Source organism: Balaenoptera ricei, chromosome 18 (assembly GCF_028023285.1).
Source record: "Balaenoptera ricei isolate mBalRic1 chromosome 18, mBalRic1.hap2, whole genome shotgun sequence".
In the NCBI taxonomy this organism is placed as follows: Eukaryota; Metazoa; Chordata; class Mammalia; order Artiodactyla; family Balaenopteridae; genus Balaenoptera; species Balaenoptera ricei.
In genome coordinates, this window is record NC_082656.1 from 32,598,313 (window position 1) to 33,681,474 (window position 1,083,162).

The following is a 1,083,162-nucleotide window of genomic DNA, read 5'->3' on the forward strand; positions in this document are numbered from 1 at the left end:
AACTACAATTTAGAAAAGTAAATGCATTTTCAGAAAAATTTGAAACACATTTTGGTAAATGCAGGGAAAGCATTAAAATTAGACATGATTCTCCGCCACCCCCAAACTTCACCAAGCAACACATATTTATTTCCTCATTCAAACAGCGAAGACACAGACACAGAAGAAATTTGACTTTTGTTTCAGGGCAAAGTGGGCTCAGTCATATACAACGGAGCCCTTTTATCTTTGTTTCTTGACTCTATGTAGACTAAATTAACAAGTTATAAACACAATCCCTAGAGTTTTGCCACACAAAATATCAAACTAAATTTCATACATTGACTTAATGGTTTGGTTCACCTATAAAAAATAATTTAAACATAGAGTTTAAAATGGTTGATTTTAAGTTGAGAATCTTTATGTTCTTTGAATGAACTAAAGTCCATTACCTCATTTCAACACACACACACACACACGCACAAGAGCACTCTCAGTGGACACCCAGGTGCTGGTATATGAGCTGGTCTCGTGTTTAGAAAAAAAAATCCCAAGCCATGCTGACAGTTAATGTAGAAAAAAATTTATACTTTTTCCTTACGAAAAATTTATTTTTACATAATTTTGTATGGAATTTTAAAATAATAGGAATTTCAATTATTCTTTTATTCTATCTAGTAAAAAAACTCTAGTTTGAGGAATGACTTATGGAGAGGAATAAAATGAGGAGTAGAGAAGGAAAAAGCTGCTATGACAACATTTCTCTAATTAGGTGGCACATAGAGTTATTTCACTCCATTCACCATAAAGTTATCCAACATGCATGTTTTAGAAGTTGTTAACGACTCAAAAATAATATGTAAAGTTAAAAATATAAATAATTGGTGCTGAATCTGTCACCTTAATAGTCTAATTTCTCATTTAATGTTTGTATGATTAGTAAGAAGACAAGCTACATAGCAGACAGGACACTCTGTTACAAACCCAAAAAGGAAAAAGATAATTGACTGCAAACTTCAGGTTACCCAACCACTCAAATCATTTCTATGTTAGGGTCTAATTTTAGTTTTCTTAGATGTGTCTATATCCTCCTTCCTTTTTCTGTTCATAAACCCAGTCTGAAGCTCTGTGGCTGGCATAACTCCCCAAGATTTCAACAGCCAGCTAGGAACAGTAACTTTTACCTGATCTTTTCTTATAGAGAAAATGGGGAAGAAGAAAACCCAGGCTGTTCAGTTAGCAGAGACAATGAAACCTAAAATAGAGAGATTTCTTTTTTGTAGTTGGAGGGGATATGTAGACGGGCCAGGCAAGGGAAGTGTAAGAGGCAAACTTGTCCCCAGGAGCTGCCATCAGCCAAACAACCAGGAAGATAAACTGAAAATAAGAATGACTTCTTTTCTCTGGGGCTTCTCATTTTCCACAAACTCCTCTCTGCATCCATATTCCAACTTCATCTCTGACTTCCTTCTGCAGGGAAGTCTGTTGTCACAATTTAAACGAACAAAGTTTACAGTAAATCTTTACAAGGAGACAGCTGAAGCCTTGGGAGCAAGTCGCTCTGAAAACCTGGAGAGGACAAAACTCCACAGTGCACAGAGACCAAATCAAATAAATTACATATTTGTGCCAGTATCTTTTGGAAACATATTAGACTTCACATGCACACACACACACACAAATTAGAAAATTCTGAATGTGTCACACTTTCCTCATTAAGCCTGGCATAAGAACATGCGTGCACGTACATGCATGTGTGTATGTAATGTGTGCGGGCAGGGGGGAGAGAAGGAGAAAGACAGAGAGAGAAGGAGAGAGACAGAAAGACAGACAGAGAGACAGAACTATAGCAAAACCCACAGAAAGAACCCAAAGGAGATGAAAAATGTTTTTTTCCATCCTTTGTAATGTTCAAGTACTTAGGAATTACTATATCAGAATATACCCCATTCAGGCAAAAAAAGTTTCATGTTAGAACTTGGGGGAAAATCTTTTGGAATAGGATTCTATATGAGTCTGCTTGAATTAGAGGTGGTCAAATAAGGAGCATAAATTAAGCACCAGTCAAATTTAGGAACATTGGCTAAACAAGGTGCAGACAAATAAGGTGTTCAGCAAGAATTTATTAAATATCCACTCTTCGTCCATTCAACAGTCATAAATATTTGCTGAGCACCTACAACATTCCAAATTCAACCTCTGCTTTCAGTGAGTTCACAGATAACCTTATCCAGGTGGCCAAAGGTGACATTTCTGGGAGTCAGGCAGCAAGGATCAGAAACTCAGGCTAAAGAGAGCAAAGAGAAAAATCAGATACCTGGGCAGAGGAACGAAGCCAAGAGAACCTGGGCCCTCAGACCAGTGGATCTGCCTCGATTAACAGAGAGATGCTCAATCTCAATTCAGGAAGGCTCCTGAATCGCAAATGGGAAACTAAAGTTGACCCAAATCCTATACAGTCTTCTCTCCTCCTGTATCAGTCCCATATCTCCTATTATCACCCCCACCCTCACTTCCATCTTTGCACATTTCTGCTCAAACCCTGTATTTTAGTACAAAAAGACTTTTAAACACATTCTTTCTGACCATCTCCTGCCTCTTCTCTGCTCTCACTCTTCACCCAGCTGATGGAACCAATTTCAGATCTGCACATACAACACGCTCTTTCATACTTACATGCTTCTAACAGAGCCTCCACGTGACAAGTTCTCACACATGCTAGGCATTGTGCCAAGTGCTCAATGTGAATTGCTCATGTAATCCCCATGAAGAGGCTATGATGGTTATTATTCTCTCCCAGACAAGGAAACCGACACTTAAAGACTTAACTTACACAATAATTCACAGCCATGAGTTGAATTGAGGTCCGAAGCCTTGAAACCTGCCTCCAAAGTCAATTTCATCATGAATCAGACTACCTTCACGCTAACTACTATCCCAAACAAACTTCCTCACTCCATCATTTGACTTCGATGCGGTTTTCTATACCCCCTAAATAACCTGTCATTCCTCTGTCACAGCACTTATCACACTCACCTTCATAGCTCCACTTATTGATTGTCTTTTCTCCAGTATCTAGAATAAGCCCATAAGCCCCTTACACTTGCAGAATTTAGCCCAATGCCTGGTATTTGAAAGGTAAACAATGAAAGTTGTTGACACTCAGGAATAAATAAATGTATGAGGTTATGAAATCATGAGAATTGGAAGGATTAAAATATAAATTCATCTAATTTCCAAGCCATTCTTCTTTCAGTGTACCATACTGGCTCCCAGCTAATTGTGGATAAAAGTGGAAACAAAATTCTCCATTCTGTCATCCTTGAATTAGGATAGTGGGAGAACCAGAGTTAAAATCTACTGTTTCTTATATCTGTCACACAACAGGAGCTCAATAAAAGTTTGTTGAATAAATAAGCCTGGTCCTGGTGTATAGGTAGCTGCTGACTCCTCGCATAGGTTGACAGTGAATGTGTTACTCACATTGTGATCTGTAGACCAGTAAGATTGGCATCAGCAGGGAGCTTGTCAGAAATACAGAATCCCAGGCCCTGCCCCAGATCTGCTAAATCATAATTTGCACTTTATCAAGACCCCCAGGTGACTAGTATACACGGTAAAGTTTGAGAAGCTCTACTCTAGAATGTATGCTGTGTATGGAGATGTGGTTCCCACCCAAGGGACTTGAAATTTAAGTTAGAGAGAAAAATTCTCCCTGTCATAAAGTACAGTAGATTAACACCATAAAAACAATATTAATGCGAAGGAAGAACAGCACTGATGTAAACTGAAAATCATAGAGAAGAAAATAATGCAATATTTCAAGGAGCTCTTCTTAGGCAGAGGACACAGAGCCCTCAATACAGGTGCTGACTGCAAAAGTTTGGTAGTGAGCCTCCTGCCCAGCACACCTGCCTTTAAATCATAATGAAGACAGACCTCAGAAAACCCATGTGGTTGGCTTCATATCACAACTCAAGGAGAAGACTTGTATAATGGACAAGGAAGCAGGATCTGGAGGTAAGAAGCCTGGGTTCAAATCCCAGCTCAACCATTGATCAGTTCAACAATCTTGACATTGGGCACACTGCTTAAACCTCGGGACAATATGGGTACCTAACTCATAGAGTTGCGATGAGCATGGGATGAAACAATCCCTGAAAAGCACTTAGCAGAACGTCTAACACACATAAGCGCCCAATAAAAATAATATGTAATTACATAAACAAAATAATTCTTGAAATACATAGGCAGTTGGTTTGCTTTCGCATGGCTCCCCTGCCCTGATAGGCTTGATGGGTAGCCTGGGTTGTCCCATCCCTGTTTCCACCTCCCCATCCCCAAATGTGGTCGCTTGTCTCCTAATCAGGGCCCATGAGCTAGGGCGCAGTTGAACCCCTTAACCTTATACGAAAATGTTGCATACAGAAGTATTTGTGCATATTTCTTCAAAAAAATTCATAGCTTTTACCAGATTTTCAAAAGCATTGATGGCCTCAAAAAGGTCATTAATCACTATTCTAAATGAGGTGGGATAGCAAGTCAAAAGTAGGTAATAACAACAGACTTCAATCCGGTCCTGACTTCATGAGTTGTGTGACTTTTCTAAAGGTATCATCTCATCTTTAACGTGGGGATATTAACACCACCTTATTAATATCATTTCCTGTGAGGGATTGTGTAACTGTCAAGTGAGATGCTGTATGAAATGGTACCCTAGCTATAAAAGGCTTCCAGGTGTTAATGACAGCTGTTATTATTAGTGATTTCTCAAACATCTTCTCCCACTCACTCCAAGGAACTGTGTTCTCAGGAAACATCCCCCTTTGAGAGCCACTAGTCAGGTAAGCTGGTTAGGAGGCTTCAGTGCCCACAACTTGTGCCCCTGCAATGTTTATAAGGATGGAGATGGTTGAGTGGAGCAAGATGGAAACAGCAGCTGGGAGGAGTGGTTACTATGAAATGTTGCTTAAGCAGGAAGAGGGGATGGTGGCAGCGTCTGGCTTGGCCGCCATGGGCTGCTATACTTTGATCTCTGGACAGATGTCTCAGGCAGACATGCCCAGATGTGTCTTCCAGCCAGCGCTGTATTCTCTTCAGCAACACATCTCCAGGCAGCCTTGCTGTGACATTTCCACTTATCAACAACAAAAGTGAGTGGAATACAGATTGCAGAAGTCAAAAGATTCTGCTTCTTTAATTAAAAGAGGTCAAAACAAAGCATTATAGAGAAAGGGAGGGAAAACAAGCTACATGAGTAGATGGGGACATAAGCTTGCCTTTGAACATAGACATTTCCACACTGTAATCAAGTGGATTGTCAGGAAGCCATGAATGTATAGCTGAGGTGCAAGTGGAAATGAGACTGCGAGGGGTGTGATAACAGTCCTACATCCACAAAAATTTCATCTCATAGGACTGTTGTACAGAAAATGCATTTGTCAGCAGATTTCCTGCCTTTCAAGTGGGAATCTGGCTGGAAGACTGCAAAATGGGAGCCATCCGGAAGTTCGATTTTGCATACATGCCAAGAAGACGACAGTGGGCTAGCCCTGTGCTGAGCACAAAGACGGCTTCAGAGTTTTTAAAGATGTGTTACAGTCTTCGTCGTGTTTTTGAACAATTCATTCCAATCAACCAGTCTTTCCCAGCTAGCATTCCTTTTGAATTTCAGAAAGGAAAAGGCAGGTTCTCTGTCTTCCCCTTATTGATTTCAAATCAGAAATAAGGATATTAAATCAGTTCATGAAGAAATGACATAGGAGAGCTATTTAAAACTTCAAATCCTTGATAATATGGAAAAATAGGATGATATTGGGAGTTTCCTGTCTCTAGGATTGAATCATGTTTGGGTCAGCCCATGACCATATACAACTGATGTCCATGGCCTGGCATTTGTTTGCATTTCTTCTCTCTGAGCTTTACTGCTTGAACAGTGCTAGTAATGAGAGGAAATGTATTTGTCTCTCATAGCTGTCAGAGATGACACAGAGAAGCAAAAGGAATGTGGGCAGTGTTGTTTTGTTTCTAATTAATGAGGGTTTTCAAGCATTTGTGTAAGAAAAAGAAGTTGACATTCAAAGGGTCGGAATCTATTGCCCTTTTCAATGTTTTCCTTTAAGGAAAAAGAAGACAAATTTTTATGTAAAGAAAATACTATGTGTGCAATTCAATGGAAATGATAGGGACAGCTAGAAATGAAATACAAAAAAAAATTAAATCATCCAATTACCATAAAGCAATGCATAGCTGAAGGTACCTTATTACTTTGTATCATACCTTCTCATTCTGAATAACTACTGTTATGTAATATGAATCATTGATGTTTAATAATAGAAATAACCACAGTTAGATGCCAAATCAAGGAGAAAAGATCTGCACTTTGAAAAAAAGAACTCTCTTAATATACATGCCACATAAACGTTCAGAGCTTGAGCTCTGAAAGGAATCCTGCAGTGAGGAGCTATTGAGAAAAGCAGTTCTGAGCTGAAGAAGTGGGGGGAAGGGGGCGGGTGGCAAATCTAGTTACAATTCTGGCTCTTTCCCAGTTGAAGTAAGTGACACTATGAAAGTACATCTAGGCCTAGCTCTGTGTGTGTGTATACCACCACACACAGACACCCTTTCTGGTTGCCTAGTAGCAGCTGGCAGAATTCAGTGGGCAGCGTGTCCATCCATCAAATATACCTACTGAAGTGTCTAATGAGAAGAGAGCTCTGTGTTACTCATCTTAAGGGAATAAAAAAACAAACAGGGCTTCCTTGGTGGCACAGTGGTTAAGAATCCGCCTGCCAATGCAGTGGACACAGGTTCGATCCCTGGTCTGGGAAGATCCCACATGCCGCGGAGCAACTAAGCCCGTGCGCCACAACTACTGAGCCTGCGCTCTAGAGCCCGTGAGCCTACTGAAGCCCGCATGCCACAACTGCTGAAGCCCGTGTGCCTAGAGCCCGTGCTCTGCAACAAGAGAAGCCACCGCAATGAGAAGCCCGCTCACTGCAATGAATAGTAGCCCCCACTCGCTGCAACTAGAGAAAGCCCACACGCAGCAACGAAGACCCAACGCAGCCAAAAATAAATAAATTAAATTAAATTAATTAATTTTTTTTTTAATTAGAAAAAAACAAAAAATCTAGACTTTATGACTCAAAGACAAAAAGCAAAACATAAGAATATCTCTACAGGGTAACAGCAATAAATAGAAGGTATTCATATTGCAAAGGGCAATGTATTAACAGTGCAAAGTCAAGAAGTAAAGGGATGCCCAATACAGTGTTTAATAATTACCATAAAAAGAAAAGAATATACTTGTGATGCAGATGTGGGTTCAATCATTTATGTCTTCCTGAAAGAGGAGAGTTTTTAACAGACAAGGAGTGATGGAGATCTATGAGAATTCACAGGTGAATGGAACATGTTGTTCAACGTTACCATACCCAGAATTTAACTAGCCACAAGTAACAAAAAATTGTGATGGACAGCAATTCAAAGCAATGGGGATTTCTTTGTTTCGCATAACAAAAAGCCTAAAGATAGGCAGCTGCCGGTATTAATTCTGCAGTCTCAAAAGATAAAAGCTGGAATTTCTGTGATTTGGGGGATCCTCCCTCTTGATCACAAGATAGCTGCTGCAGCTCCAGTCATCATAACTTCATTCAAGGCAACAACAACAAAGCAAAGAAAGGATAAAAGGATGAGAGAGGATGGGAGGGGAGGAAAGGAGGAATGATTAGTACTCATGGTATATGTAGTATATGCCACTTTTACTAGGAAAAATAAAAGTTCTCCCCAAGCCCCCAACCCCCCTGCAGACTTCTACTTGTATCTTATTGGCTAGAAGTGCTTCTCAGGACCACACAGGGATTCTGACAATGTGAGCCTTGAGTTTTTCCAGTCTCCAGAATGGCTGGCAGAAAGAGCTGGGGAATGTCTAATGATCTACCAAAAATTGGTGCCTGCCACAATTGGACAGACAAATAAGAGAACATAGAGGTTATGGAGAGATTCACTTTCAGGACTGAAACTATCTAGATGGTATTTTGAAAGATTTTACAAAGCACCCAAAGAAAGCACAAAAGTAAATTGTGGGTAGAAATAATATCTAGAATATCTTGCTTACAAAAACATTCACACCCTTATAATACACTTTCACACTTTTATGCACTGGAAAATTTCTATCCATGACAGAAGATCAGCCATCTCTGAAAAGAGGATATGGCAGTAATTGGCCATGCTGCACACAGGAATTCTATGACACAGGTTAAACAAGAAAAGAGAAACCACTTTCACCAGAGCGAAGCTACAAAAACGGGTTGTTAGAATAGAATATATCTACTTAAAGAATCTCCCACTGAAGTTCCACATTTCACCTCTCTTCTCTGGTCTGTTATCAAACAAGTGACCTCTGCTTTCTGTAGCACCTAGGCACTTTGTCTTGTTTGGGGATGTTTTATTTAATTGCAGACACATCCTGCTGGGTACCCTTGTCCTGTTACCTGAAATGAGGGGGAACTGTAGGGGGTTTTGCTCTCTGCTTACTCCCCGTCAATGAAGCCTTTATGCATTGGGACTTTTGAGGCTCTCCACAACCCCATGATTTGAAGTATTACTATTCCTATTTGAAAGTTGAGCAGCCTGAAGGTTAGAGAAGTAAAGTTAGATGACTGAGAAGGAACATCATAGAGCAGCAGCCTGGTGCCAAACCAAGACCGTCAGACCACTGAGCCTGCTGTGGTTTCTCCTGAGTACCCTCTGATTCTGGAAGTCTAAGGGACTAGCCAAGAACTAGCAAACTAGCAAAATTTCTGCATTATGTTAGATGTTGAATAAGTGAATGAAACCAATTCTACTCTGGCCTCAAAAGAGAGAGTAAAAACAAATGAAATATTTTCCAACTTTGAGAGCACCAGGTCAGTTTGATTCAAGCCACTGTGGTCATCTGAAAGCCATTCTATGGTTCAGAAAAAGTAGCCATGGCATGCTGGGCATGCCAGTAGTTAGGCATGCTGGGAGGTCCCCAACTATTTTCAGGACATGAGGTAACAGAATCCCGTGGAAAGAGTGAGAACCAAACAGTTCTGAGTGCAACTCCTCATTCTACCTATCACTAGCCATTGTCCTCAGTTAATAGCTGAGTTCTCTGAGCCTGCTTTTCCTCTTGCATACAATAGGGTTCATAATGTCTACCCAGTTGAAGTAATGTATGCAAAGCACCTTGCATAGTGCCTGACACAGATGGTTGGTGCTCTAGAAGGAGAGCAAACATGAGTGCTTGAGCCCTCTGTTAGCCCCATGGTCTCCATGTGATGATACTCCACAGGCCAGGGACCTTTCAAGGTATGACCCCAAAGTGGATGAGGGAAACAAGAGTCAGCAGGACAGTTCTCCATGCCCCTGCCAGCCCAGGACAGGGCAATCTAGGGCTCAGTGCTACCTAAAAAGCACATTAATATAATATTGGGAGAATCTGAGCACACAGGAATGTGATAGAGAGAAGATGTCAGAGATTAGGACTACTGAGAGGATGGAAAGATGAAAAGGAGACCCAAGAGAACATAAGGCTTGCTAGCTGCATTGACCTTTTCCAAGTTACCTCAGTTTGGTTTCCTCATCTGTAAAATGGGGCTAATTGATAATAATACCTTCCTCATAGGGATGTTGTGAGTTTAAAATGAAGAAGCACTTAGAACAGTATGCAAGGGCTTCCCTGGTGGTACAGTGGTTAAGAATCCGCCTGCCAATGCAGGGGACATGGGTTCGAGCCCTGGTCTAGGAAGATCCCACATGCCGCAGAGCAACAAAGCCCATGCGCCACAACCACTGAGCCTACGCTCTAGAGCCCGCAAGCCACAATTACTGAGCCCATGTGCCACAACTACTGAAGCCTGCGTGCCTAGAACCCGTGCTCTGCAACAAGAGAAGCCACCACAGTGAGAAGCTCACACACCGCAATGAAGAGAAACCCCAACTTGCTGCAACTAGAGAAAGCCCGTGCGCGGCAACAAATACCCAACACAGCCAAAAATAAATAAATAAATAAAATTAAATTTTTAAAAAAACAAAACAGTATGCAAAAAAAGAAAAAAGATCTTCTACCAGGAAGATCAAATGCTCCACAATTAAGGAAGGTGAGGTTTTAAAGCCTTAGAATTTCATAAAATTATGTTACTCCCAACAGCAGAGTGGAGTGGAGTGGAATTGTTAGTGTGAACTAGGAAATGGGTGAGCAAGCAGTGAAAGCCTGGCAGTGGAAAGCCAGAGATGAGCCAGAGTTAGAATGGATACAAGGGTCAAGCCAAGTTTTGGAGGGGGTTGTTTTGGAACAGGGTTTCTTAACCTTGTCACTATTGTTGTTTGGGGCTAGATAATTCTTTGTTGTGGGGCTGTTCTGTGCATTGCAGAATGTTTGGCAACATCTCTGGTCTCTACTCACTGGATGCCTGTAGCCCCTCCCACCCCCAAGTCTTGACAATCAAAATTGTCTCCACACTTTGCCATCTGCCCTTCGAGGGCGGGGAAGGGAGAGAGGAAGGGGCTACAAAATCACTCAATTGAAAACCACCGCTCTCCAATGCAGAGACCAGGATATGTTTTAAACCACAAGGAAAGAAATATATAGTTTCCATTTCCTGTCATGTCAAGCTTTTCTGTTTCATATCAATATAGAGGAAGAATGCTAAAATTTCAAATGGTAACAGTAAAAGGAAAAATAGCATTGACTGTCAACTTGAAAGGATGGAAATCAGCAGGTTCTTTATTGCTGTTTTTCTATGCAATAGTGCAAGTAAAGACAACTGGGGGAAAGTATTGAACTGTAATTTTATTTAATTTCAGGATATGACCAAATTAAGAATAATCTCTATTTACAAAATAGAAAAATTTGTGCTAGCTTGAAAACAAATTTCCAGTCAAGAGTTTTGAAAGAACTCAGTTGGCTTACAGTACTCTTAACTGTCTGGACAGAAAGAAGCAATGAATATGACAAGAAGTCCTGATAGCTTTAGTTTGTCTTTTGTTTTTTTCAGACATGATGCACTTAGTCTTTCAATTGTTCTTACCTCCCGGCTTTCTTTCAATATGAAAGCTTTAGCATTCAGTCATGAAATACTGCATCCCAGTTGTTCCTATTTTTAAAGAGATTCTGCAGAGTTGATATTAGTATAGTTTAATGTTTTAGGCAGAAGTTCAAAAAATAAATAATTCAACCCCATATCTTTACTTAGTCACATATTAAAGAAATATAATTTATAATAAACATCTGCTTTCCAGTAATAGAGTAACAGACGGCAAAGAAAATTGGGTGTGAGAAACGACATACACTCATGCATATATGTAATTAAACCTTAAAAGAATAGCTGAGTGATATTTTTCTTCTAATGCCAATACAAGAATTAATAACACTCAAGTCAGCATCAGGTCTTATAAAAGTACCATCTTAAACATAATGGCCTGGTCCAATGGTAACACCTGTTAGTTCTCTTCCTAGACAGCTCTCTGATGTACATGCTGAGGTGACACTACAGGGAAACAAAACAACTGGTCAGCTCAGAAGGGGGGAAATCAATACAACTGATTATTTAGCAGTGTGAATACACCTCTCCAAAAAAAGTGATCACATTTAATTTTCACATTCCAATTGTTTGCTTTAAATTGCTTTGATAAAAATGTACAGGAAATTACTATAGCGATTGCTCTGTGTTATCTTTATACCAAAATATATGATGCTTATATTTTCTTCTGCCTCTTATCAAGAAGAAATAATGGATATTTGAAAAAGTAGTTGCTGGATTTTCTGAAAAAGTCCCCAAAGATAAGGACTTTAATTTTAGAAATAGCCATTAGGTTAAAACCAATAAACTCTGGTGTAGAGCATGTTGCAAATGAGGTCAAACTCTTGAGTTAATTCTGAAATAAGCTGTTTATTTTGGTTTTGTTCCATGACTATAGATTGTAGCTTCCAACCAGGCCAGCCAAATCAAAACCACAGATGTTAATCCAAGACTACTCTCTAGTTTAAACGAATCAATTCAAACCCGTGACCGTTACTGGAAAAACAAATCAAAATATACCGACCCACCCTAAAACATGACCCAGTAATGGGGAAAAAATCAACCAGCAGGCCTGGTTCTTATGGTTGATCAATAATGCTACCTTCATTTAGGGGGAAGAAAACCAAATATATTTGCCATTTTGAATTACAATAAACAAAGGGAAATTCTACAATTGGCTCAAACTCAACCAAAGATTACTAGTTACAAAGGATCTGCGCCTCTCTATAAATCAGCAAGGCCAATCTGCAGACATGGCCTATAGATTCGCAGTTAAGTTACAGCCGGCCTCAGTCACTCTTTTAAAACTGTTATTAAACAGGATTTGAAATGCCATTTGTTGAGAGATGACTTAGATTATAGGGTTCCAAATGAAAAGAAAGTTATAATAGAGTAGGAAGGTAGAGCATCCATATTCTACAGAATGAAGTTCCAAATGACCAAAAAAACCTTTACTGAAAACAGTGAAGATCAATATTCCATTCTGTACCATAAACACTATAAACCCAGAAATCTGACACCCAAACACTTGAGTCTTGAAGCAAGCTGACAATACATAATGTTTTGAATGCTGCAAAAGGATGATGATAAAAACAGAAAAGAAGTTTTTAGTGTCGATTAGAAAGCATCTTGGAAATGACTTCATCTGTTGTTGATAATTAATTTTGCAAAAAAAAAAAAAAAAGGCAACCATATTATCTCACCTTCGAGTTCTTGCAAGTTGTTCATTCATCATATTACTTTTATGAAAACAAGATTAAATAACAAGAATATATTCTGGTATTAAGGATTCCTTTATAAAAGCAATCTTAGCATTCGAACAGTTTCAACCCACTTTCTCAACTTACTACATTTACATCTTTAATGTTTACCATTACTGATGCTTAAAATATTAAACTCAAGGCAGTATAAGAGTCTGAAAAGTCAATTTGTGTTTAATATACCTTGTTTATGAAAGCATAAAATTAGAAAATACATTTTCAAAGACATATTCAAAAGGTATGATTGAAGCAAAGAAATAGAAGTTGGGATGATAGATAGGTAATCAGATGGCTTATGTTCAGCCATGCCAGAAAATTGAGCTGTGACCAAATATTTACAGTTCTGTTACAGAGCTCTTTTTAGTCAAGCTGCCTAAATTTGCTCTCCATCAGTGGTTCTCCACTTCTGTGTATATGTAGGAGGGGAGAGGATGAGGGGGCAGGGTAGGGGACTAATGGGGAGGACGTGTCAAATGCCCAACTGCATAGTTCCTCTCAAATAGATCTGACATTGTAAGTCAGAGGGGATCTCGTGCAGACCTGTATGATAAGTAACCCAGATGACTCTGATGTAAGTGGTCCATGAATAATACTTACATTAAGAAATGTTGCAGCCTTCTGCTTAACACTTGAGAAGCCTTGCTTACATCCTTAATATTCTCTACCAAACACTCTCGGGAAAGGACATTCCTCATAAAAGATTCCTCCTTACTTCTTACCATTTCCTTGGGGTGTCTTTCCAGTCTCTGCCTCCCAAATCTCCTTGAATCTCTCCCTGCATCATTTCCTTCCACTGGAAACTTGATAATTTCGACTGTCCTTTACTTCCTGAAACTGCTTTTGCCTGATGTGAAGATTCTAGTTCCCCTGCAAATGCAATTTTCTGCAAGGTACAGACAGTTCTGTTCTTCTTTCAGCGTAGCTGCTATCACAAGTTTATGACATTCTTATTTTGAAAAAGGCAGAGTGGTGTAAGACAAACAACCAGGGAGCTGGAGTTCAGAAACTTAGGTTTGCATTTTGATGCATTTTGATGCTGCTAATTCTGACTTAGGATATTGGGAAAGTCACTTTATGCTCTGAGCTCCAGTCTCCTCATCTGTAAAATAAATCAAATAATGCCTAACTCTTCAGACATTAGTTAGAGTTAAATGAGATAATGTCTGGAAAAAGTCCTTTGAAAAAGGTAATTTCCTATAAATTTGGGAAATTTTTGCAAAGCAAGAGAAAGACCTGCCTATGATAATTTTGAAATCCTTGTCTCATGTGGAAGAAAATATGGAACTTCTAGCTACTTTTTCATGAAGGGTATAAAGCATAATCCCTTGATAATAATTTAGTTCTTTAGACATCAATAATGCTAACTCTTTAGTGATCCAGAAATCAACTGTTCTGGATATTTTCCATTTTTGCACCTCTTTCCTTTCTTCCTCTGTCCTGCTTTGATGCTCAGGAGTTGGTCCCTGCAGACCACATCTCCTGGAATCTCTTGCTAGCTGCCTTCTGGGTGGCATTGGCCAACAGAGGGACCAGCAGGAGATGGCTGGCAGGATAGAAGCTGGGCTGTTTCTTCCCTACTCATTCCGTTTTCGTACCATATCTGTGGTGGCAACTGTATCCACTCACTATGATAGCAGCCCTCTCCCTCCAATTCCAATGCTCACTGGGTTCCAGTTACATATTTCCTCCCCTCAGTCCCTCAGCCCGGGGTGTGGAATGGCTTCCTGCTTTCAGCCCCTGAGTGGAGCACGTGTTCATACTTCATTCATTCTCATTTGATCCCAGTGACCACACCCCTATAAGTATGCCTTTTATTAAAGTCTTCTCATTAGAACCATCTGGAATGAATTCTGTCTCTTGCAGGGACCCTGACTGATACACCAGTATAGTAGTAAACCAACTACATGCATGGAATTTTTGAAGGGCATGGATTTAAGTTCATTTTTAGGATTAGGGATTTTTGTTATTGAAGAGTATTTTCCATCCTCCTGTTCTTAGTCATAAATAGACATTACTATTAATATTGAATCATTTGCCTGGGGCAACATGGTGAAAAAGATTATTGCCCTAAAGCTAAATAGAAACAAATTCTCTCTCCTGAAGAATGAAGAATCTCTCTGAAGTTTCTGTTACCATGGGGTATTTTGGCTTTGGAGTGTTTTTCTTTTCTTTCTTTGTTTTGTTTAAATGACAAAGAAATGGAAGTTTTCTATGGAGGGGTGGTATTTTTTCCTGTTACTAAGGTGGGGTGAGAAATGATTTCTTCTTTTTAAATAAATGTTTATAAGTTTTTAATGTGCATTAAACTCCCTCAATATTTTTACGGAGAAAAAAAATTAATGAAGAAGTTATTAACATTGGAAAATAAGCTATCTCAATTACACAGTAACTTTTTCCCGATGGTTTTCTTAATATTTATATATTGACATCATAATGATTCAATACAATTTATACAATTTGGAGCCATTATTGTGAAAAAAGATCCCTTAAAATAATAACTCCACCTTACAGACAGATTTGACATGCCATAATGGCTCATGGGGAGCCAAATGCAGGATTACATGATAGGCCAGAAGCTGTGTCATGGTCTACCAGGCCAGGTAAGTAATACACATTTCGTAAAGGAGCCAAGTAAATAGTTACAGAAACAGGAAAGTCTCTGTAGAGTAAATTGCGCTCAGGCAATTTTTAAAATATGGATTATGGAAGATTCTCTTTTCTCCTTTTCTCTAGGCTTACCTTTTTAATAAGAACAAAAGTAAAACAAACGTGTGTGCACAAAGACACAGAATACATTCTAATAACTTCAGGGACTCTGTTTTATCTACTGAAGATATAGTTCAGAGTAGAGAAATTACATCTTGAGACCCCTTCATTCTATCTGGGTGTTACAGCTGAGATGGGCCTGTGGGAAGCAAGCTAAGAACAATATGTGCTGTTCTGATGCCTGAATATTATAGGTGCAGCAATAACTAGCTTGCAGAGCTTCAAAGAGCAGAAACGATTTCAACCTTAATAACCTCTGTGGCATTTTTCAATTTTCCAGGCTGCCAGTCAAATGAATGCATGTCTGGGGTTGGAGAGGAGACAAGAAAGGGAAAAGATTAACCTCTGAGATCCATGATATAAACTCCATTGGCTAAAACTAGTCATGTGTTAGAAACCAAACTCAGATAGCGATAACCCTCTCTATACACTGAGCTCAGATGTTAGAACAAAGGTTCTAGGAGGGAAATTGGGATCTTCAGGGTTGTCTGGCTGAAATAATCTTGGAATGTTAATCATTCTTTTTTTTCTTCTTCCCCTAGATCGAAAGCAACCCAGCAGTCTCCTCCTGATCTTCCAATGTAATTAGTTCAAGAGATGGTTCTTAAAAAACCGTTGAGTGTCTTTTCAAATGAGAAAGCCTTGCAGAAAACTCAGACCTGCCCCTGCCCAAACTCCTCTTTCTCACCAAAGTGAGCAAACAAAACTCTTGGTCTGGCACCTTCCTCATACACAACCCTTCCTCAGGCTTGCTTTATTTGTCGGGAAATTAGAAACTCCCCCAAGAGGTGAAGATCTCCTAATTATGGATGCTCTAAGAAAGCTAAGATTGCTACTATTGCCAAAAGAACACAAATTATACGCAGAATGAACTTGTTCAAAAGAAGAAGCCATTGTGCAGATGTCTCACCACACCTTGACTTGTTCCTTACATTTTCTGGTATCAAACACTTTCAAGTTTTCTTTCAAAGTGTATCTTGAGGCTCTGCTTTTACATTCAGTGCTCCTCCCAGAACTTTTGTGCAAGCACTGGGCATTCCAAAAATAAGACAAGGAATCACCCACTTCTGGAATAAGGGTCCATGAAATTATGGGAAAAACTATGAGGAATAGTCTGTTGATTCTGTCAGAAATCACCAGTCCCAGCCCTTGAGTTTGGGAGTGTCGCCATGATACTGCCAAGGGGCTGCTGACTCCAGGGCTGATTTCATCTGAGCTGATCCTTTTTCATTAATTCATCTATTTATCTATTCATTTATTCATCTGTGAAATATGTAACTCGTAGATATGATGTACAGAATTCTGTGACAGACACTAAAGAGAAATAAAAGCAGTCCAAAACATATATATCTTGCTAAGGAGAGTCTGCTCCACCTTAATCTACCTGTTTTTTTGTTTTTTTGTTTTTTGGCCAGACCTCACAGCATGTAGGATCTTAATTCCTCGACCAGGGATTGAACCCATGCCCCCTGCAGTGGAAGCATGGAGTCTTAACCACTGGACTACCAGGGAAGTCCCAATGTAGCTTAGTTCTTGTCTGAATAACTATAAGAGTGTCACACCTAGCTTCCTTTACCCACCCAAGTACCCTTCTAATCCATTCTCCACACTGTCCCCCGGCCAGTGATATTTTCAAATGCAGCTCTTCTGTGTCTTCCCCTCACTGCAAGATAAAGACTGCACAAGGTCCCTGGAAATCTTCAGCCTTATCTTGCACCGTTGTTCCTTTACATATGAGCTTCTTCCATTCTGGCTTTCTTTTTTAAATAAACTTTTAATTTGGAATAATCATAGATTTGCAGAAAAGTTGCATAGGTAGTAGAGAGTTTCCATACACAACTCACTCAGTTTCAGTTTCCCCTAACATTACCATCTTATATTACTATGATATGTTTGTCAAAACTTAGAAATTAGCATTAATACATTACTATCAACTAAACTCCATACATTATTTAGATTTCACCAGTTTTTCCATTAATGTCCTTTTTCTATTCCTGGGTCTAATCACCCTTCCCTTCTCTTAAATGCTTATCCTAATCAGCCATTATGCATGTCATTGCATCACTTAAAATATTCTCTTAACCTCACTCTTCCCCCCAGCTCTCTTTGCTATGTGGTTTCTACTCATTGTTCAGATCTTAGCTCAAAAGTCACTTCCTCAGAGGACTCTCTCTAAAGCCTGAGTCTAGGGCTGGTTTCTGTGTAATGTGCCTTTATACAACTACATGCCCTTCCTTTGTAGCACTTTTCTCTTTGATGTGATTACTTAATTTTGTCCCTATCTGCCACTAGGCTCTAAAGACCATGAAAGCAGAAAGCCTGTCTGTTTTTCTTAATCATTGTATTCCCCAAGTCTTAGCATGGTGTGTGGCATATCATATGTACTCAAAGAATGTGTTGAATTAATAAATGAATAAATGAATGAAAGAGAAGAGTTAAGTGATAATAGGAGGAAGCACATTATAGAACATCAAAATGAGTGACCCAGACAATACAGATGTTCGCAGAGCTTCAAAAGAGGGAAAGATCAAAGTGAGAGGCAGAATTACAGGAAAACTTCATGAACATAGAGAGTGGGACTTTACCTGGACCTTTTATTCATGCAATTAACAATTACTGAGTACTTACTAAGTGCCAAGCCCTCAAAGTGTTTTGTTCATTTTAAGCAAGGAAATGGTGTGATCAGTGTGACATGTTGTAAAAGACAATGGAGCAATATGGAGGATTGACTGAATAAGAAAGAACCCAGAAAGTTTTAAAAAACAGTTAAGATAATAATTCAGCTAAGAAATACTGAGATCTTAGACAAAGGCAAAGGTGATGAAGAAAAGGAAATACTGAGGAGGTCAATTCAACAAGCACTTGGAGATAACAAATGTTAGATTAAGAAAGTCCCAGCAGGTTAAATAGCAACAAGAGTGAGTTACAAGTTAAAAATTTACATGGATATTTGGAATACAGTGAGAGTACTTCCAGGTTGAAGTAAAGGGCTCATGATGGAAGCTATGGAATAGAGACTTGGATAGATAAATTCTGCTTTTGAAAAGTCAAGGAGATTGGACTTTATTCTATTAGTAATGAGTCATTAAGCAATAATGACATGATGAAAGTGAGATATAGGATGAAGAGAATTTAGACAAAGGAAGGCTCATTGAGAAGCTGCTGAAGAAATCTAATCATTTGCTTTAGAGTGTTAGCATTAGAAATGAAGAGGAAGTGACATACCTACTGCATTTTTTAAAAGAAGATTGATTTACAAGTACCTAAATCAGTATCCAATGTATTGATAGTATCTAGTGCAGAGTATTTTATCCTCAATAGTTTTATTTGACTTACTCTTCTTTATGGAGAAAACATCCTGGAAGACTAGTAGGTTTTGAATACCCATCAATATTCATTGAAAACCCTTTATATGACAAGAACATGGAGCATACAAAAAAAAAAGTACATATGTGGTCTCCCTTTGAAGTATATTTTTTACTCTTAGCTTTCAGGAGAAATGAATATATGTGATATACTTCTGTGGTCATGTTCCTCCAAGATGACCCCCATGATCTCCACCTCCTGGCATTCACACTCTGTGTAGTCCCTTCCTGTGTTGTATTGGGCTTGGTCTGTGAGACCAGTGACCTAGAGCGGAAGTGATGGCTTAGCATTTCCCAGAGTACATATAAAAGACTGCATCTTCTGTCTTGGCTTTCTTTCTCTTTCTCAGATCACTCACTCTGGGGGAAGTCAGCTGCTGTGTCATGAAGACATTCAGGCCACCTGTGAAGAAGCACGTGTGGTGGGAAGGGAAGCCTCTGGACAACAGCCAGTGAGGAACTGAGGCCTGCCAACAATCACATGAGTGAGCTTAGAACTGGATTCTCAGGCTTCAGTCAAGCCTTGATTCAACTGCAGCTGTTGCCAACAGCTTGACTGCAGCTTGAGAATGTAAGCCTGAACCTCCCAGCTAAGCTGCTCCCTGCTTCCTGCCCATGAGAAACTGTGAGAGACAATAAATGTTTGTTGTTTCAAGCTGCTAAATTTGGGGGTAACTTGTTACACAACAATAGATAACTAAGGCAACTTCATACTACTAAACATTGAAAACTAGCAAGGAAATCATGTTTCCATCTTTGTCCTAGCTGCTAAGAAATTTAAGCTAAATATTATTCTTGATTTTGGTTGCTTTCCTCAGTCTATAGTTATTGATTTATCTTCTTCCCCACCCCCCCCCCCTTTACTTTTTGTTTCCTATCCTTTGTCCTCTGTCCTCTGATTTTGGTTTTATTCTTCTTACTCCTTTATTGTAAACCTCCTAAAGCCTTTTTGGAAATAGATGCAGGATAAAACAACAAAGTAAAAATAGCAGACATTAAGATAGGGTTCCAGCCACCATCAGAGAGATCACAATCTCATGGGAGAGAAAAGAGACCAAGTAATGTGACACAGTCTATTACTAGTGTTCAATCACACCGAGATTGCTGTTAGAATTCCAAGGAAAGGGATACCAGAAAAGTTGTATTTTAGGTCAAGTTCCCCAGAAGCAGACCTTGAGATAGGATTTGCATTACAAAAGTGCCCTCAAAATAAACTGTTAAGAAAAAGAGGAAAACAAGACAGAGAAAAGGAAGAAGCCAAGCCAGGAAAATTTTGAAAGTCTCATGGAAGATGGTTTCAACCTGATCCTACATGATAAGTCAGGAATATGAGAACGGCTTAGAGAGAGAGTCCTGAGCTTCCGTACTTCTGTACCCATTGCCCAAGGGCCTCTGAAAGACAGGGAAGCTCCCAGGCATGCCAGCTCCTGCTGGGGCCCCTTGAACTGCAAAGAAGTGGCTGCAGTAGCCTGAGGGAAGTCCTCAAAAGATAGCTGCAGTTGTCAGCGGTCAGAAGAAAGAACACGCTGAAACCAAGTGAGAACACAGAAATGGTGAAGAGATCTGAGGGCATCTGCATAGAGCACCAAGGTCTGCTCTATTAGGGAAAGTTCCATTCAAGGAGAAGGCTCATCACCTGTAAGGAACCTTATGGGATAGCTAGAATTGGGCTAGACATGAAGGAGAAAGTATTTTACAGAATCTGAGATGATTAACCAATTATAAAACTGGTAGAACCTCTCGGGAACTCTAGAATGATTCAATATTATAACTTAGACTCTTAATTCTATTTCTAATCCCAAGGCAGGATCTTAAGCCCACCTCTTTTGGGGGTTATTAAAACACAATCATTTGTCTTTAGAAAAGAGCTGGTGAAAGGTTAGAAAAATCTCATGCTTCTTCTAAACCTTAGACATGCTATTTTTCACCCATTCTGTTTCTAAAGTACAAATACAGCATAAAACTCTGAGCTAAATCTTAAATAAAAAGAAAGCCTGGTGGAAGAGGATGAGAATCCCTAAAGTGTTTTAAGACTCCCTCTTCTATTATTATCATTATTCCTGGGCTACTAAAATTTGGAAACCACTTCAAATACAAGCTATTTAATAATATGTCTCTTTCTCTTTCTCTCTCTCTCTCTTTTTTTTTTTTTTTTCCAGAATTTATCACTAACAAGTAAAGTGTTGTAATAGCTTTTCCTCTTATATACACTTCATGATATAGTCTAAATTTATCTGGAGTTAAGCATGAAGGCATAAATCATTAAGCCCCTGCTTGCCTGATCAAGAGCCTATCTTCTAGAAAACTCAGGCCTCCAAGGGCTGCTGTTCACAGAAACTCTATTTTCTTGCTCTCCGTCAGGGTTGCAGACACCTCTCCCCAAGGATTCATCAACTGCCAAACAAAGAGGAAGGCAGGTTAATGACATCAAAATCTGCAGCTTCAGGAGCTTCTGAAGTTCCTGACCAGAAAAAAAATAATAATAAAGAGAGAGAGAGAGAGAAAGGAAAAACATTTTCAAAGGAACAAAAACACATGGTCTTATAATTCATAGGTTATGTTCACAGCATCTCCATAACAAGCAAGTTTCTGGGACTCCAATGATGGGCTACCAACCAGCCTAGGTAGGTACTGATCATTATTGTTTCATTAGATAGAGTCCAGTTTTGTGTGCTATTCTGTCATTTTGACAAAAGGATTTCTTCATGACATCTTTTGTCATGTTATCATGACTTAAATGTGGATGAACCATACTGAATGATTCACATTTATAGAATGTAGGTTCTGCCTTCTAACTGAATATTTCTCTTTCAATTTGTCCCCAGATACCCTTGTACTTTGGCAACACCAATTTATAGCACAAAATGTTAGAATTCCAACCCAAAACAGGAACCATTGCATTGAGGGTTGTCACTTGTTTTACAGGTGAGAAAGCTGAGATTCGGAGAGGTCATATAAACCTGCTTAAGGCCAAGCAAAGCCTGTAGTAGAAGACCAGTTACTTGTCCTTCTAGCCAAAGCTCTTCCAGATATACCACAGTTCAACTAAGAAGGTTAGAAACCAATTTAAACTCCAAAGTGGTGCTGTATAAGGACTTAAAGAATCTTTTGAGGACGAGACATAGTGCAATGAAAGCTGGATAGATGAGACGAAAAGCAAACTCTATCACTTCAGCATCGAATGAGAGAAGGTTATCAGGCAAGGCCACTTAGCTGCTGGATAGAGGAAGAATGACAACAAGCTGGGGACAGAGGCAGGGTAAGTATGGCAAGTGGGGAGGGCTGAGCTAGATTTTTCAAGCTTCCTGTGGATCAGCTAATTTGAATAATTCTGTGGGTTCCCAGGTATAGGGGCTGCCCTTGTTGTCTGGCATCTGGGTCTGGGGCAATTAGGGTGGGTGCATATTAGCCCTGGAGTGTGGAAGCTCCATAAGGGAAATGGTTGGGATAGGGACTTGACCAGTTCTGAGAAGGGGAACTGGCCAGCCTTTAGCCATGGCCTTAGAATTGGGTGAGCACAGCATCTCCAAAAAAATTACAAGTGTTTATGAAAAAACAGAATTAGCCCTGGGCCAAACCACAGATATTCACAGAAGCAGCTGTGAAAAAATAAAAAAAATAAACAGCACCATTAAGAATCAAAAGACCTGGGGTTGAGTCCCTCTGTCACTCATTTGCTATGTGGCTTTAGGCAAGTTGTTTAACTTCCTCTGTACCTCAGGCTCTTCATCTGTGCATAGAGAATTCATATAATTCACCTTACAGGATTGTGGTGGAGATTAAATATAATAATGTACATCTAACAAATATACATATTTCATGTTTATATAAAATATAAGGCTGTAAACAAAGGAATTTTCACCCTAATCATAGATACCATTCAAATGTGATGATATCAAAATATTTTTTTAACATCTTTATTGGAGTATAATTGCTTTACAATGTTGTGTTAGTTTCTGCTGTATAACAAAGTGAATCAGCTATATGTATACATATATCCCCATATCCCTTCCCTTTTGCATCTCCCTCCCACCCTACATATCCCTTCCCTCTAGCACCAAGCTGATCTCCCTGTGCTATGTGGCTGCTCCCCACTAGCTATCCATTTTACATTTGGTAGTGTGTATATGTCAATGCCACTCTCTTACTTTGTCCCAGCTTACCCTTCCCCCTCCCCGTGTCTTCAAGTCCATTCTCTACATCTGTGTCTTTATTCCTATCCTGCCCTTAGGTTTGTCAGAACCATTTTTTTTTTTTTTTTAGATTCCATATATATGTTAGCATACAGTATTTGTTTTTCTCTTTCTGATTTACTTCACTCTGTATGACAGACTCTAGGTCCATCCACCTCACTACGAATAACTCAATTTCATTTCTTTTTATGGCTGAGTAATATTCCATTGTATATATGTGCCACATCTTCTTTATCCATTCACCTATCGATGGACACTTAGGTTGCTTCCATGTCCTGGCTATTGTAAATAGTGCTGCAATGAACATTGTGGTACATGACTCTTTTTGATTTATGGTTTTCTCAGGGTATATGCCCAGTAGTGGGATTGCTGGGTCATATGGTAGTTCTATTTTTAGTTTTTTAAGGAACCTCCACACTGTTCTCCATAGTGGCTGTATCAATTTACATTCCCACCAACAGTGCAAGAGCGTTCCCTTTTCTCCACACCCTCTCCAGCATTTATTGTTTGTAGATTTTTTTGATGATGGCCATTCTGAGTGGTGTGAGGTGATACCTCACTGTAGTTTTGATTTGCATTTCTCTAATGATTAGTGATGTTGAGCATCCTTATAATGATATCAAAATATTTTAAAGGACCATATTCTTATCACTACATATACCTACAATCCTTCTAATTCTCAGAGAGTGTCTTTTTACTACCAAATAGACAGAACTATAAATTGTAGATTCTTGATATAATAGATCAAGATAGCTCATTCCAATGTGTTGTGTTCTATTGCCTCAAAATAATAAACTGACAAGACAATATCATGCATCATATTAGTGGCAGCTTATTCAGTGAAACTCCCAAGGAGAGGAAACTGCAGCTCACAGACAGATGCTAGGTTTCATCCTTTGTTAGCTCATCCTTCTTTGTAAACTCCTGAATTTCACAGAGTAAGAAAAATCTTAACTTATAATGATCAGAAAAAGGCATGATTCATGAAAACACTCCAAGTTCTTGGAAACACAAAACTTTAAAAATTATCAGGGGTAAAAGCAAGATAAAAATAAATCATTTTGAACTTAGAAGGACTAGTTTGGGGTAAAGATTTATAAGGGGTATCTAGGAATGGGAGTCTGACTATAAAACATTCAGAGTTCTTTTCCAGACTTCAGAAGTTCTCAGTGATTCTCAGTTCATTTTTCTCAGGAAGCACAGTTCTTTTGATATCAATAAAAGAGGCTCAAATTGACCTCACCACTGAGTCTTTCTCATTAAAATTTCTTCCCTCATCAGAAATGGGTGGTAGAGCAGACCCCCAAGGAAGGAAACAGTCTGTCAGTTAAAAACTTTGTTCACATTCTCTCAAGAGCTAAAAAGTGTTTTCCAGGAAGACCTCAAACATTTCCAAGAGACAGAGCTTTTCTTTTGTGTCCTTTCTCCACAGAAATGAGACACTGGTGAATTACTCAACTACATATATTTTCAAAGCATCATAGTGTGTATACTTTTAAAATGCCTATAAAGCAATAGTCTGCGTAGTGCAGTTCCCAAAGAGTATCACTTCTAATGAAGTCCAGTGCAAACAGGAATTTCCAATCACTACTCACAAATCCCATATATTAAGTGTATCTGCTCACAAGTGCATAAAACCTCTCATAATGTGTATACTTGTCTATTCTATAAACTTGAAACTCCTGGGAGCCTCCTACTACCCTAGTCCAAGTCCATGTACTCTCTTACCACTCACCTGTTTACCAAGAATTCTCCTCCTATATCAGTGGCTAGAATGAGGTCATGCAATAGGAAAGAACATATCTGACTCCATATTAAATCTATTTCTTTTGCTTTAACGTTGGTATTCTATTGCTTTTGCTTTGAGTTAAGAATGTTGCCTATACCCTGAAATGTACAGGATAGACTATTCTCAATGCTCTGACCTTTAAGGGTGTAACACTTTTCCATTCATATAGAAATAAAAAGTTGCAGAATAGAGAATAACATTTGTCTTGTTGGAGGTTTACAGGGACATCTGACATGACCTACCTGGACAGCTGTAAGAGCAAAGGATTCCAACACCAAGAAGTTTGCAACAACCAACCACACCCCCTCCCCTTTCAGCATAAAAGAAGCCTGAATTCTGACTTGGGTACGATGGCTCTCTAGGATGTTAGTTTGCCGTCTTCTCAGACTTTCCGAATAATGTCATTATTCCTTGCTCCAACACCTCATCTCCTGTTTTATTGGCCTGTCATGTGGCAAGCAAACAAGCTTGGACTCACACATCCACTTCTGGTGACATATCCAGCCACTGGTGAGGGGAATTAATCTACCACACTTGGCTAGGACAAGTCAGGATTTATTGCTGAATCATGTGGGAAGGGGTGGGCACTGAACACATTAAGTTCTAAAATGTCCATTGGGTAGGAACCCAGCAGGGTCTGTTAGCATTGTCATTTCCTGAGTACTGCATTTAGCATTTTAATACAATATTTTATTTTATCTTCAAATACTCATGAGCTATTTATTACTATTCCCATTTTACATATGGGAAAACAGTTGTGGAAAGAATCAATAATATGCTTAATAGATCAGTGATATGCCCAATGTCACATCATTTTTCATAGTGGAGCCAGAAACTATAGCTAAGTTTGATTCTAAAACCTTTACAATTACCTAGTGTGCTGAACTTTGCAGTAAAAACTTCAGCAGCTATGGTTTCTGTTGAATCATCATAATAAGTTGCTGTTGAATCATCAATTCATTTTCCTTGGAAGTTCTTGGCAAATAACAGATGAAAGATACTGGGCTTGGACCCTTCTTAGTTATCCCCAAACCAACTCAGTCAGATTCACCTATGTTGAGATTGTTCAACAAAACAGCCATATGAAAAAACAGAGAGAACCAGAGGCTTACCATGAAGCTCTGAGAACAATATAGTTATTAGGAAGAAATACTAAAATATCATTGATTTGCTGGAGAAAATGTTCCTGTTCTGATCCTCACATGCTGATACTACAGATGGACCCAGCTTAGCTGAGGCATGCTCTGTGCTTCAGCTGTTTACTTAAGCAGCACCAGGGTTCTCAGAAATAGTTGCTATGCCAACCAGCTCCAGGACTATATATACATTCATGACCAGGGCTTATTCTTAGGGCTTTGTTACCTCTCTTTCAAAAGTTTGAATCTCTTATTGCTAAACTGCTTGCATTCATGCATTACAGTCTCTGATAGTCAGGTGGCTTCCTTTTCTCCAGCAGGTGAAAAACCCAAGTGGAGGTTTGCAGCCTGTGCAGAGCAATCTTTTGACGCCACAATTTTATAGTCAGGGACCAGATTGCTCTTTTTGACCAAGCCTCTGAAGATTTGGTGTTTAGATGATAAAGGGCAGTGCCTTTTGTCATCTATTATTAACTGTCACATGTGTGCATTACCACGGAAGTTCTCAAAGGGGAAGTAAAGTGTGATTTTGAGGTACTATGATCATCGTGCTTTTTAAATTTCTTTGCCGCATTTTTAATGGGGCACATTTCAGAATAGCATCAGCCAACAAATTTGGCCAATCAATCCAGCTCATGTCTCCTGCTACTGCTGCATTTAAATAAACCTGTAATGTTGAAAGCTGAAGAGAGAAAGCTCTTTAATTACCTTTTCTCCTGTTTATGTTACTTTGATGGTTTTGTTCAAATGCATCTGAATTTTCAGTCTGTTTATTTTCTAATTATTGGATGACTATATGCAGCACTGCCATTTCAATTAGATTTTGATGGCTGATAAAACCACTGTTGACAGAGAGTGCACAAATGAATTTGGGTAAACCAGATTAGTGATATTTGTGCTGTTGCATTTAAATAAAACCAAATATCCTGGTAGCAATGTGATCAAATGTGAAAAAAAATTTATAAAGAAAGAAAAAGCAGTACTGTGAGAAATCAGGTTTTCAACAGAGAAGCTGTTTCCTGTTGAGACATCATTTTAAATCCTCAAGTGTGCCGCCACTTCTTCAAACAGATTAAAACCCAAAAAAACAATCATATAATCTCTTCTAACAAGAGTTTTGCAGCTAAACAGATTGCTTTAAAGGAGAAAGAAGTAGAAAGAAAGTCAAAATCTAAATACTGATAATACATGCTAAATCCATCTGAATTGATAAGGTAGAGAAAGCATGGTGATAAAGCTTAAGGGGTTAAGACTTTATGTTCACCCAAAAGATCAATACCTAGGGTGGAAGAAAACTTGGAAACATTTCCATCTCCAACTAACAACTGAAATATACATAGCAGAGGAGGCAAAGAAGAAACAGACAGGCTATTTCCCTGGGAACAGACCCTGCTCCAGCGGGGCTCAGGCTTGCTTTGTTATCGATGTAATAACTGTGCAAATGATAATCTTGAAGTGCTAAAATATTTGCAAAAAGGAGTGGAAATCTGCTGTTTCTCTCAAGTCATTAAAGCAAAGCCAGAGGGTTTAAACAAAACAGAACCGTGTGTAGTTCGCCAGACTGAACAGAAACTAACATCCATGCAGGGTGCGTCACCCGCCATGCCCTCTGCTCCGCGCTGTGCCATGACGCAGCCTCCCAGCTTGGAACGTGTCGCCCACCTGGCTGCTCAAGGGAAGAGCTGGGATGAGAACCCAGGAGTGACTCCAATGCCTGTGCTCTTGGCCATTTGGCAATGGCAGGTTATCTAGTTTGATTTCATCTTATAAAATATTCACTTATTATCTACTATTTGCTCCTCCTTACCCTCCTCACTGAGTGGAATCTGAGGTCTTCACCAGGAAAGCTCAGCCAGGATTGGAAGTGAGCGAGAAGTACTGCCTACCATCTACGGGTTCACAAACAAAGCCTGATGTTAAATGTCTGGGAGAACAAAACCCAGAATGGTTGGCTGCACTTCTCACCTTTCAATCAGATGTTTTGATATAATAGAGTAATAGCAGCTAACAACTATATAGAGCTTTCTGTATGCCAGGCACATTCTTAAGCCCTTTATAGATAGCTCATTTAATCATCATCACAGAAGTTAGGTATTCTTATTTCCATCACCCCTCTTACAGATAGGGAACAAGGGGGCAGAGAGAACTCTCAGCTACTAAGTAGAAGAGCCAGATTCTGACCTAGGCAGTCTTGCTCCAGAGTCCATGCTCCTGCCTGACAATATTTCCTGAGCCTGAGAGGATGACTGAGTGGGCATGTGATCTTGCATCATGCACATATAAGTGGGGCTTGCATCTAATTGTATATCTCTGGTCCACTGAACAGTGAAACAAAATTGCTTTTCTATTACCTGTTGTTTTTCATGATTACTGCTACTGATAGTTGGCCTGATAAAAATGTGTTGCTAATTGTTATAATGTATAGAATTTCTAACATTTCCATATGCCAAACTTATGAATAATATATTTATACCTTGCTTCACAAATAAATTGCCTATATTCTCTACTTTCACACGAAAGGAAACAGCTCTATGAAACTAACATCTACTTGTAATGCATTCTATACCTACTGTTCAAATGTGTACAGCATTTCATTTGGTCCTCACAGCAAGTCCATGAAGTAATATAGGTGTTATTCTCTCAGAGTGAAAAGGCAAAGAACCAGGCATGGGTAAATGAAAGACAATAATCAATCGGATCCATTCTGAAAAATAAGAGAATAAGATGGAAAAATGATAGATGCTGTGACTGAAGAAGTTGGCTTGCCCATAACGACTGTTGAATAAGTCAGACAAACTGCTTAAGATCCTAGGGAGGCTAGGCAGAGGCCTATTAGCCCAGAAATTACAATTATTGTTTTCTGAATACCATACCATGGACTGCGGGGAGTTAGATAAGGAGAACCGAAGTCTCTAACTTTAAAGGACTTATAATTTGAAGAAGAGGTATGCACATAAGTCCATATAAATAAGAAAAAGAGGGCTTCCCTGGTGGCGCAGTGGTAGAGAATCTGCCTGCCAATGCAGGGGACACGGGTTCGAGCCCTGGTCTGGGAAGATCCCACATGCCGCAGAGCAACTAGGCCCGTGAGCCACAACTACTGAGCCTGCGCGTCTGGAGCCCGTGCTCCACAGCAAGAGAGGCCGTGATAGTGAGAGGCCTGTGCATCACGATGAGGAGTGGCCCCCACTTGCCACAACTGGAGAAAGCCCTCGCACAGAAACGAAGACCCAACACAGCCAAAAATAAATAATAAATAAATAATAAATAAATTTTAAAAAAAGAAAAGAAAAAGAAAAAGATTTAACACGGCTTCATCGTTTTGTTTTTTGGGGTTTTTTTGCTGTGCAGCTTGTGGGATCTTAGTTCCCTGACCAAGGATCAAACCCAAGCCCCCTGCACTGGACCACCAGGGAATTCCCAACACAGCTCCACCTTATCTCCCAATAAAATATTGATACTTGAAAAAAGTAACTGTCTGCTAATCTAATATCCACTAGATTACTTACAGGATTATTGCTAAAGAAAGAATTAAAGTTATTATTGAGAAAGAATAAAGAGCACAATGAAATCATTGAGTAAGATGCTTGAACAGATGGAGAGGATTTAATGTTGATGGGTAGGATAATGCTGTAGGTGAAGGAGCTGTTGTAATCCAGTTGCTGCTGGAAGTTAGAAGTCACTTTAATACAAATTTCCATTGTATGAACTCGGGACCAAGATCCAAAATGAGAGTATGATGGAGTTTGAGTGTAGCACATTCTTACCCAGCCAGTCTAAGAAGTTAGGAAGAGTAAGCACTGTACTCTCTTGGTTTCTTGTTCGGTAGTAAGGCTGTGTTGGAGAAAAGGAAAGTTTTATAATGATAAAAACTCTAAGGGGGCTTCCCTGGTGGCGCAGTGGTTGAGAGTCTGCCTGCCAATGCAGGGGACACGGGTTCGAGCCCTGGTCTGGGAAGATCCCACATGCCACGGAGCAACTGGGCCCGTGAGTCACAACTACTGAGCCTGCGCATCTGGAGCCTGTGCTCTGCAACAGGGGAGGCCGCGATAATGAGATGCCCGCACACCGCGATGAAGAGTGGCCCCCGCTCGCCGCAACTAGAGAGAGCCCTCGCGCAGAAACGAAGACCCAACACAGCCATAAATAAATAAATAAAATAAATAAATATTAAAAAAAAAAAAAAAAAAAACTCTAAGGACTTCCCTGGTGGTGCTGTGGTTAGGAATCCGCCTGCCAGGGCAGGGGACACGAGTTCGAGCCCTGGTCCGGGAAGATCCCCCATGTCACGGAGCAACTAAGCCCTTGTGTCACAACTACTGAAGCCCGCACACCTAGAGGCCATGCTCCACAACAAGAAAAGCCACCACAATAAGCCAATGCACTGCAACGAAGAGTAGCCCCCGCTCTCTGCAACTAGAGAAAGCCAGAGGGCAGCAAAGAAGACCCAACACAGCCAAAAAACAATAAGTAAATAAAATAAATTTTAAAAAATATTCTATACTGTATTTCTAACATGAAGATTACTGCCTTTACCTGATATGATCTTAGTTGCATGTTTTTATACTGGTAACAGACACGGCTTATTCATCTACTCTCTTATTTGACCCCTCCCTCTTACCTTCCCTCTCAATAAACATCACACATCTACGATAAAAAAAAACAAGACAAAATGAATCCCAATGGACTGGGTTAGGTTGCACATGCGAGAGCTGTCTGGGGAAAAGAAAGAGAGCTGGCTCTTATCAACACGTTATGACAGAATCAGGCAGACATCCCACCATAAGTACCCAGGAACTAGACCCAGGGGTTATTTCAGGGGTCACACTAAAATAGCTGCTTTTCTGCTTTTAATTTCAATTACATATGACAGTTTACCTCAACATAACCTACAGATAAATTGTGATTCAGAACCTAAGAAGGTATAAAATGTTACACATCTTATCAGAATTTTGTTTACTACAAACTTTGTAGTCTTACTGTTAAGTAGTGTATGGCCTTAAGACACTATGCCAATTTCTCTGAATGTCTTTTTCTTCATCTGTAAAAGATGGGTTTGAATTGGGAAGAGATATAAACTCCAAAATCAGCTAAAACTGGAGTTCTAGGCACTGTGACATACAAATATGATCTTGCAGCACATTGTATTACACTGATGTGCTTTACTCCAGCTCTTCTTTCATTGTGTGATAAAGGGATTCTGTCCAGTAAACAATACTGCTGTGTAATATTGAACTCACAAACACTTATTTTTGCTGTATTATTACCAGCATTTTGTTTATATTTTTTAAAAATCCTTTTTTCCTTGTCATCAAATATAGTAGTTTCTTCACATTGAATTTTCAGAAGAAAGAAAGATGGGGAGTTTTCAGAAAGAAGAAAGATATATTCTGTTTCAAGTCAGTTTCATCTTTTCAGTCTTGCATTGCATTGCACTTTAAGTCTCACATGACGTATTGATAAACTTCAAAGTATCTAGGAAAAATTCAAATCACCCCCTTTCTCTCCTCTTCTACTCTTCTATTAGAGGAAATTTAACAAAGGAACGTGAGAAGAAAAGAGAAAAGGAAAGGACAGGAAACTTTTCAAGATTTCGGACTGTCACTATCAAAATAAAAGTTCTTACAAACACCTTCCCTGTAAACAGAAGTTGAGAGTCTAGCCCTTCTTGAGAACATGTTTCTTGCCCCTCCTCCGTGCTGCTTGCTCTGTCCACAATTTTACCCCTGCTCTCCTCTCTGTAATCTCTCCACTCAACTCTGTTTTCTTAGTGCTCTCCCTGCCCCCAGCATCTCTTCTGCTCTGGCCCCTTTGGCTCTCTCCAAGCTGCCTCTGCTCCTCCGTTATCCTGTTCTATTTCAGTAGCCCTTTCCTTGCCCTCCTCTGCTCTCCCTGCCCTCCACTCACCCTTGTGATCTTTCTGGCTTCCGAAGCTTTTCCTATGATCGCTCTCCTTGGTTTTTCTCTGATTTCTCTGCCCTCTCTGGCTTTCTCAACTTTCTTTAGAACTCAGAAAACCTTAAAAGGTTCAGAGATTAATTTCAGTTTGGATAAGCACCCAAACTTGTGAGTGCTTACACTGATTCTTTACTAAAACTCTGGATCTAAAAATCTCACTGGGAAAGTCGGCCTTATAAAAGTTCAAGTTCTTGGAATTTTATCAAGAGAATAATTTCCCCTCAAACACTAGCCTTTCTGCTTCTAATTCTGGGTATGAGGAAAAGAGGGCCATTGTTTACTATGCACAATTTATCTTCTTTCATGGGCGGTGGGCTCTATACATGATTAGAAATCCCAGTAGGGCACTGAGGAGAGACCCAAGCAATCATTTTTTTATTCATTGAGTAAAGGTTTATTAAATGCCTGCTACATGATAGAAGTGCAGGAAGCTGTGTTTTACTTCAATCTCAATGAAATAATCATAGACTTACTTTTCATAAATACATTTTATAGACTGTATACTTTGTGGCCTTAAATTAGATTAGAAATGTCAAAAATGTTACTGTGTAAGTCTCCCTACCACTTTTGCTTCACTGTCTAGAATTTAAAGATTAGATATTGTTATTTACTTTCTTTACCTTAAAATACATATTTCCATTTTCCCTATCACAGAGCAACTTAGGTGCTTCTAATCAAAAGTTTTCACTGATTCTGTTACCAAACAAAGTTTGTGTGCCCAATGTACAGTGAGGTCAAACAAAGCGAAATATCGGAGTTTGGAGCAGAGAAATCTTTATTGCAAGGCCAAGCAAGGGGAATGGGTAGCTCATGCTCAAAAACCCAAAGCTCTCTGATGGTTTAGGGGGCAGAAGTTTTTATAGGCAAAATGTGGGGTAAGGGCTGCAGGGTGTGTGACTTTCTTCTGATCGGTTGGTGGTGAGGTAATAGGGCGGTGCTCTAGGAATCTTGTGCTCAGCCTCAAGTTGCCATCCTCCACCTGGGTGGGGGCCTTAGTTCTGTAAAAGAACTCAAAGGTATTATTATGTATATCCCTTGAGGGGGAACCAGAACACTGCCCCAAACCTGCACTACTGTTTCTTGACTGCTCCTCCCTTGTCTCTGCCTCCCCTTCCTTCCCTGATTAGCAATTGTTTGAACCTGCCCTTTGGAACTCAGGGAAGATCAAGGAGGCTGAATGAAGCCTATTTCCTACAAACAATAAACAATGGACATAGAAACGTTTTGACCTGGGAGCCTCACAGGGTCCTGCTCTGTTTCAATACCCCCTTTCCTGGTCAAGTCCCTACCATAAAGAATGAAAAATGAATAGGATGAAATCATAATTCTTTTTGCTTGATGTCTCCATCTGCTATTTAGTATATTTCTTTGTTTAGCTTTTATTTTTACATTTTTTTATGAAAACTGGAAAACTGAATTTTTATAGTTAACATCAAGCCAGATTGCATAATCTGAAAATATCTGAAATGTTGAGCCAAAAGGTAAACTCTATCTTCTGTCCTAATAATATAAGGACATTTGCTCCTGTATCCCTTTGTTATAGGAGTCACAAACTGGAGGTTCATGGGCCATGTCTGCCAAAAGACGTGTTTTATTTGCCTGTAAAATATTTTTTAAATCTGGACATGAATTCTATAGCAGACTGATAATCTCCACTTTGCCATAATCTCCAGTAATATCCAGTCATCTACTTGTGAAAGCATGGACCTCAGATTTAGACTTGAACCCAAGGGCCAAGACTTGAACCTAGGCAAAACCCAGACTGGGACTTGAACCCACCTTCTTTTAACTGAGATCACACACTTGGTCTCAGGTCTTAATGAAGTTCAGGTTCTTGATGTCTCATCACAGAAAGAATTCAGTGAGAGACAAAGTGATACGTAAGATGTGGATTTATTTAGAGAGAAATGCACTCCCCAGATACAGTGTAGGCCATCTCAGAAAGCGAGAGCGGCACCAGGGTATGGGTGTTAAAGTCTCCTACTATGATTGTGTTACTGTCGATTTCCCCTTTTATGGCTGTTAGTATTTGCCTTATGTTTTGAGGTGCTCCTATGTTAGGTGCATAAATATTTACAATTGTTATGCCTTCTTCTTGGATCGATCCCTTGATCATTATATAGTGTCCTTCTTTGTCTCTTGTAATAGTCTTCATTTTAAAGTCTATTTTGTCTGATATGAGAATTGCTACTCCAGCTTTCTTTTGATTTCCATTTGCATGGAATATCTTTTTCCATCCCCTCACTTTCAGTCTGTATGTGCCCCTAGGTCTGAAGTGGGTCTCTTGTAGACAGCATATATATGGGTCTTGTTTTTGTATCCATTCAGCCAGTCTGTGTCTTTTGGTGGGAGCATTTAATCCATTTACATTCAAGGTAATTATCGATATGTATGTTCCTATTCCCATTTTCTTAAATGTTTTGGGTTTGTTATTGTAGGTGTTTTCCTTCTCTTGTGTTTCTTGCCTAGAGAAGTTCCTTTAGCATTTGTTGTAAAGCTGGTTTGGTGGTGTTGAACTCTCTCAGCTTTTGCTTGTCTGTAAAGGTTTTAATTTCTCCATCAAATCTGAATGAGATCCTTGCTGTGTAGAGTAATCTTGGTTGTAGGTTTTTCTCCTTCATCACTTTAAGTATGTCCTGCCACTCCCTTCTGGCTTGCAGAGTTTCTGCTGAAACATCAGCTGTTAACCTTATGGGGATTCCCTTGTGTGTTATTTGTTGTTTTTCCCTTGATGCTTTTAATATGTTTTCTTTATATTTAATTTTTGATAGTTTGATTAATATGTGTCTTGGCGTGTTTCTCCTTGGATTTATCCTGTATGGGACTCTCTGTGCTTCCAGGACTTGATTAACTATTTCCTTTCTCATATTAGGGAAGTTTTCAACTATAATCTCTTCAAATATTTTCTCAGTCCCTTTCTTTTCTCTTCTTCTTCTGGGACGCCTATAATTCGAATGTTGGTGCATTTAATGTTGTCCCAGAGGACTCTGAGACTGTCCTCAGTTCTTTTCATTCTTTTTTTCTTTATTCTGCTCTGCAGTAGTTATTTCCACTATTTTATCTTCCAGGTCACTTACCCGTTCTTCTGCCTCGGTTATTCTGCTATTGATCCCTTCTAGAGTATTTATAATTTCATTTATTGTGTTTTTCATCGTTGCTTGGTTCCTCTTTAGTTCTTCTACATCCTTGTTAAATGTTTCTTGCATTTTGTCTATTGTATTTCCAAGATTTTGGATCATCTTTACTCTCATTATTCTGAATTCTTTTTCAGGTAGACTGCCTATTTCCTCTTCATGTGTTAGGTCTGGTGTGTTTTGACCCTGCTTCTTCATCTGCTGTGTGTTTTTCTGTCTTCTCATTTTGCTTATCTTACTGTGTTTGGGGTCTCCTTTTCACAGGCTGCAGGTTCGTAGTTCCCGTTGTTTTTGGTATCTGTCCCCAGTGGCTAAGGTTGGTTCAGTGGGTTGTGTAGGCTGCCTGGTGGAGGGGACTAGTGCCTGTGTTCTGGTGGATGAGGCTGGATCTTGTCTTTCTGGTGGGCAGGTCCACGTCTGGTGGTGTGTTTTGCGGTGTCTGTGGCCTTATTATGATTTTAGGCAGCCTCTCTGCTAATGGACGGGGCTGTGTTCCTGTCTTGCTAGTTGTTTGGCATAGGGTGTCCAGCACTGTAGCTTGCTGATTGTTGAGTGAAGCTGGGTCTTGATGTTGAGATGGAGATCTCTGAGAGATTTTCACCATTTGGTATTATGTGGAGCTGGGAGGTCTCTTGTGGACCAGTGTCCTGAAGTTGGCTCTCCCACCTCAGAGGCACAGCCCTGATGCCTGGCTGGAGCACCAAGAGCCTTTCATCCACATGGCTCAGAATAAAAGGGAGAAAAAATAAAAAGAGAGAAAGAAAGAAAGAGGATAAAATAAAATAAAATAAAATAAAGCTATTATAATAAAAAATAAGAAAAAAATTATTAAAAAATTTATTAAGAAAATTTTTTAAAAATTTTTTAAAATAAATTTATTAATTTTTAAAATAAAAAATAAGAAAAAAATTATTACGAAAAATTTATTTTTATTTTTTTTCAAATAAAAAATAAGGAAAAAATTATTAAGAAGAAAATTATTAAGAAAAAGAATTTTTTTAGTAAAAAAAAAAAAACAAAAAAATAACAGACGGACCGAACCCTAGGACAAATGGTGAAAGCAAAGCTATACAGACAAAATCTCACCCAGAAGCATACACATATACACTCACAAAAAAAGGAAAAGGGGAAAAATTAATATATCCTGCTCCCAAAGTCCACCTCCTGAATTTGGGATGATTCATTGTCTATTTAGGTATTCAACAGATGCAGGCACATCAAATTGTTTGTGAAGCTTTAATCTGCTGCTTCTGAGGCTGCTGGGAGAAATTTCCCTTTCTCTTGTTTGTTCATACAGCTCCTGGGATTCAGCTTTGGATTTGGACCCACCTCTGCGTATAGGTCGCCTGAGGGCGTCTGTTCTTCGCTCACACAGGACGGGGTTAAAGGAGCAGCTGCTTCGGGGGCTCTGGCTCACTCAGGCGGCGGGGAGGGAAGGGTACGGATGCGGGGGGCGAGCCTGTGGTGGCAGAGGCGGGCATGACGTTGCAGCAGCCTGAGGCGCGCCGTGCGTTCTCCCGGGGAAGCTTTCCCTGGATCACGGGACCCTGGCAGTGGCGGGCTGCACAGGCTCCCGGGAGGGGCGGTGGATAGTGACCTGTGCTCGCACACAGGCTTCTTGGCGGCGGCAGCAGCAGCCTTAGCGTTTCATGCCCGTCTCTGGGGTCCGCGCTGATAGCCGCGGCTCGCGCCCGTCTCTGGAGCTCGTTTAGGAGGCGCTCTGAATCCCCTTTCCTTGCGCACCGCGAAACAAAGAGGCAAGAAAAAGTCTCTTGCCTCTTCGGCAGCTGCAGACTTTATCCCGGACTCCCTCCCGGCTAGCTGTGGCGCACTAATCCCTTCAGGCTGTGTTCACACAGCCAACCCCAGTCCTCTCCCTGCGATCCGACCAAAGCCCGAGCCTCAGCTCCCAGCCCCCGCCTGCCCCAGCGGGTGCGCAGACAAGCCTCTCGGGCTGGTGAGTGCTGCTCGGCACCAGTCCTCCGTGCGGGAATCTCTCTGCTTTGCCCTCCGCACCCCTGTGGCTGTGCTCTCCTCCATGGCTCCGTAGCTTCCCCCCTCTGCCACCCACAGTCTCCACCCGTGAAGGGGCTTCCTAGTGTGTGGAGACCTTTCCTCCTTCACAGCTCCCTCCCACTGGTGCAGGTCCCATCCCTATTCTTTTGTCCCTGTTATTTATTTTTTCTTTTGCCCTACCCAAGTACGTGGGGAGTTTCTTGCCTTTTGGGAGGTCTGATGTCTTCTGCCAGCTTTCAGTGGGTGTTCTGTAGGAGCAGTTCCACGTGTAGATGTATTTCTAATGTATCTGTGGGAAGGAAGGTGATCTCCACGTCTTACTCTTCCGCCATCTTGCCCCTCCTCTGGCACCAGGGTATGGGGTTGTCAGTTTTTATAGGAGTGGGTAACTTCATAGGCTAATGAGTGGGAGGAATATTCCAGCTATTTGGGGGAAGGGGTGGGGATTTCCAGAAACTGGTTCACTGCCCACTTTTTGACCTTTATGGTCAGCTTTGGAACTGTCATGGCATCTGTGGGTATGTCATTTAGCTCGCTGATGTGTTATAATGGGCGTATACTGAGGTTCAAGGGCTAGTGGAAGTCAACTTGTCTACCATCTTGGACCTATTTGGTCCTAATCAGTTTATGTCAGGTTATGTCATTGTTTTAAAGGTTGTGCCCTGCCCCCTTCCCTCCTGTTTTGCTTGTTCTAGTTCACACATTTATATTACTCACCTAGTTCCATAGGCATTTGTATTTATGATTCGTAACTGAGTGTAAAAAGGGAGGTGAGATATGGAGGGACATGAAGTTTTGATAATAACTCAATACATCGTAACAATAGATTTGCTTGAAATGTAGTGAGAAAATGCAAACTTCAGGGCTCGTTCTCCCACACCTTCTCTGTATGGATGAAAAAATAAGGTGAACTAAGGAAAGGAAGCATTCTATTTTCTTGATAACTCCCAAGAGACCCTTCTACAGTGTTTGGGATGAGTGAGCCTGCATTCTTAGAAGAATTCTCTTTTAATAGAAGCTAGCAGGAATATTCACTTTCTCCCAAACAGGGGGATGTTGCTTTCCAGTGTTAAATTTTATTCAAGGATCAGGAAGATAATATTTATAAGTAAGCCCTTAAATAAAATTGCATAGGTTATCAGGGTATCTTTTATGGTATGGTAAGGTAACGCCTGAGTACAAAAGGGCAGCAAGATTACAAGAATTTGTCCATTTCCTTAATTCTGGCAGAATTGTACCTACATAGAAAGTGTCACTGACAATTGCAAGTTCCTTCAGAAAATCAAGGGGCCAGAAATAAGTTGAACCTACACTGGATATGCTGCTTCTCAACTTGCTCTACATAGCCACCTCACTCGAATTCTGTATCAGGATCAAAATTATGTTTCTGTACGGGAGGAGGGCAGAGTAGTATACAGTATAGGATTAATTTAGTACAGATTGAGGTTTGACCTTTGCCCCCAGCTCCTGGGAAGTAATCTCTACACCTTTAGAATGTCCACTGATAAGAGTGCCTTTGTTGGGTGTTGGCGTGGGATGGTTGAGCCATGCTAGATAGTCTATACTAACGAAGTGACTTATGGTGGGGAGCTTTGTCCACATGGCATCAGCTCAATCTCTGGATGGGCTGGAGACTAAGGTCAGCCACATGGACAGTCAACTATGTCTATATGACTGAGCCCCAGTTAAACTCTGGACATTAAAGATCATGTAAGCTTCCCTGCTGGCAGTACTCCAGGTGTTGAGAGAAATAGGCACTGTCCACACAACTCCACTGGGAGAGGACAACTGGGTGCTCCATTCCTTATCTTCTGGACCCTCCCCTTTGCAACTCTTCCTTCTGCTGATTTCATCTGCATCTTTTCACTATAACAAAACCCAAACCATGAGTATAACAGCTTTTCTGAGCTCTCCAAGTCTTTCTAGTGAATTATTGAACCTGTGGATGGTCTTGGGGACCCCTGAAATTGCAGGTGGAGAAGGTCGGAGGGATGGGGGGAGAATCTGTAATGCTTTAGAAATTCTGCGGTAACTTTCTAAGGGTTCTAGCCCTACAAAGCCAACTATTGTCAGAAGACAGAGCTCCTCAGACTTTCAGCCCTTATCCAGCTCACAGAAAGGGGTCTAGGCATCCAAGAAGGGTAGCCTGAACTTCTCAGCAACACCATATGGATTCTTCTTCTTCTTTCCAATGTAAGCCCCACCAAGAGAGAGAAAGACAACCCAGCCAACTCATCTTTCCTTCATTCTCAGCATCTTATTCGATAAGTTTTCCTAAACCTGCTTCTCAATATCATCTGATTAAGGAAAAAGATAATTATGATATTAATGTCTTGCTTCCCAACACTGAGTGAAGTCACAAGCATTTAACTTCACACTTCAAAGAAATGGGTACCAGTGTACCAGACACCTATTATTCAAATGCAAATCTCAGAGTGAGACTGAAAACTCAGTTTCTTTTCATTTCTGACTACAAAGAACAGATGGCATTTTCACTGAACTGATCTCAAATTGCCTATGGGACTGGAGGAAAAACACAGGTATGTGTATAGATCCACCTTAGAAAGTAACAAATTATATTTGGAAAAATATACATCTAGACTAATTCACTCCTGATACTAATAACATGCTGCCAAACACTGGAAAAGTTATCCCCTACCTATCACTTTCCTTCTTAGTATAAAGTTCTAAGCCCTAAAGCAGAAATATAGGAAGCCCAACGGTGCACACCCAGAGTTTCCTCTCTCCTAGTATATCTTCCATACTATAATCACAGGGCAGGACACAGCCAATGTGGAACATGGTACAGACACCAGGGCTGCTACGACGCCGACTCCTACTACTTACGGAACGGTTTTCAAGTACCTGTCACTGTGCTGAGCACAGCCATTATCTTCTTCCATCCCCCCAACAGCCCTGGAGGGAGGAGGTGTTATTCTTCCCATTTTATAGAGACGAGGAATCCAGTGTTTAGAGAGGTTCAAGGACCTGCCCAAGATCACAAAGCTAGCAACTGCAAAATCAGCCTTCCACCCCAGTTCTGTCCACCTAAAAACAGTTTTTTAATTGATGCACATTCGGCGCTCTAGTTAATTAGAGACTGATTCTAGCCATTTATCTTATGGATCATTAATGGATTGCTAATATTCAAATAATTAAAGTACAGTAAAATACCCTTAAGATTAAAAGTACTCAAATTATACAGAATATAATTAAATTTTTCTTGGATGCTTCAGATGATACTTTAAGCCCTGCTAACGTCTCAGGTGCATCATCCTGCAGAAGAGTGATTGTGCTAAAGAAGTGTAGGTCAGAAGAATAACAGATAAATCAGCTTCCACTTACATATAATCACTACCTTAATTCTCATAAATACTTTTGCAGAGTTCATAATGTAGTGATCTACTAACTTTTTTTCAATTCAACTTAACAAATCTTTATCTAGCGCCTTCTTTGTGCCAAGCCCCATGGTAAGCTCTGGGCAGCCGTAATAAGTGTGATATAATGCCTGTCTTTAAGGAGGACACATTCTGACTTTGGAACAGTATATTATCCCCCTTGCAATAGAATTACCTTATCAATATTTAATTGGCTGTAAGTGGAATATTAACAGCAACAGATCTACATTTTAAAAAATAACAATTGGTATGTCCACTGATGTTGTAAAGTGATTACTATTTTTCTCTTCTCCTCTCCTTTATGTTATCTATTTCAATGAGCTATAATTTTACCTCCTATGTCACCCAAGTTTATTTTGAAACTCTCTCCCATATGCACACACATACACACACACACACACACACACACACACACACCCCTTACTAAATAAATCATTTGATGGTGGTATTTATGGTATTCCCTAACATCTAACACTGCTGCATATTCACAGGGATTTTGCAAAAATCTCTCTTATGACTCTTGGGAGGGAAGAGGAGCAGGGAACAAAGGCAGAAGAATGAGAGGAAAGAAGCATAACCTTCTCTTTGGCAGATGTCTGAGAAAAGGAGACCCTTTATGAGATCACTGCATCAAAGGGAAGTAAGAAGTTTCCAGGCTGCCAGTCACAAAGCCACCAAAACTCACTTTTAATGAAAAAAGAAACTGTTAACTCCTGCACTGTTGTAAAATACTTACCAAAGACACCTTCCCTGCTAAGTGCCATTCATTTCAGGAGTGAAATGCTGTAACAGAGAAAAATGCCCAGGGCAACTGGGAACGGGGAACTGTGTGGTTCAACTGTCCCTGTAGGGGAGGGAAAACGTCTCTTTCCTTGACAGCTACCCCACTTAACTACTGTGCAGTCAGCTCTACTTGGCACCAGTGAAAATTCAGCCTTCCAGCAGATTCCCTGCCATCTGCCTTATGACTATCAGCCTACAGTCAACATACCTTGAATGCTTAAAATCCTCAATGACCCCAAGGGCTGCCTTTTGGGGGCAATTAGAAGATCCATGGGAAGAAAATCTTTACTTTGCCACTTGGCTTCAGTTTACAAATTTAGTTGAAATTCTGGAAGACAACATTCAACTAAACATTATTTCCTGATTTTTTTTTTCTTCACCCTGGTGCTTTTTTGGTATCCACAGCCAGCAGCAATGGAAGCTGAGGGAGTGACAAATGGCCATCAGGAAGGCTTGAGTCTCCAGAAAATCAGCATAGATTTTATTCAACTAACAAGGAGGAAAAAGGAGAAATGAAAACAGAAACAAAATAAGCTCAGTTTTTGGCTCCAGGGTTCTACCAGGTATGTGCCAATTTATTCACCCTGAAATCTGAAGAGATTCCAGATGGAAACATTTTCATTTGTTTTTATTATTTCTTTACTTTATTGGGATTTTAGTGGTTACTACTTGAAAGTTTCCTTGTACTAAGGAAGGAAGGGCTAAGAAAGAAACAAAGACAATTACCCAAATCTATGGAGGGAAGAGAAGTGTTTACTCACTTAGATCACTGGAGTATGGAGTATATGTTTCAGTAAAGCCAAGATCTGCTCTTCCAAAATGTATTTTTCCACAAGAAAAAAAAAAAGTTTAATTTTTTTTTGTACAAAACACATGACTGGGCTTGAGTACAATCAAAACATGTCTTCCTGATCCATTTGAGTCCTAGCTAAGTGACCAAAGCTAAATGACTATTCACCAGTTCAGTCCAGGGCCTGAAAACTTAGATAATTGCTTGTATCTTCATAGTCTGTAAAGTCTTGTGAACAGTGGTATAGATGGTAGAAAGTTTTTTAATGCAGCTAGTATTGTCCTCCACACGGTTACCTTTTTATCCCTGGTAATTTCTGTCTAGTTCCTCTTGTTGAATGATTCCTCTAGATTTGGATTCATAGACACCTTAAATTTCTTCAATTCAGATCCACATTAATTAGATTCATAGCTCTACTCATTTTCCTAGGCACACACTTAAAGAGGTCATAAACTCAAATATAAATAATGCCTCTGAACAAATGCATTTTTCAATACTGTATTTAAAAATACACTAAAGCTGAAACAAAAGCTTCCTAGTTAAAATAGAAAGTGGCGTAGTTTCAACCAAAAACATATTAACCATTTAACCATACTGCACCTGTGTTCCAAGGACAGTTTTTTTAGCTTCTTAAAGACATTTAAAAATGCAATTTAAGGGCTTCCCTGGTGGCGCAGTAGTTGAGAATCTGTCTGCCAGTGCAGGGGACACGTGTTCGAGCCCTGGTCTGGGAAGATCCCACATGCTGCGGAGCAACTGGGCCCGTTAGCCACGATTACTGAGCCTGCGCGTCTGGAGCCTGTGCTCCGCAACAAGAGAGGCTGCCATAGTGAGAGGCCCACGCACCGCGATGAAGAGTGGTCCCCGCTTGCCACAACTAGAGAAAGCCCTCGCACAGAAACGAAGACCCAACACAGCCAAAAATAAATAAAAAAATAAAAATAAAAAATAAATGCAATTTAAGTTATTTCGTAGCATCTTAACGTGGTTTTCAATCACTTCCATTTGGAATTAAACTTAGATTGACTTTACAATCAATACTCATCTTCCTTTCTTCCTAGATTTTTTGGAGACAAGAAGTAATTCTCTATGTTGCAAAGAAGAGTTTTAGTTGCATTAAGAATTTCTACTCTGAAGAGAAAGACAAATACCCTATGATATATCTTATATGTGGAATCTAAAATATGACACAAATGAACCTATCTATGAAACAGAAACAGACTCACATACATAGAGAACAGACTCGTGGTTACCAAGGGGGATGGGGTTGGGGGAAGGCTGGAGTGGGAGGTTGAGGTTGGGGTTAGTAGATGTAAGCTATTATATATGGAATGGATAAACAACAAGGTCCTACTGTATAGCACAGGGAATTACAGTCAATATCCTGTGATAAACCATAATGGATATATATAACTGAATCACTTTGCTGTACAGCAGAAATTAACACAACATTGTAAAACAACTATACTTCAATTTACAAAAATTAAAAAAAAAAAAAAAAAGAATTTCTACACTGTCAGAATTTGAATCAAAAAGAACAAGCATGGTAACTTTTTTTTTTAAACTGAAAAGTAAGTGAAAGATCCCAAGTGTATGGCTCACTCGTATCAACTCTCAGGTCAGGGTCTTAGAATAGCAAAAGGTGTTTTTCCAGCCTCTAGATCCCTGTTGCATTTGCTGGGAGTCTCTCATTAGCAGTTTCTGGAAGCTGGAAGTGAGTTCCATAGCCATGACTGATGCTTTGAACTCAATAGGTTTCTTTGGGGTAAAATTTTACACCAGGGTTCCAATTAGAATCTAAGGCTGATTACTTGCATTTATAGACCTCCGGTCTAAATCCAAGCTTTCCTCATCACTAAATCGATGTTTCTTCACTAGATGATTAATCAATTAGTGGTTTCTCCCCAGAAGTCTTCTTTCTATTGCTTTTGGGGAAGCTCCAATGGCTTTGCTTTAGCAAACAGAGAAATTAGCTACGAGGTAGCTCTGGAGCCTCCCTGCCTCAGTTTATAACCCAACAGCACCACTTACCAGCATTGCCACCTTGAGAAATTTGCTAATCCTCTCAAGGTCTTAGTTTCCTTATACATTAAATGTAAATACTTAACAATACTGGTCTTAAAGAGTTCCTTTGAAGATTAACTGTATAAAATATTACAGCACTATAGTAAGTACTCAAAATATGGAATATTGTAAGCTATTATTATATATGTTATATATGTATGTTATATATTATTAGGTTTTTTCTGGTTCACTGGAGTCTCACTAGGGTGTAACACAAATTATAGCATAACCTAACATGCCCTTGAAAATCTCCCTAAGGCAGTATGTACTCTTTTGGGTACAGAGCCTTGAAAAGACACAGCATCTATAGCAAACACGGTCGATGCCCTGTTGATATCCTTACTGCATGCTAACACCTGCAACTCTCTGCTGAAGGACTTCTCATACGTCTGTGGGCCCACCCTCAGCCCATGTTTAGGGTCAGCCAGAAGTCTGGAGAGTTAATGCCTCTCAGAATCTTCAACAAATGACAAACAAGCAATTGATAGGTAAATGTCACTTATTCCTTGGCCATCAGTTGGGACAAATGAAATATGTTCACACTGTCCTCCAGAGTTCCCTTGAGGGTCTGAGCTCCAGATACCCTCAGAGATAACTGTTCAGAGGACACCTTTAATTGTCTTCATCTCCTTCATTCACTTCTCTATTCTCCCAGTATTTCCTGGGATGACCTCCCATACACATCACTTACACTTGAATCTTTGTCTCTAAGTCAGCTCCTGGGAACCCAAGAAGAGCTCTCAACAAAACTGTATATTTTATTTCAATAAAATGTGGAAATAAATTGTTTCTTTTTGGTTGAGGACCTAGTAAAGTAACTGACTTGGCTTGAAGGTTATACATTACTTATATGTATTTATATTACTTATATGTATGTGTGTATTCTTAGAGTTGAAATCATAGTGGAACTCAGCAGCGTGGTTCTGCCTTTCCACTCCAACTTCCAGAAGTTTCTCCATTCTTCTGAGAGGTTCCTTTAGAATACAGGCCTTAGCTCTCCCTTTTCTCTTCTCTTCTTGAAAAATTGACCTCAAATCAGTAGCTGGGGCCAAACCAGATACATAGTTTTGCATTTCTGGGGAAGGAGGGAAGGCAAAGCAGCAGCAACACAGGGGATATTAGAACTAAGTAGGAAGAGAAGAGTTGAGGGGTTGGGGAGGGGGCTTGGAGTGGCATGTTGGAACCTGAGTAGAGCATACATAGCATAAAGATCAGGGTTTCTAAACACTATTTGTTGCTAAAAGGAACGAGGGCTGATTCCTGGCTTCTAGATGATCTTGTGCCAAGGACAAAAAGAAGTGCTCCAGGAATAATGGGACTGTGTCAAAAGGATACAGAGGTCATCTTGAAGGGGCTCCTACTTGTCAAATCTGGGACAATTTGAGCATCAATAGAAAACTATGTAGCAACAAATTATAACCATTCAACAAAATAGAAATCTGTGAGTTCCTACTGATCTTAACTAATGAATTAAATTTGATGAAAAACAGGATATTTACAAACTCTTGAAGCACCTCCCACACAAAACACATCTTAATTACAAAGGGAAAAGGAGTGACATTACTATGGAGAATCCTGGCAGACACCATCTAACTCAAATGTTCAAACTTAATATAACTAATAACGGAACAAATCAAAATTGTGCACCACCACGTGATAGAATGCAGTAAGAAGTTTACTGCTGTGATATTCCTGCTGAAGACACATAACATGAAAATAATCAGGAGGAACCATTAGTAAAAGGCAAAATAGAAGGACATTCCACAAAATATCTGACATTCAAAAATGTTAAGGTCATAAATATTAAGGTAGAACTGAGGAACTTTTCTAGACTGAAGGAGACTAAGAGATATGACAGCAAAAGGCAACATATGAGACTAGCCTGGATTCTTCCCATAATGGACATAATGGGAAATTTTAAATGAGATCTGAAGGCTAAACAACAGCAATCTTAATTTCCTGATTTTGGTGTACAATTTGGTTATATAGGGAAAAGTCCTTGTATACAGGAAATATACACAAAAGTACCACGTAGGCCACTTACTCTCAAATGATACAGAAAAAGAAAAGGGGGGGGGGGTGGTGTATTCACTAGTCTTAAAATTTTTCTCTAAATTTGAATTTTTTTCTAATTTGGTAGCCAGAGAAAATACCTATAGATACCAATATTTAAAGATCCGTCCCCTGCCCCCAAAAAATCAGCTAACCAGCAGAAGACCCCAGTCAACAACCTCTATCAGCAAAATGCAGGTTTCATCAGGTTTTCAGTACCTCACACCAAAGTGTGAATAATCAACCAAAGATCATTAAACTCTTTAGGAAAGCTTACACCATGCCCAAACAAACCACCAAGGGACAAAATGATCCAAACAAAAACACACATAAGAAAAAGAGAGCATTGGTTCATTTTTTTTTTAAACAGTATCTGTGGTGCATTCACAAAGTCACCACATAAAATAGTGGAGGTTTTTTGAATGAGCTCTCCCATTTTCAACACAAAATTCAACTTTGCTCACATTCTTTTGACATACTCTCCCAGAATAGTTGAAATTTACTAAAGCAATCACTGATGGCTGTTTTTAAGAGAGTTGATGGAGTTGAAAATCACTGAAATTCAAGTAGTAGCTTACTACCTAGGCTTTAGAATCAGACAGACTCTGGTTTGAATCACAAATCTGCCAATCATATTGGATGTTCTTCCTGATTCTTCTTTCATCTGCAAAATGAGGACAATCATACCTACCCTCACTGTATGGTTGTGAAGAGTAAATGAGATTATATTCACAACTTTGCACATTAAAAAGTACTCATCAAGTGATGCTATTGATAGTATTTTTATTACTCACCATTAGCTGTTCATAGTCTCAAGATAAATAGGTCTTCCTTCTGGAAGAGGCCCTGAGCTCATCATTTGTCTCAATCACGTTCTGTCAAAGAAATGTCCATGGCCAGTTTCTACTGATCACTCCACTCTCCTCGTGACACCCATTCCACCAATCAGTATCTATGTCCCAGTTTCCTAATTATTAAACTGTTGTCTCTCAGCATCAGACCCTATTTTCTGTACTCTGTTTGGGAACACAAGGGCTGAGACGCTAAAAACCTTCCTCTTCCTTTGCCAGCAGCTCCCTGTTAGGCTCTGCCACAAGGGGATGCTAGGGGGAAGTTGCTCCTTCCTGTTTGCATCCTGCTTCCATTTTGGTTTTCTGTTGTTGCTTTACTTTCCTCTTCTGTGTCACTCTGACAGCCCTTCTTCACCCTGATGGTTGGTTCCAATGTAGTCGTTGATCTCAGTCTACAACACTCAGAGAACCAGCCTCAACACACTACTCAAGGACAGCAGCTCTGCAGAGCCCCTCCCCCAGCCACTCAGTGTTAATAATCCCAATCTCTTCCCTCTTCCTGTGGTCCTGGGGTTGTGCTCAGTTTTCCCTTTTGACCTTTTTATTTCTGCAGTACCTGTTAACAATAGGTATCGAAAAGTTCTTTATTTTAAATTCTTTCTATTAAAATAATGGGTGTGTATTTTACCTCCTGCGTGGACTCTGAGTGATACACATGGGTTGTACATCCTTCTTAAAGTCCTCTTTAGACTCTATCCCAGGATCCCTTCTGGGAATAATCTTGAGCCATAAGCTTAGTCAGTTCTGCACCAACCTACTCAATGTAGGCATTTCTCAAATAACTTTGATCCCCATGACTGTTCAGGCTAACCACGGCTCTCTGTCAAAGTAACACTTGTCACTACATCTGATCTTTCCATTCACGTCCACTGGCCCCTTAGAGACAGACACATGTGTTTTACCTGAGTGCCACCAACCATTTCCCTTCACTTCCTACCTCCCACCGAGATCACCTGTAAAAGGTTTTTGACTCAGGCTAGTAACATAGCTGAGAAAATTGTTGAAACCAAAGGTAGTAGAGAAGGATAGACAGACCCATATGTATCATGTTTTTATCACATATTCTGCCTCTCTTCCATTTCTCCTACCTCCAGGTCACTCCAAAGAAGCCATCAGTATTTTCCTCAAACATGATTTTCATCTTAGCACTCCCTTCCTCAAGCAGGTACAATGACTCCCTATTGCCTACCAGATCAAGAAAAAACTCCTAAGTTAGACCCTGGGTATCATTAAGATGGCTTCAACCAATTAGACTGTTACAGTCTGCAGGTATTCCCACTGGGGAAATGGGATGCGTGGGAAGTGGGCCTGGGGTTCAGCCACTCTCAAAGCAAACACTCTGGAATGTGGTATACTGGGGAAAGGGCAGACGAGAAGCCATAATCTCCATAGAATGTGGTAAAGCCTAAGAGGGAATCCCTCCAGAAATGGGGCAAGTCTTTTGGAAGAGCTTGAAATGCTCCTCACCTCAGTTACATGCTGTCAGGGGCCACGGAACATCTTCAAGGCTATTTGAGGGCCAGGAAATCTTCACTCCTTGACACCAGAGGTTGCTATGCCTCTTTGTAGAAGGCCATTTATGTACAGTAAATTGAGTCCTTTACCTGCATTAAAAGAATTTGAATACTTCACCTGTCTCAATGGGTGTTTCCATCAACCACACATATCCACCAGATAAATTTCTACAAAAAGACTTTTTAAAAAATGCTTATTAAATAAATCTATGATGGCTACCTTAAATAAACAACTACAATCTTTAGTTTTTTGGATGGTCACTCTTTTGGTTTTATTAAATTATATAAGGTTTGCCAAAAAGTTTGTTCTGGTTTTTCCATAAGATAATATGTTACCTACAAGGAAAATTATCTATGCCTAATTTATAAGTTTTAAAGAGATTGTTCAGGTTTTTTCTATATGACTCTAAATAGCCAGCTAAAAATAGAAAATTCAGTCAAATGTCTGCATTTCTGATCTACATGATATCAAACACCTAGATATTTAAAGATACCTGGATCATTGGCATATCATATAGATCAGCCTAAGGAAGAAAGAAAATTAGGACATGTAAAACACATTTCCATATTTTTAATGCTCCTACTGAATTTTTACTTGGCTAATTATGATTTGGCTTTAACGTTAAATATTATGTTTGGGGTTTTTTTCTTATAAGTTGACTTGGTACTAAATTATATTTATTTTTGATGTGTCTGTCATGACTTTAAATATATTTACTGTCATTCATTTCACTTCAATGTTTCCTCTCGGCTATGCTCTTGCCATTTACTCTGTTTTAGCTGTTTTGTGATTAGGATATGGCATATTTCAAGCTTTTTCACTCTTTATTTCTCGAGGATTTATATTTTTAACTTAGCTTGATTTCTTACTTAATGTTACAAATCTCTCTGATTTCAGGAATCTATAAAAATACTGAGGGCAAAATGAGGGATATAATCAAAAGAAAGTTTCTGTTACCTGATTTCACCAAAAAATGAAGATTTGATGAACAGGGTGGGGGTGGGTGGTACTGCCTATCTAAATCCATCCGTGGCCCACATTCTGAGCTTCACATGTGGCACATTATAAGATATTTTAAAATTTTTGCTTATTTCCATGAAATAAAATATGTTTACTATACATATACTACTGAAACAAGTAGTTTATTCACACTTGAATGTAAAGAACATGCTTCTCTTGATGAGTCATCTGGAGGTGGTAAATGTAAGTAACAATGTATTTATTTTTGTAAATGTCCTTTAACCCACACTGCTGGCCAAACTTCAGGTTCAGCCTCATTTTATAGGCTGCTTTAAGAAAAATAACTCTCACTTAAAAATAAATAAACATATGACCATCAATAACAATTTCTTCTATTTATATTTCCTTAGAATGCATCATATCTCATATAACTGAATTTAAATACATTCTCAGATTAGTAAAATGCCACTCATTCCAAAAGTCCTTTGGAATGTGCCTACCCCAAGAATACCAAGATGCACTTAGAATAAAATCCAAACTCTTTTACCCTGACCGACAAGGCCCTGCCTGATCTGTCAATTACTCATCAATTATTACTCCCTTATTTAATATATATATATATTATCCCAGCCATACCAGTCTTCATGTTACATGACTTGCAAGGCTCATTTTCCCCTCAGAACCCTTGCATTTGCTGTTCCCTCTACCACCAAGGTTGTTCCTCCAAGTCTTTGGATGACCAGTTCCTTTTTATTCAAGTCTTACCTCAAATGTCACATCCTTGAGAGGTCTGCTCTAAAATTCTAACTGCTCTCTACTCCATTTCTTTGGATCATAGCACTTATCTGTATCTGACATCAGGTATTTCCTTGTTGTCTGCCATAGGCTGAGTCTCTGAATAGCCTCATTCTTCCCTGGGCCTTCTCCTCCATTCTGACCATCTAAGTGTGGTCCTTAGATTCTCTCCAGGTTTCTGATTTGTTTTCCCACTCTCTCCTTGGACTGGGGCCTGCCTCAACATGACATGCCTCAATCGTGACATGTTTATGTTTGGCCCTGTTGCCTGTCTTCCTCCTACCAGCACCTTCTGTCTCAGAACTAGATGTGGCTCCCTGTACCCTCATGCCTTGTTTTCACAAAGGGACCTTCCTAAAAGTTCTTATCTTTAAGCTACACTCACTAGATCAGAATCTTTGGCTTGGACCTAGGAACTTTGGTTGAATATTCACCTCCTTAAGAAACAGGCTGAACATGAAGACTGTTTTCTTACTCCTCCAACATTCCTTGAGATGGTAAATTTTGACTCTCTAGTATTTCTTGATATTTTCAGGAACTTTATTTCTGGAAATAAATGATTTCTCATTAATTTTATCAGGATGCCAAAATATGATTCATGCAGCTTAATGCAAGCAACACATGTGAGGTGGTTAGTTGCATGAGTCTGGGTTCAAATCCTAGCTATACCATTTACTAGTGATGTGAACCTGGAGATATTTGTCAAGATCTCTGAGCCTTATCCTCCTAGGTATAAAATGGGGGTAATAAAACAGTCTTCCTGAAAAAGTTGTTGTGAGGATTCAGTGAGATAATGCGAAGTGTTTATATCTGTGCCACACACGCTCACACATAGTGGAGGTGCAGAATGATACAACCCTATGGAGAGGAATTTGCAATATGTAACAAAACCACATGTGTATTTTACATTTTGGTCCAGCATTGCACCTACAAGTACACCTCCACAAGTAGAGTACAGCATAGGCACAAGGTTACTTGTCAAGGCTTTGTTTGTGATAGCAAAGTATTGAAAAAAATCGAAATTTGCCACCGCAGAAGGCTGATTGACACAATAGAGCACTACGCAGTTGTGAAAAGAGTGAGAAGTACTTGTATGAACGGATATCAAGGGATTTCTATGATGTACTAAGTGAAAAAAGCAAATGCAAAAGAATATTATGATATATATGTAAAACCTTCACATTAAGACAGAAAATCAGAAATATGTATGTATCTATACACACATATGTAGAAACACATACATATGCATGTATACCTATGCAAATATTGATACACATATTCATATGTAACTTATTTGCTCACTTTTGCAAAATGAAATATAGGAAGAATAAACCAGAAACTAATGAAAACAACTACCCATAAGTGGTAGATGGAAATTGGGAGAAAGATAGAAATAGAAATAAGGTTTCTCTGAGTAGATTTTTTTAAATGCAGTTTTGCCTTTTGAACCATATGTTTTACATATTCAAAAATTAAATTTAAATGAAAAAGGATTTACAAAAAGCAAGCTCTAAAATTGAATACAAAAACAAATGAACTTAACCATATATCAACTTGATGATATAACCACACAGAGAAGCAGAAGGTTTTGAACACTGTAGTCCTGACAATACACTTGGTAGGACCTTATCAGGCAAATCCAGATTGTGGGACTTTCTATAGGGTGTCCCTCTTGGAATCTTCAAAAATATTAATGTTAAAACTGAAAAAATAGGCAAGGGGGACTGTACTAGATGAACGGGGACAAAAGAGACAAGATAATGAAATATAATGTGTGATCCTTTCTTGGATCTTGAATTCAACCACAAAAAACAGCCATAAAGGACATTATTGGGACAACTGGGGGGAATTTGCATATGGACTGTAGGTTACAATATATCATCATATCAATGTTAAATTCCTTGGATATGATCATAATAAGATGTTTTTGTTCTTAGAAAATATATGCTGAAGTATTTATAGATGAACTGTCATGATTCTACATGAACCTTACTTTCAAACTTTAGGCCAAAAGAAAGGCAGAGAGAGGGAAAGCAAAAGTGCAAAATGTTTATATTACTCTTTCAACTACTCTGTAGGTTTGAAATTTTTCAAAATAAAAATTTGGGAGGTAACCTCCAAAACAAACAAACTAAAAATGATCTGTGCCTGCTAGCTATTACTATCTCTGATTCTCCCAGTCTGGGAGGCTGTGAAAAGGAAACCTGGAATAAATACATATGGCTGATAAATAAGAAATCGTGTACTGGGATCTATTTTCAGCTTACTGAAGCATGTCAGTTGATACTTATTCATTTCCCATAACATTTGCCCAAACAAATAAAATTGCCTCCAACTTTGAAAAAAGGAAGTGAGACTGTCTCCAAGCCTCCCTGGAAAGAAGCAGTTAAATCTTATCCTTATTTTACCTCCCTCTTACTTAGTGATGTGCTTTGGCGGAAACTCAAGGGGAGTATAGTTCCAGCCAGCCTCTGGAAAAAACGCAGACAACACTGTCTCTCGCTCCAGTGAATTATGCTGGGGGACATGCCGCTGCTTCCAGCCTGCCCATCTCAATTATGGTGACAAAGCATCAGGCCAAGAGGCAGACCCCTGGGTAGTTGGGTCTATATTATTTCAGATTTTAAATACTGAAAGCAAGACAGAAAACCTTTCTCCTAGATAGGGAGTGGGAAGTATAATTTACAATAGATTAAGCTCCCCTTATCTGGGGGGCATTTAAAGATCTATAGGACCTTCCTTTTAAATTTCTGGTACACAATTGACCTAACAAAACACCTTTACACACTCCTAAATTACATACTTTTAAAAAGTCTTTTTCCCAGATATATAATATTTGCCCCACAAGATGATGAAATGACAATTTGCCACGGGCCTTCTATTTTCCTTTCTTTCAAGACTTAAAAGCCTGTTTCACTTCTATTGCAGGATTGTGTCCAGGTATAGAGAGACACCCTTTGTAACTGGTTAAAAGCTACAGAAAGGCTCTATTGAAACAAAATGCTGCTCATATCCCGATCCATGCCAGTAGGAATAAATCACACAAAAGCACCTAAAGAAAACCGTTTTATAGTTACTACTGTGGTACATTAGCTGACAAGGGAGAGATGCTTACATTTATAGATTTTTTTTTTCCTTTTGTAGAGGCAGAATCTATATGCAGCTGAAGAATTGTGTATTATCACCGCTGGAATTTGAATACAGCTAATGAGAACTAAGAGCAAAAGGAAGATGCCTTGCGAGGCTTCTTGGTCTTGGCCCTGTACATGGGCCATAAAATTAGGCTGCCTTGCTTCCCTTCGGGACTACAGCACTGCTCTGCAAATGTATTTCAAGATTCCATTTTCACATCCATAAAAATATTAAAATATGCACCTCCTTAAAGTGTGCATCCTAAGGTAATTATGAAGTTGAAGCTATTAATACCAAGGTAACCTTATGATATCTTATATTTACATAGTATTATGTACCTCTGTGCTTGAGAGCATAGTCACAGACATAATCTGACTCAATCCTGGGAACTCTGTGAGGTAGATTGAGTGGTTCATCTTTCCATTATGCAGTTAAAGCAACGGAACAAGACATCATTCTCAATGCTGAAACTTTATGTCTACCATTTATCAGAACTGAAAAACTCCAACTTGAGAGAGAGAGGAAGAGAGAAGTATTCAGCTCTTTCACTTACTAGTTGTGTGGCCCTAGACGAATGACCCAACTTCTCTGAACTTCGGTTTCCTCAGCTGCAAAATAAGGGAAATAATACCTAACTCTTAAGAATGGTTTGATGGTTAAATAATTTTTTTTTAACTTACACTCAAAAATGATAGCTATTTATTTATTGACTCATTCACTAGTGAATAAAATATTCAGTATCTTAGTGTTTTTAGCATTTGACAGACAAGAAAGATACAGATCTAGAGGAAGCAAGTAATATAACCATACTCTTAAGATACAGTGCTAGCCTTCATGGAACTCACAGACTTGAAGGTTGGTAGACATTTAAATAAACCATTAGAATGTAGTGTGATATTATGGAAAGCCTGCAAAGGCCACCATGGACAGTGTGAAGGTTTTACACTGCACAATCCAGGGGGCAACATTCATGTCAGTGTCTGTGAGTGATGAAACTCCTAGCATTGTGTAATGTACCACCTGAGAAGCCATCCACAGCAATCCTGCTGGTAACAAAGGTTAATAATAGCTTCATAGAGGTGACATTAAATCTAGGCCATTCCAGAAAAGAGAAAAAGTGCATAAGAATATATGAAATGAATATGGAATTGCAAGACCACCATTGCCATAGTAGGTGGAGTACACATATGACCAAAAAATGAAGTTGAAAAGATAAAAAGAGACCATGTGGTGAAAGGCCTTGTAAACCATGCCAGATGAAGTTAACTCTCCCATAATGTGGGGATTAGGGGCACGAACCTCCCACACAGTCAAAAATATGCATATAACTATAGTCGGCCCTCCATATCATGTTCCACATCCTCAAATTCCACGAACCGCAGATCACGTAGTACTCTAATATTTACAACTGAAAAAAAAAAAAGCTGCATATAAGTGGACCCACACAGTTCAAACCATGCTGTTCAAGGGTCAACTGTAATTTGTACTTTACTCTCAAACAACAAAGAGCTTTAGTGCAAATATATGACTGCTGCCTTAGCATAACTTCTCCAATTCCCATCAGCCTCCAATGTCCATTTGGAGATAGTTCCAGGGATTGTCCAAACAGAATGAAACCCAAAAATGTTATTGATAATGCTGAGACCACTATGCAGGATGCACTGTGGCTAAAAGGGAAGACAGCCTTAGAATAAAGCGGACACCCTGGCAGGTATACTGGAGTGAGAAGAAGAAACCAGGCTCCTGATGACTATATTGAATCCCTGGGTCCAGTCTTGACTGAAGTCCACCTACTTTGGGATCTTCGGTGATGTGAACCAATAAAATTCTATTTATTACTTAAACCAGTTTGAGTTTTGCTTTCTGTTTCTTTCCACCAAAAGATTTTAACTAATACAAGTGCCAACGAAAGACTCTAAGCAAAGAAGTAGCATAATTGTATATACATTTTATTAAAATATTACTGGTAGGAACTGGGAAAAGAATGTACTAGAAGAGGCCAGAAGTCAATAGAATAGTCTTTCACCAAAGTCCAAGCAAAAAGGGAAGACAAAAGAATGAGCTGTATATCCTGTCATAAAAAACAAATCTGCAAGGAATATTTTTCACAGTAAAACCAAGTTGCAAAAAAATTTGTATAATATAATCTTGTTTAATTTTTAAAACCTTCTTTATTTATGTGCTTATGTGTCATTTCACATTTTACTATTATATTCTGCCTGAATTTTTTTAAATGACACCTCTTAGTTGTATAATTTAAAGAAAGAAAATTTAAGAAATAATAACCAAGTGACTCAACTCTGTGGCCTTGAATGGAAAGGATGAATTTGAAAGACATTTAGAAGTCAATCTATCTAAAGCCATCCTTTTAGGAAAAGTTCTAGCCCCACCTTATACACGACTCTTTTCTGGACTACCCCTGCCCAGGATGATCTTTCTCCTTTTAACTCCTAATATTCTCACTCTCTAGATGATCATTCAGTCTTTCCCACATTCTGCCTTGTACTGAATATAAACTTTTTATGAATGTATTGATATATCTTCCAAATGGTTATAATCTCCAAGAATCTTGGTTTATGCTTTTTTTATAGCTCCACTATGCCTAGCTCTGTGCTTTGTATGTTGTAACTATTCAAATATCTCCTGGTTTGCTGGGTGTTCTTTCACACCCAGTGTAGAGAGGGCACTACACTGCCCTCTCTATTCCCCATTCCCCTACCAAACTCCAAGCACCCCTTGACCAAACAGGCCTGGAAATCTCCTGAGAATGCTTCTGTCCTGCAATGTTAGAGCTCTTCCAGGTTCTAGTTTTAGCACTGCCCCTGTATTACCAAAAGGCCTTGGGAAAGTCTCAACCTCTGTGGGTCTCTTTCTGTCTGTAAAAACCTTCACAGAAATATGTGGAGAGGCCAAGATTAAAAGTCAAGATTCATGGGACATCCTTGGTGGCACAGTGGATAAAAATCTGCCTGCCAATGCAGGGGACAGGGGTTCGATCCCTGGTCCGGGAAGATCCCACATGCCATGGAGCAACTAAGCCTGTGCACCACCACTACTGAGCCTGTGCTCTAGAGACCGCGTGCCACAACTACTGAAGCCCACGTGCCTAGAGCCCGTGCTCCGCAACAAGCAAAGCCACAGCAATGAGAAGCCTGTGCACCGCAACCAAGAGCAGCTCCCACTCGCTGCAACTAGAGAAAGCCCGCAGCAACAAAAACCCAACGCAGCCAAAAATAAAAATTAAATTAAATCTTAAAAATAAATAAATAAATAAATAAAATTTTTTTAAAAACAGTGTACATACACCTTAATTTAAAAATACTTTATAAAAAAAAGTCAAGATACTCAGAAACTGTGAAGCACAGAAGGAAAAAGCTGGCTGGTGCAGGAAGACAACATTAGAGAAGAAATAATATGCCTAAAGGAAGATAATTAAAGTACATTCTAGAGAAAGTACAACTGATAAAGATATCCATTTGAGAAAAGCAATAGGACAAGAGGACATAGCTAAAGGCTTTGCACCAGAACCCATGATCCAAGTAAATAAGCTGTCCTCAAATGACTAGAACAAAATCACAAACAGATTTGATCTGGTTGTGTTTTGTTGTCAAGGTCATTTACTCAATGAGTTCATTTAGTTTCTATATTTATGAAGCACTGTGGTCAGTCTTGAGAAGACAGTAATAATCAAGATAAGCATGATCCTGCCCTCATGAAGCTTTAGTTCTAGTGAAGGATAAAGACAAGTAAACAATCAATTGCAATACAGTATGATGAGTGCAGTATTGGGAGGGCACCACTCACATTGTAGTCTGTGTACCTGGACATTTACGTTTTTCCCTGAAGGACATTTTCACAAACTGCAATGTGGGTAGTGCTCTGGATAAGAAATATAATGGGTGTTATGGACGGAATGTTTGTGTCTCCCTGAAATGCATATGTAAAGCCCCAACCCCTAAGGTGATTATATTTAGAGACAGAGACTTTATGAAGGTAATTAAGGTAAAATGAGGTCACATGGTTGGAGCTTTCATCTGATGGGATTAGTGTCCTTGTAGGAAGAGACATGAGTGGAGAGAGCTCACAGTCTTGCTCTCTCCTCACCATGTGAGGACACAGCACGAAGGTGGCTGTCTACAAGCCAGGGAGAGAGCTCCCACCAGAAACCAATCCTGCTGGACCTTGGTCTGGCACTTCCAGCCTCCAGAAAATTTCTGTTCTTTAACCACCTAGTTTGTAGTATTTTGTGATGTCAGTTCTAGCATACTGATTCAATAGGAAAATCACAGAGCATCATAGGAGCACCTAACCCAATCTTAAGGGTTTATAGAAGTCCTCCCAAGAGAAAATGAAATTTAATATCAGATCCAAGGAATGAGTCATAGTTAGCAAGTCCAAGGGAGAGTTGGTAGAGGGGCTGCAGGAAGGTGTCACGTGGAAATGTTTCCCAGGCAAAGAGAGGAGCAGATACAGAGAGCAAGGCACAGTCACGGTCCACACTGAGCGAGAGGGGCACAGTTGTAAAAGGATTAGCAGGACACAGTCACACAGGTCTTTTATAAACCTTCATAAGAAGTTTGGATTTTACCCACAGATCCATAAAAATGCTATAATATTCCTAATATCATGAAAATTAACAATAACTGGAATTATTTGTTCTATGAAAAATAATTTGCAATCTGGACGGAAATTTTCACTTTTGCAGTTTTTCAAACATTTGCTCAGAACCACATGGTGAGCCATCAGTGACATTTGTTTAATAAATGATGGGTTTAGTCCTTTTCTGAGGATATTATGATCCTCATCTTACTATCGCAATGTACCCATGGTTCCAAATCAAAGGGTTTTTTAATGACCTCTTATTGACATGGTAAAAAAGCCTTTCTCTAAAGAAACGCATGTAATAACTGCTTAAAATTCAGGCTTGCAGTCAGGTTGCCTCCTAAAATTCAGCCTTTGCATCACCAGATCAGCCAACACAGTGCTGGATTTGTGAAGGTCAGGTTTAAACCATCCACTCTGGCCTCCAGAACAATTCTGTATTCTTGCTCCTCCTGCAAGCTGCCGATCCGTGGATGAGTATTACCACTACCATTTTACATTTCTTATCCTTCCGGAAAACAATAGCTAAACATCAGAGCATGAAAATAATATTTTGTTTGGGGTCTGCTGAGCATGTCAGGTCAAATTCTCCCTTTTTTTTGGCCTTCAAATTGTTTTATGAACTCCCCAAATAGCATTGCACCACGTTTCGTCTTCAGGAAAACAGACTTTTTGAAAACAAGAGTTGATGGACCCTGACAGCCAGCTCCTTAGCATGGGAGATAGTTACACTCTGACCTTGGGGTCCTTGCCCTTCTCCAACGTCCTCCCACAGCACTGTGAACTCATGGCTGCTGGGAGTCCACTGCCTGCTGAACATACCTTAGTCTCAGCATTTGGAGAAGAGGGCTAGCTCTCAGAAATCTTGAAAATACTTTTTCATACTGCCCATTTTTTAGTGTGTATCTGATGCACATGAAAAATCTCAGTGTGATAAAACTAAGAATTGGAGCCATGGGATGAGGAACACTATAAGCCATATAAACTCAGGTTGATAACGTGAGCAAACCCCCACCCCAATACGGTACCACTGCTGATTGAGCTGGCAGCAAGAAGTCATTTGGAGGAAAGGTGTTTCTGTGATCAATAATCTTTGAGCATCCTATTCAGAAATATCAGGCTTTAGGACTCAACAAAAGAGTCTTCCTGAGAAAGCAATGAGACATCCGAATTGCTTCAGAAACAGAGATGTCACTCATCCTCCTGAAACTCTAGAGGAAGATCAGCGAGTGCAGCTCACCTGAATTCTTCACCACTCTGTGTAAAGATGCCTTTGGCCAAGTCATTGGATCTATTTCACATAGAAATAATATTAAGCACCTACTCTGCCTCAATAACTGTTCTCACCTCAGTGAGGGGTTCACTCTGCTAGAATCCTTACAGGTGCTTTTCTTTCCTCTGGGGCAGCTACCAGCCCCTCTACCACCAGTAATGGACAGCGTATCTACCGGTCACTTCTTTATTTTCACTTGTCTTTGTCTGCTTGTCTGTCTTAGGTCAGGTTTGCTGGCAACAGACCCTGAGACAGAGACTTGCACACAGTTTTATTGAAGGATGCAGTTAGGACCGACGTACACATGGAAGTGAAGAACAGAAGTGAAGGAAAGGGGTTCGCGGTAAGAAGAAGGAGATGAATTGGGAGGTAGTCACACTGGGCCCCAGCCCTACAGAGAGCACTGAAGCTAGCATGGGCCTTCAGAGTTGTCCCAATTACAGCAAGGGGGCCGGGGCTTTATGTTCCTCAGTTGACAGGTTCTTAGGTGAGGCCTGCTCTAGGAAGTGATCCTGGCCTTGGGTAAGGCAGCACCAGCAGATAGAGAGCGATTCCTGGGGAGGTGCTCAGCTGTGAGTCTTCAGCATCAACACCCCCAGAATCTGGGGGACTGGTGTCTTTCACTGGAAGGGGGCGTGGATGGTGCCCCACAGCATTGACCACACCCTCTCATCCGATAATTTGAGGAGCAGCGAGGGATGGAGAGAGTCTGACTTAGGGTGATTAAGTCACATTTTCTCCCCTCTCATTTAGGTCAGCATCCCCTTTTCATTCCTCCTCCCTCCTAAACTCTGGTGGTATGTTAAGGAAACGCTCCAAGGGGGCTCTTGTTTCCACTCCTCCAAAAGGATCAGACTAAGGCAGGCAGCTTAGGCCAAGGGTCTTGTAGTTTTAAATTCTGCAGTGCTTAGATAGGTTTAAATACATTTTGTAATATTTTTTACAAAAGGGAATTTCTAATACTCACTTCTAATTTCTCTTGCTAGCTTTGAAATGCAAAATGCACAGTATTTCCGCTACATTCTGGTCCAATGAATTTTTGTCCACCATCCAAGAAGGCTTACAGCCATTGTTTCTATGGGAAAATGTATATTGAGTTCCAACTACTCAGATCAAAAGAAGTCTTGGAACATTGCCAGGTGGGGACTGCCACACAGGTAGTGGCTGAAATGAGCACGTCACAATCGTCAAATCCTTCAAATACACAGAGGAAGAGCAACCAGCCGATTAAAAGCTGAAATTGCTCAAACTCACGTTGGAGGGCCAAAATATTGTTCTCATCAATTTATTCCCAACAAATAAATCCAGTAACACACACTCCAAAACAAGGTAGGCTGTCTCTAGAGGTCACACGTTTTAATGGAATCGCACTTCGTTTCTGGAACAAGCACATCTTGCCCAAGCAGCTGAGCTGTCATTACTGAGCTGTCTGGTCACTGCTCCCTCCATCCCCAGCATTATCCCCGTCATACGAAGGAAGCTGGCGTGAGGAAGGATCAGGGCTGCAGCCTGCAGCTGGGAAAGCGGGCCTGCCCCTGCCGCAGCCTCCGCCTGGGACTCCCTCCGGGCTGCGGGGCCTGAAATGTCCCTTTAACTCTCCTTGGCTTTTTTACCTGTGAAACAGGCCGCAAACAGCCTTTTCCAGGAAGACTCAATGTTCATTCAACGTAATCAAAGAAAAACCCGCCCTCAAGGGAGACACAGAGCTCAGAACAGTTTCTGAGGAATGACTTACTTTCCTCCTCAAAGGGGGTTAGAATTTCTGAGGTTCGAGGCCCTCTGATTCCTTTGACAGCGATGTTCATAATCGGCGGCTCTCCGCTGGCAGGGCGGCACCACCGAGGAAAGCCCGGTGTGGGAGATGTGCCCAGTGCAACGATGACGGTTAAATAAGTACCCTTCATCACCTCCCAGCAGTCAAGGAGTTTCAAACCCTGTCAATTCATCCCACGTGAGGGAGATTATGTGATTTCCATGTTCAAGTGCCCCTGTGGTTTGATTTGCATAAGCAAAGACTTTGGGGGCTTGGAAACAAAGGATCAGTGTGAAGGGCCAGAGCGCTGTTAACATAGAGCATTCTGATTTCCAGACATCGGGGGCCGGCAAACCACCGGTACCTTCCCCCCAACCACCACCCCCCCCACGCCCCCGCCCACGCGCTGAGTTTATAGGATTTGACGATTTCTCATCTACTGTAAGGAGAGAGGTTAGGGAGCTGGGGTGTGAGGTTTACTAGGAAGGCTGTCTTCTTAAGCACAATAATTTATCTTTCCTTAAAGGGTTCCCTTCATCCCAACACCTCTTTCTCTTCTGATGTTCATTCCAAGGCACAAATATTCCGCCTGACATACTGGGAGAGGCAGCCACAATGATTTCCAACACTGGAGAACACAGAGGGGAGCTCTGCCTTCATCAACACACACACACACAAATGTATTTATTTTTATCCTGTTTTTTCATCCACTCATGGAATATTGATCCAGCAACACCTACTAAAAAGGACACTGATTAGGAAATTTGAAGACTTGGGTTTGTGCTGACTTTGCCACATTAGTTATCTGGGCAAGTCATCTATGTCCTCTGCAACCCAGTTTTCTCCTCTCTAAAGTAGAAGAGATGGACCTGAAAACCTTTGGATTCCTTCCATCCCTAACATAAGAGAAATTAATAAGACAACCCAGTGCATGGTTATAGCAGACAGACTGAACAACTGGAATGTATGGGCTGAAGGCCAAGGGGAGTGTCCCAGAAACCCCACCTTAAGTATGTTGTCACCTGTCACTTTAACAGTTTGTCACCTACCATCCCTGAGCTGTCTCTACTTCTTTGAAAGAAGAATATCAACAAATGTGTCTTAGGGCTGTTGGGAAAGTTAAATATAGTACTTCTATGTGAAAAGCACTTTGCAAATTATAAATGCAATACACTGCTACTAATGTGTTAACTCAGGTGAAATTGAAATTCCAAGTACTAACAGCAGGATGTTGTCAAACAGTCCTTTAACCCATTGGTTTTCAGGGGAGTGGAGTTGGGACTGATTTTACCCCCCCAGGAGATATTTGGCAATGCCTGGAGACACTTTTTGTTGTCACAACTGGGAGCAGAGGAGAGGGGCTATTGGTGCTGCTAAACATTCTACAAGACACAGGACAGTCCTTCGCAACAAAAAATTATCCTGTTTAATAGTAAGCCTGATACTCCCAAATCATCCTAAACAGCGGCTGTCTGTTTTCCCGGGAAGGAAGACAGGTCCAGTCAGAATGGACCACCAATACTTAGATCCTGTGAATATACCTAGACTCCCACAGAGTCCTGTAGTCCCATGACAGAGCTCCAGCTAAAAGCAGTTTCCCTCGAAGATTTCGTCACCTAGCTCTTAGCTACAAGAATTTGGATGGAGGTTGTCCTGTGACCAAAACGTACCATACATGGACGGACAGGAAAATCATGAGCATGTGCATAAGTACGGAAAACATAAGCTCTCTTTTTCACTGGGGTCAGGGGAAGAAAGTCAAATCTCTGTAACACATTTATTACATGTAATTAGGCAATGAGAGTTGGGGAAAGAATGTATGCAGATTGCACAAGGCATCCGGTATACTGTGGGCTGAACTCACTAAGTCTGTGTGTATTCCATCCCATGCAAAGGAGTAGCTCATTCTCTCTGGAAATCTACCAATCTAAAGGTCTGCTGTGAACAGACAATGTAAGGGTTTAAAATATCTGCTATAATTGATATTTCTTTCAGTTACTTTTTTAAAAAGAGGTTTGATCACTAGCCAGGTGTTACAGAATTTGAAGCGTGACTAGTTCTACTGAATGTCTGTTGATCATTTGCACCAGAAACACTGCTTCCAACCCAGGCTGAACAGTGAACATGATTCTGTTGGATCTTTAGTGGGTTGGTAGTTTTAGTCTCCAACTGGTTCAACACCTCAGATGGAGAAAAATAAATAATGAAACCAGAAACTTTTATTTCACATTTAAATAGCAATGTTTTTGTCCCAAAGAAAAAAATAATTTTAAATGCATTTGAATTATTTCTCGCCATAATGCCTTAAGGAAGATGTTACCATAAATGGGGAAACAAAATTGAAAGGAATAAGAAAGTTTTGAAGGTAGGATTAGAACTCACAACTTTTAAATCATTGAAACTCATGGCAACAGTTCTGAAAATGCAACAGTTACCTTCGCTATACCTTCTCCTTAAACTTGACGTTTTCCCATTCCGTGTTATGCCAATATGTTCTCTAAAAGGCTTTTTTTTTTTTTTTTTTTAATCACAGTGACTTGGTAGGTGAGGTTATTGCAGTGCTGGCCATTCCCTCTTGACCTGTCACATTCAGACCAGATTTCAGTCCTTGGGCCTGATGTTAAGGTTTCTGACACCTCTGACCATGCTGAGAGTTCTTCCTTTACCCTTTTGAAATGTTGGTGCAGGCACTGGCACTGACTCTTTCCACAGAGGTGAAGAGCCTGGCAGTGAAATCGCATAGTGGAGGTGAAGACCTTGTAAAACACAGGGCAAAGGCATGATGGTTTTTTTTTTTTTTTTTTTTTTAAGACTTTTGTAGTTGCATTTTTTCAACAAGGCAGACATTCTTACTTGACTGTTTTTTTTTTTTTTAAATATATATTTATTTATTTTTGGCTGTGTTGGGTCTTCGTTTCTGTGCGAGGGTTCTCTCCAGTTGCGGCAAGCGGGGGCCACTCTTCATCGCGGTGCACGGGCTTCTCGCTGTCGCGGCCTCTCCCGTTGCGGAGCACAGGCTCCAGACGCGCAGGCTCAGTAGTTGTGGCTCACGGGCCCAGCCGCTCCGCGGCATGTGGGATCCTCCCGGACCGGGGCACGAACCCGTGTCCCCTGCATTGGCAGGCGGATTCTCAACCACTGCGCCACCAGGGAAGCCCGGCATGATGGTTTTAAGGTGAACCAAGGTCACTGCTCCTGGGAGTTTGGTGAGATGACATTGACAACACCTTCAGAAGCCCTGGTTTTGTAGTACACTGGTCACTGAGGTCTCTTTGAGAGGAAGTAGCTGATTAAGGTATATGCAGATAACATTCCAGATTTTTCCTGGGTCTAAATATAAACTTGGCTGGCCTTTTTGAAATGGCATAAAACCTGTCAAGTCACCAGGCTGCCATTTTTGAAATTCCTGCTACAATGAACTAAGTGGCACCTCCCAGGATTTACCCCATGTTCAAAAATTGTCCTTATAATTAAAGGATAAAACCACCTGATAAAACTCTAATAATATAATTTAGGTCCCAGGAGACTCCAACTATTGGGGGCCTACTTTTGTCTCTGTACTTCCCTTAGGACCTAAGTGAACTCTTAAACTTTCTAATTGACAGTTTATTATAAGAAATTCATAAAAGGTATTATTCTCCTATCATCCTGTAACATGCATGCACACATACACATTTTCTTTGTAGAGTTCACTTCTGAGGTTTCTGGTTAAAGGCAATCCCAGCTTCAAAATCCCACGTTTGAAGCAGAGAGAGACGAACGGCTCAGGAGGTGCCTCTCAGAACCTGTAGATCATTTTTATTAAGGATGGGGAGACACGGGAATGGATGAAGGCAGAGGAAATATTATTTTCCATAGACGTGTATATGTTCAAACTGGAGGAGAAGTTCTCAGTGGTGCGTAGGTTAAGGAATCTTAAATAAGTGTCCAAGGAGCTTTCCCTGAGAAAGCAGTACTACCCCTGGTAGGGTCACCTACATGGGCTGGTTTTGTCAGCACAATTGGAACAGAAGAATCTCAAAGCCAAGCCTCTGGGAGAACAATAGCCTAGAATGACAAAGAGATACAGGGAGAAAACTCATCTTAGTGAAAATGATGTTTATTCAAAAATACTTCCAGAAGCTATCATGCTTCAAGGAATAAAGACACTTTTTTCTTTCTATAATAAGGAAATTGAGCCAGTCACGCTGTTAGAGCAGTGGTGACAAAGGAAGCTCAGCCACACCCAAGATGTGGGCAGGTACTTATAAGACCCTCAGATGGGGGACCTTCAGGATGGTGGAGGAGTAAGACATGGAGATCACCTTCCTCCCCACAAATCCATCAAAAATACATCTACATGAGGAACAACTCTTACAGAACACCTACTGAAGGCTGGCAGAACACCTCAGACACCCCAAAAGGCAAGAAACTCCCCATGTACCTGGCTCTGTGGCTGACAGGGTCATGGTGCTCCAGTCGGGTGTCAGACCTCTGAGGTGGGAGAGCCGAGTTCAGGACATTGGATCACCAGAGACCTCCCAGCCCCACGTAATATCAATCAGCGAGAGCTCTCCCAGAGATCTCCCTCTCAACGATGAGACCCAGCTCCAATCAACAATGAGCAAGCTCCAGTGATGGACACCCCATGCCAAACAACTAGTAAGACAGGAACACAACCTCAGCCATCAGCAGAGAGGCTGCCTAAAATCATAATAAGGTCACAGACACCCCAAAACACACCACCAGACACAGTCCTGCCCACCAGAAATACAAGATTCAGCCTCATCCAACAGAACACAGGCACCAGTTCCCTCCACCAGGAAGCCTACACAAACCACTGGACCATCCTTACCTACTGGGGGCAGACACCAAAAACAACAGGAATTATGAACCTACAGCCTGCAAAAAGGAGACCCCAAACACAGTAAGTTAAGCAAAATGAGAAGACAGAGAAGTACACAGCAGATAAAGGAGCAAAGCAAAAACCCACCAGACCAAACAAATGAAGAGGAAATAGGCAGTCTACCTGAAAAAGAATTCAGTGTAATGATACTAAAGACGATCCAAAATCTTGGAAATAGAATGGAGAAGATACAAGAAACGTTTAACAAGGACCTAGAAGAACTAAAGAGAAAACAAACAATGATGAACAACACAATAAATGAAATATAAAATTCTCTAGAGGGAATCAATAGCAGAATAACTGAGGCAGAAGGACGGATAAGTGACCTGGAAGATAAAATAGTGGAAATAACTAACACAGAGCAGAATGAAGAAAAAAAAAAATGAAAAGAATTGAGGAGAGTCTCAGAGACCTCTGGGACATTAAATGCACCAACATTCGAAGTATAGAGGTCCCAGAAAAAGAAGAGAAAAAGAAAGGGACTGAGAAAATATTTGAAAAGATTATAGTTGAAAACTTCCCTAATATGGGAAGGAAATAGTCAATCAAGTCCAGGGAGTGCAGAGAGTCCCATACAGGATTAATCAAAGGAGAAACACACCAAGACACATATTAATCAAGCTATCAAAAATTAAATACAAAGAAAAAACATTAAAAGCAGCAAGGGAAAAGCAACAAATAACATACAAGGGAATCCCCATAAGGTTAACAGCTGATCTTTCAGCAGAAACTCTTCAAGCCAGAAGGGTGTGGCAGAACATATTTAAAGTGATGAAAGGGAAAAACCTACAACCAAGATTATTCTACCCAGCAAGGATCTCATTCAGATATAATGGAGAAATTAAAACATTTACAGGCAAGCAGAAGCTAAGAGAATTCAGCACCACCAAACCAGCTTTACAACAAATGCTAAAGGAACTTCTCTAGGCAGGAAACACAAGAAAAGGAAAAGACCTACAATAACAAACCTGAAAGAATTAAGAAAATGGTAATAGGAACATACCTATCGATAATTACCTTAAATGTAAATGGATTAAATGTTCCAACCAAAAGACATAGACTGACTGAATGGATATGAAAAAAAGACCCATATATATTCTGTCTACAAGAGACCCACTTCAGACTTAGGGACACATACAGACTGAAAGTGAGGGGATGGAAAAAATATTCCATGCAAATGGAAATCAAAAGAAAGCTGGAGTAGCAATTCTCATATCAGACAATATAGACTTTAAAATGAAGACTGTTACAAGAGACAAAGAAGGACACTACATGATGATCAAGGGATCAATCCAAGAAGAAGATATAACAATTGTAAATTTCTATGCACCCAACATAGGAGCACCTCAATACATAAGGCTAATGTTAACAGCTATAAAAGGGGAAATTGAAAGTAACAAAATCATAGTAGGGGATTTTAACACCACATTTTCACCAATGGACAGATCATCCAAAATGAAAATAAATAAGGAAACACAAGCTTTAAATGACACATTAAACAAGATGAACTCAACCGATATTTATAGGACATTCCATCCAAAAACAACAGAATACACTTTCTTCTCAAGTGCTCATGGAACATGCTCCAGGATAGATCATATCTTGGGTCACAAATCAAGCCTTCGTAAATTTAAGAAAATTGAAATCATATCAAGTATCTTTTCCGACCCCAATGCTATGACACTACATGTCAAATACAGGGGAAAAAAAACTAAAAAATACAAACACATGGAGGCTAAACAATATGCTACTAAATAACCAAGAGATTACTGAAGAAGTCAAAGAGCAAATCAAAAAATACTTAGAGACAAATTACAATGAAAACACGATGATCCAAAATCTATAGGATGCAGCAAAAGCAGTTCTAAGAGGGAAGTTTATAGCAATACAATCTTACCTCAAGGAACCTGAAAAATCTCAAATAAACAACCTTACCTTACACCTAAAGCAATTAGAGAAAGAAGACCAAAAAAACCCAAAGTTAGCAGAAGGAAAGAAGTCATAAAGATCAGATCATAAATAAATGCAAAAGAAATGAAGGAAACGATAGCAAAGTTCAATAAAACTAAAAGCTGGTTCTTTCAGAAGATAAACAAAGTTGATAAACCATTAGCCAGACTTATCAAGAAAAAAAGGGAAAAGACTCAAATCAACAGAATTAGAGCTGAAAAAGGAGAAGAAACAACTGACACTACAGAAATACAAAGGTTCATGACAGATTACTACAAGCCACTATATGCTATTAAAATGGACAACCTGGAGGAAATGGACACATTCTTAGAAAAGCACAACCTTCCACGACTGAACCAGGAAGAAATAGAAAATGTAAACAGACCAATCACAAGCACTGAAAGTGAAACTGTGATTAAAAATCTTCCAACAAACAAAAGCCCAGGACCAGATGGCATCACAGGCGAATTCTATCAAACTTTTAGAGATGAGTTAACACCTATCCTTCTCAAACATTTCCAAAATATAGCAGAGGGAAGAACACTCCCAAACTCATTCTACAAGGCCACCATCGCCCTGATACCAAAACCAGGCAAAGATGTCACAAAAAAAGAATACTACAGGACAATATCACTGATGAATATAGATGCAAAAATCCTCAACAAAATACTAGCAAGCAGAATCCAACAGCACATTAGAAGGATCATACACCATGATCAAGTGGGGTTTATTCCAGGAATGCAAGGATTCTTCAATATACGCAAATCAATCATTGTGATACACCATACTAACAAATTAAAGGATAAAAACCAAATGATCAACTCAATAGATGCAGAAGAAGTTTTCAAAAAAAATTCAACACGCATTTATGATAAAAAACCCTCGAGAAAGTAGAGATAGAGGGAACTTACCTCAACATAATAAAGGCCATATACGACAAACTCACAGCCAACATCGTTCTCAGTGGTGAAAAACTGAAACCATTTCCACTAAGATCAGGAAAAAGACAAGGTTGCCCACTCTCACCACTATTATTCAACATAGTTTTGAAAGTTTTAGCCACAATGATCAGAGATGAAAAAGAAATAAATGGAATCCAGATTGGAAAAGAAGAAGTAAAATTGTCACTGTTTGCAGATGACATGATACTATACATAGAGAATCCTAAAGATTTTCTCAGAAAACTATTAGAGCTAATCAATGAATTTGGTAAAGTGCCAGGATATAAAATTAACGCACAGAAATCTCTTGCATTCCCATACACTAATGATGAAAAATCTGAAAGAGAAATTAAGGAAACACTCCCAGTTACTCTGCAACAAAAAGAATAAAATATCTAGGAATAAACCTACCTAAGGAGACAAAAGACCTGTATGCAGAAAACTATAAGACACTGATGAATGAAATCAAACACAATACAAACAGATGAAGAGATATACCATGTTCTTGAATTGGACGAATCAACATTGTGAAAATGACTATACTACCCAAAGCAATCTACAGATTCAATGCAATCCCTATCAAACTAATAATGGCATTTTTCACAGAACTAGAAGAAAAAAGTTCACGGTTTGTATGGACACACAAAAGACCCCGAATAGCCAAAGCAATCTTAAGAAAGAAAAACGGAGCTGGAGGAATCAGGCTCCCAGACTTCAGACTATACTACAAAGCTACAGTAATCAAGACAGTACGGTACTGACACAAAAACAGAAATATAGATCAGTGGAACAGGATAGAAAGCCCAGAGATAAACCCACGTGCCTATGGTCACCTTACCTTTGATAAAGGAGGCAAGAATATACAATGGAGAAAACAGAGCCTCTTCAATAAGTGGTGCTGGGAAAACTGGACAGCTACATGTAAAAGAATGAAATTAGAACACTCCCTAAAACCATACACAAAAATAAACTCAAAATGCATTAAAGACCTAAATGTAAAACTGGACACTGTAAAACTCTTAGAGGATAGCATAGGAAGAACACTCTATGACATAAATCACAGCAATACCTTTTTTGACCCACCTCCTAGAGAAATGGAAATATAAACAAAAATAAATAAATGGGACCTAATGAAACTTAAAAGCTTTTGCACAGCAAAGGAAACCATAAGCAAGACGAAAAGACAACCCTCAGAATGGGAGAAAATATTTGCCAATGAAGCAACTGACAAAGGATTAATCTCCAAAATTTACAAGTAGCTCATGCAGCTCAATATCAAAAAACAAACACAATACAAAAAATGGGCAGAAGACCTAAATAGACATTTCTCCAAAGAAGATATACAGATTGCCAACAAACACATGAAAGGATGCTCAACATCACTAATCATTAGAGAAATGCAAATCAAAACTAACAATGAGGTATCACCTCACACTAGTCAGAATGGCCATCATCAAAAAATCTACAAACAATAAATGCTGAAGAGGATGTGGAGAAAAGGGAACCCTCTTGCAGTGTTGGTGGGAATGTAAATTGATACAGCCACTGTGGAGAACAGTATGGAGGTTCCCTAAAAAACTGAAAATAGAACTACCATACGACCCAGCAATCCCACTACTGGGTATATGCCCTGAGGAAACCATAATTCAAAAAGAGACATGTACCAAAATGTTCATTGCAGCTCTATTTAAAATAGCCAGGACATGGAAGCAACCTAAGTGTCCATCGACAGATGAATGGATAAAGAAGATGTGACACTATATACAATGGAATATTACTCAGCCATAAAAAGAAACAAAATTGAATTATTTGTAGTGAGGTGGATGGACCTAGAGTCTGTCATACAGAGTGAAGTAAGTCAGAAAGAGAAAAAGAAATATCGTATGCTGACACATATATATGGAATCTAAGGGAAAAAAAAAAAGGCATGAAGAACCTAGGGGCAAGACGGGAGTAAAGACACAGACCTACTAAAGAATGGACTTGAGGATATGGGGAGGGGGAAGGGTAAGCTGGGATGAAGTGAGAGAGTGGCATGGACATATATACACTACCAAATGTAAAATAGGTAGCTAGTGGGAAGCAGCTGCATAGCACAGGGAGATCACCTAGGTGCTTTGTGACCACCTGGAGGGGTGGGATAGGGAGGGTGGGAGGGAGAAGCAAGAGAGAGGGTATATGGGAATATATGTATATGTATAGCTGATTCACTTTGTTATACAGTAGAAACTAACACAACAATGTAAAGCAATTATACTCTAATAAATATGTTAAAAAAAAAAAAAAAAAGCCAAAGACCCTCAGGTGTAGTTTGTGGTCTCTGCTGGAGAGTGAAGGATTCCAGGAAGAGAGATGAAGCAAACATTCCTATAGTGTCTGTCTCAGAACAGCAAGAAAACGTCCTGAGATCAGAGCATCCCGGAACATGCCACCTCACCCTTGCTCAGATTTTACATCGAAACTAATTACCAATATTCCATTTGACACAAAAGTGCTTTAAAATAGAATGAAACAAGCTTGATAAATATGAAAAGGCAAGAAGGTATATGTAATTACTTCTGTTCCCTTTGCTAATAACTTATCCTATGTGGTTCCCTTTGTTCCTCAAATCTAAAATTGTCATATGGATCAAAACAAAGTCTTCTTTTAAAAAAGACTTTAAATAAATAAATGAAGAATCTATTTAAAGAAACATATTCTGAGATACACTTGTTTAGTTTCCTCAGTCACTACCCTGATATTAAGTCAAAGTTACACATACTCTCCTAGTGAAATGCTTAAGATAAAACAAGATTTAATAAATGTTTCAAGCTTATCTGTGAACAGTCACACTTCTCCCTCTGTCTTTTCATTTACTACATTTTTCCACATAAGGAACGCCATATCTGAACAACCATTTTAAAAATAAACAAAGCTCTGTGGGTGGCTGATCTCAGATTGTGTCTGAGATTCATCTTTGTATCGGTGCTAATCTGTGTTGTCATCCAGTCCTGATGCTTCCCCAGCCTCCAGTGGAAGGCACTCACCTAGGAAACAGAAGATCCATTTTTCAATTGTCCCAGAAGGTTCTGTCTCAACATGAATGCTTCCATGAGTAGTTTATATCCCGTTGACTATAACCCTATTACCTCTATTGGGAACAGATATTGGTATGTTGTGAAAAACTAATATTCATCACAAAAATTTCATTTAGATCATTGTACATGAACACATAGAGATAAATGCAGGGCTAAAGTAATAGAATTCAAGAACATGGAAAAATTCAGAAATAGCTTATTCTTGCTATGCAGTTTATCTTCTGGAAGTAAAAGCAACAAACTGTGCCAAGAATTGATTGGGAATTGATTATAAAATTCTCTGACCTAAATCAAATTATAAATTATGTGAAAATAGAATTATTTTCATACATTGCAAAATTGTACTTTCCTGAGTATATCTGTTTTATTATGTAGTATTATACACTTTTTTAATAGCACTCTATGCTAATCATCGTCATTTATTTTATACACATTTTAGCTCAACTCCACTTATAAGGACACTTAGGATTCCAAACATGTACAGTTTTATGGAAAAATACCATCTTTGATATATTGCCCAGTAGACACTGATAATGTCAAATCTTTTGAGAAGCTTACCAAATAGTGGTAGATTTTTTAGTTATGATTAAAGTGATACAGAATGCCTAATACATGTTGACCAACAAAGAGAGATTTTTGGAAGATTCCAGAACAGTGAGGTGCTATCAGAGGGTGTTCTTAGATGCCCACCAAAAGCTGTTCATTACTTAAGGCCAGGAAAGATTTATGAGGCCGCAAAAGGAACAGAGTGTAACAATTATTCAAAAAGGATATTTGAATTTAGGTATCAAAAATTTGAACAGCCTTAGTTATAGGACATTTGACAAGGGAAATGTCACTGTCTTGATTTTTGAGCCCTTAGAAATGAGTTTGAAACTTGGAATAAGTATAAAATCATCAAAGAGGAGCTCAGCATCTCTTAGTAGGACTGTCCCAGTTTAGCCATGCTGTTATCCGTATGATGTTGTAAAACTTCAAATAAAGATTGAAAGTGTTTTTCCTCACCTGCTCCTGTCTGGTAAAAGTACTCATGAAGAACTTAAGTATCAGAGCCATACTCAAGTGGTAGAGAATTATGTCACAGAAGTTAATTTTTTTAGAATTAAAATGGGAACTAAGATATCTGATACAACTCCCTTATTTTACAGATACAAATATTCACATTTGGAGAAGCTGAATGATTTTTCTAAGTACATGTGGTAAATCAGTGGGAGGCTGTTAAGCTTGAGGGTGGGTGCTCTGGAATTGTACTGCCAGCTGGGCATCCCCCCTCCACCACTTGGTGACTATGTGAGCATAGAGTGTTTCTTTATTAATCTTTCTAGGTTTCTATTTCAATTTCTTCATCTGTAAAACAGACATAATAATAGTAGAGTGGAAGCCCTCTTATTCAATGTCATAAAGACAACTGTAGGAAAATGTCATTGTAAGCAGTGATACATTAAAAAATACACAATAAATTATTTATTTTAACCTAAAAAGTATTTTATTTATCCATCTTTCATGTAGGGCCAAGGCCTTTTCTTTGAGTACAAGTCGTCCAACTTTGTTTCCAGTCATCCATAAAGGTTCCATTCCTTCAAAGTACAGCAAGCATTTTAAAGACATTGTAAGTCCATCTAAACACAGAACTCCTTTAGATTTTTACAGTTTCCAAATTTGTAGTTGTTGTCTTACCTGTACCTAATTCAACACCTTTTTGAAAAATATATCATATTGATTGAATCCGCCCAATACATTCAAGTTAGTTTTTATAAACATAACCTTCTTTTCTACTGGGATTCTTACTGCATTGAATTGTGTTATATTTAATAAAAATATGTTTTGTTGTAACAAGTGCAACTGGTAAAATCAGATTTGGGTCCAAATATCTCTGACTCGATAACATGTACCTTGATTTAGAGGAGCAATTTTGGTCAGCTTCCTGAAGATGTGCCTTAAGTATGTCAGTGTGCTTTACAGACGATATGAAGAAAGGTAAGTAGTCCTCTCAATCCAGGTGGTCATGGAAACTTGTACTGAAAGTTCACAGAATAGTGCCAGTATGTTAGCTATTCAAGTTTAGAACTCATTTCTCCTAACTTCTTGTCAAGTGTCAGGAAGGGGAAATTTCTCCCCTACTCCTCTTGAGTTCTTTTGGCTAGTCTAATAATTAAATTGATCAAGACAGATTAACAAGGGAAAAAGACTAATTTAAGTCATACGCACAGAGCTCTCATAGAAACAAGATCCCCGAAGCGACCAAAGTAGGCTGTTTATATATCATTTTTAGACAAAGAAAAAAGTATTTATGAAAGGGGCTGTGCTTCGGGTAGCAGACTAATGAAGAAATAACAAAGTCTGTTTATACAGCTTTCTTAGCCTTGAATTCCCTAACTTTGTTGATAAGAATGCTTTCTATCCTCCTGGTATAGGAAGGAGGCCTTCACATGGGAGATTTATTTCCTGCTTTTAGGGGAAAGTTGGGGGGTAAGACTGTTTTTTATAAATCTTTTTTTTTTTTTTTTACCAGCTGTTTCTCAATTAACTTTAATTCAAAATAATAAGTATGCCATTGAGGTATGTGTTGGGGTGGCCTGCCCTTGGCCCTAACACAGAAGATAGATAGATACTTGTAGGTAGATATTCTTCTTTCCTCTCCACACTTTTTTTCACATTGACATTCAAAATTAACTTTGACTATTTAGTTACATTAATAAAAATTACTACTTGATTACATTACATATCCAATGTTTGTTACAATAGTAAAGACTGGTGATTAATTCTAGAGTCACACTAAATACAGCCCCCATAAGAAAAATGTTTTTATTTTTTTAAGAGTTAGTTTCTATTTTTCTCACAATTAAGATAGATATAGTTTAAGAGTCAGATACTGTATGACACTGATTCAAGTCTGCACATTTACCCACATTTTAATATCTTGGAGATCTGGATACCTTCTTACTGTCCATGACATCTCATAATTATCGTGGACCAGGTGGCAGTCATAACATATGACGCTGCCTGAACATTTACACTCCTTAAACGTATCAACATCAAAATGCAGAAGTGACAGCAACTTGGAAGAGAATCACAGAATCAATAGATCAGTCATTTGAGGAATGCTGCGTCACTAGTGATCTCAATGGCCCAGAGAGCCACACAGTGGTATGGAAAACTACAAGCACTGACAACTTTGAGCTGAAGTCATTCAAAAGAATTTGAAGTTTTAGGAATAATATCCAATTCATTTCACTTACATTTTTGTTTTACATGTATTCACAGGAGGGATGTATGATTAAAAAATACTATGTCAAATAAATATAAATGAGTTCTTTCATTAATATTATATAAAGATTAAAATGATCCTGACAATAGTGCAGTAACAAGTACCAAAGTAGCATTCCCATCATAAACGAGTGTAATAATGGGGCAAATATATGAGGCAATTTGGTTCCGGCACTGGTCTGCAAGCAGTGTAAGGCTGTGCTCCCTGAAAAAGGAACTCACGATGTGAGTTTCATTCATAATAGCCCAGCTGTCTGACTAGGGACAAATTCTTGATTACAGTGCAGTGAGCTGGAGTCCAAGCAGATCAAGGCAATCTATCTGAGCTGAGGAGCCAGAGATCAGATTTGGGGCAACTGAAGCAGCTAGAATCTATAGGACCAGGACCCCAGAGGAAGAAGCTGCATGGGACTTTAAAAGTTTGAGTGGGGTTTCCTCATGCACCGCATGACAAAATGCTGTGCTGTGCATGGTCAAAATGATATCATATGAGGCTTGCCAGAGAGCAGCTGCTACAGGGTTCAACCTGGAAAAGAGATATTAGTGGTCAAGCAGTGCTTGTTAAAATGTCACTAGCACTTTGGATATCCTCCAGGGCAACAAAAAACTGCCTTTTAGAAGTAAAGCCTCTGCCTTACTCCATACCCACCCAAACAAAACCTAAAACCAAACTCTGACAAGATCAGCTGGAAGACAGAGTGCAGAAATTGAGTCCCATCAAGAGGAGGTTAGAAAACACCTCCAAACACCTTTCTGAACATCTATCCTGACAAAGCATATAACTAAGGCTAAGGTTACACAATGCAAGGTGATCAGCCAATAATTGAACTGCCTGCTAAAATAAAATCAACATTTTCCAGAGTCTCAACAATGTACTATCAAAGATGACGGCTATAAAACCAAATCCAGGGACTTCCCTGGCGGACCAATGGTAAAGACTTCACCTTCCAATGCAGGAGGTGTGGGATCGATCCCTGGTAAGGAAGCTAAGAGCCCACATGCCTCAGGGCCAAAAAAACAAAACATAAAACATAAGCAATATTGTAACAAATTCAATAAAGACTTTTAAAAAACAAACAAACAAACAAACAAATCCATAAAGAAACAAGAAAACGTGAGTCATAGTCAGTAAAAAAGCTGTCCAAAAAAACCCATTCCCAAGATGACTCATATGTTTGATTTACCAAACAAAGACTTTAAAGCAGCGACTATAAATATGTTCAAAGAGGTAAAGAAAAATTGTTTTAAAAGTAAAGGAAAATATGGTTGGTCATAATAAGTAAATAGATAGAAAAATCTCAGAAGAGAATTTAAAAAATTTTAAATATAAATTGTACAACTTAAAGTAGAACAACTAAAATGAGAAAATGGGGTTAACTGCATATTAGAGTTGGCAGAAGAGTTAGTGATCTTCAAGATATATGAAGAGAGATAATCCAATCTGAAAAGCAGAAAGAAGAAAATACTGAAGAAAAATGAACAGAGCCCCAAGACGTCTCAGTATTACAATTGGAAAATGCTAGATGCTAGATATAGACAGAATAAAGAAAGGAAGGGAGAGAGGGAAGGAGGGAGAGAGGGAGGGAGGGAGGTAGGAAAGACATAAAGATTTGAAAAGAGAAATGGAGAAGCAGAATTATCTCTGTTTACAGATCATATGATTTTCTCTACATAAAATTCTTAAGGTATCTACAAAATTTTTTGAAATTAATAAGTGAATTTAGCTAGCAAAATTTAATACACAAAAATCAATTGTATTTCTATACACTAGCAACAAACTGGAAAGTTAAAATTAATTGAATAAATTTAATTTAAAAAGTACATGATCTCTATACTAAAAACTATACTGCGTTATGGACAGACATTACAGTGGACTAACTGGAGAGAAATATACAATATTACAAGTTCAAGTTCATAAACTGGAAGGCTTGATATTATGATGTTCATTCTCCCCAAATTTGAACTACAGATTCAAGCAATCTCACTTAAAAGTCACAGCAGTAGAAATTAATAAGCTCATTCAAAAGTTGATATACAAATAAAAGGACCTAGAATAGTCAAAACAATTTTAAAATCAAAGAACAAGCTAGAAAAATTACACCATCTCATTGTAAGACTTACTAAAATTTACACTAGTCAAGACAATACAGTAATGGTGTAATGATAGACAAAAGTATCATGGAAATAAAATAGAGTCCAAAAACTGATATACATATATGTGGCCAATTGATTTGTCACAAAAGCCAAAATGTCATCAAATAAAGAAACATATTCACTTCATCAAGTGGTGCTGAAACTACTAGATACCTGTATGAAAAAAAAAAAAAAAAAAAGAATCTTGACCGCATCTGACACCATATACAAAATTAATTTGATACAATTCATACCTAAATTTAATAGTGTAGGCAATAAAATTCCTAGAGGAAAATGTAGGAGAAAATCTTTGTAAACTTGATATAGGCAAAGATTTCATAAACAGAACACAAAAAATAATTGATAAGTTGGACTTCATCAAAATTGAAAATCTCTGACAGAGCCGGGATGAGGGTGAGGCAAGAGCAGCCAAATCATGCACGTTCAGAGTCAGTTTCTGTCTTTATTTAAAAGTTTGATATTTTGTTCATCATGAATTTTTTATACTAATTTTAATTTTTAAAATATTGGATTAAAATATTATTTATCTTGATTACTTAGTTTTTTGGCATCCCTTTAAACTTGTGCTTGAGACAAGTGGCTTACTCTCCTCACCCTAGTCCTGGCCCTGATCCTGTCCTTCCTAAATTTTGAACTCTGTATCCTCAAGTCAGTGGGACCCACAGGCTTGCTTTTGGTTCTCCCTCCCTGCTATGTAGCTGGAACACCCTTTCCAGTCAGTAAACTGGGTCAGTTACAGAAAATACCTCATTTATTTTGCTTCTCCAGGAATCACTGTCCAAGTACCTATCTTCCAATGGGTGAACATCATTTTTTCATATGTTTTGTCCAGTTTTCTAGTAGTTTAAGAAGGGAGGGTAGTTCTGGTCCCTGTGTTCCATTATAGCTGGAAGAAGAAGTACTTGCAAGAATTTTGAAATGTATTTTTATCTCTAGTGTTTGTATGTTTATAAAGTTCAGTGAATACGGCAAGCTCCTCAATATACCTCAATTTATACTGATTTAGAAGAGAGGGTTATCAAAAAAATTTTTTTAAGTATTATAATTTTTAATCTATATTAACATTTTGCAGGTGGCCTGGTGACCATTGATTTTTATAATGCTGACTTTATTTTTAAGTCTAAAAATATTTGGTAATTACTTGTAAGAATGCTGTGGGAAGTACACTGAACCAAAGTTATGGACAATGTGCAGGTGTGTGACACATGACTGTCTGAAACAGGATCCACAATGAAAGAACTGGAAGTTGCTGGGTTTCGTGAATGACATTGAAGTTATTTCTATCTCGTATGTGGAGATGTATTCCATCTGCATGAAGCAGGCTAGAGATACAGAGAACTATTATACTTGCCTCTGTTGCTATGAAACTTTGAAGGATGTTTTATCTTTCCTTCCCAAAACAGGGATGAGGTATTAGTTCCAAGAATGTGGACTAGGCTCAGAGGAGGGAGGTCAGTTGATCTCAAACGGCAGGTCTCTGGGCTAGAATCAGGAGAGGCAGGTGGGAATGACCAAGAGGAAGAATGAAGTATTCAGGTTCCTAAGCTATGGAATGAAGAACAGAGAAACCAGCCACAGTAAGAAGGTCTGAATTAGAGATCAGGAGGTTAGAGGCAGCAGCTTGTATATCCTCAGGCCTGAGAGTGGTTGGAACAGCTTGTAACATAGCAATTTCTGCCCCTCCATTAGTGGGCATTAAATACTTCATCCAGAGGGACAGATCATTTCATTCTGTTGTGATCAGCAGCACGCATTTACTAGGAGAGAGCAGTAATCATACAACAACAACAGAAAAGAAATTTTTACGCATAAATTATCTCCCTAAGGCATAAGACATTATTTAGATTAGTTTAGATTAAGAAAATTATCTTTTTACTTCCTCTTACTGACCAAACATAGAACAAGCTTCAGCATTTTCTAGCACTGCTGCAACATGTGTTTACTGCAACAGAAATGTGACAGAAACTGCCACTCTGCAAGGTGTAGGAGGCCCATTCATTCTTTTTTTTTTTTTTTTTGATTTTTGAATTTTTATTTTGAGATTCGGAAAAGAAATTTACAATTGTCAGATTAATTTAGAGATTGTTGAAGTACTTAAGATCATGGTTAACATTACTTCTGTGATATTCCTTGTGCCATGCCAATTACTCAAGATGGTTTCTTAAAAGATTGAAATAATACAGCATATCAATGAACTTTATTTTCTAATTCTTGAAACTTCAGTGTAGACCTGTGGAGGAATGTACAGTCAGGCCCATGGATGCAAAAGACCAATGACACTAGTTATTTTATATAAGGTACTTGAGCATGTCTGGATTTTGGTATCCACAGGAATGGGTGTTTGGGGGTGTCCTGGAACTGATCACCTGAGGATACTAAGGGACAACATAAAATTCACTCTCCTAGCATTTAGTTAACTGGCTTTTGGAATGCATCTAGCATAGTCTCTCCTGTTTGTGAAGTGTGGACAAAGGAGCTAGACAGACTCGAGGGTGTTTGAGGGACGACCACGGACAAGCTCGTGGATCCCCGTGAGCCTCTGTTACTTCTGTAAAATGGAGATTACCTTGCTTACTTCCTAGGGTTGCTCAAGAAACACGTCATTGTCCGAGACTTTCCGGGGTGGCCAGCCTTCAGTTACGACAAAGTCTGCTGGCCTAGTGGAGCTCTGAAAAGACAGGGGGTCTGAGTATTCCTTTGCAGACTACAGTAATTTAAATTTACAACCAAAGCTAAGTTGGTATTTATCTTGGACTAATGGAAAAATTAGGCTTCAGTTTTGTAGACCAATAAGTCAGAAAATGTGCCTGGTTGCCTTTTTGTTCCTGTCTCTCCTCTTCGTTGAACTTTTGTGAAACTTCCTTTCCTCACCATGACCAGACCATTGTTGACTTTTCTCTCTTATGTATGGGAGGTCCCACAGACTGCTTCTCGCAGTCTGCTGCTTGTCTTCATTACTCTGTCTTTAGAGAGATCTTTCTTGTTGTTAGAATAATTGAGTGCAGAGAACTAGGAAGCCATTTTCAGTACACAGTCCTTTGAATGTGGTCCAAATAACTTGAGGCTCCTTGGTTGGCAGCTCTTTTTAATGTAAAAGAGATTGAGACTGCAGTACTACATGGTAAATGTGACATGGGATCCATCTCTTCTGTATGATAATGACTCCTTTCATCTGTATCTCCAGCCCAGATCCCTCTTTTGAGCCTTGTATGTCCAACCTTGCAGGACACCTCCAGTAGGATAGCTTAAAGAACGACTGCATGCAATCCTTCCTGAAGGTCAAAGCAACTCATCATTTCTGACCCAGTCCCCAGGGGAAAGCAGTAGCAGGTGGGCTATGAGGCACTGGAATCTGCAGGAACAAAGCCTTCCTTCCGAGGCCCATTCATTCTTAAAATGATTCCGTGTTCTCTTCTCCCTGCTGAGGCTGCCAGCCACCTGCCAATCGTGATGTATTTTGTGATGTAAATGGAGGGAGCTAGACAAGGATCACCAATTAATTTCCTTCCCAACAAATGACAAAACGTATCATGAAACTGGTGACCACTGGGTCTTGGCTTCTACCCCGAAGGCAACAGTTTCTCCTCTTTGACAACTACTTTAAACTTGGAATGAACTCAGCCGTTCTTGCCCCTATGGCCACAACTATCTAAGCCAGGTCTATAAATAGAATGTTTGGAAAAGATGGTAGAGATCCTCTGATCCAGGCCTCCCAGCTTAGACAAGCTAACTGAGGCCCAGGAAGTTATATGACTTATGCAAAATCAGCATAAGTCAAAGATATGTGACTCACACATTTATCCAGTTATTATAGTCAGGGATACCTTTCTTACTTGCCTTACCCTGTCTACACAGTTTTAAAGATAAGTCTATTTTTACTCAAATTATGAAACTAGTTTGCAAATATGTGGTCAGGCTTCTTTATAACCAGAGTAAACTAAAAATTTTAACTTAATAAACAATTAAATAAAATTCAATAAGTTAAATATTTTAAAAGATCAAGGAAAAAGCAGGTACTAATTGCATTAACAAACACTTGAGTGTTTATAATATACAAGGTGCTGGGCTAAGTTCTAAGGAGGATAATGGGGCAAATGCAAAGAAATTTAAGGTAACCTCCAGCATCAGCTATGTATTGCTGCCAAAACAAAACAAAACAAAAAATGAAGCTGAGCAGATTAAGACAACAACTTACTGTATTTCAAGATTTTTTTTTGAATTTTTGAATTTTATTTTATTTATTTTTTATACAGCAGGTTCTTATTAGTTATCCACTTTATACATATTAGTGTATATATGTCAATCCCAGTCTCCCAATTCATCCCACCACCACCGCCACCCCCGCCACTTTCCCCCCTTGGTGGGCTGACCAGGCAGTTCTGCTGATCTCAAGTGGACTCTGGGGCTGCAGTAGGCTGGTGGCTTGGCTGGCACTGGGTGTTCTGATGGCTTGGGGTCTAAGTGGGAATGTCTAAAGTAACAGAGATGGCTGGGCCTCTCTCCACTTGATCTTTCATCCTGGGCTTCTTCACATGATGGCAGAGCATTTCAAAGAAGCAAGAGCAAAACCAAAATCTGCAGTCTCCTTGAGACTTCCACAGCATCAAGTCTATTATGCTATTCGGGACAAAAGGAGAAAAAGGCCCACTCAGATGTAAGTGATGAGGAAAAAGAGGCTTCATCTCTCTGTGGGAAGAGCTGTGAAGGGTTGGTGATCATTTTTAATCCGTCACTTCTCCCTATCTCAGGAACTTAGAATCTAGTTGCAGAAATCGTAAGTATAAATTGCCACCAGACATAGCATTATTTTACTGCTATGTGTGAGGCAAGTTTCTAATGCCTTTATATGTATCATCTATCTTAGTATTCATTATAATCCTATGAATTATTTTGAGTGATAATAGGTTTTATTAGTAGACATGATGAAACCTTAGTATCTAAAAGGTTAAGTAACTTGACCAAGGTCATGCAGTTTGAGGGCATTGAAGCAGAATGCAGGCCCAAGCAGTCAAATCCAAATCCCAGTATCTTGAACACCACAGTTTGTGAAATGCTGTTAGGTACTGCAGTAATTTTCTATTGCTGACATAACACGTTGCCACAAAAATATTGGCTTAAAACAACACAAATATATTATTTCACAGTAGTGTAGGTCAGAAGCTTGGGTTTCCTTGGCTGGTTTCTCTGCTCCTGGTTTCACAAAACCAAAATCAAGACTGGGCTCTATTTTTTTCAAGTTCTTTTTTTTTTTTAATTGAAGTATAGTTGATTTACAATGATGTGTTAGTTTCAGGTGAGTACAACAAAGTGATTCAATTATATATTCTTTTCCAGATTCTTTTCCTTTTAGGTTATTACAAAATATTAAGTATAGTTTCCTGGGCTATATAATAGGTCCTTGTTGGTTATCTATTTTATATACAGTAGTGTGTATATGCTAATCCCAAACTCCTACTTTATCCCTCACTCCTTCCCCTTTGGTAACCATAAGTTTGTTTTCTATGTCTGTAGATTTATTTCTGTTTTGTATATATGTTCATTTGTATTTTTTTTTTTAGATTCCACATATGAGTGATATTATATGATATTTGTCTTTGTCTGGCTTACTTCACTTAGTATGATTGTCTCTAGGTCCATCCATGTTGCTGCAAATGGCATTATTTCATTCTTCTTTATGGGTGAGTAATATTCCATTGTGTGTATATATATATATATATATATATATATATATCACATCTTCTTTATCTATTCATCTGTCAATGGACATTTAGGTTGCTTCCATGTTTTGGCTATTGTAAACAGTGCTTCAATAAACATTGGGGTGCATGTATATTTCCAAATTATGGTTTTCTCTGGATATATGCCCAGGAGTGGGATTGCAGGATCATATGATAGCTCTATTTTTAGTTTTTTAAGGAACCTCCATACTGTTCTCCATAGGGGCTGTACCAATTCACATTCCTACCAACAGTGTAAGAGGGTTCCTATTTCTCCACACCCTCTCCAGCATTTGTTATTTGTAGACTTTTTGTTGATGGCCATTCTGACTGGTGTGAGGTGATACCTCACTGTAGTTTTGATTTGCATTTCTCTAATAATTAGCAATGTTGAACATCTTGTCATATGCCTGTTGGCCATCTGTTTGTCTTCTTTGGAGAAATATCTATTTAGGTCTTCTGCCCAGTTTTTGATTGGGTTATTTTTTTTTTAATATTGAACTATATGAGCTATTTGTATAATCTGGAGATTAATCCCTTGTCCTTTACATCATTTGCAAATATTTTCTCTCATTCTATATGTTGTCTATGGCCATACCACCCTGAATGCGCCCAATCGCATTTGATCTCAAAAGCTAAGCAGGGTCAGGCCTGGTTAGTACTTGGAAGACTGGGCTCTTACTGGGAAGTTCTGGAAAGAATCTGTTTCCTAGTTCATCTGGGTTGTTGGAGGAATTCAGTTTCTTGCAGTTGAAGTACTGAAGTTTCATTCTCTTGCTGGCTGTCAGCCTAGAGTCACTTAGCTCCTAGAAGCCTCTCTCCAGTCCTTCCATGTGGGCCCCTATATCTCAAAGCCAGCAACAGTGCATGAAATCCTCCTCACACTTATATCTAACTTTTCCTTCTGCTGCATCTCACTTGGCTCCTCTTCTGCCCCATCTCTCTTACTGCAGCCAGAGAAAGTTCTCTTCTTATAAGGGCTCATGAGATAAGACTGAGCCCTTATCAATCTTATCACAGGTGATAAGATTGGGTGATCCAGGATACCCTCCCTATTTTAAGGTCTAACTTTAATTACACCTGCCAAATTCCTATTGTCCCATAAGGTCACACGTCATGGATTCCAGGGATTAGTGTATGGACATCTTTGTAGGTTATTCTGCCTACCACAGGTATTAAGTACTACTGGAGTTCAGAGGAAAATGAGATCATGAGGACTGGGAGTTTGGAAAGTGTTCAGGGATATAAAACAGGAGTTGGCTTTTAAGAGGATGCATGAGACCTGCTCTTTGTGTTGGGGAGGAAGAAATAAATGCCCATGGGGGAGGCTATTCCAGTTAGTAACAAGAATTGCACAAGTAAGGACACTCGGGAAAGTATAAGGCATTTGTAGTAAATGATAATGATTAGAACAATTGATTTGTGGAAGCAATTAGTGGGAAGATATGTTAGAATACAGATTAAGGTCAGCTGGTGGGGAACCATTAATGCCACATAGAAGAATTTGAGTTTTATTCTACAGGCAACAGGAAGTCATTATGTTTTTTAGAAATGAGTGAATAATAAAATGATCTTCTGAATGAATCCAACCAGTGTATAGGAAAGATAGGACTGGGGAGAGCAAGAAGATGGCAGAGTAAATTAGGGGACTATTATAGTCATCAAGTTGTGCAATAATAAGTGTGGATAGAAAGGAAGGGAAATTGGCAAGAAGTCTCAGGAAGAAAGAAACAGCTGCACTCTGGGATTGATTGAAAGTTGCATGTAAAAGAGGAAACTGTGATCTTAGAGAAATGGTAGCGTGGTGGGACGGGATGAAATCTACTACAAAGAGGAAGGCTGAGTCAGGTTAAGCATTAAGTGTGATTCCAGTCTGGGGAGAACAGCTCTGCCCTAACAGGGAGGGGTTGGGGTCAGCATCCTGTTCAGCCTTCATGTCCCTGTTTAGGGTAAGAAATGGACTCCCCACAAAGCGGGTACCCACCTGAGTCCCCCTGACTTCAAGAGCCACAGCTCCAGGCACAGGAATGCAGAGACACATTTCCCCCTGAAAAGTTCCTTTCAATATTTGGAGTTATTTTCCAAACAGTGGTTTAATTAGTGTTTATAATTTCTGCACTTAATGAAAAATTTACAGCTCCACGTTTGCTTCTGAGGATTCTATGTATTTGTGAAAGAGCCTTTTTCTTTCTTCCTATTTTTTTAATGCAAGATTTTTATAGACTGAAAATCTTCTGAACTTTAATCTTTGGGAGCATCTCTGCATCTCAGAATTGATGTATATAATAATAAAAAATATCCCCACTGTACTAGAGGATGGATTAAGAGATCACTCCTGAAGGCACTTCTTAATAAACATTCTTTGGCAGGCCTGAGATTTACAGGGGCCATCATCAAAGCAGCCATGTAAATGCGGACATATTGACAACTTTCCCCCTTAAAGGCAGAGCAAAAAGGATTTATACGCTTTGGCCACAGCTCTCTTGGGAACTCAACAAGGGACTTATTTTGTTTCTCTTTTAATAGCTCCTCTTGGGTACTTTATGGACCAGTTCTCTCATCTCAAGCATCTGATCCCAAGACATAAATTAATTTTAGATGCACCTTTTATCCACCTTGTCTGCTAAGGCAATATTCACTATTTGTTTTGGTTGCCATGGAGATAATTGACTTCCTGCTGTGGCAGGAGTCTTATTTGGGGGTATTAAAGGGGTTTGGGCCCAAGGATTCTTTAATTTACACACAGTGAGGAAAGCCATTTCATCAATGGAGCATTTGTATACATCACCCACTTACAATTGGAATGATTTTTTTTATCACCTTGTGAAATTTCCCTTTTTATTTTCCATCACTTCCTTTTTTTAAGGTTTAACCTCTATTCTCCAAGGTGCTGACTAAAACCACAGCAAAGGGCAAACAGTCCATTTATTACTGTTGTGTAAGATGGTTGGACACAGCCTCCCAGCAGAATACTATCTGAAAAAACAGCTGAAGAATCTGAGAAAATGGTGGATTATAGAACCCTATTCATGTGGATGAAGAGGCTACATTTTATTAAGGCAAGAAACACTTTGAATACCAATTCATAAAATCAATCTCCTAGTGATCAATTCGGGCTGCTAAAGATTGGGTCCCTCTGGAGTTTATGTTTTACAAACATAAACTACCTATTTACAAAGGTGATTGTTGGATTCTGCTGTAAACTGTTAGAACAGGCAGTGTGAAAGCCCTTTTCAAGTACAATGAGAAAAATTAAGAAATGGCAGTTTTGAAACACTCAAAGAGAGGTATACAAATAATAAAATGATAAAATATAACATTTTACACACATTCCCCCTTACCGTCCACATTTTGACTACTACTACAGATCATGAACATTTGCATAACAGATTATAAAAAGACCTTTAAAGGTGTTTAAAAATATAACTACCAGAAATATACCATATTTATTGCACTCCACAAATTTGATGTTTGAAAATCATATGATTTACAGTATTTCTACACATATATTTACAACACCCAAAAAAGTCCCTTAACAATTATCCACAGAGCTAATATTTTTGCTAAAATAATTTTTTGTTGTAGTTCAAAAAGCTATTACTGAAAAAATATTAAATCAGTGATCAGCATGAGAATCCTTAGGAGCAATAATAGTGAACAAAACTCTAAGAACCCACTTCAGTTTTTAAGTGCACAGCACAAAATCAATTTGCTATGACCCTGAGAATCAGCCTTCTTCACCACATGACAACAAAAGAAATGGGGATGAAAACAAATTAAAGTATGTTCTTAAAAGTCTTTTTTGCCTTCCAAAGATTTCAGGGTCTCTTTGAGCTATGAAACTTTTAAAGGCAGCTCTTTGAATGTTTATCAATATCGTTATATATTCTTACAGTAATGGCTTTTAGGCTGACCCTAGAAACTCATGATTCACTTTCTGACTCCTCTTTCATTCTCATTATTGGTTTATTCCACAAATACTTTTTGAGAGTGTATCACTCAGTGCTAGTACATAGCACTGTACTAGTCAAAGGAGGGAAAGAAAAATAATTGATGCAATCTAGATATGCACTAAGGTAAGGATAACACAAGGCAGATAATTGGGTGTATGCATCCAGAAGAAAAAAATGCCAAAGGAATACAAAGTGGAGGGGACTGCTCCACTACAGTGTTCCCATACATAGGATCCTTTAACACTGCTGATTCCCAAAGGTAGTTAACATGTGTAGGAGAGGAAAAGGCATTCCAAAGGGAAAAATGTACACATGGAGGCTAGTATGCATGGAGACAAATAATCACTGAGTCTTACATGCACTCACTCGCTGCCCCAACACGGTCCTAAGTGCATTCTATATATTAACTTGTTTCATCCTCACAGTGACATCCTCATTCTTCAAGGAGAAAAGGTACTATTATCATTCCCTCTGTCTAAGGAGAGCTGGAAAATCAGCTTGTGGCCAGGCTGAGAAAGGCCTTCCTTCGATTGCCCTCTCTAGGCTTTGGGAGCTATATTTTTCTTTTCTTTTTCTTTCCTTTTTTTCTTTTTTCTTGAGAAGGGATAAGCTCAACTCAGCTTTGTGCTTTAGAAAGATAACCCTGAAGCAAAGAGGAGCATGGATTGAAGGGGATAAAATTTGGAGGGACTTTTCTTTCAACAAAAACATATTTATAGATAACCCTGTGCACACATACATACCATGCATAAAACTCACATAATACACTGCACACCCACACACAACACATAAATGCACATATACCACATACTCCGAACACACACATGTACACATGCATACACATACACACACACATGTACACACAAATACACATCACAGGCACATACATATGTACCACACATAGACATTCACACATATCCCACATATACATATATGTACATATACACTCAAACATGGCACAGAACACACCCACTAGTACCACATGCACACATACAACATGTAAACCACACATATATACACCACACACACTCACAACACCAACACACTGACACATACATACATACTCACATTCATTCCCTGGCTTCTATCATGAGGTAAATGAGCTCAAAAAAGCAATGCTCACTAAAATTACTTTACATCACTTATTTTCTGTTCTCTGACAGACTGGACATTGTCAGCAATCCTGAGCCTGCAGTAAAGAAATGTTGCAAATCTCCTTCATCTTCTATTTCTAATGACCTGACATTAGAAAGACTTTGTGTTTCTGAGCTCAGTGCTCATGGCAGGAGGGCTATCTGGAAAGGCCCCAAAAGGGACTTTGGGCAGCATTGTACTCAGCTACTGCAGATGATGTCCTGGCCACTTATGCCTTAAATTAAGAAAAACCAATACCTTTTGGTTTCCCAAGTTTCATCTGGTTTCTTTTTAGAAAGTGTCTGTGTTAAGCCTGGAGAAAGTCAGTATATAGACCAAGACAGTGACTCCAGCCTGCCAGGGGATACCCCTGAGTATATGGAGACTAACTTAAGCAGTTTTCTTTATGTCTCATTTTTCTACATTTCTTTTTATAATTAACATAATGTATAATTTCATCATTTATAAGAATAATATATATGTATCTATACAAAATAAAAACATTTTTTTTTTACTCAAAATAACTGCCACCTAGGTGGTAAATTATATTCATATTGTGATTCATACTTGTAAATTTCTTTGAGCCTTCAAGAAATTCTGGAAAGCAAAACGTTTTTGAGTGCACGCGATTTAAGTTTCACTTAGGGACCATGAAAAACACATCCTTTAGAACACACGTAGAACATTTACAGGAAATGTGGTCCATGAGATATGAAGCCTCTGTCTGGTCTGAATGGAAGATCACATTTTCATAGTTTTAGGTCAAATTACATCAGTTTCTTTCCAGTTGAAAAAAACAGTGTCATACTAGAATGTTAATATCTTTAAAACCTCTGAGACGCAATATTGTGATCTCTCAGGATAATTTACTGAAGTGAGACCAATAAGCTGCAGCAGCTGTAAATACCCAGAGTTGTGCTTAGGAGAAAAGGATTTCTGGAATAAACCATTTGCAGGGAAAATAAAATCTAGCATCCTTTATTTTGAGAACCTACGTTTGGAGCGGAAGAAAAAAACCTCCAACATATATCAGTGTAGAGTTTTCACACTTTATCATAAGTATGAATAATTCGAGTTGCTGCAGTAATTTAGGACTTATGACCAATGTATGACTCTAGGAATAATTTCATTGAAAGAAACAACCAAAGTGATTTCTTTTAGTTTCTTCCCTTTCCTCCCTTTTTCCTATCTGTCGACTGTCCAGTATCCCTATTTCTACAGAACTGCATGCAAAATATATTCAAGAAGCATTTACTGAGCCCCCCGCTCTGCTAGGTTCAGAATGAGACATAAAAGTGCAGTAAGCTTCATATTTGCCCTCAGTGAGCCTGAAGTTCAACAGGAGAGATAAGACACTTATGGGAACATCTAAAAACAAAAGCCCAGTTATGAGGATGAGCAGGGTGGCGCAAACTGCTTTAGGAGCACAGAGCTGAAGTTGAGAATCACCAGACTGCAGGCTGAAGAAGACATATGCGTAATTCCAACAATGGGAGATGAAATTCCCATTTCAGGGACATAAAGTTTAAGTCTGTTGAGGGACATTTTGATGGCAGCAGCAGATGTTTGAGACCCTGTGCTAGAAACAGGGAGAGTTAATGACTACAGGTGGTTATCATACCAAAATGACAAACAACAATAACAAAACATCCATAACAACCTGAGTGGCTTCTGTTAGATGTGCTGGCATATTTTCAAACACTGAAAAAGGTTGCTTATCAATTATCTTTCAAGTTGATTTCCTTTTTCTCTGTATGCTGGTGAAGTGCTTTAATGAACATTCACACCATCTCAGTGGAATTGGGAGTTAGTGGTTTTTGGAAAAACAGTTGAGGTTGTTGCTCAACGATGTCTAAGTGTTTCTGCCCAAGGGCTACAGCAGTGGACTCACAGAGCCCCTGCTGGGCCCAGGACAATCACAGTGACTATCAAAGCAAGAGGTTTTTGGTCCCTGGGGAGTTTTCCAAGTGGGATTTTATGGAAGACTCTATCAGAGAGCCCTCGAGGCTCTTTGTGAGAGTTCACACACATCCCTCCTCCTCTTCCTCCTCCCCTTGGCACCTGCAACCTGAATTTCCTGCACAGAATCACATCCAGATCTACAACGCAGAAGAGCCAATTTGATGAGAGGCATCCCTCCCTGCCCCACCAGTGGGGAAGAACTCCACTGTTAATACTTCTGCTGAAGTCTGAGCAGCCCAGAGCCCATAGGTTAAGTAAATACATTATCAGAATTGCCAGCCTCCAGGGGAAATAGCAATCTGCCATTTGCAGAACGCCTATTGTGCTCCAGAGACTTACCTATTCTTTTTCTCTAAACAATAATCCTGTGAGGTTAGTTACTATTATTCCTTTTTCATAGGCTTCAAAAGGCAAAATAATTTGCCCAAGACTCCATGACAGAGAGTGGTAAGACTTTCTGATCCCAGACCATTGCTCCTCTCTGTTCTGGGACTGGAAATATAAGCCACAAGTGAATTATACATTGCAGTCTAAGCAGTGTAAAACCATGGTGATCAACTAGGTATAACTATATTGGGCTAACCCTGAGAGAAATTGAACAAAACCCCTGGAAAGCCCAGACCACATTATTCTAGGTTAGAAGAGGTTGAGGAAGGAGCTCAGACTGGGACATGGTAACCTTAACCAGATAAACGAATTCCCTGCCCACAGGGGCCAGTGTGATGGAGCCTTGCTCTCTCTTTTATAAGACAGTCTTTTCACAGACAAGAAACCCTCTCAGAATCTTAAACTAGGGCTTGATGATTTGCTTGTTCACACATAGTGCCTACTGAAGTGTACTGGGTGGAAATCTGAACCCAAGCTGGTTATAACTTCATGACTTTTCCCTATGAGCAGTTAATCTAAAAAACAGAGATTTCAACATGGACGTTCAAAGTTGCTGTGTCATCCCTTTGGAAATAAATGTTACTTATTCAAAAATTACTGAAATCTCATAGACTTGAAATGCGCTGACCCCAAGGCATAGGGATGAAGAGAAATGAAAGATGAAAGGATCTGTCCTAAAGAACAGTCATCTTACTCTCCTACTACCTGTGACTTGGAATGAAATAGATCCTAGATTAGGCAAATTTTCCAGCATCTCATAGACAGCATCCTTTCATTTCTCCTCTTCCTTTTCTTAACTGGCAGTGGTCTCTGTGGAACGGTTGTGTTCAGAGTAGGATGGGTGTTGAGGTTTATGCAGAATGGAGAGAGATGGGAAAGAGGAGGAAGCAATTAATTCTTTTAATCATTCATTTCACAGTATCCGAGTACCACCTTTGTATAAGCTGGGGATATCATTTAGGAAAATAGTCAACACTCCCTGCCCTTGTGAAGATCACATTCTAGTGAGGGGAAAGATGAAAAAAGAACAAATAAATAAAATATATTGTATGTTAAACAATAAGTGCTAAGGAGACAAATAAAATAGAGGGGCATAAGAAGTGTCTGGGAATGCAATTTTACATGAGGTGATAATTTAACATGGGAGCACATGTAATCTACTCAAAGACTTCTAATTGGTGGAATTGTCCTAACCCTGGTACAGTAGATTTAGTTGGTGCATTAGTTTCCTAAGGCTGCTTTAAGAAAGAACTACAAACTGTGTGAATTAAACAACAGAAATGTATTGCTTCACAGGTCTAGAGGCTAGAAGGCTGGGATCGAGGCATCAGCAGGGTTGGATCCTTCTGAGGGCTGTGAGAGAGAATTGGTTCCAGGCCTCTCTCCTGGCTTCTGGTAGCCACAGGTATTCCTTGGCTTGTAGATGGCGTTCTCCCTGTGGCTTCACATTGTCCTCCTTCTGGAAGCATCTGCATGTGCATGTCTGTCTCTGTGTCCAAATTTCTCCTTTTTATGAGGACACCAGTTACATTGGATTAAGGCCCACCCTGATGACCTCATCTTAACTTGATGATCCTCAAGATCCTGCTGCCAAATAGGGTTGAATTCACAGGTCCTGGGGTTGAAGAGTTCAATATCTTTTGGGGGAGACACAATTCCAACTATAAAAGTTGGTGAGTAAGAAATGCTTTAAAAAAATGTAAAGTTCTGACAATAGCACTTGGAGAGAGGAATCATTAAAGGGGTTGATTGCTCTCATCAGGGAATGGTGATGATGCCTGCTTCTATATTTAATAAAGGCTAATTTCAGCCCTACAAACATTTGTAATGAATTATTTAATGTAAGCTGGCAAAAATATACCCATTGAACAAAGATGTTGTCTTCTGTTGCTATTGGATTTGTCTATAGAATAAGAAAGGAATTAGTGATCTCTCAGGGACTAGAGCAGCAGAAAATTGGACAGGCAAAGGTCTCCTTAGCCAAATCATAGTAACTCAGCACACATTGGGCTAGTACCTGTGCTAGCAGCAGCTCAGCATTGCCTCCTGGGTTCCCTAATAAGCATATTCTCTGTTCACAAAGGGTAGAAAATATTATCAAGCTAAATTTTTCCTTCTGCCAACAGTTAGGGATAATGTGCACAATGTGAATCAAACTGATCACATAAATTAAGCCTTTAAAGCACAATATCTGAGCATTTCCCAACTGAACATTACTTTTCTGTATAAATTTAAAATGTCTAAAAGGGAGTTTATTAGAAGGAGACTATCAAAGCTTTTTATGAACATGCTTTCTCTTTTGATCTATATAATTTTCAAAAAGTGTTAGACATATTATGATTTCTAGCACAACTGGAATTTTAAATAAGAATCAGAAGGGAAAAATGCAAATAGAAAGACATGATTTTGAAGCCATGTCTATTCTGCTGCAATTAGTCATTAAGCAGAGGAAATGAATTTCGGTAAAAAGCTTGCATTATCTAACACTTTATCAACCAGAAAGCTCCAGAAAAATAGCATTTCTAATATCCCCCAACACAAATCTTCAATCTATTAACCACAGGATTACAAGAAGGTTGTTATTTGCTTTCTTACTGGTTTAGGGAGGAGAGAGAAAATTACATCTTTGCATCAGTGAGCTTTTTCAAACAATGGAGATTTACATATCAATCTCCTGATTATTAAATATTATCTATGTGATTTTCAACGACATCCAATAGAAAAATAATTTTAGTCACAGATGATATTTTAAAAATACTAACTATGTACTTTGAATTTACATAGAGCCTTGGAGAAGATCAAAGTCCTTTCAAGGTATGCTTGTGGATCACTGAGCCAGAACAGATCTGAAGTGGTCATTTATTTCCTAGCCCTCTCTTCAAGCATGTCAATATTAAAATATCAAATATTAGCAGACTTTTCAGGTTCCATTCTTAAAGAACTCAATCCATGTAAGGCAAGTTAATAGTGCCTTTTCGTACTTGGGAGATTACTAAATAGTAAATATAGTGTTCATAATGAGTCCAGGTTGGTGGCCATGGGAGGTGATAGAAAAATAATCCTTGTCCGAGTGGCAACTAAGGAAAAGTAAAGTCCTTCTTTTCTGAAAGGTTAGTCCGTCAAGTTACTGGACCACAGAATACTCAAAGGATACAAAGTCAAGTATATTACTTTGCTAGGACTTCCATAAAAAACCAGAGACTGGGTGGCTGAAACAACAGAAATTTATTTTCTAATAGTTCTGGAGGCTGGAAGTCCAAGATCAAGGTTCTGGCAGAGTTGGTTTCCTCTGAGTGCCATAAAAGAAGGGTCTGTTCCAAGCCTTTCCCCTTGGCTTGCAGATAGCCACCTTCTCGCTGTGTCCTCACATGGTCTCTCCTCCTTGCATGAACACCCCTGGTGTGTCTCGCTGTGTCCTAGTCTCTTTTTACAAGGACATGAGTCAGACTGAATAAGGCCCACCTTAACACCCTCATTTTAACTGAACTACCACTTTAAAGGTCCTATCTCCAAATAAAGTCATCTTCTGAGATATTGGGGGGTAGGACCTCAATGAATGAATTATGGGGGGAGATAGTTCTGCCAATAACAGCAAAAGATGGGGATCAACTATTGGGCTCAGTGATCATGACTCTGCTGTTCATAAAGTTTTGCACATTCTTCTTGCTTGAAGGATGAATGCAGGCATCGTCATTTTTTTTCTTTCTTATTAGTCATCAATTTTATACACATCAGTGTATACATGTCAATCCCAATCGCCCAATTCAGCACACCACCACCCCCACACCCCCCGCGGCTTTCCCCCCTTGGTGTCCATACGTTTGTTCTCTACAGCTGTGTCTCAACTTCTGCCCTGCAAACCGGTTCATCTGTATCATTTTTCTAGGTTCCACATACATGCATTAATATACGATATTTGTTTTTCTCTTTCTGACTTACTTCACTCTGTATGACAGTCTCTAGATCCATCCACGTCTCCACAAATGACTCAATTTCGTTCCTTTTTATGGCTGAGTAATATTCCATTGTATATATGTACCACTTCTTCCTTATCCATTCGTCTGTCGATGGGAATTTAGATTGCTTCCATGACCTGGCTATTGTAAATAGTGCTGCAATGAACACTGGGGTGCATGTGTCTTTTTGAATTATGGTTTTCTCTGGGTATATGCCCAGTAGTGGGATTGCTGGATCATATGGTAATTCTATTTTTAGTTTTTTAAGGAACATCCATACTGTTCTCCTGTTCTCCAGAGTGTCTGTATCAATTTATATTCCCAACAACAGTGCAAGAGGGTTCCCTTTCCTCCAAACCCTCTCCAGCATTTGTTGTTTGTAGATTTTCTGATGATGCCCATTCTCACTGGTGTGAGGTAATACCTCATTGTCATTTTGATTTGCATTTCTCTAATAATTAGTGATGTTGAGCATCTTTTCATGTGCTTCTAGGCCATCTGTATGGCTTCTTTGGAGAAATGTCTATTTAGGTCTTCTGCCCATTTTTGGATTGGGTTGTTTGTTTCTTTAATATTGAGCTGCATGAGCTGTTTATATATTTGGAGATTAATCCTTTGTCTGTTGATTCATTTGCAAATATTGTCTCCCATTCTGAGGGTTGTCTTTTTGTCTTGCTTATGGTTTCCTTTGCTGTGCAAAAGCTTTGAAGTTTCATTAGGTGCCATTTGTTTATTTTTGTTTTTATTTCCATTACTCTAGGAGGTGGATCAAAAAAGATCTTGTTGTGATTGATGTCCAAGAGTGTGCTTCCTATGTTTTCCTCTAAGAGTTTTATAGTGTCCAGTCTTACATTTAAGTCTTTAATCCATTTTGAGTTTATTTTTGTGTATGGTGTTAGGGAGTGATCTAATTTCATTCTTTTACATGTAGCTGTCCAGTTTTCCCAGCACCACTTATTGAAGAGACTGTCTTTTCTCCATTGTATATCCTTGCCTCCTTTGTCATAGATTAGTTGACCATAGGGGCGTGGGTTTATCTCTGGGCTTTCTATCTTGTGCCATTGATCTATGTTTCTGTTTTTGTGCCAGTACCATATTGTCTTGATTACTGTAGCTTTGTAGTATAGTCTGAAGTCAGTGAGTCTGATTCCTCCAGCTCCATTTTTTCCCCTCAAGACTGCTTTGGCTATTTGGGGTCTTTTGTGTCTCCATACAAATTTTAAGATTTTTTGTTCTAGTTCCGTAAAAAATGCCTTTGGTAATTTGATAGGGACTGCATTGAATCTGTAGATTGCTTTGGGTAGTATAGTCACTTTCACAATATTGATTCTTCCAATCCAAGAACATGGTATATCTCTCCATCTGTTTGTATCATCTTTAATTTCTTTCATCAGTGTCTTATAGTTTTCTGCATACAGGTCTTTTGTCTCCCTAGGTAGGTTCATTCCTAGGTATTTTATTCTTTTTGTTGCAATGTTAAATGGGAGTGTTTCCTTAATTTCTCTTTCAGATTTTTCATCATTAGTGTATAGGAATACAAGAGACTTCTGTGGATGAATTTTGTATCCTGAAACTTTAACAAATTCATTGATTAGCCCTAGTAGTTTTCTGGTGGCATTTTTAGGATTCTCTATGTATAGTATCATATCATCTGCAAACAGTTACAGTTTTACTTCTTCTTTTCCAATTTGTATTCCTTTTATTTCTTTTTCTTCTCTGATTGCCATGGCTAGCACTTCCAAAACTACGTTGAATAATAGTGGTGAGAGTGGACATCCTTGTCTTGTTCCTGATCTTAGAGGAAATGCTTTCAGTTTTTCACCATTGAGAATGATGTTTGCTGTGGGTTTGTCGTATATGGCCTTTATTATGTTGAGGTAGGTTCCCTCTATGCCCACTTTCTGGAGAGTTTTTATCATAAATGGGTCTTGAATTTTGTCAAAAGCTTTCTCTGCATCTATTGAGATGATCATATGGTTTTTATTCTTCAATTTGTTAATATGGTGTATCACATTGATTGATTTGTGTATATTGAAGAATCCTTGCATCTCTGGGATAAATCCCACTTGATCATGGTGTATGATCCTTTTAATGTGTTGTTGGATTCTGTTTGCTAGTATTTTGTTGAGGACTTTTGCATCTACGTTCATCAGTGGTATTGGTCCATAATTTTCCTTTTTTGTAGTATCTTTGTCTGGTTTTTGTATCAGGGTGATGGTGGCCTCAGAGAATGAGTTTGGGAGGGTTTCTTCCTCTGCAATTTTTTGGAAGAGTTTGAGAAGGATAGGTGTTAGCTCTTCTCTAAATGTTTGATAGAATTCACCTGTGAAGCCATGTGGTCCTGGACTTTTGTTTGTTGGAAGCTTTTTAATCACAGTTTCAATTTCATTACTTGTGACTGGTCTGTTCATATTTTCTTTTTCTTCCTGGTTCAGTCTTGGAAGGTTATACCTTTCTAAGAATTTGTCCATTTCTTCCAGGTTGTCCATTTTATTGGCATATAGTTGCTTGTAGTAGTCTCTTAGGATGCTTTGTATTTCTGCGGTGTCTGGTGTAACTTCTCCTTTTTCATTTCTAATTTTATTGATTTGAGTCCTCTCCCTCTTTTTCTTGATGAGTCTGGCTAATGGTTTATCAATTTTGGTTATCTTCTCAAAGAACCAGCTTTTAGTTTTATTGATCTTTGCTATTGTTTTCTTTGTTTCTATTTCATTTATTTCTGCTCTGATCTTTATGATTTCTTTCCTTCTGCTCACTTTGGGTTTTGTTTGTTCTTCTTTCTCTAATTCCTTTAGGTGTAAGGTTAGATTGTTTATTTGAGATTTTCCTTGATTCTTTAGGTAGGCTTGTATAGCTCTAAACTTCCCTCTTAGAACTGCTTTTGCTGCATCCCATAGGTTTAGGATCGTCACGTTTTCATTGTCATTTGTCTCTAGGTATTTTTTGATTTCCTCTTTGATTTCTTCAGTGATCTCTTGGTTATTTAGTGACGTATTGTTTAGCCTCCATGTGTTTGGGTTTTTTACGTTTTTTTCCCTGTAATTTGTTTCTAATCTCATAGCGTTGTGGTCAGAAAAGATGCTTGATATGATTTCAATTTTATTAAGTTTACTGAGGCTTGACTTGTGACCAAGATGTGATCTATCCTGGAGAATGCTCCGTGCGCACTTGAGAAGAAAGTGTAATCTACTGGTTTTGGATGGAATGTCCTATAATATCAGTTAAATCTATCTGGTCTATTGTGTCATTTAAAGCTTCTCTTTCCTTATTTATTTTCATTTTGGATGATCTGTCCATTGGTTTAAGTGAGGTGTTAAAGTCCCCCACTATTATTGTGTTACTGTCGATTTCCTCTTTTAGAGCTGTTAGCAGTTACCTTATGTATTGAGGTGCTCCTATGTTGGGTGCATATATATTTATAATTGTTATATCTTCTTCTTAGATTGATCCCTTTCTCATTATGTAGTGTCCTTCCTTGTCTCTTGTAATGTTGTTTACTTAAAAGTCTATTTTATCTGATATGAGTATTGCTACTCCAGCTTTCTTTTGATTTCCATTTGCATGGAATATCTTTCTCCATCTCCTCACTTTCAGTCTGTATGTGTCCCTATGTCTGAAGTGGGTCTCTTGTAGACAGCATATAGATGGGTCTTGTTTTTGTATCCATTCAGCAAACCTATGTCTTTTGGTTGGAGCATTTAATCCATTCATGTTTAAGGTAATTATCAATATGTGTGTTCCTATGACCATTTCCTTAATTGTTTTGGGTTTGTTTTTGTAGGTCCTTTTCTTCTCTTGTGTTTCCCACTTAGAGAAGTTCCTTTAGCATTTGTTGTAGAGCTGGTTTGGTGGTGCTGAATTCTCTTACCTTTTGTTTGTCTGAAAAGCTTTTGATTTCTCCATCCAGTCTGAATGAGATCCTTGCTGGGTAGAGTAATCTTGGTTGTAGTTTCTTCCCTTTCATCATTTTAAGTATATCATGCCACTCCCTTCTGGCTTGTAGAGTTTCTGCTGAGAAATCAGCTGTTAACCTTATGGGAGTTCCCTTGTATGTTATTTGTCTTTTTTCCCTTGCTGCTTTCAATAATTTTTCTTTGTCTTTAATTTTTGCCAATTTGATTACTATGTATTTTGGCATGTTTCTCCTTGGGTTTATCCTGTATATGACTTGCTGCACTTCCTGAACTTGGGTGGCTATTTCCTTTCCCATGTTAGGGAAGTTTTTGACTATAATCTCTTAAAATATTTTCTCTGGTCCTTTCTCTCTCTCTTCTTCTTCTGTGACCCCTATAATGTGAATGTTGTTGCATTTAATGTTGTCCCAGAGGTCTCATAGGCTGTCTTCATTTTTTTTCATCCTTTTTTCTTTATTCTCTTCTGCAGCAGTGAATTCCACCATTCTGTCTTCCAGGTCACTTATCCGTTCTTCTGCCTCAGTTATTCTGCTATTGATTCTTTCTAGTGTAAATTTCATTTCAGTTATTTTATTGTTCATCTCTGTTTGTTTGTTCTTTAATTCTTCTAGGTCTTTGTTAAACATTTCTTGCATCTTCTCAATCTTTGCCTCCATTCTTATTCTGAGGCCCTGGATCATCTTCACTATCATTATTCTGAATTCTTTTTCTGGAAGGTTGCCTATCTCCACTTCATTTAGTTGTTTTTTGGGGTTTTATCTTGTTCCTTCATCTGTTACACAGCCCTCTGCCTTTTCCTCTTGTCTATCTTTCTGTGAATGTGGTTTTTGTTCTACAGGCTGCAGGATTGTAGTTCTTCTTACTTCTCCTGTCTGCCCTCTAGTGGATGAGGCTATCTAAGACGCTTGTGTAAGTTTCCTGATGGGAGGGACTGGTGGTGGGTAGAGCTCCAGGCATTGTCTTATCCAACTGCACAAGCTACAACTTTGATCTGCCTGAATAAAGAAGATTTAACACAACATGGACAGTTAATGCAGCACTCCCCACTGCAGCAAGTGAAGCTGTCAGCCTCTCCCTTCTGCTCTTGAAATAAAGAGGAAATGCAGTGTGGTTTATGAGAGTCAAGGCTTTAGAAATCTCAAAGTAGAATACTGAGTCCACTGGGAGATTTTAAAGCCTTGTCTACCACAGTGTCTGATACAATCAGGAGCTACCTGAATAATGTATCTCTAAGTAAGCTGGCCTCCATCATACTCCTTCTTGTTTGTATCTTTCAGCAGACAGCAACCCCTATTAGAGCAGAGATGTACCACATTCACTAGATTTCCCCAGTTCTAACCATTTTAGTAGATACATAGTATTGTTGACCCTCGAACAGCACAGGGGTTAGGGACATCGACCCTCCACACTGTGGAAAATCCGCCTACAACTTACTGTTGGCCCTCTGTATACACCTTTCCCCATATCCACGGTTTCACATCTGTGGACTCAACCAACCATGGATCATGTAGTTCTGCAATATTTATCACTGAAAAAATCCACAAATAAGTTGACTTGCGAAGTCCAAACCCATGTTGTTCAAATGTGAACTCTAATTGAAGCCTGTTGATGAGTGAATATACCTTTTCCTTTAGAGGCAGCTCTAGGGCTACCACAGTCATAGGTGAGGCAATTTTAAGCTTCCTGAATCACTGCCTTTGGCTTTTCCAAGTAATCTGATTCAGATTGTCTGCCCATTCTTGCTGAGAGAAAGGTAGTCTGAGCTTCTCAGTCATGGGTTTTCACTTTTTTCCCTATTGCTCTATGTAGTCTCATTATCTAGCTGAAGGAGACTACTCTAAACAGGATTGACTTTCCACTGATTGGCTTTGCTTCTGGTTTGATTCGTCTGAATCGCAATCAAGGAAGGGCCTTCACAGGAGTGCAGCTGGCAGTAAGGGTTTATGTGCTTTTATACTTTACATAGTACAAGGTAATTTTTTTTCTTCTAACTAAACATCTGACATTATCCATTTCACTAAATTTCTCACAAAGTGTCCTCCTAATGAACATGCGCTCACTTATAGTAAGTCACACAACTGTGACTGAAAGGCAACCATGTCCATGTGCATTTTTATTGCAGTCTATGAAAATTTAAAGTCTGCATGCCTGCGGTTCCTGTTTCCTAGTGTGAGGACTCCTAGACTCCCCTGGTTTGCCAAGATTCCCGGGGAAGAAACGTGGACCGAGAGTTAGAGACCTCTCCCAACTACAAGAGAAATCTCAGTACCAGCACTGCTTCCCCTGGCCCTCCCCTCTCCAGCTTCCTGGAAATGGAGGTCATTCCTCTTTCCTAGAAGACCAAGGGTCCCTGCCCTGCTCTGAGTGTCACAAGATAGAGAAGACAGAATAAGCAGCAAAATAAAAGATTGGATGCTGTTTCCAGGAATTCACTCTCGTTCTCAGATTACAGATTATCTAAAGGGAAAATTTCACTCAACCAAAAAATCCGTTCAGCTCTGTGAAGCTGCAGACGTTATAAATGGACTCTTCCCTAAAGATCACCAAACCTTGAATTTTTCCTGTCAGAGAGGAGCTGATCTTCACGGATACCCATGTTATTACTAGACATTAAGAAGGAAGGTGAACTCTGTTCTCTCCTCACAAAAGACATTGTTTGCCTTTCCCTCTCTTCTTCCACTGAACTCACTATGTTTACAAGTACAAGCTACGGCTCTGGAGATGGAAAATCTGATACTGTCAGCACAAGTGGAACAAAATGAAAAGGGAAAAAAACCTACACCCATCTGGACTTCCATATGTTCAGTAGCCAGGAGGCTAATATAATTCCTTGAATGTTGGTTATAAAGCAATGTGATATGGATAACTGCTATGCACTGAGCTTATTTAGACAAGTGTTCTTTCTACTCAATAAACCTTTGAAAGAATTAAAGTACAATCACTCCCAATTATCTACCCATAATTTCTTCCCTTCTATCAGAGCTTGGACCATACCCTACAACTGGTCCCTGTTTTTATCCCAGTCTGGGTCCCTGTCCACTGGACCAGGGGATAGAGTGTAACAAGAGGCATGAATTCAGGGAAGGTTGAGAAATTGAACATGATGAGGGTGCTGGGTGCACAGCCAGGCAGCGGGCTGCCAACAGGTCTGCCTAATGAGTTAGGAGCCAGGCTGTACATAGTCTTATATGTTATGGAATAGATTTCATATCTGAGCAACAGGAACCCTTTGCAGTAATGTGATGCTTTTTGTTTGAAAGAAATAATCCTGGTGACAGCGTGGACAATATGCAGAAGAAGAGAAAAAAGATGAGGGGACAATTTGGTGGGATTGCCATGGTCCAGCAAAGAAATATGAAGACCAAACTAAAGCAACTCCTGTAGGTATGGAGAGGAAAACCCAAGTTGAATGTTGTACTCAGAATGATTCAACTGCAAAAAGAGACTCTCCTCTTGTCAAGAAACAAAGCAAAAGTAGAACCCCCAAGGAATCCTTCTGGGGATTTTCACAGCCCCTATTATATAAAGAACAATATTAGGGAGTCTTCATGTTTGTTGAAGAATACTGGGGAAAAAAGTGGGGAGGACCATAAAATTATACACCTTATTCCTTTATCTTATAGGAGCAACAGTCATTAATATTCTAATTTCTCATTTTAATGTGTAAGTTGCCTCATGATTTCTAAAACTCATAGTTTTCTGTATCTTAATTTTATTCTGTTACACTGAATATAAACACACCCTTGGTGTTTTTGTCTTTTCATTTTTTTCTGATGACACCTCAGATTTCCACCTCCAAAAGCTCAGTATCAGCCTTGACCATGGGCCCTGTAGTACACTTCATAATAAAATTAAAACTAAATAGATTTCGACTTAATGTTTCTACATCGTCTTTTATATATATCCTTTAAAGTTGGAGACCACACAATGGTCTTTGTGCCAATTATTTTTTGAAAAAGAGGGGAGTTTTGCAAGATACTTTTCCCCCTAAAAATTTAAATCTTCTGCTAAAATCTGGTCAAAATTATTGCTACATGAAAAAACTGAAAAGAGGCACGATTCAGTGTGGGTAGATGAATACCATTATAATATAATTTACAAAGATTGCACCACACTAACCAAACTCTCTGCTGTTCTACACTTGGAATAATTGTGTATTCCAAAGATTTTCACCTGTTAGAAAGGATGAGCCGGCTTAGCTGAACACTGTTTTGTAGGTCAGCAGGTTCAAGGTCACCCCTTAGAAGCAGCTTCTGAAGAGCTCCAGAGCATGATGTGAATTAGATAACCATACCAACCTCAGCAGAGCTTGGCACTCAGATGCTCAGGGACCCACAGCCTGGATACAGAGGAGTCTGAGTCTTAGACATTAGAAGTGGGTGGAATGACAGGATTGTGAGACATGTTTTTAAAAAATTAAGGATTCTGAAAGAGTGAGAGGAAATCGCCTCATGTCCTCACTGAAGCTTCTTGGGAAGCCTGGACGCTAACCCGCTGCATCAGAGAAGCAGATGTTTCTGATTTCTAGCTTTCCCTTTGTTATGAAAATAAGCACAGGTTAAAAGAGAACTGCATTTGTTGGGCCACGATTTGAAGCACGAATCCCACAGGTATGGGGGAGTTGGGAGAAATGGCAGCAGAAGCCCTCACTTGTTTTCTGATAGGCTGTGCAGAGATACAAGCTCTTGAGAAGTAAACAAGCTTGTCAGTTCACTAAGAAATCAGCGGACCAGCTGTCACTCTATTGCACAACACTTAGTCTTTAATTTTATCCCGAAGACATGAAAACAGACATCCAACACCACCTCTCCGTTCGCCTAAGTAATACAATGAAACTGAGATTCTCCAAGTCCACAGAGAAAAAATGTAATTGGAGTAACTAGAATAGGGAGAAAATAAACATATATATATAAGGGAGAAGTAGTCATCAACCGCTAACTCGGGATTGGTTTTTCAGTGGGTCTTCCTAATCCTGTCTGGAGTCTTTATAATAAAGGCAGCTTCCATTTTCACCAGTATAAGCCCACATTTCAAAAGCAAATTGGATACCTGCATGAACAAGCAGGCAGTTAGGCAGCTAATTACTGTTTGCAATTCAATTACCTAATTACTGTGGGCAAGTGTAGGGTGTTTGTGCAAGCAAACTGTCCCACCCACAAATATTGCAGATTTGATTAAGAAGACTTAGGTGCAAAGATCCGTGTTCACTGCTAGTGCCTAATAGCTCAGTAATTTTCCCTCTGGGCCCAGGAAAGTCCAGGTTAAACACTCTTCTAGGAATGGAGTGGGGAAAAGCCCACCTAAGCAGACCTCACAAGCTTCTCTCCATGTCAGGCTGATGCTAAGATGGAGCTCTGCCTCGCTACTCAAAGTATGGTCCACCTCACTACTCAAAGTATGGTCCACCTCGTTACTCAAAGTATGGTCCACAGAGCAGCAGTATCGGCATCCTTTGGGAGACTGAGAATCAGAATCTCGGGTCCCATCCCAGACCTACTGAATTAGAATTTGCATTATTGTAAGATGCCCAGGTGATTCATATGCACCTGTGTGTTTGAAAAGCACCACCATAGATGGCTGCTCCGGAAACAAGGTTGCCCTTGGCTCTAAGTCTGCAAAGTTAGGTTGAGGGGTGGGGGGGAGGGGGGGAGTGTTATCCTTGGAGGCCTTCCTTTAAAATGAGAGGCAGGATGGTAGAAGGAGATGACCAGTGTTTATTCAGCCTCAATGAGCAAGCTTGAAGCTTCAAGAGAAATCCTGAAGAGGAAACCTTTCAGGAATAAATCCTGAAAATGCTAATACTGAGAGTACTCAGCACGTGCCCTGAGAGAGAGTAAAGACAATGGAGCTCGTTACCTCCCTAAAGGCTTTCTTGTGCAATTCCATGAGCATTCTCCTCTCATCTAGGATCCGTTTGCCTGGTAATATTTATCTACATCTGGGACTACATGTTCAGCCGCAAAATCATTCTGTGAATGTCCTCAACCAGGACTTTGAGTCCAATTAATCAGTACAATCTGCCTTCACAGAAGAGCAATATAAAAGGACTCTATTTTGTGGTCTCTGCCAATCTCTACAGAGACCGACCACACTGATGCCTTTACCCGAACGTTGCTGAGACGATGGCCATGCAGCATCAGGGAGAGGATTTTTCTACTCCCAGAGAGACTGCTTCAACCACCTCATCAATCTTGCTCACTTTGCATGGTGCTGGAACCTGAGAGCATGCCATTTTAGGCAAAATGGTGTAGTTTGTCTTCATGATCTAGAGGAAAAGCACTGCACCGGAATCAGGCACCTGACCCCACCACTTAACAGCTGGGCAACCTCGGGCTCAGTCTCTTCATCCAGAAAATGAGGGGATTGAATTGGATGGTTTCATTAACTCCCTTTCCAGTTCCCACAATAATGTGTCTTCATCTCTCCATACTTGGGCTCACAGCTTCTAAGCCTACCTCCAGATGCCCCATAGAGCACATGAGACCTTCCATTTTCCAGCGTGGGCCTTTTCAGCTATCTCTCACCTATACTTTCCTACTATGACTCTCATCCAGTTCAGAGCTTCCTTCAGCTATCTGTTCCATTGGACACCTTCCACAAAGCTGTACTCTAAAGTATTAGCAGCTAATTTAAATGTGTGAACTTTCCCATGGAGTATTTAGGCTTGAATGGAAAACTCTTGCCTTAGCACAGAGGACTCAATTTCTAATGACGAAATTTTAAACTTGCTTCCTTGATAAAGAAACTATGGTGTTTATACACATAGCCGAAGCACTGATCATGAGGCCACAAAACACAATCTGGCTCTTTTTGTTCCAGCAACTGAGGCCCAGAGACATGAACTCACTTGCCCAAGGAGTTGCCAGGATTAGAATGAACATTTCCTGAATCTCAACACAGTAAGAAGGTTCATCTTTTTTATTGTTATTATTATTAAAGCAATTGCAATTTGAGGTAAGTGCTGATCAATCAGCATGATCATTAACTTTGTCTCTCAAAAGGTCAATGGGAGACCAGATCTCAAACAGGAAATGGTTTTCATCTCAGGACTTCTTCTGTAAAGGAAACGAAAAAGTATCTTTCACAATAATGCTTTACAGTAGTTATCCAAATGAAAGTTAGTGGGCTCTTAAAATCAGTCATTCAATAACTCAAAGGGAAAAGGCAACATTGCTGAGAGCACAGAGATTATTACAAGAGACCAAGACAGAGAAGAGGATGCAGGGAAACCTCTGACTGTCAGTCACTGGAGTCAATGACTTTGATTCTTTGTCTGGGGTTGGATTGGATGATCTCTACGTTTTTCTCATACTCTGAAAGTATTTTGAAAAAAGTGTAATAGGTAGGAATAATGAATCAAAAGTCCAAAATGAAGGTTAGTAGGAATAAATAAAAGGTCTGATATGTGTATCCATATAAATAACTGTACAAGGACAGGATGAAGTGAAGCCATTGCTTAGCAGCTCTATGATTTTTTAAAAGTCACTGATTCCAGTCAATCTCATATGACTTTGAAAGGGTTAATTTAAGTTCAAACAACATTAATATATGTTCATTTGAATATAAATTAAGGAAAATTATAGTCCTCCTCTCCTTGGTTAGACCACATGTAGAGTTGCATTTCATTTTGATACCGCATTTAAGAAGCACATGGATAACCAGAAGAAAGTGGCCAGAATGGTGAAGAGACTCTGAACTTTGTCCTGTGAGGAATGATAGAAAGATGCAGAATGTTTAGTCTGAGGGGAAAAAAGGCTCCGTATAACCTGATGAATACTTGAAAGGCTGTCATTTTCAGGAAGGGCTGGTGTTATTCTGTATAGTCTCAGTAAGTGGAGTCAGGGTCAGTGCAAAGGAGATGCAGAGAGGGAGGACTCTGAGAAGTCACGGGCATCCAAATTCAGAATGGGCCACCCCAGGAGGTCACTCACCAGAGCAGTCCAAGCCCTTCTGTTTGTTCTTCTTTGGAAAATATCCAAGCATCACATGAGTGGATGAACAAGGGGAACCTTCCCAACTAAGAGTCTATGAAATGGAGAGAGAAGCTGGACAGAAAGAGAAAGCAGAGATGAGCACGTGCCAGGTGTTTATTACTGCTTTAAATGAAACCATTCCTGTCTAGGGAATAGCACTAAATCACTCATTTTCACAGGGGGATATTTTTAGTCTATTTTGCTAATAGACATAGAAGGCACTTCTACAGCATTACAACAGTTAAGGCACTCTTGATGTCACTGATATAACAAGGCTATCACCTATTAGTAAGTTTTATTTTTTGCTAATGAGACACAAATATCTTGTGTTTATAACTAGAAAACTCATTTTTTTCTGTACCTAATATGTGAATTCACTACGTATGCCTTATTTAAGGTTGTCATATCTCATTAGCAAACTTTATTTTCACCTGACCAGTTGAAAACTCATCATGTTAATGGCAACTCTTATTACTGCATGAAGAAGTGTGTTGCCTTTGCTTTGTATTCATTCTAAGTTTCTTTGTTGCTGCCAGTGTAACTATAATTTATTAAGATGTGACTGTCTTCAGTAGTGTCACCATCTGTGTTATTAATACAAAAGCAAAACAAAATCTGCTCCTTTTATCTTATATCTACCACTGCCCCCACCCCCAAACACAATGATTGTCTTATTCTGACTTGGCCTAGAGGCATGAATTGTTTCCTGATTTTAAAAGCCTCTACTTGGAAGGTGTTTGAAGTTCACCTCTTCTCTATAGACACAAAAGAAATCACTAAAACTCTGACAATACACATCACAAACAAATGTGCAGATGTCTACAACTATTAATTAGCACAGATATTGAAATTATCAGAGAAAAACGTTCCTCTGTGGTTTGTATCACTATAGTCTGCTTTGAAATTGTACTATATTACTCCCAATAAAAGCCTGGAGACAGAGAAGAAAGATATACCAATTCATAAAAAAGTGAGCATTTTTTATAATTAAAACAATAAGCTACTAATTCTTTTTGGGAAAAGGAAAAAAAGGGAGCAGTGATTTTTGGACAGCTAAGGGGTAAAATAAGGTCCCTGAATGCTAGAAAGTAAAGGAAAATAGCCTGTAGGAATGCTGGAGAAAGTACATAAGGGAATGTGAAGACACCAGTGGCCACTTTTACCTGCTTTTTAGTTTTTCCTGGGTTATAGTGAAGCCAACTGCCAAAGAAAATAGTTATGTCAGCTTATATCTGGGCAGGAGGTAGAAACAGACTCAAATAAGAGGAGCCCTGGGCCATCCTGGGCCAGTAAGAGTCTCTCCTTTGTAAAGGCCTCTGAAGAGCTACACTGTCTCTCAGTAACCCTCCAGAGCCTCCCAAGAAATGTTCTTTCAATGATCATTCTTGGGGAGTTCAGTCCATTAAATGACCTGGGATTTCAAGCTCATGTCTTTCTCTTGATCACCACTATTTTTACCAAGGTTCTGTCACATGTTAGAAGCCTGGGGAAGGAACAAGAAAGCCCACAACAAACAGGCCACACAACAAAGTTCATGCTCCTAAGTCTTGGAAGCCACTGCCCTTCACTGGACCTCCTCTCCACCAATCATGGTTGTCAGAGAAACCAACCCTCTGTCCAGGTCAGCCTGTTCTAATAGCCCACTGTCAGAGCATTAGTGACCTTTGAAGAAAGGAGGAAAGAATTATTTGAAATAACCAGCATTTCTCAATGCTCTCTGGGGATAGAGATGGGGGGGATTATTTTTATATTTTTTATTTCATTTGGTTTTTAAGACACAACTATGAGTTAGCAAAAGTAAACATCACATTCTCCAATGGACAAATGAAGAAATCAAGGCAAGAAGAAATTGAGACTTTCCATGGTTGTCAGTGTCACTCAACTATGGCCAGTCATTCAAAGGTCATATGGAGATAAACAAAATTAAGATTAGAACCCAGGTGCCCAAATCCCTAGTTTAAAGCTCTTTGGTGAAGTCAATTGCCCTCTTCCCAACACTATTTAATTCTCTTCAAAAAGAAAAGCTTTTAATTCTGCATTAGTTCCAGAAACTGTTCTAGATTCTGATGAATCAGTTAAGTCCACAGAAACTCAAAATTTTTAAGTTAGACAGGTAAGTCAATAATTACATGATTAGTACTGTGGATAGTAAGACAAGTTCAAAGAAGATGCTACAGGAACACAGTAGAAAAAACTTCAGTTTTGTCTGAGGATGTCAAAGGTAGTAATGTTTGAGCTAGTTCTTAAAATGTAAGAGTTTCCAAAGTAGAAAAGAGGCAAGAAATGTCCTGGAAGAAAGCATAGGGTAAATAAAGGCAGAAAAATATACAGATCACAGGTATTCTAAAGGAATGGTCAATGGTTTAGAGCCACTACATTGGGACTGGGTTGGGAAGGGGCCTGTATGCTAGGTTAGTGAACTGGCACTCAGCCCTGTGGGCCAAGGGAGATATGGAAGGATCCTCTAAAAACAGTGAGTAACAACTGTTACCAACAACCTATTAGGAGCAGAGTTCCAGGTTGCAGACACCACTCTACTGGCATGCTGGCATGAATTGAGAACAGCAAGGCTCCTTTTGCTTATACTAACCTTCCTCCCCAAAGCTGATATCACCATTTCACCTCCTCTTCTACACCAACCAGGAGGCATCTCATGTAATTGAACATCCATAGCAAGTTCTATGTTTGCAGTGAATGGAGTCATTCATCCAACTACAGGATCCTTATTATAACTGCAGGAAGCTCTCACTGTGGGCTGCATTAGGAGAGCATACTCAGGGCTGGCACGAGGACAACGGGCTGGTAGAGCCAGCTGCTAATGTCATGTCCAGCTTTTATGCACAAAGTGAATGGGAGTTTTAAAAAAAGTCAACGTCCATTATCATTGTGATTCATCTTCTTCCCATCAGCACCAGGATGTCTCAGATTAGGTTATCTGGCTTTTGGGGAAAAGATCTAGGGCCAGGCTGAAGGGAAGGGGTGTCACTGAAGAGGCAGGGGTTCCTCTGAGGCTCCAGCTGCAGACACCACGCACCAAGCTGAGAGTCGAGCCAAAGTTGGCCTGAACAAGGGCTGAAAAGGCCTGGAGCCTCCTGCTCCCAATAAAAGGAGAATCAGGGAATGGTAGGAACTGACTGTAATTTTCTTTTTCTGTGGTAGCAGAGCAAGGAGAAGTGTCACTAACAGAAGTGAGAGGAAACGGAAGATCTTTATGCTGAGCCGCTAAATTCACTGGAATTTGAAAACCGCAATAGGTTAAGTTCACTTCCAACACCATTTGGCGTTTCACCTTGTGTGTTCAAGAACCTCGGGTGCAAGGATTTTAAAAATACAGCCGTCTCATCTTCAGACAGGGACAGATTGCCTGAAACCTTGGGACTAAACTATGAGGCTCTGAGTGCCTGTATCTGTGAGGGTCCAATCAGAAAAGCAATTTATTGTGCAGATTTGACTTACAAAATTGAGGGAGCTGGTAAATAGTCTCTGCAAAGCTGTTGTCTTTGCATCTGATGCTGGAGCCTGATGTGCAGAGGGCAGGCAGCCCAGAAGGGAAGGTGAATGTAAAGTGGGCAGAGAGAGGGGAGATGAGCTGGAATCTGGGGAGAGTCCCTCACAGGGACAAACTCACACTTGGCCAGGAGTTGGAGAAGCTGCGGAAGGATTCAGGAGAAGACAGAACAGTTGTAGACCCAGCTGCTGCCCCTCACCCAGGCAGTGGATGAGCAAATTGCGCACCTCTGTGTAGGAGTGACAAAAGGACCTGGTGACCCTGCCCGGGCTTCCAAGCGTAAAAACAATAGGGTAGTTGCTGTTATAGTTGTGCCCCCTAAAGCTTGCACAAAAATATCTCTTGTACCTGCCTTGATTAGAAACATACAAGGAGGGGGATTCTGGCAAATGCATCCCAGCCTGGTCAAGTCGACATGCTGCAGAGCAAGAACATGCTTTTAGAACTGACTTTGTGATTCTAACTGAACGTGGATGGTGTATAGGTGTTGTGTCCATTTCTTAGGGCTCCTGTATCAAAGTGCCACAATCTGGGCAGCTTAAAACAACAGAAATTTATTCTCTCACAGTACTAGAGGCTAGAATTCCAAAATCAAAGTGTCAGCAGGACCACATTTCCTCCAAAGGCTTTTCTGGAGCCCGGGGAAGAATCCTTTCTTGCTTCTAGTTTCTGGTGGTTGCCAGCAATCCTCAGTGTTTCTTGGCTTGTGTCAGCATAACTCCAGTCTCTGCCTCTGTCTTAAATGACCTCTTCCCAGGTTCTCTGTGTGTCTTCTTCTCTTCTTCTAGGGACACACGTCATGCTGGCTTTAGGGCCCACCCTAATTCAGTATGACCTGATCATAATGTAACTAATTACATCTGCAGAGACATGGTTTCTAAATAAGGTCACATTCTAAGGTTCTGCATGGACATGAATTCTGTGGGGGACACTGTTTAACACAGTACAAATGTCATAAGGGAAACTCTAGACCAGGAAATAAATGGAAATCTTAGAATAGAGAATTCAACCCGAGAGGAGCAGCCTCATTCCAAAGAATCATGTGTTCAGGAATGCAGTTAGGATCCCAGTTAGACACTAAATCTGTTAACCTTGGAATTCAGGCATATCTAGAAGACTGAAAGGCATGTATTTACTGTTTTTTCATTTATCTCATTTATTTCCTCATAGGACATACCATATTCTTATTCAAATGAGAAAATCTAGGCTCAGAGAGATTAAATAATGTGACCAATATACAACAAAGAAGCAGTAGGGTGGGATTTGAACTCAAGACTATCAGCTTCTGTAGGACACCTTCTTTCATTATCCACATTGTGTACCAGTAAATAATATTTACTGAGTAAATATTAAGAAACTTTTTTGGACCATCTCTAGCTGATCCTTCAATGCTTGTATTAAATATTACATCCTCTCTGCAGATTCCCCTAACTGCCCTGGACAGAGTGACTTCCTCCACTGATCTCCCACATTTTGATCACAGTTCCAAGACTGCACTCATTCCATTGTGCTGTAATTCTCTATTTGCATATCTGTTTCCTGTCTCCTGTGCCAGTTCTTATCATTACAGTACTCCTGTGCCCAGCCCAGTGCCTGGCACATAATAGGAACTCAAATCTTAATTGATTAAAGTTCTTCAGAGAAGAAACATTACTTTCTAAAAATTTCTGGGAATGTTGTGTCTATATCCTCCCCCAATACACTATTTTCAGACTTTAGAGACTCTGAACTTTTCTCTTTTGCCAAATGAAATACTTCTACTGCAATGCAAATTTTTATTTCTCTTCCCTTTTCTGAAAAGGTATAAAACAGCTAGTCTGCTGAAAAACTTCAGAAAAAGTAGCAAGTAATTTTATGTGTCCATTTTTCTTTTTCTGGTTAATAATCTTACTTCCATAACCTAATTTTATGATATTTTTTGAAAAACTGTTACCTGTACTTATGAGCACACATAAATGTTTTTCATTTCATTTTTTGTTTTTAGGTCATTTCAGAAACTTTAAAAATCCACATTAATCCCAGCCATGCTTTGTGTTCTATTTCTTCCCATGCACCTTCTCTATTTCTTGCTACTTTGCTCATTTATCTAGGAAAAAGCATCTGCCTTCATCAGACTCACTCACTTCCCAGGGAAACAGATCACCATGAAAACTATACCAAAGGGGGAAAAAAAGAGGCAAGGCAAGTTTTACTCAGGGCCACCACCTAAATTTAGGCTCACGGATTCCCCTGGGCCTTGCAGCAACTAAATATTATTTTTACTTATCTAGTAGCCTTCGGTTTACTCAGGCCTGTATTATCCACAATAGAGGCTACAAGTCAGAAAGGGTCAATTTATTTTAGCCCATGGCCAGCTCTCATTTCCTTAAGTATTTCAATCCATGCCTAGTGATGTCCTAGATCCTGGCTATCAACATGTGCTCCACAGACAAGCAGCAGCAGCATTTCCCAGGAGCCTTTTAGAAATGCAGCATCTCTGGCCCCTCCTCAGACCTACTGTGTCAGACTCTACATTTTGACAAGTTTTCCAGTTGATTCTTATGTACATTAATTTTTGAGATGCTTATCCCTAGATAATTGGAGGCAACTGTGAGTTAGAAGTAATAAATATAAATGGCATAAAAAAGAAAAAAACACCTAGGCTGGAATCCTGGCTATTCTATATTTCTTACCTATGTGACCTTTGGAAAATCACATGGCATTTCTGACCTCCAATTTCCTCAACTGTATATAAACACTGTAAAGTAATCTAAGAGTCACTTGCATCAGAGTCTTAAGTCCTACTCTATAACCACTAAATCAGAGTTTCTCAGAGATTTACATTTTAAAAAGCTTCCCAGGTTCTTATGCACATTTTAATTTAACAGTCACTGTTGTCAATACATGTAGGGAATAATCTTTTCTATGTTGACATCAATGCTAGTGACTTGAGGGAAAAGGACAGTGATTTGAATAATTCTCTCACTAAGCTGGTGTCTGTACTGTGTTTCATCTTCCTTCTTTAGTCTCCATCATAGATGAAGAAGGGGTAGTCTTCCCTCAAACTGAATCATAGCAGGAAGATTGCTTTATGGAAGAACTCAAAGACTGACAATCATTCGAAAGCATTCTACCAAGACAAAGGCATGTGATGCCTAGTGAGTTATTGTTATTATCAGTGACTATTCATTGCTCTTCTGATTTGTCTAATACTAAAAATGTTTCCAGGGAGATGTGGCTTCCCACATTCTCCTTCACAAGATGTTTCTACACCTAGCAGTTAAATAAAATGCAGAAAACCGAGCACTCCCTTCTTACTGCTATGCAAGCTTTCTAGAATCAAAGAAATCCCTTCAGCAGTCCTATACAATTAAGTTAGAGAGCAATGATGGAAATCAACATTCAGTAAACCTCTCCTATATGCCAGGCACTGTGCTAGTTATCCTATGGCCTCAGATTCAGAGAAAAAAAAAAACAAAAAAACTGCAATCTTAAGAGCCAGGGGTTTATTTATTGCATTTTACAGATAATGATGACAATAAACATTTGGACACATTACATTCTGTTTTCATGCATAAGTTTGATTCTGAGCTTTAGTTAGCTCATTAGAGTCTCAAAAAAACCAAAAATACAAAAACCTAAGAACTAATACTCCAGTGGTGCTTAACTTACAATTCATTCACCATCTAATCCTATTCACAGTTTTCACTCTCACAGTATCACGCAACTTAATTCATGAAGTATTGTTTAGTGCTGACTCTGCTCCCCGGGTCCCTGATAGGCAGGGTGAGGGCCGGTTAAGTATGAAATGATGATGACACCTATGAAGACTGCCTTACATCCTACTCTAGAATGGGATTGGTACAAACAAATGAGCTGATACCACATGAGTAAGAACCATTTAATCAGGGACAGACTCTGGGAACTTCCACTGGTATCTGGCTGAGGGTGACAGACTAGGCACAGGAAGGATCTTAACGTGCTGAGATGGAGGGTTGAGCATCGCAGGAGAAAGATCAGATAAGCAAAGGTTGGGCAGCAGGGCAGTTCAGGGTCTATTCAAGCAAACGGGAGTGGCCCCATTTGGTGGCAGCACAGCAGATATGCAGGAGAGACCTGGGAAGGCAGGATGATATCATGGAAAGTCTTGAATGTCAAGCCAAAGAGCATGTCATATATTCAGAAGGTTTTGGAGCAGAAGAGCATTTGATGAGAGCTGCACTTTAAAAATCACTCTGCTAGCTCTGTGTAGAGTGCTTGGAGGAGAAAAAGAGATAGAGGTAGGGAAGGAGGCTGTAGCCAAACCAAATCCCCTGGATGAGTGAGAGTGGAAAGGGACAGCTGATATGAGAAACCTCCATGGAGCAGAATGTATGCACCTTGCTGGGGACGGAACATCAGTAGCATCAGAAGGAAGGCAGGGCTGAGAGGAGGCCACCTGTGATCCTTGATGTCAACTAGATCAGCATTGGTACCCCACCTCTGTTCAGCTACCAAAACTCTCTGAGTCTGAAACCTTATTTGTAACAGGGAAAAAATAACCTTACAGGGCTGTGGTGAGGGGTGACTGAGTGAACTTGTAGAATGTCTCATCCAGAGTGCTCCTGATACCTCGGCTTCCTCCTTTCCCTGTGTTCTTGTTCTTTAAGGCACAGGGCATGTTGGGGGAGGGATGGAGTGGGAGGTTGGGGTTAGCAGATGTAAGCTATTATGTATAGGATGGATAAACAACAAGGTCTTACTGCATAGCACAAGGATCTATATTCAATATCCTATGATAAACCATAATGGAAAAGAATATAAAAAAAAATGTATATGTATGTATAACTGAATCACTTTGCTGTACAGCAGAAGTTAACACAACATTGTAAATAAGCTGTACTTAAATTAAAAAAAAAAAACAAAACAGGGCATGTATCAGCAGCAGCATCACCTAGAAACATGTTAGAAATGTAGACCCTCACTCCCCACCCTAGACCTACTGAATCAGAATCTGCCCTTTGACATGATCCCTAAAGATTTTCATGCACATTAAAGTTTGAGAAACATTACCCTATGCTTTCCATCCAGGTCCCCCAGCTTCTGTCTGACTCCTTAGCTTTGACTCTCCCATTCTTTCCTCCACCTCCCATCCTCCAAGAAAAACTGGAGAAATGAAGGGGAAAAATACAATAAAGCCTAGAAGAATGTCCTCTGACTCTAGCATAATGACATTAATTTTTCTCTTTTGTTAAAACTGTCACTAGAAGACAATTTTTAAAAATTTCTAAGAAGTGAGTTTCAACAATATTTGAAGAAAAATGACTTCCAAAGACAGATTTAGTTGGCAGTTTTTCTGCTGTGTTTGTGGGGAGTGGAGGCTGTCTCAATATTTCATTGGCACACCTGCAGTGAAGTTTTTAGATGGGCAGACAAAGGAAAAGACAGTGCTCCAGTGACAGTACTAATCCAATTTTATAAGGTAACAAGCAGGACCTGTGGCTGAGAGACGAGAACCTTTGATTTTGTAGATTAAGGATCAAGCTCAGTCCTGAATGCCTGTACATTTGGCTAACATTCAAACCAAAGATTTTAGGCTCTCGACACTGTGAAGCAACAGCATGGTAAAGGATCAAAGGATGGAGATTTCTTCACAAGGGTGGGTTAGTTCAGGTTCTGCCAATGTAGGTATTCTCTGCATTCCATCCACAAGCACGGGGAAGGGGCTAAGCTGGCAAGCCAGTGGCTCAAGGCAGCAAAAACAGACATTCTGACTCCAAACAGAGAGGACAGCACCGTGAGCTCCAAGCCCCAGGCTTGAAAAGCTGTGTTCATGATGAGAATACAAAAGCCACAAAACAAACAACCCTGGATCAACACCTCAGAAATTCACCAGCGTGGATCCAGGACTCCTTACCAGAAGAGTCCTCCAAATACTTTTCTGTAGTAATGGGAAAAACTTCTAGAATCTCCTAACCCTGATGAGAATCTGCAACTGACAAAACATTCCCTGATTTTATTTCAGTTTAAATAAGTGAGGACGGCATGGATTAAAAAGTATATGCAGTTGACTGGATAGTCTACCACATTTAATATAATTTCTTATTATTAATGACGGCACCATTATGATAGAGAACAAAGGTCTAGGAAGGTGAGATTCTCTGCCACTTAGCTGAGTTCTTAAGCAAGTCGAAACCCACCTTTTAAGTATCCATGTTGTTGTCAATAATGACTATAGTTAATTTCCATTTATTAAGCAACAGACTATTCTTACAAGATGTTACTGTAAGGGTAGTAGATAATTCCCAAATGTTAAAACTGAGACAGAGAGAGGTTAATATCTTGTCCAAGGATATACAACTGATAAAAGATGAACCTGCCCATTACATTTATATCTTTCTGACTCTCAAATCCTATCCACTAATTCACATTGCCTCCACTAAGTCAGTTCACCTTACTGTGCCTCACTTTCCTTACCTGTAAAATGAAGACTGTATGGTCTCCCATGTCATTTACTACCCTGACATTTTTTTTAAACAACTTTATTGAAGTATAATTCCTTTACAATTTTGTGTTAGTTTCTGCTGTATAACAAAGTGAATCAGCTATACATATATATATATATCCCCATATCTCCTCCCTCTTGTGTCTCCCTCCCATCCTCCTTATCCCACCCCTTTATGTGGTCACAAAGCACCGAGATGATCTCCCTGTGCTATGCGGCTGCTTCCCACTAGCTATCTATTTTACATTTGGTAGTGTATATATGTCCATGCCACTCTCTCACTTCATCCCAGCTTACCCCTCCCCCTCCCCATATCCTCAAGTCCATTCTCTAGTAGGTCTGTGTCTTTATTCCCGTCTTGCCCCTAGGTTCTTCATGCCTTTTTTTTCCCCCTTAGATTCCATATATATGTGTCAGCATATGGTATTTCTTTTTCTCTTTCTGACTTACTTCACTCTGTATGACAGACTCTAGGTCCATCCACCTCACTACAAATAATTCAATTTTGTTTCTTTTTATGGCTGAGCAATATTCCATTGCATATAGTGTCACATCTTCTTTATCCATTCATCTGTTGTTGGACACTTAGGTTGCTTCCATGCCCTGGCTATTTTAAATAGAGCTGCAATGAACATTTTGGTACATGTCTCTTTTTGAATTATGGTTTTCTCAGGGTATATGCCCAGTAGTGGGATTGCTGGCTCATATGGTAGTTCTATTTTCAGATTTTTAAGGAACCTCCATACTGTTCTCCATAGTGGCTGTATCAATTTACATTCTCAACAACACTGCAAGAGGGTTCCCTTTTCTCCACACGCTCTCCAGCATTTATTGTTTGTAGATTTTTTGATGATGGCCATTCTGACTGGTGTGAGGTGATACCTCATTGTAGTTTTGATTTGCATTTCTCTAATGATTAGTGATGTTGAGCATTCTTTCATGTGTTTGTGGGCAATCTGTATAGCTTCTTTAGAGAAATGTCTATTTAGGTCTTCTTCCCATTTTTGGATTGGGTTGTTTTTTCCTGATATTGAGCTGCATGAGCTGCTTGTAAATTTTGGAGATTAATCCTTTGTCAGTTGCTTCATTTACAAATATTTCCTCCCATTCTGAGGGCTCTCTTTTCATCTTGTTTATGGTTTCCTTTGCTGTGCAAAAGCTTTTAAGTTTCATTAGGTCCCATTTGTTTATTTTTGTTTATATTTCCATTTCTCTAGGAGGTGGGTCAAAAAAGGTATTGCTGTGATTTATGTCATAGAGTGTTCTGCCTATGTTTTCCTCTAAGAGTTTTATAGTGTCTGGCCTTACATTGAGGTCTTTAATCCATTTTCAATTTATTTTTGTGTATGGTGTTAGAGACTGTTCTAATTTCATTCTTTTACATGTAGCTGTCCAGTTTTCCCAGCACCACTTATTGAAGAGGCTGTCTTTTCTCCACTGCATATTCTTGCCTCCTTTATCAAAGGTAAGGTGACCATATGTGCGTGGGTTTATCTCTGGGCTTTCTATCCTGTTCCATTGATCTATATTTCTGTTTTTGTGTCAGTACCGTACTGTCTTGATTACTGTAGCTTTGTAGTATTGTCTGAAGTCTGGGAGCCTGATTCCTCCAGCTCCGTTTTTCTTTCTTAAGATTGCTTTAGCTATTTGGGGTCTTTTATGTTTCCGTACAAATTGTGACAATTTTTTTTTCTAGTTCTTTGAAAAATGCCATTGGTAGTTTGATAGGGATTGCATTGAATCTGTCGATTGCTTTGGGTAGTATAGTCATTTTCACAATGTTGATTCTTCCAATCCAAGAACATGGTATATCTCTCCATCTATTTGTATCATCTTTAATTTCTTTCATCAGTGTCTTATAGTTTTCTGCATACAGGTGTTTTATCTCCTTAGGTAGATTTATTCCTAGGTATTTTATTCTTTGTGTTGCAGTGGTAAAGGGGAGTGTTTCCTTAATTTCTTTTTCAGATTTTTCATCATTAGTGTATAGGAATGCAAGAGATTTCTGTGCATTAATTTTGTATCCTGCAACTTTACTAAATTCATTGATTAGCTCTAGTAGTTTTCTGAGAGCATCTTTAGGATTCTCTATGTATAGTACCATGTGATCTGTAAACAGTGACAGTTTTACTTCTTCTTTTCTGATTTGGATTCCTTTTATTTCTTTTTCTTCTCTGATTGCTGTGGCTGAAACTTCCAAAACTATGTTGAATAATACTGGTGAGAGTGGACAACTTTGTCTTGTTCCTGATCTTAGAGGAAATGCTTTCAGTTTTTCACCATTGAGAACTAGGTTGGCTGTGAGTTTGTCATATATGGCCTTTATTATGTTGAGGTAAGTTCCTTCTATGCCTACTTTCTGGAGGGTTGTTATCATAAATGGGTGTTGAATTTTGTGAAACGTTTTTCTGCATCTATTGAGGTGATCATATGGTTTTTGTTCTTCAATTTGTTAATATGGTGTATCACATTGATTAATTTGAGTATACTGAAGAATCCTTGCATTCCTGGGATAAACCCCACTTGATCATGGTGTATGATCCTTTTAATATGCTGTTGGATTCTGTTTGCTAGTATTTTGTTGAGGATTTCTGCATCTATGTTCATCAGTGATATTTACCTGTAGTTTTCTTTCTTTGTGACACCTCTGTCTGGTTTTGGTATCATGATAATTGTGGCCTCATAGAATGAGTTTGGAAATGTTCCTCCCTCTGCTATATTTTGGAAGAGTTTGAGAAGGATAGGTGTTAGCTCTTCTCTAAATGTTTGATAGAATTCGCCTGTAAAGCCATGTGGTCCTGGGCTTTTGTTTGTTAGAAGATTTTTAATCACAGTCTCAATTTTAGTGGGTTTTTGTTCTTCTTTCTCTAATTGCTTTAGGTTTAAGGTTAGGTTGTTTATTTGAAATGCTTCTTGTTTCTTGAGGTAGGATTGTATTGCTATAAACTTCCCTCTTAGAACTACTTTTGCTGCATCCCATAGGTTTTGGGTCATCATGTTTTCACTGTCATTTGTTTCTAGGTATTTTTTGATTTCCTCTTTGATTTCTTCAGTGATCTCTTCGTTATTATTAAGGAGTGTATTGTTTAGCCTCCATGTGTTTGTATTTTTTACAGATTTTTTCCTGTAATTGATATTGGGTCTTATAGCGTTGTTGTCAGAAAAGATACTTGATACAATTTCACTTTTCTTAATTTTACCAGGGCTTGATTTGTGAGCCAAGATATGATCTATCCTGGAGAATGTTCCATGAGCACTTGAGAAGAAAGTGTATTCTGTTGTTTTTGGATGGAATGTCCTATAAATACCAATTAAGTCCACCTTGTTTAATATATCATTTAAAGCTTGTGTTTCCTGTTTTATTTTCATTTTGGATGATCTGTCCATTGGTGAAAGTGGGGTGTTAATGTCCCCTACTATGATTGTGTTACTATCTACTTCCCCTTTTATGGCTGTTAGCATTTGCCTTATGTATTGAGGTGCTCCTATGTTGGGTGCAAAAATATTTACAATTGTTATATCTTCTTCTTGGATTGATCCCTTGATCATTATTTAGTGTCCTTCTTTGCCTCTTGTAATAGTCTTTATTTTAAAGTCTATTTTTTCTGATATGAGAATTGCTACCCCAGCTTTCTTTTGATTTCCATTTACATGAGATATCTTTTTCCATCCCCTCACTTTCAGTCTGTATGTGTCCCTAGGTCTGAAGTGGGTCTCTTGTAGACAGCATATATACAGGATTTGTTTTTGTATCCATTCAGCCAGTCTCTGTCTTTTGGTGGGAGCATTTAATCCATTTACATTTAAGGTCATTATCGATATGTATGTTCCTATTAACATTTTCTTAATTCTTTTGGGTTTGTTATTGTAGGTCTTTTCCTTCCCTTGTGTTTCCTGCCTAGAGAAGTTCCTTTAGCATTTGTTGTAAAGCTGATTTGGTGGTGCTGAATTCTCTTAGCTTTTGCTTGTCTGTAAAGATTTTAATTTCTCGGTCGAATCTGAATGAGACCTTTGCTGTGTAGAGTAATCTTTGTTGTAAGTTTTTCCCTTTCATCACTTTAAATGTGTCCTGCAACTCCCTTCTGGCTTGCAGAGTTTCTGCTGAAAGATCAGCTGTTAATTTTATGGGGATTCCTTTGTATGTTATTTGTTGCTTTTCCCTCGCTGTTTTTAATATTTGTTCTTTGCATTTAACATTTGATAGTTTGATTAATATGTGTCTGGGTGTGTTTCTCTTTGGGTTTATCCTGTATGGGACTCTCTGTGCTTCCTGGACTTGATTGACTATTTCCTTTCCCATGTTAGGGAAGTTTTCAACTATAATCACTTTAAATATTTCTCAGTCCCTTCTTTTTCTCTTCTTCTTCTGGGACCCCTATAATTCAAATGTTGGTACGTTTAATGTTGTCCCAGAGGTCTCTGAGACTGTCCTCAATTCTTTTCATTCTTTTTTCTTTATTCTGCTCTGTGGTAATTATTTCCACTATTTTATTTTCCAGGTCACTTATCCATTCTTCTGCCTCAGTTATTCTGTTATTGATTCCTTCTAGTGAGTTTTTAATTTCATTTATTGTTTTGTTCATCATTGTTTGTTTGCTCTTTAGCTCTTCTAGGTCCCTGTTAAACATTTCTTGCATTTTCTCCATTCTATTTCCAAGATTTTGGATCATCTTTACTATCATTACTCTGAATTCTTTTTCAGGTAGACTGCCTATTTCCTCTTCATTTGTTTGGTCTGGTGGGTTTTTACCTTGCTCCTTCATCTGCTGTGTATTTCTCTGTCTTGTCATTTTGCTTAACTTACTGTGTTTGGGGTCTCCTTTTTGCAGGCTGCAGGTTCATAGTTCCTGTTGTTTTTGGTCTGCCCCCAGTGGCTGTCCCCAGTGGCTAAGGTTTGTTCAGTGGGTTGTGTAGGCTTCCTGATGGAGAGGACTAGTACCTGTTTTCTGGTGGATTAGGCTGCATCATGTCTTTCTTCTGGGCAGGACCACATCCCATGGTGTGTTTTGGGGTGTCTGTGACTTTATTATGATTTTACGCAGCCTGTCTGCTAATGGGTGGGGTTGCGTTCCTGTCTTGCTAGTTGTTTGGCATAGGGTATCCAGGACTGTAGCTTGCTGGTCGTTGAGTGGAGCTTGGTTTTAGCATTGAGATGGAGATCTCTGGGAGAGGTTTCACCATTTGATATTACGTGGAGCCAGGAGGTTTCTGGTGGACCAATGTCCTGGACTTGGCTCTCCCACCTCAGAGGCACAGTCCTGAAACCTGGCTGGAGACCAAGACCCTGTGCCTTCTTTGTCTCTGTCATCCACCATCTTGTTGCAGTACCATCACCAGGGAGAGCCCTGTCGCTAAGCTAGGTCACAGTGTCCTTACCCTGACATCTTTGATTCTCTGTGAGGTTAGGTTAGTCAATTCATATACTGTAATGTATTGTGATGGTTAATTTTATGTGTCAACGTGGCTAGGCTATAGTGTCCACCTGTTTGGTCAAAACTAATCCAGATGTTGTGGTGAAGATATTTTTTATAGATGTGATTAACATTTACAACCGGTTGGCTTTAAGTAAAGGAGGTTATCCTCAATAAGGTAAGTGAGGCTTATTCAGTCATTTGAAGGCCTTAAGAGAAAAACTATGGTTTCTCAGAGAAAAAGTAATTTTGCCTCAAGACTATAACAGAGAAACCCTGCCTGAGTGTTCAGTCTTCTAGACTACCCTACCAGTTTTGGACTCAAGACTCCAATTCTTACCTGAGTTTTCAGTATACCAACCTGCCCTATAGATTTAAAACTTGCCCCTACAATCTTATAAGACAGTTCCTTAAAGAAAAAAAGAAAAATGTATATATATTTCTTGACCGTTCTAGTTCTCTGAAGAACCCTGACTAATATACGTGATAGGAAATCATTTGTAAATTTTAAATACAGTGTTTTTCTATCATTTGGCCCAGATGAGAGCACTAAACACAATCAAAATCAGGTATGCAGAAGAGCGACATCAGCAACATGAAAAAATTGACCTGCCCGCAGATTGATCTTGGACTTCTGAGCCTTCAGAATTATGAGAAATAAATTCCTGTTGTTTATAAGCCACCCAGTCTGTGACATTTTTTAATAGCAGCCTGAAAAGTCTAAGGTAAAAGACAAAGAACTACAAGACAGACAGAAAACAATTAACAAAATGACAATAGTAAATCCTTTCCTATCAATAATTACTTTAAATGTAAATGGATTAAACTCCCCAATCAAAATACATAGAAAGGCTGAATTAATTAAAAAGCAACAAACAAAATCTTATGTGCTGTCTACAATGATTCATTCTACATTTAAGGGTACACATTGTCTGAAAATGAAAGGATGGAAAACATATTACGTGCAAATGGTAATCAAAAGAACTCAAGAGTGGGCATAATTATATCAGACAAAATCGACTTTAAGTCAAAAACTGTCAAAAGAGACAAAGACAAAACATTATATAATTATAAAAGGGTCAATTCACAAGAAGCTATAACAATTATAACTCAACATCAGAGGTATATATACCTAAATACATAAAGCAAACATTGACAGAACTGGAGAGAGAAATAGACAGCAACACAATAATTGCAGGAGTTGTCCATACCCCACTTTCAATATGGATAAAATATCCAAACAGTAGATGAATTAGGAAACAGAAGACTTGACTAACACTAAAGATCAAATGGTCCTGGGACTTCCCTGGTGGCACAGTGGTTAAGAATCTGCCTGCCAATAAAGGGGACATGGGTTTGATCCCTGCTCTGGGAAGATCTCACATGCTACAGAGCAACTAAGCCTGTGTGCCACAACTACTGAGCCTGCGCTCTAGAGCCCATGAGCCACAACTACTGAGCCCATGTACCACAACTACTGAAGCCCACATGCCTAGAGCCCGTGCTCTGCAACAAGAGAAGCCACCACAATGAGAAGCCCATGCACCACAACAAAGAGTAGCCCACGCCTGCTGCAACTAGAGAAAGCCCGCATGCAGCAACGAAGACCTGATGCAGCCAAAAATAAATAAATAAAATAAATAAATTTATTTAAAAGAGAAAAAAATTATCAAATGCCCCTAACAGGTATATATAGAATGCTCCACCCAAAAGCAGCAAAATACATGTTCTTCTCAAGCACACATGGAGCACTTCTAGGACAGATCACATGTTAGGTCATAAAACAAGTCTTAACAAATTTAAGAAAATTGAAATCATACCAAGTATCTTTCCAGCCACAATGGAAATCAATAACAGAAAGAAAACTGGAAAATTTGCCATATGTGGAAATTAAACTTCATACTCTTGCACAGTGGGACAAAGAAGAAATCAAAAGGGAAATTAGAAAATATCTCAAGACAAACAAAACACACAACATACCAAAACTTATGAGATGTAGCAAAAGCAGTACTAAGAGGGAAGTTTATAGGGATAAAAGTCTATATTAAAAAAGAAAAAAAAATGTCATGTAAACAACACAACTTTACAATGCAGAGAGTTAGAAAAAGAAGAACAAACTAAACCCAAAGTTGGCAGAAGAACAGTAATACTAAAGATTAGAGCAGAAATGGAAAATAGAAAAACAACAGAAAAAGTCAACAAAAATGAGTCCTTTTTTCAAAATGGTCAAAAAAATTGACAAACCTTTAGCTAAACTGACCAAGAAAAAGAGAGAAGACTCAAATAAATAAAATCAGAAATGAAAGAAGTTAATAACTGATGCCACAGAAATAAAAAGGATGATGAGACAACTATAAACAATTATACTCCAACAAATTGGATGACCTTGAAGAAATGGTTAAATTCCTAGAAACATACAGTCTACCAAGACTGACTCATGAAGAAATAGAAAATCTAAATAGGCCCATAATTAATAAGAAGATTGAATCAGTAATCAAGACCCTCCCATCAAAGAAAAGCCCAAGACCAGATGACTTCACTGGTAAATTCTACCAAACATTTAAAGAAGAATTAACACCAATTTTTCCTCAAATTCTTCAAGAAAATTGAAGAGAAGGAAACACTTCTAAACTCATTTTATCAGGCCAACTAATGCTGATACTAAAGCCAGAAAAAACACTATAAAGCCAATATTCCTGATGAATATAGGTTAAAAAAAATCTTCAACAAAATACTAGCATACCAAATTCAACACACCTTACAAGGATCATACATTATGACCAAGTAGGATTTATCCCTGGATGTTCATGTTCAACATATGAAAATAAATCAATGTGGGTGATACATCACATTAACAGAATAAAGAATAAAAATTACATGATCATCTTTATAGACACAGAAAAAGTATTTGATAAAATTCAACACTCTTTCATCATGAAAAGACTCAACAAACTAGGAAGAGAAAGATTGTACCTCAACATTATAAAGGCCATACATGAAAAACACACAGCTATCATCATACTCAACAATGAAAAGCTCAAAGCTTTTCTTCTGAGATCAGGAACAAAACAAGGATTCCCACTCTCTCTGTTTCTATTCAACATAGTACTGGAAGTCCTAGCTAAAACAATTAGTCAAGAACAACAAATAAAAGGTAGCCAAATCAGAAAGGAAGAAGTAAATTTATCTCTGTTCACAGAAGACATGATGTTATACATAGAAAACCCTAAAGATTCCACACATACACACAAAAAGTTAGGACTAATAAATGAATACAGAAAACTTGTAAGCTACAAAATCAACAAATAAAAATCAGTTGTGTTTCTATACACTAGCAATGAATAATCCAAAAGGAAATTAAGAAAACAATTCTATTAATAATAGCATCAAAATTAATAAAATACTTGGGAATAAACTTAACCAAGGAGGTGGAAAACCTGTACTCTGAAACCTACAAAACATTGCTGAAAGCAATTAAAGAAAACACAAATAAATTGAAAGGCCTCCCACATTCATTGATTGGCAGACTTAACATTATTAAAATGTCCATACTACCCAAAGTGATCTACAGATTAAATTCAATCTCTATCAAAACCCAATGGTTTTTTTCACAGAAATAGGAAAAAAAAATCCTAAAATGCATATGAAACCACAAAAGACTCTAAATAGCCAAAACAATCTTAAGAAAGAGTAAAGCTGAAGGCCTCACACTTTTTGATTTCAAAACATATCACAAAGCTACAGTGATTAATACAGTATGGTACTAGCAGATAGACAGACATATAGATGAATGGAACAGAATAGAGAGTCCAGAAATAAACCCATGCATATATGATCAACTGATCTTCAACAAGGATGCCAAGAATATTCAATGGAGATTGCATTATTTCTTCAAATGGTGTTGAAAAAACTGGATAACCACACATAAAAGAATGAAATAGGACATTTATCTTATACCATACACAAAAATCAATTCAAAATGGATTAAAGACTTAAATGTAAGATCTAAACTCGTAAAACTCCTAGAAGAAAACATAGGGGCAAACTTCTTGATGTTGGTCTTGGCAATGAATGGATATGACACCAAAAACACAGAAAACAGAAGCAAAAATAAATAAGTGGGACTGTATCAAACAAAAAAGCTCTGCAAAGTAAACAAAATAATCAAAAGGGTAAAAAGGCAATCTATGGAATGGGAGAAAATATTTGCAAACTGTATATCTCCAAAGGGATTAACACCCAAAATATTTGAAGAACTCCTATAAGTCAATAGGAAAATATAATAATAACCTGATTTAAAAACGGGCAAAAGATTTAAATTAAAAAAGACATACATATAGCTAACAGGTGTATGAAAGATGTTCAACATCACTAATCATCAGAGAAATACAAATCAAAACCACAATGAGATATCACATCATACCTATTAAGATGGCCATTATAAAAATAAATAAATAAATAAAACAGAAAATAACAAGTATGAGTCAGGATGTGGAGAAATTGGAACCCCGACACATTGTAGTAGGAATGTAAAATGGTGTAGCCACTATGGAGAACAGTATGGATGTTCTTTAAAAAATTAAAAATAGAACCACCATATGATCCAGCAACCACTTCTGTGCATTTATCCCCCATGCAGAAGCTGAAATCAGAATCTCCAAGAGATGTATGCACTCCCATGTTTATTACAGCATTGTTTATAAACCTTCTAGCCAAGAGGTAGAAACAACCTAAATGTCCATTGACTGATGAATGAATGAAGATATTGTGGTATATACATACAATGGAATATTATTCAGCCTTAAAAAGAAAGGAAATCCTGTCCTATGCTACAACATGGATGAAATTTGAGGACTTTATGCTAATTGAAATAAGTTCCAGAAGGATACATACTGCATGATTCCACTTATATGAAGTATCTAAAGCAGTCAAACAAAGCAGAAAGTAGAATGGTGGTTTCAGGGCTGGGGGAAGAGGGAAACTGGGAATTGTTGTTCAATAAGTGTAATGTTTCAGTCATACAAAATGAAAAAATTCTAGTGATCTGCTGTATGACATTGTGCTTATAGTTACCGATACTGTAATGTACACTTAAAAATTTAAGATTACGTCTTGTGTATTTTTTACAATTTTTTTTAAAGGTAAGTATATGTTAAAATTGAAAGTAAAAGCTAACTAGTGAAAGGATTTATAAGAAGTGTAATTTTTGCCTCTAGACCTACGGCCAGCCACAGTGAAAACCATGTATAGTTTTGTTTTTTGAAATATATTCCATAATTTTCCATGGCAACTCCCTCCTTTGTCCTTAGGAAATCTTTCTTTAAAATTCTTAACTCTGTCATGAGATATGGCATTTGTTTCTTGCTCTAAGTTTTAATGTTTTATTCCATACTTGTCCATGCCCTTATGATTCTCTGTATGCCTTTTCTTCCCTGTACTATAAAATTTTTTAAATAGCTCTGAGACTTTACCATGCTATAAACCACTTAAATTCCTTGGTATTGACCAACAGATTGACGATCCTTAAACGTCATTATGAAATAACCAATTCAGTCAGCAAGGTAGTTATCTCATCAGATTTTATTCTCTTGGCTATGCTTTTCACTTTGTTACCTAGCCCTTGTCTTTCAAAATGCCTAAAATTAGGTTTAGTTTACCTGTGCTAGCCACATGTGGCTAGTTATATTTAAATTTAAATTATTTAAAATTACATAAAATTGAAAATTCCATTTTCTAGTCACACTAGTCACATTTCAAGTTCTCAATAGCTACATGTGCCTAGTTGCTACTGTGCTGAGCAGTGCAGATATAGAACATTATCATTACAGAAAGTTCTATTGGACAGTGCTGTTCTAGATCCTTTCTTCACCCTCCAAAAACCCCACCCTTAGTTGGCATATTAGCAGAACACTTAGCCTCTAAATAAAGTTCACTTGTCTCATCTGAAAAGTGAGAATAGCACTTTTCTGATTCAAGAAAGAGGACTGACCCAGATTATTCTGATGTTTCTTACTAGTATGATAGTCTCATTTCTGCAAATCCACTAAGACTTGACCCTTGGTCAAGAAAATAACTCCATTATAATAATGTTTCTCCGGAAAAAAATCAAATTTAAATTACATCATCTCAACTCACAGCCTCTTTGCCAAGAATATAACCTACTTAAGTGTAGGAACTGCATTCCAACATCACGAATTCCTTATTCAGTCCAATATGGCAGGTGGTACTTAAATCGTATTTTTTCACACCCCAAGGGGCCTTGAAAACACTGTGAAAAGAGAATCAGCCTCTCTATGAAGGGTCACAGCATCCCTATAAGAAGACATCTGGGAAGCAGAAAATTCATTTAAAAATGCAAACTACATAGTCCTGTAAGTAATTAATTGGGGAACATCAGTTGTATTTGAACTAAAATTGAACCTTTGATTACATTTAATGTCTGGTGGATGATTAATGTTTAAAGTGTTTGTTGTTTACTAAACAAGGGATTTGTCTTTTCTTACCATCTGAAAAATCTTGTTTAAAACACTTAGTTTCAGAGATGTGATCATTTCTTTGGCACTTACTGGAGTGTTAAATTGAATTCATGCTGTCCTTCCATGTTTCCCAGCCTACGCAAGAAGTATGAAAATGGGAACTGATGAGCAAGGCCTGGACATGTTTCTACATCCACTGTATTAACGTTTATTAATGCAAGTCAGCCCTGCACACAGATCTACCACCTGGACCAAGATAAATGGCGAACAGTGTACTTGTTGCTTGGGCAAATTCCCTTCCACATCCAAAACAGAAGTTTCCTAACTTGAAGTGTTATTCACTATCACTGTAAACTTTATTGAGATCATCATTTTATCTTAGAAACCATTTTATATCAAAAACCCAGATATGGTTGAAAGACAACAGTTCCCAGGTCAGGATATAATAGGAAAGGTTAACAAACCACCCTTTCCTCTTTGCCTCAAATAGCCGTCTTTGCTCTAGGGTTTCCTGAGCAGGGAAAATGAACTGGGGGAGGATTGGGTAACTCTCTCCATCCTTGCATTAACCTTCCCGGTCTTCTACGGTGCCAACTCAACTTGTTGTGTTATTCTTGGCTTCCTGCCTCCTGAAGAACCTGAAAAAAAAAAAAAAAGCCCCTCTCTCATCCCCAAGTTTTAATAGTTGAGATGTGATCAATAAACATGGATGATGGACTTCAAGTGCTGAAAGATTGACCAGTGATGTCCGAAAGCTGATTGTAATAACACCCACCACTATTTGTTATGGGGCCAAGCAGTTTATACACATTCTTCTGTTTAATATCAATAATCCTTCAGGTGGGTATGATTTACTGTATTATGAGATGAGGAAAATGAGGCTCAAATTGGCTAAATATTGTGTTCAAGATAACAAAGTTAACACATTGCAGTGCCAAAATTAGAGCCCAGGTCACTATGATTCAAAAAGCTTGTTCATTAATATTGCCCAGCTAGGAATGTCCTCCCAGACTCTAGGCATGGACCACCAATTCTCCCATCATGCTGCCTGAAACTGAAAAAGTGTCACATCTCATCATTCTTTGAGCAGGGCAAGATAAGGCTAATTTTAGAAGTCTAATGAGAAAGAATTAAGGTACTTCCTGTTAGACAGTCAACACAAGTGGCTCTCATTAGCAACAAGGAAAAACCAGTTTGTATGGTCAGCAAAGGAAGCAGCCTCAGCTTTCTTTTTGTGATTCTCAGCTGGTTGCCCCTTTAAGTAGCTTAGCCCACATAGTCACATTCATAGATCCTCTAAATCAAAACCTTTTTAAAAAACACCCATTATTTGGTAGTAATGATTCCTAACTACCAAAGAGTAAGACATACCTTCTCAGGAAAGAACACTGAAGAGGTTTCTCTGAATGCTGGTGAGTTTCAGCTTTTCAAGAGAAAGCCATCTAGAGGAGTGATTTTACACAATTTGTGAATTTTATTCAATTCCAGCAAACTTTTATTGGCACCTGCTCTACATAGGAATTGTGCAAAATGCTGCAGAAGAGGCAGAGAGGTATAGAATGAGATTGCTGTCCACCGGAGTTTCACGGTTCATTGAGAAAGACACACACCCAATATGCATAATCTGGCAGACAGTAGTTAAGTTGCAAAATCGATCTCCAACTAAAATGCAAGAGGAGAGTAGGAGAGGAAAAGAGTGATTCTAACGATAAGCAGTGTAGAGACAAGTCTGAGAAGGGATTGTAGAGATGCGGGTTCTTGGGGTAAATAAAGGCAAGTAAGACATGGATAGGAACTAACATCCCAGAAGCATAGAAGAAAGCATGTATGCATCTGAGAAATAGTAATAGCCTGGGAAGGCCAAACGTAGAGTGACTGTGCGGAGTCAAGAATATTAAGGGCAATCAGCCTGGGAAGATGTTGGAAGCCAAGTGTATTGCCATAATTGTCGGGCTCCTCCTGTAGACCCTTGCTACTCAGAGTTTGGTCGAGGGAATTCCCTGGAAGTACCGGGGTTGGGATTTGGCGCTTTCACTGCTGTGGCCCAGGTTCAACCCCTGGTCGGGGAACTAGGAGCCAGTAAGCTGCCCAGCATGGCAGAAGGAAAAAAAAAAAAAAAAGAGTGCACTCGAAAGAACAGGAGCCTTAGGAACATCTGGGAACTTGCTAGATGTGCAGAAGCCCAGGTCCCACCCAAGACCAATCACACCAGAATCTACAATTTTACAAGAACCCCAGGTGAATCTTTGCACATTATGGTTTCAAAAAACACTGCTGAGGACAATGGGGAGCCATTGACAGTTTCTAGGGAAGAGGAGTAGTCTGATCTTAGCTGTGCTTGGGAAATGCAACTTTATGAAGTGGTATGGAGAGCACACAAAATGGCCATTGGAGGAGCAGTTATTCAATGACCACATTGTTTATAAAAATAAGACCAGTTGTTTTCTGGAATAATAATTATTAAATAATACCCCAGTTGTCATAGCTCCATCACATTTAACTTTGAGGTAACTCAGATATTAATTTTTTTTAATGAAATTTATTCATCGAATGGGAAGATGAAGGGAAATCTTCCTACTGCCAAAAGTAGACATATTTTTCACTTTAATTCATAGGTCTGGAATCTATGTAATCATGCTGTTTGATTTTAGATGGTTCAAATCTTTTAAAGCTATCTGAAATCTAATAGCCAAGGACCCTGTAATATGAGATAAAATTAATCAGGCAGGCTCAGCGCCCTAAATCCAGAATAGTCTGTAGCAACTCTTGGACCTTCCCACTTTCTCCAAACACCAGTTTTGAGATAGCCAGGATAATTTTCATTACCTGCCCAGACAGCTGTGGAGTGTTGTAATTCATTGTTAGATAACTGCATTATTCCTCCTTAGAAAAGGATACCTCTTGTCAAGGATGCAGTTATTCTCAAAGGTTTAGTATATTTCTTAAACAGTGATGTACCCACCAGATGCAGAAACAGCCTAGCCCTAGAAACCTCGAAGCCAGGCCACAGCTAACATGTGCATCCCTGCTTGGAGATTGCTACTACAAATACCCTCCCTAGGTTGCTTGTAATCTCCGCTGCTTTAGCAAACAGTCTAAACCACTCCTATTGGAAAATCCTCCGGACTCCTGAAAATAACTCCTTACTAGCTGAGCAAACCTTAACCCTCCCCTACAAGCAGATAAGAAAATGCCACGCATCTAGAAGGCAAGAGGTAGCCAATTTTAATCCTCAACTATCTCCTCCCTCTACATCCACAGAACAGCCCGGCTATCTTATGATCTTTACTATGAAACTGCGGAGAGGAGAGAAGTGAAAGAGCTAAAAGAAGATAAACCCTCTCCACTCTACGTGTGTGTGCACGTGCGCATGCATGCACACAGTCATGTGGGAGGGACGCAGAGACAACCACATAAAATTGAAAATCACCTCAGATGACAGCGAGGTGACAGGACTTGAAAGACTCTGGGGGCAGAGATGATTAGAGTGAGTAGGTGTGTTGGGCGAGGTCTAAGAGGTTAGACTACGTACTTAGATTACTTGGGAAATGTTGGACTTTAGGTCAAGGGAGGTTCATTACTACACCACTTCCTGTAATCTAGGTATCACAAGTGACAAACAGGACAAATATGAGGGAAGCTTTTATACTCTAAAACCACTTTTTCTATGTTCATAATAACCTCTTATTTGGCACTATTTTCATTTTTTAAGGCACCTAAGCATTGGCAAAATGTGTCCAGAGACAATTAAATCCTCTAGTTTCTTCTGTGAAATTGATGTTTAATAACTATTTGGGGAGTTTCTCCAAATAAAAATTCCATTTTTCCCCATTTATATTTTAAGATCTCTGACAATCAGTAAATTTAGTTTGACAAGTAATGCCACAAGTAAAGCTATTTCCTAACTTCATAAAATCAGTCACAAACTATATCCCCTGTGGTAGAGAAGAGACAGTCTTTGTTCATTGGCACAGCCTGGAAGTACCTGGAAACCAGACAGCGAAGCTCAGCTGGTCCGATGCAGTCAGAAACGTCTCTGAATCCCTATGAGTACCTACTGCAGATCAGGTCCTTTGTTAGGGAGAGGTTGAGAGAAGACAAATAAGGCATAAACCCTGTCTCACAAAGCTTATATAATATGAGGGAAGCAATCAAGGAAAGGGTCATTGTAATCCAGGTTTATCACTATAAATCAATACAGGACAGCTACCCACAAAGGGTCGGGAAAAGCTTCTTGACCAATTAGGGGGAAAATCTGTCCAAAATTTAGTTCTTAGAAGTTCATTCTGATGGAGGATTTCAGTCGACCTGGAGATGCCCAGGCAGGGTTAACCAGCTCTGAGAACAAAAAACAAATATCATATGGTATCAGTTGTATGTGGAATCTAAAAAAATGATACAAATGAAATTATATACAAAACAGAAACAGGTTCACAGACATAGAAAACAAGCTTATGGTTACCAAAGGGGGTAGCAGGGGTGGAGGAGGGTTGGGAGAGAGAAATTAGGAGTTTGGCCTTAACATATACACACTACTATATATAAAATAGGTAAACAACAAGGACCTACTGTATTTTTTTGTTTTGTTTTTTTTCCTTGCTATCTCCAATTCCTACCTTTACTACTACTTTCAAATTTGTCTACCACTTATTAGGAATAGTAATACAGTGAAGATTTATTTGACTTAAGGAATAGGCAGGTAGCCAATTGGAGGAGAAAAAAACAATTAAGGAAGACTCAGCTATGCCCCTCAAAAACATATAAATAGCCTGGATAAGTGAGAATTATTTAGTCCATTGTTGGTTTCTCACTTTGTATTGTCTAAGTTATTTTGGTTTTGAGTGTCTTTGATTGTTATCTCCCAGAGAAGAAATCTCTAGTTAGTGAGTTAGTTAGTTACTTAGTTAGTTTTCTGTGCATGCTGGAGGGCTAAGTTTTATTTCCGCAACCGTGAATATGACCATGGAGGGATTGCTGACAGTAAAATCCTTTTTTTTTTTTTTAATTTTATTTTATTTTTTTTAATACAGCAGGTTCTTATAAGTTATCTGTTTTATACATCTTAGTATATATATGTCAATCCCAGTCTCCCAATTCATCCCACCACCACCACCTCACTGCACTTTCCCCCCTTGGTGTCCGTACATTTGTTCTCTACATATGTGTCTCTATTTCCGCCTTGCAAACCGGTTCATCTGTACCATTTTTCTAGATTCCACATATATACGTTAATATATGATATTTGTTTTTCTCTTTCTGCTTACTTCACTCGGTATGACAGTCTCTAGGTCCAGCCACGTCTCTACAAATGACCCAATTTCGTTCCTTTTTATGGCTGAGTAATATTCCATTGTATATATGTACCACATCTTCTTTATCCATTCATCTGTCGATGGGCATTTAGGTTGCTTCCATGACCTGGCTATTGCAAATAGTGCTGAAATGAACATTGGGATGCATGTGTCTTTTTGAATTATGGTTTTCTCAGGGTATATGCCCAGTAGTGGGATTGCTGGGTTGTATGGTAATTCTATTTTCAGCTTTTTAAGGAACCTCCATACTGTTCTCCACAGTGGCTGTATTAATTTACATTCCCACCAACAGGGCAAGAGGGTTCCCTTTTCTCCACATCCTCTCCAGCATTTCTTGTTTGTAGATTTTCTGATGATGGCCATTCTGACCGGTATGAGGGGATATCTCATTGTAGTTTTGATTTGCATTTCTCTAATAATTAGTGATGTTGAGCAGCTTTTCATGTCTCTTGGCCACCTGTATGTCTTCTTCAGAGAGATGTCTATTTAGGTCTTCTGCCCATTTTTTGATTGGGTTGTTTGTTTTTTTAATATTGAGCTGCATGAGCTGTTTATATATTTTAGAGATTAATCCTTTGTCCATTTATTCATTTGCAAATATTTTCTCCCATTTTTAGGGTTGTCTTTTTGTCTTCTTTATGCTTTCCTTTGCTGTGGAAAAGTTTTTAAGTTTCATTAAGTCCCATTTGTTTATTTTTGTTTTTATTTCCATTTCTCTAAGAGGTGGGTCAAAAAAGGTATTGCTGTGATTTATGTCATAGAGTGTTCTGCCTATGCTATCCTCTAAGAGTTTTATAGTGTCAGGTCTTACATTTAGGTCTCGAATCCATTTTGAGTTTATTTTTGTGTATGGTGTTAGGGAGTGATCTAATTTAATTATTTTAAATGTAGCTGTCCAGTTTTCCCAGCACCACTTATTGAAGAGACTGTCTTTCCTCCATTGTATATTCTTGCCTCCTTTATCAAAGATGATAAGGTGACCATATGTGCGTGGGTTTGTCTCTGGGCTTTCTATCCTTTTCCATTGATCTATGTTTCTGTTTTTGTGCCAGTACCATACTGTCTTGATTACTGTAGCTTTGTAGTATAGTCTGAAGTCTAGGAGCCTGATTCCTCCAGCTCCGTTTTTCTTTCTCAAGACTGCTTTGGCTATTCGGGGTCTTTTGTGTTTCCATACAAATTCTGAAATATTTTGTTCTAGTTCTGTGAAAAATGCCATGGGTAATGTGATAGAGATTGCATTGAATCTGTAGATTGCTTTGGGTAGTATAGTCATTTTCACAATGTTGGTTCTTCCAATCCAAGAACATGGTATACCTCTCCATCTCTTTGTATAGTCTCTGATTTCTTTCATCAGTGTCTTATAGTTTTCTGAGGACAGGCCTTTTGCCTCCTAAGGTAGATTTATTCCTAGGTATTATATTCTTTTTGTTGCAGTGGTGAATGTGATTGTTTCCTTAATTTCCCTTTCTGATCTTTCATTGCTATTGTATAGGAATGCAAGTGATTTCTGTGCATTAATTTTGTATCCTGCAACTTTACCAAACTCATTGATTAGCTCTAGAAGTTTTCTGGTAGCATCTTTAGGATTCTCTAGGTATAGTATCATGTCACGTGCAAAGACTGACAGTTTTACTTCTTCTTTTCCAATTTGGATTCCTTTTATTTCTTTTTCTTCTCTGAATGCCATGGCCACAATGTCCAAAACTATGTTGAATAATAGTGGCGAGAGTGGACATCCTTGTCTTGTTCCTGATCTTAGAGGAAATGTTTTCAGTTTTTCACCATTGAGAATGATGTTTGCTATGGGTTTGTCATATATGACCTTTATTATTTTGAGGTGGTTTCCCTGTATGCCTACTTTCTGGAGGGTTTTTATCATAAATGGGTGTTGAATTTTTTCAAAAGCTTTTTCTGCATCTATTGAGATGATCATATGGTTTTTATTCTTCAATTAGTTAACATGGTGTATTACATTGATTGATTTGCGTATATTGAAGAATGCTTGCATCCCTGGGATAAATCCCACTTAATCATGGTGTATGAGTCTTCTAATGTGTTGTTGGATTCTGTTTGCTATTATTTTGTTGAGGATATTTGCAGCTATATTCATCAGTAATATTAGTCTGTAATTTTCTTTTCTCTTTTGGTAGTCTCTTTGTCTGGTTTTGATATCAGGAGATGGTGGCCTCATAGAATGAATTTGGGAGTGTTCCTTCCTCTGCAATTTTTTGGAAGAGTTTGAGAAGGATACATCTTAGCTCTTCTCTAAATGTTTGATAGAATTCACCTGTGAAGCCATCTGGTCCTGGACTTTTTTTTTTTGGAAGCTTTTTAATCACAGTTTCAATTTCATTACTTGTGATTGGTCTGGTCATATTTTCTATTTCTTCCTGGTTCAGTCTTGGAAGGTTATACCTTTCTCAGAATTTGTCCATTTCTTCCAGGCTGCCCATTTTATTGACATAGAGTTGCTTGTAGTAGCCTCTTATGAGGCTTTGTATTTCTGCTGTGTCTGTTGTAACTTCTCAGTTTTCATTTCTAATTTTATTGATTTGAGTCCTCTCCCCCTTTTTCTTGATGAGTCTGGCTAAAGGTTTATCAGTTTTGCTTATCTTCTCAAAGAACCAGCTTTTAGTTTTATTGATCTTTGCTATTGTTTTCTTTGTTTCTATTTCATTTAATTCTGCTCTGTTCTTTATGATTTCTTTGTTTCTACTAACTTTGGGTTTTGTGTTTTCTTCTTTCTCTAGTTCCTTTAGGAGTAAAGTTAGATTGTTTATTTGAGATTTTTCTTCTTTCTTGAGGTAGGATTGTATTGCTATAAACTTCCCTCTTAGAATTGCTTTTGCTGCATCCCATAGGTTTTGGATGGTCATGTTTTCATTGCTACGTGTCTCTAGGTATTTTTTGATTTCTTCTTTGATTTCTTCAGTGATCTGTTGGTTATTTAGTAACATATTGTTTATCCTCCATGTGTTTGTGTTTTTTATGTTTTTTTCCCTGTAATTTATTTCTAATCCCATAGTGTTGTGTTCGGAAAAGATGCTTGATATGATTTCAGTTTTCTTAAATTTACTGAGGCTTGATTTGTGACCCAAGATGTGATCTATCCTGGAGAATGTTCCATGTGCACTTGAGAAGAAAATGTAATCTGCTGTTTTGAGATGGAATGTCCTATATCAATTAAATCTATCTGGCCTATTGTGTCATTTAAAGCTTTTGTTTCCTTATTAATTTTCATTTTGGATGATCTGTCCTTTGGTGTAAGTGAGGTGTTAAAGTCTCCCACTCGTTTTGTGTTACTGTTGATTTCCTCTTTTATAGCTGTTAGCATTTGCTTTACGTATTGAGGTGGTCCTGTGTTGGGTGCATATATATTTATAATTCTTATGTCTTCTTGGATTGACCCCTTGATCATTATGTAGATCCTTCCTTGTCTCTTGTAACATTCTTTATTTTAAAGTCTATTTTATCTGATATGAGTATTGCCACTCCAACTTTCCTTTGATTTCCATTTGCATGGAATATCTTTTTCCATCCCCTCACTTTCAGTCTGTATGTGCCCTAGGTCTGAAGTGGGTCTCTTGTGGACAGCATATATATGAGTCTTGTTTTTGTATCCATTCAGTGAGCCTGTGTCTTTTGGTTGGAGCAATTAATCCATTCATATTTAAGGTAATTAACAATATATATGCTCAAATTACCATTTTCTTAATTGTTTTGTGTTTGTTTTTGGACGTTCTTTTCTTCTCTTTTATTTCCCACATAGAGAAATTCCTTTAGTATTTGTTGTAGAGCTGGTTTGGTGGTGCTGAATTCTCTTAGCTTTTGCTTGTCTGTAAAGCTTGATTTCTCTGTCAAATCTGAATAAGATCCTTACTGGGTAGAGTAATCTTGGTTGTAGGTTCCTCCCTTTCATCACTTTAAGTATATCATGCCACTCCCTTCTTGCTTGTAGACTTTCTGCTGTGAACTCAGCTGTTAACCTTCTGGGAGTTCCCATGTATGCTATTTGTCGTTTTTCCCTTGTTGCTTTTAATAATTTTTCTTTGTTTTTAATTTTTGTCAATTTAATTCCTATGTCTCAGTGTGTTTCTCCTTGGGTTTATCCTGCCTGGAACTCTCTGTGCTTCCTGGACTTGGGTGGCTATTTCCTTTCCCTTGTTAGGGAAGTTTTCGAGTATAATCTCTTCAAATATTTTCTTGGGTCCTTTCTCTCTCTCTCTCCTCCTTCTAGGACCCCTATAATGTGAATGTTGGCTTGTTTAATGTTGTCCCAGAAGTCTCTTATGCTGTCTTCATTTCTTTTCATCCTTTTTTCTTTGTTCTGCAGCAGTGAATTCCACCATTCTGTCTTCCGGCTCACTTATCTGTTCTTCTGCCTCAGTTATTCTGCTACTGATTTCTTCTAGTGTATTTTTCATTTCAGTTATTGTATTGTTCATCTCTGTTTGTTTGTTCTTTAATTCTTCTAGGTATTTGTTCTTTAATTCTTCTAGGTCTTTGTTAAACATTTCTTGCATCTTTTCAACCTGTGCCTCCATTCTTTTTCCGAGGTTCTGGATCATCTTCACTATCATTATTCTGAATTCTTTTTCTGGAAGGTTGCCTATCTGCACTTCATTTGCCTATCTCCACTTCATTTAGTTGTTTCTCTGGGGTTTTATCTTGTTATTTCATCTGATACACAGTCCTTTGCCTTTTCATTTTGTCTATCTCTCTGTGAATGTGGTTTTCATTCCACAGGCTGCAGAACTGTAGTTCTTCTTGCATCTGCTGTCTGCCTTCTGGTGGATGAGGCCATCTAAGAGGTTTGTGGAAGTTTCCTGATGCGAGGGACTGGTGGTGGGTAGAGCTGGGTGTTGCTCTGGTGGGCAAAAACTCAGTAAAACTTTAATCCACTTATCTGCTGATGGGTTGGGATGAGTTCCTTCCCTGTTGGTTTTTTGGCCTGAGGCGACCCAGCACTTGAGGCTACAGGCTCTTTGGTGGGGCTAATGGTAGACTCCAGAAGGGCTCATGCCAAGGAATCCTTCCCAGAACTTCTTCTGCCAGTTTCCTTGTCCCCGTGGTGAGCCACAGCCAACCCCCACCTCTGCAGGAGACCGTCCAACACTAGCAGGTAGGTCTGGTTCAGTCTCCTATGGGATCACTGCTCCTTCCCCTTTGGTTCTGATGTGCACACTACTTTGTGTGTGCCCTCCAAGAGTGTAGTTTCTGTTTCCCCCAGTCCTGTCAAAGTCCTGCAATCAAATCCCGCTAGCCTTCAAAGTTTGATTCTCTTGGAATTCCTGCGGCAATTGCTGGACCCCCCGTTTGGGAAGCCTGACGTGAGGCTCAGAAGCTTCACTCCAGTGGATGGACTTTTGTGGTATAATTGTTCTCCAGTTTGTGAGTCACCTACCCAGCGGTTATAGGATTTGATTTTATTGTGACTGTCCCCACCTACCATCTCACTGAGGCGTCTCCTTTGTCTTTGGATATGGGATATCTTTTTTGGTGAGTTCCAGTGTCTTCCTGTGGATGATTGTTCAGCAGTTAGTTGTGATTCCAGTGCTCTCACCAGAGGGAGTGAGCACACATTCTTCTACTCCACCATCTTGAACCAATCTAGGCCCTACTGTATAGCAAAGGGAACCATACTCAATATCTTGTAATAATGTATAATGGTAAAGAATCTGAAAAAGAATATATGTATATATACATAAACTTGAATATATATATATGAAATTGAATCACTTTGCTGTATACATAAAACTAACACAGCATTGTAAATTAACCATACTTCAATTTTATTTTATTTTTTTAATTTTTGACTGCGTTGGTTCTTCATTGCTGCGCACAGGCTTTTCTCTGGTTGCAACGAGCAGGGCTAGTCTTTGTTGCGGTGCGCGGGCTTCTCATTGTGGTGGCTTCTTTTGTTGTGGAGCATGGTATCTAGGTGTGCAGGCTTCAGTAGTTGTGGCTCGCTGGCTCTAGAGTACAGGCCCAGTAGTTGTGCTGCACAGGCTTAGTTGCTCCGCCACATGTGGGATCTTCCCGGACCAGGGCTCAAGCCCATGTCGTCTGCATTGGCAGGCAGATTCTTAACCACTGCACCACCAGGGAAACCCTATACTTCAATTTTAAAAAAACATTTAAAGTTAAACCATTGTGTTCTTGCACAAGATGAGCTACCCCTGAACCACATGCAGAATTCAAAATGAATTGAATCCCATAGTCAAGATGACCCCTGAGCATCTGTAGAAAGTTCTTGTGTGCTAAATCTATGGTTGGTTCAGTGGGAAAGACTAGTTAGTTGGGGTTCACCACTATCAAGCACTTTAGAATGAGCATGGACCACAGATCTGAATGGACTGCTTGGGTTTGAACCTGGCTCCCCATTTACCACATATTGGACCTTCAACTCAACCTCTCTGTGCCACAGTTTCCTCATCTGGGAAATGGGGATAATAATAGCACCTACTTCATAGGGCTGTTATAAGGAGTAAATGAGTTAATATTTGTATAGTTTTCAGAATAGTGCTTGGCCCTTAGTAAGTGCTTTGAAAGGTTATGTTAAATAAAAGTCAGTATCATGAGCCCCTTCCCCATTCAATGGCTATCAAGACAGGGTAGCTAACCATAATTCATTCCAGATAATACCTGCCTTTCTATAGATGAAATGACCTTTCTCTGGGGGAAAGAGAGCATCTGTCTGAAGCAGCCTTCCTCTCTACCAAAAAAGACTCACTAGGATTGTATTCAAATCATGTCCCCTTCCCTCCAGTGAATGAATGGCATACATTTTCCCAAGAGACTGGCCATGGTGGGGCCCATCATCTCCTTCTTGTATGAAATAGATATTCAACCAAAAGTAAGAGGCAGTCTCATGGGAATAGAGATCTCAAGATCTGATAACAAGTTAGCATTGAACTATAGTCATATCCTTTTTTATCTCTCTTCTCTTAAATTCAACATTGAAATTAATTCCATTAATTGGCTTTTTTGTCTTACATTATAAAATTAATTATCATAAATCTTCTGTTTTTCCTATTGTTCTCCACAAAAGCTAGCGAATAACCTTCCTTCTCTAGACCCCTCAAAAAAATTCTTTTTTAACAATTACACTTATGCATACACATTATCCGCAGACTGACAGACTTCTACAAAACTAATTTCCCCATCGTCTTATCAGAGGTCTGCACTGAAGCAGCAGCCACATGGAAACTGTTTATAAGCTGCACAGGGCAAGTAAATGCCAGGAAGCAAAATTGGCTGCCTTTAAGATTTTACACAGACATTCGAAGTCCCAGAGCTATTTCTTTTCCAAAATTTTAATAATTAGTCTTTTTCTTAAGCTTCGACCCAAAAAAAGAAGAAGAAAGAACAAAAGCTTCCTTCAGAGGATATTAGGATTGTATTAGCCTACTTTGTCAGGCAGCTTAATAAGCTTCCCACTGAGAGGGTCAGGAGCCACAGACACAGCCCCTCCCAAGCTCACTGCAGATAAAAACTCCACTGATACACACTTGAGTCCCTGACCCGCAAGTTAACACTCCCTGTTTGTCCAGACGGCCATTCTCCCAAGTGCAGGCTGACAATCATGTCAAAGGAGGCTAGGACCTGACCACCAGCCTCATTTTCGATTGTGAGTAAAATCAGGATTTGAAGCCAGGTCTCTGAAGATCTGGCGCAATGACATGAACTTGGTCCCCTAATAAATCACAGCTAAAATCAGTGTGCAGGAGACCAAATGCTATATGATGCTGCTGGTAAGATGAACTCTATTATAGTCTCACTTGTCCCCTTTTACCTTGGCTTAAAACTTTTAAAGAAGTTTAATCAGAGTTTCCAAAACTCCATGTTTATCCTTTGTTTAGAAACAATTTTTTTGTTCTTTTGGGAAATCATCTTATAGATGGCCTCAGGGGGAAAATTACATATTTGATATTTATTGTGAGGGCTGTGAGCTCTCACAGGAGCAGAGTTTAGAGCAAAATCCATATGTGGATTTAGAAATTCTGAGTGAAGAAAGAACAAAAATTACACATCAAGCCATTTCTGAAAGAGCAAAAATTACATATCAAGTCATTTTGAATTATTTTTAACATTTTACATTTTCTACCTAGAAATGCTGAAAATAAATAATAATGCTTAAAATTACTATTTACCTTCTGAATTCAGCTTCATTGGAGCGGGTGATACTTAAGAAAGCATTGCCAGTAAATATCGAAACATCACAGAAATATTGATGTCTTGCCTCTGTTCTCTTCTTAGCAATTTTTAAATGGACCAAATGGTATAAATTCAGCATTAAATACATAAAGTACAAATATTTTTTCTTGATTCTTAAAGCAGAGATGTGTACTCACAAAGAAAAATCAATTTGTCAACCTTGTGTGTACACGACAGTTTTCATTTCCCCACTTTCTGAGAAGAAACGCAGACAATGCGCACTGCTGAATGAAGTGACATTTAGAGAACTGTGATTTTTTTTTTCATTACCATCTTAGTCACACTTAAAATTTTTATTTCAAATATTACATGAATAAGCCTTTCTTACATATTTGAAATCCAACCAGTAAAATTCTTTGCAAGGAAGCAAATTTTCACCTACTCAAATCACCCTTTTATGCTTATTGTCAAAATGATACATGTAGGGCTTCCCTGGTGGCACAGTGGTTGAGAATCTGCCTGCCAATGCAGGGGACACGGGTTCGAGCCCTGGTCTGGGAGGATCCCACATGCCGCGGGGCAACTGGGCCCGTGAGCCACAACTACTGAGCCTGCGCATCTGGAGCCTGTGCTCTGCAACAAGAGAGGCCGCAATAGTGAGAGGCCCACGCACCGTGATGAGGAGTGGCCCCCCCTCGCCGCAACTAGAGAGAGCCCTCACACAGAAACGAAGACCCAACACAGCCAAAAATAAATAAATAAATTTAAAAAAAAAAAAGAAAAAAAAAAGATACATGTAATGGCATCAAAAGGCTGAACAAGTAGAAAACTCAGACTCTTTGGACAATATTTTACAAATTTATCCATGTTTTCACTTGCCCTAAACTGACTTCTTTTAACCTCAGACTCATGCCTTCTAGATCTAGCCCATCCTTAGTTTCATGACCACATGATTCTAACTGCTGAACTAGAAGCAGCTAATTTACAGTCTCACATCATAAAAGAATCAGTTTACCTCTTTAAAGAGATAGTTGATCATTCATGGTTATGCCTTCTATATTTAGAATATTCTCTTAGTCATATCCTGCAATTTGAAAAGTGAGTTTTGGGGGAAGTAGACTGTCTGCCTTGCTATTTTGCCAGTTGAGCACTTTTTCCTAAAGTACCTTCATTTTCCTGAGTAAACCCATTTCTCAGCTTCCCTGATGTGGAATAGCAACAAATACCCCAGCCATCTGGCTCCAAGTGTTTCATACTCTGCGAAACAAAGGTCTCTTTCAACATCAGGCCCATTTAACATCCACGCCAGACCCCGATCATTATTTCATTTGTTTCTTCAAAATAACGTTGCAGGATTGGTCATCTTATCATATTTTCTAGTTGAAAAAACAGAGTCAGAGAGGTTCAGAGGAGTTAGGCTCACTTAGCTATCAAGAATTTGAGTCTAAGTTGTACAGCCACGTGTAAATCAATGAAGTTAGACACACCCTCTCACCATACACAAAAATAAACTCAAAATGGCTTAAAGACTTAAACATAAGACATGATACCATAAAACTCCTAGAAGAGAACATAGACAAAACATTCTCTGATCTAAATCATACCAATGTTTTCTTAGGTCAGTTGCCCAAGGCAATAGAAATAACAACAAAAATAAATAAGAGGGACCTAATCAAACTTACAAGTTTTTGCACAGCAAAGGAAACCATAAAACGAAAAAACAACCTACAGAATAGGAGAAAATATTTGCAAACAATGCGACCGACAAGGGCTTAATTTCCAAAATATACAAATAGCTTATACAACTCAACAACAACAAAACAAACAACCCAATCCAAAAATGGGCAGAAGACCTAAATAGATATTTCTCCGAAGAAGAAATTCAGATAGCCAATAGGCATATGAAAAGATGCTCAACATCCCTAATTATTAGAGAAATGCAAATCAAAACTACAAGCGGTACCACCTCACACCAGTCAGAATGGCCATCATTAAAAAGTCTACATATAACAAATGCTGGAGAGGGTGTGGAGAAAAGGGAACCCTCCTACGCTGTTGGTGGGAATGTAAGTTGGTGCAGCCACTGTGGAAAACAGTATGGAAGTTCCTCAGAAAACTAAAAATAAAATTAACATATGATCCAGCAATCCCACGCATGAGCATATATCTGGACAAAACTATAATTCAAAAGGATATCTTGCACCTTTATGTTCATAGCAGCACTATTCACAATAGCCAAGACATAGAAACAACCTAAATGTCCACCAACAGATGAATGGATAAAGAAAATGTGGTACATATATACAATGGAATAATACTCAGCCATAAAAAAAGAATGAAATAATGCCATTTGCAGCAACATGAATGCAACTAGAGATTATCATACTAAGTGAAGTAAGTCAGAAAGAGGAAAACAAATACCATATGATATCACTTATAGGTGGAATCTAAAATATGACCCAAATGAACCTATCTATGAAACAGAAACAGAATCACGGACATAGAGAACAGACTGGTGGTTGCCGAGGGAGAGGGGGTTGGGGGAGGATGGAGTAGGAGGTTGGGGTTAGCAGATGTAAGCTTTTATATATAGCATGGATAAACAAAAAGGTCCTACTGTATAACACAGAGAACTATATTCAATATCCTATGATAAACTATAATGGAAAAGAATATTTTTTAAAAGTATGTATATATAAGTATAACTGAATCACTTTACTATACAGCAGTAATTAACACAACATTGTAAATCAACTATACTTCAATTTAAAAAAAAAAAGAATTTGAGTCAAAGGGTCTGCACCCAAAACTTGGATTCCAGTAAGGAGTCATCTTGCTTCTGTTTCTGGCCACAAGCAAAATATAATGGTGAGGATTTGAAGCTTGTATTCAAATCCCACCTCTGCCCCTTCCCAGCTTGGAAAAGTGAAATAAGGCTAGAGATGGACAAGGCCCATAAGACGTTAGTTTGTGAAGTTTAGAGAGTATGTAAAAAGCACTTAGCACAATGCTTCCCATGTAGCAAAGTGTTCAATAAGAAAGGGGTTATCAAAGCATGGCAAGTCTCAAACTGATTTAAGATACTCCAAGTCACATTGAGTGTCTTCAAGACATCTGTAGAGTTAAGATACAATAGCCTTGGCCAGTTTTTTAGTCATCCAGGGCTTTAATAATAATAATTAATAAAAATATCTTTTATTAAAAGCTTACTACAGCCAGGCACTGTGATTAGCACTTTCTATACAACATCTTCACTGATTCTCACAACCATGCAATGAGCTAGAAATTAAACCTGTTTTATAGATGACAAGCCAAGGACTTGGAGTGGTTCTATACACAGCCAGCTAGTTATGTGAAGGAGTGGAGCTATAAACCCAAGCTTTTACTGTAGTTCTGTGAACTACCCTTTGATTATCTCTGTGGCAGGATATGTAGTCATTTGTCTAAATGCTACTGTCTTCTTGGCTTTTTTTTTTTTTCTCTGCTACATTAAAAAGATGGAATGCAAACATTTCTACTCACCTCCTAGAAAATGTAAAGATTGAGATCTCCCTGCCCTCCAAGAAAGGGAAGCTATCTTAACGGTTGCTAACAATTTGGGTTCCAAAAATGCTGAACCCAATAATGGGTCATCCACTCTGCAAGAACATAGGAAAACAGGGTTTCAAGAGAGCTGAAGTCCCTCTAAGAAAGAAGGAGAGATCCCTCCAAAATGAAAGTAAGTCAGAAGGCAGCAACTTGGAAGGAGGAGGTGAATAAAAACAGTCATAAGAACAGAAGCCTTATCCCCAAAAGTAAGCCTTACCAAGGACAGCCCTGAGGGCCTGGGTGAAAGGCAAGAGCAGAAGTGGTGAAGAACATCATTCGGAAGCCAGCCTGCCTCTGAGCAAACCCCACTTCCACTTACTTACTTGTGACTTTTGACAGGGGACTTATGCTCTATGTTACTCAATAGCTACCTCAGTTTTCCCTTCTGTAAAATGGAGATAATATTACTATCTACGTTATAGGGTTCTGAGGATGAAATGTTAAGCCATTAGAACAGTGCCTGTCCCAGAGTGTGTGCTTAGTAAGTGTAAGTCATTATTTATACAATATTTGCATGCTCTGGAGTTGGGTGGAGCTATGTCACCATATGACCAAAATAGAGCCTTTGCATGGACGGCACCCACACCCTATGCTCTCGCCAGCAGATTCTCCTGTTGGGGCTAGTTCATTCCTAAAGAAAGGGGGCATTTTCCCCTCTACTCTTCTAGGTTCTTGGCTGAGAACCCCCGTTATAAAGATAGATTAACAGGAGAAAAATACCCACAAGTTTAACAACATGTATACCTCCTGTATACATGGGAGAGACCCAGGAAAACTGAGCAATTCTCCAAAATGACCCAAGACACCACCTTAAATACCATCTCTAGCTAAAGACAAAAGATGTTGGGGAGTAGCGGGAAGGCCAGTTACAGGCCGTTACCAGGAAAAGTGCAGTAAATAAGGGCATGGTAGTTATGCCTTCTCCATTGATAAGAGTTTCTAGAGATTTGGTTATCCTCTTCTTCCTGATACAGAAAGGAAAACACACTTAGAAATGGAGAGCTCCCTTATGCATGTAAATGTCTCTTAGAAAAGGGTAAGTGCTACTCAGTCGTCAGAGCTTCTCCGTTGTCTGCTGTTTCTTAAAAATAATCAGCCTAAAATCATCTTTATGCCAAAGAGGAGTACTTGGGGGTAACAAATCCTGCTCCCCCTCAGATCCAAAAGTACTCCGTGGTCTCCCAGAAGGAACAACTCTGCTCTGCCCCTTTCAAATGCCACATGGGGCCACTGTAATTCTGAGGTTAGAAAGCGTAGTCAAGTCAGAGCCCAAATGACTAAGAACTGGAACTCCAGTTCCTGGTCCTCCTGATCCCCCCTACCACTTAGTTCTATTTTACTCAGTTCCCTCATCTGTAAAACAAAAACACCACCCACCTCACAAAATTGTTATGAGTAGTCACTGAGATAACAAATAAGAAGCAGCTAGCATAACACACTTGACACATAGTAGGTTGTTTAAAAGATTTATTTCCTTTCTTCTTTCCTTAAGCTAAAGACAGCATTTACTAAACACTGTTAAGGGACTAATAATTTAAGGTTAAAAGGCTAATGGGAAGCAGGGAATCAGTTCTAGCATTAAGACACTGCTGCCTATACAATATCTACTGATTTATTCCTTCCCCAAATATTTGTTTCTCATGATGTTTATAGGTCAGAAAGAATGACTTCTGTGTAGGAATAAAATGACAATGATAATAGTAATGATTACTAATAATATCTAACTTCAGATCATAGGCAAAGTGCCTTCTGTTTCTTTAATAGAAACATTTATGTTTTTCTCTTTAGGTCCCTAGAAAAGGTAATCATAATTTACTCCTGTGTGTTAGGAGGAAATCAGCCCTGCTGCAGTCATTAAATTCATTTAAGTCCACACAACAGAAGGAGATGTCCTGGAGGTCCTCTTTCATTGTTAAATGAGCACCTATGTGGCATGGACAGAAGTGAAGGAGATAAAGCCACTTTGAGTAATAAAAGAGAAAAAGCACTAGCATAAAAATTAATCAGATTTTACATATTAGTGGATACAGACCCGCCATCTGTTTACTATACCCCTTGTGTGACAATGCGAGGAAAGTAATGAGGAAAACTACAGGAAAGTCCCCACTGTTTAAAAGACCAATACACTAGAAATAGAGGCTGACTTGAAGGACCGATTATGATGCTACACCTAACTCCTCAGCAGGACAGCTAATTTCTCACATCAATCAGTCCATTGCTAGAAGTGCTGAAGGGGAAAAAAAGAAGTCGCTGCTGCACACTTTCCTGTCTTTCCCCAGATTCTAAATCTTCACACACAAATAATTTGCAAGCACAGACATCTCTGAGATTTGGTGACTTGTCCCTCTCACCTCCCTTTGTTCACTCAATCCTAGAGGAATGCTCCCAGCAGACCGGAAATGTGACCCAGAAGTGTGGCAGCATATTTGTGTCTTGTTTCAGGAAGATGAGTGGTTCTCAGTCTCCTCCAGTTGAACTCACACGTTCCATCTTTGATGAAAAATTTAAACAGTCCTGGCTTATTTGGAGCTCTTTGTTCTCAGGACCAGTTTAGGAAACAGCCCTCAGGACACAGCCGGTAAACGGCTTGGTGGTACCCACTGTGCTCTGAGTATGTAACCTCAGGAATCAAGACAAGCTATGGATATTTTCATATCGTGGCTTTTTAGGCAGGATTCCTTGCTAGCAACCAGTAATATCAATCCTGATCTAGGTTAGATTTCAAGAATCTATTTCAGTGGTCACATGTTGGTTAATAGAGTGGATATAATATATGCACATAGCCTTCTAATAAGTTCCAGTGTGTCTCTCCGAGTATAAAATGTCATCGGAAGTATTCTTAAAGAAATAAATGGGAGATATGTGGATAACCCACACAAATATCTATATGTAGCTGGGCTTTACCCAAGTGAACCCAGGCAGAAAATATATCAATATTAACTAATAACAACAATTGTTCATTTACTCTCTTATTGACACAGGATTGAAGGCTAGGGAAGTCAGGGATGATTAAAGTAGGGGGTCTTGGGTTCAAACTCATACCAAGAGCACAAACATGCTCAGAGCTGCCACTAGCCTATACGGAAAATGTAGACGGATCCCTGCCCCAACCCTGAGCAGAGGCAGCCCTGTGGGCCCAGAGTTTGTTGAGCAGAAAGGGGGTCTGAATTTTAGATCCCACTTGTGACTTCAGTGGGTGTTGTATGTTTCACAAGCAGCGCAGTCACAGAGAGCTGCAGCCTCTGTGTGCACAAGGCACATCTCACAGCAGAGTGAAAGAAGGCATCTGGATGGGCTGGTGCTGGTAATAGGGACTGTCCCACAGGTGAGTCTTCAAAAAGGTAGCCTCTGCCTCATCCTGTGGTTATTCAAGTGGAAGTGAAAAGTTCTCCCATCCATGGCATAAAATCAAGCAAAAAATAACCACCATATCTCTTGCCAACCTTGTCTCCTTGACCGGGGGGATTTTGAAGACAGAGGGAATGATCACTTGGTTCTTTGCATCTGTAACAAACCAGCTTCTCCTTCACTGTTGGATTAATGGTTTGGGACACCTAGTGCTGTCACAAAAATTGCTAGCACGCCAAACACCTTGACACAAGCAGCTCGTGTAGTAATGGCTTTAGTTTACAATCAGATGTAAGACATGTACGATTATATTCTTTAAATACATGGGATATATTTTACCTTTTCAAATGAAAATTCCAACACATTACCCTTCATAAATGAAACGAACAAAAAAGTCATAATCAGGAAAGAAGTTAGAACCCGCCCAAATAATTTCTTCTGAATTGTCTCTCTATCTGCTCCATTTCTCTTTTCCCCACCCTCCCAGAGTCTGTTGTTGCCAGCGAGGAAACATGAATGCTGAAGCAAGAACAAAAGGAAAACAGAAACATATATTTATGTAAACTTGTATTGATTCAACTAGGAAGAAACCCCACAGCTTTCAAGGTCTGAGTCACAAATCATTATGACCAGAAATGCTGATGTACTAGGAATACGCAAGGACTTTTGCTTGTTATCATGGGTCAGGCCTGTTGCAGTGCTAGAGTTAAGCTGAAAAACATTAAATATAGTTTTAAGCCTCCATTTATCAGGCGATATTTTGGGAAAGGGAGGACATAGTGGCTGTGAGTCCAGGCTTGTACATTCAGCTCCACATGTAGTCACAGAGAGATCCACATTCAGGAAAATCAGAGGGAGGTCGCGTCACCTTTCCAAACATGAGAAAACTCTGTTCTTCCCAAGATGACCTGAAATGTTCTAATTATTGGTTATTCCCTCTGGTTGGTGATGCAGCCAACAAGCACGTAGAGTTCAGTGAACCCACAAGCACACAGCTGTTATCTTTGACTTGTGGCCAAAGCAAAAATTGGAACAGAATTTACCCAGACAAATATAAAGGCTTCTGTTTAAAGCAGCTATTTTCTAAGTCAGATAAACAGCTTTGAAATGGAGAAGAAATGAATTCTTTTCTAGAATGTCTGAATCAAAGTGAGGTCAGCGTCTTGAAGACAAGATGTTAACACAGATTACCCAAACAGGCTGCACAAGTCTCCCAAAGAATGAGGCAGCCTCCATGCCTCCAGGCTGCCTGTAGTTCTACCTGTTTCATCAACTTGTTTTTGTGTTTGGAAACAACCTTCTGCATTCAGGAAAGGTAGCTATGTTGATTTAGTTAGTTCATGATATAAAACAGCAAAGGGCTGCAAACCACTGTGTTGAAAGCTTCCACGAGCTGGCAGTGGCATAGGTCAGTGACCTCTTTTTCCAGTAGCCTGAGAGGCTCTTATCTGGCAGTAGGAGGGCAGAAAGAAACAGAGTAGTTTCACTTTGGGCTTGAGTCAGTGATTCTGCCCTTTGAATTTCCACTAAGAAATGACATTAACAAATACCTCACTTTTTATAGGAAGCAAAGGGACTGGTAAGAAATAGCTGGTGGGAGAAGCAGGGGAAAATCACCCTCCCTGTTCTTTACACAAACACCACATACCTATGCTAATCTGGCAATCCATCTTGCAATCACAAAGCAGTACCAAGCAAGGAAGCAATTTTCACGGCAACAGTGGTCCTCAGAGCTTTTCATAGCTTGACGCCTATTGCGGCTGCTTATACTGGAGCAGCAGGTGGGTATAAAATAGCAGATTCTGAGCCTACAGAAGCAGCATCCCAGGGTAGAAGAAGAGATGATTTTTTTTTTTTTCCAGTAGAGCGAATATGCATATCAATGTACCTGAATGGAGAGCTGGGTCCTGGTGAGCTGTCATCAGCAGCAAATCCGTCTGTACTTCCATCTCAAGTGGTCTATTTTGGCGATAACAAGGCTTATGCAGCAAGGGTTTGAAAAGCCTGCTTCTCTTGATTCCAAAGGGGTTATGGACCATGTCTGCAGAGCAGACAGCCCTCAGCCGACTCTCAGCTTTCATTCATTCCCCAAATCCCCCTGCACTCTTCACTTGCAGCAGTAGTAAAATGGCACCATTTTCCAAGGCCTTTCAGCACGATGCATCCACACATGGTAAGGAATGACCAGGCATCGTGGCCTGTTCTAAAACACTCTATTGTGAAGGTGGTCAGATGCATAATTGGTGTCGACTTCATACTAATTTGGGCAGGGATAGTTATCAGAAGTCCACTGAACAAATGTATGGGATGTTTCAAACCCATGAGCGTCAAGCTTCTCCAAAAATAACAAGAAGTGACAGCTGAAGTCATGCTTAACAGAATTGGTTTTAAAATGTGAAGTGGGTTTTAAAAGAAGCCCGGCCTTCGTATTGGGTGTGAATGAGGCTTAGCATGAAATATCAAAAGAGGAGAAATCCCTGTCAAGGCGGAGACTCTTTGTTCTCCGTGGATGACAACTAGATATCTCTAGATAATACTTGAAAGGACAAAGATGTGTGGGCAACAGATGGGTAGGCGGCCAAGGCTGTGTGAAACAGCATTCCAAGAAAGCGTTTCAGCCAACTTCACAAGCGGCACATTAGGAACAATCCCTGTAACAATTCCTGACCTGTTGTTTCTCTGGTAATTTGTTCACCAGAAGTCAGCAAGGGAAATTCTGCCTCCACCTTCCTTGGACTGCAAGTGTCCTGCTGCTGGTTGTCTAGTTCTTTTACCCTACTTCTACTCGATTCATGGCTTTCTTGTAATTCTCTAACACTGGAATTGGCAAACTTGTTCTGTAAAAGGGCAGATAGTGGAGACTGGTTCAATATGGCATAGTAGAAGGACATGCTCTCACTCCCTCTTTCGAGAACAACAGAATCACAACTAACTGCTGAACAATCATCGAGAGGAAGACACTGGAACTCACCAAAAACAATAATCCACTTGCAAAGACAAAGGAGAAGCCGCAATGAGATGGTAGGAGGGGCGCTATCACAATAAAATCAAATCCCATAACTGCTGGGTGGGTGACTCAGAAACTGGAGAACACTTATACCACAAAAGTCCACCCACTGGAGTGAAGGTTCTGAGCCACACATCAGGCTTCCCAACCTGGGGGTCTGGCAACGGGAGGAGGAATTCCCAGAGAATCAGACTTTGAAGGCTAGCAGGATTTGATTGCAGGACTTTGGCAGGACTGGGGGAAACAGAGACTCCACTATTAGAGGGCACACACAAAGTAGTGTGCTCATCAGGACCCAGGGGGAGGAGCAGTGACCCCATAGGAGACTGACCCAGACCTACCTGCTAGTGTTAGAGGGTCTCCTGCAGAAGTGGGGGGCAGCTATGGCTCACCAAGGAACAAGGACACTGGCAGCAGAAGTTCTGGGAAGTACTCCTTGGTGTGAGCCCTCTCAGAGTCTGCCATTAGCCCCCCCAAAGAGGCCGGGTAGGCTCCAGTATTGGGTCCCCTCAGGCAAAACAACCAACAGGGAGGGAACCCAGCCCCACCCATCAGCAAACAAGTGGATTAAAGTTTTACTGAGCTCTGCCCACCAGAGCAACAGCCAGCTCTATCCACCACCAGTCCTTCCCATCAGGAAACTTCCACAAGCCTCTTAGATAGCCTCATCCACCAGAGTAGAGACAGCAGAAGCAAGAAGAACTACAATCCTGCAGCCTGTGGAACAAAAACCACATTCACAGAAAGATAGACAAGAGGAAAAGGCAGAGGGCTATGTACCAGATGAAGGAACAAGATAAAACCCCAAAAAACAACTAAATGAAGTGCAGATAGGCAACCTTCCAGAAAAAGAATTCAGAATAATGATAGTGAATATGATCCAGGACCTCGGAAAAAGAATGGAGGCAAACATCGAGAAGATGTAAGAAATGTTTAAAAAAGATCTAGAAGAATTAAAGAACAAACAAACAGAGATGAACAATACAATAACTGAAATAAAAACTACACTAGAAGGAATCAATAGCAGAATAACTAAGGCAGAAGAACGGATAAGTGACCTGGAAGACAGAATGGTGGGATTCACAGCTGCAGAACAGACTAAAGAAAAAAGAATGAAAAGAAATGAAGACAGCCTAAGAGACCTCTGGAACAACATTCGCACTATAGGGGTCCCAGAAGGAGAAGAGAGGGAAAGGACCGGAGAAAATATTTGAAGAGATTATAGTTGAACACTTCCCTAACATGGGAAAGGAAATAGCCATGCAAGTCCAGGAAGCTCAGAGAGTCTCATACAGAATAAACCCAAGGAGAAACATGCAGAAACACATAGTAATCAAATTGGCAAAAATTAAAGATAAAGAAAAATTATTGAAAGCAGCAAGGGAAAAATGACAAATAACATACAAGGGAACTCCCAGAAGGTTAACAACTGATTTCTCAGCAGAAACCCAACAAGCCAGAAGGGAGTGACATGATATACTGAAAGTAATGAAAGGGAGGAAGCTACAACCAAGATTACTCTACCCGGCAAGGATCTCATTCAGATTTGATGGAGAAATTAAAAGCTTTACAGACTAGCAAAAGCTAAAAGAATTCAGCACCACCACACCAGCTCTACAAAAAAATGCTAAAGGAACTTCTCTAGGTTGGAAACACAACAGAAGAAAAGGACCTACAAAAACAAACCCAAAACAATGAAGAAAATGGCCATAGGAACATACATATCGATAATTATCTTAAATGTGATTGGATTAAATGCTCTAACCAAAAGACACAGGTTTGCTGAATGGATGCAAAAACAAGACCCATCTATATGCTGTCTACAAGAGACCCACTTCAGACCTAGGGACACATACAGACTGAAAGTGAGGGGTTGGAAAAAGATATTCCATGCAAATGGAAATCAAAAGAAAGCTGGAGTAGCAATTCTCATATCACACAAAATAGACTTTAAAATAAAAACTATTACAAGAGACAACGAAGGACACTACGTAATGATCAAAGGATCAATCCAAGAAGAAGATATAACAAGTGTAAATTTTTATGCACCCAACAGAGGAGCACCTCAATACATAAGGCAACTGCTAACAGCTCTAAAATAGGAAATTGATGGTAACACAATAATAGTGGGGGACATTAACACCTCACTTACACCAATGGACAGATCATCCAAACAGAAAATTAACAAGGAAACACAAGCTTTAAATGACACAACAGACCAGATAGACTTAATTGATATTTATAGGACATTCCATCCAAAAACAGCAGATTACATTTTCTTCTCAAGTGCACATGGAACATTCTCCAGGATAGATCACATCTTGGGTCACAAATCAAGCCTCAGTAAATTTAAGAAAATTGAAATCACATCAAGCATCTTTTCTGACCACAACGCTATGAGATTGGAAATGAATTACAGGGAAAAAAACATAAAAAACAAAAACACATGGAGGCTAAACAATATGTTACTAAATAACCAAGAGATCACTGAAGAAATCAAAGAGGAAACCAAAAAATACCTAGAGACAAATGACAATGAAAATACGACGATCCAAAACCTATGGGATGCAGCACAAGCAGTTCTAAGAGGGAAGTTTATGGTTATACAGGCCAACCTAAAGAAACAAGAAAAATCTCAAATAAACAATCTAACCTTACACCTAAAGGAACTAGAGAAAGAAGAACAAACAAAACCCAAAGTTAGCAGAAGGAAAGAAATCATAAAGATCAGAGCAGAAATAAATGAAATAGAAACAAAGAAAACAATAGCAAAGATCAATAAAACTAAAAGCTGGTTCTTTGAGAAGATAAACAAAATTGATAAACCATTAGCCAGACTCATCAAGAAAAAGAGGGAGAGGACTCAAATCAATAAAATCAGAAATGAAAAAGGAGAAGTTACACCAGACACTGCAGAAATACAAAGCATCCTAAGAGACTACTACAAGCAACTCTATGCCAATAAAATGGACAACCTGGAAGAAATGGACAAATTCTTAGAAAGGTATAACCTTCCAAGACTGAACCAGGAAGAAAGAGAAAATATGAACAGAACAATCACAAGTAATGAAATTGAAACTGTGATTAAAAATCTTCCAACAAACAAAAGTCCAGGACCACATGGCTTCACAGGTGAATTCTATCAAACATTTAGAGAAGAGCTAACACCTATCCTTCTCAAATTCTCCCAAAAAATTCCAGAGGAAAGAAACCTCCCAAACTCATTCTATGAGGCCACCATCACCCTGATACCAAAACCAGAAAAAGATACTACAAAAAAAGAAAATTACGGACCAATATCACTGATGAATATAGATGCAAAAATCCTCAACAAAACACTAGGAAACAGAATCCAACAACAAATTAAAAGGATCATACACCATGATCAAGTGGGATTTATCCCAGGGATGCAAGGTTTCTTCAATATATGCAAATAAATCAATGTGATACACCATATTAACAAATTAAAGGAGAAAAACCATATGATCATCTCAATCAAGCTCAAAAAGCTTTTGACAGAATTTGACACCCATGTATAATAAAAACTCTCCAGAAAGTGGGCATAGAGGGAACATATTTCAACATAATAATGGCCATATATGACAAACCCACAGCAAACATCATTCTCAATGGTGAAAAACTGAAAGCATTTCCTCTAAGATCAGGAACAAGAGAAGGATATCCACTCTCACCACTGTTATTCATCATAGTTTTGGAAGTCCTAGCCACAGCAATCAGAGAAGAAAGAGAAATAAAAGGAATACAAATTGGAAAAGAAGTAAAACTGTCACTGTTTACAGATGGCATGATACTATACATACAGAATCCTAAAGATGCCACTAGAAATCTACTAGAGCTAATCAATTAATTTGGTAAAGTAGGAGGATACAAAATTAATGCACAGAAATCTCTTGAATTCCTATATACTAATGAGGAAAAGACTGAAAGAGAAATTAAGGAAACACTCCCATTTACCATTGCAACAAAAAGAATAAAATGCCTAGGAATAAACTTACCTAAGGAGACAAAAGACCTGTATGCAAAAAACTATGACACTGATGAATGAAATCAAACACAACACAAACAGATGGAGAGATATACCATATTCTTGGATTGGAAGAATCAACATTGTGAAAATGACTATACCACCCAAAGCAATCTACAGATTCAATGCAATCCCTATCAAATTACCAATGGCATTTTTTATGGAACTAGAACAAAAAAATCTTAAAATCTGTATGGAGACACAAAAGACCCCAAATGGCCAAAGCAGTCCTGAGGGACAAAAACGGATCTGGAGGAATGAGACTCCCTGACTTTAGAGTATACTACAAAGCTACAGTAATCAATACAATATGGTACTGGCACAAAAACAGAAATATAGATCAATGGAACAGGATAGAAGGCCCAGTGTTAAACCCACACAACTATGGTCAGCTAATCTATGACAAAGCAGGCAAGGATATAGAATGGAGAAAAGACAGTCTCTTCAATAAGCGGTGCTGGGAAAACTGGGCAGCTACATGTAAAAGTATGAAATTAGAACACTCCCTAACACCATACACAAAAATAAACTCAAAATGGATTCGAGACCTAAATGTAAGACCAGGCACTATAAAACTCTTAGAGGAAAACATAGGAAGAACACTCTGACATAAATCACAGCAAGATCTTTTTTGATCCACCTCCTAGAGTAATGGAAGTAAAAGCAAAAATAAACAAATGGGACCTAATGAAACTTAAAAGCTTTTGCACAACAAAGGAAACGATAAACAAGACGAAAAGACAACCCTCAGAATGTGACAAAATATTTGCAAATGAATCAACGGACAAAGAATTGATCTCCAAAATATATAAACAGCTCATGCAGCTCAATATTAAAAAAGCAAACAACCCAATCCAAAAATGGACAGAAGACCTAAATAGACATTTCTGCAAAGAAGACATACAGATGAACAAGAAGCACTTGAAAAGCTGCTCAACATCACTAATTATTAGAGAAATGCAAATCAAAACTGCAATGAGGTATCACCTCACACCAGTTAGAATGGGCATCATCAGAAAATCTAAAAAGAACAAATGCTGGAGAGGGTGTGGAGAAAAGGGAACCCTCTTGCACTGTTGGTGGGAATGTAAATTGATACAGCCACTATGCAGAACAGCATGGAAGTTCCTTAAAGAACTAAAAATAGAGTTACCATATGATCCAGCAATCTCACTACTGGGCATATACCCAGAGAAACCCATAATTCAAAAAGACACATGCACCCCAATGTTCATTGCAGCACTATTTACAGTAGCCAGGTCATGGAAGCAAGATTAATTCCCCTCAACAGATGAATGGATAAAGAAGATGTGTACATATATACAATGGAATATTACTCAGCCATAAAAAGGAATGAACTTGGGTCATTTTAGAGATGTGGATGCATCTAGAGACTGTCATACGGAGTGAAGTAAGTCAGGAAGAGAAAAACAAATATCATATATTAACGCATATAAGTGGAACTTAGAAAATGGTACAGATAAACTGGTTTGCAGAGCAGAAATTGAGACACAGAAGTAGAGAAAAAAACATATGAACACCAAGGGGGGAACGAGGTGGGAGGTGGGGTTGTGGTGTGATGAATTGGGCAATTGGGATTGACATGTATACACTGATGTGTATAAATTGGATGACTAATAAGAAAAATAAATAAAAAAAAAAATAAACATTAAAAAAAAAAGAGCAGATAGTGAAAAGGTTAAAAGTTAATAGGCCATTCAGTCTCTGTCACAGCTACTTAACTCTGCCATTGTAGCAGGAAGCAAGCCAGCCACAGACCAGACACAAATGAGTGAGTGTGGCTGTGTTCCAATAATCCTTTATTTACAAAAATAATTTGAGGGCCAGATTTAGCCCACGGCCATAGTTTGCAGACTCTCTTCTCTAAAATACTATATGTTAAACAAAGTCAACCCTGGGACATACTGTGAATTTTCATTTCTTAGCCCACATTTCGATAACCTTCTATGGTAGCTTGTTAGAGTAATAATTCCCTCCCCACCCCCAATCTCTTTGTGCCTTCCACTAGCCCTGCCTCTGGGCAGTCTCCCCACATAGTGACTGTTATGAGCTGAATTGTGTTTCTCCAAAACTCATATGTTAAAGGCCTAACCCTGGGTACCTAGAATGTAACCATATTTGGAGATCAGGCTTCTAGAGAGGTGATTATGTTAAAACGATTACGTTAGGGTGGAGGCCTTATCCAAACTGGCTGGGAAGAAGGGACACCAGGGAAGCACATGCAGAGAAAAGATCATGTGAAGAGGCAGCAGGAGGGAGGCCACCTGCAAGCCAAGGAGAGAGGCCTCAGAAGAAACCAAGCCTGCCAGCTCCTTGATCTTGAAGGTGCAGTCTCCAAAACTGTGAGAAAATACATTTCTGTGTTGAAAGCACCCAGTCTGTGGTGTTTTGTGAGTTGAAAGCACCCAGTCTGTGGTGTTTTGTGAGTTGAAAGCACCCAGTCTGTGGTGTTTTGTGAAGGCAGCCTGAGCAAACTAATATGCTGACTCTGGGCCACACATGTGACTCGCTTGGGCCAGTGGGGCAGGACAAATACGACACAAGCAGAGACTGGAAAAGTGTCTCTTGCTGCACTCGAGATCCCTGCCAGCAACCCTGTGAACAAGTCTGGGTTACTCTGCTGGATGGTAAGAAACACTCGGCAAGTCACCTTGTCACCCCAGCCCGCAAGTCAACCCAGAGGCAGCTGCCCACGAATGCAGGAGGGCCCAGCTGAGCTCAGCGGGAGGACCAAAGAACTGACCTGTGCTAACTGCTGACCCATGGGCAACTGTTGGTGTTTTCAGCCACTAAGTTTGGGGGTAGTTGTTACACAGAATATATACCCACTGTGTCTCCATCACTTTCCATGTCTTTTCCACCCCACCACTCAGACCGACCCCCTTGCCTCTGGCTTACTTGGGCCGCTTCAAAGCTGCACTACCCTCCCCCTCCACACTGCCCAGTAGTTCCGTCCATGCTTATCCGCGCAGGACACAGCTCTCTAGTAGGTGGGCGTATTCATTTTCTGTTGCTGTGATAACAAATTACCACAAACTTAGCAGCTCACAACCACACACCTTTATGATCTCACACTTCTGCAGGTCAGAGGTTTGACACAGGTCTCCAGGTTAACATCGAGGTGTCGGCAGGACTGTGCTCATTTATCGGAGCCTCCAGGGGAGACTATGTTTTCCTGCTCATTCAGATTGTTGGCAGAATTCAGTTCCTCGCTTCTAGAGGACTAAAAACCTTGTTTCCTGGCTGGCTGTCAGCTAAGGGCCATTCCCAGCTTCTAGAGGCCACCTACATGTCTTAGCTCCTTCCTCCATCTTCAAAGCCAGCAAGGTGATGTCCCTCTCATACTTAGAATCTCTCCTGCGTCTTCGTCCATCATATTTCTCTAACTCCAGGTGGAAAAGTTTTCTGCTTTTTAGTGCTCATGGGAATAGACTGCACCTACCCTGATAATCCAGGATAATCTCCCCATCTCCATAACTTTTATCACTTCTGCAGAAATTTCTTTTGCCACATAGCATAGCATATTCACAGGTTCCAGGGATTAGGATGTAGACATCTTGGAGGAAGGTGGGGTCTGTTATTCTTTTTTTTTTTTTTAACATCTTTATTGGAGTATAATTGCTTTACAATGGTGTCTTAGTTTCTGCTTTATAACAAAGTGAATCAGTTATACATATACAATATGTTCCCATATCTCTTCCTTCTTGCGTCTCCCTGCCTCCCACCCTCCCTATCCCACCCCTCTAGGTGGTCACAAAGCACCAAGATGATCTCCCTGTGCTATGCGGCTGCTTCCCACTAGCTATCTATTTTATGTTTGGTAGTGTATATATGTCCATGCCACTCTCTCACTTTGTCCCAGCTTACCCTTCCCCCTCCCCATATCCTCAAGTCCATTCTCTAGTAGGTCTGTGTCTTTATTCCCGTCTTGCCCCTAGGTTCTTCATGACCTTTTTTTTTTTCTTAGATTCCATGTATATGTGTTAGCATACGGTATTTCTTTTTCTCTTTCTGACTTACTTCACTCTGTATGACAGACTGTAACTCCATCCACCTCATTACAAATAACTCAGTTTCGTTTCTTTTTATGGCTGAGTAATATTCCATTGTATATATGTGCCACATCTTCTTTATCCATTCATCTGTTGATGGACACTTAGGTTGCTTCCATGTCCTGCCTATTATAAATAGAGCTGCAATGAACATTTTGGTACATGACTCTTTTTGAATTATGGTTTTCTCAGGGTATATGCCCAGTAGTGGGATTGCTGGGTCGTATGGTAGTTCTATTTTTAGTTTTTTTAAGGAACCTCATTCTGTTCTCCTTAGTAGCTGTATCAATTTACATTCCCACCAACAGTGCAAGAGTGTTCCCTTTTCTCCACACCCTCTCCAGCATTTATTGTTTCTAGATTTTTTTGATGATGGCCATTCTGACCAGTGTGAAATGATATCTCATTGTAGTTTTGATTTGCATTTCTCTAATGATTAATGATGTTGAGCATTCTTTCATGTGTTTGTGGGCAATCTGTATAGCTTCTTTAGAGAAATGTCTATTTAGGTCTTCTGCCCATTTTTGGATTGGGTTGTTTGGTTTTTCTGATATTGAGCTGCATGAGCTGCTTGTAAATTTTGGAGATTAATCCTTTGTCAGTTGCTTCATTTGCAAATATTTTCTTCCATTCTGAGGGTTGTCTTTTGGTCTTGTTTAGGTTTCCTTTGCTGTGCAAATGCAATCCCTATCAAACTACCACTGGCATTTTTCACAGAACTAGAACAAAAAATTCACAATTTGTATGGAAACACAAAAGACCCCGAATAGCCAAAGCAATCTTGAGAACGAAAAATGGAGCTGGAGGAATCAGGATCCCTGACTTCAGACTATACTACAAAGCTACAGTAATCAAGACAGTATGGTACTGGCACAAAAACAGAAATATAGATCAATGGAACAGGATAGAAAGTCCAGAGATAAACCCACGCACATATGGTCACCTTATCTTTGATAAAGGAGGCAAGAATATACAGTGGAGAAAAGATAGCCTCTTCAATAAGTGGTGCTGGGAAAACTGGACAGGTACATGTAAAAGTATGAAATTAGAACACTCCCTAACACCATACACAAAAATAAACTCCAAATGGATTAAAGACCTAAATGTAAGGCCAGACACTATCAAACTCTTAGAGGAAAACATAGGCAGAACACTCTTTGACATAAATCACAGCAAGATCTTTTTTGACCCACCTCCTAGAGAAATGGAAATAAAAACAAAATTAAACAAATGGGACCTAATGAAACTTAAAAGCTTTTGCACAGCAAAGGGGTCTGTTATTCTGCCTACCACAGTTAGCAAACTGTGGCAATGAAATCAGAGGCTGTAGTTCTTTACCAGCTCTCAGTTACAATGGGAATTTTTGAAAGGCTAACTCCAAACTCTCAATGTGGCCACTTCCCCACCATAATCACCATCATAGCCACTCCAGTGCTTCTACGTCATTTATTTATTCTAGAGTAGTTTTCACCCACATCCATGTACTCCTCCGTCTATGTAGCTCTTATACACAATTAGTTGGAAATTAGGGTATGTGGACCATGATTCCCTGAACACAAGGTTTTTAAGAATGGTGTCTGGATTCCCTTATGTCATTGTCTTGGGCAAATGATCTCTAACAGGTAGTCGTTTTTCTAGCCAACTGCTTCAAACTCTATTAAGCTTACCTCTAAGGTTGTGTGCAGGAAAAATGCCACTGTTATGAGCAATGTCACAAGTTCCTACACCTCTCTACTTAGAATTTTGCAAACTGGTTTATTGCAGTCCATTAGACCTACCAGAACCTGTTCTATATCAGTTAGGATGACTTCAGCTGCAAGAAAAAGAAACCCTGATTTAAACTGGCATACACAATATGAAAAATTACTATTTCACATTACAAGAAGCACAGACACAGATCAGACTTTGGGGTTAGTTAATTCTGTGGCTCAAAAAAATAATCGAGGTCAAATTTTGTTCTCTCTCTCTCAACCCTGCCATTCTTGCTGTCATCAAGCTGGTAGCAAGGTGTCTGCTGCTCTTCCTGGCATCACATACAACTGTAACATCCAGAGGAAGAAGAGAGATCGCCTCCTCCTGCCTCTCCATCTTTGTTGTGAGGAAACATTTTCCTACAGGTTCCCCAGTAGACTGCCCCCTGGTTTCATTAGCAGAACTGACCTCATTTTAAAGCAGGACATGGGAAGGAGAACATGTCACTTCATCAAGCCCTTCCCTGATCATCCTTTTAAAATAGCAGCTTCTCCCCAACACCATCTTCCTACATTTCCTTCTGGCCCTGCCAAGGCCCTATTTTCCTCCTTAGTCTTTATCACCATGTGTCTTGCACTGTTATTTGTACATTTTCTTTTCACACATACTATAACATCAACTTCATTGTGTCAGGGATCTGGAACTTCCTTACTTACCTAAAACAAGGCATGGCACATAATAAGTTTCCCTCAATATTTGTTAAACAAATGTGATACCCCTTGAAGCAATCAGGTCTTTGGAGCTGGAGGTAAGATCCACTTCCCCATTTGGCTGCAGTGGGGTGAGTGGGGTACTGAACAAAAGTGAGCTTATGTTAAGGGTAGATAGGTAGTGAATGTTAGAAAGGAAACTGACAGCCTCACTCTTAACCCCATTTGCTCACCAACACCATCACCTATTGGCCTGAGGAACTTTGAAAAGACAGAGACTTTGGTCATAGTGAATCTTAAAGCGGTTTACTGGTTTCAGGTAATCTTCCAAGGAGTCTTGGTATAAGGACCAGACTTATAGAAGCTTCTCTTCACAGATCCATTTGTCCTAGCATCCTAGCATCGTTTGGGGTAGAAGGGAAGATTACTGATGTTATCAAGTCCACTGACCTTTATTTAATCTTTTGCTACTTTAATATTTGGAACACTATGTATTTTCCCCATATAATTCTGAGGAAGCAATCTACCTAAAGTTTACATAGTAATAAGAAGGGGTTTTATCCTGGAAATAATCAGGATAATCTAAAGCAGTTAGTTGAGACAATAAAAGGAACTAAGGAAAGCCATTAGGCTGGTGTCTGGCTATTCAGACTACTCCACTGAGGGAAGCCTGAGCAGAGTTTGGAGAAAGGCAGCAGGTGAGCCTATCCCTCACATGTGGCATAATTCATAATATTCCTCATCACATTCTGCTCTCGGAGTTCTTGAGAGCCGCAGGGAGGGGAACACCAGGTCTCTCAGGCCTCCTTCCGGAGGCTCCTCCCTCAGAGAGGAGCCAATATACTCACTGCAGAGAGATACATGACAAGCACCTTGTGTATGCCAGCCCTGGAAACCCCTTCCCACTCTCATTCCCAAAATTTTTCTTTGTCCTTGCAAAGAAAACAAAGGGACTATGTGGTCTGTTTATCCGGAATCATTAGAGGGGGACAACCCTGCGACACTGTGACCCAACCTAATCCAGGCTCAGAGTCTTCTTCCCACTTGGACCTATTCTGCCTAAATAATGCCTCTTACCCCACTTAGCTGTTGCTATCACTGCCTCTCCCAAGGCTCTGCTCCTTCAGGGGGCTACTTCCCTCCCAAACCAAAGACAACTCTGCCCAATTTCCTCCCCTGGATTCTCAAGCTCCTTCTTGAAATTCCCTATGGTCTCTAGAACCAGCTCTTCTCAAAGACACCCTCTGAGGAAACCCTAATTATAATCCCTAATATATAATATATATATAATATATAATCCCTAAATATAATCAGTTTCCATTATTTATTTTCTTGCTCAAATTGTTCCAGCTTTGGGCATTAAGAGCCCCTTCAGGTTAACTCCTCCTATGTCCTTACAGCAAGCATGCTTCCTTTTTTTCAGCACTTCCTTGTGCCGCAAGATGATCCTGGTTAATCTTGTGTTTTCCCTGCCCCACCCCTGGAATCAATCACTTCTTTATGAAGCTCTGGTTCCTTTTATTGAAGAACGGTGTTCAGAAACCAAGATCTGGACACCAGGCATACTCTGCTATTGCAGTGCTATTGCTTCTTAGGCCCTCTCAGCAGACAGAGCTAGGAAATACCTGTGTGTATACTAACCCATGCGTACACACATATCTGTATTTTTGTATCCATCTGTGTGTGTATGTGTGAGTGTGTGTGTGTGTGTGTGTGTGATTGTGTGTGTGTATGTGTGTATGTGTGTGTGATTGTGTGTGTGTATGTGTGTGTGTGTGTGTGTGTATATATATATATATATATATATATATATATATATATATCCAAGTCCATGAGTTTATACTGATACCTCCGATTCCAGGCCAACATTATAGGTTTTAGCCTTCTCCCTTCCTCCAATAATGAGAAACCTGGTTTAATGTCTACTTTATTATTTATAAGTGAATATATGACCTCCTTTGTCCATCTCTAGTGTATACATGAAGTGTTTCAGGATTTCTAGCCCATGCCCCTGTTAGAAGCACATTTACTAACTAGATTACAGCATTTGTATACAGTTACTTTTGTCTTTAGTCTTCCAGTATTCAGTCAGAATACTTTTTTACAAAGTTACTTAGGTTCACTCTTTTCTAGCAGTAAGATTCTTGACTGAAGGCTTCTTCAAGCAACCTGTGTCCCTTCTCATAGGCATGGGACCCTTTATTCACATACACATGACCTTAGAGCACTGGGTTTTTTTTTTTGTTTGTTTTTTTTTTAATGAGTAGAGCCACTTGTTTTAGATAAGATGCCTCATTTTAACTCTTTTTTTTTTTTTAATTAATTAATTTTTTTTTTTTTTTTTTTTAATTTTTGCCTGTGTTGGGTCCTCGTTTCTGTGCGAGGGCCCTCCCCAGCTGCGGCAAGCGGGGGCCACCCTCCATCGCGATGCGCGGGCCTCTCACCACCGCGGCCTCCCCCGCTGCGGAGCACAGGCTCCAGACGCGCAGGCCCAGCAATTGTGGCTCACGGGCCCAACCGCTCCGCAGCACGCGGGATCCTCCCAGACCAGGGCCCGAGCCCGCGTCCCCTGCATTGGCAGGCAGACTCTCAACCACTGCGCCACCAGGGAAGCCCGAGCACTGGGTTTTAACATAATGATCCCTTTTCTTCTAAAGAGCAGGCACATTTAAACACACTTCTAAGGTCCTACTTTCAGATCCTTAGCCTAAACAAGTGTCAAATATATATTGTGACAGATCTTTAAATGTCTTCTTTACAAGATTAAACCTCTTAATTAAAGATGGAGAATGGGCTTGAGTCTTGTGTATATTGCATTTATGCTTTATTATTTTTCTATACAATACTTTGGATGCCTGAGATGATCATTATAAATTTCTTTTTATTATTCTAAATTTGTATTATCCCCTTAAGTGGTATATTGGATTGCTATAGTTCACAACCTCCAGCCATAAAATACAAAGCAATAAAATCTTCTAATTAATGCACACATATGCAAAGTTTATAATTAAATGCAAAGCTATAATTGGACCCAGTTCCCCATCTTACACAAAATAGCAATAGCTATGAACTAGGGGGGAAAAAGAGCTGGAATATTCAGCATTGAAGTTGAATGATTATTTACAGTAACTTAAAGAAAAAACATTATTCCAGATTTTAGGGAGAAGAAATAGCCATGAAACCAAGAAGGAAAAATTTGTCTCAATTTATCATTACACAGGAGGATAAGGTCTACTATACTCATGACACACCAAGGTGGGGGAAGACTATAGCAAATTTATAGATGTAGTAGCTAAGGAAATAAGCTCATCTACTGACTATAATCTGCCCACATATACTCCTACATACAGCCAACACACACACACACACACACACACACACACACACAAACACACACACACCTCTTCTATGGAGAACCTTAAATTCTCACTTCCTTTTGAGTTTTTGTCCTACATATTTCTATACATATATTATATCTCTTGCTGCAAATGCAATTGTTCTGTCTTTGACTACACATTATCTCCAATCATGATTTTAAATGACCCACAAATACACTTTTCACAAATAATTTGTTTCCAAATTCTAAAAAACTGAAAATAATAATTTAGAAGTTCTGAACTTTACATGAAATGGAAAAAATCCCACATCATTATATTAATTTTAGGACATAACTGACCAAAGTTGCTTCACCCCTAGTCTTCTAGTCTTCTTCAAATTGAACACAAACTGTCACCACCATCCCTACAGTTGCCAAAGCCAGATCCTGGAAATCATCTGTCATTCCTCACTCTCTCTGCCCTGGGGCACATTAATCCATCAATAAGTCCTATTAGTTCTGTCTCCAAAGTGCAGCATGAATTCTTCTACACCTTTCAGTCTCTACTGTCACAATCCTAATCCAGCCTACTAACAGTGATTAGTTGAACCACTGAGGTTGTCCCTTAACTGTTATCCCAATATCCATTTTTCCCACCTTGAATCCATCCTCTATACTGCAGTAAGTGAGTGATCTTTCACAAATATTAACTAATAATATTACTCCTTTGTTTAAAGAATGTTAAAAGTTTCCCATTTCCTTCTGGGGACTCATCTTGCCCCACACTTCACCTCAGTCTCTGAACTCATGCCCATAACCATCCTTCAGTTCCATTCTGCCTTTACCCATCCCTCCCACTCTACACCTAATTAGTTCCTACCCATCATTCATATCTCAACTCAAATATCACTTCCTCTAAGAAATCCTCCCTAACCTCACAGAGTAAGGCAGGGTACCTCTCATCTATTCTCAAAACACAATAGCTTTTTCTTCGTAACACTGATTATAGCTGAAATTCTACATTTGTTTCCAAAATTATTTAATTACTCTCCTTCTACCCCCATTGGACTATCAAGAATTATGTCTACTTGGGTTCTCCCTAGCATCCTGAGCAACAAGAGAGTGTCTGGCACTTAGTAGATGGTCAACAATATTTATTCAATGAATTCTGGAAAGAAAAGGAATAGCCTGAATATATAGAATTTTCACTTTTGTCTTTATCAACTGTCAACAGCAGGTGAAATAAAAATCCTGTCATTGCACGTGAATCTCCTACTGTGATCCCTGAAGTTCTGCTGAGCTCAAGACAGATGGAAACCCTGCAGCAGCCTCATAGAAGGGCTCTCAGATACGACCTGCATACAAAGCAGAGAGCAGGAGAACACTCCAGGGCAGAAAGCCAGCAGCCTGTTGACATCCATAAAATACAAGGCCAGCTCTGGCTTTGACCCTCTCAGGTCCAGTAAAACATGGTACAGATGGAGAAAAGGAATGGGCTGATTTCTTGGAATTATTCCAGAAAAGCTGAAAATATGACCAATATTTGAATATATGACCATTTATCAGCCACTCTTGTATGACCTAATAATGTGCGATCATCTTTTTAGTCTCAAAAAGCAGGAAACTAAATGTTTCAATGGTAATTTTTCTTCTTTCTGCCATTTCCAGGCGACATATTTTAGTAAGATATTTAGTAAAAATAAGGGTAATGTTTTCTGATCCTCTCTTTCCTTGCTCCCACAAAAGTATCACATCCTGGCCTTGGAACATGGAGGCAGGAGAGTAACTCACCTGGATAGAAAACACACCACCTCCAGGAAGGAGCCAAGAGCTCAGGAACACTGGCCCAGGGTGTGCAGTGAAGGTTTGCCTGCTCTGGAATGGAGCAACATGCAGGGGTCTGGTCCCAGGGGCCTGGCTGACACCACGAGGGATCTCCAGGTGGCAGAATTTCTGGGTATCAGGTGGTGCCTGAGGCATGGACAGTGAAAGATGCTAGAGGCAGGATTCAATGCAAAGAAAAGGGATAGTGGGAACCAGGCAGGTAGAATCAAGGTCCATGGCCAAGCAAATGGTTCATGAATAGGGGGAGGGAGAGAATTGAGAAACAAAGAGGATAAAGCTGACCAGGCTGACCCCCTACCTTATCACGCTCACTTGCCCTTGAATCTTACTGAGATTCTATCTGCAGGCTTTTAATCAGTCATCTTCTGGTCTTTGTCCCTTGGATGAACCTGCCAGGAAAACCTCCTGGATCAATTCACCCATCTACCTCTCCTTTCACATACTTGGTCTGACGACTGTATAACTCAGGAGAAAATCCTCCTAACTGTGTAGAATGGTACAGTTCCTAATTAACGAGCCCACCCTCCACCCCCCACCCCTAATCTGAGCTCCCGGTGCACCTAGTCACCTTTCTCCAGATCCCGTCCAAAAATGTTAACATCTGAGCGGGGTCTTTTGAACTGTCTCCGCTCCCATCAAATCCCATTCCCACCTTGACTCTCAGCCAACTACACCTTCTATTCTATGGAGAAAATAAAAGCCATAGGAAAAGAAACACCTCAACCTCCTGTCCCTACTTTTTGACCTGAAAAGGTGTCTGGATCATTGGTCTCTTCTTTTCCACCTCAGAAGGAGAGGTGGTTCTTCTGCTGCGGAAGGCGAAGCACCGCCCCCCCTCCATGCGCTCAGGATCACATTTCATCCAAGTCCTCACAGAGCCTGCTCCATCGATTACGGCCTCCCTTCCCTTCCTCTGTCTTCAGCTTCTCCTGGGCTACTCACTCTTGGCAGGTAAGTCTCTCCCTGCTTAAAAGAATTGTTATCCCTTTAACTCTTTCCTTCCCCACGTTCACAGGTGACTTAAAAGGCCTCTTTTATACTTAACGACCTGTACTTTGTCCCCTCTGATTCACCTGGCATAACTGAAACAACTCTCACCAAATCAACAACAACCCAATGGACACTTTTCTGTCTCTGTTTCACTCACAGCATCTGACACCATTGACCAACTTCTCTTCTTGCAGCTCCTGTGACCCCAGCACTCAATCTCTCCATCCCTTTGTAGTCTCTCCTGCTGACTTCTCTTCTGCTCCCTTTCTCTTCTCAGCGTCACATATTACTTACAAGATCTCACCCACACCAGCCATTGCTGAACATTTATACACAGAGGACTTTCAAATAGCAATCCTGTTCTCCTTAGTTCCAGACCCCTCTGTCCATGAGTTTACTAAAAGCTTCTCTTTAGACAGCCCAGAACTATGCCTAACTCATCACATCCCAAATTGAATAAAGCTTCCTCACAAAAAACATCTTGTCCCTGATGGCTTCTCAGTTCACCCCTAGTCACCTAAACCCAGAGCCTGAGAGGCCATCGAGATTCTTCCTATCCTTTGCCTTCACACCCAATCCTATTGATTGTCCCTCTTAAATACTTCTGCACAGCTCTACTCACATCCACCTCCACTTTCAATGCTATGGTTAGGCTCTGGTCATTACTTTCCTGAAATGTAGCACTGGACTCCTGATGTATTTCCCTGTGTCTCCTCTGCTCCCCCTTAAATATATCCTAAAGAGTTCTCCTCTGCTTTTATCCCTTAAAATACATACTACAGGGAAAATAACAGAACTTCCTAGCATGTCATACAGATGATTCTCAATCTGAAGAACACAATTACCACCCCTATTAATAAGTATGTTATTTGGGTATTAATAATACCTACTGCATAAGGTTTTTGTGAGGCATAAATAAGTTAGTACATATAAAATGGCCAGAAAAGTATCTTATACAAAGAGAGTACTCAGACAAATTAGAGAATATTCCAGTAAGAATTCAATAAATGTACAATAGATAAATAAATAACTGAGACACTCAGCAGAGGATTTGGTGGTTTGCATCCCAGTGTTCTGTAGGCACAGAAAACTAAATATGAGCACAGCAGACCTCAGTTTCCAGGCTAAGCGGGGAGGCAATTGCTAACATGATGCCAGTTAGGAGCCTCAGTGATCCAAAGACCGCATTCCTGGGTTTTGCAGATCAATTTGGGATAAAAAAAATCACATTAATTGTGAGATCTCTTTTTTGGTTTCTTATTTTTATTTCCATTGGGGATGATTCATTTGCACGTTCTTCTTTGCTTGTTCACTTCTTTGAAACCTTTGAGTATAGACACATACAGGGCAAGAACTACATTGCACACAGTGGAAACTCAACTTCTAACTGATGTTCCTTAGGTAACTGATGATGAGAAGATGATCAAATGATGACAGTGAAGATGCTAATAAACAGTTTCTTCTCCTCCCCACCTATATTATCTAAGCTTGCCAAAAGAAGCCTCTAACCCCTGTAACCTTAAGGAAGATTTTACATAAAAACAGTTGTTTTGCAGGGTCCCAGGTGGCAGATCCTGTCTCTGTCAGAGGCACTGAAATTTATGCTGCAAAAGGATGTCTCCGTGCTCTTCCACATCAACCTGCAAGACACACCTGAACTTCCATTAATGCTCTGTCATTGTTATTTATCTAAACTAGGCCTGCAAGCTGTTTATGTGATTAGTATCCTCCACCATTTGTGGGCAGTGAGCTTCTCAAGTTCCAAATTTACCTCTTTCCAGTTGAAAGAAGGTCATTCTGTGTACCTGGATTTGGGGAAAAAAACCAGAGGGCTGGATGGAGGAAACTTCCTTTGTACAGCTATGAGATATGATTAAAAAAATACTTAATGTTCCCAAAACCTTTCACTGGGGCAGGATGCAGCCACAACTTTCAACATGAAGACCACAAAACACTGCCAATAATGGAGAAACATATTTCACTTCAGTAATTACAGCCAGGAAAGTATGTTATTTTTAAGAGAAACTAGCTATTACATTTTAGATACCTTTATTCTTTTTACACTTTACAGTTCTAGGATTCAGAAAGGATCGCGTCATACAATTAAATTCTCTCTATAAATACACAAAGCAAATATAAGATGTTTAGTATGGTACCTGGCACAGAATAATATAATACATGGTCATCATTGCTGTTGTTATTCTCATCATTTTGATCATTATCGCCCATAGTCTACTAGGGATATGACCAGAAAAGAGAGCCAATCATAACTTTATCTTCTACTTAGGTGATATAAATATAGACAGATACAGATGAAGGTCTTTTGCAGTCATCACATCACATTCACACAGTAGCCCTGTGAGGTAGGAAAGGTAACATAATTATTCTAATTTTACATGTAAGGAAGGTGATCCCGAAAGCTGATCAACACCCCCCCGCGGCAGTCAGTGGAAGGTTTGAGCATGCAATTCTGCTTTTCGGACTCTTAGCTTCTTACTTTTTCTCTTTGAGGTTGAGAGGAGGGTGCAAAGGAAACCGGGGGACAGGGATGTGAGAGAGATCAGGGGATGAGAGATAGTTATAAGGATGTTGTTTTCCAGGTTACCTCTGTCCCTCGAACAATACAAGGTATAGAGCTGTCAATTGATTTCATTAGTGAGCATAGGTTATGAAATTTCTCTCTTTACTTTGTTATCATCCCCGTAAACTGATTGTAAATAGACATTAGCCTACTTTCATGGTTTGTTGCTTCTTGCACCAGCATGAAAAGTCAGAACACAGCACTATATCCTACAAAGGCTCAAACTTCTCTTTGAATTTATAATACTTGTTCTAAAGGAGAAGTGAGATTCTGACAATCATGGGTTGATTCCCCATCATGCTCCCTGGCTTCTTGGCTTGATAAGCTAGACCTTCAACAGTGCCAAGCATATGCTGACTGCCCTGGCTCACCCAAGGTATGCTGGAGGCCTTAGGAGACCATATGTTAGGCATCTGACATATGTTTAAAAAGGAGCTGGTCATATTTCTGAAGAGGTTTTCCATAATGTAGCTTCGGCACTGCTAGAACTAGCCCTGTAGCTCACCATGTTTAATTCATGCTTAATTACATTTGAATCTGTGAACTTTCTCATGAAGTCTTCACAATTGCACTCCCGCCATAGTAGTCTTACTTGCTGAATTTTTCTGTGGTTTAAGCACAAATGTCAGTGCCCTGTGAAGTTTCACAACTATGCTATTCACTGTCATTTCTCATCCAGCCATGAATCAACATAATTTGATGATAGCTGCACAATTATGAAAATACTGTCAAGTACACATCACCCATGTGAACCTAGTGCTAAGCATTATTGTAATGAACTCAGGGAAAAGTCATGAAATTCCTAGCCAGCCTGAACTTAACAGAACATGAAGTCATTTAACTTAATTGAAAGTGTTAGCAATGAGTGTTTCTACTTCAGCAACAGAAATTCCACACAAATTAGAGCTGCTTAGGGAAGGACTACCTTCTGAGTTGCCTTTCACACAGAGACAACAAAATGACCAGATTTACCCTGGCATTTCATATTCATTCAGCCTCCCTCTCCAGGTACCATTTGATAATCTCCTACTACCATGTTTAAATCAAGTCCTACAAAGTTTCGTATCAGAAAGTCGTGGAATCACAGCTGAAAGAAACTTCCGAGGTGACCTAATCCTTCACATTCATTTCACAGATGAGAAACTCGGACCCAGAATCTCCTAATATTACAGCTGTATAGCAGTAGCCTGGACCTGGAGCTCAGGTTTTCTGACACCCTACCCAAGAAATAATTTTAGACATGTACTAGAGCACATCTCAGAAATGGTAGCTGAGCGTTACAAGTGAAGCCTGAAGCTTTGTTCCAACCTGAGCCATGGAACACCAAGGGCTCAAGCTTTGTCTTCTTCTCCACTCAGATCGACCAACCCTACTACTCTGGCTTTATGCCTGAAAACCTCACCATCAGAAGTTCTTCTTTGGATTTAAACCATTGCGTTCCAAGGAGAATCTGGTTTAAATGGAAATAATGCATTAGACAGCAGAGGCTGTCCCCTGAAATGGCCCAAGAAAGTGTGGATTTCAAGTCAGCAATCAGGGCCTGAATGAGTGGGACAGAAGACAGATAATATTTGACAGAGGTAACTGATGCAATGGGATGAGGGAGGATACCCTGGACCTGGTACAGAGCCATGCTGGGTACCTGGAATCTGAAGGTCTGGATAGTAAACATTCCTCCGAGGGGCAGAGTGAGTATTTATAATAGGTGGGGAAATGGAGGGAAAGAGACTGATAAAGAGCATTGGAGTAGGTGGGTGACTGATACCCACACACTGAGGACCCATGAATAATGACCAATGACCAGTACTTCCTTCTCTGGAGAAGAGCTATATCTCCTAGAAGCATTTTACTTTTTCATCCCTTTCTTTCTCAGAAAAGGGAAGAAAACTTCTGCATCTCTCTTAGGCACTTTTGCCTAAGGTTTTCTCTAAGTATGTATTACATACAGGTGTTCAATCCCTTAGCTAGAAAGGCCATGGTTTGAGAAAATCTTCTGAGTTCAGACAACAGGGAGAAACCTCCCAAACAACCATCCTCCTCCCATCCTTTTGCTACAAAGCTTCCTCAAGGCGGCCTTGGTCAGTTTTGAAGTCCACAAATACAGGAAAAGATCTGCAGCTATTGCCTAGAGGCACCTCTGCCTCCCTCCCCTTTTCTCCACCTGCATACCTTATACATGTAGGCTGGACACTGGTTATGGTAACACTTAGGGGCTCTAGGACCAATCCTGCCCTGCTTTAAACTGGGTGATGATATAATAAGGTAGGCAATTCCCATAGTAGGTAACCTCCACTAAGGTTGAGATGCAGGTCATTTTCTGGTGTGTATAAGTGAATCCACCAGCGAGGCCCTGTGCTAGTCAATGAAAGTAGAGAGCAAAACCCAGAAACACAGGTCCTATTCTCAAGAGCTTCCAATCCAGTGCAGGAGAGAGAGCATCTATGTAGAGTGATAGCCAACAAAAATAACAAGATCAGGCAAAGGGAGGAAAGGGGGGAGGAAGGGTATGCAGAAGAGGCATGAGAGGGAAGGGAAGAAGTAAATGGATGAAAGAGAAGGGCTGGGACATGCACCTTTGGGTAGATGATGATAACAGTTAAGTGAGCACTGTGTCCCCAGCACAGTGCTGTGATATATACATTACCTTACTTGATGGTATTTTTGATTTTACATCTCCAGGAAGAAACTGGAATCATTAGTAGATTAGTACCTGTCTCCTAAGACTTACCTCTAGGAAAAGGATCTGAGCAAAAGTGCATCAATTACGGATGACAAAGCAAAGCTGGGGCCTGTGGTTTGATAGCAGTGAGTCAATGGCAGGAACTCTGCCTTAAAACTCCTTCCTCTGGGAACATTATCTGCCATTTTATCAACTTGGCTTTGAGTGTCTCCTAATATCGGGCACAGCACGCTGGACAGCACAGGTGCCCAATGTTTGTGTGTGGGTTCGCCTTGGATTGTAACTTCTTGCATCCCGAGTGACCCCACATTGTTGTCATTAGTGAGGGACCAAATCCTTACCCTTCAGTTTGTCAGCAATTCAAGTTTCCGGAGTGCTTGACAGATCCAGACCCACTGTAGACCTTTGGCCCATCTATCCCGATATGCACAGCCATTAAAACTCTCCCTCCTGTTCCTCCACATGCCGGCCAGTTCCTCCAAGTGCCAGGTCACTCTCAAGTGCCAAGAGTGCAAGTGGAATTGAGAGATTAGTGATGCAGAGGTGGTCAAAAAGTGGTGGGGGACAAAGGAACAGCAGCACATCATGCTGAAGACTTTTTCACCCAGAGCAGGCCAAGCCTTTGTCTGCCAGCTTGGAAAACGCTGGCCACAACCCACCATGGGCTTGCCAGGGTCAGAGATTCTATTGTGAAACGCTCTCTAGGCCCAGGGAAATAATTATTAACTGTGGCTTCCACAGGCTGGGATTATGCCAGGTGGAAAAAACCCTGGACTTTAATCTTCTCGATCTGAAATGTCAAATTGGGCCTAAATACTTCCTAGGGCTGTAAATTCTGCTTAAGGCATCAAGCCAAGCTCTTGATGCCTTAAGACCTTCTGTTCTCAACTCAGCCTTTTCTTTTGCATTTCCATATTAATTAGAATTCTCTGCAAGGGTGAGAACAATTGTGCTGGCTATTACGTACTATCAACAGGCCATTTTCAAGCTTTTACCCAAAATTCAGTGATTAGACCTCAGTCATCATGCCTTCTGGTTACTCTCACTTAGCCCTTCACACTTGCTGAGTAGACAATAGTCAATCATGTGGTTCTGAGACTTGGAACATATGAGGCCTCTTTCCACTCTTAATCTCATTGCCTACAGAGATGTGAGGGGGGAGGGCCAAAGATGAATCCTCCTCCTGGGACCAAAGCAGAGGATAACTCACTTCCATAAATGAGACAGAGAAAGCCCTTCAGAGGCTAGCGGAAAACAGGCCTGAAGCAACATCAGGCCTCATGAGGAAGCTGGTCACAACCCGGCCGGCAACGCAGCGTATCAAGAACGAGGTGGGTGGGTACGCACACAACAGTAAAATGAGACCAGAGCAGAGGAGCGCGCTTTGGCCTCTCCAGATGGAGACCCGCAGGGGCGCCACGTGCTCTGGCGGGCCAGCCTGACTCGTCACCTGCCATTCTTCGGCCATCAGGAGCGTGGTCGGCAGCCTGGGAGGTTACTAAAGCAACAACAAACACAAAGTCATTGCCTTAGTCTGCCTCTTAGCTCCATCTACTCTTTGGAAGCCAGAGAATTATTTTCCCAGAGTAAAGAGGACCCGTGCAAACTAAGCTCTCGAGGAACAGCCAACATTTTGTAAGGACGAGTCAGACTCCACATTTGATGTCTGGCTGCTGACAACTCTCCAGGCGCCCCCATCCCCTTCCCCTGCCCCACATCCCAGCAAGCTGATGAGGAAGCCATTGGCGCTCGCAGCCAAGTTCAAACCACACAAGCCACAGTCCGGAGGTGGGGAACATCACCCCACCCCTCCCCGGCCACAGCTCTCTAAGCACCCTAGAATCTCCCTTCTCTTCTCAAGCCTTTTTCAGACCAGCTCGGGAGCCTGCTTTGTTCTCCCCAGAGAGCCTCATTATGTGAGTAATAAACATTTTTACACCCTCTTGATGCCTGTGTAATGTCATCACGACCACAGTTGTAATGGAGGTCCACCTGCTTCCCTGGATGGACCACAATGCCTTGTTCCAAATGCAGAAGAGCAAATATTATTTAAAAACTTGACTTGGGGAAATTGCCAAGATGTATTCTTAAGCATAGAAAGGAATTTGTAAAACAAAGGTTGTATTATTCCATTTATATAAAAATAACTATTTGTATATCTATTTTATCTATAAACTAAAACCTGTTAAGCCTGGTCACTCCTAGGTAGGGGAGTGGAGACTAGAAAGGGATTGAAAAGTTACCTTCTTTGTTTAATCTTTGCTTATGTAAGGCTTGAATCATTTAGCATAGATGTATTACACTGTTTGTCTACGGCACTACCAAAAATTAAAATAAATCAAAATATTGAGACTAAAATAATTTTTAAACAAATTTTAAAATAGTTTTACTCATCAGACCAGCAAAAACTTTTTAATGGGGATATCTCACGTTGATGAGAATGTGAGGAAACAGGCACTCTATGAATTGCCAGTAAGCCAGGGAGAAAACTGATAGATAGATAGATAGATAGTTAGATACATAGATAGATGATAGATAGATAGATAGGTAGTAGATTGAGAGATACATATCTATAGATATATATATGGCCTTAAAATGATCAAGTCCTTTGATCCAGTAATTTTATTTCTAGTGATCAATCCTAAGGAAAAAATTAGAGCTATGCATAATAATTTATATAAAAGAACCCCTATCGCATTATCTTGAAAGTTAATTTTTATTTCTATCGATGGAATGTATGCACATAGTTTAAACAGGAAGCGAGTTATAAGATTTATGGTGAACATAGCCACCCCTGCCCCCCTATTTCCCATCTCAGAGCCCATTCCATAGATTCCATCTCTTTCCACTCTTCGATAGGTTTCTTCTGATGCATAACTCATATTTTAAAATAATATGCCTATCCTGCTACCTCTTGATTTGTTAATTGTAGACATGATATACTGATCTTATTATGGTGGCTGAGACTTCAGCTCTCCTGCATCATCCTCATCCCCACTCATCCTTACTTCCTGTCCCTTCCTCCTCCCAATATTATCTCACAATCTTTATTTTATATTATCATAGCTACATAAATACTGTACTGAGTCAAGAAGTGTGCTACAATTACATTTCCTTTCTTGTACAACATTTTTCCTAAAGTTAATAGTTTCTCCTTTTCTCTACAATGCCCCCTAATATTTTTCCAGTGTTTAACTAGATGTTGATCTAGATCAAGTAGTCAGCTCCTCCTCCCAAGCACATCTAGGGCTTCCCTTTCTTCCTTCTCATTTTAGATGGACACCAATTTTTCTTGGTCTTCCTCTTTGTTTACTCCCTATTTTGCTTGAGCTCATCTTCCAGCTGCCTCCCAAGGAAGGAAGCAGGGAAGATCTTTTTTTTTTTTTAAAGTATTTTCATGTCTGGAAAATCTTTTATTATTTCTCTTATAATTTCCTCATCTTTGTCTTTATGTCTCTCTTACTAGTTTGATGTTAGACTTTCAGGATTGATTTTCTAATTTTCTTTTCTTTCTTCCATTTTCTGTCCCCTTTGGTTCTATTTTCTGAGAGTTCCTCAACTTCCTCTAGTCCTTTTATTGAATTGTGTATTCTACTATCATATTTCTAATTTTAAGGGCTCTTTCTAATCCGTTGATTTTTTTATAGCCTCTTGTGTTTGTTTTATTGATGTAGTATCTTTTATTGTTCTGAAGATATTAAATATAGATTTTTGTTTGTTTTCTTCTGCATTGTCTCTGTGTTTTATGGGACCTTTTTTACTTGTTTGTTTGTTTTTCTCTTTCATGTTGGATGCATTCCTCAAATATATAGTGATCCTTGGCTGAACATTCACATTTAAGGCTGGCAATTTCAAAGTTGCTGGTTAGAAGTTCAGCGTTCCCGAGTATGACTTGTCCATCAGTGGAGTGTGGTGCACATGGGCATGACTTGTCCACTCATGAGCTAAACTGGTGATGTTTAGCTCTGAAGAAAACAAGGCTTTTGGTAAAAGAGAAATATCAGTATGTGGAGATCCCTTCTCTGGAAGAGTTGTGTTTCTTTAAAAATTCTCTAATCCCTCACTGGGGGCAGGGGAATTTTGTGAAGAGGCATCATAAAACTGACTATTAGTGTTACCCAACCAAGCGTGGTTTCACTCACAAACACACCGTACAGTCAATCTATTGACACTGGGTTGTGGTGAAGGAAAATGCAGTGTTTATCATAAGGCGCCACACAAGGAGCCCGGGACAACTAGTGCTCAAAAAGCCCAAACTTCCCTATGGCTTTCAGCAAAGCATTTTTTTTTTTTTAAAAGATTGCACAATTTTATTAATTAATCTATTTATTTATCTTTGGCTTTGTTGGGTCTTCGTTTCTGTGCAAGGGCTTTCTCTAGTTGCGGCGAGCGGGGGCCACCCTTCATCGCAGTGCGCGGGCCTCTCACTATCGCGGCCTCTCTTGTTGGGAGCACAGGCTCCAGACGCGCAGGCTCAGTAGTTGTGGCTCATGGGCCCAGTTGCTCCGTGGCATGTGGAATCTTCCCAGACCAGGGCTCGAACCCGTGTCCCCTGCATTGGCAGGCAGATTCTCAACCACTGCGCCACCAGGGAAGCCCTCAGCAAAGCATTTTTAAAGGCAAGATGAGGGAGGGGCATCCCAGGGTATGTGATCAGCTCGTGCACAACTCTCTGATTGGTTGATGATGGTGTCACAGGGTTTACCATTATCAATCCTTAGGCACCAGGAGGTCTGGGGACTATGTGCTCATGGTCATCAAGTAGTTAATTTCTTCTATTCGGTGGGGATTTTAGCAACTGTAAAACAACTCAGGAATTATGCATCAGATTCTAATATCTAGGTACTTCAGAGAGGAGCTAAAGCAGAGGATGTGGGAGAGGGATCTGCCCTGGGAACGCCCCATAGGGTCCTGTGTAGTTACATTTGCATTCTAGAAAAGCAGGGATTAGGGAGGACAGTGAACTGTGGAGGATTCCATAGATTAGTGTATTTTAATGGCCCTGCTTCCAGCTCTGTGCCCCACCCACTGCAAGTACTATGATGCCTAGTGTTACTAGGAGAGGGGAGACAGACAAATTGACAAAAGAGGCAGGTAAAGTATAGAGTCTGAAAGAACTGATATGTTACTGGGATGGTATGCCATACTCCTCAGAATTCACGGGGCTGGAGACTTCTGCAAGACCAATGCAGTTTATTGACACTTAAGGTTTCCTAAAGATGAAACCTACTCTTAGGACTAACTCTGGCCAACATAAGAAGATAAAGTGTTGTAAGCTGGATAAAAAGTACCAAGCAGCAGCCTCCATAGAGCTATATTGCTAAAATAAATCTTCCTGCTAGCTGGTCTGAAGCTCACTGTTTCTGTGTATTGAATTTCAGCCTATTTTTATAGTTATGCATTCCTATAAAGACGCTTATTACAGAATGCAAAGACCTGATTAGGAAGAGTAGCTACAGAAAATGAATTATGCAAAGAAAAGAGCTTGCATTCTTAATCAATATACTTGCTAACAAATATGCAGCAAAGAAACAACAGGCTAAGAGCCACTACCCTAGAAATAAATGCTTGTTATTCTAAGAAGAGTATCATTTAGAAATAAACCACATCATTTGGCAAACTTATGTGAATGACATCCTACAACTCAAGCAGATGAAAAGCAATTGCTCTTGTGCCATCACTGGGAGGGAATGAAAAGTCTCTCTGCTCTCTTCCTAAACTCTTGGTTCAAGTTACGCTCATGTCAGGATCAAGAAAAAACTCACTTCTACAGCTTCCTTGGTACCTTGCTCAAAGGGATAAGAAGAAGCTTCCAAAAGAAATGTTCAGAGATAGCTTTGACATGATCAGGAGAATTTGGGGTCCCTAATACTAGTCTCTCCCACCTTGAGGGTAGTGATTTCTTACTATGGAAAACTGAAATTTTCCTTCACTGAACTCTGTATATGTGAGAAGTCTTATACTACCCCAGGGAGGTAGGCTTAGTACAGTCTCCAGTGGACACTATATAGCAACTCAAATATTTAATAGCTTTAATGCCACATATCTACCCATGCATATATCTACCCATGTCTACCAATGTCTATATATTATTAGTTACCATAAGTGGTTAAATATCCTATGAAATGTGCTCCAATCCTCAAGTCTATAAGTAGGTACTCCTACTGTATCCTGATAGGTATACTTACTCAATCTTAGCAGTTATAATTGCCTATTGATACCTCTATGTCCCTTCCAGACTCTTAGTTATGAAGGCATGCATGGGGCATCATCCAACATTACATACCCTGCCCAATGCCTAGCACAGTGCTGGGTACATAGCAGATGCTCCTGCTGCATGAAGGAGTACCTTACTATGTCTTTATTAAAAGCTCTTCATAAACCTTGCCTCACTTCTCATTTCAACTTCTAAATAATTGAGAGGTGGATATGGAGGTACAAGGGGAGAAAGCATGGAAAAGGATCAAATCATCAAATGAATTCGACTCTTCATGTATCTACACCTGTTTTTGGAACTCGAATTTTGAAAACCACAACTCCACCTAATTAAATGTTTTGAAAGAATGTATGTTGATGCAATCACCTTAGTAAACAGTTTAGCACTATCCTTTAAAGTTGAATTAACATAGTCTACAACCCAGCAATTCCATTCCTACACTCTTTAAGAACTCTTGCATATGTGCACAAGGGGACAGGCACATGAATGTTTATTGCAGCTTTGTTCACAACACCAGAGAAATGGATACACCTAAGCGTTGATTGACAAGAGAATGTGAAAATAATGGAATGGCAAGTGAGCTGAAATGAACTAAAGCTTCACAAAACAAGGGTGAATCTTAGAAACATGTGATGGTTAGTTTTACATGTCAACTTGGCTAAGTTATGGTGCCCCGTGGTTTGGTCAAACACTAGTCTAGTTGTTGCTGTGGAGATACTTTTCAGATGTGATCAAAATGTATAATCAGTAGACTTTAAGTAAAGCAGATTATCCTTCATAATGTTGGTGGGCCCCGACCAATCTGTTGAAGGACTTAAGAGCAAAGACTGAGGTTTCGTTTTCATTTTTTCTTTTTTGTAATTTTCAACATCTGCTCCCCACTTTCTTAGGCTTGAACAGAATGGCAGCATTTCTGTGATCCAGGAAATTAAGAAGAGCTTCTGTTATTTTTTTTTTTTTAATCTTTATTGGAGTATAATTGCTTTACAATGTTGTGTTAGTTTCTGCTATACAGCAAAGTGAATCAGCTATATGTATACCTATATCCCCATATCCCCTTCCTCTTGAGCCTCCCTCCCACCCTCCCTATCCCACCCCTCTAGGTGGTCACAAAGCACCAAGATGATCTCCCTGTGCTATGCGGCTGCTTCCCACTAGCTATCCGTTTTACATTTGGTAGTATATATAAGTCCATGTCACTCTCTCACTTCGTCCCAGCTTACCCTTCCCCCTCCCTGTGTCCTCAAGTCCATTCTCTACGTCTACATCTTTATTCTTGTCCTGCCCCTAGGTTCTTCATAACCATTTTTTTTTTTAGATTCCATATATATGTGTTAGCATATGGTATTTGTTTTTCTCTTTCTGACTTACTTCACTCCGTATGACAGACTCTAGGTCCATCCACCTCACTACAAATAACTCAATTTCATTCCTTTTTATGGCTGAGTAATATTCCATTGTATACGTGTGCCACATCTGCTTTATCCATTCATCTGCTGATGGACATTTAGGTTGTTTCCATGTCCTGGCTAAGTGCTGCAATGAACACTGTGGTACATGTATCTTTTTTTTTTTTTTTGGCTGCATTGGGTCTTCGTTGCCGCACACGGGCTTTCTCCAGTTGTGGCAAGCAGGGGCTACTCTTCATTGTGGTGCACAGGCTTCTCACTGAGGTGGCTTCTCTTATTGCAGAGCACAGGCCCTAGGTGCGTGGGCTCAATAGTTGTGGCTCGCGGGATCTTGAGTGCAGGCTCAGTGGTTGTGGTGCAGAGGCTTAGTTGCTCCGTGGCATGTGGGATCTTCCTGGACCAGGGATCGAACCTGTGTCCCTTGCATTGGGACCACTGCGCCACCAGGGAAGTCCCACATGTATCTTTTTGAATTATGGTTTTCTCAAGGTATATGCCCAGTAGTGGGATTGCTAGGTCATATGGTACTTCTATTTTTAGTTTTTTAAGGAACCACCATACTGTTCTCCATAGTGGCTGTATTAATTTACATTCCCACCAACAGTGCAGGAGGGTTCCCTTTTCTCCACAACCTCTCCAGCATTTACTGTTTCTAGATTTTTTTTATGATGGCTATTCTGACCAATGTGAGGTGATACCTCATTGTGGGTTTTTTTTTTTTTCTTTTTTTTTCTTTAATGAACTATAGTTGCTGTACATTATATGTTACAGGTGTACAATATTGTGATTCACAATTTTTAAAGGTTATAGTCTGTAGTTATTATAAAATATTGGCTATATTCCCCATGTTGTACAACATATCCTGTGTATAGCTTATTTTATACATAATAGTTTGTAGCTCTTAATCCCCTAATCCTATATTGCCCCTCCCCCTTCCATCTCCCCACTGGTTGTTCCCTATATCTGTGAGTCTGCTTTTTTGTTATATTAACTAGTTTACTGTATTTCTTTTTAGAGTCCACATACAAGTGACATCATACAGTACTTGCCTTTCTCTGACTTATTTAATTTAGCATAATGCCTTCCAAATCCATCCAGGCTGATGCAAATGGCACATCTTCTTTATCCATTCACCTGTTGATGGACACTTAGGTTGCCTCCATATCTTGACAATCGTAAATAATGCTGCTATGAACACTTGGGTCCATGTATCTTTTCAAATTAGTGTTTTTCTTTTTTTTCAGGTATACACCCAGGAGTGGAATTGGTGGTCATATGGTAGTTCTTTTAGCTTTTTAGAAACCTCCATACTGTTTCCCATAGTGGCTGCACTAATTTACATTTCCACCACCAGTGTGGGAGGGTTCCTTTTCTCCTAGGTGTGATATTCTTCATAGTCAGTGCCTTCACATACATTATTTCATTATAGTCCCTTAACTTTATAGGTCACACAGAGAAAAAATTTGTCTCCTTTTAAAGGTGAAGAAACTGGGAATCAGAGATATAAGTTCCCACCAAGATCACACAGCTGTGTCAGAGGGAAGAATAAAACCCAGGTTTCCCGGCTCCGTTCTACACCTGACTGCATAATGTTTATATTTAGACAAGGGGACTCACCGAATCAATGCAGGAATCCTTAAAGGATTGTCAGAGTTCTCAAGACATAGCCCTCGGTTACTATCATTTGTCTTATTTTTTGGCTTAGACCACCAAGGTACCTGCTAATTCACTTGTCACCTTGCAAAGGGGAGGACAAGGAAGAGTAGCCACTTCATCTCTGACCCTCACCTTCTAACACGGATCACTCTGTTAGACTAGTTATGTTGTCACCTTGGGTGCTTCAAAGAGTGAGAGAAACACACTCCTTTATCAAGGTCTTGGGTAAGGGCAGTATGGGGGTCTATCACAAAGGCTACATCAGAGGTAAGACCCCAAAGACGGATGGTCAGAGAAGGACCCTGTTTTGAGGGAGGGGCAGGAGAGGGTAAATGCCACAGTAGAACCTCAGTGTTCTCTCTGATCTGTGAGCAGCCCTGTTGCGGAAAGTTCCAAAGTAAATTGTAGACTTTCTCTCCCCATCCCCAGGGCCATGAGCATAAGTTCTCTAAATATTAAATTTTTATATTTAATTCTATTAGTTACTAACTATATTTGTCTGTATGTAAATATTTAATATCTTCTTACAGAGGTAGTATCCAAGAAACAGAGAGGTTAAGTACCTTGTTCAGGTGCATTCAGCATATTCGGTGGTGTAGCAATAAGGACTTTTGTGCCTAGCAACATTATTTATTATAAGTTGTTTATATTATTATACTGTCTCCCCAGTTACATTGCCGGGTCTTTAATGCCAGGGTCTAGATCGTATGCATCTGTCCCATACTGCCTCTTGGCTTTCATGTCACATCCACAACTCCTATCCTTAAATACGGCTTTGGGGCTTGACAACTAGAGTTGACTAGTTAAGTGGGTCGTTAGTTCCATCTTTAAATCACCCAGCTGTTCTCTTTTCTCAAGAATAAAACCAACCCAGCTGGTAGGTGGGAGTTTCCCACTGTGACCCAGGAAGTCGAGGTCTGGAGACAAGTGTGGAGGGGAAAAGTGGAGGGGAAGAGGGAGCAGCGAGGGGGAGGCAGGGGCCTAAACCTTCTCCTGGTCTACCAGAGCACTGTGGTGGGGCTGCCCACGGACAGGGGTGGAGGTGTCCCAAGTCGTTATTTGGAAGGAAGCTTATTTCTTGCTGTGCTCTGCAATCGGGTAGGAATGGAGAGACAGGGCATAATAGGATCATTGAATGTTAGAGCTGGAAGAGGTCCCATGAACTGAGTCTAATCATTTTGGAGATGATGAAGCTGAGGTCCACAGGGAGACATGCTTGGCCCATGGACACAACTGGAACCTAGTTATTCCAACTCCACTGAGATTTCTTCTTTGTCTAATAAATCATTGTTGTTTTGATTCACATTTCTCTAATGATTAGTGATGTTGAGCATCTTTTCACATGTTTGTTGGCAATCTGTATGTCTTCTTTGGAGAAATGTCTATTTATGTCTTCCATCCTTTTTTGGATTGGATTGTTTTTTTTTTGATATTGAGCTGCATGAGCTGCTTGTGTACCTTGGAGATTAATCCTTTGTCAGTTGCTTCGTTTGCAAATATATTCTCCCATTCTGAGGGTTGTCTTTTCGTCTTGTTTATAGTTTCCTTTGCTGTGCAAAAGCTTTTAAGTTTCATTAGGTCCCATTTATTTATTTTTGTTTTTATTTCCATTACTCTAGGAGGTGGATCAGAAAGGATCTTGCTGTGATTTATGTCATAGTGTGTTCTGCCTATATTTTCTGCGAAGAGTTTTATAGTGTACGGTCTTACATTTAGTTTTTTAATCCATTTTGACTTTATTTTTGTGTATGGTGTTAGGAAGTGTCTAATTTCATTCTTTTACATGTAGCTGTCCAGTTTTCCTAGCACCACTTATTGAAGAGATGGTCTTTTCTCCATTGTATAGTTTTGCCTCCTTTGTCAAAGGTAAGGTGACCATATGTGTATGGATATATCTCTGGGCTTTCTATCCTGTCCCATTGATCTACATTTCTGTTTTTGTGCCAGTACCATACTGTCTTGATTACTGTTGCCTTGTATTGCTGTACAATAGCCTGAAGTCAGGGAGCCTGATTCCTCCAGCTCCGTTTTTCTTTCTCAAGATTGTTTTGACTATTCGGGGTCTTTTTGTTTCCATACAAATTGTAAAATTTTTTGTTCTAGTTCTGTGAAAAATGCCATTGGTAGTTTGATAGAGATTGCATTGAATCTGTACATTGCTTTGAGTAGTATAGTCATTTTCACAATGTTGATTCTTCCAATCCAAGAACATGGTATATCTCTCCATCTGTTTGTATAGTCTTTGATTTCTTTCATCAGTGTTTTATAGTTTTCTGCATACAGGCCTTTTGCCTCCTTAGGTAGGTTTATTCCTAGGTATTTTATTCTTTTTGTTGCAATGGTAAATGGGAGTGTTTCCTTAATTTCTCTTTCTGATCTTTCGTTGTTAGTGTATAGGAATGCAAGAGATTTCTGTCCATTAATTTTGTATCCTGCTACTTTACCAAATTCATTGATTAGCTCTAGTAGTTTTCCAGGGAACTTCTTTAGGATTTTCTATGTATAGTATCATGTCATCTGCAAAGAGTGACAGTTTTACTTCTTCTTTTCCAGTTTGGATTCCTTTTCTTTCTTTTTCTTCTCTGATTGCCGTGGCTAAACCTTCCAAAACTATGTTGAATAACAGTGGTGAGAGTGCGGACCCTTGTCTTGTTCCTGATCTTAGAGGAAATGGTTTCAGTTTTTCACCATTGAGGACGATGTTGGTTGTGGGTTTGTCATATATGGCTTTAGAAGGAATTCTGCCTCAAGACTGCAACATAGAGACCCTGCCTGAGTTTCCATTTCCAGCCTGGCAGCCTGGTCTACAAATTTCAGACTTGCCAGTCCCCACTATCATATGAGTCAATTCCTTAAAATTAATAAATATATATCTACCTCCCATTAGATCTGCCTCTCTGGAGAAACTTGACTAACACAATGCATAAACATCAGTGATAAAAACATATAAAACTACATCCAGTGGTACTGTGTTACCATATTTATAAAGCTCAAAAAGAGAGAAAACCAACCAATATAATGTTTTGGGATATACACATATGTGGAAAAAATATTTTTACAAAGGAAAAGATAAGCCCCACATGCATGATTCCACATAACCTCTGTGCAGGGAAGCAGGGGAGGGAGCTCAGGCTTCCCTTTTACAGGAAGTTGGTAATGTGCTAGTTCCTACATAGGGTGGTAGTGTTGTGAGTATCATTTGATTATTATGTCTTACATTTTATATGTATATTAAATGTAGAGTTTTTACAAAGCAAATATTTTATGATTAAAACTTTTTTAATAACAAATCTTATAGACACCTATATAAAAGAACATTGTGCTGAGTTCCTTTTGTTGGCTTAGCCACTGTTTTTAACATAAAATATTTCTTCCTGGAAGCCTCTCTCTGTTCTTTTTTCTTTAGTAACACTCTTTCCTCTTTTATCTTTGTCTCACTTATACTTTTCACAGCTTCTAATCCATTAACTACTCTGACATACGGATTTAAATGCCCTTCTTATTACACTCTGTTGGATTCAAGTTCTCCAAGTCTGATTTTCCCAACTCTGTTTCATAATAGGTAGCTTTCCATTAACCTTGATTTTCAACCCCCCTCATCTGGTGGTACTGCCAGCTCCCTCATGCTCACTGTGCCCAGGCTCTGAGCCCTGTCCAGGGAGAGTACCATATTCCCTGTTGACTCCTTGGGCTTTGATTATCTCTCCTCTTAACCTTGTTCTTTTGATTAAATAATTTCTCTTAGCTAAAAGTTCACACCTGTTCCTGTAAATTTCTTTCTTTCAATTCTCTCTTTGACCTTCTCTAATCCAGCTTTTACCCACTTCGCTCCACTGAGACACAAAGCTACCAATTACCTCCTCCAGGGGGCTCAGCCTCCTGACCTCTGCACCAGCCGGGCCCCCTTGACCTCACAGCTCCCTTTGATCTTGTGAAACACTCTCCTTGGGCCCATTGATAACTCCCGCAAGGACCAGACGGAATGTATTCTTTTGCCCAGAATGCAGAACAGCATGCAGCTGACCCGCCATATTTTGCTTGCTGCAAAGTAGCTTCCAGCTCAGAGAGAGAAGCCTTGACAGGAGAATCCTTTTCATTTGAAAGGGTTGATTGTGCAGGCTGAAGTAACTTGAGGAAAGAAAAGAGCTGCCTATGATTAGAAAATGCAAATCTTCTTTCAAATAATGTTTCATCAACTTAACAAATAGTTGAATAAAATGAAAATTCTGAGGGAATTTGAATTGGGTCCAAAGTTCACTGTAATAACTTGTCTCCACTTTTTTTTTTTTTAATTTTCTGAGCAGCATATTTGGGGTTTAGTTTTATAACTAAATATGTGAGCAGCATATTCCGAATTTTTTGTTTGATTAGTGTTTATTTCGATTTAGAAAGAGCTAGAAATAATCTTTTCTTCTCTGAAATGATACTTTTAAAAAATCTTCCTTTATGGCCTTTATTGTAACTTATCATATGTGAAGATAGGATGTATTACTTACAATATAGTTGTTTGGATTTGAGTTGATAATCTGTACTTGGACATTCAAGATAGATTCTCACAATATATCTCCAAATTACCATTACTGATTTATCTCTATAATTGTATACACCTAGCTAAACAGGACCCTTTTCTCCCTATGCCTTTATTTTTCTCCTCCATATCTCTGCTCCTGTAAAGTTTTTTTGTCTTTTGTTTTTGTTTGTTTGTTTCCTGGCTTAAAGACCTCCTTGCCCTCTCATTTCCTCTGGTCAAAATTCCTCCCATTATTTGACCAGCAGTAGTACTCAGATTATACCGTCTCTGACCTTATTTTGTTTTATGTATTTGCTATATTATATCTTTAACTTTTTATTTGGAAATAATTTCAAGCTCACAGAAAAGTTGCCAAAATAATACAAAGCATAATACCTTTTACACAGATAAACAAATTTTAACATTACAATATTTGTTGTATCTTTTCCTTTCTCTGTAGGCATACGTTATGTCCAATATTTCCCTCATGAAATTCTTTCAGATGGGTGGTATTTATCATGCCCCTTTATCCCTTAGCATTTCAGTATGTATTTCCTAAGAATGAAGCTATTATTTTATGTGTCCTTGGTACAGTTATCAACTTCAGGAAATTTAACATAGATATGATACTTTTTATCTAAGCAGTCCATATTCCAATATTGTTAATTATTCAAATAAAGTCCTTTATAATTTCTTTGTAACCTCTAACACAGGATCCAATTTAAGATCACATAGCTCATTTAGATTGCATTTAATCAAAGTCATGTCATTTCTTTGAATTTATCGGCACAACTAATAAGCAATCTGGAGGTAGTCATATTAAGAATGTATAAAAATCCTGTTCTTCATCACACTCTTCCCCCAAGATTTAGCATCCATTAATGATTCTTGCCCAAATCAATCTTTATTATGATAATTGGAAAATGGTGAATTTCCAAGTCCACTATTCCATCCACATTTATCTGTCTGAATTATTCTTAAAGGAAGAACCCTCCCTTTTCCAATTTTTTTTACTATATTAATATTATCAGTATAGACTCATAGATTCCTATTTTATTCAGTGGGTTACTATTCTTACTTATTGTGGTGCTTAAAATTGTCCCAGATTTGGCCAGCAAAACTTCTTCAAGCTGGCTTACCTATGCTTTTGTTATGTCCATGCATTTTTTTGATCACTTCCTTACTTCTGGCGTAACAAGATGGTCCACGGTCATCTTGTACCTTTCTGTCCCAGCCCTACAATCAGCCATTTATTCATACATATCACAAACATTATTTTAGTACCTGCATGTGCCAGGCATACTTCTAGTCTTCACAGATGAAGTTAACAAGAAGAGACCAACATTAGTCTTTTTCCCCATATCTCACACCCATTCATCCTATTCTTTGTGGTGAAGTACATGAATTTCTCACAAGTTGGATTGCATATTTACTGAATGAATAAAGTTACTTTCTTAAGTTATTTTCTGCTTATCTCAAAGTTTCTCTCTTGTCTGAATCGTGGGCAGGGTGGTCCTGTGAGTCACTAAGAAGTAACTCCAAGTATAGAGCTGTCTTCAGCCAGCAGGGAAGGTTGCTCTAGGGGCTCCATCCTGGGGTCAGAGTACACCCCAGTGTCCCTGCTGGCCTGCTGTAGTGCCAGCCTGCTGGGGACAAGGCTGGGCGGGAGGGCCGTGATGTTAGCTGTTGAGAACATAGGGCACTGGGTCAACACTTTAGGGAGGAGGCACTATAGCCAACTCAGAGATCTGGGTTAATCAAGAACAATACGGTATAGTCCCCCTTTATCCAAAATTTTGCTTTCTGTGGTTTCAGCCAGCCATGGTCTACAGTTTTCTGAAAATATTAAATGGAAAATTCCAGAAAGAAACACTTCATAAGTTTTAAATTGCCTGCTTTCCGAGTAGCTTGATGAGATCTCTGGCCTCAATCCCACAGGACCTGAATCATCCCTTTGCCTGGTGTGTCCACGCTGAACACACCACTTGCCCATTAGTATAAGAAAAAACAGTATATATAGGGCTCCGTATTATCCTCGGTTTCAGGCATCCACCAGGGGTTTTGGGACACATCCCTGCAGATAAGGGGGGGGGGGCGGCTACTGTATTGTTGAAGAGCCATATGATTCTCCATCTTGCTCCCTGTGCTACAGCCACAGTGGCTTTCTCGCCATTCCTTGAAAAAACCAAGCTCTGTCTCATCACAAGCTCTGGGTTCTCCACACTATCCCATCTCTTACCCTCCAAGACCCTCACTAACCCTGTTCATTTATTTAACGTTATCTTTACAGACTGCACAACAGATCCTTAAAGAACATGGCGAAGAGCTTGGATTTTTATTCAATGGCAAGAGACTTTAAAAAAAAAAAACTACCATGACATTTAAGGTAATTGACTATAGATGTACATACCCTCTCACTTGAGCTAAGAAATGTAACAACCTAGATGAAAATGTTAGTACTCTCACCTCTATAATCTAGAAGACTTGCTTGCAATCTGAAAATTTAGAAACGAACAAATCATGGCACACAGATTCAGAAGAAATGAAATGTCCCATGGTGAGGCTTTAAGCAGAACCTCCTGCCTTATTTAGGGATGCAACTTCCTGCTTTGGTCATGCTGTTTGAAATTATTAGTGGACTGTTAGTTAGGTACACCTAAGGGACTTTTGAGAATGTAATTTAGAACATTTAATATAGATGAAATGGGAATGCTTTTCATACCCAGTTGTGCAAAGCTGAATGCAAAAGGGCAGTTGACTGAAAAAGTGTATTTGTGTTAGTAATGCTGAATTTTGAAGACCTTTCTCTCTATAACCCCATTACCTTTTTTTATTCATCTGGAAAGTGGTGGGAAGCAGGAAAATGTCCTAGAAGAAATGGTATTTTTAAGCATGTACATTTTGGGAATTTGAGGCTTTGAAAAATTATGTAATCAATCAATCTGGTAATTGGATGGCAAAATAATCAGATTATGATTGCTTTATTCACCAACAGATAAAATTATCCATAGTCAAGATTGGAGAGATTTGCTGAACAATTAGATATGAAGAAAATATTGGTATAGGTTTTTAAAATTATTTTTCTGATTATAAAAGTAACATTTAAAAAGCTGAATGTCTTGAAATAAATGAAATAAATTTGTTGCAATCCCCTCATCCAAATATACTAAGAACTATTATTTTGATATGTGAGTGAAAAAGTTGAGGTAGGTCACACTGTAAAGAGAATTCTATATTCTGAGTTTTGCAATCATTTTCTATTCTGAGTATTTCTTCTTGTCATTAAATAATCTTCAGTATATGATTTTGAGTGCCTACATGTTATTTTGGCATGCACATATACTAATTTATCCAACAACTTCTGTCTTTGGAGGAGTATAGGTTGTTTCCGATTTTTAGTTATAATGAACAATATTTTGGATTTCTGGTTTGAAAAATGGCAGATTAACTACAAACACTTTGGCCCTCTCTTTTCCCAAACCCAGCTAAAATATACATATATATATATATATAGTATATATGTTGGAAATCTTTAAACACATACAATTTATTGAGTCATGGGAGAAACTATACGTCTATTTATGTGACTTTTAAAGTACCCCAGCTTGCATCAGGAAGCTTAACAAAAGCTTCTGATGATAAAGTAAGTGGTTCTTATTATGTTCAAATCTGAGTGCTTGGTTTTTGACACTTTCCCTTGTTGTAGGTAACACCACACTTGAAGTCCTTCTACCTCCATGTGATCATAGCTCTTCTATTACTGCATTTATCACTTCACATTGTAACTATTTGTTCACAGACCTGTCTCACACACTAGCCTAAGAGGTCACAGAGGCCAGGAACCACATTTTCATTCCTTCAACACATATTTCTTGAGCACCTGTTACATATCACAGTGTGACAGGAACAGGAAAAACAATGATGAACAAGTAAACATGGTTTATTTCAACAAATGCAATGTGGTCTGATCCCCAGACTGGTATGTTAGTTATTTCCACTGTGATGCTGCATAACAAACCACCCCAAAACTTGGAGGCTTACAACAGTCAGCATGTGTTCTCCTGCCCACAGGTCTGCAGGTTCTCTGTAGTTTGCTTGATCCAGGCTGGGTTCCTGCAGACATTCTGCTTCAAGCCGAAGTTTGGCTGGGCCTCGCTCCTCACTGTGAGTTGGGTTCTGGTCTAAGACACCTGTGTTCATTCTGGGGCACAGACTTCTCAAAGCATGCTCTCCTCATGGTGGATTGCTGAAGCACAAAATGTCAAATGCATTAAAATCCTCTGCTCCATGACGTCCATTAACTTTCTATTGGCCAAAGCAATGGCCAATGTCAGTGCAACATCAACGTCAATGCAACAGGATGTGACCACTGTGGGAGGGCACTGCCAAGTTCCACAGTCTGCTTATAACAGGATGAATGTCCAGAATGGCAAACTATGATTCAATATACTCTACTAGATTACTTTTTTGTTACAGCTAACCATCGTACCCTGTACTGCTCCTTTTTAATTATTCATTGCACTTATAAATAATTTGTTCAGTATTTGTCCCCTTACTCATCTGTAAGCTCCATAAAGGTAGAGATCTTGCCTGTTTCACTCACTAAGTAGTCAACAAATTATCCTAAACACATAGAAAAGACTCAATACATTAGTATTGAATTAAATTGAATTGTTGGTGAGTGTCATGATAGGGAAGGTCAGAGAACTAAGAGATCATGTGGAACAGAGGTTCCTAGCATTGCCTGCTTATTAGTATCACCTGGAGAACTTTTAAAAACTCTCTCTGCCTGTGCCTCACCCAGACCAATCAAAGCAGAGTGTTCTAGTTTTAATCTGAGAAAATGGAGATGGGGCCTTGGCATGTTTCAAACGCATACCAGGTGTTTCTAACATGTAGCCAGGGATAAGACCCACTGATCTGGGGACACCTATCTTGGATTTGGGCAGTCAAGGAGGAGTCTGTGAAGGAAGTGTATTTAAGCAGAGACTACCCCAGGACTGCTGAGTAGGTTTTGGCCCAGCAGGGAGAGGAGGTGGCCATGGAGGCATTTAGCAGAGGAGTTGCATGTGCCAAGGCACTGAGGTAAGAGAGAGCTCCTTCACCTGGTGTCTGGATCAGGGGGCAGTGAGGGACGTGGAGCCCAGCAAATGTCCCTCTGGGCAAAATTCTCAAAAAATGACTGGAAAACTTAGGATTTGGAGGAAAAGCTTCCAACCAGGAAGCAGAGGTTTCTCAGGAAGGATTCTGCCTGGTCTGAGTAACTTCCCTCACTGGCTTGCCAGGGTGAGGCTTTTGTTTAGTGCAGCTTTTGCCTGAGTGTATTTTTGTTGCTGCTGTTATAATGCTGAACTCTTTCCAGCTCTTCTTTGTTTATGTAACTCTAAGCAGCCATCTAATTTCGAGGATATGACAATCTTTCCATGCAGCATTTTTGTCCATGGTGACTGCTGAGTTACATCTTCATAATAAGCAAGCAAGTTTATTTTTGTTCACGTATCAGTATAAGAAATAATCATACCAAGAACATTTCTGCTTTAAAAAAAATCCTCTTTAAGATAGACTTCATGTAGCTCAGTAGTCTCCTCCTGCAGATCCATATGATGAACCTATTTCAGATTTTTTTACCAGTGAAATCTTGTTGCTCTTGTCAAAATGATTTACTTTCTTGTATTCAGTAATGAAAAATATTTATCCGTTATGTTTTATTTCTTGTCTTAGGAAGCTTAGAGCTAAAATTGCAGAATTCAATATTAGCCCAGGTTTGGGATATAATTCTCTTCCTGCCTATCACATTTTAATCCTTTCCTTTTATCTTTAGCAATTCTACTCTACATGTGTCTTTGATGGTAATCTACATTCAATACTTTTTTGAAGCAAGAGGATTACAAATTACAGAACTCTTACTAGCTGCTGTGGCAAAAAAAAAAGACATGTAAGACTCATTCACTGTCCAGGAATCTTCAACCTACTAAATATTCAGAGAGGAATTTCTCTTCCAATAATTATATTAATGAAAGGCTTGTAATTTTCTAGGCCTCAAATTATCTCGACAATAGGCTAAAACTAAAAATGTATTTCCTTGCATTCTATCTGAAAATTGAAGTTATAACCATTTTTAATTGAAATTCTTCCAACAGTATACAGGATATTCTTTTCTGCAAAGACATATATGTACAGATATACACACATATGAAAAGGCAGTAGTAGTTGATAAGACCAATGTATCATTGTGAAGGTTGGCAAATATGAAAAGCTTATTTGTAGCAGGTATATGGGCACTAACAATGAAATAGTAAATGCATAAATAATTGCTGCCTGCTGCCTTTTTTGCAGCTTTCCAGAGAAAAAATTATCCATTGAAATCAAGTAGTTTAATCATTTTGCAACAGAGAAGAAAATCTAAGAAAACTGAGTACCCTGTTCCAAGAAGTTAATGAAAACAGGATTCAATAAACCAACAAGTTGAGACCTTCCAAAGAAAATTAGCCCATTCCAGATCCCAATGCCAGGGTTGTCTTCTAATCTACCTCCTTTGAATAAAAAGAATAATTTTTTTAAACCCTCTAAAAAATATTCCTTGCCACAGTTCTGCCTTCCAAATCCAATTAGCAATTTTATTACCTCATTTTAGTAACATCTGTTAATCTTGAAAAATATATTACTGGCTTTCTATTGATCTCTTTCGGGTCTGTATTTATAAAGAAGAAAACTTCTTATTTCTATTTAACAACATGAAAGAAAAAGAGATTTAAGGCAAGACACTTGGCATAGAAACCTCATAAACTTCCACCTAAATAAGCAGTTACAGAAGAGCAGACGCGTCTTGATTGCTTTGGTAAACGGTGCTGTGTCATAGACCAGTCAATACAGTTAATGCTAACTGTAATGTACTGTTGTCAAAATTGTACTTATTCCTAAACTTAATTTCTGATTTATGTCATTTTACATAAAGTAATTCTGAAAAGCTAAAGCTTATTGCATTCATTCCTGCTGATGGGAGACCGACATGACAAATGTCTTCTATCCTAAGTATTTGAATATCAAGTTCAATATACCTTGTGGGTTCAGGATTGACTGGTGTTTGCTCAGTCATCCCCCACCCGCCCCAGACTTCTGGTAACACAGCTTGAAATACCAGTGAATCAAGACTGACAGGTCTTGGGACTTCCCTGGTGGCGCAGTGGTTAAGAATCCGCCTGCCAGTGCAGGGGACACGGGTTTGATCCCTGGTCCAGGAAGATCCCACATGCCGCAGAGCAACTAATCCCGCAAGCCACAACTACTGAAGCCCAGGCGACCTAGAGCCCACGTGCTGCAACTACTGAGCTCATGCGCTGCAACTACTGAAACCCGTGCACCTAGAGCCCATGCTCCGCAACAAGAGAAGCCCGCGCACCACAATGAAGAGTAGCCCCTGCTCGCCACAACTAGAGAAAGCCTGTGTGCAGCAACAAAGACCCAACACAACCAAAAATTAAAAAAAAAAAAAAAGATTAACAAGTCTTGACCTGAGCTGTATTTATAGAAAACACCATGTTTGTCTCCAGAGGCAATATCCTTCACGAAGGCCTATAGAAATACTTACAATGCACTGTGGAGTGCCTTGGTCATTTTGTTCAATAAGTGTTGCATTTCTAAAATGGGAGAAGAATGAAAATTCAAGTTTTTAATTTGATTACAAACAAGTCTCCAGTGAACTGTGGTTGTTCCTTACACACCAGTTCCTATTCCTTGGGACAAACACAGGAACTGTAGGAGCCAGAGCCATCACATGTTGTTCTAAAGAAGCTGGAAAGTGTCAGAGCCTCTTGCTTCTATGGATGTAGAAAAATCCTGCCTGATCCTTCTCCTAGGCAGTATCATGTCAGAGAATTTGCGTAACACAAACTTGTGTTAAGCACTGCTTTCTCTTTCTCACATCCTCCCAATCTCTCTCTCTCTCTCTCTCTCTCTCTCCCCCCTCCCTGGCTCCCTTTCTTATTCTATTTATACTACCTGATTCACATTTACCTTTACAGAAATTTCTGACTAGATAATTCACACCCTTTGTTGGGTGGCGGCAGGGGGTGGGGAACAGAGCAGAATGCCAGGTTCTATACTAACACATTCACAGAAGAGACTCTGTGAATAATAATTTACAGAGTAATAATAATAATAATAATAATTTCCTACAGTTATTCTTCTCAGCATAGTATGGAAATGCACTCATTAGTTTAATTTTCTTTTCCTTCTCATTGCCAGAATTATTTATTGCTGAAAATTGAAAATTTGTATTATAGTTATTATTCATTTTGATCAGTTTAAAAATTCAATTTGATAGGAATCTTAAAGAAAAAACAAAATCCCACAAAGTTTAAATGTGGTTTCGAAAGGCAGCAGAGGAATTTGAAGAGAACAGATCTGCTGAAAAAGAAAAATGTTTTAGCATTTTCAACTGACCAGAGTGGAATCAGTGAAAAGCAGGAAGGGAAGTCTCAGAAGGAAACTGCAGCAAAGTAAAAAAGGGTTTATAAAAGAATAAATAGCCATTTTGAGAGTTGTGTTGGAAGGGATAAGGTGATTTTTTTTTTTTTTTTTACCTGAGGCTATAATGAAAAGACCAGAATTACAGATTTGATGCCTCTATGGGAATCAAACTTTTCCACGACAAGAAACAGACTTTCATCCCCGGCTAAAAATCTTGAAAAGACCTAGAAATATGGACCTGATTATTTAGAGTTGATTCCATCACAATCTGTGGAGAAACAATGCATAATAAAGGGTCAGGGTGATCATGTCAATTGAGGACAGCCCCATGAATGAATCTGAATGATTATTTGAGCTGGAGGTTTCTTAGGCTACAACTACCTATAGACAAGAAATGAGTGGATTATGGCACAATCTTCATTGTTACTATCTGTGGAGATTGTTCTGCAATCAATTCTGCAGCCGTGATTATTGTCAACAGCCAAAGTGAACATGAGCAAACAGCGTGGTGCAGTGGGGGGACACACCCAAGGAATCGAGGTGAGTCTTGAGCCTCTTTTTTTCTCTTCCACTAACCAGCTACTTGATGTCCCATATGGGGAAGCCCTATAAACTCCTATCTCTTAGTTTCTTCAACTTTCAGATGGGAATAATATAATAATATTCATTTATCTACTACCCCACTGGGTTGTTATGAGTATCAAATTATATGAAAGAAGGAAAAGAACTTTAGAAAAGATTCAAACCATTGATAGATTTGTTGATCTGTGGTACCATTCTTGCATCTACTCAAAGCTCAAATTTCATTACAATTTATGGCATGCATATTAATTTTATTGTTTTTTAAACTTAGTCTTAACACATTCCTACTTAAAAAATAGTAGATGAGATGGTTTTTGCAAAGGGACTTGTCTTTTGTTTTGCTGTAAGTGGAAAAGTCCTATTGTAGAGACTCATTTTTTAGTACTTGGAAGACTTTGGAAAGAAGTTCAAATTCAGAGGCAAGTTTTAAATCCCCTTCCCAAGTATTTCTATGGTAATGGCAACAACAATATTAATACTAACTGCAGTGACAAAGGCCTTGATTTCCCCTTATGGTTAGGTTGAATGCATACTGGCATTTGAAAAAGATAAAGCAATACTTCCTGGGAAAAGCCAACTAGCCTCCGACAAGTTCGCACAGAGAAGGAGAGCCTTTGTGTGGTTACCAGGGGTCTGGATCATGGAGACTCAGGTTGGAAATTCAGTGGTCAGCGCATCCAGAGGTAACGGGACTCAGAGACATACTCATACCAACCCAGCTCCCAAGTCTGATGTTAAGAATCCACAACGCCAATTTATTCACTTACAGCAAAACTGTCCCTCTGCATGGGTAGATCCAGGCAGGGCAATGCTCACCAGAAGATTGCTTGATGGATATAGAGTCAGAAGCTTACTGCCTGACCTGAACATCTGCTGTGAGATACCTGCACTGCACAGGCCAGAACCTTGGGCTCATGGTTCAGGACACCCAGTCTTCCGGACAGGGCTGGAGATGGAGAGCCCATCTTCGCCCCCTTTGACTGGCCTTATTATTGACCAAACAGCTTTCAGATTAAGACATTTTTTCCCTTTGCCACATGAATACCTTCCCTTCAATTTTAGCCTGGGAGACGTTCTGCCTCTGTAAGGTAATCATATATCTTTGCTCTGATATATTAAGTGTTTGTTTCATAGGAACACTTGGAGGGTAATCTTTCCAGGTCCCTGGGCTGCACCTCACTGTGGCACCAGGTCATGCATCACCAACAATTCTTCCTCACGTTTCCCCAGCCTGCTCTGGGCCTTTGAGCGCGGTTCAGTCTGGAACGTTCACCATATCTGGTGAAACTTCAGTACCACTTTAAAAGTCCATTCCTCTGTGCCCACTGGGTAAGCTAGTGTTCACTAAGAGAGCTACATCACCAAACTCAGACTGTGGGGCATAAGTCATTTTGCTGGCATAGCCCTTTCCTCCAATGGAGATAAATAGAGAAAGAGCATCCTCCGCATTTTGCAACAATGACAATGTTGAAATCAGTCTTCAGGGAATCATTCTAGTTCCATGGGCCCATAGTAGCTATGGGACCTCCTCTTGACTAGGAAGATTTTATTTTATCAAATAAAAAAGTTGTATTTTGTCAAATAAAAAAAAAGTTGTCACTAATCACTGTAATACTTCCAGATTCGAGCAATTACTCCATAACTGAATCACTTTACTGTACACCTGAAACTAACACAGCATTGTAAATCAACTATACTGCAATTAAAAAAAAAAAAGATTCAAACAACTACGCCAGCCCTAGCTCCAACGGGCTACATGTGTAATCACAACTAACATTTATTGAATGCTTACTATGTGCTAGGCAGAGTATTAGCATTTTGCATGGATTACTTCATTTAATCCTCACAATGACCTTATGATGTAGGTAGTTTAATTATCCCCATTTTACGGATGGGGAGACTGACAGTAAGAACAGACAGATGGTAGAATGCAGAGCCAGGACATAAACCTCCTGGTGAAATCTGAAACAGTGTGGTGACAAGAGTGTTCCATTACTGAAAGCCTTTGTTTTTCCCATGGTACTTGTCCCTATGGTATGCCTGATACCTACAGCAAAGATAGATCTAGATATTTTGTAGTTGCTAACCATCTTGGCAAGAGCTGGGCAAATAAAAAGTCAAAAAGTGTAGAAACTTGTGTTTTGTTGCTACAGAAATTGTGCCAGGCACTCCTCAGATCAGTTATGATTCCCAGCAGACAACTTTCTCAGCTGCCACAGAGCCATAAACACAGCTCTGGGATCTACTGATCAATGTTCTGAGCTGTCCAGGAGAATGTCACACACTGAGAAGTATTCAGATTTGAACTGAAAAAAGGGTTTTGTGCCCTACAAACCATAATTGAAAAAACTATTGTCTAACATTTTTGAAGGACTCACAGTTTTCACATAATTTCCAGAACATTAGACATTTGCTGGTTGTGTATATGCATATTTTTTACTTTCAGGCCTACGTGGTGATACAGTTTTCACCTGAGAGCCCCAAGGAGAGAAACTTCTGCCTCACCCAATACTCATAGGGTTAGAGACAGCAATTTTTTTTCCTTCTAGAAAACCAATAAGGACTTCTCTCATAAAGGGACCACAATCCCTGGATGTATTGCTATCTTTTCAACCACACTATTTGCTCCTCCAGAGGAAGCTATTGTATAGGCCACTGCAGCCCCCAGTGGGACTCCGCCAGAGGTGATATCTAAACACAACTGTGGCTCACAGTGGCCTTCCGACCACTCAGACCCATGAATTTGGCACCTACCATGTGCAGGCCACTTTGCTATCAACCTTCAGTGTTTTAAGTTTTATAAATGTACCCAAACGCTGAAAATTATTTGGCCAGTGTGAAAATTTTAGATCCATGCTTAATATGTATATGAAATGTCACTTAGTCCAGGGGTCCACAACCCCCAGGAACCGGCCACACAGCAGAAGGTGAGCTGCGGGCAAGTGAGTGAAGCTTCATCTGCTGTTCCCCACCGCTCGCATTACTGCCTGAACCATCCCCCCCACCTATCCCCCACCCCTGTTCTTGGAAAAATTGTCTTCCACAAAACTGTTCCCTGGTGCCAAAAAAGGTCAGGGACCACTGACTTTTAGTCAAATAAATTGCCCTGTTGTGTCATTTGGACCGGGACGCATGCTTTTTAGAATCAGAGGACACTCAACCTTCAAAGCTGGTCGACCCCACTTCCCTTCCTCATCCATCTTTCCCCCACACCCATCTCCAAGTCACCTCCTCTCATCCCCTACGTACAAACACACACTTCATCAAAACAAACCCGTGGAGCAGCTATTCGCATGGCTACTCCATCATTAAGATCTATCACTTCCCAGCACCTTATGGCTGTAATAGAATTTCCCCCCATTGATGAATGCTTGTTCAACAACTCTCACACTTGCTAACCCAAGAAACTCTTTCCTGCGGGAGAAAACAAAATTACACCCTCCTTTACAATGATCCAGCAGAGAAAATGAGATCACCCAACACATTACAGCTTCTATTCAGCGGAGCCACATGCTCCCTCTTGAGAAAGGAAGGAAAATGAGCTGCCAGCTAAAAATTCCTAAAGAGTGTCACAATTACAACTTTTCATTGGTGCTCCTAGTGACGGTACCTCTGACCTAGAACAACTTAGACACACAGATGTACTCCTGAGTCTGCTCATTAGCCTAATGAGGATCGAGTCAGGCAAAGAGTTAATCTGACTAATTTAATCAGCAAGCCCTTCGACGTGTCTACTGGGAGAACGCCAAAGTGACGGAGACAAACAGAAACACACAGAGGAGAGGAATTTACTGAGCTGTGCTTGTGATTAGGCAGAGCCATAGTTTGAAAACATAATAGAATCAAAGCTGGAAAAAGCCTTAATGATTGCTTACCCCGGCCACTTCATTTGTTAAGACCTAATGAGGTTAAGAAATCATTACAAAAATAAAACTTGTCATAAAATGAGTAATACATGGGAAAGCATTTTCAAAACTGTAAACTGCTGTGTGTGTGCATATACAAAATATTATTAAATTGTTTTCCCAAACAACATAGAAGAAAATCTTAAGCAATGTATACATTGTTACATATTTTCATAAAACAAATACTATAAATAAATTGTCTTCCCCTTCCCAACCCCCACCCCCAAAACCTTGATTCTTTAGCTGTGTGGACACACTTCACACTCAGTCATCTGATAAGGATATAATTTGAAATTATTATAAAAAATTTTCTCCAAACTTTTCCTACTCTTGAAGACTAGGAAAATAAAGCATTGATGAGTGTCATTTGATGATGAATGTAAATTTTAGTTTTACCAGACTTAGGGATTTTCAGTTAATACTTGGTGTAGGTGATTTATGTTTTTGATTAATGATTTTCAATTTCTTTAGAGTTCTACCTTAAAATGAGCACTATAAAATGTCTATTTAATGTTGGCAGTGCTCCTGACAATGTGCCTTGATCTTACAATTAGAGATTAAGCCACAATTGTTCATCAGATTCTGTAATTCTAAGAGAGTTGATTGAGGGTTTTTTTCTGGACAATGGAATGTCATTTGCATTGATTATTTCATTATATTAATTTTCTCATCACTTTTTCTTTTCTTTTTTCTTTTTTTTTTTTTTTTTGTTTTCATTTCAACACTATTAAGGAAGTTTTTTCCACAGGCTCAAGCCTAAGGGGATGAAAAAAAGGAAATGAATGAGTTTCTTCAGTTAAAAAACAAAGGAAAGGAAGAAAGAAAGGGTTTATGGGGATACTAAACCATACAGCCTATAAATTGGTCCTTTTTCCTTTTATCCTTGATGTTAGTTTGTAGAATTAAAAGAGGATGGGGAAATTTATATTTTGAGGGTGAGTCTTTTAAGAAATTAATCTTTTGTAATGTCCTTTCTATTTGAATGATACTGCAACAGACAGGCCAGGCAATACATAATATTCCTTTTCTGTAATTTTTCTTAAAAATAATTTTTCTCTATTCAATTATTGATGGAGATTCTATTATGTACACTAGGTATAAAGTTTATATTCTTGTAAAAGAGATAGACATTAAATAAATAAACAAATAAATATGACCATAAAACATAAGTGCAATAAAGGAAAAGAATTGTGTTCCATGAGAGAAAAAAGGGGATAACATTATTTATATGTGAGTGTGTCAGGGACGGACTCTCTGAGAGATGTAAAGAACAGGTGCAAGTTTAGATTCATCAAGTAAAGGGAAGAGGGACCAGGCAAAATAACAGAATATGCAAAAGATCTGGAAACAGGAAAGACCTTGGTGGGTTTAAGGAATATCATCAAGGTCAGTGTAAATGGAGTAAAGGAGAAAGTGGTACAAGATGAGGCTGGAGATGAGGTCACTGTCCAGACTGAAGTGATTGAAGAGTGAATAGGGGAGTTGATATAGACTAGTAGTGAATTGAATGCAAGATTGAATTCCTTTGCTTCCTCCCCAAATTCATTATAAAATGACAGAAAATAAATCTTTTATAAAAGGCATAAACCCCCAAGAACAAAGAAAGATGCAGAAGAGACAAACGGCATCAAAATTTTATAGAGTCTGAAAAGCATGTGAGCAAGTGGTAATTGATTTATCAACTCTGAGAAAGTCTGCAGTGAGGAAAGTGAAGAAGTTGCCCAGTTTACCAAGTTACCTCTAGACATGGGGTAAAGGTGAATCTAAAAACAGAAGGATTGGTTGAAAGCCCATTCAAGAATCAGAGAAACTCTGTACCAGTCAAGAAATGATTCAATACAGAGAATTAGCTGCTTACAAAACTATTGGGAAAACTAGAGAAATGCAGTTCAGAGAAAGCCGTGGCTACTTCTCAGTTTCGTTGTCAGTTTTCAGAAAATCAAGAAGTTGCAAAAACTTCAGAAAACTGCCAAAGATGATCACAGCTGTCTGAAGCATCATAGCAGGTGATTTGCAAGAAAATACTCTGAGGCTGCTGTAAAATCTCATATATGCTGAAGTCCACAAAACTCCCTACAACTGCCAGAGGGCAATAACATGGTTTCCACATTTTTGATGCCTTCCAGTCTTGTAGGTATGTCTCTCATTGGCAGACTTGAATCCAGAACTTGGCCAGCAAATAATGCTGGGAATGTAGTTCCTGGGCTTCTAGCTCCTCCAATACAAGCAAGAGTTCAAAAGAGTCATGATAGCAAGGGGAACAGAAAGAGTACTGAAGCTGAGTTGCTACATCTGTTCAATACGGAGTCCCTCCCAGACCCCATTCCCCATTCGTGCAACTGAGAAATCACCTTTTCCTCTTGCGGACAGAAGATGAGAGGTAGGACAGATGGTCTCTTGACTGGAGCACTAGAGTCAGCTGATGGCTGGGAGACCATTCTTAAAACTGGGGGGTTGGAGAAACTGAACATATTAAATGTTGAGATCTCCCCCAGACCTCTTCTCCCATTGAACTCTAGGTTTAAGGCCCCAGGCCAGATATGGTAAGAACCTTCCCTAGAAAACCTGACCAGCCCCAAACAAAAGGCTGCAGAGATACTTCTATCAAGGATTTCTCCCAGAAAAAGTCCTTGTCAGATCACTTTATAGAGAAGCCCACAGTGGCAAAAGCCAAGGATCACCAGCATTTGAGGAAGTCAACAAATATGAAAATCAGAGCCCAAAATAAACAAATAAACAAAACAAACAAAAAACATGGAAGACAGAGGCTATAAAGGAAAGAGAAAAATGTCAAAAACAAAAACTATCATCAACTATCCTCAGAGACTAAGTAGGGTATATTGAAACGAGAACCAAAAACTATTTTTTAATTAAAGTATGGTAGCAGAGCCAAAAAAGTTCTGCTTTTTAAAGTTTCTTAGTAGAAACTTTAGCAAATAGTTACAAAAATATCCCAGAAATTAGAGTAAAAAGACAAAGAGGTTTAAAAAAGATAAAAGGAGAGAAAATATAGAGGATGATCCACATAATAGAAGCTCCAAAAATAGAGAAATGAGGAAATTATAAAAGAAGGAGAAGAAATTATAGTGGGGATAATTCAAGTTAATATACCAGAAATGAAGGACACTGTACTTAACACAATGAATTAACATGGACCAAGAGACATTAGAACACTGGGAACAAAATCTTACAAGCCTTTAAAGAGGAAACCAACATAGGACTTATATCAGGGATTGGCAAGCTTTTTCTGTAAAGAACAAGATCATAAATGTTTTAGACTTTGCAAGCCATAATATCTCTGTCAAAACTATGCAGCTCTGCAGTTATAGTGTGAAAGCAGATATAGACAATATGCAAATGAATGTGCATGGCTGTGCTCCAATAAAACTTTATTAAAAACAAGCAGTGTGTCATACTTTGCTAACCCCTAACTTACATAAAGAATCAAGAATCAAATGGCATCAGACTTTGCAATCAACAGACTGAAAACTGCATGACAATTTTTCAATGTTGGTAAAATCCTGAAGGAAAAGTATTTGTCATGTAGAATTCTGTTCCCAGCCAAATTATGAAATAAAAGTGAGGAGTGAATAATGTCTCAAAAATGTTATTTCTCACTGACCTCTTCTCAGGAAGCTAACCAACAGTGAGTTTCATCAAAATGAGAAAGAAAGTCAAGAAAGAAAAAGACATAGGATCCTGAAACCAGGAATTAGTTTCCATTTCTTAGAACTCAGATTATGGTAAAACAAAATACCAAGCCTGCAAGTCATACAGCACACAGGGCACCCACTCCAGACTGGAGCAGAGCACAAGGTTTTGGTAGAAACGGCTTTAGGAAGATGAGATTGAGAGAATATCAACTATGTTTACATGGATTCAGAAAACACAAAACTACACAGACAACTATCCAAATAAACAAAATGACTGTTATTAACTCCAAAAGGAACAAAAAGTTGTGCAGGAAAAAAAAAAAGTAATCATTGATCACTGTATGACTCAACTCTGATAATGGTCTCAAAGTCATAACAAACATTATACATTGATCTAATCAAATTATGATAGGGTAAATAAAAGCAAAAATAAAAATGGGACCTAATAAAAAGCTTTTCACAGCAAAGGAAACCATCGATAATACGAAAAGACAACATACTGAATGGGAGAAAATATTTGCAAATGATATGACTGATAAGGGATTAATATCAACGTATATAAACAGTTCATGCAACTCAACATCAAAAAAACAAACAACCCAATTAAAAAATGTGCAGAAGAACTGAGTAGACATTTTTCCAAAGAGGAAATGCAGATGGCCAGCAGGCACATGAAAAGATGCTAAATGTCACTAATCCTCAGTGAAATGCAAATCAAAAACACAATGGGATATCACCTCACACCTGTGAGAATGGCCATCATCCAAGAACACAAATAACAAATGTTGGCGAGGATCTGGAGAAAAAGGAGCACTTGTACACTGTTGATGGGAAGGTAAATTGGTGTAGCCACTATGGAAAATGGCATGGAGGTTTCTCAAGAAACTAAAAATAGAACTACCATATGATCTAGCAATTCCACTTCTGTATATATATCTGAAAAAAAAAAAAAAGACACTAATTCAAAAAGATACACACACCCCAATGTTTATAGCAGCATTATTCACAAATGTCAAGATGTGGAAGCAACCTAAGTGTCCATCAACAGATGAATGGATAAAGAAGATGTGGTATATATGTACAATGGAATACTAATCAGCCATAAAAAAGAATGAAATTTTGCCATTTGCAGCAACATGGATGACCTTGGAGTGCATTATGCTAAATGAAATAAGTCAGACAGAGAAAGACAAATATTGTATGATATCACTTATATGGGGAATCTAAAAAGTACAGCATAGTAGTGTACATATGTCAATCCCAATTTCCCAATTCATCCCACCCTCCCTTTCCCCCTTTCGTATCCATATGTTTGTTCTCTATGTCTGGTGTCTCTATTTCTGCTTTGCAAATAAGTTCATCTACAGTACTATGTATAAAATAGATAACTAATGAAAACCTACTGTATAGCCCAGGGAACTCTACTCAGTGCTCTGTGGTGACCTAATGGGAAGGAAATCCAAAAATGAGGGGATATACGTATATGTATAGCTGATTCCCTTTGCTGTAAAGCAGAAACTAACAACATTGTAAAGCAACTATACTCCAATAAAAATTAATTTAAAAAAATAAAATAAACAGAGGATTTAGAAGCTAAAAAAATACAATAAACTAGGGACTACAACAAAAAAGAAGCAGACTCACAGATACAGGAATCAAACTAGTGGTGAGGGGAGAGGCAATAGAGGAGAGGGGGGAGTGGGAGGTACAAGTATTGGGTGTAAGATAGGCTCAAGGATGTATTATACAACACAGGGAATATAGCCAATATTTTGTAATTACTGTAAATGGAAAGTAACCTTTAAAAATTGCATTAAAATTTTTTTAATTTTAATAAACATTTAAAAATTTTAAAAATTATGATAGAACTACATATACTGAAAAGATGGAGGGTAAGAACTGCAGTGTGTGGGAGAGGTGGGTATTTGTGGAAAAGAGAGCTAAAACTGTCTCTGATAGTGGAAAATCAAACAATAATATGTAAAGCTTAAAGTCTAAAAATAAGTAGTGCTATAAACATTTAGAGTTTTAGAGGCAAATACCAAATGAATCAGCTGCAAAAGTTGAACATGGTTGTGTCAGGGTGTTCTGCATTAAGGGTGGCAAGAGTCATTTAAGAAGTCTTATGGAACAATGCAACCCTTTTTAACTCCGAGTGTGTATAAAACTTTGATTTTTTTAAGTTAAATTTTAAGAATAATGAATATTTTTCCATCAGTAAGAAAATAACCAAATGGTAAATTTAATCGGTAGATTTTGTATAGCTCTTAAAGTAATCAGATGGGACTCATGTTTTAAGGTGGATAAAGCTCAATAATAATGTGGAACAAAGAAAACAAAACAAAGCAAACTTCAGAAAGAGATGTGGAGTGTGGTAGACATAAAAAGTTTAAAAACATGGAAGACAATACTGTGTGTTATTTATACATGCATACATATGTACTAAAGAACAAAGACTTGTGTGGCAAAAACAAACAACAAATTCAGAATGTAGTGGTCTCTTGGAGGGAGGACAATGAGGTCAGAGAGCAGTGCCAGGAATGCCTTCGCTCTAGAATGTTTTATTTCTCTAAAAATGTCTCCTGGGCTTCCCTGGTGGCGCAGTGGTTGAGAATCTGCCTGCCAATGCAGGGGACACGGGTTCGAGCCCTGGTCTGGGAAGATCCCAAATGCTGTGGAGCAACTGGGCCCGTGAGCCACAGCTGCTGGGCCTGCGCGTCTGGAGCCTGTGCTCCGCAACGGGAGAGGCCGTGACAGTGAGAGGTCCGCGCACCGCGATAGAGAGTGGCCCCTGCTCTCCGCAACTGGAGAAGGCCCTCGCACAGAAACGAAGACCCAACACAGCCAAAAATAAATACATAAATAAATAAAAAATTTAAATGTCAGTTTAAAAAAAAAAAATGTCTCCTAAGCAAACGAGGTGAAGTAATCCAGTTAGACAAATCAGGAAGACGTTAGAGATGCGAGAAAGAGAAGGATAAGCATGAAGAGCAATCATAACTTTAAAATCAGAGCTGTGTTCCTTTTTCTGACAACACTTGGCCCCTCCATGTAGGTCTTCTTTCACTTCTCTTTTTTCTGTTTTGTTGTGTTGTTGTTGTATTGAGGGTTGTTTGCTTGGTCTTTCCACCAGCATTCCAATGTGCCCTTGCAAGGACTACACCTCCCTCCTGTTAGACTCCTGCCCCATCAAGCTTCCTGAGAGGGTTTGTTACACACTGAGTCTCCATTTTCTTACCTCCCATCCACTCTTAAGGGGTTTCTTGTTTTTGAAGTAACTATGCCTCAGTAGGATTATATTCTGACTAAAATACAGTGTTATCAATTAAAATTGTTTCTTACCTCCGCCCATCCTGCCATCATATCTTTGGAGAGGGGAAGCTATAACTTAAAGCACTGTGAGATTTACAGCACGATTTCATCATTAAATAAACATAATGAGAAATCAGGAAGTAGCAATTTCCAGGTTTGGTTCAGTCATGCAACACTGTCACCAGGAGCCAGGCTACTTCTACTCTGGCATCCTCAGAGCATTGACTGGGTAAGTCTGAGGAGATTTGCCCCTCGCAGTGCCATGCAGATGCCACAGTCCCAGTATCAGCTTGAAGAAAAGAGTTGTTTCCTTGAATCCACCTCTTTTATTACAGAGGAAACCTATCTTAACAACTAAAGCAGACGTTCCTTTGGGTTGCATTCACCAGGGTAGGATTACATGCTCATGCCGTAAGTACAAAGGGGGATGGAAATGAGAATCTAGAATCTTCAGTCTCTAGAGTGGGAGGCAGGTTCTGCCAGCAAACAAGTGGGGGGTTGGATAGGCAATCAACAGTGCCTACCACTTACCTTGGGTGGCTCAGAATATCCACCACCATACCCCACAGATGGCACAGCAGTGCCAGTGGACAGAGCCATACTAGCAGAAGTAGCAGCAATGCCTACCAAAGGTAGCAGTACCCATATGGAAGGCGGTACCAAATGGAAGCCTCAGTGGTGCCAGCAGACACAATGGTGTCCGACAGAGATAGCTGAGTCCAGCACAGGGACAGACTACAGTTGCACTGTTTGATATGGTCACCAATATCCACAGGTGGCTCTTAAACAAAAATTAAATAAAATTTAAAATTCGGTTCCTCGGTCACACTAGTCACATTTTAAGAGTGCAGTAGCCACGAGTTGCTACAGCTATTGCTACTGTATTGGACATCACAGATCAAGAACATTCTCATCTTTACAGAAAGTTTATTGTTTTAGCACTGGGCTAGAGCAAAGGAAGAACTTCTTAAGCAACAAATCCACATTACATAGGAATAAGATTAAATTATAGCTCATCTACAGGCATCTCCAGGGATGCCTGGAGTTATGGTACAGACCCTTGGCCAAGATAGCAATGAAATGTTCTAGCTAATGATTTATGATGTGCTGTTTAAAGCCCAAAATTCCCCTGGAGATGCCCAGTGCCAGCTTGTCTGCATTGTTTAGTGACAATGTATAGATTGATATTCTCCACCTGGTTTACCTGGTCACTCAGCCTGATTTTGGCTGTGTGATCAGTGAGGTATGAAAGATCTCCAAGCAAACTGGTGCCTTGTCTTCCCTGAAACAGATATCTCACGCTCATATTGGTAGACCATTATCCTGAGACGGAGCATATTCTGCACAACAGAGAAAGGACCCTGGAAGCTGTGCCCAGGTGTTCCAGCCTCTGTAATGTTGCTTTGTGCTTTCTGGCTCCTGGTGCCGTGTATCCTTTGCTTGTAATAAATCTTTCATGAGCATACCCTGTTAGAGTCCTTCGAGTCCTTTCAATGATCTGACCCCGAGTAATTGGTGCATCCCACAGTGGCTCATCAGATTTGGTCATTAACACATACAAAACACCCTCTGGACACTGCCAGAAGTAACTAGGCTGAACTTTACAAGGCTCTGGAGGTCCCACTCTAGCAGGTGTAAGCAAGAAACACCATGATATATACAAGGTTTTGTTGTTTTCTTCACTCTTACATGTCAAAAGGGAGTCATCAACGAAGTAATATAGTTTGACGTGAATAATCAAAGAGATTATTTATGTTCAAATTCTTGGAAAGATCATTTTATTCCATAAACCTCAATTTTCTCTTCTGTAAAATGGAAACTATTACAGAATTCACATCATAGGACTGTTTGAGGTTGATTTGTATATGACATATAGTAAGTAAAATGCTGATCATAAAGTAAGAACTCCAGAAATGTGGAGTTCTCCCCATATAAAGATATCTGTTAATAATGAACATTCATAATAAACTGAGTAATGCATCACCTTAAAGATCTAATAGTCTGTCTTGGGTTTCTTTTTTTTATTTTATCCAGTAGCATTGTCTCAATTACCTTCCAATTTTACATCTGTTTTGTTTTCCTTTAAATATTTTACACAAACACACACTGTATCTCAATAGAGTGCTGCATCTTCCAACCCCAAATAGCATAATATTTTCATATGCTCTGCTGATGAGCTTAGTTTTTATTTAAAATGCTATATTTTTATCCCATGCATGGCACTTGCTCAGTGGGAAAATTATGAATGTAATTGTTAGACCACTAACTCAAATTTCTTTCCCTGGTGGTTAAGGATGGTTTCTAATCCCAGTGGTATAAATGCTTTCTAGCCATCTGCTGGTATAATCTTCTCACTTCATAGTGAGATCTCACAGCTAGTAAATGGTAGAATTGGGACTCAAATCCAATCAGACCCATATAAATGTTGAAGTTGTAATAATATATAGATGATATGATACATTGGAGAGGATATCATTTATGATAGAAATAAGAGATTGTGAAGAGACAAAAATTTTTTTAAAGAACTTGCTTGAACCAATTTATAGGACAAAGCTGCAGGAGAGACAACAAAGTATAGGGTATTGTTCTTACTGTTAAAGAACTTAGACCCCTGATTGGATCTGTCCTACTCAAGTTTCTTTAAATCATATGAAACAGAAACCCATTCAAGAGAACTCAAATAAAATTGTGATTTATTGTAAGGCTATCTTAAACAAGAAAAGGAAATATGGCTGAGCCTCATGTAAACTAGATTGGAAATCAGAACGGTGCAAGAATTGAGGCAGGCACTTACTCTCTCCCTCTTTTGATGATCAGATCTCTAAACTCTACCTTTTATGAATCCTTTACTCTGAATTACTTTCTGTCTTGCCTGGTTTCCTCTGCTCACATATCTGAACATGGCCCAACACAGCTTGACTCTGAACTCTAGGGTCCATTGACTCATGTGACCAGCATTGTGTCTGTCATTTCTGTCGGGCAGCATCCTCCTTACCGTTATAGTCATTCTATATTGCTTGCCCTTGACTCAGAAGCTCATCTGTTTATCAGTTTAGCTGGAGGTTTGTGAGCCCCTAGAGCTTTATAGGGCTGTGGAAAGTAAGCACCTCCAAATATATCCTTTTTACATATACATACATGCCGTTCAAAGGCATTTAGGGCTACCTCAGTGGTGCCATGTAAGGTATACACCAAATATGTAGTAAAAAGGGAAGTGCTCCAACATTTCCATGGTAGTAGATATCCATGTGGGCAGAAGCTCTGGGAAGCCTGAATAGAGGAGGTGAATAGTAAGTGGTATCTTGAAGAATGGGTATACCATGACATGGAAAGAATATTAAATGGTGTTCCATTCAAGTAAAATGGCATGAAGGTAGGAAATATTAAGGTGCATTCAAGGAGTAGAGTTTTTGAACTGAAGCAGAGTATTCATATACAAGTTTAATTTAAAAATAAGTTTGTAAAAGGTAAATTGGTAATCGAGGAGGGTCCTGAAGTCTGTATTACAGAGAATAGATTTCATTCTAGAGGAAAATTTGGACAAGACATCATTTAAAATATTTTCTTTTGGGGGTACATAAGGAGAAGTTTTGATATTGGGGCTATTTGAACATGGGTCTTGGGTGGTCCAGGACTGGAAAAAAGAGGAAATGTGATATAGCATACTCTAAGACTCCATCCTTAGGAAATTATAAAAGATAAAGACCAAGATTTTTATACCAAAATATTCATGGCAGCGCTACAAATAACACAAAAACCTGGAAATGATTGAAATACCTAACAACTTGAGGTTCATTAATAAATTACATATATCCAGATGCTATGTCATTAAAAAGAATGTTTCTGGAGAATATTTGGTGATGTGGGGGGAGGTGAGGTGGAGCTGCTCATTATATATTAAATATAAAATTCAAGGACAAAGCTAGTGTTTATGCATATGGTACTGCCTAAAACTCAAACGTAAAATCTTCAGAATTTTTATAACTCACTCTCTACTTCTTAAACAGAAGATGTTAACATTATTGTTTACATGTTTGACAAAAGATATAGCAAGCGAATATTGGTATCTGCTATATGTGTTAAGGTAAATGCTAAGTTCCTGTAACAAAAAGACAGCAAAAATACAAAGCCTTCAATAAGACAGAGGTTTATTTCTCTCTCATGTACTCATTTGGGTGGTGTAGGCTTGTTGAGTAGCTTCTCTGAAAAGTCATTCAGGAAACCAGGTTTCTTCTATCTTGGTTCTTCACCTTCCTCCAGCTTATCTTTTTTCTTGCATGATCAAAGCTGAGTTGGTGCCACGTCCCTGTTCTAGCCTAACGGAAGGAGGAAAGAGAACAAGTTCTACTTTGTTTTTAAGGATGTGTGGCAAAGTGGCTTCTGCTCATAACCCAGCAGCCAAAATTTGGTCACATGGTTGCCCCTAGCTGTAAGGGAAGCTGGGAAATACAGTGGGAGGGGATGTGCTCTTTGACTTGAAGGAAGGAGAGAAGGGATACCTGGGGACAATAAACTCTTCCACATCTGCTGGGTCCCCAGGGATCCTTTATTAACTGATCCCTCCAAATCTAAGGGTTTTATTTTCCTTATGTCAGTAGTGGAAACACTCTGTGACTGTCAGCAAACCAGTTACCCACTTTAGTTTACTGTTCATTGAGCAAGTAGATAGTCAAATGGAGCAAAGGAAAAATCTAAGACACAAACTTGGGTGGGATAAAGTAACTGTATTCCTTTATTTTCTTTAAATCTAACTCCAAGCCCCATGCCATCTGGCTGGCAAGAAATTCACTCTTTGGCATTACTGGTCTCTTCTCCCAGGGTTGTGTCAAAGTTTCCCCTGAGTCCCTGTGGTCATCAGCTGTCATTGCACATCAGGTGCAGGTCTCCTCCAGGTGCTAGACTCCGTGCTTTCTGGGCGGCACAAAGAGCCCAGGAGTATTTCTGAGGCCACGTGTGCACAGCACAGGCCCTACATCTGGGATCTTTCCACCATCAGTTCCCAGCCCCACCCCAGCCCTGCCGGGGATCGGGTCCCAAGACTGCTGCAGGCAAGGCCTCCAGCTCTGCTTTGACCATCTCAGTTTTGTATAAACCATTCTTCTCTCCCACAGTAACGTTCAGGGAAATATTGTGAAAGCCTGAAGTCCAGACTAACATTACAAATGACAGAAAAGGCTCCAGCCTTCAGCAGGCTTTGCTTTCCACCCTGCAAAATTTCTACCTGCTTAGAATGGAAGAGGAGGGGAAAACACAGCAAACACACACACGAAGAATCACTTATTTTGCCACCAACTTACTGGAATTGTGTGTAAAATCAGAATGAATGTACTTCGGTATGTGGACTATCTGTTTTAAATTGGCAGGTTCTTTTCTGCTTAGTTCCTAGTTACTGGTCAGATTTTGGAGAGTTGGAAAGGTCAGCTAACCTGCACCTAAGTGATGTGTCCATGTCTGAGTTTTCTTTCATGTCTGAGAAGAAAAGGAGAGTGGCAAGAGGACACAATGAAAAAAGGAGAGGTTCCTCATTTAACTGTGGAACCCACAAAGTTTGCCCTGGTTTAAGATAAAGAACCTGGAGACTGTTGTAATGCTTGGAGGGTTTATGTTTATTACACAAACTCAGGCCAGCAGATGGACGTGGAATAGTGTTGGGAAGCCTGAGCAGAAGAGAGAAGAGGCAAAGAGGGAAAAATATAAATTTCACTCAAATCACACCCAGGGCAGGTAAATGGGTCCCTTTCTTTCTTTAGGCTGCTTTCTATCCACATCCACCTCCTGAGAGAATAGAACTCACTGGCTCAAAATCAGGTTTTTGAGAATCAAATCTCTTATTTCTCAGTTCTTTGCCTATCTGACTTCCCAAACGTCAACATTTCAAATTTTTAGAAATATTTGACATTTTTCCTGTTGATTTAATACAAACCAGTGATTTTTTTTTTTTTTTAATTTAAGAAAACTCATTTTAACACAATGAAAACATGACAAGAAGCAGCATGCAGCCAGGTCCCTGCTAATGGTGTGGCCGCCTCTCAGCAGACACTTGGGAGGGCCTCAGAAGTCAATCAAACAAGGAGAGGAGCTCAATATTTTATGTCAGGGAAAACTTCCTCTACATCTTCCCTTTTTCCTAAAGATGAAGAAGTGTTGTAGTGACTTTCTAAGATGCTATGGTTGACATCTTTATTAATGATCTTGCGAGACAGCAAATGGTACTTAAATGAAATTTGCAGATGATGCTAAATTAAGAGCTGCTGCTAATACCAGTGAAGACAACACAGTAATAAATAAACCTGCGATGGTTAAAAATACAGGGAAGCAAAAAGAAGGAAGAGATACAGAATATGCAATACAAATATGACAGCAATACAGAATATGCGTGTCTTATAATGTTATGTGAGAGCTACCATGCCCCTTGAAAAGGAGACCTGTTTTAGGGTAAATATGAAGGCACTGGCTCATGGAGAGAGGAAATTCCATGTCCCTTCCTTACGACTCTAATGGACCTGAACTTGGAACAGCATGTCTAATTTGGAGCCCTGTATTCAATCTGGAAAAGCCTGAGAATAGAGAACAAAGCTGAAAGGAGAATCACCAAGTGTGATGCAAATAAAAGGGTTAATGGGGATAAATATTTATAATTTCAAGACTAAAGGAAAGTCTGCAATTATTTGGAAGGTGCAAACACCACGAATAGCAATTATTTCGCCTGGGGAAAGGCTTGTAACTAGAAATAATGAAGTTAAGTGTGGCATTATTTCAGAAATATCAGGAAACTTTTTTCCCATCCACAAAAGCTATTAGATCTAAGCAATAGGTGCAAAGAACATTCTTCCAGAATTTCCCATTCTGTGGGGAAGAGGAGAAGTAGTGGGAAGGATTGTAAGGTAGTTTAAGAGAAAACATTAGCCCACCAGTGAGCAAAGAGCAGGGAAATCAGGACCCTAGGGCTCAGTAGAACCAACAAAGGCCCCTGAGGTCTTTGAGATAGGGAGATCTGGGCCCGGGTTATGCGGCTAAGAATGCATTACAAACAAATAAGGAAGACTTGTGATTTCCAGAACTCCTCCTTCCAGTCCTGGAAAGGATGAGCAGAAAAGACTCCATTCACATATCAAAGGAAATGCTTAGAAGAGATCTCTGACCCATATTCCTGGTGTCCTCTAAGAATTAACTCTCCTGTAGTGACAGGTAGGTTATTCATCACAGCAGCAAGTGTACTAAGAATAGACAAAACTTTCAAGTGAATATTGATACATTCTGACAACAGTGAACTCACAACTCAGTTATGACAAACTCTCAGGTTTGACAATTTCTCCTCTCATCTCTTCCGGATAGCTGTTGGTAAAAGAATTACAGGATAGAGCAACACATCATTGGCAGGCCTCAGCTCTGCCACATAGTAGTATGATATCTTGATTAAGTTACTTGACTCTTATAAGCCTCAGTTTTCCCATCTATAAAAATGGATATCATAATAATGTCTAGAAACTGTCATTTGCCTACAATTTCCAAGATCCAAGAATCTTCCTAGTCACTTAAATGAATGTTTCATAAATTATTAGTTTTGTAAATACTAGTTTTGTAAGGTAGGAAGTGGGCAATGGATGATATCAGGCAGAGCTCTTGATTACATACAACAAAGCCAGCTCTGGTGATGAAATAAGAAGTTTTTAAAAGGGATATTTAACAGCGACAAAGATGTTGTGGGAAAATTGGATATTCACATGCAAAAGAATAAGACTAGACCTTTCTATTACACCACTCACAAAAATTCAGTCAAAACGATTACAGACTTAAATGTAAGGCCTGACACCATAAAACTCTTAGAAGAAACCACAGGGAAAAGCTCTTTAACATGGGTCTTGGCAATGATTTTTTGAATAAATTTAATCAGAGAAATGAAAAAATGAAGAAGCAAAGAAAAGCAGTCAAACAGGACAAAATAATAATAGTTTAGTTATTAAACAAAAAGTCAAGGACCTTTAGTTCCTCCTCAAGGGCTACAGATAATATTCTGAGCTGTATCTTTTGAGCTATTTTGCAGATACTGAAACCCCCACCAGGTGGAAGAAGTTAACTGCATGATGACCAGAGTGCAGCCATGACATAAGTTGCTCCATCATACATAATTCCAAGAACTGGCCTCAAAGAAATGGGATCAAACTGATCCTGGATCTGAAGATTAACTGTACTAACAACAATCAAGATGGCACTGATCAGACCACCACATGACTAATTTCAAGGTGATTGCCAGAGCCGACTGTGCTATTCTGCATGTAGCCCCCTCCCTCTGCTTATACACCCCTAAAATCCTCCTTTAAAAGGTCTTGCTCCCTGACTGGCAGCAGGGAGTTGGCTTTTGTACATTAGTCCACCTTCTCCCCTGGTTGCTGACCTCCTGAATAAAGCAACTTTTGCATTCCTACCAACACTTGTCTCTCAGGTATTGGCTTTTGAGCTGTGAGCAGCCAAAACTGAGTTTGGTAACCCAAGGAGAGGAAGGAAAGACTGTTAGAGTTATTTGGTGATAATAGTGAAATATGCCACTATTACCCACTTCCTTGGTTTCAGGACCCCTGTGTTCTGGCTATGGAGGAAACGGTGCCAGATATTGATCACTGGCTCAGGTCAAAACCACATCTTGTAAAATAACACACAGCCTGCACACAGAGCTGTTACCCAACCAGAGCGGTAATTGAGTCTTCATGGACTATCTCACTGAGCTACCAGGCCAGCTGTTTCTGAATGTCAGGGTACACAGTAGGGCCAGTGAATCCTATGGCATGGGCGCATTGGCTCATGTCTTTTGCTCTGAAATAAATTCTCTGTTCTGTAAATTCTGGCCCCAGCTAAGACCTTGGGAAAAGGCAATCATCATACACTTCTCAAATGGGTAACCACTGGGATCTTGCCTCCACAAAGTTCTCCCCTGACCCTTTTCCAGGCAGTTTAGGGGGTCAAGGAACATGATTCTCAAGATTCCTCAGGATCACATAGCAATCACAAGTAAGATATTCCAGCCCAGCAGGGTTCTGAGAGGCCAAGTTTATAGCAGTCTTGTATCTCCAGTCTCTCTACCTTCCCCTCCTTCCTCCTCTCCTCCTCTCGCTTATCCCTCTCCTCCTCCCCCCTCCCTCCACCTCCCCCTCCTTCCTTTCTTTTAGCCTTTTTGTTATTATTATTTTTTCACTCTCCCTCTCTCTTTTCTTCTTCCTCCCTTTTTTTGCTAATTCTTTCTTCTCCTTCTTCACCTTGGACATTCTTTATCATTTCTGTAGTTTCAGCCACCTAGTGTCTTTTCCAAATGGGGAGAAACCCAATTCCTACCTAAATTTCCCAGAGCAACCTTTATCCCACTTGACCCCCAGGCATACTGTAATTTAGAACATTCAGAAAAAACAAACAAGCAAACCTTAAGACTACTACACTAAATTATTCTTCCTAGCATAAAAACATTTCTCATTTGTCTTTATTTTAAAAGTTCAAGCTTTGATTCTTTCACTTAAAAAAAATATTCATTTAGATATCAGAGGAAGTGTTTGCAAATTCCTTAATACAATCTTTATAAATTTTCCCAGTTTCAATTTCTATCTAAGATAATTTTTCTTTCAAAATAAAAACCCTCTTTCACATCCATGGTCTCATTAGATAATTGTGTTTTAAACTGAGCATTTGATAGGCTTTTAATCTGTCTACATATTTCTACGTTTGTTTTACTGTGTTAGATTTAAGTACATATTTCCAAGAACAGTACTTTTAACCCCTTTGGATATTTTCTTATCTATGTTGCTATTGTTATTTTACCCTTTTCTAACTTGTTTTGACAAATTTTATTTTGTGACTTTGATCTTTAGTAGTAGATCCATGATAAAAGTAATCATTATTTCTGTTATCTGACATCTTTCAAAAACTTTGAAGCCCAAGTTTAAACATTCTCTATTGACTGTCAGACATCTGTTTTAACTAATAATACGGTTTTATGGAAAAGATAAAGAATTGCCTAAAATTTCAGTAAGGATTTTTCAATTGAGGCGTAAATGGGAATGTATAAAAGAAAAAGCAATTTATTGCAAAAAGCATATGAGTAGAAATGGTCTAAAATAGAAGGAAATTTTCTAAGAATAAGAAAATGTAGTTGGAACATGCACACACAAACACACACACACTCTCCTCTTAATCCTTTTGGGTCTTGGATTCCTTTGAGAATCTAAATAAAGCTATGGATTTCTCCCCAGACAGAAATACATTGATACACAAGGTCCATGGAGCCCAACTTAAGAACCCATCAACCTATCTCTAAGGAATAATATTAGATAATTAAGTCAAAATACCTTCTTGCTCCCCTTTTGCTCCAAAGCCCCATTGGTTGAAATTTAGTACAAGTGTCCCTTGGTACCTATAGAGTTTGATTCCAAGACTCTCATGGATACCAAAATCTGTGGATGCTAAAGTCCCTTGTATAAAATGCCATAGTATTTGTGTATAACCTGGGCACAGCCTCCCATATACTTTATTTATTTATTTTATTTGTTTGTGTTTGGATATTTTTCCTTCCAGTTTTATTAAGGTATAATTGACATACAGCACTGTATAAGTTTAAGGTGTACACTATAATGATTTGAGTTACATACATCATGAAATGATTACCACAGTAAATTTAGTGACCATCCATCACCTCATATAGGTACAAAATAAAAGAAATAGAAAAAAATTTTCTTCCTTGTGATGAGAACTCTTAGGATTTACTCTCTTAACAACTTTCATATGTAACATACAGCAGTGTTAATTATATTTATCATGTTGTACTTTACATCTCTAATACTTATTTATCTTATAACTGGAAGTTTGTACCTTTTGACAACCTTCGTCCAATCCCCCTTCCCCTAACCCCCACCTCCGGTAACCACAAATCTGATCTGTTTTTCTATAAGTTTGTTTGTTTGATTTTGAAGTATAATTGACCTACAACACTATTTTAGTTCCTAGTACACAATATAGTGATTCAAAATTTCTATACATTTCAAAATTATCACCATGATAAGTCTAGTTACCATCTGTCACTATACAAAGATATGACATAATTATTGACTATATTCCCCACACTGTACATTTCATATCCATGACTCATTTATTTTGTAACTGGAAAATTGTACTTCTTAATCACCCTCACTTATTTCTCTCATGCTCCACCCCCACCCCTGACAACCCCCTGTTTGTTCTCTGTATCTATAACTCTCTTTCTGTTTAGTTACATTTGTTTATTGTTTTGTCTTTTAGATTCCACATAGAAATGAAATCATACAGTATTTGTTTTTGTCTGACTTATTTCACTTAGTATAATACCGTCTAGGTCCATCTTGTTGCAAATGGCAAGACTTTTTTCCTTTTTTATGGCTGAGTAATATTCCATTGTATATATATACACCACATATTCTTTATCCATTCATCTATTGATACCTGGGTTGCTTCCATATCTCAGCTATTGTAAATAATGCTGCAATGAGCATAAGTGTGCATATATCTTTCCTCTGTATATTTTAAATCATTTCTAGATTACTTATAATGCCTAATACAATGTAAATTATATATAAATAGTTGTTAGTACAATGTAAATGCTATGTAAATAGTTGCTGGTATGCAGAAAATTCAAGTTTTGCTTTTTAGAAATTTCTGGAATTTTTTTCAAATATTTTCAATTCACTGTTGGTTGAATCTATGGATGCAGAACCTGTAGATACAGAGGGCCTACTGTATTCATCCTGACATAGAAGTAAGGTCAGTACTACCTGTGATTTAACCTTATGTCCATTATGACAGAGCAGAAAAAGAAAGAAAGAATGAGTGAATGAAGCAAGCACAACTCATTATGAGTGTGACTATGTGAAAATACTGTGGGCCCAGGTTTGGAGAAAGTCATTCTAGGCAGAAAAGACTTTTCTGGGCAGAGCAAAGAGAGATGGTGTGAAGCACCATGCTTTGTGTGGCAAATCACCAGTGTGAAGGGGCAGTGCAAGAGATGGGATCACTCCATGGGGGTAGGGAGGGGGCTGGTGTATGTAATGACTGGCACCTAGACTTTACCCTGTGGAGAAAGGGTTTTGCATGGTAGATTAACTGGTCAGTTTTGAATGTCAGAGAGGTCACCCCAGCCAGAGTGTGGAGAGGGCATTTGAGGAGGACGAGACCAGAGTGCTGGAGGCAGAACCCCCACTGGGAGGTGGTGGCAGAAGTCCAGGACAAAGAGGACGAGAGACTGAACTAAGGCAGTGATGATAGATATAACACGAAGAGAAAAAAAAATTGAAAAACATGTAGGAAATAAAAAACACAGGACTTGGTAATGGAGTGGAGATTGGAAGTGATGGAAAAGTCAGCGTGCCATCCTTCTTAGGGGTACTGGTGTTTTACGGAGGATTTAAATTGTAGAATAAACAGCTTTAGCATTCCAAAACCACTCCACTGAGGGCTTTGGGTGGTCTCATGCTGAGAACACAGCCTCATCACATGACATTTTCCTTCTACTAAGTGACAGCCAAGACTGAAGTTAGGAAGCAGAAAAATTGAGGGGGATGAAGTAAAGAAAGGAGACTCACAAAGAAGTTTATACACCTATAAATGTCCTTGTAGTCTCCCACATCACACACACACACACACACACACACACACACACACTGAGCACCAAAAACAGAGAGTGCTCCCCTATCAGTGCCACACACCTACAGTCTGTTTGACCAGGATTCTTGTGCTACATAGAATGCACTGCCATTGAGTGCCTAAAGTATGTTTTCTTTGATTTTCAGAATACATTCTTTCATATTGAAAAATTGCTCCCATAAGTGATTACCCTAGTAAAATCACAGCTTATGATTCGTATGTCTGATTCTGCTTCACTGAACTTTGACTCTATTTATGGCTGATATATTTGGGGGATATTTTCTAATTTCTGGTAAATTCCCTCTTTCTCTCTTCTTCAGGTCGCTGACCAATTGAAAAATAGAAGAACCACAAAGACAAAGGAAAGGAAACGAGTGTGTGTATGAGAGTAATCTGAACTACTGTTAACTCTTGAGGGTTATATCAGGGCCCTTCACCCAACTGCCTTCTCTCCATCAAACCCAGCATAGGGAGTGGCTACTGAGAGGGTTTTGGCCCCCTAGCACCCACTGATAATCTCCATTAGTGCTTCCCTTAAGCAATCCATATAAAAATACAATAAAAATGTATATATAAGTAAAACAAAGTGATTTCATTTTTTGTTTAGCAAGCCCAATTACGAGCCTCCCAAGTTCCCACCTCCAACCACCTTGCTGTCCCTAAGCCATTTCTATTAGTTTGAACCATATTAAATAACCCTTTTTACATGTCAAGAATGGTTGCATGTCAGCAGTTTCACATGGTTGAACTTAATATTGTAGAAATTCTAGAGCCACTGATATCTACAGTGTGTCCTTTCCTGAGATCATAGGGAAGAAAAACAATCTGAGCCATTCTTTCTGTGAATGTACCTGTTGCAACACCTCTGTGAATCCCGCATTCCTCCTACTCCACTTGAGGATTCTCCCTTCCACAAAATTTGTGTTGGGTTGAAGGAGTAATGACAGGTAGTCTGAAAAACTTAGGGGTTTGCTTGGAAAAGACCAAAGGAAAGACATCTGCAGCCTAGCTTGTGTCAGAAACAGTGCAGTAGTGCAGAATTCTCCTCCAGCTTCCCAGGACCACCCCATCAAGGACCATGGTGGTCTTGTGCTGAGGACACAGTGCCAGCACATGGCAATATGAGAACCCATTTCCCTCCCACTAGACCCAAAGCACTGTCCTGGCCTTCTAAGAAAGATCCCTCCCTCCTGCATACAAAAGGAAAAAATATATAGATTTTATAAAATGTGGCCAACAAGAAAAAACTAGAGTCCAAATTCTGAAGACCCTGCTGGAAAAATTCATATCTGACTTTAATAATCAATAGTGTATGCTGGCATGTGGCTATCATAACACACGCTTGCTATACGCCTGCAGACTGTGATACAATCAAGCTTTCATGTATATTTATGTGACCAGGAGGACTTTGTATTTGACAATTTTAAAAGATGCATGGACTCGGCTCTGTTTAATTCTGATATATTGTTCTATTATCCATAGGAGGCCATTGGCTAAATTGTACTATTCACATGAGGGTCCATGATGGAAATTTATCAGAATGATAAGGAACTATTCAGATTTCAGTTTTCTTTAACAGTGAAATTTGAGAATATAAGCATATTGTGCTTCCAAACGGCCATCAGAACTAGATTTAAGAGGACCTCATTGTACAACAAATGCATTATTAAAATAGTTTGTTATGCTGCATTAAAAGAGAAGCAGCTTGACAACTGATGGAGCAGGAAAGACCAGATCCACAAAATTGCAGCAAATGAAACTACAGTCTCAGGGAGTCAAATTCAGCAAGCCTGGAGGAGGCCCCTAACAGTGAAGGAAACTGGCATTTCAAAAAATAAGCAGTTATTTAAGTTTTTATTTTGCTTCAATAATGCAATATTTACTTAACTTCCTCGATGCTAATTCCATCTAGACAAGTCATTTCAGTTCTCTAGGCCCTTTCATTCATTCAGCATCTGCAGGTTGGATGTCTCAATGCGATAGTTACTGTAATAAACAGAAATTTTCAAAGGGACTACTCATGGTCACTGCCCTTAGGAATCTGACAGTCTAGAGAGAAAATAGACAGAGATACTGGTTGACAGAACACTCTAGTTTGGTGTTCCTCTTAAAGGAGGTAAGAAGTAGCAGGAAATTCCTGGTTGCCAATGGGAATTTCAAGAGCATCAAAGAAAGGTGATATAGGGGCTGTGAGCCCCAGAGAGCATGTTCCCCTCTCAACATTATCCTTGTTTAATGGGGTCTTTTAAGGGGCAGGGTATGTGTCTACCACTGTTTCAAACAATGGTGATGGGTTTGCAGTAAATCATTCTTGTGTGTGATCAATGACATGCATATTCAGGATGCTAGTCTTGGTGAGCCAAGATAATCAACTTATTGCAAACAACATGTGGGATTAAAAATGTATTAGGGCTTGGTGGCTCAGTGGTTAAGAATCTGTCTGCCAATGCAGGGGACACGGGTTCGAGCCCTGGTCTGGGAAGATCCCACATGCCACGGAGCAACTAGGCCGGGGAGCCACAATTACTGAGCCTGCGCGTCTGGAGCCTGTGCTCTGCAACAAGAGAGGCCGCGATAGTGAGAGGCCAGCGCACCGCGATGAAGAGTGGCCCCCACTTGCCGCAACTAGAGAAAGCCCTCGCACAGGAATGAAGACCCAACACAGCCATAAATTAATTAATTAATTAATTAATTAATTAACCCAAAGTTTAAAAAAAAATGTATTAGACTTGGGGTCAGAAGGCCTGGCACTGAGTTCCAGCTCTGCCACTACCTGCCTATGTGACCCTGAAAAAAATCACTCCAGTTGCAAGGAAATCTCAGCTGTGAAATGTTGATGGAATATTGAAAGTCACTAGAGGCCTAAGTTTCTATGGCTTAGTGGAACTGAGCCTTTGCCCACCAAGCCTAACTAGACATCTTTAAATGAAGGCCACAATGGAGCATTTTGACTTTGTCTCAGAGCCACAGGTAGAATCCTACCTTCACAAGGCCACATGATCATGCTGATGAAGTAGATTTTGTTGTCTTTGGACATTATATATTAAGAACTAAAGACTAAAGATCGATGCATTCAATAAATATATATTGAGCCTATACCATGGGCTCTGGGAAACAATGGGGATAAGACAGGGTCCCTTCCTCTCCCTGCATCAATAAGCAAGAAAAGCATTCTGGAATTTATCAAGGAGGTCAAATATCTTCTAGTAGCATGCATAGCTACTATCAGAACCCTACATCTGACATAATCTTAGAGACCATACAGGAAAACATCCTCATTTTTCATTAGGGGAAATTAAGACCTGGACACATATCTTTCCCAAGTCACTCAGAGAGCTAATGACATTCTTCATTTATAAACAAATATTTGAGCTCTGGACATTTTGCTGGATGCTGTGAAAACAACAGTAAACAAAGCACTCACAAATCTTTTTTTTTTTTGAAGGGGAAACCTTTCTTGAGTTTATTTAATTGAGGTTAAATAAACTCAAGAGTTAAGTACAATTGCTAACATATTCTCCTGTTTCTAATGACCATGTGACATTCTGATACCTGCTAGCTGTGTTTGCTGATCAGATTAGCCTCACAAATTTTATAGTCTAATGGGAGAGAGATAAGTAAACATGATTTGATAAGCATTATGATCTGGGAACCCATTTTATAGGAGTGCCAGAGAAGGTTTTCTTGAGGGAATCAAGTCTAGGCAAACTCTAAAGGATGGGTAGGAGGCAAAGAGCTAGATCTGTGAATCCAAATTTAGAGTTCAACCCTCTTCTACCAGCCAGGACTACAGGAACCACCTGAGATTCACTGCTCAGTGGGGAGTGAGCAATGGTCCTGGAGGAGATTTACCTGCCTTCAGTCCTCTCTGGCACACAATGTCAGCTGGCTCCTGAGAACCTTAGCCTGGGTTCACTCTGCCCCTGCTTCAGTGCATGGTGGATAGGATAAATGTAGTAGAAAATGTATGTCCAGCTGAGTTGAGCAGACCTAGGTCAATCCCAACTCTGACAGCGACAACAGCTGTGACCTGTGGGTAAACTCTCTCTGATTCCCACTTCCCAGCCGCACAATGAGGAAAATACCTCTTTAATAAAGTTGTTTAGTCTTCAGTCAAATAATAAATATAAAATAACCAGAGCCTCCAGCAGCCAGGCTAGATCAAGAGCCCACAAAGAGTAGCTTTGAAGGGTTAGGCAACTGCAAACACCTGAACTTGCAGGCTTCTTGTCAGGGGTTACTAATAGAATTTGCAAAGGAAACAATAAATTCAAGGTCTCTATACAGTAAGAAACTATCTTCTGTTCTGCTCCTCTGCTTCCTCATTATCAATTAAAACTATTATAAACTTCCTTGGTACTTTACATCAAGGCCATTAAAAGATATCTCCATAAACCCTCCATCCCAAGCTCATAACTACTATGGGCTTACTGAGAAAAGCACCAAAATTAAGTTCAAATGTACAGATTTACTGAGTAGAATCAATTCAGTCAGACATAACATGTAAAAAGAAGCACAATTTCTGTTGTCTTGTTCTTCTGGCATAAATTAATTATAGTTTATCCAAAGGAATTTTTCATGAAGGACCTAACAAAATTGTAAATGGAGATCTGGGAATACTTTAAATAAAAGAAGCAAGTACTCCATCCCACTCTTGATTCAGAGGGGTTCTTCCAAGGTGGATAGAAATTTAGCTCCCCAAGTGATCCTCCTTGACTGGATACAGAACCAGGTGGGTGAATGGGTGACGTCCAGACACATAGACCGTGCATTCCAATGCATAATTTCTCTTCAGGAAACTGGGAGTTCTAACTTCAGTGAGGACCACCCTAGCTGTTGGCCTCCCGGACCTTACTCCATATAATTTCCTTCTTCCATCACCTTCAAATCTGGCTTCTCATCAGACTTTGCAAATGACGGAAATGACAAGTTGCAAACTAACCACACTGAGCCTGAATGAAAGGGGATGGTGAGGACCTGGAGGCTGATAATATGCCTGTAGGTCCTGACATAAAATTTCTACTCTGTCGTTTTAGATGCAATGATGATATCAATTCATTCTTTTCTACTCAAGGATGTTATGCAACATCAGCTCCCAATCTCTGCCTTACAATTTTAATGATCCTTAACCAATAGATCTTCTTCATTCTAGCTACAAAAATCCAAAGGATTTCTCTAACTGCTGTACAAGCAACTTGCAAGTTTTTGTCTCCTTTGTACACAAATGCCAATGTTATCCACAAAAGTCAAACTTGTCACATGAGAAAGGGAGCATAGTGCGGTATTACTAGCCCTGAGAGAGCATCATTGCTTGAATTAATTAATCCAAATAGTGATCCTTGTACCCTTCCAGCTAATTTTAAACCTCTATCAATGGGTGATTACCCCATGTAATTTTAATGAAAAGAGTCAAAATTTCACAAATAAGCAAGAGTGCACAAAAAGGGAATGTATGGTTATTCTAACCAATGCTAAAAAAAGCAATTCTAAGTTCTCAAACTCAGCGTGTGTCCTGATATCTCTCACAACTTCTGTGTCACTGTTATCACCAAACACACTGATAATCTAACAGTTATTGAAAGAGGCACTCTTCCTAGGGCTTTGATATCATGTCAGTTCTCTCGTTCCCTCTCATGTCCCAAGGTCCACACGCTAAGGCAGTGATCTGAGCAGGGATGGTCAAATGGGATACTCGTAGCCCTGGGAGTATAAAGGCTTTCCAAGGGGTATGGGAATTCCTATAGTTGTCTGGGCATTCCTTTTTTTAAAAATGAGGTATGATTGACATAACATTACATTAGTTTCAGGTGTACAATGTAATGATTCCATATTTGTATCAAGATGCAAGATGATCATCACAATAGGTTCACTGGACATCCATCACCACATATAGTTACAAAAAAATATTTTGTGATAAGAACTTTCATGATCCATTCTCCTAGCTACTTTCAAATATGCAATACAGTATTATTAACTATAGTTGCCATACCATGGTGGGGTTTATGACTAGATTGTGTCCCGGCCTCTCCTACGTGCTTTGAGCTATGTGGGCCTCCTCTCATTCGCCTGATGTGTAGGAGCCTGATGTGTAGCCAGTTTTTAGGTTTTATCCAGAGGAAGTTATTCTATATGTATCTGAAGATTTGGTGTGTTTGTGGGAGGAGATGAGTTCAGGATCCTCTTACGTCACCACCTTGAACCAGAATCCCCCTATAGATTTAAGAAAATCAATTTCCAGGTTCTCAGACTCCACTCATACCCTTTCCTAAGAAGGATTTGCCTGATAATGCACCTGGGTTCACCAAGAGCCCCTTTCTTGCTTTACCAAAAGTGAGCCACAGCCTCACTCCCCACTCCCACTGTAAGAATCATCAGGGGAGAGGACCTTCTTTCATGACTACGCAAGACCCTCTAAGTTCTTACAGCTTCCAGTCGTTTCTTCTTTTTTATGTACTTCTGATAATAATGAGGGTGGGCATTAAAAATGAAAAATTTTGGTCCCTGTTTGTATGTTCTAAAAGCACATATACAATAAAGTGGGGCCAATGATAATAAAAATAAAATAAAATAATGTGGGAGTAACGATCATTTTTGCTTAATGACTTTACTTCTTTTATACTCAGATTATTATCAAAAGATTCATTATTCATGAGGGAGAATCTGTTGAGAGTAAGGCAAAAGGAGTATCTGTGGGAAATATTGAAGTCTAAAAATGGTCCCTTCTTTTTATGTATTTAAATATAAGCATTTCTTTTCAGCTATTCTCAGTGCTCATCCCTAAGACATGTTATTAGCCAGGAAAAAAGCAGCTTGCATCAGAAGAAAGAAAAGCACCTTCCATTAGCCTAAACAGTATGAGTTAGTGACACAGATCTTTTAAATGTAAGTGGAATGTTTCCTAGGATTCCAAATTTTGCAAGATAGATTAGGTAAAACCCACATATAAACCTCTATAAGATTTCTTTCAGAAATTAGTGTGTATTATTAAATAAGGTAGTTAAAACTATTTTATCTATTCATATCTTGAAATATTTATTCTAATCTTCATCTTATGAAAAGTTTAGTATTTCTACCTGCTATTAATAAAATAGAAAATTATGCTAGCTGCCAGACTGATTCATTTTCAGCAGTTTATATACCTTTCTCTTTTGTTTCATACGTAGGCACTTTGATCATAGTGTCAAACTAAACTAATGGAGTTATTACTTATGTGTATAGCTGAATATTATTTAATTATACTTAAAAATCAGATACCAAAATATGATGTACACACACACACACCACGTATGCACATGCACACATATTTACCTAAGAAATGTCATGACTTTTACTATAATCTCTAATTTTTTGGTGACATAATTTTACCTATACATTACACTACATTGTTACAAATTAAGTAATGATAAACTATATATTGAATTATTTTGTTTTTATGTCTTAGTATAAAATGGATAAATTAGATGTATTAAATCAAAAACATTTAAATATTGATTTAACAGTTTTACTAATCACTTTTATAAGATGTATTCTATAATTTCTTTCTTCAGAGTTTCCATTATATACTTCAAAACCCACTTACTGATACATTTATTTAATTTAAAAATGAAGTCAGAGAGATTTCCAATTCTAGGAAAAGATGGAGTAGACACACTTCTCTATATTCCACCAACTAAGTACAATTTAAAATTCAGGACATTATACAATATTATGACATAGTATGAGTGTGTTTCGTGTTTGGTAATTGCAGTCATTGTTGCTTTTATTGTGGTCATCCATGTACAATGCTTGGTGTCAGTCTATTTTTCTCTTGTAAAAATAAAATACAGTGTGTGTGTGTGAAAAAAAAAAAATTCAGGACATTATATTAAAAAACAAACAAGAAGACTCTGAAAGGAAGAAGGTGGACCGGTGAGGGACCTTGGGACCTATGGAACAGCACAGGGATAAGTTCCCTAGTTTTTCTGTTTGCCTTCTATATGTTGTAGACTGGGCACCAGAGAAGCCAGAAACACCAATAGGTACAGGGGGAAAAAAATCCCCCCCAAAGCCTGCTTTCTCTAGCCAAAGGGCCAGGAAAGGGTTACCCAGCAAGAAAGAAAACTTTTAGACAATACTGCCCTACTCCAGCCACAAAAGTCAAGGCCATACTCCCACTCCCAAGGTGTGCCTTCCTACTGCCAGGGTGGTGTCAGACAAGGCTAAGCAGGGAGCCAGGACATTCACCACCACTCAGTGGTAAGAAGAGATCCCAGTGGAGGCCATATGAGGAGCTTAAACATCCACCCCTGTCCAACAGTAACAAAGGCACCCTCTCCCAGAGTGTTCATGGAATCTGGACATCTACCTGCACCTGACAGCAACTGAGTGGTGTCCACATTTACCCACCAGCATGCTGTCAGAGGAAGTCTGCTAAAACAAAATATTTAAATAAAATCCAGAGTCTAATACACAATACTCAAAATATACAGGATATAATTAAAAAAATCACTCATCATACCAAGAACCAGGAGAATCTTAACTCAAATGAGTGAAGATAATCAAACATACCCCAACATGGAGATGACAGATGGTAGCATTATCTGATAGAGATTCTAAAGCAGCCATGGTAAAAATGTTTCAGCAGCAATTACGGACATGATTTAAACAAATTTTAAGAAATAGGAAGGTTCAGAAAAGAAATAGAAAATCTCAGCAAAGAAATAGAAGATATAAAAAAAGAGAACCAAATGGAAATTTTAGAACCAAAAAAAGCAATAGCTGAAATTTTAAAAGCTCAGTGTATGGGGTCAACACCAGGATGAGAAGACAGAGGAATAAATCAGTTAACTAAAAGACAGAACAATAGAAATTACACAGTCTGAGCAACAGAAAGAGAAATGAACTGAAAACAATTAATAGAGCCTTAAAGATTTGTGACTATAACAAAAGATCTAACATTCCTGGTTTTGATACGTAAGATGTAACCAGTGGGGGAAACTGGGTGAAGGGTACATGAGCTCTCTCTCTACTGGTTTTGGAATTTTCTGTGAATCTATAATGATCTAAAAATGTTTTAAATTTTTTTTCCAAAAAAATGAAGTTAGACATCTTCTGAGATGAAGTTAAGTCTAAGTTAATCAGTTTGACTATGTGCCTTTGCTTTTTAAGTAATCTCTATGTTGATCATTAGTGAGCTAAATTTTCTACTCTAAGTTTTAGATGAAAAACTATTTAAGCCACATGATAAAATAAAAGTATTTTATCAAAATATAATACTGGCAAAAGTGGAATAAAATTAACACTATATTTAGTTTCCCTATCTTTTCTGAGTGTACACTGGGTTTGAGTAAACAGGGTGCCTATAAATTTTAAAATTATAGGTAAAATTAATTCTCATTTGATAAGTCTGATAGAATCTTTTTTTTTTTATGTAAAAAGTCTTAGTTTATTAACTGTCTCATGAAAAATCTGCACAATCACCACAGACACAGTCACTGCAGAGTCTTTATTCCTTCTGTTGTCCAATCTCCAGCTCACTTTTTGCCAGCACCAACATTGGCCTTTGCAGTCCCCCTGACTTTCTTCATTCTGTTCTTGCGTTCCTTTCGCTGTTTTCTCGAGGTCTTTTTCTTCTCATACAGGCCATGTCTTGCAAGCCTGTGTTTGGGCTCATTCTTCTTTGCATAATCCAAGGAATCGTAAATCATGCCAAAGCCAGTTGTCTTGCCACCACCAAAATGGGTTCGGAATCTGAACACAAAGACGACATCTGGTGTGGTCTTGTACATTTTGGCTAGTTTTTCCCGAATTTCTGTCTTAGGTACTGTTGCCTTCCCAGGATGAAGGACATCGATGACCATTTGTTTCCGCTGAAGTAGTCGGTTGGTCATGAACTTCCTTGTCCGGATAGTTACCGTGTCATTCATAATGGCGGCGGATCTTCAAGCAGCCAGGAAGGAAAAGAGCTGATAGAATCTTTTTGGCATACTTTGCTTTCCTGAAATCAGAAACTCAAGTTCAAGGAGACAGGGAAAATTATAAAAGTTTCTAAACTTAAGAGCATAATTATATATATTTAAACTGGATGATAATGGATATTAAATCATTATGGTATTTAGATTCCACTGGATACATCTAAAAGGGTGATGTAACAGTTTCACACTTAAATGTCAATATTTAGAAAATACCAGAAACTGCATCTTTTTGCAATTGTCTAAATTATGGTAAAAAATCTTTGAGGTCATTTTAAAAATACATAGGAGGGCAAAAAATGTTTGAAGACCATATCCATAAGCCCAGCATCTCTCAGACCTGACCTTCTTCCCAATGGTCCCAGACCACTCTGGGTGCTGACCATCTATCACCACCACATGGCTACATAGCCACTCACACTAGATTTGTAGGATTCAACTCCTCTTATTTGCACTTCTATCATAGTCACTACTGGATTCTTCCTAGGGCTAGTCTTAGAGTCAGGTGTTCTGGGTGTGGAGATAAGAGACTTTCAATGCCAATCTAAACAAAAAGTGAATGAGACGATTAGTCAAGGAGGTTTGTGCCTCAAGCACATTTGACCTAGGACTGCTCCTGACCCATTTGATCTTTTTAATGCTGGTTTTGTCAGTTCTTGCTCTCCTTTACAAGTTGTGTTCAGTTTATTTTAAGAAATATTTATAAAAATCTCCTATATACATGACATACATGTACTTTGTGCATAGAGAGCTTATATATCATTGCATATATATTTTGAACATACATATTTATATTGTATGTACATTAAAAGGAAAATATAAGTGAAATAAATTGATTAATATGCTCCTGAAATTTCTTCCAATTCAGAGTTTATCTTTTCAATATTACTTTTTGAGTCAGAGTTTTTCATGCTTACGTCTTTCAACACAGTGTAGGATTTTCTTTCAAGTTGCTGATACTCTTTCTGCAAGTATCTGCTCGTTTTTTTCTTGACTTTATGGAGAAGTTGTCAACAAAAGATTTCAAACAAGATTCATGATCCTTCTTTGAAAGCCTTCCTTAAATAGTGTGTTTACAATGAAGGTTTGCAGTTGTTCAGTCATGTTTCCATAAATAATAACCAACTTTAAGTATGTGCATAAAACAACAACCATGTTATAACTGCTGTCTGCCTGGCCACCAGTGATCAGAAGATACCAGCAATGATAAAGGCTCCCTGATTTCAGAAATGATAAGATGTAGGGGGAAAACTGTGTTTTAGATTTGATCTAATATGGTAGTATGAAAGAAAGAATCATTAACTTTCTCTAGGATGGTCTGGGTTGATTCTCAGAGGTCATACCTGAATATGTTTTTGTTCATTTGTTGTCTTATTGCTGGATAGGCCTCCATCAGGCAGATATGGGAGGGGGAGGAGAAAACATGGAGACATGGAGCAACAGGGCACAGTGGGGTACAAATGAGTTGGTGAGAGCTTAAGGTGAGCCTGGAAGCCACAAGGAGCCTAGATCTCAAAATAAAAAGCTTAGACTCTGTTGGGAAGGTAACTATGAGCCACTGAAATTTTAAAGCAGTGTTAAGATATTAAAACCCACTCCAGTTGCACAGCAAAGGAAAAGATTAAGGGATATATTTCCAGAGAGCAAGGAAAACAGGAAAGTCTATTAGGCAAGAGAAAAATGCTGCTGAATCGAACCCCACCCCAATTCAACCCAAGCATGCATTAAACCTTTAAAACCAAGAAAAGAGCTTTATAGGTACTCTCCAGTAGGAGGCCAGCAATAGGAACTAGATAAAGTTCTTGTTCTCCAGAAAATGTATTAAGAACTCAATAAACATTTGCTGACAGGAGGAGAGAGAGAGAGAGAGAGAGAGTGAGAGAGAGAAAGAAAAAGAAGGAGGAGGAGAGGTAGTAGTAGTAGAGGAAGGAGAAGGAAAAGGAAGAGGAGGAATGGAGGGAAGGAAGGAAAAAAGAAAGAAGGAAGGGAGAAAAACAAAGAGAGAGAACTTTTAAAAGAATCAGCATTTCAAGTAAGAGATGCTATTTGCATTTTGAAAGTTTAGAAAGATTATAATAGATGATAGAGGAAGACATCGAAAAGAATTTTTTCCCACAGGGCGAGGTTCTGGTAAATTTCTTCATGCCTCCTTCTACATCTTTACCCTATCTCTATTTACTCACATCAGGGTTAGAATTAGGATTTATTTCATTCTCTCCTCGGTTTCTGAGACTTCAGTTTTACATATGTTAGACTTTTTATATCATTCCATAGTACGTTGAGGCTCCATTCAATTTTTTCAACCTTTTTTCCTATGATTCAGATTTGATAATTTTTATTAATCTATCTCAAGTAAACTGATTTTCCTCTGTCATCTGCAGTCTACTGCTAAGCTACAGTCTACTTCAGTAACTTTTTAAAATTTTAAGATATGGTATTTTTATTTCTATAGTATCCAAATGGTTTTTCATTATCTTTGCAGAGATTTTCTATATTTAATTCATTGCAAACATATTTTTCTTTACATCCTTAAGCATAGTTAAATAGTCGCTTTAAAATCTTTGCCTGCTAATTCTAACACCTTGCCCACCTCAGAATTTGTCTTTTCTCTTGAGAATGGATCATATTTTCCTGGCTCTTTAAATGTCTAGTTATTCAGGATTGTATCCTCAACATTGTAAATATTGTGTTTTAGAAACTGAATTCTTTTATATTCCTCTGAAGGTGTAAATTTCTGTTTTAGTAAACAATTACTTGGTTGGAGTCAAACTGAAAACATTGTCTCTTGGAAAATACCTTAAAACTTAGTTCAGTTCTTTAATATTTGGCTGGAATCTGTCCCATGCATGGTTTGACATTTAGCCAGAGATTTGGGCAGATTTTATAACAGAACTTGGAGCTCTCCCTCTCAAAGTCTCTGGAATTTCCCCTTCATTTGTCAATATCTGTGGTTGCCCCAACTTGTCCTCTGGTTCTTTAGGCCAGAAAAATTGAAAATTTTCTTTTAGAGTTTTAGTGACATCTTGATGCCAATTTTGGCCTGCCCTCAGACTAAATACTATTGGAAAATGGGTAATTCATCCATGCAGTTTGCTTTTTTAAAGTGTCAGCTTCTCTCCAGAATCTGCCTGCTTTTGTTCATTCTCTCATGCCTTTAGGTCACTGGTTTTTCAGTTTTGTCCAGAACTTATAGCTGTTACCAGCAGGAGGGTAAGGCTCAGTAGGGGTTACCCAAGCCACACTGGAAGGGGAGGTCAGATTATGACTAATCCTAATTATGATTTATAATTACTTACTGAGCCTTTGCTCAGTAAAGTAATTTGCTTGGTGATTAATAAATAGATAGATATATGGTAGATGATGATGATAGGTAGGTAGGTAGGTAGATAAATAAATAATCTCATTTAATCCTACAAGAATCCCAGGGGGAGGAAACTGTTATTGTTTACATTTTACAGACAAGGAAATGGAAGTTGAGAAAGGCTAGAGGTCACACTCCAGTAACAGATTCAAACCCAACTGTTTTAGAGTCCAAAGTCCAAATTCTTATTGCTTTAAGGAAGAAAATTAGCTCTCTCTACCAAAAGGTGCCCTGAGGCACCAAAGATGGCCCCAGGCAGGTTTCTCAATCAGAAACCAACTTTAAACTAGATGATTGCAGGTGCTTAGAAATTCATTTCCTTACTCACTTAAAGCAGTGTTCCCCAACTTGGCTTAACAGAAGGATCACCTGAGGGGAATCTCTGACTACAGATCAGAGACATTTAATCAGTCTCCAGGGGCAGGGGGTAAAAATCCAAATATTTAACAGGCTCTCCAGATGATTCAATGTTCTTCCCAGTTTGAAAACACTTACTTAGAGAAATGAGCACCTGGTACCCAAACACTTTATTCACAACTGTGTTTCCTGGTATAAATAATGACGATAATAAGAAATGCTAATTATCACCTAGAGCTTACCTCAGGCGCAGCAGGTTCTTTTCTAAATATTTTACATGTATTATCTCCTTTAATCCTCCCAGCAAACCTGTAAGTCACTACTGCATTTATGAGGAAACTTGCCCACAATCATACCAGTAAGAAGAGGAGCAGAGTTTAACTAGGCTGTTTGATTCTACGACCACTCTTTTTATTACCGTACTATTTCATTTCCACTTGTCCAATCTGCCACAACTGAAACAGTAGGGAAGGGGGCAGGGCACAACATTTGAAAGAATGACATAGCCGAAGGACATGACATAAACTGATTAGAACCAAATGAGTCCAAGATGGCAGACAAGTCAACTTCCACTAGACCTTGATCCTCAGTATATGCTCACTGTAACACATCAGCAAGCTAAATGACACACCCACCAGCGTCATGACAGTTCCAAGGCCACCATAAGGATCAAAAAGTGGACCAATTCCTTTAAATTGGTGGCCCAATTCCTTTAAATCCCTGCCCCTTCCCGAAATAGCTGGAATACTCCTCCCACTCATTAGCCTATGAAATTACCCACCCTTATAAAAACTGACAACCCCCATACCCTGGTGCCTTTCTCACCTTCTGAGGTGGCCCACACTCTGTCTGTGGAGCATGTTTCTCTCTAAATAAATCCACTTCAGGACTTCCCTGGTGGCACAGTGATTAAGAATATACCTGCCAATGGAGGGAACATGGGTTTGATCCCTAGTCTGGGAATATCCCACATGCTGTGGAGCAACTAAGCCTGTGTACCACAACTACTGAGCCTGCACTCTAAAGCCCATGTGCCACAACTACTGAAGCTCGTGTGCCCTAGAGCCCACAGGCCGCAACTACTGGGCCCAGGCATGGCAACTACTGAAGCCTGCACGTTCTGGGGCCCATGTGCCACAACTACTGAACCTGTGTGCCACAACTACTGAAGCCCATGTGCCTAGAGACCATGCTCCACAACAAGAGAAGCCACCACAGTGAGAAGCCTGTGCACGTGACTGAAGCTCGTGACTATAGTCGTTGCACAGGCAACGAAGAGTAGCCCCTGCTTGCCACAACTAGAGAAAGCCTGCGCGCAGCAATGAAGACCCAACACAGCCCAAAAAGAAATTAATTAATTAATTAAATACAATTCTTACCTATCACTTTGTCTCTCACTGAATTCTTTCTGCGATGAGACATTAAGAACCTGAGCTTCCTTAAGTCCTGAAACCAGGTGTGTGATCTCAGTTGGAAGACTGTGGGTTTTGGCCAGGTTCGAGTCCCAATCTGAGTTTTGGATGGGTTCGAGTCCTGGCACACATGTTCAAGTCCCAATCTGAGGTGCATGGTTTCACAATCACTCCTAAAAAGAAGTTTGTGTAAACATGTGGCCACAATACATATTTCCTAAGGGCCAAGAGTAAAATTCATAACTCAGCCTGGAGACAGTCCCTTTTCCTTGTCTGAACTCATTGAAGCTTTGGGTCGTTCTCTGGGCAGTGTCAAAAGGTCCAGCTTCTTTGATTACTTTCAGCAGGAAGATTGGAGAAGAGTAGGAAGGAGCACTGGAGAGCACAGCCAACTGATTCACAACCTAGTTATTTCTACACACTTACAGTAGCAGCCCCTGCACTAAGTGTCAGTGTATAAACCAGATGAGGAGTTTACAGCCTAAGGAAAGAGGAATACAACAAACATGATGCCAACTACTGCAAACTGACCTATTGACCACATGCATAGTTCTTAGGGTCTTTTATAGAAAATGGTGGCCACCAAAGAAGTTTCAAGTAGAGAGAGTCAGCCATTTCCAGACAATAAGTTATGCTTAAAGCAAGTCAGACCAATAGATGTTTATTAACTAAAATTTTATTAGCAAAGCAAGTATTAAAAAAAAATTCATATGACTTCTGTAGACTGGAGAAGGCCTCCATTCTCTTCCCTTTCAGATGTTTTAACCACTAACTTGCATGAAAGGCTCATTTTAGGACAATGCCAAGTTTCCAGAGGCAGGATTCTGTCACCCTGATAGCCTGACAGAGTCTAGAGTTCATGGCTACAAACCAGACCTTTCAAGTGCAGTCCCTGAGGGTACAGTCACAAACCTTGCTGGATTCTTATACCCTATTTATGCTATTTATTAAACATTCATTGGCTATTAAATTCCTTAATTTCACAACTGACAGCTCATTTTCTAATATTCCCCACATTAAACAACAGGCTGCATTTTATGCAAATAGAAACCTATTTGACATCAAATATGCTAATTAGAAACAATCTGTTGTTGATGGAGATGTGGATAACTGGAGGGCCTGCAATAGCTACCTCTGGAGTGTGGTCCTTTCTGATAGAGTGCTTTCTGACCCTTCAGCTGTACTTAATTAGCATCCTAGCTGACCAGTCTTGACCGTGCTTTCTAAATTAATCCCTGGATATGGGCTTAACCTAAATTTTACGTCTTATAATATCAGACCGTAATGTTAAAAAACTTTAAAGATAATTCCACTAACAACAACAAGAAACTAGAAACTGGTAAGCGCTATAAGGAAGCCAGTTACAGGGCGTTTGATTGAGAATAAGAAGGGAAACCCATTTCCTCTCACCAGGGACCCAAGAATGGAGGAGGCAGGGAGACTCAGGAGTCAGGGATCTCCTTTCCTGCTTTTTTCTCCCAGTCTTACTGCCTCAGTTGTCCAGAAGTACAAGCAGGGCAGAGCGGAGAATGTTCGAGGGAGTGTAGATAATAGGAATCATTAACAGTCAGAAGGGACAGGTAACTTGCATGCCAGGGATCAACAGGAAAGCTTCCTGAAAATACCCCAACTCATACCTTCCCCTGCCGCCAACAGAGCTGGTGTAGTCATCTCAGTGGACCTTAGGTGCATGGATTCCTTCTTCTCAGAATGCAAACAATTCTACGCTCTCAGAGCCCTTTTCTGCACAGACCACCTCTAACTGTTGTGTCTGATGCCCCCTCCACCATTTCTCCTTAACTCCTTCCCCTCTGTTTAGCCTCATCCAACACTTCTCTATGAAAGCCGTCTCTGGTCATTCATACTTTCCAACACAGCTTTTCCTTTGTTTCCTAGTTCCTAAATGATGACAGAGAGTGGATTCTGTTCATTATTATACTTCCACTGGTGGGGCTTTTTTTTTTTAACAACAAAAAATGTTATGTTCTGTATGCTCATTATACAAAGAAATCAAGCAGTATACAAAAGAATAAGGATTAAAGCAATAATCACCTTAAATCCTACAACCCAAAGAGAACTATGGTCAGTAAACAAACTTTCAAATATCTTACTACAAATAAATACACATAAATTTGTATAACTTTACATAAACAGGGCCTTATTATGCATGTTAATTTTATCATAGCCATGTTTTTTTAAATACATATTTTGGCTTGCTTTCACATTCATACATTCTAATATAATCAAACATGTACACATATATGGATGAGTTGTTTTTAATGAAAACATATGAATTCTTCCTTTCATCTTGCTTTTATCACTTAACAATGCATTATGGAAAATCCTCTAAGACAGTGGTTTAAATTTCATTCTTTTTAATGTCAACATAATATTTCATGAAATTACCAGGGTTTATTTAACCATTCTCTTAAGGAAGGACATTCACTTGTTTCTAGATTTTGTTTGTTTGGGTTGTTTTGGGTTTTTGTGTGTGTTTTGGCACTACAAACAATATATGAATACTTCTTTTACATATATATCCTTTATATATTGTCACTTTTATTTCTTTGACTATACAGGAAAAATCTGCAGGCCATTAGGGATTGCTTTAAAATTTCTTACAACCACAAATAAGACTGCAACAAACATTCTATTCTACATCTCTGATTGTTTCCTTAGGTTAAGTTCTGAAAAGTTAAATTAGTAAATTAATGAGGTAGAACATCTTCTTAATGCACACTGCCAAATTTTTCTCCAGAAAGACTATGGTTGTAGCTTTTTCAATCTTTCTAGCAGCGTAAGAGTGCCTATTTTATAGCACCCTCCCTAGTACAAACTATTCTTCATTTCTTTATTAACGCTGTCTCATAAGAGCATCCCTAATCATAATCATCACTCTGTGTGTCCACACCTCTCACCAGATCCTGAAATTTTGACATTCAAATGCCAGTGGTTTACTTTTTCTTTTTTTTTTTTTTCCTAAGGTGACACTCTCTGTGAAGTACCTTTAGTAACTTCTGGAGCAAAGGAATTCCCTTTTACTCTGGAGCAGTTTTCACTATTGTTGATTACAATCTAGTTTATATCCCAAAACAACCAATAATTTTATCTTCCAATAGACAACCTTTATTCCTTGAGGTTTCTAGCATTGGTGAATATAAACTACCATAATAAGGGTGTCTTCTTGATAAAATACAGATAATATTGAGCTGGAAGAGGCTTAAAGTCTTCATTTCTTCAAGACTTTTGCTTCCCAAGGATATCTGGAAACTAAGCATCCATGAGAATTTATTTATCCCAATGATTCTCAAACCTAAAGTCCATCAGAATCACCTGAAGGGCTTGTTAAATGACCTGTTGCTGAGTCCCAACCCCAGAGTTTCTGATTCAGTAGGTCTGGGACCCGGTTCCAGAATTTGCATTTCTAGCACATTTTCAGGTGATGCTGATAATGCTGGTTCATTAGGAACACTTGAGAACCACTGATGTCTCCTACCTCCCCACTCCCTGTTTCGGTAATAGAGCCAAGTATTTAATAGGCCTCACCATGAAGTTCTCCTACTTCTCTATAAAGTGTCCCTCTTTTTTCTTAGTTCCGTCCTCTGTGACAGTAAAGAGCAGCTGATCAGCACATTCCTCATTATAACCTTTCATATCCTTGAAGGAAAATATTAAGTTTTCCTCATTCTCGTTTCACCCATCTAAAGTCCTGATTCCCTCAGCCTTCTCTCATAGTCATATATCCACCTGCTCATCATTTTTATGGCTCTTCCCTGAAGGCCATTTTCAATTTCCACCCCACTCCCGTCCCCATCTCTGTTACTAAGAGGACATGAGGGGAAGGGGATGTGCCAACAGAAACCTTGAATGCATAACTTTGGGGGCTACTCCTCCAGATCTTTAAAGTAACTTCACAGAAATCGGTAATTTTTTTCTCAGTTCTTTATGTTAAAAATTATAGTGTTACATGAAAGGGTAGAAAATATTTGTCACTTTCTTCATACTTATCCAAACATAATCAGCTGCATCTTTTGGTACCAAAAATATCCATTCGTTTATTTAGTCCACAAATATTTATTGAACACCTAGAATGTGCCAGGCACTGTGAACACCGTATCTGGTGGATGTGGTATTAACTTTTGGTCAGGTCAACTTGTTTAGGCAGGTCCTAACCACCTGAGAATGTGGAAAATGTTTCCACAACTCCACCCACAGTATGGCCAAAAAGATAATGTTTAGCCACCCACAAGTTATTTTAGCCTCTTCCAAATCTACTATGTTCATATAGAAATGAACCTAGATTATAATCAACCTTCCATTATCTACAAGGAGGTAATAATATTTTCTATTATTCAGGTTGGTATGTTATTAAAAATAATCATTTCTGTTTGTCTTTGAGGTGTGTTCTGAAACATGCATATTCGATTTAATGCTGTCACGGCAAGCACTGATTAGTCACAAACTATGTCTGAAACAATCTTAGTCCTCAAATGGTGGAAGGAGAGCGACAGCTCTGTGGGTCTCTTTTATAAAAGCACTAATCCCATTCATGAAGGCTCCACCTCATGACTTAAGCACCTCGAAAAGGCCCCACCTCCTAATACCATCCACGGGGCATTAGGATTTCAACATATGAATTGGGAGAGAGGGGGACACAAGTGTTCTGACGATAGCAGAAACATTTTTTAAAGGTTACTAGATGATTTTCCCCTACCCTGAACACTATTCTGTACTGTGAGGCAGCAAAAACTTGCATGGTAAACTGCATTGTGCATTCTCCGTGCTATGCATTCTTGCACCATGCTTGTGGTGTTAGGACACAGGATGGTTATCAGTGAGCCAGGGAGCACTCTTCTCAGGTTACCCTGTGTGGTGTGCTCCACATATGAATTGTTTAATCCTCTTTCTACCAGTTATTCTGGCTTCTGATGAAAGGGTTTTGACTCCTAATGCCCAACAAAGTGTATGCAAATAACGGTGCTGAACTTATCTCAAGGAAACAACAACAATAAAACCATCCCATGAAATGGGAAAATGCAACTTTTATGATAGCTTGAGTCTCCTTCAAGGAAATGACCATGGAAAAGGAAAGAAAAATCTGTAGACAATGAGGGATTTGTGCAAACGCTTTAACCTAACAATAGGCGCCAGACATCACCTTAGCTGACGCCAGTCTGTGGTTTCCGAGAATTTGAAGAAAACAAGGAGGATTGATTTCCAATGTGCAATACCAGGGCCCCATTTCCTTAGGGGCTGTGCTAATCCTATCTTTTCTGATATTAATTCCATTCCTTCCAGGAACATATGGACCACACCCTGAGGGGAAGTGAGGCAGGAAGTGAGCTCAGAGGCAAGCCTTTGAACTTAACACCCTCCAAACTAATTTTGAAAGCTTATATGAAAATTCCAAATATAGTACTAGTGAATTAAATTCAACAGTACATTAAAATAATAATTCACTATCACCAAGCATAATATGTTACAGTAAAGTTATTAATATAACATTTTAAACGTCAAAATAAATAGGAAATATAAGAGTACATTAGGAAGAGGTGTTTGATAAAAATTTATTCCTATTCTTAACTTTAAGGTCTCTAAAAATTAGGAATAAAAATCTATTTTCCTATAATGAATACCTATTTCAAATCAATTGGTAATATCATAGTCAATGGTAAAATACTGTAAACATTTCTATTAAAATCTGAATGAAGCAATAATGCCTACTACAATAATTATTACACAAAAATCCCTCTTCTTTATTCAAAAATATATATTAAGTGCATACATTTTTCTAGGCCCTGGGGGTATAAAAATGAACAAAATAAAGTCTGTTGTCTTGAATGTTCTCACCAAACAAAAAGATATAAAGATATAGCTATTGGAAAGGAGAAAGAAAATTATTGTTACTTACATATCATGTAAGTTTATGTAGGCAGTAGTTTGTGTGGAAAATATCAGATAATAAACTGAAAATGAACTAGAATTAATAAGTGAAATTAAAAACATAAATGCCTCCAAATTAATATTGGGAGGAAATGTTATGCATAAAGTAATAAAAAGATAAAATAACTAAGTACCTTACCAAGGAATATGCAGACACCAGAATGAATGTGAAGAGTAATAGAATACGCCACCCCAAAATATGACTCTTTGGCATATGGATTATTTGGGGCCAGACTACTGAGATCCAGCAAAGGCAGGGCAATCTATTTACCTCTCCCTAACTGCCTAAAAATAGACCACAGTTGACTCTTGAACAACTCAGGGGTCAGGGGCGCCAACCCTTCATGCAGTGGAAAACCTGCGTATAAATTATAGTCTTCCCTCTGTAGCCACAGTTCTGCGTCCATGGATTCAACCAACAGTGGATCATGTAGGACTGTAGTATTTACTATTGAAAATAATCCACATATAAGTCGATGCACACAGTTCAAACCATGTTGTTCAAGGGTCAACTGTAGAAACAACCCCTTTTATAAAGGAAATTTTCATTTGTAAAGGTGTCTCCACACCCAGAAAAGAGCTACCCCTGAGATAATCCTTATCACCTGAGACTCTTACCTGCATAAGACAACACTTATTTACCACCTATTTTCTCCCCTCCCCTTCCTATATAACTTGCCTCTTTGCCCTGAAGCCCCAAACCCCTTTTACTTTGTTAAGTGTCAGATGGTATGGAGCCTCAGTCATCTGGCCACCACTTTGAGACTCGTTTCTTTATAAAACTCTGGACATCAGTCATCATAAGTAATGAAAATTGTTTTTTCTCTCTTTAATGTCTTTACCAGTGTGAATCTCAGGCCCTAGCCATTGAACCTATGAAGGCAGAGGAAGAGGGATTTTTCCTCCCCTACAAGTGAAACTATAAAGTCTACAGAAAGATCCCAAAGAAAATATGACTAAGTGGAAAGGCACACTAACTAACCTCAATTTCTTCCAAAATAATATATATAGCTTGAATACAGTATCAATTAAAAGAGCAATGACTTTTTTAAAAATTTGACAGACATGATTCTAAATTTAAACTGAAAAATTTAAAAGCAAGACTACCTGAGAAAATCTTGAAAAAGATAAATGATAAAGGAGGGTTTCTTTTACCAGATATTTTAAATCTTCAGAGCTACAGTAATAATTTTTCAAGTGTCTAATTCTGAGAAAATATTCAGTTGAAACAATAGAACTGCAAATTTATAGGATAAGGAATAAATTATTCAATAAATAATTTTGGTTACATCAACAATTTAGAAACAATCCATTTAGAACCTCACATTACAGATGAATTTAAAAAATTAAACATAAAAATAAGTTACTCAAAAAGTTAAAATATAATTATGCCAAGACCCAGAAACTATACTCTTAGGTATACACCAAAATAATTAAAAGCAGATATTCAAACAAATACTTGTACACAAATGTTCACAACAGCACTATTCACAATAGCCAGAAGTGGAAACAACCCAAATGTATACCAATGGATGAATGGTTAAAAATATACGGTATATCATATAATGAAATACTATTCATACAAAGTATTGAAGTGGTTATGTTACCAGGATTGCCACCAGACCCTTGCACAACCCCTCCCTTGAAAAGGAGCTAATATATATTTTTAAGTCACAGGTCTGTACACAAAGAAAGGAAGCTATAGGAAGAACTGGAGAGAACCAGGTAAAACCAAGATGGTGATTAATCTGACCTCCAATTGACCCTGAGTCTCATTCTACACTGATTTTACTACATTAGCAAACTAAATAACACACCTACAAGCACCACAATGGGAAGTCAGTGACCAAAAAAGGGGTGGCACCCCATTTCCAGGAAAGCCCTGCCTCTCTCCCAGAAAACTAATGCCTATGCCTCCCCATCATTAGTCTCACTCCTCCCCATAATGTCCTTAGTTCTTAAAATAAATTCCTCTCACCATTAAGGAGAGAAGTTGATTTGTGAAATAAATTCCTACTTTTCCAGTCTCTGGCCATTGAATAAAACTTGTGGGCTTCCCTGGTGGCGCAGTGGTTGAGAATCTGCCTGCCAATGCAGGGGACATGGGTTCGAGCCCTGGTCTGGGAAGATCCCACATGCCGCGGAGCAACTAGGTCCATGAGCCACAATTACTGAGCCTGCGCGTCTGGAGCCTGTGCTCTGCAACAAGAGAGGCCGCGATAGTGAGAGGCCCGCACACCGCGATGAAGAGTGACCCCTGCTTGCCGCAACTAGAGAAAGCCCTTGCACAGAGACGAAGAGCCAACACAGCCAAAAATAAATAAATAAATAATTTTTAAAAATAATAATAAAATAAAGGAATTTAAAAAAACAAAAAAGAAACTTGCACTGCTTCAATCTCAGTTTTGGTTTCATTTTTGGCTGCATGAACCCAACAGAAAAAGAAGGCAGAAGCCTAGGGCTCAAGCAGGGGTCCATATGACTTAATTTGGTAACAGTTATACATGCTCCAAGATGTATGAACCTAAAAAATATTTGTTGGGGAGGAAGAATTTTTCCTCTACCCTTCTAGGGTCTTCTGGCTGGTCTAAGAATTAACTGACATGAGGCGGATTTTCTCCTGTTGGAGAAAATCAAACAAAAGTTTAATAACATGCATACATGGGAGAGACCAAACTGAATAACTCCCCAAAACTAACTCCCCAAAATGGCTGACACCCTCGCCTTAAATACCATCTTTAGCTAAAGACAAAAGAGATTGTTGGGCCTAGGGATTTGGGGCTTCCAAGGGAAGGAAAGCAATTCATGTGGAGATGGAAAAGCAAATGTTTGGTAAACAAATGTCTGCTGGGCTATTCAGAGACAGTGGGACAAAGAGAGTAATTTTAACAAATAGACTTTGCTGGGTTCCTCTCTGTGGACCACATCTATCTAGTTCATATTATCTATGGTGATGGCTCCCTTGGTGGAACAAGTCCTACATTCTTCTGGGCAGTTATGGAGAAGGTCAAAGGTTCTTCCTGAGTCTTTGGGGTCTTAAAAATAATCTGCCTAGATTAATCCTCATGCCAAAGAAACACATTTTGGGGTGGCAAGTTTTGCTCCATACACATTATACTAAGTCATATATTTTATAAATTAAATGGTTATTCATATATATAAAATATATACATAATACATTAAAATATATAATAAATATGTATAATAAAATGATTAGTTATGTGAATTTCACCTCAATAAAAATGTAAGTATATAAAATTACAGAAGAAAACATGGGTGCATATGCTCTAAAATCTGGATTTGGAAGAGCTTTCTATATATAAAATCATGAAAGAACTCAAAGGAAAGGATTAATACACTTGATGGGTGAAAATGTTTATAATTTGGTGAGTCAAACTAAATAAGAAAATGTACTGTATAGATAGGATTCTGAAAAAATATGAGTCATTATGTATCCAAACTTGCCTGCCCTTCCCCATTTATAACTCTTCTCTGGTCCTCTAACCTCTTGTTTGTTAATCTGATCTAAAGAACCAGTTGAAAGACTATCAGACATATACATAAAATTTGTTTCACACCTTGCCAACAGCATGAAATAAGCCTTAGTATAGGGTTTATGAAGACACTATTTATACCCACAAATTGTTGAATTTAAAAAGGAGCAGATCATACCAAGATTTGTCATAAGTCTTAGTTTGGTTCACCTATAAACAGATTTTATTAGATTTTTATTTAGATGCTCTGGGCAGATTGTTTAATTTTGAAATTAAGTTTTCAGGTTGGCAGTGGAGTTTTAAATACTTGAATTCTAGAAAGGCAGCAGCTTTTAACCTTTGTATTTCTCTTTTAAAAGCTAATTAGGAAATCAAATCCAAAAGGACTGAATCCATAAAATGTTGGCTTTGTAATACTGATGGAACAATTTAAATCACCTGCTATTTTGGTGTCATCAGATAGTCACTGGAATGAGATATTCAAAGAAATCTTAAAAGATTTTTAAAAATAATTTAGGAGCTCCACCACCTTGGTTAATATTAGAAACTATTGCTTGGAAAATTAAATCTGAATAGAGAAGTATTTTAGACTTTCTTATCACTCCTGGCTAAATGTTTCCTTAATTTATTATGCACTTGATCAGTCGGTAAACTTTGGGGATAATTCCTAGCTGTGGTGTCAGCTGGAGCTCCAGAGCCTGCCCATTATCTCTGTGGGTGCCCTGGCGCCCCGTGGGCACTCACCACAAACAGCTGGAGTCCACTGAGGGGAAAAAAGAGCACTAAAGCTCTTTCTACCTCCAAAGGCATTTCCAGCCTGGGAGCATTTGAAATGCTCAGCGACATTCAAAATTCCCCTTTCCTTCAGCAGAAGGTTCCATTTACAGCTATGATCTTCGACCTCTTCAAATGAGTCTAAAATACCTCCTGACACTGAGGTAATTTTTTCCCCTTTTATCTTAAATATGGCCAGGATCCTATGAAATCCCAATGTGCAGGGAGACCCAGGTATGTATGCCTCAGGGATGAGCTTCCTAGGGCTCCCCTGTCAGCATCTCCATTTGAATTTTCTTCTCTTAAATACCAATCATGTGAAGCATATTTCTCATTAATTTAATTCTCAAGAACAAACAGATTTTTTTTCCATTCGACAAGTGGAACTACTGAAACTGAGCAAAACCCTGTGGGGCCCTCCCAGTACAAAGCTTTCGGTGTCCCCATTTTTTTATCTGTAGGAAATAGCCTTCATTCAATCTCCTTGACTTTTCCTGAGTCCCAAAGGGAAGGTTCAAACAGTTGCTAATCAGGGAAGGGAGGGGCTGCAGAGACAAGGGAGGAGCAGCCAAGAAACAATAGTGCAGCAATGGGGAAAGGGCCCTAGTACCTCCTCAAAGAATATACATAACAATCTGATAGAGAGCTCTGAGTCACACAGGAACTAGGGCCCCCACCCACGTGGCGGATGGTAACTTCAGGCTGAGCACAAGCAGTGGACCCCAGACTAGTTGGAACCAGAAGGCTGATGATTGATATTCCTGGAGCACCGCCCTGTTACCTCACCACCAACCAATCAGAAGAAAGTCACACACCCTGCAGCCCTCCCCCTCAGATTTTGCCCATAAAAGCTCTTCCCTGAAGACTAATGGAAAGTTCGGGCTCCTAGAAGCGCTTAGGAGAGGTGCATGTGCCAAGGAGTAATTAAACAATATGTGTGGATGGCAAATGAGAAGCCCACAGGGGAAGAGTAGGCTTACAAAGGAGGGTGGGCTTCATTCTGCTTTGAGGTCCGTGAGTCAGAGATGAAGTGGATCTTCAAAGGTAAAGGATTTTGCTCATAGAAGTGAAGAAGAAGAGAAGAAAGCATTCCTGACTGTGGCCACTAGTCTCCAAAGACCATCACCATCAATTCCCTCCCACCTCATACCTGCATGATGTTCGTCCCATCAAGAGTTGGATCTAATTTCCCAACCCTTGAATATGGGCTGGTCTTAGTGACCCCTTCTGACTAGTAGAAAGGGGCAGAGGTACACTGCGTGACTTCCAAAACCAGATAAAAAAAGGCCATGCCACCTCTACCTAGTGTGTATGAGGTGCTTGCTTTTGGAACCCAGACACTATATATTATGAGGAAGCCCAGGCCTCATGGGGCAGCCCGTGTGTAGAGGAGCCAAGGACCCCAGCTCTCAGCCCTGGCTGAGCTCACCGCCACTATGAATTGCCACACATATAAATGAGGAAACTTTGAGGTGACTCCAGCCCCAGCAACTATCTGACTGCAGCCTCATGAGAGAACACAGGTCAGAATCACCTAGCTAAGCCCAGTCATCCTCTACCACCCCGAGTGAAAATAATTGTGTGTAAATGACTGTTGTTTTTAAGCCAGAGCGTTTTGGGTTGGTTTGAAACAGGAGGGAAGGGGGCAGGGCACAACCTTTAAAAGTATGACATAGCTATAGGACATGAAAAAAAACTGGTTAGAATGAACTAGGTCCAAGATGGCAGAAGATTCGACTTCCAGCAGACCTTGAGCTTCATTATACACTCATTGTAATGCATTTCCATGCTAAATGACACACCCACAGGCACCATGACAGTACCGAGGCCAACCATAAAAGGCCAAAAAGTGTGTAATAGCCTTATTTCTGGAAATCTCCACCCCTTCTCCAAAATAGTTGGGATAATCCTCCCACTCATTAGCCTATGAAATTACCCAGCCCATAAAAACTAACTACCCCATATTTTGGGGCCTCTCACCTTCTGAGATGGCTCACACTCTGTCTGTGGAGTATGTTTCTCCCAGGGCCATTCTTACCTTTTGAGACGGACCACATTCTGTCTCTGGAATGTGTATCTGTCTAAAAAAAGTCCACTTCTTACCTATCACTTTGTCTCTCACTGAATTCTTTCTGTGACAAGACATCAAGAACCTGTGCTTCATTGAGTCCTCAGACCAGGTGTGTGATCTCAATTAAGAGACAGTGGGTTCAAGTCCCAATCTGGGTTTTGTCTGGGTTTGAGTCTCAGCCCTTGGGTTCAAATTCCAATGTCGGTCTTGACTGGGTTTGAGTCCCAGCTTGTGGGTTCCAGTCCCAATCTGAATTGTGCAGTTTCAGCTTCTTACATAGCAGTAGAAACTAGAACACAAAGGAGGAAGCCGAAGTAACAGCACAGGGTCACTGAACAACAGCCTGACTTCAGGCATCACAGGCTCACTGAAGTTGAGGAAAGGGGATAGAAGGAAAGCATGGCATAAGGCTGCAGGGTCAGGCACAGGATATGGACAGTTGTTGATGCCATACCAAGGGGTGCAGCCTATTCTATGGGCAATGGGGAAGCCACTGAAGTGGTCTTAGAGGGGACGTGGGAAGTTAATATGATCAGATCTGAGACAGCTCTTCTAGCAGCAATGTGCAGAAGCCCTGGGAATACTCCATTCATCCCAGTAGGGGGGGTGAGGGGCCCTGAACGAAGGCCAGACAGAAGAAGGATGGAGCATGGAGGGAAGATTTAAATGTGCTAGGGAAGATAATCTACAGGATTTGGAGGTTGCCTGCATTTGAGGTTGAGGGGAGGAGAAATTAAAGAAAACTTGTTTATTCATTAAATTCTGATTGACAGACTACTAAGTACTAAGCATGTTTCTGAGCCCTGAGGATAAAGCAATGAATAAGGCATTTGGTCCTTCATGAACTTATATTCTAGTGAGGAAGAAAAACAAATGGGTTTAAATGAGTTTAAGACTCAGTTTCTAGTTAATGCCTTTTCTGTTAATCCATCTTCTCATATATCAGGCAGTATACAGGAGAAATGGACAATTTTCCAGAAAATAAGATGAACTCCTTAATTTAACATTCTGATGGTGATCCATGGGCAAATTATCTGGGTGCTGGAGAGAGTTCAGGATTTGTTCTTTGATACTGTTAGACCCTGTGTGGAAATCCAGAAACATGGAGGTCAAAGGAGTACCCTGGGTTGTCTCTTGTGGTCTTTGGTCCCAGAGACCACGGCCATGTGGCCAAAAGGAAGCATGAAGGACACGCTTGAGCCAGGGAGGAAGTGATTCTCATTCATTTTTCTATAGTCAGGTAGGCATTTGTTAATTCAACAAATATCCATCATTCTGACTGCTGGGTATACTGTAGTGAAAAAGAGAAAGAAAATCCCTCAATTCATGGGGCTTACATTATATTAGGGAAGACAGATAATAACAGGTAAAGAAACAACATAATATCTGTATAGTAGCTTCCTATTGTTGCTGTAACAAAATATCAGAAACTTAGTGGCTTAAAATGCCACAGATTCATTATCTTACAGTTCTGAAGTTTAGAAGTCTGAAAATGGATCTTACGGGTTAAAATCAAAGTGTCAACAAGACCGCATTCTGAGAATCCATTTCCTTGCCTTTTGTAGCTTCTCGAGGCCACCTGCATTACTTGGCTCATGGCCCCCTTCCTAGAACAGCCTCATTCTGACCTCTGTTTCCCCTGTTAATCTCCCTCCCTGACTCTGATCCTCCTGCTTCCCTCACATAAGTACTCTTGTCCCACTCAGACAATCCAGGATGATCTCTTCATCTTGATATCCTTTACTTAATTACATCTGCAAAGTCCCTTTTTCTAGCCCTTTTGCTATGTAAACTGACAAACTTAATGACAGATTCTGGGGATTAGGATGTGACATCTTTGGGGACCATTATTCATCCAACCACAGTCAAGTTCTGACTACTATGAAGAAAAATAAAGCAGGATAAGCAGATGGAAGGTATGACTGGGGAGAAAAGGAATAAAAGGAGAGGTCAAATTGGGGTCTGATTATGTAAGATTTTTAAACTGTGGTAAGGACTTGGGAGTTTATTTTCAGTGTGTAGGGAAAACTGGAGGATTGGCCAAGTGTGGCATGACTTGGTTTACACTTTTGAAGGTTTACTTTTGATGCCATGTGGAGAAATTTTTAAGGAATTTTATTCCAAAGAACAGAAAAAAAGGACTGAAGGACAATGCATGGTCAAAGGAGGTGTTGTTGTTGCTTTTGTTTTTATTCATTTTTTCACATTAGAGATATACCAGCAAGTCTATGTGCCTGTGGGAGTAGTCTAGTAAAGGGGAAATGGGTGATACAGGAAGAGAAGGGGTTAAAAGCAGAGGCAAAGTCCTTGGCTGGGCAAGAAGGCAATAGGATCCAGTGCACAAGAGGAGGGGTTAATGTACGATAGGAACAGAGACCATTCTTCCTTCATTAACAGGTGGGAAAGGTAGAACCAGAGGGAAGGGACAGATGTAGGGAGACCAGTACACCGCACCTATTTCCCTGGTGGAATAAGAAGCAAGGGCATTGCTAAATGCGTGGGGGGTGGGGGGGTTGTTACAGGAGAAAAATAAGCGTGAAATATTTGAGAGTGACAGAATGTTTTGGCTATGGAAATGTTGTAGGTCCCCTGGGCACTATTGAGAGCCACTTGAGGATTGTAGTCATTAATTTAAAGCCAGCAACATTGCATGCATGCTTTGGTTTCAGCCATGATCAACTGCTTGGGAACAGTAATGAAGAATATGAAAAGTTGGATTTGATCAAGATTAGAGTTTTGAATGTGAGCACAATGGAGAGAGAAGGGGAGAAGGGATTTGAGGGTGTGTAAGGGAACAATTATAAATATGGACTCTGACATTTAAGTTATATAAAGGAGCAAAGTGAGGACATGGGGCATTGAAGGACAGCAGAAAGAGGTAGGGTCAATGGATAGAAGGTCTCAGGGGGATAAAAAATTATTGGTATGGGGGTATTAGAGTGAGATGGAAAAATAGGAGGTAATGATCAGAGAGGGATGTCTCAAATTGAGATTTTGAAAGAGATATATGTAAGGGTAACAAAGCATACCATGGATTTGGATAACTAAGGTGCAATGGAAGATAAGAACATTAGAAGTAAAGACAAAGTGTTGGACAAATTATCCATATAGATATAAAAACACAAAGGATAATAATAGAATAGGGATAGGGAAACTTCCAGTAATCCAGGGCCTAAATTCTTCAACTAATTAAGGCAAAAGATTAGAAGGATGGTAAGTGATCATTAAAAAGAGGGGTACCAAATAGCATAGTCAAAGACATTGGGTAGGGTCGGGGAGGCAGGGGAATGATGGTCTGGAAGTAGGAATGAAGAGTATTACCACTCTAGGTCCAGCGGTCCATGGGGTGGTGGGAAGGAAAACAGCCATCATTTGAGAAAGTTACAGGGAAAACACTGGCCTCAAGGGACAGCCAGATTTCCTTAGGAACGAGAAGATGGAAGGCACTTTGAAGCTTAGGATTTAGGGGATTTTGCTGATGACACTCAGTGAGTTCTAGGAAATACAGCTGCCAAGTTTAAGGCTCCGAGGTGTAGGAACTGGGGTGGGGAGAGAGCTGCACAGAGCCATGATGGGGATAATGCCCTGGGCACTCATGGGATTAGTCTGATGTTCTCTCAGGGCAGGAGCGAGAAAACATGTTCTGTAAAGAGCCAGACAGGTTTTGTGGAACAGAAGTTCCCTGCCACGACGACCACTCAGCTCTGGCAGTGCAGCCTTAGACGTGCATAAACGAATGAGGGTGGCTGAGTCCCAGTAAAACTTCATTAGCAGAAACTGGCAGTTAGCCGAGCCCTGCCTGAGGTGGAGTTGGTTGATGAGTTTTGGGGACTGTTATCTGGGTGGTTGCAGGGATAAAGCAGGTTGAGGTCAGAGGAGGGTGGTGGTAATAGTATTCTCACGGAGAGTTCATGTTATTCTAGGGCCCTGCCTCCTGCCAGCAGGGTGAAGGCTGGGTATTCCCTGTGGCATCTGGACCTCTGTGGGCCCACTCAGACCCTGCTGTGGGCTCCTGGGTTTTAGCTAGACTAATGGGTAAATGGTGTGGTCACCCTCCAGAACACAAGTGAGGAAGGAGAGACATTTTTGAGGGAAAAATGTTGAGTTTCATTTATGATGTTGACTTTGAAGCGTCTGTGAGACATGCAAGTAGAGATGACCAGTTGGATTAGGATCTGGAGCTCACAAGATGTCTGGATGGGACATTTAAAGGCCCTGTCCTTGGGTAAAGGATAAATTGAAGTCTCACTCAGGCTTTAATTGAAGGCAATCCCCTTGGGAACATTTAAGGGCAGGCAGAAATGGTTTCCAGTTTTATATATTGATAAAATCAATCCCATGTTTTCTAAATCCCATCCTCATTTTGTGCTGGATGGGCACCAAGATTCTGAAAAGTATGAGATGGAAAGTTTCCACTGTGCACAGATCAGATAAATGCACTACTTGTTTGAGGTTGTATAACCGAGGAATGAGTGCATGAAAAAAAGTCTTGAATCTCCTGCAATTTTTCAGTAGAGCACAATGATTAATGAGTCGAGAGTTGAAATTCCCTCTCTCCTTTTGATGGGTCATTTTTCTGCCCATCATCACCTCTAGAAGAGGACAAAGAAATGAAATCATTTAACACTACTACCAATTAACAGCTTCTGTGGAGAAACTAATGGAAACTCTTGCATAAGTGGACGTTTTTAGGTTGTCTCTTTCTGTGCCTTGAGAACCCAGAAAATCAGTATGAGGTAGTAGAAATGTGGTTTGTGCTGAGAATCTGAAGACCTGAATTTGAGGTGGTTTAGGTACAAACAGGACATGTGACCTTGGGTTCCTCACTTAACCTCTCTGCCCCGCAGTGTTCTTACTTGTAAAGTGCCAACTACATGCCAAGTATATGCCAGACACCTTGCATACTCCTTGCTTCGTTTAATAATTCCTACCTAAAACAAGGTTGCTGTGAGAGCCACGGGAAATGGATATAAAAGCACCTTGTAAACCATAAAGCAATACACCAACATAAGGCATTCTATAACACTAATCATGGGTTTTCAGTGGCCCTAATTGCCATAGAAATAGCAATCAGTTTACCCATGTCTGAAAGCCTCATTTTGGGGTTCAGTTTTCTTTTGTGTTTCTGTTTTTCTTCCTCTTTTTTTTTTTTTTTTTTTGGATGTGCCCCACGGCATGTGGGATCCTTTTTCCCCCCGACCAGGGATCAAACCCATGCCCCCTGCATTGGAAGGACAAAGTCTTAACCACTGGACCACCAGGGAAGTCCCTGTGTTACTGTTTTTCATTATTGTTCTTAGGTTAAGGAACCAAACCTCCCATTTATTGCTTATGTTTTATACTAAAATTGCCAAACTCAGAAAAGGGAAGGTAAAGTTCTAAAATTCTTCAGTGACCTGAGGCCCAATCCTCTTACTAAATGTGCTGTGACTTTTATAAACCCCAGTCTGCTGCCCTTTCTAAACCTCCCCTTAGCAAAGTAAAGGGTTTGGAAAAGGAATCCACAGGGGTGCTCTTTTCTGGACTGAGGAGGCACTGCAATTAGAATATTATGGCATTCTTGCATTATAATTTACACCTGCATTTCATGCATTTTATTCACTGTCAATAATTATTGAATAATTACTGTGTTCTCCCACTGCGGCCTCTCTTTGTACTCCCACTTCTTCCTAGGGTTTCAGCTAGATTGTTGCCTCTTGTAAGTTTCTTTCCTTCTGAAAAGGAGGCAGGTGGCTTGTAATTGTTATTTTTGAGCCAAGCATTTAAATAGGCAAGGTTTCTACCCAGTAGCCTATCCTATCTCCCTGGTTTCCGTGTGTACTGTTTACTGGAAGGATAACAGGAAGCAGCTTGTCATAGGAAGTCACTGCTACTTAAAGACCTTAAAATTCATGTGTTTGTGACTCCCGTGTTACCTATTTTCATGTAGCATCTTCCAAATCTGCTAAGCTGATTTGAATGGAGATAAATTAGATCGTTTGCAGCCCAACTTGCCTGCCAAATTCAAACTGGCACTTGAAGCACTTTATGTATGTTTGGGGGTTTGTTGGAAGATAAAATCATCAAGACTTAGCTATAGTGAAGGAGTTTTGTTTGTTTTCCTGTATGGAAAACAAGTTAACTCCTGCTTCTTTTTGTTTTTTACTCCTTTGCTGCAAAAAAAAAATAATTCCTCAGTCACCTGGTTAGTCTGTCTTCATATACATCCTCTAAGTCAGAGATTTCTATCTTCTTGCCAGGAAACAAAAACTTCAGAAATTATAGATAAATCTAAAGTACTAGGTATAATCTGATTGCTTTACCTACATGATCTTTTAGTCATTTCAGTGTCACTGGGGAAAGTTTTGTTAAGACTGGAATCTTTACCCATCATTCCTTTCTGTTAAAAACCTATAATTACTCTCGGAACGAACTTAAACTTTTGTTACTTCCCAAAGAGTGCTTACTCTGAATCCTAAAGTGTTTATTGGGTTTTTACCACCTACTTTACAACCACAATGAAACTCAATATATGATGGCTTAATAAACTAGTGTTTCTTGAGTCTGATTATTGAAATGGAGACAAAAGCTGTTCTGGACTCCAAAGCTTTCACATTATTTATTATTACACACATTTATTATTGTGTATTTCACAATAAATACACAAAGGCTGCTTTGTGTATTTATTCAGACTTAGAACTTGTAACCAAAATGACCCAAGCCCTGGTATTACAGGATAATTGAATACTTATTATTAGAAGGCAAATTTTACTGGATAAATATGGACATTGCTCAAATTGGTGGTACAATGTAACACCCAGCACTTACTAAGGCAAAGTTGTTTACGCTCATCTCTCAGTTAATCCTCACATCAAGGTCTCCCTAAAGTAGGTGGGTGGAAAGTAGGAAATAATATGATCCTCTGCGCTATAGCACAAGAGTTGAGCTACTTGAAATTGGTTTGGAAATCTAAGCTCGGAACATTCAGAATATCGTCTTGTTCCCAGGAGCCTCCTCAGTTTCCAAGTGATTTTCCCAAAAGAAAAAAGAAGATAATAAATAGAGTCATAGGAATGTTTGAAACTTCATTTTATGTTGCTGTAAATAATACATTCCTTTAAATAATATCCCTTTGTAAACTCATTTATCACCTCACCCAGCCATCTCTACTATAAAAAACTCAGATTTGGGAGATGACAGATTGGCAATCCCAATGCCCCAATTGTTATACAATGTTTGATAAAGCTGAAGTCTGCCTTCATGTATATTTTAGACATTGGTCAGTTTATTCATTTAATAAATTATTACTGAACATCTGTACATGTTAGATACCACACTAAGGGCTGGTGATAAAACAAATAAAACATAACCCTTCTCTCCCTAGGACCCTCAATGCTGCTAAATGTAAAATCAGAATCAAAATCTAGGAGGTGAGATTATTTACACAGAGAAAGGACTGACCTCAAGAAATAATCTGTGCATGGCCAAGATGTTACAACACATAACCAGTACACAATCACTTGTGTTGAGTCAGAGATATTAACTAATCCAAATACAGTAAATAGAAGAAGGTGAAATAATTCACTTACTCATATATCATGTATTTATCATTCGCATACCTTTCTGTGCCCTCACAGAACTTACAGCACTTATTTACCAGTGTCTCCCTCAGTTTTCCCAGCTGTGAATATATCCCCACATCCATTCAGTTGCCTAGACCAAATAGCAGGAATCATCCTTGATTCACCTCTTTCCTTCAACCTCAAACCTCCCCTGACCTCTCACCCCCAATTCAGAAGCAAACTTGGCCAACTCCAAAACACACTGAATGTACACTGTCTCACAGTCTGCAGTCACTGCTCTTGTCCAGCCCCGCCACCTCTCGTCTGGCCCTCGGTGGAGCCCTAACTGAGCTCCCTGCCTCTGCTCTGCCCTTCCAACCCCAGCACACACACCATCCATTTCCAACTCAGCAGCCAGAGTAAACTTTTTAAAATGGAAACCAGCTGTATGTCAATTACATCTCAATTTAAAAAAAAAAAAAAAGGAAACCAGATTGTGCCACTTATCAGTGCAAAGTGGCTCCCCTTGTACGGAATAAAATTCAAACTCCTTTTTTGGGGCCATGAAAGCACATATGATCTAGTCCCTGTCTTTCCCTCCAAGCTCAACTCCTACTATGATGGCCCACTCCCGGCCATACTGGACTTTCTGTGCCTCATATTCACCAACTTCCTTCCCACTTTGAGCCTTTGTACAGGCTGGTCCTCCTAATCTTTACGTGGCTGGTTCCCTCATCATCACTCAGATCACAGCATAGAGTTATAGCCTCAGACATATTCCTTGAGCTCTCCCTTTACCATCATATCACCACCAGTTTAATTCTCCACATACCACTTATCACACTCTGGGAGTATCCCTTTTTATTGGTTTATTTGATTGTTGTTTGTCGACCACCATTAAAATGGAAGCTCCATGTCTATTTCGTTGTGCCTGAAACAGTGCCTGATAATGTATCCAATGCTCAATAAATATTTGTGGAATAAAAGGATGAATGATGTCAGCTAGAAAGGGGGGGGGCAGAATGAGGAACTGGAGGGAGAGGAGGTGAGGAGAGGAGGAGAGATTGAGAGATGGAAAGATCTGGAGAGATGTTGACAGAGCAGGAAGAAGAGTGAGAGCCAGGGAGACAGTGAGAGAAATTAACTGAGACTGAGATTCCAAGGACGGAAAGAAGTTAAATATGGCAGGAGAATAAAGTGGGGTGGGGAAGAGGGTGGAGAGGTGAGGAAGGAGAGGTGAGCGGCAGGCAGATCCTCAAGATGCCTGAAATCCAAGCAAAGGCATTTGTGCTTTACCCTATGGAACCCAGTTAAGGATTTTAAGCAGGGAAGTAGCAGGATCAGATACGTGTTTCGGAAAGATCACTGTGGCTGCAGCATAAAGAATGAATTAGAAGAGAGAAAAATTACACTAACAGAAAGGAATGGTCAGTGTGGCAGCTTAAACAAAGGGGAGTCAGAAAGCAAGGATTTGTCAGTGTTTTTTCCAGCACTGTCAGGGAAGAAGCAGTAAATCTGAGGATCGGAACATTCTAGTGAGTGCAGAGGAAGTATATAATGGTGGTGAAGAGTCTGGGCTTGGAGTCAGACAGACCTGGGTTTAACCTCAAATCTGTCACTCTGCAGTTTATGTGATCTAGCATAAGTTATCAATGCTAAGCCAGAATTTCCTCTTCTGTAAAGTAGGAATAATAACTGTGAACATATAAACTGCTCAGCTTTCTTCTTGTTATGTGTGGATGCTAAATAAATATTAGTTTTAATGTGATATTATTAGGCGTGCTCTGTTATGGGCTTGAACGCTTCTAATATGTCACCCCATGAGTGGGATGAACTACACCTCCATAGCCTCCGCCTCTTTCGATACGATTCTCTGCAAGTCAAGCAACTCTCTGATTATTAACTTGACCTCCTACATGCCTGATTCATTAGTATCCTTGGCTGCCAATAAAAGCATATTTCCTGATGAATATTAATAAGATAACACCATGTTTACATTTAGTCTCTTTTGAGTTTTGTTAGCTTGAATCAGTCCCCTGAACTTATTCCTCTCTGGGAAAAACAAAACACAGAGGTGTGGGACCTCCAAGGCTGCTGTCCAGGCCCTGCCCAATGGCTGCACCAAAGGCCCAGGCCCAGGAGAGCAACCCCAGGCTGTCCTGGACAGCCATTCCCAGTTGTGCACATGGACTCCCGTGCTTTGAATCTAATCACTCTTCTACATGATAACTCTTCCAATACTGAAAATTTTCTATTTTTCTTTTACCTCCCTCCCCCAAATCTTCCCTTGAAGATGGATATCCTCATAGAATGAGAAATCACTGGGGCCGTTTTACAGTTCTGAGCTTCAAATGGGTCAGGAGTGACACCGGCTGAGACATTTCATGTGTTTTTCTTTTAATCTGTCTTTGCGGGAAAGAGCTATATCTGTTATAGACTTAATATTTTTAGAAATTTAATGGGCTCATTTAGAGGTAAATATTTTAAATGGGCCACCCACTCGTTGCCTTAACTGCACCTTACTGTGGCATTATCACAGAGGCTGCAAACCTCAGGGACCCAGAAACCTTTTAACACTCTGTTTAGTAAACGATAAACTCTTGGTTGATGATCTGAGTTCACTCTCCCTTAGTGCAGATCACGCTGCCGAGGCGGGTGATATTTCAGTCATTTGAATGTCAGTCTAAAAGCATGAACATCTCTGCCACACATCATCAGAGCCCCGGGTCATTTACACTTGTGGTTGTCTTACTTCACAGCCCAGAGCCTTCCCCGAGCTGCTGTCATTCTGACCCTGAGGCCGCCCTTCACAGCCTCCTGACTCCACTCCCCACATCCCCTTTCAAGCCGACACTGAGCAGAAGTTGACCTTGTCCCATCAACCACTTACCCACACAGACCCAATTAATCTTTGGTTGCCAGTCAATCTAACTCATTTTCCTCCTTGAATACTATAGAATCTCACAGAAGAGAAGTTTCGGCTTCATTTTCTTCCATGTGGAATGAACTGTGGCTGAAACATAGATGGCTGCGCTATGGAAGGATTTGAGGACCCCTGGGGACCAAAGGCATCTTCTTGTCAGAGTGTCAGGGTGTGCGAACCTACCCCTACTCCCTTCTTTTGCTCCTTAGGGCTTCTTTCCAAGGATAAGAAATTCCTAGGTAAATAACCAATTGCTTCCAACCCAGAAGTCTGCTCTAAGACAGATTCCACACAAAAATAAGGGGAAATGGATGGAAAAAGGCACCAAAGAAGGCATTCTGAGTGTCTCAAGGTGTATGAGGGTGCTGGGCGCCTGTGCATAGTGGGTGCCCAAGTGAGTTTAACCATGACCCGACTTGGCTTCAGTCAAGAACACAAAAACATAAATCAGTTGTTATTTCAATAAATGTAGGGCAGAAGTCTATAATGAGGACTCGTTTCATCAGTAAGTGTTTAGAACATTCAAAATGCATTCAGACCACTTGTAAGATGATAACTGTTGTCTACATGAGATGCCTATATGGGCATTGACCCGGATTTTATGAGCTGCTCACCCGTGAGTAGAGTGAAGGTTTGATTTGGGGTGCAAGGACTGAAAAGAAAGACAGCATTGCCCATGGAATGAGAAACTCAAGCAGTGGGGAAGATCAGTGGTCCATCCCACATTCCAACACCGGGAAAAACATCCCATGGTGCCATCCCTGGAGTTTGTGAGGCCCACCCATTGTAACAACAGTTGGGGAATATACTTGGGTCCTGTGATAGGCAGAATAACAGCTCCCACCCCCAAAGTTGTCCATGTCCTAATCCCCGGAAACTTTGCGTATGTTAAATTACATAGCAAAGGAGAATTAAGGTTACAGATAGAATTAAGGTCTCAATCAGCTCACCTGGAGATAGGTGAGATTATCCTCAATTATCTGGGTAGGCCAAATGTAATCACAAAAATCTTTAAAAGTAAAAGAGGGAAGCTGCAGAGGAGGCCAGAGTGATGATATAAGACGGAGTTGACCCCTACTGCTGCTTTTGAAGATGGGAGAAGGGGGCCACGAGGCAAGAAATACAGATATCAGGAAGAGTCAAGGACAGCTTCTCTCCTAGAGCCTGGAGAAGGAACACAGCCCTGTGGGTACCTTGACTGGAGCCCCGTGAGACCCACATTGGACTTATAATCTATAGAACATGTAAGATAATACATGTGTGTTGTTTTAAGCCATTCAGTTTGTGATCACCTGTTACAGCAGCCACAGAAAGCTAATACAGGTCCCTTCTGAGATGGAGATCCAGATGCCCTCCCACCAGGGATAATTTATCCAAAGTAGTGAATCATTTTTCAGTCTCTGAGGAGAGCACCTTCTCATCTTTTACCAAAAGCTAAAAGCTTCCCAATTCCACTCTCTCTTGTGGCATATGCTATTCAGACCAGCTCCTCTGTGGCCATAGGCATTCATAAGCCCTGGGTGGGCAGCAGAATGCTAAGGGAAGAACATCCATTATTGGAAGTCAATGTGAAACTTACCTTAGAACTTTTCAGCCTACTACTTCAAAAGAAGAGCTAAACTTGAAGGGCGTTGTTAGGGATCTGACTGCGCAGTTTTAGCAAAACAAATTCAGAGACAAAATGTGTCCTATATCTCTAGTTTACCTTTATTGTTCCAAAGAATAGCAGGTATCTTAGAAGACTGTCATCTTACAGCACAGTGTGTGGAGTTAGAGATGGAGGGGCAGTACTAATGGAGCTGCCTTGCTTTAGTAGGTTTAAGGAAAATCCTTAACATTATTTTCCTGCCGTTTTCTAAATTAAATTTATAAGAAATATTATGTATCCTGCTGTGCAGTGTGAAAGCTGTATTCTTGTGAAGGGCTTATAATCATATTTTAAAAGCTGGAGGGTGAAGTTTGTTCATGCCATCAAAGTCACAAAGTAAAAAATAGAGCTTTACCTTGTGCATTTTTATAATTGTAATACTTTTTGATGTATATAACACCACAAAATGCTTCCCTGATATTGTCTCATTAATCCTCAGAACATCCCCACTGGAGAGGTAAATTTTTATCTCCACTTTGCATATGGGAAAACTGAGGCACAGTGAGTGTCAGCAATTTGCCTTGGCCTGCTAGTGGGTTGGCCTCACAGCTGGCACCGAAACGCCAGGATCTTAGCCCGAAGACGATTCACGCCATTCATCAGACAACAGTCATCTTGCTAATCTACCTTTCGGCAGGTACAGTAATAACTCTAGGAGGACTTCTGCATCGCTCAAATTGTATCTTCAAGTTCCTCAAGAGAAAAACCCTATAAATAGATTTTCTGTTAATTCCACTACATCTGCTTAAAATAATTATGAACAGTCAGTAGTTTGGAGTGGGAGGGTTCACAGTGGGGGCATTTTGAAAATTTAGTGGGAAATGTGGATGCTCTGGGAAAACCCAACAGGGACTGAGTTTGGGGAGCCAGAACAGGACTGTCGGGGAAGCTGGAAGCTCCCACAGCCACTTGCCCACCAGAAGCACTCAACTTCTCTCAGACCAGGGAACTCCAAACCTTTTGGGAAGTCATGTTCCTGGGCAGAGAGGTTACTCCTCTTTTTCTACAGGCTTTGATTTTACCCTGGCTCTCAAGACACTGCTTTACATGCTTTCAACCACTGATTATGCCCCAGGTTTGAACATCTCGATAGAAAACTACAGTAACTTAAACTCTTTACCCCTGCCCTGTGCCTTTGCAGGAGCAGAAGGTCCAAAATCTCCTTCTCTCTGCTTGTTTCCTCAGCTGTGTGTTCCTGAGCAACATAGAACCAAAGTCTTGAGAATCTTACAAACAACAGAGGTGAATAAATGATGTTTTAAGCCCCACTATGTACAGGCATTAATCTCGGTATGACACTCCTGCAGCCTCACTAGAATTAGGCTGCCCCTGTTGTTTAAGGGCGTTTTATCCTCAACAACCTTTAATAAAAATATTGGGACATTGTTCCTAGTTCTTCTTCCTGAGAACTTATTTAAAACAAAGGTAGTCAATTTATTTGGATAATTAACGTTTTCTATGCCTTTCTTCGTATGCTCATACGCTGTATGTGCCACTAAGTGTGTTGCAAATGCTCAGTTGTTCTGTGAGTTATTTATACAAATAGTTGATTGACTATAGCTGCACAGAAGCACATTTTAGAGCAAAGTTTCCATTCCAGGATTAAGGTTAACAATGGGGAGACAAGGGGCTTGCTCTGCCTGTTCTCTCCTGGACAGGGTAGGTGGTCTTACACAGTGTTGTTTCTCACACAGGGTGTGGGGCACCAACTGGAGTGTTTCCCAGACCTGCCAGCAGAGCCCCAGCCGTATCCTCTCACTTCAGATCGTTCCAGTCTGTGCCAGTGGTTTCATGCTGCCAGCACCCCGGGCTCTAAGGGTTTCCGCTGGCCACAAGCATGCTCAGCCTGAGAGGAGGAACTGTCAGAGGCACTGGGGAGTGACCACCGCTGACGCAGCCCTAACCACACGTGAATTGGGATGAGTGAATCAGTGTTCCACCCTCCTGGCCTCTCAGGTAGAATACTTCTGAGGCATATTCTATACTATCTCCCAGAGGCCCCTTAGAGGATGCAACCCAGTCGCCCACAGAAGTAACCTGTCCTCTGAGCACCCTGTCTTGGCTTCCTTCAATTCCCAATCTCACTTCCCCACTCCCTGTTGTCCCCTCCTGGAATAACTTCCCAAATAAACTCAATGTTGGCTTCTGGGGGTACCCAACCTACCTCACCCATGTTTCCTGGACTTCTGTCTTCCTATTGAATCATAGAGTTGCACGTGACCTTCCAAATCATCTAGCTCCTGACAGACCTTTGGGGGTGGAGTAAGGGCAAGAAAGCAGGACTCTGGCCATTTTCTTCAGCTAAGGCAGGGGAATTTCTATGTGATTTACTCTCATCTTCCAGGTAATATTCCACTTGAACTAAAGGATCTAAACCTTGAAAAAGTTGCTTGAAAACCATAGATCTAAGGAAATGTATTTCCCTATCCAGGAACCCCCTCTGTGTTAGTTTCCTATTGCTGCTGTAATAAATTACCACAAACTTTAAAACTACAGAAATTCATTTTTTCACAGTTCTGGAGGACAGAAGTCTGAAATCAAGGTGTCAGCAAGGCCAGTTTGCTCCAGAGGCTCTGTGGGAGAGTCTTTCCTGCCTCTTCCAGTTTCTGGTGGCTTCAGGCATTCCTTGGTTTGTGACAGCATCACTCCAATCTCTGCCTCCATCTTCACATGGCCTTCTCCATTGGCTTTGCATCCTCTCACCTTTTGTCTTTCACAAGGACTGTTCTCATTGGATTTAGTGCCCACCCAGATAATCCAGGATGATCTTAACTTATTTATATCTGCAGAGATCCTTTTTCCAAATAAGATCATATTCACAGGTTCTTGGGGTTAAGACATGGACAGATCTTTTGGGAGCCACCATTCAACTCACAACATCATCCATGGTGTCTCTGGCCATCACAGCACAAACCTGTAATGATTAGCAACTCCTTCTCTCACAAGGCGGGTGATTCCATCTTTGCTAAACTCAGATTCATAAAGAGAGTCTTCTTACTGTGCCGAATATTGTGCCCAAATTGACTCTCTATAACTTTCCTCCATCAGTCCTGCTTCTGCCTATGGAGATATCCAGGGGAAATTCAGTTCCTTTCCAATGAGATTAATGAATTGAGCTGAGCCTAAAAATTTGGGGTCAGAAAAATTTGGAAGTTTGTGACTTCAGGGCAATGTGGACAACTAATTCAACCTAATTCATCAAATATTATGTGTTTACTTTGTGCAATGCACTGTGGTGGATGGTGCAGACGATTCTAAGATGGGTAAGAGAATCCAGGATCCAGTCTGTGAGCATCTAGCAGGGCCACAGGATGTGTTCACACATAACTATTACACAACTTACAATAAGACAAGGTAGAAGGTGATGGAGGTCATAAAAGAGGCTTAACAAAGTGCACTGGGAGTTAGATGACAGAGAATGTACCTTGCCATCCTCTCCAATCTATTCTCCACAAAGAAGCCAAAATAAGTTTTTAAAAAACTGAGCATGTTCTTTCAGGCTCAAAACTATACAGTGGTTTTTCATGAAAAAAAAAAAATTTGAACTCCTAGTATAGCCTTCAAATCTTCTTCTGACTGGGCCCCTGCCTGCCTCTCAACCTTGTCATGTACATATTCTTCCTTGCTTCCTGTAGAGGCACCAACCACATGAATCCATGTTTAGTTTTTCAGTTATGCCAAGCTCTGTCCTGCCCCAGGGCCACCTCCCCAGTTACTCCCCGAGCCTGGAACCCTCTCACCCCCAATTTTTTCACCAGTTAGGTCTCAGACTCAAAGAAGAATCTCTTGATTCTTTCATAGCACCATAACATTTCTTTATACCATTTATTACAGTTTGCCATCACACACCTAGGTGTGTGGTTGTTTGAAGTGGTTCTTCGCTATTCAACAGCAAGTTCATCAGGGCTATTATTTCCCACAATGCCCTCATGGCCTATCACAGTGCCTGATGATAGATGTTCAATAAAGGCATTTGCCAAACAAGTGATTCAATGATGAAAGAACAAGAGCAACCAGATGAAAGTTTCTGCAGGAGGTGACATATGAGAAGAATTTTGAAGAAATGGTAGAGTTGGGGCAGGAAAAACCTTCCAGAAGAGTGAAGAATGTATAAATGGGAAGTTCAGGGCTTACTCTTTGGAACATGGCAAATAACAGAGTTTAGTTTAACATAAGGATATGTCTAGGGCAGGGATCCACCAACTTTTCCATAAGGGGCTGAATAGCAAAGATTTTAGGCTTTATGAGCCATGGAGTCTCTGTGGCAACTACTCAGCTCTGCCACTGCAGTGTGAAAGGTGACAGAGATAGCATGTGAACAGGTGGGTGGGCTTGTGTTCTAACCAAACTTTATTTACAAAAATAGGTGATAGGGACTTCCCTGGTGGTGCAGTAGTTAAGAATCCACCTGCCAGTGCAGGGGACATGGGTTCGAGCCCTGGTCTGGGAAGATCCCACATGCCGTGGAGCCACTAAGCCCACAAGCCACAACTACTGAAGCCTGCATGCCTAGAGTCCATGCTCTGTAACAAAGAGAAGCCAACACAATGAGAAGCCTGTGCACGCAACGAAGAGTAGCCCCCGCTCACTGCAACTAGAGGAAGCCCGCGCGCAGCAATGAAGACCCAACGCAACCAAAAAATTAATTAATTAATTTAAAAAAAATTAGGTGATGGACCAAATTAGGCCAGTGGGTTGCAGTTTGCTTGTCCCTGGTCCAGGGAATAATGAGAGGGTTACCATTCATTTGAGTCTGGTACAGCACCCTGAATCCTAAACTGTGGATTCAATAAGTTACCAGACAGGTAATAGGCCCACATATGGCCCAAAAAGCCATAGCAAGTTTTTAGGTAAAGAAGGTATGTGATTAAAGTGATTTTTTAGTATGGTTAATCTGGCAGCATCTTCTGATAACTGAATTGGAAGAGATTAGAGACACAGAGAGGAGCAGTTGGGAGTCTATTGTAATAATAATAATCTAGGTAAGAGATGATAAGAGCCTTACTTGAAAAGAATGAACATGAAGCAATAAGGGAAACTGAAATATTAAGTCTGAGGTCTTCATCCCGGGTATTAGAAAATAGTGCAAGGCTAGTAGGGAAAGAACAGGCAAGTGAGGAGGAAGAAGAGCTTTGGTGTTGAGGGAAAATGGCCAGCTGAGTTCCCACATGTGCAGTTTAGGTAAGAGGAGAACATACAATGGGATATATAACAGATGAGAGAAAATTTAGGGTTCAAGCTAGGGATTCGTGCTGTGGATGCAGACTTGGGTGAAAGCCTGAGTGAGTGGAGAGAGGGAGGGTGTGGTGCCTGAGGACAGATGTTGGTGATGATCTTCACTGAGACACTGTGTGGAGGAAGAAAGTGTTAGTAAGTGACCCAGGATAGCAGAGGCCACGGGAAGCAACCAGGGAAGGTTCCACAAGGAAAGGTGAAATCAGGCCCAAACAAATTCCTGTCCAGAAAACCAACAAAAAACAAATCTGGTTCTGGAATTATTTTTTAAACTATATTCACAACATGGTGCATTAACCAGAAATGATGCACAAAAATTAGCCACAGTGAGACTGGCCTTAAGGTTGGCACCGCTCTATTCAATTCAAGAATGAACATGAGGGGCGGAGGCAAGATGGCATACTAGGAGGATGTGGAATTCGCATCTCCTCACAACTAGCATAACTACATGGCACTGGTGGGGGACCATGGACACCTAAGGGGACAGGAGGAATGCCCAGTTACCGGCTTGTGGGACCTTGGTTCCCAGGCCAGAGGTTGTACCCAAGCTCCTGTGGTGGGAGCTCCAAGTCCAAACCGCTGGACTGACAGAGAACCTCAGACCCCAGGGAATATCAATTGGAGTGAGGCCTCCCAGAGATCCTAATCTCAGCACCAAGACCCAGCTCAGTCTAACTGCCTGCAAACTCCAGTGCTGGACATCTCAGGCCAAACAACCAGTAAGACAGGAATACAGCACCACCCATCAAAAAAAAAAAAAAAAAAAAACCCACAAAAAATCATGTTACAGACGAAGGAGCAAGGTAAAATCCTACAAGACCAAATAAATGAAGACAAAATAAGCAACCTGCCTGAAAAATAATTCAGAGTAATGATAGTAAAGATGATCCAAAATCTCGGAAACAGAATGGAGAAAATACAAGAAACATTTAACAAGGATCTAGAAGAACTAAAGAGCAAACAGTGATGAACAACACAATTACTGAAATTAAAAACACTCTAGAAGGAATCAATAACAGAATAACTGAGGCAGAAGAACAGATAAGTGAGCTGGAAGATAAAATGGTGGAAATAACTGCCAGGGAGCAGAATAAAGAAAAAAGAATGAAAAGAATAGAGGATAGTTTCAGAAACCTCTGGGACAATGTTTAAAGCACCAACATTCGAATTATAAGGGTCCCAGAGGAAGAAAAAAGAAAAGGTCTGAGAAAATATTTGAAAAGATTATAGTCAAAAACTTCCCTAACATGGGAAAGGAAATAGTCAATCAACTCCAGGAAGCACAGAGAGTACCATACAGGATAAACCCAAATAGGAACACACTGAGATACATATTAATCAAACTATCAAAAACTAATACAAAGAAAAAATATTAAAAGCATCCAGAGAAAAGCAACAAATAACATACAAAGGAATACCCATAAGGTTAACAGCTGATCTTTCAGCAGAAACTCCGCAAACCAGAAGAGAGTGGCAGGACATATTTAAAGTGATGAAAACGAAAAACCTACAACCAAGATTATTCTACCCAGCAAGGATCTCATTCAGATTCAATGCAGAAATTAAAACTTTTACAGATAAGCAAAAGTTAAGAGAATTCAGCTCCACCAAACCAGCTTTACAACAAACGCTAAAGGAACTTCTCTAGGCAGGAAACACAAGAGAAGGAAAAGACCTACAAAAACAAACCCAAAACAGTTAAGAAAATGGTACTAGGAACATACATATTGATAATTACCTTAAATGTAAATGGATTAAAGGCACCAACCAAAAGATAGACCGGCTGAATGGATACAAAAACAAGACCTGTACATATGCTGTCTACAAGAGACCCACTTCAGACCTAGGCACACATAGAGACTGAAAGTGAGGGGATGGAAAAACATATTCCATGAAAATGGAAATCAAAAGAAAGCTGGAGTAGCAATTCTCATATCAGACAAAATAGACCTTAAAATAAAGACTATTACAAGAGACAAGGAAGGACACTACATAATGATCAAGGGATCCATCTAAGAAGATGATATAACAATTGTAAATATTTATGCACCCAACATAGGAGCACCTCAATACATAAGGCAAATGCTACCAGCCATAAAATGGGAAATCGACAGTAATACAATCAGAGTAGGGGACTTTAACACCCCACTTTCACTAATGGACAGATCATCCAAAATGAAAATAAATAAGGAAACACAAGCTTTAATTGACACATTAAACAAGATGGACTTAATTGATATTTATAGAACATTCCATCCAAAAACAACAGATTACACTTTCTTCTCAAGTGCTCATGGAACATTCTCCAGGATAGACCATATCTTGGGCCACAAATCAAGCCTTGGTAAATTTAAGAAAATAGAAATTGTATCAAATATCTTTTCCAACCACAGTGCTATGAGACTAGGTATCAATTACAGGAAAAAAATCTGTAAAAAATACAAACACATGGAGGCTAAACAATACGCTACTAAATAACCAAGATATCACTGAAGGAATCAAAGAGAAAATCAAAAAATACTTAGAAACAAATGAAAACATGATGACCCAAAACCTGTGGGATTCAGCAAAAGTAGTTCTAAGAGGGAAGTTTACAGCAATACAATCCTACCTCAAGAAACAAGAAAAAACTCAAATAAACAACCTAACCTTACACCTAAAGCAATTAGAGAAAGAAGAACAAAAAAACCCTAAAGTTAGCAGAAAGAAAGAAATCATAAAGATCAGATGGGAAAAAAATGAAGGAAACAATAGCAAAGATCAATAAAACTAAAAGCTGGTTCTTTGAGAAGATAAACATAATTGATAAACCATTAGCCAGACTCATCAAGAAAAAAAGGGAGAAGACTCAAATCAACAGAATTAGAAATGAAAAAGGAGAAGTAACAACTGACACTGCAAAACTACAAAGGATCATGAGAGATTATTACAAGTAACTATATGTCACGAATATGGACAACCTGGAAGAAATGGACAAATTCTTAGAAAAGCACAACCTTCCGGACTGAACCAGGAAGAAATAGAAAATATAAACAGACCCATCACAAGTAATGAAATTAAAACTGTGATTAAAAATCTTACAGCAAACAAAAGCCCAGGACCAGATGGCTTCACAGGTGAATTCTATCAAACATTTAGAGAAGAGCTAACACCTATCTTTCTCAAACTATTCCAAAATATAGCAGAGGGAGGAACACTCCCAAACACATTCTACAAGACAACCATCACCCTGATAACAAAACCAGACAAAGATGTTACAAAAGAAGAAGACTACAGGCCAATATCTCTGATAAACATAGATGCAAAAATCCTCAACAAAATACTAGCCAACAGGATCCAACAGCACATTAAAAGAATCATACACCATGATCAAGTGGGTGTTATCTCAGGAATGCAAGGATTCTTCAACATATGCAAATCAATCAATGTGATATACAATAACAAACTGAAGGAGAAAAACCATATGATAATCTCAATAGATGCAGAAAAAGCTTTGACAAAATTCAACACCCATTTATGATTAAAAACCCTCCAGAAAGTAGGTATAGAGGGAACCTACCTCAACATAATAGAGGCCATATATAACAAACCCACAGCCAACATCATTCTCAATGGTGAAAAACTGAAACAATTTCCTCTAAGATCAGGAACAATACAAGGTTGCCCACTCTCACCACGATTATTCAACATAGTTTTGGAAGTTTTAGCCACAGCAATCAGTGAAGAAAAAGAAATAAAAGGAATCCAAATTGGAAAAGCAGAAGTAAAACTGTCACTCTTTGAAGATGACCTGATACTATACATAGAGAATCCTAAAGATGCTACCAGAAAACTACTAGAGCTAATCAATGAATTTGGTAGAGTAACAGGATACAAAATTAAAGCACAGAAATCTCTTTCATTCCTATACATTAATGATGAAAAATCTGAAAGAGAAATTAAGGAAACACTCCTATTTAGCATTGCAACAAAAAGAATAAAATACCTAGGAATAAACCTACCTAAGGAGACAAAAGACCTGTATGCAGAAAACTATAAGACACTGATGAAAGAAATTAAAGGTGATACAAACAGATGGAGAGATATACCATGTTCTTGGATTGGAAGAATCAACATTGTGAAAATAACTATACTAACCAAAGCAATCTACAGATTCAGTGTAACCCCTATCAAACTACCAATGGCATTTTTCACAGAACTAGAACAAAAAATTGCACAATTTGTATGGAAACACAAAAGACCCTGAATAGCCAAAACAATCTAAGAAAGAAAAATGGAGTTGGAGGAATCAGGCTCCTGGACTTCAGACTATACTACAAAGCTACGTTAATCAAGACAGTATGGTACTGGCACAAAAACAGAAATATAGGTCAATGCAACAGGATGGAAAGCCCAGAGATAAACCCATGCACATATGGTCACCATATCTTTGATAAAGGAGGAAAGAGTATACAATGGAGAAAAGACAGTCTCTTCAATAAGTGGTGCTGGGTTTGAGTCCTCTCCATCTTTTTCTTGATGAGTCTGGCTAATGGCTTATCAATTTTGTTTACCTTCTCAAAGAACCAGCTTTTAGTTTTATTGATCTTTGCTATTGTTTTCTTTGTTTCTATTTCATTTATTTCCACTCTGATCTTTATGATTTCTTTCCTTCTGCTAACTTTGGGTTTTGTTTGTTCTTCTTTCTCTAGTTCCTTATAGGTGTAAGGTTAGATTGTTTACTTGAGATTTTTCTTGTTTCTTTAGGTAGGCTTGTATAGCTATAAACTTCCCTCTTAGAACTGCTTTTGCTGCATCCCATAGGTTTTGGATCATCGTGTTTTCATTGTCATTTGTCTCTAGGCATTTTTTGATTTCCTCTTTAATTTCTTCAGTGATCTCTTGGTTATTTAATAACGTATTGTTCAGCCTCCATGTGTTTGTGTTTCTTACGTTTTTTTCCCTGTAATTCATTTCTAATCTCATAGCATTGTGGTCAGAAAAGATGCTTGATATGATTTCAATTTTCTTAAATTTACTGAGGCTTGATTTGTGACCCAAGATGTGATCTATCTTGGAGAATGTTCCGTGCACACTTGAGAAGAAAGTGTAATCTGTTTTTGGATGGAATGTCCTATAAATATCAATTAAATGTATCTGGTCTATTGTGTCATTTAAAGCTTCTGTTTCCTTATTTATTTTCATTTTGGATGATCTGTCCATTGGTGTAAGTGAGGTGTTAAAGTCCCCCACTATTATTGTGTTACTGTCGATTTCCTCTTTTATAGCCGTTAGCAGTTGCCTTATGTGTTGAGGTGCTCCTATGTTGGGTGCATATATATTTATAATTGTTATATCTTCTTCTTGGATTGATCCCTTGATCATTATGAAGTGTCCTTCCTTGTCTCTTGTAACATTCTTTATTTTAAAGTCTATTTTATCTGATATGAGTATAGCTACTCCAGCTTTCTTTTGATTTCCATTTCCATGGAATATCATTTTCCATCCCCTCACTTTCAGTCTGTATGTGTCCCTAGGTCTAAAGTGGGTCTAAATTAGAGATGAAAAAGGATAAGTTACAACAGACACTGAAGAAATACAAAGCATCCTGGAGACTACTACAAGCAACTCTATGCCAATAAAATGGACAACCTGGAAGAAATGGACAAATTCTTAGAAAGCTATAACCTTCCAAGACTGAACCAGGAAGAAACCGAAAATATGAACAGACCAATCACAAGTAATGAAATTGAAACTGTGATTAAAAAGCTTCCAACAAACAAAAGTCCAGGACCAAAAAAAAAAAAAAAAAAAAAAAAGTCCAGGACCAGATGCCTTCACAAGTGAAATCTATCAAACATTTAGAGAAGAGCTAACACCCATCCTTCTCAAACTCTTCCAAAAAATTGCAGAGGAAGGAACACTCCCAAACTCATTCTATGAGGCCACCATCACCATGATACCAAAACCAGAAAAAGATACTACAAAAAAAGAAAATTAAAGACCAATATCACTGATGAATATAGAGGCAAAAATCCTCAACAAAATACTAGCAAACAGAATCCAACAGCACATTAAAAGGATCATACACCACAATCAAGTGGGATTTATCCCAGGGATGCAAGAATTCTTCAATATACGCAAATCAATCAATGTGATACACCATATTTAAAAATTGAAGAATAAAAACCATATGATCATCTCAATAGATGCAGAAAAAGCTTTTGACAAAATTCAACACCCATTTATGATAAAAACTCTCCATAAAGTGGGCATAGAGGGAACCTACCTCAACATAATAAAGGCCATATACGACAAACCGAGAGCAAACATCATTCTCAATGGTAAAAAACTGAAAGCATTTCCTCTAAGATCAGGAACGAGACAAGGATGTTCACTCTCACGCCTATTATTTGACATAGTTTTGGAAGTCCTAGCCATGGCAATCAGAGAAGAAAAAGAAATAAAAGGAATACAAATTGGAAAAGAAGAAGTAAAACTGTCACTATTTGCAGATGACATGATACTATACATAGAGAATCCTAAAAATGTCACCAGAAAACTACTAAAGCTCATCAATGTATTTGGTAAAGTAGCAGGATACAAAATTAAGGCACAGAAATCTCTTGCATTCCTAAGCTAATAATGAAAAATCTGAAAGAGAAATTAAGGAAACACTCCCATTTACCATTGCAACAAAAAGAATAAAATACCTAGGAATAAACCTACCTAGGGGGACAAAAGACCTGTATGCAGAAAACTATAAGACACTGATGAAAGAAATTAAAGATGATACCAACAGATGGAGAGATATACCATGTTGTTGGATTGGAAAAATCAATATTGTGAAAATGACTATACTACCCAAAGCAATCTACAGATTCAATGCAATCCCTATCAAATTACCAATGGCTTTTTAAATGGAACTAGAACAAATCATCTTAAAATTTGTATGGAGACACAAAAGACTCCGAATAGCCAAAGCAGTCTTGAGGGAAAAAAACGGAGCTGGAGGAATCAGACTCCATCACTTCAGACTATACTACAAAGGTACAGTAATCAAGACAATATGGTACTGGCAAAAAAACAGAAATATAGATCAATGGAAGAAGATAGAAAGCCCAGAGATAAACCCACACACCTATCGTCAACTAATCTATGACAAAGGAAGCAAAGATATATAATGGAGAAAAGACAGTCTCTTCAATAAGTGGTGCTGGGAAAACTGGACAGCTACATGTAAAAGAATGAAATTAGAATACTCCCTAACAGCATACACAAAAATAAACTCAAAATGGATTAGAGACCTAAATATAAGACCGGACACTATAAAACTCTTAGAGGAAAACATAGGAAGAACACTCTTTGACATAAATCTCAGCAAGATCTTTTTTGATCCACCTCCTAGAGTAATGGAAATAAAAACAAAAATAAACAAATGGGACCTAATGAAACTTCAAAGCTTTTGCACAGCAAAGGAAACCATAAACAAGACGAAAAGACAACCCTAAGAATGGGAGAAAATATTTTCAAACGAATCAACGGACAAAGGATTAATCTCCAAAATATATAAAGAGCTCATGCAGCTCAATATTAAAAAAACAAACAACCCAATCCAAAAATGGGCAGAAGGCCTAAATAGACATTTCTCCAAAGAAGACATACAGATGGCCTAGAAGCACATGAAAAGATGCTCAACATCACTAATTATTAGAGAAATGCAAATCAAAACTACAATGAGGTATCACCTCACACCAGTTAGAATGAGCATCATCAGAAAATCTACAAACAACAAATGCTGGAGAGGGTGTGGAGAAAAGGGAACCCTCTTGCACTGTTGGTGGGAATGTAAATTGATACAGCCACTATGGAGAACAATATGGAGCTTCCTTAAGAAACTAAAAATAGAATTACCATATGATCCAGCAATCCCACTACTGGGCATATACCCAGAGAAAACTGTAATTCAAAAGGACACATACACCCCAATGTTCATTGCAGCACTATTTACAATAGCCAAGTCATGGAAGCAACCTAAATGCCCATCGACAGACGAATGGATAAAGAAGAAGTGGTACATATATACAATGGAATATTACTCAGCCATAAAAAGGAATGAAATTGGGTCATTTGTTGAGACGTGGATGGATGTAGAGACTGTCATACAGAGTGAAGTAAGTCAGAAAGAGAAAAACAAATATTGTATATTAATGCATGTATGTGGAACCTAGAAAAATGGTACAGATGAACCGGTTTGCAGGGCAGAAATTGAGACACAGATGTAGAGAACAAACATTTGGACACCGAGAGGGGAAAACCACGGTGGGGTGGGGATGGTGGTGTGATGAATTGGGCGATTGGAATTGACATGTATACACTGATGTGTATAAAGTTGATGACTGATTTAAAAAAATAAAAAATAAAAAAAAAAATAAATGGTGCTGGGAAAACTGGACAGGTACATGTAGAAGAATGAAATTAGTACACTTCCTAACACCATACACAAAAATAAACTCAAAATTGATTAAAAACCTAAATGTAAGACCAGACACTATAAAACTCTTAGAAGAAAACATAGGCAGAACACACTATGACATAAATTACAGCAAGTTCCTTTTTGACCAACCTCCTAGAGAAGTGGAAATAAAAACAAAAATAAACAAATGAGACCTAATGAAACTTAAAAGCTTTTGCACAGCAAAGCAAACCATAAACAAGATTAAAAGATAACCCTCAGAATGGGAGAAAATATTTGCAAATGAAGCAACTGACAAAGGATTAACCTCCAAAATATAAAAGCAGCTCATGCAGCTAAATATCAAAAAAACAAACAATCGAATCCAAAAATGGGCAGAAGACCTAAATAGACATTTCTCCAAAGAAGATATACAGATTGCCAACAAACACATGAAAAGACGCTCAACATCACTAATCATTAGAAAAATGCAAATCAAAACTACAATGAGGTATCACCTCACACTAGTCAGAATGGCCATCATTAAAAAATCTACAAACAATAAATGCTGGAGAGGGTGTGGAGAAACTGGCACCCTCTTGCACTGTTGGTGGGAATGTAAATTGATACAGCCACTCTGGAGAACAGTACGGGGATTCCTTAAAAAACTAAAAATACAATTACCATATGACACAGCAATCCCACTACTGGGCATATACTGTGAGAAAACCATAATTTAAAAAGAGTTATGTACCACAGTGTTAATTGCAGCCCTATTTACAATAACCAGGACATGGAAGCAACCTAAGTGTCCATCGACAGATGAATGGATAAAGAAGATGTGGCACATATATACAATGGAATAGTACTCAGCCATAAAAAGAAATGAAATTGAGTTATTTGTAGTGAAGTGGATGGACCTAGAGTTTGTCATATAGAGTGAAGTAAGTCAGAAAGAGAAAAAGATATACTGTATGCTAACACATATATATGGAATCTAAAAAGAAAAAAAATGGTTCTGATGAACCTAGGGGCAGGACAGGAATAAAGACACAGACGTAGAAAATGGACTTGAGCACACGGGGAGGGGAAAGGGTAAGCTGGGACGAAGTGAGAGAGTATCATTGACATATACACACTACCAAATGTAAAATAGATAGCTAGTGGGAAGCAGCTGCATGGCACAGGGTAATCATCTTTGTGCTTTGGGACCACACAGAGGGGTGGGATAAGGAGGGTGGGAGGGAGATGCAAGAGGGAGGGGATATGGGCATTTACATATGCATATAGCTGATTCACTTTGTTATACAGCAGAAAATACACACACTGTAATGCAGTCATACTCCAATAAAGATGTTAAATAAATAAATAAATAAAATGCAGAGGTAAAAAAAAAAAAAAAGAACGAACGTGACACAGAAAAGCGACAGACCTATTTGCTTTCTTTATCCTAGGCAGCCTTGCATATGTCAAATGACCTGAAAAAATTCAATAATCTGTTCATTTGCTATAGTCTCTCTCTGAGACTCCATCGATCGGTGATTTATCAGAGCAGCTGGGGGTTGCACAGGGGCATTCTCTGCATTTGCTTTGATGCTCTGATGCCAAAGCTCATTATCATGACCGAAGGCGGTTATTTCCACAGCAAACAATGGCTCGTGGTTAATACCACCCTGTTGGCATATAACAGGGGAGATGACTGGCAATAATGCGAGAGCGGAGAGTTCACTGCAGCTCACGTCTGTCCTTCAGCTGAAGCCTATTGGCACTGTGCTCTCACGCTGCCCTGCATTCCCAGGAAGAGTGGGCTGTGTTTGTTCTTAGAACAAAGGCTCAGTATCCTCCTTGGTCCTAGCTAAAATCAGGAGGGATGATGTCCATCGGCAGAGGACTGACAAAGGCTGATTTCACTGGATTTTTTACCTCTCACTCTCTAAGGCAAAGGCATTTGACTGCAGATTCATGTGGTTAGGCCAGCAGAGAAATTAGCAGAAGGAGGAAAGCAATGATCCCAAACAACCTTTCCTGGAAAGGGCCCAATTTATCCTCACCTGCTGATCTCTGCACACTTTCCAGGTACTCTTGAATTTAAATTACTGTTTATGGGCTTCCCTGGTGGCGCAGTGGTTGAGAATCTGCCTGCCAATGCAGGGGACACGGGTTCGAGCCCTGGTCTGGGAAGATCCCACATGCCATGGAGCAACTAGGCCCGTGAGCCACAGCTACTGAGCCTGCGCGTCTGGAGCCTGTGCTCCGCAAAAAGAGAGGCCGCGACGGTGAGAGGCCCGCACACCGCAATGAAGAGTGGCCCCCGCTTGCCACAACTAGAGAAAGCCCTCGCACAGAAACGAAGACCCAACACAGCCAAAAATAAATATATAAATAAATAAATTACTGTTTATTAGTTTCTTTGGATTCTCTTTGTGAAAGATTTACCATTCTGCATTTTTTGGAAGAAAAAATTTAAAACTTCTGCAGCGTCGCTGGGGATTTTACAATCAGGAAGTAGAAGACTGCATTTCAAATTTGAAGCTAATGAGAGCATGTCCTGTAATAGATGGAATGTAAGGCTCTGTGTCTGCAGAGGGAAGGGATGGAGAAAACAGGCTATCTGCCTGCTGCTGTTCTCTGTCACCAGAAAAATCTCAACTTTACCATCTAAATAGAAAGGTTTGCAGCCTGCAACAAGTCATGCCTCAAGTGAAAAACAACTGTTACCAATTCAGGTAACAATGTATGTGATTTTCACAAAGTCATCTGGCTACAGAATAATGAGTCAGTTATTTCTCTAGAATGACTTTTCATGGAGTTTGTGAATACATTTCAAATTTTAACACTACAGTGTTGCAGGTATAAAAGCTACCAGGCCGTAAACTGAGCTGTGCTGTCATTTGCCTTTGCCCCTACAGATCCATTTTCCCACCTTCTCTGTGCTGCAGGAGGCTGACATTTAAAAACCCTTTCACCATATCTCTTCGTTCTCTGGTTTCTGATTGGGCTTGTCCAATAGGGGGCGCCAGCAGGAGATCAGAGGACAGGATGAGGGAGGCCAGGTTACCTGTCCTTTCCCTGCCAAGGTTTGAGCAGTGGCTGTGTTCTGCCATGTGGCCCCTTTCTGTGGGCTCGGGTCTCAGTGTCTCTTCCTTTGCCCCTGCAGACTCAGGGGCGCTAAATGGCTTCCCACCCTTTGCCCCTGGTGCTTCCCCATGCTCTGCCATCTCTTTCATACCTGGCCCCACCTCTGGAAGTAGTTCTTTCATTAACTGCTCTTCAGTGAAACTCTTTGAAGGTACCTTTGCTTTCTGACTGCTCCTTGAAGGAAACCACAGCAATATTTTAATGATACCCATGTAAAAATACGTAAAGGGAAATATGGAAATAACTATGTATATCCTAATCACAATTTTAACAGGACTCTTGGGAAATTTGATAGAATAACTTGATAGAAACCGCTGTGGTCCGAGCGTGGGTTGGAAATCCGGACATAAGGCAGAATGTAAGGAAGATAGAGTTTATTAAAGAGAAGGGTGGCTGCAAGAACAGCGGGCTGACTTCCAGGTAGCCAGGGAAAGTCGACAATGAGCATGGGTTGCTTGTCTGTTTTTATAGCCAGGGAAGCTGCAAGTCATCTGCTGACTGGGCAGAGTACGTATACTTTCAGTGTGCTGAGCGGGAGAAAAATGGGGCAAATGTCTTTCCTTATATAGGATGGGAAAGGGACAGGGCATGCTGCTTGGGAGGGCTCTGGGACATTGCAATGGTCACGTTATGACAGAGTGATAGGAGTCCTGTAACTTTTTGTTCTGGCAATATTGACCCTTTGAGCTTATCTTGTTCTTTGTCCTTGGAGCACACCACAGAAACTTGATAGAATAAATCTGAATTTCATCTGGAAGAAAAAGTGTTCAAGAACATTGTCCAAAAATTTCTGAAAAAACATTTAAAAAGCAAAAGCAATGAAAGAGCTTTCAATTTAGCAGATACGTCAATTGATTTTAATATTTCACTAATTGAAACAAATTAACACTTGTGCAAGAGCAGAAGACAGATGAGTTAAGGAGAATAGAGAGTCTAGAAATCCACACAAGAAAATGTGGGGAAAGTGTTCAGGAATGTATGAAAATGGTAGCATTTCCCAATCATTAGGGAAAATAATGATTATTTAGCAAAAAGTGTTAGGGTAACTGGCCAGCCATTTGTAAAAAATAAAAAGCTGGATTCCCAACCTCATTACTTATATCACAACAAATTGCAGAGAAATCAAAGACTTTAATGGGAAAAAAAAACAAACAATAAAAATACTAGAACATATATTTATAATCTTGGAGCAATTGTTTATGGTTGTTTCTAAGCATATCAAGAAAATATGAAATAATATAGTTTTCATTCCTAATTGCTATGTAAAATACAAAATTCTGTATACTTAAAAAAAAACCCACAGGATATATATGAGGAAAAAAAAATTTTTTTTAATTTTTAAATTGTATTTTATTTTATTTTTATACAGCAGGTTCTTATTAGTCATCAATTTTATACACATCTGTGTATACATGTCAATCCCAATCGGCCAATTCATCACACCCCCACCTCCACCCCCCCACCGCTTTCCCCCCTTGGTGTCCATACGTTTGTTCTCTACATCTGTGTCTCAACTTCTGTCCTGCAAACTGGTTCATCTGTACCATTTTTCTAGCTTCCACATACATGCGTTAATATACGATATTTGTTTTTCTCTTTCTGACTTACTTCACTCTGTGTGACAGTCTCTAGATCTATCCACATCTCAACAAATGACCCAATTTCGTTCCTTTTTATGGCTGAGTAATATTCCGTTGTATATATGTACCACTTCTTCTTTATCCGTTCGTCTGTCGATGGGCATTTAGGTTGCTTCCATGACCTGGCTATTGTAAATAGTGCTGCAATGAACATTGGGGTGCATGTGTCTTTTTGAATTATGAGTTTCTCTGGGTATATGCCCAGTAGTGGGATTGCTGGATCATATGGTAATTCTATTTTTAGTTTTTTAAGGAACCTCCATACTGTTCTCCATAGTGGCTGTATCAATTTACATTCCCACCAACAGTGCAAGAGGGTTCCCTTTTCTCCACACCCACTCCAGCACTTGTTGTTTGTAGATTTTCTGATGATGCCCATTCTAACTGGTGTGAGGTGATACCTCATTGTAGTTTTGATTTGCATTTCTCTAATAGTTAGTGATATTGAGCAGCTTTTCATGTGCTTCTTGGCCATCTGTATGTCTTCTTTGGAGAAATGTCTATTTAGGTCTTCTGCCCATTTTTGGATTGGGTTGTTTGTTTTTTTAATATTGAGCTGAATGAGCTCTCTATATATTTTGGAGATTAATCCTTTGTCCGTTGATTCGTTTGAAAATATTTTCTCCCATTCTGAGGGTTGTCTTTTCATCTTGCTTATGGTTTCCTTTGTTGTGCAAAAGCTTTGAAGTTTCCTTAGGTCCCATTTGTTTATTTTTGTTTTTATTTCCATTACTCTAGGAGGTGGATCAAAAAAGATCTTGCTGAGATTTATGTCAAAGAGTGTTCTTCCTATGTTTTCCTCTAAGAGTTTTATAGTGTCTGGTCTTACATTTAGGTCTCGAATCTATTTTGAGTTTATTTTTGTGTATGGTGTTAGGGAGTGTTCTAATTTCATTCTTTTACATGTAGCTGTCCAGTTTTCCCAGCACTACTTATTGAAGAGGCTGTCTTTTCTCCATTGTATATCCTTGTCTCCTTTGTCACAGATTAGTTGACCATAGGTGCGTGGGTGTATCTCTGGGCTTTCTATTTTGTTCCATTGATCTATGTTTCTGTTTTTGTGCCAGTACCATATTGTCTTGATTACTGTAGCTTTATAGTATAGTCTGAAGTCAGGGAGTCTGATTCCTCCAGCTCCGTTTTTTTCCCTCAAGACTGCTTTGGCTATTTGGGGTCTTTTGTGTCTCCATACAAATTTTAAGATTTTTTGTTCTAGTTCCATAAAGAATAACATTGGTAATTTGATAGGGATTGCATTGAATCTGTAGATTGCTTTGGGTAGTATAGTCGTTTTCACAATATTGATTCTTCCAATCCAAGAACATGGTATATCTCTCCATCTGTTGGTATCATCCTTAATTTCTTTCATCAGTGTCTTATAGTTTTCTGCATACATGTCTTTTGTCTCCCTAGGTAGGTTTATTCCTAGGTATTTTATTCTTTTTGTTGCAATGGTAAATGGGAGAGTTTCCTTAATTTGTCTATCAGATTTTTCATCATTAGTGTATAGGAATACAAGAGATTTCTGTGCATTAATTTTGTATCCTGCAACTTTACCAAATTCATCGATTAGCTCTAGTAGTTGTCTGGTGGATCTTTAGGATTCTCTATGTATAGAGAACTTACTGGCAGTATTGTGGGATACATAGCCTGAAATTTTTTTCTCCTGAAAACAACTAAAAATGCTGGATTAAAAATTGTTAAAGCTCTTTAAATATATTACTAAGCTGGGATAAAAATAAGGAGTTTTCAGAGGTGAAAAGTGGAATTGTAAAAAAAAAAAAAAAAAAGTGTAATTGTAATAGAACCCTGTGAGATAAGTGAGGACTGAAACAGTTTTCATTCTGAGGGTGTCTGCCAACACCCTCAGACCCAAAGGTTCTCTTTTTGTTGCTTGTACAAGGAGAAGAGGACAAGATAAAGCAAAGGCCTGACTGGGACCACTAAGGCTATACCTTTACTGTACGAGTGAATGAGAACTAAGGCCTGTTGTGTAGAAGGAGAGATCAGAGGAACTTGCTTGTCACTGCCTTGGCACTACATGGACAAGTCCATTTCCACTGAATGGAAAAATCTTACCCTGAGGATTTGCCAGCCTTCCTGGGGTTCTGTACCCAGAATTCTCATTATCTGGTACAGTTAGTCCAAAAAGGTTCCAGCTGGCAGTGGCCCCAGGCAACTGGCAGAAGCAAGTATAGATTCTCTCTGAAGGCATGAAAATTCAACCCAAGCCTCAGAGAACTCTTAGAGATAAGATTCCAAAGAAAATAAGCTCACATTCAAAAATAAAGGAAACAAGGCACCAGAAGCAAGAACCAGCAGATACAAACTTGCAAAATGTTTAGACATCAGAATTATCAGATACAAACTCTAAAATAATGTATTTAATATGTGTTGGTAAATAAAAGAGAATAAAAATGTGAAAGGAACAACAGGCTACTAGATACAACCAAGCAGACCAGAAAAAGAAGCAAACAGGTTTCTAAAATGAACCATATAATAGTTAATGTTACAAACAGTGGGTGGATTAAACCGAAGATTAACACCAGCTGGAGAGAAATTACTGTCCTGGAAGATAGATTGGAAGAAATTATCCAAAAGCACAGTTAAGAGACATAGAAGATAGACAACATCTTGGACATATCTAATTTTCCAAAAGATGATAGAACAGAAGAGAAACCATACTCAATGAGAAAACGGCCAGAAGTTTTCAGAATTGTGGAGAGACACCAAAGCTCAAATTTAGGAAATTAAATGAATCTTGGGGAGAACAAATAAAAACAAAGCCATACCTATATAGGTCATAGTGAAACTGCAGAACCTCAAAGATAAATATAAAAATATTCAGTGAGAAAAGCAAGATTACCTCTAAAGAACAGTAGTTAGACTGACAACCAATGTCTCAATAGCAAAAATGCAATTTGTGGAATGATACCATCATTGTGCTAAAAGAAAATATGCAAACATAAAATACATCTTTCAACATCTTTCAAATGTTCAAGAATGAGAGTGAAATAAAGAGAACTTCTCAAAAACTGTTTACTACTGATAGATTCTTACTTATGGAAATTCTGAAGGTAGATGCAAAATGATTCCAGAAGAGTTTGAAATAAAGAAGAAATGATACTGATAAATATAGCATAAATGAAAAAAATGTGTAAAACAGTGATAACACTAATTTATGGAGTTAAAAAGAAAGATTGTATGCAGTTTCGAAGGGTCTAGTTGATGTTAAAGTATTTAAGAAGTTGTATTATTTGGAAGAAGAGTTAAACAATGAAATATATATATGTCTCTGCCCGTGGTTCCTGGCACAGACCCTTGTAATTTTCTGGGTGATAAGAGCGCAAGGAGCATCCCTTGTCCTAACATTTAGTCTTTCTTTGACCCTGTCCCTGACACAGGGCTCCTAAGCTCTTGTAAATTCCTAAGTGATAAGAGCACCAGGAGCATCTTTTGTTCTAATGAGGTGACTCCATGTGCGTTCCTGGATGGAGGCTGGTCACCAGAAAGACCACACCATGATGAGAAGCTTGGAATTGGCCGCCTCACCCCGCCTTTCTCCAGAGAGGGGAGAGGGGTTGGAGATGGAGTCAATAATTGATCATGCCTACATGAGGAAGCCTCCATGAAAATCCCAATAATTGGGGGTTTGGGGAGTCGTCTAGGGTTATGAACTCATCCGTGCTGGGAAGGTGACATACCCCAACTCCACAGGGACAGAAGGTCCTGTGCTCAGGACCCTCCCAGACCTTGCCTTATGTATCTCTTCATTCGGCTGTTTGTATCTTTTATGATCATCTTTAATAAACTGGTAATGGTAAGCATTTCCCTGAGTTCTGTGAGTCGCTCTAGCAAATTAAGCAAACCCAGGGAGGGGGTCATTGGAGCCTCTGATCTCTAGCTGGTTGGTCAGAAGAGCAGGTGATAACCTGGGCTTTGGACTGAGTTCTAAAGTGTGCATGTGTGTGTGTGTGTGTGTGTGTGTGTGTGTGTTTGGGGGGGTGGTAATTTGTGGGACTGAGCCCTCAGCCTGTGGGATATGATGCTATCTCCAGGTAGATAGTATCAGAATCAAATTAAATTGGAGGACACCCAGCTGGTGTCTGAGACTTGCTTGTTGTTGTGGGAAAACCCCACACATTTGGTGACCAGAATTGTCAGAACTGTTCTGTGTGAGTAGTAAATGAGAGTCACAGGAGAAAAACGCAATAGTGAAAAATTGGGTTTTTCCCTACCTAGGAAGAAAAAAACTGAGTTTTTCAATTACAAAGAATAATTAATTAACTTTTAAAGATAAAACTATCAAAATAGGGAAACTACTAAAAGAATAGAATGTAACTTTCAAACATATAGAGGAAAGAAATGAAGTGAGTAAAGTTGGGGGTGGGGTGGAGCAGGACTAAAATGCAATTTTTAGGAATATATACACATTCGGAAAACCCACAGAGACATATGAGAGGACAGTGAACACAAAATTCAGAAAGCTTGTGGAGACTGGACACAAAGTGTGGCCGCTAGTCTGGGCTCAGTGGGGTTGCCAGCAGGATGGACTTGGACTACCCAGGGCAGAGCTGGGGAGGAGGGGACCTGAGGACCAGTTTTCAGCAGCACCTTCATCCCAAAATGTTAGTGATGATGACTTCTAGTGAAATTTCAGGTATTTGTCAGTTTCTTCATGTTTGTATTTATAATATTTACATAAAAACTAAGATATGTATGAAACTAAATTTATCTGACTGCAGGACATAACAAAGGGAATTTTCTGTGTTTTGAAAGGGCCAATGTTTGTAATTCCCTAGAAGTCACCCTGAAAATATTTTTTTGGAGTTTCTAATGTTCTAACTGAATTTCCTAAGGTGGGCTGTGCTTTATAAACTATCAAGCCCCATCTATGCTACTGTTATCACTACCTTTCCTGCATGGGTTAGTATTTAGCAATCATTCTTCTCTCAAGAGATCATTTTAATAAAACCACATTCATGCTGCGACACTAATGTGTCATCTAACCACATCTTACAACTATGTCATCTTACAACAGAGGACCCCCATATTGTGGGCCTTCTGTAATTATTAATACATGTAAATAATATTTTTTCGATCATTTTACCTGTTCTAACTATCCTGTTGTTTATTTTCTCCTCATTGCCAAAATGCCTCTACCCTCCATCCTTTTCAGCCCTCCCTCCCAACACTCACACATGCCCACACACACACACACACACACACACACGTGCACACTTCCCAGTTCTTTCATTTTCATCGATGGCACCATCATCATTTCAATTTCTTGGGCCAGGAGTCATGATTCTTCCCCTTCCTTTATACATATAACTAGCTGTTCAATATTAAATACAAATAAATTTCTCCAGTCAATAATATCCCTAAAGGCAGAAGGGAAGATCAGGGAAGCGGCTGTGGTGGAGACCATCCGTTTTCCCACTCTTCTCCCCTCCTTTGGGTGCACAGTCGCGGTACAGCTTTCCCTGTAGTGAGGTGATTCGTTTCTCGTCACTGGGACGTGAACACAAATGGTGTCTGCTACTCTCAGGCCTGGCCAGGAAAACCTCCGGTGTCCCCTCCTTCATGGTCTTTTTCTCCTTAAGCTGCCTGCCCCCACCTCTCCCCACCTCCTCACCCACAGCAACCCCAAAGCCAGATGCTGAAGTGGCAAAGCCACCGCCAGCCTGGGCTCTGAAGGACTTGTGGGGTATCCTGCCCCACCTGCAGGCCAACCCTTAACCTCTCGGGGTTGTGAGGGGGGTAGGAAGTGAACTGCCAGCGTCTTGAGCCCTGAGTCTTCGAGTCTCTTTGTTCGCACTGTCTTGCCTACCCTAACTCAACTAGTGGCAAATTCTCAAGAGTTGCTCCTAATAGCCTGAGAATGAAGCTTTGTTCTCTAATGATTTTCTCTAAAGTTCTTTTCAGACGAATCCTTAAACACTGTGTGGTGTTTCACCCATGAATGTCAGATTTACCTCATTAGTTAATTTGATCTCCTGGGTGCGGAACTGTTCGTCTTTTCACTCAGTGTGCTACAGAGGCACACTCTGTGGGGTACATCTCAGATGCCAAAAGTTAAGCAGAGCGGTATTTTCCACTAGAACCATTTGGTTTGTTACAATTACAGATGGAAATGTGATCTGGAAGCTGAAGCTGCAATTCTGAAAGTGCAAAAATAGCAGCAACAAGTCATATATTTAGAGGAAACAAAAGGTTTAAAACTACAATTATAACAGAAACTAAATGACATGGGCTGTTCTGGAATAGGCTGCAGGAATTTCAGAAGAGTCGTCTCCTGTTTTGATGGCTCTTCTTGAGCCTGTCTCAGGTGTTATCCAAGTATAGCTGAGCCGTTTATACACACCCCACAAATTTGACACCAGATGCCTTGAGAAATCATATGGATATTTCTTAAAGGTCTTTAGGAAGGAGCGCTGCAGGGCTTCAAACATGGTACACACAGAAAAATGCCTTCTGATGCCTCTTCACCCTCCATCTCCACCAAATGCCTACAGTGGCTGCAAAAGCACCTCTCACTGTGGAAATCTCTACATTTTCCTCCTCTATCCTCTCCTGCCTTTTGCTCATCCCTCTCTGTTCTTTTCAGTGTAAATCCTGCTACCCTATTCTACAGATTCCCCAAATATCCACCCCTCACTCAGCTCCCTGATCTCCGTGGAAATATCCAAGCAAAGGGATGCTGGTTGGTAGGAAAGAGGGTGTGAATTCTTCCACATTAATTTTTTTGTCCCTATCATACTGATATGTGAGCTTTGTGGGATTGTATTGATCAGATGATTCTTTTCTATGCTCTTTCCACTTTTTAGGAAGAAGCTCTTAGTTCTCCAACAGACCCACAGCCCTTAACTAAATGAATTGGGAAGGTTTTAGGGAAGTGCAAGGCCCAGAAATTGGGGGTGAGGCTTTGATCTCTACCAATGTCAGTTGTAATTCTTAGTTACCAGTTTGGGAGGCTAATGCTCTAGGCCACTGACAGAAGGGGCTGGGAATTGTTCAGTTTATTTCCATTTTCCCCAGGACTCTCATCCTATGGAGGTCCTAAAAGCAAGGTCATGTAAGGCTCATTTGTCCATCTTTATATGATCTTTAAGGACAGGTACCTCTTCAGGTTGTTTGCCTGAAGACTTAGAGAAATAAAGGAACAGGGTATTTCCTTGTCTGCAGACAAAAAGCAAACCGGTGGTGGGAGCGCCTGTCTTAGCCCTCTGAAGGCTGTGGTTCCATCCAAATTCTTGCTCTGCAATAGGAAATGATGGGGATTAACTAGCACTACCATTTCTAGCTCTCAGTGACCCTGAGGTCTGTGTCAAGCTGATTTCCATGAGCCAGTGAGAGGAGGAGATTAGGAGATATCTGCCTTTTCTGTTTGGTCCCAGTCTAATGCTAGCAGTGTTCTTAGCTAGGAATGCCCACAGGACTTGTAGTGAGCCCCAGGGAACGCTCCCCGCTGCCACCAGGGCCAATGTGGTGGCTGGACCAGCCCCTGTGGTTCTTACGACTGCAGGATGCCCTCTAGTAACAAATCGTCAGGGAACTTGAGGAATAAGATTTATTACTCACCAGTCCTGGTGGGTACATGGCACAGGGAAGGAATGTGGACCTGGGGCCTGCCTTCATTAGGGTCCAAAGGTGGGGTGTCTAGGGTGTCAGGGGTTCACTCTATTGGCAAATTTAAAACATAAGAGCACAGGAAGAGAGAAACAGGGTCCCCTAAGTGGTCAGTTATCTAGTTACGCCGGGCTTTCTCAAAGGAGAACTTCATGGGTGGGGCGGCCTGATTCCTTACATACTTGTGTAGCTGGCAATGTGTTAATTTGCGGTGGATGGCTGTGAAATGGATGCTCAGCAATCAAAAGCTTACCGTCAGGCACTTACAATACACTGACCACACTGAAGACCTAGGAGTTGAGAATCCTAGTGTCAGACAATTCGCTTCATTTCACTTATTGGGGAAGAGGGCCACGAACCAGAATTTGGGGTTCTAGGGGGCTCATGTTTCTGTTGCCCTTTTCATTTGTCTTCGAGCCCTCACTGGCTGGCAGCCCGCCTGGCAACTCATTCCCGGAGCCTCTGCCTCGCATTCTGAGTGCGGGGTCCCGGCCTCGCTGACAACTTCATGTTTCCTACAATCATTTCCTTTGTGACCTTTACAGCTGTCAAATGAGCTTATGGTCTTTTTTCCCTCTAGTGCTTTACCCTGAAGTGAAATAAAGCTACACATTAATCAGCTTGGGTTCCCAGACACTTTGCTCTGGGAACAGAGCGTCCTCTGTAGTTCTCTGCCGTCTAATAGAACATGCGTGTAAGAGCAAGGCTGGCCTGCCCTTTCAGAACACACTGTGCTCTCCAAGGCCGCGCGACAGAAGCTTGTTTAGATAAAAGCGTCAGGCCTGTTTTGGTAGCTTCTGTTTGGTTTATTTGACTTTGGTGAGATCATATTAAAGTTTCATGCTTTCTGGGTGTGTAAAATTGATGAAGCAAAAATTAGTTGGCTGATCTGTGCATTGCTGTTCTATTGTTCGAAAATGACTGTCTTTGGGAAGCTCCCTAGTGGATACAGCCTTGCCTGCATGGATCTTAGATAAGACACCACTGTTAGCATTTGTCAGAAAAGTATGCATCTATGGAGAAAAAAAAAATTTTTTTTCAGTTCTCTGAAAAATCAGACAAGATGCTTATTTCTACATATTCTTATTTTTCTCCCCATCATTTCTAAAGAATGTATGTCCCACAGTGATGTGGGTGATCTAATGGCATGTACCAGTAGTGTTAAAAATTAGAGTGACAGGGCTTCCCTGTCACTTCCCTGGCTCGTGGTTAAGAATCTGCCTGCCAATGCAAGGGACACGGGTTCGAGCCCTGGTCCGGGAAGATCCCACATGCCGTGGAGCAACTAAGCCCAGGCGCCACAACTACTGAGCCCGTGCTCTAGAGCCCGCGCGCCACAACTACTGAAGCCTGTGTGCCTAGAGCCTGTGCTCTGCAACAAGAGAAGCCACCGCAATGAGAAGCCCGCGGCGCGCACTGCAACGAAGAGTAGCTCCCGCTCGCCACAACTAGAGAAAGCCCGCGTGTGGCAACAAAGACCCAACACAGCCAAAAATAATAAATAAATAAAATAAATAAATTAAAAAAAAAAATTAGAGTGACAGACAATCTCAAACGCTATGGTTATTTTCTAAAATAAACACATGAAAGCATATACTGAAAATGTATCAGGTAGGAGGGTGATATGCTTGCCTTAAATACCAAGATAATTTAGTACAGACTAATTTTTTGCCATAATTAATACAGTAACAGATGTTCACCTTGGAATACCTCAAATATAAATCTTGATGCATGTAAAATTAATAAAAATTTGAAGCCTCCTAATTTAGTTAGATTTTGCTTTTATGAAGATGAAACAAAATTTAGGATGTTTGATGGCATGAGTAATTGTTAGTTATTTTCCTTTTGTAGGTGGCTTAACAAAATTTATACAACCTCCTGTCAAATTAAAAAAAAAATTCTAATGGTTCAAGAAAAATGTATGTCTGTGTGTTGTTATAGACAAAGTAGGATGCTGGCTTGGTTAGCTGCTGCTCAACCTCAGACTTATTTTGTGCCCCCAAATGAAAATTTCATGCTGTTTCCATCTTCAGGGCCTCTGTCTATATTGTTTCCTCTACCTGGAGTTCTCTCTGCCTGCCTAGTTTACCATTCTCTCCACGTGAATTAAGTCACTACCCAGGAGAGCTTCCCTGACCCCCCATCAACACAGTTAGCCTCCCATTGTCCTAAAGCCTGTTTCCTAGACCAAGCACACTTACTCTGTCTTCCTTGGTGACTTATACACCCCTCAACGGCAGAGGCTCTGTTTCTTGAGCCTTATATCCCCAGTTTTTAGCAGAGTCCTTGGCATTATTGAATGAGTGGGTTTATGGTAAGGACTGATATCTGAACAGCTTATGATTGGCTCTTGCATCTAATTGATATTTTATATGCATAGCTGGACTTTAGCAAAACGGTCAGAGTTGTCCAAGAATAAACCAAGATCATTCTCTAACAGATCCTTCAGTCTTCTTTCATTAAATGAATTGTTCATTAATTATTTGCAACACAATTGAAGTAAATTTTATTAAGCTTTATGGTATCATGCAGGACACTGAAGATACGGTAATTAACAAAACATAGAGCTTGTTTTCTGTAAGCAAGTCAGATACTGGAGACGTATGCCGCTAGATTTGTGTGTAAGGATAATGTCAGCAACTTTTAACTTTAAAGGATTAAATTTGGGAACAAAAAGAATGGACAGATAGAAACTTTATACTGGAATGTTTTAGTAATAACAGGCAAGTTTGCTTTTCATTTAAGTTGTCTTTTAAAAATTCAATTATTTATTTGTTAGTATTGCTGACTATAGAATGGAAAAAGCATACTTATGGGAGGCCAATACCCAGTTCAGTTCATGTACAATAAATCTCTTGCCTTCAGTATGATTGGAACATAAATTGCTGCTCATCCAAATAATGGAATTCAGAAATCTCTCAAAAAATGTTAATCCAAAATGCACAGCTTACTACTAATCAAAGGTATGAGAAATACCTTGATGAGTGGACTGAAAACTTTAAAAACTTTACACATTTTGAATTTATTTTTTAAAAAACCCCAAGCTCAAATGTACTCAATTTTCCAGATATTATTAAAAGGCCTATTTTAAACAAAGTGATTGTTTTGGCAAAAAATAAGTCTTAACAAAGTTACAACTTGTGTATTGTACTTCCATTTCCCCCTAAATTCAGAAAGAAAAAAGGAAGGCAAGGGAAAAACAAAAATGATGTACATTGTTATTTTGCTGAGAGGCTAACGGTTTGGGAAGAACTCATCTTTTGTACATACCATACTAAAAGAAATCTCACGAGTCTTCAAAACACGGAGGGCTTGACAAGCTGTTCATCTGTGCAGGAAAAGCATTCCTAGTGGCAGCAGTGTCTGCAAAGTCAACCAACCTCAGAGGACCCAACATTTCTGTCTTTGACCAACAATGGCAGCAAATGTTCATGTTTAAACTTAGTCACCTTATGTGTGATTATTTGACAATACTGTACTCAAAGAGAAGCATTGATGACAGGAATTCAAATGAGAAAATATTTTATAAGATTATCTATTTTCATCTTTGATATATAGGTATAGGAGATTCTGGGAAATCATAGCATTTTGAAACAAAATAATGAAGCTGAGTGGTGAGTCATCTCTAAGGGCAACTACAAAACTGTCTGCAAAACATGGAGCAGGCAGGGTGTTTGAGTCTTACATCTCCACTGTTTTTCTAGAAGGCATTTTAGAATCGCAAAAGGAGACAGTATAGCTTAAGATCACAGGGTCTGGAGTTTTGGAATGCTTAGATTTTAATTCTGAGTTCAATCCTTACTGGCTGATGACCATGGATAAATTATTTAACTTCTCTACTCATTCACTGGTAAAATGGGCTCCAAAAGCAACTCTTCTTCATGAGGCTGTTACATACATAAAGTGAGATAAGACACATAACATGCTTGGAACAGAGCTTACCCCACATTAATGTTTTCCACATGCTGGGAATGAGCTGCTCTATTGCTCAGACCAAGGCAGCACACCAGCCCAGATCCTTAGCAGCTATGCTTTCCCACTAGGTTTTTTGCCTTTCCAGACCCCTTCTTTCTAGGATAGGGCTGATTTATTTCAGTTGCAAGACCTGGTACAGGTACATGAATAAACCAGGACAGTTATTATGACCCTCAGATAAGCAAGCAGAGTGTGTGATGGCTCGAAGGCAATGAGCCCAAGGCTAGGGTGCCCACTTATGATTTCATAAAGTCACAGGACACAGATTCTGAGAGTGATAAAATCCTCCAGGGCTCATATATGCTAACCTTCTACCTGAGTAATAGATTCCTTCATTACCTCCCAATCAAACCTCTCTACTGGCCTTTGCTTGCTGAAGTAACTTGGTGAAGGAGGCTGTGTGATAAGGGCGGGGGGTACAAAGAGCAAGGAGACAGGGGCTCCGATGGGGGAGCAAGTCCGTTCATCCCTCAGATGAAGAACAAGGGGTTTGAATTAGATGACCTCCAATGCCCCTCACAAGGACTTGTTTGAATTCTAAGTCTCGATGACTTCATAACCTTGAAGGATAGCCTCTCACTGGGCAGCTCTATGGTTAAAATACTTTTCCATATAGGCTGTTGGCCCCTGCTCTATCCTCTGGAGACACACAGGATACGTTCATTATCTTTTCCATACTAATCTTTGAAGGATTTGACGGCAGCTATCCTGTCCTCTGAGTCCTCCCGTGCTCTGAACACAGACACACTGTGCATCAGTATTGCTTCCAGCCCTCACCATGGAGACCTCCCTTCTAGCACCGCTCAGCAAACCTCCTCTGATCTCGGTGGCCTATTCTGCCCTCCTCCTAAGTCCCCACATGTGTGCGTGGCCTCTGTTCCCACCCACACCCTCCAGTCAGTGCACCATCCCAAACCCAAATCAACAAAGATGTCAACCCAGGGTCTGTATAGTGTTGGCTGACAACACTTTATAGTTCAGGCAAGGCATGGTGTCTTGTTTCTGAGCTTTAGGGAAGGTCAAAATGCCCAGACAATTCCAATGGGTATGTGGGCCATAATTCTGGGAGTGAATCTGGTTGCCATTCTGTAGGATATCCAAAGCTGTAAAAGGGCTGGGTTGTTCCTAAGAAATGGGCCACTAGACCCCTCCCTCATGTGTTGTCCTGCCAGAGGACTGTGCCCACCAGCTTCTCCTCAAAATGGCACGGGGGGGGGGGGTTATGTGTTTGCTGTGGAGGATAACTATTGCTTATTTGCTTGGATGCCTTTCTATTTCTTCCTGCCTCTAACTATCCCTCTGCTTTTCTACTCAGAGCTCTGTGAAGTGTTTTCAAGATCCTATCTTGTCTCAACTCTGCAGGAGGATGGAGGAAAGGGACTCTTGTCTATGCTTTGACCTCAGCATTAAAGGGGAATTGGCTCCCCTTGAAGACAAGATGGTGGTGACAATGCTATTCAGACTGAAACAAGGGGAAGTTGGGATGCAGCGTTCCATTCAATGTGTGGGTGTAGATTCCCTCACTTTGTCGCTTCTCAGTTCTCCATCAGTAGACCTTCAACCCTTACAGGTCAGATGTAAAATGCATATGCCCTCAACGAAGGGTAACACTGCTGTTACCATACACTTAAAGAACTCAAAGGAGGTTCAAGTATAGAGGAGGAGAAGCCATAAGGATGGCAGAAGCCCAGCTTCTCAGGAACACTGGGGTTTATCAAAATCAAACTTGCCTTCCTCATGCTCTACCTGGGGCATGCCCAGAGAACGGTCATCCTGACCGAGGTCACCCTCCTGAACAGGCATCTGGTCTCCACAGGCATTGCTGCCATCCCCATGAGCCACTAATATCTTTATGCTTAACAGTGTCCTTGAAGTGTGCCTGTTCTTACGTAAGTGTGTTCTCCTCCGGCTCATCAGACAGAAGCTGTTAAGCTTCTCTGGAGAGTATGAGGAAAGCTATTACAACATATCAAAAAACTCCCGAAGTGGAATCATGAGAAAGTGCCTGAGAGACAACTCTTCCAAGTGACTGTCAGGATAAAGGAACTAATTGTTGAAAAAGTGGGTGGTACATTGGTGAACTCAGTGAATACATAATGTTTCCTATAACATCCTGAGACCCCAGAAGTTACTAAGGCATGAAGCTGGACACTTCTCGGTGAGGTCCTTTAATCTCTAAGAGACTTTCAGTATTCATTTCATAATGTGAGACATACATTTAATCTAATGGGGGCAGTAAATGTTCTGCAGAAAACATATGGAGTGAGTTCCAGGACATTTTAACTGACTTTCTTATAAAGTTAAAAATCAAATTTGTTTTCTTCGGGTCAGCACTCCTTTATTTGGGGGAGAGGCTGTGGAAGGAGGGGAGGGTAACGGATACAAGCTATAATTCAGGAGGGTGATACAAGGAAGGTCAGGCAGGACAGAATGATGTGTGAGATCACGTTAGAAATATCACCAGATTCCTTGGGGAGTTATAAAAGTGCCTTAATTCTTGTCCTTGCCAAACATCCTATAATAGTACGACAAGATTTTATTTATTATCCCAGTCAAATTGGACTCTGACGCTCTGGGTAGGCCACAGCTGTGGGATGTCAGTCACGGCTCTCACCATCAGCAGAATGGCCCTTGTTAGGTCATTAAGGAAAGGAAAGGAGTCAAGATGAGACCCTCCAAAGAAATGCCGTTTTTTTCAGGCTGGAGAGGCACTTGTTTGCTTCTTTTATTAGGCAACTGCTTGGTTTTGCATTGAAAGGGCCAAGTATCTGTGCCTGATAGAAGGGAAGGGAAGAAATACCTCATTTTAAAATCAACCTTCCCTCAGAGGTCGGATACTTTAATAATGATGTCTAAATTTTGTTGCCAGATTGTGGTATATTTTAACAGAGAATGCTTTACACATATTGAACTTTAAAATTATGACAAAGCATGTAAATAAAAATATCCATATTATTAATATATCTGTATCAACTATAATTTGCCTTTATACATGTTATTAAGTATATTAAATTAAATATGCATGTTATTAAATATTTATGGCTAATATACCATAAATATTTGTTTTTTTATGCAAAGATAGACCTGTTCCACCAGGATCAGCCATGCCTGTGAAAACGGATACTTTGGGGAAAAATTAACTGGAATATACCCATCTGAGGACTTGGTCTCCCTCTCAAGAAATAATTCATCAGAATGCTTGATTCAATCTGTTTAATTATTTTATTCTGGCATCTTAACGTTTGACCATCAATCACACCCAGATTATACATAAAATATTAAGATTAGATTGTCATTGGAGATTCATGTTTAAAATAAATTTTTAATAACACATAGTTAGAAAACAAGGAAAAAGGAGAAATTTTTATAAATAGGTTTTTAATACAAACATGACATGGAATAAAAATGCCAAGAAAAAATGTAAAGTCTCAAACTTTAGATACAATTAAAAAAAAAAAAAACTAAGGTAAATAATAGACTTACTAAAATATGTTAAAAGGCTGTTGTAAAAGAAAATGAATAGGCAATCCTGAAGTGATAATCCAAAAATTCAGCTTCTAATTTCATCATCAGAATCCCTTTAAAAAACTTATATTTCAAATAGCTTTAAAAATGTATAACAGGGCTTCCCTGGTGGCGCAGTGGTTGAGAATCTGCCTGCCAATGCAGGGGACACGGGTTCGAGCCCTGGTCTGGGAAGATCCCACATGCCATGGAGCAACTAGGCCCGTGAGCCACAATTACTGAGCCTGCGTGTCTGGAGCCTGTGCTCCGCAACAAGAGAGGCCGCGATAGTGAGAAGCCCGCGCACCGCGATGAAGAGTGGCCCCCGCTTGCCACAACTAGAGAAAGCCCTCGCACAGAAACGAAGACCCAACATAGCCATAAATAAATAAATTAAAAAAAAATGTATTAACAACATAGATCTGCCAGAACCTGGAGCATGTTAGTGATATTCATTGGAAGGAGGCAATTTCTGGAATTTTCAAAACATTTTTTATCCAATGGTTGGAGTTTCAAAATGGATAGTAGAGGGGAAAAAATCTACCATTTTAAGGTTTCCTGAAATAAATTAAGATTCCTTTTAAGTTCTTGTCTCTTGGAGATGCTGAAGGGAGAGTATGGTTGCAGACAAATGTGACACTCAACTCTAACTAGGTGAGTAGGAGACGAAGAGACTACCACAGCCAAACCCTAATTAGGGGCACAGCTCACTTTCATTCTACCTCAAACCCCACCCCCACCCTAGCTGTAACCTCTTCCTTCATACCTATTTTAAAAGGCAATGGTCTATTTAGGAATCATGAATGTTTATGGTTTAAGGTTCCATTATTTTCATTTTATAGGGAGATTTGGATTCAATTCTGAAATGCCATCCAGTCTCTGTGGTTCTTTGGCAGCTCCACGTGTTTTGCTAAACAGTAGCTCTTGAGCAAAATGGTTGAACAGTTTGGCTCTAGGACGTATTTTAAGAACAGTCATGCCTGGCAAGGGCATGTAACAGCTACCATTAAACAATTCACCAGACAAAAATGAGGACGGGTCACTGCCAGCTACAATTCCTGGATCTCAAAATTTTTAATAATTAATATGAAGAAAAAGACAATGAATGCCACTTTTTAAAATTTTCATTCATATTAGCAGTTTATATTAGGACTTAACAACTTTCCAAAAGTTACATTCTGTACAAAAGGTTGTCACAAAACTAATCACCAAATATGCTCCCAGCCCACCCGTTTTATCTATAAATGAAAGTTTAATTAATAAGATGAAATGTAGCACAGATATGTACATTATAGATTTAGTTTCTAACTATTAAACTCAGATCTACATTGGATTATGATACTTTAAAATGAGAACGAATCACCCAGGAAATAATCATTTGCGGCTAAACTAACATTTTGAAGTCATTAATAACTCCCGTTTTTGAATAATGGTTTTAGTTGTATGGTAACAACTAAAAGAGTTTTGGAGTTACTTGGTATAAATAATTGCATTTTCTAGATTTAGCAGAATTTTTTTCATATAAATTACTGAAATGTTTACTTCCTCATATAAACACTAGGTGTTTGGCCCATTTTGTTTAAATATTTGAGTATGTTAAGAAAAGGACATACATGCATATATGATTAGATTGCCCCCTTATTTTTAAATTACTTTAAATATTTGATTGGGAAACTGGTTAGCAACAAGTTTTTGCTTTTGGACCACTCAGTGATCACTTAGCTGTCTGTGTTCTTGCCAAATTCTCTCCCCTGACGTGAGAGAAAGGGGAAGGGAATCTATTAGGGGCTTGTCACTGGCCTGGATGGAGCTTCCTCACCAAGGCACCGACCAGTGTGCCTTTTATCCACTAATTCAAATGAACAAAATCTGTTTGCTCAGAAACACACACTTGCACCTCAATGTCTGCCTTCAAATTAAAGGTCATCTCTACAGTTTCCATCTGTAATTGACTAAAGGAATATTAGGAATTTTAAAACCCTAATTATAACCCCCGTCTATTGTTGAAAGAAATATCTGCAACAGAAACCAATGTTTCTTGGTTGGCTCTTACCTCTGTCAACTCTTTGTTTTGTGCTTTCCTCCTCATAGCTATAGCCCTCCTATTCAGGCCTGTTCAGAACTGGCTCCCTCAGAGAGGGCGAGGCAGTACAGGTGTGTACAGTTCCTGGCTCCTGGCCCTCGCCTGAAGGCTGTCCTTCAGCCTCTGCAGACAGATGCTCTGGGGGCTGATTGCTTAGCTTCGGGACTTCCCTGCCTTCCTCCGTCCCTGGGAGGTTGTGTCATCTTCACTTCCCTTTACTGGTCAGGCTGCTTCTCCCCTGTGTCTGCTCCCCAGCCCTAAGTTGACAGAGTATTTACCTGCTATCTGGTGTGTCCAAACTACTGGGTTGAATTTCAGTTTTATTTCTGAAAATCCCAAGTCTTTGCAAAATTATGATAAGAACAGTCAGAATTCCTTCATTTAACTTCTTTCCTTGTGCTTAGGGCTTCCACCTGCCTAAATGTATAAATGTCCTTCACCTTTCCTCATTTTTAAGATTTGCTCTCAGGAAAACAGGAATTGCAACTGGAGGGCAAAATGCACATTTCAGCAATACAGACGAGAACAATTTATTCCCACCTTGGCTGTGGATAACACTCTGTTCCCCAATGTCTATAACCAGGGCCTGGCTCATAGTTCTAATTAATTAACTTTATTAACTTGGAGCTGAAAGGAGGTGACAACTTAAACAAGGAAATAAAAGGCAGTGGACCTCGCAGACTAGTTCCATGTTACTGCTTTTTAACTGGAGGTAAAAGAACAGCCACTTGCTTATTGTACGTCATAAAGCAGAAGAGATGCTTAGATAGACTGCAGAGCACAGTCTGTTTCCAGCTAATCCATGGAATATGGTAACTACAAAAAAAAAAGAAGCAATTTTTTTCATTTAGTGCAAGTAACAAGTTTATTTTCTTTGATATAGAATTAACAGAGTTAATTTCATGCCCCCAATGAGGTAAAATTGCAACATTTGCATAGGAAATCTTTCCTTGAAACACTTCAGATCTTCGTTAAAGTTATTGATTGTCAGATCAGAGAATCTGCAATTTCAAATTTGTTCACAGAAATTAAAAAATTCCTTACTTGGGAAGTTTCAAAATGGCAATTCGGTCCTACAGTCATAATTACCGGGCGGGGGCGGGGTGGCACGGGGGTAATGCTCTCCTGGCTAAGAGTTTTGGCAGCACTGTAATACTGTGTACATCCACTTTATACAAAGGCATGTGCATTTTGCAAAGAGAGAGCATATATTCCTATTTATCATTCTTGGAACTGTGTTCAATTGCTGTATAGTCTCCTACAGGGTCTAATTAACATGAATTCAACAATGATGATAATGAGCTTACCAATCATTTCATCATAGCTGTTATATTCAGTTTTATGTTTTCCGTGCTATGCTGATAGCATACAGATCCCAATTAAAGAGAAACCTGGGCCTGTATAAATAACATAAACAAAATATACATGGGTATGTAGCAAGACTTGAGGTTGATGATTTGATGTTCATTAATGTTGGAAAATACTAAAGTAAAAATTACAGTGACTTGGGAAGATGGTATTTTCTTAAGGACACACTGCTGAACACATGGTCACCTACCTGCTCTCTAAAGCATTATATAAAAATTCAACCACCAAATACAGAACACATGAACACCAGAAGACAAAAAAAGCATTAAAGCCTATTACAATCTTGAGTAAGCCAAGACCTCAAGTACATAGGAAAAGCACTGCAATCATGTATTGAGTTTTATTTTTCTAATATATATCATAATTTAAAACCATATAAAGTCACTTATATAAGAAGCAATTTTTTCAAGTGGTATAGCTTAGAGCATGGTTTTATATTTGGCTTAATCATTTTTACCACTTTAATTTATAAAGCTCGTAATCTTGCCAGCAGGGCTTCAACTTCGGGAATGGATTCGTTTTTAGAAACCGAGCCAAGAAGTTCCATTTCCTTTTTTCTGTTGCTTTCTACATTACAGGCTTCCTTCTTCTCAGCTGCCTTGATCCTCTCGGTAGACGTGTGAGTGTCTAGATTATAATTAAGCTCCTTGGTGACTGCAGTCCTTGTTGAGCTGCAATTGATATTGTAGTGTGAATGTGACCCTTCTGTCAACTGCAACTTCTGATTTTCTACAGTAAGGAAGAAAGAAACGTAAAACTTATCACTGTGATAAGCAAGCACTGTGCACATTATGAAACATTAAAGTAATTATTCTCAACAAACAAGTCCTCTTAGACAGACTAAACTAAAAAATATTCAAAAGAGTAAGGTACAGAGAAGATGGCGGAAGAGTAAGACGCGGAGATCACCTTCCTTCCCACAGATACAGAAATACATCTACACGTGGAACTGCTCCTACAGAACACCCCCTGAACGCTGGCAGAAAACGTCAGACCTCCCAAAAGGCAAGAAACTCCCCCCGTACTTGGGCAGGGCAAAAGAAAAAAGAAATAACAGAGACAAAAGAATAGGGACGGCACCTGCACCAGTGGGAGGGAGCTGTGAAGGAGGAAAGGTTTCCACGCACTAGGAGCCCCTTCGCGGGCAGAGACTGCGGGTGGCAGAGGGGGGAAGCTTCGGAGCCACGGAGGAGAGCGCAGCCACAGAGGTGCGGAGGGCAAAGCGGAGAGATTCCCGCACTTCCCGCACGGAGGCTCGGCGCTGACCAGCACTCACCAGCCCGAGAGGCTTGTCTGCTCCCCCGCCGGGGCGGGCGGGGCTGGGAGCTGAGGCTCGGGCTTCGGTTGGATCTCAGGGAGAGGACTGGGGTTGGCGGCGTGAACACAGCCTGAAGGGGTTAGCGCACCACAGCTGGCTGGGAGGGAGACCGGGAAAAAGTCTGCAGCTGCCGAAGAGGCAAGAGACTTTTTCTTGCCTCTTTGTTTCGCAGCGCGCAAGGAGAGGGGATTCAGAGCGCCGCCTAAACGAACTCCAGAAACTGGCGCGAGCCGCGGCTATCAGCGCGGACCCCAGAGACGGGCGTGAGACGCTGGGGCTGCTGTTGCCGCCTCCAAGAAGCCTGTGTGCGAGCACAGGTCACTCTCCACACCGCCCCTCCCGGGAGCCCGTGCAGCCCGCCACTGCCAGGGTCCCGTGATCCAGGGACAACATCCCCCGGGAGAACGCACTGCGCGCCTCAGGCTGCTGCAACGTCACGCCGGCCTCTGACGCCGCAGGCTCGCCCCGCCTCCTCTGTACCCCTCCCTCCCCGCGGCCTGGGTGAGCCAGAGTCCCCGAAGCAGCTGCTCCTTTAACCCCGTCCTGTCTGGGCGGGGAACAGACGCCCTCAGGCGACCTACACGCAGAGGTGGGTCCAAATCCAAAGCTGATCCCCAGGAGCTGTGCGAACAGAGAAGAGGAGGGGAAATCTGTCCCAGCAGCCTCAGAAGAAGCGGATTAAAACTCCACAAACAACTTGATGTGCCTGCATCTGTTGAATACCTGAATAGACAACGAATCATCCCAAATTCAGGAGGTGGACTTTGGGAGCAGGATATATTAATTTTTCCCCTTTTCCTTTTTTTTTTGTGAGTGTATATGTATATGCTTCTGGGGGAGATTTTGTCTGTATAGCTTTGCTTTACAATAGCTTTATTTTACTTCACTATATTATAGCTTCTTTCTTTCTTTTCTTTCTTTCTTTCTTTCTTTCCTTCCTTCCTTCCTTCCTCCTTCCTTCCTTCCTTCCTTTCTTTCTTTCTTTCTATTTTTTCTCCCTTTTACTCTGAGCCGTGTGGACGAAAGGCTCTTGGTGCTTCAGCCAGGCATCAGGGCCGTACCTCGGAGGTGGGAGAGCCAACTTCAGGACACTGGTCCACAAGAGACCTCCCAGCTCCACGTAATACCAAACGGCAAAAATCTCTCAGAGATCTCCATCTCAACATCAAGACCCAGCATCATTCAATGACCAGCAAGCTACAGTGCTGAACACCCTATGCCAAATAACTAGCAAGACAGGAACACAGCCTCATCCATTAGCAGAGAGGCTGCCTAAAATCATAATAAGGCCACAGACACCCCAAAATACACCACCAGACGTGGACGTGCCCACCAGAAAGACAAGATCCAGCCTCATCCACCAGAGCTCAGGCACTAGTTCCCTCCACCAGGAAGCCTACACAACCCACTGAACCAACCTTAGCCACTGGGGACAGATACCAAAAACAACGGGAACTACAAACCTGCAACCTGTGATAAGGAGACCCCAAACACAGTAAGATAAGCAAAATGAGACGACAGAAAAACACACAGCAGATGAAGGAGCAGGGTCAAAACACACTAGACTTAACAAATGAAGAGGAAATAGGTAGTCTACCTGAAAAAGAATTCAGAATAATGATAGTAAGGATGATCCAAAATCTTGGAAATAGAATAGACAAAATGCAAGAAGCATTTAACAAGGACGTAGAAGAACTAAAGAGGAATCAAGCAATGATGAAAAACACAATAAATGAAATTAAAAATACTCTAGATGGGATCAATAGCAGAATAACTGAGGCAGAAGAAAGGATAAGTGACCTGGAAGATAAAATGGTGGAAATAACTACTGCAGAGCAGGATAAAGAAAAAAGAATGAAAAGAACTGAGGACAGTCTCAGAGACCTCTGGGACAGCATTAAACGCACCAACATTCGAATTATAGGGGTCCCAGAAGAAGAAGAGAAAAAGAAAGGGACTGAGAAAATATTTGAAGAGATTATAGTTGAAAACTTCCCTAATATGGGAAAGGAAATAGTTAATCAAGTCCTGGCAGCACAGAGAGTCCCATACAGGATAAACCCAAGGAGAAACACGCCAAGACACATATTAATCAAACTGTCAAAAATTAAATATAAGGAAAACATATTAAAGGCAGCAAGGGAAAAAAAACAAATAACACACAAGGGAATCCCCATAAGGTTAACATCTGATCTTTCAGCAGAAACTCTGCAAGCCAGAAGGGAGTGGCAGGATATACTTAAAGTCATGAAGGAGAAGAACCTACAACCAAGATTACTCTACCCAGCAAGGATCTCATTCAAATGTGATGGAGAAATTAAAACCTTTACAGACAAGCAAAAGCTGAGAGAGTTCAGCACTACCAAACCAGCTTTACAACAAATGCTAAAGGAACTTCTCTAGGCAAGAAACACAAGAGAAGGAAAACACCTACAATAACAAACCCAAAACATTTAAGAAAATGGGAATAGGAACATACATATCGATAATTACCTTGAATGTAAATGGATTAAATGCTCCCACCAAAAGACACAGGCTGGCTGAATGGATACAAAAACAAGACCCATATATATGCTGTCTACAAGAGACCCACTTCAGACCTAGAGACACATACAGACTGAAAGTGAGGGGATGGAAAAAGATATTCCATGCAAATGGAAATCAAAAGAAAGCTGGAGTAGCAATTCTCATATCAGACAAAATAGACTTTAAAATAAAGACTATTACAAGAGACAAAGAAGGACACTATATAATGATCAAGGGATCGATCCAAGAGGAAGGTATAACAATTGTAAATATTTATGCACCCAACATAGGAGCACCTCAATACATAAGGCAAGTACTAACAGCCATAAAAGGGGAAATCGACAGCAACACAATCATAGTAGGGGACTTTAACACCCCACTTTCACCAATGGACAGATCATCCAAAATGAAAATAAATAAGGAAACACAAGCTTTAAATGATACATTAAACAAGATGGACTTAATTGATATTTATAGGACATTCCACCCAAAAACAACAGAATACACATTTTTCTCAAGTGCTCATGGAACATTCTCCAGGATAGATCATATCTTGGGTCACAAATCAAACCTTGGTAAATTTAAGAAAATTGAAATCGTATCAAGTATCTTTTCCGACCACAACGCTATGAGACTAGATATCAATTACAGGAAAAGATCTGTAAAAAATACAAACACATGGAGGCTACACAATACATTACTTAATAATGAAGTGATTACTGAAGAAATCAAAGGGGAAATCAAAAAATACCTAGAAATAAATGACAATGGAGATACGACGACCCAAAACCTATGGGACGCAGCAAAAGCAGTGCTAAGAGGGAAGTTTATAGCAATACAAGCCTACCTCAAGAAACAGGAAACATCTCGAATAAACAACCTGACCTTGCACCTAAAGCAATTAGAGAAAGAAGAACAAAAAAACCCCAAAGCCAGCAGAAGGAAAGAAATTATAAAGATCAGGTCAGAAATAAATGAAAAAGAAATGAAGGAAACAATAGCAAAAATCAATGAAACTAAAAGCTGGTTCTTTGAGAAGATAAACAAAATTGATAAACCATTAGCCAGACTCATCAAGAGAAAAAGGGAGAAGACTCAGATCAATAGAATTAGAAATGAAAAAGGAGAAATAACCACTGACACTGCAGAAATACAAAAGATCATGAGAGATTACTACAAGCAACTCTATGCCAATAAAATGGACAACCTGGAAGAAATGGACAGATTCTTAGAAATGCACAAACTGCCGAGACTGAACCAGGAAGAAATAGAAAATATGAACAGACCAATCACAAGCACTGAAATTGAAACTGTGATTAAAAACCTTCCAACAAACAAAAGCCCAGGACCAGATGGCTTCACAGGCGAATTCTATCAAACATTTAGAGAAGAGCTAACACCTATCCTTCTCAAACTCTTCCAAAATATTGCAGAGGGAGGAACACTCCCAAACTCATTCTACGAGGCCACCATCACCCTGATACCAAAACCAGACAAAGATGTCACAAAGAAAGAAAACTACAGGCCAATATCACTGATGAACATAGATGCAAAAATCCTCAACAAAATACTCGCAAACAGAATCCAACAGCACATTAAAAGGATCATACACCATGATCAAGTGGGGTTTATCCCAGGAATGCAAGGATTCTTCAATATACGCAAATCAATCAATGTGATACACCATATTAACAAATTGAAGGAGAAAAACCATATGATCATCTCAATAGATGCAGAGAAAGCTTTCGACAAAATTCAACACCCATTTATGATAAAAGCCCTGCAGAAAGTAGGCATAGAGGGAACTTTCCTCAACATAATAAAGGCCATATATGACAAACCCACAGCCAACATTGTCCTCAATGGTGAAAAACTGAAACCATTTCCACTAAGATCAGGAACAAGACAAGGTTGCCCACTCTCACCACTATTATTCAACATAGTTTTGGAAGTGTTAGCCACAGCAATCAGAGAAGAGAAAGAAATAAAAGGAATCCAAATCGGAAAAGAAGAAGTAAAGCTGTCACTATTTGCAGATGACATGATACTATACATAGAGAATCCTAAAGAGGCTACCAGAAAACTCCTAGAGCTAATCAATGAATTTGGTAAAGTAGCAGGATACAAAATTAATGCACAGAAATCGCTTGCATTTCTATACACTAATGACGAAAAATCTGAAAGTGAAATTAAGAAAACACTCCCGTTTACCATTGCAACAAATAGAATAAGATATCTAGGAATAAACCTACCTAAGGAGACAAAAGACCTGTATGCAGAAAATTATAAGACACTGATGAAAGAAATTAAAGATGATACAAATAGATGGAGAGATATACCATGTTCCTGGATTGGAAGAATCAACATTGTGAAAATGACTCTACTACCCAAAGCAATCTACAGATTCAATGCAATCCCTATCAAACTACCACTGGCATTTTTCACAGAACTAGAACAAAAAATTTCACAATTTGTATGGAAACACAAAAGACCCCGAATAGCCAAAGCAATCTTGAGAACGAAAAATGGAGCTGGGGGAATCAGGCTCCCTGACTTCAGACTATACTACAAAGCTTCAGTAATCAAGACAGTTTGGTACTGGCACAAAAACAGAAATATAGATCAATGGAACAGGATAGAAAGCCCAGAGATAAACCCACACACATATGGTCACCTTATCTTTGATAAAGGAGGCAAGCATATACAGTGGAAAAAAGACAGCCTCTTCAATAAGTGGTGCTGGGAAAACTGGACAGGTACATGTAAAAGTATGAAATTAGAACACTCCCTGACACCATGCACAAAAATAAACTCCAAATGGATTAAAGACCTAAGTGTAAGGCCAGACACTATCAAACTCTTAGAGGAAAACATAGGCAGAACACTCTATGACATACATCACAGCAAGATTCTTTTTGACCCAGCTCCCAGAGAAATGGAAATAAGAACACAAATAAACAAATGGGACCTAATGAAACTTAAAAGCTTTTGCACAGCAAAGGAAACCATAAACAAGACCAAAAGACAACCCTTAGAATGGGAGAAAATATTTGCAAATGAAGCAACTGACAAAGGATTAATCTCCAAGATTTACAAGCAGCTCATGCAGCTCAATAACAAAAAAACGAACAACCCAATCCAAAAATGGGCAGAAGACCTAAATAGACATTTCTCCAAAGAAGATATACAGATGGCCTACAGACACATGAAAGAATGCTCAACATCATTAATCATTAGAGAAATGCAAATCAAAACTACAATGAGATATCATCTCACACCGGTCAGAATGGCCATCATCAAAAAATCTAGAAACAATAAATGCTGGAGAGGGTGTGGAGGAAAGGGAACACTCTTGCACAGTTGGTGGGAATGTAAATTGATACAGCCACTATGGAGAACAGTATGGAGGTTCCTTAAAAAACTACAAATAGAACTACCATACGACCCAGCAATCCCACTACTGGGCATATACCCTGAGAAAACCATAGGTCAAAAAGTGTCATGTACCACAATGTTCATTGCAGCTCTATTTACAATAGCCAGGACCTGGAAGCAACCTAAATGTCCATCGACAGACGAATGGATAAAGAAGATGTGGCACATATATACAATGGAATATTACTCAGCCATAAAAAGAAATGAAATGGAGGTATTTGTAATGAGGTGGATGGAGTTAGAGTCTGTCATACAGAGTGAAGTAAGTCAGAAAGAGAAAAACAAATACAGTATGCTAACACATATATACGGAATCTAAGGAAAAAAAAAAAAAAAAAAAAAGGCCATAAAGAACCTAGTGGCAAGACGGGAATAAAGACACAGACCTACTAGAGAATGGACTTGAGGATATGGGGAGGGGGTGGGGTGAGATGTGACAGGGTAAGAGAGTGTCATGGACATATATACACTACCAAATGTAAAATAGATAGCTAGTGGGAAGCAGCCGCATAGCACAGGGAGATCAGCTCGGTGCTTTGTGACCACCTAGAGGGGTGGGATGGGGAGGGTGGGAGGGAGGGAGATGCAAGAGGGAAGAGAAATGGGAACATATTGTATATGTATAACTGATTCACTTTGTTATAAAGCAGAAGCTAACACACTATTGTAAGGCAATTATACTTCAATAAAGATGTTTAAAAAAAAAAAAAAAAAAAAAAAAAAAAAAAAGAGTAAGGTAGATTTAAAATAAACATGCAGAGGTTAAGAATAAGCTAAAAAATATAAATAGACAACTATTTCATTAGCAGACACAGATATGGAGAACAAACTAGTGGTTACCAGTGAGGAGAGGGAAGTGGGGAGGGGCAATATAGGGGTAGAGGATTAAGAGGTACAAATTATTAGGTATAAAATAAGCTAAAAGGATATATTGTATAACAGAAAATATAGCCAATATTTTAAAATAACTATAAATGGAATATAACCTTTAAAAATTGTGAATCAGTATATTGTACACCTGTAACATATAATTTTGTATATCAACTATACTTCAATTAAAATTAATTAACTAATTTTAAGTAAATAAATTTTTTAAAATTTTAAAATAAATGTTTGCTGAATTGGAAAAATAAATAAAATAAACACCCAGAGGTTAAGAATAAGCTAAAAAATATAAATAGACAACTATTTCATTAGCATTAATACTTATTTCCTACTTCTTCTGTGCCTGAAATGCCCATCACTCAGTTATTAGCAAGGCTTGGTTCTGCATTTCATTTAGGTCTCTGCTCAAATGCTATCGAGAGAGGCCGTCTCTGACCATCCATCTAAAATAGCACTCACCTTTCCATCGCTCTATATTCTTACACTCATCTTTCCCTTCACAGAACTTATAACCACCGGACACATCATATACTTGTTTACTTGTCTGTTGTCTATCTCTTCACTAGAATGTAAGCTCTGAGATAGCAAGGACATTGTTCTAAATACTGCTGTAATGTCGGTGCCTAGGATGGCCGTGGAGCACAGTGGATGCTCAGTAAATATGCATTGGGCAAAGAATTTATTTCCACACTCTATGACCCAAGACAGACGTTAGTCTGAATAATAAAAAGATTAATTTCCTTTTCAAACAAATCCAAGGAAGAAAGTTTCTAATAGGAATTTTAAAATTAAATGCTTTCTTTTAAAAAAAATACTGAATTTGGCAGGCAAATTATTAAAACTTCCTAGCAAATCAAAATAATGTCATAATTTGCCAAATACGTACACATATATTCATACAGACCTGTAACCTATACACACATATATATTCTTTCATTGGTAAGTGACAGTGATCTGGACTTATCCAGGCTGTGAGGAGAGAGGTGTAATAGCTAACGGCTAAATGGTGCTAGCTGATTGACTTTCCCAAAGAGCAACAGATTTTCTTTTAATTAACTTGACTCTCACATTGCACAACCTTATGAGTGATCTCTCTCGTAGATCTCAAATTTAAAAAAAAACCCAGACACCCTCAATATTCATGTAACCTTGAACAGAGCTTGAAAATGGCTTCAACAAACTTGACATGACATTTAAAGTTTTTTGGTTATTTGCAGAGAGATGTTCCATTATCCCGGTAGTGATGACTTTGGAGCAGAAGCAGTCACTCATGACAGCGTGTTTTATGTGAGTGCTGAAAATTCCAACCGAAAACAGCTTGTACATTAAAAGGTGGCTGCTGAAGATATTTACTGCACTGTCATTTCCTGACCAGGGGCTTCTGGTGATGGATGAGTATTTTACACACTTTCCTGGACAATCTCAACAAATTTTAGAAGTCTGATCACTTTTTAGCTCTTGGAAGAAAATAAATACACTTTTCCTATCATCACCTTCCCTATCAGGTGGGCAATTGTTACTCAGAAGTTACTAACAGTTCAGTGACTTTCTCTTAGAGCCTCTTATGCTCTATAGTTTATAATGTACATATCATGTTTGCAGTAAAAAAGCACAGCTGACACTCTATTCCTACAGTTTCCATGACTGTACAAATTTATTTTTTTTCTAGCACCCACTCTCCTGCCCCAAGGTGTTTGAAAACTGCATCGTAGCTAAGTGCAAATTTTTAGTCAGCTTACTGCTCCTTCCCCAAAAACGTTCCTACCTTTTCTTGTCATTTGATTTCTTGTAAACGACTCCATCATGATGATATCTCCAACAAACTAGTTTATTCTGCCACTGGGCAACTCTCATTACATTTTTGATGACAGAGAAGAGATTAAATTGGCTAAAATAGGGGTCTGTAATATACATAAATAAAGTATTACACACCTTCCCTGGCTATAATGTATCAAGCCCAATTCCACATGTGGCAAAGTGAAAAGAACATGGGATTTTAAGGTAAATCTGGGTTGAAATCCAACGCCTTGGCCCTAACAAGTTAGCTCACCTCTTTGAGTCTCAGGTTCTAATAATCAATCTCCAAGAGAACTAAAGGAAAGGATGTGGGTGACACCTCCTTTGAGGTACCTCCCTCCAAGCTTTCCAAGGGAGGCTTCTACCACCCAAGGCTTGTTCAGATGCTCTGACCGTTCTGACTTTCTGGTGACCGTACCCATGAGAGCTGAAAGCCATTCTATTAATAGCTTGTATTTATGTAGCACCTTTATTTCTAAAGCATCTGTTGCACTTGAAACATTGCCACCGTCATTTTATAGATTGAGAGGTAAAAAGCAAAAGGAAGTTAAGTCATTTGCTTAGACTTAGTTACTGAGTAAATCAGTGGCAGAAGCCAAATGCTGTCTCTGGAGATAGTAAGGCTGTCTTAAAGAAATTTAAAAAGCTTTTTGCCAAGAAAAAGTGCTAAGTAATTCAAAGCTAAGTTTCATAATAACGATATCCTGTACTTATACTTCAAAATGCTTTCTGACACATTTAATACGCCCAATAACTTTGTAAAGCAGATAGTATACCTATGTAAACTACCTCAGCACTGTATCTCCAAGGTCACACATAGACTCCTTTTCTCTCCTGGTATTACTTAAGTTCCTGACTGAGAACTTCAAGTTCGACCTTTATCCACTACAGTTCCCTAGCACTCATTGTCCATTCTCCTAGACAACCCTTTAAGCCCTTCTTCTCTCCCATCAAACATCTAACCTGTTCTCCTTCACTCTCATTTCACTCACTCATAGAAGCAATCAGAAGAGAACCCCCATAAGCTTCCTGTGCCCCGACACCTATCTGCTGATTGCAGGCACGCCCACTTCTTCCCTCCTGGGGATCTCCTGTGCTCCCCTCTGAGGACAACCAACCCCTCAAGGTGGGTGCCAGCTTGTCCATCCCTCTGGCAGCTGTGCCCTCTCTCTACTGCACTGTAAAGGTTTCCTTCTTCATGCAATCATTCCCCTCAGCATATAAGTACTATGTAGTAACAGTCCCAACCTTTAGAGAAAAAAAAAACCTCTATTTGATTCCACATCTTGCTCCATTTACTGCTTCCATTGTTGACTGCCTTTGTAGCAAAACATCTCAGAAGAATTGCCCATACTACTGTCTCATTTCCTCTCTTCCCATTTTTCTCTTGAACTCACTCCGATCATGCTTTTGACACTTTACTCTTCTGAAACAGCTCTCGTCAAGGTCACTAATAAACTAGTGTTGCCAAAAACAAGACCTGTATACCCACTTGGATATTTTTGTCCTCCTTTACTCGACCTATGGGTTTTTCTTTACTGTTTGCTCTTTGAACTTCTTTGGACGCTTAGGTGGATAACAATGGGTGGCCAATGCAGGCAAAAGTGTTTCCACCCTATTGAGAAAACTCCAGATAGTTGTGGGCTAGCTTTAGGGACAAAATGATTAGAAGAAAAAACAAGCTGGCATGTAACTCTTCTGTGGTTTTAGGTGGAGAATCTTTCATGAGAAGCAATAGACAAGATAGTATAAAATGGAAAGAGGTCATTCCTGAGACCACTGAAGAAATAAAAAAGAAAGTAAAGGGCTTATTTTAGAATGAGCTTATAGCTGTTAGAAATTCCTAGATAACACTTCTTCACTCCAGCCCTCACATTTATCTCTCAGCATCCCAACAGCCCCCATCTGGGTCCCCAGCCTTGGGAGGCCCAAACTGTGGAACTGAGGGAGTCACACCCTAAACTGCAAAATGACAAATGAAATTGGGTTGGAGAATGAATCTCCTGTCCCACTGCAAACTAGAGAAAATGTTTACAAGTAGAGAAAGCTCTCAAGTTGCAAGTTCAATTTTATACAGAAATTTTATTACAATGTTGGTTCAAGGCCAGGTGTCTTTTGCCATTACTATTATTTTAAGAGTCCACTATTAGTGGTTTCATGTGGGTTGAACTGGAGACACAAATTCTACATAAAAACATGCACTTAGTTTATAAATAGTTCACTTCAAACATCAGGGGGATACCACAACCCTGTGAGTTGGCGAAAACCCTACATAGGTGTTCAGAGGTATGAAATAAATTGTAATTGGAGGCCAGTGGGCTCATAACCTTTTTTATATGAAAGTAGTTCCAAATACAAGATGACACACTTGGACACATGGATTCTTTCGGTGGGAAATAAAGCTGGGTGTCAATAAAAAGAGAAGAATTTTCTATTTCCCCTCAAGTCAAATCCTTACCAATACACATTTTTAAATGGAAACAAAAAACATTAAGGCAAAGTAGAATGATTGCTTAACTCTCCAAAGATAGGAAGATTGTGCTATTGTTTTATGAGTTGAATCCAAGGCTTTTTTTTTTTTTTGTCTTTAAGACACTATAATTGACGTCTGTGTAGAGAAGTATGATCTATCTAGGACTATTGCCAATATCCAGGCCCCTGGTGATTGGAGTACAGATGGGCAAGGACCAGCTGCCTTTCTTAGTGCTAGGTCAGTAAGGGAATCCAATCCACACATCTTGTATTTATGTTTCTGTGGAAATATTAAACAGGGTGAGAATACATGCGGTTTTCCTTTAAGATAGGAAAACTCACTTATTTCAATTTAATTCCTCATATGATTCTTACTGTAAGAATTGATTCTGGAGTCCCACAACAGCTTTTTCCTGAAATTAAATGAAAAGTTGAAAATTGTTGAAAAGTTGAATGGCTTTCAAATACAGAGAACCCAGTAGACTTAAAAAAGAGAGAGAGAGAGAGAGAGAGAGAGAATAAAAGCCTTAAACCACATCCGGGGCTGGATCCCACATGACCTTGGCAGACTACAGATTTGGATGACAAAGAAAGCTAAAAACAAACAAACAAAAAACCACCCCCAAACCCACCATCCTGAGCTAACTTTTGCATTGTTTCTTTTTTTTTTTATTTTTTTTATTTTTAAACATCTTTATTGAAGTATAATTGCCTTACAATAGTGTGTTAGCTTCTGCTTTATAACAAAGTGAATCAGTTATACATATACAATATGTTCCCATTTCTCTTCCCTCTTGCATCTCCCTCCCTCCCACCCTCCCCATCCCACCCCTCTAGGTGGTCACAAATCACCGAGCTGATCTCCCTGTGCTATGCGGCTGCTTCCCACTAGCTATCTATTTTACATTTGGTAGTGTATATATGTCCATGACACTCTCTTACCCTGTCACATCTCACCCCACCCCCTCCCCATATCCTCAAGTCCATTCTCTAGTAGGTCTGTGTCTTTATTCCCGTCTTGCCACTAGGTTCTTCATGGCCTTTTTTTTTTTTTTTTCCTTAGATTCCGTATATATGTGTTAGCATACTGTATTTGTTTTTCTCTTTCTGACTTACCCTGAGAAAACCATAGGTCAAAAAGTGTCATGTACCACAATGTTCATTGCAGCTCTATTTACAATAGCCAGGACCTGGAAGCAACCTAAATGTCCATCGACAGACGAATGGATAAAGAAGATGTGGCACATATATACAATGGAATATTACTCAGCCATAAAAAGAAATGAAATGGAGGTATTTGTAATGAGGTGGATGGAGTTAGAGTCTGTCATACAGAGTGAAGTAAGTCAGAAAGAGAAAAACAAATACAGTATGCTAACACATATATACGGAATCTAAGGCATTGTTTCTTTTTTAAAAAAAAATAAATTTATTTATTTTTGGCTGCGTTGGGTCTTCGTTGCTGTGCACGGGCTTTCTCTAGTTGCAGCGAGTGGAGGCTCCTCTTCTTTGTGGTGCACGGGCTTCTCATTGTGGTGGCTTCTCTTGTTGTGGAGCATGGGCTCTAGGCACAAAGGCTTCAGTAGTGGTGGCACGTGGGCTCAGTAGTTGTGGCTCGCAGGCTCTAGAGCGCGGGCTTCAGTAGTTGTGGCGCATGGGCTTAGTTGCTCTGCGGCATGTGGGATCTTCCCGGACCAGGGCTCGAACCCGTGTCCCCTGCATTGGCAGGCGGATTCTTAACCACTGGGCCATCAGGGAAGTCCCTGCATTGTTTCTTAAGTAACACAAAAGACATAGGAACCGGGAAAGTTGCTGACAAAAATGAAAATATAAACATATGCAACTTGGCATCTAAATGAGAAAATATTTCAGCCAACAGCTGTTATGCTTCCTGAGCTAAGAAGGCAAGGCTAAGGCCCTGGCTGACAGCCCTTGGGGAGAACCCTCTCTGCTACAGGAAATCTCAGTTATGGTTCAGAAAGAGGCATTATTCCCTTTAAGTCGGTATTGATCCTCCATCACATTGTGGTTCTAATGGGCACTGGCTTCTCAGAAGTGCCAACTCTCAGATGAAATATAAAATTGAGCTCCTGCCTTTTGTGGTCAATGGTGAGCCTGTGGCAGCTTTGACAGGAGGAAGAATATAGAACTCTGGTGTTCTAAATTGACTGCATCTCTTCAGTCTTCCTGAAATTTGATCTCTCCCTACAATTCTTTACCTTTTGCTCTTAACTATTACTTTGACCTACTAAGTAGCTGTTTGTTTCACCCCAGCAATGCCATTACTTTGACAGGAGAAGAAAATGACCCATAAATATAATTTTTAAAGCACTACTGGGTCTACATGATAGTAAAATGTGTGACAAATATATGTTTTTAATCTATGCAATAACTGAAGTTAGAGCTGGCCGCCAGCAGCCCATATTCCTGTGGTTTTTCTTACTGTTGATTTACTGATGCTATAAATAATTGTTTTCCTTTTGCTTCATTTTGCTGTCTATTTTATCTTTTGTATTGAAAATATAAAAAAAAATGATAAAAAGAGCAAAAAGGGCATTTTGTATATAGTTAAAGTCTTTTAGGAGTGCCAAGAAACTCTTATTGAAACCAATTATGTAGAAACAAAAACAAAAAAAACAAAGCAGTTACTCCCCTAATTCAAACAAAACAGACAAGACAGAGATGATAGACAAAAGTTATTTCTGAATAAAGGAGATAATTGACAATTAAATTAGAAGGTTTTTTGCATAAACTCGTCATATATACACTTCTATTCAGTCTTGGTCTATTTCACTGCCCTTTAAATAAAAATTTAAAGACAGCACTGCCATTTTACAATTTCCTATACTGGCCTTCCTAATTTGACACAGTGTGAGAAGGAACTCGAGATGCTGCAGGCTCCTGGGCACAGGACAACCAGGATAAATCCAGCTCTTTTCTCTAAAGAGAATAGTAATGCAAACCCTTCCAGTCAACTGCTTATCTTTCTGATTTGTAATATATTAACTGAATTGAATGTCCCACTCTATATTTGCTTCCCTCTTTCTCACCTTTCTACCCAGTTTTTAGCAAATTCTAATTTGGCTTTCAGCCATAACTCTCTGTTAAAACTGCTCCTTACAAGATTATCAGAAGCCTCAAAATCCCTCAACTCAATGGAATTTTCCCATGCCTCATTGTCTCTTACAGTTGCGACACTTCAGAGTGTGTGTAATAAAGAATTTGGTTAGTCATTTTCCCATTCCTGGGAGGTAGCCTCTAACCCCTTGAATTAACAGCAATTCACGGTGGGTCCCTCAGACCATGCCTAATAATTTATGATAATGAGGTGACTCATGATGGGACCCTATTTAGTTTGTGGTAATGAGTGATTCAGAATGGGGAATGGCCAAATCAGAAAGACCAATCATGTGACTGGAGGGTTGGGAGGAGGAGACTGAGTTCAATCATGTGGCCTATCCATCATGCCCAAGTAATGAAGCCTCAGTACAAACTATGGGCACTGAGGATCAGGTGAGTTTTCCTGGTTTGCAATAAGTATTATCACACACTGACAATATGATGCATATTGTCACACACTGATGCGCTGGGGGGTGGAGGGTAATATATCCCTGAGGACAACAGAAGTTTTATGTTTGGAACCTGTTTGGCTGGTTCTGGCTTGTGTCCTTTTGCTATAAAAAAGCTACAGTAGTAAGTAGAGCATTTTCTTGAATTCTAGGAGTCATTCTAGTGAATTATTGAACCTGAGGGGAGAGTGAAAACCCCTAAATTTGTACCCAGCTGGTCAGAAGTGTGGGAGGACTTGGGAACCCTCAAACTTGCAGCTAGTGTATGAAGTAAGGGCAGTCTTTTAGAGGACTGTGACTTGTAAAGTTTGGCCTAACTCCGGACAGCTGGCATCATAAGTCATTACAGAATGTTATCTATAACTTAACATCAGTATCATCGCCTTACTTTTATGCATAGATATGCTATAGTTTGCAAGCAATTTCCCCACACATCTACTCATTTTACTCTTATAACACTCCTGTGAGATAAGTGACGTGGATGTATTTACCTTGTTTTACATAGAGTTGAGGCAGCAGACATAACTTTCAGGCAGAGCCAGAGACAAAACTCAAGTCTTCAGACCCCTGGTTAGCACCTTCCATCATGACAAGGCCCTTTACCATGCTTACTCTTCCAATTATTGATGATTCATTCTTAGTCTTCTAATTTACTTTACCTTCTCAGACCTCCCAAACACAAGGATACCTCTCTTCGTGTGGCCATTTCTCATGGTTAGATCCTTGGCTCATTTCTGTCCTTTCTACATTCTCTTTACCAAGATCTCACAGCTTCAGCCATCTCCTCCAGGAAGGAGACGCCCACATCCGCATCTCCAGCCCTAATGGGAGAGCTTTGGTACTGTGCCTACCTCAGCATTTCCACCTAAACGCCCTACCATAATCACACAACACATTTTCGAGTCAAACTTTCACATTCAAAGCAACTTCCTCTTCACACTAACATACCGAAACCAATCACAGCATCTGTTTACCAGTCCTGCTATCTGTCACTGACAGCTGTCTCGGCTACCAGGCACTTGTGGTCACCAGTGTGTGGCTTAGCAGCTATTAAATAAATGGTTTCTAAAGTATGCAATTGCCTGTCAGCTAATAGATACCAGATAATAAATAATTTATTTATTTATAAATTATAAATAATCGGTTGGTCTGGTGGTTTATAAGGAAAAGAAGGTAGGAAAATTACACAGGGATATGGTTTGATATTACAGTTATTGAACATATACTATATATTAAACCCTTTACATGTTATTTAAAAAATTTTCCAACAACACTAAAATATAGGTATTAACAACTGTTTCATAAATGAGGAAATTGAGGTTTAGAGAAGTTCATGAACTGTCAAGGCCACACAGACTTTGATATTTGCTTCTGGGAAACCCAATCCAAATCTTATTCCCCCATGGCTCTGGAAGCACATGACGAGACCATGGCAAAAAGATACTGTGAAAAGTAAAGAGCACTTTACATTTTGGGGTTTGAGGACAGGCCTATTCCCAGTGCTAATGACCAGGAAGGAAGATGTTTTCCTGAAGCCATTTCTAAGTAGTATCTTACAGTGTGCTTTCAAGTATTTTTCTTTATTTTTTATATTTCCTAATTCAATATTTATTAGATATTTCGAATGTACAGATTTTTTTTTTTTCTGAATGAGTAACGTATGCTATTTCAACTCCATTTCACTTTCATAGAATCATATAATATAGAATCATGTAATCTCAGGATTGGAAAGCCCTTAGTTAGCTGGTAGAACCACCTATCCAATGCTTGAATTCCATTTACTCAGCATCCTGTCAAGTGGCAGTCTAGCCTAAGTTTGAAGACCTCCAGTCATAGCCTCACAATCTCACAAGGCAATATATTTCTCTACTAATTAAATGTTTTACTTTACATTTATCTAGTATTTGTTCCCCTGAAATCTTAGTCACTAGCCCTACTGATTTTCTCACTGGGCTATATTAAGAGAGTCTAATTTCTTTTCCACTCACCAGCCCTTCAAATACTTAAAGACAGCTATCACACTCCCCAAATCTTTGCCAAGCCAAACAGCCACAGTTTCTTCAACTGTCCTTCCAGAGATCATGAGCTGAAGTTATGGTTAAGTCAACTCATTAGTTAACCTGCTGTGTACTTATCCACCATGCTAGGTGCTGAGTCCTTGAAACATTTAGGGTCCTGTCATTTCTATTATGAACATACAAAACCATATTCATTTAGTAGTTCAAAATTACGGAAAAAACCCAAACCCAACTAGTGTATCCAGTACTATAACACAAAAGAATAATCTGCTCAGAGAATCCTTCTGAATATAACCTTTAAAAAATTTCCATGTAAACTTAATACTTGAAGTTGGAGAGGAACCAAGATGGCAGAGTAGAAGGATGTGCTCTCACTCCCTCTTGCGAGAACACCAGAATCACAACTAGCTGCTGGACAATCATTGACAGGAAGACACTGGAACTCACCAAAAAAGATACCCCACATCCAAAGACAAAGGAGAAGCCACAGTGAGATGGTAGGAGGGGCACAATCACAGTAAAATCAAATCCTGTAACTGCTGGGTGGGTGACTAACAGACTGGAGAACACTTACATGACAGAAGTCCACCCACTGGAGTGAAGGTTCTGAGCCCCATGTCAGGCTTCCCAACCTGGGGGTCTAGCAACGGGAGGAGGAAGTCCTAGAGAATCAGACTTTGAAGCCTAGTGGGAATTGATTGCAGGACTTCGACAGGACTGGGGGAAACAGAGACTCCACTGTGGGAGGGCACACACAAAGTAGTGTGCGCATTGGGACCCAGGGGAGGGAGCAGTGACTCCAGAGAAGACTGAACCAGACCTACCTGCTAGTGTTGGAGGGTCTCCTGCAGAGGCGGGGGGGGTGGCTGTGGCTCACTGTGGGGACAAGGACACTGGCAGCAGAAGTTCTGGGAAGTACTCCTTGGCGTGAGCCTTCCCAGAGTCTGTCATTAACCCCACCAAAGAGCCCAGGTAGGCTCCAGTGTTGGGTTGCCTCAGGGCAAACAACCGACAGGGAGGGAACCCAGCCCAAACCATCAACAGTCAAGCAGATTAAAGTTTTACTGAGCTCTGCCCACCAGAGCAACAGCCAGCTCTACCCACCACAAGTCCCTCCCATCAGTAAACTTACACAAGCCTCTTAGATAGCCATATCCAGCAGAGGGCAGACAGCAGAAGCAAGAAGAACTACAGTCCGGCAGCCTGTTGAACAAAAACCACATTCACAGAAAGATTGACAAGATTAAAGGCAGAGGGGTATGTACCAGATGAAGGAACAAGATAAAACCTCAGAAAAACAACTAAGTGAAGAGCAGATAGGCAACCTTCCAGAAAAAGAATTCAGAATAATGATAGTGAAGATGATCCAGGACCTCGGAAAAAGAATGGAGGCAAAGATCGAGAAGATGCAAGAAATGTTTAACAAAGACCTAGAAGAATTAAAGAACAAACAAACAGAGATGAACAATACAATAACTGAAATGAAAACTACACTAGAAGGAATCAATAGCAGAATAACTGAGGCAGAAGACTGGATAAGTGACCTGGAAGACAGAATGGTGGAATTCACTGCTGCAGAACAGATTAAAGAAAAAAGAGTGAAAAGAAATGAAGACAGCCTAAGAGACCTCTGGGACAACATTAAACACAACAACATTTGCATTATAAGAGTCCCAAAAGGACAAGAGAGAGAGAAAGGACCAGAGAAAATATTTGAAGAGATTATAGTTGAAAACTTCCCTAACATGGGAAAGGAAATAGCCACCAAAGTCCAGGAAGCGCAGTGAGTCCCATACAGGATAAACCCAAGGAGAAACACACTGAGACACATAGTAATCAAATGGGCAAAAATTAAAGAGAAAGAAAAATTATTGAAAGCAGCAAGGGAAAAATGACAAATAACATACAAGGGAATTCCCATAAGGTTACCAGCTGATTTCTCAGCAGAAACCCTACAAGCCAGAAGGGAGTGGCATGCTATACTTAAAGGGATGAAAGGGAAGAACCTACAACCAAGACTACTCTACATGGCAAGGATCTCATTCAGATTCGAAGGAGAAATCAAAAGCTCTACAGACAAGCAAAAGCTAAGAGAATTTAGCACCACCAAACCAGCTCTACAACAAATGCTAAAGGAACTTCTCTTAGTGGGAAACACAAGAGAAGAAAAGGACCTACAAAAAAAAACCCAAAACAATGAAGAAAATGGTCATAGGAACATACATATCGATAATTACCTTAAACGTGAATGGATTAAATGCTCTGACCAAAAGACACAGGCTTGCTGAATGGATAAAAAAACAAGACCCATATATATGCTGTCTACAAGAGACCCACTGAAGACCTAGGGACATACAGACTGAAATTGAGGGGATGGAAAAAGATATCCTATGCAAATGGAAATCAAAAGAAAGCTGGAGTAGCTATATTCATATCAGATAAAATAGACTTTAAAATAAAGAATGTTACAAGAGACAAGGAAGGACACTACATAATGATTAAGAGATCAATCCAAGAAGAAGATATAACAATTATAAATATATATGCACCCAACATAGGAGCACCTTAACACATAAGGCAACTGCTAACACCTATAAAAGAAGAAATCGACAGTAACACAATAATAGTGGGGGACTTTAACACCTCACTTACACCAACGGACAGATCATCCAAAATGAAAATAAATAAGGAAACAGAAGCTTTAAATGACACAATAGACCAGATACATTTAATTGATATTTATAGGACATTCCATCCCAAAACAGCAGATTACACTTTCTTCTCAAGTGTGCACGGAACATTCTCCAGGACAGATCACATCTTGGGTCACAAATCAAGCCTCAGTAAATTTAAGAAAATTGAAATCATATCAAGTATCTTTTCTGACCACAATGCTATGAGATTAGAAATGAATTACAGGGAAAAAAAACGTAAAAAACACAAACACATGGAGGCTAAACAATACGTTACTAAATAACCAAGAGATCACTGAAGAAATCAAAGAGGAAGTAAAAAAATACCTAGAGACAAATGACAATGAAAACACGATGATCCACAACCTATGGGATGCAGCAAAAGCAGTTCTAAGAGGGAACTTTAGAGCTATAAGAGCCTACCTCAAGAAACAAGAAAAATCTCAAATAAACAATCTGAACCTTACACCTAAAGGAACTAGAGAAAGAAGAACAAACAAAACCCAAAGTGAGCAGAAGGAAAGAAATCATAAAGATCAGAGCAGAAATAAATGAAATAGAGACAAAGAAAACAATAGCAAAGATCAATAAAACTAAAAGCTGGTTTTTTCAGAAGATAAACAAAATTGATAAACCATTAGCCAGACTCATCAAGAAAAAGAGGGAGAGGACTCAAATCAATAAAATTAGAAATGAAAAAGGAGAAGTTACAACAGACACCGCAGAAATACAAAGCCTCCTAAGAGACTACTACAAGCAACTCTATGCCAATAAAATGGACAACCTGGAAGAAATGGACAAATTCTTAGAAAGGTATAACCTTCCAAGACTGAATCAGGAAGAAATAGAAAATATGAACAGACCAATCACAAGTAATGAAATTGAAACTGTGATTAAAAATCTTCCAACAAACAAAAGTCCAGGACCAGATGGCTTCACAGGTAAAATCTATCAAACATTCAGTGAGGAGCTAACAGCCATCCTTCTCAAACTCTTCCAAAAAATTGCAGAGGGAGGAACACTCCCAAACTCATTCTATGAGGCCACCATCACCCTGATACCAAAACCAGAAAAAGATATTACAAAAAAAGAAAATTACAGACCAATATCACTGATGAATATAGATGCAAAAATACTCAACAAAATACTAGCAAACAGAATCCAACAACACATTAAAAGGATCATACACCACGATCAAGTGGGATTTATCCCAGGGATGCAAGGATTCTTCAATATACGCAAATCAATCAATGTGATACACCATATTAACAAATTGAAGAATAAAAACCATATGATCATCTCAATAGATGCAGAAAAAGCTTTTGACAAAATTCAACACCCATTTCTGATAAAAACTCTCCAGAAAGTGGGCATAGAGGGAACCTACCTCAACATAATAAAGGCTATATATGACAAACCCACAGCAAACATCATTCTCAATGGTGAAAAACTGAAAGCATCTCCTCTAAGATAAGGAACAAGACAAGGATGTCCACTCTCGCCACTATTATTCAACATAGTTTTGGAAGTCCTAGCCACAGCAATCAGAGAAGAAAAAGAAATAAAAGGAATCCAAATTGGAAAAGAAGAAGTAAAACTGTCACTGTTTGCAGATGACATGATACTATACATAGAGAATCCTAAAAATGCCACCAGAAAATTACTAGAGCTAATCAATGAATTTGGTAAAGTTGCAGGATACAAAATTAATGCAGAGAAATCTCTTGCACTCCTATACACTAATGATGAAAAATCTGAAAGAGAAATTATGTAAACACTCTCATTTACCATTGCAACAAAAAGAATAAAATACCTAGGGATAAACCTACGTAGGGAGACAAAAGACCTGTTTGCAGAAAACTATAGGACACTGATGAAAGAAATTAAAGATGATACCAACAGATGGAGAGATATACCATGTCCTTGGATTGGAAGAATCAATATTGTGAAAATGACTGTAATACCCAAAGCAATCTACAGATTCAAGGCAATCCCTATCAAATTAACAATGGCATTTTTTACGGAACTAGAACAAAAAATCTTAAAATTTATATGGAGACAAAAAAGACCCCGAATAGCCAAAGCAGTCTTGTGGGAAAAAAAATGGAGCTGAAGGAATCAGACTCCCTGACTTCAGACTATACTACAAAGGTACAGTAATCAAGACAATATGGTACTGGCACAAAAACAGAAACACAGATCAATGGAACAAGATAGAAAGTCGAGAGATAAACCGATGCACCTATGGTCAACTAATCTATAGACAAAGGAGGCAAGGATATACAATGGAGAAAAGACAGTGTTTTCAATAAGTGATGCTGGGAAAACTGGACAGCTACATGTAAAAGAATGAAATTAGAACACTCCCTAACACCATACACAAAAATAAACTCAAAATGGATTAGAGACCTAAATGTAAGACCGGACACTATAAAACTCTTAGAGGAAAACATAGGAAGAACACTCTTTCACATAAATCACAGCAAGATCTTTTTTGATCCACCTCCTAGAGTAATGGAAATAAAAACAAAAATAAACAAATGAGACCTAATGAAACTTCAAAGCTTTTGCACAACAAAGGAAACCATAAACAAGACGAAAAGACAACCCTCAGAATGGGAGAAAACATTTGCAAATGAATCAATGGAAAAAGGATTAATCTCCAAAATATATAAACAGCTCATGCAGCTCAATATTAAAGAAACAAACAACTCAATCCAAAAATGGGCAGAAGACGTAAATAGACATTTCTCCAAAGAAGACATACAGATGGCCAAGAAGCACATGAAAAGATGCTCAACATCACTAATTATTAGAGAAATGCAAATCAAAACTACAATGAGGTATCACCTCACACCAGTCAGAATGCGCATCATCAGAAAATCTACAAGCAACAAATGCTGGAGAGGGTGTGGAGAAAAGGGAACCCTCTTGCACTGTTGGTGGGAATGTAAATTGATACAGCCACTCTGGATAACGGTATGGATGTTACTTAAAAAACTAAAAATAGAATTACTATACAATCCAGCAATCCCACTACTGGGCATATACCCAGAGAAAACCATAATTCAAAAAGACACATGCACCCCAATGTTCATTGCAGCACTATTTACAATAGCCAGGTCTTGGAAGGAACCTAAATGCCCATCAACAGATGAACGGATAAAGAAGTTGTGGTACATATATACAATGGAATATTACTCAGCCATAAAACGGAACGAATTTGGGTTATTTGTTGAGACGTGGATGGATGTAGAGACTGTCATACAGAGTGAAGTAAGTCAGAAAGAGAAAAACAAATGTCGTATATTAACGCAGGTATGTGAAATCTAGAAAAGTGGTACAGATGAACCGGTTTGCAGGGCAGAAGTTGAGACACAGATGTAGAGAACAAACGTATGGACACCAAAGGGGGAAAACCGTGGTGGGGTGCGGATGGTGGTGTGCTGAATTGGGCAATTGGGATTGACATGTATACAGTGATGGGTATAATATTGATGACTAATAAGAACCTGCTGTATAAAAAAATAAATAAAATAAAATTAAAAAATTAAAAAATTTAAAAAAACCCAAAAAACTTGAAGTTGATTCTCAGCCTAATAAAAGCTGCTTAAAACTATGTGTTTTTATTAATTAGGGAATTCAATCCTGGGATACATTTGTAATGAAGACGATTTTAAATGAAATAATTTTATGTATGACTTTATATATAGAAATGTTCCTTTACTTCTCCCCAGCCTGTCACTAAATATAAATGTCACTAGCTATATCCAGGAGATAGTAATATGTTCAAGGAGCAAGAGAAACAAACTCATATCCATCTAATTCTGATATAACTTGCTAGAATGTAAGCTCCACGAAGGCAAACATCTTTGTTTTATTCACTTAGAATAAAACAGTATTTAGAATAGTGCCTGCTTTATAACGAGTGTTTAAAACATCATTTCTTGAGTGACTGAACCTAAACATGGCATAATTTTACCACCTTGTTTCATATTAATCCTTCCCAAAGAAAACACTTCAGAATAACATTCCCTGAGTAACGAACTGATTACATGTCATTTTTATTTAATGTATATTTTTGTGCTTTCTGGCCTCTTGAGGACCTAGCCTTGAGTCTAGAATAGCACTGTCCAATAGAAATATGAGTGTCATCAAAGCGGGCTACATAAGCTACTTAAAAGTTTCTAGTAGTCACATTAAATATCAGGAAAGAAAATCAGGTGTAACTAATTTTAACAATATATTTTACTTAACCAAATGTCAACTATTATTTCAATATGTAAGCAAAATAAAAAATGTATTAATGAAATCTTTAACATTTTTTTTTTTGTAATAAGCCTTCAAAATCAAATATATATTGTACACTTAGAGATCATCTTAATTCAGACTAGCCACATTTTGAGAGCTCAAGAGCCACATATGGCTATTGGCTACTATATTGGTAGCATAGGAACCTGGAGTTCCTACAGTGTTAATACCTGTAAATTTTTGAGTCAGATATCTTCATAGAAAATTCCAGTGATGAGTAACAATCTCAGTTGGATTTTGTACTGTTAGAAAGCTAATAATTATTATTAAAAAGAATTTAGGAATGATAATTTTTTAAACTTTAGTTAGACATTCAAATTGGAATAATTCATATCCTAATGGAAATTAATATTGTTCATTTCCCCATATTTACTAAAAATACTTCTATAATTTGTTATAAGGCACCATATAGGGATGTATGGTTCACAGGGCTAAAGCAAAAATAAGTAATATCAAGATCACAGGCCCCAACCTTATATGGATATGCACTTTGGAACTTTTCTCCTCAGTATCAGGGATGCATTTATATCAGCAATTTATTTCCCTGTGTAATTCAGACTAGTAATCTTAGCTTTGTTCTATGGTCACAGATTGTATAATAATCATAATTAGTTATCAAATAAATATGTGCTGTTTGAATTACATAGGGAAATGAATTGCAGATATAAATACAACCCAAATACTGAGGAAAAAAAAATCCAAAAATACATACCTTATTGAGATTAGGTCAATAAGTGAAAGATAAGGTATGAATGGAATCAGTTATTACAGAAGGAAAATGCTTTCAAACATTATTTTTTTAGCTACATGAAAAACAATCGAGTGAAAGAATGCAATGTTCCAAAATTTAGCATTTCACTGTGATTTTGTTTTATACAGAAAGGAAGACACAGTTGTACATTCCTAGGTAATTTGGATTTACGTAGCTTCTGTGAATGGTAAAACAGACAATGGCTAAAGATTCAAAATGCAATCATGAAACTGATTGCTATAATGACATACCTACTGTTTCTACTATCTCTGTTTTGACATATGTTTATCTAGCCCCCAAGGCATAGTGAGACCAGGTTACCATTCAGACTCTTCTATTTTTACTTCATAGTTCTGTAGACATTTTAGTAAATCAGTGAAAATTAGAAGGATCTAACATATTAAATGTGACTCTCCTTCTTTCCAAAACGAGATTGACCTTTATTTCTTGCCACTCTCCTATTCAAATTGGAACAGGACCTACATTGGGGCCAGGTGCACAGAGGTGCCACTATTAAGACTGAAAGACCTGCCTTTTTTGATTGTTCTATTCATAGCCCAGCAGCATTATCATGTACTGTATTGATGGTACCCAGTTTCATTATGAAATCTTAAACGACTTCTAAGATTTTGGTTTCTTGTATTTCTAGAAAATGAGTAAAAAAAATTTTGGCATGAGTCATTGCCATTACCTTAGAGAGGCGCTCAGGCTAGTAAACTACTGCCTCCTACTGTCAGTTTGAGGAAAGAAGTACCTCAGAGGACCTTACTCAACCATATTCCTTTTATACAGACTTATAGATCACCGGCCTTCCTTGTCCAAAGTACAATTCTGCATACTATGCCCTTGGACCGGTAACCTAGGAAGATATGTTGATGTTTTCTGAATTTCTCTGAATTCTTTCCCGGCTTAGACTACTACATAGGTGACAAAAATCCAACAAATACTCTGAGTATGGATCTTATCCACTAAAAAGAAAAAAGAAAAAAAAAAAAGGCTGCCTTTAACAATAATTCCCACATACATATCAGAAGGAAAAGGCAAGAAAAAAAACTATTATTTTGAAATATTATAGCAGATTTCTCCTAAATAAAAAATATTAACAAGTATGAGCTAAAATAATATAGTAGGACATAGAACAGAAATGTTTAAAAGCTTGAAGTTATGTTTCTAAAATATGGAAGGGGTACATGACAATTTAGGGTAAAAACTACTCAGTTTTAGAACTAGCATATTTGGATCAATGACTTGGGTGCTGGATGTAGAGTCCCTTGTGCTCAGCCTGCAATCTGACTTCTGATGGTTTCGGCTGAGTCAAAGAATATTGATCTGCATTTTAAAGGTGAAATTTTTGATTGGCAAAATAAGTCAGGCAAAGAGGACTTTTCTTAGAAGCTGCTCCCTTTTAATGAGGAAACAGTAAAAGGAATAAGTCAATGTCACTTCAGTTATTTTCTTGCAAATAAAACCCTAAGCTTGGTTCCTATGAAACCCCACGCTACACTGAGATCTCTGAAAAATTCGTTTCTGTAAACAACTCATTTTGAATGCAGTATAGGCTGGGCCTGCACTTCCTAAGACCCTATGGACGCACAGTTGGATCTGACCACGTAATTCCCTCTTTCCATTTACTGCTATAGATTCCTGCCTCAGGCTTCGCTAGCCAGCAGGGACTGTTTCCTCTAAGACCCGCTTCTACCCATCTTCCCAGGGCTTTGGAGCACCTCCTGTCTCTATGGTAACACGAAACACAAAGCAGCAGAAATGTACTGTACAGCAGGCAGAAAAGAAAGAAATTAGAGTGCAGTACTCTTGGCAAGCTAAAGAAGGTGCTGACTGCAGGAAAATGGACAGAGGACAAGATGGAGCAATTGTTAGTTGTCCCATTTCTTGTACATTCTCCTAAAAGAGCTACAAGTGTTAGCACAGAAGAAGCCTTAAAGTGTATGGAACTTTATAATCCACATGGTATTTGAAATTAAAAAAAAATTACTGCAGATCCACACTAGCCATGTATGTCCAGCAATTTATAGTTCATTAAACTATTGAGATGAAAGTATTCAGTTAATTGAGATACCAAGTATGAAAAGAAAAAAATTAAATCAAATATTCCAAAATGGTTTATGTTAAAGACAGGAAAATATGTTACTATCATATGGCAGAATGTTCTTATTTTTTATTATTCAGCCTTAAGATAATGTGAATTTTCTTAGTCTTTTTCAGTTTGGGGCACCATACTAAACGGAATATCTAAGTCTATTTAGTTCAGTGCTTTAGTATAATCAGTTCATCTCCCCAAATTGTTGGTCAATTCCAATCTGCTTCCTGTTTACAAACAGCATCCTTAACTTGTGATGAAGTATATAAGGAACGGTAATGCTGTTCAATTTGAATCAGAAAATATTCACATAAACCTATAACATCTGCACATTATGAAAGACATATTATTCATATAGACATTTGATAGCTATTCTAAAAAAATTTCATGCAAACCTATAAAATAATGCTGAACATTGATGCTGGAAGCTTGCTATGAACTTCAGAATGTCTATTAAAAATGCTGTAGAGAACACCTGACTACTGGACCTCAGGGCAGCATCTGCTGACACATTTCAAGCACCTGAACTCAGAGATTCACAAAGTTGGTTCTGGACTCTGTCCTTTGAGGCAGCACCCCAACAATCAGAGCAGCAGAAATTCAGAGCAACTATAATTTCTAGTTATAAAATTTCCTATACACTCACTTGTATAACTCTATTATTAGGAGCTGAGATTTCTTTCCATAGTCTTAGTTTGTTGTTGTTTTTTTAACCCATCAACTGAGATGCAGCAATGAGCTATAGCCACTAGAGGTCAGACAGTTACACCTGTCACTAATCATTAAGTTGGTATTATAGCACCTTGAATAACTTTTAGTGACTTAAAAATATGGAACATAATACATTCTTTTACAACTGTTACAATATAGTAATAATATGTCTGCTAATTGACTATTCTATTTCTAATGGTCTTAGATTTTGCAATGGTACTAGCTTTCCATATGGGCTCTCACTTGATTGGGAGAGGAAAGAAACCATTACAAATAATGGAATCCCACAACATAAAAAGGGTTCTTCTGGAGTATAACAGAGAAGTGCTGTGTTCTGCAGTTTTACCAAGTCCATTTGGTGACCCTAACATTCACGGCCCTTCCAACATGAATAACTTTATTTCTCTAATGTAATAGCTTGTGTCTGTTTTGTCCTGGAGTATACAAGCCTTATCATCTTATATCTTATCAGAGGAAAGAAGTAATTATAATGAAGGGGTGGGTCACTCCTCATCTGTCCAATGAGGTTTACTATGTGACAAACCAAAAATATTGGTTAAAAAAAAACAACAACAAAATTTTCAACTATAACACAATCTGCGAAGATGGAACTCAGGTTTAGTTCTAACAAAAATATAGTCATTATCACCATCTTATTATAATGAATAAAATTACAATTAATAAAATAATTGTATGTAAGTTTCCCCCCCCCACTTCAGGTTTTGTTTTATAGAAGACTAATAATAAAAACAATACTAATGTGTTTGAGCAGTTAAGCGCCCGTCTGCACGAGGTGTTTTACATGAATCATCATACAATCTAATGGAGTGTGACATTTATTCTCCCCATTTCACGGTTGAGGAAGGGATGTGTTGAGGGGTTAAGAAACTTGCCCAAGGTCAGGAGGAAAGTGAGGGTGGAGGGAGGATTCAAGCACAATTGGAGCCAGATTCAGCTCCAGGCTTCAAACTATAGCACTGTTATCTAACTGTAAAAAAAAAAAAAAAAAAAGCTACAAATGCTGAAGGAGAAGCAGACAGTATACCTATATTAGCACAAGGAACCAAAAAGGAACTATGAGACACTTCACTTTTACCGATATTGTTTCTGACAAATACCTTAAAAATTTATTGAGCTCTCTAGTTGAAATGAACCAGGAATATACTTTTCCAGGGTTTTTGCTTGTATGGTATAAAGTACTGCCTGTACTTAAAACTGCAATATAACTAGCTATTCATAGAAGCAAAATCTATGGCCCAGATTCACTAGTACATTAGAAAATAGGTAAAGCTAGTTATTTTGACATTATTACATGTAATAACTTTACATTTTAATTGATACTACCCAATTTGTACCAAGGAGAGTCCAGAGTTATAAAATTTTCTAGTTTTTAAAAAAATAAAATGAACTAACCACAAATGCCTCAATTCTATCTTAAATTAGAAAATGTTTGCATATAGTTTTTCTCTTACTAGCAATCCATAATTGAGGAAATTACTATTCCTTAAATTAAGACATGCATTTTTTTAGCTGTACTTATGCAGTGAACTCTATATGCAATTCTTCTACCCGTCTCTATTCCTCTGTCCTAAGCATTGCCTACAATAATCTATAATCCCTCGAGTCTCATCAAATGATAACTCCTGATTTCTCAAAATGTTGTGACGTCCCTTGCCTTCTGTTGTACTTCTTTCATGTGTTACACATCCTGTTTGCTTAGGGTTATAGCTTTTGTGTCCCTGCTACAGGCCAGAGTCGACTGACAAGACCATAAACTACTGGAAGTAGGATCTGTGTTTTTCTAATCCCTCGTGGTGTTAGAAGCAGTGCTTTATATGTAGATGTGTGTTGTATTTCATCATAAGAGTCAAGGGGGCAGAGTCTATGTTCCATCATTTTTGGGCATGATGTAGGATGCAAGATGGACAACTGCTTTCACTCCTTTAGTCAAAAAACGCTGAGTATGTACAGTGGGCCACGCTATGCTAAGTGTCAGGAATACAGCAGAGAATAAGCAGACATGGTTCCTGCCTTCAGGAAGCCTACAATCTAACTGCCTTGACATATCTATATTTATAGAGATATTTCCTTATTATCTTCCATATATAACAAAGAGAAATAGCAAGAACTGCTCAAAGTGTTCTGAGCCATCAATTATGTCTCTCACTTTTTTAATGCCTTATTGGATTTGGTATGTGTTATGGCTTTTAGCAAAACTAGGATCCATGCCTCTTAAATAATAAACACAAATGTTTAAGTCCTGTGGGTGTGTTAGACTTCAAAAGAGAATGCGTAGGGTGCAGGGGGATATGTCACTTGTAGCAGATGATGAAGAAGGGAACAGAAGCAGTGTTGAAGGTAACAGGGCCTAATCAGAGAAAATCTAAGGAGAGCGAATGAACTAGGCTACTTGTGGAATGGATTGACAGGCAAGAGACAGGGAGGGAAAAAAAGAGGCTATGTAGAAATGCAGGTAAGGAGCTGATCAAATCAGGAATAGGGTGAATTGGGCAGGATTTGGGGAATACCATATGAAGAAGGAGATGGATTTGTAATCAGAAGTTCTGAGTTTGAGACACTTTTGCTCCAGATGTAGTTGAGAATGGTGGCTGCCTCCACTGTTCTTTCCTTGCAGTTAAAGTCCTATTATTCTCCTTGTTGTCAACACTGTATTAAAAGGGAGAAGTATGACCTGAATTAATCATTCCACCTGGCCCACTCTTAAGACACTGGTGTTGTAGTTTTCCATTCTCTCCAGTCAGTCTGAAACCAGGTGAAAGTGCTTTGGCACAGGAAGTCACTCCCTGGGAAGCCTCCTTAACCCCTGCCCCTCCACCCCTGTTGTTCATTCTCATGGTTCTTTTCCTTCTGCACTTACCATAAGCATGATGTGTTTGTGTAATTGCATATTTAATATCTGTCTTCTCCACTACATTCTACCAAAAACATCTCTCACCAGGTCTCAGCCAAATAGTAATGATGATACTGCTATCATTTATTATGCCTCTGTGTGCTAGTCATGATTGGAGGGGTCTTTAATAACATTTCCCCAGGTCATTCTCACACACTCTGCGAAGCTGTTGTTGATATCCCCATTATACAGGAAGAAAATCAAGGCCAAGAGGTCAGCCACTAATCTGTCAGACCATGACAATGCTCTTGGCTTTGCTGCTGTGACTCTTCCCAGTCTCCTGGAGAGGCTGTGATGATCTCCTCAGGCAGGTTAAAGGCCTTTTTGTGGGAGGCAAGTTTAGCTTTACTCCTTCCACTGCTGTCTCTACAGACTTGGTTTTAACTGAGCTTACCGCCATGGAACAGCCTTTTCGTTTATCAAGCTGTATGCTCATTGATTTGTTTCTTTGGATTTACGTGAAAGAGAACCAACACCAATTTTCCCTGGCTCATCTGGTTAGCTGCAAATTCTACATTTGTGACAACTTGGGTCAGAGGTTGCTCTATTATGGGGTTAGTTTATATCTAAAAGGAAAAATTGTAAGGGTTTCTTCTTAGCACTATCATTCACTTTTTATAACCTGGAATGATTCTTTTAATCTCTGTTAACTTCAGCATCTTTCTTTGTTTACTGGCCATGATTAAATAAGCCAAATCTACACAGGATATTTATGACAAAAACAATATGTATGAAAGCTCTTAGACGGACAGATCACCACACAAATGTACAGCATTGTAAGGGTCCACTCATCACAAATCTTGAAAGTGGCTGTGTTTCAGCCTCGTCTCTGATGGTTACAGCAGAAAGATTAGTAACACATACTCCGGAAGTCATATAACTCTGAGTAAAAACAGAGGCATAGATGCTTTTGGAATAATTGATCAAGATATGTCTTCTAATATAAAAAAACAAAAAGAAAAATTCATTTCTAATATTTTCAGCATAATCCTTTTCATCAGCAAACTGGCTATACTTACATGTAGTATCATTAAATTCGTGGTTAAAGTCATAAATCCATTCATGTGTATTTATGTGTTAATTTTCTGGGAATAGGTGGGTGGATATCCAAATTCTGACTATATCTCATGAGAATGGCAGCTGCACTACTTATGAATTATAGCTCTTTGTCATTTAAAATAAGCTGGCAGCTTCCTCTTAAAGCATGATAATAGCAATACATTTAAGAATCAAATTTGAGGATTTCAGGGCCTCTACCTATTAAGAAAGAGATTATGAAAAGCTTTTTTTTTGGGGGGGTGGCACTTGGGGTAGAAAGGAGATTTTTCATTCTTAGAGCCAGAGAAATAGTTCACATTTCTCTAAAATGTTGGTGCTTTTCTAAGTGACTTCCTTCTACTCTCACGTTCAACTAACCTGAAAGAGATATATCTGTGACTTTTTGTCTTTTTGAGTAGTAACGAACATTGTGTCCACGAATAAACTGGGAATGAGGAAACAGACTAAGAAGAACCATTGAAATCTCTAATTAAATATAAGCACTCTTGTTCTTGTATTCTCACCTTTTCCAAGTGTCTTCCTCATTCTCCTTGGCTGTCAAATACAGGTCTCAAAGAAGCAGGTGTGTGGACACATTAGCACACATGGCATCCACTTAATCCTCCTGTGAGGTGGTTATTGTTTATCTCCATTTACCGACAAGGAAATTGAGCCCAGACATTAAGTGGATTACTCCAGTGGCACAGTGAGGAAAAAGCAGAGGCAGAATGAACACTTAAAAGTCTCTCTGTCTTATGTGGCACCCTGCCATTGTCTTCTGGGTCACAGATTAGCTGTTTTGCTGAAGGGAGTGCTCTTTATTGTACAAGTGGTTGGCTAATATGAACAGATATGGAAAAGTGGTACTGCTGGTGGCTGTGTAGGAAAAAAAAGAATATAGTGGAGTTGCAGGAGATCTAAGCAGCTATGATCTTAAAGACTTTGTAGCAACAGAGCTTGAGTAAGAAAAAATGAGTTTTGTTGATCATAACTCTTGCTTTTATGTGGAATCTGTTTGGGGATCGATAGGTTTATTCTGAAATCCCCCCGTTTCTCTTTTATTTGCTTTTAATCTGAGATAAACAAAAATCTATATTCAAAGTTAACATTTCAATAGTTAAGAGCTGGAAATCCCCAAACGAAATGTGCCACTACCTGTGGCTTTATGTCATTTAGGCTCAGCTTGGTCAGTGCCAAAAGGAACGCTTTTCTAAGATCCTTTTCCATTTTAAAGTTCTTTGATTCAATGAAGAAAATGATACTAAAAATAATGTGATAAATATTTGTTAGTAGAATCTCCTATATGAGAAAGAAGTAGATAAACCACAGAAAATGTGAAGCTCAGCCTTTTATCCTTTCTTCTGAAACAAAGAAGCATGCAGAATCCTAATTTCAGATGATATGATGACAGACTATTTCTAAGCTGTAAATTTGCCAGTTACTACTGGCTGGATTTAGTACCTTAGAGATATCACGTATACTTTTTACCTTACACTGTAAGAATAACATCACAAAGGCTATCTATTTACATCAATGTTCTACTAGGAAAAGAAAAAACAATCACAGGTGGTTACCAGCAGGAGTATTCACAGGTTCTAAAAGAATAAATAGGAAAATGATGAAGCACTTTGGGCTCTTCAGGGAAAAGTTACTGCTATTTAAGAAATTCAAGGACCTTTTTCCCATTGAGATAGTATAAAGAATGCTTTCACTGACAAAACAGGGCATTCATTTTTAACATACTTATATTTTGTAGACATTTACTTTGTTGTGCCACATACAGTTTTCTGATCTGCTTTGGGTTAGAGGTGCAGAAAGTTTTGCAGACTAGGAAGCCTTTTGCCTCGTTGGTGCCAGAAGTTTATCACAGTTTATACACCCAGGGTGAGCACATTCTAAAGCAGATTCCATCATCACACATCCTCAGGTAAAACCATGTGCACCAAAGCATTGCAGAAACAGCCTTCAGAAGTAGAACAGAGCAGAGGCACAACAATGAAAAACATTGCAAAGACCAGAACCTTTCATGATCTTTGACAAGTGATGGTATGAAAACAGTAACAACTTCAGAGCCATGGAGGTGCTGGGGGTTCATGTAAAAGCAACATCCCTTTCTCCTTGTCTGCTCTTAGTGGAGCCTCCCCAGAAAGAGTGAGTCTAGACCAAAAGGCAATATTAAAAGCAAAAGGTTAGAGATCATCATGGGATATTAATTATGCAAAAGAAGGCAAACTGAATTTAATCAGAAGCAGCAGACTCAGGGCAGGAAGAATTTTCTCTTTTTGACAGAAGCAGTTAGGAAAACATTTATGGTAATACCACAGCATCTGCTGATTACAGTCAAAGCTACAGGACACCAACGTTAAATCACTGAGCCATCCTGACAGCTCCTGGGTACTCAAGTCACATCAAACAGCAATTTACAGTGAAATTCATCCAAGTCTAAAAATCAGCCAACATGTTTAAACCAGAGAGAAGTAACTTAGTTTGGACTTTTAAAAAACAATTATAAAACGGAATTACAGCTGACAAAACTTTTGATCTAATATATGTCCTCAACAAGTATATATTTTTAAAGAACACATGAATTTTCAGATCTATTAATGCACTTTGTGATCAATAAGGTTTTGAAATTTGTAGCAAGAAAGGACTTTATAAGGTCAAAAATGTAGGAAGTAGAGTTTTAACTCTTTTGACAAGTCAGGACAAAATCTGACATCTCAGTGCTTTGAAATGATATATCTAAAGGATTCAGAGCATAATTAATTAGAATGATAATTTTTGAACAATTAACTTGGCTGCTAAGCAAATATGAGTAAAACAAAAAGCTCAGAGAAATAATGAACTGCAACATAGTATAACATTAGGATGATTATTCTATAAACTGCCTATAGAAGGACAGGCATTACCCATCTGGAAGTTGCTAAAATGGTAACTAAAAGAGTACTGAACTTCTATAGATACTAATAACTAAAACTGTCATACTTACATGTTTCAGTGGGCTTTCTTATTGTCAAAACACAAAAATTTAAATTTAAATCTTTGAATGACCCAAGAGACCAGAGAACAAAAGATTGTGTTCAAGTCTCCTGAGATTAAAATTCACAAAAGTAAATGTCTCATATTTTATCCAAAATCAACAGCAAAGATTTTATTTCCCCAGTTGCTTTGGGAGTTCAACTAAATATTATTCATGACATGAGAGATTAAAAGAAAAGGAAACACAAACTTTAAAATGACTATTTTTGAAGGAAGCCATTGAAACTCTAGTCACAAGGGATGGCTCTATTGTTGTCTTTTTCTGAGCTAGATAAACTGCTTCAAAATATGTTTGCTACAGTTAATCACTAACACAATATTCATCTGCAATTTTAAAATCTGAACTTCTTCACAAACACTTTAAAAATGTCTCTAGACCTCTATTTATAGACATAACCTATTGATGGCAAAAATGCAACTGAGTAATCAAAAACACTGACAAAAAAACTAATAACTGAAAAGGTCAAAAAATGAATCCACTGAAAACTTCAACTTAACAAATAAGTCAATATGTAATTGAATAATGAATCAATGAACGTTTATAGTGCACCTACATGTATGAGCTACAGAGTTACATACTACCAAGAAGTTGAAGGTACTGTTGTTGGTCTGAAAGGGACCGTGGACAAAAGAAGTGCTTATTGGGCTCATTTTTTAGTGTTAGGTAAGTACCAGATGAGTTGTGCACACAGCAAACGCACTAGGATTTCAGAGGAGTGAGGTGTACCTGGGGATAGTTTAAGTGAAGGCAGGCTTCACAATGGCAGGGACTCAGTTGAGCTTTGCAGTAAAAACAGGACTTAAGACACTTCAGAAACAATTTGCAGGGCACCCCATTTAAGGGGAAATTTACTAAAAAATGTTACAAAGATCCAACCTAGTAGATCTTAAGGTTCAGGACAAGTGACACTCATGCAGATGAACATATGAAGGCAATCAAGAAAACATAACATGGGTCATCGAATACTAACATTTTTAATATCAAGTTGTGTCAGGAATATCACACAGAAAACGTTTTTCTAATGGTGTCTGACCCAATAACGATTGTTTCCACAGAAGGGGTTGCACGTTTATTACGTACTATTGGATCCTCAGGCATAGAAGGAAAGCAATGACTGAGGGAGAGACAAATGTGAATCTCTTGTTACAGAAAGTTAAAAATTTCAAGAATTTACCAACTTCTTTCTTTTGTTCCAGGAAAGTCTCTTCAAAGCCACAAATATTCTGGGGAAGCTTAAATATAGGGCAGAAAATAAAGAGGGTTTGGACAGACTGAGGACGGAAGCATTCCAGCCAGTCAGAGAGAAGGGGTTGAGCCTCCAGCATTTTGTTTGGAGGACAGCAGACCCCTGCTGATCCATCACACTCTGTCCCCTCCGGCACCCACACAAAATGAAGGAATGAATGAGCTAGGAAAGTGGGTAGCACAGGTGGCATGGTAAAAACAGATGAAGGAGCTAAAATGGCTTGCGCTAAAATAAAAAACAAGCAGAGTAGTCATTGGCAAACAGATGGTTCCTAATAGAGAAGAAAGTTGGATTAGACAGTTAGTTGGAGCATGTATCTACTGTTCCAGAATCAATGGAGAAACTTTCTTCTTCCTGGGAGAAACCAGAATTCTGGGTAAGGAACAAGAAGAGTGCTATTCTTTAAGTTTGGGTGGAGATGCTATGTGACAGAAGTTAGTTTCTATGTAGATTCCCATGGCAGATGTTGGGGAACACATTGCTTTTAAGGTAGGCGTATTCAGCACACTAAGGAAACAATTGTATAAAGCAGTGAAGATATAAAGTATGCAAGTGGAGCTTGAAGCAAACCCATGACAGAAGAGAAAACTGAAGAAACTCAGAGCATATTTATTAGCCCTCCAGGACATTTTAAAATCCTACCAAAGTTACCACTCTGTCCAAATAATATTAAGTATAGACAACATTCAGAACTGGAAGGTCATCAACTCCAGTGTCACTTTGCCCAAGAGGAAACTAAGGCCCAGAAAGATTAACTCAAAGGTCCTAGAGTTGGTCATTATGGAAGGAGGGTAACATGACGGTTGTCCAACTCCCAGCTTCGGGGGCAGGCCAAATGAGGTTTAAACCTCAGGTTTACTCCATTAACTGTTAATAATTCAGTTTAATTTCATTTGTCTGTAGGTAATTTATACCATGACACACATTGCATTTATACAGTGTTCCCCCTATATGTTTCAATATGTACTTATACCTTGCTCTTTCTTCAGGGGGAGCAGGCAAGAAATACCAAGTTGGGGGGGACAGATGTAGAAACTCAGGGATAGTCAAGTCAAGCGACTTATGAGGCAAGTTAGTGAAAGAAGCTTGGCCTATATGCAGCTCTTGTTGCTGGTCACGTTACGCTTGCCCATCGGTATAATTTGCCCCGGAATGCAGTTTCTACACAGATGAGGAATTTATTTACTTAATGTAATGAAAATACTGCACATTTGTACCACTGTTGCTTTCTGCTATTTTTCATTACAATTGCATAGTGTTTCGGCTACATTATGGGTTAAACAGACTCTTGAGGTCTAGCCTGGGAACCTACCCACCATTTGTAACATTTATAACATTGTTTCTGTGGGAAATTGCTTTGTGAGCTCCAAAACAACTGATTTAAAAATTAACTTTGGGAATACAAGTGGTTTCAAAGCAGAACACTGTCCCTCAGACATTTCATATAATTGGTTACTTAATTCATGCATCGAAGAAACAGTAACAGATTGCCTACTACACACCTACCAGTCATGGTGCTGGGGCTGGGAATGCAAAGGTGAAGGAGGTCCTAGACCTTGAGTCACTCCTATCTAGCAGGGAGAAGCACATTATTAAAACAAATAAATTATAAACAAGTGCTAAAACAGAGTTACGGGGGAAAATGCTGCTGGAGCAAAGAGGACAGAGGAACTAAGCCTCCAAAGGACTGATGGTGGAAGTAACATTTGTGTCGAGTCTTGAGAAATGAGTTCAAGTCTATCACATAAAGAAAAGGAGGAGGGCATCTCAGGTAGGAGGAGCAGAAACAAAATACCAGATGTGAAAAGGGTCTGGTGGGTTTGGGGAAATGATGGCAGGAATACTGGCAGAAGGAGTTGGGCTGTGAACTGTCAAGATGCTTTTTATTCATAAAAATTTAACTGCTGGAGAAAGGACTAATAAAGAAAATCATTCATCTGTCGATGAACATTTAGGTTGCTTCCATGTCTTGGCTATTGTAAATAGCACTACAACGAAGACTGGGGTGCATATATCCTTTCAAACCATGTTTTCCTCTGGATATATGCCCAGGAGTGGGATTGCTGGATCATATTGTTCTCTGATTTTAGTTTTTTAAGCAACCTCCATACTGTTCTCCATAGTGGCTGTATCAATTTACATTCCCACCAACAGTGCAAGAGGGTTCCCTTTTCTCCACATCCTCTCCAGCATTTATTGTTTGTAGATTTTTTGATGATGGCCATTCTGACTGGGGTGAGGAGATATCTCACTGTAGTTTTGATTTGCATTTCTCTAATAATTAGAAATGTTGAGCAGCATCTTTTCACGTGCCTCTTGGTCATCTGTATGTCTCCTTTGGAGAAATGTCTATTTAGGTCTTCTGCCTATTTTTTTGATTGTGCTATTTGTTTTTTTGATATTGAGCTGCATGAGTTGTATGAGCTGTTTATAAATTTTGGAGACTAATCCCTTGTCAGTCGCACTGTTTTGCAAATATCTTCTCCCATTCTGTGGGTTGTCTTTTCTTTTTGTTTATGGTTTCCTTTACTGTACAAAAGCTTGTAAGTTTGATTAGGTCCTGTTTGTTTACTTCTGTTTTTATTTCCATTACTCTAGGATACGGCTCAAAAAATATATTGCTGTAATTTATGTCAAAGAGTGTTCTGCCTATGTTTTCCTCTAAGAGTTTTACAGTATTTGGGCTTACATTTAGCTCTTTAATCCATTTTGAGTTTACTTTTGTGTATGGTGTTAAAGAATGTTCTAAATTTTTTCTTTTTTTTAACATGTAGCTGTCCAGTTTTCCCAGCACCATTTATTGAAGAAACTATCTTTCCTCCATTGTATAGTCTTGCCTCCTTTGTCATAGATTAATTGACCATAGGTGCATGGGTTTATTTCTGGGCTTTCTGTCCTGTTCCATTGAACTATATTTCTGTTTTTGTGCCAGTACCACACTGTTTTGATGACTGTAGCTTTGCAGTACAGTCTGAAGTCAGGGAGCCTGACTCCTCCAGCTCCATTTTTCTTTCTCTAGATTGCTTTGGCTATTTGTGGTCTTTTGTGTTTCCAAACAAATTTTAAGACTTTTTGTTCTAGTTCTGTGAAAAATGCCATTGGTAATTTGACAGGGATTGCGCTGACTCTGTAGATTGTCCTGGGGAGTTTAGTCATTTTGACAATATTGATTCTTCCAATCCAAAAATATGGTATATCTTTCCATCTCTTTGTGTCATCTTCAATTTCTTTCATCAGCATCTTACAGTTTTTGGAGTTCAGGTCTTTTGTCTCCTTAGGTAGGTTTACTCTTAGGTATTTTATTCTTTTTGATGTGATGGTAAATGGGATTGTTTCCTTAATTTCTCTTTCTGCTCTTTCACTGTTTAGAGTATAGAAATGCAACAGATTACTGGGTATTAATTCTGTATCCTGCAACTTTACCAAATTCATTGTTGAGCTCTACTAGTTTTCTGGTAGCATCTTTAGGTTTTCTATGTGTAGTATCATGTCACTTGCAAAACGTGACAGTTTTACTTCTTCTTTTCCAATTTGGATTCCTTTTATTTCTTTTTCTTCTCTGATTGCTGTAGCTAGGACTTCCAAAACTATGTTGAATAAAAGTGGTGAGAGTGGACATCCTTGTCCACTGATCCGAGAGGAAATGCTTTCAACTTTTCACAATTGAGTATGATGTTAGCTGTAGGTTTGTCACATATGGCCTTTATTATGTTGAGGTAGGTTTCCTCTAAGCCCAATTTCTGGAGAGTTTTTATCATGAATGGGTGTAGAATTTTGTCAAAGCTTTTTCTGCATCTATTGGGATGATCATATGGTTTTTATTCTTCAACTTGTTGATGTGGTGTATCACACTGATTGATTTGTGGATATTGAAAAATCTTTTCAACAAATGCTAAAGGAACTTCTCTAAGCAGAAAAGAAAAGGCTACAACTAGAGACAAGAAAATTATGAATGGAAAAGCTCACTGGTAAAAGCAAACATATAGTAAATGTAGGAAATCATCTACACACAAACATGATATCAAAACAGCAATTGTGAGAAGAGGAGAGCACAAATGCAGGATATTGGAAATACATTTGAAATTAAAATACCAGCAACGTAAAACAATCTTGTTTATATATAGGCTGCTATATCAAAACCTCATGGTAACCATAAACCAAAAATCTACAACAGATATGCACACAAAAAAGAAAAAGGAATCGAACAAAACACAACACTAAAGTCAGTCATCAAATCACAAGAGAACAAAAGAGGAAAGGAAGAAAAAAAAAACATAGAAAAACAAATCCAAAACAATTAACAAAATGGGAATAAGAACAAACATATCAATAATTACCTTAAACGAAAATGGTTTAGAGGCTCCAACCAAAAGACACAGACTGGCTGAATGAATACAAAAATAAGACCCATATATATGCTGTCTATAAGAGACGCACTTTAGATGTAGGGACACATACAGACTGAAAGTGAGGGGATGGAAAAAGGTATTCCATGCAAATGCAAATCAAAAGAAAGCTGGAGTAGCAATACTCACAGAAGACAAAATAGAGTTTAAAATAAAGACTCTTCGCTTTGCTGTGCACCTGAAGCTATCACAACGTGGTTGATCAGCTATACTCCAATATAAAATAAAAAGTTAAAAAAAAATGAACAAAAAACCACCCCCCCAAAAAAACTCCACAGATTCCAATAATGTCTGGTGCTTGCAGCAGCTATTGTAGTGGAACTGTCTGTTAAAACTTTGTGTTGTGATGTTTATTTTTATGCTCACCCCAGAATATAATTGGATACTTGAAAAAAAAAAGACTTGAGGGAAATAAGGGAGTAAGTCATGTGGTTATCAAAAAATTAGTGCTCTGTATTTGTCAACAATGGAATCAAAATAGAAGGTTAGTGCTAGGTTAGTTTAAGGTCTAAAATATGGGGGGAAGATTCTAGCAACTAAATAAGAATAATGTTTTAAAAAAAAGAAAAAAAAATAAAGACTCTTACAAGAGACAAAGAAGGACACTACATAATGATCAAGGGATCAATCCAAGAAGAAGATATAACAATTGTAAATATATATGCACCCAACATAGGAGTACCTCAATATATAAGGCAAATACTAACAGCCATAAAAGGAGAAATCGACAGTAACACAATAATAGTGGGGGACTTTAACACCCCACTTACACCAATGGAGAGATCATCCAGATAGAAAATCAGTAAGGAAACACAGGCTTTAAATGACACATTAGACCAGATGGGCTTAATTGATATTTATAGAGCATTCCATACAAAAGCAGCAGAATACACATTCTTCTCATGTGCACATGGAACATTCTTTAGGATTGATCACATGCTGGGCCACAAAGCGATCCTTGGTAAATTTAAGAAAACTGAAATCATATCAAACATCTTTTCTGACCACAACGCTATGAGACTAGAAATCAACAAGAAAAAACCTGTCAAAAACACAAACATGTGGAGGCTAGACAATATGCTACTAAACAACCAATGGATCACTGAAGAAATCAAAGAGGAAATAAAAAAATACCTAGAGACAAATGAAAATGAAAGCACAAGGATCCAAAACCTATGGGATGCAGCAAAGGGGGGTCAAAGGGGAAGTTTGTAGCAATACAATCTAACCTCAGGAAACAAGAAAAATCACAAATAAAAACCTAACCTTATACCTAAAGCAACTAGAGAAAGAAGAACAAACAAAACCCAAAGTTAGTAGAAGGAAAGAAATCATAAAGATCAGAGCAGAAATAAATGAAATAGAAATGAAGAAATCAATAGAAAAGATCAATGATACTAAAAGCTGGTTCTTTGAAAAGATAAACAAAATTGACAAACCTTTAGCCAGACTCATTAAGAAAAAAAGGGAGAGGGTAGTTTTTTTTTTTTTGATATTGTGTTGTATGAGCTGTTTGTATATTCTGGAGATTAATCTCTTGTTGGTCACATTGTTTGCAAATATTTTCTTCCATTCTGTAGGTTGATATGGTATATTGACAGAATGGCATATTACTCAGCCATAAAAAAGAATGAAATAATGCCATTTGCAGCAACATGGATGGACCTAGAGATTATCATATTAAGTGAAGTAAGCCAGACAAATATATGATATCGCTTATATACGGAATCTAAAAAAAAAAGTGATACAGATGAACTTATATACAAAACAGAACAGACACAGACCCACAGACATAGAAAACAAACTTACGGTTACCAAAGGGGAAAGGCGGTGGGGTGAAAGAGATAAATTAGGAGTTTGGGATTAAAATATACACACTACTATATATAAAATAGATGATCAACAAGGACCTTTTTCTTGATACCAAGAAGAAGAAAACATATGGTAATCTGTGAAATGCAGACTATAAAATGTGCTTAAGGTGTGCAGGGAATAAGAAAGAAGCACAGGGAACTATACTCGATAATTCGTAATAACCTATAAGGCAAAAGAATCTGAAAAAGAATATATATATACACACACACACATATGCATAATTGAATCACTTTGCTGTACACTTGAAACTAACACAACATTGTAAATCAACTATACTTCTTAAAATACAGAGAAAAAAATTCACTCTCTAGCAAAAGTGAACCCCACCCCTACCCCCCAAAAAAGAAAGGATCAAAATTAGTGTATAAGCAAAATTGGTCCATATTGGGGCCTCTTGGACTATCTTATCATCTTGGATTTTCCAAAGAAAAGAGGATGGCTAGATCAAGAAAGTTACATAGATCCCTGGCTTGCACAGAAGATGGAGATTTCTGCCTACTCATTTCATTAGTATTGTTTTTAACTCCATGTGTTGTATTATTAACTGTCACCAACCTTTTGCTGAACTATATCAAATCAAAGATGATAAAAGCTTGCCTAATGATATTTAGTGTTTTAGGAAATATGATAAAGGATCAGCATTTAAAATAAAAATTGGCATATTTTAACCATTTCCTTATGCTTGCTTCTGTTAAACTAATGTGCTTTATATTAGCAAAATTATGATCTTTTTCATTATATGAAATTGTCTCACTGTAAACACATGCTTCAGGAAAATTCAGAATAAAAGTTCATCCAACATTTCAGTCTGCACACAGATCAATTTTAGTTAATGCATATACATAAACAAAAGAAAGGAAGCAAAGCTAGAGAAAGGGAAAGAAGGAAACAAAAAGGAAAGAATGTTTCAGCTCAAGTACCTTTTAAGTTTACAAGGAACTTTTTAATATTCAAGTGCATGATCCATTTGCAGACGGCTGAAGAAGAGTGTTTAGGACTAAGTAAACTATATTTCTTTCAAGTGTAATATAAACAAAAGGATACAGTCCACTGATCCATTGTAAACACTAGTTAAAAATAATCCTGACCCTTCAGTGTAACGCTTACACAAGGTACATGTTAGGACTTCATTGAGCCTAAGGCAAGTTAAAAAGCATTTTAAAAAGCCACTCACAGCATTTAGAATGTAGGATACCCCAGCTGCAGTGGTTAGTAATCTGTTCTGTTTTTGGTAACTAAAAACAGAATGAAATTTTATGTTTTTCCTATCTTACTTGGTACAGATTCCTCATAGCTTTGAGAAATTACTGGCTTTCATGGCTGTTTTTCCGAATCCTGAGAATTTATCAATGAAATTTTGGTGACAAAAAGGAGGGTTGAGGTTTAGGACTAGTGTGCTAAGAAGGGGTGTGAATGATAAATAACTCATTGTAAATTTGGAGCCAAAGAGGTTATTAGTTTCTAGCTGTGTCCCTCCTCCAGCCCTTCTACATACAACCCCTCCTGCAAGAAGCTCTATATTCTTGGCTGTCTGGAATCCTTAGCATGGTTCCCAACTATAACCCACTTTCTAGAAACCAAAGAGTACTAGAGCCCAAGCCTCACTCTATTCTGTTTGAGGCTGACAATATTACAGTCACGGAACTTTAGGTTTTCTTTTACTGACAAGGAAACTGAAGCCCAGAGTGGTCAAGAGACATGCCCCAAATGAACAGTCATGGTACGTGCTTTCCATATAAAACACACCTACCACCAGCACCCCTTCCTCTATGAGGCCTCTGAAAATCAGTCTGTGCACCTCAATGACACTACAGAGCTTCTCCTTGATTTTATGGTTTGCGGTCTGTGTGTTGCTCCCTAGGAATTATATTGGTCTCATTTACCTGTCAAAAGTATGAAATACTGAATATAATAAAGTCTTTCCTCTGACTCCAACTCTTTCTTTAATCACAGAGCTTATATTCTATTGGGAGAGGCAGGCATTAAACAAATAATCCAACAAATATGTAATTATAATTTGTAAATGCAATGAAGGAAAAGTAAAGGATGCGATTATGAAGTGTAACAGGGGACCTGACTTACGTTTCAGAGACAAGGCAGTTATAGGAATGCTTCAATGAGAAAATAATACTTGAGACCAGAAAGATAATTAAAGAGTTAGCGAGACAGGTTTAATGGGAGAACTGCATTCCAGGCAGAAGGATCTACATAAAACCCTTGGGTGGAAGGCTCTTGTAGTTAGAATGTAGTGACCAAAAGTAAGAGTGACTCACTCAACTGAGATTGCAGAGGTCTGGAATTTTATTCCAAGAACCATGGGATGCCACTAACAGATGTTAAGCAGGAGTGTAACCTATCCAGATGTGCATTTCTCTGATGGTCCTTGTCATAAAACTCAGGGTTTTTTTTAAACTTTTTATTTTATATTGGAGTATAGATGATTAACAATGTTGTGTTAGTTTCAGGTGTACAGCAAAGTGATTCAGTAATACATATACGTATATCTATTCTTTTTCCAATTCTTTTCCCATTTAGGTTGTTATATAATATTGAGCAGAGTTCCCTGTGCTATACAGTAGGTCCTTGTTGGTACACACCACTATATTTAAAATGGATAACCGACTAGAACTCAGTTTTTAAAGTATATGTCCTAAGTCCAAAGAATGAATAGAGTTAACAGTGCAAAGTCTTCTCTCCTATTTGTAAAAACAATTCAAGGCAAGTGCTCTTTTGATAGTCTTTATGTAGCATCATATAAAGTATCCTAGCGTTGCAATCTAACATGAAAACAAACTGCAGAACAAAAATAGCATACATCCCAATCTTAGATAAAAGTAACAAAGCTCATGCAAAATTCACAAAGTATGTGATATCTTCAAAATAGTGAAAACTATATAGTGTTTTTTATAAAAAGACAAAGGAAATTGTTACAAAATTATATGACAAATTTGAGTATCTTACAAGTTGCAAAGTAAACCTGGAGCCATAATTTATATTGAAAATTGCATTTTCTTTTTCTTTTTTTAAATTTAATTTTTATTTTATATTGGAGTATAGTTGATTTACAATGTTGTGTTAGTTTCAAGTGTACCACAAAGTGATTCATTTTCATATATCAATTCTTTTTCAAATTCTTTTCCCATATAGGTTATTACAGAATATTGAGTAGAGTTCCCTGTGCTATACAGTAGGTCCTTGTTGATTATCTATTTTATATACAGTAGTGTGTATATGTTAATCCCCAACTCCTAATTTATCCCCCCCCCCCACCTTTCCCCTTTGGTAAGCGTAAGTTTGTTTTCGAAATCTGTGAGCCAGGAATCCCACTCGAAAAGATACATGCACCCCAATGTTCATTGCAGCACTATTTACAATAGCCAAGACATGGAAGCAACCTAAATGTCCATCGACAGAGGAACGGATAAAGATGTGGTACATATATACAATGCAATATTACTCAGCCATAAAAAAAGAATGAAATGACGCCATTTGCAGCAATATGGATGGAGCTAGAGATTATCATACTAAGTAAAGTAAGTCAGACAGAAACAAATGTATGATATCACTTATATGAGGAACCTAAAAAAATGATACAAATGAACTTATTTACAAAACAGAAACAGACTCACAGACTTTGGAAATTGTATTTTTTAATCTGAATTTTAAAGGATCTTTATAATTCTTATTTTAAAAGGCCAAAAGTGAATTTTCAGTGAAATACTTTCTGAAATAAACTATGAAATGACAATCTGTTTAGTATACAACGTTCTAAATTCACCATAAAGAAAAATCCTTAGCAATATCCTGAAATATGATTGTTCAAATAAGTGGCTTTATTTTGGTGATCCTGAATTATTCTTGTGGTGCTATATATAAACCATAGGTGCCAAATACTCCACCTTCAATTTGCCTACCTTTGTAGAGAAAGACAGATATGAGACGCTATTAAATTTTTTGGCCTTGAAATTAATAACCAATAATCAACCTCAATAATACTAAGAAAAATAAGTCGGGACTTCCCTGGTGGTCTAGTGGTTAATAATCGCCTTCCAATGCAGGGGACATGGGTTCGATCCCTGGTCGGGGAACTAAGATCCCACATGCCTCGGGGCAACTAAGCCCGCGCGCTGCAACAAAGATCTCACGTGCCGCAACTAAGACCCGATGCAGCCAAATAAATAAATTAATTAATTAACTAATTAAATTTAAAAAAAGAAAAAAGAAAAGTCTTTGAATGGATCTAATTAAGGTAAAACAAAATCAGAGACTGGCAAAAACTCAGAGAATTGTGTATGACCACCAACATCCATAGGACACTCAAGATTTATTTGCTATAGGAATCAAGAATCTCTTCTCAGGTTAGGGTTTTTATTCTAGGAATAAGTTTATGAGGTTGATACATTTTGATTTTTGTCTAGCTTATGAGAAAGGAGGACATGCCATTTTTTATTTGTAGTACAATTCCTAACAGAAAAACGTAAAGCTCTACATCAAAAAGTTACATAATACATTGGAGGAAAGCATATTTTCATAGTTTCTAAAGTTAAATTTGTTTCTTAGTTGGGTACTTTAACAACCTAAGAACTGAAAATATCGTAAACCAGCTGATATTTATAGCTTCTAAAATACCTGATTGTTAAATAAATAATGCTCTTGGGATACCTATGTTTCTACTTAATAAAGGAAATTAGCCTTAACATAGCTTCTTGGTGAATATAAGACTTTAGTAAATACTTGCCTAGTTTCCAATTTTTAGGAAAATGTTACTAAAAACAACAAAAAAAGAGAGTAAAAAAAAAAGTTACAGTTCTAGAATGAAACAAAGTTGTTTAGTCATCTGAAACATCTGGCACTGAATGTGGATTTCTTAATTATTGAGAGGGCCCTGAAATATAAGTATTCACAGGTTCAAAAGGGTGCTGCCAAATAGGTTATCAAGCAAAAAATACACAAGCACCTGGAGAACAAAATCCATCTGTCTGACTGAATTTAGTTGAAAATAATTTTTTAGACTTGTTAGTAAAACCCTCATGCAAAATTTATTTGATTGAATAATTTACTAAGAATATTTCCATAAGCATCATAAAGTACTACAGTGGATAAAAATGAATATACTAATCATCTTTCTAACTTTGAACCACTGCCACAGTGTCTAGTGAATATATTTTGTAGGTTTCTAGTTAGGCTTCATCATGCATGTGGTCTCATCTTGAAGAACAGGATACCCGTAGATATGATTTGGCCAGCCCATCTACAGGGAAAGGGGGGTAGGAGTTAATATTCCTGGGTATAGCTGATGTTTACTTGAAGGTAAGCATGGGTGTCTCTCCCTCAGAGATGAGCACTGTGGGGCTTTCCTCATCTTCCCTGGTTCTGGAACTCAGGTGATGGCTAGAGTTAGGATGAGAAAAGCCAGGGGGAGTAATACTAAATCCTATATTCTCTCTCCTGGGGCTTGCTTTTGCAAATAAACTGTGTATTTAGAAATAACCCACTGTTTAATATGTTCAGATAATTCCCCCCTTCAAATATTTACAAGTTAAAAGGAGACTGTATTAAATGAGATAATAGAATGTATGTAAAGCATGAAGCATGGTACTTCTCATGTAAAAGTCATGAAACAAATATTTCCATCAGGTGCCCACTTGCCCCCTCCGCTAAGCATCAGAAAACTTAACAGCAAAGTTCCTAACAAAGAAGAGAGGTCAGCAATCAGGTAAATCATCCCCTATTAAGTGAACTGTCACAACCCAATTGGATTCATGGTTCTGATACTAAAACGAGCATTTATTCTTTCTGAAGACTAAAAGATGTACTTAAGAAGTTAGCACTAACCTTTTATAAGAGTAAGAGTATTCTAACAAAAGGACATTAAGCAGTAGGATAAAATGACCCTTATCTAAAAAAGAATGACAATTCAAGCTGAATCAAACAATTAAAAAGATATGCACTGGTACACTTTCTTCTAATCTAACAGTATGGAAAAAATGGCTTTAAAAAAAATTCCTTGTTCCACCACCAAATCCTCTCAGTGTGGTTATCTTTAAAAACAAAACAAAAATCAGAGACTATGATATACTCTCATCTTCCAAACACAAGAAAACAGCAGCTTACTAAATCCTTACTGAAGCTTGAAAGGTAAGGATGCAGCAACTCTTGTCTTTCACTCAAAAGAATTTCCATTTTAGCTGTACCCCATCACATTCACTAGTTTCTATTCAGATGAGATGGTTACTTGATCTTATGCTTTTAGCCAGAGATCAATCAAGATAATCTACTAAAATCAAAATGGCATATTATTTAAATTAATAATCACTTTTGAGAAATAGCTCAATGGATTTCATATCATCTAGATTGATTTTTAAACATTAAACAACAGATGATTATTAATGGTGCAATATTAGAATACAAAATTTGGGGCAATCTGAAAACCTGTCAGTCGATATGATTACCATTTGAGAACATGTGGAGCTATTTCTTAGAGACAATGCCATGTTCCCTTATGTCACAAACCTGTTACTATGATAGGGAGGACAAACGCCTGCCATATAGTGCTATGCATCCTGTTACAGTGGGTTCATTCATATTTATAATACAATCTGTGATGTCGATGCAATCACTTTAGATCTCACTGTTATTTCAAACAAATCCATAACTGAGCAAAAAGGCAGGATGTTGACAAGAGTTAATGTGGGTTTTACACTGTTTACAATTGCTTTCTAATCTACTAAATGGCTGTGAAAATTGATGCACTGTTAGGGGTGCTTTTATATACTAGTACAGATAAAGAGCTGTTGTGTTGCAGTAATCTCTGTAATGCTAAATTGAATTTTCTACAGTGCTTTATGTTTTCTCCATTTGTATGTGATAAGTAGGCTCCTGATTTTATGCAAACCCTTAATAAAGAAACCAAAAAATCTTCTCATTTTATTAGCTAAGATGTATTAATTGAGATGTACAGGCTTGTAATTCTATCCTGTTGTAAAATAAAACTTTTAATTGTATTTCAAACAGATTAAGAAATCACATCCCAGGAGATCTGGATTATCTCATTCTAAATCTCTGAATCATTTAACTTGACTAGCATGTGGCATATTAAGGCTATATAACCCAATGATAGTTGTAAAAATTCAGACACATCAATATGAAATATTATTAGTAATACCTCCTCATAGTACTCTACATTTTGACAGTAACAGGCAAGAGGGCAGAAAGGCTTTTCAAAGAAGGAATTGAAGTTCATGTACCAACATCTATAATTATGTGTGTGTGTGTGTGTGTGTGTGTGTGTGTGTGTGTGTGTATACACACACACACAGTATATTTAAATATCACCACAAACAGGCAATGTGTGAGTGCCCATTATTCATCATAGCTACTAGGAGACTATATTGCCTCTTTGGCTGCAACAGACATGTATTGTAAACATGTGACAGATCTAAGAATCAATCCTCCCTTTCATGACTGTGACTCCTGTTTCAGGCTTACCAATGGAACAATCTGGAATCTGAGGTTTCACTTCCATACAAACTATGAATAAAGACTACCTTTTGATAAAAGCAAAGAACGACAAGCGTTCATGATGTTTAAAAACAACTTTAAATCACCCAACTAATTATCAACTACTTGTTTATTACACTAACCTTTTTATATTTACAAGAAAGGGGTTAGAAATAGTGAATGATTAGGCTTTCATTGTCAGATGTTAATTGTGCTTGTATTATAAAATGGTTACTTCTATATAAAATTTTGTTTAGAAATAAATAATGCTCCTGGCTTTTTTTTTCTACTAATATTTTAAGTGCTGGTAGTCAAAGAAAGGAAAATTCTGTTATGTGTTGGTAAGAATTAAACACCTAGGAAAGTTCAATAAAGTACATTTGCACAAATATGAATAAACCAAAGAAAGCTTATTTTACGACCATTGAAACAGGGGCAGCATCTTTCAAAGATCTGTCTTCTTCCTTTTTATACTTATCAATATATTTCATACTCTTACTGTTTTTCTCTCTACAAGTTATTGCACTGACATTTATAAAGTGCATCATTAAGAAAATTAAATAATTGGTTGTCTGATTACAATTTCACTCTGAGCCTAATATGGGGTTTTAAACTCTTTTCCCGTCTGCTGTCTCTGATTCCCTGTGATAAAGTGGTCTTTTCAAGGACTTAAAATAACTTAAAGTGATGTCTTTCTAATGAAGGAACACAGGACTATTTTACTGCCTCAAAACAACTAATAAAAGAAAAGGAGAAAAAACAAAAGTACTAACAACAAACTTTTATTAAAAAAAAAAAAAAAAAAAAAAAAAAAAAAAAAAACTTTCTATGACAACCTGCTACATCTGGAAATCAGAACTTTAGAACACAGCAGTTATTGAAGCAACTTGACTATGAAAATAATATTTAATGATACTAAAGATAACAAAGCACCAGCAAATATTCCTTTTATCTGTCTTTCTAAAATTTGTCTTGAAAACATTATGGAATGAATATGCAAAAAACAAGTGTTGCTAAATTAGTGCATAAAAAAGTATTGTAATTGTATATTTTGACAAAAAGAATAGCACAATAAGCCATATTCCTGCTTTCCTTAAAAATAGGAAGTAAGTAATATTCTTATTTCCTTAAATCAGCTTGAAGCAATTTATTTCCTATGAACAACACAAATACTACATGGCAAGGACTAATAGGTCTAAGAGAATTAGGTTGGCATGGTAAAGAGGTCCCCAACAGTGCTCACAAGTATTCACTGAGGCAAAATGACAAAAATAATGATTCCTGAAGCTAAATTTATACAAATTTAAAATTACCATATGTTCTTTTCTTGGGGATGTTAAAATATTCTTATTAAAAGTAAAATATATGTGTAACAGAGAAAGACAAATATTATATGATATCACTTATATGTGGAATCTAGGAAATAATACAAATGAATCTATATACAAAACAGAAACAGACACAGACATAGAAAACAAACTTATGGTTACCGAAGGGGAAGGTGGGAGGGAGGGGAGGGTAAACTAGGAATTTGGGATTAACAGATACAAACTACTACACATTAAATAGATAAGCATCAAGGATTTACTGAATGGCATAGGGAACCTTATTCAATATCTTATAATAAACTATAATGAAAAATAATCTGAAAAAAAAAAAATATATATAACTAAATCACTTTGCTGTATACCTGAAACTAACACATTATAAATCAACTATATTTCAATAAAAAAAAGAAAAAAATGAAATATAGGTGACTACAAAGGGTCATTTTTCTATTCATTCATTCATTCAACAGTTAGTAACTAAACTCCTATTATTGGTCAGGCTCTATTCTAGAAAGAACAGACAGCAAAACTGAAAAGGTTCCTGCACTCATGGACCTTGAATTCTGGGGGAAGGCAGTGGGTAGGCTCATAAGACACAAACAAAACAAGTAAATACATCATATGTCAGAGGGTGGTTGGCATAATGGAGAAAAGGGCAAAGTAAATGCACTGAGGGTTGGGGTGGCTATTTTACAAAGAATGGTCAGAATAACTTTCTCAGATCAAGAGAAAATGGAGCGGTGATCTGCAGGAAAACAGAAGGAGCATGCATAATTTTGGAAGGAAAAACATTCCAAGCAGAAGGAACAGCAGGTACAGACTAACGTGTTCTAGGGGTAGCAAGGTGGCTGGGTCAGCTGACAAGTAAGCCAGGGCAGAAGCAGCAGAAATGAGGTCAGAGACATGAGGAGGGTGGATGGTTTGGCTTTGTAGGTCTCTTATCCTACTGGAAGGTTTTCAGATGAAGAGCATCCAATCTGACCTACACTTGAACAAGCTCACCCTGGCTGCTGTGTTCAGAACAGACCAGAGGAGGACGAGGGTGGAGTCCAGGAGGCCAGTTAAGAGGGGATTCCAATAATCCACGTGACAGATGATGTGACTAGATTTGCTCTCCTTCCTAAGAGATCCAGAGAAAACATGAGATGTTGATTCAACAGCAATCATTTTAATAGACTTTTAAATTTATTTCCCAGCATCCCACTCTTTTGAGGAATTCTTTTAGGCAGAGACTGGTCTTAATTCCAGGTTTCTGTTAGAAAGTGATTTCAGTCATCCACTCCATCTCAATCTGTAGCTGGACTTTCTCCAGGGAAGCAGAGCCCGCTGGGCAGTTAGTGACCTTGCACTGACTGCTGGAGCGGAATTAGAATGATGGCCTCACTTGGATTTTCTTTTCTTTTTTTTTTTTGATGCGGACCATTTTTTAAAGTCTTTATTGAATTTGTTACATTATTGCTTCTGTTTTATATTTTAGTTTTTTGGCCGTGAAGCACGTGGGATCATAGCTCCCCGACCAGGGATCGAACCTGCACCCCCTGCATTGGAAGGCGAAGTCTTAACGCCTGGACCGCTGGGAATTCCCTCACTTGGATTTTCTAATCTCTAAATTGGATGGAAAGAGCTATTCTTTTTCTTCCTTTTCCTTCCAAACTTCTTGCTATATCCTTGCTGCCCCTAAAGTCATATGGCTTCTTCACTTCTTTTACCCTGTGATCCTCTGAGCTCCAACCTCACATTCTCTCGGTCAACCTTAAATGTTGGCACTTTCTTCTAGAGAGCTCACCTATGCCCATGGTTTCAGCTGTAGGTTTTTGGCTCCAAACTTTACACCTCTATGCTAAACACTTTTCTGAGTTGCAGATATCAGTTTCTATCTGTGTATAGAATGCCACCTTCTCCTTCAAATTCCTCATGTCTAAAAGCAGACTTATTTTCTCCCTGGGAGAAACACCTGCTCTTCCTCCTTACCTTCACATTTTTGTTTAGTGGTACTGCCATTTTCCTGCTTAGCCACTTACAGTAGTTCTATCCTGGGGAAGGACAAAGGGGAGGGAACAGGAATTCTAACAGCATATTTCTCTACAACAAATTGTCTGCTTCCCTTTTATCCAGCAATCACTCAGGTAGAACTCTTTGTAATAGTAGCCAGATATTTTTCTGGCAGGAGCTTCTTGTTTTGGAGAACCCTAGAAAAGAGGGAGCCATGTGTGTGTGTAGGGGTGCACACACAGGTACACACAAATTCCTTTGTTAGGCCACAGTGATATTTTGGCTGACAACTGTCCACAAAGAATGTAGTATTGGAAGGTGTGGCAGATACAGTGCTCACCAAATATTCCATGTGCATTCCTACATTCCCCGGAATGCTTTGCAATTATGTTGGGGTCATGTGACTAGTTCTGGTCTCTGAGTATGAGTTGAAGTGATGTGTGTCACATTGAGGATGAGGCAGTTAAGAGCCAAAGTGTCTCCTCCTTTCCTCCTTCCCTTCGGCAGAGACTGTGGTCTTCCAGAGAGTGTAGCTACATGATGGAAGGAGGTCTCCTAACCTACGCTGGACCTCATGTGGAGAGAAATAAACTTGTACTGTGTTAAGTCAATGAGATTCCAGGGTTTGTTTGCTATGACAGTTAAGTCATCATTACCCTGACTAATAAAGATTGGGTACCCTTGGTAAGTCAACCTTAAAGGTGAAATAGATTATTTTAGTACTCGTGTCATTCTAAAATTTGTCTAAAATCTTAATTTCCATTAATATTTCCTTCTGGTATCATCTTTAGGATAATGAGCCCAGAAATTTCTTTACTTAGTAAAGGAAGTTACCCAGATCAAGTTTCAAGGCTATATATCTTTTATTCTAGTATTGAGGGATTTGGTAAGTAAGTCTTTGCTAACATTACATTGACTCTCTCGTTTTCTCAAATGTGTGTGTGTGTGTGTGTGTTTGTGTGTGTGTGTGTGTGTGTGTATACACATATTACTTAGCCTCTGCCTTCTAGTCCAAAAAAATCACACTTAAAAATTGCTCTTGTCCTTCTGTTCATATTAGTTGCTTTATTCCATTGAACCTATCTTGAGGTGTATCAGACCTACAGATACTAAATGTTTGCAATATAGCTATAATAAATTTCTGTTTCTGGACTTTTTTGGGTGAAATTTTGACTGAAGGTAACTCCTGGATGTCAATTAGATGTCCCCTCACAGTCATCTCTGAAATCTCCGTTTCTCCTCTAACGTCTGAATTAGGTGCCTCTCCAGGGTCTCTCACAGCCCTTTAGCAAGGGGATGGGAACAGTTATCACATTACAGCACAAATGCTTGATTATCTATCTCTGTCCCAAAACTGTAACCTATGTGAGGTCAGATACCATGTTTGTCTTTCCAGTACTTAATATAGGGCCAAGATTATAACTGAAGCTCAATAAATATTTGATCCCGCACTGAATAGATTAAGGAAAATTATTTTTGAATTTTTAAGCTAGTTCAAGACCACCACCTTGGAACATGACTTCTTACTGTGGGGATTATTAGCTTTTTCTTAAGGAGAAGATTCATAACTTTAATCAGATTTTCAGAGGAATCTGGGTACTCTTCAAAAAGGGAAAACGCCACTGCCTTAAAGTCACACACACATGCGTGCGCACGCACGCATGCACACACACACAGGCATACATACACAGGACTCTCGATGACCAGCCCTGTGTTGTTGCATTTGCCCATTTCAACACTCACTGCCCACCTCCACAGAGCTGCCTGGGCCTCCCTGAGGACACTCACCAATTTATTGACTCTTTCCTACTGGAAAGTTTTGTGTTCTCTAAAACCTCTGATATTTGACCAAGAACTGTCTTTCTCCAGATTATTTATAAAAGTGTTAGGTAAGCCTAGAGCTAATATCAATCCCTGAAGAGACCTAGTCCTTAAACTTCTCAACCTTTTCTTCTTACCTTTTGTTTTCCTTGTCTAAGAAAGTTCCTTTACCATAATTAATACTCTCATTCAAGCTCAGTGAATGAAGATTCATATTTATTTTCCCATCTTGGCTATAGGAATTACATATTTATACATCATTGAGCAGGAAGACAATATATAACACTCAGGCATCCTTCATTTTAATATCTTCATTTGTCAGGAGAAGAAATGCCTTATCCTTCTAACCAGATATCTTCCTGTCCCCTAACATACAATATACTGAAGAATAAGCTATTTATCATTTTAAAAATCCATGCTTAATTAATTGAATGTGGTTATTTTCAATCTTTAAAATAGAAAACAAAACGTAAGAATTTAAAAAATGAATAACTATATTGATTTTCTTGCTAGTTATTACATTCACAGTGTGGAATAGTTGTTATTTAAAAAAAACTTATGCTAACAAGGCTTGATCATATCCTAGGGACTAGGGGAAAAGGATTTCTGAAAGCCAACCTGAAAACAAACACACACTTTCCCTGACTCTTCACACTGCATATTTAGTGGCACACTTATGATAGCATCACGTGACTGCCAGTCAGTCACTCTTAGGAAGTATTTTTTTAATTAACAACAGAAGAAAAACCAAAGCTAATTTTTAAGGCTTAAGATTTCCCCCACCCCTTAATACTGTAAAACATAATAAACAGAAACCTCACTTAAAATTGAGTTGGGAGGCCAAAGGGGGAGCTCTCACACCCTTTGACAATAGCAGAGCTCAATAGGAAGAAGAAAGACTACCTTTCTTGCCTGGCAAGGACTCAGACAATGAGAGACTATTACAACTCAGCCAAGGAAAAGCCACTATACCTCAAATTCTCAAATCCTCAAATCCTCACATAGACTCTTTGTTTACTATAGCCCTCCCAGTTTCCTTTCCCTTTTTCAGAGTCCTCTCCTTGCTGTGTGGGAACTTGCACATGGCTTGCCATGGTTGCAAATCCTGAATTACAATTCTTTATTTATCCCGAACAAACCCATTTTTGGTGGAGAAATAACTGGCAGTCTATTTATTTTAGATCAACAATATGAAGTGAGTAAACAAAACATAAAAATGTAAACATAAGGCATATGTCAGAAATATTATGGGTTTGGTTACAGACTACTGCAGTAAAGCAATAAAGGAAGTCACACAATTCCTTTGGTTTCTCAGTGCATATAAAAATTATGTTTACACTATACTGTAGTCTATTTAAATGTGATAGCATTATGTTTTAAAAATGCACATATCTTAATTTAAAAATACAACATTGCTAAAAAATCATCATCTGAGCCTTCAAGTGAGTGGCAGTAACATCAAAGATCACTGATCACAGATCACCATAACAAATATAATCATAATGAAAAATTTGAAATACTGAGAGAATTACCAAGTGTGACACAGAGACATGAAGTGAGCAAATGGTGCCAATAGGTTTGTTCTATGCAGGGTTGCCACAAACTTTCAATTGGTTAAAAAAAAAACCCAAAAACCAAAAAGCCAAAACACACACAAAAACACAGTGTCCGTGAAGCACAATAAAATGAGGTACGCCCATATATTCTTTATCTCTAGATAAACTTTAAAAAGTCTATCAAGGCTTCAAAGCTTTACATGCTCGGCCCCCCTTTGCTTCTTTGACCTAAATCTTCTCTCTCCCAGATAATCCCTCCATCACATACCAGGCCCCTTGATGTTTTTAAAAAAATGCCAGCATACTCCAGCCTCAGGACCCTGCCTTCAATCTTCTTGTCTTCTCCATCTGCAAAAGCCACCTACTCCTTCATCTCCTTCATGTCTATCCTCAAATATTGCTCTTAGGGAGGCCTTCCCTCTTTTCTTTCTTTAAAACCATATACCTCCTCATGTCCCCACTACCAATATTTAGCATTCTCTATCCCTTTTCCTACTTAATCTTCAAAAAAATATTGCTTCTGACTCCTTTCCTCTCCTCCTTCTGGGGTTCTAATTACATGCATGTAAACCTGAGCTGCCAATATGGCAGCCACAGCCACATGGAGAGTCTAGAATGAGATGTGGCCAAGTATAAAACACACATTGATTTCAAAGACTTTGCATGAATAAAAGAAAGTGAGGTGTCTGATTAACAATATTTTCATATTAATTACATGTTGAAATAATATTTTATTAAATAATGGATCAAATAAAATATATTTTTAAATTAATTTCAACTCTTTAAGTTAATATGTATTCTGCCATCTTATGTCTATTAGACAGTGCTGTTAAACATTTTTGGGTGTCTCATGTTCATTACATTTTTTCTCCTTTTTTTTCCTCTCTGTGTTCCTGATTGGATATTTTCTAATGACCTGTCTTCTAGTTCACCAATTCTGTTTTGTCTATATTGACATTTCAACCATCATTTTACCCATCAACTTGTTTTCATATTCTGTATTTTTCAACACTAGAATTTCCATTTAATTCTTTTTATAGATTCTAATTCTTCAGCAAAACACTCCATCTTCTTATCTATTTTTCTTTTCCTTTACTTTCTTGAATATTTTAATCTCATTTAAAGTCCTTGTCTAATAACTCTAATGTCTGGATCATCTGTGTATCTATTTCTAGTGTGTGTGTGTTCATACATCCTTATCTCTTGTCATACCTAGAAACATTTTATTGCAATCTATATGTTAAGTATATACTTATGCCCTGATGATAATGCTTCTCCCTGACGGTTCACACTCTCCTCTCCTAGGAAGAATGAGTGAGTGACTACCTTAGGATTCACTCAATCAGGGACTGAACTGACCCCAGCCTAAGCTGTAGTTTTAGTAAGACTCAGTCTACTCTGATTTCCCCAGTTCCTAGGGCATTGCCCTCTAGAGTTTTTGAATGATAGCTGGCAGGTTGTGATGTCCTCAACAAGGTATTTTCTGCTTAGACTTTTAGTCTCCTGCAACTCCTGGCCTCCCACAGCTTTGGAATACAGTAAACGTCACAAAGTGGAAACTGGCTCTGTGCTGAGGACCTTCCAGGCTCCCTTTCTGCCAGTCCAGCACCACACAACTGCCAGAACTTGGCTGGTTTTGCTGCTCTGAAGTAGCCGCCCTCTTTCTGGGGCGAAGGCAAGATTCCCAGCCTCCAGTCTCCAGCCTTAGGGATGATGACCTGCCACCAGCTTCACCCTCGCCCAGAAGCAGAGGTTTGCTTTATTATTTTTTCCAGAGCACACTTCACCATCTAACACACTATATATTTTATTTTCTTATTTTATCACCTTCTCTCTTCAGTAGAATGTATCCTCCAGGAGAACTGGAGTTTTGTCTATTGTTTTACATCTGCATCTTCAGTTCTCAAAATACATGGAAAGAATAAAAGAATGAATTTGTGACCACTGCATTGGTAAGATAAGAGAAGCCTGAATAAAAGTGATTCTTGGGCTTCCCTGGTGGCGCAGTGGTTGAGAATCTGCCTGCCAATGCAGGGGACAGGGGTTCGAGCCCTGGTCTGGGAAGATCCCACATGCCATGGAGCAACTAGGTCCATGAGCCACAACTACTGAGCCTGCGCATCTGGAGTCTGTGCTCCGCAACAAGAGAGGCCGCGATAGTGAGAGGCCCGCGCATCGCGATGAAGAGCGGCCCCCGCTTGCCGCAACTAGAGAAAACCCTCGCACAGAAACGAAAACCCAGCACAGCCAAAAAAAAAAAAAAAAAAGTGATTCTTATGTAAAGATGAACTGATTTACCCTTCCAAGAAATATTCATTCTACCAAAAAACCAAAATGTACTTTCTTGGCATTATAAGAGAGCAACCATGAATCATTAAACCTCTGAGGACCCTGATTAACAACAACCCCTTCAAAAGTTCCTGTGGGAAGTTATACTCTCACTCCCCTGACGTCCTTCTGATTCTGCTCAGAAGAATCTGTCAATTTTTCTATAATGACCTTCAGGGCCAGCAGCATCTTAATTTTCAATGGTGGCAAAACATTTTCCCCTTGAAAGTAGGTTTAGCTTTAGAAAAAAAAAATAGAATCCCTTTGGAGTGAGGTTTGATGAAAAAGGAAACTCGTAAAGTCATTTCTGATCAGTGAGGGAAGACTTTGTGGTAAACGGGAATTCTTTTTTTTTTTTTTTTTTTTGGAGTTAAGTTTTATTTGGGGCAAAATGAGGACTGCAGCCCGGGAGACAGTGTTTCAGATAGCTCTGAAAAACTGCTCCTGGCAATTCTTGTGTGGTTTGTAAACTGGCTCTGAAGGCAATTTCAAGAAACTGGAAAATTCACAAGAGTGAAAATACTGTTGAAATAAGTATTTTAGTGTTTTGTTTCATTAGTTTAGTCCCATGGTTAAACATATAATTTTCAAAGTATACAATGCCCATTGGAAGATAAGAATTAAGAATACACAGAAGAACTAAAATATTAAGAATACAGAGAAGTCTAGATATTGTTATGGTAGATGAAATTATTTAGAGTTCACAAAACCTTTACTAGATATCGTGGTGATCATTTCACAGTGTATGCAAATGTCAAATCATTGTGCAGTACACCTGAAACTAACATAATATTGTATATCGATTATATTTCAACTAAAAAAAAGGATTGAGCAAAACAAACAAACCAAACACCCCACAAAAAAACCAAACAAACAAAGTCTGTATGTCCCAGCTTAGAATGCAACACTTTTCTGTGCTAGTGTCACTAAGCAGGTCTCTAACAATTCTATTCTGTGTTTCATGAGGCTGAACTGTGTCCATACTGTTCATAGGTTTCCTTACAGTTAATATTTTTGTTATCCACTTAGATACAAGTGTGCATGTATTTTTTACATCTTACAGTTCTGAATCACTCTCAAAGTTAAACTTAATAACACATATTTTAAAAAAAGTAAAGAAATAAAGCCACCTCTTCCCAACTTCAGTTGAGGAGTTACTAGATCAAACAGAGAAGAAGAAAGAAATGAGAATCATTAAGAACATGAATAAAATACAAACTATGAAGCTGAAAGTTGGCTGCAAATAATGGTGCTTAAGTTACTTCAATATATTTTCTTAATATACTTTGAAGAATGTTCTGATATTTTAATTTATAAACTATGAGAAGACTCAAAATGAAGAGATACTCAAAAGTGTCCAAAGCCACACACTACCACTTTAAGAGGCTATTTCTTTTGTTACCTAGATTCTTGAACAAAATAAGCTTTAGCTGTGAGAGATCTGTTACTAATACCAGGAAATAAAGTAGCCCCCTGAGAGGTCACATCTCTTCCTTCTCCTCCTTCTCTCTCCTGTTAGTCATTCTCAGATTACTATCGATAATTTAGATTAGTCATATGAGCATTTTTGGACAGTAAGAGAGTTAAATTGATTTCTTCAAATTGAAACTACCAACAAAAATATTAATATTTTATATTAATAACATTTTCTATGGGAATATGTTGATTGAGAAGAATTGACACATACATATAAATGGAAGGAAGTAATTATGATTCTATTATTAGCAGTTATTGTGGAAATAATTTCAGAAAATGGTTATATCCATCTGTCTGAGAAAACAGACTTTAACACAAAATGAAGTCATATTCATTACATGAAAAAAATGATCAGAACCTGGTAGTAAAGCCAGCTAAATGTGTTTCTACCAAGCTCAGAGTTTAAGTTTTCATGCATTTTTTAAATGTTTCTGGTCTCAAAACATTGAACAGCTGACAATTTCCCCCAAGAGAACAATACCTTGAGGAGAAAGGCAATTAGAATATGGATTGACCAGCAATCAGTAATCATTACTTGGTACATTAAATGTAGTACACTGGCACCTGGTTAAGTAATTTAGAAACTGGTTAAATATCTGGAAAACAGGGCTTTCTCAAGTTAACTGTGAAAGCTCAGAGAAATAAAATGGACTTTCTCACAGTTACAACGTATCAGGAAGAAAACTGCTGAATAAGGCTTTAGAAAGTCAAAATTGGGTGAACACATTAAAGGCAATTGGACTTAAAGGGATTGAAGTAAAAATCTGGTATTTCTGGAAAGCTTAAATCCCCCACAGTTTACAATTTAAAAGGATGGATGATATATTTCATATCAAGGTTTAATATTTCCATGAAGGTAGTTTAAATAAACTGTACAATTCAGAAAAAGCTTTTCATAAAATTCTTAAACTAGAAGAGAAGAAATGAAAATTACTTTTAAACCAGTGAGACAAGAACTTCCACAAACTCCCTTCACTGGTGACATCTTTCCACCTACCTCACTGCCCCACACGCTCTACCTTCCCTCCTATTTCCACCCATGAACTGTCCGAGCTCTAACAGGGCCAACCCATCCCCTGCAACCCAGACCGCACAGCTTCTCATTCAAGGACAAGACTCCAGCGACCCACTCACCATTTTCTAACACCATCAATTTCTCCCCACGTCATTGGATTCTTCTCTTTAGCAAACAAATGTGCCACTGTTTCTCTCATCTTAGAACAGACAAATGCCCTTTCCTGGACCCCAATTCCTCCTCAAACTACCAACCCATTTTTCTCCTTCCTTTTATAGCAAACCTCCTAGAAAGAGTTATCTATAATCTCAGTTTCTAGTTCCTCTTTTGAACCCATTTCAATCAGGTATCCGTCCTACCCACTGCACAGTCACCCCCATGATAATAAATCCAACCGTCACTTCTCAGTTCTCACCTTACTTGACCCCTCGGCAGTAGTGGACACAGGCGTCACTGCCTCCTTCCTGAGATCATCTTCCTTTGGCTTCCAGGACATCAGAATGCTTCGTCTTCCTGCTCAGTGTTCTGACGTGTCTCCTCCTCATCCTGAGACCTTAATGTTAGCCAGTCCCAGCGCTCAGGCCCTGAACATTATCTTTCTGCCCACACTTATTTCCAAAGTCAGCTACTCAGTCTCATTGTTTAAATACCATTTGCCTACTGAGAATTCCCAAATTTATACCTCCACAGGCCTGACCTATATTTGGAATGCATGCTCTGAATATTTTAAAGATGTACTGTTTTTATAATCTCCCCCCACCTCCCATGCTGCCTTTCTTCTGGATTAAAAAAAAAAAAAAAGGACTCTATTTATTGTGGACAATCAAAAACTAATTTAGGGCTTCCCTGGTGATGCAGTGGTTAAGAATCCACCTGCCAATGCAGGGGACACGGGTTCGATCCCTGGTCAGGGAAGATCCCACATGCCGCGGAGCAACTAAGCCTGTGCACCACAACTACTGAGCCTGTGCTCTAGAGCCCATAAGCCACAACTACTGAGCCCGCACACCACAACTACTGAAGCCTGCACACTTAGAGCCCATGCTCCACAACAAGAGAAGCCACCGCAATGAGAAGCCCCTGCAATGAGAAGCCCGCGCACCGCAAGGAAGAGTAGCCCCCGCTCGCCGCAACTAGAGAAAGTCCAGGCATAGCAACGAAGACCCAACGCAGCCAAAAGTAAGTAAATAAAATAAATTTATTAAAAAAAAACTAATTTAAAAGTGCATTCATTCAAAAAACCTTTATCGACCTGTATGATTTTCTGAGGGCTATAAAAATGAATAAATCACCTGTTCTCCCATAACCTAGGTCTAACTATATTCAGACACATACAAATTCATTAAAGTCTATGAAGAAATAAAGAGGATCTATGCCCATTTGAAACAAAATAGTAACTAATAAAATGTTTTTAAATGGGCACATAATTTTGTGTTCTTTCATATTTTTATTGAATAACTTTTATTTCTGAGTGAGCCTGTAATTTTATAGAAGCATTAGTTTAACATGATTCACTTTTATTAAGTTGGTCTTTTTGAAAAATAACAGATGGATGACAGAAAATTTGTGCTTTAAAAAATTACAGTATATCTGTAAACATCTTATTACAGACTTCAAGGAAAAAAATCCTTCATTATTGTTATTTCAAATGTACTCTCTACATTTAAAGTTAGTTTAAAAAATGACACAACACATGATAATCAAAACTGCAATTTGAAAAAGGCATGCAATTTAAAACATGGAAGGAGATTGGGGATACAATAATAAAATGGTGATTCAACTCTCAAAAAAGTATACAATCCAACTTCTACTGAATTTGAACTCAATCCTTATCCAATTATTGCTAAACAAACAAGGGTGAAGGAATAATAAAGAACTAGTTCAACTAACAACATGGTTAAAAACATGGGGTGTGAATGCTGGCTCTGTCTCTTCCAAGTTGTGTGAGCATGGGGCAGTCTAAGCTTTAGTTTATCTGTAAAACGAAGATAAGGCTGGCTCTCATCTCATGACAGTGATTACTAATTAAGATAATACATGTAAATACCTTAGCACAGTGTCTGATCTATAAACTAAGGACTTAACAAATATTAGCTATTATTACCATTATATTTAATTTCTTAAATTTGTTTACTACATCTTGTTTTTTTTTCCTAAGAAATTTTTTTTCACCAGAACTATTCAAATGAACAAGTAACAAAAATAATTAAAACAAAGAGAATATTCACACTGAGCTCTGAATTCTGCCTGAAAGTTTTTAAGCAATACAGTTCATTACAGAGAACAAAGCTATACTTTGAAATCAGTTTGTTCTGTCAAAAAGACAAAATGCTCAGAGGATGTAATTGAACGACCATAATGCACCCTGGCCAAGAAGTGGGGCTTTAACTTGCTCTTTAAAGTACATTCAGGTGAGCACTGTTCTTTCCATTTTAATAGAGACTTTCCCCCCCATCTGAAGTAGATAATTGTTGTATACTTTTAAGTCACTTTGTCAGTGTTCTTGAACTGTGAAAGTAATTCAGTGTTGAACTCATAAAATATACTCTCCAAGGTCCAAGTTTAAGTGAGCACAGTGATTTGTTTCTTAACAATAGAGCCCAACTAAATTTAAAAACTCCTTTGTACTGGACAGTCCTTGAAGCTTTGAGCACCTTTCTTTTCCACAGCTCTTCTGAGCAAAGCAGCCAAGGGCAGTTTTTGTGCCTGTAACCAACTATCGCCACCCCCTCACCTCTCATGATCAAAGTCTCTACCCTTGCCTCCATTCCCACCACACGTTCCCACTGCCTCAACGATTCCCTTTCCTGCTATCACGGCCACCGCCATTACCCTTGTACCACTCCTCATGATCGATATGAATAAATTAAGCCCTTTACTTACAGTATTCCATTTAATCCTCAGAACGACTTGAGATGTGTTGTTTTATAGATGAGGAAATCGAGGCACAGAGAACTTAAGAATAGTTTTTGGCCTATGTTCATGTATTTGGTGAATGAGAAAGCCAGAATTTAGATCAAAGTTTTAATAACTACAAAGCACATGTTCTTACCATGGCCTAGTGTATCACTGGCACAGAGCTAATGGTAAAAAAATATTTGTTGCATGAATGGATAAATAAAAGTTGCCACGCTTTGGGTCATGAAGCAGTGGTAATAGTTCACTGGACAACTGGCAGGAGATGCTGACCGACAGGATATTTTAGACTTGATATTATCTAGCTCACCCTGTAAATTCCTTTTGTGGGACAACAAAACACATAGAGAGGGGCACACATAGTATAGGAACACTAAGAGGACAAGAGAGAAGGCAGTGGGTTAGAGTCATAAAGTCAAGAAAACCATGTAAACATAAGCCCAAAAGGTAAAAAGCATTATATCTGCTGGTAGTAACAACAGCGGCAGAGACAGAGGACATTTGGATGGCACAGCACCCTTGGGGCAATGGCAATAACCTGAACATCATTCTGTACTCCAAGTGGCTGACTGATGCGGAGGCTGCCAGCATGCTCTTTCAAACTCTTTCTGGTTCCTCTTTTGCCAACCAAGCACCAATCCTTTCCTCAGAATACAACAGTTTCATCCATCTGCTCAAGTCAGATGTTTATTCCCCACATACAATCCCGTATCGTGTTCTGTATTTTCTCTCTATCCTCACTGCTTCAGTTCTGGTCGAGCCCACCACCATCTCCTGTCTGGATCACGGCAAGTTCCAGCCAATCTCCATCCATTCTCCACGTGGCTGGCCTTCCAGCCCCACCTTCTGCACTTGGCTAGGACTTACTCATCTCTCATTTAAAACACTTTCTTTGGGGAAGCTCACCTTCAGAGTGGGGTTGGTCCTCCTGTTAGTGGGTCTTTTGACACTCGCTATTTTTCTAACACTTGTCACACTGACTTAGAATTACTTGTTCAATTTAACAAGTCTCTGTTTCTAGATCACAGGCTCCTTGAAGACAATACTGTTTGTTTTGTTCAGTCCTATACTCCAAGTACAGTGCCTAACCCAGAAGAAGTATACAATAAATATTTGCTTAATAAATACTGATGACTATTTCTTCACGTAATACATCATCTGCAGTATCCTGAAGGTCTCTGTTTCTAGAAAGCTAAAAAAAAAAAACACTCAAGGTATGATCTGAAAGTGTTTACAAACAGAACTAGAAACTAGCCCACCTCCATGGAGGACTGACATCATGCATGTACTGTGCAGAGTGATCTGGGATGGGGAAGGGGTGGGAGGTAGACTTCCTTCAGTATCTAAAGGGAAACCACTGACAATCTTTAAGTGGTAGAATGACCTGATCAGATCTGTGTTTTAGGTAGAAAAATTTGGTGGCAGTGGATGGACTAAGGAGTGTTAAGACTTGAAGAAGGAAGAGCAGCTGGGGTGCAATTAGAACACTACAGGTGAGAGGCTTTTTTAATGGCGGAGACAGCCTCCCATATGGCCATGTGTTTTAGTTCTGACAGAGAAGTCAGTTAAAGGACTGTTGGGAAAGATTTTTCCTTCCTGAAAGCAGAGACTCAAAAGAAGAGATCCCTTTCCCAGACCCTGACGTCTCTGGACATGGCTGTGTGTGGCTGTGATGCCAGTTACCTTGCAAGCATAAATTGATGAGCCCAAGAAAAAACAGCCATGGAGAGCAAAGAGGAAGGTTAAAAAGAGTCCAAATCCTTGATGACGTTGTTGAAGGCTTTATAAAAATTAAAATAAAAATAAGTTTTACTTTAAAAAAACAGTTGAGGGCTTCCGTGGTGCCTCAGTGGTTGAGAATCTGCCTGCCAATGCAGGGGACACGGGTTCGAGCCCTGGTCTGGGAAGATTCCACATGCCGTGGAGCAACTAAGCCCGTGAGCCACAACTACTGAGCCTGCGCCCCGCAACAGGAGAGGCTGCGACAGTGAAAGTCCCGCGCACCGCGATGAAGAGTGGCCCCCGCTTGCCGCAAGTAGAGAAAGCCCTCGCACAGAAACGAAGACCCAACACAGCCAAAAATAAATAAATAAATTTTAAAAAAACAAAACAAAACAAAACAAACACACACAAAAAAACAGTCGAGATCTTAAACCTCTGAGGGACAAAGATCTTGTCCCTCTTCCTCCAATAAGATGTCATATCCTCAACTTTACCTTCACAGGGCTCTTTCCACTCAACCCATCCAAATCAGTTAGGATGCTCCAACTTCAAGAGACACATTACTTATTAAAGTGACTTAAATAAGAGGTGTATTTATTATCTCAGTTATCAAGAAATCTCAGCTTTCTTGGCTCCATGAGACGGCTGACTGGGGCTCTCAGGGAGCTGGCTGGGGTATGGAGAGCATGAAATCCCATTTTCTAACGTGTAACATGCAGCTCAATTTTATACGAAAAGTGAACAAAAATAAGTATTCTACTCATCAAAAAAAACTCTCCAATTAAACTCCCCTTCCCCCAAATACAATAAGAAAACTGGGAGACAAATGAGGAGGGGCAGTACTGAAATAATTTTCTTTCTTTTAATGAAAACTTCTTATAAACTGAGATGCTTATGTACCAGCAAGTAGGATAGAGCCTATTTCCCCCTTTATCTATCTATATGAGGCATATGGTTGTTTTCCTTCCTTTCATCCATCCAATATTTGCTACTGTTCATCATATAACCATCGATTATTTAGATGTTAATGAGAGCACATCATTTCCTCTGCCCTCAAAGAATTATTCAGAATTCACCTTAAGAAGACATCACAAATTATCTGCTTAGCAAAGTTCCCAGCACATGGTAGGCAATCAAATATTTGTTTAATGCATCTGTTCTCTAGCATAATATTTGTGAGGGTTCTGAAACTTTGTGAAGGTAAAATCTTCAGGTTACAACATCTGATTAGAGGAGGGGGTGAGGAAATAAATCACTAGAAGGTACAATTTTGAGCTTTGGAAGGTCTTTACTAGATACAAAACCCACTCCTTCATATAAACCTCAATTTCTTCATAACATTCCTGCAAAACAACAATTCTGCCTGTGCTTGAATCTTACAACTGGTAAAGAGGTCGTTCCGTGCTAAGGGAGGTCAGCCTGTCATTATACAGTCCTGACTGTTAAAATGGTCTTCTTTAGAGTGAGACAAAATCTGTTCCCCAGTTAACTGAGAGGAAATTCCCATAGTCTGTCCCAATTATGGCACTTTAAAGAAAAGTAGTGGAGGTTTGATGGAATTAAGAGTGACCTAGTGACACAAGACGAGGTAAAACTTTGAACAAGTCCTATAAACAATCTGAGACTGATGTTCTCTTTATCTAAGATGAGAATGATCATCTTCACCTGCCACATTCATTGTAAAAAGTAAATGAGATAACATAAGTGAGCACACACAGTGCTTGCTGGCATGTAAGCATTTTTTAAGGTGTGCACGAAGATAGTATGACACCACTGAGCACTTCTAAAGATTACCCTTTGCAAAAGGATGAGAGTAAGTGTTCAAAAACTACACTGTAAAGTGGACCAGCCATATTAATATCAATTAGATTTAAAATCTTAATGCACAGATATGTCATTTACTAAATAACCTCAGTTATATATGACAAGCAGTGGGTTATAATATCTACAGCCATATTAGTCTCTTGATGAAAATTTTTATATTGAAATGCATAAATATTTGTGATTCCACTTTTTTTACATTCACAGGAATAATGCTGGACTTGGACATCCAAGAAATGTTAATTCAAAAGCGATGATAATGAAGATGATGTCAACAACAAAAATACAGGTACCTCTCATGGAGAAGTGCTCTGTGCCAGGCAACATACCAAACTCTTCACATCTAAATAGCTTTAAGTGCTCACAGAAACCTTCTGAAGTAGATATTATTATTAACATTTCCATTTTATAAATATGATACTGAACCTAAGATAGCTTAATTAACTCAAATAAGGTCACACTATAAGTGGCTGAGGCTGAATTTGAAACCTGGTCTTTGATGTTATATTCCCTCTATTGGTTCCTTAACACATAAAATAAGTGGGTCTGACAGAATTATTATAAAATATATTCACTCACTGAATTCTGTTTTAAATGAGATTATCTACCAATAGGGGAATACGTGACTACTTTATATTATTACATCATCTCTCCTTTATGATAACTGTGACTAGTGACTGGAGTGCCTATTAAAAAAATAAAAGGTAATACTAATAAAAACATTCTAATTTAATTTTTAAAAAAAATTTTGTACACTGGAGTAACTCTCACAAAATGCACCCAGAAACACAGAACGGTATATATCAAGCACGTATGTAATATTTTCAAAACCACTGACAAGATATATTCAAAAGCTCTGTAACATAACAGTCCAGGAGGGTTGACATTTTAAATAGTAATCAAAATACAGGATCAACAAGGGCTGGTATAATTTTAGAAAAACACTGCTTTAGAACTACTCTGAGTTTGCTGTGAAACAATTAAAACTCTTAAACATCATTTAAATGTTAAAAATTTATAATATATGGGGGACAATTTTTAAATTAAAAATTTTTAATCTATATGCATTTATTTAAGCTGCAAGCACTTTCTTAGGGGCCTACTTTACAGTTTGCACAGAGGGTAGCCATCTGTCAGCCAGCCACCTTCAGTGCCATCCAGTGATCCATGGTGGAAGGAAGTTGTGGTCTCTGTTGCTTCATCTAATTCCAAGTCCTGCATTAATTTGTCACCCAACAGCTCACTCCTCCTGGTCCAACCAAGGCCAAGTCTGACTACTCACTCAGACCCTTTGGGACAAATCTTACTTTTTTGCCATGTACTTCATAATGAATATTATATAACGAAAATACTATCTTTATAGAACTAACCCCCCCACAAAACCCATAATGGTTACATTATGTTTCCAGTTACCTATGCAAGAGAAACACTGGTGACTTTTCCCTATAACCATAAACTCACCTCAATATTACCACCATTGAGTTGATAGCAACGAAGGGAATTATAGGTATAGGAGGATAAATCTTCCAAAGTGCTAGCCTCCGAGTTCCAAGGGTAAAAACAAAACAAAACAAAACAAAAAACCAATTATTAAAATAGACAGTTCTATATGTCACGAATCATATTGAACTTTTAATCTCTAATCCATCTCTACAGAGAACACTAAACCACAACAGGGAAATTTAACAGCAGAAAGAAAGAAAAATCAATAATTACTGAACTGGCATATACCAGGCACTAGCCAGGTCACTTATATATTCATTTTCAGACTCATAACAATCTTTTGTGGTTGCAATTGTTATTTCAATGTTATGGTGAGGAAACAGGCTTAAAGGTCAAGGCTAGGTTGTTGGCTACCTTCCTGACACCATGCTGCCTGTGGTGAGGAAAAACTCACACTCAACTTTCCTCCCTTTAAAAAGAATATTATTGAACATAAACCACTCTAACAAGGTCCTAAAACTTTAGAGAAGGTACTGTGATAAGTCCTTGTAATTACAAAGCTAAATTCCTCTTGTTCTAAATTCTATCTTTGAATAGCTCAAAAAGAAAATCAAAGCTGTCTAGCACTTGACAATACATCCAAATTTTCAGGAACATTGATAGTGTTTTATTCAAGGAAAAGCATTATAAATTATAAACACCAAAGTGTTCCTGGCCTAAATAAAACAGACTACCTAATCCTATTCACAGTTACTGAATGTGAAGTGCTAAAAGAATTAGCTTAATGCCATGAGCCCGTTAAGATGATAGAGGAAGAAAGTAGATCACCATAAGCAAGTTTCCAAAAGTCAGATGGTACTGTCTTCTAATAATATCTCTTAAAGACAAACTCTGCATATACTATACAGTATGTGCAATTGAGACATCTTTGACAGAGAAATGTTGAGAAAGGCAGAAAAAAGTAATATCTGTTTTAAAAAAGTAATTATTATTTGTTAAATCATTTTGGTAGACTGTTATCCAATACAGTAACCCTTGGAGCTGTTTATTTTTGGGGGGCAGGGAGGGGGAAGGGTAAGCTGGGACGAAGTGAGAGAGTGGCATGGACTTATATATACTACCAAATGTAAAATAGATAGCTAGTGGGAAGCAGCCACATAAAACAGACCAGCTCGGTGCATTGTGAACACCTAGAGGGGTGGGATAGGGAGGGTGGGAGGGAGAAGCAAGAGGGAGGAGATATGGGGATATACTTGTATGTATAGATGATTCACTTTGTTATACAGCAGAAACTAACACAACATTGTAAAGCAATTATACTCCAATAAAGATGTAAAAAAAAAAGATAATTTTGATTAGTTCTAACAGAAGTGAGAGAAAGTGTGGCCAGCTTTTCTTGAGGCACTTTTAGCATACAAAGCATTTTGATTTCTCCCAGATTAAAGTCTGCGTACTTGGTCTTGTAGTGTCTAACATGATTTCCTTTTTTTTTTTTTAATTTTTAAATTTATTTTTTTATACAGCAGGTTCTTATTAGTCATTCATTTTACACACATCAGTGTTTACATATCAATCCCAATCGCCCAATTCAGCACACCTCCACCCCCAACCCCCTGCGGCTTTCCCCCCTTGGTGTCCATACATTTGTTCTCTACGTCTGTGTCTCAATTTCTGCCCTGCAAACCGGTTCAACTGTACCATTTTTCTAGATTCCACATATATGCGTTAATATACGATATTTGTTTTTTGCTTTCTGACTTACTTCACTCTGTATGACAGTCTCTAGATCCATCCACGGCTCAACAAATGACCCAATTTCGTTCCTTTTTATGGCTGAGTAATATTCCATTGTATATACATACCACATCTTCTTTATCCATTCATCTGTCGATGGGCATTTAGGTTGCTTCCATGACCTGGTTATTGCAAATAGTGCTGCAATGAACATTGGGGTGCATGTGTCTTTTTGAAATATGATTTTCTCTGGGTACATGCCCAGTACTGGGATTGCTGGATCATATGGTAATTCTATTTTTAGTTTTTTAAGGAACCTCCATACTGTTCTCCATAGTGGCTGTATCAATTTACATTCCCACCAACAGTGCAAGAGGATTCCCTTTTATCCACACCCTCTCCAGCATTTGTTCTTTGTAGATTGTCTGATGATACCCATTCTAACTGGTTTGAGGTGATACCTCATTGTAGTTTTGATTTGCATTTCTCTAATAATTAGTGATGTTGAGCAGTTTTTCATGTGCTTCTTGGCCATCTGTATGTCTTCTTTGGAGAAATGTCTATCTAGGTCTTCTGCCCATTTTTGGATTGGGTTGTTTGTTTTTTTAATATTGAGCTGCATGAGCTGTTTATATATTTTGGAGATTAATCCTTTGTCCGTTGATTCGTTTGCAAATATTTTCTCCCATTCTGAGGGTTGTCTTTTTGTCTTGTATATGGTTTCCTTTGTTGTGCAAAGTTTTGAAGTTTCATTAGGTCCCATTTGTTTATTTTTGTTTTTATTTCCATTACTCTAGCAGGTGGATCAAAAAAAATCTTGCTGTGATTTATGTCAAAGAGGGTTCTTCCTATGCTTTCCTCTAAGAGTTTTATAGTGTCCGGTCTTACATTTAGGTCTCAAATCCATTTTGAGTTTATTTTTGTGTATGGTGTTAGGAAGTGTTCTAATTTCATTCTTTTACATGTAGTTGTCCAGTTTTCCCAGCACCACTTGTTGAAGAGACTGTCTTTTCTCCATTCTATATCCTTGCCTCCTTTGTCATAGATCAGTTGACCATAGGTGCGTGGCTTTTTCTCTGGGCTTTCTATCTTGTTCCATTGATCTATGTTTCTGTTTTTGTGTCAGTACCATATTGTATTGATTACTGTAGCTCTGTAGTATAGTCTGAAGTCAGGGAGTCTGATTCCTCCCGCTCCGTTTTTTTCCCTCAAGACTGCTTTGGCTATTCGGGGTCTTTTGTGTTTCCATACAAATTTTAAGATTTTTTTGTTCTAGTTCCATAAAAAATGCCATTGGTAATTTGATAGGGATTGCATTGAATCTGTAGACTGCTTTGGGTAGTATAGTCATTTTCACAATATTGATTCTTCCAGTACAAGAACATGGTATATCTCTCCATCTTTTGGTATCACCTTTAAATTCTTCCATCAGTGTCTTATAGTTTTCTGCATACAGGGCTTTCGTCTCCCTCGGTAGGTTTATTCCTAGGTATTTTATTCTTTTTGTTGCAATGGTAAATGGGAGTGTTTCCTTAATTTCTCTTTCATATTTTTCATAATTAGTGTATAGCAATGCACGAGATTTCTGTGCATTAATTTTGTATCCTGCAACTTTACCAAATTCATTGATTAGCTCTAGTAGTTTTCTGGTGGCATCTTTAGGATTCTCTATGTAGAGTACCATGTCATCTGCAAACAGTGACAGTTTTACTTCTTCTTTTCCAATTTGTATTCCTTTTATTTCTTTTTCTTCTCTGATTGCCATGGCTAGGACTTCCAAAACTAGGTTGAATAAGAGTGGTGAGAGTGGACATCCTTGTCTTGTTCCTGATCTTCAAGAAAGTGTTTTCAGTTTTTCACCATTGAGAATGATGTTTGCTGTGGGTTTCTAATATATGACCTTTATTATGTTGAGGTAGGTTCCCTCTATGCCCACTTTCTAGAGAGTTTTTATCATAAATGGGTGTTGAATTTTGTCAGAAGCTTTTTCTGCATCTATTGAGATGATCATATGGTTTTTATACTTCAGTTTGTTAATATGGTGTATCACAATCATTGATTTGCATATATTGAAGAATCCTTGCATCCCTGGGATAAATTCAACTTGATCATGGTGTATGATCCTTTTAATGTGCTGTTGGATTCTGTTTGCTAGTATTTTGTTGAGGATATTTGCATCTATATTCATCAGTGATATTGGTCTGTAATTTTCTTTTTTTGTAGTATCTTTGTCTGGTTTTGATATCAGGGTGATGGTGGCCTCATAGAATGAATTTGGGAGTGTTCCTTCCTTGGCAATTTTTTGGAAGAGTTTGAGAAGGAGGGGTGTTAGCTCTCCTCTAAATGTTTGATAGAACTCACCTGTGAAGCCATCTACTCCTGGACTTTTGTTTACTGGAAGCTTTTTAATCAAAGTTTCAATTTCATTACTTGTGATAGCTCTGTTCATATTTTCTATTTTTCCTGTTTCAGTCTTGAAAGGTTATATACCTTTCTAAGAATTTGTCCATTTCTTCCAGGTTGTCCATTTTATTGGCATAGAGCTGCTTGTAGTAGTCTCTTAGGATGCTTTGTATTTATGAGGTGTCTGTTGTAACTTCTCCTTTTTCATTTCTAATTTTATTGATTTGAGTCCTCTCCCTCTTTTTCTTGATGAGTCTGGCTAATGGTTTATCAATTTTGTTTATCTTCTCAAAGAACCAGCTTTTAGTTTTATTGATCTTTGCTATTGTTTTCTTTGTTTCTATTTCATTTATTTCTGCTCTGATCTTTATGATTTCTTTCCTCCTGCTCACTTTGGGTTTTGTTTGTTCTTCTTTCTCTAGTTCCTTTAGGTGTAAGGTTAGATTGTTTATTTGAGATTTTTCTTGTTTCTTTAGGTTGGCTTGTATAACTATAAACTTCCCTCTTAGAACTGCTTGTGCTGCATCCCATAGGTTTTGGATCGTCGTATTTTCATTGTCATTTGTCTCTAGGTATTTTTTGGTTTCCTCTTTGATTTCTTCAGTGATCTCTTGGTTATTTAGTAACATATTGTTTAGCCTCCATATGTCTGTGTTTTTTATGTTTTTTTTCCCTGTAATTCATTTCTAATCTCATAGTGTTGTGGTCAGAAAAGATGCTTGATATGATTTCAATTTTCTTAAATTTGCTGAGGCTTGATTTGTAACCCAGGATGTGATCTATCCTGGAGAATGTTCCATGTGCACTTGAGAAGAAAGTGTAATCTGCTGTTCTGGGATGGATTGTCCTATAAATATCAATTAAATCTATCTGGTCTATTGTGTCATTTAAGGCTTCTGTTTCCTTATTTATTTTCATTTTGGATGATCTGTCCATTGGTGTAAGTGAGGTGTTAAAGTCCCCCACTATTACTGTGTTACTGTCGATTTCCTCTTTTATAGCTGTTAGTAGTTGCCTTATGTATTGAGGTGCTCCTATATTGGGTACATATATATTTATAATTGTTATATCTTCTTCTTGGATTGATCCCTTGATCATTATGTAGTGTCCTTCCTTGTCTCTTTTAACATTCTTTATTTTAAAGTCTATTTTATCTGATATGAGTATAGCTACTCCAGCTCTCTTTTGATTTCCATTTGCATGGAATATCTTTTTCCATCCCCTCACTTTCAGTCTGTATATGTCCCTAGGTTTGAAGTGTGTCTCTTGTAGACAGCATGTATAGGGGTCTTGTTTTTGTATCCATTCAGCAAGCCTGTACTTTTGGTTGGAGCATTTAATCCATTCACGTTTAAGGTAATTATTGATATGTATGTTCCTATGACCATTTTCTTAATTGTTTTGGGTTTGTTTATGTAGGTCCTTTTCTTCTCTTGTGTTTCCCACTTAGAGAAGTTCCTTTAGCATTTGTTGTAGAGCTGGTTTGGTGGTGCTGAATTCCATTAGCTTTTGCTTGTCTGTAAACCTTTTGATTTCTCCATCGAATCTGAATGAGATCCTTGCCATGTAGAGTAATCTTGGTTGTAGGTTCTTCCCTTTCATCACTTTAAATATATCATGCCACTCCCTTCTGGCTTGTAGAGTTTCTACTGAGAAATCAGCTGTTAACCTTATGGGAGTTCCCTTGTGTGTTATTTGTCATTTTCCCCTTGCTGCTTTCAATAATTTTTCTTTGTCTTTAATTTTTGCCAATTTGATTACTATGTGTCTTGGCGTGTTTCTCCTTGGGTTTATCCTGTATGGAACTCACTGCATTTCCTGGACTTGGGCGGCTATTTCCTTTCCCATGTTAGGGAAGTTTTCGACTATGATCTCTTCAAATATTTTCTCGGGTCCTTTCTCTCTCTCATCCGTCTGGGACCTCTATAATGCAAATATTGTTGCATTTAATGTTGTCCCAGAGGTCTCTTAGGCTGTCTTCATTTCTTTTCACTCTTTTTTCTTTATTCTGTTCCGCAACAGTGAATTCCACCATTCTGTCTTCCAGGTCATTTATCCGTCCTTCTGCCTCAGTTATTCTGCTATTGATTCCTTCTAGTGTAGTTTTCATTTCAGTTATTTTATTGTTCATGTCTGTTTGTTTGTTCTTTAGTTCTTCTAGGTCTTTGGTAAACATCTCTTGCATCTTCTCGATCTTTGCCTCCATTCTTTTTCTGAGGTCCTGGATCATCTTCACTATCATTATTCTGAATTCTTTTTCTGGAAGGTTGCCTATCTCCACTTCATTTAGTTGTTTTTCTGGGGTTTTATCTTGTTCCTTCATCTGGTACATAGCCTTCTGCCTTTTCATCTTGTCTATGTTTCTGTGAACGTGGTTTTTGTTCCACAGGCTGCAGGATTGTAGTTCTTCTTGCTTCTGCTGTTTGCCCTCTGCTGGATGTGGCTATCTAAGAGGCTTGTGCAAGTTTCCTGATGGGAGGGACTGGTGGTGGGTAGAGCTGGCTCTGAGCTGGTTTTTAATTATCAAAAAGATTAGAGAGGAAACGAAACCCTTATCTCAAGGAGATATCTGTACTCTCATGTTCATTACAGCATTATTCACAACAGCCAAGGTATGGAAACAACCTAAGTGCGCATCAATGAATGAATGGATCAAGAAAATGTGGTGTGTATATATACGTATATAATATGTAATGGAATATTATTCAGCCTTAAAAATAAGGAAATCCTGCCATTTCATCCTGACAACATGGATGAATCTGCAGTGCATTATGCTAAGTGAAAGAAGCTAGGCAGAAAGTACCACATGGAATCACTTCTCTGTGGAATATAAAAAAGAAAAAAAAAAGAAACTCATGGAAACAGAGAGTAAAAAAGTGGTTCCAGGAGTGGGAGGTGGGGGTGGGGGAAACAGGGAATGATTGGTAAAAGGGCACAAGCTTTCAATAATAAAATGAATAAGGTCAGGGGATCTAATGTATAACATGGTGACTACAGTTGATAACACTGCATTGTATAATCATAATTTGCTAAGAAAGCAAACCTTAAATGTTTTTGCCAAAAAAGAAAGAAAGGTAAATATGTGAAGTATGTGAGGTGATGGATGCATGAATTAACTCAATGGGTGTGCTGTTGTAATGTATACATATGTCAAATCATCACATTGTACACTTTAGACATCTTACAGTTTTATATGTCAATTGTAACTCATTAAAGCTGAAAAAAGACTGGAGAATAGTTTTCCATATATTTTATTACAGCTTCTGTGAGAAGTAGCAGATACCTCACATTCATATACTTTAATGACAGTGCCACCTCACAAAAAGCTTTTTTCCCCCCAACTCTACTGATAATTTATAGAAAGTATATTCAGAATCCAAACCTGAAACAAGTATACTGTGACAACCACTGATAGTGCATCTCTTTACCTGAGATTTAGCTCATGGTCTGCCTCTAATAAGAAAGACATCTTTCTAAAACGCTCTCAGTTTTCTTTAGTACAAAAACAGTAGGCTGCTCTTTTTCTGTAACACCTCATATAATGCCTTCTTTCCAGAATATTTTTCCCCTTGAAATTAAGCCATGAAATAAAATGTCCTGCTCGAAAAACAGTATATTAGTGAAATGGGACCCGGGTACTTATGTAATTTGGGCTGAACCATAGAATGAATAAAGAGCCATATTCTTACTTAGGGAAAATATCTATCAAATACAACATTTAATATCAGTTCCATGTCACATTTCTAGGTAAAATTTCAGTTTACAAATAAGATACTATGATTTGATGAAGAATGTATTAACAAAGTATGATACATGTAAATTATTTAAAAAGGTTGGTCCTAATCAAAAAAGTAAAATATGTGAAGTCTGCCTTTGGCCACTGCTGTCCCTGGTGATGTTCCGTTCCAGGGAATACTTTCTCTCAAGCTGCTCATGTCCTATCTGCTACAGGCATTTCTTTCACATGGGTACCCTGTGAGCTAAACTTCTCTCTACATTTCCTCTTCTTCATGGTGGGGAAAGCTGTTTATAGAGCCATGACTTTTGGCTCTTATTGACTTCTTTCTCCTCCCTGGAATACAGAAATCACATGGCATCCCAGTAGCCAAACTGGACCAGGAGGTAGCCTTCAGACTAAAAGCTAAAGGATAAAGATGGTAAGCATAAAGACCAAAGGAGATAATCCCTCACCCTCATCCTTTCCAACCTGGGCCTGGAAGAACGGCTCCTGCAAAGAAGGGTGGCAAGAAGAGGGACTGCCATCAATGAAGCGGTGACCAGAGAATATACCATCAACATTCACAAGCACATCCATGGACTGGGGTTCAAGACGCCTACCCCTCAGACACTCAAAAACATTGGAAGTTCTCCATGAAGGAGATGGGAATTCCAGATGTGCACATTGACACCAGGCTCAACAAAGCTGTCTGGGCCAAAGGAATCAGAATGTCCCATACTGGATCCATGTGTGGTTGTTCAGAAAACGTAATGAGGATGAAGACTTACCAAACAAGCTCTAAATGTTGGTTATTAATGTTCCTGTCATCACCTTCAAAAATCTACAGTCAGTGTGGATGAGAGCTAACCACTGTCAAATAAAGTTATAAAACTACAAACAAAAAAGACAGGAGTCCAAGTCCCTGATGACATTGTGGAACTTCCATATAAGCATCAGACCGATACTTTTGAATTTCTCTAACTGAAGTACTTAAGTCAATGATATTTGAGTTTTCTCTTATATGCACTTGAACCTAATCTTAACCAATATGCATTTTTGCTGGGGAGGGGGAAACTGGTTGGTTGGAAGACAAAGGGGAGGGGAATTGTTCACTGCATTTTCTTTTGAAATTCTCAATTTGAACCATGTGAATGTTTTACTTAGCCAAAATTAAATTAAATTAGAATTAATTAAAACATAGATTCTAAAAAAATTAATAAAATACTATGTCTGAAATATTACAAACTATTAACATTTAATGAAAACATCTAGGTTTATTCTATGAAAAAAGTTCATAAAAATCTGTAAATAACTTATTTTAATAAATATGGACAATGTATAATAATATAAACCTCAATAGTTTCTTCTGTAAAACGCGGAAGTACATCAGGCCAGGAAACACTGTGTCACCTTTGTAACCAAGGCAGGTTCCACATGTGGTTGGTGCTCAAAAATGCTGGTTGAACGAATAAAATGCCATAAAATATATCACCATTGCAAGCGTTCTCCTCTGTATGTGCCTGTCAGTTATCTATAAAGCTGAATGTATGAGAAAGACTTTAGGCAAACAGAGAGGAAAATGACTAGAATTTTCGAAGCTTAGCAGAACACAGTTATTGGTAGTTATTTAAGCTAGTAAGTAAATATTTTAAGCCCATTTATTTATCTGCCCCAATAACTCATTTTCATTGACTGACTAGCATATGTAACAATCCCAAATGAAAGTTTAAGAAGTATTTATGTGGGGTGAGGCATACAGTTGCTATTAAAGAAGTATTGTAGGAACTTAGCCCTAATTCCCATGATTTTTATTTTTCTAAGATTTTTACCCTATTAAAGCAGTCCAAAATAATGCAACTTACTAAATGTATACTTGGCTGAATTTTCATATTGAAAAATTCCACAAATAACTCTCTAAACATTATATAAGTCAAGATTTTTGAATTATATTTTACAGTTATACTATAGCACATCTTGTTTTGTTCTATTTAAGAAAAAAAATCATCCATTTTCCCAAAAGGGATTGTTAACAATCATAACCAACTTATATGAACATTTGATTAGAAAAGCTCAAGTGGAATTTGCAAGTATGGCCTTTTTACTGAATGAATCCATGAAACTTGCAAAAGATTGATAGTAATGTGTAACTTACTTTGTCAGTTTCATTTTTTTTCATGTCTTGGTAATAAATGTTATTTTGATAAATAAAGATGATTTTTATTGCATTTATTGCACTGTGATTTTTATACAGCAATGGCTCCTCAAGTAATATAAAAGGAGGAACCATACTTCAGTACTCAAGCTGTTAACTCATAGTTATTTGTCAACATTTCCACAACTGTATAAGAACCAGGTGAATCAATGATGTGGGTTTCTCTATTTCCTACCAAATGAAAATCCAGTCCTGTAAATAGCCCTATAACTATTTCTGGACTATCACTAATTCTACCCTATTTTCCTCTCACCATTGCCTTAGGAACCTTTTCGCTTTGGGTCCATTTGAAAAATAATGGTTAATGACAGAGAAAAGAGGATGTACCATAAACCAAAGAAAACTTGGGTAGATTTGTGTATGCCCCACTTGGCATCAATCCAGCCATAACAGTAGGTGAAAAGGGAAGGAATTCCAGTCCCATCAGGTTACTTGCTTGTGTCTGGAGGAACCAAAGCAGAAACAAGGTAGATTAGTTCTGAAAACAGTTTCTGAGCACCATCAAAGTTATGGTCAGAATAGTGCTGGCAGGGCATGCCCTTTCAGGAGCATCAGAAGCAAGGCAAATACTTCTGAATAAAGATACAACCATATAAAGAAGCTTTTATGTTTGACACAAAACTGTTGTCAGAACACTGTCCATAAGACATGTCATTACCCCTGTCAAAGATTCTGTGTTCAAAGCCCTTAAGAATTCAAGCCCAGAAAAAAAAAACTTGCCACTGTTCAAGAATAGGTATATAACCCTACAGACGGAAATATTAATGATCTAATTTACAGAAGGTCTTCAGAAACATTTTCCAAAAAGTGTCTGACAGCCTTATGACATGGCCTTTATTGATTTTTCCCTTCTGTAGGGGGCAGATTAATTAATAAGATGTGACAATTACTTGTAAACAAGGTTATGGAGAACTGACAGTCAACATCCATTTTAACCACCTACTACAGTGCCTTCCTGTATTATACTGGCTGGAAAGCTAAGAACCATCTCAAAGATCCTCTCGCAGTTTGGATATGATTTGGTTTGGCCAGTCTCCAAACTGTTCAAGGTTTAGAAAGGTGGAAGTAAAGTGGAGGCCGTGTTTTTGCTGGTTTTGCTCACAAATGTGACTTTGGAAGCATCAGCAAGTTCCCAGTATCTGGTCACTAGCTTTGTGGGTGCTGAAAGGGAAGATGGGTATCTGCTATGTTGGGGTAGACAGCAAGGGCCCTGCGTGGTTCTGTAGCTGGCAGTAACGACGGTAGCTTCCAGATCATAGGGACTTCGTGTCAGGAGTGGCAGTGAGGTTCTAGAGCAGCAGCTTCCCAATTCAGCAGGCAGTTCTGTCTCACAGAGGAGGGAGCAATTGCCTTGATGGCCTGTGTCCTGGCTTTGGATATTATTCATAAAACTCAATCTAGAGTGCTTCTTCATTTCTCCCAATGATACTGCAATCCATTTAATGTGTCATTATAAATACTTTTCGGCTTAAACTGAATTCTGGTCTCAAGCTGAACATTGATCTAAACACATGCCAGCACATATATACTCCTTCCAAGAAATGAATTTCCAGTTTGTAGTGGAGAGGAAGAGCAATACAGGGTTCAAAGTCTATAGGGAAAGGAGCACTTGAAAATAATGTTCAGGGACTAAAGGATGCTACTCGGCTCTCCCGCACTCAGAATCTTTTGTGCTCTTGGTGACACTGACATGTGTTCAAGGATGAGAGGCCAATGTTTAAAACAGTTCCTTGATGCAAAGTGTCCAGATTGTTAGTAGAAGTACTTCCAGAATAATATCCAAGATTTAAAACCCCAAGGATAAAAGAACAGTAAGTACAATAAGAACTAAGCTTCTCAGAGTCAGTGAGACCCTACTTCCCAGGACTGTGCTCTGGAAGCTGCAGGCCCTCATTAGTTCCCGGAGGCAATGGGGTATTGAGATACGCTATATCCATTCCCACCATGCAGACATCCAACTTCCCATAAGATGCTATCTCTCTGGCAATTTTAACTGGAAACTTAATTTAATTGTACTCTGTGTGTGTGTGTGTGTTCTTTCCCCACCAATCCATAGCTCACTTGAAATAGCCCCTTGATAAAGCTTCCTTTTTGGGTTGATTATCATGTATGGCCTAAAGCTCCTTTGTTAAGTCTCTCTTTGCTAGAAAATAATGGTTTTTCTATCTATCACCATCAACATCTCAACAAAGGTTAAAAGAAGGAAAAAAAGACTAAGTTTTTGTGATAAAGGGACAGTTCCCTATTACAGTTTGTGAGGCTTAACCTGCAGGCTGTGGGTAGGGTTGCCAGATTTAGGACAAAAATTTGAATTTCAGGTTAACAATTGTTTCAGATAAATAACAAATAATATCTTTAGTATCAGTATGTCCCATGTAATATTTGGGATATATTTATATAATATTTTTAAAGTATTTATGGGAAATACTGGTATTAAAAAAGTATTCATTGCTTATTGGAATTCAAATTTAACTGACCATCTGTGTTTTATCTGGCAATCCTACTTGTGCAAAACCCCTTGCATTCACTACCACTGCAGAGTGATCTTATTCTATACCAGCTTAGGGGCCCGAGATTGTCTAAAGGATTTAAGACAACTCCAGATAAAATGAAAGAGCTCAGTGTGGATAATTCATGGCATTTTAAATAATGGGGAATAAAGACTAAATTAAACTCTCCATTGGCCTTAGACCCTGGGTATTTCCTGGGTTTTGTTTCCTTGAACCTAGATTCAAGTATTCTCTTGCCCAGAGGATGCAGCCCAAGCTTTGGTACTCTAGAACCAGCTCTGCTTCCTTTCTTCCCCCTGGCTGTCAGGAAGCTCAGAAATAAATCACAGTACTGACTTTTCAGTTACTTCTCCATGCTTTAAATAGACAAGGTACCTTAAAATCTTTTTAAAAAGAGAGGGACCATAAAATGCTCACTTAATCAAATGAGCTGGCTTTCCTTTCTGGTAGTCATGGATAATCAGTGAAAGAAACAGGTCTAAAAATTACAGACAACAGTAGTCACCTTCCTAATTTTTCTACCTGTGGGGAATAAAACATAATTATTTCCTTTACTTTAATAGCTATATGTTAGAAATTTGGCTATACAAGTTTTAAAAGAGTGTAGTATCCTATACTATTGCTGCTGTGATGAACGTACAACCCAGAGCAGAAAAGCTATTCCAGAGTTTCAACTTTTATTTACTAAGGCATGTACTGGATAACACAGAGAAGAGAGCAGTATATCAAGCAATTTTGTGTTTTTATTTGTTAAAAGTATTCTGTTGCTAAAGTACGGGAAGTGAAAATGTGGTTAAACTTTGAAATGTAATATATATCTGGAATATAAAATAATTTGCAGCATAGTTAAGTTTTGCTCAAGTCTGGAGAGATAACATGAAAAATTCTCAGACTAGCAGTTTGCTGACTAGAAAATCACTGTATTTTCAATCAGCCTAATATGGCAGTTGTTTTTCATAGGCAAAGAAAAGCTAAAGGGAGACTTACAGCCTGTAGATATTCAGCCTAGCTTGGCAAAATTTAGCTGCTAGTTTCTTCTTATCCTTGTTATATGTTTTCCATATGGGACTTATTATTATCAACGAGAAATAATAGAAGCAAACAGAAGCAAGAGGAAAGGTCCAGACTGGCATGCATTAACTGCTTGTCAACTATGGTTTTCCTAATGAATTGCCCTGTTGCTCTGTATCTCACTGATTACAGTACAACAGCTTTCATTAGTCACTGCAAATAAGACTTGGAGCCACCTTATTTACATCCTATTGCAAATAATTAGCATTTCATATTAGAATCATCCAAGGCACTTCTGAACTTACAGCAAGACTATTTGACATCATCCAATACTTTTTTCCACCCTGAACAAGCTTAAAAACAGATTCTGTGCTTTTTAGTTACAATGGTGTCACCAATGAATTCTACCATGGCTTAAATTCCTGCCAATATTGTAGCTGGGGATATCAAAACGCTGCAGTAATTAGACCTTGCAAGCCTGACTTCCCTAGTGGTAGAACTGTCACAGAAGGGGAGGAATTGATATTCAAAGTTTATAATAACTCAAACCTCTACAATTATTGCTAGAACACGAACACTACCATTTTCAACGGCAGAAAGTGACTTAAGAAAAATGGCTTATTACAAAGGTAAAAGACAGGAAAAAAATAGCATCATACGCTTTGCTGACCAATGTCTTTTCTCTGCTAAAATTTTATAATTACTTATTAAAACTCAAACCTTGATTATTATTAACTTGCGGAGAAAGTATTTCTTTTGAAAACATAGCTGCCATATTTAACAGACTATGAAGTCCATTCTATCACATAAACTAGAACTTCACTTTACAAGTGTTGTATTCTAGAATTAAATATATAGATTTACATATATTATTTCATATAACCAAATTGATGGAAAGAATTTTGTACAAAGCCAGTTATTTCCACCCCTATATAAATAATAACTGTGTGTGCATGTATATGTATGGACCTACATATGTATACACATATGTAATTCTTTATATGTAACTGATGTTTTCTCCAGCATGCACATACAATAAGACAGGAATCAATGAATCAAATGATTCTGAATTTCTGTGAATATGTTGTTCACAGATAGAACTAGCTAATCTAAACATAACACCTCGGGATAGGGTAACCATCAGCCCCAGGAAGTAGTGGGGTCCATTTGCCTGCTCTCATTTCTCTGACGTTGTCATCACTGGGCTCTGTACTATGTGTATAGGTCCTGATAGCTACCTCAGGGCCTCATGAGATAATTGAGCCTCCTGGTCCAGTTAACCAACTAAGGAATCCCCAACCCTTTATGTATTTCTTCCAATTCACTGAGGCACAGATCTAGTGTGAGAGTCTTCAGATGGCTGATCTCGTGACCCCTCACTCATAAGAGTGTTGATCTTTTGGACTCTTCCTGTCTCAGGATTTCAGTGTCCAACTGATAGTTAACTATCCTCACTAGACATTTGAGAAAAACAGGCAAGTGGGTATTAAAATGCAATTTAATAATAATGATGGTAATAATAATATAATAAAATTAGCCTTAGGTAATACAGAGAAGTAAACACAAACACATTAAAAATAATAATGTATGACTTTTGGCTAAGAGCTCCCAATGAATGTATTAGAGAGTAGAGACTAGAAATCAATGATGATAATAAAATGTACTCAGTTGATAAAGGCATTTCATACAAATTATTTTTTCTACAAAAAGACTGAAGACCTTCAAAGAAAGAGGGTCTCTTTTTCACATCAAATATTTTATTCCTTACTGTGTCTCTCAATGGAGGCAGTGAATTAATTCTATATAAAGAAGCCTCTTCAAAAACAAAGCCAACCTTTGTGGATTTCTTACAAGGTCAGTGTGACCTGCAGGAACAAAGGGGTGTTTATTTCCCCCTGGCAACAGCTAGGTGGTCAAATCCTTAGGGGTATAGGTTGTTGTTTAGGAAACTGGGATAATAATTAGGTCTTATATCTTTGAGGTCACATAAAGCATAGTAAACAATTATTTAATATTCAGGGAAGAGGACTATTAGAACTTGTCTGGGCTGATACACAGTCAGCCTCTTTCCCAAATGTTTGCCTGAAATGAACCGGGGAATTTGGAACTCTTTCCCATAGGAGTGCTTATACTCATTCATTCATTTTTCTCAAGTAAAGGATATGGACAAATGCATGGGTTTGAATCCCACCTCGGACATTTACTAGTTATTTAAACTTGAGCAAGTTATTCAGCAACTTTCTGTGAAGTTCCTCTTTTACACACACACACACACACACACACACACACACACACACACAAATATAAATACCTATGCCTTATGGGATTTTTGTGATGATGGAATGAGTTACTATATGTAAGGGCAAAACACTACCTAGCTATAGTAAGAGCTACATAAATGTTGGCTGTTATTTCTATTGTTAGGAAGATGTGATGTAGAGAAAATAAACCATCGTGAACTTATGCACTTAAAAAAGGAATTTCTTGTCTAGTCTATTATTAAAGGGGCCTGGTTATGGTCTTATGCAGCCAGCCTACCACCATATACAGTTGTCACTTGGTATCCATTGGGGACTGGCTCCAGGAACCCTGTGGATACCAAAATCCATGGGTGCTCAAGTCCCTTATATATAATGGCGTAGTATTTACATATAACTTACGTAATCCTGGAACATCCTCCAACATCCTCTGTATAATTTAACTCATCTCTAGATTACTTAAAATACCTGAACCAATGTAAATGCCATGTAAATAGTTGTAAATATAATGTAAATGCTATATAAATAGTTGTTAGCCTGCTGCAAATTCAAGTTTTGCTTTCTGGAACTTTCTGGAATTTAAAAAATATTTTCTTTCTGGAACTGGGTTGAATCCGTGGATATGGAGGGCCAATTGTACATAATTTGACGTGCAGCACTAATGTTCACATTTTGGTCTTTAACAGTCTTCTCCATTAAAGAAAGTGAGTGTTGTGGAGAGTAACTTGATTCCAAGTTCTACAGCAGGGAAAAAAAATAGTCAAAATGAGCCTGGAGCATCTTGTTGCCAAAATGTAAGGACACATTAAAAAAAGCCTGGGTCAGTGTTAAAAGGATACAGAAACTTGAAGAGGGTTCTTACTGGACAAGTCTGACAATTTGGGCATCAAAAAGAAAACAGAGAAATTAGTCTTTTGTGAGTTGAAATATATTCTCTGAGTTTCTTGTTGTTGCTTTGTGTCATAACATCTGGTAAGGCTAGACCTCCACTGGCCTCTCTCTCTCTCTCCCTTTTTTTTTTTTTTTAATATTTTTTCTAGTTTTTGCTTCTTTGTTTTTCCATTTGAATTTTAGAATTAGCTTATCTATTTCTAAAAAAAATTCAATGGATAATTTTATTGTAAATGACTTAATGTTGACTGATATCTTTATGAACAAATACATAAAGAATTCCTAGAAAAAAGTAGGAAAAAGACCAAATAACACAACAAAAATGGGAAAAGGATATAAAGAGATGTAAGATATATAAAAAATAAAAGAGAGAAAAGATACTGGTAACATTAGTTGACTCTGAAAAGAAACTGTGTATAAAAGACAGAGGTGGGAGTGAAATTTTTATAAATTTTAAATTTTGAACCATAAGAGTGTATTATCTATTAAAAATGAAATTAATTATAAAATAAATATAATCATGGCTTAGTAGAACAAGTTAAGTATGAATAAACAGTAGTCAATTGTGACAATTAAAATGGAAAATTAATATATAGGACGTGAAGTAATATAAAAACAGGTGACTATAATAAGATATATAATTTGTCACTAATTTAATACACAGGGAAGTTTTTTGTTGTTGACTTGTAATGTGTCTTTAATGTAATCACAACTATATTCCAAGGATGGAGGTGTGATCTCAATTTGTATGGATGCACACCGCTTTCTCATTTGAGAACATCATTAGTGTGTTGTACGCACCTTGTTGAAACGGGAATCTGCCCTGTGGAAATTTAATGCTCTTAATGTAACTAGAAAACATTAATTGTGACAGAAGGGACTGGGTTGAGTCAGATCACGCATACAACTGAATGGCCTGATTTTAAGCGGTCAATACCAAAGATTCTAAATTCTGTCCCTGACTGAGAACAATACAATGCACTCTCTTTCTGAGCGCTGATGTTAAAGGGAGGCCCAGCCACCAACTGCACTGACAACACAAGACCACGTGTCTGGGATGGGGTGTTCGGGAGTCATCTTACATCTCCTGTATATATGATTTATAAACTGGATTTGATCCTTGTTCCATAGGGAAGTATTTATACTTAATGAAAAAAAGCCAATATACTTACGTAGGTGAATTTTTCTCCATCTGTATAAAATAGAGGAGCATCTATTTAGGGGACTATAAGTAAGGAACATAGTTCCACAAAGACAGGATATATTGCAAGAAGTAGGAAGAGTTCCAAAGAAGGGCTGCAAGAGGTCAGATAAGCCAGTGTTTTGGGAGGAGAGTAGACACTGCTCACTGAACTGCTCTTAGCTCCAGGGAGCTGAAATCTCTGGAGGACGTCACTAATCATGAGATACTCAGAAGGCACAATAATGCACTTGGTGGAGTAAGTTGGAACAGCTTGTGACCAAAACATTCACATGGTGAAGAAAAAAAGCACCAGGTTTCCTGGCAAGGTGTGGACTTTAGAATTTCCACCAATGCAGAATGCTGCTGCAAGAGAAGGTGAACTTTGTAAAGTCCATAATGGCAAAAATAGCTAGAGCCCCAGCATCTATGACAGATGCTACTGAGAGCTGCACAATGAACATCTATCTATTGAGTGAATTCTCAGCATTCGACTACAAAACATTGATGAAGAAACTGTAGAATTTTGTCAAACAGCAAATCATATTTCAAGCTTAAATGTTTAACCCTAATTATGTTTCATAATGTTCAAAAGAAAATCCAATCATGTAATTATATTAAAAAAGAACATTTGGAACACTGAGACAAGCAAAGCAGAACAACAAAAAAGAGTGCCATTTTGAAAAATATTAAGCAATCTAATTAGACAGCCACCATACCTACTTCTGTATAACATTTTTGACCTACAAATTGTGCCTTCACACAATAGAGGCAGCTCTGTAATTACAACGATCACCACAGTTAAAAAGCTTAGAAAGAGAATGAGCTAGTAAATCAACGTAAAAGACATAATTGCCATATTCAAAGACCATACAAGCCTGCTTGTTATCTATAGTTCAATGTAATTATTAAAAAAAAAAAAAAAGGAAAACAGCAAGAAGAACCAAAAAGTCAGGTTGCTTGCCTTTTCTTAGCTGAAATGAAAATGTTTGTACATAAATTTAGAAAGATTTGTAGCTTATTTTCTGCTTGTTTTACTTGAATTTGAAGACTTTTAACATCTAGATAGTCTTTACTGATCATCTGTCAGAATCTTGGTGTCTACGTCACTGAAAATATTTTAAAAGCCTATTATTATGAGAACTGATCATTGTGCTAAACTACGCTGAAACGTTGTAGGATATTAGAGTAATTTAGAACCACAACAGTGAGTTAACAATCTCCAACTTTGACCCTCATTGTTCTAAAATTTGATTTGTCATGTTTACTTTATCTGTACAGAATGCTATTAAAACATCTTTCCTAAGCAGTCCTTTTCCAGAAAAAAAATTACCTTTCTCTACTCCTTCAAAATTTAGTTCAAATAACATTTTGTTTATAAAGATTTTTAGTCTATCCATATGCTTTCTCGTTAGTATAATCTAAGTATTTATAATTTTATTTGTTATAATCTGGTATTAAGAAGGTTGGTTGTTAATGATATAATATATACAATTGTGTTTGTCCTGTTTACATTTCAGTCTATACATTCCTTGAAGGCCTGGAGCTCAATTTCTCTTACATCTTAACAGGAGACTGTGGTGTTTGCATTAACTTTTTTAAAAAAATCAATTAATTAATTAATTAATTATTTTATTTATTTTTATTTGGCTGCATTGGGTCTTTGTTGCTGCACGCAGGGGCTACTCTTCGTTGCAGTGCGCGGGCTTCTCATTGTGGTGGCTTCTCTTGTTGAGGAGCATGGGCTCTAGGCGTGTGAGCTTCAGTAGTTGTGGCACGTGGGCTCAGTAGTTGTGGCTCGAGGGCTCTAGAGCACAGGCTCAGTAGTTATGGCGTACGGGCTTAGTTTTTCCACGGCATGTGGGATCTTCCCAGACCAGGGCATGAACCTGTGTCCCCTGCATTGGCAGGCGTATTCTTAACCACTGCACCACCATGGAAGTCCTAACTTATTAATATAATTAATTTTTTTTTTTTTACAAAGAGTACCTCTCAGTTTTGGCTTTAGCGTCTTAATCAGTAAAATGAGAGAATAAAATTAGAAAAGTATTTTCTAAAATATCAGGTTTCTATCCATCAAGACTGGTGCAACATATTTTATTTTTAATGAAATACAGTAGATTAGAAGAGATTGGATTAGAAAAGAAAATAGACTACATCACAATGAAGTAAAGGTAAAAACTGAACTTTTTGATTTCTGGTTTTAAATATGTGTGTGTGCATGTATATGTAGTGGGTCTCGTATTATGTTTTTCTAAGTGTGGGTTTAGGTCAAATAAGTTCAAAAGTCACTGGGGATAGAAGATATTTAGGTTCCTTCAATATCTACATTCTGTAATTTCTAAGGCATTCACTTAGGTGTTAATCTTTTTTCCTACATCACTGCTCATTAAGAACTATTCCTGAATTAGATGTAATTTTATCCAAAGGAGACTTTTTAAAAAATTCTAATGGATAAGCACATTAATGAATAAAAAAATGTTCATTACTGAGTAAAACTTGAAAGAAATAGATTCCTTGCAATTCCTTTTACTCAAAACAAAGCCAGAACTTAATTGCCATAAAAATTTTCAATTTAAAACACCATAGGGGCTTCCCTGGTGGTGCAGTGGTTGAGAATCTGCCTGCCAATGCAGGGGGACACGGGTTCGAGCCCTGGTCTGGGAAGATCCCACATGCCGCGGAGCAACTAGGCCCGTGAGCCACAACTACTGAGCCTGCGCGTCTGGAGCCTGTGCTCCGCAACAAGAGAGGCCGCGATAATGAGAAGCCCGTGTGCCGCGATGAAGAGTGGCCCCCACTTGCCACAACTAGAGAAAGCCCTTGCACAGAAACGAAGACCCAACACAGCCATAAATAAATAAATAAATAAATAAATTTAAAACACCATAATCTAGTATAACTACTGAGAAGAAAATAATAAAAGCTACTATTGAAAAAGTAGTGTATAACTAGCGTGTTCCATCATCTTATTCTTAAGTTTAAAATAAAAATATCCTGAAAGATTTCTGAAAGATCTCCTTATAAAGAAAAATATATGGCCCGGGAAGATCCCACATGCTACGGAGCAACTAAGCCTGTGCACCACAACTACCGAGCCTGAGCTCTAGAGTCCACAAGTCACAACTACTGAGCCTGCGTGCCACAACTACTGAACCCTGAGTGCCTAGAGTCCATGCTCTGCAACAAAGAGAAGCCACCGCTATAAGAAGCCCGTGCACCGCAAGGAAGAGTAGCCCCCGCTTGCCGCAACTAGAGAAAGCCAACGCGCAGCAACGAAAACCCAACACAGCCAAAGATAAATAAATAAATTTATATTAAAAAAGAGTTAAATATAAATTTAAAAAAAGAAAAATATATCACCTCTGATGAATTCATTGCAGATAAAATTTGAAGAATGATATCCAAGATATGGTGGTTTAATTATATTTAAGTCTTCTGTGCCTGCAGTATCAGTGGTCTCTTAGATTTCTGACATATGTTTACTTAGGAAAAGAAAACTCCAAACAAATATTCACCCCAATCTCTTTCCACTATCAACCTCAACAGGTCGAAGGTGCATCCAGAGAGGGCAAATATTTCCCTTCCCTATTCAGCATCCACCACAGACATCTGGCCCAGTTCATAATCCACGTATGTCTGAAAACTTTGGCATGGAAACCAGGTTGTCAACACACATACACACACACACCTGTATGTTTGCCCAACTGACTGATACATACATGCCTTCAGAAATCTGTTTTCATTTAGACAACGAGGCAGATATAGTCAGTAATTCAAACCTTCTACTGTATTCAGTTCCTGAAGTTGCTTTATTCAAGGAAACTCAACTTATCTATATTCTTCAAATTCAGGAATCAAGGTCATATATGAAGGTAGATATCTGGTCCATATTATCTCCCTTTCTTTGCTCCCCATTAAAGCACACATTCCCATCAAATGGCTTAGTAATGGAAGTGATAAATAATACATGATGTTCTGCATTAAAACAAATATAGTTAAGTATTACTTATAGGTAATAGAGTCTTGAGGTAAAAAGAAAAACATGAAAGGCTAGTCTAACCCAACAAAAAGCACCATAAAGTCTAACTGTCAAAAACAAAAACCTAATTTTCTCTTTTTGCTCATCAACATCATCTCATATCAAAAGTTAAAGTTTGTGAGTTATTGAACTGGTGAGTAAATTTGCCCCTCTAAATCATCTGACTTTGCCTCTGAGGGCTCGTGTCACTTCCTCTTCATGTCAATGTCTTGCATGGCTGAGTTGCCACAATCTGCTTCGGCCACTAAAGCTCAAGTCATTCGGAGCCATCAAATCAATTATAACAGCCATTGCTGTCTGACACGGCCAACCAGTGATTGATAACAAAACCTGTCTGCTTTCAGTTCTCATCTGACAGCAACAAACCAGTCCCAGCCTGCTCTTACTGGCATTTGTCATAAATCAATAGCAATTCCACCAGGCAGAAGGTGCTGGAGACTCTCTTTAGTCCATCTGGCCTCATTTTCTTTTCAAATTTAAAAAAATATAACTATAAAGGTAGATTAATGCCCAAAGTTTATTTCTTGAAGTGTCTAATAGTACGTGTAAGGAATCTCATAATTTAACACCACATAATGTTCTTATTCTTTAATTTGTTTAAGGTGAATGACTAAAACACCACTAAAACTTTGCAAGAGCAAATTTTAGATTCAGTTGCTACAATTTTATATATAATAGAGACAAATGACATTTCCTTTTAGATTATTTCAGATCCGACATCATGTTTTTAAATGACTATTTAAGAAATATATCAACAAAATCTCCCCAAACCAGATTTTTATTTTTACTATTTAGCTATGTCATTATAAAATGGACTAAACATTTAAATACAATATTATAAGCAAATATCAGTCAATAAGCATTGAATATTAATTTCATGTAGAAGACTGTACTTTGCAGATATGAATACATAATTTTTTTCTGAAAATGTTATTACTTATGGACTAAGACAAGTGCACTTTAAATATTTTGTGGAGTTGAATAACACTGAGTCATTTGAAGGAAAAGAAAACAACCCTGATTGAATTTGTAGAACTTGGAGAACACTTTGAGAATTTGTAACACCTCACTATGCAATTTTCAACATCAAAAAATACCTAATAAAAAACCTGGATACATTTGGCATCGCATTAGGTAGCAAGCTCATTTAAGCGGGAATGAATGATTCTTGCAGGAATCTTGCACAATAAAAATAAAACAAAGATCATTCATAATAACACAAGCATTTATATAAGGGGAGAGGAGAAGGAAAGGGAAGAAACATTAAGGACCTATTTTACATAAGGCACTGATAGGGTCTTTATATACATGATTTCATTGGCTCCTCAAACACCTAAGGTAGACATTTTTACTCCAATTTTCAAAAAACGACATAGGGGCATGTCAAACTGAATTTGAAGTCAGTTCAACCTGATTTCAATGCCTATATTCTTTGTATGTTCATTTATCATTTACTTACTACTAATTGAGAACCTATTATGTGCTCTATGCTAAACTAAGCATCAGACGTAGGAAAATGAATAAAACACAGGCACGGGGACTACAGGTAAACAAAACAGACACCAAACCAAGGAGGTAGTAGCAGCCATGGATATAAAAAGAGAGCATCGCAGTGAGTAAGGCAGTAACAGTTCTACCAGCTCCAAACCCCAACATGTATGTACTCACAAAGCTTGATTTAAATCTCAGTTCAGCTAACTAGATACATGATCTGGGATAAGCTACTCTCCTAGCTTGCCTTTTTCTCATCTATAAAAATGGATTTACCTCAAAAAGGTTGATTTGAGTTTGAAATGAATTAACCTATTCAGGAAAACACTGGGCATTTGATAGTTGCTCATTAAATATTACTTTCACTTCCCCTTTATACACAAATCCTCACCTTCAAACACCTTCCAAGCTTAGTTGCCAATCCTCAGAAACGTACAAGACCTACCTTCTTCACTTAAAATGTAAAATTACCTGATTTATAGAATTCCCTGACCAAAATTGGTACCCGTGGTAACAATGGTTTGAGGTCATTTTAATAAAGATCTTCGTCAAGAAGGTGGCCTGTGAAAGTGCAGGGACCACAGCAGTAAGAGGGTGAAGAATGGGGTCTCAGCACCTGGAGTGGCTGCTTAAGAAGTAGGAAGGGCTCAGCAGAGGTGCCTCCAGAGGGACTGTGCTCTACATGTTGGCCAGATCCAGAAGATGTGGACTTGCCAAAGCAGTACCTAAGCTGCTTAAGACTTGTCGTGTTCCCTTCAGTGCACTTCCTCTCTCCTTCTGCTGGAAAGGGAAGGGGCTTTTATGTTAAGCAGCCCCCAAATGGGAAAGATTTGCCAGACTGTCAAATACTATGACTACCAAGAAGAAAATATGCACAAGAGACTATATTCCTCAACATTATATAATTAAAACCTATAATTCCACTAACCCATGAAGATAGTTTTAAGTGCCATAAGGGAATGCTGTAGATCAAGTCAGTTCTGCATCTGTTACAATAACAGTTACAGATTGACCTGAATTTCTCTTACTAAATTTTAGATAGTCAGTTGACAATTGAACATTATTACCTATGTCTCTTTTATACTGAAATATTTTTACCAATACATCATCTGTCCACAAAAACTTGACTGAGTTCACAACCAATGGCTTTCCCACTTCTGGAAGTTTTTTTCTTTCCTTTTTTTTGGTCAAACAGCAGTGAAGCAATTCAATTTCATATATTAAGAACATTTCAGGGGAGAAGTTTAAATTCTCTCCTTACTGGCCTTCCATTTCTCCTGACCATGCTGTAAGGATCTATCCCTCATGCTTAGGTCCAAAGTATCAAAACTGACCACTGTTAGTAGAGGGATTATTAAAGGGATTTGAAGTTTTGAATCTGCATTTTGTTAAGAAGGTGATCCTCTAGAACAACGTGCTGTATGAAAATAAACTAATGACATACTGAATTGTAATTTGAATCTTGAATGTATTTGACATTCTAATACCAAACTACTGGAAGCTGCAAGGTATAGTAGGAACCCCACATTAGATGCAAGAATTAGAAATTCTTTATTCTCTATGTAGCCACGTGAGATAGTCAGTTAACTACTCCGAGTACCCATTTTCTCATTTATTAACTGGGATTACTAATATCAACATGTGGCTCCTGGTGCTGTTCAGAGGACCAATGACAATACCATCAGTACCACTAGCATCAGAAGTACAATACCATCTATGGTTTTTCATGTCTGTAAGTATCATCTGGACCAAGCATTCTGTGAAAAGCTTTGAAACACAGAATTTAATTAATACCTACAGCAATCTACAAAATACATGCATTTTATGGATTTTAAAGATGAGGATACTTGAGGCATAGAGAGAGTAAACATTAAGTAAATATCAAAACTGGGGTTTGAACCCCGGTCTGCTTATCCCAATGCATATCCTCTTACCACAGTGCTACACTGACTCCTGTTAAGCACTACAAAAATGCAACCAAGGGCACTGGAAAATATACAAGAGTTTACGTACTTACATGCCAATCATGGAAGTTTAGCAGACATGCACCATGCACCTTTTTGATACCGTGTATGCACTCTTCTCACCTACTTATTCAAGGGTAGGTTGCAGAATCATTTCAGAATATTCTTTCTTTATTTCCTTTGAAAACATACTCTTGTCTAAGAACAATTAAGGGACATTTTAAGCACAGAACTCAAGAGATACCTATTTTGGAGTCAGAAAGATCCAAGTTCCAATCCATCCCTACCATACTCTACCTATGAGACCATATATTAATGATTTCACCACTCTTTACCTTGGAAATAGGAATAGTCTGACTTGCTTCACAGCATCATTGTAAGAGTTAAGATAAGTAAGTAGACAGTGCCTGTCACATAGAGAATGCTCAGTAAATGGTACCTTCTAATATTAATTACAATGATAGTACTAACGACATTTAATTAGCCTGTGTACTGGGGTTTCCCACATGCTATGTCTAACACCCTGGACCAAGGCCTTCAGGAAACTGTAAAATTAGCAAACGATGAACATCTAAGAAGTAATAAAAATGCCATGGAAGAAAGTGAAAGCAAGTTAAATTCTAGCTTTGGTATCTTGAGAAAAACGTCATCGAGTTGCATGTAAAGGTTCAAGAAACTTTTAACGAGCTTGAATTAGATAACTTATCTATCTTTCTTTTATAAGTTAGAATCATTTGATCTATATTAGAGAAACAATACATTTACTCCTCCTCTCATATTTTTCATACTATAAGGGATGAGGAGCCGGGGATGGTGGAATAAGAAGATGAACAGAGAAGGTGTAGCCCAAAAGCACGGAGGGCATTTTCTCTGAGCTGGTGAATAGTGGAGTAGCTCTAGGTATCCACAACTAAGGCCGGGAAGGGAAAAGGAACAATGGGGATGGTGAGCAAATTGGGGTGAGGTTAAGAGGTGACCTGGAATTGTAGGGGAGCAAGGGGGCTAGTTATTTCCTGTGCCCCACTCTAGCCATTAACAGGTCATTTTTACAGTTTAACCACCTGTTATCCCTGACAAGACAAACATGATCACCTTAAAGAAAAATTTAAAATCAAGCAGGTGCTATTTAAAAGAAAGATAATAGGTAAAAGGGATAGGGTAATTAGGAAAGAAGAAATACACAGAAAAGTTGGTGTTTTTTTCTCCTTGAATTCCCTCCCATTACAGGGGTATTTTAGGAGTACGTGCATGGAAGACAAAAACACAAAGAGAAAATGTGAGTAAATATAAAGGGAAAAGAAAAAATTCTTATAGTCCTTATGCTATTATACTACTTATTTGAATTTCTCATATCTACATAATACTACAAATTTAATATTACAGACTTAAGAGTATTTTAGAAAGAAGAATACCAATGAAAGGAATTTCTAGTAATAAGGGAATTTTAAGTATTGCTAGCAATTAGAGACAGGGTTGCAAAATGTTACTTATTTAGAGATATATTCCACTCTATAATGCTAAATTATTTACATAATCTTAAATAAATTAAAAATGATTAGGTAGACTGATAAAGATTTCATACAAGAATAAAATCTTTAGCCCAATTCAAATATAGCTAATATGCCTAGAGTAAAAGTTTATAAAATAAAGTCTCTTAAATTCCAAAATTGGACCTATTTGAATATTATTCAATGTAACATGATTTATAAATAGAAGAAAAGAAGTCTGTGGCAATTACTGGGGAAATTACTCATGGTTTCTTATTTGATTTTTTGTTGTGAGCACTGCCTTAAATTGACATAAGAATACTTTTCAGCCTCCTCTATGTAGTTTCAACAAAATAATGCTAAATCAAAATCATGTGATGTAAAGTAAAAAATATATGAACAACAAAAAATTTTCAAATATTTACACTTTGCTCTTTTTTGACAGTTTTCACTTTAAAGTTATGAATTAGGAATTGTAAAAATTTGGAATTAAGAGCTTAAAATATGTTTTTGTATGCAGATCTGGTATTAATGTTACAAGAAAAGTGGAAAGAATTAAAAGTATTATTGTTTAAAATATATGTATAGGATGTGGAGTTAATGCTTACCGAGTAGAGAGAGAGTTTAGTTGGGGAAGACTGAAAAGTTCTGAAGATGGAGAGTGGTGATGTTTGCACAACAATATGAATGCATTTAATGCCACAGAGCTGTACACTTAAAAATGGTTAAAATGATAAATTTTATGTTACATATATTTTACTACAGTAAAATATATATATATGAGAAAAAGGATGAAAAATACAAGATAAAGATGTAAATAAAAGGAATAAACAAAAGAAGATTAAAGACTTCATATTCTGAATAGTAGCATTAAATATAGAAGATTTAAAAAAAATCTTTTAGAAGAAAATAACATATTTATGACCTTGAGGTAGGCAAGATTTCTTAAACAGGACACTAAAAGTGTTAACCATAAAGAAAGGTTCAGTTAATTGGACTACATTAAAATTAAGGTCTTTTTGTTTTAAAAAGTGAACACCACTGAAAAAGTGAAAAAGGCAAGTTACAGAGTGGAAGAAGATATTTGTATTACATATATCCACCAAAGAACTTGGGTCCAGAATATATCCAGAACTTCTCAAATTAATAGGAAAAAGACAACTTAATAGAAAAAGGGACAAAGACTTAATCAGGCATTTCATGAAAGAGGTTACAAAATTAAAGGAAATACAACTTAAAACCCCAATGTAACACCAATACACACCAGTAGAATGGTTAAAATAAAAAAGAACTTCAGGGCTTCCCTGGTGGCGCAGTGGTTGAGAATCTGCCTGCTAATGCAGAGGACACAGGTTCGAGCCGTGGTCTGGGAAGAGCCCACATGCCGCGGAGCAACTAAGCCCGTGAGCCACAACTACTGAGCCTGCGCGTCTGGAGCCTGTGCTCCACAACAAGAGAGGCCGCGATAGTGAGAGGCCCGCGCACCGCGATGAAGAGTGGCCCCCGCTTGCCACAACTAGAGAAAGCCCTCGCACAGAAACGAAGACCCAACACAGCCAAAAATAAATAAATTAATTAATTAATTAAAAAATGAATAATGCTAAAAAAAAAAAAGAGAAAGAAATAGTAAAGTGTCAAATGCCAAGAAAATACCATTGGAATATATATTAAAAAAAGAAAAAAGAACTTTAAAAGACTGGCAACACCAAGTGTTGCTGAGAATATGAAGCAACTGTAATTTCATTCACTGCTGATCGAAGTATAAATTAGTAACATTTATTTGGAAAATCTTCTGGTAGTATTCGTGAAAGCTAAACATTAGCACACACTATTATCCAGCAATTCCACTCCTAGGTGTTTACTTGATAGGAATGCATATATCTGGGCACCAAAAGGCATGTTTGAGGATGTTCACAGTAGTACTATTCAGAATAGCTCCAAACTGGAAACCAACCAAAGGTACTTCAACAGCAGAATGGACAAGTTATAGACCATTCAAATAATGGAATATTGGCAGTAAGAATTAGCAAACAGTTGTTCTGTGTAACATCATGATTGACTGTAATAGACATGTTGAGTGAAAGAAGGCAAATTCCAAAGAGAACAGACTAATACTCCATTTATATGATGTTCAAAAAGAAGCAACAGTACCCGATAGTCTTAGAAGGCACAGAATGGTTATCCTTGAGAGGTGGTGGTGGGGGGAGGGAGCAGAGGAGTTAGGGACTGGAAGGGTCTAGTAATGGGGCTTCTGGGGGTATTGGTGATGCTCTGTTCCTTGGTATGAGTGGGGTTACAGGGTGTGTTTATTTTGAGAAAATATACTGAGCTATATACTTCTACAATTTGTACCTTTTTCTGCATGTATGGAATATTTCAGTAAGAAATTCAAAAATGAAACAACACATTAAAACTTAAAGCAGAAAACAGTTAAATGACAATGTAAAAAAATCCTCAATTTTCAATGAAATAATGGAAAGAATCATAATGCACTAAAAGGCTTATCTGTAAAACATTGAAATGGAGGATGCTAATTGCTGACACATACCCCTGCAGATTTTCAGCAAACACAAATTCTCTAAATTTAAGTTTCAGAGTCCTGAACAGTATTTGATTCAAAAGCCAAATGAAGAAATGGCTGGGGCAAGGGAGAGACAAGTCAGACACCACAATACAGTACAGAATGTGGGCTTGAAGGAGAAATAATGATGACATACCACCTTCCTAGCCAAGGGAGACAGTTACAGCCAAAGCAGTGACAACACTAGGTTCCGATACAAAAAGCCTGTGACATAAGAAGCATTACCACAAGCCACAACTACCTGGACACTGAAAAGCAAGAGAAGACCCAGGGCAATAAGAAAATATTTGAAGAGATTTGAATCTCAGCCTGAGACTACACGAACTCACTGTCACCACCCACCCATCTCAATCCCTCCTCGTACTATTTCCAGCAATCCACAAATGAGTAGTAATCTAAAAAGACCAGCATGTGATCTGAATACAGATCCTGCTAAAAGGAGGGAAAAAAAGAGAAAAAGAACAGATCAAGACATGTCTACTCAACACAGTAGGTGATGTTTTTACTTTATTTTATCATACTTTATGTTTATATTGAAGCAGCTTTGACAATTCACCCTTCACGATTATGACAAGATTCTTCAGAATTGAAGAAACGATAGACTTTGAAGGTGGGAGTGCTCAGAGTGGGAGTTTACATTTTTAATCTTAATGAAATGTTGAATGTGAAATACAGAGGCACCATTCCGAGAATATGAAGAAACTGCACAAGTTGAAAAGTTTGGGTCACACTGGGAACTGCAAATGGCTCAAGTATAGCCAAGTGTTGGAGTCTGGTGATGGAGCGCAGAAAGGTGAGGCTGGGGAGGTACAGGCAGGATCACGTGAGGGGTTACATTCTGAACCACTGGCATTTACACAGAGCATGAAAATGTCTGTAGTTTTGGATGATCTCTTTAGTAGTAGAAGTGCAGAGGAGTGAAGTGGATGGGAGGAAACCTGGAGGGAAGGAGAGTAATGGGGATACTATAATAAAACCAACTGTCTAGAAATGAGGATGGACGGGAAGAAGGCAGTGGTGCTCAAAGAGAGGGAAGGTCAGGTGTGAGCAACCTCATGGAAGTGGGATAAACTGTACTTGGTGACGAATGCTGTGTGCATGTGGTAGTGGAGGTGACAAAGCAAGGGAGGAGGTTTCCATCATAGGGATGGTAATAAAGGTTGGGTTGGCAGGAGTTAGGATGTAGGATAAGAGGCTCCAGATGCACCATGTGGTGGAGGTGCCTGAGGAATGACTCCCCACTGAGAGCACTCTCTCATCCTAGCCTCAACACTTATAGGCCTGCATGACAGCCCAGATTGAGGACTGTCCTGAAAAAGTATGAAATTTCCTTTTCTGAACATTTTAAAGAGAAAGTGACCAATTATCTTTCTGTAATGGCTACTCATAGATCTACTGAAGGGTCTCTTGTAGCCTTTTGATTCTGTGACAACTGCTCTTTTCAGAGTCATATAGGGATGCTTGGGGAATTAATGGGATATTTGTAAAACATTTCCATTTCCTTTAAAGTTTTTATTTACAATCCATTTACATACATTTAAATGCAGCTAGAAAAACACATTTAAATTCAATTTCCTTTGAAATTGCCAAGGGAATGCAAAGGGGAGAATTTTAAAAGCACTTTAATAGACGAAAAAATTCTACACACTACAGGTATCACTGTCACTTCCTTGTCTCAAAACATACACACACACACACACTCACACACAATCAAGTAAACCGGGGGCAAACCATTTCTTATACTAAGTTTGTATTAGAATCAATTCTTTAAGTTTCTATACTGCTGAAAAACCATATGGGTGTTGGTTACATGGTGAGTTCATTTTGAGAAAATACATTGAACTCATGATTTGTGCATCTTCTGCACGTATGAAAAATTAAATAAGAAAATTGCAGCAACTAAAAATAAAACCTCAGCTTTTAAAGATGATTAAAAGTGTGATACCCCATGAAGATGTAATATCCAATATTTGGATTCTGATACCAGTCAATTGTCTGAAAAAATATGTTCTAGAGACAAATGACATTATGGGTAGAAATAATAATAACCATTAAGGTCACTTAGTACATATATCTTCTGGGCACTCTGCTAGGTATTAGAGAATGGGAAATGAAGACGATGGTCCCCGCCCTCCAAGAGTTCATATTCCAGTAAGAATGACAACTGCATCGACAACTAACCAGGTGGCACAGGGTCAGAATGCACTATGGCAGCACAGAGCAGCTGGGATTATTTTTCTTTGACCAGGAGTGGGATGGGAGGTGGGCCTGCAAGGTGACATCTGAAAGGGAGCTTTGAAACGATGAATGTGCCTGACAAGGGAGAAAAAGAATCTCAGGGAGTAAGATGTGGAGCGACTAAAGTATTTTAGTTAGGGACGAGTAGAGTCGAGTTGATGGACAACTTGTAAAACTCGGGACCTTTTTGTTCCAGAAAGGTTTCTTGCTGCACTTGCTTTCATAAGACCTGACAACTTTAGCCTGCCTGGAAGGAAGTATTTTAAAACTTAGTTACTTTTTTGTCTTTCTTTTTCCTCTGGCTTTAACACACAGCCTGAGGTTTGTCAGCATGTTTAACAAGAACAAAGAAAAAGAAAAAAAAAGATGGTGAAATAGAAGGGAGAAAGGACCAAAACCCAACACAGCAGGGGCCAGTACTATTTCAAGTGTGAATACTGTTTAACCTAGGGGTTAACTATCTTTTAAAAACAGAATGCAAAAGGTTTTAGCAATTATTCTGCTATATCTGGAGGGTGATCCTTCCAATACTAGAGGAGCACTTGAAATAAGTATTTCAGACAAATGGTTCAAGGGTACTGAGTTCTCTTATAATTTTAGTGGGTAAAGGGAAGAAACGGATTCACTAATGGCTGGTGTGGAAGGAAACTCACAATGGAGACAGTATTGCTAAGCGAGCTCTCTAAGATGGAGGCCAGAAGCCATTGAGGAAGCATAGCTGACACATGTCCCAGTCTGGATGTAATCTCATCTTTTTACCACTTACTGTCCTAACTAAGGCATCCAGAACATTAGCCAGAAACTCAAAATACTTATCAGACTCTTGTCCTGAAACAACTTGGGACAGCCATTCCTCAAGGACAAATATTTCCTTTCTTGTGTCAGAGTACAGCTTCATGGCTATTGCTTTATAAACCCAACTATTTCTCTTCCCTGAATCTGTGTCTCCCAAATTATAATTCTAAGGACCGCATATAAACTCTTTTCTTACTTGCAGCCTTCTGTGCTTTCTTTTCTTTTTTCTTTTTCAGTTGACCCTGGTGTGTGCAATAGAGATAGTCCTTGCTCAACTGAGAATTACCTGCAAGCCCATGGTTACCAGTTCCCAAGTGTATGTAATATACGAGGCAAAACGAGGTTGCGAATTGATTAGTATTTATCCAGTGCTGGTAGTCCAAAAGACAAGCTCTGCATTGTCTGGATTATGGAAAGCCTTGGTTCCCTTACCTCTAAGAACCATAATCAGCTTAGAAGGATCTGAAACCATGACTGCTCGGATTTTCCATTGAGGATCAAGACTTGGTGTTGTAGATTGGTTAAATATGGCGGAGTAGAAGGATGTGTGCTCACTCCCTCTTGCGAGAGCACTGGAATCACAAATAACTGCTGAACAGTCATCAACAGGAAGACACTGGAACTCACCAAAAAAGATACCCACATCCAAAGACAAAGGAGAAGCCGCAATGAGACAGTAGGAAGGGCGCTATCACAATAAAATCAAATCCCATAACTGCTGGGTGGGTGACGCACAAACTGGAGAACACTTATAACACAGAAGCCCACCCACTGGAGTGAAGGTTCTGAGCCCCACATCAGGCTTCCTAACCTTGGGGTCTGGCAATGGGAGGAGGAATTCCTAGAGAATCAGACTTTGAAGGTTAGTGGGATTTGATTGCAAGGCTTCCACAGGACTGGGGGAAACAGAGACTCCACTCTTGGAGGGCACACACAAAGTAGTGTGCGCATCGGGACCCAGGGGAAGGAGCACTGACCCCATAGAAGACTGAACCAGACCTACCTGCTAGTGTTGAAGGGTCTCCTGCAGAGGCGGGGTGGGGGGGGGGGTGGCTGTGGCTCACCATGAGGACAAGGATACTGGCAGCAGAAGTTCTGGGAAGTACTCCTTGGTGTGAGCCCTCCCAGAGTCTGCCATTATCCCCACCAAAGAGCCTGGTAGTCTCCAGTGTTGGGTCGCCTTAGGCCAAACAACCAACAGGGAGGGAAACCAGCCTCACCCATCAGCAGACAAGCAGATTAAAGTTTTACTGAGCTCTGTCCACCAGAGCAACACTCAGCTCCACCCACCACCAGTCCCTCCCATCAGGAAACTTGCACAAGTCCCTTAGATAGCCTCATCCACCAGAGTAGAGACAGCAGAAGCAAGAAGAACTACAATCCTGCAGCCTGTGGAACAAAAACCACATTCACAGAAAGACAGACGAGAAGAAAAGGCAGAGGGCTTTGCACCAGATGAAGGAACAAGATAAAACCCCAGAAAAACAACTAAATGAAGTGGAGATAGGCAACCTTCCAGAAAAAGAATTCAGAATAATGATAGTGAAGATGATCCAGGACCTCGGAAAAAGAAATGAGGCAAAGACCGAGAAGATGCAAGAAATGTTTAACAAAGACCTAGAAGAGTTAAAGAACAAACACCTAGAAGAATTAAAGAACAAACAAACAGAGATGAACAATACACTAATAGAAATGAAAAATACACTAGAAGGAATCAATAGCAGAATAACTGAGGCAGAAGAACGGATACGTGACCTGGAAGACAGAATGGTGGAATTCACTGCTGCAGAAGAGAATAAAGAAAAAAGGATGAAAAGAAATAAAGACAGCCTATGAGACCTCTGGGACAACATTAAACGCAACAACATTCGCATTATAGGGGTCACAGAAGGAGAAGAAAGAGAGAAAGGACCAGAGAAAATATTTGAAGAGATTATAGTGGAAAACTTCCCTAACATGGGAAAGGAAATAGCCAACCAAGTCCAGGAAGCGCAGTGAGTCCCATACAGGATAAACCCAAGGAGAAACACACCGAGACACATAGTAATCAAATTGACAAACATTAAAGACACAGAAAAATTATTGAAAGCAGCACGGGAAAAACGACAAATAACATACAAGGGAACTCCCATAAGGTTAACAGCTGATTTCTCAGTAGAAACTCTACAAGCCAGAAGGGAGTGGCATGATATATTTAAAGTGATGAAAGGGAAGAACCTACAACCAAGATTACTCTACCCGGCAAGGATCTCATTCAGATTCTACAGAGAAATAAAAAGCTTTACAGACAAGCAAAAGCTAAGAGAATTCAGCACCACCAAACCAGGTCTACAACAAGTGCTAAAGGAACTTCTCTAAGTGGGAAACACAAGAGAAGAAAAGGACCTACAGAAACAAATCCATAACAATTAAGAAAATGGTCATAGGAACATACACATTGATAATTACCTTAAACGTGAATGGATTAAATGCTCCAACTGAAAGAAACAGGTTCGCTGAATGGACACAAAAACAAGACCCATATAAATGCTGTCTACAAGAGGCCCACTTGAGACCTAGGGACACATACAGACTGAAAGTGAGGGGACGGAAAAGGATATTCCATGCAAATGGAAATCAAAAGAAAGCTGGAGTAGCAATACTCATATCAGATAAAATAGACTTTAAAAGAAAGAATTTTACAAGAGGCAAGGAAGGACACTACACAATGATCAAGGGATCAATCCAAGAAGAAGATATGAAAATTATATATGCACCCACCATAGGAGCACCTCAATACATAAGGCAAATGCTAACAGCTATAAAAGAGGAAATCGACAGTCACACAATAAAAGTGTGGGACTTTAACACCTCACTTACACCAATGGACAGATCATCCAAACAGAAAATTAATAAGGAAACACAAGCTTTAAATGTAACAATAGACCAAATAGATTTAATTGATATTTATAGGACATTCCATCCAAAAACAGCAGATTACACTTTGTTATCAAGTGCACACAGAACATTCTCCAGGATACATCACATCTTGGGTCACAAATCAAGCCTCAGTAAATTTAAGAAAATTGAAATCATATCAGGCAACTTTTCTGACCACAACACTATGATATTAGAAATCAATTACAGGGAAAAAAACGTAAAAAACACAAACAAATGGAGGCTGAACATTATGTTACAAAATAACTAAGACATCACTGAAGAAATCAAAGAGGAAATCAGAATATACCTAGAGACAAATGACAACGAAAATATGACAATCCAAAACCTATGGGATGCAGCAAAAGCAGTTCTAAGAGGGAAGTTTACAGCAATACAAGGCTACCTCAAGAAACAAGAAAAATCTCAAATAAACAATCTAACCTTACACCTAAAGGAACTAGGGAAAGAACAACAAACAAAACCCAAAGTGAGCAGAAGGAAAGAAATCATAAAGATCAGAGCAAAAATAAATGAGATAGAAACAAAGAAAACAATAGCAAAGATCAATAAAACTAAAAGCTGGGTCTCTGAGAAGATAAACAACTTGAAAAACCATTAGCCAGACTCATCAAGAAAAAGAGGGAGAGGACTCAAATCAATAAAATTAAAAATGAAAAAGGAGAAGTTACAACAGACACCGCAGAAATACAAAGCATCCTAAGAGAATACTACAAGCAACTCTATGCCAATAAAATGGACAACCTGGAAGAAATGGACAAATTCTTAGAAAGGTATAACCTTCCAACACTGAAGCAGGAAGAAATACAAAATATGAACAGACCAATCACAAGTAATGAAATTGAAACTGTGATTAAAAATCTACCAACAAACAAAAGTCCAGGACTAGATGGCTTCACAGGTGTATTCTATCAAACATTTAGAGAAGAGCTAACACCCATTCTTCTCAAACTCTTCCAAAAAATTGCAGAGAAAGGCAAACTCCCAAACTCATTCTATGAGGTCACCATCACCCTGATACTAAAACCAGACAAAGATACTACAAAAAAAGAAAATTATAGAACAACATCACTGATGAATATAGATGCAAAAATCCTCAACAAAATACTACCAAACAGAATCCAACAGCACATTAAAAGGATCATACACCATGATCAAGTGGGATTTATGCCAGGGATGCAAGGATTCTTCAATATATGCAAATCAGTCAATGTGATACACCATATTAACAAGTTAAAGAAAAAAAAACCATATGATCATCTCAACAGATGCAGAAAAAGCTTTTGACAAAATTCAACACCCATTTATGATAAAAACTCTCCAGAAAGGGGGCATAGAGGTACCCTACCTCAACATAATAAAGGCCATATACGACAAACACACAGCAAATATCATTCTCAATGGTGAAAAACTGAAAGCATTTCCTCTAAGATCAGGAAGAAGACAAGGATGTCCACTCTCACCACTATTATTCAACATAGTTTTGGAAGTCCTAGCCACAGCAATCAGAGAAGAAAAAGAAATAAAAGGAATACAAATTGGAAAAGAAGAAGTAAAACTGTCACTGTTTGCAGATGACATGATACTATACACAGATAATCCTAAAGATGCCACCAGAAAACTAGTAGAGCTTATCAATGAATTTGGTAAAGTTGCAGGAGAGAAAATTAATGCACAGAAATCTCTTGCATTCCTATACACTAATGATGAAAAATCTGTAAGAGAAATTAAGGAAACACTCCCATTTACCATTGCAACAAAAAGAATAAAACACCTAGGAATAAACCTACCTAGGGAGACAAAAGACCTGTATGCAGAAAACTATAAGACACTGATGAAAGAAATTAAAGATGATGCAAACAGATGGAGAGATATACCATGTTCTTGGATTGGAAGAATCAACATTGTGAAAATGAGTCTACTACCCAAAGCAATCTACAGATTCAATGCAATCCCTATCAAATTACCAATGGCATTTTTTACAGAACTAGAACAAAATATCTTAAAATTTGTATGGAGACACAAAAGACCTCGAATAGCCAAAGCAGAACTGAAGGAAAAAAACAGAGCTGTAGGAATCAGACTCCCTGACTTCAGACTATACTACAAAGCTACAGTAATCAAGACAATATGGTACTGGCCCAAAAACAGAAATATAGATCAATGGAACAGGATAGAAAACCCAGAGATAAACTCATGCACCTATGGTCAAGTAATGTACGACAAAGGAGGCAAGGATATACAGTGGAGAAAAGACAGTCTCTTCAATAAGTGGTGCTGGGAAAACTGGACAGCTACATGTAAAAGAATGAATTTAGAACACTCCCTAACACCATGCACAAAAATAAACTCAAAATGGATTCGAGACCTAAATGTAAGATCGGACACTATAAAACTCTTAGAGGAAAACATAGGAAGAACAGTCTTTGACATAAATCACAGCAAGATCTTGTTTGATCCACCTCCTAAAGGAATGGAAATTAAAACAAAAATAAGCAAATGGGACCTAATGGAAGTTAAATGCTTTTGCAAAGCAAAGGAAACTACAAAGAAGATGAAAAGACAACCCTCAGAATGGGAGAAAATATTTACAAATGAATCAACGGACAAAGGATTAATCTCCAAAACATATAAAGAGCTCATGCAGCTCAATATTAAAAAAACAAACAACCCAATCGAAAAATGGGCAGAAGACCTAAATAGACATTTCTCCAAAGAAGACATACAGATGGCCAAGAAGCACATGAAAAGCTGCTCAATACCACTAATTATTAGAGAAATGCAAATGAAAACTACAATGAGGTATTATCACCTCACACCAGTTAGAATGGGTATCATCATAAAATCTACAAACAACAAATGCTGGAGAGGGTGTGGAGAAAAGGGAACCCTTTTGCACTGTTGCTGGGAATATAATTTGATACAGCCACTAGGGAGACCAGTATGGAGGTTCCTTAAAAAACTAAAAATAGAATTACCATATGATCCAGCAATCCCACTACTGGGCATATACCCAGAGAAAACCATAATTCAAAAAGACACATGCATCCCAATGTTCATTGCAGCACTTTTTACAATAGCCAGGTCATGGAAGCAATCTAAATGCCCATCGACAGATGAATGGATAAAGAAGATGTGGTATGTATATACAATGGAGTATTACTCAGCCATAAAAAGGAATGAAATTGGATCATTTGTAGAGACGTGGATGGATCTAGAGACTGTCGTACAGAGTGAAGCAAGTCAGAAAGAGAAAAACAAATATCGTATATTAACGCATATATGTGGAACATAGAAATATGGTATAGATGAACCAGTTTGCAGGACAGAAATAGAGATACAGATGTAGATAACAAACGTATGGATGCCAAGGGGTGAAAGTGGCGGGGTAGGGGTGGTGGTGTGATGAACTGGGAGATTGGGATTGACATATATACACTAATATGTATAAAATGGATAATTAATAAGAACCTGCTGCATAAAAAAATAAATAAAATAAAATTCAAAAATTCAAACAAAAACAAAAACAAAAACGAGGTTGCACCTACATATAAATATAGATTAAGTTGTCACTCAGTATAGTCCCATTCCCCAAGAGCCCAGACTTTGTTGAAACAATGAACTGCTATTAGCTCGGAAACTGCAGGCTGGACCTAGATTTGTCCTTCTCAGCTCTAGGTGAACTGTCACTAGCAAATTGACTAATAATGAATGCATATAATCAATGCACACTTTAGGGTTTTCTAAAAAGTATTTTTTAAACGAAGAAATTTTCTAATGAAATTTCAGCCAATTATTTCTGCTCTGTTTGTTTGGCAGTTTTCGCTAATGTTGAAAGTATGTTTCAAGCTAGTCTAAGTAAATAGTCTGGAAGGATATGGATTGAAAATGAATCTTTCCAATCTACTGGTTCATGCAGGCACAATTATTTTTTTTGTACTCCTGGGTGTGCTTTTTAAAGAACTTTTTATACCTTAAAAACAGCAATTCTGTCCATGTTCTGTATTGCTAAAAATTTATTTCCAGTCAATAAGACTTACATTACCTATTTAACATCGTTTTTTATTTTATATATCTGTTATAATCAGGTATTGGGAATATTTTCATTTTAGAGAAAAACAAACATCAAAAAAGAACCAAAATGAAAAATATGAGCCAGTTAGCTGTGAATATTCCTGGAATTGACATCAACATTTTAAGACTTTTTTTCACATTGAAACCTGATATTAAAAAGTGAAAGAGATTACCCCCAGACCATTGTTTCCGAAACGTTCTTTCTCCAACTAGGGCTATCTTATGAACACAATAATCATCTTAGAAATTTGTTTAAAAACAGAGAACCTACCCCCAGAGGCTCTGCTTCAGTAGGTCTGGAATGAGGCTTCCCAATGATTATGACACACAGCAAGGTTTGGAACCAGTGATAGTTTTTCTCATTATGTATAATTTATAATTTATAGAGTGCTAGTTTCTAGCTTTTGACTAATTTTCATGTAATGACTGACAAGGAGAAAAATGAGTCTAACTTTTAAAAATTTAAACTTGAACTATCATCCAAAAGTTATAAAATCATGCTAAGTTTCAAAAAAAAAAAAAAAGGAAAAAAGAATATATAATTAGTAGGTAGAATAATTAATTTTTCACCAGTATTCTTAGGAGCAAATTGCTTAATGCTGGGCACAATGAAAAAGAATGTTGAACTGTGAATAAGACATGTTTGGCTAAAAATAATTGAGAAATAACTGTAAAAATGAGCCAAACTATAAACCACAAAACTACTAAAAAATATCTAACAGGTTGCCAAGGTGATCCATGTTACCAATTACCAATACATGAAAAAAAAAAAAAAAAAACCGCCACCATTATTCAGGACTGTCAGTGAGGTGTATGTACTTAAGGAAGGGACTTCCCGATAATGTCCTGGGAAGGCTTGACTGTGGCATAGATCAAGAATCTTCTAATAAATATCCATATGAGGTACAGATTTTGCAGCTAGATTTTTAAATCAGGCTGCCTCCGTCTATGTATTGCTAGAATGGTTCATCAGCCTTCCAGGGAGAATCACAGTGGGACATACCTTCTTCTAGCTTCCTTGATTTAAAAGGAGGGACAAGGAGTGAGTGGTTAGAGCTGGGTTTAAAAACGAATTTTAAAATTTAGGTCACTCATTCCCTCATTTTCCCAGTGGGGTGGTTCTTTTAAGCCATCAGGCTCTGTCTTCCCCGCTGACGCCCACCTCAGAAGAAATCTCAAGCTGAAATGGAGGGCCACCTAACTTCATGAGTGCTCAGACACATCTCCTCTTGGGTTTCCTGACACACACCCTAGGAGGCGCTCTCTCTTCGAGAGGCCAACTATCTCACATGTGATCTATCATTTCAGGAAGTGATTATCCTGTCACCCACACCAGACTGAGGCCAGGAGAAGCAGCTTGGGCTCTGGATTCTGTCTCCTCATATTCAACTCCTCCTTCCCAGGTGATAGTCCTTGTTGTAAGACTCACTCCAATCAAGTAACCTGATTCTAAAAGCCTGTGTACTGTCACTTCCACTAGAAGTTGTTTGGGAATGCTTTGGTTTGTTTGGCCCAAGTGAGTAAGATGTTGGCATGCTGTATCACTAAAAGCAAAGGCCTACAGAGAACCCAATAAGACAAGCTGGGCTGCAGGTTTCTACACTGGGAGGCTCTGGAACACAGTCAGCAGTGGTCTGGTTCTGCCCGTGGAAGAAAGCTGGTGGGAGCTCTAGGTACCACAGAAAGCTGGCTTTCTGGATGAGGTCTAATATTCGTATGATGTGCTTTCAGAACACTGCTTGATATCAGAGCACTCCTCATCCCATATTCAGGTTTTAGGACTTTCATCTCTCTGGCCATTAAGAGAAAGAACTTTGGTTGAGTGAGGATGGATGGTCTACTCTGATTTCTCCAGAGGGCTACTGTAGACCAATCATGATGGAAATCTATCGTGCCATTTATCATCCAGTCCACTGCTAAGCTATATGTTAACACAAATTCTCTCTACCAAAAAAAAGAAAAGAAAAAAAAATGGATGTGCAGCCTCATGGTAAGGTTAGACTTCATTTATTCTCTGAACACTATGGGAGAAGCCATGATTGGTAGTAAATTTGACAATAAGGAACTCTGTTGACTGAGGAATTAAGAGGAATTAAGAGCATTAATAATAAATAAGCTCTTTTCTCATTTATTATACTGAGAATGCAGTGTTTTAGAAGTACAACCAAATATTTTAAAGTTGAGGATTTAGTAAAAATAACCTTTAAAAGAATATTCCAAAAAAGCTTATTAAGGAATATCTGAGATACCTTGCATATGAAATTCACAAAAAAGATATATACATTTAAAAAATAGTATTTATTATATAGTTTATAGGTATTTTCTTGTCTTAATTAAAAATTATTAAAAGAAGAAAACAGTATGTCTTAGAAAATTTCAACAAGTAAATTTCAAGTCTTTCCTCCTTGGAATTTATGGACTGAATATCTAACCAATGGGATGGGATGGGACTACTTTGTTTAGTGTTTGAAGCACACAAATGACTTATTATGATCACTATCATAGGACACTAATTTCTTTCAGGGCACTGAATGGTATTCAGGTAGTTACCTCCCTGGAAAGAGCAGGACAAGCAATAAAAATATTAAATACACATAGAGTTCTTTCAAGGAAAAAAAAAAAAACATTGAATTGAAAGGCCTTCTTTCCCTGCTTGCCAGTAAAAAGAGGGATCTGTAGTTATGATAGGGCTATCTTTATACCAATTTTGACCATCTCAGTACAAACAAATATAAAGCTATGGTGAGGAATAGCTTGCTAAAACAAGCCTATGATATTAGTTCCTCTACATTTTAAGGACATTTCAGCCAGGATGTACCTTTAGTCTATTCAATTAAGAAGCACATATATTAAATTTATACCTTAAAAAATACTTTGAAATTTATTACTATGTTTACACAGTAGCTGCTTTTAAAAATCTCATGAACTTGACCATTTTTAAGGATCAATACACTTTTAAAGGGAAGATATAATCGTATAATTGTGCCTCACATGTTTTCTCTTACCATTATAATATTTTTTTCTTCCCCAAGTACCTTTAGCAATTAGGCTTTACAATGAATTATGAGCCAGGTTAGTAACATTTTCTCAAATTAAAGTAGCATGATAGACCATACAATTGGTAGATATCACTTGGTCATTTATTTTTCAAAAGGGGTCTGTTCTCATTTATGTTGAGTTGATTTTCAGTTTCAACTCATTTCTGGCAACTAAATCATAAGTCTCTAAAAATAAGGTTTTATAAAGAGAGGGGGGAGTTACCAGTATTAACTGAATCTAATACCTATATGAATTACAATTGGTTGGTTCCAGACAAATGAATCATTTTACCTTAGGCCACAGTACTGCAGTTTCAGACGGAAATAAAAGGAAGAACCATTGATCTGTCTCCTACAGCCTCTGGGCATTCCAGTACTGCATTTAGCCTGGATAAACAGTTGTTATGATATGCCTACCACCTACCTCTGAGGGACTGGTGTCAAATTAATCTCCATGTCATCAGTACCTTCTCAACAGGTTTTAAACAGTCTTCTCTTTTTCTCTAAGTCCCAGATCAACAGTTGTCAGGGTCTGAGTCAAGCTGTGCTTCTGCCCACATAGTGGCACTGTCAGCTACTCAAATGATTTTTTAAGCAGAGCAGCCGGTTGCCTTCAGCAGCAATGCTTTTGGGGGCACTTCGTGCTGTTCACCCAGAGTCTCTGGCTGCTCTACAACTGTGCTAGTTAAGGGATCGACAGAAGGAACAACAAATGGCTACAATTAGCATTCGCCCTGCTCCCGCAAAAGAATTTCATTGCTATGGCAACGGGAGTTGCCGAGACAACATCGGGCTTTGGCTGAGAATAGTGTACTGCATTATACCAAGTACAGAACAAAATAGCCAGAGATCAGGCTCTCGCTTCACGGCACAAAGATCTCTGCCACCATATTTAAGTTTAATTAACGAGAGCTGATTTCTTAATTTTGTAAGACAAGATTCGGGCTGCTAATAGCCTGAAACAAAATATCATTATTGATCCATTCTTTTAAAACTCCAGTAAAATAATTAGAGTGATCACATTAGATTCGTCTTAACTTGATTTTTCTATTTCCTACCTTAAGAGAGGCAGCCTTTACTTATATTGCTGTAACAGTGTTATTTACAAACTCATTTTTCCCTCAATCAGTTGCTATGATAGAAATGTATACAATGTTTGAAAAATTAACATGAGCTTCCTTACACCTGGATATTCAACCAAGCCTTAGATGTGTGTAATTTTAGGAAGGAAAGAACAACAATATCTAAGCAATTTATATCAAGAGCTACAATCGTACAGTTATAGAAAATCATTTAAAATCAAACAGGAGCCTGTTTATCACTGTTTTTAAAGTAAACTCTTAAAGCAGAAAGCTGAAAATATCTTGAAATCGGTTTGGTAGTAGTACAAGTAAAATGGAAAAAATTAATCTAAATGACACAGAAATAAGCTACCTTGGCTACCATTAAATGGCTCTGCAGTCAAGCTACATAATTGGATCAGCCCCACTCATAGTCATGTAAACCATTCGGTGGATCTGATTCAGGAGCACTTTTCAATGAGCCATGAAGGGGAGGATGTGCAGGCAGCACGGGACAATGAGGCTAGTTGCTATTATTTGGCAGATGACGATCTTCTTTTCTAAAATTTTCAAAACTCAAATATTTCCCCCTCCCAAACCAACATTCCTGTCAGCACGGGACCAAATATTATCATCAATAATAACAGTTAACATTTATTGCATGCACAGTGTTTTGTATGGCTTGTTAAATTCAGTTTTCACAATTACCCTATAAGGTGGGCATAATTTCCACCCACTGACATATGATGAAACCAAGGTGCAAAGAGATTCAGTAACTGCCAGCATATAAGCAGAAAAGCTGAAATTCAAAACTAGGTCTATCCTATAGTATTCTCTTTATTTCAGCTATATTGTGTTACACCACAACTACTAATGTAGTAATTTTATAGCTTCAGTCTTTTTTGAGAACAACAGTAAGTACAAATTCTAAAATGGGAAAAGTCTAAATGAAAACAAAATTAGCAGTACATATAATAAGCATAATGATGCTCAATTTAGTCAGATTTCTTAATTATCTGGGGATGTGGATTAGTCGGTGTGAAGAGAGAGAGAAATGAACTCTCACTGAGTATATTAGCTACTGGTTTTGGTACAAAATGTCTGAAAACATACATATAAACAATCTGACCAGAAATTGTATCCCTTAACTTATGTAGACATTTATTTTCATTTTATAAAAGATTATTTTAAATTTATTATTTTTTTTTAAATTTATTTTTGGCTGCGTTGGGTCTTCATTGCGTGGGCTTTCTCTAGTTGTGGCGAGTGGGGGCTACTCTTCGTTGTGGTGCGTGGTCTTCTCATTGCGGTGGCTTCTCTTGCTGCAGAGCACGGGCTCTAGAGCACAGGCTCAGTAGTTGTGGTGCACGAGCTTAGTTGCTCTGCGGCATGTGGGATCTTCCCGGATGAGGGCTCGAACCCCTGTCCCCTGCATTGGCAGGCGGATTCTTAACCACTGCACCACCAGGGAAGCCCATAAAAGATTATTTTAAAAAGTAAATACTTTATTAGTAGTAAATAGCTGTTAATGAAAAGTAAGATTATTTTATTGTCTGGTAGAAATAATCCTGCTTTATAGCTTTTAAATGATATCTCCAGAGTTCAGGTCATACAGTATTACTTAGCACTTCAGTTAATGCCAGGTCAAAGAACAAAAACAAATAATTTTAGAGTTAAAAAAATTGTTTATATATGTAGATAAATAACTTGACTAAGTCTAATTTTAATCCAATCTAATGGTAAAGGGAAAATATTAGAAGACTTTCCAGGAAATTCAGCTTCTACTTTCTTGAATCACTAGATATTTATTTATGTAATTCTAATTTAAGAAAACAAGAGTTTTTGTAAATCATTAAACTTCAGACAAAATGCAGTACAAAGTGCTCTTTTTTTATAGTCATAAAAAATGCTATAGTAATGGAAGCCTGAAAAATACAGTTTTTTATCAAACTGATATTTGGGGACTCAAAACTGTATTACATAGGGAAAATTACTTCATTTTGAACATGTTTGAGCAGTGGCAGTATTGAGATTTTTGAGATAGAAAAACAACGTGTAAAATGACAGGGGAGAAAAGCAAGATCCTCCATGACACTGCCTGATGGCCAATATTTCCCAAATAATACCTACGTTTAATTTGACCATAATTAAACATCATTTATAATGAAATAAACACATTAAAAAGGTACGTGCAAAGAAACTCCAGTGCAGTTGTAGCTTCTATTCAATTTGGTATAAATATGTTTCTTGTACTTATGGATATTTTAGGATAATAGAAGCAAAATTGTAAAAGTGCCCACCAATACAAGATAAAAAAATTAAAGGAATGTATGTGAAAGCCCTCTGAAAACTGTAAATGTGACATAAAAATGTGTGTTTCATCAAAAATGTGTTAGCTTTCAAAAGCTCAAAGAAATCACTCTTGATATTTACTTATTTTAAGTAAATCAGTGGAGAAAAGAAGATGAAGTACATAAATTGCCTCCACTTCTAACCCACCCCTTCCAATCTATCTCTATTTCTAAAACCCTCATCTAGGCCATCTCCAGCCTTCTTCTCCCAGGACACCTTCACTTTTCAGCTATAATTTTTAACCAATTTAAATACATGCTAAACTCAAGACAAAATTCCTCAGTTGATTGTTCCAATTTACTCTGTCACAAAACAGGAAGTAAACACAACTTTTGTCTCCACCGTATCTTTCTGTACTCTAAATCATATTTTTGAGTGCATCTTCTATTCTAGAAAAAAGTAATCTGATTCTATTCAAGGATGGGCAGTTTATTGAAGGGATTCAGAGAATGGAATTTGCTGTCACATATCTGGGTTCAATTCCTAGCTCTGCCATTTATCATCTTTATGATTTGGGGCAAGGATTACTTAACCTTTTTAAGCCTCTGAATGACACAATGTAAATAATGTACTCAACAATGTCTAACACGTAGTAAGTGGTCAAATACTGGCTTCTTTATTCTTTACGGAATCTTATTTTTTGAAACAGATTCTCACTCCTCTCACCCTTTATGTCTGGGGCAATCTATTCTCTCTGTTTCTACCATTTAGCAATTGGCATATTGTAGACAAAAGTCCTGAGTTTGAATCCTGGCTCTGCCACTCAGTAGTTATAATTATCTGCAAAAGAACTCTTTCTAATAATAAACATAGCACACTGAGAATGAAAATCTAAACTATTTGCTTACATAAAAACATGCTTACGCTTGTTAAAACCAAAAGTTCCAGATTAGGCACAGATCCCAGACCAATCATCTCTGTGTCACTTAAATTGTTAATGATCAGTCTTGTCAAACCAAACCTTAAATATCTTCTACTATCAATTCCTCAATTAACTGATTCTTAATCATTACTATTTCTTTGAACTGTTGCTATGTGTTAGGCTCTGCTGAGAATCTTCCATGCATTATCTGACACAAATTTTTACAACAAACCAAGGCAGGAATGATTAAAATCACATTTTATGGATGACAAAACTGAGGCACAAGGAGCAAGTAACTTGCTCAAGGTTACACAACTAATAAGAGGCAGATGGTACTCTTGACCTCTATTCTCTACAGCCACAGTTAGTGTTACAATATCCGCCTGACCAATGAACTGTTGATTCAATGTTCAATTTTGGTGTTTAAATGCTTATATGTCCTGTGTTGTTCATGCAGCTTATGTTATATACACATTCTCCTTAGAGTTAGAACTACATAGAGTCAGATTCAGCACTTATTTTCAACTATTTAGAAGTCATGGAACTTGATTCAATTACACACAACCTCTAAGCACTAAATAAATGTTCACTGATAATGAAGAAAATGTGCACGGCCAGGGCAAAGTCAAGGTAGCATCACACGCATGCTAGAAATAATTTGCAATAAAATTATAAAATATTAAAACTTAATGAGTACAATCTCAATTAGGAAGTTGAAAATCTGCTCATTAAACTTGCAGATGATACTTAGTTGGGCAGGGGTTAAACACTTTCGAAGAAAGAAATACAATTTAAAATGACCTTGATAGATTTGAGAAATAGTTCATCAAAAACAGATGAAGTTCAATTAAGAGAAGAACAAAACAGCATACTTAAGAACCAAAAGCATACCACACAGATAAAAATGGGAATGAGTAGCTAGGCAAATTGATGGGGGGAAAAAAGAAAACCCCCAAGCCACAAATGAAACAACCTGATTATCTGTTGGCAATATGGGTTATTCTTCTCTCTACGTATCAGTGTCTTACAACTCTGGCTGCACTTTGGAATCACAAGGAAAGTTTTAAAGAAATTGTTCATCATGGACCAATTAAATCAGCATCCGTGGAAATAAGGTTCCATATTGGTGTTATTTAAAAACTCTCTAGGTGAATTTAATGTGGCCGAGGTTCAAAATGACTGGAAATTATAACCAATCATATCCTTTATGAAGAGCCTTATGAAGAGCCTTATGAAATATAACATAGCTGTTATGTGTGATCAGATAGTGAGATATATGTTCACAAAAAGAAACTATTTAATAAAAAAAATCTAATATTAATCAATCATGATTCCAAATACTTAAGAAACATGATGATCGAAGATCTGTGGTTCTCCAAGTGTGGTTCCTGGATGAGCAGCCTCTGGGAATTTATGAGAAATGCAAATTCTCATGCCAACCACAAACCTCCTGAATCCGTAACTCTGGGGTAGGCCTAGCAACATGTGTTTGGATAAGCCTCTCAGAGGATTCTGATAGATGCTAAAGTTGAGAACCAAAGCTGTAAGCTAAGGAGTCAACTCTCTTCTGTTTTCTTACAGCATCTGTTTTCTCTTATAATTACAGGATTGCTATATGCTTTCTTTTGTAAGCCATCCCAAATTCTTCCTAGAAGTAAGTAAGGTATATAAATTATAAATTTAAAAAAAATCACATTTTAGCAAAGTGCTCATAATGTACAATACCTTCATTACTGAAATATCTTTTATTAAAAGGATTCATGTGGGGCTTCCCTGGTGGCGCAGTGGTTGAGAATCCGCCTGCCAATGCAGGGGACACGGGTTCGAGCCCTGGTCCGGGAAGATCCCACATGCCGCGGAGCAACTAGGTCCGTGAGCCACAGCTACTGAGCCTGCGCGTCTGGAGCCTGTGCTCCGCAACAAGAGAGGCCGCGATAATGAGAGGCCCGCGCACCACGATGAAGAGTGGCCCCCGCTCGCCACAACTAGAGAAAGCCCTAGCACAGAAACGAAGACCCAACACAGCCAAAAATAAATAAATGAATAAATAAATAAAAAATTAAAAAAAAATTGTCAAAAGACAAAGACATAATTAAAAAAAAAAAAGAGATCAAGTTTTTTTAAAAAAAAAAAGGATTCATGTGATAAATTCAGTGAAAAAAAATCTGTTAAAATTGCTGCCAAAATTGTCCCGAAGAAGTTTGTTGGTTGGCTCAGTTTCTTTACCTTTCAACAGGCTCTGCTGGCATCAAGTCGACTAAGTTTAGTCACAAGCATCTATACAGATCTATTAGCTGCTGCCTAATGACCCAAAACCCCCAGGGAAGGAGGTGTGAATCCACCTGAGATTCTAGCTTTCCCTTTACCACTTACGGGCCACTGGGATTTAGGTCTGTCTCTGATTTCCATCCCTCTATCTCTACCTCGTTACTCCAATAAATCAAGAGTTGGTGATATGTATTGTTATTAACAACCAAAATGTAAAAATAAAACCTACTCCTGGACTAGCAGCATTGAAAAATCATCACAGATAAACAGTAATAATAACTGCTCCTAGCTGAGAAATAAGACAGAAGAGATAACAACATTAAAATGTATGGTTTTTTCCTTAATGGATGACATATTTTGATAAGAAATACTGAGAAAGTTTCTTTCCTCCCCCTCTGTTTCTGATCTCCCTGCCCCTCACATTTTGTGAGTTATAATAAAAGACAGAAAAAGATATAATTTAATTGCTAATTAAAAATGCAAAACAATGAGATACTATTTTGTCTAATTGCTGAAAATTGTGAAACACATCTAGTGCTGTTGAAGGTTTGAGGAATGGACACAGTCACTGGATGCTGGTAGGAGTATAAATTAGTATAATCTCTTCACCATTCCCACGTCAGTGTGGCAATATGAATAACAAAGCCTTAAAATTGTTCATATCTGTTAACTTGTCCTGAATAAATAGTGCTGTTTATTAAACGGTAAAAATTTTTAAACCATGTAAAGGTAAAACCCTAAAGAAGCTGGTTAAAAATGTAGGGCCCATCCTTACTATAGGATAGTCTAATACCACATTTTATAGAGAAGGAAGCATAGTAAGTAATGAACTTAAGAACACATACTTAGTAAACTACATATCTTTTTCCCCCTTCCATAAATTAGAATCAACATTTAAAAACTAAGAGTATGGTTCAACTGCTATGGAAAACAGTATGGTGGTTTCTCAAAAAATTAAAAATAGAACTGCCATATGATCTAGCAATCCCATTTCTGGGTATATATCCTAAAGAATCAAAAGCAGGATCTTGAAGAGATATTTGCACCCTTGTGTTCATCGAAGTGCTATTCACAATAGCCAAGAAGTGGAAGCAACCCAAATGTTCATCAACAGATAAATGGATAAACAAAATGTTGTACATATATACTATGGAATATTATTCAGCCTTAAAAAGGAAGGAAATCCTGACGCATGCTACAACATGGATGAACCTTAAGGACATTATGCTGAGTGAAATAAGCCAGTCACAAAAAGACAGACACTGTATGATTCCACTTATATGAGTACCTAAAGTAATTAAGTTCATAAAAACAGAAAGTAGAATGGTGGTTGCCAGGGGCTGAGGGAAGGGGGAAATGGAGAGTTGTTGTTTAATGAGTTATAGAGCTTGAGTTTTGCAAGATGAAAATGTTCTGGAGATCTGTTTGTACAACAATGTGAATATACTTAACACTACTGAGCTATACACTTAGAAATTATTAAGATAGTAAATTTTATGTGTTTTTTTAACCACAATTAAAAAAATGTTTAATAAAAAAAAAATAATAAAAACTAAGAGTAGCTTCTACTTCATATTAATTCTGTATCAATTTAAAACTACCTTAATTAATATGTTGATATTTGACCTTGGAAGATATGATACATTTTTTGGTGACATATAAATGAAAGAAATCTTCTAGGAAAAATGTATACATTTATTCACTTAATCTGGATCTAACTCATCAATAGTAGAATCATGTGCATTGAACTGATTTTTTTCTTTGGTAATAGACTATGTATTCAAAAATAGTTTATAAAAAAAGCTACTCAAATTTTATCATAAAATTAAATCTAAATGCATTTCAAGTTTGTTACTTTGAGAGTTCACCTCTGATACACGTTTGTGAGTTACAAGTTGAGGACAAGGTTTTATGGCAATAGTTTACCACACTCAATATTTCCTGATTAATAGTAAATATTAGAGCATAATGGAATTTATACCAGGATTAGCGTTGGAAGGCCCAACTTCAAGACCCAGTTATGCCATCATGTGTTTATTCTTTCTTTCATGTATTCACATATTCACACATTCACTCATGTATTCACTCATTCACTCATTTATTCATTCATTCATTTTACAAATGGTTTTCTGAAGTTTTACCATGACATAGTCAGCTTTTCTAGAATAATGTTTTTGTAGTGTCCCCAGTTCAGTCAGAAAAGCTAGAGGGGCTCTGGATTGCTCTCACATGACAACAAGGAGGAAAAGACAATGGACAGGTACACCAAAGGGAATTTAACAGAAGAGGGTAAATAGGCAGCAGACTCTACAACATGCTTGCTCTTTTAACATATATTGCCCAGACCTGTCATTCTAAGGTCTCTCACTAGAAGATCTGAGTGATGTAGAATATTATATTACTAGAAAGTAACACAGTCTTTCCTTTAATGGGCAGTTTGACATGGAGTTCTAAGTTGTATCAAAATCTATTTATTCTCAATATGAAAAACACCTACAAGCCAATAGAAAAATATGCAAAAGACTTGAATAGGCACTTCACATAATAAGATATTCAAAAAGCCAAAAGAACATGGAATGGTATTCAAGTTACTCATGAGGGAAAGGCAAATCAAAACCACAATGAGCTATCCTACCAGAATTGTTGAAATGAAAACTCTCATACACTGCTGATGGAAGTATAAACTGGTACAATCATTTTAGAACACTGTTGGTCAGTATCTACTAAAGCTGAAGATACACTTATCCACTGAAACAGCAATTACACATCTAGGTATATTTCCTTTTTTTTTTTTTTTTTGGAGTATAATTGCTTTACAATGTGATGTTAGTTTCTGCTGTACAGTGAAGTGAATCAGCTATATGTATACATATATCCTCTCCCTCTTGGACTTCCCTCCCCACCCCCATCTCACCCATGTAGGTCATCACAGAGCACTGAGCTTAGCTCCCTGTGCTATACCACAGGTTCCCATTAGCTATCTATTTTACACATGGTAGTGTATTTATGCCAAACCTATTCTCCCAATTCATCCCACCCTCCCCTTTCCCCTCGTGTCCACACATCCATTCTCTAGTTCTGTGTTTCTATTCCTGCCCTGCAAATATGTTCATCTGTACCATTTTTCTAGATTCCACATGTATGCGTTAATATACGATATTTGTTTTCCTCTTTCTGACTTACTTCACTCTGTATGACAGACTCTAGGCCCATCCACATCTCTACAAATGACCCAATTCCATTTCTTTTTATGGCTGAGTAAATTCCATTATATATATGTACCACATCTTCTTTATCCATTCATCTGTCAATGGGCATTTAGGTTGTTTCCACATCCTGGCTATTGTAAATAGTACTGCAATGAACATTGGGGTACATGTGTCTTTTTGAATTATGGTTTTCTCAGGGTATATGCCCAGTAGTGGGATTGCTGGGTCATATGGTAGTTCTATTTTTAGTTTTTTAAGGAGCCTCCATACTATTCTCCATAGCGGCTGTATCAATTTACATTCTCACCAACAGTGCAAGAGGATTCCCTTTTCTCCAAACCCTCTCCAGCATTTATTGTTTGTAGGGCACAAAAACAGAAATATAGATCAATGGTACAGGATAGAAAGCCCAGAGACAAACCCATGCACCTATGGTCAACTAATCTATGACAAAGGAGGCAAGAATATAAAATGGAGAAAAGACAGCGTCTTCAATAAATGGTGCTGGGAAAACTGGACAACTACATGTAAAAGAATGAAATTAGAACACTCCTTAACACCATACAAAAAAATAAACTCAAAATGGATTAAATACCTAAACGTAAGACCAGACACTATAAAACTCTTAGAGGAAAACATAAGAAAAACACCCTTCGACATAAATCACAACAAGATCTTTTATGACCCACCTCCTAGAGTAATGAAAATAAAAACCAAAATAGGCAAATGGGACCTAATGAAACTTAAAAGCTTTTGCACAGCAAAGGAAACCATAAATAAGACAAAAAGACAACCCACAGAATGGGAGAAAATATTTGCACAGGAAGCAACAGACAAATGATTAATTTCCAAAATATATAAACAGCCCATGCAGCTCAATAGGTATATTTCTGACAGAGCCAGGTATAAGAATGTTCTTAGCACTATTTGTAATAGCCCAAATCTAGAAACAATATAAATATCCATGAACAAAAGAAAAAAATTTCACATATTCAGAGTGGAATGCTAAATAACCATTAGAACAAACAAATTACAACCTCACACAACAACATGGATACAAAATGTAAGATTATATTTATAAAAAGGACAAAGTAAGTGTAGTTACTGCTGTCACAGTCAGAATATGTGTGGGATGTGAGGTTATGAAAGGGAGAATCTGGAAGGGGCTCTGTGTTTCTAATAACATTGTTTCTTGATCTGGGTATTGGTTATATAGGTAAGCTTACTTTATGAGAATTCATCAAGCCAGATACTCAGGAAATGTGTACTTTTCTATATGTTATTCTTCTATATACAGTATACATTTAAAATGCAGTAAGAACTATAAGAGTATAAGAAATGTTTAAACAAAACAATATAATACTTCCCAGTGCAATGAAATGCATAGTGCCAAGTACTTTACTGAAACAAAGAGAGGGCTTTGCTGAGGCAGTAATTTGTACATTTATAAGTCTTTTATTCCTGATTTTGAAATACTAATAAGAACAGATACTACACTTGATCTTAGCCAAAAGGCTGAGAAGCAATAACTGAATCACTTTATTGTACACCTGAAACTAACACAACATTGTAAATTAACTATACTCCAATATAAAATAAAAATTAAATTAAAAATTTTTTCAAATAATAAAAAATAATTTTACTTTAAAAAAGAAAGTAGAAATAGTATTTGGTATTTCTTGAAAGAGTACAGTGAAGGGTTAAAGAAAATCTTAGTGTAAAACTATAAAGAGATTCTAGGTAGGACTACAGATCTGTTTAGAAGAGGAACACGTGACTAACCCTATAGGTCTACAACATGGAAACAAATAAATCACACTTTTCAAAACAGATAGGCATGGACCCGGGGGCAAAGAAACTACAACAAAGAGAGCATACCAGCAGGACATGAAAACTCAACACAAACTAATAATTAAAAACATTACTCTCAAAACCTTCCCTTTCCCTGGCTTTAAAAGAAATATGTAGAAGACACAGAGTTAATTTCTAGGAGACATTACAAGTTACTATGACATAGTACCTAGAGTTACTGACTCTGCCTACTTCGTTCCATTACTGAATATATTTATCTCTCACCCTGAGCAGATCATGTCTTTTTATATTTAGGTGAGGAAAGGGAATGGGGATCAGTGAATGAAGAGAAAGGAGGTTAACAGAATGGAGAGTAATAGGCCTTGTCCAGTTCCCAGCAAGTGAGTAGCAAGCAGAGAGAGCAGTGTTTAGGAAGTGATGAAAACCTTGAGACTTATTAGAGAGGATGCTACTGCCAACAGCTGCAAGTGTAGCAGGGATCCCAGGGGCTCTCTTGGGCAGTGCTTCTCTCTACCTGGGAGACTGTACTAGTTACCTCTTCACGTCCTATGCCCTTCATTTATTTCTGTCTGCACGTTCAAAAATAGAGCCTCATCATCATTATTTGAGAAGTTGCCTCATGACAGGTCACAGTGAATTTTAAAAGATCCTTTTCTCTTTTTTTCTCCTCCTTTGGGATATGGGGAAGACTAAGAAAAAGGGATGAAATTATACTTTTCACCCAATGATAAAATATACTTTGGATTAAATAAAACCCTGCTCATGGTTTAACAAACATCAGCTTAAGAATCCCTTAGCCTAACTATATTGACAAGAATAAGAAATAAAAGGCCTAATAATAAAAGTTTCTTGGTTGTGTCTTATATTTTAACCTTAAAATTCTATGGATTTTGAGTTATTAGCTTGTCAGAATCAAAGTACAACGTGTTATTAACATTTTTAATGCTTAACCTAAACAGTGTTTTTTGGTTCATCTTTCAACATGGGTATATTGGTAAATGAGAATTTTATTTTCATTTGCATATTAGCACTTTTCTGTTGCATACATGCTTTAATGGGAAAAGTATGAACATATAATTTAACGGCCTAATCATATTTCAAAATAAAAAGAATTGCCAGAATCTTTTAACCTTGAGGCTACTATAATGCACTGGGTGAGGGTAAATGAAGTCAATATATGAGGTAAACGATGATGCACTAACACTTTCTTTAGCACACTTCAATGTTCCTTCATTTCATTATTCCTCTAGAAATCGGGATTAGGCAGCTCCTCTAATTAACCCAAAGATTTTTGACTAATAGAAGGAGATTGCAAGCATAATTGGTTAAATGATAATGTACATAGCATTTAATGATCATTATCATTTATTCTAATATCAGAGCTAATAAATGGTGAAACTGTTTAAGCCAAATGCTGTCATATCACAATAACGTACCTCATGGCTAACACTAATAATTTCTAATTTACTTGGGAATCAATGGGACATGCAGCTTTCTTAATGCATGTCAGTGCTTTCTTAAATAAATTTATAGACCCTCGTAAAGTAGAAAAATATTTATCTCCTTACCTAGACTACATAACAAGTAGTCATACCACCATTCCCCTCCAAAGCACAAATAGTTCTTCTAACTACACTAGCTACATCCTTGGCTTTCATGAGGCCAGTGTAATGTATTAAGACACGTTTACAAACACTCACTCAATAACTGTAACTAATATGAATTCCAAATGCAAATCTCATCCCATTCTCTTGCTTTCTAAGGATTCAGTGAATACAGATTAGCCATCAAGTTCTTATGCAGCACTGGAAGGCTACTTTTGCTCTAAAAGGCCAAAAAAAAAAAAAAAAAAAAAAAAAGTGGAGTGGTGCTTGAGTTTCTCTATTATGCATTTCCATCATTTTCTCTCACATTAAGAATTACAGAGGACAAATATATTCAGATATGTGCTGCAAAATCACTGGCCAATGCTATCTACAGGACACAAAAAAAGTGGGAAGACTGTCTGATTTATATGGAGAAGCACAGTCATTATCCTGAGCTAGAGGTACCACCGTTACTGACTCTCATCACCCATATCACTCTTTAAGAACGCACAGTGAAGAGCACTTTAGTCTCTGGATCACATAAAAATGAAAAGCTGAAAGCTAGAACAGAGAGAAGTCTCCTTTATACACAGTATTAGAAGAGAGAAAGTGAAAAAGAAAAATGAAAAATAAAAGTAAAATCTGTGTATTTTAATAAAGAAGAAGATAGATAGACAACTAACGAGAGATTTTAGCTTCTGGTTATTCTCAATAGGGATAAACTGAGTCGTTAGGTGTTTTGCCATCCTGACTGCCCACCTGCTGCCCATTTAGATGTTTCATACTTCTAACTTTAACTTTCTTTAAAGTTAATGGTTACTTTATAAAGAAATCCAAAAGGCTTCCAATGAAATACAGCAGTCCATTGTCCCTGACTCTGCCTTACTGATGCTTCTCCTGCTATCTCTTGATTCATCAATTATAGACATTACTTACTGATTTTCTATTGTGATAGATTGAAGCTTAATATCCTCACAGCTTGGGTCTCTCCATAGGGCTGCTCACAACATAGCTTCCCCCAGAACCAAGAAACGGGGAGACACAGCACCCAAGACAAAAGTCACAGTATCTTTTGTACCCTAATCTCAGACGTGACATACTATCATTTCTGCCCTATTCCGCTGGTTATACAAACTAATGCTGGAAAATGTTTGGGGGGTGGGTTACATGAGAAAGAACAACAGGAGGCAGTGATCACTGAGGGCCATCTTGGAATCTGCCTACCACAGTGCTTTTACTATTATGACTGTAAAATAGCATACAAGGCCATGCCAAATTACAGTAGTGTACCATGATTATACGGTTGACCCCTGTACAACACGGGGATAGGGACCCTGACCCTCCACACATTTGAAAATCTGCATATGATTTATAGTCAGCCCTCCATACACGAGGTTCCTCCCAACTGTGGTTCCACATTCAGGGATTCAACCAACAGCAGATCGTGTAGTATTATAATGTTTACTACTGAAAAAAATGCGCGTATAAGTGAACCCGTGTAGTTCAAACTCATGTTGTTCAAGGGTCAACTGTATATCACTTTTTTCTAGAATTAACAATTGCCTCTTATTTTCCTAGTGCCTATCACTCTTTCCATACTTGTCCCCAAAGCTTTATAATACAATTATACAAATATAATAAAAATTGTCGTCAGATATATCAGATTATCTGTAAATTCTACATTTTCCCACTTATCTTCCCTAGAACTCTGTATGTTTATGCTGTTCCAAATACCATACTATTTTTTCTGCTACTATATTTTTCATATCCAAAAGATTTTTGTTTCTAATCCTTTTACATATATAAACATATATATATCTTACATACATGACATATCCTATTCTTTTCATCATTGAAATATTTGACATCTTTGCAATTATTATGGTGTTATTCTCTGTTTACTAAGAGGTCCTTTGGTTTGTTTCCCTTCTTTTTTCATGTTGAATGTTTTCCTCAAATGTCAGCTGATGAGTCCTTGGGCCAAATTAATATTTCAGAGAAAAAAATTTGTGTGAGTAGGCTTCTTAACTAGGGGGCTTCTCTGTGGAATGCTCTTGCAGCAAGTTAGCATTTTTTTGCGGGAAGGGGGCCCATAATGCCAGTATCTGAAGGCCTTTTCTCTAGAGTGTTCATTATCTCCAGAAAAATCTTCTGTCATCTGCTTGGAGTATAAGCTTGGCTTACACTGAGTGGTGGTTGGGGCCAGAAGAGGATTATGCCATTCACGTCTCCTCTTTTCTCCTGGAGATCCACCTCTGTGTTCAGGTAACCCCTGTTTCCAGTGCAGCACCTCACCTCTGGCTTGCACCCCATTTATAGAGTTTCCAGCACAATTTTTCCAAACAACATCTGTACCTCCCACCTCCTGGAGGGGAGGAGGAAAGGGAGGGAGGGAAGTGCAGCCGGAGGGTCACAAGTCTGGACTTGGGAGCCATGCTGCCTGGATGGATGTTGACCTGCTCCTTTGCCATCATCCCCACTTTCAGCTGGATGTCTCATTCCTCTTGTCAGTGGTTCCTGGCACCCATGACTCCTGAGCCCTTATGTGGTGCTGTGAGGAGCACATCAGTCTGTTTCTCATTGGGATCACCCGCTGTTGTGGGTTGAACTGTGTCACTCAAAATTTATGTTGAAGTCCTAACACCTGGTACCTGTAAATGTGACCTTATTTGGAAATTGGGCTTTTGCAGATGTAATCAAGCTAACGTGGGGTCACACTAGATTAGGGTGAGCCCTAACCAAATGATTCGTGGCCATATAAGAAGGGCATGTGAACACACAGAGACACACAGGGAGGCCATGAGAAGACGGAGTCTGAGATGAGAGGGACACAGCCACAAGCCCAGGAATACCGAGGACTGCCGGCCACCCTCCAGAAGTGAGAGAGGGGGAACGGGTCCTCCCTCGGAGTCTCCAGGAAGAACCAACACTGTCAACACCTTGATTTCAGACTTCTAGCCTCTGGAATTGTGAGAGAACAATTTTCTGTTGTTTTAAGGCCCCCACTTTGCGGTAATTTGTTTGGTAGCCTTGGAAATGAATACACCTGGATTCCAATTTCCTCTCTCCCGCGTCATCTGCTTCCCTGTCTTTATATGCGGTTGTTCCAGGTTAAACATGTCTTGACTTCATAGAAGTTGACACTGGTTTTTGTTACTCCTTTTCCTTGTGGCTTTGTGGTGACTCCCATGGGGAAAAGGAGGTTAAAAATACCTTTATTATTTTAAAACCAAAAGTCTCTATAGACTTTTAATTTTTTGTCTTTTTCTTTTCTAAACTAGTTCATACCAATTAATGCACTTTAAGTGCAGTATAGGAACTATTCATAGTAAGAGAATTAATTTCAATCTCTCCAATTAGCACACCCATTCTGCATACTACTGTCACTTTGCTCAAGAATTTATAATAACTTTCTATTGACACATGCATCACGGGAGGTAGGCAGAGAAGGGGAAGAATGAGGAGGAACTAACATCTATTGAATTTATTAAATATCTACTCAACTGTAGATAATTTAGTATAGTCCCTATTTAATCTTCCAAATAGTCTATGAAGCACATAGTGTAATTTCTCTTTTTACAGCTGAGGAAAAGGAAATCCAAAGGTTAAATAAGCTGCTAGGGTCACCCTTTTATTAAGTCAAGAAGTCAAACCAAGGCCTGTCTGCCTCTAAAGCCCGAGCCTGACTCCATGCTGTTTTCAAGTCATACTGTTTGACCATATCACCCAAGGCTTCTATAAACAGGATTCAAGAATCTGGCTAGTTTTACGCTTTCACAAATAGTCAGTGAGTAAGAACAGCTATTGCTGTTTTTTAAGTAACTACTATACCTGACAGGCACTTGGCAAAACCTTTATTTCTGATGCTGATGACAATCTTGAAAAGTGGTTTCTGTATCTGTGGCTACTCCAGACTGACCTTTAATGAGGGCAAATAAAATAAAATATAAAAGTAAATCTAGTAGTACCTTAGAAATATTGAGTTAAAGCACCAAGTGTTGTTTTTGTAGGAAAAGATCTCAGACACATGATGTAGTTGGCACATACCTGGAGGAAAACCAGCTGCATTAGGGTCCCCACCATCCCTGCTAGAATGCCTTCCTCATATGTAGCACGACACCCAAACAATGCTGAAACACATTGTTTCAGCACTGTGTTTAGATGGTATAGATGTTCCAACAGAGTGTCCATTATTTTTCCTAATTAACTACTACACTATTTTAAAACATGAAATACCTTATCCTCTAAAAAAGGGATGACTCTGCTTGGCTGGTGCTCTAAAGCAGCAGTCCCCAACCCTTTTGGCACCAGGGACTGGTTTCATGGAAGACAATTTTTCCACGGACGGTGGGTGGGGGTGTGGTTCAGGCTGTAATGGGAGCGATGGGGAGCGATGGGGAGTGGCAGATGAAGCTTTGCTCACTCACCTGCCACTCACCTCCTGCTGTGCAGCCCGGTTCCTAACAGGCCTGGGGGTTGGGGACTCCTGCTCTAAAGCACACTCAGTTGGCCTACTGCCAAACTGATCCCTATGGTTACATTTGGAGATTAACCTTTAGAACTTTTAGGCAGTTGGAGAACAAAATGCCCTTTGTCACAGGGCCTGTGAAGCACCTTGGCTACTTTTCTTTCTCTCAGACTTTACAGACAGCTATTATTACACAAGTAATAGCCTTTTTTTTCAGCTGGGCCACTGATGCAAAAATTATCTTGCATCTCCCTGAGCAGTAACATCTCACAATCCGTCTAGGAGACATGCCATCCTCCACTGCCCTTGCCTTCCTTCCCCACCCAGAGACTGTCACTTTCAGGAGGAGACCTTATATCCTAGTCCTCAGGGAAAAAAGATGTCATCAGGTGAGACCTCCAAACTCCCTTACTCAATATTTGTATCCACTTCTCTCCATATATCCTTTCCTTCCACCGTCCAGGTGCTCCGCACCTGTGCTCTCCCATCCCATCCCCCAGCAACCTCACCCTCAATACTGCCCCACCAAACACTCATCCCTCCCCTCCGGAGCTCCTTCCCTTCAGAATACAGACAGTAAAGCCAGAGCCACACGAAAGGCAAAGAAACACACCCCCTCATTGAACTACAACCTGTTCTAGTTCCAGCTATTTCCCTTCTGTTTCATTCTTTCATACCCAGGCTTTTAGAAAGGACAGCCTCCACTACTCTAGCCAACACTGTCTGGCTTCAGTGTCTACTATTCTACCACAACTGCTCTTCCAGAGGTGAACAATGACACCTGTGTCCTTCAATCCAATCTGTGCCTGGGTGCTCCTCCATCCTTTCCTTACCTGGCCTTTCTGAAGCCTGTGGCTTTGCTGACTGCTCTTTCTTTTGGCCTCTGGGAGACTGCTCCTTCCCAGCTGCATAACCCAGTGAGCCCTGCACACCTTCCTGCCTGGGAGATCCAGCAAGACTAATGACTGTCTTGGGTACAGGTGATGTCTTCCCCTCCCTGCATCCTGAGTGAACCTCCACAGTAGCACAAGTTCACTGAACCTTAACTGTTTATCCTAAACAATTTATTTGTCACTAAAATTGTAGATCCACCAACCATTTGATATGTTTTCCACATTTGTGATTATGTCAATGAAAGTTTAGTTTTCAAATGACAAAAAAATAACAGTAAAAGTCATTTGAGAACTAGACTCTTATTGACAGTCACAAATGGGGAAAACACGTCGTGTATATATGAATAAAAATGTAACGTAAAAATAGAGAAAATTTGTAACAAACCAGTAATCAAACAATAAAATAATTATTTTTTAATTCTTTGGAGATTTGAGAAAATCAACAGATCCTTTTAGCAGGAAAAAAAATATGCCCAAGCACAAAATCTAAAATGAAAGTACAGAGTTAAAGGAGCTTCTAGAGTCTATCCATTGACTCCTTATAAATCCAGACTCTGAACCTATGCTATAAGAAAAGGAGAGATTTAGAATGGGCCCCAAAATTTAAAGATAACAATTATAGTCCACTGTGTAACACAAACAGAACAAGAGACATATTAATCATAACAACTATTTCAGAGAAGTCAAGGACTTAACTTTCCTTATACAATAGTTCTTTATCTCCTTTTCACTCAATTTAGTCTCAGCCTTCAACTTATATCTGTGAGTGCTCATTAAATGAAAGGCATTTGCTATTTCTTGCATAAATGTCCTTTTAAAACAACTTGAGGTCCTCACTACTTGAGAATTTTCTAACCTGTTCATGCTTAAGAGTCTGTTTGATAGCGACTAGCCAAAAGGTTGTCCTGCCCTGACTATAAATTAGAAAGGCCTTTCTGTCTACCCACAGGGCATCCTTACCCAGGCAGGAGCCCTGCTGAGTTTGTTCTTCCTTTTGCTTGACTACATAGTAAATAGCAGAGACTGATGTTTGAATAAAATGTGATATCACCCAAATTGTTTTATATTCTTTGCCTGGAAAAGTCTCCTTAAAAAATATTTAAGTCTTTTGACACTTACAGGTAGTACTTAATTCTGCTTGAAAGCCCAAGTGTAAGGGTGTCAAAAACAATTAGTATTTTAATAGTTCCCCTCCTTAGGCAGGCACAAATTCATCAGAAAGAGAACAAAAAAGATTCTCAAGAAAATAAGCCAATGACATTTAGCAAAATCATATAATTTGACTATATTATTCTTTATGCTCTTTCTACTTTAAAATAGGATACAGTTTTAAAAAAAATGGAAATGGTAGTTGTCACCATTTACTACTTTGATAGATAAGGTTTTCTAGACAAAGACTGGTTTGGTGTTGTCCTCACTGTTTTCAGAAAAGCTTTATGGTAGTTAGTGCTCAATAGACACCACTGAAAACCTTACAAATTTCATAATTCTGACTCAAGACAATTCTTGCTGTTTCAGAAAAAGGTAGGTCAAGAAATAAGGGGACCCAAGGCTGAGTGAAGCAGGGAGGGGGGATGGTTGTGTGTGAAGTTTTAATATATCAAAAACAAAGCCTGTCTTGTGCACCCCCCATAGTGTTATTTTGTGGGAAATAATGCCAATTCAAAGATATCTACCTAGCTTCACATTTAATTCTGACTTCCAGTCTTGGAGTGGCAGAGCAGCTGTGCCTGGAGGCAATACAATCTTATTTCTGTAAAAATCTCTCAAAGCTCCATATATAAGTGGAAGAGTCAAAATAGATAATCAAATCCAAATTAAGGCTATTAAGAATTGATTTGGTGTAAAGATAATATAGCAAGATTTTGTTTAGGTTATGGATGCTCACTGAAAATGTGTAATCCTTGTTTGCCTAAAGTTTTGATTATGTTTTATCTTATTTTGTCACAGTTAAATAGTTTTATCGTTAGGGATTTTAATTGCATACAGTTTATAGAATTCTTTCTGATTACTCTATATCCAGTTAATTAAAAAAAAAAATCCCACTGTACCACTTAATGAAAAGAGAACCATCTAATGAGATGCAATCAAACTGCAGGCAGATGCACCATAAGGTGTGGCCGAACAATTCATATTTGTTAAAACTTTGCCACAAACGTTTTACAGAGTCTATACGGGAAAAGAAGTCCCTGAAGAGAGTAGAAATCACTGTACCCTGAAAAACACCAGTCACTCAGTGGTAATACCACTCAGTTTTATAAAGAAAAAAAGAAAGAAACAACCAAAGAAAAAGAAAGGGGGGAAACCAAGTCCTTGAAAGTCTTCTTTCAACCTTCATAATGTAGCCTCCACTATTATGCAATCCTTCCCATCTTCATCCTTTTTCTGCCTCTCACTCACTCTGTTACTCACCTGTGTCCATTCCTGAGGCTCAGTCCTTGACTTGCATTCTCTAGGTTTGAAGATTTCCTGCAGGTAACTCATCTGCTTATGCAGTGTTAGCAAGTCTTTGTGAGGGTATCAACACAGAGCTCTAGACTTGGCTTCTCCCCTCGCACCTTGATCAGCTCTCTAACTCTCCCCATTCCTTGCAGCCAAACCATGTCGGCTCAAAGCGGCTACAAAGTCCTTGCAATTCTTTCTTCTCTCTAACATTTGTCACTTCAATTCCATGCAAACTGCTCAGACCTGTCATTTTCCTGCTCAAAAACCTCAGTAGTCCAAGTTCTTGGTCTGGCATCAGACTCTCAATATACTTATTCCCTATCTGGTCCTTTATTTTTAACCAGGCCAGTTGATTCACTAACACCCAAATATGGTATGATTTTATTAAAATGTGTTAATAAATATTTTGATTATCTTGACTTACTATTTTCTATAAACTATAGAAAATCTTTAGATTTCAAATGCACTGTATTAAGTAAAGAAATTAGATAATGCCCTGTACTCATTAGCAGATGCTTTCATTTATTTACTGTTGTTAAACTTTGCTTGATTAAGCAAGGGAAAGAAATCTAATTAATAAGTAACTCTCCACTGCTAAGGAGTAAATAATCCAATCAAGATTGAACCTCACCCTACACATCTGATGCAACAACCTTCAAACCTGTGACGATCAAATATCTCCTTTTGATGACAGATAACATATTAGGGAGAAGATGAGAAGGATAACTCCTTCTAGCTACAGCTAGAGCGTTAGCAATTGGCATACTAAGTCCTACTTATTTGGGTGACAACCGCAGACCCGATTTTGCTCAATGTACACTAATTGTTCTATGCAAGCCTAAACATAAGCATGTCTGTTCATTCAACACATTCTTACTAAATATCCATGTGTCGGGCACCAACCCATCGAAGAACTGGGGTTACAGCAGTAAACAAGGCAGAAACCCTCCTTTATTGTCTTGTTTGCACCCTGATGGGACTCAGGAGTAGTGTGGCAGACACTGAATAAGAACATTTTAAGGCAAATGCGTGTTGCATAACAGGAAAAACCAGGGTGCTAGTAAGAGCATACAGGTGCTTATAAGAGCATACAGTTTTACAGGGTTCAGACTAAGGTTTAGAAAAGACCTCCTGGGAAAGTGTGTACATGCTGCTTCTGCTTCTTGGCTCACGCTTGCCCTCAGGGTTTTGCCTCATTTCTACTTACTCTTCAAAACTCAGCTTTGATTTCAGGTCCTTCTAGAAGCCAAGTTTGAATTGTCCTCATAAAGTCTGGATTGGTCTTTCAGACTTCTTAGTGTTCCAAAAGCTCTGTGCATTACCGCTATCTTGGCATTAACCAGATATATGAGAATTGTTGCTCATCTGTCTCCCAACTGGATGGTGGATTCTTAGAGGGAATCTCTACGTATTAAGTGCCTAGCAAGTGCTTAATACATTTTGCTAAATAAATGAATGAGTGAAGGTTTAGCAAGGAAAAATACCAAACACTTAATTTCTTCCTAGGTCTTAACAGACAAAGCAAAAGATAAAACAGGGAAAGGTTTTAACCAAAGTATTTTGGGTAGAGATTTGGAGCACAACACAAGGGCTGGATTATTCAGTGTGTACAATTTCTGGAGTTAGAATACTTGAGGTCATCTTTTGCCAAAATATATTCCATGATATTTTAGCCCCAAGGTCTCAGAGGATACTTTATCAGGATTTTCTCATTCTGAAATAAAAGATGATCTCTCTCTCTCTCTACACACACACACACACACACACACACACACATATGTAGTCTAAGTCTATAGTTATAATCTATATATAATCTAAAATTTCCATGATCTTTCTAACAGAGTATAAACTTATTAGATTAATTTAGATATTTTAATACAGAGTTTATTAAAAGAAATAAACAGTGGTCCTCATTCAAGAAGGTGGTTTATCCTTGTAATCCAAGCCTCAGATAAAGAAAAGAATGCTATCTAGTTGTTCAATCTGGGAACAAGGGAGAAGATAGACCAGAGGCTAGAAAACCTCTGAGAGGGTGTGAGGGTGTATCTCAATAGCTTGAACTTATGTCACAAGAGAAAAAAATGTACACACATGGTTCTCCCAGATGATGGGAAGAGGAAAAGATAGGGATTCAAGCAGTTGTATTCAGAGCACCACATGGCAGAGAGATTAAGAGCTTGGACTCAGAAGTCAGGTGGACCTGGGTTTGAAATTTGGCCATAGGGCTGGACACAAACTATCAGACCTGTTCAATCCTTGGTTATTTTTGACTATAAAATAGAGATAAAAACATTGACTATCTGATAGGATTATTGAGAAGATTAAATGGGATATGTATAAAGCATTTCAACATATTGCTTGGCTTTTAACTTAAATAACTCAATAAGCAAAGTAACAGTAAATATTAACTTATTATTATTACTATTAATATTATTTTACTTAGGATGCAAACAAATTTAAAGTAATTGTAGAAAATCTCATATATCTTTTAAAAATCATGAGATAATATCAACTACTATATATTTTTAGAAAATATAAATATCAGGTGTTAGTTTTGTTTAAGTTCATGAAAGCAAACTAAAAAATAAAAGGGGTTTCCATGTTACATTTCAGTTCCATAGTTCAGTTGTAGGGTTAGTACTTTCAGTGAAAACACAGTAATTTTTAGAAAAAGATTTCAAAATGAACTCTGAAATGTCATCTTTTTCTAAAAATACACATGATGCTTGTTGCAATGTCCTTAACCAAATTCTGCATTTTTCAATGTCTAGTCTGATAAATCTATCTTTATACATACAAACCTTAAAGATTAATCTGGTGGTTTGAATTTTTTTTACTTGGTTAGAAGTATAAAGGGAAAACAACAGAAATATCAATGAAAATAAGTTTTTAAAATACTTTAGTCCACTACATTTTTATTAGAACAGAGAATTTGATCTTTATGGTATATCTCCTTTGGTTTGCTGTATAATCTACTTGCTTAATTATCACAAAAGCCTTAGAACTTAAGATAGTACATTGGCCTTGGTAGCGATAGAAGTGTAATGCTCACCTGCTTTTTTCATCTGGACCAAAAGTATCACAATTTACAATTATAGATGAACCTTTGTAGCCTGGACACTTTACTAACATTACAGTCACAGAAGGACTGTGTTTCTCAAGGCCAGTACACAAATTTATCTTAAATAATTTCCCGCTACATAATAGCCAAAATATTTATTTTAAATTAAACACAGCATGGGTATCTGTATGCCATTATAATCATATCATATGGCTGTGGGTCTTTTCTTTAATGACTTACAATGGGAGCTGAGTTGTTTATTTCATATATTGTATTGATAATAATAATTAAAAAATCTAAGTACCTATATTCAATCAAACAAGAAACATGATGGAAATCAAAACTATATTATGGTTGTGTCAATAACTAGCTCTGTACTCTTAGAAAGTTTTCAGCCTCTCTGAGTTTCTCTGTCCTCTACAGTTTTTGCCATTATTTAGTATATCATAATGACTCTAAATAATAACCCAAAGCTAGGGATTAATTATCCACAATGAATTTTTCTGACTTATTACAATTTTTTCTTCCTATTGTTAGACTAGGGAAAGGCAAAACAATAAAAACATACTATTGAAAAAAGTCAGAAGATCTATTTAAAATTTTGGTGTAGATTTTTACCTTTTCTCTCATTTATTAAGCATGTATTATGTATACTTTACCTTGAGCAGTAAGGATCTACACAGCTATTAAAAGATCATTACATTCATGTCTTTTTCTTATTTTATGTTATCCTAGAAATTCGACTTAAGTTTCTCTACTCAGTCAGACATTAATACTTCTAGAACATAATTCATCTGTAGCCAAAACAACTCTTGAATAAAATCTGTCAAGTATCTTTTCATTTCTAAATCTGGTAAACTTTGGTAACAATCTCACTGAATAAACGGCAGTCACGATGGATGAATTTGACTTTGACCATGAAAGGTAAGCAGAACCCTGTAATACATAACAGTGAGGGAAAGGGAACCAAAGTAAATAAAACCCAATCAACACAAAATGACATCTTGAAGACAGGAAGAGGGCTCCATGAGGTTGGGTGTTCAGGAGCCAGTTAGAGATGTCTGAAAGGAGTCAGTCTCAGATAAATATCGGAGACTAAGTTAACTCACCTTCTTTTTAGTGATTCTAGCACATTTCGCCACAATAATATCACATGAAGCTCATCTGTATTAAAGATTTTGCCAAAATGCTGGTCACAGTGTTTCACACTGTACTGGCAAATACGGTACAGTAAAACAGCTCACAATTCAATATTTCAAATTGTATCTTAATGTAAAGCAAATCTACTACTTAAAATAGTACTAAGAAAGCACAATGCTTTTGAAAGGATACACTGGAAAACACTGATCAGAAATGTGTGAGATAACTTCAAATAATAATAATAAAAGTAAAACGTGCACTTGAGACCTGAAAGAAGAATCCTCGACACTACCTCAAGGCAATAATGGAAGGATGGAAAATATGAGTGCACGATCGCATTGCAAATATGTACATCCACACATTTTTACTATTTTAGTCATACTGAAACTCGAGAACTTCACAGCAGCCTACTAAAATCACAGATCACCAGGATAAAAGTAGATAAGGAGAATGTGCAATTTATGAATACGGTTTATTACCATGGTTACAAACTTTCAGGACAGGCCGAGACGCTGGACTGAGACTTCCCCGAATATCTGTTAAAATATATATATAAAAGAATCTTAATATAGAGGTCTGTTCATCTCAGGAAGTATAATAGTATTAGACATATTTCCAAGGTTAAGTATTTCTGGAAGCGAAGCAATGCTTCAATATCCTGAAATACTTGAAGCAATAATGTTATGACTTTTACTTCGCATTTAATTATGCTACTGTGAACTCCACTGGGATAAGGTACATATGGTTCTTTAGATGAGACCTGTCACACTAATCAGGCTTTTCCAGGTTCAGTGCATTGATTTGTTAATGCGCTACTGACACTGGCCAACTGGAACGCTTCTCTCTCTGACACTTGTCATTGCAAGGGAAGGATTAAACAAACTTCTAAAACTTCTGAAGAGTTGTTGCCCACAGCACTGCATTCTTGACACATGACTTTAAAAGAATTACAAAAAGCGGGGGCGGGAGGGATGTTGGCGCACGCGGGGTGCGGGGGTGGGGGTTGTTCTTCGTGATAGTCCCCTAGAAAGGAACACGAAACAAGTGTAATGTTCACCTTTCGGCTTCGGTGTCCTTTTCCTTCGGTCGCGGAAGGCAGCCCCCGACTGCAAGGCCTCCAGCAGACTATCCATCACTCCTGTCTCATCACCCTCTGTGAAAAGAGATGCAGGGAATTCCATCAGCCCTCGGGGTTACCATAGCAATGTCAAAGCATGCGCAGAAACTGGTGATGGTATGGTAGGGGGAAAAAAGATCAGATGCCAGGACTAAGCCAGCAATTTCAAAATATGATAGGACTTAACTCTCTCATAAATCAAATATCTTTTAATGAAATCTGCCTCATTAGTGCCCGTGTTACTGTCCACTGAAGAGAACCGAGTTCCACTGATTCACTTCAGAGCACTGCTTTTATAGTCTGGCGGCAAAATAACTTTAAATGGAAGGTGGTTCTAGTCATATCTGTGTCTCAGGTTATCATAAATCACATTTTCCTTGTAGAAATGGGTTATTTTCAAGGCATCGGCTCCTTTTCTAAAATCGACCAGGTGTGGGAGAGTGTTTCTGTTGTCGTTATTGATATTCTGCTGTCTAAACTTATCATACAAAATTATATTTCCAGGCTAATTTCTGTGAACATGCTCCCAACGATTGATTCTTCATATCAGGGTAATTGTCCCCAGACTTTAGGTGACACAGAACAATCACTGCAAACTTTTACAGAATGTATGAAAAGTTTGTCTTCTATAATGAAAAATAAACCAAAAGAGGCTCTCAAAAATCTAAAGGATTATATCACTTTATGATTAGTTTAAATTGATATTCTGTATATAATTGATGAAGATGTGGTTATAGAGCCATTTCTCTCTATCTGGTTATCTTGTAATAATCTATAGCTATTTATACCTGTCAATGCTAAATGTTATTTAAAGGAAGTGGTAAAAAAAAAAAAAAAAGCTTCAAAGAAACCATTGGATCAACCTAAATTCATGAAAATGCCAAAGATTTTTTTTTGTCCCTTAGAGAGAAGTTATTTTCAGGCATTCTCTATGAAATTGTATGGCTGGTATACAGTCATGTGTAAAGTACTAGAAAACTATTTTCCTCTGGATTTTTTATTTCTTTTTTTGAAACGCAATCCCTTTATAGGGAACAGATGACAAATGAATGCAGTAGCGTACAAATAACACATTCATTTACAGTTTATAAACAGATATGTGAATATAAACATGTGTCAGCCCTTTTCAATCTGGTTCTGTTTCATTTTTAGAGAAGTACTAAACCTCGTAGGTGTAATCCAAAAACAGGTGGGTGAGAAACAGAGTATTTGGAGGTTGTTAACTTACATGTAAATTTAATTCTAAAGTGGCTTGATGGCTATTTTAATTAAAATACGTCAAATATTTCAGACACTTTAATTAGTAACTATCTTTGAAAATTTACACTCAAACTCAACTATAATTTTTCTAAAAAGAACTGCAGGTAAAGCTAAATATTTAAGGTTGTGAATATATTTCATTAGTAAAAGGAAACACTGAACGTTCTTTAGTAAGTTTGCTGTTGTTAGTGGTACTGATGAAGTGATGTGAAAGTACTACATGTGTATTATAAGCCTGAGCAGATGGGTAAACATGCTGATGCTGTTGGCAACAGGGATGCTTGCTGTGGGATGCGAGATACAAATATGCAGTGGGAGAAGGAGAGGAAAAACCGTGAAGTGCTGGATTGGATCTAAAGGTATCATTATTACACATTGGAAAAAAGAATCATACATCCATACTGATACTGAAAATTTTAAAATTTATTAAATACGGGTGAAGAAAAAGCTCTGCTTTAAATAAGAATGTCAACCAATAGATGTCAAAGATATAAAGAGGACCGAGTTCCATTAATATAAGATAGATAAGGGAAACAGAAAATTCACCATATCACAACTCACACAGTAAGAATTAATTAGGCAGAAATCATCAATGGTTACAAAACCCATTGTATGTAAGGTTATGCAGGAACATCGTATGGAGAAATCTCAAAGGTATCACCTTACCCAACTAATCAAATTTGACATCACCAGTAATGGGGCACACCGACAATAATTGTCTCCTGAAGTGATGCACTGAGATGGACACAATATAAACTGTGTAAAAATATTTAACCTGGGAATTCCCTCGAGGTCCAATGGTTAGGACTCCGCACCTCCATTGCCAGGGGCACAGGTTTGATCCCTGGCTGGGGAACTAAGATCCCACAAGCCGTGCGGCATGGCCAAAATAAACAAATAAATAAACCAAAGCTTAAAACCATCTTTAACAAAAACAAACCAAAAAAAGGACAAAAACAAACAAACAACAAAAAAATTTAACCTGCATCTAAATGTAAGGAAACAATCTTACAAATCCAAAGTGAGCGACATTCTGTGAAACAACTGGTCTGGGTTCTTAAAAATCATCAATATCATGAAAGACCAAGAAAGAGAAAGAGAGGAGAAAAGCTTAGGGAAGCAGCATTCTAGCTTAGAGGAGATTAAATAGACATGGCAACTAAATGCAACACACAATTTTCCATTAGCTCTCGGGTTGTAAAAAAAGTCACAGATGACATTATTGGGATAATTAGACAAATTTTAAAATTTGCTGGGTATTAAATAATTATATTGTACCAATGTTAGTTACCTGAGTTTGATAATTATATTATGATCAGGGAGGATAATGTCACTGTTCTTAGGAGACAGATGCTGACATGTTCAGGCTCACTAAACAACTTACACCACAGTTCCACATTCTCAATTTCATGCCTTTGATCATGCTGTTTTGTCTACACAGAACATCCTTCCCACTTTCTTCACCCATCTAACTCCTTCTCCTTCAAGAGAGATAACTGAGAATCCTTTCCTGACCTGTGTGTGCTGAACTGGGTGCCCCTCTGTGTCCTAATGACTTGTGGTACATATAGCAATAAATCCTTTACAATATTGTTTACTTGATGGTTTCTACCACAGAGAATTTGTCGAGGGCAGGGATTGTGGTTTCCATTTATCTTTAATACCAGCAAAGAAAGTGTTCATTAACGTATGCTGACTATATTAACAAATGAAGCACTAGCATGGTCAGCTGGAAGGAGTCACCACATAGAAGAATAAAGGTCACGATGGGGAGGGAACGAGTGGGAGTACATTCCCACCACCACTGTAAACAGCACAGCTTTGTTCCCTCCTTTACCTGGGCTCACACAACCATTCAGTTGCCAAACCTTGTTCATGTACATGCCGGTATCCCAAGAAGTGATCCATTGTTTCCTTTTCTGACTACACTTAATGTTGGTGGTCCAGAACTGAATTATTTTTCACCTGAAATATCGCATGAGTTGCCTAAAATGATGTTGCTTCTAGTTTCTCCCTAATTCTAATTCATCCCATAGAGCACTAAAGCAGAATTATGATCCCCTGGTCACAAATTTTCAATATCACTCACTTCCCACAATATAAAGTCCCAACCCTTTCACTTGGCCCTGACACTGACTCCAATTGCTTTCTAGATCTTATCTCTGGTTTCCAACATCACAATCTGTTCTTCAGCTAAAGGCAACTGCCTGTGATTCTCCACAAACATTTTCTCTCCCATCCATCAGTCTCTACCTGGAACTTCTATCCTTGGTCTTGTCCCCCAGAACTAATGGCTTTGCTTGGCCTTCATTCCCCACTCCCGCAATGGAAAGAATAGTGTATCAGAGAAAGAAGATCTGCATTCTAGTCTGGGCTGTCAACTGGCTACAAGTTCCTACATGTTCCTGACATGTGTAATAGAGATAATACCTGTCTAGGGTTGATGAGAGGATCAAATGAGATCATACAAATGAAAGCAGTGGTAAATTGCTAAGAGATAAAAAATGTAGGGAAATAAATTCATAAATGGACTCCATAGTGCACTATAGGAAGTTTATGTAATATCTGATTAGGTTTTCAGCATTGTTTTAGATCCATTATAAATTAAATAACTCTTTAATAGCATATGTGATTAATAACATCATTTCTAAGGGAAGCTCTGATCAGAAATACAGGTAGACTCTTAAAATAATCCAATGTGTAAGATGGAGACAGAAAATGAAGATGTTTTTTTCAAATGCTGAAAATGCATTTAGAATATTCATTTGACATATGTTTATTGAGGGCTATGATGAGCCAGAACATTACTAGGCATGAAGGATATCTAGGTCCCAAGAATTAACAAGAAATGTTTTCTGCTCTCCAGAAGCAGAACAGTGTGCTAGGTATGGGAGGGTTCTATCGGAGATGTAAGTTCTCCTAGTGAATTATGACCTGGTGAACAAGCAGGAGTTGGCCATGGCAGGGACTGGGGAGGGAACAGCATACCTGGCAGAAGAGGTAGCAGGTTCAAAGGCAAAGGTTATAAATAAAAACAAAAGTGAGGTATAATAAAGTATTTAAAGGACTCATATTTACATTATTCTAATACAAACCAGAGAAATAAAAATTAGCCATTTTTATTGTAGACTAGAATTCAACTTCTTTAACTACAAGTCAATTGATATTCAAAATATTTATTATAGTCTCTCTCCTGCTGTTAAAACTCTTTTAAATAAATAGACTAACTGCAATAGTCAAAGCTGTGCTTTGTGCGAATAACACATCACCTTGCTTAATTTGTAAATCGTATTTTAAGAAGTCACACAGCATCAAGGGAAATGGAGAAGGGAGAGTTAGGGATGAGATATTTCTATAGGAGAATCAAGAGGATGTGAGGACAGGCAGAGGGGGATCTGCTAAGGAGATCACATGGGAGACAACTGGGCCATAGGAGAGAACAGTGGCCGAGAAACTAAAAGCAAATCTGCTGGGTTGACCATTTGGAAAAAGGATTGTTCCTTATTTCACAGACCTGTCAGAGAGGTATACACAAATATCAAGCAAATTTTTAAAAAAAATATTAGTATAAACCTAGAAATAATATTGTTGTCCAATAGGAAGTAATCATGACATACTAACTGGAGGGGTGAGGAAAATTTACACCATTGCACTACTATAAACACTGGCTATTCGTTTGACCATCAGGTATGATAAAATTATAATGTGAAGACAGCAGAGGTAAAGGAGAAGGGGTATACGAGGAAAGTGTAAGCAGGGAGAGGGTATAAGGGAACTAAACCTTCTACCACTTAGGAACTCAATGTCTAAAATGAAAAACTGACAAATAATAATCTAAGTACATTATCTAGAAATAAGGAAGAGGTAAATATCAGAAAAAAAAAAACCCACTAAGAATTAAAAGTGGTTGCCTCTGGGAAAGGGGAGGGAGTTGAGACGGTGAAGGAGAGTGTATTTTATTTTGCTATAAGCCTACTGTATTTCATTTAGGAATGTGCAGAAATCACATTGATAAACACAAAGAAACTAAAAACTTCCTGACAGGATGAGGCAACCAAGAAGGAGGAAGAGGAGAGAAAGAGGTTGCTTCTTGACCTTAACGTGCTTTCCTATGACAAGGGGAAGAAGACAGGTAACAAATGGTCCAATATACAATGATGAGCATTGTGATGGAGATCTCCACCCAGGAAGGACACCTGGCATAGGGCAGAGGGAGAAGGGAAAGACGTCACAGAAGGCCTCCTGAAGACCTAAGACTTAAAGAAGTCTTTACATTTGCCAGAGCTTCCTGAAGAGGGAAGGCCCTGCAGGGTTCACAGAACAGCTGTACAGGGGACATGAAACACTTGGGAGAACTCCCATGTCCATGGGAATGGAGGGCAGGTCACAGTAGGGGTTACTGAGAGGTGATGCTGAGGAGACAGGTAGGGGCCAAATCACCAAGCAGTGAACATGCCAGACTGTGGAGTTTGGAAGGGAGCCATTAACTTGTTTTAAATGAAGAATTAACATGGTCAAATTTCTACTTTACAAAGATCACTCTGAGAAGAGACAAGACAAAGGGCAAGGAAAATAAGGAGAAGGCAGGTTTCCTGGTTTACGTCCAGGCAAAATGCGATTGTGGGAATCAGGTAAAGAACAGAAGCGGTGAAAAACGAAAAGAGAAAGGAGGAAAAACAGAAAAATCTTGGTCTGCGTTGATGTGAGTACTAAAAAATGAAGTCGAGGCTAATTTCCAAGTATCCGGTTCGGCCAGTTGGATATATGTTGGTGTTATTCACCAAGTACTGAATTATTTTTGTTTCATGGTAGAATGGGGCTGAGGCAAGAGAAGAATTCAGTTTGGATATGCTGAGATCTTCATGAGATATCCAACTGCAGGTGATTAAAGGTGTCTAGAAGGATGATGGTTTCACAGGTTTAAAACTTGGGGGAGAGGAATTAGTTATACTAACAAGTTGAACTTAGAAGCATACTGGTCATACTGGAAGCTATAGAAAAGAACATAAACATAGTGAAATGGTATTGAACACAGGTTTTGAATTTAGACAACTTGTATTTAAATTCTGGCTTTCCAATTAGAAATCAGTGTGGCTTTGGGCAAATTACTTAACCTTACTAACCTCCATTCTTTTTTCCTCAACTTTGATGTGTGACTAATAATAGCACCTACTTCACAAGATTATTGGGAGGATTAAAGGAGATAAATCATGTGTAACACTCAGCAGAGTGCCTGGCACATCATAAGAACTTAATAACAGTTAATCTTTGCTGTGGTCATTATTGATGTTATGGCAGAGCATGAGTTCTGTTAGGAAGGGTGTGTGTAGACATAAGAAAAGAGCTGAGGGGAAGCCACATGGCAAGCTAATATGCAAAGGGGATTTTAGGAGGAAAAAACTGTTCTCAACCCGTGACCATTTTCCATTGTGTTCACTTTGCATGTGCTTCCAGAGCTCCCCTTTTCACTCCCACAGTCTCTGGCACACTTTCTTTAAGTCTCATCACATTTGATATGACTTTAGTGGTAGTAAGACATATAATAACCACCTGGAATTTGGCATGAGGATAGGGAAGGAAAGCTCAGTTTCTCCAAAGAATTGTTGAAAGTGTGCAGCTGATACTCAAAATTCAGAGACTCAGAATTTAACCCACCTCTTTCTAAAAGAAACACAAGACAGTTGCCCCAACAAAATTACATGAATTTACTGTTCATGCTGCTAGCTATAGACCTTCTGGGGACAAGGCTGTATGTGATTTACTTGCTAACCTAGTTCAGTCTTTAACCTTCTAGAACAAAGCTCAAAATACTACTTAACCCAGGCAGCAAAAAGACAGGAATAACGTAAAACAGCATCTTTGAACATGTCTTAATCTAAATGTGAAACTGAAAATTTATTTGAGTCAAGGGAATTAGAAAGCCAACTTTCATTGGGATTTAACTGATAAAACGATAATTAGAACAGTTCTCTCGTATATTATAATGACTGGCTCAACCATGAGAAGTGGAATTTTATATTTAAAAACCCAATACTTTAATATTTCTGGCTTTATTCACTATTCTTCATTATTTGCATATCTTGAATTAAATATATTTCCTGTTACAAGTTAGAAGGAAAAATGTAGAATCTTTTACAATGAAGTAAGGTTGTTTTTCTTTTTTCCAAAAAAAAATTAAGAGCAAAGTCAAGGAGCCAAAGTGTTGGGCTTAAATCTTGGCTCTTGCCAGCTGTGTGCCCCTTAAAGACCATCTTGTGCCTCCCTATTTCCTCCTCTATAAGATGGGGATAATAATAGTACGTTCCTCAAAAGGCTGTTGTGAGGATTAAGTGAGCTAATACATATAAAGAACTTAGGATAATGCCTCACACACAGTAAGGCTTCAATAAATATTACTATTATTTTTAATATTATGATGACTCTTCTTTTTCACTAATATGGCACACATTGCTGAATGGCCAGTGCAACACATCCATTCCCTACCCTCTCTTTGTCTGCTTCCGCTACAGAGGCTGGAAAAGTTAAAACCTCATTTTGCAAAGCTCCCTTGTAGTGAAGCTGAGGGTGGCCCTATGATGCATTTCTGACTGATAAAGTGTAAGTGATCACCTGTATGGTGCTGCTAGAAACAGAAGAGGCAGATGCTGATAGCCACTCTCCCCCTTCCTCCTATCTTGAATATCTACCGGAGCTGTGACAGCTGTGGCTGCCATCGCACGTTGCTACCCCTTCTCGCTACCTTGAATATGCTTGGACCTGTGACAGTCATCATAACTCTGAGCACAGACCACGGGGCCACTCTTTTAGTTGCTCTGGATAAAATATAAGGCTATATTTTTCAAAGCTTGAGTGAAAAATATTTTGCAGATACATTTGAATGTGTAAACCATAATTATTATACTATTTATTACATTGTATTCAGATTGGAATCTAAATTATTTCATGTCTTATAGTAAGTAGAGTTATAGAGATGTTTGTAAAATAAAGAATTTTTCTTATATGAACTCTCCAGTCTCAAAAAGAAAAAAAAAAATCCATTACTGGATGTCATGTATAAAGCGTGGTTCTATTCTAATTATACAAACAACCAAGAAAAAGTGGTAAAATAAATATACTGTTGTATATAAATCAAAGTGTATTGTTATTAACTTTTAATTTCCAAATTTCTTATGATCTAGATTCTGTTGTAAGAAAATGATTTTGGTATCATAGTCATTCAGCTTAACTCATGAAGATATCTAATTTACCTTCTTCTGGAATTTTTTATGAAAGTTCTTTCATTTTAAAAACTAGTATAAACAATTGACCAAATTCCAGAAAAATAAGTTACTTGTCTGCTCATTTAATTCTCCTCTCAAATAAAAAGGGCACAACCACTTTTGGAATGTAAGCACACTTAAGGCACAAGATTTAAACAAACCATATAGTCAATGAATGAGTCTGTCATTATGAAATATTATAGCAAAAACTTAGTTGTGCTGTATTAAATAGACATCCAATATTAAAAAAAAATACACCAAAACACAACTTCAATCAGACAGACAGAATTTCCCAAAATGTGTACCACAGAACGCTAGACCCATGAGAAGCTCTGTGTGTGTGTCCATGTGTTTTTTCTGTGGGGGAAGTGGGGTGGTTCTGTTGTCAGATATGCCTGGAAAATAATGTATAGTATATATCGCTCTTGGCAATTCATATTGAGTATTGAAACGAAATTCATGGTTGAATTTCACATTGACTACGAAAACTCAATTCATGATTCACGATAAATGTGGCGTTTCAAATCAGTAGAGGATAAGAAAAGATTCAATAACTACTATGATGGTAGTTTATTTGGATCCCACCCTGCTACTTATACCAAAATAAATCCCAAGTGGATCAACTATTTCAACATTAAAAAATTAAATTGCAAAGTATAGCAGACAGTATAGAAAAGTATATTTTTCATTAGTTCTGAAAGGAGAAGATCTTCCTAGGGGAAATCTGAATACCCAAATGTCATATAGTTTGTACTAAAATAAATGTCTACAAATCACAAGAACAATAAGAAGAAAGTCTACACATAAACAATGAAAGGAGAAACCAGGAAAAAAAAAATTGAAAACAGGTATTCCCTAAAACTGATTTTCTTGAAATAAAGAACATTATGACTCAGGAAAAAAAAAAAAAATCAACAATCAATAAAAAAATAACAAAAAATCAGGCAAATAATATGTTCAGGAAATCCATCATAAAGACAAACAAATAGGGCTTTTATATAGAGGATATAATCCACAACATCATTCATAATTAAAGATTTTCCAAGTACATCAATGAGAGATCATTTTTACCTATCAGCATGGCAATAATAACAACTAAGGATAATTGGTAAAGGTTGGAAAACAGATCATTCCACACATTATTGGTGGAAATATAAAACTAATGCAACCTCTTGGGAATGCAATTTGGCAATCTGTATCAGAAATAAAATTGCACATACCATTTGATGAAATAATTTTTTTCTAAGAAAATTATCTTACTTATAACTCATGAATGCAAGGGCATATGCACAAGGATGTTCATTACAATGTTTATAATAACAAGTGATTGAAAACGACCTAAATGCCCATCTGCAAGAGACAGACTTAATAAACTATGACATTCATATACTAAAATATGCTGAGATGAGGAAAAAATAATGAAGCATATTTAAATTGTTGATATGGACCATATCCAAAACATAGTAAGTGAAAAAAGCCAATCACTTATCAATGAGGACATTGAGTACAGACCTTTCTATGATCACTCACAGCTATTAGCTACAAAGCAGAGGATAAATTTCCTGACTTCCTGCTTAGCAATTACTCCACCACATGATGATGAAGAAAGGCACTACCTAATCATTCTTTCTGTGTTAAATGTTTGTTAAAATATCTCCATGTAAGTATCCAAGTGACCAACTCTGATTAGCTTGTTCACAGTGACCTATTCTAACAATTACTAAAGAAAACAAAATTTAAACCAGTATTGACTCCCTGGCAAAAAGAACATTGCCAAAGTTGTGTGTTGTACAGGGCTGAGGGTGCTGAACAGAGGTCTTCAGATGCAAAAGTACAGAATGTCTGGGGAAAAATAATGTATCTATTTAAATACATATGTAGATGTGAAATGATAATGACATTTAACAAGATGTGACTCTCACTCACAGTGAACACCCATGACCCTATAATCACAGAGTAACCCAGAGAGGAAAAGGTTAATTACACGGTAGAACACCACCATTCTAAGCAGAAGCTTAACTTGTCACCCACAAGAGCTTCATTTTATTCTGAGAAATTAGTCTGACAGTGCTTAAGCTTGGCAATTGCTTACTTCCTGTTGAAAATATATTAGATATATTTTAAACTTGTTTTAATATTTTCATATATTAGAAAATTTTGAAAAGACTTTTCAATGGCTTTGTTCTTCATGAAGTTTTTGAACAAAGAATGAAATGATTTCAGATAGAGAAAATAAAAATGCTTATTCAATACCAAGAATCAAGGGGAGGCTAAGCTAGGGAATAGAGGTGATTTTGCAGAAATTTTCTTTCAGGAGAAGCTGGGACAAACGGACTTGAGGCCATGAGAGGCCACTCTCAACCAGCGGTACCTGGAAGAGTGAATAGGGCCCAGAGGGAACCACCAGTCATGCTGTGACAGCAGCATATGGTGCATACTGGAAGAAGGGGAAAATAAGGTCAGGAAGGGAGGCTGAGGGAGCTTGGATTCAAGGCTGAAGAACTGCCATAGAATGTTTTTGAAAGGTGTGAAATAATCAAAACTGGACTTCACTATGATTAAAGCTGGCACAGTGTGAAGGTGTCAAGCCTGGGTGACTGGGAAAACAGTGATATCATTAACCCAAAATGAGAACATAAAAATCAGGTTTTATGTGGAACATGACAAGTTAGGTTTTAGATGAGCTGATTTTGAGGTCCTGGCAGAATAGTCAAACTCTTTTGTCCAGGAAGTAGTTGGAAATATAAAACTATAAAGTCTGTAGTTCAATTCAATCTTACAAATGTGCACTAAGGGATATGCGGCAGGCACTGAAACCAGCCCCTGCCCTGTTCTCATGGGACTTGCAGTCTTAGGGCAATTTCAACACATAATTCGTCACTACCTGTATGACGAATGTTCCAAAAAAGAAAGCCAAGTGGTATGAAATTGCTTAATACAGAGGCAGTAGGTTAGAGGTATAGCTATGGCTGCCCAGTGATGATTTCAGGGGTTATTCTTTGGTACTTGTATTTGCACTTAAATTTCTGAAGATAGGTTTTATTTGTACTTTAAAACACACGACCCTATAGATAGCACAGTAAACAGTGGCAATTTGTGTATTAGTATTTTGGGTGCCAAGAATGCTCTTAGTCAAGTGCCACCCCACTAATGCCGATCCTGCCCAAAGTAATTTTACTAGATTCAAGTTCTAGGTTCATTTCGAATATGAATTTGTGGTTCAAAGTATTAAGTATTCATTATTTTTTCAGTTCATTTCAAAGGAGAAATACAGATTTCTTCTGCACAAATATAGTATTCCTTCCCCAATCAGATGCAGGAATTATGACATTAATATTACAAACTGAAGATATTTGAAAGTCCTAATCAGGTTAACAGCAACATATTTTTGAAAGAAAGGAAGTCAGAAAAGATAATAAGGCAAGTCTGAATGAGTGGAAAGTGAGGAGGAAAAGGAATTGACATATGCTTTGAGAAAGCAAATAACACAGAAAAGAAATGAAAATGGGAGACAACTGAACTTTTGATTAACTCATTAACAATTGCAAAGAAGCTGGAGGCAAAAATGTGCTAAACTCTCTCAAGAGAACAATGGAAGTTTTTCCCTCAGGTACAAAAAGCTGACAAAATGAATACAGAAGCCCCCAAATAAAAACTGATATTAGGTAAGTTTGAGAACAATTTTATTTAGAAAAGAAAAAATGCATAACAAAAAGAACATAAACTAAATGTGAGTTAGATATATGAGGAAACATCATTGAATGCCCATGTACTAGGATCTGTGTGGAGCATTTTACCTAGATTTTCTGATTTAAGTCTCCAGCCCTGCAAGGTAGCTATTACCAGATCCATTTTAAAGCCAGGGAACCTGAAGCTCGCAGAGGTAAAGTAATGCACCAAAAGCCCTACAACAGGTAGGTAGCAAAGGGGAGGTCTGAACCAAAATCTTTTGATTCTGAAGCTGACATTCTTTCCATTACACTCACTTTTCTTGACCCTCTGTATTGTGACACACTGATATACTACGATCCTCTTGATACTCGTATCTGTGTTGTGTGATAATTGAGAAGTTCTCAGATCCTCAGCTTTGCTGAGCTGTACTTAGAGTTGCTTTAGGAAATGCCTCAGGGCACAAAGAGACAGTGGCTTTCATAGCTGGGAACTCAACCAACAAGCACAGATTAGGCGTCCCCAAATTCACTGGGAGCCAGGCACCTTTCTCCAGAACCAGGTGATAAATGAGATGCAGGTCACTGATGACTCCTTCCTTATAGGGAAAGGCCAGAGACATCTTCCTTCTCCCAGGACCAGGAGTAGCTGGACATACTAGAATCAGTACAGTCTGCAGTGGCTTCCTGGTCCCTCCCTACAAGCCACCTACTGGATGACTGCTACGGTTGGATTAAAGCCTTGAGGCCAGTCAAACCACTATCACTATCATTCTCAGTTACTCTGTCTAAAAGATAAGTTGTTTCTGACCCCTATTTCTTCCAGTATTTATTAACATAAGCAACTTCTCTACTATCTTGATGTCTTCAATGAACACTCCTTTCACTGCAACTGGAAAACTGGAGGGATGATCTCCCTGCCCCCTTCTAGCTGACACTGCTCATCCTCTCATACTTCTTTGTCATCTGACTTTGTCACCTGATTCAGTCTTCCTCTGCCAGTCAAGTCTTGCCATCATCCTGCATGAATTCAACTCCATGTGAACAACTAATCCAACAGCAAATGAGTTCCTTGACCTCCCTCATCTCCAGGGAAGAATCCTTTCTCCCTACTTTCCATCACCCACTCTCACATCCATAATCTGAACTTTACTACCATTCACAACTATTTTATTTCTATTAATTTGGATTCATACAAGCTATCTATCCTTATTTTCTCTCTCTTTGTCCCTCTCCCTCCCCCTAACCCTCATCCTGTCATCTATCACAGAAATCTCCTATGCTCTGGCTCCACTGTCTTCACTTCCTTGCCTATCCGTGGTTCATCACTTTGACCACTGTTCACCGTCCAATATCTTACTTTCCTCCTCCATTACGGTCCTTTCGCAGACTACTGGTAAAACTTAAATGAACTGAAAATTCTATCTTCTTGGCACTATACACTAGCTGCTAAATAATTGTGGTGAAAAATAATACTGCAGGATCAGGGCTGGTACATAATCACAGTTACCAACCTCAACTGGATTCTTAGATTCTGGATACTATCCAACACACCGTCTATGTTTTACCTGGAGGCTGTCACTCCCACTCCCTGAGAGGGGCTGTTTCGACGCTTCTTTCAAGCCTTTCAACCGACTACCCTTCCTCAGCAGAGCACTTGCTCTATTTCATATATAAAATAGAAACTACTTGATGAAAAATACCCTTAACTTCTTACCATCAAATCTACAAATGTATCTGCACCTGGGCCCAGCTCTTTCTCCTTCCCTCTCATCACATTAGCAGAGCATGTCACTTTCCAAGACAACTTCCTCCACCTGTGCTGATATCTCATCCTCCACACTCTTTCTGGCTGCCCTCAGGACCTTGCTCTATTGAGTATCATTCTTTCCCAACCTCCTTTCCTTTCTCATTTTTCCCAATCTACAATTAAACAAATTCAAACATCTGCTTTGCCCTCTCGACACCAAACCCCTCTAGTTACTAGCCTTCTTACATCTCAGTCTCCCTTCCCATACTCATTTATCAACCCTCTCCCCTCTCCTTCGAGCTGATGTCAATGGGACAACTGTCAGTCTGTTTATTCTATGATCTCTTGGCAGCATTTGACAATATTGACTACCTTTTCTCCTTTGAAATGGTCTCTTCCCTGGGCTTCATGATACCAGAATTTCTTAGTTCCCCTCCCACCTCCATGGTGACTCCTTCTCACACTCTCTTCCCGGCTCCTCTTCCTCTGCCTACATTTACACCATTCCTCACAGTCTCCACTGGCATTTTATTAACTCCCACAGCTTTGCATGTTGAGAACTCCAAGTTTCCATCACCAGAGCACAAGCTCTACTCCTGAGCTCTGGCTACAGTGACCAACAATCCCCATTTGCCAAACACTAAGGGGTTTCCTGGAATACAGGGCTTTCAGTGCTGAAACTGGGAAAGTCTCAGGCAAACTGGGATGAGCTGGGCACCCTAGACCATACCCGATCATTCACTAGACATGGTAACTCAGGTGTCCTACAGATACTTCATCACCATTTCCCCCAAACTTCACCTTGTCCTGGTGTTCCTTATCTCAGTGAATGGTACCACCTGTTAAAGTCAGATGGCAACTGTTGAAGACAGGTATACATAGAAGGATCTCTCTATCTCAAAGTACTGAGTTCCCAGTCTCTCTTCTTACTGGGGAAATATCCAATAAGATTTCTATAGAGCCTGTTAGCACTTACAAATTCTCCCCAATGAAACAACAACAAAAACTAATGTATCTTTTATCTGAAAAGTTACAGATCTACTGGAGAGCTCCAGTGGGGCAACATTTCTTTCCTCGGTGCCACGTTCTTTTGCCATTCATGTTCTTGACACTAATTTTGATCACCATCTAATCCATTATAAAATTTCTTCTTTAAACTCCTTTGGCTATTTCTAACATGCTGTTATGGAATGGTCAATTTTCCTCTTCAATAAGCTAAAATAAAGCAATGTTTCTCAAGTAAGGAAACTCTGGGAAACAGCTTGTATTAACTTATGAATACCTCAGCCTGAAGACATGGTACATATCCTGCAGGTCACCGGGAAGCAAAATGGTTGCCCTTCACAGCTTATTCTGTAAATCTGGGGTCCCCAACCCCTGGGCCACGGACCGATACCAGTCCATGGCCTGTTAGGAACCGGGCCGCACAGCAGGAGGTGAGCCGAGGGTGAGTGAGCGAAGCTTCATCAGTATTTACAGCCGCTCCCCGTCACTCACATTACCACCTGAGCTCTGCCTCCTGTCAGGTCAGTGGCAGCATTAGAATCTCATAGGAGCATAAACCCTATTGTGAACTGAGCATGCAAGGGATCTAGGTTGTGTGCTCCTTATGACAATCTAATGCCTGACGATCTGAGGTGGAGCTGAGGCAGTGATGATAGCACTGGGGAGCAGCTGCAAATACAGATTATCATTAGCAGAGAGGTTTGACTGCACAGAGACCATAATAAATCAGTTGCCTGCAGATTCATATCAAAACCCTATCAGTGAGTGGCAAGTGACAATTAAGCTGCATATTACGGAGTAGACTGGACATAAGCAACAGACTTCGGGTGTCACTGTCTCCCATCACCTCCAGATGGGACCATCTAATTGCAGGAAAACAAGCTCAGGGCTCCCACTGACTCTGCATTATGGTGAGTTGTATAACTATTTCATTATATATTACAATGTAATAATAATAGAAGTAAAGTGCACAATAAATGTAATGTGCCTGAATCATCCTGAAACCATCCCCCACCCCCCTTCCGTGGAAAAACTGTCTTCCATGAAACTGGCCCCTGGTGCCAAAAAGGTTGGGGAGCACTGCTGTGAATGGTCTGTGGACCTCAGTCATCTCCACATGGCTCCTGACTCTGGGTGGGCTCAATCAAGCAATGCCTTTAAACTGCTTGGGCAAGTAAAATACAGCCCAGTGCACAAAGGAGAATGAAGAAAAGTTTCAGATTAAGAACCTACAAGAGAAGAGCAAGCTCTAAGACTCTTTAGGCTGAAGAAAATAAGGGAAATAAATAACTTCATGGTACTCAAGTGATCATATTTACATCTCCTCATCTTAATTCAGCACCAGACAGTAAACAGGCTTAAGTTACAATGAAAACTTGAGACCAAATTACAGAAAGAGTTATTGGAAAAGAAACAATTAACACAGGATCAGACTGCCTGATGGGGAAGGGAAATGGTGTCCTTTCCTTTTTCTCAAATTTGAGAAGATATTCTCTTCTATTTCTGGGAGTTTAGGTATAACATTGTTGAAGTGGGAGCCCTGTTGTGCTTTCACAACTTGAAACCTCTTACTAGACACACAGCTACAAACATATATGATGATTTTCCATGCTCCATATATTCATCTAAGCCTGAACTTCCCATTTTCATCTTCTTGCCAGCCATCTTGTGATCACATTTGTACATATTAGTGCTTTCACCAGGGGGTATATGCATCAGTAAGAGGAGAAGCTGAAATTAGATTAGTTAATTTGCTACTTCATTAACAGCTGTGGTAAAAAGTCCAAAGAGAAAGGAGCTTGAAACTAGCTAAAATGAGGGGTTTGTATTGTAAGCGAATCTAAATTATCTATGTCCCCTACTCCTGCGGATAACTGGGAGTCAGCTGTGCACACATCTGTGGGTGTTTATAAACATTCACCATCTGTGAGAAGCTTATGTGTTGTAAATGGTGAGCTAATTAGCGAAATGTTAGTCATTCCTAATGACAGTTTGTATGGATAAAGGTTTTAACCAGGTTAAATTGATCTCGGAACCTTGTTGATCACTGGAGGTTACTCTACGTTTTATTACAAGACTGAGGACCTACACTACGCTGTATAAGTCACACATTAAAGATGCATTATAACTAGATCAGGCTGCTAATTTATGCATGTTAATGAGTTCTGCTCTTAATAGACTGAAGTGCTGGTTGAGTATTTGTCAGGGAAAATGAGAAGTTGTCAATCTGTAAAAAGGTCAACCGATTCTATAATAAATGGCATTTTCATTTCTGTTCTACATACATACGAAACACATTCCATTCAGAAAATTAAGATAGCATAGAAGCAAACTAGTAATTGACATGAGACAATTCATTACTGAAAAGATTTGTCCATATATATACATACATACATACATATCTGCATATATACATATTTCCCTAAGTTCCCCATATCAGTAACTTATTCTAAACTCATGTCTCTATGTTACTGATCAAAAATGTGGAGAAAACATTCGAAACAGGTTAACTTTCAAATACATTTGTCCTATAACCAAATGGGAAGCAAAACAAAACCAAAAACAATACACTGCACATGGAGAGAGACTCCTATTTACTGCCAAATGGAAAGAGTCTTAACATAATAGAGTTTGTATTTTAATAGAGGACAGTGTTATAGAATGAGTGAGTGGAGAACTAAACAAAGTTTGATTGCTTGGGCTCTAACAAGGCTCATTTTTTTACTTAAAAATTAATTTGCAGAATATAAATGAGATTTCAGAGTCCAAAGGAACCTTATTTTATGGATGAGAAGACTTTTGTTCTGGGAAGCTAACTGGTCTGCTCACTGTCACTTAGCTGCTGGTAGAGCCAGGGCTGGAAACCTGGTCACACTGACCACTAGGCTGGGCCACTCAGCACTATACCAGGCTGCCCATAGTCCAAGGGGATAACAACACTGTCCACAACATGGTGAATTGGGGCAAATGAAAAAAACTACCCGATCTAAAATGTTACTCCTTCCTACACTTCCAGTTCCCCCGACCCTGCTCTATTTTATTCTCCTCAGAACTTACTGACTTCTAACACTATAGTATATATATCTTAAACACTGTCTTCTCCACCAGGATACAAGCCCACAAATGGCAGGGATGTTTGCTCATTTTATAGTGCCGTGACATAATATGTGTTCAATAAATATTTGCTAAATGAAGGCAACATTTTGATAGGAAGGATATTTTTCACCATTACGGTAATAATTCTATTAATGAAGGAAGGCAGTCCATTGCCAATTTTTATAAATTTTTTGTCAGAAATTTAAAACCACAAGAGCAAATCACACAGGAACCTTAGGAATGTCTTTTGTTATGCTAGATAAGGTGTGATTAATGCTTTAAAAAAAATCACAAAATATTGAAACATCGCATATGCCAGGTAAATAAACAAGAAAACAAATTTTAATACTGAGAATCCCAGAGCCTTGGAACTGAATATCTGAGCTGATACCAGCTGAAGTGGAAGGAGGAGGAGTGACCCATTTTCCTTCAAAGGGGAGAATGGGACACGTTCTCTGTCTTACTTTACCCGCATCCCAAGCCTCTGTCAGCCTCCAGGGGAAGGGTGCCCGCAGCGTATCCTTATGAGCTAACATGATTTGTTTTTAAATGTTCTTGGTTAGTGTAGTTACTAAAACACCTAAACTGTCTTTGTTAACAAAGAAGTTGGTTTCTTTCCTCTAAGAAAGAAGCTAACATTTATGTGCAGTTGTTGTGTTTCATAATCTATGCCAGGCCCTTTCAGATAAAATTACCCCCCAGATAAAAAGGCTTTAAATTGGAGATGCAAACTCAACGTGTCCTAAAGCTAGTATAGGCATCATCCACCCTGTCGTGAAAGTTTCTCCCAGCCTCCCCACACCCAATCAGCGACACAGGCTTATTGGTGCTACCTCTAACTGCCTTTCCAATCTATCCTGTCTTCCCGTTTTCAGTGCATTCTAGTTCGGGCCTTTGGCATTTAACTCCTGCAAAATTGCAACAGATTCCTAACTGGTCTCAGTCTTTCTACTCCCTCCACATACTCTAATCCATCTGCTTTTTTGCCGTCAGATCCATCTCTCTAAAAGAAGACGCTATCACCGCTCTGCACAATGCCCTTGGAGGATGAAGCAAAAATCCAAAACACAGCACACTACCCTGTCTTCCAATTTAGCTTCATCTTTTCCCACAGCTCTACTCAACGATCATTCCAGGCCTGCTACACTGTTTATTGCTGTCCAAATATGAATTTCATGCCTCTGTGTCTCAATTTAGCCCAGTGGATTCCGAGGCTTATTGGGAGGCTCAGTGGAAGCCCTGACTTATTTCAGTTTGTGTTCATTTGGTATCCACCTAATTCAAGATTCTGGATTTCTAAGTACCAGTAGAGGTCTGACCACTACTGCTCAGATGTCAGCCCACTTCCCTTCTTCCACCATACTGTGGAAGCCAAAAGGGACCTTTAAAATATAGGACCTATCTACATAAGAGAGGACGCAAACCACATACTTGGGTTTTTTTTTTTTGTTTTTTGTTTTTTTTGGTCATGCGGCATGCGGGATCTTAGTTCCCTGACCAGGGATTAAAAACACACCCTTTGCGTTGGAAGCATGGAGTCTTAACCACTGGACTGCCAGGGAAGTCCCCATACTTGGGTTATAAATGAAAAAGATGCCCCCATCTGCTGGGAGAGAGACTAGAAAATGAGGAGAGTCCATGCAGCATAGGATCCCAGCACACTGCTCCTCATTCCAGAAGGATATGGGACTAAAGGGCAGAATTTCCCATGGAGTCACAGAGTGGAATCCAAGAGTGGAAGCATCTTGTGTCCAACGAGCAGATCTAGGAGAGCGGCAGATCCAGGGAAGCATCGTGCGGATGCACCATGCACTCCCGAGAGGTGGCCCGGGAACAAGTCTAGGCACAAGAGGGCTGCAGAAGCCCCCCTAGGACTTGAGAGCTGTGGGAGGAACACAGGAACTCCCTATGGGCACTGGCTGGGGAGAAAAGGAAGTTAGAGAGAAAGTCCAACCAAAGAACGTGGATATACTCCTGAGAATCACCAATGTAAGGGAGCAAAGGAGGTAGGTATCTGTGAGCAATCTGACAGATCTCCCGGGTCACCATTCAAGAGCAAAACAGACATCGCCTTTACCAAAAGCAGGCAGGAGAAATTATGTGGAAGTAGGGAGGGTGTTCTGGGCCCAGACAGAACAGCACCAAGAAGAATGCACATTCTTAGATGTGCACCCCAAGCCGACTTTCAAGCTTGGGGTCCCCTTTAGGGAGAGAGCTTGGCAGGGAATTTCAAACATGAATAACTGAATTCTACACTGGAATTACTGAGCTAAAACACACAGAGACAGAGAATTGACTAAATTGTTTACCATTAGGCAGGCTGGTAGTTCAGAGTCAGAAATTAAACTGTATTTATAGAAATATTACATCTTTGCATGTAATATTTCTATTACATCTATAGAAATATTACACATGAATTTGTTCTCTTGACTGAAATACCTATTTGCTACCAATACTATAAAAGCAACAAAACAAACGTGACAGATATCATATCTTGTCCTAGGATTGGGTCAATTTACCTTTAAGTGAGTCTGCTCAAATAGAATATGTACAATTGAGGAATTTTTGTCCTGCAGACATGAATTCCATAAATATTTTAAAAGTGCTTATTGAATACCTGCTAGGGAAAGATACTATATTAGAAACAGAAACTCACTTTGAAAGGTTTATTGATTTTTTAAACATGACTAATTTTGTATGAAAGAATTTTATTTTTGTGAGATTTCTTGAGAAATAATAGTATGTTTGATTTTCATGTATAAAGAAGCAGATTTTTTATAGCTAAATCAGAACATTAATTGAAGTATCATTCCAAATAACTATAGCAAATGTTTCATGTCATTTTCTTCTTTTTTCACATTTTATAGAAGATAAATATCATCTAATTAATGAAATGAGATAAACCTTTTACTCCAAAGAGGCCTCTGATAAGTTTTTAGGAGGAATACAACAAATTCTCAAATTTTTTGATTTTTATTTTCATAATTAACTGACCTCAAATTGGAGAAGGCTAAAAGCATACACACACACACAGGCCTCCCTTAGCTAAGCTGTAATACTAAGATGGAAATTTTCCTACCTTGAAGAGTTCCTCAGATTCTAACAATGTAAACACTGTTGCAGATATTTCTCCCTTCTCTTCTTACCTTTCCCTTTTTAGAGTCGATAGATGGCAACTGAGTTGGTATTCCATTTCTATTCCACCAAAGTGCACTGCTTTAGGAATAGGATGGTACCAAACATAAAATGGGAATTTCCTCCCTGGGAGGAGGAAAGATTGGAAAAACAACACTCCTTCCCAAGCTCTCCCCTATGACATGAGTGCAGTAGTTCTGAACAAAGCTGGATATCATTTGGGCTCTTCTAATTTTCCAGGCAGAGAAGGAACAGTTCATAAACTCCCTACTATGCCTCCAAATATAACATGAAGCCATTTTATGTTCAATCCCAGCAGATGATTTAGGAAACATCACTTCCTCAGACTGCAATGCTGGGCACAGTAAAGTGAAATGGGAAAATCAGTTAGAACACAGTATAACCCCAACCCCATGTTTCCTTGGACCAAGTTCCTTGAGCATCCCATGGAAAAGCTCTCCAAGGGCTGCAGTCTACAGGGAAGGTGAGCAACATTAGGGTCTTTCTGCAGGGATGAAAGGTGCTTCCAATGATCATAAATGATATTTTCATCTACCAAAGTTGAAATCATAGGATAATGATAGAGGCAGAGCAAAATGGTAGAATCATCTATTAAAACATTTAATAGATCTATTTATTCACTTACTGATTTAATATCTAGCTAATAAAAATACTCCATGCAAACAAGAAATAGTGAGCGACTACTATCAAAAGTTGCCATGTTTTTTTGAGAGCTTAACATTGTTCCATTTAAAATAAATAATGGAGGGCAAAGAGAAAGAAAAGAAAGTACTTTTATTCATTCGTGAAACCAACAGAAAATACCATCTAATTAGCATTGAGAATATCCACTGGAAACGAGATAATAACTGCAATTCAGCACGAACACAATCAATAGTTATAAAATATATCTGAAGTGCAATAGAAAAACCCCCTTTTTCTTAATTCTTAGCTTTTGAATAAAGAGAGTCCCTTTTGTTCGCCAATCTTCTTGACTTTATGACATTTGAAGGCTATTCTGCAGTTAGCTTAAAAACAGGAACTGTTGCACATCTAGAAGGTTAGAACTAACGGCAAGTCAAAGAGTCAGAGTGGGAATGACTTTGGAGGGAAACTATCCAGCCTCCTAATGCAGTGATCCTTTACACAACCCTCTTGAAAGTTAGTGATGGAGCCTCTGACTCAACACTAATTTGACAAAAAATGTTTCCACTTTGCAAGAGTTGCTGCATGAATACCACTAATAGTTTAAAAATGAACATTAAAAGGATTATATTACTAAAATTACTGTCACTTTTACCCATTAATGATAATTATTGGTGAAAGTGCTATGGTGACACAATTTACTCTAGCCAGTAATGTCTCCCAAGAGTTGCTTGTTCCAAAAACAGTCAGTCATCTGTTTTCTGTATTACACTAGTTTGTCAAATTCTTCCTGCCTTGGGGCATCCTCTCCTGTGTTAAGGCTGCCCTCGATGTTGACTTCGTTAATATTATGCTGCTTCTAATTTTCTTGAAGAACATTGGGTACCTGAGGAAGGAAGCTATTCAGGAAACAATATTTTAAAATCCTATCACAAAATAATGTCTAATTTCATCTAAACACTAATGCCTATTTATGCCATTTTCAAGTAACACATAAATATTCAATTTCTCTGCTTAATTTTCCCAGTCTGCCCTAGGGTATACTTATTTATCATCAAAAGCCAAATACTATTGAGTTCCTCTTTTACTCAGCAAGATAATCACTTCAGACTTTGAGCAACCTTCATGACCAAGTTCAACACCACTGAATGGATTTCCTTCAACTTTAAGGATTTAATGTCAAAATGACCAAAAATAGGAAGAGAAAAGAGACAGTCTATTAATAAAGAAATAGAAAGCTGGCTCTCCCATGACCTTTTGACACATTGATATTTTCATCTCAAAAGATATACAAACAATAGTACAGAAATACTGGGGACAAAAGCTGGGATAAAAGGATAAGAGCACAATGGTTGTGCTAGGTTGGTTACTGGAACAATTGACAGCCCAGGCTCTTGCTAACATTTCAAAAGTTCAACTGCACAATTTTCCATTTCAAATTAACAGAATCTAAAAGTCAGGTAATTTTCTGCTGTTGGAAGTGTGTTGAAAGATTAAGTTTTCCCTAACAATTACCATGATTTTTGTCAATATTTTTACTCATTTAACTACTAGATCCTCGTTTTGCAACACAGATCAGCCATTTTGCAAATACATGCTTTGGCTATAGGAAGATAAGAAAAAAGTTAACAGAACAATTTTTTTACTCTGTGTCATAAAACTCAAAAGAATAGTCTCCATAGATTATTTATATTAGGAGTTGGCAAACTTTTTCTGTAAAGGACCAGATAGCAAATATGGGACAAATGGTCTGTGTCCCAATTACTCAACTCTGCACTTGTAGCAAAAAGGCAGCCACAGACAATATGTAAAGAAATGAGTGTGTCTATTTTCCAACAAAACTTTATTTACAAAAAGAGGTGCAGGCTGATTTGGCTCAAGGGCTGTAGTTTGACCTACATTTTTACTTTACATATAAATAACAACATGCTCAACTGAACACAAAATGGAAGAGATGTCTTTCAGCCAGTTAAATATGTATCATTTGTTTGGCAAATCTTCTGAGTGCCTTCCATGGTATTTACTAGGTGCACACAGTGTGCTAGGTCCTACGAGAAGAACGCATAAGGCCATATTCTCGAAAAATGCACAATCTATTAGAAGCACAAGACTAAAGCAAATAAAATGAGGATAACCAAATATTCTATACATAATTTATATGGCAAGACTATAATGGTTTATAAAAAATAGACTATTATCAAGAGCAAATATTAGGAGAAGACTTTTTGGAGAATGCAAGAATTGTTAAATCACATTTTGTTAGATTTAGTCAGTTAAGAATTAGAGAAAAGGTATTTATGGCAGAGAGAACATCAGAAATAAATTCAGAGAAGCAGGAATAACTATGCCAGAGGTACACTGGATAGTATAACCAGTTCAACAGAGACAGAGGACAGTCACTGAGAATTTCAAGTTCATGGTCTCTTATCTGTAACCTTTTCAGTCAGATATTTCAGAATTGAAGTTTTTCGGACTGTAGAAAGGTCAAAAAGGTGTATACGCTGTAAAATCATAACACACCCAGAGCAACTTAGAGCAGCATCCTCTAATTAAAAATTTTATTATTTCTGCAGCAAGAATATTCACATTTGATGGAACCTCTTATCAGTTCAGGTCAGACTTGGCATCAAATCAGTTTGGACACTAAAGTTACTTTAAAAATTTTGGTTTTCAGAGCATCCTGCATTTTTGACTTATAAAAGGGGATGTAGACATATTTAACTGCTTGAAGGACCTAAGCAATTCTGTTTTGGTTGCAATTTTGTCTGATTGGTTGCTATAGTTTTTTTGACTAGCATACACACACACATACACACACACAAACATACATACCCACAAACACACACATACATACACATATATACATATATATAACAGTTGGAAAAAAGGTGAAATTTATACCATCCCTGGTACGTGTGTGTGTTTACAAAATGTTTAAAGGGAATACATTAGATTACAGAAACAAGATAAGTCTGTTAAAAGACAGAGAGATTTGTGATTATGCCTGAAATAAGACAACATACAATGTCTATCTCTGAAATTGAAGAGAACAACTTCCCATCAAATACAAATAATAATTCCACTCAGAACTGACAATCTGACTTGGAAGGGCTCATGGTGACAACAATCCACTGGCTTGGAAAGTGTACACTGTGTAAATAACTACTGATTAGGGAGACAGTTATCTAAGGAGTACTCAGTGTTCTACACAAAGAAGATGCTACTGTGACTGAGTCCTCAATTACAGTACAATAAGTGTAACTGATGTTATCAAAGTTATAGCATCTCCATATTGTAATAAGATCAAAAGTACTGATTGATATGATTTCTGCCTAGAATATAAACAGGGTGAATCTGGGCTTAGTAATAAAAAAATTTATGAATAAGTTATGTTAATATAAAGATTTCTTTGGTAAAATTCATAAAAGAAATCTGTGCTATACAATAAAGATTTAAATGATTTTCCCCCGATGATTGGCATTTAATCTCTCACTCCAAAACAAACCTAAACAACAAAAATTGGAGTCTATTTTCTACTTGGCATGTAGTTAATATTATATAATATTCATAAGAAGGGCAATGAAAATGGTTTTTAAATACTGGACGAGCAGTAAACCAATCAGTGTGAGGATGTACCATAATGATGTTTAACAAAGAACTACACACATAACTCAAAGTAAAAAAAAAAAAAAAAAAAAGAATCAAGGTTTCAAGATATGTTGTGCTGGAGAAGTCTGAGAGCCTCCTCTCCTAATTTCTCTTCTCTGGGGCATTTTGGAAGGAGACAAAATGGTATGTGAGCCTTGCACATCTACACAGAGAAGTCATCTATGAGTGCACACAAAAGCTATTCTCTAAATGAGTTTCCACAAATTGAAGCTGTGTTTTCCAGTGAGAGACTCCTGCACACAAATGAAAACCTGTATAACTATTAGTGAGACTCTCTAGGAAAAGTTTCCCACCAGACACCCCTTGATACTATTCATGGGGTCTCAGTCTCTTAATACCATCAGAAAAAAAAAAGTCACATGGTAGAGATGGGGGTGGAGATGGGGTGTCTCAGGGCATTTGTGCTCCAGTAAAGCACACTAAGGTGTTTGTGCCCTTTCAAAAATACTATACTGCAAGTTCCCTGGGTCCTTAACTTCTAACCTGGGTCAAACAGTGAAAATACTGAAGACATTTTCACCCCTTTCAGAGATGTTGAGCTCTGGGCCCAGAACTATTTAGACTATTGAAAAATCCCTCCTTCAAGAGGGGCAGGGTGGGGCAGAAGACCTAAATAGACATTTCTCCAAAGAAGACATACAGATGGCTAAGAGGCGTATGAAAAGATGCTCTACATCACTAATTATTAGAGAAATGCAAATCAAAACTATAATGAGGTATCACCTCATACTGGTCAGAATGGGCATCATCAGAAAATCTACAAACAACAAATGCTGGAGAGGGTTTGGAGAAAAGGGAACCCTCTTGCACTGTTGGTGAGAATGTAAATTGATACAGCCACTATGGAGGACAGTATGGAGGTTCTTTAAAAAGCTAAAAATAGAATTACCATATGACCCAGCAATCCCACTACTGGGCATATACCCAGAGAAAACCATAATTCAAAAAGACACATGTGCCCCAATGTTCACTGCAGCACTATTTACAATTGCCAGGTCATGGAAGCAACCTAAATGCCCATTGACAGATGAATGGATAAAGAAGATGTGGTACATATATACAATGGAATATTACTCAGCCATAAAAAGGAACGAAATTGGGTCATTTGCAGAGACGTGGATGGACCTAGAGACTGTCATACAGAGTGAAGTAACTCAGAAAGAGAAAAACAAATATCTTATATTAACACATATATGTGGAATCTAGAAAAATGGTACAGATGAACCAGTTTGCAAGGCAGAAATAGAGCCAAAGATATAGAGAACAAATGTATGGATGCAAAGGGGGGACAGTCGGGTGAGGGTGGGGGGATAAATTGGGAGATTGGGATTGACATATATACACTAATATGTATATAATAGATAACTAATAAGAACCTACTATGTAAAAAAATAAATAAAATGAAATTCAAAAAAAATAATACAAATGAACTTATTTACAAAATCGAAACAGACTCACAGACTTCAAAAACAAACTATGGTTACCAAAGGGGAAATGTGGGGTGGGGGGAGGGATAAATTAGGAGTTTGGGACTAATATATACACACTACCATATATAAAATAGATAATCAACAAGGACCTACTGTATGGCACAGGGAGCTCTAGTCAATATTCTGTAATAACCTATATGGGAAAAGAATCTGAAAAATAATGGATATATGTATATGTATAACTGAATCACCTTGCTGTACACCTGAAACTAACACAACATTGTAAATCAACTATACTCCAATATAAAATAAAAATAAATAAAAATTAAACCTCTTGTAAATCAAGTATACTTCAATAAAAAAATTAAAAAGAAAAAGTGGGGCAGGGAGGTGCTAGTTCTAGGCATTGGGATATACAAACCTTTGGATAAGCAGAAGAATCAAAGTAGAATCTGAAACATTTGGGAAACATTCCTAATTTGGCAATTCTCTCAAAACTTCCCAAGACAAAGGAAGAGGCTATCTAGTTTAAATCCATTGATATGGCACTAAAGAGATAGTTGTCCCTCTCACAGGTTTTCAGGGAAGACAATTCTCAACAAAGGTATACAATACATAGGTATAGTCTAGTGCCAGTCACCAATTACTAAAATTGTTTTGGTCCCTTTTTTCTGCATTATGGTTAAGTCATCAGTGGTAAAGGAATAACAGCACAATAGTTAAAAATACGACTTCTGGGACTATCATATTAAATGAAGTAAGTCAGATGGAGAGAGACAAATATATCACTTAGAGATGAAATCTAAAAAAATAATATAAATCAACTTATTTACAAAACAGAAAGAAACTCACAGACATAGAAAACAAACTTATCGTTACCACAGGGGAAAGGAGAGGGGGAGGGATAAATTAGGATTATGGAACTAACAGCTACACACCACTATATACAAAATAGATAAATAATAAGGATTTACTGTATAGCACAGGGAACTATATTCAATATCTTGTATTAACCTATCATGAAAAAGAATCTAAAGCTGTATACCTGAAATAACACAATATTGTAAATCAACCATAGTTCAATTAAAAAAATTTAAAGAACTAAAAATAAAAACATGACCTCTGGTCAGAAAACATGAGTCTTGGCTTCACTGCTTGCTAAAACTGTGACCATGTACAAAAGGAATTAACTGACTCTTTGATAAAAATAGTCTTCTAAGATCACTGCAACTATTACATACAATAATGAACACATACAGAGCCCGGCAAATAATATGTGACACATAAAATGGTGGTGGTAGTGGTAATGATAGTAGAAGTAGTGGGTGTTGTTGCTTTTATTATTATTATAATAATAATAATTATTATTCCTTAAAAGATGAAGGTAAGAAAAGAGAAATAATCAAGGCCAATGAAATCTAATTTATTTATTCTTCTAAGTAGAGAAATAATTAAAACTACTGTTTTATATGCATAAATGGCCAAAAGATGCTAAAAAACTGAAAGCACTACTCTATAAAACTAGAATATATGCAATTATGGAAAATAATCTAAGTTTTATGATATATGTAGAGGACAGGGTAATTGTCAAGCCTTTGAAAGCAAGTACACACATTAATTGCATAACTTTGAGACTGGCAGAGACATTCCCAAGTAGTATTTCTGTAATATGTATTTCCTCTAAAATGGAGGCCTAATTGCTTAGTTATTCTAAATTGCAGAATGGAAAACAAAGGAGCAGTTTTGGCCATGTGGGTAAACAACAGATTTCTAAAAGCTAATTATCTCTTTATTTAATAGACTGAAGTTGTACCAAATGAGACATTTAAGTCTAATAAATAATAAATTGTAATCTAAAGACTAAAATATAGAAGCTGCTCATATAGTTTTTATTGCTCCATTAAATAAGCTCTTGTTTACCTCCTTCACAAAACATAATTATACAACATTGGGTCCATTTCAAACCATTCTGATGTGCTATTTAAAAATTAAGTGAATCAACTTACAGACTCAGGAAGTCTTAAAGCATAATATTTGAATTCTATTATCAAACGCCCTATTCGTTTCCATGATTAAGAGACAGAAGTGCAGCTTTGAAAAAGTTGTACATAATCACATAAAATCACTATCTGTCTTACTAGAAATGATCACACATAAGGATAGCTACACACTTTAAATAAATTTCACTGTCTATACTTACTAATTTCTACATCAGATATTTAATACTTTCAGTATCTTCTAAATAAAAATAATTCAAATTTAAACATCAACCTCAGAGAATGTATTCAAAATTCAACCAATTAAACAAGGACATCATGAAAATGTAGTTAATTTGCTTGTTTGTTTAATGTAATACCAAATCATTCAACAGAAATATCTACAACTGCATATGTGAATATTTAAGAGACCTCCAGGTTCATCATTTTTAAAGAAAACAAAAATGAGACAAATGACCTTTTAATGCCATTACATAATACAAGATGCTGTGCTTCTTAGTTTTGCTGCTCAAAAGGATTTTTAATGCTTCATTTTTCTTCTTAGGGAAACATCCCATTAACCCATGTTTATTTTCATTCTACTAACAAAAAAAAATTCTGAAATGATAGTGATAATAAATAGTAGACTTGAAAATAGTTGCTTGCTGTCTTGCCAAGGGCAAGTAGTGATTTATGATGGATAAGAAAGAGCAGGGATTGAATTTACTCTATTGCCTCGGGTGATGGTACAAGAATTTGTACATCTGTGAAAAAACACAGTTCTTATGTGTATGGTGAAAATGCTAAAGTCATGAAAATATATGGAAGGAAGCTTCCTGTGGGTTTAGGGTAGGGTTATGTGAAGATTTTTCTCCTTCTCTATCATTCAGGGGTATGTGTTCTACATACAGAAATAAGAAAAAACAAGAAGTTCCTGGTCCAGAGAGGTGACAAAGCACTACTATAAATTCAACAATTTGCCCTTCTACATTCTTTTGAAGAAAGCCAGGGCAACAACTTCTACAAAGATTAGAGCAATACTATATTCTGTATGAAAATATAACACCCAGAAAGAAAAATAATATAAAGTTTTAGCTGATCCTCACAATAAGATGTTTAAAAACTTCACACTATTAGCATATATAGCATAGTAAATATACATGAGCCTGGTTATCCTATCAGTTTATAAGGAGTTTTATAACCAATATTTTAAATGAATAAGTTTGATATACATTAATATTCTCTTTAGTTTTGAAGACCAAATTTCATCTCCAGCACACACCAACACAGCCAGTCTCTATTTTCATCTCATTATCCTGTCTTACTTTACTTCTCATAGCTTTTTATAATCTGAAATTATCTTACATATGTGGTTGTCTGATTCACTCATTATAATTTTAAACTTCATCACAGCAGAAATCTTATTTATCCTTATTTATCACTGCAATCACAGCATATAGGAAAAAAAAAAACTGTTGATGAATAAAAGAAACAAAAGTGGCCTAGCTATTAATTTTTTCTATACCAATAAAATAATAATGGAAGACCACAGCAATTATATTTTTCATAATAATATAATGTATTGACAAAAAGTATGTTCTACATCTAATATGGAAAGAAAAAGGTGACTTCATATTTGTACTATTTTTAAAACAGTACTATTTTTAAACATGAAAAAAGGTATCAACAAATAATAATATATTTGATTCTTATATGACTTACTTGGCTATAACAACTACATTAATACTGAGACTGAATATTTTGTTTTTCTATGCTAATAATCATGTTATGGTTAAAGGAAAATTAAAGACCATTCAGAATAATCATCATTTACTGGGATTTTAGAAGAGGTCTTTTACTTTGGTGAGAAAATTATATATTTAGGTGCTATGAAATTTGGGATATAGCCCTAAATTCTTTAAAATTCTACAGTCTACAGGAAAATAATTCAAAGTTGATTTCCAAAATTTTCAAAAGAACTGCATCATAGCTTTCTATTGTATCAAATGCTGTATGATCTTTTATCAAATGATTGATTAAATCTATTAAAATATTCACATAATATATAGTATTAAATTATTTATTTAATATTGTTTATATAAATCAATGTCAGCCAGACTATCCTTTGAAGAATACTCTCCCGGAAAATGTCAAAATGTATGGTACATATGGACCTCAGCATATAAAGGCTTTGGGAGCTCCCATCAAGTGAGAGCCTTACATTTATTTGAAACCCATCTACGATAATTTCCAGACCATGTTTGGGAAGAGATAGTATAGAAAAATTTCATAAAATAATCCAATAGGTCAAATAAGATGAGCTCCAATTTACCAAAGATGTAATAGAAAACTTTCCTTAAATTTATTTGAAAAATCAAAAGTATTCAAATTTATTTTAATAATTGAGAATAGAAAAGTAACAACCTCAACATAAAATTACCTATCTGAAAACAACATAAACCAGCTATTAGCCATAATTGATCATCAAATTTTAGAACAGTTTTGATAGAATTCAGAAACAGACCCTAGTATATTAAAAATTATACATCAAATATATGAATGACTAAGAAAGAATTACAAATAAATGGAGCAGAATAGTATTATGAATAACTTAAACTAAAAAAAGATTGAAGCAGAATATGAAATTGCTGAAGGGATGATTTTCTAAACCTAAAGATGATAGAAAAAAAATCACAAAAACAAAGATTATAATAAAACATTACATAAAAAGAAACACATGTCAAGATATAAAAATAAAAAGCCAAATTGAGGAAATCTACTTAAAAGGTAAATATTGATGCATAATAAGCTAACACATAAATCAATTAGGAAAAAGACTAAGACAACACAATTCACCAAGGAGGATATACAAATGCACCATGAACACTTGAAAAAATGTCCAGATTCAGTAATATTCAAAGAAATGCAAGTGAAGATAATAAAATACAACTTTTTAATCTATTAAATTAACAAAAACCTTAAAAAATGAGAATACTCAACTAAGACACATTCATAAACTAAACGTTAAAAGTTGGTGAAATTAGAATAATACTTCTGGAAATCAATTTGGTAACGTGCACCAAAAGTCTTAAAAATATTTACCCTTTTCTATTCCATATTCTAATAATTACAAACATTTTCAATTAGTTATGCATAAATAAATATCACACTGAAAAGTTGGAAATAACTATTGTTCTATGACCTCACATTGACTAATGTGACGTGGTATAGCCAGTGGAGGCAACGACATAGATATTACAAATTACAAATTACAAATCACAAGTTACGTAACACATGAAACATTCAGGAAGTTCAGCAAGGTAATGTGAGACACTAAACTCACGTTGTTAAAAGGTACAAGCTTTTAAAACTGAAGGAAAAATGTGTCAAAATATTAACAGTGATTCTTTGGATTATGGATAATGGTCTTTGATCCACTACTTTTTAGGTGATTTTCTATAACATGAAAATATTATTTTCAAATTGGAAAATAAAATAAACTTAGTTATTTTTAAAAATGGAAACTTCCTTTAAATGAAAACATTATTAAGATTACATTGGATGTGAGGTTTCATTAAAATTTTTGCTTCCTGTCAGGTTTCAACTTTCCAGACTGATTGCTAAAAAGGCTCTGTGTGACAGACCCTTAGGTAAAACCCACAAACAGTACACAGCCAATCTACCATCAAGTAACTCATCTAGATGACTTGTTAACCAACACTAAATGAGCTAATGTTCAAATATCAGAATGTCTGGTAAATTAGGCAGTAATATATTATTTTTAAAAGGTGTCCAGAAGTTTCTTTTAAAAATCAGTGCTAAGTTTTCCTGATCTCCATTTTGTTAACACTTTAAGATATTTCTGAGAACACTTCCTGAATTTCAAATGTACTCCTATGAACAAGAAATTGTGCTTGGATAATTTTTTCCCCTAGAAGAAACATGTACAATACATTAAGCTACTCAGCTTGCTTTATTAAAGATAAAATATGTCTGTAAAAGTGAAAGTAAAGAAGGCAAAAAAGGCATCTCAGTTTACCCCAGGGAAACCTTAGGTGAATTTGCAGCCCTGAGTTGTAAACTATGGTAATTGAGCAGTGAAGTTGATGGATTTTAATTAAAGTCTTCTGCAATCCTTAGTGGCTTGGAGGTGGAAGAGACAGAATTTTGAGGGGGTAAAAATATAACTACAATTTACTTAATTCTTTTGCTTCTAACTTAGTGGTAACTTTTAGCTTCAGAAAATATACATATACGTCTCTGTAAAACAGTAGTTTTTCTACTTTTTCTTTTAAATTTTTTCCAAGAACGTTTTAATAAAGAAAATTTCAGGGACTGCCCTAGTGGTGCAGTGGATACGAATCCACCTGCCAATGCAGGTGACACAGGTTCGATCCCTGGTCCAGGAAGATCCCACATGCCGCACAGCAACTAAGCCAGTGTGCCACAACTACTCAGCCTGCGCTCTAGAGCCCGTGAGCCACAACTACTGAGCTCATGTATCACAACTACTGAAGCCCGCGTGCCTAGAGCCCGTGCTCTGCAACAAGAGAAGCCACCGCACCGCAATGAAGAGTAGCCCCCGCTCGCGGCAACTAGAGAAAGCCTGTGCGCAGCAACAAAGACCCAACACAGCCAAAAATAAATAAACAAAATAAATAAATTTAAAAAAAACAGAAAATTTCAAAATATAAAAGTAGAGAAAATGGTATAGTGAACACACCCTACCCTCCAAGTACCCATCACCCAACTTTACCAAGTATTATTTATAGCCAATCTTGTGTCATCTATACACCTGCCTACTTTCCAGTCATGCCAGGCTATTTTGACTGAAATCCCAGATATAATATCTTTTCATCTATAAAATTTCAGTACGAGTCTCTAAAAGAGACTTTAAAACATATTCACAACAATGTTGTCATGTTTACAAGAAAAAATAAAGCATTCAAATTTTTCAGACTACTTTTTTCCACATTTGTTTGGATTGGAGTATATATAAGTTTCATTTATTACAATTAGTCGATATGTCTCTTTAAGTCTCTTTTAATCAGTAAGTTTCCCCTCCATCATATTTTCCCCTTCCTTAAGAGTATTTTGTTAAAGAAAACAGATTACTTGTCCCAAAGAATTTCCCACAGTTTCCTATAGTTAATTTATTCACTGACATAAATTATTGCAGATTGGTTATTTAAGTAGTAGCCAAAGAACTGCTAATATAATGGAACTACAACAGTACACCAGAGGACCAAAATCACCTATGACCAATGTCAGAATGAAAACACTACTTGTTAGTAAACTAAAGTGGGGAAAGCCCATAAAAGAAAGAATTGCTCTACTGTTTAGCTATGCAAATAAGTGATCATGTCTTCCTTTTTCACAGAAGTATATTAAACTGCTGATAAAGTAACCCATATTAATCTTGGTGTACACAGTATAAATAGCAAATTTGATAGTACTCACCAGTCTTCATTTCTAACAGGCGTTTTTTCTTTTGTTGGCGTTCAAGTCTTTCCTTCTCTGCCAATTCTTTGGCTATCCTGGCACGTTTTTCTTTTTCCTCTGCTTCTCTTTTTTTGAAATTCTCCTTCATTGCTTGCTATTACAAACAAATTTTGGAAAATGATCAATATTAACCACAGTGATTCCACAAAGAAAATGGAAAATTATTAATCTGTAGAATTGTGATTAAATGTCCTTTAAGTAATGACTACTTCTTATATTAGTAACACAATCTTTTAAAATATTAGCACATGAACCTTTGTTAAATGTGTTATGTATGTAAAAATATAACTGTTATGTTTAAAGCACCTGCATGTTAGTGAAATCAACTAAGAGAAGGAAGACAGAAACTAAAGATAAAAGAGCATTTAATTTACAAAGCAAAACCATTTTCCTATACATACTTCCAAAAGAGTGTCTAGGAAATGTATTAGTCTCCCATACCTCCTCTGCTAAGTAAACTATTGGGTACAAGAAAAATAATCACAGAAGAAATGATAGAAAAGAGCTGAAATTTTGTAATGGCTACCTTATATTACAAACCATCGTTTAACAATTTCTTTCATACAGAGAGAAGTGTCATAAGGATGACTAAAGAAATATTTGGCATTTCTAAGTCAGGCCCTCTGACTGTTCATCAAAACCAATAATGACATGTGAACCATAAGAAGATCTCAATAGATATGTGATTAGTTACTTTCTTATTTTTTAAAGTTTTATGCAAATCAAGAAATGCCACTCAAGTGGCATCTGTGGGAATTAGCAGGTAATCATAGATTTTTCAAAGTGCCAACAAACAGCATGGCATCATATTACACTCTCCTGTGGAGACCATATTCTCAGTACCAATGAATCCAAACAGGTTATCTAATTGCTAGTTTATCACTAATAGAATTAAGTAGAAAAGTATATAATTAAACTTTAACAAGTAGGCGGCATGTTGTTTTGGGGGGAGTCTTTAATTTCTTCTTTACTATAATATTCTTTTTTTTTCTCTTTACCCTAGGGATAATGCAAGTTCTTCATTAGAAATAAAATAAAGTTTAGTATTATTGATCAAAACAATAAAAGGAAAATTGCAAAGAAAAAAGGAGGAAAAAAAGCACAGAATAGAGGGAATATTAGACTCATCCATCCATCCATCCATGCAATAAACATTTACTGAGAGACTGAATAGTAAATGGTACTAACCTAAAGACTTGGGAAATAGAGATATAGTTCTAAAACAAGTTTACATTCTGTGTGATAGGGTGGGACAGGAGGCAAAGACAGACGATAAACAATTAAAATCTTTAATAAATATAGTACTACAAAAAAAATTAAAAGAATGATGTGATAGAATGCCTGGACAGTTAACTTACATTAGGTGGTCAGATAAGGCCTCCCTCTCTGATTTGATTCAAGCTCAAAGTCAAGGAGCTACCCAGATAATGATCTGGGAAAAAACAAATGCAAAGGTTGTTGGTGGGTTGGAGAGAGAAGAAAGAGGCCAGTATGGTGGTGTTAGATAAGGTCAGAAGATATGCTGGGGCCTGATCATTTAGGATCTTCTAGAGCAAGATAGGGGGGGTTAGAGTTTCCTTCAAGGAAGGAGGAAACAACTAAAGACTTTCAAGTAAGAGAGTGCAAAACTAAGTACTCTAAGATACAAGTACTAATGAAGCACCTTTGTTCCAAACTATCTTTTCAAAGATATTTATATAATGAACACTCTTGGAAGATAGAGGTAGTGTCTACCTCTTAAGCAAATGGATTTGTTTACTGTCCAGTATGATAAACTGGGGCGAAGGTCAAATAGTCTTACTAATTCTGAAAAAAGATTGGGTTCCCTAAATTCAGGATTTCCTTCGAGTAATACAAAGCACTATGTGTGTAGGTATTAAACCCAGCCCTCTTCACATTGCCCTGTGCGAACCTGAGATCAGGAATCTACGAAATTATTTACTCTAGCTATGACTAGTGCTGTAATAAACCATTCTTCGTTTCTGACCCCATGGTCTTTTGTCTTTACCAACATCCACGAAACTATGGAAATCATGAAACTTTGATAAATTCTCAGACTCTTCACAGTTCATGATATATAGTAACACTAAATATTACTGCTAAGCTATGAAATACCAGCTGCAATAATACATATTTTAATATGCAATCCCTCCTTTCCTCAAAATGGAATCTGCATCCTCCATTCTGACTTAGAATGATTGTGTGCTTGTTCACTACAATGAAAGTAAGAGGCAGAAGCAAGACTTGAAAGCTATCTACAGTTTATATTTTTTCCACCATATGGCTTCATATTGATGATACGTTAAGCACCACCTATAAGATGACGGCTGCTAAAAAGTCAACATAAGTTAGGAAAAGAGAAGGCAACCTATAAAATGGACAACCATGAATAAATGGACAAATTCTTAGAAAGGTAGAATTTTCCAAGACTGAAGCAGGAAGAATTAGAAAATATAAGCAGACCTACCACAAGTAATGAAATTGAAACCGTAATTAAAAATCTTCCAACAAACAAAAGTCCAGGACCAGATGGCTTTACAGGCGAATTCTATCAAACGTTTAGAGAAGACCTAACACCGATCCTTCTCAAATTCTTCTGAAAAACTGCAGATGGAGAAACACTCCCAAATTCATTCTACAAAGCCACCATCACTCTGATACCAAAACCAGAAAAGAAATCACAAAAAAAGAAAATTATAGACCAATATCACTGATGAACATAGGTGCAAAAATCCTGAACAAAATACTAGCAAACAGAATCCAACAGCACATTAAAAGGATCATACACCATGATCAAGTGGGATTTATCCCAGGGATGCAAGGATTCTTCAATATACGCAAATCAATCAATGTGATATACCACATTAACAAATTAAGGAATAAAAACTGTATGATCATCTCAATAGATGCAGAAAAAGCTTTTGACAAAATTCAACACCGATTTATGATAAAAACTCTCCAGAAAGTGGGCATAGAGGGAACCTACCTCAACATAATAAAGGCCATATATGACACACCCACAATAAGCATCATACTCAATGGTGAAAAACTGAAAGCATTTTCACTAAGATCAGGAAGAAGACAAGAATGTCCACTCTCGCCACTATTATTCAACATAGTTTTGGAAGTTCTAGCCACAGCAATCAGAGAAGAAAAAGAAATAAAAGGAATACAAGTTGGAAAAGAAGAAGAAAGACTATCACTGTTTGCCGATGACATGATATTATACATAGAAAATCCTAAACGTGCCACCAGAAAACTACTAGAACTAATCAATGAATTTGGTAAGGTTGCAGGATACTAAATTAATGCACAAAATCTCTGGCATTCCTATACACCAACAACAAAAAATCAGAAAGTGAAATTAAGGAAACACTCCCACTTACCATTGCAACAAAAAGAATACAATATCTAGGAATAAACCTGTCTAAGGAGGCGAAAGACTTGTACTCAGAAAACTATAAAACATTGATGAAAGAAATCAAAGATGACATAAACAGATGGAGGAATATACCATGTTCTTGGACTGCAACAATCAGTATTGTGAAAATGACTATACTACCCAAAGCAATCTACAGATTCAATGCACTCCCTATCAAACTACCAATGGAATTCTTCACAGAATTAGAACAAAAAATTTTACAGTTCATATGGAAACACAAAAGACCCCGAATAGCCAAAGCAATCTTGAGAATGAAAAATGGAGCTGGAGGAATCAGGCTCCCCAACTTCAAACTATACCACAAAGCTACAGTAATACAGTATGGTTCTGGTACAAAAACAGAAATATAGATCAATGGTACAGCATAGAATGCCCAGAGATAAACCCACGCACATATGGGCACCTAATCTACATCAAAGGAGGCAAGAAAATACAATGGAGAAAAGACAGCCTCTTCAATAAGTGGTGCTGGGAAAACTGGACAGCTACATGTAAAAGAATGAAATTAGAACACTCCCTAACACCATACACAAAAATAAACTCCAAATGGATTAAAGACTTAAATGTAAACTCCAAATGGATTAAGGACTTAAATGTAAGACCAGACACTATAAAACTCTTAGAGGAAAACATAGGAAAAACACTCTTTGACATAAACCACAGCAAGATCTTTTTAACCCACCCCCTAGAGTAACAGAAATAAAAAGAAAAATAAACATATGGGACTTAATTAAACTTAAAAGCTTTTGCACAGCAAAGGAAACATAAACAAGACAAAAAGACAACCCTCAGAATGGGAGACAATATTTGTAAATGAAATAATAGACAAATGATTAATCTCCAAAATATACAAATAGCTCATGGAGCTCAATATCAAAAAAACAAACAATCCAGTTAAAAAATGGGCGGAAGACCTAAACATACATTTCACCAAGGAAGACATACAGATGGCCAAGAGGCACATGAAAAGATGTTCAACATCACTAATTATTAGAGAAATGCAAATCAAAACTACAATGAGGTATCAACCCACGCCGGTCAGAATGGCCATTATCAAAAAAATCTAGAAACAATAAATGCTGGAAAGGGTGCAATGAAAAGGGAACCCTCTTGCACTGTTGGTGGGAATGTAAATTGATACAACCACTATGGAAAACATTATGGAGTTTCCTTAAAAAACTAAAAATAGAACTACCATATGACCCACCAATCCCAGTACTGGGCACATATCCTGAGAAAACCATAATTCAAAAAGAGACATGTACCACAATGTTCACTGAATCACTATTTACAATAGCCAGGACATGGAAGCAACCTAAGTGTCCATTGACAGATGAATGGATAAAGAAGATGTGGCATATATATATATATATATATATATATATACAAGGGAATATTACTCAGCCATAAAAAGAAATGAAACTGAGTTATTTGTACTGAGGTGGATGGACCTACAGTCTGCCATACAGAGTGAAGTAAGTCAGAGAGAGAAAAACAAATACCGTATGCTAACACATATATATGGAATCTAAAAAACAAACAAACAAACAATAAAAACCATGGTATTGATGAACCTAGTTGCAAGGCAGCAATAAAGAGGTAGACATAGAAAAGGGACTTAAGGAAACGGGGTGGGAGGGTGAAACTGAAGCAAAGTGAGAGTAGCATAGACATATACACTACCAAATGGAAAATAGTTGGCTCGTGGGAAGCAGCAGCATAGCACAGGGAGATAGGCTCGGCTCAGTGCTTTGCGAAGACCTAGATGGTGAGATAGGGAGGAGGCTTAAGAGGGAGGGGATATGGGGACATGTATATGCATATGGCTGATTCGCTTTGTTGTGCAACAGAAACTAACACAGTATCGTGAAGCAATTATACTCCAATAAAGATCTATTAAAAAGAAAAGAAAAGAAGTGTGGTCTCACAGACAAGTGTGTATATCTGTATGTGTGTGTGCATGTGCACCCGTGTATGTATGTATAAGGGAGATGGGAAAGGAAAGGTGGATTGTGGAGGACAAAGGATAGGCAAATATTTGGGAATCAAAGCTTATTTCTTGTTTGAGGGAAATGAGTAAGAGGAACGGGTAATAGATAAAAAATATATCATGTAGCTTATTTTTCAAACTTATTAAAGCATACAATTTCCAGATGTGAATTTTCTACTTTAATGACTGGATGCATTTCAATGAGAACATTGAATAGATCACCTATTGCCAGATATAAGTGCCACACCCTTTTAGTATTCCATTGGGCAATAAAAAGTCAAATTTACTTCTTAGAATCTATAAAAATAATGTTTACCTTTAGAAATAAGGTCTGAAGTAGTTCTTAAAGCTATTCTGTTTTATGGAAAATGCACTATAGAGTCTCATTTAAAAGCCTATCTCATTGAAAATGTATCTTATTCGAACATTATAACTATTAGAAGAATTTTAGCTGGAAAAATACCAACAGACAGCACAGAAATAGGCAGTTAGTCTGAAAATACTATCTCAGTTCAAATAGTAATTTGGAGTTTTCTTTTATCCTAAATTTTGAGAAGTAGAAGCAGCCTAAAACAGAAAAGTTTAGAAAACCGCATTACTCTAGATATAATTGCCTCTTAGTTACTTCAATTCTAAAATTTGAAGCCAGAAAGGAAAGTTAAGGGTGAGCCATATACATAGTTAGCTATAAGACAACAATTTCTTTTTTAATCAACTTATTCTTGACCTGGTTTTCCATATAGTCAGTTGGTAAATAAACTGCACTGCCACTAACTACTTTCACCTATGTAATGCCAAAACAAATTCTTTGAGTGCTTGCAGAACTTCCAGACACAGCCTGGTACATGCTCTTGTCTGAAAGATCTATGGGCTTACCAGTCTAGAGGATTTTAAAACGTCAGTCACATTTTGACTGTTCACTTCAAAGGCATAACCAATAATTAACCTGGGTTCCTAAGGCTCATGTGATTTTTATGGTAATAGAAGATTCTAAAATATCTCTAAAATATACAGAGGTATATTAATAAATGTACATACAAAAATATATAGATATATGTTAACAAATATACATGTGTCTGTATGTGTTCATGTGTGTGTATTTTGGAAGAAAATAAAATACACCAGTTCACAATTGTTTTCCTCCTATAGTTTGTTTTCTTCATAACTAAATGTAATAACAAGAACTTTCCCACAACTAGTTTAAATATACATTATAGCATTATACAACACATTTTCTCTCAGAGAAAGCAAAATAACCCAAAGCCAGTAAATTTAAATGAATGTGTGTATGTGTATGTATGTAAAATTTAGAAGTCTTGCAGAGTATAATCCTCCATAAATTGTGGCTATTATCATAAATGTTATCTTTGAGTTTTTTTTATATTTGCATTATCCTTTATTGTAAACTTCTATGACTTGCTTTTTTCACTCTACATTATATTTCTAAGATCCATCCATATTTTTATGTATAAACTGTGTTTCATTATTTATTCTCCTATCAGTGGGATTTGGGTTGTTTCCAATTTGGGGCTATGATGAACCACGCAGTTACAAACATTTTTGTATGTTTCCCTGTGTATATGTGTAAGAGTTTTTTCTAATGGCAGTTCTCATTGGTTCTTAGATCTGTTTAGAAATTGTTGACAGATACTCTTTAAGTGAAAGAGAACAGAACACTTTAGAACATAACATAAGCAGTGAGGATAAGTATTGCTTGTTTTTGTTCAAAAAATATATAAATATAAGAGTGCTGGGTCCCATTATAAAATATTATTTTACAATGTGGGTTAGGGTCAAATAGTTTGAAAGCCACTGCTTTCTAGGATAGGAGCACAACTGATGAATGAAAGGAGAGGGCTGTCTTCAGTCTCACTAGGTGATGTGAAAGTGTTTTCAAAGTGGTTGAGCCAAAGTACACCCCCACCATCAGTACATAACCATAGCCTACATACTCACCAAGACTGTTATCATCAGTTTTTACCTATATGGCAGGTATATACCTGCCATATAATATAATATAATAGTATCACATCATGCTTTTAACTTGTATATCTATGGTTATTAATTTAAGTATTTTCTCACATGTTTATAAAATATTTGTATTTCCTATTCTATGAAATGCCTATTCCTATCTCTTATCCACTATTCCATTAGGTTATCAATTTCTTAATGACTGTGGTTCTTTAAATATTCTGGATACTAATCTTTTGTTAGCTTTATGCTTTTTAAATATATCCTGGATTGTAAATGTCATTGTACTTTATGTATGTTGTCTTGCAGTAAACAGAAGTCCTCAAATTTATGTAGTAGTCAAAAATCTCTTTTCCCTTATTGTTGATACCTTTAATATATTATTTAAGAAATCCTTCCCTACATCAAAGACAACAATATTCCTCCATATTCTCTTCTTAAAATTTTAAATGATGTTCACATTTCAGTACCTACTTTATTTAACTGGGATCAACATTTGTGAATACAGTTGTGAATAAAATGAGCTGGGAATCCGATTTAATTTTTTCATATGAAAAATGAGTTGACCCTTAACAATTTCACAAGTAGCCTATCCTTTCCCCCACTGATCTACAAAGCCATCTCTTCTGGATTTCAAGTGTCCATATACATGCTGATGTTTTGGGACTGTTTTAGTACATTTGATCAATGTATCCATGTTTGCACCAATAACACTCTGTCTTAATTATGATAGCTTATATCTTTTTTTTCTTCTTCCTTTTCTTTCTTAGAAATGACTGCACTATTCTTGGGCCTTTGCTTTGTCATCTATATTTCAGAATAGACTTATTAAGCGTTTTGAAAAAGCTTATTAGGATTTTGAACAGAATTGCTGATTCTGTAGATTAATTGAGAATTGATATCTTTATATCAATATCTTTATATCAATATTGAATCTTTCTATTTATGAACATGATGTGGCTCTCCATTAAGTTTCATTTTAAAAGTCTATTGAAAAAAACTTAGAATTTACCCCATTCAGGTCTTGGACATCTTTTGTTAGATTTATTGTCTGTATCTTCTCTTCCTATTTCTTATAAATGATGTGTTTTTTTTAAATTATGATTTTTCAATATTTTGTAACTAATGTGTAAAAAATGTAGTTGATTCTATACATACCATTGATAAAATTTCTTATTTTTAATAATTTTCCTGTAGGTTCATTTTTGCATTATTCCTATGAATTATTCCTATGAATAATGCAAAAAGGAACCTACAGGAAAATTATTAAAATTATTAAAAATAAGAAATACATAATGGATGATTAGTTTCTTCCTTTTCAGTTTTTATACTTTTCATTCTTGTCTTATTGTACTGTACTAGCTAAAAGTTAAATTTCCATTATTAGGTAAAGATAGTTCCCTTTGTCCTACATTTCATATTGAGGGATAGAGGGTTCAACAAGTTTATTGTTCTTGTTTTAAAATCTGAACAAGGGTTGAATTTTATCAAATGTTTTCTCAATCTATTGAAACTCTTAATGTAGTGACATGGATATTCTAATTCTAAACCACACTTCCATTTCTGAGATAAGCTCAACTTGGACATGAAGAATTTACCTTTTTGAACATTTGGTCATAATTTTTTTTACACTCTATTAGTTTGGAATAATCGTTTAATTAAAATTTAGGAAAACTCATTTGTAAAACTTTCTGGGCCAAGTATTTAATTTGTTGGAAGATTTGAAGTCATTAAATTAAAAATTAGTCATAGACCTATTAAAGTTTTCTATTTCTTTTAAAGTCAATTTCAATATGTAATTTTTTTTCCTAGGAACTTATCCATTTTATCGACCTTTCCAATTCTGGCCTACAAATTTTTACAGTATGCTCTTTTTTTTAGTATCTTCTATATCTATAGTTATATTCCTTCTTACATTCTCAATACTGTTTCTCTTTTTTCTTGATTAATCTCTTCAGAAATTTATCTAATTAACTTGTCTTATCGAAATAAGAACATTTTGGTTCTTAAAAATTCTCTAAAGTCATTTTTTCCCCTTCATTTCCTTCCTTCTATTTTTTCTGGATTGTATAATTGTTTTTAAATTTCTGAAGTCAGATGCTTAACCTTATTAACTTTGTCTTTCTGATTTTTTAATATAAAGACTTAGGGTATAAATTTCTTTACACCACTATTATTTTGGCCCACAAATTCTGATGTATTTTCAGTACTTTCAGGTCTGTCTTTTTCTATGATTTCTTCCTTGATACATGAATTATTTAGTATGTTTTTAGAATTCTTTTAAAAGGTTTTAAAAGGTCACCCTTTTTAAATTTTATTTCTAACTTCATGTTATTGTGGTCAATGAATAAACCTGAAACTTACAAATTTATTAAGATTTGTTTCACAATCTCTAGTATGTGATTAACTTGATAAAAGGTCTACCTGTGATTGAGAAGAATATGTGTTCTTTAATTGCTGGGTTGGGTTCTATACACATGTATCAAATCAAATCTATTAATTGAATTGTTTAAAGCTCCCATAACTTTAGCAATATTTTTATGCTTGACTCATCAATAAGTTAGAGAACTTTGTTGAAGTTTTCTAATATAATGCTATCTGTCAACTTATTCCTATAGTTTGTCATAATTTACATGTTTATTTTGATGCCATGTTATAATGCACATGCAAATTTTTGAATCGTATCTTTCTGGTGAATTAAGCTTTTTATCATGAAATAATATTCCCTTAAGTCTATTTTATCTGTTATTAACATAGTTTCCCTTTTTCTTTTAATTAATATTTGTCTTGTATTTCATTAACTGTTTTGTTACTTCAAACTTTTCCGTATCCTTGGGTTATTGGTTAGTTTCTTATAAACAGCATAAGACTATATTTTGGTTTTTGTCCAATCTTATGGTCTTTTAAAATGTTATTATAATTTGTAAAATATTTGTGTCCACAACTTACATTATTTCTTCTATTTGTCCTGTTTAATCTATCCTCCTTTTACATGCAGTTTTTGTGTTTGTTTTACTTCATATGTCTTTCTTAGTCCATTTCTCACCCTATAGTTTGGAACTTATACTATTTTTTACTGACTATACTTGTAATTTTAATACACAAATTAATGATGTTTAAAGTTAATTGATATCGTGACCTCCCTTCCTCCCCTTTGAACAATACAGAGAATATAAAATACCTGAGCTCCAAATATCTCATTCAATTTACTTAACAATTTGTCCAATAGTTAAGCTCTGTCTCCCCTTCTGTGCAAAACAAGCTACACATTGTTTTATTGTATACTTCATTTCTATACATTTAGTTTCATGGTAGGTATGCCTTCTTGTCTCTCAAATTTTCCTTTAAATAAAAATTCTGCTTCTTTAAATGCATCCTTTACAGCAGGGGTGAGCAAACTACAGTACTTGGTCAGCCACCTATTTTTGTAAATGGAGTTTTATTGGAACATAGCTGCACCCATTCATTTACCTACTGACCATGGCTGATTTTGCATGGCTATAGCAGAGCTGAGTAGTTGCAACAGAGGCTGCATATATTTAATATCTGGCCCATTGAAAAGTCTGCCAATTTCTGCTTTAGAATGTCTTTTAACAAAGGGATATTCACAGATAACACCTTTATTATCTGTTTATCTGAAATTAGTTTAATTTTGCCCTTGTTCTATAAAGAGCTTATGCTGAATACCCCAAATTAAGAGAACAGTAATTTTTTCAACACTTGAAAATATCTCACTTTCTTCTATTTTCCATTTTTGCTAATGAGAAGTCATCTGTATCTAATTGTTGTTGCATTAGTGATTGTATCTTTCTCTTTGGCTGCTTTTAAGATTTTGTCTTTTAGTGTTCTACAGTTTCATTACAATATTTTTTAAGTGAATTTCATTTTATTCATCTGGCTTGGTATAGGTTGTACTTCCTATTCTATGGATTCTTGATCTGGAAAACTCACAGCCATCATTCTGAATATTGTCTTTCATTCATTCCTTCGAGTCTATCTTTCTGAGACTCTCATGGTGCAAGGGGTAGCCCTTCTCACCCTGTCCTCCATGTTTCTTAACATGTCTTTTACACTTCTAATCTTATTGTCTCCCTGGATTGCATTGGACAATTTCTTTAGATCTATTGTCTAATTCGCCATTTCTTTCTTCAGCTGAATGTAGTCTGCTGTTTAATACATGTTTAATTTCAACCATTATGCTTCCATTTCCTTAAATTCTATCTTAATTCTTTTTCAAACCTACTTCGTCATTTTTGGTAATTTCCTGTTTCTTTCTCTCTCTTTAATCTCATCTGTTATTTACTTCAACATCACAAATTGTTATTCAGTATCTAGAGTCTTGGGGGTTTGTATCTATTGTTCTGTTCTATCATGATCATTTCATCATACAACGCCTTGTTTCTTTGTGTGTTTGTTGATTGCGATTAAGTACTCTTATTTGATTAAACTTAATTTGCAAGAATCTAGAGGATCAAAATTGTAATTGCCTCTTGCACAGAGTTTTTAATTTGCTTCTGTAAATAAGCAGGTATCATTTGTAACCTGTGTAAGTTTAATTTCCTTTTGTCCTAGGCTTGGCATATAAATCTTACGCAGTGTACCTAACCTGCATTTAGCCCTGGTCTTAATCTTGGCATCCCAGGGCAAGCCTGGCTTTCCCCCTTGTGTATCTATGTTATGTTCAACATGTAAGTTTCAGTTTTGTCCTTTTCTTTTTAACCCTTTTTACCCTCAGAGATCTCCCTTGCTTTCACACAAAACAGCCATGTTTTAAAATGCTTTGTTGTATTGTAGTGGGATGGATCTTTAAGAATCCATATTAACAGATCAATGGAACAGGATAGAAAGCCCAGAGATAAACCCACGCACATATGGTCACCTTATCTTTGAAAAAGGAGGCAAGAATATACAATGGAGAAAAGACAGTCTCTTCAATACGTGGTGCTGGGAAAACTGGACAGCTACATGTAAAAGAATGAAATTAGAACACTCCCCGACACCATACACAAAAGTAAACTGTAAATGGATTAAAGACCTAAATGTAAGGCCAGACACATTTTTTTAGAGGAAAACACAGGCAGAACACTCTATGACATAAATCATTTCAAGATCCTTTGTGACCCACCTCCTAGAGAAATGGAAATAAAAACAAAAATAAACAAATGGGACCTAATGAAATTTAAAAGCTCTTGCACAGCAAAGGAAACAGTGAACAAGATGAAAAGACAACCCTCAGAATGGGAGAAAATATTTGCAAATGAAGCAACTAACAAAGGATTAATCTCCAAAATATACAAGCAGCTCATGCAGCTCAATATCAATAAAACAAACAACCCAATCCAAAAATGGGCAGAAGACCTAAATAGACATTTCTCCAAAGATATACAGATCGCCAACAAACATATGAAAGGATGCTCAACATCGCTAATCATTAGAGGAATGCAAATCAAAACTACAATGAGGTATCACCTCACACCATTCAGAATGGCCATCATCAAAAAATCTACAAAGAATAAATGCTGGAGAGGGTGTAGAGAAAAGGGAACCCTCTTGCACTGTTGGTGGGAATGTAAATTGATACAGCCACTATGGAGAACAGTATGGAGGTTCCTTAAAAAACTAAAAATAGAACTACCATACGACCCAGCAACCCCAATACTGGGCATATACCCTGAGAAAACCATAATTCAAAAAGAGTCATGTACCACAATGTTCATTGCAGCACTATTTACAATAGCTAAGGCATGGAAGCAACCTAAGTGTCCACAGAAAGATGAATGGATAAAGAAGATGTGGCACATATATACAGTGGAATATTACTCAGCCATAAAAGGAAACAAAATTGAGTTATTTGTAGTGAGGTAGATGGAACTAGAGTCTGTCATACAGAGTAAAGTAAGTCAGAAAGAGAAAAACAAATACTGTATGCTAACACATATATATGGAATCTAAAAAAAATTTTTTTAAATGGTTATGAAGAACCTAGGGGCAGGACAGGAATAAAGACGCAGACGTAGAGAATGGACTTGAGGACACAGGGAGGGGGAAGGGTAAGCTGGGATGAAGTGAGAGAGTGGCATGGACTTACATATACTACCAAACGTAAAATAGATAGCTAGTGGGAAGCAGCCGCATAGCACAGGGAGATCAGCTTGGTGCTTTGTGACCACCTAGAGGGATGGGATAGGGAGGGTGGGAGGGAGATGCAAAAGGGAGGGGATATGGGTATATATGTATATGTATAGATGATTCACTTTGTTATAAAGCAGCAACTAACACAACAATGTAAAGCAATTATACTCCAATAAAGATGTTAAAAAAAAAAAAGGTATCCCTATTAACATATTGTGAAAAGCAAAGTCCTCAAAAGTTTGTTCTTTTAGAAGGTTGACCAACACATATATCTTTATTTCTTAAATACTTTCATAGGGACTTCCCTGGTGGCGCAGTGGTTAAGAATCTGCCTGCCAATGCTGGTGACACGGTTTCGATCCCTGGTCCGTGAAGATCCCACCTGCCGCAGAGCAATTAAGTCCATGCGCCTCAATTACTGAGCCCACATGCCAAAACTACTGAGGCCCGCGTGCCTGGAGCCCCGGCTCCGAATCGAGAGGCCACTGCAATGAGAAGCCCGCACACGGCAACGAGGAATAGCCCCGGCTCACAGCAAATAGAGAAAGCCTGCGCGCAGCAACGAAAGACCCAATGCAACCAAAAATAAATAAATTTAAAAATAAATAAAATTTAAAAAAAATCTTTAAATACTTTTGTATAATGTGGCAGTTCTTATACACTGTATATTTCTCCCTGGGTACATTATACATGTATGTTTTAGAATCTAAAGGTAAACAATTTAACATTGCACAGCCATATAAAGTCATTCCTAGGCAGGCACTCAAAACAGTTTGCTAAATGAAAAGAATGTCTTAAAAAATACAGTAAATATGACATTTCACTGCTTTCAGAACTTATTTTTAAAAATCTATCTGAGCTTATTACTGTATATTAGAAAGAGCATACTGGTTAGAAGGAGGAAATCTGAAGTCATATTGTCTTTGTTTGAATCTCCACCTGACATTAAATAGCTGTGTGACTTGTATCTCAGTTTCCTCTTCAGTAAAATAATACTTACTTTATGAGGATATTGTAAGAATTAAATAAATTAATACATGAAAATGGCTTACAGAAGTGCCTGGCACATAGTAGTAGACTCTATATAAATGTTAGCAATTATTAATATTAATATTAGTAATATTATATTATTACAAACTTATAAAATTATTTTCATTATTACTATGTCATTAACCAAATACCTCAAACACACAATTATTTATCCAGTAACAAATCAAAGAAGAGCCATTTCTAGCTTACATCATTTATATGTTTCTATCAAGAAAAAGGGGGGATGACAATTTTCACAGATCTTATGAGAATATAAATTCCTTCCATCCAGAGACATTGGAATATGATGGTACATGGAGTTGATAGGAAGTACCATCAAAACATGCATCCAATACAGCTAGATTACTTGGCAGGGAAGATAAAAAGATGAACTAAATATGGAAGCTAGATGTACTCTTGACCTCAAGTCTAGCTATTTACTGCTAAAAATTTAATACATATATATATATATGAATTATATATAAATATACACATACACAGCTTATAGGGATATTTTAACAATTAAATGAACTAATACATGTAAATGGTTTACAGAAGTGCCTGGCATACACACACACACATTGTTTTTAATACTCTAATAAGCTTTAAGAGATTTTTCTGGAAAAGAGTTTAGTTTCTTGTGTTCTTCCTCCCAATAAATTCCTCACTTGAAATTTGACTTTTCTGATAAACTAACTTAAAACATTGCCCAATGATACAATTAATAGTTGTTTTATTTTCCCCAAAAGTAAAATCTTAAAAAATCAATGTGCATATTACCCCCTCCCAAAGAAGCCTAAGAAATAGTCTATATTCCAACTATGCCTTTACTTGACAAATATATTAGCCTTAAGTTATAAGATAAAATTGTAGTAAAATAAAATTTTGAGTATAAGACACAAGCAGACTTCCACAGATCCTGACGTTTTGATTGCACTTCTCCATTTGATTCTTAGCCTATTTAAATAGTTTAATCTGCCCAACTCAACATTTTTCAACATATGATAATGTCTTGTATATTTCTGTAACAGAAAATTTGTGGCAATTTTATTAAATGAAAAAAATATTAAGTTTATAAGTGTCTTCTTGTTCAGAGCTATATTTCTTTCACCATTAATGGATATTTAAGCTATGTAAGCCAGGGATCTCTTAGTACAGTTTTTACTAAACTCAAAAATCTTTTCTTCTTGCCTAAGTATTCAATTTTGTCTCAAGTCCCTAAAATGAGATTAGACAAACTGAATTTAAATCTGCATGCTTTCCAAAGAGATGGATGTTAGGACTACGAAGACATAGGCTAATTCTCTCAAAGTAAACAACCACATAAGAGTCCAGCACATTCCCACTAAATGCTTGTTAAGACTTTACCTAACCTTAAGAAGAGGCAAAACTCAGCCATATGGAATGACTGCTTCCTAGAAATTCCTGTTGCCTACCTTAAAAATGCATTCCTGTACTCCTGGGATACGCAACATGAAAGAAAAAACATTTAGGTAATTAATACCAGTCATTAAAGTCTCTAAGAATGTAAAAGGTATGTGATCTACTTATCAGCTTTCCATCAAAATTACTTTTTTAACTAAATAGATTATAACTACCTCATGAAAAATAAGTTTATTCTTAGAAACCTTTATTTGCAATTGGAAGGATGGAAGGAATTTATATTCTCATAAGATCTGTGAAAATTGTCATCCCCCCTTTTTCTTGATAGAATTACAAGGTAGATGCTTTAGAAAGGAATCTAGAATGACAGTAAAAATTAATCAAATTATTTTCTCTGGTATTACCAAATCCAATTAAAAAATGCTATCAGTGAGAACAGGAAAGCATGATATACTATACACTGGCACCAACACTTCATCATCTTAACATTCAAGACAGTGTTTTTAGTTGAACTTTCTACGACCCGTGAAACTTATGAAAACGGAAAACTATCCTTTGAGAATGCCCCAAAGGATGTGCAGGTGCTGATGATTAAACAGTTTTAGCTTCAAGTTGCTCTTTATTGTAAAGTCAGTCTCAGATGAAACACCAAATTACTTATTAGCCCATCAGGGACTTAACATTACTGGCCCTTCATAATTATGCCATGAGTTTGTTTGCAATTCGTCCAAGTACTTTGTAAAATTTTCAAGCAAATGAGATTTTTCAAACTATTAAACAATGTCTTTAATAAATAAAGTATGAAATGTTCATAATTAAGGTTTTCCCAAAGTAGAACTTGATTTTTCCATTAAATATGTTCTCTTCTCTTGTGTTTTGAAGTGATATACTATAAAAATATTCTTTTACTTTTTATCTCCCAATCATGAGGCTAAATAAAGGCACGATTAGGCACAAGACAGCAGCCATGAAGAATGGTGCTTAAAGATAGGCCTGTTGATAGGACAGCATTTTTCTTTTTTTTGAGCTATTGCTAATCAGCTCTTCAAGGAAAACATCCAACCAAAGCCCAACAATATTCCATATAAACATGGTAATGTTTAAACATAACATAAAAAGTGGCCTTAAGCCAATAGTGGTTTTTCTGTCCTTCTCTCTTGTCCAGGACATGGAAGACCAGTATATCTGATGTACAAAGAATATGCCATTTTATTCATTTTCATTTGTGGTATCCTAGTTTAGTGCTATCTTTCCAATTACATGGGTTAATATACTTATTATGCTGTATCAGTTATGTAGTTGATTCCTTTTTTCTCCATTATCAATTGTTGTTCTTATTACTGTATTAAGATAATCCAGTCTTTACTTTTTGCTATATTATTTCCATAAACAAAATACTTAAAATGTAAAAGGGATATACAAATCACCAGTCATTTAGTCATACAGAAATCTGTCAGTCAAATGCATTTATTATCCCACTAAGCAATGCATACTAAGAATAAATCTTATCAGTAAAGAGAAAAATTAAGCCAAGTAATCTGGGTGTGTCTTTATTGTGAAAAGCCTAAAGAACAAAGATTAGAAGAACCTAACAGAATTAATTTTCAAGGCTGCAAACCCAAATATTCAGCACCTGGAATTGATCTAAGTCTTTAAATAAACAGATGCTAACGGGTAAGAAGAAAAGAAGATCCTATAGTTAGAATATTTATTTTGTTCTAGGTTTGGAGCTTTATACCTCTAAGCTTTATACCTCTAAGTATGATCTCAGAATAACAATGGTGCCAGTGAAGATAATTTTCAAGTCGTAACCTCACCCAAATCAGCAAGGATAGAAGATACTTCCTATTATAATTACATAAGCTGGTTCAACATCCAATCACAGGACTTTTACATGATTTTCTTTTCTCTGATAGTGTAAAATGAGTCCATCTACAAGATTTAAGGAGCATACAGAAAATGCTTAATGCCTTGGAGTTCCTGCTGGTCACCTACTTGGTCTATATAGTAATCAGAAATGACATTTAGAGTTGACAAGCATCAAATTGGGGTAATTTAAATGATTTGACAAAATGAGTTTTGTTCTAGCTGTATTCTATATGAAAAAAATTTACACTAAAAATACCTTCTCATTGGATGATTTCATTTTTGTTTGGCAAATCACTACTTTAGTCTGAGTATTCACTAGAAGGATAAATTGTATTTGATCAACACATGCAGCAAGACAAAATGAGTTATAACTGATTTTATATTTGTTTACTACATGGTATCTTTCAATTGTGTGAACCAAAAATCACCTTAAAGTCTGCAAACAACATGAATGATAAATCTTTAACTAGATGAAACATAACTTTAGCAAAACTGTAGATATAATCTAAAGACAAAGCTATTGATGGAAAATAGGTAGCCATTTATTTCAGAGTATTCTATATGGAAGCATAAAATAAAAAAGAGATAAAATCCTTAAACTATTGATCTTGTTAGAATGAAATGGGAAAGGTAAAAATTACTTCTATTCTCTGTAGAGAGATCACTTATTTTGAGGGTATATGAACATTATGCTATTTGATCTTCAAACTGTAACATCCCTAAGGAACACATGCTGTTATTAATGGGGAGCTGAGGCTCAGGAGGTTAAGTAATCTGCCAAATTCATAACACCCAAGGCACTCGGATGCCAAAGCCTGCACTCCCAGCCACTGCTGTCTCCCCAGTAGGGACGTGGACAGGAAAAACATCACTATTAAAAACAAACAAAGGGTGAGGCTTATCATAGGCAGAATTCAGCAATCACTTAAAATGTGAAGAAATCAGAGGAAATTATTTTTCTTTGACTGTCATCACACATAATTCAGATGGGAGGTATATATGTGGAAAACAAAATTTAGGGAGAAACAAACTGGACTTTATGGACTTTAATTACTGCAAAGTTCAGCACATATATCTAAACCCAGTGCAAAAAAAAAAAGAATACAAGGCTCCTCCACCTTTTGTGTATGCAACAGTAATCCCTTTTAAGGCAGGGATTGCTTTCTGCTGTCCTCAAAATCCTAACACTAAAGTGGGGTGTCCAGATATGCAGGGTCTTTGAACCTATTAATAAAGAAGGATGTCTAGTGACTTTTCCAGTACTTCAACATCCCAACAGAGAATGTTCATATACTCAGGATAAAAGCTACATGAACCAAAAAGTCTGACTTCTTTAAGTGTAATCACATCAATTCTATACATGAATATATAATACTGTAAACTCAAAGGGTCTACATAGTTACATATGTCTAATTAAAACAGAAAAATGATATATTCTTAAAAAGTAAAACTTATTAGAAAATTTGTTTTCAAACATGTTACTTATAAGAAGACAAATAACAAAGGAATCCTAAGCATTTGCAATTATTTCTCTAAGATGAGATGTTAAGTAAAATAAATGAGGTGTCAGGTGAAATTTGCTCAAGGAGTTAAGAGTGTTGTTGTACTGTGCTAATAATTCTGGTTAAAGAAAGAAAAATCTATTACAGAGAGGTGCTCTCTACCGCTCACTTTAACCCTCATCCCAGCCACGAGGCTTTGCATTAATAGGCCTCTAATTTTAAAAGTGAACATTTTATGCTTTGAAATAGAACCAGACCTGCAAACATTTTTCTATCGTGAGCTCATCAATGTAAATAGAAAGTTATTCTATCAAGGGGTGAGGAAATAAGGTGTGCCTTGTTCTGATTCCCTCTAGTAAGTTATAAAAAACACCCTTAAAAACTACATTTTGATTGGTCTTACACACTCTCTGAGCAGCAATGTACTTGGAAATGGTAAAACAAAAAAAAGAAAAGTACAGGCTTTGGAGTCAGGCAGGCCAGGCCTCCATTTATCCTGCCCCTGCCAATTCTGAAGTGTGTCTGCCAAGGCATGGATTTTCTTTCTCTAGCCTGCAGCTCCCTCCAGGTAACATTCTGTACCTCATAAAAATGTTGTGAAGACTAAGTGGGATGACACACGAAGAGCACCTAGCACAGGGTCTTAGCAATTCCATCAGTGGCAGCTGTATTTGGCTGAAGATGATAGAAGAGGGGTAAGTTAAACTGTCACAATGAACAGCTGTTCCTCAGAGGAAGCCACAAGATCATGAAAGCTTCCCCCCCTTGGTCTACTGGGCTTGAGGCAGCATACTGAAACAGATGTTCCTTTGTTAGCTATTGTAAAAAGTCTCTCAGGGAGGAAAAAGGAAGGAGGGAAGGAAGGAAGGAAGGAAGGAAGGAAGGAAGGAAAGAAGGAAGGAAGGAAGGGAAGAAGCTGAACAGCTATATCTATGTAAATTAGTTGAGAGATCCTAGTTAACACTGGTGAGACTCCCTGGCTTAGCATCTCCGTTCAGTCACCTGCTAGCTGTGTAACAACAGGCAAGTAACTATCTATCTAAGCCTCAGTTTCCTCATTTGTAAAATGGGAATAATTACAGTACACATACCACATCTATTTGTTGTTGTAAGGACAAAATGAATGAGAACACCTGGCACTTGGTTGGCAGTATATGTGTTAGCTATTAGAAAATGCCACCCATGGGCTTCCCTGGTGCCGCAGTGGTTGAGAATCTGCCTGCCAATGCAGGGGACACGGGTTCGAGCCCTGGTCTGGGAAAATCCCACATGCCGCGGAGCAACTAGGCCCGTGAGCCACAACTGCTGAGCCTGCGCGTCTGGAGCCTGTGCTCTGCAACAAGAGAGGCCGCGACAGTGAGAGGCCCACGCACCGCGATGAAGAGTGGCCCCCGCTCACCGCAACTAGAGAAAGCCCTCGCACAGAAACGAAGACCCAACACAGCCATAAATAAATAAATAAATATATAACAATTTTTTAAAAATGCCACCCACTGTAGATGGGGGCATCTGATACTAGATGAAGCAAATTCTGAGCACAGATTAGAAGTGCGAGTACAATAATTTAGCCGGGCAAAATATGGAGGGAGTGCGCCAGGCATAGGGAACAACGAGCAGGGTGGCCAGAACTTGAAAGAAAACATTCCATGGAAAGCTGCTGTAGTGGAGAGCAGGTGTAGAATGAGGACAGGGCTCCAACTTCTTATGTGTAATACAAACGGACCGCCACTTTACTGGAAAATTTGCTGCTCATTCATGACAAGGGATCATGAATGTCAGTGGATGAAGTAACAGTGTAAACATAGTTTAATGTATCAACTATACTTAACAATGTAAACATATCTTAAGAGTATCTTAAAGAGAAAATATATTTTTTTGCCTATTGTATTAATGTGGCTTTCCAGAACAAACCTTCAACATATTAAAGGTCCACATCTGTCCCTAATATTTTCATACTAACTCATTGAAATTAGCATGGTTTCCACAATTGAATTGTATGGAATTAAATAGCAACCTAAGAGATCAGAAGACATTGACAAATAGACATTTATTTGTCAGTAATTTCTATCAGTCTTAACACTGTGGTCTTTTTAAAGATACAGTGTCTAAAATTCAAGGAGTATAACCATAAAGAAAGGAAGAAAAAATTTGTGTGTGAAATTACACTTCCCTTACAGTCTTCTTTATGCTTATTTTTTTTTCTTAATCAGCCATCAATTTTATACACATCACTGTATACATGTCAATCCCAATCGCCCAATTCAGCACACCACGATCCCCACCCCACCGCATTTTCCCCCCTTGGTGTCCATACGTTTGTTCTCTACATCTGTGTCTCAACTTCTGCCCTGCAACCCGGTTAATCTGTACCATTATTCTAGGTTCCACATACATGCGTTAATATACGATATTTGTTTTTCTCTTTCTGACTTACTTCACTCTGTATGACAGTCTCTAAATCCATCCACGACTCAACAAATGGCTCAATTTTGTTCCTTTTTATGACTGAGTAATATTCCATTGTATATATGTACCACTTCTTCTTTATCCATTCGACTGTCAATGGGCATTTAGGTTGCTTCCATGACCTGGCTATTGTAAATAGTGCTGCCATGAACATTGGGGTGCATGTGCCTTTTTGAATTATGGTTTTCTCTGGGTATATGCCCAGTAGTGGGATTGCTGGGTGATATGATAATTCTATTTTTAGTTTTTTAAGGAACCTCCATATTGTTCTCCATAGTGGCTGTATCAATTTACATTCCCACCAACAGTGCAAGAGGGTTCCCTTTTCTCCACACCCACTCCAGCACTTGTTGTTTGTAGATTTTCTGATGATGCCCATTCTAACTGGTGTGAGGTGATACCTCATTGTAGTTTTGATTTGCATTTCTCTAATAATTAGTGATGTTGAGCATCTTTTCATGTGCTTCTTGGCCATCCGTATGTCTTCTTTGGAGAAATGTCTATTTAGGTCTTCTGCCCAGTTTTGGATTGTATTGTTTGTTTCTTTAATATTGAGCTGAATGAGCTGTTTATATATTTTGGAGATTAATCCTTTGTCCGTTGATTTGATTGCAAATATTTTCTCCCATTCTGAGGGTTGTCTTTTCGCCTTCTTTATGGTTTCCTTTGCTGTGCAAAAGCTTTGAAGTTTCATTAGGTCCCATTTGTTTATTTTTGTTTTTATTTCCATTACTCTAGGAGGTGGATCAAAAAAGATCTTGCTGGGATTTATGTCAAAGAGGGTTCTTCCTATGTTTTCCTCTAAGAGTTTTCTAGTGTCCGGTCTTACATTAAGGTCTCGAATTCATTTTGAGTTTATTTTTGTGTATGCTGTTAGGGAGTGTTCTAATTTCATTCTTTTACATGTAGCTGTCCAGTTTTCCCAGCACCACTTATTGAAGAGACTGTCTTTTCTCCATTGTATATCCTTGCCTCCTTTGTTATACATTAGTTGACCATAGGTGTGTGGGTTTATCGCTGGGCTTTCTATCTTGTTCCATTGATCTATGTTTCTGTTTTTCTGCCAGTACCATATTGTCTTGATTACTTGATTACTGTAGCTTTGTAGTATAGTCTGAAGTCAGGAGTCTGATTCCTCCAGCTCCGTTTTTTTCCTTCAAGACTGCTTTGGCTATTCGGGGTCTTTTGTGTCTCCATACAAATTTTAAGATGATTTGTTCTAGTTCCATAAAAAATGCCATTGGTAATTTGATAGGGATTGCATTGAATCTGTAGATTGCTTTGGGTAGTAAAGTCATTTTCACAATATTGATTCTTCCAATCCAAGAACATGGTATATCTCTCCATCTGTTGGTATCATCCTTAATTTCTTTCATCAGTGTCTTATAGTTTTCTGCATACAGGTCTTTTGTCTCCTTAGGTAGGTTTATTCCTAGGTATTTTATTCTTTTTGTTGCAATGGTAAATGGGAGTGTTTCCATAATTTCACTTTCAGATTTTTCATCATTAGTGTATAGGAATGCAAGAGATTTCTGTGCATTAATTTTGTATCCTGTAACTTTACCAAATTCATTGATTAGCTCTAGTAGTTTTCTGATGGCATTTTTAGGATTCTCTATGTATAGTATCATGTCATCTGCAAACAGTGACAGTTTTACTTCTTCTTTTCCAATTTGGATTCCTTTTATCTCTTTTACTTCTCTGATTGCCGTGGCTAGGACTTCCAAAACTATGTTGAATAATAGTGGTGAGAGTGGACATCCTTGTCTCGTTCCTGATCTTAGAGGAAATGCTTTTAGTTTTTCACCATTGAGAATGATGTTTGCTATGGGTTTGTCGTATATGGCCTTTATTATGTTGAGGTAGGTTCCCTCTATGCCCACTTTCTGGAGAGTTTTTATGTTAAATGGGTTTGGAATTTTGTCAAAAGCTTTTTCTGCATCTACTGAGATGATCATATGGTTGTTATTCTTCAATTTGTTAATATGGTGTATCACATTCATTGATTTGCATATATTGAAGAATCCTTGCATCCCTGTGATAAATCCCTCTTGACCATGGTGTATGATCCTTTTAATGTGTTGTTGGATTCTGTTTGCTAGTATTTTGTTGAGTATTTTTGCATCTATATTCATCAGTGATATTGGTCTGTAATTTTCTTTTTTTGTAGTGTCTTTGTCTGGTTTTGGTATCAGGGTGATGGTGGCCTCATAGAATGAGTTTGGGAGGGTTCCTCCCTCTGCAATATTTTGGAAGAGTTTGTGAAGGATGGGTGTTAGCTCTTCTCTAAAGTTTGATAGAATACACCTGTGAAGCCATCTGGTCCTGGACTTTTGTTTGTTGGAAGATTTTTAATCACAGTTTCAATTTCATTACTTGTGATTGGTCTGTTCGTATTTTCTGTTTCTTCCTGGTTCAGTCTTGCAAGGTTATACCTAAGAATTTGTCCATTTCTTCCAGGTTGTCCATTTTATTGGCATAGAGTTGCTTGTAGTAGTCTCTAGGATGCTTTGTATTTCTGCGGTGTCTGTTGTAACTTCTCCGTTTTCATTTCTAATTTTATTGATTTGAGTCCTCTCCCTTTTTTCTTGATGAGTCTGGCTAATGGCTTATCAATTTTGTTTATCTTCTCAAAGAACCAGCTTTTACTTTTATTGAGCTTTGCTATTGTTTTCTTTGTTTCTATTTCATTTATTTCTGCTCTGATCTTTATGGTTTCTTTCCTTCTGCTAACTTTGGGTTTTGTTTGTTCTTCTTTCTCTAGTTCCTTTAGGTGTAAGGTTAGATTGTTTACTTGAGATTTTTCTTGTTTCTTTAGGTAGGCTTGTATATCTATAAAGTTCCCTCTTAGAACTGCTTTTGCTCCATCCCATAGGTTTTGGATCATCGTGTTTTCATTGTCATTTGTCTCTAGGTATTTTTTGATTTCCTCTTTGATTTCTGAAGCGATCTCTTGGTTATTTAGTAACGTCTTGTTTAGCCTCCATGTGTTTGTGTTTTTTACGTTTTTTTCCCTGTAATTCATTTCTAATCTCATAACATTGTGGTCAGAAAAGATGCTTGATATGATTTCAATTTTCTTAAATTTACTGAGTCTTGACTTGTGACCCAAGGTGTGATCTATCCTGGAGAATGTTCCATGCGCACTTGAGAAGAACGAGTAATCTGCTGTTTTTGGATGGAATGTCCTAGAAATATCAATTATATCTATGTGGTCTATTGTGTCATTTAAAGCTTCTGTTTCCTTATTTATTTTCATTTTGGATGATCTGTGCATTGGTGTAAGTGAGGTGTTAAAGTCCCCCACTATTATTGTGTTACTGTCGATTTCCTCTTTTATAGCTGTTAGCAGTTGCCTTATGTATTGACGTGCTCCTATGTTGGGTGCATATATATTTATAATTGTTATATCTTCTTTCTGGATTGATCCCTTGATCATTATGTAGTGTCCTTCCTTGTCTCTTGTAACATTCTTTTTTTTATAGTCTGTTTTATCTGATATGAGTATAGCTACTCCAGCTTTCTTCTGATTTCCATTTGCATGGAATATCTTTTTCCATCCCCTCATTTTCAGTCTGTATGTGTCCCTAGGTCTGAAGTGGATCTCTTGTAGACAGCATATATAGGGGTCTTGTTTTTGTATCCATTCAGCAAGCCTGTGTCTTTTGGTGGGAGCCTTTAATCCATTCACGTTTAAGGTAATTATCGATATGTATGTTACTATGACCATTTTCTTAATTGTTTTGGGTTTGTTTTTGTAGGTCCCTTTCTTCTCTTGTGTTTCCCACTTAGAGAAGTTCCTTTAGCATTTGTTGTAGAGCTGGTTTGGTGGTGCTGTATTCTCTTAGCTTTTGCTTGTCTGTAAAGCTTTTGATTTCTCCATCAAATCTAAAGACCATTGCCGGGTAGAGTAATCTTGATTGTAGGTTCTTCCCTTTCATCATTTTAAGTATATCATGCCACTCCCTTCTGGCTTGTAGAGTTTCTGCTCAGAAATCAGCTGTTAACCTTATGGGAGTTCCCTTGTATGTTATTTGTCGTTTTTCCCTTGCTGCTTTCAATAATTTTTCTGTCTTTAATTTTTGCCAGTTTGATTAATATGTGTCTTGGTGTGTTTCTCCTTGGGTCTATCCTCTGTGGGACTCTCTGTGTTTCCTGGACTTGGGTGGCTATTTCCCTTCTCATTTTAGGGAAGTTTTCAACTATAATCTCTTCAAATATTTTCTCTGGTCCTTTCTCTCTCTCTTCTCCTTCTGGGACCCCTATAATGCGAATGTTCTTGCATTTAATGTTGTCCCAGAGGTCTCTTAAGCTGTCTTCATTTCTTTTCATTCTTTTTTCTTTATTCTGTTCTGCAGCAGTGAATTCCACCATTCTGTCTTCCAGGTCACTTATCCGTTCTTCTGCCTCAGTTATTCTGCTATTGATTCCTTCTAATGTAGTTTTCATTCCAGTTATTTGTGGTGGCCCCCAAGCTGTAAGCTTATTCAGCTTTCTGCTTTCCGGAGAGCTGCTTGTCTCTTTCTTGGTATGAACTCCTGACGCTGCGGTATTGAGCGTAAAAAAGGAAAATGGCTTGCGGCCAGTTTCGTTCCAGGTGCCTGCTCTGGATCTAAGAGCCCCTGCTTGTTCCCCAGAAGAAGGACGTGCTGCCCTGAGGGGGAAGTCTGTATCTCCAAAGAATGGCCCATAAGGCATGCTGACGCATAGATAGTGGCGCATAGATAGTGGCGACAGAATTATGTAGAAATACAAGGTTTACTGATTTATTGTCTGATATTCGTTCTGTACTAAACCTATTATACATTCATGCTCTTTGAATAAACTTGCCTTGCAACCATCAGTTGTCTTGCCCCTTCTGATCCCATACTGGTGCTTTTCAGTTCCTTACCCCTCACCGCCAGGAACTTCTAGCTTTCTGCAGCCGGTCTGGGGCAGTTTTTGTATTGTTCATCTCTGTTTCTTTGTTCTTTAATTCTTCTAGGTCTTTGTTAAACATTTCTTGCACCTTCTTGATCTTTGCCTCCATTCTTATTTCGAGGTCCTGGATCATCTTCACTATCATTATTCTGAATTCTTTTTCTGGAAGGTTGCCTATCTCCACTTCATTTAGTTGTTTTTCTGGGGTTTTATCTTGTTCCTTCATCTGGTATATAGCCCTCTGCCTTTTCATCTTGCCTATCTTTCTGTGAATATGGTTTTTGTTCCACAGGCTGCAGGATTGTAGTTTTTCTTGCTTCTGCTGTCTGCCCTCTGGTGGTTGAGGCTATCTAAGAGGCTTGATGGGAGGCTCTGGTGGTGGGTAGAGGTGACTGTTGCTGTGGTGGTCAGAGCTCAGTAAAACTTTAATCCACTTGACTGTTGATGGGTGGGGCTGGGTTCCCTCCCTGTTGGTTGTTTTGCCTGAGGCAACCCAACACTGGAGCCTACCTGGGCTCTTTGGTGGGGCTAATGACACACTCTGGAAGGGCTCACGCCAAGTAGTATTTCCCAGAACTTCTGCTGCCAGTGTCCTTGTCCCCACGGTGAAACAGAGCCACCCCTTGCCTCTGCAGGAGACCTTCCAACACTAGCAGGTAGGTCTGGTTCAGTCTCCCCCGGGGTCACTGCTCCTTCCCCTGAGTCCCGATGCACACACTATATTGTGTGCGCCCTCCAAGAGTGGGGTCTCTGTTTCCCCCAGTCCTGTCGAAGTCCTGCAATCAATTCACACTGGGCTTCAAAGTCTGATTCTCTATGAATTCCTCCTCCCGTTGCCAGACCCCCAGGTTGGGAAGCCTGACGTGGGGCTCAGAACCTTCACTCCAGTGGGTGGACTTCTGTGGTATAAGTGTTCACCAGTCTGTGAGTCACCCACCCACCAGTTATGGGATTTGATTTTACTCTGATTACGCCCCTGCTACTGTCTCATTGTGGCTTCTCCTTTGTCTTTGGATGTGGGGTATCTTTTTTGGTGAGTTCCAGTGTCTTCCTGTCAATGATTGTCCAGCAGCTAGTTGTGATTCTGGTGTTCTCGCAAGAGGGAGTGAGAGCACGTCCTTCTACTCTGCCATCTTGGTTCGTCTCGCCAGTCCTTTTTATCTTTATGCTTATTTTTATTCTAAAGAAAATTTCCTCTCCAGATTATTTATTTAGACAAAGTGTTTTATACTTAGCTCTAATGATTTTAATTTAGTACAATGTGTATATGAGTGTGTGTGTGTGTCTGTGTCTGTGTCTGTATGTATGTGTGTGTGATAGCAGCTACTTCTAGGACCCACGTAAACTCTGAAATAGGCAAAGTATAGCTGTCACTCTATGACCCTCCACCTTGAACCCTTCTCCATTCAAACACTTTCTCTCTCTGCCCACCACCTAATAACAGAAATGCCAAGTTACCCAGAGAACTCCTACCAGATCTCCGGAAGATGTGGAATAGGTCTGGTTTCAAAACCAGACAATACGGCCTTGGTCTCTTTCTTCATTTGCCAAAGGGGGATAGAAACAGCAAAAAGATACAGAATTATCATGAAGATTGACTGAGATAATATATGGAAGTCATTTGGAAAAATGTCTGGTTCATAGAAAATACTCAATATCTGATGGGTATTATTATTTTATATATGCATTTTATAATTTTATGCATAATTGTGTCATGGGTCCCCAAGACCACTCTCAGGATTGATAATTTGTTGGAAGGACTCACAGAACTCAGAAAAGTTGTTACACTCACTGTTAACAGTTTCTTACAGTGAAAGGATATAGATTAAAATCACAGTTGTCTTCTCCCAGTGGAGTTTCATTATTCCAGCAACAATGTGTGACAACACTTGTGATGTACTGCCAACCAGGGAAGCTCACCCAAGCCTTGAAGTCAAGAGTTATTGAGGGGACTTCCCTGGTGGTCCAGTTGTAAAGAATACACCTTCCAATGCAGGGGACATGGGTTCAATCCCTGGTTGGGGAACTAAGATCCCATATGCCTCAGGATAATTAAGCCCACGTGCCACAACTACTGAGCTCGGGTGCCTCTACTAGAGAGCCCACATGCCAAAACTATAGAGCCCACTCACCCTGGAGCCTGCGCGCCACAACTAGAGAAGCGAAAACCTGCATGCCACAACTAGAGAGAAGCTCATGCACCACAACAAAAGATCCCACGTGCTGCAACTAAGACACAATGCAGCCAAAAAACTAAAATAAAATTTAAATAAATAAATAAATAAATAAGAGTTATTGAGGTCAGTCATGCAGGCATGAATATAGACTCCCTGCATGAATGACCTTGGCTACTCAGTCTCCAGCACCCCACAGATGATGAACTGACACAGTGTGGCCCAAGGTCCCTGGTGAACAAAAATAGGTGTTCACCATAAATCACATATTTTGCATAAACTATCTAGCTTGGCCCAAGGTCCCAGGTATACAAAGATGGCCATATCGGGCAGGATATTCCAAGGCTTAGAGCTGCTCTCTCCAGAGCCAGTTAAGGGCCACTAATTTCTCTAAAATGTACAGGGTTTGAGTACCTCAAGCTTACTGAGTTAACCCTTTACTGCATAATAATTTATTAAGCAACTACCATGCACCAGGAGCTATGATACTTAATATATATTATCTCATTTAATATTTAAATACTCTCATGAGAAAGGAATTAACATCCCCTTTTACAAATATGGAAACTGAGGCTCGAGAAGGTTAAAAGTATTCATAGTCATATATTAACTAGTGTGGAATCCAAACCTTGCTCTCTCAAACTGCAAAGCCTTTGCTACTTCCACTAAGCCATGTTGCCTCATAAAATGTTATAAAAATTAAAGTAGTATATTATACATCACAAATATAGGCACATAATAAATATATTTAATAGATTCATTTCTGGTAGCGAAAAAATAATTTAAAAAATCACTTTGAATTTGTGGAGGAAATAAACTAGAGCTGTGAGCAAATGTGCACTTATTGTAGACCAGCTTTCATTTAAAATATTGAGTTTTTATTGAAAGGTTATCTTGTCACAACCAGGTGATTATAATCAAGTCCAATAAATTCAGCAATAAAGTTTTCCTGAGATTAAAAAGAAATTCAACCTTCTTTAAATTCAACCTTCTTTTTCTTTACACCTCAAAACTTTTTAATCCCCACAAACATTTGCTGAAACACAAAAGTGACTCACCCATCTATTAAGAATAACGTAATTTTTCGTTGTAGAAATGTATTACCAGTTTCCCTAGAGGAAACAATGCTTTCTCACTCTAATACGTGTGTGGTTTTCTCCCCCATCTAATCAGCTAATACTTTTCAAAAGATCTTTTTAATGCCTAAATGAAAGGATTCCACATCAGAGACCTGACCTCCCTATTAAAGTATCTAAAGGATACCCTAGGAATGTAAAATCCATTCAAAGGCAAATTGCAGGTAGCTTATTATACAATGCATTAAGAAAAGAAAAGGGGAAAAAAGCTTCATAAGAACTGCACAGAATTTGGTAAAATTATACCACAAAAATACAAATTGATCTTAAGTATAAAGAAACAAATTCATAGCCAAAAACTTATTACAAAAGTGCTTTGTAGTCAGCCAGTAGGGGAGTCTCTACGAAAAACTTCAGAATTTGTCACTTTTTCAATCAAAATTTCTGATTACAGCTTAATGTTGGGAAGGCCAAAAAAAGAACAAAACACACATTTTTCAATAGATTTAAAAATCTGAAAATTTTAAAGCTAACTTTCAATATCAGAAAAGGTAGATTTTACTACAGACAACAGGAGTAGAATGAAGTAATAAGAGTAATAATAGATGAAGTAATATAGATACAAATACTTTTAAAAAACAAGTTAAGATTTTTAACATACCATGAACATGGTTCTGAAGTTATTCACATCAGTCAAAAAGTCTTCCACAGACACCTTCTTCACATCGATGGCATAGTACCCCATTATACTCTGGTATAACTTGTCCATGTTTTCATGTAATTTTGAAAGTTTCTCATAGTGTTCTTTTGCACTGATAACAAAGCTGTATATTACAGTTAAGGTATTCTGAAATTTACAAAGTAATGTTTTAGGGGGAAAAAATCCTATAAGTCCAATGTTTTAATTTAATTGTTAGCCATTATTACATATCTCCAAAATGCCAAAATTAGCTCTAATAGTTAACCATTCTTACAATTCAATCTACACTGTACAGTGATGAAATCTTAAGTGTGCTTCCTAATTAACACTGGCGAAATTATCAGAAAAGTTATTTATATATTTAATATTTCTCTTTTACAATTAAGTACAAGGAAATTTTTCTTCCAATTTGCCTATCTTATCAGATCATGCAATATGATTTAAAATTATAGTTCAGTAGTTTCAATGATATTGAAATCAATAACACAGGCATTGTGCATAGTAGTTAAAGTGGACAACCTGAGGTCAATTTCTAGCTCCTGCACTTAGTAGTATTGTGCCTGTGGACAAATGCCTTCATTTCTCTGTGCCACAATTTCGTCACCTGTAAAATGGAAATAATAATAATAACATCACTTATAGGGCTGTTGTGAGGACTAATGAGTTAATACATACAAAGTTCTTAGAAAAATAAATGGCATTTCGTCATACATATAAATACTTGGCCTTATTATTGCCCACTTATTCAACTTAAGCTCTACTTAAGGTTCTAAAAGCGATAAATTTTTTTAAAGTTACATTAAAAACTTCTTATATTGTGTAAGTAAATTCATGTTTTCACTTCTTTGGAAAATTGGTATACAATTTCTTCTATGAATTACATGATTTAAAATTATGATTACGCACACACACAGAAATGTTCTTTTCTCACTTATTTATGACAATTAGTCGAAAGCACACTGAGACTGAGAAGACTAACTTTCTGTGAATGTGGTGGTGGCATTAGAACACATTTTCTAAACAAACAATAGAATTTCCTTTGTGGTGTGACAGATTGCTGCGGTAGCCAGATAAAAAATCTCCACACCACGTTCTGAAAAGATGACTCCGCTACAGCATCAGTCATAATTATCTATGGCTCTTTTAAACTGGGACATTAAACTTACTGAAGTCATTCTATTGTCTCTAACACAAAAGGATAAACAGATATTAACACATTTTTTCAGAAGTCAGAAAATAAGAATAACTAGACTCAGACTGAGAGAAAGAAATTAAAAAATGGAATGTTTATGTCTAAAAAGAAAAATTTTCCACAATTTCAAAAAGATATGGTTCCTCTGGTCAGAGCATTCTCCAGTAGAGGATGAAATAAGGAAAATGATCCAGGTCCTTTGTTTTGAGAAAAAGAATGAAAGAAAGAGGTAGCACTGCTGCCAGATACGTGGTGAGCCTAGGGCAGAGAAGAATGCTGCTCCCACAAGGAAACAAGGTATCCCCATCAATCACCTGTACCCATGTCTACAGTCAATCCACAGATTACATACTGCCCTTCCGTGCCTGTTTTATTTGTTTGTTTGTTTGTTTTAATACTATGCTCTGCTTAGTTAAATATATAGTATTTTAGAAGAAAGAATAGACTAGAATGTAAGGAGTCTAGATTCTAATGCAAGAGGTGATTTTGATTTTTTTTTTTTTCTAATGAGCTTAGAAAATCTATGGATCTATCTTTGGCTAGTTTAAACAGCAAAATGCCTCCTCATACTTTCTAAGAATCTAGATCATAATAGTACCCGTGGTCGATGCATTTATATGTAGCATCATTTTTTAATCCTTGGATGCACAAAAGATTTTGTATTAGTAAAATCACAAAATCATAAGAAATTATAATATAGTCACATGTTTCCATATACTTTGTCACGTGAAACATCCATATTTGTGAAATGCTCTAGGTAAAGTAAATTTATGTAAATAAAAATCACATTTGAAATGCATTCAGAAACTATCATTAAATGGAACATATGGTGATTGATTTGTAATGTGCAGTAAGTATCCCTTCATTTACCTAGCAAATTCAGAAATCAACATTGGTTTAGATATTCAATCTATAAACTCTCACCTAAAATTTATGTCCCAGATAGAGACTATATCCACATGGATTATTTATATATCCTTAACTCCTGCCTAAAAGAGGAATCATTTTCTGCCTTTGCTTGTCCAAACCTATCATTCCAAGTTTGGTTCAATTCTTCCTCTTCCATGAAGCTGCCTTCTCTAATCTCTAGAACTATGAGTGATCATTTCTTCCACTGAATATATAGCCCTTTTATTCCAGGTATCTCTGTAATGAAGTTCTGTTTTCCCTTCTAGTCCAATCCCCTAGTAGTGTTTTGTTTTTGCCACGTGATCACCTGTGATTATCAGCCCTTTCTCTAGATGCTGTATTAAGTCTAATCATCTGCAACTACATTGGTGCCAGACTTATTTCACCCTACTGTCATCACTCAAACTTCGGTGGGAAGAGTAACAGGCCTCCTCAAAAGTCTGATGTAAGTCAAGGAACTTCTCTTCATAAAATTGCACATACACACATTCACACACACACACGAACACATAAAATTTGGATGTAATGTTAAGAGCTAACAGAGTTCCTAAAAAGTAGGTACCCTGGACAACAGGTTGCACTACTATGGTGGGTGTTTCTAATTGTATGGTTCTACAGCTACTCCTTTTTTGCCCTTATCACTGCTTATAAGGCTTTGAGTTTTAATAAATATGAGTAATTTTATTCTAATACCTGGGAATATGCCCATTCAAAGGAATCAGTTTGGCAAATAGGTTAAAATAAAGCTCTATTATTCAATAACACTTTTTAGGTTGTCAGGTTAAGAATCAAAAGTTAATGACATATCAGAAATATGCTTGAGCATACTTAAATAAAACAGTAAAATTCTATTAAATGATGTGATGGGAAAGAAGACCAAGAGCCCAAACCATGGAAACTACATGGTCTTGTTTTAACAGCTAGAGAGCTTTATAAGTTAATTTTCTTATCATTGTTATCTACAAAACAATGTACTCCCAAAGGAAAGTAAGTAGAGCTTTAAATAAGTGGAATTACCCACAAAAACGGTAAAATTGTGATTGAACTGAAACAATTCTGGAAATAGCCAAATAAATTCTCAGAAGTTTAAAATGACTATTTGATAGAATGGAATAAATGGGTACCTTAATGAGGCACTCTACATCATTACTGCTGGGTACGTTCTCATTAAGAGATGAAGGAACATTCAGATAAAAAATCATCATCATCCAAAAGAAAAAACAAACACAGGTGTTCTTGTGCCAATTGTTAAACTCCAGTTAGAAGTTAATGCCCATATCCATAGTAGTCATAAGGCTTTATTTTTATCCCCAGAAAGTTCTATATTTGTAAAGAGCTTTAGAAAAATAGGTGAGCTATACAACAAAATTAAACTTTGATAAAACTCATTACAGAAATATTGATATATAGCCAACTACTTGATATTTTTGTAAAATCTATTTTCTTTTCCTTTACCAGGACTAAGGCCAAATTCTGATTAATTTCTACTTGAACAAGGATAATTTTCCCATTTGAAGGTACATGACAACCAGATCTGTGTTCACACACATTGAACCACAAATGTTTAGTGTTGGCCAACTAAGTAGTCAGAATGAGATGTGGGATTTAACTCCTGGTTAGCAAGTACTGTTCATTCCCAAGCCACTCAGCACAAATACATTCTACATTTATTCTCATGTTTTGCCCCCATTATTGCACCTTCCCCACCAAGGATGTCTATTACTTCCATTAATCATCTTACAAGGACCAGCTCCAATCAGTCCTACAACTTTTATAGTCTAAAAACTTTTATAGATCTTCTTCAGTACCCAGGATCCAGCCAGCCAGCCAGCCAGGTGGGCAGCCAATCTATAAGTAGTCACTAAACACCACTAAGTACCACTCTTCTAGACATGAGGAAAACCAGTAGTTAACAAGGTAAACAAAGTCCCTGCTTTCATGAAACATGAATTCTAGAGTGTGGTGACAGGTAATAAAGAAGTAAATTAATGAGATATCCAAACAATAATAAGCATTATGAAGAAAACAAAAGTTTGTGTGTGATATTGTATACAGTGACAGAGGCTAACTTATGCTGCATAGTCAGGGAAGTCCTGGCAGAGAAGGTGGCAGTGACTGAAGCATGACTGTCAAGAAGCCGCGAACACGACATTGTAAATGTAGTAAGACTTCTGAGAAGGACGAGATCATCACAGATTTGAGGATTCATAGAGGATGAGGAGCAGGATATATATTTTTTTAACATCTTTAATGGAGTATAATTGCTTTACAATGGTGTGTTAGTTTCTGCTTTATAACAAAGTGAATCAGCTATACATATACATATATCCCCATATCTCTTCCCTCTTGCGTCTCCCTCCCACCCTCCCTAACCCACCCCTCTAGGTGGTCACAAAGCACCAAGCTGATCTCCCTGTGCTATGCGGCTGCTTCCCACTAGCTATCTATTTTACGTTTGGTAGTATATTGATGTCCATGCCATCCTCTCACTTTGTCCCAGCTTACCCTTCCCCCACCCGTATCCTCAAGTCCATTCTCTAGTAGGTCTGCGTCTTTATTGCCGTTTTGCCCCTAGGTTTTTCTGAAATTTTCGTTTTAATTTTTTTATTTTTTAGATTCCATATTTATGTGTTACCATACGGCATTTCTTTTTCTCTTTCTGACTTACTTCACTCTGTATGACAGTCTCTAGTTCCACCCACCTCACTACAAATAACTCAATTTCGTTTCCTTTTATGGCTGAGTAATATTCTGTTGTATATATGTGCCACATATTGTTTAACCATTCATCTGTCGATGGGCACTTAGGTTGCTTCCATGTTCTGACTATTGTAAATAGTGCTGCAATGAACATTGTGGTACATGACTCTTTTTGAATTATGGTTTTCTCAGGGTATATGCCCAGTAGTGGGGTTGCTGGGTCGTATGGTAGTTCTATTTTTAGTTTTTTAAGGAACCTCCATACTGTTCTCCATAGTGGCTGTATCAATTTACATTCCTACCAACAGTGCAATAGGGTTCCCTTTTCTCCACACCCTCTGCAGCATTTATTTTTTATAGATTTTCTGATGATGGCCATTCTGACTGGTGTGAGGTGATACCTCACTGTAGTTTTGATTTGCATTTCTCTAATGATTAGTGATGTTAAGCATCCTTTCATGTGTCTGTTGGCAATCTGTATATCTTCTTTGGAGAAATGTCTGTTTAGGTCTTCTGCCCATTTTTGGATTGGGTTTTTTGTTTTATTGATATTGAGCTGCATGAGCTGCTTGTATATTTTGGAGATTAATCCTTTGTCAGTTGTATCATTTGCAAACATTTTCTCCCATTCAGAGGGTTGACTTTTCATCTTGTTTACTGTTTCCTTTGCTGTGCAAAAGATTTTAAGTTTCATTAGGTCCCATTAGTTTGCTTTTATTTCCATTTCTCTAGGAGGTGGGTCAAAAAGGAACTTCCTGTGATTTATGTCAGTGTTCTATTTTTCCTCTAAGAGTATTATAGTGTCTGGCCTTATATCTAGGTCTTTAATCCATTTTGAGTTTACTTTTGTGTGTGGTGTTAGGGAGTGTTCTCATTTCATTCTTTTACATGTAGCTGTCCAGTTTTCCCAGCACCACTTATTGAAGAGGCTGTCTTTTCCCCATTGTATATTCTTGCCTCCTTTATCAAAAATAAAGTGACCATATGTGTGAGAGTTCATCTCTGGGCTTTCTATCTTGTTCCATTGATCTATATTTCTGTTTTTGTGCCACTACCATACTGTCTTGATTACTGTAGCTTTGTAGTATAATCTGAAGTATGGGAGCCTGATTCCTCCAGCTCCATTTTTCCTTCTCAAGATTGCCTTGGTTATTCAGGGTCTTTTGTGTTTCCATACAAATTGTGAAATTTTTTGTTCTCGTTTTGTGAAAAATGCCATTGCTATTTTGATAGGGATTGCACTGAATCTGTAACTTGCTTTGGGTAGTATAGTCATTTTCACAATGTTGATTCTTCCAATCCAAGAACATGGTATATCTCTCCACCGTTTTGTATCATCATTAATTTCCTTCATCAGTGTCTTATAGTTTTCTGCATACAGGTCTTTTTTCTCCTTGGGTAGGTTTATTCCTAGATATTTTATTCTTTTTGTTGCAGTGGTGTTATGGGAGTGTTTCCTTCTCTTTCAGATTTTTCATCATTAGTGTATAGGAATGCAAGAGATTTCTGTGCATTCATTTTGTATCCTGCTACTTTACCAAATTCATTGATTAGCCCTAGTACTTTTCTGGTAGCATCTTTAGTTTCCTCTATGTGTAGTATGATGTCATCTGCAAACAGTGACCACTTTACTTCTTCTTTTCCGATTTGGATTCCTTTTATTTCTTTTTCTTCTCTGATTGTTGTGGTTAAAACTTCCAAAACTATGTTGAATAACAGTGGTGAGAGTGGACAACCTTGTCTTGTTCCTGATCTTAGAGGAAATGGTTTTAGTTTCTCACCACTGAGAAAGATGTTGGCTGTGGTCTGTCATATATGCCCTTTATTATGTTGAGGTAAGTTCCCTATATGCCTGTTTTCTGGAGCGTTTTAATCATAAATGGGTGTTCAATTTTGTTGAAAGCTTTTTCTGCATCTATTGAGATGATCATATGTTTTTTCTCCTTCACTTTGTTTATATGGTTTACCACATTGATTGATTTGCATATACTGAAGAATCGTTGCATTTCTGGGATAAACCCCACTTGATCACAGTGTATGATCCTTTAAATGTGTTGTTGGATTCTGTTTGTTTGCTAGTATTTTGTTGAGAATTTTTGCATCTATGTTCATCCGTGATATTGACCTGTAGTTTTCTTTCTTTGTGACATCTTTATCTGGTTTAGGAATCAAGGTGACGGTCACCTTGTAGAATGAGTCTGGGAGTGTTCCTCCCTCTGATATATTTCGAAGAATTTGAGAAGGATAGGTGTTAGCTCCTCTCTAAATGCTTGATAGAATTCACCTGTGAAGCCATCTGGTCCTGGGCTTTTGCTTGTTGGAAAATTTTTAATTACAGTTCCAATTTCAGTGCTTGTGATTGGTCTGTTTATATTTTCTATTTCTTCCTGGTTCAGTCTTGGAAGGTTGTGCTTTTCTAAGAATTTGTCCATTTCTTCCAGGTTGTCCATTTTATCGGCGTATAGTTGCTTGTTGTAATCTCTCATGATCCTTTGTATTTCTGCAGTGTGAGTTGTTACTTCTTCTTTTTCATTTGTAATTCTATTGATTTGAGTCTTCTCCCTTTGTTTTCTCGATGAGTCTGGCTAATGGTTTATAAATATATGTTGTCTTCTCAAAAAAACAGCTTTTAGTTTTATTGATGTTTGCTATTGTTTCCTTCATTTCTTTTTCATTTATTTCTGGTCTGATCTCTATGCTTTCTTTCCTTCTGCTAACTTTGGGGTTCTTTTGTTCTTCTGTCTCTACTTGCTTTAGGTGTAAGGTTAGGTTGTTTATTTGAGATGTTTCTTGTTTCTTGAGGTAGGATTGAATTGCAATATACTTTCTTCTTAGAACTGCTTTTGCTGCATCCCATAGGTTTTGGGTCATCGTGTTTCCATTGTCATATGTTTCTAGGTATTTTTTGATTTCCTCTTTGATTTCTTCAGTGATCTCTTGGTTATTTAGTAGTGTATTGTTTAGCCTCCATGTGTTTGTATTCTTTTCAGATTTTTTCTGTAATTGATATCTTGTCTCATAGTGTTGTGGTCGGAAAAGATACTTGATATGATTTCAATTTTCTTAAATTTACCAAGGCTTGATTTGTGACCCAAGATATGATCTCTCCTGGAAAATGTTCCATGAGCTCTTGAGAAGAAAGTGTATTCTGTTGTTTTTGGATGGAATGTCCTATAAATATCAATTAAGTCCATCTTGTTTAATGTGTCAATTAAAGCTTGAGTTTCCTTATTTATTTTCATTTTGGATGATCTGTCCATTGGTGAAAGTGGGGTGTTAAAGTCCCCTACCATGATTGTGTTACTGTCGATTTCCCATATCATGGCTGTTAGCATTTGCTTTGTGTATTGATGTGCACCTATGTTGGGTGCATAAATATTTACAATTGTTATATCTTCTTCTTGGATTGATCCCTTGATCATTACGTAGTGTCCTTCTTTGTCTCTTGTAATAGTCTTTACTTTAAAGTCTAGTTTGCCTGATATGAGAATTGCTACTCCAGCTTTCTTTTGATTTCCATTTGCATGGATTATCTTTTTCCATCCCCTCACTTTCAGTCTGTATGTGTCCCTAGGTCTGAAGTGGGTCTCTTGTAGACAGCATATATACAGGTCTTGTTTTTCTATCCATTCAGCCAGTCTATATCTTTTGGTTGGAGCATTTAATCCATTTACATTTAAGGTAGTTATCAATATATATGTTCTTAGTACCATTTTCTTAACTGTTTTGGGTTTATTATTGTAGGTCTTCTCCTTCTCCTATGTTTCCTGCATAGAGAAGTTCCTTTAGCATTTGTTGTAAAGCTGGTTTGGTGGTGCTGAATTCTCTTAGCCTTTGCTTGTCTGTAAAGGTTTTAATTTCTCTGTCCAATCTGAATGAGATCCTTGCTGGGTAGAGTAGTCTTGGTTGTATGTTTTTCCCTTTCATCACTTTAAATATGTCCTGCCACTCCCTTCTGGTTTGCAGAGTTTCTGCTGAGAAATCAGCTGTTAACCTTATGGGGATTCCCTTGTATGTTATTTGTTGTTTTACTGTTGCTGCTTTTAATATTTTTTCTTTGCATTTAATTTTTGATAGTTTGATTTATATGTATCATGGCATGTTTCTACTTGGATTTATCCTGTATGGGACTCTCAGTGCTTCCTGGAGTTGATTGACTATTTCCTTTCCCATATTAGGGAAGTTTTCAACTATAATCTCTTCTAATATTTTCTTAGTCCCTTTCTTTTTTTCTTCTTCTGGGACCCCTATCATGCGAATGTTGGTGCGTTTAATGTTGTCCAAGAAGTCTGTAAGATGGTCCTCTTTTTTTTCATTCTTTTCTCTTTATTCTGCTCTGTGGTAATTATTTTCACTATTTTATCTTGCAGGTCACTTATCCATTCTCTGCCTCAGTTATTCTGCTATTGATTCCTTCTAGAGAATTTTTAATTTCATTTATTGTGTTGTTCATCATTGTTTGTTTGCTCTTTAGCTCTTCTAAGTCCTTGTTAAACGTTTCTTGTATTTTCTCCATTCTATTTCCAAGATTTTGGATCATCTCTACCATCATTACCCTGAATTCTTTTTCAGGTAGACTGCGTATTTCCTCTTCATTTGTTTGGTCTGGTGGGTTTGTACCTTTCTCCTTCATCTGCTGTGTGTTTCTTTGTCTTCTCATTTCCCTTAACTTTCTGTGTTTGGGGTCTCCTTTTTGCAGGCTGCAGGTTCATAGTTCCCATTGCTTTTGGTGTCTGCCCCCAGTGGGTAAGGTTGGTTCAGTGGGTTGTGTAGGCTTACTGGTGGAGGGGACTGGTCCCTGTGTTCTGGTGGATGAGGCTGGACCTTTTCTTTCTGGTGGGCAGGACCACATCCAGTGGTGTGTTTTGGGGTGTCTGTGAAGTATGATGCTTTTAGGCAACCTCTCTGCTAATGGGTGGGGTTGTGTTCCTGTCTTGTTAGTTGTTTGGCATAGGGTGGCCAGCACTGTAGCTTGCTGGTCGTTGAGTGGAGCTGGCTCTCAGAGTTTAGATGGAGATCTCTGGGAGAGCTTTTGCTGTTTGATATTACATGGAGCCAGGAGGTCTCTGGTGGACCAGTGTCTTGAACTCGGATCTCCCACCTCAGAGGCACAGGCCTGACACCCGGCTGGAGCACCAAGACCCTGTCAGCCACACGACTCAGAAGAAAAGGGAGAAAGAAAGAAAGAAAGAAAGAAAGAAAGAAAGAAAGAGAGAGAGAAAGAAAGAGAGAAAGAGAGAGAGAAAGAGAGAAAGAAAGAAAGAAAGAAGGAAAGAGAGAAGGAAAGAAAGAAGGAAAGAAAGAAGGAAAGAAAGAAAGAAAGAAAGAAAAGAAAGTTATTAAACATAAAAAAAATTAAAATGTAATTTAAACAAAAAGACAGAAAGAAAGAAGAGAGCAACCAAACCAAAAAACAAAGCCATCAATGATAACCAGCGCTAAAAACTGTACTTAAAAAAAAGAAAAGAAAAAAAAAAGGACAGACAGAACCCTAGGACAAATGGTAAAAACAAAGCTATAAAGACAAAATCACACAAAGAAACATACACATACACACTCACAAAAAGAGAAAAATTAAAAAATATATATATATCTATATATTTTTAAAAAAAGGAAGAGAGCAACCAAATCAATAAACAAATCTACCAATGATAATAAACTGTAAATACTAAGCTAAGATAAACATAAAACCAAAAACCAATTAGATGCAGAAAGCAAACCCTAAGTCTACAGTTGCTCCCAATGTCCACTGCATCAATTTTGGGATGATTCTTTGTCTACTCAGGTATTCCAGAGATGCTGGGTACATCAAGTTGATTGTGGGGATTTAATCTGCTGCTCCTGAGGCTGCTGGGAGATATTTCCCTTTCTCTTCTTTGTTAGCACAGCTCCTGGGGTTCAGCTTTGGATTTGACCTTGCCTCTGCCTGTAGGTTGCCTGAGGGCATCTGTTCTTCGCTCAGACAGCACACAGTTAAAGTCACAGCTGATTAGGGTCCTCTGGCTCACTCAGGCCGGGGGGAGGGAGAGGTATGGAATGCGGGGCGAGCCTGCGGCAGCAGATACCAACATAACATTGCAACAGCCTGAGGTGCACCATGTGTTCTCCCGGGGAAGTTGTCCCTGGATCACGGGACCCTGGCAGTGGCGGGCTGCACAGACTCCCAGGAGGGGAGGTGTGGATAGTGACCTGTGTTTGCACAGAGGCTTCTTGGTGGCTGCAGCAGCAGCCTTAGCATCTCATGTCCATCTCTGGTGTTCGTGCTGATAGTCGCAGCTCGCACCCATCTCTGGAGCTCGTTTAGGCGGCGCTCTTAATCCCCTCTCCTCGCGCACCCCAAAACAATGACTCTTGCCTCATAGGCAGTTCCAGACTTTTCCCAGACTCCCTCCCAGCTAGCTGTGGCGCACTAGCCCCCTTCAGGCTGTGTTCACGCAGCCAACCCCAGTCCTCTCCCTGGGATCCGACCTCCGAAGCCCGAGCCTCAGCTCCCAGCCCCTGACCACCCCGGCAGGTGAGCAGACAACCCTCTAGGGCTGGTGAGTGCTGGTCGGCACCGATCCTCTGTGCGGGAGCCTCTCCACTTTGCCCTCTGCACCCCTCTTGCTGCACTCTCCTCCGTGGCTCTGAAGCTTCCCCTCTGCCCACCCCCTGTCTCCACCAGCAAAGGGGCTTCTTAGTGTGTGGAAACTTTTCCTCCTTCACAGCTCCCTCCCAGAGCTGCAGGTCCCATCCCTATTCTTTTGTGTCTGTTTTTTATTTTTCCTTTTGCCCTACACAGGTACATGGTGAGTTTCTTGCCTTTTGGAAAGTCTGAGGTCTTCTGCCAGCGTTCAGTAGGTGTTTTGTAGGAGTTGTTCCACATGTACATGTATTTCTGATGTATTTGTGGGGAGGAAGGTGATCTCCACGTCTTACTTGTCTGCCATCTTGAAGGTCTCTTGAGCAGGATATTTTAATCTGAGTCTTAAAAGTTTATTAAGAATGGGTTAAATGGAAAACAGGTGAGAGAGAAAGCAGAAAACAGGTGAGGGAGAAAGCAGAAAACAGGTGAGGGAGGAAAGAAGACTAATTCAAAAGAAAAAATCTGCTCTTACAAATCACTCAATTATGCAACTTCCCACTCTTGCAAATGGATCATGTCTTATACTAGTTTACATCTCACCCATTCCACTCTTCTATTTTACTCCTAACCACAGTTCAATTAAATAAAAATGTACTAAATTCGTTTACCTGAAAAATGCTGTGCTTTATGCAGTGTGGAATATAGATATAAGTAAGATGCAAGTCTTTCTCTCAGTTTTAGCATCTACGTAGTAATTTCAGGAGCATCCAAAATATTGTTATACAGTGTAACAACAAAAAAGAAAGTGTGAAAATAAAGTGAGATAACAATGAAGAAATTTAAAGACTATAAAATGGAAAAGAGTCAAATAACGTGTCACGTAAGTTGTGTGACAAATACAGAAATATAGAAATGTCTAGCAAAATGATTTTTTTCTAAGAGACTTGGGAGAGGGGGTAGGATGAGGAGAAAAGAGAAAGGTAAAGGTTTGTGCAAGGAGAATTTCAAGGGTGATGCTCTAGGATCTATTTGTTATTTTCCTCAAAATAACATATATTCCAGAATGTAAAGTTCAGAAGAAAGGAAAAAGCATCGCATGACACCAATCCTGGCATTTTCCTAATTTTCTCAATGATAAAGAATTTAATAAGTGTGTATACCTCACATATAATACTTTATATATAACAATACTGGTGACCCTACCACAAAACACATTACTCATTTCAAGCAAATATTTACAGTGAAGTACAGTGAAACTACTCTACTTTAATTATACTTTTGACCAGGCTTTGCAATTGAAAAGTAACATAATTATTACTAAAAAGTCAATGTGATATATATGAAATAATTGTGCATGCCTTTTAAAGAATGTACTAAATTTGTATTTTTTAATATTAAGAAGTGTATGTAAAGAAAGCAAGTACTCGCAGAATAAAAATACTGTAAACTATAGTTGACTGCTATTCGTGAAATTTCATTTCGTAAAACTATAACAAAATTGTACACTATAGTTTAAAACAATTCAATTAACAGATTAACAGTTCACTAAATCATGACTGTTTAACATAAATATCTATTTGCAAAAATGAATCCTTAACAACTTAGATAACACAAATATTCTATCAGAATTTGTTGATGATCCAAACATTTGATATGTGCTTCAGCTAATAAGCACTAATACTTAAAACATAAAATTCCAGTGTTGACAATCCAAACTTTAGTTAAACACATTTTTATTCATTGTGCATTTAGTTTCCAAAATCTTCCACTTTCTAAGATGTTAAGAAGCTCACAATTTGCCATTTTAATAAGATCTGTATAAATGCATTTAATATTCAAAATCTGACTTGTTGTCAGTCCTAATTAAAGTAAACAAAGCTTTGCAATGAATGAATTTAATAACTAAGATGAAAAGCAAACGAGTGAAATCTAATCTCAGCAAAGAATATTTATGATTATAAGCTTTGTCAATAGCGAAGTGCACCAACTGTTCATATATCTGACTTCCAAGAGATACATGAATGCTAATCAGTTCATTAGAGGCTTCTAGGTTGTGATATTTAGCGACAGGATGTAGGAGCTTTCTTGTCCATGGAGTATAATTGTACTCAGAATGAAAAATTGTTTGCAACAAAGCTTCATCCTTCCTATTTCTGATTTCCTGCTCATTGCTTTTTATGAGCTACATACCTTTCAAGAAGCTGACATCATTCAGCTTCTGTGTCATATGAACACAAGTATGCATAGGTCCTGAGATAATCTGCTGAGCAGGATTCTAACACCTTTATTCTAAGCTCAGGAATTTATCTCAGGTCCTATGTTCCAGGTAACTGAGCTTCATAATTAGTACACATACAGTGTATTACCAGAAACTGTATGCAAGCAAAACCTTTTATAAAATGCTTTCTATCTATAGGGAACAATAAAAAGTGCCTCAGTGAACAGTTCTTAATGATTACAATAAATTGTCACATATGAATATTTTAATATGATAAAATTGGGGGGGGGGAAGCTAAGAATGATGAATCTGATACAATTCTGCAATAACAAATTTTGTTTAAAAAGCATACTTTGCCAAATTAGAAGGTGTGGCAAATAAATATTTGATGGATAAACACAGACTTTAGTTTTAAAAAAAACAACCTTCTCAAATGTAGTGATAAAGGCATCCTGCCTAATAAAAGAAGAAACAGGGTGGGTAGGAAACATATGAAAGGAAACAAACACATTAGCCTGAATTGATTGTTGCTGGAGTGCATTTTTATGATATTTCCCAAAAGAGACAGTGAAGAAAGCTAAAATTGAACTAATTCACAATTAAGCTGAAAGTATATGATACAATAAAATCTATGACAAGCCAGGTAATAATTTTGTGATTTGCCAAGTCTCAGGGGAGAAGAGATAGAAAGAGGAAAAGTAGTTACTTTATTTCAAGTATCACAGTTTAAAATAAAATATTAGGAATATCTATTTATAAGAGCTCGTTTAGAAGTGGGTTATCCTTTCATATAGAATTCTGCAGTCCATATGGAATTTTAATAATGCATAGTACTGATACTTTATTAGAAGGCAAAAGATATCTAATTTCACAGAATGGTTTGGAAAGCAACTCAACATTAGTTTCTGGAAATAAAAAAAAAAGTTTACTACTTCAATTACTCATTAGTAATTAACTGACAAACTTAGTGAAACCAAAGATAATTGAATTTAAAGGAACCTTAAATTAAGCAGGGCACAATCCTAATGCTATTAGTTTTTATGTATATATGTATATCCACACACACACTTCCACATAAACATACACACACACACATATTTTGTCAATGTTATTTTGGGTCTAGAGAATACCTACATCAGTAGTGATTGTATTGGTTCCATTTTGATTTTGGAACCATGCAGTATTTCTAAAGGAGATTTTAAAGTTTCTTGAATATGAGTTAATTTTTAATATATAACAACTCTTGAAATTAAGCTGACTAGTCACAACAGTTTATAAAGTCTTCATCTGCTTCCTAAAACATTTCAAAAGTGTCTAAATCACAACATGACATTAGATTCAAACTTCCTCAAATTGAGTTTTCCTATCCTTTCAGTTTACCATGAACATCAGAAGGAAATAGGGCATATGGAAGGAAAAAGATGAGACAACATATTATACAGATTGATAAAAAGGAAAAAAGGATTGAAATCAATAAACTTCTATATTATTCTTGATAGGTAAAAGCCTTGATAAATTTCCTTGCAAGAAGGCAAAGGTTAAACCTTCTATAATTTGGCTCTGTAGGGTGATCTCTCGTTATGCAAGTATACTTAAAATGTTAAGTAAATCGTACTCCTAATTGACTAGTGACTTAAGCTATTTAGATATCAAAGGATATGGACATCTTTGTCACAAACTTATCATGCAAGTCCTCAGGAGGGGGAAAGATTTTCAAATCTTTCTCAAGCTGTTGAAGCTGCCTTCCCATCTGCTTCAAATTCTTTTCCAGCGTTTCTACAGAAACTGAGAGAATATTATACGCATTAGAAGGACAAAATTATAATATAAAAAAGTAAAACACTCTAGAAACAAAACATTTGTGAAAAACCTTAAAATAATAATGGAAATCCACTAAAATAAATGAAAGGTAAATTTCACTTAAATTTTTTCATTTTTACATCCAGAATGAAGACAATTTAATAAAAGATTATTTAAAACAGAAGATGAAATTTAGGAAAAGCTCACATGTACAAACCACATTTAAGAAATACTTTTTGTTGAAAATCAGAGTCCTTGACCTCTACAAACACAAAAAAATAAACAGTCTATTCAGAAAAAGAAGGCAAAGAAAGACAATGTTTTTAAAATTAAAACTATTTCAATATAATTTTAGCATTTTTCAAAATCATGATCTTTTGAGAGGGAAAAATAAAATATACATGGAAAAGATGCGGAAAGTATGCTCTTCTGTTCAAGGTCCCCCATGACAGGAATGAAAAGGTATCAGGGGTTATTTGAATAACATGTGAAACAAATGTCAAACTTTCTTTAGTGGTACTATGAGGACAATCTGTGTTTATTAACTAATAAAGATTTTTTTGTGTGTACATTCTTGCCTAGTGCAAATCACAAGCGATTCACATACAGCTAAACCCAGGATGGATGGATAGATGGCTGGATGGAAGATAGATATACTATAATTTTTAATTAACATTTAAATTTAATGTGTTAGCACACCATTGAACAAAATCACACAATTAAAACATTATGATTAAGTTTGCTGATCAAATTTTATTACACACACACATCAAATTTGGGAAACACCTAGAGAAAAGACAAATAAAATCTGAGGAACTCCCATGTAACAAAAACCACAAGGCAAACACTGGGAAGGAACATAGGTGGATTATTTGTTTTTTTCTGACACTTAATACTTCATTCCAATAGCTACCAATTCTCCAATTCTCCAACGCCAACTGGGTGTCTCCCAATTCACTTCAATTCTGACATGCATTGCCTGGAGTTAGCCCAGAACCCACAGGTTTAAGGACTCAATCCCACAAGACTGCCCTCACTTCACAGGACAGTCACAAGCCCCAGGGATCACCCATACTTCTAACCAATGATAAACTCAAGGGTTCCCATGCCCTCCCCACCAACCCATTTATTTTTTATAATGTGAAAAATTATAATGTGAGTTCCCTCACAGAACTCAGGGAAGTACCTACTATACTTGCTACTACAGTTTTTATTATAAAGGCTGTAACTCAGGAATAGCCAAATGGAAGACAGGCATAGGGCAAGGAATGGGGAGGGAGGGGGTACCACAGTCTCCATGCTCTCTCCAGGTATGCTGCCCTCCCAGCATACCCCTGTGCTCACTACAGCAGAAGCTCCCTTAGCCTCGTCATTTCACTCTTATCGAAGCTTCACAACACAGGCACCACTGAGTACATCACTGGCTATTGGTGACTGAACTGGAGGTCAGAGGGTGGGCTGAAAGTTCTAACCCTCTAATCACATGGTTGGTACCTCTGTCAACCAGTGCCCCCATCCTGAAGCTCCCTAAGCTGGCCCTCCCCCCATCTGCCTTGGGTCATCTCAGTAGCACACAAAATACACTCTCATCATTTAAGAAAGATTTTAGGAATCAGGAAAAAGACCCAATATATAGTTTTTACTCTGCCACATGGACACTGAAGTGCATGTCTGGTCAGAAGGCAGAACTCCAGTACCTGTGAGGGAGGTATAAGATGAGTACATTTTTGATTTATGAGTTGTCACCCTCAGAGCTGCCTAACAGCCTGGGCAGCCCTCAGAGGAGACCAGCTGCTTGTAATTGAACATAGAGCTATCCCAGTGAGTGAGTGCTTCTCAGTGGGATGAGAGAAGGGCTTCAGGTTCAGAAGAAAGGCTTATTAGGGGATCCTTTGAGCCTCTTCCAACTCATTGGTAGCAGTGGGTCAGGGACTACGTTCTATCACTGTGATATGAAGCAACTTCTCACTGGCTCAATTTCCACATGAGTGAAATAGGAAGAATCTCACCTCATACCTTTACCTCACTGATATTTCATAAAGATCAAATGCTATGATATAGGATGAAGAATTTTTTTTTAAATAAAATGGATTATGAGATGTTACTCTTATTCTTAGAACTCGGTAAGACATGAAGACCTTAAAGATTAAAGTAAGTAATATTAGGATCAAAGGAAACTTAAAAAAAAAAAATCATCATCACCGTCATCATCATCATCATGCCAGGAACAGTGTTGTAGAACTCAGGCTAAAAAGAAAAACTGCTAATTTCAAGAGCAAAATGTTTGGGATGTTAGGAAGCTTTGGGGCATATTCAAACATTTAAGGTTGACATCATAAGGAGTAAGAAGGTTGTTTTAAAAAATGGTTCTGTGGCTACTCTACAGATGGAAATCCCATTAAGCCATTATTTAAGCTTCATCAGCACTATCTGATTACATTTATATATTATAGTTAAGAGAATTTAAGTGTGATTGATCTACTTTTCACTGCTGGTTTTTAAATGAAGACCAAAGCACAACTGAAAGAAAGAAACGTGTGTGCAAATTCTAGGAGAATAAAATATAATCCAATGTTTGGGGCCATCTGATGAGTAAAACTAAAGAGTATTTAAGAATTTCTTTGGTGTTTTTCTTTTTCAGCAATTATATTTACAAAGATAGCACCTTTATACATCTGTGAACATAATTTAGCCATGCTTTTCTCATGTGTCAAGTTTTTTGAGGTCAGTGACTATAATTTTTTGTATCAGAAATCCCAACTGGAGCAGAGAATTTTAAATTGTACACCCTCAAAGAAGTGTTAATTTACTGGTGTCTCTGTATCTGACCTGTGTATGAATTTTATCTTTCAACTTTGTCACATTTCTTGACCAAGAAATTAATCTTATTTTTATTTTTAATTCCTTTTCATTATTTAGAAGTAACAAAACATAGCCATCATCAAACAGAATTGACTAGACTTTTTAAAGGCAATTTCAATTTTTGCATTTTACTCAATATTCAATCAGATGGGATGTCCCTCAGTCACCTCAGATACCATGTGTCTCTGTCCCCAACTAACTGCCCATCTGTAATCTCCACACGTTAGTGGGCAGCAGAACCATAAATTCTGTTTCCTGTGCTAGAAACATGCTAGTCTTGACCCTTCCCTCTCCTGAACCCTCAGATCCAAAGGATCGTGACATTCCTCGCATTTTACTTGACAAATAGGACCTACTTCCTTGCTAGGTTGAACACTATTCAAGGCATCTGGAACACTTTTCTCTGCCCTCTTGTCTCCTACTGTTTCTGTTATAGCCATATCCACACTGTACATGGAAGTTTCCAGACAAACATTAATTTAAAGATGTCCCTTCCTTGCTTAAAAAACAGACAATAAACTGCTTACATGACAACATCAGAGTTCCACCCACAACTTGGTTCTACCTCCTAATCAGCCACACTTTACTCTCAAATCAACAGTCCTGCTTGTAGTTCCCTTCCTCCCAATCCCTTTCATCTATTCCATACCTAATGCTGGAAATACTGTGTCTATTTGCCTTGCCCACTCCACCCAAGTCATTCTTATTCATACTCTACAATAAGAGTCCAAAACCCCAGTCAGGACCCTGGTGACGTGCCCTCCCTACCTGTCATACCAGGTAATTATCTCCATCTTTGCAATTACTACACTCTATTACTTTTATCTTTTTATGTGTCTTCCTCTCCCAAGTAACTGGGGATTCCTAAGGGAAGAGAGCCATATTTTATTCATCTTTGTACCTTGGGTTACATAACATAGTGCAGATACTCAAATGTTTGTTGAAGGAATGGATTTTGTATTTAACTTTAACCTCTTGAGATAAAAGCATTAAAAATGGGAAAATATAACAGATTAAATATCTAAAACCTTAAAATCCAAGACACAGACTTTTCTCCAAGTGCCTAGTTATTATGATAATTATAACACTAGAGGTGTTAGAAAAGTTCTGAATAAAAGTCAAAATCACAACCATAAATATTTAGATTTACAGAAATCATGAATATAGGCTCTCTGTAATACGATGGCCTCTATGATTTACCACGTTAAGATTTCAAATAAAAAAGGAGAAATTGTATTCATTTAAGTAATCTCTGTAATTAAATAATAATCGTCTATGAATATCTCCTGGAGGTATTGGTCATTATTTTATAACAAGCTTACTAAGAAATGTCACAGTCATTCTTACATACCATGATACATTACAGGGAAGTTGATTCCTTTAAAGAATGCTTAAACAGCAACTTATTAACAAAAAACTGTAAACATTCAAACTAAATTACCCTCCCTATGCTCCTAGACACAATTGTTTTGTGAGAGAAACTAGGGCCTATAGCATTTCAAGCTTTCAACATAGTGATTTTCCCTAGACGATTGTAATAATAAAGGTATTAATAAAGCTGTAAGAATATTTCACAAATGCACGTTAAAAGTAATAAAATGAATGGACAAGATGGACAAAAACCTCAGTACCATTAAAAGAAATCCCTAACATTAAGTAGGCGTAGAAAAAAATCTAAGATCTACAGTATTATTATAACATTCATTAAGTTGACGGAAAAGCATAAAACTGAAATAAGATGGTAAAAAAAGCAGAAACTCAAAATAAATTGCAGTTTGGTTCATAACAGGCAAAGGTGTAAATTGAAAGAAGCAATGCTAAGTGACTGGCCAGTCATCCTCAGCTTGCCTTCTGCTCAGCTTTTCCTTCTTCCCATTGTTCTGATTCTTGATGGAACTCCACATAATAATACATTATAATTTGCATCCCCTAATTAATTTATTATATTGGCTTGCCCAAAAAGCTCGTTTGGGTTTTTCCATAAGATATTACAGAAGAATCCGAATGAACTTTTTGGCCAACCCAGTACTACAGAGGACCCCTGACTTACGTTCCACTTAACGATTTTTCAACTTTACAATGGTGGGGAGAGCTATGCATTCAATAGAAACCATACTTCATACACTGAATGCTGATCTTTTCCCGGGATAGCAATATGTGGTACACACTTTTGTGATGATGGACAGCAAGCCGCAGTTCCCAGTCAGCCATGCAAGAGTAAACAATCAATATGCTTACAAACCATTCTGTACCCAGAGAACCATTCTGGTTTTCACTTTCAGCACAGTATTCAATAAACGGCATGAGCTATTCAACACCTTATTATAAATTAGGCTTAGTGTTAGATGATTTTGCCTAACTATAGGTTAATGTAAGTGTTCTGAACACGTGTAAGTTAGGCCAGGCTAAGCTATGAACTTTGGTGGGTTAGGTGTATTCAGTGAATTTTCAACTTATGGTATTTTCAGCTTGCAATGGGTTTATCTGGATGTAACATCATCATAAGTCAAGGAAGATCTATACATGCAATGAGGGTTTTGTTGTTACCTTTTTTGTATACATCACACTGCAAGGGAATTGCCTATATTTGTTATGGAGTCTGGAGAGAGGACAGGTAGGCAGAAGGCAAGCAGAGGAAATGACAAGCACAACCAGTGAAAGGGCTCCAGTCGGTTCTGCTGACCCATTTCCCCCACTCTGGGCAGAAAAGAAGTAGCCTTGTCCTCCCTGACTATAAAGAGGGTGTTAAAGGCATAACAACCTTTTTACAAGAGAAAACAATATTAGTGGGAGAAGCCTATCTAATGGAAAATCATGTTTACCTATAAGAATTTGAAAACTCCTTTCTGCAAATAAGATGTTCAAGAAAATGGTAAATATTAAAGAAAAGAGGCCCATAATAGAGATGTTTGTAACAATATTCAAAATATTCCCTCAAGATAATGGTTTTGTGTGCATGTTTGTGGGAGGGAGGTGTGGCTGCTTTTAATGTGTCCCATGATAAATATTAAGGATAGACTAACTGACATGAAAATTATGAGATGAATTTTCATGTAAGGCTATTGGAGACGATGCAGCCTAACAAGTCCTGGACTGCATGCATATCTCTAAACTTGAAAAATTCCAAATTGTTTCTCCTGCTTAGGTCTTTCCCCTGAACTCCAACTGCCCGTTGAATATCTTTACTTAATATTTAATAGGCATCTTAAACTCACATTTTCAAATTGGAACTTATCTTCCTTCTGGAATCTGCTCCTGCACCTCAGTAAATGATTGGTGTTATGACTCCTCTCTTTCCCTCATACCCCACACACCCAATCACAGAGTAAATGCTGTTGATTTCTACCTTCAATGTAGGTGCATTGCTTAAATCCTTCTCACCTCCCTTGCTGCAACCTCTTGGTCCCAGCCAACATGCTCTCTCCCCTGGATTATTCTTACAGCATCAAACTGGTTTCACTGCATCTCCCCTTTGTTCCTCTACATTTTTCCCCAAAGAAGCAGCCAAAGCAATCCTTTGAAAATGCAAGTCAGATGTCACTCTTTTGCTCAAAGCCCTTCCAATGGCTCCCCATCTCAGAGCAAAGTCAAAATCTTTATAATGGCCAATCATGTCCTATTGGATCTGCTACCTTTCTGATCGTATCTGCTATTATGCCCTCCCCCTCCCTCCCTCCCTCTGATCCAGTCTCACATCCATATCTAGGGCTTAGGCCCCTGCTCCTCCCTATGCCTAGAGTGCTTCTCTCACATACCTTGCCATGCCTCCTCACTCCTCTGTCAGGCTTTCACGCAAAGCCCTTCTCTATGGGGCCTTCTCTGGCCTCCCAACCTACATTCCAAAGAACAAACAAACAAACAAAAACAAACACCTGGCCTAGGATTCCACAGCTAACCACCTGACATAATATACATTGACTTCTTTCTTTCTTCTGTATCCACTACCTAAAATGTAAATTTCAAGAGAGCAGAGACATTTCCTTTGTGTTCATATGCCACTCTATCCAGTACCTCAAACGGTACCTGAGACAGAAGAGGCATTCAGAAAACAACTCATGAAATACTGAATGAATGAATCTTATGTAAGCCACTGTTACTTTTTTTTCTGTCACTCAAAGTCAGTCTAATCCTTATTCTTTTTTGTTTGTTTGGTGTTTGTTTTTTGTGTTTGTCTAATCCTTATTAATACAAGTGCCTAGGATAGTGTCTGCCACGCAGCAAGAGTTCAATAAACTTTTTGGAAAGAATTCTTTCCTTGTAGGGTCAAAACATAAAAAAAGGGGAGTAGGGGCAGGATGGCGGAAGAGTAAGACGCGGAGATCGCCTTCCTTCCCACAGATACAGTAGAAATACATCTACACGTGAAACTGCTCCTACAGAACACCCACTGAACGCTGGCAGAAGATGTCAGACCTCCCAAAAGGGAAGAAAATCCCCACGTACTTGGGTAGGGTAAAAGAAAAAAGAAATAACAGAGACAAAAGAATAGGGACGGAACCTGCGCCAGTGGGAGGGAGCCGTGAAGGAGAAAAGGTTTCCAGGCACTAGGAAGCCCCTTTGCGGGCAGAGACTGCAGGTGGCAGAGGGGGGAAGCTTCGGAGCCGCGGAGGAGAGCGCAGCCACAGGGGTGCGGAGGGCAAAGCGGAGAGACTCCCGCACAGAGGCTCGGCGCCAACCAGCACTCACCAGCCCGAGAGGCTTGTCTGCTCACCCGCCGGGGCGGGCGGGGGCTGGGAGCTGAGGCTCGGGCTTTGGTGCTAGCCGGGAGGGAGTCCGGGAAAAAGTCTGCAGCTGCCGAAGAGGCAAGAGACTTTTTCTTGCCTCTTTGTTTCGCGGCGCGCAAGGAGAGGGGATTCAGAGCGCTGCCTAAACGAAATCCAGAGACTGGTGCGAGCCGCGGCTATCAGCGCGGATCCCACAGCAACAGGGGCACAGAGGGAAAAATGGAGAGATTCCCGCACAGAGGCTCAGCGCCGAGCAGCGCTCACCAGCCCGAGAGGCTTGTCTGCTCACCCGCTGGGGCGGGCGGGGCTGGGAGCTGAGGCACGGGCTTCGGTTGGATCGCAGGGAGAGGACTGGGGTTGGCGGCGTGAACACAGCCTGAAGGGGTTGGCGTGCCGAGGCGAGCCGGGAGGGAGCCGGAGAGGAGGTCTGCAGCCGCCGAAGAGGCAAGAGACTTTTTCTTGCCTCTTTGTTTCGTGGCGTGCAAGGAGAGGGGATTCAGAGCGCCGCCTAGACGAACTCCAGAGGCGGGCGCGAGCCACGGCTAACAGCGCGGACCCCAGAGACGGGCGCGAGCCGCGGCCATCAGCGCGGACCCCAGAGACTGGTAGGAAATGTTAAGGCTGCTGCTGCCGCCACCAAGAAGCCTGTGTGCGAGCACAGGTCACTCTCCACACTGCCCCTCCCGGGAGCCGGTGCAGCTCGCCACTGCCAGGCTCCCATGATCCGGGGACAACTTGCCCAGGAGAACACACGGCGCACCTCAGGCTGCTGCAACGTCACGACGCCTCTGACGCCGCAGGCTCGCCCCGCCTCCTCCGTACCGCTCCCTCCCCCGGCCTGAGTGAGCCAGAGCCCCCGAAGCAGCTGCTCCTTTAACCCCGTTCTGTCTGGGCGGGGAACGGACGCCCTCAGGCGACGTACATGCAGAGGCGGGTCCAAATCCAAAGCTGAACGCTGGGAGCTGTACGAACAAAGAAGAGAAAGGGAAATCTCCCCCAGCAGCCTCAGAAGCAGCGGATTAAAGCTCCACAAACAACTTGATGTGCCTGCATCTGTTGAATACCTGAATAGACAACGAACCATCCCAAATTCAAAAGGTGGACTTTAGGAGCAGGATATATTAATTTCCCCTATTCCTTTTTTTGTGAGTGTATATGTGTATGCTTCTGGGTGAGATTTTGTCTGTATAGCTTTGCTTTCACCATCAGTCCTAGGGTTAGGTCCGTCCATTTTTTTTTTTTTTTTACTTAAAAAAATTTTTTTTTCCTAATATATGTTTTCTTAATAATTTTTTCCGTATTTTTTATTTTTAGAAATTAAAAAATTTTTTAACAAGTTTTTTCATATTTTTTATTTTAAAAAATTAAAATTTTTTTTCTTAATAAATTTTTTTCTTAAAAATTTTTTTTCTTATTTTTTACTATAAAAAATTAATAAATCTATTTTTTAAAATAAAAAAAAAATTTTTTTCTGAATACATTTACTCCTAATAATTTTTTTTCTTATTTTTTATTATAATAGCTTTATTTTATTTTATTTTTTCCTCTTTTATTCTTTCTATTTTTTTCTCCCTTATATTCTGAGCTGTGCGGATGAAAGGCTCTTGGTGCTCCAGCCAGGCATCAGGGCTGTGCCTCTGAGGTGGGAGAGCCAACTTCAGGACACTGGTCCACAAGAGACCTACCAGCTCCACGTAATACCAAACGGCAAAAATCTCTCAGAGATCTCCATCTCAACATCAAGACCCAGCTTCACTCAACGACCAGCAAGCTACAGGGCTGGACACCCTATGCCAAACAACTAGTGAGACAGGAACACAGCCCCATCCGTTAGCAGGGAGGCTGCCTAAAATCATAAGGCCACAGACACCCCAAAACACACCACCAGACGTGGACGTGCCCACCAGAAAGACAAGATTCAACCTCATCCACCAGAACACAGGCAATAGTCCCCTCCACCAGGAAGCCTACACAACCCACTGAACCAACCTTACCCACTGGGGACAGATACCAAAAACAATGGGAACTACGAACCTGCAGCCTGTGAAAAGGAGACCCCAAACACAGTAAGATAAGCAAAATGAGACGACAGAAAAACACACAGCAGATGAAGGAGCAGGGTCAAAACACACCAGACCTAACAAATGAAGAGGAAATAGGTAGTCTACCTGAAAAAGAATTCAGAATAATGATAGTAAGGATGATCCAAAATCTTGGGAATAGAATAGACAAAATGCAAGAAACATTTAACAAGGACGTAGAAGAACTAAAGAGGAACCAAGCAACGATGAAAAACATAATAAATGAAATTAAAAATACTCTAGATGGGATCAATAGCAGAATAACTGAGGCAGAAGGAAGGATAAGTGACCTGGAAGATAAAATGGTGGAAATAACTACTGCAGAGCAGGATAAAGAAAAAAGAATGAAAAGAACTGAGGACAGTCTCAGAGACCTCTGGGACAGCATTAAACGCGCCAACATTCGAATTATAGGGGTCCCAGAAGAAGAAGAGAAAAAGAAAGGGACTGAGAAAATATTTGAAGAGATTATAGTTGAAAACTTCCCTAATATGGGAAAGGAAATAGTTAATCAAGTCCAGGAGGCACAGAGATTCCCATACAGGATAAACCCAAGGAGAAACACGCCAAGACACATATTAATCAAACTGTCAAAAATTAAATATAAAGAAAACATATTAAAAGCAGCAAGGGAAAAACAACAAATAACACACAAGGGAATCCCCATAAGGTTAACATCTGATCTTTCAGCAGAAACTCTGCAAGCCAGAAGGGAGTGGCAGGATATACTTAAAGTCATGAAGAAGAAAAACCTACAACCAAGATTACTCTACCCAGCAAGGATCTCATTCAGATGTGATGGAGAAATTAAAACCTTTACAGACAAGCAAAAGCTGAGAGAGTTCAGCACCACCAAACCAGCTTTACAACAAATGCTAAAGGAACTTCTCTACGCAAGAAACACAAGAGAAGGAAAACACCTACAATAACAAACCCAAAACATTTAAGAAAATGGGAATAGGAACATACATATCGATAATTACCTTGAATGTAAATGGATTAAATGCTCCCACCAAAAGACATAGACTGGCTGAATGGATACAAAAACAAGACCCATATATATGCTGTCTACAAGAGACCCACTTCAGACCTAGAGACACATACAGACTGAAAGTGAGGGGATGGAAAAAGATATTCCATGCAAATGGAAATCAAAAGAAAGCTGGAGTAGCAATTCTCATATCAGACAAAATAGACTTTAAAATAAAGAATATTATAAGAGACAAAGAAGGACACTATATAATGATCAAGGGATCGATCCAAGAGGAAGGTATAACAATTGTAAATATTTATGCACCCAACATAGGAGCACCTCAATACATAAGGCAAATACTAACAGCCATAAAAGGGGAAATTGACAGCAACACAATCATAGTAGGGGACTTTAACACCCCACTTTCACCAATGGACAGATCATTCAAAATGAAAATAAATAAGGAAACACAAGCTTTAAATGATACATTAAACAAGATGGACTTAATTGATATTTATAGGACATTCCACCCAAAAACAACAGAATACACATTTTTCTCAAGTGCGCATGGAACATTCTCCAGGAGAGATCATATCTTGGGTCACAAATCAAGCCTTGGTAAATTTAAGAAAACTGAAATCGTATCAAGTATCTTTTCCAACCACAACGCTATGAGACTAGATATCAATTACAGGAAAAGATCTGTAAAAAATACAAACACATGGAGGCTACACAATACACTACTTAATAACGAAGTGATCACTGCAGAAATCAAAGGGGAAATCAAAAAATACCTAGAAACAAATGACAATGGAGATACGACGACCCAAAACCTATGGGACGCAGCAAAAGCAGTGCTAAGAGGGAAGTTTATAGCAATACAAGCCTACCTCAAGAAACAGGAAACATCTCAAATAAACAACCTAACCTTGCACCTAAAGCAATTAGAGAAAGAAGAACAAAAAAAACCCCAAAGCTAGCAGAAGGAAAGAAATCATAAAGAACAGGTCAGAAATAAATGAAAAAGAAATGAAGGAAACAATAGCAAAAATCAATAAAACTAAAAGCTGGTTCTTTGAGAAGATAAACAAAATTGATAAACCATTAGCCAGACTCATCAAGAGAAAAAAGGAGAAGACTCAAATCAATAGAATTAGAAATGAAAAAGGTGAAGTAACCACTGACACTGCAGAAATACAAAAGATCATGAGAGATTACTACAAGCAACTCTACGCCAATAAAATGGACAACCTGGAAGAAATGGACAGATTCTTAGAAATGCACAAACTGCCGAGACTGAACCAGGAAGAAATAGAAAATATGAACAGACCAATCACAAGCACTGAAATTGAAACTGTGATTAAAAACCTTCCAACAAACAAAAGCCCAGGACCAGATGGCTTCACAGGTGAATTCTATCAAACATTTAGAGAAGAGCTAACACCTATCCTTCTCAAACTCTTCTAAAATATTGCAGAGGGAGGAACACTCCCAAACTCATTCTACGAGGCCACCATCACCCTGATACCAAAACCAGACAAAGATGTCACAAAGAAAGAAAACTACAGGCCAATATCACTGATGAACATTGATGCAAAAATCCTCAACAAAATACTAGCAAACAGAATCCAACAGCACATGAAAAGGATCATACACCATGATCAAGTGGGGTTTATCCCAGGAATGCAAGGATTCTTCAATATACGTAAATCAATCAATGTGATACACCATATTAACAAACTGAAGGAGAAAAACCATATGATCATCTCAATAGATGCAGAGAAAGCTTTCGACAAAATTCAACACCCATTTATGATAAAAGCCCTGCAGAAAGTAGGCATAGAGGGAACTTTCCTCAACATAATAAAGGCCATATATGACAAACCCACAGCCAACATTGTCCTCAATGGTGAAAAACTGAAACCATTTCCACTAAGATCAGGAACAAGACAAGGTTGCCCACTCTCACCACTATTATTCAACAGAGTTTTGGAAGTGTTAGCCACAGCAATCAGAGAAGACAAAGAAATAAAAGGAATCCAAATTGGAAAAGAAGAAGTAAAGCTGTCACTATTTGCAGATGACATGATACCATACGTAGAGAATCCTAAAGATGCTACCAGAAAACTCCTAGAGCTAATCAATGAATTTGGTAAAGTAGCAGGCTACAAAATTAATGCACAGAAATCTCTTGCATTTCTATACACTAATGACGAAAAATCTGAAAGTGAAATTAAGAAAACACTCCCGTTTACCACTGCAACAAAAAGAATAAAATATCTAGGAACAAACCTACCTAAGGAGAAAAAAGACCTGTATGCAGAAAATTATAAGACACTGATGAAAGAAATTAAAGATGATACAAATAGATGGAAAGATATACCATGTTCCTGGATTGGAAGAATCAACATTGTGAAAATGACTCTACTACCCAAAGCAATCTACAGATTCAATGCAATCCCTATCAAACTACCACTGGCATTTTTCACAGAACTAGAACAAAAAATTTCACAATTTGTATGGAAACACAAAAGACCCCGAATAGCCAAAGCAATCTTGAGAACGAAAAATGGAGCTGGGGGAATCAGGCTCCCTGACTTCAGACTATATTACAAAGCTTCAGTAATCAAGACGGTTTGGTACTGGCACAAAAACAGAAATATTGATCAATGGAACAGGATAGAAAGTCCAGAGATAAACCCACGCACATATGGTCACCTTATCTTTGATAAAGGAGGCAAGCATATACAGTGGAGAAAAGACAGCCTCTTCAATAAGTGGTGCTGGGAAAATTGGACAGATACATGTAAAAGTGTGAAATTAGAACACTCCCTGACACCATGCACAAAAATAAACTCAAAATGGATTAAAGACCTAAGTGTAAGACCAGACACTATCAAACTCTTAGAGGAAAACATAGGCAGAACACTCTATGACATACATCACAGCAAGATTCTTTTTGACCCAGCTCCCAGAGAAATGGAAATAAGAACACAAATAAACAAATGGGACCTAATGAAACTTAAAAGCTTTTGCACAGCAAAGGAAACCATAAACAAGACCAAAAGACAACCATCAGAATGGGAGAAAATATTTGCAAATGAAGCAACTGACAAAGGATTAATCTCCAAGATCTACAAGCAGCTCATGCAGCTCAATAACAAAAAAACGAACAACCCAATCCAAAAATGGGCAGAAGACCTAAATAGACATTTCTCCAAAGAAGATATACAGATGGCCTACAGACACATGAAAGAATGCTCAACATCATTAATCATTAGAGAAATGCAAATCAAAACTACAATGAGATATCATCTCACACCGGTCAGAATGGCCATCATCAAAAATTCTAGAAACAGTAAATGCTGGAGAGGCTGTGGAGGAAAGGGAACTCTCTTGCACTGTTGGTGGGAATATAAATTGATACAGCCACTATGGAGAACAGTATGGAGGTTCCTTAAAAAACTACAAATAGAACTACCATACGATCCAGCAATCCCACTACTGGGCATATACCCTGAGAAAACCATAATTCAAAAAGAGTCATGTACCAAAATGTTCATTGCAGCTCTATTTACAATAGCCAGGACATGGAAGCAACCTAAATGTCCATCGATAGATGAATGGATAAAGAAGATGTGGCACATATATACAATGGAATATTACTCAGCCATAAAAAGAAATGAAATGGAGGTATTTGTAATGAGGTGGATGGAGTTAGAGTCTGTCATACAGAGTGAAGTAAGTCAGAAAGAGAAAAACAAATACAGTATGCTAACACATATATACGGAATCTAAGGGAAAAAAAAGCCATGAAGAACCTAGTGGCAAGACGGGAATAAAGACACAGACCTACTAGAGAATGGACTTGAGGATATGGGGAGGGGGTGGGGTGAGATGTGACAGGGTAAGAGAGTGTCATGGACATATATACACTACCAAACATAAAATAGATAGCTAGTGGGAAGCAGCCGCATAGCACAGGGAGATCATCTTGGTGCTTTGTGACCACCTAGAGGGGTGGGATGGGGAGGGTGGGAGCGAGGGAGATGCAAGAGGGAAGAGATATGGGAACATATTGTATATGTATAATTGATTAACTTTGTTATAAAGCAGAAGCTAACACACCATTGTAAGGCAATTATACTTCAATAAAGATGTTTAAAAAAAAAAAAAAACATCAAAAACTATTAATGAGCACTAGTTCTTTTTTCCGTAAAATATGTAGTTTGACAGACAGCTACTGAGAAGCTGCCATCAAGGTGATAGACATATTTACATGACACAAGGGTCTCCCAACTGATCAGTTTTAAACCTTTGCTTCTGAGGACAGAGGAGAAGATTATCTAAGAAGACATTTTCTTTACGTTTTCCTATGAAGGAGAGTAAACATCTGTTTAGATGTTTCTATTACTTCTATCATCTATCTTCAGTATTAGTTCATATTTCCATATGGCATTCCTCAATAATTCTGGGCTGATAAATTTGATTTTACATAACATGCAAACACCTCCAGAAAAAAAATAACTGTAAGTTGTTGAAGAGTTGCTGGAGACTAGTTGTTTTCAAAGGTTGTTTAGTAGTAGGAACCCTTTTTCAAAAGAAATCTTATATCAAAGTTCAAAATATGAATTATAAATAGTGTCAGGGGGCTTCCCTGGTGGCGCAGTGGTTGAGAGTCTGCCTGCCAATGCAGGGGACGCGGGTTCGAGCCCTGGTCTGGGAAGATCCCACATGCCGCGGAGCAACTGGGCCCGTGAGCCACAATTGCTGAGCCTGCGCGTCTGGAGCCTGTGCTCCGCAACGGGAGAGGTAGCGATAGTGAGAGGCCTGCGCACCGCGATGAAGAGTGGCCCCCGCTTGCCGCAGCTAGAGAAAAGCCCTCGCACAGAAACGAAGACCCAACACAGCCATAAATAAATAAATTAAAAAAAAAAAAAAATAGTGTCAGGCTGAAGCACAGAAGGGTAAATAGAATCCATTTTCCAAATTCCATTCCTTATGCTATTATGTCCAATTGGAGAAAATGCATTGAGCTGTACATTTATGATTTGTGCATTTTCCTATATGTATATTATTATCTAATTTTTAGAAAGTACAACAGTTTTTCAATAACACAAATCTACAAAATTCTTGGCCTTGTACTCTAAAGCTTGCATGAGTTTTAGGCAAGACACAGTTGGAATCCGTTCAAACAATTTTCGAGAATATATATTAAAATTCTATAATAATATATTAGATCCATGTTTACCTGCATCATTAATGACAGCATAGGCAGATGTGTGTAAACAAGGGGCAAGATGGGAATAAAGAAGCAGACCTACTAGAGAATGGACTTGAGGATACAGGGAGGGGGAAGGGTAAGCTGGGACAAAGTGAGAGAGTGGCATGGACATATATACACTACCAAACGTAGAATAGATAGCTAGTGGGAAGCAGCCGCATAGCACAGGGAGATCAGCTTGGTGCTTTGTGACCACCTAGAGGGGTGGGATAGGGAGGGTGGGAGGGAGGGAGACGCAAGAGTGAAGAGATATGGGGACATATGTATATGTATAGCTGATTCACTTTGTTATAAAGCAGAAACTAACACACCATTGTAAAGCAATTATAATCCAATAAAGATGTTAAAAAAAAAAGAAAAAATCACTGAAAAACAACAGCAACAACAAATGTGGAGAATATTTACATAGTGCTAACTAGGTGTTACATACAAGCTTTATAAATATGTACACATACAAACCTATTTAATCCTCACACCAAACCTCTAAATTAATACTACTATTATCCCCATTTTATACATAAGAAAACTGAGTCCTAGAGAGGATAAGAAACTCATCCAAGGTTATTCCTCTAGCAATGGGCAAAGTTGGGGTTTGAACCCCAGTTGTCTAGCTTCAGAGTCCATGACTGTAATAATAGCCTTTCCTATAATATAATGCCTCTATCATGTTTTTATTTCACCCACTGAAATCATTTATTGGAATTATTGTAATTGTCACTGCCTGTCAATAAAAACTCCTTAAATTCAGCGGCATATTATGAATTTCAGCTTTAACTGCTTCAGTATTTGCATATGATGATATAAGAAAAAGGTATTTCGCAGCTCATCATCAACAATAACCCTTAAACACCAAAATATTTCACAACATCATATAAACGCTTTCTATATATAATGCTAACAGTGCAGTTACCCTTAACTATTTCAAAATACTCAGAGATGATGGTGCTGTCGCCATGCACTTATAGGATGGATGACAACGATGACTGGAGTGGGTTGAATAGTGTCCCCCAAACTCCATGTCCACCCAGAACATCAGAAAGTGACTTATTTTGAAACAGGGTCTTTGCAAAGAGAATTAGTTAAAGATCTCAAGATGAAATCATCCTGGATCTAGGGTGGGCCCTGAATCAAGTGATTGCTGTCCTTAAAAAGAGAGGTGAGGATACAAAGACATGGAGAAGAAAGCAATATAAAAATAGAGGCACAGGGATGCCAAGGATTGCTGGCAGCCACTAGAAGCTTAGAGAGAGGCATTGGATGGTTTCTCCCGAGAGACTACAGAAGAAACCAATGCTACCGACACCTTGATTTCAGATTTCTGTATTCCTGAACAGTTAGAGAATAAATTTATGTTGTTTAAAGTGACCTGGTATGTGGTGATACTTTATGGCAGCCCTAGGAAACTAAAACAACTACTAATTCAAGATTTTGCAAGCTATATAAACACAGTCTGGTTTTGGGAAGCAGTTGGCAATTCTACCTTCAGCATCTTATCAGCTCCATGCCTCTTCACCCAGTTGGTTACATGTCAATTTTGTGAGCAATGAGACTCAACAGACAGACATAACTGTGTTTGCTCCATCCACTGCTTAGATTTCTTTATAGTACACAGATTTGTTATGTTAAGCTATCCTTCAAAATGCTGGGAAATTTTCTTTCATCTACCTGGTTTGTAATTTCTCACTTCATGTTGCAAAACTGAAGTACAGTAAATACTGCTTCCCAGCCAGCAGTCTAAGAAAGCTCCAAGACCTTGGTCGTCACTGTTGATCCTGTCCTGTTACTTGATGTTAGCTATGGCTCATGGTGACACTGATAGAACTATTCAAATAGCTATTTCAAATCTGTAGCTGGCCAAAAATCTGCAAACACTGTAAACTGTTAGTTTCTTGAAAAGATTAATGCTGTATTGATGCCACTTTCAGTCTGCTAACCTCCAAAAAAGATACAGAGGTCTTCCTGGTGTGTTTTTCTTCTTCATCATCATCTATCAGCCCAAGCAGCAGCCAATTCAGGAAATGTTCCTAGCTCAGTATCTCAAAAAGCAATCTTTAGCTGCAAGTAGTTCCTCCATGCCAGTGTTCTTCAATGTCACTCTAAAGAATCCTTAATCCTTCTAGAGATTTTGGCCATGTTCTGTCTATATTCCTTTCTGCTGCCTTCCAAAATAGTTTATATTTGCACCATAAAATAGTGTAATACAACCTTATCACACTCAGGTCTCCAATTTAAACTTTTGATGCCAACTCTACATAGATAATCCTTGGACATAAACTGGCAGGACTTAAATAAAATGTTGCTCATCAAACAACTTGGACCTAGTGGCTCTTTACCAGTACACTGCACTCCCAGTACACTATAAATATTTTTCATAAATCCTGCAATTACCTTGTGAATGGTTCAGTTATATTTCATCATACCTTTTTATGTTAAAAGTGTTAATTTGCTGAATGTAAAATTTTACATATATAGCCCTTTTAGTAAGTATATGGAAACCTACATGTGAATTGCCTTTTAAAAATAAATTTATTTTTAAATTATATTTAGCTTGTAGTAATATTAAAATTGTTTTACAGTCCCTGAGTATATGTATTAGATGGCTACAGATGGTCAAAATAGTTGAGATATAACTACATAGGAGTCATAAACTAGCTTTCCAGACATAGCTTCTTACTCTTCATCTATATGTGGAATCAATGGTACACAAGTAGGAGACATCGAATACTTTCACTATTTCCACAGGACAATGAAAAAAAGAAAGGTAAAACCATCTATTCATACCTCACGTTTAGAAAACTGTCAACAGATAGTTCAGAGTGTTACTAGTCTTTGTTAGCTACTTGCTTATAAGAAAATTACAACTATTACAGTAGCAAAACAGGGAGAAGTGGTAAAGAAATACATGTAGGGATATAATGAGTAAAAGACATGATAAAACAAAACAAAAACTTAGTACACTTAGTTCAGTGTAAATGAATGCATTCTAAAATAAGATCCAGGAGATGCCAGAGATCTCACCATGAAAATTAAATGTAAATGCTCATGAATATATTTATTTAGAATGCCTCCATATTTCCTCATACATGTACTAATTTATGTGTCATCTATTCAAAAAAAAGGAATTGAGGCATACTTGGAATTATTTAAAATCATGTGATAATTCATGGTTTGTGTAAGAACCTTTGCTATTCCTAAATTGATTACTAGTGAACATCCAACACAGCAGGTCTAGGACTGTTTCTTCAAATTATCTGATAAAGTCAAAAATCATGCAGTATAGTCCACTCTATTCTAAAGCCAAAAAACTAAGCAAGAAAAATGTCTTAAATTATTGGATTAGTTTGCTAGGGCTGCCATCACAAAATGCCACAGACTGGGTGGCTTAAACAATAGAAATTTATTTTTTCACAGTTCAAGATGTTGGTAAGTTTGATTTCTTCTGAAGCATCTCTCTTTGGCTTGCAGGTAGCCACCTTCTCTCTGTGTCCTCACATGGTTGGTCTGGTATGCACACCCCTGATGTCTCCCTGGGTCTAAATTTCCTCTTCTTATAAGCACACATGTCAGATTGTACTAGGGCTCACCCTATGGGTCCCATTTTAACTTAAGCACCACTTTAAAGACCCTCTCTCCATATAGAGTCACATTCTGAGGTACCAGGGGTCAGGGCTTCAACATACAAAGGGCTTCAATATATGGGGACAGAATTCAGCCCATAACAGAATATATTTTGTGCTCTTTATTGACAATTAAAGCAATATCCTACATGGCTGTCTTCTGTAACTAAATTAGCTTACTATAAATGCCCCCACCATAAACAATGTGTCCTGTCAAATTATTTCATTGTATTGGCAGAAATATACACTAAGAATGTGTATTTTCATAAGACTCTTAATACTTTACAATTGGCATTTTTGGAAGTCTATAGCATAAGGAGGTTAATGGAAGCCTTTGAAAATGCGTTCTGCTTGTTACAGCAGATGAATTTGAAATTTTCAAACACTATGCATTTCCAGGTGGCAGCCACCTGGAAATTAAGTGTTCTAAGTGCTCACAGTAGGTGAATAAAAGACAAGCATTCAGTATTTAGTAAGGCATTTATCATAAAGTGTTGGAAAGTCATGAGGAATTGAAAACCAGGAGATGTATTTGACTAGACAAATATTTGGGCCAGACCAAGGTATTACTAGCTAAAAGCAAACAAACAGTCTTAAAAGCAGAGAGGTCTATAAAATAGAGCAAGCAAAAACTCAAATATAAAACATCAAAGAATGCTCCTGAAAGGTGAAAATGTGGAAATGGAAAAAGTGAAAAAAATTAGAAATGGGCAATCATTAAATCCACTCTGATAATACGCTGAATATTGTCCTTTCTCAAGAAGCTAATTTCATTCCCAGCAGTTCCAGGAATAGTCTCTAATCTAGAGTAGTAGTTCTTGAATAGGTCTAAGATTTTCTGGAAAACCTATGAATTTATCCTTAAAGAAAGATTGGAATACACAGAAACTTAGGTGAGGTTCCCAGCAAGCACCAGGAAAAAGTACCAAAGGGAAAGGGACATTTACTTTAAGGTACCTGACAAAGGAGAGATCTAGACAACATTCTAGGCCACAGCTGCCACTTTCCACAGAATCTACCACACAGCTCTCAGCTGACATGCTGAGGGCTAGGGGGCAGGGGAAATGAGAAAAAGGAAATCAGAAGAAAGTGAGCCAAAAAGGAATTTCTCAAGTAAATAAAATCTGGGGAGGACAGAGTAAGGGAGTAGGAATCAAGAGCCACATTTTACAGCATATCATGATCTACACACTGAAGTGTAGCTGGAAATGGCAAGTAAGCTGTTGGATATGCAAGTGTGGAGCTCAGAAGGAAGTCTGGGATATAAATCTGTAAGTCATTAATGTAACGATGCTATTTAAGCCCTTGGAGACTAAAGAGATCACCTAAGGAGAAGCTACAGAGAGAAAAAAGAGAAGGACTCAGTATTAGGCTAATAATAAAAGCAATACTTAGAGGGTGCATAGAAAAAGGGGAGGAAGTTGCGTATATAAGGAGAGGAGACAGTTGTGAGTGAGGTAACCGGGGCTGCACCAAGTCACAGAAACCACACCTTGGAAAAGCAGCAAGATAGAGCACAGTTTCTGACACAGTAATCACACAACACATGCTTGTTAAATGAATGAGTGAATAAGTGAGTTACAGACTAGACTAGCATGGTATCTCTAGAATTCAGAGTTAACTATCTAGGGAAAAATGGAAATATGTGGAATAGCTATAATACCTTAAAAAAGACATGTGCTGAACAAGGTGACACTGTAAATTTACCTTGGTATTATTTTAATACACTCCAAAACCTCCAAAGTTTGGTCATATTTTCTATTCATTAATAAAATACCATTCCAAATTAATAATGAAACAGGTTATTGTGAAATAATCAATAAAACCATCATAGATTAGAGTTCGTTAATTTCAACTGTTTAGACAAGGGAAAAACGTATTCAACCCTTAAAAGTCCATAAAGGAAAGAAATATTACAATGGTATACAGAAATACAATAATGATCCAAAATATTTTCACTGAAATACAACAGAAAAGCTGTAAGCTGTTATCTTTTAGCAAAGAAGCAGCCCTAATGAAGTAGATTCTTGAACACTGTCATACGGGTAAGCTCATCAGTTACAATGAAAGCTCCCCCTGCTGATCCAGGAGTACCTAATGGCCAGGATTTGTTATGTCTCAAAAACAAAGGTATTATAAATTCATGTGATAGCTCACTGAGGAGATTTCGAATCTGGAAACTTTCAAATGATGATGTATAATATAAGAGCACTGAAATTTTCCAAAGAAAACATAGGCTTATTTCATCCAAAACATTACATTTATTCCTCTAAAATCCCATCCATTAATAGGGTAATAGACTCACGAAAAGAAATCTAGCTCAACAAACACCTACACTGTAAAAAAAATCTCTCAGTGATGGCTTTTCTATTTCAAATATGAAGTTGGCTGCTCCCTGTGAAACACATTCGCAGTATCTGCTGGCCCATACACATATGCATGCCTCCGATATAACAGATGGAAACTAAAACCCCCAAGGCCCCAGAATGCCCCACAGAAACACCAAAAAAGAAAACAAACAGAAAAACATCATTACCAAGTTACAACACTGCAAGCAAACCCTTATGAAAGTTAAATATTTTTGAAAAGCAAAATATTGTAATATTTATACAGAATTTTAAGTACAATCAAATGAGTCAAAATAGATAAATGACATTTATCTTAATTCATAGCAAAAACTGCTAGAAAATATATTATACAATAAAAAATACATCTGAAAGAGAAGTATGTTCCACCTTACTATTTTGTTTTAAAACGAGTAGGAAAAATAGTAAAGTGACCAGAACTGCAAACTGCTATTATGAGAAAATGCCCACATTGATTTTATTTTTGCTAAAAACCTAATGCTGATGTAAGCTATTAACTACTCAAACATCTTTTCCCCAGAAAAAGAAATTCCTCTATATTTCAAGGCACTTGAAGGCAGCACTTCTTCATCTAGTACTCTGTTACTTATCAAGCTTAATATTCATCAAGAACACGCATTTTCAATCCTTTTTCATCCCATTTACTTAAAATTTATTCCAGAATTCCAGAAATCTCATTTTAAGAAAGTTGCCTTACTTGAATTAATGAACTAATCACTTAAAAGCTACGGTGAGTATCTGTGAGTTATTTTTAATGTTCTTTTCCTCTGTGCCTTTTTGGCCAGTCTCACACTGTTTAATATGAGAAGATGATCTGGATTATTTTCCCTTCTTAAATTCCCATAAAACACTTACACCTATACATAGGGACATTATCTTCTTATGCCATGAACATTTTAAGGTAGCACAAGGGAAAAGTAAAGAGTAATCCATTAGAACATTAGGATGCAAGAGTGAAAAGTTAAAAGATTTAATTTTTGCCTTAAAAATCCAGGTTAACTGTTTCCAACTTTTTTTTTCAACAGACTATATAAGATATACACTTCAAAGAAACATATATCTCAGGAAAAAGTGTGAAAGAACATCTCATCCAATCACATGCCTCTCTGCAAAAAAAGTGCTACAATCCCCACTTTATAGAAGAAACAATTTAAACAGGGTATGAGGACAGCAGAAGCAAGAAGAACTACAATCCTGCAGCCTGTGGAACAAAAACCACATTCACAGAAATATAGACAAGATGAAAAGGCAGAGGGCTAGGTACCAGATGAAGGAACAAGATAAAACCCCAGAAAAACAACTAAATGAAGTGGAGATAGGCAACCTTCCAGAACAAGAATTCAGAATAATGATAGTGAAGATGATCCAGGACCTCGGAAAAACAATGGAGGCACAGATCGAGACGATGCAAGAAATGTTTAACAAAGACCTAGAAGAATTAAACAACAAACAAACACAGATGAACAATACAATAACTGAAATGAAAACTACACTAGAAGGAATCAATAGCAGAATAACTAACTGAGGCAGAAGAACGGATAAGTGACCGGGAGGAAAGAATGGTGGAATTCACTGCTGTGGAACAGAATAAAGAAAAAAGAATGAAAAGAAATGAAGACAGCCTAAGAGACCTCTAGGACAACATTAAACACAATGACATTCACTTTATAGGGGTCCCAGAAGGAGAAGAGAAAGAGAAAGGACCAGAGAAAATATATGAAGAGATTATAGTCGAAAACTTCCCTAACATGGGAAAATAAATAGCCACCCAAGTCCAGGAAGCACAGAGAGTCCCATAGAGAATAGACCCAAGGAGAAACAGGCCGACACACATAGTAATCAAATTGGCAAAAATTAAAGACAAAGAAAAATTATTGAAAGCAGGAAGGAAAAAACAACAAATAACATACAAGGGAACTCCCATAAGGTTAACAGCTGATTTCTCAGCAGAAACTCTACAAGCCAGAAGGGAGCGGCATGATATACTTAAAGTGATGAAAGGGAAGAACCTACAACCAAGATTATTCTAGCTGGCAAGGATCTCATTCAGATTCTATGGAGAAATCAAAAGCTTTACAGAAAAGCAAAAGCTAAGGGAATTCAGCACTACCAAACAAGATCTACAACAAATGCTAAAGGAACTTCTCTAAGTGGGAAACACAAGAGAATAAAAGAGAGAAATTGAGAAATTGGTCATAGGAACATACATATCGATAATTACCTTAAACGTGAATAGATTAAATGCTCCAACCAAAAGACACAGGCTTGCTGAATGGATACAAAAACAAGACCCATATATATGCTGTCTACAAGAGACCCACTTCAGACCTAGGGACACATACAGACTGAAAGTGAGGGGATGGAAAAAGATAATCCATGCAAATGGAAATCAAAAGAAAGCTGGAGTAGCAATATTCATATCAGATAAAATAGACTGTAAAATAAAGAATGTTACAAGAGACAAGGAAGGACACTACATAATGATCAAGAGATCAATCCAAGAAGAAGATATAACAATTGTAAATATTTATGCACCCAACATAGGAGCAACTCAATACATAAGGCAACTGTTAACACCTATAGAAGAGGAAATCGAGAGTAACACAATAATAGTGGGGGACTTTAACACCTCACCTTCACCAATGGTCAGATAATCTAAACAGAAAATTAATAAGGAAACACAAGCTTTAAATGACACAATAGACCAGGTAGATTTAACTGATATTTACAGGACATTCCACCCCAAAACAGCAGATTACACTTTCTTCTCAAGTGCATACTGAACATTCTCCAGGATAGATCACATCTTGGGTCACAAATCAAGCCTCAGTAAATTTAAGAAAACTGAAATCATATCAAGCATCTTTTCTGACCACAACGCTATGAAATTAGATACCGATTACAGGGAAAAACACGTAAAAAACACAAACACATGGAGGCTAAACAATACATTACTAAATAGCAAAGAGATCACTGAAGAAATCAAAGAGGAAATCAAAAAATACCTAGAGACAAATGACAATGAAAACACAATGAACCAAAACCTATGGAATGCAGCAAAAGCAGTTCTAAGAGGGAAGTTTATAGCAATACAAGCCTACCTCAAGAAACAAGAAAAATCTCAAATAAACAATCTATCCTTACACCAAAAGGGACTAGAGAAAGAAAAACAAACAAAACCCAGTTAGCAGAAGGAAAGAAATCATAAAGATCAGAGCAGAAATAAATGAAATAGAAACAAAGAAAACAATAGCAAAGATCAATAAAACTAAAAGCTGGTTCTTTCAGAAGATAAACAAAATTGACAAACCATTAGCCAGACTCATCAAGAAAAAGAGGGAGATGACTCAAATCAATAAAATTAGAAATGAAAAAGGATAAGTTACAAAAGACACCATAGAAATACAAAGCATCCTAGAGACTACTACAAGCAACTCTATGCCAATAAAATGGACAACCTGGAAGAAATGGACAAATTTTTAGAAAGGTACAACCATCCAAGACTGAACCAGGAAGAAAAAGAAAATATGAACAGACCAATCACAAGTAATGAAATTGAAACTGTGATTAAAAATCTTCCAACAAACAGAAGTCCAGGACAAGATGGCTTCACAGGTGAATTCTATCAAACATTTAAAGAAGAGCTAACACCCATCCTTCTCAAACTCATCCAAAAAACTGCGGAGGAAGGAACACTCCCAAACTCATTCTATGAGGCCACCATCACCCTGATACCAAAACCAGACAAAGATACTACAAAAAAAGAAAATTACAGATCAATATCACTGATGAATATACATGCAAAAATCCTCAACAAAATACTAGCAAACAGAATCCTGCAACACATTAGAAGGATCATACACCACGATCAAGTGGGATTTATCCCAGAGATGCAAGGATTCTTCAATATACGCAAATCAATGAATGTGATACACCATATTAACACATTGAAGAATAAAAAGCATATGATCATCTCAATAGATGCAGAAAAAGCTTTTGACAAAATTCAATACCCATTTATGATAAAAACTCTCCAGAGACTGGGCAGAGAGGGAACCTATCTCAACATAGTAAAGGCCATATATGACAAACCCACAGCAAATATCATTCTCAATGGTGAAAAACTGAAAGCATTTCCTGTAAGCTCAGGAACAAGACAAGGATGTCCACACTCACCACTATTATTCAACATAGTTTTGGAAGTCATAGCCATGGCAATCAGAGAAGGAAAAGAAATAAAAGGAATATAAATTGGAAAAGAAGAAGTAAAACTGTCACTGTTTGCAGATGACATGATACTGTACATAGAGAATCCTAAAGATGCCACCAGAAAACTACTAGAGCTAATCAATGAATTTGGTAAAGTTGCAGGATAGAAAATTAATGCACAGAAATCTCTTGCATTGCTATACACTAATGATGAATAATCTGAAATTAATGAAACACTCCCATTTACCATTGCAACAAAAAGAATAAAATACCTAGGAATAAACCTACCGAGGGAGACAAAAGACCTGTAGGCAGAAAACTATAAGATACTGATGAAAGAAATTAAGGATGATACCAACAGATGGAGAGATATACCATTGTTCTTGGATTGGAAGAATCAATATTGTGAAAACGACTATACTACCCAAAGCAATCTACAGATTCAATGCAATCCCTATCAAACTACTGATGGCATTTTTTATGGAACTAGAACAAAAAATCTTAAAATTTGTATGGAAACACAAAAGATCCTGAATAGCCAAAGCAGTCTTGAGGGAAGAAAACGGAGCTGGAGGAATCAGACTCCCTGACTTCAGACTATACTACAAAGCTACAGTAATCAAGACAATATGGTACTGGCACAAAAACAGAAACATAGATCAATGGAACAAGATAGAAAGCCCAGAGATAAACCCACACACCTATGGTCAACTAATGTATGACAAAGGAGGCAAGGATATACAATGGAGAAAAGACAGTCTCTTCAATAAGTGGTGCTGGGAAAATTGGACAGCTACGTGTATAAGAATGAAATTAGAACACCCCCTAACACCATACACAAAAATAAACTCAAAATGGATTAGAGACCTAAATGTAAGACCAGACACTATTAAACTTTTAGAGGAAAACATAGGAAGAACACTCTGTGACATAAATCACAGAAAGATCTTTTTTGACCCACCTTCTAGAGTAATGGAAATAAAAACAAAAATAAACAAATGGGACCTAAGGAAACTTCAAAGCTTTTGCACAGCAAAGGAAACCACAAACAAGACGAAAAGACAACCCTCAGAATGGGAGAAAATATTTGCAAATGAATCAACAGACAAAGGATTAATCTGCAAAATATATAAACAGCTCATGCAGCTTAATATTAAAAAAGCAAACAACCCAATCCAAAAATGGGCAGAAGACCTAAATAGACATTTCTCTAAAGAAGACATACAGAATGCAAAGAAGCACATGAAATGATGCTCAACATCACTAATTATTAGAGAAATGCAAATCAAAACTACAATGAGGTATCACATCACACCAGTTGGAATGGGCATTATCAGAAAATCTACAAACAACAAATGCTGGAGAGGGTGTGGAGAAAAGGGAACCCCCTTGCACTGTTGGTGGGAATGTAAATTGATACAGCCACTATGGAGAACAATATGGAGGTTCCTTAACAAACTAAAAATAGAATTACCATATGATCCAGCAATTCCACTACTGGGCATATACACAGAGAAAACCATAATTCAAAAAGACACATGCACGCCAATGTTCATTGCAGCACTATTTACAATAGCCAGGTCATGGAAGCAACCTAAATGCCCATCGACAGACGAACGGATAAAGAAGATGTGGTACATATATACAATGGAACATTACTCAGCCATAAAAAGGAACGAAATTGGGTCATTTGTTGAGATGTGGATGGATCTAGAGACTGTCATACAGAGTGAAGTAAGTCAGAAAGAGAAAAACAAATATCATACATTAATGCATATATGTGGAACGTAGGAAAATGGTACAGATGAAGCGGTTTGCAGGGCAGAAATTGAGACACAGACGTAGAGAAGAAACGTATGGACACAAAGGGGGAAAAGCAGAGGGTGGGTGGGGGTGGTGGTGTGATGAATTGTGCGATTGGGATTGACATGTATACACTGATGTGTATAAAATTGATGACTAATAAGAACCTGCTGTATAAAAAAATAAATAAATTAAAATTCAAAAAAATAAAAAATAAACAGGGTATGAAATGATAAAAGTGATTTTTTTTAATTTAAGAAGAAAAATTCACTATAATATTGGAAAAAAGTATCCTTCTTTAAGCTGACAAATGATCAGTGGCCTATACAAAAAGAATACAGATACTCTCCCAGACCAAATGAGATGTCTTCCAAAATGTATATCCATACATTTGTATATATTCATACAAATGTGTATTCATAAATTCATTTTTTTTTGAGGCAAGTAAAGTTTTTTTTTCCCACAGAACTGGTGTGATATATAACCTGGATGCTTCAGATGTTCAAAAAACTGCGTAAGTCATATTCAAACCAAATATAAATAATAGGCCTATCCTATCTCTGACCCTTTCTATAAGCAGATCTAAGCCCATAGCAGGGGCTAAGAAGGAGCTTAGAAACTGAGGTATTAGGAAGGGATGACTGGAATCTCTGGCAGTTTGGTGCCTACTGGGGCAAAGGAAGCAGGCTCTACCTGCAAGGCAGGCAGATGGAGATTCAGAATCAGGCCAAGGGGGACACTGACTACAGGTGCTTGGCTCAGATGCATAATCATCCCAGGTGCTTATGAATGACTCATCCAAAGAGAACTGCACTGGACACAGTGGAAGGGGCTTAGCAGCAGAGGGTGGGGCTGGCAGGTATTCACAAGGTTTAAACTGTAAAACTTCCAATGCAAGAACATGTTATATCTCTGCATCTGTTTGTATCATCTTTAATTTCTTTCATCAGTGTCTCATAGTTTTCTGCATATAGGTTTTTTGTCTCCTTAGGTAGGTTTATACCTAGGTATTTTATTCTTTTTTGTTGCAATGGTAAATGGGAGTGTTTCTTTAATTTCTCTTTCAGATTTTTCATGATTAGTGTATAGGAATGCATGAGATTTCTGTGCATTAATTTTGTATCCTGCTACTTCACCAAATTCATTGATTAGCTCGAGTAGTTTTCTGGTAGTATCTTTAGTTTTCTCTATGTATAGTATCATGTCATCTGCAAACAGTGACAATTTTACTTCTTCTTTTCTGATTTGGATTCCTTTTATTTCTTTTTCTCTTCTGATTGCTGTGGCTAAAACTTCCAAAATGATGCTGAATAAGAGTGGTGAGAGTGGGCAACCTTGTCTTGTTCCTGATCTTAGTGGAAATGGTTTCAGTTTTTCACCATTGAGAAAGATGTTGACTGTGGGTTTGTCATATATGGCCTTTATGATGTTGAGGTAAGTTCCCTCTATGCCTATGTTCTGGAGAGTTTTTGTCATAAATGGGTGTTGAATTTTGCCTAAAGCTTTTTCTGCATCTATTGAGATGATCATATGGTTTTCCTCTTTCAATTTGTTAATATGGAGAGATATACCATGCTCTTGGATTGGAAGAATCAACGTTGTGAAAATGACTATACTACCCAAAGCAATCTACATATTCAATGCAATTCCTATCAAACTACCAATGGCATTTTTCACAGAACTAGAACAAAAAATTGCACAATTTGTATGGAAACACAAAAGGCCCCGAATAGCCAAAGCAATCTTGAGAAAGAAAAACGGAGCTGGAGGAATCAGGCTCCCTGACTTCAGACTATATTACAAAGCTACAGTAACCAAGACAGTTTGGTACAGGCAGAAAAACAGAAATATAGATCAGTGGAACAAGATAGAAAGCCCAGACATAAACCCACACATGTATGGTCACCTTATCTTTGATAAACGAGGCAAGAATATACAATGGAGAAAAGACAGCCTCTTCAATAAGTGGCACTGAGAAAACTGGACAGCTACATGTAAACGAATAAAATTAGAGCACTCTCTAACACCCTACACCAAAATAAACTCAAAATGGATTAAAGACCTAAATGTAAGGCCAGACACTATCAAACTCTTAGAGGAAAACATAGGCAGAACACTGTATGACATAAATCACAGAAAGATCCTTTTTGACCCACCTCCAAGAGAAATGGAAATAAAAACAAACAAATGGGACCTAATGAAACTTAAAAACTTTTGCACGACAAAGTACACCATACACAAGATGAAAAGACAACCCTCAGAATGGGAGAAAATATTTGCAGATGAAGCAACTGACAAAGGATTAGTCTCCAAAACATACAAGCAGCTCATGCAGCTCATTATCAAAAAAACAAACAACCCAATCCAAAAATGGACAGAAGACCTAAATAGACATTTCTCCAAAGAAGATATACATATTGCCAACAAACACATGAAAGGATGCTCAACATTGCCAGTCATTAGAGAAATGCAAATCAAAACTACAATGAGGTATCACCTCACACTGGTCAGAAAGGCCATCATCAGAAAATCTACAAACAACAAATGCTGGAGAGGGTGTGGAGAAAAGGGAACCCTCTTGCACTGTTGGTGGGAATGTAAATTGATAAAGCCACTATGGAGAACAGGATGGAGGTTCCTTAAAAAACTAAAAATAGAACTACCATATGACCCAGCAACCCCACTACTGGGCATATACCCTGAGAAAACCATAATTCAAAAGGAGTCATGTACCACAATGTTCACTGCAGCTCTATTTACAATAGCCAGGCCATGGAAGCAACCTAAGTGTCCATCGATAGGTGAATGGATAAAGAAGATGTGGCACATATATACAATGAAATATTAATCAGCCATAAAAAGAAACAAAATTGAGTTATTTGTAGTGAGGTGGATGGACCTAGAGTCTGTCATACAGAGTGAAGTAAGTCAGAAAGAGAAAAACAAATACTGTATGCTAACACATATATATGGAATCTAAAAAAAAAAAATGGTTATGAAGAACCTAGGGGCAGGACAGGAATAAAAACACAGAGGTAGAGAATAGATTTGAGGACACGGGGAGGGGGAAAGGTAAGCTGGGATGAAGTGAGAGAGTGGCATGGACATATACACACTACCAAATATAAAATAGATAGCTAGTGGGAAGCAGCCACATAGCACAGGGAGATCAGCTCGGTGCTTTGTGTCCACCTAGAGGGGTGGGATAGGGAGGGTGGGAGGGAGACGCAAGAGGGAGGAGATATGGGGCTATATGTATAGATATAGCTGATTCACTTTGTTATACAGCAGCAACTAACACGACATTGTAAAGCAATTATACTCCAGTAAAGATGTTAAAAAACCCCAAAAACTGCAAAACTACGTGTTTTTGAATATAGGGCCTCATTATCCAGTTAAAAAATTAAACTCATAGCTGCAATAATGACAATTGATAAAGTAAATGTCCTACAACTTTCTCTCTATTTTTAAAATGACATATTTAGTATGAAAACACAGTGACAAAGTGGCAAGTATGTTCAAATAAAAGGCATTATTTTCTGTATCAACTGAAGACCCAGAGCACGAAAATCTTTTCTGTAAAAACACAAACCTTTACTAGCTTTGTCCAAATGTTCCAAATCATCCACAAAATTGAGGATATCAGGGTAGTTTTCTTCACATATTTGCACAAGAAAATGAAGTAGTGTTGTTTTCTGATCTGCTGATTTTGTGTCCTTTAGCTAAATAGAATGAGAGAGAGAAAAAATACAGTCAAAAATATTTTGATAGTCTCTCTACTTAAATAATGTTAATACTGTTTTTTATAGATAAGAAATAAATGAGCTGTAAAATTAGTTAATGCTATTTTTGAACAGGCACACTATTTAAACACTTGAAAAGCTACTCTTCATATACTGTTGTTTGGTCTAAGTCATTAATATTTACTGTAAAGAAGGAATAAGCTTAATTCAATATAGTATGCAATGTTTCTTGGGGAACGTATATAATAGGAACGTATATAATATCAGCACTTAAAACAATCCCACATGCTTGCTCATTTTTTCATTTGGCATGGATTTATAGAATGCCTACTAGGTACTGCAGGAATCAGAGACGCAACAACCAATAAGTCATTCCTCAAGAAGCCATTTAGTGGGGGGGGGGGGAACCCAGAAAATATGCATTTCCCCTGTGTGACAAAGAGTATAGTAAAAATAATCATACAGTATGCCTAGGAGGACAGGGCACCTGAACTGAACACCAGCAGGCAGGAAGTTGTATGGGTTGGGGAAGGGAAGGAAAAAACTCAAAGGCACAGTATCAGAGGCAGATGGAGAAGCATTTGAAAAAGACCATAGATGAGGAAGAAAGTGGCACTTTAGAGGAGTCCAAGTGACTCCAAAATAAAAGTATATGCTGCGGGGAGGGGGAAGTAGGGAGAGTAGAAAGAAATCGGAGGAGAAGGCCAGAAAATTAAAAGAAAGGCAGACCATGCTATGGATATAGGATTCTGATCCCTAAGACCTGGGAGGTTTTAAACTAGATGAGAGCTAATCAGACGTACATTTTAGAAAGCTCCTTCTAGCACAGTGTGGATAAAAGATTAGAGCAAGGGTAAGAACAGAGAAGGAAGAATCATTTTAAAAGCTGTAGCAATAATCCAGGCAGGGAAAGAAAACAGCCTGAGATGAGGTCATGCCTTAGGCATGAGATAATGGGACAGGGAGGGCATGGAAACCCACATGATGACATCTATTGAAACTGTACAGAAAGAATGAGAAAAAAATTTGGGTGGGGTGGAGAAAAAAGAATTGTTTCAGTTTGGGGCAAGTGAACTTGACGTTTTTGCGTAACATCTAAGTGGAGACGTTGGGAAAGGATATAGATACATACAGGTGTAGAACAGTGTTGTCAACCTTTTTTTCGTTATTGCTGGCTAACATTTTTTAGGCATATTTTTCCAAATCATTTGCACCTATGAAATTTTAAAATGATACATATACTGTATATCTGTTTATGTACTGCATGTACATCTGTGCTTTACACATAAAAACAGTAAGATAGGAAAGATATTTTTGCTCCCCAAGAACCAATTTTCCATCCCTTGAGGGTGATAAACTGTAGAGAATATATAGTGAGAACTTAGAGGAGTGAACTATTCTAGGAGTACTGGTTTGTGAGCTCTTAGCCTCCAAAGCTAAAAAGTTGACCAAATAAACACAAATAAGTACACAGAATAAAAGAAAGGAGAACAGAGGCTTGAAGAGAAGACCAGGATGGATCAATCCTAATCTGAAAAGGCCAAGGAATGAATCAGAAGGGAGAAAGGGCTAGGCTACAACCTAGGTACATATAGAGGTCAGCTTAGGTTTTGTGAGTGATGGGGGTAGGGGGGGTGTTGGGTGTGAACACACGGCAAACACATAATCTGATAGTGTTCCCTACAAATGAGTAATCATCCAGATCAGATACACATATAAGGGGAGAAAAAATCACTCTTTTCACACCAGGATTTAATTTAGAGTTGGAAATTCTTGGTATACTTAACTGTGCACAACCCTATTGCTTCCTTTCCAACAATTTCCTACCTTAAAATAAGTGTATACACACACATAAACATATATATCCATACGTATTTTTTTCAAATTCTATGTCACTAAATATTATATCACTATCAGAAAAATATCAAATGAAAGCTACTATCTGATTGTGGCAGAAGGAGATATTCTGTGCCATCACAAATATTAACACACATGACTTATTAATGCACAAACTGTCTTGCCCCTGGAAACACAGAGCTACCCTACTATAGACAGCCAGGCTTTCACATGATTACTCTTATAACAGGTTCAAACGCTGCATTGGCCTATTCAGCATGCAAACCATTCAGCAGCAATGGTTCCTGGCACTTTAAAAACTGACTGATATGAACAGAGTCCATTATTTGATGCCTCTTAAAAGGAACATAAATCACAACATTCATCTGAGTGTTCTGAAAAATTATTCCTCAAAAACTGACTCTGATCACTAGCTAGACTGATTGCCACTAACGTGTGAACGACCTGCTAAAACATAACACTAAAACTGGCCTTTAACTAGCTACGTCGCCTTGGGCAAGTTACTGGACCTCAGATTCACATAAATAAAGTGAGAATATGGAACTGGACAGGAAAAGGAAACTCTAAATTCACTTTCCACTCCAAAAATATTAAATATACTTTACAGTGGACTTGTGTTAGTAGACATTGCAAAATCTATTTTAAAAAAACACTAGAATAAAAATGAAGAAACCTAGTTATAATCTCAGTTCAGAAGTTATTTTTGCATGCTTGGGTCAGTTAAAATCCTTCTGTTTCAGCTTTCACATACACTGAGAACGTTAATCCGATTTATAAAAGTTTCCTTTCAACTCCACAATTTCATTCATACTATCATCTTTAATGGATAAGGCTAGGGTAATAGTAGCAAACTTTCACAAATATAATAGTTTTCCCTGGTACAACCAAGAGTCAGTATAAAAACTGTCCTTTGATTTTAATTTTGCTATTTTTTTTAAAGCACTCTAATGGTTAACTCTTCTGTTCCCCCACCTCCCTCTTTATAGCAATGACTGGAGAATACTGTTCCTTCGGTGGACTCCCAGTTCCTGACTGTCACCAGTTTACACCTTTCTTATCATGCTCCGTTCATGTGAAACTAGACACATGTCCTGTGTGGAATGTTGATTAAGACAAGCACCTGGAAAGAGCTTTCCAGGGCTATTTGTGATATAGCTAAATGGCCAGCAATTGCTAGGATTAATATATCAAGAAATCTCTATGATCCAACAATAAGCAACTGGATCAATCTTGATCTTTATTCATGAGCAATAAGAATTCAGAATTAGAATTCTGGAACATACTATAGGCTATAGCATCTACCAATTTAATAAATGTTAAGGATGCCAGTCAAACACAGATTCAAATATTTAGAGACAATCATAAAGCTAAACACTAACTTATGGAGGAGGTTGCTATCCTGGCTGTACTATTGAAAACATCAGCTGGTTAGCAATTCACATACTGGTCACAGCCTAATATTTAAAATATACTCACTGAATAATAAATAGAAGTAGAAGTCTCCCATCCCTCCAGAATCTATATTTAACAACCAGGAGACTTAAAAAAAAAAACACTCAAATTCCCAAATAAATAAATCTGAAAATATACCTAATAAAAGATAAGGAGTTAAGAAACACAGAGAGTGACCATTTGTTGACAATGCATGGTTACTCATAAACTACTAGTTGCTCTAAATTCCAGGACAGAGATTCCTCATTCAGTTCCTAACGTTCTCAGGAAAAACTGCACAGTGCTGGGAAGGTATTCTTCCTGCCTCAGTTACACTATTCCCTTCCTTCCTTCCTTCCCTCCCCCAAATCACTTAAAAAAAAAAACAAACCCAAAACAAAAACCAACCAACAAACAAAAAAACCCTCCCAGAAAGCACATGAAAATATATGAAAGCACAGCAAAATATATTTATCACAGTCTTCATTTACTTGCTCAATATTTTTTCACCTTTTGATAAACATTAACAACAAAAAGGGCACACTCTATTTCTACTAATTATTCATATCATACATAATCAGCGATTGAGCTAGAACAAGGAAAGCTTGAGAGATGGTGCTAATTTTGTTGAAGAGAAAAAACAACTTGAGCATACTCTGTAGTGCTAACTCTTGGAAAGAAAATGAAGCTAAAATATCTGGTTTAAAAATTTATTCTTAAGTTTAAAAAATATGCTTTATTTAAATTTTCACCGACATTGCTTGACAGGATTCCTTTGGTATCACTGTCAAGAGATTTATCTTACTGATGAGTAATCGTCACTGTTAAGGAGAATTTCTTGTTTATATATTATTTCTTTAAGGAACATTTAATGTGGCATAGATGTCAAATAAACAAAAAGATGGATGGAGTTTCTTCAACCGCTCTGTTCATTCCAGACAAAATAATGTTAAAAGCAGATCCTGTAATAAATCATGGCCTAGTTGTCAGTCTGGATAGAACTCCTTTGTAGCTACAATGCAAGGTTTGGGAATATTTTTAAGCTATTCAGCACGAATTTGGATGACACTTAAAGAAAATTCCATTGTTTTAGCCACAAGAAAGAAAATTCCTAAAATAAAAACTAAGTATCGTCCTGGTGATTTTCAGAATCCAAAGAACTACAACCCCTTACACTCTGAATAATAAAACTTTATCTTAAGAATATTGTCAAATTTGTAGCTGTTCCCCATTATCATGTTCCTATACTTCAATTACGTTATCCAGACAGCAGTGACTCTTTGGATGTTGTAGACATTGCTGAACACCAGAAAAATGACAAAATTATGAGGGTCTGTAATGGCTCCATGAACATTCTAGAAGACCCTACCTTGTAAACAGTATGAATGCTGAGGACAACAGCAGCCACTCTTATTTGTGTGGCAGTTACTAGGAGACAGGGATTGGCCAAATAATACAATACCTGTTAAGTGCCTGAAACACACACCATCCCTATGAGGAAGGAACTGGTATTACACTCACTATTAAGAGGGCAAAAGAGATGTGAAACATCATGTAGCATACCCCAGATCACATAGCTACTATCCAGTACAGCCAAGATTTATTTGAACCCACTTCTGTGTGAATCCAAAGCTCTTAACCACTATAATATACAGTTCCTCTACAAAATCTTTATTTAATATAGATTATTATGCATCAAAAGAAACAAAATTCTCAAAAACACAGTGGATAAAAATAGTAGTAAGACAGTAAAATAGTGTTCATTAATGCAATTTAAATAACTGAAGCCCTATAACCTGCTAATTCTAGCCTGGAAAGCCTCTATACCCCTACCCTGAGTCACTTCTAGTTCTAAAAGCATGGCATTCTTTCTATTGTTTTATCTATAAAATTAATAAAATGCTAACTGAATCTTACCTCAAATGCAAAGTCTTTCCATACTGCTAATAGATCAGTGTTCACAAAATATGATAAAAATATGGTTGAATGAAACTGTAAAGTTTCATCTTTAACAGACCCAACCAAGTATATTTACTAACATCATATTCCATCTTAAATCATTTGCAGAATAAAGTGCTTTGTATATGTTTGAAACATCTCTAAATGTAAGTTACATGTACCCACATGAAAATGGATGTGTGAATATGAACTGCCAAAGAATATATCATAATTGCTCAGATATGAAGCTCAAAAAGTCAATGCGTAGGTTCAAATTCACTAGTGAAACCAACTACAATTATAGAATGAACTGTTTCCTGATATGTATAAATACATTTTTAAAAAACAATCACTGTGCTGATTAAATTTTTCAAAAATACTGTGTATCCCTCCAAAATGAATGGAAATTTAAAATCTTAACATAAACAATATGCTTTGCATCATCTATGTCACTGCCATAACTATTAATACCTATAATAAAACTTCCATAGTGATTTTAAAGATAGGTAGTGATAAACTAATATTAGGTAAAATAGATATTAGATAAATTTATAGCATTCACATATTAAAAACATATTTATTGCTTAGTTTTCATTTTAAAATGATGAGAGTTGAAACATTAAATATGGAAGAAAATGCTTTAAATAATGTCAACTTCTATAATTAAACTGATTTCTGCTATATCTCCAGACACACTATCTCTGAATTATATTTTAAACATATTTCTCTTGGATTTTAGTGAGCACTTCAGCATGAAAAGCATTTTTGCATTTTAGTAAAATTTTATCTTATTGCATTATTATATTGTTCAATGTTCTATTTATTTACACTATTCCCTTATTCCACAAGAGATTTAAAATAGCTCAGTGTTCTTTAGTTAATATAAATGGATCAAATACATTAATTTTAAATTAAATGGTTTTTATACTTAATTTTTTTAATTAACAGACTTTATGTTTTAGAGCAGTTTCAGCTTTAAGACAAATTGAGCAGAAAAGACATTCCCATATACTCTCTCCTCCACATACACAAATTCCCCTATCAGTAACATTTTGCATTAATGTGTTACATTTGTTAAAATTTATGTACCGATATTGATGATATTGATACATTATTATTAACTATTAATTATTAACCTCAGTTTACTTTTGGGTTCACTCTGTGTTCTAAAGTTGTATGGGTTTTGCCAAATGCATAATGTCACATATCTACCATTACTGAGTCATAGGAAATAGTTTCAGCATCCTGAAAAATCCCCTGTCCTCCACCTATTCATCTCTTCCTTCTTCCCCCTCCCCCAAAACCTCCAGAAACCACTGATTTTTTTACTATCTATCTCTATAATTTTGTCCTTTCCAGAATGTCATATAGTTGGAATCAGAGTATGGAGGTTTTTCAGATTGACTTCTTTCACTTAGTATTATGCATTTCTCCATGTCTTTTCTTGGCTTAAGAGATTCTTTCTTTTTATGACTGATTTAATAGTCTATTGCAGGGGTCCCCAACGCTCAGGCCACAGACCAGTATGGGTCCGCGGCCTGTTAGGAACCTGGCCACACAGCAGGAGGTGAGCAGCGGGGAGGCGAGCAAGGGAAGCTTCATCTGCCACCCCCTGTCGTTCCCCATCGCTGGTCTATTGCATGACTATATGTATGACTATATCAGTGGGTTTTATCCATTCAGCTATTGAAGGACTTCTCGAGTTGCTTCCAAATTTTGGCAACCACGAATAAAACTGCTATAAACATTTGTATGCAGGTTTTTTACTCCTTGGGGTAAACAAGAATGTGATTACTGAATCCTATATTAAATCTACATTTAGCTTTGTAACTGCCATTCTTCTAAAGGTGCTGTACTATCTTGCATTCCTTCCATCAGTGAATGAGAGTTCCTGTTGTACCACATCCTCAGCAGCATTTGGTGCTGTCAGTGATTTGGATTTTAGCCATTCTAATAGATGTGTAATGGTGTCTCGTTTTTTTAATTTGCAATTCCCTCACGACATATGATGTTGAGTATATTTTCATACAGTTATTTGCCATTTGTAAATCTTCAGTAAGATGTCTGTTCAGGCCTTTTTTTAAAAATTGGGTTGTTTTCTTATTGTTGAGTTTTAGAGTTCTTTGTATATTTTGGATACAAGTCTTGTCAGACAGGTGTTTTGCAAAGATTTTATCCCACTCTATGGACTGTCTTTTCACTTCACAGAGCAGAAGTTTTTAAATTCAAATAGTGGCTAACTTATAAATGTCCAGTTTTTCCAGCATCATTTCTTTAAAAAACTATTCTTTTCCATTGAATTACCTTTGCTGCTTTGTCCAGGATCAGTTGACTATACCTGTGTGGGTCTATTTCTGGGCTCTCTATTCTGTTCCACTGACTGTCTATCTTTTTGCCCCAAATACCACAGTTTTGATTACTGTAATTTTACAGTAATTCTTGAAGTCAGTCCTTCCCCTTCCTCCTCCTCTTCTTCCTCCTTCTTCAGTGTTGTAATGACTGAGTCTTTCACATATCCATAAAAAATTTAGAATCAATCTGTCAATACCCACAAAATTACTTGCTGAGATTTTGATTGGAATTTCATTGACTATATGGATCAAGCTGGGGAGAACTGATAACTTAACAATACTGAATATTCCTTTCCATGAACATGGGATATCTATTTCTTTATCAGATCTTTTTTTTATTTCTTTCATCAAAGTTTTGTCATCTTCCTCATACAAATATTGTAGAAAATTTTTGGTTCTAAAGTAAATGATATTCCATTTTTAATTTCAAATTCTAATTTTTCATTGCTGATATTAAAAAAGTAGTCAACATTTTAATGCCAATCTCATTTCCAGAAACTTTGTTCTAATTGCTTATTAGTTCCAGAAAGAGTTTTTCTTTCTTTCCTTTTTTTTTTTTTTTTTTTTTGGTCAATTTTGGGGGATTTTCTACATAGGCAATCATTTTACCTATGAGCAAAGACAATTTTATTTATTCCTTCCCAATTTGTAAAATTTTTTGTCCTTTTCTTGTCTTGTTGCATTAAGCCAGGACCTCCAGTACAATGCTGAATAGAAATGGTGAGAAGGGACATGTTTCCTTGTTCCTGATCTTAGGGGAAAAATATTTAGTTTCTTATCGTTAAGTATGATGCTCTCTGTAGTTTTTATAGACGTTCTTTATCAACTTAAGGAAATTCCCCTGTATTTCTAGTTTGTTGAAAGTTTTTGTCATGAATGGGTATTGTAGTTGATTAGGTGTCTTTTCTGCATATATTGATATGATCAAATGGTTTTTCTCCTTTAGAGCCTGTTGATTTGATAAATTACATTAATTGATTTTCAAATGTTAAACCAGCCTTCCATACCTGGAATATATCCCTCTTGGTCATGGTATCTAATTCTTTTTACATATTGTTGGCTTTGATTTATAATATTTTGTTGAGGATTTTTGCATCTATGTTCATAAGAGATATTGATTGGTCTATAAGTTCCCTTTCTTGTAATGTTTTTGTCTGGTTTTGGTGTGCACTCATTTCATCATCAGACTCTTCCCTGCTACCTAAGAACATATGTTCACAAATACTATTCGCTAAGTATTACTATCAGATAATAGTGTTGCATGTTTTGTCTCTGATCCAGACCTCTGATAAAAGAAAGCTTCCTAGAGTATCAGGAATGGGGTATCTTGTTTAATTTTTTATTTTCATTTATAAAATGTGTAAAAACAGGAGACTAGATTGAACCAAAGATGGCTGGTAAGATTCATTACTACCTCTGATGGGTAGTAGCTATCTCTAAGCATGGTGTTAAGGAGGATTCTGAGGCTGTCTGCTTCAGGGAAAGGAAGCTTGACAGATTAGCAATGCTGGTTTTGAGAGTGGTGAGACGACAACACATAAGCAGTGCATTTGCTCTTCATGAGCAAAGCCACTTATCTTTTATAATTTGATTAAAGGAATAATTCTAATTTACAAGGTTTCATAGTAACTGAAAAAACAAAGGTAATGTGAATAAATTTACCAAAAACACTACTTAGTAAAGCTAATTAAATAATTCCTGGAAAATGCTACAGACTAAATGTGTTAACGAATGAGTCAAAGAGGGTTAAGGACTCTAAATAGTTTCACATTGCTTTGGAAGTCAGTATTTTTCAGTGATTTAATTGGCTGGATGTAAAACAAGAATGGCATTTGTTATCTGTAAGTCTTTGGCCAAAAACTGCTTTATTTTCGAAGGGTGCCAAAACTTACTAGGGTGGTTTTCCAATCTGATAAAGAATAAAAAGCCCTCTAAAATCCTTATAAAACACTAAATGCAGATGGAACAATGGATTTGTTTGGGAGAGGTCTTTCTTAAAAATAACTTCATGGAGTAAAGGAAAAGGTGATATACAAGAATCAAAATTTCACAAAGATTAACAGTGGCAACCCACGTGACTGTGACAGGCTTATGAAATAGAAACTGTCTGTGACAGGCAGAGGGATTTGCCTCCTGCTTTTCATAATCACTGAAACTCTACTTTCCAAGGTCAAGTCCTGCAAAATAACTCAGAACACTGACCATCAACTTATTTCAGTTCCACCATGTGCCTGAGATTCATACTCCTTTCACTCCCTTTCTTCCCTTTCAGAATAATGTCCAGCGTGGCATGAAAGAAAAGTAGCAGTTTTGGAAATATTTTCACCTCTCATCCTTAAGTGAGGAAGTAGAGTTGTTTCATTTCTGATTTTGTTCTTGTGTTGGTTAGGTTTTGCTTTTGTGTGTTTGTTGGTTGGTTGGTTCGAGGCCACCAACTGGGGGTTTTTCATTCTGGGATAAGTAAGCAGGGCAGAAGACAGACAAAGTGATTTTCAGTCCAGTCTGTGCATTAAAATCACCTGGGGGAGCTTTTTAAAAATGCCACTAATCAGGATCCACATGCATACATGCTGAAGTAATTGATCTGACATGAGGCTGATGCATCAGTATTTTTTAAAGGGCACTGTGGGTTGAGAATCGATGTCCCACAAGGAGAGCTGTTCACAACTTTAAGAAATCACTCACTTGAGTTGGTGACAGCATTAAAGAATGAGGAAACTAAACATTTTTTCTAAAAAATCTTCCCCATCACAGCTTTGGTGAAGTTATTCTACTTTTGGTTAGCCTGTGCTCATGAAAGAAATATACAGACCAGATAAGAATTTCATGTACTAGAAAAGATAACTTAGACAAAAATCAATCTGACCTGCCACCACTGCCTTTTATCACCTAACTTCCAACACCAACAGCCCCATTACTATGTATCCTTTGATAATTTCACCTTTGAGAGGAACTAATTGCATATTCTATTGATAACAGAAAATTTCCTACAAAGTAATGATATGGATAAATTTATAGAGGAAATCAATGGTGAATTTTTCTGCAATTTTCCTCCAAATAACAGCATAAACTGATAGAAATAAGTTATTACAATTGGTAAACTCTTTCAAAATTTATATTTACTATCCCAATACAGGTAGTCACTTTATTTAGTTACACAGAACAAAGAGCTACAATTTACAGCTCCATCATCCAGTTGTATTGATTGAGATGATTTGTTATTCAGGAATCAAACATTTCAGTAGACATTAGTAAACATTATCAAACACATGTTATAGTCATTGTGCGTGGATTAATAACATCTGCTTTTTAAATAACAAGTTAAAATCATCTCATATATTTAATATGGTGTTGAACTTTGATGGTTGAGTCAACTCATTTTTTGCTAGAATGCTGATCTAGCTGGCTCTACGCTCAGATTCACCACAATTACTAATTTCAACACTAATGACATACAAATTTTTCTAGGTGGGCATTTTGGTCAGGCAAGCACCTACTATTTGCTGCTTGTATTTCTAAGGTTACGAATTAACCAATAGCAGGTCCTGAAAAAAGAATATAATCTCAAACTTCTTATTATCCAAATTTATCTAAAGTTTAGTAATATCTTTGGAGGATTTTATGAATGACAAGCAGTCTGTCCATTCTTCTATATAGTCTGAGGTTTATCCTTTTAAAAAGTCAAGCTGCCAGAAAGCAAGGTGTTGAATACTTGACACCATTTTGCTTAAACTAGGGATAGCATTACTGTAACTGAAAAGTACATATGTATCTTACTATGAGGGTTCTCTTGGAGTGTTACCCCATAAGAGGCTCTGAGTACATATTTGTCGGGGGAGGGGAGGGGAAGAGCAGAGAAGGGGAGATGGTTCTAAAAGAAAGAACCTCATGAAATGGATTTTTTCATTTGCTGTTTAAAAGAACACTGCTCAACACTGTATTTTCCCTTTATAATGACACAAACGTAAAATTTCTCGTGAAGTTCAGCTGTGGCTAATAAGAGAAACCACAATTTTTAGCTCATGAAAAGTTTCATGACCATGTTTTGCACTTCACTTTTTCCATCAGAAAGCCTCAAACCTATACGTCTACTTTAATTTATGTTTACATCTTAATATATTCTAGTCTATGGTTACTTTATATCTCATATTTTACTTTTATATTTATTTATCATAGACCCTATTGAATCTTTAAGTAAAAGAAAGTAAAATCTTTTCTCTCTGAACTCACTTATTATAGTTAGTCATCTCAATTACAAATGTATACAAAGATATAATATAAACCCTAAAACCAAACTACAATGCATACAGGATTCATGACTCATGTATTTATTTCTAAACAACACAAAGTTAACAATTTAATATGAATTTTCACACACTGTTCATACTTAAGCTAAATTTATAAAGGGCATTTAAAAGTAAAGATTTTGGATATAGAATAGTAAATGTCATATAATTACCCAGCATGTTCGAACAGATTAAAATATTACCCTGTCTTTCTACTGTCAAATAAATATGGAATTCCCTGTGTGGAGGCTTATCATCAAACCAAATGCTTTACACTCAGTGTGAAAATCACAGCTGTCAACGATCAAGCTGCTACTTCTGATGACAAACATGATGAGATATCATCTTGTTCAATACATGCTTTCAACTTGACATGTAGGCTAATAAAAAATATAAAGTTGTAGTATTTATTTTGTTTCTTGTACAACATAAGGTTCCTTATAGGGATGATCAAAATAGCCAGTATCGTTGACTGAAAATACAGTCAACTCTATTACCTGGAGACAGATTAACTGGTTTGTAGCATGACTATAGTAAAATAGTAGCAGCATGCATTGTATTTGTAAGAGGTTTTAAATCACTATGCATCAGTGACTGTATATCAACATGAGAGGATTTCTATTTTCAGCTACGTAATAACATTGTCTCTACTCAACTCTGTATGTACTGCATTGTGTCTACTGCACTGTTATCCATTCAACAGCTATTTGTTCAGTATTTACTATGTACCAAGTACTGTATTAGGGAATTCCACCTCATTAATCAGACCTAATCTCTTGTCTACACTTCTCTTTCAAGGAAGAAATAAGGGAGGGCATGTGGTCAACTTCCTGTGAGTTGGCTGTAGTTCTGAGATGCAAAATCTAAAGAGGAACAGACACTTGGCACTATGAAACAAACTCCAGTAGGTCTGTACATGTGGAATTAACTTCTCCCCCCACCTCGCTCCTCATCCTGTTTTTCTTCCTTTGCTTCCCTTCTCAGAGAAAGCCTGAACCTGGCAGTCTTACTTGCCTCCTTATCCTTCAGCCTCCAAGTTCATAATCACCATACCCTGACAATAACTAGATGTTCCTTAAATGTTCCTCCATCCCCTTTCCCCCTCTACCCCTTTACCACTACCTTATCTCAGACCTCCAACATCTCAAAGCACAGTGACAGTTTCGTAGTGGACACTCAAATATTTGGTAAAACATTTGAGTAAGGCAGCTTCAGTCAGATGCCTTCTAAGACACTGAGGTAAGCTAGGAGAAGGACACATCAAAATCAGCCTGAACTCATTTCTCTTTTGAGCAACTACTTCAAACATGTCAGTAGCAAGGAGTTATCTTTGACCCCTCCCTTTTTCCTTCACCATTCCCATCTATCTTCTCAGCTCCATTTCCTCTGGCATCCTCCCAGGTCACATGACACAGGTCAGCCAATCACCGATTCTCTCCCCACTCTACCACCCACCCCCAACCCAGCACTGTCCAATAGAACTTCCAGCAATGATGGAAATGTGCCATATTTGCTGCCAGCATGTATGGACGCTGACTCACTTGAAACATGGTAAGTGTGAGGAATTAAATTTTTAATTTTATTTAAATAGTAATTGATTTAAATTTAAATATGTATGGCTAATGGTGACAGTACTGGGAAGTGCAGCTTACCCTTCTTCCATACTGCTGTTAGAATTATCTTCCTGGAAGACAGATGATAATATCACTTGACTTACAGAAGTAACATAAAACCTTCAATATAAGGTGTGACATTTGAAGCTCTTCACCATCTAGAGCCATTTACTATCACATTTCCATTTTCTCCACTCCTCTCCCATCCAGGCTCCAACTGTGCCATGATATAACCCTTAATGTGAACTGTTGACATTGCTTAGAATGCCCTTTCCTCTCAGGGAACATCCACTCGTCCTTCCAGATCCAGCTCAAATTCCTGATCCTCTCTGAGTGTGAAACTGCCCTTCCTTAGCCAAGCTAGCCACTCTCTCTTAACTCTGCTGCCATAACTTTAGTATAGAGCTCCATTAAAATATCTAAGCATAATTAATGGCTTACATATGAAAAATATGAGTCCCATTATCCCAGGTAAATATTAATCACATACATTAAATGAAATGATCAGGTCAAGCATTTGGCACAGGGGTAGGTAAGCACTTTATAAATGTGCAGTCTTTAATACATGTATTATGAATCACATCATAATACTTGCTAGGAATCTTAACTGAACACAGCAGGCTAAGAAAACAAGGAGAGGAAAATAAAAAGATGGAGATGGGAGAGGGGAAAAGCTCACAAGTCACCGATACCAACAGAAAGCATAAGCCAGGGAAATTGTGTAAGAAAAGCCATGAAAGCACGAAGAGATCAACTATTCAGTAAACCCACAGCTAAAGCTGAACTTGTTTCTCACCTTCCAATCTAGCTGGTAATAGCAATAATCAAATTCCTTAATCAGGGAGCGTAGATGTTACGAGGTCAAGAACAAGAGAAAGCTTTTCTTGTGATGTGTAACTGAGAAGAATTTGTTGTAAGCTGATCAATAAAGCACTATTACTATGGCCCACTTCTTAAGACAGAGCTCTGTTATATACAACATTGAATACATATGCTGTAAGAAAATTTAAACTATGGAACAACCTGGAAGAAAAAAAATCTCTAAGCTTACTCAATTTTCATCTCCTCTAAAATTATATTTAGATAGAAGCATTTCAAAATAATTAATGACATCCGAGTTATGTCTATTCCTAATATAATGATTTTCCCTTTATATAAAGCAGTCTCACTTTTCTCTCCATTTAGTCAGCTTTCAAAAAAGAAAAATGCAAAGAAATATTTAAATAGTTAAAGGTAAAGATTTTAGTGGCAATTCCAAGCAATGCTCAATATATATACTGTCATATGCAGGTATTTATACTGAATGAATATTAGGTTTAAATAATATTTTGATGTTCCATTTCATCAGTTTGAGAAAGCACAGGTTTACAACATAATTTTGCTGTTAAACAAAATTCTTCAGTTGAATTTGCAGATCAGAGAAAATTAGCATTTGGATTTAGTTCAGAGGCTGAGTTGAGCTCAGTTCACTCTGGGTTTGGGGTTGATGGTTCAGTTTAAGTTCTTGACAGTCAGCACATCAAAATAAAAAAATAAGTAATGTCATCAGGGCTGACATTTAAGAATAAGTGTTCAGGCAGATTATATGTTCTGAAAAAACAAACTCACTTTACAGAGGGAGCTAAGGTTAAATCCGAAGGTTTGCGCATTCCGGGAGCCAGCGTTCATGTAGTTTCCCATTAGCAACACAAGTTCCAGCAACTTGCTAAAGCTCCTGCTCTTCTTCATCTCTTCGCAGGCAGCACTGACAGCCATGATGTCAGGTTTGATGTTTTTCACCTGCTCTTCAAACTGAAGCTTAAAGAGAATAGCACTGAGCCGTGGCCGTAGTCTCTTCACATTGCTCATCTGATTGAAAAGAAAATAGCAGATTTCCTTTAAAATGCATGGTATACTTTAGTACTGTGCGGCTGCAAGGAATCTGGGATGATTTATTGGTATGACAGTACGGAAAAAGCAATATGTCCCCTAAAACTGAGAGCAGGAAGAGAGAAAAGCCCTGCGTGTTTTTGTGAGGAATCCTGAGTCATCACTCAAAGAAAACATTAAAAATTTAGATGCTCAGAAGCGAAGACCCAACACAGCCAAAAATAAATAAATTAATTAATTAATTAAATCCATGTTTAAAAAAAATTTAGATGTTCGATGAAAAGAGAGCTTTACTTAAATGGCAAAGTTTAAGTAATAAAGTACATATATCTTTTTTTTTTAAAAAACTGAATTTTTAAAAGGTAACAGGATACAGAGGCAACAAATTACAAAGCATTCATAGCACTGCTTTAATTTTTGTTCAATACTGAAATATGCTGGGTCATGTTTAAAACATATTCAGAAAGGTCTAAAGAGGGTTTGTTTCTTCAAGTGGCAATTGCTGTCCACAGGAGCCCTGCTGACTAACAGTATGTGTTAGATTGAAGGAGAGTAAATAGGTCCCAATTTGTGCTAAATTGACTTTCTTCAGAAACACAGGACAGCAGAATGACTCCTGACACATGCTAAATTAGCAGAGTCAGAGTTAGAAAACATGGGCAGAGCAGGAGACAGAAGCGGTGCAAAGCCACAGGTCTGCCACGTGCCAGGCTAGCCCCATTTGGGACTCTGCGTTTCCTTACTGGGTATATAGGGGGTTGAAAATGTTGAAAGAAAAAAAGGGCTAGAGGGTCAGCAAGTTCTTGCCTTAAATTTACCCCCGAACCATGTGCTAGCAACACACATGAGGCGGAAGAGCCTGAAGGCTGGAGACATACCACATTTAAGTTACATGTGGATTCCTTGACCAAACATGTAAGGAATTTGAGAGAAAAACAAATACCGTATGCTAACACATATATATGGAATCTAAGAAAGAAAAAAAAAAAAAAAAGGTCATGAAGAACCTAGGGGTAAGACGGGAATAAAGACACAGACCTACTAGAGAATGGACTTGAGGATATGCGGAGGGGCAAGGGTAAGCTGTGACAAAGTGAGAGAGTGGCATGGACATATATATACACTACCAAACCAAACGTAAAATAGATAGCTAGTGGGAAGCAGCTGCATAGTACAGGGAGATCAGCTCTGTGCTTTGTGACCACCTAGAGGGGTGGGAGGGAGGGAGACGCAAGAGGGAAGAGATATGGGAACATATGTATATGTATAACTGATTCACTTTGTTATAAAGCAGAAACTAACACACCATTGTAAAGCAATTATACTCCAATAAAGATGTTAAAAAAAAAACAAAAACAGATTGATGGGGCAGCAGTGGTAAAACAGGTGAACTTCAACAACGATTATAAACATCAAAAGCACTTTGAGGCAAGGTCAGGAAAAAAAAAGTGACAGAACAGGATAGGATCAAAATAGGGAATAGTTCTGTTAATCACTGACCCTGAAAAGCTAAAAAACAATGCCACATGAAGCTTATAGGATTTCCATTAAAAACTATCTGCTCATAATATTACAATTGTTATTTAAAATAAAATGTACCATACAAAAGCCTGAACTTATTAGATTCCGATAGGATACTACAGACACTGCCTTAATGACTTAACAACATAACCCAGTGTACTCATCTAACAAAATGGAGCAATAAAGAGCTCTCAGTAGATACCTCTGAGAGAATATCTTCAGAGGAACCAAGTTCTTACAGTCACTAAATAGTTTCTCAGCAAATAATATATCTAATTTACATATAGCATTCTCCCCAGCAACTTGACGTGTTAAATGCTTATGTGTATGCAACCAAGATTCTAAAAGCTCAACTAATACAATTAGTAAGAAGTCTCCTCTACAAAGTATTCTAAGGAATGTCTTAAAATTCCTTGAATTCAAGAAACGTCTTCAAAATCCCATCTAGAGAAAATAAAAATTTTTCTCCTAGAAGAGAGTAAAGAAACTGTAAGCTCAAAAATGACATTTTTTTGAAGTACAAAGAAACATTACTAATAATGGTTTTATAAAATGAATTTTAGTAATATAAAAATTTTTGAAAGACAAAGTGAGACCTTATTAGAATACCAATTCTTAGTGGGCATGAATCATTGTTTGGACATTGTATGTCTAGCACACAAAGTAGAGGTAAGCAGTGATTACTTCTGATAAAGTCATTTCGTTTGTTTTAAAATGTTCCCAAATGGACTCACTTACCTGGAATTTGTACCCTTACTTAAATATTACAAATGTAATATTTGTACATATTTATATTATACCGGACCAATGCTGTACCATGCTCTGTTACATTTAATTTATCCTTTAGAATACTAAGACATATAAGGGAGCACTCACATGAGCACATACAGTTATGGCCATTCAGAAGGTGTGTATGATGGGCCCACGGCATCTCTGCTTTCAGCCTATGCCCTCATTCATGATTACGAAATCAGGTATTTGGTACTTTGCAATAAACAAGAGAAGAATTCTCCAGTACCCCATGCAAAACATTAGTATTGCAAAATATATTAATTTTAATATATATTAATGTACTACTTCATGTGCAAAGAGAAAAAAGACTTCTTAAATGCCTACATTAAACTACGCCGAAGTATGTTAAAGCTTTCCTGCTGACAAGCTAACCATATGTAGCCAGTACAAAGTAATTAATTTTCCTAGAAAAATATAACCTAGATTTGTATGAGTAATGAGTCTACCTGGCACTAGGGACAGGTACCTTGAAAAAATAGAGTAAGTCTATGATGTAATGCAGAACAAAGTGCTATGAGTTTATCAAATACCCTGACAAAGCCAAGTCAGGAAGGGTAACCTAAACAGATCTTTGAACACCTTTTTAAATTAGATGTCCTTTTCATATTGTTCTTTCTTCCAAATTCTGAAAAGTTAGTATTTTGGCTGATAAGAAACAAATGCATTTTGGTGAACAAAATTACTGCACTGGAAAGGAATTTGAGAGATCACCAGAACTAGATCCTGTACAGGGTCTACCATTTAGCCTACGCTAATCCCCTAGGCCAAATGGCTGCCCCTTTTATTTTAAAAATAACAACAACAAAAAAAAGTCAATGAAAGCTAATGTTCTAAGATCTAAATCTTGTAATCTATGAAGATAATAGCAGAGTTATTTTTCTCACTGGGCAAATCAAACTCTATTTCTTCAGATGGGATCAAAGAAAAAAGGTAAAAAGAGGGAAAATATATATATTTTTTAAATCCTGAAGAATGTTTCTTCACCCCCTCACATATTCTATCAACACTAGACATTTGCTGGGACTTCCCTGGTGGTCCAGTGGTTAAGAGTCGGCCTTCCAATGCAGGGGACGTGGGTTCGATCCCTGGTCAGGGAACTGGGATCCCAAGTGCCGCAGGGCAACTAAGCCTGTGCACTGTGGAACCCACGTGCCACAACTGGGGAGCCCACGCCTCTGGAGCCCATGCGCCACAACTAAGACCCGATGCAGCCAAATGAATAAATATCTAAAAAAACAAAAACAAAAAAACCACTGGACATTTGCATTCTGTTTGCTTGCCCAAGAATCTAGAACTATGACTTGTCTGCAAAAGACTAGACTGAATGCATAAATGGAGTGCTGTGATGCTCAAATAATATTCTCAACAGTAACAGAAAGTCATAAAAAAAAGATGAAGAGAGGAAGGGTTACTGCAAAAGTTTAACTGTAAGATAGTTAATAATCAGAATGTTAGAAGAAATTAGAATTCATTTTTACAGAGGTATCCTTTACATTTATTATTACAGAGTCCTAGCAATGTAAACACATAGCACCAAAATCTGACAATAATGAGTTATAGTCTGAAGATCAACCTAAAGGCATAAAAAAGAAAGTAAAAATATTTTGGTTTTATTACTATTTTTTGAAAGCAGGCAGCAGTACTCCGGCAACCACCCCATCACACCACCACAGATGTCACGTGCCAGAATGAAAAAACCTTAAGAACAGTGACTGGATAAAATCAACAAACAATATCCAGAACACTAAGGGTAATTTTTATTTCAAAATTTTGCTTGTTGGCAATATACATGTTGTTGGAGCAGGTACAAAGTAAGATGAAAAGACCTTTAGAAAATCCGTGAACCAACAAGCATTGATTGACTGGGTGCCTACTCAGTGCTGCGAAAGGCACAGAAGTGGTGGTTGCTGCCCTTGTATCACTGAATTCTTTCCATCTGTCTTAAAGGGCAAAAAGGAGAAAAAGTCTTCAGGGAGATGTAATCTCCCATAATCTCACTATGGTTATCTTTTTCTCATATAATTTTAATTTTATCCATTATTTCACGGGGGGAAAAAACAGAATCCATCTGACATTTTTACACCAGCTACACTTAACACTATATCCTCTTTATTCAGTTTCTTTTATAAATATGAGATTTTCAGGAGCCAACTTATTCAAAACGTGTTGGGTTTTCCCCCACTTCTTGCCTGCAGCCTCGTGTAGGCGCACCTCAAAAGAAATTTGAGAACATCCTCTATATCTTCATTATATTCTTCCCTAAGGTTGTGGTAAGACTAATTAATCATTCAACTTTCTTTCTAATACAAGTAACCTGCTGATTGAAAAGTTACTAGCTTGAGTCTTACTTGATTTACTACTCTAAACCTTTACGTTATACATGTTGTAAATACATAATTATAAGGAATAATGAGACGGCGTTTCTGTAAGGTTAAATGACTCCTTCAAGGTCACAGGGACAGTAGGGCATGAGCCTAGAGCTAACTTGCTGCTGACTAACTGTGCATGCCACTCAGAGAATCACAACGTGGAAATTAATAACCGCAACTTAAAAGCCACCTGATACTCAAACTATCAATACTTCTACAATGTTTTCCTATGAGTAGGAACAGACTTTAATTTCCCCACGGTAGTTATTAGACAAAACACTATGGAGACGGGTTGACCCTGCTGTGAGCTCTGCCTGCTACTACTTCATATTTCTTTCCTTTCTTCTTGGTATACCTAACTACCCCTGTATGTTTCCAGATCCACTTTTGTTGTCCCGTTACACTGCACTCTCCACTCTTATTTCCATATTTGCTAATTCTTCCACTCCCTGTAAGAGAGGTGTGAGAAGCAAGGAGACTGTGAAAATACGAGTGCATCTTTGTGAAAGACAAGACTAGAGAAAACGACAAAGGGTTGAGGGAGAAAAGTGACATCTGAGAAAGGAAGGTGATCTAATAACAGACTTAAGACACTGAGGAAAAAGTTTTGAACTTGATTTTTCTAATTAAACTATATGAAAAATGTCTTCCTTTACTGTTAGCTGGCCAATATTTTCATAATCTCCAGAATTCTCAGAAAAAAAAGTTCATTTCACTTTAGGAAAGGCATCAAAAACATAGCTATTCAAGTGCCTTATGCCTGGGTAGTGCTCAGAATATCAAGAGTATTTTTAAAATAAATGTGCCCTTATGATAATAAAACTCATAAGCTAAAATTATTTTTTTAAAACTACACAACAGCAAAGTACATTTTTTGTACTTTGCTGTGGCAAAGTCACATTTTTTATATTTTTCCAAAGGAGCAAGGTAAAGCCAAGAATTATACCAAAAAAAAAAAAAAAATTAAAAGGATAAAATGTATATTCCTCCAGGTAGTCAAGAAATAGACAATTAGCTATAGACATCAGATATGCTTTCTCTTTGTCTACAAATGCTTATCAATTCTGGACCACAAAGGATTTCACAGGAGGTCCAAATGAGTTCTGCAGATACTCAGGATCTGAAAGTGGTAAAGTTAGAGAGCGAGAGACTTCTTATTTAATTTGGCAGTCTTAGCAAACACTCAACACATAAGTTTCATATCTGATGAATTAAAAAGCTGGCATAAAACCCAGAACCTTTCTGGTGTCTTAAATTCATTCATGTCTGCTTCCAGACAATCCCCACCCTAACATAGGAAACCAATGTTTTGATTGCTATCACTATAACTAAGTTTTGCCTGTTCTTGAAATTTATATAAATGAAACTTTCAGGAAACACTTTTGGTGTCTGGCGTCTTTCACTCAATAAAATGACTTTGAGATTCACACACATGTTAGTATGATTGAGTACTGTTCCTTTTTATTAATGAGCAATATTTCATTGCAAGAATACACCAATATTTGTTCAGCCTCTTTCCTAAACCAAAAAGTTGATGGACTTTTTGGTTTCTTCCCAGTTTGGGGCTGTGTAGTGGGTTGGAATGAATAGGCACTGGAAGGATAAGTCCTAAACCAGGTACCTGTGAAGGTGACCTTATGTAGAAATAGGGTCTTTACAGATGTAATTAAAAGATTCCCAGGTGAGATCATGCAGGATTCAGGGAGATCCCTAAATCTAATGCCATGTCATTTTACAAGAAAGGAGAAAGTCACACACAGAAGAAGGCAATGTGAAGACTGTGAAGATGGAGGCAGAGACTGGAGTGATGTTAAAAGTCAAGAAATACCAAAGGCTACAAGCAGCTACCAGACGCTAAGAGAGAGGCATGGAACAGATTCTTCCTCAGAGTCTCCAGAAGGAACCAACCCTGCCAACAGCTTGATGTAGGACTTTTGGTCTCCAGAAATATGACAGAATAAATTACTGTTGTTTTAAATCACTAACGTTGTGGACATTTGTTATGGCAGCCCAGGGAAACTAATACAGGATATTATGAATATTCTTGTATGAGTCTTTTCATTTCCATTAAATAGTATAGTGTAAATGCATGCTTAACCTTATAAGAAATTGTCAAACTTTTTACAAAGTGGCTTATGACACTTTACGCCCCCTTTGCCAATGTTATGCTTTATTCTTGAAGCTTTTATTTTATCTTTGCACATTTAGGTCTATATTCCATCCCTCATTAACTGTTCTGCGTGGTGTGATGAAGGAGTTGAGATTCATTTTAGTCAATAGAATATCCAAGTTTCGCAGCATCATTTGGTACAAAGAAGTTCCTTTCTCTACTCACTAGCCTTAAAGTCTTTGTTGAAAAATCAATTGATGGTATCTTTGTGAATCTATTTCTATACTTTTAAGAAAAACATTTATATATCCTTAAGCCAAAACCTTACTGTCTTGATGTCAAATCAGTAGTCTAGGTCCTCCAAGTTTGTTCTTTTTCAAAATTGATTTTGTCCATTCCAGGTCCTTTGCATGCCATATGAATTTTTGTGATATCTTGTCAGTTACTATTATAAGACCTGCTGGGATTGATTGAGAATGTGTATCGTATGTGTATTAGGAATGTATAGATCATTTGAGGGAAAAATGAGATCTTAACAAATTGAGTCTTCCACTCTAGGAGCATGGTATGTATCACCATTTATTTACAACTTCTTCAAGTTCCCTCAGCAATAATTTGTAGTTTGCAGTGTAGAAAATTTGCACATGTTCAGTGAAATGCAACCTTAAGTATTTTACATTTTTTGATGCTATTGAAAATAGTACTACTTTTTATTTTGCTTTCTGATATATCATTGCTTATAGAGAAAAATACAACTGATTTTGGTACGGTGACTATTTTGTGACCTTCTAACAAAGTTTACTACAGATTCCTTACGTATTTACATAGATAATAAGTTCACTTACATCATTTCCAATGTACAGGCCTTTTATCTCATTTTCTTTTATTACACAAGTTAGAACATATATTATAATGCAGAAAAGTGATAAAAATAGATATCCTTGCCTGGTTTCCAATCATAAATGACAAAGAATTTAATCTTTTCCAACTAAGTATGAGGATAGCTCCATGTCTTCCGTAGATGTCCTTTATCAGGTTGAGAAAGTTTCCTTCTATTTCTACTTGCTAAGAGTTTTTATATATCATAAACAAGATACAATTCTGTCAAATGCTTTTTATTTTGAATCTAGATAATTATATGATTTTTCTCCCTATTTTCTGATAATATGGTCAACTACATTAATTAATTTTCAAATGTTAAACCAACCTTGCACACCTTGGTAATGACACAGAGCTTTTTAGGCACTGCACTATTTGATACAAAAATGTTTTGACAATTTTTGTATATATGTTTATGTATGATGTGGGTCTCTAATTTTCTGTAGTAGATTCCCTTCTTTGATTCCTGATGGAAATATGAGAATTTAGTTTTCTTTTTCAGTGCTTTCATTTTCATTAGGTTTAAAATTATTTCTTCTTTGACCCACAAATAATTTAAAACTATGTTATCCAATTTTCAAACAGTGAGAGATGTTCTATTATTGTTGTTGTCCAGTTTAATTCCAATTTACATAGAAAACATACTCTACAAGATTTCAGTCTTTTGAAAATTACTGAGACTTATTTTATGTTCCCATATGGTCTACCTTGGTGAATGTTCCACGTGTATTTGAAACGAATGTATATTCTGCAGTTATATGGGCAATGTTCTATAAATACCAATTAGAACAAGCTGGTTGATAGAACTGTCTTGATTTTCTAATTATTTACTGATTTGTTTCTTGATCTACTTTTTCTAGAATTTACTGAAAGGGGGCATTAAAGTCTCATTATGATTGTGAAGTTATCTGTTTCTCCATTTAATTCTACAGGTTTTGCTTCATGAATTTTAATGTTCTTTATTAGGTGCATGCATATTTAAGATGATTGTTTCTTGTAAATTACTCCTTGTATCCTTGTGTAATGCCTCTATTTCTTATAATATGATTTGTCTTGAAATATACATTCTCTGAAATATACAAAGCTATGCTACTTTTCTTATTGTCTAGTATCTGTTTTCCATTTGTCCTTTCTGATTTTTACCTCTCTTTTATCCCTTCCTGCTTTTGTGTTTATCAAGCAATTTTTAGTATTCCATTTTATTTCTTCTACTGGTTTCTTAACTATATCTCTTTACTATATTTTCGCTGGTTGCTCTAGGACTACCAATATGCATCTTTATATAGTCTATTTAGAGTGACTATTAAGTCAGTATTGTGCCGGTTCATAGGTTTCATTTCCTGCCTCCCCCTTCCAGCATTTCACTCACACTTCCCACCTTCCGGTTCATTTCATGTGTGTTATAATGTTACAACAGCATAATTCCATTTGTCCTACCCAATCATTTGTGCTACTATCATATCTTTTACTTCTATATACATATAAACCTTATCCTGCAATGTTATTTTTTTAATTATTAGTTTTAAGTAAATTATGAGAAGAAAGAAAACATAGTTCATTGATTATTTCACATGGTTTCCATTCCTTTTTGTGGATATCACTTTTCATCTAGTATCATTTCCATTTGGCCTGCAGGACAACTTTAGCATTTCTTGTAGGGCAGTTCCGATGGTCACAAACTCTCTGTTTTCACAGAAATAAAAATGTATTTATTTTACCCTATTTTGGGAAGGGTATCTACTAAATGGAGAATTTTGAGTTTACTGAGTTTCTTTATTTCAACATTTAAAATACACTCTTCTGTTGACGTCTGCTTTCCATTATTTCTGCAAGGTCAGCTAAATCTCTCTCCTTGTTTTCTTATATGTTTTCCCCTCCTCAAATCACTTTCATGACTTTCTCTTTGTCTTTGTCTTTCAGCAGTTTGACTGGAATGTGCCAAAATGTCTTTCTCTTTATATTTATCCTGACTGGGGTTTGCTGAGGTTCTTGAACCCTAAGTTTATATTTTCCACTCAATTTGGCATTTCTTGGCCCTTATTTCTTCAAATATTTTGCTAGCCACAATCTCACTTTCTTCTCCTTTTGGGACTACAATTACAGGTGTTTTAGACTGTTTATCTCCAATATACTGTTAACCCATATACTGAATATTTTAATTCAGTTATTGAACTTTTCAGTTTGAGAATTCCCATATGGCAAATTTTTATAGTTTTCATTTCCCTGCAAAGATTCCTTAATTAAGATCATGTTTTCCTTCAATTCTTAAAAGATAATTTCCTTTAGTTCTTTGAACATATTTATAATATCCACATTAAAGTCTTTGCATTTGAAATCTAAAACCTGGGCCGTCTTGTTTATTTGACTGTTTTTTTTCTTTTACAATACATCCCATTTTATTAATCTTTACTTCTTAATTAAATGATGAAATGTTATAACAACTCTTGAGTTGTAATATTCCTTTGAAGAATGTTCCTTTTTGTTCTAGCAGGCAAATCAATCATTGGGTGATCACCTTAAATTTCTTGGTAGGCTTATTTATAGGCTTAATAGGCTTGAGCTTACACTTTGTTAGTGTGGCTCTGTGGAAAGTGGGAGTTGTTTCTCTAGCCCCTCTAACTTGGTAGGACTCATTCTTCCCAGAGAAGCCTGTAGACTCGATTATAGGTTTTCTTAGGGTGAGTCTAGAGTAGGTACTCCTTTAGGATGTTGGTCTTCTTTCCTAAGGTATAACCTTTCCAGTTGTTTGAGTGAATGCCAAGTAAGCTAATGAGGTGTCAAGAAGCTACCTCTATTCTGGCAGGGCCAGAACTCCAATGCCTCTTAGGAATGTGGACCCCTAGTATCTCTCTTCTACCCTCACCGTGCAGCAGGTGCTATCTGGCAAATCTTGCTCAGCATATGGACAGCTCAGCCTCCAGGCACAGACTCCAGGGAGACTCCCACATGGAAAATTGGAGTCCCTTTCTGCACAGTTCATTCCCCTATAATGGCCTGCCCTGTTTCAGCTGCTATAAATTCTGATCCCTGCTTCCACGCTCCAGAGAAAACCACTTTCTGCTCAAACCCCAGCTCTCTGTGCTATTATCGGAAAACTTTCGCCAGACCAAAAGCTGGGCATTCACAAGTTCATGCAGTTTCTATTCTCCCAAAGCTTGCAGTTTTTTTCTACTGGTTGTCTATGGCCTTAAAATGGAGGACCTGAATATTTTATCCATTTTATCATTGTTAGTGGTTTACCCAGCTTTTAAAAAATTTATTCGTAAGTATTTTTATAGTTTTGTTACTGTAAATGGAATTTTAAAACCTTTTTATTACAATTTCAGTTTTAAGAATACAAAAAACTCTTTACCCAGATTAACCAAGTGTTTCCATTTTGTATCATTTGCTCCATCATATTCTCTCTCTTCCTCTTCATATATATGTATTATAAAGGAAATACATATGTGTATATATACTATAATACAATACATAAATATTTAGCTAAGGTTATGTCCACCAGTTTTTCCAATCAATGTAAAGTTACATCTTCCCTATATAATTAATAAGTTACTTATAGGAAGATGCTTTGAGACTATATAAATATAGTATGTATACAATTTATTTTCATCAAATTTTCACCTTTGTGTTAATGGGGAGAGCCATTAAGTAGAATACCGGTTATAGTATTTACTGAACTTTATTAAAAATGCACTTTACAGACCTTTCTAGATGGCATCAAGAATGAGATATAAAATAAACCAGTCTATATCTACAACAATTACACCTTAAGCCACCACTGCGATAAAACTGCCTAACTCTACAGTAACTTAGTTTCATTAGTCCAGTCTCCCTTTTCCATTATGTTTCCAAAGTAGTCTTAGAAGAGAATATCGAGACCTGTATGATGAGATTTGCAGAATACAGGAAATGCTTCTCAGGCACTAGATGATACTCAGATCTAAAAAGCAACCTTAAAACAATGTTGTTTACAAAGTGATGAATCATAAGAGACCTTTTTGCTTACAGCTACAAAATGCTTTAGGCTTTATTTCAAATGAATGATGCATGGCTAGTAATTAGTATGTGACTATAATGATGTTTTGTTTCGATTTTGCAAATGAAACACATTAAGCAGATTGTGCCATAAAATTTCAATACTACATAGATGGTCTAACTAGAAAGCATCATGTTTCTATACCAAAAAACAACAAAAAACAATCATAATTCCTATTATGGACTCAAATGCCCCACTTTTTAGTTGCCTATTTAGAAGATTTAAAATCCCAAAGAAGAAAAAGGAGTAACTGACAAAATTTCCAAAAACTTAATTTCAAGTTCAACAGCTCAATAATTTAAGCTCCTACATAAACATACTAAGTAATTTGTACTTATTATTAACTCAAGTTAATCTTTAAATATCAAAAATAAATTTGCTCCAGTGATGAAGCATACAGAAACCAGTGCTAAAAGCAACTTCAAGTACAGTGGGCACCTACAGCAAACAAACACACAAGAGTGACTGCCACCATAAAAAATGAAGGACATCCTTTAATGTCATAAAACTATGGTTCACAGCTGAGCTGTACTAGTTACTAGTTGAGTGAACAAGTTGCCTCAGCTCTGAAATGGTAATGCCTATTTCTGGAGTTATGTGAGAGTCAGATATAATTACTCATTTATTTATGTATCAGAGTATTTACTGAATACTTATTATGTACCAAACTCTGTTTAAGGCCTTGGGGAATCACACTGAAAATAAGATGACAGGGACCTGGTCCAAATGGCTGTACTAAAGTAAACAGATGGAGAAAGGGAGAGAAAAAGACAGGAAAACAATAAAACAAGTAGACAGGATCCCTGTAGTTAAGGATAAGTGCTCATGAATAAGTGGGATGATGGTGGAGGGGACACCAGGATGATGAGCCCTACCACAGGAAAGTGGCACCTGGGCTGAAGCAGAGGTTGCAGCAAGAGTAAGTGCAAATCTGAGGTGGGAGCAAAAAACGAATGTGGCTGAGACACAGCGGACAATGAAGGCAGTGGTAAAATATAAGACTGAAGAAACAGACACAAGATTATCTTACAAATTATAATGAAACTAGAAACCATTAGAATGACCAGAAGGAAATTCTCCTTCTGGCCAAAGATGGAAAAACAGGGACTGGACTTATCTCCCTTCTCCCTGCCGCCCTGAGGCAACAGTTTTCAGGCACTGACTCCAGGCAGTGTGGGATGGTGGTGCCTGAGAAAGGGAAACAGGTGTGCCCTGTGACCGTCCCAGCTTACTGTTTAGAAAGAGTTTCCAAACTGCAGCACAGGGAGAAGGAACCCAGGTGGAGGCAGGAGGTGTCCATGATTGAGAGGGAGGTGAGAGTCTGGGAATGCCAAGGCAGCTAGAATTCTCAGGACAGAGTATCAGAAAGGAAAGAGTAGCACAGACAGAAAGCTCCAGAGATCTCAAGAGTTTCCCGCTCATGTCTTTAACTGTAGTATCCACCACATGCATGTGAGAAAACTACTGAAGGCTGGGGAAAGAATCAGTCAAAAGCACTGGAGGTAATAGTGTCCGATTCTCAGCCAAAGCTGGGAACACTTACTTGTTCTCAACAGGCAGAGTGGAAAAACCTCATAATTCATGGGACATTGAGTAGGGTACTCAGAAGGGTATTGCCTTAATTGTGGGGAAAAAATAAGTTCTAGACTCAAGGCTACTCTGATACCATGTCACAAAGTTTAAAAACAAGCCATAAAAGTCTGAAACAGTTTCCAAGTAATTTAACTGCCTCCTAAAACAAAGTTCAAGAATATTTATAAGAATACAAAGGTATCTAGGGTACAGCATGGTAAAATTTTTGTTTGGAGCCCAAAGGATCAGGAAAATACAAACAATGAGGAAAAAATTTGATAAAAACAGACCTACAAATGCACAGATGATAGAAATACTAGATGAGAAAGTTTAAAGTTATTATATTTCATATGTTTGAGAAGGTTGAGGAAAGATTAAGGATTTTAAGCAGAGACATGAGAGATATTTTTTCAAAAATACCTGAACTGAATTTCTAGAATAGAAAGCTATGATATCTGAGCTGACTAAATAGGAAAAACAGCAAATTAAACACCATAAAAGAAAAGATTATTGAACTGGAATGCATGTCCAAAATGAAAAAAGAGGAAAAAGAAAATAAAAAGGGCATCAATGAGCTGTGGAACAACTTTAAGAAGCCTAACATATGTGTAATAATAAAATAATATATGTGTAACTTACGTCTCTGATATAGAGGAGAGAAGGGAGGTATAGAAAAGATATCTGACAAACATAATGGCTAAAAAAATTCCAAATTTAAAGAGAATTATAAACCAACAGATCCAAGAAACTCAATGAAACCCAAGGACAAAAATATGATGAAAACTACACCCGAGATACATCATAATCAAATTATTCAAAACGAGCGATAAAGAAAGTCTTCAAAAGCAACCAGAGAAAAAAAGAAACATGTACAGAGGAACAAATTTAAGGGTGATGGCAGATTTCCTGCCCAAATAATTCAAATAAGAAGACAGTGCGGTAACATGTTTAAAGTGCTGAAAGAAAGAACTATCAACTTGGAATTTCATACCCATGAAAACACTTCAAAATGAAGGTTAAAAAAGACTTCCTCAGACATATAAAAACTGAAAGAATTCATTAGCACTGGAAGAAATGTTACAGGCAATTTTTCAGGCGGAAGAAAGATGATTCCAGATGGAAGATGTACACAACAGAGTGAAGAATGCTGGAGTATGTATATAAAAAAGACAACTGATTTGCTGAAAGTAAAAATAACAACATGTTATGAGTTTAAACATACGCCAAGGTAAGATGTGTGATAACAAGTGCACACAGCCCAAAATGGGAGAACATTGTTGTGAGGTTTCACACCACACTTAAGGTGGTATCATATCCTTGGAAGGTAGTTAAAAATATGTTATGTAAACCCTAAAACAACCACAAATGAAACAAAAAGTAATAACTAATTAACCAACAGAAAAATAAAGTTATTAAAATACTCAATCCAAGAGAAAAAGAATACCAAAGAACAGATGAGATAAATAGAAAATAAATAACAAGATGGGAGATTCAAATCCCACCATCTCAATAACCACATTAACAGAAAATGGCCCCTCTAGTTAAAAAAGAGAAATCATCACACTGGATTTAAAAACAAAAAAATCAATACTCAACAAATATGCTGCCTGTAACAACAGTAGGTTAAAAGGAAAAGGACAAAAAAAGATATACCATGTTATCACTAATCAAAATAAAGCTGGACTGGCTATATTAATATAACACAAAGTAAACTTCAGACCATTAGAGTATTTTAAGCTTGAAAGTGACATAATCACATTTACTTTTATAGTAAAAGATCTCTAGCTGCTATGTGGAAAAGGACAGAGCATTCAAAACATGAGGCTTAGGGCCTGAAACACAATAGGTTATCAACAAATGGCAAACACAAAATTATATACAGTTATGATGGGCTGACCCAGCATCACCACCCCTGAGATTTTATCCTTTCTCAACAATATTATTCTAAAATGAATACCCATTCTTTATTCTACTTTAAATTTGTCTTCCCGTTGCCATTTATTAACATGTATGAAACAAAAGCACCTTAGGCATGGCAACCCCTGCCTGACTTTCAGAATTTCATTTAACAAAAGAGGGATTATGAGAAATAATTAAAATACCATAAACAAGATACTTACATTAAAGAGGCACTTTGGCTAAATCCCCTAAACTCACAAGTGGTTAATTAATTACATGTTCAAGGTTAATCAGTGGACCAGGTAAAGGTTAGTCACAGAGTAAAAGGGAAAGTTGGAGCTGGACATCAGAAAGTCGAACTTGGATCCTTGGATGCGATGCCAGCCAGCTGACCCTTTTATCTCTATCTCCAGAAGCTGACCTCACCAGTGGGCACTAAAGTTTGGGGTGGTACTTCAGGGTGGCAGGTCAGGGTAGTGGAAGTAAAAGAAAGTGACACAGGAAAAACTATGGCATAGATTAGCTTACTCAAAAGTAATAAAGAATAAGAGGGCCTTTTCCGGTAACATTTGTTATCTAAGTCATATTTTAAAATAATAACTCTCCTCAAAATACTCTTAAATGACCGACTCTTTGCCTCGACTTTATTTTTTCCTAGGCCATTTTACAAATTCTTGCTCCTTCTCTAATACAAGAATATTAATGGCAAAGGTGTTTCTGTATTTATTCCAAACTGAAACTCATTAGGAATGACACCTTGCTGCATTTCTTAGTATTGATTGTTTGCAGTTTTTATTCTGTTTCTACATTAGGACAAATAAAGTTCATTCAGGGGCTTCTAAAAATAAATCAATGGCCTTTCAGAAATTCATTCAGCATTTGGGTTCATGCTTCAGTTCAAGCCATTGATTTGGTGGGTGCGTTTTGGGAGCATTCAAATCAAATCACCCTGATACATTTTTCAGGCAACTCTTCTGCCCTTCAGTAAAAAAGTATGTCTATTGCTTTGTCTGAAGATGACAGAGGGCCCAGGTCTGTGATCTGCACTTCAGGCAAAATGGGAGAAGTACGTGGATACTGACTAAGGTGTGGTAAGACAAAGGAAAGTCTGAAGGCAGGATTTAGACAAGGCACATAACTAACAAAGGATTAGGCTACAGCTAAGACCCATGGTTAGAAAAAAATAGATGGAAACCTGAATTTTGGGGTGGTTAAAGTTGAGGGGAAAAAGTAGTCTTCAACTGGCAAAAGAGGTAATTACTAAAGCCAACAGTCAGAATGAGAGAGTTCCAAAGGAGATTATAAAAATCCACTAAGAAATAAGAGGCTAAGAACAAGCAAAGCAAAAAAAAAAAAAAAGGCAAAAAGAGTACATAAAGTAATAGAATGAGAACAGAATAACAGACAATTAAGCAATAAAGGAAAGGACTGTCATGAAGCTAACTGAACTAGTTTCTTCTTAATTGCATTCAAAATATAGAATGCCTCAAAAAATTCTGGATCAGAAATTAGAAAAAGCATAAATAACGATAGTGTCAAGGAAACCCATAATACAAAGCTACTGGAACCTTAAATCCTTTCAGAATATACCAGCATTCAATTGATCAGAATGACTGAGGTGCTTTACTGTGGTGAGTAGTTCCAAGTGGAGCTACTTACAAAGTAAACACTGATAAAACAGGACTGAAAGACTCTACTTGCCCATAGCACAAAACTTCAGTAAAGCAGGGATGGGACTAGTCCTGAGCAAAAATGCAATGTAGGCTAAAGTCTACCTGTAAAAACCTTCCCTTTGCATTCATTAGCCTTTCCCACCTCTCGTATACATACAATTCTTCTTTTTTTTTTTAAACAACTTTATTGGAGTATAATTGCTTTACAATGGTGCGCCAGTTTCTGCTTCATAACAAAGTGAATCAGTCATACATATACATATGTTCCCACATCTCCTCACTCCTGCGTTCTTTACCAATAGATCAGGAATCTTGTATTTAGAAGCAACACAGTATGGAGGAAACAAAATAAAATATGGAAATGTGGAGTCAGAAATCCTGAGTCTGAATCCTTCTCTTCTGTTTATGAGGTGGGGGGGTTCTGGGTTGTCACCTCTTCTATATGAGTTTCAGTTCTTATAAGCCTAAGAGGCTGTCATATCACAGGGATAGATGTACCAAGTAAATGTATATAGATATACCTTGTGAACTGTGCATCACTAAAGCCAAATAATATAATTGTCACGTAATTACTTGACTGTGGTATAGTTGCTAATTTGATACAATACCTATGTCACTGACCTGAAACTCCAAAATTAATCTCTCTCCTTGCTCCTATTATCCAAACTCTCGTCTTCTAAGTGTAATAAGTCTCAGATACCATATTAAAAAATAATCAGACTAAACTAATGTAGAGTAAGTTTTTAATCTCCTCTAGCTCTCCTATTGCATGACATGATTTACAAGCAGAAGGTTAACCTGCTATATTATAATATCTCAGATAATTAAAATGAATTTGGAGTATTTTTTGGTCCTTGAGCACATTTTCTATAATAACCATCAAGCTATTATTGTATGCAACTGGGTGATTTTAATTTCACGAGATTCCTAAGGCGGAGACCCTCAGTTGGATATACCTAGTCAGAGAGCTAGAGGTTATTTCTGGCTCCAACACGTGCCACTAATACGAGACGTTCATCCTAATCAGGTTTTCAGTAATTTGAATTGTCCACTTGAAAACTGGTCCCATGAACAGAAAATAAATACTCCAGCATCATATCTCATCATGAGACCTGAAGTCATGATAGCTGATCATAACTGAGATGGTTCATGAGTCAGTACTGGCCTTTAGGTCACACTCCTAACTGATGACCTTTGCTGCTTTGGACATTAAATTGTGTATATTTAAAAGTCAAAGTACAAAAAAGCCTGGGAGATCTAAAAAAAAGGGTCAAAGAGAGTTATTAGAAAACAATTGTGGAGTGAATAAAATCATTGAGATGGAGGAGGGTATGAAACAGCTAACAGAATTGAGCACTTATTATTCACTATTGACTCCACACATGCACGCTCTCCCTTAAATTTCACTACAACCTAATGACATAGGCTCTAAATTCACATACATTTTATAAAGAAAATTAAATTGAGGGGTGTTAAGAAACTTCCCCAAAATTTTGTAGCCAGTATATGGTACCTTAAGAATTCAAACCCAGGTCTGTCTAATTAGACTAGAAATGCAATGAAGGATATTTGAAGGAACCTGGAATACCAAGACAGTCATTTTAACCCAGATTTGTGTTTCAGTACTAGGAACATGTGGCATGGCAAGTCTCAGTAAGCCAAGAGCTAAATGGTTTTAGTTTTTCAGTATTTAAAATAAACCATAGGGCTTCCCTGGTGGCGCAGTGGTTGAGAGTCTGCCTGCCAATGCAGGGGACACGGGTTCGAGCCCTGGTCTGGGAGGATCCCACATGCCGCGGAGCAACTAGGCCCGTGAGCCACAACTACTGAGCCTGCGCGTCTGGAGCCTGTGCTCCGCAACAGGAGAGGCCGCGATAGTGAGAGGCCCGCGCACCACAATGAAGAGTGGCCCCTGCTCCCCGCAACTAGAGAAAGCCCTCGCACAGAAACGAAGACCCAACACAGCTAAAAATAAATAAATAAATTTAAAATAAACCATAAAGCACCTTAGGGAAAGTTATTTATCCATCTATCAGATATTCATTAGTGATTATTACATGCCAGGTATTGTTCAAGACATTAGAAATTCACCAATAGGTGTCTAAGAGAATGATTCCTGCCATGATCACAGTCATTCTTATGATAAACTAATAGATAGGTTAATGGACAGAACATAATATAGTAAATGAGAAGGTAATGAGTGCTTGAGAGAAAGATAAAGCAGGGAAGAGGAAAAGAAGTGCTATGGGCAATTTCAAATAGGGTACTCAGAGAAGACCTCCAAAAGTTGACATAGGAAGAAAGATCAAAAGGACATGAGGAAGCAAGCCATTTAGATATATGTAGGAAATAAGTCCAAGGAGAATAAACAGCCAATGTAAACCTCCCAAGAATGTGATTGGCATGTTTGAAGAACAGTACAGAGGCCACGTGGTTAAAGCTGAGTTAGGGGAGAGTGGTAGAAAATGAGGCACAAAACAGTGAGGCAGGGGCACATATGCAGAACCTTGTCAACTATAGCAAGGATTTAGGCTCCTCCTCTGAGGTGGGAAGCCAGTATAAGTTTATAGGTAGAGACAGAACATTATCTGCCTTATGTCACTAGCTGCTGTGTTAAGAACAGACTGTGATATAGATAAGTTGACACAGATATCACTTCTTAATATTATCAAATTATTTCACAACATTTTACATTTTACTTTCATGTCAGATAGAACACAAACAAAATTGCGTACCTTTTGCCACCACATGAAAAAAGGGGTAAGATCAATATAAATCACAGCTGAAAATTCAAAGTTTTTGAGAAACTCACTAGAGTTGGCAACTCAATGAAATAGCATATCATTCTGATTATGCTGTGTTTTTATTCGTTCTAATAAATTAAAGAATTGCAAAGTTATTTAATATAGCTGACATTCTACTAATTTCAGGGGAACAAAGGTAACAAAAGCTCATAAGAGAATTCATTCAGAGTTCAATTCCACTTATCCTCCCACTCTACAGAGAACACAATTGGTAGTATGTAAGTGATTTTTTCCCATTAATGGCAGGATTTGATATTACTATTTTAATGTAGATTTGAACTAAATGAACTCAATCCCTTGATTAAACGAGACTTTATCACAGAATATGCCTGCACACTTTTGGCATTTTAACTTTATCTTAGTTCATAATATAGGCACTATACATTTATTATTATGATATATTAGAGATCATTCCATTTTCTTTCATATGAGAGCAAAATCTAGAGGCAAAGTTACTTTTTTCTTCCTTTCCACAGATACACATTCTCATGACCATTAGCTTCTTTCCAAAGGTCCCTGATGAATTATATCCCACAAATGCCAAACAGCCCTCTCACCCTTCCTCATGCTTAGTTTTTGAAACAAACTGCAATAGTGTCACATTACAAAATCACCTTGTACAATTCCCTAGACCATGGATTGCAATTTTCCTCAGAGAGGTGGTAACCAGCAGCAAAAACAAACAAAACCTTGCTGATGATGAGTCTCTCTCAAGGGAAAAGACTGAGAAGACCAGTAAGGTTTGCATATTTTGCCTTACCCTTCACTGCCTCCTGTGTTACATTTCTAATTCACTCCCTGGCTGATCTCATCCAGTCCCACAGCTTTAAATTCCACATGTATGTGACTGGCTCCCAAATTTATGCCTCCAGCCCTGAACTCCCAGCTAACATCCTAACTACATATTTCATAGGTCCACTTAGATGTCTATAGGTGTTTTAAGTGATCTTCCCTCTCACAGTCTGTCTCTCTTACAAGTCTTTTCCTCTTCTCTGTAAACAGGATCTCCTATGTTTCAAACTGTACAAGCCAAGCACCTTGGGGGTCATCCTTGACTCCCTCTCATACCCTAAATCCAATCTGTCGGAAATCCCGGCTTCCCTACTTACAAAATACATATGGAATCTGCCCTTCTCACCAGAGACACTGCCATCAAGCCTGTCAAGCCACCACTATGTCTCACCTTAATCATTGTCATAGCATGTTAACTGGCCATTGCCTTCAATTTATGCCCCCACCCCGCAATCTGTTCCTCACACAGCTGCCAGAATAATCAATCCGATCTAAATCTAAAGCACAGAAAAGATAATTTCACTTCTTTGTTTAAAACTCTCCAATGAAAAAAAAACCAAAAAAACAACAACAAAAAAAACTCTCCAATGGCTTTCTTAGGATAACGTCCACGGGCCTCACAACATGGCTGCAAGATCCTGGTGGCATCTCTCTAATGTCCCCTCCTATTCCCACACCCTCTCATTCACTTTGCCACAGCCCCGGCCTCAACTGTGTCACACTCACTTATCCCTCAAAGCCTGGCGCTTGTTGTCTCCTCTGTCTATAACATGCTTCCCCAAGACAGCCACACAGGCTTCTGCTCAGATGGGAGAGGCCTTCCCCAGCCATGTTAATCTCACACGTATACACCGCCCTCATGCCACCACTTCCTGAGGAGTACTTAGTATTACTTGATATTACATCACGTTTTTGTTTCTGTGCATATTGTTACTATACTCAGCCAAAATGTAAGACCAAGAAGGAGTAAGAGACATGTTCACTGCAACAAACTCAGAGTCCAGAGCATTGCCCAGCACACAGTAGGTGTTCAATAAATATTTGCCAAATAAATGAACAAACGAATGAATCATTGCTGAACCAAGGAGACAGGTATTGAAATAAAACACATGAGACAGCAGTAGAGTTACCAATATAATCTCAAGGTCTAAATTCATCTATAAAACATCTGGTAATCCAAACCCTTGTAACACCAAAAGGCTGAGGCAACACTAATGGACCTGAAGCCATTTCCTCAGAAGCATCTAATGAGAACTCAGATCAATACTAGAGATGTTCTTAAATATACTCAGTCTATCAGCAGTGAAGCTATGTTAAGTTCAACCATAAAAAAGCCTCTAATTTTCTGTGAATTTCAGTATATTTGCCTAAATCGATACATCTGTTACACATTATTTTATACTACCTGTTAAACATGTAAAGAAAAAGGTGTAAATGGCCTTTTAAGAGTTTTGTCAACATGTACCCCCATTGAGTCATATGTAGGCAGAATTAAGAAGTAATCTGTGAGAGAAAAGATCTTCAGAGAAAATACTAGCATGGGCAAGACAGATATTAGCTGACAACTGATGTTTAACTACTTAAACCAACAGAATTTCTATAGGTTTCACTAAAAATTCAAACGGCACTGTGACCATTTTGACTTAGACTGCTAAAGGAGATGAAAAGCAGAAATCAGATTGTAAGGAAAATGATAGAAGTATTACATGTCTGAAGAATTTCAGGCTACAGATCAATGACAATTGAAAGCAAGCTAAATTAATAAGCCCTAAACTAGGTGGAAGAAAAGCCATCTGCGCTAGTGAGCCTATATTAAGTCCTGGATCCTGGTAGAAGCATGTCAAGAAGGTTGCAAAGCAAAGTGACAAGAATAACTGAATAACAGCTGAACGTTTGTGATCTTAAAAGAAGCAGACCTCTAAGATTTAAATAGCTATGGATAGAGTTATAACAGTTTATTATTCTAAACAAATGTCCTCCTGGGTAGATTTGCAGATGAGACTGCCAGAGTGCTATCTAGAACATCATGAAATGTGAAGGTCCTGGGACAACTGGACAGGTACCAAAAAGCAGCAACTGAAGACAAATAGAACTTCGCATTTTCCAGGAGGAGAGACTGGCAAGATTTATGTCATTGACAGACAAGATTGAAGATGAATTATTAAAGAGAAAAGGAAATAGTAATTACAAGAAGCCAAAATGGGTCCTTGAAGAAGACACTGTAGTGCACTAATTCCATGTCTTTTGTTAAGTTTTAAAGTGATAATTCTGTGAAACATGAATGATTTTTTTATCTGGACATTTGCAAAGCACTCAAAATAATCAACACTTGAGGAATGAGACAGATGGATATTTTAAATCTGGGAAAGCAATGGCTCAGTGGACATATTCTTTCAGGTCCCTCACCAATCTTGATCAGTCTTTTCTTAAATTGTTTCAATAAGCTGTGATTCTTATACCAAATCACAATTTCCTCAACACTTTTTAGAATATACAACCACTGAGTACCTGAGTATTGACAGACTTAAACACCATGGCCTTCTGAGTTAAAGAAGGATCAGGAAAAGGTCCAACATAGGTGTGGTACCAGGAGAAAAGTGGAATACTGTGACAAGTCTACAAGTTAGGTGGCAGAATCATATAGGGTGATTATATTCTGTTTTGAAAAAAAGTGTGAATTTATACTTTTATGCCCAAAAGTGTTGGTTACTTGGTCTACTTTTGAATTAACCCATTCTTACCCAAAGAAATAATTGTCTGGAGACCCATTTTAACAAAAATTAAAATAACTATCTCAAAAGTATCTAACATTTTCATTTCAAAATGTGATTTTAAAAAAATACTCTGTATTATACCATAATGATGGATACATGTCATTATATATTTGTCCAAATCCACAGAATGCACAACACCAAGAGTGAACCCTATAGGGAGGGTGGGAGGGAGACACAAGAGGCAGGGGATATGGGGATATATGTATACATATAGCTGATTCACTTTGTTATACAGCAGAAACTAACACACCATTGTAAACCAATTATACTCCAATAAAGATGTTTATTCCCTGGTGGCGCAGTGGTTGGGAGTCTGCCTGCCAATGCAGGGCACACGGGTTCAAGCCCTGGTCTGGGAGGATCCCACATGCCGCGGAGCAACTGGGCCCGTGAGCCACAACTACTGAGCCTGCGCGACTGGAGCCTGTGCTCCGCAACGGGAGAGGCCGCGATAGTGAGAGACCCGCGCACCGCGATGAAGAGAGTGGCCCCCGCTTGCCACAACTGGAGAAAGCCCTCGCACAGAAACGAAGACCCAACACAGCCAATAAATAAATAAATAAATAAATAAATAATAATAAAAAAAAAGAGTGAACCCTAAGGTAATCTATGGACTTTGGACAATTATGATGTGTCTGTGTAGGTTCATGAATGGTGAGAGATGTTGATAAAGGGGGAGGTTTCTGCAGATGGTGGAGGGTGGGGAGATACAGGAAATCTCTGTAACTTGCCCCCAATTTTTCTGTGAACCTTAAGCTGCTCTAAAAAGTATAATCTTAAAAACAATTTTTAACTTTCTTTTTATTTTACTGTTCTTGCTATATGTATTTTCCCTCCTTTCTGTTCATCTCTTCCTTATCTCATATAATCACTTAGCCAGTATCATGTGGCCACCATGTACTGGAAGATGGGCCATGTGTCAGGAATATAAAGATAAGCATGGTATACTTCAGCCTGTCAAAAAGTTCCAAGCATAAATGAATACTATGACTATATTCCAGGGTAATAAGAACCATTTAGATATATACACTGGGCATTATGGTAACAAAGAGGCAGGATCCTGAATTCTACAGGGAATAACAGAAATGCTAGGGAAAGATTTCCAGAAAGGGCTTCCTCAAAGCAAAAAGAAAGGGAAAGCAGCCTATTGACAGCCCTGAGTGTGGTGCCTTGAGAGCACAGCAAGTTGTGGAGGAAAGATGAAGCACAGGGAGAAAGTAAGACAGGGGGCAGGGCAGGAATTGCCTCCTTAAAGACCTAATGCTGGGTGACTGGGTGGCTAGGAAGGAGGGGATTATGGAGAAGTCTGAGGAAACACTTGGGGGTGATCAGTATGTTCATTATCTTAATTATGGTGATGGTTTCATGAGTGTACTTATGTCAAAATTAATCAAATTCTACAAATTTTAAATATGTGCATTTTACTGTATGTCAATTATACCTCAATGAAGTTTTTTTTGTTTGTTTGCTTTTAACACTTTAATGCCTATCTAAGAATTTTAGACACCCACGTAAAAGTTATGGTAAGCAACTGAAGTAGCTTAGGGAGCCAGTGAGGGATGGTCAGTGGCATTTCACTCCTTATTTTACAACTTTACAAGATGTTCCACACAATTAAAGGAAAGACTTAATCAACTGCTATTTATCACGTTCCTATTATGTGCAAAGAACCAAGCTTGTCCCAAAACACAGAATGTTCCTTTAAGTAAGTAACCTGGATCTTCAATTCACTCATGTGAATTACAGATGTATTCTATTTAAATAAACACTCAAATTTGATACAATCGATAAAGTCACTAAGGTTGTTTGCATTATATAATCAACTTTAATTCCACACAAGAATTATGTAAAATAGTAAACAAACAAAATGCAGCTTACCTCAACATCTGTGTTTGTTTACATTATTTCTCTTTGGTAGAAAGGCAGTGTTCAAAAGTAACACATCCAAAATGCTAATAACCAATGTCAATTAAAGACCAAATAGAATGTATAAAATATAACATGTAAATTAGAAATATGTTTTACTTTTGTCATGTATTACTTACATACAACTATCCAGGGTTCTATGTCCTATAGAGTATGGTATACAAATATAGTATTCAGAAATATGTGAATATCCATTAAATTGTACGTCCTTGAAGCTTTCTTTCAACTATCCTTCATTAAGGGAAGTTACAGAAAAAGTCATAGTAGGGACCATGAAATACCACATAGGAATTTCAAAACAACACATTATAAAAATAAAAGCCTCCAAAACATATTTCACGGTGAAACGTTTCAGAACAATGTGCATATGAACATGCATACATTTGTAAATACAAAGAAATAGGATCAGAAAGTCAACAAAATGTTAAAAATGATCATTTATATGGAATGCAGTGGGTAGTGAGATACAAGGAGCTTCTACATTGTATTCAATATTTTTATATGCTATTTAAATGTTTTATAACAAGAATATTTAGGTGTATTTTAAAATAAGGCATTTTTAATGCAGGGAAATTTGCATGAACTTCCTACAACATTTTTTGATTAAAAAAAAAAAAAAAACAGGAGGTCTCTACCGCAGAAAGTTTAAAAGCCCTGCCCTACAGTGACACCAAATGGTGGCAGATCAAAATACAGTACACAAACATAACATTGTTCAGTTCAATCTCCTATAAACATTATGATTCCTTTGAAGAATTGGCAGCTTAACAGAACTAAATAATGTAGAAACAAATACTCAAAAACCTAGAATTTTTAATCAAAGAAAGTCTAGTATACCAAGTTTCAAATGCAAATTTTAGGTCTCTTTCTAAGCTTCAGCTAAATCTTGTGATCCCATTAAATATTTACATATCTTATTTCTCACACAGTTAACCCTGCCACTGTGAGTACAATGATTTTACCTAATGGCTTACTGATCAGAAGATCACTGCAAATATAAAAAATACAGTCATGTAACTAAAATCAGGTGCTACACAATGGGAACCAACTTTTGGTAAGTAGGCAATATTTTGGGGAAATAAATGAGAAGGTTCTGGGGCTAAAGAGGGAAGGGAAGAATCCAAGAAAAGAGACAGGTAACTGATCCAATGAGTGAGAGTTTCTAGGAAGAATATTTTCATTTCTAAATCTTATTGATAGAAAATTAAGTTGAATAAAGCATGAGGCAAGGACATGTCAAATATGAACCAATTTCTCAGCAAAAAGTTGTGTCCTGGACTATGCAGGGAAAAGAATATTTCAAGTTCAGCACATCGGTTAGTACTCAGCGTCTTCTGCTCAAAACCTAAACCAACAAATAAAATTAGCATGTAAGCTGTCTCATTCATTTCAAGTCACACAGAAAGATATAGAGATGAACCACCTCCCAGAATGCTCCTCTAAAATAACAAAATACCATTTGACTAGAACACTTAGTCTCTCAACATTAAATGACAGCTTGTTCAGACTTTTTGATGGGTTATTGTTTTTCTTACGCCAAAATCCCCTGGAAAACAAAGGACATATAAATACACTATCAGCCACAAAACAAGTCAATAATAGCATTAAACTATTAGGTCCTGAATTCACAGCACTGGATATCAGTTCTAAAAGGTACCAGCCACAACCATGTCAACACCACTACTAGACTACAAGGCACAGACAGGGCCAGCTCTGCAACACCTGAGAACTGTCCTGCTCAAACTGGCCAATGCCCGAGTCAGAAGGGCTGCAGGGAGAATTAGTTCAGGGAGATACCTTAAGATTCTGAATTACCAGTAACAACAGATGAGTGACTAAACCCTTAGAACAATAAAAGTACCCAGGTCTAGTACTCCTGCATTAAGACTGTTTTTTAAAGAATAGAGATAATATCAGGATTAAAGAATTTTGCTTCCAATTTCAAGGGAGAAATCAATAAAAGTGGATATGAAACTCTGTATTACAGGAAACCTGGAGAGAATATAGACATAGCAAATAGTTTAGTGGTTGAAAGAAAGCTTCAAGGATGTACAATTTAATGGATATTCACATATTTCTGAATACTATATTTGTATACCATACTCTATAGGACATAGAACCCTGGATAGTTGTATGTAAGTAATACATGACAAAAGTAAAACATATTTCTAATTTACATGTTATATTTTATACATTCTATTTGGTCTTTAATTGACATTGGTTATTAGCATTTTGGATGTGTTACTTTTGAACACTGCCTTTCTACCAAAGAGAAATAATGTAAACAAACACAGATGTTGAGGTAAGCTGCATTTTGTTTGTTTACTATTTTACATAATTCTTGTGTGGAATTAAAGTTGATTATATAATGCAAACAACCTTAGTGACTTTATCGATTGTATCAAATTTGAGTGTTTATTTAAATAGAATACATCTGTAATTCACATGAGTCAAATTAATGAATTTACATAACTGGATAAAAGCAAAATGTAAACTGACTGGCAAGTAACATAACTGCAGGGTTTTAACTGATTTTTGTTAAAATGAAAACAATGCTAGAAATCAAAATATCAGTGTATAGAACCTGAAGATGAAACAGAGCGAACAGCAAGTCCATCTATGGTGAAAACAAATAAAAAGGCAAGCTTTGGCCCTATTTGGGGTGCAAAGACTATCCCAACCCTTGACTCTTCCTTGTTTATGACTCTGTGATGATTTTTCATCTAGAAATTATTAGCACTTTAGGTTTAGTCAGTAAGTAAAGGCTTTTCTACAAGAGAAAAGTCTTGTAGGAATCTGCAGTTTAGCTTACCTCAAGATAACAGCCAGTCTTTGACATATACACAATTACATTGAGCATATCACTTTAAAAATAAAACAGCATTATGGGAATCTTTAAAAATGTACCTGGTAATTATAATCAGTTTCCTAAAACCACCAAATTTATATCATTTATACAATGTTGATAAATTGAAAACACATCACTCTAATGAATTAGTGAACTTACTGAGCTTTTAATCCAGAAAGGAGAACAGAAAACTTCAAGGCATTCCATGCTGTTCATCATTTTTTGGGTAACTCTCAAGTATTGTTTAGAACTTTAAGCAAGTTTTCCTGTCTTTTGGGGGATGGGTGGGAGTTTGAGAAGTAGGGAAAGCCAGATTGGAAATGGTGAATAATTGATATGGAAAAAAAGGTGAAGTTGAAGAACATTACCGTTTGTCAACCCCTCCCCCAAAAAAGAGTATATAGAAAGTTCTCATTTTTTCTTCAACTGTCTTTCTCCTTTCTTCACCAAAACAATTATATTTTAAAATGTCAGTACAACACAAACCAGAACTTGAAACAATATTTTTAGGAATATTCATAATCAACAGGTAATGAAGCTCTGTTCATATTTCCATAGCAGATAGCTTTCAACAGCGTCACTCCTTTCTCATTATATTCCATTTGTAGTCAGATATGATCCAGCATAGAATGTGTAGAGTCAAGGTCAAGTTTGTGTTGACATGTCCTGAAATGGAAGTGATCCATTTCTGTCTTAAAATCAAAACTATAACCTCTAGCCCTGCTATCTGGGAATATAATTGTTTTAACTTTCTGACCCCTCTGAGCACACCGCTTGTAAATCATACCTCTTTGATGTCAACTCTCGTTTTCAAAGGCAGGCATAACCTGGCTATTTAAATAAACCTGAAATATCTGCAAGTTTGAGTTCATTCTTCTGTGACAATCACTAGAAAGAACATGGGAATAGTTTTAAATCTCTGTGATGATATGCAACATAAAAGGTTACTCGTTAAATAGACATTTTCACATAAGTTTGTGTGTGTTTCAGGCTTAATGTGGATGGGAATATTTCAAAATTATAATTTTACATGTTATGCTTTTCATTCAAGAGTCGAAAAAGATGGGCAAAAATCAAAACTCTAAGTAGTCTGTGGTTAAAAATGAATGCAAATTCTCCCATGTCTCATATGGAAGATGTTGTGTCAAATAGGGATCAAGAGAAAGACAGAGTGATCAGGTGAAAGAAAATAAATAAGGAAATAAAAAAAAAAAGAAAAGAGAAAAAAAAGATGAGGAGGAAAGAGTACTCTGGCGAATTGGGTAAAAAAGAAAAGCATTTTTCTAAAAATAATAAATTTAAAAGTTTTATAATAAAAATTATAAGGCTGTGAACAGGAAAAAGGTGCTTTATTTTCTTCTGAGTTCTATTCTGAGTTTGTGAACTTTGGGTGCAGGATGGAGGGTGAGGGAGGAGGGGAGGTGCTGTAGGGAGGGCTGAGTAGAATGGGTTCATGAAGACATAGGAAGGAGTTTAAGAGTAAACGTCGACAACATGCCAAATATAGTATGTAGACATAGTCCTTTAGTTATCCAACCCGAAATTTCAAAATTATATCAAATACAATTCCATCATGTCCCTGGAAGTTGTTAATAATATAGCTGAAGACTGCAGGAAAAAAATAATCTTATATATTAAAAAAAATGAAATACTACTCTAAAATATCATCATGATGGCTGAGTGTAACCAATCTCAAAATGGTAATTTAATGGTAGAAGGAAAGAGCAGGAGAAAAGAAAGCTTGATAAAAAATCTTAAAGTTATAATACAGCTAATATATAACACTGGAAAGTCTTTTTTCACCTCTTTAGACCCTACCTTCTATAAAGTAGGAGGCCGGAACAAGGTGATTATCAAGGTGCCTCAAAGATATTCTAAAACATATTCATTTTTCACCCTCATTGCCAAGAAAGAGACTACATTTCTAATTTCAGAGTCTAAAATATGAGATGAACTGAAGTGAATGATTAGAACGAAAAACTGAAGCTACTCTTGCAATATGTTGGAATATACAGCTCTAGAATAAATCACAAATATACTCTCTAGTCTTAGGAGTGCAGGTTTCATTTTACATTTTGACATTAAAGACAGAACTTAAAAAAAAAATCATGTTTATGCTTTTGAAAAAAATCCTTGGACTTCATTTACGGCTAGAATTTCAATATATATTTTAAAATCAAGATAATTTCCCATAAATATCCTCAGGTTTAAAAAAAGAAAGCAAGATGGTTTTTGAGCAATGATGATGTGAAAAGCCTTACATTTCCTTTTCTCTGTTTTCCCACTGTATAAAAATCCCCTCCAAAGAGAGCTGACACTGAGAAACAGTACTTACCACAACAGCAAACTGCTCGGGTTCACATAAATTGTTATAGTCACTCTTGAACTGAGACAGTGAATTTAACTGTTCTTGATCAGGAAGATGCTTCATTAAGTTCTAAAAATTAAAACCAAAAGAAAATATCTTCACTAATTAATGTGCTTCTTAAATTCTAGGAAAAATTTTTAATAAACTATGGGAAGGAAATCATTGAAGAAGTTAATCTTTAGTTTTATTTCTAGGTAACCTCCCTAATATTAAACCTTAAGCTACATTCTCTGCATCTTGAAAGCAACCAATTTTCCTCTTCTCTATCCAGGGTTATTATATATTCAAATCAAGCAGTACTGAATGTTTATTTGATTAGCTATGTAATGGAGAAAGAAGAATTCAACCTATACCAAAGGAACAGCTTTCTCACCTGGATAAATGTGATCAATTACATTTCAGCTTTAGGGAATTAAATGTCAGAAATATCAGGCAAAGCCAAACATATTTTAACACTTCACTCACGGGGATAAAAGAAATCATCGTATTGCTACTAATAGGCAAGGGAAAGAATGGAAAAGAAATCAAGGGAATTGTAATGACAGCACTTGCAAGATTTAACCAATATGATTACAGTTTTAATAATAAAACTGAAGATATCTCTAAAACAAAGACAAAGTAACTTTTCTGATGTGAAAGAAAATTTGAAAAGGCATTGAAGACACAGGATGATACACCTTGCAGATGAAAGCATATAGAGAGAACTTAAGTGCGTGGCTGTAACAGCCCTTTGCCTATATCATCTGCAGCCCAGAAACCACAGGTTCATTTGGTTGTTCTGGCTCCTTTGTCCATGCACAGCCTTTCCCAAGCCACACACTTAGACAACAGAAACACTCCCAATGGAGAAAGACCAAGGGAACACATATAATTACGCTTCCCTGTTAAACCATCCCTTAGACAAAGTCTATATAGATCCTTTGTATCAAAATATAATCGACTATGATAGTATTATACCGAGTTAGTATACTGATATTAAAATTAAGAAAGAAAAGAGTGGTTGGTGCTCACAATTCCAAATTACACCATCAATAAACTCTGTACAAGCCCAAAGTCAAGTATAAATTATAATTAACCCTACATCATGCTGAATATATTTGAGGAAAAAAAACCCCAAAGGTGTTATTAGTTAAAAAATAATGTTAGAGAATGTTACATATCAAAGAGTTAGATCAAAGAACAAGTTTTTGACTCACTGTGTACCCTTGGACATAAACTTGATTGACTGGCCAAAAACAAACAAAAAAGTGGCAATTTAAGATCATCCCTAAAAAAAGTATTCACGATTAATACTATCAAACTGAATAAAAACAATAAAAGTATTTTCCCATATAAACAGAAGTTTCTCTTAGTAGAATTGCCTGAGACCAAAACACCTGGTTATTAATATTTTCTTTTAATCATTCTAGGTGACATCTGATCTATTTGTTACATTGGGCTTCTGGATTTCTTCAGCATCCTTTTAGATAATCATCATATCCCCTTGAATATTTTTAGTTAATATATACTTAAGTTTTAATCTTTCATCACAAATTCATTAATTTTTCACTTCATTATTTTTGCTTTCTAAAGTAATGAAACTATTGTGATTTGTAAGAGTATAGGCCTGACCTTCTTTTGTCTCTCCCTTGATCATGTTTCCCATCCTAAGCTCCCATCGAACTAAATTCTTCATCTGCCCCCACACACCCAGCTTTTCCCTCACACGATCCCTCTGCTCTTTTCTACATACATGCCATATTCAACCTTTAAGGACCCTTACACACAGATATGCACACTTAGCACATTATCTAGTTCTAAAACAATCTCAACACAGCCATATTTATCCTGTATTATAGTTATATATAAATGCCATCTCCCTTGCCACTCCAGAAAGGTAAAGTCTATGTCCAATTGAGCCTAACACCATGCCCTGCACATGGTGAGCACTATGAAATACGTGCTAAATTAATTAATTAATTAATTAATTAAAGACTGATGGGACAAAGGTAAATGGGTAAACAATGAGGTGGAAAAATAACATGCAAAGATGACATCAATACTGACATCTTGTTATATGAATAAATAACTAGATATGCCATAATAAGATCATGACAATGAACAAAGCCTACCAAAATAATGATTATTACAAAGTAATGCTTTTTCCATGCCCTGTTCAAAACAGGCAAGTTCTTCACTTTACAATTAGAAAGTATTTTTAAAATTAAAAACAAGTCTTCAAATAGCATAAAATTCTTATTGTTAATGAATATATGAAGACTTTGCATATGTCCAAACTAAATTTTTAGATTTTAAATTCATAAGATTGGTTTTATATTTAGCAAATGTGGTAACCAGAATAATGCCCCAATCCCACTAAGAGGTTCACACCTAATCCCCAGAACCTGTAAAATATTAGGTAACATGACAAAGGGAATTAGGGTTTGGGATGGAATTAAAGTTGCTATCAGCTGACCCTAAACTAGAGCGATTATCCTGGATTATCCAATGTGCCCAGTGTAATCACAAAGGTCATTAAAAGTGGAAAAGGGAGAGAATAATAGAATAAGAGGAAGATGTGACTATATAAGACAGGAACAGAGAGCTGCAACATTGCTGGCTTGAAATTAAAGGGAGGCATCCACCAGCCAAGGAACGCGGGCAACCATGAGGAGCTGGAAAAGACAAAGAAATGAACTCTTCCCTGAAGCCTACGGAAAGCAATGCAAGTCTGCTAACACCTGGACTTTGGCATGGTAAGGCCCACACCAGACTTCTGTTCTACAAAAATGTAATACATTTGTTTTATAGTAAGCCAATAAATTTGTGGTAAATTGTTAAAGCAGTAATAGAAAACTAATATATTAATAAATTATATGGAACTGAATGTTCTTAGGACATGAATTTTAAAATGCAAACTTTTTTCCATCTCAAACAACAAAAGCCACATGATCATCCAAAATATTCATATAATCAAGTTAAAAGCTACTCTGTAAATATTTAACAAATACATTGTAAAAAATACATATGCATTAAGTAGAAATATTTTATTGAAGGGACTTGGAAATCTACTCTCAAGAACAAAGCACATTCATGATCAACAGGAATAAAGACAAAATGTAGTAAAGAGAAACTAGTAGAGAAAAAAAAAAAGAAAACTCTTGAAGAAGGTTTGTTGAATTAGGTAGTTTATGAGTCTGAGACTCAGCACAAATCACTGATGGGATTATATATTACCACCACACTTAGAAGATAGGACAGACAAAACCAAGAACTTCCAAGGATACCACTTACTGATGGATTAAAACATCTAGAATATTTTTAATCAGTTGTTAACACTAACTAATAAGAATAAAAGATAGCAAACTGAAGATATTATTCTCTCACTGTATGATTTGTGGTCTGCTTCTCCAACTTTAAATTCTATCAAGACATGCATTACTGTACCTTATGTATAGAATTCAGCAAAGTAATTCTGAAACCATACTAGCATTCGTTAAATAATCCTGTGAGTAGAAAATATTTTAAAAATCTTCCAGCCTTCTGAATGATTCAGAATACCATGCAAACAAATTTCTAGAATTCATGGGAACACAAATGACTCAGGTAAGGGTTGTTAATCAAGGTAACTCTAAATAAAGAGAAAATTTCCTCAGTCTTCTATACCAAACAATAATACATCTTTATAAGACATATAAGCCCAAGAAAAACACATTCTATAAGGATTATACAAATAAATTTAAATTAGCATGTTACTAGTCTTAACTGTAACAAAAACATAAACATAAGTGTAAAAGTAAACAATCTGCCTTTCAAAAACAGTCATTTGAAATAATTGAAATGTAATCATTTGATAGTATTATATTTAGTTTGCAGTTAAGAGAAGATGCAGAGCTTTATCTCCTGGCAATGCAGAAGTTATGCTCAAACTAATTATGCAGCAATGATTTTCCAGTTGAATGATTTAGTTTAAGAATTTTGCTTCACTTACAGATTTCTATTTAATGAGAAGCTTGCAATGAAATATTGGAATTTAAGCTCTCTGCCTGTTTGTTTACCTGAATCATAGACTCTGCCAACTGTGTTTCATCCACTTCCAATATCATCATTTTGATTTCCTCATATGGCACCCGAAAAGAACTCAAGAAGATTGCTAAGAGGAGGAGGAAAAAAAGAGGTTCATAATGAAGAAGGTAAGAAAACAATTTGAGATGTAGTTCTATGTATAAAATCAAAAATAATTCATAAAGTGAGAGATTTTAATTATTTAATATAATTACTGTGGGGGAAACTTTCATTAGCACATTTTATACCCTTCTCCAGTTCTAGAACTAGTGTTTAAACAAGTCCTATATTATTATGCTGGTTCTGAGGTTGATTTTTAATGCTTAGTTATTAGCCTAACATAGGAATGGTGCCAATTTTGATGTGATTTTAGAAAACTGAAATATGTTTAGAACACTATAGAGATATCACATTGTAATGAAAAGAATCATAAAACCCCAATATGTACATGTAATATTTATCTACACATGTGTGTTATTAGCCTGCATAATATCTTCTGGCCTTACTAAATAGTCCAGAAAAAAAATTTTTTTAAGAAAACTGCTAAGCAGTGCATTAACACTTTTCCAAGTTATAATAGCACTTCACTGTTCAGAAATATTGTAGACAATATGCCAGAGAAATACCTTTTTTATGTAACTAAAGCTTAAATATGCAATATTAGTACACAAATTTCAATGGAAAACTGTCCAAATGGACTAGATGGGATAATATGTTATTACTGAGAATTTCAACATTATTTACATTTTTATACCTCATACATCTTATGGTAAAACACAATGATCTCAAAAGTATATAAGAATATTTTCATAGCATTAGATTTAAGGCTTTTACTGTTTCCCCCCTTATTCTACTAGTATTATTGTTTCTTCTGTCCAGTGAAAGATGTCACTTCTTGAACACACTCAGACCTTGCTACCACTACCTACTACTTTGTTTTATATACCAAACATATCATTTTATTTGTAGGTATTTTCATATAAAAACACTATTTTACATAAGATAGAGAAAACATGATCTCTTCTTTCTTGGAGCAAGGTTGTATTCCTGAGGATACCATGGATCAACTACAGATGAACAACGAGAGCACCATCTGTGTTCTTATCATCAGCTTCATTCACACATTTTGAACTCACACAGTCATAAATGTGGGATAATAGTGCTAGAAATTATAAATGTGTATAATCCTCAATATCCCAAGAATAAGATGGAACAAAGGAGCTAAATTATATTGTAAAAGATAGAGATTAGTGGAATTATAAAAGGATAACCCCGTAGTAGACACTAGAAAGCACAAAAAGATAATAACTATATGATCTCAAAGAGATAATCAATGAATAATTGATATAGAGGGAATAAAATCTAAATCTGTACATCATGTAAAAACAAGTTGCATATGATTGTAGGATTAAATGTAAATATTAACAAATAGGAATACTAAAAGAAATTTAGCATGGCAAATTAGCTCATTTATGGTTAGAGAAGAACTTCTTAATCATAAAAATCAGTGAAAAACATGAAAAGATTGATATCTGACAAAATAAAAAGAAAACACTGAAACAATTAAAAGCGCTTAAAACAATTAAAAAGCAAGGAAATTGGGGGGATGAGCCTGCCTCAAAATTCAGAGGGCTTTCTCCCACTTCATTTAGAATACAATGAGGTCCAAATAGGAAAATGAGAAAAATGTATGAAAACTCAAAGGAATAAGAAAAAAGTTACAAAAAATAATATATAATATGTAAAACATCAGAAGTAAGCAAATTGAGAAGGCAAATTGTTAAGATAGTACCTGTATTGCAAACTTAGAAAGATAGTAAGATTAATCAGAATCCTTAAAATTCCCTTTGAGAGACAGTAAATTCTACTCAAGAAACCTAACCATGGACACAATAACAAAACATAGAAAAGGTTATAATGTTAAATGGAAAGATTAAAAGAAAAGAATTACACTGAGGCATAATACAGTAATTGAGAGAAAGAAATTATAGTTTTGTATTTCAGGCAGCATGGCAAAGTGGACAGAGAACCTTGAAATATTTTTAAAAAGTTATTTTTTATCTTAATCTTAAATCTATTTCTGAGCCGTAGTGAAAGAAAGGAAAATAGAAATCCTGGAGAAAATGAAATAATTACTTAAAGAAATGAAAGAAAAGTTTGAAACACTGGACAGGAAAGAAAAGAACATTAATAAAAAGAAACAAAGACTTGAGGGAGAAAAAAACTTTAGAAATAAAAATATATATATTTAGCTACTGAAATAGAAAACTCACATGGATTAGACATCAGATAAAGAGAAAACTGGTGACATAGGCAGAGAAGCTACCCAAAACACAAAGACAAAGAGATGGAAAAGTACTAGGTTAAGAGACACAGAAGATGAGTAAGGACACCTAAAAATGTCTTCTTGGAGTTCCAAAAGGAACACATGCACATACACACACGCATGCACACACACACACACACACACCACAGAAGAAGCATAGTTAAAGAGAAAATGTCATTTTCCAGAATTTTAGAGAGACAAATCATCAGAACAAGGACGCTCAACAAGTCCTAAACATAATTTTTTCTTTAAAGCTACATTAGCTTCTTGTAAAACACCAAGCATGGGAGAGTTTGTACAGTGGGAACACTCAAGCTTTGATACTGGAAGAGAAAATTGGTACGAATGCAGAACAGGTATATACTTAGGGTAGGGGTATACTTAGAGAAAAGCCAAACTTTTTCTGTAAACGGCTACATGGTAAATATTTTAGGTTTTGTGAGCTATACAGTCTGTCACAACTACTCAACTCTGCTATTGCAGCCCAAAAGCAGCCATAGATAATATGTAAAAGACGGCCCTGGCTAAGTTCCAATAAAACTTATTTAAAAAAACAGGCAATGGACGACATTTAGCCTGAGAACTATAGTATGCCACATCATTAGTATCACCAAAAGTAGGAAACAACCCAGAGGTCGAATGAAATAAAGTATAATATTTAAAGAATGTTATACACACTAAACTGCAATGAAAATGAATACACTATAGCTAGATGCATTAACATGGTATGATTTTATACATGTAATATTCAATATTAGTCAAAACCAACAACTTATTGTTTAGGAACATGTATGTGGTCGGTAAAACTGTAGAGAAAAAAGGAAGGGAATATTTAACCCAAGATTCAGGATAAGGTTACTTCTCACAGGAAGGGGGATAAGATTAGAGAGGGTCGTATATAAGTCCCTAAGTATTAGTAATGTTCCATTTCTTTAGGTATGAATGTTTGATTTATATATCATGCATTTTATATATTCTCTCATATGTGTAATATGTCATAACAATATATTTAAAACAAATTTAAATGAATAATATGAAAACAAAATGCATCTGGTGGAAAAAGGTGACATAGTGTGTGGTAAAGGATTAAGTTTACCCAAGTAAGGTCTGGCTCCTATGAGGTACTCTGTAAGCCCTTGGAATGCCCTGTGTGATAACAGTGTCTTTGTTTACTGAGGGCATTCACTGGACCACACCAGACAGTCTATGCTAATAATGTGATTTATGGTGGGGGCTTTGGGTCACACAATATTAGCTTGAACTGTGGAGGGGCTGGGAACTAAGGCCATCATATGGGGGTTCAGCTATAATCAAGACCCAGTAAAAACTCTGAACACCAAGGCTAGGGTGAGCATCTCTATTGGCAATAATCTGTGAGAAATGTCACATATCGTTGCTGGGAGAAGCTACTACTGTCCATGGCTCCACTGGGAGAGGACAACTACAAACTTTATGCTTACAACTCTCCTGGATTCTGCCCCACATGCCCCTTCCCTTTGCCAATTTTAATCTGTACCATTTTTCTGTAATAAACTATAACCATGAGTAAAACAGCTTTCAGTCAATTCTGTGAGTCCTTCTAACAAATTATCAAACTTAAGAGTGGTCTTGGGGACCCCCAAATTTGCAACTGGTGTCAGAACTGAAGGTAGTCTTGGGGACCCCCTAACTTTGCAAATAAAACAACTATATGATCTCACTTATACAATTATGTAATTATATAAACATAAATAACATAATGTACAATTAATAATACATGTTTAACAACATACAATAATACATGAAAGAAAAAATTAAATGTGAATAGAAAAATCTATTTTGCAGACAGACGTAACTTATTCCTTAACTTTCTTCTATATTTGTAATTCATCCACTACTTTCAGGTATTATTCCATAATTAACATATATATTAAACAGATATATTTATAAAGATTGAACTATGGGTTTTTTTATAGTTTATGAATAAGTTTTGGGGAAAACATTTGCTATAACTAAGGGCAAATAAACTACAGAAGAGTTGAAAATGGCCTAATGCATAACACACAAATCAGAAAACAAGCATAGACCTTTAAAAAGAAAAATTTAAAAGTTATTGAGAATAATGAGATACTCATTTAAAGCTTAAAAAATATCCATTAAACTGAATCTTTGTACTAACATGCATTTTATCCTTCAAAATGTGATTATATTGATCCCAGTGGGAAGCTTTGAATGCAGTGAAGGGGTGTAAAGTGTGCAGATTTTGGAACCAGTCACACATGTTTTCTGCAAGGGAACTTATAAATATTTAAACCTTTACATTAATTCCTAGGTTTCAGGGTTCCTCCCTTTATAGCTCTACTACCCACTCCAAAAAATCTGGTAAAACATATGAACCTTGTAAAACTCCCGAGCCATCTCTTGATCCTAGAATGGCTAGAATTCTATCTTTTACACTGAGCCCAGAGTCTGCCAAAACCTTTACAAACTCAAAATATAGGGATCCCAACCCACCTTTAAATAAATAGGTAAATAAATCTGTGGATTTTAGATCCTTTCCTCAAAACTCTGTGAAATATTTCAGTTAAGGGAAATCTAAGAGAAAGTATCTTAGATTTCTAAGTGATATGAGAGTCTTGTCACCATCACAAGACTCTTCTCAGAATTCAGTATCTCAGAAGACTCTGAATTTCCTAGACAAAAACCAGCTGTGAATCAGACTATAATTACAGTAAAGATTATAGGCTGCTAAAGCTTCTTAAAGCTTAAATCATAACACTTGCTACAATCAGAGAGGGTAAGAATAATCTGAGATGGATTACCTCATAATATGATGACCTGGTATGAATTCTGACCTTTTGATCTTATACTTTAAAATATGTATAACAATTAAATGAATGGATACATATGCCCTAGCTACAGCAACCCAGACAACAATGTCCTTCTTTATGATAATATAATTTTGTTATCTCTAAACAGGAATAAATATGCCCTATCCCTACAGGCCATTTTCAAAATCAGCAATCTTTTTCAAGTCACTAAACTGCTACACCCACCAGAACTGCTACACTGAACTGCTACCAGAACTGCTACACCCACCTACTTACAATGTCAATACTACTACCTACATGATGAGACTGTAGTAAAGGTTAAAGAGCCAAATACAGAACTAGCACATCAGCTATTACAATTAAATTTGAAATCCCATTTAGCACATGTGTGTAATATGTAAATAGAACCCTATTCAACAAGTCAATTATTCAACTTTGAGATGGCTATTTAGGCTATCTTATCATGGCTAACCCATCTAAAAAGAATTATACTCAAAATGATATTTCTTTAGGACACCTACCTAACAGGACAACTTGTAATGCAGGTCATAAACATTTTTTAAGACAAAAATCATCTTTCAAATCACAGAGTATAGAACTTTTTGACATTATCTAAGTTACTAATGCTTTTAACAGAGACAATGTTCCTTTAAGAGGGAAATTCCCTGAAATATCTGTATCACATAACAAACCCCAAAATTTCACTGGTCTAACCTCCCCTGCAAAACACATTTCTAATTCAGACTACATGTCCATCACATACCAGGAAGACAGGCTCTTTTACTTATCACCCTCATATCGGGATGATGAACACCACTCTGGGTGTGGGGCAGAGAGCTCTAGAGCTGCTCCCATCAGCAATTAATGCTTCCACACAAAAGTTACCTCATTCCCACTGATATTTTCATTGGCCCAAGCAAGTCACATGGTACCACCTAACTTGAAAGGGGCAGGTATGTGCCCAGAAATAGAAAACTGTGTATTGGCCAATAGCACTAATGTCTGCACACTACCCATGGGGATCCTGTCAGGCTTACACTGCAGAAAAAGAGATGGCCCTCTGCCATAGTGAGTTGCAAAGCAAGAGGGTTCCAAAGCTTTCACAAAAGAAATGTCAACTCTGCCTTCTCTGTACACTAACTTAACTCCCTCTTTAATCAATAGCATGGATCTTTATCCTCTCATCAAGAATTGTTTTGTCCCAATACTTGCAAAAAGCTCACTTGAGGCATGTAATAATTGAAAAGCAGACTAAAAGCCATGTTAGCTCTTCATGCCTCTAGACTCTCCACATTTTATCCCTCTTATAGCAACAGAAAAGTAATATATCCAGATCATACTATCTCAGTTCCAAATAGAACTATCTTTGATGCATTTAAGATGCAGTTAGAAATCAGTCAGAAGCAAAACTATTTGCCCTCTTCTCCCACAATAATTCAGTCAGGAAAACAATTCAATACTAAGAATTTAGCTCCTGTAACAATAATTAAATCTAAAGTATTTCCAGTCAGTACTTTTGAGGAAAGGCTTTGAACTGCTCAGATGGGATAACAGAATTCATTTTAATCATCATCCTTATTTCCATTAACATTCCAACCTCCTTTGTGTGTGATCAAGTATCACAAATAATAGAGATTCAGCAGTATAGAAGAAATAATCCACTACCAATTTTTTTCAAAATATTATGTCATCACCTAAATTCCATAATTCTTTACTGTTATACTTAAAAGAAAGACTTTAAAGGGTAGGTCTCTTTTCAGTTACGGGAAATATATTTCCCTTTCTTAGTTTTATCTTCTAATATGCATTAATCTTTTGAAGAATTTAACTCATAATTTACCTAAAGGAAAGGAAAATTATCTTTGAATTTATTATAAATGATAATAATAAAATTAACATAAAATGAAAAGCGAGTCAAAAAGAAAATGAAATAATTTAAAGGAACCAGTGTGTTCAGTGGTGTGTTTTGCTAATTTAATTGTATTGAAATCTGATACTTACAAAGGTTCTGGGCAACTTTAGAATCTAGAAATTTAAGTTCTTTAATTCTTTTCTTAATAGCTTTCTTCTCTTCAAAATCTTCCTCTTCTCTTCTCTCTGTAAAACCAAGGATAGATCCATGTTAAGGGTGGTAGGCACTTAATTGCCAAAAGACACGATATGAACTTTGTCATAAAAGAATCTAAAAAAAGATATAAATCGTTTCAATCAGTTATAAAAATAATAGAATAATAGATATCCAAAGACCTAAACTATTTCAGATGGGGAGTGGCGGCTCTTTCCCTAGAAAAACTACTAAGAGTAAATATTTAGAGGTCTAAACAGCAAAAACAAAAACAAAGTTGATGTGCACTATGGAAACCAATGCTATCAGGTGAAGAATAAGTACAGTTAGCTCCTTTGAACGATGTACAGTACACAATTATAAAAGTAAATGTATTACACTTAGGATAGGTTAAGAAGTTAGCTCTAAGAGTGCTAAACAAAGACAAACACCTAACTGTTCTACGTTTGATATACCTTGTTCATTTAAAAAGACAGCTCATATAAAACTCGAAGAGTAGAATGTTTACAATTTGTTTTCCAAATCTTTGAAAAATATTCAAATTTTGATACTCAACCTACTTTATCTGAGCTTTTAAAAATCAGCAAATGCATTTAACCTCTCTGTCCTTGCTAAAAAATAAGTAAGAGAATAAATACATCATGCTAAACAACAATATATGAACTGTGATTATAGCACAGCACCCGACAGTCAAGGTTAACAGCTGTAACCAATAAAGTGAACCTGTCTTCTTTCCTCTCTTTTGCATATATTGACAGCACTTCTGATGAAAGTAAGTCATCTTTACAAAATTAGGATCTTGATAACAAAGAACAACGGATCAAATTGTTTAGTTAGATATGTACAAATAAATCACTAATGTTGAGGAAGAATAACTTCGAAAACAATCTTCATATACAAGATAGCACATTATAATTAAATTCTTTGTATGTCAGAAAAGCATTATAATTACATGTTTGGGTACATAGTGTGAAATAGGGATCAAATTTTATATTTTTCAAAATATTTATTAACTAAATCATTTTATGAATAATCAACCATCTTTCTCAACTGATTTTATATTACACTTTTATTCTATGTGTTTTCCTGGACTTCTAATTCTGCTCCATTGTTCCATGTACTACTCTTGTGCTATTATCATTCTGTCTTAAGCACTATAGGATTTATGATATATCTTACTATATAATTGGCTGTTCAAATTACTTTTCCTCCTCTTCTAAACTTGCTTCACTTTTCTCATTTATTTTTCCACAGGAACCTTAGAGTAATTCCGAAGTTCCAAAAATAAAATCCACTTGAATTGTATTTGAATTGCAAGGTATTTGTAAACAGATTCAGGCAAATTTGATATGTTGACAATTTCTAAACTTCCTTATCATGAACATGACATGTGTCTATAATTTTTCAACTTAACACAGCACTCTGCATAGGCATCCTGTATATTTATTGTTAGTGTTAGGTATCCTAAGTATGTCTATTACAATCCTATTATACTCCTAGGGGGTATTGGTTAATTCTACATTTCCCCACTATACTTTGCAACTAGTTACTGCTGGAATACAGAAACTGCTGAATTTTGCATATATGTTTTATAATCATTCACTTTACTTATTTATTCTTTCATTCAAATAAGAAGTATTTATTAAGCACCAACTAAAAGAGACCATGCTAGACAAAATGGAGATGTCTTGGCCTCAAAGAATTTAAGGACCAATCGAGAGGACTGCAAAGTAAATGGCAATTACAGTACATAGATATATCTTCAGTGTTTGGGTAAGAACCACAGGATACTAAAGAAAATTAACCCATACTTGCCAGGGATAGTCTTCATGGAATGAATGATATCTAAGTAAAAGCTAGAAAGCAAAAAGAAGTTAGCCAGGTGAGAAAGTTTTAGGGTGCGGGAAGGAAGGACACAGACAGATAATGGAAGGATAGTGTTTCAGGTTCTGCAAGAACTTGAAGGGCACAGAAAGAATTAAGAATAATAAGAGCTGGACTTCCCTGGTGGCGCAGTGGTTAAGAATCTGCCTACCAATGCAGGCGACAAGGGTTCAATCCCTGGTCCAGGAAGATCCCACATGCCACGGAGCAACTAAGTGCATGTGCCACAGCTACTGAGCCTGTGCTCTAGAGCCCGCAAGCCACAACTACTGAGCCTGCGTGTCACAACTGCTGAGCCCGTGCTCCACAATAAGAGAAGCCACAGCAATGAGAAGCCTGCACGCCACAACGAAGAGTAGCACCAGTTCACCGCAACTAGAGAAAGCCCGCGTGCAGCAACGAAGACCCAATGCAGCCCAAAATTAATTAATTAATTTTTTTAGAAAAAGAAGAAGAGCAAAGAATATTGGGTGTAAATAAATGACACCAGAAATTAATCAGACACCAGATCATGCAAGACCTTTTAAGCCATGATAAGAATTCTGGCTTTTATCCTCAGAGCAATGTGGAGCCAGTGAAGGCTTAAGTATGAGAGAGACATCAAAAGAACTGCATTTTAGAAAAAACTCAGCCTACTGAAAGTGAATTGAAAGAGTGGCAAAAATAATGGTAGAAGGGCAAAACAGAAGGGAGTTGTAGTAATCCAAATGAGAAAAAAATGGGACCTCATCCAGACCACCAGGATGGAGAGAATGGATGAGCCCTCAAAGCAGAATCCAGTCCAGACCCATCTCCTGAGTTTCAACTTGACTATCCAACTGCCTACTCTCACACCTCTACTTGGATGTCTAATGGGCACCTTCAACTTCACGTGTCCAAAACCCACATTCACACACCTCCATGCTGCTCTTCCTGGAATTTTCCTCATCTTAGAAATGGAAATGCTCCTATTGCAATTGCTCAAGTCACAAAGCTTGAAGTCATCCTCTTTCCATTAACCCAAAACTACATTTAGTCCATCAGTGAACCCCATCAATTCTAACTCTAAAATATTCACTAAAATTTAATATTTAATATTAAATTTAAAATTTAATATTCACTAAAATAAGCGGGGGCTACTATACTCCCCCGCTTGTGGCTACCATCCTTTCTCACCTGGATCGCAATTGCTTTCTAACTAGTCTCCCCATTTCCAAACTTGACCAACTGCAGTCTCTTCACCACAACGCAGCAAAAGACTCCTGTTAAACCTTAACAGAAAAGGTTTACTTCTCTTACTTCCTTATACAGAATAGCACCCCGACCCCCACCCAGTATTCTCTATCACCATCACTCTGCCTTTTTTCTCCTCCAAAGCACTTACTCCTCACATATCATAAATCTGATACTGTCTCTCTTCCCCTATTAGAAAGCAAGTTGTTAGAGGCAGGAACTTTGTTCACCGTTGTATATTGAGCACCAAGCCTGGAACATAGCAGAAGCTCAGTAAATGTCTGTTGGATGTATGTATGTAGGTACGTATGTACCTGCAGACTAAAGGAGAAAGAAGGGTTTAAGCAACAAGGCAGATGATGATGGTGCTGTTTATTTAATTCAGCAACAAATGAGGAACAGTTTTGACCTAGTCCAGTTTTAAACACGTGTAGTTTGAGGAGCTCTTTTACCTCCACATGGTCATGTACAAGAGGCAGCTGAATGTACAGAAGAGAAACCTGAAACAGTGATACAGGTATCAGTCCTAATAATTATTCTACTGACTGTCACAGGTTCTCCAGGTTTCAGCAAATAATGATACATTTGTCTCCTTATTGCTAGTATTGAAATCTTTTCCTTGTCTTGTTATATTGGTTAAAATTTTCAGATGAAGGCGAGTAAAAATTTTATTAGTGAACTTCCTTTTCTTAACCTGACCAAATGGCAATCCTTTACTCTTTAGAAGATGTATACATTTTATTTTCCTATCTTTATCCTCAAGAAAAAGGCTGATTCTAAGTTTTTAAAAATCAGTTTACCTCTCAACAGCAGTAACCTGTCACATTCTGAAACATTTTCTGGTCTACATAAAGAAAAAAGTCAAAGAAATGAATAACCTTAAATTTTAAATAATATTGACTGAACATCTACTAGGCATTGCACTGAACACTTTCTGCTGCACTTGCTTATATAATTCTCATAAGAGTAATACTATTTCTGTGACTACTATCATCATCATCATAATCATGATGAGAAAGATAATGCTTAAGTTAAGTAGCTTTAAAAGCAACAGATCTGATAAAAGAATAAGGGTCACTACACTTTGACTCCAATATTCTTTCCACTAGTTGTAAAATATGTTAGGTGTCACATTAAAAAAAGAAAAAAGTTTATCTAGCAATGTTGACCACTTCAACCTGCAAATCAGAAACTGAAGCAATTTTAACCAATTCTGCTTTTTTATAAAGACGACAAATAAGACTCATTGAGTTTAATGTATCAGCATACCCATAATGCAATGAAATCATGGCTTTCCTCTCTTCTCTGCTCCATATAGTCAAAGGATGGCTGGGGAAAGATGGAATGGAAATAGGGTAAAGGGAGGAAGAAGCAGAGTTTTCTAAGATAGAAAACAAGATTCAAAAAAAAAAAAAAAAAACAGGTAGAAATATGCTTATGTAGATATGAAACCAGATAATCAGTTTATTATCCAAACAGACTGATTTGGTTAAAATCTTTCATACTGAGAAATAATGAAAAGTACTGCTGGGGAAAAAAATACAGCCAGATAATGGACTGCCTCAAATCAGAGTAAAACCAGTAAAAATGTTTATGCAAAGGTCACTGATAAAGCAGGATATACATGTTGACAACAACAGGGATGCATTAAAGAGGAATAAGAATAAAGGAGGCTGTTTAGCAGGAATGAAATTTTTTCACAAAATCCTATTTCAGTTTCCCATGCTGACAGTATCTCTGTGGAATACTAGCCAGGAGAGTGCAGGGTTCTGCAGGGAACTCAGGCTTGGAATCTCAATGCCACGTTCTGCATCCTGGCCCCACAGAATACCATACACAGTCCACTGCGGCTTACATCCCTCACCTGGAGACACTGGACCTCTAAGGACTTGTGAGAATGAAGTGAAATGATCATTACCTTCCTGAAACCATCCCCTACCTCTGCAGTGACAGGGAAATAAGGGATAAGAAACAGAGTGCCTGACCACAGCTCAGGAGCCCAGAGGCGAGCACATTTTAGACTCATCCCATCCACTGGTGGAGCTCCTATTCTAAACCCAGTACCAATACATTTTCACTAAAAGACTAGCTCTCTTCAAGTATGAGCCATAAAGTCAGATTATTAGTGCCATCTGTACTTGTGATCTAGCTTTTCTGCCATTATAAGTCCGTGTTTAACCTTACTTCCTAGAGATGTTGAGTAAGCCTACATTTTTCCGAGAGAAGATTAATCCTGTTCAAGAATGGTTCTGATCACTAACACAGCATATGCCGCATTTCATGAGGGTTTTATGTCAGAAAGAAGTCAAAGATGACAAAACTCTATGTTGCCGAGAGCCATGAACTGAAAAAGTCTTTTTTAATTACATTTTCTCTTTATTCTTTTCCTATTTTCAAAGTTTCAAAAATAGCAGCAAAATTATATAAAGGATCTCCTTTCAAAATCTTTTCTTTCATACTAAATTTTCCATTAAATATCACAGTTCCATGGTACATGGTTATACATCTTATTCTAGTTCATTTTCCATTATTTTCTAATCAGATTGATTAAAAATGTGATCTTTTTCTAGGAATAGGATTCCACATAAATTTTACAGTATATTATTTAACCACTGCAAACAATTCTAGAATATGCACAATTCTAGAATATGCACAATTCTCACAATTCTAAATGTGTGAGTAGCTAGTAGAGGCACAAAATGTAATAAATACTATAGTTTCTCTTTCCACAGTTGAGTATTTTAAATCAGTAAATGTGACTAATAATTTTTTATTCTATTTTTGTCAGAGCTTCCTGGGTAACTATCTTATGACAATGTCTTTAAAATACTAAGCATTTTAATTTTTTTCTGGTTTTCATTTAGTACACGTTCTATTAAATTTTACATGTTGTATGTTTAAAATAAATTACCTTTTTTTTGTTCATTAGATTATTATAGCACTAGCCTTCAGAGGATAAAAGGAAGTGACTGAATGATTAAATAACCATTCTCTATGACACTGAGAGAAGCCAATAAAAATCATCTCAACTACAGAAATAAAGCGAACATAAATCATATGATTAGGAAATGAAAACTGAGGCCTACCACAACCTTCAAACGGGGTGAAAGGTGGGGGCAGGGAGAGAGCTATAAACTAGAGATTATTTGCACAGTTGTGGTTGTTTTTCTTCCTGACTTTTCTAACTACTGAGGTTCTAAGAGGCCAATAAAGAGTATCAAAAATTTATTGGGCTGAAATTTAGAAGCAAATAGACCTTGAATATGAAGTTTAACTACCTCATCTATCAGTGAGGAAACCTAAGTAGAGAAAATATGAGTTACTTGCCCGAGGTCACACAAAGGCCTCGGCTGTCACCAGATCCCAGACAAGAACACTGACCACTGCATCACAGGCCCAGAGAAACTCTGGGGCAGGGAATCTGCAGCAGGAAAACAGTCTGCAACCAATCACATAAGAGGAAGTTAACTCCCCAAGCGTTGCTTTTTCAGGTAATGGAATTTTTCCATGCTGCACATGTTCACTGGGAGAGTAGGTGAGGCAGTGAGTGGACCTGGGGAAGGAAGAGAAATGCTTGGTCTCCTGAACACAATGAGCAGAATTTAAAGTTATGGGGAAAAACTATACTTCCAAAGGGAAAGTCGAGAATTCACCCATCACTACTCTCACATGGTGGCTCCCTTTGGACGAGGATCAGTTATTCAGCTACATGGGGTGAACGGAATGGACCTGGGAGTCTTAGGGGTGGTATTGAGAACAGGTGAATGGCTGAGAAAAGAAAGCAGATTTCTTAGAGTTAGTACTGTTGGAGTTGTGATAGGACGATATGGCTTCAAGGAAGATTTAGGCAGCTCGAAGACAGAAGATACAAAATACATAGAAAAAAGTGAAAACTTGGAATAAATTAGCATTTTTTAAGTTGGCACTATCCCCTTGGCAAAATATCAAAGTAAACACTTTGGTACTGAAAACGATAATTGTATAAATAGCTTTACTCACATCTGATCTGTCAAACCCAGTTTTAATATTTCTAGGCACAAAAATAAATGGCTATGTGCCTAACTGCACAGAAAATAAATAGGGCAGAAACAAATTATTTTTTTACTCAAATATTAATATATGACTGCCATAACTAATCAGAGCATTTTACTAGCAAAAAGATGTCTGTTTGGCAACCCAAGGCTAAGAATTATATAGGATATAAGAAGACTAGTTGAAGCACTAAATATAATCTTATGGAACAGATGATTTCAACACCAGTAACGATCAAAAGTATAGCAAATAACTGTGCATTTCTCTATATGATTAGAAGACAAGGGTATAAAACAACTTTTCTTGAAGGATTTTTTCTCTATAACTCAAGTCCTATATGGATAAGGGAGAAGGATTTCACTACTTAACAAGCCTTGAACTAGAGGTGTAGCTAGATTTTTTTTTAAATGATGTACAAAAGGATTATTAAGGCATTGAGAATATACTTTATAAAAAACTTAAAACATATACTTCAAAATGATCACATGATTTCTACATACATAACTAAAAGCATTTGTTTTCTACATCTCTTTTTCCTATATGAAAAAACAAGCTGATCAAAACAAACTGTTATGGAAACTACTTGATCTCTAAGGACCTTTGCCACCACAGAAATTAGCAATATCGCTCATCTAAAAAGTATTACCACTACAAACTAAAAGAACCACTTTCTTCAGGTTCCCTTGGGTGTAAACACCCCTTCGTGACCAAAGACTTAGATAGCAGAAAAAAAGGAGTTCAAACCAAATAAAATTATCAACACCCTTCAAAATCACATATTCAACAACTTTTTTTAACTTAACAAGCTTTGCTGGGGTGAAAAATAAACCTAGGACAGTTAAGCCTATTTATCATGTATATCTTAGTGTTAATTGTTTTAATTAAATTAGTTACAAATTGAGATGAGTTTTGATTCAATAAACCATAGGTATGAGGGAAGAAAGTAAAAGGAATCATGAAAAAGTTAAACACTCAGCTACCAGAGAATGAAGCCCATTCTCACATGATCTTTCTTGGCTCATCACAACTTCTTATAAAAACATCCCTTAATTGTATCCTCAAAATCTCCCCACTATAAGGAATGTTTCTAGAACCTACCCCTATGAATTATTTCTGAATGTTGCTGTTTCCTGGTCATGGAATAATATGTGTATTCATAAAAAATAATTTTTCTAACTATTGTTTTTGACAGCACAAGCTACTCCCATATATCCTTTGATGATATTAGAAAGTAGAAATATACCTCTGCTAAAGAAATTACAAAGCAAAGACAAAAAGTTAATGTATGACATGCTAATGCATACACAAGAGAATCAACTGAAGGGGGAAAGAACCCTATTATGAAAAGAATGAGAACTCACTGTACATTCCTAATTTAAAAGAAGGATTAAGTCCAAATGAGGACACAGGTAATTCAGGATATCTAGCATGCCGTAGAATGGAAAGACTTAATAAGCCAACTTATTAGTATTTGTACACACAGTGCTAAGTAACCTTGGAATAGAAAAAGTAACAATAAATTATATTAACTGACAGATATAAAGCAATGCCATATTAAATAGGGAGAAGGTCGATGCTCTCACTCCCTCTTTCGAGAACACCGGAATCACAACTAACTGCTGAACGATCATCGACAGGAAGACAGTGGAACTCACCAAAAAAGACACCTCACATGGAAAGACAAAGGAGAAGCCGCAATGAGACAGTAGGAAGGGCGCTATCACAATAAAATCAAATCCCATAACTGCTGGGTGGGTGACTCACAAAATGGAGAAAACATATGCCACAGAAGTCTACCCACTGGAGTGAAGGTTCTGAGCCACACGTCATGCTTCCCAACCTGGGGATCTGGCAACGGGAGGAGGAATTCCTAGAGAATCAGACTTTGAAGGCTAGTGGGATTTGATTGCAGGACTTCGGCACGACTAGGGGAAACAGAGACTCCTCTCAGGGCACACAAAATGTAGTGTGTGCATCAGGACCCAGAGGAAGGAGCAGTGACCCCATAGGAGACTGAACCAGACCTACCTGCTACTGTTGGAGGGTCTCCTGCAGAGGTGGGGGGCGGCTGTGGCTCACCAAGGGACAAGAACACTGGCAGCAGAAGTTCTGGAAAATACTCCTTGGCGTGAGCTCTCCCAGAGTCCGCCATTAGCCTCAACAAAGAGTCCGGGTAGGCTCCAGTGCTGGGTCGCCTCAGGGCAAACAACCAACAGGGAGGGGACCCAGCCCCACCCATCAGCAGACAAGCAGATTACAGTTTTACTGAGCTCTGCCCACCAGGGCAACAGCCAGCTCTACCCACCACCAGTCCCTCCCATCAGGAAACTTCCAAAAGCCTCTTAGAGAGCCTCATCCACCACAGAGCAGACAGCAGAAGAAGAACTACAACCCAGCAGCCTGTGGAAGAAAAACCACATTCACAGAAACATAGACATGATGAAAAGGGAGAGGGCTATGTACCAGATGAAGAAACAAGATAAAACCCAAGAAAAACAACTAAATGAAATGGAGATAGGCAATATTCCAGAAAAAGAATTCAGAATAATGACAGTGAAGATGATCCAGGACCTCGGGAAAAGAATGGAGGCAAAGATTGAGAAGATGCAAGAATTCTTTAACAAAGATCTAGAAGAATTAAAGAACAAACAAAGAGAGATGAACAATACAATAACTGAAATGAAAAATACCCTAGAAGGAATCGATAGCAGAATAACTGAGGCAGAAGAATGGATAAGTGACCTGGAACAGAATGGTGGAATTCACTGCTGTGGGACAGAATAAAGAAAAAACAATGAAAAGAAATGAAGACAGCCTAAGAGATCTCTGGGACAACATTAAACGCAACAACATTCGCATTATAGGGCTCCCAGAAGGAGAAGAAAGAGAGAAAGGACCTGAGAAAATATTTGAAGAGATTATATACAAAAACTTCGCTAACATGGGAAAGGAAATAGGCACCCAAGTCCATGAAGCGCAGAGAGTCCCATACAGGTTAAACCCAAGGAGAAACACGCCGAGACACATAGTAACCAAATTGGCAAAATTTAAAGACAAAGAAAAATTATGGAAAGCAGCAAGGGAAAAACGACAAATAACACATAAGGGAACTCCCATAACAGCTGATTTCTCAGCAGAAACTCTACAAGCCAGAAGGGAGTGGCATGATATACTTAAAATGATGAAAGGGAAGAACTTACAACCAAGATTACTCTACCCGGCAAGGATCTCATTCAGATTTGATGGAGAAATCAAAAGCTTTACAGACAAGCAAAAGCTAAGAGAATTCAGCACCACCAAACCAGCTCTACAACAAATGCTAAAGGAACTTCTCTAAGTGGGAAACACAAGAGAAGAAAAGGACCTACAAAAACAAACCCAAAACAATTAAGAAAATGGTCATAGGAACATACATATCGATAATTACCTTAAACGTGAATGGATTAAATGCTCCAACCAAAAGACACAGGCTTGCTGAATGGATACAAAAACAAGACCCCTATATATGCTGTCTACAAGAGACACACTTCAGACCTAGGGACACATACAGACTGAAAGTGAGGGGATGGAAAAAGATATTCCATGCAAATGGAAATCAAAAGAAAGCTGAGGTAGCTATACTCATATCAGACAAAATAGACTCTAAAATAAAGAATGTTGCAAGAGACAAGGAAGGACACTATGTAATGATCAAGAGATCAATCCAAGAAGATATAACAATTATAAATATATATGCACCCAACACAGGATCACCTCAATACATGAGGCAACTGCTAACAGCTCTAAAAGAGGAAATCAACAGTCACACAATAATAGTGCAGGACTTTAACACCTCACTCACACCAATGGACAGATCATCAAAACAGAAAAGAAACAAGGAAACAGAAGCTTTAAATGACACAATAGACCAGATATATTTAATTGATATGTATAGGACATTCCATCCCAAAACAGCAGATTACACTTTCTTCTCAAGTGCACGTGGAACATTCTCCAGGATAGATCACATCTTGGGTCACAAATCAAGTCTCAGTAAATGTAAGAAAATTGAAATCATGTCAAGCATCTTTTCTGACCACAATGCTATGAGATTAGATATCAATTACAGGGAAAAAAACGTAAAATACACAAACACATGGAGGCTAAAAAATACGTTACTAAATAACCAAGAGATCACTGAAGAAATCAAAGAGGAAATCAAAAAATACCTAGAGACAAATGACAATGAAAACACGATGATCCAAAACCTATGGGATGCAGCAAAAGCAGTTCTAAGAGGGAATTTTATAGCTATACAAGCCTACCTCAAGAAAAAAAGAAACATCTCAAATAAACAATCTAAACTTACACCTAAAGGAACAAGAGAAAGAGGAACAAACAAAACACAAAGTTAGCAGAAGGAAAGAAATCATAAAGATCAGATCAGAAATAAATGAAATAGAAACAAAGAAAACAATAGCAAAGATCAATAAAACTAAAAGCTGGTTCTTTGAGAAGATAACCAAAATTGATAAACCATTAGCCAGACTCATCAGGAAAGAGAGGGAGAGGACTCAAATCAATAAAATTAGAAATGAAAAAGGAGAAGTTACAACAGACACCACAGAAATACAAAGCATCCTAAGAGACTACTACACACAACTCTATGCCAATAAAATGGACAACCTGGAGAAATGGACAAATTCTTAGAACGTTATAACCTTCCAAGACTGAACCAGGAAGAAATAGAAAATATGAACAGACCAATCACACGTAATGAAATTGAAACTGTGATTAAAAATCTTCCAAAAAGTGACCTCATCTTTGTCAGTGCACAAAATGGCGCCTCACAGCCTACTGGTGACCTGGCTGCAGAAGACAGAATGACCTATAACAATCCCACTTGGCACAGTTGTTGAGAAGATGACATAAGATAACCTTTGTGGGGCTTCCCTGGTGGCGCAGTGGTTGAGAATCTGCCTGCTAATGCAGGGGACACGGGTTCGAGTCCTGGTCTGAGAAGATCCCACATGCCGCGGAGCAACTAGGCCCGTGAGCCACAACTACTGAGCCTGCGCGTCTGGAGCCTGTGCTCCGCAACAATAGAGGCCGTGATAGTGAGAGGCCCACGCACTGCGATGAAGAGTGGCCCCCACTTGCCACAACTAGAGAAAGCCCTCACACAGAAACGAAAATCCAACACAGCCAAAAATAATAAATAAATAAATTAAAAAAAAAAAAATCTTCTAACAAAAGTCCAGGACAAGATGGCTTCACAGGTGAATTCTATCAAACATTTAAAGAAGAGCTAACACCCATCCTTCTCAAACTCTTACAATAAACTGCAGAGGAAGGAACACTCCCAAACTCATTCTATGAGGCCACCATCACCCTGATACCAAAACCAGACAAACATACTACAAAAAAATAAAATTACAGACCAATATCACTGATGAATATACATGCAAAAATCCTCAACAAAATACTAGCAAACAGAATCCAACAACACGTTAAAAGGATCATACACCATGATCAAGTGGGATTTATCCCAGAGATGCAAGGATTCTTCAATATACATAAATCAATCAATGTGATACACCATATTAACAAACTGAAAAATAAAAACCATATGCTCATCTCAATAGATGCAGAAAAAGCTTTTGACAAAATTCAACACCCATTTAACATAAAAACTCTCCAGAAAGTGGGCATAGAGGGAACCTATTTCAACATAATACAGGTCATATACGACAAACCCACATTTGGGTTTGATGTTTGCAAACATCATTCTCAATGGCGAAAAACTGAAAGCATTTCCTCTAAGATCAGAAACAAGACAAGGATGCCCACTCTCACCACTATTATTCAACATAGTTTTGGAAGTCCTAGCCATGGCAATCAGAGAAGAAAAAGAAATAAAAGGAATACAAATTGGAAAAGAAGAAGTAAAACTGTCACTGTTTGCAGATGACGTGATACTATACATAGAGAATCCTAAAGATGTCACCAGAAAACTACTAGAGCTAATCAATGAATTTGGTAATGTTGCAGGATACAAAATTAATGCACAGAAATCTCTTGCATTCCTATATACTAATGATGAAAAATCTGAAAGAGAAATTAAGGAAACACTCCCATTTACCATTGCAACAAAAAGAATAAAATACCTAGGAATAAACCTACCTAGGGAGACAAAAGACCTGTAGGCAGAAAACTATAAGACACTGATGAAAGAAATTAAGGATGATACCAACAGATGAGATATATACCATGTTCTTGGATTGGAAGAATCAATATAGTGAAAATGACTATACTACCCAAAGCAATCTACAGATTCAATGCAATCCCTATCAAACTACCACTGGCATTTTTTACAGAACTAGAACAAAAAGTCTTAAAATTTGTATGGAGACACAAAAGACCCTGAATAGCCAAAGCAGTCTTGAGGGAAAAAAACGGAGCTGGAGGAATCAGACTCCCTGAATTCAAACTATACTACAAAGCTACAGTAATCAAGGCAATATGGTTATGGCACAAAAACAGAAACAGATCAATGGAACAGGACAGAAAGCCCAGAGATAAATCCACACACCTATGGTCAACTAATGTATGACAAAGGAGGCAAGGATATACAATGGAGAAAAGACAGCCTCTTCAATAAGTAGTGCTGGGAAAACTGGACAGCTACATGTAAAAGAATGAAATTAGAACACCCCCTAACACCACACACAAAAATAAACTCAAAATAGATTAGAGACCTAAATGTAAGACCGGGCACTATAAAACTCTTAGAGGAAAACATAGGAAAAACACTCTTTGACATAAATCACAGCAAGATATTTTTTGATCCACCTCCTAGAGTAATGGAAATAAAAACAAAAATAAACAAATGGGACCTAATGCAACTTCAAAGCTTTTGCACAGCAAAGGAAACCATAAACAAGACGAAAAGACAACCCTCAGAATGGGAGAAAATATTTGCAAATGAATCATCAGACAAAGGGTTAATCTCCAAAATATATAAACAGCTCATGCAGCTCAATATTAAAAAAACAAACAACCCAATCCAGAAATGGGCAGAAGACCTAAATAGACATTTCTCTAAAGAAGACATACAGATGGCCAAGAAGCACATGAAAAGCTGCTTAACATCACTAATTTTTATAGAAATGCAAATCAAAACTACAATGAGGTATCACCTCACACCAGTTTGAATGGGCATCATCAGAAAATCTACAAACAACAAATGATGGAGAGGGTGTGGAGAACAGTGAACCCTCTTGCACTGTTGGTGGGAATGTAAATTGATACAGCCACTATGGAGAACAATATGGAGGTTCCTTAAAAAACTAAAAGTAAAATTACCATATGACCCAGCAATCCCATTACTGGGCATATACCCAGAGAAAACCATAATTCAAAAAGACACATACACGCCAATGTTCATTGCAGCACTATTTACAATAGCCAGGTCATGGAAGCAACCTAAATGCCCATCGACAGACAAATGGATAAAGAAAATGTGGTGCATATATACAATGGAATATTACTCAGCCATAAAAATGAACGAAATTGGGTCATTTGTAGAGATGTGGATGGACCTAGAGACTGTCATACAGAGTGAAGTAAGTCAGAAAGAGAAAAACAAATATCGTATATTAATGCATATATGTGGAACCTAGAAAATGGAACAGATGAACCAGTTTGCCGAGCAGAAATTGAGACACAGATGTAGAGAACAAACATATGGACACCAAGGGGGGAAAGAGGCAGGGGGTCGGGCAGGGTGTGATGAATTGGGAGATTGGGATTGACATGTATACACTGATGTGTATAAAATGGATGACTAATAAGAAAAAAAAATTAAAAGCAAACATTAAAAAAAAAAAGAAAACCAGTAATATAAATAAATAAATAAATAGGGAGCAGGTCATCCCTGATGTATCAGTGTGCATGGAAAACAACACAGAGTTTCATCAAAGTGGCTTGCAGGACTATCCAAAACTTGGTACGAGAAATGTGATCAGACATAAAAATGACCATTATTCCAAAATACTGAGAAAGAATTTCAGGTTTAAGAAGCAGAATTTTACAATGAACATAATTCTATTCAATGACAGCATGCCTACATTCTTCAGGATCTTGTATTCTTGCAAAAAACTAATCAGAGTGTGGAGGATACACACAAATTTCACATTAACATTTTAGTGTTAGGAAAAGAAAAATGAAGCTCTGGTACTCTATCATAGAAACCTTGGACTTGTCTCCAACTATGGGCTTGGCATTGCCCTGGGAAAGGGGTATATATGTCGTCTCTGATCAAAAAAATGCCATAGTGTGCGTGTGTGTGTGTGTGTGTGTGTGTGTGTGTGTGTGTGTGCGCGCGCGCGCGCGCGCGCACGGGAGCCAGTATAGGGAGGAAGAGATGGAGACAATGCCTGGATGTTTATTCAATTCAACCTTAATTATACAGCCTTTCTGATAAGTAGTTATCCTGTCCTTCTGATTTTATATTCCTGTCTCTGATAGCTCAGTTGAAAATTCAAGTTATTTCCCTGATTTCTCAGTTATTGAATCTTTATTTCTCTGTGTTCCAGGATACTGCCCATGTTCTAGATCATTCTGGTCTCCAGGTGCTCTACCTAAATGGAGCTCCATTATTTGTCTGGGCTATTTTCTAGAATCAGCTATTACGTGCTAATTTCCTTCCCATAACCACCTGAACTTTGGCTCATGTACACACCTGTTTTCCAGTGCATCACCTTCCTTTGATGCATCCCAAATGTTCCATATATACCTTTCCACTATAGGGAAGTGGTTAAGGGAGCACTAGGAGGGTACATGTTATACTGTGACTGGGGAAATGTTCTAAAAATGATCTTTATTTGGCAGACAAGAAATTGGGGAGTTAGTGCTTGATGGGTACAGAGTGTCAGTTGGAGAAGATGAAAAAGTTCTAGTGATGGATGGTGGTAATGGCTGTGCAACAATGTGAATGTATTTAATGCCATAGAACTGTGCTTCAAAATAATTTAAATTGTAAAATTCTGTTATGTAAATTAACCACAATTTTCAAAAATAGGAAAACTATTTATTAAGGCTGGATTTCAAACCATGTTTTAAATAATATTAATTTGACCTCTTCTTGATTTGGAAATATATGTAGGAATGAGTACAAAATTTTTTTTTTAAAGAAGAAACAGAAATCTAAGTGATTCCAAAATTCTTCAACCAGACCAAGCTGGGATCACTTAAAATGCATATGGTTTTTCCCACTTTCCCAAGAAGTGGTGAGGCCAAGATGGTACTTACTCTGCACAATACCCCCACACATATACAGTGGTTTGACTACTTCTCTGATGACACAGAAAATACTGCTACAAAAGAATCCTTCCTCTCTTACCCCTCACCCTGGATTATCTCTTCAAATTGCACAAGGAATTTAATTCTTGGGCGATTCAGTGTTTTAAGTACCTAATCATATTTCCATTTTCTTGAATGTCACAACCCAGCTCTCAGATTTCTAAGAATATGGTAGCCTACGTCAACTACTCTGCAATTAGAGATGGCAAGTGAGAAAACAAGGGTGGATTTTTATACAAAAGGAGATCTAATTCCTCTTCTCACTTCTTCTTGTCCCTCCACTTTAAGAGGTTAGGCACAGAGTGTAGTCCTCCTGCCTTTTAATTCCTTCCTTGCTTAAGTGTTGGCACAGGTAAGACAGCCTGACATTTTCCAGCACTGGAATTGACCCTCTCATCTCCTTGGTTGCTGCTCCATCTAGGCAGCTGCTACATGGGTTCTTAGCCTCAAACCACTTACCTGAGGCCAGAGAGTCCTATTTAGCATAGTCAGACAAAAGCCACTGTAATAAAATGGTTTTATCTTCCTGTGCTGTGTGTGGATCCCTATGGGTATATCTTACCAAGGAAAAAGGAGAGCTGATCCAAGACTGGATTCAGAAACCCCTGATGCTTTATAATCTCCAAGCCCAACAAAAATTCCTAAGAATTTAAGAGGAACATAATTTCCACTTCCTTCCAAATGTCTATATTTAGAGTTACTGGTTTTTAAATCATAATTTCCCAATGTCTTCCAGCCTACCTCCTGAAAACCATCTTACATTTAGTAGACTAACCAAATGTGCTATTAAAAGGAAAAAAGAAAGTACTTAACAGACCATTCTGTGAAAGGGGAAGGGAAGAAATCTTTCATTAATGGGAATGCAGTGGCTTAAATCTTATTAGAGAATCTCACTTTAAACTCAATTACTTCACAATTATGTTGGGCCACCTGACACTTGAGCAGAGAAGCATTAACATCTTAGTGGAGAAGAATCTTTACAGGAACTGAAACATCACTTACTGTAAACTATCTAACCTTACTAATTAAAAACTATCTCTAGTTTAAATGCTTCATGAAAATCTCAGACATTAAAAGTTAATGATCAAAAGACATATACCAACAAGCCAATGCAGAGCAGGAAATGAAATATTAAACAAAACAACAATTTTGACATCTAGGAACACCTATTAATTGGGACTCTCTGGTGCATGTCAAAATTCCTAATCTTTAAAATGCTTTAATATACTGTATTTCTATTCTTAAGACTATTCTACTTCATGCTAGAAACATCAACTCCATATATCAAATGATTACTTGAATTTCTGAAAGCTTCAAATCTGTTTTTCCCCAATTAAAATGGATAGTAAAAAAATCATCTAATAAAAATCTCAATTTACAACAAGAAAACTAAAGCAGAGTGAGGCTAAGAGTCTGACAAATGCACATCAGGATTCTGGACTCCTGTTCTTGTACTTATTCCACTGGAAATTTTACTATCCTGGACATATGAAACCTATCTAGTCTACCTATCAGTAGAAACTGCAAATGTGATGATGTGAGAAGTGAACAGAATTAAAGGCGGAGAGTCATCCTACCCTGCAGAGAAAGTAGAGCCAGATAATAAGTGGAGATGATAACTGAAGATTAATTTTTTTTCTTTGCTGAGATTTTTCCCACAGCCTTGCCATTTCAGGATCAATGGCATTTATTTCCTCTGGGGGAAAGATAACACTTAGAATAAGAGGTCATCATCCCTCAACACTGAGTATAAAATTAGATTACTGTTAATATCTACAGTGAGACAAAAGTCTTGAAAGCTATGTGGTTCAATTGCAAGAACTGAGTACTTAGAGGGAAAAAAATTTTAATGCATTTGCAGAATTTTCCTTTAACTACATAAAACTGAGGACAGGATCCCACAAGCAGTGGAAAGGAAAGATGCAGAATGTAAGGGAAGCACAAAGTCTTAGACACAGGAAAGACAAAAAAGCCCTTCTTGGGCCAATGGAAAATTTGTAGGGGATCAGATTTTAGACCCAACTGTAGAGGGTGTGCTCCCCTCCTCCTCCCACCGATGGAAGTGGGCTGGGGGAGAGGCCTGGGGAGTAAAGAGACACCAAAGAGGGTTTGGAAACCTCAGAGCAGACTGTCTCTCAGTGGCCTTTTACCAACACAGGGCAGGCTCTGGAGAAGAATGGCGCCCGCACATTTAGACAGTGAGGGCACCTGTAAGAGTATCTTGCTCTGTAAACGGGGGCGTGCAAGTGCTAAAGCATCAGTAGACATATTTTCAGAAATATGTGCTATACTACATTAGATTTCTCAAATAATGATTGAGAAATTCACACTGGATGTAAATTCCCCTGCAATTCTAATAGGAAAACAATCTATACAAGCAGCAAATATTATATTCTAAACTTTAAAGACTAAGTCGGTGAGAGGAACTGCAAAAAAATATTTCTTCCCAATATGTACATACAAATGCCCCAAAGAAAAGTAACATATAAAATATACTTTACTATTGACATATAAAACTTGACCTCAAATTATCAAATTTAAAATCTTATCCCAATACTTAGTCCTCCTAGGTTACTTGAATACTCACAATACTTTCTCAGCTTTTCACAAGCTGCTCCTTCTAAGCCTGAGGAAGATATATGCAACTTTTCACTTCATCAATTACTTCTGTCCTCACAGTTGAGCAAACATTCTTCAGGAATAAACATTACACAGATTCCCTGTATTACAAATGGGTGTCTCTTTTGATCACTGGCACCATTTGGAATAATTAACTATCAAATATATTGCCTTCTGAATGCAGTTTACTGAATTAATGGAACCTTGTGTATGTAATATACTTGACAAAAATTTCTTCCACTTCAGAAAGCTAAGGTCATTCCTAAGCTGTGACTGTTTAAAAATAAAACAAATGACTTACATATCTTGTTACAATTTTGGGGATTCATTTACACTGACTAAGGCAAAGTCACCGTTCTACCTTCTGATTAAACAATACACATATAAAATATATAAGAATTTTTTTTAAAAAAGACTGAACATACTATTCCAGCTAATTGCCAAATTATTCTGGAATTGTTCTCTAGGAAAAAGAAATTAATTTTAAAATTCATTATAAGACAATTCAAACAGTATAAAAGTACATAAAGTGAAGGTTCCTTTACACATTACTATAAATATTCCCCAAAGAAAATTAGTACTGGTAATGATAGTTACTGGTAAAAAAACTGCTACTGGTAGTCTTCTAAAAGGCTACACATAAAATGGGTATGAGTATAAACACAAACAGATGTATATTATGTGCATACCAAACTACATTTTAGGTTTTTTTTTCTTTTTAACCAAATTAGTTTTTACCATATATAATATTTTATATTTTACTTGTTTCACAAAGCAATAAACCCTTAACATTTTTCCATATTCATATTTATGGATTGACCACATTCTTTTTAACAGCTTCATAGTATATCTCCTAGGTACCATAATTCAACAATATCATAATTTAACTATTTTCCTTATTGGTGAGTATTTAAGTTGTTTCTAAACTTTTGCTATCAAAAATGTCATTACAGTGAACATCCTTATACATATATTTTTTCCTATGTGTATAAGCTTTGTTGTGTCTACTTTTAACTGTGCCTAAGTGATAATCTCATTCCCTTATAAGAAAAAAAGAAGTATGATCAATTTATCACTATTAGCACAGTTCTTCTACTACCTGGATAAAACAGATTTTTTAAAATTTATTTTGGTAGCTTATAAATGTTAAACTAAAATGAACTCTGATTTTACTGATATGTAACTGAGGCCAGAAGAACTAACCTCTCTAAGGCCATACAACTACCTAGTGGTAGATTCAAGACTAGAATCCAGCTTGATTCTAGGCCATTCTCACTGTACCATACTCCACTTCCTGGAAGAGGACATCCAGGGCAGAGAGCCCTGTTAGAGCAGTGATAAGAGCTGGACCTGTAATGGTTGTCAGTATGGAGCTCCCCAAGGATGCCTTTGCCACTATAAAGACAATCTTAAGTTTCACTCACTCACTCACTCACTCACTCACTCACTCAGAAGGCACTGAGGCTATCCACAGAAGAACTGAGAAAGTAAAACAGTCTCTGTCCTTAAAGAATTTTAGTTAAAGTTGGAGCAATAAGATGGGCAGAGATAAAATTATAGAATAATACAATCACTTACATAAAGTGGAAAGTTTTAGAGAAGTCAGCATCATTTGATACATATCCAATCAAAAGCCCAGTAAAAGAGTTTATTGAAAAATTAGTAAAATTTTGAATGACTAAAAGAAATGAGGCCAATCAAGAAAAAAGATGCATGGAGGTTCAGAGAAGCAAAAAGAATAACATATGGCCAGATTGATCAGGGAAATCTTCATGGAGTAAGGGGTATCAGATGTGGGCCTTAAAAGATGAATAGACAGGACTAGAATGCATTCATTTTCTCTCACCCCCATAAAGAGTCGCTTTCTGTATATAAATATATGAATTTGTATACACACACAATATAGTAAAATATAGTCCTGAATAAGTTTTCTATAGAATGTAGAAGGAAAGTTGAGTAAGAAACAAATCCAAAGGGCAAGAGCTTTGGTTGTTTCCAGTCTTATTCCACTTAAGGCAGCTGCAGAACAAGAGGGTTTAATTTAAGAATTATCATCACACATGAACTCCTCCTGAATCTCTGAGACAAAAGAGAAACCAATTCTTACAGGGAAGCAGAATTAAAGCAATGGACACCATGATTTGTATGCAATGGGATTTTTGATAGTTTATTTATTTAAATATATTTATTTATTAATGCAGAGTTGAGTCAAAAACTAATTAGTTTCAACCAAACTTTTCTGTGTGTTAGAAATAAAGGGGCTATAGACCTTTTCACCTCTTTTAAGAGAAGCGAGGCAAAGCCTCTAAAAAGAACTTGCCGTTAGCATCAATCTTTCTAGGCTCGTAGCAGGCCATTTCCTAGCTTTGTAACACCACCACCACCCCACCTGGCCAGCAATGCCATCATCATCACCATCTACCTTCCTATGCCTAAGTTAGCAGGCATTTCAATAGTGTGTCAATTCTTCCTCTGCCCCCACCATTCCTTCTGCAGGAACAGCGTTCTCCTTCCTCCCTGCTTTCAAAAATCAGTCATCCTTCAGAACAACTCAGATTTTCCAAACAGTCCAGGCTTCAGACTTCATCTCCTGCCATTCTCTGTTTCACATAATATGCCCAAGCCATACTGAACTTGATGGATCCTAGGTTACAGATTCTTTCCAACCTGAGGAACTTTGAACATGCGATTTCCTACATCTGGAGATCTTGTCCCTTGATCCCTTGCCTGGCAAATTCCTACTTCTTTTTGAGTCTCCATTTAAATGTCATGACCTCAGAGGCTTTCCATGACCATCCTCTCCAATCCAGCACCTATCACAACTTGCTCATTACTTTCAGAGCACATTCAAAAACTATGGTTATTTTTCTTTATCTACCTATTCATTTTCTATCTTCTCCATTTGAAAATACACTACACGAAGGCAGGATCTGTATCTGTCTTGCTCAGCACTGCATCTCAGGAGATAGCACAGTACCTTTTATAGGGGAGACATCCAATATTATTTGTTGTTTGGCTGACTGGTTGTTTGGTCAGCTGGCTGGTCCACTGAGCTGCATGATTTGCCATGATTTATTCAATAACCAAAGCCAGAGCCATTGCTTGCTGATGGCAGATAACTGCAATCCTAGTCATAGAATTAAGAAGTAGCTAGCCCTGAGGGAGTATGATTTGTATATCCAATTTCACTCACTGACAGAAAAAAAGCCGCAGGAGCACGAAAACTTAAGCACTTAATACAATAGGGATTACAGAGCTCTGAGGAGAAATAGTCCTTAAGCACAAAGCTGCTGGGATAGAGATAAGAAGGCTCCTCTTCTGCAGAGGAGTATCGATCCGCAGAATAGATGTGGGAACCAGTGCCAAGAGGAACGGGTGGGTATTCCTGTCCTGTTTCTTTCAGAACTCAGGGTGTGTGCATGAGCATTTTCTATAATAATTATGAATTAATTGTTATTTAAACCTATAAATTAAATTTTTAAAAGCAAGCTTTACACATTAAAAATATGCTTATATAAAAAAATTAAGAATAACCTTCTGGGTTATTATTAAAAACTCTTACATTAAATAGGCAATGAATTATAGGGAATATAAAAAAGAAAGAAAATATTTCTCAATGATCAACAAATAACCCAAATGCATCCAATTATGGTTCTACTGGCAAAGGCTTTAAGTCTACTATGTTTAGCCATCAAATTTTTCACCTATTAAATGATAAAATGATCACTATAGATCCTATTAACTTTACCAGTTAATGTTTATTTAACAAACATTCCTACTTTTTCTGTTACAAGATGCAAAGCACTATGATCATTATGGGTGGTCCTTTCGGCTAAAAAGGTTAAAAACAAGTATCTGTATAATGTTTTACACTTTACAAAGCATAGTTTCCAGTTGGAACACCAAGTTCTAGTTTATCAGTAATGAAGAAAATGATGAGAAAAAAAAGCCCTATCAACACTACTTCATACTGTTCCTTATACTGTCATTTCTTCAAAAAAAAAACAAAACAAAAAAACTGTACAGTTCTTGTTCAATATATAGCACAGGAAATGCAATGTTCGCAAAAATCAACCCAAAAGATTCCAAAAGAATATATACACAGCTAATTTTAATTAGTATACAAATAACAAAATACAGGCAAACAGACACAAAGGAAAGGACATGTTGCTGATGAATATTGGCCCAGGCTTATCAACATGAACAGCTACTGGATACAATAATTTGATCATACTTAAAATTGCAGTTATTAGTCTAAAAAAACATAAGTACATAATACACATGTTGAAAAATTTGTTAAACGACACCACCACTGCCAGGCACATCTTTAAAATAATGTGTAATATAAAATGAGAGAATGTGAAAATCTAGTACAATAGAAAAAAATGGAAATTGTAAAATAAAACTGATGGCTGAAGTGTGGTGCTGCACTGGGGGTCAACAACACTGTGTCTATTGTTCAGCTGAAACACACAATCTGCCTTTAGATACCACTATAATGTTCAATCAAAAACTGTCAATCAGCACCATTTGTTTGTAATCCCTCATCAGAACCCATTGCCTCAGTCTGAACATTCACAGGAAAGAATGCAGAGAGCATATCTGCAACCACTTAACCTTCATCAACCAACATTCATGCACACTCATTAACATTTTTTCATACCACTTTCAAGCATGACACAGCTCATACCAGAATAATAATTCGCTGATAATTGTTCAAGACAACAGCTGGACAGGCAGAGTGCAGAGGTGAACACTCTCATAGATTATGGGGTACAGTAATGCATTACAATTAGTATAAAAACTCATATGCTCATGTTCAATAGTTTTCAAAAAAAGTTAAGAAAATGTCATTAGCAAAAACAGTGATCCTAACTTTAACTCTGCATGGCCCACTGTCTGGTTCTTTTAACACTTTACTGTTTTGAAATAAACCAATGGCAACCATCAACCCCAGTTACTGCACCATTGCATTAATAGAAGCAATAATTTTGATGCAGTACCATCAGACATAATCTAAACCTATGATCTAATTTAAAGACTACCAAGAGGGAAAGGAGAGTTTCACATCTTTCTAATAACATTGTTTTGTAATAAATCTCATAAGATTATTGTTTATTAAAAAAAAGTGGGACTAAATACTATGCTTTAAAAATGTGAATTCAGAGAAATTAATACCACTGAAGAAACCTGGAATGATATCAATAAAAAAGAAATCCTAGATATAGAAAGGAACTTAGAGAATATCCAGTCCAATGTCCCATTAATAAAAGCTTCAACAGCTACTCTACTTCTTTGCCATGATGCAATACAAATAAAATGAAATTAATATGATAATGATAAATTAGTTGCCATTTATGAAGTAATGTGAATCAGGTATCATGCTAGGTATTCAATAGACATAGTCTCTTAATAATACTTTAAGAAGCTATTAACCTTCTTTTTCAAATGAGAAAATTGAAGTTAATCTGAAAAAGAGTGAAAATTTATCCAAAGTCAAAAAAACCCCAAACAAACAGAAAAAAAAAAAAAGTCTGATTCCAAAGCTGAAGGTTTTCACTGGTAATTTCTGCATTAGAATCTTGTTTCTATTTCCATTATTTCATTCTAACATTCTGGCTGCACAATTGTTAGAATTAGACCTATCTCTGCAAGGTTTTTATAGTAAGTCCCCTACATATGAACGAGCTCCGTTCCGAGAGCTCATTCATAAGTCCAATTTGTTCGTAAGTCCAACAAAGCTGGCCTAGGTACCCAACTAACACAATTGGCTACACAGTACTGTACTGTAATAGGTTTACAATACTTTTCATACAAATAATACATAAAAAAACAAACACAAAAAATGAAGAAAACATTTTTAATCTTACAGTACCTTGAAAAGTACAGTAGTACAGTACAACAGCTGGCATACAGGAGCTGGCATTGAGCGAACAGGCAAGAAGAGTGACTGACTGGAGGAAGAAGAGGAGGTGGGAGATGGTAGAGCTGAAGGATCGTCAGCAATAGGAGACAGAGAGCAAGCTGCAATTTCACTCACGCCTGACATTGATGGCACAGGTTCTGGTTCCTTGCTGGAACAAGATGCACGTTCACATCTTTGAAAGCTCACAACGTTAAGGTTCGTATGTAGGGGACTTACTGCATTCCAAGACACAGCACTTAATGTTCCACAGTTTGCTCTTCTCATGTCCAAGAAACCTGCTCTTAGCATTCATAAAATCTCTAACCCTGTACTTCTACCTAGTTTCCCTCTGACACTCCACCAGCCTTCATTTCTTTCACCACCCACCTTAGATTTCCAGATCAAACTTCTTAAGGTATCTCCTACTATGTATTTTCTGTCTTGCTTATTTGACATTTAACCACAAATGTCTGGGAGGTGGATCACCAAACCTAAGTAAATACAATGTCCGTTTCTCTGCAGTCCTATTTCCAATTAGTGATCATTGTTGAAGGAAATCACATAACCTACATTGGGATCCACTATGCTTTAATAATATTCAATATAATCTAAAATAAGACCTCAGTAACATAACCCAGGGGTCAGCAAACTATAGGCCCATCTGCCACCTGTTTTGTAAACAAAGTATTAACTGGAACACAGCCATGACCAGTAGTTAAAATAGAGTCTGTGGCTACTTTTGTACTAAAACAGCACAGGGGCATAAGTATGACAGAAGCTAAAAGCCCACAAAGACTAAAATAGTTACTATTTCGCCTTTTATAGAAAAGCTTTGCCACCCTATGCTGGAGATCCGTAACAGCATTTCAAGTCAACTGGATAAAAACCCATTTGTCTTCAGCCTAGAATCTACAGACACCAGCCTAATTCATGCTATAAACCTAAATTACCCCGTGGTTCTACAATTCTTTCCAAAGTCCATCAGCTGATGATTATCTAAACTTGGTTGATTATACATCCACAAATCTCTCTCATATGTATGCATTCCCATGGAAGTATCCTAGATTCAGGACTTCATCACCAATCCCCTGGTAATTAAATTAGTCTCTTAACTGATATTCCAGCCCCTGGACCTTCTACTATGTCACAGAGCAGCTCGATACTGAATTTTCATGCCGAAGCATAGATTATATCATGTTATACATTTATTCAAAACAGTCCAACCTTTGTGATAGAATTTAATACATTTAATATTTTAAATTATTAACTTACTATATATAAATGAGTGACAGAACAAAATTTAAATCCTGAATTTTGCACATAAAGACCTCCATAATATGAACACGACTCTTTCCAGGTTCATCTTCCAGGTTCATCATTGCCCTATCCATCTCCCCATCTCCACAGAGACTGAAGTACACTCCATCAGTACTCTTAACTTCCAAGCCTACATATTTGCCAAACATGCACAGCAAACATGTTCACAGTTTCAGCTCCCTCTCTTTGTGTGTTCATTCACTCATCCATCCAACTGGCTTATAAAGCACAATTAACATCAGGTACTGGCCTGAGTGAAGGGAATGCAGTAGGGAGAAGACATGTATCTGCGCATGGAAAGATTACAATCTAATAGGAAAAGGAACATTAAATAAACAAACAGACATGAATTTTACTTGAATCACAAACCAGTGTAATGAATGAAAAACAAAGGGCAATGTGGGACTGAATTACACAGGGATCTACCCTAATCTGGGACGTTAGAGAAGGCATTTCTCTAAGAAAATGACACATAAGCCAAGAAATGAATTATGTATGGGGTCAGCAAGGTGAAGCTACCTCCTTCACAAGGTCTTTTCTAATTACCCCAGTGTAAATCAACAGATTTTTAAATATGTCTAATAGTTGTGATATAATGACTTGATGTAATATGGTCAGTCAAGATATGATAAAAGCTACTTAGCATAGAAAGTATGTATGAAAGTAACAAAAAATTATACTGCATATACAAATCTTGAAAGGATAAAAGGAAATACAGTCAAATCCTAAAATTAATTCAAGTAAGGTAGTAGAGTTTAGGGTAGTATTTTTTCTTTCAGCCACTTCTAAATTTTCTCTAACATAATAGTTTTATAGCAGTTTAAATAGTTAAGTGAATTATCTTTACACAATTTTAATAAAAACATAAGTAATATTTTGTTGATTACTAACACACATATAATACTTTATAGTTATAATACAGAATAACCCATATAACATTTATCTTTCATGTAAAATTGCAAGCTTCCCAGTTATAATACCTTTGAATCCTATACCACATTTCACTCAATAAATTTGTTATATTTAAATATTATTTGTATCTTGAGGTTTCTCTGCTTGTTTAAAGATTTATTAGCGTCTATAAGAAAAGGAGTTAACATACTTGATTTTTTTTATTGTGCCCAAATCTTTATAAAAGGATGGTTTTCAGTAAACTTTGAATTTTTTTTTAAAGCTCAAAATCAATACTTATCAAAAAAAAAAAAGAAAAATAAATATTAGCAAGGATGTGGAGAAACTGGAACCCTTGTATGTTGTTGGTGGGAATGTAAAGTAATTCAGCTGCTTTGGAAAACAGTTGGCAGTTCCTCAAAAAACTAAACATAGAATTACCATAGGATACAGCAATTCCACTCAAAAAAATCAACCCAAAAGGGTTGAAATCAGGTACTCAAACAAATACACGTACAAAAATGTTCAGAGCATCACTATTCACAATAGCCAAAAGGAGGAAACAGCACAAATCCATCAAAGGAAGAATGGATAAACAAATCATGGTATAATACATACAAGGGAATATTATTCAGCCATTAAAAGGAACGTAGTAGTGATATATGTTACAATGTGGACAATTCTCAAAACTGATAGGCTGAAAGACGCTAGATACAAAAGGCCACATATGGCATGATCCCATCTAAATCAAACATCCAGCTTAGATCAATTCAGAGACAGAAAACAGACTGGTGGTTGCCAGGGCTGGAGGGAAGAGACAATGGGGAGAAACTGGTTAATGGTACAGGATTTTACTTTAGACTGATGCAAATGATCTGTAACTAGATAGAGGGGGTGGTGGCACATGTACTAAATGCCACTGAATTGTATACTTTGGTTAATTTTATGTGATGTGAATTGTACCTCAATTAACAACAACTATAAAAAAATCAATACCCAACAAAGGAGCAATTTTAAGGAAAAAAAAAAAAAAACTAAGAACAATAAAATGTGATGTGTTACAATCTGTTTGCTAACAGTTATTCCTGGAGTTTGCAGACATCAAATAAGGTCCATCCAACGATAACAGAATTTACCTAAACTTTTTCCTCCTTCTTATACAGATTCTTGCTGCTAAAACAGGAAAAAAAAGGTGAAGCATTTTAGCATCTAGATTCTGAACTTATCCCACTCTCAACCACCTTCATTATTCTCTGAATTTTTTACCTAATTTAGCCTGTTATTCACTCAGAGCTAAAGTCATCAGTGGTAGAGTTAATTGGAATCGAGATCATTTAAATAATTCTACTCTCCTTCCAAAATTCCTATTTGCTTAAAATGAAAAAAGACAGTTTGCCTGAGGAGGTTGAAATTATTATATTTCTGCTTTAAAGGAATAAAAAAACATTAATTTCAGCCAACATTAATTTGGTGCCCACTAGGTGCCAGGCAGTCCCCTAGGTACTTAGGGACTAAGTAACATTTCGTTTACATCAGTAAACGAAACAAAGATCCCTCTCCTAAGGGGTTTAAATTCCAATTGGCGCGGAGAGAGAAAAAGAGAAATGTATACCTGCTAAATAAGTAATAAACAATATGTTAGAAGGTGATAAATGACATTTAAAAAAAAGAAAAACAAGGTAGGGAGAATTGGGTTGGAGAGGTTGGGGGCGAACACAGGCAGTGTGGCAGTACTAAACTGGGGGTAAGTACAGGAGCCTCATTGAGAAGGTGACATTTAAATCAAGACTTGGAGGTGGTAAGGGGCTGACTCGAGCAGATACCTGGAATAACAGTGTTCCAGGCAGGAAAGAGCCCAAGGCAGGAGTCTACCTGGTATGTCTGAGGTGAACCACAGAGGCTCTCCAGTGTGACTGCAGTGAAAGAACTGAGACGAAGGTTGCAGCAAAGGAAGTGAGAAAGCAGAGGAGCAGGAGCGAGAATGGTTTCCAAAGCTTCAGCCCTCTCCCAGCAGAAAGGGCTGGCCCACGTAACGGCAGACAGGACAGCTGCACGGAGGTGGAAGCCAGGCAGGCTCTCCAGTGCTAACCTGGTGAATGACACATTGGCAACAAGGCAGCAGCGGCTCCCATGGGGAATTTTCCTAGGAGATAAAGAATGGGTAGGGACTGCAAATTAAAACATTCAGAGTAAGTGATGAGGACACAGAGAGAGGCAATGCAATGCATGGCCAAATTTAATGGAAAAAGTAGACCAAATTTACTGGAGAATGGTGTGTAGAATAGAAAAATAGCAAGAAGTATACAGCTAAAAATACAATTTGGAGCTGAATGCAGAAGGCTACAAATGCCAGACAGGGAAGGCCTTTTTTCTTTTAATCCCTTAGAATGAGTGCACATATGGGAGATCAGTAGGGATGACAAATCTGAAGACAGTTTATATTACTGTCTTAAAAACAGAAAGACTATGAGAAAACAATACGAAAAAAAGGTTTGAAGAAAGTACAAAATGATTGAAATTGCTATCATGGCTTCTAAAGTTTAAAGGACCAAAACAGAAGATACGTCATTATGCTGCACTGTTAGTCAAGGTAGCTGGTCTCAAGGTCATTTCCACACCAATGCGTATCGACTTCCACCCAGGCTCCCCCCGATATGCTCCCGCGCCTTTCCCTCCCTCCTTTTCTCTAGTGTCCCAACAGGAGAGAGAGGAACGAACACAAGGCATGAAGTTAAGAAGAAGTAAACCTTTGACTTTCAACTTCTTTCTAATGATGCGACCTTGAGGATTAGATTTTTAACTTCTCCAGGCAACAGCTTCTCACACTAACTCTTATAATGTGAGGACCAAGCCTGGTTAGGAGCTGAGCAAGCACCCACTTCCCCTTTACTTTGTAAGTCAGTTCCTTTCTCTCATTCTTTTTTTGCTTCCACCAGCTGTTCTGGCCTTCTTATAACTCTAGAATAATCAAGAATAATGCGAAATTTTGATTTATTGAGATTGTAGGTTATACTTATTCATCAAGAACACACTCACGAAAATGACTCTTTTGACAAAGCACACCTCAGAGGTACAAAAGTGGGCATGGGACCATCATGTCAGTTTCGTTCTCTGCACTCAACAATCTTGCTGAGGAAAAATAATAGCTAAAAAAAAAAAAAAAAACCCAGTAATCCACTGATTAGTCATTTTTGGATTGCCTAGTCTATGGAACAGTATTCTTTCAGATATATACATATATGTGTATATATACATATATGTACATATACACACATATAGAGTAAATTCTATTACAAAAGTACTGTCACCACACTGAAGTTGACACAAACTGCTGTTTTCCTTGCTATTGGTACTGAAAGCAGATAAGTTTAATGGAAATACAAATGACTGGTCAATTTTAAAAGCTCATATTCACTTTTACAGATAGATAAGATTTTAAATGAAGTTAAATAAAACTTGGGAAAATTAAAAAATATTATTCAGAAAACAGATAGTTTTTAAACAAAAACTTAAAAGCTCTAAAAACTAATGTCCATCACTTAAAAACAAACACAATTATCCCACTGGCTATTTCAGCGCTTCTGGGTTGAATCTCACACTAACGGGACCAAGAATGCCAAACTATCCCACTGTGACCTGTGAAACCCTCAAAAATAATTGGTTCTCTAATTGAAAAAGAAAAGAAGATTAAAGAAGGGAGAAGAGCCCTTCCTCTGCTTCAGGAGGAATGAGTCTCAGGCAACATGATGACAGAAGAGTAGACTGGCAAGTAACTGAGCCAACAATTAAATTAAAATAAATTGCTTACTTTGTGTGAAATGTGGTTGTATTAGATCTTTTGATAAATGTGATTTCCCTCAGTGGTGAAATTTTTCCAATTAAAATAAACTTTTTATATATTGTATTTAAATTATCCAGTGAAATATGCAATTATAATAACATATTTCCCAGCCTGTAATGAAACTGTATGTTCATATTAGGTCTGAGTAATATTTGGATTAGGTAAAGGTCCCTCTTCCAGAAGTCCCTATTATATAAATATTATATAAATATTTATAAATATATAAATGTTATATAAATATAATAAATATTATTCAGATAAAAATATGTTGTGAAACATTGTAAAACAAGAGTAACAATCTGTACTTTAAAATATAATTAAACTTTAAGGTGAGGGAATTAAGTTTTTCAACAAGGCAATATAGAAACAGTCATCTCCCAAAAGTTTATAATGTATAAAATGTAACACATTTCTTTTTCTAAATTAGAACCAGTCTTTCTTTCTTCCTTATATAGTAACAAGTGAAAGTCAAGAACCAATTTGTTTTTAAATACTAGTGGTTCTTTACCCTAGCTTTTTGAAGGGTATTTCTGGCTTGGAAAAAAAAAAAATTAAGTAAAAACATATATACAGAACTTACTAACATCTTAGAAAAAATGAAATTAATAGTATACATTACAAACTGGAAAATATACAGTAGGCTGTGATACCTGTTCACATTAATTAAATATAGTATATTTAAATAAAGAAGAGGAAAAATCATTCCTGGCACTTAGACATATGAGGATTTTTCCTAAAACTCCGGAAAGGCACTTGGCTGTGGTAACAAAAACATGTGTTGGTGTAATTAGTAAAGATCCAAAGCTCAATAAACATTTAGTGAACAGAACAAATGATTTAAACAGTTAAGCCAAAATGCCCCAGGACCCAAAAATGACATTCCTATAAAGGGAATGCAGGGCTAAAGGAGACTGACATAAGTTTAATGAGCGGAATCAACAGGGCCAAGTACCTTGTGAAATGCTGCAATTTTATGGCATCCAGTTATCCCAACCCCCGTCCTCCTCTGTCAGAGGTGTCCACGTCCTAATCCTTGAAGTCTGTGAATATCTTACCTTACATGGAAAAGGGAACTTTGCCAGTGTGGTTAAGGTTAAAGACCCTAAGATTAGGAGAGTCTCCTGGACAATCCAGATGGGCCCAATTTAATCACATGAGTCTTTAAAGAACCTCTCCTGACATAGGTCAGAGTCTGAGAAACATGTACTCAAGGAAATCAGGTGAGGAAGACTCAGCTCACTGCTGCTGGTTTTGAAGAATCTAGAAGGAGGCCACACACTGAGGAATGTGGGCAGCCTCTGGAAGCTGGAAAAGGCAAGGGACAGATTCTCCCTGAGAGCCTCCAGAACATAGCCCTTGATTTTAGCCCAGTGAGACTAACCTACAGAACTGTAAGATGGTAAATTTGCGTTATTTAAGCTGCTAAATTTGGAGTAATTTGTTAGAGCAGCAATAAAAAACTAAGACAAAGCCCCACCTATGAGCATAATAATTCCTCCCACCTTTGCCAGCTAAACTATGCTGAAACTGGAGGGAAAGAGAAGAAAACGGATGAGAAGCTAACCTAGAGTCCTGACATCATTGGGATACTGAATTTACTAACTCTGGGACTACCAACCACCAGACTTCCCTTTTAAATCACTTTTAACTGGGTACTGTCTCCCGCAGGCAAACTTTCTCACAGAGTCACCAGAAAAGATCGATTTACATACACTAATGCAGCATGTAAGTTTCTAAGTTCATCATCCAATCTTAGATTTGGGGGCTGTGAGTCATTCTGAGATAAACACTTTTCACTTCAAGAGTTTTGCCTCCCCTATCTATTACTAGACAGGCTGTCAGAGAAGAAGAAATGCCAACACCCATTTTCAATTAAGTTCCAGACATCTGTTCACGTATTTCCTTAATTTGTCACCAGTTCAGGAAACAAGAGTTAGGCTAAACCATATGTATAAAATACAACTGTATACAGGTGACCTAAATAATTTCTTTAGCTTACATCACAGAGCTGGAGGAGTAACCTATTCTTGAGAAATTATCACTCCTGTGAACGTCAGGCTAGCACTCTATGAAACGAAGAAGATGAACAGTTATCATCCTTCCTGCAAACCCTGGGGGGAATTTAGGCCATCAGTTCTACTTGGTACTCTTATTTGCCTATCAACTAAAGGTTCCCTACGCCTTAATGCGCCCCAGTTCCACAATGACATTAAGCTGTCCGTACCATCCTCGTTAGGTTGAAACTGTAAATAAGTGTCAAAAATAATGAATTATTAACACGATCCAGTAAGGTTTTATACAGAACTGAATGAGCTTTCCAAGATCACTCTCGAATCATCAGCTCAATGCTCTAAAACAGAATCACATCAAGAAAAACAAAGTTAAAATTTCAATTTTTAAAGTTCATGAAATTACACACCAGCTCCATTAATGGGCACCAGCTCCATTAACGACATAAACTGAAAGAAAAAAAAAAAAAATCACAGAAAAACTTTTAAAAAAAGAGGGAAATAAAATCCCAAACAGGTCTTTACATTTATTCCTGATTCAACAGATCCTTCTCTACAGAAACTTAATAAAGCATTTGACAGTTAAGATGTACACAAAAATGAAAGAAACAAGAGGTACAGACCAGTATTCTAAAAGTCTTCATAAGTGGCTATTAACATAGGTCCGTTAACGAGCAGTTTCATGATTTAGAAAGCTTCATTTGGAAATGAGGCCAGGGACTTCCCTCGTGGCGCAGTGGTTAAGAATCCGCCTGCTAATGAAGGCAACAAGGGTTTGAGCCCTGGTCTGGGAAGATCCCACATGCCACAGAGCAACTAAGCCCGTGCGCCACAACTACTGAGCCTGCGCTCTAGAGCCCGTGAGCCACAACTACTGATCCTGCATGCTGCAACTACTGAAGTCCACGCGGCTAGAGCCCGTGCTCCGCAACAAGACAAGCCACCAGAATGAGAAGTCCACGCACTGCAAGGAAGAGTAGCCCCAGCTCTCCGCAACTAGAGGAAGCCCGCACGCAGCAACGAAGACCCAACACAGCCAAAAATAAATAAATAAATTTATTTAAAAAAAAAAAAAAAAAAAGAAGTGAGGCCAAGCTGGAGGGAGGTCATTTAACTTGTTACCATTATGGAAGATTCAGAGATGATACACAAAACATTACAAGTAAAAATGAGCCTGCATTTTCAGAATTTAAGTTCAGCTAAAATTTCCTGAGCAACTACAATGAACTGGGCATTGCAAAAGATGTTTTAAAATATTCATTATATAATCCTCACAATAAACTTATGAGCTAGATCTTATCTCCCCCATTTTAGACAGGAAAGACCTACAGCTGTAAGGGCTGGGGTCGCACACTTGTAGGTGGACTCCACAGTGCCTCACTTCTCCTGCAGACTCCACAGCGTGATGTTAGTATTTACAGTTCAAATACTTACAGAAGTGAAGAGAGGTACCAAATGATGAAAGATGGTCTTAATAAAAAACGGCAGGTTTTTAAAGCCTTTAATATAAATTGCGGGATGAGGATGAACCGCTGTGGGGCAGTGGTAAGGTGGCAGGAGATGAGAGGAAAATTATTTTAAATCAAAGAAGAGCACTTTAAATAAAACATAATAGGATTTCTTTTAATCAGAGAAGCAGCATGGCATAGCAGAAGGAGAGATGGCTTTACACTCAGATCTGTATTCCATTCACAGTGGCGGCTCCTTTTAGCTGAACTTCACTTGAAGAGCACAACTTTTTCTAACTGATAAAATGTATGTATACAACATTTGCCTGGGCCCCTTCGCAGGATTGTTTTGCGGAGCAAATAAAACGATATAAATGAAATAAACATAACTGCTAAAAAGAAAGACACATTATTAATACTGTTGTTTTATTACTGTCTAATTAGGGAATAAGTTTTCTATTTTTTTTTCCATTTTTGATATATGCTTTTATTAACAAATGCATTATGGTCTGTTAACATGGATTTAAAAAATGGATGGCCAGATGTTGGAACCACCATAAAAAATTATTCTAAGTTGGATGAAATATCTCATTACAAATAACACACTAGCCCTTTCAATTACAAAACAAACAAACCCAAAAACCACATACCTGTGAATAGGCAGCAGTTGAGGCGAGGCCCCTGACCTCCACCTCACTCCCACCTCTACATGCTGCAGCAGGGTCCATAACCTTTTTTGCCATGGAGCCCCACTGGCAATCAGAGAAGTAGACCCCTTCTCAGAATAATTTTTAAATGCATAATTTAAATACATAAGATTTCAAAGGAAGCAAATTGTTCTCGAACGCAGTTATTAAAATGCACTGTTTATGGACTGGTAACAAACATGTCTGGCAACCATGGAGATGGACTGATCAGATCTCCCTTTAGGAAAGAACTTTCCACTCGGTTACAAAGGAGCACACTTAGCTGACAGGCTCCAAGCCGTGAGCACCCTCAGGACCCTCCTCAGTTTTGGAGCCCCAGCCAAGGACTGAGCATGGCAGAAGTAGCCAGGCCTGGCCATCAGGGCCCAACCTGGGACTCCTCTGGCAGGCATTCTGGGCTCCAGCACTCCCTCCCAGCTGCGTTGCCTGAGAATTTCTCAGATTTTCATCATAGTCCCAGGTTCTTCCTGCCTAGTCCTGCTCTCAACCGCCTTTTACCTTTCACATGCATTACCTATCCCTTGCCCCTTAAAAAAACCCTCCTGCACTTCAACATCTCAGCATCTGCTTCCTGGAGGACCCAACAGACAAAATATGCTTCTTTATTAATGTCTTAAGTAACAAGGTCTAGCTGCAGGTCTAATAACTACTCTAATTTTGAAGTAGTGATGAGTTTCAATGATATTTCAATGTACCTGAAGCAATTCTCATGTGATATGAAAGTACGTATGAACCTTACAGGTAGAAACGACATAGGTACTGCTGTGTTTGTTGCCTATATTTATCATTGAACGAAAAACTAAATTTCAGTTAGAGGTTAATGAAAGTGATGATGCTAATTTTTTTTTCCTTATCCAAGTTCATAGGCCACAAGTTAAGAACTCCTGGCGTAGTGTGTGTCTGACTTTGAAATATCCATTCTTTTAAGGCACAGACACCTACTTAGACAAGTCAGAGCTGTGATAAGCAAAGGTCTCTAAACTGGCATTCTCCTCAGATGCGATGACAGCCAAGAAAGCTTGTGGTAAACATAGAACATGTTCAAGGTATCACAGCATATGCCCAAATGACCTAACCTTGAGGGACCAAAACAACAACAACAACAACACCCAGCTTACCTAAACACATGAATATATAATCACCTCCAAACCTAACTTATGAAATTCAAAGTTATAAAATTACAATAAAGTTATTTCCACAGAAAGTTTTTTATTCTGTTACAAAAGAATTTACTACACTGTTTATTTTTTATTTTTTACTTTTTTTTGATTTCCTCTTTGATTTCTTCAGTGATCTCTTGGTTATTCAGTAACATACTGTTTAGCCTCCATGTGTTTGAGTTTTTTATGTTTTTTTCCCTGTAATTCATTTCTAATCTCATAGTGTTGTGGTCAGAAAAGATGCTTGATATGATTTCAATTTTCTTAAATTTACTGAGGCTTGATTTGTGACCCAAGATGTGATCTATCCTGGAGAATGTTCCGTGAGCACTTGAGAAGAAAGTGTAATCTGCTGTTTTTGGATGGAATGTCCTAGAAATATCAATTAAATCTATCTGGTCTATTGTGTCATTTAAAGCTTCTGTTTCCTTATTTATTTTCATTTTGGATGATCTGTCCATTGGTGTAAGTGAGGTGTTAAAGTCCCCCACTATTATTGTGTTACTGTCAATTTCCTCTTTTTATAGCTGTTAGCAGTTGCCTTATGTATTGAGGTGCTCCTATGTTGGGTGCATATATATTTATAATTGTTATATCTTCTTCTTGGATTGATCCCTTGATCATTATGTAGTGTCCTTCCTTGTCTCTTGTAATAGTCTTTATTTTAAAGTCTATTTTGTCTGATATGAGAATTGCTACTCCAGCTTTGTTTTGATTTCCATTTGCATGGAATATCTTTTTCCATCCCCTCACTTTCAGTCTATATGTGTCCCTAGATCTGAAGTGGGTCTCTTGTAGACAGCATATATATGGGTCTTGTTTTTGTATCCATTCAGCAAGCCTGTGTCTTTTGGTTGGAGCATTTAATCCATTCATGTTTAAGGTAATTATCGATATGTATGTTCCTATGACCATTTTCTTAATTGTTTTGGGTTTGTTTTTGTAGGTCCTTTTCTTCTCTAGTGTTTCCCACTTAGAGAAGTTCCTTTAGCATTTGTTGTAGAGCTGGTTTGGTGGTGCTGAATTCTCTTAGCTTTTGCTTGTCTGTAAAGCTTTTGCTCTCTCCATAAAATCTAAATGAGATCCTTGTCGGGTAGAGTAATCTTGGTTGTAGGTTCTTCCCTTTCATCACTTTAAGTATATCATGCCACTCCCTTCTGGCTTGTAGAGTTTCTGCTGAGAAATCAGCTGTTAACCTTATGGGAGTTCCCTTGTATGTTATTTGTCATTTTAACCTTGTTGCTTTCAATAATTTTTCTTTGTCTTTAATTTTTGACAATTTGATTACTATGTGTCTCAGTGTGTTTCTCCTTGGGTTTATCCTGTATGGGACTCACTGCACTTCCTGGACTTGGGTGGCTATTTCCTTTCCCATGTTAGGGAAGTTTTCAACTATAATCTCTTCAAATATTTTCTGTGGTCCTTTCTCTCTCTCTTCTCCTTCTGGGACCCCTATAATGCGAATGTTGCTGCGTTTAATGTTGTCCCAGAGGTCTCTTAGGCTGTCTTCATTTCTTTTCATTCTTTTTTCTTTAGTCTGTTCCACAGCAGTGAATTCCACCATTCTGTCTTCCAGGTCACTTATCCGTTCTTCTGCCTCAGTTATGCTGCTATTGATTCCTTCTAGTGTAATTTTCATTTCAGTTATTGTATTGTTCATCTCTGTTTGTTTGTTCTTTAATTCTTCTAGGTCTTTGTTAAACATTTCTGGCATCTTCTCGATCTTTGCCTCCATTCTTATTCCGAGGTCCTGGATCATCTTCACTATCATTATTCTGAATTATTTTTCTGGAAGGTTGCCTATCTCCACTTCATTTAGTTGTTTTTCTGGGGTTTTATCTTGTTCCTTCATCTGGTATATAGCCCTCTGCCTTTTCATCTTGTCTATCTTTCTGTGAATGTGGTTTTTGTTCCACAGGCTGCAGGATTATAGTTTTTCTTGCTTCTGCTGTCTGCCCTCTACACTGTTTATTTAATATCGAATTCCTATAGCATGGAATCCAGCAAGAAGTGCTTATCTCCTTATGACTCTCCTACCACTATCCCACTCCCTCCTTGTGCTCCAGGGATGGATCCAGGTACAGTGCTAACTCCATGTGATTCTCTCTCTTCCAAGCCTGGCAAGTGGTGTGTGTGGAGGAGGGCATGGGGGTCAGAGAGAGTAGAGAAGAGAGGAAGTGAATGGCCAGATTTACAAAATATTATTTTAAGATTAAAATAGCACATTCAGAAGGAGGAGTCTCATTTATATTTTCAGGAGAGTAATGGTGTGCACTAACTATGAGTGGGAGTCCTGAGTGATAGAACATACTGCAGACAAGGCAATCGAAAAATGCACTTTGAGCAATCAGAGGGCAACAAGAGATGCCAGGGTAAATGGGGAAGAAGACAGAAGATGCAGGAAATGGAGAGAAATCCTAAGAGACAAAATCCTAAGCGATGACAATGGAATGTAATGACTTTACAATTTTGTTAAGGTTTGACAGCTACAGGCGCAGCACTGAAAATGCTATCAGAATTAAAATACCAAGATGAGCTACTTGTAATATGGAAGGGAGACAGCATCCCCCAATCTACCACTAGTCAAGTGACACTAGTTGAATCCAGTGCCCTAATACCATTCCTTTCTCCAGTGGAAGAAGAAAAAAAAGAGAATAGAAAAAAGGAAAGAAAAAAAAGCCATGTTTATGGGCATACCCCCCCCCAATACAGTACACACAAGTCCAAGCCTCCTCCTTTTCTGTTTATAGCATCAGTACAATATATAAGAAACATGTCTATTTACAGGGACCTTTAAACCTTCTATCACACCATGCCAAAGATATGCTGGGTAACCAAGTGTGTAACTGAAGCATTTTGTGGACTTGAAAGTTGCCTGTGGCTCCAACCTAAATAACCCCTTTCTTTACGCTCTCTCTTTAGGTTTTATTTCTCTAAGGCTTTCAGAATAAATTTCTGTTTCTTTTGCAGCCCAACAGAGAATATAATTGCTAACAATGAGATACTCTCTAATGGTGAAACAAGCAAGACATTCCTGACCTATCTCATAATTTCCTTAAGTTCTTTTGAGATTCAGCCACAGACAAGAACCAAAATAAATCCCTAGAGAAATATTTAATTCGCCACTGACTTCCTCCCCAATCTTCCCAAATTAGTGTTTGTCAAATGTCTTTTCAGAAACCTTTAAGATGTTGAAGATATGTTACATTTATTTTGGCATCATCTCTATATTAACATGCTCCCAAGAACCATATTTCTGTTATAAATTATATTGTTCATCTTAATGTAGGCTTCTGAGGTAGTTCAGGATTTTTTATACACTTTGGTTCATACAGAGGAATAAATTGTGTTTCAGATACAAAGCAACAAACTCAACACAGCCAAGTCACTGGGATACTCCATGGTTTATCACTCCCTACCCCAATACTTTGTCCACTGAACTATGATGTCAGAAATCTAAGCTTGATTTGTTTTTAAGTACATAATCCATTAACTGTTTCCATATGCCATAACTGTTCAGTTGAGAAATTATTTATAAACCAGTTTATTGGCCCTATCTGGCAAATATGATGCACCTGTTATAAAATTTGATTACTTCAGAAAGCTAACAATTGTGGAATCACATTTTCATAATAAATCAGTCTACGAGAATTAGACTATTCATATACTTTCAGAAAGCCCTTTAATCCCTATTAAGTTAACAGTTTGTGAATAATGAAAGTAATTAATATTAATTTTAGTCGATAAATCCAACACCAATAACCTGTTAGTATACGTTAATCCATTTTCCAACAGCCTGTAAAAATTAACCAACAGATGCTTCCACTCTGGTAAAAAATATGCAGGTCATTAGCATTATTTTGATGGTACCAAATGTTCAATATAGTATATGAACATTGTGATTAAATTTCTGAGAGATATACAAATAATGTTTTTTATAACCTTGTTAAGTCTTAACAGAAGCCAGAGACAGTAAAACATGGCAGTCTCTTCTACAATCAAGATTAGCACTGGTTGTCCCACTCCTTGTTCTTAGACTTCACCTGCGAACTTGACTGCGCTTCACCGAGGCCACAGAGTAACATTAGTACAGGGCCCCTCACCACAGCGTCCTCAGTGCCAAACACAAGGCCTCACATACAACATGTTCCCTGTAAATACTTGTCGACTTGAGCAACGGTAGCCAAATAGGATAAAGAGAAAAAGCAGAAGGAATTAAAGAGGCAGATGAGAAAAAGAAAAGAAAAAGATGATCAGGAAAAATGCCTACATGTTATTTTCAAAAGAATCTAAACTATGGAAAGCTAAGATGTATCTCAGAAGTTTAGGATGAAGAGAAGCAAGGAAAACAAAGTGAGATACTTAATAGGGAAATAAAGTATAAAAAAGAAAATGATAGGCTTCCCTGGTGGCGCAGTGGTTAAGAATCCGCCTACCAATGCAGGGGACACGGGTTCGAGCCCTGGTCCAGGAAGATCCCACATGCCATGGAGCAACTAAGTCCATGTGCCACAACTACTGAGCCCACAAGCCACAACTACTGAAGCCCGTGCGCCTAGAGCCCGTGCTCCGCAGCAAGAGAAGCCACTGCAATGAGAAGCCCACGCACCGCAACAAAAGAGTAGCCCGTGCTTGCCGCAACTAGAGAAAGCCCAGCAACAAAGACCCAATGCAGCCAAAATAAATAAATAAATAAACAAATAAAATGAATTAAAAAAAAAAAGAAAATGATACTACTGAATCAGAAAAAAAAATGTTGATTTCATAGGAAATGGCTTAGACGGGGGTTTCCGTACTCCTTAAGATATGACACAAGACACGCCCCACTGAAACAATGCTATAAAAGTCACAGGGAGGGGATTAATTTAGAAAGCAAAGTAAGTAAAATCTAACTGGAAAAAAAAGAAGGACTATAATAAAGGGCAACATGAGTTAAGAGGAAATGTCCAACTCGCTTACCAAGAACACCTTGCTCCATCTATGAGTCAGTGAGGCAGAGTGCTATTGTGGGGAGTTAGAACTGTTTTGCAATCGTAGACCAAGAGAAAAACCTCAGCAGAGATGTGGTAAAGATTAAACAAGGTCACATGAAGAAGACCCAGCTCAGGGCTGGTATACCACAGGTACTCAGTAGGGATTATTAGTTCCTCTTCCTTTTCCAACTCCCAGGGTATGAGACCTCTGAAACCCAACAATCTTAACCTAAATGTCTCATAAACTTAAAGCAGTGTAAAATAAATAGCCATACTTAGTGACAAAAAATAAAGAACATGAGAGAAAATCCCAAGGTTCTTTTTAGATTATTGGATTCAGTTCCCTTTTTTTTTTTTTTTTTTTCCTTTCTGCCAATTTCAAATGCTTAGGAAGCACAAAGATTGGCATCTACCATTTAAAATGCCTGGAATGGAACATTCAACTATGTCAGAGAAAGAGCCCTCGTTCTTAGTCCAAACAGGTACTTCAATAAAAAAAAAAAAAATCTTTTCTCTAAAAATCCACAATTCTTCAGTAATCTGAATTCTTTGTCCTTCCCTGCCAAGTTGTGATGCAAGCCAATGATGACAATCAACTAGCAGCCCGTGCCTCTATCTCCCCCTGCCTGCTAGAGAGTGGAGAGCAACTATATTTCTACCTGGAACTCAACAATGAATAATAGGTTTAATTTTGAATTCTGCAGAAATGACAAAATTGATTCAAAGTAACCTTTGGTGTCACGTGAAACAGGCAAATATTAGCAGCCAGGCCACGAATAAAGAGACAAGGAGCAACCTATCCACCAGCCCTCTGTCTTGTCAAAGTTTTCTAGGCACCTTTCTCTTGCCTTCCTTTCTGACCTTTCCTATAAAATATCTACTGAAGTCCTGTCTTTCTGAAAGCAGCAATTAATAGCCTTTTCTAATGAAATACTAATAATTCCAAAAAGAACACTTAAGGCTCCTCAAATAATGCTTTCTAGGAGTTATTCTTTAAAATCCAAACCAAAAAATAGTCACCTTCTCATCTCGCCACCTGTTGGCATTGTGAAATGTTGGCACTGCCCTGTGTTACAACCCTGGGCTTCCCCATCTTTCTGTTGATCATGGAAATATCATCTACTGTCCCAGAAAAGAGGAAGCAGCATTTGAGCTGAGAGATAAGAAGTCATAGCCTCTGCCAGCCTCTAAGTCAAACCAAAGAGAGATTCAGGGCAGCGTGGATGCATGCACCAAGCCAGAGAGGCACTGATATATGGAATATTCAGAAAAGGATCATTATTTCCTCACCTTAACCTTTACAACTAGTATTAGATTGAGCAAATATGTTGATTTTTTTCAACCTTAAATCGTAAGACTAAAGTTAGATAACAAGAATTTTTTAAAGGTCCAATTATTTCATTTAGGGCCAACACTACAGCTAAATTAAAGACATGCTAACAAGTTTCCCTTTTGAGCCTCATTAATTAAGAAAGTAATCAGAGTAAAGAGGGACAAAAAAGAGAGAGGCTGGATCGCAGAATTACTTAAATAGCTTTTAGGTACCACCCTTTCTACCTACTAGAAAAGCAGAGGGAAAACTAATCAATTCCAGATTATGAAATCTGAAATTCTGAAGTGTTTTACATGTAAATACACATTTTAACTGCCATATAGTTTCCTTGATTGCCTGAAGAGTGCACTAATCTTATTCAAAGAAAATTTTGATTCTCCATAATCAAAAGATAAAATTAAGATCTGCTTACTTCACAAGTTTTCCTATGATAAGCTTGCTAAGAAAATGCCCCTGGTTTTCAAAGATCAAAATATATCATTTTTACTACTTTGGTCAAGACCAATGGTGTTCCAAAATATCTGATAAAGGCTTTGGATTTAACACAAATTCTAGAAATCTAATTTACAATTACCTTTTAGAGCTTCTAACTTACAATTATTTTTTTAAAAGTTTTTAATTTATATTTTAGAAAGCATTTCAAAGGAAAGCAAATGACTTTTTTGCTATCTGCCAACATCCTTTGGTTGCTGTGATGATCAAGTTAAATCACATATATAAAGCATCTAGCATGGTGCCTAGTACACAGTGGGTACTTTAAGAAGTCAATTCTTCTGTCTACACCAAGCCTTCCCATCTCCATCCAGATGGAGAAAAGCCTGCGCACAGCAACGAAGACCCAACCCAGCCAAAAATTTAAAAAATAATAATAATAATTTTAAAAAATAATTAAAACAAACAAAAAAAGATAATGACTGACCTAAGTGCCTTGTACTACAAACCTAAAATGTGTTACTTAAAAATGAACTGAACAGTGTATGTGCATATCAGCCCTGAAACATAAGTGGTAGGCCCATGACACTGGATGAGACAAAATCAAATTTCAGACAAGAGTAATTCCTAAATATAATTGTTAAAAAGAGAAAAATCACATTGTACAGGTAAAAGCTATCTGTGATGGCTTTTGAAAATGAATTCCATTGCATTTAATGAAAAAATGTTATAATCTACTCATAGACTCTATTTCAAACTAATTTTCAAGATGCTCTACAAATTTGATATTTCTATCCCATGTGAGTCATACTAATTAATTATGTGATAGTCACTGTAACATTAAAGGGTGGGAAAATTCTGACTAGAGGAAGACTTACATTTTGTTTCCATTTTTCTATTTCTCATTGACTACAGGGAATTTTCACACCAAAATTTTCTCTGAAAATACCCTCCTTTATGAAAGTCTAATTTAGAATATCTTCAAAGAAGGTATTACAAAGAAATTTTTTTAAGTTTTGTATTAAATCATTTGTATTTTAAAAATTGTTCAATTGATACTCTATATAAAAAATTAACTTCAGATTATTCATTGGATTATTCATTTATCCATTAGTAACATAAAAATACCATTTATATGACACAATACTTTCTAAAGGTAAGCATATAAAAAGTTACAATATTAAAATACTAAGAGTAACAAATAACCAAGATATTAAACTTACCTTTTGGTTGGCAACAAAACGTATTCTCAAGTTTACAAAGCAAATCCATATTTTCATACTTATTTTCATTTGCTTTTACCCAGAAACAGTCTTCAGTCATTTCCTGAGGTCTGATCTGCAGCCAGAGAGAAGACAGATTCACAAACAGTTGAGTGTTTCATCTGTCTCCCACACCCAATCACCATGTATACACCCAGTGCCCCAGAGCTGCCAGCAGATATTTATGAAGTAATCTCTGTAAGATTTTTTCCCAAAGTATGTTCAATGAAATACAAGTTCTACAGGAAGTTAAGGTGTTATCAGGGAAAAAAAAAGGTTCCACTCTCAAATACTTGGGGATTTGAAGTTGAATGAAATGAAGTTTATTTCTTCTCAATTATACTTCTCCTAGTCTTTAGCAATGCTCAATTTATGTGACCATGAAACCATCATTCTGCAGGATTCAGAATTCCTATGTCTCGACTAACTATCCACTTCTGACAAGTAGTAATACTTTTCCCAATGCTACCAACATAAAAAAGTTCCTAAGAATACTAATTTTTTTGTACTTTTGAGAAACACTTCAAAATACAGAGTATAACCACAATAATGTTGAACTGCCAATTTAATTACAATCAAATCCCATTGTAACAACTAACATCAACTCCTACCCAATTTATAAACCAGAGAGCTTTAGTCAATAGCAAAGGGCTTTGACTCAACATTTTTATTTAAAATAATGCCTGTTTATTTAATGTCATTTTGAATAGGGTTCCCATTGGAAACTATATACAATTATATTTAAGTTTTAATCTAGGTAACAGTATTATTTCTCTATTTATTTCTGTTTTACCTTTAACCAATTCAATCTTCTCATGTTGGTCTCCGGTTTAAATTCTTTCTTTGGTTTTAACCCAAAAGGCAGGGTTGGTGGTGGGGGAGAGGTTCGTCCACTGAGAAATCCCAGGGGAGGTGGTGGAGGCACAGGACCACCACCAAATGGCATGGGCATTCCTGGAAGGGGAGGGGGTGCAGGTGGGGGTGGAGGGGGCACGCCTCCACAAGAGGACAGTGGTGGCGGTGGAGGAAGTGCTGCGTGGCCAGTTCCATTTTCTTTTGAAGAAGGCAAATAGGTACCAGGTGGCAAGGCACCAAACTATAGGGGAAGGAAAAATAAGAAATATGACAAAGAACTCTCTACAAAACACGCTGAAGTACACTTTTCTCAAAAATAAGGTATTATTTTAAACCAAAAACAACTGAATTTCAGTAACATCATGTGGTTTAACCTAAAAACAAAATTTCAAAGATATTTTTTCCCAATTTAAGAATATTATAGCTTTTGTTTTCATAAAAATGTAATTGTCAGAAATATTACTCCCCATTTTGAGGTAGTTATGGCCAACCAGGTGGAGATGTCCAGGAGGCAAATGGCAATATGGGTCTAAAAGATCTGAAAGTCAGCAGTCTCTATAGGACAGCTGAAGAAGCCATGGGTGTAGATATGTTCACCCAGAGTATGTAGCATGAGGAAAGGTTTATATACAGAATTCTACAGGACACCAGCATTTAAGTGGTAAGTAAAAAAAAATAAGATCCAGAAAAGGAGAGGTAAATAATATTGCCACATCATGCCTTTGCCCTTGAGAAAAAAAATCTAAGATTCTTAGTAGGACCTGCAAGAGCATGCCACGATCTGGTCCCTGTGACCACTAGGCACTTCTGTCCTTATGTTTCCATGGCATAATAACAATAGATGCATTTTTACTATCATAAAGGTGATCTGGGTTGATACATAAATTTTTGTGATATGGTTATTTCCTGAAATTACTAACTTCAACTCTGAGCCATATAGCTATAGGAGTATTAATAAATCATTTAAAAGTTTTATGGCACAATTATGGAAAATAGATCATGTATAAAGGCTTGAAGTCGATATCCAAGGTCAGCACAAAGAAAAAGTATTTAAGAGAAGTTGAGACCACAGTCAAAAAACATGCCTTATCAAAAAACATTAAGTATAAAGAAGAATCACTTTAGTGTTATGCTGGGTTGCTGTGATCATGAATAGCACAGCCCTCTCAATGTTAAGGATGTATGTACATTATACTCACACTCAGTATACATTTATGGTTAACAATTAATGTCTTAAAACAAAAGTATGGTTGAATTTTTGCTCTAGATTTTGATGGGTGTGACAGACTTATCACTGAGGGGGCCAGACACTGTGACCACCTTGCCCCCCATTCTATCGCCAGCACCTAACAGTACTTGGCTGTTAAGTGACTGAAGGAATGAAGTCACAGATAATAAAACATATTTTATTCATAACCTTTATAATCAGCATAGCTTTGATCAAAGAGAAGTATATTGAGACAAATGCATAGATTTCATGAGAAATACAAACTTATCCAAAGGAAGTATTTGTCAGTTGTTATTCAAAAATGAATATTGTGTCCAGTGTCAAGTCTCTAATTACAGGCTTTCCTCTAATAGACATAAACAAACGTCATCATTGTACACAATTTAAAACAACACAGGAGATTCCTTGATTTAATCTGTTTCAAAATGTAAATATATTCCCATTTTATATAAAAGCACATGCAGCAATAACATATCCAAGGATGGTGAATATGTTTTCTATAAACTGAAATTTTCTAGAGTAGATTTACGAGTAATGCTTCAACTGGGAAAAATTAAAAAGAAAGGAAAGTCTAAATTTATACTAGCCCAGACCAGGAAAAACTTTTCATGAATATTTCAGCCATTGTCTATAACTCAATCTGAAATTTAAAAACACAAATGTTTCTTTAATATGAGAGACAAAGAGCCACATAAGAAAGATGAAAACTTTCAACAAATTGTGGTACCTTCTCTTGCAGCACTAAAGAAAGATGATCATTGAGAATTTTCTTGTAGATAGATTCTAATTTTTTTTTTTTTTCCAAAACTGAACACTAACAGCTCTTAGGGTATCTTCAGATAGACTCTGCAACAAAACTATACACTAAAGTATAAAAGAAAACAAACTCTCAAAATAACATAGGAAATAGTATACCTAAGACTATTTCAACATAACCATAAATTAGGATGAAAGGAAAACAGCAAAACTATACTTACTGCTCATCATCTTATGTGTAAATCTACATGAAAAAATTTAGCTGTGAAAATTCTACTTCCTTACTTTCATCCATTTAAAACATGCAGATGATGTATTTCTTGCTACCTAAATGCTTTATGTGTAGAGAGCGTACGTGAGTGTATGTATTATCTGCTCCATAATCCAGATTTGCTCTTTTTTGTCATGCTTTAAATCTGTTTACTTTTGGAAATTGAAAAATTATCAGAAAATGTTCTCATTCAGCTAGAGGTTATCTTTCACTGCAAGGTACCCATAGGCTGAAGGATTTGAAAAATAAATAGCTTGAGCAATAATTTTCTGTAGTGGGATAAAGATCAGTGATGAATGACAAATCTAAGAATAAAAGACTTTCTTACCCTTAATGCTTAATTACCTAGCAAACACATGACATCAGGTACAAAACCCAAACGAAACATAAGGAAGCAGATTAGTAAAAGTTTAGACATTCTTAAAAATGCAAACAGAGAAAAGGGGGCAAAATAATTTTAAAAATAAACACAGCAGAATAGAAATACATATAAACAATAATATGAAAACATACAAGGGAAATTAAAGTTTCAACATTTTGATGCTATGAAGATATGATACGACCTTTGTTCCCCTGGTGAGCTTTCAATACCCAAATTCACTCCAGGTTGATGGTATTTTACCTGTGATTTAAAAGCTTGTAACTCTGCTTGAAGCTCGTTAATCTTTGCTTCTTTTTTCTGCAATTGAGCCTGAGTTTCTTGGTGTTCGGTAAACTCTTTTTCAAACTGAAAAGGAAAAAAGAAAAAAAAACAAAAACACACAAGAAAGAGAGAAAGATGAAAATAAAAAGCACTATTCTTCATCTAGAAATTTGATTCTAATGATCTGTTGGTAGAACATAAACTTTTATGAAAGGAGTGGTAGGTTTTTGCTAAGTCACCCACAGCTTTTCTCTAGGTCCCTCCAGGTCCCACCAAAATCATTCATTTGCAAAGGAGCAGACAAAGCCAGAAATGAAATGTGTGACCATCTCCTCTCAGCAGAACAAACTGGGCCCACAGTTATCCAGAACCCTGGCATTTTTCTTAAAAGTCCCTAAATATCATTGCAACTTTGTGTAAAATAATAGAGAGCTAGGCATTGTACTGAATTCCCTGACCCCTACCTGCAAAAACTTATACTTGAAACTTGTCTTAAGTTTATCAACATGATTTAAAAGAATTCCACTTTAATATTTTATTAATAAATAACTCCACTTTGTAAATGCATCAATTACTTTCTTTTTTCTTACTACAACATCATGAGGGTTAAGGACCTGATGCAGGCTGTAACCTTCAACAACAGTTTAAGAGGATAAAGTCCATTTTATTTATCATTAATCTTTGGGAAATTAATGATAAATTAGTCTTTCAAGTCCTTAGTGCAACACTTTGTGGGAGGAAAGCAAATAATAAAATTTGGTGAATCCAAAGAGTTTTCTAATTGATACAGTCACTCATCACAAGTCACCATCCTGTATTCAAACAGCTCCACCTTGCCATCATCATGACTAAAAACCTCTACTAGCAGAGGTGAATTCAAATAGAGTACTGTCTCATAATCAAGAACAAGTATTTGACTGCCTTTTAAAAATAAAAAAAAAAAAAAATCATTTAAAAAAATACAAATATTTCACAAATGTAGCCTTGAGAGAGTTAGGGTTGGGCTCAGGGTTAGGATTAGGGTTAGGGGCTCCATACACTGATGGCTTCCAAGTCCCTATCACTAGCTCAGCTTCACATCTGCATTCCAGACTGTAAGTCAGTCTATAAATATATTTCCAACTTAATGAACATTTTTCAAGACTAAGAAAGCATTCCAGTATTTTCAAAGCCAATATTATCTTCTTCTCTACAAACTTTGTTTTTTGAATACTGCTGTTCCATCTAAAAGATACCACATATATCATGACTCCTTTGCTCTTAAACCTTTAGTGGCTTCATTATAAAAGCCATACTCATTAACCTAATATCTAAGTACACCCTGATAACTGCTCCTATACCGTAATTTTCCTTTATTCAATAAATATCTAATAGCATGACTATTATGTGTTTCTCAGAGTAGCAGGGACTAGGGGTACAGAGTTTAAGAGAGTATGATCACTGTGTTTAGTAAGCATAGTGTCTGGTGGCAAAGTCAAAGCAAACTAACCACCCAAAATCTATGAAAATTACCAGCAATAAAGAGAGAAAGACTGGAGGCATGTGCATCATTCCTGGAGGAATGATGTTTGATCTCAGGTTTAAAGAACTTGAGTCATTAGCTGAGAAGTGTAGCTTGCATTTCAAATAGAGTGATTAGCACAGAGTGTACATGAATGACAAGCCATTCCCTGTAAGGGGCACAAAAGGAGATATGAGAACAAACTGCACAGGATGAAGCTGGAGGTACATAGGAGTGCAACTGTGGAAAGAAATTTCACAATAAACCAAGAAGCTTTCTTCTTTTTTGTAAAAACTAAAAACTATAGAGAGCTATTAGGGTATTTATCATAAGAAAACAACATAATCAAATTTGCACTTTGGAAAACCCAACTAGGAGCAGTGTGGACAATGGACTGAAAGATAAATACTAGAGGCATAGAAATGAGTGTAGACCTACTGAAGTTATCCAAGCAAGAACTGAAGCCCTTCCTAAATGAAGGTAGAAAATAGGGTAATGGAAAGAAAAGAAATATATATATATATATATATAAACACAATCCAAAATATTAGTGTCTGACTGAACAAAGGAAATGAGCGAGGGGAATATATCTAAGATCACAACATTGTTCTGTTGCTTTGCAAGCTGGCAACAAAGTATTATAATTTGAGGGAATGACATATTTATGGGCAAGAACGATGAATTTGGTTTTGGAGGTATTAAGTTTGAGGTACCTTTGGGAAATTCAAAATAAATTTATATATGCCTCCAGGACTTCCTTGGTGGCGCAGTGGTTAAGAATCCACCTGCGAATGCAGGGGACATGGGTCCGAGCCCTGGTCCAGGAAGATCCCACATGCCACAGAGCAACTAAGCCCGTGTGCCACAACTACTGAGCCTGCGCTCTAGAGCTCGCATGCCACAACTACTGAGCCCGCGTGCCACAACTACTGAAGTCCACGCACCTAGAGCCCGTGCTCTGCAACAAGAGAAGACACTGCAATGAGAAGGCTGTGCACCTCAACGAAGAGCAGCCCCCGCTCACCGCAACTAGAGAAAGCCCGCACACAGTGACAAAGACCCAATGCAGCCAAAAATAAAAAATAAATAAATTTATTTTTTAAAAAAATTTATATATGCCTCCTCCTCGGCCATCTCACCTTCTTGCCTCACACTAATCCATCAGGGCTCACATTAGCTCTTACTTCCTTGGGTAAGTCTTCCCTGGCCACACAAGATCTATAGTCTTACAAACCACATAGGGTTTTCCTACCACAACAATTATCACACTGTAATACAAAATTATCAAAAGGTAGTATCACACACCTCAATAACACCCACCAACCTGGAAGCTCACTAATAGCGAGAACCTTTTCTATTTTATTCATCACCTTTCCAAAGCTTTATACTTATAATTAAACTCAATAAGTATTTGTTGAGTGAAGTCATGAGCCTGTTTCTGTCACACCTTCCTTTATATGTTGTATAACCACGTCAATATCATATAGTAAAGGTCCCCAATCTCCCAGCCTCAAAAATCTTTGACAGGTCATTTTCTCTACTCTCCTTTATACGACTGCTCAGCCAATGTTTCCTGCTACTTAGCAAGAAATAAAAAACTAAATTCTTATGAGAGTAAGAATGAAGAAGTCTTTTTCACAATATCAATATGTACACTATCCTATCTTATAGGCCTTAGAATAAGATGCAAATGGAAAAAGAATTATTTATAGGAATAAAAATAAAACTATCAAAACAACCAGTCATAATTAGTACACTCAAAGAAAACTTATTAAATTAACTTGACCATGCTGAGAGTATCTGTATTACTTACCAAAGAGATAAGTTTCTACAACTTCCCCTATAAAAAGATCAGACGAAATATAAAGTGTGCTTTAGCATTTGTATATATATAGTCAAATCACAGTAGCCTTGGGGATAAAATGAATCTCCCTTAAAGACGTACTTTATAAAAACTGATATGATAGGCTTCTTCTCCAAAAGAGTTAGCAGAGCAGTATTATGCTTACAAAATTACACGCAAAAATGTCAAGAAACACAGTTAAGGTTGAAGCTCTGCTTAATTTCATTCCCTAGGGTAAATGTATTAGTGCATCTGTACAAGAAGGTGGATAACTCAATATTCTCTATGTACTTTCTGACATTTCTGGTCTTCATTTTTCAAATTTATGCACTAAAATAAAGAATGTGTCTAGCAACCATGATAGCTTCCTGCCTAAAGCAAAGTATTTACATGTGTCCTTATAAAGCTATCAGAAAAAAATTCTTGCTGACACATACAAAATGGTATGCAATAGAAATCTTTTATGGAGCAAACAATATTTTCTGAATATACCTAAGACATATAACTGCTGACTAAATGGAGAAAACTAACTTTGAACAAGGTCTTTCTTCTATTTACATGAAAAGCTTACAATTTTAAAACAATGTCTTAAGAAAGTTATCAAGTTTAACACCAGTCATATATGAATATTGTATGCCTAAAAATGATTATAAAAGCAAATGTAGGGGAGAACTTCAAGACGGCAGAGGAGTAAGACGTGGAGATCGCCTTCCTCCCCACAAATACATCAGAAATACAACTACATGTGGAACAACTCCTACAGAACACCTACTGAACAGAAGACCTGTTCAGAAGACCTCAGACATCCCAAAGGCACGAAACTCCCCAAGTACCTGGGTAGGGCAAAAGAAAAAAGAAAAAACAGGGACAAAAGAATAGGGACAGTACCTGCACCTCTGGGAGGGAGCTGTGAAGGAGGAAAAGTTTCCACACACTAGGAAGCCCCTTCACTAGTGGAGACAAGGAGTGGCGGGGGTGAAGCTTTGGAGCCACAGAGGAGAGCACAGCAACAGGGGTGCAGAGGGCAAAGTGGAGAGATTCCCACACAGACGATTGGTGCCGACCAGCACTCACCAGCCCAAGAGGCTTGTCTGCTCACCCGCCGGGGCGGGTGTGGGCTGGGAGCTGAGGCTCAGGCTTCGGAGGTCAGATGCCAGGGAGAGGACTGGGGTTGGCTGCATGAACACAGCCTGAAGCGGGCTAGTGCACCACAGCTAGCCGGGAGGGAGTCCAGGAAAATGTCTGGACCTGCCTAAGAGGCAAGACATTGTTTCCAGGTGGGTGAGGAGAGGGGATTCAGAGCACGACCTAAACGAGCTCCAGAGACAGGCACGAGCCACGGCTATCAGCGCGGACACCAGAGACAAGCATGAAACGCTAAGGCTGCTACTGCCGCCACCAAGAAGGCTGTGTGCACGCACAGGTCACTATCCACACCTCTCCTCCTGGGAGCCTGTGCAGCCCGCCACTGCCAGGGTCCGGTGATCCAGGGACACTTCTCCAGGAGAACACACGGCTCGCCTCAGGCTGTTGCAACATCCGGCGGCCTCTGCCGCTGCAGGCTCCCCCCGCATTCCATACCCCTCCCTCCTCCCGGCTTCAGTGAGCCAGAGCCCACAAATCAGCTGCTACTTTAACCCTTCCTGTCTGAGCAAAGAACAGACGCCAGAGGGCGACCTACATGCAGAGGCGGAGCTAATCCAAAGCTGAACCCCAGGAGCTGTGCAAACAAAGAAGAGAAAGGGAAATTTCTCCCAGCAGCCTCAGCACCAGCAGATTATATCTTCACAATCAACTTAATGTAGCCTGCATTGGTGGAATACCTGAATAGACAACGAATCATCCCAAAATAGAAGCGGTAAACTTTGGGAGCAACTGTAGACTTGGGTTTGCTTTCTGCATCTAATTTGTTCCTGGACTTACGTTTATCTTACTTTAGCATTTAGAGTTTATTATCATTGGTAGATTTGTTTATTAATTTGGTTGCTCTCTTCCTCCTTTTTCTTTTTTTATATATAGATATATATATTTCTTTCCTTTTTCTCTTTTTTTTAGTGTGTATGTGTATACTTCTTTGTGTGATTTTGTCTGTATAGCTTTGCTTTTACCATTTGTCCTAGAGTTCTGTCTGTGCATTTTTTTTTTAAGTATAGTTTTTTAGTGCTTGTTATCATTGGTGGATTTGTTTTTTGGTTTTGTTACTCTCATCTTTCTTTCTTCTTTTTATTACTTTTTAACTTTTTATTTTTAATAATTTTTTTAAATTATTTAATTTAATTTTACTTTTCTCTTTCTTTTTTTACCTCCCTTTTCCTCTGAGCCGTGTGGATGACAGGGTCTTGGTGCTCCGGCCGGGTGTCAGGACTGCGCCTCTAAGGTGGGAAAGCTGAGTTCAGGACATTGGTCCACCAGGGACCTCCCGGCTCCATATAATATCAAATGGTGAAACCTCACCAAGAGATCTCCATCTGAATGCTAAAACCCAGCTCCACTCAACGACCAGCAAGCTACAGAGCAAGATACCCTAGGCCAAACAACTAGCAAGACAGGAACACAACCCCACCCATTAGCAGAGAGGCTGCCTAAAATCATAAGGTCACAGACACCCAAAAACACACCACCAGACGCAGTCCTCCCAACCAAAAAGACAAGATCCAGCCTCATCCACGAGAACACAGGCACTAGTCCCCTCCACAACCCACTGAAACAACCTTAGCCCCTGGGGTCAGAAACCAAAAACAACGGGAACTATGAACCTGCAGCCTGCAAAAAGGAGACCCCAAACACAGTAAGTTAAGCAAAATGAGAAGACAGAGAAACACACAGCAGAAGAAGGAGCAAGGTAAAAATCCATCAGACCATACAAATGAAGAGGAAATAGGCAGTCTACCTGAAAAAGAATTCAGAGTAATGATAGTAAAGATGATCCAAAATCTTGGAACTAGAATGGAGAAAATACAAGAAACATTTAACAAGGACCTAGAAGAATTAAAGAGCAAACAAACAATGATGAACAACACAATAAATGAAATGAAAAATTCTCTAGAAGGAATCAATAGCAGAATAACTGAGGCAGAAGAACGCAGAAGTGACCTGGAATATGAAATAGCGTAAATAACTACTGCAGAGCAGAATAAACAAAAAAGAATGAAAAGAATTGAGGACAATCTCAGAGACCTCTGGGACAACATTAAATGCACCAACATTCGAATTATATGAGTCCAAGAAAAAGAAAAGAAAAAGAAAGGGTCTGAGAAAATATTTGAAGAGATTATAGTTGAAAATTTCACTAATAAGGGAAAGGAAATAGTCAATCAAGTCCAGGAAGCACAGAGAGTGCTTATACAGGATAAATCCAAGGAGAAACACGCCAAGACACATACTAATTAAACTCTCAAATATTAAATACAAAGAACAAATATTAAAGCAGCAAGGGAAAAACAACAAATAACACACAAGGGAATCCCCATAAGGTTAACAGCTGACTTTTCAGCAGAAACTCTGCAAGCCAGAAGGGAGTGGCAGAACATATTTAAAGTGATAACAGGGAAAAACCTACAACCAAGATTACTCTACCCAGCAAGGATCTCATTCAGATTCGATGGAGAAATTAAAACCTTTACAGACAAGCAAAAGCTAAGAGAATTCAACACCACCAAACCAGCTTTACAAAAAATGCTAAAGGAACTTCTCTAGGCAGGAATCACAAGAGAAGGAAAAGACCTACAATAACAAACCCAAATCAACTAAGAAAATGGTAATAGGAACATACATATCGATAATTACCTGAAATGTAAATGGATTAAATGCTCCAACCAAAAGACACAGACTGGCTGAATGGATACAAAACAAGACCCGTATATATGCTGTCTAAAAGAGACCCACTTCAGACCTAGGGACACATACAGACTGAAAGTGAGGGGATGGAAAAGATATTCCATGCAAATGGAAATCAAAAGAAAGCTGGGGTAGCAATTTTCATATCAGACAAAATGGACTTTAAAATAAAGACTATTACACGAGACAAAGAAGGACATTACATAATGATCAAGTGATCAATCCAAGAAGGATGTAACAATTATAAATATTTATGCACCCAAAATAAGAGCACCTCAATACATAAGGCAAATGCTAACAGACATAAAAGGAGAAATTGACAGTAACACAATCATAGTAGGGAAGTTAACACCCCACTTTCACCAATGGACAGATCTTCCAAAATGAAAATAAATAAAGAAACACAAGCTTTATACAATACATTAAACAAGATGGACTTAATTGATATTTATAGGACATTCCATCCAAAAACAACAGAATACACTTTCTTCTCAAGTGCTCATGGAACATTTTCCAGGATAGATCATACCTTGGGTCACAAATCAAGCCTTGGTAAACTTAAGAAAATTGAAATCATATCAAGTATCTTTTCCAATCACAATGCTGTGAGACTAGATATCAATTACAGGAAAAAATCTATAAAAAATACAAACACATGGAGGCTAAACAATACACTCCTTAATAATAACCAAGAGATCACTGAAGAAATCAAAAAGGAAACCAAAATTACCTAGAAACAAATGGCAATGAAAGCACGACAACCCAATACCTATGGGATGCAGCAAACGCAGTTCTAAGAGGGAAGTTTACAGCAATACAATTCTACTTCAGGAAACAAGAAATATGTCAGATAAATAACCTAACCTTACACCTAAAGCAATTAGAGAAAGAAGAACAAAAAACCCTCAAAGTTAGCAGAAGGAAAGAAATCATAAGGATCAGATCAGAAATAAATGAAAAAGAAATGAAAGAAACAATAAAATAGATCAATAAAACTAAAAGCTGGTTCTTTGAGAAGATAAAAGAATTGATAAACCATTAGCCAGACTCATCAAGAAAAAAAGGGAGAAGACTCAAATTAATAGAATTAGAAAGAAAAAGGAGAAGTAACAACTCACATTGCAGAAATACAAAAGATCATGAGAGATTACTACAAGCAACTCTATGCCAATAAAATGGACAACCTGGAAGAAATGGACAAATTCTTAGAAAAGTACAACCTTCCAAGACTGAACCAGGAAGAAATAGAAAATATAAACACACCAGTCACAAGCATTGAAATTGAGACTGTGATTAAAAATCTTCCAACAAACAAAAGCTCACGAACAGAGGGCTTCACAGGTGAATTCTATCAAGCATTTAGAGAGCTAACACCTATCCTTTTCAAACTCTTCCAAAATATAGCAGAGGGAGGAACACTTCCAAACTCATTCTACGAGGCCACCATCACCCTGATACCAAAGCCAGACAAAGATGTCACAAAGAAAGAAAACTATAGGCCAATATCTCTGATGAACATAGATGCAAAAATCCTCAACAAAATACTAGCAAACAGAATCCAACAGCATGTTAAAAGGATCATACACCATGATCAAGTGGGGTTTATCCCAGGAATGCAAGGACTCTTCAATATATGCAAATCAATGTGATAAAACATATTAACAAACTGAAGGAGGAAAACCATATGATCATCGCAACAGATGCACTTAAAGGTTTTGACAAAATTCAACACCCATTTATGATAAAAACTCTCCAGAAAGTAGGCACAGAGGGAACCTACCTCAACATAATAAACACCATATATGACAAACCCACTGCAAGCATCATACTCAATGGTGAAAAACTGAAAGCATTTCCTCTAAGATCAGGAAGAAGACAAGGATGTCCACTCTCACCACTATTATTCAACATAGTTTTGGAAGTCCTAGCCACAGCAATCAGAGAAGAAAAAGAAATAAAAGGAATACAAATTGGAAAAGAAGAAGTAAAACTGTCACTGTTTGCAGATGACATGATACTATACATAGAGAATCCTAAAGCAGCCACCAGAAAACTACTAGAACTAATCAATGAATTTGGTAAGGTTGCAGGATACAGAATTAATGCACAAAATCTCTGGCATTCCTAAACACCTACAACGAAAAATCAGAAAGTGAAATTAAGGAAACACTCCCATTTACCACTGCAACATTAAGAATAAAATACTTAGGAATAAACCTACCTAAGGAGATAAAAGACCTCTATGCAGAAAACTATAAGACACTGATGAAAGAAATTAAAGATGATACAAACAGATGGAGAGATATACTATGTTCTTGGATTGGAAGAATCAACATTGTGAAAATGACTATACTACCCAAAGCAATATACAGATTCAATGCAATCCCTATCAAACTACCAATGGTATTTTTCACAGAACTACAACAAAAAATTTCACAATTTATATGGAAACACAAAAGTCCCCGAATAGCCAAAGCAATCTTGAGAATGAAAAATGGAGCTGGAGGAATCAGGCTCCCTGACTTCAGACTCTCTACAAAGCTACAGTAATCAAGACAGTATGGTGCTGGCACAAAAACAGCAATATAGATCAATGGAACAAGGTAGAAAGCCCAGACATAAACTCCCGTCCATATGGTCACCTTATTTTTGATAAAGGAGGCAAGAATATACAATGGAGAAAAGACGGCCTCTTCAATAAGTGGTGCTGGAAAAACTGGACAGCTACATGTAAAAGAATGAAATTAGAACACTCCCTAACACCATACACAAAAATAAACTCAAAATGGATTAAAGACCTAAATGTAAGGCCAAACACTATAAAACTCTTAGAGGAAAACATAGGTTTTGCAAATATGTTCCTATAAAAGGCTTTCATCTTCAAGAAATTCATGGAAAAGACTCTGACAAGTACAGGTTTCTGGTAACTGACTGTACTGCTGAACTGAATGAATAAGCATTTTCAGAACTCTAATGAAAAACTGATGAACTCATAAAAGTGCTAACAAAAGATCAAGATGAAAAAAAAAATTAATTACATGGGACTGAGTGAACTGATGAGGATGAGTATAATTTTTGTGACTTTCTGTCTGAATTAAAAAAAAAAAATCCCACAAGAACTCAGAGGCAAAGAATATACAAATCAATTTTCACTGCAAAGTAAAGGAGCTGTTACAGTGGAGGATTACTGGACTGAATGTCAATATTATGACATAGTATGAGTGTGTTTCATGTTTGGTAATTGCAATCATTGTTGCTTTTGTTGTGGTCATCCATGTACAACGCTTGGTGTCAGTCTATTTATCTCTTGTAAAAATAAAATACAGTGTGTGTGTGTGGAAAAAAAAAAAAAAAACATAGGCAGAACACTCTGTTACATAAATAAATCACAGCAAGATCCTTTTTGACCCACCTCCAAGAGAAATGGAAATACAAACAAAAATAAACAAATGGGACCTAATGAAACTTAAAAGCTTTTGCACAGCAAAGGAAATGGTAAGCAAGACAAAAAGACAACCCTCAGAATGGGAGAAAATATTTGCAAATGAAGCAACTGACAAAGGATTAATCTCCAAAATACACAAGCAGCTCACAGAGCTCAATATCAAAAAAACGAACAACCCAATCCAAAAATGGGCAGAAGACCTAAATAGACATTTCTCCAAAAAAGATATACAGATTGCCAACAAACACGTGAAAGAATGCTCAACATCATTAATCATTAGAGAAATGCGAATCAAAACTACAATGAGGTATCACCTCACACTGGTCAGAATGGCCATCATCAGAAAATCTACAAACAATAAATGCTGGAGAGGGTGTGCAGAAAAGGGAACCCTCCTGCACTGTTGGTGGGAATGTAAATTGATACAGTCACTATGGAGAACAGTATGGAGATTCCTTAAAAAACTAAAAATAGAACTACCATATGACCCAGCAATCCCACTCCTGGGCATATACCCTGAGAAAAACATAATTCAAAAAGAGTCATGTACCAGAGTGTTCACTGCAGCTCTATTTACAATAGCCAGGACACAGAAGCAACCTAAGTGTCCATCGACAGATGAATGGATAAAGAAGATGTGGCACATATATACAATGGAATATTACTCAGCCATAAAATGAAACGAAACTGAGTTATTTGTAGTGAGGTGGATGGACCTAGAGACAGTCCTACAGAGTGAAGTAAGTCAGAAAGAGAAAAAGAAATACTGTATGCTAACACATATATATGGAATCTTAAAAAAAAAAAAAAAAAAGGTTCTGAAGAACCTAGGGGCAGGACAGGAATAAAGACGCAGACATAGAGAATGGACTTGAGGACACAGGGAGGGGGAAGGGTAAGCTGGGACGAAGTGAGAGAGTGGCACGGACTTACATATACTACCAAACGTAAAATAGATAGCTAGTGGGAAGCAGCCGCATAGCACATGGAGATCAGCTCGGTGCTTTGTGACCACCTAGAGGGGTGGGATAGGGAGGGTGGGAGGGAGACACAAGAGGCAGGAGATATGGGGATATATGTATATGTATAGTTGATTCACTTTGTTATAAAGCAGAAACTAACACACCATTGTAAAGCAATTATACTCCATAAAGATGTTAAAAAAAAAGAAAGCAAATTTAAACTATCTGGGATGAATTCAAATCAAGCACTTGAAAGTTTGCTACTACTTTCCCACGATGAATTGAAGTATTTACTGAGCTTGGAATACAGAGTCAGTGGGGTGAAAGGTCACCATACAACACAAACATCTATCAACTGGAACACTTATGACACTTAATTTAAAGGATCTATTAATTTGTTTCCCCCTGTAAACAAAGTTGCTTCGCAGCAATGGCGATATCATATCCACAGCTGTAATCCAAGCCTGCAGCCAAAGGCCTGGGAGATAATATCCTCTCACTAAGTATTTGGTGAAACTTAGGACTTCTTGGACAGGACACTTACAAAGTTTTTCATAAGTTACAAATAACTTATGAAAGTGTCTACCATTTGCAAGTTATGTTTTATCTTAAAAGACTATAAAAAATGTACAGTTCTCTCAAGATTCATTTAGGGCCTGACACATCAAAAATGTAGTCTCTGGCATAGTGCCTAACTCTGTGTAAATGTTCCTTTCATATGTGTTCATTGAGGTGGTGGTAGCAGTAATTACCATGATTCCTCAAATGTGAGGAACCAGCCCTAAGAATTCAAATCAGAGTGACTACTTAAAATGTAAAGAATCCAACAACAAAAAAATAAAATAAAATTTAAAAGTAAAATTTAAAAAACAGAGAAAAAGTCTAATAGATACCCATTAAGTAGAGATAAAAGCACAAAACACTACCTTAAAGAAAAGTGGGGAATGGCTAGATGGTCAGCAATACTATTGGCCAGAAACAAATGAAACTGCTGACATCCAATACTTTTTATCTATGAAAATGACAATTTTATGTGGTTCCACTTAGTCTAATGAAGTAACTTTAATCAAAACAGAAAGCAAGTTAAACTTCTTCTCTTAAAATTTTTAGACATAATTTCAATCTTAAGGGCCTGAATTATATGATGTCTTGAGAAATACTCCAATCTTAAAATGCTGACTCTATACATTGTCAATCATTTATTCATTCAATTCATTCAAAGAATATGTTTTAGTTCTCAGTCCAGGAATTGTTCTAGGTGCCAGGATAGTGAATAAAGCAAACACAAATCCCTCATAAAGTTTATTCCAGAGGGAGAAATAGACAAGACATTCTCATATACACACACAGATACCTAAATGATGCAACATGTCAGATGGTGATAAATACAACAGTAGAAAAACAAGAAACACAGGGAGGGTCAGAGTTGGGAGTGGGGAGTTTAAATGTTTAAATATAATGGTCCAGGAAGTCCTCCTCAGAGAATGGCATTTGTGCAAATACCTGAAGGAGGTAAAGAAGGAAGTGAGTAGAAGGCACAGAGTCCATGAGGCAGAAGCAGAGCTGCAGGAGCCCCCATATAGTCTTGTGAAGTTAGTCAAATTACTTACTTTCTTGTTAAGTTCTGATGCTTTCTCTTCAAACTCTTCTAGTTTCACCTGATCTATGCAAATATCTAAAATTGCAATGACAAAATTTTTCTTAAATTCATTGTTACTTTAAAAGTTTAGAAAGAAAAAAATCACAGAGAAAAATTAGAATTGGTGTCAGTAATAAAATAAACAAAATGGTGAAACATATAATGTTAGAATGGGGAAGGATTTTCTAAGCATGATACCAAGGTCACAAAATATAAGGAGAAAGATAAACCCAATTACAATTCTAACTTTGTATTAGGCAAAAGGAGGAGGGAGTTCAACTGTAACATACAATACTGAAAGGTTGCTATCCTCGATTCTTAAATATTTTGAAAAAATAGAAGAGGATAGTCAATACCAACTAGGAAAATGTGCAATAGTAATGAGCAGAAAATTAGGAATAAAAAAATTAAAAATTGCTAAATCGTAAGAACAGATACTTGATTTTCCCTAGTAATATGAAAATATAAAAATTTTTAATGAGAAATAAGCAAAGATTAAATGAACCCTAATGTCAAGTATTGGAGATAGCACAGGGAGCCCTACTCTCCTAAAAACAGTGGAAGTATAATTAAGGAACTTTGCTGATGAGAAACTATGCAATATGTACTAAAACTTAAAATTAATATTTTCTTTCACCCAGTAATGTATTTCTAGGACTTTGCCTTTAAGCAAGAATATTCATTAAAATATTATGTTAGCAAAAAACTGCAAATAACTTAAATGTCCACCAATAATAGATTGACTAATAAGCTCTGATATGTATCCACATGATGGGATACTTTGCAGGAGAAGTAATTCATATTATGAATGAATTCATTATGGATGTCTTATGAATGTACTGTATCCCTTCTTTCTTTTTTTAATGAAAGTAATAATGAACATGGTTTAAGAAAACATACCACAGAACAAGTTAGGAGAAGCAAGAGTCAACCAAATCATTGCGTCCAAAACTCAGTCCCGCTTCCTAAATGCTTCCTCTTACAGCTCTGGTGGTTAGCTTCCTAACTCTAAATAAAGTGTGTACACCATTATTTTCTGATTTAACTATTTAGGACATTATAGATAACTTCCTACTATGTAATAAGAAAACACTGTTTCCTATCTAATCCCAATTTTTGATAATTTTTTACTTTCATTTGTCTGGCTCTGTAGCACTAAATTAATACTTAATCCTCTGATTCCTGTTGCACAGACAGCATCTCTTGAATCCCTCTTTAATATATGGAGTTATCTCTGCCCTATACTTTCCAATATCTGTCTCCCCTACTGTCTTCTCTCACCTAAGCGTGTAAATACAGGGACACTCTCTTCTGTATTTAAGTCTTCTGCATTGTGTCTATAAGTTTATTCTAAACATTTATAATCAATAAACACAATGAACTTATTATAACTATGTAACATGTTTCACTTATGTAGCCAAGAAGTATTCAAAGATTATATAGTAGTTCCTTCTCAATTCAATGTCAAAACCTCTCACCTACTCAAGAAAAAATATTCCTAATGTCCAGGTAGAAAAAGTTTTCTCTTCAGACACTGTTCAGAATCATTCCACATTTTAGTTTGCTGCATATTTAGAGCATATTTTTCTTCATTTCTATGTCCCTCCCACCCCCAGGAACTCCTAATTTCTTCTCTCCTGCAGAGAGAAACAAGTATTCACTTTATCAGTCTCACTAGTATTATCTACTCCTTTCTCATTCTATACATTCCACACTTCTTCCTGAATTCAAATATTATATGAAGAAAAAACAACTTCACGCAAATAATAGATATTCCTTTTTAATGTTAAACCAAGATTAGACATATGGTAACTTCTTAAACATTAGTTACAATGTGGAATCGGGTATGATGTCAATGACCATTTTGTACTCTGTTACTTTTAAATCATTTAGACACATCAAGCCCTGGTCATTTGGGAAAGAGTGGTTTGCAGAGTCATGCAGATCCTCCAAATGGTGACACATCTCATCATACAATATCAAAATAATCAGATAGGGTAATACCACCACTGATCCCATCAGAAAAAAATTTAAAACTGCAAAGCTGCCAAGATGATGGTAGCAAGTACAAGTTTTCCAAAACTCAAATATTTACTTGAATATTGCAATTTTATCATTGGTAACATATTCTATCATTTTCATTGAAGTTACAGACACATTTCATTTCATTTTTAGGAAAGTGTGTGCCAAACACTCACATCTGAGTAGCCAGAATTTGTATGACAATCCTTTTTTCAAAGTTAAAAAAAAAAAAAAGCAGGCATTTCAGCTGGCAACTCAGACGATTACACAAGTATTTCCTATTGGACTCTGGTTTGCAGCACGAGTGATTCACACATACAATATATTGAATATTGAATATATTCACACAGAATATTGAAATGATGTGTGTGCAAAGGTAAATATTTAATAAAATTAACATTTTTTTAGTTCTTTATCAAGGACATTCTTAAATAAAAAATGGCACTTTTTTTGTTTCATTTCTTTTGTTTTACTGAGAATAAAGAATCCCATGGCTACTAATACAGTTTGGTGCCACTGCCTTGATTCACAACAAAATACCAGCAGTTTCCCCAATATTGCTCTGAAAATATCCATAGAGTAAAAATGGCAAATAACTGTCTCAGTATTGTTATGAAAATAGTTTTGACTATTAGGACCTCCTGAAAAGGTATCCAGGACCCTCTGGAGTCTGCAGGTCACACTGTGAGAAACAACACTCTAGCACTAACCCATGGGTAAGGGGCATAAGGTATTTCCATTTAAATAACAGAGAAACACTCACCAACAAACTGACTTAAATCTAAGTCTAGTCTTTTTCGATATGTGAAGTCTGGATCCAACCCATCTCTATGCAGTACAATCTGGGATACACACTCATCAATTAACTTGAAGTACTGTTGCCTAGAACCAAGGAAAAGAATAAATGTACACTCTATTAGTGTAGCTTTACATCAAAACAAAATATTTCAGTAGCTTGATTTCTAGTTCAATAATATACAATTGTATAGTTTCAACAGTTGACATATAGATTTAACATGGGAGTGAGAGTAAATACAACTGCTACTTTCCTTCTAATGATTTTAACACATTATATTTTTTATGATCTTTTAGCTATAAATACAGTGTGCTTTAAAGATCATTTTCTTACAAAAGTCAGAATCTTGACTTAATTAGTAGGCAGTAAGAAAGAGAATATTAAAATGAAGTGATATGTACTTAAAAGCAGTCCTCAGCAGAGACCATCAACCTATCACTGTGCCATACTGATACACTGTGCCATTATTAATACAAACCAAAAGATATATTTTCTAAAAAATTATCTGGAAGGTTCTTTAAACCATACAGTTCACTGTTTTTAGAATGTTTGTGATACTGTGAATTATAAACAATATCAAATGAATGTTCCTTACTCAAAAGAAAGCTAGAAAAATTCAGTATAACAATTTTTGTCCAAAATTTAAATTTAATTAAAATCCCCAAATAGGCTTCATGTGTTAGTACAATTAAGTTCAATCCACCTGTGTTAGTAATAAGCTAAAAAACATCCCTTAAAACTCAAGCCAACAAACGTGATAGAAATATCCAGAAGATTTTACAAACAAAACCAAACTACAGTGATAGAGAGAGTGATAGAGAGGGTGGGTAATATTCTAATGAGTACAGTCCTCCATCCGAACCACCACTTAGGACTATTTCTTCTCAATGACTTTTTGCACATTTTTCCTCTCCAACCCCTTCTCACCACGTATGAGATGATGCCTCCAGCTACTTGAGATTTCCTTCCCTGTATACTATGACGTACTGCCCTGGACCTATTTACCTGGTACCTAATAAACCATCCATTATGCTGAATAAAATTCAGTACAGCTTAACATTAGCAAATAAGACAATGTTCATTAACTGTCATAGAGTAAAAATATTCAAGACATAGTATTCTTGGATACAAATTAAAGCAAGAAGGTATTATCAATGCTTTCCTCAATTTTTTCAACTTCTTTCAATGAAATAATCTCCCATTCCCTAATATTTTAGCTATAATAACCACATTTACACTTGAGGTACATAAATTGCACACATGTTTCTATCTATCACAATTAAAAACTGAGATGATGCACTCTGTCCCTTTTTTACTCTTATTTAATGTTATCTTGATGTTGTTTTAATAAAAACAAGGCTTAAATTAACAAAAGCTATTGTGTGTAATTTTTTAAAAAAACATAATGTCATTAAGTGTTTTCTCACTTCCACCATCCTAAATTATGAGCTCATTTATAATGTAGCTGAAAATTCATGCAAAAAGTCTTTCAGTAAGGCAATACTAGTAAAGAACAATGTACTTCTGGATTCCAGAAATGTAAATCTAGAAAATAATCTCTATGAGTGATATTGATAAGGTAGTGAATATGTCAGAGGAATATGTAAACAACCTAATTAAGGGATAAACATAAATGTCATTACTTCATTAATAAAAGTCATTTTTGTTGGAGAATATTTTGAAATCACCTTCACTTTCTCTGCAGTTTTTTTTTTTTTTACCAAATATCAGAAATTATCTCCCATGCACATTCAACTAACATGCTATTTTGCACACAATAAGCCATTAATAATTTGTTACAGAATTGAATTTGATCTTATATCCACCTTCCAATTATCTTACTGCATTTGATTTTTCTTGGGGACCTTTGATGTACATTCTCCAATAGAGATCCATTTCAGTAAAATTTCCTTTCGTTCCAGATGTGAAAATAAGCAAAGATTTTAATTTTCCTATCCACTAATTCTTTTAAATGAGAATATTTTGCATTCTACAATGAAAATTAACTGATAAAAAACTTCAAAAATTGTACTTATTAATGTCAATATTAATTTTAAATGTTCATCAATCGAAAATGTTCAGATAACTGAATATTTCTGAAAGGTGAAATCTAGGTCCATTCGAGATAGTAAAACCGAAAACTGAAGGTAAAACCAAAAGAAAAAGATTTATGAATCTTGGACTGCACAGCAAAAAGAGTAAAATTTACTGTATGTTAATTAAAAGGATGAATATATAATAAACATATTATGTAAGTGACCACAATTCTGACTCTATCTTGTAATAAATGTATACTCACTCTAAGAATCAACAACAACAATAATAGTAATAAATAACTGAGAATTCTGGAACATAGGAAAGAATCGATGGGATCATCTTCACTACAGCAGTCATGGGAAGAATTCTGTCTTCATAGCAACCATATCTAGAACAAAGACCAAGGGCCTCGGGCTTAAAGAGCCAAGAAAGAAGGCAACATAGAGGAGTATCAAACTTAAAAGGTGCTGCTCAAAAAATGACCAAACTAGATGAACTTCTATGCCTCACTAAGGTCACTTTGGTAATGCTACAATGTAATATTTCTTTAGACTCTTGATTCCACTAAAGTGAAAGGCTCACCTGAGCGTGCCCCACTACAGTTGTGCTTTTTAATCTGTTTTGAAGTTAGACACAACCACATGCCCCCCAGAACACAGATGAAGGGATTAAATAACCCCCTTTGTAACACTATAGACACATTCAACACTTCGAAAGCAAACAGCAGTCTTAAATTCTTGGAAATTCAAGCGGCAAAAAGTCAGAGGTTGACAGGACCAACCACACAGGTATCAAGAAAAGGATGGGGCTACTTTAGAATAAACGGAAGTTCCAAGTTTATTTTTAGGTAAATCTTCAGGAGAGTACAGTATTACAATTAGTGGGGTACCTATGATACTTAAAAATATTATTAATCAAGTATTAGTATTTTTTATCTAGCATTTATAAAGTGGTTAAATATTTAAAGTGTCTTATTTTAATAAAATATGAGAAAGAAGCAAATGAAGTCTCAAAACAGCTTCCTGAACTCTATTTTAGAATACCATTGGGATTTCCCAATTCTACAAAGGAAAGAGGTAGGGTGGATGATCTGTACTCATCTCGAAGAACCTAAAGTTTTACCATGTTTAGACTTTTATTCTATTCACTTGTTAGGTACATCAAAAACCTAAATTACACCCTCTGACATCACCTAGAGGACACAGCCTGAATGAGACTGTCTAGCAAATCCTTCTACTTGAAATTAGAGTAAGAAAAGACATACTACCCATAGTATTTGAGAATAAAATTTCAGCAAAATTAAATTAAAGGTGACCAAAATGGGTTTATATTCAAAGATCTCAGCTTCCTTCATAAAACAGTAATAAAAGAGTTAAGAGGGTATAGAGAACATTTATTGAGCATACACCATATGCCAGATATTTGGCTAGGAGTCTCACGCATGTTACCATTTTAATCTTCATAACAATCCAGCAGCTTAAGTGTTACTATCCATATATAACTACAGATAGACATGGATAAACAATTATTTTCTGTAAACAATTTGTTACGCTCAAGATGCCTAGGATATAATCAAACTTGAAAAGTCATTTGTCTAGCTTTCTGATACATTAGCAACATTAAACACAACTGCATTATTAAGGAACTTGCTAGCTACTTAAACACTAATAAAAGTGATGTTTAGTATCTGCCATTCCTACTGCCTAGGGACTAACCAGAAAACATTATTCATCACGCAGTAAACTAGTAATTTGTTGCTAGTTTGCATTTTTATTCGGCTGAAAAGTTGTAACCAAGAATCTGCTGGAGCTTAGAAAGTAATGGTAGTATCATTTTATACCATCTTCTACCTAAATATATGCCCAGAGGAAACAGTGCATTCTATGAATCAATATTATGAAAGAAATACAAAACTTAAAAATATTTGCTTGCCCAAACCAAACATCAGGTGAATTTCACAATTAAAAGAATTTTATTAGTGAAAGAAAATATTAGAATATAGCTTCCTCTTACCTTATAAAATAATCATTTCGAATCAGCAAAAGATGCTGCAGAATTGAAATGAAATATCCCTCTGCTCTGGTTTCCTTAACTGTGTTCCACACCATGTTGTGAAGATCATTCGCTTCAGTAAACTGATTAAGGAATATGTGGATTTATTTATCCTCTATACCGAACAACTGCAATAATGTGACACGGAATCTGCTCTGTAAGGCTTCAAAAGATTATTGTGTATCTTAACCTAAAATAGGCATCATATATACTCAGCATATAGTAAAACACATGTAGTTAGGAATGAGAATAGAGGGAAAACTATGTGCAAATGACAACGTGACCTGACACTTCCTGGCTTCTCCTCCACAATCAACTCCAACCAATATTCCTCTCTTGAGCCAAGATACTGCTGGCAGAAAGAGTAGTGGGCAGCTGGTTGCGAACGAAGTCTTTGGGTTCTGGGGGAGCCCTGACCAAGAGGGCTGGTGCTAGGCATTACCTACCATGGGGCAGCCCCACTGGAAGACAGAAAGGTGGCAGATCTCTGGACAAGCACAGACAGGTGCAGATGCACAGAATTAACAAAGGCCCATATGAGGATACACCCAAGGTACGGGGTGGAACTAACCATCAGGCTAAGGGCACCTATTCCTAACGATGAAGGCACTAGGGGGAGGGGAGGTGCCAAACAAAAAGAACAGATTGTACATGTATACATAAGAGGCTTGTCTAAAAAGCATCCATTTGTAGATTGTAACATCCATTTGCATAGGCATGTATTCACAAAAACACACATAAACTAATAAAAAAGGTTTATACAAACATCCTTCTGATTCAATAAAGGTTTGATTTTATATCATTTATCTAGAAATGGTTTCAGAAGTTTAATATTTTATGGGGTGGGGGCTGTTTAAGGTTTAGCAGTAATTTTACATATTTGATTAGACTTCAGAACAAAAGGATATTCAAGTTCAGCTCTAATATCTTCGAGGCGATGGAAGAACTCAATCAAATCTTCTTCCTTATGCTCATCAAAGACTTTAAGTTGGATATCCAGGCCATCATTCTTAATACGTTTTAAATTCTAGAGATATTAAATAGGAATTATAAGGAACAGTTTTGTTTTTAACAATGCAAAAAATTAATGAAAAACATAAACAATAAACCAACCATTCAACTTGATTTACAGCATTCAAAAACTTAAAGTGTTAAATAATACTCAAACCTTATCATCTATTTCAAAAATAGATTTTATACTCAAGCCTTTTTTCCCACAGATAAATTATTCTTGAAGGTAATTTATCTAAATTTCCCCCTACTCAAGTACTTCTCTAATTTAAATATTAATAAGGAGACTGCAGGACACTTACTGGCAATATCTCTTTCAATCCACAACGCATAAATTCATTTCTGATGTGAAGCCTGAAGTCCAAATCATCAGGAGATGTAACAAGAGCATTGATAAGCTGCATACATGCTACCTACAATAAATTACACAGCAAGACTTAGACTTGGACTCTGACATTAAAGAAGGAGTAATAGAACTGAAACATCAAGGCTGTGTTCCAAGTATTATCTAATATCTTCCCTCACAGGTGAGTCTATAAAAACGATAATTTGTATGTAAAATATTTTAGTCAATTATAAATTAGACAAGAAATATAGTTGCAGTGGAATTTTTAATTCACTCCAACCAAAAGTTAAGTTCTTGTCCAAAAATATCATTCCATACACATAAGACATAAACTGAACACACACTAGTTGAAAAACTATAAATATCCTTAGATAGATCCTATCCTAAAATAGGATAATAAAATAATTTTCCATTCATCAAGAGGAACCCAAAGACTTTAAGTCAACGAGAGTTAACAAAGGCCTGAAACTAGTTAATGGGGTTGTTATAACCAAAAATTATATTATGAACATTGCACAGCCAATTACTAGACGTTAACTTATCAGGCAATGGTTCCTACACTTTGACAAAAATTCAGCTTACTGTGTGTTATGCTTATTAAGAAGACATAAAGGAATAACATAGCTAACTAAATGCTTTAGTATATAACTTAAATGATGAAAATTAAAAATCGCTGTATTTTCCCATTCATATTTAACACTCCAACTTTCAACCTGGATCTCCTTTTTTTTAAATCCCTGGCTTAATTATATCTTTTCATTATCCAAAATCTATATAATGGAAGCAAAAGAGGTTGCTTCTAGAGAAGCAAAGAATTCTTTGCTGTTGTTGATGATGTTATTTTTCTAAGTCCACATTCTACCAAAATCTAACAGGAAAGACCAGCTTACTGATCAATGTGTTTAACCTCATGCTGTTCCCTAAATTGTCCTTTCTCCATCCCTTCAGGCAAGGTTTATATGAACTTAAAATGCCATTTTGGGATTAAGACACCAACAGGGGTCTCAGTTCCTGCTGGTTGAAATATACTGTAATTGTTCTATTTGATATCTAAACTCTAAAATCTGGCCAGCATGCCTCTACTGTCAAAACTTGAAAAAGAGGGAAAAGGAAAACATATTTAAAAGAAAAAAAAGAAAAAACTTAAAACGGCGTCTACCTTTTCAGTACACGTTCACTCAGCTGTAACCAGTTCATGTCAAAAAGTCAAGTTTAAAATGCTTTCTTTCCACTTCCTTGCCAGCCATTACCCAATACCCACAAATGTTTTCTTCAGCATTTTAAAAGATCTCAAACAGCATACAAATAATTAAATTAGCATACTAATTTAATTTCTCTACGTTCAGAGAAATTAAATTAATATTAGTCACCAGGTTTCCAGGAAAAGATGCAAATTATAGACAACTCAAAGAAAGCAGCAAAAATAAACAACATAAAAATTAGCAGCAAATATCACCTAAATGGAAAGTTGATATGTGTAGAATAATATTAGCATGAAATTGAGGAGAAAGAAGGGAAAAGAATCATCCAAATTATTCCCAGGAAACGTTTTAAAAGGCAATTTTTCACAAAAGGAAAACTAGGAACTGACTTAAGCTGAAATAATGAATTTAATTCTTTAGGCTCCCTTCCCAATTGTAACAGTAATTTGCCACTATCATGACCCACAACCACTCTTTGATTAATTTATATCATGTAAACATATGTCTACATACAGTAAAATGTATTGATTTATGTCCTTACAGATAAAAAATTCTATAATCAAGGTAAAGACCAAAGAGTTCCTTCTAGGTTTCTAATACATATATTGAGACATTTAGACATTTTTTATCACATGATTTCACAATGGCAGAGCATACCAGCATAAGTGAGAGCCAGTCTGGCATCTATCCCATATAACTCAATTCCTAGAGACAGTAGAAAAGGCTCAGGAACTAAAAAGGTAAAATAGGACATGTTGCCTACCCTAGCGAAGATAAGTAGGTTCAGTAACACAAATATACTATGTACTGTAAGAGATGTGCTCAGTATATGATGAGAATGTGGACACAGTAAATAAAAACAAGGACAGCTGAGGAACAGTACTGACTCTTAAGGATTAATAGGGAGACAGCCAGATGAAAAGGAGGACCAAGATGTTTAAAGCAGAGCAATTTACATGTTCAAAGACTTAGGTTCTTTTGCTGAATTACAAGGAATTCAGATTTCCTGAGCAGTTTGTAAGGCGGGAAGTGGGAGAGCAGGGGAAGGACTCAATAAAGATGAAGCCAGACAGATGAGGCACAGCTTCATGTGCCGAGTCAGAACTTTCTGACTCAGCTGGAAATAGGGGAAATCGTAAAGGATTTTATGCAGAGGAGCGGCGATAATAGAGGTAATAGATTCAAGTTAAGAAGCTACCAGAGAAGTAGCTTCGTTGAGCATTGAGGAGGTCTTGAACAACATTTGAAAAACATTTGATGGCTGGGTGAATATGCGGTTGAGGCATAAGAAAAGAATTTACAAGTCCTCCCACCTTTGCTGTTCAACTAGATAGGAGGTGGGACCATTAACAGAGACATAAAATGCAAGGAAAGAAACAAATTTCACAGGAGAATAGGATAAATCCTGCTTTTAAAATTCTGAGATTGAAATGTACATTAGGAATCATACATTCATTTAAGAAATTAGTTAGTGAATGCTGGAATATTAACGGAAGCTCAAGGAAATAATGAAATTGTGATATTCATCATAAAGAATTAATCACTATGTTCTGTTTGATGTTCCAAAAATGTAGCATATATGATCTCCATTAATATGCATTAATTATGCCATACTAACAGTTTCAACAGCAGGCAAAAGCTACCTTCCTCTGGAACTGACAAGGGTAAGAAAACAAGAGTTTCTGCCCTCCTGGGAGCATCCTAAGTTATCTGAAGGTTCTATCTTTGGGTACCAGACCTTCTCTGTTTACTAGCTCATGCATTTCATTCCTTCCAAGCCTGTTAATGATGTCTACTAAGCACTTCTTGGTGCTAGGGATGCAGTTATGAAATGAAAAAGACAGAAATCACTACTGTAGAAAGAGAGGAGGCAAGATTGAATCCACAGTTTGAATTGCCTGGGCAATTCAAAGGCTGACATTTATTAAGATAGAAAAAATATCAGCATAAACAGAGGAAACAGGCTTGGGAAGAAAGATCAGGACTTAAGTTTTGGAGATGTTAAGTTGGAAATATTGTCTATTATTGATCTTCATCGAAAAAACTAGAAAAGGAAATTGGATATAGGAGACTCCAGTTGGAGAAAGAGATTACCATAGCATTTGTATGTAAAAAGCAAGATCTTAGATGGAATCATCAAGAGAGTAGTAAAGAGAGAGAAGAGGAGGTACAAGAACTGGTTGGGACATTTCAATTGTAGGTTTTGATTTGAAGGTTGAGGAAATGAGTTAAAGAAAAGTAAAAAGCTATCAACGTGGTAGAAGATAAATGAAGAGACTGTGGTGTCCTGGAAGAATGGGAGAAAAGCGTGTCAACAGGGAGAGTGATCAACTGTGTCAAATGTTCTAATAGGTCAAAGAAGATAACTACCACTGCATCCGGCAAATTGGTGACTTGACAAGAAGTTTCTACAAAGGGACAGAACTGCTGTTGCACATGGAAAACATTTTCCTTCTCACATGTACCATATGCAACCAGTAAATGAAAGCATACAATTAAAATTGGCTCTAAAATATTCTCCTTGCTCCATATGTACCTTTATACTTTAGAAATACTGCTTATTAACCTTTGGTTTAAACAAGGCTTATAAGTAAGACACATCTTTAGGTGTTAGATATGTACTCAGTTCTAATGATTTGGAAAGTAAATGCTATAAACTCATTTGTTACTCTTGCCCCAATTATAAAAAGGAGGCTCACATGAGAAAAGGTATTTTTAACATAACTTCTAGCTGTAAAGATGTGTCTGCACACACAGGCACGCACATATCCAGCTAGAATTCAGGACAGTTGAGGATTTCCTCAAGAGCAGCAACAGACTGAAAATGTCCTACAAAAGCTGAGACCAGCAAACCCCACACAGCCAAGGATTAGGAAAATAAGCAGCCAAAACAGTAATTACAAATAGTGGGACAAATGTCAGCAATGTTGTAAACTAGAAGGGTAAAGACATATAACAGGGGACAAAGTAGATAAACTGTAAGCAAAAATCTCAAAGATATTCGATATGAGGGATAGAGCTTGTCAAAGGCAATCTTAAGAACAAGGCAAATGATCAAAGGAAAATCATTAGAAGTAGAAAGAGGTTAAACAGCAAGACAAAGACACATGCCGGAATTTATATCACTTAATCAGCAAAGCAGCTTTCTGCCCTTGAAAATGAAGTGAGAAGGTTTCTTCATATGTGAATATGTATCACCTAAATTTCTTCTAGTACACAATTTAATTTACTGCTATCACTATGTGCAACACAAACAGGAGAAAAAATAAACACTTTATGCATCTTTAACCTTTGGTTCCCAACCCTTTTCAGACAAACAAGTTTAAGCACAAAATTCCAGGTATACTAACAGCAGTGATCCTTGAGTCTCAAACACAGGCCTGTCCAGGTTTTTCAAAGGCCACCAGCACAGATGCTTTCTCCATGATTATGTGGAAGGAATTGAAAAGGTATCCAACAAACAGCAAAAGCAAACATTCTTTAGAAAGTTCACACTTGGTCAACATATTCATCCTGAATATAACATGTTTTCACATGTAAAATGATGGCTATACTACAATGAAAACATATCAGCTTCCTAAGCTAAATTCAGACTGGAAACAAGCACCAGTAAAGTACTTAAATAAAAATTCTATCAGAATCTGTGAATACTTACTATCTGGGCCTGGAAGACACAGGTTAGACCGCTATTCGTCTTCTCTACCCCATAGCAGAAATCATCTGTCTCTCTTTGCACAATCAAATTCTACATTATCAAGTTAAAATGAGTAAATGATGCTTATAGAGAAATATCTTGCCTCCAGTGCAACTAAAGAAACTCCAAAGAATTTTAAAATCTCATGCGTTAATTCAGAATATAAACTAAAATAGACTACTACATTATGTAGACAAACACAGAAAGAGTGAAGTATATTAGCATATGTAAAGTCCTATAATTTTACTTATATTTCCAATTAAATATTCGGTAAATGATAGACACAGTAAGAGGACAAGTCAGAGCTTGAGGTAACTGCATATATCTCATACAGTTGCAGAGAAATAAACTGAAGGATTCAAGAGGCCTTAATTTATATGAACAGGAACAGTTGGGTTCAAGACAGAACTTGGATTTTTAAATGTTTATTCAGACACTCCCCCTGAGACATCATGAATTTCTTCTGTGTTCTCCCATTTTGTTGAAACTCCTAGTATCGCAATTTTCATATGAAACATTAGCCAGCTATAAATTCCTGAGAATAAGCTTCTTAAGGACTTAAGCAGTGTATTTCATTCATCTTTATAGTTCTAATATCTAGCAGAACCCTGAACGGCAATCTCTGAATAATTAACTAATTGACTGGTTAATTATGAAACTTTGCAGTTACCTTGGGTCGTGAATTAAGTGTATCTTTTTGGTGGTCTATTGTAGCATAAGTGAAAAAATGTATTACACAGACTCAGAAAATTGGCAGTATACTCTAGGACAAAAATGTTATTTTTAGTTTAGTAGGTGTGTGCTCCACATGACAATATGAGTTCACGTTAGTATATTATTTTACTCTGTTTCTTTAATGTTTATTAGCTTAATGGCATATTATTTACTAGTCCATTTTAATATGTTTAACATTTTGATTCATACAGATACAGTAACCAAAATGCTGCAAACCTCAATAAAAGTAGTGGTAAAAAAGAGAGGAATTAAAATAAATTGATCTCTGCATCCTTCTGGAACACCCCAACAATGATCCTAAAGATAAACGTTCTACTATACTCTGTATTCTTCATTTGGTCCTTCATTAAATGTACGAACAACTTACTTGATATTAAAAATAACTTTAGTTAACACTGACTTTTTTGAGGGGGTAGGAGATACTTGAAACAAAAAGAAACAGTAAATCAAGATATGACTATTCATTATAGGAAGACCTTCACTTGGTCTCTGCAAAATTAAACTTGGGTACATTTTGAGCATTTAAGGGGTAAGGGAAACAACAGAAGCTATTAAACTTGGCTAAATTCAAAAAGGCATTGTAACTTATTTGTTTCAATGTCATATTTGTCGATTATTGCCAAGTAACATATTTCAAAGTACAGTGATAATTGAACTAAGAGTGATTTTTTTTCCTACTCTGGTTTTAACATTTTAATGAACCTAAACTACTTGTATAATGGGGGAAATATCTCAATTTTTTAATATTCAAAAAACGCCATTTTTTCCTACTATCATGGAAGAAATTCAATCCAATCAAATTTTCAAAGAGCTATTCTGTAATTGAACTCAATGAAATCCACAGAGAGTGAAGAGGTTTTTGGGGGTTTTTGTTTTGTTTTTTAAGTTAAGAAAACTTTGTCTTTACGGCAGCCATGAGAATGCACTTTCAGTCTTTGACTGCAGTGAGTATAAATGACCAACAGCCCTGGCTGCTGCCCTATGACATCCATCACAACAGGTGAGCTGGAGCTGCACTTCCCATGGGCTCCCCCAGCCAACTTCTGATCACAGCAAGATTACTAAAATGTGCCTGATCCTGGGATGCCCAGGACTTTGGCTGGAGGATTCCCCAACCACCTTGCCAAGTCCTCACAGAAATGCACAGCAACCTATGACACTTCCACCCAACGCTTCTTCCTTCCCTCTCTCCTTCACCTGGGGTCAGATCCGCATTGAGTTTGTCATCTCCCAGCTTCCCCCAACTCCCTCTTCAGGTTCCCTTAAAGGCATTTCCCCTAGTCCCTTGCACATCAAATCCCTTGCTTCTCAAGGGACCCAGATGAACAGTCTTGGTTCCATACAAAAAGTTTCAGCAAGAGTATCATTTTCAAATTGTCTAACTCATAAGTATTATAAATGAAGTTCATATTTAGCAGAACACTTTCAGTTTTTCTTATTGTTCTCTAAATGTGACCACCCTCTGCACTTTCATATGTAACCATAAGATACTTGTTAAGACCTGAATGTGTCTATAACATAATTTTCCTCTAGTAACAGTTCCAGAGACGCTGAAGACTTGGATTATATTCCTAGTTTTTGCTTCTTTGGAAAATACATTCCAGAATAGAGAAATATCTACCATAGGAATCCTAAAAGGATCTACCAACCACTCCTGTCCACTGAATCTTAGAAGGATATATCTACCATCCTTGTCCACTGTTTCATTAACATCTTCACGAGATCTTAAAAAGTCCAAAGAGGGGCTTCTCTGGAAGGCGCAGTGGTTGGGAATCTGCCTGCCAATGCAGGGAACACAGGTTCAAGCCCTGGTCCGGGAAGATCCCACACGCCGTGGAGCAACTAGGCCTGTGCGCCACAACTGCTGAGCCTGTGCACCTAGAGCCCGTGCTCCACAACAAGAGAAGCCACCACAATGAGAAGCCCGTGCACCGCAACAAAGAGTAGCCCCCGCTCACTGCAACTAGAGAAAGCCCGCCCGCAGCAATGAAGACCCAATGCAGCCAAAGATAAATAAATAAATAAATAAATAAATAATTTTTTTAAAAGGCCAAAGATATGATGTTGCACAATAATGTGAATGTACTTAATGTCACTGAACTGTAAACTTAAAAATGGTTTAAATGGTAAATTTAATGTTATGTATATTGTACCACAATAAAAAAAAAAAAAAAAAAAAACCTAAAGAGAATAATGGCTATGTGTTTCAATAGTGGGTAAAGAAATTACAAGACTTGGGTTATTTTTACTAGGTAATAGTAAAAATAAGTGGTCTGCAGAAATACAGCAAAAATCCAGCTAACTATAAGTATCTAAAGAATATACTAAGTCAAATTTTGAGAAACCAGGAGGTTTAAAGGTTAAAAGGATTTAATTATATTTTAAGTGATCAAGCTCAGAAACTAAAGTTGCTGCAGGTCGACATCAAAGCTCCAAAGACAAGAGAACAAGAATTTTGCCCCTCTGAAACAAGCATCCCCAGCTCTCCCCTTATTCATGTTTGCTCTCTGACAGAACTCGTTCTTCTCCTCTCTGATTAAGAAACTTTAGAAAACATGTTTTCCCTTTAGTCAGTAACTAGTGTAGGGAAAATAAGTACTCTGTAGTATCACATGAACCGAAATTAGTGAAGGTTTTGTTCCATTCACTCAGCATCAGGGTACAACAAATGCATACCTTTGTGTATACAGAAACAACACCAGGAGCATCAGGCTGAAGGAAAAGAAGCCAAAAAGGTGACAGAAGGAGGTGCAACGGTCTGCTCTCTGCTGCCAGGCAATTCTCTCTGTGTCTCTGCATGTATTGCAAGTAGAGGTACAGATGGCTTTTCTTCTGCGAGACCTTGACAAGGATGTCTGTATAGCAAACCACCTTGGAAGACAGAGACAGCATCTCCCCTCCAGAGCAAAAGGGCAGGCAGACCCACAGCCCATTCTGAAAGACCTGTGCTCTCCAAGCTCCTGTAACACAACCTGCCATTGCAGCCATGTCTTCAGACAGTCCCTCCAAAATAAAGACTGGACTCAATTATTTCCTGAACTGAGAACCCAAAAGTTTATCAGCTGGCTGCGAGGCCTTGTTGAAAGCACTGTCACCTGGTAGCCCCCCAACTGATAGAGATCCCAATTGGGGGTCCCCAACAACTATAAACAACATGTTCCTTCCAGGAACACCATGTGCACCTTCAAAACTATGTATCTTGTGGGAAAGCCAGGCATTAGCTTGCCTCTCTCTCCAAAAACACCATGACTTACACCTCAGAGGTGCACATAAGAGATGCTCAGGTGTGTGAGGAAACAGTACCAGCACACGTACAGCCTCAGGCAACTGTGGCCATCTCTGCACACCCAGGTCAACTTTGGTTACTCTGGGGAGTTTCCTGGAGAGAACACTGATCACTACATATGTGCACCTGCAGACAGTTAGCCCTACGATGAGTCACTGAATTAGAACAGATGATGCGAAATGTGTCCCTGGTTTTAGCTGAAGTGATCAGTGACACTGCGTCAGCCCTGCAAGGCACTCAGGTCAGCTTTAACTCACTGGCAGGGTTGTTACGGATGAAAGACTTGCCCCAGATGTCCTCCTTGCTAAACAAAGGGAAGTCTGTGCAATCATTAATACCTCAGGCCGAGTGAAAGAGCAACAGAAGAAGATAAGAAAGTCTCCTGGTGTCCTAAGATAGACCTTGATGGTTTACGGGATTTGTTCAGCTGACTGGGATCTGGGACCTGGAAGGCATGCCTGAGGTCAGTACTTCAGGGCAGCCTCAACCTGCTGCTTGAAGCACTGCTGACAAGCAGGCTTAATTAAATACTCTAGGAGAGTAATGGAATGGATCTCATCACAGCCTGTATCATCAGTCAGAGTAACTACTGCCCATGATAGCAGACTTGGATTCTCTAAGCTCAGGGTGTCGTCCCTATAACACAACCCACTGCAACTGGAAACTGGGGTTGACAAAGCTGATACTTGAGCTACTGCTATGGCTGTGGGTAACTGAAGTCCTTTGCTTTTGACCTAGGAGTTTGTGTCTTTTGACAGCAGCACCCGTACAAGTGTGGCAGACTAACACGGTAGTTTACAAGTGGCATAAAACCACAGATCCTTTGTGTTCTTGACACTCCAGGAGTCCCGGAAGACATCATAGGAAGGAGGTACAGCGTGCCATCACTGAGGACACAGATGCAGAGGAAAAGTCAAATAGCCAACCCCAAAAACTCCAGGATTCCCACACTTTGATTCCTTTCCTGACAAAAATCTACCACAATTCTATCAGCCCTATGCCCAACAACATGGGTTTGAACAAACTCTTTAGGATCTAGATAATGCTTCTGACATTCGAGCAAAGTATGGCTCCAACAAGAGAACAAAGAAGACACACATAGATAGAAAAAATAATAATAAGAGGAGAGAAATGAAAATAACAATGAAAATCAAAGTGTGACAGATACTAGAGATTGGTGCACTCACATTATTCCAACCCTCTTCTAAGGAAGACCCAGCCAACACAAGGAGCTAATCACACACATGAAGACTGGCCCTATCAGAATCAGAGGTAGTCACGTTATCTTCATCATTATTATTAGCAGACTTAAGTAAATGTAACAATGCTCCCTTAAAAAGTACTTTGGAATAAATATACTTTGCACTAAAAGAACAATGAGGATTTTTTAAATTTTACTATCTCCTATTTTCTCCAATTTAAAAGCAAACAATTGGTTTCTATTTTATTCAGAGACAAACAAGTTTTAGTTTTAATTTGATTTGCTAATATCACCCCTGACTAGTACATTTTAATAAATGCAACTTAAATAGCTAATGGAATAAAATATGTACTTAGAGCAATAGCTTTACGGGAAAATTGATAACCAGCTAGTTCTAAAATATTTTTTATTTTTGTTAACTTTAGAAACACGCAGAGAGAAAAGTATTTAGATATTACTAAAGTACTGCTTGATCATTTTAAAGGAAATAGAACACAATTAGCAACCCCAGAAAAGAGAACCTACTTACTTTTTTCCCCCTAAGTTAGCTATCAGGAAAACAATGACTTTACTCTTAACTTAAGCTTGCTACCTGCTAGCTATTTCATACATTTGGCTTAATAGGAAGAAGAAACATCCATTAGAGTATAAACGTACAACAAAATGGTTTAGCAGGGAATATTAGAATTGAGAACAATTCTTTCCATTGTCTATTCTTAATCAAGACCACACAAATTTAACCTGAACTTATCAGAAAAATAAGAAAGAAATGAATTTAAATGATGCTAAAATGACCTTTCACTTCTCACTGAAAATTAAACTTTAAAAACTATATCAAGGGAGGTCCGGGGCAAGATGGCGGAAGAGTAAGACGCGGAGATCACCTTCCTTCCCACAGATACAGTAGAAATACATCTACACGTGGAACTGCTCCTACAGAACACCCACTGAACGCTGGCAGAAGACGTCAGACCTCCCAAAAGGCAAGAAAATCCCCACGTACTTGGGTAGGGCAAAAGAAAAAAGAAATAACAGAGACAAAAGAATAGGGACGGGACCTGCACCAGTGGGAGGGAGCTGTGAAGGAGGAAAGCTTTCCACACACTAGGAAACCCCTTTGCGGGCAGAGACTGCGGGTGGCAGAGGGGGGAAGCTTCGGAGCCACGGAGGAGAGCGCATCCACAGGGGTGCGGAGGGCAAAGCAGAGAGATTCCCACACAGAGGCTCGGCGCCAAGCAGCACTCACCAGCCCGAGAGGCTTGTCTGCTCACCCGCTGGGGTGGGCGGGGGCTAGGAGCTGAGGCTCGGGCTTCGGTCGGATCGCAGGGAGAGGACTGGGGTTGGGGGCGTGAACACAGCCTGAAGGGGTTAGCGCACCACAGCTAGATGGGAGGGAGCCCGGGAAAAAGTCTGCAGCTGCCGAAGAGGCAAGAGACTTCTTCTTGCCTCTTTGTTTCGCGGCACGCAAGGAGAGGGGATTCAGAGCACCGCCTAAATGAACTCCAGAGACGGGCGCGAGCCACGACTATCAGCGGGGACCCCAGAGACGAGTGCGAGCCGCGGTTATCAGCACGGACCACAGAGACCGGCATGAGACGCTAAGGCTGCTGCTGCCGCCACCAAGAAGCCTGTGTGCAAGCACAGGTCACTCTCCACACTGCCCCTCCCGGGAGACGGTGCAGCCCACCACAGCCAGGCTCCCGTGATCCGGGGACAACTTCCCCAGGAGAACGCACGGCGCGCCTCAGGCGGCTGCAACGTCACGCCAGCTTCTGCCGCACCGCAGGCTCGCCCCGCCTCCTTCTTACCGCTCCCTCCCCCTGGCCTGACTGAGCCACAACCCCCGAATCAGCTGCTCCTTTAACCCCGTTCTGTCTGGGTGGGGAACAGAAGCCCTCAGGAGACATACATGCAGAGGTGGGTCCAAATCCAAAGCTGAACCCCGGGAGCTGTATGAACAAAGAAGAGAAAGGGAAATCTCTCCCAGCAGCCTCAGAAGCAGCGGCTTAAAGCTCCACAAACAACTTGATGTGCCTGCATCTGTTGAATACATGAATAGACAACGAATCATCCCAAATTTAGGAGGTGGACTTTGGGAGCAGGATATATTAATTTTTCCCCTTTTCCTTTTTTTGTGAGCATATATGTGTATGCCTCTGGGTGAGATTTTGTCTGTATAGCTTTGCTCTCACCATTACTCCTAGGGTTAGGTCCGTCCATTTTTTTTTGTTTTTTGTTTTTTAACTTAAAAAAATTTTTTCCCTAATAAATGTTTTCTTAATAATTTTTTACTTATTTTCTATTTTAAAAAAAAAAATGTTTTTTAAATTTTTAATAAGTTTTTTCACATTTCTTATTCTAAAAAATTAAAAACTTTTTTCTTAATAAATTTTTTTCTTAATAATTTTTTTCTTATTTTTTATTATAAAAAATTAATAAATCTATTTTTAAAAATTAAAAAAAAATTTTTCTCTTAATAAATTTATTCTTGATAATTTTTTTTCTTATTTTGTATTATAAGAGCTTTATTTAATTTTATTTTATCCTCTTTCTTTCTTTCTATTTTTTCTCCCTTTTATTCTGAGCCGTGTGGATGAAAGGCTCTTGGTGCTCCAGCCAGGCATCAGGGCTGTGCCTCTGAGGTGGGAGAGCCAACTTCAGGACACTGGTCCACAAGAGACCTCCCAGCTCCACGTAATACCAAACGGCAAAAATCTCTCAGAGATCTCCATCTCAACATTAAGACCCAGCTTCACTCAACGACCAGAAAGCTACAGTGCTGGACACCCTATGCCAACCAAATAGCAAGACAGGAACACAGCCCCATCTGTTAGCAGAGAGGCTGCCTAAAATCATAATAAGGCCACAGACACCCCAAAACACACCATCAGACGTGGACGTGCCCACCAGAAAGACAAGATCCAACCTCATCCACCAGAACACAGGCACTAGTCCCCTCCACCAGGAAGCCTACACAACCCACTGAACCAATCTTAGCCACTGGGGACAGATACCAAAAACAACGAGAACTACGAACCTGCAGCCAGCGAAAAGGAGACCCCAAACACAGTAAGATAAGCAAAATGAGACGACAGAAAAACACACAGCAGATGAAGGAGCAGGGTCAAAACACACCAGACCTAACAAATGAAGAGGAAATAGGTAGTCTACCTGAAAAAGAATTCATAATAATGATAGTAAGGATGATCCAAAATCTTGGAAATAGAATAGACAAAATGCAAGAAACATTTAACAAGGATGTAGAAGAACTAAAGAGGAACCAAGCAAAGATGAAATACACAATAAATGAAATTAAAAATACTCTAGACGGGATCAATAGCAGAATAACTGAGGCAGAAGAACGGATAAGTGACCTGGAAGATAAAATGGTGGAAATAACTACTGCAGAGCAGGATAAAGAAAAAAGAATGAAAAGAACTGAGGACAGTCTCAGAGATCTCTGGGACAACATTAAACGCACCAACATTCGAATTATAGGGGTCCCAGAAGAAGAAGAGAAAAAGAAAGGGACTGAGAAAATATTTGAAGAGATTATAGTTGAAAACTTCCCTAATATGGGAAAGGAAATAGTTAATCAAGTCCTGGAAGCACAGGGAGTCCCATACAGGATAAATCCAAGGAGAAACACGCCAAGACACATATTAATCAAACTGTCAAAAATTAAATATAAAGAAAACATATTAAAAGCAGCAAGGGAAAAACAACAAATAACACACAAGGGAATCCCCATAAGGTTAACAGCTGATCTTTCAGCAGAAACTCTGCAAGCCAGAAGGGAGTGGCAGGATATACTTAAAGTGATGAAGGAGAAAAACCTACAACCAAGGTTACTCTACCCAGCAAGGATCTCATTCAGATTTGATGGAGAAATTAAAAGCTTTACAGACAAGCAAAAGCTGAGAGAGTTCAGCACCACCAAACCAGCTTTACAACAAATGCTAAAGGAACTTTTCTAGGCAAGAAACACAAGAGAAGGAAAACACCTGCAATAACAAACCCAAAACATTTAAGAAAATGGGAATAGGAACATACATATCGATAATTACCTTGAATGTAAATGGATTAAATGCTCCCACCAAAAGACACAGACTGGCTGAATGGATACAAAAACAAGACCCATATATACGCTGTCTACAAGAGACCCACTTCAGACCTAGAGACACATACACACTGAAAGTGAGGGGATGGAAAAAGATATTCCATGCAAATGGAAATCAAAACAAAGCTGGAGTAGCAATTCTCATATCAGACAAAATAGACTTTAAAATGAAGACTATTACAAGAGACAAAGAAGGACACTATATAATGATCAAGGGATCGATACAAGAGGAAGGTATAACAATTGTAAATATTTATGCACCCAACATAGGAGCACCTCAATACATAAGGCAAATACTAACAGCCATAAAAGGGGAAATCGAGAGTAACACAATCATGGTTTCACCCCACTTTCACCAATGGACAGATCATCCAAAATGAAAATAAATAAGGAAACACAAGCTTTAAATGATACATTAAACAAGATGGACTTAATTGATATTTATAGGACATTCCACCCAAAAACAACAGAATACACATTTTTCTCAAGTGCTCATGGAACATTCTCAAGGACAGATCATATCTTGGGTCACAAATCAAGCCTTGGTAAATTTAAGAAAATTGAAATCGTATCAAGTATCTTTTCCGACCACAACGCTATGAGACTAGATATCAATTACAGGAAAAGATCTGTAAAAAATACAAACGCATGGAGGCTACACAATAAACTACTTAATAACGAAGTGATCACTGAAGAAATCAAAGGGGAAATCAAAAAATACCTAGAAACAAATGACAATGGAGACATGATGACCCAAAACCTATGGGATGCAGCAAAAGCAGTTCTAAGAGGGAAGTTTATAGCAATACAAGCCTACATCAAGAAACAGGAAACATCTCGAATAAACAACCTAACCCTGTACCTAAAGCAACTAGAGAAAGAAGAACAAAAAAACCCCAAAGCTAACAGAAGGAAAGAAATCATAAAGATCAGATCAGAAATAAATGAAAAAGAAATGAAGGAAACAATAGCAAAAATCAATGAAACTAAAAGCTGGTTCTTTGAGAAGATAAACAAAATTGATAAACCATTAGCCAGACTCATCAAGAGAAAAAGGGAGAAGACTCAAATCAATAGAACTAGAAATGAAAAAGGAGAAGTAACGACTGACACTGCAGAAATACAAACGATCATGAGAGATTACTACAAGCAACTCTATGCCAATAAAATGGACAACCTGGAAGAAATGGACAGATTCTTAGAAATGCACAACCTGCTGAGACTGAACCAGGAAGAAATAGAAAATATGAACAGACCAATCACAAGCACTGAAATTGAAACTGTGATTAAAAATCTTCCAACACACAAAAGCCCAGGACCAGATGGCTTCACAGGAGAATTCTATCAAACATTTAGAGAAGAGCTAACACCTATCCTTCTCAAACTCTTCCAAAATATTGCAGAGGGAGGAACACTCCCCAACTCATTCTACGAGGCCACCGTCACCCTGATACCAAAACCAGACAAAGGTGTCACAAGGAAAGAAAACTACAGGCCAATATCACTGATGAACATAGATGCAAAAATCCTCAACAAAATACTAGCAAACAGAATCCAACAGCACATTAAAAGGATTATACACCATGATCAAGTGGGGTTTATCCCAGGAATGCAAGGATTCTTCAATATACCCAAATCAATCAACGTGATACATCATATTAAATTGAAGGAGAAAAACCATATGATCATCTCAATAGATGCAGAGAAAGCTTTCAACAAAATTCAACACCCATTTATGATAAAAGCCCTGAAGAAAGTAGGCATAGAGGGAACTTTCCTCAACATAGTAAAGGCCATATATGACAAACCTACAGCCAACATTGTCCTCAATGGTGAAAAACTGAAACCATTTCCACTAAGATCAGGAACAAGACAAGGTTGCCCACTCTCACCACTATTATTCAACAGAGTTTTGGAAGTGTTAGCCACAGCAATCAGAGAAGAAAAAGAAATAAAAGGAATACAAATCGGAAAAGAAGAAGTAAAGCTGTCACTGTTTGCAGATGACATGATACTATACATAGAGAATCCTAAATATGCTACCAGAAAACTACTAGAGATAATCAATGAATTTGGTAAAGTGGCAGGATACAAAATTAATGCACAGAAATCTCTTGCATTCCTATATACTAATGATGAAAAATCTGAAAGTGAAATTAAGAAAACACTCCCATTTACCATTGCAACAAAAAGAATAAAATATCTAGGAATAATCCTACCTAAGGAGACAAAAGACCTGTATGCAGAAAATTATAAGACACTGATGAAAGAAATTAAAGATGATACAAATAGATGGAGAGATATACCATGTTCTTGGATTGGAAGAATCAACATGGTGAAAATGACTCTACTACCCAAAGCAATCTACAGATTCAATGCAATCCCTATCAAACTACCACTGGCATTTTTCACAGAACTAGAACAAAAAATTTCACAATTTGTATGGAAACACAAAAGACCCCGAATAGCCAAAGCAATCTTGAGAACGAAAAATGGAGCTGGAGGAATCAGGCTCCCTGACTTCAGACTATATTACAAAGCTTCAGTAATCAAGACAGTTTGGTACTGGCACAAAAACAGAAATATAGATCAATGGAACAGGATAGAAAGCCCAGAGATAAGCCCACGCACATATGGTCACCTTATCTTTGATAAAGAAGGCAAGAATATACAGTGGAGAAAAGACAGCCTCTTCAATAAGTGGTGCTGGGAAAATTGGACAGGTACATGTAAAAGTATGAAATTAGAACACTCCCTGACACCATACACAAAAATAAACTCAAAATGGATTAAAGACCTAAGTGTAAGGCCAGACACTATGAAACTCTTAGAGGAAAACATAGGCAGAGCACTCTATGACATAAATCACAGCAAGATCCTTTTTGATCCAGCTCCTAGAGAAATGGAAATAAAAACACAAAGAAACAAATGGGACCTAATGAAACTTAAAAGCTTTTGCACAGCAAAGGAAACCATAAACAAGACCAAAAGAGAACCCTCAGAATGGGAGAAAATATTTGCAAATGAAGCAACTGACAAAGGATTAATCGCCAAGATTTACAAGCAGCTCATGCAGCTCAATAACAAAAAAACAAACAACCCAATCCAAAAATGGGCAGAAGACCTAAATAGACATTTCTCCAAAGAAGATATACAGATTGCCAACAGACACATGAAAGAATGCTCAACATCCTTAATCATTAGAGAAATGCAAATCAAAACTACAATGAGGTATCATCTCACACCGGTCAGCATGGCCATCATCAAAAAATCTACAAACAATAAATGCTGGAGAGGGTGTGGTGAAAAGGGAACACTCTTGCACTGTTGGTGGGAATGTAAATTGATACAGTCACTATGGAGAACAGTATGGAGGTTCCTTAAAAAACTACAAATAGAACTACCATACGACCCAGCAATCCCACTACTGGGCATATACCCTGAGGAAACCATAATTCAGAAAGAGTCATGTACCAAAATATTCATTGCAGCTCTGTTTACAATAGCCAGGACATGGAAGCAACCTAGGTATCCATCATCGGATGAATGGATAAAGAAGATGTGGCACATATATACAATGGAATATTACTCAGCCATAAAAAGAAATGAAATGGAGGTATTTGTAATGAGGTGGATGGAGTTAGAGTCTGTCATACAGAGTGAAGTAAGTCAGAAAGAGAAAAACAAATACAGTATGCTAACACATATATATGGAATCTAAGGAGAAAAAAAAAAAGGTCATGAAGAACCTAGTGGCAAGACGGGAATAAAGACACAGACCTACTAGAGAATGGACTTGAGGATATGGGGAGGGGGGAGGGGTGAGATGTGACAGGGTGAGAGAGTGTCATGGACATATATACACTACCAAATGTAAAATAGATAGCTAGTGGGAAGCAGCCGCATAGCACAGGGAGATCAGCTCGGTGCTTTGTGACCACCTAGAGGGGTGGGATAGGGAGGGAGGGTGGGAGGGAGGGAGATGCAAGAGGGAAGAGATATGGGAACGTATGTATATGTATAACTGATTCACTTTGTTATAAAGTAGAATCTAACACACCATTGTAAAGCAATTATACTTCAATAAAGATGTTTATAAAAAAAAAAACTATATCAAGAAATTTTAGTGTTTATAGGACATCAAAAAACAACACTAAGTGTAACAGAAAATATACTTAATTACAACTTAAGCAATTAGTTTCATAAAAGCTAATATAATCAGCCACCTGTATCCTGATAAAAATTCCTCAAGCAATTTCCACAGCTGTCCAGAAAGAGGTTGCTGCTAGCCCCTCCTCTCCATCCTTAATGCCTTAACACTAAATACGGCAAATAAGCCGTCATTAAGAAAGAAATCATCCCCACAAATATTCACAGTAGCATTGTTCATAATAACCAAAAAGTTTAAAACAGCCCACATGCCCACCACCTGACAACTGATAAACGAAATGCGGGATACCATACAGCAGCATCATATACGGCACCAATAACAACCACAACAAAATGAGGCTCTGATACATCCTACAGCATGGATGAACCTTGAAAATACTATGCTAAGTGAACGAAGGAAGAAAAGACCACATACTCTGCGATTTCACTGATACCAAACATCTGGAATACGAAACTCTATAGAGGGAGAAAGTAGAGTACTGGCTGCCTACAGCTAGAGATAATGAGGGCACCGTGGGGTTACGGCCAGGGCATGAGGGCTTTCTTTTGGGGATGATGAAAATGTACTAAAATTGATTGTGGTGAAAATTGCACCGTTCTGAATATACATAAAAAAAACATGGAATTGCACACTTCAAATGAATAAATTTTATCTCAATAAAACTGTTAAAAAAAAATCATTTCAAAATTATATCAATTCTCTAGACGAATATATTTTCATTTCTTCAAGTCTTACTGTCTTCTATGGAATAGTAATCTTAATTTCCAGTTTTTAATTAATAGTTCTCTTTATCATATTTTATCATAACTATAAATTTTTTTTCTATAACTTAGCACCTTCAGTAAAATCAAAGTAACTACCCATAATAGAAATGAATAAATTTACCCAAGAATTTTTTTGATTCATGTAGTTTGCCTTCAAATTCATACAGTAATCAGGATTTTAAAAGACCAGATAGATTTAGTTTAATGTCTGATAGCCAAAACAAATCTAATATGCCAAATAACCAAGAATTTTAAGGTTGCAATAGTCAAACTTTCCAATTAATGAGTCAATCATGTCATTTATCTAGGCAAAACTTGACTTTGTTCTTAACGAGCCCTTCTTTATCCTTTCCCTCACAGCTTTCAAACATCAAATGATGTAATACTGTTGTGAAAAAAGTTGGAACCCCAATTTTATCAAGATTTTTTAAACCTTTTATTTTGAAGTAATTATAGATTCATTGGAAGTTACAAAAAAAAAAAAAAAAAAAAAAACCACGTACAGGTTGGTCCTGAGTACTCTTCACACAATTCCTCCCATTGGTAACATCCTGCATCATTATAGTACAATACCAAAACCAAGAAGTTGAAATTGGCACAATCCACAGAGCTTTTTCAGATTTTACCAGCTTTACACTCATCTGTGTATGCGTGTACAGTTCTATGCAATTTCATCACGTGTACAGATTTGTGTAACCATCACCACAATCAAGATACAGAACTGCTTTAATTGCATGACACTCCTTCCTGCTATTTATTTACAGCCACACCCAACACTTTCCCGGACCCCATTCCAAATCTTTGGCAACCAGTAAAGCAGTAAACTGTTCTTAGAGAACTGTTCTCTATAATTTGGTAATTTCAAGAATGTTATATAAATGAAATCACACAGTGTGTAACCTTTTAGGACTGGCATTTTTCAATCTGCATAATTCTCTGAAGATTCACGCAAGTTGCGTAAGTCAGTAGTTCATTCCTCTTGGATGCGGAATAGTATTATATGTACGGCATACCACAGTGTAACCATTCACCTGTTGAGGGACACCAGGGTTGTTCCCAGTGTGGGGCTATGACAAATAAACCTGCTATAAAAATTTGTGCATGCATTTTTGTGTGAACATAAGTTTTCATTAGCAAGTTTTCATTAAATGCTGGGTTGTATAGTTAAGTATCAATTTTAATATCAACACTGGTAATGTTTCTTTAAAAAATGAAGATCACATTTAATTTCCACTGACTTTAGTTTTTTAATTTACCAAAATTACTTTTTAAAGCTAGCATTTACTGAACGCTTCTGCTAATGAACCAAGCAGCATACTAAGCATTTAAACCTATATCCTATGTAATCCTTGCATCAACAATGAGCTAGGTACTGAGATTACTGCCATCTTGCAACTGAGAAAACTGAAGTATAGAAAAGATTTGGGAACTGATCCAGAGTCACTAAAGCTATGATGTGAAGAGCTGGGACTCAAATTCAAGCCTGCCTGACTCAGAACTCTATTGTTTTCATCATTCCTGTAACATGTGTGTCATTAAATACAAAAAGTATGTATTAGGACCAAAAGGTCTTTACTTAGGGGATAAACTTTACAAGGGACTATTACATTTCATAGTGAGATTTTTAAACTAGACATAATTTCTAATAAGCTGCACAAATTACCAAAATTAATCTAATAACCTACTGGTATTTGCACAAACACTGTGCAAGTAAAAGTTACATGAGTACTAGAGGAAAACCCAGATAAAGTAATTGTTCAGCTTTTCTCTACACAGTTTCTTTTAGGCTCACTCTTCATTAGTCCTGTGGTGAACAGGAAATCTGGGGCCAATGAGAAATGAGAAGGGAAGGGAAATGAGGGTAATGGTATATGGATTAACAGCCCCCAGCCCACAGAGCAACTGAAGGAGCAGGGTTGAGGTCAGCGGTGGACACAAAGCCCAGGCCCCCACTCCCAGATGTGGAAGGAGGAGCTCTTTTCCAGAAGCTCCAGGAACTGGACCCACGCAACAGTGACCGTACACGTACTCAGATCTTCAAGTCTGCATACTGTCCCGAGAAACCAGTCACACAGGGTTGCTCACCACCATTCACAAACACTGTCACCAGAAGCAGATTCACAAAATACCGTCTTCAGAAATGTCATAGTGAATTATTAATTTGACAGTCCCTAACATTTTCTGATTTTTCATCAAATGCCATGTTTATTTTTTATTAATTTAACACTAAGATCTGGCTTTTCTATTCCAACCACAATGAGAAACAATTAAATGGCTAAGGTACACAGAGCTTTCAAGTAAAAATTAAAACTATAATATTTTACTATTAAGTGTGAAACAGATTTACTTCATAACTATTAGCACCTTGGTTTCCAAATTTTATTGCACATTAGAATCACCTGAGGATCTTTCAAAAATCCCAATAGCCAGGTCCCAACCACGCCAATTAAATTTTTTAAAATTTGAAGGTAGGAATCGGGCATCGATAATTCCTTAAAAATACTTAGGTTTGATTAGCAATGATTGTAACAATAGTTACAGCAATAAAATTCTTGTGTCTTTAAAAAAAGGGAGAAATTAAATGAATATTAGACATGCAGCTTGGGTACTATAATGTTTCAAGTCTAAATGTGACTTTTTGGGAGCGCTTAAAAATCTTTGAAAGGATTTTTATAAGTGTATCTTGGTCTTTTTACTCATGGACACTCTCAACTTTTCAGATATAAAACTAATACAACGAGAAGCCACAATTCACTCAATTGCCTAGACTTCTTAAAAATTATAAAAATCAACAATTGAGATAACAGTTCATGGACTATGATTATATATTTCACAGAGAAATCTAGTAAATCAACTTATAGGAACCTACGGAAATAATTATAGGTGTACATAAATTTGTATCTATAAGATAAATTATGATATGTTAGAATTCTGTATTTATTAAAAATGCTATAAAATATTAAATGGCATGTGCAGTTTCATACTACAGTATTAAATATAAGTCAGTCAGAAAACAGTTACAAAACACAGTATGAATGATAAACATGAAACCTACTTGCAATTGAACTGAATTGTGCCGAAGACCTTCCACAATAGAAGAAAATCTGTCAATTTTTCTTTCTTCTCCAGCTGATGTTAAAGCTTCTAAAACTTCTTCAAGGCTATTGGAAAATTTGAAATTATAAAGTAAATTGCAAACAGCAAATAACCCAAATAACTCCAACTAAGTCCAAACTGAGCGGCGCAACAGTCATCGGCCCACAGGACCTCTACATGGACAATTTTTAAATGCATGCAGGAGGTTTCACTTACAGGGTTCTGCCTACCCTTATAGGAGGGAGGGCCATTTCTGTTTGTTCTTTTGGTTGTTCAGTTTGTATATCTTTATCATTTATAAAAAGTATTTTAAATAATTTTTAAATGCTTTCTTGTAATAAGAACATTAATATTCCTTAAAAAGAAAAACAGGTTTATTTTTATCTTTTAATATGTATGTAATGGTCTTTTAGTTACAGGTCTAGCAATTGTGGATAATGTCTTTAAAGTTAAAACTTTAGTATGTACTTTACTGTCAAGGACCTTGCACCCTCAACCATTACATTATCAATTACTCACTTATTATTGAATTAATTCTATCCAAAAAAAAAAAAAAATCATAAGAAACAGAACCAATTTGTATATTTTTCAGTCTTCATTTAGAATGTTTATTTAGGTTTTGAGTTCAGAACTGTTTAAATATAATGAAGAAATCCATTTTTCATAGAAACATGTTAGCCCATAACTACTGTATTGATTAAGAGAAAAAAATTACTACTCAAACATTTCTGTTCAGCCAATATAAATCTAAATCACCTGCTTAAGTATAGTTCATTTTTTTAAAGTAAATTCTAGACTAAAATAGAATAATGAAAACATTATATGACTGAAACTGTATTAAATTATTATGTAATGAGAGAAATAAGTTGAGAAGACTTACATGCTTTCCTCCCCTACAATGCACATTGCAGAAAGGAGTTTAACCACATCCGTCATCATACTGGGCTTCTCAGGATCAATGGCTCTGGCTAACAAAGAAAGACTCCTCTCTTCACTCATAATTCTTTCCAAGCCATACTACAACATTTTGGAAAAAAGAGGTTAAATTTTAGTGGTTAGTTGAAAAAATAGTGCCCTGAAGGAAATGTAGTTATTTTTAAAATGTTTATAAGATAATATATGTGTACATGTAGTAAAGCCAGAAAATATAAAGAATGCATAACATCCTAAAAAAATTCATAGAAGTATTCCCTTTACATTAAGAACTATGAGAATCAATCAAATACAGATAACCCCTCAAAGGTAATTTTACAGCAATATGACGGATAATTACTAAGATAGATAAGTGGCCAACTAGAGAAAGAGAGAAGCAGTGAGGAATACTGAGATTTCCCAACAGGAACATAGAAAATGAACAGACTGATACTGAACCAGACACTGAGGCCGTGAGGAGTTCTCCTGGGAAGGAAGGTTGGTAAGAGGTACCACAAATAAATGCACAGATCACTGTCCCAGAGAAACATAATGTGAACCACATGTGCAATGTAAAATTTCAAACAAAAAGTAAAACTGATTTTAATAGAATTATTCCAATATACCCAAAATATTATCATTTTAACATATAATCAATATAAAACATTTATTGATGAGATATTTTTACTTTTTTTTTCTTCCTAAGTATTCAAAATCTAGTGTGTATTGTACACGTACAGCACATCTCAGTTCAGACTAGCCACATTTCAAGGGCTCAGTAGCCACATGTGGCAACCACATTACACAGTGCGGGCCTAGATAGTAACACTTAGTTCATAAACAGGCAAAAGCTGAAGGGTGATTCGGGCTGATACCATGTAGAAACTGCCATAAGAACATGTGTATTCTGATCTGAATGATATTTTGTTATCAGAAAGACAATGCAGTTGTAAACACATTATATAAATGGAATGATTTAGAATGAGGCCAAAGTTTGCTACTGCCAGGATGTCACATTCAATTGGAAGATAAGGAGTTATGTTAACGACTTAGTGTTTTGATTTAAGGATGTATACATCTCTTAGGGTCCACTTACAATCTATGGAAGATAAGTATCAAATAACAGAGGATGAACAGAAGCAATAAAACAGTACTATTTATCTACCATACATCCCAGAGGATCCTTTTAAAGAGTGAGAATTTAGTTGATTAGAATTACTGCTAAGCACTAAAAAGGAACTTAAGCCCAATTACAGACCTATGAACTCAAAATCAGCACTAGGTATTGGTATCAAAGTAAAATCTATAACAAGCTTAGATCCAAATGCTTTGAACGTTATGAATGTTATGAAAACTTATTTATAAGTTTCCTGTCTTCTATATCGCATTTACGTAAAGAAGCTTCACACTGTGGTGAAATATGGCACTTGCTTGAAACCACTATCTAAAGAACACAGGTACAAAGAAGGAAGTACAAACAGAAGGGTCAAGGGCCCCAAGGTATGATTTTTGAAGGGACTTCTCTGTCCTATTGGTGACAGGGAAACGTTTACAAGGAAACAGCTAAACCAGCCAGGAGATGCTCACTTTTGTGATACCCTGGGCTGTTTCATAACTGGAAACAAAGAAAAGTAGGCATGAGGTCAGAGACTACAATATGCCTCGACAATCATTCCAGGGAATTGTCAGAGTTTTGTAATGTACGACTTAGACCCAATTCAAAAAGTCAACCAGCCAATGATTACCAAGTACCAAAGGGCTGGCTCTGTCCTAATAAACCTGAGACTGAGTAAAGTTTGCCTTCAGCACTTCCTCCTTCACTTCCCCCACTCTGGGCTGGCCTGAGCCAGCACCTGCCCTTTGGGAATCAGAATCCTGTGGCTCCTCCAGCCATTCAAAGCAACTCATACTGATTTCCTCTAAGGGATACCACCTACCTTCTCTGTCAGGCCCTCTTACCCTAAACCATGTGTCAAGAGTGGAATAGGAGCATTCTTTGATCTCCTAGTTTCGACCAGTGTCTTGTGAACTCAAAGCTGCATCACTGGCAATATTCTCTGACTTCGCTAATGGAAAATTGTATGGTGCTCATTTTGAGACTGGAATGAGGCCAGATTACCACTACTGAGTATCTAGAATTAAAGACTGAACTGCTGCCTACTTGTATAAAATTACTCTCATTCAATTATTTAAAAAAACAAAGCAAAACTAAACCCATTGACTCTGTGAGAGAAATAGTCAACTTACCAGTGCTGGCACTTAAAGTGCATTAAATGAAGGCTATTACAAGGTTAGAGAGATGGTGACAAATTTTGGAAGGTCTAAGAATGTCTCTCCACTGAATGTCAAGGATCCACTCCAGATTTTAGGAAAACTCACATGTTCTAAACTGAGGACCAGTGCCAGGTTCCCTTTGCATTCTACTTGAGGCCTATTATTACCTAATAGGTGGAACTGCAGGCCACTGAAGGTGTGTTAGGCAGGGGAAGGTGAATACCCTAAATCCCTGTGTCAGATGCCCTACATGAAAACTGGTGCTGAATGACTACCCACGGTGAGTTAATACCAGCAGCAGAGATAACGTAGGAAGGGGGCTGGCTTCAGGAACAAGGCACCCTCGTTGGGGGTACACACCTTAACACAAAAAGTTAACTGACAAAAATGAAACCCCTGTTCCGACTACCTCTTAATTTAAAGGTATTTAACTTTTCATCTTGACTTTTATTTTCTTCCTAATAGATATTCAAAATCTTCTTCTATTTAAACACTACTATAAAGTTCAATTTAGTATTATAAAAAAATTCAATTTCATACAATGATATCAGATTCACCCATAATATCAATTATATAATTAATTACTAGTACCAAATAAGGTACTAGTACATACATTTTTTCTCTTAAAGCCTATATTTTTCATCATTCAATGAACTTTTATAAAGACTGCACAGTAAGGTAGAGGAAAAAGCATCAATTAATCTTGGAAAAAAAATATTTACCAAAAAATTTCACATATAATTATGTTTAGAATTCAGACATTATAATTCCAAGTATCAGTAACTTTTTATTCGTATCAGCATGACAGTAATAAATGCAAATGACAATATATTCCAGCTCCACATAAACTATAAACAAAATAATCCATTATTATAACAATAAATCACATTATATTAATTAGAATATAAATACATAGTTTACTCCCTTTCCAATTCAGTCTTAAACCAAGTAGGAATATTATCTTCTATATACCACTTCACTTTAACCATGACATTCTTAAATTCAAATTATGATCCAAATGCCCTGTGCCCCTTTGTTCTGGAAAAACGTTTCTGGGTTTTCGCTACTCTTAGCCTTCCCATCACCAATGAAATTTCCAGTTTCTATATTCTTATTTTAGAAGCCCCCCCATCCCGCCTGAAAGCAAGTGTTATACACTCAGTGTGAAAAGATGTCTCCCTATGGGCAATTTGATTCCTTTATTCACTCACTCTTAAAACATACTCTACAAAGGCTACATAATATATCTAAAATCGAATTCTCACAGAACAGTGAGTTCAGTACAGAAAGTACTTGTGATTTCTACATCAGATATTTTCCCTGAAAATCGTATCTGATCGGAGGAAGCAGGGAGGTGAAAAATATTTCATTGGTTAAAAATAGAAAACTTAACTCCAGAAAATGATGAAAAATCCATAAATAATTCAATTTAAAAAATAATTAGAAAATATAAATATTTGCTGCATTTAATAAAAAGAAATGTAAATGTTAATAATTTAAGTACAAGTACTTAAGTACGAAGTTCTCTAAAAATTTATTTTAAAAATGAGGATAAGGCAAAAATATTAAAAATTAAAATTAATCAGAAATACACAGTTTTGCTATAAAACACAAATCACCCAACATAGGTAAAATTTCCTCTCCCGCTGTCTAATGAATGAAAACACCTATCATTACTGCACGCATCATGAGGTAAATATGTTTAGATGTTAGAGCTAGAGACATGGCATGGAATAAAGCTAATTTCTGCAATTAACAGTATGAAAAAAAGGAAACACAGTTAGATAAACCCAGCTTCAGTACAGAGCATAAACCATTTCTCTCTTCTAATGTATCTTCTTTAAATATTCAAACTGCAGACCTGCCATATTATATTTGGTTTCAATATTACAGTTGACTCTTGAACATCACAGGGGTTAGGGGCACCAACTCCTCATGCAGTCAAAAATCCGAGTATAATTTCTGACTCCCCCAAAACTTAACTACTAATAGCCTACTCTTGACCAGAAGTCTTACCAATAACACAGAGTTGATTAACACATATTTTGTATCTTATATGTATTATATACTATATTTTTACAATAAAGTAAGGTAGAGAAAAGAAAATGTTATTTTTAAAAAGCAGAAGGAAGAAAAAATACACTTACAGTACAAATATATATTTATTTTTAAAAATCCACATATAAGTGAACCAGTGCAGTTCAAACACATATTGTTCAAGGGTCAATTGTACTTGCATTAAGCATCATTGCTCCTCCACCTCTGGGACCTGTTCATATCTGTTCACATTAATTTCATTAAAAATTTAAATCTCTAGACTATAAAAACTAAGTCTTTCCAACTTAATTCTTTGGTAATAAGTATTACTGCAGACCACATTTAATAATCGTGTATGATTTCAAAGCTGATTCATGCTATACTTCTGAAAATTAAAAGAGAAGAAGGAAGGGAGGAAGAGAAGGGAACAAAAAAGAGGACAGACAGGGAGGTAGAGAGGTAGGGAGGAAGGACAGGAGGAAAAGAAAATTAATCTGTGCATGAAGGGTTAAGCACTAGAAGAGGATCTATTCATCCCCAAGTTTCTCCTGTTGAGAGACAGTTGATTTGATAGAAAACTAGAAATCAATACTTCAATATTTTTTCCATTATATACTGAAGAGCTTATCAAAGCAATGTATCACTTTAGTGCAAATTCTATATTACATAACCCTTCTTTCATAAGAATTTCTGTAAGAACTGATAAAGAACAACTACAATACAATTACCTATGTACATACCTGGGTGTTCATCAAGGCCTTTAGACACTGTATGACTTTGTGCTGATTCTTCTTTATAATTTTTTCTTGTCTGCATAAAAGATATCAATGTTGGAATCATCATTGGACATGCAAATGTAGCTTAATTAGAAATAATGATTAGCAATACTTACATTTTGCCACTAATCAGCTTTTCCAAAATGTCCAGTAATAATCCAAGTCCCTCATGTTCAAAGCTCTCCACCCAACTGAAAAACAGAAGAAAGGGTAGTCATATATTAAGTCAGTATTCTAGTTGGGAATATCACAATAATGCTATATACTCACAAATGTTTTGTACTTGTTATATTCTAGTCATAAATACAATAAAAGAATAACACTATGTATAAAATCATTCATGATTCATAATCTTTGTGAAAAAAGGAGCGATGATGTGATAAGCCAGTGATGTGCTGAACCCAGCTTGCACTTGGCTTGTGAGAGCTGAGTGTGCCCAGCTCTTCCATGCCCCATGTCCATTGACATCATGTTAGTAGCTTAAAATCTGCCATGTTGGAAGTATTGACACTACAGCCATGTTGGAAGTATTGACACTACAGAAATCAGCAAATGCTGCCAATCAGAGCATCCCCTCACCCAGAGCTGGTTGTTAAACATTTAACAGCACACCACTGGACAAGCCTCACTCTGGACTATTCCAAAGAGCAGATATTGGGCAAGTGAGCAATATTTAAAGAGAAAAGATTCCAGTCTACATAAAGAAAAAGATTACTGAAAAAATTAGTCAAAATACTGTAAAAGCATGTTCTAGGAGAATTTTCCAAACCACTAAAATACATCTTTATAAATGTTAACAATTTCTTAAATTTCAAAGTTCAGTTGTATTTTTAAAAAGAGCTTTATCATTATTTTTAAATGAATATTTTCATCTTGACCCAACCACCTCTATTCCATTAAACCCATTAATATAATCAAAGTATGTATGTAATTAGGATAGCACTGCCAATAGACAACAGCTCACCTTGATTATAGAAAAACTACCTTAGGAGAAATCAGTGTTGATTTGGAAAGCCTAGCACAATAAATAAAATAATGTTAACAACCCGTCTTCCAAAAAGTGGGGGAAAGAAAAAGATATAATATGATATATATGTGTATTTCTTTGTATATATGTGCTTGTATACCTATTTGTTTGTATGTATGATTTTATGTGTGTATGTGTGTCTGCGTGTAGCCTTTGAAAAATGGAATATTAATAACAAACTTTCATCCAATAATCAAAAGCAGGATGTTATAAAGAATAAAAAATTTAAGTCACATACCAGAATATAATACCATTTTCTTACTTAAGACACAGTATTACATTCCTTAGAAAATAAGAGTAAACACCAAATGTAATATATTTGCATGAAAAATAAAAATATTATTTTAAAAATTCCAGTGACTTCCCTGGTGGTCCAGTGGTTAAGACTCGGCGCTTCCACTGCAGGGGGTGCAGGTTCGATCCCTTATTGTGGAACTAAGATCCCACATTATCGGCATGGTGCGGCCAAAAATTTTTTTTTAAAATTCCTTCTTCTTCACTTGTACACTTCTGTGAACATGGCTTAATCACCTACAAATAGTCAGAGTTTCTGATTTTAACCACCCCGCCCCCAAGAAAAGAATTTGCCATTTAGATTGGCAGACTCATCTCAGACTATTTTACTCATCTCTTCTCTGTGAAAACCACAGAATAACTAATTCAAGAATGCACTTAAACAGGAAAGATACTCCCGTGTAAAAGAAAAGACTGAAGATCACTATTATAGCTAAGGTGAAGAAAAAAAGTTCAATATAAGTTGGTGTTTTCAAACCAGGATGCTACTTCAAAAGTTAAGAGTTTACTCTCCACTATCAGCATCGCACAGATTACTTGTAGGCATTTCAAATCTTGCTTTCATATTTCATGAAAACGCCTATAGCATCCCACTTAACTGTATGCCTTGTTGACATCCAATTCTGTATTTATTCTTATTTCACTTGCAGCAGGGAAGCTTGAAATCAAACACACAAGGAGTAATTTGAGCGTTTTGCTTGGACTGGCACTGAGATGTGTGGACAGACTCTGTTCATCAGACCCTCCGGTCTTAGTACCTCACAGTAAGACTTCAGTATTTTGTTTGAAGTGTTTCAACAATCTCTATATTCAAAAGTATATCCATAAAGATATTGCAAAGCTAATATAAATGGTTTAGGATTCTTCATGCTGCTATCACCTTCAATCATCATAGAGAATAAAGTTACTATTCCTAAAACTGCCTTATAACAAAACATACAAAGTATTTTAAAATCATGTTAATGTAACAAAAAGATTTTCTTGCACATGATATGCTCATGTTGGAGCCCACTATAAAATTCAGGAAGCATATCAATCCAGGTAAGTCAAGTCTGAGTAATAAATAATAGAACACAGCTATTTTGTAGATGTATCACCCCTATTATAACAACTATTTAACTATAGAATACTGGGACCCACAGAATTTCTCAAATCAACTATTTCTGGACCCACTAAATAACTCTCTTCTACAATGCAGAACATGAGTCATTAAAGTAAAACTTATGTTCACTCATGCATATTACATATGAACTAATTATAAAAGAAACTTACTAAGATTGAATGTAAAGAAGCATTATACCCAATTACTTTACATTACAACCTTTTAACTCACGGTGGGAATTAATTTCTTGACAATGATAAAATCAGAGATTAGCAACAGCCTTCGGAAAGCCAGACTATACTTTACATCATAAAACATATCAATAACAAGGAAAGTCAGACAGGGTGCAGGGAAAGGAAGATAAGATGCTTGATAACAAAAGAAACACTAATATGTAAACATAAAAAGAAAGCTGATGAAAGTACTTATTGAAAAGGTAATATTATAATACAAACTAAATGTGCATAAAAAGTTTCCATGTTTTTCTTAAAAATTTGCAAGGCCAACATATTGTTGTATTAACAAGTTATCATTCACAAACCCATTCTCTCAAAACCCTTGCCCTCACCCCTGCTATTTTCAGCAATGCTATTTTTAAGAATAGGAGCAAATATCACTTCCTATCTCTTCTGGAAAAGATGTTCAAGATAAAAAAGTGATATTGAGTAGGCAGGTCTGCAGTGCTGACAGAGGTTTATTAAAATCGATAGCTTTCTACAGAAATGAAAAATTTCTCATCATCAATGTAAGAAGCAACCTGGAAAAAAATTATCAACTGATCTATAAATGATCAATATTCAGGAAACAAAATCTGTGCTATTTACTCTGTGCCTGTCAGCATAGTGCCATAGGGCATTATGTGGTTTAACTAAAACCTGCATTCATGGATGAATAAGCACTGGGCAAATGTTTTTTATTTGTGAATAGAAATGACACAGATTAGTATGACATGTGTAAAGGAAAAAAAAAAAAAAAAAAACGCTTTAAAACAGCAGAAAGTAATGTGCTAAGTACTAATTTAACACAAAATCTACCTCTTAAAATTCCATAACAGGAGAAGGTGAGATTTCCACTATCGAGAAACAATGGAAAAGAGCTGCAGCCGCTCACTGGAGAATTGAAAGATCGAGATAGAGAGCTCAATGATATGGGTGCACTACATCAGAGACAACTTCTTTCACAGGAAGAGGATCGGCAGAAAGTGTTGACTTTGGAAGAACGTTGCAGCAAATTAGAAGGAAACTTTATGTCTTGATTCCATCAAGGATGAATCTGGGAAATGAAAACAGACAACAACTCTCTCAGGCACCTTAACCGGACAGCGGCTACTATTAGAAGCCCTCTTTTTGAAGAGAGAGGGATGCCTACTGTCCCCATTCCTCAGACAGGGTGATCACAGAGAGGACATTCAGATGTTTATCCTGTGGTTTGTGAGCAACCTGTATTTTCTAGAGATTTCACAATGCAAGAAACTACTAGTAGTTTAAGAAACTACTGCTAGGGTGGACCTTCAAGATGGTGGAGGAGTAAGACGTGGAGATCAACTTCCTCCACACAAGTACATCAAAAATACATCTATGTGTGGAACAACTCCTACAGAACACCTACTGAATGGTGGCAGAGGACCTCAAATGTCCCAAAGGGCAAGAAAATCCCCACGTACCTGGCCATGTGGCTGACAGGGTCTTGGTGCTCCGGTCTGCTGTCAGGCCTGAGCCTCTGAGGTGGGAGAGCGGAGTTCAGGACACTGGACCACCAGAGAACTCCTGGCCCCATGTAATATCAATCGCCGAGAGCTCTCCCAGAGACCTAAGACTCAGCTCCACCAAATGGCCAGCAAGCTCCAGTGCTGGACGCCCCATGCCAAACGACTAGCAAGACAAGAAAACAACCCTTTAGGCAGAGAGGCTGCCTAAAGTCATAATAAGTTGACAGACACCACAAAACACACCATTTGACACAGCCCTGCCCACCAGAAAGACAAGATGCAGCCCCACCCACCAGAACACAGGCACCAGTCCCCTCCACCAGGAAGCCTACACAAGCCACTGAACCAACCTTACCCACTGGGGGCAGACACCAAAACCAACTGGAACTACGAACATGCAGCCTGCAAAAAGGAGACCCCAAACACAGTAAGTTAAGCAAAATGGGAAGACAGAGAAATATGCAGCAGATGAAGGAGCTAGGTAAAAACCCACCAGACCAAACAAATGAAGAGGAAATAGGCAGTCTACCTGAAAAAGAATTCAGAGTAATGATAGTAAAGATGATCCAAAATCTTGGAAATAGAATGGAGAAAATACAAGAAACATTCAACAAGGACATAGAAGAACTAAAGAGCAAACAAACAATGATGAACAACATAATAAATGAAATTAAAAATTCTCTAAAAGAAACCAACAGAAGAATAACTGAGGCAGAAAAGTGGATAAGTGACGTGGAAGATAAAATAGTGGAAATAACTACCACAGAGCAGAATAAAGAAATAAGAATGAAAATAATTGAGGACAGTCTCAGAGACTTCTGGGACAACATTAAATGCACCAACATTCGAATTATAGGGGTCCAAGAAGAAGAAGAGAAGAAGAAAGGGTCTGAGAAAATATTTGAAGAGATTATAGTTGAAAACTTCCCTAACGTGGGAAAGGAAATAGTCAGTCAAGTCCAGGAAGCACAGAGAGTCCCAAACAGGATAAATTCAAGGAGAAACACGCCAAGACACACATTAATCAAACTGTCAAAAATTAAATACAAAGAAAAAATATTAAAAGCAGCAAGGGAAAAGCAACAAATAACATACAAGGGAATCCCCATAAGGTTTAAGGTTAAAAACTGATTTTTCAGCAGAAACTCTGCAAGCCAGAAGGGAGTGGCAGGACATATTTAAAGTGATGAAGAAGAAAAAACTACAGCCAAGATTACTCTACCCAGCAAGGATCTCATTCAGATTCAACAGAGAAATTAAAACCTTTACAGACAAGCAAAAGCTAAGAGAATTCAACACCACCAAAGCAGCTTTACAACAAATGCTAAAGGAACTTCTCTAGGAAAGAAGCACAAAAGAAGGAAAAGACCTACCAAAACAAACCCAAAACAATTAAGAAAGTGGTAATAGGAACATACATATCGATAATTACCTTAAATGTAAATAGATTAAATGCTCCAACCAAAAGATATAGACTGGCTGAATGAATGCAAAAACAAGACCCTTATATATGCTGTGTACAAGAGACCCACTTCAGATCTAGGGACATATACAGACTGAAAGTGAGAGGATGGAAAAAGATATTCCATGCAAATGGAAATCAAAAGAAAGCTGGAGTAGCAATTCTCATATCAGACAAAATAGACTTTAAAATAAACACTATTACAAAAGACAAAGAAGGACACTACATAATGATCAAGGGATCAATCAAAGGAGATATAACAAATGTAAATATTTATGCACTTAACATAGGAGCACCTCAATACATAAGGCAAATACTAACAGCCATAAAAGGGGAAATCGACAGTAACACAATCATAGTAGGGGACTTTAACACCACACTTTCACCAATGGACACATCATCCAAAATGAAAATAAATAAGGAAACACAACCTTTAAGAGACACATTAAACAAGATGGACTTAACTGATATTTATAGGACATTCCATCCAAAAACAACAGAATACACTTTCTTCTCAAGTGCTCATGGAATATTCTCCAGGATAGATCATATCTTCGGTCACAGATCAAGCCTTGGTAAATTTAAGAAAACTGAAATCATATCAAGTATCTTTTCCGACCACAACTCCATGAGACTAGATATCAATTACAGGAAAAAAAATTGTAAAAAATATAAACACATGGAGGGTAAACAATAAAGTACTAAATAACCAAGAGATCACTGAAGAAATCAAAGAGGACATCAAAAAATACGTAGAAACAAAGAAACAACGTAACCTTACACCTAAAGCAATTAGAGAAACAAGAACAAAAGAAAACCCAGAGTTAACAGAAGGAAAGAAATCATAAAGATCAGATCAGAAATAAATGAAAAAGAAATAAAGGACACAATAGCAAAGATAAATAAAACTAAAACCTGGTTCTTTGAGAAGATAAAAAAAATTGATAAGCCACTAGCCAGACTCATCAAGACAAAAAGGGAGAAGACTCAAATCAACAGAATTAGAAATGAAAAGAGAGAAGTAACAACTGACACTGCAGAAATACAAAGGATCATGAGAAATTACTACAAGCAACTATATCCCAACAGAATGGACAACCTGGAAGAAATGGACAAATTCTTAGCAAAGCACAACCTTCAAAAACTGAATCAGGAAGAAATGGAAAATATGGACAGACCAATCACAAGTAATGAAATTGAAACTGTGATTAAAACTCTTCCAACAGGGCTTCCCTAGTGGCACAGTGGGTGAGAAGCTGCCTGCCAATGCAGGAGACATGGGTTCGATCCCTGGTCTGGGGAGATCTCACATGCCACGGAGCAACTAACTTGTATGCCACAACTACTAAGCCTATGCTCTAGAGCCCATCAGCCACAACTACTGAGCCCGAGCACCTAGAATCCGTGCCCCGCAGCAAGAGAAGCCACCGCAACAAGAAGCCTGCAGGCAGCACCAAAGACCCAAAACAGCCAAAAATAAATAAATTAAATAAATAAATTTATTTTTTAAAAAAATCTTCCAAGAAACAAAAGCCCAGGACCAGATGCCTTCACAGGCAAATTCTATCAAACTTTTAGAGAAGCGCTAACAGCTATCCTTCTCAAACTCTTCCAAAATATAGCAGAGGGAGGAACACTCCCCAACTCATTCTACGAGGCCACCATCACCCTGATACCAAAATCAGACAAAGATGTCACAAGAAAAGAAAACTACAAACCAATATCACTGATGAACATAGATGCAAAAGTCCTCAACAAAATAGTAGCAAACAGAATCCAACAGCACATTAAAAGGATCATACACCATGACCAAGTGGGGTTTATCACAGGGATGAGAGGATTCTACAATATACGCAAATCAATCAATGTGATACACCATATTAACAAACTGAAGGATAAAAACCATACAATAATCTCAATAGATGCAGAAAAAGCTCTTGACGAAATTCAACACCCATTTATGATAAAAACTCTCCAGAAAGTAGGCAGAGGGAACTTACTTCAACATAATAAAGGCCATATATGGCAAAACCACAGCCAACTTCGTTCTCAATGGTGAAAAACTGAAACCATTTCCTCTAACATCAGGAACAAGAAAAGGATGTCCACTCTCACCACTATTATTCAACATAGTTTTAGAAGTTTTAGCCACAGCAATCAGAGAAGAAAAAGAAATAAAAGGAATCCAAATTAGAAAAGAAGAAGTAAAACTGTCACTGTTTGCAGATGACATGATACTATACATAGAGAATCCTAAAGATGCTACCATACCAGAAAACTACTAGAGATAATCAATGAATTTGGTAAAGTAGCAGGATACAAAATTAATGCACAGAAATCCCTCGCATTCCTATATACTAATGAGGAAAAAATCTGAAAAGAAATTAAGGAAACACTCCCATTTACCATTGCAACAGAAAGAAAAAATACCAAGGAACAAACCTACCTAAGGAGACAAAAGACCTCTATGCAGAAAACTATAAGACACTGATTAATGAAACCAAACACGATACAAACAGATGGAGAGATATACCATGTTCTTGGATTGGAAGAATCAACATTGTGAAAATGACTATACTACCCAAAGCAATCTACAGATTCAATGCAATCCCTATCAAACTACCAATGACATTTTTCACAGAACTAGAACAAAAACTTTCACAATTTGTATGGAAACACAAAATACCCTGAATAGCCAAAGCATTACTGAGAAAGAAAAACGGAGCTGGAGGAATCAGGCTCTGTGAATTCAGACTATACTACAAAGCTACAGTAATCGAGACAGTATGGTACTGGCACAATAACAGAAATACAGATCAATGGAACAGGATAGAAAGTCCAGACATAAACTTATGCACATATGGTCACCTTATCTTTGATAAAGGAGGCAGCAAAATGCAATGGAGAAAAGACAGCCCCTTTAATAAGTGGTGCTGGGAAAACTGGACAGCTACGTATAAAAGAATAAAATTAGAACACTTCCTAACACCATATACAAAAATAAACTCAAAATGGATTAAAGACCTAAATGTAAGGCCAGACACTATCAAACTCTTAGAGAAAAAGTTAGGAAGAACACTCTTTGACATAAATCACAGCAAAATCCTTTTTAACCCATCTCCTAGAGAAATAGAAATAAAAACACAAACAAACAAATGGGACCTAATGAAACTTCAAAGCTTTTGCACAGCAAAGGAAACCATAAACAAGATGAAAAGACAACCCTCAGAATGGGAGAAAATATTTGCAAAAGAAGCAACTGACAAAGGATTAATCTCCAAAATATACAAGCAGCTCATGCAGCTCAATATCAAAAAAACAAACAACCCAATCCAAAAATGGGCAGAAGATCTACATAGATATTTCTCCAAAAAAGATATACAGATTGCCAACAAACACATGAAAGAATGCTCAACATCACTAATCATTAGAGAAACGCAAATCAAAACTACAATGAAGTATCACCTCACACCAGCCAGAATGGCCATCATCAAAAAATCTACAAACAACAAATGCTGGAGAGGGTGTGGAGAAAAGGGAACACTCTTGCACTGTTGGTGGGAATGTAAATTGATACAGCCACTATGGAGAACAGTATGGAGGTTCCTTAAAAAACTAAAAATAGAACTACTATATGACCCACCAATCCCACTACTGGGCATATACCCTGAGAAAACCATAGTTCTAAAAGAGTCAAGTACCACAATGTTCATTGCATCACTATTTACAATAGCCAGGACATGGAAGCAACCTAAGTGTCTCTCGACAGACGAATGGATAAAGAAGATGTGGCACACATATACAATGGAATATTACTCAGCCATAAAAAGAAATGAAATTGAGTTATTTGTAGTGAGGTGGAGGGACCTAGAGTCTGTCATACAGCGTAAAGTAAGTCAGAAAGAGAAAATCAAATACCATATGCTAACACATATATATGGAATCTAAAAAAAAAAAATGGTTCTAACAAACCTAGGGGCAGGACAGGAATAAAGATGCAGACATAGAGGATGGACATGAGGACACGGGGAGGAGGAAGGGTAAGCTGGGACGAAGTGAGAGAGCAGCACTGACATATATACACTACCAAATGTAAAATAGACAGCTAGTGGGAAGCAGCCGCATCGCACAGGGAGATCAGCTCGGTGTTTTGTGACCCCCTAGAAAGGTGGGATAGGGAGGGTGGGAGGGAGACACAAGAAGGAGGGGATATGGGGATATATGTACACATATAGCTGATTCACTTTGTTATACAGCAGAAACTAACACACCAGTGTAAAGCAATTATACTCCAATAAAGATGTTAAAAAAAAAAAGTTCCATAACTGGAAATACCAAAGTCTTCTCTTTTAATTGCTTCAAGAAAAACTTCTAAGTGTATTTCCATTTTGCACTTCCTAGTAGGGGTCTCAATGTAGGAGAAAAGAAGAGGTGAAAAGGTAACAGAAGAATTAAAAAGAGGAGGGAGAGGGGCAACTGGTCTCTAGGATTAAATGTTCAAACCACCTTCAAATGTTCAAGGCAGCCTAGGCTTGGAAATTGTTATTGCTTCCAGAGACAGAGGATGAAATCAAAAGTGCAGAGTGGTTTCCAGTGTAATTTTGGGTTTATGAAGCAAATACAGTCACCACATAAAGCAGAAATGGTAATCAGGTCTCAAATTTACTTCCTGGCCAAAGGAACAAATCACTATCTATATATGTTTCCCATAGACTAAAGTTAAAGTTATTACCTCTCTTCCCAAGTGTGCTCTAAGGAAGAGAAAGACAAATGCATCACGGATTGTCAAAGGTGGAAAAAACCTACCAGATAATAAGGGCAACCTCACCTGTTACATACACCTGCAGGATAGGGACTATTTCTTATTTGTCTTTAAATCCCAGCACCTAGCACAGATTAAGCACTAAAATAGTTTTGGAATGAAAGTGAAACTCCTTCCACTTTTATATACAGTTGACCCTTGAACAACACAGGGCTTAAGGTCACTGACCCTCCATTTAGTCAAAAATCGGTGTATAACTTATAGTCAGCCCTCCACATCTTTATCTGCGGTACCTCCAAATCCGCGGTTCAGCATCCGCAGATTCAACCAACCTCAGATTGTGTAGTGTAGTAGTATATACAATTGAAAAAAATCTGCTTATAAGTGGACCCATGTAGTTCAAACCTATGTTGTTCAAGGGTCAACTGTATAAGGAAAGGGACACAGAGAGAAGTTAAGGTCGCTTAGAAATAGCACTAAGTCTGCCGATGCATGCCCTAGCTCATGACCTTAACTTTATATATTTAGAAAAAGGCACCAAGTGATGACGCCTTCCACGCAGCATCACTGACACTGTTTCAACCTTCATGCCAGAAACATCAATTCTGATTCTAGAACTGGTACTTATACATACTTAACCAAGGAGGATAAATCTGAGTCCTTGTCCTACATCACACTTTAGGACTTGACTGACTGCTGCTCAAAGGATGATGTTTCACCACTACTAAAACAAATGCTCATTAACTAAGTCAGTCAGCCTTTAGTAGGGGCTCACTGTGTGCTCGATACTGCACTAGGGGTGAGAAATACAAAGCTGAATAAAACATGTTCTCTGCCCTTTAAAAAAATTCACAGACTATTGGCTGAAACAAATGTCGAGCAAAATTATTTCCATAATGTAAGACGTGCTATAACCATGGTGCTAAGGGAACAGAAAGAAGGTGCAGCATCTACCTCTCCTGGGAACAAAGCAGCTGATGTCTGCCCTGAGACTTGAAGGACAAGACACAGAAAGAAAGAGAAGTCGCTAAGCCAGAGGGAATACATGCAAAAACATTAAATATGAAAGGCATGGCCTGTCCTAAGCACAAGTGGCTGTATCTGAGATAAAACCAAACAGGTAGGAAGGAGCTTGTGAAAAACCTATATACAGTCAGCACTCCATATCCATGGGATCAACAAATTGCAGATCGAAAACATTTGAAAAAAAGAAAATTCAAAAAAATTCAAAAGGCAAAAGTTGAACTTGCCACACACCAGCAACTATTTACATAGCATTTCTGTTGTATTTACAACTATTTGCCTAGCCTTTACATTATTAGGTATTATAAGTAATCTAGAGATGATTTAAAGTATACAGGAGAATGTACCTAGGTTATATGCAAATACTATACTATTTTATGTAAGGAACTTGCGCACCCTCAGATTTTGGTACTGATCCCCCGCAGATACCAAGGAATGACTGAACAATGCCATGGGCAATAAGAAGCCACTACAGGGTTAGGCATACGTGGTAGACAGAGTAATCCCACCCCTACCCCTCAAAGATGGCCATGTCCTAACATCAGAACCTATGAATACCCTACATAGCAAAGGGGGAATTAAAAACGGAATTAAAGTTGCTACCAGATGATTTTAAAATAGGGAGATTACTCTAGATTATCCAGATGGACCAAATCTAATTACATAATTCATTAAAGCTGAGACCCTTTCCCAGGTGGGTTAGAGAGATGAAATGGAAGAAAGAAGAGATTCAAAGCATGAGATGGACTCAACGTGCCTTTACAGTCTTTAAAGATGGAGGAAGGGGAATATGAACCAAGGAATGTGGGTGGAATCTAAAAAGCTGAGACAAACCTAAACTGACAGCTAGCAAGGAAACAGGGATGCCAGTCTCATGAATGCAGGGAATTGAATTCTAATAACCCAAATGATCAAGCAAACAGGGTTGAGTCTCCTCATTCTTGAACACACAATATGTCTCCATTTATTAAGACCTTCTTTGATTTCCTTCACCATGATTTCATAGTTATCTGCACAAAAGTCCTGTACACAATTTGTTTAGACTTACACCAGAGTATTTTTTTTGTTTGCTTTTTTTGGAGCAGTGGTAAATAGTGTTGTTTTCCAAAAGTCATTGCTAGAATATAGAAGCACAATTGATCGTTTTGTTCAGGTAAAAAACAGATAATATAAATTTACCCTCTGAATATTTAAGTGTTCAGTACAGTACTGTCAACTGCATTCCCAGTGTTGTACAACAGAGCTCTAAAACTTTTCCTCTTGTGAAGCACATTTGATTTTTGTTTATCTTGAATCCTGCAATCTTGCTGAACTCAGTGATTAGTTCTAGTTCAAAAAGAACTTTTCTGTGTAAACAACTATGTCACCTGTAAATAGGGACAGTTTTATTTCCTCCTTTCTGATTCATATGCATTTTATTTCATTGTGGCCTCATTGCTCTGGCGAGAACTTCTAGCACTGTGTCAATTTGTAGATTCATGTTATCAAGTTAAAGTACCCCTCTGTATTAGTTTCCTAGGGTTGCTATAACAAAGTATCACACAGTGGGTGACTTAAAACAACAAACTTATTCTCATAGTTCTGGAGGCTGGAAGCTCAAAATTAAATTCTCAGCAGAATCAGGCTCCCACTGAGGCTATGGATAGAATCCTTCTTTGCCTCCTCTTAGCTTCTGGTGGTAGCTGTTAATCTAGGATTCCCATACCTCTGTCATCACGTTGTGTGCTCTCGATGTCTCTTTTCTTCTTATAAGGACACCTGTTATATCAGATTAAGAGTCCATTCTACTCCCTATGATCCCATCTTAATTAATCTGCAATAAAGTCACATTTCTAAGGTGCAAGTTAGGACTTAAACATATCTTTCTGGGGAACACAATCCAATCCATAACATCTATTCTTATTTTTCTGACAGTTTTTATCATGAAATAGGGGTTAAGTTTTATCAAATGCTTTGTCTGCATCAATTGATATGATCATGTGACTGTTCTTCTCTAGCCTTGTCCATATAGTATATTACAATAAGGATTTTTGTGTCTCTATTCATGATGGACATTGCTCTGTAAAGGTGGAGGTTTCAGGTTTGTTTTTGTTTTGTCTTGTTATTGTTTTTGTCTGGTTTACTATCTGTACAAACTTCATAAATTGCAAACTGTTCCCTGCTCTTGTATTTTCTGGAAGAGACTGTGTAGAATTGATATTATTTTTCTTCAAATATTTGGTAGAATTCTCTAGTGAAATCATCTGTACTTGATCTTTCAAGGAGTTTCAAATTAGTAATTCAACTTCCTTAATAGAGGACTATTCAAATTTTCTATCTCATATTGGGAATGTTGTAGTACTTTATGCTTTTCAAAGAACTGGTCTTTTTCAACTAAGTTGTCAATTTTGTGTGTTTACAGTTGTTTGTAGCATTCCCTTATTACCCTCTTGATGTAGGGTCTATAGTGATATTCTCTGTTTCATTCCTGATATTGGTAATTTGTGTCTTCCCTTTTTTTCCTCATCAGTATTAACAAAGGCTTGTCAATTTTATTAATCTCTCCAAAGAACCAGCTCCTTGCTTCATTGATTTACTCTATTGTTTTTCTGGTTTCAATTTAATTGATTTCTGCTGTTTATTATTTCCCTCCTTCTGCTTGCTTTGGGCTTACTTGCTTTTCTTTTTTTTTAAGATTCTTTTTTTTTTTTTTTGGTGGCACCACACAGCTTGCGGGATCTTAGTTCCCTGATCAGGGATTGAACCCAAGGCCTTGGCAGTGAGAGCACGGAGCCCTAACCACTGGACCGCCAGGGAATTCCCTATTTTTTTTAGATTCTTAAGGTGATAACTAAAATTATTAATGTGAGCCTTTTCCTTTTTTCTAATGTATGTGTTTAGTGCTACAGTACTGCTTTAGATGTGTCCCACAAATTTTGAAATGTGGTATTCCCATTTTCATTATGTTTAGTATATTTTTTTATTTCCTTCAAGACTTCTTCTTTGACCCAAGGACTATACAGAAGTGTGTTGTTTACTTTCCAAATGTTCAGAAGTCTTCCTGTTATCTTTCTGTTAGTGATTTCTAGTTTGAGTCCATTTTGGTGAGAGAACACATTTAGTATGATTTCAATTCTTTTAAATTTGATGAGGTTTGCTCTGTAGCCCAGGATATGGTCTGTCTTGGTATATGTTCTGTGGTAATAAGAAAAGAATGTGTATTCTTTTATCATTGGATGGAGTCTTCTATAAATATATACTTTTACTTGATGGTGGTGTTGAATTTTTTATATACCCTTAGTGATTTTCTGTCCACATGTTGTATCAATTATTGACTTAGTTGTTAAGTCTCCATATCTAATTGTGGATTTATCTATTTTTCCTTTCAGTTCTATTATTTCTTGCTTCATGTGTTTTGCACATCTGTGATTTGACACATACACGTTTAGGATTGAGCTTCTGGTGGTTTGACTCTTATTATATAGAATCAATCTCTTTTACTTCTTTACTCTGAGGTCTAAATTATATTAAAAATAGCCACAACTGCTTTCTTTTGATTAACATTTGTATATGTCTATTATCCTTTTACTTTCCATTTGCCTATATCAATATATTTGAAGTAAATTTCTAATAGAAAATATATAACTAGTGATATTTTTAATCCACTCTGCAAATCTCCTTTAATTAGCATATAACCATTTACACCTAATGTAATTATTGATATGTTAAGGCTTCAGCCTACCATTTATTTTTTGGTTTTTGTTTGTTCGTTTTATCTTCTTTTTCCTGACTTCCCATGGTTACTTGAACATGTTTTAGAATTCCATTTTGATTTACCTAATGTGTTTTTTATGTATATCTCTTTGTATGGCCTTTTCAGTGTTTGCTCTAGATATCATGTCATAATATATCACAGTTTATTGGTGTCACCATTTCACAAGTTTGAGTGAATTATAGAAATCTTCCCTCCTGTTACGGACTGAAAAGTGTCCCTCAAATTTCAAATGTCAAAACCCAAACCCACAATGTGACTATATTTGTAGATACGGCCTTTAAAGTGGTAATTAAGGTTAACTGAGGTCATAAGGGTAGGGCCCTGATCCAGTATGACTAGTGTCCTTACAAGAGCAGGAGACACCAGGGATGCAGAGAAAAGGCCAAGTGTGGACACAGTAAGACAGTGGCCATCTACACGTCTAGGAAAGAGGCCTCAGAAGAAACCAACCCTGCTGGCACCTTGATCTTAAGGTTTCAAGCCTCCAGAACTGTGAGAAAATAAATTTCTGTTGTTTATGTCATCCAGTCTGTAGTATATTGTTATGACAGCTCTCCCTTTACTCTTCCCATTTATAGAATCATTGTTTTTTAAGTATTTCTTCTACATGGATTCAGAACTACATCAGACAGCATTATAAATTTTGCTTCCACCATCAAACATAATTTACAGAAATCACGAGAAGGAAAGTATATTGTATATACCCTTATCTTTACTTACAGCATTCTTTTTTTTCTTACTAATATTCCAAGGTTCTTTCTTTTATCTTTTCCTCTGTTTAGAAAATGTTCTTTAGTCATTCTATTAGGCTAAGTTTACTGGCTACAAATTCTCTTGGTTTTCTTTCGTCTAAGTATGCCTTGATTTTCCCTTCATTCCTGAAGGATATTTTCACAGTATGTAAGATTCTGAGCTGACTGTTCTTTTCTTTCTTCATTTGAAAACTTTTACCACTTGCTTTTGGCCTCCACAGTTTGATGAGAAATCCAATGTCATTCAAATTGCTTTTTCACATAACTGAAGTGTCATTTCTTGCTGCTTTCAAGATTTTTCTCTCTAAAAAATCTTAGTTTTCAGAAGTTTTACTATGATTTGTCTTAGCGTGAATTTCTTTGGGTTTATCCTGTTTGTGGTTCATTCAGTTTTTTGAATCTGTAGGTTGATGTCTTTTGCCAAATTTGGGGAGTGTGCAGCCATTGTTTCTTCAACTAATTTTTTATCCTGCTCTCTTTCTCAAATCCTTCCAAGACTCTGAAGACAGCAATGTTAGATCTTTAGTTATAGTACCATAGGCCCCTAAGGCTCTGTTCTTTTTTTTTTTTAATGTTCTCTCTATTGTTCAGATTAGGTAATTTTTAATTTTTATTATCCTATACTGCAGTTCACTAATCCTTTCCTCTCATTCCTACATTTTGCTATTGAGCCCCCTCCAGTAAGTTTGTTTTCTTTTAATTTCAGTTATCATATTTTTCAATTCTACAATTTCCATTTGGACCTTTAAAGAAGAATAAAGTTTCTCCTATTTCCTTGTTGAAGCTTTCTATTTTTTCTTTTGTTTCAGCATATGCATAATTGCTCATTAGAATAGTTTTATGACGGCTGCTTTAAAAATCCTTGTCAGATAATTCTAATATCTATGTCATCTCAGTATTGGCATCTATTAATTATATTTTTTATCTTATCAGTTTGAGATCTTCCTGCTTCTTGGGATGACAGGTTTTTATATTGAATCCTGGAAATTTGGGGTACTAAGCTAGGAGACTTTGGACCTATTTAAATCTCTTATTTTTAAGCTGGCTTCTTGTGATACTGCTCCAGTAGAGGAGGGAGAGGCAGCACATCAAGACTGCAAGGTGGGAACAGAAGTCCAGGTTCTGCACCTGGCCTCCACTCACATCTCTGAAGAGAGGTTCCCTGTTACTGTAGACATGGTGGGTGTGTGGGCTCCCCACCTGGCCTCCATGGTACCTCCCTGGCAGGGAAAGATAGGACTGCCTCATTATTCTCTCCATGGAACTTCCACTGGCACCAACAAGGGAGGTAGGGAGGAGGGTTATCTTGTTACCCATGGATTGTGGTGCAAGTTTTGACTCTCTACTTGGTGCCCAATGACACCATCGCAGTGGGGAGAGGGAAGAGCTCCTCGCTACTGCTGTCTGGGGGTCTAAGTCCAGGCTCCGTACTAGGCTTTGATGGTGGGGGTGGGGATGGGGCACTATTTTTCTTCTGTGGTATTTGGTAGGCATACACTGGTTACTGTCATAGTTTTCTGTCTTGCTGGCTGCCCCTTTCATGGTCCCCTGGCTTAAGAGTAGTAGTAGCCTTTTATTGGGATTTTGTCTATGCTCATTAGTATTTCTAGGTTGCTGACTTCTTTAGGTCCAAATCTGGGATAGAAGAGGCAAAAAGAAAATTCACAGAACTCACCACCATGTTGTTCCTTGGGTCCCAAGTTTCCTAGCCTATGTGCCATTTTGTATTTATTTCATATACAATGTCTTATTTTTTTAGTTGTGCTTAGTGAGGAATAGGTAAAAGTACATCTACTCCATCTTCTTAGAAACACAAGTTTGAAACATCTACAGTTAACATGTGAGAATCGGCAGAAACTCCCAACCAAGGCACCTGAGAAAAGGCAGTGAAGATGATATAACAAATCTTAAGGAATGCACCAGAAACCAATACAACACTGTAAATCAATACTTCATAAATAAATAAATTTTTTTAAAAAAACAAATCATAAGAAGAGAGAAAATAGATAAGAGTCAAGGGTCAACTGCTGAAGTGAGGTCAAATAAAAACTGAAAAGAACCATTAAAAGCTGAATTCAAGACCAGCTTATAAATAACTCTGTATTAGTAAAATCCTGATTGCAGAAGAATTAGAAAAAGAAAAAAGGTGGTTAGAATAGACATAATAAACGTAAAAGGGGATAAAGATTTGATGGGAAAAATCTGAAGGAGAAACAAGAAGAGGTAAACAAACAAATAATTAAAATAGGGTATAACAAGCATTAGGACAAACGTAAGCAAAGGATGCTAAAGAAGCAGGTAAGATAACTACCTAACATGGCAGGGGCTAGAAAAAAATCCTCAATCAAAGAAAATTTTATGCCTACAATCTTCACATGGAAAGATGCTAACATATCTTCAGTTTAAAAAGCAGATATGGTAATACGGTAATTTCTACTTTTTTTCAAAAATATGTGTTTTTGTTCATATATAGGAAATGTGTCACGTATGCGGAGCTATACAGACACATTCTTAATTATCTCCTAATCAGCTCACTCATTCACCTGCCAGTTTCCATTCCATGTGTGAAACACTGGCTAACATCCATGGCAAAGTGAGCATTCCAGGCAAGTGTTCTACTCTCTCATATATCCACATGCTTCTGCTCCCACCAAGAATCAGCTGGATTGGTTTTCAAATCCATTTTTGCCAGTTGTACTTATTACTACAATTATGTAATTTAAATTACATAAACAGACAACATATCATTGGGAAAAGAGTTGTTGTTCCTATGAAAATTAAGTCTAATGCTTTGGAAACATTTTTTAAAAGATGACATTTAAACAGTGCTATAGAAGTAGATGTAGATGGAAGCGTAAATATATTGAGAGATCATCAAAAAGACTTTTTTTTAAAGAGTAAGAATCCTATCCTCATGTTACTTTGTAGAGCCCCCACTTTCCTGTTCCCCAGTAAAACACCATCATCAGGGCGACAACGCATCATGACTATGGTTTATGCAGTCAGCCTTTGTCTCCTCCAAGAAAAGCTCTGGGTTCCACATCGAATATCTACAGAAAAAAATGGATGTTTACGTTTTGAATTTTTTTTAAAAAAAGGGTATATGTGAATCATTTAGTTTATGATTCCCTGCTTTAACCAGCTTTTTTCAAATAAACAGCAATAGAGGTAAACAAGAGAACCTCCTCACACACACCCACTCCTACCCAAGAAGTTACAGTGTCCAAGTAGGTGATGCTATTCATTTCTCCTTCATTTTGCTTTTATGTAGTGTTTATTTTCCTTTCGTGAATTTATATTTTTAATAGTAAGACAGCATTTTTTAATTACCAAAATCAATAATTTTACATGAACGCCTAGGGAACCATAAAGTTATTTTGCTAAAAATCAACATAAGGAGCTTCTTGAAAGAGGAAAAATTACATCACTGGTCACATGTGACAAAGTAACAAATTTCAGACCTTAAACGTAGAAGGTCAGCTTTAATACGTATAATATCCAGATCCAATTTACATTCCTATGTCAGAGCAATATATCACCAATGCTGAATATAATTATAGCTTATTTTAAGCTTTCATTTTTACCTACTCTTAGCAAGGTGACTAATTACTTAAGATGAAGAGTTCTGGGGAGAGTACAAAGCAATTAACATGCCCTGTAGGGCAAAACAAACATACACCTACATCCCATTCAACAGTCCATCCACAAAAATGACACTAAATTATATAGGTGGACAGGGAATTCAGGAACTAAATAATGTTCTGATTGTAAAATCTACCAAACTTCAAAATACAACCATTATATGTATATTTTCTAGGAATTGACTTTTAAAGAAATTATGTATTTAAAACTAGCTACTTATTCCCCCCTCTAATATTAGATGAAATAATGAAGTAACAAACTGAATAATCCATTCTCATAGTTACTTTTTAGCTACAACATATTCAAGGGGATAAAATGTCTAGAGAAAGTATTCCAAATAAAAAGTAAAGAAAACCAGATGAACTGCAATGACGAAAAACAAAGCACCTTATACAAGAAACATGAGTTCTTTACCCTTAGATGAAAAGATAGTAGGAGAACTACAGATTTAAAATAACATATATCACTAAGCGCTCTAATGAAAACTTAAGCCTACTATTAAAAGTAACATATTGCAGAAATTGAAATCGTTTAAAACTATTAAATAGTTTAAGTATTAGTAAGCAAATTTCTTAGTATCAAATGCATCATTACTTTAGGAAAGCATTAACTGAATTATTCATTTTAAATACAGATTAATTTGACAGCCAACAAATGGGGAAAGAAAAATTGTCATCACACTTCAGGCCGTCCACCATCTGTTCCCACCCTAAATACTTGCTACTACTGCCCAATACTAGTCCAATAGATTAGATCAGTCTATAAATTTAATTATTAAGTCCATAATCTGCCCTTGATTCTGTCAAGTTCATTCCTAGCTTCACTCATAATGCTCCCTTCCACAGAATTACCTCTTCTCTAACCAATGAAACGATTTCATCTTTCAAGGGCCAGTTCAAGTTTCCTCCTTGTCTGAACTCTCACTAATTTAAATTTCTCCATTTGCTCAAAGGGTTTCATTCCCGTAACCCCAGATATTCCTCCAGTTACTGCCCATTTATTTCTCTCCTTTCTTTTATAGCAGAAAGTCTCAAATGATTTTATCACAAGTGTAATCAGTACATCTTCATCCATTCACTCCATCTCACTTCAATCTGGCTTCTGCCACGCAGACTCCACAAAATTACTTTTCTCAAAGGTCACTAACAGCCCTCCCCTTGCTAATTCCCACTGTATTACCTCGCCCCACCTCAGCAGCATTCTATGTGGTTTGCCACCCGCCTCTTTTGAAACACTCTTCCTCTCTTAGGTTCAGGAAACCAGCCTCCTGGATTTTCCTCCTCCCCACTAGCCAGAGCTCAATCTGTTTTCCTGACTTCTCCTCCCTTTCTGTGCCACAAATAATTGCTGAGTTCCTCAGAGCTTCTTCCAGGAACTCTTCTGTACCTTGCTCTTTCTGGATGCATGTGCACACATACACACACCCCAACCCTGGATCTCTGCCATTCTCAGAGCTTTATGTACAATCCACATATAAACAACAGTACATATCTCCACTCCACATTTCTCCACTGAGCTGCAGACTCACATATCTGGCTCCCTGCCCAATATCTCAAATTGTGAAACTCTTGGACATATCAAACTTAACATGTTTAAAAGAGATATTTGATTTTCTTCTCCAAAATGCATGGAATCAGTAACAATCATTTTCCTCTCTCCCAGCATGGATGAAGAATGTCACCTGCCATGCACAAAGGATGTTGTAGACATCAGCCTCTGTAGCCACCCCCAATGGTGCACACTGAGGGAATTCAGGGTGGAGAAAAACATGATACTGGCCCTGGATAGTTAAGGTGCATATCAAAGGAACAATTTCAAAAAGCCCAGACTCTTGCATCTTCCCATACACAGAAAACTGCTAAATTCATTAACTTGAGATGTCTGGTTTTCTTCAATTAGCAGTAATTTTTTGATATTCTGACTACCTGGGGGTTTTTTTTTTACAAAAACTCCTATATATCCTGGCTCCTCCCTCACCTCTTCAGAACAGTCCCTCAGAGCTATCTGAGAGGCTGTCTCCTGGGCTTAAGTCCTCAGTAAGTCTGCTAAATAAAACATAATTCTCAACTTTTAGGTTGTGCAATTTTTTTTCAGTCAACACCAGTTAACAGCTCTACCATCGACCTCTTTGCTCAAGTCAAAAATCCAGGTACCATTTTTGGGTTCTCCTTTTCATTCACAGCCCACATCCAATCCATCAACAAGTCCTACTGTTTCTACTTCACTTTATCTGCAAAATCTACCCAGCTCCTCGCCCACTACTACCATCCTTATCCAAGCCCCCCTCATCCCTCCTGTGGCTACTTCCACAGCCTCCCCTCTGCTCTCCCTGTCCACTCTCTCCCATCTTGAATCTATTCTCTCCACAGCAGCAGGAGTGATCTTTTTAAACAGGTAAGTTAGAATACATCATTTCCTGCTTTAAACTCCTTAAGAGCCTCCCACTTACTTAGAATAAAAATCCAATTTCCCTACCATGACTTTTAAGACCCTCATGACCTGGCCACTGCCCACCTCTCTGACGGTCCCATCCGCCTGCCACTGTTTCTCCACCTCAGGTCTCTGCTGCCCAAGAGATGCTCCAGGCCCAGCACCAATGCCTAAGCTTCTCTTATCTAGTTCCTTGTCCTTCTGATCTTCACCATCTCAGAAAGACTTTCTCTGACCAGCTTGCATCTAAAAGCTCTCTATGCTTTACTGTTGGTCCCATACTTTTTCTTGACTGAACTGATGATATCTTTTATTTACTTCTATTTTCTATGACTTTCCCCAGTATGCCTCTTGTTACTGTGGTACCTCAAACAGGTAGAATATTACACCCTCGGCTGTACTCTAGTGGCATGTTATCCATGCCACATACTTAAGGACTTAATTAGATAAGAGCTGGTGGTACATTTATTCTTTAATGTTTGTTAGACATTTCTCTCCAAATGGAATCTTAGCAATGTGAGGACCAGGAGAAGTGCTTGCACCTCTTCTAGTTTTGTAACAGGGAGGTCCATATAGACACTAAAATACCTGGCCTTCTATCCTGAAGAATGAGCAAGACAGGCTCATGCATACCACTTCATTTTATGCTTTAATTTCCCTGTTCTCTCCTTACTATTCAAGTTCATTTAACCTGCACTCTGATCTTCTCTTCTGAGCCCCATATTAAGGTTCTACAACAATTGAACATTTTGTCCCCCTCCTCAGAAATTCACAGCATGACAGAGGAAGCAGCCATACCTAGACTCAAGAGTGCAAAGGCTCAAAACAAATGCACAAGGAAAATTACATGAAATTCTGATCTCTACAACTGTGTTGTCCAATAGGTAGCCACTAGTGACATGTGGATACTTAAATTTAAATTAATTAAAATTTGATTGCTCAGTCACAGTAGCCACATTTCAAGTGCTTGATAGCCACCTGTGATGAGTTCGAAACACCACAGACACAGAGCATTTCCATCGCTGTACAAAGTTACTGGACTTCTGTTCAAATGAGCCTAATTTCTCTTTGGCCCTGCAGAGACACTCCAGGTGACCTTACTGGTTCTAACCTTAATGTGAGTGTTTCTTTTCTGTTACCTTTTATAAATTTTAACATACAAAAGATGTTTAACATATGAAAAGTATACCTATTTCTTTCTGATGTACATTACCCCTGTAACAAAATAAACAGAAATCTGTGGCCAGTATAAAATAGAGTTTTACTCTATACGATTTTCTGAATCAAAGAAATTAAAACTTCCTTCTATTACCAATATATTGTGCCTCCTTTAATATTAAGGCCTTTCTTTATTTGTAGTTATATATTTCTCTATGTATAGTTATGTCAGAGAATATCAAGACAAGGATCATCTTATTTAAATTCTTTACTTAACCCACTCAGCAATATACTCAACACATAATGTCAAGACCAAAAAATTAGTCTCAGAACTAAACTATATAAATTTTCGTTTATAGGATACCAAATAACTAGAAGCTTTAGTGCCTGCAGTACAAATAATTTTTCCACTGAAAATATTTATCTTTACCAAAGAAACCAAAGTATTCAGTAAATAACATCATACTGATAGCTATTATAGATTTGAACACAGAAGGTTTACATTTCTGAAACGCAGACTGAAAAGAAGAAAGTTTCTTATATTTTGCCTTTACATCCATAAGAAATTGTTTAAGATTAACAGCAGTTTTTTTTTCCCAAATTGCAGTAATCAAATCTTTTCAAATAATTAGTTTTCATTCATATATTCTCCCTTTTATGCCTGAATATCAAACTACTCTATTTTAAAAGCAAAAATTTGAGACCCTATGTTACATTGTAACTGACTTTATATTTGAATAGGATTTTTTTAATTAATCTTGGCTATTCAAACAGCAATTTATATTTCACTTTGAATAGACTGGGAGACATATATTTTAAAATAGATTGGCAGCACTTTAGAATTCTAGGACTTTTCATGTCAAGTATAAATTGAGCTATATAGCTCTTATTCACCATTTGCAGAAAATATGTATTTCTCTTTTAAAAGCAATTACTCTATTTTCGATGTACTCTACTTTTATTGTTAACCTTGCATTCAAAGTCAAAGCTTTAAGATACAGGTAAAGTTAACTTTGAAACCAAATAATTATAATACATTTTAATATATCTATAAGCCAAAACCAAGCTACAGTATGAATGACAATACACAAAGGAGAAAGCCTCCCAACTAGTGGGGAACATTCAACCTTCTAGAGAGTCTCTCAGAAAAATGACACCAGCTTTGGAGCTGCTGTGAAAAATGCATTGGAAAGTAATGGCTTGCCCTTCAAAAATATCAAGTTAGCATTCACTTGAAAACGTTAATAACTATTTTCTTCCAGGGCATTTTTCATTAATATTTCATTCATTTAAAGCACTTTGGAAAGAACAGCAAGCAAAATGGTCTAAAATTAGAGGTAATTCTCAACAAATATTTCTTTAATAAGCAATACTGTCATAAAAGTTACAAATCCTGAATGATAATTTACACATAAATAATGCAAGGCATATCCCAAGATATATGGCAATGTCTAAAGAGGTAAAGAAGAATATTATCATCCTACCTTACGCTTTGACTTCTTACTGGAAAACAACCTGGAAAAAATGCTTGTAAGAGGTAAAAGTAAGCACATCTCTGAGGAAATTTCTGTTTAAAAAAAAACACGAACCTCACTAATATTTTTAATCTACCAAAGGGGATGTTTCTATGATGTGCCATATTGCCAATTTCCTCATCCTGACCACAGGTAGCCAAAGTGAAGGCCACCATGGACCATAGCTATAGCACTGCGTGTCAGACCAGCCTCTCCTTTCCTTTCCTACTTTTTATAGTTGGTATGAAGCCCACTCCCTTAGCCTTATCCCACCAAGACTATAGTTCCTGCTGTAGGCAGCCTCCCTTAATCACTCTTTGATTCTCTTGATGTGAATGTCTACTCATCCTTGGAGGTTTTAAAAAATAAGCTTTAATCTTTAAGACTTTAACTTCATATGTATTCCCATAGTCTTGAACATAACTTTGAGAATATAATAATCATGCAATAAATATATCAAAGAAATATGCAGCTACTCAGAAGAACCAAGGCATTTAAGCAGCACTGTATAATAAAATATAACAGAAATGGTATGTATGTGTTGTCCAATATGGTAGCCACAGCCACATGTGTCTACTGAGTACGTGAAATGTTGCCCTTTTTTTCATTAAACTTTAATTAATTAAATTTAAATAGCCACAAGTGACTAGTAGCTACTCTATTGAACAGCACAGGAAAGAAAACACAGAGTCATCTACATTACTTACCTTCCTGACATCATTACTGAAGAGAAAGAAAGAGAAAGAAAGGAAAGGAAAAGGAAAGACAGGAAAACTACAAGAATGTACATTACCAAGGAACACCTTTACTCCTCTTGCCCATTCAGAAATTGTCACTGTAAATCTGTATAAACTGCTAGTTTTTCTAAGCCTGATTTAAAAAAAAAAACCTTTTATCTCATGTCTTTATTTAAATTCCAAAACACCATGAGAATAAAAATAAACTGGAGCATATTATAACATTATCCTCCTTCCCTCATATAGTCTTCTACTATATTCCCCATAAAGCAACATTGGGCGTTACTTCTGGTCACTCCCTCTACCTCCTTATTGGAATATCCCCCAAGAAAAATTACTTTATCAAATTGGTGAAAGTGGAGAAAAAAACAGATTGCTCCTGCCTGCATAGGAAGCTGGCCTGCAGTTACCTATTCTCTCTACCTATGACTACATGGTAAGTGATTCAGTGGGAAGAAGTAAGAGGTATATTTCACCTTCAAGCCCCAGTTTTGCTTTTCACTCTAGCTTTTCCAGCAGTACAGCTGATTTTGTTTCTTACCCTGCTTCTGCATCTACTTTTTAAATGTATTTCAGAATGCAAAAGCAAAAAGACGGTGTAATTAGCATTATCATAAAACCCAGTATTTTGCATGTGTACGTGTCAAACAGGATAGCAGTTGAATTACAGGAAACTGAATAAATGGTAACAGGTCTCTTTTTGTGGGATTTAGGGGTGAGTCACAGAGAAAGAAGACTTTGGGAGGCCAAGCAAAAGACAGATACTGAAAAAGTGCTGAAGCAAATGCAGGACCTGAGAGATGACTGTTTATTTCACTTGACCAAGTTGACTGTGCTTAAATAGAGGTCGTTTCAAGAAATTCAGAGCAGGGTAACCCTTTGTATCTTAGAAAGTTTTTGACCTGATTCAAGTCCTGAGGCACATTATAAAAGCACTTTTGTTTATATCTTCTAATACTAAAATAAAGAACTTAAATGTCCAATGAAACTAAAAACTGGAAAAAACAAAAATTTAACACTTACTGACCTATTATGTATCCCAATAAATAATGCACTGGTACTCAGCCCATTTCTTCTCACTCTCCTTCCCCACTTCTATTCTGTTCTGTTGTTGTCTCAAAGGGGCTGAACCTGCAGGCTGCAGTTCCCAGGCTTTGTAATCAACTGCTCTCTGCTAGGTTTGACCAGAGGGAAGGTGAAGAAAGAATAACAAGGATGTTTCTCTCCCTCTCTCTCCCTTGGCAGTTTCTCTGCAACAGTTGCATCTTCCCCATGGATCCAGTTTCTTCCACACTACACCAGGCTGTGAGCTTCCAGAGCATTGCCTTTCCCTCCAGCACAGGGGTGGAGCAACTTCCGGCTGTTGCTAACCTCCACTACCTCACTGCTCCCTATTTGGTTTCTCAGTCTTTCCATCACCTATTTAACCAATTTCTGGCATTAACTTCTTTTTTAAAAAGCGTATAGCATGCACTCTGGTTCCTGTTTTCCTCTTAGGACCCTGACAACATGTATAATACACACATATACATATATGTGCATTACAGTTTGATTCTGATTTCATCTCCAACTTCTTCCTAGGAAAGCATCTTTGGTAAGACCAAGGAAATAAACAGAAACTCTTTAAGAATCATAATATGGTATAATAAAGCTTTAAGAAGAGAAACGTTTGACTTGTAGATGTTTTAGTTTGAGTGCGCTAAAGAGCCTGCACCACCCTTACCCCACCACAATGTCATTGATAGAATTCACTGACCAAGAGGAGGGACTCTGCAGGCACGGTTGAAGGATGAAGGCCTGGGGGGATTGGCAGTGATAATAAAGGAGGGACAAGAAGCCTTCCTCACTCAAGTAACACCCAATCTCTACATCATATTCATTGTCCCTTCCCCCAACTATGGGAGGGAGAGAGGATGTAGGAAACCCAGACTTTTACTGGGTTCACTCTCTCCATGAATTTCTTGGATGTTTCTGAGGAATATTAACACACCCACAAATGTCTAATGTCAAAGTATGATTTTCAAAAATATAAAAACATTGCTCACCCAAATAAAGTCAGCAGTGTCAAATACTTACCACATTAATGAGAGAACCAGCAAGATGGTGAGGCTGGTTCAAAAAGAATTGGAAAAACATCACAAGATATATAGTGAGTTAAAGAAAGGATAGTAGAAGAAGAACAACAATTTAAATATAAAACTAATTAATATCCTGCAGGGCAATAAACCTGCAACTTCTGGGGTTTATCTTTAAAAAATAAAAATTAAAAAAGCAAGCAACAGTAAGGTAAAATAATATAATACTAACATATGCATTAAAAATTTAGGGCAAAGGCACACAAGACCCTATTAACAGTTCACCACTGAGCAGCAGGCTTTGATAATCAAATGACAAAAGAGATGAAGACTTTTTCTTTTCTGGTTATACCCATCTAAGAAATTCAGATTTTTGACATAAGAATATAATGCCTTTATAATTTAAAATTTCTTATCCAGCTTTTTTTTTCCTGGTATTAAACTAAATATCCACAACCACCCTCCCAACAACAGTCACTGAGACATGATTTTAAAATTGTGTCTGAGGTGACAAGAAAGTACAGTCTCCTCAAAAGCAAAATTTAAAGAGAGAGAAAGAGAGAGGAATTTAGACAGGTAAGCCTGCCTCAAGCCTCATCTGCTAAGGGGGAAAAACAGGAAGCCCTGGAAACCCAACATCTCCTTCCTTTGTGGTAGCTGAGCAGAGCGAATGGAACAAGTGTTACAGCCTCAAGCCCACCATCAAGCCTGAGAAACACCGGCAAAAAGCAAGGCTCTCAAAGGGCCACACCTTAAGTAAGAAGGTGACCTAGCAATAAACCTGCCCAGTAAAGGGGGACATCAAGGCAAATTTCTTCTGATAATTCATAACCCAGTCACACATATATGTGGAGGAAAAAAAAACCAAAAAACAAAAACCTCAAGCTGGTCATTTTAGTTTAAGGCGGCCCTGGATCATTACGTTCCCAGTAGTAGAAAAACATTAATTCATTCTAGCAAAATATCTTCAAAATAAATCTCAAAGAAAAAGTTCCAAGGAATAGGAGGTTACACTCTAAAATTACAAAACACACAAAGAAATAAGAAATGAGTAAAGGTGAAAAAATAAATAAACAAATAACCAACACCAGGAGTAAGCCTAGGAAACCTTTATTTACTAAAATTACAGAGAATATAAAATATTTAATATGTTTAGAGAAATAATAAATAGGATAAAAATAAGCAAGGAGCATTATGAAAAATTATGAAAAAAGATAAGGAGTTCTGAAACAGCCAAAAATATTATGAGGATGAAATTATAATAATGGAAATTTAAAATACAACTTATAAATTAAATAGCAGATTAGACAATGGTGAAGAAATAATTAGGAAACCAGAAGATATTACAAAGTATTTCCAGAATACAGTACAGAGAGACAAACAGATGGAAACTTCAAAGAGATTAGGAAATAATGGTGTATGGAGTAAGAAGCTCTAACACATACAAAACTGGGGGAGGGGGGAATCAATATTCAAAGAGTTAATGGCTGAAATTTTCACAGAACTTATGAAAGACACCAATCATATTCAGGAAGCCCAAAAAATCCCTAGTAAAAACAAATAAGAAAGAAATTCCACCTAGACACATAGAACAAACTATAGAACACCAAAAACAAAACATAATAAAACCAGAGAGAAAAGGCAGATTACCTAGAAGAGCACGAGTTTTAGATAAAAGAGCCTACCTCTCAAAAACAGCAATGTAAGGCAGAAGAAAAAATAATATCTTCAATGGACTAAGAAAAGATATCAAAAAACCTCAATTTCATGCCCTGAGGAAAACTATTCTTCAAAAGTAAAGGCAAATAAAGTCACTTTCAAACAAATAAAAGAAAGTTTTACCATCAAAGGACTCTCACTAGAGGAATGTAATGATATACTTGAGCAAAAGTTAAATCAGAAAAAAATGCACAAGAACCAAAAAAGAATGATGAGTACGTATGTGTATAAACATATATACATAAATGGATATTTGTAGTATATCTCAGTAGTAACAATAGCTAACTTACAATACGAAAAAAGAAAAAAGAGAAAATTAAAATATCACACAGAACTAGCATACAAATCAAGAGAGGATGATTGGTGTTAACGTATTTTAGGTTCAGATGAAGAGAGACTGCTTTTTCGTGGCCCTTTTAAGTACACACATGTACAGTTTCCTTTTTAAGTGTGTGCATGTTAAATTTCTCTTCTGTTTTAAGATCGAAGAGAATGTCTTCCAAATTAGTAAATGAGGAAAAATGAAATGAGAAATTTAAAATCTATCAAAAGAATTTGAGGAAGAAGGAAGAAGAAGAATACAGAAAAGAATGGGGGAGGGGTGAGCAGGAGGAGGAGGAAGAGGAACATGGAAAAAGCAGCATAAACTGAAAATTCAAAATGAAATGTCATATAAATCCCAATATATTTCTACAATTGATATCAACAAAGATTATCAGACAAGATTTTTTTAAAAAAGCATCCATGTCCTATTTACAAAGGACGTTCCTAAAATATAAGAACAAGGTATGAACAATGATTAATTGTGATAAAATGTGAGTAGCTGCACACAGCATACATAAATATATGAAATACTGAGAGGAAAATGCAAGTCTTCAAAGAGTACATGGAAGATGATGCCATTTAAATAATGTTCAAAAGATGTAAAACCAAGCAATATATTAGGAATACATATATGGTAATCTATAATGCAAAGAAATCCAAAATTCAGGACAGTGGTCACCACGGAATAGTGCAAGAAAGGGACACTGAATTAAGGAGGGAGGCATAGAAGCTTCAAAGTTATAGGCTGTAATCTATATGCTAGCCTCATTAGTAGGTGAGTGGGCACTTATTTCACTGTAATGACAAACAACCTTTTTTATATGTTTAACATTTTATAAAAATAACTTTTATAGTAAGTCAAACTATTAGTAACTTCAAATTTTTGTCTTGACTTTTTCTCTTCAGATCAGGTTGACACCAAGAAATACAGTGATCTCGTTGCTTGCCACAAGCCTCCTGTCTCTATCCTCACGTGCAATACGTGGCACAAAACATTCAGCACCTCCAAAGATAAGCTCTCCTACCAGCTTTATGTTTTCAAGCCCAGAAATGCAGGAAAACTACACTCCAAACATAGCACTGATTAAATGGAATAATGACACATACAGGCTGCTTACTTGCTCTGCAGTAGACATATATTTTACTGCAAAATTTTCTAAACTGATCTTCTCGAAGTTACAGTTATTAACTTAATCAAATCTAGTTCCAAAACCTCCTTAGAAATCTTCTAACAAAATGATAAATTGTAAAATATTTCTTGTAAACTTCAAAATGCACACGTTAAGCATGAGTAAAGGAAGATAATGCCTAAAATCACAAAACACAAAGATCTAAGAAGACTGGTATTTCTGAGACAGAAACCTTATCCTTGACGGCCACATCAACTTGAGCAAATGAAGATGCATTCTATAACTAATTTGCTATATGCAAAGATGAGTATGGACTAAAACGCTTAATATCAATCATAATGATGTTAGTGTCTACCTTTTTATGTTTCTACGTGGGTATTTGAAAGCTCAAACATAATTATTGACTATGTTGAGATCCACTAAAAGTTATGTTTGATAATTTGAAGAAATTGGTCTTTTCACTTGTGTTCCAAAAATAAAGCTACTATGTCTTTAAGCTCAAAACTGTCCTTGATGTTGAATAATCAATAAAACTTCAAACAGAAGAACTATGTGATCTTCAAATCAACTCTTTATAAAACAAGGCCAATAATTTGGTACTTAAAGTGCTGGTTTTCACATAATTCACTATGCAGATAGTCAAAGGATGACATGTCTCATAATTGCTATGCAGAGTTTCAGAGGTTGGTGAATGGCTCTAAAATACTGCATATCAGGGGTGGGGTGGTGTGGGGGTGGTCTACTTTTTCCTTGATTTTTGATTTAAATAAATCCTGATCCCAAACCAGCATCGGAGAACTGTCATTAATTAGTTCACTTGCTTATTTTTCAATTGTATTCACAGACATTAAAGAATTTCACTCTGATTTTCTCAATAATACTACAGATCTAATAATAATCTCAAAAGCTTACAAAAAGTTGGAATTCCTTCTCTCTTGAAATTTAGTCACATACTATACATAAAAAAGAAAATATGAAAAACTGACTTTATCAGCAGACACATCATAACAAGCTGCAAAGTCCAAAGATTTGATCAGAAATAGCTTCAAGTTTTACATGTTCAGCTAAGTCATTCCTCTGATTGGAGCACTGGGCACAGAAATACTCGTGAGTGTCTCAATTTTCTATCTACGTAAAGTGCCATGATTTCAGAAAAATTTCTCCAATGATATGGTTTTCTATTCTCTCCAATTAAAAAGACTACTTCGTAGGAAACAGCAACACTTGTGAATTGCTGATAATATATTCTATTGTACGTATATTGGCTCAATAGAACTGGCCACTCTCAGGGAAATAATTCCACAAATTTTTATTTTTGAAATATTTATTCTTTCATGAAAGAAGCATACAGCATTATTTCCCAGTGTCTTTATATGGAATCACAATAAATAATTGTATCCATTGTAATATTCCTGAATTCATACATAAAATCCTCTCACAGTTATTCTTTCACTATCATGTTCATCTACTCAAAACATGAAAAATTAGAAGAGGTAATGGCAGGGCCTATTTCTTATTATACTGAAATTCCATGGTTCTTTCCAGTGCCCAGTAGCTGCCAGATAACCTGAAAAATGACTGTAGCTCCCCAGTTGACCCAAAAATACCCTCTTCCTACATTTAAACTCCACAGGAATAGGGCCTGGACCTGCTTTGCTATTTACTCAAGCCCCACATCTAAGATGGTACTTGGAAACGAAACATTGGTACTTGGAAACCAGCAGGTGCTCAATAACCATTTTTTAAATGAAAACATTTAACAGGTAAAGATTAAGCTGGAGACCAGAGCTCTCCATGTATGACTATACCTGTCAAATAAATAAACTCCTAATTCAACTTAGTTTCTAGCAATAGCCAACATAAGACTGAAGGAGGTTAAAATTGCTTCAATCAACAAATCTTCACTTAGCACTTTCTATGTGCTAAAAGCACTGTGCCTGGTAAAGAGAGGTATATAAGACATATGAAATCCCTGGTCTCATGCCCACCATTAATTTACAACCTAGAGAACACACTGAAAGTGGTAAAATATGGAAAAATAAAGATAAAATTGAAATAATAGAGATTCTTTGTTCACTCTTCATACTCCTTAGTTAAACCTCACTTTCATGTCTCTCAGCAGGTAGGGTCTTTTTATTTTAAATGCTTATACTGTCAAGGATCTTTATCATACTATAGCCAAACTTCAGAAACATCCGGAATATCAGAGTATCAAAAAAATTCTTTTATATATCATTAACCTCCAATCATAGTTTTTCATTCTGGCCCTCTAGCCCTTTGTCTATACTTTATACACACACACACACATATATGCATACATATATATGTATATAGAGCTAGGGCTAGAAGATATTTATATATATTTATGCAGAAATAAGCATTCATTATACAATAAGAAATCAAAACTAATCTACCTTAGACTCTTGCAGCTCAGAAATTCTGATTCTATGACTGTTCAGACATTTTATAACAATTCCTACTTAAAATTTTTCAAGAATATGCTGGACTAAAAGGTCTAAAAACTGATTTATCAAGACACCTATTGTAGTTACAGTAGCTAGATACAGGGCACCCAGTTAAATTTGGAATTCTGGAAAAACAACAAATAATTTTTTAACGTAACTACGTCTAAAACCCAGATTTTACTGGGCGTCCTATATTTTTATTTGCTAAGTCTGACAACGCTAACCTATGGGCTCCTATAAAGATACCAATTCCAATAAAGGAAATAATAAATTAATAGTATTTCCTGCTATATCAAACAGGAATGAGCCAATATATATGTACAATACCAAAATTCAGAGTGAAACTCAGCCCCATTAAATTGACAGTTTCTGATGACTGTTCTCTTTTGAAAAACACCTTAAGCTTTTAAAAATTCTAAAAAAAAAAGAATGACTTTTTTAAAAGTCCACAGGCTATATATCACTCAGTAATAAACACAAAAGGTACTATTGAGACTGTATTTCCACATGCATATAAAAATTATGTATTCAATTTTTACCTTGAGAAGTTGTTGAGATAGACCACCTATTTACTCACAGGCACCATGAAGTACTGCATAAAAGTGGCAGATCATGGCATCTGTTTAATTCAGTAATATGCCCTCATATTCAGATAGACAATTACCTCACGGGATTACTCGTCAAAGACACACGGAGGGACTCCAGGCACGTGAAAAGCCTCTCATCTGCAGACCCCATCTTCAGTTCATGGATGAATTCCTGAGGTGAGATCTGTCGACTACTCTTAACACTTCCCTGTAAAATAAGTTTAAAAAATTTAATTCATGTTGTGTGAAGATTATCCATTAAAATAGTAACTACATTAATCCCACCTTTCATATTAACAGTGGCACACAACTACCCTGAGTAGCACTATTTTGAGAGGATGATTTCCTTACTTCTGCCCATAAATCTATAATCCATGGTATCCACAAAAGATAGCAACATAATATCAAAAGGTTTTCAAATTAAAATAATTGCTTTGTCAAATCCAGACTATCATGGAAAACATAGGAAATATCTGAAAATATACCAATGTGTTTTAGGCACATGCAAAATAAAAACCAAAACTTAATACAAGAATGACCCTATTAAAATTAATATTCCATGCAACACAGAAAAAGCTGTAAATCATTAAGCACCTAGTTCAAGGCAATACAGACACAGAGATTATCAAAACCTAAGTATGGAAGGAGAAACCCAAGCAAGGAAACAGTACTATTCAGTGCAGTCTAATTCCTCTAACATGCCACCAAGGGACCAAAGGAGGAACACCCAACTTGGCAGAACGGACAAGGGAAGCCAAAGGGAAGGTATGTAAGAGTTAGGGAGGCAAAGACTTAGACAAGAATATCTTTCAGACTAAAACATCACACAAAAGCACACACCCAAAAAGAAAAACAAAAGCACATAGCACATACAACTGAAGATAGACGCCAGGTCCTGGAGTGGTAGAGCACCGCCACACAAACAGCTTTTCCAGGGGGTTTGGAAGCATCACACTGGCAGCAGTATGAAATACATATGAGAAGAGCTGGAGTTCATTCATTATTCAACAAACGTTAATTCCCTACTAAGTGCCTGTCGCTGTGCTAAGTGCTGAAAAAAACCAGTGAACAAGAGACAAAGATACCTACCTGCACGGAGCTTTATTCTCCACGGGGAAGAATAAAGAATGACAGACAATAAATGTAAAATAATTAACATACATCTCACTGTAGTGTTAAGTGCTATAGAGAAAAATAAAAACAGGAGGAGGAATAAGCAGCATTAGGAGGTGGGATGCAATTTCAAACAGGGTGGTCAAAGAAAAAAGAAAGCTTCACAGAAAAGACTCTGAAGGCCTCAAACCTGAATGTTAGAATGAAGGTTTGAAGGAGGTGAGAGCTCTAAACATGCAGATATTTGGAAAAAATTTGTGATGGAGGGGACTGTAGGCCTTACAGGCCACCAAAGAACTTGACTTTTACTCTGAGATCAGAAGCATCAGAAGCAGAAAGGCCTGTTGAGAAGGTATGTGTTTATTCCAGATGAGAAATGATGAGGATGTCCAACTAATAATAAACTCCAGAATTATATCTATTTAAATTACAGATTACAAATCTAATGGGAAGAAAAGGAACTGTACATGCCCAAAAGCAGCTAAGTTGGGATGGTAGGAAATTAGATGTATTTTTTCATTTCTTTTTATTTTTATTAATTTGCTACAATGTTGCACAAGGAAACGTTCCCAATAATGCAAAACAAATTAGCCCTGGGAAACAGGTGATTTTCATCAATAGCAAGTCATAATTTACTAAAGAAAAATATGCCATTCCATGAAATGGGAGCTAACTGAATCCACATTCTATGGGGTCCTTACAGCAAAGTTCCTAAAGAGATGAGTTCAGGCATCCAAAAACCCGAACAATGCTTTAATTTGCTTTAATGACCCAGAATAGGGCACTTAATGAACAGAATGTCCCCATTAATAAAGTCTTCCAGGTATTATAACTTCCATGTTGGTCAAATCAACATGTTGGTCCCCCTAAAATTGGGAACAAGAGAAGACATGTCAGCTCTCACCATTCCTATTCAGTATTGTAGTGAAGGTCCTAGATAGTGCAGTAAGGCAGTAACAACAACAGACACACAGATTAGAAAGGAAGAAGTAGATATGTCTATTAGCAAATGAGATGATTATCTACATGAATTTAGCAAACTCACAGAATAAAATTCAATACAGAAAAACAATTTTTTTTCCTAACTACTACCAGCAATTAGAAAATAAAACTTTTAAATATAGCATTTTCTAACAGCATCAAAAAAATACAAAATCATTAGGAAAATTTTTAACAAAAGAAGGGAAATATCTATACACTGAAAACTATAAAACATTGTGGAGAGAAAGAAGACCTAAATAAATGAAGATGTTATACCATGTTCCTGGATCAGATGACTCAATATCAAGAAATCCATTAATAAATACATTTAAAAAATAATAATTTATAGATTCAATATAATCACCATCAATGTTCCAGCAAGCTTTTTTGAAGAAATTGAGAAGCAGGTTCTAAAATTAATATGGAAATGCAGAGAACCTACAATAGAACAATTTTGAAAAAGAATAAAGTTGGGGGCTTACTTTATCTGATTTCAAGATTTACTGAAAAGCTACAGTAATCAAAGTAGAATTAATGGAACATTAACAGAACAGAAGAGAGTACAGAAATATACTTGAATCTATGTAGTCAATGATTCTCAACAAAGATCTCAATGTAATTCAATGGGGTAAGAAGAATCTTTTCAACAACTGGTGTTAGAATAATTGAACATCCACATGAAAGAATGTGGACCTAAATTCTAGACCTAAATGTAAAAGCTAAAATTATAAAATGTCTAGAAGAACACATAGTGAAAATCTTCACTACCCTGAGGAAGGAAAAGGTTCTTAGGATACAAAAGCACTAACTATAAAGTTGGATTTCATCAAAATGTAAACCTTCCACTTTTCAAAAGGCTCTTTTTTTATTAAGATAGCTTCATTAAGAAAATGAAAGGTAAGCTACAGACTGAGAAAACATTGCAATACCTGTCAAGAACTGTGCAGAGGCTGAGATTTTACCCTACATACAAGCTAAGTTAGCCTGTTACTATTTCATGAATTCTGACAGAAAACACAAGACTCCTCAGTTAGAGACAAAAGGACTCTATTATACATGTTGGTTCTCTAACCCACCAACCCACAGGGATGATGCAGAGATCCCTGATGAATGATGGATACCTACACACGCGGTGGACTGTATAACAAGGGAAGAACACTGAGCTTGGGGGAATCACCACTTTCATAGTGAACAGTAACAAACCCGCTCATTATCCACAGAGATATAACTTCACCTCTAAAGTTGCTTCACTGTAAACGCAGTCCTGAGAAATGACCTGGATAAAGAATGGTCAGGCCTTGCATGTTGGCATAACCAGAAAGAATATACAGGGATATCCGGGGCCCATGGTAGACTGTCTCTCCCAACGATAAATATATCTCATAAACAGCAGTCCCCAACCTTTTTGGCGCCAGGGACCAGTTTCGTGGAAGACAATTTTTCCACAGACAGAGGGGCTTGGGGGGATGGTTCAGGCAGTAATGCGAGTGATGGGAAGCGGCAGACGAAGCTTCACTCGCTTGCCTGCCGTTCACCTCCTGCTGTGTGGCCCGGTTCCTAACAGCGCTGGGGTTGGGGACCCCTGTCATAAAGGATTTCTATTCAAACCATTTAATGAACTCCTACAATTCAATAGTAATAAGACAAACAGTCCATTTAAAAACATGAATAACAGACTTTGCAAAAGAAGATGTATGAATGGTCAATAAGCATATGAAATGATGTTCAAGATCATTTGTCATCAGGGAAATGCAAAATAAAACCAAAAACAAAATAATGCTACATACCTCCTGGAATGGTGAAGGTGTGAAGCACCTGGAACTCTCCTACACAACTAGTGGAGATGTAAAACAGTACCACCACTTATAAAACAGTTTAGAGATTTCTTTTAAAGTTAAATAGACACTGACTCAGCAAGTGCACAACTAGGTGTTAAGTAGGAGGGGAAAAAATCCATACAACATTCAGAACAGCTTTATTCATAAAAGCCAAAGACTGGGAACAATGCAAGCATTCATCAACAAGTTGTTCTATATCCATACAATGGAATACTATGCAACAATAAAAAATTTCACTACTGATAATGCAACAAGATAGATGAATCCAAAAAACTATGCTGAGTTAAAGAAGTCAAACAAAAAAAAGAGAACATAATGTTTGGTTCCCTTTATAGGAAAGACCAAGGCCAATCTGTCAATCTTTTCTCTGGGGCCACTCTGGTTCAAGACATAGAAGCTGAGCTGTTAATTATCGGTGTGTTTGATTAGAGAATGAAGGTAAACGCAGACAACATCTTAAATGGGGCAGCAAGTAGACTTTCCCAATAAACACTGGGAAAAACAGAATAAACTTACTGGGAAAAACTAATTCTTTATTTTAACCATATTAGGTTTTTCCAGTTTGAAACATTTACTGTGTAAAGGCCTCTGCATTTTCACCTGAGATTCCTGCCTTGACACCCTCCCCTCTTACCCAAACCCTCAGCATCACTACTATGCAGGCTCCTCGCACTGGCTACTCCCAGACATCAGTTAGATCTGGGCCAAAACTAACTTCCCGGGAGGACTTTTTTATAAGCCACACAAACTGAGTCCCCCCACCCCATCTATGGATTCCTTTTTCAAAACACTCACCACTCTGTATTGTAATAACTTTAATTGCTATTTATTGCTTAAAGGGTATATTGAGTACCTACTGTGTGCCGACATTGTTTATATGATGTGGCTACACTGGTGACATAAAAGTCAAAGATGACTCCTAGGTTTGGGGCCTAAGCCAAAATGTAGTGCTAACTACTTAAATGGAAAAGGTGGAAGAAAAAGAATGAGTAATAGAGGAAGCAGCTATTTAAAAGTCATAAGTTTGATCAAATGACATTTTTTTCTGTCTAAGAAAATAAAATCTGAGCAGAGACCAGAATAAAGAAAAGCAGAGAACATGGGCATTCTGGAAGAAGGGTATTTCAAGCAAACAGAAGAGCAAATACAAAGCCCTAAGGTAGGAATGAACTCGGCATATTTGAAGGACAGCAAGAAGATTCAACTAAATCCCAGTGAGTGTGACAAAGAGTTATAGATGACAAGCACAGATAAGACAGGCAGACATCTAATCCTGGAAGCAGGGGACTGACAAACCACAGCCAAATGTTTTTGTATGACTTGAGCTAAGAATGGTTTTCACATTTTGAAAGCTTGTAAAAAAGAAGAGGAAGAGGAGGAGAAGACAGAGAAAGAAGGGAAAGAAACAACAGCAGAAACAACTAAAAGCATACATAACACCCTAGCCTAAAATGCTTAGGATCTGGCCATTTAAGAAAAAGTTTACTGGCTCCTGATAAGGTCTTAAAAACCATGGTAGAGACTTTGGTAGAGACTTTAGGTTTTATTCTAAGTGGATGGAAAAACATGCATAGAAATTATAAGACAGAACAAACATTTTTAGAAGATTATTCTAACTACTGTGTGGCACCAGACTCTAAGTGGCAAAACATGAAACAAGGAAACAAATTAGAAGCCTTCTACATTGTCTGGTGAAGAGCTGACAGCAGCCTAGTATATGACGCCAGTGATGGAAGGCATAGATTTGCTCAATATGAGGAAGATCAGATCAGACTTTCTGATAGTTTGGGTGTGAGGGGTGAGGTGTGAAAGAATTAAAATTCAAAGATGATGACAAAGCTTTTGGTCTCAACAACTAAGGGAATGGTGTCACCATCTACTGATTACTGTGACCCTGACAAGAGCAGCTTGAATGGTGGATTGGAGATAAGCCTGATCAGAAATTCAAGGGAGAAAGCAAGAAGAAGAAGGGACAACTCTTTTGAGAAGATTCTGTAAATGGGAGCAAAGAACAAGGGCAGTAGCTAGAAAGGAACCTGTGGTGTGATTTGGGGTGTTGGGGGGAAAACCACAACATGTTTGCATGCTGATGGGAATAACCAAGCAAAGAGGAAGAAATTGATGATGCAAAGGGTAGGTATAGATGCAGGAAAACAAACAAGTGAAAAACAACAAAAAACCCTTGAGTAGGTGACAGAGGATGTGACCTACTATACAAGAGGAAGGATTGACCTTACACAATTGCAGGGAAAGTGGATCATTCTAAGAAGAGCAAAAGCAGAATCTAAGGGAACAGATTCAGGTAGTTTGTTAGATCTGGTGACTAGGAAGTAAGGTGTGGCAGTTCTACTCTGATTACATCTACAGTCTCGGTGATAGAAGCAGCAATATAATCAGCTAAAAGTGAGGATGCAGAGCTAAAGGTATGAGAGGAGATATGAAATCATTTTCAGAAAGTAAAAAAGCACGCTGACAAAGGCCATGTGGTAGAATATCTGTTAACGTATCTGTTAAAGGCTCGCTTTGTCAACTGTGGTCGTTCAGAAAACACTAGTCAATGTGGCTGTGTGCTCCCTCCCAGATGTATGTTGTGCTGATGTGCAAATGCAGAGGAGGTGGGAAGTTCCATCTAACCAAGGGCAGAGTTTATATGAACAGAGAGGCAAATGAACTGAAGATTTATGTAAGATAACAAAGGACTGTGTGTCTAAGGTCAATAAGACAAGAAGTAAGAGCATGGTGAGGGTGGGGAGGAGATGGACATGAAAAAATGGTAGAGTCAATAGATTAGCAGTTCTAAAAGGGTTATAGAAGTCTTAAAGTGGGGATATTAAGTAAGTAAGTAGTTCAGGAAAGGAAAGGAAGTTTGTAAACCATATTTAGAGGTGGTATTTTATCAATATTATCCAAGGTAATGGGTGGGTGAGATTGGGTGGAAAAACAAAGATTGTTGGGAGTGATAAAGTCAAGGAAATAAGAGGATGGAATATTAGATTGATCATCTATGTGAATGATCAAGTCAGGAAGGATGATGACAGTGGAGGGAGCAGGAAGAAAAGCAATAAGCTAGGTCAGCAAACCTCCTGGGAATAGTCAGCGCCTCTGTGTGGTATCATCTTCTCCATTAGAACACATCTACTAGGGCAGCGTCTGCTTCTGGGAGCCTAATTCAGCACTGTGTCACCAGTCCCTGGTAAAGTGCCTAGCATTCAATGAATGAATGAATGAGGTTATAAAATGGAAGGCACACATGGACTAAGGATTACAAGAAAGGAGAGGCAGATACGTCACACCAAAAAAAAAATTCTGAAGAATGAATGCTTAGCTAGAAAGGACTATTTCAATTTAAAGACATAGGAAATAGACCAGATAATTGGGAGATTAGTTTTCAGCACCATTTCCCCCCTTTTATTATATTACTATCAAAATACAGGTACAAAAGAAAGGAAATTGAGGGGAGAAAATATTATGTTACATGAATAATCAGAAATATTCCTTTTAAACACAGCCCTTCCAGTGTTTCTTTCATTTTACATAACTTCAAAGGAAGCAGCCAGGAAGAGGAGGAGGATACTCACGTCTGCATACCTCTAAGTCCATTAGCCATGAAGACAAAAATACTTAGAAAGCTTTATCCCCTGTGGTATCAAAACACATTAGCGAGAGAAGGATGTCCGCCTGACATCACAAAAATTAGAATGATATTTATCCAACATAGTTTTTAAACCTTTTTTAATCCCTTAGTAAATTTTACTCTAAAATACCATATGCAGGATAAAAAGAAAAGTACATACACTACTCTTGTCATATTTTTTATTAAAGAATATCCTAAGGTACAAAAAGTAATATACCCTTTCACAACTTATTTCCCTTACCTGTTCTATTTCTCTAAAATCAAACATTCATTCTTTTGCTATGTAACTATTAAAGGTAATAGTAACCATTTCCTTTGACCTGTCTTAGAGCAGATTCATTTGTACCTGCCTCGATGCCTGCGTTTCATCTCGGTTTAGGTGTAAGACTTATTCAGCATATTTCTTCATTATTTTGTCTCATTTATTTGTTTGCAGAGTAATTTGGAATACCATTTCTATGACAAATTAAAAATACTGTATTTTGTTTTGTTGTATTTCCGAGTTACTAGTGAAAAGTACTAAAGAGCTGACTTTCTTTCCTTTTTCAAATAACTGAACTATTTCTATACAACCATGGAGAATACACCACTTAATGATGAACTGATTTTTAAAATAATAAAAGTAAAAAGCTAAATCTAGAAAGTCTGCATGCTCTGCAGGAAGCTGACACAGCATAATGCCCATGTGGGTGAGGACAATGGCCTTTTAGTCCCTAGTAAAGTGTTTAACACACGGTAGGTTGCTTTAAGCAAAACTTTGCCTACATTATCTGAGACATCACAGAATTCAGAAACTGTATCCTTAAAATACGACTCCAATCACTGTAAACTATCACTCAACTTGTTAAATCGTATCTTATTCCTCTCAGAAAGTAGGTAGCCTATACCAAAATTCACCGTGCAGCATCTCCAACTGCAGGGAATTGTTTAGTTTTTTTATTACACCTAAACCTATCAAGAAAAATCAGCATTTCTTAACATGAAGACCCAAAATATAGCCTCTAGAGGTTAAAAACTTAAAATATTGGGGGACTGTAAGAATAGATTGAAGATTTAAGTGCTTTTTGTATGAAGATATGAAGAGTTACTAGACTCAAGATCCTTCTCCATGACATTCACTTTGTAATTTTCAGTAGGTTAACTTCAGAATACAGAAAAATTCCATCAACATAAAGCCAAAATAGTCAAAACACCTAAGTTCTCATAGTAATGAGTATGTGTACTCTTGCATGGGTGTGTATATGTCTAGCTCTATGTCTGTCTATTTATGTCAGTAACAAATTAACTGCCTCAGATTCTCTTTAGCATTGCGATTCCCAAATTCTTGGTACCTATTCAGATGATGAGACTTGTGAAGATAAATAAGATGATATGAAATATGGAGACTATTTAAAGAAAAAGTTTGCATTGATAATGACAACATTTTAAGAAAACAACAGAGTCAGCACTGTACAAAAAAGGGGTAGCACAGTTGCTGCCAAGGGGGTAATTAAAATCTAAATTACTATCATGTGTATTGCTATTAAAATGAATTGTGACAATTTCCTTGCATTTTTCAAATGATTTCTAGCATCTCCAATGTTACTGATCAAAAGAAACATCAACCTGTGTCACTGCAGTATGAATGACCTGTTTTCAGAACATTTGTGATCCCAATAGATCTCCACTGCCAATAAAACCTGTCATTCAGAGATGATATTATGCTATTATGCTATATTATGATATTATGATGTTATGATATTGTTTCATAGTAGAAACAACGAGTGATGAAAAGTACTACAGAAAGGAGCATTCACTAACAAAATTAAGTTTAGCAAAGAACTCCCTTAAAGAGTTATTTTTTTCCATAAGCATTTAATGAACACCATTATGAACCAAAACTTCTGCCTATAATTTTAAAGGCTGCTTTTAGTGTACAGTAAAAATACCATATGTTAAAAGTTTAGAATTACCAAGTACATTTTACAAAGAAACATGACAAAATACAGAAAATCTACTGCTCTTTCCCCTTTCAGTTTCTAAAACATCTTTATAGAGAAAAAAAAGAAACCGATTGACCCCATACTAATTTTAGTCACTAAGAAGTTAAGTTGAATAAATAATAAAAGAAATTCAACACACTATATTTCTCTTATTATCCATCAATACCTAACTAGCATCGATTTCGCTTCCATTCACAGGAAAGCTTTCCTTTGCTGGCCCATTGCCTTCAAAAGACACTTGACTATTTAGACAATTTTATGTATTTAAAAAGTGTTGCTCCAACTGCTGAACGCATTATAACATTTCCACCTGCTTACCATGACCAGAACTAAGGTGTTCTTTAGCTTTTAAGCCTCAAAAAGGATATACCATAACAGTTAACAGTCAGCTGCTTCTACCAGAGGATAGTTACTGAATAAACCACAGTGAGCCACACCCAACAGACACAGTGCAAAAACTATAGCACCACACACCATGAACACATAGCATGAAATACAACATGCAGTTATAAAGAATGAAGATATCACTATGAACTGACATGGCATGCTTATCAGGACATATTTTGAAGTGGAAAAATTATAAAAGAATATCTATAGTATAATACTTTGTATATTATAAAAGAGAAATAAGAAAATATACATATATCTGTTTATTTGTACAGGAAGACACAGGAAGGAATAACCAGGAACTAATGAGACTATCCCTTCCAGAGGTGAAAGGGAACGTGGTAGATAAGATGGGGGAGTAGGACACCTAAGAGAAAGGATGGTAGGTGACAAGTCTCAGAATATACCTTTTTGTATAGTTCAGATTTTTGGAACTATGGTGATGTTTCATATACTCAAAAAGAAAAAAAAATCAAGGACAATGGGAAGGAAATCCTAAAATGAAATGAATCCAAATACAAATGGATTTCAAATGGATAGTAATGGCAGAGAAATAAGCCAGAATATGAAATTTGAAGGTGTGGTTTTGGGAGGTGGGGGTATTTAGATAGATAGAGAGAGAGAGAGAGAGAGAGAGAGAGAGAGAGATACATAAAGATAGGGAAAGAAATATATATAAGGTGGGTGTCTGTATACACATATCATGTGTTTTCCACATATGGATACACATATATTATATATGTATACATTATACATACATATATGCAATATCCAAAAATGCACAACAAAAATATATATACGTGTCATACATACAAGCATATACATGTATGTATGTATGTCTACATGCACATACATACACATGTTTATGTCCTAGCTCTGTCTGAAGGGCCTAGAAGTAAAGCCATTCTATTAGTAGAAGACCTAGCACCCAGATAATGATTTTTAAATTGCATTCTCCACAAAAATGATAAGGGCTAGGACAGAACAAGATGATCTTGGAAGATTTTATGCAAGACAGTAAGGAAGTGCTCAAAGAATGAAGGGGATATGCCTAAGGACAAAAGACCAGCTTGAAAGAGTTTCTATTAGTCAAATATACAGGGGGGGTAGGGGATGTAGAATGACTGCTTAAAGGACATGTGGTCCCCTTTGGGGTTGATGAAAATGTTCTGGAACTAGATGGTAGCAATGGTTACACAACACTGTGAAGATAATAAATGCCAATGAATTGTACCCTTTAAAATGGTTAAAGTGATGAATTTTTTATTACCACAAGAAACTTTTTAAAAATTTATAAAACAGAAAAAAATAAATTTTTAGTGTTAGAAGTCAGAACAGGAAATATCTTGGGGAGGAGGAAGGGGAATGACTGGGACACTGGAGCTTGCTAGCGCTGTCCTAGTTCTCCAGCTGAGTCTTGATTACATGGGTGCACTTACTCTGTAATAGTTTATCTAGCACTACACTAAAGATATGTGGACTTTATGAATGTAAAGTACTAAAAATCCATTTTGAAATTTGCTAATTTTGATGCCTGATGCTATTCCTAAGGTTAGATAGGTACATGCAAATGGAATTCCTTTTAAATCTTTAATTTACATTTAAAAAACATGCCATTTAGGAGGAGCTTCAAGATGGCGGAAGAGTAAGATGTGGAGATCACCTTCCTCCCCACAAATACATCAAAAATACATCTACATGTGGAACAATTCCTACAGAACACCTACTAAATGTTGGCAGAAGACCTCAGACCTCCCAAAAGGCAAGAAACTACCCACATACCTGGGTAGGGCAAAAGAAAAAACCAAGACAAAAGAATAGGGACAGGACCTGCACCAGTGGGAGGGAGCTGTGAAAAAGGAAAGGTTTATACACACTAGGAAGGCACTTTGCAGACGGAGACTGCGGTGGTGGAGGGGGAAAGCTTCAGAGCCACGGAGGAGAGTGCAACAACAGGAGTGCAGAGGGCAAAGCGGAGAGATTCCCACATAGAGGATCAGTGCCAACCAGCACTCACCAGCCCGAGAGGCTTGTCTGCTCATCCGCCGGGGCGGGCAGGGACTGGGAGCTGAGGCTCGGGCTTTGGTCGGATCGCAGGGAGAGGACTGGGGTTGGCTGCGTGAACACAGCCTGAATGGGGCTAGTGTGCCACAGCTAGCCGGGAGGGAGTCCGGGAAAAAGTCTGGAGATGCAAAAGAGGCAAGAGACTTTTTCCTGCCTCTTTGTTTCCTGGTGCGAGAGGAGAGGGGATTAAGAGCGCCGCCTAAACGAGCTCCAGAGATGGGTTCCAGCCGCAGCTATCAGCGCAGACCCCAGAGACGGGCATGAGACGCTAAGGCTGCTGCTGCCGCCACCAAGAAGCCTGTGTTCAAGCAGAGGTCACTCCCTACACCTCCCCTCCCAGGAGCCTCAGCAGCCCACAAATGCCAGGGTCCCGTGATCCAGGGACAACTTCCCCAGGAGAATTCACAGTGCACCTCACGATGGTGCAACGTCACACTGGCCTCTGCCGCCACAGGCTCACCCCGCACTCCGTACGGCCTGAGTGAGCCAGAGCCCCCGAAACAGCTGCTCCTTTAACCCTGTCCTGTCTGAGTGAAGAACAGACGCCCTCAGGCGACCAGCACGCAGAGGCTGGCCCAAATCCAAAGCTGAACCTCAGGAGCTGTGCGAACAAAGAAGAGAAAGGGAAATCTCTCCCAGCAGCATCAGGAGCAGTGGATTAAATCTCCAGAATCAACTTGACGGACCCTGCATCTGTGGAATACCTGAATAAACAACGAATCATCCCAAATTGAGGAGGTGGACATCGGGAGCAACGATATATATTTTTTTTTCCCTTTTCCTCTTTTTGTCAGTGTGTATGTGTATGCTTCTGTGTGAAATTTTGTCTGTATAGCTTGGTATTACCATTTCTCCTAGGGTTCTGTCTCTCAGGGTTTTTTTTAATTATTTTTTTAAAATATTTTTTAATAATTATGTTTTTTACTTTAATAACTTTATTTTATTTTATCTTCTTCTTTCTTGCTTTCTTTTTTTTTTTTCTCCCTTTTATTCTGAGCCGTGGGGTTGACAGGCTCCTGGTGCTCCAGCCAGGCATCAGGGCTGTGCTTCTGAGGTGGCAGAGCCAAGTTCAGGACACTGGTCCACAAAAGACCTCCCAGCTCCACATAATACCAAATGGTGAAAATCTCCCAGAGATCTCCATCTCAATGCCAAGACCCAGCTCCACTCAACAACCAGCAAGCTACAGTGCTGGACACCCTATGCCAAACAACTAGCAAGACAGGAACACAACCACATCTATTAGCAGAGAGGCTACCTAAAATCATAATAAGGCCACAGAAACCCCCAAACACACCACCAGACGTGGACCTGCTACCAGAAAGACAAAATCCACCCTCATCCACCAGAAAACAGGCACTAGTCCCCTCCACCAGGAAGCCGACACAACACACTGAACCAAATTTACCTACTAGGGACAGACACCAAAAACAACAGGAACTACGAACATGCAGCCTGTGAAAAGGAGACCCCAAACACAGTAAGTTAAGCAAAATGAGAAGACAGACAAACACACAGCAGACGAAAGAGCAAGGCAAAAACCCACCAGACCTAACAAATGAAGAGGAAATAGGCACTCCACCTGAAAAAGAATTCAGAATAATGATAGTAAAGATGATCCAAAATCTTGGAAATAGAATGGAGAACATACAATAAACGTTTAACAAGGACCTAGAATAACTAAAGAGCAAACACTGATGAACAACACAATATATGAAATTAAAAATTCTCTAGAAGGGATCAATAGCAGAATAACTGAGGCAGAAGAACGGATAAGTGACCTGGAAGATAAAATAGTAGAAATAACTACTGCAGAGCAGAATAAAGAAAAAAGAATGAAAAGAATTGAGGACAGTCTCAGAGACCTCTGGGACAACATTAAACACACCAACATTCGAATTACAGGGGTTCCAGAAGAAGAAGAGAAAAAGAAAGGGACTGAGAAAATATTTGAAGAGATTATAGTTGAAAACTTCCCTAATATGGGAAAGGAAACAGTTAATCAAGTCCTGGAAGCACAGAGAGTCCCATACATGATAAATCCAAGGAGAAACACGCCAAGACACATATTAATCAAACTAACAAAAATGAAACACAAGGAAAAAAATATGAAAAGCAGCAAGGGAAAAACAACAAATTACACATAAGGGAATCCCCATAAGGTTAACAGCTGATGTTTCAGCAGAAAATCTGCAAGCCAGAAGGGAGTGGCAAAACATATTTAAAGCGATGAAGGAGAAAAACCTACAACCAAGATTACTCTACCCAGCAAGGATCTCATTCAGATTTGACGGAGAAATTAAAACCTTTACAAACAAGCAAAAGCTAAGAGAATTCAGCACCATCAAACCAACTTTACAACAAATGCTAAAGGAACTTCTCTAGGCAGGAAAGACAAGAGAAGGAAAAGACCTACAATAACAAAACCAAAACAATTAAGAAAATGATAAAAGGAACATACATATCGATAATTACCTTAAATGTAAATGGTTCAAATGCTCCAACCAAAAGACATAAACTGGCTGAATGGATACAAAAACAAGACGGGTATATATGCTGTCTACAAGAGACCCACTTCAGCCCTAGGGACACATACAGACTGCAACTGAGGGGACGGAAAAAGATATTGCATGCAAATGGAAATTAAAAGAAAGCTGGAGTAGCAATTCTCACATCAGACAAAATAGACTTTAAAACAAGACTATTACAACAGACACAGAAGGACACTACATAACGATCAAGGGATCGATCCAAGAAGAAGATATAACAATTGTAAATATTTATGCACCCAACATAGGAGCACCTCAATACATAAGGTAAATACTAACAGCCATAAAAGGTGAAATCGACACTAACACAATCATAGTAGGGGACTTTACCACCCTACTTTCACCAGTGGACAGATCATCCAAAATGAAAATAAATAAGGAAACACAAGTTTAAAATGATACACTAAACAAGATGGACTTAATTGATATTTATAGGACATTCCATCCAAAAACAACAGAATAAACATTCTTCGCAAGTGCTCATGGAACATTCTCCAGGGTAGATCATATGTTGGGTCACAAATGAAGCCTTGGTAAATTTAAGAAAGTTGAAATCGTATCCAGTATCTTTTCCGACCACAACGCTATGAGACTAGATATCAATTACACGGAAAAATCTGTAAAAAATACAAACACATGGAGGTTAAACAATACACTACTTAATAACCAATAGATCACTGAAGAAATCAAAGAGGACATAAAAAAATACCTAGAAACAAATGACAACGAAAACACCATGACCCAAAACCTATGGGATACAGCAAAAGCAGTTCTAAGAGGGAAGTTTATAGCAATACAATCCTACCTTAAGAAACAAGAAACATCTCAAATAAACAACATAACCTTACATCTAAAGCAATTAGAAAAAGAAGAACCAAAAAACCCCAAAGTTAGCAGAAGGAAAGAAATCATAAAGATCAGATCAGAAATAAATGAAAAAGAAATGAAGGAAACGATAGCAAAGATCAATAAAACTAAAAGCTGGTTCTTCGAGAACATAAACAAAATTGATAAACCATTAGCCAGATTCATCAAGAAAAAAAGGGAGAAGACTCAAATCAATAGAATTAGAAATGAAAAAGGAGAAGTAACAACTGACACTGCAGAAATAAAAAGGATCATGAGAGATTACTACAAGCAACTATATGCCAATAACATGGACAATCTGGAAGAAATGGACAAATTCTTAGAAATGCACAACCTTCCAAGACTGAACCAGGAAGAAATAGAAAATATGAACAGACCAATCACAAGCACTGAAATTGAAACTGTGATTAAAAATCTTCCAACACACAAAAGCCCAGGACCAGATGGCTTCACAGGTGAATTCTTTAAAACATTTAGAGAAAACCTAACACCTATCCTTCTCAAACTCTTCCAAAATATAGTAGAGGGAGGAACACTCCCAAACTCATTCTACAAGGCCACCATCACCCTGATACCCAAACCAGACAAACATGTCACAAAGAAAGAAAACTACAGGCCAATATCACTGATGAACATAGATGCAAAAATCCTCACCAAAATACTAGCAAACAGAATCCAAAAGCACATTAAAAGGATCATACACCATGATCAAGTGGGATTTAACTCAGGAATGCAAGGATTTTTCAATATATGCAAATCAAACAATGTGATACACCATATTAACAAATTGAAGGAGAAAAACCATATGATCATCTCAACAGATGCAGAGAAAGCTTTTGACAAAATTCAACACCCATTTATTATAAAAACTCTCCAGAAAGTAGGCATAGAGGGAACCTTCCTCAACATAATAAAGGCCATATATGACAAACCCACAGCCAACATCATCCTCAATGATGAAAAACTGAAACGATTTCCACTAAGATCAGGAACAAGACAAGGTTGCCCACTCTCACCACTATTATTCAACAGAGTTTTCGAAGTTTTAGCCACAGCAATCAGAGAAGAAAGAGAAATAAAAGGAATACAAATCAGAAAAGAAGAGGTAAAGCTGTCACTGTTTGCAGATGACATGATACTATACATAGAGAATCCTAAAGATGCTACCAGAAAACTACTAGAGCTAATCAATGAATTTGGTAAAGTAGCATGATACAAAATTAATGCACAGAAATCTCTTGCATTCCTATACACGAATGATGAAAAATCTGAAAGTGAAATTAAGAAAGCACTCCCATTTACTATTGCAACAAAAAGAATAAAATACCTAGGAATACACCTACCTAAGGAGACAAAAGACCTGTATGCAGAAAATTATAAGACACTGATGAAAGAAATTAAAGATGATACAAATAGATGGAGAGATATACCATGTTCTTGGATTGGAAGAATCAACATTGTGAAAATGACTCTATTACCCAAAGCAATCTACAGACTCAATGCAATCCCTATCAAACTACCACTGGCATTTTTCACAGAACTAGAACAAAAACTTTCACAATTTGTATGGAAACACAAAAGACCCCAGATATCCAAAGCAATCTTGAGCATGAAAAATGGAGCTGGAGGAATCAGGCTCCCTGACTTCAGACTATACTACAAAGCTACAGTAATCAAGACAGTATGGTACTGGCACAGAAACAGAAATTTAGATCAGTGGAACAGGATGAAAAGCCCAGAGTAAACCCAGGCACATATGGGCACTTTATCTTTGATAAAGGAGGCAAGAATATACAGTGGAGTTGAGACAGCCTCTTCAATAAGTGGTGCTGGGAAAACTGGACAGGTACATGTAAAAGTATGAAATTAGAACACTCCCTAACACCATACACAAAAGTAAACTCAAAATGGATTAAAGACCTAAATGTAAGGCCAGACACTATCAAACTCTTAGAGGAAAACATAGGCAGAACACTCTATGACATAAATCACAGCAAGATCCTTTTTGACCCACCTCCTTGAGAAATGGAAATAAAAACAAAAATAAACAAATGGGACCTAATGAAACTTAACAGCTTTTGCACAGCAAAGGAAACCATAAACAAGACCAAAAGACAACCCTCAGAATGGGAGAAAATATTTGCAAATGAAGCAACTGACAAAGGATTAATCTCCAAGATTTACAAGCAGCTCATGCAGCTCAATAACAAAAAAACAAACAACCCAATCCAAAAATGGGCAGAAGACCTAAATAGACATTTCTCCAAAAAAGATACACAGATTGCCAACAAACATATGAAAGAATGCTCAACATCATTAATCATTAGAGAAATGCAAATCAAAACTACAATGAGATATCATCTCACACCGGTCAGAATGGCCATCATCAAAAAATCTAGAAACAATAAATGCTGGAGAGGGTGTGGAGAAAAGGGAACCCTCTTGCACTATTGGTGGGAATGTAAATTTATACAGCCACTATGGAGAACAGTATGGAGGTTCCTTAAAAAACTAAAAATAGAACTACCATATGACCCAGCAATCCCACTACTGGGCATATACACTGAGAAAACCATAATTCAAAGAGTCATGTACCAAAATGTTCATTGCAGCTCTATTTACAATAGCCAGGACATGGAAGCAACCTAAGTGTCCATCATCGGATGAATGGATAATGAAGATGTGGCACATATATACAATGGAATATTACTCAGCCATAAATAGAAACGAAATGGAGTTATTTGTTGTGACGTGGATGGAGTTAGAGTCTGTCATACAGAGTGAAGTAAGTCAGAAAGAGAAAAACACATACAGTATGCTAACACATATATATGGAATCTAAGGGGAAAAAAAAAAAGGTCATGAAGAACCTAGTGGTAAGACGGGAATAAAGACACAGACCTACTAGAGAATGGACTTGAGGATATGGGGAGGGGGAAGGGTAAGCTGTGACAAAGTGAGAGAGTGGCATGGACATATATACACTACCAAACGTAAAATAGATGGCTAGTGGGAAGCAACCGCATAGCACAGGGAGATCAGTTCGGTGCTTTGTGACCACCTAGAGGGGTGGGAGGGAGGGAGATGCAAGAGGGAAGAGATATGGGAACATATGTATATGTATAACTGATTCACTTTGTTATGAAGCAGAAACTAACACACCATTGTAATGCAATTATACTCCAATAAAGATGTCAAAAAAAAATCTATTACACTTCTGAGAATATTCTTCTTATAAATAACATTAACCGCTATATATAGAACAAAAATAAATAGCAGAGAGAAAGAAACAAGAGCTTTGCATCAAAATCTCATTCCACTTTGACCTATGATTTCCTCGGTGTAAAATATTTACAGTGCTTACGGAGTGGAGGAAGCTGTGCAACTGAAATACACTTGAAATATACTTGTATTATCTGATTTTGTCATAATAAACAAATATTCCCTTCTCTTAAATTAGGTTTTAAAGCTGTGTAGTATACGGATCAAAGCAAAGGAAGGAAGGACTCACAGTCTGTAGGGTGGGTGAGAGAAGGAGCCATATGAACTAATGAATTCATCAAAATGAGAAGCAACTCAAGTCCAAAAGGGGTTAGATGTTCACCCTCCTTGAAACTAAGTATATAGATATGAAAAGGTTGAAACTGTCTCAGATTTCTTAGTATTTCCCAGAATCCCTGGCCTTATTATGTTCTAAGCAGATACTATATAAATGCTTCTTAAATAAATGAGAAAGTAAAGAGGGTAATGGATCTGAATTGACTGAGCAACTACTGTTCTCCTGCTAACAACATCCAAAAAAGGTTAAAAACTTTGATAGTAGCACAGTAACAATTTTATGTTTATAATTTCTAGGATGTTCTATAAAGCCTATCTATCCATCTAAGAATTGATTCAATAATAACCATCTGTATCTTTTATGTACCAACCATTATTATGAACACTGAGACTCAAAATCGTTAGGAGAAAATCCTGTCCATGAGGTGCTCATCATCAGGCGAGAAAGAGCATCTAAACAGTTATAAGATGGGGGAGGCTGGATATGAATCCATTCTCAGTGAGCAGAAGGGAGGATGTCCCAACTGTCATCTGGATAATCGGGGAAGGCTGCCCATTAGAGATAATTCAAGAACCAAGTCTTAAAGGATGGGGAATGCAAAGTAGAATAACACAGACAACAGTTAGGTGAAAGAGCCAGTGCCTTTCAGGAACTACATGTCTACATACATCACTGGTGGTGTAGGGAGGAGAGAGAATGCAGTCAGAAAATACACAGGAGCCAGAACACACAAGGTGCCTACTTCACACCAAGGAAAGTAGACTTTCACCCACATATAGTAGGAAGTCGCTGCAGAATTGGAAATAAAATACAATAAGCTGTATGTTAGACAGATACTCTGGCAATAGTGAGGAAGGCAGAAACGTGAGCCTCTAGAACGCTTATAAGGTTAGAGAGACAAGGCCAGTTCAGAACTTGTAAGAAAGAACTCATCTTCTCAGCTCTATTATAACCTTAAAAAGAAAGGAAGAGGCAGACAGACAGAAAAGCAGAGAGAAGGTGAGAGAGGGAAGGAGGGAGGGATGAACAAATGAGTTACTAGAGTTGGTCACGAAAGTGGGTTCACCTCACATTACGGAAACCTAACATGTTCTGTCTCCAAGGCACTTAAGAGACAAAATACAGGAAGAATCGTTTCTCCTGTAATTAGACACAAAGGACTCTCTCTCTAAACACCCCACTCTTCTCAAAAATATTCAGTGCTCTACCAAAAAAAAATCTTTTTCCAAGCCTACCTTTTCAACCCCATATCCCACTGTTCTCTTTCATAGGAACTTCACTGCAGACAAAAGAACAAATTCCCATCCACATGTGCACATCACAGTTTTCCCCACATACATGCATCTTTGCGGGTGTGCTTCCTACAGCCTGCTATACTTCCACATCCCTGCACTTCCAAATGTTTAAATCCTACCTGTCCTTCATTCTTACTCATGCCACCTTCCCATGAAAACCTCCAAATTCCCACTTTCTTATTCACTTATTTCTCCTATTGTACTTTAATTATTCTGCCTGGTTTCATTAATATATTCATACATTTTATGACTTCTACCAGATTAAAAACTCCTTGGGAATAAGATAAATGTTGGGTTTATATGTTTATATGCATCCCAGAAAACAGGAACTCAAACCATTTAAGAAATTTAAAAATCTTACCTTCATCAAAACTATTAATACATTAGGGCAGTTGGTAAAAACAATAGTTACACTCATTCATTCATTCAAAAATATTTGCAGAGCATCTATTACATGCAGGCAGTGTTCTATATGTTAAAAATAGTGAAATGAACAAAACCATCAAAAATTCCTATTAAGTTTTGGAAATATACTGTTGAGATTTTTACCTATTTGGTAGGTAATTCTTTCCTTCCCAGAGTAGTTCCAGTATCACTACTACTTAGACAGTGATTCAGTATATTTCCTTTCAATTACCTCCTAAACCTTTCCTTCAGGTATCTACCAAGCACTGCCCCTCATGAACCTTATGGATAAATAAGAATATCTGTCCTGGTAGAAAGGATGAACATGTCAGATTCTCAAACTCTGTGGTACTCTGGAAGAACATGAACAAAAGTACTACTAGTAAAAAAATAATTAATACAAGTTCCTCGCGTTCTCAGACCCAACCTTATATTACATATTTATTGATTATCTGTCTCCTCTATTAAAGTACAGGCTACATGAGAGCAGGGATATGGTCAGCTTTGTTCATCACAATAATCCTACTGCCTAGAACACTGCCAGGCACAGAGCAATATTTCTTTAAAGAAAAAAAAAAAAATGAATGGATGAATGAATGAGAGTTAAACATCTCTATTATTCTAAGAGATACACTGCTACTATAATGACTCAAAATAAAGATCATGACTTGGAGACCAGCCCTGTGTCAATCCATCAACATTTTTCATCTCTGGACTGGATCTTAAAAAACAATTTTCGGGGCTTCCCTGGTGGCACAGTGGTTAAGAATCTGCCTGCCAATGCAGGGGACACGGGTTCAATCCCTGGTCTGGGAAGAGCCCACATGCTGTGGTGCAACTAAGCCCACATGCCACAACTACTGAGCCTGTGCTCTAGAGCCCGTGAGCCACAACTACTGAGCCCGCATGCCACAACTACTGAGGCCCACGCATCTAGAGCCCATGCTCCGCAACGGGAGAAGCCACCACAATGAGAAGTCCATGGGCACCGCAACAAAGAGTAGCCCCTGCTCGCTGAAACTAGAGAAAGCCCGCACAGCAACGAAGACCCAATGCAGCCAAAAATAAATAAATTAAATAAATAAATTTTTTTTTTAATTTTTTTTCAAAAAGTCCCCTGGGTAGTTTATAAATAGGCTACCTTCCCAGCCCCTGTCATTAACTTGTACTGTCATCACTGCTAACACAAGAGGAGGGTAAATCCACTCATCATAGCTTTGAGCAACAAAACACAGTGCTCCATAAAGAACTGTACACATTCGGGTATAGGAAGGAGATAAGGTAATTAAGTATCTAATTGTCAACAGAAAACCAATGAGAAAATACAGTGGTCCTGAAAAGGCATTATTTAATCACTGCTTTGATTGATATATTTCAGAATGATGAATAATGCTCACGATCTGCAGAAACTTACACATTCCCTACAAATTATTACTAAATAACAAAATAAAATATGACTTTTAATAAAACATATTTCTTGATAAATAGGCTAAGAAAATTCAAGTAGATAATATTAATTTACAGGAATATAATTTTAATGCCATTTCCATTCACTGATATGTCTCATAAGCATAGGCCACTTACTAAGCATAAACTGGGTTTATTACTACCACACCCAAATGTAATAACGGAAAAGCAATAAATTCACACTTGAATTTTTAAGTAAGAATGCATAAAACAAAATTATAAAGCTTTAAGTATAAGAAAAGCAAATATCCTATATGTTATAAATATGTTACACTTGAATTCCTGATAAAAAAACTAAATTCTGGAATATATAATTGGTTTTCCCTTTTTTACAGCTACCACCTCACAGGTCATGATTTATAATTAAATACAGTGGCGTTGCTGGTAAATGTTTTACAACAATCTCTCAGGGAAAGAAAAACAACTCACTGGTAGTATTTGCCAATGTATGGGATGTAAATACTCCCAAATGGCCGATTACAAGCAACAAATGCAATGTCACTAAATGTGACAGAGAAACTGGCTCTAGACCACCAGTGAAAAATACACTGTGCTAGACTAATTTGTGTTTGGCACATACTGTACTTATAAATCATGGATTTATTCATCAGTAACTTACTGTACATACGCTACATTGAGGGTTGGATGGAGGCATGATAAAAATTACACAATTCCTGCCTTCAGTGAAATTAGAGTTCTTGTGAAAATTGGAGTGGCACAATGGCATGTGAATTTCAAATTACTTAAAAATCTAAAACAAACATATTTTTTTCATCTTCACATTTACAACAGCTAATATTCATCTTAGGTTGCTCAACCACAAATCTCACTTCATCCTGTCTCAATATTAAGTAACAAGTTAACCTAAATATAGCAAAGTGACAATGAATTAAACATTTCTTCCTAAGAGTTTTATGCTTATTACATGTATGTAATCAGTACTCTAAATTATATTTTTTAAAATTATTTTCTTGCTAAAAGTCTGATTCTCTTTTAATTTGCATCTTCCAATACATTTACTCAACCAATATTATTAAGCATTTTATATATGGGGGGACACAAGCATGCCTGGTGTGTGTGTGTGTGTGTGTGTGTGTGTGTGTGTGTGTGTGTGAGAGAGAGAGAGAGATTCATTAGGCATATACATTTCTTTATTCAACATTTATTAAATGCCAGATATACATATATATACTGATAGCAGACCCCTTGCTAGGACGAGAAGATACAAAAGTGATTAAGATATGTCATTGCCTCAAGTTTATTTCCTTCACAGTAAATCTATTAGTCATCTTCAATTTATGCCCAAAGATCAGGGTCTTCAATGTTTCTCAACTTCTTTAATTTGAGCAGTGGGATTTAAAACATAGCATTCTCAGGAGGAACTGGGGGGTGGGGGTGGGTAGGTGAAGGGGATTAAGAGTACAAACCTCCAGGGCTTCCCTGGTGGCCCAGTGGTTGAGAGTCTGCCTGCCAGTGCAGGGGACATGGGTTCGAGCCCTGGCCTAGGAAGATCCCACATGCCGTGGAGCGGCTGGGCCCGTGAGCCACAATTACTGAGCCTGCGCGTCTGGAGCCTGTGCCCCGCAACAAGAGAGGCCGCGACAGTGAAAGGCCTGCGCACCGCGATGAAGAGTGGCCCCCGCTTGCCACAACTAGAGAAAGCCCTCGCACAGAAACGAAGACCCAACGCAGCCATAAATAAATAAAATAAATAAATAAAAATTTTTAAAAAAAGAGTACAAACCTCCAGTGTTATTATTATATAATAAATAAGTCATGGGGATGCAATACACAGCATAAAGAATATGGACAATAATTTGTAATAACTTTGCATGGGTACAGATGGTTATTAGACTTATCATGGTGATCATTTCATAATGTATGCAAATGTCAAGTCATTTTGTAGTATACCTGAAATACAATATTGTACATCAACTATATTTCAATGTAAAACGTTATTGATACACGTGACATTCTGTAATCCTTTAGTATAACTTCTGAGTATAACCAAACCTGTATTGCAGTCTTGATAAGGTTTTCATAATTTTTAAAACTCTTAATTTCTTTATTCATGTGTGTGTGTATACATATATATATAAAATTTCTCATAAATCCATAAAAGTGAAATTTTTTACCTAGCTGTTCTTTCCCCACCTTCCCATTGTAAGGTAACACATGTAAAAAGCCTGGTATATATAACCTTCCATATTTTAACCCATGCTCACATAATTTCATACATATATACATACATACATACACACACACACACACACACACACACACACACAACTATACAGGTAGAAAGTTTATTTTTTAATGTTATCATCTTACATAATTTTCTTTTCGGTTACTGTCTTGTTCATCTCCGTTTGTTTGTTCTTTAGTTCTTCTAGGTCCTTGTTAAACTTTTCTTGTTATCTTCTCAATCCGTGCCTCCATTCTTTTTCCAAGATCTTGAATCATCTTTACTATCATTACTCGGAATTCTTTTTCAGATAGTTTATCTCCTCTTCATTTAGTTGTTCTTGTAGGTTTTTATCTTACTCCTTTGTCTGCAACATATTTCTTTATCATCTCATTTTGTCAAACTTTACTGTGTTTGTGGTCTCCTTTCCACAGGCTGCAGGATTGCAGTTCCTCTTGTTTCTGGTGTCTGCCCCCTAGTGGGTGAGGTTGTTCCAGAGGCTTGTGCTATTATCCCCTTGATAGGGGGGTTTTGTTGTGGTGACCAGGGCCTGCCCTAGAGATTGAGTGGGGCCTCCCCTTTGTTCTGTGGTTGTCACTGTCAGGGGCGGGGGCTGCTCCCTAGTTGTTGCAGTTGAGGCCCCTGGATCTGTTTCTCAGCTGTGATTCTGATCTATGGTGCGAGGTAAGTGGGACTGGAGCACGCCCACTAGGAGAGAAGCCACTGAGTTTTCTTCCTTTGGAGCTGTTCACCTGTGAATGTGCTCTGTTGCATCCCCTTTCACCTGTTGTGCGGGCACACAAAGTACACTGCTGTTGGCACTGCTCTCAGTCCTGCCTTAACTGGGGTTATGCCAGCAATTGGCCCTGGTGACCCTCAGGCATTGTTTTCACTCGGCCACCAGCACAGGTCCACTGAGATCAGGTCCCAGAGCTGCACTAGTCATGCACCTGGACCCGCTGTGGGAGCTATGGAGGCCGCTTGAACTCTGGCCTGGCCCAACCCCCACGTGTACGTGCCCACAGAGCCCACGGCTGCTAAAGCCAGACCCGTCCCAGCTGCAGGAGCACTTGTCCTTTCGGATGTTTCGCAGGCGCTGAATTTTGGAAGTCATCAGCAGGGGTGTAACTCTGCAGTTCATGCAGCCGCAAGGAGAGATTTCAGCTCTTTTTCCTTAGTCACATAGCCCCTGGGGCTCAGCTGTGGTTTCAGCCCCTCCTCTAGGCAAATTTCCTAGTGGGGGCACCTATCTGCACCCTCCCGGGCCAGCAGGGCAGGTCCCAGCACCCACTGACAGATTTCCTAGTAGGGAGAGCTATCCGCGCCTCATCTTACATAATTTTCTGCATCTTGCTTTTCTCTGATTCACACCTCATGGAAGTTTCTCAAATTATCTAGTATAACTCTAATTCATTCTTTTTAATATTGGCATAATACTCCCCGGTATGGCTACCCATAATTTATTTAGCCATTGCCTTTTGTTTCCAGGTTTTTAACTTAGTAAATAATAATGAAAGAAGCACCCTCGTACATATGTCCTCATCTATTAGTGCTTTTGCTCCGTCCTCACAGATTCCCAGGAGTGGAATCCCTGGGTCAAAGAGCATGTATGTTTGCCTTTTTCATAAACATTTAAGATAGCTTTCCAAAAATGCTGTATTCATTTTACAGCTCCACCAGCAACATATGAAGGTACTTTTTCCCCACATTCCCACTTAAACAGTAAAAATATCTGATGGATATAGTTACTTTAATTTGAATATCCATAACTACAAATCTTTACATATGTATTTATCTTCTTGGATTTGTTCTTAGCCCATTTTTCTATTGGATTTTTTTTCTAGTCAACTCATGAAAGCTCACCATAGGGTAACAGATATTAGCCCTTTGTCAAAATCATTAGTAATATTTTTTACTACATCTATTGTCTTTTACCTATGCTTAGTTTGCTATACAAATTCTTCTTTGAACACTTGATTATGCCTATGTTTTCTTTTACAGTTTCAAGGTTTCCATTTCTGGGAGAAAGATGTTCTGTAGTCAGAAGACAACACCAATGTTCAGAGGCCAAGGGGAAAGGGGAGAGAAGGTCCTGGCATTAGATCTTCATTTTAGCCATCCCTTCTCTTCCAGGTAGGAGTCAATAAATCAATAAATTGCCTTTTCTGCTCAAGTTAGTTCAAGGTAGGCTTCTATCACTGACAACTAAAAGAGATTTGATTGATACTGCAATGTTCTTACCCAAATGAATTGCTAAGTTTGATACAAGGTGGGTTTTATGACAGTACCAGAAAATCAGTACTATATAAATTATTTCCTCTTCTCATTACCCATGTCAATGTTCCTAAGTCTCCACATGTTTATAAAGAGAAAATATCACTACATGGTTTAAGAAAAATGAATCAAATTATTTCTTAATGCACAACAGCTAAAGCTTTTGAAACTTATGTATAATTGACAGTATTATTTAAATTACCCTTAAGAACTACAGTAATAGTACACTCAGAGTTTCCATTTGACAAATGTGTCTTTTTCTTAGCACACAATTTCACACAATTTTTATCCTTTGAATTTTCTATCTTTTTATACCGTAAGTGAGGTAAGCTTCATTTCCAGATACTGGGCTAGAAAGTTATGGATATGATGGCTAATCCTTAGTTTTAGAAAGTACAATTTTACATGGTTGTTCTCATTTTAAAACTTAGATTCCTGAAGGCTTTGTTCCTATATATATAATTCTACCATTCTTCCTCTTCACAATTAGAGGAAGATGAGAAAAGAAAGTTGGGCTACATAATAACCATTTAATAACAACCACATAAGGCAAAATTTATGTCAACATTTTCCTGCCCCAAATATCCAGTGCTGAGATCATCTCATGCTGGGAGGAAAGGAGTGAGAATTCAGACACGCAGGCTCAGCACACAGGAGCTCTGAATCTGGGCAAAAACAGAGCCATGAACCCCTATCAAGATCTCTAGGAAATTTTAATAAAGCTCACACTGCATTTACACAACTTGATGGGCTATTGCAACGCCTTCCCTGAGCTTTACAAGCCACACTTCAAGGCGGCAGCAGACTCACGGAAGCACTGAGTGCTGTTTGCAGCACCCACGCCATGGGATCTTGAGGAAGCCTCCAGACACCTCCTCCCAACAATGGCCAAACATAAATCCAGAAGCAACATTTGTCTTTAGTCCCCAGACCTCATTCCCAACACACACACCACACTCAGACTTATCCATACCCAGTGGTATCACGAAGATGGGATGACGGCCAATCACTCGGTACTGACCTCATCCGTTATACTGTTTCTACACTACTTCTCTTTGACTCCCAGACTCATGGAAGCACTTGTTTAACATGAACCCCTCAGAACCACATGTTGTTTCCTTCTTTGAATGATTTCCTAGGCATGTATTCTAGCTTCTTACTTGACCTTCTGGTATTTACTTGCTCCTCAGCCTGGCCTTAATCTCGGAGTCACTTGAATTGGTGCTATTTGCCGGATCAGAATTGTTCTGGCCTATTTGTAGTCAAATGGAAGATGATATCAAGGTTCTAATTTATCATCTTCCTTTACTGTGCCTTCTACTTGTCCCCTATCAGGACAGGCTGTATCAGTCTGTACTGTATCCCCTGGAAATCTAGGCTTCTGTAGACGTGGTCGGAGTTGACCATAGGAGGGTTAACCATGGCCTCTAAGGCCCACTACTCTTTTTCAACAGAACAGATCCACTTTTATCTTTGAGATATGATGGGGGAGTAGGGAGGGAGCTATATAAGACTATATAGTTACAAAAAGGTTCTTACACTAAAGAGAATTTTCATTAGTAGTTGTTTATATTTTCCAACCTCACATGGGCCCTCAAGAAGCTTTCAGATATTTTTATTCATATTCCATTCCTTCAATACCTGTTTAAATCCCATCGGCTCTTTTCAAAGCTCTATCCCTATCTCTGCCCTATTCTTAGTGTTATGACTTTGCCCCTTAATTCACTAAGAACAGTGAAACTAGGCAGTTGACTCAACTTTCCTCTTCCATCAAGAAAACCAGTTTTCTTCTATCTTTACCAGACTCCCTGCCCAGAAAAACATGTGTGCTTCTTTATTCTTATGACTTTTAACATTAAACCATCAGTCTAATCCCAGTCCTTATTTCCCTCTTTCTCTGTAGTGAGTCCTTTTCTACAAACCTTTCAACCAGACCCACCCTCTCACCCAAACCTCCCTCAATTCTGCTTCCCCTCAGGCTACTAATTCATTTCTTTTTTTCTATCACCACTAAAACACTGACAAGTATGGTGTGTATTCACTATCCCCCCTTCCTCAATATGCATTCACTTCTTAAGCCTTCATAGATTTGGTTACCTCTGCCCTCATCAGCCCTCTCCCAGAGTTTCTCTTACAAATGACCATCAGGGAACTCCTAACCCATGTCTCTTCTCAGTCCCCCTCTCCTAGTCTCCCCGAAGCAAAACGTTTTTTTGTATTTTTCCACCTGAGCCTCCTCTCCCTAGACTATCCCTTCTAATTCTTCTCTAGCTGTCTATATCATATCTCTAGATGAAGATACAGCTGTAGCACCTTTCCAGAATCTCCTCCTCTATCCACTTAACAGAAGCTTTCACAATGGTTCCATCATTTCTCTCTTCTTGCTAAGTTAACTTTATTGAGAAGTTTTCAACCATGTCTTTATACCAAGGAACATGAAAACTAATCTCCGGCATGACCAATTTCTGACATGCCATGACCAATTTCTTGAATTTCAGGAAAAAATACATACTTCTTGAACTTTTATATACACAAACACTAAAATTTTCTTGAAATGGGACATTGGATAATGCCAAAAAACACTTAGAGGACAAATGTATTTTTTACAAAGAGTATCTTATACTACTTACTATAAATTACAGTTACTAAGGGTCTTTAACCAGTCTCAGAACAAAAGGAGTTGTAACATAATTAGGATAACATTAAAAGAAAAAAAAGAAAAACATCAGAAATAATGCTGACACTTTAAAAACAAAGAATATACCTTTCATTAGTACTACTAGATGCTTTACCTAACATATATGCCAGACACCATGTGTGTGGTAATAACACTCCGTATTTCATTCTTTCCACAACTACATCTTGAGGTTGGTATTCTCAACCACATTTTCCATTCTGAATAAAAGTAACCAAAAATGTTTAACAACAGTTATCTCTGGTGAAGAAACTGTGGATGGTTTTCATTTTTTTCTTTTTGGTTTATATGTATTTTCTGCAATGATTATATCTTACTTTTGAAAACATATTAAGATGAAGACATCAAGTGTTTGAAAGCAGGAAATCTAACTGAGAAACATTTCCTGGTAAAGGAAGGAATCAAAGAATTTTCAGAAATGAAAAGCAACTTAGATGTTATCAGATCTAGCCCCCTAATTTTTCATATTGAAAAAAAATCAATTTTAGTAATACTTAATAAATTCTAAGGCAGACAGAAAAATCACATGAAATACTTCAAGTATAAATAATTCTTTTCATATATTTTAATGTAGTAATACACCTCTTATGAGTCAAGTCTCCAAGGTTTCCTATATTTTTCATTTATTATGGTATTTGCATCATCCAGCATTGTCACGCATAGGTAAGTGCTTAATAAACACTATTTGGCAATGATCACAAACTGAACATTTAAATTATTCATAGATTTATCCAGATGTTTCCAAAACTTAAGTTCTGTAAATAAAAGTGATTATTAAATGAGTGCCAATTTACTACAAGAATGTAAAATGAATCTGTGTGCTATTCCAAGTTACATTTAAAAGCTCTGCAAACAGCATACTATTAGCTCTGCTGATTTATTTTTATTTTCCTAATTGAAATGTGGTCCGTGTTATCAGGCCATCTGCGCCATGGCAAAATGACTTGGTAAACAAGATAAAAATGGTATTTTCTGTTAGCAACAACATCAGATTTTGTTTCTGCCAAGAAAGTATTATTCTAAAAAGACAGTTTCTGGTACCAATACCGAAAACTTGGATAAAGGAAGCCGAAGTAGGAGCAGCCTGTAGGAGACTGCGGAGAGTCCAGGGTCTCCCCACTAACCCCCTCAAGACAGAGTATGAGGCCTTCTCAACATGGCTGCAGGCAACAATCCAGCACTTTAACATGCACTTAGGGCCCATGTATTCCACTGTACTCGTTTCACCTGCCAATACATTTTGTCTCTACTAAACTGTGAGCTCCTTGATGTACTTGAGACCTTGTCTTAACTGACATTAGCTTCCCCAAGTTTCTCTCATGTAGTAGAAGAAAGACCAGATTACTACAGCTTAAAATCAAGCAGCAAGCACCTGGCAACATGCAAAAGTCTGATATAATCTGGTAGATGGTTGTCCCGCTCTTCCCCCCACATCATCCTCTTTGCTTTTTGTCCAAAAACAACCCTGTTCATCTTGAGAAATACACAAAAACATCAAAAAGCAGGTCACCCATAATCCCACTACTCCTTTTTGTTTGAGTATGAGACAAAAATGGGAATTCTTGCCTCAGTTTCTCCAATTCTAGGCCAAAATGACAGACAACTGTGAGTGCTTTTAACAAGTTTGGTTAGAATACATAAAGAGTTTTCCTTTAAATGAATAAATACACACAGGTGCCAACTCATTCACATATACATGTACATCCTCACACAACAACTTCCTTTAAACAAAAAGTGGTTCATACTATACATGTGCTTCTATATCACTTTCTATATCAGCTAACTTTCCAAATCATAAACTCATTCATTTTAATAGCTGTATTATCGATCACTACATGAAGGTGCTATAAATTACTTAATCATTTCTCCATTGATGGTTATTTTGGTTATTTTAAATTTCTTTGACATTTTACCCAGTGCTACAAGGGACAACCTCATACATAGATCTTTATATATTAAAGCTATTGATAAAAATAGATTCAAAATCTGGGACTGTTAAATCAGTAGGGTATGCAAGTTTTTTATTTTGAAAGATACTGCCAAATTATACTCCCAAAAGGTTGAATTGCTTTATATTTCTACACCCTCACCAAACACTTACTGTCAGCACTCTTTTTTAGCTTTTCTATTTTGACAGATGAAAAATGCTCTCCATACCTATTTTAATTTACATATTGAGATTGAACATCGTTTCAAGTGGCTGTTTGCCATTTGTATTTTTCTTGGGCAAATTGCTTACTCATACTAAGTAAAAAATTTCTTATTGGGTTATTCATCTTTTTCCTAATGATTTGTAGGTGTTCTTTACACGTTAGTGATACGTTAGCAACTATTTTCTTCCAGTTTTTTATGTCTTCTAACTTTGTTTACTCCCTCCCTCTCCCTGTCACTGCCCATATAGAAGTTTTGAGTTATTATATTAACAAATGTACCCATCTTTTCCTTTACAATTTCTGGATTTAAACTTGCTTAAAAACACTGTCTCACTCCAAGATTATTTTTAGTAATATCACCCCAGAATGATATTCTACATTTCATATAACTTACCCAGCCTAGCAAAGATGAGTTTTCCTTACTGAAGAGATAGGCCTAATCTTAAAACTTCAATCTTAACTAACTTAAAGTTCCCCTTTCCTCAGTGAGGCCCTCACTCAGACTAGGAAATCTATAATGTTGAACAGGGCTGTGGATCTTCACTATCTTTCCACCTTGTCCTTCAATTCCATCATCCCTACTCACCAGGTTTCCTCCAACACCTTCAGGCCTGAACAGAGAGAGAGTAGGGAGGAAAGAAAGTTAAGATGTAGAAAACTGCTGTAATCAGGTATCACTGTCACACTCGGGTGCCACTGTCCTCTGGATATGGCTGATAGGCAAATGCTGCCTCCTTCTGTGGGATGCGCATGTGGGTTACTCAGACTCCCTTGCTGAGACTTGGCAGTCCACCCCACCTAGACTCTCTCTGTTGGGGGGTCATTGCACGTGCAGGTGGGCTCCTTGGGCAAAACTCCTTCCAAGACAACTCAAAGTCAACTCCCTTCGGAGAGGTCCACATCCAGTCAATGTTCTGGTACAAGTTCAGCTTGTTCCAACAATAGGTCTAAGCCTTTCTCCTTGCTCTGCCACCAAAGCAGTTCACATAGCCCTTACCTTTAGAGCCACCATTCACAAATAGAGTCAGTTTCTAATTCCTATGTGTCCTTAAATTGGAAAGGATACAGTCAGCTTCTCAGTGGTTCTCTCAAATGTCCACTCATTTGGTTCTACTCCCTTAAAAGGTGTTGGAGATAATGCCATAGCTGACACCTGTATCTCCAAAGAAAGCCTCTCTATCAATCTTCTATTTTTTACATATTTGCTAACCTATTCTTATTGAGCCTGGAATTGAATGAGCTAATGGTAGCACAATCCGTTTCACAATCACTTTTCATGGCCACATTGCTCTGGTATCTGCTATCATTATCCCACTTGCTATCCTTGACCTTTGTACTTCTGCCAAAATGCTAACACAGTAGGAGAAGTCACATTTAATATTTCTGCTATAGAAACCTTAGTTTTACTGTTATAATAATTCCTTTTTAGACTTTTTCAGAATCAAAACAGCCTTAATACTGTAGCTGAATGCCTTATCTTGGGTTGATAGATTTTTTTTTCTTTCCTTCTTTATGATGTCTTATACTTCCTAAATTTTCTGTAACAGTGCATTTTTTTTGAAATAAGAAAAAAAAAGATTGTTAGAATTGTTACAGTTTAAGTACCTTTATTCAGTCCATTCCCCATTAGTCACACTTAACTTAGATTTTGTTATTAACTTTAAATAAGCTTTATACAAAAGTAAATAATTGCTTACAGCCATTCTATTCATTCATTTTTTTATTTCTATTTTGTATTAAGATGATATTTGAATTCTGATCATATCTCACAAGAAAACCAGGCCTCTACAGAACTTTTAATGTGAAAAGCATTTAGAAATCATATACTTTTCTCAGTAAGGAAGAACAGACAAAACAACAGGATAGTAAGAAATTATACCATATGGGTTAAAGACCACCTCATTAAGTGATACTCTAGCTTTTTAAGATGTATCTTTGATTTTAATAATTTAAAATTTGAGCATCTGAATAAATGAATGACACTTAGAATGTTACTTGATTACTAAATAAGTTGATCTTAGAATTTCTAATCATTTTGATTATTTAAACAGCCTTTGTCTCCTAAGAAAATTTTTTAAAATGACAGGGGGAAATATATAAAGATCACAAGCTATAAAAATAAAAATTCTTAGTGAAAGAGTAAAATGAGGACACCAGTTCCTGTCACATTCTCCTCTAAAAGGAGTGAAGAAGTGAACCTCAAGGGAGGTACATTTTACCAACTGTTAAGATACCCCCATATCTTAAATTACAACTGACTTCAGATAATGAATTAGGAAAATCAAAATATAACCGATAATTAGCCTCCTATTAAAATGACCCAAGAGATTACACATGTGCACCAAGATCAAGTATGACCTCAAGATAAAATGAATTTAATTACAATAAAAAGTGTGGCCTCCAGAATTGCAGGGTACGCTAACAGTGGTGAGTATGTGCTATAAGAGGAAGCAGTCTGCAGGCCTACCTGCAGACATGTCCAGAGACCCAGAGTTCTTCAGAGAGCCCCACTAAGACTCCCCAGGAAAAGGGGTGCCAGAAGTATTAACACAATCATCTAATTTGTGCTGCATCAGGTATTCCCTGCCTTCATGGGGTTTCTAGTCCATCACATTAACTCAACTAATTTAATTCATACATGAAGTATGAGGACAGTTCAGATAGGAAAGTCATATGATGCTATGGGCACACACCCCATTATCTTCATAGTGGATCATCCAACAAACCAAGTAAGCAACTCTCTGCCATTTGGCATCTAACATAGACTAGCCTAAAAAGAGAGAAGAAAATATAAGAATTTTCTCCTTAATAATAGTATTTCTGATTACGGATTGTTAAAGTGATATTTGGATTTTAATACATCAGTCCCTATTAGCTTAGATTGTATACCTGCCCACAAAATACATACTGAGTCTTAGAATGCTGGCCGGTCAAGTTTGTGAGGCTTCAAACTCCATCACTTGTAGACAGTCATGAATTCACAAAGGTAATACTGTCACAAAGGAGTCTATCTTGTCCAGATAACACATTAGCTCGATGCATGTCTTTCTTCTGTCTTTTTCCTCCAAGTACAGTACACAAAGGCAGAGCCAGGGCACGTTGTACCTTCTCTGGGCCCTCAAGCACTAACCAAATTGGCAAAGAGAGTGGCAGTACTGAGGTCAAAACAGCACAAACTGAGTCTTTAATTAAATGTGGCTAAGTGGAGGATGGGAGCTAGATAGCGGTACAAGAATAGAGGAACTAGTACAGGCAAGAACAAGAAAGAGTTGATGTGGACAAGATGGAAGTCAACAGGAACTTCGGGGAACAAAGGTTTCCCCATGAACAAAGGTTACTGCAGGTTTGGACATGCTCCCAGAACATTCCTGAATGGGTATGATAGATTCCATTATAAGAGGATGAATATAATGGGTAATTAAAGTTAAAAGGAGATTTAAAATTGGGGGTTAGAGTATAATTTTTAGAAGAAAACTGATAAAAAAAATTTTTTAAGTTAAAAGTTTACTTTTAAAAAGGCACCAAGCCCAGAAAGTTGTATAGTTCTTGAAAATAACAAGTCATCAAGTAATTTGTAGGTTGTGCAAAAACATGTGAGTAGGGAAAAAAGGCATATTTATCTGTTTGTCATGAATCTAGCATAAAGTGTGATAAAAACTAAACAAAAAAAGAAAAACCAAATGGGTTTGTGAATGAGGCAAAATTTTCTAATGAATTATTAAAACTTTGATTTATATCTTAATGATATCTTCAATTCATATTATATATTAGGGATAAAATATTAATACATTAATTTATATTACAGTAAGTCCCCTACATATGAACCTTCAAGTTGCAAAATTTCAAAGATGCAAACGTGCGTTCGCATGTCCAATCATGTAAGGTGTGAGTGAAATTGCAGCTTGCCCTCCGTCTCCTATTCTGACGATCCTTCAGTTCTGCCATCTCCCACCTCCTTCCCCTCCTCTAGTCAGTAAATCTTCTTGCCTGTTCACTTCATGCCAGCCCCTGTATGCCAGCTGTTGTACTGTACTACTGTACTTTTCAAGGTACTGTACTGTAAGATTAAAAATGTTTTCTTTATTTGTTGTGTTTGTTTTTTAATGTATTATTTGTGTGGAAAGTATTATAAGCCTACTATAGTAGAGTACTATATAGCCGATTGTGTTAGCTGGGTACCTAGGCTAACTTTGTTGGACTTACAAACAAATTGGACTCTTACGGATGCACTCTCCGAACAGAACTCGATCGTATGTAGGGGACTTAGTGTAATATATATGAAGTATTAATACAATGGACATGTTTATAATAAACGTTTATTGGCTTAGTGGCATATATGATCAGCTTTTTTTAAATTGATAGGGTAAGTGATCAAAAATTTTTGGAGACTACTGACCTAAAATACAGGAAACGAGCCAGAAGCTTCTGTTAACCATCTAGATATACCATGGAGAGAACCTGCATGAATGAAGCCAAGACACAGGGAAACAGTGCTAAGAGATACAGAAGACCGAGTCCTTACGTCACCTGAGAACTCAGATCCAGGCCTGCCTGAAGCCAGCATATCCCAGGGCTTCCCAGATGCAGGAACCAACATGTTCCTGTTTTTCTGAGTCACTTGGAGTTGAGTCGGTCACTTCTAACAGAGGGTAGAACATTCACATAGGGTAACAAATAAAACAAGTTACAGAAAATTGTATTTTTACGACCCCACTGGAGAGAGAAAGGAAAGAAAAAAATAAAGTTCACCAGAATGTGAATTGTTTACGGTGCTAGAGACAGACATCCAGTATCAGGCTCTCCACTAGTCTGTAACAGAGTGATTGATGCCCGAAGTATGCTGTAGGCGACACAGTTACTCCTATGAATCGAATTCTGTAAATACCAAGAGGTGATTTTTTTAAATAAACCCCAAACTGTTTATGATGTATGATAATATTGTTCTTGTTAAGGCAATAATATACGAGAATGAAAAAAGTTGTTTCTGTGACAAATTAATGCTTAGAAACATCAAGATTAGGCTGAGTTGCTTTAAAAAAACTTGTTTTCAAATTAGGTATGATCAAGAGAACTGAAAAGATCTCACTGTAAAAATCATACAAATTCTCATAGGTCTGAACTTAGACTGTTTTTACAAATATAAATTCTTGGCTGAATTAAAATACACAAGCGGAGATCACAGATGATGCTTCATGCTTTATGTAGGAAAAATCAAAGTAGGAACAACTCCTACTCAAAGAAAAGGGCTTGGCTCTGTATTCAAATACTGAGATGTGAATATATAATTTTAGGTTCCAAGTAGAAAAAAGACTGTATGTATTTTTTTATGATGACCAGTTTTAATAATTTGTATTCAACTTTTTATTCCAATATAATCAGACTTTCTTAGAATGCTTCATCTGTAGCATTCACACAGTCCCATTTTACACTTTAAACTTTGATAAGATGACTTATCAAGAGACTTAAGATAAAGATAACATAAGAGACTTTATTTAATCATTGCCCTACTTCTCATCCCATAATTCCCATACAAACACTCCTAAATTGTATTATTTAGTAAACTAAGTTTTCAAGGGGCATAATGAATTTTCTGAAATCACAAAGCTAAAAGTAACAAAGCTGGATTCTCAACTCCTAAAAACAAAGTATAGTCTGCCGTGATGAATAAAATAACATTTTATAAAATATTGCAGAACACAGCTTTAATTCACACCATCCAGAAAACAATATAATGTATTCTTTGATCCTATTTCAAATCATTAATATTACTATACTATTTCAGTAATTTTCTTAGTATTTAAAAATAGTATCTAAATATACTCACCATTTTTGTAATTTATTTTACTACTATATATATAATAAAGTCCTAATGTCCATAACATTTTACAAGGTGTTACAGAAATTGATGAGTTTAATTACTTAATGTTCACAGATCAATTTGAAATAAATTGAAAATGAGCACGCCGTACACTCTACTTTATCTTGTTACAAACTTGTTTCAAAATTCACTTCCTAATTTGCAACCCAGTAGGTTATATTTTAAAATAATAAATAGAAAACTTTCTTTTACATCTCAGCAGTTTAAAGCCAAAGCAACTAAAGGTAAGAAGAGTCCAACTAGTCAAAAGATCTGACCTCAAGGGGAAAAAAAGTCCTATGCTTTTATTATCTAAACCAACACATCTGGCTTGTTTGTTATACTCTTTTTCTTTTTAAAAATGGGAATGAAGTAACATTATACTTCTTTCTCTGTCTATAGAATAATTTTCAAATGAATTACAGGCATAAAAGGTAGAAAAAATTGGTAGACAAATGAAATAACGAAGGAAAATAATCATTCAAAGTCAATTCTAGTTGGTTAAGGATGGCACGGAACTACATACGTAAGATGAATAATACATTTTCATTCTAAGTAATACAGGTATCTGCATAAGGGGTCACACATCACTTCTCACATTGCTAAACCATTTTAAAGCACAAGGTGATAGAAACTCTCAGATGCCTATGAACTCCATTTACATGGAGTACATCACTGTAATTTTTTAAATGCATTCATATTCAAATCTGAGAAACATGATTCTGAGGCTCATCAGGCCGGCTTAATTGCACCAACATCTGCAATCAATTTAAATTCTTTAAGATAGTCTTTCAGCACTTGAATTGATTTCATGCTGTGATAGATTTAACACACTCACTAATTTATAGACACACACAAGCAGATGAGACCTATTTTTCCAGGGGTGTGGTTAAAGTACTGAAGGGCAGTCTGAATTTCCCAACTATCAGTGGGATATAAAAAAGAATGCATTTTGCATAACTTACTTAAATTATATAAGATGATAGCACTGCACAAACATAATATAGAAATTAAGACTAAAACTAGTGTTTTATTTAATTCTATTTGTAGGTCATGGATCATTAAGAGGTTTGATGACAGTTTACTGGTGAAATAAACAGCAAAATCTAGAGCTATCAGTTGACATTATATAGGAAAAAGTCATGCATTAATATATCATCATTTTCTACCCTGAAAGTCAAGAGGGGCTGGGGGCGAGCAAGAGGAAGAATACTAACAATCCAGAAATGGTTTTCTAACCAAACACATAACCTGACATAAAATAAGGAAAAGAATACAAAATTCAAAAATCAGAAGACTAGAGGACCTGGGCAGATGGCAGCAGCAGCATAGTTTTTGAAAGTGCCTGGATCTCCACAGAAAAAGAAACAAAACAACTAAATAGCAAAACCAAAAACCCAACAATATTGAGCAATAAGGTATCTCCATGACCCTCAAAATACAAGCAGCTGGAGAGAAACCACTAACAGTCACACGATCTGCACAGCATCAAGGTCTGTGTGGAAAGAAGCAGAGAAATAAACACGATGTCTGATGATGTGAAAACAGGAGAAATCTAAAGTAGCCCAGAGGTATTCTTTAGCAATTTGAGAACAGCAGCTGAAAATGAGTGGGGTTTGGCCCACACCAGCTGTGGGTCAGTGTAGGAAGCAGAAAAGAGCTGAAGAGGCTGGAGCTGTCAACGTCCTCTGAGTCCCAACACTGAGGTCAGGGCTCCCTTCCAGGACAGGACCCCACAATGTGGAGAAAGTGTTGAGAGTGAAATCAACACGGAGCTAAACATTCCTACTGACCACAAAAACATAACCATAATACATGGCAAACTGCAACTTACGATTTCAAAATGAACTAAGAGACATTTAAAAAATATATAAAACATGAAAAAAAATACCTAAAGCAGAATTAGAAAAACTCAGACAAGTGAGGTGAGAAAACTCAGGAAAAAGAATGGAAATAAATCACTTCAGAAATGAAGCCTGAACCAGAAGAAATATAAGAACAAAAAATAATAAATCATATTATAAGAGATTCAGAAATGAAATACAGAATTTTTTTTCAAAAAAAATCAAAAAGAAATGAATAAGGTAAAAGTATTTGGGAAAAAGTGGCATACTGAAGATATATAAAAATCCAACATACCGATAATAGGATCCATGAAGAAGAAAACCAAAGCAAGTACATAATGAAAGGGTATCTGCATATTTTATAATCCCAAGTCAGACATATAAATAAAGAGAGCTAGTAATCTATAGGGAATGAAAATTAGTTATCTGCAGACCTTTTAAGAGCAATGCTGTCATGCTTTATGATAGAAAAATTTTTAAATTGTGGGACTTCCCTGGCGGTCCAGTGGTTAAGAATCTGTGCTTCCACTGCAGGGGGCATGTGTTCAATCCCTGGTCGGGGAACTAAGGTCCCACATGCCACGAGGCCAAAAATAAAAAGAAAATTAAAAAAAAAAGAAAAAAGAAAAAAATTGTAAATTTAAGATCTTGCAGGAAAAAAACATGTGAGCCAAAGATTTTATATCCAGTAAAACTGACTAAACAATAAAGGGCAAATACTGTTATCAACATGAAAAACTCAGGGAATACTGTTTCCATGACCTCTTCAGACAAATCTACTAAAGAACAAACTTCAGACAAACAAAATGACTAAGAGAAATATTAACAAAAGGACTGGTTGTGAGCATTAAAATATAGTTACTCACAGAATTAAAGACTAACTAGGGGTTAAATACAGTTAGTAAATGCTAAAGGAGTATAAAATGTAATGGCTATATGCTCCATGTAGATATAGTACAAGAAAAACAACAGCTGGAGATGTGGGCAGCACATGCGAAAGAAAAAAATTTTAAATACATACACATAAATACATACGCATACTTTTTTCCTTTGCTCTCTCTCCACTGAAAAGGCCTACAAACAGTGATTAACCCACTAGCAATAAGTATCCTTGACCCCCAGATTGTTCTTGAAATATCATTTCCCACTAAAAGAAATGACAGATTCCAGGTCTAGTGTGGGAAAAGAGGGGAGTCTGCAGTAATCTTACCTTACCAGATAGAAATGAAACAATGTAAAATAACAGGGCCATGCCAACCAAAATGACTAGAAGCCAACTGGACAAGGTCCCACTGGTTGAAGATGGGACAATTTAAGCTTCACTAAGAATAATAACATTCAAAATAATATACCACCTTTAGAGGACGATAGGGAACCAATTCAATATCTTGAAAACTGGCAAATAAAAGAATCAAGCATTTATCCTAAATTTCCTATATCATAAGGTAATCAGTATTTGAGAGAAAATGTCTCTTTATAAATATATTCCAACTAATAAATGAAAATAAAATTACAGAATTTTAATGATAAACTGGACACGAAGTACTCCCTAATACAGAACATACCTCCTACAGTCTTACCAAAGGGATCAAACCTGAGTCTGATCAAGCCTCTGGATCTAGCTGCCACTTTGCAGGAAATACAAAGGAAAGAGAAACATGTTAACTTTACCACTAGTATGCAATCGGCAAAATACAGACTGCCTTAGATAAAATAAAGGGAACTTGAAGATTAAAAAAAGTTAAAGATATTCCAATTTTAAAATATAAGCAACAATAAACTATGGTGTCTGGTGGTATAATTTTGGGAGATAAAATTAAAGAAAGTCAAGGAAGTAGTTCCTATAGAAGTCAAGGTAGTGATTTAGGAAAAAAAGCAAGATTTGAGACAGGGTAGATGGAGGGCTTTCTAAGGTGCCTGACAAGGTTCTTTTTATTGATCTGGGTGGTGTTCTTATGATAACTTATTAAGCTACATATTTATTTGTTGGTGTTTTCTATAACTGTGTTTTATTTTATAAATCAAAAGTTAAAAAAATCAGAAACCCTGGTTTCTAGTCCTAGCTACTAACTGGGGGCTGCCGCACACTTCATTTGCAAAATGTAGAGATGCTCTAAGATAATTCCAGACGTAATGTAAATAAAAAACCACCTCAGTAACTACAAAAATCTCTACTAAATGAAAGAGTATAACAAAGCCATCCTTAACAAAAAAAAAGGGGGCAGAATATGATTTTTAACTCACCAAAACAATGCAATACAGCTTTCCCAAAGGCTACCAAAGAAAAAAAAAAAGAGAGAAAAATCTAGCGTAACAGTAATAATATACAAGGAGTAGATAAAACCTAAGATTGTCTGAATTTTCTTTCAGACAATTTTATTTTCATACCTCAAAGAATCCCAAGGGCAGAGTTCCCAGTTTATGTAACCTACCCTGGAAAACTTCTGACAGTAAAAGAATTTGAAATAATTTTTACATTGAGGGTAAGAAGCTATACCAACCACACTTATTTTCTTGAGGGTGGGGAGAAACCATTATATTGTACCAGTTAGGAAATGGTAGTAAATCAGGGAAGCATGAAATTAGGAATGAATGCCTTTTGTATATCAAGATGATTAACCCATTATGGATTTTTAAAGTATGTATAGAACTTATTCTCTTTAGGAATAAGTAAGAACTGAAAGGATGTCTCTCAAGTACAAACCAAAATAAAGAGGGGTTTAAGTTTACTGCCACCTTTGAAGCTTTAAAACCAGACACACTCTTCTCCTCCTTGCTCATACCTGTTCTACTGGGCATCCTTTTCCAAAAAAGACCAAGTTCTTCCATCTGTTACAGTAGATAACCTTCCCCCCTTTGATGACTTTTACAAGAGGCCAAGGGTCGGAGAATTTCTTCATAGCTACAGTATGCCCTTTGAACATTCATTTTGACGTTATGCATGTGCAAACTAGCGTGGAACCCACAATGGCTTGATAACAGTTTTATGAGTCATGTTCACCATGTTCAGCCTTTCAATCCTATTAAATTCTAGTCTTTGGCTGAATTAATGTTACACTAAAAGACTCTCATCTTGTCCAGCCCAGTAGTTCTCATCCTTGACTGTACCCTAGAAACACTGAGAGAACATTACTAAATACTGATGCCTGGGGCCCACCTGACTTAATTGTAAATGACAGGACCCAGATATCAAGATTTTTAAAGCTCCCCAGATGATTCTAATGGATATCAAGGTTGAGCGCCACTGTACCTGGCAACTTTTTTTCCTATTTCTTCAATTACTTAATAGAAGAAATTTTCACATATTGAGGTATGGGGACATTATTCTGGCTTATACATGAGTTAATTTGTATTCTATGCTGACTAAAACAGCCTGTTTGTGGCCTATCAAACATACACTGTACATCTGCTTTAATCATTAAAGAAAAGTGTGCACTGACCAGGAGTAAAGAATGTCCATGTTAAAAATAAAGATTAAATGCCTCCCTTCCTGGGAGGCCAATGCTGATACTCCTTAAATGATAAGACACCCTTCCCAGATGCCAAGACCATACTGTGTACATGCTGATCTGTGTTTTGGGTATTTTTTTGAAACCCTGAAGGAATGTATCCCTGACTTGTTTGATGTTCTTTGTTCTGACAAGACATAAAACTGTGCTGAAAACCGTGCTTCTCCGGAGCAGTTCCTCAGAGTTATCTGAGAGGCTGTCTCCCAAGCTATAGTCTTCAGTTTGGCTCAAATAAAACTCTTTTCTATTCCCATTATAGATCATTTATTGATTATTTGCATTGACATACCTTTTCCCTTCATTCACTGAAAAACAATCGCACATAATACATAGCATTTTTCTCAATTTTTCACTTATTCCTTCAGAACTCTTCCTTCTTTCAAAAGGTTCATTCCATATGGATATTTGCTCTTCACTGTCATCTCCATTATAATCACATGCCTCTTCTTTCTGGCACTTTCAAAGTTTTCACTACTTTTGCAGTTATCAGACATAAGCTTAATTATATTCATTAAAGTCTAAAAAGTAAGCATGAACATAGAAAAATATCTTAGATCAAGAAACAACTCAATAACCAAGATGAAAACAACCTCAGATGACCTCTAATGCCACAACTGGTATAAGCACCATTGGCCCTGTCAGGCTCTAAAATTCTAGTAAATTTTACTAGTAAATAACAATGTTTCTGTATCTGGCGAATCTTTTAAAAAGTGCTGTAATGAAAGAAAAGACGTCTTAACGAGCCATAAGATTTTTAAAAGACCAAAAATACACAATTCTAGTTTGAACCTAATATAATTTCATCCTATTAAAAAAAAAGAAAAGATGACTGTTTTCTTCATATTCATCTCCTGCCTAAACAAAAACACAATGCAGTAACAGCAGAGAACACTATACACCACTGGTGCTGCTTAGAACGACTTGTAAGAAAGCTGGATGAATCTGAGCTGTTAGAAGATAATTTTAATTGTACATAAATAAAACCTGTCCTATATAGGCACAAATAGAAATTAAAATGCCAGACAGATTAGGAAATACTCTTAAGAAGAAGTTGGTTCATCGCCCTGAGGCTCTGAAATTTTCTCCTCGTCAGCCAGCAAGACCTGGAGACAAACAGGCAAAGTATTGTAAGGGTACTGATGATAAACAGGTAAGTGTCTAATACTGAGTACCAGCCACTTTTACCAAGCTTTTGTGTGTCAGGGATGCTTTGATCAAATCCCTAACCTGAAATGTAAGCCAAAAAATAACCCGTGTTTATTTTACCAAGAATGTATCACTATTTATGGTTCATCTAAGTTTCTAGTGGTTAAAATATAAGCTTTTTAAATAACAACGATGACAAAAAATAGAGGAAATAAAACAAGGACAACAACAACTTGATTTACCTGTATCTGACAATGTTTCCAAAATTTACATATGAAACTGAAATCTAAAACATAAAATACACACTGAAAGTTATGAAAACACCCTCAATCAAGTCTAGATTTTCTACTTGGAGAAAACGTTCATACATACAAATGAACACACAACTAATATTTTCTCAAAACACAGTTCTCTTCTGATCAAAATATGCCTATAAGGCTGATACTGCAGAAAACTCTGTCCTCCATGTTTGAGAACACCATGACCTACTGAGCTAGAACAAGTGATAATACCTTTCAAAATACTTTTGAACACTACATATACACACCTCTATACATATACATACGTGAAAGTCTATAATCCTGAGCTTACGAACTCAATTTACACTCAGTCATTTCATCATGCTTTTTGAGAAACTTTTGTTACAATCTTTCTATGTGCCTTTTAAAATTATGTTCTATAATACTTGTTATTTAACTTTATTTTTTATCAAAGAAGACTAAGCAAGAACTACAGAAATACTTCAGAAAGGATTCAAGGAGTAAAGCTAAACGCCATCCAAACTTTTCTAACAAATGCCTCGGAGGAGTCCTTGCAGTCACTTGACTGCAGTGTAGATTGACTAGGAAAGAAAAAAATTAGAAACAAAGTCAAAGGAAGCTAGTAAACTTCCAGGAGCACTTATAAAAGAGGATTTCTGCTTCATTCCCTGAAAAAAGAAATCAGAAAGGAAAAAACTAAATACAAATAGGGAATAAAGGATGGATGTTATAATTATGCACCTTAGAAATGAGATTAGGCCCTTTTTATTTCATGTCAGCCCACCTAAAATGAGCTTGTTACTTGCAGCTGGGATACAGTTTCCAATGACATATTGGGGGGCGGCGGGGGATGTCAAGGAGCCTGTAAGAACTTTGGATTCCAACCTAGTGCAATCCTCAGGAACTAGAAGTATACATTTTGAAGAGAGATTTTTAAAGCATTACATCCACACCTAATGGTACAGCCAAAAAAGACCATGTGCTGATAGGTCGTAGTTGTAGTGGTTGTAGTCTGTATAGAAGTAAACTGCCTGGACAGTGTCATCATCTCAATATATAAAAATAAATTAGGAAAAAAAGAAAAAGAAGATGAATGGTTCTTAGAGACATAATCGTTCTTAAAGACATCATAAAGGTGTTATACTACACAGCATAAAACAAAATGTCCCTCAAAACTCTTTAAATGTCTCTCTCTCTCCCCCCCTGAAACTCCACCTCCCCACAGAGGACCAGACATCTTTCTGGTTCTCCCGTCCTATCGCTCAAACACGCCTGGCTGATTCTCCTCTTCCTCCTTTCACTTTCTGGGATATAGGTTTTGGCCTCTCTAAGTTGTTTCTAGTTTTGAATTGCCACGCATCACCCTGAAAAAGCCTAAAAGTGGAACAGCAAATTCTTTCTTCTCAACAAATAGAAAAGAGATTTTATTTTTACTAATCCTTTGCAATGGGTTGGGGTGGGAGCAGGGGGATGTAGGCAACTCATTGATCTAAATCCTACTCTCTACAGCTATCCTCTTTAACACATTCTTTAGTTGCATATAAATTAATCCATGGTTTTCTGTTAACCCTGTCATGGGAGACTTCCATATTACCCAGACAAAATACACCCAGAAAATAAACACAACATATACACTGATGTCACAGATAAAGGGTATGATATACCTAAACAAAAAAGAAATAAGAAAAGGAAAACTTGGTGAAGGCAGCAACTCTATTAGGATATATCTCCCAAGCCTGGTTGGTTCCACTCAAAGCACAAGAATCTTGACTACAAAAATCATAACTTAATATCTGAAGGGGGCTTTAAAAAATGTTTAAGGAAAAAAAGGATTAAAAATAATTGAACCACACATAATAAAAGAGAATTATACTCACAGTTGGGTTAAGCATAATTAAATACATTTATATGGTAGATTTGTATTTTAAATTCTAGCTCACTTCCATTTAGAAAATAGGAAAATTCTTTGGCAACTGTGGTTTAAGAGATCCTCTCTTGTTCTAGAATTTTCTTCATCCTACCTTGTTCAGGAACTGTGGGTTCTCTTCCATTTGGACTATCGTGTCACATCCTACTTATAAGGTCCTTACCACTAATTGCAGAATAGTCTTACCCTCCAGCAAGTAATCGTACATAGGTAAAATCTGTATCGTTCTGTTTTGAAAGAAGTTTTCTCCAATAAACTTGCTGCTAAGCACAAGTCATTTACCAAGGGATGGGCACCTGGCCTTGTAGTGCCTCCCCATCTATGCTCTGAGTATACTGGGTGAGGGGAAGATCTTGTAAGATACTCCTTTGGATGGAAAGAGAAATTTCCATAGTGAATTAAAGAGATAGCCCACATAGGCCAAAGTGTATCTGGATGGTCTATCAGGATGTTTACAGCAGCAAAGCAAAAACCCAGCTGAAAGCAGCTTCAATAAGAACTGGCATCACCTCACATAATAGAAGAGTTTGGAGGCAGGACTGCACTGGGCCAGAGCAGCAGCTCCATGACGTCAGGCGTCAAGCACCCCACACACCCTCACAGCCACGACAAGTAGCAGGGAAAGGCAGCTTTCCTGCTCTGGACCCTTTTATGAGGGAGAGAAACCTTTCTCAGAAGCCCCCACCAGACCTGGCCATCAGACTGTACTGGCCAAACCTGGATCACATACCCACGCCCTAGGAACTTAGAAACACGTCTATCTGGCATTTTTAGCCTCAAATATAATATTTGCTTAGTAAATTTTAATAATCTTTCCTAACTGAAGAAATTCAGTCTTACTATTTGGCCACCTAAACTGAAACCTACTAAGATCTTGGAAACAACCTAGTTTGATCAATGGTTTTTATTGTTTTTTTGTTTTTTCCTATTTTAAAACCAAGCTGATCTACTTTAGGGCTAGTTTGAGTGTTAACATTTCAAAAGCGTTTTCAAAAAATCAACTGTAGGCATCAATACTATTTTCCAAAAAATAATATTAATGTTTACCCACAAAAGAGAATCTCAAAGCAAATTCTAAGGCTAAAATGTTAACATCTGACAAAGTCCCCACATCCTCCCTAGAACAACCTATCTAGGAGCTTTGTTTTTCTCAGAGAAACTTTTTCAGTACTCATTAACCTAAATATACTGGCGTAACAAAGTCCATATCCTAGAGTTAATAAAATGTGTTTTTACTTCCAGAGCAAAAATAGATGACTGGTCAGCTTGAACCTTCTACAATGTTAACCATTTGCTGAATTATTCAGAACCCTCCTAGGAAAAGCCATGACTCTCCACACACCAATTAAATGTTTTAATCATACTTTAGATAACTAATCTATTTCAATCCTGATAATCTAATTACTTAATTCTGGTAAATAAATTCCAGCCCAAGTCCAAAATAATTAGAGGATTAAACTTTAAAATCAGTGAATGTAAGCTGAAACAGATCCACTGTGAAGAAGTTCAAAATGGTTTATTCTATTAAAAAGCCTGTTTATCTGAAATCCCAGAATTAAATTGCATTATTATGCTAGGGTTTTCTATACCAGTTCTAACTAATATATTATCTCTTGTAATTATATTAAGTGGATTCATGCTTGTTGGATTTTAAATTCTCTAACAGGAGACTCTGCCCTGATGACTCTACATAAAACAGGTACACCATCTCCACTCCCCCTGCATTTTTTTCCCCACATCACATTTCACCTCCCATTACATGTGTTTGTGTGTTTCTGTCATTTGTGTCTCATTGCTCCATAGGATACAATGACGCACTATCTTGGTGCTCAATTGCCAGGGCCTTAAATACAGACACTTTTATTAAGTGCCTGACACACAGATGCTTAATAAATGTGTTGAGTGAACAAATGAACTTCTAGAAATGTAGACTCACTAATAAGAAATTTGTATTTTTACTGAGGTACATGTACTTATATTTTTAATTGTGGTGTAATGATTTCAACAGTAAGAATTTCGACAGTAAATCACAAAGAAAAATAAAAAACAAACAATTGCTACTACAACCACTGCTACCACAAGAGGCAGCCACCAGTTAAAAATCTGTTACGGGGGCTTCCCTGGTGGCGCAGAGGTTGAGGGTCTACCTGCCAATGCAGGGGACACAGGTTCGAGCCCTGGTCTGGGAAGATCCCACATGCCGGAGAGCAACTAGGCCCGTGAGCCACAACTACTGAGCCTGCGCGTCTGGAGCTTGTGCTCCGCAACAAGAGAGGCCACGACAGTGAGAGGCCCACGCACCGCGATGAAGAGTCGCCCCCACTTGCCGCAACTAGAGAAAGCCCTCGCACAGAAACAAAGACCCAACACAGCCAAAAATAAATATAAATAAATAAAAATTTTTAAAAAAAATCTGTTAAGTTCTAATCACAGAATAAACAATTTAATTCTAACAACAAGCCTATGGTGTAGGTATTAGCCCCATCTTATGGACGAGGGGATTGAGGATCAGAAAGATAAAATAAGATGTCCAAGACCAAACAGAGGATAGTCAATCCAAATCACGGAGCTCTGACTCCTAAATCCCCACTGTTAATTTGTGATGGCCAAGTACCATCAAGGGACAAAAGCAATTTACATCTCAATGGCAAGATACAGAGCCCATAGAAAGAACTGGGAAAAGCACAGTACTCAGTGAATTCTACATCTGAACATCAGGCAGCCAAAAAATGAGACATGTTTAAAAATTAAACATCACTTGAATCTTTCTTCCAGAAGAAATACCTCAGAATCACTGACTAGTCTAGTAGATAAATGGAGTTAAAGTATAAATAACTTATATTCTTGTAAGCTGGCCTTGGGTTAAAGTATCCAGTGAAAACTACAGTGTGTTTAGTTATTTTTCTCCAATCCAATTCTATTTTACATTCAACCAAAAGCATTTTCTACTGTCTTTCTACCGAGCCTTTTCTTCTTCATTAGCTTCCATTTTATATTTTTCATCCAATCCACTTAGTCACAATTTTTTTTATGACAACAAAGCTCATTTGTTGTTCCATGAAATAAATATAATTGATTCTGTGTGCCGGTCATGTTTCTCAGACATTTAGTTATTACTTCCACTCACATATTTCATGTTTCCCTAGAAAAGTGGCAGCCACGTGGATTCTTAATGCTCCTTTCAGTGTCTACATTTATAATTTGTTACAAGCTAATTTTATCCACAGGGAAACTCACATTAAAGATATGCCTCTAAGCCACTATTATGTATCCTGATTTAGGTAGTTAGAGTAAAATCAGTCTCACCTTTCTACCATTCAAGTATTATCCCAGTTTATAAGTGACATTAGAAATCAATACCCATCTTAATTCACTAACAAGGAGGGGTGCCCTAGAGTGAGTGGACCAAGCAACCACAGTGCTTCTTAACAGTGTGAGTGGCCAAAAGGCAAAAGCAGTTTAAAAGTTATAAGGTAAGAAATACTTTCAAATTAAACAAACTTATTATAATACTTGTACCTTTAATTATACATACAAAAGCTCTATGATTACAGTTGCCCGCAAACTTAGGCACTTCATTAGACAAATGTATTGTTTTCCATACCACAACATGTTTCAGCAGTACTTCTCAACTTGACAGTTTTACTTACTGTCTTGGAAGCAGTATTAATGTACTGCATCACCATTTCTTTTTTGGTACTGAAGTCCTTTTCCCGCAATGGTGCCTTTTTATCTTCATTTAAATTCATATCTTCCTGGAAAACACAATTAAAAAGCCTCGTTTTAGAATCTAAGGAGAGCAACAATTCTACATAGACAATGAACAGAAAATCAATAATTTGTGACTAAAGCAGCATTAACTGTTTTGGAATGATTTACATGTAGCTCTGCCAGGAGAAAAAAGAGAAAGGACCTGGAGACACAGAGAGCAGAGTATTCTAGATCATTTTAGCAGGTAAAACACTTACCAGAAAAACTTTTTAAATTCACAGCAGGCTAGTAAAATTACATTCACATCACTATAGATAATTAGACAGTTGAAGATTTCTGCCTTCCATAAGCGTATTAGGATTCACAATTTATATATAATTGTGAAATGTATATATTACATATAAAAATATATTTATCTATATAAATTATAAATATTATATATTATATGTAATATATAATATTTATAATTTATATAGATAAATATATTTTAAAATATAAACATATTTTTACAACAGCTGTACCTGAAGCCATCTTGCACCATTCTGAAAGCGCTGCTCCATATATCATAAGAATTAAAAGGTAAATAAGCCAATTCCTTTCCAGATTCTGATAAGCTACAAGCACATACCAAATACCTAATACTGATCCTAGCAAAAGGTGAAGCATCCTACAGTTTTAACTGTCTCTTCTCCACCCCTATCGAAAATATTCATTAATTAATTTATTGCATGTTCTAAATCACATAAAAGTGGCACTCATAAAAAGAAGTACCACCTAAAAACCTAACATTTCTCAACAGCACCAATCAAAATAAAGGTTTAAGTAAGCTAGATCTTGCTACAGGCCTAATTCTGACTAAAAATACAAGTCAAGAATATCCACATAAAGATATGAATTGCGACCAGAATCTATCAGCTCAGCTGACAGAGGAAGGGAGGCTGAGGTAAGACAGAAGTGGCTGAAGGAGAGGGCAGCTCAACTGGATTTCCTCCTGATCTTAGCCTTGGGTCATCTGTGTGCAATGTAGGACATCCTAATGTATATAAACTACATATCCACTCAGAAAAGTGCCCATAAAAATCAGGACTTTGGATCACCTAGGGAGCCCAGAAAGTTTAATTTCATCTAAGTTTTACAAGGGTCCTACAATTCAGACACTGTAGTTTATGCCTTTAGCTGACTCAGTTTTTGGCTACCAAAACTTTGAAGCAATTAAAAGTCAAAATTCCCTTCATTTCACCTTGATATAAAACTTGAGATCTTAGAAGTTGTCCCATTTGACACTCCAATAAAAGGTAGCAATTAGTAATGTCACTCTTGGCTACTCTGGTTAGAAATATCCTATTATGTGAATAATGGTTTATTTTGTTTCTTTTTTTTTTTTTCTCTAAGCCAGTGATTTTCAATACGCCTTAACACCACTTAGGAAGCATTCTAGAAATGTCTCGGGGCATTTTGGTTGTCATGGTGACTGAGGTGACGCTACCAGCATTTACAGGGGAAAGGTGTGCTAGACATTCTGCTACACATGAGCTAATCCTACACAATAAGAAACTGTCCTGCATCCCACAGAGAGATACACAGAGAGAACAAGAGAGGGAAAATCATAATTATCTACGCCTAGACTCTAATTCAACGAAATTAGATGTACAACAGAATATGTAAATTGTTACATATTTAATACTTCATATATTATGTAACTTAATATACACTGAATTTTCCAAGAATCCAACTACTCTGTAAATTATAGTTACACTGTTTTTGTTTTAAGCTTTACCATCATTTGTGTTCCATTTCTGAAATTTAGGTATCCCAGGACAATCCTAGCAAAAGGTGAAGGACCTAGCTTACTTAAACCTTCACCTTTTGCTGCTTGTGGTATCTGAATCAACAGAACAGCACACCTACATCAACCTACATCGTAGCTGTTGTACCCACAGTGGCATGAGGCAAAGACTCCAGAATGTGACTTTATTGTGCCTTCTTGAGTAGTCGATGGCCAACTGTTTACACTGAAATACATACTGTTTTATTATATAGTACAGTAAGGCATTATATGTTGATTTTTTTTAAATTATGAGTGGAGACAGCTTATATAATCTATAAAGAATTTAACTAAGAAAAAGTAATGAGGAAGTTAAGGAGCAATTGTTATAAAAGTTGTGTGTGGGGGGCACCTAAGAGCACTGAGAACATCTGTTTTAAATTATTCACTGTATTTTTTATTTTCTGTCTAATGGCCAAATGTGATCCAGCCTCTTTAACCAGCAAATTAAAATACTTAATAGATATAGAAAACTAAAAAACAGAAAACCCATTAGCTGTGGCTGAAATCAAAATAAAATTTTAAGGTGGAGAGTTGTAAGAAAGAAAAGGCTACTGCTTTCTTTCTGCAAAGGCATCTTCAAGATGACATGAGCTTATACACAAAAGTTGTATGTTTGGAATTACGGAAGAAACCCAGAGTTCTCCCAACTTCTTTCCTCTGGCTTACCCCACCTCTCTTGTCTAAATATGACACTCAACTCCATAACAAAAGTTTGATGACAGTGCCTGCTTAAAAACAAGAGGAAACAAAGAAGAAATGACACTACAGAGAAGTTTGGAATCAACTACATAATCGCACAAACCTTCCAGGATCGCTCAATAGGTACGTAACTTCATCTAACAGATGGTCCTTCTCTTTACATCCGGAAGAAATGGCACTCGAAAGAGTAAGAAAAGTTCTGCCTTTTACAAAAGAGAAATAAGGGAGTGATGGAAAGAAAAAAAATATGTATGTATCTATGGAATAGGGTACAGGATTTTTAGAATAGATTTTGAATCTTTATCAGTGGAGAACAGGGCTAAAAAAGAAGAAAACTCTACAAGACACTGACACTGAACCTCTGAGGGTCACAGAGTCCTAGTGAAATGTATTGGAAGCTTCTTCCTAGAAAATGCACATCCATATTTTATGTTACAGTTCCAATTCAAGTTAAGCTGAACATCTTCCAAAGCTATCCAAGAACCTGGAGGTGGGAGGCAATGGGGGAGCCAAGTATCTCTATTTAATAAGCCCCTGCCATAAGGCAAAACCTTCAGCATGAGATTTTGAATATCACATAGTCTAAACTCCATGTATGTATTACACAACAGAAAATACAGGCCCATAGAAATGAAATGACTTTTCAGAGCTATCTGGTTGTTAGAAGCTTGAGAACTGAAGCCCACACACCCAGTCTAGTGCAGTTTCCAGATAACTGTAAAGGGTCTCTTGTGAGCAAGTCATCAGTTTTCACATTAGTGAGTTCACAGCTGGTTAGTATGATCATATCGCATTTCCGTTGTCTTAGGTCACGTTCCCTAGAGGCAGACCTGGGACAGGGATGCAGGTGCAGGTGATTAATGAGGGGGATGCTCTCAGGAAAAGGGGACTGAGACAGGGACATTCAAAAATGTGGCCTCAGCTGGATTCTCGCTTCAGCCTGAAATGCACAGCAGTAGATAGCACCTGGAGGGAGAGGCCAGCCTTGACACCACCCAAGTCAGTCAGCCATTAGCTGCAGGACCCCAGTTCCCTGAGGCCAAATCTCTGGATTAAGAGGGCAGCTGGGAACCACCAGGAGCCAACACTCACACCTGGGTACGCACACAACCAGCCTGGTGAAGGGGGTCTTGGAGGGGCACCAACAGTGTCCACTACACCATTTGAAAATAACTTACTTTATATTATAATAAGGCTTCTTTCTAAGCAGAACTGAATAATACAGAAACCCACATTTATGGCCTACACAAGCAATATAAACCTCTGTGTGTTAACCAATTCTTCCATTCAAACATAGGTCAGGACATGTAGTACACTGTATAGATACAAAAAGATACTGTAGCTACAGATTTTATAACAGCCCTGAAAAACAGTTTACTTCAATATATATCTATATATTGATATATATGTAACTCAATAAATACCTATAATAAATAAAATAATAAACAGGAAATACATAGAACACATAATTGTACAAGGCCTGAGGAATGATTTGAATGAGGCTAATATTTCAGTGGATATGAGATAAATATCTATTTCTTTAAGTGGAAAAACCTTATCAGTTGGCTATTTAACTGAATATAGCTCATTTAAAAATATTTTTTGAGTAGTCATCAATCAAAACTTTAGTGTCTGTCAATCTGAAGAGGTTTTGTTGTGAAAGTTCTATTAATACCTTAGCAACGTACATTATGAATTAACTCACTTATAGCACTACCTTCATATACATGCTTAAACACAGTTTTTTGCCTGGGGAAATTGGGAGTTGCAGCGTCAAAAAGTAATTTTCCTCTAGTTAATTACTTTCTAATTAAAAACTATACTTAAATTGAATCACTGTGCTACTTCACTATGTGAGTCTGACTGGCACTAGGGGCAGATTTCAGAAATACAGGGAAGAAATACTGAAGAAAAAAATTAAGGGGCATGCTAAAAAATAAGCAGGATTCTTGGATAGTGTCAAGGTCATGAGAGATGAGGAAGTACCACTGATCAGGAGATGAAAGAGACATGGCAAACCAAACATAAGATGTGATGCTGGGCTGGAACCTAGAACAGGAAAAGCACATGAGTGAGAAAACTGCTAAAACCTGAATAAAGTCTGTGGTTTGGTAACTACTGTACCAACATTCATTTCTTAGTATTAATAACTGCACTAAAGTTATATAAGATGCTGGCATTAGAGGAAGTTGGGTGAAGGGTATAAAAGAATTCTCTGTACTACTTTTGCAACTCTTCTGTAAGTCTAAGTTTATTTCAAAATAAAGTTTTTTAAAAACTAAATTAAAATATTCATAAAAATTCTGCTTTAAAAAATAATTTGAAAAGAACAAGAAAAATGGAACATCCTACATTCTTTAAAAACACAGTAGTTTTTTAAACCTCCACTAAATAAAAGTTTGTAGTGTACTGGCCACAATAAATACACACAAACTTGATGGAGGAGAGGGAAGTAAAGAAACCACTATCAAGACAAATCTGAGGCTACCGAGAGGAAGAGTTAAGACACAGGTAACAGAAGTCCATTCAAAACCTAAAGGTCAGGCATTCTTTGGAATTTTCCAAAACACAAAGTTCAAGTTGCTCACATGTCTTCCCATTTTCATTCCAAATCTGCTCTCTGAACCATCCTTCTCACTCATTCTCCCAGCAACACTTGCTACACCTTTTCACAAGGACCTGGTATTTCTATAATCTTAAATAACGGTTAAGTCTGAGCCAGGCACTGTGCTAAACACTTATAAGCACAATTTATTTAATACTCAGTAATAACCCTTTGAGGTATGTACTATCCTCTATTGGTGAGAGAACTGAAACTGAGGGAAATCCTGTAAGTTGGCCACAGTCCTGTAGCTTAGATTTGTCTCTCCATTCTTATTTCCATATTATTTATCTCCATTATCTAAAATCCCACTTCCTCTGGGGCTAATGCCATCTGACATGCTCGGCAGCCAACACCTTGTGTTGACTCCTCTGCCAGCCCATGCCTTCACACCCACAACCAGCAATCTTCATTTCCACTTTCCTCAGCCACGGTCTTCATGACCACACCTGGGCCTTTTCATTAGCTAAAAACTGTTCCACCTCTAGTATCATCATAATCTCCAAGATCCTTTTCTCTGACCTCAATCTTCTATCTTTTCACTTCTCCCACTCCCAAGCCACCTATTTTCTGACCTCAATAAAACCTCCAGTGTCATGACCCCCTCCATTTTCTCCCAGTTAGGCTTTTATGGCCCATCACTTCCTACAACATTGATGGGAAATCCTAGTAGTCTCTCCTCACATTCCCTAGAGTACTCATTTCAAACTTGCCATTCTCCAGGAGCTATGAAACCATTGCTTCTACCTACCATTTTCGGTAAGCAAATTTTAATTTCCTCCATGAAAAGGAACCTATAATTCAATTTCCTGTTTCCTCTATTACCAATTTATTTGCACACTAATTTTTCTGTGCCAACTCTTGCCTCTGTCCAAAGATAATCCCATTCATTTATGCTCTGGATCCTCTTTCCTCTCACCTCCTAAAAGGGCACTGCACATCAATTACCCTGTTTTAATCCCGTTTCACTAAACTCTTCTCAGTTGGTTGGGTCTCAGTATATAAACATGTTAATCCTTAATGGATTAAAAATTAAAAGAAAAAAGCCTCCCCTCAACCCTAGCTCTCCTTTGTATATGCCATTCTTTTTCCGCCTTCACAGATAATTTTCTTTAATTTATTTATTTATTTCTGGCTGTGTTGGGTCTTCGTTTCTGTGCGAGGGCTTTCTTTAGTTGCAGCGAGCAGGGGCCACTCTTCATCGCGGTGCGCGGGCCTGTCACTATCGCGGCCTCTCTTGTTGCGGAGCACAGGCTCCAGACGCGCAGGCTCAGTAGTTGTGGCTCACAGGCCCAGTTGCTCCGCGGCATGTGGGATCTTCCCAGACCAGGGCTCGAACCCGTGTCCCCTGCATTGGCAGGCAGATTCTCAACCACTGCGCCACCAGGGAAGCCCCTACAGATAATTTTTAAAAGAACTTTTTTCTACACTTGCTGTCTCTTTTATATTGCATATACTTTTTAGATATTTGTCAAATGAGATATAATAAAACTTCCCAAATAGAATTTGCTAATCCTATTTTGGGACAACCATGAAATGCGGGTAATTTTCTCGGAAATGGAGCTGGAGCCAGAGATAATACTCACAGCCCCAGCCTTGAACAGTAATAGAAACAAAGTCCAGCTCCAGAGGCAGGGTCTCCAGGCAGTGGTACTGGCACAGGTAAAACTGGCCAAGCTAAAATCCATCATGTCTTCAGGGAGCACTAGCAGAACCACACACAACCTCTGTGACCTGGAACCGTCAATGTGTGGTTGAGCTGTACAAAGTAGCACCTGCTTGAGAGGTGAATAGCGCTGAGATCCTACCAAGACTTCACTCACCAGGCTGTGTGACTTCGTGAGGTGCTGTGTCCTCTCAGAGGAAAGAAGGTGTACACATTTTTCTAACTTGCACAAGGACACCAAATGGGTATTTGTGGCCCTGACCTGGAAACCAGGTCAATGACATGTAGTCAAGCCAGCAGCTTTTTTTTTTTTTTTAATTTATTTATTTATTTATTTTTAACACTTTATACTGTATTTATTTTATGTATGTATGTATGTATGTATGTATGTATGTATGGCTGTATTGGGTCTTCGTTTCTGTACGAGGGCTTCCTCTAGTTGTGGCAAGCGGGGGCCACTCTTCATCGCGGTGCGCGGGCCTCTCAGTATCGCGGCCTCTCTTGTTGCGGAGCACAGGCTCCAGACACCCAGGCTCAGCAATTGTGGCTCACGGGCCCAGTTGCTCCGCGGCATGTGGGATCTTCCCAGACCAGGGCTCGAACCCGTGTCCCCTGCATTGGCAGGCAGACTCTCAACCACTGCGCCACCAGGGAAGCCCAAGCCAGCAGCTTTTAAGATGCTCCAAAGGATTTTTCCTATGTGTCAGATGGGGCCAGAAGTTCCCACAAACCAGGAAAATCCACGTTTGCTACTATCTTTAGACACCTTGACTCCATCCTAGGCTGATAAAACACCAACACAAAAGAAATACCTTCTACGTCTTCTCTGGCAAAACTGAGAGAGAAAAAAAAGATGTAATCTTAATACTCCTGCACATACATGCAATTAGTGAGCACCAAGGAGTAATCAAGCAGAGAATGGCAAACAGAGAGTGGACATTTTTTCAACTGAATTACAAACATTAGACTCACTATTTTCATTCATGGATGTGGATTTTACAAGACAGCATGTTCATTAAATTTACATACATCAAGTTGAGTGGGATAGTTAACGCCATGGAGAGTCAGACTAAATTTAAAATGATTGACTTACTTGGAGAATTAAGTGAATATACAAGCAGCAAATTGAAGATGGTCAGGTGTGAGGAAATTTACCCAGAGAGGAAAAACACTACAGACAGGCAGAAGCATGACTAGAGTTATAAAATCGATCCTGGAAAAACAGTACAATAACGGATCAAAACATTCATAAGGATCAATAAGCATAATATTAAAAGGTAAAAATTGGAAGCACAGCAATATCAAAACCAAACATTCTCATTAAGTCAACAGCTATCATCTCATTTCAGTAGTGTTCAATGCTTTGTTTCATGGGTTAAAGTCAAAATAATTGTTCTTGGTAGCAGTTTTGCTAATATTTTTTTTCACGACAGCCACAAATTGGTTCTACGTTTTAAGAGGTCCACAGTGATCCCCTAATTACTTCTCCTGAGACCTCAGAGCTCAACATCCTACAAGAGCAATTTTACCCATACTTCTTCTAAAAGTATAATTCTGTTCTTCACCACATTGGAATTCATCTTCCATATCACACAATGTCAAAAGGTCTTGCTGATGTTTATCCCTACTGAGGAATGTTCTTACTACCATGAGTGGTTTAGTGCCAAATAAAAACATCAAAGATTTCATGATCTCATTCCAGGTAATTATATACTCCCAAATAGTGCACATTAACTGAATCTCATGTAGTTCTGCAATTTAATATATTATATTCTTAGATTAGGCTTAAGTAAAATTAGAAAACCTGTAAAAGATAAATACAACCAAAACCCTGAAACTTGGAATTAACTTTATTACTACTTTATATTGAAGAGGCCCATAAATATGCTAAAGCTATAAAACAGCTTATCTTTCTTTGTCCATCATTTTTACTACGTTCTTATATAAACCTTTATATAAGGTTTTATAACCTTTATATAATCCTTTCATTTTTTTACATAACTGTGATTATAAAGAGGTCAGATTTTTTGGTTTCACCAATAGTGGGGTTGGATTCACTCTTCTATCCACAATGTCCTTACTTAATCCCAATTAAAATTAAAAGGAAATCAGACAGCTAGCTCATTAACAGGACAGCAGCCAGAAAATAGCATTTACCCAGAGATTGACAACAAACTCATAAACGTTGTTATTCAACCAAATATTCTAACTGGAGTTTATAGAAAGAGGGCAAACTATTTCAATTTGAAACCAAATTACAATTTAACCTAATGCCAGTATCAGGGAATAAACAAACATAGAAGAAACTTAAATATCACCTTTTTTCTCACATGCTATAAATTTTAGCAGAATAGACAAGAAATGAGATGAATATGCAGCATGCTGCACAACTCTACTTTGGAATATAATCTGGCTGAAACTGTTCAAGCTTATGCATAAGCACCTACAATCACAGGCAACTGTTATGTAATCCAGCAGAAAAGAACACTGCTACTTATAAAAAGGGTTTCATTCACTTATTTGCTTTTCAACTTTTCTAAACAAATGGCCATTTCTTCGTAAATTACATAAAGGATAAAATGGTTATTTCACAAAGCACAAAGGCTGACGTTTCTAGAGAAGAAAATAAGACTAAAAAAAAGCCTTCATCGTTTGGAAAGGCTGTACCTGCACACTTCCTAATTAGTGAAAGAGCAAGCTTAAACATTAACATAACCTTTATCCTTTTAAAACTCTCCTTTCTAACCATTTGACTGGTTCCACGAACTCACACCAGGCAAAATCTAAGGCTCCTAAATCATTTATTTTCTCATTTATCTGGATCTAGAAGAAACAACGAGGCACTGACATTATCCCCCTGACAAACACAACCCATGAATCAAGTTGACAATAGCCTTACACTTCTACCCTCTCTTCCTCCTCCTCCCATTTGGATTATTATTTGGATTGCTTTTAAACAACCTCTCCCTGAATTTTTCAATTTCTACCTGAAGGAGAGGGAGATGGGTGACAACTAATAGATCAGAACAAAGCATTACCATAGAACCTCTCTCGTTTTATCTGGTCAACCCAAAATATACTTTTATAGTTTATAAGAAATAAAAAACACCCATGATACGGAAAAGTAGATTTGTAAAAAATGCTAATACTTGAAATAAATGAACTGCTAGTAACACCCATGATACAGAAAAGTAAATTTGTAAAAAACGCTAATACTTGAAATAAGTAAACTGCTAGTAGGAATCTATAGCAGTCAATTAGCACTTAAAGAACTAACACAAACGAGTTTTCCTTGGTGTTTCATTCAGACTCCTGGTGACCCTTAAGACATCACTTACACATCCAACACAATAGGTGTTCATTTGTCTGACTGAAGAAATAGCTATGCATAAATCTTTAACACCAACAATGAAAGCAGAAAAAAAGATTAAAAATGAAAAAAGAAAAATTATCTTTAGCGTGTACCCAGAGAGTGGCAACGTGGAATAAAGATAGCAATAAGAACCCTCCTCCCACCAACTGTACCAAAAAGTATCAAATTCAATTTTATCAGTTCACTTGAGCTCTTCTTTCTTCCTCTGGACCTTAGTTTCAAAGATATCTGAGTTGACTACAAAGCTAAGAACACAAAGACATCTCAGTATTTAACTCTATGTGTACTAATTTATACCTTTCTTGCTTAGACATGGTATTCACCAAAGCAGAAGAAACAGACTAACCCATTCAACAATACATGAAGTATGCACTGTGAAGACACGAAGGGAACAAAGATGAATAAAGTTAAATGTTCATAGTCCAATAAAATAGAGTTCTTATGAAAAGATTAGAAAACTGATCTAATGACATAATAAATAAAAGAAAACAGAAATGTATCATACATAGCCACTCATTTAATCAGTAATGGAGGATATACTCAGTTTAAAGGATAAAAATTAGCAGAACTACACGTCTACCTCATTGGAAGGCGAGTGTAGTGAAGGGCTAGCCAACTTAATTCAAATAACTGAAATGTAAAATGAAAAAAAGGCCTTTACTAAATACTTTAGGAACAGGAAAGAAAAAAAAAATTAACTCTTTTCTGGGGCTTTCTACTCCGTGCAATGAAAGGAAAAAGAAAGGAATAAGAACAGGAAAAGATACAAAAGTTAGTCACAGATATTCTGATTACATACATAGAAAAATATGAGGAACTCTACAAATAATAAAAACTGAGAGTTCAATAAGATTACTGAATACCAAAAGCAACACACAAATTAATAATCTTCGTAAAAATGTTAATTTTTTAAAAATACTAGTTACATTTTAGAAATAAACCAAGGATTAAAGCTCATAAAAGATGTACACGACCTCTAGGGAGAAAATTATAAACTTGTACAGTTCAGGAACAGAGAAAATCGAAATAAATAAACAGATAGATATAAGATATCCAATGTTCACAGAAAAATTTAATATTACAAAGGCATTTATCCTGTCTAAATCAATAAATTTATTGCAATTCCAATCAAGATCCCAACAGGGTTTATAATAAAACTTAACTAATTGATTGTAAAATTAATATAAAATCACAAAGGGGCCAAGAAGAGCCAGGACAATTTTGAAGTAGGGAAGGGGGTCCTAGATATGAAGGCTTATTATACAGTTATATTAATTAAGACAATGGATATAAATGCAGAGCTAGACAAACAGACCAATGGACAAAATCAAATCTCAGAAACAAACCCACATATGAGCAATACCTTGATGTATAACAGTGGAGATATTACAAATGATGGACAAGAATGGCTATTCAATAAATGCTGCTAGAAAAACTAGTTATCCATGTAGGAAAAGTATTGGATCCAATCTCTCACATCAGACATAAAGATATCATAATTCTAACAATTTTAGGAATATAGAAGAACAGATCTATGATGTCAGGATAGAGAAGGATTTCTTAAATAATACACTTATGACATATTTAAGACCGTTTAAAAATCAAAATGGAGCAACTATGGCTCAGGCATCCAAAATGGAGCCAGACCATTGTTGATGTGGTTTCAGATACATTCCTGCATCTCTAAGAACTTGAATTTTCTCTGAACTGTATCAAACTCAAGAACAGGACCAGCCATTTCAAAACAGTATCTCCTAGTATCTGCTAGCTGCACCCTTGTAGTTTTCTAACAGAGAAGAACAAACCTGACTCCATATTGTATCTATTCCTTTAGCTCTAACCTTTGTGCTCTGTTGCCTTGCTTAGTCATGCTGACTCTGCACCTTTGTAAAAGAAGTTGCCTATAGCCTAAAATATACATGATAGCCCATTCTTAAGGGTCTGCCTCCCAGGCTTGACCTCTAAGGTATAAAATTTTCATTCCTATAGAGATAAAAAGTTCCAGAACAGAAATAACATTTGTGTTGTTGAAGATTTACAGGAACATTGTGATCAGACCTAAGTGGACAGCTGCAAGAACAAGGGATTCCTGCACCAAGAAGTCTGCAACAACAAGCCACACCTCCACCTCTTTTAGTATAAAAGCCTGAATTCTAACTCGGGTAAGATGGTTCTTTGGGACCCTAGTCCACCATCTTCTAGGTCTGCTGGCTTTCCGAATAAAGTCACTATTCTTTGCCCCAACGTCTCAGTCTCTCCATTTATTGGCCTGTCATGCAAGGAGCAAGTTAGCAGCTTGGACTCCGTAGCAGTTTCAAAGTCCATCCCCCTTCACAGCTATGTAATCAGTTCAGACCCCAGCCAATCCCTGATTAACAAGCACCCTTACTTCTTTCCAACTCCAGTCCTAATTCTTGACAAACAACTTATGGAAATAACCTTGCAGTTTTTTGCCTTTATAACCCTCCCCCATTTTGTAGCCCAAAGGAACACAATTCAAATGGTCCTTGAATCTTTATCTCCTGGGCCGCAATCCTAACAAACCCTAAATAAACACCTGTTAATTCAATCAGGTCTCTGTTTCTGAAATTTTGATTAACAATACAAAAAGCAGAAACCATAAAAAGATTTACAAATCTGGCCACATTGATTTTTACATTTCTGTACTTTCATCCATCCTACCACCCCCAAAAGGAAGTAAAAAGACAAGACTCAGACTGGGACAAGATACTTACAACTCATATAAACTGACACGAGCATTAAGGATATGTGATGAATTCTACAAATCAATAGGAAAAAGAAAAAAACCTCAATGGAAAAAACTGGCAAAAGATATGAACAAGAAATTCACAGAAGAGTAAACCAAAGGGCCAATAACTGTGTGAAGAAATGTTCAACCTCACTTATGATCAAAGAAAAAAAAATTGTTTAAAGTAATAGGTAACCTGTTTATATCCAACAGACTTTCAAAACTTAAAAAGCCTTATTATACCAATGCAAACTCAGTGACATTCTACAAATTAATCAGGTGGAATCTTCAAGTGTCAAATTCATAAGATACAAGATTAAGGACCTCTTCTAGACTGAGGAGATTTTAAAACATGACAACTGAATACAACACACAGTTCTCAACAGGATTCTTTTGCTATAAAGAGCACTGCTGGTACTACTGGTAAAACTTAAGACTGTGAGGATTAGTTGACAGAAATTGATCAGTGTTAGCCTCCTGATGGTGGTGGTTATATTGTGGTTGAGTAGGAGGATGTCCTTTTTTGTAGACTAATACTAAAATATTAAGGTATTATGAGGCATTGAGTCAGCAACTTACCAGCAAGTAGTTCAGAAAAAAAGTTTTTTTCCTGTACATTTATCATTAAAGACACAGAAAACTTTTTTTTTAACATATAGGAATAAAACCAACAGATTCAGGGTATTGTTCACCTTTGGGAATTAAAGAAGAATGTGATTGAAAGGAGTACACAAAGTATTTCAATTAATTATCTGTGTTCTATCCTTTTTTGTATACCTCACATACCCTATTTAAAAACACCACTGAACAAAAATAGATTCAACTTGATAGTACATCCTGAAAATTGTTTCAAAATTAACTTCTGAATGCCTTTTGTATTATCTATACTATGTTTCCCCACACTAAAAGCTAAAATATGTATTAAATAGTAGGTCATCTAAGATCTTAATGCCAATAAACACTTCAAAGGCATGCTTAAGAGATAATGCTGATGGCATTTTATAAATGTGCTCCCTCCTACATTACAATACAGCCTAGTAAACATCTTCCCAAGAAAAGATTAGAGCATTACTATTCATACTTAAGTACTTCATGCAACTTTATTAGACCACTTCTTCCATGCTTACAAATGATGACAGGAAGTCCAGAAATTAAATAATTTTTGTCAGAGTAATTCTGTCATCATTGGCATTCATTTAATGCCTGTTGATGATCACATCTTGATAGATGATCTTTCTTGCAGCTTTCGTTCTCTCAACAGATAATGAAAGTGAGAAAACAAAAAAAAAGATATTAATGTGTGAAATCTCTCTTCCTATTCATTATTTTAACATTTTTGTATTATTTAGCAAACTGGAAATTAAAGCTAATTTCCACCTAAACACAGTACTGAAGGTGAAAAAAAATGTAAAGTCTTAGAAATCTTAAAAGTTAGAAAGATGCACCTAATTCAACAGGCAGTTATTTGGGATGATAAACCAGTTGGATGATGCTGCATGGATTTAATCTAGCAGAGACACATATCAAAATAATACATAAAGGCTCCCATCAAGCCTCTTAGATACCCTCAAGCACCAGAGGGCAGACAGCAGAGGCAAGAACAACTACAATCCTGCAGCCTATGGAACAAAAACCACATTCACAGAAAGATAGGCAAGATGAAAAGGCAGAGGGCTATATACCAGATGAAGGAACAAGATAAAACCCCAGAAAAACAACTAAATGAAGTGGAGATAGGCAACCTTCCAGAAAAAGAATTCAGAATAATGATAGTGAAGATGATCCAGGACCTCGGAAAAAGAATGGAGGCAAAGATCAAGAAGATGCAAGAAATATTTAACAAAGACCTAGAAGAATTAAAGAACAAACAAACAGAGATGAACAATACAATAACTGAGATGAAAACTACACTAGAAGGAACCAATAGCAGAATAACTGAGGCAGAAGAACGGATAACTAACCTGAAAGACAGAATGGTGGAGTTCACTGTTGTAGAACAGAATAAAGAAAAAAGAATGAAAAGAAATGAAGACAGCCTAAGAAACCTCTGGGACAACATTAAATGCAACAACATTCGTATTATAGGGGTCCCAGAAGGAGGAGAGAGAAAGGACCAGAGAAAATATTTGAAGAGATTATAGTCAAAAACTTCCCTAACATGGGAATGGAAATAGCCACCCAAGTCCAGGAAGCGCAGAGAGTCCCATACAGGATAAACCCAAGGAGAAACACGCCGAGACACATAGTAATCAAATTGGCAAAAATTAAAGACAAAGAAAAATTATGGAAAGCAGCAAGGGAAAAATGACAAATAACATACAAGGGAACTCCCATAAGGTTAACAGCTGATTTCTCAGCAGAAACTCTACAAGCCAGAAGGGAGTGGCATGATATACTTAAAGTGATGAAAGGGAAGAACCTACAACCAAGATTACTCTACCCAGCAAGTATCTCATTCAGGTTTGATAGAGAAATCAAAAGCTTTACAGACAAGCAAAAGCTAAGAGAATTCAGCACCATCAAACCAGCTCTACAACAAATGCTAAAGGAACTTCTCTAAGTGGGAAACACAAGAGAAGAAAAGGACCTACAAAAACAAACCCAAAACAATTAAGAAAATGGTCATAGGAATATACATATCGATAATTACCTTAAACGTGAATGGATTAAATGCTCCAACCAAAAGACACAGGCTTGCTGAATGGATACAAAAACAAGACCCATATATATGCTGCCTACAAGAGACCCACTTCAGACCTAGGGACACATACAGACTGAAAGTGAGGGGATGGAAAAAGATATTCCATGCAAATGGAAATCAAAAGAAAGCTGGAGTAGCTATACTCATATCCGATAAAATAGACTTTAAAATAAAGAATGTTACAAGAGACAAGGAAGGACACTACATAATGATCAAGGGATCAATCCAAGAAGAAGATATAACAATTATAAATATATATGCACCCAACATAGGAGCACCTCAATACATAAGGCAACTGCTAACAGCTATAAAAGAGGAAATCGACAGTAACACAATAATAGTGGGGGACTTTAACACCTCACTTACACCAATGGACAGATCATCCAAAATGAAAATAAATAAGGAAACAGAAGCTTTAAATGACACAATAGACCAGATAGATTTAATTGATATTTATAGGACATTCCATCCACAAACAGATTACACTTTCTTCTCAAGTGCGCACGGAACATTCTCCAGGATAGATCACATCTTGGGTCACAAATCATGCCTCAGTAAATTTAAGAAAATTGAAATCATATCAAGCATCTTTTCTGACCACAACGCTATGAGATTAGAAATGAATTACAGGGAAAAAAACGTGAAAAGTACAAACACATTGAGGCTAAACAATACGTTACTAAATAACCAAGAGATCACTGAAGAAATCAAAGAGGAAATCAAAAAACACCTAGAGACAAATAACAATGAAAACACGACGATCCAAAACCTATGGGATGCAGCACAAGCAGTTCTAAGAGGGAAGTTTATAGTTATACAAGCCAACCTAAAGAAACAAGAAAAATCTCAAATAAACAATCTAAACTTACACCTAAAGGAACTACAGAAAGAAGAAGAAGCAAAACCCAAAGTTAGCAGAAGGAAAGAAATCATAAAGATCAGAGCAGAAATAAATGAAATAGAAACAAAGAAAACAATAGCAAAGATCAATAAAACTAAAAGTTGGTTCTTTGAGAAGATAAACAAAATTGATAAGCCATTAGCCAGACTCATCAAGAAAAAGAGGGAGAGGACTCAAATCAACAAAATCAGAAATGAAAAAGGAGAAGTTACAACAGACACCGCAGAAATACAAAACATCCTAAGAGACTACTACAAGCAACTCTATGCCAATAAAATGGACAAACTGGAAGAAATGGACAAATTCTTAGAAAGGTATAACCTTCCAAGACTGAACCAGTAAGAAACAGAAAATATGAACAGACCAATCACAAGTAATGAAATTGAAACTGTGATTAAAAATCTTCCAATAAACAAAAGTCCAGGACCAGATGGCTTCACAGGTGAATTCTATCAAACATTTAGAGAAGAGCTAACACCCATCCTTCTCAAACTCTTCCAAAAAATTGCAGAGGAAGGAACACTCTCAAACTCATTCTATGAGGCCACCATCACCCTTATACCAAAACCAGACAAAGATACTAAAAAAAAAAAATTACAGACCAATATCACTGATGAATATAGATGCAAAAATCCTCAAAAAAATACTAGCAAACAGAATCCAACAACACATTAAAAGGATCATACACCACGATCAAGTGGGATTTATCCCAGGGATGCAAGGATTCTTCAATATACGCAAATCAATCAATGTGATACACCATATTAACAAACTGAAGAATAAAAACCATATGATCATCTCAATAGATGCAGAAAAAGCTTTTGACAAAATTCAACACCCATTTCTGATAAAAACTCTACAGAAAGTGGGCATAGAGGGAACATACTTCAACATAATAAAGGCCATATATGACAAACCCACAGCAAACATCATTCTCAACGGTGAAAAACTGAAAGCATTTCCTCTAAGATCAGGAACGAGACAAGGATGTCCCCTCTCACCACTATTATTCAACATAGTTTTGGAAGTCCTAGCCAAGGCAATCAGAGAAGAAAAAGAAATAAAAGGAATACAAACTGGAAAAGAAGAAGTAAAACTGAGAATCCTAAAAATGCCACCAGAAAACTACTAGAGTTTACCAATGAATTTGGTAAAGTTGCAAGATACAAAATTAATGCACAGAAATCTCTTTCATTCCTATACACTAATGATGAAAAATCTGAAAGAGAAATTATGGAAACACTACCATTTACCATTGCAACAAAAAGAATAAAATACCTAGGGATAAACTTACCTAGGGAGACAAAAGACCTGTATGCAGAAAACTATAAGACACTGATGAAAGAATTTAAAGATGATACCAACAGATGGAGAGATATACCATGTTCTTGGATTGGAAGAATCAATACTGAGAAAATGACTATACTACCCAAAGCAATCTACAGATTCAATGCAATCCCTATCAAATTACCAATGGCATTTTTTACGGAGCTAGAACAAATCATCTTAAAATTTGTATGGAGACACAAAAGATCCCGAATAGCCAAAGCAGTCTTGAGGGAAAAAAACGGAGCTGGAGGAATCAGACTCCCTGACTTCAGACTATACTACAAAGCTACAGTAATCAAGACAATATGGTACTGGCACAAAAACAGAAACATAGATCAATGGAACAAGATAGAAAGCCCAGAGATAAACCCACGCATCTACGGTCAACTAATCTATGACAAAGGAGGCAAAGATATACAATGGAGAAAAGACCGTCTCTTCAATAAGTGGTGCTGGGAAAACTGGACAGCTACATGTAAAAGAATGAAATTAGAATACTCCCTAACGCCATACACAAAAATAAACTCAAAACGGATTTGAGACTTAAATGTAAGACTGGACACTATAAAACTCTTAGAGAAAAACATTGGAAGAACACTCTTTGACATAAATCACAGCAAGATCTTTTTTTATCCACCTCCTAGAGTAATGGAAATAAAAACAAAAATAAACAAATGGGACCTAATGAAACTTCAAAGCTTTTGCACAGCAGAGGAAACCATAAACAAGACGAAAAGACAACCCTCAGAATGGGAGAGAATATTTGCAAATGAATCAACGGACAAAGGATTAATCTCCAAAATATATAAACAGCTCATGCAGCTCAATATTAAAGAATCAAACAACCCAATCCAAAAATGGGCAGAAGACCTAAACAGACATTTCTTCAAAGAAGACATACAGATGGCCAAGAAGCACATGAAAAGATGCTCAACATCACTAATTATTAGAGAAATGCAAATCAAAACTACAATGAGGCATCACCTCACACCAGTTAGAATGGGCATCATCAGAAAATCTACAAACAACAAATGCTGGAGAGGGTGTGGAGAAAAGGGAACCCTCTTGCAGTGTTGGTGGGAATGTAAATTGATACAGCCACTATGGAGAACAATATGGAGGTTCCTTAAAAAACTAAAAATAGAATTACCATATGATCCAGCAATCCCACTACTGGGCATATACCCAGAGAAAACCATAATTCAAAAAGACACATGCACCCCAATGATCATTGCAGCACTACTTACAATAGCCAGGTCATGGAAGCAACCTAAATGCCCGTCGACAGACGAATGGATAAAGAAGATGTGGTACATATATACAATGGAATGTTACTCAGCCATAAAAAGGAACAAAATTGAGTCATTTTTTGAGACGTGGATGGATCTAGAGACTGTCATACAAAGTGAAGTAAGTCAGAAAGAGAAAAACAAATATTGTATATTAACGCATGTATGTGGAACTTAAAAAATGGTACAGATGAAACAGTTTGCAGGGCAGAAGTTGAGACACAGATGTAGAGAACAAACGTATGGACACCAAGGGGGGGAAACCGCGGTGGGGTGGGGATGGTGGTGTGCTGAATTGGGCGATGGGGATTGACATGTATACACTGATGTGTATAAAATTGATGACTGATTAAAATAATAATAATAATAATAATAAATAAAGGATAAATTACACAAGGGACTTATACACAAGCAGCTCTGAGGGGTGAAATGTCTGTACACTGAACACTGTAAGTCACTGATGAGAAAAGCTGAAAAAGACACAAATAAATGGAAAAATGTTTTGTGTTCTTGGGTTGGAAGAATTAGTATTGTTAAATGTTCATCCTACTCAAAGCCATCTATATATTCAATGCAATCCCTATCACGATTCCAATGGCATTTTTATAGAAACAGTCCTACAATTTGTATGGAACCACCAAAAACCATGAATAACCAAAGCAATCTTGAAAAAGAACAAAGCTGGAGACATCACACTTCTCAATTTCAAGCTATATTACAAAGCTATAGTAATCAAAACATTATGGTACTGGTATGAAAACAAACATAAAGAACAACAGAACAGAATCAAGAGTCCAGAAATAAACCCATGCATATATGGTCAACTAATATTTGAAATGGGAGCCAACAATACTCAATGGGGAGAGAGAGTCTCCTCAATAAAGGAGGAAAAACTGGATAATCACATGCAAAAAAAAAAAGAAAGAAAGAAACTGGACTCCACCTTATACCACTCACAAAAATTAACTCAAAATGGATTAAAGACTTAAATTTAAGACCTGAAGCTCTAAAACTCCTAGAAGAAAACATAGAGGAAAAGCTTCTTCATGTTGGTTTTGGCAATGAGTTTTTTGAACATGACACCAAAAGCACAAGCAACAAAAACAAAAATAAACGTGAAGGGTTTCATCAAATTAAACAGCTTCTGCACAGCAAAAAAAAAGCCATCAACAAAATTAAAAGGCAACTTATGAAATGGGAGAAAATATTTGCAAACCACATATCTGGTAAGAAGTTAATATCCAAAATACATAAGGAACACATATAACTAAAAAGCAAAGAAACAAAATCTGATTAAAAATGGGAAGAACTAAATAAACATTTTTCCAAAAAGGTTAAACACATGGCCAACAGGTACATGAAAAGGGACTCAACATCATTAATCATTCAGGGAAATGCAAATCAGAACCACAATGATTATATCACCTCACACAGTCAGAATGGCTGTTTTCAAAAAAAAAAATATCAAGTGCTGGGGAGGATGTGAAAGAAAAGAACGCTTATGCATTGCTGGTGGAGTGTAAATTGTTATAACCACTATGGAAAATAGTATGGAGGGTCCTCAAAAAATTAAAAATAGAACTATCATATGATTCAACAATTCCACTTCTGGGTATTTATTCGAAGAAAGCAAAAACACTTACTTGAAAAGATACCTTCATGCCTATGTCCACTGCAGTATTATTTACAATAGCCAAGATAGAGAAACAACCTAAGTGTCTGTTGAGAAATGAATGGATAAAGAAACTGTGGTGTGTGTGTGTGCATTCCTATATATACATATACATATGAATACTATCCAGCTGTAAAAAAGGAAGTCCTGTCATTTGTGACAACATGGATAGGCCCTGAGGGCACTATGCTAAGTGAAATAAATCAGACAGAGAAAGAAAAATGCTGTGTGTTATCACTTGTATGTGGAATCTAAAAATACCAAACTCATAGAAACAGGGTTCATTGGTGGTTGCCAGGGACTGAGGGGTGGGGAAAGTGGGTGAAGGTAGTCAAAGGATACAAATTTACAGTTATAAAATGAATAAATTCTCAGGATGTAATGTACAGAATGGTGACTCTAGTCTAAAAAAATATTATATAGTTGAAAGTTGCTCAGAGTAAACCTTAAAGTTCTCACCACAGGGAAAAAAATGATAATTATGTGAGGTGATGGATGTGTTAACTGACCTTATTGTGGCAATCATTTTAAAAAATATACCTCTATCAAATCATCACATTGTATACTTTAAGTTTACACAATGTTAAATGTCAATTTTATCTCAATAAAACTGGAAAAAAATAAGAAAATAAATTCAGTTTCTGGCTTGTTTAGGTTTAACATCTCTTAGAGAGCTCGATTACAGCTGCTCTTTGTAGAAGACACAGCAAAGAGTCAGAATATAGGGAATATTCTACAGTATGAAAGGGCTCCAATCCCCTAGAAGGAGTGTGTAGGGAACAATTGATAAAGAAAAGACAAGAGGGACAGAGGCAACACTCTGAGGAAATAAAAAGAAGAGGAGGCATGGAAAGTAAACTGGTATGAATTGGCTAGAGAGGAGAAAAATCAGGAAAAGGAAAAAAGTGTCACGGTACCCAAAGGAAAATGAGAAACACAAACAAGAGGACAGCTGTGCTGTGTTACATGTTGCAAACAGGATCTGATGATTGCCATTTACAGTTAGAGGGGTAAACATCTACAGCAAAACAACAGCAAAAATGAAAAGCTATTGGTAGAAAGAGCCAGAGTAAACTATTCTTTGTGGAGGACAGGCTCTGAATGGAACAAGATAAAGGACAGGAAATGTGGCAAAGGACACATGAGCTTCCCATGGACAGGATATGGATCCCAGGGAGAAGCAGGCCCAGGCCATCTAAGAGATACTGCATCCCAAAGGTGACCCCACCAGAGGAATGCTCTCATTGAAGCCTGGGCAGAAGGCCAAAGGAGACGTCACCAGTGACAAGGGAATTATAGGTGAGACTGGGAGCAGGGGAGTCATGAAAATACCACAGGAGAAAGGAACCCACATTTGTAATCCCCTATACCTCTGACAGGCAAAATGGTGCCCCAAAGATATCCATGCCCTAATCCCTGGCTTCTGTAAATATGTCAAATGACATGGCAGAAGGGGCTCTGCAGATGTAATTAAGGTTACAAACTTTAAAACAGGGAAATTATTTTGGATTTTCTGGGTGAGCCCAAGCTAATACATGAACCCTAAAAAGCAGAGGACTTTCTCCAGATGGAGGCAAGAGATGCCACAGAAGGGGAATTCAGAGAAATTCTAAGTGTGAGATGGATTTGATGTATCTGAGATGTAAGGGCCCATGTGAAGGATAGGAAAGAGGCCTCTCAAAGCTAAGGCAGCCCCCAGAGGACAATCAGGGAGAAAACTGGGACCTCAGTCCTACAACATCAGGGAACTCTGCCAACAAAATGAAATCGGAAGAGGATTCTCCCCAAAGCCTCTGATAAGAGCCCAGCCATCTGACACCGATTTCAGCCTTGTCAGCCTACAGAAACCAGCTGAGTCGACCTGGACTTCAGCCTACAAAACTACGAGACAATACAGTGGTGTGGTTTTAAGCCACCAAATCTGTGGCAATTTGTCATGGTCAGCAATAAAACTAACACAACACCCCACGGCACCAGTGCCAGATTATAAATACCCTCGGCCAGCAAAGTATTTTTATTCCTCCTCCCCTCATCTCTAATGTCATCCTGGAGGAGATAGGTTCAGTCTGGAGAGCAGGAAAGAAGGGAAACGCAGTGTGGGGAAACAGAGCAGAGCCCACCAGAGCCCCAAGCACGGCCACGACCACGACCCCAAGCATGGCCTCAAGCACGGCCATGACCACAGCCCCAAGCACAGCCACGACCACAGCCCAAAGCACAGCCACGACCACGGCCCCAAGCACGGCCCCGACTACGGCCCCAAGCACGGCCCCGACTACGGCCCCAAGCACGGCCCCGACTACGGCCCCAAGCACGGCCCCAAGCACGGCCCCAAGCACAGCCACAAGCACAGCCATGACCATGACCCCAACCACAGCCACAACCACGGCCCCAAGCACAGCCCTGACCACAGCCCCAAGCACAGCCCCAAGCATGGCCCCAAGCACGGCCCCAAGCACAGCCATGACCACGGCTCCAAGCATGGCACGGCCCCAAGCACAGCCCCAAGCACGGGCCTGACCATGGTCCCAAGCATGGCCACAACCACGGCCACAACCACGGCCCCAATCACAGCCACAACCACAGCCACGACCACAGCCTGCCCTGGAGGCTTTAAGTGGAGCAGCCTTGAAAGAGGAAAAGTGAGAGGCTTTCTCTGGATAAAAGTTAACTTATTTAAATTAAACTACGGTTTTCATTATCTGAAATCAAACAGAAAACTCTGGGACCTGCGGTGAATTTTATCCAGGGGCAGGAAAGAATAAGCTGAAAGAGCTGGTTTAAAGGGGCACTGGCTGGAACAAACAAGTCACTTTCAATCTGTACCTACCATGTTCACCTTGGTCAAAAAGCCAGCTACACAGATCTACTGTGAGTTCAAGAGCAACCACTGAAATTTGACATCCATAAATCAAAGCTGTACACACAGCAATGCTCACACAACTATTTCACATATCTAAGATCTAAAGAGAAACCAAGATGAGGTTTCAGATAAAAATTCTGCTTTCACTGGATGGCAAACAGGAAAAAAAGCCCTTAAGAAGTAGCATAACTAAAAATTCATCACTACTTTTAAAAAGTGCACTGAAAATTTTACCCAGCGACCAACTAAATTAATTTCCTAAATAAAAGTGAAATGAGTACAAATGTTGAAGGATTACACTGTACTTCGCATTCATTAAGTAATCAAGTCAACACACTGTCTTTCAAAGGACCGTCTTGAGGAGGGAAAAGAGGTGTTCTTCAAAACAAAGATTTTACTTCATGAAAAAAATCATCTAAGTACCTTTGATAACGTTAAACAAGACTTTTTTAAACTGTACAATGCCAAAACAAAGAATCTAGGTACAACCTCTAAATGAAACCTCTTTTTGGCAAATGCCAAAAAATGAATATGGCAGATTATTCAATGTTGCTTCCTCAAAAGAATTTTTATTAATAAAAATGGTATGGATAGGTGCAAGCCAAAAATAAAACCCAACCTAATCTAGCATCCTCCCCAGACATAAAAACAGCTTTAAATTTGTCAAAGATGTGGTATCCCACCTGACAAGCCTGAGAAATATCACTAGTCCACATTTAAAGGAGAAAGACCCTTCTCAGCTTTACAATCTCCAGCAGGTTTTCCCTGCATTGACCACTGTGATATGGTCAAGGTATCAAAAAAGGAGGAAAAAAAAAAAAAACTATTCTTTATTTTTTTTAAAGCCTTTAGTTGTGACAAACTCACTCATTAGCAAATTGGGCAGCCCTGTAAAGTGAGTTTGACTGCAAAAGATCTTCTGCCAACAAGGAGACCTGTTTAAAATTTAACAAGTGGGGCTTCCCTGGTAGCACAGTGGTTAGGAATCCTCCTGTCAGTGCAGGGCACACGGGTTCAAGCCCTGGTCCAGGAAGATCCCACATGCCACGGAGCAACTAAGCCCGTGCACCACAACTACTGAGCCTGCGCTCTAGAGCCCGCGAGCCACAACTACTGAAGCCCGCGCGCCTATAGGCCGTGCTCCACAACAAGAGAAGCCACCGCAATGAGAAGCCCGCACACTGCAACGAGGAGTGGCCCCCGCTCGCCGCAACTAGAGAAAGCCCGCAGGCAGCAACGAAGACCCAACACAGCCAAAAATAAATAAATATAATTAATTAATTAATTAATTTAAAATTTAAAAGAAAAAGATTTAACAAGTGATCTGGCCCAGTTATTAAATGTGTAAACACTTCAAAAATGCCAAAATCCATCTGCCCTGTTCATACAATTAAAATTGATACTCTTAGCTAGGAGAAGGGTAAGAAAGACTAACAGAAAAATACTTCTAAAGTCATCATGTTCAGAACAGAATACGATCAACTATGTTCTGTACTTCCTAGGTAGTTGTACTTTAACAACTACTAGCTGCTGTAAGCCTCCATAAATGTCTAACATCACTGGCCTACTTGCTTTACTTACTCAGATGACACCAGCAATTATGAGCCAGAAGAAAAATTTTTCGTAACAAGGTAGTCACAAGTGAACCAAAAAAGTACCATTCCAGAATCTCACGGATAATTTAGGTAGTGGTTCCACATATGAGACATGAATGAGGGGGCACTTTATTATCTTGAGTCCTCAAAGGTAGTCTTGAAGAAATCTACCTTACACAAGTCTCATTGACAGATGCAAAGGCTAGCAAAAATGGTTACGTTCTTTTGTTCTAGATTGAAATTATATCAACTTGTGATGATAAAAGAATTACAAAGGCACACCACAAATTCAGTGAGTTCAAGTGCAGATTTAACTGTTGCAGGACTATGCAAACCTGGTTATCATGAGAACTGAGAAAGGACTCAAACAAGGTCCAAAAATCAGCACACTTAACAATGCACACAGCAGAGAGCTGTGACCGTCATTCTCAAATGCAACCAACCCAGACAGACCACTTAGATAATCTATTTAAGGCAAAAGTATATCATTTGATACTTTAGAGGTTTATGTTTTTATGTATTTCTGTGTAAAACAACTGGTATGACATTTTTCTTCGGATTCTTATTTTTGTAATCCTAAAACTCTATGCCTTAAGTACTATCTTAATGACATCAGAAATCACCTATGGAACCTGAGCTTCAGACATGTGTGGTTCCATTAACATGAGCCAAAGCAAAGGCTTTTTTTTACATCAAACGTTTTATAAGGAATCAAAATTCTTACCATCATCTTTTCAAAAAGCTCTAAGAGTTCCTTCTCGGACAGTGGCTTTGGAATGTTTTCATTCATCTCTGAAGAGCAATCATTGCTTGAAAATGCAGTCTTCAGGTTGGAAAGTGGAGTCCTTTCTTTCTTGCTCCCTGGAATTCTTATGCTGGCAAATCTGTCCAGCTATGAAGAAAGATAAAATAAATAGCACACACATAAGTATTCCCTTCTCCAACAATATTTACCTAATTCCCAAAATGAAAAAACAAACAGGGTCAATTACATTATCACTGTGATTTCATCAGGAGGCATTCAATTAATTCAGCACTTAATCTTTAAAATTAAAAGAAATAATAAATATAATAATAAGCGTCTTCATAACCATCCTGTCTAAAGGCAGAAGAGATACACAACCTCAAAAGATTCCTTCTAATCTTAAGATTATAGAATTAAGAGTCTAATAAGTGACGTTTGCTTTACAGATTAACAAATTAAGCATTTTTACAAAGGTAACTTAGCTAATTTAGTGGTTGGCAATCTAACTAGTATACTCAGTGTCCTGCCCCCCAGCCCCTCATCCAGTGTCCTTTTCATAGTACAGACTATGGGATGGGGAGGTGGGGGAGCAGGGCATGATTTAGGCATTTTAAAAATTGACTTTTACTTACACCTCCATAACTTGTTGGCCTGATAGACATCACATTTCTCTTTATTCAGGTTGGTCTGTATTTGAACTTCATGAACAACTATAGAGTAGCTAAAGCCTCAGGGAATAAAACTGGATTTTGGCTGCAATGAGATTTCTTCTACAATTATATCATCAAATAGTCCACGGATATTTGAAAATGCGTAGATTAGTTTACAAAGTTAATTGTTCATTCATTGAAAATTGCTTGAATTTCACAAGTTCTATTCCTAATAGAGAACCCAGACACATACAGTGTTTCAAGTGGTAACCAGCAAAAAAGGTAAAGAAGTGTGTACTTAAAAAGCACAATGATTCTGGAATTGTTCAGCATAACTGTGCACACATTAAGCTACTATTTTCACCATATATATGTGTAGTACATGGTCCTGTACTATTCATTGTAGCAGCTACTGGCTACATGTGGTTATTTAAATGTAAACTAAATTTTTAAATTCAGTTCCTTAGTTGCCCTAGTCACAAACCAAGTGCTCAAGAACCACAAGAGACTAGTGGCTCCCATATTGGCCAAAGCACACAAAGTACATTTCTATCATGACAGAAGGTTCTACTGAATAGGGCTACTAGAGCCCATTAAAGAAATATAACACTTAAAATTCTCTGTTTAAAAGGACAGTAAGTCACAGTATTGATTATTCACTTCACTAAAGAAATAGGACTTTTTTCAAATAATGATATGAAAAGTTAATAATGTTTATCTTTCAAAATAGGTCTTTAAGTTCACTTTGGAGATAATCCCTAGGAAAAACACCATTTACTATACACTCACACATGCTCCATCTAACATGAACTAAACATTAAAGTACTAACAATATGACAGCTTCTGACAGGATTACAAAGTAGTCACAAAACACCACTGCCCTCATCCTAACAACAAAAGAAGCCAGATACCCTACAAAATTGTACTTGCTACTGTTTTCAACCCATCAGGAAGCTGAGGAAACAAGAAAACCTGTAAGAACTAAATACTGGGACGTAACAAACTGCTTTTATCCCTGACAAACAGCTGAAGAAAAATAAAATAAAAACCATCCAATAAAAAGAAAAACCAGCCAAGTTTTTTTTTATGAACTTTGACAGCTGCATGGGTACTGGCATGAGAGATTAGAATTCCAAGGGCCTCGGTCATGAAGCCCCAACCATGGAGCAAGTCTGCACCCTCCTACCAACTCTTTCCCTCAAGTCTTCACCAGCTACATGGGGTAGGAGGCCAATGGCTGGGGGCAGAGCAGGAAAGCTGAGCGGGATGCTTGCTCCCTGAGGCATAAGAGGTCTCTCCCAATGCAAAGCAGCTGCTCTCCGAACGCTCTGGACCAGACAGAAGACCTGGGAGAAATCCAGGCCTTCAGAGAGCACACAACAGCTGAGCACAGCTGACAGAGAGCACACGAAGGCTGGGAGTAGGATAACAGGTCTCTCTGAAGAAACAGAGAGCCAGCAATGGAACTGAAAACAAAAAAGAGAATGCTACAGTAACCCTAAAAATGGGCATCAGGACTTTAAAGCAGAAAGAAATATTCGACGGTTTTCAAAGCTAAAGTTCAGTTGTAATGTCAAAAAGCAGATTGCCAGAATCTCATTAGCACTCAGATCCTAAGCCCTCAAAACATCTGAGGCCACAGGTGAGCTGAATAAAAAACTGAAGCAGCAGGAAACCAAATCCAGCTCAACTAGAGATCACAGTGACTCAGACCCCATTCCAACAGCCTGAAAGAAGGGCATGCATGCCCTTTCTTGGAAGCAAACATTATTTAATTTCTACTGTAATTAAATAAAATGCCCACCATACAATCAAATATTGCTAGACATACAAAGGAGCAAGAAATGTGGCCCACAGTCAAAAGAAATCACCTAGAGATGGCCCAGAGGGTAGAATTACTAAACAGACTATTTAAAATAAGATTTATAAAAATATGCTAAAGGATATAATGAAGAGTGGCCATCATGCATGAAGGATGGAGAATTTCAGCAGCAAACCATGGATACTATTTTTTTTTAATCTATTAGAATGAAAAATGTATCAGAAATGAAGACTTCATTAGATGGCCTTAACAGAGCCTGAACATTGCTGAGGAAAGAAATGGTGAACCTAAACACATATCAATAGAAAGTATCTGAACTGAAACAAAAAGGAAAAACAAAATGGGAAAAGGGAAAAAAAAGAATAGAGTAACCACAATCCATGATACAATATGAAATGTAACACAAGGGTAACTGGGGTCCAGAAGCAGAAGAGAGAGGATAGATAGATAGACATATACATATATGAATTCACAGATCCAAGAAGCTCAGCAAACCCTAGAAAGAATACCAAAATAACAAACAAAAAACAAACAAACAAAAAAAAACCTAGGAGCCTCATAGTCAAACTGCTGAAAATTAAAAATAAATGGCAAACCACAAAAGTACAGCCAGAGAAAAGAAGACATTATACATAGAACAAAAATGATACAAATGAAAATTTCTCACCAGAAACAATGCCAGCAAAAGACAAGGGAATGGCATCTTTGAGGTACTGAAAGAAAAATACCCTTATCCTAGAATTCTATGTTTAGTAAAAATTCTTTTCATAAATAGAAGCAAAAGAAAGACATTTCCAGACAGACAAAAGCTAAAGAATCTGTCTGCAGCAGATCTCCTCTACAAAAAGTGCCAAAAGAAGCTTTTCAGGCAGAATGGATGGAAATGGAATCCCATATTTACAAAAAGAAATGAAGAGCAATGGAGAGGTTGCTCTATTAGAAGCTGGTGATACAAAGATAAATTAGCTATTTAGAACGTAAGCAACAAATAACAATCCAGTGGAGGAGACAAGCACCTAGACAGGTAATTATAAAGCTATGTAGACAATGTAGCAAAAAGTGTATACAGTGTATCACACTAGCAAAGAAGAGGGACATCTAACTCACCAACATAAACTTTCCCTGCTTTGAAATAACCCAGAAACATAAAATTATCTCCACATGAATATATGTCCAGAAGTTATGTCTCTATGTACATCAGTACTCCAATCCTCAATACTTGTTTTAAAAAACTAGGGACACCCAACAGCTGTTTTAAGAAATGGGGCTGGTTCCTCTGTCTGTCTTCTGAATCACTACTTCATTGCCATCATTTCTATACATGTAATATCAATTCTTGAGTGTAGAAGCTATGCTAACTCCTCTTCACACACCACACACACACACACACACACACAAAAAGTTAATTAATATGCTAAACTTATAATGAAGTGAAATTAAGCAAAACATCATTAATGCAACATCAATATTATAAATGTAAACATGTCAATAAATGGGAATAGTAAGTTTAAGCAATTCACAAGCTAATTTGTAAATACTTAACTTCCAACAGTGGTAGAAGAAATCAAAATTTTAGTTTTCACCAAAAGCCAAAATTTTTTTAAATAAAAATCTCTAAAAGTCATAAAGGGCGCTGGGCAAGATGGCGGAAGAGTAAGACCCGGAGATCACCTTCCTCCCTACAAATACATAAGAAATACATCTACATGTGGAACAACTTCTACAGAACACCTACTGAACACTGGCAGAAGACGTCAGACCTCCCAAAAGGCAAGAAACTCCCCAGGTACCTGGGTAGGGCAAAAGAAAAAAGAAATAGCAGAGACAAAAGAATAGGGACGGGACCTACACCAGTGGGAGGGAGCTGTGAAGGAGGAAAGGTTTCCACATACTAGGAAGCCCCTTCGTGGGCGGAGACTGCGTGTGGTGAGGGTGAAGCTGCGGAGCCATGGAGGAGAGCGCAGCCACAGGGGTGCGGAGGGCAAAGCGGAGAGATTCCCGCACAGAGGAGCGGTGCCGACCAGCACTCACCAGCCCCAGAGGCTTGTCTGCTTACCCGCCGGGGCGGGCGGGGGCTGGGAGCTGAGGCTCGGGCTTCGGTCGGATTGCAGGGAGAGGACTGGGGTTGGCAGCGTGAACACAGCCTGAAGGGGTTAGCGCACCACAGCTAGCCGGGAGGGAGTCCAGAAAAAGGTCTGGAGCTGCCAAAGAGGCAAGAGACTTTTTCTTGCCTCTTTGTTTCCTGGTGCGCAAGGAGAGGGGATTCAGAGTGCCCCTTAAAGGAGCTCCAGAGACGGGTGCAAGCAGCGGCTATCAGCGTGGTCCCCAGAGACGGGGATGAGACAATAAGGCTGCTGCTGCGGCAGCCACCAAGAAGCCTGTGTGCAAGCACAGGTCACTATCCACACCTCCCTTCCTGGGAGCCTGTGCAGCCTGCCACTGCCACGGTCCCGTGATCCATGGACAACTTCCCCGGGAGAACGCACGGCGATCCTCAGGCTGGTGCAACGTCACACTGGCCTCTGCCGCCGCAGGCTTGCCCCGCATCCGTATCCCTCCCTCCCCCCGGCCTGAGTGAGCCAGAGCCCCCGAATCAGCTACTCCTTTAACCCCGACCTATCTGAGCAAAGAACAGATGCCCTCAGGCGACCTACAGGCAGAGGCGGGTCCAAATCCAAAGCTGAACCCCGGGAGCTGTGGGAACAAAGAAGAGAAAGGGAAATCTCTCCCAGCAGCCTCAGGAGCAGCGGATTAAATCTCCACAGTCAACTTGATGTACCCTGCATCTGTGGAATACCTGAATAGACAACGAACCATCCCAAGTTGAGGAGTTGGACTTTGAGAGCAACCATATATTTTTTTTTCCCTTTTTCTCCTTTTCTGAGTGTGTATGTGTATGCTTCTGTGCGTGATTTTGTCTGTATAGCTTTGCTTTTACCATTTGACCTAGGGTGCTGTCTGTCCGTTATTTTTGTTTGTGTTTTTACTTAAAAAAAATTTTTTTCTTAATAATTATTTTAATAACTTTATTTTATTTTATTTTACTTTATTTTATTTTATTGTTTATCTTCTTCTTTCTTTCTTTCTTTCTTTCTTTTCCTCCCTTTTATTCTCAGCCGTGTGGAGGACAGGCTTTTGGTGCACCAGCCAGGCATCAGGGCTGTGCCACTGAGTTGGAAGAGCCAACTTCAGGACACTGGTCCACAAGAGACCTCCCAGCTCCAAGTAATATCAAACGGCGAAAATCTCCCAGAGATCTCCATCTCAACAACAAGACCCAGCTCCACTCAACGACCAGCAAGCTACAGTGCAGGATGCCCCATGCCAAACAACTAGCAATACAGGAACACAACCCCATCCATTAGCAGAGAGGCTGCCTAAAATAATAACAAGGCCACAGACACCCCAAAACACAAAACCAGACGTGGACCTGCCCACCAGAAAGACAAGATCCAGCCTCATCCACCAGAACACAGGCATCAGTCCACTCCAACAGGAAGCCTACACAACCCACTGAACAAACCTTAGCCACTGGGAACAGACACCAGAAAAAACGGGAACTACGAACCTGCAGCCTGCGAAAGGGAGACCCCAAAAACAGTACGATAAGCAAAATGAGAAGACAGAGAAAAACACAGCAGATGAAGGAGCAAGGTAAAACTCCATCAGACCATACAAATGAAGAAGAAATAGGCAGTCTACCTGAAAGAGATTTCAGAGTAATGATAGTAAAGATGATCCAAAATCTAGGAAAGAGAAATGGAGAAAATACAAGAAACGTTTAACAAGGACCTAGAACAACGAAAGAGCAAACAAACAGTGATGAACAACACAATAAATGAAATTAAAAATTCTCCAGAAGGGATCAAGAGCAGAATAACTGAGGCAGAAGAACGGACAACTGACCTGGAAGATAAAAGAGTGGAAATAACTACTGCAGAGCAGAATAAAGAAAAAAGAATGAAAAAAATTGAGGACAGTCTCAGAGACCACTGGGACAACATTAAATGCACCAACATTCGAATTATAGGGGTCCCAGAAGAAGAAGAGAAAAACAAAGGGACTGAGAAAATATTTGGAGAGATTATAGTTGAAAACTTCTCTAATATGGGAAAGGAAATAGTTAATCAAGTCCAGGAAGCACAGAGAGTCCCATACAATATAAATCCAACGAGAAACATGCCAAGACACATATTAATCAAACTATCAAAAATTAAATGCAAAGGAAAAATATTAAAAGCAGCAAGGGAAAAACATCAAATAACACACAAGGGAATCCCCATAAGGTTAACAGCTGATCTTTCAGCAGAAACTCTGCAAGCCAGAAGGGAGTGGCAGGACATATTTAAAGTGCTGAAGGAGAAAAACCTACAACCAAGATTACTCTACCCACCAAGGATCTCATTCAGATTTGATGGAGAAATTAAAAGCTTTACAGACAAGCAAAAGCTAAGAGAATTCAGCACCACCAAACCAGCTTTACAACAAATGCTAAAGGAACTTCTCTAGGCAGGAAACACAAGAGAAGGAAAAGACCTACAATATTAAACCCAAAAGAATTAAGAAAATGGTAATAGGAACATACGTATCGATAATTACCTTAAATGTAAATGGATTAAATGCTCCAACCAAAAGACACAGGCTTGCTGAATGGATACAAAAACAAGACTCATATATATGCTGTCTACAAGAGACCCACTTCAGACCTAGGGACACATACAGACTGCAAGTGAGGGGATGGAAAAAGATATTCCATGCAAATAGAAATCAAAAGAAAGCTGGAGTAGCAATTCTCATATCAGACAAAATAGACTTTAAAACAAAGACTATTACAAGAGACAAAGAAGGACACTACATAATGATCAAGGGATCAATCCAAGAAGAAGATATAACAATTGTAAATATTTATGCACCCAACATGGAAGCACCTCAATACATAAGGCAAATACTAACAGCCATAAAAGGGGAAATCGACAAAAAACAATCATAACAGGGGACTTTACCACCCCACTTTCACCAATGGACAGATCATCCAAAATGAAAATAAATACGGAAACACAAGCTTTAAATGATACATTAAACAAGACAGACTTCATTGATATTTATAGGACATTCCATCCAAAAACAACAGAATACACATTCTTCTCAAGTGCTCAAGGAACATTCTCCAGGACAGATCATATCTTGGGTCACAAATCAAGCCTTGGTAAATTTAAGGAAATTGAAATCATATCAAGTATCTTTTCTGACCATAACACTATGAGACTAGATATCAATTACGGAAAAAATCTGTAAGAAATACAAACACATGGAGGCTAAACAATACACTACTTAATAACCAAGAGATCACCGAAGAAATCAAAGAGGACATCAGAAAATACCTAGAAATAAATGACAATGAAAACACAATGATCAAAAGCTATGAGATGCAGCAGAAGCTTTCTAAGAGGGAAGATTATAGCTATACAAGCCTACCTTAAGAAACAAGAAACATCTCAAATAAACAATCTAACCTTACACCAAAAGCAATTAGAGAAAGAAGAACAAAAAAACCCCAAAGTTAGCACAAGGAAAGAAATCATAAAGATCAGATCAGAAATAAATGAAAAAGAAATGAAGGAAACGATAGCAAAGATCAATAAAACTAAAAGCTGGTTCTTCGAGAACATAAACAAAATTGATATACCATTAGCCAGACTTATCAAGAAAAAAAGGGAGAAGACACAAATCAATAGAATTAGAAATGAAAAAGGAGAAGTAACAACTGACACTGCAGAAATACAAAGGATCATGAGAGATTACTACAAGCAACTATATGCCAATAAAATGGAGAACCTGGAAGAAATGGACAAATTCTTAGAAATGCACAACCTTCCGACACTGAACCAGGAAGAAATAGAAAATATGAACAGACCAATCACAAGCACTGAAATTGAAACTGTGATTAAAAATCTTCCAACAAACAAAAGCCCAGGACCAGATGGCTTCACAGGCGAATTCTATCAAACATTTAGAGAAGAGCTAACACCTATCCTTCTCAAACTCTTCCAAAATACAGTAGAGGGAGGAACACTCCCAAACTCATTCTACAAGGCCACCATCACCCTGATACCAAAACCAGACAAAGACGTCACAGAGAAAGAAAACTACAGGCCAATATCACTGATGAACATAGATGCAAAAATCCTCAACAAAATACTAACAAACAGAATCCAACAGCATATTAAAATGATCATACACTATGATCAAGTGGGGTTTATCCCAGGAATACAAGGATTCTTCAATATACGCAAATCAATCAACATGATACACCATATTAACAAATTTAAGGAGAAAAACAACATGATCATCTCAATAGATGCAGAGAAAGCTTTCGACAAAATTCAACACCCATTTATGATAAAAACCCTCCAGAACGTAGGCATAGAGGGAAATTTCCTCAACAAAATAACGGCCATATATGACAAACCCACAGCCAACATCGTCCTCAATGGTGAAAAACTGAAACCATTTCCACTAAGATCAGGAAAAAGACAAGGTTGCCCACTCTCACCACTATTATTCAACATAGTTTTGGAAATTTTAGCTACAACAATCAGAGAAGAAAAAGAAATAAAAGGAATCTAAATAGGAAAAGAAGAAGTAAAGCTGTCACTGTTTGCAGATGACATGATACTATACATAGAGAATCCTAAAGATGCTACCAGAAAACTCCTAGAGCTAATCAATGAATTTGGTAAAGTAGCAGGATACAAAATTAATGCACAGATATCTCTTGCATTCCTATACACGAATGATGAAAAATCTGAAAGTGAAATTAAGAAAACACTCCCATTTACCACTGCAACAAAAAGAATAAAATATCTAGGAATAAACCTACCTAAGGAGACAAAAGACCTGTATGCAGAAAATTATAAGACACTGATGAAAGAAATTAAAGATGATACAAATAGATGGAGAGATATACCATGTTCTTGGATTGGAAGAATCAACATTGTGAAAATGACTCTACTACCCAAAGCAATCTACAGATTCAATGCAATCCCTATCAAACTACCACTGGCATTTTTCACAGAACTAGAACAAAAAATTTCACAATTTGTATGGAAACACAAAAGACCCCGAATGGCCAAAGCAATCTTGAGAATGAAAAATGGAGCTGGAGGAATCAGGCTCCCTGACTTTAGACTCTACTACAAAGCTACAGTAATCAAGACAGTATGGTACTGGAACAAAAACAGAAATATAGATCAATGGAACAGGATAGAAAGCCCAGAGATAAACCCATGCACATATGGTCGCCTTATCTTTGATAAAGGAGGCAAGAATATACAATGGAGAAAAGACAGTCTCTTCAATAAGTGTTGCTCAGAAAACTGGACAGCTACATGTAAAAGAATGAAATTAGAACACTCCCTAACACCATACACAAAAATAAATTCAAAATGGATTAAAGATCTAAATGTAAGGCCAGACACCATCAAACTCTTAGAGGAAAACATAGGCAGAACACTGTATGACATAAATCACAGCAAGATCCTTTTTGACCCAACTCCTCGAGAAATGGAAATAAAAACACAAAGAAACAAATGGGACCTAATGAAACTTAAAAGCTTTTGCACAGCAAAGGAAACCATAAACAAGACCAAAAGACAACCCTCAGAATGGGAGAAAATATTTGCAAATGAAGCAACTGACAAAGGATTAATCTCCAAAACATCCAAGCACCTCATGCAGCTCAATATCAAAAAAACAAACAACCCAATCCAAAAATGGGCAGAAGACCTAAATAGACATTTCTCCAAAGAAGATATATAGACTGCCAACAAACACATGAAAGAATGCTCAACATCATTAATCATTAGAGAAATGCAAATCAAAACTACAATGAGATATCATCTCACACCAGTCAGAATGGCCATCATCAAAAAATCTAGAAACAATAAATTCTGGAGAGGGTGTGGAGAAAAGGGAACACTCTTGCACTGTTGGTGGGAATGTAAATTGATACAGCCACTATGCAGAACAGTGTGGAGGTTCCTTAAAAAACTAAAAATAGAACTACCATATGACCCAGCAATCCCACTACTGGTCATATACCCTGAGAAAACCATAATTCAAAAAGAGTCATGTACCTCAATGTTCATTGCAGTTGTATTTACAATAGCCAGGACATGGAAGCAACCTAAGTGTCCATCAACAGATGAATGGATAAAGAAGACGTGGCACATATATACAATGGAATATTACTTAGCCATAAAAAGGAACAATACTGAGTTATTTGTAGTGAGGTGGATGAACCTAGAGACTGTCATACAGAGTGAAGTAGGTCAGAAAGAGGAAAACAAATACTGTATGCTAACACATATATATGGAATCTAAAAAAAATGGTCAGAAGAACCTAGGGGCAAGACGGGAATAAAGATGCAGACCTTCTAGAGAATGGACTTGAGTATATGGCGAGGGGGAAGGGTAAGCTGGGACAAAGTGAGAGAGTGGCATGGACACATATACACTGCCAAACATAAAATAGATAGCTAGTGGGAAGTAGCCGCATAGCACAGGGAGATCAGCTCGGTGCTTTGTGACCACCTAGAGGGTTGGGGTAGGGAGGGTGGGAGGGAGGGAGATGCAAGAGGGAAGAGATATACGGACATATGTGTATATATATAACTGATTCACTTTGTTATAAAGCAGAAACTAACACACCATTGTAAAGCAATTATATTCTAATAAAGATGTTTAAAAATAAAAGGAAGAAATGTAATTATTAGTCATCTTAGAATTTGAAAAGTCAGAAAAACTATTTGTGATCATAAACGTGCTTCCTTGGAACCCAGAAGGGAGTATTTTCATGCAACCCAGGAGAATTATTAAGCAAATAAAAGTTCATTTTAAGTAATGAATTAATTCTATTTGAGGGACTTCCCTGGTGGTGCAGTGGTTAAGACCCTGTGCTCCCAATGCAGGGGGCCCGGGTTCAATCCCTGGTCAGGGAACTAGATCCCACATGCATGCCTCAACTAAGAGTTCGCATGCCACAACTAAGGAGTCCACATGCTGCAACTAAGGAGCCGGCGAGCCGCAACTAAGTCCTGGTACAACCAAGTAAATAAATAAATAAATAAATATTTTTTTTAAAATTCTATTTGAACACATATACCTGAAATCCAGAAAAATATATCGCTTAAAATTATCAATTTTCATGCAATCTTGTACTACATTTAAGAGAAGGAAAAAACTTAACAGCTAAAATAAGTTGGCTTTTTAATTAGCTTTATTACTAACCAAGCAACTTGCTGATTAAAAACATGGCTCCAGAGTCTGACTTCTGAATCCTGCCCAGTCCCTCGCTTGCTGGGTTACCCTAACCAAACTACTTAAAATTTCCACAACAGTATCTTTGATGAAGAACTGGTTAAATACACAGAAGACTGAGAGAATTCTATTATAGTGCTATTTGGAGGTGGTACACCACACTTAATTAATATGGCAGTGAGTTGTTAATAGGAAATAAAACTACTTCTCACCTTTCAGCTTCAGGTTAAAAGGCTGACCACTCTATCTAAAGTAGAACATGAGCTCACCCACTCCCCTTTCTCTGTCACAGCACACGGTTTATTTCCTTCATATGTCCTGATATATGACTTACGAAAACCTGTAATTTTCACATACTTTGTAATTGTTGACTCTGCCTCTTTCCCACCAAAATGTAAGTTCCATGCTAGACAAACCATCAACTGTCTTATTTGTGGTGGCCAGTCTCTAGGACAGCCCCCAATGATCCCCTGACTTGTGTAACCAACAGCACACTGTGAAAATTATGGAGTGTCATTTCCAAGACTAGGTCATAAGAGACATTACAGCTTTTGTCTTGCTCCCTCTTGGATCACTCACTCTAGGATATGCCAGCTGCCAGATCATGAGGACACTCAAGAAGACCTAGGGGGAGGCCCAAAGGGCAAAGAACTGAGCTAAAGAAGCTAGAGAAGCAGGGAGGCATCTTGCCGACAGCCATGTGCTTAAGCCATCCCGGAAGCCCCAGTCAAACCTTCAGATATGAGAGCTCTAGACAACATCTTCACCGCAACCTCCTGAGACACCAAGTCAGAACCACCCAGCTAAGCAAAGTCCAAACTCCTGAACCACAGAAACAATATGAGATAATAAATGTTTGCTGTTTTGGCTTTGTTTGTTACACAGCAGCAGGTAACTGTTACAGCCACTGTTATGTGTTCAGCCTATGGAACAGTTGCTGGCAGAAAGCTAGCAGTCAATAAGTACTTGAAGGTATGGATAAATAAGCAATTACTAGAGATAAAACACATAAAACATAGTGCCATCCCACAAATGTTTACCACTTAAGGGAAAAATATAATAACAAATTACAAATAAAGTATTGTAAATGCCCTCAAGAAAATCTTAAGTAAATTAGCAACAGATAGAGACCAGCGATTAATTCTGGAGTTGAGAAGGAACCTCAAGAGAGGCTTTGGAAAGGGGATACACAGGGAACCTGGTGAGGCTGATATGAGAATTACAGGAGATGGTGCATGTTACAAGCTAAGCAGTGTACCTGTGTTGTTCCATGGTCTTTACTAAAATGCTAGTGACATCAATGTTACAAAGAGACATCGCTGTGGGGAGGAAAACTGGCCGTTCATTGTTTCAGGTGTGATAAGCTAACCACACCAGTCATAGGTACAATCACCCAATAACAATTCCCACAAACCCACCAACTACCTCATTCTGCCTTCAATGTTCCTAAATATTACAAATGGGCAATTCCCACTTTTAACTTGTACTATTGAAATTTATAAAAAGTTCTTTAGCCAGACGCTTCTCTGAAAAGATGAAAAAGTGCCACCCCCCCCAAAAAAATTAACTACTTACAATGATTTGCTCACATTTAGATTTCATATAGTATTTTAATATTATTAAATGAGAAACATACTTATTATATTATTGAAATTCCTTTAAATTGCTTGAAAATAAGTTACCACATGCAATATGTATTCCACAGCCAAGTGCCACGTGCAGAGCAGCCAATGGAAATGCCCACGTAGGGAAGAATGAAGGCCTCAGTCTTTCTTTATCTGTGATAAAGTCACATGTCCAATCCTACTGTGCTTGTGTTCGGTTGCTCATTTGTTTTTTTGTTTTGCCTATGTTTATAATTTTTTTAAATACTAAGTTTCACTTAAAGGTTAATTAAAAAGATTTAATCCTTTCCCATTAAGTTCAATAACACCATGAATTCTACCACAGACCCCTTGGTGGTCCATGGACCACAGGTTAAGAGTTCCTGGTAGATAGATATGGAATAATAACAGAAATAGTGGTGGAAAAGAAAGTAACTCAAGTTCTAATGCTTGCAGTGAATCAATGGGAGGGACTAGATGACCTACAGTTGAGACCAACATGGAGAAATGAAATAAAATTGCTCAAGAAGAGCTGGAAGCTTTTGAATGAAGAGCTACCAGGGAAATAAAGTCCTCAAATAACCCCTAGGTTTCAAGTAGAGCAAGAGGAAAGCAAACATTCAAAGATAACAGGCTTTGAGTTCCAAAGAGCACAGTAGGAGGGTTTTCGAAGGCTGGAGAAGTTGGGAGATACTGTCAGATTTGAAAAATAAACAGACCTGGATGGGGGAGAAGCACATAGGTGCTTAATGAAGATGTGGATTGATTATGACTTCTGATGTTGACTCTGGTCAGTAGAAAAGTGATTTTAATTGTAATAACTTTAATGAAAATTAACTAGGAAACGTAAATCAAACCATGTGGACTGTATCTTCTCAATTTATCTTCTCTCTGCCCTCTGCCCCTACTGCCACTGCCCTAGTTCAGGCCACCTGGACAATTGCTGCAGTCTCCTAACTTGCCCCTGTGTCTTCACTGCCCCCTACCTCTACCCCTCCCCAGGCTACTCTCTGCACAGATGTCAATTTGATCTTACCGAAACGCAAATCAAATCATGTCCCTCACTCCTGTGCTTAAAACCTTCAGCCTTTGTAACCCCATTACTCAGAGGATGACCCTCAAATATCTTACCATGGCTCAAAGGTCCACTTTAATCTAAATCTTACTTCCTCTCCAGACAATGTCTTCACTACTCCACCACCCTTATATGATCTAGATGTAATGAATAATCTAGAGTCTTATACACATGCACAAGCTATCCCTCGTGCCTAGAACCTATCCACACCCACAACTCCTATCCCATCCCCTTTATCTGGCTAATTTCAACTCAATCCTTAGCTTTCAGTTTGAACTACATCTCACATAGGAGCCTTTCTGACACCTCAAGACTGGATTAGATGCCCACAGACCTAGTGCTTTCCATTATATTGTATGTATACTACTCTGAAACTGCCTTTCATCATACATATGTTTACTCAACAAACCTTTAAGTCCTTGAGAACAAGAATTGTTATTTTATTCACTAAATGTTCCTGGAACTTGGCATAGTCCTAAGCATGTAGTGGGTGTTCTATTAATATTTGTTAACTGGGTTAATTAATGAATAGCTTCCTACCTTCCATGCCCAGGACACAAGCTACTGCATTTTGCACTTCTAAATCCTTCTCAACTATATTTTAAAAAAGGAATAATTAACACAGCGTATCACGGAGAATGCCAGACATTATGCCTTTTATATATTAAATTTAAAAACCCAGACTCTTCCCAACACTGTTATTTCAAAGAGCGGTCCCCTACACTAAAAACAAGTATGAATTTCTGTAATTTAATACCATGGTATAAGATAGTAAGGAAAATACCCACTCAAAGGAAAAGAGCACAAATACATTTTAAAAGAATTTAATATTCAAAATACCTCAAAGTTATATATACCCACATCTACTCAAATACAGTTTCTAATTGCATATATTCAAACATTATAATACTATATGCTTGAAAGGAAATGTAAATTAGCTCTGTAAATAAGTATCAGACTATTTTTAAGATACAGACCAATACTACCCATACACAAAAATTATCTGAAGACATCAACAATGGCTTTCTACTTGCCAACCTGACACTTCCACTAGGAATCCATTCCACTGATATCCAGGAAGTAAAATTATTACAGGGTAAAAAAATTACTACCACTCCTGCCAGCCTGTATTCCAACCTGTCCTTTAAAACTCAGCTGACAAGGCACCTTCTCTATGAAGTCTTCTCAGAGACCAAAGTTGACCTTACCACTGTGCCATTCCAGCCCATATCACTGCACTACAACTGTATACTGGTTGTGTACACATCTGTTTCCCCACTGTTCCCAGAGGGCAGAAACAGATTATTCATTTCTGTATTCCTATAATAGTACTAAGCCCTCAATAAAGGCTTCATGAATGAATGGATAATAGGATGAATAAACAAGTCTGCATACCCTACTACATCTTAGCATATTCAACTCTGAGAGCTCTTGATCTTATTCCCAAGTTTCTTCTGATTTGAAGAGGAGCTCTCTAAACCAGCCCATAAATATTTAAAAAGTCCAAGATAGCACTTAAGTGTTACTACTGAAAATCTAAGTACAGGAAGCTCTAATTAACTCATATTAATGGACTCAGAAAGGCCCACCCAACTTAGTAAACAGTTTAAGTTTTATAGAACTTATTTTCACTTATATTCAGTTGTCCCAGTCCATGCTGGTATATCTACTTTACACAGAATATTTTGAATATATAGTTTTACAGAAAAGCTATGGAATATATTATCATACTTTTTGCTTTATCATTCGTTTTTAACTTAAAAAGGAAAAATAAGAATAAAAGTGCAAAATAAACAAATTATAGTACGGAAAGCTTTATATCTTACTAGGCCAATATGATAAAATTATTTTAAATTACTCTTTTCCATTGAGCTTTTTTTTAAAGTTAATGATTTCGGTCCCGTGACCGCACTTGCGAGTTAGACACAAATTCAGATAATCAAAATCATTTTATTTTCTTTCATAAGTATGACATCTAATTTAACATATATCCCACAAGACACAGCACATCTAGGTAGGCACAGGAATAGTCTGCAGGTAGACAAAATCCAGGCCTGTCAGGCACATCCATCTGGAAACTCATCTTCAAGTGAACCAGTCTCACAGAAAACACCCAGGAATACGCTGGAGTGGTCTGGCAGCAGTTAGTTATACTGAGTGAGTCTGAAGGCCCATGGAGAACAGGGAAAGCTTCTCAAAGCACTCATCAGAATGCACACCCAGACCATGAACCCCTCAGCGTCTCTAAGACCCCATTCCCGTGGGGAACTTGGAGGGGAACCGGGAAAGCCTGCACGTATACCTGGCAGCAGGCTGCCGTTGTTGCTAGATCTGTGATTTCCATACAGAAGTTTTTCTACGTCCTTTGCAATTAAGAAAACTTATATCCTTTACCTGTTGCCATCTCTCAGTCACACACATCATTATTCCTTTGGGACAGACCTTTTTCAGTTTTGTTCACTAGAAATATTCAAAACAGTTCATTTCTTATCACAGAAAAATTCTTAGATACAATATGTCTTTACAATTATAATTTTCTCAGGATTAAGATCGATGGCTATGATACAACTTTTCCTTGTAAGTTTCAAGGTCAGTAGTCTCATATGGGTGGCTGCAAGAGAAAAGCAGAAAATAAGGAGATGTATTGAATACATCTAGATTTTACACTGGCACTCTGAGTGGAGAAAGGGATAGGACTTAAGTGGCAGTATAACTCTCCTGGTAAAGATCATGTTCTCTGGGGACAGTCTGCCAGTTTTCCTGGCTGCCTCATGTGACTTTGAACAAGTTACTTATACTATCTCTTGCCTCAGTTTCTCTGTGTTTGAAAAAGGGAATAATAATAATGCCCACTCAGAGGCTTGTTGTGAAAACTGAATGTGTTTATAAAGCTAACATATGGAACGCTACTTGGCACATAGCTAGTAATTAATTGTCCTTACTATCACATAACACTCCCTTTTCCAATCAGCAGCTGTGTTTCTACATTCTCTAAGTAAATTCTCCAGCAACTTACCTTACAGCTTTCTATTCCCTGGAAGATTCCTGCATGTTGACTGAGAGACGTATACCAAGTTAGAGAAGCAGGGTCCTACCATGGAGGCCTTATGTGCCATGTCAAAAAGCTTTAGGCTTGACCTATAGATAACAGGTGCAATTAAGCAGTTTCAAATAGGATAAAATATGGTCAGACATGCAATTTAGATAGGTCACTCTGGTTGCTGTGCAGGAAGTTGGCTTTTTAGGAAGCAATAGTAAGTTGTGAGAGCCCTGATGAGATAATAAAGGGACTAGTGCTCTCATAGAAGACTTGAGAGAAGAGAATATATTCAAGAAATAATCAGAAACACTGGAAGGGTGAAGTTACCATCTATGAAAATACAGGAATAGAAATGTGTTTAAGAGGGAAGTAAAGCGTTTAATTTGGGGCACACAGAGTTTCAAGTAAAAATAAGACATCCATGTGAAGGTATTCTAGGTCAATGCATGAATGTCTCAACTTGAGGGAAAGATCATAGACAGAGATATACACAAAGATATACACAAAGATATACTAAGTCAAGTACTATACACACAGGAGAGGAGCAATGGCTTCAGGAAAGCAACCTGAGAAATGACAATAGTTTTAAAATAGGCAAAGGAAAAACACACACAATAGAGACAGAAAAGGAAAAATCAGAGGGATATGAAAACGTATAAAGTTTGGTGCCACAGAACCAAGAAATCTTTGTTTTTCAAAGAGGAAGGAAATAACTGTATCAGGCAGAGCAGAGAAATCCATTAAATTTCCAAAGACTAAAAAGTAATGAATATCACTGGGGATAAAAAGGATTATTTTATAATGATAAACTGAAACAACAATCCAAAATGTATATGCACTCAGTTGCAGAGCTTCACAAAACATGAAGCAAAAGCTGAAAGAACTAAAAAGAAAAATTAAAAAATCCAAAATTATACTTGGAGATTTCAACACTCCTCAATAATTTTTAGAAAAAGCAGATGGAAAATCAGAATATACAAGATGTGAACAACACTATCAACCACCTTGGCCTATTAGCTATTTATGGACCAATTCTAACAAAAGCAGAATACACATGGAACTTCCACCAGGACAGACCACATTCTGGGACAGAAAGCAAGACTTAAATTGAAAAAGACTGAAATCACAAAAAGTATGGTCACTGGCCACAAGGGGATTAAATTACAAATCAGTAACAGAAAGATATCAGGAAAATCTTCAAATATTTGAAAATTAAACAACATATATCTAAATAATCAATGGGTAAAAGAAGAAATCAACAGGAAATTTAAAACTATTTTGAATATTCAGAAGACTAGCAGCTAAAGCAGCTCTCAGAAGGAAATTTATAGCATAAAATTCTTATTAGAAAACAAAGTTCTCAAATCAACTATTTAAGCTTCCACCTTAAGAAGCCAGAAAAAGAATAAAGCAAAAGTATAGAAATGATAAAGATTAACAAATAAATGAAAATAAAATAAAGAAAATTAGTGAAACCAAAACCTGGTTCTTTGAAAAGATCAATAAAATTGACAAACCTCTAGACAAACTAATCAGGGAAAAAACAGAAGACAAATTATCAATATCAGAATTGGAAAAGGGGGAAATAAATACAGATCCTACATTAAAAAGATAAGGAAATATCACAAATAATTCATAATTCAACAACACAGATAATATGAAAAAAAATTTCTTAAAAGACAAACTACCAGGTCTCACTCAAGAAGAAACAGAAAATTTGAATAGTCCTATATTTAGTAATAGACATTTCATTTCAAACAAGATAGGAATGGCAAATAAGCACGTGAAAAGATGTCCAACATCACTAGTCAATGGAGGAAACAATTTGTCAGTATCTTATAAAGTTAAAACCACATGACTCGCCCTCCAAAATGAAAACATATGTCCAAAAACAATTGCACTCAAATGTTCATAGCAGTTTTTCCTAACAGCCAAAAACTGGAAACAACCCAAACTGTTGAATATATAAACCAACTTTAGTATTACCACACAAGGGAATACTATTCAGTAATAAAAAGAACAAATTTCTGATACACCCAATCACTAGATGAGTCTCAAAAGCATTATGCTAAGTAAAAGAAGCCAGACACAATGGCAAAATACAATGTAATGCCATTTATATGAAATTCTAGAAAATGAACTACTGTATAGTTCAGAAAACTGATCAGTATTTTCCAAGAGCTGGGAAGGGGGAAGAGAATTGACTGCAAAGGACACAGCGGAAACTTTTTGAGGTGATGGAAATGTTTTATATAACTGTAGTGTATGCATGATTGTATACATTTGTCAAAATTCAGACTGCACTTTTAAAATTAATACATTATATTATGTGTAAATCATACCTCAATTTTTAAAAGTGCATATTACTAATCACTAATATTGTAAATGCATGGTTTACCAAGCATTTTAGTATATATTACTTAATTCAGCTCTTATAAAACCCCTATAAACAAGGATGCCAAGGCTCAAAAGCTAAATGACATTCAAAGCTAGTACATGGCAGAGCTGGCACCCGAACCCCGCTCCCCTACATTCACCTACATGTAATGAAGAGCAGACACTAATGGAGATCTCAGAACTTCCTCTAATTGCTGTACAGGACGATGTCTGTTTTGCTAGCTGTAATTGTGGACTATCTGGTGTCTTGAAGTCAATTTAGTGGAATGGATCACCTTTCTTTTTTTTCATAGAATGGAGAGGAGTAAAAAGGAGTAGAAAGGAAGGAAAAGAAAATGATTAGAGTTCATTATGCTTAGAAACATTAAATATTGGTTCTTAAAAAAACTTCTGTTTTGACAGAGAGAATTTCTGTATGTGTGCTGGGCTACAAAATAAAGTGTGTTTCTTACTGTGGGTCCTAGTCAAAAAAGCTTGAAAACCATTGCTGCAGGCCACACAAGGGATTACAATAGTAACGTTGGCTGCAGAAAGATGAAAGGAGAGATGAAGACCAGCAGGAGCACTGTACTTTAGACAAACAGTTGTAAGGGACAAGGGAGAAAAAAGCAGGTCAAAAATAATGCCTACCCCACAAAAACACCCAGTGGACACTTTGACGGAAAACTCAGCATTGTGACATCCACATTCAGTTTCGTCCAGCTTACCTTTTCACATGTGCCCTCCTTCACTGTCCTCCTCCCAACCTTTTTGCCTCTACGAGGAAAGCTTTCCTTTCAACCCAGGTATAAACAATGAAGCGTTGTAAGCTAAATGCTTTTTTTCACCTTCATATTACCCTAGCACCTTGGACAGCACTTTATACATAGTGGGTGCCCAAATATTCGTAGAGCAAACGCTGTTTAAAGTATATTAGATCTGCCTAGGGGCCTCAAGGCTACAGTAATACTTCTTACCTTTAACCCAACAGTGTCCTGTGAAATTAAATTCTGATAGTAATTTAAGAAATAACCTTGAAATGTGAAGTACTTTTGCAGGGCTTTAACCAAAAGCAACCTAAAGAGATGGGTTTCTAACATTAATGTTTCCCAGGATGTTTCAATTTAATGTTTTTAAAATACTGTTATTCAAACATATGACTACAGCAGACGTCACTCTTATATTTCTTCTCTCAAGTCCTGCCCAAAAAAGGCTATTCACGTTAGGAAGTTCTAAATTAAAAGCACACATGCAACACATGTTGCAAGGGTGGCAAACTTTAATTACAAAACATATCGCTAGCACACATCAAAGCATCATGGCAAATGTTTCCCTGCGCTCTGACTCACCAGAAATAGTTTAAAGAGCCCTCAAAATATCCAGCTATCGTCTCCCTCCTCAAAGCTCTGCATTGCTCTGTAACACACATACCCTGTAAGGGTCAACTGCAAATAAGTCAGTCACACCACCCCTCTGTCCACACATTGGGAAGTATTTTTTAAAGGGGGTAAAAATGGACAGAACTGAATGCAGTAGTCAAGATACTTGGGCTTAAATGAGACTCACCAAAACCCTGTGAGGAAGGCAGAGAAGGTATAAAATTAGTCCTGCTTTACTGATAAGTGAACAATCTAATAATTGATCTGCCAAGGTCACAGAGCTAAGAAGTGGTGAAGTTCTGTCTTCCAACGAGAGTCTTCTGATTCCAAGTCCAAATCTCTTTCCACACAACATCAATCAACAATGGCCAAGAAAGAACTGAGTTGTCGGTGTCTCCTGTACAAGACAGCCGTGCTTATTCTCTGACCTCCACAACAATGGGCCAGCTGCCTAAACTAGACTGCCTGCTCAATCCTTCCCTGGAAGGAGAGGGTAGCAAGAAATCCAGGACAGTCAATCATGTGAACATCTAAGATGAAGGTAGGTCAAGGCCACAGTCAGAAATCCAGCCAGGTGGTCAGAAAGGCTGACAACAGGTCCTGGTCAAAGCTTCTCTACTCTGTGCAAAGGCAAGACTCCATCTCCAGGAAGCTTGACCAGGACCAAGCCAGGCCCAGATCCCAGGAAACCACAATACCAGGCAGGTTATCAAAAGAGAGACACGTTCTTTCATTTGTTGAACAAATTTATGAAAATGCTTAACATGTGCCAGACAACATGCCTGGAAGTATTAAGAACAACACATTGTCTCTGGGTTCAAAAGGTTTAAACCAGTGAGAAAGACAGACCATAGGCCATCATCAAAAAAATCTACAAACAAATAGATGCTGGAAAGGGTATGGAGAAAAGGGAACCCTCCTACACTGTAAACTGGGAATGTAAATTGGTATAACCATTATGGAGACCAGTATGGAGGTTCCTTAAAAAACTAAATATAGAGCTACCATATGATCTAGCAATCCAACTCTTGGGCATATATCTGGAGAAAACCATAATTCGAAAAGATACATGCACCCCAATATTCACTGCAGCACTATTCACAATAGCCTAGACATGGAAGCAACCTAAATGTCCATCAACAGAGGAAAGGATAAAGAAGACGTGGTACATATATACAATGGAATTTTACTCAGCCATAAAAAAGAACTAAATAATGCCATTTGCAGCAACATGGTTGGACCTGGAGATTATCATACTAAGTGAAGTAAGTCAGACAGAGAAAGACAAATATCATATGATATCATTACACATGGAATCTAATAAAAAATGATACAAAGGAACTTATTTACAAAACAGAAACTGACTCACAGATCTGGAAATCAAACTTATGGTTACCAAAGGGGAAATATGGCAGGAAGCGATAAATTAGGAGATTGGGATTAACATATACACACTACTATATATAAAATAGATAACTAATAAGGACCTACTGTATAGCACAGGGAACTCTACTCAATATTCTGTAATAACCTATATGGGAAAAGAATCTGAAAAAGAATGGATATATGTATATGTATAACTGATTCACTTTGCTGTATATCTGAAATTAACAGAACATTGTAAGTCACCTATACTCCAATAAAAATTAAAAAAAAAAAAGACAGACAGACCATAAATCATGTACTGCTTTGATAAAAATATGCACAGGCGGGCTTCACTGGTGGCGCAGTGGTTGAGAGTCTGCCTGCCAATGCAGGGGACACGGGTTCGAGCCCTGGTCTGGGAGGATCCCACATGCCGCGGAGCGGCTGGGCCCGTGAGCCACAACTGCTGAGCCTGCGCATCTGGAACCTGTGCTCCGCAACAGGAGAGGCCGAGATAGTGAGAGGCCCGCGCACCATGATGAAGAGTGGCCCCCACTTGCCACAACTAGAGAAAGCCCTCGCACAGAAACGAAGACCCAACACAGCCATAAATAAATTAATTAATTAATTAAAATTAAACAAAAAAAAGTAGAGGAATTTAAACAAAAACTCCTAAAGAAACTCAACATTTAAAAAAAAAAAAAAAAAAAAAAAGAGTGGCCCCCGCTTGCTGCAACTAGAGAAAGCCCTCGCACAGAAACGAAGACCCAGCACAGCCAAAAATAAATAAATAAATTAAAAAAAAAAAAAAATATGCACAGGGTACCATGGTAAAACCCAAAAGTTCTGACCCTACCAAGCCGAGGGGCAAGGATGAGGGGAGAGGCAAGGAATGGAGACAGGATGGAGAGAGAAGTCTTCACTGAGGAGGAACCCATTTACTAATGTAAGATCAGAGTACGATAGCTTCCAGAGTGGCCCACTGAAGCCACTCCACAACATGACTCTGTTTCTAGAACTTGGGATAGAGATTATGGGTTGGCAAAGTGCAAAGACAGAGTCATGAAACAAAGGTAAGAGTGGGGTCTGAATGAAAAGAGGAAAAAAAAAATGTAGAGTGCCCATAAAATATGAACAAACCTCAAGAATATCATAACATAGAATACTATTCAGCAACAGAAAGGAAGCACTCACACACACCACAACATGGATGAACCTTGAAAACATTATGCCAAGTGGAAGAATTCAGTCACAAAAGAGCAGGTAAGACTCCATTTATATAAAATGTCCAGAAGAGGCAAATCTATAGACAGAAAGTAGATTGGCCATTGCCTAGGGCTGAGCGAGTTGGGAATAATTCAGGAGAGACCATTCACAGGTATAGTATATTTTATATTAAAATTCTATATAGTACATTCTATATAAAAAGAATATATATATTCTTTTTGGGTAATGAAAATGTTCTTAAATTGATTGTGGTGATGGTTTTACAACTCTGCAAATATACTAAAAACCATTGAATCATACACTTTAAACAGGTGAACTACATGCTATGTGAATTATACCTCAATAAGGCTTTGCAAATATACCACTGTAGATTCTCATAAAAGTTCATACTTAATAATTGCACATGGTTTTATTATTGGCCTTAGGAGCCATGTGAAGGCTAAGTCAGCACAGCAAGTGGGTGGGTTTGGAGCTACATGGAACAAGACTCAAGCCACAGCTACACCACCTGAGAGCTGTGCATACTTGGGCAATCTACCTACTTAGGCTGCCTGAGCCCCGATGCACTCAGCACTAAAATAAGTACATCACCCACCTTGCAAGGTGAGAAGTTATATACATAATCTGCATAAGTGCTCAGTATTACTACCGTTTCTGCAGATTATCCTATGAGAAATAAATGTTACCCAGAAAAGTTTACATAAATATCCTTTTCTTAGATACAATCCAGAGGAATAAAACATAGCATTCTGATTCAATCTTTTAAATCGTGCATGTCCAGATCTACATCTCATTCATCTTTGTATGCCCACCTAAACCATGTGCCTAAGATGGTACTTTGGATATCGGGGGTGCTAAACACTTTTTGAGTGCTCAGTGTGTTCTAGGCACTGTTTCATACTTGACATAAAGTGAAGCTGAATTCAAATCCTAGTTATCGAAGTGCTGCGCTTGGTCCTCTATATCATGCTTCTGTATTTTTGGTGCTACTGTTTATTTGGGTCTTGTTGTTATTCTCATTGTTATTTTTTACCGTTAACCAAGAGTTACATTCAAAAATATACTTCTCAGAAAAATTCATTTGAATATATAAGAATCTGTAATGGTGATATAAAATGTTAAGTACTTATAAGAAAGCTGATTATTTTCAGCATGCAGAATATAGGATAAGGCATGCTTAGTTCTCTCGTTTTTAAACAAAACTTTTTAAAAATATATGTGCGATATTTTAGTCTGGTTTACTTTAATTAGCAACTACATATTTTTGAAAAGCTGACATGTCTTTAGCTATCCTTTGTACCTCTTTTTGAAGTGTGCGATTCACCCTCAAAGAAAGAGAGGTGATTTGAATGATTCCAAGTTGACTAACAACTTGTGATTAAACAAAATTTTTAAATGAACATACTGACTAGTCCCTTTTACTATTTGAAAGCAACAATCTAATGTATTTCACCAGTTCTACCTCTTACTTTAGCACTATAAAAAGAGTCCATTTCCAAAACATGCAGTTTGTAGCAATTTCAAAGGTGTTAGTGCAGCACACCATCAACATTACATGGTTAGTTAAGATTCACAACAAAGGAAACAACAAGGATAATCTTACCATATCATCCGTCAGTGTCCTAATATTTAAATGCTGCAAATGAAAGAAACCAATCATATCAGTAATTTATAACAGCTTTTTTAATTTTAGTTAATAGAGTACATTTAAAATTCTACAATGCTAAGTTGAATGTAATTCAATTTCTGACAGTCTAATAAAAATGCATTATATATTGTTTTAATCACTTTCTCAAAAAGATGGACAAAAGTTACCTTGAATGTCATAGTCTCCTAAAATTTCTTGTCTTTGTAAACCTCACAAACTAGAAACCTCACTGTAGTACAATAAATATATTCTCCCAAATAATAGTATTAGTATTAGCTACCATACAGACTTAGAACGCAATGGATATAGGGGTTTAAATAAGATTTTCAGAAAATTTTTCAAATTATAAAAGTAAAACTTTAAATCTACCATTAGCATGCAGCATAATAGATAATGAAGTACTTTGCTGGCTAATTAACTTAAACAATTCTAATAAAAGAGAAGAGAGTACTGGAATGACTATTTGCATCTTTAACATCGGTTTGATTTATCACCAGTTGGTGACAGTAGACACTTTTCAATTTCATTGCTACTTCTTTGAGAACCCTTTTGCCGATTTCCTTGCTAGACAAACACAAGGCCACTTTAGAAAGTGAATAAATTAGTTTCCTGCAAAGCGGAGTTCAAAAGCAAAATTAAGCATTTAGGGGGAAAAAACAATCCAAGTTTTATAAATTCTGGAGTTGGGGAAGATTTTGTATTTAAGTAGCTGGAATCAATTTCCAATTCTCCTTCTTCTTATTCATTGTAGCATTAGACCTTTAAAAGGGCAGAGAAAGTGTCAAGCACATTTCCTAAACAGGAAATCAGGTCAGGTCTACAAAAAGTATAAAAGGACATGTGTTAGCAATCATCATCTAACGGAATAAGTGGCAAATAGGTATCAATAAATTCAATATTTATTGACAGAATGAAATTTATCATTCATGCTTGTAACTAGAATTCACTTTTTTTTTTTTAACATCTTTACTGGAGTATAATTGTTTTACACTGGTGTGTTAGTTTCTGCTTTATAACAAAATGAATCAGTTATACATATACATATATCCCCATATCTCTTCCCTCTTGCATCTCCCTCCCTCCCACCCTCCCTATCCCACCCCTCCAGGTGGTCACAAAGCACCAAGCTGATCTCCCTGTGCTATGCAGCTGCTTCCCAATAGCTATCTATTTTACATTTGGTAGTGTATATATGTCCATGTCACTCTCTCACTTTGTCCCAGCTTACCCTTCCCCCTCCCCGTATCCTCAAGTCCATTCTCTAATAAGTCTGCGTCTTTATTCCCGTCTTCCCCCTGGGTTCTTCATGACCTTTTTTTTTCTTTTTTCTTAGATTCCATATATATGTGTTAGCATACGGTATTTGTTTTTCTCTTTCTAACTTACTTCACTCTGTATGACAGACTCTAGGTCCACCCACCTCACTACAAATAACTCAATTTTGTTTTTTTATGGCTAAGTAATATTCCATTGTATATATGTGCCACATCTTCTTTATCCATTCATCCATTGATGGACACTTAGGTTGCTTCCATGTCCTGGCTATTGTAAATAGAGCTGCAATGAACATTGCGGTACATGACTCTTTTTGAATTATGGTTTTCTCAGGGTATATGCCCAGTAGTGGGATTGCTGGATCGTATGGTAGTTCTATTTTTAGTTTTTTAAGGAACCTCCACACTGTTCTCCATAGTGGCTGTATCAATTTACATTCCCATCAACAGTGTATGAGGGTTCCCTTTTCTTCACACCCTCTCCAGCATTTATTGTTTGTAGATTTTTTGATGATGGCACTTTTATGCTAATGAATCTACCTCGATGATGATCCAGGTTAAAAATCTGTACAGTGTAAATCACTATCCCAGATTCTCCACCCTTTCAGAGAAGATGTTCCTTCTTCTAGGGCAGGAAAAACAGTAACTGGAGGGACACAGCTTGAGCTTTGCTTATACCAAAGAGAATGCAGCTGGATAAGTGACCATGCCAGTTCTAGACTGAACTATGTGATCAGTAGACCACATATGCTGACCTAGGAACAATGAAGTAATAATACTGGATTAACAAAAGTTTAATGTTGAATCCTGCGCTGTAAAATTTACTTTTAATCACTATTAACTTCAGCAGTTGAAATTAACAAGTATGCACAGAGGTCCGTGAGAGTGGGTGTGATCCTGAGGCACTTAGGGTCACAATCTCATCCCAGAGACCATGACTAGAATTGAACCCAAATCCACATGGCTACTGTATGTGTGCTTTCCCACCAGTAGAGATTTCCAGCCCACTGCATTTGGTTAACCACTTGGCTCTCTCACTCTCCATCCAGAGGTATCACCCCAGTCACAACTCACATCACACCTGAAAGGGATCATTTCAAGTTCCTCTGACAAGAAAAAAGGAATAGAGCCAACTTCTGACACAACAGCATTCTAAGTGGCCTAATGCTTGAAAAGTAAGGCTAATGAAAAAGTATCATGCAGAAATCCTACTTGGAATAGGATGCCACAATAAAGTGAAAACATGTACTTACACAAATGAAATATTCCAAAATGCCAGTTTGAGTTGCTTTGAGGAAAATGCCATAAGGTAATGTTAAAGAAGAGAGAAGAAACAATGAAAGCAGACAAACAATTTTAAGAGAAATGAGACTAGGGCCTATGTAAGATTTATGAACTAAAAACTGCACAGAAGATACAGAAAGTATTATACAGAAAACGTAGGGAATGTAGGTTACATGATGTAAAATTCAGAAGATGTAAATAACCAAGAGGAACGTTTTTATTTACCTTCAACGGCCTAAAATAGGACAGGCTTTTAAATTAGAGTTGGACTCATAACTTTCAGAAAAAGAGTAGTCACTCTTGAGTAGAAACAAGACACATAAGGATTCATTTTTTTGGTCATAGTTTTTTTTAAATTTTTTTTTAATATCCTTAAACTATTTCATTGAGGATCTAGCAACTCAATTAATTTGTTAAATGCTTGGCCTGTTTTTTAAAAACTACACAGGCATGCATGTAAGTCCAATTACAAACTATATTATTATACACAATCTTTCACAAAAAAGAACACGCAATGAATTACAACAGAATTATAATGCTTACATAGAAAAATAAGAAAACTCAAAGGGATGTAAGCGTGGGAAGTTTAACAGTCTGAGAAACAAGCAAGAAGTTAAGGTCAGGTTCACTATTCCTTCTCTTCTGGGAAACACTTATCTATCAATTCTCACCATCAGCAAGAGAAGCCAGTAGGGCAGGATGACAGTAAATTCAAGGGCCCATGACAGGACTAGAGATGTTGACTAACAGAGTAAACAGCTGGAAAACTCATCTAAAAATGTTGGTTTCTATTTCCAAACAGTAGAGACAGAATAAGTTTCAATTCAAGATTCAGCTTTCAGAAAACAGAGATTACATAGGTATTTGTTTACCCACATGCAATCTGAAAGAAACCACTAAACACAAGCTAGCATTAAAAAATTTGAGTAGATCTAAGTGTGAGTAATTTCCCCTAAAAACTTAAATGTCTAATCACAGTCCACTTCCAGTATGATTGGGGGAAAAAAAGAAAGAAACACTAAATATTTAGTGAAAAGATGTAAAGGTTAGATCAAGTGGCATCCTTTTGTAGGATCTTGGAATGCTAACATTAATTCAAGTTTATCGTAAAGTTTACATTATCTCAAAGTCCTACCTGTTTAGATTACAGACTTCTAAAAAGTGGAGGGAGAGGGAGAAGAGAACGACTGACATAAAATCCTCAGATAACTCTGTGGGGTTTTGGCCTTGCTTTTGGAGATACAAAACTACAAGGGTGACATCCTTAATGTATAAAAGAAAAAAAAACTTTATTATAAAAAATTATTGCTTTTATACTAGTACTTGAAGTACCGTTCAAATGTCTGGTTAACTAAGACACTTTAAAAAAATGAGGGGCTTCCCTGGTGGCGCAGTGGTTGAGAGTCTGCCTGCTAGTGCAGGGGACACGCGTTCGAGCCCTGGTCTGGGAAGATCCCACATGCCACGGAGCAACTGGGCCCGTGAGCCACAATTACTGAGCCTGCGCGTCTGGAGCCTGTGCTCCGCAACGAGAGAGGCCGCAATAGTGAGAGGCCCACGCACCGCGATGAAGAGTGGTCCCCGCTTGCCACAACTGGAGAAAGCCCTCGCACAGAAACGAAGACCCAACACAGCCAAATATAAATTAATTAATTAATTTTTTTTAAAAAATGAATAAGTATTTCTGTTTTATAGCTACCAGCATGCTCTTTACTATATGGTCTGGTTGGGGAAAACAGGAACTGCCCATATCAATCCAGTTCATGAGTAGAATTTGCTAACATCCACACCAAGTAGGAAACAGAAACATAAAACCACTATTAAATGGAATCAAATAGGAACACTTTTAAAAATAACAACCTGATAGCAACATTAGGGTTATATTTGCCAGGGGGGAAAAAAGTTAAAAGCATACAATTTTAGACATATTAAAACACTTACACCTAGATGTGACTTTGTGACCTTTAGTTACATTATTTAGCCTATGACTCTATAGTGTTAATAATGCTTTATGACAATGAGATAGAATAAAAGTGGTGATAATATCAAAATATAAACAACTCTGAACACAGGACCACTGGTAATTGGTTACGGTGTGGTACTAAAGCACACTGGAGCTCTTTTCCGAAGCCAAACCTCACCCTTCTTCCTGTGGTCCTATGTTTCTCAAACTGCTAATTCTATTTCTCCCTAAAAAGAAAGCAGCTCTACATGTAGACAGGTTTTCTGCTAATGACAGTTCCTAGGATGAATGGTCAAGAGGATCACTCTGGAATTGAAAGAGAGAACAAGTCTTTATAGATTTTTCTTCAAAAGAACATAGAATCAAAAAGAGGGTGGGGGCAGTTTTGACAGAAACACAGAACATAGGCCTCTATATTCCCATTTAAGCAAGGCATCAAAACCTTTATTGAAGACAGTACATGATGTCAAAAAATAGATCCAGAGCTTTCAGAGCACTGTGCAACATGCTGTCAATATCGAGGTATGGAGAACACCACCACCAACTTAGTTGACAAATAAGTAACAAAGACCAAATAAATTATGTAATACAAAGCAACATACAAACCCCTGAGGTTCACATGCAATGAAAAAAAGATTCAAAGCTGTAACCTAAGGGTTTTAGCAAATTTTACATTTTCTTTCATTAGTTGGCACATATGGATTAGCAGACAGCAAAGGCTCTGTCCACTGATGTCCTTAGACACGTGAAGGCCCACCGGGCATCAAGCTAGCAGGCTCGGATCACTGTCAGCAGAGGCAATACACAGTAATATTTCAGAATAATCTTTAGCTGTTGCAATTTAATTCTATTAAGTTTATACCACTTAACTGGGTCATTATGAGAAATTACCAACAAGAGGAAAAATTAAAAAGATTAAAGCCTCTGAACACAAGTGACTTGGACCCAATTCTCATAAACTAGACGCTCCAGACCAAGTGGTTTTCAGCTTGTTAGTGTGCACAAGAAAAACATCAAGACTTTCTTTGTAAAAGTAGATGGCAGGACCTCAGTTTCCCAAGATCCTGGTGCAGTAGGTCTAAGGTGGGGCTTAGGAACCTGTACACTTAAGGGGCTCGAGGGCACTGCTGCTGCAGCGAGTCTAGGACCACACTCCACCACTATCAGCATTAAACATCCCCTGGGCTGCACACAGACCAATGTCTGTCACATGCCTCATTTAAAATCTATGTCCCTGAAACAAATGAAAAAAAGGGTGCAGACAGGAAGCACAGAGGATTTTAAAGAAGTGAGAGACAGGGAGCTGGTACGGTTGGGACAGGCTTTAGTGCCCTGAAGTGACTGGCACCAATTAGCACTGATTTAAGAAAATTCAACAATCTCTGAGTGCAGGATGAATAACCAATTGCATCACTTATTCAAATACTTAGTCTCTCTCTAAGGTACAATAATTCAATCTCATAAGCATATATTTAGTACTTAAGTGTCAAAAATTGTTCATTATATCAAACCACGACATGACACTATTTGCTTGAAAAAATGGGTGACAGGTTCTGATCAACAGAACACAGTTACACCTTAAGGGGAAAGGGCCAGGCTCAGTCCTCTCTTAATCGTAATCTGTTTAATCATAATTATAATCTGCTCAAAGTTTTGTTTTAAAGTCCAGCTTATTCCCTTCCACTAATACACTTATAAATATGTATTTTAATCTAGTAACATTTCTTGTCCACACACCTGTCTTTATTTTAATACCAATGCCAATTATAAAGATTGTAGCAATGTGAAATAATACTACTAGCAACTGTGACACTAAACACACCTGTGGATGGGTCTAAGCGGTATCTCCCCAGCAACTACAAGACACACCTAGATGTGAAAATATTGGTTTTCAAGGGCCCCAGATTTAACAGCTCAGAAGGGTCCAAAAATAATATTGAAGCTTTCCCAGCACTGAGGACAAGAGTAGAGCTGGCTCTTTGATACTATAAAGTAAAGCTTTTAAGCTGCCTCGCTCTTCATGTGGTCATTTTTTTAGTTTGAGGTGGAGAAAAGTGAGAGAGGAGATGTTACAAACAGGTGAGAATCAGAAAAAGCTCACCAGCGTCTTTTAATCTGTTCATTTACTCAAAACTGTAATCCTGCCCATCTTAGGATGATAAACACCTGTCCACTGCCCATTTTCCAAGGCTTATGCACTCTTAGCATCCAAGAATCTAGACCTGCCTTCTCCATAACTCCTTCTTTGTGAAAGACCAGGTTTCAGAAGGAGGCATCATTCAACCATTTACAGACATGAAAAGAAAAGATTCATTTCTAAGAGGGCACAAGGTTTTCAAAAGGATCAAAAGTCTGCCACATAACTGCTCGAAAACAACCACCTCTCCAGAAAAACCAATTCTCAAATTGCTACTTGTAACTCTCACCTGAATTACACATCACAGGGGCTGAACACCTAACAAGTCATTTTTTATTCTAGCAGAACTCTAGTGTTCCTTTTCCTTCAAAGAAAAAACATAATGACTAATCCTAGTAACATAGCCTTCATACCTATTTTAAGATATTCTTCAGCTGTTCCAGTTTCTTTCACCTAAATTACCAGATCAAAAACTCTTCTCCAATGGGTCCAGGAAAAGACAATTCAAATCCCTGAACCCCTTTACAAGTTAGGTCTGGTTCGAGGTCATCAGAACCCAAGACCTTTTTCATTATCTGGAGAAGGCTGAAAAGTAAGATATAAGCTGTAGAAGGATTTTAAATGGTCCCAGAGCTTCCAGAATCACCCTGAAGCTTTCTAATTACTATGTTATTTCTGAGAGTGCCTCAGCCTCTTAGATGTCATGTCTAAGACACGAATTTAGACTGGATATTCCTGAGACTTATATAGTACCACGCATCACACTGCTCTATATTTGAGAAGGATTTTATTTGTTTACATTTTAACATCACCATAAGGAAATAAATTTGGTTAAACCTTCTGAGAGAACAATTTGGTGAAACAAATCCTATGTTCAACCTAGTAATTCTACTAGTAATTACTCTTTAACCTAGTAATTCTATTTGTAGAATCTATACTTAGGAAATAAGAAATACAATCAAGTATTCTTATACATAGATATATATCACTACAGCATTATTTTAAATAGCTAGAATTGTAATCAACCTAAAACTTCCCAGAATATGTGAAAGATTAAATTACAGTCCTACCATAGGGAAAATGCTTACAATATAATGTTACATGAAACAAAGTTGTATTTAAAATTGCATGTGCAATATAATTCTAACTTCATTAATATATACATTTATGGAAAAAAATCAGACAGGAACCATTGTTAATTTTATATATCTGGATTGTGGGATTTGAAACAATTTTTTTTACATTTTTCTGTATTTTCTTAGCTGCCTGGAATGAGCATATTTATTTTTATAATGAGAAAAGTTTTTTTTAATTACTATGGATAATACTTTTCACGCTAAGCAGAATATATAGATTTGTTCCTTTTCAAATAAAAATGTATGTATGAGACAGTAAAAGAAATAAAAATAAAAATCTAAAATATCTAATAAATACTGTAAACAGAGACTTTTTAATAGGCTGGATTTTTAATGCATATTTTCAAATACATCAGAATACATTAAGCACATTATTCATTTGTTTTCTAATCCACATATATAAATTAACCAATCTCAAAAGGCTCCTTGGTTTTGTGAATTATTGATGTTGTCACCTGCTAGAGACTTAATTCCAAGAAAACTATATGAATCACTACATCACAAGCACAAATCCTTTTGACACAAATTCAATTTCTGTGGCAACAATATATTGACTTAGCTTTATTTTTCTACTTTGACACTTATTAATGTCAGAAATAAAAAAAAATCTATCATTTTTCCTTACTGTAAATGTAAACTATCTCATGCCATCTTAAGAAAGCTAAGGTAAATACCACTCACTTGATAACTCAATGCAAATGAAGACATGATACCAAAGTATAAGAAATAAGACATGATTTTTCAAGTAAGACCTAGTCTCATAATCCTTTTTTTCTTTTTTCATTTATTTATTTGTTCATTTGTTTGTTTATTTGGCTGCATTGGGTCTTAGTTGTGGTATGCGGGCTCTTTCGTTGCGGCACGCAGGCTTCTCTCTAGTTGTGGTGCGGGGGCTCAGTAGCTGCAGCACACAGGCTTAGTTGCCCTGCGGCATGTGGAATCTTAGTTCCCCGACCAGGGATCGAACCCACGTCCCCTGCATTGGAAGGCGGATTCTTAACCACTGGACAACCAGAGAAGTCCCTCATAACCCTATTTTTCTACTACACAATACAATTAGGCTGCCAACATGTGCAAGACACTATATTAAATACACAGAAGACCCGCCCAGTGGTTAAGAATCCGCCTTCCAATGCAGGGGACGCAGGTTCGATCCCTGGTCAGGGAACTAAGATCCCACATGCCGCGGGGCAACTAAGCCCACGTGCTGCAACTACTGAGCCTGCGTGCCACAACTAGAGAGTCCACATGCTGCAACTACAGAGCCCAATCGCTCTGGAGCCTACACGCCACAACTACTGAGCCTATGCACTCTGGAGCCCACGTGCCACAGCTAGAGAGCTCACGCGCTGCAACTACTGAGCCCATGTGCTCTGGAGTCCAAGCACCACAACTAGAGAGAAGCCTGCGCACCACAACTAGAGAGAAGCCACATGCCACAACTAGAGAGAAGCCCACACGCTGCAACAAAGAGCCTGCACACCACAACTAGAGAGAAGCCACACACCACAACTAGAGAGCTCATGTGCCACAACTACTGAGGCGTGTGCTCTGGAGCCTGAGCACCATAACTAGAGAGAAGCCCACACACCACAACTAGAGAGAAGCCCATGCACCACAACTAGAGAAAAGCCACGTGCCACAACTAGAGACAAGCCCGCATGCTGCAACAAAGAGGCTGTGCACCACAACTAGAGAGAAGCCATGTGCCACAACTAGAAAGCTCACATGCCGTAACTACTGAGCCCATGTGCTCTGGAGTTTGAGCGCCACAACTAGAGAGAAGCCCGCACGCCACAACAAAGAGTCCATGCACCGCAACGAAAAATCCCACATGCCAGAACTAAGACCCGCTGCAGCCAAAAAATAAATAAATTAAAAAAAAATTTTTTTTAAAAAAAGAAGACGAAGGGGCTTCCCTGGTGGCGCAGTGGTTGAGAATCTGCCTGCTAATGCAGGGGACACGGGTTCGAGCCCTGGTCTGGGAAGATCCCACGTGCCGCGGAGCAGCTGGGCCCGTGAGCCACAATTACTGAGCCTGCGCGTCTGGAGCTTGTGCTCCGCAACAAGAGAGGCCGCGATAGTGAGAGGCCCGCGCATCGCGATGAAGAGTGGCCCCCGCTTGCCACAACTAAAGAAAGCCCTCGCACAGAAACGAAGACCCAACACAGCCAAAAATAAATAAGTTAATTAAAAACAATTAAAAAAAAAAAAAAAGATGGCCAATAAACAACATGTGCATGTGCTTCAGAGACATTATAAAAAAAAAAAAAAAAAGAAGACGAAGAAGAGTGCTAGGAGGTGGAGTCAGAGACATAAGGGATGGGGGGTGTCTAGGGCCAAAAAAAAAAATATATATATATATATATATATATATACACACACACACACATACACATATATATATATGTGTGTGTGTGTATATATATAAATAAAGAGGACCCAGTCCCTGCCCTTATGAGCTTACAACCAAAGGAGCAGCAAGACGAGTAGCTGAATAAACAAAATGCAAGACAGTGGGATAAGCACCATAACAGAGGTATTTAATGCTGACAGGAAGAAAAGGCAGCATTGTTAATCTTATGTGCATAAATACTTGCTAATGAACATGCAAACATTATAGCAATGATCTAAAACTAAAGTCAAATTAAGTTTTAGCCATGATTTAGGTAAAACTGGTAGTACAGAATTTGTCCTTCTTACACAATGAGAGATTCCTAAAACATTCATTCATTCAACAAATATTTATTAAACGTTTCTATGTTATTGACAAGGGAATCATCAGTAAATAAAACAAAGATTCCTGTCCTAAAGAAGCTTACCTTCTATTGGGGAACAGACAACAAACACATTAATAAGTTATAGAGGATGTTAGAAGGTGACGAGAGCTCTGCTAAAAGTGAAAAGTAGCGCAAAGTAAGGCAGGCCCAGAAAGCAGGGCTGCAATTTTAAACGTGGGAATCGGGGTAGGTATAAGTCTGAATGGGAAGGTGGCATCTGAGCAGACTGGAGTGGACTAAGGAGGTAGCTGTGTGGATAATCAGGGAAAGTGTTTCAGATAAAAGAGCAGCGAGAACAAAGGCCATTAGGAAAGAGCACCTCTAGGGTTCAGGGAAGGAGGGAGCCAGCGTGGCAACAGCAACATGAAACAAATCAAAGAGGAAGGAGGGGCAGATCCGTCCCGGGCCATCTTAAGGACATGGGCTTTTATTCCCTAACAGAACAGTCACAAATGTTTAAGTATAAAAACATGTTATAAGTAATCAACTTAAATAGTAAATAACAGTTGAAACCACTTTGCCAGCAGCTCTGCTTTGCTGGGTGTCAGTTGTATTGGACCACCCTCCTTTCAGCTGCTGGGGCCTCTCACATGCTGTGATTTTTCTTTGGGGCTGAGAACTCCAAGCAGTGGCAGTCTCCCAGCACCATCCCTACAGCCAGCATGTTGCCTGGGCCTCAGGAGACTGACAGCTAAAGGGGAGAATACAATGTGGGGGAAGAAAACAGACTGAGTAGGTATTGCACATATAAATTTACAGTTAGGGTGGGTGAACCTTCAGTATCATCAAGGAATGATGATCCCACCTCTGTCGCCCATAGCCCTTTTGTTTACAATTCCTTGGCCCTGGTCTGGGAAGATCCCACGTGATCTTCCCGCGGAGCAACTGAGCCCGTGCGCCACAACTACTGAGCCTGCACTCTGGAGCCCGTGCTCCACGACAAGAGAAGCCACCGCAATGAGAAGCCCGCGCACCGCAAAGAAGAGTAGCCCCCGCTCACCGCAACTAGAGAAAGCCCGCGTGCAGCAAGATCCAACGCAGCCAAAAATAAAATAAATAAATAAATAAAATAGTTGACTTACAAAAAAAAAGAGGTTGACCCACTGAGTCCCTCTTATTCCTTTCAGGTGGTGATGGGGAAGCTGGTCATGTAGGTAAGAGACCCCCGGCGTGAACAGACGGGGCATCCTGGTACCAAAATGCTTTGCATGTATGCTGGTGGTGGTTCAAGACCTGTGGACAGCACGTGTCCTGTGTGTCAGCCTGTGCCTGAGATCACCAGACCCCTTTCACTGCATATCCTTCTGCTATTGCTGTGCTATATCCTTATCCTGTAATAAAAATGTTCTGTGTATATAAAAAAAAAAAATTCCTTTGGGTCATTGATCATTCACTGTCTTGCAGTTTGTGGGTTTGTCTTTTTTTCTTCTTTCCTTTTTTTTAAAAGTGGCAGGGACCTTGTTTCCCTTATCTTTGAACTCCTAGACATACCATAGCGCAGGGAACATTTAGGCCAGTGGTTTTTCAATCTGAATATGAGAATCACCTGAAGAGTTTTTGTTTTCTTTTCCTAATACAAATAACTGAGTAATATCCCAAACCAACTGAATCAGAATACCCAAAGATAGGGCCTGCCATAAGTACTTAAGCTACCCACAAGGTGACTCTAATATACTGCCAGGGGTAGAAACCACTAAATTGGGCAATCTCAGTCTTCTAGTGCCTAGTATCACCAAAGTCCCACATGTGCAGATATGGCAGACACCTGTTGGGTTTATCTGTCTCATGCACACAATCCCTTCTCTATGTCATAGGGGTGGGACCAGCAATCTTCATTGTTCTTTGTGAGCCAGCCCTGCCACAGCTGAGGTGAGCAGAGCTCAACACTTAAATCCAAGCAAAGCCAATTAAATCCTCACTCTCCCAGAAATGTGGACTTGGGATTCAGAGATGAGAATCAGGACCGAGAACATATATGTATACCTGGAACTATGAGGCTCTGGGCTTGGCTGTGTGAAAATCAAGGCAGCAGAAGCAATACAATGCAGAGATACAACAGTGGAGCAATGCCTCGTAAGAAGCACCACAAAAATGTATGATCCCAGAAAAGGGAATGAGACAAGCTGCCCGTTTTCAGTTCTCAGCTCCAATCCAAGGGAGGCAGCTAAACTCACTGTGCTTGATCCCAGGAGATAGCCCTGTGCATCTTTACAACTGCCCTTTCTAAGCTTAAACTAGATATCGTTATGTTCCTTTAAGCCAAAAGAGGCCTTGACTGAGACAGAACCCAAGACTGCAAAATGGATCCCTAGGTACCCATATGATATAGCCCACCTCATTACCATTTCCACCATCACCTACTGAGCACTACCATAGTTACTAATACACCCAACAATCCTATAAATCAGCCATTATCCCATCTTAGCGATCAGTAAGTTGAGTGTCACAAAAGTGATCTGCCAGAGTGGATGAGTGGCCAGGCTGGGAATGGAACCTTGGTCAATGTGACCCCAAACCCAGGCTCAATTTCCTTCCCTTCCCTTCCCTTCCCTTCCCTCCCCTTCCCTTCCCTCAGTCCTCGCCGCTCCGTGGGGCAGCAGCTGTTTCAAACCTAGGGAGGAAGACTTACAGTAGAAATGAAGCAGTTTCTGAGTTGTTTATGAGGCAAAGAAATTGGAAATGAAATCTTAACAAGAAAGATAAGCATAGGGCTTCCCTGGTGGTGCAGTGGTTAAGAAGCCACCTGCCAATGCAGGGGACACAGGTTCAAGCCCTGGTCTGGGAAGATGCCGCATGCCATGGAGCAACTAAGCCCGTGAGCCACAACTACTGAGCCAGCCCATAAGCCACAACTACTGAGCCCACGTGCCACAACTACTGAAGCCTACGCACCTAGAGCCCATGCTCCGCAACAAGAGGAGGCACCACAATGAGAAGCCCACACACCGCAACGAAGAGTAGCCCCCACTCGCCACGCGCAGCAGTGAAGACCCAACACGGCCAAAAAAAATAAATTAAATAAATAAATAAAAAGAAAGATAAGTATAATTCCAATTGGACGGTTATTAAGTGTTATAACACTGAGTACAAAGTCTTATCTTAAAAGTTGAGGTGATAAGAAGCTGGGGGGATTGTAATTTCTGAAAACTGACTAACACAAAAATATATGTTTTGCTAGGGAGTTTCCCCTTTTATTTTTTTTAAAGTTGCTTAAGTGTAAAATAGAAATGTAATCAATAGTTTTTATATTGTTACTTGTAGAATTTAAGCGTTAGTACATGCCACAAGCCTTATACATCATGTCCTTCCAAATCAGACTAAACATAAGCCACAAAAACATCCACATTTCAAAATATCATTCAAAAAAACACACACACATACTTGTCAGAAATTAATTACAGGGCAAAAGCTAATTAAATTTAATTTTTAAATTACTGATAAGTTTAAACTCTTTTTTAAATAACTAAATCACCACTAAGTTTTCCTGCATAATTTGATTACTACTTTTTATTACTACCCTCTAAATTGGTTTGTCACTTAAAATGAGTCAAAAAGATGATTGTATATTTACAAATTTAATATCTGAAAAAGGAGGAAAAAGAGCACAATTCCAGCTCTTACATGCAGTCCCAGTACTATACATAAAATGTGGTTATGTTTTACATCTCTTTTAGAAATACTAACCAAGCCAGATATCATTATTGAGCATCTAAGCTAACAAAACATCATGCCCGCCCTGGTATATAAAGAACTATAAAACACAGCACCTGCCCTGAAGGAGTTTACAATTCAATAGGTTCTAGAGGAAAAAATAAATAACCTGGGTCACTTATTTTCCCTTTTCAGTGATTCAAAAAATAATATAACAAAAGTAACCATCGTGCCAGTGCTACACACGCAGAAATACATGGGTTCCTCACCTTAATACTTTTCATTGCACTTCTCATCCAAAGAAATTTGGGGAATTTGGAGAGAGAAATCCTTGAATGGGGTTACATACAGAGCAGTCCAATACTGTATCAAACTTACACTATGTCACACGATGACATAGTGAAATTCCAACACATAAAATTCTATGTCACAACTTAGGTTTTGAACACACCAATTTCTGTAGTCAAGCTGCAGGCTCAAGCAACTACAGCCTAAACTGCCCTTGGCAATCTTCCAACAACACCAAGGAGACTTCAACGATGACTCTCTAGTAATAACCCAAGTATATTTGTAAAGGACTTCTGAAAGCACATAGTTTCATATTGATTCATATTCATAATTTCACATTTCATATTGATCATCGCACGATTCAAGCACACTAATAAAACGAGTCAACAAGGGTTATGGGGAAGTCAGCAGCTGACAGCCACAGGCACGGGAAGGCCCCCAGTGATCCTAATAACCTAGTGCAAATGACCAAGGACTGCGGGTATAACTTACATATAACATTGTGTAAGTTAAAGGCATACAATGTGTTGATCTGATACATTTATATTTTGCAATATGATTGCCACAGTAGCTTTAGCTAACCACCTCTATCACTTCACATAATTATCATTTCTTTTTTGTGTGGAGAACACTTAAGATCTAGTCTCTTAGCAACTCTGAAGTTTATGATACAGTATGGTTGACTATAATCACTACGCTGTACATTAGATCTCCAGAACTTATCTTCTAATTTTAAGTTTATACCCTTTAACTCATCTACCCTAAGTTTATCTCCCTTAACACATTCCCCCACCCTTCTTTTTCAGATTCCACACATAGGTAATATCATAGAGTATTTGTCTTTCTCCCTCTGGCTTATCTCACTTAGCATAATGCCCTCAAGGTCCAACCATGTTGTCACAAATGGCAGAATGTCCTTCTTTCTCACAGGTGAATAAACATTCCATTGTGTGTGTGTATATATACCTATATATATATACCATATCTTCTTTATCCATTCAACTGTTGATGGACACTTAGGTTGCTTCCATATCTTGGCTATTGTGAATAATACTGCAATAAACATGGGAGTCCAGATACCTTTTTGAGGTCCAGTTTTCATTTCCTTTGGATATATACCCAGAACTGGGATTGATGAGTCATATGATAGTTCTATTTTTAATTTCTGAAAAACCTCCATACTGTTTTCCATAGTGGCTGAACCAGTTTACATTCCCACCAACAGTGCACAAGGGTTGCCTTTTCTCCATATTCTCACCAGCACTTGTTCTCTCTTCTTGATGACAGCCATTCTAACAGGTGTGATCCCATGCCTGTTTCTGTCATCGTTGATGTCGTTTTGCTCATAAACCCATCGTTGAGGGTAGCTTCAGAGGCTAAGAAAGTATATCATCTTTGCTTGAACAAGATGTGCAAGTTATCCAGCAGGAATAAACTGTCACATCATTGGAAGGCAGTCTGACCTGTAGATGGCCTGTGCCTGAGGCCACAGGCAGTCCATTTAAACATGAATGTGAGCCAAAGTCTAGCATTAGCCACTAGCCACATATGGCTATTTCAAAAGTTAATTCAAATTAAAAAGTCAGCCCTTTGGTAGCATTAGCCACATATGATTAGTGAATATCAAATCGGACACAGCAGAACAGAACATTTCCATCATCACAGAAAGTTGTACTTAACAGCACTGATCTAGGTGGTAGTAAAAGCTAATGAAATGAATGAGCTCATGCTGGAAGGAGGTATCAAGTAAAAAAAGTAAAAGATCAAAGAGATAGTACTTGGGAACACTAAGAGGGTAGGAAGAGGGATGAGCAAAGATTAGAAGAGAAGAATAAGTTACAGCAAAGGTTTGAAGAAGTGAGGGATCAGTGCTAATACCACGAAGTCTAGTAAGACGAAGCTTGAAAATCGGCCACTGGGTTGGCAGTTGTTGATCTGCCAAAGCAATTTCAGTGGAATGACAGAAGCAAAGACAAGGTTGAGGAGCCTATGGGAGGTGTCTGAATCCCTCCCTTATGAGCGCACTCTACCCTTGGCCGATGCCATCATGACAGCAGCAACAAGCTAAGAGCTGTTTAGTACTTACATGTTAACCCCCATTATAACACATTGAAACATCATGTCTAACCTATAATACGGGTACTACTGTTCCCACATCATAGATGAAGAAACAAACAACAAAAGTAATTTCCCAAGGTCACACAGCTACCAATTTCAGAGCCAGGACTTAAACCCAGGTTAACTTCAGGGCCCGAGTTCTTTAAAATTACACAATATGGACTCCCTGGTAATACCACACACTTGGTCTGTACCACTATTCTCCATGCCAGACTGAATGGGAGCCTCTTGAAGTCAAGAGAACCAAACTGTACCCACCTGTGCTATGCTTGGTATTAAAGGCCATTCAAATATTTACAGAATAAATGAAAACAGCTAATTCACAGAATTTGGCTATAAGGGAAGGAAACAGCATGGTATTGGGAAGGTCACAGGGTCATGGGAAAGTTGGAGAGGGAGGTTGTTTGGTTTTGCTTCTGCTTTTTCTTTCAGAATGGAAGATATTTGAGCATTCTTACAGGATGGAGCCTGTGAAGAGTGAAACAGCTTCATGGAATGGGACTGGGTCAAGATCAGTGGCAAAGGGATTAACCTTGAATAGAAAAACAGACACTTCTTCTGTGGATATTGGAAGACAAAGGATGAAGAGTTGCAGATATAGAAGATTACAGCAGCAATAGCAGGAAATTGAGCCAGTTTCAAGCAGTACAGCCTTTATTTTCTCTCTGAAGAAGGTGTCAAGGTGAGTGTGAAGAGTCAGGAGAAACCATCTCTAAGATCATTTCAGCAAATGCTGTGGCATGTTCCTGTGCAGTACCAAGTGGGAGCTTCACACACACAGAGAGTATCATTAAAGGATCCAAAAGAAAATAATAAAAGTCATCATTGCCTCTGTATGGGGAAAATCTGAACTGGTGGTCTGGGATGTAAGGGAGTCTTAGTGAATTTCACTCTGAACTCTTACACTGTTGGGCTTTTTAAGAGTTTCATACATTACTTTTTCAATTTAAAAAACTATTTACAACAAAACGGAATCAGGCCCATAGAGAAGGTAAAAAGAGTGAATACAGTCTCAGCATAAACGCTGAGAGAAATAAAAAAGGACGTAACCAAAAAGCTAGTTCAGGGCTTCCCTGGTGGCGCAGTGGTTGAGAATCTGCCAGCCAATGCAGGGGTCAGGAGTTCGAGCCCTGGTCTGGGAGGATCCCATATGCCGCGGAGTAACTAGGCCTGTGAGCCACAACTACTGAGCCTGCGGCGCGTCTGGAGCCTGTGCTCCGCAACAAGAGAGGCCGCGACAGTGAGAGGCCCGCGCACCGCGATGAAGAGTGGCCCCCGCTTGCCGCAACTGGAGAAAGCCCTCGCACAGAAACGAAGACCCAATACACCCAAAAATAAATAAATAAATAAATAAATTTTTTTTAAAAAAAGCTAGTTCAAAGCCAGGGCTCTGGCCCAGCCTGGCTGCATTCACATCCATCATTCCCTGTTCCCAGCTGCAGCACCTCGGGACCATCCCCAAACCTCTTCCCTGCCTCAGTTCCATCAAGTGTAACACAAGGGTAGTGAGAGTACCTACTTCAAAGCATTGTATTAGGATTAAGTGATTAAAAGAGCGCCCAGCCCACCAAGAGAGCTGAATAAGCATAGCTATCATGATGATGACTGTGATCAACATCTCTGAAGACCCCGCCAATCAGTGAGTCTGTAGATTCCTGATGTCTAAGGGCATCAGTTCACAGAGCTGGAGAGGTTTCTACCAGGATGCAGCAGCACGGGTCAGCCACAGAGAAGCCTATCAGGTTGTTCCAGGCTTGGAGATAGGAAGCAAGTGGACAAGAAGGCCAGAGCTGCTTTATTTGTTTATATTCTACCTTATGTCAGGTTTGAGGAGGCGAGGAACGTGAAGGCATTCTAGTTCAAAAGGAAGCCCTGGGTTACTTTCATAGGGTGTGGGTTTAGTGTAGAGCAAATGTTGTCAGCAGGAGGCTGACAGAGAAAGAAAGAGAGGCAAGGTCAAGGGGATGGAGGTCTAGATGAAACAGAAAGGAGGGGATATATGTCCAGGGACCAAGCCTCTTGGCATGTTCCCCACTGGAATTAAGGTCAGGTCCCTGGACACAATGCAGGTGTCCAGCAGGAACGGAGGAAGGAGGATGGAGGGAGGTGGGAAGCAGAAGAAAGGTCAAAATGCTGTCAATAACTGAGATCATGTCACATGCCCTTCAAGATGACCAGCCTGAGAGAATTCAACACTACAGAGGTGGAATCTCCCCTATTTTGGGGTTCGGGAACCAAAAGAATAAAAACTACAGTCTCCCACTTACAAAGTTGCAACTTTACGATGATGTGAAAACTATACTCATTCAATAGAAACTGTACTTCAAATTTTAAATTTTGATCCTTTCCTAGGCTAGTGATAGGTGGTAGGATACTCCTTCGTGATGCTGGGCGGACGGCAGCCACAGCTCCCATCAGCCATGCGAACACGAGAGAAACAATCACTCTGGACCCACACAACCAGTCTGTTTTTCACTTTCAGTACAGTATTCAATACATGAGATATTCAACACTTTATTATAAAATAGGCTTTGTGTTAGATGAGTTTGCTTGACCATAGGCCAATGTAAGTTTTCCAAGCACGTTTAAAGTAGCCTAGGCTAAGCTATAATGTTCAGTTAAGTTAGGCATATTTCATGCATTTTTGACTTATTATATTTTCAACTTACAACAGGTTTATCGGGCCCCAGCCGCATGGTAAATCCAGAAAGATCTGGAATAACAGCTGTCATGTATTAACTGTTACGCTCTGTGCCCAAGCTATTGTAACATGCATTACCTCAACTAATCATCACAATACTACGATTATCTATTCCATTTTACAGATAGGATAACTGAGGCAAAGAAGTTAATTTGCCCAAGGACATACAGCCATATTTGAATCCAGCCCAAGCCCTCTTTATCACAGCGGTTGGAGGGTTGGAGGGGGTGTTCTAAAGCCACGCTGCCAGGCCCCTGGAGGAGCTTGAGTCGGCAGGCTCGGTTCTCCAATGACCCAGATATGTTTCTGGTAGTCTTTACATGCCCTCACCCACCACCACTGCAATCTTTTATAAAAAGAAAATAGACATTTAGGGTATATCAATATTATTTAAATTAAAATTAATCATGAATAGATTAATGAACCAAGTGGTGTAAGGTTACAAGGGTAGTTTTGCATAGATTTTCAATTAGCCAAGTGTTCACATCATAAGCTCAAGCCTTTATCAGGCGCCACCAAGAGAGAAAGTGACTTCCAAAAGCTTACAAACATATGCATACAGCAACTGAAAGCAGGCTCGAGATAACACATCAATAAGAGCAAAATGATACCCTCAGAAGATAGGATGAGTGCAGTTAGAACATGGTTTTAATGAAGACCATCACCTTTTATAAAGAAATGAAACTGTCATACTGAGTTTCTGAATGTAGATTATGTGCACTCTATTTTTCATGTTCATTTCTCGGGCTGTCAATTTTTCATTAGAAATGAATTGTAATTGTCATTATGAATTGCATTCTATCCAATGTTTTGATAAACAAAAACAGTTTAATACTATAGTACAGTCCATAATCAATGTCACCAATTTGTAAATCCTGGTTAAAAACTGAATGTTACAAAGTTTCATTTTTATGACACCCAAATAAACAGCCTGCCTCAGGAAAATGCAGCAATTACAGGGTAAACTCCCCGGCATCTTGGGAAGACACCTCACAATAAAATTAGCTAAAGAAATGTAACATTACAGATCTTACAATTAGATTAATCCATGTATCTTACTGATAGTTTCAAGAAATTCTACACCTTAACCCCAAAAAAGGCATATACTTTTTTTTTTTTTTTAACATCTAGAATGACCTAGAATTGGCAATAATTTCCTTGGAGAGCTTTGGGCAGGATATTTAGCCATCTTTAATCCATGAAGGTTTGACGTGGACCACAGCTATTTGGTCCAAGGCCCTCAGCACACAGGATGCTCTTAGTACATGTTTGATACATTAAATCCCAGTGGCCACTTTTTTTCTGGTATTTAAGATGGGCTATGATGCTCAAAGATGGAGAGATTAGAAAGTTATTAGGTATTAATTCCATTCATGGATCTATTTTCAGGGAAAAGAGAGAGATATAAATTGGAACCCCCAACAACCACAACAAAAATATTAATCAAAATTTTTAAAAAATTTAAATCCTGTAAGCCCTTACTTCAAAGAAATGAAGAGTAAACATTATAAGGAGATATAAATAGAAAGGGAAGAAATGAACATTTCAATAGAATTTATGATGTTTCATTTCTGAAGCTTACTGGTGAGCAGTTACATGGTGTTCTATACCTCTTTTGTATGATAAAGTATATTGTTTAAAGATTGCAAGGGAAATGTTGACCCTTAGAAAAGCACTTAGAGGTAAACTGTTTTAAAGCACATTGTATGCATCCTTCACTACTGATAAATACTTGCTAATCACTTTTCATTCATCATGAAACAAAAGACTAAACAAAGGTGCAAAACCTTTGCCTGTTCAAGGACTCTCCTAACGTCCTCTTAAGTCATCTCCAGGTTCCTCCAACTGAGGTCTGCAGGGCCCTTCCACAGACTCTCCAATTCTATCAGACTTTTGAAACTTTGTATTTTTCCAAGATTATATTAAACGTTAGAAATAAAGCAAGCACGTTCTGTACAATCTGAATGACCCCTCTAGAACCACGTTCCATCAGGCACTTTTGGTGACCATGCCTGCATCTGTGTGCTCTACCAATATGGTATCAGCAGGCCCAACAACATAGACATCATGCCACGTACGGTTCACAAGCTCCTGCACTTAAGAAGAATTCAGTTTCGAAAAGCTCTAATAATTCCAAAATGGCACTATTCAAGGAACGATATACCTAAAGCTATGGAAAGTTAAATTTCAAGAGAAAAATGAATATAGAGGCTGGTGGTCTTGGCTCCAATTCTTTCTGCTCTTTTTCAACAGTTTCATATAATTTACTAAAAAAAAAAAAAAAAAAAAAAATTTACATATGGCTCTTTTCTTTTTATCATAAGAGTTCATTACTTCACCCAGAACCTCAAGTCCAGACCTTGTGAAAAAAACAGGGATGTTAGATAACAGGCCTCCACCAACAGTGTGGAGCCAGATCTTTGGAGCCATCAGTCTGTGCTTAGCCTCCTCAGCTCCGGAATTCCATTTCTATCCAAGAGTCAAGTTGACAAAAAGGAAAACAGCAAACCTCACACATATCTTTCCAGTATTAAATCCAACAATGATGACTTAATTTCAACAAAAATAATTATCAATCACATTAAATTAATGTTGTTAATTTAAATTTTATGGGTTTTATAGTTTTGTTTTGGATTTTATGTGTAAATCTGTTTTGTAAAAGAGCCATAAGCACAGAGTTATACTTGGTTTTATATCTGTACATAGATAAGTAACATTATTTTTACTATCACTCAATCCACAATGGAGTATCACAAGAATTTTTTTTCCTAAGTTTGAGGTCGTTTCCTTTGCAAGTTTCTTTTTGTAGGTTTCGTTGGTACCTAAGTTTCATAGTTGCGTAAAACGCGTTTTACAAATAAGAACATACCCCTCAGAAAGCTTCAGAAACTTGCTCTGACCTTTCAGCCATAAGAATCAGAAGTCTGCATCAATGCACATGTCACCTGACCTGCCAGGATAAGACCTGGGAACAGAATGCCTCCGCCTCAACATGAGGAAAAAGTCTGGTCCAATTAAGATTTCCCAGTATAAGAAAGTTATTCATATATCCAATGTAACATCCCCAATGCCCTAAAATCTAGACCAAAATTCTACTACTACTACTATTACTGCTAATGATGACAACAACAAACCTATCAATGGTAAATATTTAGAGGTTACTGTGCTGTTACGGGTCCTGTTCTCGGCCCATGACATTAACTTTTAATCTTCCCAACAACCCCATTTTACACATGAGGAAACAGGCACAGAGAGAGGCTAAATAACTCACCCAAGTTCACACAGCTAATATGTGACATAGCTGGAATTGAAGCCCTAAAAATGGTACAAGTCACTGCTCATAAACATTATTCATAATGCCTCTTCTACAAAAAACTGTGAGAAAGGTTGGCAGTGGGTCTTTTGAAGAATAAAATCTATGGCAAAGCATTTCCGAGCACTTTTCATTAATTAGATAGAAACTTGAATACTCCAGCACCAAAACTTAACTTACTGAAACTCTTAACTTCTCCTCTAAGTTAATAATGATTATGTGATTTGCTATTTGCGAAAATTACTCCCAATGGTAAGGTATTTCAATGCCACCCTCCTGCTATTGAGAGAAAGTTACCTTTGTAGATCCTGTTCAAAGAAAGCTCGTGCTTTGATCCTTAATATCTCATGAAGTAAAAGGTTATGCTTAATCTATATTTTATAGATCTAAAAGTCAAATTAGTTTCTGGGATAAACAAGCAGAGTGTGATGGTAAGCATATTCTGTAGCATTCATTTCATTCCTAGTTTGGAGGATACTATGTGCTGAGTTAAAGACAATTACGTTAGTGTAATACATAGCAGTTTTTTCTTGTATTATTCTGCAAGCATAAACAAGTTACACACAGGTTAATTTACATTCTATGTAAAAAGCCAATTTTAAATCCAATCTATAAGGCAATAAATATATAAAGATTCTAGGACACAGCAATAAAGTTATACCATAAAGTAGAGTTAATTTAAGACAACAATAATAAAAGCATGACAAATTTTAGCATTCTACCAACTGCACAAAGGTGTTTCAGGTAACATCTGTTCAGAAGCAATTGTTACAAGACAGACTAGATGAGATGCAAGGTTTCACAGTGCAATAAATGTATGTCAGTTTGCTTCTTCATAATTAAAGACCCAAGTCTTTGAAAAAAGCAATTAAGCCTTGCTCTAAATCTAAGACAATTATCCCTGCTCCCACCCCTTTTTACTCACAAAGAAAAGATCCAGAGTGATCCAGAAGTAATAAATACCATATATTATCCATTTTCAGCAGCTAAATATACTCCCCAAAAGCCACTTGATATATTTTGTTTTCTTGATAAATCATCTATTAACAAACAAAAGTAAACTTATTTTTCCTATTAGAAGGATGGAAGAAAAGAAAGTCTGGGATGATTCAGAGCAATTTACATTCAACGCTCTGTATCCGCAGGTTCTGAATCTGACTAGTCAACCAAACACAGATCAAAAATATTTGGGGAAAAAAAGTTCCAGACAGTTCCACAAAGCAAAACTTGAATTTGCCACACGCTAGCAACTATTTACATAGCATTTACATTGTATTTACAACTATATACATAGCATTTACATTGTATTAGGTATTATAAGTAATCTAGAAATGATTTACTGGAGAATGTGCATAGGTTATATGCGAACACTATACCATTTTATGTAGGGGACTTGAGCATCCATGGATTTTAGTATCCAAGGAGGGTCCTGGAGCCAACCCCCCGTGGATACCGAAGGACGACTATACTTAGAAGACTGGACTGAATAAAGTGATTTTTACCTTATGAAGGTTTCAGTGCCTGCTAGGTTAGGTGGAATTTTGACATGAATAAAACTCAGGTGCCTAAAGCCTTCAACTAAGAACACCACCTCCAATTCTTGACAGTGCAACTCTAGGACAACTGAGAGCATCACTTTAGCTGAGGACTCAATGAAGAAATAAATTCAAAAAGAGCACACAGAAATCACCGGTGTCATTATCATAGTTGCTTTATGATAATGATACAGCACAGCAAGATGAATGAAGCTTCTAGTCATTATTCCAGGAAACCAAACTGTGGTTACCTAATATTCGCTCAAATCACAAATCTTCCAAAATAAACGATACCACAGGAAGAGATTTAAATGAATCTGATGGTTCTCCTAAAACATACATTTATAAACTGTGAAACCAAAACTTTCAATGTGGTCATCCTCATAACTGCTGTTAGTTTCCTGTGGCTGCCGTAACAAATTACCACAAACCTGATGGCTTAAAACAGCAGAAATGTGTTCAACTGGGCTAAAATCAAGGTGTCAGCAGGGCCGATCTCCCGATATGGGAGAAGGGTTCCTTGCCTCTTCCAGTTTCTGATGGCTGCCAGCATTCTTCGGCATGTGGCTGCATCCCCAATCTCTGCCTTGTAGTCACCTCACCTTCTCCCTTTCTGTAGTCAAATCTTCCTCTGCCTCCTTCTCATAAGGAAGTGTGTTTGCATTTAGGGTCCACCCTGATAATCCAGGAAAATATCCCCATTTTTTAAAACTTAACTTAATCATGCCTGCAATGTCCTTTTTTTGTCATAAGGTAACATTCACAGGTTCCAGGAATTAACGTGAATGTTAAGACGTGAATAACTTTGGGGGATCATTATTCAGCCTACCACACCTGCCTCCAAATAAGCCCAAGGAAATAAGGCAAGCAGGCACTATTCTCACGAAGCCCACTCCGATTTCAACTCTCAAGTTCCCAGTACAATAAGCAAAAGTTCTCCAACCTAATACCTCTTCCTACCTCACAATCTGCCTATAATCAGGAAATCACTAATTCTATATTCATTAAAGGCATTACTAACTACTGTTAATGGTTCCTGAATGAAAAAAGAAGCAGCAAAGCAGTAAAAGTAAAACTCCCACCAGCATGGGAGAGCAATACAGGATAGTGACTAAGGATGTGTACTCCGGAGCCAGCTTGCCTAGGTTCAAATCCCAGCCTCACCCACTGGCAGCTGTGCAACCAAAGGCAATTTAACCTCTGTCCCTCAGTTTCCCCTTCTAGCAAACAAGGCTAATTAATACTATCTACCTCATAGGGTTGTTATAAGGATTAAAGCACTTGAAAGCTATGAAGCACCTAGAACAGTGCTCGGCTCCCTAAGGTTAACTGTCATTGCTAACAATGACCAAACACAGCAGACATACAGATATTAATGGACATGGTGAAAAACCTCTCACAACCCAAACTGATGGTACTGTAATGACATAACTGGACAATAACAATCTATACAATGGAAACCATGATTAGATAGATGCCAGATTTACACTAAAGTCTGTGAGAACTTAAAGGATATTCCTAATTGAAAAAGAAGAGCTACTCTTCCAGCTTGGATCATGGAATTTACTGGCTCCCTTTCAAAGGGCTGGCACACATCCTAGAGATGGAAACTTCTCCAGAAGCCACACGTCCTGCTCTCACTCTGGATCTGGTGGCCACCACTGTGCGTACTGTGTGTTTCTAATAGTGGGAGGTAAGAATGGAATGCCCAGAATCACTGACAGGCTTTTCACGACGAGTAAGAAACTGTTTTGTTTTGTTTTGTTCTAGAAGAGAAATAGGACTCGGATCCAGGTACTAACGGTGTGACCTAGGGCAGGTACAAGTTTAATGATCCTACTGAATTCTATTCCCCTTCACAGTCTTCACCCAGGTTCCTGCATTGTCCTTCCAGCCTCCACTGGTTGCAAGCCATCTCCCAGTAACTACCCCAGTACCTTAATACACACACACTGCTTGCCATATTCTCTGCTGAAACCAAGTTGGTTAGTTCGCAAGCAGCCCAAAAGAAGTTGATTCATTACGCAGCCAAACTATCCTTTATGTATATCCTATACATTTATAATAGACAAACTTCTACTATTTACACACATCTATGGGGAGAAGTTCTATGCTAGAGATGTTTATACATAATTCAGAAGTAACCTGAGGCCCACAACCAAACATGCAGTAGAAAACAAGGATTTGTTTGTCTGCTTTATCCAGGTTCAAAGTAAAACAGGACTTCAGTGGGGACCAGAGCTCCTGCCTTCTTACACCAAGACAGGAGCCAGTGGCCAGGTTAGCCCTGAGTTCACTACCAGTTTGTAGCTTTGTGGTTGCAAACACCAAGTACCTACATTATCCCTACTCCTGTCCCATCACCAACCTGCATTACTTGTTCCAGTCAAAAGCAGCTGCCCCAGGCAACTACGTGACCTAATGACTAGGTGACCTGAAGAGATTCAGGCTAGCTAGCATCACTTCATCCCAAATCAAGAGAAAGCCAAGAACCAACTTGATGTCTGACAGTACAGCAGACTGAACAACTGAACAATCATTTTTTGAGGCATTGCAGAGATTTCGTGAGGAAGAGGTGGTCTCCAAAGATCACCCTCCAACCCATTAACAAGTGTTACTGGAGTGGGACTGAGAACAGTGAGAAGTAGGCAGACTGGGAAGGGCTGCTCAGAAGGTAACCTTGAGATTGGGATACTGAGCCTAGGCCAGGACAGAGTTAGAGCTGAGCCTGGAACCCCAGGCCCTCTAAGAGCCCAGTTCAATAGGGAGGTGGCAACCCCAGGCTCCTGGTGGAAACAGACTCAGATCATCTCCAGAGAAAAGCCTCCCCAGTTAGGCCTCCTAGAAGACAGGTTAAGACAAAGCAATGAAATTATTGAATTTACAATTATTGAAATACAAAGTTTAACAAGTGCAGAGGGAGAGACCAAGATACCATGGGTGCAAGTCAATGTCAGACAGTCCAAAGATGCACATACCAGAACTGCCAAATAAAGACTAAAAAGAGTAAAGTAGGAATTGTCTAAAGAAATAAAAGAATAAGAAACAAGGAATATCAGGAATACAGTAATCAGGCAGATTTGAAAAAGAAACAAATGGAACTTACAGAAATAAAAAAATAATTGATAACGCACATATTCACAAGTTAAATAGATTAGACATAGCTGATAACAAAATTAGTGAAATGTAAAATACCAAGAAATTACCACGTAAGCAAGAATCTAAATTAGTTTGCGAGATTACAAAGAATCCAAATTACTTCTAAATTAATTTAAAGTTTTGATTCAAATCAGACCCCTATCTAAAAACACACACAGTATTTTAGATGTTTATTAAATTTAAGGCTTAAAAGTGTCTTCAGACATTTTTTCATCTTTACAACATACCTAAGAAATGAAAAACAGCACAGACCCTAGAACTCACATCACCTGATACTTTTCTCAAGGAAACTAAACTTAAATATTATCTTAGGTTCTGTTTTCATGACCTCCGTGCTGGAATGAGTCACAGAAAATTACACTTCATGTATTCTGGAGCACAGAAGTCGGAGACAAAATGGAATGACAACATTAACCCAGAGAGTAAACTGTAAAAGGAAGAAAAGTCATTGCCCAGTGGATTCTTCTCATATGGGATAGAATCTTTCATTGCCAATCTAACCCTATCTTATTTATTCCTCAGCTCTGTCAAGATAACAATCAACAACATAGTTGATCCTTCTGCAAAATTTCACCATTCCTATGGCCATCTTGATACTTAATTTTGTGTAATTAATCCATGTTGTCCCTCATTTTCAGTATTCTGATACATCTCTTAGCTCTGCTCTCAGTTTTATTCATCTATCATGTTTAATTGTTATATGTAGCTACTCACTCCTCCTCCAGAAGACTTTATTTCCTTAATTTGTGTATCCTGACTTACATTCCTAACAACTTTCATTTGTTCACAGAAGGCACATGCTGTGCTGTAAAATTTCACCTATGACTAAAATGTTTTTCCATATTCCTACGTAAAATGGAGGGGTTAGTATTAAATTTTCAATTCCACTGGTCTCACCCCAAATGTATCCACTCTCTATGTGATTAATTTGTGATTTATTTACACACACACAACAAAAACAATCTTCACTGTCTATTCTTTCACTAGTTGATGCCAACAGAAGGATTTACAAGGCGCTAATCATGACACTTCCTTTGACTGTTGAAGTGAGTAAGAGAAGCAACCAGAACAGCAGGTTTCAAATACTTAGACTTCTTTCCAAACTAAGCAAAACATTCTTTAGCAGTGACCACATGACCCGCCAATTTTTAAACGAGCTGTTTCAACTTGGAAAACCATTAATCTACTTTTAAAAATTCTTCTTTGGATTTAAATATTAAGCAGAAAAAGAAATACTATCACCTAAAAGTTCACTTTGATATATCTCATACCCTCAGATGCTGGGGGGGAAAGGAAAAGTTTAACTTAAAAAAATGCAAAGTCCATAGTGACGTCAATACTCAGACATTTGAACTGCTTCTCACGTCAGCCTTAAAAAATTTGGGGCAACACACTGATCAGGGTATTTGTCAAAGGATCCAAATAGAATTGGACCCTGCCGTCATAAATCTATGAAGAGATTGGCAGCTCTGACAATCTAGAACAAAATGTAGCCCCCAGTTAGGCCCTGTGGGCCCACCCACGCTGTCAGTCAGGTCAGAGCTGAATGACATTGAAGGACCCGGGACCGAGCCGCAGCCTATCGGCACTGTGGGAGCTGCCCCACCCCAGCTTCAGGCCTAACTTACAAACTTAGGGCGTTTCTCTCCAGGCTCCTCGGGGCCTCCGGGCGGCGGAGGGTGCTGGGGGCCCTTCCTGCGCGGCATCTTGCTGTCCCGGCAGCTGCGGAACGAGGCGGAGGAGGGATAGGGAGCCCCGGCGGCCGAGCCCTGCGCCGCGGGGTGCAGCCGTGGCCAGTACCGATCCATGCTTCCCGGCAGCTCCGGGGGAGTAGGAGAGGAAGGAAGGCGGCAGCTCTACAAGCCACAGGCGGGAGCCCAGGGGTCTGCGGCGCACTCGCCTTCCCGGTTCTGCCGCCCACGCCGCCAGTTGGGTTCAGCCCAACCGCTGCCTCCCGGGCCGCAGCCAACACATCCGAAAATTCCCGCCGCCGCTGACCGCACGGAACCCGCCAATCCCACGCCGCAGCCAACACATCCGAAAATTCCCGCCGCCGCTGACCGCTCGGGACCCGCCAATCCCGCGCTGCGCGGTCAGTGACGCTCCCGGGAGCCGCCCCTTCCGGGCAAAAAGAAACGTGATTGGCTGTTCCGCCCGTTCCTTTCGCTGCTCAAGCTTCTGTTGGTCCAGGCAGCCCACCTTAAGGGGACTGGGTGGGATCGGGTTTGGGGAAGTGTGGAGGATTTACGGGCAAGTCTCTTGTCTGGGTGTATTTGGAATTTGGAGAATGGGTTCCTGCTAACCTGGGAGTCTGGCGAGACCCGCCCTACACCACCATTTGAGCAGCGCTGGGATGTGAAATCATCTGCTAACCTCCTCTGCACGTCTCGGGAGGTCTCGGTGCGATGGCCACTGGGAAAAGTAGTTCTGGGACCTGTACTTGAAGGGTTGCTAAGCGGGAGAGAACCACAGCGCCCACGGCGCTCCATAAGGTGCTTTCTCGACAGATTGTCAAAACGCCTGCTGAGTGCCGGAGTGCTGCGAGCCCGCTCAGGGTGGCAGAGACGGCCACCGAAAATCAGCGCTGGGCCACGCCCTTAAGGAGCTCACAGTCTAATGTGCTTCACAAATCCTTACACAAATAACAAAATAATGTAAATGTTACAGCAGTTAATTTAAAAGTTCATTGAGAACAAAAGGGAGAGGAATTGATATTAAATCTGAAGGAGGGCATTTGAAAAGACGAAAGGAAGGATGCCTAGGTTTTCTCTGAACAGAAAAGAGTGGCAGGACTCTCAGATAAAAGACGTTCCAGGCAGGAGCAAGGCCAAGAGGAGTGAAGAACAAAGAGTTGAAAAAACTTCAAGGGCATGTAATGAAGGGCCTCGAGCTGAAACCATTCCGAAGAGTTTATTGTGTATAGCCAAGGTCGAGATACAAGGCCAAAGCGGTTTTCCCACACATAAGCGTGCTTGCTTTCCCCTTTAAAAGCAGTCTCTCCCTTTGAACTGTTTCCTTAAGCTACCCATCTTCTGACTCCATGGAGGTGGTGTGGGTAAACATGCAGTACTGATTTGGGTACAAGAAACAACTCTAAGAACTCAGATTAGCACAGAGGTTGAGAAAATGGGCCTTAGTTTCAAGTAAGTCTTCACACTACAGTTTTTTGTTGTTGTTTTTTTTGGGGGGGGGTTGTTCTATGTTTATTTGTTTTTATATTTGTTTACTGTACCAAAATTTCTGTGCCAGTCTCTGTCCTCAAAAAGCACCTTATTTTTAGGGGAAAGTCCAGGAGAACAGAACGTTCAGGAGAACTGCAAGTAGTTCCTATGTATTGGTGACCGTTAGACCCAGATGCAAATTTTATGCCTGTTATTTACTAGCTATGTGATGTTGGAGGTGATGTTAAAATTTCTTTCTTTTGCCTTTCCATATGCAAAAGGGGATGATAATAATACCTAACAAGCAGTGTTGTCAGGCTTAAATGAGATAGCATATGTAAAGTTCTTAGAAATGTCTGTGAAAGCCTCTCCCACCACAGACCACCAGGAGGAACATGTGTAGTTGAACCAGTGGCGTTTGTTACTCATAAAGAATGGGACATGCACTATGGGATGGGGTTTCTCAGTAAGAGGGTGTTAGAAAGGACTTAAAGGATTTGGACTTCGGTTATGTGATTTTGGAAGACTCCAGAAAAAGAATGAGAAGGGTTACTCTGAATTTCAGTGCTGTTAGGGATTGGGGACAGTTCGATGAGTGTGCATCTTAGTAAATCTTATCTAGAAGGATGGCAGGCTAAAGAATGAGGCTAAAGCTGTAACTGACAAAGGAGGAACAGTCATTGATAGTCTCGGGAGGTTTGGTATTTAGTGATTTGCCCACTGACCTTATTCTGTAAGATTGGTTATTTCCTTGCGAAGAACAACAGGGCCTATCTGTGAGTGTCAGGCCAGCTTCTAAAAACACTGAGGCCCAGCTGGAAGTGGCAACTAGTTCCCTGATGTCAAGGGCTGCTTTTTTCTTTCTCAGGTCCTTGGCATGTAGATGGTACTAAATATAAATAAGCAGGAGCTCTTATAATTTATTTTCAGGCTTTACATAGAGCACTCTGACATTTTTCTCATAGAAATTCTTTGCAACCACAATGCACCTGTGAAAATAATACATTTGTCTAAATTTCACATTTTTAAAGTACATTTTATATGTGTTTATTATTTAAACATCACAACAGCATGCACTGCCCCTCATTCTGATGCCCCAACAAGAAGGATATGATATACCCTACTGAGCCAACAATTTTGGAAGTGCAACCTTGTGCCAGCCTTGGTACCCAGGGCTAGGACAAAGTTGAATGGAACCAAAGGCAGACCTGGAGAAGCTTGGAATCCAGGAATATGTTTCTTTCCTTTATCATATCTGTTCATTCTAAACATCTAGACAATTAGTAATGCAATCCTTGTGAGGGTTCACTCTTAATGACTATATAAGAGAGAAAGTTGTGAAAAGTTGAGGGAAGGGATGGATCATTCCCATTCAAAATTTTTTTTTAGTGACAATTTTATAAGATACCATTTTACCCTCATCAGACTGGCAAATATTACAAAGTTCCACATCACCAAGTTTTGACCAAGATGTAGGGATTTCTTCGTAGATGATAAGAGTGCAAAACTGGTACAGCCAGTTTGGGCAGCAACTTGGAAACACCTAGTAATGGTGAAGGTACATGTACCTATGACCCAGCAATTCCATGTCTGAAGTCTACCTGGAGAAGGCCAAAGATGCCGTACAAAGGTATTTCCTGAACATTTGTAAGAGCAAAAAAGGATAAAGCATTTAGCCATCCTGCAGTCAGGGAATATGTGGATAAATCTCAAAAATAAAGAGGAAAATCAAGTGGCAAAATATATATATATATACATATATATATAAATGTAATGTGTATGTGTGTGATAACACTGCAAAAACATGAGGGAAATAAACACAACAACGTCATCTAGTTCCAAAGAGGAAAGGAAGAAGAAGGAAGGAATTAAAGCTGAAATGTTATAGCTGAAGTATCGGTAAATGTTTTTATCTATTAAAAGTGAAAGATCTGAAGTAAATCTAGCAGAATGTTAACACATATTTAATCTCACTGGTGGGTATATTTGTGTCTATTTTATTTGTTATTATTTTCTGTAATTTTCTGTTTATTGGAAATGTTTCATATTAAGGGTTTTTTGGGTGTTTGAAAATAAGTTTTTTATATATAAGGTTTTTAACAAAATACATAAGCTAACAGAAATAAAGTAACTTTAGAAATAGCTCCCTTAACTCTTCCCATTCCTTCAGAAAATTTTAGTTTGTTGGCATTGAGACCACAATGAGCTATTAAGTTCATGTAAGGAAAAATGAAATAATTAATTTCCTTTTAGGATGACTTTAATTTTTTTTTAATTTTGAGTAATCAGTCATATTTCCTCCTCCACCTGCCTTTCCACTTTTTTTTCTGTCCTCTCTTCTCACATGCATCTCCCTTCTCTCCCTTAAATTAGCACAGAGGTGGAGAGCTAGGAAACAAGGAAAACCGCTACATTTCCCTCTTTCAGTTAAACTACAAATTCAGTTATTTGCCATGAGTACTTTCCAAGTGGTCAGTGCATTAAAACAAGAACCACTTAATAACAAGCCTAATTCAAGCTTAAGTAATTTAACTTTATCATTTTCATCATTGCTTTACCACCTGACTACAGTGGAGGAATGCCTCACTGTACATAAATTCTGTAGCATTTTGTGCTTAATGACAGTGTATTCAAATAATTGGCCATTAGCACGGACTTTGCGCTTTCATTCCGAACCCTCAATGACAAGATAAAACAGTGTTGCCTCCCAGACGGGATATGAGGCATGGCTTCTTCCACACTTTCCACATGCTTGTCCGTCTTGGTTAAAATTGCTGCTGTTTTACAATAGAATGTTAGGTGAGAAAAAAGCAAATCACATCCACAGAATGACCACTGATACAATTATATAACGTATGTGTCTACACCAGTGTTTCTCAGCCTCGTCACATTAAATTCTGGAGCTGGATAACTCCTTGTTATGGGAGGGACTGTCCTATATACTGTAGGATGTGTAGCAGCATTCCTGACTTTTACCCACTAGTTGTCACCAAAAATATCCCCAAGCATGGCCAAGTATCCCTGAAGGGCTGAGTAATATTTCACTGTATGGATATAGCACATTTTGTTTATCCATTCATCAGTTGATGGTCATTTGGATTTTTTTCTACCTTTTGACTATTATGAATAATGCTGCTATAAATATTCACGTACAAGTTTTTGTGTGGACATAAGTATTTCTTCTCTTGGATACACGCACAGGAGAGAAATCGCTGGGTCATATGCTAACAGTTTAAGGAACTGTCAGACTTTTCCAAAGTAGCTGCACCATCCTACGTTCCCATCAGCAGTGATGGTTCCAATTTCCTCACATCCTTGCCAACAATTTTTTTTTTACCTGACTTTTTGAACTTAGCCATGCTAGTGTGTGTGGAGTGGTATATCATTGTAATTTTGATATGCTGCTTATTTTTTGTAAAGAAAATGTTACTGAAATACAGCTATGCCTGTTCTTTTACGTATTGTCTGTAGCTGCTTTTGCTCTACAACTGTAGCGTACTTGGGACAGAGACCATATGGCCTGCAAAGCCTAAAATGTTTACTATCTGGCCCTTTACAGAAAAATATTTTCTGACCCCTGCTAAATTATTTTTCCCCCTTGGTGTATCACAGTTTGTTTTGTTTGGTTATTTCTTTTTCTTCAATGAGAGTAGTATTCCAGTAAGAAGCAAATATTAATTTTAGACAAATGTTCATGATAGAGCCAAGTTCTTCCCTTTGCCGTATTACACACTTACACAGGCTTTAACAGTTTTTTTTAAGTCTGTTTAGCAAGGCCAGGAAGATCTTGCTACCATAATGAGTCACTGTGGAGAACAGTTGATTCAAGGTAGGTGTGAAAAGGAAAATTATTATATAGATATGTGATTCTTCTTAAAACACATTTAAGTAATTTGTGCTCTGCTAAGTTTTCTCCAGGGCCTTATGCTGTAAGTTCAGATAGAAGTTTTTCATAGGGAATATAGTTAACATATTAACACAGTTTAATGTCATGCTTAATAGTTTACCAGGACGTTTTGATTAGAAAATTAATTTGCCCATGTTTGTAGATGATAGAGCTGTTTAAAAGGGACCAGGAGTATTCCTTAATATTAACTAACTTACATTAACTAATATTAACATTTAACTAAGGTTCAGTTGAAAGTGTTAGATGTCACTACCAGATCGCACTCCCAATATTTGAAATAAGTAGCAAAAAGGAATTAAGAAATCATTAAGACTGTTGTAAGATTACAGTTTAATTCTTTCATATTAAAACACAATTACTAACGCCCAGATATAATTTGTTGAGTCACTTGGATAATAATTTGTCTAACAATAGCAAATAGTAACTACGTAACTCAAAGCTAAAAATACATGTAAAATAAGCTAGAATTCTATGGTACCGTATAGAGATTTTCAAATATTCTTTTTCTTTCATTAATGTCTCTTTCTCATCACCATATATGTTTTTCTTTTTTTAACCTCAGATGAATTTCTGTGTTTGGGACATTCTGTAAAATCGAATGTACATAAAGCCTGTCTTTATTGAGCTCTCTCCTGAAGGCATTCTTTTGTGTGCATTATTTACTTTGGTTCTAATTCTTTAGCTGAGCCCATCCTAATACAATAGAATAAATACAGTTTTGTCAGTTTGCCGTGATTAATCTATTGATGTCTCTATCCAGTCATGAAAGGATATTGTATAATTAGTTGCAATGGTTAACAAAGTTAGCATCCTTAGGTTTTTTGCCTATGATGTCTGAAATATTTACAATTTCCTGTGAAATCAAGCTCTGCCTGCACACTGTTCTGAAACTGCAGTCACAAGTGACCAGAAAATTTTATGCTGTCAGGTCTCAATCCTTGATCACCTCTCCATTTGCTGCCGTTGATAACAGCATTCTCTTAATTTTTTTTTTTGACATATAACATTGTATTAGTTTCAGGTATACAATATAATGATTTGATTTTGTACATATATACTTTTTTTGGCTGCGCCACGTGGCTTGTGGGATCTTAGTTCCCTAACCAAGGATTGAACCCGGGCCCTTGGCAGTGAGAGCACAGAGTCCTAACCACTGACCACCAGGGAATCCCCTGTATATATTTTGAAATGATTCCACAATAAGTCTACTTAACATCTGTCACTTTATACAGTTACAAAAAAAATTTTTTCTTGTGATGAGTATCCTTCTTCAACATGTCTACTCGCTTATTTCTCTCATCATCTCTCTAAACATTCTTTCCCTGACCTTTGCTCGGGATAGCATCTCACCCTATAGTATGCCTCAAGGTAGAAAACCTGATTCAGTTCCACTTTTTGCAGGGCCTCCAAATACAAATGACTGGCGGAGTTCATGCTTCTGCGGTACATGCATGCCTCAGTTTACTCATCTGCAAAATGAAGAGGTTAAATTGTTCTTCAGATATTCCAACTAAGATGCTCAGAGCTCTAATCTTTCATATCAGTACCTCCAGGGCCACCACAGAAGGGGAGGGAAAAGGAAATGGAATGATTCTGGGCCCTCTCCCAAGAGACATTTAAACCAACACTGCTTTTACTTGTTGTACATAGAATTCTTCAACATGAGGTTTCATGTAGAACAAAAAAGGATTTGGAAAAAAGTAAAAAAAATTATTAAATGAAATGGAGTCTAAATCAGTTTTTCTCAGTCTTTCTTTTTATTATCATTCCCTTAAGGAGACTTTGTAGACATTTTTCCTAATTGCCTCCCTGTAAAATTTTAATACTTTAGATATACCATGTATTTATCAGTGCTTTAGAAATAAAAAGAGACCTTTTTTTGCCCCCTAAGAACCAGTTTTCATACCTTTGGCATGAGGTACCAAGGGTGATATCGGCTCCCTTCCCATCCTCTAAATGCTCTAAATAATCCACTACATAACTAACTGGGTGACTTTGAGTTACTTACTATCCTCTGAGAATCTCTATTTCCATTTACAAAACAGGAGAAATAATTTACAAGCATATTATCAAGATTAATTTAAGTAACATATATGAAAGTGTTTTAGCAAAGTGCTGGGTACATATTATATGCTCAATGTTATTTTTCCTTCTCTTTGAAAGTCCCATCCATGTTGACATTCTATGATATCGCAATTCTAGTATATTCCCAATTTAGGCATATAACAAAACTGAACCTCTCACAATCTCCACCCCAATTGTTAATGTTTGCCAGCACCACCGCTGTTCTTCAATATTCCAGACAGCAATCCTGAAAGTTATCTTTGACGTTTCTTCTCTTTGAAAAATTACACCCAAGTCAAGGTGGTACAGGGTGAACAGTGAGCACCACCCCAAAATCTGAAAAGGAGGAATGTTTGCCCTTCTGATAATCAAACTAATTAAATTAACATATAATCAGAAGCTGTTGGGTTTTTTCCTAGGTTAAAGGACTGATAACTTTGACTTCATGAGTATATTAATCCATGTAAAGAAAAATATTCATCAGAAGGCGGGCAGTCAGAACTGGAGAGGGGATAAAATGAGACTATCCCATAGACACCTAAAATCCAACACATACAAAAGTGAAATCAACATCTTTGTCTCTTTACCTGCCTCTCACCCAGTCAAGTCACCTCAGCAGATAGCAACATGGCCTACCCACTTGCCTTAGCAGAAACCTGCTCCCTTTTGCATCCAGTCTCTAAATCCTGTCAATTCCTAGTCCTTAACACGCCTCAAATCCATTCTCTCCACACCATTGCCCTGCCTCAGACACTGTTCTCCTGCTCGGCTGAACCAGCCTCTGACTGCCTTCTCAGACTCCGCTATGGTCCCACCAGCGCATCCTAGAGGCTGCTGCCACAGAGCGCTCTCTGAAAAGGTTATCTGATTGCCTAGTTTCTCCTCGGGTTTAAAATCCAGCTGCTCCAGCTATCACAACTCTCTGATACCTCAGAAGAATAAGACTGGAAACCTCTCAAGCAGAAACTGCCATAAACCAATGCGGCATACGTATTGCCTTGACTGGAGAATGGGCAGCGGAAAAACATTTTAACTAGTTTCCTGATATGAAACATCTACCTTCTCTTGATCTTAAAAGAAAACTTGAGCCTAACCTAGGGAATGGAGTGATCCCCGAGTTTAGCAAGCTCTTAATACGTTTAACCAGTCACCCACACTCCACAGAGACTTTTCTCTGCACTGAAAACATGTTTGCTTTTCTTCCTGGACATGAAGAAGAGATCTGTATTTTAATAAGCAGATAATTCACTAAGTTTATTTTCAGTGTCAAAATGGTTTGGGTTAGTTTTATAAAAAATTTCTTGGGGAACTCTGTTCAATTTCTCAGTACGATTTCTACTCTTCCTGTCATTAGGAAGCCTGATTCGTAGTTCTGTGTTGTTTAAATTACTATTTTTCCTTTACTCATTTTCCTAGTTTTAATTTTACTGTAAAATCTCTTCAAGATTCTGCAATTTAGACCCATAATGTCATCTCTCTTTCTTCTATTTTCCAATAAATCTTTACCTTTACCTCAGGTTACGTCTTCATAAATAAGTTTCCAAGATTTTTCTTTTCTTAAAGGCAAATGCTGGAACCTAATTATCATCTCACCGTATGGTTTCTCTTCTCTTCTTTATTCCTCAAAACTATCACGCAGTTCTCCTGCGATTGCTATCGAAATTCATCTGACCTCTTCCCATTATATTTGTACACCTCTAAACTTACCATCTGTTGTTGTCCTTCAGATGGTTACTAAATCCTGAATTCATTTTAAGGTCCTGCCATTTCTCTAACTCTATTTTCACCTCTCTCAGTTATGTGATTCCCTAGACCTAATTTTCACTTCTTACTACCAGGAGGGAGTGAACTGTTGTAAGCAAAATAAACATCCTCTCTTCATTTACACTATGACAAGGAAGAGCTGCACCTCACCCATTTCCTGAAAAGTGGTCTTAAGCAAGGACAAACTAGGCTGGCAAAGGAAGAAATGAGGAGAGCTCAGAAGGAGGCCAAACAGACAGTTGGGTACACCAGGCCCTGTTAAAGTCTTCAGGTGGGATGGACACACAGGGGACTCTAGCCCAGAAATTTTTTTTCCTAATTTTTATATTTTTGACAGATAAAACCACAAGGCTATGGAAATATGTGTTAGCCCTCCACCAAACCTGTGTTAAACCTTAGTGTTCAGTCTTAGTCTGTTTACTTTTAGTAACCACATGTTTCTCTGTCCTTGATAAATTTGCTCAAATCCTTTTTGAAATTAAGTAGTACTTCTAGTTCAACCTAACTTTCTAAACTGAGGTTTTAGAAGACAGGACCTCATTTTAATATTTCAGAATGTAAAGCACATGTTCTTTTTGATCTAATTCATATATATGATTTCGTGTATTTTGACCATGTCCTCTCTTAGTTGTCTCTCTTCCACTTGAAAGAATTCCTGTCTTTGAGTTCTTGTCTCAGTACAGCAGCACCCAACCCCTTCAGCTGTTTTGGTTGATCATAGATGGATTTTTCCCTACTTGTCCAAATCTTTACTAACTTATAATTACCAGTACCACAAACTGAATTTCAGATGTAGGTAAACCATGCTTCTGTAAGGCAGTGGATACAATTTTCATTTGTTTTTAAAATACTAAAATGCAAAATAGTTTACCTATCAATAGGCCCAGTAGCTCTATTCAAAATAGAGAACTTCTTATAGTAATATGTTGTATGTATAAACATTTTACAAACTGAAAATCACTCTAAAGTATATATATTATAATTTTCCCTGGCATGTATTTGGCACATGCTAAATAGGTATCAGATATGCTTTTATTTTTTTTAATATATTTTAAGTATTTATATTTTATATAAATGAAACATATATATTTTTAGGAGTTGTTAACATTAGTTTTCATTCCATGGACTATCAAATTGATGTTGTGAAGCTACCTGAAAGCATGACAGATGGCCAGAAAACAGCACTTGGTGTTAAAACTGTGTCATAAATCATTCATAAGTGAATACCTTATCCTTCACATATGATCAAGGGTTAATGGTATCACAACCTGAAGGCTGATAGAAAGTGCAGGTTTGAAGGTATGTTTGTCACAACTGTTTCCGTTGCAAGTCACAAATTCTCAGCTCAGACTAGCTGAAGCACAGAAGGGCATGTCTTTTCGTATAACAAAAAAATACTAAGGAAGTTCACATAATAAAAAGAACTAGATCTTAGAAGCTGGGCCTGGAGATCAGGATTGGCTACATAATTTGCATAATGAAAAAGCAAGATGCCGTGTTTAAAAATTATTAAGAATTTCAAGATAACTACAGCAGAGCAGTCAACGTTATGTGTGAGGCCCTTCCAAGTTCAGAATCCTGTGTGACATGCAAGTTGTATGCCCATGAAGATGGTGCGCTAGAGATTCAAGTCAAGCAGGACCTTCCTTCTCTCTTTCTCCCTGATGTCTCTCACATTCACTTTTCTCTGTTTCTTTTTTCATGTTTTCCTCATTCTTTCCTACTGCAATGGCTGAGCCAGTCTTCTTTGCTAATTCAAGCAAATAAAGTTTAGAGAGGGCTCTGAGTTACCCAAGTGAGAGAATGGGGTGGGCAGATGCATTCAAATCACAAGGAATTGTTGTGGAGTTCCTTAAAGAAAATTGGGATGCTCGCACTAATAAAGATGAGATGCAACAGTATCCTGAGTAGGCAAAACTGAAATATCCACATAAAACCCATTGGTTTTGACTTGTCATCCTTATTGTTTGTAGTTTTTTAATCTTTCTGATCCACAGTGTAAAGATTATGTGAGATGATTAATACTATCGTATGGACATTCAGTAAATATTAGTTTATTTTACATTCTCTAATGTTAGTGTGCACCACAGGGTATAAAAAATGTCATCATTAATTTGGGATAGTGGTACAGTTTTTGGATTTATATATAAAAGATAAACTGCACAGTGAGTCTGGCTGGCTCTAAACCTTTTCTGCAAAACTCACATAAGAAACGGTTGAGAGAAAGCTGGAGGACAAATGGAAGGGCAGTGACAAGAAATTTGTGTTTACAATGTGAAGACTATGACTCTTCTCCAGAGCAGGTTTCATAAGTAGAGCCAGTGCACATTATTTGTAAAGATTTGGTCTGTCCTTTAATTCCCCTCAGTACAGATGGACAGTCTGCCATGATAAACAAATCTCTTCTGAAGATTTGGAAATAACAAGAGGGAATTTTAAAAATTTACCAAGTATAACTTTCCTAAGAATCCCTTTTATAGATGTTCCCTACCTGCCATTACCTCTTCAGGTATCCAAACTGTTTTATTTCTTTGCCTTTTTCATTCAGCTTTTGAACTACATAGAGTTTCCTTTCTTTTACACATGGGTATACTGGCTACACCTTAGCCCATGCATTATTGAAAGTTTATGAAGAATAGAAAGAGGCTCTTCACACTCTCAGAGAGAAAGGAATTAAGTTTAATTTCTAGGAAGAGCTGAATAGGGAATTTATTACAGACAAGAGAATTGGTAAAAGAAAAACATAAAGGTAGAATCAACATTTTGTTTTTGTTACATAGTCAGGATAACAAGGAGAACTGCACAATCACTAATGTAAATAGCCAGTCATCTTAAAAGCTAAACATTTTGAAAATTATCGATTTAACTAACTTGATTCTTTTCTCTGCTTTACTTTTGTTAATATGGACTATATCTTGAGAACTAAACTAAGAAGGAAAAAAAATTTCAATCATGGTAGGTGATTAGTAGGTTTGTGTGTGTGTGGTTGCAAAATAAATCATATAATTGAAAATATAGAGTTTTATATGCACTGATTCATGGAACCTCCTCTGTATATATTTAATCCTCTATTTTTTCATGAAGAAATCATGCTAAATGTTGAATATATAACCAATCTCTCTCTCTCTCTCAAACTCTGAGGAATCAACGCTTTTGTAATAGTTCTGGAAAAGCAACAGTCATAGCTGCAAGATGGATTTTCACATGCATTCAGAGATAGCTGGGACCAAGCAAATAGTCTATTTGCCTTAATTGTCATGTATAAGATTAGACAACAGATGTTTTCTTACATGTGGTTTGCTAATTTATTTCATTCTTTCTGTCCATTTACACGATCCATTCTGAAAATGAGTATTGAGAAAGTGTAATTGAATCTTCTGCTCCTCTTGAAAAACAAAATCTAATTTCTTGCATTAATATGTCATCTTTCAATGCCAAAACTTAGAAGAATGATTGTTACCAACCACAACTTTATATCATGCACAAATAAAAAATCTTTATTCTTTAGCTCCATACGAAAATACCAACACACACTCTTCAAAGAACAGCAGCAGGAAAGCAAACAAACACAGCTGCTATCACACTATCATGCTCTCCAAGGTATTTAACATCTATAAAAGTTTATCTCATTTTTACTCATAAATTCTGGCAAATTCAGTCACTCCCCCAACCCCCGCCATATTCATGCATATTCACACATTCTCTGGAAGTCTGGAAATTTGCTCACAATTATGTTTTAAGCCATGATTTAAATGTGACTAGTTTTGAAGGAAATGAATGACTTCTACTAAAATTACTCAACATCAAGCATGTTTTAGAAAACCTTTTAGATCAGGATCCATTTTTCTGTTATGTCTGCCTGATAGTAGTAATGCTAAAGTTCCTTGATCCACTTAATGAGGAAACTGACATGGTTTTCCATTATATAGTAGAGCTGACCATAGAATATTTAAATTGGTTTCAAATTTTAGGTTAATGTTCTTACTGCTGTCCTGCTACTTACCTTAATTTATCATAGTATTTTATGGTGTTGGACATCACTGTCTGCATAATGATCACAGAAGTTTTAGATGTAGTGCCTCCTCTCTCCTCATTAATGCTGCTACTAAACTTCACTTCTTAAGGAAAAATGATTATATTATATACATATTTCAAAACATAATTATGCAGTTGAATGATTACTGCCGTGTGTGGTACTTTAATTCTTATGCGGTGTGTAACTGGATGGTAATCACCCAGAGAATATGTACTAAGTTTACCATTTTTTTAAGTTATAAAAATAAAATAAATATGGTAATAAAAAAATCCAGTTTACAGAAGATTATAAAGCACAAAGCAAAAATCTCCCATTCTTTACTCCTACTTCTGTTTAGCAGAGATAACCACATTTAATTGTTTTTATTTCAAGTTCCTTTGGTCATTACTTCTGTAATACTGAATATTACACTTATGTCTTGTTTTTGCAATTTATTAGTACTCAACAGTATCAACTGACTCTATTATGAAAGATGAGAAAATTAGCTTACCCCTACTCCTTCTGCTATCTCCTCACTCCAAGGTTTGCTAATTTAACTTTTATTTCTGTTTAATTAGTTACCTTTATTTTTATTTACATATATACACAAATATTTTTACATTTATAATACATACATAAATGTGATAATATGGCATATGTTTTATCTTAGTGCAGTTTTTTCTTTCTTTCTTTTTTTTTTGCCTTATTTTCCCTCCCTTAATTCAGAAACACAGTCCCTTTCCATTAACAAATGTTTACAGCCTATAAAGAATCTTTTGATATTTCTTCATGATTTTATAATCATATAAAACATACACATTGCTCAATGGATATAGAGTTTCAGTTTTGCAAGAAGAAAAATTTCTGGAGATCTATTGTATAATAATGTGGATATGCTTAACACTACTTAACTACACACTTAAAGTGGTTGGAATGAGTAAATTTTATGTTATGTGTTTTTACCAAAATTTAGAAATTTTAAAAATACATGATTATATAATCATACACATATGTTCATATATAGAAAGTCTTCACTTTGCACAGTTCCTACATAAACAAATTTCACTTACTACAGTTCAGTTGAATAGCACCAGTCTCCCAAGAACATGGTTTGAATTTCAGTTGCCACAGTATATTAACTGTGAATGATTGCATAAAGTACAAACTTCAGGACTTCCCTGGTGGTGCAGTGGTTAAGAATCCGCCTGCCAATGCAGGGGACACAGGTTCGAGCCCTGGTATGGGAAGACCCCACATGCCGGGGAGCAACTAAGCCCGTGTGCTGCAACTACTGAGCCTGCGCTCTAGAGCCCATGAGCCACAACTACTGAGCCTGCATGCCATGACTACTGAAGCCCGCACGCCTACAGTCCATGCTCTGCAACAAGAGAAGCCACCACAATGAGAAGCCTGCACAGCACAACAAAGAGTAGTCCCCTCTTGCCGCAACTAGAGAAAGCCCGCGAGCAGCAACGAAGACCTAACACAGCCAAAAAGAAATAATTTTATATATAAAAAAAGTACAAAGTTCACTGCTAACTTGTCAGTCTACAAACCATCTTGTAAATAACAAATGTACATCATGATCATAACCAATCATGGTACTTTTTTCAAAATCTGTTGGTGATTGATTGGTCACTGCACGTTTCTTATTCAGGTCATGCACAGACAGCAAAGCATGTAGTGTGTTGTTTCCTTGTCTCTCCGTGATAAAACTACTACACGACATTTTACAAAATGAATGATCAAAAATGGAAATGGGCAACAAAGATCAAAGTGCAGCAAAAAAAGGAAAAATCATAATGCTGGTGGTGAAAGCCCAACTGAACATAAATCGAGTTATGAAAGAAATAATTAGCCATGGGAATGCTGACACTGCTGCCATTCGAGAGACTCTAGCTATGCAGCCAGAAGGACTTAGTGAAGGTGAACTTATCAACATAAATAAGGAAAGTGATTGTAATAAAAAGAATGATGTCCCTGAGGAAGTGATGCCAATTAAAAAAACTTCACGTTAAAAGCATTTCTGGAGATATTTCACAACACTGAAAGGATAAAATGTCAGAAGCTGAATCAATCTTAAAAAGAAGAATGACCTGAGTTCCCTGGTGGCCTACTGGCATGACCCGGGTTCAATCCCTGTTTAGGGAACAGAGATAGGGCAAGCAGCACGGCACGGCCAGAAAAAAAAATTCAAAAAAAAGAAGAATGATAATTTGCTAAGGCATAGAAAAGATACATACTCCATATAGTAAGTTATCCAATGGAGAAGGCAGTAGTCTTCCAATCATCCTTGATAAGTTTGTTTTAATAAGTTTTTTACAATGAAACAAAACGATTTAATTCTTAATGCTCCTAATGTTTTAACTTACAGTTTACTAAATATATCGTTTTACATTTGCTAATTTCTCTATACATTTATACCTAATTGACAGTAAGAGCAATTTTAATGTTTTGACTAAACTTGTTAAGGGTTTCAGAACAATCTTAGTTTTCTCTATTGATTATTAAAACAATGTGCATGGTTTCAGCATGCACAGTCATTTTTTTATGGTCTTACTCTACATGCAAAGAGATGATACCTGTAGAAGTTCTTTTGGTCATTGTTTATTTTACAAAATTGAGATCATGTTACCTATACTTTTCTGCATTTTCATCTTCTCACTCATATTTTGTGGAAATATCTTTAAATTGACTACTATAATTGTAAGAGATTCTTTTTAAATAGTTGAAAATTTCATAATATGCATGTACTATGATTTCTTGAACCATGCCTTTACTAATGGTCATGAAAAATGTTTTTAGCTTTGTGCCACAATGATCATTGCTGAATAAACATTCTGTAGAAATAGTCTTAAGTACTATTTGATTTATTTCTATGATATAGATTCCCAAGAGTGGAACTGCTAGGTCAAATGCATACTCTTAGATATCGAGATAGCTTCACCAAAGGCCATAACAATGCATATTTCAGTCCCTTGTCACTAAGGTAAGTATCCTTTTACTTTGCATTCTCACTGGAAAGAGAAATTAGAACTCTTAAATTGTTGTCAGTCAGATAGGGTAAGGTTATATCTTATTGTTAATTTAATTGACTATTATTGGTTATTGGAGAGTTTTATGTTTGTTGGTCATTTGAATTTGCTATTTTGTAAATAACCTTTTTTGTGTTCTTTGGTCATTTAAAAAATTGAGGTGTCTTTTTCTTGTCCATCTTGAGCTCTTTGTACATTATAGTTTGACTAGCCAATAAATGTAGAAAGAAAAGCAATTTGGATGGGGTCAGAACTTTCTTTACTAATTAGCTAGAATGTGCATTCAGCAAATCAGTAAGATATTGGTTGGTATAGGAAGAAACAAATAGATCTGTATAACAGAATAGCCTTCAGAAACAAATCCAAGTACATATGATAATTGATTAAATTTATTTTATTTGTTTACATAAGTGGCAAAATGATGGATTATTTAATAAATTTTTCTGGTAAAACTGACTAGGCATACAGGAAAAGTCAAATTGGAAACTCTTCTAGACAAAAAATAAATTTCATATGAATTAAAGTTATAGCTGTAAAACTGAAAAAACATTCTTACACAAAAATCTTTGATACTCTATGTATAATCTATGGATAGGAAAATAAAATTTCTGGCAAAAAGGATGAGATATATTTGACTATACAAAAATTAAAATTTTTCCTGTGGTTGCAGTCAAATTACCAACCAGGACATCAGTGTTGTCTGAAGGTTCACTGATGGGGAAAGGATCGCTTGCAGGCCTTTCCACCACACTGTCTCACAACATGGCAGCTGAGCAATCCAAGGAAGCACTCAGGGTTAAAGTCACAGTCTTTTTTTAATAACCTATCTCAAATTCACATCCTGTCATTTCTGCTGTATTCTATTAGAAGTTAATCAATAACCCTAGCCCACACTCAAGGTGAGGAGATAACACAAAGATGTGAATACCAGGAAATAGGGATTACTGGGGCTACTTAGAGGCTGCCTACCACAATATGTTACATTCATAATTTTAAATAATATGCATACTTAAATCTTGTTTCTTATTTCAACATCTTTAGATGACATCTCTCAACTACCATAAAACGAGGAAATTAGTTCCTTCCACCTCTCTCAGCAGCGACCCCCCTGCCGTTTCTATCATTTAGATTACTGTCTTTACATTGTCAACATTTATAACATTTACCTGACAAATATAATTACATCTATTGACTCTCTTCACTTTAAGGGAAGGAATAGGCAGGGAGTCCTCTTCTCTCCCATCTTTCAGTCTGAGGGAGGCTTATTCTGGTGGATAATCCCCACACTAGATCCTTAGCCCTCCTTTGGCAGGTTACCCCATTTATTTTTAACCTAGAGATGCAAATGAGGAAAATTGCACAGCTGATCTATAGACTTTGCTTCACATAATCACCTTGATTTCCATCTCACTCTATTTTTAAACTGTCCAATACAGAATCTGAAGTCCCCCAGGACTTGGCAGGAAATAACCATACTCATTCCCCCTATAAGATTTCCTGTGCAGGTTTTGGTCTGTAGATTCTTCCAGTCCAGATTACTCATAAATATGCTCCAAACTACTCTCTGTCTTCTAAAGTCTCTTATCTGTTGATGTTCCCACTCTTCTTTTTGATTCTTTAATGAATGTATTCTCCTATTTGCCTCTTTACTAATATTTCAATAGAATTCTGGGAAGAATAGGAGCTAAATCCCTTCACCCAGTTGGTCACAGTGGAACAGAACCAACCCAATCTATCTACAAGACAGTTAATGGATGCTTGTAGAATAACTAAATTAATTAATACATTAATGGTTGGAGGTGAATGTGATTGTATTAGTTTCCTATCGTCACACAAATTACCACAAACTAAACTTAAAACAACAGAAATTTATTATCTTACAGTTCTGGAAGTCAGTTCAAAATAGGTCTCACTAGGCTGAAATTAAGGTGTCAACAGAGCCCATTCTTTTCTGGAGGCTCTAGGGGAGAAGGCATGTCTAGACTCATGCAAGTTGTTGGCAAAATCCATGTCTTTCTGTTGCAGACTGAGATTCCCATTTCTTCCTGGCTGTCAACTGAAGGCTGGTCCCAGCTTCTAGAGACCACTCACATGCCTCAGCTCATGGCCCTCTCCCTCCATCTTAAACCCAGTAACTGCAGATCAAGTCCCACTCATGCTTCAAATCTCACCTGCCTCTTCATGTGTCATCACATCTCTCACTGACTCTTTAGTCTTGTCCTCTGTTTTTAAGGATTCACCCCAATTATTAAGTATAATCTCATTATTTTAAGGTCAGCTGATTAGCAACTTTAATTTCATCTGCACCCTGAATTTTCTTTTGCCCTGTAAATTTACATATTCACAGATTCCAGCGATTAGGACATTGACATCTTTGTGGGGCCATTGTTCTGCCTTCCACAGTGGTCAATACCCATTGCCATTTAACAGGAAAGGCAATTGTATAATTCTACAGTTTTGGAAAAAGTTTATGGAAGGGTGATAGTGATTTCGTATGCACACAAGCAACAGGGAGCAGTAGCTGGAAACAAGATCTTAGTTCCCAGACCAGGAATCCTAACCACTAGACCACAGAGGCCAGCGGCTAGGACCTGGATCCCCAGTTCTTGCCTGCCTTGTCAAGAAAAAATTCAGGCAAGGATGCAGAAGGTAAAGAGAAAAGTAAAAAGTTTATTGGAAAAGCAAAGTACATACGGAAAGACACACAGGCGAACTCAGACAGTCGCGCCTTTGGGAAGTTTAAATCCTTTATAAGGGGGCAGTTTTCCGGGTCTTTGTCTTCCTTCTGGCCAATCATCTTGCTTTGTCCCCCCTGGCTAGTCTGTCTCAGGACCCTTCCCTTAGGTGCACATGCACTTCTCAGCCAAGGTGGATCTCGATGCAAAGAAGTCTGGGGAAAGCAAGACTCGTTATGGCCTGGTGCTGTCCCCTGACTTTTGACCCCCGAGGAGCCTTTCTGCCCATGTGTAGTGCTTCCTTTGCCCCAAGGAGGGGGGAAGCGGAGAGCCCTTGATCCTTTACTCAAACAAGGTTTTGCCCCCTCTTTGTTCTTGCCATGACTGTTATATTAAGGCATCCATAAGAGACAAAGCCTGGCTATTTACCCTGTCTCTGTTGTTGCTTCCATTTCAGAGAGTAAACTGGAGGCTGATTTTAAATGTTTAACCTGGAGACCATCTATCTCCTGTCTCAGGAAATGCAAACAGGAGACCAGTTGTAAGTGTCTGGCCTGAAGCCCACTTTTTCCTGCCCCACGAAATGTAAGCAGAAGGGCAGTTGTAAATGTCTAACTTGGGGCCCATCTATCTCCTGCCTCAATAGGATTTCAGTAAGGTGGTGAAGAATGTGAGGAATATACTTGACCAAGCAGAGCAAGGTATTATGTAGGTGGCAATGAAAATGAAAGCATAGAACATTAATTCTTAATCATAGAGGTAGAATAAATAACTGGGGACAGGATGTCCTATGTCTCGGATATTTTACTTATAAGTAACTAAAATATTCTTATAGCAGAATTTATAAATTTGTCTCATTTACAAATTAAGGCAGATAGTTACCTCAAAGAAATGTATACTACTAGGACTAAAAGTAGGCATGGAAAAAATTAATTTGGTAAGCTTTACAAAGATATTTCTGGTTGAACTGAATATATGAACCCTGAGATTTCAAATATGTTTCCTTAGAGAGTCAATATATGTATGAAGATAGTGAAAATAACAGTTTACTGGAGTATATTGAAAATAATAATTTTGTTATACAAAATTTAACCATCCCCTAAAATCCTTATTTCCACATTTGCAGTATGATAAAGCCAAGTGTCATATTCTGTGAAGTGGTGAATATCATTTTCTCCATTGTAAGGGAAAAAGACATTTTTCCACAGAAAAATACCTCCATTAACAAATTTTGAGAATTTCATTGCTAATACATACAGCACAGAATGGAAGGAAACTTGGCAAATGAAATTTCATAATGGCCTGTAGAAGAATTTTTCTATTTTACATGGCATAGGGAAAAATATACTTTTTAAATGTCCATTTATTGTTGTTATACTATCATTTGTGTTAGTAAATAAGTTTGCAGTTATATTACATATTTCCAACTCTGTATAAACTGTTTCACTAATCAATTCTTGCTTCTAATGCCAGATAAAGTAAAGCTAAAGGATAGGTTCAGACTTTCATTTAAAGGTTGACCATCTGCCAATGCTACTGTACCATGCAGACAAAAACAAATAAATAAGCATGTTCTGTATTTTACTGATGAGCATATAGGTGAATACAATTCACCCGTAGTGCTAAGTTCACTATATATAGTGCTTATTGAGGCATCACGTTGCTAAGAAATGTACCTTTAACATGTTTAAATACACTCATAAACATTGAAAGCTTATCTGAACATAAATTTGCTAGTATTTCCTACAAATTGCAGATCTCAAGATATAATCAAAATAAAAAGTGATTGTACCTCACCAGGTTGAAATATGTACTTAATGCTCATTTTTACAGTTCACAATCATAAAAGTTACTCAAAGTAGATTTCAAACATCTTTAGGAATGCTAATTTTATTTAATAAAATTCTTCTGTGTAATTTCTTTGTTCAGATGGAATTTCTAGGTAATATTATTTTTTAATGACTATAATATCATCCTGACATCAAAAGATGGTTGTGGGTTTATGAGCATTTTTATAATGTCAGAATTTTAATATTTTAATTGTGAATCCTTAATAACATGAATTCATCCTTCTGTGCTAACTCTGACATCTTTTCTTTTACAAGGGAATATGTAATTTTATTTTAAGCAGAACAGAGTCAGTATTTATTCTCTTAAAATTACCATTTGTTTCACTTTTGTGCCTCTTATAAAGAGTGTTAGATAAATTGAGAAAACTCTGTTTGTTCTAGGACTTTATCAGGAAGAGAATAATGACTAAGACTCTCTCATTTTTTCTTTCTACCTACATGTTTTGAAGACTTCTCTTATGTGCCATCTAAAAAAAATAACAAAATTAAAATCCTGTGAGAAATCTCATTCTTTTTTGTTTTATAGCCTTAGATTTTCAACTATAGTGGACCCTCACTATATCTTTGCAAATTGCTCTATTTCTAAAAACCACCTTTATGCATAATTTGCACCAGAAAATGGATATATAAATCACTGCACACAAATGTTTTGTGTTTATGAGTCACTTTATGGGTGGCCCTGAAAGTTGCTAAACACAAGGCTGATTTAAATGTGTATGTGGGTTGGTAAGCTAGCCTTACTTACTCTCTAAGGGACAGCTACATTGTAAGACAAAGTACTAAAAATAACACCCGCAGCAAAATGACAAATTATTATATGACATGCAAACTTGGGGTCATTCATAATTAGTGATAAGTGAAAAAGTCAAATGTGTGAATGCTTGAGAATAATTTATTAGGTGTAATTTCCCAACATAAAAGTTTATAACTGTTAATACTATTTGTAAAATCTAAAGAGAATTCAAGTGAAATGGGAAAGAATTAAGTAGAAGGGAGCAAGCTGGGAAATTTGGGTCAGTCAGAGAAATGTAGTGGTATAATGTGATATACCAGGAAGGTCCTGGGATCTATTAGAGATTAGACAAAAGTTCTAATTCTTCCACATCACGTCTTCTCTTAAGCCTCATTAATCCTTTCATTAAATGAAATGTTGTACTCAACCCTTTTGTACCACATCCCTGACAGAACCTTAATGAACTAAGAGCCCATCAAGACAAGAGCAGGAGAGTGTCAATCCTAGCATGAGACTTAAGGACTCATGCATTTAAAGTTTGGGAAGAAGAACTAGGTCTTGAAATATCCTAGCCATTGCCGTTAGCTTGTTTTTTGTGTTAAGCTCTCTTTTCATTACTCTGACTGCCTTTCTGCTCTGTCTCCTTCAGAACACACCTCCTCTGACTTTTGACTTTGCCTGTTCTCAAAGCCACCACACATAGAAGATGTATTTCATGGCTACTGGTGTGTTGTCTGTGTTAATATCTTCTATTCACCCATCCAGGTCACTCATCACCCTTCTCTACCCAGCCCTGTGCCCTAGGAGGGTGACCTGAATAAACTATATCTGTGAACTCCTCTGTCCCCTGGCTTTCAGTTGTTTTCAGCTAAGAGGAGATTTACTGTGAGAATGGACAGAAGGGGGAGGATGAGCTTGAAATACCAATCCTCCCATGTGTCCCCCATAGCACAAATTCTCCACAGAGGAAATAATAACCTTGTAGAGGGTGAAAATTGGTACATAAGGGCAAAAAAATATTTAGCTAGTTACAGTGGTTTGTGGCTGTCTAAAGGGCCACAGTACAGAAACAGATATACACTAAATCTGTACTACTAAACTTTCATGTGGGAGAAGTGATTAGGTATAAAATGTATGTAAAGGATCTTTGGGGCAGGGAAAGTGACACCCTGTACTATACAGTCAGTATACCCTGGCTGCATTCTCCAGCTCGAGGTAACAGCTGTTCTCTGACATGGGCTAGGTAGAAAAGAGAGATAGTGGGAGAGAATAGAGAAGCTCTCTTAATTAACTTTAACCACTCAGAAGAGAAAAAAAGAGAACTAAGTCTTCAAAAGAAGAATGGGAAGGCCTCTCTTTTTCCTTGTTTCTCTAACCTCAGTAAATAACACCTAATCTTATTTTAATGCATACACTTTCCCCCAGATCAAACCTTTACCTATAAATCAATTAATATCAGATTTCCTGATCCCTTATATAAACAACGAGGGAGTGTTAATAAAACTTAATTTATGTAGAATGTGTTGCAACTTACATAGCTCTTTCAATAACATGATTTTTTTCCTCAAAATTACTTCATATTAACATTTATAGATGAGGACTAGACACAGATCACTTATGTAACCCAACCAAGATAATAGTTAGTAAATTGCAGTACTAAGACTCAAACATTTTTTTAAAATAGATTTTGTGATTTTTCCATTTCAACAAGTTAAATCCAAATAATCCTCAGATGAATCATTATGTTCTTAAATTAGTTCTTTATCTTAAATGTTAGATTCTTAAGGTGTTGCAGAAGAGATGGAGGACAATGCCTGTCTTTTTAGGAATTTTTAAAAGATATACTGTTGTTGAAATATAAATAAGTATTTTATACAACATTATGGATATAAAAGCAGATATGAGTAGAGAAAATTAATGACTCCAGTATAACAGTAGAGACTTGACTATATAATAATTCATGAAAAAAATACCCAACTAATCCAAGTGCAGAGAAAAAAATATGTTAAAATCAAGAGGTGTGAAAGAAATGTTCAATCTAAGAGATTTTAATGAAAACCCAGCATAGTTTTTAACTCCTTAAGGAATGAGAACTCTATAGAACAAGTGGCTTGAGCACATACCACTAAAAGATTTTGATGAATGAAATCTATTTGGGAAATGAGATGACAAGGAAGCAGAGTCAACACATCAGATAAGGAGACAACTTTAGTTGAAAAGATATATGTTTGCAAGTAAGCAAAATATTCTAGTAATATAAAGGATTAACACTAATCAGCAGGGTGTTAACAAATATATCAGGGGAAGGAATCACAAAGAAAGGAAGCAAGCTTACTAATAAATGAGGACAAGCATGAAATCAATTATGTCCTATGACACTGAAATTGTTTTTTTTTAATTTTTCTTTAACAAGGAACATGAAGAGGAATTTTTGCAATTTAGGAATAATGAAGATCTTGCCAAAGTAACAAGTGATAACAAGCATGATAAGGAATTTAGGTATTCTGGACACATATAAATCAGCAGCCAAACATGACTGGCTGGTCAGAGGTGAAAAGCAATTAGACAGAGTTTGTTGGGTTCCTTGCAAACCTCATTGTTAAAAGCTAGTGGATATCTTTGAAAAGAATTTGTTGAAAAGAATTTTTCACTGCTGAAGAGAAAGGTCAAGGAACCAAAGCAGAGGAAATGACCATCTGGGAGATATATTGTTAACTATTAGCAAAATAATGGTTTCACCACTACAGGAGAAAAACTATGTATTAGAAAAAAATGGTTCCAAGAAAAATGAATAACAGCCCATTATCAAGATAAAAAAAATCCTATTCAGAATTATCTTTTCTATAGAATTATCTAGAAAATGTCTGGTATTTCAACATTCATAGTATTTCCATGCAGCCTTCCTGAACGTTTTATTGGACAAAATAAATTTGATTTAGATGGAATGTGGTCAAGAGAAATCAAAGCTTTCTGAATGTCTGTAGTAAAGATTATACGATGAGAATATATCAGATATTTTTCATACAAGCTATTTAAATTTATCAGCAGAAAAAACATAGTACTCAACTTTTAACCAAGCTGTTTTAGCAAATTTAAGTTAAAGATTTCTAGTTTTGAAGATAGAAATTAGATTAGAAATTCAATTAGATTGAATTAGAAATATTCAATATAATAGTTTCTGAGTCAAAGTTATTTTTTAAAAAATAGGTGCATTTGTTTCCATTCATAGCTTGACAATTCTTGAATATGTTTATCAGTTGGCTGAAGTAAGTTTCAATTGTTAGACGTACATGAGGGAAAAAGTTCAACAAGTATGAATTTTAAATTTATGTTCATTCTTTTTAATAGCTATGTAATATTCTACAGTATCGTTTACTTACTTATTTTAAGTAGGAACATGTAAGTTATCTGGAACATAATTATAGTAGTGTTTATTTAGATAATTGTTTATTCATATCAGTTCATCAAGACTGTCTTTGAAGGATTTACTGATATTTGAATAAAAAATTCCATGTCAAAACACTTTTATCTATAAAACAATTACATACATGGATTTCTCTCTTTACTACTTGCATCTCCCCAACATACACACAGACACACATAAACTCACTCACACACACACACCTCAGAGAACCAAGGGCAACAGTGTGTTAAAATATCAAGAAATAGAAAGAGAAAGAGAAAGGGGCAGAGAAATTATTTGAAGAAACAATAGCTGAAAACTTTCCTAAACTGGGAAAGGAAACAACATCCAGATCCAAGAAGCACAGAGAATTCCAAACAAGATAAACCCAAAGAAGTCCACAACAAGACATTCTAATTAAAATGGCAAAAGTTAAAGATCAAGAGAGAATCTTAAAAGCAGCAAGAGAAAGCAACTATTTTGGTAAAGTGGAACTCCCATAAGGCTATCAGCTGACTTTTCAGGAGAAATTTTGCAGGCCAGAAAGCAGTGGAATAATATAATAAAAGTAATGAAAGAAAAAAAAATCTATAAGAAGAATGTTCTACTCAGCAAGGCCATCATACAGCTCTGAAGAAAAGAAAGAATTTTACAGACAAACAAAAGTTAAAACAGCTCAGCTCCATTAAACTGGATTGACAAGAGATGTTAAAGGAACTTCGCTAAGCATAAACGACTGCAACTAGAAATGTGAAAATTATGAAAAGAAAAAAATCTCATTGGCAAACATATAGTAAAGGTAGTAGAAAAACCACTTAGGAAGCTAGTACGAAAGTTAAAAGACAAAGTATTAACAGCAAAATCATCTAAATCCATAATAAGTAGTTAAGGGATACACAAAACATTAAAATATGAAGTAAAAAACATTAACATAGGGAGGTGGAGAGTAAAAATGCAGGGTTGTTAGAGTTTGTTCAAACTTAAGAAATAATTACCTGAAAATAATCAAGTATATATAATTATATATATAATTTCTATATATAATTATATATAATGAGTAAATTGTATATAATTTATATACATAATTTATATATATAATTTCTATATATAATCTACATATATAATTATATATATAGATTATATATATAATTTATGAATCATTTATAAATTTTTATATATAAATTATATATAATAAAGTAAATTACATATTATACTATAATTTAACATATAATAATATATTATACATACTATAAAATATTACATATAACTATATGTAATATATATTTTAATGTAATAATATATATTATGTATATTATACATATTGCATGTTATATATTATATACATTATAATGTAATAATTATATAATATATTAATATATATTATATTATAAATATTAATAATAAAAATAATAAAAATTAAATACACACTAAAATTATATATTATATATTAATAGATATTATATATACTATAACATATATATACTGTATATAATTATATATTGTAATATATACAATATATATCATAATTTATAACAATAATATTATATGATATTGTATATTATGAAATATAATATGTAAACATTATATTTATATTATATTATATAATAATATATTAATAACTAATATACATAATATATAATATATAATATTATGATACTATATATTTTAAAAACTATATTACCTACAATATATTATATATAATACATAATAATGTATAATATAGTATATATATAATATATTATATAAAACATATTGTATATATATTTATATATAAATATGCATTATATATAAAATATTATTTTACGTATGTGTAATATATATTAAATATTATGCTATATATATTATATATCATTAAAATTATATATTATATTTAATATATAATATAATATGATATATATAATTATACATAAAATAATATAATTATATTGTATAACATATAATAATATATAATCATATATTATATGAAATATCTAATGTTTTATATAATAAATATAATATTTATAATATATCTAATTATGCAATTAAAATAATATTATTTTCGTATATATAGTATACTATTATTTCAGTATATATAGTATAGTATATAATTATAATTATAAACAATATATTATAAATAATATGTAGTATATTATTCATATATTATATCATATATAATATAATTATATATAATAAAAATATAATTAAAGATTATAAATTAATATATATAATATATAAATATCATATATGTGTATTATATATGTATATGTAAAATATACATATATAATATACATAATATATGTACATAATATATTATGTACATAATAATATTGACATTATATATGCATAATATATATTTTGTATTATATTATATATAATTATATATATTATACATAAGATATAAACATAATTATATATAATTGTATAATACAATATGTATATATATACCTAATTATTTTAAGTTGATGCTATACATACACACACACACACACACACACACACAAACATATATGCTTGTATATATGAATCTCATGGTAACCACAAACCAAAAACCTATAACAGATATGCAAAAAAATAAAGAAAAAAGAATACAAACAGAACACTAAAGAAAGTCATCAAATCACAAGGGGAGAGAACAAGAGAAGCTTGTTTCTGCAATGCATATGTATTATTTGAATAATCAGCAAAAATAACAAAGCTGTTTCCATTTTGCAAAAAGCTATGGCAAAAATACTATCATTTATTTTAGGTAGTGAGATGGTGTGGATAGAACACTGAACTTGCTGCTGGCAAAATGAGATCAAGTGTCAGTTTTCCAGTATGCTAGTCATGTGACCTTGAACAAGCCACCTACGGTTTCTGGGCCCCATCTGAAAACTGGGGACAATGACGCTAGCTATACTACCTCACAGTGGTACCATGTGGAATGCATTGGGCTTGACATTTAATGTGTTATCTAACCCTCAAAACAACTCTTGATGTGGCTATTATTATCCTCATTATATAAAATCAAATGTAGAAAATACATATTACAGTTCTTTGAAAAACATAATATAAACCTAAGCTATTCCTGCAATATAATCAAGAATAAATGCTTGCAGTGCTAAGTGTAGATGTGGATGTCACATAGAAGCTCTTTAAACAATATACAGATAGATTGATTTCCAGTATGACGATCAAATTCCTTTAAGGTATTCAGCAATTTGAAGAGAGATCTGGGAGTTCTCCGCCTGAAGATAGCCTCTTTAAAACCAGACATTTCAGTGGTACGCTATCACTGCCAGGGTTCTTGATTTAAGCTTTGCTTCTGAGAAATAGATTGTTGATTGAAAGTATCAATTATAAACCTGTGTTAACTAAATTTGAAGTGTTTTCCATAGCAGTTCTGTGTATTTGTATACACATAAACATATATCTGTTTTATATGTATATACACATATTATCATGTTAAGTGCTTAGCTATCATTAATTACCTAGTACTCCAGTTAAGATGAGATATAAGTTATGGATACAGATGAGAAACTAGAATCAGGAATCTGGACCAAGTATATCGCCATATGAAATAAAAGTGTCTAGAATAATTCTGTATAACCTAACTAGAAAAATGAGTACAAATTCATACTTCCTTATCTAAAAGCTTTGAGGTTACAAGTATTTTAGAATTCAGAGATTTTTGAGTTTCAGAAGGTAATTAAATGCATGTAACTTATGTAATGTGCTGATATGTAATATAACATCCCCAACAGGTCTGTGCCCTATAATCAAGCATATTGTTATTTCTGCAGAAAACTGAATGAATACTCATACTATAAGTAGGATAACTAGTCTTTAAACAGTCTTATATCAGTTCAGGCCTTGCTGCCAAGTGAGTTTGCAGCAAGCTTAGGAAGAACTTTTCAGTTCAATTAAATGAGGTGCTTCCATTTCCAACTTGTTTTCAGGTTTTCATTTGCTCTTCATTTTCCTGCTCTTGCTGATGTGCTGAGAAGGGCTCACAGTTGTAGAAAGAGATAATGTGAAGACACTGTGTTAACTCTTATCAGAAGCTTCATCACTAATGGTGATAAGAAAGTTGTCTATAGGGAAGGAAGTGCTTGCTTCACGGCATCAATGTGTACTCCGTAGATGAATAAAACATATCCATGTCACTGGATGGAAAGATCTGAAAAACAGTTTCCTACGTTAAAGATTTTAGAAACCTTTAGTTTGTATGAAAACCTAACTAACTCTTGACCTCTGCTTTATGGGCTCTTGCTGGTGATAATGCTTATTATCTATTTCAAGTTCTGATGACCTAGTTGTAGTTATTGGCAATGTTGATATGCTTAGGACTGTAGATACTTTCAAAATTTCATGATTATGTGAGTAAGGTGAGTAAAGGGTATATTTTTCCTGGACTTTGGGTAGAATATTTCCATTAGCAATAGGTCAAACATAAATGGTGACTTAAGGTTGAGGAAAGTTCCCTCTATGCCTACTTTCTGCAGGGTTTTTATCATAAATGGGTGTTGAATTTTGTCGAAAGCTTTCTCTGCATCTATTGAGATGATCATATGGTTTTTCTCCTTCAATTTGTTAATATGGTGTATCACATTGATTGATTTGCATATATTGAAGAATCCTTGCATTCCTGGGATAAACTCCACTTGATCATGGTGTATGATCCTTTTAATGTGCTGTTGGATTCTGTTTGCTAGTATTTTGTTGAGGATTTTTGCATCTGTGTTCATCAGTGATATTGGCCTGTAGTTTTCTTTCTTTGTGACATCTTTGTCTGGTTTTGTTATCAGGGTGATGGTGGCCTTGTAGAATGAGTTTGGGAGTGTTCCTCCCTCTGCTATATTTTGGAAGAGTTTGAGAAGGATAGGTGTTAACTCTTCTCTAAATGTTTGATAGAATTCGTCTGTGGAGCCATCTGGTCCTGGGCTTTTGTTTGTTGGAAAATTTTTAATCACCGTTTCAATTTCAGTGCTTGTGATTGGTCTGTTCATATTTTCTATTTCTTCCTGGTTCAGTCTTGGCAGGTTGTGCCTTTCTAAGAATTTGTCCATTTCTTCCAGGTTGTCCATTTTATTGGCATATAGTTGCTTGTAGTAATCTCTCATGATCCTTTGTATTTCTGCAGTGTCAGTTGTTACTTCTTCTTTTTCAGTTCTAATTCTATTGATTTGAGTCTTCTCCCTTTTTTTCTTGATGAGTCTGGCTAATGGCTTATCAATTTTTCTTGCCTTTTGGGTGGTCTGAGGTCTTCTGCCAGCGTTCAGTAGGTGTTCTGTAGGAGCTGTTCCACATGTAGATGTGTTTCTGATGTATTTGTGGAGAGGAAGTGATCTCTGAGTCTTACTCTTCCACCATCTTGAAACTCCTCGTGACTTAAGGTTGGAGAAAAGTTTTCCAGCAGTGACTCACACACTTGTCTGCTTCAAAAAGAAGCAGGTGTCTATGTATTGATGTCAACACTTAGGATCTAGTAATGGATAGGATATCCATGAAAGATATAATAATAAGGAGAAAGGCTACAGAAACAGTCTTTAAACCCTCCTCCCCAAATCTTCCAACCATTCTGTCAAGCTAGATCCAGCTGTGATTGAAGAGAATAGACTGCTGGTATTTACTGGTCTCCAAGGAAGGAGCCTCACAACTGCAGGTTAATGTAGAAAAGTCAATCTGGGCAATTCATGGTGGACTCAGTCAGTCCAGTGTTTTCTTGATTACTCATGGTTTGCCATAGACACAGCATTTAAGGATTTTTTTTCTCTCTTTTCTCCTTCCCTTCACCCAGGGTGATTTTTCAGTTAATGGGCAAGGGCTATGAATCATCTGGACAGCAGAGAGGACAGGGTTTTGTCCTTGATGATGTTCTTTGGGCCTATGCTGCTGCCCTTTGGACAGTGGCCTCTCTTCTTGCAACATCTGCTAAGATGGCTGGAGCAAAAGTTTGGTAGAACCTCTCAACAACCTTGAAAGAGTTATCCTACTGTGAATGGGGAAACTGAGACCCAGAGAGGTTAGGTACTTTGTACAAGGATCACATAGACGTAAATGATAGAGCTTGCAGCCTTGTATAGTTCAAAAAATGGAATGAGAATGATAACTTAGGGAGGAAAAGTAGAATTTTATTTAACACATTGTCTAGCAAGCTTCTAGAGATAGCTATACTTTATTAAATTACACATGAAAATATGTGGGGATACTTCTTAAAGGAATAAAATGTATAGGAATAGCATCAATTTATGATCACAAGAAATAGACCAAAGAGGAGTGAAAAACACAAGAATGATTAAAACACCTTCCATATATTCAGCATGTTTATTATTTCTATAGGTTTGGAATGAAAAGACATTGTATAACTGTGTACTCATCTAAAATGACAAGAGAGTAGGAGATAAAAATCTCCTAACACAAACAGCAGTTTTGTTTCTAATGACAGTGCAAAGAGCCAAGCAAAATCTACACTAGGTAGTTTAAATTACTTTCTTGAGGCTGACTTTAAGAGTGATTTGATTCCTACTTTGTGCTAGCAAAAATACACCTTTGTGCCTCTGTGTGTTTTTTTCCCTTTTCCTTCATTTAAACTCATGCACCCACAATCCACTCACCCTCAGACACACACACATAACCCACACAAAATATATATGGATTAAGTCTTTTCCAAATCTAACCACAAATAATACAGTTCTAATGGGGGATGTCCAGGCATTGTGATAGGCTTGTAGGGAATGATATTTTAGCTAAAAATCCTTTAAGCAGACCTTATGCCAACTGGCCTTCTTTTTTTTTTTTTTTTTTAAAAGCTCCTTACAAACATGGTTTTTACTTTTTTTTTTTTTTTTTTAAATGTAGCTTTTTTATTTTTATTTTTATTTTTATTTATGGCTGTGTTTGGGTCTTCGTTTCTGTGCGAGGGCTTTCTCCAGTTGTGGCAAGTGGGGGCCACTCTTCATCGCAGTGCGCGGGCCTCTCAGTATCGCGGCCTCTCTTGTTGCGGAGCACAGGCTCCAGACGCGCAGGCTCAGTAATTGTAGCTCATGGGCCCAGCTGCTCCGCGGCATGTGGGATCTTCCGGGACCAGGGCTTGAACCCGTGTCCCCTGCATTGGCAGGCGGATTCTTAACCACTGCGCCACCAGGGAAGCCCACCAACTGGCCTTCTTAATCAAATGCTTGACACTATAGAAGACTCATCAAATCCTCTTCATTAGTTTTTCATTAGAATAGTGAACAGAATTAATTTTTCAAGGTACTTATTGGTTAAATTGGTTCCCATTTTGAAGTTTTCCTAGGGTAAAAAATGTTGGGGAAGTTGAATTAGATGCTGAACTGAGCATGTAGGCATGATACTCAGTAAGTCAGACTCACTAAATGTAACCATCAGCAAGAATTCAGAGGGAGGATAAAACCTTATGGGTTGGGTATGTCTGATATATGTGCCTGGCTTGGCATAGTAAAAACAAATAAATATTCAAGAAAATAAATTTTAAAAAATTGGCCTGGGCATCAAGGAATCTAAATTTATTTTTAATTAGATTTGTGACCTCCTGTTTCCCCCATTAAATATGGAATACTTTTGCATGCCAACAGGATAAAGTTGTGAGAAAATTATTGTAAGCAGAAGTGCTTCTAAAACCTGATTTATCCTCCCTATGCCTAAAATACATTAACATCTCTGGATGATGAAAAATTACTAGATTAAAATATAATGTTCTGAGGGTTACTACTCTAAAAAGCTCATTAAAATTGATAAGAAAAACACTGAGACCCCAATATAAAAATGAGCAAAGGATATGAACAAACAGTACATACCAACAGAGATAATTAGCAAGCAAACATATGGGAAAATGTTTAACCTTGCTAGTTACCAAAGAAATTCAAGTTAAAATAACATTGTGTTAATACCATACCATTTAAATGTGTCAAGGAAATTATGTACTGGTGGATTCTACCAAACATTTAAAGGAGAATTAACATCAATCCTTTACAAACCTTTCTAAAAAATAGAAGAGGAGGGAACCCTTTCTGACTCATTCTATGAGGCCAGTATGACCCTGATACCAAAACCAGACAAAAACATCACAAGAAAACTACAGGCCAATATCTTCTATAAATACAGATGCAAAAATCTTCAACAAAATACTAGCAAACTAAATCCTGCAGCATATAAAAATATAATACACCATGACCAAATAGGATTTATCTCAAAAAAGCATTGGTAAATATAACATACCACATTAATGCAATGAAGGGAAAAAGCAACATATCATCTCAATAGACGCAGAAAAAACATTTGGTGAAATCCAATACCCTTTCGTGAAAAAAAACACTCAATAAACTGAAAGTAGAAGGGAGCTCCCTCAACCTAATACAGGCCATCTCTAAAAATCCACAGCTAACATCATACTTAATGATGGAAAACTAGATCCCCCAAGATCAGGAATAATACAAGAATATCTGCTTTTACCACGTCTACTCAATATTGTACTAGAAGTACTAGTTAGAGCAAGTAGGCAAGAAAATGAAATAAAAGTAATCCAAATTGGAAAGGCTCTCTATTCTGTTCTATTGATCTATGTGCCTATTTTTATGCCAATATGATATGATTATATCTTTTAAATTATTTATATATATATACAAGGATGGACAAAGAACATGGACACAGGAAACCAAGTGATTCACTAGCATGCTATAATCGTTGGTATCCCACTCCTCCTCATAATTGCATTAATTATGAAGATTATGAATCAACCACAATGTTCTTTAGTATTGTGATGCTGTTATATTTAAAATATTTTGAAAATACTTGAAGGAGGATTTCTGAGTGTTCTTTTGGATATGTCTAGGATATCCAGAAGGATGTGTGGGTACTCAGTCTAGAAAATGATCCTGACGAGGATCATAGCAACACTGGAAGATGTAGCCAAGTGCAGTGAGGTGGGGTGCCTACATCCTCTGCAGAGCAGTCTGGCCAAGATTGTCTCCTGGAGGTGCAGCCAGGCCGAGGGGGTGAGATGTGGGCCTTCCCACTGACCAAGGCTAGGACAACAGACTGTGTACTATGGAAAGGAAATTTATAATTACAAGAATGATGACCTTGAGGAATGCTTCTTATATGAATCAGAGACTGGAGCACATCACTGGATCTTTAAACAGAAGTTAAACAGAAGTTTTTAAGATATAACATGTTTTTACAATTTTTAATATTACAGCATGTTGCATACATATTTACATATAGTAAAGTACACAATTCAAGCCTACAACTAGGTGGACATTTACATAAGTATAAGTTAATTTTGCCACTGCCCAGATCAAGACAGAACTTTTCTGGCAGTACCAGCAGGCTCTTGGTGCCCACTCACAGTTGATAACCGAGCCAAAGGCAACAACTATCGGACCTGTATCACCATAGACTTAGGTTTGCTGCTTTTGAACTTGACAAATATGGGATTATTCAGCATGTACTCTTTTGTGCCCCCTTCTCTTGCTCAGTATTACATCTGGAAGATTCCTCCGTGGTATGCATGTATCTAGAATCCGTTCTGTTTCAGTGCTGTGTAGTATTGTCAATTTACAATGTGGATTTACAATTCCTGTAATTTGTCTCCTGCAGAATGTAGAAGGCTAACGAATTTCCTTTTATTTAAATTTCACTCTGATGTTAAACACATGCATGATTAAGTAAACTATCTTAAGAGGAGGAAGTTTAAAATAATAAAAAAAGAATTTCCCTAAGAGTATTTGGTCTTGATAAGACGTCAGATGTAGTCAGCTGGAGAGCTGTTGCTTCTGAATAAATAAAATGGGCAGATGTTTGGGAAAATCTGTAGCATTGTATGATAATCCTGTGGAGAGGGTAGGCAGAGCCATGAAGTAGAGGGATTGACCAGCTGGCCAAAGTGGTAAACAAGGGAAATTTGCAAGTCCAGGAAGGTTTGCAGGGAGCACATAGTGATCACTTGGCCCTTTGGAGTTGTGGGTTTGAGGCACATGTAGTGTGACTCCAGTGGTCTGTTCTGTCCTATTGTACAGCCATCTTGCCTGTTTCAGGCAGAAGATTAGATTAGGTTCAAGTAGAAGTGATGAGGAAAAGGTTTCATTTCAGTCTTAGCTGTCAGTAAGCTGCTGTTTTCAAACACCAGGCTTCCAGACAACAGCTAACAGACTTAGGTTGGAAAAGGAGAATCAATTCCTAAGAGCTATAAACCACATTACAGAGCTTGCTCTGGGAGGATATCAGAGGTTAGATTATGTTAAATAGTAATGGTAGTAATATTAGTGTGTAAGTCTGTTCTTATTTAATGGGGAGATTGGGGCATGTGTTTTCTGTACCTACAGCTGGTGACCTTCTCAGGGGTTCCTCTCGCCTCTGCATTGTCTTCTTTCAGAACTTGGTGTACGGAATCTTTATTTCCTAGAAAGGTAAAGTAATTATTGACTTCTGAATCTATAGAAGCTGGCAGGTAAGCTTGTTGGCTGCTCACCAATCCAGCTTTCTATTGACAGAGAAAATTTCTTTGTTTGTCATAACTAAACATATTAAGATGTATAGAACATATTTTGAATGTTCCAGCATAAGTTGGCACTCACTAAGGTCTGTGTGACCTTGGGGAAATTAGATCTTGGAGTCTGAGTTTCCTCAACTGTAAAACTATGATTTTAAATTGAGAACGCTAAAGTGCATGTTTAAATGCTGATATAATTTATTTCTAATTCAAGCCATGTAGAGAATCTCAAAAAAAAAAAAAAATTCCCCTTAGATGTAGGCTTAGCCTTACAACAGCATTGACTCTAGGAACAAAACATTTGATTTTGAATAACTTTGAATTATATTCTGCTTGAATCTGGGTGCTACATTTGGAGCTCACAATGTACCCCACTGAAGCGGCAGAGAAGCACCAGGAGGCAAAAGAACAATTACTTCTTGAAAAAGAGTGATGAGACCCTGACAATAGAGTGGTCTTTTTGGGATAGATAGAGAAAGTGCCAAATGTCAGATAACATTAGATTAATTTGAGATCCAGAGAACATTTAGGTCAGACTAACAAATTTATCTTTATTTGTACTCTTAGCAACCTGTGTACCAGGTGTTTATTACTCTTGGACAAGAGCCTTCTGCTTATCTGGGAAGAGTTCATTGAGACATGAATGTCCATTACGTAGGTGTGACATTAAGTGATAGGAAGTTGGCATGCCAAGCCCATGTTGTAAGGGACCATGTTTTATGAGGAGGAAATGTTCATGATTAAGAATTTCTTAGACAAAATTAGGTTCATGTTTAAATTTTCCTGAGTTATAAGATGATCACCAGAGAAAATGTGCAGTCATCCTCCATGGAATTGTGCTTATTTTAGGCAAAATTATTCCTAATGCCCATCCCTCCTTTTAGTGTCCAATATACAGCTGTCAAGTGCTGATGCAAGGCATGAAAAGTCCATTTTTCTTTTCGTCTACAGAAAACACGAAAATCCTCCTATGCAATCTTCTAGGCTATTGTCATACAGTATGATTTATGTATTTCTTATGTTTCTTTCTTTTCAAATCTGGAAGTATATTCTTTTGTTTTATTGGGCTATTTATTCTCTTGACATACTTGGATGTGAGTTAATGGAACCATGATAAAAGGATAGAGAAGTAGAACAAACAAGCCTGATGGTATAGATTCAGGACTGCCTGACAGATTAGGGATGGCAAGGATAGGAACAAAAGATAAAAATCACCTGATTCATGTGCACTGGGATGGTCCAAGAAAACCAGTGTTTGAAGGTTTTGCTATACTGTGACTCTGAAAAATAAATGCAGGAAAGATTGGGTTATGACTGTGGGGATTAAGGAAAGATGTTTGCTTTCCTTTAAAAAAATTAATTTTGATACATAAAATGTAAATGCTTAGTCTAAGAGCCTAGCACAATGCTTTGCACTAAATGAACATTTAATAGATATTTGTTAAAGTCAGGGAAAGGAGTTGATGCATGTGAGGCTAAGGAGATGGAGTAGGCAGACATCTATTAGTTTGTCTTCCCAGAAGAGTTCCCACCCCCTTTCTGGCCAGGCCCCATTCATGTGGCTAAGATTGGAACATGCCACCATCTGACAGGTCCTGCTGGTTCTGACTGTTGTAGTGATGGAAACCCAAGGTAAAATAATCCTGGTGCCTTCTCTCCACAGTGATTGGCCCAGAGAAGCACCCTTAACAAAATCTGAGCCAATTGGAAGACCTCCCCAGGATTTTTCAAATTGGAAACATGGGAAATCATGGTAAAGCTGGAAGAACATAAGAGTGAAAACTGCTCGTTGTTACTCTTCCATACTCAGGAGGAAATAAGTCTGACGTGGAGAAGTCAACCCACAGATAGAACCAAGAGAGGGAGAAAAGTCCTGACCACATTTGTCCCTGGTTCTAGCTGTTCCCATGGCCCAGTTTTATCCTTGGCCCTTGTGAGATTTGGTCACTTGAGCTAACCCTGCCCCCTTCACCAAAGCTCCTAACTAATACAAGGAACACTTAAAGTAGAAGTAGAACTGGACTGATTTGGAAGTAACTAGACTCTGAGCAATGTGAGGTCAAGGATCATGTCTTTCATCTTTATAATCGCAGTGCATGAAGTAGTGCTTGGTACAGTTGGTAATCAATAACTGTAGAATCATTCCAAATACGTTTATTAAGTATTCAGGAAACATGCTAAGTGCTGGGAATAAAACAGTGAGCAAGACAATTGCAGTCCTTGCCCTTAAGAAGCTTTCAATCAAGAGAGAGCACAGACATAACCGGCAATGGTAATAAAAAGTGATGCTTGATAGAGGAGTATTTAATTAGGGCTATTGGGTGACAAATAGATAGCGTAGCTAATCTAAGCAAAGAAGGGAATTATTAACTAACGGGCTATTTCACAGAACCCAAAGGGAAGAATACAGCCTAACCTTAGAGAGGACAAGGACAAGAACTGGAGAGACATTGTCCACCCAGAAGTGTTCTTTCTGACTCTCCTCTCTGCTTCTCTTTACCTTTTCCCAAAGAATGCTCCCCAGTCTGAGTGCCGCTCTAAAGCACTGGTCACAGTTATAAAGCTGGTCACAGCTTCCAAGAACAAACCTGTCTGAGGAAGATAATCAAACTGACCAGAATTCCTCTGAGGAGGAATATCTAGTTTGAAAAAATCCTTGGATAAGTTGGTAGGCTGAGTGGGTGAGCCCTCAGGGCATGCTCGAGTTGCACAAGCTGATTGCTGTCAACTCTATGCATAAAACAAGAAGAATGAGTGTGACCCAGGAGAGACATTTAGGGGAACAGCGTTCGTCTGCTCACTGGGTCGCATCGCATCATCTGCCCTCCCCCACATCAGCAAAGCCTCTGGAGTCTCTGTCTCAGCTTCTACTTCTCTTGCAACCACGGATTCTACTTACTCTCTTCCTACCTCATGGCTTTTTCTTACTCTTGACTTTGACTGCCTCATGGCTTTGTCTTCCTTCTGTATACATCACAGCTTTTGACAAACCATACAAGAAAGTCTAGTTTACTCATTCTTTTATTCAAAGAATATTTAGCATGAATTAGACACCTCTCTTATGTTCCCTTGACACCCATTTCTTCCCTGTATTAAATACTTTTTAGAACATCTGACCAGTTCACAAGAATCCCCTTAACTATCCCATCTACCCCCTTGTGGACCCAACAGTCATTCTGTACATGCCTATCAGACAGACCAGTCCCAAGATCAGCCAATCAGAGTTTCTTTTCTGGCAACATGAAATAGGAGCAAAGAGAATGAGTCTCTCCAGGTGGCTGGGCCACTAACTTGTGTAACTTGGCTGTCTTCCTCTTGCCTATTCACGCACTGTCTCATTTTGCTCCAACCCAGACAGAACTCAGCTCTCTATCACCATTTCCATTACAAATATCTGGTCATTGAGTATCTTTTAACTTTTGTAGTCTTTGTTGTTAATGAGGTGAAGGAGAGAGAGGTCATTCAGTCTCTTCTCTCCTCCTTCTCCTTCCTAACTGTCTCTCCTGAGTCACACCCATTCTTCTAGTTTTATGCATAGAGTTGACAGCAATCAGCTTGTGCAACTCGAGCATGCCCTGAGGGCTCACCCACTCAGCCTACCAACTTATCCAAGGATTACTTCAAACTAGATATTCCTCCTCAGAGGAATTCTGGTCAGTTTGATTATCTTCCTCAGACAGGTTTGTTCTTGGAACTGTGACCAGCTTTATAACTGTGAACAGAGGGCTATTATTCCCAAGACCTGGTAGTTTAAATGCTGGACTTTTCCCGTTTTTCCTTATTTCCTTATTTTCTCCAGTATTCTTACAAGTAACTGCCATAGTTGAGATGCCCTGAGCACGTTTATGTTCCTGAGAATCTGAAAGAGCTTAATAGCAAAACAAGGAAGGAAGGAAGGAAGGAAGGCAGGAAGGGAGGGATGGAAGGAGGGAGGGAGGAAGGAGAAAGAAAGAGAGAAAGAAGTGAGCAGGATCAAGGCTAGCACGTGCATTTTTATAATTGAGTAAGAGTTTTGTTCTCCCCTTCAACCGGGTTCCTTTCTCATAGTTTTTGTTTTCCTCTCCATCCCTACTTCTTTATTCCCTATAATCCTTTCTCTCTCAGCCTCCGAATAAAAAACCTATTCTACCCATCTTTCTCCTTTCCCTTTCTATTTAGTTACACATAATGACGTACAAATGTTCACTGGATTGCTCAACACTCAACTTATGCAAATTTGACCTTATACAAATTATTACATAAGGCACATAATAAAATTTTAGGAACACAGAAAATTTTGCATTATGTGTGGAAACAAAAAGTATTCTAGTGCATAGATGAATGCTAAGAAACAAGGCCTAAAATAGCCTCTACGAGGAAAAGGGCAATTGCTCTTCCCCTTCTGCTGTCTCTTAATCCCTGCATTGATGGAGTCACACTGCTCCTCCATCTCCTTTGACTCCACTGTGGTAGGATCTGCAGTGAAGTGCTCAGAACTGGAATCCCACTGCTAGGGCTGTCACATCCATTTTTTAGCTGAGTGACCTTGGGTAAATCATATAATCTCTCTAAATCTCAATTTCCTAATCTACAAAGTAGAGATAATAAGGTTTCCTTCCTTGGAGTTGTTATAAGAAACAAATCAGATAACCTTAGCATAATGCCCAGCCTGTAGTGAATATCCTTGCCTGATATTACTCACCCCAGTAACAGGCTTCTTTCTTTCCTGACCTACAAGTTAAGTCCTTTTCAACTTCTGAGTCATGAAAAAAACATAAGAGATCAATGGCACAAACTGGGGAGCATCAATAGTAGAAAATGTGGTCCTGTGGGGCTTCAGATCAAAAACTAATTTTTTTTTTTTTCGAAGTGAGTTGGATGGATCTGAATTCATACAACGATGAAGTGAGCTGGATGTTCCTCTAAAATGCTTTTCCAGATGTTTGAAAGGGGTCTCAATTCCTTCTTTCCTGATCCCTTTCTTTCGTTCCAGGTTCTCCTGCATAAATAAATGTGGGGGGAAAAGCACTTAAATCAGGTTTGGAGGAGGAGAAGGAGAGGAGAGTAATAGTCAAGGTTTGTAACCTAAATATTCTCCCTATGAAAACAACTTCCTGCAGAAACTCAGGTCACATGCCTTTAAACTGCAGTACAGTGGAATAAAACGGTTCTCAGCTCTCATTGAATGGGGAATTTATCAGGCTGCCTTTTAAAAAAATCTCCTTTTGTGGAACCAGTGAGAGTCTCGGGAACCATGTTCATATCCATAATAATGAAGCCAGATAAGGGTGAACGACTCAGATTCTGCCCATCAAAAAACAAACCATCCAAGCACCATGTGAAAAGCTTCGATAAGGCCCCAGGAAGACAGTTTATGCAGTCCATTTGCCATTGAATATGGTCTCATCCTTAGCACAACATTTTTAAACAGCTTGATTTTTTAAAAAATCAATAGTCCTAGAGTAAGAATGATATCAGGACAACAATCTTCAATTAAATATTGAGGGCTTTTTTCACATCTCTTTTAGCTTTAAACCAACTGGCTTGTATCATAGTCTAAATTCCAACAATGACGTTCCAATGCTTCCAGATTAATTCTTTCATACTTTTGTCATGTAACACAGGTACAGACTATTTTCTTGCTTACCAGTGTTATCTGACTTGACTTTTGAGCTGAGGAAACTCTTTTATCAAACAAAACCCTACTCAGAACTCAACAGCAGAAAGGAGCTGCTCAGGAAGTGTCTGCTATCAGGAAGATCATTGGAAAACCACTGCCCTATGCTAAGAATGCTTTGTTTGACTGGCAGATTTCATAGCCAGAATAGAGAAGCAATCAAAATGTAATTTGCTCAAAGTATGGAAATTTGTTAAGTAGCACATAAATAGAAAATAATAAAATATAATAGCTACATTTATGAAAAAGTTGCATTACAGTATTATGCCTTGCCACTAGGAATAGAAATGGCTGCAGGTTCAAGACTGCATTTTCAAGTCTGCATTCTCTACTTCCCTCAGGTGTGATGGGCTGGAGCTCTGGAACAACTCATGATAAGCAGTCGGCTCTCTTGCCTCTCTCCTGAGTGAGCATCCCCCCAGTAATTAGAATTTGTACATGTCCTAGGTCCAGGCCTTTCAATCCTGGTGACTGATCACTGGAAATGTGGTTCCAGAATATGGCCCATCTGGAAGGAACCTCTAGCAGAGATGGTACAAAGACATTCTCCTAAACTGCTCTGACTTTGACATAAAACTGGGGAGAATGGAACTTTTCCTCAACCCAAGGATGCTAAATCTTATTTCGTTAAAAAGAGCTTTGATCCTAGAGGCATTACTTTATAATAACAACACCCTGTATTATTTTTGAGAAAATTAACCATCTTTATGATGAGCTCCCATTTTCCAACTCCAGAGTGGGATCCTTGGTTTTTATAAACCTAGAGGGGAAAACTTTTCAAGTTTCTAAACAAAGTTACCCAGCAGACTAGTGGAGTAAGGCAGATACAGTAGCATGGTCCTACTTGTGCAGCACAAAACTCGATATGTCAAAGCATCAAGAATTTTTCAGAGGGTAAGACAGTCATGATAATGTATCTTACTCTTGAAACCTTGCATCAAAAAGCTCCTTTTCCTCAGTCTTGCACTTCCTCTGCCATTGTTCCTTCAATGCAGGCAGCCACCATCCCTCCAAGCTGCTGCTAGTCCTATCAATAAGGAAGTTTTGCTTCAGGTCTGTCTCCTCATAACCTACTCCTTTTCACTAAGGGTAGTAAGGAGTAGGGTTGTCCTGGAGCTCTGTCACAAAGGCTCATTAGGGCTGACTGTTAAATTCTCAAAAATTTTGCAAGCCACTCTTAAAAATTAAATTGTGTAAACTTAGAACTAAGCAAAAATTTTTTAAACTAATAAACACTCAAAATTCATCACTTCCTAGTTATTTTACAACTACCTGTACTTTTATGCATTCATTGTATGCATATGGTGGAAATTGCAGACAGTTATGTTATTTTGTGACTCTTTCCCATTCTACATTCAGTGATGTCAGGTTGGCAACTTGAAATCAATCATGGTAAGAACATTTATACCATGGAAATTGTTGAACACAACAAAATTAGGGCTTTTTTTATTTTCTGGAGAGCTAGTTGTTAAATGTTTACCATCACATTCTTGGCAAAGACGGTATGAATGCATGTCTATTCCTTTGCAGATGCCCAACAGAACACTGAGTTAGGTTTACATGACTGGCTAGTGGGACATTTCACTATCAACTAGCTATTTTTATAATGCTGTGAACTCCAATAGTCACAAGTGGAGTCCCTTGTTCTCTCTTTTTCACCAATGAACACTGTAAATCAGTAGCAGTAAAGAATTAAGTTAGGTTTCAACAAGAAATAAAAACTATGCCAATCAACTGTGTGGGTAACACCTTATACTGTTAGAAAAGCGGTAAAGATATGAAACTCATAAATCTATTGCATGAATATATCAGACAGAGATGGAGAAGAAGCTATCACAAGAGGAGGGACATAAGTTGTGTTGTGTGAAAGGAAAGGAATGTATTAAAAGAAAGAAATGTACTGCATGGGTTCATAATTTGGTAATAATGTGAACTCATTAGCTAGAGTCTGGGATATCTTTGCTGGGCAGTAAACAGTTTGTCATCAGTAGAAAGAAGACTTTACTGAAGTTAGAGGGGTTAGATCATAAAAGAATGACTTACTGGACATCTAATGGCTATTATCATATGTGCTCACATTCAAAGCCAGGCCCATTTGTGTGTGGGGGGATGGGTTCTTTGTGGGTGCCTTTCTGTATAGTGTCCTTCTAGGGATGGAATTGAGCGTTTCTGCTTTCCTGGAATCCAAGCTCTTCACACCTCTGAATCCCAGACAGTGTCCATCTCTGCCTAAGTCCATAATGTATCCCTATTCCCCAGTGCTTTTCTAGAATTAACTTCTTTCCTGGATGATTAATCCTAACAACATTTTCCTTGGTAGATAAAGTGTGTGTCTGTTTCAAATAGGGCTGGAACTAGGCTGAGGCAAGTGGACTTGCTTCTGGTGCAAAATTTAAGGGGCAAGAAAAAACTTCAAAAAACTTCATAATCAAGATAAATAATATTTTAATGCAATGTTTCAAGATATCAAAATTAATGCAAAAATCCATAATTTATGAAATATCCAAATTTTAAATAATGACAGCATTATAGTTTAGTAAGAAGAGTGGGTATTCTCACTTGTAAACCAGTCTTCCAAGTGGACAGCTCTTGTTCCTATTTTCATGTCTCTGGTGAGAATTTGTCCAGTTAGCTATTTCCTCTCTCTCCTAGATCTTCAGCTTCCTCAAGGAAGATTTGTTCCCCAAAGCCAACAAACTGCTTAAGTGTCAACTACCTTTAAAATAAAAACAAAGCTAAGACTGCCTCACCTCAATTGCCTTGACTCCGCAACAGCTGGCACCTCCCTGATCTTCCCTGTACACCAAAGTTTCTTTTTCTTTTTGAATATTGATTTTGAAACTCTTTTTTTAATATTTATTTTTTTATTTGGTTGCGCCAGGTCTTAGTTGTGGCAGGCGGGTTCCTTAGCTGCAGCATGTGAACTCTTAGTTGTGGCATGCATGTGGGATCTAGTTCCCCGACCAGGGATCAAACCCAATGCAGGGCCCCCTGTATTGGGAGTGCAGAGTTTTATTCACCGTGCCACCAGGGAAGTCCCTATACCAAAGTTTCTTGAAAAAGAGTCTATGCTCAATGTCTTCGTGTTCTCACCTCCCATTGGCATTTGCTCACTGGACAATGTTGATTATTCCTGTCTTCTTGAGGAATCTCTTCTCCTTTGACTTCTATGATGCCACAATTCCCCTCCTGCTTTCCAATTTTCCTTCTCAGATTTGTTTGCAGGCTCATTTATTCCTGCCCTGTCTTAAAATGTTGATAATCCTCGAGCTCTGACACCAGCACTCTCCTCTCCTCCCTCCCTTGGTGACCACATAACTCCCCTGAGATCACTATCACTAATAAGCACATGACTCTCCTTTCCAGCTCTGAAGTCTTTCCTGAGCTACAGATTCCTACGTAAACCACCCACTCACTCTCTTGGCTGTCCCCTAGAAACCTCAAACTCAACATTTCCAAATTGAAATCATTTGCCATATTCCCAGTCTGCTTTTCTTATATTATATATCTGGTGGAATGGAACTAAAATCCAACAAAGAAGGTGAAGTCACCTTTGAGTCTTCCCTTTCAATGGTCTAGGGCTCTGGAGCCCCATGTTCTTTAGGAGACGCCACCTCCACTATCAATGGAGCTGCCAGCGGAGGCCCCCAGGGCTCCCTTTCAATATCTGCGCACAGACCCATAGAACACCTCTGCTCCTGGAAGGACATCTCACCATGATCTGCCCAGGTCATCCCACTCTTCCTCTCTGCCCTCATCTGCTGCCTCTCTCCACCTCACTCCCTCTGTGCCAGAAATACTAGCCTTCTTATTTCCACCAGACCTTTCTTCCCCCAGATACTCACATGACTCCCCACCTTCCTTCCCTCAGCTCTCTGCTGATACAAAAATCATCAGAAAGGCCATCCCTGTCCACTTGACATAAAATCAGCAACTCACTCCCCTGCTATCCTCTAGTGCCCTATCCTGCTTCATTTTTCGTCACACCACTTACACACACTTGACTTATACTTATTTGTTTGTTTACTGTACCTTCCCCATCAGAATGTACATTTCCCGAGAGCAGAGTCTGTTTTATAAACTCTATATCCTTATCACCTAGAAGTGTCTGACATTTAGTAGATGCATAGTAAATATTTGTTAAATAAATGAATGATTAATTCCTGTCACATCTACTTTAACATGTATTGTATCTATTAGTTTCCTCTTTCACACATTCTATAAATGTTGACTCAGGCCCTTGTCTGAGCCCTGCACCGTGCTGGTGCTCACCCATCTGCTGCTCCAGACCTCACTCTCTCCGGCCTGGACTCTTGCAATTTTCCCCTCACTGGTCTCCTTGCTTGCAGTCAAGCCTCCCTTTTACCTGTTCATCATGCTGTTGCTAGATTATCTTTCCAACATAGCTCAAATTGATAGTTTCTCGGTGATAACTTTTTCAATAATTTCAGGGGAATTGCTGGACCTTCCCTGTGTCCCAGTGTATCTTGTACAGGTGGTTATCATGACACATATACCACAGCACTTTGCTACACGTATTTACACAACCATCACACTCTACTTGACTGCAAGCCCATTGAGGGCAGATGCTATCATTTATTTGTCCCTAAGTCTTATTCATCCTCACTACTTAACACAGTGCCAGGGGTATCATGAAAGCTTGGTAAATATTTGTTGAATAAGTGAAGTAATAGTATATTCAATGAGTTATTTGCCTTTATGCCAGAGTCCAAAGCACTTATTCACAAATCACAGTGTGTTTGTCTAACTTTAGAAATGATGCTACCACACACCTCTATATAATAGGTAAAAAGCAAGTAGTGTTATCTCCCTCTAACGGAGGGAAGATTGGATTTATATCTGTTTCCTAGGATCAGTTTGCACCCAAAACTGGATTGATAGCATCAAGTCCAGTGTGCAGATTATTAAATTAGATGTTAAGGGATTATCAAAGAAAAGTAGAAACATTCTCTGCCTTCAAGGATTATGTTACTTTAAGGAGAGGACGACATGCATAGAAAATACATGTTCATCAAACTCCTTTTACCAGTCCTAAAAGTGGACCACCCAAATATTAGGACAGAAAAAGGCCTCTTCCAGCCAAGCTGAAACTCCTTCCACGGGAGATCAGCATCTTTGTTTAGATGACAGCTGCCTACGTAGTGAGTGGAACTCCAAGGAGGGAACAAGTTGCCTCTTCCAAGCCTGCAGTGCTCCCTAACAGCCAGCTGTCCAGGGCATGCTGCAGAATCACAGCATTCTGACCGTTCAAGTCTCAGCATCACTTCCACAGTTCACCTGGAGGGAAGAAGAAGCTGGAGCAGAATGCACAGGGAAATGATGATGAATTCCTAAAGACTATTCTACAATAGGTTACCGATCACTGACAAATCAATAGGTAGATGCTTCCATTTTGAAGGAAGCTGCTAAAAGAAAAAAATAGACTAAGGCCATGTTTCTAAAACTAAATCAAAACTACAGTTATTCAACTTCAAAATTGTGATATTCTGGTTTTCTGTGTAAAAAGAAAATGAGGCAGAAAAATAAAGTAATTTATAAGCACCTTTCATGTATTTTGAACTGTTCTTTCAAACCCTGTCCCTCAATTAATCCTCACAACAATACTGCAAGATAAATATTTCTAGCCCTATTTTTATAGAAGAAGATATTGTGGGGAAAAAAAGTCCACATTAAAATATTAATGATTTCTTTCTCTCAGTATGGATCACAGTACTTTATTTTCTTCTATAGGTTATATTCTATTAGTCTCATTATTTATTTTGTGGCTTTCCCGAGCTTTGGCCGGGGGAGCTCCCTCAAGTGAACTCTTGTGTCTTTTTCACATGCCCCCATCAGTTTTGGAGCACTTCCTCACTCTCTGGCACCACAATATACACTTCAGACTCCTCTTGCATTTTTCTTGCCTCAGTCCTGGAATCAGCCAAGAATATGCATGCTGCTTTTATTGGACAATGGTTTAAAAACAAAACCAAGATCTGAGTGCCAGGTGGGCTCAATGCTGAGATGTCACTGTTTCTAGGCTCTTGTAGGGAAAAAAGATAAGAAATACATGTGGGCCTAACACATACATTCCACACACACTCCTCTACCTCTCTCTCGCTCACTCTCTCTAAATATATTAAAAACTGTGACTTCACACTGATACCTCTGATTCCAAATCCCTAGCCTGCCTCATTTCTTTCTCCAGCAGTGAGAAACCAGACTCTCATTATCCACAATATATTTATTTATTTAATCAATTCTGGAAAGCACGTAGAGAAGTTATTGAACTGCTAACCAATACCCCAGTGAAAAACAAATTTAGTAACAATATTTACTATTGTTCAGTTCTTTGTAGTTAGCCTTACAATACATAGTCCAAACACTGTTTTCCAGATTTTTGCTGTGTGTACTTTGAGTTTCCTCTACTCCCTGATTCATTTAAACTATTTATTCAGTATAAATTACATTTAGAATTATCATGATTCCAAAAGTCAAAGCTATTTAAAAAAAAAAAAAAAAGTTACACTCAGAGCAGTGTCATTCTTCCCTCAGCCTTTCCCCTGTCCCCATTTTCCTGTTCTTTCCATCTAGGCCCACCCACCTCCTTTAGGTGACCAAATTCATTAGTTCTGGTTGATTCTTCCTGTGTTTCTGTTTGCACAAATGAGATGATATGGGAATATTTCTCACACTATATTATACATACTATGACACTCTTTTGCACCTGGCCTTTTCACTTAAAATTATATCCTGGAGATGGCAGACAGCAGAAGCAAGAAGAACTACAATCCTGCAGCCTGTGGAACAAAAACAACATTCACAAAAAGACAGACAAGATGAAAAGGCAGAGGGCTATGTACCAGATGAAGGAACAAGATAAAACCCCAGAAAAACAACAAAATGAAGTGGAGATAGGCAACCTTCCAGAAGAAAGAATTCAGAATAATGATAGTGAAGACAGTCCAGGACCTCGGAAAAGGAATGGAGGTAAAGATCGAGAAAATGCAAGAAATGTTTAACAGAGATGTAGAAGAATTAAAGAACAAACAAACAGAGATGAACAATACAATAACTGAGATGAAAAATACACTAGAAGGAATCAATAGCAGAATAACTGAGGCAGAAGAACAGATAAGTGACCTGGAAGACAGAAGGGTGGAAATCACTACTGTAGAACAGAATAAAGAAAAAAGAGTGAAAAGAAATGAAGACAGCCTAAAAGACCTCTGGGACAACATTAAATGCACCAACATTCATATTAGGGGGGGTCCCAGAAGGAGAAGAGAGAGAGAAAGGACCAGAGAAAATATTTGAAGAGATTAGAGTCGAAAAATTCCCTTACATGGAAAAGGAAATAGCCACCCAAGTCCAGGAAGCACAGAGAGTCCCATACAGGATAAACCCAAGGAGAAACAAGCCAAGACACATAGTAATCAAACTGGCAAAAATTAAAGACAAAGAAAAATTATGGAAAGCAGCAAGGGAAAAATGACAAATAACATACAAGGGAACTCCCATAAGGTTAACAGCTGATTTCTCAGCAGAAACTCTACAAACCAGAAGGAAGTGGCATGATATATTTAAAGTGATGAAAGGGAAGAACCTACAACCAAGATTACTCTACCCGGCAAGGATCTCATTCAGATTTGATGGAGAAATCAAAAGCTTTACAGGCAAGCAAAAGCTAAGAGAATTCAGCACCACCAAACCAGCTCTACAACAAATGCTAAAGGAACTTCTCTAAGTGGGAAACACAAGAGAAGAAAAGGACCTACAAAAACAAACCCCAAACGATTAAGAAAATGGTCATAGGAACATACATATCAATAATTACTTTAAACGTGAATGGATTAAATGCTCCAACCAAAAGACACAGGCTTGCTGAATGGATACAAAAACAAGACCCATATATATGCTGTCTACAAGAGACCCACTTCAGACCTAGGGACACATACAGACTGAAAGTGAAGGGAAGGAAGAAGATATTCCATGCAAATGGAGATCTAAAGAAAGCTGGAGCAGCAATACTCATATCAGATAAAATAGACTTTAAAATAAAGAATGTCACAAGAGACAAGGAAGGACACTACATAATGATCAAGGGATCAATCCAAGAAGAAGATATAACAATTGTAAATACATATGCACCCAACATAGGAGCACCCCAATACATAAGACAACTGCTAACAGCTATAAAAGAGGAAATCGACACTAACACAATAGTCGTGGGGGACTTTAACACCTCCCTTACACCAATGGACAGATCACCCAAACAGAAAATTAATAAGGAAACACAAACTTTAAATGACACAATAGACAAGATAGATTTAATTGATATTTACGGAACATTCCATCCAAAAACAGCAGATTACACTTTCTTGTCAAGTGCTCATGGAACATTCTCCAGGACAGATCACATCTTGGGTCACACATCAAGCCTCAGTAAATTTAAGAAAATTGAAATCATATCAAGCATCTTTTCTGACCACAACGCTATGAGATTAGAAATGAATTACAGGGAAAAAAACGTAAAAAACACAAATACATGAAGACTAAACAATACACTACTAAATAACCAAGAGATCACTGAAGAAATCAAAGAGGAAATCAAAAAATATCTAGAGACAAATGACAAGGAAAACACAATGATCCAAAACCTATGGGATGTACCAAAGGCAGTTCTAAGAGGGAAGTCTATAGCTATACAAGCCTACCTCAAGAAACAAGAAAAATCTCAGATAAACAATCTAACCTTACACTTAAAGGAACTAGAGAAAGAAGAACAAACAAAACCCAAATTTAGGAGAAGGAAAGAAATCATAATGCTCAGAGCAGAAATAAATGAAATAAAACAAAGAAAACAATTGCACAGATCAATAAAACTAAAAGCTGGTTCTTTGAGAAGATAAACAAAATTGATAAGCCATTAACCAGAGTCATCAAGAAAAAGAGGGAGAGGATTCAAATCAATAAAATTAGAAATGAAAAAGGAGAAGTTACAACAGACACTGCAGAAATACAAAGCATCCTAAGAGACTACTACAAGCAACTCTATGCCAAAAAAATGTACAACCTGGAAGAAATGGACAAATTCTTAGAAAGGTATAACCTTCCAAGACTGAACCAGGAAGAAATAGAAAATATAAACAGACCAATCACAAGTAATGAAATAGAGAGGGGTGGGATACAGAGAGTGGGAGGGAGGGAGAGGCAAGAGGGAAGAGATATGGGAACATATGTATATGTATAACTGATTCACTTTGTTATAAAACAGAAACTAACTCATCATTGTAAAGCAATTATACTCCAATAAAGATGTTAAAAAAAAAAATCTTCCAACAAACAAAAGTCCAGGAGCAGATGGCTTCACAGGTGAATTCTATCAAACATTTAGAGAAGAGCTAACCCCTATCCTTCTCAAACTTTTCCAAAATATTGCAGAGGGAGGAACACTCCCAAACTCATCCTATGAGGCCACCATCACCCTGATACCAAAACCAGACAAAGATACTACAAAAAAAGAAAATTACAGACCAATATCACTGATGAATATAGATGCAAAAATCCTCAACAAAATACTAGCAAACAGAATCCAACAACACATTAAAAGGATCATACACCATGATCAAGTGGGATTTATCCCAGGGATGCAAGGATTCTTCAATATACACAAATCAATTAATGTGATATACCATATTAACAAATTGAAGAATAAAAACCATATGATCATCTCAATAGATGCAGAAAAATCTTTTGAAAATATTCAACACTCATTTATGATAAAAACTGTCCAGAGAGTGGGCATAGAGGGAACCTAACTCAACATAATAAGGCCATATATGACAAACCCACAGCAAACATCATTCTCAATGGTGAAAAACTGAAAGCATTTCCTCTAAGGTCAGGAACAAGACAAGGATGTCCACTCTTGCCACTATTATTCAACATTGTTTTTGGAAGTCCTAGCCACGGCAATCAGAGAAGAAAAAGAAATAAAAGAAATACAAACTGGAAAAGAAGAAGTAAAGCTGTCACTGTTTGCAGGTGACATGATACTATACATAGAGAATCCTAAAGATGCCATCAGAAAACTACTAGAGCTAATCGATGAAGGTGGTAAAGTTGCAGGATACAAAATTAATGCAGAGAAATCTCTTGTATTCCTATACACTAATGATGAAAAATCTCACAGAGGAATTAAGGAAACACTCCCATTTACCATTGCAACAAAAAGAATAAAATATCTAGGAATAAACCTACCTAGGGAGACAAAAGACCTGTAGGCAGAAAACTGTAAGACACTGTTGAAAGAAATTACAGATGGTAACAACAGATGGAGAGATATACCATGTTCTTGGACTGAAACAATCAATATTGTGAAAATGACTATACAACCCAAAGCAATCTACAGATTCAGTGTAATCCCTATCAAATTACCAATGGCATTTTTTACAGAACTAGAACAAAAAATCTTAAAATTTGTTTGGAGACACAAAAGACCCCGAATAGCCAAAGCAGTCTTGAGAGAAAAAAATGGAGCTGGAGGAATCAGATTCCCTGACTTCAGACTATACTAGAAAGCTACAGTAATTAAGACAATATGGTACTGGCACAAAAACAGAAATATAAATCAATGGAACAGGATAGAAAGCCCAGGGATACACCCACGCACCTATGGTCAACTAATCTATGACAAAGGAGGCAAAGATATACAATGGAGAAAAGAGAGCCTCTTCAATAAGTGGTGCTGGGAAAACTGGACAGGTACTTGTAAAAGAATGAAATTAGAATACTCCCTAACACCATACACAAAAATAAACTCAAAATGGATTAGAGACCTAAACGTAAGACCGGACACCATCAAACTCTTAGAGGAAAACATAGGAAGAACACTCTTTGACATAAATCACAGCCAGATCCTTTTTGATCCACCTCCTAGAGTAATGGAAATAAAAACAAAAATAAACATATGGGTCCTAATGAAACTTCAAAGCTTTTGTAAAGCAAAGGAAACTACACACAAGACAAAAATACAACCCTTAGTATGGGAAAAAGTATTTGCAAACAAATCAGTGGACAAAGGATTAATCCCCAAAATATATAAACAGCTCATGCAGCTCAATATTAAAAAAACAAACAACCCAATCCAAAAATGGACTGAGAACCTAAATAGACATTTCTCCAAAGAGGATATACAAATGGCCAAGAAGCACATGAAAAGCTGCTCAACATCACTAATTATTAGAGAAATGCAAATCAAAACTACAATGATGTACCACCCCACCCCAGTTAGAATGGGCATCATCAGAAAATCTACAAACAACAAATGCTGGAGAGGGTGTGGAGAAAAGGGAACACTTTTGCAGTACTGGTGGGAATGTAAATTGATACAGCCACTATGGAGAATAGTATGGAGGTTCCTTAAAAAACTAAAAGTAGAATTACCATATGACCCAGCAATCCCAGTACTGGGCATATACCCAGAGAAAACCAAAATTCAAAGACACATGCACCCCAATATTCATTGCAGCACTATTTACAATAGCCAGGTCATGGAAGCAATCTAAATGCCCAATGACAGACGAATGGATAAAGAAGATGTGGTACATATATACAATGGAATATTACTCAGCCATAAAAAGGAACAAAATTGGGTCATTTGTAGAGACGTGGATGAATCTAGAGATTGTCATACAGAGTGAAGTAAGTCACAGAGAAAAACAAATATCTTATGTTAACACATATATGTGGAACCTAGAAAAATGGTACAGATGAACTGGTTTGCAGGGCAAAAATTGAGACACAGATGTAGAGAACAAACGTATGGACACCAAGGGGGAAAAGCAGTGGCGGGTGGTGGTGGTGGTGTAATGAATTGGGAGATTGGGACTGACACGTATACACTGAAGTGTATAAAATGGGTGACTAATAAGAACCTGCTGTATAAAAAAATAAATTAAATTAAATTAAAAAAAAAGTATATCCTGGAAATTAATCCATATCAGTCAATAAAGATCCTCCTCATTTTTTTTTTTACAGCTGCATAGTACTTCACTGTGTGGCTATACCATACTTATTCAACCACCCTTTGATGTGTGGGCACATAAGTTGTTTCAAATATTTTGCAGTTATAAATAATGCTGAAGTTAATAGCTGTGTGAGTGTACTTTTTCATATTATTGGAGATATATCATCAGGGTAAATTCCTAGACATGCGATTATCTGGTCAAAAAGTAAGCATATATATGAATTTGTTAGAAATTGCCAAATTCTCCCCAAAATGGTTGTACTAGTTTACATTCTCCCAGCAATGTATGAGAATTCCTATTTCTCCATAGCTTGGCCAACAGAATATGTTGTCATACTTTTTTTTTTAATTTAATTTTATTTTTTGTCATATTTTTAATTTAATTTAATTTTTTGTCATATTTTTAATTTAATTTAATTTTTTGTCATACTTTTTAATATCACCAATTACATAAGTGAGAACTTGTATCTCAAGTGTTGTTTTAATTTGAATTTCTCTAATTATGAGTAAAACACTTAATTAATTAATATTTATAATATCATTATATTTTTATTGAACTTACTTTCATATACTATGACCATTTTTATATCTTTTTGGTGAATTGTGTTTGTGTCTTTTCTCCATTTTTCTACAAAGTTCTTAGTCCTTTATTCCTCAATTTTCAAAGGGGCAATTTAGGCTTCTTTCTATAGGTGTGTCATTTGAAATTCTGTACATATTCTGATGCTTATGTGATAAATTTTCATTTATCTTATATAGTTTTATTTAACTTATATAATCCATATTTTCCCTTAGAAGGAATTTAGAGCAGCAGTTTGTATATTTTTTTGTAGTTATACTGTTTGCATTTTACAAACACATTTTGATCATAATGTGGCTAAATGACAACAGCAGAATCAAAGAAACAAATTCATGCACGACTCCCTCATGCAACGCCTTCATGAGATATTTACTTAGTGAGAACAAACGAAAAAATATTTTTAAGGAAGAAGATATATCAACTTGTCCATTCTATAATTCTGACACTCATTCTTATAAAAAGCAGGAGAAAGCCTTAGAAGTCATTGCACTCAAGGTAATAAATAAGTGGAAAAAATGAAGCAGTGGTGAAAAGTACCAAAATGGAGAAGCATCTAGTTATTAAACAGCTTCACTAACATCGCATACAGAGTCAAAGACTGAGCTGTGCAAATTCTGGTTACTATTTAAAAGGTTTCATTTAATATTCTTATTAATTCTATGAGAGAATAAATAAAGAATTTATTAAACTTTGCAGATTATACTAAATGAGGTGTTTTCAACAGAGGAAAGAATAGAAACATGGTACATATGGAACTAACAAGGTTAGAAATGTGTGGGTAAACAATCATGACGTGATTAATCTTGGGACAACACCAACTAATGTTCATTGGGGGAAAACATTAGTATTTCAAGTCAAAAGAAATCCAAGAGGATAAATTTTTACAGGGCTTGGGAGTGACAAATAGACCTATTAATAACTAATACCATAAAATCACAGATATTTAAGTTGAAGAAGCTTGAGAAATAAATGAATAATAATAATCAACTGCATTAAGGAGCATTCATCACCTACACAAACAGCTCACAAGTTGTGCCTGGTCAATTCAGTCAACATGTTTTGTTGGGTCCATTACATTTTTTAGAAAACTGCATTTGAATTCACTTAGGTCCTGCCACTCATTCCTTCTTGTTTACATTTGGCAAATTTTACCCATTTACTTATCTCCTTGGCCCCTTGTAAGCACTTGTGTTCATTAAGTCTTTTGTATACTACAATATCCCTTCCCTCTTTTTAATGCAATTGATTTCTTGAAGAAACTTGGGTAGAACGTGCCACATTCTGGATTTGGCTGATTGCATCATTGTTGTACCATTTTAACTTGATCTTATATCCACTGTATTTCCTGAAAATTGTAAGATAGATCTGGAGCAGGGGTTGGCAAACTTCTTCTGGAAAGGGCCAGATAGTAAACATTTTAGGCTTTATGGGCTACAAAGCTCTGTCACAACTACTCGACTCTGCCACTGTAGCGAAAAAGCAGCAGTAGACAATGTTTAAATGAATGAGCATGGCTGTGTTTCAATACAACTTAAATTTACAAAAACCAGTGATACAGTGTCAGTTGGGGTACAAGGAGTAACAAGACCTGGAGATGAGTGAGAACGTGTCTTTCTTCCTTTCAAATTTCAATCTGTCCTGAATCTTTTCAGCGAGTCCCCATTGTATTGGAAATTCTTTCTCCTCAGTCACTCCTCCCATCATCAGTAGTAAGTCTGGCCGAGTGTTCCTGGTCATTCAGGTAACAAGCTTCTGCTTTTCTCCCCAATTTCACTGCTGTCAAAGGCTCAGTTCTCCCAAAGAGTTGATCTCCTCAGGATCCCAACTTCTATGGAGGTAGTGTTTGTCTCTCTTTTATTTTTGTTCTTCTGAAGAGACCTCAAGCCTACATGTCTCTCTTGGGATTTAGACAGCACTGTCCCTAGGATATGGCAAAGCCAGGAACATCTCCAATTCCAGTCACTCATGGGGTCAGTGCTGCTTCAGAGGCCACGTCACTAGGGTAATGTGTGGAGAAATGAAAAAGAATCCACCAGATAGGGATTCCCTGGTGGCGCAGTGGGACAATGCAAGGGACACGCCTGCCAATGCAAGGGACACGGGTTCGAGCCCTGGTCCGGGGGGATCCCACATGCCGCGGAGCAACTAGGCCCGTGTGCCTTAACTACTGAGCCTGTGCCCTAGAGCCTGCGAACCACAACTACTGGACCCATGTGCCGCAACTACTGAAGCCCATGTGCCTAGAGCCTGTGCTCCACAACAAGAGAAGCCACCGCAATGAGAAGTCAGCGCACCGTAACCAAGAGTAGCTCCCACTCGCCACAACTGGAGAAAGCCCGCACAGCAACGAAGACCCAACGCAGCCAAAAATAAATAAATAAATAAATAAATAAATAAATAAATAAATAAATAAATAAATTTAAGAATCCACTAGATAAAGGTCTGGACATGGAAACAGTATGTAAACAGAAGGGCACTGGCCAGGGGTCAGCTTCACCTCCTCTTACACTCCTCCCTCCCTCCCTCCCACACTGCCTGTTGCCTCTTTGCACCATCTCTACCTCTTCCTTCCCCTTTCAAAGCAACTCTAATGTCAATTTTGTCTGCTTTCCTCTGGATGCCAGTGTTAGAGACGGGAATTAGTTCTTTTCTCCAAGGTTTCCCCTTATCCGAGAAGGTCACTTGATAACAAACTTTCCAAACGAATTGTTTCCCACACACCTTTTCAAATATTCAACTAGCCTTGGCTTTTGCTAATGCAAGATGGGAAACTACAGCCCAATAGCTAAGTGAGAAGTTTCTGTTTTTCAGCTGTGGAGTGTGAAGTATTGTCTCGCTGAAATGGAGACGGGCACTGAATGAAATGGACAGTTGAGGAAGTTCCACTCTGTATCAATCTACCCCTTGCCTGGTCGCTAAGGTTTAAGAACTGCAAGGAGGGGTTGGCTTATGGGATGTCTCTTCCTCTTCTAGGGGACAAACTAATAACTTAGGTCTCACTGGATTGCATCTCAACCATGCAACTGGCTATGAATGTGATCTTTCAGTTACCAAAACCCTGCTGACCTAGGATTCCTCAGAATCCTCAGATCAAGAAAATAGCATGTCCCAGGAGAGAGAATTTAAAAAAATAATAAAATAAAGCAAAGGAAATCCGATACCCAGCTATGTTGGTATCTTTCTAAAGCCTTACTAGCCCCATAGTAAGGCTTTCTGCTTCTGTTTCATTATGTGACAGGCAGGGACTGTAAACACTGTCGGTGGCAGAGAAAACAGAGTCTACAAACAAATAAGAAAAACTAAAGCTGAAACTGGGAATATGTGCAGAGCTTATGCTTTGGTATTCTGTGGTCATGACAGTTTTTGCTCTTATGAAAGTACTGTGTGTGGTGTTCTTTTTCTCAGTAATGATTTCTGAAACTGTGTGACTTGTGGAATTCGCTTTTAAAAAAATGCGTGAGTGTTTAATCGTTCCGGGTGTGAGTAACCACATTCTGTTCGAGTGTGCTTCCAGCCCTCACTTTGCTCCTTATCAGCGACAGTACTCCAAACACTTGTCTCAATTTTAAGATCAAAGCTGATGAAAAACAGACCTCTGAAGGGTTGAATTGCCTTCTGCATTTTTGTGCATCAGAAGAAAATACCTATACCACTTGAAGGGACTGAATTTTTTTTAGTGCCTCATCTTCAGATTGTGAATTCTGCTTTGTTCATTTCTTACTCTGTCAATGTCATCTGCTTCGTGAAATATATCTTTTAATTAATTATTCTTGTCTCAATTGTCTTCTGTGGCTCACTGTCAGGGCAAGAATTCATATTAGTAAAATAGGATCTGTCGATAAAGGGAAATATCTTGGCTTATTTCAGCGTGGAATTAACTTCATTTAACCAGTAAATCACCTTAACTGATTTTTCAGAAAATTTTTTTTGTTGTTTATATATTTTTTGAAGTTGCATACAGCATGGCTTTTCTACAAAGCAGCAATTCAGAAACATGAAAGCACTAAATTATAGAAGAACCGAGAAGTCTGACTAAGAAAGCATTTGGAGAGAATCCTAAAGCTAGAAGCCAAATCAATAACAACACAACAACAACATCAACAACTCCATTCACATTCTGCTCTATGGGGAATCTCCAAAAAGCATCTCTCCAAAATGCATTATTAAATATGAGCAGTTTTGTATAGGTCCTACATGTCTGCTTAGGTTTTTATTAAAACAATGGAAACAACTATAAATAATACAGAAAAATGTATAAGGTGATAAAATAAGCAGACAGGACCTTTCTAAAGGCAACCTTAAAAGCACTGATAAATTTTCAAAAGTAAAATATTTACCAAAGCTAATAGAACCAAACTTTCCTATGATTTGGAGAATCATAATTTAGTCTATGGGGAAGAAACTGAGGTCTGAGGATTTACATAGGTTCCCATACTCTTTTCAATATACTCCTTCAGGAGTGAATATGCCGCCCTTTCTTAAGAATGGGGATGAAGGTCACCATTCTTTTAGTCCAGATACCAGGAACACTATGATAATGTGCAGTTTGGTCATTAAGATCGACTACATGGTGTAGAAATATCGTTGGACTAGAAATGAAGACCTCTAGGTTCTTGTTCCAGATGCACCATTAACTGGTTTTGTGACCTTGAGAAAATCAATGAATTTGACAAATATTCCTTAAGCACCCAGATACTATACACAATGTTGGAGATATTTTGGCAATAGGAAAGATTCCTTGATTTCCAAGTTCTTTCACCTTAGTAAAGAGAGACTGTAAAAATAATCACACTGTAGAAATACAGACGCAACAATATGAAATAGATGGGATGGGGATTGGGGCAAGAGGAGACATTTCAGGAACTTTAAGCCCTTTGGTCTGGCTGGCTTTGAGAGAGTTTGACAAGGTGGGGTAAAGATAAATCTGGAGTCATAGGCAGGAAATAAATTGTGGAGTGGTTTTAACATTATAGTAAAGAGTTGGGACTTTATCATATATCCAGTGAGTCTCAAATTTTGATATGCAACAGAATTACATGGGGAGCTTGTTAAAACACACACGTCTCCCTTTAGTAATGGCATCAGAATCTTCAGTGGCAGGACCAGGACACTAATGTTTTTGACAACATACACAAAGTTTGCAACCAACATACACAAAATTTGAGAATAACTGGTATCGTCAGTGGCATCCACTGAAGGTCCTGAAATAAGGGAATAACACCAGATTTGTATTTTAGAAAGATCACTGTACCATGTGTGTAGAGAATGGACTAGAGGGGCATGAGTCTGGGGACAGGGAAACTGATTGAAAGACTATCTTTCCAGTGATCCATGACCCAGTATCCCTTCCTGGGTATGTGTCTGAGAAAACATCCAATATATGTACCTCAGGAGACAAGCACAAGAATGTTCATAGCTGTGATGTGTGTGGTAGCAAAAAACAGGAACAACCCAGATATCCACTAACAAGAGAATGGATGAATTGTGATATCTTTCAAAAAACAGAATATTCTACAACAGTAGAAATGAGTGAGTATTGTCTACATTCAACAGAATAGGTGAAACTTACAGATAGAGTTCTGAGACTAAAAAAGCAAGTAACTGAAGACTACACATTATATGATACCATTCACATAGTTTTAAAATGAGCACTATTAAACAGTTTGTATACACACACTGCTTTTTTGTTTTGTTTTGTTTTTAACAAGCAAGAGAATAAAAACACACAATTTAGGATAGTATTTACCACTTGCAGAGCGCAAGGATGCATCAGGTGGAAACAAACAATAGCTTCAATGGTGTTAGTAATGTTTTGCTTCTTTATTTGAAGGGTGGCTTGATGGCTATTGGTGTTTTGATTATGCATTATGACTTATATTTGGTAACTAGTCTCCAAAGATGAACCTCCAATGCACCATGCTTCCCAATATTCATGCTCTTGTATAATCCCCTCCCACATTGAACCTGGGGTTGTAATCAAGAGGATGCAGCAGAAGTGACACTATGTGACTTATAAGCCTAAGTCATCAGAAACTTTGTGTCTGCCTTCTTGGCCTCTTAGAGCACACACACTGGGAAAGCAAGCCACCATGTAGGAAGTCCAGCTAACCCAAGACCATCATATTGTGAGGAAGCCCAAGTTAGCTACAGGAGAGGCTGCATAGAGACAGGGTGATGTCTGACCAGCTGTCCCAGCTGAGGCACCAGATATATGAGTGAAGAAATCATCATGGGTGTCCAGCACAGGTAAGCTTGCAGATGACACCAGCCCCAGGCACCACCTGACTGCAACTACATACAGAACCCCAAGTGGGAACTGCCCTGCTGAGCTGAATCAATGCACAGAATTGTGAGCCATAGTAATAAATTGCTGTTTTAAGCCACATGGTTTGCAATAAATAACCAGAATATTATAAATATGTCACATATATTCTTCTATACATATCATATAGTACAATTACTTTTCAAAATGAGATTACTAAAATAACTTGTCAGAATCAGACAGTTCTGGCTTCAAATCCTGGTCTTGCCACTCAGGCTGTGTGGCCCTGGATAAATCACTTCACCTTTCTAAGAATCAATTTTCTCATCTGAGAAAGAGGGGAAAATAGTAGCTCCTAATTCATAAGGAGGTTGAGAGGCTTAGGAAATATAGAATCTATACATCCTTATCCAGGCATAAGTTAAGGACTTAATAAATTATAGGGACCAGGCCACACTACACAAACTTGCTTCTTCTGGATCTAAAGAGGAAAGAAAAAAGCTTTTGCTAATGAAGAATGTGGATTATAGCTCAAGAACTGTAAATATCCATGGTGAACAGGATTCAGCCAGAACAAGGGACTATAAAGTCTTTTCCCACTCTGTGGTTTTATGAAGGTTCATTGATTTCCTGTGGTTTATTTCAGGTATAAAACATTTGAATTCAGATTTCCCAGGGACAGATTTCCCCAGTTATTTCTCTATTTTTAGCATTATCTCTGTCTTTGGCTTCCCTCTCCTGTGGCACTCTCCACATTGGGCCCTCATCTCCTATCAGGTGACAGAAAAAATGTAGGGGTAATTCAGTCAGTCCACTTGATGGGTGACTGGTTGATACATCTTACAGAAGGATAGGTAAGGAAGGAGGAGCATGAGATTGAATGCATGTCCTCTTTGCAGGGTATGTGAAGTCTGGGAAGAGAAGCTGGACAGGTAACTTTAAGAAACAATCTTGTTTGAAAGAGGATTACACTCTGGGAAGGGGTGAAATATGACCATTTTGGGTCCCATAGATATCCTCAGAGTCTAATGAAAGGCAGTTTCTGCCCTTTTGCATTTAGCTTGGTCCACAAGCCACACAGTTCAAGAAGATTAACAACACCAGCTGGGAGGTAAGCATTGCTGTCCTGAAGAGGTTGCTGCCCGTGGAGCTTGTGAACCATGAAACATCAATATCGACGTTGGCTGGAGGAGATCCGTGGGGAATAAGGCATGGTTGCAGCCTGCACAGGTCTGCACAGGGGGCAGGCTCTCTGTCTGCAGACCCCAGAGCTCACAGGATCAAAGGATGACTTCTATCTGTTCTCTTACCAGGACAGAGCAAAGGGATGGGGGTTATAATCCAGCAGGAGGTATTTGGGTCAGATGAGATCCAGAGGTCTCTTTAAGGTCTAATTCAATGAACAGTATGTTTTTCTTATCTCTGATAAGAGGTAGCATTCTAAAAAATCTTAGTGTACTTCTGAAAAAAAAATTGTACTCGTGAAATATTTGTTGAAACTTCATAAGTGTCTGTACTCAAAAAAACATTTTTTTAAAAACCACAGTTACATAAATGTTCAGACTATGGAACTTTGGGGCTTTATTTATTTATATATATTTCTCTTTATAGATTCCTTCCTTCTTCCACTGAATTTTGAGAAGGACATAAAAGTCATTTCCTTTACAAGAAATCCCTCTACTCCCAGCAGTCCTAAATGTTAGAAGGCAAGGTAAGATCACTGGTGGAACCTCAAGGTAGGATTTTTGATACCAGAAAATTCTCTATAGTTTAGCCATAACTAGTATCTAGAGAGTTCTTATTATTCCTGCTTTTCTTGGGGGAAAATATGTAGATTCACATCTCTACCTCGTTGAGCTTTCCTAATAAATCCCAGTGCACTGGATTTTTTTGGAAACAATTTCAAACTTACAGAAAAATTGCAAATACAGTACAAAGATTTTTTTCTGAACCATTGAGCTTAAGTTGCTGACCTGATATCCTAAAATCCCCAAAATACTTTAGGGGTTATATAACAACAAGTACCCAAGTCAGGAGATCAAAACTGATATTTTACTTCCTCAGACCCTGTTCAAGTTTTGCCAACTGTCCCAATGATGTCCTTGATAGAAAAAGGATCTGGTATGAAATGAAGTGTGGCATTTAGTTGTTATGTATCCATGGTTTCCTTTAGTTTAGAACAGTTTCTCAGTCTTTTCTTTACTTTCATGATCCTGACACTTATGAAGATTACAATCCAGTGGATTTTTGTGGGGTTTTTTTGTTGTTGTTGTTTTTTTAATTTTTTTTTAACAGAATCCCCTTCATTTTGTTTCCCCATGATAAGATTGATGTTACACATCTTTGGCAGGAATACCACAGAACTGAGGTGTGTTCTCCTTGCATTCTATCAGATGGAATGTGATTTTGATTTATCTCATTACTGAAGATGTTAACTTAGATCATTTGATTACAGTGGTGTCTGTAAAGTTACAGGTTCCCTTTTTAATTAATAAGCATTTTGTGGGGAGATAATTTAAGATTACAAAAATATCCTGTTCCTCATCTAAGTTTCTATTTATTTATTTATTTATTTATTCATTCATTCATTCATTCATTCATTTTAGCATGGACTTGCGGACTCCTATTTTATTAAATGGATTATAATAAGTTACTGTATTTATTTTGATACTCAAATTGTCCCAGATTTAGCCAGTGGGATCTTCTTGAAGCTGGTTCCTCTGTCGTTTTGACATCTCATCAATGTTCTTTTAACATTTCCTTACTTTCTGGCACAAAAATGTTCCAGGCTTACCTCATCCTTTTGCTGCTCTAGTGCTGGAATCAGCCATTTCTCTAAGGAGCCTAGTTCCTTTTAATGGAGGATGGTATTTAGAAACCAAGATTTGGTTTCCAGGTGTGCTCATTGCTGTTGGGGTGTTGTTGCTCACAGCCCTCTCAGCTCTTTCAAGCTCTTTATATTTTGAGAAATTATCCATTTGTCAACATGTGGCAAATACCTTATCTTAGTTTGAGGTTTTTCTTTTGACTTTATTTATGGTTATTTTGCCTATGCAAAAATAATTGCTTGTATTATAGCTTTATCAATTTTTTGTCTTGGCTTCTGGGATTTATGTCTAACTCAGATATTTCACACTTCAGCATTACAAACATTTCTCCCCATGATTTTTTCTAGCACTATAGAAAAAGTTTTTTTTAAATCTTGAAGTGCACCTACCCACATGTTGGTAAAAAATCTGTGTTTCATGGGGAGAGCAAGCTGAGTGCCACAGACTGACACACCATTTGAGGAAAACCAAGGCCAAATCCAAATTTTTAGATATGTAGGTATTTTGTGATCTCTTTATGCGAACTATTGGTTTTCTGCCCTGGTTCACCATTATCATTACCTTTGAAGCTTTTATAAAACAGACTGCTACCTAGTAATCTACCATACAAAACAATTGAATCAGACCTCTGGGGATTACTGGATAAAGATTTTTTTAAAAATCTCTACAGGTGATCTAATGTGCTGCCAAGACTGAGAACCACTGACCTATTCCTACATCTTCACAGCTGCCTAAATTTCTACTACTAGCAACTGCTTCCTTTGGATAAGCAATTCCTCTTTGAATACCTTCTTTTAAAACATAAGTGTTTTTCAAAATTTAATACTCAAGTTTCTAATAATTTAGCACTGAGTTTAGAAGACTCATATCAAGACATAAGAATTAAAATTATATATGTAAAGAAACTACATGTGCAGCACACCCACTCTCATGGGCTGGTTGTGCACAGAAGGCAGCAGTTACCTGGATAAAGGGGATACGGTATGAAAACAGGAAGAAGACTTGCCATCACAGTGATCTCAAGAGGAATCTTAAAGATAGTTCTGGACTTCTGGAAAACAAGAGCAACTTTGGAGGAATGCAATATTAAAAACATGGTTCATTATCCATGTGATTATGGGTAAGCGACTTAACTTCTCAGAACCTCAGTTTCCTTATTGGCGAAAATGAGACTAATATTATTTGTGGGATTATTGTGAGAATTGTATCAGATTATAAAGCTAAAGTTCTTTCCATGTACCTGATGCATAGTAAATACTCAGTAAATTGTTGCCACAAATTAGAAAGAGCTGCTCTTACTCCTTCTAACTAGTACTACTTCTAACAGATGACTATTTCTGCATGAGCCAAGTTGTAAACTGTAAATTGGCTTAGATTGACTTCTTGAGGGGCCTTTATATAATAATCAGTGATATCATTATTTAACACTAATCTTATCATAAGAGTTTTGAGCTGAGACAAGTTTTTTAGAAATGAGCATGCACTTCTTGGGCTTCTCTCGTGGTGCAGGGGTTAAGACTCCACCTGTCAATGCAGATGACACAGGCTTGAGCCTTGGTCTGGGAAGATCCCACATGCCACAGAGGAACTAAGCCCGTGTGCCACAACTACTGAGCCCACGTGCCACAACTACTGAAACCCATGCATCTAGAGCCTATGCTCTACAACAAGAGAAACCACTGCAACGAGAAGCCTGTGCACTGCAACGAAGAGTAGACCCCACTCACCACAACTAGAGAAAGCCCATACACAGCAATGAAGACCCAACGCAGCCAAAAATAAATAAATAAAATAAATAAATTTATTAAAAAAAAAAAAGAAATGAGCATGCATTTCTTGATTTCTAAGAAAAAGCCAGTAAAAGAAAACTACACTGAAAGAAATTAGTTTTTAAATAGTTAAATTACTCAGTCTCACTGTTGGAATTGTATTGAGGTAACGAGTGAATCCAAAGTGGTAAATATGCTATAATTGTTTATTGCACTAAAACTCCAATGTTGTAACTTTTGCAGTATCTTGTGTAAGTATCATACATTCTGAAAAAAAGTGATGTTACAACATGAGTTGGTGATGGATAATACTGAATATAGGAACTTATTATGGAATTTAAATTAGTATGTATATACATATTTCTTATTTTACCTGACACATGTTAAGAGTCAACTGTCCTTGTGACAGTTTGAAATAATAGACAAAGCATTTCAGAAGTAAGCTCAGAATTATGTAGCCTGAGACATGCACAATTTCCTGTAGTGTCAAGTAAAGTGAATATGAAGTGCATCCTTAATAAGCAGAAACAGAAACTGATAGCCCTAATAAAGGAGGAATTCCCTTAAGCTTTTATATACATATATATGAAAACACAGTTCTTTTATTTAAAGGAAATTGATGGTTTAAGTAAACTGTAGTTACATAGCCATCAATTCTCTTTATAAAGAGCTTCAACAGGGAAAGTTTTGCACCTGTTAATCAGTTCCAAGACACAGTCAGTTGAGGGAATTGTATTGATGCCTAAACCAGGCCACAGGTTGGATGGGTGGAAAGACTAACAGATCTGTTTGCTTTCAGCTAGTGAATTTTTATTAAGCATTCAATATGAGCTAGCTCTGTGTTAGGGACTGGGGTAACTCAGGGTCTGTATAATCGAATATGGGATACATGAAATGTTACAGAGAAAAAAAATTTTTTTTTTACTAAACTAAAGGGAGATATGTGTATAGATTGAAGTAGTCAGAGAAGGCTTTGCGAGATAGCACTTGACTTGGGTCTTAGAAGTGTTTGGACAGATGAAGGTGGAGGAGAGGGAAAGAGGCATTCTAGGAAGAACAATGTGAGGATAGAATCAAAGAGGTGGAAATAAGCATGGATGTGTGGGGGCTACATTCATCCGTTGTTGCTTATGTAACAAATCACCTCCCAACTTAAAGATCATTTGCTGTTGCCTATTGTTCTACTGATCTGGGCCAGGCCTAGTGGATCTCACTTAGGCTTGTAGTCAGCTAAGAGGTCAGCTAGAGCCTGGCTAGTCTAGAAAAACTCACTTACATGTTAGGCTTGCTGGCTGTTGGCTGAAGAGCTATGGCTGGTCTCCACATGGTGGTCTCTCATACTCCGGCTGGCTAGTCTGTGCTCCTCCTCACCTGGAAGGGGTACAGGGGAGAAGAGAAGAGCAGAACTATGCCAAGGCCCAGACTCACACCTGACACACTATCATTTTTGCCACGTTCTGTTGGTCAATGCAAATCACAAAGCCAGACTAAAGTGGTGGGGAATTACACTCCTCTTAATAGGAAGAGCTACAAAATCACTGGGCAAAGGGTCTGGACCACAAGGAGTGGCCATTTTTGTAAACAGTTTTCCACATGGGTCAACCACACTGAGGTACAGATGTTGTGAAAAGATAAGGAAACAGGGAAAATATATTTTTAGGAAGACTAGCTTGGCAAGAGCTCACACTCAAATTTGAGAAGTCATGGAAGAGACTGAAGGAGATAAGGGGCTGCATCAATAATCCTAGTAAGAGGTATAAGGGGTTTGTCTTTGTTTGGGCTGCTATAACAAAGAACCACAGACTGGGCGGCTAATAAACAACAGAAATTTATATCTCACAGTTCTAGAGGCACCTGCTTGGTCACGTTCTTGTGAAGGCCCTCTTCCTGGTCATGGCCAGTGCCTTCTCGTTGTGTCCTGATGTGGTGGAAGGGGACTAGGGACTCTGTGGTGTTTCTTTTATAAGAGCTTTAATCCCATTTATGAGGGCTCCAGCTAATGACTTAAGCACCTCCCAAAGGGACTACCTCCTAGTACTATCACCTTTGGAGGTTTGGATTTCAAAATATGAGCTTGAGTGGATAAAAACAAATCAGACGGGACTTCCCTGGTGGTGCAGGGGGTAAGAATCTGCCTGCCAATGCAGAGGACACGGGTTCGAGCTCTGGTCCGGGGTGATCCCACATGCCATGGAGCAACAAAGCCCGTGTGCCACAACTACTGAGCCTGCACTCTAGAACCCATGAGCCACAACTACTGAGCCTGCATGCTGCAACTACTGAAGCCTGTGTGCCTAGAGCCTGTGCTCCACAACAAGAGAAGCCACTACAATGAGAAGCCCGTGCACCACAACAAAGAGTAGTTCCCACTTGCTGCAACTAGAGAAAGCCCACACGCAGCAATGAAGACCCAATGCAGCCAAAAATAAATAAATGAATAAATTTAAAAAAAAAACAACCACAAATTAGACCAAAACAGGTCAGGCCAAAGATAGAGGCAGTATTTTCAGGATTTTTATTTATTTCTTAAAAGTAACCATGAAATAAATGGTTCTATCCCTTTGAAAATATTTTGGGGCATTTTTGAATTGGTCTTGACTCATAGTCGTGTGTTTCTGAACTGTGTCTTTTGCTGTCCATATCTTTGGGCTATGGCCCGTCCTTAGACTCTGTCGGGTCGTAAGTACATAGTATTGTGCTGACTCCCCCAAACAGGACCATATCCAGCAAATCTGCTGGTGTGAGCCCTTCAGGTGTACATTCATCAGCACTCAGCTGTTCAACAACTGAAAGATTTGTGTGTGTGTGTGTGTGTGTGTTTGCACTCTCTTTAGCTGAAAGAGTTTCCCAGGAGACTTGAAACAAATTCCAATCTTGGCTTCTGAGCTCCTGTCTGAAACCTCAAGTATACTTACTTTAAAATTGGGCCTTTGAAGTACCTTGCTTCATTCCTTTGTTTTTGGGACCATCTCACCATAACATCATCAACTATGACCTGCCAAACATCATCATGTATTAACCTTAACTCTACTTAGAGCAATAAATGATGGTGCTCTTGCTTCTAGCAACTCTAAACGTTGCATCAGGTTAAAAAGGAGAAGTGTTTTTATAAATATCCTAAGACTTATATGATAGCTAACTTCTATAAAAATTACACAAAATAGGGACTTCCCTGGAAGTCCAGTAGTTGAGACTCCACACTTCCACTGCAAGGGCCACGAGTTTAACCCCTGGTTGGGGAACTAAGATCCCCACATGCCACAAGGCACAGCCAAAAAAAAAAAAAAGAAAAAAAAGAATTATACAAAATAAAACAAATACCGTAATGAGTATGTTGAGGTGACACTGGTTTATAACATTATATGTTTCATGTGTACCACATTATACTTTGACTTCTGTATACACTACATTGGCATGCTCACCACCAAAAGTTTAGTATTCATCCATCACCATACAGTTGACCTCCTTTACTCATTTTGCCCTCCCTCCACACCCTTCCCCCTCTGGTAACTACTACTCTGTTCCACACTGATTTTCAAAAGTACATTATTTCTTTAGAAAGTCTGAGGAAAAAAAAAAATAATTGAGTTAGGTCTTGGAGAAACCTTAAGAGGTCAGTCTCAGAATGATTGTCTTAGGAGAGAAAAATCATTTAATGCCAAGTAAAGATTTCAGATACTCATACTTCCCAAATTGATTAAAAAATTTATTGCCTTAATAACTGAAAATTCAGTTGTTATTACCTACCCTGATATGCTTTTCAAATGACCATATTGTTTTGTTCGAACGATTTTGTTTTTCTAAAGTCTTGTAAATCTTCTATGCAAAGATTTAATTGCTTCCTATGAAGGAAGGAGGAGAGGATGAAAATGCATGGTGTGAGGTTCTAGAAAAACAAAGCATTTATCTCTATTTCTGTCTGTTGGGATGCTTTAAGGTTAATAATTGGGAATTGCTCATTTTAAAGCCACATTGCATTAAAAAAAAAGACACATGTTTCCTGCTGATAGGATTTTCAGACTGCCTAGAATTTATTGTAATTTTATGAGAGAAAAATCTTAATAGCTCAGCAATCAAATACATGACAAAATAATTTTAGAAAACCTAAAGATTTATAATTTTTCTAATTGTTCCTTGTAAATTTCACTTTTTTCCCTCTTGTACAGTTATGTTATCAGGATTTGGAATTTTAATTTGCAGCTTTCATTCATTTTACAACAGTATGATGAATGTTTTATCTTCCCTGGGACTATTATATCCAGAGATAATAAGAACAGTCATCTGTTATATGGTCTGCATTTCTTGAGTTGTTTTCTGTGATTTTGTTGTCGGCCTAGCAAAATTAATTAGATTAATTCCCTAAATTCTAGAGAATATTATTAGATACCAATTAAGAATTCAGAAATGTATATTTTATATACTAGTTTATAGACTAATTTTAAAAGAAAGTAAATCCATCTAGATTCATAGATTTTGATGTTTAGTCTTCATAATACACCCTAATATCTATTAATGTGTCATTAGTTTTGTAGGAATCTGGTAAAAAGTCATTTATATGTATTTTGAATAAGATGCTAGCTGACCTTAAGCATTTTTTCCCTGTTTGTTTCTTTATGTACATTTTTCAAATAGGGCTAGACACTGCTATATCCTCAAAAACAAAACAAAACTCTGAAAAAGAAAATCACATACACAAATCAGATTGGCTGCTAGTCCTAAATGTCTGACTGGATGCCCATTTATTTTAAACTTTTATTATTGTTTTTAATTTATTTTTTGACATAATTTTCAAAAAGCCAACATGCACACAGTTTAACCATCAAGTATAATGATATACAATAGTTCTTTGGCCCACTTCTTCTCAGCTTTACTTACTCACCAGAGACACTGGCTTCAAATACAGCTCTTTTAAAAATTTTGGTAGACAATACTTCCCAGTCTCTCTTGCAGTTAGTTGCAGTCAAGTTTTGAGTTCAGGTCAATGGAAACTGAGCAAAAGTGATGTAAGCCAATTTTTAGGCCCATCAAAAATATCCTGTGTACTATTCTCAACTTTTAGCTGAATGGAGATGACCCTGGCACCTAGAGGATGGGGAGTCCTTGAGTCACTGTTGGTATTCTATGTGTTGGTTACCATACTGTTTTTCATGTACATTTTTGGTGGTAAAATACACCAGAAAGACTAAGTCACTCCCCAGTGCATGGCTTTTTGTCTCTGCTATTATGTAAGAAAATGCAAAAGTGGTTTCTAAAAATGTAACATCAAATTTAATAAAATTTTGTCCCAGATTGAGAGTTGCATGTCTTTAAATGTAGCTGAAAAATAGTACAGGTTTGCTCCATGGAAATGCTTTGTTTTGAAAAGTCCTGCTAATCATGATGGCTTCACTAATATCCCAAGGAACAAGATACAGTCATAGTGGGGTTAATTGTTAATACTTGTACATGTAAACACATAGTGCAAATAGTCTTATTCATAATTTAGATTTATTTTTAACAAACTTGGAGTCAGATCTTGGAATCATTATTTTGATGTTACTGTGTAGCTACCAAGACCTCATTCCAGGAATAGTAGAAACATTATCACTGCCACTTGATTGTTCACCTGTATTTATATTCCTAGTGTAATTCTTGATCAGTAGTTTGTGTGTAGGAATCCTTTTAGGCCACTTGTCCATTTTATGAAGCTCAGTTAACATTAGGTAATATAATCCAGAAATCCACTGAGTAATACAATTGCAGTATATGACTATAAGTTGAAATTTGACATAGGAGAAAAGGTGCCATTGTCAATTCCTCCAAGTTACAGAATGTCCACCCCACCACAGGATTTCTTACATATTACACATGCCATTGTCCAGCACACAGAGTGAGTGAAGGTACCAGATTTGATCTGTATATTACTGTACAACATTTAATTTCCTACTTTTGTTCTTGTTGTTGTTTTTTGTTTTTAAAAATAATTGTTTATTTACTGAACTTCGGGCAGATTAGATACACAACCAATTTTAAATTTATATCTTTTAACTCAGTTTTGAAGTGTTTTCACACACACATGCACACAAATTGGCATGCAACAGTTGTCCTAAGGTAAAACACAGTCACCTTAAACTGTTGCAAGTATTTTCACCCAAGGTTGAAAAATTGCTTATCCTGAACATAAAAACTTTTAATAAATTTAAATTAGTTATATAAAACTCGTTACTTGTAGTTTTCCCCTTGCAAAGATAAAAAAAAAAAATGTACGAGTAACTAACATAAGTCAGTTACAACATAATCCTGGATCCACACCAAACCAAATCCACACCAAACCAAATCCACACCAAAACCAGATGCTCCTTTAATTTTAAACCCATCATCAGATGCCAAGAGAAAGTCATTTTATTTTATACAAAACAAAATTCACATGTGCCATAAAAGAAAAGACCCAAGAAAAACAAAAACAAAAACCCTAATACTGACAGTAATGTTCAGTACTCTAATTAAACAGTGGCCAAAATGCCACTGATCAAAAATAAAACAGTGGCTGTATATCACTGCAAAGAAATCCAAGAGGCTTTTAACCCTTTGGCATCAGAAATCCAGATTTTTCCAGTTACTTGAATGCATACCTCCTATGTGCCAAGAGTAGAGAAAGTGGATATGCCAGCATAGAAAGAAAAAGAACTATCGTTCACTGAAACACCCAGAGAATTGGCTTTAATAGAGACTTCTTACAAGGTTAGGCAGAAACCAAAAAAATGGTTATTAGCTGCTTGTGTCAACAATTTTAAGTGGAGGTGATTGAGTTCTAGGGTTCAAAGTAAAACTATAAGGGGAAAAAGGTTGTTGGTTATCTTTAAAGCAAAAACAAGATAGACAAGGTGTAAAAGTACCAACCTGGTAGCATATTCTAGTCACAGAGCTCTGCCATTAGGCTGAATAGAAAATGTCAAGATTCAGATTGTTGTTTCTCATAAGGACTCAACAAAATGAATCTTTAATGACTTGAACTGCAGGATAAGGGATTCCAAGAATGCAGTTATTTTAGTAAAGTACTATCCTGAACAAACTGCATTTTATGATGAAAACAAAAGGAAAGAAGGTATAATAAGGACTATACACCTATATTCCACTTACAGTGCTTGAGTTCTGGAAGGACCTGTATAATGAAGGCAGAATTCAAATATGAAATCATGCCAATCACATGTCAAATTTCACTATAACTTTCCTAAAAAAGTGTTTTCCCCCAATATCTGTTAATCACAAAGAAACAGAAGCTGTGAATGTACAGTTCAGAAAATAAAAATGTAGAAACTAATGACGTTATTATGACCAAGATGTTTGGTGAACAGTGAATTATGAGTTTGGGATCATCAGGAAAAGGCTTTTTTTTTTATTTTTAAATATTTATTTATTTATTTATTTATTTATTTATTTTTGTCTGTGTTGGGTCTTCGTTTCTGTGCGAGGGCTTTGTCCAGTTGCGGCAAGCGGGGGCCACTCTTCATCGCGGTGCGCGGGCCTCTCACTATTGTGGCCTCTCTTGTTGCAGAGCACAGGCTCCAGACGCGCAGGCTCAGTAGCCGTGGCTCACGGGCCCAGATGCTCTGCGGCATGTGGGATCTTCCCAGACCAGGGCTCGAACCCATGTCCCCTGCATTGGCAGGCAGATTCTCAACCACTGCGCCACCAGGGAAGCCCAGGAAAAGGCTTTTTAAACAATCCTCTGGCCTGTAAAAAAATCTCTTCAGGTAGTAGATCTGTCCCAATGTCATGGCAACTAGAACAAGAGCTTCAAAGAAGGACCAAAGGACCACTCTGCTGTTTGTGTTGTCATTGATTGCTCTGTGTATTCTCTCCTGAACTCCCCTGTTGTCCTGTTCATGCTTTACAGCCGTCATTGCCACTGCGAGCAGCTCATTAATCATTTCCTCTAGCTTGTTCTGGTGAGCTTCTGTTTCCATGTCTTGTCCTTAGGGGGCCTCCCCATTATCAATGGCGTACATCACTATCTTTGGAGTCACGGTGGACACCCTATTGCTAAAACAAAACTTATATGTTCCATCCATGTGAGCAGCAAATGTGTATTTCCCACTGGACTCCCTGTCTGCTTTATAAATTCCTTTATTTTCAGGCCCTGTAGCCTCCATGTTGATGTCCAGGAAGCCGCCCTCGGCTACCTCGAAGATGAGGCCCATCTTGGTGCCCGAGGTGACCCGTTTGAAGAAGCACTCCTCTGCATGCGCATCGAGGCTGATGAAGTAGCCCGAGACCGTGGCCAGGAGGGCGGCCTGGAGCACGAGCTCCTGATGCACGAGCACCATGGTGCTGCTGGGGTCAAAGCCAGGACCGCGACTGTGGCCTCCAGAGCCGCCGCCACCGCAGCCTTCTCCTAATTTCCTACTGTTTTGATAAAGACTATAGATATGTCTTAACATTTCCTTCCCTCACTCCAGTGGAACATTTTCATGTCCACTCTGGAGACTAGTGCACTCTAAACCCCTGCTGCTCATAGTGCGGTTTATGGGCTAGCAGAATCAGCATCATCCCAGGAGCCTGTTAGAAATGCAGCATCTCAGGCCCCTCCTCAAATCTACTGCATCAGAGTCTGCATTTCAGCAAGATCCCCTAGAGAATCATACATGGTTAAGGTTTGAATGAACCTCCGCCTCGGGCGAAAGAGCCTGGAGGCTGGCATTCTGCATGAAGAGTAGGGCTGGAAAATCCACCTTTCTTTGTCCAGTTTAATGCCCTTGCTTTCGGTTCTGTGCCTCACCCTCATCAGGGTCTCTGTCTAGTGTCCCCCAAGTCCCCAACGTGGTCGATTTCTTCAGAAATGAAATTTCTTGAGGCATCATAGTTTTTCAAGCCTCAGTGTCTCACATAGCTTCCTTCTCCTTTCCTCTGCCTGAAATTTCTTTCCCAATCCTTCTCTCCTTCACATTTGTCCTTTCAAGACCCAGTTCAGGTGGTATGATCTCAGGAACAGTTTCTCTGGCCTGCCCCCCTCTCCATCCCTCTACCATCACAAACCCACAGATCAACAGAAATGCCTCTTTGGGGGCACCCACCTCACCCAGTGCTTACTCCATCTTTTCACAGGTCCTGGTCATTGCTACCTTATCCCCCTCTTCGACTGAACGGTAAGCACTTAATGGCCTTTGCTCCCTCAATACTTAGCACAAAGCCCAGCACACAGGGAGGTTCTTAGTAAATAGCTGTCGCATAAATGTGTCTGAACTGACCTGAACCTTTAGCAGTTCTCTCACTTGTAGTGAAAGCTCAGGCACCCTGTAAACGTGTCTTCGGTTTTGCCCTGATGACGTGGAGAGTCTCTCCAGGCTTCTTCTGCTCTGGATGGAATTTCTGCTCCCCCTGGTTTCTTACCTGCTGCCTCACATCTGGACTTGGCCTCTCATTTTGGGCCCTGGGACTGAAACCAGTTAGACTGCCTGCCTGACTTTCTATCTATTAATCTTGACCCTGAGTGCCGATTCTTGACCTCAGTTCAGCACCAGACAGAGCACCGGGAGCTCCTCGGTCCTCAGTCCCTCTAGTCAAACTGGGCTAATGAAAAAGAAGAGTGCAGTCAGGAGTGGATGAATTATGTATAGGGAAAGCTATACTGTGGAAATAAGTCGTTGTTTTTTGTTTTATTTTTATATTGTTTTGATGTATAGAGTTTGTTTTCTCTTTGCTTTTGCCACATTAATACAGTATTTATATAACCTTGTGTTTCTTTAGAATGACATTATGTGGAGAATGGGAAATTGTCATTTCACTCTTTCTTAGTCTAACCCTAGGCCACATGCCTGTGATAGAATTTTTTTCTACAGGCTTTTTGCAGGACTATATGAAATGAACATGAGATTTTTTGAGTTATTCCAAATAGTATTTCACAAACTGACCCTATATTTGCTATTCTCAACCTGAGATAAATATGCAAGAATTTACCATTCTGAATATAGTCTATTAATTTTCAACTTAGTGACCTATTTCTACTTCAATCATAAATGCCAAAAATGTATTAGCTTAAATTAGCTTTGTGTCTTATGTTTACACTTCTGTATATTTACAGTCGTTCAACTAAAATGATAACTGAGAGACAGTCTCTCAGGAGAAGTTATATGAGAAACTACCCAGCTGATACCTTCTTTTTTTAAATTAAACTTTTTATTTTGAAATAATTGTAAATTCACATGCAGTTTATTCACATGCAGAATAAATGTAAATTCACATTGTAAGAAAAAATGCAGAGAAATCCTGTGTACCCTTTATCCAGTTTCTCCCCATTGTAACATCTTATAAATGGGAGGGAGATGCAAGAGGGAAGAGATATGGGAACATATGTTTATGTATAACTGATTCACTTTGTTATAAAGCAGAAACTAACACACCATTGTAAAGCAATTATACTTCAATAAAGATATTTAAAAAAAAAACTATAATGCAATGTCATGATCAAAATACTAAGATGCTGAACCCTTCTATTGCCACAAGTATTCTACATGTTGCTTTTGTATAGGTTCACCGCTCCTCCCCTCCACTATCACCCCCTCCTTAACGTCTGCCAACCACTAATCTGTTCTCCACTAGAGAACATATGGTAGTTGCATGTTTATTTTACTTTATTAAGAAACTGCTAAGCTGTTTTCCACAGTGACTGTACCATTTTACATTCCCACTAGTAATATATGAGTGACTCAGTTTCTCCATATCTTCACCAGCATTTGGTGTTATCACTATTCTTTATTTTAGGGATTCTGATAGGTATATAGTGATATCTAATTGTGATTTAATTTGCATTTCCCTAATGGCAGATGAGGTTGAACATCTCTTCATGTGTTTATTTGCCACATTATATCCTTTTTGGTGAAATGTCTCTCCATGTCTTTTGTCAATTTTCTAATAGGATTTTTGCTCTTTGGTTTTGAGAGTGCTTTATATATTCTAGGTACTAACCCTCTGTTGAATATGTGATTTGAAAATATTTTCTGCCAGGCTGTAATTTGTCCTTTCATCTTCTTAACAGGGTCTTTCACAAAGCAAACATTTAAAAACCTTGATGAAGCCTAATGTATCGATTTTTCCTTTTATGGATCATGATTTTGTCATCAACTCAAAGAAGTCTGTGCTTAGTCTTAGTTATCCAAGATTTTTCAGTTTTTTCCTTAAAAGTTTTATAGCTTTAAATTTGTCTGTTATACCTTTTGAGTTAATGTTTTTGAACAAGGTGTGATACTTAGGTCAAGGGTCTTTTTTTTTTTTTTCTACAGATGATGTCCACTTTCCTTAGCACTATTTGTTGAATGGACTTTCTCTCCCATTGTGTTACGTTTGCACCTTTGTCAAAAATCTATAGGACATATTTTTGTGGATCTATTTCTGGGCTCTCTATTCTGTTTGTCTATGCCTCCATCAATACCACAAAGTCTTGATTGATGTAGCTATGTAATACATCTTGAAACCGAGTAGACTGATTCCTCCAACTTTATTCTTCTTTTTTCAAAAATGTTTTAGCTATTCTAGTTCCTCTGCCTTTCCATATAAAATTTAGGAGATATATACATGTGTGTGTGTATATACATATATACACACATATATATATCTCCTCACAAAAAATCTTGTTAGAATTTTTATAGGAGTTGTGTCAAACCTGTATATCACTTTAGAGAAAATTGATATCTTTACTATGTTGACTCTTCTAATCCATGAACACTGTATTCCTTGTCCTTTTTTTTTTTTTTAAGAATTTTTTTTTGATGTGGACCATTTTTAAAGTCTTTATTGAATTTGTTACAATATTGCTTCTGTTTTATGTTTTGGTTTTTTGGCCACGAGGCATGTGGGATCTTAGCTCCCCACCAGGGATTGAACCCACACCCTCTGCATTGGAAGGTGAAGTCTTAGCCACTGGACCACAAGGGAAGTCCCTCTTTTTTTTATGCAATTATCTTATAGGAGTCAAACTACTGTTCATGGATGTTAATAAGATAGTTTCTATTATGTACCTGGTCTTTTCTTTTTCTTTTTTTTGATTTTGAACACTGTATTTCTATCGACTTACTTAAATCCTTAATGTCTTATATCAGCATTGTGTAGTTTTAGCATACAAATCCTATGCATGTCTTGTTAGATTTACACATAAGGATTTTTTAAAGCTATTGTACAAGTATTGTGTTTTTCAGTATTCATATGTTCATTGCTAGTATATTAAAAAAAATCAAGTTTTGTATGTAGATCTTGTATCTTACCACATTGCTGCATTCACCTATCTGTTCTATGAGATTTTTTGGTAGAATTTGAAATTTTCTACAAAGGCAATTGTGTCTTCTGTCATAGGGATAGTTCTATTTCTTCTTTTCTCATCTGTATGTCTTTTATTTCCTTTCCCTGCCTTATTGAACTGGCTAGAAATTACAGCACTATGTTGAATAACTTTGGTGAAAGCAGATATCCTTGCCATGTATCATTAAGCATAATGTTAGCTGTAGGGTTTTTTTGTAGATGTTCTTTATCAAGTTGTGTAAATTCCCCCTTATTCTTATTTTTCATGAAGTTTTTTGAATGGTTGCTCTGCATTGATTGATTTGATCATGTTATTTTTTCTTCTTTTTTTAATATAGTAGATTATGTCAAATTGATTACATTGAATGGTTTTCAAATATTGGAACTGTCTTGCATCCATGGAATAAATCTCACTTGCTCATGGTATATAATTCTTTTTTTAAAAAATATATTGCTGAATTCTATTTGCCAATGTTTTGTTAAAGACTTTGCATCTATATTCATGAGGCATATTGTTGTACTGTTGTACAGTTTTCTTGTTTTTTACTGTCTTTGTCTGGCTTTGGTATCAGAGTAATACTAGCTCATAAAATGAATTGGGAGCTATCCTTTGCTATTCTATTTTCTGGAGGAGCTTGTGTGTAGAATTGGTGATAATTTTTTTTTAAGCATTTGGTAGAATTCTCCAGTAGAATCATCTAAGATCAGAGTTCTTTTTTGGTAATTTAAAAAATTATGAATCCAATATCCTTAATAGCTTTAGGGCTATTCACATTATCTATTTCATATTGGATGACTTGTAGTAATCTGTGTTTTTTGAGGAATCTGTCCATTTCTCTAAGTTGTCAAATTTATTTGTGTAGAGTTGTTTTTAGTACAGTTGACCTGTGAACAGCATGGGGGTTAGGAGCACCAACTCTCCATGCAGTCAAAAGTCCATATATAACCTATAGTTGGCCCTCCATATCCATGATTCCACATCAGCATATTCAACCTGTTGTGTATTGTGTAGTACTGTAGTATTTACAATTGAAACAATTCCATGCATAAGTGGACCTGCACACTTCAAACCCATGTTGTTCAAGGGTGAACTATTTTTCAGGGTGGGGGTGGTAAATGTTTATTTATTTATTTATTTTTCTTTTCTCTTTTTTTTAATTGAGGTGTAGTTGATTTACAATATTATATGTTTCAGGTGTACAACATAGTAATTCACAATTTTTAAAGGTTATACTCCATTTATAGTTATTATAAAACATTAGCTATATTCCCTGTGCTGTACAATATATCCTTGTAGCTTGTTTATTTTATACATAGTAGTTTGCACCTCTTAATCCCTTACACCTATCTTTCCCCTCCCCCTACCCTCTCCCCACTGGTAACCACCAATTTGTTTTCTATATCTGTGAGTCGGTTTCTTTTTTGTTATATTCACTAGTTTGTTATTCTACATATAAGTGATATCACACAGCATTTGTCTTTCTCTGTCTCAGTCATAATAAAGGTTCATCAATGTTATTGATCTTTCCAAAGAACCAGCTCTTTGTTCCATTGATTTTCTCTATTGTTTTTCTGTTTTGAATTTCACCAACTTATGTTCTTTATTATTTATTTCCTTCTGCTTGCTTCGGATTTATTTTGCTCTCTTTATTCCAGGTTCTTGAGGTGGGATGTTAAATTACTGATTTGAGAATGTTCTTCTTTATTAACAGAGATTTTAGTGTTATAAATTTCCCTTTCAGCATTGCTTTAGGAGTGTCACATAAAACTTTTATGTTGTGTTTTCCTTTTCATTCTGTTCATTGTATTTTTTGATTTCCACTTTCCTCTGACCTTCATGATTTCTGATGAGCAATCCACTGTCATTGAATTATTTCCCCTCATTGATAATGTGCTATTTTATCTGGCTGCTTTCAGGATTTTGTCTTTGTCTTTAGCTTTTAGAAGTTTAATGATGATGTGTCTTGTCATGGATTTCATAGAGTTTTTCCTGTTTGGGCTTTACCCAGTTTCTTCAATCTGTAGTTTTGTGTCTCTTGCCAAATTTAGGCAGTTTCCAATCATTATTCCTTTGAGTACTTTTTTAATCTCATCATTTTCTTCTCTGTTCCAGGACTTGGATGACTCAAATGTTAGATCTTTTGTTATTGTCCCCCAGGTATCTGAGGCTCTGTTCATTTTATTTTTTTAGCTTATTTCCTCTCTGTTTGTTCAAATTGGGTAATTTTTTATTGTTCTATCTTCCAGTTCATTGATTCTTTACTCTGTCACCTCTTTTCTGCTGTTTTTTCCACTTTATTTCAGTGATTGTATTTTGCAGTTCTAAAATTTCCATTTGGTTCTTTTTTATATCTTCTAGTTCTTTGCTGAGACTTTCTATTTTTCAAAAGTTTCAAGAGTGTTTGTAATCATTCACTGAAGCATTTTTCGATGGCTACTTTAAAATCTTTGTCAGATAGTTCTAACATCTCTGCCATTTCAGCGTTGACATTTATTGATAGTCTTTTAAAATTCATTTTAAGATCTTCCTTGTTCTTGGTATGATAAGTAATTTTCAATGGAAAACTGAATATTTTTGTGTTTTGTTATAAGACTCTGGATCTTATTTATTCCTTTTATTCTAACTCTCTTTCTCTGACACTTGTCCTTTTGGGGAAAGAGGAGGGCACCTCCTTGTTAATGCCAGATAGAGGTGGCCTCTGTGGCCATCCAGGCTCCATTGACACCTGGTCAGAGGGATCCTCATTTCACTGGATGAGTGGGACTTTCAGCTCAGCTGCGATCTCCATTGATACCACAGTGGAGATGGCCTTGTTACTGCTGGTTGATGGTGAAAGTCCTCACACTTCCTTAGACTTCTTCTGACACTGCCCTAACAGGGAGGAGGAGGAGTGCCTAATTATTGCTGGATCGGGGTGGAACTACAGACTCTCACATGGTCTCCAGGGATATTGTGTAAGAGAGGGGGCTCATTACTGGTCAGCAGAGGTAAATGTTCCATCTTCCTGCTTGGTCTTCTCAGACATCACCTTAGTAGGGGTGTTGGGGCACTTTGCTATAGTGTGTGTGAGTGGAAGTCCCAGCTCCTCACTCCACTCAGTCTTTGCCAGCATGGGTGGAGTAGGGCCACAGACTTTTCTAGGGTGCTTGGCTTTTATTGTTTTCTGTCTTGTTGGGTTGCCCTTTTTTTATTGCTTGGCTAGAGAAAGCAGGTTTTGTTGTGGCTTTTTCCTTGCCTCCATTGGCATTCCCATATTGTTGGCTTCTTCAGCTCCAAGTCTGGATATATGATGTTAAAAGAAAACTTAGAGAACCCACCACCATGTTTTGTCTCATGTCCCAAAGTCTCTTGTTTGTCTGCCTTCTTCTCTCCACCTTTCAGTGACTTCCTATGTGTTTTATATAAAATGTTCAGGGTTTTAAAGTTTTATTTTATATGACAAATAGGGAAATGATGTTTACTCTATGTTCCCAGGAGCAGAAATCCAATACATTCAATTTTAAAATGAGGAAATTGAAGTCTTGGGTAAGGATCCACAGCTACTAGTGGAATGACTGAATTCGATTCCTGCTTGCTCAACTCTTTGTTCAGTGTTCTCACCATTGTGACAATGAAATGCAGGCAACTGCCTTGAACTGTGATGGTGCAGAGACAGTGTCATGAGAATCCTGTACAGACTCCCACTGCCTCCTGGCCACGTATTTTACTTTACATATATTCCTTCAGAACATTTACATAGTCTTAGCTAACTTACTATATTGCTGTCTTCACTGATGGGTCCAGAATTCCCACATATGAACAGCTTAGAGGCAGCAGTGTGAATTTAAGGGAGGGCTGAGGAATTAAACACTAACAAATGCTCTCTTTTTACTTAATTAAATATTATTGGAGGTGGATGGGGATAATGGATGGAAATAGGAGGTGCTAAATAGCCTCAAGCCATCCAAACATTGCCTGCCTTGTATTAAACTCCAATGATAACAATATGCTGATATGGCAGCCTCTGTTGATTTTAATTAATTAATTTAGGACAATGGTGGAATATTTATTTAATATGAATCTGAGGTTATCTTTGGCAATGGAAGATTAAAGAGGACCTTAATAAACAAATTTATTTATTTTTCCCCTACTGTTGGCATTAGAAAAACATCTATAGCCACATGAAAACAGAATCTGTCATTTCTGAGTTCCACTTATCCTTGCATAAGTCTCAAGTATCAAAATTGATTTTTAAGAGTGTTCATTTGAAAAACAGCAGAGATAAGATTCAAGGATGCTTGCTCTTAGAGAAGGATTATTTATTAAGGGAAAGACTTGTCCTTTGAAAATTATTATCATAATTATCACTAAGAACCCAATTCTATATTTCTTATTAAGGCAAAATCCCTATTGAGGTAAACACAAGAAGGATGTTGATTGCAGTGGGATATCTGTCTGAATAGGACTAAGTAATCAGCTTTGAAATGTCACTCAGTGGAATCAGCAGGGCAGAGGCTATTCCCTGGCAGGTTGCAAAACATTTTTTTGGAATTGCCAAGGATTTTACATCATCCTTGCATAGGTAATTATTAGATAACTACAGAAACAATATTTAAAACTCAAGGAAAAACTGTATTGAAAGAGAGAAAATAGCGTAGAAATCCAAGGAGCTATATCAACTCGTTGACTATGTTGAGAGTCATTGAATCGCATACTCTCAGAGTTCAAGCCACTTGGTCTGAACCCACACTGGTGAGTAATTATACTCCAGAGTCACCTGGCCATGGTGTTTCTGCGTCTCCTATCAGGGAAATCTGAGACTGGCACAGACGGCCCACTTCAGTCTCTGTGTGCTGTCCCTGTCTTCATTTGTTGGGCTTGACTCTACTCTTTCAGGCCATGCAAGTGTTTGGGGAATAAATTATGAGAATGCAAATTAGCTTAAATCATCTGAAAACATTAAAAACCTCAATACAATAGGCACTTGACATTTTGAAAGGCTACTTTCCAAAACTTTTAATGTTCTCCAGACATGGAAAGATCGCTGTCGAAACTATATATCAAGTTTTCAGGTAGCAAACTACAGCCATCCGCCACTGAGTTTTCAGATACTGAGCAGCTGACTAGTTTTGCTCACTCACCAAAAATTTTTATAGAAAACATTATCTCTGTAATTGCCCTCAGCTCACTGATTTACTCTTCACTCATTCTACAAATATTTATTGAAGGCCTAGGATGTGACAGTTACTGTACTAAGCTCTTTAGATAATAAAACAAATATAATCCCTGTCCTTAGGGTATTAGCAGTGTAGTAGAAGAGGTTGTCAATACACAAGTAAATAAAAAAATATAAAATACAAATTATGATCAGTGCTTTGAAAGAAACAAAGAGGGTAGAGTGATACACGGTACATTGTAGAGAAGGGCTTACTCAGGACTGGTAGGCAGGGAAGACCTCTGAGGGAGTGCCATCTAAGCTGAGAATTGAAAGTGTCAGTTACATAAAAAGTAGGGGGAGCTTCCCTGGTGGCGCAGTGGTTGAGAATCTGCCTGCCAATGCAGGGGACACGGGTTCGAGCCCTGGTCTGGGAAGATCCCACATGCCACGGAGCAACTGGGCCCGTGAGCCACAATTACTGAGCCTGCGCGTCTGGAGCCTGTGCTCCGCAACGAGAGAGGCCGCAATAGTGAGAGGCCCACGCACCGCGATGAAGAGTGGTCCCCACTTGCCGCAACTAGAGAAAGCCCTCACACAGAAACGAAGACCCAACACAGCCAAAACTAAATAAATAAATAAATAAATTTATTAAAAAAAAAAAAGAAAGTAGGGGACAGGGTATTCTCAGTAAAGGAACAGCATGTGTAAAGTCTCTGAGACTGGAAAAAACACAACATCCGTGGGGTTGAAAGGTCAGTGTGGGTGGAGGAAAGTGAAAAATGTGGATGGGCAGGAGATGAATTTCGTCAGATAGGCAAGGGCTAGATCACGTGGGGTCTTTGTAGACCATTTGTCTTAGTCCATTTGGGCTGCTATAACAGAATACCATGGACTGAGTGGCTTAAACAACAAGCATTTATTTCTCATGGTTCTGGAGGCTGGGAAGACCAAGATCAAGGTGCCAGAAGGTTTAGTGTCTGGTGAGGGTCAGCTTCTTGAATGACAAATGGCCATCTTCTTGCTGTGTCTTCACATGGCAGAAGGGGGTGAGGAAGCTTTTGGGGTCTCTTTCAGAGGGGCTCTAATCCCATTCATGAGGATTCCAACCTCATGACCTAATTATCTCCCAAAGTCCCCACCTCCTAACACCATCATGTTAGGGGTTAGGATTTCAGTATATGAATTTCGGGGGGATACAAACATTCGGTATATAACACCATTGTCAGGAGTTTATATTTTATTCTTATGTAATAGGAAGCCACTGACAGCTTTTTAATAGAAAAGTGACATGTTCATAGACCAGGTCAGACTTGTGGCAACCCAGAGTAGCTATTTTACAGTAGCTACAGAATCTGCTTGTTAATTCTAAGGAAAGGCAGCTGATAATAATTAATGACATATAACGATTACTTTTTGTTGTTGTGGGAAAAACTCGTTGGAGAAAAAACTGGTTGGAGGAGACATGAGTGTCAGTAGCCAGCAGAGAAGCCAACAAAATAGTCTATGTGAGATGGTGACTTAGACTATGGTGACAGTGGTGCAAATGAAGCCCAGTGAAAGGATTTGACATGCTTTTTCAATGAAATGACAGAGGAAGTGTGTTGATATCAAGCAGCTAGACTGGGTGCATGTGGTGCTAGTTGCTGAAGTGGAGAAGATTGGGGAGACATGGGTGGTGGGTCACATCGAGAGTGTAGTTTTAAACTGATTTGTTGCATTTGAGATGCTGACAGACATCTGAAGAGGAGGCTGACAAGCATCTGTAAACCAGGACTCAGAGGACAGGTTTTAGGATGTAAATTTGGTATTTGAGGCATAGAGATAGAATTTAAAGCCATGGAAACTGAAAAGATCACCGAGAGAGAGGGGGATAAGAGAAAAGGAAAGAGGGTTTAGGACTGAATGAGAGGTCAACAGTTAGAGGTCAAAGAGAGAGAGAGGCGTCTGCAAAAGAGTCCGAAGAGGAATTGGCAAAGAGACAGAAGGAAAACCAAGAAAGCAAAGAGTTGAGGGGAGGAGAAGGAGAAAGGTGAAGGGTCTGCTGTATTGAATGCCACCGAGACTGGTTCCTGACTTCAAAAAGTATAAACATCAAATCAAAATTAGATATATTTAGCATCTGTTATTTCATGTGTTTTACCTGCTAGCATGATTTGCCTGCTCACTTGCAGAAATAACAACTGCTGAGTCATAACACTGTCAAATCACATTCTTAAGAAAAGTCTCCCATCTATTCTTTCTTCATGAATTTTGATTCTCCCTGAATTCTCTGGATAACTTCTACAATTCTCTCCATTTTGTTGTCATACACAGAATCTACAGTCTTCAAAAGTCTCCACTTTCCAAATGTAGAACTATTTTAGATGCAGTTTATTATCTTTTGAAAATTATCCATATTCATTTTAAAACATATTAGCTCTTCACCTTCAATGTACTTGAACTGTTATGTTGTCGGAACCTTGAAATATTAAGCTTATCGAAAAGTTAGGACAAGTTTTCCCTAGAGGGCGGCGAGTAGTTTTAAATTCAAAGTGGTAAAAAACAGTCCATATCTTAAAATAGAAGCAAATTTTTTCTCTGTTTCACATTCTCTCAAGATATCCACAATCCTTTTAAACTCTCTATTTATTATTAAATACAAGCAATTTAGCTCTTTTGTGAGATTATGCAAATAACTCATCCAGAATTAGCATTTAACATGCAGTTCTTATATCCACACAAATGTTTTGTATAAAGTTGTTTTAAAAAGATTCAAATCTTTATAATTAGGAAGAGAAAATATATTAATAGGAATAAAGGGATACTCTTCTAATCTCCCATATGTAAATTAGCTTATAATTTTCCATCATTTACTTTAGAAGCAACAGAACAATGGAACTTTTCTTCTTCAATATTGCTGTCTCTCTCTTTCTCCTGTCAAAAGTATGTGCTTATACATGTATATCTAAAGGAAAATGACAAGGAATGTTAAATACTCTAGTTTTGTAGGAAAGAGAGGGTTGGTAACTTGTGAATGGGATTGAGGTTGATACTCTGTGCTTTGGCCTCAAAGGGATGAACTGCAACACAGACCCCCTGGGGTTCTTATTTCAACTGGCTGTTTGTCCTTGTCCTCTTTGCTAGGGGCTATATCCATTCTTGCCCATCTGACCCTTCCTCTACAGTCTCCTCACCCCTCCCCAATCTTTACATGAAGGACAGTACTGTGGAATACATGGGGAAATTGTTCACTTCCCTAGGGAGCACTTCCCCGGGGAAGTTCACTTCCTTTTCACTTTAGTCTCTAGCTTGGCCCTTGGAGAAAATGATCATGCAGGCAGCACATAGACAGTGATCAACACGGCAGTACTGGGTGGAGTCTTCAGTCTCACTTATCTTCTGGAGCATGACTATTCTCTTTCAAGTTTCCAGAAGTGCAATGCCCAGTCCTAGGAGTTTAGCATAATTAGGTGAACTAGGATGGTGAAGGATTCACAACCAAGTCAGACACTGAACCATTGAAAGCATTAGGTTGTTGAACCTGGAAGAGGAAAGGGGAACTCTGAAGAGACTTTAAATACAAAATGGGTTATTAAAAAAAAATTTTTTTTTAATTGGAGCATAGTTGATTTACAAAGTTGTGCCAATCTCTGCTGTACAGCAAAGTGACTCAGTTATACACATACAGACATTCTATTTTAATATTCTTTTACATTATGGTTTCTTTCCTTTTTTTTTAAACATAAAGTTGGAATAACTTACTTGAAAAATCCAATCACAGAGAACACTGCCTTCACTGATGTAATAGACAAACATGTGAAGCATCAGTACTATCTAACAGGACTTTCTGGGATAATGTTTTTTCTTTCTTAATTTTTGAATTTTACTTATTTTTTTATACAGCAGGTTCTTATTAGTCATCAGTTTTATACACAACACTGTATACATGTCAATCCCAATCGCCTAATTCATCACACCACCACCCCCACCCCCACCCCACCCCCCTGCCGCTCTCCTCCCTTGGTGTCCGTACGTTTGTTCTCTACATCTGTGTCTCAATTTCTGCCCTACAAACCAGTTCATCTGTGCCATTTTTCTAGGTTCCACATATAAGCGTTAATATACAACATTTATTTTTCTTTTTCTGACTTACTACATTCTGTATGATAGTCTCTAGATCCATCCTCGTCTCAACTAATGACCCAATTTCGTTCCTTTTTATGGCTGAGTAATATTCCAATGTATATATGTACCACAACTTCTTTATCCATTCGTCTGTCGATGGGAATCTAGGTTGCTTCAATGACCTGGCTATTGTAAATAGTGCTGCAATGAACATTGGCGTGCATGTGTCTTTCTGAATTATGGTTTTCTCTGGGTATATGCCCAGTAGTGGGATTGGTGGATTGTATGGTAACTTTATTTTTAGTTTTTTAAGGAACCTCCATACTGTGCTCCATAGTGGCTGTATCAATTTACATTCCCACCAACAGTGCAAGAGGGTTACCCTTTCTACACACCCTCTCCAGCATTTGTTGTTTATAGATTTTCTGATGACACCCATTCTAACTGGTGTGAGGTGGTAACTCATTGTAGTTTTGATTTGTATTTCTCTAATAATTAGTGATTTTGAGCAGCTTTTCATGTGCTTCTTGGCCATCTGTATGTCTTCTTTGGAGAAATGTCTATCTAAGCCTTCTGCCCATTTTTGGATTGGGTTGTTTGTTTTTTAAATATTGAGCTGCATGAGCTGTTTATATATTTTGGAGATTAATCCTTTGTCCGATGATTCATTAGCAAATATTTTCTCCCATTCTGAAGGTTGTCTTTTCGTCTTGTTTATGGTTTCCTTTGCTGTGCAAAAGCTTTGAAGTTTCATTAGATCCCATTTGTTTCTTTTTGTTTTTATTTCCATTACTCTAGGAGGTGGATCAAAAAAGATCATGCTGTGATTTATGTCAAAGACTGTTCCACCTATGTTTTCCTCTAAGAGTTTTATGTTTTCCTCTAAGAGTTTTATAGTGTCCGGTCTTACATTTAGGTCTCTAATCCATTTTGAGTTTACTTTTGTGTATGATATTAGGGAGTGTTCTAATTTCATTCTTTTACATGTAGCTGTCCAGTTTTCCCAGCACCACTTATTGAAGAGACTGTCTTTTCTCCATTGTATATCCTTGCCTCCTTTGTCATACATTAGTTGACCATAGGTGTGTGGGTTTTTCTCTGGACTTTCTATCTTGTTCCATTGATCTATGTTTCTGTTTTTGTGCCAGTACCATATTGTCTTGATTACTGTAGCTTTGTAGTATAGTCTGAAGTCAGGGAGTCTGATTCCTCCAGCTCCATTTTTCTCCCTCAAGACTGCTTTGGCTACTCGAGGTCTTTTGTGTCTCCACACAAATTTTAAGATTTTTTGTTCTAGTTCCGTAAAAAATGCCATTGGTAATTTGATAGGGATTGTATTGAATCTGTAGATTGCTTTGGTTAGTATAGTCATTTTAACAATATTGATTCTTCCAATCTAAGAACATGGTATACCTCTCCATCTGTTGGTATCATCTTTAATTTCTTTCATCAGTGTCTTATAGTTTTCTGCATACAGGTCTTTTGTCTCCCTAGGTAGGTTTATTCCTAGGTATTTTATTCTTTTTGTTGCAGTGGTAAATGGGAGTGTTTCCTTAATTTCTCTTTCAGATTTTTCATCATTAGTATATAGGAATGCAAGAGATTTCTGTGCATTAATTTTCGATCTTGCAACTTTACCAAATTCATTGATTAGCTCTAGTAGTTTTCTGGTGGCATCTTTAGGATTCTCTATGTATAGTACCATGTCATCTGCAAACAGTGACAGTTTTACTTCTTCTTTTCCAATTTGTATTCCTTTTATTTCTTTTTCTTCTCTGATTGCCATGGCTAGGACTTCCAAAACTATGTTGAATAATAGTGGTGAGTGTGGACATCCTTGTCTTGTTCCTGAGCTTACAGGAAATGCTTTCAGTTTTTCGCCATTGAGAATGATGTTTGCTGTGGGTTTGTCGTATATGGCCTTTATTATGTTGAGGAAGGTTCCCTCTATGCCCACTTTCTGGAGAGCTTTTATCATAAATCGGTGTTGAATTTTGTCAAAAGCTTTTTCTGCATCTATTGAGATGATCATATGGTTTTTATTCTTCAGTTTGTTAATATGGTATATCACATTGATTGATTTGCCTATATTGAAGAATCCTTGCATCCCTGGGATAAATCTCACTTGGTCATGGTGTATGATCCTTTTAATGTGTTGTTGGATTCTGTTTGCTGGTGTTTTGTTGAGGATTTTTGCATGTATATTCATCAGTGATATTGGTCTGTAATTTTTTTTTTTTTGTAGTATCTTTGTTTGGTTTTGGTATCAGGGTGATGGTGGCCTCATAGAATGAGTTTGGGAGTGTTCCTTCCTCTGCAATTTTTTGGAAGAGTTTGAGAAGGATGGGTGTTAGCTCTTCTTTAAATGTTTGATAGAATTCACCTGTGAAGCCATCTTGTCCTGGACTTCTGTTTGTTGGAGGATTTTTAATCACAGTTTCAATTTCATTACTTGTGATTGGTCTGTTCATATTTTCTGTTTCTTCCTGGTTCAGTCTTGGACAGTTACACCTTTCTAAGAATTTGTCCATTTCTTCCAGGTTGTCCATTTTATTGATATAGAGTTGCTTGTAGTAGTCTCTTAGGATGCTTTGTATTTCTGCGCTGTCTGGTGTAACTTCTCCTTTTTCATTTCCAGTTTTATTGATTTGAGTCCTCTCCCTCTTTTTCTTGATGAGTCTGGCTAATGGTTTATCAACTCAAAGAACCAGCTTTTAGTTTTATTGATCTTTGCTATTGTTTTCTTTGTTTCTATTTCATTTATTTCTGCTCTGATCTTTATGATTTCTTTCCTCTGCTAACTTTGGGTTTTTTTGTTCTTCTTTCTCTAGTTCCCTTAGGTGTAAGGTTAGATTGTTTATTTGAGATTTTTCTTGTTTCTTGAGGTAGGCTTGTATAACTATAAAATTCCCTCTTAGAACTGTTTTTGCTGCATCCCATAGGTTATGGATCGTCATGTTTTCATTGTCATTTGTCTCTAGGTTTTTTTTGATTTCCTCTTTGATTTCTTCAGTGATCTCTTGGTTATTTAGTAACGTATTGTTTAGCTTCCATGTGTTTGTGGTTTTTACGTTTTTTTCCCTATAATTCATTTCTAATTTCATAACATTGTGGTCAGAAAAGATGCTTGATATGATTTCAGTTTTATTAAGTTTACTGAGGCTTCACTTGTGACCCAAGATGTGATCTATCCTGGAGAATGTTCAGTATGCACTTGAGAAGAAAGTGTAGTCTACTGGTTTTGGATGGAATGTCCTGTAAATATCAGTTAAATCTATCTGGTCTGTTGTGTCATTTAAAGCTTCTGTTTCCTTATTTATTTTCATTTTGGATGATCTGTCCATTGGTGTAAGTGAGGTGTTAAAGTCCCCCACTATTATTGTGTTACTGTCGATTTCTTCTTTTATAGCTGTTAGCAGTTGCCTTATGTATTGAGGTGCTCCTATGTTGGGTGCATATATATTTATAATTGTTATATCTTCTTCTTGGATTGACCCCTCGATCATTATGGAGTGTCCTTCCTTGTCTCTTGTAACATTCTTTATTTTAAATTCTATTTTATCTGATATGAGTATTGCTACTGCAGCTTTCTTTTGATTTCCATTTGCATGGAATATCTTTTTCCATCCCCTCACTTTCAGTCTGTATGTGTCCATAGGTCTGAAGTGGGTCTCTTGTAGACAGCATATATATGGGTCTTGTTTTTGTATCCATTCAGCAAGCCTTTGTCTTTTGGTTGGAGCATTTAATCCATTCACGTTTAAGGTAATTATCGATATGTATGTTCCTATGACCATTTTGTTAATTGTTATATGTTTGTTTTTGTAGGTACTTTTTTTCTCTTGTGCTTCCCACTTAGAAAAGTTCCTTTAGCATTTGTTGTAGAGCTGGTTTGATGGTGCTGAATTCTCTTAGCTTTTGCTTGTCTGTAAAGCTTTTGATTTCTCCATCAAATCTGAATGAGATCCTTGCCGGGTAGAGTAATCTTGGTTATAGGTTCTTCCCTTTCATCACTTTAAGTATATCATGCCACTCCCTTCTGGTCTGTAGAGCTTTTGCTGAGAAATCAGCTGTTAACCTTATGGGAGTTTCTTTGTATGTTATTTGTCATTTTTCCCTTGCTGCTTTCAATAATCTTTCTTTGTCTTTAATTCTTGCCAATTTGATTACTATATGTCTCAGCGTGTTTCTCCTTGGGTTTATCCTGTATGGAACTCTCTGTGCTTCCTGGACTTGGGTGGCTATTTCCTTTCCTATGTTAGGGAAGTTTTTGACTATAATCTCCTCAAATGTTTTCTCGGGTCCTTTCTCTCTCCCTTCTCCTTCTGGGACCCCTCTAATGCGAATGTTGTTGCGTTTAGTGTTGTCCCAGATGTCTCTTAGGCTGTCTTCATTTCTTTTCATTTTTTTTTCCTTATTCTGTTCCGCAGCAGTGAATTCCACCCTCTGTCTTCCAGGTTACTTATCCGTTCTTCTGCCTCAGTTATTCTGCTATTGATTCCTTCTAGTGTAGTTTTCATTTCAGTTATTGTATTGTTCATCTCTGTTTGTTTGTTCTTTAATTCTTCTAGGTCTTTGTTAAACATTTCTTGCATCTTCTCGATCTTTGCCTCCATTCTTTTTCCGAGGTCCTGGATCATCTTCACTATCATTATTCTGAATTCTTTTTCTGGAAGGTTGCTTATCTCCACTTCATTTAGTTGTTTTCATGGGGTTTTATCTTGTTCCTTCATCTTGTACATAGCCCTCTGCCTTTTCTTCTTGTCTGTCTTTTTGTGAATGTGGTTTTTGTTCCACAGGCTGCAGGATTGTAGTTCTTCTTGCTTGTGCTCTCTGCCCTCTTTTGGATGGGGCTATCTAAGAGGCTTGTGCAAGTTTCCTGATGGGAGGGACTGGTGGTGGGTAGAGCTGACTGTTGCTCTGGTGGACAGAGCTCAGTAAAACTTTAATCTGCTTGATTGTTGATGGGTGGGGCTGGGTTCCCTCCCTGCTGTTTTTTTGGTCTGAGACAACCCAACACTGGAGCCTACCTGAACTCTTTGGTGGGGCTAATGCTGGACTCGGGGGCTCATGCTAAGGAGTACTTCCCGGAATGTCTGCTCTCAGTGTCCTTGTCCCCATGATGAGCCACAGCCACCACCCCCCCCCCACCTCTCAGGAGACCCTCCAACACTAGCAGGTAGGTCTGGTTCGGTCTCCCCTGGGGTCACTGCTCCTTCCCCTGGGTCCCGATGTGCACACACTTTGTTTTGCCCTCCAAGAGTGAAGTCTCTGTTTCCCACAGTCCTGTCGAAGTCCTGCAGTCAAATCCTGCTAGTCTTCAAAGTCTGATTCTCTATGAATTCCTCCTCCTGTTGCCAGACCCCCAGGTTGGGAAGGCTGACGTGGGGCTCAGAAACTTCACTCCAGTGAGTGGACTTCTGTGGTATAACTGTTCTCCAGTCTGTGAGTCACCCACCCAGCAGTTATGGGGTTTGATTTTACTGTGATTGGGCCCCTCCTATCATCTCATTGTGGCTTCTCCTTTGTCTTTGGATGTGCTGTATCTTTTTTAGTGAGTTGCAGTGTCCTCCTGTCGATGATTGCCCAGCAGCTAGTTGTGATTCTGGTGTTCTCACAAAAGGGAGTAAGAGCACGTCCTTCTACTCCACCATTGGTTGGTTCAGGGCTCTGGGATAATGTTTTTTATCTGCGCCTCCAATGTGTGGCTAGTGGCACTTGAAAAATGGTTAGTGTGTCCCATTTTTTTTTATTGGAGTAAAATTGCTTTACAATGTTGTGTTAGTTTCTGCTGTACAATGAAGTGAATCAGCTATATGTACACCTATATCCCCTCCCTCTTGGACCTCCCACCCCTCTCTTCTCTCTCCACCTAGGTCATCACAGAGTATGGAGCTGAGCTCCCTGTGCTATACAGCAGGTTCCCACTAGCCATCTATTTTACACATGGTAGTATATTTATGTCAAACCTAATCTCCCAACTCGTCCCACCCTCCCCTTTCCCCACTGTGTCCACATGTCTACGTCTCTATTCCTACCCTGCAAATAGGTATGGTTTATCCCAGGAGATTGACTATCATTCCCTGTGCTATACAATAGGACCTTGTTGTTTATCCATTCTAAATATAACAGTTTGCATCTACCAACCCCAAACCCCCAATCCATTCCTCTCCTCCCCCCCCTGCACTGGCAACCACAAGTCTGATTTCCATGTCCGTGATTTTGTTTCCGTTTCATAGATAGGTTCATTTGTGCTATATTTAGATTCCACATATAAGTGATAACATATGGTATTTGTCTTTCTCTTTCTGGCTTACTTCACTTAGTATGATAATCTCTAGTTGCATCCATGTTGCTGCAAATGGTATTATTTCATTCTTTTTTATGGCTAAGTAATATTCCATTGTCTATATATACCACATCTTCTTTATCCATTCATCTGTCAATGGACATTTAGGTTGGTTCCATGTTTTGGCTATTGTGAATAGTGCTGCTATGAACATAGGGGGTGCATGTATCTTTCAAAACGGGTTTAAATGTATTCCTTACAGTTGCCTAGTGGTAGAACTAGAAAAATGGGTGGAATGTATAAGGGATACACATTTCTCCTTCAACAAACATCTAGGAAGCTACTCTGTACCACGCAGAGAGTGGGCAGACTGGACACAAGATGAAAATAAGCATTTATTCACCTCAAGGAAGTTACTGTCTGGTGAAGAAATAGACATGCAAGCAAACAATTATAATTGGTCATGTTAAATGAAACCACAGAGAGACAAGTAGTTTTCAAAGAGAGAATAGAGGAAGCCCGCCTGTATCTGCTTGGGGGTGCCAAGGAAAGCTTGACTAACAGTCTACTCTTCTCCATTCCCACTGCCACCACCTCATCCAAAACCCCAGGGTCTCTCATCTAAACTTCTCCAGCTGACTCAGGGCTGGTCTTCCTGTCTCCCATTTGTTGCTTTCTCTTGTTTATCCACATTGCAGCCAGAGGAATTTTCCAAAAAGGAAAATTGGTCATGTCATTTCCCCCCTAAAAAGCCTTCAGTCACTCCCCATTACCACATACTAAAATCCAAACCCTCAGTCTGGCTTATTAGGCATAACTGGCCATTGCTTCCATATCTAATCTTGTTTCTCACTGCTTTCCACCTTAAGCTCCAGTTACAATGATCTACTTACCATTTTCCTAACTCACCATCTCTTTCTGTGCCCTGGGTCTCTGCACATGTGCATTCTCTCCCTGAAACTAACTAACCTGCCCTCAGATTTCACACATACAGATATATTGGGCAGGCAGGAGATTGGGGGTGGACCCTGGCTCAGCAGGCCAGGTTTACAGAAGTGGTTAAACTGTGGGCAGCTGGAGCCAAATTCCACTAGGAAAACTCTGGGACCCAGGGCAGGACATGTGCCTTAAAGTTATCCTACCTGAGGGGCAGTTATATACCAGCTCTGGTCAGACTTTGCTTGAGGGTTCAAGAGGGGAGTCAATTCCCTGGCTCTTCTAGCCTGTGTGATGGTCAGCCGTTTATGTTGCCTACTAAAGAGAACTCTACCCTTTCTCATATTCATGCATCTTTCAAATTTGATTAGGCCAAAAATACTGTAGAGTCTGAGCTGACTATGGATCAATATTTACATACCTGTCTACAACCTCGGAAGTTACCGTATGGTAATGAAAGCCGGCAATTACAAAGCTCTTAGCAGAAAAATATTCTTTTTCAGCCCTGAGCTTGTGCCAGGGAGAGTGAACAGAACTCTCAAACCTGTGGAGGTGTCAGCGTCAAATCAGAGACCTCAGAACTGGGATCTTAATGTTTATCTAATCCTACCACCCAGTGTACCTGTGATGAAGCTGAGGCCCAAGAAGTGCAGTGAGGCGCTCTCAGTTCCAAGCGGGTTCCCAGTTCTCGCCCCAGTGCTCTTTCCACCACATCCCACAACCTCAGAAACAAGGCTGGATGAGGTCACTGGAATTTCACTCCTACCCTCCTGATTCTGATCATAGACCAGATTTTCCCTGAGAGAACAAGTTCCTAATGGGCAGCCCACGCAGGTTGCAGCAAATTTTCAGTGTCAATGCCTCCAAGAGACGGTTTCATTTTGGAGTCTTTCTTCCACTCTCAGATAACCAAGAGAGGCTGCAGGATGTGCTCTTATCTAGAAAGCCAGGCCTCATAGTGTCAACTAGGGTGTGTCTAGGATGGCATCCTTTCCCCAGGCCCGCAGGGTATCGGTTACTCTGCCGTCTCCAGATTCCTGTAGCTGCTGTGGGCAGTCACATCCATGCCAACCCCCAGCTGCCCCCAGCCCCACCAAGAAAAGAGGTGCTATTTAGACAGAACTTTCCTCAAGAATGCACTGACTATTGTTAAGTCTGCATGATTCAACCTCTTGTCAGTCATGTGATTCCAAGAGTCCTCCATCAGAAGATAAAGATTCCTTAGTTAATTTCCAAGCTTTACCTGGAAGCTCCCTAAGCTATCTGTATGCCCCCTTTTGTTGGTCCTGAGCAAAAAATTCAGGTCATCTCAATTAACAAGAAAGACAGGGAATGAGGACAACGAGTATTTCAGGGAACTAAGAAAAGGTTTACAACTAGGCCTCATGGAGATGGTTTGTATTCTGGTATTTTGTAGGAATTTCTCTCCAATGTCCATTTTCTGCTTTATGACTCTGGCATTATTAGAGCTTCTGCTTATTTACAACCTTTACTGCCCTCATGGCCTCTCCAAACAGCTTTCTCTGTGTATCCTTCCACCTCCAACCCCTCTGCTAATTGCTCAGTTCTGAGTTTTGCTTTTCTCACTTTCAAATTTCTGAGAGAAAAATCTCATTGCCCTGCCTTATCCTTTTTTGGAGAAAGCTGTTGTGTCAAACCACCTAATAAACCTCTGGGGAACCTATATATTTGCTGGCCTTCCATCACTTGCTCTAGGAGATGGTGTGCTACATAAAATGTCATATAAAATGCTTAAGGGACCATCGAGACTTGCCTTCCTTGACCAGCAGCTGGGTGGCTGGGGCGTGGCGCCGGGGGGGTGGTGTGTGATTCCTAGGAGAGCAGTGAACGTGGCCTGTCTGGTCCGAGTCCCAAAGAGTCATGTGGATGAGGCGATGTTGCTTCCCCTCGCTCTCAGCAGCCTGCATTCACGCATGGAACGGAGTGACCTCATGGCTTCCAGGCAAATAATAAACCGTTCTGCTCCCCCTGACCAACCCCCAGAAAGATTCCGGATCCCTGTTGAAAGAAACTTCGGTAGGCTAAAAAGGGGGAACATGTATAGATTCCTGTGTGCCCAACTTTATTTCATTTAGTAACTTAGGCAACAAAGAAAAATGGACCCTGGGCCTCTTTGAACCAAACCTTAAATGCATTTTGGTATGTGATTTAGTTTCAGAAAAAGAGACTACTGGCTAAAAAACCTACCTCATGATAATTTAGATATTGAAAATGATGCATTTGTGTCTTGGCTACTTTATGGACGAAGGGGCTCCCAAGTTTTGGATGATTCATTCCTCACTATACAGAGCATTTGCCATTACTAAATGAAGATTAAATTGGAGAGACTCTATACCTTACACATGGGAAAATATTTGCATTTTAACATCTCCAGAATGCTATTAAACATCTCAGAAAGGTCCATAAAAGAAAGTGTGTCCTAGAGCTTGAAATAGAAAGTGATTAGAAAAAGTAGAAATAGAGTTCCTATTTTTCAGAAAGGAGCCATATCATCCCATAAATCTTTGAAAAGAAGTTTTCTTGGGCCTTGCTCTAAGCATTCAAATGCTTCCCAGGAGCACCTTGACCTTAAATTAACATTTATAGAGTTTAGCTGACATCAAGCTTTGCAGTTTAATGGAAGATGTAAAGTTGAAGAAGGTAAGTAGTCTAAATTGGTATTGTATATTAAGTTCCTAATAAGGATGCATTTCTACAACTACCACCATTTTCATTTATTTCCCCCTCTAGAACAATAGTAACAACTGGCAAATATATGTAATGCATTTTATCTCATGAATAATACATTAAAAAAAAATAATACATTTTTATATGTTAACCTCATGAATCGGAAACAGTTCAACAATAACAGCAGCATTAATGCTGTCTTCTTAAGAAAGGGTGTATGTGATAATATCTGCACTGCCTGACGTTGATAATGGTGTTTTCTGTAGAATATGTGATATAAATATAGGTTGTAAGAAATATTAACCAAGTGTTAAAATAACAAAGAGGCATCTTTTAAAGAAGAAAATATACAGTGTTACCTATAGATTCCGTTACAGATCAAATGAAAATGAGATACATTCCATTCTGTTCAAACCAGGAATGTCTTCTAAGTGTAATGTGAATCCTGGAGAGTAATATATAAAGCATGAAGATGGTGTTTCAATACTGCTAATGAGTTTTCCTTGGTTGTATTGCAGATAAAAATGGGCTCCCGATATATATACATATTTCTGTACTGCATGAAGCCCAATTTATAAACACTTGGCATTAGCACACAAAGGAAAAGTCCATTTCTCCAAGTGTTTAGGCTGCCAGGATAACAGTGATTTGGTCCCAAGAAAAGATACTTTTGAAAAAGCAGGTGACTAGAACTAGTTCTGCCCTTTGACCTGGACAAAAAGCTCTGGGCTTTGGGCCAGGGGACCTCAGCTCCTCCCTCTTCCTTCCCCCTTGTGTTTGGAGCACCTCCTCAAACGATCTAAGTCCTCCTCCAGTGGCTGTGACCAGCCCAAGTGGCAGTGCCATCCCAGCAGGGTGCCCTGCCCCAGACCACTCTGTGTGGGCCCCAGGCTCCATTGCTCCTCTTTGGGGTGCTCTCCAATCCTCACCTCCCAGCCCCCAAGTGTGGGGTCAGCCAGATGCTCTGGGGAACTGCTGGACTCACGTTGGTGGGGCTTGTCCTGGGGTCCTGAGGCTGGTTGCCCATTCCTGGAGGCAGCCACGTGAGCAAATTGTTCTTGCAAAAAGTTCAGTCTTTCTGTCAAAGGAATGTATGGGCTACCAGAATGATGCTGCCAGGCTGATTTTGGATAACTCACGTTGTTTATATAGACAGCTTCTCTTTGAAAAAATATTTGCCTCCCCCCATCCCAAGGTAGGGATGGCCCTGTGGTAAACAACAAGGATTAAAATTCTAGCCAGATTAAAAGAAGACAAGAATGGTTCCCTTTCTTCAAAGTTGATGAGACATCACTTACACGGGAGCTAAGAAGTAAATTAATTCTTAGTAGTGAAATGTCTGGGAAAATAAAATGTTTTACAAAAAAAAGAAAACATAAATTAGGACCTACTGATAGGCACTTATGATGAAAACACTTACTGTGGCATAGAGGGTGAAATCTCTTTTGTAGAAGACTTCCTTGGCCCTATCAGACTCCCCCTTGAGCCCTGCCCCGTGTCCTCTGTCTTGCCTCCCGCTGAAGCCATGGCTACTGTGGACAGGTCTGCACAAGCTCTGACTCATGCTGAAAGAATTGCTTCTCTCACCTGCTCTGGGCTCCCTGCCTGTGGTGTGGGACATCTATGGCCTCGGGTGTGGGAAGGAGTTAATTCCCAGTGGGCAACTCTCAACCAAAGGAGTGCCAAGGGAGATCCTAGAGCCAGTGGATAAAGGCTGTGATCCTTCAGGTGGACCGTTCCACTCAGCTACTCAGGAGGTTCCCGCAGGGTAGAACTCCAGAGTTGTGGCCAACTCAGTCATGAACACCTGATTTGTCCTCTCCTCCTTCCTGCTTTCACTCTCCCGCGTCCTTCACTCTTGGTCCCTAGGATCACTTACCAGAATAAACTACCTGCACAAAAGCCTAGGGCTCAGGCTTTGTTTTCCTGGGAGGAACTTGGGTTAAGACTACAAGCAAACATCCCAGGTCACTGTAATTATTCCCCTAAATTCCACATGGCCTCTCTTCCATGAATTATCTATCACTTAAGCATGTCTCAGTGCAGCACAAAGAGCCCTCTGCATGTGCATGTATTTACAAAGTTTACCACACTGATATAAAGACACATGATTATCCCATCACTGCCTGCTGGAGACTACTGATTAAGAAAGCGGGGCACATATCTTATGTCCCTTTGGTACTCCTACTAGCATCCAAGATGTTATTTTACATTGACTGGATAGTTTATGGTGTTGGGCCACTGGTAACCTGCAGAAAGTGGTCATATAAATAGAACTGTAGACTTCACTCAATTCAGTCAATGTGGATGGAGGCAAAAAACCATTTTCCTCTAACAGGAATATTACAAACAATGGGTATTATATTTTTTAAGATGTCTAACTGGCTTTATAAAAATGCAGTTATTTATTTATCTTCTACCTACTTACCAAGTGTCATTGGAGTGGTATAAAAATCACTAACTGCTGTGTTTGTATAGAATAAAATGATTGTCAGAATATTCATAAAATTTCAACTTTCCTAGGATTCTGTATTTTAGGAAAAACATTCACAGTTGTGCATAGTATAATTTAAATGACAGAAGCCAGGCTGCCAAAATATTCAAGTTTCCTTAAGACTTAAGAACATCTAGGATGTATAGAAAAGTGGACAAGTATTTGTTAAGAATAAACAGGCAAGTCAGAAATAGAGTAATGGAAGTCATACACAGTCACTTACATATACCCACACATGATCAATGAGGCCTATGGCATCTGCAAGCAACAATTTTCCACAGTCCCAAAGAGAGAGTGGGATGATTAAAGTGTTTCCTCTTGGACAGGCATTGTTGCTCTTTAAAAAGGAGAAAACTCCAGTTCACATCCGGTTGAGGTACATTATTGAAATACATTCCAGACATTGCTTTTTTTGGTCAAACAGCTGGAATATTTTTTTTTTCTTAATAATTTTGATCTGCCTAATCTTCAGCTTCCTCTGGTGGAGAAAAAAGACAGTACAAATGGCAAAGAAATATACCCCTTTTATGAGCATCTCTGTTCCAAGCATGCAATGTAATGTTTTACATATGTTATTTCTAGTAGGGTCACTGAGAAATGCACAGTTGATAAGCTGTATCTGAAGAGGTGTAGTCACACTTGCATGCATTTTGTTGTTGTATCTTATATAGTCCCTATTTTTATTGTTAAAATAGCCTATATCAGCTAGTTTTTAGTCAGGAAAATAGACGCCAGAATAAGTATTTCAAGCAGAGGAATTTCATACAGGGTATTATTTACAAGAGTTTGAAGTCTAAAAGAGCAGAGAGAAAATGCTGAAGTAGCCCTAGTGTTAGTAACTTCTGGAAGCAGCTACCATCCCTAGGCCTGGGGGAACAAAAGAGAGGGGAAGGGGATCATCAGGACCTAGGACCTCAGGGGGGCCTCCACTTCACCCCACAGCTGGTGTTGGTCTCCTGAGGTGCTGGGAGTGCCAAAAAAGCCTGAGGCTGGACTGGTGGCTGTTGGAGCTGGAGATCAAGATAGATACCTTCTGCCTTCCTCCTGCCCCAGAAGCGGCAGCAGGGGGAGGGGGTGAGCATAGGGAGAAGAGCTCCGGAGAGTTTCAGATCTGGGTTCCTCAGATATTCCTCATGCGCTCGTGGGAGTGGCTGCAGGCAAAGCTGTGGGAGCCGCGTTCACGCGGGGTTAGGTGAGACATCTCCTCTTTGGATGCCTAGCGGATAAAGTGTGACGCAAAGAATGCGACAATCCTCTGAGATGACCAGCCTGCGGCTTTGGAAGCCGGGCGAGTGCGCCTTCTGACGGAGCGCGTTGGCGCCCTCCAGTGGACCCGGGGGGCCACTGAGCGAGACAACGGCCGGACTCCGCGTGGGAGCCGCGCGCAGGACGCAGGCGCAGAAAGACAGAGCCGGTGGGTGGGTCTTTCAAGTGGCCCAAGGCCTGCTCTACGCTGGTGAGGGCAGGAACCCGTTATTCCGGTAACTTGGCTAGTAGCTAGAAACTGGAGAGAGAGAAGAAAACTTAGGTTACATATACTCTTTAATTATTTTGATTGAAATTTTGAGCGCCTCTTCTGCCCTGGGCAATGGTGGATGAAATGCATGTGGTTAGTCTTCAACAAATATTATTAATTACATAAAAGAGTGAATCCTGAGCTTCAACTCTTGACTTGGCTACATGGGCACTTTTCTCTATGTGAGCACATTATAGACCAGAAATAGTTTTGCATATTATAGCCCTGGACCAGTGGTTCTCAAACCCGGGGAACTCAGTTATTTTGAAGGACAAGCCAATTTTTATGCATGCCAAAATTGCATTGACAATTAAAAGTCTCGTGTGTGTGTGTGTAAAATGATTTTTTCTTTAGGTCATTTTTCACACTTAAAATCATTTTCTTTTCTTCTAGTTTTTTTTTTTTTTTTTTTTTTTGGTCTGCTGAGTAAGGGTGGCAGAGAAGACTGAGCCCCAGAACAAGAGATTCTGGGGCACAAAATTCTGATATGTGCTATTAACACTGTATTTTTTAATCATCTGGACAAAACTTAAATTTCTTAGATGGTCCTCATCTGCTAAATATGATTATAAAAGTATAGCCCACACTTTAGAGTTTTCAATATTTTAAGCATAAGATCTTTAAAAATAAAAGCGTACAATATGCATACATTTAATATAATTTTGATATATGTGTGTAAGAAATTAGGGTTTTGCTGAGATGATTTAAAAACAATATACAGTGTTAAAAGCATGTTTTAGCAGAATTTTGTCCTCCAGACTCTTGTCCTCCAGCTCAGTCCTCTCTGCCACCTTCACATGGCAGACAAAAAGTAAACTATGAGAAAGCAAACTATTTTAACTATGAAAGGTGACCTAAAGAAAAATCATTTCAAGACCAAGTTGGTTGCAGCAAAATTCATTAGCCTTCTCCAGTATGAAAGCTGGCGTCTGGGTGACATTCCAAGGTTACTAATGCTTGTCAGTCCAACAACTTTCAGACTCTACGTGATGGGGAATCTTTGGGGTTTGGCATCAAAGGAGAAAGGATGTAAAAATGGCCCTGATGGATGTTCTGAGGTTGTTTGATCTAAATCCAGAGAAAATAGCAGCTATCACAGCTGATGGAGTACCCGCTATAACTGGGAAGATGAATAGTACAGAGGAAAAAAAATTAAAGTCAGAAAAGCTGGTGCCAGACATTTTATCATATCTTTTTATTTTATTTTTTACAAACCAAGCTTGACAACTTGGAAATCCCTTTGTGCAGTTTGTAAAATAATGAATTCTAAATGAACGCCTGTATTCACCAACAGACCGAGCAAGTATGTAAACAATTTCTGTTCCCCAATATGGCTCCCTGTCATTGCATTTTCAAGTCAAGTCACTTCCATGAGGTGGAACAGTAATACATGTGATGCATATCTTTGAAGGGTTAGCTATCAGACATGGGAGGATACCAGTTACTTGACATCCCAATGACAAGAAAGGTATCCTGTGTTATATTTCTACTTCTGATTTACACTCAGGGAAGAGTCAACTGAAAGACAAAAGTACTACAGGATAATTTGTATTCTTGTATCATTTCTCCTATGTTCAATGATGTTTATTCTCTGATTTCATTACTATGTCTGTGTCTTATTTTCAAGCTCCTTTTAAACACACACACACACACACACACATTCACACTCATTCACTCACACACAGCTCTTTAAAGTTGCAATTAGTCGTATGCTTTAAGAGTGTTTCCTCGTGTTAATGCTTGTCCTTGCATCTGGTCCCAAGCTCCTGGAGAATAAGCACGGTGTATATTATGCCCTTTGTGTTCTCCCCACACAGTGAGTGTTCAATAAAGACTATTGACTGACTGACACATCTCCCCCTTTTTCTCTTTTTCTCTGACACCTCTGCTTTCTTTCAGAAATGGTATTTTTTAAGTGGCAGTATTTCCCCACTCTGGACTTAGAAAAAGCTCATCTCGGCATCTAACTTTTTCTTTATGTAAGATTTTCAACAATAGACATGATACAGGTGGAAGGAAACCAATATTCTACTACCCCTTGACAATAAATATGTTTTTAATTGAAGAGTGACAAGTGTCTTAGAGAATAGAAGCTTTTTCCCCAAGAAGAATGCTCATGTGCACATCTCTGGTAAAGTAGCCATTAAAAAGTAATAATACCTCCTGCCTATTCTATCCACTCCAACTACTCCTGAATTCAAGGCAGGTATTAATGGATGGCCCAGCTTTATTTTTCTTCTGCTGTACAGCGGGTCAGAGACACTGTCTGTATTCGGGGTCTCTGTGGTTCTTACACAGAACTTAAATAGCAGTTTGTTCTCCTTTTGAAATAGAAGCCTAAACCACAATTAATTTTTTAACCTTACCTTAGGAAAAGCTTTGGTAGTTCAGCGATATCCAGAAATACGGACTTTTCAGGAGACATTAAAGTGTACCCTCCATCAATCTGAGCATTGTTTGATCTCACAGAGGCAAGGTATGTGCCTTTATTACTGTTGCTTTCTCTATTACAGCTATTATGGGTTGTACAGTCATGGTAGATTGTAATTACAGGGACACTGCTCTCGTGTCACATCCTCCCATTTGCGTCAGCCTCCTGGAAAAGGTGCAGGTGAGAGAATCTCAACCCGACATGGCATCTGTTCTTCGTAGCCTCTCTGCTCACAGCAATTATAGCGTAAAGCAGCGTTCTCTTGGTACTGTTTCCGTATCCCGTTTCTTTTCTTTTCATACTCCTAGTTGAAAGCCTCTTAGAACAAAAGAGTATTCAGAAAAAGAGTAGGCCACAAATAAAAGTCATGAGGATTAGTATAGCATGCCAGTGTTTATGGTCATTTCCTACTTTGTTCACCTGCTCACAGGTGCCTGCTTTGTGGTTGCTGCTGACCCAAATCACTGTAACCACTGGAGTTCCCTAACCTATTTCACACTCTAGTGACAGCACCAGAAGACACCCACTGAGGGTCTTAGTTTGGGTTTCCCCAGAAGAAGACCCTGAGACAAGGATTCTAATGCAAATTTCCCCAGGAAGCCAGGGGAGGTGGTGCCATTCGGGATCCGACAACTCGAGCTTCCCATAGCGGTAGGGGACATGGGGGAAACAGGTGTCAGTGGTGGGATGGCCCCAGTTTCCACATGGTGCTGGATCTGTCTCCCCCTTCTTGGGAGTAGAGGAGTCGTGGGAAGACAGAGTGCAGAGAAGGGCAGCAGGAGAAGAGGTGACTGTGGTCCTGGCCTGCCATCCAGGTCTCTGCCCAGGTGGAGAGGGTATTGTGGAGGAACATCCCTGCCTGGGTCCAGGTTCAGCAGCCAGGGTGAAGATTTTCCAGTAGACACAGCCAAAGGGGATCATGAGAGAGCCTCAGAATTCCCCTTCTTGGGACTTCCCTGGCGGTCAGTGGTTAAGACTCTGCGCTTCCACTGCAGGAGGCACAGGTTTGATCCCTGGTTGGGGAACTAAGATCCCAGCATGCTGCAGTGTGGCCAAAAATAAGTAAGTATGTAAATAAATAAATGGAATTTGGAATCCAACAATAAGAGTTAAAAAAAGAAAAAAACCCAACTCATCCATTGGACATTAAAAAAAAAAATTCTCCTCATTTTTGAAGCAGAGAGAGGATGAACTGAGGCCAGAACAAACTTTGATACTTTATTTGCTCTCTCAACATGTCCCTACACTGTTCTAGGTTCAGGAAGACAATAATAAGAGGTAGTAGCTATAGGACATAGAACAGGCCCTGGTCTGTGAGATAGCCACATTTTACAGAGGAAAGCTGAAACACAGAGAGATTAAGTAACCTGCCCAAGGCCACACAGCTGGGAGGTAGCAGGGCCAGGATTTGAACTCCAGCAGCCTTTCCCGCAGAGTCTGTTCTTGTGACCCCAGCACACACTGTCATGAGAAAATAATGTCTATTTACATTTGTGCTCACTTTCACTTCTTGACATTTTCCCAACATGAAGGACGAAATGGGGGAGCAGTGTCTTGGGAGATTCATAGCTTCCTTTGGGGAGATTCTTGGATTTAGGCCTCATGCCTGGGACCATCAGTGCCTACTCCCTTACTTGCTTTGTATGATTGGTTTCTATAAGTAAAACATGATTTACCAAAGGAAGCAGGCCCAGAGTAGTATCCTTAGCATATGGCAAAGGGTCTCGTGCTTGGGATTACAAAATTTCATTGATCGTGTCCTACCTCTCTTATGACTTTATATTTCTATTTCCATGTTAACATACCTATTTTCCCCATCCAGTTTATCCGAGTACAGAAGTGGAAACCATTTCTCTCTCCAAGGCAATGATTACAGAACTTAAGGTAAATCCAGACATCATAAACCTTCAGTATTTCTGTCGGGAAAATGTGCTGGGCATGATAATTATTCAGGCAATTTTTTCCTCCCAGGAGGACAGGCAGTTATTTTGACAGCTTATTTCACATTTACAGATAAAGTTTACATTGTCAATTAATGGGAATCCACCAGGTAATAGTCATGAGCTCTCGGGGGACAATCTCGAAGCTGTTTCCAAATGTCCTTTATGGCAGCATATGGTCATATCCTCCACTTCATCACCAGGTCAATCGGCAGTTGCTCTTAATATGGTATGTTCTTCATGCACCAGTGGAATTTCCAAGTTCCATCACATTTGTTTTTTCCCCCTTTGTGCCTGAAAGTTGCTTAAGCCGCTGATTATTGCCTTGCCATGAGCTCTGATCACTCTTCTGGATAGTAGGCATTCAGATGTCATCTTTAATTTGTGATATTAATATTAAACACCATCACCGTTCAGTGGTTTTAGTGAAGTATTTACATATAGACTAGCAAAGCGGTTGAACAGTGCATTGAAAACTGTCTGTTCCTAATTGGAACTGTAAAGTTTACCACAGCCTCTTCATGACGTGGATGTGATTTCTGGTTATAAAGTGGCCTTGGAAGTTTGCTTTCAAAAACAAATGAGATGTGTTTTCGCAGCTCTGTATTTCCTCACCTATTCAGATCATTAATGATTGGTGGTGACAGTGCTTGGGGAACTGTTTTTTACAACCTCACACACTTTTAAGAAAGATTAACTATCTCAAAGAGTTTTTACTGGGAATCACATTTAAAATTAGTGACCTAATTAGTTAAGAAATGTATTACTTTATTATGGAGAGAGAAACCTTGCACCATAATGATGGTGTGAAATGCATGAAAAGTCCTCTTATTTTATGACATTAGAGGAAGGTGGATTGTTCAGGAACATTTGGACTGCTATTATTAATTATCTGATTTGAAGATCACCTTACCCTGCAAGAAACATGGATATCAATCAGTATCTGAGAGAAGTGGAAGGATGCAAGAGAGAAAAACAGAAAAGAAAACGGAACATCTTCCTTCTTGTGTTGTTAGATGACCTCATGCCCTGGTATGTTTAAATTGCTTACTTCCTATGACTCTATAAACTTCTGTGTTTTCATTTGCTGGATTAGATTGAAGTGTCAGCTATATTTGATGAATGGCATTGGTAATATATGTTCATGTTCGTCTTTGCTCTTTCTGCTTTTATTTATATAGAGTCAGTATAATTTATTTCTCCTGAAAAAGCTTTCAGCAAAAAAGACTTTTTAAAGTACAAATACTTTTTAACAGGGTTCTGGGGTTTGTGATGATCAAATCACTCATCTTTCCTTCTTCTTTCTAGCTTTTTTTTTCTTCCTTACTTTTAAGTCTAGTGACTAAAAAAGAACATAGGAAAGCTCAATGATTGTACCTAAGCAGAATAAAAAGTTAGCATTGCAGACAAGCCTTTAGCTTGGTCGATGCTTATATCAGCTTAAGCTGCTAATAGCGTAATGATATGAAGAATTGTGCAATTATCTGGATAATTTAGTTTAAAAATACCAGTCTGCAGCCTTCCCTGTTCAAACACGTTTTATTCTCATATAGCAGCCCAAGCATAAGATTGCAGATTTATTGTTGTTCTTGCTGACTAGGAGGAACCTGTTTCTTCTTTAGGAGGTTGGGAAGGAGCCCCTGGTAATCCTGAGGTTAAAATGGTGTATGCTGTTAATTGTATAATCAGCTATTCACTCTGGATTTTTGCTTAGATCAAAATGTTATGTTTAGGTCAATAGGCAAACTTATCTGTTTCAAAGCTTTCGGAGGGTTAATGGGAAAAAACGGGAATGATTAAATGGACAGAAATCACAAAGTCAGCCTAGTCAGAGTCTGAAAACTACCTAGCACAGTAGTGGCTAGGAAATGAGAGGCAGCAAAAAATGGGAAAATGTAATAAACACAAAGCTGGTTTTGGAGGAGTCCTTGGTTTCCTTCTTTCCTTCCTTCCTTCCTTCCTTCCTTCCTCCCTTCCTTCCTTCCATCCTTCCTTCCTTCCTTCCTTCCTCCTTCCCTCCCTCCCTCCCTCCGTTCCCCCTTCCTTCATTCTTTTCTTTTAAAAATATTCTATCCTTATCCTGAACTGCATCCTTCCCTCATTTCTCTCTTCATTCTTTTTGCCATCTAAGAATTTCTCCTGCTAATTGAAATCCAAGGTTCTTCTGTTGTTTACCTAAAGGCTGTTGAAACAAATGAAAAATGTGATAAAATGCCCAAGTTAAATCAGTTGAATCACAGAAATAATGACATGAATATAATTGTATTTCTGCTTTACAGATCCGTTTGTCTCTGATCCACAGGCATGAGGGTTACCATGACCCACTGGCCTGGGGTCAGCACAATCTGTTTTCTTAGTAGCTTCAGATCCAGACTTCTCTGGGACTCTGTGAAATGAAAGGGATGATGTACATGCTTTGGAACTCTGGACACATTTGTTCTGACACCAGAGAGTCAAATAAGCTGACTTTAAAATGAAGAGAATATAAGAGTAGCAAATTACAGTCCTGCATGACTGAACGCCAGATATAAGCTCATGAATTTTAAAAAAAATTAGAAATGAGCCAGATTTTATTTCTCAAGTACATGTGGATAAACTGGGATCGATAGTTTTCAATTTTCATAGTCTTGACAACACAGATGACTTTGGAAGTGAAATCAACATTAGTCAGAATGGAAGAATGTGTTGTGTTTTTTTTTAACGCAAAGATTTCCAAATTATGTGATTAGTATGCAAAATAAGTTGGATCAAATTCTACCTTTTCTTATTCTTGTAAACACTCTTTGCAGTCAGTTGTTATAATTCCTATTCATTTGGGAAAAGAATATGTTAACTTATGGGCTAACATGAAAATAAAGTTAATTTTAAACCACCAGATATTTATATAACCATATAAGCAATCATTAGAGGGGGCTTAAAAATTATGAATATATGAAAATGTTTGTGGACCTGGCTCTGGAATGAATACTATCATTTTTTAATAGTAGGTTATTCTGTCTAGGTTAGTAGGTCCCCTGAGAAAGAACCAGGAATGGTTTTCCTAACATAAGAGAAGCCATTTTTGGCCTAAGTCATTTTGTGATCTAAGCCTGGCCACAATGCTTGCCCTTGAACAGGTCTCAGTAATTAATGATCTTAAGAGAATGCAGGAACAAAGGAAAAGCAGTCACGAAACAATGGTTCAGTGATATAAAACAGAGTCCTAGTTCCTCCTCAAGGGATATGCATCACAATCTGATACATATCTTTGAGTTCTGCAGGAACTAAGGCCCCACCCAGGTGGAGGATGGTAACTACTTGCTGAGACCCCAGACTGGTCGAACCTTAGGAATGATGATGTTGACCCTTTCTGACCCTTGTGACTTCAATCAACTAAAGCTTGGACTATGTCAACATTTGCCCCAATTCTATGCTGAATTCTCCTCTGCTCAAGCCCCTTCATGAATACGCATGTGCCGTTAGCTTAAAACTTCCCCAACTTTGCTGTTCAGGGAGACACAGCTTTGGGAAAGATCACCGGTGTTCCCCTTACTTGCTGCAAGTAATACAACCTTCCTTCTCCCCATCTTTGGCTTGGTTGTGTCTTTTGGCTTGACACCCACCAAGAGGCACACCCAGATTAGGGGTAGCAATATTATGACCCTTATGAAACCCAGAAGGACCCTGTTTGGGGCAGGGAGACCTTTCGATGTTCCCAGTTTCTTGTTTGTACAAAATAGGCTTCATTCAGCCTCCTTGATCTTCCTCTAGTTCCAAAGGGCACATTCAAACAGTTGTTGATCAGGGAAGGGAGAGAATGCAGAAACAAGGAGGAGCAGTCAACAAACAATACTGCAGCCTTAGAGCAGGGTTCTAGTTCCTCCTCAAGAAATATACATAACAATACTTTTGAGTTCTTCTGGAGGAACTAAGGCCTCCACCCAGGTGGAGGATGGTAACTTCAGACTGAGCACAAAATTCCTGGAACATCATCCTGTTACCTCACCACCAACCAATCAGAAGAAAGTCACACACCTTGCAGCCCTCACCCCAAATTTTTCCTATAAAACTTTTCCCCAAAAATTATCAGGGAGTTTGAGGTTTTTGAGCATGAGCCACCCTTTCTCCTTGCTTGGGCGTGCAATAAACATATCTGCTCCAAACTCTGATGTTTCAGTTTGTTTGGCCTCACTGGCCATTAGTGTTCGGTAACACTTAGATATCTAATAGATGCCTCAAATTCAACACAATCTAAACTGAACTCTTCATAGTTTATTTCCCCTCACCCTGCCTCGAAAGGCTTCTGAAACAGGAGAGAAGGGGGCAGGGTACAACGTTTAAAAGAATGACATAGCCATTGAGGATACAACATAAACTGGTTAGAACCAACTAGGTCCAAGATGGCCGAAAATTTGACTTCCAGTACACCTTGAGCCTCATTATATGTTCATTGTAATACATTAGCATATGTTAAATGACATGCCCACAAGTGCCATGACAGTTCCAAGGCCGACCATAAATGGCCAAAAACTGAGCAGTGGCCCAACTCCTGGAAATCCCTGCCTCTTCCCCAAAATAGTTGGAATAATCCTCCCGTTCATTAGCCTATGAAATTACCCAGCCCACAAAAACTAATCGCCCCATATTTGGGGGTCTCTCACCTTCTGAGATGGCCACACTCTGTCTATGGAGTGTGTATCTCTCTCAATAAATCTACCAATCACTTTGCCTCTTGCTGAATTCATTCTGTGAGGAGACATAAAGAACCTGAGCTTCATTAAGCCCTGAGACCAGGTGTATGATTTCAGTTAAAAGATCATGGGTCCCAGTCTGCATTTTGGCTGAGTAAAATTCTCAGCCCATGGGTTCAAGTCCCAATCTGAGTTTTGGCTGGGTTTGAGTCCTAGACGTGGGTTCAAGTCCCATCGGAGGTGTGCAGTTTCACTTCTATGGCAGTTTTCCCCATGTTACTCTTTCAGTTTTTCATGCTTTTGATACTGAGCAGGATCCTGTGGAGCTCCTGGGCATGAAAGCCTGTGTTCCCCGTTTCTTGGTCAGGGAATAGGATTTCAGCCTCCATGTCCTTCCCTGAGTTCCAAAGGGCTGGTTCAAACAGTTGCTAATCAGGAAGGGAGGGGATGCAGAGACAAGGGAAGAGCAGTTAAGAAACAACAGTGCAGCCTTGGGACAAGATCTTGGTCCTGCCTCAAGGGATACACATAACAATATCTTCGAGCTCTTCTGCAGAACTAAAACCCCCAACAAATGGAAGTTGTTAACTACTTGATGAAGCATTCTTCATTCCAGAGAGAATGTCCTGCTGAGTTTTATAACCTTGAGAACCACAGAAACTCAGCAGGAGACCACCTGAGTCCCGATTAAAGGAATGCAGGCTCTGCACACACCCTGATATTTATCAGCAACCCCACCCTTGCACCATTGCTATAAAACTCCTCATCAGGGACTTCCCTGGTGGTGCAGTGGTTAAGAATCTGCCTGCCAATGCAGGGGACATGGGTTCGATCCCTGGTCTGGGAAGATCCCACATGCTGTGAAGCAACTAAACCAGGGCACCACAATTACTGAGCCTGCTCTCTAGAGCCCGTGTGCCACAACTACTGAGGCTGTGTGCCACAACTACTGAAGCCCACGTGCCTAGAGCCCATGCTCCACAACAAGAGAAGCCACCGCAATGAGAAGCCCATGCACCGCAACGAAGAGTAGCCCATGCTCGCCGCAACTAGAGAAAGCCTGCGTGCAGCAACAAAGACCCAACGCAGCCAAAAAAAAAAAAAACCCAAAAAACTTCTCATCAAATACTCCTAGGTTGGGGCACACAGTTTTGAGGGGCATGGGCCCACTGTGTCCCCCTTTGCCTGGCAAAGCAATAAAGCTATTCTTTTCTACTTCACCCAAAATTCTGTCTCCAAGATTTGATTCAGCACCAGGGCACAGAGGCTGACTTTCGGCATCACTTTCAGTTGCTCAGACAAAAATCTTCAGTCTTCTTTGACCCTCTTTCCTCCCACATCCCATGTCCAATCTTACAGCAAACACTATTCATTCAACCCTCAAAATATGCCTCGAGCCTGACCACTCCTCACCATCTCCATCACCACCACTCACTCCCTCCCCTCGATCACCATAACAGTTTCTAACTCCTCTTTCTGCTCCCACCCTTGCTCCTAAAGAGTCTCTTCAACAGAATAGCCAGAATTCTTTAAAAATATAAGTCAGAGCATAGTTCTCTTCTGCTCAAAACCCTCCAATGACTCCCTTGTCCCTCAGAGCAACAGACAAAAGCTTTACAGTGCCCCACAGTATAGGCTCCCTTTACTTCTTTGAACTCACTTCCTATTACTCCCCCCTTTGCTCATTGCACTGGAGTCACCTAGTGTTTTTGCTGTTCCCTCTTCCTGGAAGTTCTTCTTCCAAACATCCTCATTGTTTACTCTATTATCTCCTTTAGATCTTTGCTCAAAGGTCAACTTATCAATAAAGCCTTTGTTAATCACCTTATTTACAATTGCATACAGTTGTATAACCTCCTGTCACTCTGTATCTTCCTTTCCTATTTATTTTTCTTTATAGTACATTTTACTATCTGTGTGTGTATATATATATATATATATATATATATATATATATATATATATATATATATATATATATATATTATATATATATATTTATATATACATAAATATATGTACATATACATATGTATGCTATATAAAATGTTAGATTTATGTTAGATAATAATGCTATGATAGATAGTAATATTATATTGTTGGGCTGCAACCCACAGGCCTACAAGGCCTCTGCTTGCCCAGCTTCAAGACCAAAGACAGAGCCCAGAGTCAGCAACAGAGACATCAATGGTTTAATGTATAAAGGGATCTTACACGTCTGAAACAAGGTCCTGGAGCGACACTCACCATGTGCAGCAGATGGTGGGCAGCACATGGCAGTCTTCACTTCTGAGGGAAGGGGAGATTGCCGTTATAGGGGGAATTGACATCAGGTTGGCTCATCGGTTACCAGGGAAACCAGCAGAGGGGTACTGCCCTCACCGCCCCTTTGATAAGAACAACCACTAGCTGGGGCCTGGGACAAGTATGTAGGAAGGTCAGTCAGGTGAGTAGGGTGTAGGTGAGGCAGGCATTGGTCAAGCAGGGGATGTACAGAGAGCAAGAGAGCAGCCATCTTGAGTGGCCTAACCATACATAGGTGTACATATATATTACCAACATACCATATTGTATATTTAATGCTTTTGAGTGTGTATGTATATGTATATGTATAATTTATTTATTGCATGTCTTTCTTTACCAGAATGTCATCTCTGTGAGGGCAGAGGTATTTGGATGTCCTACTTGCTGCTGAATCCCAGTGCCTGGAATGTTACATGGAACATAGTAGAAGCTCAATAAATCATTGTTAAATGAATGACAAAATAAATGAGCTAATCAATGACATGACATAGCTTATTTATTTCTTGAAGTAAATCATAATTGAGACCATACCAAGCCTCTTTTTATTAGGCTGAACACTGAAATTGCTGATATTCTGTTTTTGACCTACACAAATGGCTATTTTATATGGTTCAACTTTATGTCTACATCACCCTTCTGTTTCTTATCTGTTGCCTCCTTCTGTCTTCTCACATCTTGTATCATTTCTGGTTTGTATTCCTCATACTCATCCAACACTTTTCAATACCATCATCTCAGTGAAGAACTGACTTGGTCAGTGTGCTTCCTGATACTCTCTTCCAATGCTTTAGTCATGGCCTTTCTGAGATCTTTCCCACACCAGCCACACATGGTAACTAAGCAGTAAAAATATTGTGGGAGTCAGATGCATATGGAGATGAAGACCCCTGCTTCTACCAGTGATCTCTCTTGCATACTCCTGGAGACTCAGGACCAGTGTCTACATTGGCCAAACCACATAGCCAGCTAACCAGTACAGTGTTAATGTTTTCTTCTACATACTTTGATGAACTGATCATGTGTACCAGGTGATCCAAGTAGCTGTAGTACAGTCCTTTCAAATGCAGTAATCACAGACAAGACAGGCCAAATTAAAAAAAAAAAATTGTGCAGCTAGATCCTGACTAATAACAGGGCCTTGCTTTGGCCTGGTGGGAAATTGGAAAAGGGCTTGGCCATGGGGTGGGGCTGGAGTACTGAGCAGTGGGGATTCCACAGGAGCCTAATGGGTCTGCATTACCCAGTCAGAGAAGGACACTTTCTTGCCAGCCTCTGGGCAATGGGGTGAGCCACTGAGTCCTGGGCTGGTTTTGTCTAGCTGGGGAGGTTGAGCGGGGGTGTGCAGGGAGGACAGGGACATAAATGAAAAAGGTAGAAGGGCTGACAGGTTGGCCTTCCCTCTCTCCTTGACCCTGGAGAGGGATGCCAGTCCCTGGTATGGGACATATATTTTGTGCTCAGTCCGGGCCCAGCTGTGCCATGGGCTTTGTGAACTTTGTTTCTCCACAGATGACAAATACATAAAAGCCCTAATACATTTCTGCCCCAAAGCTGCACCCACATAGACCAGTTCTTTTCCTCACACCTCTTTTATGTCATCTTGAGAAAATGAATAAGGTGGAAATCTCCTAGAAGGAGGACAGAAAGAGAACCACTTCCTCTGCTGATAATGTAGATAATCTTTTTCTGACTAATAGGTCACTGGGGACAGATTGAGACTAATTTGTATGCAGAAAGATCTTTTTGTTTTGTTTGGTTGGTTTTTTTTTTTTTTTTTTTAAATTTTATTTATTTATTTATTTATTTTTATTTTTTTGGCTGTGCTGGGTCTTCGTTTCTGTGCGTGGGCTTTCTCCAGTTGTGGCAAGTGGGGGCCACTCTTCATCGCGGTGCGCGGGCCTCATACTGTCGCGGCCTCTCTTGTTGTGGAGCACAGGCTCCAGACGCGCAGGCTCAGTAGTTGTGGCTCACGGGCCCAGCCGCTCCGCGGCATGTGGGATCTTCCCAGACCAGGGCTCGAACCCGTGTCCCCTGCATTGGCAGGCAGACTCTCAACCACTGCGCCGCCAGGGAAGCCCGTTTGGTTGGTTTTTAAAACCTTTTTATACAAGACTCATAAGAAGTTGGAAAAGAGTTTCTGTGTATCCTCCACCCAGTTTTCCCTGGCAATAGCCTCTTTCATAAACATAATACATTATTAAAATCAAGAAGTTGACACTGATAGACTACTATTAACAGACAGAAGGATCTTATTTTATAAGGAAAAAGGAAGAACTTCCATCATAGATTACACTTGTTTTTGCCTAGGGTAAAACAAAGGGCCTCTGAGCTGCAGGCTCTTTTCTGCATTTTCCTCTCTTACTAAATTAAAAAAAAAAAAAAAAGAATGGTTGGAAGGTGAGTTAGCAAATGTGCTTAAACCCAATTATGGCATCCCATTTTGCTTCTCCTTGGGTGTTCCCGTTTGGTTGGGTTTTTCTTGATCTCCGAGATGCGTGATTTTCAAGTCAATGCTCACTATCAAACCACAGAGTCCCAGGCTCAGACATGTGTCAGACCAAGCACAGCAAGTCTTTCGTGGGCTGATTGTTAGTAAAGAACAAGCTGTGCTCTAACTAATGGAGCTTCCATTGCTTTGAATCAGCCCCAGCTATTTCTAGGACTTCATGCAGCTTCATCATTTCCTTTCTCTTAACCATCCATCTAGGCTTTATGATTGTAGTCTATACAACCCACAAATTTGATTTCCATGTGAACTGGCTGTAGATGGAGGTGGGTGACAAAATTGTGCTTTCAGTATGGGTTAGACTCAGGCGGTATATATTCTCCTGTCTTCCTCACATATGTATAATATTTAAGTTTAATAGTTTCACATACATTACAGCCCCTGAAGTCCAAAAGCTTTCTTGCACCAGCTGTTTTGAACAACTCTTCCAGGACTTCATGAAGATTAAGCAAAGACTCAAGGGGGCTCCCTTGTAGAAGTGGCACATTTTCTCCTGGAGGGTTCAACATCTTGTTTGCCTTGAATGATATAATAAACTGATAGAAATATCTTGGATCCACCTAAAGGACTTGTCCAAAAGTAAGACAATTATTTCACCTGGTGTCACAGTATCATGGGTCGCACTTCACTGTGGTTTGTCCAGTTTATGTTATGTGGACTGAGGCTTAGATCACTTTATAAATCCACATTTAACTGTTGATATTATTAAAGAAAAAAATGGATGACACTAAAGAATGGTAAAGCAGACTTGATTCAGGGGGACTATAGTGATAGATGCAGGGACCACTGCAATGGGGTCTTGCAGTGGGGGAGAGAGATTGGCTCAACTCCAAATACAACAACAAAAAGTGGGAATTTAGAGTCAAAGAGCAGGGTGGGGGTCAGTGGGTGGAAAATTGCTATGAGGAAACATCAGGAGTAAAGGGGAATTCTGACTAAACCGACCTAACAGGATTCTTACTGAAGGTGCGTCAGGGTGATCAGACATCACCTGAGTGGGGGAGGATGAGATTAGATATTGAGGCTGATCAGATATGGAGAATGAGGGATTCTGGCTAAACTTGGACTTAGCAGGATTCTTGTTAAAACTGGACATTGCAGAGATGAACAGAGAAGTCTAAAAGTCAAAACCTAGTTGAAATAGAGCTCAGAGGAGCCTGATTAGAGTTTGCTCAAGAAGAGAATCTTTGTCAATGTTTGAGGGGTGAAAAGATGCTTATTATTGCTAAATAAACAGGTAAGTTTTGTTGGCAGGATACTTAAAATATCTCTTTATCTGACAATTTTTTTTGGTAAAAATGGAAGGGACAAGATTCTTAAGTTGTTTCCTGGCAAACTGAAAGAGGAGGGCAATTGACTTCACCTTCAAACAGAGCTTCCTTTGGAGTACTGCAGTAATTAGAGTAGAAATTGCAGGCATTTTCCCCAGATTATTATCTTCAGAGACTAAGACATTCAGGAGGAACAAAGGTTTCATAATGATGTGATTGCTGAGAGACAGCCTCATGCATATATGGGGCCCTGGGAGTGACCTCTGTTATCAATCTGAGGTGAACAATTTTTGCAAGAGTGGATAACACAGCAGAACTGGAGATGAATGCATTGGTTTTTCCACCGGAGCAGGATACAAACTATGTGTATATCTAGCAGTTTAGTGAAGAATATATATGAAAGTATGTGAAATCTACAGAGACAGTTAAAGGACTAAAAAAATTAGTCAAGTGTGGTGGCCCCCAAGCTGTAAGCTTATTCAGCTTTCTGCTTTCCGGAGAACTGCTTGTCTCTTTCTTGGTATGCACTCCTGACACTGCGGTATTGAGCGTAAAAAAGGAAAATGGCTTGCGGCCAGTTTCGTTCCAGGTGCCTGCTCTGGATCTAAGAGCCCCTGGTTGTTCCCCAGAAGAAGGACGTGCTGCCCTGAGGGGGAAGTCTGTATCTCCAAAGAACGGCCCATAAGGCATGCTGGCGCATAGATAGTGGCGCATAGATAGTGGCGCATAGATAGTGGCGACAGAATTATGTGGAAATACAAGGTTTACTGATTTGTTGCCTAGTGTTCGTTCTGTGCTGAACCTATATATACATTCATGCTCTTTGAATAAACTTGCCTTGCAACCATCAGTTGTCTTGGCCCTTCTGACCCCATACTGGTGCTTTTCAGTTCCTTACCTCTCACCGCCAGGAACTTCTAGCTTTCTGCAGCCGGTCTGCGGCAGTCAAGAGTGTGATCTTTGGGCAAAGATGTAAAAGGGGAAAGAAAGTTTACCATTTCTTGGGGTTAATCCCAGTCCTGGATCTGTGACAAGGACTAATGCTTCATTTCATTTTGCTTTTCGTTTTAGCCTCCCCCACTTGCCCCTGCCTGCTCCACTCTCAAAAAGACAATCTTGCCTCCCAATTAATCAAGAAAATTGAAGCCATTGAGCATGACCTTTCTTAAATCCTGACCTGCTATGTATAAACTATTTGCATTCACACCTGCACTCAGTTCCTTTCAGTCTGTCTCAGAGGCTCCTGTCTTTCCTTCTCCTTTTATAAGGCCAAAACCACCACCTGCCTCTTGAGCCAGTCACTTTCTGTCTCTTTCAGGACCTTGTTCCATCTTTACATGTCCTTCCTAAGATTCAAAACTATGAAGAAATTTCTATGCTAAATTCAAGATTCTGGGAGAAATTTTTTCCCGTCTATTTTGGTTAGCATTTTTCCATCTATTATTCTATACTAGATTGATATTTAAATTCTCTTTCTTAGGGCCAAAGATACATCCAGAGTGACTGAGTGCGTACAAATATTCACAATCGCATTGATAACTTCTTTTTGAAACATTTTTATAAAATGCACAAATTTGGTACCTATGGAGAAAGAAATTAGAAACAATCTTTTCTATATTTGAAAAGCACAACTCAACTCTAGTCCCCTATTGTTTCAGGAGGCAATTTTATCTTATTTAAACACCTGGTTTTTATAATAGGGCACATATACTCTTATATGCTGGCATTTCAACAATTCAGAGTAATTACACTGGACTAATTTCTCTTTGAAGCATTTTTTAATGTGCAGCTTTCCTCTTTTATGCCAAAATATGGTTATTAATAAAAATATAACATTTAATTAAAAATTCTGTAGAAAAAAAGTGAGCTTTTATTTTCTTTAGTATCATGTTAAGTCTACAATAAATAGACTTATATTGTTTTTGGCCGTAACCTCCTTTTTCCCTTTCCATGTTATTTGACTGAGTCATACTGGCAATATGACCATTAGTGATGAGTGACAAAAAAATTAATAGTGATGTAGTGTTTTCTCAAGTTGCAGAGTGCATCTTGACATTATCTCATGCCATTTTTTCGATGACAAGTGACGTTCATTTATGCAGGTGTTGTTACCTCCTCTCCACACATAGGAAAACTGAGACTTAGGAATATTAGGGACACAGCTGGAAAGAGATAAGGTTGTATGTAAGACCATATCATTTGACACTTAAAACAGTAAAACATAAATAAATATTTTTGAAGGGGTTGTGAGGTGGTAGAACTGTTTCTGGTATAATTCAAATAGTTAAATATGCTCCTTGATTTTCACATTTGTTTATAAATGTGATATGTGATAATAAATGATTTCTAATGGAATTTTTATTAGTTATTAGCTTCCCAATATTTACTTGGTGCTATTTGTTCATATTTTCCCAAATACAGAGTCAGTGTTTGGGAAAGGCTCTAAGTTTTTCTGTTTTAGTTCCTGTTAACTGCATCTCTGTGAAACTTCTAGAACAGAAACTCTGGCCCCAGTATGTCTCTGATTGCCCGTGACTAATTTTCTATTTTTCAGTTAAAATGAGACTGTGGTTTTCCAAAATTGTTTCTTCTGAGAATTATATTGTGAACCACAGCACCTATTCACCTTTCCTGTCTACGCATTTGAACATGAAATCTAAAAATTCATTTATGCTTTTGATAATGCTACTGCTTTTTGCCCCTCATTCTGGCTTCTCTCACATGCCCTTACTGCCTCCTTCAGTGAGCTTGTATTCCATCATCTTAAGTTTTCATAATATTTGTGAGCAGACCCCTCATTCCATTCTCAGCTTTTGCTTTCTTTCTTATTGTGCAATGTCTTTAAGTTCAGGCTGTAAACTTTGTCATCCTCTCTCTCAATTCTGTATCTGTGCCTCTGATACTCGTATTCTTATCTCTGATTACTTCCTTCAGGTCCTATTCACTCACAGTGGCCCCTTTCCACTCCCGGGCACCTACTGCTAGATCATTCACAGAACCCTGGGATAGCGAGTAATTGCTTCCTGAACACTTCCATTTCCTTTCCCCATTTGCTCTCTTATCCTTCTGTATTGTACTCAACATGGTCTCCAGTTTTTCAAATTGTTTTTCTCCTTTTTTCAGATTAACTTACCCTAATCATTAAAATTATTTGAAATAACTATATCATACCATCTCTATAACTCAGACCCAACATGTGGGCTTTTATAGTCCTCTTTTTGTATTTAAGAGTTACTCTACATCTTTTATTCTGATACAGTTCTTTGTTTTGCATGCTATAAATATTTAAACATAACTTACTCAGATTTTTTTTTTTCTGACAACAGACCAAAGACAGACTGAAAATTTCCTTTGCGTTACTCTCTGAACATAAGCCATATGAAGCAAAACTCTACTGTAAATAAGATGAAGGGAGGAAAAAAGGAAGAGGAATAAATTAGGAATGTGGAAATAACAGGTACATACTACTATATATAAAATAAACGACAAGGATCTACTGTATAGCACAAGGAACTATATTTAATATTTTGTAATAACCTATAATGGAAAAGAATCTGAAAAAGAATATATGTATTATATATTCTTATAATATCATATATATATCTGAATCACTTTGCTGTACACATGAAACACAACATTGTAAATCAACTATACTTCAAAAAAAATAGATTGAGGGAGCGTATTTCAACTCATTGAGTTACACTATACATTTGATAATAATTATGTAATTTAATAAACTATAAATGACTTATCTATTATCTGCTAGAAAAATCAACTTCGGACTTTAACTATGTAATTGATTCAATAATATAAAATTTAAAAACATATTTACTATTTATATTTCACTCATTTAAAAAGAGGTTTTCCTAAGTTTGCTTTAGAGAGGGTTTGCTTTTGTTTGACTATGTCTTTCTATTGAAGTTTTTTGTTCATAATATACTTGCTATTGGGCTCACTTTTCTTCTCTGTCTCCTGATATTATCACATGTTCATTTACATCAAATTCTGACTGTTCAATGCCTCCTGCCCATATTTTTCTGAGCTATAATTTAAGTATCAGTGACTTTGAGTTTTCATTCCTTATTTTTCTGGAAGGTTTTCTTTTCTTTTCTTTTCTTTTTTGGAGATGAAATTAATACAACATAACATTTAACCTTTTTAAAGTGAACATTTCAGTGACATTTAGAACACATACAATATTGTGAAACCACCACCTCTACCTAGTTCTGAAACATTTTTATCACATTGCACCTATTAAGCAGCTGCTCCCCATTCCCAGCCCCTGACAACCACCGGTTTGCATCTGTTTTTATATGGATTTACCTCTTCTGGCTATTTCACATAAATGGAATCATACAATATGTGACCTCTGTGTCTAGCTTCTTTCTCTTTGCACAATGCTTTCAAGGTTCGTCCTTGCCATAGCATGTATCAGTACTTCATTCCTTTTTATGGCTGGATAATATTCCATTGTATTTATATACCACAATTTGTTTATCCATTCATCTACTGATGGACATTTGAGCTGTTTCCACCTTTGGCTATTAGGAATAGTGCTGATATGGACATGTATGTACATGTATTTGTTGGAGTACTTGTTTTCAGTTCCTTTGGGTATACTCTGAAGAGTGGGATTCCTATGTGGTATGGTAATTCTATGTTTAACTTTTTGAGAAGCTGCCAAGCTGTTTTCCTCTTTAACTTTTTAAGGTTCTATTCAACATAAAAACTAAAGTTGTAGACACTATATCCCTGAAAGTCAGTATCCCTTGAATTGCATCCAGATTTTTGGAATCAAAATCATTATTTGATTAATTATATCTGTTCCTTTGAGTGGCACATGATACAAGCTTCCAGAAAGACGTCCTTACATTAAATATGATTATATAATAGAATTTCCCCTGGTATGTTGGGCACTGGTGAAGAGGAAGTAACTGATGATTCTGGTCATTAAAAAAGAATACCTAAATGCAAATTAAAACCACAGTGACATACCACCTCACACCTGTCAGAATGGCTATCATCAAAAAAACGCAAATAACAAATGTTGGCAAGGATGTAGAGAAAAGGGAACCCTGGTACACCATTGGTGGGAATGTAAATTAGTGCAGCCACTGTGGAAAACAGTATGGATGTTTCTCATAAAACTACAAATAGGACTATCATATGACCCAGCAATTTCACTCCTGGGTATATGTCTGAAAAAAAGGAAAACACTAACTCAAAAAGATACATGCACCCCAATGTTCATAGCAGCATTATTAATACAACAAACTAGTGAAAATAAGAAAAAAGAAACAGACTCACAGATATAGAGAACAAATTAGTGTTACCAGTGGGAAGAGGGGAAGGGCAACATAGGGGTAGGGGATTAACTACAAACTACTATGTATAAAATAAGCTACAAGGATATATTGTACAGAACACAGAATATAGCCAATATTTTATAATAACTATAAATTTAAAAGTTGTGAATCACTGTGTCATACACCTGATACATAGTATTGTACATCAACTATACCTCAATTAAAAAAAAAAAAAAAGAATGCCTAACATCTACCTGGGTCACCATAAAACTCACTCAGCTGCATTGTCTGTTACACAGAAAGATTCTACAATCTTTGTAGAAGATTGTAGTAAAGTCATTAGTTTCCAGTAACTTTTATTTCTATTTTATTTACCACCTTCTTTATGTGTTTTTAATATAACTAATTTAAGCCCTACTTTAAAAATAGCAGAAGAATGCAAGAAGGAAAGCAGTGAAGAGGAAAAAGGAGAGAGAGAAAAAAAACTGAGATCAAAAACGCAATGTCACATTAAGAAAACATTTTTTTTTTAAGAGTGAGATTTTCTATTTTTTAATAAATTCTATTTATTTATTTATTTTTATATTTATTTTTGGCTGTGTTGGGTCCTCGCTTCCGCATGAGGGCCCTCCCCAGCTGCAGCAAGCGGAGGCCACTCCCAATCGTGGCTCACGGGCCTCTTCACCATCGCGGCCCCTCTTGTTGCGGAGCACAGGCTCCAGACGCGCAGGCTCAGCAGCCGTGGCTCACGGGCCCAGCCGTTCCGCAGCACGCGGGATCCTCCCAGACCAGGGCTCACACCCACGTCCCCCGCACAAGCAGGCAGACTCTCAACCACTGCGCCACCAGGGAAGCCCATAAAAACATTTTTTAAAAACAGCTTTGGCAGTCATTTGTCTCATGGCTGCAATTAACCCCATGGATTATTCACATGAGGACCATTTTTAATAGAATACTCCTATACCAGTTCAGTTCTCTTTATTTTTCACAATTAATATTTGTATTTCCTGTGGGACTTACCTTCTTTATAGAGAATTTAAATATTCAAATAAAAGACCTTTAAATAATTTTAAAAGAAAAAAATTAGCCATCCCTTCTCTTAACTATTTATATGTCAATCGGGATATTTAAAATTATTGTATAGATAAACTATAGACAGGCCTTCCTATATGCGTATTCTACTATTGTTTCTCATTGGTGGGGAAAATGCTGATAAAATAATTATCATTCTAGGTGAGAATATTTATTTTCATCTAACTCTTTGTATTTTCTGTAATGTTTTAAGGAAAATTAAATAATCCTTGAGAACTGAAATGCAAGGATGAAATTACATATTATTGTGGCCATGCTATGTTGCATTTTCTTTTATTAAAAATGAATACATCAGTTTAGATTTATTTGACAATGGTTTATGCCTTCAGAGTCCAAGCTTTAAAGGTTCGTTCTGTACAGTAATACTTCAGCAAGATACATCTCCCTTGTCTGCAGGATCTCATTTATAATCTAGGCTCACCTTCTGCTTCCTGCAGTAATAACCGTTCTTTCCTGCAAGATTTTAGATGAGATATTGAGTCCTAGCGCTTATCCCCTTTACAACCTATTGCCCTGTGAGAAGGGTGTTTCTTTTTGTGGCCTTTAGAGGGAAAAAACTCACTTGACTCATTTTTCCAAAGCAGCTTTTTTAATGTGTTTGGAATTGCTTTCTGAATACTGTCTCTCATATTACTATTGAGGTGTTATATGTGAGATAGAAAATAGAAAAAACCATTTAGATGACTGCTTTCTTGATGAAAAAAATATAGCTTCAATTCAATAAAAAATGTTTTTCTTGGGTCTCTATGTCTTTGAAGCTTTTGATGTTTAAACAACTTTCGTTAACAGCTGGAGAAAAATGTCTTTAAATATGCATAGAAAGCAATGTAAAAAATCTACCACCCAACCACTTCACTTTTTTAAATTTAATTTTATCTATTTATTTTTTTTATACAGCAGGTTCTTATTAGTTATCTATCTAATACATATTAGTGTAAATATGTCAGTCCCAATCTCCCAATTCATCCCATCATACCCCCCCACCCTACTTTCCCCCCTTGGTGTCCATAGGTTTGTTCTCTACTTCTGTGTCTCTATTTCTGCCTTGCAAACCAGTTCATCTCTACTATTTTTCTAGATTCCACATATATGCGTTAATATACGACATTTGTTTTTCTCTTTCTGACTTACTTCTTTCTGTATGACAGTATATAGGTCCATTCATGTCTCTAAAAATGACCCAATTCCATTCCTTTTTATGGCTGAGTAATATTCCATTGTATATATGTACCACATCTTCTTTATCCATTCATGTGTCGATGGACATTTACATTGCTTCCATGACCTGGCTATTGTAAATAGTGCTGCAATGAACATTGGGGTGCATGTGTCTTTTTGAATTATGGTTTTCTCAGGGTATATGCCCAGTAGTGGGATTGCTGGCTCATATGGTAATTGTATTTTTAGTTTTATAAGGAACCTCCATACTGTTCTCCATAGTGACTATATAAATTGACATTCCTGCCAACAGTGTAGGAGGGTTCCTTTTTCTCCACACCCTCTAGAGCATTTATTATTTGTAGATTTTTTGATGATGGCCATTCTGACTGTTGTGAGGTGATAACTCATTGTAGTTTTGATTTGCATTTCTCTAATAATTAGTGATGTTAAGAATCTTGTCATGTGCCTCGTGGACATCTGTATGTCTTCTTTGGAGAAATGCCTATTTAGGTCTTCTGCCCATTTTTGGATTGTGTTGTTTGTTTTTTGATATTTCACTCCATGAGCTGCTTGTATATTTTGGAGATTAATCCCTTGTTCATTGTTTCGTTTGCAAATATTTTGTCCCATTCTGAGGGTTGTCTTTTCATATTGTTTATGGTTTCCTTTTCTGTGCAAAAGCTTTTAAGTTTCATTAGGTCCCATTTGTTTATTTTTGTTTTTATTTTCATTACTCTAGGAGGTGGGTCAAGAAAGATCTTGCTGTGATTTATGTCAAAGAGTATTCTTCCTATGTTTTCCTCTAAGATTTTATACTGTCTGGTCTTACATTTAGGTCTTTAGTCCATTTTGAGTTTATTTTTGTGTATGGTATTAGGAAGTGTTCTAATTTCATTCTTTTACATGTAGCTGTCCAGTTTTCCCAGCACCACTTATTGAAGAGACTATCTTTTCTCCTTTGTATTCTCCAAAAAATGTATTTAAATATGCACAGAGAGCAACGTAAAAAATCTACCACCCAACCACTTTAAAACACACATTCTCGGGAGTGATTTTTAAAACAGAAGATGATATATGCTCTCAGAGCATGCTTACCTATGTGTGCAGGGCAGAAAGTCCTTCCTGTCCTTCCAGAGACTCTCTTTCCCAGCAGATTAACAGGCTCATTTCCCAGCTGTTATTGGTTTAAAAGACAAAGGAAGCCCTAGCAGTACTCTGAATAAGGCTGGTCCATTTCCCTGTCATGTTTCCTCCAGGCCATCACTTCTCCAGCTCTTTGTGCAGCTCTGCTCCCTAAGCAAGATGCTTTCTGAGATCATACAAGTTTCAGAAGGTTGTAGAACATTTGTACCATACACAGAGGATGACCAAACAAATGTGCATCACCCCAGTGATATTGCCAGGAGGAGGTAGACAGTAGTGTTTAAGAACATGAGCATTGGACCAAGGAAGAGCTGTCACCTGAAAACTGTGCCCTGGAACAGGGCAGTGAACATCTTGAGTCTCGGTTTCCTCATCTATGTAATGGGGACAATAATATCTGCATTGGAGCTAGTTATAAGGTTAAAAGAGTTATTGGATGATTAATAAATGGTAGTTAGTATTATTACTTTATTTTAAATATATCTTTAACGTATAGAAACTACCATTTAAAACCAAGTTCAATTTCACAGAATACATAGAACTGAAAAGTCTTTTTGGAGTTAAAATTCCCAAATTCCTCATCTTCCAGCATTATCAAACCAAACAATAGACATAACAAAAGCCTCCTAGGGGAGAACTTTTAGAAATCTCAGTTTGAAGTGTGGAACATGAATCTAAGGGAAACATATTTTTATTTCCCCTGAATTAATCTGTCTATGCCTTGTCCTTATTTATCCAGCTCTATGCAGCTATATGGTATCTGGAGGGCTTTAAAAGATTTTTATTTTATTTTTTCCTGAGATGATAAAGACTGTGGCATAACTGATTCTTGAATGTTAGAAGATTGGAAATGGTGGGATAAAATCAGGCCTTCCAAGTTGTAACTGGAGGCAAAATTCTTAGCTCTATTTCCCTTAGTTATGTTTGTTTTAACTGTACGATTTAATTACATTGCAATAAAAAGCACACTATGCAAGTAACCATGCCAGGGGCCACAAACAAAGAGAGCACACTAACATTTTCAATTATTTTGTTGTGTAAGGGAATGATTCCATTATGATTTTCTACAACAGAGGGTAAATAATATGCATCAATGGATACTAAAAGCCAAAGTCTCTTACTAAGTGCTGGGCATTGTATTAGATGTAGTGTTGTAAATGTTCCATAGGCAAACTAGTCCCTGCCTTCTCAGAGCTGAAAATCATGGGAGAGAAATAAGACATTTTCACAAATATCAAAACTATAAATCATGTGAGAAGAACAAAAAAGGTAAAAAAAAAAAAAAGAGTCTTTATGGGAACAAAAAATAATGGACGTGAATACTTCCTACTGAGACCTTTAGGAAGGCTTTGCACAGTGGTGGCATTTAAACTAGAAGGAATTTCAACAGAAGAGACAGATGAGGTTAGGGTGATCCAGAAGAAAAACTGTGAACAAGGGCATTGAACAGCAAACTGTCTAGTGTGGCTGAATACACAGGAGCAGTGAGAGAAGGCATACATGTCACAGCATGGTCACATGGAGGGCACATATTTTAGGGATTTTGACAGGACAGGAAAGATGGAGGATTAAGGAGAAAGAGTAAGGAGGGGGAAAGATCTCAGAGCGCATGATGACCTATCCCAGGAGGGGTCATTCTAGTGAAAACAAAAAGAGAAAGTGTTTACTGCTGGGGTTGAGGGAGGGCAGTGGAATCAAAGGGATAAAGAACAATTGATGACGGACGCCATTACTCTTCTCTGGTCTCATGGATGTTAATGTGGAGATGAGAGGAGGTGTAAGAAGAACCAACCAGGAGAGCAACACCCTTTAGCAGGCAGCTTAAGCATGACTTCCTCAAGGAAGCCTTCTTTGTCCTCACCCTTTCTATCTAAATTTTGAAAAATAAATAAATAAATAAATTTGGTCAGATTCCCCAGCTATCTGCTCTGAGTTCTCAGGAGCCTAACAGGAAATGGGTGGCACACTCAACGTGGAAAACTGATGAGCTCAAGAAGAAAATGATTCACCACGTGCACGCAGGGTTACGGTACAGTGAGGACAGCCAGACTGTCACGTGGGAGCTGTGCCCATGGCTAGGCCTGGGTGACAAGGGAAGGAAGTGGTTCCCAAGACCTAAAGAGAGCAGTATAACTACTGCCATGCCAGGGTTGGACTGAGAGGGGGCCTGGGAGGTAGTTACCCTGACCTTGATCCCCTTCTGCTCTCCTATATCCTCATGAACACAAAGGGAAGCCAGAGAGCAAGGAAACATGGGTGTAGCCCAAAGAGGTCAGCCTTCCAGACCAGAGCAGAGCAGAGAAGGGATGTTACTGAATTGGTCAAGTGGACCCGTGCTGGGGTCCTAGCCCAGGCCAAGACCCTTGTCTCCTCCAGGGAGGTTCTTTTTCCGATCAGATTCACACAGCCAATTATGAAACCAATGCTGAGACTAGAACAGCACACGCTTATTCACTGGCCAAAGAATGGAGAAGCTGGAACCTAGTTCACAAATCAACTCCTCAACCCAATTTGGGCAGAGACACCAAATATATAGGAGGGTCAAAGTAAAAGGGAGGGATTTGGAAAGAGTGGGAGGAATATTCATGAGTTTTCTGAGAACAGGGGTGTGGTTTGGACCTAGAACTGAGGCAACTCTCCTTTCCAGTCCTTGTCTGGGCTTTTCCTATTGTTGTCATGACAATCATCAACTTTCATGGCACTGGTGGCTGTCATTTAGCTAATGGATTACAATGAGGGTATAATGAGGCTCATGGTCTACTGGAAGTCGAATCTTCTGCCATCTTGGGCCCAGTTGGTTCTAACCAGTTCTTGTTTTTTTCTCTTTGCAGCTTCCTTCTGAAACTCAGATAAGAGTCATTGGTTTCTATTGGAGGGAGAGGCAGGGGTATGATTCTGGAACAACAGCTGTGGTAACAGGGAGAGGACTCATATGAAAGGCAAAGAGAGATTGTCCACCCCCATGTGCACTCATAGTTTCTTGGTTTCTTATTTATAGCACTTGTCACAATTAAAGCTAAAAAATGAATTATATAATTAGTTGTTTAGCATTTATCTTTCTATTTGAATGTAAACTCCTTGAGTGCAGATACACTTTAGGTCTTTTTCTCTGCTTATTACTGGTACCTGGCCCAATGCCTGACATGTAGAAGCTCTCATTAAATATTTATTGATTGTATAAATGAATGAATGGATTAAAACAATAAACTATTTCTTCTTTAATATATATTGTAGGTGTCTTTAAAAAATTAAACTTCAAAAGATCTCAAATGAGTTCAAAAGAACTCAAATGTACTTTTCATTGAGCTTTGGATTAATTTTAAGCTATACCTATGTTAAAAAACAAAATTAAATAGAGTAAATTTAAAGACCTATTTGGCTTGTTCAAAGATTCATGAATCCAGAAGCATCCCAAAGAGCAACTGGAAGGATGATCCAAGGGGTTGTGAAAACATGCATCCCAGATTGGGACTTGAACCCAAGCCATAACCTACGGTCTTCCAACTGAGATCACACACCTGGTTTTAGGACTTAATGAAGCTCAAGTTCTTGATGTCTCATCACAGAAAGAATTCAGTGAGACAAAGTGTAGGTAAGAAGTGGATTTATTTAGAGAGAAACACACTCCACAGACAGAGTGTGGGCCATCTAAGAAGGCGAGAGCCCATACCAGGGTATGGGGTTGATAATTTTTATAGGGGTGGGTAATTTCATAGGCTAATGAGTGGGAGGAGTATTCCAGCTATTTCGGGAAGGGGTGGGGATTTCCAGGAATTGGGCCACTGCCCACTTTTTGATCCTTATGGTCGGACTTGGAACTATCATGGCACCTGTGGGTGTGTAATTTAGCTTGATGATGTGTTACAATGAGCACATACTGAGGCTCAGGGTCTAGTGGAAGTCATTTATCTGCCATCTTGGACCTATTTGGTTCTAATCAGTTTATGTTGTGTCCTTAGGCTATGTCATTCTTTCAAAGGTTGTTTCCTGCCTTCTTCCTTCCTGTTTCAGTTGTACAAAATGGAAGGTTTTATAGGAAGAAGGGTGAACCCAAGGGAGATTTTAGTGAAGGAAAAGAAAGGATTATTTTTAGGCCAGGACATCTTCTTTTTTGGGTGAAGGGAATGGCAAGGATTTTATCATGCAGATTGCCTCTTCTTTCTCTGGGGGATGGAGAGGGCCCACATGACTGATTACCTTACTGGTGCTTGACTAGAAAATTCCAGACTGGTCAATTAAGATTACATTTCTGGGAGAGGTTGAAACTGCAATTAGATCAGATATTAAATCTAGGTTTGGTATCTTGGGCTTTCAGCACGAGTGATGCCATTTTGGGTTTGTGGTTTTCTTTTCAACACCTAGAAGAAAAACTGTCAAGCTGAAAGTTTTTTCTTGTAGTTGTGACTATAATTTTATTTTTTTCACTGATTCTCTTTCCTGGATGTAGGCCCATAGATCTTTGTGTGATTAGCAACATAAAGCTAAAGGTCCTAAATATTTGTCACCATTTCACATTTAATTATGGCAGCTGGCACTACAGGAGAAAATTCCGTCACAGAACCCTTCATGTCTCCAAATCTTATACAGACTGCAAAAATTGCTTGATTCTGTTTTTTGCCTTATGTTCAACAAATAAAGGTCAATAAATCTATATTGACTAAACATTCTCTTAAATCAGTAATGAGATTCTTTATCAATTACATATGAGTGAAACCAAGCAGGACACTACAAGTCCCTCCCAGCTACAAAAGCCTTTCTGTGTCCTCCATTTCTTGTTTGTAGTAAAAGACTTTAGTCTCCTAGACCTTCCCTTGGTTCCAAAGAGTGGATTCAAGTAGTTACTCATTAGGGTAGTGAGGGAATGCAGAAACAAAGGAAAAACAGTTAAGAAGCACTAGTTCAGTGATAAAAGAGTCCTAGTTCTTCCTCAAGGGAGGTATGTATATATGTAACAATCTGACACACATCTTTGAGTTATTCTGCAGGAACTAAGACCCCCACCCAGGTGGAGGATGGTAACTACATGCTGAGACTCTAGACTGCTTGCAACCAGAAGGTGGATGATTGACATTCCTGGAACTCTACCCTGTTACCTCACCACCAACCAATCAGAAGAAAGTCATGTACCCTGCAGCCCTTCCCCAAATGTTGTCTTTAAAAACTCTTCCACAAAACCATTGAGGAGCTTGGGTTTTTTGAGCAGGAGCCAACTGTTCTCTTTTGTTGGCCCTGCAATAAACATTTCTCTGCTCCAAACTCCAATGTTTTGGTTTGTTTGACCTCACAAGTCTGGCACATGGACTTGGTGTCAACAAAAAAATTAATCAGTAGATCTAAGAGAGAAATGGAAAATTTTATTTGAGCCTGGGTTATAATCCAGGAACAGCCTCTCAGAAAGCTCCAAGAACTGTTTGCCCATTAGCGGTCAAAGCACAGTTATATGAGTTTTTGAAACAAGAGGGCTGTACGCTAAATGACATTGACAGTTTACACAACTCAGGTCTACATGTACAAAGCAAGTAGTGGGGCATGTGTCTTCATGGGCCCTTACAAGATTCAGAAGGAAGGTTATCTCCTAAGATGGATGTTGTGCACAGGCACAACACACACTAAAAGGGAGGGCGGAGGCCTAAACGGGAAGAGAAAAATTTTATGGTTAAAATTTTATGTTTAAAATTTTCTTGTCTTGCCGTAAAATATGAAGTTTATTTCATCATTGGGTTGGACAACATGAGGAGAAGCACCTACCAGAGTGACTTTTATAAGTGAACTTCAGTGGTTACAGGGGAGAGACATACATAGTAGGGAGGGACATTTATCTATTTATTTTCTTTTTGGCTACACTGGGTCTTCATAGCTGTTTGTGGGCTTTCTCTAGTTGCAGTGAGCAGGGGTTACTCTTTGTTGTGGTGTGTGGGCTTCTCATTGTGGTGGCTTCTCTTGTTGCCGAGCACAGGCTCTAGGTGTGTGAGCTTCAGTAGTTGCAGCACGCAATCTCAGTAGTTGCAGCATGTGGGCTCAGTAGTTGCAGCGTGCAGGCTCAGTAGTTGTAGCTCGTGGGCTCTAGAGCACGGGCTCAGTAGTTGTGGAACACGGACTTAGTTGTTCTGCAGCATGTGGGATCTTCCTGGACCAGGGATCAAACCTGTGTCCCCTGCATTGGCAGGTGGATTCTTAACCACTGCGTCACCAGGAAAGTCCAGGACATTTATCTATTCATATTCTGATTATTTACCAAGGACATCCTGTCTGCTAGACACTCTACTAAAAGATTTCAATGTACTCATGAGCAAATAAGCATATTCCCAGATCTAAAAGAATTTGTAGCATAATGAGAGAGGCAGAAAAGAAGAAAAAAATAGTAGGATAGAGTGGTTGGGGAAGAGCCATGGGGGGAGGGAAGGCTGCTATGTGACTCTGGGAGGGGCAACTGATTCAGACTTGGGGTGGAGTGAAAGAAGACAGGTTTGGAGAAAGTGACATCTGGGCTGTGCCCTAAGGGAAGAGTAAGAGGTAAGGTGATTTGGAGTGTATTGTATGTGTATAATGGGTGCCATTAAAGGATGTGCTAAAAGATCCAATTTGCATTTAAACAGATCATTCTTCCTGGATGCTTTGTGCAAAATGGATTGAAGAAGGGGAGGAGTGGAAGCATAAGACCACTTAAGAAAGCATTATCGGGACTTCCCTTGTGGCACAGTGGTTAAGAATCCACCTGGTCCGGGAAGATCCCACATGCTGTGGAGCAACTAAGCCCATGAGCCACAACTACTGAGCCTGCGCTCTAGAACTTGTGAGCCATAACTACTGAGCCCACATGCCACAACTACTGAAGCCTGTGCCCTCTAGGGCCTGCATGCCACAACTACTGAGCCCACCGTACTGCAACTACTGAAGCCTGTGCACCTAGATCCCATGCTCCGCAACAAGAGAAGCCACTGCAATGAGAAGCCCATGCACCGCAATGAAGAGTAACCCCTGCTCGCCACAACTAGAGAAAGCCCGTGCACAGCAATGAAAACCCAACACAGCCAAAAATGAAAAAAAAGAAAAGAAAAGAAAAGAAAGAAAGCATTATCCTGGAAGACAGTGGCAATTATACATAGGAAGAGGAATGGGCAGATTCTAGATATATTTGGAGGAAGAAATGACAAGATTTGCTAATGGATTGGATTAAGGAGGAGGAAACAGGATGAAACAAAATGTCCCTTAGATTTCTGGCTTGAGCATCTGGGCAGATGGTGGTTCCATTGTCCAAACTGTGGAAGACCAGAAGGTAGATGATTTCAAGGGATGGGGATGGCTTTGAACAAGTCAGTTTTTAGATGCACAGTAGACATTGAAGTAGAAAGAATGGTGGAGGCAGACACCAGCATGAAATTACTTGAAGAGAAAATGGGAATGAAGAAGTGAAAAAGAAGTAAGAAGCGAGAAAAAGTAAGTGTAGAACATGTTTGGGGGTATTTTGCAGTGAAAAGCAAAAGAGAAATAAGGAGAAAACTGGAGAGAAATGTTGGGTAAAGGAAGGTTGATGTTTTAAAAACGACACACCAGAGCGTGTCTGTTGTGCTGATGGGAACTAGCCAGTAGAAAGGGAGAGACTGATGATGCTGCAGTGAGAGGAAATAGTCAAAGGAACAAAGTCTGAGAAAATGAGAGATGGTGGCCAAGACACAGAGGAAGGTAGTAAGAGGAAGAGGAAATGAGGAAGTCAAAGAACATGAAAGAAGAGAGAGTTCTTAATTCTATTTTATCCATGAAGAATCAGGAAAGGTCATCCTGGAGTGAGGGAGTAAGAAAGTGTGGAAAGAGAGGGGAAGGTGTGAACTAAAGACCGGTTTCAGATATCGGGGCAGCAAACTCACTGGGGAAATGTAGTGGGATTGTTGGGTGCAGTTGGATGCCCGTTAGGGTGGTAAAAAATGGTTTAAAAAGACAATTTAGATGATGCAAACAAACTATGTAACACTACATGATGTGGACAGTCCCCTTTCGGACAACTGCAAAATGGGGTAGAAGGCAGGAAGCTTGTATAGGATAAAGAATAAAGACTAAGGAAGAGACAAATGAAATATCTGATTGGCTGAGCCCATATTGTCAACTCTGGGGTGAGAAGGCCCAGAGTCAGCTTGGTGTCTAGGGATTGGCTGACTGAATAGATTGTTTCTGGTCAGGGGGAGGATTTACAAGAAAACGAAAGTTATCTAAGTTTCAGTTTGCTGATGTGCACCCCAGGCAGAAGTGGCTCCATCTTGGGCCTAGAAAATTATTTCAACAGGGGTTTGTAATCATGATTTGGATGCCACCAGTCACCGCGTAAGTCCTCTGCATCATTTTCCTAGCAGCCATTAGCAACTTTGGTGCTGATATGTGTTTAAGCAGGTTAGGGTTTTGACAGGTGAATGTGATGGAAGAAGAGAGGGGCAAGTGTGTGTAAGGTGGTTGTTGGGAGTGACAGACCGTGAAATCTAAACTGGGAAGCAGGGACATGAAAACAGAAGAGGAATGATGAACAGTAGAAAGTGATCACTTAAAAATGTTAAGAGTGTCAAAGTATTACTACAGTGTATGTAGCGGAACAGTGAGCTGGAAAGGTAGGAGGTGGTATTTAAGAAGAAGCATATTCAAGTTTGATTTTAGGTGCCATTACTGTGAGGTCAAGGACTAGACTCTGACCCTGGGTGTGGGTCTCTGAGGTGGGGTAAAGGAAATGCTTACTGGAGCTGGGAAGCCAAGGCCCAGAAGGCCAGGATGTGTCATCCTTGTGGATGTCAAGAATAAGTGAGAGTGGTGACAATTGTAGGCACCAGAAGACAGTGAGCAAAAATCTTCAAAGAGAGGAGCCTAGGAAGGCGGTCAGTAGATGACAGCCAAAGGAGTAAGAAAATGTAGCAAAAAGGAAGGTAGGAGAATCAAAGGATCTGGGCTTTGAAGGAAGAAAAAAGGCTTGCGTATGGAAATGAGGAGCACTCTATGCTTTACTTCTAGCCCTGAGATAAAAAGAGTGTGAGGGTTGCCAGGAGTGGTGTCCTCAGGGAACAGCCAGGTTTCATTAGACCAGAAGTGCAAGGTATATTCAAGAAGTTAGAGGCAGAGAGGAGTTTGCTGAGCATGGATCTAGAATTCCTCAAGGCATGTGAAGGGCTGAGAGAGAACAGGAAAGGTGAGGGATTGGGCAAGATCAGCGCTGTACGAGGGAGAGAGTCTGGAAAAGGGACTGAGAACAAGACCAGGGGACGAGGGATAAAAATGGAGGGGAGATAGTCTTGTGACTATAAATGGAAATTGGGCCCCTGGAAATTGTGACAACTGAGCCAAGGGGAAAGGACGGTTTCTTCTGAGGTCTCCAAAATAAAAGTTCCCTCCCCACCCACCCCCCGTTGCTCTGAAATTGATACTGGCTCTCTTTTAAGGGATGAAGGGGTTGCCAGAAGAGGTAAAAGGGGAGAGATACTGAAGAGAAGAGAAAAAATATTTCTTCAGGTCATTTGCAAAACAGAGTTTTTTTCTGATCAAAATATTATTAACTGTCTTCCTTGACAATTTGCAAGGGATGGAAATTTTAAGAAGTAGCAATCCCTTATTAATATCCCCACTAGAGAATATCACTGCTGGTATTTTTGAAAAATTCTCACCTGTCTTCCCCAACACACATACATTTTAATCTTCACTGAGATGATATAGACATTGAAAATCACAGTGGAGGGGAGGAAAGCTGAGAAAGCTCACTTTCTAGAGACCGGATTTCTCCAGAAAAGTGGTGATATTAGCAGCAGAGCGTGGAAGGAGTAGGGGGACTTGGGAATGTTAAGGAGAGTTGGCAATATCCACAGTGGCTGCAGTGGTGATGTCAACAGGAAATCAACATGGGATGGATATTAACTGACCAACACTGAGCCTGTAGACCACTGAATTCTTCCATTTCCCCCAAGATTCTAAAAGTGGGCATTTTACTAACTCCCACTACTCCCCGACACCCAAATTAGGAAAGATGTCATTGAAAGCATCATTTATTCTAGAAAATTCCTAGCAATGTTTGAAAGATCACACCAGCTAAACTGAGTTTCAAATTCTCCCCTGTAACTGCTAACAAGTGTCACTGTTCAATACTATGGGATGTTTCTCCTCTCTCTAACTGTTGACTTAAGAAATCAAAGAAAGAAAAGAAGAAATTAAAAGAAATAAAAAGTCTTTAATTCAGATCTTGACATGTATCAAAAAGGAGGAAATGACTTTTAAAAGAATACAGTAGTCAACTTCTTTTGTCAGATACCATATGGTGAGGGGAGAGGAGGCCTGACTCCATGAAAAGCAAAGCTGCCCTGCATTCACCCCGAATTAGGTAATGTAGTTGAGACATTGTAAAAGTTTATATTTTCTAAGAGTGTATTCTTTCAAATGCACTCTGAAAGAATTCTAAAAGAATTATTTTCCTAAAGAAAATTTCCACATTTTAAGAAACTGATATGCTATTTTAAAAGTTTTTCTTTTGTACTTGTTGACTGTAATACAACTCCCAATAACTCTGCTATTGTTAAGAGTCTTACTCTCCAAGGCTATGATTCTTGCTCTCACTTTCTCTTGACAGCAGCATGGCCCAAGGTGGCAGCAGGTGCACAGAACTGCTGACCTGGAGAGCAGAGAGGTGGACAGTGCTGGGTGGGAGGCCTGCAGAGCCAGAGCAGGCAGGCCAGGGACAGGCAGGCAGCAGAAGACTAGGGCTCAGACACCTTGGGATCTGAGGCCCCTGACCAAAGGCAGAAGTTGGGGAGAATTAGTGCACAGGGACAGGACTGGGCAGCTGCAGATGGAGAAGAGAGGAACTCACCACATCTGTGTAGCTTTAACCTTGGAAAAAACTTCCTGTCTGCCTTGCTTCTGAGTCTCTCTCAAGCCAGGGTGGCTATGGGATAAATAAGCAACACAGACACATGACTGAGGTGAGGGGCTGTTTTCTTAGATGCAGCCTGAAAAAAAAATGCATATCAAATCCTCATGAATCTTTTCCTCTAAGGATTTGAATTTGAGATAAAAATTCTCCTGGGTTTGTTCTTACAGAATGGATAAGGGTCCCCAGTGAATAGATGTATTCTTTTAACCAGGCTTTAACTGTGTTCCTATCCATTATAAAGAGGACCCTCAAAGGACATCTTCTGCCCATGAAGTTGTAAGTCCTTCAAAAACCAAAGATGTCCTCTTATCTTTCCTTCATTGTATAAAGACACAGGGACAAAGGAGGAAAACATAGTAAAACTAGCACCCATGACTTTATTTTCTTTTCCCTCATTCTGATTCTTCAATGCCTTTCCTTTTTCAGTCCAACTCTAGAGTTTCTGCAAATTTCTCCTCTTATTCAGTGTTCCTGTGTATTTATAGCTGATAGCTAAGTCTGAGAATAATAATAGCTACCTTTAGAACAGTGCTCCACAAAAAGTACTCAATAAATAATCAACTGAATTAATTTGTAGATGATTGTCATTATTAGCTGAATAAGCACTTACTACCTGCTAGACTCTGCATTTAACATTCATTATTTTATTTATCTTCAAAATAATTTGAGATTGATATTTTTCTCCCCACTTTACAGAAAAGGAAACTGAGCCACAGAAAGAGTATGCTGCCTCTTTCAGCATGTACCAATATGACATGTAGTAAGTGGTGGAGCCTGGTTTGGAACTGTAGCAGTTTTGATCAGACTGTACTCTCAGTCACTAGGGTTTTAAATCCATATGGCCAGCATTGTGACCTAAGGTGGGGCTGGGAAAAGAAAAGCAGGCGTATAGAATCTAGGCGCTTTTAATGATATTTTGTAAGAATTCTTTTAAATTTTTTATTATTAATATTTCAAATAAAAAAAATAAAGAGAATGGTATAATTGTTACCAAGTCCAAGCTCGGTCTGTTCGCCGCACGACAGGCCAATAAATCAGGAGACGAGGTGCTGAGGCAAGGAATAGCGACTTTATTCGGAAAGCCAGGCGTCCAAGAAGATGGCGGGCTAGGGTCCCCCAGAAAACCATCTTATCGGGGTCTGGATGCCAGTTTCTTTTATAGAATAAGGGAGGAGGTGAGGAAATAAAGTAAGAAGGCCATTAGTTTTTCCTGGCTTGGCCAGCATCAGGGAGGGGAAGTGTTAATTTCTTCTTTTCTGCAGCCATTCACAGGTGGGCAGGGTCAGATTGTCTCCCTGTGAGCTGAACAAAGGCACTTTAGTTTAACATTCAGGCAGAGGGGCAGGGTTCCCCAGGCAGGCCATTATATATGATTATAATAACAAAAGCAACGAAAAGCAAAAGTTAACGTCAAAGAAACAGATCCAACATGGAGTCAAAACTGGCTCTTCCCTGTTACGTCGTAATGAGCATTCTCGTGTCATCACTCAACTTCAAAAATTATCAGTCTTGTTTCATGTGAACTTGTAGCCGCCACCAATGCCCGAAATCACTTGAAGTAATTCCCAGACATTGTGTCATTTCATCTATAAGTATTGTATATATCTCTGAAAGATCTGACTCTATGAAAATCCCTCAATATTATTATTTCAGCTAATAGATAAAATATAAAATAAAATTTAAAAATTAGGCTATTCTGATTCTTTAAGTACTTTTAGAAAGTATCAAATACTATTCTCATAAAGTGGAATGAAATAGGAGAAAGCTGTTCTCTAGTGCCCATAGGCATTTCTGAGACGTGGAAAGCCTAGGTGCCTAATTTAATGGGGGATATAACGCCCAAGGTAGGGTGAGGTGCTACAAATAAGGAGAGAAGTTTTGTATTAGGATATACACTGCAATTCAAGTATTGAGATTTTGTCCTTGAATATCATTCTGGGAAAAATGGACCTTAATATACATCTTATCTTTGGAAGATTTGTGATCTTCCATCTTTCAGTGCTACTAGTTTCCAAGGATGCTACGTTCTCCACAAATTGCTACCTGCTGAAGTGATGTTTATTTTTGCTGTATAGGTCTAGAGAGCCTTTGGCTCTACATCTCTGGTATTTTTTAACTGTATATTTTCTGGGAAATAAGCAATCTGAAAATGGTAGGCTTTCCTGAACTACACACTTACTTTAAATTTGTATATTTGTACCAAATGGAGAGGTTCATTTTTAGAAGGTTGTTTATAGAAATTGGGGAGTGACTTTTGAGTATCTTCAGTTTCTTGAAAGGACACTGGATTCTCCATTAGACAAGCCCTCATTATTGTTTAACATTCCACACTTCCTTGTGTACTTAAGTGTCTCTCAAAATATATAGAACGTTAAAAAAAAACACTATGAGTAGGGATTGTGTTTGACTTGAACATATAATGGGGACTAAAACAGACATAGGCTCAGCCCTCTCAGAAGAGATAAACATTAAACATATAATCCTCCTAAATAAAGTTAGAAACTGTGAAGGAGAGGAGTAAGATGCTGTAAGAAATAATAATGGAAAAGCCCCAATTGAATTGGAAGAGGAAGGTGACAGAAGCCCATAGTGAGGGAATGATGTATGCTGTGACCTGAAGGATGGCTGGAGTCAGCAAGATGAAGCATTTGAGAAAAAGAAAAGAGCACATATAAAGCTCCTGAGGCACGAAGGAACTCAACAAGGTCAAGGACTCAAGCTGAGTCAAAAGGACAATGTGAAGTGGGAGAAAATGAGGTTGGAAAGATAGGCAGAGCCTTGTAGGTCATAGTAAAATACTTGAATCTTATATAAAATGAGAAGCCACTGAAAGGTGTTAAAGCTGGAGAGTGATTTGATCTTTTGAAATATTTTAAAGATTACCTTGATTGCTGTATGGAAGTTTCACAGTAGGGTCTTAAACAGAGGAATAGGGGAGACCAATTAGGAGGATATGACTGTCATCCAGGTAGGAGAATGTGTCCAAGGATAGAGGAAGAAACCTATAGATGAAGGTATATTTTTGGACGTAGAATTCATGGGACCTAATGATGGATTGTTGATTCAGCTGCCAACATAGGGCATATTGAGATCAACATCATCCAGGCTCTTGAGCTTTTCACACACAAATCCCTTCTAAATATTGATGGCCTTGCCACTTGTATGGTCTCATATTATAACAATAATAATTTATAATATTAATTTTTGGCACCTACTAGGTGCCAAGTACTGTGCTAAGTGCTCTACTTTGATGTTTCATTTCATCCTCCTTCTGATCCTATGGAGTATTATGATTTTTAGAGATTAGAAAATGAAAATTTACAGAGGTCAAGTGAAGTGTCCAGTCACATGGCTAATAAATAACAGATCTGGGCCTCAATTTCTTCTCTCCAACTTCAAAGGTTGTGATCTTATGGGCAATAGGACATTGCCTCAGCATACCTACAGCAATAATGGTATGGTAGACTGACGGCTTCTAAAATGGTTCCAACGTTCCTGGCCTCCTGTTGGTCCCTCCTGTATGTAACCCCTTCCCCTTGTGTATAGGATGGACCTAGTGACTTGCTTCTCACAAACAAGATATGGCAAAAGTGATGGGATGCTGCTCTGACGTTAGATTATGCAAGATTGTGACTTCAGTCTTAATAGCACTCTTGCTTGCTGGAGCTCTTTCCTACCCCTTTGCTCACGTGCTCTGATGGAGCAAGCTGCCATGTTGTGAGCTATGCTATGGAGAGGCCCACAGTGCAGGGAACAAAGGGTGGCCTCCGACCAGCAGCTCATGTGGAGCTGATTCCCACCAATAACCACATGAGTGAGCATGCAAGTGGCTCCTTCCCCATGTGAGCCTTGATTTCTGCAAACAAGTTGACATCTTGATTGCAGCCTGTGAGAGACTGAGCAAAACTAGTTAAGCCATGCCCAGGTTCCTGATGTACAGAGACGACGAGACCGTAAGTATTATTGTTTTAAGTACCAAGTTTGGGGAATAATTTGTCACACAGCAATTCATAACTAATACAAATGATAATGTCAATGTTAATAGTTAATAATAATTAATAACTGTCATAACTTACTGTATTTGTGTAATGTTTCAAACTTTCCCAAAGAAAAATCAAGTTTCAAAATAGTAAAATAAGAAAAGTACATTACTATTATCTTCCCCTAAGACATAGCAGCTGCACTGGAAAGTACCACCTGCATTTTTAAGGAGAAAAATTGGTTTATTCACCTGGTTTTCATTACCTTAATTCCCATCTCTAAAACCATTTGAAACATGTTATCTAGCTAGGGAGTTATTTTCTTCTTTGTACTGAGTGATTAGTAAATAGACACGTTTAAACCATCTGGCCCAGGTGTTCTGTTGGACTTCAAATTCGAAGCAGCCAGTGGATTTCTAACCCTGTGCTGGGGTTTCAAAATCCCTATATCAATTCTCACTCCAAGAGAAGGACACGGATTTTAAGCTGTCAATCAGTATTTGTGCCAGTTGAGATGAAATATAAGGGACAAAAAAAAAAAAAATTAGCATAAGACCAGTGCTCAAATTGGGCAAGACCACAAAGAATTTTTCTAAAAAGTTTTCCCATGAGCTGAGGTGTTGGCAAGGCAGTTCTGCACCAGGAACTCTGGTCTGAAGGGTTGGCGTGAGGCCTCTGCCCACGGCTCCCTGTGAGCAAGTGAAACTAGACGAAGCACAAAAGAAAAGAAAAAAGATTAAATAATCTCATATTGCTATATAAAGTATCACTAAAAAGAAGAAGTTATATCTATTGAGCACCTAGTGTATATCTAGTACTGTACTAGATGCTTTTCATATTTTCACATTTATCTCCCCGATAATCCTATGAAGTATAACGTACCTCATTTTTAAATGAGTGAACCTAGAGTCAGAGAGGTTAAGTAACTTTCTCAAGATTCTGTAGCTTTGGAGGACCTTCAAGACGGCAGAGGAGTAGGACATGGAGATCACCTTCCTCCCCACAAATACATCAAAAATACATCTACATGTGGAACAACTCCTACAGAACACCTACTGAACGCTGGCAGAAGACCTCAGACCTCCCAAAAGGCAAGAAACACCCACGTACCTGGGTAGGGCAAAAGAAAAAAGAAAAAACAGAGACAAAGAATAGGGACGGGACCTGCACCAGTGGGAAGGAGCTGTGAAGGAGGAAAGGTTTCCACACACTAGGAAGCCCTTTCACTGGCGGAGACTAGGGGTGGTGAGGGGGAAGCTGCGGAGCCACGGAGGAGAGCACAGCAACAGGGGTGCGAAGGGCAAAGCGGAGAGATTCCTGCACAGAGGAGTGGTGCCGACCAGCACTCACCAGCCTGAGAGGATTGTCTGCTCACCCACTGGGGCAGGCAGGGGCTGGGAGCTGAGGCTTGGGCTTCTAATGTCAGATCCCAGGGAGAGGACTGGGGTTGGCTGCGTGAACACAGCCTGAAGGGGGCTAGCCAGGAGGGAGTCCGGGGAAAACATCTGGAACTGCCTAAGAGGCAAGAGATCATTGTTTTGGTGTGTGTGAGGAGAGGGGAATCAGAGCACCACCTAAACAAACTCCAGAGATGGGCGCGAGCAGCATCTATCAGCGCGGACACCAGAGATGGGCATGAAAAACTAAGGCTGCTGCAGCCACCAAGAAGCCTGTGTGCAAGCACAGGTCACTATCCACACCTCCCCTCCCGGGAGCCTGTGCAGCCCGCCACTGCCAGGGTCCAATGATCCAGGGACAAATTCCTCGGGAGAACAGACGGCATGCCTTAGGCAGTTGCAACATCATGCTGGCCTCTGCCACCGCAGGCTTGCCCCACATTCCAAACCCCTCCTTCCCCCTGGCCTGAATGAGCCAGAGCCCCCTAATCAGCCACTCCTTTAACCCCCTCCTGTCTGGGTGAAGAACAGATGCCAGAGGGCAACCTACACACAGAGGCAGGGCCAAATCCAAAGCTGAACCCCAGGAGCTGTGTGAACAAAAAAGACAAAGGGAAATTTCTCAGTGCAGCCTCAGGAGCAGGGTCTTAAATCTCCACAATCAACTTGATGTACCCTGCATCTGTGGAATACCTGAATAGACAATGAATCATCCCAAAATTGAGGCAGTGGACATTGGGAGCAAGTGTAGACTTGCGGTTTGCTGTATGTGACTGACCAGTTTCTGATTTTTATGTTTATCTTAGTATAGTTTTTAGAACTTGTTTTCACTGGTAGATTTGTTTATTGGTTTGGTTGCTCTCTCCTTTCTTTTAAATTACTTTTTAATTTTTTTATTTTAATAATATTTTTTATTTTAATAACTTTATTTTATTTTATTTATTTATTATTTTTCTTTCTTTCTTTTTTTCCCTCCCTTTTCTTCTGAGCCGTGTGGCTGACAGGGTCTTTGTGCTCTGACCAGGTGTCAGGCCTGTGCCTCTGAGGTGGGAGAGCCAAGTTCAGGACAGGACATTGGTCCACCAGAGACCTCCCAGCTCCACGTAATACCAATCAGTGAGAGTTCTCCCAGAGATCTCCATCTCAACGCTAAGACCCAACTCCAGTCAATGACCAGCAAGTTCCAGTGCTGGACATCCCATGCCAAACAACTAGCAAGACAGGAACACAACCCCACCCATTAGCAGAGAGGTTGCCTAAAATCATAATAAGTTCACAGACACACCAAAACACACCACCGGATGTGGTCCTGCCCACCATAAAGACAAGATCCAGCCTCATCCACCAGAACACAGGCACCAGTTCCCTCCACCAGGAAGCCTACAAAACCCACTGAACCAACCTTACCCACTGGGTGCGGACACCAGAAACAATGGGAACTATGAAACCTGCAGCCTGCAAAAAAGGAGACCCCAAACACAGTAAGTTAAGCAAAATGAGAAGACAGAGAAATATGCAGCAGATGAAGGAGCAAAGTAAAAACCTACCAGACCAAACAAATGAAGAGGAAATAGGCAGTCTACCTGAAAAACAATTCAGAATAATGATAGTAAAGATGATCCAAAATCTTGGAAATAGAATGGAGAAAATACAGGAAACGTTTAACAAGGACCTGGAAGAACTAAAGAGCAAAAAAAAACAATGATGAACAACACAATAAAAGAAATTAAAAATTCTCTAGAAGGAATCAACAGCAGAATAACTGAGGCAGAAGAACAGATAAGTAACCTGGAAGAAAAACTAGTGGAAATAACTACCACAGAGCAGAATAAAGTAAAAAGAATGAAGAGAATTGAGGACAGTTTCAGAGACCTCTGGGACAACATTAAATGCACCAACATTGGAATTATAGGGGTGCCAGCAGAGGAAGGGAAAAAGAAAGGGACTGAGAAAATATTTGAAGAGAGTATAGTTGAAAACTTCCCTAATATGGGAAAGGAAACAGTCAGTCAAGTCCAGGAAGTGCAGAGATTCCCATACAGGAAAAATCCAAGGAGAAACACACCAAGACACATATAAATCAAACTATCAAAAATTAAATACAAAGAAAAAATATTAAAACGAGCAACTGAAAAACAACAAATAACGTACAAGGGAATCCCCATAAGGTTAACAGCTGATCTTTCAGCAGAAACTCTGCAAGCCAGAAGGGAGTATAAGGACATATTTAAAGTGATGAAAAGGAAAAAACTACAACAAAGACTACTCTACCCAGCAAGGATCTCATTCAGATTCGACAGAGAAATTAAAACCTTTACAGACAAGGAAAAGCTAAGAGAATTCAGCATCACCAAACAAGCTTTACAACAAATGCTAAAGGAACTTCTCTAGGCAGGAAACACCAGAAGGAAAAGACCTACAAAAAAAAAACCCCAAAACAATTAAGAAAATGGTAATAGGAACATACATATTGATAATTATCTTAAATGTAAATGGATTAAATGCTCCAACCAAAAGACATAGGCTGGTTGAATGGATACAAAAATCAGACCTGTATATATGCTGTCTACAAGAGACCCACTTCAGACCTAGGGACACATACAGACTGAAAGTGAGGGGATGGAAAAAGATATTCCATGCAAATGGAAATCAAAAGAAAGCTGGAGTAGCAATTCTCATAACAGACAAAATAGACTTTAAAATAAAGACTATTACAAGAGACAAAGAAGGACACTACATAATGATCAAGGGATCAGTCCAAGAGGAAGATACAACAATTGTAAATATTTATGCACCCAACATAGGAGCACGTCAATACACAAGGCAAATGCTAACAGCCATAAAAGGGGAAATTGACAGTAACACAATCATAGTAGGGGACTTTAAAACGCCACTTTCACCAATGGACAGATCATCCAAAATGAAAATAAATAAGGAAACATAAGCTTTAAATGATACATTAAACAAGATGAACTTAACTGATATTTACAGGACATTCCATCCAGAATCAACAGAATACACTTTCTTCTCAAGTGCTCATGGAACATACTCCAGGATAGATCATATCTTGGGTCACAAATCAAACTTGGTAAATTTAAGAAAATTGAAATCGTATCAAGTATCTTTTCCGACCACAACGTTATGAGACTAGATATCAATTACAGGAAAAAAACTGTAAAACTAAAAACACGTGGATGCTAAACAATACACTAGTAAATAACCAAGAAGCCTGAGGGCTTCTGTTCCTGCCCAGTCAGGATGGGGTTAAAGTAGTAGCTGATTAGGGGGCTCTGGCTCACTCAGGCCGGGGGAAAGGAGGGGTACAGAATGCAGGGTGAGCCTGCAGCGGCAGAATGTGATGTTGCAATAGCATGACGTGCGCCACGTGTTCTCCTGGGGAAGTTGTCCCTGGATCACGGGACCCTGGTAGTGGCAGGCTGCACAGGCTCTCAGGAGGGGCGGTGTGGATAGTGACCTGTGCTCGCTCACAGGCTTCTTGGTGGCTGCAGCAGCAGCCTTAGCGTCTCATGCCCGTCTCTGGTGTCCGCGCTGATAGCCGCGGCTCGCCCCCATCTCTGGAGCTCGTTTAGGCGGTGCTCTGAATCCCCTCTCTTCACGCACCCCGAAACAATTGTCTCTTGCCTCTTAGGCAGTTCCAGACTTTTTCCTGGACTCCCTTCCAGCTAGCTGTGATGCACTAGCCCCCTTCAGGCTGCGTTCACGCAGTCAACCCCAGTCCTCTCCCTGGGATCTGACCTCCAAAGCCCGAACCTCAGCTCCCAGCCCCCACCCGCCCTGGCAGGTGAGCAGACAAGCCTCTCGGGCTGGTGAGTGTGGTCTGCACCGATCCTCTCTGCGGGAATCTCTCCTCTTTGCCCTCTGCACCCCTGTTGCTGCGCTCTCCTCCGTGGCTCCGAAGCTTCCCACCCCACCTACCCCTGTCTCCGCCAGTGAAGGGGCTTCCTAGTGTGTGGAAACTTTTCCTCCTTCACAGCTCCCTCCCATTGGTGCAGGTCCCATCCCTATTCTTTTGTCTCTGTTTTTTCTTTCTTCTTTTGCCCTACCCAGGTACGTGGGGAGTTTCTTGCCTTTTGGGAGGTCTGAGGTCTTCTGCCAGCATTCAGTAGGTGTTCTGTAGGAGTTGTTCCACATGTAGATGTATTTCTGATGTATTTGTGGGGAGGAAGGTGATTTCCACATCTTACTCCTCCGCCATCTTGAAGGTCCTCTCCCATAGAAATGGTTTTAAAGATGGTCCATTTATACCTAGATTACTGGCTCATTACGAAAGATAAAACTCAGGAACTTCCAGGTGGGAGAGATGCAGAGGGCAAGGTATAAGGAGAGGGCTCTTAGTTCCCACACCCTTTCCAGGCTGCTGTTCTCCCCAAATCTCCGTGTGTGCGCTGTGATATTCACTTTATTGCAGTGGTCTGGAACCAAACCTGCAATATCCTGAAGGTATGCCTATAATTAAAGAGTAAGAGTAGCAGTGAATGAGAACTGGGACCAACCCAACATCACACAGTTGACACACTGACAATAAAGGATACTTTCAGAAAGTAGGAGGAATTTCAGGTATCTGCAACACACTTTGAGAAGATAAGAGCCACTAGAATACTGATTTAGAATGCTCAGTAAATTCTAGAATACGTTTAATTTAGTTTATGAATTACCACATTTTAGTAATTATCTGTAAGGGGAATGTTTTGGGCTGCACATTACAGAAAACTCTAGCTTAAGTTGGAGTTAAGCTTAAATGGCTTAAGCCATAAGAATATTGTTTATGTAATAAAAACCTGGATGCACATGGTTTGGGGATTAGATCAGCAGCTTCAAATTTTAGGGCACTTAGTTGATATTTCTTCCCCGCAGCACAAGCATCATGTCCTCAGGCCTCAGAACTAAGAAACAACAGAGTGGCCATGGTGGTGAGAGAGCTCCTCGCACATGCCTGTCTGCTTCTGCCAGGGAAGCAAATCTTTCCTAGAAGCCTACCCATGAGACCTCCACTAATGTCACATTGACCAGAACTGGGTCCTATGGCTGTGTAAGCTGCAAGAGAGACCAGGAAAATATATAGTTTTTTTCAGCTTCTAGAGAGAGAGAATTGGACAAGGAAGGAGGAAGTTGGGAATGGCTGTTGGTTAGTTCTTTAATAAGTGTTAGCCATATTACTCCTTGTTTGAAATCCTTTACTTTCTCTGGATTTCTTACAACATAAAATCAAGACTCCTCATCATGGCACAAGTGTTTCATGAAAGGCCTCCTCTGCCCACCTCTCTAGCCTCATTCCCTACCTTGTCTCACAGGCAATTTGGCTTCTGATCATCATGGATCAACTGCAGCTCCTACATCTCAGCATCCTGTCCTATGCTTTTCTTTTCACCCTTTAAAGATATGGTCTCTGAAGTATTTTCCAGCCTTCTCTATGACTGCAGGAAAGAGTCATACTCTCCTCTAAGTTCCCATGGCATCCTGTATTCTGCTAAAGCACTTGATCACATTTTTTGTACCTGCTTGTTTGTCAGTCTTCCTCACTAAAACCTGAAGGACAGGGATTTTATTATGCTCGTCTTTGTGCAACACCTTGCACAGTGCCAGGCATGTAATAACAGCGCCATAAAAACTTGTTGAATGAATAAATGAATGGTTGGGTGAAAGAATGAATCATTGGATATTGCCTAATCCTTGATGTCCTAGGTATACATGTCCTGGATGTAGGCACAATTTTGTTTCCTCTTTCTTTTTCCTTCAGCAGCCTAGTGCTCCTGCATGTTTTGTCCTGGATACTCGCCTTACCTGTGTAGCACAGAATGGAGGGGCTGCTACTTTGTCTGCCGTCATCCCTTTGCAGGCTTCTTCCTAAGCTTCGGCTCAGTCTGACACCTTGCTGCATTTCCTCTCCCTTTATTTACATAGGTCTCTCTGTGTTATCTGTCTCCAATACCAAGGCTGCACAGTCTCAACAGGCCTCAAAAAGACCCTGTCTGCTGAAGTAAGCCAACCTCATCACTTTGTTACTGATTTCACCAATAGCATTTTTCTCACTCTATTCTTTAACCGGAGAGAATGTTTATCTGCATGAGGAAAGATTGTTATAAAAGGACAGATTGGTTTTCTATCTGAGGATCTTTATCACATCCTTACTTGCCTGGCTCAGTTATGCCTGGAATGGAGTGGGGGTGGGGGTCAGCAGGAAACGTTTCCTCCTTTCTGCCTGTTATTTATTTATGATTTTGAAAATGCTCTCTGACCCTAGGAGCGAGGTAATGCTACTCTTCCCACATGTTCTCACCGACTTTCAAATGGCTTACATACTGATTTCTCCAGACTCTTGACCTAATATGTTCTACACAATATGAATCTGAGGCTGAATTTCTAGGTGCAAACAGGGTGTAAGAGGTTGAAAGGCTTTGTACTCAGGGCTCAGAATTAAGACAAGCTGAAGGACTTGTTGTCAATGGACAGGGGGACAGGAACAGTGCAGAGGTGACAAAGGTGCAAACCTCTCAGCTACAACCTGAGTTTTCATAACTTGAATTGACTTCAGTATGATTGATTAATTAGGGAACATTATTTACATTTATAGATTGCATTGGCTATAATTGGGCCGAGACTGGGAATTTGCATCAATCAGAACCAAACTGCTGCTCTGGTTGCAGCCAGCATTGTTTAAATGCTTAGGTGATAAGGCAATGGATGATGAAGGTGATAAGACCTTCTAAAGAAGGTCTTTAGATAAGCACTGTGCTGATGGTAGCTCTGGTAAAGAAAAGCAATTAGTCCTGTGGTGCAGTGGAACTGGGTTTCCAAAAATATGGGGGAAATTTTAGTTGTCAAAATAACTGGCGTGGTGTGAGAGAATTACTGGCAATTAGTGGATGGAGACCAGGGATGCCAAACTCACTGCAATGCACCGAACAGATCTACACAAGGAAGAATTGGCTTGCTTCAAATTTAAACACCAAAAGTTACATGTCCCCAGTCTACTCCTGCCCAAAGGATATATATGGCACCTGGAGAAAAAGCAATGCATTGGATTTGTAGCTATACACAAAATTCTTCAAGGAAAACCTTTATTGGGGACATTTTGAAGCCTGAAAGTCTATGGCTCTCTAACCCTCTTTCTCACTGAAACAAATTTTTTTTTTTAGTTTACTTTTCACTCATGTAACAGGAGGTTTCTTAAGAAGGCAACTAACAACCTCTTTTAGCAGGACAAACAATACACATTCCCTTAACCTCAAGTGGCTTTACTGTATGTACTTGTCAGTTATCTCCACTTTGGGCAAGTTTTCCATTGAAAAGAAAACCATGGTTGTGCAAGAGGAAAATGTTGGTCAACTTACACTTCTTTTAGATGTTATAAATAAATCTGGAAGTGTCTTTAATTTGCCCTCATTTTAGGATAAAATTTAGCTCAGTACAGTTATTGTTTCTTGGCACTTTAAAAAAAATTATTTATTTTATTAAAGTATAGTTGAGGGGCTTCCCTGGTGGCGCAGTGGTTGAGAGTCTGCCTGCCAATGCAGGGGACGCGGGCTCGAGCCCTGGTCTGGGAAGATCCCACATGACGCGGAGCAAGTGGGCCCGTGAGCCACAACTGCTGAGCCTGCGCGTCTGGAGACTGTGCTCCGCAACAAGAGAGGCCGCGATGATGAGAGACCCGCGCACCGTGATGAAGAGTGGCCCCCGCTTGCCACAACTAGAGAAAGCCCTTGCACAGAAACGAAGACCCAACACAACTAAAATAAATAAATAAATAAATAATAAAGTATAGTTGATTTATGATGTGTTAATTTCTGCTGTACAGCAAAGTGATCAGTTATACATATATATATTATTCTTTTCCATTATGGTTTATTACAGGATACTGAATGTAGTTCCCTGTGCTATGCAGTAGGACCTTGTTGTTCATCCATTCTATGTATAAGAGTTTGCATCTGATAATCCCAAACTCCCAATCCATCCCTCCCCCATTCCTCCTCCCCATTGGCAACCACAGGTCTGTTCTCTACATCTGTGAGTCTGTTTCTGTTTCGCAGATAAGTTCATTTGTGTCATATTTTAGATTCTGCATATAAGTGATATTTTATGGTATTTGTCTTTCTCTGTTTGTCTTACTTCGCTTAGTATGACAATCTCTCGGTCAATCTATGTTGCTGCAAATGGCATTATTTCATTCTATTTTTATGGCAGAATAGTATTCCACTGTGTATATATATTGATACCACATCTTTATCCATTCATCTGTCGATGGACTTTTAGGTTGTTTTTAAGTCTTGGCTATGTAACTAGTGCTGCTATAAATATAGGAGTGCATGTATCTTTTCAAGTTATAGTTTTGTCTGGATATATGCCCAGTAGTGGAATTGCTGGGTCATATGTTAGTTCTATTTTTAGTTTTTTGAGGTACCTCCATACTGTTCTTCATAGTGGCTGCACCAATTTAAGTTCCCACCAACAGCGTAGGAGAGCTCCCTTTTCTCCACACCCTCTCCAGCATTTATTATTTGTAGACTTTATATGATGGCCATTCTGACCCATGTGAGGTGGTATCTCACTGTAGTTTTGATTTGCATTTCCCTGATAGTTAGCAGTGATGAGCATCTTTCATGTTGGCACTTTTTCTTTTTTTCAATGCATCTTCTCATGCTGCTGAAAAGTCAGTGCTTACGTTAATGCCCATTTTGGAAGTTAATCTGTCTTTTCTCTGTTTACTTCTAAGATTTTCACAGGGTTCTTATGTTTGGTAACTTTATCCTGCAATTTTACTACGTGTTTAAGAGTAATTTATTTTTATTTATCTTGTTCAGAATAATGTGTGCTCCTTTACTCACTTCTGGAAATCTCTTGGCCATCTGTCTTCATGCCCAGATCTTTTTATTCTATCTATTACTTCTCCTAACTCTTCTTTAATATCATATATCTTTTTATTTCTCTGTGCTGTGTTATCTCCATAGATTTATCTTTCAATTCACTAAATTTTTCTTCTATCTAAAGAGATCTAAATTATTATTTAGCGTCTATTGATTTTTTTAAGTGACTCTGTTCTTTCCTTTTTATCATTTTTTTAATAGTCCAACTTGTTTCAGTGTTAATGAACTGCTCATTGAAATCTATCTATCTATCTATCTATACATATATACAAACACACTATATTTTTGAGCATTTTAAAATTGTTTACATTAAAGTCCCCTTTAGATTTCTTTATTGTCATATTTGTGAAATCTCCAGTTTTTGGTGGGGCTTTGGTTTTTCCCCTTCGGCTTCTCTTTTTGGCCACTAAATTTCTCATATAATTACTGCTTATAAGACTCATTTTTCCATAAGACTCATTTTTCTTTGTTTGTTTGTTTGTTGCAGATTTTATTAGTTACTAGCTTAACACCAGTTTATATTGACTATCAGCTTTATAACTAACTTCAGAACTGGATTAGAAATAAGATTGTCAGCAGTCAGCAAGGAAAAGGTGAATATCTGCCATTTAAAAAAAAAATGTGTTTAACATGTTTAGAACTCTTGATTTAGAAAAGAAATACTGTTAAACATTTTCATAATGGAGAAAGATTCTGCGTTGATGCAGCAATAATATAACAACAATACAGAAACTTTAAAAATGTCTATTCTGAAATTAAACATTTTAAAACCCAAAGGAAAATTTAATAATGGCAATTAAAAGACCTATGGGTTTAATGTTGTCTCAAGTTTTATGTGCAAGTCCGCAAGATAGAAGTCTAGTTTAATAATTGGACAGATTAGTTGTACTAACCTTTGTTTTACTGGTGAATTATTGGGGTACATATAGAAACAAGTTAAGGGATGGTACAACCATGAATCATATTGACACAAAAACCACTAGGCAGCTTCAGAACTCGGGAAATAGTGGAGAGTCTAAACTGAAATACTGATGGCAAGATTTGTAGGTGCTGTAGACAGGTGCAGTGCTTTGAAGTTCCTAAATAGCTTCAACATAGTTGGCTGGGAGCATGCTGGTTCTGCCAGTCCTCTGCACGGTGCCATATATCCAACCTTCATCAACAGCTTGAACGTTTACAATGGCATCTCCATCTTTGAAGGACACCTCATCTGCATCTGCAGCCATATAGTCATACATGACATGGAAGATTTTTCCAGCAGTAGATGGATGAGATGGGATGGAGGATACCATTGTCTGCTGGGTAGCAACTGAAGATGATCGTTGCTGTGGGAGCTCTGTGGTTTTTGCATGTTTGTAAGCTGGTGAGGTTGCAGAGAAGAAGACGCCCCCGTCGCTGTAGGTGGAGAGGTGGGCATCTTCTGAATGCTCAGACTTCTCCTCGCCGCTGCTGACGCTCAGCGCGCTGGCAGATCGAGACTGCTCCCGGCTCCGGCGCTGAGCTTGTGCATTAATCATGTGTAAGCTTTGGGACTGAATGTTGTCTTCTGCTGGATCATAGTCAAAAACTGAGCCAGGATTTGTACGCCAGACACGTAAACCTGTAGTAGTTTCCTGATCCTGGTCATTCCGTTTTTGTTCCATTTCTACCACTTTTCTCTGAATACCTCGGTAGTTAATGTCACTGAAGTCCTGTGTGTTCTTCTTTACTCGTTCAGTGATGGGGTCTATCACCACTGGTGTGAAGCAACCCTTGTGTTTCTCGAAGTCTTCATGATATTTCACCGTTGAGATGTGGCGTTGGATCTCCCTCACCCGTCTCATCTCTGGCATGTCCAAGACATAGGCAGCTTTGCCTTGTATTTGTTTCCGGAAGCTATCAGAATAAAGCACCGAGCTAAAGTTCTCTTGATTGTGTTTGGCTCTCTCAACCTCTGGAGTGACAGGGGTTGGAATGCTTGTTCCCAAGTTTTCTTTGTACAAAACCGAGCTGATGTGCTTCTGTGTCTCCTTGACGCGCTTCACTTCAGGCAGGTCTGGGATGGGGGTTCCTTGTCCAACCGCCTCCTTATACTTCACCGAGCTAATATGGTCCTGGGTTTGCTTCACTCTCATCATCTCAGGTGTCTTTCCAATCGCCGTTCCTGGTGAGACATCTTCTTTATATAAAACCGAGCTGAAATTCTTTTGATTTTCTTTAACACGCAGTATTTCTGGTGTGTCTTGAACAACTGTAATTTTAGACTCATAAGACTCATTTTTCCTGGCAGTTTCACATGGGTTTGGAAGGCATTCCTCACAGGTAGTTTCACATTGTCTGGACTGAGGTTCTGAACTAATTATCATGTTTTTTAGTTTTTTTGCATATTGTGGGTAGAGTGAATTTAGATCCTTTCACTTGAGCATAGATTTTATTCCTCCGTGTGGACTATTTCCTCCTGATCCCAGGCAGATGGCTGTCTCGGGGCTGTCAGACCTGTGGCAGGACAATTCTTTCTCACCTTCTACCTTTAGGCAGGGAATGGAGTTCTTGCTGTGCAAGGATCTGCACTTTGAGTCTCATGTCCACAAAGCATCAAGACCCTGATTATGGTATCCTGGTGCCTCGTGGACAGTGCAACTTTATTTCTTTTTACTCTAAGCCTTTAAATTCCTTCTTCATTTATGTAGCCTGGAGATTTTTTTTCTAGTGTTGAGGTTGGCTACATACTATTTAAAGTAATGTAAAACATTTTATTAAGATGTCTGTATTTTCGTTTTTGTTGGAGAAATAGAGGGGTTTTCCTCTTCTGTGTAGCCTACCATTTTAACTGGAAGTCATTCCAGGCCTTTTTTTCTACCCCAAATGTTTTATACTCTGAGAGAGATTTGGTGTGCAAGAAATGGTTCTCAAATTGTTCTATAATTAATGTATACACTGTATTTTGGCCAATTTGAACCTTGTATAAAGGAGCTTCAAATCAACATTATGAAAAACACATAGAGCAAGAAACCAGTGCTGATTTGGTGGTGTGTCAATTTGCTTACTCATTTTATAGTGGAATTTCTTTTTCTCTTTTTCACCACTTAATTGCCTGTTAGGCTTATCTGAGAAATTGATTCTTTATAGTTCTGTAATTAAGTGAAGTAGTCTTGGGCTTTGGTCTCAGTAGATTCTGGGTTTAACTCTAACTGTGCCATGTTCAAATGTTCAGGTCACATAATAGGCACTCAATAATCACTTGCTGAAAGATGAAATGAATGAATGCATGATCTTATTGAATATCAGTTTGCCCCAATTAAAATATGAATAATAATAGTAACCACCTTATAGGGCTTTGAGAATCAAGTGAGCTCATCCTTGTAAAGAATCCAACATAATGTTTAGCATAGAATAAGAGCTCAATAAATGTTCTCTATTATATTGCATAGAGTTACATATAATGCACACCTCAGGGCATGGACATAGAAGAATTTAAGTAATTATGCATTCTTTACTTTCTCTTTTATTTCTCCTATCACTTCCATAATCTCTATCTTCTTTAGAAAAATGTCTACTCTTTATAGGGTTGTGCTTATAGATGGTAATAAGGTCCCAATTTGAATTGATAGTTCTGATTTCTCTCCAGCTTAAATTTCTGGGAAAAAAAAATCTGACACTTTGTATATTAATGACAATGGAACTCCAGATAAGAATTTATTACAGTATTAGAAAAATTGAACCAAGAAAGCAGAAACTAAATAGAGGTCTAGCATCTCTGTTCAGTGGAAATACCATATCATATTATTCTAAAAGAAAAAAAGGCTTTCCTGATTTAATAGATATTAAAAACAAGGGAGAAATTTTTTCAAAAGAGTTCTGATTTTCACTTGTTACTTTTTTAAAGGGAGTTACAATATCTTAAAGGAAATTAGATCATAATATAGTTTTGTGCCATTATATTCTCTTTAGTATTCAACTACAATTTATGTAATTTAAACTATAAATTTTAGAATTCTATTGTATTTCCTTGCTCAATAATAAATACAGAAAGTTATAGTGCCATCTTGTGAAAAAGATGCAGAACTGCATTGTATTACCTTATTTGACTAAATTGAATAGGTAGAGAAAGGGCTATAGAGCTAGAGTTGTGTATAATAAAGATTAATCAGCATATTTCTGTTAACTTAGCTAGACTTAATGTTAAAAGAAATAGAATGTAGGTGGGTTTTCCACCCTCCCAGATTTTTCTGCAGCATGGATAATAGCCAAAGAGGAAAGGTTAACATACTGAATTGAAACCATGCAAGAGGACTTACCAAATTTCAGACCATTTTGATTCCAAAGGGAGAAAGAAGAAGAGAAATAAATTATGCCTGATGCTCTGAATTGCAAAGCTATGTACATGATTGAACCAAAGTGGTTGCTAAACACAATTGAGAGAAGAGAGAATTGCTCTGGATAAACGCCCGCACTATGTACACACCAGAGCCTATATGAGGCAGGGACACCCTCTACTTGTCATAGAAAAGAAATCTGGGGAGCTGACAGAGGTTATTGTAACTTACAGAAAAGAGTTATCCTATATGAATAAAAGTGACTCCAGAATATTTACTTTGTTACAGGAAGAGCCAGGAAATATTTGTTTTTAGGCTCAATATGAAGCGCGCTAAGTTCCAGGGCCCTTGAATGATTTGATACAATTGATACAAACTGCTACTTGCCCGCTGATTCTGGAGCGCTCTTCTTGCCTGCTTATATTAGAACCTCCCACATGCATGCATGTTGAAACAGCTGGACATTGTCATCAGGTGGTGCAGAGATCTGGTGAAGGATTTGAATTTGAGGTTCAACAGGCGGCTAAAGGGAAAGAACCAAGAAAGACTGTGCTGCCGAATCAGATCTGGCTGCTCGCTGCTCAAAGATCAACACTCAAGAGAGGCAAATGTTGGTAGATGGGAAAGTTGCTTTTAATTGAATGCCGGCAATCTGGGGAGATGGTGGACTCAGTGTCTCCCAAAAACACCTCCGAAGATTATGCTTGGCCATGAAAGATTTAAAGGGAAAAGGGGAAGTAATCTCAGTTAATCATTGAGATGGGGGTCAGAGTCATTGCCATCCCCCACTGTGTGCAGGCTTGTGTGCAGGCTTATTGACTTCTTGTTATTTTTCTTTAGATGCTCTCTTGTTCACTCAGTTTGTTCACACAGTTGGCAAGATTACTGAAGGGAAAGCTAGGGAAGAGATCTGGTCATCTGTTAGTTACTTATTCTTTACTTCTACTTCTTTTATCTGTGGGAAGAACCAACAGGTTAGGCAAGGTATTGTGTGACCAAAAGATTTGAAAGGTGTGCTCAGCGGAAGATGAGTAGAGTGTAGGGGCACCTGGTTTAAGGTTAGTGACAAAGCAGAAGGGGCCTCCTGTAGAGAAAGAGCTCTTTCCTGCCAAAAGCTGCTTACAATTGTTCTTGTTAGGATGGGTCAACAGAGAGAAAGAAAATGAAGACGAGAAGACAGAATCTGGGAAGCAGTGAGGGTCAGAGGTGGGAGGTAATTAGGTCAGGTGAACGGGTGGTAATAGCACTCAAAATGGAATCTCACTTTTGTGGTATCATTTTTATGGCCAAAAGATAGCGTCTATTAGGAAGTATGCTGAAGAAAACACCAAGGATAAAGAAAAGACGAGAGAATAGTAATAATGAAAGGCTTCATTTGAAAAAAAAAATTGGATTATTTCCTTCTGATCCTGCTCCTATTACCAATATTTTGAGTTCCTTCACTGATTTGAAGGTCCATGGGAGTTGTCAGATAAATAATTTCACTGCCTCCACTCCCTCCTATATGTTTAAGGAAGTGGTCCTGCACATGCAGTGAGGCATGAAACTGAAGGAACTTTATTCCTAAAAACTTGCTTTGAATTTTCTTGCCTTCATGGATTTAACTTGATCCTTTAATGCTATAATAATTTGGTTTCATATTGAATGTCCTCTGGGCTTTCATTGTCATTTATTTTTTTAAGAAGTTTTCCATGAGTTCAAAATAATCTTTCTGGTGAAAAGGCGATTCAATTATAGAGACAGCATAAAAGGAACCCAACATGATACAATTCTCTAGTGAGATCACATCTTCTGCTAAACCCAGATGATGTTATAAAACCAAGATTTGTATTTGCATTTTGAGACACTCGACTGAAAGGCTTGATCAGAACATAAAGCATCAAATAAAAGTGAATCTTTCATCTACATAAGGCAGAGCTGAATTTAAGAGTTTGACTCATCTAGAGCCATAAGTTGCCCTGACATGCCATTTAACCAGATTTGAAAGCACATTTGATAGACACCAGATCTCCTTCTACTCATAGGCAGAGGAGAAAATGTCCAGGTCCTTCCACATCATGGAGGAGATTTCCCACACCACAGGAATGGCTAACACACCTTCCCAAACTTACCACAGTAGTGAGTAGATTTAGCTGTAACTAGTTTCATTTTAAATGGCACCATCCTCTGAAGACCTAACTGCTGATACAATATTTAAACTATGGTTCCACTAGTTAATGGTAATGTGACTTCAATCTCTCTGTTTCAGTTCTGTTCAAATGGGATAATATGAGTACCCATTTCATAGGCTTTTATGAGATATCACAGTGCTTGGCATATTTTAAGCTTTTCATGCATGTTAACTATTATTATGATTATATACAAAGAATCAACATATTAGTGTAAATGTATAACATGTATATGTTTATATACTACTAGTGTTCATAAGGATGAGATCATAGAATCTGGCATTGTATGCCTGGAAAATTGAATTTCCTGAGGGTGACTGATAACCATGGATGAGAAATTAGAAGCCAGGATGAAGGAATTCTACAAAGGTTTAAGTGAAACAAAGGAGAAGTATGAGGGAAATAGTGGTGCAGAAAGATGCTTTTGTAGACATAGGAGAATATTAGTTGGAGTAGGTGTGTAGCAAATGTTTAGAGTAGGAGTTGATGGCAGAGGTTTAAAGCAGGACCAGAAATACTGAAATGAATCAGGAGCAGTCTAGGGGAGGTTACTGAGGAAGCAGTGCAGACCAGAGAAATTTGGGAAACCTCTTTCCATTCTCAGTTTCTCACGTATTTATCATAGCATCTGTAACTCTTTATTATTTGTTTATATTTCAATCTTCCTCTAGGGCTATTCAAAATGGACTCACCTGGGAGACTTTTAGAAATGCAGAATCTCAACCCCACCTCTGACCTATTGCACCTGCAGTTTTAACAAATGCCCAGGTATTTCTTATGCAGTCAGTTTGAGAAGCACCGCTTTCCTAAACTTTAAGCTTCTAGCATGGTGCCTGGCACTTAGTCAATGCTTAATGGAAGTTTATTGAATGAATTAAGTTGAATTCCTGGAGGCCACCAAACAGAGTTTCAGGTGGAGATGGAAAATGGCATTTTAACGCCAAACCAAAGCCTTCACCTAGAGCTAAACTTCTACAGTGACTACAGAAACTAAAAAAATTCATCTGCCTTGTCCAAGGGGTAGAAATAAGGTTCTGTAAGAGGAAAAATAGAGGATTGGAGCTGGGATGCAGGTGGCCCTGTGAGAGAAGCCCAGGAAATAGCCCACAGAGGCCCTGTGAATATAGCTCTTATCATGAGACTCCTTCCACAGCACTACATGTATTATGTTCTTAAAACAAATGATTCCTTGTGTCCTACACTGAGGGAGACCATGTGTGGTAGTGGCAGAGGCCTGAGTGGGAGGCAGGCAATCCCGCACTACTTCTAGAGGAGGTAGGTTATCAGGGAGCTTTGTTTAGAGAATTGCCTCAGGGATCTGAAATTGCAAAAGGATTCAGTGGAAGAGGCCCCTAACCTGTTCCTCCTGGACCACATTTTTAGATGCACATAGAAATTGCTGCTTAAACAAGATAGTTCATCTTAATATCTGCTTTTGGAGTTGAACCTAACTCACTGGGGTGTGCTGACAAGGATTTTGAAGTGTTCTCTCAAAATATAAATTTAAAATGTTCATTTTCCAGGCTCCCTTTTTAAAAACAGTATCCCTAATTAGGAATTTGGGAGTAACATAGACCTGCTATTATATATAAACAACAAGGACCTACTGTATAGCATAGGGAACTATACTCAATATTTTGTAATAACCTATATAGGAAAACAATCTGAAAATATATATCTATCTCTCTGAATCACTTTGCTGTACACCTGAAACTAACAACATTGTAAACACTGTAAATCAACTATACTTCAATAAAAAAAAATTTTTTTTTAAGTATCCCTGTGTTTTAACTTAGCTTTGAAAAACCAGAATCACCTTTCATCCTTTCCCCTAACATAAAATCTACCCTTAATTCTTGCCTAATCTCTGTCTTGCATAAGTTTCTCCTTTTACTTTTGTAGAGGCGCTCCTCTGATTCAGAAGTCTGGAACAGTCTCAGTGCTGGAAATTTGGTACCAAGGTTGTGTCTCTGGTGTCGGGTGGAACTGGCCTTGACTTCCTGCTCCATTCCTTGTTATATGCATGACCCTAAATTACTTACCCTCTCTGCTTCAGTTTCCTCATTTGAAAAATGGCAATAATGGTGGCATTTTCCCTCACAGAATTGTCACATGGGGTAAGATAGTGCTTGTGTGTAAATTAAATGTATACTAGTGGCTAGGAGCACAGATTCTGGAGCTGAACTGCTTGGGTAAATGCTCCACTACTGCTAGCTCTGTGTCCTGAGGCAAACTGTATCACCAGTCCATGACTCAGTCTTCTTATTTGAAAAATGGTGATAATGATAGTATTTACCTCGTAAAGGTTTAATGAGAATTAAATGAGCAAAGTGCTTCATAGTGTTTGGTGCATTGTAAGTGCTATACATGTGTTTCTGAATTTAAAAAATGCACACAAGATGTGCTCAATAATTGTTTTTCTACTGACTGTCCTTATTTTCATCACTGCATCAATTCATCCCATTGATCCCTTATGAATCTTCCTAAAACACCTCTCTCAGCATTAGTTAGAATGGTGTGGCCACAAATAGCAGGAAACCTAACCAGTAGCGGCTTAAACTATAATGTATCTACTGTTTACTTAACTGGTCATCTGGGAGAAGGCAGTCCAGGAATTGATTCAACAGTTCAATAATGTCATCAAAGACCCAGGCTTCTCAAATCCTCAGTGTGTGAGAGATCTTTCTTCAAGATTGCTGCTGAAGCTCTAAGCACAGTATCTGTACACAACAGAATTCACAGGATGAGTTCAGCAAGGGGAACCAGATGGAGGAGAGAGCAAAATGATTTTCCCTTTGTATATCTTTCTCTTTTAAAAAATTTTATTTTCCAGAAGCACTCAGTAGATTTTCCTTACAACTCATTGCTCAGACTTGGGTTACATTGTCAGAGCTGGTGGTCTTCATCCCTTGAGGCTGGGCAAACCAAAGGAAGGATGGAGGTGGGGAGGTATTAATAGTGTCTGCCACAGTTTCATCAAGTCACTTTCTTGCCCTGCTTTAAAACCTTTTCATGGCACCTCATTGCCTGCCAAAAAAGCTCTAGCCTTCTTAGTTAGGTATTGAGACTCCTCCATGAGATGTGGCCCTTCCATTTTCTCCATGGGTTCACCTCCTTGGGCCTCTTCCTTAAGTCTATTCTGGTTCCAAGCCATCCTATCAGCCATGACCTACACTGCCTTGTATTTTCCTGCCCTCCTCTCCCCATGTCTTATTGCCTGTAATATGTTTGTCAGTTCTCCCTTTCCAACCACCGTGACATACATGTTTCCCTGCTCATCTCTGCATGTAAAAATGCAACCTTTTCTTAAAGGTCCAGATCAAATGCCTTCTCTTCTACTGAAAACTTGTCTTATCCTCCAAAGCAGAAAGACCTTTCCTTCCTTCACATTCCTCATGTTGTTTTTTTTTTTTTTTTTTAATTTTATGTATTTTTGCCTGCGTTGGGTCTTCGTTGCTGCACGCAGGCTTTCTCTAGTTGCGGCGAGCAGGGGCTACTCTTCGTTGTGGTGTGCAGGCTTCTCATTGCGGCAGCTTCCCCTGCTGCGGAGCATGGGCTCTAGGCGCGCGGGCTTCAGTAGTTGTGGCTCGCGGGCTCCAGAGTGCGGGCTCAGCAGTTGTGGCGCATGGGCTTAGTTGCTCTGCGGCATGTGGGATGTGGGATCTTCCCGGACCAGGGCTCGAACCCACGTCCCCTGCATTGGCAGGTGGATTCTTAACCACTGAGCCACCAGGGAAGTCCCCATCATGTTGTTTTATGTTACTTAAATATTCTGTGCTATTTTTATTATGGAAAGAGGCGATATATTTTTCACCTTTATGTCCCACTTCTCTCAGCTATGCTTAATAATTATAATAACAATTATAAAACTTTATTGTTTACTATTTCATGGGCATGTAGGACATTTTGAGCACTTTACATATATCATCTCATCACACTAACCTTTTAAAAGTGTGAATATTTCCTTTATGATGAGGAGTAAACTGAAGTTAAATGAGATTCAGTGACAACTTAAGGTCACCAGACTTTAAGCGGTTGTGTTTAAGTATTTAGTGGCCTGTATTTTCAAACAGTATACTGTATGCCTCCTTAATGTAATACTTTTCAAAGCAGTAAGTCCTCATTACATTTTTATTTAAATGAATGAAAGAATATTTGTATAAGTTGGCTAATAAATATCACCAGTCTGCATAATATGTGCCCTGCACCTGCTTCTCTCCCCCCTAAGATTAACCCTGAGAAACAAAATTGTGTTTTTAATGTAGATAATATTATCTGGATACCTCCCACAACCTTTCTCATTTTGCCTTAGCTATGTAGTCTTTTATTCATTCAACAAAAACAAATACCTGTATTAACTGAGTACATATTGCTTGCATGTGTCAAGCAGTGTGCTAAATCATAATACTTTGGGCTCCATCTAACCACTGTAATAGAAAGCAGCTTAAACTACAGTGGTCTTTATTATCTCCCTTAACAATTGGTTGGTGTTTGCTAGGTATGTGCAGCAGCTTAATGATGTTGAGTCTCCGGATTGGTATCTCTGCAATTTGCTAGAACTTTCCCTCATGATTACAATCTGCTGCTGCAACTCCAGATATCACATCTTCATATAATTTACAGAAGATTTTCCAAATTTCTTGTTGTATCTCAATGGTTAGAATTGGATTACTTACCTGCTCCTAGACTACTAGTCCCATCTTCCCTGAGATCAAGAATCTCTTGAAACCTGAGCTAAATTGAGAGTCTGCTATGTAAGAAAGAGGGGAAGGGAAATGGTTTTCAGTCACCAACAAAAATTGTTTTTCCAAATGAGTAATACAGAGATGAATAAAAGGGGCATAAATCCTGTCCTGATGAAGCTGACTCCTGGCAAGATAGTAAAATTTTTAAAAAAGTAAAATTATACATTGCTATGAATGATGAGAAAGAAATAAACAAGGATCTGTGAAGTAGACTGATGTCTACTTAAAGCAAGGTGTTTCTGGAAAGACCTCTCTATTGAGGTGACATATAAATTAAGACCACAGATGAGAATGAATCAGTTACATGCAGAGCATAGAGGAATGTGTGTTTGTGTGTGTGTGTGTTAATCATGTTTTATATATATATATACATACATACATATATATATATATTTTTTTTTGGCTGTGTTGGGTCTTCGTTTCTGCACGAGGGCTTTCTCTAGTTGCGGCCAACCGGGGGCCACTCCTCATCGCGGTGCGTGGGCCTCTCACTATCGCGGCCTCTCTTGTTGCGGAGCACAGGCTCCAGACGCGCAGGCTCAGTAGTTGTGGCTCACGGGCCTAGTTGCTCCGCGGCATGTGGGATCTTCCCAGACCAGGGCTCGAACCCGTGTCCCCTGCATTGGCAGGCAGACTCTCAACCACTGCGCCACCAGGGAAGCCCCATGTTTTATATTTTTTGCGTCTTAGGATGTTTTCACATTCTGGGTTCTTACAGACCCAGGGAAAGGCTGCCCCTGCCAAGGCTGGCCAATTCTTAGAGACAGCAAAGGGCTGGGAGCATGACTTCCATATGCAAACCAAGCAACCAACCTCAATCTGTACACCCAAACACCCCCTTTATCTAGTTCTCACACACCAAGTCAATATTTCCCCTGCTCTAAATCATCCCAGGGCCAGGTACTAGGCAACTAGAGACCACTCCTCTAGCCCAAAGCCTGCCAAACTAGCCGATCCTCAACTCTTTACTCTGCCCTGCCTTGTCTTTCTCGAGGAAATGTCAATAAAGGCTTTGGTCTAAGCTTTCCTCTGGCTCCTGTCTTCTGCCTCCTGACCAAAGCCTAGCACTTTCCCTTTGCCTCGAGTGCTGTGGTGCATGTGCCCCTCTCTCTTGGGAAATGTAAGTAATAAAAATCTTCTTTCAATGGCATTAACTTCTCCATGTTGTCACTTAGCTACCTTCATAAATTAATACCTGGGCACTAAGCAGTGTGGAAGCAAGTGCAAATACACTTGATGAACACTGGAGAAAATAAAAGAAAGCAAGTGTGGCTGTTGACTAGTTGGTATTAGAAGATTGGAGAGGGTGAAGACTTATGGCTGTCTACCAGAACCCATTCTCCTCTTCTTTTACAGCACTACAATGTAGCTGGGTAAATGAATGTCCAGCTGCTTTGTGTTTCCCAGGTTCCTTTCACTTATGTGGGGCCAATAGAATGTCAGTAGGCATGATGGATAATACTTTAGAGACAATGCCTCAGACAATGGATGTGCTTCCTTTATCCTCTCTTTTTATCCCTTCCCACCGGCTGCACCCTCTTTGTGGCAGTGACTCAGCTTTGGACAGTTGTATGAGGACAACACTCTAGGACACTTGCTCTCAAAGTGTTGTCCCAGATGGGCAGCGTCAGCATCACTCAGAAGCTTGTCAGAAATGCATACTCTCTAGTCCGAGCACAGACCTACTGAATCAGAAATTCTGAGGATGAGGGCAAGAAATTTGTGTTTTAGTCCAAGTGATTCTGATGCATGCTCAAGTTTGAGAACCACTATTTTAGGCGAAAGAGGAGACATAAAAGGAAGAAACCCAAGTACCTGAATGTTCACATGGCATAAAGCTGGACATATGAATCTGGAGCTCAGGAGAAAGTTGTGGGTGGGAGATTATCAATTTAGGGTGCTATTCAAAGCCACAGGAACACGTGAGATAACCAAGGGAGAGAGTCAGAGAAAGAAGGAGAAGAAGACTGAGGATTGGGGCACGGGTAGCTCCAACATTTAGAGAAAGGGAAGGGGAAGAGGAGCCTGAAAAGGAATCTGAGAAGTGGGAACGAGAGAGGCAGAAAGCAAGCTAAGAGTGAGGTCATGGAAATTAAGAGGGTAGAGTGTTTCAGAGGGGAAGTTGGGGCCCCTCTGCTCAATGCAGAACCTCTCCCTTCCTCATTGAGTAGCAGCAATGCCTTGTTGAACAACTGACCCTAACTCAAGGGTGGGTCTGACTGAGTTAAAGTAACCCTCCCCATGTCCTCCACCCCCTGCCAGCAATGTTTGCTACGAGAATGAATGTGAAGCCAGTTCTGGCCAATAAGATCCTAGAAGTGTATTAGTGACTTATGTGAACATCCTTCCTTTCTTTTGATAGAGAACAATAGGAAGCTAGTGTCTGTCTCTCCCACTGGATGGAAATAATATAGCCCTTGTTGTTACTGGAGGTCATATCATGACCACAAAGGACCATGATGTCATAATTTTAAGGCCATAAATTTCCTTATTTGTAAAATGGGGATAATGCTAGTACCTACCTCACAGAGGATGAAGGTGGCTCTTTGGACACTCATGCAAAGAGATTAAAGGAACTAAAGCCCTTGATGACACGGCTGAGCTGCAAAATCAACCAAAGCAAACTTTCTGTTTGTGAGCTAGTACATTTCCTTATTTCATCAGTTTAATTTAGGATTTCTGTTACTTGTAGCTGGAAGCAGCTTATCTGATACAGTGATATATGAAGGCGATTTCTATTTTTAATTGTCAGACAGTCACCGATTTGTTACAAATTCTCAAGAAATATTATTTGTGTGAAGTATTCTTCAACCAGTGTTGTAAAGCACTTTTCTAATAAAAGGAAATCTACAACCTAATCTTATAAGACAACAACAAAAAAATCAGTTTAGGAATAACTGATTAAACATTTTACTTACCTTAGAATGGATATATATTTCCTTTTAAGGTATTCTACAATTCAAGTCATATTTTATTAAAACATTTATTAAAACATCAAGTCACATTTATTAAAACCTCAGTGGAACTAATTTTCTGAACTCTCATTTGGCAGAAAAAATGCAAATATTGAAAGTCTATGTCTTATCCCTCTCCACCTTGAGTAATTGTAGGGATTGAAAATTAGGTCTAGGAAAAGAACATCTTGAATTTTAAATATGCAAAATACCATAAACATGGAATATATGCACACAAAGTCAATGGTTTGACTGGTTGAAATATTGATATCTTAATTTCATTGAGAAAATCGATCTATTAAAATACAATGAAACTTAATACTTCAAATTAATTTTATTTACTACTGGAACACTAGTGGAGGTTGTAGAAAGAATGTTCATCTAGAAATCAGGAGCTTTTTGAATTAGTTCCACCCTTCCCACCAGGTCGGTAGTCTCAGATACATAATTAACCTCTTGTTACCTTATCTAAGGAGAATGAGGAGAGGTTGATCTTGGTAACCTGTAAAGTTCTTCCAGTTCTGTAATTCTATAATTTAAGTTGTTATCTTAAATCTCTAAAGTGAAAATAACTAAAGGCACATTTTTATAAACGTGTTCTATGTAATCTACTCTATTTCTAATTCCAAATTGGTAATTGTTTTCTTTTCATAACTCAGTCTCTTTCAAACATTTCTATTTGTAATTATTTACTAGGAGCAGGTAGAAAGCTTTCATATGGATGAGTTTTAATTAAATACCTGTGTGCCATGCACTGGAAAGACATATTTTAAAGAGAGGTGCAAATAGACTGTCACAATGAAAAGAGAAACTTTCCTCTTTCTGGTGCCTAGAAACAGGATTAAAATTAAGCATGACTCTAAAACCAACAATGTATTTCATAAATCATGAGATTATCATTAAAAATATTCGTATTAAAAATGCCACTGTCGACATTCTCACTTACAGCGTGATAAGGGCTGCATCAGCAGGATTAGTTTTGTGGTGTGAAGTGCTTAGTATTTGGTTTGTACTGGTGTCTTTTAAGACAAACATGCTTCATTCATCCAATGACAGAAGTTAGCCATATGCAAATGTGGGCAACAAAGATGATTTCCTATGTATGTTCCCCAATATTAATAGATAAATGTTATACTTATTTCCTTTGATCTACTGTTAGTTCCTCTTAGCTCTCGCTTCACTCCCCCCCCCACAAAAGAGATGTATATTGTGCATAATTATTGGGCATTTTCTTAACTAAATTCTCTGTCTTCTCTAGTGTTAAAAGGCAGTAGTAGTACTTAACCTTTGGCTTGATAAATGTGATTCAATTGAGTTAAACTGCTGTTCTTCTAGAGCTTAAAAAGTAAAATACCAATATAAATATGTGGTAATTATCACCGGAACTGTTCATTTTTAACTATTAAATTTAAACAAAGAACAATTGCTGTTTGTTCATGCAAAACAAACAGTGCCTGCTTAAGATCTTTTTGATTAATCTGCCTCCCTGCATGCAGATCTAGGAGAAAACACTGCCTCCGGCTCAGCACACACATCAATGAAATGGAAAAAGCTTTGCTGTCCCAGTCAATTGTTAGGGTTTTCCCAAAGCAGGGGTTTAGTGGTAAACAACGCAGGATCAGCTGGGGAAGGGGATGCAAAATGCCGGGGAACAGGCCAACACACCCAAGGCATGGCAAATGCAGCCTAATTCTAGAACCAGCATCAGAAAAAAGGGAGGAAGGTGGTTGAATAGGTGAGAAAAGGAACTGTTATCAGACACAGTGCCAAATCATACTCGAAAGTGCATCCAAAACAAGTATAATGAGAAGGAGGAAACTTTTTAAACCAAAACTCCTGGCAGAGGCACTGCTGTGAGTACGAGGGCCAGACACATGTCCCTGGGGGTGTGCTCAGCATGTTAGGTCACCTGGGAGGACACCAGTGGGTGAAAAAGGCAGATGGATTCAGACTGTAAAGGCTGCATTGGAGACCCTCAGGCTCCCAGAGCCTCCCAGCTTGAATAAAAATCCACAGACAATCACAACCTATTTCATTTGGTTGGATTTCTTGTAGAAACTGGTGTAAATGTAGAGATGGATGTTCAGCCTTCTGAGAGGAGTTGAGGGAAGGAGGCTGTGGGGAACCACAGGGAGGGTCCAGATGGGCACTGGCCTGTGGACAGGACTTTCCACTGTCTGAGGGGAAGTGGCCCCAGGTGACCACTTTATTACACGAGAGAAGTGAAATGATAACTGTCTACTATATTTTAGACACTGGCTAAGTCTTTTATGTTACTAGTAACACCAAATCAAGAGAGGGCAGGCTGGCCCAATCCTCTTGGGGTAGGGCTGGCAGGAGCAAGGTAATGGGCAGATCCCAGCTGCTGGCAGGACATATTGGCTGAGCTTCCCTGGGGAGCCAGGGCTCTGACCACTGTGGTTCAAGTTGAATGTGTGAGTGGGTATCCGCCTGTGGGAGGGGTTGGCCAAGACAGAGGAGTCCTAGAAACCCAAGCAGAAGGAGCCAGTTAAGCAGCCTCAACCCCAATTATTTACAGGGTTCTCCTAGATAGATTCATGGGCTCACTCACCAACCCTGTCTCAGGCTTGAATATTTCACACTCTATTGATTCCTTGGATGAAAAAATTGATATACAGATTCAATATCATCTCATTTAATTTTGAAGCAGCTCAGAGCAGACTGTAGACATGAGGAGTCATCAAGACCACCTAAAAAGGGGATAAGACAGGAACAGGAATTGACATCAAATGGAAATGGACAGAATGTGATTTCTGAATGGAGGGATGAGACTTGTAAATGCTAACTAATAACAGAACAAGTCAAGATACTGTAATGATCAATTGTTATCATGTGACAAAGATGGGATAAGAACCAAGGCATCCGGGGTGGGGGGGATGAATTGGGAGATTGGGATTGACATATATACACTAATATGTATAAAATAGATAACTAATAAGAACCTGCCGTATAGCACAGGGAACTCCACTTCACTGTACAGTAGAAACTAACACAACATTGTAAAACAACTATACCCCAATAAAAAAATAAAAATAAGTAAATAAATAAATTAATTAATTAATTAAAATTTAAAAAAAGAACTAAGGAATCATATAGCATTGATTCCTATATTAAATATATTCACATATATATATTCATATATGTATAATTCATATATTAAATATTTTAAATGTTGAGAAAATACCATGGGACAAGAACCATACAAGATACTGAGGACACAAAGTTGAATGACATGATCATTCCTCTCAAGAACCTCCCCATCTGGTGGAGAAACACATGAGTTAAAGAATAATCAAAGTGTAATGTGTTATATCAGATGTAAGTATGAAGTCTTACAGGAGCCAGGGAACAAACCCAACTCAGCCTGGGGGCCACAGAGAGCCTCCCAGAGGAAGAAAGTCCCATCAAATAGGAAGTCATATACATTTATATAGAAAGACACAGATAACTGGGACATGGATTACCCAATCCTTTTCTAATCAGTAGTCCCTCATTTCAATGTTCCACAGAGAAATGTATGCACAGAAACTAATGATCAGATTTGGCCCTAAATCATTTGAAATAATGAATTAGGACAGACCATGGGAATTACATAAGCCAAGTTGCTCAGAACGAAAGTGGCCTCAAAGTCCTCCTTTGCCTCCTTCTATCCTTCACCCTGGCTCTCACCTAGCTCAGGCCATTGCAGGCTAAGGCTGCAGGAGCAGGTTCTGAGTTCTCTGCACCTCTTCACAATACATCAGGAGACCACAGTACTGCCTTATGCGGATTCACCTTTTGACCCCTTTGCTTAGCCCAAGGAAAAGCTCCTTTTCTTTCATGGTGATCAGTAAAATGCCTTTAAATGACCAATCTTAACAATATTGCTCTACCCTGGGGGAGAGTTTGTGGAGGAAGGACAGGGTGGAGAGGAGCCTTGACATTCCTGGAGAGTGTGAGAGTGCTGTATGAGCTAAGTTTTGAAGCACAAGGTAATCTAGAAATGAGTATTCTTGACAGAGGGAACCATATGCCAGACACCCGACATGAGAGATCCTAGCAAGTCTAGGGATTGCCAAGGAATGCAGCATGGTTGGACCCAGGATGTGAGGAGGGATGGTGGGGGCAGCATGAGAGGGAGAATGCTGAGTAGCTGGGGCATTACTGTAGAGATGGATGGGCCACCAGAAGATTGAAAGTAGCCGTGACATCACATGCTTATTGTAGAACCAACACTTGCTCATATAAGAAGCCTACTTAAGCCTATTCTGTACTTTACTACTATCCTGATTCTATCCAGTCCCGAAACTTATTATTATGAGATTCCTATAATGGGTAATTAGCTACATGCTCACTGCAAATTGGAGCATTTTGGAGAGTGTCCAGGAGCAATGAGGCTCTAGTAGTATGAAAGCAGCCTGTGGCATCTGGGAAAAGAAACTATGGGGCACATTGGGCTGAAACTCTGGGTTAAGACCACCAAGCAAGGAAGGAGGCATGAGGCTCATTTTAATCTCCCCAAGCAGCATACTGAGGTGAGGAAGCAGTTCACTCAAAGGAAGAGAAGCAGGGTAAATCTGCTTGGTTCAGGGCCTTGAATAAGGAGTCAACGAGAATGGATATATATATATATATTTTGGCTTTGCTGCGTGGCTTGCAGGATCTTAGTTCCCCAACCAGGGATTGAACCCAGGCCCAGGCACTGAAAGTGCCAAGTCCTAACCACTGGACCACCAGGGAATCCCGGAATGGATAATTTTTGAGAGTAGTTTAGGACAAAGTTAGACATAAGGGCTCCCAATCTTGTGGCAAGATTTTGAGGAAGGGGCACTACATTGGTTATCTATCACTGCATAACAAATTACACCAAAACTTAGTGACTTAAAACAATATTTATGATCTCACAGTTTGTATGTGTCAGAAACTTGGACATGGCTTAGCTGGGGCCTCTGTTTCAAGGTCTCTCACAGGCTGTAATAGAGGTATCAGCTGGGCTGCAGAAATCTCAAGGCTCAACTGGGGAATGTACACTCCCATATTCACCCAAGTGATGGTGACAGGATTCAGTTTCTTGTGGATTTTTGGCTGGAGGCAGCCCTCAGTTCCTTGCCACGTGGGCCTATCCACAGGGCAACTGACAACATGGTGTCTCCATCTATCGGAGTGAGCAAGAGAGAGAGCAAGAGAGGGCAAGCAAATCAGAAATTGGAGTCATTTATAACCTGATCTTGGAAGTGGCATCCCATCACTTTTGCGGCATTCTATTTGCTAGCAGCAGGTCACCAGGTCCAGCCTACTCTCAAGGGTCCAGCCCACCCTCACACATACATATGTGAAGAGTTGGGGATCATTGGGAGCCATTTTAGAAGCTGTTCAGCAAAGGCAGTAAAACACAGAAGGAATGAGCCCCATTAAAAATCTTTCAATCTGGGGCAACATCAAAGATGGATTCTGAGGTTGTAGGCAAGGGGGAGCATGAGAGCCTGGGTAGAAGGAGAATCCTTCCCTTAAGGCATTGGAAACAATGTGAGGGGAAGAGAGCAGATTCCAGAAGGCGGCAAAGAAGAAACACTGTCAGAATTTTCAGGAAACATGTGAGACACCAGTTGAGCAAAAATTATAAGATTAGAATCCCGTTTTTTTGTTAATGACTCATTAATCAGAATTCTTCTGCGTCTTGAAAATCCAGGGGGTGAAAAGTCATAGCTGGATGCACGTTCTCTCCACCAGGCTGATATCTTATATATGGCTTCTGATACTCCCCGACTCCCATCCTCCTGTTTAGTAATACCTCAGTTTTTCTGTCTGTAACATACATCCATGCCATAAAAGGACTTGTTGTCCTTGCTTATGCTACATGCCCACTACAGGACCAATCACTGTGTCCAGGAGGTTGTAGTGTCATGATTGGCCTACCCTGAGACTCATGCTTACCTGTATAACTAAAGGCTGAGGGCATTGCTTATAGACATTAATGCAGTTCACCAGATATTTCCACTTTCCTTCCATCACAAGGTAGGACTGCACTTCCCTGTTTCATTGGGGGTAACTTATGGCCATGTGACTTTGACCAATGAAAGGGAGCAGAAGTAATGGATATCACTTTAAAAAATAACAGCCTTATTGAGGAATAATTCACAAACCATAAAATCCACCATCTTCAATTGTATGATTCAGTGGTTTTCAGTATATTCACAGAGTTGTACATCTGTCACCTCTATCGAATGCCAGAAAATTTTCATAACTCCAAAATGAAATCCCATATTCATTAGCAGTCACTCCCCATTTTCCTCTCCCACCAGCCCCTGCACATTGCTAACCTATTTTCTGTCTCTACAGATTTTCCTATTCTGGATGTTTCATACAATGTGTGGCCTTTCATAACTGGCTTCTTTCACTTAACATAATGTTTTCAAGGTTCATCCAAGTTGTAGCAGAATCAGTATTTCATTCCTTTTTATGGTTGGGTAATATTTCAATGTATAGATTTACTATTACATTTTGTTTATCCGTTCACCCATTGATGGACATTTTGGTTGTCTCCACATTTTAGCTATCATGAATAATGCTGCTATGAACATTTGTTTACAGGTTTTTGTTTCTTTTTATTTCTTTTGCATATATACTTAAGAGTGAGACTGCTGGGTCATGTGGTAACTCTATGTTTATCTTTTTGAGGGACTGCTAAGCTGTTTTCTAAAGAAGCTGAACTATTTTACATTCCTACCAGCAATGTATAAGGGTTTCAGTTTCTCCACCAACACTTCTTATTTTCTATCGTTTAAATTTAACTATTCTTGAGGGTACTTTGTTGTGATTTTGGTTTGCATTTCTTTAATGACTAACAATGTTGAATATCTATCTTTTCATGTGCTTATTGGTCACTTGTACATCTTCTTTGGAGAAATGTCTATTTAAATCTTTTGCCCATTCTTAACTGGATTGTCTTTTTATTGTCGAGTTGTAAGACTTTTATATATTCTGGATACAGGTCCCTTGTCAGATATATGGTTTGCAAATACGTTCCCCCATTCCTTCGGTTGTCTTTTCACTTTCTTGATAGAGTCTTTTAAAGCTCAAAGTTTTTCATTTTAATTTTTTCTTTTGTTTGTGCCATATATAAGGAAACATTTTTGTTTGTATCATATATAGGAAATCTGAGGTCTTGAAGATTTAGTCCTGTTTTTAAGAGTTTTAAAATTTCAGCTTTTACATTTAACTTTACATTTTACATTTACCTTGTATTTCATATTTCACATTTAGCTTTTACATTTAGGTCTATGATCCATTTTGAATTAATTTTTCTATATGGTGTGAGGTAGTGGTTCAACTTTATTCTTTTTTATGCAGATATCTAATTGCCCCAACACCATCTGTTAGAAGGACTATTTTTCTCCCATTGACTTTTCTCTGTATCCTTGTCAACAATCAATTGATGATAAATGTGAAGATTTAATTCTGGGTTCTCAATTCTATTTCATTGATGTTTAGCCTTCTGCCAGTGCCTGTGTGTCGCTTCCTTGGCAAGTTTTAAGAGTCAGTGCACAATTTGCCACAGTTTATTTCTTTGCTTCTTCATTGTTCCAGATAGGGACTGAAATCTTAACCTGGGTTCCACAGTAAGGATAATGTGGAGAAAAGCTCAGAACCAAAGCACTCTGGACACAGTGTGAGTGAGAATTCAACTTTTGCTTGAATTTACTCATGTCCAAATTCATGTACTAGCCTGTTCTTAAAAATTCAACACTAAATTTGACTCCACATAGAGTGAGGGTGAAGTCCCCAAAAAAGCCTGAAGAAAGGAAGTGAGAAAGCATGCTAGACAAGCAAAACTTCAGCTATAATTTTAAACCCCAAGGGCTATGAGCTACCAATAAGTATGTTTTATATTTTTGATGTAGCCTGCCAGCATCAACACATATTATTGATTACTATGTCCTAGGTACTGGTGTGTAAAATGGCATCTCTACCCTCAGGATCTTACATTCTAATTGGGAGGTAGAATGTATACATGGAATATAAAGAACCATACAAGCTATCATGTAATAAGTGACGCTAGAGAGGTTTAAAGTAGAAACAAATATAATCTAGTGTGGTTAATAAGGATTTCATTGTGTTGTGATTTAAGTTGTACCTGCAGGGAAAAGAATGATTTAGACAATCAAAGAGGAGGAAGAAGGTATATAAAAAGTGAAAAGAGGGGCAGGCAAAGTAGTACCAACTTGCTTGGGAGATAATTAATAAATAGACCAGTTTATCTGGAACAAGAAGATCTTTTGAGAGGTAGTTGTAAAAAGAGTTTGGAGGCAAAATTGAAGTCTGTGAATGATGAATCTAAGTTTTATTCTGTAGGTAGTGGGAAAACATTAAAAACTTTTTTGGAGGAAAAATGATGTTTTTGTGAAATTAATCTTATGGCACTGACTCAGAAGCAGAAAAGGTAGGTTTACTTCATCACCTCTGAAATGACTGCAGAAGGCAGTACTTTAATATATCTAATTTACGATAGTTCATCAGTACAGCCCAGTAGAGACTTGGAAGTGTCAATTGCTTCACTGTTGTTCTCTAAGCTAGAATCAGTTCAGGCTACTCTAACAGAATACTGTAGACTGGATGGCTAATAACCAACAGAAATTTTATTTCTCAAAGTTCTTGAGGTTGGGAAGTTCAAGATCAAGGTGCCAGAAGATTCAGTGTCTGGTGAGAGCTCAGATCCTGGTTCATAGATGATGCCTTCTCACTGTGTCCTCACATGGCAGAAGGAGAGAGGAGACTCTCTGGAGTCTCTTTTATATGGGCACTAATCCCATTCATGAGGGCTCCATCCTCATGACCTAATCACTTCCCAAGGGCTCCAACTTCTGATACCATCACACTGGGAATTAAGTTTTCAACATATGAATTTTGGGGAGACACAAATTTTCTGTCTATAGCAATTACTATCTAATATTGGAATTTTCTGTATTGGATAGTATAGTGCCAGTGCCTGAATGATAATGTTTATCAAAATGGTAGAAAAAACAAACAAAAAACATACCGAGTGTGGGCTTTAAATTTTTGAATCCATCCGGGCCTTGAAACTGATTACAGAGACAAATAGTAGACTTTAACAGTGAAAGAAATCAAAGACTCAGCCATCTGAATGTGGCCTTTGTGAGCTGTTTTGAGTGAGAGTTGGCAAATATTTTTCCAATTGTCAATTCTAAGAAACATGCAAAGAGATTCTGTGAAACTGAATACAGCAGTGAACCTGTGTCCCTGTTAAACCACAGATAAATGAAATAAGCTGATTTTAAATTTCTAAAGGGAACTTAAACCACCTGCTAAGTTGTAGAATTTAATTTGCAAGATGAATACTTGGCAATGTGACATTTCTTTCATAGCTTCATTTGTTGTTTTAATAAAAATGTTCACAATGCTTTGGTTCCATCTGTTAGAGAAAGTGAAAACAGCTAACTGCTATTCAAACAACAAAAAATATAGCTTTCTAGAAAACAATATCTAGTGCCACCAAAATATAAAGAGGTATTTATAAATTTTAAACTTCTAACAAATGTTGTCATAATTGCACTGCATCTTGGACTCAACATATAAATAATTTATGCAAAAAATTTTAATTTAAATTATTCCCCCACACTCCAAAAGAAAATGAATGCATTCAAAGTTATTGTGATCATGAATCTTATTGCAGCAGGCTACAGATTTTCATTATAACAATTTGTAAGCAAATATTTGGTTATTTTTATAAGCCACAAATCTGGCTGAAGGAGAAAATGATATGTAATAAATAAAAGCCACAAAGTATGTTTGTTGTTACATTTGCAGATTGGAGATAACAATAAGCTATAGTACAACAGCCTCCCTACTTTATTGATTAAATTTCCATAGCTTTTTCTTCAGAATATATAGATCAAAGTTTTATAAATTTCTTTTTTTTTTGAATTTTATTTTATTTTATTTTATACAGCAGGTTCTTATTAGTTATCTATTTTATACATATTAGTGTATATATATCAATCCCAATCTCCCAGTTCAACCCACCGCCACCACCCCCACCCCAGTTTCCATCCTTGGCGTCCATACGTTTGTTCTCTACATCTGTGTCTCTATTTCTGCCTTGCAAACTGGTTCACTGTACCACTTTCTAGATTCCACATATATATGTTAATATACGATATTTGTTTTTCTCTTTCTGACTTACTTCACTCTGTATGACAGTCTCTAGGTCCATCCACATCTCTACAAACGACCCAGTTTCTTTCCTTTTTATGGCTGAGTAATGTTCCATTGTATATATGTACCAAATCTTCTTTATCCATTCGTCTGTTGATGGGCATTTAGGTTGCTTCCATGACCTGGCTATTGTAAATAGTGCTGCAACGAACATTGGGGTGCATGTGCCTTTTTGAATTATGGTTTTCTCTGGGTATACGCCCAGGAGTGGGATTGCTAGATCATATGGTAATTCTATTTTTACTTTTTTCAGAAACCTCCATACTGTTCTCCATAGTGGCTGTATCAGTTTACATTCCCACCAAGAGTGCAAGAGGGCTCTCTTTTCTTCACACCCTCTCCAGCATTTATTTGTAGATTTTCTGATGATGCCCAACCATTCTAACTGGTGTGAGGTGATACCTCATTGTAGTTTTGATTTGCATTTCTCTAATAATTAGTGATGTTGAACAGCTTTTCATGTGCCTCTTGGCCATCTGTATGACTTCTTTGGAGAAATGTCTATTTAGATCTTCTGCTCATTTATTGATAGGGTTTTTTTTTTTTAAATATGGAGCTGCATGAGCTATTTATATATTTTGGAGATTAATTCTTTGTCTGTTGATTTGTTTGCAAATATTTTCTCCTATTCTGAAGGTTGTCTTTCATCTTGCTTATAGTTTCCTTTGCTGTGCAAAAGCTTTTAAGTTTCATTAGGTCCCATTTGTTTATTTTTCTTTTTATTTCCACTTCTCTAGGAGGTGGGTCAAAAAAGACCTTGCAGTGATTTATGTCAAAGAGTGTTCTGCCTATGTTTTCCTCTAAGAGTTTTATAGTGTCTGGTCTTACATTTAGGTCTTTAATCCATTTTGAGTTTATTTTTGTGTATGGTGTTAGGGAGTGTTCTAATTTCACTCTTTTACATGTAGCTGTCCAGTTTTCCCAGCACCACTTATTGAAGAGACTGTCTTCTCCACTGTATATCCTTGCCTCCTTTCTCAAAGATTAGTTGACCATAGATGTGTGGGTTTATCTCTGGGCTTTCTATCCTGTTCCATTGATCTATATTTCTGTTTTTCTGCCAGTACCATATTGTCTTCATTACTGTAGCTTTGTAGTATATTCTGCAGCCAGGGAGTGTGATTACTCCAGCTCTGTTTTTTTCCCCTCAAGATTGCTCTGGCTATTCAGCGTCTTTTGTGTCTCCATACAAATTTTAAGATTTTTTGTTCTAGTTCTGTAAAAAAATGCCATTGGTAATTTGATAGGGATTGCACTGAATCTGTAGATTGCTTTGGGTAGTATAGTCATTTTCACAATATTGATTCTTCTAATCCAAGAACACAGTATATCTCTCCATCCGTTTGTGTCATCTTTGATTTCTTTCATTAGTGTCTTATAGTTTTCTGAGTACAGGTCTTTTATCTCCTTAGGTAGGTTTATTCCTAGGTATTTTATTCTTTTTGTTGCAGTGGTAAATGGGATTGTTTCCTTAATTTCTCTTTCTGATCTTTCATTGTTAGTGTATAGGAATGCAAGAGATTTCTGTGCATTAATTTTGTATCCTGCAATCTTACCAAATTCATTGATCAGTTCTAGTAGTTTTCTGGTGGCATCTTTAGGATTATCTATGTAGAGTACCATGTCATCTGCAAACAGTGACAGTTTTACTTCTTCTTTTCCAATTTGGATTCCTCTATTTCTTTTTCTTCTCTGATTGTCATGTCTAGGACTTTCAAAACTATGTTGAATAAGAGTGGTGAGAGTGGACATCCTTGTCTTGCTCCTTATCTTAGTGGAAATGGTTTCAGGTTTTCACCATTGAGAATGATGTTTGCTGTGGGTTTGTCATATATGGTCTTTATTATGTTGAGGTAGGTTCCCTCTATGCCCACTTTCTGGAGAGTTTTTTATCATAAATCGTTATTGAATTTTGTCAAAAGCTTTTTCTGCATCTATTGAGATGATCATATGGTTTTTATTCTTCAATTTGTTAATATGGTGTATCACATTGACTTATTTGCATGTAGTGAAGAATCCTTGCATCCCTGGGATAAATCCCACTTGATCATAGTGTATGATCCTTTTAATGTGCTGTTGGATTCTGTTTGCTAGTATTTTGTTGAGAATTTTTGCATCTATATTCATCAGTGATATTGGCCTGTAGTTTTCTTTCTTTGTGACATCTGTGTCTGGTTTTGGTATCAGGGTGAGGGTGGCCTTGTAGAGTGAATTTGGGAGTGTTCCTTCCTCTGCAATTTTTTAGAAGAGTTTGAGAAGGATGGGTGTTAGCTCTTCTCTAAATGTTTGATAGAATTCACCTGTGAAGCCATTTGGCCCTGGACTTTTCTTTGTTGGAAGATTTTAATCACAGTTTCAATTTCATTATATGTGATTGGTCTGTTCATATTTTCTATTCCTTCCTGGTTCAGTTTTGGAAGGTTAAAGCATTCTAAGAATTAGCCCATTTCTTCCAGGTTGCCCATTTTATTGGCATAGAGTTACTTGTAGTAGTCTCTTATGCTTTGTATTTCTTCAGTATCGGTCGTAACATCTCCTTTTTCATTTCTAATTTTATTGATTTGAGTCTTCTCCCTCTTTTTCTTGATAAGTCTGGCTAATGGTTTCTCAATTTTGTTTATCTTCTCAAAGAACGAGCTTTTAGTTTTATTGATCTTTGCAATTGCTTTCTTTGTTTCTATTTCATTTATTTCCGCTCTGATCTTTATGATTTCTTTCCTTCTACTAACTTTGGGTTTTGTTTGCTCTTCTTTCTCTAGTTCCTTTAGGTGTAAGGTTAAATTGTTTATTTTTCTGTTTCTTGAGGTAGGATTGTATTGCTATAAACTCCCCTCTTAGAACTGCTTTTGCTGCATCTCATAGGTTTTGGATCATCGTGTTTTCATTTTCATTTGTCTCTAGGTATTTTTTTATTTCCTCTTTGACCTCTTTAGTTATCTGTTGGTAATATAGTAATGTATTGTTTAGCCTCCATGTGTTTGTGTTTTTTACATTTTTTTCCCTAATCTCATAGTGTTGTGGTCAGAAAAGATGCTTGAACATTTTCAACTTTTGTGAATTTACTGAGGCTTGCTTTGTGACCCAAGATATGATTTATCCTGGAGAATGTTTCATGTGCACTTGAGAAGAAAGTGTAATCTGCTGTTTTTGGATGGAATGTCCTATAAATATCAATTAAGTCTATCTGGTCTATTGTGTCATTTAAAGCTTTTGTTTCCTTAATTTTTGGTATAGATGATTTGTCCACTGTTGTAAGTGAGGTGTTAAAGTCCCCCACTATTATTATGTTACTGTTGATTTCCTCTTTTATAGCTGTTAGCATTTGCCTTATGTATTGAAGTGCTCCTATATTGGGTGCATATATATTCCTAATTTTTATATCATCTTGAATTGATCCCTTGATCATTATGTAGTGTCCTTCCTTGTCTCTCATAGCATTCTTTATTTTAAAGTCTATTTTATCTGATATGAGTATTGCTACTCCAGCTTTCTTTTGATTTCCATTTGCATGGAACATCTTTTTCCATCCCCTCACTTTCAGCCTGTATGTGTCCCTAGGTCTGAAGTGGGTCTCTTGTAGACAGCATATATATGGGTCTTGTTTTTGCAACCATTCAGCAAGCCTGTGTCTTTTGGTTGGGAGATTTAATTCATTCACATTTAAGGTAATTATCAATATATAGGTTCCTATTACCATTTTCTTAATTATTTTGGGTTTGTTTTTGTAGGTCCTTTTCTTCTTGTGTTTCCCACTTAGAGAAATTCCTTTAGCATTTGTTGTAGGACTGGTTTAGTGGTGCTGAATTCTCTTAGATTTTGCCTGTCTGTAAAGTTTTTAATTTCTCCGTCGAATCTGAATGACGTCCTTGTTGGGTAGAGTAATCTTGATTGTAAGTTCTTCTCTTTCATCACTTCAAATATATCGTGCCACTCCCTTCTGACTTGTAGAGTTTCTGCTGAGAAATCAGCTGTTAACCTTATGGGAGTTCCCTTGCAAGTTATTTGTTGTTTTTCCCTTGTTGCTTTTAATAATTTTTCCTTGTCTTTAATTTTTGTCAATTTGATTACTATGCGTCTCGGTGTGTTTCTCCTTCAGTTTATCCTGCCTGGGACTCTCTGCACTTCCTGGACTTGAATGGCTATTTCCTTTCCCATGTTAGGGAAGTTTTGGACTATAATCTCTTCAAATATTTTCTTGTGTCCATTCTCTCTCTCTTCTCCTTCTGGGACCCCTATAATGTGAATGTTGGCGTGTTTAATGTTTTCCCATAGGTCTCTTAGGTTGTCTCCATTTCTTTTCATTCTTTTTTCTCTATTCTGTTCTGCAGCAGTGATTTCCACCTTTCTGTCTTCCAGGTCACTTATCCGTTCTTCTGCCTCAATTATTGTGCTATTGATTCTTTCCAGTGTATTTTTCATTTCAGTTATTGTATTCAAACAGTTGTCTCTGTTCTTTAATTCTTCTAGGTCTTTGTGAAACATTTCTTGCATCTTCTCGATCTTTGCCTCCATTCTTTTTCCGAGGTCCTGGATCATCTTCACTATCATTACTCTGAATTCTTTTTCTGGAAGGCTGCCTACCTCCACTTCATTTAGTTGTTTTTCTGGGGTTTTATCTTGTTCCTTCATCTGGTACATAGTCCTCTGCCTTTTCATTTTGGCTATCTTTCTGTGAATGTGGTTTTCGTTCCACAGGCTGCAGGATTGTAGTTCTTCTTGTTTCTGCTGTCTGCTCTCTGGTAGATGAGGCTATCTAAGAGGCTTCAAAGTCTTATAACTTTCAGTAAGAGCTGTTTCTCAATCACGAACTCCAGTACTTAACACCATGTTGGCATGTGGTAGGCATAAACTACGTGTTTGTTGAGTCAAAGAAGTGCAACAATATTCAACGTTACATCAAAGAAAGGCAATGAGGGGAGAGACAGAGAGGTAAGAACAAAATGGAGGAAAAAAAAGGAAGAAGAGGATTTCGCATTCTCTGCCCCATGGAATTACCTCGGACATTGGTTTCAGTTTGTCTTACCTTGAGATGCTCCCTTTTGTGCAGGGAGGAGAACTAAGGCTGAGAATGACACAGTGTGTGGGGGGGTCCATAGAATGTTCTGTTATACTTGCAGAAAGGTAAGGTTATGAGAGTCTCATCTTGTGTTTCAATCTTGTGTTTGATTCAAGATGCCATGGTTTTGTCTCAGTTCAGTACGTATTGAGAATTAGTCTCGTTGAATATTAGTTTTATATATTTGGGTTTAAACCTAGGCCTTATAAAGGTAAAGAAACTGAGATCCATGAAGTTGAATAACCAGCTAATTATCCACTGAATAGGAAATAGATCCTATTAATGTCAATTAAGCAAATATTTCCTTTAGATAATCCCAAATTCTATATAATTTAAAGTTCATATAAGAAGGAAATGAACAATAGATAAATTTACTCTTTTATTGAGCCATTTCATAACAATAACAAAAGTTATGTCTCACTGCCAATTTTTTTTTAAATTAATTAATTTATTTTTATATTCATTTTTGGCTGTGTTGGGTGTTCGTTTCTGTGCAAGGGCCCTCTCCAGTTGCGGCAAGCGGGAGCTACTCTTCATTGCGGTGCACAGGCCTCTTCACTATCGTGGCCTCTCTTGTTGCGGAGCACAGGCTCCAGACGCGCAGGCTCAGCAGTTGTGGCTCACGGGCCTAGTCGCTCCGCGGCATGTGGGATCCTCCCAGACCAGGGCTCGAACCCGTGTCCCCTGCATTAGCAGGCAGACTCTCAACCACCACGCCACCAGGGAAGCCCCCTCACTGCCAATTTTAAGATGGGCTAAAAGCACCTAGAAGGATACTTATGCTAAGTACAACGAGAGGTATTAATTTCGATATACTTGGTAGTGAAGTCTAGACTTGGAGACTAGGTTTTAATCACTTACTACTTGGAAACATTTTACAATCTGTTTGATCTCAAACATCCACCTCTGAAAAATATATAATAATTATCCTATCTGGTTCACCAGGTTGTAGTAGGATGAAAATAAAAATAAGAGCATGTGTCAAAGTGCTTTTTTAATTGCATGGTGTTAAATTAAGGTATCCTTGGCAGTGTAGATTTAATAACAATGCTCTGAACCCTTCCATAGGAAACAACTGCAAATAACCAGTACAGGGAAATCTCACTCATTAAAACTGACAGAAAAGAAACTGACACAGAATTGATAAAATGATACTATAGAAAAAAGATAAAAGTGATTAGCAATATCAAGAACAGAATGCTCTCCAAAAATAATGCCATGGAATAGTTGATATTTGGTACTAAGCACTTCATAATAAATATTTTTTAAATGGTAAAAGAAATAATTATTTCTGTGAAATAAACCACAAAGAATTGAACTTAGCTAAGTTGGTGAGTATGAAATGGAGACCCTGAGCCCCCCTCTCCCCACAGGCACACCAAAATTACAAATATTTACAGAGCAACTATTGATGAGAAAGACCAAAATCTAGCAGAAAAGATCTTCTACAACTGAAGGTATAAAGAAGGAACCAAAATGAGATGGGTAGGAAGGGTGGAGCCACAGTATAGTAAATACCTATACTCCCAAATGGGAAATCTACAATGAGAGGATAATTACAATTTCAGAGGCTCTCCCAAAGGAGCAATAGGTCCAAACCTCACATGAAATTCCCCAGCCCAGGGGTCCTGAATCAGGAAGATGAGCCCCCAGCACTTTGGCTTTGATGGCCAGGAGGGCTTACTTTCAGGAGAGCCAGAGGGTTGTTGGAAATAGAAACTTCACTCTTAAAGGGCACACACAAATTCTCAAATGTTCTGGGAGACAAGGTAGAAGCAGTAATTTGAAAGGGTCAGACCCACCTGCTGATCTTGGAGAGTCTCCCATAGAGGCAGGAGGCAACTGGAGCTCACCTAGGGGACACAGATGCTGGAGGCAGCCATTCTGGGAGCTTGTTCTACCAGAAGGACACTGGTGCTGGCAAGGGCCATTTTGGAATCCTCCCTCTAGGTTATTAGCACTGGGACCAGCCCCTTCCATCAGCTTGTTGGCACCAGTATTGAGAATGCCTCAGGCCAAGCAACTAGTGAGGTGGAGACACAGAGCCACCTACCAGCAGGCAGGTGCCTAAAGACACTCTAAGCCCACAGCCACCCCAGGACACGGCCCTGTCCACCAGAGGGCCCAGGACCTGGTTCCACATGCAACAACATGGATGGACCTGGATGATATTATGCTTAGTGAGATAATTAAGACAGAGAAAGACAAATACTCTATGTTATCACTTATATGTGGAATTTAAAAAATAAAACAAAGGGATTAATATCATAAAATGGAAACAGACTCACAGACATAAGGAAAAAACTAGTGGTTACCATTGGGAAGAGGGAAGGGGGAGGAGCAAGATAGGAGAAGGGGACTAAGAGGTACAAACTATTATGTATAAAATAGGTGTCTCCCCACAACTAGGGCACCTACCAGACAGTGGTGGGGGACCTTGACACCCAAGGGGTTGGGAGGAAACCCTGAGCAACTGGGTAGGATGTGGGGTGAATGAGGGGGGAGGAGAAGTGGAGGCCAGATCCTGAGCGGTGGCTGAGGGAGTGAAGTTCCCACACCTGGAGGGATCTTTGGGGGTTTGGAGGATTGGGGGGAATGCACCTAGCATTTCCCTTGTGCACTCAGGCCCTGGGCAGCCTGTTGGACTCCCAGGCATGGTCCTCCACCCTCCAAGGCCCCCTCTGGCTGTGTGGGTCCTAGGGGCATAGGAGGGAGGGAGGAGGGGGGAAGAGGAAGAGAGATGGATGGGAGGGACCCTCCAGGACTGGAGGATCAGGGGAAGTGTAGCTGGTGTTTCCCCTGCCTACTTGGGCCCCGGGAAGCCTGCTGGCTCCAAAGGTAGGTCCACTGCCCTTCAAGGCCCGCTCCAGCCGCGTGAGTCCTAGGGGTGTGGGAGGGAGGGAGGGGGGTAAGAAGAGAAGAGGCAGATGGGGAGGAACCCTCCAGCATGGGAGGATCAGGGGAGATGTGCCTAGTTTCCCCCACCCACTCAGACCCCCAGAAGCCTGCTGGGGTCCTGGGCCTGGTCCTCCACCCACTGAGGCTGGAGGCACTCTGGGGCCCCTCCAGCCATGCTGAGCCTAAGCTCTGCCCCTCAGTGCCTCCAGGGCCTTTTCTAGTGGCATGGGTTCTAAGCCTAGACCCTACCTGCTGCGTAAACCATGCCCCCAACAGCCAAGGCATTTCCCGTTTTTTTTTTTTTTCCTCCTTTTTGCTATTGTGGTTTTGTTTTACCTTCTGGTTGTTGTTTCCTCTATATTTTTATTTTTTCTAACCTATCTGTTAGTTTTCTAATCTTATTTTATTTTTTACTCTTTGTTATTGTTCTCCTTCTTTTTTTCTTTTCTTTTTTTTTTTTTTTTTTTTTTTTTTTTTTTTTTTGCTGCCCTGCACAGCTTGCAGGATCTTGATTCATGAGCCAGGAATCAGGCCTGAGCTACTGTGGTGGGAGCTCCAAGTCTGAACCACTGAACTAACACAGAACCTCAGACCCCAGGGACTATTCATCAGAGTGAGGTCTCCCAGAGGTCCACATCTCAGCACCAAGACCCATCTCTACCCAACAGCCTACAAACTCTAGTGCTGGAAGCCTCAGGCCAAACAACCAGTAAGACAGGAACACAATCCCACCCATCAAAAAAAAAAAAAATGGGATGACAAAAAAAATATGTTATAGATGAAGGAGCAAGGTAAAAACCTACAAGACTAAATAAATGAAGAGGAAACAGGCAACCTGCCTGAAAAAGAATTCAGAGTAATGATAGTAAAGGTGACCTAGAATCTCGGAAATAGAATGGAGGCATGGATTGAAAACATTCAAGAAGTGCTCAACAAAGACCTAGAAGAACTAAAGAACAAACAGAGATGAACAACACAATAACTGAAATGAAAAATACACTAGAAGGAATCAGTAACAGAATTACTGGGACAGAAGAATGCATAAGTGAGCTGGAAGACAGAATGGTGGAAATAACTGCTGAGGAACAGAATAAAGAAAAAAGAATGAAAAGAATTGAAGACAATCTCAGAGACCTCTGGAACAACACTAAATGCACCAACATTCGAATTATAGGGGTCCCAGAAGAAGAAGAGAAAAAGAAAGGATCTGAGAAAATATTTGAAGAGATTATAGTTGAAAACTTCCCTAACATGGGAAAGGAAATAGCCACCCAAGTCCAGGAAGCACAGAGAGTTCATACAGGATAAACCCTAGGAGAAACACACCAAGACACATATTAATCAAACTAACAAAAATTAAATTTATAGAAAAATATTAAAAGTAACAAGGGGAAAGCAAAAAATAACATACAAGGTAATCCCCATAAGGTTATCAGCTGATTTTTCAGCAGAAACTCTGCAGGTCAGAAGGGAGTGGCAGGATATACTTAAAGTGATGAAAGAGAAAAACTTACAACCAGGATTACTCTACACAGCAAGGATCTCATTCAGATTCAATGGAGACATCAAAAGCTTTACAGACAAGCAAAAGCTAAGAGAATTCAGCACCAGCAAACCAGCTTTACAACAAATGCTAAAGGAAGTTCCCTAGGTGGGAAACACAAGAGAAGAAAAAGACCCCCCCAAAAAACCCTAAAATAATTAAGAAAATGGTAATAGGAACATACATATCGAAAATTACCTTAAATGTAAATGGATGAAATGACCCAACCAAAAGCCACAGACTGCCTGAATGGATGCAAAAACAAGACCCATATACATGTTGTCTACAAGAGACCCACTTCAGACCTAGGGACACATACAGACTGAAAGTGAGGGGATGGAAAAAGATGTTCCATGCAAATGGAAATCAAAAGAAAGCTGGAGTAGCAATACTCGTATCAGTTAAAATAGACTTCAAAATAAAGACTGTTACAAGAGATAAGGAAGGACACTACATAATGATCAAGGGATCAATCCTATATATATATGTAAATATATATAATTATAAATATATATATACCCAACAGAGGAGCACCTCAATACATAAGGCAAATGCTAACAGCCATAAAAGGGGAAATTGACAGCAACACAATAATAGTAGGGGACTTTAATAGCCCACTTACAACAATGGACAGATCATCCAAGCAGAAAATAAATAAGGAAACGCAGATTTAAATGACACAAAAGACTAGATACATTTAACTGATATTTATAGGTCATCCCACCCAAAAGTGGCAGAATACACATTCTTCTCAAGTGCACATGGAACATTCTCCAGGATAGATCATATACTGGGTCACAAATCAAGACTTCGTAAATTTTAAAAAACTGAAATCGTATCAAGCATCTTTTCTGATCACAACACTATGAGACTAGAAATCAATTACAGGAATAAAACCATAAAAAACACAAATACATGGAGGCTAAACAGTGTGCTACTAAATAAGAGATCACTGAAGAAATGAAAGAGGAAATAAAAAAATACATAGAAATTAATGATGACCCAAAACCTATGGGATGCAGCAAAAGCAGTTCTAAGAGGGAAGTTTTTAGCAATTTAGTCTCACCTCAAGAAACAAGAAAAATCTCAAATAAACAATCCAACCTTACACCTAAAGTAACTAGTGAAAGAAGAACAAAGAAAACCCAAAGCCAGGAGAAGGAAAGAAATCATAAAGATCAGAGCAGAAATCAATAAAATAGAAATGAAGAAAACTGTAGCAAAGGACAATAAAACTAAAACCTGGTTCTTTAAGAAGGTAAACAAAATTGATAAACCTTTAGCCAGACTCATCAAGAAAAAAAGGGAGAGGACGCAAATCAATAAAATTAGAAATGGGTCTTCCCTGGTGGCACAGTGGTTAAGAATCCATCTGTCAATGCAGGGGACATGGATTTGAGCCCTGGTCCTGGAAGTTCCCACATGCTGCAGAGCAACTAAGCCTGTGCACCAGAACTACTGAGCCTGCACTCTAGAGCTCGTGAGCCACAACTACTGAAGCCCGTGTGCCTAGAGCCCGTGCTCCGCAAAAAGAGACCCGCGCAGTGCAACAAAGAGTAACCCTCTCTCGTCGCAACTAGAGAGAACCCACACACAGCAACGAAGACCCAATGGAGCCAAAAATAAATTAAAAATAAAATAAATAAATTTAAAAATATTAGACCAGATGGTTTCACAGGTGAATTCTTTCAAACATTTAGAGAAGAGCTAACACCTATCCTTCTCAAACTCTTCCAAAAATTGCAGAGGGAGGAACACTCCCAAATTCTTTCTACAAGGTCACCATCACTCTGATACCAAAACCGGACAAAGATATCAAAAAAAAGGAAAATTACAGACCAATATCACTGATGAACATAGACATAAAAATCCTCAACGAAATACTAGCAAACAGAATCCAACAGCACATTAAAAGGATCATACATGATCAAGTGATTTTTATCCCAGGAACGCAAAGATTCCCCAGTATATGCAAATCAATCAGTGTGATACACCATATTAACAAATTAAGGAATAAAAACCATACGATCATCTCAATGGATGCAGAAAAAGCTTTTGACAAAATTCAACACCCATTTATGATTAAAACTCTCCAGAAAATGAGCATAGAGGAAACCTACCTCAACATAATAAAGGCCATATACGACAAACCCACAGCAAACATCATTCTCAATGGTGAAAAACTGAAAGCATTTCCACTAAGATCAGGAACAAGGCAAGGATGTCCACTCTTGCCACTCTTATTCAACATAGTTTTGGAAGTCCTAGCCATGGCAATCACAGAGGAAAATGAAATAAAAGGAATCCAAATTGGAAAAGAAGAAGTAAAACTGTCACTCTTTGCAAATGACATGATACTATACATAGAAAATCCTAAAGATGCCACCAGAAAACTACTAGAACTAATCAATGAATTTGGTAAGGTTGCAGGATACAAAATTAATGCACAGAAATCTCTTGCATTCCTATACACTAACAATGAAAGAGCAGAAAGACAAATTAAGGAACACTCCCATTTACCATTGCAACAAAAAGAATAAAATACCTGGGGATAAACCTACCTAAGGAGGCAAAAGACCTGTACTCAGAAAACTATAAAACACTGATGAAAGAAATCAAAGATGACATAAACAGATGGAGAAATACACCATGTTCTTGGATTAGAAGAATCAATATTGTGAAAATGACTATACTACCCAAAGCAATCTACAGATTCAATGCAATCCCTATCAAATTACCAATGACATTCTTCACAGAATTAGAACAATAAATAAATAAATAAATAAATAAATAAATAAATATTTTTAAAAAAAGAATGTTAAGCACTTAATACTTTCTGTGTTGTTATTTATGGAGTATTTGTACCCTACAAGTAAGGCTGAGATTGCCCCTTGACCTTGGCTGTAGTTACAGGTTACTCAAACCTTTGCTCCTCCTGACTTGTTTTAGAAACAGAGAAAGGTTTGTGTGTTGGGCTGCTAGGAGGTATCTTGCTAGGTCCCCCTTCTGCCCGATGAATTGATTTCCCTGGCACAGTGGTGGATCTGGGCATGAGGGCACTATTTGTGCCACCTTATTCCAGGAGATGGACAAATGACTCAAGGTGAACTCATTGAAACTTCCCCATGATCTGAGATTTCCTTTCTCCTGATAATATAAATAATTTTAAACAACCTGAGTCATGGGTCAAAGAAGAGCTATAAACTGAAGTTGCAGAATTTCTAAAATGCAATGATAATGAAAACTATATATCAGTGCTCAAAAATGTCATAGCCCTAAATATTTACATTACTTAAAAAAGAAGGAATAAAAATAAATGAATTAAGCTATTAACTTAAAAAGGTTTGAAAAGGAAAAACAAAATAAACTTAAGAAAACAGAAGGATGTATTAGTAAAGATAAAAGCAGAATTAATGAATTTAAAAAATAGAAAATTGAAGTGATAAATAATTTAAAATCTCAGTCTTTGTGGAAAATAACACAGTACATAAATGGGTTAAGGAAAAATATAAGGAAAGTATAACTATATAGATTGATAAATGACAGTAGGAAAGTAATCACAGAAAGGAGGACTTTCAAGAATTCTGAGATTACTCTGCTTAACTCTATGCAAACAAACTGAAAAACCTGGATGGAATGAATAAATTACCATAAAAAATAATGAATATATAAACAGACCAATTTTCAAAAAGAAATAGCAGCTGTCAAAGCGTGATCGTCTAAAAACATTACCAGACCCAGGCAATTTTACAAGAATTTCATAAAATCTTTAAAAAAGGTAACTCCAATGCTATTAGAACTATTCCAAGAATGGAAAAAAGTAAAATCCCAAACCTATTTTTTTCATAAGTTTGCAAGTCCTCTATGAATAAAACATTTAAATACAAAGAAAAGGCACATATAGAGCACTTGAATTAATGGAAAGACATATCATATGCTTGATTAGGATTCAAATCAGTTTCTGCTAAGTTAATTTGCTAATTTAATGTGGTCCTAGTAAAAATACAACAAATTTATTTTTTTCTATACAAGTTGTTCCTAAATTTTACATAGGAAATTAAAAAGCAAGAATAAAACATTAAAATTCTTAAAAAAAAAAAAAAAGAATAGTGATGTAGAACTAGCCCTACCAGATATTAAAATATTACGAGGTCTTCAGACAAACCAATAAATTAGAATAAAAATTCCAGAAATACAGCCAAATAGATACTGAGAAACATATTATAAATTAATATATGATAAATGTGTCATCTGAAACCTGTTAAAAAAAGAATTATTCAATGAGTGGTGCTGGAAAAAATGCGGTGCTTTCCGGATAAAATTAAGTGAGATACTTCACTTAACTTCAAATGGAATTAGGAAGAATTCTAAGATGACCCCCAAGATTCCTGCCTTTCAGCATACACTTCCTGTATAATCCCCTACACTTGATTGTGGACAGGACCTGTGAATATGATGGGTTTCACTGCTGTGATTAGATTAGATTACATGGAAAAAGTGAATAGATTTGTAGATGTGATTAAGGTCTCTAATCAGTTGACTTTAAATTAATCAAGAGGAAGATTGTCCTGAATGGGTCTGATCTAATCAGTTGAGTGCTTTAATAACGGGTTTAGATGTCAGAGAGTCTTCTGCTGACCTTAAGGAAGCAAAAATCTCTGTTGTTAGAGGTCCTCTAAGGGGGCAACATAGCAAGGAACTGCAGGGGTCTCTCAAGGTTGAGAATGACTCATGGTTGACAGCCATTTACAAAATGAAAATTAACTTATTCTAAGTTAATAGCTTAATTCATTTATTTTTATTCCGTCTTTTTTAAGTAATGTAAATATTTAGGGCTATGACATTTTTGAGCACTGATATATAGTTTTCATTATCATTGCATTTTAGAAATTCTGCAACTTCAGTTTATAGCTCTTCTTTGACCCATGACTCAGGTTGTTTAAAATTATTTATATTATCAGGAGAAAGGAAATCTCAGATCATGGGGAAGTTTCAATGAGTTCACCTTGAGTCATTTGTCCATCTCCTGGAATAAGGTGGCACAAATAGTGCCCTCATGCCCGGATCCACCACTGTGCCAGGGAAATCAATTCATCGGGCAGAAGGGGGACCTAGCAAGATACCTCCTAGCAGCCCAACACACAAACCTTTCTCTGTTTCTAAAACAAGTCAGGAGGAGCAAAGGTTTGAGTAACCTGTAACTACAACCAAGGTCAAGGGGCAATCTCAGCCTTACTTGTAGGGTACAAATACTCCATAAATAACAACACAGAAAGTATTAAGTGCTTAACATTATTTTTTAAAAAAATATTTATTTATTTATTTGGTTGCATTGGGTCTTAGTTACGGCAGGTGGGCTCCTTAGTTGTGGCAGGTGGGCTCCTTAGTTGTGGCATGAGAACTCTTAGTTGTGGCATGCATGTGGGATCTAGTTCTCGGGCCAGGGATTGAACCCAGGCCCCCTGCATTGGGAGTGTGGTGTCTTAACCACTGTGCCACCAGGGAAGTCCCAGTACTTAACATTCTTGATTCATTATCTCTTTGTAAGAATAGTTTTTCTCCTATTATCTTTAATCTAGAGTCAACTTAATTTGATTTACTGATCATATCACAAGCTTATCTAATTCTTATTTTCAGGCATCATTCTTTAATATATTGTGAGCCATGTTGTTAACTAAGCGTAGAGAATTGTAAAATGAAGATAGGGTGATTAGTTTGAGCACAATAAGTACAAGTTAAGTTTTAACAGCCCTATGGTGTATATAAGTATTTCTCTGAATTATCCATTAAAGACTTACCCCATTTAATCATGGCACATTTAACATGCTTTTTAAAAAAATAATAAATTTATTTATTTTATCTATTTATTTTTGGCTGTGTTGGGTCTTCGTTGCTGTGCACGGGCTTTCTCTAGTTGTGGCAAGTGGGGGCTACTCTTTGTTGCGGTGTGTGGGCTTCTCAGTGCAGTGGCTCCTTTTGTTGCGGAGCACGGGCTCTAGGCATACAGGCTTCAGTAGTTGTGGCAGGCGGGCTCAGCAGTTGTGGCTCATGGGCTCTAAAGTGCAGGCTCAGTAGTTGTGGCACATGGGCTTAGTTGCTCCGTGGCATGTGGGATCTTCCCAGACCAGGGCTCGAACCTGTGTCCCCTGCACTGGCAGGTGGATTCTTTTTTTTTTTTTTGAAGAACCTTTTTTTTTTTTTTTTAATTTTTATTTATTTATTTATTTATGGCTGTGTTGGGTCTTCGTTTCTGTGCGAGGGCTTTCTCTAGTTGTGGCAAGCGGGGGCCACTCTTCATCGCGGTGCGCGGGCCTCTCACTATCGCGGCCTCTCTTGTTGCGGAGCACAGGCTCCAGACGCGCAGGCTCAGTAGTTGTGGCTCACGGGCCTAGTTGCTCCGTGGCATATGAGATCTTCCCAGACCAGGGCTCGAACCCGTGTACCCTGCATTGGCAGGTGGATTCTCAACCACTGCGCCACCAGGGAAGCCCTGGCAGGCGGATTCTTAACCACTGCACCACCAGGAAGCCCTAACCTAATTTTAAATGAGTTAAGGCCGCTAACTTTTTCAATTTTGTTTTAAAAGTTAGGTAAATTTGTTTGAAAAGTCAAAACAGTGAAATAGAAATGATTAGTCTATATGAAATTTAACTCTGTGTTTGCACCTTACAAATGTTAATTGTTTTACCAATGAATTGTAATTCTACCTAGCAACACTCCCTTCTTTCCATTTTTAATTTCTAAGAGAAGATATGTCTGAGTAATTACCAGTAAATTGCTCTAAACTGAATACAATGTTTGGAACATTTATGCCTTATATTTACAAAAAGTCTTGGTAAAGAAAGTTAAAACTAAGATGTGTCAAATAAGTTCATATAAATGTTTCACAGTCTGTCTATTGGGCTCAAGAACAAATGACAGGGGAAGGAGGGAACAAAGGGACACAAAAAATTAAAGAAACTGTACTTATGTACTTACCATGTACTTATGGACATTATGGTCATTGTGGAGATCAATTATTCTTATACTGTAGGTCTTAATGGGAAAAGTCTACTTGCCTTCTGTAGATTACTGAGTTACAGCTAAAGGATAAAACCATGAATTAAACAGGGCAAATCACTGTGGCCATTCTAGGTGTTTGGGAAAATCCTAAAGACTCCGTCCTTACACACATGTGTGGGTGCAGGCTCTCTCCTTATGCACAGGTTCGCTCCACTGTGCACTCTGTTGCATCCTGGCCACACTCCGTGCTCTGCCTCCAGAAACACCCCCTCATCCTTCATGGCCTCGTGGCTGACCCATTCATATACATTCTGCTCTTGCTCTCCACTCAGCTGTGTAGACCTGGATCAGCTCGCCTGGGCCTCAGGCCTTTATTGGCACCTAGCTTAAGTCAGTAAATATCTGTTTAATCAAATTTAATTGTAATAATGAGTTTTCACTTCTAAGATAAACATTTAGTGTTTACAAATTTGTTGTTGATATAATTAATTTTGTTGATTGTTTCTTCCTGTTATAATAACCTTGAATTTTGTGGATAAACCTCTTGCTTATAGCAAAATCTTTATTTATTGTGTTGTATTATCTTTAGATTTTACAATTATCCATATATCTCTTCACAGATTTACAGTTTTAAAAGAACTGGAAACAAAGCATTTGTACTAGTTTCCTATTTCTACTGTGACAAGTCACCACAAACTTAGGAGCTTAAAATAACACAGATTTATTATCCTACAGTTCTGGTGGTCAGAAGTCTGAAATGAGTCTCACAGAGCTAAAATCAAGGTGTCAGCAAGATTACATTCCTTCTGGACGCTCTACGGGAAAATCTGTTCCTTGCCTTTTGCAGCTTCTAGAGATTGCCTGTATTCTGTGGCTTGTGGCTGCATCACTCTTACCTATGTTTTTGTCTCACATCTCCTTCTCTATCTTGTCTTCTTTATATAAGTACCTGTGTGATTATACTGGGTCCACCCAGATAATCCAGGACAATCTTTCACCTTAATATCCTTAACTTAATCACATCTGCAAAGTCCCTTTTGCTGAACAAGATAACACAAAAATTCTTGGTAAACAAGTTAAAACTTTCTGAGGATTAGGATGTAGACATTTTTGGGACACCCTTCAGTCTACCACAAAATTCATTACTGTTATACCAGACAAGCAAAGAAATATATAAAATTGGGACCAGATTCTAAAAGGTTAATTAGACTTTAATACTAAAAGACTGAAGTTGCATAGAAATAAAAATATTAAGATATTTAGTAATGAGATTATGTGAAGTCTAAAGTTAATATAATAATTAATAAAATTCAAGCTTAAAAACCATAAATGCCATATTTGTTTGAAGCCAAGGTCTATCTAATCCAGTAACTACACAGAGATAATTTGTTTGAGACTTTAGCATTTTATAGTATCAAACTGGATACCGAAACATACTCTTCAAGCCCTGTTCAGTTTTTTTTTTTAAGAAATGTAATACATGCATGGTAAAAAAAAAAAATTATAGAAGTCTAAATGGTGTATAATGAAGAGTAAGTCTCTGACCCTCTCTTCCTCCCAGTCACTCAGGTTCTTTCAGAGGCAACCAAGTCACTAGTTTTCTGTTTATTTTTCCAGAAATTACTTGATCATTTTAGTTGCTTCTCTCTAGAATCATTGAGCCATTAGGAAGTTAATCCATACATACATTTTATTTATAAGACTGTTTCTATACTAGTTAGACAGCCATTAGAAATAATTTCTATTAATACCTGAGACCCTCTTTCCACAGTTTTTATTGTTTACTATCTAAAAAAGTATGTACTGCCTGATAATCTACAGTATGTCCTTTGGTATTTAGATCCTTGATCATACTTTAATTTTCTTTATCCTCCAAAGGAGGGGGCTCTCAGGGCAGCTCCTGCTTAAAGTTTGGCTTTTCCAATTTCAGGTTGATTGACTTTGATAGTTGACTAACAAGTTGAACTCTTTGGTTTTGCTTTCTTCATGTGTAAACTGGGCATAATAATAGTACTTACCTCTTAGGGTTATTGTTAGAGTTATGTTAAACACTTCATAAGGCATCTGCCATTTACTAGGTATTTAGTAAACAATTGTCTTCATGAAGAACTCTAGCAGATGCGCAAGGATTATCTTCTTGCACTTGCTCTATTTATCTTAGTCGCTAGTGATTACTGTTATTCCACTGTTAACTAATTTACTGAGTATGGAAGGATTACTGGCCTGTAATGCTCAAAGCTAGCACTGGGATCTTCCTTATGGAGAGTAGTAGCTAACGTTCACTGAGCATTTATTGTGTCCTAGGCTCTGTGTTGTGCACTCTTGCTGCATTAAACTTTTCTGAGTTTTCCAAAACCTGTGAAGTTGGTGGTGTTATTTCATCACCCTCAGCTCAAGGGTGAGTAGCCAAGGATTGAAGAGTTTGTGTAACCCCCCAGCTAGTTAGGGACAGATCCAGGATTTGAACCCAGTTAGTCAAAGTCCAGTGCCCATTCTCTTAATTATTGAGTTATATTACCTCTTGAGGAATGTTTGCTCTGGCATTTCACTAATCCTCAGGCCTTTACTCCCTCATCCTTCCTTCCTTCCTTCCTTCCTTCCTTCCTCCCTCCCTTCCCCTTCCTTTCTTTCTTTCCTTTTCTTTCTTTCTTTCTTTCTTTCTATAGAAAAATAAGCATTTATTGAATGCTTATTATGTGCCATGTACTCTCAAATGCAATAGGTATACAAAGATAATAGAGCAGTGTGCCTGTCCTCGGGCTCATGGTGGCTAATAGCTGACAGCAACACCTTACAGAGTCTTGAACTACCAGAACTCACTACTAAATTGAGGCTAGTACATGTGATTGCCAATATTTGATATAGTACCTGCTACCTTTCTTTTTCAAAGACACTATGGAAATGAGAAGTTCCCTCAAGTCTTTTCTCTGACTGAAGCAAACAACTCATTTATTCTCTCTCTATTCTCCTCTGTACATGTATCACACTGTGGTTATTAAGTGCCTCTCTAGCAAGATTCCTATTTTTCAATATTTTAACAACTTGTCATTGATATTTTACATTTTTATTAGTGTTTTAAAATTAAAAATTTTACTTTTAGATAGTTGTAGATTCACAAACAGTTGTAAGAAATAATATGCAGAGATCCCATGTACACTTTACCCAGTTTCCCTGATGGTAACATCTTGCAAAACAGTAGTACAATATTACAACCAGGATATTAACATGCTAACATGAAGCAATCCATCAATTTTTATGCAGATTTCCCATTTTACTGGTACTCTTGTGGGGTGTGTGTGTGTGTTTTTCTATACATCATTGAGATATTAATTCATGGTTAGCCTTGGATATTTTTTCCTCTCATAATTTTATTTTCACCTGATCTTCCCCTTGAGAAATCTTTATATTTTTAAAGAAATGCTCTACCCCTTTCTGTGACAGCATCATTGATATTGCATTATTTTAGACATTGCAATCAACCATGAAGAATTTTTTTCTTCCAGAAATCTGGTCTTTTTAATTCACGTCACACATTTTCTTGAGCTTCCAGTGAGTTATTTTTAAATTATCTGCAAAGAGCCTGTGGCTTATTTCCATTAAATTAATCCATGTTTTCTCCATAATAAATTCACTTGTTTCATTATATTTGTAAAATGTAGTAAAGGTACTATAGTTTTTTTTGGTTTTCCCGAGTTGAATCGTGTTATGATAGCTCATATAATAGTGGTACACTTTCAGATTTTCTATAGATAGAACTTCGTATTCTTACTTCCAAATCTAATGTAATTTATTTTTTTCTGGGTACTAACATTACCTATTCTAAAAATCATAATATTGAGTAATTTATCCTACATATAAACTTATCCTCAAAATCTCATCCACATTAGGCATTACAACCTAAGTATTTTATAGCTCTCTGTTGGTTTTTGTCTCTCTACCCAGCTTTTGAGATGAAAATGAGAGCAAAATTATCACCTTCTATTCCAATTCCAATCCCAATTCAATGCAATATAATAATTATATTACTTGGAATTTGAATCTCTCCATTTTGTTTTTAGAATCTATTGTTATTAAGTAGGTAGTATTAGTCCCACCATCTCATATAAAGAGATAGGAACCCCAGATCTTCTGATTCCTGAAGCAACAACTTACTGCCACACAGAGTCATGGGGACATGAAGATCCCATAACATATGGTAAACACCCGGCAGAGACTACAAATTGGTGGCCCATAAACAACATCCCGTTTACAGCTATTTTTGCTTGACCTGCATGGTATCAGCCAGCATGTTTTTTAAAAAGTTTCAGTTAATTGACAAAACTTAAAAAATCAGGAGATTTCACATGAAAATCCAGATTTCCAATTTCCCTTGAAAAATCAGGATGGCTGGCAGCAATCCCCTGGAGTAGAGGGGCAGCTCCCCGACTTTGTCCTGTCCCCCTGACCTTGAAGGTGGGTGGCACTGATGCTGTATCAGGGCACTCATGCTTTACTTTCCTTAGGCCTGGCCTGCCTGGATCAGTCATATTATCTGCCAGATGCCCACAGTCACTGTAATATGCAAGTCTGATGCCTGAGTTTTAGTCAAAACTCCTATCTGACCACATGCTTGGTGAAGTAGTTGGACGTGAGATCCATGAGAATTCCTTTAGATTACACCAGAGGTAGTTTGGGGGCTTGCTCCTAGGTCTTCTTTGATTGACCCTAAGCACCTGAAATTTTCCCTGTGAAGCTTGGCAGAGAAAACAAGAGCCCTGCCTTTAAGGACTGGAGAGGAGCTTGCCTGTCTCCTCTTCCTGGTCCCACCCTGCCGTCCACTAGACCTTCCAAAGTTAGGGCATCCTCAATAAGGATTCTGCTGGTAAACAGCCCTCTGTTTGCTCTTGGATATCCCAGAACCCATAAAGGGCTACACTGTTTAAATTGGGGTGGGGTAGGATTCCCATACAGGAAATACCCTCAGGCTTTACCTTGATGTATTCATCACAGTGGGGGGAAGAGAATGTAGAAAGCCAGCACAGTGGCATAGGAAGGGAGGATTTGAATTCTGTTGACTGTATCTTTGCAATTTCCACTAAATTGTCCTCTCCTGATATCAAAACCTAAATTGTGTGTACTTGGGACTCCATTTTGCCCTTGACTCTTTTCAAGGGGTTTGGGAAGAGCTCTGGTTTCCCATAGAAGTTAGTAACACTTGGGGCTATTAAAATTTCTGAGTGTCAATTGCTATTCTCTACTTCACATTGCTTGTGTATGCATGGCTTTAAACCTTAGGCTTCTGGCCCATTAAATACTGCAAACGTTGATTTTTGAACTGTCCTCAGGGTTTTGAGAACTATTAGTTAGTCTCACTATTTTGATACTCACCAGGGAAAATATCCAGCCTGCTATGGAACAGGATGGTTAACTGAAGCATCCACTCCGAGAAGGAAAGTGCATAATGTTATAAGTTAAGTCACTGCCATGAAATAATACAGATGTATTCTTTTCAGTGAATTCTGTGCAAACACCCAGTCAAGCTGAGACTTCCCTGATTATGTACAGGGATGCATTTCAGAAAATCACCAGCTGGGTTTTTCAGTGGTTTAAAAGCTGCTGTTCTATAGCATTCCAGAATAAAATAAGTAAATACCACCTACCAACCAGTCAAGTTTTTTGATGCAACATCCCTTTACTTCAAAGCTTATAATGAAATTGATTTTCATTGCTTTTTCATTTCAACTTGCAAGCCCCATGAATAACTACTCTAAAATAATTTCAACTTAGGAATGTTCAGGAACTGGTGAGAAGTTGATAGCGACTGTTTTATTCTTAGCCAAAAATATTGAATAAAAATGTAAAGGAAGAACTTACTGTGTTTAGATGAGAAGAACTATATGATAAGGAAGCAAAGAGCCAGAACATTATTTTCCATGATAACCAGAGTTATTTAAAACTTTCTTTAATTTTGAGTGGGATTGAACCCTCAAACAAATGAGATTTCATAGCCTGGAGAATTGGCAGAGGCTGTAAATCAGATTCTCGTTCTGAAATGTCATTCATTGATTATGACTATCTGAGGAGACAGTCATCCTGATGAGAAATTTTTTAAAATACAGCAAATCATCCAGATAAATAATAAATTTTCTTACTTTGCACTCAAATAGATAGAATTGTATTGATATTTATTTTGAAGGTATATGTGGATCCAGGTTTTGTGTATCCTGAAGCTTATGCAATTTGGGGAGGGGGATTTCTTTAAGAAAAAGAATACAAAGTTGTGAATATAAAATTTGGTAATAAAGTGATTATTATTTAGAAAGATAGTAGAAATTGCAGCAAGTTACAAATTTCAAAAGCCTGAAATACCACAAAAATCACAAAATCCAGAAAATTAACAAAATTCTTTTAATTGATGGACTTCCTGATACATCTTTGTAATACTCTTTTCCCTACACTTTTTAGCAGCATGCTCATTAATTGTCTCTTCATATGACAATAGTTTCAGAATATAGTTTTTTATCCAGAGAATAGAAAAATAATTCAGACTTTCCTCTAGCATAGTTAACTTAAACTTGTTCACTCTTATTAAAAATTTAGAAAAGTTTCAGCTTCACAACTCCTGTTGATCAAGTCCATATACAATTTTAATATTGTTGCTAAATTTGGAAAATCCTCTATCAAGTTTCTTTTATACATGAGTTATTGGATTTCAAGGCATTTCAAGATCTCTTAAGCAGTGACTGATCTGGTAGCACTCATTAACCAATTTGTAATTGATGTTCTTGTATTATGATGCTGGGTGGGTCTGCACAGTGGGATGAAGGAAGATTCCTGGAAGTCATTCCACACTGGGACAGCCAGCAATAACAGCTATCCAGGGAAGTGCCTACAAACTACATAAATACATGTCTCCAAACCCAGACCAAATGTACCCCCAACTCAGTTCTCCTTAGGCAAATCCCCAATACGTAGAATTCCAATGCAGAATAGAAAGAGACAGTGGTTTTAACTGATTGAGATTAAAATATCCTTCTTTAGCAAATTTTACAAACTGGGCACAGTAAATCGACTTCTATCTCATGGGGAAGGAACTTGAAGCTAGAGGACTAGATGTAGCATTTTACTTAATTTTATCTATTCTCTGAAAAGTGCCCTCCGAGCTCTGAGTGAGTATTGGCCTAGACCTAGCACAGCAGACTAAGAACAAATGTTCCCCGGATTTCTGCATTTCATTCAGTGCCTACATTAAGTTTCCTTAATATACAAAGTTGGTGCCTAATTTCTTCTGTTCAAACAGATGTCTTTCTGAGACCACCAACTGAGTTCTGATAGCTCAAGAGAAAACCTGAGAATTAATCTGACCCTCATGTATTAGAGGGAACAAAAAATTCCTTATGAATATGAGAATGGGAAGATGAAATGTTAAAGAAACTCATTGTTTAGGAAAAAGAAAAAGAAAAATGTAACATCTTTGTTCATTGAAAGATCAAATATATTTTATGTTATAGATCATTAAATATAAGAAACAGATATATTAACTTATGTATGGATTATAATTTACCTGTATCAGATGATACTTAATTACCTTCTGTAAAGCTTTGTCATAATCAAAATTTCATGCTCTTTCAAGAGACACTTTGTTTAACTTATGCCTTTAAAAGAAGTCACTACAATTGTTGCAACAATTTGACAAAGTGGGAGTTTCACTACAATTTTGGTTTGAGGGACACCAAAAGGTCAAGTTGTTCCAAAATATTTCTATATGCCATGGCACAAAGGGATCTTTTACTAGAGCATGTTCTTCTCCTATTATAATAATATAAATTATTTAATTATATAAGCTATTGATATTTATCATCTTGATTTTTGTAGCGACAAGAAATCTGACAGGTCTGAGGGTCAATAAAATTGAATGGAACATGGCAGAGACAAGATCTTGATGGCAACAGATTTTTGACCATAGATGACAGGGCTGCAGTGATATCACAGAAACTAGCCACTATAGAAATCTCAATTCTTCAACTTAATTCAATAAACATAAATATGCAAATTTTTGCTTTATGCATTTTTTTTTGGAGTTTTTGAAAAGGTAGCAGATAGGGAATCAAGTAATCAGTATTCTATCTTTCCTAAATGTGATTTGATTTTTTTTTTTTTGAAATGTTAGTATTCCATTTAATTAAAGAAGTAGATTGTGGCTAGGGGAATCTGAGAAAACTTAAGTATTAAAAATATATATATAATTTAGTGTAAAATTTTTCTCTTTAATTTGAAATTAGCTAAGAGAAATATGTACTTGTAACAGTTTTAAGAGGTAAAAAAATCCTATTCAAACTGGTTAAATAACTTATTGGCCTATGTAACAATTTCTTCAGGTTTGGCTTGATGTAGGGGCTAAAATAAATCAATTTACCGCTTTCAACCATGCCATTCATTGTGGGGTATCATTTTAAGGCACTAAATAGTGGCTTCTGAATCTCGAGGCTTATATCTTCCAAGATTCAAGTCCAGAAAATAAGGGAAAATACCTCTTGCTAGTAACTCAGCAAAAGTGATAGACTTCATTCTTACTGGACCCACTGGGGTCACATTCTCATGGTAGATCAAATTATTCTCTAGAGGAAAGCAGAGGTCTATTTGGAAGGGCCTGAGTCACATACTTTTCCCTGGAACCAAAGGTAAAATTATGCCACACTGCATGGATGAGAATGAAGAGAAATGGGCACCCAAAAGAAATCCAAATATAACACTGTTAACAAAAGAGGGAGAATGACTGTTAGATGGAGAAAATCTAGTGGAGTCTACCCTTTGGTAACTCAGCTCCAATACTCATCTTTCTCCACAAATATAAATTTCCAAACATGTCTTACCTTGGCACATAATGACACTCCTGTCCTTCCCAAAGGGAGACAACTGAGAGTTTGGTCCAGTTACTGCATCTAACTCTAAATTTAAGATATCTGGATAATGCATGTTTTCAAATAGATCTGGATATAATTCTCATGATCTGAGAACCAGTGGATAAATGCAAAACCTAACTAGTTCCAATTAATTCAAAATGCAATTGTAGATTAAAATAGCCTAATTTCAATTTAGAATTCATATAGAGAAGAGGATAGCATAGGAAACAACCAAGGCTGGTCACTGATTCAGTAGTATATATCACATCTTGCAGGTAAGGAACAATATGGACTTTTGCTTGGGGAGTAAAAGAAAATCCTTGGTCATATACAATCTGGCTAGTTCTCTCTCTGGAAGGATCTCCCTAGTCTAGTATCCTTCATAGATAATAAGCATTAAGGACAAGTCCCCTTCTGGTGAAGTTATGTCTGTAGCAGCCGACTTTCTGTTGGTGCAAAGAAGGTAGGGGTGTGAGAGCCAATTGTGTATATCTCTTGCCAACTCTGAATCCAGTGACATATATTGGCAGCTTGAAATGGCCATGGTGGGAGTATATATACTACAGAAATCAGCAAATGCTATGAATCAATGTCCCCCTCCCTGTAGCCAGTTTTACCATTTATCAGGAAATCACTGAGAGGAGGTCTAAGGATTACTTAGGACTTAGGAATTAAGAAATCACTACCTTTCTTTACTAAATTTGAGATTTCTCTAGCAATGCAATCTAAAAATTTAGTTGACTCTGAGTCTGCAATTCCATGGGTTAATCACCAAATCTGTTTAATCTTGTTAAATTAGTCATTCAACTTAGAATCTGAGCAGGGATTTGTACTTCTTAGCAACCACCTTCAGTTTCTTCTTTATTTGTCCAGATCTCAGTGTCAAGACCTTTATCTAGTCCTTTGTCTCACAGCACGGTGAACATATGGTCTGCAAGTGAATAGGCAATAACTAAGCAGCTTTTAGCCCCCAAGCTACAAGCCCACTGAATATTTGCAATTAGAATGGTTATTCCCTTTTGCAAGAAGAGAATTCATAACAAGAGATGCTAAGGAAGAACCTGAGCATCAGACCTTTTTTAAGTGCCAATTTCTTCTCATACTAGGTTTCCCATCTCCTGCTTTGTTTGCATTTCTCTAGTTTGGTGCAGAGAACTTTGTTTCTTTAATATTGCAAACCTTCAGATCAGTAGACCCTCAGGCATTTCAGATTATAGGACATTGGCAAAGGCTGCCTCTCTGAGCATAGATACATTTTTTTATCTTTCAAATGGTTCAATTGCTATGAAGTTCTTTGTTTTTCTTGTAGGAGAAAAATCAAGTGTGTGGTATCCCACAAGCCGAGTGAAGAATGTGTACCAGGGAAGAAGAGGTGCTCAACTGTGTTCAGGGTCAAGGCTGATAATCAATGTGCTAAATGTCAACGCTGATAGGTCAAAAAGGGTGAGAAAGAAAGACTGAGCGCTGGATTTGGCAATATGGAGGTCTGTGATAACCTTGACAAGAGCAATTTTAATGGAGTAATGGGGGCAAAATGGAATGGGTTTAAGTGAGAATGGGATGAGAGGAACGGGAGAAATTAAGTCTTTGTCAGGGTGTTTCTGGGAAAGAAGAGCTTTGAAGATTATTTATAGCTCTGTGAAGTTTTGACTGTATGTCCCTGAATATATTTTCTTTGATGAGAAAGGTGTGTTTCTACATTCCTGTAACAAGTCTAGTAAGTCCTAACTTATTACCACTTGATGACACCTACAGATGGTACAAAGATGAATTAAAAAAAAAAAACACTACTTTTTTTCAATTAGTCAATAGTATGACAAGGCTCTTAGCTAGTGTTAGGGTTAAGAATTTGTGAGAGCTAATATATTTATTGACTTGAATTGCTCAGGATCCCTGAGTTTTCCATTTAATGCATTCACCATCAAAATTACCAAAAGACAGCTACCTAACTTCATATATATATGTATGTAAATATATATATATATATACACATATGTATATATATACACATATATGTATAAAACTTTTTCATTACTAAAATGAAGATTAAAAGATTACCTATACAATGCTGCAACAATAACAAAAAATATACGTAATAGTTTGAGGTGTAATTGACAAAAATGATATAAGTTCAAAGCAATACTAATCTATTTACATTTTTATTCATTACATTTAATTCTGCCAATTAATACTGGGAAATCTCATTTTATTTTGTTAAAGTCAGAATATCAATTTTTAAGCTATCATTTGCTGGGAGGTCTAAATTTGAGAATGAATTAATTTACTTAGGTTTTTCTAAGAGCCTTGAATTTTAAAGGCCTTAACAGTTTATATATAATAAGGATCAAACCCCCTCACTATTTGTAGATAGAGTGTGCATTTCGAAGTAATACCATACTGGTTATTTGCTTGACATTTCTGAAAAGAGCTTAAGTACAAGAAGAAATGAAGAGCAGTGATAATGGAGGGAAATGTTGAACAGTATTATTATTCAGCTCTGTTCTTACCTCCTACCTCTTCCATGCTGTTTTTAAGTAGTAGGATCTGTCCTTGGTGTTACTTCGCTTTTTCATGTGGAGGGGAAAACAGTGTCTTCAGTCCCTATGCAAGAAAATGTTGGCATGGATGGGAGAGAAAGGTTCATTTTTGCTCTATTTCCTTACACTCTCCAGTTCCCCTGAGAAGGACTTCTGACTTCTCTGCCCTACATAGACATTTCCACCTCATTCAGCCACTCTCCTGTTCAGGACTATAGCTTGAGCAGTTGGCAGCCCACTATTATAACTGTCCAGGGCCATGAACAAGATTAGATCCAGTCAGTTATCCAGATTAAATTCACTCTAAGGTGAGTTTGATATTGAAAAATGCAAAATGTTTCAAGCTCCTGGCCCTGTAGCAGGAGCACGATTAGATTCAAGGCAGAGTTCACTTGCTCTCCTGCACCGAACAGGTCACAAACTTGACTGTGGCCTTTACTGTGTAATCATGTTTCCTGTGAGCCTGTAGATGCATATTCTGGAATAATGACTTCTGCATTTTTTAGTATAAGGCTAAGCATGGTGCCAGTGCTATTATATAAGAAAACGCACAAAAAACTATTCCTTCATGGTTCCTACTTCTTTACCACTAGTCACTATTTCTAAAGATATTAAATAGTTGATATATTTTGAATGTTTCATATATAATAAAATAATATTTTCTATAATAGAAAAATATATTTATTTTTATATTTAAAATTTACCAAATTAATTTAAATGTACCTCCTTATTAATAAGGAAAGACTGTGGGGAGTGAATTTGGTATAAGTTGATAACTATGATGATGATGATGATCATTTTGTGGTTTTGAGGGTGTTCTGGAAGAGGTTAAGGTATTGAGTCAAATAATATCTCCATGGATTCTTTTTATTATTGCCCATGATGTGTTGGAAATTTGTTGGGTACCATTCATAAGTGCATACAGTTCTTTTAATCCAGAGAAGGCAAATGGTATCTGTTCACTAATTTCAGTCCATTAGTCTGATCTAACCTAGAGTAAACATTTCAAGTTAATCAGATGACAGCAAACATTTATTACATTCAGTAACCCAATGTTTATTGAGTACTCTGTGTATGTGTGTTTTAACTCATTTAATCTTTCAAGGATTCCTGTTAGTGTGGTCCATTAGGAGATAATGAGGGTCAGAAGCTAAGTAGCTCTTCCAGGAACACACCGCTAATGAAAGGTAGAGCCAGAATTCAAACCTGGATGTACAACTTCCAAGTCCATACTGTTGACCACCAAGCTCTGTGACTAGCTGGGTAGGAAAAGGATGAAATAAGGTGCCTGCCTTTAAGCACCTCACAATGTGAAGGGAGAAATAGGTGGATGTATACACAAATGATATCAATGTGGTACACTAAGAACTGGAGAAAATGGATATTACAAAATGGCATGTGAGCACAGAGACAGAAGGCAGCAGTTATATCTGGGTAAATCAAGTGAGGGTTCACAGATGTGAAATCTGAGACACAAAGGAAAAGAAGGGTATTCAAGGCTAAGAGCATTGTAAGTAAAGAGCCACTAAAGAGGAAAAGACATTGCACATTATGGAAATCATGCAAAGTTTGGCATTGGGGTAGAGATGCTTGTGGCAGGAGTATTGGAATTAAATACAACAATACTCTGAATTTACTCTGTTGAATAACTGAATATTAAAATAGTCTGTAAGGATCAGGGAGCATAAGCTAAAGGTTAAGTGACTAAGACAGTACTTATGACTTGCTAAGTTTTAAGCTAGGTCTATTTCTCTAGTTATTTTAATTACTTTGTCAGCATCCTTCAGAACACATCCTTTCTGTAGATTTTTTGTTTCAGGTCAACAACTTCGTGTGCATTTCAGCTAATGCCTCATTATTATGCTAACTGTATTTTCTTTGTTGAAACTCTATATTACAGTGTGTTACTATATATGGTAGGCTATGATTTCATACACTGATGCTACAAAGGATTGAATTATTTATGACTTTAATATTCACCAGTGTTACTAGCGTAAGATCCAATATAACACTTACTATTATCTGTCAACAAAACACTGCATCTGTTCCATTTGTTGACGACCGATAAAACAAAGCAGTTTGAATTGCTGCTTTGAACTCCACATGGGTTGAATTTCTGCCCCAGGTATTTCAATAATAATAACGATGATATTTGTAATAAATATTTAAGAATTTATTAAAAATAATAATATTGTGTCTGATACTAATTAGCACCAATCATAATGAATGCATAAAATTAAACATATATATCAATATATCAATATCTATGTGTGTATACATATAATTTTACTGTATTATTATATTACTATTTTTATTTTTGCATAATAGAGATGAGTGGGGGAAATAGGTAATTTCTTCAAACACTAGCCATAAGCCCAGCTGCATTTCTGTATAAAATCAGGATTTGGTATAAAACATATTTTAAAAAGATTATAAATGAGAATATTTCTATCTCATTTGACCACTTTTCCCCTTATACTTCTTAGAGTCAGCAAAGCTTAAGAAAAATGGATATTAGTTATTGTGAAAGAAGAGGTAGAAGAAGAAATATTTTATAAAACTAAAATTCCTCTTTTTAAGTGGCACCCCAAAAATAAATATATTGATAATTTTACAGAATTAAACCTTAGAGATGGAAGGCAGTTTAGAGTTCAGTTTTAATCATTTAAAAATATTTTTTTCAAAACTGTCAACATCAAAACATTCTCTCTGAGCATTAACCCTGAAATGAGTTTTCATTACCTCACAGTAGTTTTTCTTTTGGAAGAATCAGGTGGCACAGGGCATTTCTGGGGACAGCACTAGGAAATGAAACATCTTAAAGTCTTATTTTTCCCAAGGGACAATGTTGTATCTGGGGGTTGCTTTACTGACAAAAACTTAGCATAAAATAAATCACAGATATGTCCAATAATATAGCATAAAAGCAAATATTGAGTCATGGTGCAGACTAGAGGAAATGATGCAAATAAGTTCCTGTCACATAGTAGGCAATCCATACATGTTAGTATCTCATATCCCAGGTTCTGGTTACTTTGGCTGCCTCACAGGCTACTCCAAAACTTAATGGCTTAAAATAATAATAATCACCTATTTTCTCTTAAAGTTCTGAAACCACACAACTCCGATGGGATTTGAACCCAGTGAAAACTCAGATGCAACTTGAACCCATGGGCCGGGACTTGAACCTATTGTCCTTTAGTTCAACTTGCTCACCTGGTGTCAGGACTTAACTGAAGCTCAGGTTCTTTATGTCTCGTCGCAGAAAGAATTCAGTGAGAGACAAAGTGCTAGGTAAGAAGTGGACTTATTTAGAGAGATACACATTCCATAGACAGAATGCGGACAGTCTCAAAAGGCAAGTGTGGCCCCAGGGCACATGGTCGTCTTGGAAAGTGAGAGTGGGCATGGGAGAAACACACTCCACGGACAGCATGTGAGCCATCTCAGAAAGCGAGAGGCCCCAAAACTTGGCGTGGTTAGTTTTTATGGGCTGGGTAATTCCATAGGCTAATAAGTGGGAGGATTATTCCAACTATTTTGGAGAAAGGGAGGAGATTTCCAGGATTTGGGCCCTGCCCACTTTTTGGCCTTTTTATGATTAGCCTTGGAACTGTCATGGCCCCTGTGGGTGTGTCATTTAGCATAGTAGTGCATTACAGTGAGCATCTAATGAGACTCAAAGTCTACTGGATGTCAAATCTTCCACCATCTTGGGCCTAGTTTATCCTTAATGGCTATGTCATTCTTTTAAAAGTTGTGCCCTGCCCCCTTCCCTCCTGTTTCAGTTCCTGTGGGTCAGGAAGCAGAAATCAGACATAGCACCATAGGCTCAACTGTTCTCTTCTCCATGATGTCTGAAGCCTCAGCTGGAAGAGCCAAAGCCTGAAGGCTGAATCATGTGAAGGCTTATTCACTCATATATCTGGAAGTTGCTGGGGATTACTGATGGAGGGTCTAACTAGGGCTGTTGGCCAGAACACCTACACGTGCCCTTTCTGTGTGGCCTGAGTTTCCTCACAATATGATGGTTGGGGTGTAAGGGCACATAAGATAGATAGGGAGATATTGAGAGAGGGGGAGATACTACACTGAACTTGTTTTGCCTTTTATGATCTAGTCTCAGAGATCAAGCAGCCTTACTTCTGCTACATTTGAATGGTCAAGGAAGTTACAGGCACTCAAAAGGAGGAAGAATCAATTCCACCTGTCAGTGGAGGCATGTGAGTGCCACACTGTAAGAAGAGCATATGGCATGGGTATATATTGGTGCAGTCATCTTTGAAAAAACAATCTGCCAACCTATCAATAATCTGAAATAATAAAATTACACTTGAAATCATCAGGAATTAGGAGGGTCTGGAGGACTTTAAAATCCAATTATTCGGAAATCAAACCCTCTAAAGAAAAAACAGAGTCCCAGAGAAATAAATTATCTGAGTGGGGCCATTCAACTGGCTATTCTAGTGTTAGGAGTTTAACCCAGGATTGTTGAATCTCAATTCTATAGTAGTTTATCATATAAATATTATCCCATAAAATGTGTCTGTTTGTCCACTGATTAGAAAAATGGGCTTAATGTATTTAAAACTATCCATCTGTGTAAAAAAATACAATTCTTATATATGAGAAAACTAGATTATTGAAACTAATATTGGAGGAGAATGTTTCCCAGCTGGGGTTAAAAAAGTGTAGATGTGTCTGATAAACAGGCTGACTCATGACCTCTCTGACATCTACTTGCATGAGCGAGAGGTACGGGGTTTCAGCAAGACAGGAGAGTGGAGGGGACAATGCAGTGTCTGTTCCTCAACCCTGTTCTGTGCAGTTTCTTGTTTGAGCTTTAGGGAATCTGAGGGCTGAAGCAACTGCTGTTTCAAAAGGAAAGTGTAAGACCTACTGAGTAAGCAGAGCTTCTCTGGGTCCCAGGTGCCCCAAGTGCAACCAGGATTTGGAGAGGGGCAATCCCCACTTTACGCAGAGGACGTGGTGGTGGGAACACATTGCGGTTTGGCATGTTGAGGTTTTGCTGGTTTGGGGTCAGTAATAAACAATCTCCTAGGCAGAGAAACAGAGAAAAAGAGAGGTCATGGGATGATTATAATATCCAAGTACTTTCCCCTATTGGGTTTCGAGCCAGTGGACGAAACAAGAGGCTAGAACAGAAGACAGTGGAGGAATGTTGCTGCCCAAGTGTTACACAGCTCCTGAGGAGTCTTTGCAAAACTAGAATTTGTTATTTGCTGCGGTGGCAATAAGTAATGCGTTAAGTCCCCTGTAGTTAAGAGTGATAGTAAAATTGGTGTAGAGATGCTAATGTAGATGCATTTGAACCTGCTGGCAGATAAGGTCCTTGAAAATTTGGATCACACTAATAAACTATCTATAATTAACATTTAATTAGCAATAATTTTATTTGACTTCTTAGAATTTTGAAGGATATTTGGAGGAATGATTTCGATAACTTATGTCTAAAAAATGAACTGTTACCTTCTCTTCCATTCACTCTGAGCCAAGCAGAAGTTTTATAAAATTACTCCATTTACTACCCTTTTCAAAAACATTTACTGAAGCACCTATTTGAAAATATCATTATATGCTTTTTTGTTGCTGAAATTTAGAGATCCAAAACCTCTTCAATCTGGTTGTCCCATTTATTGTTTTATACTTTGCAAGGGTTAAAAAAAAAAGTAAAAGAAAAGAAAAAAGAAAAAATCTACCATATGAACAGGATAATCACATGGAAGGCGTTGTTTGGATCAGTGCTACAGAAAGAGTGACAGGAATGTAGGGAGGAAAATAAGTAACTGATCGCTGGCACCAAGGTTATGATTAAGGATTTCACAGAGCGGGGGAAGATGTTTAACACAATGTAGTTTTTCCTAATTTTAGTCGTTTACATGCCACCCTCAAAATTCTGCCATATCCACATGCTTCCAGTATTTTTGTTTGCTTAACATAAGTTTTTGAACAGAGCCACTGTTAAAAATCTAATGTGTATCTAGACAGGAAACTTTACCCACTACTATAAATAGAAAAGCAAAATAATTTGCCATAAACAGAAACTATAAAAAATAAACACAAAGAAAACAAAGCAATGTTATTATAGTTAGAAGTTGTCATCTACAAAAGATTTTGACCTTAAGGCCTGCTATCTTTTTTGTTAAAAATGGAGGTTGGCAAGTGTTAGAGGGATGTTAGAAACACTTGCTCCGAACTGATACCTTCTCTTTGAGGCCGTAAGACAAACCGAAAGAGAATTGGAAAGGGTATAACTTTCCTCTACGTGATTGGTTTAATAAATATTTACTAAGTTGATGTTATTTAATATCATGTTCACAAACATGATAGAGATGTTTATGATAGAAACAGAAATTTCATGATAGAAATCTAGAAATGTTCTCCATCTCCACTTGTTCCATATTTTGGGAATGGTGTATTGGTTAAGAGGGTGGTCTGAGTGCTGGATAGACATGGATGTAAATCCCAGCTTTGTCATTTAATGGTACAGCTATCATGGAAAGGTAATTTTACTACTATAATCCTGTTTTCTCATTTGTATTTAAGCAAACATTTAGCACAGTCAATAAATTTTGTTGTAATGATAATGAAGCTGTTCATAAGGTAAAAATGTACAGGATGTGCTAAGGAAGGGACTATAGATATATTTCTATTGTTTTATTAAGGCATTGTCTACAGGTTGGTTGTCAAGCAAATCCATTCTGACTTCAGTTCATTTGTTTTAAAAATCCATCCATATTGTTTGTCCTCTTAGCATCATAGTCCTTCTAGCAATCTGACTTACTAATAGCTCCTCTATTTCTCTGCTACTTCCTCTTTCTCCTACCTTTTACTGTGATTTTTCCTTAGGCTCAATCTTTGAGCCTCTTCTCAGTTTATACATTATTCCTCAGAAGCCTGGTCATTTATAAGGCTTTAACAATCTCTTGTAAGAAGATGACTCCAAAAATCAGTATCTCCAAATCTGCCCTTCAGCTGTTTACAGCCCAATTACTACTTGATATTTGGCACATCTTATCACTTTAGATTAGACATGACTGAAGTCAGCACATCTGTTTCATCCTCCTCTCCTTGTCAAGGATCCCACCATTTTCCAGTTTATGAGTGTGAGGCCTAACTGCATGTGCTTTGGAGTCAGAATACTATGGAATCTTGGCTCTACCATTCACTAATTTAACTGAAAACTACTCACCAACAAGATCCATATATATATTTGGTCAAAACTTCCCAATACTTCAAGAAAAGTGAATGCTGGAAGAAATAGTCTGTAAAGAAATGTAGATAAAATACTGTTTACATTGAATTTCATTACTTAACTGACCATTCTAAAGGGAGGATTTATCATCAGACACTGAAAGACTACAAAGACTTTTTGGGGAGCATTTTCATTTCTCTTTAAAAACATATCATCCTGTGAACTGTATCAGATCACATTGTGAACATAAAATACATATGGTGTCTTTCCTAAATAGTTTAAAAGGTAAGTTCAATGGCTCTAAGGAATATGGCAACATTTAGTACTTGAAGGGCATTAAATGAAATAACCAAAATATGTGCAATCTAATTTTGTGATATGAAAGCAAAACAGGCTAATTCCTCTTTAACATACTTATGAAACTTGCTCATGTTGAAAAGTTGTTGGAAAGTGACTGCCAATGATTTTTATTTAAATGAGTGATTATTGGAAAACTGAAAGTTATCCAGAAGATACATTAAAATTGTGATGATTTATTTTATAAGTGGGTGCAACTAGTATTCTTTTAAATGGAAGTTTCTTTGGGTAATTTAAAATATAATACATGACAAAACATTGATTTCTATACAGTTAGAAGGAATACAGCTGTGGTAGATATCTTTTGGAGTGTCTGCTTGTGTAAATATCCCCTTAGTTACCTGCTTCTTGCATGTGGTAGTCCTCTAGCAGTTCTGTGTGAAATGTGACCCCATCCTCTGACCATCTTGGTTGAACTTGTGGTGGGCTTCTTACCCATGCCATGCCATGCCATGGCATGCCAGAGTGCTTTTCCTGAAATTTCCCTTTGGGGTCAAGAGTGAGAGTTAATCTCTCTGGGGCCTGGAACTGTGATATGTAAACTCAGGAGTTAAGGACATATGCTGTCATGCAAATTAGGAAGTAAGGAAAAAGGAAGAAAGAAGTTATGCATGGAACAGCAGAGATGTAGAGACAAAATTTTGCCTGGGAATCCAGTGGCTTTCAGCTATTGCTTTCAGTCCTTCTTAAGGTCTGCTACTTCTCTGCTCATGGGTTGAATAGAATCCCCTCTGTCTTTATACATACATTCTTCTTTCCCTTAGGTGTGATTGAAACCAAAGAGCCCTAAGACAACTCCTACTGCATGTTCTGCACTTTCAGTGGTATATCAAAACTACATTAATACAGCTATGGAAATGTTTAGTGAAATATAATATATTTGAAGTACTCAGTGATTTATAGGAAATGATTACATAAAAAGGTTATGTAGAATACCTAGGTTAAGTAAAGTATTAAACTAGAAAAATAGTATTTCAAATATATAAATATAATTCATGATACCCATAACAAAGAGAAATAGCATAATCAGAAATATAAAATATATATCATAAGACGTGTTGCAATGTATTAGATGATAAAATCCTTAACAAGGGTAGATAGAAGAATCTTCAAATTGTTACAGTTACCAACAGTATTGCACGTATATGTAAAACTCTAAGATTCCATAGAATAAAAGATGCCATATAAATTCACTCTGCCATATACTTACTGGTTCTTATAAAAGTAACACTGTATTGGAAAATATGTATATATTTAAAAAGGACATAAAATCCTCCTCCTATAACCACCTAGAGAGCTATACTAGTAACATTCATGCATATGCCCTTTCAATCTTTTTCTTCACTTACAACTCATGTTGCTGTATTTGTGTCTAATAATGCTCATATAATGTAAAATAATTGTATTATTTTGTAATAACTGACAAAACCCACAGTGATCACCTAAAATATTCAACTTACTAAGTAAAACAACTTGTTTCTCCCCTAAACGGTTAGAAGGAAAACTCTACGAGGGCAGAGATTCCATTTTCTTAATCACTGTATCTCCCCACGCTTAGCCCCTAAGTAAATTTTTGTTAAAGGATATTTGCATAAATAGACAATCAACAGTTACATTCAAGGACACACATAAAATACATAGCACAAAATCAAATTCCTTAAAAATTAGTCATTTTAATAATGAAAACATGGATTCATAATATTACACATAAGATCTCAGGTTTGGTTTGATATCTTCATAGCACTTGCTACAATTGTAACTAAGTAACTGCATATAATTAATTTAATGTTTTTATCCTCAGATAGACTATAAACCTCAAAGGCAGGGCTCATGACTGCTAATCTCACCTGCAGTGCCTGGCACAGTGGTTGGCTCATAGTGTGGGCTCAAAAAATCCCTGTTGAATGAATGAATGGCTTACTCATCTAGTCTCATGGTTCCTAAACCTTCTTTTTAATTGTTGAATCCTTTATTCAAATTAAAGCAGATAAAAGAAGTGCTGTTCTGCTTTGAGGGGGTTTAGGGCCTTAGACTCCAGCTTGCTGCCCGTTTTCCTTGCCACATACTGTGGTTCTTCAGGCAGCAAGTGGAGCCACTAGGGCTCCTTAGAAAATCCTTTGTGAACCACTGAACCAGTCTAACTGCTTGGATTCTTTTCTGTAATATTCGTACCAATTAATCATCTAACGGAAGCTTGAATCGTCTAACTCTGGGGAACTCACTCTGTTCTAAGACTGCCTGTTTCCTTGTTGGACTGCCTCTAGATTAGGATTCTTTATTAAATTAAGCTGAAATCTTTTCTTTAGTCCTTAGGACTATCATCTGGGAGTGACAAGGACAAGTCTATTTTCTTCCACATTTCAAATTTCTAAGGTCACTATTATAGTCTTTTTATTTGCCCTCCTTTCCCCATTATTTTTTTCTTGTTATTTTTATACTGATTATATGTTCATTATATTAACAACATAAAACAATATACTGTAGAAAATGAAAGTGTATTACATATATTATTTTAAAGTATCATGTAATACAACAGTGTTACAACTTGCTTTTTTGAGATATTTAAAATGCAACCAAAAGTATAAATAATAATTTTAAAACATCCATATTCTTACTACTCAAGGAACAGTAACTAATATATTGTCATAATTGCTTCTATTCCTTTTAAAGGAATAAACCTTACCAACAAAGCAAAATTCCTCTCTGACAACTTCCCTCAGCTGTATTCCCTTTCTTCCCCACTTCAACCAGTATTCTGAGTTTGTTGGGTATCCTTCAAATGTATTTTCATCCTTCTACAGTACATTTGTGTGCACCTATACATCCAAACATAAATATATCTATGCTGTCCAGTACGTAGCCACTAGCCAGTGTGGTTATTTAAATTAATTAAAATAATGTTTTAAAAATCAGTTCTTCTATTGCACTAACCATATTCCAAGTGCTCAGTAGCCACATGTGACTAGCAGCTAGTATATTAGACAGTGCAGATATAGAACACGTCCATCATTGCACAGAGCTCTGTTGTTTTATATTTTAGTACGTGCGTTTAAAATTTCACATAAGGTAGTACCCTGAGTATGTTTATCAAGCTGCTCTTTTTTTAAAAAAAAAACTTGGCATTATATTGTCAAGATCCACCCAAACTGACATGTAGGAGGTCTAGTGTATTTATTTAAACTGGCATAGATCATTCTATTTTTTGGTAGAAAAAAAATATATATAACACTTTTCAAAACTCATTTCTCCCCAATTGGACGTTGGAGTTGTTTTCATTCTTCTAATTTAAACAATGCATCAATGAACATTTTTCTCTGGAATACGTATCTAAAAATGAAAATGCTCAATCATAAGGTATGCACCTTTTCGGTTTTGCCAGATATTGCCAAAATACTCTCCCAAGTGGTTGTATTGACTTTACTCCTATGAGCAGTGCACTAAAAATTTCCCCATATCCTTGCCAACGTTTGATTATTGTCTACTAGTTTTTACCATTGGGTTGGTGAAAACGGAGTTTTATCGATATCCCATTGTTTTAATTGTCATTTTGTGCTTATTGATGTGGTTAAACATTTTCACATATTTACTGAATACTTAGATTTTATTTTTGTATATTGCCTATACACATACTTTGCCCATTTCTCTATGGCAATTTTGCCTTTTTCTTAATGATTTGTAGTAATTCATCACATTAAAACTTGCTTTTATTTTTTTACTCCACATATGTATCTCACTAATATATCTTAGTTCATAGTGATCTGTTAAATATTTTTCTTTCTTTTTTTTTTGGTAAGGTCTACAATGGTACCCATTATAACTTATTTAAATATTTCCCTATTGATAGACACTTTATCTTCCGGATTTTGTTTTTGTTTTTTTTTGTGGTGTTACTGCACCACATTGACTACCACAGCCATTAATCTTGCTCACTGAATAGTTCTGGCTCTCCACCTACTGGCTCCTGGTGTTTGACTTCCTGTGTTGTCATACGTCCAGTCCTGGCAGAGCATTTAATTTCCAGTGTGAGATCCTCCAGAGTCTTCTTTTCTCCTACTGCTTCAATCAGCAATGTTCCAGATGGTTAGTGCTTTGTCAGGGTCCTGGAGTGACAATGATCAAGGCCTTTCTCCCCACTCTCCAGACATCCACATTAGACATATAACATGAAAGAAAAATAAACATGTTTTGATCACAAATCACTAATATTTTGTGGTTGTTTATTGTCATGGCATAACCCAGACTCTCCTGATGGCCACCTATTTCTTGTACTCAGTAGTTAAGAAACTTCTTCTTCTTTTTTTTTTAAAAGGAAATGAGGCTCATTTTACATAGAATTCTATGAGTCAAACAATCTTTAGAGGTCAGCTATTTCAATCCTCTGCCTACTAAATCATTTCCTAAATCATGAGTTCTAGAACCATGACAAATGGGTTAACAGCAAATTCCCTGGTCTTTAGTTTGTGGAACCCCACTCCTTTTATTGATCTTTTCATGAGTTGATGGACATTTTGATTATTTTTTCCACTTATTGGCTAATATGAATAATCCATGTACAAGTTTTTGTGTGGACATGTTTCCTTTTCTCTTGGGTATACATACCTAGAAGTATATATGAATTGCTGAGTCATATGAAAACTCTATTAAGTTAAGTTTTTGAGACCTGCCAAACTGCTTTCCAAAGTGGTTACATGATTTTACATTCCCACTGGCAATGTGCGAAGGTTCAAATTTCTCCATGTCCTCACCAACACTTGTCATTGTCCTTCATCTTTTTAACCATAGCCATTCTAGTGGGTGTGAAGTATCTCATGTGCTTTTGATTTGTATTTCCCTAGTGACTAATGATGTTGAGTACCTTGTCATTAACTTATTGGCCATTTGTATGTCTCCTTTGAAGAAATATCTGTTTAAATGCGTTGCCTATTTTTAACTGAGTTGTCTTTTTATTATTGAATGATAAGAGTCTTTATATATTCTTGATACAAACCCCTATTTTCTCCCTTTCTGTAAATTGTCTTTTCACTCTCTTGATGATCTTCGAGTCACAAAAGTTTTAAATTTTGATGAAGTCTGACTTATCTAATTTTTCTTTTTTTCAATTGTGTTTTGGATGTCATATCTATTGCCTAACCCATGGTCATGAAGATTTGCTTTTACATTTTCTTTTAGGAGTATTATATTTTTAGCCCTGCATTTAAATCTATAATCAGTTTTGAAATAATTTTTATATATGATGTTAAAAGGGGTCCGACTTTATTATTTTGCATGTGAATACCCAGTTGTCCCAGCACCATTTGTTGAAAAGATTCTCTTCCCTTTCTTAAAACTGAAAATAGTTTTTTCCTGTTGACAGGCTTCTAGGACATTTCCTGAAAAGCTCAGCAGTTCTTCAAAGCTCCCTAGCACTGGCTCATCTAAGTTATTCACAAGTTATTTTAGTATTCTCTGGGTTGTAAATGGCTTAAGGTCAAAAGATTTAATGTGCCTCCGAGGGGCTAGGTACTCTTATAATACCACTTTTTAAATTGTGGTTTTTACCTCCTCATCCATAGTCTTCTATCATTTTCAATCTGAGAAACTTTTCCTTCACTGAAACGAAAGGGGCAAAACATAGTTGAATGGATTTTCAGTCTCTCTTCTGTTAATTTATACCATTGACTCCAATACATTTAACTCCTCCTTTTTGTCCTCTTGTACCTAACAAAGCTCTTTTGTCATCCTTAGGCTCTCCCCCAGCTTTCAGTTCATTGTAGACTTTATATTTTCTGTAAATCAATGATTCATCTTATTAAAAATGGAAATATAATTTTTTGTCTAGTCAGCTCCTACCATATCCCATGGCACTAACTTATAAATACAGAACATAATTCCAATTTAAAATTTTTGATGTGAAAGAAGTTAGTATAATCCATGCTTTTTTCCTTAAATTTTTATTTTGAAAAGTTTCAAACTTAGATAAAATTTTTAAAAATATATAATGAGCACCCGACCCTCCAATCAGATTCACCCATTTTAAACATTCTGCCACATTTAGCTTCTCCCTCTCGTTCGTATATATATATATATATATACATACACACACATATATATAATAATACGTTGTAGACACAACTCTTCAGCCATAAATGTTTGACATAAAATTTCTAACATTAAGGACAATATTATCACATCTAAGAAAATTATAATTCCATTGTACTATCCGATATCTAGTCCATTTAAATTTGTGCATTTGGCCACAAAAATCTCTCCTCCTTTTCCTTCCCCTTATTCTTTTAAAATCCAGGGTTGCATGTTGTTGTCATGTCTCTTTACTCTCTTTAATCTGGAAGAATTTTTTTTTTTTTTTTTTTTTTTTTTTAGTTGCATTGGCTCATTTGAACAGCCCAGGCCAGGTTTCTTGTAGAAGATGCCACATTCTAGATTTATTTGCCTGTTTCCTTATGTTTTACTTGTTCCAATAGCTCCTACATATCTCAGTCTTGGCACTACTGACATCTTGGATCAGGTGGCTATCCTGTTCATTGCAGGATGTTTAATAGAATCCCCCTCTCACCAGGTTGTGACAACCAAAATGTCTCCACACATGCCAAATGTGCCCAGGGGATGGGGGTGGAGGGTGGGGTAGGGATCCACCTCCTGGTTGTGAACTACTGTCTAGAAACTTGCTTAAATTCAGGTTAAACAATTTTGGAAAGAATATTTCTCAGATGACATGTATTTCTAATTGCATTGTATCACTAAGCACATAATATCAGATTGTGCCATTAGTGATTCTAGCCTTGATCACTTATTTAAGGCAATGATTTTTTTTCTTTAAAGTAAAGGTATGTTTTTCCCTTTTGTAAGAAGTAAGTTATGGCCTGATACTTTGAGACCATGTGAAGATTCTATACTCCTACAATCTTTCACCCAGTGCCTTTTAGCATTCTCTGATGGACTCTGCCTGAATCAATTGAGTTTGACTTGGAATATGGTGATTTTCTAATTCTATTATTTGTTCTACATTTATTCTCTGCTATTTCTTTGAAAGAAAAGTTTCATCCTCCTTCCTTTTATTTATTTTTACTGGCACTCTGAATTCTTGCATCTTCTTTATCCTTTTTTAAAAATTCAATTATTGTAATTATTCTTTTTGATGCTCATATTATCCCAAATTCCTCCAGTGGGAATCTTCGACCCATTCTTTAAAGCATTTCTTGAAGTAAGGGAATTTAGTGTTTTGTGGAGCATTTTATTAAAGTTATTTTAAGTACCACACAATGGTAAATTCTTATTGTACACACTGCATATGAGACCAAATGTGTAAAGGCTTCACATTTAACCAGCAAAGAATTCTGATGATTGGGACAACATATTACTTTCATAGTTAACAAGTTACACTAGTTGAAAAATGCAATTGGTAAGAGAAAATTCCACAACCAATAAAAATTATTAGCAATTTAAATTTGAGTCATCTATTTAGCTTCAGAATGGTAAATCTTTTCCTGACTCCTGGATATTTTGAATGGTGCCTATAAATTGAAATACACATGTAGTATATCAATGGACTAAACATTGTATACTACTACAAAATGTAGGGACAAGGATATAGTTATTTCTGATTTTAAAAGTGCTTGGAAACATGTTTCATTAAAATCAGTATCTAAGCAACGTGCTTGGACACACATTTCAGTAGCATCACGGCTAAGCAAAGCATCGTGAAAAAAATTTGCATTAAGGAATTTAACTCCACCCAGTGTAATTATCCTCTTCCTTCTGTAACTGTCAGTTTCCTCCCCAGTCCCAGGAGCGACTCTGCCCACTTCCACAGTCTCTGCTCTAAATCCACGTTGGTGATAATGAAACAGATGAGGCAGCCCCGCTATAGGGTTGAAGGTTTTAACAGTCTTCCCAAGTGACTTGGCACGTGGGACCAGAGCCACTCGATTGAATGTTTCTCCCCAGCAGCCACAAGACTGGAAAACCGTGGCGGGTGGAGCAAACTCTCAGGGAGCGTCTCCCGGGCCCAGCGCCCCTTCCGCCTGTTCCTCCGATTGGCTGGCGTGAGTCTCGGCCGCCCAATCGCGTTGGAGTGTCTCCTGCGTTACTCGGCGGCGCCGCCGCGCAGGCCCACTCGGAAGCCGCCTCTACGCTTCAGTCCCCCGGAGAGCTAGAGAAGGGCACCGGGAAGCGGCGGGTGGGAACTGGGCGTGGCAGTGCCCGTGCCAATATCAGAGGGCCG

The 1,083,162-nt window shown here is 37.8% G+C and overlaps 4 protein-coding genes and 1 non-coding gene across 5 annotated transcripts; all 5 read right to left on the minus strand.

The window, feature by feature from the left end:
- Nucleotides 1–229,350: 229,350 nt before the first annotated feature.
- LOC132352330 (small ribosomal subunit protein eS24-like) lies at nt 229,351–229,890 on the minus strand. The gene has a single exon (XM_059902772.1). It carries the CDS (start codon nt 229,857–229,859, stop codon nt 229,467–229,469), a length of 393 nt encoding a protein of 130 aa, XP_059758755.1. The 5' UTR covers nt 229,860–229,890; the 3' UTR covers nt 229,351–229,466.
- Nucleotides 229,891–296,792: 66,902 nt separating this feature from the next.
- DIAPH3 (diaphanous related formin 3) lies at nt 296,793–866,295 on the minus strand. Its single transcript, XM_059903469.1, has 28 exons — nt 866,071–866,295; nt 837,059–837,091; nt 811,579–811,746; nt 785,527–785,631; nt 735,963–736,093; nt 702,337–702,411; nt 702,185–702,254; nt 697,102–697,238; nt 696,181–696,286; nt 673,909–674,019; nt 673,504–673,622; nt 672,557–672,673; nt 668,474–668,592; nt 665,660–665,724; nt 652,441–652,545; nt 649,502–649,804; nt 648,670–648,784; nt 604,278–604,373; nt 597,134–597,228; nt 593,064–593,165; nt 562,473–562,712; nt 547,238–547,367; nt 515,587–515,711; nt 500,304–500,468; nt 469,647–469,782; nt 435,234–435,329; nt 434,656–434,712; nt 296,793–297,166 (listed from the first exon to the last, which is right to left on the minus strand). Exons 1-28 carry the CDS (start codon nt 866,248–866,250, stop codon nt 296,904–296,906), a joined length of 3,564 nt encoding a protein of 1,187 aa, XP_059759452.1. The 5' UTR covers nt 866,251–866,295; the 3' UTR covers nt 296,793–296,903.
- LOC132352808 (U2 spliceosomal RNA) lies at nt 420,117–420,298 on the minus strand. Its single transcript, XR_009498888.1, has one exon. It is a non-coding gene; the product is annotated as a U2 spliceosomal RNA (small nuclear RNA).
- A 65,630-nt stretch (nt 866,296–931,925) lies between the features above and the next one.
- On the minus strand, nt 931,926–938,952 carry LOC132352421 (transmembrane emp24 domain-containing protein 2-like). Its single transcript, XM_059902900.1, has 3 exons — nt 938,724–938,952; nt 938,349–938,600; nt 931,926–932,017 (listed from the first exon to the last, which is right to left on the minus strand). Exons 1-3 carry the CDS (start codon nt 938,950–938,952, stop codon nt 931,926–931,928), a joined length of 573 nt encoding a protein of 190 aa, XP_059758883.1.
- A 76,986-nt stretch (nt 938,953–1,015,938) lies between these two features.
- LOC132352422 (nebulin-like) lies at nt 1,015,939–1,017,400 on the minus strand. Its single transcript, XM_059902901.1, has one exon. The coding sequence runs from the start codon at nt 1,017,398–1,017,400 to the stop codon at nt 1,016,135–1,016,137; it is 1,266 nt and encodes a 421-aa protein (XP_059758884.1). The 3' UTR covers nt 1,015,939–1,016,134.
- Between the last annotated feature and the right edge of the window lie 65,762 nt (nt 1,017,401–1,083,162).

Excerpts from the sequence above, each read along its gene's own strand:
- LOC132352330 (XM_059902772.1), bottom strand. The coding sequence starts at position 229,859 with ATGAATGACACGGTAACTATCCGGACAAGGAAGTTCATGACCAACCGA.
- DIAPH3 (XM_059903469.1), bottom strand. The coding sequence starts at position 866,250 with ATGGATCGGTACTGGCCACGGCTGCACCCCGCGGCGCAGGGCTCGGCC. Across the intron at positions 648,785-649,501 it reads GAAGATTGAATTGGTTAAAG|ATCAGACCTCAGGAAATGAC; the intron begins GTAAAACAGAAA and ends CTCTGGCTGCAG. Across the intron at positions 547,368-562,472 it reads ACCTTAGCTCCCTCTGTAAA|CTAAAGGACACAAAATCAGC; the intron begins GTGAGTTTGTTT and ends CATTCTATTTAG.
- LOC132352421 (XM_059902900.1), bottom strand. The coding sequence starts at position 938,952 with ATGGTGCTCGTGCATCAGGAGCTCGTGCTCCAGGCCGCCCTCCTGGCC. Across the intron at positions 938,601-938,723 it reads TAAAGCAGACAGGGAGTCCA|GACAAGACATGGAAACAGAA; the intron begins GTGGGAAATACA and ends AGGCCCCCTAAG. Across the intron at positions 932,018-938,348 it reads TTTTTACAGGCCAGAGGATT|GTGAGGAGGAGCACAGACTA; the intron begins GTTTAAAAAGCC and ends TACCCCTTCCAG.
- LOC132352422 (XM_059902901.1), bottom strand. The coding sequence starts at position 1,017,400 with ATGATAATTAGTTCAGAACCTCAGTCCAGACAATGTGAAACTACCTGT.